Below are 1,129,328 nucleotides of genomic sequence, written 5' to 3'. Positions count from 1 at the left end.
TGCTGTTTTCTGACCAACTAGTGATGAGAACCAGAAGAAACTGCCTTGCTACTATAGAATTCACCAAAGTACATGTTTCTGGATTGGAAACGTGTTTCTGAGTGCTTCTGAACAAAAGTAACAGCCTAAGTGACAACATGCTCTCAAAATGCTTTTCGGGCCCTGAAAACACTAAAAGTGACATGTTGCTGTTTTCTGACCAACTAGTGATGAGAACCAGGGAAACTGCCTTGCTACTATAGAATTCACCAAAGTACATGTTTCTGGCTTGGAAACGTGTTTCTGAGTGCTTCTGGTGAAAAGTAACAGCCTAAGTGACAACATGCTCTCAAAATGCTTTTCGGCCCTGAAAACACTAAAAGTGACATGTTGCTGTTTTCTGACCAACTAGTGATGAGAACCAGAAGAAACTGCCTTGCTACTATAGAATTCACCAAAGTACATGTTTCTGGATTGGAAACTTGTTTCTGAGTGCTTCTGAACAAAAGTAACAGCCTAAGCGACAACATGCTCTCAAAATGCTTTTCGGGCCCTGAAAACACTAAAAGTGACATGTTGCTGTTTTCTGACCAACTAGTGATGAGAACCAGAAGAAACTGCCTTGCTACTATAGAATTCACCAAAGTACATGTTTCTGGCTTGGAAACTTGTTTCTGAGTGCTTCTGAACAAAAGTAACAACCTAAGTGACAACATACTCTCAAAATGCTTTTCGGGCCCTGAAAACACTAAAAGTGACATGTTGCTGTTTTCTGACCAACTAGTGATGAGAACCAGAAGAAAATGCCTTGCTACTATAGAATTCACCAAAGTACATGTTTCTGGATTGGAAACTTGTTTCTGAGTGCTTCTGAACAAAAGTAACAGCCTAAGCGACAACATGCTCTCAAAATGCTTTTCGGGCCGTGAAACACTAAAAGTGACATGTTGCTGTTTTCTGACCAACTAGTGATGAGAACCAGAAGAAACTGCCTTGCTACTATAGAATTCACCAAAGTACATGTTTCTGGCTTGGATACTTGTTTCTGAGTGCTTCTGAACAACAGTAACAGCCTAAGTGACAACATGCTCTCAAAATGCTTTCAGGCCCTGAAAACACTAAAAGTGACATGTTGCTGTTTTCTGACCAACTAGTGATGAGAACCAGAAGAAACTGCCTTGCTACTATAGAATTCACCAAAGTACATGTTTCTGGCTTGGATACTTGTTTCTGAGTGCTTCTGAACAACAGTAACAGCCTAAGTGACAACATGCTCTCAAAATGCTTTTCGGGCCGTGAAAACACCTTGCTACTATAGAATTCACCAAAGTACATGTTTCTGGCTTGGAAACTTGTTTCTGAGTGCTTCTGAACAAAAGTAACAGCCTAAGTGACAACATGCTCTCAAAATGCTTTTCGGGCCCTGAAAACACTAAAAGTGACATGTTGCTGTTTTCTGACCAACTAGTGATGAGAACCAGAAGAAACTGCCTTGCTACTATAGAATTCACCAAAGTACATGTTTCTGGATTGGAAACTTGTTTCTGAGTGCTTCTGAACAAAAGTAACAGCCTAAGCGACAACATGCTCTCAAAATGCTTTTCGGGCCCTGAAAACACTAAAAGTGACATGTTGCTGTTTTCTGACCAACTAGTGATGGAAACCAGAAGAAACTGCCTTGCTACTATAGAATTCACCAAAGTACATGTTTCTGGCTTGGATACTTGTTTCTGAGTGCTTCTGGTGAAAAGTAACAGCCTAAGTGACAACATGCTCTCAAAATGCTTTTCGGGCCCTGAAAACACTAAAAGTGACATGTTGCTGTTTTCTGACCAACTAGTGATGAGAACCAGGGGAAACTGCCTTGCTACTATAGAATTCACCAAAGTACATGTTTCTGGCTTGGATACTTGTTTCTGAGTGCTTCTGGTGAAAAGTAACAGCCTAAGTGACAACATGCTCTCAAAAGGGTTTTCGGGCCGTGAAAACACTAAAAGTGACATGTTGCTGTTTTCTGAAAAACTACTGATGGAAACCAGAAGAAACTGCCTTGCTACTATAGAATTCACCAAAGTACATGTTTCTGGCTTGGATACTTGTTTCTGAGTGCTTCTGGTGAAAAGTAACAGCCTAAGCGACAACATGCTCTCAAAATGCTTTTCGGGCCCTGAAAACACTAAAAGTGACATGTTGCTGTTTTCTGACCAACTAGTGATGAAAACCAGAAGAAACTGCCTTGCTACTATAGAATTCACCAAAGTACATGTTTCTGGATTGGAAACGTGTTTCTGAGTGCTTCTGAACAAAAGTAACAGCCTAAGTGACAACATGCTCTCAAAATGCTTTTCGGGCCCTGAAAACACTAAAAGTGACATGTTGCTGTTTTCTGACCAACTAGTGATGAAAACCAGAAGAAACTGCCTTGCTACTATAGAATTCACCAAAGTACATGTTTCTGGCTTGGATACTTGTTTCTGAGTGCTTCTGGTGAAAAGTAACAGCCTAAGTGACAACATGCTCTCATAATGCTTTTTGGGCCCTGAAAACACTAAAAGTGACATGTTGCTGTTTTCTGACCAATTAGTGATGGAAACCAGAGGAAACTGCCTTGCTACTATAGAATTCACCAAAGTACATGTTTCTGGCTTGGAAACTTGTTTCTGAGTGCTTCTGAACAAAAGTAACAACCTAAGTGACAACATGCTCTCAAAATGCTTTTCGGGCCCTGAAAACACTAAAAGTGACATGTTGCTGTTTTCTGACCAACTAGTGATGAGAACCAGGGGAAACTGCCTTGCTACTATAGAATTCACCAAAGTACATGTTTCTGGATTGGAAACGTGTTTCTGAGTGCTTCTGAACAAAAGTAACAGCCTAAGTGACAACATGCTCTCAAAATGCTTTTCGGGCCCTGAAAACACTAAAAGTGACATGTTGCTGTTTTCTGACCAACTAGTGATGGAAACCAGGAGAAACTGCCTTGCTACTATAGAATTCACCAAAGTACATGTTTCTGGCTTTGAAACTTGTTTCTGAGTGCTTCTGAACAAAAGTAACAGCCTAAGTGACAACATGCTGTCAAAATGCTTTTCGGGCCCTGAAAACACTAAAAGTGACATGTTGCTGTTTTCTGACCAACTAGTGATGGAAACCAGAAGAAACTGCCTTGCTACTATAGAATTCACCAAAGTACATGTTTCTGGCTTGGATACTTGTTTCTGAGTGCTTCTGGTGAAAAGTAACAGCCTAAGTGACAACATGCTCTCAAAATGCTTTTCGGGCCCTGAAAACACTAAAAGTGACATGTTGCTGTTTTCTGACCAACTAGTGATGAGAACCAGAAGAAACTGCCTTGCTACTATAGAATTCACCAAAGTACATGTTTCTGGATTGGAAACGTGTTTCTGAGTGCTTCTGGTGAAAAGTAACAGCCTAAGTGACAACATGCTCTCAAAATGCTTTTCGGGCCCTGAAAACACTAAAAGTGACATGTTGCTGTTTTCTGACCAACTAGTGATGAAAACCAGAAGAAACTGCCTTGCTACTATAGAATTCACCAAAGTACATGTTTCTGGATTGGAAACGTGTTTCTGAGTGCTTCTGAACAAAAGTAACAGCCTAAGTGACAACATGCTCTCAAAATGCTTTTCGGCCCTGAAAACACTAAAAGTGACATGTTGCTGTTTTCTGACCAACTACTGATGGAAACCAGAAGAAACTGCCTTGCTACTATAGAATTCACCAAAGTACATGTTTCTGGCTTGGAAACTTGTTTCTGAGTGCTTCTGAACAAAAGTAACAGCCTAAGTGACAACATGCTCTCAAAATGCTTTTCGGGCCCTGAAAACACTAAAAGTGACATGTTGCTGTTTTCTGACCAACTAGTGATGGAAACCAGAAGAAACTGCCTTGCTACTATAGAATTCACCAAAGTACATGTTTCTGGCTTGGAAACTTGTTTCTGAGTGCTTCTGAACAAAAGTAACAGCCTAAGTGACAACATGCTCTCAAAATGCTTTTCGGGCCCTGAAAACACTAAAAGTGACATGTTGCTGTTTTCTGACCAACTAGTGATGAGAACCAGAAGAAACTGCCTTGCTACTATAGAATTCACCAAAGTACATGTTTCTGGATTGGATACTTGTTTCTGAGTGCTTCTGGTGAAAAGTAACAGCCTAAGTGACAACATGCTCTCAAAATGCTTTTCGGGCCCTGAAAACACTAAAAGTGACATGTTGCTGTTTTCTGACCAACTAGTGATGAGAACCAGGGGAAACTGCCTTGCTACTATAGAATTCACCAAAGTACATGTTTCTGGCTTGGAAACGTGTTTCTGAGTGCTTCTGGTGAAAAGTAACAGCCTAAGTGACAACATGCTCTCAAAATGCTTTTCGGGCCCTGAAAACACTAAAAGTGACATGTTGCTGTTTTCTGACCAACTAGTGATGAGAACCAGAAGAAACTGCCTTGCTACTATAGAATTCACCAAAGTACATGTTTCTGGATTGGAAACTTGTTTCTGAGTGCTTCTGGTGAAAAGTAACAGCCTAAGCGACAACATGCTCTCAAAATGCTCTTCGGGCCCTGAAAACACTAAAAGTGACATGTTGCTGTTTTCTGACCAACTAGTGATGAGAACCAGAAGAAACTGCCTTGCTACTATAGAATTCACCAAAGTACATGTTTCTGGCTTGGATACTTGTTTCTGAGTGCTTCTGGTGAAAAGTAACAGCCTAAGTGACAACATGCTCTCAAAAGGCTTTTCGGGCCGTGAAAACACTAAAAGTGACATGTTGCTGTTTTCTGAAAAACTACTGATGGAAACCAGAAGAAACTGCCTTGCTACTATAGAATTCACCAAAGTACATGTTTCTGGCCTGGATACTTGTTTCTGAGTGCTTCTGGTGAAAAGTAACAGCCTAAGCGACAACATGCTCTCAAAATGCTTTTCGGGCCCTGAAAACACTAAAAGTGACATGTTGCTGTTTTCTGACCAACTAGTGATGAAAACCAGAAGAAACTGCCTTGCTACTATAGAATTCACCAAAGTACATGTTTCTGGATTGGAAACGTGTTTCTGAGTGCTTCTGGTGAAAAGTAACAGCCTAAGTGACAACATGCTCTCAAAATGCTTTTCGGGCCCTGAAAACACTAAAAGTGACATGTTGCTGTTTTCTGACCAACTAGTGATGAAAACCAGAAGAAACTGCCTTGCTACTATAGAATTCACCAAAGTACATGTTTCTGGATTGGAAACGTGTTTCTGAGTGCTTCTGAACAAAAGTAACAGCCTAAGTGACAACATGCTCTCAAAATGCTTTTCGGGCCCTGAAAACACTAAAAGTGACATGTTGCTGTTTTCTGACCAACTACTGATGGAAACCAGAAGAAACTGCCTTGCTACTATAGAATTCACCAAAGTACATGTTTCTGGCTTGGAAACTTGTTTCTGAGTGCTTCTGAACAAAAGTAACAGCCTAAGTGACAACATGCTCTTTAAATGCTTTTCGGGCCCTGAAAACACTAAAAGTGACATGTTGCTGTTTTCTGACCAACTAGTGATGGAAACCAGAAGAAACTGCCTTGCTACTATAGAATTCACCAAAGTACATGTTTCTGGCTTGGAAACTTGTTTCTGAGTGCTTCTGAACAAAAGTAACAGCCTAAGTGACAACATGCTCTCAAAATGCTTTTCGGGCCCTGAAAACACTAAAAGTGACATGTTGCTGTTTTCTGACCAACTAGTGATGAAAACCAGAAGAAACTGCCTTGCTACTATAGAATTCACCAAAGTACATGTTTCTGGCTTGGAAACTTGTTTCTGAGTGCTTCTGAACAAAAGTAACAGCCTAAGCGACAACATGCTCTCAAAATGCTTTTCGGGCCCTGAAAACACTAAAAGTGACATGTTGCTGTTTTCTGAACAACTACTGATGGAAACCAGAAGAAACTGCCTTGCTACTATAGAATTCACCAAAGTACATGTTTCTGGCTTGGATACTTGTTTCTGAGTGCTTCTGGTGAAAAGTAACAGCCTAAGTGACAACATGCTCTCAAAATGCTTTTCGGGCCCTGAAAACACTAAAAGTGACATGTTGCTGTTTTCTGACCAACTAGTGATGAGAACCAGGGGAAACTGCCTTGCTACTATAGAATTCACCAAAGTACATGTTTCTGGATTGGAAACGTGTTTCTGAGTGCTTCTGAACAAAAGTAACAGCCTAAGTGACAACATGCTCTCAAAATGCTTTTCGGGCCCTGAAAACACTAAAAGTGACATGTTGCTGTTTTCTGACCAACTAGTGATGAGAACCAGGGAAACTGCCTTGCTACTATAGAATTCACCAAAGTACATGTTTCTGGATTGGAAACGTGTTTCTGAGTGCTTCTGAACAAAAGTAACAGCCTAAGTGACAACATGCTCTCAAAATGCTTTTCGGGCCCTGAAAACACTAAAAGTGACATGTTGCTGTTTTCTGACCAACTAGTGATGGAAACCAGGAGAAACTGCCTTGCTACTATAGAATTCACCAAAGTACATGTTTCTGGCTTTGAAACTTGTTTCTGAGTGCTTCTGAACAAAAGTAACAGCCTAAGTGACAACATGCTGTCAAAATGCTTTTCGGGCCCTGAAAACACTAAAAGTGACATGTTGCTGTTTTCTGAACAACTACTGATGGAAACCAGAAGAAACTGCCTTGCTACTATAGAATTCACCAAAGTACATGTTTCTGGCTTGGATACTTGTTTCTGAGTGCTTCTGGTGAAAAGTAACAGCCTAAGTGACAACATGCTCTCAAAATGCTTTTCGGGCCCTGAAAACACTAAAAGTGACATGTTGCTGTTTTCTGACCAACTAGTGATGAGAACCAGGGGAAACTGCCTTGCTACTATAGAATTCACCAAAGTACATGTTTCTGGCTTGGAAACTTGTTTCTGAGTGCTTCTGAACAAAAGTAACAGCCTAAGTGACAACATGCTCTCAAAATGCTTTTCGGGCCCTGAAAACACTAAAAGTGACATGTTGCTGTTTTCTGACCAACTAGTGATGAGAACCAGAAGAAACTGCCTTGCTACTATAGAATTCACCAAAGTACATGTTTCTGGATTGGAAACGTGTTTCTGAGTGCTTCTGGTGAAAAGTAACAGCCTAAGTGACAACATGCTCTCAAAATGCTTTTCGGACCCTGAAAACACTAAAAGTGACATGTTGCTGTTTTCTGACCAACTAGTGATGAAAACCAGAAGAAACTGCCTTGCTACTATAGAATTCACCAAAGTACATGTTTCTGGATTGGAAACGTGTTTCTGAGTGCTTCTGAACAAAAGTAACAGCCTAAGTGACAACATGCTCTCAAAATGCTTTTCGGGCCCTGAAAACACTAAAAGTGACATGTTGCTGTTTTCTGACCAACTACTGATGGAAACCAGAAGAAACTGCCTTGCTACTATAGAATTCACCAAAGTACATGTTTCTGGCTTGGAAACTTGTTTCTGAGTGCTTCTGAACAAAAGTAACAGCCTAAGTGACAACATGCTCTCAAAATGCTTTTCGGGCCCTGAAAACACTAAAAGTGACATGTTGCTGTTTTCTGACCAACTAGTGATGGAAACCAGAAGAAACTGCCTTGCTACTATAGAATTCACCAAAGTACATGTTTCTGGCTTGGAAACTTGTTTCTGAGTGCTTCTGAACAAAAGTAACAGCCTAAGTGACAACATGCTCTCAAAATGCTTTTCAGGCCCTGAAAACACTAAAAGTGACATGTTGCTGTTTTCTGACCAACTAGTGATGAGAACCAGAAGAAACTGCCTTGCTACTATAGAATTCACCAAAGTACATGTTTCTGGCTTGGATACTTGTTTCTGAGTGCTTCTGAACAACAGTAACAGCCTAAGTGACAACATGCTCTCAAAATGCTTTTCGGGCCGTGAAAACACCTTGCTACTATAGTATTCACCAAAGTACATGTTTCTGGCTTGGATACTTGTTTCTGAGTGCTTCTAAACAACAGTAACAGCCTAAGTGACAACATGCTCTCAAAATGCTTTTCAGGCCCTGAAAACACTAAAAGTGACATGTTGCTGTTTTCTGACCAACTAGTGATGAGAACCAGGGGAAACTGCCTTGCTACTATAGAATTCACCAAAGTACATGTTTCTGGCTTGGAAACTTGTTTCTGAGTGCTTCTGAACAAAAGTAACAGCCTAAGTGACAACATGCTCTCAAAATGCTTTTCGGGCCCTGAAAACACTAAAAGTGACATGTTGCTGTTTTCTGACCAACTAGTGATGAGAACCAGAAGAAACTGCCTTGCTACTATAGAATTCACCAAAGTACATGTTTCTGGATTGGAAACGTGTTTCTGAGTGCTTCTGAACAAAAGTAACAGCCTAAGTGACAACATGCTCTCAAAATGCTTTTCGGGCCCTGAAAACACTAAAAGTGACATGTTGCTGTTTTCTGACCAACTAGTGATGAGAACCAGGGGAAACTGCCTTGCTACTATAGAATTCACCAAAGTACATGTTTCTGGCTTGGAAACGTGTTTCTGAGTGCTTCTGGTGAAAAGTAACAGCCTAAGTGACAACATGCTCTCAAAATGCTTTCGGGCCCTGAAAACACTAAAAGTGACATGTTGCTGTTTTCTGACCAACTAGTGATGAGAACCAGAAGAAACTGCCTTGCTACTATAGAATTCACCAAAGTACATGTTTCTGGATTGGAAACTTGTTTCTGAGTGCTTCTGAACAAAAGTAACAGCCTAAGCGACAACATGCTCTCAAAATGCTTTTCGGGCCCTGAAAACACTAAAAGTGACATGTTGCTGTTTTCTGACCAACTAGTGATGAGAACCAGAAGAAACTGCCTTGCTACTATAGAATTCACCAAAGTACATGTTTCTGGCTTGGAAACTTGTTTCTGAGTGCTTCTGAACAAAAGTAACAACCTAAGTGACAACATACTCTCAAAATGCTTTTCGGGCCCTGAAAACACTAAAAGTGACATGTTGCTGTTTTCTGACCAACTAGTGATGAGAACCAGAAGAAAATGCCTTGCTACTATAGAATTCACCAAAGTACATGTTTCTGGATTGGAAACTTGTTTCTGAGTGCTTCTGAACAAAAGTAACAGCCTAAGCGACAACATGCTCTCAAAATGCTTTTCGGGCCGTGAAAACACTAAAAGTGACATGTTGCTGTTTTCTGACCAACTAGTGATGAGAACCAGAAGAAACTGCCTTGCTACTATAGAATTCACCAAAGTACATGTTTCTGGCTTGGATACTTGTTTCTGAGTGCTTCTGAACAACAGTAACAGCCTAAGTGACAACATGCTCTCAAATGCTTTTCAGCCCCTGAAAACACTAAAAGTGACATGTTGCTGTTTTCTGACCAACTAGTGATGAGAACCAGAAGAAACTGCCTTGCTACTATAGAATTCACCAAAGTACATGTTTCTGGCTTGGATACTTGTTTCTGAGTGCTTCTGAACAACAGTAACAGCCTAAGTGACAACATGCTCTCAAAATGCTTTTCGGGCCGTGAAAACACCTTGCTACTATAGAATTCACCAAAGTACATGTTTCTGGCTTGGAAACTTGTTTCTGAGTGCTTCTGAACAAAAGTAACAGCCTAAGTGACAACATGCTCTCAAAATGCTTTTCGGGCCCTGAAAACACTAAAAGTGACATGTTGCTGTTTTCTGACCAACTAGTGATGAGAACCAGAAGAAACTGCCTTGCTACTATAGAATTCACCAAAGTACATGTTTCTGGATTGGAAACTTGTTTCTGAGTGCTTCTGAACAAAAGTAACAGCCTAAGCGACAACATGCTCTCAAAATGCTTTTCGGGCCCTGAAAACACTAAAAGTGACATGTTGCTGTTTTCTGACCAACTAGTGATGGAAACCAGAAGAAACTGCCTTGCTACTATAGAATTCACCAAAGTACATGTTTCTGGCTTGGATACTTGTTTCTGAGTGCTTCTGGTGAAAAGTAACAGCCTAAGTGACAACATGCTCTCAAAATGCTTTTCGGGCCCTGAAAACACTAAAAGTGACATGTTGCTGTTTTCTGACCAACTAGTGATGAGAACCAGGGGAAACTGCCTTGCTACTATAGAATTCACCAAAGTACATGTTTCTGGCTTGGATACTTGTTTCTGAGTGCTTCTGGTGAAAAGTAACAGCCTAAGTGACAACATGCTCTCAAAAGGGTTTTCGGGCCGTGAAAACACTAAAAGTGACATGTTGCTGTTTTCTGAAAAACTACTGATGGAAACCAGAAGAAACTGCCTTGCTACTATAGAATTCACCAAAGTACATGTTTCTGGCTTGGATACTTGTTTCTGAGTGCTTCTGGTGAAAAGTAACAGCCTAAGCGACAACATGCTCTCAAATGCTTTTCGGGCCCTGAAAACACTAAAAGTGACATGTTGCTGTTTTCTGACCAACTAGTGATGAAAACCAGAAGAAACTGCCTTGCTACTATAGAATTCACCAAAGTACATGTTTCTGGATTGGAAACGTGTTTCTGAGTGCTTCTGAACAAAAGTAACAGCCTAAGTGACAACATGCTCTCAAAATGCTTTTCGGGCCCTGACAACACTAAAAGTGACATGTTGCTGTTTTCTGACCAACTAGTGATGGAAACCAGAAGAAACTGCCTTGCTACTATAGAATTCACCAAAGTACATGTTTCTGGCTTGGATACTTGTTTCTGAGTGCTTCTGGTGAAAAGTAACAGCCTAAGTGACAACATGCTCTCAAAATGCTTTTCGGGCCCTGAAAACACTAAAAGTGACATGTTGCTGTTTTCTGACCAACTAGTGATGGAAACCAGAAGAAACTGCCTTGCTACTATAGAATTCACCAAAGTACATGTTTCTGGCTTGGATACTTGTTTCTGAGTGCTTCTGGTGAAAAGTAACAGCCTAAGTGACAACATGCTCTCAAAATGCTTTTCGGGCCCTGAAAACACTAAAAGTGACATGTTGCTGTTTTCTGACCAACTAGTGATGAGAACCAGGGGAAACTGCCTTGCTACTATAGAATTCACCAAAGTACATGTTTCTGGATTGGAAACGTGTTTCTGAGTGCTTCTGAACAAAAGTAACAGCCTAAGTGACAACATGCTCTCAAAATGCTTTTCGGGCCCTGAAAACACTAAAAGTGACATGTTGCTGTTTTCTGACCAACTAGTGATGGAAACCAGGAGAAACTGCCTTGCTACTATAGAATTCACCAAAGTACATGTTTCTGGCTTTGAAACTTGTTTCTGAGTGCTTCTGAACAAAAGTAACAGCCTAAGTGACAACATGCTGTCAAAATGCTTTTCGGGCCCTGAAAACACTAAAAGTGACATGTTGCTGTTTTCTGACCAACTAGTGATGGAAACCAGAAGAAACTGCCTTGCTACTATAGAATTCACCAAAGTACATGTTTCTGGCTTGGATACTTGTTTCTGAGTGCTTCTGGTGAAAAGTAACAGCCTAAGTGACAACATGCTCTCAAAATGCTTTTCGGGCCCTGAAAACACTAAAAGTGACATGTTGCTGTTTTCTGACCAACTAGTGATGAGAACCAGAAGAAACTGCCTTGCTACTATAGAATTCACCAAAGTACATGTTTCTGGATTGGAAACGTGTTTCTGAGTGCTTCTGGTGAAAAGTAACAGCCTAAGTGACAACATGCTCTCAAAATGCTTTTCGGGCCCTGAAAACACTAAAAGTGACATGTTGCTGTTTTCTGACCAACTAGTGATGAAAACCAGAAGAAACTGCCTTGCTACTATAGAATTCACCAAAGTACATGTTTCTGGATTGGAAACGTGTTTCTGAGTGCTTCTGAACAAAAGTAACAGCCTAAGTGACAACATGCTCTCAAAATGCTTTTCGGGCCCTGAAAACACTAAAAGTGACATGTTGCTGTTTTCTGACCAACTACTGATGGAAACCAGAAGAAACTGCCTTGCTACTATAGAATTCACCAAAGTACATGTTTCTGGCTTGGAAACTTGTTTCTGAGTGCTTCTGAACAAAAGTAACAGCCTAAGTGACAACATGCTCTCAAAATGCTTTTCGGGCCCTGAAAACACTAAAAGTGACATGTTGCTGTTTTCTGACCAACTAGTGATGGAAACCAGAAGAAACTGCCTTGCTACTATAGAATTCACCAAAGTACATGTTTCTGGCTTGGAAACTTGTTTCTGAGTGCTTCTGAACAAAAGTAACAGCCTAAGTGACAACATGCTCTCAAAATGCTTTTCGGGCCCTGAAAACACTAAAAGTGACATGTTGCTGTTTTCTGACCAACTAGTGATGAGAACCAGAAGAAACTGCCTTGCTACTATAGAATTCACCAAAGTACATGTTTCTGGATTGGATACTTGTTTCTGAGTGCTTCTGGTGAAAAGTAACAGCCTAAGTGACAACATGCTCTCAAAATGCTTTTCGGGCCCTGAAAACACTAAAAGTGACATGTTGCTGTTTTCTGACCAACTAGTGATGAGAACCAGGGGAAACTGCCTTGCTACTATAGAATTCACCAAAGTACATGTTTCTGGCTTGGAAACGTGTTTCTGAGTGCTTCTGGTGAAAAGTAACAGCCTAAGTGACAACATGCTCTCAAAATGCTTTTCGGGCCCTGAAAACACTAAAAGTGACATGTTGCTGTTTTCTGACCAACTAGTGATGAGAACCAGAAGAAACTGCCTTGCTACTATAGAATTCACCAAAGTACATGTTTCTGGATTGGAAACTTGTTTCTGAGTGCTTCTGGTGAAAAGTAACAGCCTAAGCGACAACATGCTCTCAAAATGCTCTTCGGGCCCTGAAAACACTAAAAGTGACATGTTGCTGTTTTCTGACCAACTAGTGATGAGAACCAGAAGAAACTGCCTTGCTACTATAGAATTCACCAAAGTACATGTTTCTGGCTTGGATACTTGTTTCTGAGTGCTTCTGGTGAAAAGTAACAGCCTAAGTGACAACATGCTCTCAAAAGGCTTTTCGGGCCGTGAAAACACTAAAAGTGACATGTTGCTGTTTTCTGAAAAACTACTGATGGAAACCAGAAGAAACTGCCTTGCTACTATAGAATTCACCAAAGTACATGTTTCTGGCCTGGATACTTGTTTCTGAGTGCTTCTGGTGAAAAGTAACAGCCTAAGCGACAACATGCTCTCAAAATGCTTTTCGGGCCCTGAAAACACTAAAAGTGACATGTTGCTGTTTTCTGACCAACTAGTGATGAAAACCAGAAGAAACTGCCTTGCTACTATAGAATTCACCAAAGTACATGTTTCTGGATTGGAAACGTGTTTCTGAGTGCTTCTGGTGAAAAGTAACAGCCTAAGTGACAACATGCTCTCAAAATGCTTTTCGGGCCCTGAAAACACTAAAAGTGACATGTTGCTGTTTTCTGACCAACTAGTGATGAAAACCAGAAGAAACTGCCTTGCTACTATAGAATTCACCAAAGTACATGTTTCTGGATTGGAAACGTGTTTCTGAGTGCTTCTGAACAAAAGTAACAGCCTAAGTGACAACATGCTCTCAAAATGCTTTTCGGGCCCTGAAAACACTAAAAGTGACATGTTGCTGTTTTCTGACCAACTACTGATGGAAACCAGAAGAAACTGCCTTGCTACTATAGAATTCACCAAAGTACATGTTTCTGGCTTGGAAACTTGTTTCTGAGTGCTTCTGAACAAAAGTAACAGCCTAAGTGACAACATGCTCTTTAAATGCTTTTCGGGCCCTGAAAACACTAAAAGTGACATGTTGCTGTTTTCTGACCAACTAGTGATGGAAACCAGAAGAAACTGCCTTGCTACTATAGAATTCACCAAAGTACATGTTTCTGGCTTGGAAACTTGTTTCTGAGTGCTTCTGAACAAAAGTAACAGCCTAAGTGACAACATGCTCTCAAAATGCTTTTCGGGCCCTGAAAACACTAAAAGTGACATGTTGCTGTTTTCTGACCAACTAGTGATGAAAACCAGAAGAAACTGCCTTGCTACTATAGAATTCACCAAAGTACATGTTTCTGGCTTGGAAACTTGTTTCTGAGTGCTTCTGAACAAAAGTAACAGCCTAAGCGACAACATGCTCTCAAAATGCTTTTCGGGCCCTGAAAACACTAAAAGTGACATGTTGCTGTTTTCTGAACAACTACTGATGGAAACCAGAAGAAACTGCCTTGCTACTATAGAATTCACCAAAGTACATGTTTCTGGCTTGGATACTTGTTTCTGAGTGCTTCTGGTGAAAAGTAACAGCCTAAGTGACAACATGCTCTCAAAATGCTTTTCGGGCCCTGAAAACACTAAAAGTGACATGTTGCTGTTTTCTGACCAACTAGTGATGAGAACCAGGGGAAACTGCCTTGCTACTATAGAATTCACCAAAGTACATGTTTCTGGATTGGAAACGTGTTTCTGAGTGCTTCTGAACAAAAGTAACAGCCTAAGTGACAACATGCTCTCAAAATGCTTTTCGGGCCCTGAAAACACTAAAAGTGACATGTTGCTGTTTTCTGACCAACTAGTGATGGAAACCAGAAGAAACTGCCTTGCTACTATAGAATTCACCAAAGTACATGTTTCTGGCTTGGATACTTGTTTCTGAGTGCTTCTGTTGAAAAGTAACAGCCTAAGCGACAACATGCTCTCAAAATGCTTTTCGGGCCCTGAAAACACTAAAAGTGACATGTTGCTGTTTTCTGACCAACTAGTGATGAGAACCAGGGGAAACTGCCTTGCTACTATAGAATTCACCAAAGTACATGTTTCTGGCTTGGAAACGTGTTTCTGAGTGCTTCTGGTGAAAAGTAACAGCCTAAGTGACAACATGCTCTCAAAATGCTTTTCGGGCCCTGAAAACACTAAAAGTGACATGTTGCTGTTTTCTGACCAACTAGTGATGAGAACCAGGGGAAACTGCCTTGCTACTATAGAATTCACCAAAGTACATGTTTCTGGATTGGAAACGTGTTTCTGAGTGCTTCTGAACAAAAGTAACAGCCTAAGTGACAACATGCTCTCAAAATGCTTTTCGGGCCCTGAAAACACTAAAAGTGACATGTTGCTGTTTTCTGACCAACTACTGATGGAAACCAGAAGAAACTGCCTTGCTACTATAGAATTCACCAAAGTACATGTTTCTGGCTTGGAAACTTGTTTCTGAGTGCTTCTGAACAAAAGTAACAGCCTAAGTGACAACATGCTCTCAAAATGCTTTTCGGGCCCTGAAAACACTAAAAGTGACATGTTGCTGTTTTCTGACCAACTAGTGATGGAAACCAGAAGAAACTGCCTTGCTACTATAGAATTCACCAAAGTACATGTTTCTGGCTTGGAAACTTGTTTCTGAGTGCTTCTGAACAAAAGTAACAGCCTAAGTGACAACATGCTCTCAAAATGCTTTCCGGGCCCTGAAAACACTAAAAGTGACATGTTGCTGTTTTCTGACCAACTAGTGATGAGAACCAGAAGAAACTGCCTTGCTACTATAGAATTCACCAAAGTACATGTTTCTGGATTGGAAACGTGTTTCTGAGTGCTTCTGAACAAAAGTAACAGCCTAAGTGACAACATGCTCTCAAAATGCTTTTCGGGCCCTGAAAACACTAAAAGTGACATGTTGCTGTTTTCTGACCAACTAGTGATGAGAACCAGGGGAAACTGCCTTGCTACTATAGAATTCACCAAAGTACATGTTTCTGGCTTGGAAACGTGTTTCTGAGTGCTTCTGGTGAAAAGTAACAGCCTAAGTGACAACATGCTCTCAAAATGCTTTTCGGGCCCTGAAAACACTAAAAGTGACATGTTGCTGTTTTCTGACCAACTAGTGATGAGAACCAGAAGAAACTGCCTTGCTACTATAGAATTCACCAAAGTACATGTTTCTGGATTGGAAACTTGTTTCTGAGTGCTTCTGGTGAAAAGTAACAGCCTAAGCGACAACATGCTCTCAAAATGCTTTTCGGGCCCTGAAAACACTAAAAGTGACATGTTGCTGTTTTCTGAACAACTACTGATGGAAACCAGAAGAAACTGCCTTGCTACTATAGAATTCACCAAAGTACATGTTTCTGGCTTGGATACTTGTTTCTGAGTGCTTCTGGTGAAAAGTAACAGCCTAAGTGACAACATGCTCTCAAAATGCTTTTCGGGCCCTGAAAACACTAAAAGTGACATGTTGCTGTTTTCTGACCAACTAGTGATGAGAACCAGAAGAAACTGCCTTGCTACTATAGAATTCACCAAAGTACATGTTTCTGGATTGGAAACGTGTTTCTGAGTGCTTCTGAACAAAAGTAACAGCCTAAGTGACAACATGCTCTCAAAATGCTTTTCGGGCCCTGAAAACACTAAAAGTGACATGTTGCTGTTTTCTGAACAACTAGTGATGGAAACCAGAAGAAACTGCCTTGCTACTATAGAATTCACCAAAGTACATGTTTCTGGCTTGGATACTTGTTTCTGAGTGCTTCTGGTGAAAAGTAACAGCCTAAGTGACAACATGCTCTCAAAATGCTTTTCGGGTCCTGAAAACACTAAAAGTGACATGTTGCTGTTTTCTGACCAACTAGTGATGAGAACCAGGGGAAACTGCCTTGCTATTATAGAATTCACCAAAGTACATGTTTCTGGATTGGAAACGTGTTTCTGAGTGCTTCTGAACAAAAGTAACAGCCTAAGTGACAACATGCTCTCAAAATGCTTTTCGGGCCCTGAAAACACTAAAAGTGACATGTTGCTGTTTTCTGACCAACTAGTGATGGAAACCAGAAGAAACTGCCTTGCTACTATAGAATTCACCAAAGTACATGTTTCTGGCTTGGATACTTGTTTCTGAGTGCTTCTGGTGAAAAGTAACAGCCTAAGTGACAACATGCTCTCAAAATGCTTTTCGGGCCCTGAAAACACTAAAAGTGACATGTTGCTGTTTTCTGACCAACTAGTGATGAGAACCAGGGGAAACTGCCTTGCTATTATAGAATTCACCAAAGTACATGTTTCTGGATTGGAAACGTGTTTCTGAGTGCTTCTGAACAAAAGTAACAGCCTAAGTGACAACATGCTCTCAAAATGCTTTTCGGGCCCTGAAAACACTAAAAGTGACATGTTGCTGTTTTCTGACCAACTAGTGATGGAAACCAGAAGAAACTGCCTTGCTACTATAGACTTCACCAAAGTACATGTTTCTGGCTTGGATACTTGTTTCTGAGTGCTTCTGGTGAAAAGTAACAGCCTAAGCGACAACATGCTCTCAAAATGCTTTTCGGGCCCTGAAAACACTAAAAGTGACATGTTGCTGTTTTCTGACCAACTAGTGATGGAAACCAGAAGAAACTGCCTTGCTACTATAGAATTCACCAAAGTACATGTTTCTGGCTTGGAAACTTGTTTCTGAGTGCTTCTGAACAAAAGTAACAGCCTAAGTGACAACATGCTCTCAAAATGCTTTTCGGGCCCTGAAAACACTAAAAGTGACATGTTGCTGTTTTCTGACCAACTAGTGATGAGAACCAGAAGAAACTGCCTTGCTACTATAGAATTCACCAAAGTACATGTTTCTGGCTTGGATACTTGTTTCTGAGTGCTTCTGAACAAAAGTAACAGCCTAAGCGACAACATGCTCTCAAAATGCTTTTCGGGCCGTGAAAACACTAAAAGTGACATGTTGCTGTTTTCTGACCAACTAGTGATGAGAACCAGAAGAAACTGCCTTGCTACTATAGAATTCACCAAAGTACATGTTTCTGGCTTGGATACTTGTTTCTGAGTGCTTCTGAACAACAGTAACAGCCTAAGTGACAACATGCTCTCAAAATGCTTTTCAGGCCCTGAAAACACTAAAAGTGACATGTTGCTGTTTTCTGACCAACTAGTGATGAGAACCAGAAGAAACTGCCTTGCTACTATAGAATTCACCAAAGTACATGTTTCTGGCTTGGATACTTGTTTCTGAGTGCTTCTGAACAACAGTAACAGCCTAAGTGACAACATGCTCTCAAAATGCTTTTCGGGCCGTGAAAACACCTTGCTACTATAGTATTCACCAAAGTACATGTTTCTGGCTTGGATACTTGTTTCTGAGTGCTTCTAAACAACAGTAACAGCCTAAGTGACAACATGCTCTCAAAATGCTTTTCAGGCCCTGAAAACACTAAAAGTGACATGTTGCTGTTTTCTGACCAACTAGTGATGAGAACCAGGGGAAACTGCCTTGCTACTATAGAATTCACCAAAGTACATGTTTCTGGCTTGGAAACTTGTTTCTGAGTGCTTCTGAACAAAAGTAACAGCCTAAGTGACAACATGCTCTCAAAAAGCTTTTCGGGCCCTGAAAACACTAAAAGTGACATGTTGCTGTTTTCTGACCAACTAGTGATAAAAACCACAAGAAACTGCCTTGCTACTATAGAATTCACCAAAGTACATGTTTCTGGATTGGAAACGTGTTTCTGAGTTCTTCTGGTGAAAAGTAACAGCCTAAGTGACAACATGCTCTCAAAATGCTTTTCGGGCCGTGAAAACACTAAAAGTGACATGTTGCTGTTTTCTGACCAACTAGTGATGGAAACCAGAAGAAACTGCCTTGCTACTATAGAATTCACCAAAGTACATGTTTCTGGCTTGGATACTTGTTTCTGAGTGCTTCTGGTGAAAAGTAACAGCCTAAGTGACAACATGCTCTCAAAATGCTTTTCGGGCCCTGAAAACACTAAAAGTGACATGTTGCTGTTTTCTGACCAACTAGTGATGAGAACCAGGGGAAACTGCCTTGCTACTATAGAATTCACCAAAGTACATGTTTCTGGCTTGGAAACGTGTTTCTGAGTGCTTCTGGTGAAAAGTAACAGCCTAAGTGACAACATGCTCTCAAAATGCTTTTCGGGCCCTGAAAACACTAAAAGTGACATGTTGCTGTTTTCTGACCAACTAGTGATGAGAACCAGAAGAAACTGCCTTGCTACTATAGAATTCACCAAAGTACATGTTTCTGGATTGGAAACTTGTTTCTGAGTGCTTCTGGTGAAAAGTAACAGCCTAAGCGACAACATGCTCTCAAAATGCTCTTCGGGCCCTGAAAACACTAAAAGTGACATGTTGCTGTTTTCTGACCAACTAGTGATGAGAACCAGAAGAAACTGCCTTGCTACTATAGAATTCACCAAAGTACATGTTTCTGGCTTGGATACTTGTTTCTGAGTGCTTCTGGTGAAAAGTAACAGCCTAAGTGACAACATGCTCTCAAAAGGCTTTTCGGGCCGTGAAAACACTAAAAGTGACATGTTGCTGTTTTCTGAAAAACTACTGATGGAAACCAGAAGAAACTGCCTTGCTACTATAGAATTCACCAAAGTACATGTTTCTGGCTTGGATACTTGTTTCTGAGTGCTTCTGGTGAAAAGTAACAGCCTAAGCGACAACATGCTCTCAAAATGCTTTTCGGGCCCTGAAAACACTAAAAGTGACATGTTGCTGTTTTCTGACCAACTAGTGATGAAAACCAGAAGAAACTGCCTTGCTACTATAGAATTCACCAAAGTACATGTTTCTGGATTGGAAACGTGTTTCTGAGTGCTTCTGAACAAAAGTAACAGCCTAAGTGACAACATGCTCTCAAAATGCTTTTCGGGCCCTGAAAACACTAAAAGTGACATGTTGCTGTTTTCTGACCAACTAGTGATGAAAACCAGAAGAAACTGCCTTGCTACTATAGAATTCACCAAAGTACATGTTTCTGGCTTGGATACTTGTTTCTGAGTGCTTCTGGTGAAAAGTAACAGCCTAAGTGACAACATGCTCTCATAATGCTTTTTGGGCCCTGAAAACACTAAAAGTGACATGTTGCTGTTTTCTGACCAATTAGTGATGGAAACCAGAGGAAACTGCCTTGCTACTATAGAATTCACCAAAGTACATGTTTCTGGCTTGGAAACTTGTTTCTGAGTGCTTCTGAACAAAAGTAACAACCTAAGTGACAACATGCTCTCAAAATGCTTTTCGGGCCCTGAAAACACTAAAAGTGACATGTTGCTGTTTTCTGACCAACTAGTGATGAGAACCAGAAGAAACTGCCTTGCTACTATAGAATTCACCAAAGTACATGTTTCTGGATTGGAAACTTGTTTCTGAGTGCTTCTGAACAAAAGTAACAGCCTAAGCGACAACATGCTCTCAAAATGCTTTTCGGGCCCTGAAAACACTAAAAGTGACATGTTGCTGTTTTCTGACCAACTAGTGATGAGAACCAGAAGAAACTGCCTTGCTACTATAGAATTCACCAAAGTACATGTTTCTGGCTTGGATACTTGTTTCTGAGTGCTTCTGAACAACAGTAACAGCCTAAGTGACAACATGCTCTCAAAATGCTTTTCAGGCCCTGAAAACACTAAAAGTGACATGTTGCTGTTTTCTGACCAACTAGTGATGAGAACCAGAAGAAACTGCCTTGCTACTATAGAATTCACCAAAGTACATGTTTCTGGCTTGGATACTTGTTTCTGAGTGCTTCTGAACAACAGTAACAGCCTAAGTGACAACATGCTCTCAAAATGCTTTTCGGGCCGTGAAAACACCTTGCTACTATAGAATTCACCAAAGTACATGTTTCTGGCTTGGATACTTGTTTCTGAGTGCTTCTGAACAACAGTAACAGCCTAAGTGACAACATGCTCTCAAAATGCTTTTCGGGCCCTGAAAAAACTAAAAGTGACATGTTGCTGTTTTCTGACCAACTAGTGATGGAAACCAGAAGAAACTGCCTTGCTACTATAGAATTCACCAAAGTACATGTTTCTGGCTTGGATACTTGTTTCTGAGTGCTTCTGGTGAAAAGTAACAGCCTAAGTGACAACATGCTCTCAAAATGCTTTTCGGGCCCTGAAAACACTAAAAGTGACATGTTGCTGTTTTCTGACCAACTAGTGATGAGAACCAGGGGAAACTGCCTTGCTACTATAGAATTCACCAAAGTACATGTTTCTGGCTTGGAAACTTGTTTCTGAGTGCTTCTGGTGAAAAGTAACAGCCTAAGTGACAACATGCTCTCAAAATGCTTTTCGGGCCCTGAAAACACTAAAAGTGACATGTTGCTGTTTTCTGACCAACTAGTGATGAGAACCAGGGGAAACTGCCTTGCTACTATAGAATTCACCAAAGTACATGTTTCTGGATTGGAAACGTGTTTCTGAGTGCTTCTGAACAAAAGTAACAGCCTAAGTGACAACATGCTCTCAAAATGCTTTTCGGGCCCTGAAAACACTAAAAGTGACATGTTGCTGTTTTCTGACCAACTAGTGATGAAAACCAGAAGAAACTGCCTTGCTACTATAGAATTCACCAAAGTACATGTTTCTGGCTTGGAAACGTGTTTCTGAGTGCTTCTGGTGAAAAGTAACAGCCTAAGTGACAACATGCTCTCAAAATGCTTTTCGGGCCCTGAAAACACTAAAAGTGACATGTTGCTGTTTTCTGACCAACTACTGATGGAAACCAGAAGAAACTGCCTTGCTACTATAGAATTCACCAAAGTACATGTTTCTGGCTTGGAAACTTGTTTCTGAGTGCTTCTGAACAAAAGTAACAGCCTAAGTGACAACATGCTCTCAAAATGCTTTTCGGGCCCTGAAAACACTAAAAGTGACATGTTGCTGTTTTCTGACCAACTAGTGATGGAAACCAGAAGAAACTGCCTTGCTACTATAGAATTCACCAAAGTACATGTTTCTGGCTTGGAAACTTGTTTCTGAGTGCTTCTGAACAAAAGTAACAGCCTAAGTGACAACATGCTCTCAAAATGCTTTTCGGGCCCTGAAAACACTAAAAGTGACATGTTGCTGTTTTCTGACCAACTAGTGATGAGAACCAGAAGAAACTGCCTTGCTACTATAGAATTCACCAAAGTACATGTTTCTGGATTGGATCCTTGTTTCTGAGTGCTTCTGGTGAAAAGTAACAGCCTAAGTGACAACATGCTCTCAAAATGCTTTTCGGGCCCTGAAAACACTAAAAGTGACATGTTGCTGTTTTCTGACCAACTAGTGATGAGAACCAGGGGAAACTGCCTTGCTACTATAGAATTCACCAAAGTACATGTTTCTGGCTTGGAAACGTGTTTCTGAGTGCTTCTGGTGAAAAGTAACAGCCTAAGTGACAACATGCTCTCAAAATGCTTTTCGGGCCCTGAAAACACTAAAAGTGACATGTTGCTGTTTTCTGACCAACTAGTGATGAGAACCAGAAGAAACTGCCTTGCTACTATAGAATTCACCAAAGTACATGTTTCTGGATTGGAAACTTGTTTCTGAGTGCTTCTGGTGAAAAGTAACAGCCTAAGCGACAACATGCTCTCAAAATGCTCTTCGGGCCCTGAAAACACTAAAAGTGACATGTTGCTGTTTTCTGACCAACTAGTGATGAGAACCAGAAGAAACTGCCTTGCTACTATAGAATTCACCAAAGTACATGTTTCTGGCTTGGATACTTGTTTCTGAGTGCTTCTGGTGAGAAGTAACAGCCTAACTGACAACATGCTCTCAAAAGGCTTTTCGGGCCGTGAAAACACTAAAAGTGACATGTTGCTGTTTTCTGAAAAACTACTGATGGAAACCAGAAGAAACTGCCTTGCTACTATAGAATTCACCAAAGTACATGTTTCTGGCTTGGGTACTTGTTTCTGAGTGCTTCTGGTGAAAAGTAACAGCCTAAGCGACAACATGCTCTCAAAATGCTTTTCGGGCCCTGAAAACACTAAAAGTGACATGTTGCTGTTTTCTGACCAACTAGTGATGAAAACCAGAAGAAACTGCCTTGCTACTATAGAATTCACCAAAGTACATGTTTCTGGATTGGAAACGTGTTTCTGAGTGCTTCTGAACAAAAGTAACAGCCTAAGTGACAACATGCTCTCAAAATGCTTTTCGGGCCCTGAAAACACTAAAAGTGACATGTTGCTGTTTTCTGACCAACTAGTGATGAAAACCAGAAGAAACTGCCTTGCTACTATAGAATTCACCAAAGTACATGTTTCTGGCTTGGATACTTGTTTCTGAGTGCTTCTGGTGAAAAGTAACAGCCTAAGTGACAACATGCTCTCATAATGCTTTTTGGGCCCTGAAAACACTAAAAGTGACATGTTGCTGTTTTCTGACCAATTAGTGATGGAAACCAGAGGAAACTGCCTTGCTACTATAGAATTCACCAAAGTACATGTTTCTGGCTTGGAAACTTGTTTCTGAGTGCTTCTGAACAAAAGTAACAACCTAAGTGACAACATGCTCTCAAAATGCTTTTCGGGCCCTGAAAACACTAAAAGTGACATGTTGCTGTTTTCTGACCAACTAGTGATGAGAACCAGAAGAAACTGCCTTGCTACTATAGAATTCACCAAAGTACATGTTTCTGGATTGGAAACTTGTTTCTGAGTGCTTCTGAACAAAAGTAACAGCCTAAGCGACAAAATGCTCTCAAAATGCTTTTCGGGCCGTGAAAACACTAAAAGTGACATGTTGCTGTTTTCTGACCAACTAGTGATGAGAACCAGAAGAAACTGCCTTGCTACTATAGAATTCACCAAAGTACATGTTTCTGGCTTGGATACTTGTTTCTGAGTGCTTCTGAACAACAGTAACAGCCTAAGTGACAACATGCTCTCAAAATGCTTTTCAGGCCCTGAAAACACTAAAAGTGACATGTTGCTGTTTTCTGACCAACTAGTGATGAGAACCAGAAGAAACTGCCTTGCTACTATAGAATTCACCAAAGTACATGTTTCTGGCTTGGATACTTGTTTCTGAGTGCTTCTGAACAACAGTAACAGCCTAAGTGACAACATGCTCTCAAAATGCTTTTCGGGCCGTGAAAACACCTTGCTACTATAGAATTCACCAAAGTACATGTTTCTGGCTTGGAAACTTGTTTCTGAGTGCTTCTGAACAAAAGTAACAGCCTAAGTGACAACATGCTCTCAAAATGCTTTTCGGGCCCTGACAACACTAAAAGTGACATGTTGCTGTTTTCTGACCAACTAGTGATGGAAACCAGAAGAAACTGCCTTGCTACTATAGAATTCACCAAAGTACATGTTTCTGGCTTGGATACTTGTTTCTGAGTGCTTCTGGTGAAAAGTAACAGCCTAAGTGACAACATGCTCTCAAAATGCTTTTCGGGCCCTGAAAACACTAAAAGTGACATGTTGCTGTTTTCTGACCAACTAGTGATGGAAACCAGAAGAAACTGCCTTGCTACTATAGAATTCACCAAAGTACATGTTTCTGGCTTGGATACTTGTTTCTGAGTGCTTCTGGTGAAAAGTAACAGCCTAAGTGACAACATGCTCTCAAAATGCTTTTCGGGCCCTGAAAACACTAAAAGTGACATGTTGCTGTTTTCTGACCAACTAGTGATGAGAACCAGGGGAAACTGCCTTGCTACTATAGAATTCACCAAAGTACATGTTTCTGGATTGGAAACGTGTTTCTGAGTGCTTCTGAACAAAAGTAACAGCCTAAGTGACAACATGCTCTCAAAATGCTTTTCGGGCCCTGAAAACACTAAAAGTGACATGTTGCTGTTTTCTGACCAACTAGTGATGGAAACCAGGAGAAACTGCCTTGCTACTATAGAATTCACCAAAGTACATGTTTCTGGCTTTGAAACTTGTTTCTGAGTGCTTCTGAACAAAAGTAACAGCCTAAGTGACAACATGCTCTCAAAATGCTTTTCGGGCCCTGAAAACACTAAAAGTGACATGTTGCTGTTTTCTGACCAACTAGTGATGAGAACCAGGGGAAACTGCCTTGCTACTATAGAATTCACCAAAGTACATGTTTCTGGCTTGGAAACTTGTTTCTGAGTGCTTCTGAACAAAAGTAACAGCCTAAGTGACAACATGCTCTCAAAATGCTTTTCGGGCCCTGAAAACACTAAAAGTGACATGTTGCTGTTTTCTGACCAACTAGTGATGAGAACCAGAAGAAACTGCCTTGCTACTATAGAATTCACCAAAGTACATGTTTCTGGATTGGAAACGTGTTTCTGAGTGCTTCTGGTGAAAAGTAACAGCCTAAGTGACAACATGCTCTCAAAATGCTTTTCGGGCCCTGAAAACACTAAAAGTGACATGTTGCTGTTTTCTGACCAACTAGTGATGAAAACCAGAAGAAACTGCCTTGCTACTATAGAATTCACCAAAGTACATGTTTCTGGATTGGAAACGTGTTTCTGAGTGCTTCTGAACAAAAGTAACAGCCTAAGTGACAACATGCTCTCAAAATGCTTTTCGGGCCCTGAAAACACTAAAAGTGACATGTTGCTGTTTTCTGACCAACTACTGATGGAAACCAGAAGAAACTGCCTTGCTACTATAGAATTCACCAAAGTACATGTTTCTGGCTTGGAAACTTGTTTCTGAGTGCTTCTGAACAAAAGTAACAGCCTAAGTGACAACATGCTCTCAAAATGCTTTTCGGGCCCTGAAAACACTAAAAGTGACATGTTGCTGTTTTCTGACCAACTAGTGATGGAAACCAGAAGAAACTGCCTTGCTACTATAGAATTCACCAAAGTACATGTTTCTGGCTTGGAAACTTGTTTCTGAGTGCTTCTGAACAAAAGTAACAGCCTAAGTGACAACATGCTCTCAAAATGCTTTTCGGGCCCTGAAAACACTAAAAGTGACATGTTGCTGTTTTCTGACCAACTAGTGATGAGAACCAGAAGAAACTGCCTTGCTACTATAGAATTCACCAAAGTACATGTTTCTGGATTGGAAACGTGTTTCTGAGTGCTTCTGAACAAAAGTAACAACCTAAGTGACAACATGCTCTCAAAATGCTTTTCGGGCCCTGAAAACACTAAAAGTGACATGTTGCTGTTTTCTGACCAACTAGTGATGAGAACCAGGGGAAACTGCCTTGCTACTATAGAATTCACCAAAGTACATGTTTCTGGCTTGGAAACGTGTTTCTGAGTGCTTCTGGTGAAAAGTAACAGCCTAAGTGACAACATGCTCTCAAAATGCTTTTCGGGCCCTGAAAACACTAAAAGTGACATGTTGCTGTTTTCTGACCAACTAGTGATGAGAACCAGAAGAAACTGCCTTGCTACTATAGAATTCACCAAAGTACATGTTTCTGGATTGGAAACGTGTTTCTGAGTGCTTCTGAACAAAAGTAACAGCCTAAGTGACAACATGCTCTCAAAATGCTTTTCGGGCCCTGAAAACACTAAAAGTGACATGTTGCTGTTTTCTGAACAACTAGTGATGGAAACCAGAAGAAACTGCCTTGCTACTATAGAATTCACCAAAGTACATGTTTCTGGCTTGGATACTTGTTTCTGAGTGCTTCTGGTGAAAAGTAACAGCCTAAGTGACAACATGCTCTCAAAATGCTTTTCGGGCCCTGAAAACACTAAAAGTGACATGTTGCTGTTTTCTGACCAACTAGTGATGAGAACCAGGGGAAACTGCCTTGCTACTATAGAATTCACCAAAGTACATGTTTCTGGCTTGGAAACTTGTTTCTGAGTGCTTCTGAACAAAAGTAACAGCCTAAGTGACAACATGCTCTCAAAATGCTTTTCGGGCCCTGAAAACACTAAAAGTGACATGTTGCTGTTTTCTGACCAACTAGTGATGAGAACCAGAAGAAACTGCCTTGCTACTATAGAATTCACCAAAGTACATGTTTCTGGCTTGGATACTTGTTTCTGAGTGCTTCTGGTGAAAAGTAACAGCCTAACTGACAACATGCTCTCAAAAGGCTTTTCGGGCCGTGAAAACACTAAAAGTGACATGTTGCTGTTTTCTGAAAAACTACTGATGGAAACCAGAAGAAACTGCCTTGCTACTATAGAATTCACCAAAGTACATGTTTCTGGCTTGGGTACTTGTTTCTGAGTGCTTCTGGTGAAAAGTAACAGCCTAAGCGACAACATGCTCTCAAAATGCTTTTCGGGCCCTGAAAACACTAAAAGTGACATGTTGCTGTTTTCTGACCAACTAGTGATGAGAACCAGGGGAAACTGCCTTGCTACTATAGAATTCACCAAAGTACATGTTTCTGGATTGGAAACGTGTTTCTGAGTGCTTCTGAACAAAAGTAACAGCCTAAGTGACAACATGCTCTCAAAATGCTTTTCGGGCCCTGAAAACACTAAAAGTGACATGTTGCTGTTTTCTGACCAACTAGTGATGAAAACCAGAAGAAACTGCCTTGCTACTATAGAATTCACCAAAGTACATGTTTCTGGCTTGGATACTTGTTTCTGAGTGCTTCTGGTGAAAAGTAACAGCCTAAGTGACAACATGCTCTCATAATGCTTTTTGGGCCCTGAAAACACTAAAAGTGACATGTTGCTGTTTTCTGACCAATTAGTGATGGAAACCAGAGGAAACTGCCTTGCTACTATAGAATTCACCAAAGTACATGTTTCTGGCTTGGAAACTTGTTTCTGAGTGCTTCTGAACAAAAGTAACAACCTAAGTGACAACATGCTCTCAAAATGCTTTTCGGGCCCTGAAAACACTAAAAGTGACATGTTGCTGTTTTCTGACCAACTAGTGATGAGAACCAGAAGAAACTGCCTTGCTACTATAGAATTCACCAAAGTACATGTTTCTGGATTGGAAACTTGTTTCTGAGTGCTTCTGAACAAAAGTAACAGCCTAAGCGACAACATGCTCTCAAAATGCTTTTCGGGCCGTGAAAACACTAAAAGTGACATGTTGCTGTTTTCTGACCAACTAGTGATGAGAACCAGAAGAAACTGCCTTGCTACTATAGAATTCACCAAAGTACATGTTTCTGGCTTGGATACTTGTTTCTGAGTGCTTCTGAACAACAGTAACAGCCTAAGTGACAACATGCTCTCAAAATGCTTTTCAGGCCCTGAAAACACTAAAAGTGACATGTTGCTGTTTTCTGACCAACTAGTGATGAGAACCAGAAGAAACTGCCTTGCTACTATAGAATTCACCAAAGTACATGTTTCTGGCTTGGATACTTGTTTCTGAGTGCTTCTGAACAACAGTAACAGCCTAAGTGACAACATGCTCTCAAAATGCTTTTCGGGCCGTGAAAACACCTTGCTACTATAGAATTCACCAAAGTACATGTTTCTGGCTTGGAAACTTGTTTCTGAGTGCTTCTGAACAAAAGTAACAGCCTAAGTGACAACATGCTCTCAAAATGCTTTTCGGGCCCTGACAACACTAAAAGTGACATGTTGCTGTTTTCTGACCAACTAGTGATGGAAACCAGAAGAAACTGCCTTGCTACTATAGAATTCACCAAAGTACATGTTTCTGGCTTGGATACTTGTTTCTGAGTGCTTCTGGTGAAAAGTAACAGCCTAAGTGACAACATGCTCTCAAAATGCTTTTCGGGCCCTGAAAACACTAAAAGTGACATGTTGCTGTTTTCTGACCAACTAGTGATGGAAACCAGAAGAAACTGCCTTGCTACTATAGAATTCACCAAAGTACATGTTTCTGGCTTGGAAACTTGTTTCTGAGTGCTTCTGGTGAAAAGTAACAGCCTAAGTGACAACATGCTCTCAAAATGCTTTTCGGGCCCTGAAAACACTAAAAGTGACATGTTGCTGTTTTCTGACCAACTAGTGATGAGAACCAGGGGAAACTGCCTTGCTACTATAGAATTCACCAAAGTACATGTTTCTGGCTTTGAAACTTGTTTCTGAGTGCTTCTGAACAAAAGTAACAGCCTAAGTGACAACATGCTGTCAAAATGCTTTTCGGGCCCTGAAAACACTAAAAGTGACATGTTGCTGTTTTCTGAACAACTACTGATGGAAACCAGAAGAAACTGCCTTGCTACTATAGAATTCACCAAAGTACATGTTTCTGGCTTGGATACTTGTTTCTGAGTGCTTCTGGTGAAAAGTAACAGCCTAAGTGACAACATGCTCTCAAAATGCTTTTCGGGCCCTGAAAACACTAAAAGTGACATGTTGCTGTTTTCTGACCAACTAGTGATGAGAACCAGGGGAAACTGCCTTGCTACTATAGAATTCACCAAAGTACATGTTTCTGGCTTGGAAACTTGTTTCTGAGTGCTTCTGAACAAAAGTAACAGCCTAAGTGACAACATGCTCTCAAAATGCTTTTCGGGCCCTGAAAACACTAAAAGTGACATGTTGCTGTTTTCTGACCAACTAGTGATGAGAACCAGAAGAAACTGCCTTGCTACTATAGAATTCACCAAAGTACATGTTTCTGGATTGGAAACGTGTTTCTGAGTGCTTCTGGTGAAAAGTAACAGCCTAAGTGACAACATGCTCTCAAAATGCTTTTCGGACCCTGAAAACACTAAAAGTGACATGTTGCTGTTTTCTGACCAACTAGTGATGAAAACCAGAAGAAACTGCCTTGCTACTATAGAATTCACCAAAGTACATGTTTCTGGATTGGAAACGTGTTTCTGAGTGCTTCTGAACAAAAGTAACAGCCTAAGTGACAACATGCTCTCAAAATGCTTTTCGGGCCCTGAAAACACTAAAAGTGACATGTTGCTGTTTTCTGACCAACTACTGATGGAAACCAGAAGAAACTGCCTTGCTACTATAGAATTCACCAAAGTACATGTTTCTGGCTTGGAAACTTGTTTCTGAGTGCTTCTGAACAAAAGTAACAGCCTAAGTGACAACATGCTCTCAAAATGCTTTTCGGGCCCTGAAAACACTAAAAGTGACATGTTGCTGTTTTCTGACCAACTAGTGATGGAAACCAGAAGAAACTGCCTTGCTACTATAGAATTCACCAAAGTACATGTTTCTGGCTTGGAAACTTGTTTCTGAGTGCTTCTGAACAAAAGTAACAGCCTAAGTGACAACATGCTCTCAAAATGCTTTTCAGGCCCTGAAAACACTAAAAGTGACATGTTGCTGTTTTCTGACCAACTAGTGATGAGAACCAGAAGAAACTGCCTTGCTACTATAGAATTCACCAAAGTACATGTTTCTGGCTTGGATACTTGTTTCTGAGTGCTTCTGAACAACAGTAACAGCCTAAGTGACAACATGCTCTCAAAATGCTTTTCGGGCCGTGAAAACACCTTGCTACTATAGTATTCACCAAAGTACATGTTTCTGGCTTGGATACTTGTTTCTGAGTGCTTCTAAACAACAGTAACAGCCTAAGTGACAACATGCTCTCAAAATGCTTTTCAGGCCCTGAAAACACTAAAAGTGACATGTTGCTGTTTTCTGACCAACTAGTGATGAGAACCAGGGGAAACTGCCTTGCTACTATAGAATTCACCAAAGTACATGTTTCTGGCTTGGAAACTTGTTTCTGAGTGCTTCTGAACAAAAGTAACAGCCTAAGTGACAACATGCTCTCAAAATGCTTTTCGGGCCCTGAAAACACTAAAAGTGACATGTTGCTGTTTTCTGACCAACTAGTGATGAGAACCAGAAGAAACTGCCTTGCTACTATAGAATTCACCAAAGTACATGTTTCTGGATTGGAAACGTGTTTCTGAGTGCTTCTGAACAAAAGTAACAGCCTAAGTGACAACATGCTCTCAAAATGCTTTTCGGGCCCTGAAAACACTAAAAGTGACATGTTGCTGTTTTCTGACCAACTAGTGATGAGAACCAGGGGAAACTGCCTTGCTACTATAGAATTCACCAAAGTACATGTTTCTGGCTTGGAAACGTGTTTCTGAGTGCTTCTGGTGAAAAGTAACAGCCTAAGTGACAACATGCTCTCAAAATGCTTTTCGGGCCCTGAAAACACTAAAAGTGACATGTTGCTGTTTTCTGACCAACTAGTGATGAGAACCAGAAGAAACTGCCTTGCTACTATAGAATTCACCAAAGTACATGTTTCTGGATTGGAAACTTGTTTCTGAGTGCTTCTGGTGAAAAGTAACAGCCTAAGCGACAACATGCTCTCAAAATGCTTTTCGGGCCCTGAAAACACTAAAAGTGACATGTTGCTGTTTTCTGAACAACTACTGATGGAAACCAGAAGAAACTGCCTTGCTACTATAGAATTCACCAAAGTACATGTTTCTGGCTTGGATACTTGTTTCTGAGTGCTTCTGGTGAAAAGTAACAGCCTAAGTGACAACATGCTCTCAAAATGCTTTTCGGGCCCTGAAAACACTAAAAGTGACATGTTGCTGTTTTCTGACCAACTAGTGATGAGAACCAGAAGAAACTGCCTTGCTACTATAGACTTCACCAAAGTACATGTTTCTGGATTGGAAACTTGTTTCTGAGTGCTTCTGGTGAAAAGTAACAGCCTAAGTGACAACATGCTCTCAAAATGCTTTTCGGGCCCTGAAAACACTAAAAGTGACATGTTGCTGTTTTCTGACCAACTAGTGATGAAAACCAGAAGAAACTGCCTTGCTACTATAGAATTCACCAAAGTACATGTTTCTGGCTTGGATACTTGTTTCTGAGTGCTTCTGAACAAAAGTAACAGCCTAAGCGACAACATGCTCTCAAAATGCTTTCCGGGCCGTGAAAACACTAAAAGTGACATGTTGCTGTTTTCTGACCAACTAGTGATGAGAACCAGAAGAAACTGCCTTGCTACTATAGAATTCACCAAAGTACATGTTTCTGGATTGGAAACGTGTTTCTGAGTGCTTCTGAACAAAAGTAACAGCCTAAGTGACAACATGCTCTCAAAATGCTTTTCGGGCCCTGAAAACACTAAAAGTGACATGTTGCTGTTTTCTGACCAACTACTGATGGAAACCAGAAGAAACTGCCTTGCTACTATAGAATTCACCAAAGTACATGTTTCTGGCTTGGAAACTTGTTTCTGAGTGCTTCTGAACAAAAGTAACAGCCTAAGTGACAACATGCTCTCAAAATGCTTTTCGGGCCCTGAAAACACTAAAAGTGACATGTTGCTGTTTTCTGACCAACTAGTGATGGAAACCAGAAGAAACTGCCTTGCTACTATAGAATTCACCAAAGTACATGTTTCTGGCTTGGAAACTTGTTTCTGAGTGCTTCTGAACAAAAGTAACAGCCTAAGTGACAACATGCTCTCAAAATGCTTTTCGGGCCCTGAAAACACTAAAAGTGACATGTTGCTGTTTTCTGACCAACTACTGATGGAAACCAGAAGAAACTGCCTTGCTACTATAGAATTCACCAAAGTACATGTTTCTGGCTTGGAAACTTGTTTCTGAGTGCTTCTGAACAAAAGTAACAGCCTAAGTGACAACATGCTCTCAAAATGCTTTTCGGGCCCTGAAAACACTAAAAGTGACATGTTGCTGTTTTCTGACCAACTAGTGATGGAAACCAGAAGAAACTGCCTTGCTACTATAGAATTCACCAAAGTACATGTTTCTGGCTTGGAAACTTGTTTCTGAGTGCTTCTGAACAAAAGTAACAGCCTAAGTGACAACATGCTCTCAAAATGCTTTTCGGGCCCTGAAAACACTAAAAGTGACATGTTGCTGTTTTCTGACCAACTAGTGATGGAAACCAGAAGAAACTGCCTTGCTACTATAGAATTCACCAAAGTACATGTTTCTGGATTGGAAACGTGTTTCTGAGTGCTTCTGAACAAAAGTAACAGCCTAAGTGACAACATGCTCTCAAAATGCTTTTCGGGCCCTGAAAACACTAAAAGTGACATGTTGCTGTTTTCTGAACAACTAGTGATGAGAACCAGAAGAAACTGCCTTGCTACTATAGAATTCACCAAAGTACATGTTTCTGGATTGGAAACGTGTTTCTGAGTGCTTCTGAACAAAAGTAACAGCCTAAGTGACAACATGCTCTCAAAATGCTTTTCGGGCCCTGAAAACACTAAAAGTGACATGTTGCTGTTTTCTGAACAACTAGTGATGGAAACCAGAAGAAACTGCCTTGCTACTATAGAATTCACCAAAGTACATGTTTCTGGCTTGGATACTTGTTTCTGAGTGCTTCTGGTGAAAAGTAACAGCCTAAGTGACAACATGCTCTCAAAATGCTTTTCGGGCCCTGAAAACACTAAAAGTGACATGTTGCTGTTTTCTGACCAACTAGTGATGAGAACCAGGGGAAACTGCCTTGCTACTATAGAATTCACCAAAGTACATGTTTCTGGCTTGGAAACTTGTTTCTGAGTGCTTCTGAACAAAAGTAACAGCCTAAGTGACAACATGCTCTCAAAATGCTTTTCGGGCCCTGAAAACACTAAAAGTGACATGTTGCTGTTTTCTGACCAACTAGTGATGAGAACCAGAAGAAACTGCCTTGCTACTATAGAATTCACCAAAGTACATGTTTCTGGCTTGGATACTTGTTTCTGAGTGCTTCTGGTGAAAAGTAACAGCCTAACTGACAACATGCTCTCAAAAGGCTTTTCGGGCCGTGAAAACACTAAAAGTGACATGTTGCTGTTTTCTGAAAAACTACTGATGGAAACCAGAAGAAACTGCCTTGCTACTATAGAATTCACCAAAGTACATGTTTCTGGCTTGGGTACTTGTTTCTGAGTGCTTCTGGTGAAAAGTAACAGCCTAAGCGACAACATGCTCTCAAAATGCTTTTCGGGCCCTGAAAACACTAAAAGTGACATGTTGCTGTTTTCTGACCAACTAGTGATGAGAACCAGGGGAAACTGCCTTGCTACTATAGAATTCACCAAAGTACATGTTTCTGGATTGGAAACGTGTTTCTGAGTGCTTCTGAACAAAAGTAACAGCCTAAGTGACAACATGCTCTCAAAATGCTTTTCGGGCCCTGAAAACACTAAAAGTGACATGTTGCTGTTTTCTGACCAACTAGTGATGAAAACCAGAAGAAACTGCCTTGCTACTATAGAATTCACCAAAGTACATGTTTCTGGCTTGGATACTTGTTTCTGAGTGCTTCTGGTGAAAAGTAACAGCCTAAGTCACAACATGCTCTCATAATGCTTTTTGGGCCCTGAAAACACTAAAAGTGACATGTTGCTGTTTTCTGACCAATTAGTGATGGAAACCAGAGGAAACTGCCTTGCTACTATAGAATTCACCAAAGTACATGTTTCTGGCTTGGAAACTTGTTTCTGAGTGCTTCTGAACAAAAGTAACAACCTAAGTGACAACATGCTCTCAAAATGCTTTTCGGGCCCTGAAAACACTAAAAGTGACATGTTGCTGTTTTCTGACCAACTAGTGATGAGAACCAGAAGAAACTGCCTTGCTACTATAGAATTCACCAAAGTACATGTTTCTGGATTGGAAACTTGTTTCTGAGTGCTTCTGAACAAAAGTAACAGCCTAAGCGACAACATGCTCTCAAAATGCTTTTCGGGCCGTGAAAACACTAAAAGTGACATGTTGCTGTTTTCTGACCAACTAGTGATGAGAACCAGAAGAAACTGCCTTGCTACTATAGAATTCACCAAAGTACATGTTTCTGGCTTGGATACTTGTTTCTGAGTGCTTCTGAACAACAGTAACAGCCTAAGTGACAACATGCTCTCAAAATGCTTTTCAGGCCCTGAAAACACTAAAAGTGACATGTTGCTGTTTTCTGACCAACTAGTGATCAGAACCAGAAGAAACTGCCTTGCTACTATAGAATTCACCAAAGTACATGTTTCTGGCTTGGATACTTGTTTCTGAGTGCTTCTGAACAACAGTAACAGCCTAAGTGACAACATGCTCTCAAAATGCTTTTCGGGCCGTGAAAACACCTTGCTACTATAGAATTCACCAAAGTACATGTTTCTGGCTTGGAAACTTGTTTCTGAGTGCTTCTGAACAAAAGTAACAGCCTAAGTGACAACATGCTCTCAAAATGCTTTTCGGGCCCTGACAACACTAAAAGTGACATGTTGCTGTTTTCTGACCAACTAGTGATGGAAACCAGAAGAAACTGCCTTGCTACTATAGAATTCACCAAAGTACATGTTTCTGGCTTGGATACTTGTTTCTGAGTGCTTCTGGTGAAAAGTAACAGCCTAAGTGACAACATGCTCTCAAAATGCTTTTCGGGCCCTGAAAACACTAAAAGTGACATGTTGCTGTTTTCTGACCAACTAGTGATGGAAACCAGAAGAAACTGCCTTGCTACTATAGAATTCACCAAAGTACATGTTTCTGGCTTGGATACTTGTTTCTGAGTGCTTCTGGTGAAAAGTAACAGCCTAAGTGACAACATGCTCTCAAAATGCTTTTCGGGCCCTGAAAACACTAAAAGTGACATGTTGCTGTTTTCTGACCAACTAGTGATGAGAACCAGGGGAAACTGCCTTGCTACTATAGAATTCACCAAAGTACATGTTTCTGGATTGGAAACGTGTTTCTGAGTGCTTCTGAACAAAAGTAACAGCCTAAGTGACAACATGCTCTCAAAATGCTTTTCGGGCCCTGAAAACACTAAAAGTGACATGTTGCTGTTTTCTGACCAACTAGTGATGGAAACCAGGAGAAACTGCCTTGCTACTATAGAATTCACCAAAGTACATGTTTCTGGCTTTGAAACTTGTTTCTGAGTGCTTCTGAACAAAAGTAACAGCCTAAGTGACAACATGCTGTCAAAATGCTTTTCGGGCCCTGAAAACACTAAAAGTGACATGTTGCTGTTTTCTGAACAACTACTGATGGAAACCAGAAGAAACTGCCTTGCTACTATAGAATTCACCAAAGTACATGTTTCTGGCTTGGATACTTGTTTCTGAGTGCTTCTGGTGAAAAGTAACAGCCTAAGTGACAACATGCTCTCAAAATGCTTTTCGGGCCCTGAAAACACTAAAAGTGACATGTTGCTGTTTTCTGACCAACTAGTGATGAGAACCAGGGGAAACTGCCTTGCTACTATAGAATTCACCAAAGTACATGTTTCTGGCTTGGAAACTTGTTTCTGAGTGCTTCTGAACAAAAGTAACAGCCTAAGTGACAACATGCTCTCAAAATGCTTTTCGGGCCCTGAAAACACTAAAAGTGACATGTTGCTGTTTTCTGACCAACTAGTGATGAGAACCAGAAGAAACTGCCTTGCTACTATAGAATTCACCAAAGTACATGTTTCTGGATTGGAAACGTGTTTCTGAGTGCTTCTGGTGAAAAGTAACAGCCTAAGTGACAACATGCTCTCAAAATGCTTTTCGGGCCCTGAAAACACTAAAAGTGACATGTTGCTGTTTTCTGACCAACTAGTGATGAAAACCAGAAGAAACTGCCTTGCTACTATAGAATTCACCAAAGTACATGTTTCTGGATTGGAAACGTGTTTCTGAGTGCTTCTGAACAAAAGTAACAGCCTAAGTGACAACATGCTCTCAAAATGCTTTTCGGGCCCTGAAAACACTAAAAGTGACATGTTGCTGTTTTCTGACCAACTACTGATGGAAACCAGAAGAAACTGCCTTGCTACTATAGAATTCACCAAAGTACATGTTTCTGGCTTGGAAACTTGTTTCTGAGTGCTTCTGAACAAAAGTAACAGCCTAAGTGACAACATGCTCTCAAAATGCTTTTCGGGCCCTGAAAACACTAAAAGTGACATGTTGCTGTTTTCTGACCAACTAGTGATGGAAACCAGAAGAAACTGCCTTGCTACTATAGAATTCACCAAAGTACATGTTTCTGGCTTGGAAACTTGTTTCTGAGTGCTTCTGAACAAAAGTAACAGCCTAAGTGACAACATGCTCTCAAAATGCTTTTCGGGCCCTGAAAACACTAAAAGTGACATGTTGCTGTTTTCTGACCAACTAGTGATGAGAACCAGAAGAAACTGCCTTGCTACTATAGAATTCACCAAAGTACATGTTTCTGGATTGGAAACGTGTTTCTGAGTGCTTCTGGTGAAAAGTAACAGCCTAAGCGACAACATGCTCTCAAAATGCTTTTCGGGCCCTGAAAACACTAAAAGTGACATGTTGCTGTTTTCTGAACAACTACTGATGGAAACCAGAAGAAACTGCCTTGCTACTATAGAATTCACCAAAGTACATGTTTCTGGCTTGGATACTTGTTTCTGAGTGCTTCTGGTGAAAAGTAACAGCCTAAGTGACAACATGCTCTCAAAATGCTTTTCGGGCCCTGAAAACACTAAAAGTGACATGTTGCTGTTTTCTGACCAACTAGTGATGAGAACCAGAAGAAACTGCCTTGCTACTATAGACTTCACCAAAGTACATGTTTCTGGATTGGAAACTTGTTTCTGAGTGCTTCTGGTGAAAAGTAACAGCCTAAGTGACAACATGCTCTCAAAATGCTTTTCGGGCCCTGAAAACACTAAAAGTGACATGTTGCTGTTTTCTGACCAACTAGTGATGAAAACCAGAAGAAACTGCCTTGCTACTATAGAATTCACCAAAGTACATGTTTCTGGCTTGGATACTTGTTTCTGAGTGCTTCTGAACAAAAGTAACAGCCTAAGCGACAACATGCTCTCAAAATGCTTTCCGGGCCGTGAAAACACTAAAAGTGACATGTTGCTGTTTTCTGACCAACTAGTGATGAGAACCAGAAGAAACTGCCTTGCTACTATAGAATTCACCAAAGTACATGTTTCTGGATTGGAAACGTGTTTCTGAGTGCTTCTGAACAAAAGTAACAGCCTAAGTGACAACATGCTCTCAAAATGCTTTTCGGGCCCTGAAAACACTAAAAGTGACATGTTGCTGTTTTCTGACCAACTAGTGATGAGAACCAGGGGAAACTGCCTTGCTACTATAGAATTCACCAAAGTACATGTTTCTGGCTTGGAAACGTGTTTCTGAGTGCTTCTGGTGAAAAGTAACAGCCTAAGTGACAACATGCTCTCAAAATGCTTTTCGGGCCCTGAAAACACTAAAAGTGACATGTTGCTGTTTTCTGACCAACTAGTGATGAGAACCAGAAGAAACTGCCTTGCTACTATAGAATTCACCAAAGTACATGTTTCTGGATTGGAAACGTGTTTCTGAGTGCTTCTGAACAAAAGTAACAGCCTAAGTGACAACATGCTCTCAAAATGCTTTTCGGGCCCTGAAAACACTAAAAGTGACATGTTGCTGTTTTCTGACCAACTAGTGATGAGAACCAGGGGAAACTGCCTTGCTACTATAGAATTCACCAAAGTACATGTTTCTGGCTTGGAAACTTGTTTCTGAGTGCTTCTGAACAAAAGTAACAGCCTAAGTGACAACATGCTCTCAAAATGCTTTTCGGGCCCTGAAAACACTAAAAGTGACATGTTGCTGTTTTCTGACCAACTAGTGATGAGAACCAGAAGAAACTGCCTTGCTACTATAGAATTCACCAAAGTACATGTTTCTGGCTTGGATACTTGTTTCTGAGTGCTTCTGGTGAAAAGTAACAGCCTAACTGACAACATGCTATCAAAAGGCTTTTCGGGCCGTGAAAACACTAAAAGTGACATGTTGCTGTTTTCTGAAAAACTACTGATGGAAACCAGAAGAAACTGCCTTGCTACTATAGAATTCACCAAAGTACATGTTTCTGGCTTGGGTACTTGTTTCTGAGTGCTTCTGGTGAAAAGTAACAGCCTAAGCGACAACATGCTCTCAAAATGCTTTTCGGGCCCTGAAAACACTAAAAGTGACATGTTGCTGTTTTCTGACCAACTAGTGATGAGAACCAGGGGAAACTGCCTTGCTACTATAGAATTCACCAAAGTACATGTTTCTGGATTGGAAACGTGTTTCTGAGTGCTTCTGAACAAAAGTAACAGCCTAAGTGACAACATGCTCTCAAAATGCTTTTCGGGCCCTGAAAACACTAAAAGTGACATGTTGCTGTTTTCTGACCAACTAGTGATGAAAACCAGAAGAAACTGCCTTGCTACTATAGAATTCACCAAAGTACATGTTTCTGGCTTGGATACTTGTTTCTGAGTGCTTCTGGTGAAAAGTAACAGCCTAAGTCACAACATGCTCTCATAATGCTTTTTGGGCCCTGAAAACACTAAAAGTGACATGTTGCTGTTTTCTGACCAATTAGTGATGGAAACCAGAGGAAACTGCCTTGCTACTATAGAATTCACCAAAGTACATGTTTCTGGATTGGAAACGTGTTTCTGAGTGCTTCTGAACAAAAGTAACAGCCTAAGTGACAACATGCTCTCAAAATGCTTTTCGGGCCCTGAAAACACTAAAAGTGACATGTTGCTGTTTTCTGACCAACTACTGATGGAAACCAGAAGAAACTGCCTTGCTACTATAGAATTCACCAAAGTACATGTTTCTGGCTTGGAAACTTGTTTCTGAGTGCTTCTGAACAAAAGTAACAGCCTAAGTGACAACATGCTCTCAAAATGCTTTTCGGGCCCTGAAAACACTAAAAGTGACATGTTGCTGTTTTCTGACCAACTAGTGATGGAAACCAGAAGAAACTGCCTTGCTACTATAGAATTCACCAAAGTACATGTTTCTGGCTTGGAAACTTGTTTCTGAGTGCTTCTGAACAAAAGTAACAGCCTAAGTGACAACATGCTCTCAAAATGCTTTTCGGGCCCTGAAAACACTAAAAGTGACATGTTGCTGTTTTCTGACCAACTAGTGATGAGAACCAGAAGAAACTGCCTTGCTACTATAGAATTCACCAAAGTACATGTTTCTGGATTGGAAACGTGTTTCTGAGTGCTTCTGAACAAAAGTAACAGCCTAAGTGACAACATGCTCTCAAAATGCTTTTCGGGCCCTGAAAACACTAAAAGTGACATGTTGCTGTTTTCTGACCAACTAGTGATGAGAACCAGGGGAAACTGCCTTGCTACTATAGAATTCACCAAAGTACATGTTTCTGGCTTGGAAACGTGTTTCTGAGTGCTTCTGGTGAAAAGTAACAGCCTAAGTGACAACATGCTCTCAAAATGCTTTTCGGGCCCTGAAAACACTAAAAGTGACATGTTGCTGTTTTCTGACCAACTAGTGATGAGAACCAGAAGAAACTGCCTTGCTACTATAGAATTCACCAAAGTACATGTTTCTGGATTGGAAACTTGTTTCTGAGTGCTTCTGGTGAAAAGTAACAGCCTAAGTGACAACATGCTCTCAAAATGCTTTTCGGGCCCTGAAAACACTAAAAGTGACATGTTGCTGTTTTCTGACCAACTAGTGATGAAAACCAGAAGAAACTGCCTTGCTACTATAGAATTCACCAAAGTACATGTTTCTGGCTTGGATACTTGTTTCTGAGTGCTTCTGAACAAAAGTAACAGCCTAAGCGACAACATGCTCTCAAAATGCTTTCCGGGCCGTGAAAACACTAAAAGTGACATGTTGCTGTTTTCTGACCAACTAGTGATGAGAACCAGAAGAAACTGCCTTGCTACTATAGAATTCACCAAAGTACATGTTTCTGGATTGGAAACGTGTTTCTGAGTGCTTCTGAACAAAAGTAACAGCCTAAGTGACAACATGCTCTCAAAATGCTTTTCGGGCCCTGAAAACACTAAAAGTGACATGTTGCTGTTTTCTGACCAACTACTGATGGAAACCAGAAGAAACTGCCTTGCTACTATAGAATTCACCAAAGTACATGTTTCTGGCTTGGAAACTTGTTTCTGAGTGCTTCTGAACAAAAGTAACAGCCTAAGTGACAACATGCTCTCAAAATGCTTTTCGGGCCCTGAAAACACTAAAAGTGACATGTTGCTGTTTTCTGACCAACTAGTGATGGAAACCAGAAGAAACTGCCTTGCTACTATAGAATTCACCAAAGTACATGTTTCTGGCTTGGAAACTTGTTTCTGAGTGCTTCTGAACAAAAGTAACAGCCTAAGTGACAACATGCTCTCAAAATGCTTTTCGGGCCCTGAAAACACTAAAAGTGACATGTTGCTGTTTTCTGACCAACTAGTGATGAGAACCAGAAGAAACTGCCTTGCTACTATAGAATTCACCAAAGTACATGTTTCTGGATTGGAAACGTGTTTCTGAGTGCTTCTGAACAAAAGTAACAGCCTAAGTGACAACATGCTCTCAAAATGCTTTTCGGGCCCTGAAAACACTAAAAGTGACATGTTGCTGTTTTCTGACCAACTAGTGATGAGAACCAGGGGAAACTGCCTTGCTACTATAGAATTCACCAAAGTACATGTTTCTGGCTTGGAAACGTGTTTCTGAGTGCTTCTGGTGAAAAGTAACAGCCTAAGTGACAACATGCTCTCAAAATGCTTTTCGGGCCCTGAAAACACTAAAAGTGACATGTTGCTGTTTTCTGACCAACTAGTGATGAGAACCAGAAGAAACTGCCTTGCTACTATAGAATTCACCAAAGTACATGTTTCTGGATTGGAAACGTGTTTCTGAGTGCTTCTGAACAAAAGTAACAGCCTAAGTGACAACATGCTCTCAAAATGCTTTTCGGGCCCTGAAAACACTAAAAGTGACATGTTGCTGTTTTCTGACCAACTAGTGATGAGAACCAGAAGAAACTGCCTTGCTACTATAGAATTCACCAAAGTACATGTTTCTGGCTTGGATACTTGTTTCTGAGTGCTTCTGGTGAAAAGTAACAGCCTAACTGACAACATGCTCTCAAAAGGCTTTTCGGGCCGTGAAAACACTAAAAGTGACATGTTGCTGTTTTCTGAAAAACTACTGATGGAAACCAGAAGAAACTGCCTTGCTACTATAGAATTCACCAAAGTACATGTTTCTGGCTTGGGTACTTGTTTCTGAGTGCTTCTGGTGAAAAGTAACAGCCTAAGCGACAACATGCTCTCAAAATGCTTTTCGGGCCCTGAAAACACTAAAAGTGACATGTTGCTGTTTTCTGACCAACTAGTGATGAGAACCAGGGGAAACTGCCTTGCTACTATAGAATTCACCAAAGTACATGTTTCTGGATTGGAAACGTGTTTCTGAGTGCTTCTGAACAAAAGTAACAGCCTAAGTGACAACATGCTCTCAAAATGCTTTTCGGGCCCTGAAAACACTAAAAGTGACATGTTGCTGTTTTCTGACCAACTAGTGATGAAAACCAGAAGAAACTGCCTTGCTACTATAGAATTCACCAAAGTACATGTTTCTGGCTTGGATACTTGTTTCTGAGTGCTTCTGGTGAAAAGTAACAGCCTAAGTCACAACATGCTCTCATAATGCTTTTTGGGCCCTGAAAACACTAAAAGTGACATGTTGCTGTTTTCTGACCAATTAGTGATGGAAACCAGAGGAAACTGCCTTGCTACTATAGAATTCACCAAAGTACATGTTTCTGGCTTGGAAACTTGTTTCTGAGTGCTTCTGAACAAAAGTAACAACCTAAGTGACAACATGCTCTCAAAATGCTTTTCGGGCCCTGAAAACACTAAAAGTGACATGTTGCTGTTTTCTGACCAACTAGTGATGAGAACCAGAAGAAACTGCCTTGCTACTATAGAATTCACCAAAGTACATGTTTCTGGATTGGAAACTTGTTTCTGAGTGCTTCTGAACAAAAGTAACAGCCTAAGCGACAACATGCTCTCAAAATGCTTTTCGGGCCGTGAAAACACCTTGCTACTATAGAATTCACCAAAGTACATGTTTCTGGCTTGGAAACTTGTTTCTGAGTGCTTCTGAACAAAAGTAACAGCCTAAGTGACAACATGCTCTCAAAATGCTTTTCGGGCCCTGACAACACTAAAAGTGACATGTTGCTGTTTTCTGACCAACTAGTGATGGAAACCAGAAGAAACTGCCTTGCTACTATAGAATTCACCAAAGTACATGTTTCTGGCTTGGATACTTGTTTCTGAGTGCTTCTGGTGAAAAGTAACAGCCTAAGTGACAACATGCTCTCAAAATGCTTTTCGGGCCCTGAAAACACTAAAAGTGACATGTTGCTGTTTTCTGACCAACTAGTGATGGAAACCAGAAGAAACTGCCTTGCTACTATAGAATTCACCAAAGTACATGTTTCTGGATTGGAAACGTGTTTCTGAGTGCTTCTGAACAAAAGTAACAGCCTAAGTGACAACATGCTCTCAAAATGCTTTTCGGGCCCTGAAAACACTAAAAGTGACATGTTGCTGTTTTCTGACCAACTAGTGATGGAAACCAGGAGAAACTGCCTTGCTACTATAGAATTCACCAAAGTACATGTTTCTGGCTTTGAAACTTGTTTCTGAGTGCTTCTGAACAAAAGTAACAGCCTAAGTGACAACATGCTGTCAAAATGCTTTTCGGGCCCTGAAAACACTAAAAGTGACATGTTGCTGTTTTCTGAACAACTACTGATGGAAACCAGAAGAAACTGCCTTGCTACTATAGAATTCACCAAAGTACATGTTTCTGGCTTGGATACTTGTTTCTGAGTGCTTCTGGTGAAAAGTAACAGCCTAAGTGACAACATGCTCTCAAAATGCTTTTCGGGCCCTGAAAACACTAAAAGTGACATGTTGCTGTTTTCTGACCAACTAGTGATGAGAACCAGGGGAAACTGCCTTGCTACTATAGAATTCACCAAAGTACATGTTTCTGGCTTGGAAACTTGTTTCTGAGTGCTTCTGAACAAAACTAACAGCCTAAGTGACAACATGCTCTCAAAATGCTTTTCGGGCCCTGAAAACACTAAAAGTGACATGTTGCTGTTTTCTGACCAACTAGTGATGAGAACCAGAAGAAACTGCCTTGCTACTATAGAATTCACCAAAGTACATGTTTCTGGATTGGAAACGTGTTTCTGAGTGCTTCTGGTGAAAAGTAACAGCCTAAGTGACAACATGCTCTCAAAATGCTTTTCGGGCCCTGAAAACACTAAAAGTGACATGTTGCTGTTTTCTGACCAACTAGTGATGAGAACCAGAAGAAACTGCCTTGCTACTATAGAATTCACCAAAGTACATGTTTCTGGATTGGAAACTTGTTTCTGAGTGCTTCTGGTGAAAAGTAACAGCCTAAGTGACAACATGCTCTCAAAATGCTTTTCGGGCCCTGAAAACACTAAAAGTGACATGTTGCTGTTTTCTGAACAACTACTGATGGAAACCAGAAGAAACTGCCTTGCTACTATAGAATTCACCAAAGTACATGTTTCTGGCTTGGATACTTGTTTCTGAGTGCTTCTGGTGAAAAGTAACAGCCTAAGTGACAACATGCTCTCAAAATGCTTTTCGGGCCCTGAAAACACTAAAAGTGACATGTTGCTGTTTTCTGACCAACTAGTGATGAGAACCAGAAGAAACTGCCTTGCTACTATAGAATTCACCAAAGTACATGTTTCTGGCTTGGATACTTGTTTCTGAGTGCTTCTGAACAAAAGTAACAGCCTAAGCGACAACATGCTCTCAAAATGCTTTCCGGGCCGTGAAAACACTAAAAGTGACATGTTGCTGTTTTCTGACCAACTAGTGATGAGAACCAGAAGAAACTGCCTTGCTACTATAGAATTCACCAAAGTACATGTTTCTGGCTTGGATACTTGTTTCTGAGTGCTTCTGAACAACAGTAACAGCCTAAGTGACAACATGCTCTCAAAATGCTTTTCAGGCCCTGAAAACACTAAAAGTGACATGTTGCTGTTTTCTGACCAACTAGTGATGAGAACCAGAAGAAACTGCCTTGCTACTATAGAATTCACCAAAGTACATGTTTCTGGCTTGGATACTTGTTTCTGAGTGCTTCTGAACAACAGTAACAGCCTAAGTGACAACATGCTCTCAAAATGCTTTTCGGGCCGTGAAAACACCTTGCTACTATAGAATTCACCAAAGTACATGTTTCTGGCTTGGATACTTGTTTCTGAGTGCTTCTGAACAACAGTAACAGCCTAAGTGACAACATGCTCTCAAAATGCTTTTCAGGCCCTGAAAACACTAAAAGTGACATGTTGCTGTTTTCTGACCAACTAGTGATGGAAACCAGAAGAAACTGCCTTGCTACTATAGAATTCACCAAAGTACATGTTTCTGGCTTGGAAACTTGTTTCTGAGTGCTTCTGAACAAAAGTAACAGCCTAAGTGACAACATGCTCTCAAAATGCTTTTCGGGCCCTGAAAACACTAAAAGTGACATGTTGCTGTTTTCTGACCAACTAGTGATGAGAACCAGAAGAAACTGCCTTGCTACTATAGAATTCACCAAAGTACATGTTTCTGGATTGGAAACGTGTTTCTGAGTGCTTCTGAACAAAAGTAACAGCCTAAGTGACAACATGCTCTCAAAATGCTTTTCGGGCCCTGAAAACACTAAAAGTGACATGTTGCTGTTTTCTGACCAACTAGTGATGAGAACCAGGGGAAACTGCCTTGCTACTATAGAATTCACCAAAGTACATGTTTCTGGCTTGGAAACGTGTTTCTGAGTGCTTCTGGTGAAAAGTAACAGCCTAAGTGACAACATGCTCTCAAAATGCTTTTCGGGCCCTGAAAACACTAAAAGTGACATGTTGCTGTTTTCTGACCAACTAGTGATGAGAACCAGGGGAAACTGCCTTGCTACTATAGAATTCACCAAAGTACATGTTTCTGGCTTGGAAACGTGTTTCTGAGTGCTTCTGGTGAAAAGTAACAGCCTAAGTGACAACATGCTCTCAAAATGCTTTTCGGGCCCTGAAAACACTAAAAGTGACATGTTGCTGTTTTCTGACCAACTAGTGATGAGAACCAGAAGAAACTGCCTTGCTACTATAGAATTCACCAAAGTACATGTTTCTGGATTGGAAACTTGTTTCTGAGTGCTTCTGGTGAAAAGTAACAGCCTAAGCGACAACATGCTCTCAAAATGCTTTTCGGGCCCTGAAAACACTAAAAGTGACATGTTGCTGTTTTCTGAACAACTACTGATGGAAACCAGAAGAAACTGCCTTGCTACTATAGAATTCACCAAAGTACATGTTTCTGGCTTGGATACTTGTTTCTGAGTGCTTCTGGTGAAAAGTAACAGCCTAAGTGACAACATGCTCTCAAAATGCTTTTCGGGCCCTGAAAACACTAAAAGTGACATGTTGCTGTTTTCTGACCAACTAGTGATGAGAACCAGGGGAAACTGCCTTGCTATTATAGAATTCACCAAAGTACATGTTTCTGGATTGAAAACGTGTTTCTGAGTGCTTCTGAACAAAAGTAACAGCCTAAGTGACAACATGCTGTCAAAATGCTTTTCGGGCCCTGAAAACACTAAAAGTGACATGTTGCTGTTTTCTGACCAACTAGTGATGGAAACCAGAAGAAACTGCCTTGCTACTATAGAATTCACCAAAGTACATGTTTCTGGCTTGGAAACTTGTTTCTGAGTGCTTCTGAACAAAAGTAACAGCCTAAGTGACAACATGCTCTCAAAATGCTTTTCGGGCCCTGAAAACACTAAAAGTGACATGTTGCTGTTTTCTGACCAACTAGTGATGGAAACCAGAAGAAACTGCCTTGCTACTATAGAATTCACCAAAGTACATGTTTCTGGCTTGGATACTTGTTTCTGAGTGCTTCTGGTGAAAAGTAACAGCCTAAGCGACAACATGCTCTCAAAATGCTTTTCGGGCCCTGAAAACACTAAAAGTGACATGTTGCTGTTTTCTGACCAACTAGTGATGAGAACCAGGGGAAACTGCCTTGCTACTATAGAATTCACCAAAGTACATGTTTCTGGATTGGAAACGTGTTTCTGAGTGCTTCTGAACAAAAGTAACAGCCTAAGTGACAACATGCTCTCAAAATGCTTTTCGGGCCCTGAAAACACTAAAAGTGACATGTTGCTGTTTTCTGACCAACTAGTGATGGAAACCAGGAGAAACTGCCTTGCTACTATAGAATTCACCAAAGTACATGTTTCTGGCTTTGAAACTTGTTTCTGAGTGCTTCTGAACAAAAGTAACAGCCTAAGTGACAACATGCTGTCAAAATGCTTTTCGGGCCCTGAAAACACTAAAAGTGACATGTTGCTGTTTTCTGAACAACTACTGATGGAAACCAGAAGAAACTGCCTTGCTACTATAGAATTCACCAAAGTACATGTTTCTGGCTTGGATACTTGTTTCTGAGTGCTTCTGGTGAAAAGTAACAGCCTAAGTGACAACATGCTCTCAAAATGCTTTTCGGGCCCTGAAAACACTAAAAGTGACATGTTGCTGTTTTCTGACCAACTAGTGATGAGAACCAGGGGAAACTGCCTTGCTACTATAGAATTCACCAAAGTACATGTTTCTGGCTTGGAAACTTGTTTCTGAGTGCTTCTGAACAAAAGTAACAGCCTAAGTGACAACATGCTCTCAAAATGCTTTTCGGGCCCTGAAAACACTAAAAGTGACATGTTGCTGTTTTCTGACCAACTAGTGATGAGAACCAGAAGAAACTGCCTTGCTACTATAGAATTCACCAAAGTACATGTTTCTGGATTGGAAACGTGTTTCTGAGTGCTTCTGGTGAAAAGTAACAGCCTAAGTGACAACATGCTCTCAAAATGCTTTTCGGACCCTGAAAACACTAAAAGTGACATGTTGCTGTTTTCTGACCAACTAGTGATGAAAACCAGAAGAAACTGCCTTGCTACTATAGAATTCACCAAAGTACATGTTTCTGGATTGGAAACGTGTTTCTGAGTGCTTCTGAACAAAAGTAACAGCCTAAGTGACAACATGCTCTCAAAATGCTTTTCGGGCCCTGAAAACACTAAAAGTGACATGTTGCTGTTTTCTGACCAACTACTGATGGAAACCAGAAGAAACTGCCTTGCTACTATAGAATTCACCAAAGTACATGTTTCTGGCTTGGAAACTTGTTTCTGAGTGCTTCTGAACAAAAGTAACAGCCTAAGTGACAACATGCTCTCAAAATGCTTTTCGGGCCCTGAAAACACTAAAAGTGACATGTTGCTGTTTTCTGACCAACTAGTGATGGAAACCAGAAGAAACTGCCTTGCTACTATAGAATTCACCAAAGTACATGTTTCTGGCTTGGAAACTTGTTTCTGAGTGCTTCTGAACAAAAGTAACAGCCTAAGTGACAACATGCTCTCAAAATGCTTTTCGGGCCCTGAAAACACTAAAAGTGACATGTTGCTGTTTTCTGACCAACTAGTGATGAGAACCAGAAGAAACTGCCTTGCTACTATAGAATTCACCAAAGTACATGTTTCTGGATTGGAAACGTGTTTCTGAGTGCTTCTGGTGAAAAGTAACAGCCTAAGCGACAACATGCTCTCAAAATGCTTTTCGGGCCCTGAAAACACTAAAAGTGACATGTTGCTGTTTTCTGAACAACTACTGATGGAAACCAGAAGAAACTGCCTTGCTACTATAGAATTCACCAAAGTACATGTTTCTGGCTTGGATACTTGTTTCTGAGTGCTTCTGGTGAAAAGTAACAGCCTAAGTGACAACATGCTCTCAAAATGCTTTTCGGGCCCTGAAAACACTAAAAGTGACATGTTGCTGTTTTCTGACCAACTAGTGATGAGAACCAGAAGAAACTGCCTTGCTACTATAGACTTCACCAAAGTACATGTTTCTGGATTGGAAACTTGTTTCTGAGTGCTTCTGGTGAAAAGTAACAGCCTAAGTGACAACATGCTCTCAAAATGCTTTTCGGGCCCTGAAAACACTAAAAGTGACATGTTGCTGTTTTCTGACCAACTAGTGATGAGAACCAGGGGAAACTGCCTTGCTACTATAGAATTCACCAAAGTACATGTTTCTGGCTTGGAAACTTGTTTCTGAGTGCTTCTGAACAAAAGTAACAGCCTAAGTGACAACATGCTCTCAAAATGCTTTTCGGGCCCTGAAAACACTAAAAGTGACATGTTGCTGTTTTCTGACCAACTAGTGATGAGAACCAGAAGAAACTGCCTTGCTACTATAGAATTCACCAAAGTACATGTTTCTGGCTTGGATACTTGTTTCTGAGTGCTTCTGGTGAAAAGTAACAGCCTAACTGACAACATGCTATCAAAAGGCTTTTCGGGCCGTGAAAACACTAAAAGTGACATGTTGCTGTTTTCTGAAAAACTACTGATGGAAACCAGAAGAAACTGCCTTGCTACTATAGAATTCACCAAAGTACATGTTTCTGGCTTGGGTACTTGTTTCTGAGTGCTTCTGGTGAAAAGTAACAGCCTAAGCGACAACATGCTCTCAAAATGCTTTTCGGGCCCTGAAAACACTAAAAGTGACATGTTGCTGTTTTCTGACCAACTAGTGATGAGAACCAGGGGAAACTGCCTTGCTACTATAGAATTCACCAAAGTACATGTTTCTGGATTGGAAACGTGTTTCTGAGTGCTTCTGAACAAAAGTAACAGCCTAAGTGACAACATGCTCTCAAAATGCTTTTCGGGCCCTGAAAACACTAAAAGTGACATGTTGCTGTTTTCTGACCAACTAGTGATGAAAACCAGAAGAAACTGCCTTGCTACTATAGAATTCACCAAAGTACATGTTTCTGGCTTGGATACTTGTTTCTGAGTGCTTCTGGTGAAAAGTAACAGCCTAAGTCACAACATGCTCTCATAATGCTTTTTGGGCCCTGAAAACACTAAAAGTGACATGTTGCTGTTTTCTGACCAATTAGTGATGGAAACCAGAGGAAACTGCCTTGCTACTATAGAATTCACCAAAGTACATGTTTCTGGCTTGGAAACTTGTTTCTGAGTGCTTCTGAACAAAAGTAACAACCTAAGTGACAACATGCTCTCAAAATGCTTTTCGGGCCCTGAAAACACTAAAAGTGACATGTTGCTGTTTTCTGACCAACTAGTGATGAGAACCAGAAGAAACTGCCTTGCTACTATAGAATTCACCAAAGTACATGTTTCTGGATTGGAAACTTGTTTCTGAGTGCTTCTGAACAAAAGTAACAGCCTAAGCGACAACATGCTCTCAAAATGCTTTTCGGGCCGTGAAAACACTAAAAGTGACATGTTGCTGTTTTCTGACCAACTAGTGATGAGAACCAGAAGAAACTGCCTTGCTACTATAGAATTCACCAAAGTACATGTTTCTGGCTTGGATACTTGTTTCTGAGTGCTTCTGAACAACAGTAACAGCCTAAGTGACAACATGCTCTCAAAATGCTTTTCAGGCCCTGAAAACACTAAAAGTGACATGTTGCTGTTTTCTGACCAACTAGTGATCAGAACCAGAAGAAACTGCCTTGCTACTATAGAATTCACCAAAGTACATGTTTCTGGCTTGGATACTTGTTTCTGAGTGCTTCTGAACAACAGTAACAGCCTAAGTGACAACATGCTCTCAAAATGCTTTTCGGGCCGTGAAAACACCTTGCTACTATAGAATTCACCAAAGTACATGTTTCTGGCTTGGAAACTTGTTTCTGAGTGCTTCTGAACAAAAGTAACAGCCTAAGTGACAACATGCTCTCAAAATGCTTTTCGGGCCCTGACAACACTAAAAGTGACATGTTGCTGTTTTCTGACCAACTAGTGATGGAAACCAGAAGAAACTGCCTTGCTACTATAGAATTCACCAAAGTACATGTTTCTGGCTTGGATACTTGTTTCTGAGTGCTTCTGGTGAAAAGTAACAGCCTAAGTGACAACATGCTCTCAAAATGCTTTTCGGGCCCTGAAAACACTAAAAGTGACATGTTGCTGTTTTCTGACCAACTAGTGATGAGAACCAGGGGAAACTGCCTTGCTACTATAGAATTCACCAAAGTACATGTTTCTGGCTTGGAAACTTGTTTCTGAGTGCTTCTGAACAAAACTAACAGCCTAAGTGACAACATGCTCTCAAAATGCTTTTCGGGCCCTGAAAACACTAAAAGTGACATGTTGCTGTTTTCTGACCAACTAGTGATGAGAACCAGAAGAAACTGCCTTGCTACTATAGAATTCACCAAAGTACATGTTTCTGGATTGGAAACGTGTTTCTGAGTGCTTCTGGTGAAAAGTAACAGCCTAAGTGACAACATGCTCTCAAAATGCTTTTCGGGCCCTGAAAACACTAAAAGTGACATGTTGCTGTTTTCTGACCAACTAGTGATGAGAACCAGAAGAAACTGCCTTGCTACTATAGAATTCACCAAAGTACATGTTTCTGGATTGGAAACTTGTTTCTGAGTGCTTCTGGTGAAAAGTAACAGCCTAAGTGACAACATGCTCTCAAAATGCTTTTCGGGCCCTGAAAACACTAAAAGTGACATGTTGCTGTTTTCTGAACAACTACTGATGGAAACCAGAAGAAACTGCCTTGCTACTATAGAATTCACCAAAGTACATGTTTCTGGCTTGGATACTTGTTTCTGAGTGCTTCTGGTGAAAAGTAACAGCCTAAGTGACAACATGCTCTCAAAATGCTTTTCGGGCCCTGAAAACACTAAAAGTGACATGTTGCTGTTTTCTGACCAACTAGTGATGAGAACCAGAAGAAACTGCCTTGCTACTATAGAATTCACCAAAGTACATGTTTCTGGCTTGGATACTTGTTTCTGAGTGCTTCTGAACAAAAGTAACAGCCTAAGCGACAACATGCTCTCAAAATGCTTTCCGGGCCGTGAAAACACTAAAAGTGACATGTTGCTGTTTTCTGACCAACTAGTGATGAGAACCAGAAGAAACTGCCTTGCTACTATAGAATTCACCAAAGTACATGTTTCTGGCTTGGATACTTGTTTCTGAGTGCTTCTGAACAACAGTAACAGCCTAAGTGACAACATGCTCTCAAAATGCTTTTCAGGCCCTGAAAACACTAAAAGTGACATGTTGCTGTTTTCTGACCAACTAGTGATGAGAACCAGAAGAAACTGCCTTGCTACTATAGAATTCACCAAAGTACATGTTTCTGGCTTGGATACTTGTTTCTGAGTGCTTCTGAACAACAGTAACAGCCTAAGTGACAACATGCTCTCAAAATGCTTTTCGGGCCGTGAAAACACCTTGCTACTATAGAATTCACCAAAGTACATGTTTCTGGCTTGGATACTTGTTTCTGAGTGCTTCTGAACAACAGTAACAGCCTAAGTGACAACATGCTCTCAAAATGCTTTTCAGGCCCTGAAAACACTAAAAGTGACATGTTGCTGTTTTCTGACCAACTAGTGATGGAAACCAGAAGAAACTGCCTTGCTACTATAGAATTCACCAAAGTACATGTTTCTGGCTTGGAAACTTGTTTCTGAGTGCTTCTGAACAAAAGTAACAGCCTAAGTGACAACATGCTCTCAAAATGCTTTTCGGGCCCTGAAAACACTAAAAGTGACATGTTGCTGTTTTCTGACCAACTAGTGATGAGAACCAGAAGAAACTGCCTTGCTACTATAGAATTCACCAAAGTACATGTTTCTGGATTGGAAACGTGTTTCTGAGTGCTTCTGAACAAAAGTAACAGCCTAAGTGACAACATGCTCTCAAAATGCTTTTCGGGCCCTGAAAACACTAAAAGTGACATGTTGCTGTTTTCTGACCAACTAGTGATGAGAACCAGGGGAAACTGCCTTGCTACTATAGAATTCACCAAAGTACATGTTTCTGGCTTGGAAACGTGTTTCTGAGTGCTTCTGGTGAAAAGTAACAGCCTAAGTGACAACATGCTCTCAAAATGCTTTTCGGGCCCTGAAAACACTAAAAGTGACATGTTGCTGTTTTCTGACCAACTAGTGATGAGAACCAGGGGAAACTGCCTTGCTACTATAGAATTCACCAAAGTACATGTTTCTGGCTTGGAAACGTGTTTCTGAGTGCTTCTGGTGAAAAGTAACAGCCTAAGTGACAACATGCTCTCAAAATGCTTTTCGGGCCCTGAAAACACTAAAAGTGACATGTTGCTGTTTTCTGACCAACTAGTGATGAGAACCAGAAGAAACTGCCTTGCTACTATAGAATTCACCAAAGTACATGTTTCTGGATTGGAAACTTGTTTCTGAGTGCTTCTGGTGAAAAGTAACAGCCTAAGCGACAACATGCTCTCAAAATGCTTTTCGGGCCCTGAAAACACTAAAAGTGACATGTTGCTGTTTTCTGAACAACTACTGATGGAAACCAGAAGAAACTGCCTTGCTACTATAGAATTCACCAAAGTACATGTTTCTGGCTTGGATACTTGTTTCTGAGTGCTTCTGGTGAAAAGTAACAGCCTAAGTGACAACATGCTCTCAAAATGCTTTTCGGGCCCTGAAAACACTAAAAGTGACATGTTGCTGTTTTCTGACCAACTAGTGATGAGAACCAGGGGAAACTGCCTTGCTATTATAGAATTCACCAAAGTACATGTTTCTGGATTGAAAACGTGTTTCTGAGTGCTTCTGAACAAAAGTAACAGCCTAAGTGACAACATGCTGTCAAAATGCTTTTCGGGCCCTGAAAACACTAAAAGTGACATGTTGCTGTTTTCTGACCAACTAGTGATGGAAACCAGAAGAAACTGCCTTGCTACTATAGAATTCACCAAAGTACATGTTTCTGGCTTGGAAACTTGTTTCTGAGTGCTTCTGAACAAAAGTAACAGCCTAAGTGACAACATGCTCTCAAAATGCTTTTCGGGCCCTGAAAACACTAAAAGTGACATGTTGCTGTTTTCTGACCAACTAGTGATGGAAACCAGAAGAAACTGCCTTGCTACTATAGAATTCACCAAAGTACATGTTTCTGGCTTGGATACTTGTTTCTGAGTGCTTCTGGTGAAAAGTAACAGCCTAAGCGACAACATGCTCTCAAAATGCTTTTCGGGCCCTGAAAACACTAAAAGTGACATGTTGCTGTTTTCTGACCAACTAGTGATGAAAACCAGAAGAAACTGCCTTGCTACTATAGAATTCACCAAAGTACATGTTTCTGGATTGGAAACGTGTTTCTGAGTGCTTCTGAACAAAAGTAACAGCCTAAGTGACAACATGCTCTCAAAATGCTTTTCGGGCCCTGAAAACACTAAAAGTGACATGTTGCTGTTTTCTGACCAACTAGTGATGAGAACCAGAAGAAACTGCCTTGCTACTATAGAATTCACCAAAGTACATGTTTCTGGATTGGAAACTTGTTTCTGAGTGCTTCTGGTGAAAAGTAACAGCCTAAGTGACAACATGCTCTCAAAATGCTTTTCGGGCCCTGAAAACACTAAAAGTGACATGTTGCTGTTTTCTGACCAACTAGTGATGAAAACCAGAAGAAACTGCCTTGCTACTATAGAATTCACCAAAGTACATGTTTCTGGCTTGGATACTTGTTTCTGAGTGCTTCTGAACAAAAGTAACAGCCTAAGCGACAACATGCTCTCAAAATGCTTTTCGGGCCGTGAAAACACTAAAAGTGACATGTTGCTGTTTTCTGACCAACTAGTGATGAGAACCAGAAGAAACTGCCTTGCTACTATAGAATTCACCAAAGTACATGTTTCTGGCTTGGATACTTGTTTCTGAGTGCTTCTGAACAACAGTAACAGCCTAAGTGACAACATGCTCTCAAAATGCTTTTCAGGCCCTGAAAACACTAAAAGTGACATGTTGCTGTTTTCTGACCAACTAGTGATGAGAACCAGAAGAAACTGCCTTGCTACTATAGAATTCACCAAAGTACATGTTTCTGGCTTGGATACTTGTTTCTGAGTTCTTTTGAACAACAGTAACAGCCTAAGTGACAACATGCTCTCAAAATGCTTTTCGGGCCGTGAAAACACCTTGCTACTATAGAATTCACCAAAGTACATGTTTCTGGCTTGGAAACTTGTTTCTGAGTGCTTCTGAACAAAAGTAACAGCCTAAGTGACAACATGCTCTCAAAATGCTTTTCGGGCCCTGACAACACTAAAAGTGACATGTTGCTGTTTTCTGACCAACTAGTGATGGAAACCAGAAGAAACTGCCTTGCTACTATAGAATTCACCAAAGTACATGTTTCTGGCTTGGATACTTGTTTCTGAGTGCTTCTGGTGAAAAGTAACAGCCTAAGTGACAACATGCTCTCAAAATGCTTTTCGGGCCCTGAAAACACTAAAAGTGACATGTTGCTGTTTTCTGACCAACTAGTGATGGAACCAGAAGAAACTGCTTGCTACTATAGAATTCACCAAAGTACATGTTTCTGGCTTGGATACTTGTTTCTGAGTGCTTCTGGTGAAAAGTAACAGCCTAAGTGACAACATGCTCTCAAAATGCTTTTCGGGCCCTGAAAACACTAAAGTGACATGTTGCTGTTTTCTGACCAACTAGTGATGAGAACCACAAGAAACTGCCTTGCTACTATAGAATTCACCAAAGTACATGTTTCTGGATTGGAAACGTGTTTCTGAGTGCTTCTGAACAAAAGTAACAGCCTAAGTGACAACATGCTCTCAAAATGCTTTTCGGGCCCTGAAAACACTAAAAGTGACATGTTGCTGTTTTCTGACCAACTACTGATGGAAACCAGGAGAAACTGCCTTGCTACTATAGAATTCACCAAGTACATGTTTCTGGCTTGGAAACTTGTTTCTGAGTGCTTCTGAACAAAAGTAACAGCCTAAGTGACAACATGCTCTCAAAATGCTTTTCGGGCCCTGAAAACACTAAAAGTGACATGTTGCTGTTTTCTGAAAAACTACTGATGGAAACCAGAAGAAACTGCCTTGCTACTATAGAATTCACCAAAGTACATGTTTCTGGATTGGAAACGTGTTTCTGAGTGCTTCTGAACAAAAGTAACAGCCTAAGTGACAACATGCTCTCAAAATGCTTTTCGGGCCCTGAAAACACTAAAAGTGACATGTTGCTGTTTTCTGACCAACTAGTGATGAAAACCAGAAGAAACTGCCTTGCTACTATAGAATTCACCAAAGTACATGTTTCTGGCTTGGATACTTGTTTCTGAGTGCTTCTGGTGAAAAGTAACAGCCTAAGTGACAACATGCTGTCAAAATGCTTTTCGGGCCTGAAAACACTAAAAGTGACATGTTGCTGTTTCTGACCAACTAGTGATGAGAACCAGAAGAAACTGCCTTGCTACTATAGAATTCACCAAAGTACATGTTTCTGGATTGGAAACGTGTTTCTGAGTGCTTCTGAACAAAGTAACAGCCCTAAGTGACAACATGCTCTCAAATGCTTTTCGGGCCCTGAAAACACTAAAAGTGACATGTTGCTGTTTTCTGAACAACTAGTGATGGAAACCAGAAGAAACTGCCTTGCTACTATAGAATTCACCAAAGTACATGTTTCTGGCTTGGATACTTGTTTCTGAGTGCTTCTGGTGAAAAGTAACAGCCTAAGTGACAACATGCTGTCAAAATGCTTTTCGGGCCCTGAAAACACTAAAGTGACATGTTGCTGTTTTCTGACAACTAGTGATGAGAACCAGAAGAAACTGCCTTGCTACTATAGAATTCACCAAAGTACATGTTTCTGGATTGGAAACTTGTTTCTGAGTGCTTCTGGTGAAAAGTAACAGCCTAAGTGACAACATGCTCTCAAATGCTTTTCGGGCCCTGAAACACTAAAAGTGACATTGTTGCTGTTTTCTGAACAACTACTGATGGAAACCAGAAGAAACTGCCTTGCTACTATAGAATTCACCAAAGTACATGTTTCTGGCTTGGATACTTGTTTCTGAGTGCTTCTGGTGAAAAGTAACAGCTAAGTGACAACATGCTCTCAAATGCTTTTCGGGCCCTGAAAACACTAAAAGTGACATGTTGCTGTTTTCTGACCAACTAGTGATGAGAACCAGAAGAACTGCCTTGCTACTATAGAATTCACCAAAGTACATGTTTCTGGCTTGGATACTTGTTTCTGAGTGCTTCTGAACAAAGTAACAGCCTAAGCGACAACATGCTCTCAAAATGCTTTCCGGGCCGTGAAAACACTAAAAGTGACATGTTGCTGTTTTCTGACCAACTAGTGATGAGAACCAGAAGAAACTGCCTTGCTACTATAGAATTCACCAAAGTACATGTTTCTGGCTTGGATACTTGTTTCTGAGTGCTTCTGAACAACAGTAACAGCCTAAGTGACAACATGCTCTCAAAATGCTTTTCAGGCCCTGAAAACACTAAAAGTGACATGTTGCTGTTTTCTGACCAACTAGTGATGAGAACCAGAAGAAACTGCCTTGCTACTATAGAATTCACCAAAGTACATGTTTCTGGCTTGGATACTTGTTTCTGAGTGCTTCTGAACAACAGTAACAGCCTAAGTGACAACATGCTCTCAAAATGCTTTTCGGGCCGTGAAAACACCTTGCTACTATAGAATTCACCAAGTACATGTTTCTGGCTTGGATACTTGTTTCTGAGTGCTTCTGAACAACAGTAACAGCCTAAGTGACAACATGCTCTCAAAATGCTTTTCAGGCCCTGAAAACACTAAAAGTGACATGTTGCTGTTTTCTGACCAACTAGTGATGGAAACCAGAAGAAACTGCCTTGCTACTATAGAATTCACCAAAGTACATGTTTCTGGCTTGGAAACTTGTTTCTGAGTGCTTCTGAACAAAAGTAACAGCCTAAGTGACAACATGCTCTCAAAATGCTTTTCGGGCCCTGAAAACACTAAAAGTGACATGTTGCTGTTTTCTGACCAACTAGTGATGAGAACCAGAAGAAACTGCCTTGCTACTATAGAATTCACCAAAGTACATGTTTCTGGATTGGAACGTGTTTCTGAGTGCTTCTGAACAAAAGTAACAGCCTAAGTGACACATGCTCTCAAAATGCTTTTCGGGCCCTGAAAACACTAAAAGTGACATGTTGCTGTTTTCTGACCAACTAGTGATGAGAACCAGGGGAAACTGCCTTGCTACTATAGAATTCACCAAAGTACATGTTTCTGGCTTGGAAACGTGTTTCTGAGTGCTTCTGGTGAAAAGTAACAGCCTAAGTGACAACATGCTCTCAAAATGCTTTTCGGGCCCTGAAAACACTAAAAGTGACATGTTGCTGTTTTCTGACCAACTAGTGATGAGAACCAGGGGAAACTGCCTTGCTACTATAGAATTCACCAAAGTACATGTTTCTGGCTTGGAAACGTGTTTCTGAGTGCTTCTGGTGAAAAGTAACAGCCTAAGTGACAACATGCTCTCAAATGCTTTTCGGGCCCTGAAAACACTAAAAGTGACATGTTGCTGTTTTCTGACCAACTAGTGATGAGAACCACAAGAAACTGCCTTGCTACTATAGAATTCACCAAAGAATTCACCAAAGTACATGTTTCTGGATTGGAAACTTGTTTCTGAGTGCTTCTGGTGAAAAGTAACAGCCTAAGCGACAACATGCTCTCAAAATGCTTTTCGGGCCCTGAAAACACTAAAAGTGACATGTTGCTGTTTTCTGAACAACTACTGATGGAAACCAGAAGAAACTGCCTTGCTACTATAGAATTCACCAAAGTACATGTTTCTGGCTTGGATACTTGTTTCTGAGTGCTTCTGGTGAAAAGTAACAGCCTAAGTGACAACATGCTCTCAAAATGCTTTTCGGGCCCTGAAAACACTAAAAGTGACATGTTGCTGTTTTCTGACCAACTAGTGATGAGAACCAGGGGAAACTGCCTTGCTATTATAGAATTCACCAAAGTACATGTTTCTGGATTGAAAACGTGTTTCTGAGTGCTTCTGAACAAAAGTAACAGCCTAAGTGACAACATGCTGTCAAAATGCTTTTCGGGCCCTGAAAACACTAAAAGTGACATGTTGCTGTTTTCTGACCAACTAGTGATGGAAACCAGAAGAAACTGCCTTGCTACTATAGAATTCACCAAAGTACATGTTTCTGGCTTGGAAACTTGTTTCTGAGTGCTTCTGAACAAAAGTAACAGCCTAAGTGACAACATGCTCTCAAAATGCTTTTCGGGCCCTGAAAACACTAAAAGTGACATGTTGCTGTTTTCTGACCAACTAGTGATGGAAACCAGAAGAAACTGCCTTGCTACTATAGAATTCACCAAAGTACATGTTTCTGGCTTGGATACTTGTTTCTGAGTGCTTCTGGTGAAAAGTAACAGCCTAAGCGACAACATGCTCTCAAAATGCTTTTCGGGCCCTGAAAACACTAAAAGTGACATGTTGCTGTTTTCTGACCAACTAGTGATGAAAACCAGAAGAAACTGCCTTGCTACTATAGAATTCACCAAAGTACATGTTTCTGGATTGGAAACGTGTTTCTGAGTGCTTCTGAACAAAAGTAACAGCCTAAGTGACAACATGCTCTCAAAATGCTTTTCGGGCCCTGAAAACACTAAAAGTGACATGTTGCTGTTTTCTGACCAACTAGTGATGAGAACCAGAAGAAACTGCCTTGCTACTATAGAATTCACCAAAGTACATGTTTCTGGATTGGAAACTTGTTTCTGAGTGCTTCTGGTGAAAAGTAACAGCCTAAGTGACAACATGCTCTCAAAATGCTTTTCGGGCCCTGAAAACACTAAAAGTGACATGTTGCTGTTTTCTGACCAACTAGTGATGAAAACCAGAAGAAACTGCCTTGCTACTATAGAATTCACCAAAGTACATGTTTCTGGCTTGGATACTTGTTTCTGAGTGCTTCTGAACAAAAGTAACAGCCTAAGCGACAACATGCTCTCAAAATGCTTTTCGGGCCGTGAAAACACTAAAAGTGACATGTTGCTGTTTTCTGACCAACTAGTGATGAGAACCAGAAGAAACTGCCTTGCTACTATAGAATTCACCAAAGTACATGTTTCTGGCTTGGATACTTGTTTCTGAGTGCTTCTGAACAACAGTAACAGCCTAAGTGACAACATGCTCTCAAAATGCTTTTCAGGCCCTGAAAACACTAAAAGTGACATGTTGCTGTTTTCTGACCAACTAGTGATGAGAACCAGAAGAAACTGCCTTGCTACTATAGAATTCACCAAAGTACATGTTTCTGGCTTGGATACTTGTTTCTGAGTTCTTTTGAACAACAGTAACAGCCTAAGTGACAACATGCTCTCAAAATGCTTTTCGGGCCGTGAAAACACCTTGCTACTATAGAATTCACCAAAGTACATGTTTCTGGCTTGGAAACTTGTTTCTGAGTGCTTCTGAACAAAAGTAACAGCCTAAGTGACAACATGCTCTCAAAATGCTTTTCGGGCCCTGACAACACTAAAAGTGACATGTTGCTGTTTTCTGACCAACTAGTGATGGAAACCAGAAGAAACTGCCTTGCTACTATAGAATTCACCAAAGTACATGTTTCTGGCTTGGATACTTGTTTCTGAGTGCTTCTGGTGAAAAGTAACAGCCTAAGTGACAACATGCTCTCAAAATGCTTTTCGGGCCCTGAAAACACTAAAAGTGACATGTTGCTGTTTTCTGACCAACTAGTGATGGAAACCAGAAGAAACTGCCTTGCTACTATAGAATTCACCAAAGTACATGTTTCTGGCTTGGATACTTGTTTCTGAGTGCTTCTGGTGAAAAGTAACAGCCTAAGTGACAACATGCTCTCAAAATGCTTTTCGGGCCCTGAAAACACTAAAAGTGACATGTTGCTGTTTTCTGACCAACTAGTGATGAGAACCACAAGAAACTGCCTTGCTACTATAGAATTCACCAAAGTACATGTTTCTGGATTGGAAACGTGTTTCTGAGTGCTTCTGAACAAAAGTAACAGCCTAAGTGACAACATGCTCTCAAAATGCTTTTCGGGCCCTGAAAACACTAAAAGTGACATGTTGCTGTTTTCTGACCAACTACTGATGGAAACCAGGAGAAACTGCCTTGCTACTATAGAATTCACCAAAGTACATGTTTCTGGCTTGGAAACTTGTTTCTGAGTGCTTCTGAACAAAAGTAACAGCCTAAGTGACAACATGCTCTCAAAATGCTTTTCGGGCCCTGAAAACACTAAAAGTGACATGTTGCTGTTTTCTGAAAAACTACTGATGGAAACCAGAAGAAACTGCCTTGCTACTATAGAATTCACCAAAGTACATGTTTCTGGATTGGAAACGTGTTTCTGAGTGCTTCTGAACAAAAGTAACAGCCTAAGTGACAACATGCTCTCAAAATGCTTTTCGGGCCCTGAAAACACTAAAAGTGACATGTTGCTGTTTTCTGACCAACTAGTGATGAAAACCAGAAGAAACTGCCTTGCTACTATAGAATTCACCAAAGTACATGTTTCTGGCTTGGATACTTGTTTCTGAGTGCTTCTGGTGAAAAGTAACAGCCTAAGTGACAACATGCTGTCAAAATGCTTTTCGGGCCCTGAAAACACTAAAAGTGACATGTTGCTGTTTTCTGACCAACTAGTGATGAGAACCAGAAGAAACTGCCTTGCTACTATAGAATTCACCAAAGTACATGTTTCTGGATTGGAAACGTGTTTCTGAGTGCTTCTGAACAAAAGTAACAGCCTAAGTGACAACATGCTCTCAAAATGCTTTTCGGGCCCTGAAAACACTAAAAGTGACATGTTGCTGTTTTCTGAACAACTAGTGATGGAAACCAGAAGAAACTGCCTTGCTACTATAGAATTCACCAAAGTACATGTTTCTGGCTTGGAAACGTGTTTCTGAGTGCTTCTGGTGAAAAGTAACAGCCTAAGTGACAACATGCTCTCAAAATGCTTTTCGGGCCCTGAAAACACTAAAAGTGACATGTTGCTGTTTTCTGACCAACTAGTGATGAGAACCAGGGGAAACTGCCTTGCTACTATAGAATTCACCAAAGTACATGTTTCTGGCTTGGAAACTTGTTTCTGAGTGCTTCTGGTGAAAAGTAACAGCCTAAGTGACAACATGCTCTCAAAATGCTTTTCGGGCCCTGAAAACACTAAAAGTGACATGTTGCTGTTTTCTGACCAACTAGTGATGAGAACCAGAAGAAACTGCCTTGCTACTATAGAATTCACCAAAGTACATGTTTCTGGATTGGAAACTTGTTTCTGAGTGCTTCTGGTGAAAAGTAACAGCCTAAGCGACAACATGCTCTCAAAATGCTCTTCGGGCCCTGAAAACACTAAAAGTGACATGTTGCTGTTTTCTGACCAACTAGTGATGAGAACCAGAAGAAACTGCCTTGCTACTATAGAATTCACCAAAGTACATGTTTCTGGCTTGGATACTTGTTTCTGAGTGCTTCTGGTGAAAAGTAACAGCCTAAGCGACAACATGCTCTCAAAATGCTTTTCGGGCCCTGAAAACACTAAAAGTGACATGTTGCTGTTTTCTGACCAACTTGTGATGAAAACCAGAAGAAACTGCCTTGCTACTATAGAATTCACCAAAGTACATGTTTCTGGATTGGAAACATGTTTCTGAGTGCTTCTGAACAAAAGTAACAGCCTAAGTGACAACATGCTCTCAAAATGCTTTTCGGGCCCTGAAAACACTAAAAGTGACATGTTGCTGTTTTCTGACCAACTAGTGATGAAAACCAGAAGAAACTGCCTTGCTACTATAGAATTCACCAAAGTACATGTTTCTGGCTTGGATACTTGTTTCTGAGTGCTTCTGAACAACAGTAACAGCCTAAGTGACAACATGCTCTCAAAATGCTTTTCAGGCCCTGAAAACACTAAAAGTGACATGTTGCTGTTTTCTGACCAACTAGTGATGAGAACCAGAAGAAACTGCCTTGCTACTATAGAATTCACCAAAGTACATGTTTCTGGCTTGGATACTTGTTTCTGAGTGCTTCTGAACAACAGTAACAGCCTAAGTGACAACATGCTCTCAAAATGCTTTTCGGGCCGTGAAAACACCTTGCTACTATAGAATTCACCAAAGTACATGTTTCTGGCTTGGATACTTGTTTCTGAGTGCTTCTGAACAAAAGTAACAGCCTAAGTGACAACATGCTCTCAAAATGCTTTTCGGGCCCTGAAAACACTAAAAGTGACATGTTGCTGTTTTCTGAACAACTACTGATGGAAACCAGAAGAAACTGCCTTGCTACTATAGAATTCACCAAAGTACATGTTTCTGGATTGGAAACGTGTTTCTGAGTGCTTCTGAACAAAAGTAACAGCCTAAGTGACAACATGCTCTCAAAATGCTTTTCGGGCCCTGAAAACACTAAAAGTGACATGTTGCTGTTTTCTGACCAACTAGTGATGGAAACCAGAAGAAACTGCCTTGCTACTATAGAATTCACCAAAGTACATGTTTCTGGCTTGGATACTTGTTTCTGAGTGCTTCTGGTGAAAAGTAACAGCCTAAGTGACAACATGCTCTCAAAATGCTTTTCGGGCCCTGAAAACACTAAAAGTGACATGTTGCTGTTTTCTGACCAACTAGTGAGGGAAACCAGAGGAAACTGAATTGCTATTGTAGAATTCACCAAACCACATGTTTCTGGCTTGGAAACTTGTTTCTGAGTGCTTCTGGTCAAAAGTAACAGCCTAAGTTACAACATGCTCTCAAAATGCTTTTCGGGGCCTGAAAACGCTAAAAGTGACATGATGATGACCAACTAGTGATGGAAACCAGATGAAACTGCATTGCTACTATAGAATTTACCAACCCACATGTTTCTGGCTTCGAAACTATTAAAGCTATGTTTAATAGGACTGGAGGATTTTCCAGTTGCTGTCTGTAAACACACATTTAAATATGGCCCCTCCTTTCAGGCTCAACTCTCCCGTGTGCACACAGCCTGGAGGTACGGAAGAAGGCTTCACAGAAGAGGTTCAGGCAATGCTCGCGCTGGTGCACGCTCAGACATGCTCAGGCACGGCACCTGCGCTCTCTCATTGTCTGGGGAAATCTCTGCCCAGAAGCGGTCTGAGCTCACAAAAACATCAAAATACAGTTAAAGGGCAGGAGCTCTGCAAACAGAGTCATCACCACACGAGTAGATGCCCATAGGTGATGATTACGCAGGATTTCATTTGTATACTGTATGTCTATATTTTGTTTTGTTTGAAAATCCTCCAGATCCTACCTTTAACTGAAAGGCTGTTTATTTAAAGTAATGTAACATAATGTATCATTTTGTCTGGGAAATTTTTAGTTACCTACATGGCAATTCTCACTTTCCTGCATTCACATAGGCTACATTAATTTAAGTTCACCAGTCATTAATTATTTGCAAGCCTTTAATTGTCAGTGTTCAGACAGTCTTGGTCCATGTTACTAACAAAAACCAGTCTTAAATGTTGAAAAATGTTTTCATTTCTTCAAAGAATAAACAACATATTCAAGTTTTTGGCTTTTGATATGAAGACATATTTTAATTAAATGGTTCAAACATAGGCTACATAAGCCACCAACATAGGCTCGTAGCCCTAGCCCTTAAAATCACATGAGCATTTTCAGCAGATAAATGTGAAAACAGCCTTCGAGTGTCAGGCTCTGCACATACATCATTCTGCACTGTGAGGCTCAAACATTCATCTGTAGGAACAAAAAGAAAACACATTTTTGAGTGGAGGAGGATTAAGTTATTGTAAACCATGGTTTTTAAAACCTTACAACCTGCACCTGACCCCCTATGAGAGCCAATCCATCCCACAGCGCTGCTGTCCAAAGTGCTGAACAGGTACTGTAGGCCAGATGCTGCAGAGAAATCCGTATTAACAAGAGGTGGAAGAAAATAAAATAAATCCAATTAAACGACATATTTGCTGCCACAGAGTAATTCTGTGAACTGACAAGGAATGACCAGTGTGTGTGTGTGTGTGTTTCTGTAAATTATTTCTAACTTACTCAGAACACTGCTCTGTCACTTTCTGACCTGCCCCACCCGACCTGCGGGTTGCCTGTCAACACAAGCATCACTATTGGCAGGTGTATAAGTAAACAAACAAACAACAACAACCACAAAGATCATTATTCAGTCTCATATTACATTTATGGGAAGTTATTACAGTTTAGATTTTCACCTTCCCACATATGTAATAATTTCCTGCAAATGTAATAGTTATTACATTTGCGGAAAATTGTGTGTTACGTTTGTAGTAGGCAGCTGCTATCACGTTTTATGGGAAATTTATTACATTTGCGGGATTATTACATTAAAAGCTGCAGATTTGTATTATGTTTGTGGTTTACGGTATTAAGTTAGTTTGATACTGGACATTCACATTCATTTGACATTCAAAAGAAAAGTAAATATCTATTATGTGTACCATTTGAGTGAATGATGTCAAACCAACTGTTTAACATAGAGGCTAATATTCCTCACATGCCACAACACTTCTTTTTGAAATATATCTTATGTATACGTTTTGAGGATTTTTTAAATGTAAAAAAAATCTCATATAAAGCTATTATTCTCCATATAAAGCTATTATGGACCATGTGACCTCTGGATGCCTATGTTAAACTTAAAGGCCTCAATTTTCACTAAATTGATTCATCAACTTTCAATACTTTTTAAATCTCTGCAGACACCCTGGATGTAATATCTTGCAAAACTTTCACAACTCACCAGCACATCTACTGCACAGTAGATACAGATATCACTTAGCACAGGATCATCATCAAGTGTACAGCTGTAAAACCTCATGTTACATGTTACATGAGTGAGAGGGGACAGGGGACAGACCCAAAGAACAGTCAGGTTACATATCCTCCACGACCATTCTACAACATATATTCATTCCAGTTAAATGTGTATTCCTCAGGGACAGATGAGCAGACCGAGCTGCTCATCAGGTGGAGGATGGAGAATGAGCACCTCTTCACAAGGAGAAGAGGTACAGCAAGAAGAGCATATGAGTAAGTCAAGGAACTTGTTGTCTTCATGACACTTCATTCAAGATTTGTCACTAACTTATACATGTACAAGCAGTGAAAGGTCATGAGATTGTGCAACTAATGAGGAAATAAAAAGAGAAACACAAGAAGGACAAAAATATGTACAAGTCAAGTCAAGGAAATAGACACCAGTAGTGTAGGATGAAGTTTGCCTAATACCCAAATATGTTAGATAGGCCTAATAAAAACAGTTTAATGGTTAGAGTGGGTTCATAAATGGCCTTATGAAAATCCTCTTTAATCTAACAATATGTATTTCAAGTCCAACAAAGTCTCATTCAATTAAGTAGTAATTACATACATTAAATACTGTGACTATCTGTGAACTAAAATGTTGACAAAGAAAAATTCTTACCAGAAAGGAAAATCATGGCCCTCACACTGAGGTTGTGAAGTAGATTAAACAAATAGCATTGTAAGTGGTCCCACAAAGGTTATTTTAAGTTGTATTTGAACTGTTGTGCCCTACAGACACCTTGTTCTATATCATGTCCTCTTAGTTGAACATATTCAACCATGTAGACCTGATGAACACTGTAATGATTGTGAATATAACTGTGTTGGGCTTTAGGAGATTTCTGCAAGACAATCCCGGCCTCCCAGCGGAGATCACCGCTGACAGCGCTAAGAGAAAGTGGGAGAATTTGAAAGATAAATATCGAGTATGTTGGCCAAACATTTGTCAGAAACAGTAAGTTCTCCTGTTTATTTTGAAAGTTAATATCCATGCATTCATGTCTTACAGAGATTGAAGGCTCCAAAGACGGGGGTCAGCACAGAGGGGGGTGAGGATACAGCAGCATCCTGGCCATAGTATGACCTCATGGATGAGGCATTAGGTGAGAGGCCACAAATAACACCACCCAGCCTCATTTCCTCAGCCAGCCAGGATGCTATACTGCATCCTCATCACCCTCTGCCACTGCCTCCACCACTGGCATTGAATCCTCCACCCCTGACACTGAACCCTCCACCCCTGGCACTCGACCCTCTACCTCCACCTCCACACGACCATCCACCTCGGCCACTGCACGACCCTCCACCTCAGCCACTGCATGACCCTTCACCTCTGCACGACCCTCCACCACTGCACAACCCTCCACCTCCACCTCTGCAAGATCAACCACCACCCCTGAGAGCCATGAGGAGGAGGCACGGATGCCCAGGAGGAAAAGGAGGAGGCCAGATGTTGCCGAGATGCTGCAAGAGGTGGATGAGAGACTGGAGGAGCAAGAGAGGCAGTCACAAGAAAGAGGAGAGAGAAGGTGGAGAGAGCAGTTAGAGAGAGGACAGACGAGAGAGGGAGAGAATTGAAAGAGAGGAAGAGAAGAGAGAAGGGACCAGGAAGGAAGAGAGAGAGAAGAACGCTATCTTAAACTTCTTGAGATGCTCGCAAAAAAGTAATTTCTGTTTGGTTTGGTTTTGGCCTTTTTTTGAGTTGGGAGATGTTTAAATGATTTTATTTATTTATTTATATATTTTATTTAAGTGAATTTATATTTTTTAGTATATCAGTTTTTTGTTATATTTTGTGGAAAATCCTTTGTTAAATTAAATTGTTTCTATGAAACCACACTTTGAAAATCACAAGTTGTCTGGAATGTTGATTTCATCTTTGACTGTGTAGAAAAGGTTGGTCTTCTTAAGTTTGTGCATCTCTGTGTATTGACTTTGTATTTTATACTTCAGGTTTGATTTGATCATGCTCAAGAATCACACAACAATTTCAGGTACATTTGAGTCAAAAAGTTGTTTATTGAATCCAAACAGAAAATAAACCAAAATAAATATACAAAATTAAAAATTTGCTGAGGTACATAGCAATACAAAACCCAATATACGTATGTAAATTAAATTAACCTATAACTAGAACCTAAACTATTACTTAAACTTAAACATTCTGCAGTTTATGGATGAACAGTTAACCTGAACCTCAACCTTTGTCTCTCTCGTCTCTCTTTTCCTGCCCTAACTGCTGCCATTGACTTCAATGTAGACCCATGACTGGCCAAAGGACATTGAAATATGTGTGTGTTATGAATATTGTATAGTACCATAAGTAGACACATGATACTATACAATATTCCATTGTATTACCCTATGTATGTACATGTGTGTATGTGTATGTATGTATGCAAACACACATATACATACATAGGGTAATGGAACATAATGTTGTATAGTAAGTGTCTACTTATGGCACTATACAATATTCAGAAGTAGTCGTGGGTCCTGCAGGACAGCCACCACAACATCTGGGGCAGAAACAGCTGCAGCCAATCTGTCCCGCAGGTTGTCTCCTGATGCTGCTTCTGAACATCTTCCTCAGCGGCAGGCTCGGCCTCAAACAGGTCACCATTGTCCATGCAGATGTTATGAAGGATGGCACAACAAGCGATAACCTCCGGTGCAAATCTTGGCTTCACCTCAAGGGCCTTGAAGAAGATGGACCGCCAACGGGCCTTCATCATCCAAAAAGCTTGCTCGATGAGGGCCTGCACAGGGTTCGCCACAGGTTCCTGGTAGGGTGTTATGAGGCAGATGGGGGCAGCCAAGGAAGGCTAGTCTCCATCACCCAAGATGCACCAGCCCTCTGGTGGGTAGAGCTGCCTGTAATACACAGGGCTGTTTGGCAGTACACGGGCATCATGGACCGAGCTAGGGAAGCCCACGAAGATATCAAGGAACCTCCCCTAGTGGTCACAGATGGCCTGCAACTGGATAGAGTGAAACAGCTTCCTGTTCAGGTAGTCCTGTTCATCAATAGTGAGTGGTTTTATGCGCACATGGCAGCCATCAATTGCCCCAACCACTGTGCTCAATGCTGGACATCCAGCAAGGTGGCTGAAGCCAGCACTAATGTTCTCCAGCTGGTCAGGGTTGGGGAAGCGGATGGTGCAGCCCAGGATGCCCATGACAACCTTGCTGACCCTGTACACTATGTCATGCACAGTGGACTTCGGGATGTCACAGGCTGCGGACACGACCCTGGACGAAGCAGCATGGGCCAGCCAGTAGACAAACATCAGCACCTCAATGTCCTTTGGCCAGCCTTAGGTTACAATGAAGTCGAGGGCAGCAGTCAAAGCAGCAAGTGATCGACGAGAGAGGAAGGTTGGGGCGCAGGTCAACTGTGTCATCCAAGAACTGCCAAATGATGGGTACATTGGTGTTTAGTTGGCAGTATGTACCGCGGGGTCCACGCTGAAATGTGAACAAAAAGGAATAATTTAATTACATTAAATTAATAATTTAAAGGGATTGTGTGTGCTTGTCATATGGGCTACAGTGAATTGAAACCACTGGCCTACTGTGACCTCAAATGCTTGAACACAACCTAAAATACTAGTACTGTTTTTTTGTGTGAAACAAGACACATAATACACAGTTACATACATACATATAAAGACATATGACATACAGCAAAGACTAGTGACAATAGTGACAGTGTGTGTGTGTACAAAAACCACAATAATAATGGTGACAAAAAAAACAAATAACAATAATAAATTAAAGCTGCAAGCAGCTGTGACCAGGCCCTCGCTCTCCCGCGTCTACGCGGGGGACAGCAGCGCGCATCACTGAAGCGGTTATGTGAAAACTCAGAGTAACTTAACCCTGACGTGGTGTGACATTTCATCTTCCTACTCCAAAAAACCCCCCATGGGAAGGGTATGTTGAAAATTTCAAGGGGGCGCTATAGAGGCATTTTGTCACCCCCCCCCCCCCCCCATGGGCGATGCCCCTATCAGATGTATGAGCTCGCCATTTTTGACCTGTGTATCAATTTCATGTGAATATGATGTCACTGAAGCCATCAAAAAGCCAAACATATTTGTTGGTGAGGGCAACGTCATAGTAGCCACACCCCTTGACATATTGGTGGTGTAAATGTGGGGCTTACTGGCCACTTTACTTTATTAGGTACACTTGCGCAATCTAATACAAGTCAATACAACAGCTCTGCCACACATTCTACGTTTACAAAGCTTTTACTTTTTCAGATTTTGTCAGAAAGGTGATTATTCTACTTTATTGAGGTCGTAGTGGGTGGTGTTGGTGTACTGGAGTGCAATATATTTAAAAGTGTTCCTAATATTTGTCCTCCTCAATTAGACAAAATTAGGAGGCCACATCAGTACACCACCACCATTCACTATGACCTCAATAATAAACAAAGTAGAGTGACCACTTTCTAGACGATGTCAACAATAACTGAAAATTTATAAGCTTCAGGGAAAAAATCATGGTATAGTTGTTTTACTGGATTGCATTAGATTACACAGGTGTACACAAAGTGGCCATTGACTGTATGTTACATACATACAGATTTCCTCAAATAGTAGCCTGGGCCACTATTAACAAAATAATAGTTTAGGACCAGGCTACAAATAGGGGCAGGCTACTATTTGAAGGAGGCTTTCAATAAAAATGTTTTTTTTTTTTAAATCACAGCCAAATTTGAAAATACAAATACTGTATTTTTTTAATTTAAACAGCAGAAATATTTATGTAAACCTGTCTTTACAGTAAAAATGAATATTTTCTATATAGTATTACAAAGAAAGTACTGTATTATTTATAGTAACAATGTTTACATTGACAGTAAAAATAGTTTTTGGTGTTTTTGTAAATCACCAATATTTACTATTGACTACACCACAGTGTACTAGTTGTCCTGCCTTGAAACAGCAAATCATCTCATCCTCTGTCCCATCTGCAGCCACCGTGATGCCACACACCTTACAAGACAACATGCCACAAATTAATTTTAAAACTAGGCTACATTCGCAATAATGACTTTTTATCTCACAATTTTGATTAGGAATAGCAATTTCTTTTTTTCCATTACTGGCGAAAATGGGCTTCCATAGATAAAGATGGTTACACACCCTCAGCAGGCGTCATATGCCAGCTGTTTCCACATGCCACACAATAAATAGAACATAAGTCTTTAAGCTGGTTAATATTTTCTCCATCAGCTATCATTCTAAACAAGACTGTTGCCATACATATAACATGAATCTACCTACACATTATTTACATATTTAACAATGTCAAACACAACACAAAAGACCCAAAGCAACCACACTGACTACATCTCCCAGAAAGCCCAGCGCTCTGGGAGCATGTGCGAAGCAGTCTCTAGACGGCAGCGGACATGTGAAGACAAGGCCTGTGTTTACATACTGCACTAGCCTTGGACTAATACGTTAATTGCATGAACGTCTTGAAAACGAACCCCGTTTGTCGTTTGGGGGTTCCCGGTCTCGACCGATTCATGTCTCCATAAACGTTCAAATCAAACATGTAATGTACTAACTGCATAGTCACAGATTTCACGCTTACTACCAATGTGCAATACACCTCCCAACCACTAAAGTGGCGCTGTGGCACAGTAGAAAGCCAGTGCACTCATTCATTGCTAACCGAGTGAGATGCGCTATACACACATTAGAGGCTGAACGCTTATAAGTTTAAGTTTAAGTTTATTAAGTTTAAGTTTATTTACTTTATTAATCCCCCTGAGGGGAAATTCAATGTTTTCACTCTTGCTTGTCAATTACACACAGGTCCGAAAGACACACACATGCACAAACAGGACCTATACATGCACAAAGTGGAGAGATGTCAGAGTGAGGGGGCTGCCCTTTGGTCAGGCGCCCCAAGCGGTTGGGGGTTTCGGTGCCTTTGCTCAAGGGCACCTCGGCAGTGCCCAGGAGGTGAACTGGCACCTCTCCAGCCACCAGTCCATGCTCCATATTTTGGTCCGGACAGGGACTCGAACAGGCGACCCTCCGGTTCCAAACCCAAGTCCCTATGGACTGAGCTACTGCCGCCCCCAAGTAACGCTAATAAACCACAAATTATAAGTTACCTAAAGCACGTCAGGATAGCGTGGTGAACGTCAACACACAACCATTTATTAATAATTCAGCCGTAACAACTTGTGTGGCACAAACTCAGTGCTTTGGTTATAAATAATGTCGGGCTCGGTTCGGGTTCGAACAGAAATATATGGCCATGCCGCACTCTAACACACACACACAAACACATGGAAAAACATTATCAGTTTATATAAAAACCCTGGACGCACCGGACGGGAAGTGAAAAGTGGACATGTCCAGGCAAAAGAGGACGTTTGGTCAGCCTAACGCCGTTAACGTTATCTAACACAAAAAAAATGTTAACGGCTCGTTTCTCCTCTGACACGCCACATACCTGCGTGCCGCCACGGCTCGGTTGTCCAGGTACTGGGCAGTCATGACACCAACCAAAGAGGAAATTACTGGACCTGGAGACGGTATGTCGTTATCTTGCGTTTGTCAACTTTTTGTCAGGAGGGTCCACAGATGCTTCATGCAAAGTTTGGTGCAAATCAGTCAAATCGCCTAGGAGGAGATCGAAAAAGTAGGTTTTTCATTGTTTGCGATTTTGCGAATGGAAATTTAATGCAAAAGTGGGTGTGCCTTACATCACACAATTCAGCTGAATTCAGAGAACAGGTAAATAGTTCAAATAAACACAAGAAGTCTGTGCTCTAGAGAAAGGATCAACACTCAGTGAAAAACCTAAGCCCTATGATAAGCTAATATGGCAAGGCTTAACTATACAAACCAATGAGCAGTGATAACTAGCATGTCTTTGGGGTCATCGGGTGGGAACCTCCTTTCACCAGTGTTTCGTCTAGTTGGTCCCACAACACCTCCAGGAGGCTAGACAGTGATCTCCAGCGTCCCAGAGACACTCCCCTAATGCCAGGTCTCACTGCTCCTCTCCCTGCACCGACCCAATAACCTCCTTTACCTTCCTTACGCATGGCTTTCTCAGCCCAAACAGCACTGCCACCTTCAACCAAACCCAGGCTCCGTACATGCGAGCTCTAGGTAGAAGCAGGGCTGATACTACCTTTCCTAGCACATTCACCACACTCTATTTCACATGCTACATAGCATAACTACAATATAACCTAAAGTTAAAGGAGCTAAATAAACTTACAGGATCAGCAAACACACTAACCTTGCCGCATGGCCTCGAACAAAATGGATTCAAATAGGCCACTCCCACACTTAAATAACCTTCCTCTTCCTGGACTTCCTCCTTACTTACACATGGCTTTCTCAGCCCAAACAGCACTGCCATCTTCAACCAAACCCAGGCTCCGTACATGCGAGCTCCAGGTAGAAACAGGGCTGATACTACCTTTCCTAGCACATTCACCATACTCTATTTCACACGCTACATAGCATAACTACAATAATAACTTTAAGGTTGTGGTACGTGAACACAATGGGCATGATGGGTCCTCATTTACCCACAGTTTTAGGTTCTGGGGGGTTGGTAACACATCGTATGTAGCCCCTACCAGGAATCTAATACGATTCTCCTCCATACTCCACAGGTCCCTCCAACTAAGCTTCCTCTTCTCTACACTTTCCCAATTCAACCACTGTCCCTGTTTAGCCTGGGCCACTACCTTTGCACCCCTTAGCATCTCTTCCTGTCTACGTATCTGTTCTACAACCAACTTTCTCTTATCTTTGAGACCTGCTTTATTCCATACCGGTTTGCCTGAGCCAAGCCCCAGGCCTCCCCGGCCAAACTGAACATTACCTACAATCTCTGCATGCCTAAGAGCTGCCTCTGCCTCCTGAACTGCCGATCTTGGGTTCCACTTCCTCCCCTTGGTTGGATTTGGAACCACACTCCTAACTATCACGTCTTTACTCCCAGATAACAACAGCTCTGTCCTGACCTTGGTACATTTAAATTCCTCTGTTAAACTAGATACTGGCAGCTGAAGTATCCTTTTTCCATACAATGCAACACTACTTAGGCACCTAGGAGCACCCAACCACTTCCTAATATAGGAGCTAACCGACCTTTCAATTCTCTCCACTACGGATATTGGAATTTCATAAATTGACAATGGCCACATTAACCTAGGATATAGCCCAAATTGCAAACACCACAACTTCAACTTTCCTGGAAGTTCGGATTTATCTATTATATCCAGTCATTCTGCCACATCTTTCCTAAATTTCACCACCTGTTCCTCATCATTCAACTCCACATTGTACCACCTACCTAAGTTCTTTACTGACTTTTCCCTAATTGTTGGGATTTCCTCATCATCTATGACAAACTTCCTATCACTTAACTTCCCTCTACGTATCGAGATGCTTCTAGATTTACTAGGCTTGATCTTCATGCTGGCCCACTTGAGGTTCTTATTTACCTTCTCTAATAGCCTCTTTGTACATGGCATTGTTGTGGTCACCAGTGTCATGTCATCCATGTAAGCTGGAAAAAGCTGCAAACTGGTGGAAAATGCAACCCGTTCTGCCGTCTCTCTCCACCTACCACCCACTTAGAAGCCTTGATGATTACTTTCATTGCCATAGTAAATGCTAATGGAGAAATTGTACACCCTGCCATGATGCCAATTTCTAGCCTCTGCCAACCTGTTGTGAAACCTGCTGTACTTAGACACAGCCTAATATCCTGAAAATATGCTTTCATAGTTAACAACTACCTGTGGCACTCTGAAGTAGTCAAATGCACTCCAAATGAGGCCATGCGGTACTGAACCAAACGCATTTGCAAGGTCTAAAAATACTACATGCAGGTCCCTTTTCTTAATCTTCGCTGCCTGAATCTGGTGCCAGATCATGCTAGTATGCTCTAAACACCCTGAAAAACCTGGTATTCCTGCCTTCTGCACCATGGTATCTATTAAGCTATTCCTAGCTAGCTAATCTCTGCGCAACTACACTAAAGAAAATCTTCCCCTCTACATTCAAGAGAGAAATCATCCAGAACTGGCTAAGGTCCACAGACTCCTTCTCCTTAGGAATGAGGACACCCCCTGCCCTAAGCCATGCTCTTGGTATAATTTGCTTCTCCCAAACTATTCTTAACTGTTTCCATAAAAATTTAAGGGTATCAGACACACTTTTATAAACCCGGTAGGGGACTCCATTAGGCCCTGGGGCCGAAGAAGCCTTTGCACGCCTGACCACCTCCTGAACTTCCTTCCACCTAGGTGGTCTGACATCCATCTCATGCTCTATCCCTTCTAATGGAGGGATATCAGGTGGGAAACCTACTATCCTATTCTTCTCTAAATCTGAATATGTATTTCTCAAATATTCTTCAACCTCTAACCTTTCTGCTTTGAGCTGCCCTCCCTTTTCCTGGCTGAACAATCCTTTAACAAACTTAAAAGGGTCCCTGAAAAAACGTGTCCTTACATGTTCCTTCCTCCTCCTCTTTTTCCTGAGATGCTCTGCCCTTCTAAGAACTGCTAGCCTGCTTCTCAACTCCTCTTGCAACACCTTAATTCCCTCCCTTTCTTCTTCTGTAGCCTTTCTCCACACCTTTCTTAACTGTCTCCTTTCCTTGACTAGCTCCTCTATTTCTCTTTGCCGCCTAGATTTACCTGACTGTACCCTCTCACTCCTCTTTCTCTCATGCAACCCAAATTAAACCAGCTTAGTGCAGAACCTTTTAGGCCAATTAAGTGATCCAGTCTCTGCAGTAGAATTTGATGGTCAATTGTGTCAAACGCCGCACTAAGATCTAATAAAACAAGTACAGAGACAAGTCCTTTGTCTGAAGCAATCAGAAGGTCATTTGTAATTTTAACTAGTGCTGTCTCAGTGCTATGATGCACTCTAAATCCTGACTGAAATTCCTCAAATAAATTATTATCATGGAGAAAATCACACAGCTGGTCTGTGACTACTTTCTCAAGGATCTTTGACATAAAGGGAACATTAGATATTGGTCTATAGTTGGCTAACACCTCTGGATCCAGGGTGGGCTTTTTTAGTAGAGGTTTAATTACAGCTACCTTAAAAGACTGTGGTACATAGCCTGTTAATAAGGATATATTGATCATATCTAATATATGAGTGTTAACTAAAGGAAAGACCTCCTTAAGTAGCCTAGTTAGGATGGGGTCTAAGAGACACGTTGATGATTTAGATGAAGAAATCACTGCTGTCAATTCTTGAAGAGAAATTGGGGAGAAGCAATCTAAATATATATTAGGTTTTACAGCTGTGTTTGAGGTTAGATAGGTACTATCTGAGGACAGGAGGTCATGAATTTTGCCTCTAATAGTTAGAATTTTGTCATTAAAAAAGCTCATAAAATCATTACTGCTAAGGGCTAAAGGAATACAAGGCTCAATAGAGCTTTGACTCTCAGTCAGCCTGGCTACAGTGCTGAAAAGAAACCTGGGGTTGTTCTTGTTTTCTTCTATTAATGCTGAGTAATAGATTGCTCTGGCATTGCGGAGGCCCCTCTTATAAGTTTTGAGACTGTCTGTCCAGATTAAACGAGATTCTTCCAGTTTGGTCAATCGCCAATTCCTTTCAAATTTTCGCAATATTTGTTTTAACTTACGGATTTGAGAGTTATACCAAGGAGCGAACTTTCTTTGCTTTTTTAATTTCTTTTTAAGAGGAGCTACAGAGTCAAGTGTTGTTCACAGCGAGCCTATGGCGTTATCGACAAAATGATCAAAGTCGGTACAGGAAACCTCTGTTACTGAGGGACTTGGTATTGAATTTAACGACGGAGTAATCTTTTCCTTAAATTTTGCGACAGCACTATCTGATAAACATCTAGTATAGTAACTGTTGCTGAGTGGCGTGTAATCGAGTAAAAAGAAATCAAAAGTAATCAGATAATGATCCGATAGCGAGGGATTCTGTGTAAAGACTTTTAGGTTATCAATTTCAATTCCATACGTCAGAACTAGATCGAGGGTATGGTTAAAACTATGAGTGGGTTCATGTACACCCTGACTGAAGCCAATGGAGTCTTAATAATGAGATGAACGCGGTAGCCAGGGAGTCATTATCAACGTCGACATGAATGTTAAAATCGCCTACAATAATAACTTTATCTGATTTAAGAACTAAACTGGATAAAAACTCTGAGAATTCAGATACAAATTCAGAATACGGGCCAGGAGCGCGTGAAGTGTCAAAAATCGGTGCCTGGAAGTGGGCCTGTAGGCTCCCCACCTTGAACCTCTTGTCTCTTGTCAGTTGTTCTCAGATGTCGAATTGGTACCTTAGGCTCCTCTGGCAAATACTTAAAGAAACACTGGAAACAGGCAAAGTCCGATGCAATCAAGTTTAATGTGTCAACAGGCTTTAACACATACAACTTAGCGAGTCAGACTCCGGAGTGTGACTGAAAACCTGCTCTCAGAACCCTGGCTTATATGCTGGTGGAGATTCAAATGAGTCTCCGCCTCTTTTTGCTAATCTTTCCCTCTTAAGACCAATTCTATTGGTGGAAAACCTTTCTTTGTGTCCAATTCTGATTGGGCCCATTTTTAATGGTGTAATGCAGCCTGGAAGTTTTCTTCCCTTAGGTCTGGTCTTGCTTTCACTCTATTTTTAAAAAACATGTGTATTTTGGGGACTTTTCTATACAGTCCTCAGTGCTCTCAGTCTTATGCAAGGTGAACCTTTAGAGTGCAATCTGTGAATGTGTGTATGTATTACAGCATTTGAGTATGTGTTTCATCGTTAAACAAGACACAGTGTGTTCTTTCAGTGGGTGCATACAACATGATTACATAGTCTGGCGCTATGGTGCTATGAGTACTTTGACACATACAGCAATGTTTTATCATATTAAGTGCAGATCAAAGAGCTTTATAATGCCTTGTACATAAAAAAAACATGATCATATAAGTTTCTTAATCAATTCATACATCTTAACCTTGCTGCTTGATTTGTTGGCACAAACTTTTACACTACATTCCCCCCTTTGGGGCTACAATAGTCCCATATAATACTTTAATCACAGAGGGAGAGAAAAATATATATTCCCCCCTTTGGGACTTTATAGTCCCATAACTACTGATTAAGATTAACTATTACCATACTTGATTCGTCTTCAGTGATTAGTAATAAGGTTAACACATAGATCAGATTTCATCAATTATCATTTTGTCACACATATCTTCATTAGTGAATAACACACGTCATATATCTTCTTATAAAGGAGCAAGCATAATCATCAGTACCTTTCGGTTTCATCATCAGTCATTATTACTTAGTATCCAATCATCATGGCATTAACATGCATAATCTCCATTTTGTCGATTCATCATGTCCATATCAGTCCTTGTGACTTAAGAAGTGTTGAACCGCCACCTTCCCTCTCAGCATAGAGACCTCCGTCATGAGGGTGTCTCGGGACTCAGTCATTTCTTTGAGCTGGGCCCGCAGCTTCAGCAGCTCCTTGGCCGTGTGCTGCTGCTGCTGTCGGCTGAACACATGATTCTCACCCTTTCTGATTGCATAGGTGTCACGGCGAATCCTGCACATTTTTTCACGCAGTACTGGGGGAAGACTGCGCATCAACATGCGATAAGGTCCTTGGCCAACTGCGTGAAACTGGTTACGCAGTACAGCCTCAATTTCACGATCTTGCTTAGTTTTGGCCTTCCCCTCAGGCAATAGCCACAGATTGGCTTCAACGAGTTCTGGGACTATGTCATACTCATCCTGCAGCCTGTGGCGCATATAGGTGTGCAGTGGTTGTACTGGCATGGGGCCTAGCAGTCTGCCCCGTGCACTCCTTTGTTGTTTAGCTGGCGTTGAGGGGGGGTCAGGAGTAGTAGGTGAGTAACTTAGTGACTCGGTATCACCGTCCGTTGCTGATGAGGTGTCATCACACACACGGTATTGGCAAGGAAGACATCCACTCTGACATGGCACTTGTGGGGAGGTGGGAGTTTGGACCTTTCCAGCACCTGCTCGTGAGGTGGAAGGCCCTTGGGCCCCCGCGACATTCTGCATGACCTCTAACTGGGAGTATGGCGGGTTTGGGTTTTTTGGAGTGGGATCAACTGGGGCCTGGCCTCCCCAAGTGGAGGATTCTGCTTCTGGATTGGAACCTTCTTGGGGATTGTCAGCGTGACTGGGGACTATTGGTGACAACAGCAGCTGACGAAAAGTACGTGCAGGTGGGGGGTCGCCCATGACTGCAGCTAAGACCTGTTCCGGCGTCATCGTGTAGGGGTTGGAGCTGCGTCGTCCGCCCGTCTGGACACCTTCACCGGGGTTGCAAAGGGGCACCAAGCGACTGCCCACGGGATAGGGTGGCGGAGGTGGACGAGGAGGTCCCATCACGCCTGGCGCCTGCTGTTGATACTGGAATACGGGCTGGTCCTCTGGGTTCTGCTGGTATGGATGTGGGGTTCTCCAAGGCTCAGCCATGGTTTATATCTATCTTAAAAGTTTGTAAAGGACATCTTTAATGTGCTATCCCTTCTTTATTAGTACGGTGCCTGTCCCTACAGCATTTGATATTGTACACAAGCCATGCAAGCGAAATTACTGCGTCTAATGGTTAAGTGTTAGTGGGGTTGGTGACCGCAAGACTCCTAGGTGCTCTTACACTATCTCCTCGTACTCTCCCTCGACTGACCCACATTTCTGATCATCAGGGCCCAGTATCTCGTCTGACGTCATCATCTCATATTGGTTTCCCTCATTCAGCCCTGTGCTCTGGTGGAAATCGTTAAGCTCTTTCCCTTCAGGGCCACCCATGTCTTTATATAATTCTGTGATTGTCTTGGGATGGGAGCCTTGATCTATTATTATAAATTGTCCAGCAACACTTGCCATCGTTCTTCTGATGAGGAGTTGCACCAAAGGAAGAATACAACAGGCTAGTACTAGAAGGGCCAGTACTACAAATCCCAACAACATCCCCATCATGTGTAAAATCTTTCCAGGGGATAACTTTGATAACCAGTCCCAAATTGAGGAGATTTTAGTGTTCCAATTTGAGTGCTGTACGTGTTGTTCTCGCAGGGTACGTATGCTATTTAGAGCTTTGGTTAAATTGCCATCCTCCCCGGTATGCATGGGGATGACGGTACAACAATGTTCTCCAACTACATCACAGACCCCTTGGTCCTGAGCAAGCATAGTCTCGATGATGAACCTGTTTTGCAGTGTCATCAGGGATGTAGCATGTAACTGCTCGCTCACCCCTTGTAAGGCTTCTATAGTCCAATTCACAAATCTTTGTTGGTTATACCATAAGTAATTTATCCAACGGCTATTACGAGCTATATACTGGGCATTAGCTATGGCTCCCCAGATCGGCCAGGAGCCTAACACTCTACCTGTCTCTATCCATTCATCTGATATAGCCTGAGTGTCCCTGGGAACCCCTTGTGGCACCTGATCCCATGTAATGTACACACTAGCATGCTCCTCCCAGGAGAGCGTTGGAGAATTGGTAGACCTACGAGACCGTGAGTGATTATTGTTATTTTGGCTATTATTTAAACTCATGATTGTGATTTGTCCTGTTAACATTACTGGGGTACAGATTCCTGTCCAATTCACTGGCAGCACAGTTTTCACCTGAAGATCATTTTCACACATCCAAAATATATCTGCCAGTGGCGCTGTGCCATTAGTTAAGTGTCAAAATCCAGGTGGTATCGTTATAATTTCGTCCCATAACCATTGAATCGTTCCCACCATTGACCACCTGATGGCATTGAATTTTAGCCTTGTGTTACATACTTTCTGTACCCCCGTGAGCTGCATCCTACCCGCTGTTGAAGATACGTTCCCCACAATCTCCTCATACCGACATTGGATCAGTCTCTCTGCCTCCTGGGAAGAGTTAGTAGAAGTGACATTATTTAACCAATGTTCTATATTATCTCTCCGTGCCACACAAAAGGGGAACACAAGATCTGGTGCCAAATGTACTACTGGGGGCACGTGAAACTCTTGCTGGAATTTATCAGAAGCATTTCTAAGATTTCCCGGACAAATTGCAGTTGTGTTGGTCCACCTCTCTCGTCCTGCCGCCATCCACATAACACATGCAGCAAAACATGTACTATGCTCCCAGCACTTATCTATGTTTGGGAGAGGCTTAACTGTGGGTATACCCCCCCTTCTATGGCATGCTACGCACGTGATGTTAGTTACCTGTTTTGCGGAGTATTCTAACCACTGGTAGAACATGTTAGACGTCCAAGTAGTTGTTCTGATTATCTCAACCTTTTGCATCACCACGTCTCTCGGCTTTCTCTGGGACCTTGGGTTCAATTTTAGCCATTTACGGGCCACTTTCACAGATAAGGTAAGCCCTGTTTCTATATTGGTACAACCTCTCATGTTACACCAAACTCTTGCTGTCATCATTCCCTCTGCAGTACAGTGTGGACTTATGGACTGACCATGCAACCTGATGTTTCCTGGACCCTCCACCAAGATGTCATCATAAGCATGTGATTTGTAGTAGGTTAGTTGTATCATTTCCCTGTGTGGTATCTGTCCCTGTTTTGCAGCCATAGTTCCTAATGCCACTAAGCATTCACTTGTCTGCATCTGATGTTGATTGTCCAGTTCTGCTCCTGCACTCTGCCTTACTGTCAGAATAAGTAAGAGGGTTAGTAGCACTGCACCTATCACTCCCACATTAGCTCCTCCTTGCCTGATCTTCAGACCTTCCCGCTTGCCGGGGGGCTGTTCCTTCTTCTGGGTCTGATCCTCTTGTGTCTGTGTCTCCCGAGTCTGAGTCTGAACCTGAGTCTGAGCCTGTGCCTGAGCCTGACCCTGGGCCTGAGTCTGATGCTGGGCCTGAACCTGATGCTGGGCCTGTGCCTGAGCCTGATGCTGAGCTTTCTTCTCCTTCTTCTCCCTCCGCCTCTGCTCCCTCTCTCTCCTGTCCTTCTGCCTCTGCAGCCACCTCTCTCTCTCTCTCTGCACTTGTCCTCTCATGATCTTCCCTATCTCTAGCAGATGATGACTCATGAGGTTGAGATTGGCTGTCAGTCCTGGAGGCTGAGGAGCTCCCCTCTGATGAGCTCCCTGCCACTGTTGATACCCTCTCTGGTAGCGACCCGCTGCTCTCACTCGGGGCTGAACTGCTGCCATCGCCCTGGGTTGCCTCTGCCCTGCGTCTCTGTGCAACGCGTGCTGACCTTCTTGTCCCCTGTTCCTGTGGGGAGGCGTCGCCATCCCCTTCTGGTTGATCTCTCTCTGCCCTTGGGGCGGCCTCGCTGTCCCCTTGTGGATCTGGGGGAACTGCTCTCTGCCTGGTTCTGGGCCGGGGTATGGGTGGTCTCTCTGGGACTTGTGGGTTAGCTCTGCAGCAGTGGTTAAGGTGGAACCAAATGTCCTTACCTTCGACTTTCAAGGCAGTTGGTGTGGCAAGTATCACCTTGTATGGACCTTCCCTTCGTGGCTGGTCCCACTTTCTTTTGAACACCTTGACATATACCAGCTCTCCTGGACGTATTCTTTGGAGGTCTCTTGGGATATCGACCCCTCTGTTCTCAGTGGCACCCTTCACCTGCTGGAACACAGCCCTGTGGATACGAGTTAGACTTCGTAAGTATTCAAACATTTCACCTTGTAGTTGTTCCAGGGACGGTCCTTCATGGGGACCTCTTAAGTATGGTAGCGGCATGGGCCGGCCCGTAAGCATTTCATGCGGTGTTAGATGCGTGACTCGGCTGGCTTGTGAACGCATGGACATTAGTGCAAGCGGTAAAGCATCCACCCAGTTAAGCTTATTTCCACTGTCTGCTACTATCTTAGCTATTTTGGTTTTCAAAATACCATTTGCCCTTTCTACAGCTCCCTGTGATTGGGGATGGTATACGCAGCCAAATTTTTGTTTGATCCCTAATTGTTTCAATGTCTCCTGCATAACGTTAGACACAAAATGGCTACTGTTGTCTGATGATATGGTATCTGGCATTCCAAATCTTGGGAATACTTCTTGACACAAAAATTTTGCAACTGTTCTGTGGTCTGATTTTGCTGTAGCTTTTGCCTCCACCCATCTACTGAATCTACATATGACCACCAAAACGTATCTCATTCCCCTAGCTCTTGATTGTGGTCCCATGTCTATGTAGTCTAACATGATGTGTCTAAAGGGACCGTCTGGGGGTGGTATGTGTGCCAATGGAGCTGAAAAAACTTTCCTGATGTTGTGTTGTGCACAGATGTCACATTCATTTAGTACCCTATCCACTGTAGCTGCCATAAATGGTGACCACCATACTGCTTGTAGTTTCCTTAGTATCTCCCCCCTTGCGCAATGGTCACTACCATGCGCCCAAATTATGGCATGTCTCAATAATAAGGTTGGTAGTACAAAGCGGCCATGGGCATCTAGCCAAACTCTGTGCAATGGCCCTGGTCTCATGTTCTTTATAGCACCCCTTTTTATCCATAAACGTTTTTCAGCCTCCTCCACTCTATCCTGAGCGGCTTTAAGCGAGGGCAAGGAAGTGAGGGATTCACAATCTTGTATGGTAAGTATAGGTGCCATTACTGCACCTATTGCTGCCCGTTTAGCCGCCTCATCTGCCAGGTTATTACCTTTGGCTATCAATGTGTCAGTTTTTTTGATGTGCTGGACATTTAATTACAGCTAGAGCTTTGGGAAGCAACATCTAAAAGGTCAAGGATGGCAGCTCCATGGGTTACCGGAGTGCCGTCTGCTCTACGAAACCCTCTTTGTTTCCAGATGTTAGCATGAACATGGCATACACCATAGGCATATGCTGAGTCTGTGTAAACATTCAATGATTTTCCCTTTGCCAATTGACATGCCGCTGTTAAGGCTTTTATTTCCGCGAGTTGGGCCAAGCAAGGCTGAGCAAGGCTACAGGATTGCAGTGTGACAAAACTTTGATCAGTGTTATTGAGCTGAACAATACCATATCCTGCGTGGCTGCCAGTGCCATCTCGAAAACAAGAACCATCAACAAACAGTGTGAGATCTGCAGGAATTGGTTGGTTATGTAAGTCTTCCCTAGCGCGCATAAAATTGTCTGTCTCATGAATGCAATTGTGTGGTGCACCTTCTGTTGGTAACATCAGCTTTGTGGCGGGATTAACGATGGTGCAACGCTGTATGTTAAGTTCAGGGGCTGACAAAACAACTTCATAGCCCGTGCGTCGGGCTTGCGTTAGAACGAAACGCGGACTTGTTAGCAACGCATGGATTTGATGAGAAGTGTACAGCGTCACAGGATGTCCCATGGTCAGCGATGATGCTTTCTGAAAGGCAAAAGCAGCTGCCGCCAATCCCTGGTAGCAGGGTGGCAAACCAGCCTCTATGTTGTCAAGTTTGGTGCTGTAATAGGCTAGTGGTTGTTTACCTGTAGGTGTGTCTTGCATCAGGACAGCACACGCAAAGCCAGATTTCTCTGCAACATAGAGGTGAAAAGGTTTAGCATAATTAGGAGTCCCCAACGCAGGGGCAGATTGCATGTCACTCTTTAAGGCTTGGAACGCTCCCTCCGCCTCACCTGTCCACTGCAACTGTGCTGCATTGTTCGTTTGTCCTGCTGCCCTAATCAGAGCCCTGAGGGGAGCAGTTTTTATGGCATAGTCACAAATCCAAGGTCTGCTGTAACCTGTCATACCCAGAAAAGACAGCATCTGGCCAACCGTTTGCGGTTGAGGGGCCTTGATTACTGCTTCCAACTGTGAGGGTGCAATAAACCTTTTATCTCCACACAGTTGTCTCCCCAAATACTCCACTGACTGCTGGCAGAATTGCAGTTTGTTTTTACTGACTTTATGTCCTCCTTCTGCCAAGGCTGTAAGTACAGCAATGGAGTCTTTTTCACACTGTTCTTTGGTTGCACTACAGATAAGCAAATCATCCACATACTGTAACACAGTGCTTGGCACATTCAAACTTGCCAAGTCCTGTGTCAGCGCACGGTTAAAGAGCGAAGGTGACTCGGATAGGCCCTGCGGGAGGCGCTTATATGTAAATTGCCGACCTTCATACGTGAAGGCAAACAAATACTGAGAATCTGGGTGTAGTGGTACACTGAAAAAAGCTGAACACAGATCAATGACTGTGTACCACTGGGTGTCTGGTGGAATATTTGAGAGCAACATATGTGGGTCTGGAACGTGTGGTATTTCCCCGTCTATTACTGCGTTTACAGCTCGTAAGTCGTGGACCAAACGGTAGTCTGTTGAATTTGGTTTTCTTATGGGGAAGATAGGTGTGTTACAGGGGCTTCTAGTCTCAACCAATACCCCTGCCTCTACCAACCCCTTAATTGTTGGTCTGATACCATCAATGGCATGCTGCTTGAGAGGATACTGTTTTTGATATGGCAAGTTAACATGTGGTTTTAGCTTAATGTGAACTGGCTGAGCTGATTTAATTAAACCCACGTCTGTTTTGTGAGCTGTCCACAGTTGTGGTGGGACTTGTTTTAGCATTTCCTCATGTTCTGTTGCAATTGCCATTTGTGTGGGTGTGGCTGCATCTACCACTACCTTGTCTGCTAGTGCCTCATCACCTACTTTAAGTGAGATTCTGATGAACTGTTTGTCCTTAGAAATATGAATGTACTTATTTTGTGTAGGTACCCACTCTTGCACCTGCATGGCACGCTTGACCATGGGACCAAGATGATGAGACTCATAATGTTCTGCCACCAACAATGTGACATGTGGCGTGGAGTTTGGTACTTGAAACCACCCTGATAATTCGTCTGGAAGGCGAACAGCCGCCGCTACACCCTCTGGCCCCAGAAATATGTCTTCACTTGTGATCAAACATGGTTTTTTGTTAATTATTGCATCCCAGCATTCTTGGTAATCTACAGTACAGGCCAAAAGTTTGGACACACCTTCTCATTCAATGCGTTTTCTTTATTTTCATGACTATTTACATTGTAGATTCTCACTGAAGGCATCAAAACTATGAATGAACACATGTGGAGTTATGTACTTAACAAAAAAAAGTGAAATAACTGAAAACATGTTTTATATTCTAGTTTCTTCAAAATAGCCACCCTTTGCTCTGATTACTGCTTTGCACACTCTTGGCATTCTCTCCATGAGCTTCAAGAGGTAGTCACCTGAAATGGTTTCCACTTCACAGGTGTGCCTTATCAGGGTTAATTAGTGGAATTTCTTGCTTTATCAATGGGGTTGGGACCATCAGTTGTGTTGTGCAGAAGTCAGGTTAATACACAGCCGACAGCCCTACTGGACAACTGTTAAAATTCATATTATGGCAAGTACCAATCAGCTAACTAAAGAAAAACGAGTGGCCATCATTACTTTAAGAAATGAAGGTCAGTCAGTCCGGAAAATTGCAAAAACTTGAAATGTGTCCCCAAGTGGAGTCGCAAAAACTATCAAGCGCTACAACGAAACTGGCACACATGAGGACCGACCCAGGAAAGGAAGACCAAGAGTCACCTCTGCTTCTGAGGATAAGTTCATCCGAGTCACCAGCCTCAGAAATCGCAAGTTAACAGCAGCTCAGATCAGAGACCAGATGAATGCCACACAGAGTTCTAGCAGCAGACCCATCTCTAGAACAACTGTTAAGAGGAGACTGCGCCAATCAGGCCTTCATGGTCAAATAGCTGCTAGGAAACCACTGCTAAGGAGAGGCAACAAGCAGAAGAGATTTGTTTGGGCCAAGAAACACAAGGAATGGACATTAGACCAGTGGAAATCTGTGCTTTGGTCTGATGAGTCCAAATTTGAGATCTTTGGTTCCAACCGCCGTGTCTTTGTGAGACGCAGAAAAGGTGAACGGATGGATTCCACATGCCTGGTTCCCACTGTGAAGCATGGAGGAGGAGGTGTGATGGTGTGGGGGTGTTTTGCTGGTGACACTGTTGGGGATTTATTCAAAATTGAAGGCACACTGAACCAGCATGGCTACCACAGCATCCTGCAGCGACATGCCATCCCATCCGGTTTGCGTTTAGTTGGACCATCATTTATTTTTCAACAGGACAATGACCCCAAACACACCTCCAGGCTGTGTAAGGGCTATTTGACGAAGAAGGAGAGTGATGGAGTGCTGCGGCAGATGACCTGGCCTCCACAGTCACCGGACCTGAACCCAATCGAGATGGTTTGGGGTGAGCTGGACCGCAGAGTGAAGGCAAAGGGGCCAACAAGTGCTAAACACCTCTGGGAACTCCTTCAAGACTGTTGGAAAACCATTTCAGGTGACTACCTCTTGAAGCTCATGGAGAGAATGCCAAGAGTGTGCAAAGCAGTAATCAGAGCAAAGGGTGGCTATTTTGAAGAAACTAGAATATAAAACATGTTTTCAGTTATTTCACCTTTTTTTGTTAAGTACATAACTCCACATGTGTTCATTCATAGTTTTGATGCCTTCAGTGAGAATCTACAATGTAAATAGTCATGAAAATAAAGAAAACGCATTGAATGAGAAGGTGTGTCCAAACTTTTGGCCTGTACTGTACATGAGTCTGATCTTTGTCATACATGAGCGTGCAATGCAGTGGCAGAGTGGGGGTGTGTGCTGTGTCGTAGTGCATGCGAATCCACGCCCCCCATTCAGCCCATTTCTGTTGAAGATGTGACTCTTCAGGTGTCAACTGAAGCCAATAAACTAGGGTCTGTTGTTTTTCTAGTGTAGTTTGGGGAAGCTGGGACATCATGCCTTGTGGGGGATCATCAGGGAAATCCAAATACAACCCATCTTGGGTGCACATGATTTTAGCCTTCAAGGGACACAAAATGTCTCTTCCTAACAAATTTACTGGGGTGTAGGCTGAATATAACAAAGGAGCACAAATGACTCTTCCTGCAATGAGCATTGGAACGGGCCCTGTCAATGGTATGACCTGTGATTTCCCAGAGAAGCCTATTGTTTTTATTGATGATGTAGAGAGGGGGAGCCTTGAGCCTTCTTTTCCAATGCATGAATATGTGGCTCCTGTGTCTACCATGAAGGGATACTCACGGTCCTGGATGACAACAGGTATGATTGGTTTGTCATGTGGCTGAAGTGATATAACTGGTAACATTACTTCCCCCTCAGGCTCCTCTGGGCACCCCTACCAGGGGCGTGGCTGTTCTGTGCAGGGCCAGTTCCCATGGATTGCTAGGGCACTGAGCTCGTATGTGACCTGGCTGTCCACACCCCCAACAGAGGTTATCAGGTGGAGCCTGATTGGTTCCTGGTTGTTGATTGAACTGTTCCTGATAACCCTGCTGGTTGCTTGGTGTGTAATTTCTGCCTCCTCTCCATCCCCGGTTTCCTCCTCGGCCCCGTCCTCTGGGGGGTCGTTGGCCGCCACCTCCTCTTAGTGTTTGTGACTGATAATAATGATGGTGATGTAATGATGGTGATGTGTGGCATTGACTGCAGTCTCTTTGCCTGCTGCATTGGAATCAGCCAGGGCCGGCTGCAGAGGAGCTTGGGGTTGGCCGCCCTGTGGAACTGCTTGGGTGGCCATTACCATGGGGACTTGAACCTTGGCTTTCTCTTTCTCCTTTTTCACCTGTTTGCTCAACTCACCCAGCTGTAGCTGAGTCAGTTTGTTAGCCAATTGTTTATCATCTTCCTCCTTTTTCCTTTTGTCCTTCTTGTAGAGTTCTACATGATGAACGATGTGCTCTGTAAACAGTGGCCATTCCATCTTCATCAGTCCTACCACACCCTCTAGGCGTCGCTGTACCTCCTCAGGCATGGCCTTTTTTACCATCATCTTAAAGAGGCTCTGGGTGGTCTTGTTTGCATTCCATGTCTCTCCCGTTTCTTCCTTCCATCTTTTTTGGAAATTGTGCAGGAATTTTGAAGGACACTCATCCTCCCCCATGGTTTCTCCTTCCAGTTTGGATGGGTCTCTCTTTGCTGGGTAATGTTTTCTTAGCTGTTCCCACACACGAGAGCGATGGCGTCCGAATTCCACTCCGTCATTGATATTGGTCCCAAACGCTGCATTCAGTCCAGCATCTGTAAATATCTCCTTGGTGGTCTGTTTTCCTGCCACATACATGAGGATGGCTTTGATGTCTCCTATCACCAACCGTATGCCAGCTGTGGTCTCTTCCAGGGCCAATATCCACTTATCAGCGCCATCTGTGATTGTTGGTAGACGTTCTGCCAGGCCTATCATGTCCATGAATGGCCAAGGTTCGTACTGCAATCTTCCACTGGTTTTTGTTATGATAGGGCACATGGGGGATTCCTCACCGTCCTCACTCTCTTCTTCCGCCATTCTGAGTACTTTTAGGACTCTGCCATTTCTTAGTGTCATCCCTGCTGGACTCAGACTGCTGCTGTGCGTTACGCTGTTGTATGGCGTCAAGTCGTCGTCTGTATCTTGTATGTCCTCTGTTCGTGCCTTGTCAGTCTCCAAGGTGCCCTGAAGTCGTATAGTGACATGTTCTTTTGTGGATTTGGCGTTAGGTTCTTTTTGTTCTTGTCTGGGGCCTTGGGGTTGTCTCATTTCTTCCTCTAAGGCCTCTATTTCCTTGGACATGTGGTCCAGTTTTTCGTTAGCTTTGTCAATTAATCCTTGCATTTGCTTAACCACGTCCCCATAACCATTCTCCACATCAGGACTCTGATTGCTCCTGTCGGCCTGCATGGTACTCACCCCGTTATTTGGGTCAGGCGGTGGGCTAAAAGCAGCCCGTCGCCTACGCCACTCCTCTTTGAGGCGTTCCATCTCTTGTTCCATTAATATCTCCATTTCTGGGGTGCTCCGGTGTCTCAGCAGCCGCTCCTGCTTTGCCTTTTGTGGGTGTCTAATCTCCCCAGTAGGGAGATCATAGCAGCTTGAGTGGTGGGGCTTGGTATTTCTCACCTTTGGTTGTCTGCGTCTCTGCTCTTCATGTCGTCTCATAGGTGGGACTTGTTCTTCAATGGGAGGAACTTCCCCTTGGCTGACAAGTCCTGTCAGTTCCATGTCTGTGGTCCAGGCGCCATCACTGTTTCTCCTGTTGTGAGGTGCTTGTCGGCGCAGATCTGTTTCTGGGACCCCAGCTTCTTCATCCTCTTCGTCAGCTATTGACCCATCAGTACTTTCTGTGTCTGAGAGGAGAGTCTTTTCCATTGGTAGCTGTTGTCTCGGAGCTAATGGTTTTCTCCGTTTGGGTTCTTTCTTAGCGTTCTTGGTTAGAGTTACTGTAAAAGTCCCTTCCATTTGACCTCCCAGTTCTGTGGTTTCTAACAATGCATACTGTCCCATTGTTGGTTGCGTCGGCTCTTGTGGGTATGGGGGTGGTGGTGGTGTGGGTAGGGGCGGGGCTGTAGGCATTGTAGGGGTTGTGGGCGTCACCTGCTCTTTTGTCTGTTCTTTTTCTTTTTCTTCTAATTGCACCATCATTCTTGTCCCTGTTTGTTTAAACCATCCCAAAACCTCTCTCTCCTTTGCACGCTTGTTTTTTAATGCGTAACTTGCCTTAATGTCGCGAGCCTCAATGTGTCTTAATTCTGACTCCACCTCATCACAGCATGCCAGGTTGAAGGTACCCTCCATAGGCCAACGATGCCTGCCTGATGTTCTTTTGTGCCATTTGGCTACACATCGTCGAATTCTTTTAGCTCGAGTTGGATGTTGCCTTATCACTACCTCTATGGGGGTTAAAACTCCTTCCTCCATTTTATCCTGTCTGGCTCCCATGAAGCCTTGCTTGGCTTCACTGTTTCTGGAGATCTCTGGTTGTTCGTCTGTCTCTGTAGTGCGTATCAGCACCACTATCTTGCCTACTGATATAGCAGGTTTGTATCGTGTTCCTCCAATCGGGTTATATTCTAATCTATGCGACCCGTCCCCCTGTGGAACTTGAACTATGCACCCAAATTTTCCAGTTTCCCACTCAACTTTTCTGGGCACTACAGTAATCTGCAGCCGTGGATGATATATCTCTCCAGTTCTACTCTGTATTCTTATCTGTTGCAGAGGCAGTGAGGCTACTGGTGCACCTTCATAATTTTCACACAAGTATTGCAATAGTGTATGTAATGAAAAAGGATTCCACAATCTGCGCAAAATCGCTTCCCACGGGGCACCTGGAAACAGTTCTTTTACTCTTTTCAAATTTACAAATTTAGTGATTTGCCAAAGCTTCTGCTTAATTTCTTGCTCGTCTTGCCAGTGCTCGACCCCCTCGCTGTCGTAGTATGATCTCTCTATCCAAAAATGTGTTCGTATTCCCCTATATTCTATCGGGCCCTCGTTTAAACAATGTTCTTCTCCCCAAATCTCGTCATCAACAATTTCTCCCCCATCCATCTATTTTTAGCTGCTTAATGTTTCTCCTTTCTGAGCTCACCTCCCTACTGCAACAGGTTGATTTATCAGTTTAATTTCTTTTCTGTTGGCTCTGCTCCACCCAGCCCTCAACAGCTTGATTTCAACCTTTCTTTTCTTTATTTACTTTATTTTGTCTATGATAACTACACACATTTTATCATCTATATTGTATAATTTTCTTATTCTAAACTATACTTGTTACTTATTTTTGTTTCTCTCACAATAACAAATATCTTTTTAATCTCCCCTTAACAGCCAACCAGTTTGTATGGAGTTCACCCGAGCAACTGGTCCAATCAGTGAAACATGTGGACTTTTGTTGGCACCGTTAGGTTTCCAGTCCCCAGACAATTTGTTGACACCGTTAGGTTACCCTTGTCTGGTTTTGCTTCACTGAGACACTGTTAATAACTACCTCATGTAACAAAGCTTTGATGAAACAAATCACATAAAACAAACACACATATATCCAAAATATCTACTTTCCTTTGTGATGACTTTTAGCCCCATAGAGGTCAGAATCAAAACATCAATTTTAACAAAGCTCTGTTTGTAAGCCCTCTTTTGTTGGCTATGTTCCTCACTCTATGCTGGCTGTATTTCTCACCTCCTCCCTTTGTACTCCCTGTTAAATCAGTCTCCCAATGATTTGTCAGTCTTTTTTACAGCTACATTTTGTTTAACACTTTACTGTATTTACAACACTTTATACATCGCTTCATGCATTACTTTGAACAGATTATATTGTTTTTACTATAGCTTACTTCTAAAATATATGTACAACAACTTTATAGCTTACAGTCAGATTTTTACAATTTTTACACTTTTGATCGATCTGTTAACTGTTTTGACTTCTTTTTTGTCTTTTTTCTTTTTTCCTTTATCTCTTTGGTTGCAACGTTTTAAGCGTTCTACCCGTGTCAGACCTGTTCTGTCTACGGTGACTCCCCTCCTTCTTGGCCGGGAGGTCACTTTCCTCAAAACAGCGGTATCCACAGAAGCTTTTTACTTTAGGCCTTTCCTTAATCTCTATTTCCTCAGCTCTCCGTCTAAGCAGTCCCAACGGTTGACTCACACACACCTGCCCCTACAGGCTTAAAGGTGTGCGTGGCAAGTCGCTAGCAGTATCCACGGATTCGCTTTTGAGTACCTCTGACTCTCTTATTTTTGCATTCCGCCCGAGCAGCCTATTGGTTGGCTCAACGCCCCTGCCGTCACAGATTTAAAGGATGCGTTTGTCAAGTCAATAGCGGTAACCATGGATATGCTTTTACATCTCTTAGTCTTTTACCAGTTTTACTTCTTATTTTCTCAATACTTTAAATACTTTAACTATCTCACCTACTTTTGTTACTCCTTACATTCACACACACATACACTCTTCCCGCACCAAGATCACATATATTGCATCAAACTTAGCCGTCTCCCAGTGATGTTAGTTGTGACTCAGTAATGTTCTTGATAATTCAACCAATTCAGTGACACTTTTGGCAATTCAATTGATTAATTCATCATAACTAGGTTCTTTAGAGGAGGAACAATGCCAAATACCTTCGACCTGGGCAGCTCCAGCACTGCACCCCAGACACACCCGGTTTAGGCAGAAAAAGACTCTGCTTACCTTAGTTTTTGGTGGCCACCTGTGTGTCTGGCGTACAGCCCAGTGCTCCTGGTCTCCGGCCCCGACACGTCCTTCTCTCCTGGCTGGCAACTCGCCACTTGAAGTGTCAAAAATCGGTGCCTGGAAGTGGGCCTGTAGGCTCCCGACCTTGAACCTCTTGTCTCTTGTCAGTTGTTCTCAGATTTCGAATTGGTACCTTAGGCTCCTCTGGCAAATACTTAAAGAAACACTGGAAACAGGCAAAGTCCGATGCAATCAAGTTTAATGTGTCAACAGGCTTTAACACATACAACTTAGCGAGTCAGACTCCGGAGTGTGACTGAAAACCTGCTCTCAGAACCCTGGCTTATATGCTGGTGGAGATTCAAATGAGTCTCCGCCTCTTTTTGCTAATCTTTCCCTCTTAAGACCAATTCTATTGGTGGAAAACCTTTCTTTGTGTCCAATTCTGATTGGGCCCATTTTTAATGGTGTAATGCAGCCTGGAATTTCCCAAGTTTTCTTCCCTTAGGTCTGGTCTCGCTTTCACTGTATTTTTAAAAAACATGTGTATTTTGGGGACTTTTCTATACAGTCCTCAGTGCTCTCAGTCTTATGCAAGGTGAACCTTTAGAGTGCAATCTGTGAATATGTGTATGTATTACAGCATTTGAGTATGTGTTTCATCGTTAAACAAGACACAGTGTGTTCTTTCAGTGGGTGCATACAACATGATTACATAGTCTGGTGCTATGGTGCTATGAGTACTTTGACACATACAACAATGTTTTATCATATTAAGTGCAGATCAAAGAGCTTTATAATGCCTTGTACATAAAAAAACATGATCATATAAGTTTCTTAATCAATTCATACATCTTAACCTTGCTGCTTGATTTGTTGGCACAAACTTTTACACTACACACGGTACACTATAACAAATAAAAGTGGCTGCGAGGTTTTCCAGGTCAGATGTAAAAGACTAAGAACGAGGCTTTCAAATGAATTATAATCTAGTTTAGGTTTAGGGCTGATTAACAGACTAGAGTTAAAAATGGCTGCAACTCCCCCTCCTCGGCCGCTGCCTCGAGGAATGTGGGTATTATTATGACTGGGAGGAGTGGATTCATTGAGACTGACATATTCATCTTGACACAGCCAGGTTTCTGTGAGACTGAGTAAATCAATATGATTATCTGATATTAATTCGTTTACTAACACTGCTTTAGACGATAGAGACCTGATATTTAACAGTCCGTATTTAATTCTCCTGTTTTGTCTTTCTGTCACAGAAGAGGTTTTAATTTTTATGAGGTTGTTATGCACAACTCCTCTTTGTTTAATTTTAGATTTAAATAATTTAGGTGGTCGGGGAACAGACACCGTTTGTATAAAACTATGAAAACTATGGCTGGGTAACTGAACTAGAAGCTCAGAGAGGCGTATAGGACTGCGTCTCCGAGTCCTGGTCTCAACTCTGGGTTGTCAGGGATTTAAATTACTAATAAAGTTTGCCAGGTTCCTAGAAATGAGAGCAGCTCCATCCAAAGTGGGATGAATGCCGTCTCTCCTAATAAGATCAGATTTTCCCCAGAAAGTTTGCCAATTATTAACGAAACCCACATAGTTTGCTGGACACCACCTGGACAGCCAGCGATTAAATGATGACATGCAGCTAAACATGTCATCACTGGTCAGATTTGGGAGGGGTCCAGAGAAAACTACGGAGTCCGACATCGTTTTTGCATATTCACACACCGAGGCAATATTAATTTTAGTGACCTCCGATTGGCGTAACCGGGTGTCATTGCCGCCGACGTGAAAAACAATCTTACTGAAAATACGTTTAGCTTTAGCCAGCAGTTTTAAATTTGATTCTATGTCACCCGCTCTGGCCCCAGGGATACATTTGACTATGGCCTCTGGTGTTGCTAACTTCACATTCCTCAGAATAGAGCTGCCAATAACCAGAGTTTTATCCTCAGCGGGTGTGTCGCTGAGTGGGGAAAAGCGGTTGGAAACGTGAACAGGCTGGTGGTGAGCCGTGGGCTTCGGCTTGGAGCTGTGCTTCTGGCGAACTGTAACCCAACCTCCCGGCTGAACGGGAGTTGCCGGAGGACAGTTAGCAGAGGCTAAGGCTATGCTATGTGGCTCCGCACCGGCTACAGGGGGCTGGCTAACTACCGCAGCTACTGAATGGTTTTCCATGGTGCGGAGCCGCGCTTCTAATTCACTAAGCCTCGCCTCCAACGCAGCAAATAAGCTACACTTATTATAATTACCACTGTCGCTAAAGGAGGCAGAGGCATAACTGAACATTTGGCACACCGAGCAAGAGAGAGCAGAGGGAGAAGCCATCGCTAACTGTAAAGCTAATGTAGCTACCAAGGCTAGTAACGTGCAAACAACAGCTAAGAGATTAGCGAGAAAGTCATAGAAAGGAGGAGAGCTATAAGTGCTTAAGGAGGTTATACAGAGTTGGTTATGCTTTCAGTTTAATCCTCCAGAGGGCAGAGACAATGTTTTGCAGCTGATTATATGGCTTAATTCCAATATTGTAATTGAAGGGAAACCAGTTTTTTGGAGGAGTCTTTTTGAACAGGGTGTTTTGTTCATAAATGATCTTATTAATGAAGAAGGAAATCTTATGAGTTACAACCAATTCATTGATACGTATTGCAGTATCTGTTCCCTCCAATCCTTTAATCAATTGGTTTCTGCTCTTAGGATGCTCTTGAAAAGAAAAAAGTGTGATGGAAGTTATAAACTGTCAGTTTGTCAGCCAGCTATAAAAAATTACAAATGGCTGCAAAACAGGAAGATAAATCAAACATTTATAATTTTTAGTTAACATACAGGTCCTTAGGAAGTATTCCTTACAGTACTTCAATCAAAAATGGGAGGATACTTTAGACTGCCCTATACCGTGGAAATGGGTTTTTGGTTTGATATATAAAATAACTGTTGACTCATGTACAAGATGTCTTCAACTGAAAATAATTTATAATTTTCTAGCAACTAGAAAAATGCTAAACATATGGGGTATTAGGGAATCAGACAAATGCCGGTCTTGTGGAACAGAATCTGAATCAACAGTCCATCTTTTTTGGTATTGTCACATTATATCCACATTTAGGGGTGAGGTTAAAAAAATGTGCTCAAAAATGACTTTACACCTGAAGCTGAACCTCTTCTCTGTGATGCTTTACAAAAACAAAAACCTATACTGTTAATTATATTTCAGGGAAAATTTTCATTTATAAGGCAACTGGAGTAGAATCTTTAAATATCTATAGATTTAAGGGCTTCCTTAAACACCAGTTTATTTTAGAAGGATATTATAAATATAAGCAAGGTTACTTTGATAGGTGGGAAAAGTTTATTGAAGCTGAGGGGTGGTGAGAAATGACGTGGTTAAATCTAAAACTGTGAATGGTCTCTACTTGCGTCTTTAAGAATGCCTTTTTGTCAGTTTGTATTTGTTGCAGTTGAGCTAGTTTTGGAATATTGTTTTGCCAATATGGAATTATACTGTACGACCATGTGTCGTGTCAGGTACATTGTTGAGCTTTTGTCTGCTGTGTTTGTTTGTTATTGTTTTGTTTTTTAATTTATTAGGGGCCAGGCAGCCTAAGCTTCTTCTTCTTCTTCTTCTTCTTCTTCTTCTTCTTTCTTCTTCTTCTTCTTCCAAGGAAATCCTACTTCCCATGCGTGAAAAATCACCAAACTTTGCACAAAGGTCCACTCCCATGCCAGATTGCCTCAGCTGCAAAAACAGGCCAATAGTCCTGATGGTGGTGCTACAGCAAGCCTCTAAAGTTCAAAATTTTGAAAATTCACAACAAATCAACCATATGTGCTACAGATTTGCAACTTTCACCAAAATGTAGCCCCAATACTGAAGAAACTTTTGTACATTTAAACCTATTGCAAATTATGAAGTCCATCACTGTTTTTTTCAAAAACTGTAAAACTCATTAAACCTATCTCCTCCCACAATTTTTGTTCACTTGACACCAAACTTGCTACAGAGCATCTTCAGACTGTTCTTCACAAACAATCCACACAGATTTTTGATTTATCGAAAATTGAGCCTACGATGCATCAAAATGTTTGACTGTAAACGGTATTGTAAACATATACTTGCAAATTCTTGCTAAATACATTTTCAGTGTTCATTAAAAAAATGACAAAATTTTGGAGTCATGGTAGATGATGTTTGGAAAATATCAGAATTTTTTCTCAAAAACTGAATTTTTTTTACAGCATTTTGAATTTCACTCTCATGCGAACAATTGGAGTCAATGCAAAAATGGTATTTTTAAATATCAGTTTTTCACTTATGGAGCCAATAAATCAAATTACCAACATCTCCATGCTGTCTAGATGCAATTTGTTTATTTTCGGATTTTTGTCTTAATAACTGAATTTTTGACAGCCGTTTGAGATCTGCCTTTACACACTAACAGCTGCTGTCTTGCACACAGGTGACTGGCTTAGTCAATTTGTGAAGCTACACGTCACATTTCCGTTTGCCTATTAGCTCAGTGAGATAGAGGATGGTTCTTGGTGTTGAAGATTGTGAGTTCAAGCCTCAGCTTGTACAACGTTTCCATATGAGAAATCTACCCAAACTTTTCATAAAGGTCCAGTCCCATGCCAGATGTCCTCAACTGGAAACACAAGACAATAGTCCTGATGGTGGCCTACAACAAGCCTCTAAATTTCAAAACTTTGTAATCACCACCCGCTTGCACTGAACTTCATTTCTGTATGCCAGGGCGACAGGAGATTACAGGAAGGTGATGAATGATTGACATTAAAAGTGAGAAAAAAGAGAATGAAAAATAAAAGGAAAAAAGAGAGGAAGAGAAAAAAATAGAGAGAAAAAATAGTCAGGCTATGGCGTTCGCAAATGAGCAGGAGTTAGCATGAACATGACACAGCCTATATCCATTAGCCTGCTCAACATAACACACAGCTCATCAATGCTCCTAACACATTCACTCTGCTCATCCTGCTTCACACAATTTACTGTCACTCTTGTATCTCAACCATATGCATCTTCAAACACATTTCACTCTCAGTTTCGAGCCCTGAGAGCATATTAATAATTTATTAACCTTTATATGACACTGTTCCCACTAAAGATCCGGTAGTTGCAAAGGATCATTATTAACTATTAATAACACCTTATTAATTTAATCTGATAGGGTCTTATAGTGTCTTATAAACCAGTAATAAATGTGGTTATTATTCTATAATTAACCCCTATAAATCATAATGAATGTAAATAGACATCTTATTAATATTTAGGATAGCTTTAAAAGTGTTATCAAGTTTCTATTAAGTGCTTATAATGCTCCTATATACAATAATAACTGTTAATTATGCTATAATTAACACTTATATAGTCTTATTAATGGTAATAAACATCTTATTCTAAGTGTTCATTAACTTGTTAATTGGTGCTTATTAAGCATTAATTAACGCTTATTACAGTACCTTAATATAAAGTGTTACCCTGGGTAAAAATCCCATAGTAATATCTGAGCATATTGTAATTCAAGACTGACAGAAAACTAGACGTCTGTTCCTCCTCTTGGCTGTGTGTTCAGGCCTTAGAAAATCTAGCCTGGGAGTGGAAACTTTCTTTCAACTTTCTGTTGATGTTGTTACAAAGGTCAGATGTAGCGCTGCCAATGGGCACGAGCTGGTGCACTTTGAGAAACATTTTTAAAAAAGGAAGGGGGGGAGCTATGGAAAGCATTGTGGGACTCTAGGACAAGGCAGCCACGGTTCTATTAGAGGACACATATCTTATCCAGCTATCCAAATACATTGGGATTTTGTTACATTGTATGTCATTTCCAGTGAATATCACAATGTAAATATGTATGTAAATATAAAAAAGATTCATGCACGCAGCGACGCACAGACTCTCATCCTCATTTGTTTTAGTCTAAAAAAACAGAAGAAGAAGAGTGGAGGCTTGTTTTCTGTTTAAAAAGTAAGACAACAAGTACTCACCCGTCTTTTAAGTGATTAAGTCCTACGTATGTATATCTCAAGCACACTTATCAGCTGTGTTATCGTGGTTTGTTTACATGAGTGCACAGCTGACAAGTACAGAGGTTTGTCGACATGACATTACAAACATTCATAGTATTTAACATATTTAGTGGGACAGAGAGGCACTTGCTTGCTGTTAGAACATGGTATTCAGCTAACATATTTGCAGAGGGAAATATTTATATCAGACATTATGACCGGAGAGATTCAAATATGTCAGACTTCAACAGTTTTTCCTGCTCAAAAGCTTAATAACAGAAAGCCCAAGAGTGCAGTGCTGATGATAAAACTGCTTGCTCTGTGAGACAGACAGACAAAGAAAAGGAAAAGAAGAGAGGAAAGGAGACAGTCAAAGTTGCTTTGTCACTTTTATGACTTTTATTACTTAGGAAGAACTGGTGGACACTTGTGGCATTAACGTCAGTAATGCTTTCTGAAGTGACAAGTTTCGCTAACTTCACTGCCAATGCTGCAGCCCACAGCTTCAACCTTGGTATTGTGTGTTTTGCTCATGGTGCGATTTCTGCCTTACCTAAAACAAACCCTTCTTGGTTTCCCCTTCAACATTGGTGACTTCAATTGAAGCACCACAGAAGACACACAAACCTGTAGAGGGAGAATGGTGCTCTAAACTTTCAAGGACTTTCAGGGAGTCTGTCCATGTCGTCCACAGGTCCACTTTGTTACATGGTAACAAAGTCCCAGGTTACCTCTTCCATGTAGGCTCACAGAGCATAGCTTGCCTTGAGTGGTAACCAGAGCAATAAAACCCAGAGGGTCGTATAAGTTGTATGCAACCCTCTGTCAATAGTAGATAGGACACCCCAATGGGTGAACAGCTTATCTTTGTCTGCAAGCTCGTATGTAACCAGTGGACCCTAGTGATGTCTGCGTTGTGTAGATTCAAAGAGGCTCAGACTGGATATCTTTGGGGGCGATCTTCATTTATTCCTACAACAAGTGGTAAAAACAAAATCCTCCATCATGCACAACCATAAAACCTCCAGCTCCTCTCCCACAGAGCACAACGGCAAATGGGTGCCATGTTACGGTCAATTAAGCACAATGAAACACAGAAAACATACCTGACAGCAACTGGCAAAAACAAAATCCTCCATCATACACAACATACAAACTCCAGCCCCTACACAAATTAAGCAACACAAGATTATGTTAGCATAAAATTAACTTATAAACATAGCTTAACAGCGCTAAAACACATAAATTACCCTAAGAGCAATGTTGCTTACCTCTCCCACAGCAGGGGAGGCAAGGTGGGAGACACCCCCAGAGGTGAAAGTAGGGGTACTGAAACTGAGTACCAAACATTCCACATATTGAGCATGGATGCCTTAGCATGTCAGTTTATAACAACTGAGCCACATTTTGGGGAATTAAAATACTCAGCAATACAAATTACACTTAAAGGCGCTGTATGTAAGATTGTGGCCAAAACAGTTAGTGCACTCAAATTCAAAATTCAAAATACTGCTGCGAGACGTGTACGCCCCCCCTCCCCTACAGATTCGAGGTTGCTGGACAGCGGCACTTTGGAGACTGATTTGCTTGCCCACGGGCGGCTGCCGTGGCAGGGCCGTGTCACCGCGTCCTTGATCTTCGGTTTTCCAGCGGACCGTTCGAGCAAGTCCGGCTTCTCTGCTGCTAACGCTGCTGCCGGGATACAGCTGAGGAGGAGCTGGCTGCTAATGCTATGTACCGGGACACTGCTAATGCTGTTTGCTGCTGTAGCTCAGTCGTAACTGTAACTGATGCTGAGACTCTACTGACTGTGTGACTGGTAGATGGCGGTGGGTGGCGCAACAAGCCAAAACACAAATTCAAAACATAAACATGATTTGCAGATTGTAAAAAAAATGTTTTAAATGCAAATATTCTGGCCATACTATTGTTGTCGGTGAGACCAGTATGTTATATGAACATTATTCCTTAGTCTCTGTGACATATTAGGATGATTTTACGACTATTTGCTTTATATTTCTTACATATAGCTCCTTTAAAGCAACACTTACCTTTCTGGAAATTTTACACTTTTCTTTGTGTAGGTTAAAATGCTAATAATAAGCTGATGGCACACTAAAATGTAAGTGAATTCCACCAGAAATAAAAACTCATAATTAAACCATTCTCATATGGTTCTAAGAAAACTCTGGCCAATCATTGCAGGCCGAGCATCCTGTCTGTCTTCCCCACGTGGACTGCTGTGTCCTTGTGTTCACTGAGACATGGATGAATGGTAACATATCAGACTCCGGTATTGAGTTAACGGGGAGTTACATCGAGCAGACAGGGAGGCTGCATCATCTGGTAAGTTCCGTGGTGGCGGTCTGGCAATATACACAAACAATTCATGGTGCTGTGATGTGAAGAGGATCTCCCAGTTCTGCTCTCAGGATGTGGGGGGGAGTAGGCCTTTGGAGGGAGGTGGAGTTACAGGAGGAGGGGGATGGGACTTTGGAGGGAGGTGGGAGATGTGGATGTTCAAATTTTTTCAAGTGCTGTGTGAAATGCAAGAAAGGTAAGAGTTGCTTTAAGCCAATTTTGATTCATGAGCATCTATGTCAAACTTAACTTAAAGACACAATTTTATAATTTCAAAAAGGGTTGACGAAAATTGTTGATGACTTTAGATCAGCAACGTCTGTAGCTGTTTTGAGATGTTTGACAAAACAGTTTCTGACGAGTTCTTGAAAAAAGGATTTAGAGAAAATGAAAAAAGTATCAAAATTTGACATTTTAAGAGCATAAAGCAATTAGAGCAAAGGCGCAGATGAATTAAGAGATTAAAATGAAAGAATCTGACTCTAAGCCAAGCTATTTTCCAGAAAATTGCAAATGTGTCAAGCTTGAGAAAGATATTTAAGGGTCCTTTTTGTCTTGTCCACACACACACACACACACACACACACAAAATATTTACTGTGGAAAAAGTAAGTAAGTAAGTACACCCTGCAGCAGCTGTAACTTTTCTCTTGTCTTTGGATTGCAGATCCTGTGGAATCAGAACTGGTAAGACAAACAAGGCAAGAAAGACTTATGAATACAGGTTGGTGGTCTACCTGCTGGGCATTGCTGCCTGACGCACCTCCACCGTTGCCTTTTATGCACGCGTGAACACCTGAACACCTCTCTGGGCATGAACGGGTCATCAGCTGGGGACCACCAGTCACTGATGTTTCGCTCCTTTAACCCCAGTACATCTCCTGGTGGCGGAGCGATGGCAGGGATCTCTCTCTGCCACCCCCTGCTGATGCCCTAGGTGTAATCTGGCCGGAGTGATGTTTGTACGATCTCCCTGGGGAATTGGAGCTGTCTCCCCAGGTCGACCCTCATGGTCCACTCACTGCCGGGTGAGAGGAGTCTTGCGTTTTCTCTCTGGCGAGGGGGGATGATGTTCTTAGCCTCCTGCCTGCATGACTCTGCCACCTCTGCCAGCTTCCTCAGCACGAGATCGTGTCGCCACCTGTAACAGCCTTGGGACAGTGCAGTCTTGCAACCCGACAGGATATGCTGGAGGCTTGCGTTGATGGTACTGCATAGAGAACAGGTCTCTTCCGCACCGAACCATTGGTGGAGGTTTCGGGGACAAGGTAGGGTGTCATAAGTGGATCTGATTAGGAAGCTGAGCCTGGCTTGGGGGATCTTCCACAGATCAGACCATGACAAGGGCCTGTCTGTGACGCCTCCCCACGACATCCAGCCTCCCTGCCGGCTCTGAGACACTGCCTTGATGTTAAGGCGCTCCTGCTCTGTCCTTGTCACTTCTGCCACCACCATGGCCTTCCACTCTTCCTTGGAGGCCTTTGACCAGAAGAGGGGGGTCTCGCTCCTCCAAGGCCTGCTCGACCCTCCTGGACACCGCCGACTGCCTCACGGTGTTTCAGCCTGCTGATAGCCATGTCGACCTCTTCCTGGGCTTTCCACTTCCTCCCTGTTCGTATCTGGGAGCCAGCTGCTCTCACCAGTTGGTCAGTGGATTCCCTCAGCTCCAGCACCACCCGAGCCTTCTCCTGCTTCTATCCCAGGCCAATGGATCGCAGTGGCAGTTGCAGCATGGTCCTGCCGAAGAGGCCTACGTCTGAAAGGCATCTCGGCAGTCCCAGCCACTTCCTGATGAATGAGTTTGCCAGCCTATCCATCTTGTCTGCCACAGAGGAGGGGACTTCGCTCATCTTCAGAGGCCACATCACCCTTGGGTACAGTATGAACTGGTAGCTCCATACTTTATACTTGCCGGGGAGCTGGCTCTGATTGATTCTGGCCAGGCCATCTGCGAGCTGCTTCCTCACTGTTTCCCCCATCTGCCTGTCGGAGAGGTCTGCTGTGTAGGTTCGACCCAGGCTACGATGGGTTGACTTGCCAGCAATGGGATCTCCTCACCGCCTGCGAAAAAGGTGGTATGGTCACTTCTGACCCCTTTCCTGAGGGACAGGCTGCGCGATTTGGAGGATTTGATCTTCATCCTCGCCCATCCCACAAGCTCGTCAATCCTCTTCAGCAGTCTTGTTGTACATGCTGCTGTCTGGAGAATCGTGGTGATGTCGTCCATGTAGCCTCTCACTGGTGGTAGCCTTTGACCTGATGGTAGCTTCACTCCTCCGACCATCTTCCTTGCCCCTATGAGGATGATCTTGAAGGCTGCGACAAACAGGATGGGAGAGATTGAGCATCCCATGGCAATGCCTACTTCCAGCTGTTGCCAGCCTGTAGTGAAGTCCTGGTGGGTGCAGCACATCCGGAGGTCTTCAAAGTACTTCGCTACCAGGGTACGAATGCAGACAGGGATGTACAAAACCCAAAACCAGTGAAGTTGGCACGTTGTGTAAACCGTAAATAAAAACAGAATACAATGATTTGCAAATCCTTTTCAACCTATATTCAATTGAATACACTGCAAAGACAAGTTACTTAATGTTCAAACAGGTAAACTTTGTAATTTTTTGCAAATATTAGCTCATTTGGAATTTTATGCCTGCAACATGTTTCAAAAAAGCTGGCACAAGTGGCAAAAAAGACTGAGAAAGTTGAGGAATGCTCATCAAACACTTATTTGGAACATCCCACAGGTGAACGGGCTAATTGGGAACAGGTGGGTGCCATGATTGGGTATAAAAGCAGCTTCCCTGAAATGCTCAGTCATTCACAAACAAGGATGGGGCGAGGGTCACCACTTAGTGAACAAATGCGTGAGCTGATTGTCGAACAGTTTAAGAACAACATTCCTCAACGAGCTATTGCAAGAAATTTAGGGATTTCATCATCTACGGTCCATAATATCGTCAAAAGGTTCAGAGAATCTGGAGAAATCACTGCACGTAAGTGACAAGGCCGAAAACCAACATTGAATGCCCGTGACCTTCGATCCCTCAGGCGGTACTGCATCAAAAACCGACATCAGTGTGTAAAGGACATCACCACATGGGCTCAGGAACACTTCAGAAAACCACTGTCAGTAACTACAGTTCGTCGCTACATCTGCAAGTGCAAGTTAAAACTCTACAATGCAAAGCAAAAGCCATTCATCAACAGCACCCAGAAACGCCGCCGGCTTCGCTGGGCCCGAGCTCATCTAAGATGGACTGATGCAAAGTGGAAAAGTGTTCTGTGGTCTGACGAGTCCACATTTCAAATTGTTTTTGGAAACTGTGGACGTCGTGTCCTCCGGACCAAAGAGGAAAAGAACCATCCGGACTGTTATAGGTGCAAAGTTCAAAAGCCAGCATCTGTGATGGTATGGGGGTGTATTAGTGCCCAAGGCATGGGCAACTTACACATTTGTGAAGGCACCATTAATGCTGAAAGGTACATACAGGTTTTGGAGCAACATATGTTGCCATCCAAGCAACGTCTTTTTCATGGACGCCCCTGCTTATTTCAGCAAGACAATGCCAAGCCACATTCTGCACGTGTTACAACAGCATGGCTCCATAGTAAAAGAGTGCGGGTACTAGACTGGCCTGCCTGTAGTCCAGACCTGTCTCCCATTGAAAATGTGTGGCGCATTATGAAGCGTAAAATACGACAACGGAGACCCCGGACTGTTGAACAACTTAAGCTGTACATCAAGCAAGAATGGGAAAGAGTTCCACCTGAAAAGCTTCAAAAATTGGTCTCCTCAGTTCCCAAACGTTTACTGAGTGTCGTTAAAAGGAAAGGCGATGTAACACAGTGGTAAAAAGGCCCCTGTACCAACTTTTTTGCAATGTGTTGCTGCCTTTAAATTCTAAGTTAATGATTATTTGCAAAAAAAAAAATAAAGTTTCTCAGTTTGAACATTAAACATCTTGTCTTTGCAGTGTATTCAATTGAATATAAGTTGAAAAGGATTTGCAAATCATTGTATTCTGTTTTTATCTACTATTTACATAACGTGCCAACTTCACTGGTTTTGGGTTTTGTAGAAGAAGTCCAAGGCATACTCGATGAGTTGGTGGGGGACAGATCCGTATGCATTGGCAAGGTCCAGCCACACCACATGCAGGTCACCTCTCTCTCTTTTTGCTCTCTGGATCTGCTCCCATATGACTACAGAGTGTTCCATGCACCCTGGGAAACCTGGCAAGCTTGCCTTCTGGCAGCTGGTGTCAATGTACCCATTGCTTGTGAGGTAGGTGGTCAGCCTCTTGGCCAGGATGGAGAAGAAGAAAAGCTCTTCCCTTCGACATTCAGGAGCGTGATGCTCCTAAACTGGTTGATGGTGGTGGAGTTCGCCTCCTTCGGGATAAAAACTGTGACAGCTCTTTGCCACTCTGACGGGATGACTTGGTTCTTCCAGGCCACTCTCAGGAGGTTCCACAGATGTTTCAGGACACCTGGGCAGTACTTGTAAGTTTGTAAGGTATCCCGTTGGGGCCTGGGGCTGAGGCTGCTCTTGCTTTCCGGACAACTTCTGCTACCTCACTGAATTTGGGGAGAGCAGCGTTGAAAAGGAAGGATGGGGGAGCTGGGTGAGGAACATAACCTGGTGATCCCAGGGGGGTTGACTTCTCTGGGTCACTGTACTGCTCCCTGATGTGATTCTCCAGCTCAGATTGTGTTATCTCCAGCTTCCCACTTCTCTTGTCCTCCAGCAAATGTCTTGCATGCTTGAAGGGGTTTTTGAAGAAGCTGCTCTTCTCCTTCTCCTTCCACCTTCTGCGTTTGCGGATGCGCTCTGCCCTCCGCAGGCTGGCAAGGTTCTTCTTCACGTCCTCCCATAGTGGCTTCAGGCCTTCCTTCTCCTCTTTGCTTGCCTTCCTCCACTGCTTTCTGAGCTGACGCCACCTCTTCACCAACTGTTCAATCTCTCTTTCCCTCCTCCCCTTCTGCTTTGGGCCAGCGCTCTGCTTTCCCAGCACTACTCCGAACCTGCCCCTGCACTCCTCGTGCAGGATGTCTCCGATGCAGTTCAGCTTGGTTTCCACCTGGCCACACAATGAGTGTTCTAAGATGATGCTGAGGTACTTGTCGAGCAGCTGCCAAACTGCCACCTCATTTGCTTTTGACCATTTGACTGGCTGCCTCCGCCCAGGTTCTTTCGTCTCCGTCCTCTGGCCTGGCTCCTGATTGTTGGGGTTTGTTGGTGTTCTGGGGTTTGTTGGTGTTCTAGGGGTATTCTCATCGGTGCCACCCTCAGAGGAATAAGTGTCCACCGAGAAAATAATAATAAAAATAATAAATAATCAAACAATAACATACTGCTGATCTCTAACGTATATGGCATTGTACTGTTAGAAAACAGTTGATGTCCTGCTGATGGCTCTGTTCTTCCTGGTAAACTTGACCTTTTTGGTGACACAATTGGTTGGAATCGGGATGTCATAAGAAGTGCAACAACTGTTGCCCGACTAACTATCCCAGTCAAAACAGATTCAGCTCTTCAATACAAATATTTGACAATTGTTTTTTTTTTCCCATATAGAGTTTGACAGTTTAAATGAGGTTCAGTGTGACAGTAACATTTGTATATTATAATAAACAAGCTAACTGTAACGACAGATGGGAGATGTGCAACATTTTTTGCTGACACTAAATATCAAACAAAAGCCAGAGACTGTATGATATTTAGTAACCTGGCCACACCTGGTGTGCTGTAAATTAACCACTTTTAAGCAGCTGCCAAAATATAATGTTATTTCAGAGCCTGACTGAGCAAAGCCTCTCCTTCTCCTGCAGCTGCTTCTGTGTACGGTCCTTGTACTTTGCAGCCATTCATTTTTTGTTTTGATGTGGGTAAACAAAAAATGGGAAACGATCCGATTTCATGGTGGGAGACAAGTAAGTCTGCGTGAAGATGACATGACGGTGAAGGTCTGCAGAATTTTTCATTATTATTATTATTATTATTATTATTATTAACAATATTATTGGGGCGTCGGTGGCTTAGTGGTAGAGCAGGCGCCCCATGTACGAGGTTGTTGCCGCAGCGGCCCGGGTTCGAATCCAGCCTGTGGCCCCTTGCTGCATGTCATCCCCCCCCCCCCCCCCCGTTGGTTTTCATCTCCACTATCAAGTTGGCATAGCCGTCTAAAGCCATTTTTAGAAGTCCCAGGGAATGGGCGCCAAAGGAGGCTTCTAAATGGACACACAAGCGCGGCAAGCCAATAATATCACCAGGGGGCAGCAAGACATTGAAGTGTAGTTTGCCATTTCAGAAACAGAAGAAGAAGAAGTAGTAGAAGAAGGTCCGTGTATGGTCCGTGTACTTTTTGTCAGTCTGATATTTCATTTTAACCAAATAACGGGAAAACGGAAATACCATGGTTTTTCTTTTTTTTTTTCATAAAAAACCTACAAATGATAAAACAGAGCTGTTTTTCCGTTTTTGTTGTCTGAATCAAAAAACGAAAAAAACGAGAAAACCAAAATCAAATAATGGTCCGATTTTGGTTTCTTCCAATACCTGTTTCCATTTTTTCTCTTGAAACGAACGAGAAGAAAAGTAAGACAGGTGAGGGTCCCGGAAGTCCAAGTAAATATGGGCCTTTCAAAATAAAAGCCAAGAGACTACAATAGCCATTCTATAACATTAATGTTATGCGAGCACATAACATCTGAGGAAAAATACATTAATATAAATTAATCAGACAAATTAATAAGTAAATAAATACACCAAAAAATGGACCGATGGAAATAGGGATTGATAACATGTGGATTAATACTGTGCATTTGATTGATCTACACAACATGAGTAAAGTCTTAGAATAATTATTTGGAATACAGTTCGCAATATAGTTTAGCCAGCAATTACTGTGTGTGCAGAGTTGTTACTATTCATTTAATTTGATATTTGATGTTTATGGTTTATTTACAACCTCGTTATCTATATTTACTTTTAATTTCAGAACCACAGGTAGGCCTACCTGTATGGAAGAATGAGCATGTGTTGACAGTGTGGCAGAAATAAAAATGAAAAATAAACAAAAAATACAGACACATTTGGGTTGTCCTTATCAGACACGATTCAGTGGATCAGGCCTCAGTTACCAGCCAGTCACAGCACCACCTGTACACTATACCTTCATCATTTACTCTCAGCTCAGAGTCAAACCTGATTACATCAGAAATGTCTTGATGTAGGCTGTTTGGTCAAAAGAATGACTCACGGGACTGCAGAAATAGGACACAGCCAATACAAAGGCACAATTTACTGAAACTCCACAGAAACTGTAGCAAAAGATGAGTGAATGATGAGAGGTAATCATAGAAAGAGTGGCAGGATTAGTTTGAATTGTTTTATTGTTATGTTATGTGCAGTGGTAGACAACATATTCAGATGCTTTGCTTAAGTTCTCAAATATTCTCAAAAGTAAGTAAGTATTTTATATACAGTTTGACTGCAACTCAAAGAAGAACTCAAAGTGAGACCTGTTTTGTCTGACCAACAGTCCAAGCCTTAAACTGATTTTTCATGTTTTGTGTGCAAAATGTTGTTTTCTAAAGTAAACTGTGAAATAATTGGAGTGGAATAAAGAGTACAATATTGTCAGAAAATGTTGACTTTTTCAACTGTATTTGTTCTTTTATTCAGGTGTTTCAGAGCCAAATACAATAAAATTTAAATTTTAATATGAATACTGCCTCAGTTCATGTTCATTTTTATGGTTAATTTTTAATTAATTCACTTACAGCATGGTGCAAACCATGTGGAGCTTCAATGCAAGTCCATCACAATTAAAACACATTCCACTACTCTTCTCAGGTACACAATGCTTTTTTCAGCAAATACTTTGGGCTTCCCTTCATCAGGTTGGTGTCTAATGCCACTTCTGGTTTTCTTATATACAGTCATTAATTGTGTATGCAAAATAATCATCATCCTTTATTATCATCATTATTTTGAATGCTATATCTCAAGTACACTTTGAGGGAATTTATTCAAATTTGGCACAAACATCCTAATTGGAAGAGGATGGTTAAAGTTTAGGTAAAATGTCTTCTTTTATACACAGTGAAAATAAATAATTTTTTGTAAACAGTGGTGGTCTATAGGGAGCTTGGGATGAGCTTTCCCCCTGAGGGGAAATTCAATGTTTTCTCTCCAAATGTCTTGCTAGGCCGGCTGATGGTGGCTTCCCTATGTGAGTCAGTGGTAGGTGGGGTGGGGTTGGCCGCTAAGGCATGTTGTTGTGATAGCCTGCTGTCAGTCAGGGTGGAGGTGGAGGGCTGTGATTCAGGGTGAAGGGAGCTGTTGGTGGTGATGGAGGTTTGTTGCTGCACCTTCAGGCTGAGGATGGTTTGCTGTCTCAGCTACTCTCTCATAGCATTGAGTTATCTCCTCGTAGCCAGCCTGTCTGTCCTGCTGCAACTCCTGGACCTGTCCTCTCAGCTCCTGCAGGGAGGCCGTCAACTCATTCCTCAACCTAGCTTCTTCTTTAGCTTCTCTGCACTGGCTCCCTGTAAAATCCAGAATTGAATTTAAAATCCTACTGTTAACTTATAAAGCTCTAAATGGTCAAGCTCCGTCATATCTTAGAGAGCTCATAGTGCCATATTATCCCACCAGAACACTGCGCTCTGAGAACGCAGGGTTACTCGTGGTCCCTAAAGTCTCCAAAAGCAGATCAGGAGCCAGAGCCTTCAGCTATCAGGCTCCTCTCCTGTGGAATCATCTTCCTGTTACGGTCCGGGAGGCAGACACCGTCTCCACATTTAAGACTAGACTTAAGACTTTCCTCTTTGATAAAGCTTATAGTTAGGGCTGGCTCAGGCTTGCCCTGTACCAGCCCCTAGTTAGGCTGACTTAGGCCTAGTCTGCCGGAGGACCCCCTATAATACACCGGGCTCCCTCTCTCTCCCTCTCTCTCTCTCTCTCTCTCTCTCTCTCTCTCTCTCTCTCTCTCTCTCACTCTCATCCTATTACTGCATCTTGCTAACTCGGCCATTCTGGATGTCACTAACTCGGCTTCTTCTCCGGAGCCTTTGTGCTCCACTGTCTCTCAGAATAACTCATACCGCAGCGGTGCCTGGACAGTGTGACGTGTGTGGTTGTGCTGCTGCCGTGGTCCTGCCAGATGCCTCCTGCTGCTGCTGCCATCATTAGTCATTAGTCATACTTCTACTGTTATTATACACATATGACTATTGTCACACAAGTATACTGTCTGATATTAATACATACTTTCAACATATTGTACCACAGTAGCCAGAACTATAATATTATTACTTTCATTAATGTTGTTGTAAGCTACTGTCATTACCTGCATCTCTCTCTCTCTCTCTCTCTCTCTCTCTCTCTCTGTCTCATTGTGTCATATGGATTACTGTTAATTTATTATGCTGATCTGTTCTGTACGACATCTATTGCACGTCTGTCCGTCCTGGAAGAGGGATCCCTCCTCAGTTGCTCTTCCTGAGGTTTCTACCGTTTTTTTTTTTCCCCGTTAAAGGGTTTTTTTTTTGGGGAGTTTTTCCTTATCCGCTGTGAGGGTCTTAAGGACAGAGGGATGTCGTATGCTGTAAAGCCCTGTGAGGCAAATTGTGATTTGTGATATTGGGCTTTATAAATAAAATTGAATTGAATTGAATTGAATTGAACCTGGCTGTTACTGGTCTGCTGCCAGATGCATCAATGGCTGTAGAATGGTATGAGGTGGGATCAGTCTCATGGGTGTCAGACTTTGACAGCAACCATTTTCAGAGTACACAGGACCAAGAAGCCGCAGATAGAGAATTTGCTCAGCAGTGCCCAGATGTGAGCACACTGCTGTATACAGTCAACTCAGAGCAGTGTTCACACTATATAGCACAGTAGTAAATCATCCTTTAGACTAAACAGCCTACATTAAGAAATTTCTGATGTAAGCTGCTAACAGCAGAGTTGGAACAGAAGGACATGCAGGTTTGACTCTGAGCTGAGAGTAAATGATGAAGGTATAGTGTACAGGTGGTGCTGTGACTGGCTGGTAACTGAAGCCTGATCCACTGAATTGTGTCCGATAAGAACAAACCAAATGTGTCTTTATTTTTCATTTATTTTTCATTTTTATTTCTGCCTCACTATCAACACATGCTCATTCTTCCATACAAATAGGCCTACCTGTGGTTCTGAAATGAAAAGTAAATACATGCTATCTATAACGAGGTTGTAAATAAACCATAAACATCAAATATCAAATTAAATGAATAGTATTAAATACATCTGCATCAATAACCTGGAAAATAAGCCAACAGTTCACAAAGAGACAAACCAGGCATACATTTAAGTACTCATAAGCTGGAGAGTCAGCTTAACCTACTTCCACTCTGTTTCACTCAGGCAACAGCGCATTACGGTGGGAACCCAGTTACAGTTTTTCTCAGTTGTTTACACACAACAAGTGTGTGTCTCAAGTACCTGATTTTACTTGACTGTAAAAGCACAATATTTCATTCAAACAACTGTAGGCCCACTTTTCGTGGTAATTTTCTGACTATCGGCTTTCTTGCTGTTTCCTGAAACTCAACATAACTAAATGTTATCAGTAGCCTAAAATCAAATAACGGTCATCTAATCAGGATTGATGTTTTTTAAACAATTGCATTTTCCATATTTAGATTGATGCTACCACCATATTGCTGATGACAGATGAAGACTTGAAGACTTATTTGCCATCTTATGGGGATCGCCTTGCAGTGTTTGCATTTTGTAGGAGGAAGGAAAACAGCCACTGCAACACTCGCAAATCAAAGCTGTACGAGCGCTTGAAAAACAAATTGTCCAAAAGAAAAGCTTGTGATGGAGGCAGCAGCACAAACCAGGGAGAACAATTCCAACCAAGTCAGAAAAAAATGCTGTGAAGACAATGAGAAAAATAGAAATAGGATGGATGCACTATGATGATGAAAAAGAGGCTTTCAAGCAAGTGAGAGCCAAGCAAGGAGGGGGAACTACAAAACTCGAAATTTCAAAGGATGCTCAGAAAAGGGATTTGATAGAGGAGGCTACTGACCTGTTCTTTCCAAATGGGAGAAATAGTCTGGGGTCCTTAACAGATTTTGAGTTAGATATCAAAAATTATCAAGAGATTACACTTGATGAGGTGATGACAGTTGGACAAGTGTACCAGGACACAAAACTTCCTCTTCGCAGGTTTTATCTGACCACACAAAAAAACAAAAACAATGACAGACCACACAGTCACAGCCCAGGTTTGGCTCCATCTTTGGAAAGACAGGAAAGTGCTCAGTCCTCCACTTCACTCGTTAATGTTGCTACCCCCCCATCGTCAGCTACATTTGAAACAGTCAGCCCTGAAGTGCTATTTGTTGGAAGTAATGCAAGCGATGACAATTTTGAGTTTGCAGTGTATGCTACAGAGGATGGCAGGGAGGATAATTTTGAGAGCAGCAACATTGTTTTTGTAGGAAGCTTTTCTGAAAATGAACCACAGATTTTGGATGATACATTGCCTATTTCACCACAAGCCATGCCATCTAGTGAGAGAGTGAAGAAAATATTGGTTGTTCACAGAGGGCAGGTATTGCCAGAGCTCATTGCTCATTTCAGTGACGATAGATTTAAAGAGGCCGACATTAAAATCCAGCTTGTACTGCCAGATGGAAAACCTGAGAAGGCATATGATGATGGTGGAGTTGTGAGAGACTGTCTCTCAGAATTCTGGACTGAATTTTACGACCAGTGCACAGTGGGAAATACTTTTAAAGTACCTTTCCTGAGACATGATTTTGGACAGCAGCAGTGGGAGAGTGTTGGTTGAATAATTGCTTTTGGATGGGAGAGAGAGAAATATCTTCCTGTGAAGATAGCACCTGTCATACTAGAGCAAGCTGCTTTGGGATATGTGAAGAGTGATTTAGTGGAGAACTTCCTTAAATACATGCCTGAATCTGAGCGTGCAGTATTTGAATCATGGCGATCAGATTTTGACACTGTTGATCAGGAAGAATTGATTGAGATCCTTGATAACCACAGCTGCAGAAGGATGCCAACAGCCAGCAATGTCAATGAAATCCTCCAAGAGCTTGCCCACAAAACGCTTGTCCAAGAGCCAGCCTATGTGATTGAGCAATGGGCAAAAATACTCAGCATGGCCAGGCACAACCTTCAGGACCTCAGCACAGTGTATGAAACACTGCAACCAACTGTGAGAAAGGTTTTGAAGTCCCTCACCTTCCCAGAGGCAATGGATGTCCACCACAAGGACATTCAAAAGTACCTCACTGCATACTTGAGGAATTCTGATGTGCAGCATCTGTGTTTGTTCCTCAGGTTCTGCACAGGTTCAGATCTGTTCTTGGGGAAGAATATCATTATTAACTTCACCCAGATTCAAGGTTTCCAGAGAAGACCTGTGGCCCATACATGTGGCTGTGCGCTGGAGCTGTCAATCCATTATGATAGCTACCCTGACTTCAGCTATGAAATGAACAAGGTGTTGAACTCCAATGTGTGGGTAATGGACATAATCTAACTCAATCAAGAGAGTATGTGTGTGTTTACGATTCATACACAATTTTGATAGAAAATCTTCTTTTCCTGATGTCAGTGACCGTGTCCATTTGTAAAACCTTGCATAATGTTGAAATAGTTGAACAGGTACATTAACATGACTACATTTCTTGTTGTTACCAGGTCATTTGTTAAGAATAATGCCATATGTCATAATAGCATCACAGTAGCATAGGTCTATGCAAAAATGTTTTTATTTTTTCTTCTTTTTAGTTTTGTTTTTGAACTATTTGACAATACATTTTTGTTAAGTCACTTATGAAGTAACATTTGGCTGTCTTCAATGACAATTAAGTTTTAGGCCAAAACATGTTTTGTGCAAACACATTCCTCAAGTAAACATACAGTAGTCTTGGTGCAAGTCTTTAATAATGTTCATAATAAATAGCAATTCTGTTGCTTGTCTTATCTTAGGAGCCATCTGTTAAAGAATGTTCAACTGTGTTTTTTGATGTGACCATGTTGTTGTATTTGTCACAATTACAATTGTTATCCTGCACTGTGTAGTCATGTTATTTCATTAACAATATTAAGAAAAATGTTGTAGCTACTGTACTGTTACCGAGGATGTAACACACACTTCATGACATGCATACAGACAGTGCTTAACTTGTAAATCAAGAGGTCAAAGAGGCTGCTGTTCTGGTGTGTCAGAAGGAGAGAAAAAGTCACATGACACATCACAAATCCTTAGGGCCTGGAGCACAGTGGACTTCAACTTGGAACTAGCTGTTAAAACTAATCTATGCAATGTTGTTGTTTTTTTATCACAAACCAAAATATATAGAAAGGTAAGGAAAAGAATGCCACAAAAACACTTACACAATCATTTTGTTCCAAAATGAAAATGAATTAGCATGTGTTGGCAAGAATGCAAATACAAAACTAAAACTATACTAAAAGCATTGAGAGCAAATACATTTAGTGGGTCTTGTAAGGTTAAATAGACATGGGGCAAGAAACAAATCCATCTGACTTTACTATAATTCTCATACAGTATAAAGACAGTGTCACTAATGTATTTGTACCTGTATTTCAGATGCCATGTACAATAAACAATACAGGGCATGTCTGTGTACACTGGTAGCCTACAAGTGTAATTCTATTTAACTGACACTTGTTCTCAAAGCGTTTCTGGCGCATAGGCCTACTTTACTCCCTCAGCCCATCATTAATCATTTGACGAAGTCTAAGATAAAGGTCAGTAATTGCATATACATCATCAGACATTTCCAGGTTGTGCTCAGCCATAAGTTCCATACATAAGTGAAACACATCCTCGTCACAAGGATAGTCTTTAAAACAGCAGTCCTCTCGACATATTTCCACCTTCATTTCATCAACTGGCTGCAGGAAATTCGGTGCCCCATAAAGGTTGGGGACCGCATGCATTATGGAAGGGCGACCACTGGGAGCCCGAGGATTGTTGGTTGTTCTTATGCGATGGTCATTCCAGGCAGTTACAACCTCATCAAGCTCCTCCTGCAAGAGAAAGAATGAAAAGGTTTGTTAGAGAATAATCTTTGCTTAATTCTGTTATCATGTTGATTGGTGATGCAAATTAACTACTGTTGCCTAATTTACAGTGTAAATTTTCATGCGACTTTTGTTTACTTAATTAGTCCTAAATGTAGGCTAAAATGACATTTGTTTACACACAAAAATCTTTGTTTCATCCACTACAGTAACTTTTCAACAATTTTACAAGCCTGTGTTGTAAAATGAAAATAAAAGTAGAAAAAAAATCTAGAAAATGCCTTGTGAAAAAGGGGTTAAAATAGGGGGTGTTTGCTGTTGAGCTCATGAAAAGTTGACTGGTGGCTCTTAAAGTACAGTGACACTGTTAATATACTGCGGTCAAGCCAGCTGTCTGTCGTTTTTACATAGTCAAGCCAGCTGCTCCAACATTTCAAGTGCGCCTGTGTTGCAGCATTTACAGTAAATACACGGATAAAGTCAGCACTAGTATACAACAGCGTGTAGAAACTTCTGGTTTTCAAAATAAAATGTGAAAGGTAATAAAAAGAGATGTCAAAATGATCCAACACTGGTTTTGAGCCATTAGGTCACATGACCTGGAAGCTATTGTGCTAAAATGTCAATTTTTTCCATTAAAAAATGATTATAAAATTTGAGGTGTATTAAACTATAATGAAATTGTATGTCTTAACCTGCCAGTGTATTACAGTAATATGATCCTACACTGATTTTGAGCCATTAGGTCACATGACCTGGAAGCTATTGAGCTAAAATGCTATTTTTTTCATTTTTTTCTACCAGGTAATCTGACATAAAACCAGCGTTGTATCATTTTGACGTCTTTTTTTAATTGCCTTTCACATTTTATTTTGAAAACCGGAAGTTTGTACACGCTGTAGTATACTCAAAGATACTCACTGACTTTCTCAGCCGTATTCATGTATTTACTGTAAAGGCCTCAATAAGGCATCGGTGGCTTAGTGGTAGAGCAGGCGCCCCATGTACAAGGCTGTTGCTGCAGCGGCCCGGGTTCGACTCCAGCCTGTGGCCCTTTGCTGCATGTCGCTCCCTTTCTCTCTCCCTCCTTCACACTTGTCTGTCCTATCAAATAAAGGCTAAAAATGCCCCAAAAAAATATCTTTAAAAAAAGAAATGCATTCTTTTACCACCAATATTTATAAAAAAGGACACTGGTTAGCACTGACAGAGACAACTGTAGCCTACTGCACCTTTTACTGATAATAGGCTCCTTACACACTTTATGATTTTTATTTTTGAATGGAGTATTTTCAAGTACTTCCTCCAACAATGATGTATAGCCCTATAAGCAATAGGTTTTTAGGATACTGTACCTGTATGGTATTTTGGAAGCAAAACTGGATCAGTGATTTGTCAATGAAGCTGTCAGCAAAATACCCATCTGCTTTCAGCTGGTCAAAATGGTCCATCCAGAACTGGGCGCATTCACTTCTCAAGGTGCACCACCAGCGTTCAATTCTGTGATTACCAGTACTTGGACCTAAAGTGACACACTCCACTCCATTGTCATCCTCAGTGTTGCGCAGAAACTTCTGCATCGCTGCAAGGTGTGTATTCTCAGTACCGTGGTCTAATCTGACTCTTTGTGGGCATCCACTGTTGTCACTTACAGCATCAATAAAATAACCTGCGATAATTCGAGGGTCGCTGTTAGTTTTGAACGCCTCGAGCCATATCATTTTTCTCGAAAAGCCATCTATGCATCCACTGATACATATGCCATAAGGCTTCAACTTGTCGTATCCATCGACATGCCACACATAGTTTGGACCACGACTGACGTATACGCGCCGTCTCAAACAGTTGTGCGCACGGAGATTTACACCATTTTCATCCATTAGACGCATCAATTGGCGCACAGTTTCTCTGTCAGTAATTATTCCGGCCATTCAACATTTTTGGTGCATCCATCTGTAGCCGTGCTGTTTGCCAGATGTTTGCAGCTGTTGGGAAATGAAGGAAGCCACCTCTGCTTCATCGGTCTTGTTCCGCCTCCGCCAAAGCTGATTCCTTTGAAGCTTTCTCTCCAGTGTCCGAAGGCTTATTTTAATGTTGTGTGATTCCTCCAATAAAGATAAAATCTCGCGATTTGTCAATCCACGTCTGAAGTATCCCTCAATGATGTTATCCATCGTGACTGAGAGGTGAAGAGTAGCCTATGTATGGATTATCGAAGGCTGTAACTGTACTCATTCACCTCATTATTTTGAGATAGTATCTCATTATTTTGACTTAGTAAGTCATTATTTTGACTTAGTATCTCATTATTTTGACTTAGCAAGTCATTATTTTGACTTAGTATCTCATTATTTTGACTTAGTAAGTCATTATTTTGACTTAATATCTCATAATTTTGACTTAGTATCTCATTATTTTGACTTAGTAAGTCATAATTTTGACTTAGTATCTCATAATTTTGACTTAGTAAGTCATTATTTTGACTTAGTATCTCATTATTTTGACTTAGTAAGTCATTATTTTGACTTAGTATCTCATTATTTTGAGTTAATAGATCTTATTTTTTTCCATCAAGTGGCGGAAATGGGCTTCCATAAAAACCATTTTTGATGTCAGAAAACCGTTTTTGATGTCAGAATCAAAAAACGAAAAACCAATCAAAACCGAGACGTTTTTCGTTATTGAATATTCCTTTTCTCCTAATTCGTTTTGGAATGAAGAATGAAACAACCCATGTCACATGGTTTTTTGTTTCTCAATTTAAAACCAAAAACGAAAAACGGAATCACGTGGTCTAATTTGTTTTTCGTTTGTAAAGGAAAAATTGGAAATACAAAATCAAACAGGCCAGTTATGGTTTTTGCAAATTCTTTTTGGTGTCTTTCTGTCAGAGGAAAGGAAATCTGTCTGTCTGTCTGTCTGTCTGTCTATATGTATTTTAAATGCATGCAATTAAAATGCTTCCCATCTCTGCCAACAATGCATATGTGATACAACAATCAAAAATACAAAGTAAATATATGTTGCATATAATTGTTTGAATTATCCGTATCAATAACCTGAAGAATTGCTGGTCTGTCCCAAGTGTACCCCTCTGCAGCCTGCAGTTAGGGGCGGCTTAAACGTTGATTGTGATTGGTTGAAAGTCGAATCTGGGTGGGGTTAAACGTTGATTGTGATTGGTTGAAAGTTGAATATGGGCGGGGTTAAACGTCGATTGTCGGTTGAAAGAATAGGCTCGTTCGAGATGAACTGCTCCTCGCCTGAAAAGTAGACGAGAGCAGGCAGCCGCAGCGGGGGCAGTGACAAAAAGCTGCGGTGAAGTCGGACAGTTTCCCGACAGTTTCCGGCAGCCTTCAGTCCGTACAGGAAGTCACAGACACACTAACATCCTGTCTGGAATGATGTCAATTCATTAAAAAAGTGATCAGGCCCATATATCAGTTTGTTTTCACCATCAGTCACACAACATGTTTTCAGTTCACAGAATAAACCTTCAGATCAGACAAATACAATTTTAATCTCTAAAATACAACAAAAATGAGTAGTTTATCTAAAACGTCATATTGTTGAGTCGGCATCTGAACCAATGAGCTGTTAGATCAGGTGAGAGCCAGACGGTGCAGTCGGTGGAGAGCAACTGCAGCGCCTGGCTCTAAAAACTGCGGCCGCCTCGCTCTCGCGGTTTTATCGCCGTCCACTTTTGTAATGCGTCAGAGCAAGTCGGGATGAAGTCGGACACAAAACTAACCGGCATGCATTGTGCGCCGATCGCCGGTGATTGAATCTGCGCAGGCCTGGCTCATCTCAAACGAACCTAATATAACAGAGCCACGACAACAGAAGTCCAAAATGCTTGTGCGTCACGTGACTCATGTAGACCTCGGGCCGTTTAACTACATAATACTAAGAAACAGAACTCCAATTTTTGGTAAGTTGCTGTCAATAACTACATTGATTTATAATATATGTGTAGCACGCCATAAACAGTTACATCTTTATATTGTTTTTTAAAGTAAAATGTGCTAATATTTGAGGATTAGTGTTAGTTTACTACAGTTAGGTAAGACTCTATTAATCCCAACCTTGGAAATTCATGTTACAGCAGCTTAATACACATGTAGTATTTTTACTGTAAAAATATAGGAATGTATAGATATCCCCCAGGAAGTGGCAAAATATTGCACACAGGAATATTACACAGTATGTACAGAGTGCACAGTGGGTCACTGGGCTAGCAGCAGCAGTAGCAGTTTATAGACATATATATTTTATGTATCTTTGTCTTTTTACTATGTACTTATTTACTATAACAAATTAATTTTTAATAAACTCAGAAACGTGACTTGGATGTCAAGCCGTTTGTCTGTGCCCTTCCTTCTGTGTTGTCCTCTTGTACAGTCTCTGCTGTGTGGGGATGTTCCAATCGTTTAGAGAGAGGGGTACACATGCACAATTTCTTAATTGACACAGAGATGAGAAATTTTGTTTGGCTTAAGTCAGCAGGAGTAACCTGAGACTCACTACAGACTACAACAACAAAAATATGGAAGGTTATCATTTTCAAATACTGCATTAGCACATTTCCACAAACAAATACCACACTATTGGGAAGCTCAGTGTTTGTTTTTTTAAAAATAAGGAACACGGAAAGGCTTGCAAAACCCACGGAGTTGAGACTCAGGGTAAGGGGGTTGTTAATTGTGGGGTGAGTTCAGGCTCCATTGCATCCCCCTGTTGTCCTTGTGCTGAAAGAGAAAAAAAAAAAGAAAGAGGAGAAATGGATGGTTAGGCACACGTATACAGTATCTCACATAAGTGAGTACACCCCTCTCATTTTTGCAAATATTTCATTTTATCTTTTCATGGGACAACACTATAGAAATGACACTTTGATATAACTTAAAGCAGTCAATGTACAGCTTGTATAGTAGTATAGATTTACCTTTCTCTGAAAATTACTCAAAACACAGCCATCAGCATCTAAACAGCTGGCAACATAAGTGAGTACACCCCACAGTGAACATGTCAAAATTGTGCCTAAAGTGTGAATATTTTGTGTGCCAACCATTATTATCTAGCACTGCCTTACCCCTTTTGGGCATGGAATTCACCAGAGCTCACAGGTTGCTTCAGGAATCCTCTCCCACTCCTCCATGACGACATCATGGCGCAGATGGATGTGAAGACACCTTGCGCTACCCCACCTTCAGCTTGAGGATGCCCCACAGGTGCACAGGTGAGTTTAGGGCTGGATACATACTTGGCCAGTCCATCACCTTCACCTTCAGCTTCCTCAGCAAGGCAGTTGTCATCTTCTAGGTGTGTTTTGGGTCATTATCATGTTGGAAAACTGCATTGCGGCTCAGTTTCTGAAGGGGGGCGATCATGCTCTGCTTGGAATTCATGTTTCCCTAAATGAACCGAGCTCCCCAGAGCCGGCAGCACTCATGCAGCCCCAAACCATGAGTGCTGCCACCACTATACTTGACTGTAGGCAAGGGACAGATTCTTGGTGCTCTTTCAGCATGTGTGGCACCTTGGCACCTCCAGAGGAGAGCCTTCATTAGATTAGACTATGCAATATCGCTCACTACTGGATTTGTAAGTTAATGAACTGTAATTAAAGCTCTCTGTGCTTTAATTAGCCGCTATGAAACTACATGACCCTCTTCTATTTTATGCCTATTAATATTATAATATTATAATAACGGTAACTGGTAATATGCAATGTATTACATTTTCAAAGTAACTTGCCCAACACTGTATATCATATTATATATTCAATATAATTACTTATATAATTAATATAAAATGCAGTGTAATACATATTAAGTATGAGTACTTATCTCTGGAACTACTTGAAACACACCTTGTTAAGTTTTAAGTCTCACCAAGGTCGACTCAGCACTTATCTGCAGCGTCCTCTCTCACACAGTGGTCCTGCAGCATCACTGCTCCTCCACCACCCAGTGCTCCTACAGCAGGTTACAAATATACAAGATTACATATCTAATACTGTGTTAGAATATATGTTAACATTAGCCATAACTTGCAGTTGAAGTTTTCAAGCAGCTGAACTAAACAGTTTCTTTAACAAAATACTCACAAGTAGGCTAATTGTATTCCAAAGTAAATGCCCCGTGCACAGCACTCTCAGTCCTTGGTGCAGGTGATGGCAGGAGACATCAAGTAGATCAGAAAAGTCGATTCACCGCACACAAGGAGGCTGAATTGCTTCTTATCTCATTAAATCTTCCAAACAGTCTTCAAAACAACGCGTTTCGCCCATGGCTTTATCAGGTTTGATACATAGTCCATTGCACAGGTGATTTTAAATAGGCTGCAGCTGTACTGAATCCAATCAGCAAGATGAACAGCCTGCTGAGTCCACACCTGCTGAGTAGGCCTATACCATGTCCAATCCTGTCCAGGACTGAGGAAGAGGAAAGACAGGACACTCCTTCCTCCCCTTTCACTGCTCCCTCACCCTCACCCTCACCTTGATGTAGCGATTTAGACATTTATTATATGAAATTGTTGTTGTAATTTGAGTGAGATGTGATATATTTAACTGTTTGTACAGATTGTGTGTTGTTTAACACATGACCATACATGGTATAAGGCCTACTCAGCAGGTGTGGACTCCGCAGGCTGTTCACCTTGCTGATTGGATTCAGTATAGCTGCAGCCTAGAAGATTTAATAAAACAAGTAGCAATTCAGCCTCCTTGTGTGCGGTGAATCGACTTTTCTAGGCTAATTGTATGTTTCAAACAAGGAGTTATGCTTGAGGTTATGTTATAGAACTGTTTATAGTCTTGGTTAGCAGTTGAGGGTGGCGCTTGTGCAGCCTGACAGGCTGAGCAGACACAGAGAGGCTCCAGGGTGAAGTTGCCTTCACCCATCGACTCCCAGGCTACTCAGCCTGTGGCAGGTGGGTGAAGGCAACTTCACCCTGGAGCCTCTCCGTGTCCGCACTGGAAACACCGTCCACTGGCGATTTGACAGTCACTACAAGCAGATTTATGGCCCTTTGTAAAAGTTTCTGTGCGGTACCTGTGTTGTACCTGAGCTAACTTAACGTTCATGTTAATGTTATCGTCCCCAGCCCTGAATATCTTGTAAAGCTTTAGCACAGTTAGTTAACACATTTGTTATCGGCCCATGTGTTTACTGCTACAGAAAAAAATAAATCTTTGGTTTATTTGCACGACGTCGCCTCTCTGCTGTCTGCTTGCTAACGCTAAGTTAGCGTTACCAGCAGCTCTGTGAGGCACAAACTAAGGCTACAGTTAGCAGTGTGCTGATGCTTGGCGGCATTTCTTAATCTTTTCTGTGAAACTAATGTGCTGTTAAACATTCATACATTATACGTTCGCACATATCTATTTTTAGGGGCAAATGCGGGTGAAATACTCGCACCGCAGTTACAGTAACATCACATTGGACTGACTACCAAAGCCAAGTGCAACACTATTACACTAAAATATGCTCTGTAGTGTAGATAATATCCTAAATTCAGCTCTACATTAACCTTAGTCCAACCGTGTAATGTAACTAAGAGAAAATATATGAACAAAAATATAATGTGACACTTACGTTTTACATTTCCTCTTCTCCTTCGCCTGCAAACAAGTAAACGGCGGTAAACGGCGAGACACTGCTAGCGACCAATCACAGTTGACGTTTAACCCCGCCCAGATTCGACTTTCAACCAATCAAAATCGACGTTTAACCCTGCCCAGATTCGACTTTCAACCAGTCACAATCGATGTTTAACCCCGTCCCTAACTGCAGGCTGCAGACGGGTACGTCTTGGTCTGTATAATCCAACAGAAGCTAAGAGAAAACCAGGCATTCATTGACAGCAAATAAATCCATAGGCCTTCTGCCATCTGCTGGTAAAGGACAAACATCAGCTTGACAATTCACTGACGCAGCGACACGTTATGGTGAAAACCACACTGTTAACAGTAACGACGCAGCACACACAATAATTATTTAGGTTAAACCAGATTATTACACGGCACTATTGAATGCTGTATTCTGATTGGTCAGTCGCTGCATTCCGAGGTCTGTTATTTCTGTATAACAGACCGTTGCTATGTAGCTACAGACCGTTGCTAGGGAAACACCGCAGTCCAACTCGTCTCTCAGGCTGGTCTTGAAAGTCTGCAGATCATGTCTGTGACTGGGCACAGATGTGAGAGCAGTCTGAGGAGCTACTGGGCTCCGTCCACCTCGGATCGGGCAAAGTGGAGCAGGATCCTGTCCTCAGGAGAAAGTAGGTCTAGCGGATCACTCTGATAAAGCCATAGTAGCCTAATAAAAACCTTTCTCATCCCGTTGCCGGCGCAGACAGACAGCCGTTGCCGGCATTTTTTTTCTCCACCTGATTTAATTTATAAATCAATAAAAATCATATTTTAATCAATATTCTGTCTCAAATTATTTTTACTGATAATTTCACTGTAATAAGCGGGATAATGTAGCCTATAGTGTAGAGCGACTATCCACAATAAGCAAAAATATTGTCGCCAAGAGGCTAAGTAGGCTACAGTAGGGGAAAAACTTTACCTGCAGGACGCGCTGGCTTGTCCGTAAATCATCGCTCCAAAAGATGCTGCCTTTAAGGCTAGGCCTTAAATATATATATAATATATTATATTGCAGATAAAAACAAACAGTGAAATGATTCCCCAAAGTTTTAAAAACATTTAACTACATCTTCAAGTGTTTGAGCGATATCAAAGCAGTCAGCAATAGTAGGACTCCCCCCCCCCACCCTCTCAGTTCATTCATAAAAACGCCAGGTGAAGAACAGCTACCTGCTGACGTACCACCAACACCACGTGACTCACATCCCCGTAAATGACCAATAATTTCATATGGTGTGCAAAGAAACTAAACACTACAAAATACTACAATAATACTAGCTGGCACCTACATATAGTGAGCTGGCGATTACAGAAAAAAAATATAGCCGCGAGCGGCAATCTGCGGGTTCTAACCTGTTCCGCCCCAAACCAGCCACCGTGACCCTCACCACCCACTGTGACCCTCATCTGCCGTAGTGCAAGACGTTCCCCACTCTGTCCCTGAAAGCTCCAAGCAATACATACTCTTTCCAAGTCACACATTTCTTGAAATCGGGTTTTCAGCTAGCCTACAGGCTAATAACATTTGTGGTATACTTTCACATAGAGACTCCATTTGAACATCAAAACATGAATTGAAATTTTACCTATTGATGCGTATTTCAAAGTTTCAATAGGTATTTTAATGTTTACCTTAAGTATACCTCAAAGCCACTTCTCTGTTTTCCCACTATCCTCTTGCTCCACCCTTCTTCACATATTTCAACAAGTCACAGTCTGCCAGCCTCTCCCTGTTCTCTACCAATCCGTCATTAGCTGTCAAATTTCTCTCTCTGCTGTCATCCAGCTGTCATTTCAGCAAAACTCCCAGCCCACCTCCACCCCTGCACCACCTCCATCAAGATACAGACTGTCTTAATCTGGATCTTCAACCGAGAAGTTCCCTCATCCGGTCACCTCAAGATTCCCTACCTTCCCCAGTGTCTAGGCCGGGGGGTGGGGGTAACTTCTTCAGTTGCAAGTTTCTCATCCACAGATCAGTTTACTCAGCTGGTCTCCTCCCCATGGTCTAAGTGGCAAATTATCAAACCATTCTAAATATATTCACGTGACCTCAAAAGTCACATAACTATAGCAACATGTGCACATGCAGGCTTTTTTATTCATACATGACATAATAGCTTCATTTGCATGAAGTGGTATTATGTGGTAGTGAGGGTCCGTGTACCTTTTGATAGTTTGATATTTTGTTTTCAAAATAAAACGGATTTACGGAAATACGGCCGTTTTCCCGTTATTCCGTTTTGAGACACAAAACGAAATAACGGAAGTGCTTCCGTTTTTCCGTTTTCTCTTTCAAAACCAAATTACGGAAAAACCAAATTGAAACGAGACCCAGATGCATTAGCTAGGTACAAATAGGATAGGCCCAGTACTCTATGTCATTGTTTTCTCTCTGCTCAATTCCTACAACATTGCTTTTTGTGTTTATCTTTCTTAACCCCACCTGAACAACCACTAGTCTATAAAAATGTTATGTAATGTTTTATGTTTCCAAATCAAATGAAATCAAAATGATAGTAGGCCTATTTACCATATTGTTCAACCAGGTGAAGTTCCAAAAACATAGGCTAATCTGTGGCATTTTACTAATCTAAAATAGGCCTACATGTGCCGCCCTCTTCAAGGGTAAAAAATGTCCTGACATCATGTTTGTTTCACTTATGTTGTAGGATGGGAAGTCATCAAATATTAGCAAAACTCACAGAGTGAGAGAGACCTGCAATGTCTGTTTGTCAGTCTGTCAGACTGTCCTGGCCATAATAGTATTAAACTTAAAATCTGCACCATATCATTAATGATTAACAAGACTGAGTAACTACATTGGAGTTGGAACCCAGGATCAACTCTGTGAACATACAAGGAGTTATACATGTAAGCAGAAAGGAGAGTGGAGAGAAACATGATGTAAAGAGAAAGCTTGGATAAATGACATGCAGTAATCATTTCGTCCATCGCTGCTTACTTGGGTGACATGCATAAGATTTGTCTACTTCTCATGAGAATTGTGTCATATAACACACGCGGCCTGCGTCTAGGACACAATGCAGCGGATAAGGCACGGCGACTTGTTGTTGACAAACTCCTTGAGGAAACTGACATTCTTTGTCTACAAGAAACTTTTCTTGCTAAACAGGACCTGGACAAGCTCAACTCTGTTCATAGTAACTTCCATGGGGTGGGGGAGTCAACCACAGATTTGAGCTTGGGGTTGGTTCAAGGCAGAATACCTGGAGGTGTGGCCATTATGTGGCATAAAAAATATGACCATCTGATCAGTGTGATTAGATTGAGAGTAGACTGGTGTGTTGCAATAAAAGTTTCTTATAATGGTAATGTTCTTATCATTTTGAATGTTTACACACCTTATGAATGTTCCAGTAACGAGGACGAATATCTTCAAAAGCTTGCTTTTATTGGCTCTTTTATTGAGGAAAATGAATGTACCTGTATTTATGTAATGGGTGATTTGAATGCAGATATCTCTGATAGGAAGTCTGTGTTTGGCCGATACCTAGTTGAATTTTGTCATGATAATAAGCTCTTGTTAACAAGTAAGATCCATTTGCCAACAGATAGCTATACATATGTCAGTGAGGCTTGGAATACAACATCCTGGCTAGATCATTGTGTAAGCACAGCTGATGCCCATGAATGTGTGGATAAAGTTGAGATTTTGTATGGGTTTGCAACAATGGACCACATGCCTGTCTCCATTATGCTCAATGTAGAAAACCTACCTACAATGACCACGGATGATAATCAGGTTAATCATGGTGGGAAAATTGAGTGGGCTAAACTCTCAGAGAACGACCTGCTACATTATCATGACTTGACTGAGAAGACCATAGGTAACAATGAAATTCCATATGATGCTATAATGTGTGATAATTTCAACTGTGGTATGCCAAATCACAAAGAAGAGCTATGTGTACTATATGGCAGAATTGTGCAGGGTCTGAATGAGGCTAGTAAACCACTCATTCAGAGAAAAGCAAAGAAGTACAGCTTCAGGCCAGGCTGGAATGAGTATGTGGATGAACTCCACCAGCAAGCCAGAGAAGCTTTTAAAAATTGGATTATCGCTGGTAAATCAAGGCATGGACCTGAGAGTGAAATTAAAAAGAAAGCTGTTGCTAGGTTCAAATATGCAATTGGGAAATTGGCTTTAAACAAATCCTGTGGCCTTCATCTGATCTCTGCAGAGCATTTGAAATTTTCATGAATGAAATTTTCATTTTCAAGAATGAATGAATGAGTGAATGAATGAACTAGAAAATTTCACATGAAATTTTGAGTGTGCCTGATGCTCGCTGCCAACTAGTATCCCCATACCAATACGCTAATTATTAATAGCAGTAAATGTATCACTGTGTGTCTGTGTGTGTGTGCATGCCTGAATGTGTGTATGTTCACGTGCTGTCGCCGCGTTTGTGTATGTGTGAGTCTGTTTGTCTGTCTGTGTGTATGTCCACTTACAGATAGAAAAAACAGCTTAACTTAACAGCTAAAAAAGACTGCAGTCTAAAATGTCCAAGATGGACACAGAAAGACAGAGACAGACAGACAGACCCAGACAGGCAGACTGACACATATGTAATTACCTCTGTATGATGAGGCTTTAACTGCAAAGAAGTCAGGTTGCTGAAATATTCAAATTTGACTGTGCTGTGACACACAGACGATTGGCCGAACGGCTGGAGTTGATTCAGCCAATCACCAGTTGGCAATGGCACAGTCAAATTTAAATACACCAAGAAAAGGCAGAAACTGAGCCAAAAGTTCCTCTCAAACTCCAACTGTTTAATGAAAAACCGTAAGTGCTACAGCTACAAAAAGCACACCGTGAGCGAGAGGACAGGATGCGGATCACAAAGGTGTAAATTTCATTTCTGTGGTGTGAAAAATGAGGCCAGAGCCATGATGGACATAAGTGGAATGGTCTGCTTTCTTCCAGAAATTTGGGCTCTCACTTAACATGGGAGTGAATGGGGCAGTTGGTTGGACTTGTTGTCCTTTTAGACCACCTGCAGCCAAAACCCTAAATCCATTTTCTTCAGCGGTCACACCTCTGCGACCGGAACGGCTTTTCCTACAATTTGGTGTACAATTTGTGTATGTAGAGTGAACAATGTGGCCGCACCAGCGAGTTTAAGGGAAAATTTCTTGATGATTTCAGAGGTGCTGTGCACTCCAGCGATGACATCACCCACTCTAACTCTCAACATTCCACGCAATACACACCCATTATAAATTCTAAGAAGGGCTGAAAATTTCATGATTTTTAAACAGCTGGTGTAGAAAAACTAAAAGAGATATGGAAAATATGAATCAGTCACTGAAAGTCGATGGCAATGTCAACATTTCAGAGTTGGAATGGAGTTTCTACGTGAATGTATGAGTTCGTGAAGTGTGGGTGAAGATGAGTGAGTTTGAAGGATTTTCTCATTGACTTCCATTATAACCAAGTTTCAGAAAAAGCTGAATATTTTGGAAAGTTTGAATGGGATTGAAAAGTTGAATCATATGTAAAAAGTCAAGGAATTGCTGAATATTTTCCAGTTTGAATGGAGTTTCTAGCTGAAATTATGAATCCGTAGTTACCGTTTGAAATTTTGTGATTTTTGAAGATTCCGTAATTCATTTTCAATGGAGAAAACGGTTTGGCGGTGGCGCCCCCTATGTGCCAATCTCAAAATCTTTTTTTGGGTGTGTTCTTGGTCCCCTTCTGATGATATTTACCCAGTTTTGTGACGATCGGAAAAACGGTTAACATTTTACAGCCGATATTCGCTAAGCCCCACCCTTTCAAAGGACACTTTGCTTGACGGCAGCCGTGTTTTTCGTCCGATCTTGCTCATTTATAATAGAAATGAGTGTCTCGGTCCCCCGATGCCTCATACCAAGTTTGGTGTTGATAGCACAAATATTTCAAAAGCTTATTCATTTTACTGTTTTTAACATTATTAAAATTAGCAAAAATTCTGTAAGGGCGGCATTCATGGTGCAAGAGGCTTTTTTGTAGAGGACTATCCGGAGGATGTGTGTGTAAAATTTCAAGTCAATAGCACTTGTGGTGCGGCGGGCAGAGCCTTTCAAGCTTTACACTCTATGTTATAGCGCCCCCATAAGGCCGATTGGGACCAAATTTTTTGAGCAGTATTTGGATGTCATTTATAGTCCATGTACCACGTTTCATGTCCCTAGGTCCTTCCAGCTGGTCATAAATTAATAAAACGCAAATTATGACGGTTAATGACGAATAGGCCACGCCCACTTTCACCTATCAACATGGCACTCAAGATATGAGTTAATAGCCACCCCTAGAGCATGCATACCAAATTTGGTGAAATTCCATCCAATGGTCTTTGAGATACAGATGTGTGGCATTTATAGTGCCCCCTATAGGCTGAGCTCAAAATGCTTTGGTAGGCAGCTTCCAAGCCTCATTGTGGACCTACCCACCAAGTTTGGTGATGATAGGTCAAAGGGTGTGGGAGTTATGGCCAATCAATTCTAAGCTCCGCCCACAGCAAAGATTCATTGGTCCGTGGCGGCCATGTTTTTTGACCAATCTGGCTCATTTATAATAGAAATGTGTCTTGTCATCCCCCAAAGCCGTGTACCAAATTTGGTGTTGATGGAGTCAAAATTGTAAAAGTTTATGTCACTTTACTGTTTTTCAAATTATGCAAATTAGCAAAAAATCTAGTCAGACGGAGCTTAATGGTCCCAGAGGCTTTTTTGTAGAGCACATTGAGCTGGACCTGTGTGTCAAATTTCAAGTCAATCAGACTTATGGTGTGAGGGGCGTGGCCTCCCAAAAAAGTCATTTTTAAGCCTTAATTACAGCGCCACCATGTGGCCGAATGGGCTCATATTTTAATAAAAGTTGATGCACATCATTTCCAATCATTGGGCCAAGTTTCAGGTTTCTGGCTTATTCCAGCTCACGGGAATTTGAGCTCAAGCGGCAGACAACAAAAAATAATAATAATAATAATAATAATAATAATAAACCGGTACAATCTTAGAAGGGTTCTACCCCTTCGGGGTTAGAACCCTAATAATAATAATAATAATAATAATAATAATAATAAACCGGTACAATCTTAGAAGGGTTCTACCCCTTCGGGGTTAGAACCCTAACAATAATAATAATAATAATAAACCGGTACAATCTTAGAAGGGTTCTACCCCTTCGGGGTTAGAACTCTAATAATAATAATAATAATAATAATAATAAACCGGTACAATCTTAGAAGGGTTCTACCCCTTCGGGGTTAGAACCCTAATAACTCCCTTCATACTCCTGTCGGGAGTTATTTTTTCAGTAATCACCGGCTCACTATACTTACTATAACCTCGATTAGGCCTACTTTATTGCACCAAACAATGCACTTATTAATGGAAAAAATGTCTCTTAATGTGTAAACATGTAAAGTAGGCTATTATTAAACGCAGTCAACTAGTGTTAACATAGACTCAGATAGATAAATAGATAGATAGATAGATAGATCTGGGCTTTTATTTTGTTAGATGTACGTCTATCTATTTCCAGGTCACGTGTCACGTGTCTCACGTTTTACCTCTTACCTTTCCTCTGACAGAAAGACACCAAAAATTTTTTGCAAAAACCATAATTGGCCTGTTTGAGTTTGGATTTCCAATTTTTCCTTTACAAACGAAAAACAAGACCATATGATTCCGTTTTTTGTTTTTGTTTTTAAATTGAGAAACAAAAAACCACGTGACTCCATGGGTTGTTTCATTCTTCATTCCAAAACGAGTAAGGACAAAAGGAATATTCAATAACGAAAAAACGGCTCAGTTTTAATTGGTCTTTTGTTTTTTTGATTCTGACATCAAAAATGGTTTTCTGACATCAAAAATGTTTTTTCCGTTCTTCATTTTGAAAGAAATATCAAAATAACGTTTTTTTCATTTGTCAATTAGAAATGAATTAAGAATCATCCAAAGATACCTAGACCGACCAAGGTACCTTTTAACCGTTTGTTTTCTGGGAATAACTGACACAATCAGAAACTACAAAGGTCCGTGTATTCATTCCATTTTCAATTTAAAATCAAAAATCAAAAAAATGAAAAAAACAGTTTGTTTTTTCATTATTCATTTAATAATCAAATTCAAAAATACAAAAATGGTTTGTTTTTCTTATTTTTGATTTTATGCTCACATCAAAAATAGCAAATCGAAAAATAGGCCACGATTAAAATTTGATTTTGATTTTTCATTTGATCCAACTTGCGTGACCCGGAACTATTTTCTACTATTAATTCATTGCCACAGGTAAGCAATGACATGACATGCCACACTCAAAAACTTAAACTTTGCAGATCCTTTATATTGTTTTTGAAATAATCCAACCTGTTATGGTGATGACAACCATCATCACTTCTCATAAGTGTCACAACGCTAACATCATGTGTCAAATGAAGTGATTAGTTCATTGAATATCAATATCTAGATACAGCATTTCCACCAGCACATTCTGTCATGTGTGTAGGCTGAGTCACTTTGAACACCTGTCACCTCACACAGTACAATGACATCCAATAAAACTGCTCTGCCATGATGTACTTTCATTATGCCAAACTTTATAATCATTTGTTTTAACAGTACTAGTATTTATTATTATCATTACTTATTTAGGGCCCGAGCGACGTCGAAGTCGTCAGTGAGGACCCTATTGTAATCGCGCTGTTTATTATTAGGGCCCGAGCGACGACGAAGTCGTCTGTGAGGACCCTATTGTAATCGCGCTGTTTATTAGGGCCCGAGCAGGAGACCTCCAAGGTCCCTATTGTTTTTCTCCTGATCATTTATTTATATACAGTACAGGCCAAAAGTTTGGACACACCTTCTCATTCAATGCGTTTTCTTTATTTTCATGACTATTTACATTGTAGATTCTCACTGAAGGCATCAAAACTATGAATGAACACGTGGAGTTATGTACTTAACAAAAAAAGGTGAAATAACTGAAAACATGTTTTATATTCTAGTTTCTTCAAAATAGCCACCCTTTGCTCTGATTACTGCTTTGCACACTCTTGGCATTCTCTCCATGAGCTTCAAGAGGTAGTCACCTGAAATGGTTTTCCAACAGTCTTGAAGGAGTTCCCAGAGGTGTTTAGCACTTGTTGGCCCCTTTGCCTTCACTCTGCGGTCCAGCTCACCCCAAACCATCTCGATTGGGTTCAGGTGCGGTGACTGCGGAGGCCAGGTCATCTGCCGCAGCACTCCATCACTCTCCTTCTTGGTCAAATAGCCCTTACACAGCCTGGAGGTGTGTTTGGGGTCATTGTCCTGTTGAAAAATAAATGATGGTCCAACTAAACGCAAACCGGATGGGATGGCATGTCGCTGCAGGATGCTGTGGTAGCCATGCTGGTTGAGTGTGCCTTCAATTTTGAATAAATCCCCAACAGTGTCACCAGCAAAACACCCCCACACCATCACACCTCCTCCTCCATGCTTCACAGTGGGAACCAGGCATGTGGAATCCATCCGTTCACCTTTTCTGCGTCTCACAAAGACACGGCGGTTGGAACCAAAGATCTCAAATTTGGACTCATCAGACCAAAGCACAGATTTCCACTGGTCTAATGTCCATTCCTTGTGTTTCTTGGCCCAAACAAATCTCTTCTGCTTGTTGCCTCTCCTTAGCAGTGGTTTCCTAGCAGCTATTTGACCATGAAGGCATGATTCGCGCAGTCTCCTCTTAACAGTTGTTCTAGAGATGGGTCTGCTGCTAGAACTCTGTGTGGCATTCATCTGGTCTCTGATCTGAGCTGCTGTTAACTTGCGATTTCTGAGGCTGGTGACTCGGATGAACTTATCCTCAGAAGCAGAGGTGACTCTTGGTCTTCCTTTCCTGGGTCGGTCCTCATGTGTGCCAATTTCGTTGTAGCGCTTGATGGTTTTTGCGACTCCACTTGGGGACACATTTAAAGTTTTTGCAATTTTCTGGACTGACTGACCTTCATTTCTTAAAGTAATGATGGCCACTCGTTTTTCTTTAGTTAGCTGATTGGTTCTTGCCATAATATGAATTTTAACAGTTGTCCAATAGGGCTGTCGGCTGTGTATTAACCTGACTTCTACACAACACAACTGATGGTCCCAACCCCATTGATAAAGCAAGAAATTCCACTAATTAACCCTGATAAGGCACACCTGTGAAGTGGAAACCATTTCAGGTGACTACCTCTTGAAGCTCATGGAGAGAATGCCAAGCGTGTGCAAAGCAGTAATCAGAGCAAAGGGTGGCTATTTTGAAGAAACTAGAATATAAAACATGTTTTCAGTTATTTCACCTTTTTTTGTTAAGTACATAACTCCACATGTGTTCATTCATAGTTTTGATGCCTTCAGTGAGAATCCACAATGTAAATAGTCATGAAAATAAAGACAACACATTGAATGAGAAGGTGTGTCCAAACTTTTGGCCTGTACTGTATATATATATATATATATATATATATATATAGATATGGATATATAGATATAGATATATATATTTTTTTTTTTTTCTTCCGCCCATATGATTGCATTTTTCACTGCCTGAACACACCCCAAAACTCACCAAACTTGGAATATAAGTCACACCTGGCAAAAAATTTTATAATCTATTGTCCTCCTGAATTTCCACCACTAGGTGGCACTATCATTAAGGAAAGTGCGTTTTGGCTCATAACTGTCGCAAACCTACTTTTTCGAACTCCTCCCAGGCAATTTCACCGATTGGCATGAAAGTCTGCACACAGCATCTGTGGACCCTCCCGCCAAAAAGTTATTAAAAGAATTTCGATATTCCAAACAATACTCAAGTTATTAAATAGCAACTTCCTGCAGATTTAGTACAAAAGAGGAAGTGCTGCATATCTCCATATTGGTGTATCCGAATGACATGAAACTCAGTTTACTACTTCCCCATGAGCCCCTGAGGCTCTGTGCAAAAAGTCAGGTGATGACCACCAGGTGGTGCTCTTTAAATTTAAGTATTTTATATCTCATCATCGGTTGGGCGGATTAACACGAAACTTGGTATAATTATTGTCAATGCCCTCCTGAGGATATCTGACGAAGGACTTACCGATCCGCCACTAGGTGGCGCTCTGGTGGCCACCTAATTTAATATTTGGCACTGTGCCAACACCATAACACTTGTGGAAATGAAATTGATAGGGGTGGTGTAGACTGGCCCCTGTAACTCACACACCAAAAATGACCAGCAGGTGGCACTATTTTCAATGCAAAAGCACAACTCCCATGTAACATGTCAAACATTTTGAAACTTTATATCTCAGTGTTCCCTGAATTCAGCTGAATTGTGAGATGTAAGGAACGCCCACTTCTGCATTAAATTTCCATTTGCAAAATTGCGAACAATGAAAAACCTACTATTTCGAACTCCTCCTAGGCGATTTGACTGATTTGCACCAAACTTTGCATGAAGCATCTGTGGATCCTCCTGACAAAAAGATATTAAAACAATTCTGACAGTCCAAAAAACGCCCAAAATATAAAACAACAAATTCCTGCACATTGTTTTCAAAACAGACAGTCTTTCATATCTTGACCAAATACAGTCGGATTACCACAACACTTTCGCTAATTGTGTTCCATGGCCCGATGAGGGTTTGTGCAAAATTCGGTGCAAATCGGCCAATAGGTGGCGTTCTGGTGGCAGTCTAATTAGTGTGAACGGAAGAAAATTGGAAAATCTTCAAATCCTCTTCAAAACTCATCGACTTTCAACCTCTTCTTGTCCCTTATACTTTGAGCTAGAGACAACATGTCAACTTTTAAAGAGTCAGAAGACCTTGAACTATTGGGCATGTATTCAGCTTCTACTTTTTGGAAAAATACATACGTGGGTTGGGTGCCTACCTGTATACTGGAAATGTAAGTAAGAGATAACGTGTATTTTTTTATTTATTTCAGCTGACAAGACTTCTAGGTGCACGCCCCCCCGACGGCACCATGCCCCGACACGCGTGGACTGCGAGGGCCCGTTCATCGCTGCTTGCAGCTTTCATTATTCTTCTTCTTCTCCGCATGTAATCCCCAATTTGGCCCCTTTCCCAAATTCAAAAACTCACCAAATTTGGCACACCCATTTGGTCTGGCGAAAAAATTTTATACTCTATTGTCGTCCTCAATTTCCACCACTAGGTGGCGCTATAATCAAGGACAGTATGTTTTGGGTCATAACTCCCACATACTTTGTGGCACATTCAAAAACCTTGTATCCACGCGTTCAGTGAATTGTGCTGAATCTCGTGATATAGGCCACGCCCATTTCCGCCTACGTTTTTTTTCCGCAAATTTGCAAAATGTTGCAAACTTACTTTTTCGAACCCCTCCCAGGCAATTTCACCGATTTGCACGAAACTTTGCACACAGCATCTGTGGACTCTTCTGACAAAAAGTTATTAAAAGAATTTTGAAATTCCAAAGAATACTGAAGTAATTAAATAGCAGCTTCCTGCAGATTTGGTACAAAACAGGAAGTGCTGCATATCTCCATATTGGTATATCCGAATGACATGAAACTCAGTTTACTACTTCCCCATGAGCCCCTGAGGCTCTGTGCAAAATGTCAGGCGATGACCACCAGGTGGCGCTATTTAAATTGAAGTATTTTATATCTCAACGTCGGTTGAGTGGATTAACACGAAACTTGGTATAATTATTGTCAATGCCCTCCTGAGGAAGTCTGATGAAGGACTAACCGATCTGCCACTAGGTGGCGCTCTGGTGGCCGTCCAATTTAATATTTGGCACTGTGCCAACACCATAACACTCATGGAAATAAAATTGATAGGGGTGGTATAGACTGGCCCCTGTAACTCACACACCAAAAATGACCAGCAGGTGGCGCTATTTTCAATGCAAAAGCGTTTTTAGCTAATAACTCCCACAAAATATGTCGCACATTGTTAAACCTTCTATTTACGTGTTCTCTGAATTCTGCTGAATTGTGTGGTGTAAGCCACGCCCACTTTCACGGTAACTTTCCAGTCGCTAAATCGCCACAAATGAAAAACCTACTATTTCGAACTCCTCCTAGGCGATTTGACTGATTTGCACCAAACTTTGCATGAAGCATCTGTGGACCCTCCTGACAAAAAGTTATTACAAGAATTTTGATAGTCCAAAAAACGCCCAAAATATAAAACAACAAATTCCTGCACATTGTTTTCAAAACAGACAGTCTTTAATATCTTGACCAAATACAGTCCGATTACCACAATACTTTTGCTGATTGTGTTCCATGGCCCGTTGAGAGTTTGTGCAAAATTTGGTGCAAATCGGCTAATAGGTGGCATTCTGGTGGCAGTCTAATTAGTGTGAATGGAAGTAAATTGTAAAATCTTCAAATCCTCTTCAAAACTCATCGACTTTCAACCTCTTCTTGTCCCTCATACTTTGTGCTAGAGACACCATGTCAACTTTTAAAGTGTCAGAAGACCTTGAACGCATTAACTGTACATAATTATCTATCTTTATCTTTATTTCGGCCATGACTGGTAGATAACTATCTTGCCACCAGGTGGTCTTTGGCTGCTACCGTTATAAACACAAGAGACCGCACATGCGCAGTTGCGCACTCTCAGCTGATTGTAAACAGATAAGATGGCGACAAGACACAACTTCAGTGTTCATTTAAAGCTAGACGTTTTGTAATATTCCGAACAAATGTCGGGGGAATACGCAGCGGGGCATATCACGCCTGGTATGTAGAGGATGGCAACAAGACCTTCACAAAAGGAGGGAACATGAGAGCAGCTGACAAACGCAAGATAACGACATACTGTCTGCAGGTCCAGTAATTTCCTCTTTGGTTGGTGTCATGACTGCCCAGTACCTGGACAACCGAGCCGTGGCGGCACATGGGTATGTGGCGTCCCGTCTGGTGGGTCTGGGGTTTTTTTATGAACTGATAATGTTATTCCGTGTGTGTGTGTGTGTGTGTGTGTTAGAGTGCGGCATGGCCACATATTTCTGTTCGAACCCGAACCAAGCCCGACATTATTTATAACCAAAGCACTGAGTTTGTGCCACACAGTTGTTACGGCTGAATTATTAATAAATGGTTGTGTGTTGACGTTCACCACGCTATCCCGATGTGCTTTAGGTAACGTATAATTTGTGGTTTATTAGCGTTATAAGCGTTCAGCCTCTAATGTGTGTATAGCGCATCTCACTCAGTTAGCACTCGGCTAACTCCCGGGAGCATTCTCGGTGGTCGATATTAGCGGAGACATGCCGGTGGTTGAACACTCGCTGAGCTAATGTGGACTAATGTTTGACTCCGTGGTCTGTTGTAGAGCATTGTGTTGTGTTTCGTGCACAAGCAGGTGTACGGGGGTTGCCGTGTGTTTGTATATCCGTTATAGCTCAATAAACATGCATTTTATCTCGGGATGTCTTGTAATTTTCTTCACCCCTTCTTTGTCCTGCAATGAATGAGTGCACTGGCTTTCTACTACACCACAGCGCCACTTTAGCGGTTGGGAGGTGTATTGCACATTGGTGGTAAGTGTGAAATCTGTGACTATGCAGTTAATACATTACATGTTTGATCTGAACGTTTATGGAGACGTTAATTGGTCGAGACCGGGAACCCCCCAATGAAAAACGGGGATCGTTTTCAAGATGTTTATGCAATGAACGTATTAGTCCAAGGCTAGTGCAGTATGTAAACACAGGCCGTGTCTTCACATATCCGCGCTGCCGTCTCAAGACTGCTTCGCGCATGCTCCCTTTCTGGGAGATGTAGTCAATGTGGTTGCTTTGGGTCTTCTGTGTTGTGTTTGACATTGTTAAATATGTAAATAATGTGTAGGTAGATTCATGTTATATGTATGGCAACAGTCTTGTTTAGAATGATAGCTGATGGAGAAAATATTAACCAGCTTAAAGACTTATGTTCTATTTATTGTGTGGCAAGTGGAAACAGCTGGCATATGACGCCTGCTTAGGGTGTGTAACCATCTTTATCTATGGAAGCCCATTTTCGCCAGTAATGGAAAAAAAGAAATTGCTATTCCTAATCAAAATTGTGAGATAAAAAGTCATTATTACGAATGTAGCCTAGTTTTAAAATTAATTTGTGGCATGTTGTCTTTTAAGGTGTGTGGCATCACGGTGGCTTCAGATGGGACAGAGGATGAGATGATTCGCTGCTTTAAGGCAGGACAACTAGTACACTGTGTTGTAGTCAATAGTAAATATTGGTGATTTACAAAAACACCAAAAACTATTTTTTACTGTTAATGTAAACATTGTTACTGTAAATAAGTGCTTTCTTTGTAATACTATATAGAAAATATTCATTTTTACTGTAAAGACAGCTTTACATAAATATTTCTGCTGTTTAAATTAAAAAAATACAGGATTTGTATTTTCAAATTTGGCTGTGATTTAAAAAAAAAACATTTTTATTGAAAGCCTCCTTCAAATAGTAGCCTGCCCCTATTTGTAGCCTGGTCCCAAACTATTATTTTGTTAATAGTGGCCCAGGCTACTATTTGAGGAAATCTCATCTGTATGTATGTAACATACAGTCAATGGCCACTTTGTGTACACCTGTGTAATCTAATGCAATCCAGTAAAACGACTATACCATGATTTTTTCCCTGAAGCGTATAAATTTTCAGTTATTGTTGACATCATCTAGAAAGTGGTGACTCTACTTTGTTTATTATTGAGGTCATAGTCAATGGTGGTGGTGTACTGAGGTGGCCTCCTAATTTTGTCTAATTGAGGAGGACAAATATTAGGAACACTTTTAAATATATTGCACTCCAATACACCAACACCACCCACTACGACCTCAACAACAAAGTAGAATAATCACTTTTCTTACAAAAGCTGAAAAAGTAAAAGCTTTGTAAACGTACAATGTGTGGCAGAGCTGTTGTATTGGATTGTATTAGATTGCACAAGTGTACCTAATAAAGTGGACAGTAAGCCCCACATTTACACCACCAATCCATGCCTGCTCTGGGTCTCCCCGCAGCCCCTGGTTGCTCAACAGCCTCAGCCCCTGAGACCATGCTGATCAAAAGTTATTAAAAGCTTTTCTCTATGTCAAGAGGTGTGGCTACTATGACATTGCCCTCGCCACCAAATATGTTTGGCTTTTTGATGGCTTCAGCGACATCATATTCACATGAAATTGATACACAGGTCAAAAATGGTGAGCTCATACATCTGATAGGGGCGTCGCCCATGGGGGGGTGACAAAATGCCTCTATAGCGCCCCCTTAAATTTTTCAACATACCCTTCCCATAGGGGGTTTTTTGGAGTAGGAAGATGAAACGTCACACCACGTCAGGGTTAACTCACTCTGAGTTTTCACATAACTGCTTCAGTGATGCGTGCTGCTGGCCCCCCGCGTAGACGCGGGAGAGCGAGGGCCCGGTCACAGCTGCTTGCAGCTTTAATTATTATTATTAGGGCCCGAGCGACGACGAAGTCGTCCGTGAGGACCCTATTGTAATTGCGCTGTTTATTATTATTATTTATTATTATTATTATTACGAACATTAAATCCCCAATTTGGCCCCTTTCCCAAATTCAAAAACTCACCAAATTTGGCACACGCATTTGGTCTGGTGAAAAATTTTCGCGCCACAGCCCCCACGTGCCTCAGGCCCCCGTGGTTACATGGGGGAGCGAGGGCCCGATCACAGCTGCTTGCAGCTTTAATTATTATTATTATTATTATTAGGGCCCGAGCGATGACGAAGTCGTCCGTGAGGACCCTATTGTAATCGCTCTTCTTCTTCTTCTTCTTCGCATATAATCCCCAATTTGGCCCCTTTCCCAAATTCAAAAACTCACCAAATATGGCAAACGCGTTAGGTCTGGCGAAAAATTTTATAATCTATTGTCGTCCTGAATTTCCACCACTAGGTGGCGCTATAATCAAGGAAAGTGCGTTTTGGGTCATAACTCCCATATACTTTGTGGCACATTCAAAAACCTTATATCCACGCGTTCAGTGAATTGTGCTGAATCTTGTGATATAGGCCACGGCCATTTCTGCCTACCGTTTTTTTTACGCAAATTCGCAAAATGTCGCAAACCTACTTTTTCGAACTCCTCCTAGGCAATTTCACTGATTTGCACAAAACTTTGCACATCTGTGGACTCTTCTGACAAAAAGTTATTAAAAGAATTTTGATATTCCAAAGAATACTCATTAAATAGCAGCTTCCTGCAGATTTGGTACAAAACAGGAAGTGTTGCATATCTCCATATTGGTGTGTCCGAATGACATGAAACTCAGTTCACTACTTCCAGAGACCTTGCTGATCAAAAGTTGTGCTCTGCATGTCTGTAGGTCAAAGGGCATGGCTGCTATGGCGCTGCCATTTTTGATCCATCACCATGCATATTCAAGCAGCTCTCCCTCCCACATAATTCATCCAAACTGCTTCAAAATTTCTGTACATGATAAGAGCCCCACCCTCAACGCCTCCATATGCTCGCAGGCAATCTCGCTCATGGCGCCCCCTTGTGGAAACAGGAAATGCCATCTTTTACACTGACAAACACCAACCTCAAGCTCCTGACCTGATCAGGTACATTTTGTGGCCACATGACGATCAAGTTGATGAATCTCCACAGTGACACACGTGTCCTGTCATGTTGCAGGCTGCCGCGGCGGCGGTGGCAACTTTTCATCCTACGCCACGGAACATCAACTTGTTATAAATCCTTCACGCATTGTCCGATTTGCTCAAAACTTCACGTGTGATGACAGTCCACCCCTGAACGCACCTGGCCACATCTGGTTACGCTCGTAGCGCCACCTGGTGGATAAACAAAACACTGCGTTTTTTTGCTCCTGCCAGGTTTTTTCTTCCTTCTCACTTTGCTCCACAGCCCCCGCGTGCCTCAGGCCCCCGCAGTTGCATGGGGGAGCGAGGGCCCGATCACAGCTGCTTGCAGCTTTAATTATTATTATTATGAACATTTAATTGTCAATTTGGCCCCTTTCCTAATTTCAAAAATTCACCAAATTTGGCACACGCGTTTGGTCTGGCGAAAAATTTGATATTTTGGCCGTGTTGTATGTGGATGGGGCCAAATGGCAACATAGCACCCCCTAGAAAATTTCGTGCCTCAAGCCCTGCCTGTGAGTTTCACTTACACGCATGAAAATTGGTGGCCTAATAGAACATTCCAAGACACACAAAAAATCCTCTTGGACCCATGCCATAAACCGAACAGGAAGTCAGACATTTTGATTTGAATTTTTTACGTTTGTTAGGGATTTCATCCAATCGACTTCAAATTTGGTACAGATCATCCTGAGAAAATGCTGATCAAAAGTTATTAAAAGAATGTCAGTAGGTCAAAGGGTGTGGCTGCTAGGGCGTGACAAATTTTGGCGACTTTTTGTTTTCTCACCATCGAATTTTGAACGGCTCTCACACCCACATACTTGATGCTAGCAGTTTCAAACTTGCTGGACATGATGATGGCTCCGCCCTGAACGCCCCGATATGTTAATATTCCACTTTACTCATAACGCACCCCGGTGGTAACAGGAAGTGACCAGTTTTTACTTTAACATGTTGCCACAAACTTGACCCCATCAACTTCATTCCACTTCTAATGCATGCAGAACAAGTTGGTGAAGCTACCTTATGAACGCTGTTAAGCTACATCTAATGGTGTCTGTGTCGCGGAGTGGCGACTATCGATCCCTCACCACCAAATACATTTGGCTTTTCGATGGCTTCAACAACCTCATCTCCTCAAGAAAATTGATACACAGGTCAAGAATGGTGACCTCTTACATCTGATAGGGGTGTCGCCCATGGGGGGGACAAAATGCCTCTATAGCGCCCTGCTGAAATTTTCAAAAAACCCTCCCCATAGGGGTTTTTTTTGGAGTAGGAAGATGAAAATTTGTACATCTGTGTAAGTTGCCCAGATGCACAAAAAAGTCTCTGGCACCAATGGTCTACTCCAAACAGGAAGTCGTCCATTTTGATTTAAACTTTTTATTTTGGCAGCGATTTTGTTATTTCCACAATTTTGTATTTTAACGAACTCCTCCTACAGATTTTGTCCAATCAACTTGAGATTTGGTACAGATCATCCTGAGACCACGCTGATCAAAAAGTCATTAAAAGCTTTTCAGTAGGTCAAGGGTTGTGGCCGCTATGTTGCCGCCATATTTGATGCAGTGCCATGCATCAAATTCCCAAACCCCTCTGCGTGGACTCACACTTGTTGCTGATTAGGTTATGGCCCTGTTACTGACTGAATCAAATGGTGTGAAAGCAGTAGCAGGCAGTGGTGTGGATAAATGTCTGAGCGGAAGCAGCATCTCTCTGTGGTTGGTGATAAAGAAGCTGTGATGACACAATACTTCCTGTTTGTGTAGCAGGGAGGAGAACGAATAAGAGAACAGTCAGCTAAAGAAGATTTCACTCATGCAGACACTGCAGCCTACACAAGCAACAGACTACACACAGGTAGGAAACAAGCACAAATTATGTGTAGTGCAACTTCAGAACCAGCTGATTAATCCAGCAATTGATCCTACTGTGATGGCAACAGTGCTGTTGTTCAGTGGAAAATAACTGAGGTTCCATTTCCTGTTTGAAGCAGGGTTTTTATTTGTCAGTGAGTAGAATTCAGTGAGGATGATGCAGCGATGATAATGATCATCAGCTGTAGCTAGACCAAGTTTGTTGGGGCTTAAACCTTTTTTCTGCTGTGTGCTGTGGTTCACAGTGTGAACACACATTAATATCTTTATATGAGTTTGTGACATGAACATCTTTGAAACACACAGCCACCTCTCAGACTTCCCTCTATGTTGTGTGGACAGATGATTTATCAGCTGTGCTCTGCTCACAGCCAAAGAGAGGAGCTTTGAGGCGACAGGCTTGTATTGACCAACATAACCAAGAAAACCTCAAGGATCCGTGGGTCCACCTTTCCAACAGTTTCCCTGAAGAGCTGCCTGAGATCAACCACCATCACCGTCACCATACTGCAGACAGAACACAGCTTACCAACATCCACAGCAAAGCTGCCACCATGAATGACGACAAGAACATATCCGAGCTCAATGGCATAGCTACAGATGTGACTTCAGATCCTCTGTCCAACATGATTTCTGAAAACACATGTGAAACTCCTCCAGGAGCAAAGATGGGGCCCCCGGTGGCACCCAAGCCTGTCTGGTTTCGCCAAAGTCTGACGAAAATTCAGGATGAGCAGGATCAGAAGAGGCAAGCTAAACCCGCAGAACAGAGGCCTAGTGTGGGCTTCAACAGAGGCTTTGGAGTCAGATGTGCATCTTCTGCAACCAACCTGTCAATCAAACAAAAGATCCACTCATTTGAGACTTATTCCAGGCCAGAGGGGACAGAGATGGGATGCATCAGGAGGCCTTTGGTTCCTTCCACCTCTCCTGTTCTAATGGAGAAGGAGTCCAGGATTCGACTTGCCTCACATGGAGATTATGGGAAGGGCAAAATCCCACAAAAGATCCAGGCGAACCAGTCTGCATCCCCTAGGGGCACAGACAACAAAAATGTCTCTGCTACAAGCTCTGCTATCACCTCCTCCATTTCTGAAGCTTCCAGTCAAACAGCCAAGACCTCTGAAGATAAGCCTCTCTACATCCAATCCCCAACAGATCTCCCACTTTCTGACACCATCAGCACTTATCTGAACTCAGAGATACACGATTGCGATTCAGCTCCAATCCATGATGAGAGGAGTGTCTTTCCATGCAAACCTGGGCTGGAAAAAATGGATCTTACCATGTCCACAGAAGACAAAGTCCTACTGCCTGCAACAACTATGAGATCCAATCAAGCTGCAGGGGAAAGTCATCATGAAGGGATGGAGGAATATGGAGCACAGAGCCAAGAGAAGTTGCTGAGCACACCTCAGAATGCTGCTCTGCCCACAGACAGTAACCCCCTGAGAAGCCTGGATGGAGAGAGTTTAGAGAAAATCCTTGTCTTCAGTAACCAGGTAATCTTTCATGTGAGGGACTAGGCTAATGTTTGACTTTATTTGTCATGTAAACATTATTTAAAGTGCTATTCCAATTTTAATTATTTGACTTATTTCAGTAGTTTTGACTATAATTTCTTTATTACTGTTATTACCAAACTAATACTTGAGATGTAAGAACATGGCAACACTGCTATAACAGATTTCAGTAAGTCAGGAAACACAAGTAGTCGATCACAGCTGTAAAAAATTGTGTAAACAAATTGTGAGGGATGTTTACAGCCAACAGTTGGGGTAATAATTTAACAGTTACCTTCATGTCAATTAACTTGCCAAGTGCAGTGTTAAACTATGGTTTTGTTTAACTTGGACCCTATTTTCTCATGTTTATGTGTCTAGGTGACTAATGAAAACACCATTTTTTAAAAAATTGATCCAGTATTGAGCAAGAGTGCTGCAGCTGGCAGCTTTGAAACAGCCCATACTGTATTCACTTAGGGGAAATTTCTCACAGTCAATGTATGCCCGTTAAAAGTGTTTGTTTTTGTCACTGACAGGCTCAGGTCATTAGTGTAAGTGTCTGACAATGCTGTGGAAAGGATCCCAACAGAGATAGACCTTTTTGTTAAAGAGCAAGATCCTTTTTGTTTAACCAGAAACTGCCTCAAAATCAGTATCGCTAAACCCACCAGACTCCAGTAATTTTATTATCGTAAAACACACTTAATTCAAAGTCCACAGAAACAACATTAAACTCACAAAAGTCGTCTTGGTTCAATATTCCACAGTTCCAACAATTACCGACTCAGGTTTGGTTGAAATAAACCTCTAATTCACCCAGTTAGATGTAAAAATATATATTTAAATGGAGTCTGATGTGACTGGCAATGGCAAGTTTGGGCTATTTCTGGTTAAACAGGAAATTACTTTTTAACAAAAAGGTCTATCTCTGTAGGGATCCTTTCCATAATGTTGTCAGACACTTAGAATAATACTCTGAGCCAGTCGGTGGCAAAGACAAGCACTTTTAGTGGACATACACTGATGATGTGCAATTGCCCCAAGTGATTATATTAAAGCCTGTTTTGCTGCTGCAGTCCTTTCACTCAATGCTGGACAAATTTCAAAAATTGTTGTTCCCATTGATCACTTAGAAATGAACAAGTGGAAAATAGGGTCAAGGTGGAAAAATACAGAAGTTACTCTTTAATATTACTGACAAATAATAACCAAAACTACATAAATAAGACTCAACGTTATGATTGTCTTTGCAGTATCTTATTCTATTTTAAAATGTTGCTTTTGTTTCAGGTTTCTCAAGTGCTTATGCGCGCTCTACCCATGCACCCCTGCCATGGTAACCCTCGTTCCTCAAATCTGCAGGACAACTCTGAAGTGGATATAACAAACCCTCAGGAGTCTGAGCATGACCTGGACAGCACTGACAGAGGATTCTCTGTTAGGTAGGACTTCCACAGAGAGGTTTGAGTAAACATGGCTTGTAGTGTTTCATTAACTGAACAGGGACTTACCCCCAGATGGCTTACTGTACCTGTCCTTTATTTATAAGGAAGTGAAAAAGATGAAAAAGAACACTTCCTGTTTTACCAGAGAAGCAGTGGCAAGTTTTTAACTGTCGGTGCAGATGTTAAATCCAGCACAGTTAAACACTGCTAGTGTGTACAGTGCTTGTAGATGTGTATCTGACATTGCATTCTCAACTCTGTTGTGTTTCCGTCACTTTAATACAGCTTGGCCACACTGAGGGACTGTACCATTGACCAGGGGGAGGGGGGATCTCACAACCAGGCAGACATCACTTCTGCTTGTGCTCACTCCTTCATCTCAGCCATCTCCTCACAGGAAATACAGGGGATGATCCAGGAAGTCAAAGTTCTAAACGAAGAGACACTGAAGGTGAAACACCCACCAGACCTATATTTGGTATATCCATAACTGTAAAAACTCTAAAAATGTAAATGCATCACATTACAATGCAAACATTCATGGAAAAACTTTTAACATGCACTTTTGAACATACAACATCAACATCACAGACACAACAAATAACTTATATTTCACCAACCCCATTAAAGTTTGACCAACCACCAAAATATTCAGTTTTAATGCTGTCTTCACTGTGTTAGGTATAAAATGTTATTTGAGGGAATACGTAAACCTTTTTAAATCTCAGATTTAAATATATTAATCCTTAGTTCTGGACTCAAATCAGACTCGACATCAATTTGATGACTCAAGACTCAACAAATCCAAAAAGACTTGTAACTTTACTGGGACTTTAACTCCAATGACTCGAGCATTGAAAATACATGACACCTTCCCACAAACCCAAAGATAAAAAAGTATGGTATTAAAAAGTGTCATGAATCAATTTATTTCCATTTGATTTCTGAATCAACTAACATTCATTCCCAGTGAGTCAACACTTTAGTTTCCAAAACAACTTTGTTTGAACCACTCCGACAGCATTTAGTCAAGTGGCGGGTGAGAACGATGAAGAAAAAATGCAGTTAGTGATACACAAGATAGTCTTGTAAGCATAACCTACAGAAATAATACACCTCTCAACAGATCTTGATGAACAAAATATTTACGTTAAAAATCTTTACTGATGTACATTGTATAATTTGTTCAGAACAAAATGATGTAACAGTCAGTGGAAACCTTTATCAACCTTCATCAATCATTCACCCTTTGAGGGCTGGATTCAAAATCACATTAAAAGTCAGGGTATAAAAATGAAATCATAGGCTGATCCAACTTGCGCGAATTTTATCATGGCAACTCATAATGTGACACAATAGTGTGTATGGCCAACGCATGCCTGTATGCACTTTGGACAACATCTGGGCATGCTCCTGATAGGTTAGCAGATGGTGTCCAGAGGGATTTCTTCCCAGACCTGGATCAGGGCATCAGTGAGCTCCTGGACAGTCTGTGGCAATACTTGGTGGCATTGGATGCACTCATACATACAGTGCCCTCCAAAAGTATTGGAACAGTGAGTCCAATTCGTTTACTTTTCAGTCTGTTGTAGACTGAAAACATTTGGGTTTGACGTCAAAAGATGAATATGAGACAAGAGATCAACATTTCAGCTTTTATTTCCAGGTATTTACATCTGGATCTGATACACAACTTAGAAGACAGCATTATTTGTAATGGAACACAAAATTTTTAGGTGAGCAAAAGTATTGGAACATATAAACTTAAAATAGATTAAAGTGAATGAGACTTAATATTTAGTTGCAAATCCTTTGCTTTCAATAACTGCATCAAGCCTGTGACCCACTGACATCACCAAACTTTTGCATTCTTCTTTTGTGATGCTTTTCCAGGCTTTCACCGCAGCCTCTTTCAGTTGTTGTTTGTTTTGGGGGGTTACTCCCTTCAGTCTCCTCTTCAGCAGGTAAAATGCATGCTCTATTGGGTTTAAGTCTGGAGACTGACTTGGCCAGTCTAAAACCTTCCACTTCTTGCCCCTGATGAACTCCTTTGTTGTTTTGGCAGTGTGTTTTGGGTCGTTATCTTGCTGCATGATGAAGGATCTCCCAATCAGTTTGGTTGCAACTTTATTTAAATTAGCAGACAAAATGTTTCTGTAGACTTCTGAGTTAATTTTGCTGCTGCCATCATGTGTTACATCATCAATGAAGATGAAAGAGCCCGTCCCAGAAGAAGCCATGCAAGCCCAAGCCATGACATTACCTCCACCGTGTTTCACAGATGAGCTTGTATGTTTGGGATCATGAGCAGATCCTTTCTTTCTCCAAACTTTCGCCTTTCCATCACTTTGGAAAAAGTTAATCTTTGTCTCATCAGTCCATAAAACTTTTTCCCAGAATTTTTGAGGCTCATCTCTGTACCTTTTGGCAAATTCCAGCCTGGCCTTCCTATTCTTCTTGCTAATGAGTGGTTTGCATCTTCTGGCGAACAGTAGATTGTGATACCTTCACTCCTGCCCTCTGGAGGTTGTTGCTGATGTCACTAACAGTTGTTTTAGGGTCTTTCTTTACAGCTCTCACAATGTTTCTGTCATCAACTGCTGATGTTTTCCTTGGTCTACCTGTTCAACGTCTGTTGCTTAGTACACCAATGGTTTCTTTCTTCTTCAGGACATTCCAAATGGTTGTACTGGCTATGGCCAATGTTTGTGCAATGGCTCTGATTGATTGTCCATCTTCTCTCAGATTCACAATTGCTTCTTTTTCACCTATAGACAGCTCTCTGGTTTTCATGTTGGTTCCACCTCTAAATGCAGTCTGCACAGGCAAAACCTATCGTACCCAATCTGAAACTGAGCTCAGACATTCAGTGCTATTTATTGTTTGAATAATCAATGTAATTGGGAGACACCTGGGCAACAAAACACACCTGTCAGTCACATGTTCCAATACTTTTGCTCTCATGAAAAATGGGTGGGTTCAAAAAAAAAGGTGCTATCTTCTAAGTTGTGTATCAGATCCAGATGTAAATACCTGGAAATAAAAGCTGAAACGTTGATCTCTTGTCCCATATTCATCTTTTGATGTCAAACCCAAATATTTTCAGTCTACAACAAAAATAAATGAATTGGCCTCACTGTTCCAATACTTTTGGAGGGCACTGTAGCATCCCATGGGTGCTCAACTGGATTCCAGTCAGGGGAATGAAAGGGCCAGTCAGTGGCATCAATGCCTTTGTCATCCAGGAACTGCCTACACACTCTGGACCCATGAGGCAATGTCCTGTACTAGGAGGAACCCAGGGCCCACTACACCAGCATATGGTCTGACAGTTGCTCTGAGGATTTTAACAGCAGTCAGGGTACCGTTAACTAAGGCTATGGCTCTCCACTGACCCACTGCCAAACAAGTCATGCATGAATATGTTACAGGCAGCATAACATTCACCACAGCGTACACCAGTATGTGCAGCAGTAGCCTGGTGAAGGTCATTTTGTTGGGCTCTGGCAGTGATCCTCCTGTTCCTCCTCGCACAATGGAGCAGATACTGGTCCTGTTGCTGGGTTGATGCTGTAGGGAACATAAATTAGGGCGTCACACGGAGGCACCAATTATGTAGGGAACATAAATTAGGCGTCACATGGAGGCACCAATTATGTAGGGAACATAAATTAGGGTGTCACATGGAGGCACCAGTTATGTTGGGAACAACAAGCCTCACCAAGGGGACACCAATTAATGTTGTAAATTGGTTATCGGAAATAATGTTAAATAATTTTAATTTAATTTTTAAATTTTTTGCATACTTTATTAATTTTTCACTCCATTGTCAACAACACACAGATCTGAAACACAAACATGCACAAACAGGACCCTCATTACATGCACTAAATGGAAAGATGTCAGAGTGAGGGGGCTGCCCATGACAGGTGCCCCGAGCGGTTGGGGGGTTCGGTGCCTTGCTTCCTGGCAGTGACCAGGAGGTGAACTGGCACCTCTCCAGCTACCAGTCCACGCTCCATATTTGGTCTGGATGGGGATTTGAACAGGCAATGCTCCAGTTCCCAACCCAAGCAGCCTCTTTGGGTGTAGCTCTGTTGAAAGCAAATTTGTAAATGAGCCTATGTGAATGTGATATGTGTTGCAAAGGATCTGGATTAAAGTAGAGGATGTTTAGTTGCATGCAACACTTTGTCTGTGAAAAGCATCAGCAAACTAAACACTTAGCTTTGGCAAAGCCAACTAACCAATAATCTAACTGCAACAATCACAACAATAACACAATAAAAAGCATTAAGCTGTACAGCTGTGATAAAGCTATGCCCAGTTGTTACATTACCGATCCTTGAATGGGTGGAAGAAGAGTCGCTTTATGGTGTGCTGCTTTTGTTAGCCGGCAGAGGAGGGTTGGAAAGAGCTGTGGTTCCAGATGCAGTCTTTGTTGTGTCCTTGTTCCAAAGGTGCAGATCCAAGGAAGCCAGTCACTCGTCCTTGCAGAGTTCAACGCTGGAGTGCATTTATGATTGTTGTAAATGTAATATATTATTAGTGTTGTTAAAACGGCATTATTGTTTTGTTTACTTAGCTTTTGAACAAGGAGGACAGTTTAACAGTGACTTAAGAATGTTTAGAATGTGCAACAAAAGAGTCCCAGCAATATCACTATTGAATGGGCTGGTAGTGGACAGGCAGATAATAAATCCAGACTCTAAAGAAACTCACGACAGTCAAACTCACTCAGGGCGTGGCTGGAGCAGTTGTGGATATGAATTTGAGGCACAAAAAAATCCTCAATCCGCTTTTCAGTCTCTCCTTAAAGGGATAGTTCAACATTTTGGCAAATTTGCCTATTGCCGTAATCCCTATAGTCATATGAGTAGGTACATTACCTTTAATTGTCAGTGCGTGCTGTTCTGAGATCAGCGGGGCAGAGCTGCCAGCTGAAATGGAGGTGAATGGTACAGGTCCCTCTCTCCCTCAAAACTAATCAAATACACCATCAGATGACTCCAAAACGCTCTAGTGAACAACACATGGCTTCCACATTCCCCACGCTATGAAATAATAATGTATAATTAAGTAACATTACGACACATGAAGCAAATACTCGGAACTGCTTTCTTGAGTAAACCACTGGGCGGAGTGATACAGTGCGCAGCTGAGACAGTGCCGTTGTTATTGCTGGCAGCCTTGCATTTGCGGTATCATCAGCTGGACACACCAGAAAGTTTGAGGAAAGTTTACAAGTGTTTTTGTAAATCATGGTTTACACATGCATTGTAAAAGGTTGCTGTAACAAGCCGAAGACATGGAGCAAAGTGAAGTTTCACGTAGTTCCAACCAGTAATACAGACAGGATGAAACAATGGCTATTTGTGCTGTACATCAACCCCAACACGCCTGTGGAAATGGTCCGGAAAATGTTTGTGTGCTCCTGCCATTTTTTACCGGAGGACTACAGTGAAAGGATGGAGCACAGAAGCTCAGGAATGGTTCAAACTCCTTTCTTGAAAGATACTGTCAGCATCACAAAACGAGCAGACGTGGTAAGTGATCATTGTGTATTTTGCTCACCAATCCCTCTGCTGTAACGTTACCTCCATGTTGAGTAACATTAGCCTACAACCCAAGCATGGTAAATAAGGCTAAAATGCAAATGTTGTTGAGGTTATGTTATGGATAAGTGCTTGCCCAGAGCATATAGTGAAGTGACTGGCATTACTTCTCATTGTTGGGAATAAACAGACTGCTAGGGAACATTTTATGTTGTTGTTCCTTCAGGAGTTGTGGTGATTTATGAGTGTGGAGTTAGCATGTTCTCCCCATGTTCCAGTGATTATTTTGAGGCGTACTCTATATTTATATTGCACAGGTGTACCTAATAAAGTGACCAGTAAGCCCCACATTTACACCACCGGCTCTGGGTCTCCCCTCAGCCCCTGGTTGCTCAGCAGCCTCAACCTCTCTTCTTGCTCTCTCTTTTTCCAAAACCTGTAACTCTTCCTCTGTATATTCTGGCTTCTTCTCAACAAACATGTTGTTTTGATGACAGGAGTAACTGCACTAAACATACGCTGTTTGAAATCACTCCACCCAGCAAGTACTGTATGTCTGGAATGTAGTTCCGGCTCTGCATTTGGCTTTGAAACAACTCTGTCTGGTAATATTACATTATTATTTTATAGCGTGGTGAATGTGTAAGTTACAAGTTGTCCACAAGAGCGTTTTGGAGTCATTTGATGGTGTATTTGATTAGTTTTGAGGGAGAGAGGGACCTGTACCGTTCACCTCCATTTCAGCGGGCAGCTCTGCCCCACTGATCTCAGAACACGCACTTACAATTAAAGGTAATGTACCTACTCATATGACTATAGGGATTACGGCAATAGGCAAATTTGCCAAAATGTCGAACTATCCCTTTAAATTGACACCATCCTTCCATGGCTAGACTATGAGAAGCACTTGCATTGTGCTGTGCCAGTTTCTCTGCTCCTTTTCTCCAGTTTCTGAACCCGGCATGGGTGAAGCTCTTTTCTGTGTGACCTGGCCGACGGCCGTGGTGGAAAAAATGTCTACAGGCATAGCAAAAAGCCGCATCAACTGACAGCGAGTATTACAGCCATGAGTATTGTTTGAACCACGAGTAGTTAGACTCCTTAATGTTAGCTGGGAATGGGATCCAAATGTCCGACGCGGGTATGACTGGAGTTGAGGCTGCCTCGGTCCCTCTGTCCCTCTGCTGGGTCTTGGCTTAAATCCACAGGGCCACCGGGATTCCTGCCACCCGTGACCGCAGCTACGGCGCTAGCTGAAGCTGTCCCTTCACTCTCCGATCTCCGCTCTGTTCTCATTTTCATGTATGTTAGCATTACCACTGGTCTCCGAGTCCGTTGTTGTTGAAAACAAATTCTCCGTGGATGCCGCAGCTGACGCCGCCCCCGTTAGCACCTCTTCCTCGTCTTCACCCTCCCCTTCATTCTCATTCTCCATGTTTGGCATCATCACTCTATCCTCCACATTAGCGCTGGAAGGTGTGTGTGAATCGCCGTCATCGTCCACTCACTCGTTTTTTTGGAATAACAAAAGGGTTAGGGTTAGGGTTACGGTGGACACGTCCTGTGATTTTCAGCCTGATTATATGATTATATTTACCCTTTACGGCAGGCACATCCTGACAGCTGAGAATTTTACTATCAGGTATTGTCCCCCCTCTATTAAATATGAAAGGAGGCTGAAAATGACAGGACATGTATGTTCTGATGATACAAGTCAGTGGTCCTGAAATGTGTGTCTCTCTTCTATAATACACATTCTACATCTCAGAGGCGACGTCTTTCTGTGGAGCTGTGCGCCAGACGAAAAAACAAGCGCGCCGCGCCGAATGCACACCGCTGCAGCGTCGCTTTGGGTCTACATTGATAGTAATGGGTTTGTGTGCGCAAAAGACACTACATCTGAATGCCCCCCATACACACACCGCTTTAACCAAGGCGGTGGCCAAAATCACCCAGGCAGCCCGCCTTTGTCTTAGATAGGCAGGGAAAACCCTGAATATTGTTATGTAGACATGAACACTGCACGGTGGCTCACAGTCCCCTCGTATGTGATAAACTATTTAATTTGAGCTAATCACAGAAAAAAAACCTCCAGTTGTAACTCTACCTCTTTTTCTACAGCAATTGGTTGACATCCATGTTGTGATTCTTCATAAAGAGGAGGGAGCTGGGCTAGGATTCAGCATCGCTGGAGGGTCTGACCGGGAGAGCAAAGTTCCCACAGTAAGCAGCATTCACTACAGACTCATGCTGATCATAGTAGAACAAGGGTTTGACTGACAAGGCCACGACCAGCTGTCTAAGATATTTTACACTTATCACTATGTGGAAGACTTTTCCATGTTGAGGAGAACACTTTTCATTCATATTCGATTCTAACATTAATCTAACATTATACTATAATAATATACATATTATACTATATATGTAGCTGTAACCTCTGATTGCCACTGGGTGGCACTACTATCCAATGCATGTCTGAGAAGCCTTACGGACTTCTCAAAGTGTTGGTTCAAAACAAGAGCAAAAAAACATGTCTCCTCACCTAGTGGTATCTATCCATACAGATAGTTCTGTGTTTTTTGTCAAAAGTTTGAGATATCTGCTGCTGAGATTTGTCTCTACCCCAAAACAATGAGGTATTATAAATTTGTTGTGCTCACAACATTAAACAGTGACCCTTAAAATATGAAAATATTAGCATTTTCTAATGAAAATGAAAATGCTAATAAATAAAATGCATGTAAGAGCTGGAAGCTCTTTGCTGCTGCTTCCAGCTCTGGCTACTGCCAGCTACAAGCTACTGATATAACAGCAATTAAAAAAAATAAATAAATAAAAAAAATAAAAAAAAACCTTTTGCGCCACCTAAAGATGAAATTGTATCAGATTTTACAGACTTGTTCATCATCCCTATCTGTGCAACTTTGCTGAATTTGTTTGCCATAGAACATTACATTAAAAAGCTATGGTAGTCAATAAATAGTATGGTAGTATGGTGGTGTTTTAATAATCGCCACGAGGAGGAGCTATTGATGACATTGTTAAATATGTCATGCACATGTTCATGGAGAACGGAAGTGAACAGAATTGTATAAATGCCAATTTTTGTGTTATTATAGCGTCCCCTGTGGGTAGAACTGTGTGAAAATTCAAACAATGAATTTGTACAACATATCCCAAAGTTGGTTGCAATGTAGCATTGACGTGTTGTGGCCCGTAAAGTGCATCAGGCCACACTTTCAAAGGTTTGGTAACCCATTACAGACTAATGGTAAGTGATATCCAAAACAAACTCATGAGTTTTGTTTGGGGGTCATCTAAATATGGTATGCACCAAGTTTGGTGAAGATAAGATAAAATATGTACCGGTTCCGGTGACGTCATCGCCCTGAATGGCAGCCTAAGGTAGCAGCTCCTGCTAAACGATAAAATACAGATTTTCTCAATGATATTTGAACTGATAAAAATTGAATTTGAATTGAATTGAATTTGAATTGAGATACGGGACTTCGACATTGAGAGAGCACACCGCGCGCTCGCCCCGCGCGCCCCCAGGGATGGAGGACACAAGCCGCGCTCAATAATAATCAGATTTTTCCGCTACAAAACCAAATAAGAGTTACTGCGCAAGGCATGGGGAAATAAGTCAGTGTCTTGGAATGGGAGACCAATATATTTTGCCCAGGACTATCCCCCAGTAGTCCTACAGAAACGCAAGGAGTATTCTGAAGCAAAGCGAGTATTGAAGCAGTGTGTGTTTTATGAGGATGGGACGCGGCTGTATCAGACGGTGGAGGAGGCGACTACAGATATGAAGGACAGAGGTCTTCCCGTCAAAGTGATCACATCAAGGGAGTGCCTAGTGGAGCAGCTGTCCCTCCCACCGTGTCCTCCCGTGGGAGGACTGAGACAGCAGGGAATGGGAGAGGAGCGGGAGAAGAGCGGGACAAGAGCATCAGAGGGGATTGAGAGCATTCAGACGACAGCCCTCATCCCCTTCAGAAGAGTTATAAATTCTAAAGAAACCCTAGTGTTGGTAAGCTAAACGAAATTTCAAGTAGGCAGTGCTTTTTTTATTCGGGGAAATACATATGTTAACATATTTTTTTTATAGACTTACTCCTTTTTCCCCATTTAAATGGGAATATATATAGGCGAGGAATTCATAAGAACTGTTTTATATCTGGACAGAGATTTCTGTTTGTACCCCTCAGTGTGCCACAGTGAGGGCCCTCTACCCACGGGTAGGAGAGGCTTTCCCCCACAGCTAGATGTTCGTTCTAGCTCAACTCATACACCTTTATGTGATGAGCCACGCCCTCCGCAATATTCATTGCCTTATAGAAGCTCAGTTTTAGTAAGTTTTCCAACTTGCCAAGGGGGAACTTTAGATACTGGTCCCTAGATTATGTTCACCGAGTTTCATGCAGATTGGTCAAACTTCCTAGGAAGCGATTGATTTTAAGTGTTTATCAAAAAATTCAAAATGGTGGAAAATCTACATAACCGGAAGTTATGGGTTCTGAGGCAAATTTGTTCCTCATGAGGAGAGGCATCTCTGTGCAAAGTTTCATGTCTCTACGACATACAGGGCATGAGATATGCCAATTCAAATTGCAATTTCAATGGGTTGCCATAGGGCCCCCCTTTGGCCAGCTGATGTAATATTGCTTCATTCGCATCTTCCCATGACCCTCTACCCCCGTGCCAAATTTCACATGGATTGATCAAGTCAGTCAGGAGAAAAACGTGGAACAGAGACACAGACAGACACACCCACAGACAAAGTTTTCGTCATTATATAGTAAGATCATGGTAACAGAAACAGAAGGTCTTTTGGTTTCTGGTAGAGACCTAAATATACATTTGCAGCCAAAATTAGACTCCTCCAGTGGAAAGACCTATGGATCTTTATACAAGAAAGTTAACACACTTTTTGAGGAGGTTGGTCTAATTGACATATGGACAGACCTCTTTCCTAACAGAAGAGACTACACTCACTATTCTGCCCCCGACTCTCTTTATACGAGAATACATTATTTTGTAACATTTGGAAAGGATAAAGACAAAATACACACTTGTGGAAGTGGGACCATAGATTTCATTGACCATGCATCTATATATCTATCTTTTGATCTTAATCTGCGACCAAAAAATAACACATGGAAACTAAACTCAAGTCTGAATGAACCTAGTTTTAAAGAACAAATTAAAAAAGAAATTAGCCTCGATTTAGAGTTTAATTATAATGGAGAAGTATCACCTCCCATTATGTGGGATACTGCTGGCTGTCCTGAGAGGGAAAATCATAGCAATATCTTCATATAAGAAAAAAAACTAGGAATAGAAAACTACAGGAATTACAAAACAAGCTGAAGGAACTAGAAACAAAACATAAATTGAGTTTAGCCCAGGATACACTAAAGGAAATTAAAAAAACTAGGAATGAAATTAATGATTTGGCCACACAAGAAATTAAGAAAAATCTAATGTGTCTGAAACACAGACATTACGAAAGTGGATCTAAATCTATGAAAATAGTAGCCTGGAAACTGAAAAAGAAGGTGGCAGAAAATACAATTCATAAAATTTGGGATAAACTAAGTGAAATTTAGGAAGTTTTTGAAATGTTTTATAAAACGTTGTATTCCAAAGTTCCAGGAACAAATAAAACTCAAATTGACACCTACCTGAATTCTCTGGATTTACCCACTCTTCATGAAGAACAAAATAGAATGATGACTGCTGATGTAACTGAGGAGGAATTAAAAGCTGCAATTAGTAGGCTTAAATTAAGTAAGTCACCTGGATCAGATGGGTATATGGCAGAGTGGTATAAGGAATTTAAAAACAAGTTAATTCCTATTCTACTCCCCACTCTGAATTGGGCTCTAAAAGAGGCACAAATACCACCTAGCTGGAAGGAGGCGATAATTTCAGCTATATTAAAAGAAGGCAAGGATAAAACGCAATGTGGGTCATATAGACCAATATCTGTTATCAGTATAGATTATAGGTTATACTTCCATCATGGCTAAACAATTTGAAAAGTTTCTACCTACACTGATACATAATGACCAGACAGGCTTTATACAACAATGCCAAACACAAGACAACATGCGAAGGACACCACACATCATGCATTATATAAAAAAAAAATAATATCAAAGCAATAGTAATGAGTGTAGATGCTGAAAAAGCTTTTGACTCCGTCAGCTGGAGTTTTCTTTACAGAGTTCTACACAGATTTGGGTTACAAGACACGATTATTAAAACTATACAAAGCTTATATGATAATCCCACTGCTAGGATTAAGGTTAATGGATATTTATCAAATAGTTTTACCCTTGAGAGAGGTTCAAGACAGGGCTGTGCATGGTCACCATTACTCTTTGCATTATATACGGAGCCATTAGCTCAATATATCATACAAAATAGAGAAAATAGGGGAATTAGTATTCAAGGGACAGAGCATAAATTGGCCTGTTATGCAGATGATATTTTAATCTATCTAGGACAACCAACAAATACCTTACCTAAACTGATGCAGTCACTTGAACAATACGGTCGACTATCAGGATACAAGATAAACATAGGCAGCACTCAATTACTTTCATATAACAATAGCCCACCAGAGACACAAGAAATTAGGAACAGGTATCCCTTATCATGGCAAACAGTCATTCAAATACCTAGGTATCAATATACCAAAGGATACTAGTAAGCTATCAGAATATAACTATCTACCTATACATAAATTATCAAGGAGACATAACAAGATGGAATCTAATTCCTTTCTTCAGTCTCAGCTCAAGGATTTAATCAATCAAAATGAATATACTGCCTAGACTGTTCTATTTCAAACGCTACCATTAGAGGTTAACCAGAACCAATTCAATGAATGGGACAACATTATATCAAGGTATGGAGGTAAAAGACCAAGGGTCCGTCTCAAAACTTTATAGTTGGCTAAAGAAAAGGGGGGGTGGGGCATACCATCTCTTAGGGATTATTATTTTGCGGCATTGTGATATCTTGGTGGAATCCATCATATAATGCTCAATGGAAGAGCACTGAAGAGAGGACACTTCCTCCCATACAAGCAGTCTTAGCTGATAACAATTTACAGAGCTATATCAATAATATTGATAATCCATGGTTGAAATGAACTCTTAACATATGGAAAACTGTTGTTAAAGGGGCAAAAAGGGAAACTGTTTCACCGCTAGGTTTGCTGTTGTGCACTGCCTGTAGCCCAAAACAAAGTGTGTCATGAGCCACACCTCCCTCTACCTCTGCTCTCTGTATCTGTGACAAACATCAATGTATGATACATGTGTACTGTATCTGAGAACAATGTATGGAAATGTATGTTTGTTTCATGTTACCAATAAAAAATAAATTACAAAAAAAAAAAAAAAGATAAAATATGTACCAAAAGAAGAAGAAAAAAAGTGTATCTGAGTCATTGTGTATAGTTGACACACTGGGGACATTTTTATTTGGAAGTAGTTTCAGCGAATGAAGAATTTCATGACTGATTAAAGTTTATCAACATTGGTAAATGGTAAATGGACTGCACTTGTACGATGGCTTTTTAGCTTCTGACCACTCAAAGGGCTTTTACACTACATGTCACATTCACCTATTCACACACACAGTCACACACTGGTGGCCGAGCAGTGCTTAAGTTGTAAAATTAGAAGTAGGGGAAGACTTTGGGCCTCTGAGAGAGCACTGTGTTCCCCCACTCCCAAAAGTGGGGTAACACTTTTTTTAAGCGGTACCCGAGCCGCCTCACTGCGCAACTCCGAATGGAATGATTGTGACATCTAGTGTTGTCACGGCCCCAAAATTGGGACCCACGGTACGATACCAGTGAAAGTATCACGGTTCTGAGTAGTATCATGATACCACAGCAAAAATGAGGCAGATGTGCCTTTTGTCATTTATAAAAAGATAAATCACTTTTCTATAATACATCAATGATATTTCAATGGAATAAATTACTTACTGACTTATTCATACTTCAAAAACAGCATCAATAAGTGATTAACATAGGGGGGATTGAAATAAAATAAAAAAATAAAATAAAAATCAACCAGCCACCCTCCTCCCCTGACAAGTAAAGAACAGTCCCTAAAGCGCGGTGAGGTTTGTGGACCGTTACCCGCCACAAAGAGAGAAATGTGAACAGCTCGTTTCTCCTCTGACACGCCACATACCTGTGTGCCGCAACGGCTCGGTTGTCCAGGTACTACTGGGCAGTTATGACGCCAACGAAAGAGGAAATTAGGCTACTGGACCTGGAGTCGGACTTCTCTGTTGCCGGTAAGCCATTATCTTGTGCCGCGGAGCCGCCGTAGGCTATTTGACCACCGTATTCCTGTCTGTGACCCCCGTTCAACCCACAACCGGCAGGATTCGCCTTTCATTTCTGCTGCTGGTTGAAATCTGCACTCACACAGCGTGCTGAATGATTTATTTTGCTCGCACAAAACTATTTTTAGTCGCAAATGCGAGTAAAATGCTCGAACATAGAGCTCTGTAGAAAACAAATCACTACCGACAAGTATAAAGAAATAAATAATAACTTTCACTGCTCAAAGATACTCACGTCTGGGAAACAAACCACTACAGCAGCATATTGAGTGGCCATTAGCGCGCCATTATTGACCAGCACGCGCCGTTATTGGATGGTGCATGGACACTCATCCCCTTGCGATTGGACTTTGAACTCATCCCACAGTAGTGGTACATGAGGCACAGTAGTACTACGGTACTCCACCCTGCAACTCTAGTGACATCAGCCAATACTGTATGTAGTTTTTGGATGTGAAAAGTTCTAGACCCATGCAAATTAGTTCCGGAACGCACCAGGGCCTTTTCTGAAAAGATCCTGGTATGCGTTCCAGTACGTTCCGGCTCAAATTAAGCACTGTGGCCGAGGCTACCATACATGATACCCCCTACTATTAAGTAAGTGTCAAATACCCCAGTCTCACTCCCAAGTCAAACAATGGCGCTTGGTCTGTGGCCCTCTGCGTCAGACACAACACACAGAGGCACCCTTAGCGGCAGTATGAGATGCATCGGGCAGAGGTGGCAGTTTTTAACACTCCAGGCAACTAGCATAGCATAAGGTCTACACAGGGTGGGTGGGAGTGGAGGTGGATGAGTCAAAAAAACTCTGGACATTCACCTGGGAGTCTGCTGTATGTGTCCTGTGTGAAACCACATGTTGATCAAGTTATTTTCATATCAACATTGTGTGCTAGTACATGTAGCATGCTATGCTAATGACATATGTTACATGACATATGTCATGTGAGGTTACATTGCGTAAGTAAAAAACATACTTATTTGAGGTTAAACCATAATGGGGGTTTTTCTAAACCTAACAAGGTAATTTTGATGCCTAAACTTGAGGAAGTAAACCTAAAAACGTTTTTACCTTGTAATTTTATTTTCAAGTAGACTGTATGCATTTAACCAGCAGAAGCTGTACATTTCCCGTGAAAACAGACGTGTATTTTGAAAAGACACAATGCATGTGATGAGTGTAAATTGGCACGCCGTCCCTGGGTCCAAAACTGAGGGGAGGAGGGATACCTAGAACATAATATTTTCAGATGTAGGGCCGCTGACCAAATGTTGGCATTTGACGGGTTGGGAACAGAGTTGGGTATAACGCATTATAAAGTAACGCGTTACAGTACTTTGATTACTTTTTGCAGTAACGAGTAACCTAACGCATTAGTTTGCTGTTTGTGTAATCAAATACTTAAGTACATGTTCAAACAAGACATCAGTTACTTCCGTTACTTTTAGAACGCTGGTCCTTCAGCTCCAAAACAGCAACGGCTGTCGTTTGGTTCTAATAACGGAGATAACGTTAAACCTATCAGTCTGAAAGAAGCCATCAAGCTTGTGGCTTGCTACGTGGTCAGAGAAATGCTGCCACTGTCTACGTTGGAGTCTAAATAGGTGGAGTAGGACTCGCTGACAGACATATTTCAGACTCAGGACTTGCATTATGCCTGGTACACGCTACACGCTGGTACTCACCAATTATCTCCGGTCGTCTTTCACGGCGTGTGATGTCATCGGGTTATTCTTGTCCTATTTTTATCACTTTTACTATTATTTGAGTCACTGTGTCTCTTCATGTACCAGCTGACATGTTGTTGTAGTCACCTAAAAGCGTCATCAGATGGCAGGAGCTACATTTGAAGCACCATACGTAAACTGTCAAGCTACTGTATCTTCCACAGGAAGTTCTGACAAATGTTTCAGAATAAAAGCCTATTTAAAAAATGGAGGGATTCTCTCAGCCGAGGTTATAAGGGGCTTTTAATTTGAAACAAGTGTTGAGTTTGATATGACGGTGCGATATGTTTACTTTACAAAGACAACGGAGCGGATAAAAAGTAAATATATAAACACAGAGGAATTAATAAATAACGGACCGTCTATAATGTAGTTTGTTTCAAATGAAGCTGGAAGCCTCTGCAGTTGTGGTGAGTAAAAGCCCCGCCGCTATTTGTTAAGGAGTAACTAAACCCTAAAACCATTTTTTTCAGCTGATAATCATTGTTTCTGGTTGTATAGTAGTGTTACTGACTGATCCTGCTCAAAATCTTGACAGTTTAGTGCAAACTGTTGAAAATCTACATTTTATTTTAAAAATGTGGTATGGAATGCCCTCTACAGGTTGAAACCTGGTTACTAGATTTGAATTTACATTACATTACATTACACTGGAGACGAATGACTCTGTTTCGGGCGAATGACGACACTAACCATCCACGCTAAAGCCTGCCCTCCTCCCTTTACTCCTCCCCTTACTATAAAACCATTCTGTCCGCAGTTATCAAACTGATAGCGAGTAGGTTGGATCAGAGCAGAGAGAGTAGTAGAGCAGAGAGAATAGCTAGTAATTTGTCGAATTGTATTGTTAGCATAGTGTATTTTAGTGTAGGTTTACAGTTAGTAGTGTGTGACACAGTTAGGGTCGGTTTTCCAAGCCACCATCGGCACAATGAAAATAAGTCGAAGTGTGGAAGAGAGGGACCAGATAAAGAGGCCGACCTCCGGGGAAGCCCTCTCCTCTCTCCCTGCAGCGAGGGACAATATTCACTCCGCCCCCTTCCTCGGCCGCTCCGCTTACTTTATGTCTGACCATGAGGATGTACCATTGTTTGCTAGCTTGATGCTAATGACAGTAACGTTAACTCAGCAGGTTGACAAAGTGCCTCTGCTGTTTCACACCATCATTTCCCCCTTTACTCTGTGTGGTAACATCCCTAGAGGAAATAATAAAAATGCTGGGGTGTTGTTGTCATACAGTTGTCTACGGCAGCAGATCGTTCTGTGTTTCTACTGGTCAAAGTGACGGCTGTGATGGGAGAACTGGATCTCAGTGAAGGGCAAGTGGTCCATAACTTTAATTTTGGAGACAAAAAATGTAGGCTTAGCGCCCTGTGGTCCATTGCCCAATAGGAAATGTAGAATACTCAAAAGTACTTTAAAAGTGCTTGAGTTACTTTTCTAAGGGAGTAACATTGGAAGTACTTTTAAAGTAATTGAGTGACCTTACTCAGGGAGCAATGCAGTAAAGTAACTGGTTACTTTTTTTAAAAGTAACGCAGTAACGTACTGATTACTTTTAAAGTAACCCTTACCCAACACTGGTTGGGAGTAAAAATGTGTTCATCAAAACAGAGAATGCAGTGGTCATTTCATCAAGATTTTACCAACTTGTATATAAATTTGCAATTTATATACAAGTTAGGATCTGGAAATCATGTTGTTATATCAGTCTATAGCCTCCCCTATACACCCATGTGGTTAGGCAATCCTACGGACAACACTTGTCTTTAGGCTCCAGATATGATGCATGCAGTTAGACATGCTCCGTGGTACAGTCCAAAGGGCTGAGCTGATGTACAGTACAGGCCAAAAGTTTGGACACACCTTCTCATTCAATGTGTTTTCTTTATTTTCATGACTATTTACATTGTGGATTCTCACTGAAGGCATCAAAACTATGAATGAACACATGTGGAGTTATGTACTTAACAAAAAAAGGTGAAATAACTGAAAACATGTTTTATATTCTAGTTTCTTCAAAATAGCCACCCTTTGCTCTGATTACTGCTTTGCACACGCTTGGCATTCTCTCGATGAGCTTCAAGAGGTAGTCACCTGAAATGGTTTCCACTTCACAGGTGTGCCTTATCAGGGTTAATTAGTGGAATTTCTTGCTTTATCAATGGGGTTGGGACCATCAGTTGTGTTGTGCAGAAGTCAGGTTAATACACAGCCGACAGCCCTATTGGACAACTGTTAAAATTCATATTATGGCAAGAACCAATCAGCTAACTAAAGAAAAACGAGTGGCCATCATTACTTTAAGAAATGAAGGTCAGTCAGTCCGGAAAATTGCAAAAACTTTAAATGTGTCCCCAAGTGGAGTCGCAAAAACCATCAAGCGCTACAACCAAACTGGCACACATGAGGACCGACCCAGGAAAGGAAGACCAAGAGTCACCTCTGCTTCTGAGGATAAGTTCATCCGAGTCACCAGCCTCAGAAATCGCAAGTTAACAGCAGTTCAGATCAGAGACCAGATGAATGCCACACAGAGTTCTAGCAGCAGACCCATCTCTAGAACAACTGTTAAGAGGAGACTACGCGAATCAGGCCTTCATGGTCAAATAGCTGCTAGGAAACCACTGCTAAGGAGAGGCAACAAGCAGAAGAGTTTTGTTTGGGCCAAGAAACACAAGGAATGGACATTAGACCAGTGGAAATCTGTGCTTTGGTCTGATGAGTCCAAATTTGAGATCTTTGGTTCCAACCGCCGTGTCTTTGTGAGACGCAGAAAAGGTGAACGGATGGATTCCACATGCCTGGTTCCCACTGTGAAGCATGGAGGAGGAGGTGTGATGGTGTGGGGGTGTTTTGCTGGTGACACTGTTGGGGATTTATTCAAAATTGAAGGCACACTCAACCAGCATGGCTACCACAGCATCCTGCAGCGACATGCCATCCCATCCGGTTTGCGTTTAGTTGGACCATCATTTATTTTTCAACAGGACAATGACCCCAAACACACCTCCAGGCTGTGTAAGGGCTATTTGACCAAGAAGGAGAGTGATGGAGTGCTGCGGCAGATGACCTGGCCTCCACAGTCACCGGACCTGAACCCAATTGAGATGGTTTGGGGTGAGCTGGACCGCAGAGTGAAGGCAAAGGGGCCAACAAGTGCTAAACACCTCTGGGAACTCCTTCAAGACTGTTGGAAAACCATTTCAGGTGACTACCTCTTGAAGCTCATGGAGAGAATGCCAAGAGTGTGCAAAGCAGTAATCAGAGCAAAGGGTGGCTATTTTGAAGAAACTAGAATATAAAACATGTTTTCAGTTATTTCACCTTTTTTTGTTAAGTACATAACTCCACGTGTTCATTCATAGTTTTGATGCCTTCAGTGAGAATCTACAATGTAAATAGTCATGAAAATAAAGAAAACGCATTGAATGAGAAGGTGTGTCCAAACTTTTGGCCTGTACTGTATGTTAAACTTTTGAATCCAGACTCTCCAGTTTTCAGCTAGATTCCCTTCTAAGCTCAACGTTCCTGGAAGTTTTTGCAGCTCCATCTTTCATCTTCTGGGTTCTTTTTTATCTTTTTAATCCTGCGTATGACACCATGTGTTACGCCCCGGTCTAGGGGTGTGGGTGCGTAACATAAGGACACACAGAAACACGGGAGTAAATGTACCGGTGAGCAATTTATTGCTACACACTCCAAAAACACACTGTACAATATCGCACACAAAATGGAGCAAAAGACGTCAGGGTGAGCCCAGGCCAAAACAACAAACAAAAAGCAACCTGTCTACCGACCGGCGAAATAACTAATCCCTAACAAAAACAAAAGAAACAAAAATACAATACTAGGCCTAACTCCCTAGGCTAACGAAAAACAGGAGAAAACAGGTATAACAAAAATAGCAGCTCACCCCTACGCTCCGTGCAAACAATAATATGTGACAATGACTATTTACAATATACACAAACGACTCAGTTGGCCCTAAGGCGCTGGTCTTAACGAAAGAATTAATTATTTAGCAAGCAAGCTAAATAATCACACGTGGATCACACAACAAAGTACTTATCAATCACAAAACCAGAAAACGATACAATGTGCTGCTGCCATGTACGAGAGTGGGGCCATGGCTTCTGTGTGGCCGGCGTTATGAAGGCCGAGCCCCTTGCTCCACCAATCCGGCAGCGGTGACGTCACGCTTGTTATCCAGTAGCTGTCCGTTGACACTGAAGGCCGAGCCCCTTGCTCAGCCAATGCAGTCGGAGCAACGTCACGATCGTCCAGCGAATCACCTGCACACCTGTTAACACAACACACACACGATCTCCGGACAGAAAGAGAGGTCTGACTCTCCACTAAACATGATGATCAAATTCATACATAGACATAAACACATACACATAGCCTAATAAATACACAGGCGGCTGGGGAACGTAACACCCCCCTCCCTAAATGAACAACATCCCCTAAGATGTTTGTTCACAGAACATAATTACACACGCGAAAGGGCATCAGCTAACACGTTATCTGTACCCTTCTTGTGGTGGATCTCAAGGTTGAAATCTTGCACTAACAAGGACCACCTCATTAACCGCTGATTGGCGTTTTGCATGCGGTTCAAGAAAACGAGAGGGTTGTGGTCCGTGTACACTACAACAGGCAACGGACTGGAACCAATGTACACTTCAAAGTGTTGCAGAGCGAACAGCAAGGAAAGAGCCTCCTTCTCGACCGTGCTGTAATTGAGCTGGGCAGCACTGAACTTCTTCGAGAAGTAGCAGATGGGGTGGTCGATACCCTGCTTGTCCTCCTGCAGCAACACGGCACCAGCCCCGCTGGCACTGGCATCAACCTCTAACTTAAACAGCCGTGTGAAGTTTGGGGCTGTGAGGACAGGTGTGCTGCAAAGAAGCGCCTTACAGGACTCGAAAGCGTGTTGGCAAGCAGGTGACCAAGCGAACGGCTTTTTCTTGCTCGTCAGACTGGTGAGAGGAGCAACAACCTCAGCAGTTTCGGCAGAAACTACGGTAGTAGCCTGCCATCCCCAAGAAACGGCGGAGCTCACGCCTCATCTGGGGGACAGGATAAGTTACGATGGCTTGGACTTTCACATCAACGGGACGCACGTGTCCCTGGCCCACCTGTTTACCAAGGTAAGTAACAGTGGCTTTACCAAACTCACACTTCACCAGGTTCAAAGTTAAATTTGCGTCTTTCATCCTCTTGAAAATCTCTTTCAGGACTGTAACATGCTCAGACCAGGTGTCTGAGTATGCCACAACATCATCAAGATACACCTCACAGTTTTTTACATTAGCCAAAACGATGTGCATCAGCCGCTGGAATGTGGCAGGTGCATTGCGGAGACCGAAGGGCATGACTGTATACTGGAGGAAGCTATCCGGAGTAACAAAAGCGGAGATCTCTGAGGCCCGAGGAGTTTTGTGACGTACGTGGCCGAACCCACTCGGTCCACGCAGTCCTCCATTCTGGGTAAGGGGTACGAGTCAGCCTTGGTCACATTATTTACTTTTCTGTAATCTATGCAGAAACGTGGCGTCTGATCCGACTTGGGCACAAGCAAACAGGGAGAACTCCATGCACTGGAGCTGGGAACAGCCAGACCGTTCTCCAACAAATATTCCACCTCATTTTGGAGAAGTGAACGCTTTGTCGGGTTTGCACGGTAAGCATGCTGTTTGATGGGTGGGTGGTTTTCAACATCGACATCATGAGAAAGGACGGTTGTACGGGATGGTGTGTCTGAAAAGAAAGTGGGATAATTTTCAATGAGTTGAATGATGTCTGTTTTGGCAGAAGCATCCAAATGTTCCAAATGAGCTGACAAGTTTCTTATAATTTCAGAATTTTTAAGTCGCGAGCACGGAGGGCTGCTCGCGCTTAAGCCATCACTTTGTGGAGCATACTGAGAAGGAGTCACATCTGCAGCTGCGACAGTGGCTACAGCGGCAGGACTGACAGGAGGAGGCACAGCAGCATGGCGTGTGACGTACTGCTTCAACATATTCACATGGCACACTCGACTTTTTCGTCTGCGGTCAGGGGTGCGCACAACATAATCAGTCTCACTAAGTTTTTCCTCAATCACATAAGGACCACAGAACTTTGCTTGGAGAGCGGCACCGGACATTGGCAGAAGGGCCAGCACCTCTTCACCAACCTGGAACTCTCTCCTGACGGATTTCTTGTCAAATCTTTTTTTCATTTTAGCCTGAGTTTCAGTCAGGGCGCTGCGGGCAGCGTCACGTGCTTTGTGAATTTGCTGACATAATCTAACACATTGATACTGGGACTGTCAGTCTCGGACAAGAACTGCTCTCGGAGCAAACGAGGAATTGTGACCGGTATCTGGTCTTTATCTTCCCCTGTCAGTGAGACTGAACCTTCGGTGATAAACGGCTTGTACAACTCATCTATTTCATTTTCCTTAGGTTCGTCTGAGCTCACAGCCGGCAAAGCAGGAGCAGTCTGGATGGAGGTCGGAGCAGGAATCGACTGGACAAAACCCACACTTTTCGGCTTTCTGGAGCCCTGATTAGCCTCTTTGCGCTGGAGAGCAGGACAGCTAGCGATAAGATGTCCAGACACGTGGCAGTAAAAACATTCACGGCTATCAGGAGAAGCTGTATTAGGACGCTGCAGGGATTTTGTCGGGAGTTTTGGATTTTTATGGATATTTACACCTGGACTCGGAATATGCTCACGGCGCGTAGAAGGAAATGCAACTCGGTGAGTCAGCACAAACTCATCTGCACACACCGCAGCTTTTGACAGCGACTCGACTTTTTGTTCATTTAAATACACAACAATGTTCTCAGGAAGACATGTCTTGAACTCCTCCAACAGAACTAGTTCACGGAGTTGAGCAAAATCTGTCACTTTACTGGCAGTGCACCACTTATCAAACAGAACAGTTTTCTCTCTGGCAAACTCCACGTAAGTCTGGTTGGCAGACTTCTCACAGGCACGGAACATTTGGCGATATGCCTCGGGGACCAACTCATATGCACGTAGCACAGTGGCTTTCACCACGTCATAATCAAGACTTTGCTCAATGGTTAAGCTTGCACAAACCTCCTGAGCTTTACCCACCAGCTTACATTGTAGCAAAAGGCTCCAGACATCTCTGGGCCACCTCAAAGTCGCTGCGATGCGTTCAAAAGCATTAAAGTAAGAGTCAACTTCACTCTCCCTAAACGGCGGCACTAAGGAAATGTGCCGGCTTACGTCAAACTGTTCAGCAGCAGTGACAGGAAGGCGCATACTCACCGGGGTAGACTTAAATGAAGGTCTGTCAAGCTCTATAGCTCTTATGCGGAGGTGCATGAGCTCAACCTCGCGGTTTTTTGTCTCCAGCTCCACCTCCTTCATACGAAGAGCCAGCTTCAGATCCTCCGTGTCCACCCCAGCCTGTAGCAGCGCAATCGGATCCGTGCTTGAGATCCGGGTGACAGCAGGAGCCTCCGCCCCAAGCTTCACCTGGCCGCTGGGAGCTTGCGTGGCCGTGGCAGCCCCCGCTCCCACTTCCACGTTTAAATCCTCAGATACAGGGACTGACTGCAATTTTGCTACTTTAATTACGCCCTTCTCCACCAACCGCTGTGACAGACAACTCTTAATCTCTACCTTACGTGCATTTAAGGGAATAGAGACATCAAAGAACGAGGCAATCAAAAATAAATCTGCTTTTGTGCATCTTTCCAACTTGTCCATGGTGGAATTTTGTGCAAACTCGTCCATATCGAACATGATGTGCCCCCACACAACAAAGAATACTGCCAACCAAAGACTTGCAACAACAAATCTCAACAACGAAAATGGGACTAAAGAACGGACGAGCCCCCACTTTATGTTACGCCCCGGAATAAGGGTGGGGGTGCGTAACATAAGGACACACAGAAACACGGGAGTAAATGTACCGGTGAGCAATTTATTGCTACACACTCCAAAAACACACTGCACAATATCGCACACAAAATGGAGCAAAAGACGTCAGGGTGAGCTCAGGCCAAAACAACAAACAAAAAACATCCTGTCTACCGACCGGCGAAATAACTAATCCCTAACAAAAACAAAAGAAACAAAAATACAATACTAGGCCTAACTCCCTAGGCTAACGAAAAACAGGAGAAAACAGGTATAACAAAAATAGCAGCTCCGTGCAAACAATAATATGTGACAATGACTATTTACAATATACACAAACGACTCAGTTGGCCCTAAGGCGCTGGTCTTAACAAAAGAATTAATTATTTAGCAAGCAAGCTAAATAATCACACGTGGATCACACAACAAAGTACTTATCAATCACAAAACGAGGACGATACAATGTGCTGCTGCCATGTACGAGAGTGGGGCCGTGGCTTCCGTGTGGCCGGCGTTATGAAGGCCGAGCCCCTTGCTCCACCAATCCGGCAGCGGTGACGTCACGCTTGTTATCCAGTAGCTGTCCGTTGACACTGAAGGCCGAGCCCCTTGCTCAGCCAATCCAGTCGGAGCAACGTCACGATCGTCCAGCGAATCACCTGCACACCTGTTAACACAACACACACACGATCTCCGGACAGAAAGAGAGGTCTGACTCTCCACTAAACATGATGATCAAATTCATACATAGACATAAACACATACACATAGCCTAATAAATACACAGGTGGCTGGGGAACGTAACACCATGTAATATATAGGACTCAAGGAGGAGACGGCTTGAATCAGACTGTGTTTACTCGTGCAGCTTCAACATATACAGCACAGCACTTGTATTCTTACAGCACCACCTAGTGGTAACTCCAGTACTACAACATAATACATAACAACCAGTATTCATAAACAAAAGAATATTGGTCATGGCCAAGATAAGGATAGGTAATTATTATGTACAGTTAATGCGTTCAAGGTCTTCTGACTCTTTAAAAGTTGACATGGTGTCTCTAGCTCAAAGTATGAGGGACAAGAAGAGGTTGAAAGTCGATGAGTTTTGAAGAGGATTTCAAGATTTTCCAATTTACTTCCATTCACACTAGTTAGACTGCCACCAGAGCGCCATCTGTTGACCGATTTGCACCGAATTTTGCACAAACCCTCATCGGGCCATGGAACACAATTAGCAAAAGTGTTGTGGTAATCCAACTGTATTTGGTCAAGATATGAAAGACTGGGTTTGAAAACAATGTGCAGGGATTTGTTGTTTTATATTTTGGGCGTTTTTTGGACTATCAAAATTCTTTTAATAACTTTTTGTCAGGAGGGTCCACAGATGCTTCATGCAAAGTTTGGTGCAAATCAGTCAAATCGCCTAGGAGGAGTTCAAAATGGTAGGTTTTTCATTGTTTGCGATTTTGCGAATGGAAATTTAATGCAAAAGTGAGCATGCCTTACATCACACAATTCAGCTGAATTCAGGGAACACTGAGATATAAGGTTTCAAAACGTGCGACATGTTATGTGGGAGTTGTGGGCCAAAAATGCTTTTGCATTGAAAATAGTGCCACCTGCTGGTCATTTTTGGTGTGTGAGTTACAGGGGCCAGTCTATACCACCCCTATCAATTTCATTTCCATAAGTGTTATGGTGTTGGCACAGTGCAAAATATTAAATCAGAAACTGCCACCACAGCGCCACCTAGTGGCAGATCGGTAACTCCTTTGTCAGATATCCTCAGGAGGGCAGTGACAATAAGTGTTATAAGTTTTGTGTTAATCCCAGCAACCGATGTGGAGATATAAAATACTTCAATTTAAAGAGCGCCACCTGGTGGTCATCGCCTGAAATTTTGCACAGAGCCTCAGGGGCTCATGGGGAAGTAGTAAACTGAGTTTCATGTCATTCGGACACACCAATGTGCAACACTTCCTGTTTTGTACCAAATCTGCAGGAAGTTGTTATTTAATAACTTGAGTATTCTTTGGAATATCAAAATTCTTTTAATAACTTTTTGTCAGGAGAGTCCACAGATGCTGTGTGCAAAGTTTGGTGCAAATCGGTAAAATTGCCTAGGAGGAGTTTGAAAAAGTAGGTTTGCGACATTTTGCGGAAAAAAAAAAAAACAGTAGGCGGAAATGGGCGTGGCTTATATCACGAGATTCAGCACAAGTCGCTGAACGCGTGGATATAAGGTTTTTGAATGTGCCACAAAGTATATGGGAGTTATGAGCCAAAACACACTTTCCTTGATCATAGCGCCACCTAGTGGTGGAAATTCAGGACGACAATAGATTATAAAAATTTTTGCCAGGTGTGACTTATATTCCAAGTTTGATGAGTTTTGGGGTATGTTCAGGCAGTGAAAAATGCGATCATTTGGGACAAAAAAAAAAAAAATTAATAATCATTTGAAAAACAATAGGGACCTCGCAGGTCGAGACCTGCTCAGGACCTAATAATAAACAGCGCGATTTCAATAGGGTCCTCCGCGGACGACTTCGTCATCGCTCGGGCCCTAATAAACATCGTGATTACAATAGGGTCCTCACGGACGACTTTGCCTTCAGTCGGTGCTCAGGCCCTAATAAACATTTAATTTGATAGCGAAGTATATTTTTCTCAACAGGCCCAATAGCTTACTATAACTAGGAACAAAACACAGGGTTCTGTAAAATAATCTGATAAACTAAAAATTGGGTGCAGTCAAAAACTGTGTGTAACTATGTTAGCACTCTCCCTGGGCCTACCTGCACTCTGATGACCTGCCCTGATATAGGAGTGCTGAAGGGGAAACATAATAAACCCACATATAATATAATAAGCCCATTTACTAAACCCAGACCACCAAGAAATGAATTAACTGAATTTCAATAAGATACTGTTGTCACCATACACTATTCCAAAATTAGGAATTTGGCTCCTTCACTTGGCCCTGAATTGATTTAATGGGGAAACAAACAATTTCTTTCAAAATACAAGGAGTCACGGTCTGTATCTTCTTTTCTTAATTTTCACCCACAATGGCACTATAGACGAAGATGCAGTCTGGCTCCCCTGGCCCCTGTTGGGGTCTCACTGTTTATTATAACCAATGCACTGGGAACCGTCTGTTCCTTAGTTTCCCTTCCTTTGCAGGTGTAAGCCTTTTTATGAATGTAGAGTATGGTAGGATGCTTAAGTGAACAAACTCTACAAATAATTTTCCATGTGCATCCCTCACTCATGTGTCCAGGTAACAAACAGCCAAAGCAAACTCCATTGCACTTAAAGAAATCCAATTTTCCTTGTGTCGTTTCTTGTCCATTTTATTGCAAGAGTTTAAATTGTGCTCTCACTGACAGAAAAGACACAGCTTGAGGACAACATTTGAGAGCTATTAATTCATCTTTTTAACAGGTGAGACGCTGGTTGTTAAACCACTCTTCTTTTCCCTTGGCATAGCTGGTTGATATAGAACTAATCCTGAAGCTTGTCTCCCTGAATAGGTGGGTGTTTCCTTTAGGTTCCCAAACAAAAGATGTAAATGATCCTAGCTTGGTGATCAATTAAAGTAACTAGATCCATAAATCTAGCTCTCCGTCCATTTTTCTCTTGCAGGTCACATGCCAAGCCTGCCATTTCTTAAGTCAGCTCCGGTCCAGCTCATAAATCATATGGCACACACTTATTCAGGTCAGGTTATTGTTCTGTTATTCAAGTGTTCTCTGATGACAGTCCATGGGGCAACTTGGTAATTTTCATTGTCTTTCAGGATTGAAGTTGCTTTCTCTATTGACAATAAGTCTAAGAAATCCCTCAACCAATTGTATTTACTATAGCAGAGAACACTTGAATGGCAGAGAACACTTGAATGGTTCAAAGAAAAAAAAATGGCTATGCCTAGGAACAGGGGAGTTCCTAGGCATAGCCATTTTTTTTCTTTGAACCATTGCTGTGGAAACTTAAATGGTATGGCTGATACAACAAAGGATAATCTGGGTAATATGTTCATATTTATTACTTCCACTCTGCCCCAGAGTGATAGAGGCAGGACTGTCCATCTCTTTAAATCTTCTCTAATAGTTTTTAAAATGTTAGGGCCATTTAATTCAAATATCTTATTAATTGGTGATCTAATATTTATGCCGAGATATTTCATGCCTTGAGGTTTCCAAACAAAGGGTGCAGAGCCCAGGTGTGTTGCAAAGGTGTGATGGTTAAGAGGGATGGCCTCACTTTTACTGCAGTTAATTTTGTATCCTGAAAATTGACCAAATTTTCCTACAAGTTTAAGCAAATGTGGTATTGATTGAAGAGGGTGAGATAATGTTAATATATATCATCGGCATAAAGACTGGTTTTAAAATCATATCTGCTCAAATTAAGACCGGTTATATTTTGGTCGGCTCGAATGGCACATGCCAGCGGTTCTAATGCTAAAATGAAAATGGATGGAGAGGCTGAACAGCCCTGCCGTGTGGATCTGAAAGGGATGAGATATCATACCATTTGTTTTAACACAAGCCGTCGACATGACATGAAAAAGTCTCCTCATATTATTTGAGGAAAGGCGGCCTCTAATGAAGCCAACCTGGTCTAAGTGTACCAATGATGGCATTACCTTCTCCAGACGCATAGCCAGGATCTTGGCAAACAATTTATAATCGTTATTTAAAAGACTTAATGGTCTACTCATTTGCATATGGTCCTTACCCTGTTTTGGAATAAGAGAGATAATAGCAGATCACATAGTCATTGGCATTGACTGTTTGAAAATAATGTCATTGAAAAGCAAGGTAAGAAATGGAGCTAATATGTCCTAGAAACTTTTATAAAACTCCATGCTATCCATCACTACCTGGCGTTTTCCCATTTGAGAGAGCTTTAATGGCAGATTTGACTTCTGTTTCCAGGACACATGCCTCCAGTATCTGCTTTTCATTAGTCTTTAGAGTGAGTAGTGATCTTTAAAGAAATTGTCCATGTCCTCATTACTGGCATTATATTCAGATTTATACAAATTAGAATAAATGTCCTGAAAGGCTACATTAATTTGTTTTGGTTCACAGACTATAGACCCCTTACAGTCATATATAGCTGGAATTGAATGTTGATTTTCCATTTCTTTTAGTCTGAGTGCTAACATTTTTCCAGCCTTTTCACCTGATTCAAAGTATTTTTTACGTAATTGAAACAAAGCAAAAGATGTCTCTCCATGTAAAATTGCTTGCAAATCAGATCTTTTCAATAATAATGCATTCCTCGGTCTGGATTTTTTTGGGTCAAGCATGAGTTGTGTTTCTAAAGTCTTAAGTTCAGTCTCTAAGTTTCCTTTTCTGTCTAATATTTTCTTCTTTTTTGCCGTAGAATAATTTATTGTCCACCCTCTGCACGTAGCTTTAAAAGCTTCCCATACCATTTGGACTGATGGGCCAGAATTTAAATTAATGGAAATATTTTTAGATATTTTTTCTCTAGTTGTTGAAGTAAATTCTTCATCTTTCAGAAGAGAATTGTTAAATCTCCATTGTATAGTCTTGTGTGTATTAACTATAGGAGAGAGAATAACTGATATAGGTGCATGGTCAGATATGATGATACTATGAATCTGAGAATCTAACACATTCCCCATTAAAGTTTTTGATACAAGCAAATAATCTATTTGTGAATATGAATTGTGAACCATGGAGTAAAAAGTATATTCATGTATTGGGATTAGATATGTGTCAAATGTCAGCCAATGCTAATGTATTTTTTAATTCAGTAAAAGCTGCAGAGAGAGCACCATTTGACGGGAGGGGGTGACTTGAGCGGCACTAACCATATTAAAGTCTCCTCCCATCAGAATGGGATCTTTGGCAAACTTTGTTAAAAGTACATTCAGGGAAGATAAAAATACTGCTTGATTCGAGTTGGGTGCGTAAATATTAACAAGTGTACATTTCTGATTTTGTAAGAAACCTGAAATTATGATCTATCTTCTGTCCTTATCAACTATTTGTTCTATTAATTTAAACAAAATTCTTTTTGCTGTCAAGATGCTGACAACCCTAGATGCTCCACTGCCTGTTGCAGAAAATGCCTGTCCTACTCATCTGTGTTTTAGTTTGGGCATTTCACTCTCTTTGAGGTGTACCTCTTGAAGCATTGCTACATCACATGGAACGCTTTCAAATGTGAGATGATCTTAAATCGTTTAACTTTATTTGAGACCCCCTTTATATTCCAAGATATCAACTTAATAGTGTTAGGACCCATTTATATTCAAGCCGTTTTTAATTGATGTAGTAACCTTGCCTAAAAGCCTAATATTTATATTCCGTACCAAGGGGTGAAAATACAGGGTAACACAAGACAAACAAACAACATGCAAGATGCCAAAAGGCAAATACACACATGACAAAAATGAGACTGTGCCATACAGTGCCAGTCTTCCATCTGTGAACCAAAAAAAAGCGAATGGGTGCTGCCATCCTCAATATTCAGACCCCTAAAAGAAAAATATAGGTGGATCATTCAGCTCCGGCCCCAGTCTAGGCCACGAGAGCAGCATCCCACAAAACCCACCTTTTAATTTCATTAAAATAATCATTCACTGGTCTATTATTCATCCCACGAGTGCTCTCAGACTCAAAATTGTTGAGTTTAGTATGAGTGGCATGTATTAGGATCAACTAGCTAACTAAGCTACGCTCATAGATGTATTATATGAACTACATACCAGAACCCAAGCTGTCACCTATTCAGTCCAGTGACAACTGCTCACCTAGAAAGAAATTTCTAGCTCCTGGGTTATGTCAAGGTCATGCTGACCACTGAATACGTGCACAAGTGTTAATCCGATCATGCCTCAGTGGCCCAGCTGGGCTATGTATATACAAGTGAACTGTGCTCTGGGTGATGGATACAGTGCTGCCACTGTGTTATAGCCATTTAAACCATAAAATGAATTATGCAGTGTTGTAAACTAATGATAGGCTTGGTGAACTTCAGTCATCGATACCAAAGGATGAGACACTCCTGGCACACGCATCTTACTGTGAATGACTTACAAAATTGAAATACCCTGAAGAAAACTGTTCTGGGGTTAGTTATGAAAAATTGCCTACACTGTCATATAAGTGAATCCAGACGTTAAGCACCTAACTTATATAGATTAAAACAACAACCAAGTTCGATAACAAAGGTTAAGAAGTAACTAGTAAGTGTGGCACAAAACCACAAAATCGAAATATCTTGATGTGTGAAATAGCAGATTCACTTTTGTGTCATGTATTTAGTTTTGCCTTTCATTTTTGCGCATCTTTACAGTGGTTGCTTTTATTTAGCAAGCATTCTCATTCCCGAGACACAACAAGAAACATGCATACTGCCGTGCTCTCACACAACAGCGATACTCACAAGCCCCCGGCTGTGTTGGGGTTCTCCCCGGAGAGAGAGAGGGTTGCCTCGATGCGACTGCGGATCGCTAAGAGAAGGTCTCTTACTGTTGTTTGTGCCTGCCCTTCTCCATTGTGGAGGCAGCTGCTAGGAGCTGTGGTCAGAAGATTGTTAGTGCCTGTCGTGGGGGCAACATAAGAAGCCACTGGTGGACGGAGGCCGTAAGGCTGAAGCAGGAGGCCTTTTGGGTCTTGGTACCGGTTGCCTGGAAGGGCTGCAGCTGTTGCGGTCACTGAAGCAAAAACCCAGGTGTGGGAGGAGTTCAGGGAGGCTATGGAGAAGGGCTTTCAATTAGCCTTAAGGAAGTTCTGGCTGACTGTTAGATGCCTCAGAAAGGGAAAGTAGGGCTTGTCTCAGGCTGTGCTCAGCAGAGAAGGAGAACTGCTGACCTGAACTCGGGACATAGTCAAGCGGTGGAAGGAGCACTTTGAGGAACTCCTGAACCCGGCTGTCACATCCACCATGGAGTAGGCAGAGCCTAAAGGCTCTGGTGGAACTCTCACACATATCCCTGGCAGAAGTTGCTGAGGTAGTCAAAAAGCTCTGCAGCGGCAAGGCACCAGGTGTGGATGAAATTCACCCGAGATGCTGAAGGCTCTGGACATTGTTGGGCTGTCTTGGTTGACATGCCTTTTCAGTGTTGCATGGGGTCAGGTACGGTGCCTGTGGAGTGGCAGACCGGGGTGGTGGTTCCCATTTTCAAAAAAGGGGACCAGAGGGTGTGCTCCAACTGTCAGAGTATCACACTGCTCAGCCTCCTGGGTAAAGTTTACTCCAGGGTGCTGGATCGGATTCAGGACGAGCAATGCAGATTTCATCCTGGCCGTGGACCAGTGGACCAGTGGACCAGCTCTTTACCGTTGCAAAGCTGCTAAAGGGGTCATGGGAGTTTGCCCATCCAGTCCACATGTGCTTTGTAGACTTGAAGAAGGCTTATGACCACGTCCCTCAGGGGGTCTTGTGGGGGAGTTAGGTCAGCTCTTAAAATAGTCAGTAGGCTATATTAATACTGAGAGTGAACTCAAAGTTTCCACTTTACACATTTTCTTTTTGAGCATAGGCTCAGGCAGTACCTCACACCACATACACTTTTTATTTTATTTTTGTTCCTTAGTCTTTAGGCTTATTCAGTTTGGTGTATTTGTGCTTTTATTATCTTTTTGAATAAATACTTTTGGAACATACATGCTGTTTATTTAATACTGCACAAAAGTGAATCGTGCCAACTACTCCTATGTCCCCTTATTTTCAGCCCTCAAAGACATCATCTGATCTTCCACATTTGACAGCAGCTTTTACCTTTGCTAGCAATGTCTTTAAGCTCTTAGCTTTTTTTGGTTCCAGAGTGATGCAGGGGTGATGTTTTTTTGTAGGCCAACCTGGAAGTTAACTTTGCCGTGGTTCCCTTGACAACAGCATTTTTTCATCATATTTTTGATTACTTTAAAGAGGACCTATTATGCTTTTGGGGTGTTTCCCTTGTCTTTGGTGATTTAAATAGCATTTTTATGATTCTATAAGATCTGCTAAGTAAAAAAAGGCCAAAGTCCAAGCTGAAGGGAGCTCTCTCCCCACAGACACAGCTCCTCAGCTGCCTGAAATGCCTCATTTGCATTCCTGCCTTTACTTCCAGAACTTGCTTACATCATTATGTAACATTATCTATGCATACAATACCTGCCTGTGGGCCACTGACCCGCACCCCCCAACAAACCGCAAATTACCCTTGTTTAGACTGCTAAAGGAAAAAGAGACGAAGAATAAGTGGTTGGAATTTATTTTTAACACTATTCCTCAACAATAGAACCTGGACATTTTATTGCGTTCCCTCCGTTTTCCTGAGGACTGTGTCACAAACTGGCTACAAATACAGCTGGATTTTCACAGCGGTTACTCCTGAAAGACGGGGCAGTTCCCACTTTGTTGGGCAAATATGGAGATTCAGGATCACAACCTATAAGTATTCTTTATGAGTTGTGAAGTTGTGAAGGCTATAAGAGCTAATGTTAGGTTGTACACCCAGTGCTTAGCTGTAGGCCGCTTACAGCCACAGAAATGGTTTGTGGAGGGTCCGTCTTGCATCTTACATCATGGAATCTGGCTGTAGTGGAGAGGTGCTGGGTTCCAGAGCTCTGCTATGATGTACTCTAAAAGACAGAGGAAAATTAAGTAACTTAAACTGATATTGCAACAGTCAACATCTAAAATGCTTAACAGTGTTGTCCACTGTAAAATCAGCGGACCACACATACCTATTCAAACACATGTAGAGAGAGAAATACACACAATGTCCTTTCACTACATAAATACCTCCCCAGCTGTATAACTTGGGACTAACTACACTGTTTAGTAACAATATTGTGAACAGCCACCATGTGACAGAGCTCCAAGTAAAAAACATGTTGTACATCTACTGTAAACGTATAGTAAAAGCAGATTCCCAATTAAACTCCGAGTGTGGCCACACATTTTGACGAATAAATGCAGGTCATTCAACGCCAGGTCTGATTGCTGTTGTGTTGTCGACTAATTAATTAAGCTAGCATCAGTTAGCTGCTTAGATGGGGCAATACACATATAACTGTGAAAACTATTTTCTATATGGAGATGCTCCACATCGTAAGCTCTGTCAGATTCTCCACAATTTGATCCTTATATTGGACATAATAATACCATGCCATCTGTTTTTCATACACACACACACACACACACACACACACACACACACCCCCCTACCTATATACATATCATTGTAACTTTATGTTGTTTTCTGTTGTTGTTTGTACTGTATGTCCACTGTTTGTACTTTAAGTCCACTTGGTCTAATGTATTTGTCCCCTATGTCACCTTGTCTGTTGTCACGTAATTTCACCAATAAAAAATAAAAAAAAAAGAAAAGAAAAGAAAAGGAAAAAATGCAATAAGCATAACAGGTCCATTTGAAAGCCTATTTCCACTTAAACTCTTACTGGTGCTACACATTGAAACAAATAAATGCAGGTGTTGACTCAACCCCAGGTCTGATTGCTGTCGTGCTGTTCAGCTAATTGCTTGAGCTAGCTAGCTATAGAAACATTTTGCAGTTCTTTGCAGCACACATTTACAACTGCAGTCAGTCAATGGACATACAGTTACCATGATGTAAGGTCAGATAAGTTACAGTTATTATGTTACAACTGAAATATAAGATGGCTACAAAATAAAAACTCACCACTGTGAATCGTCCTGCCCCAGACTTAATTGCAAAGGTGGTTTGGAGTCTGCGGTTTGTGTTTCTTCACTCAAATTGATGCAGGAGAAGAGGGCCTTGTTAGCTTGTTTTTGTTTTTTTGGACACCGGAGCCCGAAAAACTTCGGTTTCAGAATTGATTTTCGCCACAGCTCCTGCACTGAATTCCCCGTGAACCACAGAACTCCCATGTTGCTTTACAAGTGTACTTGGCTGATGAGTAGAATTTAAGAAACAGGCTAAATGACATGATGTTGCACACTCTTGTACAGTGGGTGGCGGTGTGCATCTTTAAATTGTTTGCAATCCGCCAACTGGGAGAAGAAGAAAAAAAAAATGCTTTGCAAACTGTCATTCTGATTGAGACTGGCCAATAGGGACGTGTCTTACAGCTTTCAGTTTAGGCCCCGCCCATCACATTCAACTTTTTATTCGCAAAACTTTTTGAAAATAACTCGCAAACAAAACTTTAGGATTTGCAAACAAAACTTTAGGATTTGCATTTTTTAATCAATCACTTTTTACTTGCAATAAAACATTTTTTGATTGCAATATTGATACTTTTGCTCTCAAATCTCTTAATATTGCAAAAATTAGGGCTATCCTGTCCCAAAAAAGATGCAGAAAAATTGGTCCATGTTTTTGTTACCTCTAGGCTGGATTACTGTAATTCCCTGTCAGGTAGCTCTAGACTTAAGACTTTCCTTTTTGATAAAGCTTATAGTTAGGGCTGGCTCAGGCTTGCCTTGGACCAGCCCCTAGTTAGACTGATATAGACCTAGTCTGCTGGGGGACCTCCTATAATACTCAGAGCCCCTTCTCTCGTTCTCTCGCTCTCCTTAGTTTCTGAAAAGTTGGTTAACATTCATGTCCTGTTACTGCAGCTCACTAATTCGACTTCTTCTCTGGAGCGTTTGTGCTCTACTGTCTGGCAGGTTGACTCATATCGCAGCTACACCTGGATGCTGTGCCATGGTTGGGCTGCTGCTGTGGTCCTGCCTAATGCCTCCTACTGCTGCTGTTATTATTAGTGATACTTCTACTGTTATTATACACATATGATTATTATTATCCACTGTGAGGGTCCAAAGGACAGAGGGATGTCGTATGCTGTAAAGCCCTCTGAGGCAAATTGTAATTTGTGATATTGGGCTTTATAAATAAAATTGATTGAACTGACTGATTGATTGTGTTCTGTCCAGGTCCACAGAGTGTTTCCCAGTGGCCTAGCAGCTCAAGAGGGCACCATTCAGAAAGGGGATGAAGTGTTGTCTATAAATGGACAAACACTGCGGGGTGTCACACATGCTGATGCCACTGCTGCTGTACGTCAGGCCCGCAGTTTGAAGCTGGCTGTGGTGGTCATCTGCAAGAGAGCAGAAGAGAAAGGACGAGAGGGAGGAGGCTGCAGGAGCGAAGAGCCCGACCCTATAGGTGAGACATATAACTCACAAGGGTGTAATCCAAACACCTCCAGTGTTTGAGCCTCTCCAACTCTCTCCAATACCTCTGTAAAAGACAATAAGTGCTGTGGCTCATGTAGGCATAATAAGGTTTCACATTTTGTATTATGAGATAAATTACACCTTTTAACATTTTAACATGATTTTTTTTTATTTTATTTTATTTTTTTGTTAGCTGTACAATAAAGGTATGCAGGCTACATTTTCCTTGTTTTGTATTTTGTGTTGCAGTGGAGGAACAGGAATCACTGGTGAGTGTGGAGCTGGAGAAAGGAACTGGAGGAGTTGGGTTTACTTTGGCGGGAGGAAAAGGCTCAATCCATGGAGACAGACCTTTAGTCATCAACAGGATCTTTAAAGGTACACTCATGTTGTGGACATTGAATGATTTCATTATGTTACAAATGAAATTATTTCCAGTAAATTCAAAAGTAGTCACTACTAATTAATCGTCAGGTTAAAAAAAAAAGTGTTTCTGTTTATTTATTGAAATGGACAGTCAATGATTTCTGAGAGCACTGTGAATGAATATTACCACAGAGAGAATAGGCAATTCAGATTTCCATGACAGAAGACAGACTGTGATTCATTTCTGGGATACAGTTATTTTCAAAACTTGAAATGGAGCTTGGAGTTGCAGCTACAGATATGAGTACTAGTGCTCATGTCTGTAGCAGCTACTGCAGCTACTTTATGTAAAACTGTAAACTACTGGAAATTATGCTTGGTCAGTCCTTGTCTCTGGTTTAATTGGCTTTCTGTGACATAACAAGACTAAGTCAAAACCTAGTATATGGCTGGACTGTGTATGACACACTAGAGAGCTTTCAATTTGAAAAAAGGACTTTCAGTTTGAAACAGGACATGGCGGCACTCAGTCACAGACTTTAGCTGTTACAGCATTGGCCCATTGGTGCAGTCCAGCCCAAAAAGAATCATGCAAATACAGTACATGTTAATATGAAGGACAATGCACCCAGACACAGTCACACAGCAGAAGGGATCTGCTCTCTCTGGAGCCATACCCACCGATCATTTAACACAACTGCACAACTGTGGGCCTCATTCACCAATATCTTACTATATAATGACGAAAATCGTATTATATAATGACGAAATCTCTATCTATGGGTGTGTCTGTGTGTCTGTTCCATGTTTTTCTCCTCACTGACTTGGTCAATCCATGTGAAAGTGGTAGAGGGTCATGGGAGGATGTGAATGAAGCAATATTACATCAATTGGCCAAAGGGGGGCGCTATAGCAACTGATTGAAATTGCAGACTTTGAATGGGCATATCTCATGCCCCGTATGATGTAGAGACCTTTGTAGAGAAACTTTGCACATAGATGCCTCTCCTCATGAGAAACAAATTTGCCTCAAGAATCCATAACTTCCGGTTATATAGATTTTCTGCCATTTTGAATTTTTTGAAAAACAATTATAATCGATCTCTTCCTAGGAAGTTTGACCAATCTGCATGAAACTCGGTGAACATAATCTAGGGACCAATATCTTGGCAAAAGTTGGAAAACTTACTAAAACTGAGCTTCTATAAGGCAATGAATATTGCGGAGGGCGTGGCTCATCACATAAAGGTGTATAACATCTCAAGGGTTTCACCGATCACCACACAACTTTGTAGGCATATGACCACACATAATCTGAGGGGACCCCTCCATTATCGACCCGATCAAACAAAATGGGGGCACTAGAAAGCTAATTTCTTATATAGGCCTAACCGCCATATTGATTTTTACTAAACTTGGTAGATATGTAGAACAGGACGCCTCAAGGTGACTGGAGAAATTTAACTCTAATTGGCAACTGGGTGGCGCTATAACAACAGAAAAATGCTTAAAAATGGCTAAAATGCGATCAATTGCTGTGGCTCCCACTGTGGCTCCTGCTGTGGCTCTCGCTGTGGCCGAATGTTGTTGTTTTTTTTCTAATTTTTGGTATGACTAAGTCATGGTATGGTATGCTGTACATAATCACCAAAACTGTCAGTGTGTCATTCTGTCAGTCAGTCATTCTGTCTGTCCCAAGTTTTTCTACTCACTGACGTGGTCAATATGTGAAACTGCACATAGGCATTGAGGATTGGCATAGGTAGAAGGTGACAAAGCTACCAATGGGTATGGACTAGTTTTTTAAGTTTTAAGTTTTGTTTTAAATAAGAAGGGTCCTATGAAAAGTGTGCTTCAGATTGATGATGTGTTCATAAATGGCTAAATTGTTCACATCTGTGTTCTTATGATGATTAATCCCATTGTCCTTGTAAGCTGAACACATGTGCTAGTTGATCCTAATTGGCATAGGTAGATGCCCTGCAAATTCCCATGAAAGGGCATGAAACTGTAAGGCCATGTGCATACAGAAATTAAAGGGGAAGAATGAGAGAAAAATTTGAGAGAATAAAGTCAAGAATGCCAAACAACTCCAAACATACTGTAATAAAACAAAACAAAAAAACTTCAAAAATTCTAAAGTGGTGGTAGTTCTACAGAAAGTAAATGCCAAACGAGCTGTTATAGGCCTATTCAGCATTGTCTGGAGCGAATATAAAAAAATGAGAGTGGTTGGTGAATGAGGCCCAATAACACTAAAATCACAGACTGTATAAAAATAATGGACGTAGTCACCGTGACGTCACCCATCTGTTTCTGAAGAGTGGATTTGAAACTCAAAATACTCCGCTCTGGACGTCACCATCTTAGCAGTGCCTGACTCCGCCCAACTCCCGGACAATCAAAAATGGGCAAAGAGGCGGGCCAAAGGAAGCCTGGTTGCCTAAACACGCCCATCTCGCTCGATGCTGCTAAGTTAGCTAAGGCTAACAAGCTAGGCTAACAAGCTAGAGGGCTAACAAGCTACGCTACTTTGGCAAGCCCTGTGGTGTTGGCTGCTCCCGCTTGGTGCCAGCTCCTTCACGAAACTTGAGGTAAGTTGAGTTTACCTGAAACTAACGTTATACAACAAATCTTGAAACAATGATTCAGCTGTTATTGAGATTACACAATCTTAAAAAACGTTTCAACATTTTTAAATATAGAACGCTAATTATGGTAAGATGACATTGATAAAAGTTGAAGGGGACTGAAATGTATCTGTAACGTTAACGTTACTGTTATCAACAGTGCATTGCGAGATTATCATCTAGAACATGATAAAGAAATGCAGAAATTGTGAAAGAAAGGCAGTGTTATACTTGTTACAAGATGTTAATTTCTTTCAGTACATCACCGGCGTTGAGGTCATGGCCACTTGTTAACGTTACGTCTCCACCATGCCTGCTACACACAGCAGAAACTCTAAGTACCAGTTTTGGCTACTTGACTTCAGACAGCTAATATTACATTGTCTTCCAAGGATAAAAAGAAAAAAAGACTGTCATCTATATTTTGAGGTGTTGCTCCCTGTTTTACTTTATCCTACAGATGTGACATAATAGTATTGTCAACAAAAACAAGTGATTCACCCTTTATAGTTAACTTTCTGTTTTTAATTACCTAAAGCATTTATTACACTCATTTTACTTTCATATGCACAGTGTGGATCATTGGTGACAGCTATGTCCGACGTGGTGTCCAGAGAGCTGCAGAGACCTTGGGAAGCACCCTCAGCATGCCGGGCGTCTGTGTCTGCTGGTTTGGCTGGAGTGGACTGCAGTGGAGAGGCCTTGTCTCCTTCTTTTCCCACTCCCTGTGAGGAAGAGCAGCACCAGATGTCCTCATCATCCACTGTGGCGGCAATGACATGGGGAAGGTCAGCAGTGTCAAGCTGGTCAGCATGATGAAGGAGGACCTGCACCAGCTTCACCTCCAGCATCTTGGCATTAAGATAATATTTTCTTCATTGGCCCAAAGGTGCAGGTGGGAGGCTGGTGGCAATCCAGCAAAGATTGATAAGGCCAGGAAATTTGTTAACAGTGTTATAGCTACATTTGTTCATAGTTTAAATGGTGCCATAATTGAGCACCCTCACATCAGACACATTCATCTCACACCTAGGAGAAATTATATGTTTTTAAGTAAATTAGTTAATTGTCTTAAAGACCACCTCCAAACGTAGTGAACTGCTTACAGTTGGCAGTGTCTTTTGAATTTGGCCTTAGGACACATTTTGTTAGGCCTGAACATAGCCCAGGCTTGTCATGGTTAATGTTGAGTTTTTGATATTCATCTATAACTTGTTTAAAATTTCAATAAATTCTATTTACATTTGCACTCCTTTTGTCTTTGTTACTGACTGAATGTTGTATTTCACAATCAAATCTGACTGTCAATTGAAAGGGCAAACAAATCATACACTACAGATAAAACATAAAGCATTAATGTTTAACATTGTCACTGACAAAAAATTAAGCAGTCCATTTCTGTGTGGGCCTGATTATTTTAACTTTGTATTTGAAGATAACTAAGCACTTTACACCCAGCAGCAGAGCCTGAGAAGATTTTGGAGAGTAACCTTTGTTTGCTGCTCTGTTAGAAGTCTAGTTTTAACACAGAAGAATGAGACTGGATAAAAGGGCTCAAAGTGAAAAACAAAGAATTAGCTGGACACAAAAGTTTTGAAGCCCCCAAGGAGGTATCACTTGTTCGCTATGTTGCCAACTCTGAGAGGGTCTTCCTCAGGCAAAGGTATTGTGACGTTTTTATAGTGGGGCAAACAGAAACATAATCAGCCAATTGTGTGTTACATTTTTTTAGCCTCACTATATAAGCCTCAATACTGAGCAATACCCACAGAACCTTCTCATATGTCACAACGTCACAAATAAATAATACCTCCTACAGGACTTAAAACTATTCAGTGTGCAGATATTTCCTTGTTTTTCACAAAAGGAGAATAGTTTCTCAGGGAAATTTCTTCATTTGTCTTAAAGAAATGTTCAAACAAAACCAGCACATAACATCAGCTTTTCATTTTTTTTTTTTTACATTCTGCTAAGATAAATGCAAACTTGGGTAAATGTTAAGACAAAAATGAAAACATTAAGATACCATTAATAACGATTATATTTTGTTAATGGTTTAAATCACCACTATATTTCCAATCATCACAGGAAACTGATGAATGACAGCTTTCAAAAAATTTGCTTTTACTCTAAAGTAAATTTTGTCTGATCCATTTTATATAGCAAAAGTTATAACCATTACACAAACAGTTTAACAAAATTAAGTCAAAGCTTGCATTCATGAAAACATCCATATTAAAAGGTTACAAAAAGTACACATGAAATAAATGAAACGATTTATAACAGTTATTATAAAACCTGTGAATTAGGACCCAGTGTCATCATTTGCAAAATCTTAATTTCTTGTGAAACAACCTCTTTACTGTGGAGTAAATATCACATTGGCTGAGGCGTTGTAACTTTCCTCAAGTGTCCTACATGAGAGAAAGATGACAGGTTAAAAACACAGGTAGAAAACATTGACTACAGCCTATCTTAGTTTTGTGTTTAAGTTCTGTAGATATTTGACTTTATATTTGAATGTGATTCTCACTTTGATAAAGGGTCTTTGCATAAAGACATAAAAGGCACTAAAATGTTAAAGTCAGTAAATACATGTCATGTTCCTTGATTGATAAAATCTTCATTTGGCCTTTTGCATCAGGGGAACACTAAACTGCACTGGTGTGTCAGTAATTTCACCTTATCAGTAATAGTACAGAGCAGGCTGTGCCCTAGTCGAGTACTTAGTAATGTATGACAATTAGTAATTTATGTAATGCATTTAAATGTATTATGGACAATAATTCATCATTTTAAACTAATAAGTTTCTTGACTCTATGTGAGGTACTGTATGAAAAAAGGTGTCTTTATCCTAGAGTCAGTGCTTAAGTGATGACTCTCAAAGTGTTCACTGCACAGATGGGAAGTCTTGTTTGGAGTCCAGTTCTGTCTCCTCGTGTTGAGTGTCCACTGGTCCAGTCTGTCTGGGTCACCTAGAGGAAAACTTTACACAGACAAATAGATATTAAAAGTAATATATGTGTTAGCTACCTACTTCACAGACACCTTTACATGCAAACAATACGCCTTAAATTACTTCAATGTTCAACAGATCATAATTTATTTTAGCAAAACAAAAAGGTGGTGGCCATCACAGTCCTCATATTCTGTCTGTGCATTATCTATTGTTGTGTAACTACAGGCCTATATCATACACTAGTCTTCTTAATATTTTATATGTGACAGTCAAATGTCACATTAGTTTTTTTTATACGTTACACACCTTATTGTAATTTCACACAGTTTGCCACTTTTTAATTTACATACACAAGTATAGCCTTAATGTTACGTTAACATTACACTGCTCATATGACAACGTTAACATTGCATCACGTTAGCTAACTAACGTGGTGGACCTTTATTTTCAAACCTCACACAGCCTCAGCCTTTTGTTCAAAATATTCTCTCCCTAAATGCCTAACACTTCTCTGTCAGGGTCTGACTTCGATGCATCCCGGCGTCTTGCTTGAAGGCTAACCGTTAGCTGGCTGGTTAGCTAGTTAACGAGCTAAGCTTGTGCTGTATCGTATTGTCTGTGGCTCTATAACTTGATGTGGATGTTGGTGCTGTGATACAGGTCGCACTTGAAAATGAGACCTCTGGTATCAGCGTGATTTTACATGTATTAAATAAAGGCTTAATAATATAATAATAAGCTGACAAGCTAGGTGGTGACCGCAGACACCGATACACGCTGCTGACAAGCTAGGTGGTGACTGTGTGACCATAGACACCGATACCCGCTAATTAGTGCTAACATATAAACATAAATAAAATAATACTAGAATTTCCGATTTTCACTTACCGAAAAACCTGGAGCACAGCCATCTTGGACGGTCTGTTGGTATAATTAATCGAACCGCAAGCCATATTACTCCAATATTTGCCTGAAAAAATATCCAAAAGGCACAAACACGGCTGAGAGGACAGGTTCAATGCCTTGAACATGGGCACGAATTGGCTGAGACGACGCCGAGCAGACGGCCGAGTCTGAGACACACAGCAGAGCCAGCGGCTAGTTAGCATGCTAGTTAGCTACCCGTGATGGTGCGACCTGTCACTCAAAGTGACCACGCCCTTAATTATGCGCAATTTCAAACCTTAATAAACAGAAGAGTTAGAAAAACTCCCCCCCCGGAGGTTGGTGCTTGACTAAAATAAATTCAAAGCTTGTGTCATACAGACATGGCTGTTCCTCAAAACAAACTGATGAGGTGATCCTCTCTTTCCTCTGTCCAAGACTGCAGACCTTTTATAGGCCTATTCAGAAGTCTCGGGAGTGGATATAAATGAGAGTGGTTGGTGAATGAGGGTTTCAAGAGCACCTTTGTGATTGCTTGCAGCCGGTGCTCAGGCCCTACAAAAAATAATTCCTTGCATTACAATAGGGTCCTTGTACTGTTCAGTGCTCAGGGCCCTAAAAGGTTAGATCCTTGTCCATACTGAAACCCAGGTTAGCAGTTGTTGTTAATATTACAAGAGATACCCAGCCCAAACAGTCTTGGCCTGTGTTTTTGTGTGTGTTTCAGGTGGAGCAGCAGAGCAGAGCAGTCTGCAGCCTGGAGATGAACTGCTGCAGGTCCAGGGGATTAGTCTGCAGGACATGACTCGCTTTGAGGCCTGGAACATAATCAAGGCTTTACCTACAGGACCCATCACAGCAGTCATCAGAAGGAGGCAGAAGGTGGTAGAATGACAAACACAGCTGTTGGGAGCTGCTTGCGAGGAGGCCAAAGGAAACAAAGTAAGGCTCTTAAGGCACACAGATGTTAGCCTTTAATTAAAATCAGGTGTCAGCCAGTCAAGGTGTTCCACCTTTAACATGGTGGTTCACAGGACAACTTTTGAATAAATTTCTATTATTTTTCTATCACATTACTGATCAGATATGAAAGTTATTATAGGGTCAGTTTAACCCAAACCCCCTGAAACCCATGCAAGGGTTTCAGGGGGTTTTAACTACCTAATTTTACAAATTAGTTACAGAGCTGACCTCACTATTAGTGTTTTACCTTAAAAAGAAAATAGTCTCACTAAGGTGCATTTGCATGGACATAAATAACCCGTTTATGATCAGGTTTTTGTAGTATTCCCTCTATGTGTTATGTGAGTATGTAAACACCATATACCGATTTCAGAAACCTGAATAAGCCCACATCCAGTTATGAGAAACCTGAATATACTAGTTGAAGTACTCTGAAAGAAACTTGGACACTGTTGCATGTCAGGGTTGGGGGTAATGGAATACAAGTTGCAGTGTAACATATTTAAAATACAAAATATGGATAATTTTATTCCATTACAGTTTAAATTTGTGGTATTCTGAATACAGGTAAAGTCTGTCCAGTGCTGCCGTTTTGAGCTGAAATTTTGTCAGATGGCCTGTTTGTGTTTATTTCTGTTGCTCGCTTTGAAAACTTTGTAATGGAAAAAATAAAAAATAAAAGATAAAAAGATCAAAAATAAATAAAAGCAACCCTCCCAACAGCATACATCCTATCCTGCTTATTAAGCGCTGCTGACTTCTTGCGCAGGCACAGCTTCAGGCAAGTGACGTAACAGACATGCAAACAATGGCAGCAGCGAAAGCTTCTCACTCATGGAGCCATGAAGAAAGTGTGTTGTCTTTCAATAATAAAAGATGCTGTGTATCGTTGTCTACTGCTTCTCTGTTCAACACAGCAATAGTGACAGTGGTAAGCTGACAACTGATTTTAGCTAACAGTGCTTTACTAATCAGTCCATAAGTCTATAAAATGGCTCAGTCTGATTTTGTTTTGACATTTTGCACAAATCTGAAGGAGAAAGGAAGAACTACAGTAGATCAGGGAAAATAAGAGCTAAACCTTGTATGGAACAATACAACTGCCCACTAAAAAATCTGTGGTGCCATCATACTGGATTGATTAACACTGCAGTGTCTTTGATTCACAGACGTTCATTAGGCATTGTTTTTAATGCTCCTGTATGTTTGATCTAAAATGGTATGAAAAAATGAATATGCAGACGTTATAGGAGTGAAGAATATATCAGAGTCGAACCAAACTGAAATGTTATGAAGTTGTATGTGTTTCTATTCTGAGCATGCAATGGGACATCTTGAGCACCAAAAGTATTTTGTAAAAGATTAATCTAATTGCATATTTATTAACAAACATGCACATTACCACTGACTGTGAGCAGGAAATTTGAGGTAAATGTGCCCTTTTAACACTTTCAAATTTCATTAAGCACAGGACAGATTTCTGTGCTTAAATTAAAACTGTCTGTCTATGATAATACTATGTCTACAAAACATAATTTATGTATGTTAAATCTCAAAATATCCCACTGTGCACTCAGGATTAGGACACAAATATAATACCATAGAAAGCATTTGTATGCAACCACAAAACAATGTTTTTTTATTACAGTATGTTAAAAAAGATATATCAATTTACAGAACAGATGCTTATAGAGTCACTTATATCTGCTGTGGAAATTTTAAATAACTTGCATAAAACTGCTGAAACCTGAGCCTGTGTGTGTGTGTGTGTTTAATTGTGTGAGAAACACACAGAGAAACAACAAGGTGTTTGTATTAATAATTTTAATGCTGGTGAAATACAAAAACTAACTGGGTGCAGTTTCATGGGTTTAGTCTTGACAACTCATGTAAAATGGTTAAGATTAGCGTGAGTAAATAACCATAACCATCTTACATGTATTATTTTACATTTATTTTGTTATACCAGTCAATAAATCATGCAAGACAGCGTGATTTTGCCAAGTAGGGCATCTTCCTGGATCAACATCCCACTTTGCATTCCTGGACTAACATTGCAATCAACCAATCACAGCCCTCTGACATCATCAGTGTGTACTTCTTTCAAAATTCCTTTGTGCCTCTTCAGAGCTAGAAGAGGTAGGCTATGCTAACAAGTAAGCTTGCCAATAGGCTACAATAATAGCTAGTTTTCTGCTGAGTAGGTTCATCAACAAAGAGTATTGATAATATAATTTTTCCATGAAAATACCTGTGATTAGCACATTTCCTTCCCTTTTTAGAGCTTCTTAAAACCCTTACTATTTATCTATCTATTAATTTATCTTCAAGATTGCAGTGCTTATTCGGGATCATCATCACCACACTGATTATGGATAATTTGTGTATGTCAACATGAACACAAAGCCATGATGGTCCTGGATCAACATGGACAAACAATCCAGGGTCAACGTGATGATAACCCCATTTCACCTTGACTGTATATATTCTGTGTATTTTTTTATATAATATATATATATAAGTCAAATGTCCAGCAGCGGGTACTGCAAGATCAGAATGGGGTAGGGATGAATGTATTTTAATACGGAGAGGTCCTGGGAAAAACCTGGCATATATATATGTATATATATATATATATATATATATATATATATATACACACATATACATATACACACACACACACACACACACATATATATATATATATATATACACACATACTTTATTTTTTGTTAATAATCCTGTTTATTTGAACTATATATTTGTAAATACTCTTGTTAAATTTCTTATATTTTCACTTATCTTTCCACTCTTGCAAGGAGCACCTGTAAAGCAAATAATTTCCCCTCAGGGATCAATAAAGTATTTCTGACTCTGATTCTAATTCTGATGATGATGGCCCTAGATCAGCCTAAACAAAATACACAGAAGATGATGCTGATGGTCCTGGATCACACTAGCACTGCAATTTTGCAAAAGAAAAAAAAAAAAGTTTTGAAGGTGCTATGGAAAAAGAGAGAAAATATGTCCATTACAGGTCTCTGCAACTACTCTTAATGTAGTGAACAATATTCTAGTCTATTGGCAAACTCATTAACCTTGCAGTAACGTTTTGTTTGGATTTTGTTCAACTGTTCAAATTTAAACATACTGATGATGTCCGAAGGCTGTGACTGGTTGATTGCAATGTTGGTCCAGGAATACAGTGTGGGATGTTGATCCAGCAGCATGTCCTTCTTGGCAAAATCATGTTGTGCTACCCAAGATGGTGTGCACTCAGGACAACCTGTGATAATTTACAACAGAGAAAAGAAATGTCTTAACAGAATGTTGGACTACCAGTTGCCAAAACAGTGCCCAGAAGGAGACTTTGGATCTGAATTTAAATCACAGAACACAAAACTGACTGGGTATTTGATCCCATTAGTGGTCAAATAGTCCATCACAGTTACAGTCTAAAGGCCCAGACACACCAAACTGACTTCAGAGAACTAGTGCCATCACAGTTACAGTCTATAGGCCCAGACACACCAAACCGACTAGTGACAACAAAATGTTGAAAGAATAGATCATATTTACTGTGCGGCAGTGAACAGTAACACAAACCACCAGGGAACCTTTCTGCTTAAAGAGCTCAGTGGCTTAAGAATAAAATAATCTGACCTTTTGGAACAAGTTTGTTTTGGTCTCACTCCCTCTGAACTTTAGCTCTTTGTTTACTTTCCTCACTGCTGTTTCTCTTCTCCTGTGCTGAGCTGAACTGACAAACAGAGGGATTTCATTCACAGACAGGCTCCACTCTCGCTAACACTGATTAAACATGCTGAATCACCCAAAAGAAAGCAGACGAGGGCCATGGGTGCTCACCAACGGACCGACACTGATCGATAGCTGACTGTCGGCTTGGTGTGTCAAGACTTTAATTCTTAAAGGGATTGCATGATCACTGGTTCTGCTGTAGTTTACATGCTCTTTGGCCACTTTATCAAAGTCAGATGAATCAAGCCTGAATGACGTGCTGTTGCACTGCTCTCTGTGAGATCAAAATCTGAAGCATGTTTATTGTTCACGGTTTCCATTTTCATTTTGAAATGTGTTTCAGAGATGTGTAAAAATGACATCCGCACAGTTCGGCCATATTGATAGGAATCATGCCCTAACTAAAGATGATTGTCAAAAAGCTTATCTTAGCTTTTTGTTTCTCTCCTAAATTCCTTCTTCTCTTCTCTTGTGCTGAGCTGAACGGACAATCAGAGTGATTTTATTCACCGATGGGTTCTGCTGTCGCTGATGCTGATTCAACACGCGTAATTGGCGGGAAAAAAGCTGACTAGCGCCAACAAGGGCCAATGGTGCAGGACACACCATGGGCCATGGACACACACTGATGGCGGACTGATAGCTTGGTGTGTCAGGGCCTTTACAGTGTGAACAATTTTTGCCTAATTAGCTCAGTGACTGAAAAGTAGCCTGCAGATGTCTTCAGCTGTCTCAGTGTGTCCGTTTGCACATTCTAACTGTCCCTCGAGAGAATCATTCATCACTTTCCTCAAACCTGCAATAACATGTTTTGAGCCACTGGGGGCAGCAGAAACAAGTTGTAAATATAATTACATATTAGCGTCCCTTTGAGTTGGCATTCTAAATGTGTTAGATACCAGTTGCTTATTTACACATCTTGCAGTTGTGTTTCTGGACACCTGGTGGATTTAATATTCATACTCTTTTAACTCTGTTTTAATCTCTACCAGCTCCTGAGGTAGAAAACTGTCCCTTTAGCTGCTAAATGCTCCAGTAAGTTCACCAGCTAGCTCTCAGCTGTGTCTGTCACATGGTGCTGAGCAGGTAATGCAAGAGAGCCATAAAGCTCCATAAAACCAAAGAAAGCTGCAGGTTCCATTGATTAGTAGTTTAATCAGGGCGACCGGCCCCTTTTATGGTATTACACTGTTACTTTGTCATTTGATACATAATTGTAAAACTATCAATTGTAGCAACTCTAACCTGAGATATATTGTACTTTGTTTGTTGAGAAGTCTGCCAGTTCCTCCAAAAGGAATACTGAGATCTGATCCCAATGCAGGCAAAATGGATTAACAGTGGATGTAAATGCAGAGGTCAGTCATCAGTTGTCTTTATCTCAACATACTCAGATACAGATCACATGTTAATACCTGGTAGAGATTGAGTCTAGAACACAAAAATGTGATTTATGGTTGATTTACTGTGAATGCTGCACATATGTGCTTTCCTGGTTTCCACTGACTATGTATTCCTCCTGTAATCGTATGTTTCTTCTGCTGTAGCAACTACCTGCATGTATACAGAGATGATTTTGCATAAAAAACCCTGCTGGCTCCATTTCAACATACATAACATCTCACGAACACATGACTTAGATGTTGATGTAGTTTTCTCTGAAATGTTGAAATGTAATTAAGAGGTCTTTCATTAAGATTACTGGCTACATCATGAGGTAAAAAAATGTTACAGGTAAAGGGCCCGAACATGTTTAAAGGAATCTTGAGATTCCTAACAAAAGACTAGCTAAAACATGTCACCCTTTATGGCTTGTCTTACACATGAAGGCTCTGGAGAAAGTGGGAACGCCACTAGCAATCCTCTGATTACTGGACAACCTGCTCAACTGGACTTTGTCTCGTTCGTCTGGAAAACATTTTCAATAGTTTCAAACTGACAAAGCCTCTTGGATGTGTGACAGAATTCCAAGCAGCAACCTCTGGGGCTGAAAAAGTGAAGCCAGCAGAGAAGTGCCAAAAACTGCAGTTACTCTAAGGCAGGGGTAGGCAACCTGTGGCTCCGGAGCCACATGTGGCTCTTTAGCCCCTGTCCAGTGGCTCCTTGAGCCTTTGAGAAAAGAATTCTATGGAAATTCATTCTATGAATCCAAATGTTGCTGAACCTCGATAGCAGTGGCTGGTTAGCTATGGATGCCAAATCCAAAAAAGTAAATTGAATAAAATAGAGAATGTAGTAGTGCGTGGACAGATTTGTTTGCTCTCACTGCCAGCTCTGCAAAATTTAAGTACCAAATAATCATAAATAGTGCCCTGCACAGTGTCCATCTTGTGGTAAAACATATTAACAAATGCTTATTTAGACCATAAGTATATGCTAATTTAGACTTAATAGGCTATTTACCTTGATTATAAGGCTCAAACATGTTTTGCGGCTCCACACAGATTTTTTCAAATTATTCTTGGTCAAAAAATGGCTCTTTTAATGGCAAAGGTTGCAGACCCCTGCTCTAATGGCTACTTGAGGCTGGCTCCAGAAGCCAGTCAATCCTCAGAGACCTCCATGTTAAAATGTCCAGCTTTATAGCAGAAATAACCATGTTTACAGTCTGGTACAAAAAGTAGTACTGGTCTCTATAGCTAATTTCAATATTCATGACAACTGTACAGGAGGTGAAATTTGATATAACTCTCCGGTTCACATTTTCTAAAGGCTTAAAGTTACACATAATTAAGAGCGGGCTGCAATAAGTGACAGGCTGTCTGATGATAGTGAGCTCAGCTTCTCAGTCGAAACCAACCCTCGTTCCTCCACAGCGCCAATGTGTCGCCCAAATATGGTCACTTCTGCCTCCCAGAAACAAAAAAAAAAAAACACGATGGTAACGGCAGAAATGCAGAACTCAAGGCTTCAAAACTGGAATCCACGAACCAATGGACGTGTCACAGTAGCCACGTTAATTATTTTTTACAGTATGAAAAACTAAGGACTTTAAGATATCCAGTGGCCAGGACAAAAAGAGGAACCTTCACAGAGATGATGCTGAATTTAATTTGGATGATTCTTATCATGTGATATAATTGTTGTATACATAATTACTCCAGTTACTTTAAATGTTAGCCGATCCAGGCAATATGCCATATTTTATCACTGGCTAGTATGACTAGTATGATAAACCACGTTTTTTTGTGTTGAGAAAAGTGAATGATATTAGGTAATAATAATACTTTTTCAGAAAGGCTAGTGCATTTATCACTGGTATATAAACTGTATTTCTGTCAGAGAGGCTAATGCATTTATTGCCCTTAAGGAGTAGAACCCTACTGAATTTTGCGGGTTCGTGTGAAGTCTTGCTGCAGAGTTTTGGACTAACTGTAACAGTGGCTTGGCTAAGGCAGAAATAAATAGCATTTGAACAGTCCAGACAGGTGTTTGTCATGTTTGTCATTGGTGGACACAAAAAACTTCTGGTTGGATAAAAAAGAACACAACAATTTTAGTGCTACACCAGATATCTCAACCCATTTTTTAGCAAATCAGTCAGAATTGTGTGATCAACTGAGTCAAAGGCCGCACAAAGGTTTGTGGCCCTCAGCAGAGCTGTTTTTTTGTTAAAAGTCTGACTGGTATTCATCAAGTATGTATTTTTTCATTAGCCCTTTTTAAATAGGAATTGTGCAAATTTGCAGGAAAGCCCAATCAGTCTCCTTTCAGCATTGGCAGCATAAAAACAAAATCGGGGAGTGCAGCAAAATGCTGCCTGCCTACTTTTGGGTTAGGGTTAGAGGGATCAACTCGCCAATCTGACTCTGTGTGTCTAAACGCTCGCAGCTTGCCAGCAAAATGGCCCAACATTCACCGAAAATCTGGCAGTGTAAAAGGGGCTATTAAGTTGCAGAAGTTGCTTGCATATTATTTTATCACAAATGTTTACTGTTAAAGAAAGCTTAGAAGTAGATGTACGGTTCGTTGGTGTGCAAGGATCAAGGTGCAGTTTCTTTAGAAGGGGCTGAACTGTGGCCACTTTGAAGGAATAATGGTTATTTGGTTGGTTCACAACAGCAAGCATTGATGGTCCGATAACTTAAATGGCATCTTTTAGTAATCTGGGAGGGACAATTTCAGGTAGCACATGGAAAAATGAGTACAGTAAACAGTATCAAAGTTGGTCAATTGATAAAGTGGTACAGGAGAGGTGTGGCTCACTATGAGGGCTGTGGGGGACACTACAGTCTTATACCACTGATTATTTCAAGGAGGATAACCTTTACAATCTTTCTCTTCTTACTGGCTGAATTATTTAAAAGGTAGTAAGTGGTTTTAAAAGGAAACCTAAAATTGTGCTTGTTTGTATAGATTAGATATTAAAAAAAAGCAGTTCATGCATCCTTAATTTTTTGATTCAATATGATCAAGAAGTCCTTCATTTGAGTGGACAGTAAATCACAATGCAACATACAGGATTAGTACAGTTGATAAGAAATATGAGAGCCTAAAAACTGGTAAATGTTTAATCAATAATAATAATGTTTTCCCAGTATGGAATGCGTCAGCCGTTCCGACAGAACTATACTTGATATTATCAATTGTAAGTAATAAATGTGACATCTTTGAAAACTCTCCAGCTAATCCAGAACGCGGAGGCACGTGTACTGACAAGAACTAAGAAACAAGATTACATTTCTCCTGTTTTAGCTTCTCTGCACTGGCTCCCTGTAAAATCCAGAATTCAATTTAAAATCCTTCTCCTAACTTACAAAGCTCTAAATGGTCAGGCTCCATCATATCTTAGGGAGCTCATAGTGCCATATTATCCCCAGGGCAGTTGCTAGGAATTCTGGGCCCCCTGAAAGAATATCAGTGTGGGCCCCTCTACCCCATTCATTGCCACTTTTTTTACAACTGTGTATTATGATGTTTTTCTTCATTTTTCTGTTTTTCAGTGTTCTTGATGGTGCCTGGTGTAATACACCCAATTTTTCTTTTTTTACAATTAACCCATCAACAAGTCGGAGTATTATTATGTAAATTATGTATTATTAGTTGTCTTATTCCCATTTCTCTGATTTGCAACATGTTATTACACCTCTGATTGCAAATACATTTTCAATTAACCACTCAACAAATAGGTAGTGGGTATTTTATTGTAACAATCAAGCACTGATATGCAAAAAAACATCCTGGCTCAAGATAGTCCACAAGGTGAAGCCCAAGGTAGATATGTAGCATTTAACTTAAATGTGCAAGTAAAACAAACAGCACATGAAATACGTTGTTGTAAAATAAATATCAAAAAGAAGCCTCATCTAATCTCAATTTAGGTTTAAATTGGCTTGTTTGTTCACTGTCAGTCTGATCAGAAAGCCCAACGCCAGGCCTTTTTGTTGGCAAAGTCACTGATGAGGTCTTTGAAGTCCAACTGTCGGCTTAGCTGACTTTCAATTGAAAGTCTAGCAAGGCTATTTAGCCTCTCTTGGGTTGTTGTGGATCTGAGATAGTTTTTAACTAGTTTTAGTTTGTTAAATGCCCTTTCTCCACCTGCAACAGTCACAGGTAATGTACAGAAGATTCAGATGGCAACACATACTTCACCAAAAATGCTCTGGAGCTGAAGTTTATAGATGGAATTCAGCAGTTCAAGGGGAGAATGGCAGTCTGAAAATGTGGCACTATGAACAGACCTCAAATGTTGCACATCACTTTCAAAATTAGCACTAAGATCTTGTTTGTATTTGCTTGTTAATGAATGGCAAACTGAGTGAATCTGATCATCTTTTAAATCCTTGATTTTCAGTATTGCAGCAAATTCATCACAGATATTTGCAATGGCTTGAAAGCGGCTGTCCAAGGCAGAGATGATGTTATCTAATGCCACATAGAAAACATTGTTTCGAAACAGATTTGATTCTGTCTCCTGTTGGTTTCCCTATTCTGACCACTGACTCTCATCTGCAAAACGTTTTCTCTTTCGCTTGTGGCTGACTGGAAATCCAGTGGGAACATCCGTAGCTTCTGCGATGAGGGAAGCCTCTGCAAGGAAGTCATCCCATGAGTCGCGAAAGACCTGCATTTCTTCCTTCAGTGCCTCTATGTTGGCTGCTTCCACATCTAGTGTAATTTTTCCTGACTGCAAAATTATGTTTCTGTCTTCAATGGACTGCAGTATTTTTTTCCAGACAGTCAGGAGAACAATGGCTTTGAAAGATGTAAAATAACTCCTCAGACCAGTGACCTCTGATTTGACTTCATTAGTCAAGCTGCATCTAGCAAGGATGCTATCCAGGGCCTCTATGAGCGATGGTAAGTGATTTGCAACTGGTTTAACAGCCACTATGCGGGCACTCCAACGGGTATCAGACATGCGGTGAAGGGAGCAGCCAGTCTTTTCTTTGATCTTTCATCTCTCTGGGCTGGCACTGAAGATATTGTACAAGTGATTCAAACACCCGAAAAATGTTGAAACGTCGGTACATGACTCTGCAGCATGTACTCCAACAATATTTAGAGTATGTGAGGCACATGGTGAATATGTAGCAAGTGGATTTATTTTCCTTATTTCAGCCTGGACCCCTTTAACTTTTCCTGACATGTTCGAGCCATTGTCAAAGCCCTGGCCTCTGCAGTCTGCAATGTCAGTGTGGTGCTCCTCTAACGTCTTCAGTATCATCTCTGATATTTCATGGCCAGTCTTGCCACTGAATTCTTCAAACTGCAAGAAACGTTCAGTTACATCCCACTGATCATTCTCCTTCTGAACGACATATCTCAGCAGAATTACATTCTGTTCCTTGTGGGAGACATTAGGAGTTGCATCACATATTAATGAGTAATAAATTGCACACTCCCTTTCCTTCAGTATTTCTTTCAAAACTCTATCTCCACAGAGTTCTATGAACTCATTTTGAGACTCTGAGCTAAGGTAATGGGTCACTCTGGTGCCTGGTCTTTTCTCCTTCACTTTTCTCAGATGATCATTCAACAGAGGATCGTACTTGGCTACAAGTTCTACAGTGCCAAGGAAGTTACCATTCTGTACATCACCAAGCGTTTCTGTGCTCCCTCTGAATGGCAAATTTCTTGAGGCCAGAAAACGAGTGACATCTAATATTCTCTCAAGAATAGCTTTGTTTCTTTCAACTTCAAGTTGGATTTCTTGTTGCAGATGGCTGTCTATCCCCTTTGCTTCCATCAAAGAATATCTCAGATTTTTCCACTTGAGGTAGCAGGTTTTGTGCGCCTTGCAAACTTCATGGTCAGGGAATTTGTTGTACATTCTCCGCCATTTGAGATCTGATATTTTGTACCCTTCTTTGGTGTTAAGTGCACTGGCTGATGGTTTTTTTAGGCCATCACAGGAAAATAACATGCATGGCACACAGTATATTGCCCTTGCGCTTTCACTGTACATTAACCAGTCTCTCTTCTGTTTTTCCCGTCCATTTGTTGACTTTGTATACTGTAAATACTCTGGAAATTTCCTTCCTTCTGAATCATTTGGCATTATCAAGGTCAGGTCTGTCTGAGTGACTGTGGCTAGCTTTTTGACAATAATCTCACGATCGTGGTCTGTGAGCTTCTCTGGCCATAATCCTGGGTCGCATTTTAAATATTCTTCCTCCTTGTTCTCTCTTTCCTGTCTTTCTGTACTTCCTGTGCTCTGACTGTCTTCAGCAGTTTCATGACTGCAACAGCTTCGATCTGCTTCACAATTCTCTTCACTATCTGAAGTAGCCTTGCTTTGGGGACTTGGGCCTGGCTCTGTCAACAGCAACAGTGACGTAAATTGAGTTATAAAAAAATGTAGCCTATATTTTGCTATTGATTATATAATTGAAATAGGGGTTGATTAATGTCTTAGTCATTGCCAGTGGTACAGCAGTTCACTAATAAACCAAAACAACCAACCAGTGTCTACATCACTCACTCACCATTAAAGGCATCATTGGACTGCTGGGGGTGAGGGTCTGCTGCGGGGTCAAACTCAGACGAAGCAGCCACTGCTGATTCTGGAGCAGCAGAGCATAAAGGTTTATTGTTCCATTATATATTACAATATATATTGTAAACATTAAATGTTATGTTTCATGGAAAAACTGTTGCAGAACTAACCTAGTCTTGGAATACACAAAATCTAAATGGGCTTCTTAGTACCATAGCTCTAGGCAGACAGCTTCACTTTGCCAGGCAAAAAATATTTTTAAACCATTCAAAAGTCCTTGTAAACTGTCCAAAATTCTAAATGGTCTTTTTACTTTGTTGTTGTCAGCTATTATGGTGTCTTTTATTTTATATTGATATGAAAACAAACAACAACAACAAATCTTTGAACATTTAACTTTTTTGTATTTAGGCTATTCAAACGTCCCACACATTTTTACAAGACCACATTTGAACACATCATGATAACGTAACTGATCTTCGCATGATGCTCATAATTACTGAGTAGAACTTGAATGCGTCATAATACAATTCAATGCAGCCTCTGAGTGGGTGCATACTGTGGAGCACTGTCTGACAGTGATATGTGTGAAACACACAGTCCGCTGTAGTAGCCTCCAAATTAGTAATGTTCAGTTAGCTAGCTACACTAGGAATCGTTGCTCTATAATGAACTGGCGACTTTTTAATGAACTGGCGACTTGTCCAGAGTTTAGCCCGGCCCGATGAGACAGCTAACATAGGCTCCAGCCTGCCCGTCAAAGGTAAAGTTACAGACAATAAATGAATGAACAAGTAGGCTAATCGTTTCAGCCGCCCTCGGTAGTTTTACTCTCACCATTCTTAGAGAAAAATTGTTTGATGTCCTGGGCCCCTGCTCTGCTGCTCCTACTCCTGGCCTCCTTCTCAAGTCTTTTCTGGTGTCCAGATTTGTGTTTTTTGGGGGCCATCACCTAGCCTATTTGATCTCCCTCACTCCCTGCTGGAGTTTGCTCACGCTCACTTAATTCCCATGAGGAAGAGTGAACCGTGGTGTGGACCAAACCATTTTTTAAGAAGGGGCCAAGGGGGTTATTGAAATTATTAAAATTAAAATATTGTGTGACTTTGTGGCTTTGTTTTAGTTCGGATTCATTAGTATGAATATATATTAGTTAAGTCTATGCATAATAATTTAGTCATAGAGGCTACTGGGGGCTGTGTGTGGGCCCTAGTGGGCTGTGGGCCCTTAAAATTGTCATCACCTTTCCCCCCTATACGACGGCCCTGATTATCCCACCAGAACACTGTGCTCTGAGAATGCAGGGTTACTTGTGGTTCCTAAAGTCTCCAAAAGTAGGACAGGAGCCAGAGCCTTCGGCTATCAAGCACCTCTTCTGTGGAATCATCTTCCTGTTTCGGTCCCGGGAGGCAGACACCGTCTCCACATTTAAGGCTAGACTTAAGACTTTCCTTTTTGATATAGCTTATAGTTAGGGCTGGCTCAGGCTTGTCTTGGACCAGCCCCTAGTTAGGCTGACATAGGCCTTGTCTGCCTCCTATAATACATTGAGCACCTTCTCTCTCTCTCTCTCTCTCTCTCTCTCTCTCTCTCTCTCCTTTGCTAACATTCATGTCCTGTTACTGCATCTCGCTAACTCGGCTCTACTGCATGTCACTAACTCGGCTTCTTCTCCAGAGCCTTTGTGCTCCACTGTCTGGCAGGTTAACTCATGTCGCAGCTGTGCCTGGATTGTGTGATGTGGTTGTGCTGCTGCCGTGGTCCTGCCTGATGCTGCCTACTGCTGCTGTTATTATTAGTCATACTTCAACTGTTATTATACACATATGATTATTATTGTCACATACATATATTATCATATATTAATATATACTTACAACATATTGTACCACAATAGCCGCAATCATTATTATAATATTATTACTTAAATTAATGTTGCTGTAAGCTACTGTCTACTAACAGTCTACTATCTGTCCTGCATTCCTCTCTGTCTCTCTTTATAGTCCCTTTTACACTGCCAGATTTTCCGCGAATGTTGGGCCGTTTTGCCAGCAACCTGAGCGTTTAGACACACACAGAGCATTGGTGAGTTGATCCGAGGTGCCCAATTTTCCAGCTCATAGGGTAGTCATATTGACTGAGTCCTTTTAGTTTAAACAGACCTAGGCGTCCTTCCGCAACGGGAGGGGATGTTGAAGACTTGTGGGAGGCGCTGTTGATGACACCGTACGTGCGAGCCACTGGCGGTGGATAAAAAAGGAAACAGCTGATAGCAGGTATTAGCAAGCAGCTAGTAGCAAGAGGGAAACACAAACCTGACATACACTGTAAAGATGAGCAACTGGGGAGACAAAGAATTGTGCGCCCTCCTTGCAAATGAAGAGGCCATTAACCATCAGATGACAGGGATGGTGAAGAACGGGCTGACTTACGAGAGAATCGCCGAAGGACTGACCAGCCGCGGCTTCCCTCCCACATCACTGTTTACGTCACACACTGAGCTACACGTTTTGTGACTTGCTCAAGCCCCCCATTGCCCCGAAAAAGGCGCATTCTGTATAAACAAAAGTAGGTAGGCTGCATTTTGCCGCAGTCCCCAATCCTGTTTTTATACTGCCAATGCTGAAAAAAGACTGATTGGGCTTTCCTGCAAATTTGTACAATTCCTATTTAAAAAGGGCTTATGTCTCATTTTGACATAAGGAATACCGCAAATGTATTATGTTGATGTGTTCTGTATGACATCTATTGCACGTCTGTCCGTCCTGGAAGAGGGATCCCTCCTCAGTTGCTCTTTCTGAGGTTTCTACCATTTTTTCCCCCGTTAAAGGGTTTTTTTGGGGGGGAGTTTTTCCTTATCCGCTGTGAGGGTCCAAAGGTCAGGGGGATGTCGTATGCTGTAAAGCCCTCTGAGACAAATTGTGATTTGTGATACTGGGCTTTATAAATAAAATTGAATTGAAATTGAATAGTCTAGACAGAAAAATACTTGATATTATCAACTGCCAGTGATAAATGTGTTAGCCTTTCTTACAGAAACATACCTGATATTATTAACTGCCCGTGATAAATGTGTTAGCCTTTCTGAAAGAAATAATGGTATTTTTAACTGCCAGTGATAATGTGTTAGCCTTTCTGACAGAAATATAGTTGTTATTATTAACTAACAGTGATGAATATGGTAGCCTTTCTGACAGAAATACAGTCTTTTATCTAGTTTATCTTTACCAGCTGGCTAGTAGGATAAACCATATTTCAATCTCAAGTGCAGCATGAAAGCACTGATAAAAGCCATCTGGTGGTCAAAGTGAGAAACACGGTTTTGTAGACTGTTACCTACTGTAATGTGGTTTGCTGCTTGGACAAGCTAACATTTAAAGTAACTGGAATACTTTGTAGGGATCAGTCATTTCACATGCTTAGAATCATCTGAATTTTGTCACACATTATCTAATAAAAACATCATCCAGACTAAACAAAGTCCAGTTAAAGACTCCACTCATAGCATGTACAACTAGAAGGGTTCCTATGCTTTGAGACAAGGAGAGTATTCTCTTTTTTTAAGTATTACACTATGCACTAACTTTTGCAACTTTTGCTTAGTTTAAAATGTAATAATGTAATAACTTAATACAATATGCACAAAACTCTGGTTACATCTTACGCTCATGGTTTTCTCACATTATGTGCTGATTATTACATTATAAGCTTTTATTACATTTAAATTATTACATTATGCACAGATATTACATTATGATTTGTAATAATTCTGGCAGCTGTGGAATAAGTTGTATAATTTATTAATAATTTAGTAATAAAATATCTATGTAAGTAAAAAGCAACTTTGAAATTGTTAAGTTACTTAATACATGATTTTCTTTTCTTTTTAAGTTTTTTTCTTCCAAGTGCTGTGAGCTTTGATTTTAGTGTGCAGGTACAGAGGAGTAAGGCTGTTCACTCTGTCTGTCTAACCTGAAAATTAGTCTTTACATTGTAAGAAAACAAGACAACATGATAAAAATAAAATCAATGGTCAGTGTGGATGGACTTCTGCCCAGGTATTACATGTGTCTTAAAGTGTTAAGTAAGATTTAAAGACTGCCTGAATCTGGATAACAGGAAATTCTCTGATTACATACAATTGCACTCCACATTTGACAAGTACATTTCTATTCCCGTATTTCTTTCTTGCACATTTTATTAGAAGCTCGTGCTTCGAGTAGAACCTATTTCAGGAAGTGAGACTGGTGTTTACATAGGACACTTTGGACCTGAATCTGACTCACAAAGGCAGTGGTTGAGGAAGTATTCCAATCCTTTACTTAAGTAAATGTACTAATACACTACCAAATACACCATTACAAGTGAAAGCCCTGCATATTAAATGTTACTTAAGTAAAATAAGTATAAGTATTTTGAATGAGGGAAGAGAAATGATTCTAAAATACATCGCAACTGTCTCTTGAAAGATTATATTATATGAAATACAGTACAGGCCAAAAGTTTGGACACACCTTCTCATTCAATGCGTTTTCTTTATTTTCATGACTATTTACATTGTAGATTCTCACTGAAGGCATCAAAACTATGAATGAACACATGTGGAGTTATGTACTTAACAAAAAAAGGTGAAATAACTGAAAACATGTTTTATATTCTAGTTTCTTCAAAATAGCCACCCTTTGCTCTGATTACTGCTTTGCACACTCTTGGCATTCTCTCCATGAGCTTCAAGAGGTAGTCACCTGAAATGGTTTCCACTTCACAGGTGTGCCTTATCAGGGTTAATTAGTGGAATTTCTTGCTTTATCAATGGGGTTGGGACCATCAGTTGTGTTGTGCAGAAGTCAGGTTAATACACAGCCGACAGCCCTATTGGACAACTGTTAAAATTCATATTATGGCAAGAACCAATCAGCTAACTAAAGAAAAACGAGTGGCCATCATTACTTTAAGAAATGAAGGTCAGTCAGTCCGGAAAATTGCAAAAACTTTAAATGTGTCCCCAAGTGGAGTCGCAAAAACCATCAAGCGCTACAACGAAACTGGCACACATGAGGACCAACCCAGGAAAGGAAGACCAAGAGTCACCTCTGCTTCTGAGGATAAGTTCATCCGAGTCACCAGCCTCAGAAATCGCAAGTTAACAGCAGCTCAGATCAGAGACCAGATGAATGCCACACAGAGTTCTAGCAGCAGACCCATCTCTAGAACAACTGTTAAGAGGAGACTGCGCGAATCAGGCCTTCATGGTCAAATAGCTGCTAGGAAATCACTGCTAAGGAGAGGCAACAAGCAGAAGAGATTTGTTTGGGCCAAGAAACACAAGGAATGGACATTAGACCAGTGGAAATCTGTGCTTTGGTCTGATGAGTCCAAATTTGAGATCTTTGGTTCCAACCGCCGTGTCTTTGTGAGACGCAGAAAAGGTGAACGGATGGATTCCACATGCCTGGTTCCCACTGTGAAGCATGGAGGAGGAGGTGTGATGGTGTGGGGGTGTTTTGCTGGTGACACTGTTGGGGATTTATTCAAAATTGAAGGCACACTCAACCAGCATGGCTACCACAGCATCCTGCAGCGACATGCCATCCCATCCGGTTTGCGTTTAGTTGGACCATCATTTATTTTTCAACAGGACAATGACCCCAAACACACCTCCAGGCTGTGTAAGGGCTATTTGACCAAGAAGGAGAGTGATGGAGTGCTGCGGCAGATGACCTGGCCTCCACAGTCACCGCACCTGAACCCAATCGAGATGGTTTGGGGTGAGCTGGACTGCAGAGTGAAGGCAAAGGGGCCAACAAGTGCTAAACACCTCTGGGAACTCCTTCAAGACTGTTGGAAAACCATTTCAGGTGACTACCTCTTGAAGCTCATGGAGAGAATGCCAAGAGTGTGCAAAGCAGTAATCAGAGCAAAGGGTGGCTATTTTGAAGAAACTAGAATATAAAACATGTTTTCAGTTATTTCACCTTTTTTTGTTAAGTACATAACTCCACATGTGTTCATTCATAGTTTTGATGCCTTCAGTGAGAATCTACAATGTAAATAGTCATGAAAATAAAGAAAACGCATTGAATGAGAAGGTGTGTCCAAACTTTTGGCCTGTACTGTATATTTATGGTTTACAGGTAGCTGGAGATGAGCAAATGGCAGTTTAACTAAAACACACACACACACACACACACACACACACACGTGGTATGAGTGTGTACTCAGGAACAACAACCGGATACCAGCATGGGGTAAATAAGGGTCCATGCAACATGCCCTGTACAAACTGAAGTATGCGCTTACATGAAGAGGAAACATGTTTCATCATAGTGACAAAAAGTAACGATGTTGTGTACTTTTAGCACATGAACAAATATAGATTTGACATCTATTTTCATTCTTTAGGTTGGAGAAAAAATAATTTATCCCAGAGATGGATGTACAGAAACTGGAGTTTGAAATGCAGGTTTTGTCAACTGCAAGACGTCATTCTTATTTTGGGAATTCTTAATGTGTAAACTGCTGTTAAATAAGTGGTTGACTGCTAAAGATTTACTGGAGTCCTCTGACAGTAACACAGGAATATACAAATGTACAGTACACTAAAGATAAACTGTGGATTGGATCTATTTAAAATACACAACAGTTTAATGATCTCAGTGTGCTGATGGCTGTTAAGTTTGGACTGCTAATGTGGAATGAACAATTAGCCTGACCAAATAGTAGGCCTTGGGTCTTGAGGTAGATTTCTTAACTCTGGGTGTCAAAGGGGCTTGAGGGATTTAACAGCGTTAGCAAGATTGCTGTAGAACTCAGCCATGCTTGAAGGGAAGAACGAGTCAACCACAGAGCGAGGGAGGAAGCCACCCAGGTCTGTTTGGAAGAAGCTCAACACCTGGGTTTTGTTGGGCTCTCTGGAAGAAACACACAAGAGAAAATGCAATACAAAAAAGAAAGGCAAGTACTACAATGAAGATGGACTTGAACCCTGGCCAGAATATCCTCTACAAACACACACTGTACTTGTTTAATGTGTGTTTATGTCTTAGTATACTCACCCTGAGATGGGAACACAGATGCAACCACATGGATGGTTGAATCCTCTCACATAGCCAGACTGGGGAGGACAGCAAGGATGACTCACATTGGTGGCTGTTTGATATGACACAAAAAACGTGCACATTTGTCTACATTATATTGATCATTCAAAGGGCTATATTTCTGTCTGTACAACGTTGGCTCTTAATCATGTGAGCACAGTCACTAAAATATAGAGTTGTACAGAGACATCATGATTTGTATTTGTTCATGACAACTTCAGTTATGGCCTATTTCTTGCTTAGCCTGCACTTGGTGATGTGTTTTTCATTGATGGTGGCCATAGTTTTTGACCGATCTTACCTATTGATAATAGAGATGTCTATTTCTCTCCCACAAGGCTGTATACCAAATTTGGTATTGACTGACTGACTTCTCTTATGAAAAGACATACGCTGATACAAATATATCTGTGACAGGCCCATGTCTACGGTAGCCAAGGTGGTTCAAATGAACTGCATATCCAAAAAGCAATGCAAATTTGAAAAATGCAAGTGCATTAAACACAAATGCAAAAGCAACAAAAAATATGCAGAAGCCACAACAAATGCAGAAGTCACAATGAAAGTATATGTCAACAGATGCTGACAAGCCCCTTTTATACTGCATCTTCAAGGTGGGAATGTTACATCGTTAGGCTGCCTTGCTGTTCTATATAAAAAGTACTATTGCGGAATCGTGGGAGAGGGTTTTCTTGCTTTTAATCTAGCAGCAGAGGTAGTGACAGCACCAAATCAGTGTTGATGTTTTGATGACAAATTATGTGTGTAAGAGAGATGTGAGAGATTTAAAAAGCAGCTTGCAGCAGTTAGCTAACTCAAAGAAGAACAACAGCAGCTGAAAATGTCTGTAAATTGGGAAAAGAATGAGGTCCAGCAGCTCCTTACCCTCCCAGGAGAGGACAAAATCAGTCGCCATATAAAAGGGATGGTAAATTATAGTTATTGACATGTTATGTCATTGTTATTGTTTATAAAGCAGTACCAGCACATATGTTGTATGTCACACTAGTGACATATTTCACAGCTATGTGACACATTTTATTCGTTTAATTTTCAGATACATTATCAACACAAATATAACCACAATCATAACCACAGAACATCAAACACGAGTTTAATGCTACAATTTGTCAAAAGAATCCATGGGACCCATTCAAATGGGACTCACTACATTGAAAACTCAATACATTAAAAACCTATCAACATCACTGTGTATCTTAGGGCTTGGATTTTCTGGGAGACTACAGTTTTAACCAGGTTCCTGCAGCGGAAATGCAGATTAAATTTCTGAGTTCCTATTAATCTCTTTGATCCAATTTTTTTCAGACTTATTTGACTGAAGTCAAATCTGCACTCGTCTTTTGTTGTGGGGCAGCAAACCAATCAAGCATGGAAAAAAAGGAAATCTGTTAATAATGTGTGACAATTAATCTATTTAGTCTGTTCACAGCTGCAGCATAGTTCAATCTTACATCCAAATCACTGAAAAGAGTACAAACAGTCCAGGCCCTACTGTGTCACAGTGAATCTTAGAAAGTACAAGAGAAAGAAGAACATGAAGTAGGAGACAAGAATGAGTTGTTACGCACCATTTGATGAGATGGTGCCATCTTCGTATTGCTTAACTAAAATAACATCTACAAAGTCTCGTGGAGCTATGATACCCATAGCTGCTGAGGGTGTGACTGTTCGGCAGATAGAGATGTCCTGTGCAAGAGTGGAAGACAAGGTCATGTACTCAAGGACTACAAGAGTTAAACAAAGCAAAAGCAAAAATGAATATCACCTTGGGTATTACATGTATGCATTTAAAGCTGCACCAGGCAAGTTATTCATTTAAAATGTGTGTGGATTTGTCCTTATTGATCAAATTCAGGTTTGAGAATGGTGACTGGCAAAGCAAACACAAGAAGAGACAAGTGAGGCCTATATAGTTTTTTGACAGGGCTCTAAAAGAACTTTTTACATAAGTTGCACTGGTGCGCCCAACATTTTCATTTAGGTGCAGCAACACATAATATAGGTGTGCCTATTTTTTATTTATTTTTTACCAAATGTTCTGGTGCTACAATAATACATCGTAAGTGTTACCTTTGTTGTTAATTCCCATATGCATTGGTAATTTCTTAATAGTGGTGTAGGGTTCACAGACATGTAGGGATTTAAATTCGGGCTTCACACGGAGCACCAAATATGTAGTGATCAACATATTAGGTCTCACACGGCTGCACCAATTATGTTGTGAACATACATTTTAGGCTTCACATGGAGGCACCAAATATGTTGGGGTAAATTGGCTAGCGGAAATAATTAATAATTATTAATAATAATTAATAATTATGTTACTTAATTAACATTAAATCACCTCGTGGGGCACCATTCCCGTAAAGGGAAAATGATAGCCAGTTAAAGATATCAGTCTCATAAAATATGCTAAACTATTTTTTTTTTTTTTAAGGTGTTTTTTGGGGCATTTTTAGCCTTTAATGGACAGGACAGACAAGCATGAAAGGGGGAGAGAGAGGGGAAGTGACATGTTGCAAATGGCCACAAGCTGGAGTCGAACCTAGGCCGCTGCGGCAACAGCCTTGTACATGGGGCGCCTGCTCTACCACTAAGCCACCTACATCCCATATGCTAAACTATTAATTTGGAGTTTTGATTAATAATTAAATTAATGACAATAACCAAAATTAACAGTAAAGCCTGAAGGATTTCAGAGTTCTTGACGCAGCAGAGGTTGACTATTCATTCACTCTTGTGCAACATTAAACAGACAGCAGGTATGATTCCAAAGAATTATATTTATTCACAAACTAAGCAAAGCAAAACCATAACACACAAATTCTAACTAACTATATACAAGCTTGGTGTGTGTGTGTGTGTGTGTGTGTGTGTGTGTGTGCGTGCGCGTGGGAGAGAGAGAGAGAGGCGGTTGTGGTGATCAAAGAGCTCAGAGAACTACAAGATGGCCAAGTCAAAGCTGGCTTCAGATTGGGGGAGGTGTTTTTCTGACCGTGTGGTCAGGACAAAGACAAAGGAAAAGAAGCAGGAACTTTGAGATGCCTGTTTGGGTGTAGCTCTGTTGAAAGCCTATTTGTTAATGAGTCTATGTGAATGTGATTTGTGCTGCAAACAGTCTGGATTAGTGCAGAGATTGTTTAGTTGTGTGCAAGAATCTGTTTGTGAACAGTATTAGCAAACTAAACACTTGACCTAATCAATGACCTAACTGCAAACAATCACGACAAATACTCAAATAGCATTAAATCACATACAACATGTTAAACAGTCTTGCTTAGCCTGTAAAACTGTGATAAAGCTATGCCCAGTTGTTAGGTTACCAATCCTTGAGTGGATGGAAGAGTCACTTGGTGGTGTGCTGCTTTGTTAGCCGGTGGAAGAAGGACAGAAAGAGCTGTGGTTCCAGATGCAATCTTGGTTTGTCCTTTGTTCCAAAGGTGGAACTCTGAGGAAGCTGGTCGCTCGAGGTTGCAAGGTGCAAACCTTGTGCTTGCAAGTCTAACTTCTCTGGTTCAGGTTTGCCTCAGCCTTGAGCGTGGGCAAGTCGTGGTCCAGGAAAAAGAGAGTCTCTGAGCAATTGCCCCACCTTTGATGGTTCAGAGCAAGGAGCAAAGGTCTGAGCATCTGGGCTGGTCCAGGCCCAGCCGGAAAGAGGTGTGGGCTGCTCCGCAGTTCCCGAGTAAGAGAGGGGACTGTCTGAAGGGAGCAGACCTTCTACAATGCCTGTGACATCACAGAGTCACATGTCACTGCAAAAGTCCTGTCCAATCAAGTTGTGAGACTTGTGTCTCACTGAGGTGTGAGGTGAGACATCCTGGAGATGGGTGTCAAATAGCTGTCTTTGTTTGGAGAACAAAGAGCATGCAGAGAAGGAAGCCTTTAAATGTCCAGTTTAGATTTTACCAAATGAAAAATCATCTCTGGTTCTGTGAATCCCAACAGACATAACGGATCGGTTTGGTTTGAGTTTGGTAGAGCGGGGGAAAAAAAGATACATTTATTTTCATTCATTTGAACAGACAGTAGTGCAAGTGTCAAAGACAGACGGAATCCTCTTGGAGCCTGAAATAGCTACACAGTTGTGTGTTTACAGGGAGTAGAGAGGTGAGTCCGACCACTCTGACCACCTGGGGTCTTCCTGTCAGAAGGTCATGGATCCACATGTACAGTGAGGTGTTGAATCCTAGCTCTATGCGCTTTGTGACCAGTGGAGGGAACTATGGTTTAAAACACTGACCATAAGCTGATAATAAACAGTTTAATAAATAATAAATAAATATATTAAGCAGATGTGGAGGCTGTATTCTATGGTGTTTTCTGTAGATCGGTTGGGACGGTATGTAAACTGTGATGGGTCCAGTGTGCTGGCTGGTAAGGAGCATCACTTTATCACTACAGAGGTGACAGCCACTGGGCGGTCGTCATTCAGACAAGTTGGTTTTGTTTTTTAGGGCACAGGAATGATGGTGGACCTCTTGAAGCATGTGAGTATAGAAGACTGACCCAGTGACAGGTTTAATATCTCTGTGAACACCAGCCAGTTGGCCAGTGCATAGTTTGAGGACCACATTGATATCATCTGGTCTGGATGTTTTCTTGGTGTTCACACGCTTGAAAGTCCTGACATCAGGAAGGGAAACAGGTGTGAAGGGTGCACCCACCCATCCATTAACCTCTGCATTAGCTGCTTTTGCTCACTGACTACCAATGGTTTTAAAGCGAGCACAGAAGTTGTTAAGCTCACATGCTATAGTTGTATTAGTACTTGACAAGAGAGGGGAGTTGTGTTTGAGTGGAGTTTGCATTTGCATTTTCTCCCCATGTTAGCATGGGTTTTCTCTGGCTTCCTCCCACAGTCCAAAGAGATGCAGGTTATATTAACTGGTGACTCCAAATTGCCCGTAGGTGTGAATGTGAGCATGAATGGGTGTCTGTCTCTATAGCCCAGTTTCCACCAGGCAGTATGGTAGGTGCGGTTCAGTTCGGTACTCTTTTTTTCCGTTTCCACTGCTGAAAAGTTGTGGATAGTACCGATGGAACTGTTCCTAACCGTTACCATTTTTGGTACCCCTTCTGTTGGGGTACCTAGCACACAGATCTGGTACCAAATGGTGGAGCTGTGAACACTGCAGTCTGTTGACTGGTCAGTAGCAAATGGTCATTCTGCTCAGGGCTAAGCTGTGGCTGGTTATCAGGGAGAAGCCACTGTTCATATCGTGGAGAGTTCAATTAGTAAACTGTAAACATACAATGAAAGGATGTTTTGCTGCCTCTTGCAGCAGCCGGAGTGGGAAAAAAATAACTTCATTCACTGGACCGACTGCTGAGATTTTTAAGGTGGAGCATTAACTTGTAATGTTACTCAATGCACGAGCTGACGACGTGACTCAATCAACACACCTCAAATATTCTATATTATAACTTTGACCATCACTTTAGTTTTTATATGACATACACTTTTAGTAATGAGTGGATCTCCAGGCATATATATATAGCTAATCCTCACTTGGAGAAAAGAAAAGGGTCGCGTAGCGTCAGGCCAACACGACACTAAACCCCGAGCTTGTCTGAGAGGGACTAAATGCACAAAGCTGCTATTTCTAAATATCTCATGGAGAGAGACTCTCACTGCAGCCTGTTCTATTTTGTAGAACACACATAACAGGGCTTATGTGTCAGCCCTGTGATAGTCTGGCGACCTGTCCAGGGTGTACCCCTCCTCTCGACCAATGTCAGCTGGGATAGACTCTAGCCCCCAGAGTGCACCAGTGATGCTTTAGGTTTTCCTTTCACTTGAGACTATAAACACAATACATACTTACTACCTATTGTACCACAATAGCCCCTTTTCCACCAACATTTCCAGGAACTTTTATTACCAGGAAAAAAGGAAAAAAGGAAAAAAGTTTAAAAGTATTTTAAGATAAGTGTCAAACTAAGTTAGTCTCCATACAGACAGCTGTCATTTGAGCTTATTAGTAACAATTCGTTATCAGCTCAACTATCATACTGTCCTTGCGTAAGACATAACGTTAGTGACGGTGGATGAGAGACTGTGGATGGAGCATATTGAATATCACTGTCTACATGTTTACATGTTCATGCTCTCTGAACACATGTATTGATAAAGTATTGGCTTCTTACTCGCTAAGGTTTAATGTCACTTACAGTGACGAGTGTAGCTGTGGTCAACTCGAGTCATTTTTGAGTAATCTTCACTTTGTTTCCACCGTGGCCACTCGGCTGTTCACTGGTTACCGTTTTGCGTCGGCGTGTGTGAGTGTGGATGTGGAGGAGATCAGTGCTGGCACAGAGCGCAGAGGAGAACCGATACGGTTAGCGCTTATCAATACTACGGTCTTTGACAATTTAGCCCTGGGGCTAACTTAGTACCGGGTTTCGGTACCCATCCTTAATCAAAACGCAAATGAAGTGAAGCTTGTAGAAATGAAATAAAGTCTGCAGTGGCAGACACACTGACACGGAAGTGCGGAACGCAGCGTTCTTCAGCACACAGCCCCACCCCTCAAGAACTCAGGGTAATCTGAAAAGTCCTAACCACCTACTAGATACTTTTTTCAGGGAAAATTTGGGGTTGAGGGAAAGTTTTTTACCTGGGTAATTTTGGTGGAAATGCGCTGAGGTTTTTCAAAATCCTGGGTAAATGAGAAAAGTTCCTGCGGTGAAAAAGGGGCTAATTTACTTAAATTAATGTTATTGTAGCTATTATCATTACTGTCTGCCATGCATCCCTCTCCAACTCTGTCTCTCTTTACGTTTCATTTTGTCATATGGATTACTGCAAATTTATTATGTTGATCTGTTCTGTACGACATCTATTGCACGTCTGTCCATCCTGGAAGGGCGGAAGGGTTTTTTGGGGGGAATTTTTCCTTATGTGCTGTGAGGGTCCTAAGGACAGAGGGATGTCGCATGCTGTAAAGCCCTCAAGGCAAATTGTGAAAATATTTTTTTAACATGGCACCTCCCCCAGACAGTAAAACATCATTGGGTCATCTTTGACATAAGTTTATCTGTACCGATCAGTAGCACAATCACATAATCACAATGTAGTATTATCAAGGGAAAAAAGTGTCCCCTGGATGGCAAAGCACCATCAACACTGACGAGTGATAACAGCATCTGCTGTCACAGTAGAGGATGATGTAAGATAACAGAAATGTCTTCTTTTATGAACCCAAAATCTAACATTATTGTCTACCAGCGGTCCGCGGAGACCCCTGTGCCACCCTGCCACCTTTACCAAGAAACAGCAGCACACTGAGCTTCAGAATGCTGGGGATGACGACGGGCAGGCAGGTGTCAGATCTGTGCAAAGCACCAAACAAAAACATAGAAACATCACAGATCGTTTATTAATGACATATAAAACACATATTTCTCTTTCACCAGTTTCAGTTAAATGAGAAATACTTTCACAACTACTAAATTCACATAACTCTTGTGGTGGCGAAAAGGCCTAGGAATGTGGGACACCTAAGGTCAGATTAGAAGCAGAATATGTGGTGGTGAAAAGGCTTAGGAATATGAGACAGTTAAGGTCAGGTTAGAAGCAAAATATGTACTTAGACTGAACTACCTTCAATGGGGCAGGATATTAACAGCAGAATGTTCCAAAACAATTCACACACAGATGTAAAGTTAGGTATAATGTCTGTCTAAGGAGGAGGAGGAGTATAAGTATACTTAGTTCTGGGGGGCTGTCTCATTGTTGCGGTGTGTAAAGTTGTAAGCTGTGTCTACAATAAAATACCCGCGAAAGGCTGTGAACTGACCTTATGTCATTAAGTCGTTTTTCAACACCCCACACAGATTTGATGTTCACAGTGTAGCATGGGAGAAAAAAAAATATAAAAAATTTGTTAAAAAAAAACAAAAAAAAAAGCATTCTGCTTTTGCATCTAAAGGCTGCTTGAAAGCAAGGGGTTCGGTTCAGATGTGTTTTTTCCTCATCCTGGTATTTGGCAAATCCGGGTGATGGCATTTTATGTGCTTTAGCATGTTTGATATATTTACATTCACATCCCCTGCAACAGTGACGCAAAAAAAACACACCGTTCTCATCTTATACACAACTCTCTGTGTGTTGCTTTTCTAGCAGACTGGGAACCCTCAGACGTGTCTTCCAGCTAAAGAGGTTCAAAAACATCCATGGCTCAAGAGATAGAGCGGGTCGTCCACTGATCACAATACCAATGGTTGGATTCAGTCCTTCTTCTATCTTTGGACAAGATACTGAACCACATATTGCTCTAGATGGCTATTCCCTGTGAGTGTGTGTGAATGTCAACAGGGCATAGGCTGTATATTAAGATGGACAACTCATCTCTACTTACTTACAATGAACAAAGATGAAGCTAAAATATCCCGGGTATGGCTGCTGCCATCATGCTCTGCTCTGGTGATGTCATTTAGAGCCAGAGTCTGCATAGTAGTGATATCCACCAGTATCCAGTTGCTGCCTATACACCTGTCTGACCAATCACAAGCAGCTCCACTGATTGTGAGCACACAAAGTGGCGCACACAGCTGTCAATCATGACATAAAATCCCTTTTTTATAGCTTCAAGTAACTAATTAAAAATAAACTTACCAGAAATACAAACACTTGAACAAACATCAACATGAAAACAACTACCTAAAATGACAGAAACCATCTTTGGGAAAAATGTATTTGATGTGTACTTTGAGATTTTAGTTTGGCTCAGGTAACATTCACTAACACGAAGGGAAAGGGGTTCATGACCTATACTGCAGCCAGCCACCAGGGGGCAATCAAGATGTTTTAGGTTTCCTTTTTAAGGAGCTATCATGTTGTCCATCTTTATATGCAGTCTATGAAACTGAGTAGCAGGTGGCATCTTGTATGGTAGCCTTGGTCACCAGTATATAGTGTGTATGTAAATGGGTAAATAAGAAAAGCACTTCTGCACTGTTTAGTCAGCAGATGTTACAACAGTGTAAGGCTTTCTGGGTGTAACACACACACTTGTAAACTTTGTTTCCACATTTCATGCATCAAAATAATAAATGTCAGGCATACCTACGGTGGCCGACAAGGACAAATGCGATGCATATATAGAAACGCCCTGCAAATACAGAAAAACACTGCAGAGAAACGCGCTGCATATAAGAAAACAAATGCAAAGGGAAAATGCTGCAAATAGAGAAACGCGCTGCAAATAGAGAAACGCGCTGCATATGAGAAGACAAATGCAATGGGAAATCGCTGCATATACAGAAACGTGCTGCATATACTGAAACATGCTGCAAATACGATAACAAATGCAAAAAGAAAACGCTGCATATTCACTCAAACAACGGAAGTGCTCCAGGCCTCTAGAGGCAGTGCTGAGCTTCCACCCGAGAGACAGACAATGGACATATCAACATATGGAGCAGACGAGTGAGCGAGAAGAAGAAAGTTATGTTTGGAGGAAAGTTGGAGCCAGGACAGGCAACACAGAAAGGTACGTATTCTTTTTTATTTTTCACATGTGGCCCTCATCTTTTACTGTATAATGAAAGTGAAGCTGATTTACACAGCTGACGTTACCGTGCTAGAGACTTTGAGTTCTACACAAGTAGTGTATCCGGAGTAGTAATGTTAGCTAATGTTACTGTAACTAACGTTACTTTTCGGGACACCCCAGGGATTTGATTGCATTTAATGTTAGTTTATTTTTGACCTCGTCTCCACATATGATTGGATACTTTATTGATCAGTGACGGGCTTTTGAGTAAGAGGAAGGTGGAGAGAGGTGAAAGGGAGAGCAGAGAAGGTGTGTAAAAAGAAATGTAACAGGCAGAGGTGCAGAGGGCATAAAGAAGTTAAGCAGTGAGGAGATGACAACTCGATTGCAGGTAAATAACGGTGAGAGCACAGGGAGATGACGGTAATCAAATAATAATATAGTTTAAATATTTAGGAAAACTAACTATCCACTGTCTCTGACATAACCTCGCTGACCTTGCAAACTCTCCTTTTTTTTCCCCCACAGATGTACTGTCCGTTCTGTGGATCTACCGTGACAGCTTCCCCAAGTTTTTGTTGTGTGTGTGGCAAAAACATTAAATTTCTAAAAGATGTAGCAAACAATCCACCAGAGGAGATGCCCACCACCAGTGCACATTCTAATGCACAGCCAAGCATTTGTGCAGGTACATAGATCTGTAGTTGTAGTGCAGAAAAAGTAAGCAGTTAGAAGACTTGGTTTAAGATTTCAAATTGTGTTCTTGTACTCAAATGGATCTCTGTACTATCTTGCTTGCCTAATTCAGTTGCAAGCATGTTAAATGTGTTTCAAAATGACTTGCAAAGATCAATGATGAGACCTTTAGTGAGCTTAAAGGGGAACTGCTCATTTTCCAGTTTTATCCTCAGACTCCATGAGAGCATGAATCTTAGTCTTGAAAAAAAACTTTTTGTCTTGTACTGTACCTTTATGCAGCCCCTCAGTTCAGCCTTTTTCTGAAACTGTTTAAGCCACAAAAGCTATTTAGATCCCGATGAGCCCACTCTGTCCTGCTCCTTTGCTTCTGGAGCAACGGAAACAAACTATAGAAACCAAGTGCTTGTGAGCATATGAAATATGTCAACTCACGAGATGACATCAGCTGGCATTCAGAGCAGTCTGAGGCTTGTGCTTTCTATTCCATGCAATGCAATGCATGGTAAGTCCCCTTTAAAACAGTCAATAAAAGAGTAATGAATAAATAAAAGAGTAATTAATGTCTCATTCCTGTCTTTTCTTATTTTCATTGTAACAGCAAGGTCTGATGTAGAGTCCTTTATTAAATTTAGGGAAATAAAAGTGAGGGAGAGAAAGACATTATTTTCAAAGATACGTCTTAAGTCTAAGAAGGAACAGAAAACAGTGAAGGTATGCTCACACACCAGTGACCATGTAGACTCATATAAAATCAAATGACAGATTATATAGATGTGTTACATTTCATTGATTTCCATTTTCTTCTCTTTCTTTAGATGGAAATACTTCAGAATCAGATCCTCTTCTGTGGGGCTGTCCGATGCTGACCCCGACAAACAAAGGGAGAAAAAGATAAAGAGACAACATTTTTCAGCAAGAACAGGCTGCAGCACATTATCCAGTCTGCAGAGAAGACCTTCAGCTGCAATAGTTAGGGCTGAGCTGGTTTAAATTTTATTTATCTGATCGTTTTCAGTTTGTTGACGTTCATAATGAATCATCCTTACGTACCAAAGTTTGTTTTGGAGTTCCGCAAGGTTCTGTGCTCGGACCAATCCTATTTACTCTATATATGCTTCCTTTAGGTAACATCATTAGAAATCACTCTATAAATTTCCATTGTTATGCGGATGATACTCAGTTGTACTTATCGATGAAGCCAGAAGAAAGTAATCAATTAACTAAACTCCATAACTGCCTTAAAGACATAAAAACCTGGATGAGCACCAATTTCCTGATGTTAAATTCAGACAAAACTGAAGTTATTGTTCTTGGCCCCACACAACTCAGAGACTCTTTATCTGAATTGAATCTGCCATCTCTTGTGGACCTGTACACATTGGGCCTCATTCTGCAAACAAATTTAGAACTTCCTCAGACCATGCGTATGCACAAATTATGACAGCCTGGTGTTGGAATATAATGATTTTAATGTGTTTGCTATTTGAACTTTAGGTAATGGCTTGATGTTAAATACTGTGATGAGTTCAACTAATCAAAATGTGCTTGCTTTGCAGAAGTGGAGAAGTACAGGAGAGGAAGAGACACGGCGACAGATGAGTGCATATCGCAATGCTTAGATAATTAGCTCCATATACAGTAAAAAGAACAGAACTGATGTACAGATAGTAGAGTACTGCAGGTGGAGGGAGGTGTTGTTGTTCTCTTGTCTCACAAAACAGGAACCATGCCCTACCCGTCATCAGGAAGGAGTCAGATTAACACGAGGTGGGGGTGTGGTGCAGCAGAGAAGTAAATGGAACAACCAATGAGAAGAGGACGACGCCTTGCGTGCACAATGACTCATGTTACGCTTAAACATGCTGGGTCAGGGAGAGATAGTCAGACTTCATGAACTGACACACTTGTTGCTTGTCAGAGACCGACAGAAAAACCCAGAGCTCTGTAATTTTATTCCTTTACGGCTTAATAAAACTGCATTGACTGAGACCGAATATCTTCTCCTATTGCTTCATTTAAGAACACGCAGGACTGAGCTCACACATACATGAGAGGAAAGTAGGGGTCTGGTTGGCGCCACCTCCTGGTTGGCGCCACCTCCTAGCCCCTCCCATCCATCCCTCCAGCCCTCCTAAACCACATTTAGTTCACTCACCACACATTGCACAGTTTTAATGCACCACATACACTCACTCTTCGAGGTGCAGACCACAGATGGATTGGGGGGCTTCATAATGGGGCAGGCTATGGGACAGTGATGTCCAGTAGCCCTCCATGCTGCCCCCCAGCCCATCCTTATCTGTTCTCCAATTTTAAAGCACCACATACACGTACATCTTGGGGGACAGATGGGAACAGGTTCGGGCTGCAGGACAGCAGTGTGCTGTAGCCATCAGCCTTGCTCCCACCTGTCTCCTATGTCCCTCAATTTTAATGCACCACATCACACTTATGGGCACTCACATTCACATTCACGGTGTAGGGTTAATGTTTCTCCGTCAGGGATCGGAGAATCATAGTAAGGGGGGGGTGGTGGGTTTACACACACTGTAGATACGCATGGCGTGGCTAGTGAGGCCCGGCCCTCCTGGGCTGAGGGTTGGAGCCAGGGAGCCCATTTACATCATGGTGGTTTGGCTGGGTTCCCGGTGTCTGGGGGGTCCTGTGGCGGGTAGGCCGGGTGGCGCCCTGGGGGCTCTGTGGGTTCTGCCTCCTGACCGGCTGTGGTTTATGGGCCCTCTGCTATGGGGTCCCGATGGGGGATTGACTGCTCGTGGCGGTCCGCTCTCTCCTGTGTGTTGGTGGGGGCCCGTCCTGGGGGGTTTGGGCGGGTGGCCCTTCGCAGTCCCCTGGTTCCCGATGTGCCAGGGACATATGCCTTGCAGTATCACTGCCTCCTTGCCTCCCTCGTCCGCCCGGGCCTGGGTGGGCTCTCATTACTGTCCGGTCCGGCGTCTGCTGGTGGCCGGCGCCTGGTGCGGGCCCATCCGGTGCGGTGCTGGTTCTCTCCCTGGGGGCGATGCCGGGCCCCCGCGCCTGGCTCCTTGGGTTGGGGGCGGTCCCTGGGTGCGTCCGTGGGTGGGGGCAGGCGGGTGGTCGGGGGCGGGTGGTGGTTGGGGGGGGGTGGGGGCGGTCCGCGTCGGGTGGTGGGTGGGCGGGCCCTCCTGCCCCGCCTGTCTGGGGTGTGTCTCTGGCTCTCTGGGGGTGCCGGCCTTCGCCGCCCTGGGTCCTTGGGCCTGCGTGGTGTCCTGCAGCCTCTGCGGCTCCCTGGTCTTGGGGTCTGGGCGCTCCTGCGGTCTTGGGGTGCCATACCGCCCCCCTTCCCCCGCAGGGCTGGCCCTGGACCCTGGTGATGGTTATCATAAACACATTGGGAGGGTTCAAATACACACATGCATGTTCGATACTTCAGCTCCGTGACGCATCGCAATGAACCGATGGGATCACTCCAAAGGGGCCCACTTGCTTCTCAAACCTACCACACCGCGCTGGCAACTCTTCTCTGCAATTGGGCTTTCCCCCTCCACCAAGACTCTCACATTTTTGGTGTTCAGTATAGACTTCTCTTTTGTTTTTGTTTTTCAGTACAGTATAGTAGACATGTATATGTTTATTTTCGATAATCTGCATGGAGCACAACCACCTCAAGGCCACAATACATCAGCTACACTGCCTGTTTCTCCCCTGTTTTTTTTCCGTTTGTTTGTTTATTTGTTTGTTTTTCCTCCTTCTTCTCCGCATGCACTATCACTATATAACTCAGGACTTAAGCACCTGCCCCCTCCCCCTTGCTTGTTTCCTTACTTTCCCCCTGACACACTTTGGTGTATCACGGCCCTCTCTGACTCATATTAGGAAGTTTTTCCAATAAAGGCTGATAGGCTAGTCTCACGCATTATGGGTATAAAATACTTGACTGCAAGATTAACAGTGCATCAATCTTCACAAGAAGCTTACACCCTTTAGTGGCGCTAAGCTATGAAGACCAATGCAGACAAGTAAAAAAAAAAAAAAAAAAAAAAAAAAAAAAGGAAAAAAAAAGAGAAAAAAAAAAGAAAAAAAAAGAGAGGAAAGTAGGATGAGACTCTTAGTCCAACAATTTGGTGACCCCGACGTGATGAAGACGGAGAAGTGACGGAATAAAGACAACTATTCAGCGGAGGACGACAGTATCGTGACAACACTTGGCCGGCCTGAGAAAAAGGTAAGCAGACGCCTGTTTTATCGAAGTTCTGCAATTGGAAATGCTAAAAGATTGTGTTGTCATTTTACTAGTCTCCTAGTCTAAAACGTAAAGGAATAAAATTAAAACAAAACACAAACGTGAAATGCCCTGGGTCAGAGGGTGAAAGGCCCTGGAGCAAATCATAAATCTGACTCCTAAATACGAAACATAGTCAACACCTCGACAGGACAGGGTGCAAGGCCCTGGAGCAAATCATAAATTTGACTCCTAAACATGAAACATAGTAGGGTGTAAGGCCCTGGAGTAAATCATAAATTTGACTCCTAAATACGAAACATAGTTGGGTGAAAAGAGACTAGGTTTTCCATCTAGTCTCTAAAAAAGAAAAAGATGAGTGTCCTGAGGTTGATAAGCTCGGGGGGGAACCCATAAGGTTGCTCCTTGGACAGCTGAGAATATAGTCTGAAGACACAGGTTGTCTGAGGTTGAAAGACCTTTGTGTAGATTGCTAAAACACAAAAAAGAGGTTACAGAGTTCTGCGGGCAGGGGAGCATTTTCCATGTGATCCCTAACACTGAATACTATCGCTCATGTTGAGACATCTATTCAATGGTCCGCAGAACCACCCTGATATTGGGAGTGTAAATAAATAAGTCTTTTAAGGGGATATTGTTTTGTGGGTGGCTTACCGACAACCAGCTATTTTTACGGGGCGGAAGAGTTGTGTAGTGTCTATTAGAGGTGACTCGAATTCCAACTCTTTTCGTGCCTGAGCGGTGGTCTCATTCTGTGGGGAAGAAAAAGTGGAAGTTGTGTAATTACGCCTTAAGATAGAAGCCATTTGCCGCCGAGCCATAGGCACTCTGCACCCTCCTAGGAGAGCAGTGTAGAAGCTTGGGTGTGTCGGCCTGCATTTGGTGGAACTTAAGCAGCGAAATCACAACGGTAGAAAGGGGAAAATAAGTCCGCGCGGACTGCGCTGCAGAGCGGTCACGTGGCGCCGAGTATTGTGTGTATTGTTGTAATTGTGTGAAGTTTTGTAACATCGTGACGAGTAGTACCCTCTGAGTAAAATAAGTAAGGACAGAGGAGGGACAGAGAGACATCATGGACGGTGAATTTGACAGGGACTGTCGTGAGCAGGGTGGGTGTCCTCCCATCCTAGTAAAAACACAGTACGGGGAGATTAGGAAACAGTTATTGTCAGGAGTAATAGATAAGCAGAGACAGGCTGTAGGAAAGGAGTTTGATGATTTATGGAAGGCATTACAGGCCCAAAATGAGCTTCCTGGCGATGAGGAGGCAGTAAATGTTACAAAGAAATTGCTGGCTGCAGAGGTAAAGGCGAGAGATGATTTGGAAGAACATACAAAAAGGGAGAATAAACCAAAACTCATAAAAAGACAATGGAAAAACCAGAAGGAGGAGAAGGAACGCAAACACGCCTTGCTCCATCAGATGGCAGTTACTGCCATGGCTTATTGGAAACACACTGATAAGACTCACAAAAAAACAAAACAGAGACAAACACTCCGCCAACTCCTGCGCCAGTTCCTGCGCCGGCACCACCAGAGCCCACCCATAATAGATTGTATCCCGAGCTACCTCAGACACCCCCAGCCCCATCTCCACCACCATACTTGGGGAGCAACAGGCAAATGCCTTTGCTGGTGATTAAGGAGGGAGTGATCAATGCAGACGTGGTGGATGGGGAGGAGTATGAGAAAGCCAAACAGGAAGTAACTAGGGAAATAAGACAGGGGTTAGCACATGTAGAGAGACCGAGACAGGAAGTAGCAAACGTTTTGTCTAATGCACAGAGTGTGCATCAGGACCCCCTGAGGTCTTGCAATGGGGGCAAGGAACAGGAAGAGGAGGTGTGCAGCATAGATAGCAGAGGCAGCGGCAGGAGCATAAAACAGGGCCCTCTCTCCACCAGTACACCTAAAGTGGAGGCTGGAGGGGAAGAGTCAAGAGCACTAGCAGAATCGGTGTTCCAAATAAGGGGGAATAGAGAAGATTCAGGGAGGAATAGCAGCAGAAGGGAGAGTGAGAATAAGACGCATGAACCAGGTCAGTATGATGCAGAAGATTTTTCCGACCCCAGAGTGGGTTGATCCTCTCCCTCCCCATTGGAGTGGCTCGAGAGGAGGTACAGGAGGATATCAATAACGGGGGCTTCTTGAGCCAGAAACCATGGAGACGCCTGGCATTGGCACTCTTGGCGTCCCTGGGTTCAGTCATTAAATCCCTACACGCCTCCTCCTGATCCCCTCCATGTAACTCTTTATTATGACAGGAATGGCGACGAGCTGTATCAACAGGCATTTTATAGTGAGATAGAAGGGAAAATGTAGGAGATAACATCCACCTGCATACTGGTGGGAAATGAGGGAGTGGCTGCAGGTGTTGAACTGACCTCAGAGCATTGCAGTGGTATGAGGGGGCGGAGGAAGCCTCCCCTCACATATCCTTGGCAGTGCATGCAAAACATCAAGCCAAAGACTTAGGCCCTATGTGTAAAAAACATTATTCACAGATGGATGTTGTTTTAGACATCCAACGGAGGGACTCAAAGCAGCATATGCAGTGGTAAGACAGACAGAGACAGGGTTTGAGGAAGTGATTACAGAAAGTGTGACAGGAAAAGAATCATCTCAATTGGCTGAACTCCAAGCAATGATTGCAGCATTAGAATGGTCAGAAGGCAAAAGAGTGAACATCTACACAGACTCTGCCTATGTCGTAGGAGCGATCCATGTGGAAATGACACAGTGGATCAGATCTGGCTTTTTAACAGCAGCAAAGACCCCCATCAAGCATGAGAAGGACATGAGGAGACTACGGGAGGCTCTGATGAAGCCGGCACAGGTAGCAGTGATTAAGTGCAAGGGTCATGACAAAACAGGGACAGCTGTCTCCAGAGGGAATGATGCAGCAGATGTGGCAGCCAAAAGAAAGGCAGGATACAGTCAGCAGTATGTAATGCTACAAACAGAGAGAACAGTGCATGACCTCCTGCCACCCTGTGATGTAAATATGTTAATAGCAGAACAGCAGAAAGCCTCTCCAGAAGAGCTCACAGTATGGAGAGAAAGAGGAGCAGTAAAGACAGAGGGTATGTGGAGGTCTCCAGACGGGAGACCTGCACTGCCCCCAGGGCTGAGGAGATCAGTCCTTCAAGAAGCTCATGGTGTGACTCACTGTGGGAAAACGCAAATGGCGGGATATCTCACTCATTGGTGGCACCCGTTTTTGCCAGCAATGATTGAGAATCACATCCAAGAATGTAAGATATGTACAGAATACAATGTTAGACCCACGGTGAAACCACATCAGGGGAGATTTCCCCTCCCCAGACTCCCAGGTCAAGAGGTCATTATTGACTATACAGACATGCTAGAGAGAGTGGGAGGTGTGACCCTGACGTATTGCGGTAAGCGAGTTGTGTCATTTCCGGTGTTTCTGTGACAGCATCTCTGTACTGCTCTGGTGAATTCTGCTAGCCTGCTTTCTCACTTCAGTTGCTTTAACGTCTACTTCAAGTCTTAACCCACAGTGGTTCTGTTTAAGCACTTATAGCTCTCCTCCTTTCTACGATTTTCTCGCTAATCTCTTAGCTGTTGTTTGCACGTTACTAGCCTTGGTAGCTACATTAGCTCTACAGTTAGCGATGGCTTCTCTTTCTGCTCTTTCTTGCTCGGTGTGCCAAATGTTCAGTTATGCCTCTGCCTCCTTTAGCGACAGTGGTAATTGTAATAAGTGTAGCTTATTTGCTGCGTTGGAGGCGAGGCTTAGTGAATTAGAAGCGCGGCTCCACACCATGGAAAACCATTCAGTAGCTGCGGTAGTTAGCCAGCCCCCTGTAGCCGGTGCGGAGCCACATAGCATAGCCTTAGCCTCTGCTAACTGTCCTCCGGCAACTCCCGTTCAGCCGGGAGGCTGGGTAACTGTTCATGAGAGGCGCAGCTCCAAGCCAAAGCCCATGGCTCGCCACCAGCCTGTTCACATTTCCAACCGCTTTTCCCCACTCAGCGACACACCCGCTGAGGATAAAACTCTGGTTATTGGCAGCTCTATTCTGAGGAACGTGAAGTTAGCAACACCAGCGGCCATAGTCAAATGTATCCCTGGGGCCAGAGCGGGCGACATTGAGTCAAATTTAAAACTGCTGGCTAAAGCTAAACGTAGATTCAGTAAGACTGTTATTCACGTTGGCGGCAATGACACCCGGTTACGCCAATCAGAGGTCACTAAAATTAATATTGCCTCGGTGTGTGAATACGCAAAAACGATGTCGGACTCCGTAGTTTTCTCTGGACCCCTCCCAAATTTGACCACTGATGACATGTTTAGCCGCACGTCATCATTTAATCGCTGGCTGTCCAGGTGGTGTCCAGCAAACGAAGTGGGTTTCATTAATAATTGGCAAACTTTCTGGGGAAAACCTGGTCTTATTAGGAGAGACGGCATTCATCCCACTTTGGATGGAGCTGCTCTCATTTCTAGGAACCTGGCAAACTTTATTAGTAAATCAAATCCCTGACAACCCAGAGTTGAGACCAGGACTCGGAGACGCAGTCCTATACGCCTCTCTGAGCTTCTAGTTCAGTTACCCAGCCATAGTGTTCATAGTTTTATACAAACGGTGTCTGTCCCCCGACCACCTAAATTATTTAAATCTAAAATTAAACAAAGAGGAGTTGTGCATAACAACCTCATAAAAATTAAAACCTCTTCTGTGACAGAAAGACAAAACAGGAGAATTAAATGCGGACTGTTAAATATCAGGTCTCTATCGTCTAAAGCAGTGTTAGTAAACGAATTAATATCAGATAATCATATTGATGTACTCAGTCTCACAGAAACCTGGCTGTGTCAAGATGAATATGTCAGTCTCAATGAATCCACTCCTCCCAGTCATAATAATACCCACATTCCTCGAGGCAGCGGCCGAGGAGGGGGAGTTGCAGCCATTTTTAACTCTAGTCTGTTAATCAGCCCTAAACCTAAACTAGATTATAATTCATTTGAAAGCCTCGTTCTTACTCTTTTACATCCGACCTGGAAAACCTCGCAGCCACTTCTATTTGTTATAGTGTACCGTGCTCCTGGCCCGTATTCTGAATTTGTATCTGAATTCTCAGAGTTTTTATCCAGTTTAGTTCTTAAATCAGATAAAGTTATTATTGTAGGCGATTTTAACATTCATGTCGACGTTGATAATGACTCCCTGGCTACCGCGTTTATCTCATTATTAGACTCCATTGGCTTCAGTCAGGATGTACATGAACCCACTCATTGTTTTAACCATACCCTCGATCTAGTTCTGACGTATGGAATTGAAATTGATAACCTAAAAGTCTTTACACAGAATCCCTCGCTATCGGATTATTATCTGATTACTTTTGATTTCTTTTTACCTGATTACACGCCACTCAGCAACAGTTACTATATTAGATGTTTATCAGATAGTGCTGTCGCAAAATTTAAGGAAAAGATTACTCCGTCGTTAAATTCAATACCAAGTCCCTCAGTAACAGAGGTTTCCTGTACCGACTTTGATCATTTTGTCGATAGCGCCGTAGGCTCGCTGTGAACAACACTTGACTCTGTAGCTCCTCTTAAAAAGAAGTTAACAATGCAAAGAAAGTTCGCTCCTTGGTATAACTCTCAAACCCGTAAGTTAAAACAAATATCGCGAAAATTTGAAAGGAATTGGCGATTGACCAAACTGGAAGAATCTCGTTTAATCTGGACAGACAGTCTCAAAACTTATTAGAGGGGCCTCTGCAATGCCAGAGCAAACTATTACTCAGCATTAATAGAAGAAAACAAGAACAACCCCAGGTTTCTTTTCAGCACTGTAGCCAGGCTGACTGAGAGTCAAAGCTCTATTGAGCCTTGTATTCCTTTAGCCCTTAGCAGTAATGATTTTATGAGTTTTTTTAATGACAAAATTCTAACTATTAGAGGCAAAATTCATGACCTCCTGTCCTCAGATAGTACCTATCTAACCTCAAACACAGCTGTAAGACCTAATATATATTTAGATTGCTTCTCCCCAATTTCTCTTCAAGAATTGACAGCAGTGATTTCTTCATCTAAATCATCAACATGTCTCTTAGACCCCATCCCAACTAGGCTACTTAAGGAGGTCTTTCCTTTAGTTAACACTCATATATTAGATATGATCAATATATCCTTATTAACAGGCTATGTACCACAGTCTTTTAAGGTAGCTGTAATTAAACCTCTACTAAAAAAGCCCACCCTGGATCCAGAGGTGTTAGGCAACTATAGACCAATATCTAATCTTCCCTTTATGTCAAAGATCCTTGAGAAAGTAGTCGCAGACCAGCTGTGTGATTTTCTCCATGATAATAATTTATTTGAGGAATTTCAGTCAGGATTTAGAGTGCATCAAAGCACTGAGACAGCAATAGTTAAAATTACAAATGACCTTCTGATTGCTTCAGACAAAGGACTTGTCTCTGTACTTGCTTTATTAGATCTTAGTGCGGCGTTTGACACAATTGACCATCAAATTCTACTGCAGAGACTGGATCACTTAATTGGCCTAAAAGGTTCTGCACTAAGCTGGTTTAAATCTTTTAACGTTTGTTGACGTTCATAATGAATCATCCTTACGTACCAAAGTTTGTTTTGGAGTTCCGCAAGGTTCTGTGCTCGGACCAATCCTATTTACTCTATATATGCTTCCTTTAGGTAACATCATTAGAAATCACTCTATAAATTTCCATTGTTATGCTGATGATACTCAGTTGTATTTATCGATGAAGCCAGAAGAAAGTAATCAATTAACTAAACTCCATAACTGCCTTAAAGACATAAAAACTTGGATGAGCACCAATTTCCTGATGTTAAATTCAGACAAAACTGAAGTTATTGTTCTTGGCCCCAAACAACTCAGAGACTCTTTATCTGATGACATAGTTTCTCTAGATGGCATTGCTCTGGCCTCTAGCACTACCGTAAGAAACCTCGGAGTAATATTTGATCAAGATTTGTCTTTTAATTCTCATTTAAAACAAACCTCACGGACTGCATTTTTTCATCTGCGTAATATTGCGAAAATTAGGCCTATCCTGACCCGAAAAGATGCAGAAAAATTGGTCCACGCTTTTGTTACCTCTAGGCTGGATTACTGTAACTCTCTATTATCAGGTAGCTCTAGTAAGTCCTTAAAAACTCTCCAGCTAATCCAGAATGCAGCAGCACGTGTACTAACAGGAACTAAGAAACGACATCATATTTCTCCTGTTTTAGCTTCTCTGCACTGGCTCCCTGTAAAATCCAAAATTGAATTTAAAATCCTACTGTTAACTTATAAAGCTCTAAATGGTCAAGCTCCATCATATCTTAGTGAGCTCATAGTGCCATATTATCCCACCAGAACACTGCGCTCTGAGAACGCAGGGTTACTCGTGGTCCCTAAAGTCTCCAAAAGTAGATCAGGAGCTAGAGCCTTCAGCTATCAGGCTCCTCTCCTGTGGAATCATCTTCCTGTTACGGTCCGGGAGGCAGACACCGTCTCCACATTTAAGACTAGACTTAAGACTTTCCTCTTTGATAAAGCTTATAGTTAGGGCTGGCTCAGGCTTGCCCTGTACCAGCCCCTAGTTAGGCTGACTTAGGCCTAGTCTGCCGGAGGACCCCCCTATAATACACCGGGCACCTTCTCTCTTTCTCTCTCTCTCTCTCGTATTCTATTACTGCAGCTTGCTAACTCGGCCATTCTGGATGTCACTAACTCGGCTTCTTCTCCGGAGCCTTTGTGCTCCACTGTCTCTCACATTAACTCATATCGCATCGGTGCCTGGACAGCGTGACGTGTGTGGTTGTGCTGCTGCCGTGGTCCTGCCAGATGCCTCCTGCTGCTGCTGCCATCATTAGTCATTAGTCATACTTCTACTGTTATTATACACATATGACTATTGTCACACATGTATACTGCCAGATATTAATACATACTTTCAACATATTGTACCACAGTAGCCAGAACTATAACTATAATATTATTACTTTCAATAATGTTGTTGTAAGCTACTGTCATTACCTGCATCTCTCTCTCTCTCTCTCTCTCTCTCTCTGTCTCATTGTGTCATGCGGATTACTGTTAATTTATTATGCTGATCTGTTCTGTACGACATCTATTGCACGTCTGTCCGTCCTGGAAGAGGGATCCCTCCTCAGTTGCTCTTGCTGAGGTTTCTACCGTTTTTTTCCCCGTTAAAGAGGTTTATTTGGGGAGTTTTTCCTTATCCTCTGCGAGGGTCATAAGGACAGAGGGATGTCGTATGCTGTAAAGCCCTGTGAGGCAAATTGTGATTTGTGATATTGGGCTTTATAAATAAAATTGATAGACTGAATTGATTGATTGATACACTGGATGGATGCATACACTGGTTGGCCAGAAGCCATACCTGCCAAATCAGAGGACGCAAAGACAGTAATCAAATTTCTGATCAATCAATACATTCCCACGCGTGGGTTTCCCAAAAGAATCAGATCCGACAACGGAACCCATTCCAAAAACAGAGATCTACAAGAAGTAGAGAGAGCACTGGGACTAAAACATACATTTGGCACAGTCTATCATCCTCAGTCACAGGGCAGAGTGGAAAGAATGAATCAGTCTATTAAGGGAAAAATAGGCAAGATTTGTACCCAGACTAAAATGACTTGGGTGGATGCGCTACCCCTAGCTCTATTATCCATCAGGAGCTCTGTTAACTCACTGACAGGTTTTACTCCATATGAGCTGAAAACAGGGCAACAGTTCCCGGGACCGGGAGCTGGGATTCAAACTACAGAAGAGGAAGAAAGTCCTCTAAAATATAAACCGTATTATGACCAACTAACAGCATTGGTGTCAGCTTTCTCCAAACAGGTGACAGCAGCTCGGGAGGGAGCAGAAGGAAAGGGGCACCCAACATCAGAGTGGGTCCTGCTCAAGGTGATTAAAAGAAAGTGGTCGGAGCATAGGTGGACTGGCCCCTACAAAGTCGTGGAACGGACGTCCCACGCCGTCAAACTCCAGGGAAAAGGTGACACATGGTATCACTGGAGTCAGTGTGCAGTGGCAGAGACACCTGCCCGAACACTGGAAGACATAAGAGACAATAAAGACTAAAAAAAAAAAAAAAAAAACAACTCACTCACACCTACATTTACTCTTAGTTCAGCATAAGTGCATTAAAGATATCCTGTGATCAATGTGAAGGTTAGAAGCTCCTCTGAAGCAACACTTTGCCCAGAGTACGCCTGAATATAGCAGGCCAGGATATACTGAAAGTTTGCTTGCCACATTTTTATATTTACACTCCATATTTACCTTTACTTTTTACATTTACATTCATTTATGCATTATAGAGGAAATGATGAGATTGTTGGGAGTAGAGCAACGCCACCATAAGTGGTGTTGGCTGGGAGGCTTTGTATTAACCTCTGTTATTGTTTTACCTTTTTTATATTTTGAGTCTTCCCCCAGAGACAAAGCCACAGAACAACCACGAAACCGAACCAAAAGAAGCGCGGGAACAGGCAGACCTTCCGACAGCTGCATAGATAAGTATGGTAGCATCACATTGAACTATACAAGGGGAACAGCCATGGGATTTAAATTTGACCTGTGTTCTGTGATAAACTGTGGAGATAAAACCCTCCATTTATCCCTGCCATCTACCTGGACCGGCACGTGCGCACTGGTCCAACTGGCAGTGCCTCTGGTCCTCTTAGGGCTGAGGGACTCCCAGGCCAGTTCTAGCAGAAAGAAAAGAGATACGTTTGACATTGGCTCTGACTCCACCACGTATATAGACGCCATAGGCGTTCCTCGTGGGGTTCCAGATCAATATAAACTGCGGGTTTTGAAAACCTGCCCATAATATCTGCTCTGTTCTCCATCACTCCTAACAAGAATGTTGACAGAATTAATTATGTTCATTACAATGTTCTCAGATTGGCTAACAGCACCAGAGATGCAGTTGGGGGACTCTGGGAGCAGTTGGCGGCCACCTCCCTAATGACAATCCAGAACCGAATTGCCTTAGATATGCTTTTGGCGGAGAAAGGGGGTGTCTGCTCTATGTTCCAGGGTCTCTGCTGCACTTTCATCCCAAATAACACAGCTCCAGATGGGTCAGTCACTAAAGCACTGGAAGGGCTACGTATACTGTCCGAAGAGATGCATGAGCATTCAGGTATCGATAACCCCATAGGCGGAGTGTTCAAACAATGGTTTGGTAAGTGGAAGAATCTAGTGGTATCGGTATTTTTGTCTCTGGTGGGAATGCTCGGGGTGTTAGCATTGTGTGGCTGTTGTTGCATCCCATGCATCAGGTCTCTCTGTGAAAGGTTCATAGTGTCAGCAGTGGAGAGAAAACATCCACAACCCACACCGTATCAGATGACTCAAATGGAGACGGCCACCCTATTGGGGGAACAGCCAACAGATTCAGATTCAGAAGAAGACAAAGTATGAGTGGTCTCATGTGTATGAGACCAAAAGGGGGAGTTATAACTTTTTGTTTTTGAGAAAAACAAAAAGTTACAGTAATTAAAAGACCTGAAAAGGGGGGGGTGTGCACTGGTGCTTAAGGGTAATGGCCTCATCTATATGAGGCCAAAAGGGGGACTGTTGGAATATAATGATTTTAATGTGTTTGCTATTTGAACTTTAGGTAATGGCTTGATGTTAAATACTGTGATGAGTTCGGCTAATGTAGGATGAGACTCTTAGTCCAACACTGGCTGTCTTACAAAATATTGAAACTTGCCTTTTAACTAAATGTAAAGCATATCAAAACCATATTCATTAAAAAACAAAAAAAAAACTTTAATAGAAGTCTTGGAAGTGTTTTTATGGTGGATTTATTTGATTTGATTTTCCTTGTTTATAGGATTTTAATATAAATGTCATGATAATCTGTTTCCTATGTTAGGCTCTTTTGTTTCATTTTTATGAATGTATTGTGTTAGATTATTTATCATTATCATTGCTATTATTTATTATTATCATCATAATCATCATTGGGTGAAAATCCTTGCTGGATGTAATCACTTTCACCTTCATTTTTTTATCCCACTCGTGCATATTTCCTATAATTGCATTGTGCCTCTGATCTTGGATTATTGCAGCCCATGGAGTTTTTATTATGAGTAGCAAAAGTGTCTTTTCTGTCCTCCTCTTCGGACTCGGGCAGTGCAGCGTTGTGTCCGCGGTACAGACTGAAAGGGAGGAGGCGGCGCTCAGCGCTGACAGACAGCAGGCAAATCAGAGAAAATATTATTTCATGATTGTTTCACAGTGGTTCAGCTCTAAACACCAGAGCTGAACCGAATTTTATAATTCAAAAACTATATACTGTATTATACATTAAAAATGTTCAGAAAAGTAGGCCTCCGAACTGAAACCTGGGGTATCCCGGAAAGTAACATTAGTCACAGTAACATTAGCTAACATTACCACTACGGATACACTACTTGTGTAGAACTCAAAGTCTCTAGCACGCTAACGTCAGCTGTGTAAATCAGCTTCACTTTCATTATACAGTAAAAGATGAGGGCCACATGTGAAAAACAAGAAAGAAAGAAAAATGAAAAAGAATACGTACCTTTCTGTGTTACCTGTCTGGGCTCCAACTTTCCTCCAAACATAACTTTCTTCTTCTCGCTCACTCGTCTGTCTCTCAGGTGGAAGCTTAGCACTGCCCCTTGAGGCCTGGAGCACTTCCGTTGTATGAGTGAATATGCAGCGTTTTCTTTTTGCATTTGTTTTCTTATTTGCAGCGCGTTTCAGTATATGCAGCATTTTCCCTTTGTATTTGTTTTCTTATATGCAGTGCGTTTCTCTATTTGCAGTGCATTTCTGTCTTTGCATCGCGTTTGTCTTTGTCTGCCACCGTACATACCAGTACAACCAATGAACATATTAAGTTGCACTTCACAGATTTTTGGTCACATGCGCAACCACAATAGTTGCACTTTGGAGCCCTGATTTACATGCCCTCACTAGATTTCTGGGTACTGCAGGGATTTGTTGCCATTTGAAATCACCAATATAATAATGATGTGGTAATTTTATTTCATTTAATAATTATAATTCTATTCCATTTTATTTTATTTTTTTCTCTTTTATCTTATTCTATTTGATGTCTTTTTGTTTTGTCTTGTGCTGCTGTGATATTTGAATTCCCCTCTGGGAATTATAATATTATAATAATAATTAATTAATTAATTTTAATTTTAATTTAATTTTATATACTTTATTAATCCCTGAGGGGAAATTCAATTTTTCACTCTGTTGTCAATTACACACAGGTCCGAACACACACACATGCACAAACAGGACCTATACATGCACTAAGTGGAGAGATGTCAGAGTGGAGCTGCCCATGACAGGCGCTCTGAGCGGTGGGGGTGGTTCGGTGCCTTGCTCAAGGGCACCTCGGCAGTGCCCAGGAGGTGAACTGGCACCTCTCCAGCTACCAGTCCATGCTCCATATTTTGGTCCAGACAGGGACTTGAACAGGTGACCCTCCGGTTCCCAACCCAAGTCCCTATGGACTGAGCTACTGCCGCCCGTATATCTTATCTTATTAAGACACCTAGCGCAGCTTTAAAATGAATCAATCTTTGATGGAAATCAAACGAAATGTGACTGCGGTATGGAGTGAAAAAAATGGTTTAACAAGTTACACACCTCTGTGATTTGCTCCAAAAGCTCAAACTTTTTCACATTATTATCCCACTTGACTCTGAGTCCATTGGTTACTGGTTTCAGACACTCCCACACTTTCTCTGGGCAGCCACTGACAATCCCCTCCCCCTTGTAACTGCAGAGGAAGTCAGAGGATGGAGCACAGTCAGGAGAACAGATTATTAAGGCATGACTCTGCTGTAAATTAGATTCACACATTACTGGACAGGCCAAAGCACACAGATAGAGTACATTTCTTGTACTCTGAACACCATATAAACACTGAACAGAAATTTAGACACACTTCTGTTTTTGCTTCCATTTTTCACAGGTGTAAGTTAAAGATCTAAGACATTTTTATGCACTCAATAGATATATTTCTGTCAAATTTTGGTTGCAATTTGTTAAAACCCATGTTAGTGAGCACTTCTCTTTTTCCAAGATAATACATCCACCAAAGAGGCGTGACATATCAAGATGCTGATTAAACAGCATCATTACTACACATTTGTGTCTTGGGTTGGTCACAATAAAAGCACACTCTAAAATGTGCAGTTTGATCACACAACACAATGCCACAGATGTTGCAAGTTTTAAGGAAGCGTGCCATTGGCATGCTGACTGCAGGAATGTCCACCAGAGCTGTTGCCTGTGAACTGAATGTTCATTTCACTCTCATAAGACGTCTCCAATGTCATTTAAGTTTATTTGGCAGTACATCCAACTAGGGCTGGGCGATATATCGAATATACACGATGTATCCCGGCTTGTTCTCTTGGCGATGTAGAAAATGACTATATCGTGAATATTCAAGTATACATTGTCACACAGTTGCTTTTAGCTGCGGGCATTAAACTACAGGCTTTTCTCGCTCTTTCTCGTCTGTCCTTCTCATAGAGAGACAAAACAAGCGCACCTACATACATCCCATACTCTCGCGTGAGCTACGGCATACACCCTTGCTCAGCAGAATGGTAGCAGCATGTGCGAATGGAAACAGAAGATGGAGGAAGACAAATTAATTCCAAAGAAAAAGAGCACAGGATCCATTGTCTGGCAGTAGTTTGGGTTCAAGAAGGAAGACGATGAATACACAACAGTGTTGTGCAAAATATGCCGCAATAGCGTTGCCACAAAAGGTAGCAGTACGACAAATTTAAATCATCATTTGAAAATCCACCTACTAGAAAACTAGTGCTTGAAACTCTGCATGTCAACATCTCCGGCTGGTTCCACAACAAATAAAATGCCAAAGTAACCAGCACTGACGCAATTGAGTTTGGCGTCTCCCCTTTCCAGATCAACACCGTACGACAAAAACAGTCAAAAACAGAAGGAGATAACGTTCGCAGTAACCCACCTCATAGCAAAAGACATGGCCCCAGTTAGCGTGGTTGAAAAGTCCAGATTTAGAAAGCTTATCAACACACTTGACCCAATAGATCATCTGCCTGATCGCAAATGTTTTGCAGACAAAGCTCTACCTGAGTTGTACATTAAAGTGAGAGAAGAGCTGGCTAATCACCTTACAAATGTGACCCACTTCTCTACAACTGCCGATATATGGAGCAGCCAATTGTGTGAGCCATACCTCACCCCCAATTTCCACATAATTCATAAGTGGCGCGCAGCGCACTGCGTAGCAAATACGCTCCCATTCTAGTGAATAGCTGCATTTCCACAGCAAGCGGTGTGCAGCGTCTCTGGAGCGTCCCAGAAGCTGCACGGCACTCTGCTTTGTTGGAGATACACGCCAGGTCTATTTTTCAGCGACTGCGCGCCCATTTCATGTCAAGCCACGTAGCTCAGATGGCACCAAACCGGAAATGGAACACACACAGCATCCGGTAAATTTCAAAATACATCACAATGCACGGACTACGAATTGTAAACTCTCAATTTTTAAAAAAAATTACGTCACATCCTGAAGCGCAAGTTCTCAGTCAGTGCGAGGGTCCATGGAAAGATGGACGAGGAGAAACTAATCGTTGAAGTGGAAAATCATATTATTTTGTATGACACCACACATCCTTTCTACAAAGACATAAACCAAAAGGAGAAGACGTGGTGTGAAATTGCTTAAGTTTTGGGAGTGAATGGTAAGTTCAACCTTCAAGTTAATTATCATTTCAGGTAGGCTACTTTCTAATGAGTGTAAATTGCATGGACAAGGACTTGTAGAAGAGCCAGGTTATTTACTTCAACAACCATTTAGAAAAGTCGTCATTATCTGGCATTACACTGAACAATAGCTGGATTTTTTTCTCCAGTATCAAATAACTGTGATGTAGCCAGGCTGTCTAATCTTAGATATTCATTAAGGTATGATTAATCATTACTAATCTATGTCTGAGATAAAAGAAAACAATCTATAAATATATATTTATTACTGATGATATGTTTCACAGCTGTTGTGTTGATGTTCTCTAACTGATGTTATTTAATTTATTTTTATTGTTGTGGCTGGTTTGTTGTCTGAGCAGCAAACCATTCTTCAGTTTCCTCTGGGATTAATAAAGTATACCTATCTGTGGAAAAGTACAAAACATTGTTAAACTGCCACACATTTATAACAGAGGAGCCAGTGGACTTTGGGGAGTCTGCTGGAAGTGAGGGAAGTGCACACATTTGAGGCCTCTGATGCCAATGTGATGGCTGGCTACCCCACAGTGAAGTGATATTGATGTGAAGAGCAAGGCGATCTCTAGTTAGGGTCCGGGCAGCTAAGCTGCCAGGACACTATTGTAATCCTAGGTATTCTTCTTCTTTCTTCTTTCTTCTTCCGAGGAAATCATACTTCCCATGGGTGAAAACTCACCAAACTTTGCACAAAGGTCCAGTCTCATGCCAGATATCCTCAGCTGTAAACTCAAGCCAATAGTCCTGATGGTGGCGCTACAGCAAGCATCTAAAGTTCAAAACTTTGAAAATTCATAGCAAATCAACCATACATGCTATAACTTAACAACTTTCATCAAACTTTAGTCCCAATATGAAGAAACTTTTGTACAGTTTTTTAAAAAAACAATCTCCTCCCACAATTTTTGCTCAATTGACATCAAACTTGCTACAGAGCATCTTCAGACTGTCTTCGGACTGTTTCTCAGATTTTTGATTTATCAAAAATTGAGCCTACTATCAAAATGTTTGACTGTAAATGGTACTGTAAACATATACATGCAAATTCTTGCTAAATAAATCTTCAATATTCATGAAAAAAAATGACATGGCATAGAGTCATGGTAGATGATGTGTGGCAAATTTCAGAATTTTATCTCAAAAACTGAATTTTGGACAGCAGTTTGAATTTTGCTCTAATGTGAACAATTGGAGTCAATGTAAAAATGGCAATTTTAAACATGAGTTTTTCACTTATGGAGCATATCAATCATTGTTACAAACAAATTACCAACATCTCCATGCTGTCTAGATGCAATATGTGTAATTTCAGATTTTTGTCTTAATAACTGAATTTTTTACAGTGGTTTCAAATCTGCCCTTCCATGCACGGATGGCTGCTTTGTGAATCGCTTACTGTTGCCACTGTTGAGTTGCTACTTGCCAATTAGCTCAGAGCGGTAGATGACTGTCTTAGGTTCCAGAGGTTGCGGGTTCGAGCCTCAACTGGTGCAGAATCCACAATGTAATGTAAACATCTTAATCATCTTCCTGTGCTCCAGTTTATTGCTTAGAATTGCCTGAGCCTGACTCATCGATGTTCAGCATCTACAAGTCTTCTTCCTGCTAGAAAATCTGCCTTCTCATGCTTGAAAATAAACCAAACTTTGCACAAAGATCCAGTGTCAATACTTCAGTGTGAAACCATCTGAGGCTTCTCACGTTGCACATAGCTCAACTAGTTAAACATCAGTTTTTCACTTATGAAGCAAATCAATCATTGTTAAAATAAATTACCAACATCACCATGCTGTCTAGATGCAATATGTGTATTTCCAGATTTTTGATCCGATAACTGAATTTTTTACAGTGGTTTGAAATCTGCTTTTCCATGCATGGACGGCTGCTAAACCTGCATGTCTGGCTTAGTCAATTTGTGAAGCTACACATGAAGTGTCACTGACTAATTAGCTCAGTGAGATAGAAATTGATCCTTAGTCTCAGAGGTTGTGAGTTCAAGCCTCAGCTGATGCAAAAGGCAGATTGTGTTGCTAAACTCCTAAATGTCTTCCAATTCTTCTGCTTGTTGCTCAGAATTGCCTAAAAATGCCTGGACCCAACCCATTGCTGCGCAGCAGCTATAATTAGGGACCGAGCCCTAAGGCAGAGGACTGCTCACAGAGCAGTCCTCACCGAAGGCGAGGACCCTATTGTTTTTGCTCCGTTTATTATTACTATTCTTTATTCTTTCTCCCGCCGCCTCTTTGAACTGGAATTTGACCCCCTAAACATGCTCAAAAACTCACCAAAATTGGCACGCACATCAGAACCGGTGAAAAATTTTAGAAAATCATGACATTAACCCCTAAAGTGCCAAAATGGGCTCTCTAGCGCCACCTAGGCACACAAAAATGGCCGCCACGGCCTGTAGGAATGTCGTAGAAACATGAAACCAAAAGTGGCGTGTTCGTCTCATGAAGACCTAAAAATCACGCGCTGACACCCCTGACCTAAATCCAACAGGAAGTGAGCTATTTGCCCTTTCAAAGTAAGATTTTGCCTTAAAACTGCCTTTCCTAAAAAATCTTCTTCTCATACACCGCTTATCCAATCGGCTTCAAACTTGCACAGATGACAGATCAACTCGTTCTAATCAAAAGTTATTCGTAACTTTTTCATTACTCGCTTAGTTTGGATTTTATGGGCTCCATAAGGTGAGATGTCAGAAAAACGTCCTGGCGATCCTCGAAAGCTGTCCCATAGGAAATGAATGGCAGCAGGGGGGAGAAAGAGACCAATCTTAGGGCTTTTTCTAGCATTTACAGCGTCTCCATACTTTGTGCTACAGACTCCATTCCAACTCTCAAATGTTGCCACAGGTCTCATCTATTCACTCATGTTTTCATCTTTTTCATATCTTTTACCGTTTTTCATCTGTGCCTCTCAAAGTACCATGAGCAAAAGTGGAGAAATTCTCAGTTTACAATGGGTGTGTATTGCACGGAATGCTGTGAGCTAGAGTGGAGAGGGCTCTAAAAATCGTCTAAAACTTTTGTCTTTAACTCGCTGCCATGGCCACAATTTTCACTGTACACACACAATTTATACCACAAAACGTAGGAAAATTTGTCCAGCTCACAGATATGTTGACATGGAATCTCTCACACATACACATTTTTGCTGAGTGGCTCCAAAGCGAAGGGAGCGCTGATTTTTTTCTCATTCACTCCCATGTAAACTCAGAGGAGAAATTTCTGGAAACAGCTGGGGTGCAACACATTTTAAACTCGCTCCCCTGACCACATTTTTGACTCGAGAAATATAAAAGGCGACACGCGCGTTCACAAGACGTGGCTGTCTCTCAAAATCACTTTATTTTCTTGCTTGGACCAACGGTTTGGGTATGCGAAGCATTTGTTCGAGGAGTTAAATCCCTTTATAAACAGCCTTTGGTGATCTGCTCTCCTGACGTGTCTGTGTCTGCCACAGGTGTGGGCAAGTCATTAATCGCCATGACAACGGCTGCACACACAAACACAGCCACAGGGCTCTCTGGTCTGTGTGTCTCACAATCTTTAAAGGACAGATTACAGCAGCAGAAACTTCATTTGAAACAGAACACACACATTATTAACCCCTACAGTGCCAAAATGGGCTCTCTAGCGCCACATAGGTGCACTAAACTGGCCACTGCAGCCCGTAGGAATGTCGTATCAAGATCAAACCAAAACTGGTGTGTTTGACTTACAAATCATGCGTTGACACCCATGACCTAATTCCAACAGGAAGTGAGCTACTTGACCTTTCAAAGTAAGATTTCACCTCAAACATGCTCTTAAAAAAACACATCTCCTCTTACACCGTTTATCGGCTTTAAAGACGCACACATGACAGCTCAACTGCTGCTAAACAGATCTTCTGTATAACTTTATCTCTCTCATCATCACATTTTTTTCATGATTGGACCAACGGTTTGGGAATGGGAAGAACTTGTTCGAGGAGTTAAATCTCCACTACAACAGATCTCTCTCTGTGTTCTGTCTGTCTCTCTCTGCTCTTCTCCCAGGTGCACCTACTTCATCACCATGGCAACCGCTGTCACACACAAACTCACAGAAACATGATGTGTGTGTGTGTGTGTGTGTGTGTCTAAATCTTACATGCAGACATGACATGGGCACAATCTCCATTTTAACCCTTTAGGTGCCAGACTTTATTGAGGAAAATATTCCATTTTCATTTCAACATTTCAAAAGGCTGTGGCTTGAAAGTGGTGAGAGATAAAGGCATACTGTAAATGAGAAAAATATTCATCATGACCCAAAGTTTGTCATGGGAGTAAATTAACTTATCTAATTTGCATATTGTGATGTCACTAGGCGGCGGCCATATTGGATTTCATACATCTCAGTAAAACAACATTTTGAACATATTTACACAGTAAATTTATTTGGTTTTGTGTTGTTTTTGTTGTCTCTTCCTCAAAATAAAGGACGAGGAATCTGATGGGAATAAATTCACTCATCTAATTTGCATATCGTGACATCACTTATCCATACCTACAGCTACAGAAAGCATTCAAACATCAAAACGTTCAGCTCTGTAAGGATTTTCTGATGTTTGTGGCAACATGTTTGATATTTCTAAATAATTCACAGTGAAGACATAAGCTGGGGCCCGAAACGGGCGCGAGTGCGAGGTCCCGCCAAACGCTGCTTGCAGCTTTAATTAAACTTGTTTTCCCTCTTTCTCCTTCTGAATGAGCCACTGGTTTGGTCTGGTACACTTTATCAATTGCTTTTTATCGCGTGATCTTGCAGTTCCCACGTGAGTTTGCGGCTCCGCTACACACTGCACTCCAGAAACGCATCCAGTAGGCGAGGGTACAGGCCGTCGGTCGCTCCAGATCCACGGCGCGGCGCTGCATGAGTATGTGGAAATTGGGGGTCAGTTTAACGGTCCACTACATCAGCAATTGGGAGTTGAAAAACAAGTGCCTTCAGACCAGCTTTCTTCGACCACGCAGGCGAGATCATTGCACAAGGCCTGCAAGATGCTTTCATGTCAGGGAACTTAAATGAAGCTCGTCAGGTGTGCATCAACACCGATAAAAGCCCTAACATTATCAAAGCTGTGAGCCTGAACCAGTGGACACATCTACAGTGTTTTGGCCATCGCCTGCATCTTGCAATTGGTTAGTGTTTCCCCCTGTGACAAAATAGTAATCATCTTTATTATCAGCAATGTTATAACAGTTTTTTTTTAACTTTATAATGTTTTATCTATGCAAGTTAGGACGAGAGACCGGACGAGAAGAGCGTTCACTGCCGTGCATCGTCTGGTAGCCAGGTGAGTTGGTTCATTAGCGTAATGAACGAAGGGAAAGCTCTTGTCATCGAGTGTCTTTGTTCCTAAACCAAATGCCACGGCCCCTGAGTGGGAGTGTTTTGAATTTAAACCAAATGTCAGAGGGGAGCCCAGTAATTTGGGCGAGCCAATGTGCCGGGTTTGTTCTAAAACCATCTCAACAAAGAGCGAATATGACCAACTTAACTTCACACCTGAGAGTGAAAGACTGACGGATATTTAAATTTTCTTTTTTGCATGAATCTCCCTGGACACCAGCTGATCAGTGAGTCTCCTACCAGGTGGGGATCCTGAGAGAAGATGATTGATTAGGTGCTAGAGCAGGAGCGGGCTATTTCTCAAGACAAGAAAACCCGGCATCTCGTTCTCACCTGGCAAGACCTGGAAGTCCTTGAGTCAGTGCACAAGGCTCTCAAACCACTCCTGGAATTCACTGACACTCTGCCCGGCGAGAGCTATGTCAAGCCTATGCTTCATCTTTTCCAGTCCAACATCTTGGTACATCAGCAGGATGACACTCCACTTACCCAGTCTATCAAAGCCTCCATCCTGGATTACCTGAGGGAGAAGTATTCTGATCCTTCCACTAACGACCTGCTGGACATGGCAGGCTTAGGTGGAGGTGGAGGATATCAAGAGCAGAGCCATAACCGAGATGGAGGCAATGCTGTCTGAGTCTGACCAGGGCCCAGCTGAGTTGGCTGCTTCACAGCCTCAAGATGCAACAACAGTATCACAGCCAGCAGAGCTACTAAGGAAGAAAACCTTTGGAAGCTTCTTTAAAATGGCAGCAACATCCTCTGCCACACTATCACAGAGAGAGCGTATTGAAAAAGAGTTGTCTGCCTACTTGCAGTCTGTTAGTGTTGACAGATAAGCAAATCCCCTGCAGTGGTGGAACGACCACAGGCCCGTTTCCACTGAAGAAGTTCCTGGTACTATTTGGGGGCAGGAACTACTACAGGAACGTCCTCTCGCTTGGCCCTCTCAACCACCGTGTCTCCACTGCCAGAGCGGAGTACGAGGAAGGTTCCTGTAAAGTTACCGGGCTCTGGATGTGATGTAATCGTTGCGCGACCATTTACCGGGGCGACGTAGGGAAGCCGTTAGCTGTTAGCCCTTAGTGGTGTCTGTAATAACTCACTAAATGGCCCGTGAAAAAAAATATTTTTCCAGCGATGTCTTAGTTACAACATGATTGACCTAACTGGAGTAGTTTCATGTCGTATCTGACAACGGGAGGCTTTTAACAGATGACGTCCTGATGTTAGCTGTCCCTGTCAGCTGCAGCCACTGATGCTTTCTAGACATTGTGATTTCCCAAAACTGAATAAATATCGCACATAGACACAAAACTGCTTTGCTAGCTCAATCATGTTGTAACTAAGATATCCACTGGAAAAAATATTTTTTTCACGGGCCATTTAGTGAGTTTTTTTTTTTACATGGCGGTGGAAGCTATATGAACGAGCTAACCCTCGTCTGCTGAGTTTAAAAATGCCGGCTATTTTGTTGCTTTCTGTTGACATCACATCCCTCTTTGAGTATATCCAATCAGCACCAAGTAAATCCCAAGCCCCAGCCAGGAGTCTTTCGGGGCCGTTCTGAGTACCTACTCCGAGGCAGGGACTTCTTTAGCCCCCATAAAAGTTCCAGAACTCTGTCCTTCGGGGGTGGTTCCTGCGGTGGAGACACGCACCAACGGCCCCGGCCCCATAAAATTACCCCGAAGTTCCTGCGGTGGAAACGGGCCTCATGAGGAAATGTTCCCAAACCTGAAAAATGTGGCAAAAAAGTATCTGTGTGTGCCCACCACCAGTTCCCCATCAGAAAGGGTATTTAGTACCAGTGGGAATATAGTTACATGCCATTGAGCATCTCTCAAACCAGACACCGATGATAGGCTTGTGTTTTTGGCACAAAACCTCTGAACAACCTGGTACTCACTAGTTGTTGTTACAAACAAACAACACAGGGCTGTACGTGCGATGGAAAAAAATGTTTGTGCGATGAATTTATTTGCCTAGTAGCACACGTGCGACAGACTGCTTGCGAGCCGCTTGTGTGTGTGTGGTCTGTTTTTTTCTCGTTTTTTCACTAGACGACAAGAGCGTTCACTGCCATGCATCGTCTGGCAGCCAGGTGAGTTGGTTCATTAGCGTAATGAACGAAGGGAAAGCTCTTGTCATCGAGTGTCTTTGTCTCTGTGGGGGAGGGGGGGCTATGGGCTACACACACACAGTGAGATCTTCGTGAGGGGGAGACAAGGTGGAGAAACAAACAGAGAGTTGAGCGTCAGAGAAAGACACGGAACTTGTTCCTAAACCAAATGCCACGGCCCCTGTGTGGGAGTGTTTTGGATTTAAATCACATGACAGAGGGGAGCCCGGTCATTTGGACGAGCCAGTGTGCCTGGTTTGTTCTAAAACCATCTCAACAAAAAGAGTGAAAATGACCAACTTAACTGCACACCTGAGAGTGAGAGACTGAAAGTCTATTTTCTGTATTTATAAGGTCTTTATTTATTTATTTAGGTATTTTTACGTGTTACTTCAGATATTGAAATTTTCTTTTTTGCATTCCTAAATATTCTTGATAAATGTTTATTTCTCTTTAAAAGGGTGTACTTGCATCACTATGCCTTTATTATCATTATATAAGTTTAAAAAATGGTCTAAAACAGCAAAATTACAACAATAATAAACATGGTCTTAAAAGCACAATATTACACAATATTATCGCTTATCGCTATAACTTCTGACGCAATTAATCGCCAAGCAAAATTTGTTATTGTGACAGGTGCTACAAACTTTCTGGCCTGTGCTACAAAATTATCACCCTCTGTAGCAGGGTACGTACAGCCCTGTAACACACACCATGCACAAAATTGAGCTATATATTTTTGGAACTTTTTATTTGTGCCATTCATTTCATACAGAAGAAACCGAAACTAAAGCTGTGAACTTTTCCATAATGAACCTCATTCACCTTTTGTTGTCATTGTTTTATGTTTAGGCATTTTTGCTGCAACCATAGGATTGTGATAGTCTAAAAAACTAAAAGTAGGAGTTAATAAATACATTTTCTTTTTCACCATTTGATTTCCTATTATGCAGCTAATTTTTATTTGACCGTTTTCGAAATTTCCTGTGTGACATAATGCACAAAAGTGCACTTTAATTTAGTGTTGTTTTGAAATGTCATCTTAGTGACATGCAAAAAAAAGGCACTTCATTTGTTTTAAAACATTGTAGTTACAGCATGAACAGAAGTGCGCTACTTTTTTGCCTTGCAATGTCTCTGTGACAATCTTGCACAAAATTCAGTTTCAAAATGACAATTTTATGTTTGTGCTGTTTAATAAATACTGTTTTGGCAAGTTTGACTTTGTTGTGATTTTCCCCTTTTTGCATGAAAGTTTAAAATTAGCATATATTAATTCAGTATGAACAAGAATGTTTTAATGTAGACAAATAGAATCATCATACTGGTTTGATTGTATGCATCAAAAGTGTTAATTTAAGGCTAAGGCAAAATATCAAGATATATATCGTGTATCGTGATATGGCCTAAAATTATTGAGATATTGATAAAACGCCATATCGCCCAGCCCTACATCCAACCAGCCTCACAACTGCTAAACACGTGTAACAACACCAGCTCAGGACCTCAACATCCAGTGTCTTCACCTGCAAGATGGCCTGAGACCAGCCATCCAAACAGCTGATGCTACAATTGGTTTAAGTTCATCATCATGAGCCGACTTTGCAGTTGTGAGGCTGGTTGAATGTACTGCCAAATTCACAAATAACATACTCTCTAAATTTGCAACAGCTGTATGATTGTGTTGTGTGATCAAACTGCACATTTTAGAGTGGCCTTTTATTGTGACCAACCCAAGACACATCATTATGTATCATTACTACACAATATGTAGTAATGATACACAATGTGCCACAATGTGGCTGGCCGCAATAAAAGGCCACTCTGAAATATTAATAATAATATGTTTTGCTTTACTGGGGGGGTCTGGGGGAGGTCGGAAAACCAGTCAGTATCTGGTGTGACCATTTGCCTCACGCAGTACAACACATCTCCTTCGCATAGAGTTGATCAGGTTGTTGACTGTGGCCTGTGGAATGTTGGTCCACTCCTCTTCAATGGCTGTGCGAAGTTGCTGGATATTGGCAGGAACTGGAACATGCTGTCCTATACGCCGATCCAGAGCATCCCAAACAAGCTCAATGGGTGACATGTCCGGTGGTTTTCAGCTTCCAGGAATTGTGTACTGATCTTTGCAACATGGGGCCGTGCATTATCATGCTGCAACATGAGGTGATGGTCATGAATGAATGGCACAACAATGGGCCTCAGGATCTCATCACGGTATCTCTGTGCATTCAAAATGCCATCAATAAAATGCACCTGTGTTCGTTGTCCATAACATACGCCTGCCCATACCATAACCCCACCGCCACCATGGGCCACTCGATCCACAACGTTGACATCAGCAAACCGCTCACCCACACGACGCTACACACGCTGTCTGCCATCTGCCCTGAACAGTGAAAACCGGGATTCATCCGTGAACAGAACACCTCTCCAACGTGCCAGACGCCATCGAATGTGAGCATTTGCCCACTCAAGTCGGTTACGACGACGAACTGCAGTCAGGTCGAGACCCCGATGAGAACGACGAGCATGCAGATGAGCTTCCCTGAGACGGGTTCTGACAGTTTGTGCAGAAATTCTTTGGTTATGCAAACCGATTGTTGCAGCAGCTGTCCGGGTGGCTGGTCTCAGACGATCTTGGAGGTGAACATGCTGGATGTAGAGGTCCTGGGCTGGTGTGGTGTACTGCCAAATTGTCTGAAACGCCTTTGGAGACGGCTTATGGTAGAGAAATGAACATTCAATTCACGGGCAACAGCTCTGGTGGACATTCCTGCAGTCAGCATGCCAATTGCACGCTCCCTCAAAACTTGCGACATCTGTGGCATTGTGCTGTGTGATAAAACTGAACATTTTAGAGTGGCCTTTTATTGTGGCTAGCCTAAGGTATATCTGTGCAATAATCATGCTGTCTAATCAGCATCTTGATATGCCACACCTGTGAGGTGGGATGGATTATCTCGGCAAAGGAGAAGTGCTCACTAACACAGAGTAAGACAGATTTGTGAACAATATTTGAGGGAAACGGTCTTTTGTGTGTATGGAAAATGTTTTAGATCTTTGAGTTCAGCTCATGAAAAATGGGAGCAAAAACAAAAGTGTTGCGTTTACATTTTTGTTCAGTGTATATATATATATATATATATATATACACATACATATATATATACATATATCAGTGTTTCCCATTAATTAATGAAACTATGGCGGCCCGCCATAGTATAATTTGACCCGCCATAGCTTCTAAATAAAAGATTTAGGCTGCCGAAAGTATTGACTCCTCATGATATAAATAATATCTCGAACGCCGTAACGTTTTGTGCCGATGTGCTCAGGCTGTCAGATCCAGCGCTCGACAGTGCGAGCGTTTCACTCGACTAAAAATACGTGTGTGCGAACTGTAAAAAATATTTAGGGGTACATGTGCGCATAAAAAAAAATCAGCCGAAGCAGCCTATATTTTTGTCAATAAAAATATATGATAATCTAACCACAAATGTTGGAGGAACTCCAGCCGCCTTCCCTCTTCCCTCTTCCCCGTGTGACACGGTTATGGGCGGTTTTCCAAGCCACTGTCGGCACAATGAATATAAGTCCCACTGTCCCACTGAGATGGGTTTGGTGGCGCAGCAGGGGGAGGTGTCGACAGATCCAGCTTGGCGCAGTGACAGTTTCGTGCCAAAAGGCTTCGCCGAAGGTGCGCTAAAAGCTCGCCATCTGAAACCAAGTCTACTGTCAGTGCAGGGGGAGCACAACCGGTGTAAGCCGAAGTTTGGCTGACCGGCGGACAGTGCGCACACGTCACCAGAACCTCACAGGCAGGTTTCCAGAATATCAGGCACATTAACGATGCAATAAATACCCACAAAACCACTATTCAATGCAACTATCTGCAATCAGCACATAAATGTATCTATATACCGACTGTCCCGTCACATCTGATGTCAGATCAAAGGGGATTGGCACCGTTTGGCACGTTTGGCACGCGTAATGGAAACCCAACCTGATTTGATTAAACAGCTGCAAACTAATGAGTTCACATCCCTCTCAGCCAACCACAAACAGCCACAGCATCAGATAGGGAGTATATATTCAGCATCTGTCATCTTAGAAAAGTCAAAAGAAAAGAAACAGAGACTGCGAGAGAGAAAGAGAGAGAGCGCGCGCGCACGAGAGAAACGCATCATTGATTTACAATTGTGGTGACCTCCTCCCAGGCTACCTTTGCATCATCAGCCCGTGGAGGTCTGCTCGCAGTTCCGTATATTCGGACACTGCAAGCAGACCTCCCGGACCAAAACATCAGGTTCCTCCTGGGAGAAGTTTGGCCGTCTGACGCTGCTGCTCTCTTCTGCAATGGCGAATTGAGTAAACTCTCATTACGCCTTCGTGCGGCGCATTTAAGGGCGAGGAGAGGGGCTCATTTGATTGGTGTGATGTGTGTAAAACCCACTCCACGCCTTCTCTCCTCCCTCTTTCCGACTTGCGCAGGTAGGAGGGACGGAGGTGGGACAGACGAGTAGCTGCGCCAGCGCGCACGGTATGCCAAACTTGCAAAATCCGCTTGGCCACACCCAGTTGGCGCAGCGCACCTGCGCACTGCCCCGCCTCGTCCGGTCTGCGAAACTAGAGCCCAAAGTGTGGAGACAAGGGACCGGGAAAAGCGGCGGACCTCCGGGGAAGCCTGCTCCGTTCTCCCCACAGTTAGGGACCGTTCGCCACAGTACTGCTGCTGGGCAGGGTGGAAATAAGTCATGCAGAGTTACAGAGGACCTGGAGAATGTTTTAGGATAGTAATAACATTATAGAAGATAATCATATTACAAAGATAATATAAGATAATAACATTAAAGACAAAATGAAATTGCAATACTTTTTCAAAACTTGATGATTTTACCTTTCTGTACATTTTGTATACAAATTCATTTCAATTTCAATTTACAATGTTCAAAATTTTCTTCTGGTGTCCCCCCCCCCCCCATAGTTTCCCAAAATCCTGTGGGAAACACTGTATATACATACATACATATATATACATATATATATATATATATACATATATACATATACAGTACAGGCCAAAAGTTTGGACACACCTTCTCATTCAATGCGTTTTCTTTATTTTCATGACTATTTACATTGTAGATTCTCACTGAAGGCATCAAAACTATGAATGAACACATGTGGAGTTATGTACTTAACAAAAAAAGGTGAAATAACTGAAAACATGTTTTATATTCTAGTTTCTTCAAAATAGCCACCCTTTGCTCTGATTACTGCTTTGCACACTCTTGGCATTCTCTCCATGAGCTTCAAGAGGTAGTCACCTGAAATGGTTTTCCAACAGTCTTGAAGGAGTTCCCAGAGGTGTTTAGCACTTGTTGGCCCCTTTGCCTTCACTCTGCGGTCCAGCTCACCCCAAACCATCTCGATTGGGTTCAGGTCCGGTGACTGTGGAGGCCAGGTCATCTGCCGCAGCACTCCATCACTCTCCTTCTTGGTCAAATAGCCCTTGCACAGCCTGGAGGTGTGTTTGGGGTCATTGTCCTGTTGAAAAATAAATGATGGTCCAACTAAACGCAAACCGGATGGGATGGCATGTCGCTGCAGGATGCTGTGGTAGCCATGCTGGTTGAGTGTGCCTTCAATTTTGAATAAATCCCCAACAGTGTCACCAGCAAAACACCCCCACACCATCACACCTCCTCCTCCATGCTTCACAGTGGGAACCAGGCATGTGGTCACATTTAAAGTTTTTGCAATTTTCCGGACTGACTGACCTTCATTTCTTAAAGTAATGATGGCCACTCGTTTTTCTTTAGTTAGCTGATTGGTTCTTGCCATAATATGAATTTTAACAGTTGTCCAATAGGGCTGTCGGCTGTGTATTAACCTGACTTCTGCACAACATAACTGATGGTCCCAACCCCATTGATAAAGCAAGAAATTCCACTAATTAACCCTGATAAGGCACACCTGTGAAGTGGAAACCATTTCAGGTGACTACCTCTTGAAGCTCATCGAGAGAATGCTAAGAGTGTGCAAAACAGTAATCAGAGCAAAGGGTGGCTATTTTGAAGAAACTAGAATACAAAACATGTTTTCAGTTATTTCACCTTTTTTTGTTAAGTACATAACTCCACATGTGTTCATTCATAGTTTTGATGCCTTCAGTGAGAATCTACAATGTAAATAGTCATGAAAATAAAGAAAACGCATTGAATGAGAAGGTGTGTCCAAACTTTTGGCCTGTACTGTATATATATATATATATATATATATATATACACACATATATATATATATACACACATATATATATATATATATATATGTATATATACATATATATATGTGTGCTTACTTTATATATTTAAGGAAAATAAAAGTTTCTTACACATTCCCAGGGAACTCAGATGAGGGGCGCCAAGACACAACCACGTCATTCTGCCAAAGAAAACAGTCAATTAGGGGTGAGCAACATTTGCCTTTGTGTAATGAATGGTCCTGGCAGATGCTGTTCCCCCTGACACACAACATATTTCAAACCAACAAATAAATCATATGGTGTGTTTTCTTCTACTCTTGTTTGAGGAGCAAGTGTGACAGAAGAGTCATTAAATACCAAGTTGACAGTCAGCCATCACTAACCTACACTGGCTGACTATTGTACATAAAGTTTGCAGTGTGTTCAGCATCGCTGGTAATAGTCAGTAAAGGTTTTAGGGATCACGAATTTCAAGGTTTGGTCTGATACACTACAAAACAGTGGCGTCACAGTTTGGTATGTTTTTGATAAAGCAAAAAAGTTAGAGAAATTTCCTTGATTCTTAAGATTTTAAACATATGAAAAACGTCATGACTTGGGCTTTTGTTATTTTGTATAAAGCAGGAATTCTGACTCATTTTTGACTTAAATGTGCTCGCTGAAGTCTGGGTAAAGCAAAATCAGTGTTTCTGTCTTAACTCATTATACATGTTAGAAAACAGGTGTTGAAAACGTGAAATAACTGGGAACTGTGTAGTACTGAACTGTGGAGTTAGGCTGATAAACTGTTTTCCATCATTTCTGTTTCCAGGAGTTTTTGGGTGGGTCTAAAAGCCTGCTTGACAACATACTGGAGCCATACTAAACATATATATATCTTACTATATAATGACGAAAACTCTGTCTGTGGGTGTGTCTGTTCCAAGTTTTTCTCCTCACTGACTTGGTCAATCCATGTGAAATTTGGCACAGTGGTAGAAGGTAATGGAAAGTTGGAAAAATTACTAAAACTGAGCTTCTATAAGGCAGTGAGTATTGCAGAGGCTGTGGCTCATCACATAAAGGTATATAACATCTCAAGGGTTTCACTGATCACCACGCAACTTTGTAGGCATATGACCACACATAATCTGAGGGGACCCCTCCATTATTGACCCGATCGAAGAAAAATGGGGGTGCTAGAGAGCTAATTTCTTATCTAGGCCTAACCGCCATATCAATTTTTACTTAACTTGGTAGATATGTAGAACAGCACGCCTCAAGGTGACTGGAGAAATTTAACTCTAATTGGCAACTGGGTGGCGCTATAACAACAGAAAAATGCTTAAACATGGCTAAAATGCGACCGATCACTGTGGCTCCCCCTGTGGCCGATGTTTCCCCCCCCCCCCCCAATTTTTGGTATGACTAAGTGATGGTATGGTATCCTGTACATAATCACGGAAACTGTCAGTGTGTCACTCAGTCAGTCATTCTGTCTGTCCCACGCTTTTCTACTCACTGACGTGGTCAATCTATGTGAAACTGCACATAGGTATTGAGGATTGGCATAGGTAGAAGGTGACAAAGCTACTTTTTCCAAAAATTACACTATTAGTATATTCTTTTCCCATGTGAACTACCAATGCGCCCCACTTTTAAGTCAATACAACATATAAACACTTTAACTATCTGCCTTTCAACGTGCTACCTCAACTACTAATGTACAGTTTTAGCCCACTAACTATCCCACTATTGGCAATGGTACTACTGTACTTTCAATAAAGCAATTGTACTATCAAATTCTCAAAAACTTTACGTGGGCAACTGTGCAAAGAATTCTCAGTAGGCACTCTAGCCGGTGCGCTACAGAGTGACGTTCTTTTCCCAGAGGCATTTTATATCTAGCCTATTTTTGGAGACTATGGCGGGCCCCCATAGTCTTGTCAATGTTTGGGAAAAACTGCACTGTTTGGAAAACACAGGTGTTTTGTATAGACCTTATTTATTTAGTAATCTTAAGGTTGAATTAAATTTGTCGAAGAGAGATTAAAGTTTTTTTTTTCTTCCTTCTCTCTAATCTTCCTTTTGTAGTTTTTGTCGTCATTTGCTCCTCCCCCTCTCCCCTCTTTTGATTCTTCCCTTCTTCCTCCTCCTTCCTTCCTTCTTTTCCTTCTTTAATCTTTCATTGTCCCCCTTACTTTGATTTCACCTTTACTTTTTTCTTTTCTCTACTGTTTTCCCCCTTTTTTCACTTCACAAAAGTTTCCAAATAGGATAAAATTGCTGATGAAATATAATGTGTTTTTGTTAAACTTTACAGACTGATATGTAATTTTATGGCCATTGGTTACACCATGGGGTGGAACAGGAAAACTAGCTCAATGTAGCATGTCTAGAGAGGTTAAGATGTCAGGGGTATATGTAAGTCCTTTCTGTATATTTGTGTTTTATAGTCTGTCTGTGTGTCTGTATTAGGGATCGACGAATAATCGGCACTGCCGATAATATTGGCCGATATTCAGCATTTTTATGATAATCAGCATTGGCCGTTTTTTCCACCGATAGCCGATAAAATACGTTTATTTTAATTGAAATAACTTTATTTTAATTAAAACACGCTCCTTTGGCTCTCATGCAGCTGTCTCTCTCTGCCTGTCTGCCTGAAGTCTCCACTCTGTGCTGTGTAACAAATGTCCCACCTACAGCCCCCACTGATTGGCTACACGGCACAAGTGAGTGACAGCCAATCAACACTGAAGGTAGATGCAGCTGCAGCGGCACAGAGAGAGAGAGGAGGGGAGAGAGGACTGCTCCATGAAGCAGCAGTGTGATGTCTGAAGGCAAGGCAACAGAAAATGTCGAAGTTGTAATAAGAAATCCTCTATGCTAAAGTTTTAAAGACACCACTGTTGATGCTTGATAAACACGGCATCTTCATACTGCATCTCAGTGTCTGTTTCCCCCCTCACGCGGTTGCTCGCGGGTCGCAACGGACAGCCATTAGAAACAATAATGTCGTCTAAAACTACTTCACATCGGCTGCTAAAGCTAACGGACATGTAGAAGTTTACTTCAGTGCATTTCAGCTGTGTATGGTCGGTATGGCGCTTGCTTGTGTGTGTGTGTGTGTGTGTTGGTTTCTCCGGATTATGAGGACTTTTTATCGGTTTACATACCAGCATTATCAGGACACCACAGTATTATGAGGACAGTTCCAGTGTCCCCATAATTCAAACACTGTAGAAGCACTCAGGAGGCTGCCATTTAGCTGCTCCCGCTTTTTCTCGAAGTGTCCCCATAAGTCCATAAATCTGACATTTTGTGTGTGTGTGTGTCTCGCCAATTACGCGCCAAATCAATGCCAGCTTTACACAAAATCCCGCCACTCACACACACAATGAGCGCAGTTCATTGGCTGAACATCCCTGGTCAGTGATTGGCTGCAGCCGATGTCAATCAGGCAGATCTGATCTGTAATTGGATGCAGCCGATGTCAATCAGCAGATGTCCGCTCAGTACCGGAAATCTATGGCTGCCGGTGAAACAGGCTTCATAAACAGGCATTTTGGACGGAAACCAACAAATGAGCAGGTAAGACTAACACTGTTTGATATTTTACTTTAAAAAATAGTGGTGCAACGTATCACACACGCGAACGGCGAGGCAAAATTAGCTGCAAAGAGCCGAAGAAGAACGCCTTTTATTATTAGCGTTAGCTGCTAGCCGTTAGCTCATAGATAACGTAACACATAGATATATAAACGTAACGGACTACTAGTGTGGCTATCGGCTAATTGATAACAGTTAAACGGCTAACGTAGACGTGCGTCACCGACTCGCCGGCCAGGTAAACGTTTATTATAATAGTGGGCCCGAACGAGCATAGTGCGTCCGAATTCACACCTGTTCTTCTCTATTGATTTTCTCCGCGACCGTTCATCATAGCAAGAAGCCACGCATATCACATGAAACAGCAGAACTGTAGCTTTCCGACAAGACCAAGAACTTGTCGGTAGTCCAATGTTTTCACAGCGAAAAACAATGATAAAGTTACACTAAAATTATGTCTAACAGAGCTATCATACAGCTCTGCACACACATTACTCTTGGATGGATTACTTGCGAATGCAGGCTCGCACAGAAATGCCACGCATATCACATGAAAGTGCACAAGCAGAGCTTTCCTATGATACCACACACATCATTGTGCTGTGATCCCATCACACTATAAATCCAGATCAATTGTCTTCAAAATAAAATCCTGACGAATTTCTTTACAATCCATTATACAGATCTTGTTATCAGTCACTTCATATAGTGAGGAATATCGTATCTTACCACGTCTTAGGCTTGCGTGTGTTTCTCCCTGTCTATCCACATTTGTAGTCCAGCTTTCAAGATGCAAATATCTCCATATTGTCCAGTTGACACTCCATCAAACTTTGTATGACAAGACCAGCCACTTCACCTTTGTGCACCCAGACAACTGTAGCCTAATTATGCATGCATGACAGGGCCGTAGACACCATACACATTGAGGGGGGACATGTGTGTCCCCCAATGCCCAAAATGCCCCCAATATATAACTGAAACTGAGAAACAACAACAAACTTTGTTTACTGGAAACAAAGTGGCAAATATTATCTTGGAGGACATCATTGCACTTGGTTGACTATTTTTCTATGATCTTAGATGTAAATATTGCATGTTTCTTTCAGATAAAACACATTTTTGACATGTGAATGAGTCAATGGAATTTCTTGCAATAATGAAAAAATCCTGTCAATCATGTCCGCCTGGCACAAACCACATGTTTTGGACAACTGTGAAGTGACAGAATGTCCCAGCATCATGGTTCTTATATTGCCAGATTCCAGAGAGTCTCCCTTCTTCAGATGTGGCAGAATATGTCTACTTCCAACTTGCTATGGTGAGATGCATAGAAAAATTTAAGAATTTAGTCACACAGATTTGTTTTTTTCATTGATATAAAAATTACAGGCACATAGAAGGACATGAAATAATGGCAAATCTGGATAGCCCACATTGTCCTGAAAAAAAAACAAGATATAGCATGTGTATGTAGCCTTTATAATGACTGTGATATGAGCTTAAAAGTAAAGGCAGTAAAAATACCCCAAAAACGCCTAGGGCCCATGGGGTTAATACCATTTAATACTTCAAAAGAACGCCTTTTATTATTAGCGTTAGCTACTAGCCGTTAGCTCATCGATAACGTAAGAGATAGATATATAAACGTAACGGACTACTAATGTGGCTATCGGCTAATTGATAATAGTTAAATGGCTAACATAGACGTGCGTCACCGACTCGCCGGCCAGGTAAACGTTTATTATAACAGTTTAATACCGTTTAATACGTCAAAATGGGAGCTTTGTCTTGTCAACAACGGCAGCACCACTCGCCATGTCTGTGTGGAGATATTTTGCATTTAAGGCAGGTGAAAGCGGAGTTATGTAAGATTATGTGTAAAAATAAATCCACAGTAAACCTTGATATGATCCAAACTGAGTTTTGTGATCCGTTGCACCCCTGTTGAATATTGACACAGAATATCTGATGTGATTTGGCATGAAATATAGCTTAACTTAACAGTTTCAGTGTTCAAAGGACAGCCATGTGACATGACATTTATTAAAGCTTGTAATGTCTGGGCATTATTACAGCAAAGATGACTGAGAGGAGGAGGAGAAAGACTCCTGATAAGGATGCTGTGGAGCACATTATTCGTGGAGAAGACAAACCCTTCCTAGAAGGAAGATTTATTAACACATTTAAAGGTAAGTTTTTCATCCAGTATACCATCGTTTGTTTCTATTAGTGTAGTCACCTTACAGTTGTAGTTAAAGATACTCTGTTATGTATTTGTTAATGAAAGTGTTAAATAGCTCTATATTCTGACAGTGATCACAGTGAGCCCATTTACATGCACACTAATAAACTGATCATTATCTGATTTCTGGAGTTAACTGAATAAAGTCGTGTAAACAGCATAATGCAGTATGTTTTATCAGATAACAGGCATTATCAGATTATGAAAAATCAGACACTCCTTGGTTTTTGCCCAATAATCCATTTATTCAGTGCATGTATACCATTTAACCCTCATCCTACCGACATATTTTATATACATGGACTACTGACTGGGGTCCCTGGGGACCCCAAGAATAAACTACTTTAAGAAACAACTATCATAGCAAATTGTTAACTTGTTTCTTCTCAAAACTTTACTAGTGATGTAGTACATGTCATCTGAGGGGAAAAAAACAAAGATTATTATTATTTTAGGAAAGTTAGTTAATTTGCATTTGGTGTAAAACGAAAATATATACTTTTCTTTAAACCATTAATGTCCACAATGGAATTTTATAATTTCCTTTACAGCATATAAAGTACTAACTAAACTCAGTACAAGTCCATTGAAATTTTTCAAATTGGTCAAAGAATGAGGCTACAGTGCAAGTTTTTTAACACTGTGCAGAGCTTATAGACATATTATATTGTATTCCTGTGGGCTAAAATGAGTGACTAGTGACTAAATACAGTATGATACAGAAATGTCTGTATCTCAAAATCTACATGGAATTATATCAAATGCTTGGTACCAATGGATTCAGAACAACTTCATTTTCTTTTTTCTTTTTTTTTTTGTACTTTATTTTTATAGAAAGAACAAACATAACATACAGCATAGAAAACAAAAACAAACCATAGAACAAACATTTGGTCACCAACACATTCATACATATATTATACGATGGAGATACAAGTCAGTTCATACAGTAATGGCTCAGTTATCATCTCTTGTGGTCACAAACATAATCCATTTTTCCCAGTATTTCAAATACTTATCCATCTGTAGACTTAGCGAAAAGGTCATCCTTTCCATATTTTGAATATTAGTCACAATATCTATCCAGTCTGTCTCTGTTGGAAGTGTCGCCTGCAGCCATTTTCGGGTTACAGCTTTCTTGCTGGCTGCTAATAATATTTTCAAAAGATATTTGTCTTGCATCAGTAAATGAGGTGCAATATTGCCCAAATAGATTGTAGAGAAAGAGCAGTAAATTTCGTCACCAAAAATATTTTGTATTACTCGTATAATCTCTTGCCAGTATGGCTGAATAGCTGGGCAGCACCAAAATATATGAAAATGGTCTGCTAGCTGTTCTCCACAGTTCCTCCAACATAGACCTCTGACCGTCTCCCCTGTCTGCACACTATTTAACTTAGGAGTTATAAAATACCTGACCAGATTCCGCCAGCAAAAATCTCTCCAAAGACCAGAACTAGTGGAAGTTGACTGCACAGAGCACATATTCAACCATTCTTCCTCTGTGATGATAGTTCCAGATTCTTTCTCCCATTTTAATCTAACCTTATCTGTTGAGTGTTTCTTATTAGATCGAATATGGGAGTACAGTGTTGAAACAAGTTTCTTATTGTCCTTATTTTTGTACATGTCAATTAGGTTAGTCTCACATTCCTCTGTTGGTTTTATCTCATCATTAAAATCAGTCCTGGTTTGAAGATACCTAAAAAAATCCAGTTTTTCTAACCCATATGTATCCGAAATTTTCTGAAAACTATCAAATTCTCCCTTCGATGAAATTGAGCAGTAAGAAGTGATTCCCCTTCTATACCAGTGTTTAAACCTCCCGTCAATCCTAGTGGGTTTGAATTCGGGGTCAAAAGCAACCCATCTTAGCAGTTTAGACTGTCTTTCAAGTAATGGTGATTTACATTCCTTAAACCAAATTTGAAGGCAAACTCTAGACCATTGATTCAGGCTACTAGAATGCTGCTCATACAGTGTTTTACTACCCAATATAGATTGTAACGGTATATCTAATTGTGAAGTTTCCAAATCCTTCCATTTTGCTGTATAATTTGGGTTACAGCAGCAAGCCAGTGGTCTTAATTGCGCTGCCTTATAGTAGTCTGCTAAGCATGGTAATGATCTACCCCCTTTCTCTTTAGGGAGTTGCAATGTTTTGAATTGAATCCTTGGCCTTCTACCCCCCCATGTGAATCTTGAGATCCACTTATCCCATTCGTTAAATTGCATTGGTGTAACCATTACTGGCAGGGATTGAAAAAGATATAAGAGTCGAGGAAGTAGGTTCATTTTTATTGTTTCTATCCTATTGTGCATATCTAAAGGCAGCTGAGACCATCTGTCAATATCTGACTTGATGTTTTTATTTATGGGACCATAGTTGCTTTCATAGATCTTGGATAGATCTTTAGGTATTCGAATCCCCAGGTACTTAATTTCTGATGAATTCCATTTAAAATCAAATTTATTTAGCATGTCTTTCTGAGGAGTGTAATTATAACATAAAATTCGGGTTTTTTTGCACATTTAATTTATATCCAGAATAGGTTCCAAAGTTTTTCAGTGTAGACATCAACCTAGGGATGCTGAGCTCTGGCGCTGTTATAAGCAATAACACGTCATCCGCATATAGGCAAATCTTTTGCTCCAAGCCACTGACTATTATTCCTTTTATTGCCAGGTCATCCCTAACTGACTGTGCTAAGGGTTCGATAAATAGCGAGAAAAGAGCTGGACTGAGAGGACAGCCTTGACGGCAGCCTCGCTCCAGCTCAATGGGCTGTGAGTGATGTCCGTTAATTTTTATTCTGGCATCTGGAGAGGAGTATAGTGTTTTAATACATCTAATCGAGTCATCTTTAAATCCAAATCTTCTCAGCGTCAGATATAAGTACTCCCAGCGAACCGAGTCAAACGCCTTTTCGGCATCTAGACTGAGTGCTACAGCTCTGTTATTCCCCTTAGTCACATGATCAAGTATGTGCAGCACCCGTCTAATATTGTCTCGCGTCTGTCTATCACGCACAAAGCCTGTTTGATCTGGATCCACTAGGTCTGGTATTATATGTTCTAGTCTTTTAGCCAGTATTGACGCGTACAGCTTATAATCAATATTCAGTACAGAAATTGGTCTATATGCACTACATTCTTTTTTATCCTTCCCCTCCTTATGAATAACTGAAATTATTGCTTCCCTCCATGTTCTTGGTGGATCCCCTTCTGTGGTTAAAGCAGTCCAAAAGTATAGGCACTATTTGCTCTTTAAAGGCCTTATACCATTCGGCTGGGAAACCATCCGTTCCCGGCGCTTTATTGGCCTTCAACTTAGAAATCACTTTTTCTATTTCTAATATCTGCCGTTAGGGCTTTATTCTGTTCTTCACCTATGGAGGGTAGATCTAGTGATTCTAGAAATGTATTTATTTCCTGAGGACTAGTTGTATTTGGTTCCCTCTATAGTTCTCTGTAGTAGTTTTCAAAAATGTGTTGTATGTCCTCTAATTTGTGGCACACTTTTTTAGTTCTAGGGTCTCTAATTTCAAATACGGAACTCTCTGCCTGTTGCTTCCTTAGCCTCCATGCCAGGAGCTTCAGGGCCCTAGGGCCATTCTCATAATATCTCTGCTTAACGAACTTGGCTTTTTTCTCTATTTCCTTCTCATAGAGTCCATTTAATTCCTTTTTGATGGTGTTGATTTTATTTAGAATGTGGGGATCTTTCCCTTCAACATGTTCCCTCTCTAACACTTTCAGATTTTCTTGTAGATCAGATAGCTTTTTATCTCTTTCCTTTTTCTTATGTGATGTGTAGGCAATAAGCTTTCCTCTGATCACTGACTTAGCAGCGTCCCACAAAACACTTGGTGATACTTCCCCATTATTGTTGTTATCCATGTAGTCTTTAAATTCCTTTCGTACATAATTCTTACATGTGTTATCATTTAAGATACTTGTATTAAGTCGCCACAACGTGTTTTTCTTTTTATTGTCTAGGTGCAGGGTTAGATAAACAGGCGAATGGTCAGAGACATCTCGAATCCCTATACTGCATTCCTTGAGTCTGTGTCTGTCTGAGTTATATGTAAAAAAAATAGTCAATTCTTGAGTGCACTCTGTGACTTCCTGAGTAAAATGTGTACTGTCTTTCTGTTGGGTGGAGCTCCCTCCATACATCAATCATCCCGAGCTCTGTCAACATATTCTTCATTACTCTAGTGTGGGAGCAGGTCCATTTAATGTGTTAGAGGAGTCTAGCTTACATTGTAGCTGGATATTCCAGTCTCCTCCACATATTATAACTCCAGTGGCTTCAGAGGCAATCAAATCAAAAATTTCTCTTATACAGGAATTATCCTGGCCAGGTGGTAAATACACATTAACTAGTGTAACTTCTTTCTGTTCAAGGAACCCCTTAACAAATACATACCGACCCTCTTTATCACAGAATTCAGCAACCACTCGAAAATTCACTCTATTTGGAATCAGTATTGCTACCCCTCTTTTTCTCCCTTTCTTACAACATGAGTAAAATGTATTTCTAAAACCATATTTTTTTAACTTTTCATGTTCAATTCGGTTGAGATGGGTCTCCTGCCGGAATACTACATGCGGTTTCTCCCTTTTCATCTTTGCAATAACCTTGCCCCTTTTAATTGGATTGTGTAAGCCATTTACATTAAGGGTAACTACTCTACATTCCTGACATTGCATTTAATCCCACAGTTAACACAGGTAGGTGAAGGACATGTTAGAGGTGACCAAACCTGAACTGTTTTTGAACTATAAAACAAACTCAAAACATTACAAGATAAAACAAACCAACACATTAAAAAACTCAAGTAGACTTCCATTTTGAAGTAGTACAACACTTCTTAAAGTGGAGGGAGTAGTCTAGTGAACCACCAGAGCCCCCCTTCAGTGCAACCTATAATATCCCTGCTCCAAGGGTGTATTTGTGCACTAAGTTCGTCAAGATCTGATCTCTTTCCCATAATTGTCGGTCAACTATATTCACTATGGGCTAAGGGCGAACACACACAGTAATAAATTTAAAGTTTGGAACCACATGAAATTAGGAGCTGGTAGTTGTGTATTAAATGAAAATGAGAAATGGAGAGAAAACAGAAACAAAAGGTGCTCAGTCTTAGTGGAGAGGGGGGGAGTCAGCTACAAGAAAACAACAAAACAGCAGGTGACATACAGTTTTTACTCCCAGACACTATACAGTACACCTCCATCCCCCGGCCCCATATCACTAACGTTTTTAACTGGACTGTAGCTCTCAGTCGAGTCTCTGCTCTTATAATGCAAGATCGTTACACAGTCTGTTACCTCCCGTTTACGTTGTCACTGTGTCTATCATGGCCGCTGAAAACCTCGCAGCCTTTGCTTAATCCACTCCTGGTGGGACTGGGTGCTGGCTGTCTGCCGTATTTTCTCCAGAATCCCGGATTGATCGGTGCTCTCACGTTCAAGCGGGAAGCCCCTCTTCTTCAAATCCTCCGCCGCCTCCGCTGCACTCCCGTACATCCGCTGTGGAAGAAAACTCGTAGCTTGGCTGGCGGTGGTGTCTGAAACCGTATTCCCTTTTCCCGCAAAAGTCTCCTAATCTGCGCATACGCCTTTCTTTTTGCCAACGTTTCTGCAGGGTAGTCATGGTCGAAATAAATCCTCCTGTCGCCATAGTAGATCTCCCTCTTCTTCCATGCAGAGTGCAACACCAGTTCTTTGGTTTTAAACTCCTGAAAGTATACAACCACTGACCTTGGTTGTGCCTCTTTTGGGGGTTTAGGGCTGAGCGCTCTGTGACACCGTTGTATTCCAAGTTCATCTTCGGCGAGGGGCTGCAGCTCTTTTTTGATCATATTGTCAATAAATTGCTGGATGTTGTTTTCCTCAGCTCCCTCTGAGATGCCATAAATGTGTATGTTATAACGCCTCGAACGTGCTTCCAGGTCTGTTAGCTTCATCTGCAAACTATCCTGGGCTTGTAGTGACTGACTCAGCGCCTCACTGAAGTCCACGGTCCACTCCTCGATGTCGGCTATACGGCCTTCAGCTTCGCACACTCTTTTGGTTGTAGCTTTAAGGTCGGTTGCTACTTCACCTAGCTTATGTTGAATTTCCTCCCTTATGTCGGCCAGTTCCCTTTTTAAATCTTCTCTGATGCTGTCTCGAAAATTACCCAGCTCAGACTTCATCTCCGTGACCATAGTCTTTATGTCTGCGCGGATGGTGGCGATGCTAGCTTCCATATCCACTGCTGCTAGCTCAGTGTGTTGTCCTCGTCCACCATTACCGTCTCCGTGTTCCTCTGCTATGGTCCCCTCTGTCGCCAATTTGTCGCCCTTCTCCGCTTTCCCGGGTTGTTTACCCTTGCCCTTCTTGTGTTTTTCCCCCTCCATCATTAATTAGAGCAAAGCTTGGAGAGTATTTGTATTTAAATTGGGGAATAAACTCCGACCGACCGGGAGGGATTATTTATGCGGCCATCCGCTTCAGTCGCTCCACCGGAAGTCCCAACAACTTCATTTTCAACAACATTTGCTTTGATCCTGGCTAAATCTGATATTTAGCATGTTAAATGAATGTCAAACTTATTTTAGTGTTTTTTTCATCAAGTCAGCTTTGTCTACCAATTAAGGCATGATAAATATGTGAAATCAAAAATTTTGATTTTGTCATGTGTAGCCACATGTCTTGACAGTTTCCACAGCAAATTTTGTTTTCACCTTTAACAGAAAACATTCTGTAGGGCCTTTTCTTAACATACTAAATATAATTAAATATAGTCATAGTTGTTAACAGGTTACAAAAAAGACAGCTTCTGTGTCTGAGTCTAAATTAGGACTCATGGCAACCATGAACTCAGTAAATAGTTCCATCTATTAAAACTACATTGGCAGAATTAGGTGCTTTTGACTGGGGTCCCCTGGGACCCCAATACATAAGTATTTTTAAAAATCACTAATCAAAACAGAAACAATAAACAATCATGACATCATTAGGAACAAATTGATTGACAAAGTGAGATATGACAAAAAGTATACCTCTGGGGAGGGTTAATCTGGTTTCTCTTGTTTTATAAATCTATGCATAAGCAAAATGCAAAAGCGTTTTATCTACAGTACAGGCCAAAAGTTTGGACACACCTTCTCATTCAATGCGTTTTCTTTATTTTCATGACTATTTACATTGTAGATTCTCACTGAAGGCATCAAAACTATGAATGAACACATGTGGAGTTATGTACTTAACAAAAAAAGGTGAAATAACTGAAAACATGTTTTATATTCTAGTTTCTTCAAAATAGCCACCCTTTGCTCTGATTACTGCTTTGCACACTCTTGGCATTCTCTCCATGAGCTTCAAGAGGTAGTCACCTGAAATGGTTTCCACTTCACAGGTGTGCCTTATCAGGGTTAATTAGTGGAATTTCTTGCTTTATCAATGGGGTTGGGACCATCAGTTGTGTTGTGCAGAAGTCAGGTTAATACACAGCCGACAGCCCTATTGGACAACTGTTAAAATTCATATTATGGCAAGAACCAATCAGCTAACTAAAGAAAAACCAGTGGCCATCATTACTTTAAGAAATGAAGGTCAGTCAGTCCGGAAAATTGCAAAAACTTTAAATGTGTCCCCAAGTGGAGTCGCAAAAACCATCAAGCGCTACAACGAAACTGGCACACGAGGACCGACCCAGGAAAGGAAGACCAAGAGTCACCTCTGCTTCTGGGGATAAGTTCATCCGAGTCACCAGCCTCAGAAATGGCAAGTTAACAGCAGCTCAGATCAGAGACCAGATGAATGCCACACAGAGTTCTAGCAGCAGACCCATCTCTAGAACAACTGTTAAGAGGAGACTGCGCGAATCAGGCCTTCATGGTTAAATAGCTGCTAGGAAACCACTGCTAAGGAGAGGCAACAAGCAGAAGAGATTTGTTTGGGCCAAGAAACACAAGGAATGGACATTAGACCAGTGGAAATCTGTGCTTTGGTCTGATGAGTCCAAATTTGAGATCTTTGGTTCCAACCGCCGTGTCTTTGTGAGACGCAGAAAAGGTGAACGGATGGATTCCACATGCCTGGTTCCCACTGTGAAGCATGGAGGAGGAGGTGTGATGGTGTGGGGGTGTTTTGCTGGTGACACTGTTGGGGATTTATTCAAAATTGAAGGCACACTGAACCAGCATGGCTACCACAGCATCCTGCAGCGACATGCCATCCCATCCGGTTTGCGTTTAGTTGGACGATCATTTATTTTTCAACAGGACAATGACCCCAAACACACCTCCAGGCTGTGTAAGGGCTATTTGACCAAGAAGGAGAGTGATGGAGTGCTGCGGCAGATGACCTGGCCTCCACAGTCACCGGACCTGAACCCAATCCAGATGGTTTGGGGTGAGCTGGACCGCAGAGTGAAGGCAAAGGGGCCAACAAGTGCTAAACACCTCTGGGAACTCCTTCAAGACTGTTGGAAAACCATTTCAGGTGACTACCTCTTGAAGCTCATGGAGAGAATGCCAAGAGTGTGCAAAGCAGTAATCAGAGCAAAGGGTGGCTATTTTGAAGAAACTAGAATATAAAACATGTTTTCAGTTATTTCACCTTTTTTTGTTAAGTACATAACTCCACATGTGTTCATTCATAGTTTTGATGCCTTCAGTGAGAATCTACAATGTAAATAGTCATGAAAATACAGAAAACGCATTGAATGAGAAGGTGTGTCCAAACTTTTGGCCTGTACTGTATTTGCAAGGATAAAGTACCAGGCAGATGTCGTTTCGATGGTTACCATGCGTAGAGAGTCTAGCGGAGCTGTCATGAACAGCGCAGTGAGTCCCCACACTGATATACTGTAAGTTATACACGGAAGGTAGCATCTACATTTATACAACTATGCCCGGCACAAGCAGAATGTTTCTCCCCATCCCCTTGCCTCTTTTTTGCACATGCTCTGAAATGAACAACACACACAGACCATCATCTACTTGTGGAAAGAAATCCAATTATTGACTAAATCATGTAAATGTTTTTTTTTCTGTTAACGCCATACAGAAGTACATGCAAACGTGTTGAGTCAGATTATTAACATTACTAGAATATTCACAGATATCAGATTATTGCGTGCATGTAAATGGGCTCACTGATAGTGTTTGGTCTGTGACACAGATCCCTCAGTCACACTGCTCTGCAGTAAGCAGAGTTTTAGATTCTCCTTCTCCCCTACTGCATCTATCTAATCAGGTGAGAAAAAGAGTAGTGCTGCACGGTTTGATAAAAATGTTCGATTGTGATTTGAGTGGACAATATCGCGATTTGCGATTGTGATTACAATTTAATAAATAAATGGTATCTTGAGTCTTGTTGCTTGATTCAGTGTTTCCCCTACATTATATTAGGGGGGGCACTGACCTGACAGAGTTATTGTTATGGACAGACAGTGTGTCAATGACCATCAACAGACTGAGCACAGTCAAACACGCTGCTCACACAGCTGCCAGCATGGAACTGTACACACAGCGACGCGAGCCTGTGTTGCATTCAGGCGTTGTCACGTAAATGACAAATTTCAGCACGCCATAGCACAACACAGCAGCATGTCAAGTGGGCCGAACCCAATCAAAATTGCTCAATTTTTCATTTGTTACACTGTGACACTTTCAAATGTTTGCTTAACTGTGCTTGGATGTTGTTTTATGAGGCTCTGGTGGCTTTCAGTTGTCTCACTGTCTTTAACATTACTTGGCTTGGCTTTCTCTCGCATGCACTCTTCCTACTTTTCCCTGTGCTGTGCTGTCTTGAGTGTTGAGTATAGATTGGTCGTGTTGCTGCGGGACATGGCGACTTTAACTTTTACACTTACACAGCACGTCTTTCTGTTCAACGTTGCCGTACCTGAATCCAAAGTATTGCCATGTAACAGACGTTTTTTTCGCCACCAACTCAGGCTGTTCATGGTCGAGCTCATGCTCTTCTTCAGCGTCTGTGTTGGTCACTGCTGCACGCCGGCTGCACGCATCAGGATAGCTTTTGGGCGTGAAGTCAACAAACTCCACACACTACAGGAGAGGCAGTCACGTTCACAGGCACACACGTTAACATTTATTTAGCCTACATTAAATCGCAAATTGCAGCCTTTTATGCGGTTATGTAATCGCACAGCCTGACATCGCGATTGCGATTAGATCAATCGTGCAGCACTATAAGAGAGCGGGCAAAATTATAGAAAGTTATCCCAAACCATCAAACCACTTACAGCTGCTTTAACTAATCCTTTAAATCATCTTCAAGTTAAAAAGTGTCATGTTACTATTAATTAACACATTAACATGCAAGTGTAGAGTTTATTATAGATAGGATTCTATGTTGATTATGCAAATAAAAAAATGTTCACCAAATGTACTGCTTGTAATATACAGTATCTCACATAAGTGAGTACACCCCTCTCATTTTTGCAAATATTTAATTTTATCTTTTCATGGGACAACACTATAGAAATGACACTTTGATATAACTTAAAGTAGTCAGTGTACAGCTTGTATAGTAGTATAGATTTACCTTCCTATGAAAATGACTCAAAACACAGCCATCAACATCTAAACAGCTGGCAACATAAGTGAGTACACCCCACAGTGAACATGTCCAACCAACCACAACTGTCCTTTGCCTACAGGCAAGTATAGTGGTGGCAGCACTCATGCGGCCCTAAACCATGATGCTGCCACCACTATACTTGCCTGTAGGCAAGGGACAGTTGTCTTGGTGCTCTTTCAGCATGTGTGGCACCTTGGTGAAGAGCACCAAGACAACTGTCCCTTGCCTACAGGCAAGTATAGTGGTGGCAGCATCATGGTTTGGGGCTGCATGAGTGCTGCCACCACTATACTTGACTGTAGGCAAAGGACAGTTGTCTTGGTGCTCTTCACCAAGGTGCCACACATGCTGAAAGAGCACCAAGACAACTGTCCTTTGTCTACAGTCAAGTATAGTGGTGGCAGCATCATGGTTTGGGACTGCATGAGTGCTGCCGGCTCTGGGGAGCTCGGTTCATTTAGTGAAACATAAATTCCAAGCAGAGCATGCTCGCCCCCCTTCAGAAACTGAGCTGCAATGCAGTTTTCCAACATGATAATGACCCAAAACACACCTAGTAGATGACAACTGCCTTGCTGAGGAAGCTGAAGGTGAAGGTGATGGACTGGCCAAGTATGTATCCAGCCCTAAACTCACCTGTGCACCTGTGGGCCATCCTCAAGCTGAAGGTGGGGTAGCGCAAGGTGTCTTCACATCCATCTGCTCCATGATGTCATCATGGAGGAGTGGGAGAGGATTCCTGAAGCAACCTGTGAGCTCTGGTGAAGTCCATGCCCAAAAGGGTTAAGGCAGTGCTAGATAATAATGGTTGGCACACAAAATATTGACACTTTAGGCACAATTTGGACATGTTCACTGTGGGGTGTACTCACTTATGTTGCCAGCTGTTTAGATGTTGATGGCTGTGTTTTGAGTCATTTTCATAGGAAGGTAAATCTATACTACTATACAAGCTGTACACTGACTACTTTAAGTTATATCAAAGTGTCATTTCTATAGTGTTGTCCCATGACGAGATATAATGAAATATTTGCAAAAATGGGAGGGGTGTACTCACTTATGTGATATACTGTATGTGGGCACCCCACCCAGATTGCTACCTACATGCCATATACCCATACATTGTCTTCCTTTACCTCTTAAAATAAGATTTGCTTTCATTGTATGGCTTATATGAACTGATTGTAATTGTAAGTCTTTTTCATTTTTTCATTTTATTCTGGATTGTAGTCATTAACATTTTGTTTTATTATTTTTATTAGTCATGGCCAATTGAAGCCTCATGAAGCATGTTCTTTATTTTCTGAGCCCACTAGTTGGCACTCATCGCTTAAAGAAAGAGGCTCAAAGAATGGCAATTCAGTGTGCTTTCAACCTTTTGATGAACAAAAAGCGCCATCTAGTGGGCTCAGAAAATAAAGAAAATGCTTCACCAGGCTTCATTTGGCCATCACTAATTTTTATTAACAGCACTTACTAACTCTGTTTTTTTTAAAGGCGCTTATAAATTGTTGTTGTCGGTCTTCCTCTCTGTCTAAATTTCTCTTTGAAAAGAAGCCATAAATGAGGTTGGTGGTCTTAGAAGTAGTAACTTATGTTAATGTTTTCTTTCTTTCTTTTCTTCAGGGAGAGGTGTGTTTACACAGGAATACATCGAACCAAAAAGTTTTGTGGTGGAGTACAGGGGAGTTTTGTCCCTGAGTGCAGGAGCAGATGACAAAAGCAAATATATATTCGATTTCATGTGGAATGGGAAGCGCTACTGGTAAGTTTGCTGCTTGTTCATTTACTCATATGTATTTTTTTTTTTCCAAAGTGTTGCTCGTCTTATTTGAAGTTGTAGTTTTATTTGTGGGTACATTTAAAAACAAATGCTGGACCAAAGTGCTTTACAGAGAGATTGAAATTGTAGGACTGTTTGATTGATGGGTTGGCATCTGGTTGTCAGTGTTTCCCCTAAAAAAAAAAAAAAAAAAATTGGCACCGGACAGCGTGACCAGTTGGTTTTCAATTTACCGGACAAATGTTTGAAATTACGGTCAAATATTATCAGAATTTATTGAGCCTAAAAATAATTGATATGCAATTGATAGGCATGTCAGTTTATAATCTTTTTTATTGAAAAGTCAGTAATTTCAAATAAAATGAGTCCTGTCAATTAACTCAGTGCGTAACTTGAATAAATAAATAAATATTGCACAAGCCTGCACTCTTCTAACATGAACATAAAGAAACTGAAGGCCTATACATACAGATAAAACAATTTGCAAACAAATAAACACATCTGGACTGGCTCATACCATTTTAATAACACAGCATGCTGCCAATTTGAAATCAAATCATGTCCGTTCACTATATGCGATTGAAATATAATGGAATAAAAACTCTTTGAAAACAAACAGGGAAAATCCCTTAATCTATTTCTGGCTCATGACAATTTACTTTTTACGCATTTTTGCAGCAGTTTAGTCTGCAGCTGCTGATTTAAAATAAAATGTGCCGAGTGTCTCTTCACAACTTGCAATACGCATTTAATGCAATCTTTGCAACAACTTATATAATCTTTGATTATATAGAGAGATTATTTTGTTGTGACTGAATTTTCTATCCATACAGAGGAGGCATACTTTATATCAGAGTCCTGCACGGGTCCAATTTTCAAGATCCGCCCCGCCCCCACCCGGGGACGTACAAAACCGCACCCGGTCCGACCCGTTGAAACACGACCCGCAGCCCAACCCGTAACCCGGATTTAAAGTAATCATTTTGGGTCATATTGGCTGAATATTGAACAGCATATCGCCACAGTTAAGGTGCCAGTGAGTAAACAACAACCTGAATGAAGCAGCTCTCACAATAAAAACCTGACTTCAGCTCCATCATCAACCCTCTGTGTTCTTCTCCCATACGAGTGTAAAAGCACTCGTTTGTTACGTTTAATGCTTTTAAACTTTTAATCTTTGTAAAGGAACTTTACATGTGTAATAACAGACTTACTTTCTGTCCAGAGCAACGTTCAACAGTTACAAGCTGTCACGTGTTTTTAGAATCCATCGAGGAGAGAAGTAATCCATCAGGGAAACACTTCAGAAACATTATAAAGTGATAGTTGTACGTTTTATCCACTTAATTCTCAAATACCTAAATAATTATTTACTGTTTTGGAAGCGGCGCTTGTAAGACGGTGGCAGCCATGTTGATTCTGTCGTCCAATCACAAATTGTGTTATTAGATGGTGAAACACGTGTAAACAGCTGAACCAATGACCGTGGCGAAATAGCTGAAGCAATCCTCAGAGAGTAAATAATGACCAAGATATCTGTAGTTTACCAAACTAACTAAAAAGATTAGTTTTTAGCTCAATTATTATTTTTTTTATATTAATTTTGATGTGTTTATCTAAAAACCTGCGATCCGACCTGCATATTATTTTTTCCACCCAGATCCGAACCTGGGAAAACATTTTTAAAAAAAAAAAACATGCGCAAATCAGCAGGTACCCGACCCAGTGCAGGTCTCTGCTTTATATATAGTTAAAGTTATAAGGCATCTTTGAGTAAACTTCGAGTATCATTTAAGTATGTCGAGGCGGAGCCGAAAAATAGTGTTCCATTGCTAAAATAAAAAATGTGAACACAAATCTGTGTAAAATGTTTGTCAGGTACAAATGCTCTTGTAATGGGGTCCTGTGGGCAGAAGGTCCTAGGATCACCCCCCGACTACCCTCATCCAGCCCCCCCGCACCAAAGCAAAAACAACTAGGGGAAACACTGACAAATGAGAGGGTGTTAAATCATATGATGAAGTAACCAACTGTTTTGGAAGAGAAAATGACAAGACTGCAGCTGTCTAACAAAAAAAGGGCTTTTGTTGCACAATATGCTAGTGAGAAAGGTGTAATAGTATACGTATGTGTTTTTAAAAAAGTTTGTGTTTTACATAAAAGCCAAGGCTGGGCTGAAGGTCTTTTTTCTCTCATGACAATTTAAGGATTTAACCCAAGCAAAGTTTAAAGTTTTTTTTTCTGGTCTATTTGTCTCACAGCATAGACGCTTCAAAAGAGGATGGAACACTGGGACGACTAGTGAATGACGATCACATACAGCCCAACTGTAATGTCAAAAGAATAATGGTCCAAGGAAAGCCACACTTGTGTCTTTTTGCTGTCAAGGAAATCTTTCCAGGCGAGGAGATCACATATAACTATGGCGATTCCTCTTGGCCATGGCGCTCAATGGTGAGATAAAGGTCTCATGTTCTCTTAATGACAGTGTTAACTATAATTTATTTTATACAACAGTTATTTTTGAGTAATTTGATTGGTCAAGAGTGGGGCTGGGCGGTACCTTTTGAGGTGAATATGAACATAATTATCACCTGTCTTTCTTTCTTAAAGACCACTAAGTGATAGTGCTGCCAGTCAAGTGAATAAACAGTACATTTCCTCTTTACAATTTCAGGCACCCGGTGAAGAACAATCTCACCCGAAGTTGAGAGAAAGTGAGCCAGGCTCAGAAAAGGCAAGTTGTAGTTTGTGCCATCATAGTTAGTTCGCTTTATGTGTCACCTTCAATACAGTAGAATTGGTTTTGGTCTTTAGAATTTTATAGTACAAGTTCATTATTCCGGTCTTCCTTTTTCCCTGCTGACTATTAACTGACATTTCTGCCATACTCATGGCCAGTGTTGCAATACAGTGTTTGCAGAATGAAAATGAATTATTTCAGCTTAAAATAAACTCACATTTGTGCCTGTCATTGACTCAGTCACAGGAGGTGTGCAGCGGTCGTGATTTGATGACAGAGGTCAGGGCAGCTCCGTCAACATTAAAGGATGACATTGTAAGTTGACAGTATTCTTGTAATATCATGATTTTACTTCTAGACATAATACTATTTTGTTTGATCTTATGACTGTGCTCAGAAGTCTTCACACTTTTGAATGTTGTACACTACATGTACCTGCCACAGCACAGGACTATCAGGACAAAGTGTCCTGTAAGGACAGTAGGAATTGGGTGTGTGTGTGTGGTTATGACAGAATGTACTTAAGAGGACATTCTCCTAATCAGGCATTCATGTATTGGGTTTGTGGTGGGGGTGTGTATCAGGCCTTCATGCATTTCTTTATATAATGGGTGTCACAAGTTGGTGATGTATGTTCAGGGTTTCCATGGTCATATTAAACCTGAAAAAGTTGAAGAATATCAAATGATATTCTAGACCAGGAAAGTCCTGAAGGTATTGAGGTCTTATGTCAGGGTTCCCATGGTCATGGAAAACCTGGAAAAGTCATGGAATTTTGTTGTCTGCAGTGTAATTAATTAGGCTATCTTACTGTGATCATTGGCACACGAGCTCCCTATTTCCTGAAACTTCCTCCAGGACCTCTAAAATCTTCTCCAGGTCATGGAAATTATATTATGGGTCCTTGAAAAGTCATGGAAAGGTTTTGAAATTGTGTCTGTGAAAATGTGTGGGAACCCTGTTATTTGAAAGTAAAGGCATTTTTGTTGTGTATAATGACATTGTTACAGTAATCTTTTACCTTTTGAGGTGAATATGAACATAATTATCACCTGTCTTTCTTTCTTAAAGACCACTAAGTGATAGTGCTGCCAGTCAAGTGATTAAACAGTACATTTCCTCTTTACAATTTCAGGCACCCGGTGAAGAACAATCTCACCCGAAGTTGAGAGAAAGTGAGCCAGGCTCAGAAAAGGCAAGTTGTAGTTTGTGCCATCATAGTTAGTTCGCTTTATGTGTCACCTTCAATACAGTAGAATTGGTTTTGGTCTTTAGAATTTTATAGTACAAGTTCATTATTCCGGTCTTCCTTCTTCCCTGCTGACTATTAACTGACATTTCTGCCATACTCATGGCCAGTGTTGCAATACAGTGTTTGCAGAATGAAAATGAATTATTTCAGCTTAAAATAAACTCACATTTGTGCCTGTCATTGACTCAGTCACAGGAGGTGTGCAGCGGTCGTGATTTGATGACAGAGGTCAGGGCAGCTCCGTCAACATTAAAGGATGACATTGTAAGTTGACAGTATTCTTGTAATATCATGATTTTACTTCTAGACATAATACTGTTTTATTTGATCTTATGACTGTGCTCAGAAGTCTTCACACTTTTGAATGTTGTACACTACATGTACCTGCCACAGCACAGGACTATCAGGACAAAGTGTCCTGTAAGGACAGTAGGAATTGGGTGTGTGTGTGTGGTTATGACAGAATGTACTTAAGAGGACATTCTCCTAATCAGGCGTTCATGTATTGGGTTTGTGGTGGGGGTGTGTATCAGGTCTTCATGCATTTCTTTATATAATGGGTGTCACAAGTTGGTGATGTATGTTCAGGGTTTCCATGGTCATATTAAACCTGAAAAAGTTGAAGAATATCAAATGATATTCTAGACCAGGAAAGTCCTGAAGGTATTGAGGTCTTATGTCAGGGTTCCCATGGTCATGGAAAACCTGGAAAAGTCATGGAATTTTGTTGTCTGCAGTGTAATTAATTAGGCTATCTTACTGTGATCATTGGCACACGAGCTCCCTATTTCCTGAAACTTCCTCCAGGACCTCTAAAATCTTCTCCAGGTCATGGAAATTATATTATGGGTCCTTGAAAAGTCATGGAAAGGTTTTGAAATTGTGTCTGTGAAAATGTGTGGGAACCCTGTTATTTGAAAGTAAAGGCATTTTTGTTGTGTATAATGACATTGTTACAGTAATCTTTTACCTTTTGAGGTGAATATGAACATAATTATCACCTGTCTTTCTTTCTTAAAGACCACTAAGTGATAGTGCTGCCAGTCAAGTGATTAAACAGTACATTTCCTCTTTACAATTTCAGGCACCCGGTGAAGAACAATCTCACCCGAAGTTGAGAGAAAGTGAGCCAGGCTCAGAAAAGGCAAGTTGTAGTTTGTGCCATCATAGTTAGTTCGCTTTATGTGTCACCTTCAATACAGTAGAATTGGTTTTGGTCTTTAGAATTTTATAGTACAAGTTCATTATTCCGGTCTTCCTTCTTCCCTGCTGACTATTAACTGACATTTCTGCCATACTCATGGCCAGTGTTGTAACACAGTGTTTGCAGAATGAAAATGAATTATTTCAGCTTAAAATAAACTCACATTTGTGCCTGTCATTGACTCAGTCACAGGAGGTGTGCAGCGGTCGTGATTTGATGACAGAGGTCAGGGCAGCTCCGTCAACATTAAAGGATGACATTGTAAGTTGACAGTATTCTTGTAATATCATGATTTTACTTCTAGACATAATACTGTTTTGTTTGATCTTATGACTGTGCTCAGAAGTCTTCACACTTTTGAATGTTGTACACTACATGTACCTGCCACAGCACAGGACTATCAGGACAAAGTGTCCTGTAAGGACAGTAGGAATTGGGTGTGTGTGTGTGGTTATGACAGAATGTACTTAAGAGGACATTTTCCTAATCAGGCATTCATGTATTGGGTTTGTGGTGGGGGTGTGTATCAGGCCTTCATGCATTTCTTTATATAATGGGTGTCACAAGTTGGTGATGTATGTTCAGGGTTTCCATGGTCATATTAAACCTGAAAAAGTTGAAGAATATCAAATGATATTCTAGACCAGGAAAGTCCTGAAGGTATTGAGGTCTTATGTCAGGGTTCCCATGGTCATGGAAAACCTGGAAAAGTCATGGAATTTTGTTGTCTGCAGTGTAATTAATTAGGCTATCTTACTGTGATCATTGGCACACGAGCTCCCTATTTCCTGAAACTTCCTCCAGGACCTCTAAAATCTTCTCCAGGTCATGGAAATTATATTATGGGTCCTTGAAAAGTCATGGAAAGGTTTTGAAATTGTGTCTGTGAAAATGTGTGGGAACCCTGTTATTTGAAAGTAATGGAATTTTTGTTGTGTATAATAACATTGTTACAGTAATCTTTTACCTTTTGAGGTGAATATGAACATAATTATCACCTGTCTTTCTTTCTTAAAGACCACTAAGTGATAGTGCTGCCAGTCAAGTGATTAAACAGTACATTTCCTCTTTACAATTTCAGGCACCCGGTGAAGAACAATCTCACCCGAAGTTGAGAGAAAGTGAGCCAGGCTCAGAAAAGGCAAGTTGTAGTTTGTGCCATCATAGTTAGTTCGCTTTATGTGTCACCTTCAATACAGTAGAATTGGTTTTGGTCTTTAGAATTTTATAGTACAAGTTCATTATTCCGGTCTTCCTTTTTCCCTGCTGACTATTAACTGACATTTCTGCCATACTCATGGCCAGTGTTGCAATACAGTGTTTGCAGAATGAAAATGAATTATTTCAGCTTAAAATAAACTCACATTTGTGCCTGTCATTGACTCAGTCACAGGAGGTGTGCAGCGGTCGTGATTTGATGACAGAGGTCAGGGCAGCTCCGTCAACATTAAAGGATGACATTGTAAGTTGACAGTATTCTTGTAATATCATGATTTTACTTCTAGACATAATACTGTTTTGTTTGATCTTATGACTGTGCTCAGAAGTCTTCACACTTTTGAATGTTGTACACTACATGTACCTGCCACAGCACAGGACTATCAGGACAAAGTGTCCTGTAAGGACAGTAGGAATTGGGTGTGTGTGTGTGGTTATGACAGAATGTACTTAAGAGGACATTTTCCTAATCAGGCATTCATGTATTAGGTTTGTGGTGGGGGTGTGTATCAGGCCTTCATGCATTTCTTTATATAATGGGTGTCACAAGTTGGTACTGCTCAGAAGTCTTCAGAAATGTTTTTACCCTATGTTAAGGGTTTCCATCACTGATCATTACTGATATATACCTTATTGGTTCCTCAGTGCCACCATAGTGTTACCTGCTCACTTGTCAGCTGTTTGGACCATTGTGAAGATTGCACAGGACCTGTCTCCAGTCTAAAATGGCTTGGTCTCACATGCAAATGTTCGTATTCATGTCACTCAAACAGTTTTTGTTGTTGTTGTCTTTAGTGTAGCGCTGCACGATATGATATCTGCGATGTACTGTAACACTGTTCAGTATTGCGATGACAGTAAGGTTGTATATAAGCTCTATAGTTCCTATGTTGTTCTCTTTTAATAGGTATACTGCTAGACCCCAAAAATCGAATAGTCCATGCCCACTGAATAATGAAATAAATGATTTCAAACGTGTTTTTATTAAACTCGCACATGAAATTGTACATGAATATCCAACCAATTAAGGGGCGCACTAATTTAAATAAGATAATTGTAACAGGTCTAATTTCCTAAACTCCATTTTAAAATATTTCTTCTAAACTGAAGGTTTTCAGAATTCTCATGCCCGAATCCGAAAAAAAGCCTGACTTTTTTTTTTTTTTTTTTTAAACCTCCCATAACAACATGTAGGCTGTTAATGTTGCAGACATTAAAATAGCTTAATTGGGGTTTCTAGCATGGTATTAAGCTACATTTATTATATTTTGATTGAAATGATAAAGTTAAATATGAATTTATTTAACTTAATAACCGTATTCTCCTATTTAGTGAGAATTGTCAACTGTTGCTGCGCACTGTTGCAGTTGCATGGCGCACAGTCACTTCAGAAAACAAAATAATCAATTAAACAACCCCCAAAATGCTTTAAACACTTTTCTAAATAATCTTAATATTGAAAGGAAACGAAATATACCCAGATAAGGTCGGAGGTCTATATGTGCAGTTATAGACCTCCGACCTTATCTAAGCACTTTTAATGGCATAAGTGGGTATATTTCATTTCCTTTCAATATTAAGATTATTTAGAAAAGTGTTTGAAGCATTTTCGGGGCTGTTTAATTGATTATTTTGTTTTTTGAAGTGAGTGTGCGCAATGCAACTGCAGCGCCTGATATTGCAAATTGTAGGTGGCAGGTCTATTAACAAATAAACACGTCTATCCAAGCCTAAGCTACAAACACGAACAAAACAAACCTTATCACAGTGTTTATGAATGGGATCAGTAAAATATTGTAGCAACCCTGCAGTGAATGTTCTGTTGTAATGTCAATGTTCTGTGAGCAGGGTGCAAGAGTGACGAGGATGAGGGCTGTGTGAGTGCGTGTGCTTGTGTGTGTGGTGCGAGCTGGAGGAGAGAGCAGCAGTGCATGGTTCGAGTTAACGTTACAGCTAAGTCCTTGTTTTGTGGTTGTTTTGGCGTGGTTACGGCCAACAGTAACCTGTACTGTTCAGTAACAAACGGTGGTTTGCCGAATAACCGCGTCATCCTTCCACACGTCCTGGCGGACGCTACAATATGATGAGTGACGTGCAGCGGAGAGGGAGAGGCACAGCGGCTGCTGCGTTCAAGTGTTGCCGTTTAAATTGGTTAAACACAAACACACACCTCTCTAATTGGCAGGTTAAAAAAAAAGCCCGAGTCCGGCCCGTGTCCAAGGTAATGATGTCGTAACTGGCCCGAAGCCCGGCCCTCGGGCTGTCGGGCCCCTCAGGCCTTGGGCTCCAGCGCAGGGCTCTATACCACACAGTATTGAATTAAGAAAAACATAACATAAACATCATGGGCTGTATTCATAATGCTTCCTGATACAAAGACTTGCTCCTAGTAACTAAATTCTAAGAAAATTCATAGAAACATGATGTTTTCTAAGAAAGATAGAAGTTATTCATAAAGCAGGGTTCCCGCAGATCTTTAAAAAGTCTTAAAAGGAATTGAATTTATTAATCTAAAAATAAGGCCTTAATTGGTATTAAAATGTCTTAAATCAATCTTTCAAAAGTCTTAAAAATGTTAACACGTGGTAAGTAGGATTTCAGATTCTAATTAGTCTAAACAATTATACTAAAAATAATAGGTAACATTTATTTTTTAAAAATAATTTGCCAAATAGCAGTAACGTCACGCATTCACGAGAGTGGAACCAACAAAACAGTGATGTGTTTGCGGCCGTGACTCTCAGAGCAGATGCACGTCATTCATGTAGCAGTCGGACCACGTGGGAAAGTGTAAATTTAATGAAAGTTGGCTGTCCAACAAAGATTTTTCTGGATGGCTGAAACCGGTACCAGGCAATTTATACGAGGCACGGTGTATTTTGTGCAAGAAATGTTTCAAACTCGGCACGATGGTAATCAAGGCAGTGGAGTCCCTCATGCACAGCGCGAAACACAAAGCCTCAAAATCAAACTGTCAACAAACGCCAGGTATTTCACGGTTCTGTTCTACTCTCGTCTCTACCATGTCTCCACCCCCATCTCCGATATCAACAACCGGGACAGCAGCACCAAATCTCTGGACAGTAGGCTCGTTTGAGATGAACTGCGCCTCGCCTGGAAAGTAACCGAGAGCAGGCGGCCACAGCGGGGGGCGGTAACAAAAAGCTGCGGTGAAGTCGGACAGTTTCTTGACAGTTTCCAGCAGCCTTCAGTCCGTACAGGAAGTCACAGACACACTCACATCCTGTCTGGAATGATGTCAATTCATTAAAAAAGTGATCAGAGCCATACATCAGTTTGTTTTCAGTCTCCAGTTATTTTAATTATGATAGATTAATTTATTAAAATGCTTTACAGGTGATCTGTAGTTTATGTTCATGGTTTATCCTCCATTTGACATGAATTCTCCTGTAAATCAGCATCATATCAGTTTGACCTGTCCCCTCAACTACACAGGCTAAATAAACAGTGCTTGACTATAAGGTTCATATTTTATACAAGACAACAGCTTTCATTAAAGATCAGTCAGATACAGTCAAGGCTTCACATCTGATGTTAGTTTAAGAATCCTCACATCCCACTGACCACAAGTCTTTGTGTTGCTAAATACTTCAATAATTAAATCGTCCAATATTAATATAGTACAGTAGACTCCGTATAGTTTGTGATGAATGTATTCAGTCTCTGACAACTAAACTTCACCATCAGTCACACAACATGTTTTCTGTTCACAGAATAAACCTTCAGATCAGACAAATACAATCTTAATCTCTAAAATTCAACAAAAATTAAAAGTTTATCTAAAACGTCATCTTGTTGAGTTGACATCTAAACCAGTCAGCTGTTAGATCAGGTGAGAGCCAGGCGGTGCAGTCAGTGGAGAGCAACTGCAGCGCCTGGCTCTAAAAACTGTGGCCACCTCGCTCTCGCGGCTTTATCGCCATCCACTTTTGTAATACGTCAGAGCAAGTCGGGATGAAGTTGGACACAAAACTAACCGGCATGCATTGTGCGCCGATCGCCGGTGATCGAATCTGCGCAGGCCTGGCTCATCTCGAACGAACCTAGTGTTCGGGTGCACACCTACGCTAAAAGCAAAGGTACTGTGGTGTCTGAACACCATAAAAAAACACCAATCATACAAATCAAATGAGGGAGTTGGAGATTTATTCATTTATTTCATTTGTGTTGATTGTGTCGTTGGTCTTAAATTTCATTTCAAGTGGCATTAAAAAAGTCTTAAAAAGTCTTAAATTTAACTTGGCTTAAGCTGTAGGAACCCTGTAAAGTATCTTAGCCCTTAAGAGAGCTCCTAAAGTGAAACAGTGTTAGGAGCAGGGAGGAGGAGGCTTCAGAGTTTCACAGAGGAGAAAATGGCAGAAATACAAAGAGGAAGGAGAAATATCCTCCAAATGTCCTCAGCATTATCGACTTGCGACAATGCGTGTCCATAAAACGTCTCTCCTGAATCCAAAATAATTCCAAGTAGCAAAAGTACTGTGCTTGTTCACAACAACTTCTTCATCGACCATATTTTCCTTGCTCCTCTCTCCTTCCTGCTTGTTCACCTCCAGCAAATGACACATGACCTGACAGGGTAGCTGAGGCTTCATCTAATTGGCCAAACGGTGTCTAGGGCTTCCCCAAATGCTCACATGCTGAGTGTAAATGCATGGCACGAGTAGTAACACTGATTTTTCATTCGTCGCATTTCAGGCGGTCTTTACAATGCGTTTATCTTGCATGTTCATATCGCGATGACAATGAAAATGCCATTTATCGTGCAGCCCTACTTTAGTGCAGTTTTTATGTTAAACTAAAACAAAAGCATTAGCACAACTTGCTAACTTTTCATTTCAATGTGCTTTTAGTGTGTTCAAGATCCTGGCACAAATCCTGCTTTTTCAAGAATAATCAATCGCTGGTATGTTCATTTTCCTTGGTTCCATTTTAAATTTGATTTTAAAGTGTTCTTGGTGTCAGATTGTGACTTACACAGTAGTAGATTTTTGGGGGTTAATATAAGCTCTTTTTTCTGCATAGGATGTTATACCCGATGAGATTATTTCTGACTCTGCAAGTAGTGATGGCTATTCCTCTGGTGATCTCTACATAGCTGACACCGCACCAAGGTCTGATGGATCCAACTCTGAAGATGTTGTAACTGACACTGAACTATTTAGTAATAGTGAGGATCTAAACCTACCACATCGCAAGAGTGGACCAGTTGACTCACTTTCTTCCCAGGAAAGGACAAAGACAGTCCTGCAACCTATATCCTGCATGGAACAGGAGGACAAGGATGCTTCCAACTCTGGCAGAGTTGGCATTGATGATGACTTCATACCTGATAGTGAACCCTGTTCTGATGTTGATGATCCTACTACAAGTAATACCCAGACTCTTCCAAGAAGTACAACAGAGTCTTTTTCTACTGAGACTGCAGTAGCACCACAGGTCTCTTCTTGCACATCAAAAAATTACTGCTATGTTTGCAAAACACCTCAGTCTAAAATATCTCGTCACCTTAAAAAGCATGAGAAAGTAGAGCCTGACATTGCTGAAGCACTCTCATTCCCTAAGAACTCAAAAGAGAGAAAGAGGTTACTTGAGAAGTTGCGGAACAAAGGTAATTATGAACATAATCAAGAAGTAATGAGTAAACATGATGGACAATTGAAATTGAAAAGAAGACCAGGACCATCAAAAATCTCGGTGAATGCCAAAACGCATGTGCACTGTGCATATTGTAAAGGCCTGTTTATCCGTAAAGAGCTATGGCGCCACTCGCGTAGATGCCCGTCAAAGATGGTCTCAGACACTGAAGCTATTTCTAAGACCAAAGCCTTAGTTCTGGCAGATATTGCAGAGTCAACATACAGCCAAGCAGTGTCCCCTGGAGTGTGGAAGATCCTTGGAAAGATGAGGGACGATGAGGTAGCATCTGTAGTCCGTAATGACTTCCTCATATTGCAACTGGGCCAGTCTCTCTACAACAAGCATGGGAGTGATCCAACAAAATTTGAGTACATCAGAACAAAGGCTCGGGAAATGGGCAGACTGTTGTTAACCTTAAGAAAAAAATATTCTATATTTAGCTTCGAAGATGCTGTAAAACCAAACAATTTTTACAAAATCATTGGAGCTGTCAGAGAAGTTGCTGGATATGATGAAGAGAAGCACTCCTATTGTACACCCAGTCTTGCCCTGAAATTGGGACACTCGCTGAAGAAGATTGGTGACATTATTCTCTGCAGGGCCATCGCAGCAGAGAATGAAAATTTGATTAAAGCAGCGGAACGATTTACACAACTCTGCACAAAAGAATGGGCAGGACAAGTCTCCCACACTGCACTGGCTACTTTGAGCAAGTCAAAGTACAATAAACCATCCACCATACCATTCACAGAGGATGTGCAGCTTTTGCACAAGCACCTGGAGGAAAAATCGGCTGCCGCCATCGCAGACCTGAAAGAGCATGAGTCTCCACAGGCGTATGCAGAAGTTGCTAGGGTGACACTTGCTCAGATCATCCTCTTTAATAGACGTCGTGCAGGAGAAGTCTCAAAAATGTCACTTGAGTCATTCAAGAAAAGAGACCAGACTGAGCTCCATAGTGACATAGCTGCTAGCCTGTCACCGTTTGAACAAAAGTTAGCCCAGCACTTCAGCAGGGTAGAAATTATCGGCAAAAGAGATAGGAAAGTTGCTGTTTTGTTAAACCCTGAGGCTGTCAGTGCAACAACACTTCTTGTAGAGAAAAGAGACGCATGTAACGTGCATAAGGATAATCCCTTCCTATTTGGACGACCACAGTGCCCCCCCATGAGCTACTACAGGGGACAGGACTGCATAAGAAAGTTTGCAAGTATGTGTGGTGCAAAGAATCCTGATAATCTGAGGTCTACATATCTTCGCAAGCACATTGCAACAGTGTCCCAAATACTCAACCTCAAGAACAATGAGCTGGACCAACTGGCCAACTTTTTGGGCCACGATATACGAGTCCACAGAGACTTTTATCGTCTGCCGGAGGCAACTATAGAAATGGCAAAAATCACAAAGCTTCTACTTGCAATGGAGAAAGGAACTCTTGCAAAATTCCAGGGAAAGTCTCTTGACGAGATTGAGCTTGAAGGTATGTGGTGGTAACAACACTCTTAATGGCTCTTCTCAAAAGAATAATATTTTACTACAGGATCAATTACAAAACAAAGTAGTGAGACTAAAGAAATACAACAGTATTTTGGACATGTTTTAAATTGGGAAGATGTAAATTCAGACTTTCTAGAATATAAAAAGTAAATATGCCTCAATGTTTTGGTACATGATACAGAAACATGTCGGGTGTACAAACTTGCAGCAACAATTATTTTTATTTTTTGCATCAATCATTTCTTTAGACGAATTGGACCCAGAGCTGGGTGATGGTGATGACGATGGCGATGGTGATGACGATGATTACGATGGCGGTGTTGGCGACGATGCCAGTGGTGATGGCGGTGGTGATGGCAGTAGTGTTGACGATGGCGGTGGAGGCGGTGGAGGCAGTGAAGGCGGTGGAGGTGGTGAAGGCAGTGGAGATGACGGAGATGGAGTTGATGGGTCCGGACTAAGTGGTATGTATTGAATATCTTCCAGTATACATTTATGGTATATTTTGGAGTAAGGACCATATTCAAATTCCCTGATGTTGCTTTAATACTACCACAAAGTCAGCAAGGTACACAGTCAGTAAATCAACAATGATAAGAGTCAAGTACGTGGCATGGTTTCCGCATTTAAGCTATCAGTGTATGAATGTGGTGTGAATGGGCGAGTGATAGACCAGTATTGTAAAGTGCTTTGAGTAGTTGATAAGACTAGAAAAGGGCTGTATAAGTACAGTCCATTTACCATTGATCACTTAACTTCAATTGATGCTGAAGGCCTTTTTTGTATTCTTTCACCAGAAAATCAAGAAGTGAAGATGCCTGAAGAGGTCACGAGCTCCTCTGGTAATGTGTGGGAAAGCCTTATGGCCGGGCTCCACCGGGCACGTCAGCGGCGTGACACGTCTGCAGCGCGAGTCCTGTAGCAGCTCGCCCCCCTGTTAATCAATTACAGCGGCTCCACCGGCAACGGGAGCGGCGCGACAACCCCCGTCTGTCGCGCGGCAACTCTCTATTTTACGCAGCTCCCCTACGCGACCCTCCAGCACATAAAAACTACATGAAATAGTGTGCTAAACGAGCACAATGTGTTTTTAAATGAATCAACCATTATCAGAGGTGATATGTGATGATTTTTTTTCATGCATTTACCCATATTTATCCGTGACATTGTGTAAATGTCTGTGGTGGACATTTGAAAGCGAGTAGATGACAAACAGTACAGTAAACTTGTAGATAATTCAAATATATGTAATAACTTAGGTGGAAAATGCTTTAACATTTCATGCAGCCTACATGCAGCCTCTCGGCTCCGCAAACGGTAAACAACCCCGTTGGCTTCTCTACGTGTCGCTTCCGTACACGGTCAGTGGAGCCCAAATGAATACGCCGCGACGCTACGCTGACGTGACGCTTACGTTTGCAGCCGGTGGAGCCCGGCCGTTACATTGCCCTTGCTATATTGCAGGCAGCATTACTGTGCTGTATGTATTCTAAAAGGGGGGAGAAAGCAGATTTAAGTTTTGCTTTTAAACTACCTTTAGCTCTCATAATGGGTGTAAATTATATAAAATGCTGTCAGGGGCCTGTACTACAAAGGGACTTTAATATACTTAGAATATGTTCAGTGTTATTTGTTAAATTTGCCTCTAATGTTCACTGTTCATATGGATCCAGATTGTAGTATTATAGTATAAGTTATTCATTGGATATATCATTACTTGTTACTTTGCAGTTAGAATGGAATCAAACTTAAGGAACATAAATATGTTGCTTCTAATGGATGTTAAAAAAAAAGTTCAGATTGAAGAAGTTGACAATTTTAATTTTTTTTTTCTTAGAGAAAAGAAAAAGAATGGAATCTACCCAGGATGAGGCCAAGAGTTACAAAGGTACAGTTTTTATTTGTTTAAAGTTGTAGTAATGATTCAGAGGGGTATTCCAGAAATCGGGTTTAGTGAACACTCTTGAGTTTGTTAACCTTATGATGAGGTAAACTGCATTTTCAGGACCATAGAGGGTGACGACTTAAGCTTTGGATCACTTACTATGTTTGGTGTCTTTTTAGACCACATTAGCGACTTTTTTCTTCAAATAAGCGGCTTACAACATATCAAGTTACTTTTTGGACAGACCTTGCCTCGTCTCCTTGAAGGGAGCCTCCGGTATTTCTCAGTGAATGAGAGCTGATGTGGCCCTCTAACTGTTTGGTGAGACAGACCCAGACAGATACGTGAACATAATGACCAAACTCTGATTCTTTTTTACTCTAAATTAATTACCTTTACTATCTAAGTTTGATTTTATGCTATCAACATAGACAGTTAATAATAGTGAATTTATTCCAGTGCATGATCATTCCTCTAATTCCAGTACATGATCATCTCTATTTTGTAACAGATTTAACCACCTCACCTAGCTATGAGGCGGTGATTGGATTACATGCATTTCTATATTCTTTTTTGGTTTTTTTTTAAATATTTTTTGGCTAGGTGGCTTTTATTACAGTGGAGAAAGATAGGAAATGCAGGGAAGAGAGTAGGGGAATGACATGAAGTAAATGGTCCGGCCGGCCAGGAATCGAATCGGGAACCTGCTGTTCAGAGCGCTAGCACCCATGTGGTACGCGACCTAACCACTCGACTACCGGTTTCTGTATTCTAAAAGCTATGTCACAGGTGACCATCAGCTGGGCCTGTTGACAGTGCTGTAACTTTTCCCTTCAAACATTCTAGAACAGCTAAGTCCAATCATGAATGCTTACTCTTTACAGAGTCATGTCATGTCCTCATAAAGTCAGTCCATATCAAAGTTAACACCAAAGCACTACTACCAAATCTTGATTGGATAGAAGTTTTTTGTTTTTTTTTTATCTGGTTGGGGGTGGGATTCATATTGAGTGCATGCATAGCGACGTGCAATTTCATCTAGTCCTTCAAAATTGTAGAGTTGTCTCTCTTCACATCTTCATATAATTTTAGGGATCAAGTTCAAGTTACAGCTTATGTTCAATAAATAGCATTGTTTTGTTTGGAAAATAAACTTCTCCACAAATGGTTTGTACTAGCTATTCTAACAAAATCATGTATTGGTTCTCCAGGGCAAAAGAAACTGTGTACAACCCAGAGTGTGGTAACCAGCTCCAAAGGTAGGACTCCATCCATCCTTGCAGCTACATTTGGGGACCAAAATTTCCCCAGCAGTACACTGCACACTGACTGATAAAACAACAACAACAGCAACAAAAAAATGAATACTCGACTAAAGAAATCTCAGTCGACTACGGGATCTCCAACTATTGATTCGAATATTCGACTATCAGGGGACAACCCTAAACATTTGTAACCTACATTTCAGTGGCTCCGAAGTTATTTCAAGAAAATATAAATTAAATTGTAACAGTTATTGTCTTCCCTATCTTAACATATACAATTTTCTTTTGATTGACAGAGGTCAAATCGTCAAGAAGATGTGTGAAAAGGCCATGGAGCAAGGCTGAAGTCAGTGCTGTTATGAAACACTTCAAAATACATATCACGAAAGGACACCTTGCATCAAAGTTGGAGTGTGAGCAGTGCAAGCGCGCTGAGCACCCTGTTTTGACAGACAGAACTATTCAAAACATTCGCGATTTTGTGAGAAACAGGGGTATTATGTTCAAACGAAATGGGGGCGAAATAGCCTGAGGTTGTGGGTGGGTTTTTCCCGCACTTTATTCTTGTGCAATGGACCTCCTGTCCCACTCAATTTTTGTTTACATCGTCAATATTTTACAGTTTGCTCAGGGCAGTAATTGTTGCTTTAAGTTGCTCTGCACTTTATGTTAATATTACTTGGCACTTAAATTTGTTTTGTTAACAAGGTCAGTTAAACATTTGTACAAGTTGTAAAAACTGCCTAAAACTAACACTGTTAGAGTGGGTAGTGGGGGGAAATAAAGAAAGACATTACCTTTTCAAATTCAATGTGTTTTCAGTATGTTCAAAATTTGGTTATCGTAGTAACTTGTATATCGGCCATAACAGCAATGTTAATATTGGTTATCGGTGTCGGCCGGAATTTTCATATCGGTGTATCTTAAGGCAGTCTTATACCTATTCTTTGCTCTACACTTTATTTTACTTGGCACTGTAATTTGTATGTTTTACTTGGCCCTTCAAAGGGGTAGTTCAAATTTTATGATGTTGGGTTTTGTGAGACCCTTATAACAGAAATATTTATTTAAAAAAAAAAGCTGCGGAGTGTTACATTTTATTTGAGAAATGCCCATTTTATTCAATAAAATAAATTCCACTGATGAGGCAAAACATTGAGCACCATTGTGTAGTGTGCGGGTGCTTACACCAGTATAGTTCTTTACAGTCATTCTTGGTGTAGATGTCCCTTACAGGTTTAAAAAGATGTGAATTATGCCCATTAATACCAGTGTATCTCATAACTGATTCAAGGATAATTTATCATTCAAGGATAATTTATTATCATTCTAGGACATGAGGGTGAGGGTACATGAAAAGAACAAAATTTAGTAGTCAAGGTCCCAAAAAAGCAGCAGACAATATAAAAACTATATGAAAGTTGAACAGTAAAGATTAAGCAGAGGAAGACAGTTGATTGAAAGTGCATTTGGTGCCAATAGATACCATGATATATAAAATATGATGATGCACATCCTTCCTCCTGAGGGGAGGAGGTTCAACAGTCCATGGGTGGGATGAGAGGGGTCCATCAGAATGCTGGCAGCTATGTTCCTACATCTGCTGATCTAAATGTCTGTGGCTGATGGGAGGCAGTTGATGGTGATCCTCTGTGCTGATATCACTACCTGCTGCAGAGCCTTTCTTTCTACAGCAGAGCAGTTTCCATACCACACAGTGGTGCATGATGTCAGGATGTTCTCCAATGCATATCTGTGAGAAAGTTGTCCAGCCTCTCTACTGATAGTCATGACTCACTTTGTGCTAGCTGTGGCTTATGACACAAATTCAGTCAGGAATATTTTTTTGCAGTGTCACTCATACACCTGGCACAACATTATTGCCAGCATTGTGTTTAATAGTCAGATTCAATTATCCATATAAAATGCTCAATTGATTTAACCTTTCAAAATGCAGGTAGTTTACCTTTCTCAAAACTCTTGCAGTGAGGTACTTTTTCAGTGATGGATTGCCATATAACACTTGTGTGTGTAATTTAAACCAGTGTTGTCCTCATAATCAAGGGTTTTGCCCTGATTGTGTGTGTGTGTGTGGGGGGGGGTGATGTACAGTTAAACAGTGTTGTCCTCATAATCAGGGGTTTTGCTCTGATTGTGTGTGTTGTGTGGGTAATGTACAGTTAAACCAGTGTTGTCTTCATAATCAAGGGTTTTGCTCTGATTGTGTGTGTGTGTGGGTAATGTACAGTTAAACCAGTGTTGTCTTCATAATCAAGGGTTTTGCTCTGATTGTGTGTTGTGTGGGTAATGTACAGTTATACCAGTGTTGTCTTCATAATCAAGGGTTTTGCTCTGATTGTGTGTCTTGTGTGGATAATGTACAGTTAAACCAGTGTTGTCTTCATAATCAAGGGTTTTGCTCTGATTGTGTGTCTTGTGTGGGTAATGTACAGTTAAACCAGTGTTGTCTTCATAATCAGGGGTTTTGCTCTGATTGTGTGTGTTGTGTGGGTAATGTACAGTTAAACCAGTGTTGTCCTCATAATCAAGGGTTTTGCTCTGATTGTGTGTGTGTGTGGGTAATGTACAGTTAAACCAGTGTTGTCTTCATAATCAAGGGTTTTGCTCTGATTGTGTGTCTTGTGTGGGTAATGTACATTTAAACCAGTGTTGTCTTCATAATCAAGGGTTTTGCTCTGATTGTGTGTCTTGTGTGGGGGGGGGTAATGTACAGTTAAACCAGTGTTGTCCTCATAATCAAGGGTTTTGCTCTGATTGTGTGTGTGTGGGTAATGTACAGTTAAACCAGTGTTGTCTTCATAATCAAGGGTTTTGCTCTGATTGTGTGTCTTGTGTGGGGGGGGGGTAATGTACAGTTAAACCAGTGTTGTCTTCATAATCAAGGGTTTTGCTCTGTGTGTGTGTGTGTGTGGGGGGGGGGGGGGGGGGGTAATGTACAGTTAAACAGTGTTGTCCTCATAATCAAGGGTTTTGCTCTGATTGTGTGTGTTGTGTGGGTAATGTACAGTTAAACCAGTGTTGTCCTCATAATCCAGGGTTTTGCTCTGATTGTGTGTGTGTGTGGGTAATGTACCGTTAAACCAGTGTTGTCTTCATAATCAAGGGTTTTGCCCTGATTGTGTGTCTTGTGTGGGGGGGGGGTGATGTACAGTTAAACAGTGTTGTCCTCATAATCAAGGGTTTTGCTCTGATTGTGTGTGTTGTGTGGGTAATGTACAGTTAAACCAGTGTTGTCCTCATAATCCAGGGTTTTGCTCTGATTGTGTGTGTGTGGGTAATGTACAGTTAAACTAGTGTTGTCTTCATAATCAAGGGTTTTGCTCTGATTGTGTGTGTGTGTGGGTAATGTCCAGTTAAACAGTGTTGTCCTCATAATCAAGGGTTTTGCTCTGATTGTGTGTGTGTGTGTGGGTAATGTACAGTTAAACAGTGTTGTCCTCATAATCAAGGGTTTTGCTCTGATTGTGTGTGTTGTGTGGGTAATGTACAGTTAAACAGTGTTGTCCTCATAATCAAGGGTTTTGCTCTGATTGTGTGTGTTGTGTGGGTAATGTACAGTTAAACAGTGTTGTCCTCATAATCAAGGGTTTTGCTCTGATTGTGTGTGTGTGTGGGTAATGTACAGTTAAACCAGTGTTGTCCTCATAATCCAGGGTTTTGCTCTGATTGTGTGTGTGTGGGTAATGTACAGTTAAACCAGTGTTGTCCTCATAATCAAGGGTTTTGCTCTGATTGTGTGTGTGTATGGGTAATGTCCCAATAAACAAGTGTGGGGTCAAGAAACGCCTCCTCCCGCCCTGTCCTCATAGTCCGTAAAATGTCAGGTTTTCATATCTTCAGATTCTTTGACAATAATTTAATTCTAAGTAGACAGAAACATTTCTAAATTTTTTTGGATCATTTTAATCTTTCTTGCATCTCTCTGGGACAAAGGGAAAGGTGGGTCCCCATAAACCATGACTGAGCTGGTATGGGAAAAGTGTCCTCATAATCCTCCCATACCTGTATGTGTGTGTGTGTGTGTGTGTGTGTGTGTGTGTGTGTGTATGTGTCGCGCTGAGAAGAAACTGTTGTCTGTGTGCAGCTATGTTGACATGGACTGTGTGTGTGTGTGTGTGTGTGTGTGTGTGTGTGTGTGTGTGTGTGTGTGTTTGTGTGTGTGTCTGTGTACATGCACACTAGCTTCAGCAATTGATGTGAAGTTGTTTTGTAGGCTTCATTAGTTCATTTAGACATGCATTTAAAAAGTATAGAAGAATATCAATTAAATTTACTTGGCATTAAAGTAAAAGTACTCATTTTGCTGAAAAAATTAAATGTGACTAGTATATTAAATACATGTAATTACAAATTACTTTAATAAAAAATAAGTCTGGTAACCACTGAAAGTTTAATCTTTATTTATAAACTAATTATGCCATTTGATGTAAAAAGGTTCCTGTTCCTGCCACCCTCTTTATTGGTTTGCACTTAATCAGGCTGGATCAGATGTACCTGAGAAAAAACATAAGACATCATTAATTAACTGTTATTTATTTCAGTGAACTTTTATAAATGCTGCTAGAAGATCCCTGAATGTTTTGTTTTTTAGATAATTTTACTTATTGCCAAGACTCAAATTTCAGTACTGTGCAGTTCAGTTTTAACTTTGATTTTATGAAAAAATCAGGGAGCCATTTCATTTTCAGTGAACTTTAAGAGATCTCTGCAATTTCTGTTTTTTATATAATAAAACAACCAACCATTTCAACCAAGATTTGCGTCACAGTTTGTGTTATTCAGTCTAATCCCAGGTGTGTTACTCTAAATTTTGACACCAAAATTTTAATTTTTACTGCAAATGACTATCGGTTCTAAATATCGGTTATCGGTTTCCTTGACTACTAATAATCGGTATCGGTATCGGCCCTAAAAAACCCATATCGGTCGATCCCTAGTCTGTATATTGGGTTACGTTCTGTGTCATGGACCTGTTTTTTTGTGTGTGGATTTTTTTCCGTTAAAGATTTTTTGGGGGGGAGTTTTTCCTTATCCGCTGTGATTGATTGATTGATTGATTGATTGATTGATTGATTTCTACTGGGCTTTTCCCTGAATTTAAAGCAACCATGTGTCCTGTACACTTAATAGCATATGGAGTGATGGTATCAAATAAGAGTACAGAAACTTTTTCAAATAAATTTACCATTTGTACCTGGAATATCAATGGGTTAAAAGAAGGTGTCAAAAAACATAAAGTTCTTGGTCACTTAAAAAACTGTCCTCAGACACTGTCTCTTCAACAGCTTAATTTCATTGATTGGAGACATCATATACCAGACCTGCAAGGACAGGTTTGGAGAAGTTAACCCCAAACAGAGGACCACCCTAAGAGAGAAGGGAAGGAGGGAGAAGGAAATCATCCAACTAGTGCAAAGGCGCCAACAGCTCTGCAAGAACTGGAGGAAGGCAACACAGGCAGAGAAAGAGGCTGAAAGCCCTGTGGGAGGAGGTCAGGCGAAGGCTATCCAGGCTTCGCAGAGTTGAACGCATCCGTAAGCGCAGCAAAGGGAAGCAAAAAGAGCGAGCCAGTTTCTTCATGAAGAAGGCAAGGTCCTTGTCAGCACCAGGCCCCAATGGAGTCCCCTTCAAGCTCTATAAGAACTGTCCCAAGGTACTAAAGCTGTTATGGTACCTAATGAGAACTGCCTGGAAAAAACAACACATCCCATCAGAGTGGCAAAGAGCAGCGGTGTTCTTCATCCCAAAGGAAACAAACTCTAAAGACATTGGCCAATTCAGAAACATGGCCCTACTGAATGTAGAAGGAAAGATCTTCTTCTCAGTACTGGCCAGAAGGATGACCACCTACCTGCTAGAGAATGGCTACATCGATACTAACTGCCAGAAGGTGGGAGTCCAAGGCTTTCCAGGGTGTGTAGAGCACTCTGTGAATTTTTGTTAAGATCCAGAAGGCCAGACGGGAGAAGACAGACCTGCACATCATCTGGCTCAACCTTGCCAACACGTATGGAGCAGTCCCACACCACCTGATCAACTACACCATGGAGTTCTTCTACATGCCCTTCTGGATCAAGAACCTGGTAGCATCTTACTTCAGTGATCTGCAGATGTACTTTGCCCTCCAGGATTTCACCACCGGGTGGCAGCAGCTAGAAGTGTGAATCACTATTGGGTGTGCTGTCTCCCTAATCCTATTTGTGACAGTCTTTGAGATAATCCTCATAGGAGCAAGACAGATGGTTGGAGGGATCAAACTACCTTCTGGTCAGAGGCTACCCCCACTGAGAAGCTATATGGACGATATCACCAGCCTCCTTCAGACAGCAGCATGTACATCAAGACTGCTGAAAAGGATGGATGAGTTGATGTTGTGGGCAACAATGAAGATCAGGCCCTCTAAATCCCGTAGCCTGTCTCTCAGAAGAGGAGTTAGAAACGACAGCTTCATCTTTGTCGTTGGGGGAGAGAAAAATCCCGCTCCTGTCTAAGCAACCCAAGCCTGGGGAGGCAGTATACCGCAGCTACCGCAACTGTCCGACAAACAGATGGGGAGAACCGTCATGAAGCAGCTCTCAGACGGCCTAGCAAGAATCGATCAAAGCCAACTCCCTGGGAAGTACAAGGTCTGGTGCTACCAGTTCACGCTCTACAGGAGGGTGATGTGGCCGCTGAGCATGAGTGAGATCCCCTCATCCACTACAAGTACGATGGATGGAAAGGCCAACTCATTCATCTAAAAGTGGCTGGGGCTGCCACGGTGCCTCTCCGAAATGGGCCTCTTCGGGAACAACACTCTGCAACTGCCACTGCAGTCCATCAGGTTGGGCTACATGCAAGAGAAGACCAGGCTGGTTCTCGAGCTAAGAGAGTCCAGTGACCAGTCGGTAAGGAAGGCAAATGCCAAGGTTCCTACTGGCCAGAAGTGGAACGCTCAAACTGAGGTTGACTGTGTTGACAGTAGGCTGCAACACCATGAGATCGTTGGCAGGGAGTCAGTCCAGTCAGGGAGAGCAGGGCAAGGATGGGGAGAGGCGTCATAGTCCTGGTCTAAGGCCAACCGTAAAGAGAGGAAGGAGATGGTGGTGGCAAAAGTGACGAGGACGGAGGATGAGCACTATAAGATCAAGGCTGTTGGAGGGCCGACAAGGAAGCTGGACAACCTGGGAGGAGTTGTCAACCGGAACATCAGCTGGTCAGACCTGTGGAAGATTCCACAGGCAAGGCTCAGCTTCCTCATTCGCTCTACCTACGACACGCTTCCCTTTCCTCTGAACCTTCACCAGTGGTTCGGGAAAGAGGAATGCTGCTCACTCTGCAATGCTCCAAATGCAAGCCTCCAGCACATCCTGTCAGGCTGTAAGACCGCGCTCTCTCAGGTGCACTACAGATGGCGCCATGACCAGGTCCTGAGAAAGCTAGCCGAGGTGCTGGAGGGGCGTCGACAGGGCAGCAGAGAATCACCACCAGCAGAGGACCACATCAGCTTTGTCACGGAAGGTGGGGGAAGAAGAAACACCAGGCCAAGAGAAACAGCAAGGCCCTTTTCCCCCGACCAGGAGTGGAACATGAGGGTTGACCTCAACAGGCAGCTCTGGTTCCCCACTGAGATCACCACCACATCTCTCCGCCCCGACATAGTTGTGTGGTCCAAGAAGGCAAAATCTGTGCACCTCATCAAGCTCACAGTACCGCTGGAGGAAGGGAATGAGGCTGCCTTCGAGCGCAAGTGAGCCAAGTATGAAGAGCTGGCTGCTGCAGGGGGTGACAGGAAGACGTCACTGTCACTGCTCCGCCACCAGGAGATGTTCCAGGATTAAAGGAGCGAAACGTCGGTGAATGGTGGTTCCTGGCTGATGACTATGCAGCTGACCCATGGGCACCGGAGGAGGTGCAACAGGCAGCAATGCCCAGCAGGATATTCCATCCACCTGTACATTTACCAAGCCCAGTGAAATACAGTATCTTAAGAGACAGTGGGTGGCAGAGGCATTTGAGTCTACCCTCACATCCAGCAGCAGAGGAATTGGGAGTACTTATCAGTAAGAACATTTCTTTTAACCTAATTTCACAACATGCTGATCCAGAGAGTAGATTCTTGATAATAAAATGTGATATTTTTTGAAATAGATAAATTATTCAATATGTCCTCCATCTAATGTGGTATTTCATTTTATTTTTTTTTTTAAAAAAGATATGTTTTAGGGCATTTTTTGCCTTTAATTGATAGGATAGTTAAGTGTGAAAGGGGGAGAGAGAGAGGGAGAGACATGCAGCAAAGGGCCACAGGCTGGAGTCGAACCCGGGCCACTGCGGCAACATGGGGCGCCTGCTCTACCACTAAGCCACCGACGCCCCCTAATGTGGTATTTCTTAATAAAATCCAGAAAATACTTGATGACACTCCAACGGCAAATAATTATATTAGGGTGAGACTTGACTATATTAGCACATACGATAGTTCATGTAAGAACAGGAAAGTACAGCCACCAACAAGATTATCTGAATTTCTCACAATAAATGACTTACAGGATATATAGAGGACAATGAATCCCCAAAGTATTCACCTTATTTTTCACGTAAACACGGAGGCAAAACAGAACGCAGCCAGCTTCCGTTTTTTTCCGGTCCAGCACTCTTGACCACTGTGTAAATGGGAATCGCCTTGTTGTTTACCTTGTTGAGTTTAGCTATATCATATATATATATACACATATATATATATATATATATATATATATATATATATATATATATACATATATATATATACACACACATATATATATATATATATATATATATATATATATATACATATATATATATATATATATATATATATATATATATATATATATACAGTACAGGCCAAAAGTTTGGACACACCTTCTCATTCAATGCGTTTTCTTTATTTTCATGACTATTTACATTGTAGATTCTCACTGAAGGCATCAAAACTATGAATGAACACATGTGGAGTTATGTACTTAACAAAAAAAGGTGAAATAACTGAAAACATGTTTTATATTCTAGTTTCTTCAAAATAGCCACCCTTTGCTCTGATTACTGCTTTGCACACTCTTGGCATTCTCTCCATGAGCTTCAAGAGGTAGTCACCTGAAATGGTTTCCACTTCACAGGTGTGCCTTATCAGGGTTAATTAGTGGAATTTCTTGCTTTATCAATGGGGTTGGGACCATCAGTTGTGTTGTGCAGAAGTCAGGTTAATACACAGCCGACAGCCCTATTGAACAACTGTTAAAATTCATATTATGGCAAGAACCAATCAGCTAACTAAAGAAAAACCAGTGGCCATCATTACTTTAAGAAGTGAAGGTCAGTCAGTCCGGAAAATTGCAAAAACTTTAAATGTGTCCCCAAGTGGAGTCGCAAAAACCATCAAGCGCTACAACGAAACTGGCACACATGAGGACCGACCCAGGAAAGGAAGACCAAGAGTCACCTCTGCTTCTGAGGATAAGTTCATCCGAGTCACCAGCCTCAGAAATCGCAAGTTAACAGCAGCTCAGATCAGAGACCAGATGAATGCCACACAGAGTTCTAGCAGCAGACCCATCTCTAGAACAACTGTTAAGAGGAGACTGCGCGAATCAGGCCTTCATGGTTAAATAGCTGCTAGGAAACCACTGCTAAGGAGAGGCAACAAGCAGAAGAGATTTGTTTGGGCCAAGAAACACAAGGAATGGACATTAGACCAGTGGAAATCTGTGCTTTGGTCTGATGAGTCCAAATTTGAGATCTTTGGTTCCAACCGCCGTGTCTTTGTGAGATGCAGAAAAGGTGAACGGATGGATTCCACATGCCTGGTTCCCACTGTGAAGCATGGAGGAGGAGGTGTGATGGTGTGGGGGTGTTTTGCTGGTGACACTGTTGGGGATTTATTCAAAATTGAAGGCACACTGAACCAGCGTGGCTACCACAGCATCCTGCAGCGACATGCCATCCCATCCGGTTTGCGTTTAGTTGGACCATCATTTATTTTTCAACAGGACAATGACCCCAAACACACCTCCAGGCTGTGTAAGGGCTATTTGACCAAGAAGGAGAGTGATGGAGTGCTGCAGCAGATGACCTGGCCTCCACAGTCACCGCACCTGAACCCAATCGAGATGGTTTGGGGTGAGCTGGACCGCAGAGTGAAGGCAAAGGGGCCAACAAGTGCTAAACACCTCTGGGAACTCCTTCAAGACTGTTGGAAAACCATTTCAGGTGACTACCTCTTGAAGCTCATGGAGAGAATGCCAAGAGTGTGCAAAGCAGTAATCAGAGCAAAGGGTGGCTATTTTGAAGAAACCAGAATATAAAACATGTTTTCAGTTATTTCACCTTTTTTTGTTAAGTACATAACTCCACATGTGTTCATTCATAGTTTTGATGCCTTCAGTGAGAATCTACAATGTAAATAGTCATGAAAATAAAGAAAACGCATTGAATGAGAAGGTGTGTCCAAACTTTTGGCCTGTACTGTGTGTATATATATATATATATATATATATATATATACATATATATATATATATATATATATATATATACATATATATATATATATATATATATATATATATATATATATATATATATCACATTTGTCACGTCACTATATCACCGTTTAGACTAATCTGATGTTTGTAAAGTCAATAAACACAATGATTGAACAAACTATACTATACTTTACTATACTATTTCTGTGTGCACATTTTGTAATTATCGTAGATTAGCTGGGCTAACCGTTAGCTGTTAGCCATTAGCGGTGTCTGTAATAAATCAGTAACTCAATAAACGGTCCGTGAAAAAAAAAAAAATTCCAGCGGATGTCTTAGTTACAACATGATTGACCTAACTGGAGTAGTTTCATGTCGTATCCGACAACGGGAGGCTTTTAACGGATGACGTCCTGATGTTAGCTTTGCTGCTAGTGTTAGCTGTCCCTGTCAGCTGCAGCCACTGATGCTTTCTAGACATCCTGATTTCCCAAAACTGAATAAATAGCACACGTAGCAACACAAAACTGCTTTGCTAGCTCAATCATGTTGTAACGGCTGGATGGTTGATGTGTACATGCTGATTCAGGTGCTATCACAGCCGATCCGTGCATCACTATGGCTTAATAATCAACTCAGTCAATAAAAACAACCCGTCCTGTGTTAGGAGTGTATGTCGCTGACAGAAAGAAAGAAAGAAAAGGAAAAAAAAAGATAGAAAAGCAGCGTACACCTCACATATTTATTTCTCACAGTTGCGCACACGTTTGACTGGGATGCAGAAGCACCGTCTGTGTGTCGAGGGTGCGAGCTGCAGTTTCAGCTGCTCAGGTAGAGAGGCTGTGTAGCGCGGTGTGATTTTTCGCTGATTCGGTTCTGCAGGTTCTCTGCTGGTTAGGGTTGGGATCCGGATCCGGTTCTTTTTTGGAACCGGGTTCAAAGTTCCAGTTCCGGAACTGGTTCCATCACATCACGAGTGCGGCATGGCCGCATATTTCTTTCCGAACCCGACCGAGCCGGACATTATCTAATCACTAAAGCACTGAGTTTGTGTCACACAGTTGTCATGGTTACAGGCTATTTAACAGGCCGGGCGTGCGCCATGGGTGCTCAGCGGAGAGAGACCTCCGTGTTTGCGATGGGAGTGGGCGACGGGAGTGGGCAACGGGCGGTCCGACGCTTCCAGCGAGGGGAGAGGGAGAAATATAACAAAATAAGATAAAATAGGAGACACCTGTCTCCCTCTTTTATTTAATTTTCAGCGTTTAATCAAGGCGGAGGCGGGCGGCAGGAGGTCCGAGACTTCCAGCGAGGGGAGAGGTAGAAACAAACAGCTAATGTGTGTCTAATGTGTAAAGTGTGTCATCTAATTGTACTGTGCAACAGTTAGAATAAAGTTTTTGTATTTGTATGATTGCATTTGTGTTTATTATATACTTGTTTAAGTATAGCAAGTATAATGAATATAATGTCGGAATCGGTAAGAGGAATCAGTAAGGAATTGGACCGTTAAGAAGTAATCGGTAAGGAATTGGAATTGTTAAAATCCTAACAAGTCCCAACCCTACTGCTGGTACACTGGAGACAGGGATCAAGCAGTTTGTCTCACTCGGGATAGATTGTGCTTTTTTGGTTCATAGTTTTTGACTGACGTGCGATTTATTCGCGTTTAGAGGGAATTATTTTTACCGGCAATCACCGGATAACGGAAACGTGGGCACAGTTATCTATATAAAATACACAGACTAACTAACTGACTAACTGATTTACTAACATATACAACTGAAAATTGAAAAAAATTAGCTTGCACCGTTAGCTCCGATAAGGGAAAGCATGAGGGAAAGCGGTTGACCGGAAGTCACGCACAAAAACACGGAAGTTGATAACTATTTACTTCCGTGTTTGAAAATAAGGTGGATAGATTATACATATTATTCACATGCTAAAAAAAACATATAGCAGAATAGACGACATTTTTATATCTGGTATTGGACTGGGTAATGTAATATCAACTAAAATTCATGATATTATTTCGGATCATGCTGCAGTTACACGCGTAGTGACGCCCTCAATAAATACATTTTCTCATAAAATCTGGAGAATGAATAGGAAACACATGGTTGATACAGAATGTCTTAACTATGTTAAAAATAATATTGAGATATTTATAAGTAGATTTAGAAAGACTGAAAAAAATAAAATTAGAAGACAATCTTATACTTAAAAAAGTTCAAGATATTAGGCACAATTCAAATAAAGTATCTTTTATAACAAAACAGGAAAACAATTGAGTTCACTGGTTAAAGGAGTAATTAAAAGACACACTGTAGTTTTGAAGGACATGGTTTCCAACAGGGCAATAATGAACAATGAAATAATTAATCAAAAGTTTGCTGCATATTATGGTAATTTCTATAAATCTGTTATTATAACAGAGAATTATGACCCAATGCCATTTTTAAACTTAGTAGAGCTTAAATGTTTATCTGCAGAACAAAAAGAAGATCTAAAAAAGGAAATAACAATCTCAGAAATTTAAAGTGCGATTGACAGTGTTGGGATTCATAGGACCACAGATGATTTGTCATTTGTTAAAATCCAAAGACAGCTATTGGACACTCATCTCCACAGGGGATCACCTCACAACTCCCAGTGAGACCAGTCGTCAAACTTGATTAGATTGATGTCGCCAAGCATCTGTAGATGGTCTGCTCCTTTCAAACAATCTTCCTCTTTGCTCTAGAGTTGCCGAGCTGCCCACACCCCTCTTTTCTGCTGGGCCTAGAACAGCCCAGATGCTTTCTTGCTTGTGAGATGCCGAGCAGCTCCCACCACCTCTGACCAACTCAGAGGCCAATGCCCCAAACCGCTAAAGGGAGGGCAACTGATCACAGACTCTCTAAGCCTGAACCAGAGAAGAAGTTAGATTTGCAAGCACAAGGTTTGCAACTAATTTCTAGCAACAAGGAGAACCAAGCGAATTAGCACCCAGCGTCTAACTCTGCAAAGACCCTGAGCGACCAGTTTCCTTGAGTTTCACCTTTGGAACAAAGGACACAACAAAGACTGCATCTGGAACCACAGCTCTTTCCAGCCTTCTTCTGCCAGCTATGAAAAGCAACACACCACACAGTGACTCTTTTTTCCATCCATTCAAGGATCAGTAACGTAACAACTGGGCATAGCTTTATCAGGGTGACTACAGGTATGAGGAAGTTATATTTAAGACTTTTTAAGACCTTTTTAATACCACCTTAAAAAAAATTTAAGACCAAACTTGCGATGGAAATATGGACCAAAGTGAAAATATATTCTTTTACAATTAAAGGCATTGATGTCAGTTAAAAATGTACAAATGAAAATAATCAGTTGTTCAACAACATCCTTCAAATGTTTTTATTAATGTGGAAAGAGAACAGTTATTTAAACTGAGCCAGTAGGTGAAGTTTGTGAATTACCTCACCTGAAGTAAACAAATGCAAATTAAGACAGAAGGGGATATAGTACATTGTTTATTTTTGTATCTCTACTGTAAAACAAAGACATGAAAAAAATACAAAAAAAGAACACGTCCAAATAAGTTAGAGCTATAACGATTACGCCACCCACTATTTTAATTAAGGAAAATTTCGCTAATTCCAGCTAAATGTGACTATTTTCTGGTTTCTGTACCTCTCTATGAGACTTAACTGACTGTATTTGGATTGTGTTAAGGACGTCACCTTGGGCTTGTGGGACACTGTTCGGACATTTTTCATCATTTTCTGACCTCTTTCAGACCAACAGTTTAATCAGACACTATCTTCTTTAAAATTTCAACATCCATAGATGAGGGGATATTGGTGGCTCGTTCACTTTCTTTTCTTTAAACAAGAGTCTCATAAAATGCCAGTGGCAACAGAACTAAATAAGAAGGTAAGATAACAATCTAGATAACAACTAAAAGCTCATATTAAAGCTTTTTCCACAACACAGCTGTTCCTCACTATAGGACAAGCGTTTGTATGGGAGTCAGAGCTCTGCAAAAATGAGTCTGAATAAGATCAATCCCTGCAGGTTCAATGACTATAATCTAGACTCATTTAACTCTGAACAGACAGATGATCAATGTGTTGAGAACCTCCACTTTGGCAGTGATGAGTTTAGCCACAGACAATGGCTTTTATTAATGTGGAAAGAGAACAGAGAAAATGTAAATAACTAATTGTTATTAAGACTGTTATTAAGACTAATTGTCTTTTGAAGAAAAAAAAAATCAATAAATAACAACAAAAATAATTCCAGCAAAGAAGCCACTGTACCATACTACTTGCTAATATGACTTGTCACTGACCAACCCACAATAGCAGCTTAATTTCTGTCCTGGCTAACGAAACCTTATATTTCTATTATAGGCCCACCTCAGACATAACAATGTGAACACACAATTTTCATTTGAAAAACAGGAATTCTGAGGTGAGGTAAAAGAGGAAGGTGGGAAGGTAAGGGAAAGAGAAAATGTCTGACTGGACATCAAGGCATGTGCCTGAGTTCTGCTGATTTATCTTCCAGCTCTCTCGCAACCTCTTTCAGTTCTGCGACTTTGTCTTTGTATCTCTTTCTGAGTATGTTGGACTTGGTGATTAGCTGGGCCATGAGTGTGCCTGAGTGACCCTCAGCTTGCTCTGCCAGTTTATCTGCATCTTTTTCTAGGCTGTTTGCTACCTCACTCAGTGTCACCTTCTTTTTTTTGAGCTGCTCAAGGTACTCCTCTGCAACTTTTCTCTTTGTGTGTCGCTCTCCTTCTTTCTCTTTTCCTGGTCCAGGTGTAGCCGATACTGAGACCTTGCTGAGGCTGCAGCTGCCAGGAGCTCCTTTGTCAGAGGAACTTTGAGAACCCCACCACAGACAGAAACATAGTCACATATCATTCTCTGAGCAACAACTGTGTCCTCCTGCATGTTATCAGCCTCTACCTCCTTGTTTACAGAAAAGCCCCTCTCAACTGTCGCTTGACCATGAGACAGGAGCAGAAGTTTCTTGCAGAAAGTCCAGAGCTCAGGGTAGGACTGATGGAGGAGTCCATGCAGGAAAACATCCAGTCTTGTCCGCACAGGTTGGAAAGAAGAGAAGGATTCAGCTTTTGCCTCCAGAGACAAGAAGTTTCCAAACTGCTGGACAATCATGTCACCTGCCATAAAACAGATTAACACAAAATAAATAACACAATCAATCAATGTAATGAAAAAATGTACTTAACTAGACAAGCGTATCACTACTGTACTGTGCTGTGCTGTGACTGAACAAGCTTCAGGTAAGTGTGACAGTGTACATATTGCTAGACTTCTGAAAACTTAAATACCAGCAGACACACCTCCTGACAGCTGGTTGTCTTGCAGAAACCTCTGAACAAGTCGTTTCATTCTTTCCTGGCACAAGTCGGGGTCTGAGAACATGTTTGCTGGGTCCAAACATGCCATCTGCCTCACAGTGTTGTACTTCAGTGGACTCTTGTCTTGCATTTTCTGGACAATGTTAGTCAAACACTCCATGCATTCTCTTCTAAACGCCAACACACTGAGCTCTCCTACACTGCTGCTGGGGCTACTCTGGAGTTCCTAACAATAAGGGTGGAGGAGGGGGTGTAAGACTGACTACATGTTTTAAGGAGAAAAGAAAGTTTTGCTTTCCTGTATCCTAACCATTGTTTAATATTTCCCACAATACCTTTAGAACTGCTTCTGCTCCTAAGCCAATGTCCACATCCTTTAGGTGGACTCTTGTTTTCTTGTCAGTCGTGTCGAGTCTCACCATCTGCAGTGTAGTGATGTCTTTAAGGATCTCTGCCTTGATGAACCTCTTCAGCAGGCTCTGGGAACATACACATGTACATATACAATAAAAGACATAAATAACAATACAAACAAACAAGTGTTACATGCAGTGCTATACCTATCAGCAATAGTGGGGAGTTACTGAATTGAAATGGAAATATCATACACTAAATCCAGGGCATGTTATTCATTACCTTCATGAGCACAGCCAGGTCTTTGCTGATGAATGGCATCACAGGCTCATCTGTCTGATATGTAGTTAGAAAGGTGGTGAAGGTCCTGGAGATAGCCATGAAGAAGTGCAACTTGGCCATTATAAGAGAGTCCTTCCGTGCCTCTACAAGAGCGTCATAGGATGATGTTTTAGGGTTTGGAAGTTCTTTCTTCGTCACTGCATCCACATACATCACGATCATTGGCCATACTGCAATAGCCCTCTCGACGACGGGTAGGTTTTCTATCCAGCGATGCCCACAGAATGGTAGGGGAAACACAGATGTCTTGGTCAAAGTGGAGAAATCCTCTCTTCGAGCAGGAGTATTGTGGAACACTGTATGCAATGCCTTGAGTACTTTCTCCAGCTGCCAGACACTGAAGCCACTTTTGAAGGCATTGTGCAGTGTGTGCAGCCCACAGCTCCCAACCATGGTCAGCTTGGCACCTCCAAACTCTTCTGCCTGTTCTTGCTGGAGCAGGTCAAAAAACTTCCAGTTGACACTGGGTCCGTCCATGGAGATTGAAATCATATTTCTCAGGTCAAGCTGCTGCACATACTCCTGGGAATTTAAAAAACAAAAATGCAGACATTAGCGATACAGCAGTCAAGACATCTCATCTCTTACATTCTACTTCAGATTAATATCAGACTGGGAGAGATTTTAAAAAAAAAAAAGACAGAAAAGAAAAGAAACAGAAGGAAAAAAATAATACTATTTCCCAAATGAAGCAACATGAGCTATTTAAATAACTAGACAACCACTGCAGCTAGCCTATAGAGTTACAGTTTAGTGTGGGAGATATTACCAACCAAATTCTGGTAATTTTTGTCTGTGGCTGGTAAATCTGTACACTATTTAGACATTTTGGCAGGTAAACAACCAGCAAAAAATGTCTGCATTCACTATAACCCTCAAAACACAGTTCACACTGACAATATTCTGCTCACAACTTGTATGATTGGTGATTTCCTTATTAGCGAATGGATGAGTGAAGCACTGTTTCACATGATATGCTCTCCAATTTAACTTTGAAAAATATGATAATTGCATTACGAATAGTCCACTACTTTGAGCTGCAAAAAGTGCCTGTGTAAGCTTTACTCAGTGTAACCATAAAGTACCTTGCTAAAACATTACAGTTCCTATAGACATAAGCAGTGAGGTTCTGGAAGTGAAATCCCAGTGATATTCTATTACTGAATAGTGATTATAAGCCATACTGTGGAATTTATTAAAGGTAGACTGACCACGAGCTATGAGATTTAAAAAAAAAAAAATCTGCTCCAGCAGAAGCTACAAGTCTGTGCGAAATCAACCTTGTTTTAAGGGAAATGAGTTTTTTTCACGATGCCATGGAAGTACTACACTACCCACAATCCTAACGACATCTCTGGTTGGTGGAGCGCCCTGTTACCTTGGAAACGTTTACTGCACCTGCATGTCTCTGTCGGCTTGTGAATTACGTCAGCAATGAAAGAAGCACCGGCTGTGTCTGTCTACCGCAATATCATAAATAATAACAATATGAAACACTAAAAAAAAAAAAAAAAAAAAAAAAAAAAAAAAAAAAAGATCAGAGTCGGTGCTTGCCTGAGCATGTTTGGGCAGATTTTGCTGGCCCGCCGGTTATTTTCTTAACCGTTTTTGTCAGACCCTGTCAGGTGATGAATTATCATTAGCCTACATTAGCCTACTGTGCATCCCACACCTGCCTATATAATATAGTTATATATATACTATGATACGCTGATCTAAGTTATACAAGAGTTAATAAACAGACTGATAACTCACCTTGAAATGTTGAAGCAGGTCCTGAGCAGTGGCGTGGCCCATGAACTGTGACCCATAGTATCTTGACTGAACGTGGTCATTTCGCCAATAACGCACATGCAGGTCCAACTGTTTGCTTTTTGTTGTTTGGTTCAGTGTCTCGTCAAACATGATCACAAATGGGCCCGTGTTGACTTCAGCTATGAGTTGTTTTTTAATATGCGGGGCCAATCCAAATTTGGCCACGTACCTCGTTTTGTCTCGTCCACATGTAAATGTCTGTACAAGCACAGAGTCTGGAAACATGGCCTTGAACACGTCTTCTATTCCCTCATTTGATCTGTACGAATGATGGCTAGTCACCGTCCTCAGCACCCAGATCACTTCTGCTCTAAGTGTTGGCGTAGAGCCACAAGCTGTGCGAATGTCAGATGATGACGATGTTGGCTGTGGATTTCCCACCGTAACATCCTTGGTCGTAACATCCTTGCTGGCGGTGGGTAGAGTGGAGCAGAAACAGCCAATCGGAGTCTGCTGGCGGGCTCTGGTATAGCCCTTGTGCTTCCCGCTCTGCAAATGCGAATCCACCGCTTTGATTCCCATTGTCCCAAGTTTGAAATTCCTTCGGCACATAATGCAGTTGGCTTCATAAACATTTCCATGAACGGGCCTTAACCACGACGAGTAGTCTGTGTTTTCAAGCCACTTGTCATTAAATCGGCATTTTCCCATTTCGTGCAACCAAGAAGGCCACGTTAGCTAGCAAAGATGCAGCACACTCTTCTTCTTCTGCGGGTCTGCAGCAGACTCATTGCGTCACGTGATCTAAACGACGGGGCGAGATTTAGATCATTCCGTGCTTACCAGAAATTTTCGCGAGCACATTTAAGACCTGTCTGATCTGAATTTAAGACAATTTAATACTTTTTAAGGCCTTAAATTTGAAAAAATTTATTTAAGACTTTTTAACTTTTTAAGGACCCGCGGTCACCCTGTTTATCACAGCTGTACAGCCTAATCAAGACTGTTTATCCTGGTGTATGTGATTTAATGCTGTATACTGAGTAATTGTTGTGACTGCAGTTCAGTTCAGTTTAGTGTTCAGTGTTTACCTTGCTAATGCTGTTCACAAACAGATTCTTGCACACAACTAAACAATCTCTGCACTAATCCAAACTTTATGCGCACTCCACAGTCATCCCCATCCCAAAGAAAAGCCCCATCAACACTCTGAACGACCTCAGGCCTGTGGCCCTCATCCCTGGTGATGAAGGCCATGGAGAGGGTCGTAAAACAACACATCCTCACAATAACCGACACCCTGATGGACCCACTACAGTATGCTTACCGCACAGGCAGAGGTGTGGACGATGCAAAAGCATTCATCATCAACACCGTAAACAAACATCTGGAGCAGCCCCACACATCAGCCAGACTCCTGTTTGCAGACTTCTCCTCTGCATTCAACACACTGCAGCCTCACATCCTGGCCAACAAACTCACCTCCTACTTCCATATGGATGACCAGCTCACCCTGTGGATACTGGACTTTCTAACCGACAGGTCACAGAGAGTCCGGGTCAACAACACCTTCTCCGACCTCCAACACACCTCGACGGGCTCCCCTCAGGGCTGTGTGCTCTCACTTCTGCTCTTCATCCTCTACACCGATGACTGCAGATCCACACAGCCTCAGTGTCACCTGGTGAAGTATGCTGACGACACAGTCCTCCTGTCCCAGCTCTCAGGCCCCTCACAGCATCATGGATCAGCTCTCAAGGAGTTTGTGGAATGGTGCGACAGCTTATGCCTTGAGCTGAACGTGAGTAAGACCAAAGAGATGGTGGTGACTTTCTCCAACAGGCAGAGAGAGCTGGCTGCAGCATCCATCATCTCAATCCACGGGAAGCCGGTGGAACTGGTGGAGGAGTAGAAATACCTGGGTACCAACTTCAACAGCCTGCTGAAATTCTCCTCCAACACAGAGGAGATTATCAGGAAATGTCACCAGGGCAGTATCTCAGCAAAAACATCCTTCTAACTTTTTATTACTCCTTCATTGAAAGCATCACCACATTCTCCATAACTTGCTGGTTCCACTCCATCAGCCTCCAGAACAGAAACCGCCTGGAGAGCACGGCCAGAGTCTGCTCTAAGATCATTGGACTTCCAACAAGAACTCTTTCCTCCATCTTTGAGCAGCAAACACTCAGGTTAGCCAACAGGATTATACAAGACCCCTCACATGCACTACACCCCACATTTGAATGGCTCCCCTCAGGGCGGCGACTTCGCTGCCCCGGCTGCAGGACACAGAGGAGAAAAGCAACCTTTGTTCCCAAGGCTGTTCACCTCCTCAACTCCTCCGAACCCACCGCCCCAAAAAACCACACACACAGACTGGCAAAGCTGTGAACTCTGTTCTGCACTCTGCCCCCCCTCCCCCCCCCCCAAACTGTTTACAACATAACTACCTCGCTTTCAGACGCACCTTATAATCTGTGTTGTCATTATTTTCATGTAACTATCTTTTCTTGCTCCATGATAATTATTTACTTGACTGCACCTTATGTCTGACTCAGTACTGGCTCACTCACAAATAGCTCTGTTGACAAATTTATTCCCAGTGGTACACTTGTCTTTTTTGCACTACCAACCATTGGTCCAGTATTAGTCCACTTCATTTAGCTCTGTCTGATATTTATTCACTGCTGTAACTTCTATCCTCCATCCTTTTGCACTACTACACTTTTTACTCTGTCCATCCCAGTCAGCTCTGTTTATTTATTTATTTATTTATTTATCGATTTATCTCCAGTGCATTTACTTTTTTGGTGCTTATCACACTACAACCATTCGTCCTTTCTGTTCATTCAGTATTGATCCACCTCATTTAGCCCTGTTTAGATATTTAATAATTATTATTAATTATTATTAATAATAATTAATAATAATTAATTAATATTCATTTCCCGCTGTAATCATTGTTCTCTTGCACTATAACCACTCTGTTATTAATTTCTTATTCTAATTATACAGTCCTGTTCACATAACTATTCACTGTCATTGGTGAATATATAAAAACTGCAAATCTGAATGTATATATAGACATACACACACCACAGATAACATTTTTTAAGAGACACTTTTTTAAGAGACACTTGTCATTCTTACACTGTACATATTTTATATTTTGTAGATTTGTACATACCTGTGTCTTGTGTATATTATTCTGTCAGCTATCACTTTGTTTTTTGTATCTAACCTTTGTCTTTTTGTAATGCTGCTGCTCTATGTGCCTTAAATTGCCCCCTGGGGACAAGTAAAGTTCTTTGAATTGAACTGAATTGAACTGAACTGAACACATATCAGATTCATACAGACTCATTAACAACTAGGCTTTCAACAGAGCTACACCCAAAGAGCCATGTCAAAGTTCCCACTTCTTTTCCTTTGTCTTTGTCTTTGTCCTGACCACACAGTAAGACAGACCTGTCCCGATCTGAAGCCCTCTTTGATTCGGACATCTTGTAGTTCTCTGTTGTCAGCCATTTTGTTTTGTAGGCCAAATGGCCCTTTGATCACCACACCCGTCTCTCACTCTCTCACTCACTCACACACTCTCTCACTCATTCACACAGTCGCACACACACACACACACACACACACACACATACACATATTTGCTTTGCTACTTTAAGAATAAATGTAATTTTGGAATCATACCTGCTGTCTGTTTAATGTTGCACAAGGGTGAATGAATAGTCAACCTCTGCTGCGTCAAGAACTCAGAAATCCTTCAGGCTTTACTGTTAATTTTGGTTATGGTTATTATTCAATTATTAATCAAAACTAGTCCATACCCACTGGTAGCTTTGTCACCTTCTACCTATGCCAATCCTCAATGCCTATGTGCAGTTTCACATAGACTGACCACGTCAGTGAGTAGAAAAACGTGAGACAGACAATGACTGACTGACAGAATGACACACTGACAGTTTCTGTGATTATGTACAGCATACCATTCCATCACTTAGTCATACCAAAAATTAGAAAAAAAAAAAAAAAAAAAAAAAAAATTCGGCCACAAGGGGAGCCACAGCGATCGGTCACATTTTAGCCATTTTTAAGCATTTTTCTGTTATTATAGTGCCACCCAGTTGCCAATTAGAGTTAAATTTCTCCTGTCACCTTGAGGCGTCCTGTTCTACATATCTACCAAGTTAAGTAAAAATCGATAAGGCGGTTAGGCCTAGATAAGAAATTAGCTCTCTAGCGCCCGGGTCAGTTAACAAATAAGGGGTGGCAAGATCAGCAATTCGGAAATATCTTCAAAAATAATTTTAAAAGCATGCATCAGATTTCTTAAAGCCTCAGTGTGTAAAAATGGTGAATAACAGTGACATCAGCGGTCAAATTCTAGATTGCAGCGCTCACTCGCTCACCCCTCCCGTCGGGTAAGTGACGGTGGCCTTGTGGGACAAAAAGCCTTGCGCAGACAGCAGAGATGTTTTTCGAGTTTTTCAGGAGTATCTAGCGACAAGGTGAATATTTATTTAGGAATCTAAACCATGTTACGATATGTTATAACTTACCACTGAGATATAGGTTATCTGTAAGATATATGTTAGGAGTGTTTTATTTCTAATTGTTTTGGTAACACGAGCAAACATTAGCACAGTAATGCTAAAATAACACGTTTTATGTGATAGTCACGGCACAGTGTGGCAAATATAGGTTGGTATGATTATAATATATGCGTTTGCAGAGTGTTCTTCCACAGGACACAGGGAGAGGAGGAAGAGGGAGGAGGTAGAGACGGTGCAGGAACAGCAAGGCGAGGAGGTAACATTTGTGTCTCGGCTACCCAGAGGGAAGAGGAGGAGGAGAGGGTGGCAGCCTTCGCAGCAGCGCGAGAGGAATCAACAGATTAGGCTGTAGGCTAGGCTAACCATTTAGCTGTAGCTCTGGGATAACGTTAGCCAAGGCTAGGATAACGTTAGCACGTAAATGTAGCCGTCACTCGAACTTAGACGAGAGGGAGAAGTAGTTGCAAACATGAAGCCAAAATGATTTTAAAATATCAGACTGAATTATCTGTCTAGCAGAAAGCAGGCAACCTCCGCATCCCTTGTGAAATCCTTCTCCTTCAGGAGTTCTTTTCACCTGGAATAAGCAACGCGGATATTCACTCGCGTTTTGTCCCGTCCTCGCTTATCTGATCTTTTCCTTTTATTTGGTGGCGTGGTTTCCCTCTTATGCAGCAAAACATACGTGTGGTCCTCCATTTAAAGTGTGACAGAATCATAAAAGCACAAAGCAGGTTCACGCAGAAGCACCCCGGATTGATCTTCACCTTAACCGTCTCCAGTGACGGCAAGTTCTAGGTAAACGCGAAAGGCAGAACGCGTATATCCCTTTCGGCCACTGTATTCAAATATTGCGACGCAAGAGGGCAGCCTCCATCAGACTGCGCCCTGCCTGTGTATATACAGAAAAGTCATTCTAAGCCTTTGAGAAAGCTTCCATTTGTATGTGAATTGCATTACACTTTAGTAAATATATATTTATGAAAGCAATGATATTTGCTAATAAACAACCATGTAGATTACACATTGTAACTTTAAAATGTACATTATGTATTTTTGTTGGTTTTATGTCATTTGGAATGACATTTGCACCATTTCTTATCAAAAGTAAGACTGAATGCTCCTGAAAATGTCAAATGGAGTAACTACGAAAGAATGTATAATACATGTACATGTGTATACATATTAAATATTTTATCCACCTACAGTAGATTTAAGTGTACTTATAAAAAAAAAATCTTTATTTTAAAAGCATTAAATTGAAATAAGATATTTTTGGAGTATTTCTATATTTAAATTTTAATGCATTTTGGCAATATTGAGCGGGATATATCCTAAAGGCACCCCATAATGCTTGACAAAATATGTAAAATTTGCTAAAAAACACAGTGTTGCACTGCAAAAGTGGATTACATTTATTCCACATGTATTTTCCTGTATATAATCATTTTTTTATGAAAAAAATACGTTACACCAAATGAAACTGGGTTGTGTCAATTGTAACCGGTTACACCATTTATAATAATAATAATTTTATTTATAAAGCACTTTTCAAGCCATGCACAAAGTGCTTTCCAAAGTAAAACAAACAAGCAAGCAACACAAAAACAAGCAAACACAAAAGACAATAAAACAATAAAAACCATAAAACATAATATGTGATGAACTGTAGGCCATAGTGTAGAAGTGAGTTTTGAGAAGGCTTTTGAAAGTTGTGATGGAATCTGTTGATCTTATACAGAGGGGAAGACAGTTCCATAAGTGAGGGGCCATCACAGAGAAAACACAGTCACCCTTTGTTTTTAATCTCGAGTGAGGAACCATTAATAAATTTTGCTCCTCTGATCTCAAAAGTCTGGCTGGTGAGTACCGCGTTAGAAGTTCTTTTATATATTCTGGGGCCAGACCATGAATTGCCTAATGAGTGATTAATAGAATTTTGAATATAGGAAGACTAGCTCTTAAGGCACAGCTAATGGCGATCCTTATAAATAAAAACAAAAATAAACAAAAAACAATAGCAAAAAGACAGTAACAATAGTAATAGGGAGTACCACATCCCCTACCCTAAACCCACCCACCCACAGGACCCAAAGAAGAACCAGAGATGGCTACAATAATGATTTTAAAGTGGTGATGGCATCATCCCAACATAAAATGTTGTCGGGTTTGGCCAAATGCAAATTGGCTGCCCAACGTTCCATGATGGCTATACTAAGACTCAAATAGCAATATGCCAAAATCAAGCAAACAAAGCTAATAAAAAGCTAAATAACAGAAAACTTCTATTCATTAGAAAAAGCCAATAAGCCGTCAGCACCATAGGCAAACAATGGAAATAATAATATCCTGCCAGATATAAATCACTGATTAACAAAGCGGATGGTTGTTAATGTCACAAAAAAAAAGTATAAGCAGAATCTAACAAGAGATAAAGAAAGAAAAAAACGGCAGGTATTGCAGTACAAAGTTGCCAATGAAAAAAGTCAGAATGTCAGTAAACGCCACCTAAGTGACGTCCAGAGACGTCCCATCAGCTGGCTCTGACGTGCCTTCCAAGAAGTAAACAAACCGGCATACAGAGTACAGTACAGTACAGCAGCCTAGAGTAGACAAGAGCTAGCTCACACCATGAGCCTTACCCCTGTCAGTCAGCAGGATTGTCGTCCTCTGGAGCTAGAAACTTCTCCGCCTCAGATGGATCACAGAATAGATGCTGTTCTGAACCACGAATGAGTTTGATGACAGCCGGGTAGAGCAAGAACACCTGATAGCCCAAATGTCGAGCCCGATGCATGACAGGGTAGCAGGGGCTTCTCAGTTTCTAAGTGTAATCGCTGTAGTCCGCGGTGAAACGGATGGTGTGCCCTTCGACTTCAACCGGACTTCATCCCTGGCTTCTTTGAGAATGCGGTCTCTGTCTGTATACCGGAGACATTTCAGGATCATGACTCTAGGAGCCGAAGGGGATTGTCGCGGGGGGCCAATGCGGTGAGCCCACATTAGCTCCGGAGGATTAGCGGCGAGCTTCGGGAACCACTTCGGAATGTTAGCACTCAGGTAGGCTAACGCATTGCCCTTTTCTTCTCCTTCTTGTAAGTAGATCAGCCGTAGGTTGTCCCTTCTGCTTCTGTCCTCCAAATCTGCCAGTTTAGACTGGATCTGGTCTAGAGACTCGCCTTGTAGAGAAGCTGTAGCCTCCGCTTTCTTTAAGCGCTCCTGAAGTTTGGCAGAGATTATGCGTTGTTTGTCAATCTCCTCGGCGTGTTTAGTCAGAGTCGCTTGCATCTTTTCCAGCTGAGTCTCTAAGCGATCAAATCTTTCGTTGGCATTCTTCTCAGCTTTGTTGAAATGTTTCATAAGGACAGCTTCCAGAGAGGCCACTGTGAGAAAGTTCTCAGATACCTCGTCATCATCCTCACAGACCAGTTTTTTTAAAAGTGTCTCTGGTTTTACTGTTGTTCCGACGGTCTCGTGACATTGCAGAAAGCAGAGATTTTAAGCTTTCAAATGATCCAAGTTTGGAAGAGTTTGCAAGAATAGAAAATGAGCAAGTTTGCTTCAAACAAATTGGAGGGAGAGGAGCTGAAGTACTAGCCTGCCATCTTACTCACGTGAGATCGATTTGAAGTGTTTTTCAAAAAATTCAAAATGGCAGAAAATCTATATAACCGGAAGTTATGGGTTCTTGAGGCAAATTTGTTCCTCATGAGGAGAGGCATCTCTCAGCAAAGTTTCATGTCTCTACGACATACGGGGCATGAGATATGCCCATTCAAAGTTTGCAATTTCAATCGGTTGCTATAGCGCCCCCTTTGGCCAATTGATGTAATATTGCTTCATTCGCATCCTCCTATGACCCTCTACCACTGTGCCAAATTTCACATGGATTGACCAAGGCCCTGTTTAGACGACAACGGTTTCTCTAAAAACGGAAAAGTCTGTCCTTTGTGTTTTAAAAAACATCTGCATTTATATGACAACGTTATTGAAACGATGCCCGTTCACACGGAGCCACAAATTCTACTGGAAATTAGGGGTGCACAATAACTATCGGGCCAATAACAGGAATTATTACGTCATTCCGGTAAGTCTGATATCATGACAAATAGCCCCGATAACATATATAATTTTGTCAGCACAGCAGTGCCCCGCTCCCACTATGAGACCTGAATGTCCTGCAGTGAATGCTGCACATTCGGTATTCGGTGGAATAAGTGAAAAGCAAGGCCGAATAATAGCGGAGTGTTTTGATAACGCAATCAAACAGCGTGCGGTGACGGACAGAGTAAAATGTCGGCAGTGTGGAGATAAACAGTAACGGCGAATCCCGCCGGTTGTGGGTTGAACGGGGGTCACAGACACGGACAGGAATACGTATTCCTGTCAAATATGGCGGCGCATTATAACGGCTTACCGGGTCCAGGTGAATAACTTGTTGTCATGACTGCCCAAAAGTACCTGAACAGCTGAGCCATGGCGGCATGTGGCGTATCAGAGGAGAAACTTTAGGGACTGTTCGTTACTTATGAAGGGACTTGTCAGGGGAGGAGGGTGGCTGGTTGATTTTTATTTCATTTATTTATTTTATTTTGATCCCCCCTATGTTAATCACTTATTGATGCTGTTTTTGAAGTATGAATAAGTCAATAAGTAATTTATTCCATTGAAATATCATTGATACATTATAGAAAAGTGCTTTATCTTTTTATAAAGGACAAAAGGCACATCTGCCTCATTTTTGCTGTGGTATAGTGATACTACTCAGAACTGTGATACTGTCACTGGTATCGTACCGTGGGTCCCAATTTTGGTACTGTGACAACACTATCTCAAAACACACAGACTCTGTGTCTCTGTCTCTGTCTCTGTCTCTCTCTCCTAATATGAGATAAAAGAACAACTGAACCCCATTTACCTTAGTGAAAAGGTATTCATTTGAATGGAACCATAAGCCCAAATTCTTTAAACTTATTTTTTTGTTACTATGGAATGCACTTTTTAAGTTGTTTTCATAGACAAGTCTAACTTGTTGAGTGGAATCATTTTCTATATATATTTATTTTTTTGAACTTCTGGAATGAACTTTTTCAGTTTGTAATCCCGATGCATGTATTTGCATCAGTTCAAGGGGCCTTTATTTTTATATCAGTAAGTAATGCACCTTATTTAAATTGATGTTCATTTGAGATATGAAATAGTTTTTTTGTTTGATATCTTTTTGAGAAATGTTTGAGATGCTTGCCAATAGTTTTTTATTGGAAAAAATAAATATCTCTTCATTTAAAGAGTCAAAACTGTTTTGGTTTTGTTCATAGTATTGATGTCATATCGGTATCGGCCTTTAGGAGCTGAAAGTTATCAGTTATCGGTATCGGTTTAAAAGAAAAGTTATCGCGCATCCCTACTGGAAATGCTGTAGTATGCACGCCAGGCCAATGGGTGGCAGTGTAAATCTGCAAAGCAACACCACGGCATGACGCCATGCGCCTGCACTGAAGCGCCTTCCTCTACAACGCGGTGATTACAAACCAAAACAAAGAAGGCACAATGGCAAAAGCATGCACAGATAACTTTGTCTGGATGGACAATAAGGTGGAGTTGCTACAGTAACAGATCTACACTTCACTTCAAATCAACAGGGTGAGCAGCACAAACAGGGCTCGGCATTGTTGTTGTGATGGTCCGCATGCCTAGTGACTGGAACTGTAATGCGCATGTGCGAAAAGTCTCCATTTTCAGAGGAACTGCATATTGCAACTTTACATGACAACGGAGACACTGCCGTTTCCAAAAAGTTGCACTCTGGAACCCGTTTTCAAAATGTCGTGTTTTCAGGCACCCAAAACGCCAGTGTCGTGTAAACGATCGGCCAAAACACAACTAAAGTTTACTGTTTTCAGTTGAAATCGTTGTCGTATAAACGGGGCCCAAGTCAGTCAGGAGAAAAACGTGGAACAGAGACACAGACAGACACACCCACAGACAGAGTTTTCGTCATTATATAGTAAGATTCCAAATTAATAGTTTAGCGTATTTTATGATACTGATTTCTTTAACTGGCTATCCTTTTCCTTTTCCAGGAATGGTGCCTCACAAGGTGATTTAATATTAATTAAGTCACATTATTTAACATAATTATCATTATTATTATTATTAATAATAATTATTAATTATTTCCGATCGCCAATTTACAACATTAATGGTGTCCCCTTTGTGAGGCCTAATATTGCTGTTCCCAACATAATTTGTGCCTCCGTGTGACACCTAGAAATGTTGATGATCACTACATGATTGGTGCCTCCATGTGACGCCTAATTTATGTTTCTTACATAATTGGTTTTCGTGTGACGCCTAATTTATGTTCCCTACAATAGCTTTCCATCAAAAAAGGCACCTGGTATGGATGGATTACCAATAGAGTTTTATTCTACATTTTGGACACAGATCAATTCATTATTTTTAAGTGTTGTTAATAATGCATGGAAACAACATGTTATTCCACAAACCATGTATCAAGCAATTATTGATGTAATACCAAAATCAGGACGGGAGGGTAACACTCCATCAGAGTATCGACCAATTAGTTTAATCAATAGTGACAATAAAATTAATACCAAAGTCCTTACAAATCGAATAGCCAAAATACTCCCAGATATAATTCATTACAATCAAACTGGCTTTATACAGAATAGAAGCCTTAAAACCAATATTAGGACTTGTATGTCATTAATTCAGTATGCCAAGAAGCAAAAACTAGACTTGACAATGATGGCAGTTGATGCAGAGAAAGCTTTTGACTGTTTGGAATAGGTATATCTTTTTAAAATATTAGAAAAGTTTGAATTTCCTGAGGAATTAACTGACATGATTAAGACAATTTATAAGTCACCTACAGCACATCAATAAGATACCTTGGTTGTAGCATAAGTACTGAAAAAAAAAAACACAATTATGGGTCGGTGACAAATAAGTGTTGGCAAGATGAGCAATTCAGAAATATCTTGAAATGAGTTTCAAAAGCATGCATCAGATTTGTTAAAATGTACATTCTGTATTTTTGTTGGTTTTATGTCATTTGAAGTGACATTTGCACCATTTCTTATCAAAAGTAAGACTGAATGCTCCTGAAAATGTCAAATGGTGTAACCACGAATGATAAATATTAAATATTTTATCCACCTACAGTAGATTTAAGTGTACTTATGAGAATTTTTTTTTGTTTTAAAAGCATTAAATTGAAATAAGATATTTTTGGAGTATTCTATAATTAAATTTTAATGCATTTTGGCAATATTGAGCGGGATATATCCTAAAAGCACTCCTTTTTTCTAAATAATGCTTGACAAAATATGTAAAATTTGTTAAAAAAAAAAAAAAACACAGTGTTGCACTGCAAAAGTGGATTACATTTATTCCACATTTATTTTCCTGTATATAATCATATTTTTTATGAAAAAATACCAGTTACACCAAATGAAACTGGGTTGCGCAGGGCTCAACAGTGCGAGCGTTTCACTCGCATTTGCGACTAAAAATAGGTGTGTGCGAACTGTAAAAAATATTTAGGGGCACCTGTGTGCATAAAAAAATCAGCCGAAGCAGCCTATATTTTTGTCAATAAAAAAATATGATAACCACTGTCAGCACAATGAATATAAGTCCCACTGTCGGCAGCATGGAAATAAGTCAAAGTGTGGAGGAAGCGGTGGACCTACGGGGAAGCCTGCTGCGTTCTCCCCGCAGTTAGGGACCGTTCTCCATGGCCAGGCTGTCGGCTGGGTGGAAATAAAACCCTTCTCACACAGAGCGTGCAAAGCGCAGACCTCCGCTGACGAACCCATTCATTGTGTATGTGCTACCGCGGCGCAAGAGCGCACCGCTCTGCCGCCGAGCTGAGCAACAAGAGGGCGCCGTGCAACACCCTGCAGAGCTTCAGAGGACCTGGAGAATGTTTTAGGATAGTAATAACATTATATAAGATAATCATATTGCAAAGATAATATATATAAGATGAATGAACATTAAAGACAAAATTAAATTGCAATACTTTTTCAAAACTTGATGATTTTACCTTTCTGTACATTTTGTATACAAATTAATTAAATAATTTTGCTTGTAAATGTCTATTTGCATCACGTTTATTACGGAAAACATATTATTTGATCAATTTACATTGCGCCCCTAAAGTTCTTCGTGCGCTCCTTTCTTTTTCAACTTAGGAGCACATGTGCTCCTTGGGAAAAAAGTTAGCGTCAAGCCCTGTTGTGTCAATTGGTGTAACCAGTATTTTTTATACAAATATGATACACTGCCTGACCATGTTCCTCCTACAGTCAAACACCATTGCTTGTTGACAAAATGGACACTGAAAATCAAATATGACAGTCAACAAGGTTAATTGAACTTGTTTTGGTTTTTTTTAATGTTATTTCAATTCAGAAAAAAGAACATTGACAACAGTGAGCTAATTTCTTCCACTGTAAATTCTTTGCTGAAAAAACATTTTACAATCATTTTTCATTTTAAAATTTAACTCATGTTTTGTATCTTAAGTTCTGATAAGAAAAAAGTCACCTGACAACAACTCATAAGGGTGAACTTGTCTACTATTGTGAATAAAGTTGATAAAAATTTAATGAGAGAGAAAGTTCAGAAAAAGGAACATCTTACAACAACTCGTAAGGACATAATTGGCCCTTGCTGCAGCATTAGTATTCATTAGCATTAGAACTCTATGACAAGCCACTTTTTCCTTGTCAGAAACGGGCATCTAATGGAGAAAATTGGTTTTATTTATTTAGTTTGATTACTTTAGTTTTCTATAAATGTATCATATATTAGTAATGAAATAGCAGAAATGTATATAATGGTATTTTACAGACATAAATTTTAATGTTTGAGTAACATTTCTACTTTAAATGAATTATTGGATTTTTAGGTATTTTACAGCTACTGTACAAGTTCAAAACTAGTTTTTTTTTTATCATTTTTTATTTTTTTATTCATCTTTAATTAGCATCATAAACTATTGCCATCATAAACTGCTGATATTTGACATAATTGGCCTATAACAGAATGGCTTTTAATAGGAGTCAAATGGTGTAACCGATTACACCATTTGACATATCATTTTAAAATCAAATTTGACAGGCATTACCATGGACACCTGTGTGAGCAAATGGCCTTGGTCTCAATATTTCAAACATAATTCTTTAAAGTAAATATTCATTTTTATGATTCATATGAATTATTAATGTGTTTCTAGGGTCATACCATTTGACATGTACACTTACCAAACCTGACCAAAGCCTAAAAATGTCAATTTATGAGTAATTTTTAAGAGATTCTAACCTTGTCATACAGCAGTTGTGATCATCAGGGGTCCTTCTCTGTAATACCATTTCCTGTCACATGGCATGTTCTTTACAATATTAGAAAAATGGCCTCTTAAATGGTGGTTACACAACTTGACACTTCATGTAGTTTACTTGACTTTCATGATTCCCCAAATTAAATTTCATATTTAGAACAATTGTATTCCATTAGCTTTATTTAATATAAAAAATGTAATAATATAAGATCATGCCAAACTAGTTGATACGTTGTTTTATTGAGAATTTTAGTGTTTTAAGCAAGTTTAATTATTTGGTGCAAAGTTTTTATGGTTACACCACTTAGACATTTTTGCCATGATCCTCTAATATATTCTCTCAAAATGGATTAAAATTTTGTACTGGATCCACACAAAAAGAAAGTCTGTAAGTTAATCATACATTTATTTTCAAATTTTAACCCTTTTGAACTTGACTAAACCATATGGACACAAAAAAAGTAGCGTCACGTCATTATCTCTCTTTGATTAATGATCTGAAAACCAGTATTGATAAATGGTCGGATTTACCTATGAATTTGATAGGAAGAATACATTTGTTTAAATGATATGGTTGCCAATATTTCTTTTTATTTTTCAAACTATTTCATTTACTCCTCCAAAATATTGTTTTGTTTTTTTTTACACGGCTCAACGCTTTAACTTACCTCCTTTATTTGGGCTAATAAAGCACATAGGTTGAGTAAAACAATTTTGCAAAATGCAAGAACTGAAGGAGGTCTTAAGCTTTCAAATCTAGAGTGTATTACCATGCTTCTCAGATGTTCTATATAGATCGTATAATCAATAACACAGGGGAAGAGCCCTGGATAAATATTGAAAGCCAACAGTTAAAGCCTCACAAATTCTTTACTGCTCTGTTTACAAAACACAATATAAAAGTATCTAATTTTGTAATAAATAGCACATTAAAAACATGGAAGAGAATTGGAAATATATTAGGAGTACAACTTGGTATACCTAGGAACACAGGGCTTTGGAAAAATCAGTCAATAAAATTTCAAAATGTGGAGCTTAACTGGGTCTCTTGGAGGGTAGGGAAATAAATATTTATCAAATATAATCATGCATAACAAGGAACAATCATTTACTGAACTTCAAAATAAATTTACATTGACAAACTAAGAATGTTTTAGACATTTACAGCTAAAAAAGGTGGATTACTGAAAATTTTACTTTACACTATGATCCGGTGCCCGGACCCCTTGATGTTGTTTAAAGAAAGAAAAAAGGAAAGAATACTTTGCAAAGTATATAATATGCTACTGGTGGAACAATCTAAACAGTATTCAATGCAAAAACTATATAATGTATGGAACAAAGATCTCCATTTTATAGAAGCTGAAACAAGATGGACGGAGTGTTTACCTCACTAACAGTATCACCACAAATGAAAATCTACCGTTAATACAATAAAAATTAATAACAAGAATATATTACACAAGAGATAAAATTCATAAGTTTTATCCAAACTTATGAAGCACAGCTGTATATTTTTCAATATGTTGGAAATATAAGATATCCTTGGGATGGCGGATTATGTTCTCCTCCCATCTCTATAAAAAACTCATTTTAAAACACTGGAAAAAAGCAGAAGCTCCTACTTTACAGATCTGGGAAGATTTAATGAGATATTTAGATAGAAAAGACCTTATTTTAGGATTACAACAAAATAAAGCAATTCTGTGAGGTTTGGGAACACATATTTTGCTTTATAAGTTAAACCAAAATGATGGATGGCAGGAAAGAGAAGGACTCTGGTGGGGATCAAGGGCAGGTGTGTGTCACACATGTGTGCATGTGTGTATGTGTTGAAGGGTGTGGGACAGGGGGAATTGGAATGAGAAGCATGTGATTAGTGTTTAGAATGTAGGAATGAATGTATTGTGTCTTATTTTATGTCTTGTGTATATAAATGTATAGAGGGAGTGATGTTTTATGTTGCTTGACACCATTCTAGGTTAGGATATGTTATGGAATACATATTATGGGTTTAAAGGAATTATTAGTTTTGTTGTTGAAAGACTGTAAGTAAAACCCCATGGTGTACAACATGACATTAATAAAGATAATTAACATTATACAAAAAAAAGAAAGAAACCATGTTAAAATGGTATGGGTGATCAACAGACAGATATAGAGTGCAGAAGTCACGCCCCTTCCAGTGAAGCTCATGGGACCTTAGATCGGAAAAAAAATATGAATGGCAGTAAATGAGGAGAGAAATGTTATCTTTTGGTCCCATTTGAGTTGTGACATGAAATCCAAGTATGTCGTTCATGAATTTAAAACATAAATTTTAAGGTTAAGAAAGTCATACTTTGTGGTAAAACTGTTGAGATACTAGCTTTTGAAAAAACGTAATTAGAAAGACTACACAGGAGGCGGTCGCGTATGTGACGTTATAGCTTTCGCTCGCTTCCAGCAGCTTGGAGTGACTGCAACCTGTAACAAAACACACAGACAATCATAAATCAATTAATCATAACACAGTGGAATTTCAGCAGGGAGGCCAAGCTGCAGGAAGCGAGCGAAAGCTATGACGTCACATACGCGACCTCCTCCTGTGTACTCTTGAGTCTTTCTAATTAAAAAGCTTATATCTCAACAGTTTTACCACAAAGTATGACTTTCTTGACCTTAAAATGTATGTTTTAAATTCATTAACAACATATTTAGATTTCATGTCGCAACTCAAACGGGAACAAAAGATAATATTGCTCTACCCATTCACTGCCATTCATATTTTTTTCCGATCTAAGGTCCCATGAGCTCTACCGAAAGGGGTGTGACTTCGGCACTCTATAAGTTCAATAATGAAAAAAAAATGGTTGGTGTAGTACAAATAGGGTACGTCCCAAGTCTCTTATTTTATACTGCTAACCCCTAACTCCTTACTTGAACCGGAAGTCGTTCGAGCTCCGCCATCTTTAAGGCCGTCTCATGTCTCTTATTCCTGCCAGTAAGGAGTTAGCATTAGGCGTTAGGAGGGATCTGTTAGGTGCGATGAGTAAGGTAACACGAGAGGTTCCTAACAGGAAGTCTTTTTCAGCTTGAGGCCATGACGTATAAATACCCGCCCCCTTCGTCTGTCTCATTTGAACGAGATGGCGGAGAAATAGCAAAAGTGTACCCGTTACATGCATTCTTTGCAATGAAACGCTGTAATTCACATGCCTATGTGACTACAAAGTAGGGATGGGCAAACAATCAAAATTCATTATTCGATCATCAAAAAAAATTAACGATCAATTATCGATTAATTGATAAGCGAGTATTTCAAAAAGAGAGAAAACAAAAGAGTGCAGTGCAGACTGTCGCCGCAAGAGAGCGCAGCTGCCCCAGATTTGAACTCAACCCCCCAGGCCAAAGAGGAAGAATGGCACGCATGCGCAGTTCACCCCTGGGTGTTTACAACTGCTGCCAGCCAGAGTTACAGGCTTCAGTTTTCAGCAAAACCCTCCGTCTTTCAATGGCGTAGTGTTTTCAGAGGCCTCAAGGGAAGCCGCCGAGGCTTTGGAGAGCGATGAGAGCCTCCGTCTGTTTCTGATTTTTTGCCTGGCATAGGTCCGGCGGGGGTCTCGTAGGCCCGTCGAGCCGCCGTGCCAACGAGACCCCCCCGCCCGGCGAGTTGCCATGCCAACGAGGCCCTTCCGCCCGGCGGCTCGCCGGACCTATGCCAGGCATTGTAGGGGAAACACTGCGACTATCGATCAAAATTATTTGTGATCGATCAAAAGCCTTAACAATCAATCATCGATAATCGAAAATTGATGCCCATCCCTACTACAAAGAGTAACGTTAATGATATTTCGTGCAAGACTGTCATGTTGTAATTAAGTTTATTTCATTCACAACCGGTTGCGGTGTTCAGCAGACTGTCTGTGACGCGTGGCTGTTAAATGTGCAGCTGCTCGAGTGATATAACACCACACATACACAAACACATACACAAAAACATTTGCCCATCATTAATTGTCCTGCATGTCATGTGAGTGGAATAATGTTTAATAGGCTGTAGGTAAGGTATTAATTATTAATATTAATAGGCCTATTAATTATTATTACTTTCATTAATGTTGTTGTAAGCTACTGTCATTACCGTCTGTCCTGCATCTCTCTCTGTCTCTCTCTCTTTGTCTCTCTGTCTCTCTCTCTGTCTCATACGGATTACTGTTAATTTATTATGTTGATCTGTTCTGTACGACATCTATTGCACGTCTGTCTGTCCTGGACGAGGGATCCCTCCTCGTGCTCTTCCTGAGGTTTCTACCGTTTTTTCCCCCGTTAAAGGGTTTTTTTGCGGAGTTTTTCCTTATCCGCTGTGAGGGTCCTAAGGACAGAGGGATGTCGTATGCTGTAAAGCCCTGTGAGGCAAATTGTGATTTGTGATATTGGGCTTTATAAATAAAATTGAATTGATTGAGGTAGACTGACAGGTCTGATGTCTTATTCACTCAGCAGCTGACTTGTTGAATGATGGCGAGTGGATTTAATCTGCTTTGATCTGCGAATATAATGTGACTTGGGATGTACGCCAAACGCTGGCTCCGTTATGCAGCAGATCCAGCTGTGCCGCCCATAGGTGCCGCCGTCACCAGAATAGGACGTCGCTTTACGTGACGCTTCAGGTTAGGTGGTTAGCAGTAATTTTAAGGGACTTGGGACGTACCCATAGTCTCTGAGTAAGTAAAAAGTGATGCAACCGTCCCGGTCTCCCCTACAAATGAATAAATGAGCCTCACGTCACCTCCGTCGCTGAGCAAAGCAACACGTTTACAAAAGACGCTTTCCGGTGGTTCAGTGTGACGTTACCAGAGAACAGCATGGCTCGGGGCCAAGAGGATCAATAGTGTACAATTTCATATCAGACAATTATAGCAGCATATATTTACCGATTTCTTGCAGACTCTCCATCCAGACTCATCCCTCTTGTAGCTCAGCAAGCACTCACCCACTGCCCTCGCTTTATGCTCATAATCCATAATAGTAACGTAAACGTTACCCTGCTAACCTAGCAGTAATGACGTTACAGCGGGCTAACGCACGATACTGTTATCCCCCACTCAACAAAGAAATCAAAGTCTACCTCTACAGAGCTAGCGTTAGCTTGAATGAATGAAATATGCTATGCAATGGCCTCATCGTTTGTAAAGAGCAGCTAGCACGCTTATCTGAGGTCTGTGGCAACGCTGTCGGTCTCTGTTCCCTGGAAGGCCTTTATGTCAGCCAACACCTATCTCACCAAGAACGTGAAAATCCAAAACTATCTGAGTGAAATAAAAAAAGACTATCGTTAGCAGAGGTGTCACACTATCCAGAAAAAAACGACATCCGGTTATAGATTTCAAAACAAAACCCTCATTCACAATTTTAAGTTAATAAAAATGTACTAGGTGCTATAATAAAACATTAAGTATACTTTCAACGATATTAAGTGATTTAATGGGGTGCTCTGGTGTTGGTTTGTACAGAACAAAACATTTAACTGAGCGAAAAACTACATGAATCTTATTTTGAAGGACGAAGCGCTCGACTCTTCTTTGCAGTCTGGGACGCCGGACGCGTTCAACGTCCAAACGCAGTGCTCCGTTTCGCTACAGTTTCCACGTTGAACGATAGGCTCGTTCGAGATGAGCTAGGCCTGTGCAGCGTCAATCACCGGCGATCACCGCACAATGCATGTTGGTTAGTTTTGTGTCCGACCTCATCACGACGTACTCTGATGTATTACAGAGCATAGACACGTAGACATAGGCCCAATCTCAAACCACTCCCTACCCACTACCACTTCACTACCGAGTGTCACTCCAAATCAAGTTACACTCGCAGCTGCGGAGGGCACTCCTGATTAAGGGGAAATGTATGAAAGAGAAGCCAAACCATGGGACGCCCTCGCCACTCTACCGGAAGAAGGAAGCATCTGTAACCATGGATACAGACAGATGCTTTGTGAAAGCAAAATAGAGCAACGGGCTATTAAAAAAAACAGTTAAATATTAATTAAAATGAGTTAAATTAAAAAAAACCTTTAATAAGTCAGATAAGAGATACAGTGCAGTGTAATCAAAGTAATTAACTTGTTCATATTGTATAGACACAGTTTACACATTCACAGATGAACTTTATTTATTAATCTGGGCAATCTCACCTCCATCCCTGCTTTGCAGCATTCCTTTTTTTAGTAAAGAGACTCATTTTTAATCTGTAGATCGATTAACTGCTTTGTTTTTTCTTCTGTCCCTGTGAACACATAATTATATATTTTTTAAAAATCATGAGAATGGGATGAGGAATTTTTTAGACAGTTTTAAATAGTTCATTTAAGCATATGGACATGTAGGTTTTCATCTTTTGACACCAAACATTCTGTGAGTTTGTTTTAGACTCTAAAGTCAGTGGGAGGAAAACAAATGTGTGTGTTTGATCTAAAATATTTTACAAAGTAGAAAGACGGAACTGTTACATTTGTACGTTGTTTCCTCCATTGTGATGTTGCGCTTCCTGCTGGGCTCATCAGAAGCCTGCACTGATGCACACTAGCTATCTAAGGGCTGAGCAGTCCACTCGCACTCAGCGATAATTGGTTTGGGACGGCCCTTAATATGGCGGAGCTCCGCGTGACCGCGCAAACGGAGGGGGAGTGAATAGGGCGAGGGGATAGGGGCCGGTTTGGGATTGGGCCATATATACACATATATACACCCTTTGCGTCTGACGTCACGCTCTGCGCGCGTCAATAGGCTCGTTTGAGATGAACTGCGCCCGGCTGCGCCTCGCCTGGAAAGTAGACGAGAGCAGGCGGCCGCAGCGGGGGGCGGTGACGAAAAGCTGCGATGAAGTCGGACAGTTCCCCCAAAGAGCATGGATACCAAGAGGCGGAGCTCCGTTGAATTTTTACAGTCACTAGGGGTGCTGCGGTAACGCTGCCGCCATTTTGGACTGTTGAGCTTGGACTGTTGCTCCCAGACAACATGCAAGATGTCAAGGAGAGAGGAGAAAAAAGTAAAAGAAAACTTTAGTGTTAATGCCTGGACTTGACCACATTTATTTTTATGCCTTGCCCAGTTATTTTACCCTCACCCTAACCTTCCCCCACTGATAATTATACTGGATATATAAGTTAATGTGGCAAACGTTTTTTCCTTTTAACAGATGCATCCCATATGGAATGCAAGAGAATTGAACGGACCATTTATATCAGAACTGATTACTGCTTTAGCATTGAAATATATCATATTAAAATAGCCTATATATTATTATCATTATTATTATTATTATTATTATTAGGCTATTATTATTATTATTATTACTGACCCCTTACTGTACAAACTGTAAATAAATCTTTATTCCTGACTATGTGACATCGCCATTAATGTTTTTTTTTTTTTGTTTTTTTTTGGTAGATTGGCTTATGGGGTGATTTTGAAGGAGTAATTAAGTTAAGCTTCTCATAAGTGGATGTAATATGTAGAGATGCCATCTAGGCCGCTTTTCTTCGTTTTGTTTTTTTAAAGTCTATATTTTGCTTTACAAAAACGTGAAAAAGCAGCTGTGACGAAGCTATCACGAGGTGATAGCATTGTAAGCATAATTAGTAGCGATATACTTCAGTTTGTCTGTGTGTTTTTGTATGCAAGCAGGTCTGCTGCGGTCTGCTGACAGTCCAAAATGGCGGCGGTAGGACGAAACCATGGGCGAATCTGTTGCTATGGGGCATTCTATTGAGCTTCGCCTCTTGGTATCCATGCTCTTTGGTTCCCCGACAGTTTCCCACAGCCTTCAGTCCGTACAGGAAGTCACAGACACACTTACATCCTGTCTGGAATGATGTCAATTCATTAAAAAAGTGATCAGACCCATCCGTTTGTTCTCAGTCTCCAGTTGTTTTAATTATGATAGATTAATTTATTAAAATGCTTTACAGGTGATCTGTAGTTTATGTTCATGGTTTAACCTCCATCTGACGTGAATTATCCTGTGAATCAGCATCATATCAGTTTGACCTGTCCCCTGAACCACACAGGCTAAATAAACAGTGCTTGACTATAAGGTTCATATTTTCAGAAAAAAAAATACAAGACAACAGCTTTCATTAAGGCTCAGTTAAATCCAGTTAGGGCTTCACATCTGTACAGATGTTATTTTAAGAATCCTCACATCCCACTGACCACAAGTCTCTGTGTTGCTAAATACTTAAATAATTAAAACAGCCCAGTGTTAATATATAATAGACTCTGTATAGTTTATGATGAATGTATTTCTCTGATGACTATGACGGAATCAGAGATATTGGATAAAGGAGATACCCCACCGTAGGCTTATCCAATGTTAAGAAAACGGTTACTCTTCCTGCCCCCCCCCCCCCACCGTGTTCAACAGAGGCTCTGTGGATGTCTGTGTATGCGGATCGAGAAGCAGGTGGAATGAAAATACATTCTTCCTATTATTGCAGCCTATTGCTGCACAAAGTTTGGGCATTTTTTATTTATTACTAGCGGTAAATAACTGTTTGTAAACTAACTGTGATTTTACCGCCTTTTTATCAAGATCTCGAGATCTCGCGAGAACTTGTTTTCTGAGACGGACAGGGTTCAAACAAAGTTAATTTTCTCTTGATCTGTGCGGATGAAAAATGCAGCTTTAGTGTCAGAATGTTGGTAAGATGTGTGGCTTGTGGAAAATGAACCCAATATTTACTTTAGTGACTATAGGGCGAAAGAATTGACCATAAATTGTGATCACGTTCATCTTCCTCATTGACGACAATACATTCAGAGCTGCCGCAAGTCTCCTACGGGGGCGTGGCGCTGACGTCACTGAATCAGGAAGTGAGCTGAGTTGGGTATCTCGCTTCATCCAATATCTCTGGCGGAATCCGGGAGAAATTTGCAAAAGTTCCGCCCTCAAGCGCTAGGATTGGACAGGCAGTCTGTCAGTCAAACTCGCACCCCAGCCAGAGCTACATCACCATGCCTTCATTCATATCTTCTCTACAGCCAGTCTGACGCTGTTACTTAACAACTTCACCTTCACCCACCAAACAGCTGTAACGAAATTGTGAGGCTAGATTAGAAATGTTGATTAGTTTGCCTTTGTAATCTTGGATATTTCTATAAAAGAGAAATGTTGATTCATTTGTTTGCTCTTTTGTTTGATCATTAGGCTGTGTTAATAGGCCTACATTGTAAATAGTTCATCGTTCTTCTTAATTATGCCATTACTATAATTCCATTATGAAGAAATTATTTATATATTGAATAATTACTTGCATTACTATAATTTAATTATGTAGAAATTATTTATATATTGAATAATTATTCTAATGTGCTTGGCTTAGACCTAGGCTTCATTCATTCATTCATTCTGTGTAAGCTGACCATGCTACTAATCGTTTCTGGTGTCGTGAAGATCACCTCGTGGTCTATCGTGGTCTCACCTTGCAGTTCGAATCTACTGTAGAGGGGGGGGGGGGGGGACACTTTCATTGACTTCTCAATTGATGAACCAATATGGAAAGGAACCCTTTCAATTGTTTGTCCCAAATGTGTGATTTACAATTGATAGTCAAATTGGAAATAGATGTTGTTGATAATCAAATTGGAAGTTAGGCTAGATGTTAGCTTTAGACAATAAGTCTCACATCTCACACACTTAGCCTTTTAACTTGTGTGTGTGCCTATCTTGATATAAAACGGCAAATGTTAGACATGACAGGATGGTCTATGAGCCTGGTTTTCAGATGTGAGGCACTTATGAGCCTGGTTTTCAGATGTGAGCCGCTTATTCGACTTTGAAGACAGAAATAGCTACATATTCCTAGGCTACACATTTCAGAGATCTTTATGTGTCAGTAGGCTAGCAGCTAGTGCTACGGTTGTCAGGAGAGGGGCTGTCAATAATACTTCATAAATACATGAGCTGACCAGGCCTTTAGCAGCTCCAAGACTAAACATCATAAATTTGTCAACATAATGAATAACACACACACGCGAATCAGAGAAATTTGTTTGACTAACGTTAGTTTAATAATAAATATACATTACAATATGGGTTATTCTTCCTCCTCCTTCCCTGCGATGAAGTGTGAGCCAGCAGGGAAGCGCGAGTGAGCGATGCAGTCACGCAACGGATTTTGGCCTTTTTGGATTGGATCAGGGACTTAACCAACGTGGTTAGATAATTGGCTATCCCCTCATAAATATTCATGATTTTCCCAGATTCCGCCTACGAAAAACATATTCGCAGGCGGTGCAGTCGGTGGAAAGCAATTGCAGCGCCTGGTTCTGAAAACTGCAGCCGCCTCACTCTTGTGGTTTCATCGCCGTCCACTTTTGTAATACGTCAGAGCAAGTCGGGATGAAGTCGGACACAAAACTAACCGGCATGCATTGTGCGCTGATAGCGGGTGATCCAATCTGCGCAGGCCTGGCTCATCTCGAACGAACCTAATGACGAGTGCCATGACGGACGGCGGAAGTACAAAGCGAAAACTGGACGGCAAGCCGGTGTTTCGGATTTACTCGCGACTATGTTTACTGGCGACCTTCAGCCGAATGTGTCTATGGTTGTCGTAGTGACAACAGCTGTTTGAACATGTAGCTGTCCTCGCGAAGGCCTCTTTCCTCAATTTTTCATAACAATATCAAAACATAGCCGACCTGATCCGTCTTTGGACTCTTGTTGGAGGAACCCAGTCACGGACCAACACTCAGTCGCGGTTTGAATCGCACTTGTTATGACGGAATGTTGAAAACAGGAAGAGGCCAAGTTGCTTTTCCTGTAAATCTAACTCCTATCTTTCACGGGATTCGAACCCGCTTCATTATAGGAAAATAAATTATAGGCGCACAATTAACATGGTGCACCACTATCATAACACCACTTCACAGACAGATACAATAAAAATCCGACAACATACAGCCAGCTATGTCTTCAAATTGGGAGGCAGCCAGATCAACTTGTGACCACACTGTCCATGCACTGAGGAACATTTTACAATCTCACTGCTTTCCAATACAAAAAGCAGCGGTTTAAACCCACTTAATTCATAAACCTAACGCTTATTGTTTTGCTACAGGTCGATAAAGCCAATATTCATATACTTACGTGGAAATACTTTATTTTAAATTAACCAATAAAGCAGCAGCTGTATAATCTCTAAGATTAATTATCTATTTATATTGTTGTAGCATTAAGGCGATTAAAAACGTACATATATGACAAACACTAGGGTGTAGGCTATGTGGTATGAAAGTCCATTAACTCCTGCAAAGCGTTTTAGAGTACAGAGGTGAAGTTAGTTTGACGTTGGATATTCGATGGCTATTCGGATATTCATTTTGGGTTCAACAGTGATTTCCACCTCCCTCTCATAGGCAGAAAATAGTGAGCAACAAAGCGAAGGGCTAATACCCCCATACCCCCATTGCTGGAACCAGACACCCCACACCAATAGGCCCGTTTCCACTGAAGAAGTTCCTGGTACTATTTGGGGGGCAGGAACTACTACAGAAACGTCCCCTCGCTCTGCCCTCTCAACTGCCGTGTCTCCACTGAGAGAGCAGAGTAGGAGGAAGGTTCCTGTAAAGTTACCGGGCTCTGGATGTGATGTAATTGTTGCACGACCATTTTAACTGGGGCGACGTAGTGGCGTAGGGACGCTGTTAGCTGTTAGTCGATAGCGGCGTCTGTAATAACTCACTAAACTCACAAAGTGGCCTGTGAAAAAAATATTTTTTCCAGCGGATGTCTTAGTTACAACATGATTGAGCTAATTGGAGTAGTTTCATGTCGTTTCCGACAACGGGAGGCTTTTAACAGATGACATCCTGATGTTAGCTTTGCTGCTGCTGTTAGCTGTCCCTGTCAGCTGCAGCCACTAATGCTTTCTAGACATCGTGATTTCCCAAAACTGAATAAATACCACACGTAGCAACACAAAACTGCTTTGCTAGCTCAATCATGTTATAACTAAGATATCCACCAGAAAAAATAAGTTTTTCATGGACCGGTTATTGACTTTGTTTACATGGCGGTGGAAGCTATGAACAAGCTAACCCTCGTCTGCTGAGTTTTAAAAATGTCGGCTATTTTGTTGCTTTCTGTTGATGTCACATTCCACCTTGAGTATATCCAATCAGCACCAAGTAACCCCCAAGCCCCAGCCAGGAGTTTCTCAGGGCCGTTCTGAGTACCTACTCCGAGGCAGGGACTTGTTTAGCCCCTGTAAAAGTTCCGGAACTCTGTCCTTTGGGGTGTTTCCTGCGGTGGAGACACGCAACAACGTAAAAATTACCCCGAAGTTCCTGCGGTGGAAATGGGCCTAATGTAGAATGGTTTTGCCAAGTGGGCCTAATAAGGCACACCTCTTTGTAAATGGGTTTCATGCTCTATTTTATCTATTATCCAATGGCAAACTAACTTCACCCGGAGTCACATGCAGTGCACCCTTGGAATCATTTGGTCTTGTCATGATCTGAGAAAGTCCCTATTTGCGTAGAATATTAACTTGACTTTTGACACTTTGACTTAGTTCTGATGTCATGTTTCCCACCAGCACAATGCTACCGAGTAAACAATGATCTGCTGGAAACTACAAGCACAGCCACATTAATAAAAGCTAAACATTGAATGCAAGTTTAGTTACATGAATGACAGCCAGATGAGTACATCAAATCTACTTGTGCGTCATCTCAAAGAAATATGACCTTTTGGCCAAAAGAGTTAAGTTGGTCAGTGCCACAAATGTGGTTATGTTGCAGGATCTTACATATTTGTTTCTTCACTGTACATGTTTGGTATACCATATAGCCTACCCTGTGTTTTTTTCTGAACCACCCTCAAATGTATTTATTGTTATTTCTAGGTTTACATAAAAGATGTGATTTTCAATGTTGCCTATGAAGGTTACAACATGACGTTATCTTGTGTTACGTTTATGAAGTAACTGGATTTATACAGCTGCTGCTTTATTGCTTAATTTAAAATAAAGTATTTCCATGTGAGTATATGAATATTGGCTTTATTGACCTGTAGCACAACAATAAACGTTAGGTTTATGAATTAAGTGGGTTTAAACCGCTGCTTTTTGTATTGGAATGCAGTGATATTGTAAAATGTTCCTCAGTGGATGGACAGTGTGGTCACAAGTTGATCTGGCTGCCTCCCAATTTGAAGACATAGCAGGCTGTATGTTGTCGGATTTTTATTGTATCCGTCTTGCTTAATTGTGGCGCACCACGTTAATTGAGTGCCTATAATTTATTTTAGAGTTTCACAGGGCTGAACGGTTCTTTAATATGGCACGTGTTTATTTAGTCAGGCACCAGAGACGAAACTGTGTAGGCCTATTTAGAAAATTTATTCGAGATAGGAGTTAGATTTACAGGAAAAGCAACTTGGCCTCTTCCTGTTTTCAACATTCCGTCATAACAAGTGTGATTCAAACCGCGACTGAGTGTCGGTCCGTGACTGGGTTCCTCCAACAAGAGTCCAAAGACGGATCAGGTCGTCTATGTTTTGATATTGTTATGAAAAATTAAGTAAAGAGGCCTTCGCGAGGACAGCTACGTGTTCTCTTCCTGGTTGAAAACAGCTGTTGTCACTATGACAACCATAGACGCATTCGGCTGAAGGTCGCCAGTTAACATAGTTGCGAGTAAATCCGAAACACCGGCAAATCTCAAACTAGATGTCGTAGTTTGTTATTTTTCCTTCTCTTGTGGTGGTAAATATGGTGATTTCTTGCTGTGCGGTGGGCTGTGCAAACAGGCAAGATTATAAAGCTAATTTAGCTTTTTATCGTATACCTCTTGGTGCCAAGAGAAGACGGCGATGGGTAGCTGCGATCAATCGAAAGGACTGGCAGCCCTCAAAATACTCCCGGATTTGCAGCGAGCATTTTTTACAAGGTAAGATCCACGTATTTCCCAGTCATGTTTCCTATTTATATATTACATATAATGTCAGAGTAGGACTGTCAGTAGCCTTGGACCAAGACATTCAATGCATGAACGTCTTGAAAACGAACCCCTTTTGCATGTGGGGGTTACGGGTCTAGAGAGATTTACGTCTCCATAAACGTTAAAATGAAACATGTAATGTACTCACCTCATAGCCACAGATGTTAGGAAACTTTCTGGGGGGTTGCCGGGTGTTTGTATATTCATTCAATAAACATGCAGTTTATCCCAGATGTCGGAAATTTTCTCCTCAATTCCTATGGATTTCTACTGTGCTACTAGCGGTTGGGAGGTGTATTGCACACTGAAACCCATATGAATTGAGGAGAAAATTTCAGACATCTGGGATAAAATGCATTTTTATTGAGCAATAACAAATACACAAACACCCGGAAAGTTTCCTAACATCTGTGGCTATGAGGTGAGTACATTTCATGTTTGATTTTAATGTTTATGGAGATGTAAATCTCTTTAGACCCATAGGTCCAACCGGAAAAAGGGGGTCCCTTTTCAAGACGTCCATGCAATGAACGTCTTGGTCCAAGGCTAGGATGCATGTACGCGTTCATAGGCCTTTAAAAACATACGTGTTATGAAATGTAGATAACATGATGACCGATGAAAGCTTACCTTTGCCATTATGAGGTACTTCCCCCCGCCGTGAGCATAGCACCGCGTACTGGTAACCCAACCAGCAACAAAAAACTGGTAAGCATCCAGACTTTTGTACGCTTTTAGATCTGCACCTGTGTATGGGGATACGCCGTTTACAACATAGTGGTACAGATCGTGTGGATTGAAGTCGGGCAGACTCGACGACTTGGTTAGATCCGTGAATACATGGGGAGGAAGAAGGTACAGGTCGGTATATAACTCTGCTAACACTAGTTTCTCCAAATACCGCTCTTTGTGAGTACCTACAAGGTGACCCACCTCAACCAACAACTGCACAACATCTTTTTGACTTGTAGTAGCCATTTATAAGGTCAAAACGGTGTTAAATGTTACAAAAAAATGCTAATTTCAATCGAAATCATTTCTCTCTTCTGAATTTTCCCACTCGTCTGTTACGGTCTGTTTACGTCCATCATTACTTCTGCTGTCCGTCATGGTGCCGTCACATGATCATGTGACGTATGTGCAAAGGGTGAATACGTAGACGCCGCATCGAGTGGGTTTGCCCGCTGCTGCGATACGTCAACGTCGCCGCCATATTGGATGTGGCAAGGCTGCGCTGTAAACTAATACAAGTAAATGGACTTAATTTCATAAAGCGTCTTTCTACAAAGAAATTTACGTTAATGCCTCTTGTTTATTCATTCACACGCACTAATATATTTGGGAAACAGTTAGGCACCAAAAACAATGTATTTGATCTTCTCAGATGGCTAAGATAAGAACTTTATTGATCCCACACAGGAGTAATTCATGTTACATCAGCTATAGAAAACAAGGTAGTGCCGAAAAACAATGCACAGTATATATAGCCTACACATATCTATATATATCTATATACTGTAGTGTCTGCCAGGATGTGTGGAAAGGATGACGCAGTTATTCGGCAAACCACCGTTTATTACTGAACAGTACAGGTTACTGTTGGCCGTAACCACGCCAAAACAACAAACAAGAACTTAGCTGTAACTCCAACTGTGCACTCCTGGGGCCTGTATCACGAAGCAGGATTTTGTCTTAGCAAGATAACTTCAGGCTTAACCCTGGGTTTTCTGTCTCACAACACCGGTTCAGTTCTTATCGGGGTAGATCACCATGGTAACTTACTCTGAACGGCTATCCTGCTCCGGAGCAGGGTAAGTTCAGGGTTGAATCCGATCCTATAAAAAGCACCACCCACTGGCCAATCAGCTGTTCGGGAAAAAATAACTCCGCTTACAGAAATGCAGCCCAGTCATGACGGGAAGTTTAATTAAATTGATTGATTTTGATTTCAAAGTTTATTTTGAACATTAAAAAAGAAAAGAAAGCAACAACAACAGACAATGAAAAGATTGTTCAAAAAGGAGTGGAAAGAAGTCGAAATTTCATCCCACCCCTTCATAAGAAAGAAACTGATAATTTGCGGACACTTAATAGCACCATTAATTAGTGCCAACATTTTTTTTTTTGTTGGAGGAAATGATCCCTGTTAAAGATAATGGGCCTAATTGACAGCTTTGCTGCTGGAAATGTGGAAAGTAGCCTATCATGTCTACACTTCATGGTGTTTGAGGGATTTTCTTTTTTGTTTTTTAAAGAGGGAGACTAGGTATATTTTTGCGCAGCTGTTAATTTCTAACACAGCTCAATATCAGGATGATTTTATTCAGACTATCAATTTGGTGTTGATATGATTTAATTGTGGTGTCAGCTTTAAGCTTTATTGTAGCATATACTGTTTAACGTTATGACAAAGAAGACCAATTTATCAGACGCAATGATGTTAGACGATAATTGTAATACACGCAATTTATCTGCGCAGCATTGATTTCATGGGATTCAAGGGTGTGATCAGTGTCAGATGTACAGGTACAGGTACTGTAGCTACTTGAACCAGTGATGAGTAATTTAACCTACACATAATTTTATTTGCTACCTTGCTTTTAGTGGCTTCTAACTCTGGCACTTTTCTTTTTTTAATCTTGTAAATTTTATACTGTCTGTTTTTAACATTATGTGCAAATAAACTAATCTAAACTAAAACTAAACATTATTCATCCCGTTATGCATTGCCACGCATGTTTCCTCCTCCTGCAGCTGCCACGGTGTTGGCCTTTTCTGTAATGTTGCTTTTCTCCTCCTCATATTTTAGTAGAATTAATCTCTGATCCTCACAAGAAATACTTTTTTGTGAGGACGCTCAGTGACGCTCAGTGACGCATTTAGAGCTTTATCAGTTAACAGTAGGATTTTAAATTCAATTCTGGATTTTACAGGGAGCCAGTGCAGAGAAGCTAAAACAGGAGAGCTGGAGAGTTTTTAAAGACTTATTATACAACAGTTAGTTCCGACCGAGTAATTTGATTGGATGAGAGGCATTCCGTGAGTGCTGATATAGAGTATAACATCACTGGGACTTGTAACAGTAAAATCACTCCGCTCACAGGTGTTATAAATATAAATACAACCGTTAATTAACCAACTGTCACACTCGCTACATTGACGCAAACGGGCACTATAGCATTACACCAGGAAGATGGATATTTTCCCCAAAATTAGATTTGAATTACATTATGAGTGGTTGTCAGGACAGGACGAGGAAAAGGAAAGCCAGGACTCTTCTGTGCAGACCTCCAGGTGTGTTTGTGTAACATCAGCCGACCTCGACAAACTGTAGAGGAGCAAAAATTAAGCGAACACGGTCAGGAATTATCAATGATCATCTGATGAGGTACTGATGAGGATGAGAGACAGTGGAAGCTGAATCCGGCCGTGCCAACATCCAGGTTTGCCCATGTTTCATCACCCTAACTGGACGAAGTTACACAGCTGCAGATCAATGTAAATACAAAGTAGGCTAGCTTGTGAGTTCCTGGTGTGTGTGCTGTGTTGCCTGGCAACAGACTGTGGAACTGTTCTTTTTTTCGCGGAGCTACATAACATACTTAAATAATTTATTTCATCACCTTTTGTTAACATTTCCTTACTCAGCATTGCTGTTTAAACTGTTATTGAGCTGTAATCACAGCCGTGACGATATACAGTACAACATCACTCCCTCTCGTGTGATATTGCTTAATTAAAGCTACCTGATAATAGGGAGTTACAGTAATCCAGTCTAGAGGTAACAAAAGCGTGGACCAATTTTTCTGCATCTTTTCGGGCCAGGATAGGCCTAATTTTCGCAATATTATGCCGATCAAAAAATGCAGTCCGTGAGGTTTGTTTTAAATGAGAATTAAAAGACAAATCTTGATCGAATATTACTCCGAGTTTTCTTACGGTAGTGCTAAAGGCCAGAGCAATGCCATCTAGAGAAACTATGTCATCAGATACAGAGTCTCTGAGTTGTTTGGGGCCAAGAACAATAACTTCAGTTTTGTCTGAATTTAACATAAGGAAATTGGTGTTCATCCAGGTTTTTATGTCTTTAAGGCAGTTATGAAGTTTAGTTAATTGATTAGTTTCTTCTGGCTTCACTGATAAATACAACTGTGTATCATCCGCATAACAATGGAAATTTACAGAGTGATTTCTAACGATGTTACCTAATGGAAGCATATATAGAGTAAATAGGATTGATCCAAGCACAGAACCTTGCGGAACTCCAAAACAAACTTTAGTATGTAAGGATGATTCATCATGAACATGAACAAACTGAAAACGATCAGATAAATAAGATTTAAACCAGCTTAGTGCAGAACCTTTAAGGCCAATTAAGTGTTCCAGTCTCTGTAGCAGAATTTGATGGTCAATTGTGTCAAACGCTGCACTAAGATTTAATAAAACAAATACAGAGACGAGTCCTTTGTCTGAAGCAATCAAAAGGTCATTTGTAATTTTAACTAGTGCTGTCTCAGTGCTATGATGCACTCTAAATCCTGACTGAAATTCCTCAAATAAAATATTATCATGGAGAAAATCGCACAGCTGGTCTGCGACTACTTTCTCAAGGATCTTTGAAAGAAAAGGAAGATTAGATATTGGTCTATAGTTGGCTAACACCTCTGGATCCAGGGTGGGCTTTTTTTAGGAGAGGTTTAATTACAGCTACCTTAAAAGACTGCGGTACACAACCCTAACCCTATATATTGATCATATCTAACATATGAGTGTTAACTGAAGGTAAGACTTCCTTAAGTAGCCTAGTTGGGATGGGGTCTAAGAGACACATTGATGGTTTAGATGAAGAAATCACTGCAGTCAGTTCTTGAAGAGAAATCGGGGAGAAGCAATCTAAATATATATTAGGTCTTACAGCTGTGTTTGAGGGCAGATTAGTGTTGTCACGATACCAAAATCTTTGTTTCGGTACCAATACCAATATGAATTTCGATACTTTTCAATACTCTTCGGTACTTTTCCTTCCTTTTGGATACAAACCTTTAGAACAATAAATAGTAGGGGTGTAACGGTACCAAAAAAATCATGGTTCGGTAAGTACCTCGGTATGGACGTCACGGTTTGGTAACTCAAATGTCCCACCAAGTTTGTGTTGTCTCAAGAGGGAGAGCACGGGAGACAGTAAGCAGCCCTACTGGACTCCTGTATCCACAGTGAAGCTGTCTGTGAGATGGCAGTTGTGTATGACTGCAGAATGATTGTAGGTAAAAGTGTTGTATGATGGTTATGAACTTAAGTTTCCACAAAACGTTTCTGTCTAGACTGTCGAATGCTTTATGGAAGTCGAAGAATGTGAGGTTTAGAGATGTGTTCGACTCCAGGCTGTGTTCTACAATAATGCGAATTGTGGCGATGTGGTCAGTGCATGATCGATCCTGGCGGAAACCTGCCTGCTGGTCTCTGAGCTTCTTGTCTAGTTCTTTTGACAGTCTTTGCAGGATTATCCTGCATAGTATTTTCCCTGACACAGATGTAAGCATGATGCCTCTTATCTTGTCCTGATTTTTGTTGCTGTGTTTGTGATTTTTCTTGAGTTTTAGGCCTAGTGTTCCTATTAGGAGTTGATGATCTGTTGCTGAATCGGCTCCTCTCTTCACCCTGACGTCCTGGAGAGATCTCCTGAATTTCTTGCTGATGCATATGTGTTCAATCTGATTTTTGGTTCTATGGTCTGGGGAAACCCATGTGACTTTGTGTACTCTTTTGTGTGGGATGACACTTCCTCCTATGACTAAGTTATGGAATGCGCAGAAATCGGTGAATTGTTCGGCATTGTCATTCATTTCTCCCAGACCATGGCGGACATGGTGAACGTGAGAGTCTTTGTCAGGGGAGAAAATCAGGATGTCATCCAAATAGACAAATACAAACTGATTAAGAAACTTCCTCAGCACGTCGTTGATCAGAGCCTGAAATACTGCAGGAGCATTGGTCAGGCTGAATGGCATCACAAGGTACTCGTAATGACCGGAAGGAGTGTTGAAACCAGTCTTCCACTCGTCGCCCTCTCTAATGCGGACCAGGTGATAAGCGTTTCTTAGGTCTAACTTGGTGAAAATCTTGCCTGTTGCAGTTGCTCAAACGCTGATGAACATGACATGAGGGGCAGAGGGTACCGGTTCTTAATGGTAATATCATTTAATGGTCCATAGTCAGGGGCGGCTCTAGACCAGAATTACCGGGGGGGGCCGAGGTGGGGCCAGTGTTCTTTTAGGAGGGGCACATATAAGGACAAAAGAGGGCAATATTTATGCGTTCAAAATGATTAGTTTATTTAAAAACAAAACAAAACACATTATTTTATGAATGTTTGTCTTATATCTGTACAATGGCACTTATATTTGCACAATAACACTTTTATCTGCACAATAACATTTTTATCTGTATAGAATGACACTTATATCTGCACAAAAACATTTTTATCTGTATAGAATGACACTTATATCTGAACAATAACATTTTTATCTGTATAGAATGACACATCTGCACAATAACACTTTTATCTGCACAATAACACTTATATCTGTATAGAATGACACATATCTGCACAAAAACATTTTTATCTGTATAGAATGACACTTATATCTGAACAATAACACTTTTATCTGTATAGAATGACACATCTGCACAATAACACTTATCTGCACAATAACACTTATATCTGTATAGAATGACACTTATATCTGCACAAAAACATTTTTATCTGTATAGAATGACACTTATATCTGAACAATAACACTTTTATCTGTATAGAATGACACATCTGCACAATAACACTTTTATCTGCACAATAACACTTATATCTGTATAGAATGACACTTATATCTGCACAATAACATTTTTATCTGTATAGAATGACACTTATATCTGAACAATAACATTTTTATCTGTATAGAATGACACTTATATCTGAACAATAACACTTTTATCTGTATAGAATGACACATCTGCACAATAACACTTTTATCTGCACAATAACACTTATATCTGTATAGAATGACACTTTTATCTGTACAATTACACTATCTTTATGTACAGTAACCCGGAACAATAGAAAGAAAATTCACATACAGTGGTCTACCTTATAGCATTTGCAGCACAGTAGGCTGAAACATTACAACAACAAGATTCTGCGATTGTGACTCCTTGAGGAACGGTCTACAAATGCATCAAGGTTCAAAGCCTTGGACCTTCTAGATTCAATGCTGAGCACCCCAGGATTGCTTAGACGCTCCTCACTAACGGTGGACCGGAGGTAGGTCTTCACCAGTTTCAAGATGGAGAAACTCCGCTCACAAGAGGCGGAACTCACTGGGAGTGCCACAGCTATTTTGCATAGTCTAAAGAGCTCAACAAATACTTTATTATATGGCTCAGTGAAGCGTGTCAATGCTACTGTGTCTGATGGCTTCTCAATCACACCACCCTGTACTTTTCTTTCTAAAAGTCTCTTAAATTGATGCAGCTCATGTCCCAGGTCATCAATATTAGCATCATACAAACGACCAATGCAATCAATGACAGGATAGAAAAATGAAGTCCGAAATGTTTCTTTGTCACAGTCTAGTTCCCTCTGACAAATTCAAAGTCAATCTGGGCCAGAAGACCACGGGCCTCAGAAGATTTTTCTCCTCTGCGCTCTTGTGCCACCTCTTGCAGCACCCGTTTAAGAGCAGGTAATCTATCCATTATGTTAGTTAGAGCTAGAAAGCGACATGCCCATCGTGTGTCACTTAATTGTTGGAGCTCTCCTGTGCTGCCATACATCTCCCTTTGTACAGTCAGCCATTTGGAGTGCACATATGATCCAGACGTGAAAACATAGAGACTCTGTAACAAAGCAAAGAATTCCTCTGGGACAGCTTTGACAGCATCAACTAGCACTAAATTCAGACAGTGTGCACTGCAATGAACGTAGAAGGCATATTTTGCATGCTCTCTGATTCTCGCCTGCACCCCTGAATGTTTCCCACTCATCACGGCTGTGCCATCATATGCTTGGCCTATAAGATGGTTTTTATAGTCAAGCCCGTGATGTTCCAATAAGTGGACTATTTTTTCTGTAAGCCCTGCAGCATCAAGTCTATCTGCACATTCAAAATGAAGAAAACTCTCCTTGATGGCTCCATTGTAATAGTAACGGAGTACAAAAGAAATCTGTTCTTTCTTTGACACATCTCTTGTTTCATCTGCCATGACGCTGAAGAATTCACTATTTTTTACTTCAGTGATTTCTGACCGGACCATTTCAGCCAAACAGTCCAGCACCTCATTCTGAATTGTTTTGCTTGTATATTTTGCATTATGAATGGTGGTCAATCTATGTTTAACAAGTGCATCATGATGGGCAATTGTATCAAGAATTTCCCTGAAGTTGCCTTTGTTGATAGATTCCTCAGATTCATCATGTCCTCTCTGTGTTATGTTTTGTCTAGCTGTAAGCAACAGCATTTCACCAATTGTTTTAATGTACTTTCTGTTTTCTTTCACTTGTTTAGTGTGCTCCTTATTAAGGACATTTGCCAGTGTTGTATTCGTTTTGACAGCCCTCTGATAATCCCTCCATGCAATCATTGCTTGCTTGTGCCTATCAGATTTTGTATGCACTGAAAAACCTCCCTCTCTTTCAGTCGCCTTTTTCCAGTTTCTAAAACCCAATGGTGAGTCAAACACAGTTGCTGATGCTTTTGCTGGGCTAAAATGGCGGCATGCATAACAGAACACTGAGTCCTTCACCACAGAGTATTCAATCCAGGGGTGGATTCCATACCAACGGGCTCTGAAACGGCACCTCCTGTCCCCCATTAATGTGGTAGGGAAGGTCTTCAGGTGTGGTTGCACAGGACTGTCGTCCCTGCACTTGCTAATATCTGGAAACAGATGAATACAGTAAACATGAGAGTGCAACTGAGAACAACATTATTTTATCATTATTAATTTATCTGGTCTATTTATTAATTATTTACAGACAGACTTCACACTTTACATGGACAGGGTATATGAATTGTAATTAGGCCTACACTGCTTACACACACACATTTGTTCAACCTCACAAATCTGATGGTGCTGTGCTTGACATGCAAGGCGAATCTGGTTGTCCCTCATTCTGTCCCTCTATCTGAGCCCGAATGTCTTCCTCCTCACTCTCAGATGCCTCACTTTCCACCTCTCCAACCTCCTCCTCTGGCTCTCTCTCCTCCTCTGGCTCTCTCTCCTCTTCTGGTTCTCTCTCCTCCTCTGGCTCTATCTCCTCCTGCTCCTGAGCTCTTTCATGACCTTCATCTCCCTCACTCTCTCTATGTTGTTTTTTGCCTACTGGGGCAAAAAAGGACATAATGTCCTTCTTGCTCCTTTTCATGATGATAGCCTACTAAAAAGAAAACGGAGAGGATTAACATCTACGTCTCACAAGGCCATTCAAATTTTTCATTAAGCAAGTAGGCTAAATCCTGTCGGTTATTTCACCCATTATTAAGTTACTCATTGCTGTACAACGGACTTTTAAGAAAGATAAAGCTACTTGGTGAACATGACATCATGTTCACTGACTTCAATGGCTTTGCTTATTTACAAACATAGCAGGACCAAGGCGTGATTAAGCGCAATAAAAACCGATTTTATTATTGTAGTGAACAACATCAGTAAAACACGAACATGTGCAAACACTGACGTTACGAAACTGAATCGTTTTCCTTACCTTCGCCTCTTTGCAGCAATACATGCGGGGGCAGGGCTGCTCGCTGTTAGCTCTCACATCCAAAGTTTGCAGGTAACGCACGGTGTGTGTGTAGTGCTTTAAGGAGTCCGTGTAGAACGCTCCGTCGTGTTAGTTCCGATCTTCGAGCCAGCGCATGTCGCCGTAAGAAATTAATACGCGTATTATCTGTTAAGCACAGGGGCCACAACAGGGGCCAGGAGTAATTTTACAGGGGCACTGGCCCCTGTTGGCCCCTGTGTAAAGCCGCCTCTGTCCATAGTCAATACAGGATCTCAGAGAACCATCTTTTTTCCCCACAAAAAAGAACCCTGCTCCTGCTGGGGATGATGAGGGGCGTATGAGTCCTGTTTTTAAAGAAGCCTCAATGTACTCGGCCATAGCTACCCTCTCAGGGCCGGAAATAGAATAAAGTCTCCCCTTCGGAATCGGTGCCCCCGGGATAAGGTCAATGGGGCAGTCATAAGGTCGGTGGGGTGGCAGAGAAGTGGCCTTACTTTTGCTGAACACTTCCTCGAGATCACAGTAGCAACTGGGAATGGAGGTCAAGTCAGCAGGTCGACCTTTAAGTCTGTGTGGGGAGGAACAGAGTATCAAAATAACAGGACCTGACAATGGCAATGACAAAATGGCATGGATACGACGCTGGTTCTCTGACACGAAGGTCAAGACGAACTGGCACAGGACAAAGGGAGACACAGACAATATACACACACAGGGTAAGGGCACAGGTGGAAACAATCAGGGGCGGGGCAGACAATCAGACCAGCGGGAAAACACACAGGGGAAGGAGCAAGTTGCCTGAAACGAGAGGAGAGTTAACTTTCAAAATAAAACAGGAAATCACGAGACAACATAGACACAAGCCAAACTGATTAAATTAACTTAACAACGTTTCTTGGTTATGACAAATTCAGTATGTTGAATCGGCTATATATCGGCTATATATATATATATATATATATATATATATACACACACATCATATGAGGATATGTATATATATATATATATATATATATATGGAATGCAATAACCAGATAACTTATTACAATATTACATTATGCTTAATAAGTTATTACTTAATCGGTTCAAAACTTTTATGACCTTGTTGGAAAGTTATTACATTCATTCATTCATTATCTATAACCGCTTATCCTGTTAGGGGTCGCAGGGGGCTGGAGCCTATACCAGCTGAAATTGGGAGAGAGGCGGAGTACACCCTGGACAGATCGCCAGACTATCACAAGGCTGACACATAGAGACAGACTACCATTCACAATCACATTCACACCTATGAACAGTTTAGAGTCACCAATTAACCTGCATGTCTTTGGTCTGTGGTAAAGCCAGAGCACCTGCAGGAAACCCATGCTGACACAGGGAGAATGCATAAGGGCTCTCCCATCACTGGTTCGAACCAACTACCCTCTTGCTTTAAGGCCACAATGCTAACCACTGCACCACCATACTGCCAAGTAATTAAGTTATGAACTTTTACTACATTGAAACTGGAAAAATGATGATGTCATTAGCAATTATCACATCATTGGCTGCTACAGAACCCTAGATCAAAACATCATTGAACATGAATACTTTCCAACTTTAAACTCCTGGGTCATCAACATGGAGTCTGAGACCCCTAAGGGGTCCTCAGAGTCCCTGCAAGAGGGCCGCCATATTATTGTTTGAAAATTTTTATTTATTTTTTTCTTTTCAAAAATAAAAAAAGAAGTCTGAAAATACACATGAACATGAATCCATCATATTTGACTTTTGAAACAACTAGCCTTTGTGAAAGTGAAGTTTCCTCCCTCACCTACCTAAAAAGCAAATACAGGTCGACTGAAGGCTGAGGCTGACACGACCTTCTGCCTGATAACCTCCATCTGCCAAGTTTAATATGCAAGTCAATTTTATGCTATAGCTACATATTATCTATATTATAAAGTATCTGTAAACTATTATTACACATGGACAAATCATTCACAGGGTAGTTAAAAACTGTTTAAACTGTTATTTAAAACTAATTAAGAAGGCTGAACTTGATGGTTCATACGAATCAAGGTCCACTTACTAGATTTCTTCCTGATCTTTCAGCTTCTTAATACATTTTTTTAGATTGCAAGAATTTACAGATGCCTTAAAAAAGATGTATGACTATAATAATATGAATATCTAAAAATGTTATCTGTTTACAAAAGTGATTCGTTAGGCATTTAATTGTTTGCAATACTACAGTGTATGGCAATGTGCTGTGAGGACAGGAGGAGAAGGAAGGCAGTCGGCACTCTGATTGAATTGCAAATCCACATATCTTTGTTTTCCCATGTAAAATCTCATCTTTTATTACATAACAACAGAATGAGAATCAGTTTACAGTAGACTTGAAATAGAATAGAAATGGAGCAGAATGGTGTGATGAATTTTGGTCACACAGTGGATGAGAGCACAGATATAGTGTGACTACACAGAGTAACAGATAAATGGTTTAATGGCTGTATGAACAGATGATTTACTCAGTTCCAAATCAGCACCATGAAATACAAGTAGTGGCAGTTCATGTACTACACATTCTGTATGTGCAACAAAAAAAGTACAGTACAGGAATAATTATGAAAAGTTGCACTACACTGGCAAAAAAGACTCATCAATACAAGGCCATAATATTAAATAAACCCATAACACAGAAAAACAGATAACTGTTAACAATGACTGAGCTGAATTTCACAATTGTGAAACAGGTCATAGTATAGCACCATTTAATCCTTTGGATAAGGCTTTTATTGTTATTGCATGTAAGCTCCATGACTAACTGAAAAGGGTTGCAAGGGTGATGATATGTTTGAACAGCAGCTGCTGGTGACTGTCATTGACTGTCGTGACATTTCAGCTTCATTAAAATCATAGCTGCAAATTAAAGCAACAATAGATGTAAAAACACACGGAGACAATATGTCTGTGAGCAGTTCCCTAATTGAATTTTCACAATTTTTTTCAATCTTTTCCTCTCTTCTAATTTCTCGTTTTATTCAATGGAAGTGATCAATGTAAGTGCACTTGTCCTTTAAACTCAATTTAAAAAAAAAAAAGCTAACAAAATAAAAGATGCCTGGTACATTCATTACAGGCGTATCAGTTTGTAGAACAGTTTTGAACAGTTTTAAACAGTTAGAACAAGGGGCTGCAACGTGCAAATCACTCCTTCTCATGGCAGCCTGCGCTTTCCCTGTCCTCGCGGCTGCAACTTGCGCTTTCTTCATCTACTACTTCATCGCCACTACTGTACACAATTTAAAAACTATAACACCCATAGTTCATGTACGAACTGCTGCAACCAATGTGCAGCCAGCGGGAGCTGCAGGACGACTCAACCACCATGATCAGTTTTTAATGTTTTATCAAGCAATAACTACTCCAGACTCTGCGCTAGTGTCATTTTCGGGATAATTAGGGCAGGATTCGGGATTCGGGACAACTGCTTGGATTTCGGGACTGTCCTGAATTTTTTGGGACGTCTGGTCACCCTACCTGACACTATATGTAGTGACTATTCCATAGATTTATTAAAAGGATCACCATGTTGATAAGATTTAGTTATTATGAATTAGTTTATGAATAGTTTTTTGCTAGCTTAACTGTTACTGTTTTAACTAAAGTGCAGAAGTTCTTCTTTTTATACTTGTTTTTATCAGTTACCAAACAGCTTAAGCTCAGGTCCATTACCACCACACTCTGGACTGTGATTTGAAAAAGGGGACAAAATTGTGTAAAAAGCCAAGAATGAAATAGTTTAAATAATTTACTTTTCTTTAAATTTAATTTCTACATGAACATAATTTCATTTTATGTGTACTAGCTAAGAGCTCATGTCTACAGAGCAGCGGTCTGTGCTCTAAAGGAAGTTGGAATGCCTGACAGCCACGGCTACCAAACAGAATCACAACAGCCCTCCCTTGAGGCCACAGTGGGAAGTGACATGTTTATGACTTGAGGGATCACAGCAATTGACAGATTTAGGCAAGCTATACCATATCTACTGTCAGGATGACAAATACTGAAATAGCCAATGAGAGGTGTTAGTTCTCACTGCTCCTACTGTATGAATTTCTGCTTATACTAATCCCCACTTATAGGACTAACAACTAGAACTGCAGAAGAAGATTTTGCATAGTTTATCTAAGTGGTGAATTTTGATAAATCTTAGAATAGACAGTAATAACAATTGGACTGCATCTGATAGAAAACAACCATGTAGGCTTGGGCGGTATTACAGTATATCAGGGTATTTATAAATCCCAACTGTATGATTTACAATACTGTCAAAAATACAGAAGCTCAGCTTTCTATTAAACTCATATGGAGAGGCTGATTTAATGTATATAATGAACATCACACACACCCAGAGGTCAGTCTCTGTTGATGCATGAGGCAGCTGAGCTGAGTGCCAGCATTAGGGATAATGTGACAGGACTGTAAACAACAGGCTAAGGCAGAGAGAGACCATGGGGAAAACAGCACATTTTCACATCTAAATCAGTGAATTAAGGGTTTAATTTGACCAAACCAGGACTGGTGATTGTTGGAACAGTGTACCAACTAAATAACAGTGTACTAAACAATTAACAGGTGAGATTATCTTGCTTCTGTCAAATTGGAATTAAGTGTGTTTTATGATGAGTTTACAAGGCAATTACGCTAGTCCTGATTCCGTGAAAGAGAGAAGTCATAGACTTTAAAAATGAATTGTACAGCGGTGTCACCCATTAGTTTGTGGAGGCTGGCACTGTAGCGGAATGAGGGGTGGATCTGACTGAGAAGTTGAGGACAGTATCAGTTGACCACTCAAAGCAGCCTGCCCTTAATTATGTGTAACTTTAAGCCTTAATATAAATTTTTCATTTTTTTTCTACCAGACTGTAAACTGTTGTAAAGACTTATTTCTGTTGTAAAGTTGGACATTTTAACATGGGGGTCTGTGGGGACTGACTGGTCTCTGGAGCCGGCCTCAAGTGGCACTTCTTGGCTTCATTTTCTTTCCCCTAAAGAGATGCTGCTTGATAGAAACATGAATTCAGAAGGTGTGTTTCCTGTTTAATAAGGATAACAGGTGAAATTTAGTAAGGTATGAAAAAATACATACTGCCCAAGCCTACAACCATGCACCCATGAGTGTATGTTCATGCTTGCACCATGCTCTGCTTCATCATCTATCCATGGCTCTCAAACAGACCTGTAGATCAGTGTGTCTCCTATCATTAGCTGGGTCAATGTAATCCTACAGCATTTTACCATGGCTCCCAATCAATACTTACACATAACAGTATAGTTAATTAATACTTAAGTACCATAAATATATACTGTGTATATATATATATATATATATATATATATATATATATATATATATATATGTGTGTGTGTGTGTGTTTGTGTGTGTAAACCTATTTACTAGTTATTTGACATTGCAACAATTAGCTATAATAGAACACAACAGAGTATAAGACACAATGGAGAGCATATTTGAAAAAGATAGCAGAGGGAATCACTCTGGTTTACTCTTAAGGCCCGTTTCCACCGCAGGAACTTCGGGGTAATTTTACGGGGCCGGGGCCGTTGGTGCGTGTCTCCACCGCAGGAACCACCCCCGAAGGACAGAGTTCCGGAACTTTTACGGGGGCTAAACAAGTCCCTGCCTCGGGGTAGGTACTCAGAACGGCCCTGAAAGACTCCTGGCTGGGGCTTGGGGATTACTTGGTGCTGATTGGATATACTCAAGGAGGGATGTGACGTCAACAGAAAGCAACAAAGTAGCTGGCATTTTTAAAACTCAGCAGACGAGGATTAACTCGTTCATATAGCTTCCTCCGCCATGTAAAAAAAACCTCACTAAATGGCCCGTGAAAAAAATATTCTTTCCAGCGGATATCTTAGTTACAACATGATTGAGCTAGCAAAGCAGTTTTGTGTTGCTATGTGTGGTATTTATTCAGTTTTGGGAAATCACGATGTCTAGAAAGCATCAGTGGCTGCCGCTGACAGGGACAGCTAACAGCAGGCTAACATCAGGACGTCATCTGTTAAAAGCCTCCCGTTGTCGGATACGTCATCATGTTGTAACTAAGACATCCGCTGGAATTTTTTTTTTTCCACAGGCCATTTAGTGAGTTATTACAGACACCGCTAAGGGCTATCAACTAATGGCGTCCCTACGTCGCCCCGGTAAATGGTCGCGCAACGATTACGTCACATCCAGAGCCCGTAACTTTACAGGAACCTTCCTCCTACTCCGCTCTCTCAGTGGAGAGACGGTGGTTGAGAGGGCCGAGCGAGGGGACGTTCCTGTAGTAGTTCCTGCCCCCCAAATAGTACCAGGAACTTCTTCAGTGGAAACGGGCCTATAATCCCATCTAATCTTAAAGACCGGTCAGAATAAGTCTGCTTCAAAGTCAAGCGCTTACTGTCAGTGTTTCTTTGCGATCAAGCCATCTGGATTGGCATTATAATGGCCATTTATTTGTTTGGTGTGCAGCAAAAGAAATAAAGGAAATTTTCGAGTCTTAAACAAATCTAGAAGCTCAGGAGACTATTAAAAATGTACATGTACGTGTACTTGCCATTTTCTTTTCTAAATGCAAAAAGTTTTATCAGTAATATAAGTTGTTTTCTCACCATTATTTTATCTTAACATTCAACAACATTAAAAACATAAACAAAAAGGAGTGTTATGTGGAGGAAAAGTAGGTGCATTTGATCATTAGGTCTTGTGCAGTATTCTCTTGGCATAAAAGTCCCTACAGGTTTCACAGCAGCGCTGGTACCACCTCATGTCCTGGCAGAGGTTCTTCTCTCGGATCACGCGACAGTACACTGTCCACTGGTCTCCCATGCATTTGTAGGTCAGAGAAGCTGGGGGGCAGAAGAGAGGCAGCAAGTCAAGTGTCTGGCATTACAGTGTCAAAGTCCTCCAACCTAAACAATAAAATACTATACCAATACTAGTGGTTTGCCACTGTAGGACAAAGTAAGTGAGAAGACATCATTCACACCTTTCAAAGCTCTAACCATGTTTGTTAATTGTTTAATTTTTTGTTGTTGTTGTTGAGGCTAGTGTACCATCTTCTCTACTGTATGTACCACTGAAAAAACATCTCATCTATCCTAGGTTTCTTTGTGTTATTTAGTTATTTGTTGCTTTAACCTTGAGTTACTGCACTCACTATGCTTTTATATTCTTGTGGACATCATCTATGATGTCATGGCATTAACCACCGATGGGGGGAAAATGGTGTTGAGTAAAATTTATCATGCGGAATGTAATTTGTTCAATTTGTACGGTTACACAGTTTGTATATAAAATAGGTGTTTTGAAGTGTTGATTTATTTATTAAGTATTTGTTCACCGATACTTACCAATAGGATTTGGTGTAATATCATTACATTTACAATGTCACATTATGCAGTAACCACCTGAAAAATAAACTGTTATTGTTTTTATTTTTCATTAATCCACACCGCACCACTTCCATCAGTGCACCACCAGAACAATATCCCCCCAAGTTTTTTTGTCCCATCTTATGGAAGGGTGCCCGTGATCAGCACATGTACAAGATGCTGTACTGTGCATTAGCATGTTCAGTGTGTTTCCATTCATGTACCCAACAATGTCTTAGCATATCTCATTTTGCTTTTGTGTATGAAGGCTGCTTGAAATCTGTGGGAATAAGGACACAGGCTCCAGTTTGTTTGCTTTTTGTCCCAGTGATTGGCACATGTGGATGATGCTGTCAAATATGCATTAGCATATTGTATGTTTTTCCATTCACATCCTCCACAATGCTGGAGCAACACCAACTGTCCCCCTCTTTAACACCTCCCTCTTTGGTGCTGTTGTACCTGGTCGGCACACCCAGCACCAGAAGATGGGTCTTCCAGCTCTGGTGTGTATTAGTTTGCGCTTGTCATTGTGACTGACTTGCATGCCAATCTGCTTAAGTTGAGCTAACCTCAGCATTTGTCCATCATGTTTCATTTGATAGACCTAAAAATATTTAGCCCTGTCTCACAAGTTACAAGACTTTGATCCTTTGTCTGCTTGTCCCTGTGTCCCTGTGTTTGATTAAAAATGAGTAGGCTATTTGTGATATATCACCCCACTGCTGTTGAAATAAGAGGGTGATTTCAATTAACAGTGGTAGTGGTTACCATGCATGTGAATGCATGAGTGGGCCAGACCATTGCTCTAAAGGGGAGCCTTCATGAATTCAATTAAATTCAATTCAATTCAAACAACTTCATTTGTCCCAAAATAGCGCAATTCAGTTTACAGTCTACAGCCGATTATCAGATTAGGCGAAACAATACTGTCCATCACTGGATTTGTGGACTACAATAAACTGGAGCTTCTGTGCTTTGATTACCTGCTGTCAAACAGCATGACCCTCTTCCATTTATAATGCCTAGTTGTACTTCAGAGGTTATTTTGGTGAAGATAAAAGTAGTATAATAAGTAATGCATTACTTTACACAGAAAGTAATATTGCAAAGTAACTTTCAAATCAAGTTAACTAGTAATATGCAATGTATTATATATTGAAAGTAACTTGCCCAACACTGCTGATAAAAGTAACCTCATCACTGATCTGTTTCTAGATGACTCTTGGATACCCCTGAAACAAACGTGGTTCAGCCTAGACTGTGTCTACGGTAGTAAATAAATGCTGTAGGGCTCACTTAGGCAGTTACTGTTTGTCAGCCAAGAGACACAGGTTAGTGTAGCTATGTGCACGTGACAATAAATGAAGTTGATATTAGTTGAGTTTTCCTGCAGTTAACTGTTGTTTATTTCATTGATACAGTGAATACCTTTACATCATTAAATCAAATGATATTTTGATTTATCCGAAATATCTATTTTAATTGATTTCTGTAACATATTTAAATTCCCAAATCATTTAAACCATGTAAAGCACTTTGTGCTACATTTTTGTATGAAAAGTGCTTTATAAATAAAGATTGACTGATTGATTGATTGATTGATTGATTGATTGATTGATTGATTGATTTCAATTCAGGCATTATGATTCTTACTCATACTCAGGCAAAAGGCCTAAACCAGTTGTAAATTTTGCTTGTGCTTTAGAGAAAATCTTAAAATTGCATCAATTCTGCCAAATTAATGACTCAGTGAAAATTCCCAACAAATTACCTTTAAAACTCCCTGATGGATATAGCAAAATGATCATTTCTTAGCTTTGTTAATGTAACAAGCTGCACATTATTTCAATTTGTGTTTGGTCAATGGCCTTCAGTTAGCCTCTGAGCTCTACTCTTACATAAACTATTGTAAAAATAATGAATGTTAACTACTGTGACATCACCCATTGGTTTTTGGACTCCTGTTTTAAACCTTGAGGTCGATATTAAGGCTGTTGCCATCTTGTTTTATTGGAGCCAGAGGTGACCAGAGGATGGGGCTACAGAGGAGCAAAGGGTGGATCTGGCTGAGGAGCCGAGGACACTATCAGCAGACAGCTTGTCTTTCAAAGAGACCTGCTCTTAAATATGCTTAACTGTAAGCCTTAATAAAATGTTAACTGCTGAGTTATATAAAAATTCACCACGGGTACAGCTGCTGGAATGTTGAAATTAACTATAGCGACCAAAACTCTTGTTTGTACCAGGCTGTAAATGTTTATTTCTGCTGTAAAGTTGGACATTTTATTTTATTTTATTTATTTATTTTTATTTTAATTGTGCAATAGGACAATACAGTGACATGGACAGACAAAGTGAGAACAACAAACAACGATATTTGTGGTTTTATGCGCGTGTGTGTGTGCGTGTGTGTATATGTGTATGTGCATGTGTGTATCACTTGAGAGTACAACTAACAGTATTAACAGTTGCATTGTTACAAAGATAATTATGATAGTTATGACAATAGTGATAGTTATAAAGCTTGATAATAATAACAGTGATAATAATAATAATAGTACCAATAATATAATAAACACTACAGTTAACAGACAGGCAAAAGGAAAAAAACAATAACAATAATAGAAATGAATAAACACACAATCAAACAAAAAATAACAATAACAATAATAATAATAATAAAATAAATAAATAAATAGAAATGCCAACTTACAGTTTTTGCGATAATAATAATAATAATAATAATAACAATAATGACAACAGTAATAGTAATGAATAATAATAATAATAACAATATGGAGGGCGGATGGAGGTGGAGGGGGTCAGAGGTGCAAATCGCATATGAAATTAAGATTTTTTTTTTTTTAATTATTATTATTATTAGCATTGTTTTTTCCCTTTCCTCTCCCCTTCCTTTTTTTCTCTTTTTTTCCCTTTTCCCCTCTTTTCTTTTTTACGGGATGCCTCAGGCCCCTCCCGACCCACAGGGGACCATCCTGCAGCCCCAACACCGCCGGGCCCCCCACCCCGTCCCCCTGGTGCCCCAGAGTGCACGTAGCGCAACACCTTACCCTACTTCTATATGTATATATAATTTTTTTTTTTTTAATAATTTTTTTAAAAGGTGTGTGTGTTTTCTGATGCATGTAGTACATTAAAATCAGAGTGTATGTGATGTATTAAAAAAAACAAGGTGGGGGAGTGTCATGAGCTGTGATTTGATTGTTTGTTTTATGTTTCCCCCCTTCCTTTTCCTAAACTGGTGAGTAGTGCATTAAAAAAAGGTGATGCGCCACGTGGGAACAGTCCAGGGTAGAAAATTGAGGAAGGGTAGAGGCCAGGAGGAGCGAGGAGACCACAGGCTGTGGTCCAACAAGCAGGGGCCCGAGGCAGAGCCTATGTCTAACGTAAAGTGGCAATAATAATAATAATAATACTCATCACAATAATAATAATGACGATAATAATAATAATAATAATAATAATAATGATAATAATGGTTTTATCCGTTATCCCTCCTCCTCCAAAAACAAAACAAAACAAAACAATCATCACATTAATAATGTCATGTCATTAATAATAATAATAATAACAATAACAATAAGGTAGTACCTATTTGTATTAATAGTAATATTATGATCTATTGTTGTGATTGGTTCCCAGGCAAAAAGGATGTTGATGAGGTACATGACTGAATTTAATTAAGATTGTAAAAAGTTTATGAGTGGTGACCAGATGGAGAGAGGTACTATTGCAGGGCGGTGGGTGGGAGCGGATAAGTTTTCCATGGATATATGATCGATAAGTAAATTTTTCCAAATGTGTGATGTTTGTGTTGGTTTTGGATTTCCAGTTTATGAGGATAGTTTTCTTGCCGATAGTTAAGGCTACAAGGAGTAGTTTGATTTGGTCTGGTGTGTTTAGGTTTGTGACTGATGTGTCGCCGAGTAGACAGAGTGAGGGGGATAAAGGGATGTGGCAGCCCATGAGAGTAGAGAGTGAGTTTGTGACCTTCTTCCAAAACTGTTGTACAGGTGTGCAGTGCCATATTGCGTGGATGTAGGTGTCAGGGTTGTTTTGAGTACAGTTAGTGCAGATTTCTGATGTGGTTTGTGATGTGATTCCCATCTTAAACATTCTCTGCCCAGTGGAGTGAATTCTGTGGAGTATCTTGTATTGTATGAGTTGTAGATTTGCATTTTTTGTCATGAGATATATATTGTGGGTGATTTGGTTCCAGAATTCGGCATCAGGTGCAAATGACAGGTCATTTTCCCATTTTGTAGTGGGTATGGCTAGAGTTTTATCAGATATTAAAATTGTATTGTACATTTTAGAAAGGAGTCTTTTTGATGAGCAGATATTGATTAAGTCTGAGCTTGATGACGGGAGATCGAGATTGATGGTTGTGATGTTATATGCAGCTTGAATTGATGATTTGAGTTTTAGATATTCCAAAAAGTGGTTGCTCCTGATGCCGAATTCCCGGACCAGGTGGGTGAAAGAAACCAGTTTATTGTTTTGAAGAATGTGCTGTAAATGTGTGATTCCTTTATCTGACCATGTGCAGAAGAAAGGTGGTTTTTTATTGCTAATAAAGTTGGGGTTATTCCAGATAGGGGTGAATTTAGAAGGTGTCAGAGTGGAGTTAGTAACTTTGTGAAATTTCCACCAGGCTGCCAGAGCTGTAGATGTTGTGAGTGATTTGAAACATGAATGGTGTTTAATGGAATGACTGAGAAATGGTAAATCTGAAATTGAGATGTTATTACAAGCTGTCTGTTCTATATCTAACCATATGCTGTCTGATTGGTGAGGGTGAATTCATCTGAATATGTATTGTAGTTGATTTGCTAAGTAGTAGTGAAAAAAATTTGGTGCTGTGAGTCCTCCTTGTGTTTTGGGTTTTTGTAGAGTTGTTAATTTAATTCATGGTGTTTTGTTTTTCCAGTAAAATTTTGTTATGATTGAGCCTAGTGATTTGAACCAGGAGTGGGTGGGCTTGGTTGGAATCATAGTGAAAAGGTAATTAATTCTGGGGAGTATTGTCATTTTGACTGTTGCAATTCGGCCTATTATGGAGAGTGGTAGGTTCATCCAGTGAAGAAGTTTATCGGTTATTGTGTTGAGTAGTAGGGTGTAATTAAGACTGAACAGCTCTGACAGCCTAGGGGAAATGTTAATGCCCAGATATGTGATGTAGTCCATGCGTATAGGAATGGGTGGGGTGTGGGCTGCCACATCCCATCTGTGTAATGGGAGGATTGAGGATTTTTTCCAGTTTATGGAGTAGTTAGAAACACTGGAGAAGTTTTCTATGAGTTTAATTGTTTGTTGTAGTGATAAGTGGGGGGTTTCTAAAAAGAGTAATATGTCATCAGCATAAAGACTACTTTTATGATGTTGGTTTGGTGTTTGGATTCCTTGAATATGGGTGTTTTGGCGAATGGCTGCAGCTAGAGGTTCAATAAATATAGTAAAAAGAGATGGAGAGAGTGTGCATCCTTGCCTAGTCCCCCTATGCAGTGTGAAAGGTTGTGAGGTTAGTCCATTAGTGATAACTGTTGCTGAAGGTGCAGTGTAAAGAATTTTTACCCAGTTAATAAATGATTCCCCAAAGCCAAATTTTTGCATTGTGGAAATGAGAAATGACCAGTTAACTCTGTTGAAAGCTTTTTCTGCATCTAATGTGATTATGATAGATTTTGCTTGTTGTTGAGATGAGTAGTCCATTATATTAAAAAGTCTGCGTGTGTTGCTGGATGAGCGTCTTCCTTTGATGAAGCTGGTCTGATCAGGATGGATTATGGATGGCATAATTTTTTCAATTCTGTGTGCGAGTGTCTTGGTGATAATTTTCAGATCTACATTGAGGAGCGAGATGGGGCGGTAGCTGGCTCGGTCTGTTGGGTCTTTGCTTGGTTTTAGGAGGAGTGAAATTGTAACTGTGTTCATGTTAGCTGGTACTCTTGAATTGGTTTTTATTTCAGTTATTACTTTTTTAAAGAGCGGGGCTAGAATGGGCCAGAAGTGTTTGTAGAACTCGGCAGGGAAGCTGTTGGGTCAGGATGATTTATTGTTTGGCATGAGTTTGAGAGAGGCAGAGAGTTCTTCATCTGTTATTGGTGAGTCAAGCGTAGTTATCTGGTCAGGGCTAAGTTGTGGAAGGTGAATATTGTTAAGAAAAGTGTCAATATCTTGTTGGTCTGAGTCTTTTTCTGATGAATATAATTTAGCATAAAAATCTTTAAATATGTTATTAATTTCTTCTGGCGATTGTGTTGGCTTCCCCGCTGAGTCCTTAATGGTGGATATTGTTGTTTTTTCTTTGTTTTGTTTGATTTGGTTAGCTAGATATTTACCAGATTTATTGGTGTGTTGAAATTGTTCTTGCCGGAGCCTGTGAATTAGGAATAGCGTTTTTTGATTTATGATTTCGTTCAATTGGAATTTGTATTTTCTTAATTCATTCTGTGTTTCTTCTGTTGGATTGTCTGCATTGATGTCCTCAAGATGTTTAATTTTTTGTTCCAGTTCTATTTCTTTTTGTTGATCTTTCTTTTTTTGTGGGTGGAGAAGAGATTATTATGCCCCTTAGAACTGCTTTACCTGTTTCCCATATTATAGACGGAGATGACTTTGGGGAATCATTTATTTCTAGGAAGGACGCCCACTCCTTTCTAATATAACAATCAAATTCTGGGTCTTGGAGGAGGGATGTGTTGAAGCGCCATCTGGTATTAGGCCTCACTTTATGTTTACTGATTTGATTCCAGGTGAGTGTTACCAGGGTGTGGTCACTGATGATTATGGGGTGGATCTTTGATTCTGAAATGTTGGATACGAGTGTATTGCCGGTAAGAAAAAAGTCAATGCGTGAGAATGTATGGTGAACCGGTGAGAAGAATGAGTATTGTCTTTTGGATGGATGTTGCAAGCGCCAACTATCGCCAAGACCAAAATCGCTCATGAACTGTTTTATTGTTTCTGTTGATTGCCAGGTGCGTTTATTGTTTGAGGTGTTGCTTCTGTCTATTAATGAGTTAATGACTGTACTGAAATCACCTCCTATGATGATCGGGCAGTCTGAATTACAGTTTTTCTCAATTGTTTACACACAAATACTGGTACTTGAGACACAATGACCACAACATGTAACTCATGCACCAACCCCCTGAACCAATTCTGCTAAACTACAAGCACAATTCCTGCTTTACACTCAAATTGCAGTTCTAAAACACATTTTTTTCAAAACACTACACACAATTCTCTGCATTTGGCACAATTTTCATGAAGAAAATCTCTTTGTTTTCACAAAGAACACACTGTCATTCAAAATTCTAAAGTTAATTGCCCTACTATGCACACTGACTCATCACATGGGCAAACACCTGTCACACAGTTTTACAATTAGCAATCAGAGCTTTAGCATAAAAGGGCAACAGGTGAGCTTTTCTGTTTTGGAGCAATGGATGCCAACATTGGAAACAGAGGCAGAGCCAGAGCCAGAGGAGTGAGAGTAAGAGGAGGATGACGGGGAGGACGAGGACGAGGAAGGCCAAGGACCATAATCTCTGATGAGATCCGAGCCATTTTTTCTGCCTGGAGATGGAAAGTGTATGACTGAAATCCACAAACGTGTATACCCCTTCTCCAAGCTATGGTAGCATGTGGAGATATAGCAGTCGATGCTTTTCATGGCTGGATTTGCCATGCTAGGCGATATTTCCCCCGCTGCTTGGCCAGGGAAAACATTGGTTGTGATGTGGATGAGGTGCTGTGTCCAGACCGAAACAGAAGAGAGGATGCAGCATAGTTTTGTTTTGTTTTTTTACTGTAACTGTATACAGTAAATTCTTCTGTTGTTTTGTATGTAGACCACTGTATGTGCAACTTTGTGTTGGTTGGAATGTACACTGTGTACATTGTTTTTGTGGGAAAAATAAAATATATTTGTGTGTTCTGAGTATAAAAACAATATTCTAAACAATATTCTAAGATATTTAACAACACACTTATGTATGTACTGTCTGTAATGTAACACTAAACAAAAAAAAGGCCTAAGTCATTATGATGAATGGAGAAGAAGTGTTTTACATTGAGCACATCAGTGTTCAACTGGTTTTTATAAATGTCTATTCATATGATGGTTTGTGTGTGTGTCATTTGAAAACAAAATAACATTTTGAGAAGAAATAACATTGTTTTGAATGTAAAGTTTCATTTTGCAGGAGAATTGAGGGTTTTTGCCCATTCATTCATTCATTCATTCATCTTCTAACCGCTTCATCCTCTTGAGGGTCGCGGGGGGGGCCTGGAGCCTATCCCAGCTGACATCGGGCGAGAGGCAGGGTACACCCTGGACAGGTCGCCAGACTATCGCAGGGCTGACACATAGAGACAAACAACCATTCACGCTCACATTCACACCTATGGACAATTTAGAGTTACCAATTAACCTAGTCCCCAATCTGCATGTCTTTGGACTGTGGGAGGAAGCCGGAGTGCCCGGAGAGAACCCACGCTGACACGGGGAGAACATGCAAACTCCGCACAGAAGGGCTCCCACGCCCGGGATCGAACCAGCAACCCTCTTGCTGTGAGGCGAGAGTGCAAACCACCACACCACCGTGCCGCCCGTTTTTGCCCATTGTGTGTAGGTTTTTTGATTTGTGTGTAGAGTTCTGAGAGTATGAGGCATGCTTTCAGAAAATGTGTGTAAACAATCGAGAAAAACTGTAATGGAGATGGAGGAGAAAAAACTATGAAAAAAGGATGGGTCGTCAGTGTTTGGGCCGTAAACATTACCTATTGTGATTGGGCTGTTGTTGATTGATATGTTAATAATAATGAATCTTCCTTCTGGGTCTATGATGGTGGAGTTGTGAATAAATGGAATGTTATTTTTAATCAAAATAGATACCCCTCTTTGTCTGGAGTTATAAAAAGTGGAAAATGTATGACTGTATTGTGATGATTTTATTTTGATATGATCTGATTCGGAAAGATGTGTTTCTTGAGGTAAACATATGTCTGCTTGTAATTTTGTGAGTTGATTAAATATTTGAGTTTTTTTTGCCTGAGAACCAATTCCACGGACATTCCAGGATATAAATTTTAGTGATGACATTTTACAGTGAACGGAATGTCTTAGATATGCGAGCTGATTTGTGTGTGTGTGTGTGTGTGTGTGTGTGTGCGTGCGCCTGCATGTATGGTAAGGAAGGGCCAGCAAACAATAAACACAAAACAGAGAAACATATAAGGAACAACATAAAGAACAACAAAAAAGTGCCAGGTACCAGAGTATAATATTCATCAATGGCGGTAGTGGCAGTGAGACATGAGTGCAAAGATAAAAAGATAGTCTTTAACTGGTATGAAATCTGATATGTCCTCGAATGAAGGGGGGGGGTTGGGGGGGTATGAGAGAGAGAGCGAGGGAGAGAGAGAGAGAGCGAGGGAGAGAGAAGGGGAGGGGAGAGGTAGTGTGTGTGTGTAAGGTGTGTGTTGTATCCAATGCAAAAGAGAGAGAAGATAGAGCAGGGGAGTTTAGAAGAGCCAGGGGGTTATGGTTTGGTCTCGGAATAGCTGTCCATCAATGTAAAGTTTGTCCACTGAGAGAACTGCTTTCTTTCCTTCTGTCATCATTTTTTTTCGGATGGGGTGAAGTTGTTTACGGCGTTGCATTATTTCTTTGGGATATTGATGTTGAGTCCATAGTCCGTTCCTTTCAGCTGCCTGCCTTGACGTTGGACCTGTTGTTTCTGCTTGTAGTGCTCGAATTTGGCGACAGTTGGACGGGGGCGGTTGTCGGATGAATTTTTCTGTCCCATTCGGTGAACGCGGTGAAACGTGATGGTGTTGACGGTGTCAATGGGGAGTTTTAGCTGTGTAATCATGAAGTCCTTGACTGTTTTCTTTGGGTCGTCTGTGGGGTGCTCAGGAATGCCGGTGAAAACAAGATTGTCTCTCATGCTGCGAGCTTGTAAGTCCAGAATGTTTTCTTTCATTGTTTTATTATCAGCGGTGACGGCAGTGAGTTGTGTAGTAAGTGTGTTGACGGATTGTTGCACTGATTTGTTTTCCTGTGTGAGTTTTTGATTTGGACCTGGCTGAATTCCAGACTCTGGCGGAGAGCCTGGAATTCCCTGTGCAAAACTTATACGAGTGCGATTCTGTTGTCAAGTCCGGAAAGTTTGTGCTCGATGGAAATAAGGATGTCGCTTACCTCAGTGCAGCATGGTAGTTTCGGAGGTGAGTCTGAACTGGAAAGAGGAGATGGACGGGACCTTTTTTTATCATTTACTGGAGTTGTGGTGGATCTGTTGTTTTCTTTATTCATTGTGCAGAGTCTATCAAAGCACTTGTCGATGTAGTCCTCAAGCTGATCCAGGTTGGTAGGTGTTATAGTCCGGTTAATGTTCAACAGTAGATGGATGGCAAAAAATGATGAAAAGAAATTAAAGGAGGAAAAAAAAAAGTTTAAGTCCGAGGGAGAGAAAAAGTTTGGCGTGTAGTCTAGCAGCTGGGGGCCGCCATCTTGGCTCTCGCACTGTCTTGTGGGAATTGCGCTCACTGCAGCATCAGCCTGCCTCTCCTCTCCCCCATGTTAAAGTTGGACATTTTAACATGGGGGTCTATGGGAGTTAACCAGCTTCCAAAGCTAGCCTCAAGTGGCCATCAGAGGAACTGCAGTTTTTGCACTTCTGTGTTGACTTTATGCTTTAGCCATGGAGGTTGCCACTTGGTATGAACAAAACAACCTTAACCTTTCAGCCTCACTGTGGAACACAGTTGTTGGAAGTGACTCACCTAGCCTGGGGGAGGTGATGGTGTTCACATTGATTTTCTCATTGCAGGTACCATGGTGACAGGGTTGGTAGGTCGGAGGTCTCAGCGTCACTGGGCAGTCAGTACCATGACGACCGGTCACTTTGTGCATACACTGGACCACTCGTGATTGGAGGCCTTTACCACAGGATGACGAGCACTGAAACAACAAATGGAAGGTGTCAGATCTCACTGCTCATAATGTGGATCCTCTAGAAGTTGGGCGTTGTAGTCAACAGACATTGGCATATACCTGTAAATCATGTAAGTCATTGTTGCAGTTTTTTTTGTACAGGTTTAACAATTAAGATACTGCTTGTTCATCAGTGATCTTAAAAGGTGTTAGTGGGTGTACTTTTTAGACTTTGAACAGAACCAGGCTCGCTGTTTTACCCTGCTTTAAGTCTTTATGCTAAGTTAGGCCACAGATCTGTACTTTACACTCTACACACAAGCATGAGACTGACATCAACCTCCACATCTCTCTCTAAGAAAGATGGTCAATTACCATTTTTTTTTTTCAAAAAATGCTGAACTATTCCTGTGGGCCAGGGATAGACAACCTGTGGCTCAGGAGTGACAGGCAGCTGTTGGGATTCACAGGACCACAGATGATTTGTCATTTGTTAAAAACATGTGAAGGCTTTTCTTCTCTGCATGCTCTTTGTTCTTCAGACAAAGAGAGCTATTTTTCACCTCAGTGAGACCAGTCGACAAACTTAATTGAACAGGAGACTTTTACAGTGACATGAGACTCTGATGTCACCAGGCAACTGTAGAAGGTCTGCTCCCATTCAGACAGTCTTCCTCTTGCTCCTGAGCTGCCGAGCAGCTCACACCTCCTCGTCCTGAGCTGTGGACCAATCCAGAGGTGCCCAGACAAGCCTCCTCTTTCTCCTGGGCTGCCAACAAGCTCAGACCCTTGCTCCGTGCCCCAAACGAGAAAAGGGGGGACAGTTACTCACAGACTCTCTTTTTCCTGGACCACGACCTGCATGCCCACAGCAGGGTCAAATCTTGGAAACCAGAGGAATTAGTATGCAAGCACAAGGTTTGCAACTAACTTTCCAGCAACAAGGAGAACCAAGTTGAGTTAGCACCCCAGCGTCTAACTCTGCAAGGACCCCAGGCGACCGGCTTCCTCAGATCTGCACCTTCAGAACAAGGACACAACAAAGACTGCATCTGGAGCCACAGCTCTTTCCAGCCTTCTTTTTTTGCCGGCTGACAAAAGCAGCACACCACAAAGCGACTCTTTCTTCCATCCATTCAAGGATCGGTAATGTAACAACTGGGCATAGCTTTATCACAGCTGTACAGGCTAAGCAAGACTGTTAAACTTGTTGAATGTGATTTAATGCTGTTTACCAAGTTATTGTTGATTGTTTGCAACTAGGTCATTGGTTAGTTGCCTTCACCAAAGATAAGTGATGTTAGTTTGCTAATGCTGTTCACAGACAATGTCTTGCATGCAACTAAACATCATCTGCAGTAATCCAAACTTTATGCAACACAAATCACATTCACATAGACCCATTTCCAAACAGGCTTTCAACAGAACTACACCCCAGATGCAAATCAAAGTTTCTGCTTCTTTTCCTTTGTCTTTGTCCGGACCACATGGTCAGACAAACCCTCCCCCGATCTGAAGCCAGCTTTGATTCTCTCTTTCTCTCACACACACACACACACACACACACACGCACACACACACACACACACACACACACACACAGTTGTACTTGGGGGTGTGTGGTCGGTTCTCAGGTTGACAGTAGCTATCATTGACCACTTTCACTACAGGAAACCACTGTCTTCCTCTCACCTGCGTACACACACACACACACACACACACACACACACCAAGCATGTGTACAGTAAGTTAGAATTTGTGTCTTTTGGTTTTGCTTTGCTAACTTTATGAATAAATATATACCTGCTGTCTGTTTAATGTTGCACAAAAGTGAATGAATAATCAACCTCTGCTGCGTCAACAACTCCGAAATCATTCAGGTTTTACTATTAAATTTGGTGACTGTTATTAATTTAATTATTAAGAAAAATTCCAAATTGATAGTTAAGCGAATTTTATGAGACTGACATCTTTAACTGGCTATCATTTTCCCTTTTCGGGAATGGTGCCCCACGAAATGATTTAATGTAAATTAAGTCACATTATTTAACATAATTAATTATTATTATTAATAATTATTAATTATTTCCGATAGCCGATTTAATACTTTAATTGGAGATCTATTACAAGGTCAGGCCCGTGTTCAGGCTTAAGTCCCAACAAATGGTGCCACCGTGTAAAACATAGCACTGGTGCCTAGATCACAACACATAGTATCCTGTCTTTTATAGTATCACCAGTATAATTTACAACATTAATGGTGTCCCCTGCTTTGAGGCCCAGAATTGTTCCCTACATTAATGGTGCCCCTTGGTGAGGCCTAACATTGTTGTTCCCAACATAGCTCTTTAGCTCCTCTCCAGCGGCTCCCTGTTGCTTTGACAAAACAATTATATGGAAATGCATAACAGTTATTTTTTAAGATTTCAATTTTCCTTTACCGTTGTTGTAACAATAAAGTGATTCTTACATTTTCAAATTGTATAAATGTGTAGCCTATCATCCCACCAGCTATGTGCGTCATATGTCTAAGTCCTGCGCCTTTTCCTGAAATTTGCTAAGCTTGAGTCTCCTTAGTGAGGCTAGCTATGGGTTCCAAATCCGCAAAAGAAAATGTCTTGGAGGAAGAGAGAATTTCATGGTGAGTAGACAGATTTATTTGCTTTCACCAGTAACACTGCAAAGTTTAAGTACTAAAGTAACTATTTATGATTACATAAATAGTCCACTGTAGAGTAGCTACTTTGTTGTACAACATATTAATGAATGCTCATTTAGACCTATTAGAAATGGTTAAAGGCTAATTTAGATGAAATAGACTGTGTTGCTGTCAGTGTAAGGCACAAATATGTATATTTAACTTTATTCTTTGGCCAAAAATTGCTCTCTTGATAGTATAGGTTGATAAATACAGAATCCCTTGAAGCCAAAAAAAAAATAAAAAAAATACAGAAAAAGTTTCTTATGGTCTATATGCAGCATTCTAGGAGATTTGAGCAATATGTTGTTGCACACTGCTGGGTTGCTTACAGACCATACACAAGTTAACTTAAGGAAACAATTTGCTATTGGGTTGTCTGTCCTTTGTTGTACAAACGTGTAGGTTCTCCCGACAGTGCTCTATAACAGGGATACTCAACTTGCTGTGTCCAGGGGCCACTTTTGCAAAATTATAGGGGGCACGTAATAAACAAACAAACATTAATAATATTTATAAGTATACATAATAATTGAATTGCTGCCCTCACTCATCTTTGCTCAAAGACTCAAATCCAGTTGAAGCAGCCCCATGCAAGTCAGTTGTATGCAGGGGCATTTCTAGGATTTGAGAAAATATAAAGTACAAAAAATTCCCATTGTGAATCAGTTTGTTTTTATTGTGAATGCGAAAACGGTTGGTGGGCTACCCAGCATCCCAATGTGGGCATATTTGGCCCACTGGCCATTAATTGAGTGTCAGTGCTCTATATAGCCTACTGTATGCTGAACTACATTATATAATCCAGAAAAGAGCAAGAGTGCACACTTATATACACTGTATGTGACAAAGCGACAAAGTGAATAGTGACTTGTAGTTGCCACTTCAGACAGAGAGAGAGTAGTAATGGAGGCAAAGGAGCCAGACGATGTTTAAATAGAACCAGCTCTATGTCACTAAATACTAAATGGTACAGTGAGCTGAGGCTCAACCTACCTGCAAACACAGAAATACAATAACACAACCCTGCACTTACCTAACAACTGATTGTGCCTTGCAAATTATTCATCCTGAATAATGACTGAAACCTAAAAAATGGGTTGGTGTTTATGAAGTTAATCATGTGCAAATGCACAGCAGCCAAAATGCCTCTGGTTGGCCAGACCTAATCCAGAGGTTGTCTTGTATTGTAATAAGATTGGAACCAGGTAAAAATGAGATGCATGTCTAAGAAGATCAAAATCACCAAACTTAAAAGTTTCACCTACAATATCTCTGTCTCATCCTGCTACCCTATCAATAATCAGTCCCTTAAACTTTGCCCTGAAGGTGCAGTCAGATCAGATTTCACCTCAATTCATTGCTATGTGACGATGAGACACATTCATATCAAGCCACAGACTCTACTTCACACACAATTCAATTTGATTGAACTTTGTCATGCAAAATGTTGAGGCTCTCAATGTCCTGCCAGTATAAGTGAAGGGGTGGAACTAACCTCTAATTCAGGTAATATTAGCCCCTTTTACACTGCCAGATTTTTGGCAAATGTTGGGCCGTTTTGCAGGTGTGGCAGGGTGAGCACTGCTACACCTCCGCCCTTAATTGGCATCAGCTGGGCCTAATTTCCAGCTGTCGGAGCCTAATTGCGCAGTGGTGGCACCTGCATTATTTGGTCTTCCCCTCACGGGCGCACTCACTTCTACCTCCCGTTTACCTGGAGAGGGCTGTGTGGCGTGCTCCGGTTGGCGTGCTTTGTGTGTGGCGTGTAAGGAGTTGGTAACTCAACTAGCCTTTAGCCATTTTGCAGATTCAAAGCTACCTGCTGCTGAATGCTTGCCTGGCTCCAAACTCGAGCTTGAACATGTAGCTCCCCTATCAATAAGCTGCTTCAGTGCATCCTCTGTAGGTGGTTGCGTGTTACTCTCTGCATTATAGTTGTCAAAATGTGCCATCTTAGCTCTGGAATGTTTCTTATTGTGAATCCTTTTGAGTAATAGGAAGCACACACAAACCGAGTCAAGTGTTTCTGTTGTTCCGCTGTTACTCAAAAATGATCTGTAAGCATCCTCAGAGCCTCAGTGATGTCATCCTCAGTGTAGTGGCTAAGCCTAAAACTTAAAGCCACTGAGAGGCTGCATAGACAGGCTAAAACTAATTGACGGGCTTGCTACTACTAAATGATACAATGAGCACATTTTACCACACAATGTAGTCTCATGTACCACATACGCAGAAACCTGAGATGACCTACTAATCTGTACTCTCATGTAGCAAGCAAAGCTTTGTCACAGGACATTCAATGACACAGGACTTTGTCTGCAGACGCACTGAACGCACAAGTCCCTTTTTATCATGGAAAGCCTCCAAGACTCTTCCTAGTGGCCAGGAGCCTCATAAGGGCAGTAGCATCCATTATGACCACAATATCTCCAGGCTTAAGGTTTCTCCTTTTCTGGTTCCACTTTTGCCTCTCCTGCAGCAGCGGTAGGTATTCCCGTACCTATGGTTTCCAGAAAAGGTCCGAGATATACTTGTCTCCATCTTCTCTCTGCGTACAGATCATGTGGCTCAAACAATCCAGGTGGAAAGGATGGCCTTCTCTTTATGAGTAGGATATGATTAGGAGTGAGCGGCTCCAAATCGTTTGGATCATCCGAGAGTCTGGTGATGGGCCGATGGCTTAAGATAGCTTCAGCTTCACACATTACTGTTTTAAGTCCACCGTCATCCAGTCTCTGCTGTTGAAGCACTGAACTCAGAATCCTTCTCAACAGTCGGATTACATGCTCCCAGACTCTACCATGATGTGAACCTGCTGGAGGATTGAAACTCCACTTAACTCACTTTTCCCGCAAAGCTCCTTGAATTTGTGCATGATTCAATGATGCAAGTGCCTCCCTTAGCTCTCTCTCTGCTCCGATGAAATTGGTTGCATTGTCGGACTGAATATGAGCAACTTCACCTCTCCTGCAGATGATACGGTGAAGAGCATTGATAAATGCATCTGTATCCAAAGAGTTAGCCACCTCCAAATGGACGGCTAGACAGGTGAAAACCCCACCATAGCGCTTAACTGTGCCTCGTCCTTTGCTCACGACAATCGGTCCAAAATAGTCAATCCCAATGTTGGTAAACGGTGGATAATCAAGAAGAATCCTTTCCTTTGGCAAATCTGCCATCTTTTGCTCCACCAATCTTCCATTATACCTCCTGCAGAAACCACATTCTGTTATGACCTTTCTCACAGCTGAGTTGACACTTGTGACCCAGTACTTCCTTCTCAGTGTGGACAGCGTATGATTGTGACCACTATGGCCAAGCTGCTTGTGAATGTGCTTCAGGATGAGAGTGGTAACATGTTGATCCTTGGAGAAGATAAGCAGATGTTTAGTTTCCTCTGGTAGTGAGCCCCTAGTCATCCGTCCTCCAACTCTCAGAAGCCCATTATCCAAATATGGGTCCAATCTGTAGACAACACTGTGCCTGCTCACAGTAGCTTTCCCAGATGACAGCGTAGCAATCTCTTCTCCAAATCTTTGTTGCTGGCAGTACTGAATGATGGCAAGCTCGGCCTCCAAAAGATCCTTTGCTGACAGAGCCTGCCCTTTTGGTGTGTCTGACCTCAGCTCCAAGCGAGGAATAGTAACACTCTTAAAAGGTGTCGCTCTAGCCTTATCCATCAGGAATGTAACATGGATGTCATTTTTATGGTTCTGCATCCTAAGATAAGTGACGGCTCCATATCCTGCTTCACTAGCATCTGAAAAATGATGTAGCTGAGCATGTATGGGATGTCCAAAGCCCTTCAGTTTAACACAAGAACAGAGACAAGAACTGAGCCCTGTGGTTCTCTCCAAAGTGTGTTTGTGTGTTTGAGAGGGAGGAAGAGAGCAGAGACCACTGATAAATCTAGATGGCTCACTTCAGATTTTCCCCCTTGTATCTGTGTCACGTGCCCCACCCCTGTAGGAGACAAGCAGTGGTCCTGAGTCTATTCATTCCAATGGGAAAAGTGAACATGAGTACAGATTATGACCAATTCTCTCAACTTATAGTCACTGAAGTAAATACTGGACCCATTTTCACCCAGCCCTAACCCTTCTAAACATACTGACACTAAAATCCCTCTGTCTGTCTCTCTCTCTGTCTCTCTTTCTGTCTCATTGTGTCATACGGATTACTGTTAATTTATCATGTTGATCTGTTCTGTATGACATCTATTGCATGTCTGTCTGTCCTGGAAGAAGGATCCCTCCTCAGTTGCTATTCCTGAGGTTTCCACCATTTTTTCCCCCATTAAAGGTTTTTTTTGGGGGAGTTTTTCCTTATCCGCTGCGATGGTCCAAAGGACAGAGGGATGTTGGATGCTGTAAAGCCCTGTGAGGCAAATTGTGATTTGTGATATTGGGCTTTATAAATAAAATTTAATTGAAAATTGAAATTGAAAATGGCATTTTCAGACTGACGAGTCACCTGGCTGAATGACGCTGTCCATCCGTTCACACCAAACGCGATGGACGCGATGTCATCGTCCATAACGCGAGTATCGCGTCACTTGATCACAAATGTCACCTTTTTGATCATCGCTTCATCGCTTCAATCGCGATGACGCAACCCTCCTCCCGCAATTTTCTTCACCTCCCGCTATTTTCTTGTCAACCATGGCTGAGTTAACTACCGTAGCTGCTCTTTATCTGTTGTGGACATCTGATTTGGATCGGAGACCCAAACGCTGCCGTGTCTGGGTTCACAATATCCTCCAGAAACGCACACAGCTGGGTGAATATCATCACCTCCTGCAAGAGCTGCGTCTGGATGACGGTCGTTTCCAGCGGTACTTCAGGCTGACGCTGGCCCAGTTTGAGGACCTGTTGGCCCGTATCGGTGCGAGGATCTCCCGCCTGGACACCAACTACAGGCGCTCCATCCCAGCTGCGGAGCGCCTGTCCATCTGTCTCGGGTTAGTTGCTTATAATTTCTTTATGAAAATGAACGCTGATTGGATGTTGCAGCACAGCATCACGCAATGTCGGTTGAAAAGTTCAAAATTTTCAACTTCAAGCGACACACGCGATGAGGCGATGGACGCGTCATCGCGTTGCTCTTATCACCTGAAACGCGTCGCCCAAAGCGACATCGCGTGTCATTGCGTCATTTACATTGATTTTGAATGGAAACTTGTGGCATTCATCGCGTCCATCGCGTTTGGTGTGAACGCACAGTTAGCTGTCAAGTGAGTTCTCAACTGATAACTGCTAAATAACCTATTGTGTTTTACATTAGCTAGGTATGTCAACTAGTGGTTAACACTAGCCACTCAGGTTATCTTTGCTGTTGTTTTTCTGAGGCCAGCTGCTAACACTACCTAGCTACTTGCCAATGTAGTAATAAGAGATACATTAACGAGAGATACAGCAATTATTTACCTGATAAAAAAAACACATTATAGGCAGGTGCAGCATCAGATTCTCTTTTTAATGTATTGGAAATGGTCCCATTTGTTTCTTTGGCTTGAAAAAAAATGTAATTAACTCTTAAACCCAGTTTAATTTATCATTAGGGACTCACCTAAAAACAGTTTATGGGTGGTCGCCATTTTGAAAGTCCAAGATGGCCGCCACAAAGACTTTGAAAAAAATGGAAACATTGGTTTTGGGGTTTGTCATATTCTAAACTTTCCAAAAATGTATAGTTTAGAAACACCCCAAAGATTTTGAACAAAGGTTGAAATCAGGACACAGTGACCCTGACTAGAAGCTTCTTCTTCTTCTTTATCAAAAAGAACATGCCTCTCACTTTGTCAAAGCAAACACATACAGCTGAATGTTACAATGTCAGTAACCACAATTTGCCACAGTCAGAAATTGAAGAACATCTGATGAAAATAAAACATATTGTCAAAGTAACTGTAAGAACTCTAATGGCATTATTAAGTACTCGAATTGGTACTTGGTATCAGCAAGTACCCAAATTTAAGTATTTGCACTTGGTCTACACCCCTAATTAACTGTGAAATGGACACTTCCTAACCAATGCTGCTTTCCACAATCCTCTGTTTTTCACACCAATGTGTGAAACTCTACCCAACAAAACCAACACTCCTGCTGTTTTCTCTCTCTCCTCTCCTCAAATGGCTCTCTGACCGAACAAGTAGACAGTTTAGCACCAGCAGATATAATGCAACATCTGCAAGCTACTTTACAAGCAACAAGTAGAACAGAGCCAAGTCAACTCCAAGCTGCTAACTCCTTAAAAGAATGACAACAGATAGACTGTATCGGAACCAAGCCCGGTTCATCCACAAAAGACGGCACCACTGACTAACAAAAGCAGCACATCAAAGTAGCAACTCTCCACCCTCTATTCATGGACTGACATTGTAACATCTGGGCATAGCATAATGTTAGCATTACTGTTCAAGCTGAGCAAGACTATTTACCTTTTGTCAATGCATATGTCACGCTGTTGATTTGGTTTAAATTTGTTGTTGTGATTGCTCTATGATCAGGCTATTGGGTAATGTTAGTGGCTTCACCACTGATAAGTTGGTATTATTACTAATTATAGGAAAATATTAAATCCTTAACAAAAACTGAAATTTCTTCCACATATCAAGTCTAAACAAATTAATCGAGATTGTGACTTTTTTCCTCTTTCGAGAGGGCACATAGGGAGTTGAACCATGGGGTGTGAAGATATCCATACCTTGGACCAGTCTCCAGTCTTCCATTCGTAACATCTGGAGTGGTCCTCACAGTGCTCCTCTTGAGCAGGCTGGGACAGAGGATCACAAAGACCCTGAGGGTTTGTACATGACACCATCCGTTTGCGAACACCTTGACCACAGTCTGATGAACACTGAAGGAATAGATGGAAAAAAGAATTGGTATAGACGAGTGGAAAAAAACGTATTCTTTCTGTTCCTTTACAGTAGTTGCCTGATATAGTTCTCACATAAAAGAGCCACACCTTGGCACTGGTTTGCATATCTGTGTGGATGCTCATCCAGCATTCAGACTGTTCTCCTATTCTTCTTCTTCATTATGCTTTTTGGTTGCTAACTACTTTTCCATACTTTCAGTGACCATCCAAATACCAAAATGCTCTTTGAGGACAGGTGTGCTTTCACTTTTATTTCTACCATTCATACTCTTTAAAGGGATAGTGCACCCAAAAATGAAAATTCACCCATTATCATTTGAATTCTGTTTTTAGCCTCATTGTCGCCTGCAGCTCTATGGAGCTACATTAGGGTCAAAAGTTTTGTACTTGAAAAAATAAAATTTGAAACTGGAAATTCATGTGTTGATCTTGAATTTTGAAAAATACAACAATGTATTCAAAATAAAAGTAAGTGTATGAAATGTTTTTTCAGGTTAAATATAACTTTGATTCACTTTGGTAATTATTTTGAATGAATAATTTATTTTCACTTTTCACTTCCATATATATTTTAACATTTGAGGTCTTATTTTTTTCAGTTGCATGTTTTATCTTTTCTGATTCAGATCTTATTTTTTACAGTTTCAAATCTTATTTTTTCACTTTCAAATCTTTTTTTCACTTTCAGATCTTTTTTTTTTCACTTTCAAATCTGTTTTTTTGAGTTTCAGACTTTTGACCCTGATGTGGCGTGGGGGGCGTGGCATCAACTGAGAGGGGTGTGGAATCATGAGTGACAATGCCTTCAGGGAACGTAGGAACTAAAAAAATTCTGACTCAACACTTATATACACTATATTCATGTGACTGGCCGTGTAAAAATTGATGCCAGTGACAAACTTCCATTTAGAAATCTGTTTTAGACAGTACTGAGCACCAATTGCAGTATAAGAGCGATAAATTATGCCAGATTTTGCAGTTCAACAGCCACATTTTAAGTGCTGATATGTCCGATTTCCACATAGCACTGTAACCGCAGCGTAGTGTCTGTTTTGCTTGCGATGATGGCATCTGGTCAGTCGGGTCAGTCTGCTGGAGCCCATACATCCAGCACACAGGTGAGAAATGTTAACTAAGTTTTGGGAAATCATAACAAATATTAAGGTGTCGTTTTTGTGACAACATACATTTTCACAGCTCCATCGTCATGGCCCTGTTGATGCTTCTACATCCAGACGTGTCCCCTGGAAGAAACCTTTTAGGATTGTTTCCTTTTCCCCAAGCTCAAACACCTCCCTACTCACCTGGTGCCACAAAAATCACCTGGAGCCAGGTCAGGTGAGTAGAGAGGTGTTTGAGGATTGTTTTCTTTTCCCCAAGCTCAAAGGTTTCATCCAGGGGACACGTTTACTGGATGAGGAAGCATCAACAGGGCTGTGATGATGGAGTTGTGGACAATCACACTACAGACGAGCAGTATGGACATATTTTGTGGTTTCAATTATGTGTTTTTGGACGTTTGAATCTGGGGTGCCGTAAGCCTCCATGAGGTGGAGTTGTGTTGCTACCCCCTCTCCCCTTGGATCTCCGCAAGTGTTGTGAGGACTCTGAAACTTCACCTGAGCCTCCATCGGCATATGGCTGAGTAGATAATGGGTGAATTTTCATTTTTGGGTGCACTACCCCTTTCAGATAATAAGCTTTTTGTCTGTGTTTTAGTGCAAATCTAGTTTATTTTGGGTATCATCTTGATTACTAAATCTTTGAAGATGTGGCATGATGCACTTAACGGGCCATAACTCTTCAATGCTAAATTGGATTGCAACCAAATTTGGAAATGTTGTAGACATAGCTTCATAGCACAAGTGTGGGGAATGCCACATACATATTGCAATTCTGTTGACTTAGATTAAATGAAATTTGGTAACCAAGTTCTCCATTAGCTTGTGCATGACATATTTGACCACAACAACCCCACCTTGTGACCTTTAGTAAAACACTGCCATACTAACCGGTGCTTCCTCCTTAGACTCCACTTCACTCAGCTGCCCCACAGATCCGCTGCCTCTCCCACTTTAACCTCAATAACAATCCGGAGCTAGCTGGGAGCTGCTTGCGAGGCGTTAGCCGCAGCATGACCGGAGGTAAGCACAGTTAGCCTCCGCTAGCTTCCCAACTAGCCCCGGCTCTCTGTTTGGATCCAACTGGAGCACCGAGCCCTGGTTTGTTATTCAGGTTAATGTGGGAAGAAGCAGCGGGTTTATCGGGCAGCTGAATGAAGCTGGGTGAAGTGGAGGCTGCGGAGGAAACACCGGGATGGGTTAATGTCTGGAGCTTGAGTTATTAGCGGCTCGGTCCCAGCAGTGGGTCAGGCGTTACGGTTGTGTTAAGTGAGTAAGTTAGCCTGGCAGCCCAGCTAACATTTTCAATTAGCATTGTAAAACGTAGCCTCGCGGGCAGCCTGGCAGGCTTGTGGGCAGTAATATATTTGCTGAGATGGAGGCGAGGCTCAGTGACTAGAAGAGCTGATAGAAGCGCTCCATAGCTGTAAGTTACTCCAGTAGCCGGTGGCAGCCGACTCGGCTAGAGACATCGCCGGATCCCAGCTAGTGCTAACACCGGGAGCTAACGCTAACGTTCCTCCTCTTCTCCGTGAGTGAGAGCGATGTTTTAGCCTAGCGGGCAGCTGGCTCGCGGACTGCTCTCCAGGCTAAAACATCGCTTCGGGTTAAAGTGGGAAGAAGCAGCAGGTATTTCGGGCAGCTGAGTGAAGCTGGGTGAAGTGGAGGCTGTGGAGGAAACACCGGGATGGGTTAATGTCCGGAGCTTGAGCAGCCCGCGAGCCAGGCGGGCAGCCTGGCGGGCTCTAGCCGACTCGGCTAACACTGGGAGCTAACGCTAATGTTCCTACTCTTCTCCGTGAGTGAGAGTAATGTTTTAGCCTAGCAGGCAGCCCGCAAGCCTGGCGGGCAGCCAGGAGCGCTTCTACCAGCTCCTCTAGTCCCTGAGCCTCACCTCCATCTCAGCAAATATATTACATTTATTACAGGTACCATCATCATTGAAGTAGGCAGGGGAATAGCTAAACACAGCAGAGACCGAGACATTGCTAACTGCTAGACGAGGCGAGTGGGGGGTGGAGAGCAGAGGTAGAGGGAGGAGTGGCTCATGACACACTTTGTTTTGGTCTACAGGCAGTGCACAACAGCAAACCTAGTGGTGAAACGATTTTGCTTTTTGCCCCTTTAAGGAAGTAAGTGGTACTAACCATTTCTTTCAGATGATGTGTCCTGCTCATGTCCCTGCTGACATTCCTGTCTCTAAGAGGCTGTAGGGGATTTTTAAAGCTCGAGTGATGATACTGGTTTAACTAAAAGATCTAAGAAATCCGGTGGTACTAACCAATCATGCAAGCTTGTTGGCTAGGGGGCTAAATAACGCTCCAAAGTAAGGCTAAATTTTGGCAAGAGAAAAACGGTATGGCCATTTCAGGGGTCCCTTGACCTCTCACCTCAAGATATCTGACTGAAAATGGCTTCTATGGGTACCCATGAGTCCTTCCTTTACATACATACTTACTTTATGCTAATCCCATGCAGTTTTAGGGATAAACCCTGCAGTTTTTTGCATGCAGTATAAATGTGTTAATTTTACCTGGATTGTATTTGAATATTTCTGTATAGAGACAGAGTGCAACGCGTCATAATCTGAAAGCCACGCCCCCAAAGGGGAAACTAGGCCCGCTTTCCCCTCACACTTTCCCCCTCCGTTTCCATCCTGTTGAGTTTTCCTTAAGTCCAAATGCTGAAAAGTTGCTGTGTGGTGGGCTGCACGGCCAGTAAAAACCCAGAGCTTAGCTTTTATCAACCTTGTAGAAGACAAAAGTGGATACAGACAATAAAACGTGAGGCTTCAACAGGGAAGAAATTGTGGGATCCTGACACTCCCTATGCCTGTGTGCAGCAAACACTTTGTCAGACCCTCCAAATGTATTTTTTAGAATAACAGCTAACTGTATTTATGTATGTTAAGCTAAAGCATTGACAGTATGAATGCAACTTCTGTTATAATTGTGCCCAGCGCTCCGCAATTCAAGCAGTCCATTCCAGCGGTGCGCTCTAGCACTTCTATCAATCTACCAGCATGTAGAGGCATGTCTCAAAACAACAATGTGTGCCAGTAGTAGGAGCAGGCTGACAGCTGAGCATGCTGAAATGCTCATTTTCTTAAAAAAGAATCTCCACATCATGTTTTTTTCCAAGACGAGCAAGGTAAGGAGAAGGGATACTGAGGTAGACTGGCAATATTAAGCTTATCAATATACCATTGCCTCTCTGGTAGGTATAGCGTGCTAAAATAATCCTTTGCCATCTTATTATTAGCTAATTATTAGCTAGCTATAGCTAATAATTTTAGCTAGCTAGCTGGCAATTCAGTCGTGGAGACTTGAAGGCACAGCTGCGGAGGCAGAATGACAGCGAACGTGCGAAGAAGCGGAGGGGAAAGCAGGCCTTGTTTCCCCTTTGGGGGCGGGGCTTTCAGATTATGACGCGTTGCGTTCTGTCTCTATACTGGGGTCCTTACACATTCTTGGAATTGCATAAATTGGGTAGGACCTGAAAGCTAGGGCTCTTGTGAGTTCAATTAGCCCAGTTTTATGCATGTGTAATGAAGTTAGCCCCCATAGAAGCCATTTCACTGTAGAGAGACCTTGTCTTTGAAACGGACACCAGTGTATAAAATGACCTATTGTGACCACTAGGATAATCACAGCCTCATGAAACTACAGCCACAAACTAGAGACCTCAGACAGTCACAGGATGGATGGTTTTCATAGTTATATTGACAATAAGCAGATCTCACAGCAGTTTTCAGTACGTGTCGGTAGAGGTTCTCAGTCATCCAGGTCATTGTAATCTCAGTTCTCAGAATTAGAGAAGCCTCTTGGATGAGGCAAAACATCTTCAAGAATCTCAAACAAGTCCAGTTGCCTACAATATAGCACTTATGATCAGTTTCCAGTACAGAAGTGCTTGGTGTCTACTCGCCATAAAATGCTGTTCTTACAGAAATCTCCAAATGTCAAAAGTTTTTGATACCACATAATAACATGGATTTTTCTGTGGTAGTCCCCAAGGTTTTGGTGTCTTAATGTGGTATTTTGGAGGAATCATTGACAGTTTTTAGTAATTCTCGAGTGGTAAAAATTGCTTGAATGACTAAATAACTTACACACAGTGCTGTGCTGCATCTCACATTAATCTTCAGGGCCCGGTATTTCAAAACTTGTAATCTGGATCAGAATAATCCGTATAATGAAATCCTTTTCTCAGTCAGGGATCAAGGTGATCCTGCTGACTTTATCTGGGTATTTCAAAACACTGGCAGGGTGGATCACTTTGATCCCAATCTGACTGGATACGGATTTCCAAATCTCACAACTCCGCCCCTGGATCTGAAACATGGCGGACTACTTCACGAAAGGAGCAGTTGGTAGCACAGCTTTCACATCAGAATGTAGGTTTACCGATATCTAATGTGTAGCGTTTTTAAGACCATACGAAGGCCACCCACCATCTCATGTGAGCCAGCTATTTGAATTGTCACATTAATTAAAACTTGGGCGTACCGATCTCTAATTGCGCCAACGTCATGCTAACGGTAGCAAACGCGACTCCATTGACTTGCATGTTAAGTAGCTAGCAGGCTAGCGAGGTAGCTGGCTTTGTTGATGTATTTTGCGGTCTATGGTTTAATTTAAAAGGGAATTCATCTGAAGTACAGTACAGGCCAAAAGTTTGGACACACCTTCTCATTCAATGCGTTTTCTTTATTTTCATGACTATTTACATTGTAGATTCTCACTGAAGGCATCAAAACTATGAATGAACACATGTGGAGTTATGTACTTAACAAAAAAAGGTGAAATAACTGAAAACATGTTTTATATTCTAGTTTCTTCAAAATAGCCACCCTTTGCTCTGATTACTGCTTTGCACACTCTTGGCATTCTCTCAATGAGCTTCAAGAGGTAGTCACCTGAAATGGTTTTCCAACAGTCTTGAAGGAGTTCCCAGAGGTGTTTAGCACTTGTTGGCCCCTTTGCCTTCACTCTGCGGTCCAGCTCACCCCAAACCATCTCGATTGGGTTCAGGTCCGGTGACTGTGGAGGCCAGGTCATCTGCCGCAGCACTCCATCACTCTCCTTCTTGGTCAAATAGCCCTTACACAGCCTGGAGGTGTGTTTGGGGTCATTGTCCTGTTGAAAAATAAATTATCGTCCAACTAAACGCAAACCGGATGGGATGGCATGTCGCTGCAGGATGCTGTGGTAGCCATGCTGGTTCAGTGTGCCTTCAATTTTGAATAAATCCCCAACAGTGTCACCAGCAAAACACCCCCACACCATCACACCTCCTCCTCCATGCTTCACAGTGGGAACCAGGCATGTGGAATCCATCCGTTCACCTTTTCTGCGTCTCACAAAGACACGGCGGTTGGAACCAAAGATCTCAAATTTGGACTCATCAGACCAAAGCACAGATTTCCACTGGTCTAATGTCCATTCCTTGTGTTTCTTGGCCCAAACAAATCTCTTCTGCTTGTTGCCTCTCCTTAGCAGTGGTTTCCTAGCAGCTATTTGACCATGAAGGCCTGATTCGCGCAGTCTCCTCTTAACAGTTGTTCTAGAGATGGGTCTGCTGCTAGAACTCTGTGTGGCATTCATCTGGTCTCTGATCTGAGCTGCTGTTAACTTGCCATTTCTGAGGCTGGTGACTCGGATGAACTTATCCTCAGAAGCAGAGGTGACTCTTGGTCTTCCTTTCCTGGGTCGGTCCTCATGTGTGCCAGTTTCGTTATAGCGCTTGATGGTTTTTGCGACTCCACTTGGGGACACATTTAAAGTTTTTGCAATTTTCCGGACTGACTGACCTTCATTTCTTAAAGTAATGATGGCCACTCGTTTTTCTTTAGTTAGCTGATTGGTTCTTGCCATAATATGAATTTTAACAGTTGTCCAATAGGGCTGTCGGCTGTGTATTAACCTGACTTCTGCACAACACAACTGATGGTCCCAACCCCATTGATAAAGCAAGAAATTCCACTAATTAACCCTGATAAGGCACACCTGTGAAGTGGAAACCATTTCAGGTGACTACCTCTTGAAGCTCATCGAGAGAATGCCAAGAGTGTGCAAAGCATTAATCAGAGCAAAGGGTGGCTATTTTGAAGAAACTAGAATATAAAACATGTTTTCAGTTATTTCACCTTTTTTTGTTAAGTACATAACTCCACATGTGTTCATTCATAGTTCTGATGCCTTCAGTGAGAATCTACAATGTAAATAGTCATGAAAATAAAGAAAACGCATTGAATGAGAAGGTGTGTCCAAACTTTTGGCCTGTACTGTACGTCATACATGAACTCTTTAAACACCTACCTGTTCAGAGTTTAACGTTATGTTATTGCCAACCCAGCGGACTTCAAAAAAAAAAAAAAAAAAAAAAATTACATGTGTGCAGAGCAGACCGTATAGGAAAAATATACAGTAGCCTACTAGTATGAATTATGCGGTTCATTCAGAAGTGTCAGATGATATGCTTTTCCGTACCTCAACAATTTCTGTGACTATTGTGGATTCCTGACAGAGAGGACGGTGAGACAAATTGAATTGGCTGACGAGCAGCTCAAGTTGACGCTGCTTCAGCAGAGAGAGACAGAATTGAAGATAAAACTTATGGAAAAGAAGCTCACCTCAGACCTGTGAGCAGTCTTTAGGGACTGTGACACTATTTTGATTTACATTTTGGTTCTAATTGCTTTTTTAATACTTTGTTTGAATTGCCATGTATTTATTATGTTAATCCCTGTGTTGTTTCTTGCACTCTCTGTCAGAGGCGGTCCTGGCTAGTTTTACACCCTGGGCGAACCATCCCTCGCCTTCTCTGTTGCTGGTAAGCAGTTATCTTGCGCCGCAGAGCACTATGAGCCTCCGCCGTATTCCTGTCTGTGACCCCCGTTCAACCCACAACCGGCAGGATTCGAGAGGTAGTCCAGAAAACTAGCAAGTTTTTTTTTGTTTTTTTTTTGTTTTTTTTGGAGGGCCCTCACATAGATTGCACCCTGGGCGGTCGCCCACATTGCCCATAGCAAAAACCGTCCCTGCTCTCTGTAAAGAAAATAATGTGCTATACAAATAGATTTGCTTTGCATTGCATTTCCTTTCCTTGCGTTTGTCTGACCACAAACATACAGTCAGGTCCATAATTATTTGGACAATGATACAGTTGTCATCATTTTGGCTCTGTACACCACCACAATGGGTTTTAAATGAAACAATGAATACCTGCTTAAAGTGCAGACTCTCAGCTTTCATTTAAGGCTTTTTTCAAAAATGTAGTATGAACCGTGTAGGAATTACAACCATTTCTTCACACAGTCCCCCGACTTTAAGGGCTCATAAGTATTTGGACAAACTAACATAATCATAAATTAAACAGTCAGTTTTAATACTTGGTTGCAAATCCTTTACAGTCAATGACTGCCTGAAGTGTTGGACACATAGGCATCATCAGATGCTGGGTTTCTTCCCTGGTGATGCTCTGACAGCCCTTTACTGTAGCCGTCTGCACTTCCTGCTTGTGTTTTGGGTGTTTTGCCCTCAGTTTTGGCTTCAGCAAGAGAAACGCACGCTCAATTGGATTCAGGTCAGATGATATGACTTGGCCATTGCAGAACATTCCACTTCTATGCCTTAAAAATGTCTTTGGTTGCTTTTGCAGTATGCTTCAGGTCAATGTCCATCTGCACTGTGGACTACTATATGCCACTTCTATGTGGCATATAGTGGCTATTTAAACTTTTTAAAATCATATTTTCAGATATAGATACCATTCAAATGTCAAACTATTAAGCTCTTTAAGGACATTTCTGCTATCACTCTGCTTCTTTCCACTTTTTAAATATATTGTGCTTTTTTAATCATTTCTTGTGATGGCAAAGCATACAAAGCATTATTTTCTTTCAGCCCTTTTATTTCCAGCTTTCACAGTATTACAATTTAGCGTCCAGCTTTCAAACAATGTTTTTAATCTCTTGGCATCTTGACAAAGTGTGCAGGGATGATGTTTTCTTCATAGGCAAACCAGAAAGTTAACATCACCCTGGTTCCCTCAATAAAAAGCCACTAGTTTTGTTCTATTGTATTTTGGATTATTGCATAACCTAAGTATTTTAACCTTGTGTGTACAAACATGCTGACCCTTCTTCCATTTGGACACCCCTCTATAGAGACAGAGCACAATGCGTCATAATCTGAAAACCATGCCCCCAAAGGGGAAACGAGGCCCGCTCTCCCCTCCGCTTCTTCGCTCGTTCGCTGTCATTCTGCCTCCGCAGCCGCGCCTTCAAGTCTCCACGACTGAATTGCTAGCTAGCTAGCTAAAATTATTAGCTATAGCTAGCTAATAATTAGCTAATAATAAGATGGCAAAGGATTATTTTAGCACGCTATGCCTACCAGAGAGGCAACGGTATATTGATAAGCTTAATATTGCCGGTCTACCTCAGTGTCCCTTCTCCTTACCTTGCTCGTCTTGGAAAAAACATGAGCAGAAATCAGTCAGTTAAGTAAATCGACCACTACTCCCCCATCTCCACATTCTCCCCTTACTGCAGTCCAAGCATGATGTGGAGATTCTTTTTTAAGAAGATGAGCATTTCGGCATGGTCAGCCGTCAGCCTGCTCCTACTACCGGCACACGTTGTTGTTTTGAGACATGCCTCTACATGCTGGTAGACTGATAGAAGTGCTAGAGTGGACCGCTGGAATGGACTGCTTGAATTGCGGAGCTGGAGCGCTGGGCACAATTATAACAGAAGTTGCATTCATACTGTCAATGCTTTAGCTTAACATACATAAATATAGTTAACTGGCCCTAGACAAGGCTAGATTTTTTTTAAAAATCTAGTCAAAATAAAAGCTATCAAATGGTAACAGGAATTTGTTGGGAGGGCTTAGACAAGACTGAATTTCAAAATAAAAGGTCCAATATGGTAACATTAGTTTACCAGACCACCCAAACACAGCAGCATTTTCAAAATAAAAGGTCTTTGATTGCATTATAATCAAATTTAAAGCTTTTTTTTTTTTAAAAATTCAATACTTGCATTGAATTGAAAAATATTAAGTCTTCAATCTACTCTTTAAAATTCAACTACATTTCCTGCTTTTCTCCACAGACTTCATTTAAGCTTTAAAATGGTAGCAAAGTAATTATTCTTCTACAGTACACATCTAAGTTTAATGCCTTTCCAACAGGTCACAGTGCAGTTATACTTCTTCCATACATTTTTCAATCAACTACTGCTTCTGCATACTGTCAAATACAGAAACTTAAAAACTTAAACTTAACTTAACTTAGAAACCATGCAGATGTTAAAATGTGATGCTCTTTAAAAAGTATAAAAGTAGCAAAACACTGAATACCTTAAATGTCCTTAATTGTTAAGCATTTCTTCCCTTCACCTTTTCAGTTATTTAATTTTAACTTCCACCTTTGACAGTATATCAGTTTAGCGTCAAGCTTTTCTAGTAAATTATTTCAGCTCTTAGCCTCTTTATGTAATTCGATTCAGCTTCAGATTCTGGAAGTTAAACAGTTCAACATGCTGGTTTTTCAGCAGGACGGTACAATGCATCTGCACTTTAAGATTTGTGTATTTTGCAATTTATTGTAGCTTTCACATAATTTCACACTCTGTAGGAAATGCACCTTTTAGTTTTACAATTAATTTTATTAATTTTGACATGAGCCATATTTATACTGAAACAATTCCACATTTGCATTTTCGATCTTTGGAGTGTAGCTCATTGTTGGGCAGACATCACTCAGTATGCCAAATGCATCTGTACTGCTTTGCTAATTTAAAGAAGTGAGACAAACATACAACTTTTTCTGAATCCATGGCGGCAAAGGAATATGTCAAGTTGAGGAATAACTTGGCAAGAAAAGGACAGGGGAAAAAGTACTGCATATCCAAAAAGGAATGAATTTTCAGGTTTTACCAAATATTTTATACACTTAAATGGGTTAATATTGGACAAATTTGTAAAAATGAATGTGGCTAATTCCCAAATGCTGGTCAATAATAAAAAAACAAAAATCTTGAAAACTGCAATCTTGTATTTTCTTCAACAATCATAAACATAAACATTTAATGGAGGGGGCTCTCTTTCTCTCTCTGCAAGAATTTAAGAGCATTCATGGATACACTTCTAAGATTAATTGTTAATAGGAAGCAAGGCCCAGAGCCTGCAATGGTTTCACATGACATCAGGCACAGTGTGTGTATGAAGTACCTTGGACCACTCTGAAGCCTCCCACACAGTAAGGCAGAGGCGGCCCTCACAGCCCTGCAGAACAGGAGGTTTTCCTCCTTGGCAATACAGGTCCCTGGTGTGGATGAGTGAGCCATTCTGTAGATGGTAAACACAAACCACCTCTCTCTGCTGAAGACCTTTACCACATGTGACGGAGCAGGGTCCCCACTCTCGTGTCACCCACCTGAGAAAAGCAAATGTATATTTGAGATGGTTGAGTCTAAGGGTGTTTTCACATATAGTAGTATATAATAGTATATGAACCGAACTCAGTCCTCTTAAAGTGCACCAAAAAGTGCACTTTCAAATTCTAATTTGTGTAAGTCAGAACAGCCTGACAATGCTTCAGCCCTTATGCATATATTTTTCTCAGATCTAAGACTATCAAAGGCTACAGAAGCTCAAAAACCATAGTTCAATTCCCCAATCACAAAAGATGAAGCATTACTGGCTTTTAAATCTATGCCATCTGGAAAGGCCCCAGGGCCAGACGCATTTGGATATGAGTTTTATAAAGAGTTCAGCAATATTCTCTTTGACACTGTGCTGGCTATGTTCAACCATTCATTTGAAAATGGGATCCTAAATCAATCACTGAGGGAAGCTAATATCTCTCTTATCCTCAAGAAGGGAAAATGCCCTGACAAGTGCACCTCCAACAGGCCAAGGACCCTTCTCAATGCTGACCAATAATTGCTCTCCAAAGCCATGCGTCTTGAAAAAGTACTACCTCACATCATTAAGGAGGACCAGACCAGCTTTATTATAGGCCAGAACTATTGTGATAGTATGAGAAGGCTTCTTAATATTATTTAGCTTTGCCAGGACTTCAAAGACCCTGCCCTTGTGCTTTCTCTGGATGCTGAGAAGGCATTTGACCGGGTTGAGTGGTCTTACTTGTTTTATGCATGGAAAGAATTTGGGCTGGGAGACACATTTGTTAGCTGGGTCAGGGTTCTTTACAATAATCCAACAGCGGCAGCTCTGACAAATGGTCTGAAATCTAATAATTTTCCCCTTGATTGCAGGAATAGACAGGGTGACCCTCTCAGCCTATTGCTCATTGATCATTATTGCTCATTATTGAACCACTGGCATAAGCAATAAGGCAGAATGCTCTTCTATCAGGTATACTTGTTGTTGTGAGAGGGAGCATAAAATTTCATTGTACCCAGATGACGTGTTAATATTCTTATCGAGACCACAAACCTCTATTCCCTGCTTGATCCAAGTCATTTCAACATTTGGCACTTTTTCAGGGTATAAATTTGCAAAGTCTGAAGCTATGCCGCTGGGGTTGCTTACATCCATCCCAAGCCTTTTAGAGCCATTTCCTATCATTGCTCACCCGCCGGTTTTATCTTCTTGGGTGTGTACATAACACCTACATATAGGGACACTGAGGAAGGAAGGTCAGATTAGTGTACAGCACAATGCACACCATAAAACAATATACAATGATCAATATACACAATCAATGCAATAATAAATCTCCATTATGTAGCAAAGCATTTGCATACTCCCATCTCAGCCATTAAAAAGTCTGTGACTTGAGTTTTAAAATCATTAATTGAAATGAAGCTCTGAAGCTTCAGAGTTTTTTGAAGTCCATTCCAGGCTGAGGGAGCAGAGTACATGAATGCCCTCTTCCCAAACTCAGTGCGAGCTCTGGGAACTGAGGCAGATAGACAGTCCTGGGATCGCAAGCTGTAAGATGGATTGTGTGTGAAAGTGAGGTATGTATAGAGGTATGAAGGTAGTAGGACAGCCAACCTACATTAGCATACAGAGTACAGTGATGGGTGTGTGATTTACAGCAAGTAATAAATCTCAATACACCATGATAAGCAGCATCCAGCATGAGCAGTGACGTGGAACAGGCATTCATATACAATACATCACCATAGTCTAGCAACGGCAGAAAAGTTGCAGCAACAAGCTTCTTTTTAGAGATAAAAGAATAACACAATTTATTTCGAAAATAGAAGCCCAGCCTTACCTTTAGTTTCTTATTAAAATGAACATCCTGCCTAGACTACTCTACTCTCTTCAAATGATCCCTATTATTATTATCAAGGTGCTTAAAGGCTGACTGAGTTCATTCATCTGGAGCAAAAGGAAGCCCCAACTTAATATGTCAAAACTCCAAATGGTCAGCTCTGATGGGGACTTAGATGTATCTAATGTGAGACTTAATCAGTTGGCAGTACACCTTCGTGCTAGCAGATTGGCTCAAATATGACCCAGCCTCAATCTGGCTCGATATTGAATCCTCTCAGTCCAGATGCCCTTTGTGGAATCTGTTGTTTCTCAACAACTTTAAGTCTGTCAAGGACCTCTGTACTCTAACCCTGTCACTTTTATGTACCTTGAAGGCCTGGAGATCCATCCATATAATAGAGGGTCGTGCTCAGTTAATATCTCCGCTTACCCCTATTCTCAACAACCCAGAGTTTCTGCTTGGCTGTCAAGACCAGAGCTTTAAAACGTGGTACATGCAGGGGGCTTACTAAGCTTGGGGATTTATTCAGTGGCCAGATCTCATTATCTTTTCAGCAGTTACAGTAGTGATACAGGTTATTGAATTGTGAGGGTTTTTTTTTAGATATTTACAACTCAGACACTTTATTGCTAAAGATGCCACATTAATAATCAGTAAAGGCATTGTCTTTACAGGTATCCAATAAACACATTATTGTATTCCATAGAGCCCTAAACCCCAACTCAGCTTTAACCTCCCAAGCTAATAAGCATGCCTGAGAAAGAGACTTGGGCATCACTATTGATGACCTGGAATGGCAGGCAGTGTGGATCCGGTAACACTTTAGATTACGGCCCGCAATTTACACTGTAACTATCGGGTAGTTACGGTGTAATCTTTTGTACTAAGGGTGTACCAGTGTAGTACGTATCAATACATATATGTAGGTACAGGGGAACAAGATGTAAAGTTATGGAATAAGGGGCTAACAATTTGTGAATTTACAGAGAATTTATATGATAGGGTTTTTTAACTATTATAACAGGGTATGTGCGACCTGCTGATCAATAATATGGACGTTTGGGGGGAATTTAGAGAGTACAGGTTTCTTTCCTGTAGCTCATTTAAGTGTTTATTGGCCTCATCTACCAACACCTCTAATTCCATAGAGTCGAATTTCACTTTGCGCTTTCTCTCCAAACTTGCCATGCTGCAAACCATAAAACACGCAAAACCCTCATTTAAATAGGCTGTCTCCAACACGTTTGCACCTGTTGTCATTTGCGCAAGCACTCTTAGTAAATCACCCGCAAACCGCGGTTCAGCCCCACACACAAAATTCTAGATTGCGCAGGCAAATTAGTACACACAAATTGGGATCTTAGTAGATCCGGCCCAAAGTGTTTTGTTTTGGGATTTTTTCACCCCCTTCTTCCTCTTCTAAGGAAGAAGGTGGAAGAAGGATGTTTTTCTATTAATTCAGAATTATTACAACATTGTATAATTTAAATCTGTACTGCAAATTCTGTCATTATTTATTTATTTATTTATTTTAATTTATTGTATAATTTACTGTACAATGTATCACTGGGTGACACACCTACACACGTTATTTATGTATGTCAAAAATGTTTTGTCATCGTTACATAGGCTATATAACATGGGTTAAATGTATGAAATGCCATGATGACAATAAAATAAAGTGACACAGATTTGGTTAAGAAAAACGATAAAAAGCAATGCCAATAAGGCATAATATGTAATAATAATGGTCATAATAATAATAATAATGATAATACTAATAATAATAATAATGATAATAAGGCAAGAGTACTCATGGATGTAGTACTATGTTGTTGTTTTTTAATTAAACTTGTGACCTATAACTTTTCACATCAGCGTCATCAAAATTCAGTGATTTGAATGGGTACGCTTCATTAATATCAAATGACAGCAGGGGTCGACAGTGTTGTCCATCCATCCATCCATCCATCTTCATTCGCTTATCTGAGGCCGGGTCGCGGGGGCAGACAGCCCTCTCCCCGGCAACTCTTTCCAGCTCCTCCTGGGGGACCCCAGGGCGTTCCCAGGCCAGACGAAGACGAGATGCTGTGTATAAGGAAAGAGAAGAAGCTCTCCGCTCGCCCGCACTTTGGCGTACGCTGGTGAGATGAGGCAACGTACCTAATCTGTTTCCTGCTAACCAGAGAGATGTAGATGGCACTGCTGTTAACCTACTTTACAGCAAACATACGGTGGGTAATAACTTGAATATATTTACTGGCACAAAACAGTCTGGTCTGTGGCTCATGTCAAATGTAGCGTTAACTGAGCAAATGAAAGGTGTTGTTGGAGTGTTAGCTCGCTAATCATTTACTAGCTACCGGACGTTCACATCCAAGCTAACGCTGTGCGTCCAGCTAAAAGAGCAAAGCGTTAACGTTAAGTTAAGTTTATTTACTTTATTAATCCCCCTGAGGGGAAATTCAATGTTTTCACTCTTGCTTGTCAATTACACACAGGTCCGAAAGACACACACATGCACAAAGAGGACCTATACATGCACAGAGTGGAGAGATGTCAGCGTGAGGGGGCTGCCCTTGATGAGGCGCCCTGAGCGGTTGGGGGTTCGGTGCCTTGTTCAAGGGCACCTCGGCAGTGCCCAGGAGGTGAACTGGCACCTCTCCAGCCACCAGTCCACGCTCCATATTTTATGATCCCTGCAGCTTTTACAACCTGACACTTCTGATTGCTCTAATAGAATTTAAAGTGTCATTACATTCAATGCAATAGAATATATGCATGTGGGTTTGTGTCTTACAGATGCAGAAACATGTTCAGGTGATTTTATTCACATAGGAACTTTCAGTAAGCTAATCTGCTAACATTACTGTCCTGTCGTGCGCTACAGCACTGAAGTTAGCTTACGACTCGTCGCATGTGATTAAGGATGAGAGGAAAAGTTTAGGGGAACATAAATAATGATATTTAGTGGCGGATTCTCCATTTTTGCACCACTTATACTTATTAAAGTGTTAGTGTTATACATCGTAGCAAAGGTCTTAATGCTGTTAAACACAGTTTAAAAATTTTGAAACCTTTATTTTGCTTATGAAAAAAGGGTGATTTCACTGATAATTATGAATCAAAAACCACTAACGTTATACTTAGACTTGTCAAATCTAGACTAAATAACTAAGGACACTTACTAAGACTCACTAAAACACAGTTTAAAATTTGTGAAACCTTTATTCTTTTGGGGAAAACTGAAAAAAGGCAATTTCACTTCGTTTTTCCCCACCCAGACCACATTAAACAGATTTGACAATGTATTCTTAAGAGATATTGTGTGATCGTATTTCAAAAGGTAAAAATATGTCTAAGTATAATAAGTATAGTGTTTTGATCTGGACCTGGTCTAATGTGGTTGATGGAGAAATATCAGTGAAATCGCCCTTTTGCTGTTTTCATAAGCAAAATAAAGGTTTCACGATTCCGAAACTGTGTTTTAAGGCTTTTGCTATGATGCATAACACTCTTTAATAAGTGTAAGTGGTGCAAAACAGGAGAATGAACCATTAATAACATTTCCCAGAACTTTCACTTAACTAGGAATCGGAAGCTACAAATCAGAAGCTAACTTTAGTGTTGTTACTGCACTGGCTAAACTTTCCTCCTTTGAACTTACATACACTTATTATTGCTTTGCTGTCGATTAGCAGCATATCAAACATGTCGTATGCTGCATTTAGGTTTTTGTCAGTAAAATAAAATAAAAGGGAAAGTCACTCATGCTTCTGGTTTCATGGCTTATTGCTAGATGACTACTGTTGTTGCAAGCTTGTTCCACACGGTAATTGGAAATTAACTGCAACTTTTCCATTATTAATGTGCTACATATTTGTAATGGTCTGTTGACAAACTAGAAATTAGGCGCTGATTTTAGTTAGCTATACAGTATTTCTTGTATAGCCTTATGTAGACCATTAATATTGTATTTATTCACATCTAGAGTGCCAGCGATGATGGCTTTGCGGCTGTGTGGCCAACAGTTTGATGGCTTCTCACCAACTGGGAGACATCATGGCTGTCAGAAATCCAGATATCTCAGACTATATATTATGGTTAAGAGACTGGAATTAACAGTTTTTCTCTATAGGTTCAACATATGGACAAGGTGCACCAGCTTCTTTCCCCTCATCTCAACCTCAACCCTGTCATCTTCATCAGGAGTGGAAAGGAAGATGAAAAAGAAGGACAAAATGAAGCAATGCAAGAAAAACTAAGAAATAAAGAATTAAATGCTATCAGTTTACTTATTTTGAAATAAGAAGTATGTTAAGTAAAGGCTCTAAGTTAAGGATGTAATATTTAGTTTTTTATATGATATACAATGTACAATTTACATTTAGTATTATAGCCCACATACCCTGTACTTACCCTGTAACTAAATGTAACTATGGGGAATTATTTTAGCGCTTTAGAATACAGCCCGCATACCCTGTACTTACCCTGTAACTAAATGTAATTATGGGGAACTATTTTAGTGCTTTAGAATACGGCCTGCATACCCTGTACTTACCCTGTAACTAAATGTTACTACAGGGGAATGAGTAGCACTTTAGAATACAGCCCGCATACCCTGTACTTACCCTGTAACTAAATGTAACTATGGGGAACTATTAGCGCTTTAGAATACAGCCCGCATACCCTGTACTTACCCTGTAACTAAATGTTACTACAGGGGAACTATTGGTGCTTTAGAATACAGCCCGCATACCCTGTACTTACCCTGTAACTAAATGTTCCCCTGTAGTAACAGGGGAACGAGTAGCACTTTAGAATACAGCCCGCATACCCTGTACTTACCCTGTAACTAAATGTAACTATGGGGAACTATTAGCGCTTTAGAATACAGCCCGCATACCCTGTACTGACCCTGTAACTAAATGTTAGTACGGGGGAACTATTGGTGCTTTAGAATACAGCCCGCATACCCTGTACTTACCCTGTAACTAAATGTAACTATGGGGAACTATTAGCGCTTTAGAATACAGCCCGCATACCCTGTACTTACCCTGTAACTAAATGTTACTACGGGGGAACTATTGCTGCTTTAGAATATAGCCCGCATACCCTGTACTTACCCTGTAACTAAATGTAACTATGGGGAACTATTGGTGCTTTAGAATACAGCCCGCATACCCTGTACTTACCCTGTAACTAAATGTAACTACGGGGGAACTACTGGTGCTTTAGAATACAGCCCGCATACCCTGTACTTACCCTGTAAATAAATGTAACAACAGGAAAACTACCACTGCATATATCACTTGTTCTGTAAATACAGAGGACAATGTGAGATGTTTGTTTTGATTTTACTTGCCTCAAAACATGGAAGAACAAACTGTAAATTAACTGCACAGTAAGCTGTCAGTAAAACATATCAAGCATATGCGTTGTGTTTTATCTTGCTATATTTGTATTTATTTACTGGGATGAAAGGAGAGCGTGCACAGAGCTGGAAAAAGGTGAGCTTGCATGTTGAGGAGCCATAATGCCGGACGAACACAATTGCCAGGGAGAAGACCTTCAACATTTTAATGACTTCAAAATTGTCAACGTGTTTACACCAAAACACAAGTGAGTCACATTTAGGGTGGGTGAATTCTGTCTGCCGACAGCAAGCGGAGTCATGAAGTCATAAACGAACATCCAGTAATGTAAAGCTGGTGAGGTGAGTGACAGCTGAGACGGTCTTCAGATGCCAACAGTGTGCATGACAACATACTGTCCCCTGGATCTTTGTTCCGAAGTAAACACACAGATGTACCCTGTAGTTGTATAGGCTACCTGCTGAAAATATAAAGGAACAATGTAGATTGTTTGTTTGTAATTAGGTCATTTTGAAATAAAATCACATCTGATTTATTACTTGCTGCAGAAGTCTTCACTCCATCTTCCCTCCGATTCCTTTTCAGTTTTATTGTCATACTGTACCCTGTTATAATAGAATAAGTACCCTGTACTTAAAAATACCTACCGTATACGTTCTCTCTAAATTCCCCCCAAACATCCATATTATTAATCAGCAGGTCGCGCATACCCTGTTATAATAGAATAGGTACCCTGTACTTAAAAATACCTACCATATACGTTCTCTCTAAATTCCCCCCAAACATCCATATTATTCATCAGCAGGTCACACATACCCTGTTATAATAGAATAGATACCCAGTAGTTAAAAATACCTATTGTATAAGTTCTCTCTAAATTCCCCCCAAACATCCATATTATTGATCAGCAGGTCGCACATACCCTGTTATAACAGAATAGGTACCCAGTAGTTAAAAATACCTATTGTATAAGTTCTCTGTAAATTCCCCCCAAACGTCTATATTATTGATCAGTAGGTTGCACATACCCTGTTATAATAGGTACCCAGTAGTTAAAAATACCTATTGTATAAGTTCTCTGTAAATTCCCCCCAAACATCCATATTATTGATCAGCAGGTCGCACATACCCTGTTATAAAAGAATAGGTACCCAGTAGTTAAAAAAAACCTATAATATAAATTCTCTGTAAATTCACGAATTGTTAGCCCCTTATTCCATAACTTGACATCTTGTTCCCCTGTACCTACATATATGTACTGGTACATACTACACTGGTACACCGTTAGTACAACAGATTACACCGTAACTACTCGATAGTTGCGGTGTAAATTGCGGGCTGTAATCTAAAGCGTTACCGTGGATCCTTGCTATGGAAATATCTATCTGCAATCGAACCAAATCTACTCAGCGGGCCTGTGTGTGTTTGTCTCACCTATACTGGCAGGGGTGAGAGTTGCAGAGTCGTACTTGGGGGTGTGGTCGGTTCTCAGGTTGACAGTAGCTATCATTGACCACTTCCATGGTTTTATTGGCTATCCTCATACAGGAAACCACTGTCTTCCTCTCACCTGCACACACACACACACACACACACACACACACACACACACAGGTCAGTGCCCCTTCTGTTCTGAGGAGCAAAAACATTCCACAACAACTGTTGCGAGGGGACTGGTATGAGGCTTTCAGGAGTCAAACTTTTCCAGCACAATGTTCAGAAAATGCTTTTATCATGGCTTTGTATTTCAATAAAATTTGATGCATCAAAGAAAACAAACCACTTCAGACTATTGAGATACAATTTACATCCTGATCTCTCCTTAGAATCCACCGCAGATAAAGCTATATTCATGTGTGCGGCTTATATCCCTCCATCAGAATCCCCTTATTATAATAAAAATAGCTTCTCAATTCTTGAAGATGAAATCAATCACTACCAGGCCCAAGCAAACATAGTGATCTGTGGGGACCTTAACGCCAGAACAGGCATAGTTCCAGATTCTATTAACCCACAGGAAGACAAGCATATGCCTGGCCAAATTAGCATTCCCCTCCCATCATCATCACATCACCGCAGGAACAACTTTGACAAAACTGTCAACAAAAGTGGGAACCAACTGTTGCAGCTTTGTAGAAGAGTCAACTGACTCAAATATTTTCTGGAAAAAAAAGGGCACTCTTTCAGTAAACCACACGAGGAAGAATTGGCTATTCAAAATGGTGGAATATGGAAACATTTTGAAAATCTGTATAGTACTATTACACTAAATTTGGCCTAGAATGATCTCAACAAATTACAAATTCTCCAATCAGTCGTTAAAGACAATCAGAACCCTTTTGATTATCAAATTGCTGAGGAGGAGTGAGTCCAGCTGCTCTTTCATGGTCTGCACAGCGCTGTCTTTCTTCTGAAGCTCCTCAAATAGTTGGTCTGGCTGAGATCCAGACCTGGCAACCAAGGAAGGCCAGTGGCCCTGTGCATATTTCAAATAAAATGCTGAAATTTAGCAGCCACAAGTTCAACACTGCTATAATAAAATTATTCAACCTTGTTATGAACATTGGATATTTTCCTGACATCTGGAGCAAAGGAATTTTCACAACAATCTTTAAAAATGGAAATAAATTTGACCCAAACAGTTACTGAAGCATATGTGTCAGCAGCAATCTGGGGAAGTAATTCTGCAGCATCCTAAACAGCTGCTACAGACGATATCTATACTCTCCATACTCTCACTAACAAACATGTACACCAAAAAAACAAAAAAAACAAAACAAAACAAAACATTCTCTTGTTTCATGGATTTCAAAAATGCATTTGACTCAATTTGGTATAACAGTCCTGAAATTAATTTAAAAAGGTGTGGGGGGAAAACTTATGATATAATTAAAAAAAATTGGCAATATGGAAATAGATTTCTTCTAGCAAAGTAGGGGGATGAAACAGGGCTGCAGTCTCAGCCCCACCTTGTTTAACATTTATATTGATGAATTAGCAAAATCATGAGGACAGTCAGATATCCCTGGTCTCAGCCTTTCTTCCAGAAACGACCCAGGTGTCAGGGAAACCATATCAGGTTCCTCCTAGGCTCGACTGACATAGAACACACACAGCTACACGTTTGGGACTAAAAATAACCTCAACAGGAAATTTCAGTCTGGCCTTTAATGATCTTAGAGACAAGGGAAGGAGAGCTTTCTATGCTATAAAAAGTCTTTGAACATAGATATACCTTTTTTTTTATTTTTTTTATTATGGATCTCCATTAGTCTTCACAAAGAATCTGGCTCACAATTTTCCAATCTTTAATCAAAGCGACTTTACTGTATTAGTGATGTGTCGGTCGCGAACGAAATGGCTCATAGAGCCGGCTCTTTGAAGTGAATGACGCCGCTTTGGGGTTTTTTTTGGGTTTTTTTTCTATTCAAGCCGCACATGATTGGTCAATATGTGTGGTGTCATCTGTGTGTCCGCGGTGAGCAGAAGGGGGAGGGGCAGGGGTTACAGGCACACACAGCACAGTGAGCACATGAACAGGAGGGAGGGAGACAGAGAGAGAAAGAGAGCAGGTGCTACAGAGAGAGACAACATGCTGGAAAGGTAAAAAAAAAAAGTTGAGAAAATGAATACAGCAGGAAAAGCAGTAAAATTTGGAATCATTTCAATTACACTGACAATACAAGGGCAGAGTGTAGAGTCTGAGAAAACTACATCAACTAATGGACATCTACCACAAAAACCCAAAACAAACTTAAAAGCTATTTGGCCCTAAACAGACAGTACACAATGCTAAACTATCTGACCACAGATCAGAAACTGAAAAAGACACTAACTATGTACAGCCTCAGTCATCACAGCCTGGCCATAAAGACTGGCCGACACAGGCAGACCTGGCTACCTGGAAAAGACAGGCTGTGTCAGCTCTGTCCTCAGAGACAGGTAGAGACAGAGCAACATTTCCTGCGACAATGTAGCACATATAAAGACAGCAGAACAAAGTTCTTTACAAAAATTAAATGTAAACGCCAAGATTTTGGTTCATTCTCTGACCAGAGAGTTAATCTCATCACAGTTCACAGTCTGCCTTTTATGTACTCCTTCACTTAATACGTTTTTTTCTCTCCTTTAAAATGTATGTCTATTCATTTGTAATAATACATTGTTAATAATTGTTTTTAAATTTGTAATGTCTTAAATTGTAATTGTGCTTTGGCAATCAGAATCAGAATCAGCTTTATTCGCCAAGTACGTATGTACATACAAGAAATTTGACTCCAGTAGACTTGCTCTCAATGTACCAGAATTGACATAAGTAGAGAGAGAAAGAGAGAGAGAGAGAGAGAGAGAGAAAGAAAGAGAGAGAGAGAGGCGAAGTGGATAAATCCGTGTACCCTTTGTTCTTTTATTTTTCCATTTCAAAACCAAATCAGAAAAACAATCTTGTTCTTCTCTTTTTCTGATTTAAAACCAGAACAGAAAAACGAGAAAACAGAACAACAGAAATCACACGTTTTGTAGTTATTTTTTTGTTTTAAAATGAAAACAGAAGAACGTGAAAATGAAGTTTTTAATTTCTTTGATTTGTTATTGTGATATTTGCATAAATTCGGGGAATGCTTGGAGATCAGTGGAGGAACTTTTGAACCTCACAGGGGATCGCTCCATTCTCAACTAAGTGTTGTTTCAGACACCGAATTGGAAACGGCTGTGGTTTCTGCAATAAACAGGGTATGTATGTATGTATGTATGTGTATATATATATATATGTATATATGTATGTATGTATGTACAGTACAGGCCAAACGTTTGGACACACCTTCTCATTCAATGCGTTTTCTTTATTTTCATGACTATTTACATTGTAGATTCTCACTGAAGGCATCAAAACTATGAATGAACACATGTGGAGTTATGTACTTAACAAAAAAAGGTGAAATAACTGAAAACATGTTTTATATTCTAGTTTCTTCAAAATAGCCACCCTTTGCTCTGATTACTGCTTTGCACACTCTTAGCATTCTCTCCATGAGCTTCAAGAGGTAGTCACCTGAAATGGTTTCCACTTCACAGGTGTGCCTTATCAGGGTTAATTAGTGGAATTTCTTGCTTTATCAATGGGGTTGGGACCATCAGTTGTGTTGTGTAGAAGTCAGGTTAATACACAGCCGACAGCCCTATTGGACAACTGTTAAAATTCATATTATGGCAAGAACCAATCAGCTACCTAAAGAAAAACGAGTGGCCATCATTACTTTAAGAAATGAAGGTCAGTCAGTCCGGAAAATTGCAAAAACTTTAAATGTGTCCCCAAGTGGAGTCGCAAAAACCATCAAGCGCTACAACGAAACTGGCACACATGAGGACCGACCCAGGAAAGGAAGACCAAGACTCACCTCTGCTTCTGAGGATAAGTTCATCCGAGTCACCAGCCTCAGAAATCACAAGTTAACAGCAGCTCAGATCAGAGACCAGATAAATGCCACACAGAGTTCTAGCAGCAGACCCATCTCTAGAACAACTGTTAAGAGGAGATTGCGCGAATCAGGCCTTCATGGTCAAATAGCTGCTAGGAAACCACTGCTAAGGAGAGGCAACAAGCAGAAGAGATTTGTTTGGGCCAAGAAACACAAGGAATGGACATTAGACCAGTGGAAATCTGTGCTTTGGTCTGATGAGTCCAAATTTGAGATCTTTGGTTCCAACCGCCGTGTCTTTGTGAGACGCAGAAAAGGTGAACGGATGGATTCCACATGCCTGGTTCCCACTGTGAAGCATGGAGGAGGAGGTGTGATGGTGTGGGGGTGTTTTGCTGGTGACACTGTTGGGGATTTATTCAAAATTGAAGGCACACTGAACCAGCATGGCTACCACAGCATCCTGCAGCGACATGCCATCCCATCCGGTTTGCGTTTAGTTGGACCATCATTTATTTTTCAACAGGACAATGACCCCAAACACACCTCCAGGCTGTGTAAGGGCTATTTGACCAAGAAGGAGAGTGATGGAGTGCTGCGGCAGATGACCTGGCCTCCACAGTCACCGGACCTGAACCCAATCGAGATGGTTTGGGGTGAGCTGGACCGCAGAGTGAAGGCAAAGGGGCCAACAAGTGCTAAACACCTCTGGGAACTCCTTCAAGACTGTTGGAAAACCATTTCAGGTGACTACCTCCTGAAGCTCATCGAGAGAATGCCAAGAGTGTGCAAAGCAGTAATCAGAGCAAAGGGTGGCTATTTTGAAGAAACTAGAATATAAAACATGTTTTCAGTTATTTCACCTTTTTTTGTTAAGTACATAACTCCACGTGTTCATTCATAGTTTTGATGCCTTCAGTGAGAATCTACAATGTAAATAGTCATGAAAATAAAGAAAACGCTTTGAATGAGAAGGTGTGTCCAAACTTTTGGCCTGTACTGTATGTATGCGTATGTATGAATGGTTATGTATGTATGTAAAGGGTTTTTATAATACGGGATTATCCCTTAGCTACTAAATCAATAAGGGACGCAATTGGTCCCGTAGTATTTTCGTGCACTCTCTTATCAGGCAGCTCTAGTAAGTCTTTAAAAACTCTCCAGCTAATTCAGAATGCAGCGGCACATGTACTAACAGGAACTAAGAAACGAGATCATATTTCTCCTGTTTTAGCTTCTCTGCACTGGCTCCCTGTAAAATCCAGAGTTGAATTTAAAATCCTACTGTTAGCTTATAAAGCTCTAAGTGGGCCAGAGCCTTCATCTTCCTGTTGCAGTCCGGGAGGCAGACACTGTCTCCACATTTAAGACTAGACTTAAGACTTTCCTCTTTGATAAAGCTTATAGTTAGGGCCGGCTCAGGCTTGCCTTGTACCAGCCCCTAGTTAGGCTGACTTAGGCCTAACTTAAAAGGCCTAGGGACCTCCTATAATGCACCGGCCACCTTCTCTCCTTCTCTCTCTCTCTCTCTCTCTCTCTCTCCTTTGCTAACACTCATGTCCTGTTACTGCATCTCGCTAACTCGACTATACTGAATGTCACTTACTTGGCATCTTCTCCGGAGCCTTCGTGCTCCACTGTCTCGCAGGTTAACTTATATCGCAGCGGTGCCTGGATAGTGTGACGTGTGTGGTTGTGCTGCTGCCGTGGTCCTGCCAGATGCCTCCTGCTGCTGCTGTTATCATTAGTCATACTTCTACTGTTATTATACACATATGATTATTGTCACATATGTATACTATCATATATTAATATATACTTTCAACATATTGTACCACAATAGCCAGAATTATAATTATAATATTATTACTTTCATTAATGTTGTTGTAAGCTATTACCGTTACGTCTGTCCTGCATCTCTCAATGTCTCTGTCTCTCTCTCTGTCTCTCTTTCTGTCTCATTGTGTCATATGGATTAATGTTAATTTATTATTTATTACATCTATTGCATGTCTGTCGTCCTGGAAGAGGGATCCCTCCTCAGTTGCTCTTCCTGAGGTTTTTACCATTTTTTTCCCCCCGTTAAAGGTTTGTTTTGGGGGAGTTTTTCCTTATCTGCTGCGAGGGTCCTAAGGACAGAGGGATGTCATATGCTGTAAAGCCCTGTGAGGCAAATTGTGATTTGTGATATTGGGCTTTATAAATAAAATTGAATTGAATTGAATACATACATACATACATATACATACATACCCTGTTTATTGCAGAAATCACAGCCATTTCCAATTAGGCGTCTGAAACAACACTTCTCCTCCGAAGGTTGAGCTCCATGCAGAATCTCCTGACGCTCATTATGGAACACAGCGTGGCCCCTTCATGCTGCAAAATGCCGCTCTCAAAAAGTTCACAGATCAGGTCTGGATAAGGCTGGAGTGCGGCCATAACTAGGCTAAGTAGTTGAGAATGGAGCGCTCCTCTGCGAAGTTCAAAAGTTCCTCCGCAGATCTCCCAGCATTCCCCGAATTTATCCAAATATCAAAATACCAAAACAAAGAAATTAAAAACTTCATTTTCACGTTCTTATGTTTTGTAGTTATTTTTTTGTTTTAAAATTAAAACAGGTGATTTCTGTAAAAAAAACAAACAGAAGAACGAGATTGTTTTTCTGATTTGGTTTTGAAATGGAAAAAAAAATTAAGGGTACACAGATTTGGATAGATTCATGATTATTTGTAGGCATTATTAAATCAACTTGATGCTTTGAAGACAGAAATTTCATTGCCAATGGATAAACCATGCCCATTCTGCTGGAATGCAGATGACAGAGATGGATCATTTTGTTTGTTGAACAGATACCAGTACAGATACAGATAATGACGTCTCAGTACACCTCTATGAGGAAGGAAGGATTTCAAATAGTGCTGTCCACTGTGCTGTACAGAGCTTATGAAAAAAATAAAAATAAAAATTGCATTTAACATTCTTTAGTCTTCGCTCTCAGCACTGTTGCATCATGTTTTGTCAAATCAGATCAGATGAGAGAAAGTTCTTAAAACCCAATATCGCATACAGTGTCTAATGGTTTCTGACCCCATATAATCTCTCTTAGAAAGCAGGGATAAACTTCCCAAGCATCAATACTAATAGCCAAAACACTGGCAGAGGCAATCAAAAGAGAAAAAAAACATTTACAAAAACCTTTTCATAATCATAATCGGGCAGCACGGTAGTGTGGTGGTTAGCACTCTCGCCTCACAGCAAGAGGGTTGCCGGTTCGATCCCGGGTGTAGGAGCCCTTCTGTGCGGAGTTTGCATGTTCTCCCCGTGTCAGCGTGGGTTCTCTCCGGGCACTCCGGCTTCCTCCCACAGTCCAAAGACATGCAGATTGGGGACTATGTTAATTGATAACTCTAAATTGTCCATAGGTGTGAATGTGAGCGTGAATGGTTGTCTGTCTCTATGTGTCAGCCCTGCGATAGTCTGGCGACCTGTCCAGGGTGTACCCTGCCTCTCGCCCGATGTCAGCTGGGATAGGCTCCAGCCCCCCCGCGACCCTCAAGAGGATGAAGCGGTTAGAAGATGAATGAATGAATGAAAGATCATAATCATAATCATAATCAATCTTACACAATTTGACTGTTGAAACAACCTGATTTCCACACAGAGAAACATGATGATTTGTGTGCAACCATGTTTAATAGATTACAAGCCAATCTTAGTGTATATGAATGTGTGTGTCTGTGTGTTACCTCCTCCACATTGGACAGTACAGTCCTGCCAACTGCTGTGCGTCCAGATGTAGAGGTACTCTGGTTCCTTCTGCTCCTCACTGCTCCTGTCCTGAGTTGTGTTCAGGGACACTGTGTACTCATAGTGGATCCCATAGCTCTGATCATGAAAGAGTAACACCTGGAAACACAACAGAGAGGGGTTTAAAGACTAGGGAAACTGTGCTCAAAGGGGGAAGCACACTGAGAATTCATGCACCTCATCTGATGCACATTAACTGGCTTTCCAATGGCATCAGATTTGAAATGCCAACACCACAGACACAGCCCTATTTTAGGAAAAGGTCACTATTTAGGGAAAGGTTTTATATGTTATGAATACCCTTGTGTCAGTTTAGTATTTCATTAATTATCATCATTTCATTTTCAAAGGTGAGCAGTGGAAAAAAGTGAGCAAACATAGCCAATTGTGCAGTATTTGCTTTGAATTAACAGTTTTTCCATGGGCCCAGGTCAAAGTTTCCACAACAACTTCACAGCAGGGAACATCTGTGCAGTTGTGGTCCTGCTTGGTAAGTTCTTATCTTAGTTCAGGCTGTTCTCATGCACTGTTCATATGTTTTGCTATGAAATGTAGTCCACCAAAATTCATATATATCCCACATAAAGGTGAGCTGGTAATTCGTACATAACCCATGTGTTTTGGAAGGCTTTGATTACAAGACTTGACGGGAGTAAATGAGCATGTGGTCCTGGGTGCTCCTTAAGGAGGCAGGCTGGGGCAGTGGATGGGTCAGAAAACACAGGATTTTTCCCAGGAGACCACTGTTCAGATCCGTGTGAACTTTGAGTCATTTTAAGGTACGTCCTCAACACGTTTCTTTTCCTAACCCTAACCACAGTAACTTTACTTGCCTAAACCTAACCTCAATTCGTGGGGCACTAATTTGTAGCATATCATATGAACTGTTGTGTTTGCATTTTGGTAGGATATCATACTAACTGTTGTATTAGGATAAGATATTGATCAAATAGGAATCAAACGAGAGTACAAACATGTTGTGTCGTGTCATTTAATGATCGCACACTGTTAAATGTTATAAAACAGGCAGCAGAGTTTGTGATAAAATAATGCTGAAAACACACTAAAAAGCAGTGAAGTGTGGCCAGCAACAATTAAATTTTTTCTGTGATCAGGGAAATTACTAGTTACTAGTTACAAATTACTCTCAAAATTTAATATATTATATATTACTGGTTACCTTCATTTGAAAGTTCAGAATATTACTCTCTTACTCTGTGTAGAGTAATAAGTCTTACTACACTACTTTTGCCTTACTTTCACCAAAATAAGCTCATCATATAAAACATAATAAACAAATGTTGAGGTTAGCACTACAAACAGAATGGCGTGTGAGTTAGTCACTATGAAAAACGTAAATTAATACACCGGAGCTGGAGGACTCACCTGCCAGTTCCCGGTGTGCCTGTCAGCTACAGCAGCACCAGAGAGAGTTATGCATAAGAACGGGAATGTGTGCCAGTTCTGCTCTGCAGTTGTAGGTGTAGCATATGATTACGCTGGATGTGTAGAATTTATTGTAAACTAGCAACAATATGTGTGTGGACTGGTGCAACCAGAAGATAGCAGATTTGGTTAAGGAGGAGAAATTATAATGATGGCAATATCAAAGGAAGACTCCGACACTGAAATGTGCTTAATAGGTACCATGTATTGAAGTGAAAAAATGAATAAATAAATAAACAAATTAAATATAAAGAGTGGCCATACAAAATCAGATTCAATAGAAAATTGTAATAAATCAAAATATACCAAATGCCAATGTAAGTAACAATAAAGTTGTCACTTCAAAGCTAGCTTAACATTATTTAAGATCTGGTGCACCGAGCAATAAGTACTTTGGATCCAAGCAGATAAATGCTGTGTTCTTTCCACTAATTCAACTGATAGTTAAACCAAAAGAAATGAAAACATTACAGTGCAATTTCAACATAAACAACCAAAATACCCCAACTCAAAACTGTTTGAAATAGTGGACCTCTTCACACGCCATGAGTTTCCCGTGTCCAACGCAGTCCAAACGGGGGGAAAAAGTCAATTAGTCCAAAAATCAATTAGTCAGTCAAGGAGGGGTTAATGTGCTGTTCCAAGGGATACCTGAGTGTGTGTGTGTGTGTGTGTGTGTGTGTGTGTGTGAAGGGGGGAAAAAAAGATGAATGGGGCTGGCCTGCAGTGTGGCCTACTGCTTTGGCAGGTGAGATGCTGGTTGCAGTAGATCGAAGTTGTTCTTGGTCCAGTTTAGGTTCGAATTAGCTTGCCATCATGCGTTCTTCATGCTCAAGTTTCTCCATAGTCAAAAAGCCTGGCCTGTGTTAAGCAAAAGGCCTTCATTTAGCTTCATGTGCTTTCATTGAAATCCCACAAAATAAATTAAACAAAACAAAACAAATACATGTACAAGTATGTATATATATATATATATATACATATATATACAGTATCTATTTCATTACATGCATAATGTCTTTTTAAATGTAACCATCTGCATACAAAAGTGACACAGTTAAACTTTCATACATTGGATCAGGTTAAACTTCCATACCGTGAATTAACCCGGAGCCAGGCGCAGCACCGCATTAGCCTGTCAGCTGGTGGCTAACCAGCAAATGAACAAACAACAAGCTACACACTAGTGACACACAACAGCGGTACGTTTGTTTAACTTATAAGACAGTGTGTAAATGACTGCTGGTGATGAATGTTAAATATCTGACATGTTAACATGTGACATGAGTTACCAACATGCATGTTGCTAACATGCATGTAGCTAACAATAACACGTCAACTCACCAATTCACTCATCAAGAGCCTTCACGCAACCAGAGTTCCTCAGCAGGGTTTCACACAGGGTAGCCGTCTACAAGCCATAAAGTTCAACCATCACACCTCATGTTAACCGGTTTAAATGTTGAAACATGCGGGTAACAAACATTTCACCACTGACCTGCAGCTGCTCCGCTCTCAGCGTCTCCATTCATCTGACTAAGCAGCGTACCCACTTCCTGTTAGTAGCGCTGAGGCTACTCCATTGCGGCTCTGATTGGCTACTTAACTCACGTGACATTCATTCACACAGTTTCACATAGTTTCATATAGTTTAGTTTTATTTACCCACTAGAGACGTGGGTGACATCCTCCCCCCCTAAATCCATGCACGTCCCGTTTCATGCCAAGCGGTTACACAACATGAACTTGGGAACTACAGGAGGACTGTGACACCTCATGCCCATCCAAGGCTGCAGTACAGGCTAGGGACAGACTTTGGAAAAGAGACTGCACTACATGGATCAAGGGATTGCCTAACTGGTGGTACTGAAACCTCCGAGGGGGTTCTCTGTGTCTATGTGAGTGTCTGAAGGAACTGCCCGCTTCTGCTGGATCACTGGCAGTGTCAACTGGTTCAGTGGGTATGTCAGCCACATCAGTCTCAGGTTCCCCAGATGGCTCAACTTCAGGTAAGTGTCCGTCCAGTAGGACTTCAATAGGTTGATTTTTCTCCACAGATTCCGGTAAGTTGTTTTCCTCCACAGATCCAGGTAAGTTTTCCTCCACAGAACTGAGGTCATGCATAGGATTCTTGGCCCGAGGCAGGTGACCTGCAACTAACTGTGATGGCAGAGGGACAGGGTTTACAGAGGGGTCAGCTTGGTGGGTCTCCATCTCAGCTCCAGCCGTGAGATCGCTCCCCACAGTGAATTGAACTGTCGGCTGAACATGGCCTCCCAAGTCCCAACAACCAGATTCTTCATCCTCATAATCAACAGTGTCAGTTTCATCACTGCCTCGGTGATGCCGTGTTCGTGGCCTACGAACAGGTGACGGCTGAGGGAGTTCTGCAGCCGCCATGGGAAGAAACCCACAGGGAAGAAGAAGATCTCGGTGCAAGGTGCGGTTAGGCCCACCTTTGTTCTCCGGCTATACAGTATAGACAGGGAGATCTCCTGCACGCTTGATCATCACATAGACATCAGCTTCCCACTTGTCCATGAGTTTGTGCTTGCCTCGAATACGCACATTTCTGACCAACACCCTGTCTCCCACTTCCAGGTCTTAAGTAGTTACTTTTTGGTCGAACCAAGCTTTATTTCTCTCTCCCACTTTCAGAGCATTTCAAGAAGCAAGTTGGTAACTTTCTTCCAGTCTGGTTTTGAGGTCTTGCACATACTGAGAGTGAGTTTTGAACTGATCTGCTTTCACAGGCAAGCCGAAGGCTAGATCAACAGGTAGTCAGGGAGAACGTCCAAACATGAGTTCATAAAGGGTGTAACCCATTATGTCACTAGGTGTGCAGTTTTAGGCATGAACCAAGGGCTTGACAAATTCTCGCCACTTTGACTTTTGCTTAGTTTCCAGGGTCCCCAGCATGTTGAGCAATGTGCGGTTAAATTTTTCAACCGGATTTCCCCAGGGATGATATGGAGTTGTCCGAACTTTGGTCAGTGTGCAATCTCTCTGGTATGCCATAATACACAATAAAGTTGTCCCACAAACATTTTGCCACTGTCTTTGCTGTCTGATTGGGAGTAGGGACAGCTACTGCAAACTTTTTGAAGTGGTCAGTTAGCACAAGGATGTCTTTTGTGTTGCTAGTATCAGGTTCCAGAGTGAGGAAATCCATGCATACCAACTCCAGTGGACGAGTGGCTTTGATGTTCACCAAGGGAGCTGCTTTCTCACACAGAGCTTTCTGGTGTATGCAGTGATCGCATGTATTGATTTTTTGTTCCACGGCTGCTGCCATTTTGGGCCCATAAAACCTTGATCGTACAAGGTCAAGTGTTCTCTCAATGCCCATATGTCCCATATCATTGTGTAAGCTCTGCAAGACAAGTGCTCGTAGTTCTTTGGGTAAAACAAGCTGGTAATAAATCTGCTCACCCTCTTGCCTGCGTCTGTACAAGATCTCGTTCTGCAGCTCTAGTTTGTTCCATTCCCTCAGCAAAAGTGGAAGTTCATGGAGCTCAGTACTCACAGTTGGAGGGATCTTTTCTCCAGATTCTATTTGGAATATGTCTTCCCGGATACAGGGGTCAACTCTCTGTTTGTCTTTGAGCTCAGAATGGGACAGCGCTAGAATGACAGGATGTTCTGACCAGGCAGCTCTGACAGATAGTGCTAACGACATCTGGGGGAAGAACTTCTGTGGAGCTGGCATCAGCCAGATGCTGCTGCGTGAAGCGGCTTATTTGATCCTGCTCTTTCTGAGATTGGCTGTCATCCAGGGAGATCTCATGTGGTCTTCAAGAGAGAGCATCGGCGTCAACATTTTGCTTACCAGCCCGGTACTGAAGCTTGAAGTTAAAGCTAGACAGGGCAGCCAGCCATCGGTAGCTGGTGGCATCTAACTTGGCAGAGGTGAGGATGTAAGTGAGGGGATTACTGACCAACTGACCACCATACAAGTAGTCATGAAATTTCTCTGTCACACTCCACTTGAGGGCAAGAAACTCCAGTTTGTGGGCTGGATATTGAGACTCGCTGTGTGACAGCACAAAAGCAATACAGCTGGCAAAAGCAATAGGCCTCAACTTTCCTTCCTGCTCTTGATAAAGGGCGGCTCCCAGTCCAGTGGTGCTGGGGTCAGTTTCGACTCCCTTCACCAATACCACGTGTCCCAGGTAACGGACTGAGGATTGGCAAAACTTGCATTTTTCAGGGGACAGTTTCAGCCCATACTCTTTCAATCGTGCAAGCACTCTCATCAGTCTGGTTTCATGCTCCTCCAGAGTTCAGGAGAAAATGATCAGGTCGTCTAGGAACACAAGGACTTCCTTCAGATGTAATTCACCCATGCATTTTTCCATCAATCGCTGGAATGTACTGGGGGCATTTGTGATTCCCTGGGGCATGCAACTGAACTCCCAGAATCCAAGTGGGGTAACAAAGGCTGTTTTGGCCTTGTCCTTCTCATCCATCTCAATCTGATACTAACCAGATTTCAAATCCAGCACTGTAAACCACTTGGACCCGGTCAAGGCTGAAAAGGTCTCTTCAAGGTTAGGCAGTGCGTAGGCATCCTTCACCGTTTGCAGGTTAAGTTTCCTGTAGTCTATGCAAAGCCGCACATCTCCATTGCGTTTTCGGACTACCACGATAGGTGAGGAGAATGGTGACTCACTCTCTCTTATTACACCGGCTTCAAGCAGATCCTGAAGATGTTTCCGGACCGCCTCGATATCCTGAGGATGAATAGGCCGGGCACGGTGCTTAAAGGGAGTCTCATGTAACTTGATATGATGCTTCACCTTATTGGTACATCCAAAGTCAAGATCGGAATGAGAGAAGACTTCAGGCATAGCACCAAGCTTCTTGGTAAGGTGCTCCTTCCACTCCGGTGGCAAGGGAAAATCACCAAAGTTGAATTTCAAGCCTGAACTGGGTTCTTCCTCAGCGACAGGAGAGCTTGTGACACTGTGCTGAGAGATAACACTGTAAAAGGCTCCAAGTTCAGCAATGACACTGAGAGGGGAAATGGTAATGATCTGCTCTGTGTCATTGGCGACTACTACCGGTACCTTGTAAGGTGCAGTAGAGGGAAGAGTGGCAAGACAACTCTTGATGGATAGCCCTCCTGGCAAAGATAACTGAGTGGGATGTTCAATGATCGCCCATTGATCAATGGAAAGGTCGCAGTGTGACCTGCGGGAATGAGAACCGGGGCCTTGCTGAGCAGCCAGACCACTCCTACTCTGCCCTCTCTATTCTGCTGGTGTCAAAGTTCAAGAGTTTTCAGTACGGCCCTGTAGCCATAGGAACTCGGTTGGTGCCCTGCAATCTCACTGTTGGAATACAGCTCATAGAGTACATCAAGGGTATTGGAGGACTTGTGATGGAGTGTCAGGACACAAGTCAGGGACCACAAGTGCTAACGTTGGCACTTCAAAGTTGGCTCCCAAAAAGTCTTTGGAAAAGGCCACGGACATTTCTACATAGCCCAGATATGGGACTGACTGCCCAGCTGCACCTTCAACCTCTAACAATTTGTTGTTTTTTGTTTGTTTTTTTTCTGTTTCAGCTGCAGCTCCGAGATGAGAGAGTTGTCCCAGCAGCCTCTGCAGAATTGATTCAGGAGATGCTTGTTCACCTCTCCAGCTGGTACGCCACCCCTTTTTACTGTAAGAGTGAAGGATGAACTCTGATTGGCTACTTAACTCACGTGACATTCATTCACACTGTTTCACATAGTTTCACATAGTTTAGTTTTATTTACCCACTAGAGACCTGGGATAGATAGGTATTGTGAATGGAAACATATCTCGCATATAGGCTACTAACATCACCCAGATGTGTTGATCACTGTGACAAGGAAAAAACAAACCAGAGGCCAGCTCCTTATCCCTGCTGCTTTCAGGCGGCCTTAGGACACAAAAGCAGAACAGGATATGTTGTAGGTATATGAATGGAAACACACTGGACATGACAACATACAACAACCTTGGGTTGGTATATTACTTAGTTATTGTTAAAAAAAAGTAATATATTTCTGTAATGTGTTACCCCCAGCATTGCATAGGTCAACATGTCACAGGAGTCACAGGACTCCATTTGCTGTTTGGCTGAGGGTATTCTCTGGCTGCAATTTGTCGGCAAAATTTAAACTATCCGCAACTTGGCTGCATTTTGCCATTGAATCAAACAACCACATCTTAGTGTCAGCTTAGTGCATTTTCTGCATTATTAGGGACCTCGGCTGAAGGGCGAGGACCCTCTTGTTTTTGGTGTGTTTATTATTATTAGGGACCTCGGCTGAAGGGCGAGGACCCTATTGTTTTTGTAGCGTTTATTATTCTTTCTTTCTTTCTTTCTTTCTTTCTTTCTTTCTTTCTTTCTTTCTCCCGCCGCCTCTTTGAGCTGGAATTTGACCCTCTAAACATGCTCAAAAACTCACCAAAATTGGCATGCATGTCAGGACTGGCGAAAAATTTTATGAAATGAAAAAGTGAATCCGAAAAGTGCCAAAATGGCCTCTTTAGCGCCACCTAGCAGTTTAGGCACACTAAAATGGCCGCTGTGGCTTGTAGGAATGACGTAGAAAGATCAAACCAAAACTGGCTTGTTCGTCTCATCGAGACCTACAAATCACGCACTGACACCTCTTACCTAAACCCAACAGAAAGTGAGCTATTTCCCTTTTAATGTAAGATTTCGCCTCAAAAATGCTCTTTTTAAAAATTCCTTAAAAAATCAACTCCTCCTCTCTCTCTCTCTCTCTCTCTCTCTCTCTCTCTCTCTCTCTCTCTCTCTCTCTGTCTCATTGTGTCATGCGGATTACTGTTAATTTATTATGCTGATCTGTTCTGTACAACATGTATTGCACGTCTGTCCGTCCTGGAAGAGGGATCCCTCCTCAGTTGCTCTTGCTGAGGTTTCTACCGTTTTTTTTCCCCGTTAAAGGGGTTTTTTTGGGGAGTTTTTCCTTATCCGCTGCGAGGGTCATAAGGACAGAGGGATGTCGTATGCTGTAAAGCCCTGTGAGGCAAATTGTGATTTGTGATATTGGGCTTTATAAATAAAATTGAATTGAATTGAATCCTACACTGTTTATCGTATCGGCTTCAAATTCGCACACATGACAGATCAACTCGTCCTAATCAGATATTCTGTATAACTTTGTCATTACTCGAATGGTTTGGATTTTATGGCGTCTTCCAGGTGATGTCTTACAAAACCTCCTGACGATTTTTGTGCCACCTACACACACTAAAATGCCCACTGCGACCGGGAGGAATCCCTTTGAAAAACCAAATCAAAACTAGCTTGTTTGTCTCATCAAGACCTACAAATCATGCACCCATACCACTGACCTAAATCCAACAGGAAGTACGCTATTGCCCTTTCAAAGTAAGATGTGTGTGTGTGTGTGTGTGTGTGTGTGTGGTCACACACACCTGACAGGATAACATTGACCAAACAGACCAGCTCATGTGTCTCATTCCTACAATTTCCTAAATAAATGCCTGACAGCAAAAACATGTAAATACAAGATTTCCAGGTCAAACTCTTTTGCCTGATTAAGAACTGGAATCAAATCTGCAGCTACAACTGTGCTGCAGCACCACACGATCAAATACATGTAGTCCTGCTCAGTTTCTCCACTGACATTATATATTTGTGTCTGCCTGCTGTTACTTATTATCCTCACAACAGCCAGTACACATCAATCACGCTTCCACTAGGTCACATGATTTCAAATGAATATGGATGTGTTGTTTGATCATCACACATGTCAAAGTTTCATTAGGTCACATGGCTTATGTCTACAAGTTTGAAAATATAAGCTCACACCACCTTGATAAGAAGCCTTTACTTTACCCTGCGGCCCCCTTTATAAAAAAAATCACACCTGTCCCATTCAAGATGTTTTTCATCCTTGTTGAAAAACAACCATAGAAATATTAAATATTAATATTTTTTTCTGTTTTGCTTAAATCTTTTAACCAACTCCTGCTCAGATTATATATACCAAATATTCATTGTGGGTATATGTATGAGAGAGAGAGAGAGAGAAAGAGAGATGGAGAAAACAGTAATGTAACCTGCAGCAATCTGCATCTCATAATTTGCAATTTTTAGCTACACAATTACACACACACACACACACACAATATATTTTTAGGTGCTATACAGCCACAGCCCCCACACATCCATATCAACACTAACATAGCATTTATTTTATTTTCTTTGCAATAATGGCTTGCAAACCTCAATAATGGAAAAGTAGGAGAAAAATACAGGTAATTTTACTGCTTATTATTTAGTGTGTGTTTGCTCTACTGGGGAAGCAGGAGAAAATAGAAATACTTCTACTGTTATTATTCTCTCTCTCTTTCACACGTGTCCTGTTACTGCATGTCACTAACTCGGCCTCTTCTCCAGAGCCTTTGTGCTCCACTGTCTCGCAGGTTAACTTCTATCACTGCGGTGCCTAGTGTGACGTGTGAGGTTGTGCTGCTGCTGTGTTGTCAAATGCCTTCTGCTGCTTCTGTTATCATTAGTCATTAGTCAAACTCATCTTGAAGTGCCTGGGCTGTCACCTAACTACATGGTCATTAATTAGCATAACAATGGCTTCACTCTGACAGACACAAGCCTGTGTGTGTGTGTGTGTGTGTGTGTGTGTGTGTGTGTGTCTGTCTGTCTGTCTGTGGGTGTCATACTTCTACTGTTATTATACACATATGATTATTGTCACATATGTGTACTATCAAATATTAATATATACTTTCAACATATTGTACCACAATAGCCAGAATTATAATTATAATATTATTACTTTCATTAATGTTGTTGTAAGCTATTAAAATTACCGTCTGTCCTGCATCTCTCTCTGTCCTCCCCTTCTGTCTCATTGGTTCCTGAGGACAGAGAGAGATGCAGGACAGACGGTAATTTTAATGTTGTATGGATGTTGTATGCTGTAAAGCCCTGTGAGGCAAATTGTGATTTGTGATATTGATTGATTGATTGATGTCCTCGTCAGTAGTTTGGTTTTCAGAAGCCATCAAAGTTCTACTCCGAAGTCATGGGTTCATCACCAAAAATGACCTTGCATTCTATTGACATTGCTTGTTTTATCGACATTTCAACTCCTACGAAGAGGCTAATTCACACCGTCTATGTGAGGTGGAGGCCGACATCGAGGGTCCGAGGTCCCACCCAATGCTGCTTGCAGCTTTAATTTCATACTGAATCTGGCTGCATATTTTAGAATGAAATGATCATCTAATTATCTTAAGATAACAAAGCTTGTTCTCTTGAGATAATAAGATAATTATTTTGTTATCTTGAGAAGACAAAAGGTTGTTTTAGTTCATTATCTTGAGAAAAGGGGCTTTGCTATCTCAAGATAACAAGTTCATTATTTCATTATCTCAAAAAAGAGCTTTGTTGTTTCAGAATAGAGTTCATTATTTTTAACGGAACAATTCATCTGCGGATCAGCCCTCCCCCCACTACAGGACATCTATGACACCCGGGTCACAAAAAGGGTACTCAACATCATTAAGGACCACATCCACCCACAGCACACACTGTCCACACTCCTGCCATCTGGCAGACGCTACAGAAGTGTGAAAGCAAGGACAACAAGACTAAAAAAAAGCTTCTAGCCATCAGACTACTAAACCGGTGATTACCCATCTCTCTGTATATATACATATTGGACAATGTGAAAATATTTTAATACTATTTGCACAACAATATTTGCACAACAAATCTGACTGTACATAATATTTGCTGTATTTTTATTATTCATTTTTATTCATCTAGTTTAGTCAGTGTATATTTAAGTGGTGTCAGGGCAACTTGCAAAGTAAGAATTTCATTGCCTGTAACCGCCTTTACGTTTGCTGTGTACATGATAATAAACCTCTTGAATTATTTTGTTATCTCAAGTAAACAAAAGGTTGTGTCATTTCATTATCTTAACAAAACAAAGATGCTTTGTAATCTCCAGATAATAAGAAAATTACAAAACGGTTGTTTCCTCTCATTAGACTAATTATTATCATCATAAATCAGGAGTGCCATACCAGCATGCATTGATTGCATCTTGACAACTATGGTAACTGATTAAGTGGAGATCAGTGTCAGATCAAGAAGTACTTAATATTGATGTTATTGATGGCATCAGATGATCATAGCCAGGCTCCCTTGACACACCAGTGGCTCACTTGGGCATGAGTCTCTATTCATAGGGCTTTCCCCAACATCATGACACACTAACAACTTGAGAATCTCATGGAGAGCCTATCCCAGCTGACATTGGGCGGGTACACCCTGGACAGGTCGCCAGAACATCGCAGGGCTAACACATAGACAGAGACAGACAACCATTCACACTCACATTCACATGAACGGCCAATTTAGAGTCACCAATTAACTTATCCCCAACCTGCATGTCTTTGGACTGTGGGAGGAAGCCGGAGTACCCAGAGAAAACCCACACTGACACAGGGAGAACATGCAAACTCCACACAGAAGGGCTCCCCCCTGGGTTCGAACCAGGAACCCTCTTGCTGTGAGATGACATAAAGTCACCACCAGTCCACGCTCCATATTTGGTCCGGACAGGGACTTTAACAGGCGACCCTCTGGTTCCCAAGCCAAGTCCCTATGGACTGAGCTACTGCCGTAAAGGTGTAGGAGTTCTTGACATAGCAGAGTTTCACCAAAGTTAAACTCCACTCAATGCAAAGCAGAGTCCTGCACGGGTCCAGTTTTCAAGATCCGCCCCAACCCGACCCGGCGACGTACAAACCCGCACCCGAACCGCAAACCCGCGCATCAGGCCAATTAGTACCGCAACTCGGTCCGACCCGTTGAAACACGACCCGCAGCCCGACCCGTAACCCGGATTTAAAGTAATCATTTTGGGTCATATTGGCTGAATATTGAACAGCATATCGCCACAGTTAAGGTGCCAGTAAGTAAACAACGACCTGAATGAAGCAGCTCTCACAATAAAAACCTGACTTCAGCTCCATCATCAACCCTCTGTGTTCTTCTCCCATACGAGTGTAAAAGCACTCGTTTGTTACGTTTAATGCTTTTAAACTTTTAATCTATGTAAAGGAACTTTACATGTGTAATAATAGACTTACTTTCTGTCCAGAGCGATGTTCAGCAGTTACGAGCCGTCACTTGTTTTTAGAATCCATCGAGGAGAGAAGTAATCCATCAGGGAAACACTTCAGAAACATTATAAAGTGACAGTTGTACGTTTTATCCACTTATTTCTCAAATACCCAAATAATTATTTACTGTTTTGGAAGCGGCGCTTGTTAGACGGTGGCAGCCATGTTGATTCTGTCGTCCAATCACAAATTGTGTTATTAGATGGTGAAACGCGTGTAAACAGCTGAACCAATGACCGTTGCGAAATAGCGGAGGCGATCGTCAGAGCGTAAATAATGACCAAGATAGTTATCTGTAGTTTACCGAACTAATGACTGATGTGTTTATCTAAAACCCGTGATCCGACCCGCGTGTTATTTTTTCCACCCAGATCCGAACCCGGGAAAAAATGTTTTGTTTTTTTTTTTTAAAAAAACACCCACAAATCAGCTGTTTTTGCAAATAATTACCCACGGGTACCCGACAGGACTCTGATGCAAAGATGCTAATTTGCTTTGCCAATGAAAGCAATTTTTTTATTTGCCCCTCTGCTCACATTGAATGGAAGTAAAGGAAGGCAAATATTCGGTAGTGTTGATTTCGCTCATGTGTGACTGTACCCTAACACAAGCATTAGCAGGATGTTTCCATCCTGCCATTGTATACAGGGTATGTTGTGATACTGTTTAACAACTCAGAACACAGTAACATATGTGTTTACCATCAAGTGTAAGGGGGTGTTAGTGGGTCCCTTAGCAGACATCTTCTCCCATAATCCTCTTCTAACATATCGCACTGTGGTCCCAGCCAGCTCAAAATCTCCTGGAAGCTCAATTTTCCAGTCGCTGTTGATGGACCTCTTACTGGAGTCTTTCAGAGCTGTGGGGAAGATGCAGGGGGACAGAAGTAACACTTTTATGAATAAACCCTGTGTTTATATATATACAAATAACAAACACACAAACATGCAGTATATGCATACGTACACAAACACATATATGTGTTAATACCATTTCAGCAGTTGTATTAAAGCAGTTGGCATAGTATTAGTGCTGCACTAACAATTAAGAAACCATTGTTTGATCTGTCTGCTACTTTCTCCATTAACTGCACTGTCAACAAAATGTCACAGGACAGTAAAACATGGCCTGTGTCATTTACAGGAGACCATGGGCTCATATTAATGGTATTCTATCCAACCCAAAGTCCAAAAATCCAAAGCTATTTTCTTATATCATTTATTACTTTTTTATGTTTATTATCATGTATGACATGAGAAACCCTAGCGCTCAAGAAGCATGAAACCAGTTACTAAAACAGTTATTCGATTTATCTCAATAGTTGCATGGTATTGTGTTTGCGAGTATGCCTCAGGTAATTTTTCTCAAGGACCTTAAGACACATGCATCATTACCCAGAAAGCTATGTGAGGGTTTGTCCTCGACAACTTTGATCCTCCTGGCTCCTGCAGGGATAACCACAGCTTCGATGTAGCCTGACAGAGAGACAGAAACCTAGTAAAATGGTAGTTTGTTAATGATACCGTTTGTCGGTGAAGATTCTCAGTCATCCAGGTCATGGTACTCATAAGTGCTATATCGTAGGCAACTGGACTTGCTTGCATTTCTTGAAGACGTTTCGCCTCTCATCCAAGAAGCTTCTTCAGTTTTTCAGGTTTAAACCCTGTGTGGGTGTTAACCCTTGCAGTCGCCTACAACTTAGCACTTATGAGTTAATGATATCAGTCTCATAAAATACACTAAATTATTAATTAGGAACTCTGATTAATATTTAAATTAATAACTACAACCAAAGATGCCACAATAACAGTAAAGGTTAAAGGTATAGGAGTTCCTGACATAGCAGAAGATGACCATTCATTAACTCTTGTGCAATATTAAACAGACAGCAGGTATATTCCAAATGTATTTATTCATAATGAAAGCAAGGCAACAAACACACAAATTCTAACTAACTATATGCAAGCATCGGTGTGTGTGTGTGTGTGTGTGTGTGTGTGTGTGTGTGTGTGTGTGTGCGTGCGTGCGTGTGTGTGCGCGCGCGAGAGAAAGTGAGACAGGTCAAAGTCAAGGGAAAAGAAGCAAGAACGTTGAGTTGTCTCTTTGGGTGTAGCTATATTGAAATCCAATTTGTAAGTGAGTATATGTGTATGCCATATGTGTTGCAGGAGAGTTTGGGTTAGTACAGAGGATGTTTAGTTGTATGCAAGACTCTGTCTGTGGAACGCATTAGTAAACTAACATCACTTAGCTCCAGGAGAATGAGAGCAAGAGAGTCTTAGGAGCAAGAGTTGGTCAGCGGCTCAGGGGAGAAAGTGTCAAGAATCATGGAGCAAGTGCCCCCTTCAATGGTTCAGGGGCAGGAGCCAAGAGTCTGAGCTGGTCAGCGGCTCTCGAGAAAGAGCCGCCCCCTAAAGGGGGCACTTGCCGGTCAGAGAGAGTGAAGAGAGCAGAAGTTCTCCTAAAGTTTGCTTGGTGATATCACAGAGTCACATGTCTAAATATACTAAACTCTCAGCTGGATGTCATTCAAGCTCACAGGACATGTGTAAATTGGCCGAATCTCTTCGGGTCTTTGACACTAAAGCCAACTACTTAGAAGGACAAAGCAGGCGGAATAACATAGTGGTGGATGGCATTCCAGAGTCTCCAAATGAGAAATGGAGTGACTCTGAGGAGAAAAGCAGACAGCTGTTTCAAGATTAAAACTTGATCATAGTAAAGTCACTTTGGAGAGAGTGCATAGAACAGGGAGACCTAAGAATGGGAATTCCATCAGGCCCAGATCCATTGTGGTCAAATTTCTTAGGTACAAGGACAAGGAAGCAGAGCTTGAGAGAGCAAAATACCTTGAAGGTACAAACATTTATCTAAATGAGGACTTTCCAGAGGCTGTGCCTCAAAAAAGGAAGGAACTCCTGCCTGCAATGAGAGCTGCCAGAGAAAGGGGAGAGAGAGCATTTCTTAGGCATGACAAATTAATCACATGCCCACCATCACAACTAAAAAATGACTCTAATGTAAAACCAAACTAAGCAAATGGAATGTAGGGTGTATCATTTCCTTTAGCGCCTTTATGTTTTTTTGTTTTCTTCGCTCGTTTAGTTTGTTTTGTTATTTTATAGATAAATTATGTCAGTATTAACAAAATTACCTAGGAAAGGACTGAAACTAGCTCACATTAATATTTGCAGTCTCAGGAAGAAAACTGAAGAAATAACAGATGTCTTGACTACAAATAATATCCATATTTTAGCAGTGACAGAAACCCATCTTGATCATACATTTTCAGATGAAGCAGTGAATATACAGGGTTGTACTGACAGAAACTCGCATGGAGGAGGGGTTGCCATATACACTCAGAGACATAATCCAACAAAGATAAGATAAGACTTCATGCCTGCCAGCGTTGAGGCCTTGTGGTTACAGGTTCACTTACCATATGTCAAACCACTACTAGCTGGGTGCTGTTACAGACCACCATGTGCGGACAACTTGTATCTGAGTGAAGTGTGTGATATGACTGACTGTGTTTGTGACACTGGACATGAAATTTATTTAATGGCAACCTGAACATAAATTGGATGTCACAGGACTGTCCACTAAAGAGCAAAGTTCTAAATGTAACTAATGCATGTCAACTAACACAAGTCATTAATCAACCAACAAGAATCTATATCAATAGGGGTGGTAAGAAGACATCTACTTGCATAGACCACATTTTTACAAATGCAGTGGATATGTGCTCCAAGGGCATATCTGTTGCCATTGGGTTTAGTGATCACAATGTAATAGCTATAACTGGAAAAGCAAAAGTACCCGAAGGGAAACCAAAAGTAATTTACAAAAGATCATATAAAATATTTTCTCAGGAATGTTTTTGTCTTGATGTTAATAATTTATGTTGGTCAGATGTATATAAGGAAGATTATTCTGATAACGCCATTAAGGCTTTTGATAACATATTTTGCCCTGTAGTGGAAAAACATTCAACTATTAAAAAACTTACTGTGAGAAATGTCAGGGCACCATGGATTGATAATGAGCTCCGGAGCCTTATAGTTGATAGAGATGTGGCAAAGGGTACTGCAAAGAGGACGGGGAGTAAGTCTGACTGGGAAACCTATCGTAAACTGAGAAATCAAGTAACTAAAATCAATAGGAAAAAGAAAAAGTTGTGTGGTGTACCACAGGGAAGCTTGGGACCAGTACTGTTCTCTATCTTCACCAATGATCCTCCTCTTGTCCTACATCAAGCAAGAGCAGTTAGGTATGCTGATGGTACACACTGTACTTACCAGCAGCATCTATTAAGGAACTGCCTTGTGCATTAGACAGGGAATTACAGTCTGTTGCAATGTGGGCATGGAGTAATAAGTTAGTTCTTAATTTATCAAAAACAAAAAGTATAGTATTTGGATCATCTTTTGGGCTTAAACTTAAACCACAGTTAAATCTGTCAGTACAGGGAGTGCCTGTGGAACAAGTAGAGGAAACCAAACTCCTCGGGGCGTTATTAGACAGCAGATTGAAGTGGTCAAAGCAGATAGAAAAAAATAGTTGCAGTTGTGAGAAGAGGTCTGGCAGTTATCAGGAGATGTGCTAAATTCTTACCACAAGAATGTATTTCACACGTTGTACTATCATTAGTTCTTACTCATTTGCATTACTGTCCAGCAGTGTGGTCGACGACACCAGCGCCCAGGTCAGAGTCCCCTGCCCTTGACTGTGCTGTTAAAAAGTCTGATGGCCGGACAAATGACCTCCTGTGGTGCTCCGTCCGTGAACGCAGCGCGATGAGCCGCCCACTGCGTCTGCTGCTCTGCTCCACTAAGGTGTGGTGGAGAGGGTGGTTGACATTGTTCATGATGTCCAGCAGCTTGGTCCGCATCCTCCTCTCCGCCACGGTCCCCAGTGAGTCCAGGCACCTCCCCAGCACTGACCCAGCTTTGCAGATCAGCTTGTCCAGCCTTCTGGTGTCCCTCTCTGTCGCACTGCCTTCCCAGCAGACAGCAGCGTAACAAATGGTGCTTGCCACCACTGACTGATAAAACATGAGCAACATCTCCTCACAGACGTCGAAGGACCTGAGCCTCCTCAAGAAAAAGAGCCTGCTCTGGCCCTTCCTGTAAAGTGCATCTGTGTTGACTGACCAGTCCAGCTTGCTATCCAGGTGTACGCCCAGGTACCTGTAGGACTGTACCACCTCGATGTCCTCGCCCCTGATGTTGACTGGCTGCAGAGGTGGTTTAGACCTGCAGAAGTCGATGACCATCTACTTGGTCTTCCTGTTCAGGAGAAGGCCGTTCCTCTCACACCAGCTGCTGAAGGCTCCCACAAGATCCCTGTACTCCGCCTCCTGTCCCTTCCTCACACACGCCACAATAGCCGTATCATCCGAATACTTCTGGATGTGGCAAGACTATGAGTTGTAATTGAAGTCTGATGTGTACAAGGTGAACAGGTATGGAGCCAGCACAGTCCCCTGCAGGAGCACCAGTGCTGCTCTCCACCGTCCCAGTAACGCAGCTCCCCAACCTGACGAACTGTGGTCGTCCCGTCAGGTAGTGTGTGATCCAGGATGAGAGGGCAGGCTCAACTCCCATTTGTCTGAGCTTCTCTCTAAGCAGCAGAGGCTGGATGGTATTAAAAGCGTTCGAAAAGTCAAAGAACATAATCCTCACTTGACTCCCCGGCTTGTCTAAGTAGGAGTGGGCCCGATGTAACAAGTAGAGGACAGCGTCGTCTACTCCGCACGTTCAGTCTGTGGTCTCAGGTGACGGAGGAGCAGCCTCTCCAGGGTCTTCATGATGTGTGACATGAGGGCCACCGGTCTGTAGTTGTTGAGCTCGGCCGGGTGCCAAACGTTGTGTACCGGCACAAGACATGATGTTTTCCACAGGACCGGACCCTCCCTGCCTGTAGGCTCAGGTTGAACAGCCGCTGGAGGGGCTCGGCCAGTTGGTCCGCACAGACCTTGAGCAGCGTCAGACAAACATCATCTGTGCCAGCCGCCTTTCCTGGTCGCAGCCTCCTTAGCTCCATCCTCACTTCATCTACAGAGAGGAAGGGTGGGGAGCCAGGAGGAAGAGGAGTTGCCGCTGCGGTGTCGGGGCTGCAGTAGTGAGGAGAAGGTAGTGTAGGGGAGGAGACTGCCACTGGAGAGGTGGAGGGGGGTGGTGGTGAGGCCGCTGTGTCGAACCTGTTGTAGAACTGCTTGAACTCATTGGCCTTGTCAACATCACCCACTGTGGCCTGGCAGTTCTTCTGTTTGTAGCCGGTGATGTTCCTCATTCCCCTCCACACCTCTCTGGTGTCATTATGCTGCAGCTTCTTCTCCACCTTCTTCTTATAAACCAGCTTGGCCTGCTTCAGGCTCCTCTTTAGCTCCTGTTGCACCTGCTTGCGCTTCTCCCTGTCATGCTCCCTGAAGGCAGCTTTCTTCTGGTTCAGGAGCTTCTTGATGTCAGAGGTGATCCAGGGCTTATTGTTGGGAAAGCAGCACACAGCCCTCACTGGTAAAATCATGTCCCTGCAGAAAGATGTGTAGCCAGTGATGCAGTCAACCTTCTTGTCGATGTCCGTGTCCCCCCTGTTTCCCTCTGTGTCCTGCAGTGCATCCCAGTCTGTACACTCATAGCAGGCTCTCAGGGACTCTCTGGCCTCTGGAGTCCACTTCCTGAATGTCCTGGTGGTTATAGGCTGCCTCATGACACAGGGTTTATAGCAGGGCCGAAGGAACAGCAAGTTGTGGTCTGATCTGCCTAGAGGTGGAAGGGCTGAGGCAGTGTATGCCTCCTTGGCATTAGCAGATCAAGCGTCTTATTTTCCCATGTAGGACAGTCGACATACTGTACAAAGCCAGTAAGGTGGGATGACATGGTTGAAATCTCCTGAAATCAGGATGAATGCATCAGGATGCTGGGTCTGTAACCTAGCAACAGTCTCATGGATGACGTCACACGCTACCGTCAGTGCGGCGCATGGTGGGATGTAAACAATCATGGCGACTGTGTGAGAGTACTCTCTCGGGACATAGTAGGCTCTGAGTCCGACTGCCAGAAGTTCCACATCCTGACAGCAGATCTTCTTCTTCACTGTGATGTAACCTGGATTACACCAGTGATTGTTAACATACAGGATCAGACCTCCACCTTTGCTCTTACCGCTCGCTCTGACGTCCCTGTCCGCATGGACTGCAGTGAAGCCGGGTATGTCCACACAGGAATCGTCCATGCTCTCGGTCAGCCAGCTCTCTGAAAAACACATCAGGCTACACTCCCAGTAAGTTTGTTGATTTTTCACCAGTGCCTCCAGCTCATCATGTTTGTTGGTTAGAGAGTTGACATTACCCATGACGATCGAAGGTATAGCTGGCTTGTAGATCCATCTCCTAGCCTTTAGCTTAGCCTTAAACTTAGCTCCAGCTCTGCACCCGCAGTTAGCCTTCCACTGTTCCGCTGGGATAGAGTGTTTAATCCCATGTTTGGCAGAAGATCGCTGTGCAAGCAGGGCTCTCCTTGTATAAACAACTTTGTCTGAAGTTGTGGACATAATCGATTGACAGAACAAACAATCAAAAGACACAACGGACGAAGAGCTATGGACATGCTGCCACTCGGTGCTGCGCTCACAGTTGCTGCAAACCAGCACTGTACGGGCTTAGCACTACCAGGTCATCAGCGTACATTAGGTGGTTGATCCATAACATTGATACTAGGCATGCGGCAAGAGGTTTTTTTCTTACTTCCTGTTTCAAAAACGAATGCAATGCAATGTACTGTAGTATTCCGAGGTATGAAGTTATGGAACAGTTTGCCATCAGACATTACACATCCAATAAGAACAGCTGTTTTTAAAAAGAGGTTAAAGAGATACCTGATAGCACAGAACACCAGCGCCTCACACATAGGGTTTGTTACATAATGCCTGACTGTATGAACCTTAATGTGAAACTCTCCTGGTCTTTAATTCTCACAATAACTCTATATGCTATTTTTAGTAGTATTGCAATTACCTTTGAGTTGTAAAATCCTCATTATTATCATTATCATGATTGTTATTATTGTTCTTATAATAATTACTATTACTATTATTATTTTCTGAGAGTTTCTGACTATTTTGTGGTTAATCTCTTGGTTTTGTCTGTTTGTTTTCATTTTGTTTTGTTTCTAATTTTTGTTTTTGTGGTGACAGCGAGGTTATGGACCCAAAATGCAGACAGACCGAGGGAAAAGGGTTTAAAGGTTTTAATGAGCCAGAAAGATGCAGAGAACAAAGGAGATCCGGAGTCCAGGTGCAGAGTGGGATAACCAGGTGAGAGTGCTGGGCTGTGGGCTGCTGTGAGGCACGGAGGGAGACACTGGAAAAAAGGTAGGAGAGCGAGGGTTGAACACTCGACGAGCAAAAAACACAATCAAACTTGCAAGATTACTCAAATCACTGGAGGAATAGAGGAGCCGAGATACCACTGCGTGCAGTCGCAAATACTCTGGCACTGGGGCTAGAGTCGGTGGCAGTCTTAAAGCCCGTTGATTGCAGATGACTCTCAGGTGTGCACACTCAGCCTCAGTGCAGGGCAGGGGAGGGGAGAAGCCTCTGGAGACAAGTAAACACAGCAGCACACAACCCACACAGGAAGTAGACTCCGGAAATGTTCATAAAATAAAAGCCAAGAATCCATGCTCACCACAGTACCCCCCTCTCAACGGACGCCTCCTGGCGTCCTACCAGGCTTGTCCGGGTTAGCAGCATAAAAGTCTCTTAGCAGGGATGCGTCCAGAATGAGCCTCCGGGAGATCCATGAGCGCTCCTCAGGGCCATACCCCTCCCAATCGACCAAGTACTGGAAACCCCGTCCTCGGGGTCGCACATCCAGAATCCGGGACACAGAGAAGGCGGGGTGGTCGTCAATGATCCGGGGGGGTGGAGGGGCGACGGCCGGAGGGCTCAGGTCACAGGAAGCGACAGGTTTCAGGAGGGACACATGGAAGGTAGGGTGGATCTTGAGAGAGTCCGGTAACTGGAGTCTGACAGCAGAGGGGTTAATGACTTTGACGACAGGGAAGGGACCAATGAAACGGGGTGACAGCTTACGTGACTCAGTCTGTAATGGGAGGTCGCGGGAAGAGAGCCACACCATCTGACCGGGACGGTACTCAGGGGCTGGGGACCGGTGTTCGTCCACTATCCGCTTAGTCCGGGCTGCATTGCGGGTGAGTGCGCTCTGGCGGTCCTCCACACCTCTTGCAGGCGCCTGACGTGCTCCCTCACCGACGGGGTGGCCACTGCTAGCTCCTGGTCGGGGAATAATGGGGGTTGAAAACCATAGCAACACATGAAGGGCGACATACCTGTGGCCGCGCTGGTAAGGGAGTTGTGCGCGTGCTCGATCCATGGGAGGTGGGAGCACCAGGTGACCGGATGGTGAGCCGCAACACAGTGCAGCGCAGTCTCCAAACTTTGGTTGGCCCGCTCTGTCTGGCCATTGGTCTGAGGGTGGTAGCCAGAGGACAAGCTAGCTGTTGCGCCCAGGGACTTACAGAAATCCCTCCAAACCTGGGAGGAAAACTGTGGACCTCGGTCCGACACAATGTCACTGGGTATCCCATGAAGTCTGAAGACATGGGTAATCAGGAGATCAGAGGTCTCATGAGCTGAGGGAAGCTTGGGTAACGGCACGTAATGCACACACTTAGAAAATCTGTCAATGATGGTAAGGATAACTGTGTTACCTTCAGATGGCGGCAGTCCAGTGACGAAATCCAGAGCTATGTGAGACCAGGGACGGGATGGTATGGGTAGAGGGCGCAACAGACCCGCAGGAGGCAGATGAGAGGCTTTGCCCCGGGCGCAGACTGAGCAGGCCGCCACAAAGTCCCGGACGTCCCGGGCCATCCCTGGCCATCCCTGGCCACCAGAAACTTTGGCGGAGGAAGTGGAGCGTTCTCTGGATCCCAGGATGGCAGGTGAGTTTTGACGAATGTCCCCACTGAAGCACCTGAGAACGGGCGGATTCTGGAACGAACCTCTGGTTCGGGGGTCCAGTCTTGGGGTCTGGTTGAGTCTTCAGCGCCTCCTCGATAACTGCCTCTATCTCCCAGGTGGCGGCGCCGACGAAGCAGGTGGGTGGGAGGATTGAGGTCCGGTTCACTGGTGTCTGAAGGAGAGCTGAAGATTCGGGAGAGGGCGTCAGGCTTGGCGTTGCGGGATCCGGGTCTGTAGGACATACTAAAGTTGAATCTGCTCAGAAAAAGTGCCCAGCAGGCTTGGCGGGAATTGAGGCGCCGAGCAGAGCGCAGATAGGCAAGGTTCTTGTGGTCCGTCCAGATGATGAAAGGAAGGTGTGAACCCTCCAGCCAGTGCCTCCACTCCTGCAGGGCCCACACCACAGCCAGCAACTCTCGGTTACCCACATCATAATTTCTCTCCGCAGGAGACAGGCGGCGAGAAAAAAAACGCACAGGGATGCAACCTCTGCGTCTTGGGGTCCCGTTGAGACAACACCGCTCCAGCACCAGAGTCGGAGGCGTCCACTTCCACCACGAATTGCAGCGACGGGTGAGGATGTTTTAAAACAGGAGTGGAGGTGAACAGAGCTTTCAATCTAGAGAATGCAGAAGCTGCATCCGGAGACCAGAGGAAGGGAGTGTTAGGGGATGTGAGGCGAGAGAGAGGAGCAGCCACCTTACTGTAGTCCCGTATGAATCTCCGGTAGAAGTTTGCAAAGCCGAGGAAACGCTGCAACTCCTTGCGGGTGGTAGGAGTGGGCCAGTCCCTCACCACCTGGATCTTCACCGGGTCTGGCTGCAGCTGTCCCTGGGCTATCACATAACCCAGGAAACCAACCAACGAGGTGTGAAACTCACATTTCTCGGGTTTCACATAAAGGCGGTTCTCTAACAGCCTCTGAAGAACCAGACGGACGTGCTGCCGGTGCTCCTCCTCATCCCGGGAGAAGATGAGGATGTCATCCAAGTAGACGAACACGAACCGGTTCAGCATGTCCCGGAGCACGTCGTTGATCAGGGCCTGGAAGACAGCCGGGGCATTGGTGAGTCCGAATGGCATCACTAAATACTCGAAGTGACCAAGCGGGGTGTTGAATGCCGTCTTCCACTCATCTCCCTCCTTGATTCTGATGAGGTGGTCAGCATTCCGTAGGTCGAGCTTTGTGAAGATTCTGGCGCTACACAGGGGTTCGAAGGAGGGATCAATGAGGGGAAGAGGATACTTATTTTTAACTGTGATCTCATTCAGGCCTCGGAAATCTATACAGGGGCGAAGGGAGGAATCTTTCTTTTTAACAAAAAAGAAACCAGCTCCTAGTGGGGAAGAGGATGGCCGAATGAGTCCTGAAGCTAAGGAGTCCTGGATGTAGGACTCCATGGCCTCCCTCTGAGGACGGGACAGATTGTAGAGACGGCTACTGGGAAGGGTGGCACCAGGAAGGAGGTCGATGGCACAATCATAGGGGCGGTGAGGGGGTAGGGATAAGGCCAGTTCCTTGCTGAACACAGTAGCGAGGTCATGATACTCTGAGGGAACACTGGTGAGAACAGGTTGAGCTGGGGTTGCCATCTGTCGGCGGGAGAAGGGATTAGCGGATCTGAGGCAGTGGGAATGACAATGGACGCTCCAGTTGGTTATGGTGGCAGATCTCCAGTTAATTTGCGGATTGTGCAGTTGTAACCAGGGGAGACCAAGAACTATGGGGGATTGAGGAGAGGGAATGACATAGAGCTGGAGATCTTCACGGTGATTTCCGGAGATGATAAGAGTTAAAGGGGCAGTGCAGTGGGTGACATTGGAGATAAGGCGGCCGTCTAAGGCGGTGACTTTCTTGGGAGTGGGAAGGGGCTCCAACGGGAGATTGAGTTGTTCAACTAACTCACTGTGAATGAAGTTGTCATCTGCACCAGAATCGATGAGGGTCTGCAGGGGTAGAGAGTCTCTCTCCCAGAGGAGGCAGGAGGGCACAGAGATTCGTTTAGGAGAGCTGGAAGGGGAAGAGGTGTGGCTCACCAGTGCGCTCTCACTTACTGATGAGCCTTGTCGTTTAACTTATGAGGGCAGGTGGCAAGGAAATGGCCAGCTTGGCCACAGTAGATGCAGAGTCTCTGAGTGATGCGTCTCTGCCGCTCATTAGGATGTAACTTCGCCCGCCCCAACTGCATGGGCTCCTCCGGGGGCAGACTGGAGCTGGCAGGAGAGGGTGGCGAAGAAGAAGGTCTTGTCAGACCAGTAGAGGGAGCCATGCTACAAGGTCTGGATAATCGATGCTGAGTTCTCTCCCTGCGTCTTTCCCTCAAGCGATTATCTATGCGAATCACTAGAGAAATTAACTCCTCGAGTGAGCCTGGCTCATCTCTGGAGGCTAGCTCATCCTTAAGCTCGTCGGACAAGCTTCTCAAAAATACCCCCTTTAATTCTTGCTCCCCCCACCCGCTCTCTGAAGCTGCAATACAAAAATCAATGGAAAATTCTGCCACTGACTGAGACCCCTGAGAAAGGGAAAATAGGTGCTTAGCTGCCTCCTGGCCCTGAATAGGGTGATCAAAAACTCTGCGAAGCTCCTCAGAAAAACTAGAAAAAGAACAGGTGACTGCTGGTCCCAGATGGCTGTGGCCCATTTAGCGGCCTTACCCCGTAACAAATTCATGACATAAGCTATCCTGGCTCTATCGGTGGGATAACTAAAAGGCTGCTGGTCAAAAACTAAGGAGCAACGTAGCAAAAAACCCCTGCAGCTACCAATCTCCCCAGTGTAAGGCTCAGGAGGGGGAACATAGGGCTCCTTGGGGGAAGAGGGAGAGGTGGCTGAGGTGTTAGGAGGGGGAGCCGTACTCACAGTGGGAGTGGAGCCGGATGGCTGGGGAGGTAAGCGGGAGACGAGTTGCTCTGAGAGGTGGGAGACTTGAGCACTGAGGTCCTGTAGAGAGTCCATGAGACCTTGCAACATGTCCTCATGCTGTCCGAGCCGAATTCCTTGTTTGGCGAGAGCTCTCCTGACGGGGTCTGAGTCTGCTGGGTCCATGCTTGGCCAGAGTATTCTGTGGTGACAACGAGGTTATGGACCCAAAATGCAGACAGACCGAGGGAAAAGGGTTTAACAGTTTTATTGAGCCAGAAAGATGCAGAGAACAAAGGAGATCCGGAGTCCAGGTGCAGAGTGGGATAACCAGGTGAGAGTGCTGGGCTGTGGGCTGCTGTGAGGCACAGAGGGAGACACTGGAAAAAAGGTAGGAGAACGAGGGTTAAACACTCGACGAGCAAAAAACACAATCAAACTTGCAAGATTACTCAAATCACTGGAGGAATAGAGGAGCCGAGATACCACTGCGTGCAGTCGCAAATACTCTGGCACTGAGGCTAGAGTCGGTGGCAGTCTTAAAGCCCGTTGATTGCAGATGACTCTCAGGTGTGCACACTCAGCCTCAGTGCAGGGCGGGGGAGGGGAGAAGCCTCTGGAGACAGGTAAACACAGCAGCACACAACCCACACAGGAAGTAGACTCCGGAAATGTTCATAAAATAAAAGCCAAGAATCCATGCTCACCACAGTTTTGTAGTTTTCTTGCCTTTTGGTTGTATTTTGTTCCTATTGCCTTAATATCATGGGAGCAGTACTATTGTGGGGGCGGTGCTGCGCAATGGGAAAAAAAACAAAACAAAACAACAACAACAAAAAAACAAAAGCAGGACGCTGATAGGGATGAGCACCTCCTCCCCTGGGCCTGGCGGTTCGCTCATTATTATTGCAGCTTCCTTCCCTCAGTCCCAACAAAACTACCAGGTCACATAACACAACCAACATTTCCAATAAAAAACACAAGAGGACGGAGGCTGGTTATCAGGGTGGACAAACCCCCTCCTAAGGGTCTGGGCGTTGTCCACCACTGGAACCAGCCTCCACTTCACCATTGGCCCCTCTTGTCACATCTATTACAACTCACACCTGTTTGTCTATTGCAGCAGTGCTGCATCCTGTGGGTGACAGGCTCCTGTGCCAGCCTGTCACCCATGCAACCCAGCTGAAAAAATAGTTCCACAATCGAGATGAATAGTGAAAACATGGATGGAAACCACAGTTTGCTACAATTTTTATGTCAAAACATCAACGAACACCACTGACCACTCGGTGAGTTTAATGGCTTTGAAAATTAATGTTTAGGGCTCTAGTTTCCAGGCGCGGTGCAGGGTGGCGAACCCTGTGCAAAGCTAGTTTTGAGCAGCGCAACCAGAGGCGCGCTCAGTTTGGTAGTTTGGCAGACCGAGGTGCACTGAGATGGGTGTGGCGGCGCAGCAGGGGGAAGTGTCGACAGGTCCAGCTTGGCACAGTGACAGTTTCGTGCCAAAAGGCTTTGCCGAAGGTGTGCTAAAATCTCGCCAGCTGAAACCAGGTCTACTGTCAGTGCAGGCGGACCACAGCCGGTGTAAGTGGAAGTTTGGCTGACTGGTGGACAGTGCGCACATGTCACCAAAACCTCACAGGCAGATTTCCAGAATGTCAGGCACATTAACAATGCAATAAATAGCCACAAAACCACTATTCAATGCAACTATCTGCAATCAGCACATAAATGTATCTCTATATCGACGGTCCCGTCACATCTGAAAGGGGATTGGCACCGTTTGGCACGTTTGGCATGCATAATGGAAACCCAACCTGATTTGATTAACACAGCTGCAAATTAAAGAGTTCACATCCCTCTCAGCCAACCACAAACAGCCACAGCATCAGATAGGGAGTATACATTCAGCATCTGTCATCTTAGTAAAGTCAAAAGAAAAGAAACAGAGTGAGACTGCGAGAGAGAAAGAGAGAGCATGCACGCGCGCACGAGAGAAACCCAACATTGATTTATGTTTGTGGTGACCTCCTCCCAGGCTACGTTTGCATCATCAGACCGTGGAGGTCTGCTCGCAGTTCCGTATATTCGGACACTGCGAGCTTGGACCTCCCGGACCAAAACATCAGTTTCCTCCTGGGAGAAGTTTGGCTGTCTGAGCCTCTTTCACACAGAGTGCGATTTTCGCGGCACCCACCGCGGGGTAGGGCACAGAGCAAGCGGAGAGCAAGGCGCCCAAGACAGGATTTGGGGGAGTACAGGCTCGTTCAGGAGCTACAGCTCCATGGTGACCGCTTCCAGGTCTACTTCAGGCTCTTCTCTGCTATTGGACGCGCCAAGGTGTCATCACAACGCGTTGCAGTGAAATTAAAACATTTTTAATTCGAGCGCAGGCTGGCAGCATGCAGGCTGGCAGCGTGCAGGCTGGCAGCGCGCAGGCTGGCAGCGCGCAGGCTGGCAGCGCGCAGGCTGGCAGCGCGCAGGCTGGCAGCGCGCAGATGCCGCGACATGCGCCCTCTCGCGCGCCGCTCAGCTCGGCGGCAGAGCGGTGCACTCTTCCGCCGCGCTAGCACATACACAATAAATGGGTTCATCGGCGGAGGTCTGCGCTTTGCGCACTCTGTGTGAAAAGGGCTTGACGCTGCTGCTCTCTTCTGCCATGGTGAATTGTGTAAACTCTCATTACGCCTTCACGCGGCGCATTTAAGGGCGAGGAGAGGGGCTCATTTGATTGGTGTGATGTGTGTAAAACCCACTCCACGCCTTCTCTCTTCCCTCTTTCCGACTTGCGCAGGTAGGAGGGACGGAGGTGGGAAAGAGGAGTAGCTGCGCTAGCGCGCACGGTGTTCCAAACTTGCAAAATCCGCCTGGCCACACCCAGTTGGCAAAGCGCAGGTGCACTGCGCCTCTGCCTCGCCCGGTCTGCGAAACTAGAGGCCTTTGGCCCAGTGCAGCTCAGAGATCCAGCACCAATGCACATATTAGTCGGAACCGGCTCATAAGCCACTCATCATCATTGGCCAGTAGGTCTTGCTGGCCCCTAAAGATCCGCTCCCTCCAGAGTCTCCCATCCACCACATCCTCTAACAGTGCCAAGTAGGCCATCATGCGTCTTTACGCACTGTGATTGCTGCTTTTTATACCTACCTATCAACTGATTTATTGCACTTTTTCTAACAGTGACACGGTGCTTTACAATGGCATACAACACATTTAACTCACAGCGATAACAATAATTAAGAGACATAAAACAAACACATTATAAAGCAAATATATCTGCTCATAACAGTAACACTCTGCACTTGTATCTGTCCGACTAAGGCATTGAAAATGGCAGTAGCGTACACTTGATTTACACTTGAACTTTTCACATCATTATTTCACAGATTTAAGTTCATCTGTCTTTTTAATGACCCGAGAAGTTCTTTTAAACTAAAGATATCTGCTTGTCTTTAGTTTCCTAACTCATGTTCTTCATGTGTGCACATCAGTCAAAGACATGTTTGTTTACTTATGTTTATCCGTTTTTGCAATTACACTCTTCATATATAAAACATGACAGGTTATATCTGTCTTTATTTTACACAATGATATCAAATTCACATTTCTTCCTTTTCATCTTTCTGCCTCGGGGGTAGCAGTTTCTCAAGTATACAATTTTTGTGCATATGCATGGGTCAGAGCTGCCATGGAAGACCGCTCATTTTCTGTCAAGTTTGATTTTAATAAATCCCAATGTTTGCATAGAAAGTGGTGTACGTCATCATCTGTGCATATGTCATGGTTATAAATGAGGCCCCTGGTATCTTTGCAGCACGTCAGCTGGAAATACAATAATTGTCTCAAGTGACCTTGATCAGCTCGGGCAACTGCACCTCAGCCAGAATGTGGCTGCCTAGTGAAGAACTGCTGTCTACTGATTGCACTTTTATACAGTAGATTTTTTTTCTAACCTGGATCTGAATAAATCTTGACTGTAAAAATACCTTTACTTCCTGTAAGTTATTCCTCAAAGCAGCAAAAAGCACACACATCCACAAACAAAACTGTGCAGGTGCTGAGCTCAAAAATGTGGAAAGCTGAGCAGGTAAAGAAAGGCTCGCACACTGCAGGGCTCCTCTTCAGTGCAATTTATTCACTGAGTGAAATGACGACGTTTCTTCATCAGGTCATACAGAACAATGGGAGACGCCATCTTTAAATGGGTAAGTGGTCACATGATCGAAAAAACAGCTGATGCCACTTCCACAGTAATTATACAAAGTGTAGAAAACAACAATAATATAGCGATATACACACTCGACTATATACCAACACATACACCTAGTGAGTGTAGAGACATAAATACCACAAAGATGCAACATGGTACACAATTGTAAAAATATAAACACACCTGAAGCAGTCTGAGTACAAAAACATCAGGTAGGACCATCATACAGCATCAAACATGCTACAAGAGGCGCCTCTTACAATAAATGGAAAAAAATGCACATCAATGAGCAGCAAGGGCACAGCAGTATAAGTATTAGTGTAAGTATACAGCAAAAACAGAAATACATGTAGACCAGCAGAGTTAGAACAGTTTAGAGAAAGGGTCTCATGTCACATTCTTCATTAAAGGATAACTAAGGTATTTTTCAACCTGGGCCCTATTTCCCCATGTGTATGTGTGCCTATGATTCATAGGTACAACTCGTTCTAAAATAGGTTCAGTACTGAGGTAGGTGGATGCAACCGGCAGCTGCGAAACGAGCTACAACGGTAACGGGGGCAAATGCTTCCCGTATAAGTTTGCGCATTAAAAGTACTTTTTTTCGCCACTGACCAGTTCAGATCGCCAGTGCTATCTCTGTAAATAGCATACTAAGTGTTTCCCTGACCCTTCACCTCCTCCCGGCTGTGACGTCATTTCGCGAGAGCTGTGCTTGTTGCTGGAAGAAAACAGAGGAGCCATGCTGAGCGCCGCTCAGAGTGGCGCTGGTTGTCCCAGAGTACAATTGAGAGTTTTACTGCATCGATTGAAAACAATGGTTCGTATTTGTGCTTGAATTGCAACAACAGGATGTCACGCAACACCCCGTACAGCTTTCATAGGCTCCCTTTGTTGGACGGTGAGATTGTTAAGTTGTGGCTAGTTGTGCTACAAATGGATGCTAACACTCCTGTCCAGACACTGCGCCTTGCAGACCATCAGGTCTGCAGTGCTCACTTCTCCCAAGATGACTACTGTCAGCCGAAGAAGAGAAGACATCCAATCCCGAAACACCTCTTCCTCAAGAAAACGGCTGTCCCACGAGTAGAGAGAGCTACAGACACAGTGGAGGTAATGTTATTTAAACAATGTTCGAAACGCTTAGTATGCTATTTACAGAGATAGCACTGGCAATCTGAACCGGTCAGTGGCGAAAAAAAGCACTTTTAATGCGCAAACTTATACGGGACGCATTTGCCTCAATATCTACCTCGCGGCTGCCGGCTGCATTCGCCTCTCTCAATACTGAACGAATTTTAAAATAAGTTGTACCTATGAATCATACGCACACATACACATGGGGGAAATAGGGCCCAGGTTAAAAAATACTGAAGTTATCCTTTAAGGCCTTTGGGTGACAAAGTGTTCAGAGTGTATATCCAAAACAGTTCACGTTTCAGAAGCAGATTGTTAATGTCCCCCTCTCGCTGTCGAGGTTGAACATGCTCAATGCCCATGTAGGTAAGAGAAGCGACAGGATGGTTCATCAAATTAAAATGACAGGCAACTGGACTTTTCTGATCATGATTTCTGATGGTACTTCTGTGCTCTGAGATTCTATTCTTCAGAGGTCTGGAGGTCTTGCCAATGTAAACAAGGCTGCAGGGGCACTTCAACAAATAAATACCATTACTGGTCTTACAGGAAATGACACCTTTTACAACTACTTTTGTACTTTGAGAACCTTACCAGTGTGTGGGTGGTAAAAAGTCTTTGTTTTGCGGGTGAAGTTGCACTGCTGGCAGTTGCCACATTTGTAGTTACCAGGTTCAATTGGACTCAGGACAGAGGTAGATGGAGGAGGAGAAGGGCAATCAGCCCTTACAAGCATGTTCCTGAGGTTAGGGGGTCGTTTGAGCACAACACGAGGTGGCTTGTCCAGCTGTCTTTTCAGGGAGGGGTCTGTGGCTATCACAAAAAATGTTTTTTAACCAGGATGGAAATGTCATGAGATAGAGGTGAGTATGGAATGGCACAGGTGAGTATTTTGTCTGCTGTTTTGCTCCTGGTGTTGTTCAAACACTGGAAAAAAAGCCACTCCAAAAATAAGTAAAAAAAAAAGTGCAAACAAGATTTTTTGGCTTGAAATAAGCAAAAACATTTGCCAATGGAACAAGTGAAAATTCGCTTGATAAGATTTCTTGAAATAAGACATTATATTTAAGCCTTACAAGATAAGAGAGATCTTAAAATTAGCTGAGAAAACTCATTCTTAGCTATATTGTACTAGTAATGTGAAGTTTTGTGTCTTGTAATAAGCTTGTGATGCTCAAAAATAGTATTTTTCTCCTCAAAAGTAGCATCTTTCATCCTCTGTTTCAAGTGTATTTAACTCATTTTTAGTTCTGTAATTGTGACACTGTTCTAGATTTAAGTCCACCACCAACTTGAAATAAGATTAGAAACTACAATTGAGAAAAAATGTCTTGAAGTTAGCATTCCTGACTAGTATTACGCAGTGCTCTTTTGCCATAATAAGCTGTAATTCTCCATCCCGTCATCATCTCAAGTGTATTTACCTTATTGTAAGCTCTACAACAGTAATACTGTTCTAGATTCAAGATATTCACCTACTTCTTATAAGACAGAAAAACTTAAAAGTAGACTTGCATTTAAGCAACATTTATTTAGACAGCAAAAAATAGTCCCATGCAGAGGAGACAGTTTCTTTTTTTCCCAACATTTGGGCTCACAGTATTTATGAAACTGCAATATGAAAACATAGCAGAACATGCCAAATGTGTGACATCTGACCAATGTGCCTCTCAGTACACATGCAAAATCTGTGCTTTGCACAAGCACACACAAAGCATAGCCAGATACACTACTAGGCACACTAAGACTGCTCAATCTGTAACATTCATTCTCAATACAAAATGCTTAATATTTTAACATTCAAATTAAAGGTTCTGGGCTTACATGAACAACTAGTCCCTCAATACACCAGTAACCATTACATTACATTAAACATATTCATTAAGGATGCACAATGCTGGACTTTTTTGCCAATGTCCAATATGTTGATACTGATATGCCGAAACTAGTGACTGCTTCTGCTGAACAGATGGTTGTTGAAATTCAGTATTAACTGAAAACTTAAAATTAACTTAAAACTAGGCAGAACCTGCACTGATTTTTGTGCAAACACACACAAAATATAAGCAGTCTCAATGAACATGGACTGTAGTAGCCTTGGAGGGAGAGAGGAAGTGCTACACCATATCTGACCACTGGTTTTATTGGCCAATAAAAGTTTTCCACTCAGCCATGCTCTTCTTGTAAGATGATGTGAGATCTCTCTCATGGATTTTGTCTAAGAGTACCTCCGTCTGTATGACTGAAAGGAGAGTGGCTACACACTTGGGATAGGTAAGGTGTAGGCTATAGTAGTAGGCCATAAGGTATAAAGCACTCTTGGTAAGCTGGTCTTTTGGAAAGGTGGTTATTGGCACATCTCCTACCGCTAGGAGGCAGTTGGACAGACTAACAATCAGGACTGGACAGGAGAGAAGGCGTTTCTTCAAGTAGGCATTCAGGTCTTCTTTTTTCTGTAACACATAACAGACATCCTTCTGTCAGAATAATACATTTTGGTAAACTGTAACCTATGCCAGTGGGTAGAGGGTTTTTTACAAACACATAACTTTACAAAGCAAAATTCTGACAAGTTACAGTACTGAGAAAGCTACATCTAAAAGTGCTGTATTTAACTATCACCAAAACATTTACTGTTTACATATGTCTAGCCTTCCAAAAAAACCTAAAAACCAAGGCTAGATTAGTCTTGCTTGATTTTCATTAAGGTGATAAAACCTGCTACCAAGTAATTCATCCATTTTGTACATACTGTGACACTGAAAGGCACAGACATCTTAGAACATATAGTATGTGAACAGGAAATACACTGGGAGTAGTCGGAGGCAGCACCTTGAGTTACATTTTTTTCCAATAATGCAGTCTAAATGATCCTGCAACATTTAAACAGCTCACCTCCAGGACATCACTCGCATCTCGTACCCTCTTTGGAAGAGCAGATGAAGAGGGGAACAGTGAAGGCAGCACACGTAGGATCTCAAGAGCCTGTTCAGCTGTACAGAAAAGATTCATTACATAAACACTTGGATAAAGTGCACGAGGTCAAATCTGATCAAAAAGGTATACAACAGATACAATACTTAAAACATTCAGCAAATATTGGGACAACCATTATCAGGGTGGGAATTTCGTCATTCAAATTTAGTTTCTCTTCTGTGTCGTTGTCATTTGTACTTTCATGTATCTGCCTTATTTTAGTGTTTAATGTCCACCCTAATCACACCAAAACATCATTGCTTTCCGTTGTCCATTCTTATTGGGGGTTTCAGTGCCTTTTTCCATACACCAAAAAACTGCACCTTCTGGCAAAAGTCATGCCATCTTCCTTTCAGTTCATCGATGAAGTTGGTATTATCCTTATCCCAAATGCGTTGAAGCTCCACCATCACCTGTGAAATATCAAATATACCAATACAGACATTTGAATGAATCACTTAGGAGGAAATTGGTATATTAAACACTGTGTGTGATACAATGATTTTAATCATGCATAGTCAATAATGACTTACATGTCCAATGTCCTTGAAACAAGGATATGCATCTAAAACCTTCTTGAGTCTGTCCTGTCGGTATTTGAATCAATGAATGCTCTTCTGGTAGCAAATTCCAAATCCAAGAGATGAGAGACATCCTGGTGGTTTGGATTTTTTCTTTTATACAAAGTTTGTAGGGTCTTGTAGTGCTTGGCCAAGGTTGCTGGACTGTAGGTGTCTGGACAGTCAACATCTGCAGGCTTGTTAGCTTTAAGACACAAAAATACATAATTAATATGCCTCAGTTTAAAAAAGTTCATCTCTTGTTGCATGACAAAAAAAGTGTAAAAAAACTGCCATAAAAATCATACATTAATATTAGATTAAACTTTCATGGAGTTAAATATTTTAACAAATTTCAGCCCTGACCCTAACTACCAAATACCTCTTCATTTTTGGAATTTTAACCATTTAAATTCCATTTAGATAATACTAAAAGAAACCATCCAAAAATCAAATAATTCTCTGTATACTAAATGCATGAGAACTACTTGCTCTAAGCTCATATGGTCATGCAATCACATACAACTGTATGTAGGCACAGAAGTACACCCCTACAAAGATGCACACAGCCCCACTACACACACAGCCATGAGGCAGTTGGACGAACTCACTATCAGGACTGGACAGGGCAGAGGGTGCTTCTTCAAGTAGGCTTTGGGGTCCTCTTTTTCCTTAAACACATAACACAGACATACTTCTGTTAGGATAATGTACTTTAAGGATCATTTCGGTATTTTAACCTAAGCCAAAAATTAAATTAAATTAAAAAGAGCAAAAATGCCCCTAGTGAGACACGTGTTTTAAATACATAACATTTGATATGCTGGAGAGGTTACAGAAAGTAATATTGCCCAGTAGACAGATGCTGAAAAGTACTGCTGCACTCAGCTGTTCAAAATGATAAAATACCAGCTTTTTATTAATACCGATGGCTTCATGCCAGATTTCTGTTAAAAGTTCATTTCTACAATAATTGAACAGGACAGATGTAGTGTAAATACCTATCCTCTGATGATACTTCTGTCATGTCAGGACTGTCATCTTGACCCAATAATGTGAATTTATTAGTTTATCGAAAATATAATTACTCACAAGGGCAAATATGAAAATTCAAAGTTGAAACTCACCTTCTAACTCAATTTCTTTACTGGCCGAGCCTGGGCTGCCACTTCCTTCTGTGGACCGATCCAGAATGATTGTTGAGTCGCTTGAATCGATTTCATCTGTGTCTGTTGGCGGCTCAAGATGGCGCCTCTAGAGCTGCAAAGATTAGTCAATTAATCAGTTAGTTGTCAACTACTAAATCATTCAATCCATCTGACAATATCTGTATAGCACTTTTTATACCAACAAAATGCAACACAGAGTGCTTCAAACAATACAAACCAATACCCCCACACACATACAAACAACACACACAAAGTCACCCAGTACATTAACACGATTGATCATTTTGAGTCATTTTTCTTTTTTTTTTAGTGTCCAAATATGATTTCAGCTTCTCAAATGTGAATATTTTCTAGCTTCTTTAGTCCTCTGACAGTGAAATGAATACTTCACCTTGGACTTTTTATTAACCAAGCAACTGATCAATTAATCTGGAAAATAATTAACAGATTAATCTTTGATGAAAATAATGACAAGTTGCAGCCTCACCTCTTCGAATGTCTCCCATCTGTGGTTCTTTTTTGGGGGGATCTCACATTTTGCAATATTTTGTATAGTTGTGTGTACACAGTGATCTGCACAAAACATTTAATCAATTTTTTCAAATCGCTACTAAAAATGTCCAACATGAAACAATCATCAACTGGATATATTTCACTTACCCATGTAGGTAAGCCTTGGTCCTGCAGCATGGGGTAGTACAGTACTATTCTCTTTGCCATTGCTGTGATTTCTGGCTTTGATGGGTATCTGTGTGATTCTCCATCCCCTTTCGCCCTCAGGATTGCAATCACACTGGTCATGGTGTTTCGAATGAGCCGGCATTTGAGCTCCTTTGACATTTGGCAGTTGTGCTGTTCGTCTCTCTTCGACAACTCAAAGTACTGTTGTCGGACTTGCTCAAGTTCTGTGTCGATGTGCAATACATATTCTGGAAAGGATAACTTCACAGTCTTTTCAGGGGTTGTGTACTTTGCAGGACTTGCGTTCACAGGAGTGGATGTCTGCCGCATGGGTGACTCATTAAAGGAGGAACTGCCTGACAATTTTGAGTGTTCTTGGCCAGATTCCTATAAGATAAAAGATAATGAGCAACCACAAAAAGCAACATTTCTTTGTTTTCTGTGATAACAAAAACTGCAATGTAGCACTGACAGTTCTGCACAAGTATAAATAAGCAATCTGTTCCATTTTAGAGGTTAAATCGCTTCATCAAATAACTGAACACCTATCAGTTAATCTAAACTTAACTGAACACACATGTAGACTACCATGGCTGTTCCAAAAACACTGTGCTGTTAACTCAATGTGCTGCTACCAACTTAAATAGGTGGTTAGTTTAGGCCACATCACTAAGAAACTGACTGAATTCGCCTTTTATTTCTGCTGCTGGTTGAAATCTGTATGCACAGCGTGCTCCTGAATGATTTCCTTTGCTCGCACAAAACTATTTTTAGTCGCAAATGCCAGTAAAATGCTCCCACAGTAGAGCTCTGTGGAAAACAAATCACTGTAGCATAAACAAATCTAGCCTACAAGTAAAAATAAATAAATAATAACTTTCACTGCTTAAAGATACTCAATAGCTCAGCTAATACCTGAAATGTCACTGGAAAACAAACCACTGCAGCAGCATATTGAGTCACCCTCTTGCAATTGGACTTTGAACTTATCCCACAGTAGTGGTACTGTGAGGTACCATAGTACTATGGTACTCCAACATTATGGTATCATATGTACCATGGTGTTTTAATACCGCGGTCTACCGTTGGTACCAGTATACAGTGCAACACTACTTCAATTATGTGTAAACTAATTCAATTTACACACCTCTGCATTCATATGTTCATATAATATGTTAAAGAATATTTCCATACATTACCTCTTAAAGTCGACACTGCGACATCATCCAATTCTTCCATGCTGTTAGCTGACTGACTTAGCTAACTTAGCTAGTTAGCCCCGCTTACGTTAGCTCGCCTCGTGCTGCGCTTGCTGCCTCTGTTTGGTGGAAACTAAACACAAACATTGAAAACACATTGAAACATCAATAATACTCAAAGGGTGTGTGATGTGAACTACAAACTGAGCAGTGGATACAGCGTTTTAACTTACTTGAAATGAAACACGGTTTCCAGTCGGTCGGTCCCAAACCAAGTTCAAATCCAAGTTGATGTCATAACGTTAGTGTACGCCCACATTCTCATTTGCGGCAGCTAGGTGGCGGGTGTAACCATAGCAACGAGTTGTTTTACGGCAGTCTGAACTACACCACCTTGGCTACCCACCTGTGACCGTCTGTTTCCAACATGATTTGGCGTTGTTTCTTATGCTACATATTTGTGGCATTGACTCTGAAACAACTTTTGAGTCACATTAACACCATGTACAGTAGCAGCCCAGACTTTCGCGTGATGTGTGGAATTGATGGCTGTCCGAGTGAGTACAGGGTGTATAACTCCTTCTACTATGACGTAAAGCGGACACACGCGCATCATCTTCTCCAAGTTGAAGCCGCGGAGGCGGAAGGACCGACTCGACACAGTTTACCCGGAGCAGACGATCAAAGTAATGCAAGCCCTGTGCCTGAAGTGGAGGACTCAAGCATCGCCATCCCAACAGTAAGTCGTACACAAGTCGTGACACAAGCACAAAACGGGCTGTGTCTGATCCGAGCACGTCCACTAAACGTGTTTGTTTTTGTCAATGACAGACTCTGGTTGTAATTTCAAGCGAAAGTAATAGCAGTGTTGAAAGTAATGCGTTACTGTAATTCCACTACTAACGAGTAATCAAACCAGTTTCCTCCTTTATTAGCTTATTGGAATACAAGTTCAGTTCAAAGGCCTATAGTAATGTTAATTTATTGGCAAGAGAGCAAGTGAAGGGTTACTATTTAGTATGTGTGTCAATCTTAACACTCAGGAAGTACAGATTTTTTCTGATACTGTCAAAGTCATTGTTTTTTTTTTTTACAGTTTTGTTTTTATTATTTGTTGTTTTTGTTATTTTACATACTCAAAATAAAGACATCAATCAGTAAAAATATACCCATCTTATACCTTTTTATAGGAAGAAATCTAGCTAGCTAGATTACCTGGGTAGTTACTGTCAGATTGTCTGGTGGTGCTACCCACCAATGCCAATATTTTTCCTGTTTTAATAGATATGTTTGTGGTTAACCTGTTTCAGAGTGAATTTCAAGAAGATGGAGAAGGTCGCATGAATGTTGACCTACCTAAACATGCAACTGCCTTTCTTCTTCAAGCCAGAGAAACCCATCGACTGACACAGGTAATTTATTTTCCAATTAATTGTATTTCATTTTTAGTAGCAAGCTTGAAAGCAATAAGCTTAAACTGCCCATCCACTATATTTACTGAGCATGAGCTAAGAATATTGACAACATAATACATACAACACTTACACTTTTATTTAGCACTGTCCACTTGTGACAACTGTAGACAAGGTCTTAAAGCTGCAGAAGGCAGTATTATTTCATTACCTCCGCCAAGGAGGTTATGTTTTCGCTGCCGTTGGTCTTTTTGTTTGTCTGCAAAATAACTCAAAAAGTTTTGAACGGATTTTGATGAAATTTCCAGTAAAGGTGGATAATGGGACAAGGAACAGATGATAAAGTTTTGGTGGTGATCGGTTGAAGCAAAGTTGATAAAATAATAAATAAATCTATGGTCTGACAGCCTCAGCAGCAATTAAGACGGTGAAAATAGCGCCATCTGGTGGCCGGAAAGCACGTCTTGTTCTACTTGCTAAATATTGTTGTAATTCTAAAGTTGAAATTAATGTTCTGTGTTGGAAAAAAGAAAGTGAAAAATACGAAAAAAAACATTATATTCTGTGTTGGTACAAAATAAAAATGAAATAAATAAATATACTAACTATCAATAAATATCACTAACTATGTAACTGAAGGGTAAAGTGTTTCTGTGAGTTTGCGTGTTGACTGCATTTTTATATGAATTTTATAATGTAGTTTGTTTTTTTTTTTTTAATTTTTTTTTTCTCCCCAGAGAGCTGTTAACCAAATGGTGAGTGGAGTCCAGCAGTATCAGGCCGCATTATTGGAGCACCTAAAACAGCAAATGACCAACATGATTGAGAGACATTCTGGGGACCTGGATCAACTAAAGAGTGACGCAATGGGGATATTTGACCAGTTTGTTGACCCTGTCAGTCAAATTGCTTCCACCCATTTGCAGGATAAGACCATCAAAGAACTGTTAGAACCAGCTGAACCAGAGATTGTTGTCGCAAAACAAACAGTATGTTACGTGAAACATGGAGACTCCAGAGTTCTTACCATTAAGGATCATTGTTTTCATTATATACCGTTGGTGAAAAGTTTGGAGCAGCTGTTATCACATCCAAGAATTATTGGAATGATTGACGAGAGGCCACAGCCATGCAAGGATGGATTTTTTCATGATTTCATTGATGGAGACATTTTTAAGTCACACCCACTGTTTATGAAAGTTCCCACAGCAATGCAGTTAATTTTATATACAGATGAAATTGAGCTCCTCTTGGATCCCGGACAAACAAAAACAAATTGCTATTGATTTATTACACCTTAGGTAACATCAGCCCTAAATACTGATCAAGACTTGCTGCCATTCGTCTGCTTGCCATGGTAAAATCAAAAGATCTTTCCCATTGTGGTATTGATGAGATATTTGAGAGGATTAACCGTGACTTCATGGAGCTGTGTGATGGTGTCCAGGTTGTCACTCCAGATGGTGAGAGGACAATTTATGGGGCACTCATATCTGTGTGCGGAGACACTCTAGCTCAGCATGAAGTGGCTGGTTTTAAGATAGGAGTGGGGTTTGCCGACAGTAAATGCAGGCACTGCGAATGCAACTTTGAAGACATGCAGAAGCAATTTAGTGAAGATTTGTTTGTTAAAAGGACAATGGCAAGTCATAACAGGTAATGTAATGGCATTGAAAAGGTGAACACTGACTTTCTGAAAGACAATCTAAAAATGACATATGGTATAAACAGGCGAAGCAAATTAACAGAATTTCCTCACTTTGATATAATCAATCAAACCCCACAAGACATCATGCATGTCATTCTTGAAGGTGTTGCCCCATATGAAATCAAATGTGTTTTAAAGCATCTTGTGCTTTCGGGGCATATGGACTTAGACACATTCAACAGTGCAATTATTTGTTTCCCTTATTCTCCTGTGGATGCAAGAGATAAGCCTTGCACCATATCTGTAAATACACTGTCATCAAATGACAATAAATTGAAGCAGTCAGCTGGGCAGATGCTGGTTTTGTTAAAGATCCTGCTATTTCTCATTGACAAAATTGGAGAAAATGATTACACACAAATGATACTTAAGTTGTTAGAAATAGTCAAAATTCTGTTTTCACTTACTATTGCTCTCTCAACTCGTTCAAGGCTGAAGCTTTTAATAGAGCAACATTTAAAACATTTCAAACAACTGTTTCCAGATGCAAATATTATACCTAAACAGCATTACTTGCTGCATCTTCCTTCTCAGATTAAGGCACTTGGTCCTTCAGTGAGACATATGTGTATGCGCTTTGAGTCAAAGCATTGCTTTTTTAAGCAGTGGGCTTTGAAAAGTAGTTTTAAAAATATCTGCAAGTCTCTTGTGAAGCATAACCAACTTTATGAATGCGGTCAGAATGTGCACAAGAAGCATCCAATTTGTTCAAGTGAAGTTGACATGGGCCTAGCCTCTGAGGTGAAAAATGTTCACTATGTGAAAGGAAAAATTAAAGACTTCTTAGGAATAGAGCATGTTGAACATATAGTTTCGGTACAGTGGATTATGCAACATGGAAATAAGCATACATGTGGAAAATCTTTGGTTATTTCTAATGTCATCAGTGATACTCCAGAGTTTGCACTTGTGAATAACATCTATGTTTTAAATTTGTCAATGTATTGTTTTGAATGCCACCCTCTCTCTACAGTTGGGTGGAATGATTATTATTTAGCTCACGAGGTAGAAGTTCCCTCCCTAGCTCAAGCCAACATTTTCGTTGATGTTCAAAAGCTTGTTGATTATACACCATACTACTATGTAAATTTCAATAATAGCAAGTACATTCCACTGAAGTATGATCTCACAGACATCATCAAACATCATTCTTAAGTCTGTATTGAGTGTGGGTATTTTGGCTATTTGTACTTTTTTAAACAGTAACAAACAATTAACTACTTCTTATTTTTGGAATAATGTGTTGCAGTCTGTCCAGAGTGTAACAGAACAGAGAAGGAAATTTAATTCCAGCTTTTGCTTCTGTCTTTTTTACATATCACATGGACATGGTTTGATGGATCTGTAAGAAAAATAGCAATTTTCAATAAAGCAGATTTGTTGTCTCAATTCAAGTTAAGTGTATTTCTTGAAACAAGACGATTCATCTTTTACAAATAATACAGCAGCTTAAAAACCTTATGACATGTCAAAAAAGCTTGTTTCATCTGAGATATGACTCAAAACAAGATGTTTTCAAGACTATTTCACTTAACAAGATATTCAAGATGCACCATCTAAAAACAAGCTCCTATATCTAACTTAAATGTTACTCTTTAGGTGATTATGTCTTGTATTAAGTGTGATAAGATATTTTGACTAGAAATTAGAAAATTATATTTAGCAAGATTTTGAGTTTTTGCAGTGAAGAGTTTGCTTGTGTGGACTCAGCAAAGCGGTTGGAGGCCTGTGTTACCCACTCCTCTTTGTAGCCTCTCATGAGGAACCTGTCTTTTAAGTCTGTAGCTTTTTCTTTAAAATCCTTGTCAGAGCTGCATATACGGCGGACACGGTGGAACTGGGCTATGGGGAGACTTTTTTTCAGAGGTGTAGGATGATAAGACTGTCCATGCAGAATAGAGTTTCTGTCAGTGGGCTTCCTGTATAGAGAAGTACTGAGCCCATCATGTTAATGACCAGTATGTCTAAAAAGTTCATTTTGTGCTGGTCATGGGACATAGTGAAGTTCAAATGTGAGTTTTGTGTGTTCATAAAGTGCTGAAACTCATTAAGTTTGTCTTCTGTGGAGATCCAAATGAAAAAAATGTCATCAATGTACTGCTTATATGTTGAAATGTATTGGAGAAATGGGTTCTTAGCTGGGTTCAGTACAATTTCTTGTTCGAAGAGTCCGACATATAAGGAAGCGAAGCTTGGTGACATCTTTGAACCCATGCTGACACCAGATACCTGCAAAAAGAAATCTCTGTCAAACATGAAATAGTTTGTGGTGAGCATAATTTCAATCAGCTTTAAGATGCTTTAAGGAAAATGCTCAACTTCAGCAAACACTGAAATGAAGAGACTCAGAGAGCTGTACTAGGCATGTTGGACAGTGGAGGAGTTTGTTCACGTGTCTGTAGAAAGGCTTTAGCTGCTCTTAAGCCCCCTTGGACCAGCACATTAGTGTACAGGGACTCTATATCCATAGTCACCAGCCGGTGGTGATTGTGGCTGGGTGGGACATTTTGTAAAGTCTTTAAAAAGTCCATAGAGTCTTTAGTGTAGGAGGGGAGAGCTGACACACAAGGTTGGAGGAAGTAGTCAATGAAGGCTGAAATTTTCTCAGTTAAAGAGCCAATAGCAGCCACAATGGGTCTGCCGGGGGGGTGGGGGGGGTCAACATAATCTTTGTGGATCTTGGGCAAAGTATAGAAAACTGGTGTGACCGGAGAGTTGACCAACATAAAGGTACATTCATCTTTGGTGATTTCTCCTTTTTTCAGAAGTTCTTTAAGACAGTCATGCACTTTGGTTTTAAAGTCTGTGATCGGATTGCCTTGGAGTTTGCAATAAAATAAACTGTTGCTGAGCTGTCTCATAGCTTCTCGGTTGTAGGCAGATCGATCTAAAATCACCAGAGCCCCCCCTTTGTCTGCACTTTGAATGACAATGACCTTGTGTGTCAGCTCTCCCCTCCTACACTAAAGACTCTATGGACTTTTTAAAGACTTTACAAAATGTCCCACCCAGCCACAGTCACCACCGGCTGGTGACTATTGTTGGGATTCACAGGACCACAGATGATTTATCATTTGGTAAAATCTAAACTGCAGATTTTCCTCTGCATGCTCTTTGTTCTCCAAACAAAGAGAGCTATGTGACATCCATCTCCACAGGAGGTCTCACCTCACACAACTTGATTGGACAGGACTTTTACAGTGACATGTGACTCTGTGATGTCACAGGCATGTTCTGCTCCCTCCAAGCCTTTCTCTCTCTTGCTCCAGCTGCTGTAGCAGCTCACACCTCTTTCCGGCTGGGCCTGGAACAGCAGAGGCCCAGACCCTTGCTCCATAGCCCCAAACCACTAAAGGGAGGGCAATTGATCACAGACTTTCTTGCAAACACAAGGTTTGCAACTAGCTTTCCAGCAACAAGGAACTAAGTGAGTTAGCACCCAGCATCTAATTCTGCTAAACCCTGAGTGACCAGCTTCCTCTGAGTTTCACCTTTGGAACAAAGGACCCAACAAAGACTGCGCCTGGAACCATCTTCCCAGCCTTCTTCTGTCGGCTAACGAAGCAACACACCACAAAGCGACTCTTTCTCCCATCCATTCAAGGATCGGTAACGTAACAACTGGGCATAGCTTTATCACAGCTTTACAGGCTAAGTAAGACTGTTTAACTTGTTGTATGTGATTTGATGCTGTTTACTGAGTTATTGTTGTGATAGTTGCAGTTAGGTCATTGATTAAATCCCAACATATTTGGTGCCTCTGTGTGAAGCCCGAATTTATGTTCCCAACATATTTGGTGTCCCTTGGTGAGCCTAATGTGTTGACCCCAACACTATGGATATAGAGTCCCTGTACACTAATGTGCCGGTCCAAGGGGGCTTAAGAGCAGCTAAAGCCTTTCTACATACACGTGAACAAACTCCTCCACTGTCCAACATGCCTAGTAAAGCTTGCATCTCAAAGCTGATTGAAATTGTGCTCACCACAAACTATTGTTTGACAGAGATTTCTTTTTGCAGGTATCTGGTGTCAGCATGGGTTCAAAGATGTCACCAAGCTTCGCTTCCTTATATGTCGGACTCTTCGAACAAGAAATTGTACTGAACCCAGCTAAGAACCCATTTCTCCAATACATTTCCACATATAAGCAGTACATTGATGACATTTTTTTCATTTGGACCTCCACAGAAGACAAACTTAATGAGTTTCAGCACTTTATGAACACACAAAACTCACATTTGAACTTCACTATGTCCCATGACCAGCACAAAATGAACTTTTTAGACATACTGGTCATTAACATGATGGGCTCAGTACTTCTCTATACAGGAAGCCCACTGACAGAAACTCTATTCTGCATGGACAGTCTTATCATCCTACACCTCTGAAAAAAAGTCTCCCCATAGCCCAGTTCCACCGTGTCCGCCGTATATGCAGCTCTGACAAGGATTTTAAAGAAAAAGCTACAGACTTAAAAGACAGGTTCCTCACGAGAGGCTACAAAGAGGAGTGGGCAACACAGGCTTCCAACCGCTTTGCTGAGTCCACACAAGCTAACTCTTTGAACAACACCAGGAGCAAAACAGCAGACAAAATACTCACCTGTGCCATTCCATACTCACCTATATCTCATGACATTTCCAGCCTGGTTAAAAAACATTGGCATGTGATAGCCACAGACCCCTCCCTGAAAAGACAGCTGGACGAGCCACCTCGTGTTGTGCTCAAACGACCCCCTAACCTCAGGAACATGCTTGTAAGGGCTGATTGCCCTTCTCCTCCTCCATCTACCTCTGTCCTGAGTCCAATTGAACCTGGTAGCTACAAATGGGGCAACTGCCAGCAGTGCAACTTCACCCACAAAACAAAGACTTTTTACCACCCACACACTGGTAAGGTTCTCAAATTAAAAGGTGTCATTTCCTGTAAGACCAGTAATGGTATAGTGCCCCTGCGGCCTTCCTTACATTGGCAAGACCTCCAGACCTCTGAAGAATAGAATCTCAGAGCAAAGAAGTACCATCAAAAATCATGATCAGTAAAGTCCAGTTGCCTGTCATTTTAATTTGATGAACCATCGCGGGCGGCAGTAGCCAGTCAGTCCATAGAGACTTGGGTTGGGAACCGGAGGGTTGCCTGTTCGAGTCCCCGTCCGGACCAAAATATGGAGCGTGGACTGGTGGCTGGACAGGTGCCAGTTCACCTCCTGGGCACTGCCGAGGTGCCCTTGAGCAAGGCAACGAACCCCCCAACCGCTCGGGGCGCCTGACCAAAGGGCAGCCCCCTCACTCTGAGATCTCTCCACTTTGTGCATGTATAGGTCCTGTTTGTGAATGTGTGTGTCTTTCAGACCTGTGTGTAATTGACAAGCAAGAGTGAAAACATTGAATTTCCCCTCAGGGGGATTAATAAAGTGAATAAACTTAAAACTTAACTTAAACTTAAACTTATCCTGTCGCTTCTCTTATCTACATTGAGCATGTTCAACCTCCACAGCGAGAGGGGGACATTAACAATCTGCTTCTGAAACATGAACTGTTTTGGATATACACTCTTAACACTTTGTCACCCAAAGGCCTTAATGAAGAATGTGACATGAGACCCTTTCTCTAAACTGCTCTAACTCTGCTGGTCTACATGTATTTCTGTTTTTGCTGTATACTTACACTAATACTTATACTGCTGTGCCCTTGCTGCTCATTGATGTGCATTTTTTTCCATTTATTGTAAGAGGTGCCTCTTGTAGCATGTTTGATGCTGTATGATGGTCCTACCTGATGTTTTTGTACTCAGCCTGCTTCAAGTGTGTTTATATTTTTATAATTGTGTACCATGTTGCATCTTCGTGGTATTTATGTCTCTACACTCACTAGGTGTATGTGTTGGTATATAGTCGAGTGTGTATATCGCTATATTATTGTTGTTTTCTACACTTTATATAATTAATGTGGAAGTGGCATCAGCTGTTTTTGATCATGTGACCACTTACCTATTTAAAGATGGCGTCTCCCATTGTTCTGTATGACCTGATAAAAAGCGGTAGCTCGAAACGTCGTCATTTCACTCAGTGAATAAATTGCACTGAAGAGGAGCCCTGCAGTGTGCGAGCCTTTCTTTACCTGCTAAGTTATTCCTCAAACCATCCCCTGGACCTTCTCTACAGGAAGCAGTTGACATTTCCAAGCCAAAAGACAGACTACACTTGTGGATGTGTGTTGGGGCTGAATAAACTATGTTAGACATTTTACTGACGTCTGAATCACATTTTAGGATGCTATATGACTGAGTTTGTCTGAGTATTAAACTGAGCAGTCAATTAAATTAAATTAAATTCACTCGTACTCGTACTCGTTGTCCTCCACTTATCCAGGTCCGGGTCCGGGTCATGGGGGCCGCAGCCTCAGCAAAGAAGCCCAGACATACTTCTTCCCAGCCACCTCCGTCAGCTCTTCTGAGGGAACCCCGAGGCGTTCCCAGGCCAGCCTGTCACAGTCTCCAGTCTCCTTCACCCAGTATGTTTTCCTTGCCACACCCATCTCATCAGGCAATTCCACTCACCTGTGTTCTTCAGCACACCTGTAACTCATCTCATGCAATCAGCCCAGCATACTTAAGCTCCAGCTCCACACACACCAGTTGCCAGATCGTCTTCGCTCTCATGCAAGCCTTTCCAGCAATTTGTCTTGGACTGATCACCCGTTGCCGACCTGTTTTGTCCCCGTTCCTGCCTGCTCGCCTTGCCCTCGGACTGATTGCAAGATCCCGACCTGTTTCTGCTCTGACCCTGCCTGCTCGTCTGATCCCCGGCTATCGACCTCGCCTTCTGACTCTGACACCGAGCTTTCTGCCTGTAAGTCCCAACTGTGCTGGTTATCTGATCCCCCGTCTGTCCCCGACTCTCCAACTGTCTGTTCCCCCGCAACTGTTCATCTGGACTGCAAGTCACGTAATCTCCTCGTGGACGGGAGGTTACGTCTCTGACTCCCCTCCCGGCATTGCGGGTTCAAACCCCAGCTGTACCAGTGATTTAAAAGACTCTGCGCCTGTCTGGCACTCATCTCCACCTCGTGGCTTAGAGGTAGTGCCGCCGACTTTCCCCCCGGCGACCCGGGTACAAGACTCGCCTGAAGCAGTTACACCTTTTCCTGTGTTTTCGATAAAGACTGTTGATTACTTCATCTGCTTGCTGCTTCACATCTGGGTTCTTTCCTGTGAGTCTGGACGTGACAGTACGATCTGGCCAAAGATGGATCCAGCGAGTAGTAAGCCCTCCCCACTTGACAGACTGGAGAGAATTGAAGACACGCTGGTGAGCCATGAGGGATTGATTACCGCATCTACTAGCCATCTGCAACGGGCAATTGATTCTCTGACTCAGATGGTGTCAGGGTTAGCCGACCAGCTTCAGCGGCAATCACTCACTGGCCCTTCACACGCACCTTCGGCTTCCGCTGCTGTGCCCATGGCTCCTCTCCTAGCCACGGACACTCCTGAGCCACGTGTTGGGACGCCTGAACGCTATGATGGGAATTCAGAGGACTGTGCACCATTCATCACAAACTGTACCCTGCTCTTCGCTCTCCAGCCACGCACTTTTGCCACAGAATTAGCCAAGGTGGCTTTCACCATTAACCACCTGACCGGCCGTGCACGGTTGTGGGGAACTGCTGAGTGGGAACGACAGTCACCTGCCTGCCAGAGCTTCTCGGCCTTCTCAGCAGAGCTGCGCAAGGTTTTTGGACAAACTCCTGCTAGATCGGAAGTGGCTGGTGGACTCCTGAACCTGAGACAAGGGCAGAGGTCGGTGGCAGACTTTTCTATAGACTTTCGCACCCGTGCTAGCCAGTGTGGCTGGAACCCTGCTGCTCAGATCGATGCCTTCATGCATGGCTTGGCCGACTACATCAAAGACGAGCTGGTGTCACACGAGATTCCTACCTCCCTCGACGACATCATCAACCTGGCCATCCGCACTGATCTCCGGGTTCAGACTCGGCGACGGGAACGACACCAGGGTCCACGTCAGAGGGACCCTACCAGTCCGCACCCACCTCCGAAGCTACCGCCGACTGAACCGGAACCCATGTAGCTGGGTCGCACCTCCCTCACCCCGGCAGAGCGGAGGCGATGCCAGCTAGCCCAGCTCTGCCTGTACTGTGGAGGAGAAGGACATTTCGTTGCCACCTGTCCATTAAAAGACAGAGCTCGCCCGTAGATGAGGAGATATGGGTGAGCTCAATAACAGAGTCTCCTCTCTCTCACCGTCCCCAGCTCCAAGCCTGTCTGCTTCTCCATGATGGTTCTCACACCCTGACCACCCTCGTCGACTCTGGAGCAGATTCCTGTCTGATCAGTGAGAGGGTGGCTCTGCAATTGGGACTTGGCCAGGTCCCACTGACTCACCCGATCCCTGCACGAGCCCTCGACGGCCACAAGATGGGCACCATCACCCACCAGACTGTGCCAGTCTCCATGCTCCTGTCAGGGAATCATCACGAGACCATCCAATTCCACATTCTGGATTATCCTGATCTGCCTCTGATCCTGGGTTTCCCAACCCCCACATCGATTGGTCTACAAGTTCCATTCTTGGCTGGGGAACATCATGTCATCTCACCTGCCTGAAGAACGCCACTCCACCACTCCACCCTGCCAGCACCATTCCACCACCTGAACTCTCTAATGTGCCACCTGAATACCATGACTATAGCCAAGTCTTCAGCAAGGCCAAAGCTACGTCTCTGCCTCCCCACCGGCCATATGACTGCGCCATTGATCTCCTGCCTGGCACCGCTCCTCCTAAGGGCCGTCTGTACTCCCTCTCCGCTCCTGAGAGGAAGGCCATGGAGGAGTACATCAACAACTCCCTGTCGGCTGGCCTCATCCGTCCCACCTCATCCACCGCTGGAGCAGGTTTCTTTTTTGTAGAAAAGAAGGACAAATCCTTGAGGCCCTGCATTGACTATCGAGGACTGAATGAAATAACAGTGAAGAACCGTTACTCTCTGCCTCTGATCTCATCGGCTTTTGAACTGTTACAGGGAGTCACCTTCTTCACCAAGCTTGACCTCCGCAACGCCTACCACCTTGTTCACATCCGTGAAGGGGACGAATGGAAGACGGCGTTCAACACCCCTATTGGCCATTATGAATATTTGGTCATGCCGTTTGGTCTCACCAATGCTCCCGCCGTGTTCCAAGCCCTCGTTAACGACGTCCTCCGCGACATGCTTAATAAACATGTCTTCGTGTACCTGGATGACATCCTCATCTTCTCCAAGACCCACAACGAGCACATCCACCATGTCCAATCCGTCCTGCAGCGGCTCCTGGAGAACTCACTCTTCATAAAGGCAGAGAAATGTGAGTTTCAAGTGTCATCAGTCTCTTTCCTGGGTTATATCGTCTCGAGGGGTCACATTCAGATGGATCCTGCCAAGGTCTCCGCTGTAGCTTCATGGCCCGTCCCTGATTCCCGCAAGCAACTGCAACGTTTCTTGGGGTTCGCCAATTTCTACAGAAGGTTTATCCGAAACTACAGTTCTGTGGCAGCTCCACTCACCACCCTCACCAGTTCCAAGACTCCTTTCCTCTGGTCGCCAGATGCTGAGAATGCCTTCAAGACACTCAAAAGGAGGTTTACATCTGCCCCCATCCTCCAGATGCCTGACCCCGACCTCCAGTTCATAGTGGAAGTGGATGCCTCTGATGTTGGAGTGGGAGGAGTCCTCTCTCAGTGGTCCACCACAGATCTCAAGCTCCACCCCTGCGCCTTTTTCTCTCACCGCTTGTCCCCCGCAGAAAGGAACTACGATATCGGCAACAGAGAACTCCTGGCGGTCAAGTTGGCTCTGGAAGAATGGCGTCACTGGCTTGAGGGTACCAAGGATCCCTTTCTGGTTTGGACCGACCATAAAAACCTGGAATACATTAAGACTGCCAAGAGACTAAATTCCCGCCAGGCCCGTTAGTCACTATTCTTCACCAGGTTTAACTTCACCCTTTCCTATCACCCTGGTTCTCGCAATACCAAGCCTGATGCCCTCTCCCGGCAATTTCTGCAGGACAACGAGGTTGCTGAGGGACCGGCCCCCATCCTTCCGTCTCCCTGTGTCATTGCCACCCTTACCTGGGACATTGAGGAGCGGGTGAGAGCAGCTACTCTGGATCAGCCAGGTCCCAGCACCTGTCCTTCCCACTGCCTCTTCGTCCCAGAAACGTTAAGGTCCAAGGTCCTGCTGTGGGCCCATGCCTCCAACCTCACCTGCCACCCTGGTTCCCGGCGTACTCAAGAGGTCCTCCTCCAAAGATTCTGGTGGCCCACGTTGGAGGAGGACACCAGAGACTTTGTTAAAGCCTGCTCGGTTTGCAATCAACACAAGCCCTCACATCGTGCCCCGGCGGGACTCCTGCAGCCACTTCCCATCCCTCACGACCCTGGTCCCATGTCTCCTTAGACTTCGTCACTGGCCTGCCCCCCTCAGATGGACACTCATCTCCACCTCGTGGCTTAGAGGTAACGCCGCCGACCCGGGTACAAGACTCGCCTGAAGCAGTTACACCTTTTCCTGTGTTTTCGATAAAGACTGTTGATTACTTCATCTGCTTGCTGCTTCGCATCTGGGTTCTTTCCTGTGAGTCTGGACGTGACACAGCCGGGCGATGTAATCCCTCCAGCGTGTCATGGGGCGGCCCCGAGGTCTCCTCCCGGTTGGACATGCCCGAAACACCTCCCAAGGGAGGCGTCTGGGAGGCATCCTTACCAGACGCCCGAACCACCTCTGCTGGCTCCTCTTGATGTGGAAGAGCAGCGGCTCTACTCCGAGTCCCTCCCGGATGTCCGAGCTCCTCACCCTATCTCTAAGGCTGAGCCCAGCCATCCTGCAGAGGAAACTCATTTTGAAAACCACATTGCTCCTTCTCAATCCAAGGTTCAACTATCGACCGGACCCTCTTCTCCAGCACCCTAGCGTAGACCTTACCGGGTACGCTGAGGAATGTGATCCCCCTGTAGTTGGAACACACCCTCTGGTCCCCTTTTTTGAAGATGGGGACCACCACCCCAGTCTGCCACTCCAGAGGCACTGCCCCCAATGTCCACGCAATGTTGCAGAGGCGTGTCAGCCAGGACAGCCCTACAACATCCAGAGCCTTGAGATATCCAGGGCGAATCTCGTCCACCCCCGGGACTCCGCCGCCGCATAGTTCCTTCACTACCTCGGCGACTTCTGCCCCAGAAATTGGATGACCCGCCCCCGAGACCCCCAACTCTGTTTCCTCACTGGAATACGTGTTGGTGGGATTGAGGAGCTCCTCAAAGTATTCCTTCCACCGCCCGACAATGTCCCCAGTTGACGTCAGCAGCTCCCCGCCCCCACTGTAAACAATGTGAGCAAGTTGCCCCTTCCCCCCCTGAGGCGCCGGACGGTTTACCAGAACCTCTTCGATCGATAGTCGATAGTCTTTCTCCATGGCCTCACCGAACTCCTCCCACGCCCGAGTTTTTGCCTCCGCGACTGCCATTGCTGCGCTCCGCTTGGCCCGCCGGTACCCGTCAGCTGCTTCTGGAGACCTACAGACCAACCATGCCCTGTAGGCCTCCTTCTTCAGCCTGACTGGCCCCCGCGGCCTTGCGGCCACAGCTCGCAACAGCCGCCTCGACAATGGCAGAGCGGAACAAGGCCCATTCAGACTCAATGTCCCCCTCTGCCCTCGGGACGCGGTCGAAGCTCTCCCAGAGGTGGGAGTTGAAGATCATCTTGACAGGTTCTTCCGCCAGGTGTTCCCAGCAGACCCTCACTGCTTGTTTGGGCCTGCCAGGTCTGCACGGCGTCCTCCCCTGCCACCTGATCCAACTCACCACCAGGTGGTGATCAGTTGACAGCTCTGCTCCTCTCTTCACCCGAGTGTCCAGAACATATGGTCGCAGGTCAAATGATACGACTACAAAGTCAATCATTGACCTGCGACCTAGGCTGTCCTGGTGCCACGTACACTGATGGACATCCTTATGCTCGAACATGGTGTTAGTTATGGCCAAACTGCGACCCGCACAGAAGTCCAATAACTGCACACCACTTGGGTTCAGATCGGGCAGGCTGTTCCTCCCAATCACGCCCCTCCAGGTCCTGCTGTGATTGCCCATGTGAGCGTTGAAGTCCCCCAGCAGGACAATGGAGTCCCCGGTCGGGGCACTGTCCAGCACCTGTCCCAGGGACTCCAAAAAGGGCGGGTACTCTGAACTGCTGTTCAGCGCATAAACGCAGACAACAGTCAGGACCCGTTCCCCGACCCGAAGGCGCAGGGACGCAACCCTTTCATCCACTGGGGTGAACCCCAATGTACAGGCAGAGAGTCTGGGGGCTATCAGAAAGCCCACCCCGGCCCTCCGCCTCTCACCCGGAGCAACTCCAGCAAAGGAGGGAGTCCAACCCCTCTCAAGGACTTGGGTTCCAAAGCCAGAACTATGTGTCGAGGTGAGGCCGACTATATCTAGCCGGTAGCGCTCAACCTCTTCCACAAGCTCCAGCTCCTTCCCCGCCAGAGAGGTGACATTCCATGTCCCAAGAGCCAACTTCCGTAGCCAAGGATCGGACTGCCAAGGCCCCCGCCTTGGTCTGCTGCCCGATCCACACTGCACCAAACCCTTCTGGATCCCTCTGTGGGTGGTGGGCCTGTAGGGGGACAAGCCCATGTAGCCGGTTCGGGCTGGGCCTGGCCGGACCCCATGGGCGAAGGCCCGGCCACCAGGCACTCGCCCACGGGCCCCAGCCCCAGGCCTGGCTCCAGGGCGGGGCCCCGGTAACCCTCCGGGCTGGGTACGCCAACTCTTGTTATTTTCCATCATGAAGGGTCTTTTGAACCGTTCTTCGTCTGACCCTTCGCCCAGAACCAATCTGCCATGGGAAACCCTACCAGGGGGGAAATGCCCCCGACAACACAGCTCCTAGGGTCATTAGGGCACTCAAACTCCTCCACCACGATAAGGTGACGGTATTCAATTCAATTCAATTCAATTCAATTCAGTTTTATTTATAAAGCCCAATATCACAAATCACAATTTGCCTCAAAGGGGTTTAGAGCATATGACACCCCTCTGTCCTATGAACCCTCATAGCGGATAAGGCAAAACTCCCCCCAAAAAACCCTTTGATGGGAAAAAAATGGTAGAAACCTCAGGAAGAGACGCTGTAGAGGGACCCCTCTTCCAGGATAGACAGACATGCAATACAAGTCGTACAGAGCAGATCAACATAATAATCCATATGACAAAATGATACATAATGAGAGACAAAGAGCAAGAAATTGAGACAGAGAGAGACAGAGAGAGATGCAGGGCAGACAGCACTGATAATAACTTACAACAACATTAATTTTAGTAATAATATTATTATAATAATAACAGTAATGTAGTAGCATATGTTGTTAGTATATATTAACATATGATAGTATATGTATGTGTATAAAAATAGTAGAGGTATGACTAATCAGTCTCAGTCTGTAGTTTTGACACTAGGGATATGCGTGATAAGTGGTCTAAACGATTAAATGTCTGCCCTCTTGCTAGTCGGCACCAGAAGTATTAGTCAGTTAAACCAATTAGTGTTTTATTCATGTACAAGGCCGCTTAACTGTCATGCAGCCACCCACCACTAGTGGGGGCTACAGAGCTGTCAGACAGCAGTCCCCCTCCCCACGATAATGCTCGAGTAGACTGGAGTTTTAAAACAGCACAGTGGGAACCTGAAAAGATGTCCTCCCACAACACCAGTGCAGTTTAGCAGTACTTTGACCTAGAAACTGAAAACAAAGTAGCATGTACGTTGTGTCAGAATAATGATGCAAAGTACCACGCATTTCAGTGGCAAATTGTCAGTCACATGCTGTCATATTTTTTTAAGTGAGTTTTGTCATTTTTTAGAGGTCAGTGTGCCAGGTTTACCTTGGATGGTGCAGAGAGCCTCACAATTCTGCAGAAATGTGTTTATTTTTATTCAATTTATCTTTTTTTTTTATTTATTGTATTATTTGTCAACATTAAGTGAGTTTTTGTCAGATAATGTGCAGGGTTTACATTCATACTGCACGGTGCAAAATGCCTCTCATTTCAGCTGAAATTTAATTATAATTAGGGGCCGGGCAGCCTAAGCTGCCAGGATTGTTTTCCTGCATCTTCTTCTTCTTCTTCTTCTCCTTCTTCTTCTTCTGAGGAAATCCTACTTTCCATGCGCGAAAAATCACCAAACTTTGCACAAAGGTCCAGTCCCATGCCAGATTGCCTCAGCTGCAAAAACAGGCCAATAGTCCTGATGGTGGCGCTACAGCAAGCCTCTAAAGTTCAAAATTTTGAAAATTCACAACAAATCAACCATATGTGCTACAGATTTGCAACTTTCACCAAAATGTAGCCCGAATACTGAAGAAACTTTTGCATTTAATCTATTGCAAATTATGAAGTCCATCACTGTTTTTTTTTTTTTAAAAAAACTGTAAAACTTCTTAAACCTATATCCTCCCACAATTTTTGCTCAATTGACACCAAACTTGCTACAGAGCATCTTCAGACTGTCCTACACAAACGATCCACACAGATTTTTGATTTATCAAAAATTGAGCCTACAGTGCATCAAAATGTTTGACTGTAAACGGTATTGTAAACATATTCTTGCAAATTCTTGCTAAATACATTTTCAATGTTCATTAAAAAAATGTCAAAATTTTTGAGTCATGGCAGATGATGTTTGGAAAATATCAGAATTTTTTCTCAAAAACTGAATTTTGGACAGCATTTTGAATTTAGCTTTCATGCGAACAATTGGAGTCAATGCAAAAATGGCATTTTTAAACATCAGTTTTTCCACTTATGGAGCCAATAAATCATTGTTAAAAACAAATTACCAACATCTCCATGCTGTCTAGATGCAATTTGTGTATTTTCGGAATTTTGTCTTAATAACTGAATTTTTGACAGCCATTTGAAATCTGCCTTTACACACTAACAGCTGCTGTCTTGCACACGGGTGACTGGCTTAGTCAATTTGTGAAGCTATATGTGATATTTCCATTTGCCAGTTAGCTCAGTGAGATAGAGGATGGTTCTTGGTGTTGAAGATTGTGAGTTCAAGCCTCAGCTTGTGCAACATTTCCATATGAGAAATCTACCCAAACTCTTCATAAAGGTCCAGTCCCATGCCAGATGTCCTCAACTGGAAACACAAGACAATAGTCCTGATGGTGGTGCTACAGCAAGCCTCTAAACTTCAAAACTTTGAAAATGCATAACAAATCAACCATATGTGCTACAGCTTTGGAACTGTGGCTGCATCCCAAGTCTCTTAATTGTATACTGCTAACTCCTAACTCTTGACTTGAACCAGAAGTCGTTCAAGGTCCGCCATCTTTAAGGCCGTCTCATGTCTCTTATTCCTGCCAGTAAGGAGTCAGCGTTAGATTTAGGAGGGATCTTTTAGGTGCGATGATTAAGGAAACACAAGAGGTTCCTAACAGGAAGTCTTTTTCAGCTTGAGGCTCTGAAGTATAAATACCCGCCCCCTACATCTGGCTCATTTGAACAAGATGGCGGAGAAACAGCGCAAGTGTACCTGTTACATGCATTCTTTGCAGTGAAACGCTGTAATTCACATGCCTACATGACTACAAAGCAGGGGCGGCTGGCCAATAGAGGGCGATAGGGTGCCGCCCCTTCTTGAGCCACAAAAGAAAAGAAAGATGATAATAAATGTATGATTATCATCATCATTATTGTCATATATACACACAATATATTAATTATTCTGATCATTTTCACTTGAAACAGCTCGTCCTGCCTCTGAATATCCAATCAGATGCAGTGTGAAGTCATGTTCCGGCCCTTTGGGGCGATATCAGCCTGGCTGGAAATCGCCCCGACTCACTCTCATAGACTTCCATGTAAAATGCTTTTTTTTCTAAATGCAGGCACTCCAGTGCAATCTCTATGGGTTCCGGGAGGGCTTGCCCCAACGTGTTTTCGTCATTCATAAACCACCAAGTATCATTCATGTGCTCCTCGGATGGTCCGATTTCCCATGTCGGGAAGTCGTTCTTACTTCATTGTGTGTTCATGAGCGTTTAGGTGGTAATGTGGAGACATCATGGACATTACAAAGAAGATGTGTTGTATTTTATCACTCAAAATGTTTAAAAAACACGTCGTCAACCGCTTCCACTGAAATATTGCTTTACGGTCGGAAACTCATTTTTCCGATTATTCCGACATCACATGAGGCAGCGCCACTGCGCAGCGGTCACATCCAAGATTAACATGGCTAATATTTCCAGCTGATCAAAGAGGTTTTTTTTTAACCATATAGGTTAAAAAGGAATGACACACAGTGCGCCCAAATTCACACCTGTTCGTTCCTCTCTATGGATTTTCTCTGCGACCCTTAGCGAGAAGCCACGCATATCACGTGAAACAGCGGAACTGCAGCTTTGTCGGACACTTGTCGGTAGTCCAATGTTTTCACAGCGAAAAAAAAAGATAAAGTTACACTAAAATTATGTATAACAGAGCTTTCATACAGCTTTGCACACACATTACTCTTGGATGGATTACTCGCGAATGCAGGGTCGCACAGAAATGCCACGCATATCACATGAAAGCGCAGGAGCAGAGCTTTCATGTGATACCACACACATCATTGTGCTGTCATCCCATAACGCTATACATACAGATCAATTGTCTACAAAATGAAAACCTGGTGAATTTCTTTACAATCCATTATACAGTTCTTGTAATCAGTCACTTAATATAGTGAGGAATATCGTATCTTACCACGTCTTAGGTTTGCGTGTGTTTCTCCTTGTCTATCCACATTTGTAGTATGGCTTTCAAGATGCAAATATCTCCATATTGTCCAGTTGACACTCCATCAAACTTTGTATGACAAGACCAGCCACTTCACCTTTGTGCACCCAGACAACTGAGGCCTAATTATGCATGCATAACAGGGCAGTAGTCACCATATACATTGAGGGGGACATGTGTCCCCCCAATGCCCAAAATGTCTCCCCAATATATAACTGAAACTGAAAAACAACAACAAAAAATGTTCAGGTCAGGTCAAAGAGCAGTAATACTATGTGATGTGCATTGTATTACGTTGTAGGGTATGCCTGCATTTATTTCTTTAATCAGAACACAAAATTAATTTCCACTTTTTTTTGTTGTTTTCTGATTAAGACTGACAGTGACTCAGTGAATACCTTACTCAATTTTATTTCATTAATGGTAAAACAGGTCTCCTTTTACATTCAAAGGTATTTGTGTGGGCAAACTAATGAAAATTAGTCTGTTGATGACCACAGTGGATTGTTCAGTCATTGCAGAGCCAAATTAATTCAAATTTACCCATTGAACGGGTCACCTCAGCCATCATCACAACAATTGCCCCCCGTGAGAAATTTGGCAGGAGCCGCCACTGCTACAAAGAGTAACGTTAATGATATTTTATATGTGAGTGGAATGTTTAATAGCTTGTAGGTAATATTAATTAGCCTATTAATATTAATATTAATTAATATTATTACTTTCATTAATGTTGTTGTAAGCTACTGTCATTACTGTCTGTCCTGCATCTCTCTCTGTCTCTCTTTTTGTCTCATTGTGTCATACGGATTACTGTTAATTTATCATGTTGATCTGTTCTGTACGACATCTATTGCACGTCTGTCTCCTACCTGGAAGAGGGATCTCTCCTCAGTTGCTCTTCCTGAGGTTTCTACCGTTTTTCCCCCATTAAAGGGTCTTTTTTGCGGAGTTTTTCCTGATCAGCTGTGAGGGTCCTAAGGACAGAGGGATGTCGTATGCTGTAAAGCCCTGTGAGGCAAACTGTGATTTGTGATATTGGGCTTTATAAATAAAATTGAATTGACTGAGGTTGACTGACAGGTCTGATGTCTTATTCACTCAGCAGCTGACTTGTTGAATGATGGCGAGTGGATTTAATGATAGTGATAATAATGATGATGATAATAATAATGATAATGATGCTCATCACAGTGGCAGGGCTACAGACCGTTCTTTAATTGCCACAAACTTCGGCAAATGACTCAATAACAATGGTAATACATGCAAAACTGTGTGACCAAAGTCATGACGGGGATGGGGGGGGGGGGGGGGGCTTTGATCAGCGAATAAAATCTGACTTGGGATGTATGCCAATGGTGGTTAGCAGTAATTTTAAGAGACTTTGGATGCAGCCTTTCACTTTGAAATTTGCTTTTCCATGGCATGGATGGCTACTGTCTGGCACCTTGATGCTTGGCTTAGTCAATTTGTGAAGCCACACATGAACTGTCACTTGCCAATAAAGCTCAGTGAGATAGGCCTATCTCTGCTATGAATCATTTCATTATTATATATATATATCATTCATTCCAGTTATTTTCTATGTTAAATGTTTGTCGATAAAATTATGTAAAATTCATATTACCTTTCCCCAATTCCAATCTGGCATCCACAAACGTCTCACTTTGTCTGACTAAAGGTCCAAAACCATGATAAAGCAAGATTTGAGGAGGATATCCTCAAATCTGCGAAGGTAACTCCAACACTGATGCCTGAAACAATCAATCCATCTTGAAATAGTTGTGGATTAATTATGTGTTTGACTTACTGATTTATTGACTAATCATTGCAGCTGTAGAATTCCTATAATGAGCTAGAAGAAGTTTTAAACATATATACCGCAGAGTTGTCTCTTGCTAATTAGCTCAGTGAGATAGAGCATAGTCTCTTCTGCTTAGAATGCCACCTTTTTTCATCTTCCTACACTCTGCTTGTTGCTCAGAATTGCCTAATTTTGCCTAAAATTGCCCGGCCCCGACCATTGCTGCGCAGCAGCTATAATTTAGATGTTGTTTTATCAACTTTAAAGGGAATGGCTATCATTTTTTTGTCAGATAATCTGCAAGGTTCAATGTGCCCCACATTTCAGAGGCAATTTTTTACATGAGATGTTATTTTAGTGCTTAACTTTCATATTTCACATTTGGCGCAAAGTGTCTTGTACTTCAGTGGCATTTAAAATCCGACATGGTTGTTGAAGATTGTGATTAAAGGCTTCAAAGGGCTTTTAATACACAAATCTTTTTGGGACAATGTTTCAAATACTAAACAATAAATTGTGCTAATCAACTGACTGTTTTCTGAGTATTTTCCTTTTTGTAGACTAGTAGACTAGTTTTTACTAAATGTTTTCATTTAGTTGGGCGAGGAGTAACAAGGAGAAGGAAACAGCTTGCATGAAAAGAATATGTCCCTGGTATACCTGGGTTATGTGGTAACAGGGTCAAACAGCTGGTTATATAAATGTAACCAAACTTTTTTTTGTTTTGTTCAGATTTAGACTACAGACACGGTGCGGCCCTACGATAACTGCCTCTCTCATCCACCTACAGTAAAACACTCTAAGAAATGCAGATAACACACACACCCACACACACAGCCAGTGCATGCATTTTACATGAGAAACACTTGGGGACAGCTCTGGGTTTAGCCATCACACAGGTAGATATCCTTTTACACTGCCTAGTAGTGACTGGAGAACAAGATAAGGAAAGGAAGAGAGGTCATGCGCCCCGTGAACCACACCAGCATGAGCATGCATGTGTGCACACAGATGTACAAGCACCCATTGCTATTTTTATTCCATCAATTTTTTTTTTTTTTTAAGTATCAAACTTTCCTTTTTTATGTGTCTGTGGCCCTCTCTATCAATTTGGGCTCTAGTTTCGCAGACCGGGCGAGGCGGGGGCGCAGCGCACCTGCGCTTCGCCAACTGGGTGTGGCCAGGCGGATTTTGCAAGTTTGGCACACCGTGCACGCTGGCGCAGCTACTCCTCTTTCCCACCTCCGTCCGTCCTACCTGCGCAAATCGGAAAGAGGGAGGACAGAAGGCGTGGAGTGGGTTTTACGCAGCCCATTCACATCACACCAATCAAATGAGCCCCTCTCCTCGCCCTTAAATGCGCTGCGCGAAGGTGTAATTAGAGTTTATTCAATTTGCCATGGCAGAAGAGAGCAGCACGTCAGACAGCCAAACTTCTCCCAGGAGGAAACTGATGTTTTGGTCAGGGAGGTCCAAGCTTGCAGTGTCCGAATATACGGAACTGTGAGCAGACCTCCACAGGCTGATGATGCAAAAGTAGCCTGGGAGGAGGTCACCACAATTGTAAATCAATGTTGCATTTCTCTCGTGCACGCGCGCTCTCTCTTCCTCTCTCGCAGTCTCACTCTGTTTCTTTTCTTTTGACTTTTCTAAGATGGCAGATGCTAAATATATACTCCCTATCTGATGCTGTGGCTGTTTGTGGTTGGCTGATAGGGATGTGAACTCATTAGTTTGCAGCTTGCAGCTTTGTTAATCAAATCAGGTTGGGTTTCCATTACCTGTGCCAAACGTGCCAAATGGTGCCAATCCCCTTTGATCTGACATCAGATGTGACGGGACAGTCGATATAGAGATACATTTATGTGCTGATTGCAGATAGTTGCATTGAATAGTGGTTTTTGTGGGTATTTATTGCATCGTTAATGTGCCTGGCATTCTGGAAACCTGCCTGTGAGGTTTTGGTGACATGTGCGCACTGTCCGCCGGTCAGCCAAACTTTGGCTTACACCTGCTGCATTCCGCCTGCGTTGACAGTAGACCTGGTTTGAGCTGGTGAGCTTTTAGTGCACCTTCAGCGAAGCCTTTTGGCACGAAACTGTCACTGCTCCAAGCTGGATCTGTCGACACCTCCACCTGCTGCATCGCCACACCCATCTCAGCGCACCTCGGTCTGCCAAACTACCAAACTGAGCACGCCTCGGGTTGCGCTGCTCGAAACTAGCTCTGCGCGGGGTTTGCCACCCTGCGCCACGCCGGGAATCTAGAGTCCAATCTCCTCTCCGATCAGAGTTGATTGGCTCGATGTATGAGAGGAACAGTTGCTGAAGAAGTTTTACTTTCCCTGTGCCTGATATTATGCTGCCCCATCTGTGTTTAGAGTGTGGTAAGAGTGTAGTGTAATGAATAACCAAACAGTATATATATCCCAAAAGGGCTCCTAATGAATGAGCCACCTCCAAAAATAGAAAATGAATTTATGGCACCACATGTTGTTTATTTTATTTTTTTTTTAAAGATATTTTTTGCCTGATGGACAAGACAGTTAAGTGTGAAAGGGGGAGAGAGAGGGGGGATGACATGCAGCAAAGGGCCACAGGCTGGACTCGAACCCGGGCCGCTGCGGCAACAGCCTTGTACATGGGGCGCCTGCTCTACCACTAAGCCACCGACACCCCAGCAGCCTTGTACATGGGGCGCCTGCTCTACCACTAAGCCACCGACACCCCGCACCACATGTTGATAGAGTGGCGGGCCACCACAAATAAAAAAGATAAATAAATGTGTGGGAAACCCTGGCCTAGTTATAGTATAAAGACAGTTCCTAACTTGACAAAAATGTGGATGGAGAAATTAATATTAAATTAGATTGCTTACTGGCAACTTTAATTGTCCCTCCCCCCTTAGTTTCTGGCTAGATTGGACATGCAAGGATATACTCACAATATTAACTTTTATTTATTTATTTGGGGCATTTCTGCCTTTAATTGATAGGAAAGCTAAGTGTAAAGGGGGGAGAGAGAGAGAGAGAGGGAATGACATGCAGCAAAGGGCCACAAGCTGGAATCGAACCCAGGCCGCTGTGGCAACAGCCTTGTACATGGGGCGCCTGCTCTATCCACTAAGCCACCGACGCCCCACGATATTAACTTTTATGAACAAGGCATAACAATGTGAATCGAGGCAACAAAAAAGAGAGAAGTAGAAGATGAAGATAACTGTCAATCAACTTTGATTAACATAATAATATGAACAATAGGATGTTAGCCTGGATCTTTGACTAACAAATCATGTCATTTTGAAAATATAACTGCAACCAACCTATCTGTCCTTTTCCAAATCTCTTTAAAGTTACTACAGAGATGGGGAGAAAGCTCTGTAAATTTTCACTGTTATGCAGATGATAAAGGGTACAATTATATCTACCAATCAAGCCAAAGGAAACTGATCAGTTAACTGACCTTCAAACACGTCTTAAGGACATGACCTGGATGAGCTGCAATTTCCTTTTATTAAAATCAGACAGAAATTAAGTAATTGTTCTAGGCCCCCAACACCTCAGAAACTCTCTATCTAAAAAAAAAATAGTTGCTCTAGATGGTATTGCTCTGGCCTCCAGCATCGTCTCAAGAAATGTCTGAGTAATCTTTGATCAACATGTGTCCTGTAACTCCCATATTAAACAAACTTCAAGAACTGTTTAATAAACTAGGCATATCCTGTCAAAAAGATGCAGAAAAAAACAGTCCATGCATTTGTTTGTTTATTTCTTTGTGGATTATTGCAATTCCTTATTGTCAAGTTGCTCCAACAAGTCTCTAAAGACTCTGTAGCTGATCCAGAATGCTGCAGCATGCATACCGACCAGAACTATAAAAGAGAGCCTGTTTTAGTTTCTCTGCACTGGCTCCCTGTAAAATCCAGAATTGAATTGATTTTATTTTATTTTTTTATTTACAAAGCTCTAAATGGTCAGGCTCCATCAAATCTTAGAATCAATCAATTCAATCAATTTTATTTATAAAGCCCAATATCACAAATCACAATTTGCCTCACAGGGCTTTACAGCATACGACATCCCTCTGTCCTTATGACCCTCACAGCGGATAAGGAAAAACTCCCCAAAAAAACCCCTTTAACGGGGAAAAAAAACGGTAGAAACCTCAGCAAGAGCAACTGAGGAGGGATCCCTCTTCCAGGACGGACAGACGTGCAATAGATGTCGTACAGAACAGATCAGCATAATAAATTACAGTAATCCGCATGACACAATGAGACAGAGAGAGAGACAGAGAGAGAGACAGAGAGAGAGATGCAGGTAATAACAGTAGCTTACAACAACATTATTGAAAGTAATAATATTATAGTTATAGTTCTGGCTACTGTGGTACAATATGTTGAAAGTATGTATTAATATCTGGCAGTATACATGTGTGACAATAGTCATATGTGTATAATAACAGTAGAAGTATGACTAATGACTAATGATGGCAGCAGCAGCAGGAGGCATCTGGCAGGACCACGGCAGCAGCACAACCACACACGTCACGCTGTCCAGGCACCGATGCGATATGAGTTAATGTGAGAGACAGTGGAGCACAAAGGCTCCGGAGAAGAAGCCGAGTTAGTGACATCCAGAATGGCCGAGTTAGCAAGCTGCAGTAATAGAATACGAGAGAGAGAGAGAGAGAAGGAGAGAAGGTGCCCGGTGTATTATAGGGGGGTCCTCCGGCAGACTAGGCCTAAGTCAGCCTAACTAGGGGCTGGTACAGGGCAAGCCTGAGCCAGCCCTAACTATAAGCTTTATCAAAGAGGAAAGTCTTAAGTCTAGTCTTAAATGTGGAGACGGTGTCTGCCTCCCGGACTGTAACAGGAAGATGATTCCACAGGAGAGGAGCCTGATAGCTGAAGGCTCTAGCTCCTGATCTACTTTTGGAGACTTTAGGGACCACGAGTAACCCTGCGTTCTCAGAGCGCAGTGTTCTGGTGGGATAATATGGCACTATGAGCTCACTAAGATATGATGGAGCTTGACCATTTAGAGCTTTATAAGTTAACAGTAGGATTTTAAATTCAATTCTGGATTTTACAGGGAGCCAGTGCAGAGAAGCTAAAACAGGAGAAATATGATCTTGTTTCTTAGTTCCTGTTAGTACACGTGCTGCTGCATTCTGAATTAGCTGGAGAATTTTTAAGGACTTACTAGAGCTACCTGATAATAGAGAGTTACAGTAATCCAGCCTAGAGGTAACAAAAGTGTGGACCAATTTTTCTGCATCTTTTCGGGTCAGGATAGGCCTAATTTTCGCAATATTACGCAGATGAAAAAATGCAGTCCGTGAGGTTTGTTTTAAATGAGAATTAAAAGACAAATCTTGATCAAATATTACTCCGAGGTTTCTTACGGTAGTGCTAGAGGCCAGAGCAATGCCATCTAGAGAAACTATGTCATCAGATAAAGAGTCTCTGAGTTGTTTGGGGCCAAGAACAATAACTTCAGTTTTGTCTGAATTTAACATCAGGAAATTGGTGCTCATCCAAGTTTTTATGTCTTTAAGGCAGTTATGGAGTTTAGTTAATTGATTACTTTCTTCTGGCTTCATCGATAAATACAACTGAGTATCATCCGCATAACAATGGAAATTTATAGAGTGATTTCTAATGATGTTACCTAAAGGAAGCATATATAGAGTAAATAGGATTGGTCCGAGCACAGAACCTTGCGGAACTCCAAAACAAACTTTGGTACATAAGGATGATTCATTATGAATGTCAACAAACTGAAAACGATCAGATAAATAAGATTTAAACCAGCTTAGTGCAGAACCTTTTAGGCCAATTAAGTGATCCAGTCTCTGCAGTAGAATTTGATGGTCAATTGTGTCAAACGCCGCACTAAGATCTAATAAAACAAGTACAGAGACAAGTCCTTTGTCTGAAGCAATCAGAAGGTCATTTGTAATTTTAACTAGTGCTGTCTCAGTGCTATGATGCACTCTAAATCCTGACTGAAATTCCTCAAATAAATTATTATCATGGAGAAAATCACACAGCTGGTCTGCGACTACTTTCTCAAGGATCTTTGACATAAAGGGAAGATTAGATATTGGTCTATAGTTGCCTAACACCTCTGGATCCAGGGTGGGCTTTTTTAGTAGAGGTTTAATTACAGCTACCTTAAAAGACTGTGGTACATAGCCTGTTAATAAGGATATATTGATCATATCTAATATATGAGTGTTAACTAAAGGAAAGACCTCCTTAAGTAGCCTAGTTGGGATGGGGTCTAAGAGACACGTTGATGATTTAGATGAAGAAATCACTGCTGTCAATTCTTGAAGAGAAATTGGGGAGAAGCAATCTAAATATATATTAGGTCTTACAGCTGTGTTTGAGGTTAGATAGGTACTATCTGAGGACAGGAGGTCATGAATTTTGCCTCTAATAGTTAGAATTTTGTCATTAAAAAAGCTCATAAAATCATTACTGCTAAGGGCTAAAGGAATACAAGGCTAAATAGAGCTTTGACTCTCAGTCAGCCTGGCTACAGTGCTGAAAAGAAACCTGGGGTTGTTCTTGTTTTCTTCTATTAATGCTGAGTAATAGTTTGCTCTGGCATTGCAGAGGCCCCTCTAATAAGTTTTGAGACTGTCTGTCCAGATTAAACGAGATTCTTCCAGTTTGGTCAATCTTCAATTCCTTTCAAATTTTCGCTATATTTGTTTTAACTTACGGATTTGAGAGTTATACCAAGGAGCGAACTTTCTTTGCTTTTTTAACTTCTTTTTAAGAGGAGCTACAGAGTCAAGTGTTGTTCGCAGCGAGCCTACGGCGCTATCGCCAAAATGATCAAAGTCGGTACAGGAAACCTCTGTTACTGAGGGACTTGGGTTTGAATTTAACGACGGAGTAATCTTTTCCTTAAATTTTGCGACAGCACTATCTGATAAACATCTAGTATAGTAACTGTTGCTGAGTGGCGTGTAATCCGGTAAAAAGAAATCAAAAGTAATCAGATAATGATCCGATAGTGAGGGATTCTGTGGAAAGACTTTTAGGTTATCAATTTCAATTCCATACGTCAAAACTAGATCGAGGGTATGGTTAAAACAACGAGTGGGTTCATGTACACCCTGACTGAAGCCAATGGAGTCTAATAATGAGATAAACGCGGTAGCCAGGGAGTCATTATCAACGTTGACATGAATGTTAAAATCGCCTACAATAATAACTTTATCTGATTTAAGAACTAAACTGGATAAAAACTCTGAGAATTCAGATACAAATTCAGAATACGGGCCAGGAGCACGGTACACTATAACAAATAAAAGTGGCTGCGAGGTTTTCCAGGTCGGATGTAAAAGACTAAGAACGAGGCTTTCAAATGAATTATAATCTAGTTTAGGTTTAGGGCTGATTAACAGACTAGAGTTAAAAATGGCTGCAACTCCCCCTCCTTGGCCGCTGCCTTGAGGAATGTGGGTATTATTATGACTGGGAGGAGTGGATTCATTGAGACTGACATATTCATCTTGACACAGCCAGGTTTCTGTGAGACTGAGTAAATCAATATGATTATCTGATATTAATTCGTTTACTAACACTGCTTTAGACGATAGAGACCTGATATTTAACAGTCCGCATTTAATTCTCCTGTTTTGTCTTTCTGTCACAGAAGAGGTTTTAATTTTTATGAGGTTGTTATGCACAACTCCTCTTTGTTTAATTTTAGATTTAAATAATTTAGGTGGTCGGGGGACAGACACCATTTGTATAAAACTATGAAAACTATGGCTGGGTAACTGAACTAGAAGCTCAGAGAGGCGTATAGGACTGCGTCTCCGAGTCCTGGTCTCAACTCTGGGTTGTCAGGGATTTGATTTACTAATAAAGTTTGCCAGGTTCCTAGAAATGAGAGCAGCTCCATCCAAAGTGGGATGAATGCCGTCTCTCCTAATAAGACCAGGTTTTCCCCAGAAAGTTTGCCAATTATTAACGAAACCCACATAGTTTGCTGGACACCACCTGGACAGCCAGCGATTAAATGATGACATGCGGCTAAACATGTCATCACTGGTCAGATTTGGGAGGGGTCCAGAGAAAACTATGGAGTCCGACATCGTTTTTGCATATTCACACACCGAGGCAATATTAATTTTAGTGACCTCCGATTGGCGTAACCGGGTGTCATTGCCGCCGACGTGAATAACAATCTTACTGAATCTACGTTTAGCTTTGGCCAGCAGTTTTAAATTTGACTCAATGTCGCCCGCTCTGGCCCCAGGGATACATTTGACTGTGGCTGGTGTTGCTAACTTCATGTTCCTCAGAATAGAGCTGCCAATAACCAGAGTTTTATCCTCAGCGGGTGTGTCGCTGAGTGGGGAAAAGCGGTTGGAAACGTGAACAGGCTGGTGGTGAGCCGGAGGACAGTTAGCAGAGGTTAAGGCTATGCTATGTGGCTCCGCACCGACTACAGGGGGCTGGCTAACTACCGCAGCTACTGAATGGTTTTCCATGGTGTGGAGCCGCGCTTCTAATTCACTAAGCCTCGCCTCCAATGCAGCAAATAAGCTACACTTATTACAGTTACCACTGTCGCTAAAGGAGGCAGAGGCATAACTGAACATTTGGCACACCGAGCAAGAAAGAGCAGAAGGAGAAGCCATCGCTAACTGTAAAGCTAATGTAGCTACCAAGGCTAGTAACGTGCAAACAACAGCTAAGAGATTAGCGAGAAAGTCGTAGAAAGGAGGAGAGCTATAAGTACTTAAACAGAACCACTGTGGGTTAAGACTTGAAGTAGACGTTAAAGCAACTGAAGTGAGAAAGCAGGCTAGCAGAATTCACCAGAGCAGTACAGAGACGCTGTCACAGAAACACCGGAAATGACACAACTCGCTTACCACAATACGTCAGCACCACCGCAATACGTCAGCAACTAGAAAGCTCATACTGTAGTACCCTATTATCTTACCAGATCACTGTACTCTGAGAATGCAGGTTTGTGGTTCCTAAAGTTTTCAAAAGTAGAACAGGAGCTAGAGCTATTAGCTATCAGGCTCCTCTTCTGTTGGATATACACATCTTCTGCAGGACGACTTCCTATGATGCACTGAACCCTTTCTCTCCTTCTCTCTCTCTCTCTCTCTCTCTCTCTCTCTCTTTATTTGCTAACACACAATGTGTTACTGCATTTCACTAACTCAGCTTCTCCAAAGCCTTTGTGCTCTACTGTCTTGCAGGTTCCCTCAGATTTCGGATGTGCCCGCATCATGAGTCACGGATGCGCTGCTGCCATGGTTTTGCGTGATGCCTACTATGACTGCTATTTTTATTAGTCATACTTCTACTATTATCATACACATAATTATTATTGTCACATGCATATACTATCATATATAAATATGTATACAACATATATACCATCATTATTTAGCTAGCAAGCTAACATCTTGCTTACATTAACTAACTTAAGGTGTGACTATATGTAAAGTAATGTGTCTGTGAAGATTCTAACAGTCCCCCAGCCAAATATTTTAACGATCTTCAAAATTTGGTTTTCTTTTCAATAAAGACAAGGCTAGCGCAGAGCATATTTAAGTAGGCTTTAACAGGAAAGGGGAACGTTCCAAGGCAGCTCAAATGTTATTGGAGAGCAAAGCGAAAAGGGGTGGGACTTAGGAAGGGTCAGTTAGACCACACCAGTCCCTGTGCACACTTTCAGAACCAATACACAAGACTGTAATTGTAATGATAATTGAAAGTCCAAGTGGGGCAGGTGGTTGGGGTGGTGTATGGGTTCAACAAACACCGACTTTCACCCCAGAGAGCAGTGTTCCCATCCCGTAAGATTCTAGAGCCAAACCCTATTCTTTTTTCCTAAACCTAACCATGTGTCTTTGTTGCCTAAACCCAACCATGTGTGTTTGTTGTTGAAGGAAAAATAAAGTCAATTTATGGTGTTGTACCAACATAGTGTGTTTATTTTGAAAGAGACTGTATGTAAATGTAAAATTTCCTGTGAAAACTGAAGTGTATCTTGAAAGAAGAGAATTTGACACGGTGTCTCAGACTGTCAACAACCAACGCACCCAGGGTACCTGCATGTTGAATGTGGACGTGGAAAGTCCATGACCACAAACATCATTATACAACAGTTAGTTCCGGCCCTGCAATCCGATTGGTCGAGAGACAGTAAAATCGTGATGATATTGGAGTACAACATCACGGTTATTTCACTGTGTATGTATCACTCCGCCTCACAGCTGATTGCAATCAACAATCAAATCAAAACTGACGGTTAGTGTCAGTTAGGTCAGCAGTTGCGTTGTAGGCTAATTAATTCATCCACTGTCAAACAGCCAAAAATATGGATTTATTTCCTAAAATAAGTTTTGAATTGAACTATGAATGGTCATCAGAGGAAGATGAGGGAGAGGAGAAGCTGAATCCATCTGAGCACACATCCAGGTTTGTCAGTGTTTCATCAGCGGAGCTCAATGACTTGGAGAAAAGCAATATACTGTCAGATCAAAAGGCAGAGTCGGCTGTGCCTGTGAAGCGACAGTCCACCATGCAGTCACCAGAGACTTATTTCATTGGCTGCACAATTAATGGAAACGTGCAGATGTGTATAAAGAGTAAGTACCTGGTGCACCATGTCTGCGTTACATAGCAACGGTGACAGCAGAGTCCTGAGGGAACTATTTTTGTTGACGGAAGACAAATAAAATGCTTAAATTATCTATTTTGTCCTCATTTTTCAACATTTCTTAATCAGCCTTGCTTATTTAACTGTTGAACTGTTGTATAAAAGCAATATCACACTCGAGCTTGTGATGTTGTACTGTGATATCGTCACGGCTGTGACTGTCTTCGGCACTCAGCCTATGGCCTCGTGCCTACGACCGAATCAAAGCCGTAACAATATCACAGTACAACATCACTCCCTCTCGTGTAATATTGCTTAAATATGAGGTCAAGGACGGAGTCAGAATGTGTTGGACATGCTAACAAGGCCAACATGATGTTTTTAGGCAGAAATTGACAGAGATCATATTATGCTAGCCTCTTGAAATTTGACAATTCCATTGTTAAAATATTAACAGTGTCAGGGTGGAAAGTGAATTTAGACCATGACGCCTAATATGATCAAAATCAGTTGATGCTTATTGAAAACAAATACAGTAATGGAAATTGCTTCAACAAAATGAAAAAAAAAAAACCAAAAAAAAACCAAAAAACAGATCATATCAGCAGTAGTGAATGCAAGAATTGGATATCTGAAGTTTTACAGGAAGTGGCATTCAGCTGCACACTTAGCACATACACAGAGCTGACGAGATGGATACTAAAACCCACACACTCACCCATTCCTTTGGTGTGGTTGAAGTCTCCCCTCACTATCTTACAGGAGCGTGCATCTCCATTGCAAACACCACAGCGGTCCTCTTTAGCTGAAGAGCCGATGATGCTGTCACAGCCAATTTTCTGATGACAACAAAACAGTGACAAAACAACAGTAAAGCAAAAGTCAAATGAGTTTCATTTGTAATGCACATTGCACATGTGTGTGTGTGTGTCTGTCGATATGAGTGTGTCTTTTGTGTAAATCCTAATTTCCTAAAGTTTAGCTTGTCCTATTGTCACATGTAGTTCAGTCACCTATCAGTAGGTGGTGTTAAAACTTCTCTACCTCAACAATTCTTGACTTCCTTCAGGAAGGACTGACTTGTTGATGGACTCAGTCTTTTACAATTCAGTTTTCCTGATAATACCAAGCTATAAATGAGCCATAAATGTATCAATGAAGAGCTGCTGAAGAGATGTTTAACTGCATGTTACAATTTCTGGCCACTGAAGCCATGAATTTTCTCAGTGCCCTTGCAGTAATCCATAATGTAAGGGCACACAGGGCATATGCCTGCAGCCCTGGAGTCACTGTGTAGCGGTTCGACCTATTTTAAAGTCAGTCTGACAGAACCCCACAAAAGACACATGCATGTAAGAAGATGAATAAACACATGAACCCTAATAAACTAAATTAAATACACAAAACCCAGATCATGAGGCACAATCAGAAATAACTCAAAAACACAGGGCAGCTCATTTTCCAAATGTATTCACATAAATTAACACAAAAAAACCCAGTTAAGTCCATTTTATGAGTCCATTACTTGAAGAGAAAAAAATAGTCACACAAATCTGGGTAGTCCCGTTCACCCAGGGCTCAAAACCACTCCGGGATTTCCCGACTCCCTGCATAATAACAAGGAAATACTGAGCTGTATTGCAGTACACAGTTTAAGACAGCATTTTCCAAAATCACTACCCCACTGCACGCGTCATAGTCATGTCAAAAAAAGAGAACTATTTTTAGCGGACTCATGTTTAGCCCTGGAGTTTGAGAATAATCTGAAGATTTTACTTGGACGGATCTCAGACGATTTGGGCTGGATGACACAACGAATCACTCCCCAGCACATGTCGCCACCACAGGCCGAAGAACAGAGATCGGCCAGCCGAACACACCAACACCTCCATCTGGTCCTTCCTAAAGACTGTCTCCGCCATACTCCTTCCCTGGCACATTTAAAGGACACGCCAGAGAAGAAGATTCGCTGGAAGCGGGTGATTCGTCACCAACCCATTGGTTGCCTGGGTGTGGGAGTGTTTCCCAATAATAACCAGCTGACAGCTTGGCAACCAACTGACAGCTGGTCTGACAGATGTTTATCCCAGTGTTTGTGCCAGGGCGATCACCACAACTGGACCTCAAGGATTTTACTTTTGAAGAAATTCATACAGACACTGCAGGAATCTATGAAAGGACACCCATTAACCCCCTTCCATCAATAATAAATAAAGCTTTCATCCTCTGATTTGGGTGTCTCTGAGGTGAAATGATCCATGTCAGAACTTGGGTTATCAGATCGCGACAGAACACACCTTCAAGCACATCATCAGAGTGACTAAAAACACTACTGGATTTTGGATTTCAGTCAGAGAGTACCACGAGTGGATACTGTGGAAGAACAAATGAAATGTGTTGACAGCATATGTTTTGCAGTTTTGGCTGCAAAACATATTGGGCTGTAGTTTCCCGGCGCGGCACAGGGTGGCGCAGGGTACCGAACCCCTCGCAGAGCTAGTTTCGAGGAGTGCAACCCGAGGCGCGCTCAGTTTGGTAGTTTGGCAGACTGAGGTGTGCTGAGATGGGTGTGGCGGTACAGCAGGGGGAAGTGTCGACAGATCCAGCTTGGAGCAGTGACAGTTTCGTGCCAAAAGGCTCCGCTGAAGGTGCACTAAAAGCTCGCCAGCTCAAACCAGGTCTACTGTCAGTGCAGGGGGAGCGCAGCCGGTGTAAGTGGAAGTTTGGCTGACTGGCGGACAGTGCGCACACGTCACCAAAACCTCACAGGCAGGTTTCCAGAATGTCAGGCACATTAACGATGCAATAAATACCCACAAAAACCACTATTCAATGCAACTATCTACAATCAGCACATAAATGTATCTCTATATCGACTGTTCCGTCACATCTGACGTCAGATCAAAGGGGATTGGCACCGTTTGGCACGTTTGGCATGCATAATGGAAACCCAACCTGATTTGATTAACACAGCTGCAAACTACTGAATTCACATCCCTCTCAGCCAACCACAAACAGCCACAGCATCAGATAGGGAGTATATATTCAGCATCTGTCATCTTAGAAAAGTCAAAAGAAAAGAAACAGAGTGAGACTGCGAGAGAGAAAGAGAGAGCGTTCACGCACAAGATCATCATCATCACGAGAGAGCGCAGGTGCGCTGTGCCTCTGTCTCACCCGGTCTGCGAAACTAGAGGCCCTTGACACATCCAACAGTGACTATCAGGGAGAGGAAAGCATAGCGGTTGGGGTCAGATGCTTTGAGTGGGGGAACCGCATGTCATAAGGAAAACGGAGGCCCTAGCAGAGAATACTATAGGATTTGGTAATGGACCTTAAACTGACCCCATGGAGAGACAAATAAGGAGGAACAGGAATTTCCTAGGACAACAGAGAGGTGTGATCACATAGAAAAGAAAAATAATTACTCTTACAGATAGGGGGCAGTAACTGCTGACAGGTTTTAGTACAAAGCTTGGTAGCTTGCTTGCATGGAACCCTGTCCAGCTCAGTCAGACCTTCAGATACCAACCAGACAGTCTATTTTCATAACTTCACTGAATATATTCCTTTCCCCTTTTCCTGTCTGCTTCCTCTCTTTATTTTCTCTCTCCCCTTGCCAGTGTTTTCATAGCATGCCTGAGTCTCGCATGCCAGGCTTAGAAAAACACCCATGCCTCCTCCTCCCTCTGTAACCTCAGTATCTGCCTAAGTCTCTTTGTCTGCAGCTCACATCCTCCAACTCTTCTGTTTCTTCTCCCTTGAAGGTGGAAGTCAGAACCAGTGTTCAGTGTGGAATGTTTTCGCAGAGTCAACCAGACTGGGTTGGTTTGTATAAGATAAGATAAGATAAGATAAGATAAGATAAGATACACCTTTATTGATCCCATAATTGAGAAATTCCAGTGTTACAGCAGTTAAGGAGAAAGAGTCAGATTAAAGATTTCAAAATTAAACTTAAAAAAACTTAAATAACTAGGCATGCAAATAAGTACAAAAATACAAGAGACGGCGATAAATAACAATAACAATAATAATAATAATAATAATAATAATAATAATAATAATAATGAAAATAATAGGAAGTGGATAATAATGAGCAGCAGTGAATGAGGGAGCACATCTAGTGCAAGTGATTGTATGTGCAAAACAGCAGACAGCTGTGGTGTCCATAAAGTGTCCATAGTGTCAATAAAGTGTCAATAAAGTGTCAATAAAGTGTCCATGGTGCAGTCTACTGTGAGCAGTGCTGGTTATGTAGTCTGACAGCAGCAGACAGAAAGGACCTGCGATAGCGTTCCTTCACACACTTTGGGTGAATCAGTCTATTGCTGAAGGAGCTCTCCAGAGCTTTTATCTCCTCCTGCAGAGGATGGGAGTCATTAGTCCTCAGAGATGACAGCTTGGCTGTCATCCTCCTTTCTCCCACCACCTACGCAGAGTCCAGAGAGCATCCCAGGACAGAGCTGGCCTTCTTGATCAGCTTGTCCAGTCTCTTCCTATCTGCAGCCGAGACGCTGCTGCCCCAGCAGACTACTCCGAAAAAGATGGCTGATGCAACCACAGTGTCAAAGAAGATCTTCAGGAGCGCCTCCTGCACTCCAAAAGACCTGAGCCGCCTCAGCAGGTAGAGTCTGCTTTGGCCTTTCCTGTACAGTGCTGTTATGTGGTTAGTCCAGTCCAGTTTATTGTTAAGATGAACACCCAGGTACCTATAAGATGTCACCATCTCAATGTCCTTTCCCTGAATGTTCACCGGTGTTGGGGGGAGGAGTCTGTGCCTGCGGAAATCCACCGTCAGCTCTTTGGTTTTCCCCGCGTTGATCTGAAGGTGGTTCCTCAGGCACCAGTCCACAAAGTCCTGGTTCAGTTCTCTGTACTCCCTGTCGTCCCCATCTGTGATGAGGCCGACGATGGCAGAGTCGTCAGAGAACTTCTGCAGATGACAGGTGGGGGTGTGGTATGAAAAGTCTGCAGTGCAGAGGGTGAAGAGGAACGGTGCCAGCACCATCCCCTGCGGGGCTCCCGTACTGCAGACAACCAAGTCCGATACACAGTCCTGGGTCCTGACATACTGTGGCCGGTCCGTGAGGTAGTCCAGGATCCAGGATGTGAGGTGATTAGCCACACCTATGTGCTCCAGTTTGTCCCTCAGAAGCGCAGGCTGTATGGTGTTGAAAGGGCTGGTGAAATGAAAGAACATGATTCTCACAGAGCTTCCAGGCTTCTCCAGGTGGGAAAGAGCTCTATGCAGGAGGAAGATGAAGGCGTCGTCCACCACAATGCCAGGCTGGTAAGCAAACTGCAGCGGGTCCATTGAAGGGCCTACTGCGGGGCAGAGACGAGACAGGACCAGGCGCTCCAGAGTCTTCATGAGGTGCGATGTTAATGCCACCAGTCTGAAGCTGCTGAAGTCCTTGGGGTGCGGAGTCTTTGGCACAGGTACAATGCAGGATGTCTTCCACAGCTGTGGTACTCTCCCCAGCCTCAGGCTCATGTTGAAGATGGTTTCAGCTATCCCGCACAGTTGGTCTGCGCAGGACTTCAGGAACCTGGAGCTGATGCCATCTGGACCCGCAGCCTTCCTCGTCTTTATCCTCCTCAGCTGATCTCTCACCTGACAGGTAGTGAAGGACAAGATGGAGCAGGGGGGCTGTGTGCTTAGGGGTGGGGGTGATGAGGTGGGGGGAGGGGTGGGGGGTGGTGAGATGTCCGGGGGAGCGGGGGTGGGGGAGGTGTCGAAGCAGTGTGCCAGGAGTGTAGGTGGGGGGGGGTGAAGGTGAGGATGGGGGGGGTTGCAGCCAGGGGAGAGGCAGACTGATCAAATCTGTTGAAGAACAGATTCAGATCATTCACCCACTTCTGGTCGCCTCTGGCCTGGGAGTCTGGTTGTTTGTGTCCTGAAATGGTTTTCAGACCTATCCAGACTCCGCTGACGTCACTCTGCTGCAGCTGTTCCTCCATCTTCTTTTTAAATCCTTCCCTTCCCCGCCTGATATTTCTCCGTAGCTCCTTCTGCACGGCCTTCAGCTCCTCCTTGTTTCCAGAGTTAAAAGCTCTCCGCTTCTCCTTCAGGAGAGCTTTTAACTCTGGAGTAATCCAGGGTTTGGTGTTGGAGAAGCAGCGTACAGTCCTGGTGGGTACGGTGTTTTCCACACAGAAGTTTATGTAGTCCGTAATGCATGATGTCATACTGTCAGTGTCCTCTCCATGGGAATCACTGAGTACCTCCCACACAGTGGCCTCGAAGCAGTCTTTCAGGGCCTCCTCGGCCTCCTCAGACCATCTTTTCATAGTGCGGGTGGTTGCTGGTTCTCTCTGCACCAGAGGTTTGTAGACAGGCAGAAGATGAACCAGGTTGTGTTCAGCTCTTCCCAGGGGGGCAGGGGGGTTGAGTGGTATGTCTCCTTGGTGTTGGCATAAAATAAATCCAGTGTTTTATTGTCTCTGGTGTGGCAGGAAACACACTGGGTGAAGGTAGGCAGGGTGGTGGATGGACAGGCGTGGTTGAAGTCCCCAGAGATCAGAAGGAGGGCCTGAGGGTGCTGTGTTTGCAGCCTACTTGTAACAGAGTGGAGAATGTCACAAGCAGCCTCAGCCTTTGCAGACAGGGGGGACATACACTGCTACCATAATGACATGAGAAAACTCCCTGGGTATATAATATGGTCTCATGCCAACAGCCAGCAGCTCAATGTCCCTGCAGCAATGCTGTTCCTTGATAGTGATGTGCCCAGAGCTACACCATCTATCATTCACAAACACAGCCAGTCCTCCTCCTTTCCTCTTACCGCTGTCCGCTGTCCTGTCGTACCTGATGAGCTGGAATCCCTCCAGCGCGGCGATCGTGTCCGGTACTTCCACATTCAGCTATGTCTCGGTAAACAACAGCACGCTGCTCTGCCGGTACTCCCTCTGATGGCGAGTCAGCGCCGACAGCTCGTCCATCTTGTTGGGGAGCGATCTTACGTTCCCCATGACAACGGACGGGAGGACGGGTTTGTACTGTCTCCTCCGTTGTCGGTACTGCACTCCAGCGCGACATCCCCATTTCCTTCTCCACAGCTCGCCAGGAATGTCGTGCCTTTCCTCGGGCCGTACCGCGGTGTGACGCAGCGCTAACAGCTGGTCCTGGGTGTAAACAATGGAGGCACGGCTGGGCGCCGGGTCCCCGCACACGATCGTATCCATAGCAAAATGGGAGAAAGACCGCTATAAAGAGAGTGGTCTTCGTCTCCATAACAAAGCAGAACATAAGTGCATAAGCTAGCTAACTGAAAGAAAACTCAAAATAAGAAAGTTAAATGAAAAGGAGCTGCTGTAACAGGCGTCCACACTGGGGGCGCCATCTTGTCTATAAGTATGCAGAGCACGACACAAATGTTATCCCATTTCACAAGATACTTTATTGTCATCCATCTATATAGAATAGAATAGAACAGAATAGAATATATACATTGTTATCGCATTTGGAATTAATGATTTTTTATAGACTGGTTTTCTGGCCAGCGGGACTTTGTATCTCCTGACTGATGGGAGGAGACTGAATGAATGATGGTGGGGATGAGAGGGTTCCTCTGTAATCAGGGTGGCCTTCCTGATAACAGAGCGCTCATACAGATGGGACAGTGGAGTTTGTGGTGAACCAATTATTTTGCTAGCTTGATCTGTGATGCGAGACAGTTTTGCTTTCTGTGCAATGTAATACACTACATAGAGGAACACATGTGTTTCACTGGTCCCTGCATAAAACAGAGGAACTAACAAATAAACATAAGGTGCAAACAGCAAGATACAAAAACCGATACAGAAAAAACATACAAGACAATGTACAAGCTATAGAGCAATAACAGACATGTAGTGCTGGCTGCCTGGCTGGATGGCTGGCAGGCTGGCCGGATGGATGGACGGATGGATGGTAGGTATAGTTGCCCATGCCAACCAACACCCATTTTGCCCCTTACCAAAGCTGTGGGGGTAGACCCAGGACACACGTCTTTTACCTCCTGGAAAATGTCAGGTTGGGCTGGGTGCTACTCTTGTGCTGACTTTCAAGGACACCAAGGCAGGTTACAACTGACACTGCTGAGTGACCATAACCAGCTGTACTGTATCATAGCCTGCTAAAAAATAAATCATCCAGCACACGCAATCCGAACTACGTTTACTTTTTTTTTTTTACACAGAATTAAATCCAGAAATAAAATCAAGACAAAATACCCCAGAATTACTTTTGTGGGTCACCCACTGTGGGTACCCATGGGCACTGAAACCGATGCAGGGCTCTGGCAGGGGGCAGTAGGCTAGGCTACATTTGCAGCATAAGATGCCTTCACATGCCATGTTTTTTGTGCACTCATTCATTGCTGTCGATGTAGATGCATGGAGGGCATGCTCAAAAGTAAGAGCATTGCCGTTGCAGCAGACAAGTGCTCCCAAACGCTCCAGTGTGACTTCTTTTTACAGGGCACAACAGCTGCACCCTGAGATAAACAAAGTTTAACTTTTGGAATGCAGCAGCATGCACTGCATGTCATGTGACGAGGAACAACCAATCACAGCCAGCAGATGTCTTTCCTTTCTCCTGTAAATATCAGTCCATGGAAAATATGGAGGAGAAGTTAGCTGAGGCCAATTGCTCCCTTTCAGATATACTCTAACCAGTCTCACAATGCTGCCTAACACCAGAGTAAAGCAAATTATAAGACAATGCAAAGAAACCTATTTGGAACTTTGGAAAAAGAAAGTAAAATCCACAGTAGATTAGAATGTTATCTGGCCCTAGTAAGAGATTATAAACTGACAAATTATCTCTGATCCTGACCAAGTCCAGGCTCAGTGACCTCAAACTGGCAGTTGAAAAAGGGGGCACAAAAAATCAAGGCAGCCAACAAGCTCAAATCTGTAACTTCAGATGTGAAAGAGCTTATGAGCTCTCAAAATTAAAAATACTTCTAGGAGGAGACAGGACATATCTTGTTGCCCAATATGTATAAACATGCCTCGACCTGACAGACCGTGAATAACCAAGATACACACTTTTTTTTGTCATGTCATTACTGAACTGTATTAACCTTGATGCTGTGTTGTGTTCACCTGACATTCATGCCAATTAAGCAGATTGAAATTTAAATTTAAAAGGAAAAAAAAGTAACTTGAGCTTTAAGATGTGTTTTGTGAGTATGTGCGTCAGGATAATTGCATCCACATTTGACATTCTTCAACAGTCTCTCTCCCTTGCTCTCTCTCTTTATCTCTCTGCCTTGGCCAGAACAAGGGGGGGTTCCCCTCAAACGTACTGGCATCCAACACAAACAACAGAGAAGACTGAGTGTAGTCAGGACCCTTGACAGGGGAGTAGGCTTTTGATCCACTGTTCCCCTGCTACATAGTAATGAATGAGGTAATCTATTCATTCCTGTAGGAATATTACTCCACCAATATTACAGTGTCAAAATACTTTGTTCGAAGTAAAAGTTATTTGACATACATACTTAACACTTTGAACTCTGTAATAGAAATGGTCTGCCAGTGCCTATGTTACGAGTTTCAATGTGTGGAACTAGAGTAACAAATGATTTTTGTTGTGGTTCACTGCCCTCAACTCTCCTGGAAGAAACCCTGGAAAACAGAATCACGGAGTCAGTGAGTGAAAGAGCGAACCACCATCTTCTCCTTCGGATCTCAGTCTGAGGGAAGAGGGAGGGGTCCCTCACCTTAGGCACCGCGGTGCAATGATACCTGCACTTTGGTTCCGCCTTTTTTTTCCTTCCCCCCTACATTAGCATTGTCTTCAACAATAAAATTTGAAATTACATTAAACATTGAGCTGGTTATTGCCGGCACTAATAAAGTATGTGTAAAATGATACACTCGTGTGAACAACAGGTTTGGACCAGGAATAAACAAAAGGTGACTCAGTACTCTCACATTAGGGTGTATCACACCTACATTGGTATTTTTGCTTACTGTGATGTAATTTCCCATCTGTACAAACTACGCTGAAAGGTTATGCAAGTTAATGCACTGTATTAAACTGCAATCATTGATAAAAGTTAAAAAAAACAAACAAATGAATCCAAATGATTTCTTAATATAGAAACATATATATAAACAATTTTTTTTTTTTTTTTTTTTATAACACTTTATATGCCATTTGAACTATGTACATTATTGAGTTCTGAGACATGGTCATTTTTATGAACACAGTACAAAGGCATTGTGATAGATTCATTATTCATTTCTCTGGTGCCACCACACCACCATTGCATTGCACTTAACGTAATGCAATGATGTCATTATGAGTCTCCTGTAAGCATTATGGGGCAATACTGGCATAATTACAGCAAAATACCACATTTGCACCACACATATGGTAAGGTAACGTAAGGTCATGATGTGATTATGGAGAAGACAGAAGCCTTAGCTTTCTGCTACAAAAAGCATATTCTGCTTATTTAGATTGCTTTAAACAGGATCATGCAAACAATGATCTCCTGTGGCCGTCCGCAGGATGTCCATTTTTAAAGGTTTAAGTAAAGGTACATAAGTACTTTGTCGTAAATTACAAGATTAAACTCCTAAATTTACAAGAAAAAAACTTAAAGAAAAATTTATGCCTGAACATAAGGTGACATAGTATGACGATCAATTAAGGGATAAGTGGTTGGACTTTCCTGGTGGCTGGGGTTCAAGTCTCAGGTTAAGCAATTTTGCTTTGCTGTTTTTTGACTGAGTTGACTTATTATTTACAGTTGTCAGCATACATAGAGCTTCTAAATGCAGACTATGTACAAAAACTTTAGCAGAATAACTTAATAAGCCGTTCATTTTAACTTCATATTTTGACATTGCCAGGACAACCAAGAAAGACGTCCAGCTAACAGCCAGGTGATGGTGGGTAAAAGATATAAATAAAAAAATTGATTCACTCTGTTCCCTTTCAGTAGATGCTAAAATCTATCAAATGCAACTGGCATAATGGGCAAGTATCAACCTGGGCATACTACGCAGATGTCAACACTTGAAAGAGAAAATAGAGAGAAACTGAGAGAAAAAAAGAGATAGAAATAGAGGGTCTTTTCCTCTACTCAACCATGGGTAAGGCAGCTACAGTTCATTAGGCCTGCAGGTGTGAGGACAGCAGTGTGCCCTCAGTTGTCTTTAGGTTCTTTATGTGCACCTCACAACACTCAACACACATGTGCACTGATTCCACTGATACTCACACTCCACCCACGTTATGTTTAGTTATGCATTTTATTGAATAGCTTTTGTTGAATTCACTTTTGTTTTGTCATTGAAATTATGTCTCTCATATTTGTCATAACTAAAAGAAATAAACTAAAATAGTATCTATAAGCACATTATTGCTGTGTTTTGCCTAATAGGTTGGTAGTCCAAATAGTATAGTTAATGTCAATGTCAATGTCAGCTTTATTTATATAGCACCTTTTAAACAGCCAACAGCCAACCAAAGTGCTTTACAGTTAAAATAAGCAAAAAAAAAAAAAAACAACACACAAAAAACATTTATACAGTGAAATATAACAAAGGTAAAAGACCCAGTAGAGGTGACTGTACTCAACCAAAGGCCAAGGTGAACAAGTGAGTCTTAAGCAGTGATTTAAAAGTGGAGAGGCTCTTCGCAGTCCGCACAGTCAATGGTAATGCGTTCCACAGAGTGGGAGCCGAGGAACATCCAAGACCATCTGATTCGCTGATCTAGTGGTGAAAGAATACTAATATGACACGGCAGAAATAATCTGTTACAAGTAAAAGTCCTGCATTAGATAGGTCCAGTGGGTCGGATTTAAGGGGATATATTGGCAGAAACAGAATATAATATTAGTAATACTGTATAATCACCTGAAAATAAGAATCGTGTCTTCATTTCCTTAGAATGAGTCCTTTATATCTACGTAGGGAGCAGATCCTTGTCTATGGAGATCGCAATGTTGCACCACCATGTTTCTACAGTAGCCCAGAACAGACAAACCAAACAGTGGCTCTACATAGGGACATTCACATTTTTGTGCTCTTGTTTCAGTCAGTGTAGTTAGAAGCCCATCTGTGACAAGAGTATCTGAAAATCAGCTTTATTTGTAGTTCTCTTTCTTATGAGAATATCTCTCCACTACATATAGAATATTATGGAGGTATTTTTGTGTCTTTTTGTTGTAATCATATAAAATTGTTTTGAGAGCATATTTCTTGAACTGCAATCAAAAATCAAGTTTGTAAGTAAAAACGTATGATCATTTTGCTTATAAATCAGTCCTCTTTGCTTGCAAGTTAAATAGTTTTGCTTGCAGATCAGTCCTCTTTAGTTGCAAGTTAAATAGTTTTGCTTGCAGATCAGTCCTCTTTGCTTGCGAGTTAAAAACTTTTGCTTGCAGATCAGTCCTCTTTGCTTGCGAGTTAAAAAACTTCAACTGCACCTAATGGGCGGGGCCTACTCTGATGGATGAGAGAAGAGTTTCTATTGCTGGGTTTGACGTGGCTCCATACAGAGCGGGCTACACCCACGATTCCCTCTGTCCCACTGGAAACGCTCGACAGTCGGCATTACTGCTACACCTCAGAGCATCGATGGTACTGACGTTACGCCGTCGAATAGTTCTGCCCTGGCTAAACAAAAGCAATCTACATGCAGCAGTTCAAATAAAACATTCTTGCTATTATTAGGCCTAGTCCACACGGACCCGTGTACTTCTGAAACCGTGTATTATTCTATGCGATTTGGCTGTTTGGCCACAAGCATCCACACTTTTGGGCCCCCGAAACCGCCTTTCTTTGAAACCAGAGTCCAGGGTGAAGTTTTTGGATAATCGCAGTATTTTATTACCTGTCTCCATTGTTTGATCAGAGTGATGGTAAATAGCTCTTTTCTAAAAGTTTACTAACTACTAAAATCCCACATCCTGTGTTAAATACAATGTATCTCAAAGGATATCTTAGGTATTTTTCAACCTGGGCCCTATTTCCCCATGTGTATGTGTGCCTATGATTCATAGGTACAACTTGTTTTAAAATTGGTTCAGTATTGAGGGAGGCGGATGCAGCCGGCAACCACGAGGTAGATATGGGGGCAAATGCGTCCCGTATAAGTTTGTGCATTAAAAGTGCTTTTTTTTCACCACTAACAGGTTCAGATCGCCAGTGCTATCTCTGTAAATAGCATACTAAGCGTTTCCCTGACCCTTCACCTCCTCCCGGCTGTGTGTGACGTCATCTCGCGAGAGCTTTGCTTGTTGCCGGAATGGGGGGTATCTGTATGGTATCTGTAAAGATACAAAATCGATATCATATGCATAAAATAATGGTAGTGTAGTTGGTCATTCAGGCGCCTCTGCTGTTGAATTAGATCGCGCTATTTTTGTGGATTGGGTTGTTTTTATTTTCCGCACTTTCATTAGAAGTTACATCGCCACCTACTGCTTTGGCATGTGTATTACATTGGTAGCGGGTTTTGTGGTTTCGTGTGGATATCATTTTTTATCACACCATTCATGTGGACAAATTTTTTTGGAAACCGGAGCCCGTAAAACAGCTTCCGCACTGAATTCCCCGTGAACTACAGAACTCCCATGTTGCTTTGCAAGCGTACTAGGCTGATGAGTAGAATTTAAGAAACAGACTAAATGACATGATGTTGCACATGTGACGGCCATGGCCGTGTTTTGTTTTCCTGTCTGGCTGGCTGTTTGCTGTCTTTTACAGGTGCTGGGCTTGGGCTGGATTCACTGCTGCTTTGCAAGGCCCTCTGCTGTCTGCTATGCTGATCTCCCGTTCATTTACCTTCCTGGTTGCAGGGAAGTTCTACCTCTGCTTGTTGGGAGGCTCCACCTCTATCTGAGATTGCTGGCTGGCTACACCTGTGACGAAGTCTATAAAAGCAGGCTTCCTCAGTTCATTCCCTCTCTTACCCGGACAGCCAAGATCCTGCCAGTTTTTGTTTGGTTTGGTTATTTTGATTTGTACCACACACACACACACACACACACACACCCACACACATGGCTTTCATTGCATCCAGCATTTCCGTCTCATACTGATTATTGATTTAACATTTCATACCTTTTTATTGTTCTTGTAATAATTTGTTATAATTTCAAGTAAAATCATTGTTTAAAACTGAAGCTTTCTGTGTGGCCCTCCCTTCTTTGTTGTGGCCTAAACGAGCGGGTCATCACCTTTAAATTGTTTGCAATCCGCCAACCGAAAGAAGAAGAAAAAAAATGCTTTGCAAGCTGTCATTCCAATTCCATTCCAATTGAGACTGGCCAACAGAGACATGTCTTACAGCTTTCAGTTTTGACTTGCAAACTTTTTGACTTGCAAATGAAAAAAATTACTCGCAAACAATACTTCAGGATTTGCAAACAAAACTTTAGGATTTGCATTTTTTAATCAATCATTTTTTACTTGCAATAAAACATTTTCTGATTGCAATATTGATACTTTATTATACTCTACATCCTGGCAGTTGACGTGAATAATCATTTAAGACACACTACGCCTATTGTGGCTTCCCCTGCGCCGTCTATAAATAGACCCAGCTGCGCAGAGTACTGCTGATCCTCTGATTTTCACTGGATCAGACGACGTGAGAGCAGACAAAGTCTGTGCAATTGTTTGAGAGAAAAAAAAAGAAGGAAGAGTGGGGAGTTTGAACAGTGGCTTTGTGTGTGATCCGCTTACCTGTAGGTAGACAGCTGGTCTATCGTTAGGCTCCTCTCAGAACTGCGAAGTCACTTTTCTTGCTCTCTGTTTTCTTTTGTGAAGGAGAAGTGAGCTGAGGGTACCGTGTGCGGTATAGTTGGTCTGAGGATGCAACATAGTCGCAGGTGCAGCCAGCGTCCTCTCTCATTATAGTCCTTTTTTCCTGCGTGTAACTAAAGTAATCCATCGGGAGGGGGTACCACGTCAGTACAGCTGGTCCAGAGAAGCGACGAGTCACGGGCACGGCCAGCGTCCTCTTCCTGGGTTGACTTTCATGTTACATTAAGCATGTTAACAAACTCCACGAAACACAGTGTTAGCTCTGCGCTGCGGTCATAACGCAAGTTTGCTGTCTGCTGTCTCTCCCCCTCCATTCATTCATCTTTTAAAAAGTAAAGGGCTAGCACTTGGTGAGGGAGCAAGGGGTGGCAGCTGGCAAGGCCTTGTCAGGGCTTTGGCAGGCACGTCGCCATCTGTGGTTATTGCAGTCCCAGTTGCAGCCTGAAGACAAGGCATGTCTGCTCAGACTGCCTTGCCGAGTTTGGACCAGATGTGACGGCAATGATCCAGCAGGTGCAGGAGGCTCGCCATGCTGCTAGGGAAATGTCGAACACTTTGAGGCAGAACACTGGCTGGCAGGAAGGGCATCGGCTGCAACAACCGCAGCAGCAGCAGCAGCAACAGCAACAGCAACAGCAACAGCAGCAGTTCAGTCAGCCCCAGCCTGATCTGAGGGTTAGGTTGGATGCGGCACGGTGCGGTGGAAAAGGGAACAAGGGCCATGGTGGCAAGGCACCCCAGGGCCTGAAGTCCCGATACTGACGCTACATCTTCCCCAGCCCCCTGGGTTGTTTCATCAATGACCCAGGGGTATCGTCTTCAGTTTCTGAGCACCCCTCCTGCGACTACGGTTCCTGCATTCTTCTTCGTTGCACTTCACCTGCACAGAGAGGTCTTGCACTCAGAAGTGTCCACTCTTCTGGCCAAGAAGGCCATCAGAGAGGTGGGGCAGGAAGACAGGCAAGTAGGGTTTTATTCCCGTTATTTTCTCATACCGAAACTCGACGGGACACTCCAATTCTGGACCTCAGATGCCTGAACAGGTTCCTCCGGCCCCTGAAGTGCAAGATGTTGACTGTGCCGCGAGTGAAACAGGCTGTCCTTGCGAACGACTGGTTTGCAACAGTCGACCTCAAGGACGCATATTTTCAAATCCCAATTTGGGAGGGCCAGAGGACGTTTCTCAGGTTTGCCTTCGACGGCCAAATCTTCAAATCCTGTGTCCTCCCCTTCGGCATCTCACTGGCTCCCCGCACCTATGGATGCAGTCTTGGGGCCTCTGCGGCTGCAGGGTCTCAGGGTGAGGAATTACCCGGACGACTGGCTCATATGCGCTCAGACAGAGCAGCAGTGTCGTTGTCATGTGCAAAGGTTGTTGGCGCACATGTACTGAGGGCCACTTCACGATAGACAACAGGTTCACTGTGCCCCTGTGCTGGTGGGCCTTAGGTCTGGCCAGGGGGGCGTCCCAAATCCTTGTCAGTGGCCTAGCAGGGTGCTGGCCATCTGAATGGCCTCTTCCTCACACCTAGCCCTTGCGTCTTGCAGGGCTGGTTTGCTCAGGTTGCAGTGGCATGCGACGTCAGGTGGTGTCACTGACCCCTTTCTGTGTGGGTTGTATATTTGTATACATTTCTTGGGTGATTTTGTACACATGATATTTTTGTTTGTTTGTGCACCTGGTGGCGGTGACGTCTCATTCGAAAAATACCAGAGGGAGTTGCTGTAGGGGCGGCGTCTGCTCTGTCTCATTGGTACCCTCACGGTGTGTCTTACAGAGTCCCAAAACATATAATCTATATGTAGTGGAGAGATATTCTCATAAACTCAGAGAATGTTGGGTTACAATGTAACCCTGGTTCTCTGAGTATAGAGAATATCTCTCCACATCGAGGCCGCTCGGGAACAGTTCAAATCAGAGTGAATCTGCGGTACTCTGTGCAGCTGGGTCTATTTATAGACGGCGCAGGGGAAGCCACAATAGGCATGGTGTGTCTTGAATGATTATTTACGTCAACTGCAAAGATGTCAGTAATCCCATAACATATATTCTATATGTAGTGGAGAGATATTTCTGTACTCAGAGAACCAGGGTTACATTGTAACCCAACATTCTTACTGGTTTAAATCACTAGGTCCATAGAGGAGACCTCTAAAGAAAAAAAGCCCTCCTGAATGTCTAGACTACAAATAAGAGGAGCACACAGTAAGTTAAAAGAGAAAATAGATGAGCACACATTAGTAGATGAACCCCCTTTATTCTGTGTTTTAAATCACCAGGGTCCTCTGCAAATAATTCAGGTCCTGGTAAAATCCCCCTGAACAATGAACACTAATGGAACCGGGAGAAGTTTGATTTGGACTTGGACCACAAGGTTCTGTGCTCAGACCAATTCTATTCGCTTTATATACGCTTCCCTTGGGTAACATCATTAGAAATCACTCTGTAAACTTCCATTGTTATATAGATGATACACAGTCATATCTGTTGATAAAGCCAGAAGAAACGGAAACGGAATTGATTGATTGACTAAACTTAAAAAATGCCTTGAAGACATGAAAACATAGAGGAGCTCCAATTTCCTTATATTAAATTCAGACAAAACTGAAGGTATCTGGGCCCCAAACACCTCAGAAACTCTTTATCTGATGATATAGTTTCTCTGGGTGGCATTGCTCCGGCCTCTAGCACTACCGTAAGAAATCTGGGAGTAATATTTGATCAAGGTTTGTCTTTTAACTTCCATATAAAACAAACTTCACAGACTGCATTCTTTCATCTGTGTAATATTGCAAAAATCAGGCCTATTGTATCCTGTCCCAAAAAGATGCAGATATATTGGTCCACGCTTTTGTTACCTTTAGGCTCTAACCGATTGAATGATGACACGCAATTAAACATCTCAGCAGTGGTCAGATTTGGGAGGGGTCCAGAGAAAACTATGGAGTCCGACATGGTTTTTGCATATGCACTGGCTGTCCCATTGTTAATGGCTGTGGCCTGGATCAGAGCACCTTGGTGTCACCTCACTTCCTTTGCTGGAGGATGATAACTGAGTGAACCTAAGAGTACATCTAAGTAGGTAGGGTTAGCAATGGCAAAGCCTGGCTGGCTGCAGCTTTGACCCTTTTGGTCAGGAGAGCAAGCAGGCCACCAGGCCAAATAATGTCTAATTCTATTTGGTGTACCATTCTATGACATATTTTGAGGAGTATTGTGTGTGTGTGTGTGTGTGTGTGTGTGTGTGTGTGTGTGTGTGAGCCTGTATTCCTATCATTATGGGGACATCTGTCTTTTTCACAGTCACGGCATTGGGACCTCTGATACAAATTGAAGTCCCCATAAGGGGACACAGCCCCTACAGAGCAGACTAGGAAACCCCTCCAACTCACTAAGTAGCACGTTACTGTCCCTTTATTTAATTGCCTTGATATTGTGACTTCCTCTGGTAAGCTTTTAATGTGAAATAAAAGAGGAAGTGGACTATACATTTAACCTTCACTTAACAACCCTGTACCACTGTTATCACCAAAGAAAGTGAAACCATCGGCATGTTTGGTTAGTATTAAGTATTTTATTGAAATATAGCATAATGCCATGACAGTTTTATGCATCTTGTGGCCATTTATTTATTTGTTTATACAGTCAGCTTTCTTGTTTTAAGAGAGCTAGCCAAAAAAGCCAGTTGTAGCATTAATTAGCATGTGTGCCAAAGTTAACAGTTAATTAAAATGATTATCAACGTTTTTGACACCAGGATAGATTTACTGGGGTAAAATAAAGGTTGTTTGTCAGTTTGTCAGAGTACGTTCAGATATCAGTTTTACACATGTAGAAAGGTATGAATATAGCGGCTATAGTGACCTACTCAATCACTGGTTGTTTTTACTTTTTTTTTGAGGTACTGGTGGTTTTAGGTAATGATAACAACTTGCTAGGATGCCATGCTTTTATGGGCTATGATAATCTTATGACACCAGCTCTCAGTAGACTGTAGGCTTGTTTGAGATTAACTGTGCCTCAGCAGGACAAGAGCAGGCAGCAGCAGAGCAGACATAAAGCTACGGTCCAGTCAGACAGTTTTCCAGCAATCGTCAGTCTGTAGGCTACAGAAAGTCACACAAACGCTCACATCCCGTGAGATTTGAGTCTGATTTATTAAAATGTCTGGAAAGATCTGTCGCTCTCAAACAACATAAATAAATTGAGAACATAAAAATTCAAACATGGAGCAAAGAAATAGAGATAGCAGCTTTCATTACTGATTTTTAAGACATTTACACACTGTCAGGTCTTCTCATCAGAATCATCGCATTCCACTGACCACAAGCTTATGTGTTGTCAAATACGTTAACAGACATTCAATAAACTATTTACTGTGTGCATTTTATAAATGTAGGCTGATTAATCTCCACATTGGGCACACAGCATGTAATCTGCTAATAGAATAGACCTAAACCTTCAAAATCAGACAATTAAGCTCAAATTCTCTCAAATTCAGCAAAAACAAAATGTTTATATAAGACAAGTTATTGTTGTATCAACATGTAAACAAATCAGCTGTTAGATCAGATGACAGCATTGCCTTTGCAGTTGATGGAGAGCAACTACAGCACCTGGCTCCAAAAACTGCAGCCACCTGGATCATTGTAACTTGTGTGTGCATGACATCCATTTTGTAAATAAGGTCATGCAGATTTGACAGCAGTTTGGCACCATCCTTAGAGAACCTGACACTGACTCACACCTCCTCGTTCCTTTAACTAATTTCAACAAAATCTCCTTGTCCTCTCTGGAGCGCATAGTCTCAGCCTCAAGATTTTCCACCTGCCTCTCTGACTGTTTGCCCACTTGGTTTTTAAAATCTGTGTTTCAGACGGTTGGTCCTGATGTTTTAGCCATTGTTAACCTTTCTCTGTCAACTGGCATTTTTCCATCCTGTTTTAAACATGCCTTGGTCTATCCACTTTTAAAAAAGCCCACTCTGGATGCCTCAGTTTTAAACAATTTTAGACCGATCTCAAAGTTGCCATTTTTATCAAAGGTTTTAGAAAAAGTCGTCGCTTCACAGCTGATTGCTTTTTTAATCAATAATGACTTGTTTGAGAAGTTCCAATCAGGCTTTCGCTCCCAACACAGTACTGAGACTGCTCTTATTAAGGTCACAAATGACTTGCTGCTTGCGGCTGACTCAGGGCTCTGCTCAATTTTAATTTTACTTGATCTTAGCTCAGCCTTTGATACGGTGGACCACAACATGTTAATTAGCCATCTGGAACACCTTATTGGCATCAGTGGTGTGGCACTTGAGTGGTTTAAGTCATATTTGTCAAACAGGTCCTTCACGGTGTCTCTTGGTGATGCCTGTTCCTCCCATGCTCCCCTTTTGTGTGGGGTCCCCCAGGGGTCAATTTTGGGGCCCCTCCTTTTTTCCATTTACATGTTACCCCTGGGAAGAATTATTCAAAGGCACAACATAAATTTTCATCTATACGCGGATGACACACAGTTATATGTACCACTGAAACCTGGCTCTTCAGATGTTTCCCATGCTCTCTCATGCCTGACAGATATAAAAACATGGATGTCTAACAACTTTCTCCAACTAAACGAGTCAAAAACAGAGGTTATTATCTTCACCCCATCTAGCTCCAGCACCTGCAATCCTGAAAGTCTCCCCTCTACTTTTAGCATCCAGAAAGAGGCTCGAAATCTTGGTGTCATCCTTGACTCAGAACTATCTTTTGATTCACAGATAACGAAGGTAGTACAATCATGTTTTGGGCAGCTGAGACAATTAGCTAGAATCCGACCGTTCCTCTCTTCCACTGACTTCGAGAAGGTTGTCCATGCTTTTATCTCCTCAAGACTTGATTACTGTAATGCTCTGTACTCTGGGATTAGCAAGGGAAACATCCGTCGACTGCAACTTATTCAGAATGCTGCTGCCAGGCTTTTAACAGGTACAAAGAGAAGTGACACATCTCTCCAACCCTTGCTGCTCTCCACTGGCTGCCTGTGAGTTTTAGAATTGATTTTAAGATTTTACTACTTGTTTTTAAAGCCTTAAACGGTCAGGCTCCTGCCCTTATCCGTGACTTGCTTTTACCCTACAAACCTGAACGCTGCCTGAGATCCGCTGGCTCAGCTTTGCTTATGGTCCCAAGGTCCCGTCTTATCACAAAAGGTGACCGGGCCTTCGCTGTCCGTGCTCCGCAGCTGTGGAACTCCCTGCCCGGCGATCTCAGGCAGGCAAGCTCAGTGGATTCTTTTAAATCTCTTCTAAAGACTCACTTTTATCGATTGGCCTTCTCTTAATCCTGTTTTATTATTGCTGTACTGTATGTTTACTTTGTTGGGGATGGGTGTTTTTAAGTTAATTTTTTAAGGCCAATTTTATTTCTCTTGGTGGTTTTTTATGCTGGCAATTGTATTGTATGTGATATGTTTTATCTCTGTTGTACAGCACCTTGTAACTCATTTTTGAAAGGTGCTATATAAATAAAGTTATTATTATTATTATCAGAGCAAGTCAGGGTCAAGTTGGACAGAAATCTAAATGGCATAGATGATGCACAGCACTGGCTAAACCCGAACAGGCCATTAAAGACCCAGGGATTGATGGAAAACACCTGGCTCCCATCTGGTCTAACAGCTGATTGGTTTAGAAGTTAACTCAACATTAAAACATTTTATAAAACATTCATTTTTTTTTTGCTGAACTGGAGAACGCTTGATATTATTTGTCTGATTCTGAAGGTCCATTCTTTTAACAGGCTGAATGAAAAATGGCGCATGCTCTGCTGCGACAATACGGCCCATACGTCTGTCTGCCCTGAGTTCGTGTTGGTGTTTCGTACTGTTAGTCCCTGTCAGTCCTGTCCAGTTGTCTAGTCTCTGTCAAAACTTGTCGGTATGTGGATCAAACTGCACAACACAATCTGGATTTTAATCATCGCACTGTGGAGCACCCCTGGAAATAGCTTGGCGTTATTGCCAGAGACCCGCGGAAATGGACTCACCTACACCCAGGAAGCTCTTCTCCAACTCCGATCTTCCATGGTGAGCAACATCAAGCCATCCAGTGTCCTGCCGGTAGAAATCCGACCAAGGAAGAGAGGAAAGCATGGAGGAGTCCGTACTAGGCTGAGAAGGCGACCCTACAAACCTCCGCTACCCTCCACCATCATGGCAAATGTACGGTCTCTCTGGAATAAGGTGGACACACTCTATGCGAAATCCCGGGTAGAGGGAGCCTACAGGGAAGCCTGCATCATAGCCCTGACAGAGACCTGGCTGGACGAAGAAGTGTCGGATGCCGAGGTGGATCTTGACAACTTCACCATCTTGCGAGCGGACCGGACGAAAAAGTCAGGCAAGGCGAAGGGAGGAGGGCTATGTGTTTATGTCAACAATTGGTGGTGTACAAACATCAAGATCCACAGTAAGATCTGCACTCCAAACGTGGAGATGCTGACACTATCCCTCTGTCCCTTCTATCTCCCCTGGGAATTCCCTACTGTCATTCTGAGTTGTGTATATATCCCACCAAGTGCAAATGTCAACAATGCTGCTGAGCTAGTGGTTAATACAATGAGCGAGATGCAGGGGAAATATCCCGAAGCCCCAGTGTTCGTCACTGGTGACTTCAACAGCTGCAGACTTGACAGGGTCTTGCCTTCATTTCACCAGTATGTGGATTCCAACCAGAAGGGTCAACACTTTGGGCTTGTGTTATGGGGCTCACTGGCCTGCACATACTGGGACACTCTCTCAGGTGGCACCCTGAATGATAAAGTCGAGGTCATCACGGACTACATAAAATTCTGTATCTCCACAACAATCCCAGTTAAACACATCAAGAAATATCCAAACTCTAAAACCTGGATAACACCACACATCATACACAGCCTAAGGGAAAAACTGAAAGCTTTTCATCAGAAAGACTGGGTCTCCCTCAAAATCAAAACAAGGGAAATCAAAACTGAAATCTTCAAAGCTAAACTCAGGTAACTCCATCTCCTTTGCTGAAAATCGGAACACCTTTTATACCCGGTTTCGATACCAAGGACTATTCAGAAGACTGCAAGGTGCTCCTGGATGCTATACCCCTCCCTGACCCAACACATCATGCCCCCTTCTCTGTGGAGAATGTACGCCAGCAGATGAGCCGGTGTAAGACGGGGAAGGCCCAAGGGCTGGATGGCATCCAGGCACAGGTGCTGAAGGAGTGTGCCATCGAGCTCTCTCCCATTATGCATTCCCTCTTCTGGGAATCCTACAGGACCGCCACAGTGCCAACCCTCTGGAAAACATCCACTATCATACCAGTACACAAGAAACCCCGCCCATCAGAACCAAACCACTACCATCCTATTGCACTCACATCAATTGTCATGAAATGCCTGGAAAAACTGGTTCTTAACATCATACTTCCATTTGTCAAGCCACACCTGGACCCCAACCAGCTTGCCTACAAAGCCAAGAGATGGACTGCCAAGAGTAGGCAGTACCATCTCTTCACCCTCCACCACCAACACAGGCACCCCTCAAGGCTGTGTCCTGAGTCCCTTTTTATTCACCCTCTACACCAATGAATGCACCAGCCCCTCACATATTACTACATTCCTCAAGTACTCAGATGACACTGCAGTACTTGCTCTACTCAATGACAATAACTCGGTTATGGCCTATCACAACTCCATCTCTCATCTCACACAGTGGTGCACAATCATCTGCAATTAAATATCTCTAAGACATAAGAACTGGTATTCAACTCCCTCAACAGGTCAACTTCCAAGCCCACACACAACCCTGTCAGCATCAGTGGTGTAGCAGTCGAGATGGTGGAGAGTCACAGATATCTTGGTATCACCCTGGACAATAAACTGAGCTTTGAACAACACACCGCTGACATCCATAAACGCTGCCAACAGAGACTCTCCGCCATCCGAAAACTCAGATCACTCTCAGTTGCCCCCCACCTCCTGCTGCTACTCTACAAAAGCATTATCCAGCCCATTCTCCTCTACTACTCACCCTGCTTCTTCTACATGCTGTCAGCCCCCAACAAGAACAGACTCACACAGATCACACACAAAGCTGCCAAGATCATCGGCCTCCCCCCTCCCAATCTCTCAGACCTTAACAGCATAGCCACTGCACGCAGAGCTCAGACCATTGCACAGGACCCCAGTCACCCCCTCAACCCACATTCCACACTGCTTCCTTCTGGACACCGGTACAGGACACTCCCCTGGAAAAAAAATCAGATTCAACAACAGCTTCTTCCCCAAGGCCATCACAGAACTAAACAAAACTCTAAAACAGCAGTGACGTGTAAATGTGTAAATGTGTAAATGTGTCTGTGTTATACTGTATGTGTTTGAGAATCCATGTGTGTGTGGCAAATATATATTGTATCTGTGGGGTATGTGTTTATGTCAGGTTGGCACTCAAGATGTATGGAAGCGTGAAGAAAATTTTCCTAATAGGACAAATAAACTAATCTAAGTAATCTAACAGAGCATGTGCTGTGTGGCCAATTGTGATATTTGTTAGTTTCAGAGACCAAAACAGCCTACATTCATACTATAAACTGGACACATAGAATCTATCAGTGGTGTTTTCTATATTAACAATGGACTGGTTTGAAGTATTTGCTACATGATCACAAATCATCTGTGTAGCATTTTAATTGCCTCAAGATTAATAAGAATTGTAGACTGCATACAAAACAACACACATCCACAGAAGACTCCACCGCCCCCCCAAGATCAGGCTCTGTGCCTGTCTGCTGCCAGCATGAAGAGGACACTCTCCACTATCAACACCCGCAAGGCAACAGGTCCAGACAACATCCCTGGTCGTGTGCTGAAGGACTGCGCAGAGGAGCTTAAGGACATCTTTAACACTTCTCTGAGACAGGCTGCTGTTCCATCATGTTTCAAGTCCACCATCATCATACCTGTGCCAAAGAAACCTGCTCCATCCTGCTCCAGTGACTACCGCCCCGTGGCACTGACCCCCATCATCATGAAGTGCTTTGAACGGCTAGTCATGTCACACATCAAATCCATCCTCCCCCTTACCCTGGACCCCTTCCAGTTTGCATACCGGGCCAAACGGTCCACAGAAGATGCAATCTGCTATGCTCTCCATCCAGCCCTCACCCACCTGGACACAAAAGACTCATATGTGAGAATGCTGTTCATAGACTTCAGTTCATCATTCAACACCATAATCCCACAACAACTCATCTGTAAACTTGACCAGCTGGGGCTCAACACCTCCCTTTGCAACTGGCTGCTGGACTTCCTCAGTGAGAGGCCACAAGCAGTATGAGTCGGCAACAACACCTCGAGCAGCATCACACTCAGCACAGGGGGCCTTGGGGGGCCAAGGCTGTGTACTCAGTCCCCTGATCTTCATCCTGCTGACTCATGACTGCACACCAACCTACAGCACCAATCACATGGTGAAGTTTGCGGATGACACAACTCTGGTGAGTCTCATCACCAAGGACAACGAGACCCACTACAGGAAGAAGGTCAACCTTCTAACCATGTGGTGCAGAGACAACAACCTCCTGCTGAACGTCAGCAAGACCAAGGAGATTGTTGCTGACTTCCAGAGAGGCCACACCCAACACCCTCCACTGACCATCAATGGTGCTGCTGTGCAGAGAGTGAGCAGCACCAAATTCCTGGGGGTGCACATCAGTGAGGACTTCTCCTGGACCACCAACACTGCATCACTGGTGAAGAAAGCACAGCAGCACCTTTACTTCCTCCGCAAACTCAAGCGAGCGAGAGCTCCCCCACCCATCATGTGCACATTCTACCGAGGCACCATTGAGAGCACCCTGACCAGCTGTATCGCTGTGTGGGGCGGGAGCTGCACTGACTACAACAGGAAAACGCTGCAGCACATAGTGAACACAGCTGGAAAGATCATCGGTGCTCCGCTCCCCTCCCTGCAAGACATATACAACACCCGCCTCACCCGCAAAGCAACCATGATTGTGCGCAATGCCAGCCACCCTGCACACAGTCTGTTCAGCCTCCTGCCCTCAGGGAGAAGGCATCGGAGCCCCCGTGCCCCCTCCACCAGACTTACAAACAGTTTCATACACCAGGCTGTCAGGATGCTGAACTCTCTCCCCGCTCTCCCACTCCCTCCTCTCTGCTCCTCCCCCCAAAAACACTCTGGACTCTGAACCCTGACCTTCAGATTGACTGTCTTTTTGCACTATTACAGTACAATATATCATGTTGCTATTACTGACTGTTTTTGCACTACTTAACATATACAGAAACTTCTGCTATTTTTTCCACATACCATTTCCACACAGTATACTATTATATATATTTAGATTTTAGATTTCATAGATTTTATATTTTATTTTATTGTTTTTACTTTTAGTATTAGTAAATGTCTTTATCTGTTGTGCGCTTTATTGTTTACTTCAGTGTTAGGAAATGTCTTGTCTTTATCTGTTGTGCTTGTGCATTTTATTCTGTCACCATGGGACAGTGAGAAACGTCTTCTTGATTCCTCTGTATGTCTGGTACAGGGGCGATTCTAGGATCAGAGGTTTAGGGGTGCTGAGCACCCAGAGAGCTGCCCGGCCAGGCAAGATAAATTTTACTGTTTTGTACATTTTAACTCAATTTCATTCCCACATTTGTGAAAGAAAAGCACAACACTTTTTGGGAAAGTCTGTGACTAAACCATCAAATCTGATGAAGGTTATTTAAATGCTGAGCCACAGCAAAAGAGGAATGGATTGGAATCATAAAAGAAACATATCGTAACCCTAATTTCTGGGGGAAGACAACTCATTTTGATACAGCAGCTCCTCAACATACACATAAACAGTATGTATGTTTCCGGAGTACTGGTAATGATAGTAATGTGTTGGTATTGAGTGGTAGAAGTTAATAAATGTGCCACATATCCTGGTTTAAGCCAGGTACTTACACCACTACTGCACATGGAATGCAGCGCATTGCTCGCTCTGTTCAGATAGAGAGCGCTCAGAGGGGAAAGGTGGGAGGGATGGGGTGGATCAAACCATTTCTGAGGAAGGGGGGGGGGGGGGCTGTATTTTTGTTGTTAAAATAATACGTTTCAACCAAGTACTGTATGGTTTTGACACTTTTCTAGCTTGTTGAAAAGGGACATACTGTAAAAAAAAATAAATAAATAAAAATCTCTCAAATGTTGGGGTGCTGGGATTCAATTTAGGGGTGCTTCAGCACCCCCCAAAATGGGCTAGAAACGCCTATGGTCTGGTACATGTGGAGAAATTGACAATAAAGCTGACTTTGACTTTTTGACTTTGACTAATACATAGGTACCATAAATCTAAAAGGATGTGTGTTTCTGTGACTTCCTGTACAGACTGAAGCCAGATGGAAAACTGTCTCACACTACCCCAGTTTTCTGGCTATGTCCCCTGCTGCTGCCGCCTGTTCTCATCTTCTTTCCAGATGAAACATAGTTCATCTTGAAAGAGCCTTATGGTGGTTGGTTGCAGTTAATAAACAGTATAGCAATTGCGCTTTTGCCTATAATATTGATTAAATTCATACTGGACATGTCACTAATTCATGCCAGTGGAAATGAGATTCTGAATGGTTTATTAAAATGATATATCATAGAACAAATGAAAAAGTGAGTTATATGTTAAGTGAACGGTACAGAGATTAAAACTTGAGAAGACTGCAGTCCAGTGTTTACAGTTTATAGTGGACAGGGTTCATTCTACAACCATCCACATTTTAAGTGTGTCCTGATTTATTTCACAAATTGACACATTTTATACATTTTATATTTTAGGCTGGATTTAACAGAAATTGAGATGGCGTAGCACAGTGTAAAATACAGCACATGTATTTTTACAAGAACTCAAGCCATCACTAAGTCACTGTATTAATTTCTCAACAGTTTAAAATGCCACCAAATATCAGTCCTCTTAAAGATGCCTGTCACTATGTTGGTTTAAAGATTGACAAAAACATGGAAACTGGAGGTTAAGTACATCAATGCAGTAAGATGTAAGATGATGTCTTATGTCTAGATGGACATAAAAATGTTTCTTTTCAGTAGTGATACTCCTTATCATTTTTATACCTAATTTAATTATTTATCCTTTTAAAAGAATACATTTAGAACCAGATTAGAATGTATTTACTTTTTATTTCAAATATAACTTTTTGTTGTTTGTAGAGCAACAACAGTAAAGCTTACTTCAGCAACATCATTATATAAACACTCATAGATCAGTGATAAAAAATCAAATTGTCAGTAAAATAAATGATATTCCTTACATCACAGTTCTGGGTAAAGTTTAATAATAATAATAATAATAATAATAATAAAAAACATTTTATTTGTAATGCACTTTACATAAAAACAAATCTCAAAGTGCTACAGAAGGCAGTGAAGATGTGCTATGCCAAGAGTTAAAAACAGACAACATGATAAAATACATTAAAAGGCTTTAGTAAAAAAACAAAAAGAGAGAATAAGAGCTGCAGACATTGGTCAGTAACGGCCATCCTATTACTAACCTGTCCACTTCTCTGCTCAGGTGATGCTCTGCCTGTATGCACCTCAGCAGCAGCTGCATGGCTAAGTTGTATATCCAGAAAGACACCAGCGCAGCTGTGATGTTTCTGTTGCCAGACATGTCTCTCTACATGGAGTCTGCCTTTGATGAGTACCAATAAGGAAGACGACGTATGTGAAGTTTATATGGAGGTGCTCAGCCCCTTCTCAGAGAGCAGGGACAAAGCTGCAGAGTGATAATTAATTACAAGAAAACAATAAAAAGTACAGCTGAAATAATCTTTAACTTAGAAACGTATCATCTTAGTCTTAGACAATTTAGCCCCAGGGCTTTTAGTACATGGTATTGGTGCCCATCAAAAAGAATTATTATTATATTATGTTATTATTAGCATGAAAAAAGTTGACGTGGAAGGAAGGCCGCACTTTTTTCTCTAAAAGACATAAAGGAAGGCGAAGAAATTACATATAGGTACAGAGGAGAAGACTGTCCATGGCGAATGGCACTATGTATCACAACTGAACAGTGTTTAAATGTGTAGAGTTTAATATTGTCTCAGAATAACATACTGTAGGAGTTGAAGGTACCTATATGACAAACTAATAACATTGATTAAATTGTATTTTCAATTAGTGCTTCAACATAATTAAGATATTTAGGACAGATCTGAACCTGTATAGATATTTTCCTATGAACAAATTATCACGGTAATCTGGGACATTCACTACATCTCAACAGTGCACCTTTATGTTACTGTTTGATGACAACTTTGTCTTAGGTATCTGATAACCTAGAGACACATGGTACCGTAAAGGATGACAACATGGTATGTGAAATGTCCCCACTAAGCTTCTTCTGTCCATGATCAAAATAAGAATCAGAGATACTTTATTGTCATTCTGCTCATGAGACATGAACAAACGAAACACAGGACTCAGGTCTCGGTGTAATAATAAATAAAACTCAATAAATACTAATTAAAACCACTGCTGATTAAAATCACTACTAAAATCACATCTAGAAAAACAACTAAAATACAACTAACTATCTACAGATAGCAGCAATGGAACAGTACCAGCATTTCAAAACAGAGTGCAGCAGTTAGGAAGTGCAATTCTAGCAGGTTGTTAATGACATGGCTGTGTGGACCGGTTCAACAGTCTGACAGCATCGGGATAAAACTGTTATTTAGTCGGGTGGTCTTTGCCTGGATGCTGCAGAGTCTTTTTCCAGAGGGCAGGGCGTCAAACAGCCCATCTACAGGGTGGGTGGAGTCTCTTATGATGCAGACTGCCTTGTCCATGCATCTGCTGGTGTAGATGTCTGAGATGGGTGGGAAGCTGCATCCGATGGACCGTTGTGCAGACTTCACCACCCGCTGCAGCGCCTCCTTTTCTGCCACTGTGCAGCTGCAGTACCACACAGTGAGGCAGTAAGTCAGGGTGCTCTCGACCACACCTGTAGAATGAGCTGAGGATGTTGGAGTTCAGCCCTGCTCTCTTCAGTTTCCTCAAGAAGTACAGACGTTGACGAGCCTTTTTAATGACAGTCATGGTGTTGTTTCGCCAGGTGAAAGCATTGGTCAGGTGTACCCCGAGGTATTTGTAGCTGGTGACCATCTCCACAGGTGTACTACCAATGTGCAGAGGAGAGGGGGTTTTGCCAGTCTTCCGGAAATCCACCACCATCTCTTTGGTTCTACTGATGTTAAGAACAAGGTTGTTCTCCCTACACCACCTTCCCAGTTCATCCACCTCCTGCCTATAAGCGGCCTCGTTGCCCTTGGTGATGAGCCCCACCACCACGGTGTTGTCTGCAAATTTCACAATGAGGTTGTTTTGATAGTGTGCCTGCAGTTGTGTGTCAGGAGTGTGTAGTGCAGGGGGCTGAGGACGCAGCCTTGGAAGGAGCTGGTGTTAAGGATGATGGATGAGGATGTGGTACTGTTGATTCTTACAGACTGTGGCCTGTTAGTCAAAAAGTCCAAAATCCAGTTACAGAGAGATGAGGATAATCCAAGTTCTGTCAGTTTGTTCACCAGTGTTTGTGGAATGATGGTGTTAAAGGTGGAACTGAAATCTAAGAATAAGCAGCCTCACATATGAGTCCCTAGATTCCAGATGTGTGAGAGCAGTATGGGTCACAGCAGAGATGGCATCAGCTGTGGAGCGGTTCCGCCTGTAGGCATACTGGTGAGGGTCCTCTGTCACACCAATTGACTGTTTTATCTGTGTCATCACCAACCTCTCGAAGCACTTCGCCACAATCGGGGTAAGTGCAACTGGGCGATAATCACTGAGGCTGGACACTGTCTGAATCTTAGGCATCAGGATGATGATAGAGGTCTTAAGGCATGTTTGGACAATGGCCTGGGAAAGTGAGGTGTTAAATATGTCTTTTAGTACCTCTGAGAGCTAGTTGTGGAGATTTTGTGGAGAAATGTCCCTGAATTTTTTGAGCGTAGGTGGATTTGGCCCTCTTTATGCCCGCTGACAGGTTCCTTCTGGCTGCCCTGAGTGCCACTGCGTTGCCAGCCCTATATGCAGCGTCCTGCTCTCTCAGTAGGGAACGTACTTCTGCATTTAACCAGGGTTTCTCATTGGGATGTGTGATGATGGTTTTGGTGATGGTAACATCCTCCACGCACTTGCTGATGTAGCCCAGGACAAACGATGTATAATCCTCCAGGTTCACACTGCCCTCCCCTGTTGCGGCCTCTCTGAACATCCGCCAATCTGTTGTCTCAAAGCAGTCCCGAAGCATAGACACAGCTTCCGTTGGCCACACCGTGATTTTTTTTTGAGTGGCTTTCCTGCTCTTTAATACAGGGCAGTATGCAGGGGCCAGCATGACTGAGATGTGATCTGAGGAACCAAGATGGGGTTGAGGTTTGGGTCTGTGTGTCCCTCGTCTGTTTGTGTAAACTCTGTCCAATGTGTTTTCACCCCTAGTGGCGATGGTGACGTGCTGATGGAACATTGGGAGTGTGTCCTGCAGATGTACATGATTAAAGTCTCCCGCTACTATATACAAGGCTCCGGGTGTTTGCTTTGTAGTGAACTGAAGCTATCACGTGGCTCCTTTAGAGCAGCATTAGTGTTAGCTTGTGGGGGGGCATAGACAGCAACTATAAACACGGCCGTGAATTCACATAGCAGAAAGTGCGGGCGGCATTTGACAGAAAGATATTCAACTGCTTCAGAGCAGTGCCAGCCAACTATGGAACAATTTGTGCACCAACCTTCATTCAGATGCAGATGCCCCTTCCTCTTGTTTTCCCTGAGTGCTGGTTGCAGTCTGATCGGAAGAGAAGCCGCCCATCGAGCTGGAAGACAGAGTCCGGCAAGCTGCTATTGAGCTAGGTTTCTGTCAAGACAATAACGCAACAGTTCTGCATCTCACGTTGGCATAGTCACAGTCGTAATAAGTCCATTTTGTTATCCAGGGCATGTACATTGGACAGAAAGAGCGATGGAATCCCCGGTATGCTAGCGCTAGGCCTTAGCTTTGCTAGCAAACCGGCCCTTTTGCCCCTTTTCTGCTTCCTGGTACACCGCTTCCTCTTGCCTCTGAAGCACCGAAGCCTGCTCCTCCATGCTGCTGTCCTCAAAAGTTGCAATCTATTGAGTGTAGCTTTGAGCTCTGATGGAAGTGAAACCAAAAAGTTGTTATTTAGCTCTAAAAGCTCAGCTGAGCTGTACCTTAATGTTGTCCTGCCAGAACAGGCAGTAGTACTGTCGCTAAAACCAAGAGCTAGAGAAGCCACTGCACTGCAGCGCGCCGCCATCTATTCATGGAAATAAAAGCGAGTGAAAACAAAGGAGACATAGTAGGAAATATGAGATTAGAATTTAGAAATGTACATTAATTAATGTATATTTCAAGAGTCTCTGTAAGTCTTCTTTTGCTGCTGCTGTTTTGTTTCAGCAAATAAATGAAGCAAATAAGGTCATTATGAGGGGAATCGATTGTGAATCTGGCCCACCCAACAATTTAATCTAATGCATCTAGAAGGTAGAAGATCAAGGGACATTTAGGACAGATCTTAACCTGTATAGACATTTTCCTATGACCAAACTATCACTGTAATCTGGGACTGTCATGACGTCCCCACAGTGCACATTTATGCTTCTGTTTGACTACACTTTGTGTTAAGTATCCGATAACCGAGAGACACTTGGTCGCATAAAGGATGATAACATGGCGTATGAAATGTCCCCACTGAGCTTCTTCTGTACAAAATGAGTGTGAAAGCAAAACAGATTGACATATTAATAGGAAATTTGTGAGCAGAATTCTGATGTGTTAGCATGTATTTAAGTTTATGTTGTGTCCTTATAAACATGTATTAGTCTACTTGAATTTTATGCAGTGTTTACATCAAATTGACAATTTTTTTCCAGCAACATTGGTCATTGTTTTTTCTAACAAATCAATGCAGATTACAACTTGTGCAATGGATGTTGGAAGTGTAAAAGGCTTGCTGTCTTGTCAGAGACAAGGATGGATGAAGCTATCTGTCCAAGGGACACTCATCAACAGGTACATTCACCTTCATTAGCTAATGTCAAGAGTCTCTGTAAGTTGTCTTTTGATGCTGCTGCTGTTTTGTGTAAGCACCTACGTATATAAAGCAAATAAGGTCATTATGAGGAAAAAATATTGTGTGAATTAAGTCTACCAAACAGTTTAATTTAATGCATCTAAGAGGCAGAAGATTAAGGGACATTTACGACAGATATGAACCTGTATAGACATTTTTCTATGATCAAAATATCACTGAAATTTGGGACATTCATGATGTCCCCACATTGCACCTTTATGTAACTGTTTGACCACAAATTTGTGTTAAGTATCCAGTAACCTAGAGACACTTGGTCCCCATACAGGATAATGGCATTGATTTAGCATTGCAGATGATGGCACATTATCTATTTGTACATTATGCAGTATTTACATCAAATTAACCAATAGCTTGTCATACTTTCAGGATTTAAAGGAATTTTTTTCTACCCCAGAATCAGACGCTGTCAATAACCAAGAATGGCAGAACTTGAAATAATATAGAACCACATTACACCTTTTAAAGGAAAATGCAGAATAAACAGTGTGGAGAATACAATAAAAAAGGCTGATGCTTTTCATTTTCAGTGTTGTTGAATGTTAAATTAATTTCCTACATTGAAGATAAAATTGGAAGAAAATCAATATACTTAAAGAGGCAGCAGATAGCATCTTTTCCTAAATATATCATTATAAAAATAATGTGGGTTGCACAGGGTAGTGGCCACAGTAAAATCAGACTATCAGCGTTTACATAGGTTACTTTGTGGCTGTGCAATAAGCTTCTGCCACCGGTGCCGAAATTTCGCAGAAAAAAATTTGCTTTACAGCAGGAAATGCGCCATGTATTGCAAAATTGGTCGGTCAGCCAATCAGTGACTGGAGTGGGTCCTTATGAGGAGTTGGGCATGAGATAGTTGAGTCACGAGCACAATGGCAGATGGACAAAGTTTGGAGACAAGGGAAAAAAGAAAATGAGCTCCTCTGTCTAATGCCAGGGCCACACTGCCAATGAAGTGCTGCGAAGCGCAGCGCACCGAAATTCTCGCGCGAGCCCGTTCACATCAGACGTGCATTTCTCCACGCCGGTCGACAAGCGCTTCTGCTCCCAGCTGTTGTCTCCGTCACATTTGGGGCTGTTTTTCCATCATGGGTATTTCTCTCTGTTTGCGTGTGTGCGCCCCCACTCTGTCTATCTCTCTATCTCTCGTGTGTGTGTGTGTGTGTGTGTGTTCATCTCTCACGCGCTCTGTTTAGATACCACTGACTAATACTGTATGTATAGCCTATATTCCTGCCTTGCTTGACACATTCGCTTGCGAAGAAAATAGACCAGACGCCGAAACAATCGCTGCAGCGAAGCTGCGCGGCGCGGCCGGTGTGGATGACACAATCGGTTAACATGGGCGCCGAAAGGAAACTGGCTTCGCTTCTCGCCGCTTCGAGGCTATTAGCAGCGCTTCCGCGTCCGGTGTGGCCCTGGTGTAAGGAGGCAAAGAAGAGCAAAAAGGAGAGTGATAAAAGAAGAGGAAAAACAAGAGTAAACCTCAGTCAGAGGTGGAGGGAGCTCTGTGATCAAAGAGGCTTCAAAACCAAGTCCAGCTAGCTTTCTTTCTAATGGATCAGTAAGTAACACGGCTAAATGTTAGCTAGACGAGAGGGGACTGTACTGTACTGGCTGCTAGTTAATTCCTAGCTGGCCAGCATCGCAAATCGCTGCAACCAGGGACAGGGTAGCAAGTGTTGGTCGGCTGACATCCTCATTGCCATTCTATGGCAGCCCTCAGACAGTGATACCCCCCTCCCTTCCTTCTGTTCTCTTCTCACGGAGGCTGCTATTGACGGACATCGCCCAGCTAAGTTACGCCTGGCTAAGTGAACACTGAACTTTGTTTAACCACTCAATTTGAGCTCCAACCGGCCGCATCGTTTCTATACGGTACCGTTTATTCTAGAATTGGGACTGTTTACATGTGCATTCCACTGTGTCTACTGTTGTTTGTACTGATACTGTACATATTGGTATAATTTACTGTGAGTTGTTTGTACTGGTACTGTGCATTCTGGTATAATTATTTGCATTACTATTTGTTTTTTCTTTAGATAAATCTGATAATTGTTGCTTGGTCTCTTTACTCATTTATTTAGTAGTGTCCACACACCTTTTCATTCTACATATACAGAGCCGGTGGCTTTACAGCCTACATTTTATTTAATTTAGAGTCTAATAGAGTCATATTAGTGATTATCTCTGATCCCCATGGTCAATTTGGTCGTTGCGACAGTGCGACGCAACACCACTGACGCTAGGTGGCACTAAGCTAAAAAAACCCGAATCCTATCTGTTGCCTCTTTAAAACTAACTTGAGATAAACCCAGTCCTAACTTACATAATATCCGATCCAGCATTTTAGGCAGTACTGTAGCACTCAAATTACTTCAGACAATTTGTTCAGACAATACCACAATAAGAAAAATCAGAACAATGCATCTTGTTTAAATGTTTATGTATTTACCCTGTTTACACCTTAAAAAATAGCTATAGAGGTTTTGGAATAGGTTACATATAAGTAATGTGATTGTGGCATGGATAGTATTTATGTTGCTTACTTTAAAATGTAAAATTGTGAAGTTTGTAACAATATCAACCCTTTAGGGAATCATGTCTAGTACCCCAAATCACTGGCACAGTGTTTCCTAATCACTGAAAATATAACATCAGGCATTTTGCATGAATGTAGGTGCTGTCACAGTACAGGTTAAATTCAGCATTATCTGGTTTCACTCCATGTTTTTAATCCCTTGGCTTGCTTACTTAATGATAAACTAAAAACATAACCTGACCAGACCAAACATTACTTCTGTTATTAAAATGCCAGACACAATACTACCAGGTTCTATGTCTCATATCATTGATGACATTGTGTGTTTTGGTGAGTCAGTAAATCATGGCTTAAAAGGTGGGTGAAAAGGTCAGAGGCCAAGAGGTACTCAAAATCTATGAACATATGAGGTTTCCAAAATTTGAATTGTATCAAATGCACTACTGAATCTTTTTCTGTTTGTTACTGACTCATGTCTTGCAGATGCAGTATGTTGGATAATTTACGTCATACAAAACTATGTTATTTGCTAGAAAAATGGGTACCCAGTAGTCACATTAGAATCTGTGTGAACTATGCAAATTATGCATAAGTTCTGAAAATGATGTCCTCAGTAAACATTTTTACTGTTTTTTAAAGGATGGGAAAATCAGTACATCATCATGTCGAAGGTTTGAAGGTGTGTGTGTGTGTGTGTGTGTGTGTGTGTGTGTGTGCGCATGCGTGCGTGTGTGTGTGTGTGTGTGTGTGTGTGTGTGAATATGCATGGGTACCTGACACTTTCCATTAACACAGAGGTCAGCCTCGTATGGTCCACAGGGCGTCCCATCCATCACTCTGTCTGCCATCAGGACTGGGACATCTCGACCTACTGGGCTGCAGAACAACACACAAGGCTTCTCTGCTCATACACACACACACACACACACACACACACATATTGTACTTTCATCTTATTATTACGTTTTGTTCATGGATAAAGCAATACCTCTTTTCTTTGTTCTTCATACATTTCATAATTTTTTGAAAAACAAAGTTGTTTTCATTATGTGAACAGTTTGTTCACATTTAAGGCATACATCCTATGCATTAGCTGACTTTTTCCAGTGTGTAACCAAACAACTTTTGCCAGGGTATCTCCTGGCTGGGATCCCATAAAATAAAAACAAAAATTAATATGGAACACAAAAGCTGTTCTCTCTCACCATCATTAATAATGGCAGTCAGCATGCTACCCTTCTTCTTGCTGGAATGTCGGTCATATGACAGACACTGCAGGTCTCTGAAGCTGGGTGCCCCTTTGGGACAGGGTGGATTTTCACAGGCCTTGTGTTCCACACTGGCCTTCTGACAGTTTCGCCCCCCAGGACCAGGCCTACACACAAAAAAAAAAAAAAAAAAAAAAAATCAAAAGAGAGAAAGGCTATCGTGTGTATAAGCACTGGTATCCAACAAGGTCAACAAAATAATGTTTTTGAGCAGGTATGAGTGTGACAGTGCAAACAGGTCAGGGCTACTTTCATTTAATTATTTTGTACACACTGCACTGATTTGATACATAGATTCTACTACCAATGGACACTTAAGCCCAATTAATTAAAATGCTAAAATGCGATTTCCTACATGCTTCCTTTGACACTGATTTAAATGTCACATTAGTGCAGTTCATTAGTTTTAGTTGGAGGGCTTTTTTAATGAGGTGCCTCTCTGCAGCATGGCCATCAGCTGGCACTTCTGTAAAAAGGAGTAACGTCAGAACATCAGATAAGATAAGATAAGATAAGATACACCTTTACTGATCCCACAATTGATAAATTCCAGTGCACAACAGTCAAGGAGAAAGAGTCAAAATAAAATTTCAAAATTTAAACTTAAAAAACTTAAAACTTAAAAACTAGGCATGCAAAATAAAGTACAAAAATACAATAAATGGCGATAACTAATAATAATAATAACAATAATAATAATAATGAGAAGTGGGTAATAATGAGCAGTGGATTAAAGAGAGCACATCTAGTGCAAGTAATTGTATGTGCAAAAAACAGCAAACAGCTGTGGTGTTTATAAAGTGCCCATAGTGTCCATAAAGTGTCCATGGTGCAGTTTATTGTGAGCAGTGCTGGTTATGTAGTCTGACAGCAGCAGGCAGGAAGGACCTGCGATAGCGTTCCTTCACACACTTTGGGTGAATCAGTCTATCGCTGAAGGAGCTCTCCAGAGCTTTTATCTCCTCCTGTAGGGGGTGGGAGTCATTAGTCCTCAGAGATGACAGCTTGACTGTCATCCTCCTTTCTACCACCACCTGCACAGAGTCTAGAAAGTATCCCAGGACAGAGCTGGCCTTCTTGATCAGCTTGTCCAGTCTCTTCCTATCTGCAGCCGAGACGTTGCTGCCCCAGCAGACCACTCTGTAAAAGATGGCTGATGCCACAGTGTCAAAGAAGGTCTTCAGGAGTGCCCCCTGCACTCCAAAAGACCTGAGCCGCCTCAGCAGGTAGAGTCTGCTTTGGCCTTTCCGGTATAGTGCTGTTATGTGATTAGTCCAGTCCACTTTATTGTTAAGATGAACACCCAGGTACTTATAAGATATCACCATCTCAATGTCCTTTCCCTGAATGTTCACCGGTGTTTGGGGGAGGAGTCTGCACCTGCGGAAATCCACCATCAGCTCTTTGGTTTCCCCCCACGTTGATGTGAAGGTGGCTCCTCAGGTCAAAGTCCTGGTTCAGTTCTCTGTACTCCCTGTCATTCCCATCTGTGATGAGGCCGACGATGGCAGAGTCGTCGGAGAACTTCTGCAGATGACAGGTGGGGGTGTCGTATGAAAAGTCTGCAGTGTAGAGGGTGAAGAGGAACGGTGCCAGTACCATCCCCTGTTGGGCCCCCGTACTGCAGACAACAAAGTCCGTTACACAATCCTGGGTCCTGACATGCTGCGGCCGGTTTGTGAGGTAGTCCAGGATCCAGGATGTGAGATGATTAGCCACACCTATGTGCTCCAGTTTGTCCCTCAGAAGTGCAGGCTGTATGGTGTTGAAAGGGCTGGAGAAGTCAAAGAACATGATTCTCACAGAGCTTCCAGGCTTCTCCAGGTCAGAAAGAGCTCTATGCAGGAGGAAGATGAAGGCGTCGTCCACCACAATGCCAGACTGGTAGGCAAACTGCAGCGGGTCCATTGAAGGGCCTACTGCGGGGCGGAGACGAGACAGGACCAGCCGTCCAGAGTCTTCATGAGGTGTGATGTTAATGCCACCGGTCTGAAGCTGCTGAAGTCCTTGGGGTGCGGAGTCTTTGGCACAGGTACCACGCAGGATGTCTTCCAAAGCTATGGTACTCTCCCCAGCCTCAGGCTCAGGCTGAAGATGGTTTCAACTATGCTGCACAGTTGGTCTGCGCAGGACTTCAGGAGCCTGGAGCTGATGCCGTCTGGACCCGCAGCCTTCCTTGTCTTTATCCTCCTCAGCTGATCTCTCACCTGATAAGTAGTGAAGGACAAGCTGGAGCAGGGGGGCTGTGTGCTGGGGGGTGGAGGGTGGGGGCTGGTGAGATGTCCGGGGGAGCGGGGGTGGGGGAGGTGTTGAAGCAGTGTGCCAGGAGTGTAGGTGGGGAGGTTGGGGGATGAGGGGGGTTGCAGCCATGATGTCTGGGCCAGGGGAGGGGCAGACTGATCAAATCTATTGAGTCAGATCATTCACCCACTTCTGGTTGCCTCTGGCCTGGGAGTCTGGTTGTTTGTGTCCTGAGATGGTTTTCAGACCTCTCCAGACTCCGCTGACATCGCTCTGCTGCAGCTGTTCCTCCATCAACTTTTTATATTCTTCCTTTCCCTGCCTGTGTTTCTCCGTAGCTCCTCTGCACGGCCTTCAGCTCCTCCTTGGTTCTAGAGTTAAAAATTCTCTGCTTCTCCTTCAGGAGAGCTTTTATATCTGGAGTAATCCAGGGTTTGGTGTTGGAGAAGCAGTGTACATTCCTGGTGGGTACGGTGCTTTCCACACAGAAGTTCATGTAGTCAGCACCAGCAGCTCTTCCATCTTGTTGGGGAGCGATCTTACATTCCCCATGACGACGGACGGAAGGACTGGTTTGTACTGTCTCCTCCGGTGTCGGCGCTGCACTCCAGCGCGACATCCTCATCTCCATTCTCCGCAGCTCGCAGCAAATATCATGCCTCTCCTCGGGCTGCACTGCGGTGTGACACAGCGCTAGCAGCTGGTCCCGGGTGTAAACAATGGAGCCACGGCTGGGTGCCGGGTCCCCACACACGGTCATGTCCATGGAAAAATAGGACAAAGACCGTTATAAAGAGAGCGGTCTTCGTCTCCATACCAAAACAAAACATAAGTGCTAGCTAGCTAACTGAAAAAAACTCCAAATAAGAAAGTTAAATGAAAAAGAAATTGAAAAAAGCTCAGCCGTGAGCAGGAATTGCTGTAACAGGCGTCCGCACTGGGGGCGCCATCTTGAGAGAAATACACAGAGATCCAATTTATCACTGTGAATATGCCCAGCTTAATTCAAAAGTAATCACACATGATTGTAAAAAGCAGTGTGTGAAAGTGTATGGGTACACTCAGAGTGAAATGTGTCTGTATATCACACTATTAAAAGCAAAAGTATATTTTAAATTGCATGAGTCGACAGTGACTCAGACGGCAGGCAATCTGCCTCCAACGTTCCAAGCTTTTACAATATAACATCCATCATACACCTACTGCAACAATATGAAAAACTGCTATATTTTGTTTTTGCTTTACAGTAATAAAGGCTACTGTGCAGACAATGACTGTGGATTCTCTGTCTAATCTGAGATTCATCAGACACACAGTCTCTTCAAAATGCACTTTAAATTCAGATTTAGCAGCTTGTGCTCGTACTTTTTTCCTCTGTGTGGAACAGCATGACAGCCCACAACGTTTGAGAGTTATTTCCCACAAGATGTTCTTCAGATATTGCTTCCACAAGAATGGCATGGACAGACGGACATACAATCTGAAAATATTATGCCTCTCCACTGGCGTCGAGGCTTAAAAAATTATACTAAATTGATCTCATATGACACACACACATACCTCTTCATATGGGATTTAAGTGCTTTTCTTTTTCCTGTATAAATATTTTTGTGAAAAAAGTTTCTCAATAACTTTAAGTCATATTTAATATTCATTCAATAATTTAATTAATCATTTAAATAATTTGAATAAATATTCATATACTTTTACTTTTTACAGAATTAATCTTGAAAGTGTCAACTAACATGACCAAATTAAACACATGTACAGAATGAGCCATGCTGCGTCTCTGCTGAAAATACTAAGGTTATGGTAATTGTAAGTGCTATATCGTAGGCAACTGGACTTGCTTGCATTTCTTTCTTTTTTTTTAAAGATATTTTTTGGGCCATTATGCTTTTAATGGACAGGATAGGTACGTGTGAGGGGGGAGAGAGAGAGGGGGGGATGACATGCAGCAAAGAGCTGGATTTGAACCCGGGCCGCTGTGGCAACAGCCTTGTACATGGGGTGCCTGCTCTACCACTAAACCACCGACGCCCCATTGCTTGTGTTTCTTGAAGACATTTCGCCTCTCATCCAAGAAGCTTCTTCAGTTCTCAATGACTGGTACGAAGTTGCAGGCTATAAACCCTGGGAAACCTAGCAGGGTCGTAGGGGTCATGTGAGCTTTCAGTTTCAGAGTCGTTAAGGTCACAAACTCACAGACTCTGAAACTGAGAGCTCACGTAAGATCTAATAAAACAAGTACAGAGACAAGTGCTTTGTCTGAAGCAATCAGAAGATCATTTGTAATTTTAACTAGTGCTGTCTCAGTGCTATGATGCACTCTAAATCCTGACTGAAATTCCTGAAATAAATTATTATCATGGAGAAAATCACACAGCTGGTCTGCGACTACTTTCTCAAGGATCTTTGAAAGAAAGGGAAGATTAGATATTGGTCTACAGTTGGCAAACAACTCTGGATCCAGTGTGGGCTAGAAGAGGTTTAATTACAGCTACCTTAAAGGACTAGTGGTACATAGCCTGTTAATAAAGATAAATTGATCATGTCTCATATGTGAGTCGGCACTACCTATATATATATATATATACATATATATATATATTATAATTAGGGCCCGAGCGACGACGAAGTTGTCTGAGGACCCTATTGAAATCGTGCCGTTTATTATTATTATTATTAGGGCCCGAGCGATGACAAAGTCGTCCGAGGACCCTATTGAAATCCTGCTGTTTATTAGGGCCCGAGCGACGACGAAGTCGTCTGAGGACCCTATTGAAATCACGCTGTTTATTAGGGCCCGAGCGATGACGAAGTCGTCTGTAGGACCCTATTGTAATCGCACTGTTTATTATTATTATTATTAGGGCCCGAGCGACGACGAAGTCGTCCGTGAGGAGGACCCTATTGAAATCGTGCCGTTTATTATTATTAGGGCCCAAGCAACGACAAAGTCATCCGAGGACCCTATTGAAATCGTGCTGTTTATTATTATTATTATTATTAGGGCCTGAGCGACGACAAAGTCGTCCGAGGACCCTTTTGAAATCGTGCTGTTTATTATTATTAGGGCCCGAGCGATGACGAAGTCGTCCGCGGAGGACCCTATTGAAATCGCGCTGTTTATTATTATTATTATTATTATTATTATTATTCCGACATTTCTTGTCCCAATTTTGCCCCTTTCCCAAATTTGAAAATGCTCCTAACTTTTTGGGCGGTTGCACATGGTCGACGCGAAATGCCGAAATAGCGCCCCCTGCAAATTTTCAAAATACCCTCCCCATTGGGGTTAGTTTGTCGTAGGCAAACGAAATTTGGTACACACATGTATCATACCCAGACACACAAAAAAGTCTCTTAACGTCATGGTAAAATCCCAACAGAAAGTCAGCCATTTTGTTTTGAATTTTTTCATTACGGCAATTTCCACAACTTACATTTGAACGAACTTGTCCTAGGGATTTTGTCCAATCGACTTCAAACTGGCTACAGATCATCCAGAGACCATGCTGATCAAAAGTTGTGCTCTGCATGTCTGTCGGTCAAAGTGTGTGGCTGCTAGGACGTGACAAATTTTGGTGACGTTTCAGTTTCTCGCCATCGAATTTCGAACGGCTCTCACGCCCACATGCTTGATCGTAGCAGCTTCAAACTTGCTGAACATGATGATGGCTCTGCCCTGAATTCCCCAATATGTTAATATCCTGCCTTAATGATAGCGCCCCCTAGTGGAAACAGGAAGTGACCAGCTTTTACTTTAACATGTACTGATGCCACAAACTTGACCCCATCAACTTGTGCAAAATTCGGTGCAAATCGGCCAATAGGTGGCGCTCTGGTTGCAGTCTAATAAGTCTAATTTACGAAAGTAAATTGGAAAATCTTCAAATCCTCTTCAAAACTCATCGACTTTCAACCTCTTCTTGTCCCTCATACTTTGAGCTAGAGACACCATGTCAACTTTTAAAGAGTCAGAAGACCTTGAGCTATTGGGCATGTATTCAGTTTCTACTTTTTGGAAAAATACATACTTGGGTTGGGTGCCGACCTGTATACTGGAAATGTAAGTAAGAGATGACGTTTATTTTTTTATTTATTACAGCTGACAAGACTTCTAGGTGCACGGCCCCCGACGGCAGTATGCCCCGACGCGCGTGGACTGCGAGGGCCCGTTCATCGCTGCTTGCAGCTTTAATTAGGGCCCGAGCGACGATGAAGTCGTCCGAGGACCCTATTGAAATCGCGCTGTTTATTGTTATTATTATTATTCTTGCGACATTCCGTGCCCAAATTTCGCCCCTTTCCCAAATTTCAAAAATGCTTCTTCTTCTTCATTTTGTTTTGAATTTTTTCGTGACGGCGATTTCCACAACTTACATTTGAACGAACTTGTCCTAGGGATTTCGTCCGATCGACTTCAAAGTTGGTACAGATCATCCTGAGAACATGCTGATCAAAAGTTATTAAAAGCTTTTCTCTATGTCAAGGGGCGTGGCCGCTAGGGCGTGACAAATTTTGGTGACTTTTCTTTTTCTTGCCATCGAATTTCGAACGGACCTCCCGCCCACATACTTGATCTCAGCAGCTTCAAACTTGCTGGACTAGATGATGGCTCCGCCCCGAACGCCCCAATATGTTAATATCCCACCTTACTCATAGCGACCCCCGATGGTAACAGGAAGTGACCAGTTTTTACTTTAACATGTACTGATGCCACAAACTTTACCGCATCAACTTCATTCCACTTCTAATGCATGCAGAACAAGTTGGTGAAGCTACCTTATGAACACTGTGAAACACACCCAGTCCACCCCAGATTTAAGTGGAGCCCCACCCACAGGCCAGGGATGTTGAAAGTGCGGAGACCCAACCAATGGTGACCCTACCAAAACAAGACAGGATGAATGCTGGGGGTGTGGACAAAGAGGCCACATCAGAAGGGACTGTCCAACATGGAGACCATGGAAGAGCCAGGCCACAAATTAGCAAAAGGGGTGCCCAGAAAAGCCTAAGGGGTAAAATGATATCCCTCTCTCCTTCTTGCAAGAGACATTTTGTGCCCATTACAAGTCAACATTATGTGCACACAGGATGGTCTCTTCGTGGATTTCCCTGATGACCCACAAACAAAAGCAGGGATGATGTCTGTAACCACACAACAAGAGAATACTGAGATTGTGCAACCACTGTTATACTGGCTGCAACTGATACCACAAGAAATGACACTGAACCACCAATGGAAGACATGGGAGCGATGGGTGCAAGCCCAGGTGGAAAGTCCAACGGACCACAGCTGCCGCTACACTGCACTCTTCACAAAAGGACACCAACAAAGATAACACTGACCCCAGAGCAAGAAGCCCTGTTAAGTCAGGTGCCAAAGAAGTTCGCCAAAACACAAAACCGATGTAGGGCTTGCCAAGTCGGCAAAGATAAAACAAGGTGCTAAACTGCCCTAAAAACAACATCTACTCAAGCAGCACGTCATTGATGGAATTAAGCCCACTATGATGGCCTGGTGGAAGCCAGGGTCTTGATGAAAACCAAGAGCCCCCGTTACACTCCAATCTTTCCAATTAAAAAAAGCCACACTCATGATTACTGATTGGTGCATGATCTGAGGGCTATCAACACTATAGTGGAGGCTGAGACACCGGTCGTCCCTGACCCACACTCACACACTACTCACTAACATCCCACCAGTAACACAATGGTATACAGTGATAGATCCATTCAGTTTGCTTTAGTATGCCACTGCATCCAGATATGCAACATCTTTTTACGTTCCAAGGCCACTAGTATCAGCACACAAGGTTTGCCCAGGGCTTTGTACAAAGTAACTCTATATTCAACAGGGTGCTGGCCTAAGACTTGCAAAATTTGTAGGTACCCAGTACTGTAATCCAGTACTTGGACGATCTTCTAATCCGTAGTCCCACAAAAGAACAGTGTGAAAGAGAAACTGAGAGAAACTGAAGTGTTAACAGCATTAGTAATAGGAGGACACAAAGTGAGTAAAGAGAAATTCCAATTCTGCCAACAGAAGGTCAAATACCTAGGCTGACAATTGCATGGGGACAAGAGACTAATTGTCCCATTGCAAGTAGAAGCCATGGTCAAGGCTCCAAAACCACAAAACAGCAGGGCTCATGCTGACTTTCTTTTTGATGGCAGGGTACAGTCGGCCGTGGATCTGTGACTATGCCCTCAAAACAGCACCATTAAGAGCCCCGATTGAAGCAGCAGGACAAACAAACAGTGCTGCCCTCTTGCGCTGGACAGAGGAGGCAGAAGGGTCATTCCAGGCATTAAAGGAAGATATGCAGTCCGCACCAGCACTTGGCAACCCTGACGACTCAAAGCCACTTCATTTGTATGTCACAGAATGCTCGGGCTATGCTAATGCTGTGCTAATGCAAGACACACCAATGGGAAAACAACCATTGGCCTACAACAGCACAAAACTGGACAACATTGAAGCAGGATTGCAACCCTGCTACCAGGGACTGGCAGCAGCAGTGTTTGCATTCCAAAAGGCCTCTTCATCAACAACGTGACATCCAGTGACACTATACATGCCCCATCAACTGCATGCACTGCTCAAGAGCCCATGGTTTGTTTTGATATAAACCAGACAAATAGACTATGAAGTTGTACTTTTATACTCACCATACAACATTGCAACACTGTTAACCGTGCAACCAGGATGAGGGTACCAACAGATGGCACTCATGACTGTGTTCAGAACACAGATGCATTCATGATTCAGTGATTTACACAGTCAGATCAGAAGATCACGGCAGATCTCATGCTGTTCGTAGACAGTTCATGTTTCAAAGATGCAACAGGTAAGCATGCTGGTTTCAGTATTGTACAGTTAAAGAGGCAACAGATAGCATCTTTTCCTAAATATATCTTTATGAAAATAATGTGGATTGCACAGGGTAGTGGCCACAGTAAAATCAGACTCAAATCAGAATCAGTATTTACATAGGTTACTCAGTGGCTTTGCAATAAGCTTCTGCTACCAGTGCTGAAATTTCACGGAAAAAATCTGCTTTACGGCAGGAAACGTGTCATGTATTGCAAAACTGGTCGGTCAGCCAATCAGGGACTGGAGCGGGTCCTTATGAGGAGTTGGGCATGAGATAGTTGAGTCACGGGGGCAAAGACAGACAGACAAAGTTTGTAGACAAGTGAAAAACGGCCTAGCAAAAGAAAACGAGCTAAGAGCAAAAAGGAGAGTGATAAAAGAAGAGGAAAAACAAGAGTAAACCTCAGTCAGGCATTCAAGAGATGGAGGGAGCTCCGTGACCAAAGAGGCTTCAAAACCGATGTCCAACTAGCTTTCTTTCTAATGGATCAGTAAGTAACACAGCTAAATGTTAGCTAGACGAGAGAGTACTGTACTGTAATGGCTGCTAGTTAATTCCTAGCTGGCCAGCACTGCAAAACGCGGCAACCAGGGACCGGGTAGCGAGTGTTGGTCGGCTGACATCCTCATTGCCATTCTACGGCAGCCCTCAGACAGTGATACCCCCCTCCCTTCCTTCTGTTCTCTTCTCACGGAGGCAGCTATCAACGGACATCGCCCAGCTAAGTTACGCCCAGCTAAGTGAACCCTGAACTTTGTTTCCCATTCAATTTGAGCTCCAACTGGCCGCATCGTTTCCATACGGTACCGTTTATTCTAGAATTGGGACTGTTTACATGTGCATATTGGTATAATTCCACTGTGTCTACTGTTGTTTGTACTGATACTGCACATATTGGTATAATTTACTGTGAGTTGTTTGTACTGGCACTGTGCATTCTGGTATAATTATTTGCATTACTATTTGTTTTTTCTTCAGATTGCTCATTTATTTAGTAGAGTGTCCACACACCTTCTCATTCTACATATACATAGAGGTATACCGGTGGCTTTACAGTCTACATTTTATTTAATTTAGAGAGTTTAATATTGTAATATTATTGATTATCTCTGATCCCCATGGTCAATTTGGTCATTGCGACAGTGTGACGCAACACCATTGACACTAGGTGGCGCCAAGCTAAAATAAACAAATCCTACCTGTTGCCTCTTTAAATGAGAAAGATACTTTCGCGACTATCCAAACAACACACATTGCTCAGCCATGCTCTGACCAGCTTGCAGAAATCAAAGCTTTGACAGCTGCATGCCAATTAGGGACAGCAACTTAATGTATACATGGGCTCAGCCTATGCATACAGTCATGTATACGGTAACACAGGCCTGGTTCTAGGCCGGCATATATGAGGGGGCAGTCATAAATGTGAAGGGGGCATCATGCTCCAGCACAATTTTGCCATAGGTAGAGCTGACAAATAAAGGTCACTCACTCACTCACTCGCAGGATGTGGGGACGCTGTGTGAGTGCCCTATAGAGGGTGTCAAAGCACCGTGGTCTCAAATGTGCTCGCCGCTTGTTTTGTTGTTGTTGTTGATAACAGTGTTTCTACATGGAATTGGGTTGTTGTTAGCTGTGTGTCCAACCCCCAGCCTAAAGAAATGGATTGCACTTTGTCAGGCCTCTACCCTAAGACCTGTCCAACTTGGGTGTCCCACCTGAAGACGAAGCTCCTGCTGGTATAGCTCTTAGGGTCACTGAGGCACGCAAACCCCCTGACCACAATAAGGTGGCAATCCCTCAGGGAGGAAAACTGAAAAATAAAATTAACAAAAAATAAAATAAAAATTAAGAAAAAATAAAATAAAAATATCCTTCATCCAGGCACAACCAACATCTTAACATTTATCTTATTGGATGGCCATGAGGCATCTAGGCATATGAAATAAATTTGAACCTAATAATTACAATAACCTCACTGTGGCCAGTATTTACCAAAGCTAGTCTTATAAAAAAAACTTCTCAAACTAACAGAACTAACAAACACAACAGATATAGGCTAGAGCAGAACATTTTTTTTTTTTTTTTGTTTTTTATTGTCCTTTTTTTGTTGTTTTTTGTTTTTTTTGTTAGCAACTCAACAGATTTGTCTTCACTCCATTCTCCTTTGAGCTGCTGAAAGCTGCAGGAGTTAAAAGTTAATAAAAGCTTTGTAAAAATCGCTGTGATTATCAAAAAACAGCATGCAAAACTAGAAGCTGGGCGGGGCTTTACGTAGGGGTCTGGCACACACAGGGCATTTGTCCTCAGTATGTGACATACAGCAGGCACTCATCTCTCACTGTGCTTGTGTGATTGAAGAAACGTTCACACTGACAGGCTCACACTCTGTTCACACTGCTATATTTACTTTTGTTTTTTGTTATCTATATTAAGTATCTCACAACATGAGACGCTACAACGAGTTTAACGGAGCTTTACTTTACTGCTGCATTCTGCCTCACTGAGACTAAGAAACCTGCATCTTGGCTCATTTGCATACTAAACAGTGATTGGGTGTTTACTGGGGGGGAGGGTCTCTGCCGTCTGCAGACAGTGGATCACACATAGCCGGCACACAGCACGGAGTGGAGTGGAGATAGATGATAAAACTTTTCTGTTTTGTGCCATTTTCGGCGGATTTGATTTGAGGAGGCAAGACATTTGTTTAAGGGGGTATTACCTCCTCTTGCCCCTGCGTAGACCCGGCCTCGTGGTAACATATGGAAACAAAGAGGTTTTCGTATAGCTGATGGTATGCCCATCACCCTTGGAGAAGCCACTTCTCTGTTACTAGAAGCTATGCATCGACCTGCTGTTTTAGCCATTATCAAATGTCCCGTACACCAAGAGTCAAATACTTTCGTAGCCAAGGGTAACAACCTGGCTAACAAAGCTGCAAGACAAATAGCAGTAGGTACCATGATGGGACAAATTCTAACTGAGGAGAATATAATACCATTCATAAATGTATCCTCTTATTCAATCACAAGATAGGGCCAGTCTCCAAGAAAAGACAATGTGGAGGAAAAGGGGATCATTTCAAAACACAAAAAAGGGACAAAAAGGACTGTCATGGAGTTATCAAAGACATTTTATGTTACCATCCTCACTATTGCATTTGCTATGATAAACATGCATGTGCTGAAGCACATTGTGCTACAGCAAACATTTTGCAATGTTTTTACTAATTTCCCCCTACACGCAATGTGCTTCAGCACAGTGCGTGTTGGGGGAAATTACACGCAATGTGAAATTACACGCAATGTGCTTCAGCACAGTGCGTGTTGGGGGAAATTAGTAAAAACATTGCAAAATGTTTGTAAAAACAGAAAAAACTTTTTCAACTCAAACTGCACACATCCCAGTGCTAGGTGGTCCATTCAGACATTCAATGATAGACTACATTGACATAATTAATCAAGAGGGGAGAATAAGGTACATCTTAATAGTGGTCTGTCATTTTAGTGGGTGAGTAGAGGCAGTGCCTACAGCAGGACCAGTTGTTGGATTAGTAGCAAAGTTTGTGTAGAGAAGAGTTTCCCAGGTTTGGTACTAAGTTCAGATAGCATACGTTAAGACAATCGGCTGTATTTTGTAGCTCAATCATTTTAGGCAGCATTGAAGATGCTTGGGATCAAGTAGAAGTTTGGGTGTGTCTATCCTCCTCAGTCGCAGAGATAGTTGGGCAAGCTCCAAATTACTCAGAAAGAGAGGTGTGCCATGATTCACGGTAAAAATCTTAGTGATCTGGACTGATGAAGCTGACAAAGCCTTCGCTAACTGAAAAGGCTTACATCTGCACTGCCAAAACCTGACCTAATTTTACTCAGTTTGTTGACCAAAAGGACGATTACATGACATCTGATTTTGACACGGGGGGCGGCAATCGTTGGTCCATGGGACTTGGGTTGGGAACAGGAGGGTCGTCTGTTCAAGTCCCCGTCCGGACGAAATATGGAACGTGGACTGGTAGCTGGAGAGGTGCCAGTTCACCTCCTGGGCACTGCCGAGGTGCCCTTGAGCAAGGCACCGAACAACCCCTTGGGCCGCCTATCCATGGGCAGCCCCCTCACTCTGACATCTCACCACTTATTGCATGTATAGGTTCTGTTTGTGCATGTGTGTATTACGGACCTGTGTGTAATTGACAATGGAGTGAAAAAATTGAATTTCCCCTCAGGGTATTAATAAAGTATATAAAAAAAAAAAAAAAAATAGAGTGAGGAAGCAGACAGTCCTAGTGAGGAAACGGAGCAGTGGTAGAGACAAAGCCAGACAGGAGAGAAGAGAGTCAATGATCAATGAAATGAGAGGGGTGAAGCTAACAGTCTTATTGGGAATGGTGCTGATGTCTCCAACTGTCACTCAGAGAGACATACAATTAAGAACACAGCTCAAATGTTGATAAAGACTAATCTAGGGTAAAAACAGACACAGCCATAGACCAAAAGGAAGCATTTAGTTAACTGAGAATATCCCAGTGGAAATCAAATTTGTGTTACTAATACAATGTAGAAATGAATTATGGCCTCCAAAAATTAGTGTCATGAAATTATGTTCCACCACCAACAAAGCTAAGATCAAATGCCACCAGCTAGTGAGAAATGGGGGTCACATAATCTGTAACAAAAACAGCACAGCAGCCGATGATCCAACTTATGGTGAAAAAAAAGCAATGAGAGTGATGACAGGACAGTTCCCTGTTCGGGTGGAGGACGAAGTGGAAATAGACATGGACACAATAGGGTTGGATCTGATTGATGACTGGGAACCCTATGACAATCTCACTTTCAATTAATCACCTGGGAGTCTTCATCCACCTAATAAACCAGAATGGCTGAGTCTGGCATAAGTAATAAGCGAGTACAATGAAGCACGCAGAGTACGACTAAAAACCTAAGATGCAAAAATGACAAAAACAAAGACAATCAGTATGGCCAAAGCCTACAATTCGTATTAGAGCACTACCATATGGACCATCCCGCCCAATAATTCTAAATCTTGGTTACAGTATTATAGCCGCATGGGACAATCACTTGAGCATTCTTCACCAGACCCCCTGCATGATATAAGAATACCAGATATACGTTGTAAGAGTTGGCAGAGGAAAACGTGCACTGGAATGCTAGGAATGGTGAGCAGGTGTCGCCCCCGATGGAGACCATCTACGATGCGCAAAGTATCAAAGGGTCATGCACCAGCGTCGCTGGAGAGACCTTTACGTCCCGGTCCCTCCATGCCAAAGCACCATCAGAAGGGACTTTTCATTCCTCATCTAATATGTGATTTGTTGATTATACACCGAATGTTATGTTAAGCAATACACCGGGTGTTTTCATATATACAGGTGTGACTAATCATGCATGTTTTCTGTAGAACCAAATAGACAGGGTACGAGTGAACATGTCAACCAGAAAGAGTCACTTGGTGGTGTGCTGCTTTGTTAGCCGGCAGAAGAAGGCTGGGAAGATGGTTCCAGGTGCAGTCTTTGTTGGGTCCTTTGTTCCAAAGGTGAAACTCCGAGGAAGCTGGTTGCTCAGGGTTTAGCAGAGTTAGACGCTGGGTGCTAACTCACTTAGTTACTTGTTGCTGGAAAGCTAGTTGCAAACTTTGTGTTTGCAAGAGAGTCTGTGATCAATTGCCCTCCCTTTAGTGGTTTGGGGCAAGGAGCAAGGGTCTGGGCCTCTGCTGTTCCAGGCCCAGCCGGAAAGAAGTGTGACCTGTTGAAACTCCAGAGCAAGAGAGAGATCTTTGGAAGGGAGCACAGTTTTGGGACTTGAATCTCACTGAGGTGTGAGGTGAGATCTCCTGTGGAGATGGGTGTCACATAGCTTTCTTTGTTTGGAGAACAAAGAGCATGCAGAGGAAAAAGCCTTTAAATCAGTGATGATTTTACCAAATGATAAATCATCTGTGGTCCTGTGAATCCCAACAGCCCCCCTTTGGTCAGAGGATTGCACTTGATGTGTAGTTCTCTTCTAAACCTGGTGCATTCTTGCCCTGAAAGTATACGTGTCTCAAACATTTGTAATATTCTCTAGGATTATCAAGATGTGAATGTTTAATTTGGAGGGCTGCAACCATAGAATCAATCTCGTCAGCAGTGGCAGAAAATGGTTCTTTCAGTGCTTGACAGAGCTTTGTGTAGTTACTTCTGACACTGGGATACTGGTACTGAATAAACTTGTGGACAGCCTTGGAGCTGGTCTTCCACACAAGTTTAATCTTCTCCCTTTCAGTTGCCTGGGGCAGGTCAACTAGACAGTTGTCAAGCTCTCTCAAATAATCATCAACATGCTGATCACAGTTGTTTGGATCAAACAGTTAAATGTCTTCAGCTAAAGACTCAAGCACTTCAAAGCGAGGTGTCCTCTCTGGTGAAGGCGAGACTACATTAGCATTCCTAAAGAGGTGTGAATCGCATGCTGCAGGTCTCTGGGGTTGGAAGGCCAAGGTTGAATGGTTTTCAACCCCCCTTTCCACTTGCGCATGGGTGAAATTGTCAGAAACAGTGTCTGCGATGGACATGGGACAGAAAATCTTATAGAAGATATACTACATGTCTCCTCAATGTCTATGTTTGGGACATGGGAAATCAGGTCACTGCTACTTCTGTCTGTTGGTGGAGGTTGGGGAGCTGACTTGATTCCCAAAGACTTAGGGTCTGGTGGGAAAGATTTCCACTTACTGAGCTGAGGAGGTGTTAACCTCTCATCCAGGGAGGAGTAGGAATCAGAAAAGCCAGAATCACACTGGTTGTAAGACTGTGCTGGGGCTAGATGTTCTGATCTAAGCCTAAACAGTTCTTCTTTATGTGAGCAGAGGTCTAACTCCGCTGAATGCAAATCATCTAAATAGCGCATGGCTTTCTTGTTAGCCATCTGTGCTTCATGGAGGAGGGAAGCATTTTGCGCTCTTAGACTTTCTACCTCCTTTTCTAAGGCTGATTTGCTCTGAAAGGCAAGGGTGGTTTGCCTGTGAAAGATCAGAAGCAAGAATTTTAACAATGTACTACTGGATGCAGTCTGTGCATCACAGTTGTCGCTGAGTAGAGAGTTTATCTCGTCCTTGCATTCCCCAAGACTCAATCTGCTGATGAGTTCTGGACAGCCAGAGTTTAGGCTCTGTGCAATGGAATGAATAAACTGTTCTAAACAGGGGTTCGCCATTGTTAGGTCTTAAAAGGAGGGTAAGGCTAAAACAGGTTGTCCTAGTACAAGTCCAATGTTAAGTTGGCTGTGGTGTTGCTTGGCAGACACCTTTGAGTGTAACTTGTGATGCACACTAGCCTAACAAAAGAATGTGCTGGTCCTCACTGTGGGGGTAGCGTGGAGGAGGGGTCACTACAACACAAACAGGTACCAAAGATAAGGGACAGGAATTTATGACGGTAAATTTTCCTGCAAAGATAACAACATGCACTAACTAAAATGCGTGGCACTATCAGTTAGAGAATTGTTTCTTAAAGTTAACTCAAGCTGGAACTTAGATCGTAACAGCGAGGTACAAACTTCACAGGGCTGGTAGCACACTGTGGCGCTTATGCTCTACCTTTTACTTAGGCTGAAATGCTTGGCAGTAACAGCCAGTTCTCACGTAAACTCTCTGTGTCACAGGGCCGGTGGCACGCTGTGATGAATTTCAAGGGAAAATAGGAACAACAGAATCAACTGCAAAGTTTGACAGTTTGACCAGACTGCATTGAATACGTGGTATTCAAATGCTGAACCAAAATCTTACAAGTTTCTACAGGGTAGGTCAAATTGAAAAGCTAGCAGCAATGGCAACTCTAGTGTAACACTATGAGGCTTAAGATAGCGGTAATCAATTACACAGTGTCTCTCAAGTTGCTTTATCTTTGTGAAAAATAAAAATAAAATAATTCTCACCACAGTGTACTTGTTTGTAAGTACAGCTGAATGTCTACTGCTGTAGCAGACTAGTGGTGAACGTAAAGACTTTTGGGTAGTCCAAGAATGGAATCAAAGATTTTTGGTGTGAACCAAAAATGTATGCTGATATTAATATTGTACAAATATGAATGAATGTCAACAGTACTAGTCCTCGCTATGGGGCACCAAAAATGTTGGGGTCAACACAGTAGGCTTCACACGGAGGCACCAAAAATGTTGGGAACATAAATTCGGGCTTCACACGGAGGCACCAAAATGTTGGGATTTAATTGGCTATCGGAAATAATTAATAATTATTGTTAATAATTAATAATTATGTTAAATAATGTGACTTAATTAACCTTAAATCACCTCGTGGGACACCATTCCCGAAAAGGGAAAAATGATAGCCAGTTAAAGATACCAGTCTCATAAAATACGCTAAATTATTAATTTGGAGTTTTGATGAATAATTAAATTAATGACAACAACCAAAATTAACAGTAACGCCTGAGGGATTTCAGAGTTCTTGACGCAGCAGAGGTGACTATTCATTCACTCTTGTGCAACATTAAACAGGCAGCAGGCGTGATTCCAAAGAATTATATTTATTCACAAACTGGCAAAGCAAACCAAAACACACAAATTCTAACTAACTATATACAAGCTTGGTGTGTATATGTGTGTGTGTGTGTGTGTGTGCGTGTGTGCGAGAGAGAAAAGAGAAAGACAAAGGCGGGTGTGGTGATCAAAGAGCCGTTTGGCCTACAAAACAAAATGGCTGACAACAGAGAACTACCAAAATGGCCGAATCAAAGCTTGCTTCAGATCGGGGGAGGTGTTGTCTGACTGTGTGGTCAGGACAAAGACAAAGGAAAAGAAGAGGGAACTTTGAGATGCCTGTTTGGGTGTAGCTCTGTTGAAAGCCTATTTGTTAATGAGTCTATGTCAATGTGAGTTGTGTTGCAAACGGTCTGGATTAGTGCAGAGATTGTTTAGTTGTGTGCAAGAATCTGTTTGTGAACAGTATTAGCAAACTAAACACTTAGCTTTGGCGAAGCCAACTAATCAATGACCTAACTGCAACTATCACAACAATAACTCAATGACAGCATTAAATCACATACAACAAGTTAAACAGTCTTGCTTAGCCTGTAAAGCTGTGATAAGCTATGCCCAGTTGTTATGTTACAGATCCTTGAATGGATGGGAGAAAGAGTCACTTGGTGGTGTGCTGCTTTGTTAGCTGGCAGAAGAAGGCTGGGAAGATGGTTCCAGGTGCAGTCTTTGCTGGGTCCTTTGTTCCAAAGGTGAAACTCAGAGGAAGCTGGTTGCTCAGGGTTTAGCAGAGTTAGACGCTGGGTGCTAACTCACTTAGTTCCTTGTTGCTGGAAAGCTAGTTGCAAACCTTGTGTTTGCAAGAGAGTCTGTGATCAATTGCCCTCCCTTTAGTGGTTTGGGGCAAGGAGCAAGGGTCTGGGCCTCTGCTGTTCCAGGCCCAGCCGGAAAGAGGTGTGAGCTGTTGAAGCTCCAGAGCAAGAGAGAGATCTGTGGAAGGGAGCACAGATCTACAGATGCCTGTGACATCAGAGTCACATGTCACTGTAAAGGTCTTGTCCAATCAAGTTTTGGGACTTGAGTCTCACTAAGGTGTGAGGTGAGATCTCCTGTGGAGATGGGTGTCACATAGCTCTCTTTGTTTGGAGAACAAAGAGCATGCAGAGGAAAAAGCCTTTAAATCAGTGATGATTTTACCAAATGATAAATCATCTGTGGTCCTGTGAATCCCAACACTGTTCAATGTGACTATGTGAGTCACACAGGGGGGGAATGCTGTCAAAGCTGAAAGCGGCTACTTGATCATTATGTATATATGTATACATATATATATATATATATACATATATATGTACATATTTATATATATGTGTGCGTGTGTGTGTGTATATATATATATATATATATATATATATATATTAGGGCTGTCAGAACGAACTTCGCTATTCGAAAACAATTCGAATTATTGTAAAAATAAGCATATTCGAAGTTGGAATCTAAGGTTCGAATATTTGAGTTCCTGTATGACGCAAACCAGCGTTGTGCGTCGTGACGTTAGGTGCGAAGTGATGTATGTTGTTTACAAGATAGCGGAGGGCAGCGCAGAGATAGAGAATATCCAAACTCTGGAAAATCTCAGGAGCACCATGTGGAAACTGTTTGGATTTCCTTCAAAGAACGGGAAAATAACATCCAGGGAAACCGTGATGTGCAAACATTGCAAAGCATCATTGAAATATCACTCGACTACGAGCAACCTGAACGCACACCTTTATTCACTGCATTACAACGAGTATGAAGCTATGTTAGCAGAGGACACAGAGCCCTGGAGAAAGCAGTCAAGAATGACCTTGTGTTTGCCTCCCTCCTCATCTCGAGCCCTGCCAGCTGCTCGACAGGACATGATAACACACAAGCTGACACAATTCATCTGCAAAGACATGAGGCTGATCAACATCACGCAAGGGGGAGGATTTAAGGAGCTCCTCCACAAAACTGAGCCAGGGTACACTATTCCCTCTCGTGTGACCATTACCAACAAAATAGTGAAGCTCTATGATACCACTAAAGACAACATCTGTCACATTATTAGTGGACAATCAATCGCCTTGACCACAGATGGATGGACATCAGTGGCCACTGACTCATATGTGACAGTCACAGCGCATTTAATTAACAAGGACTGGGAAATGAAAGATATAGTTCTCCAAACGATAGAAGTAAAAAAAGAGCCACACTGCCGAAAATGTTGCTGAGTGCATAGACAACATACTCCGAGAGTATAACATCAGTCATGAGTCAGTTCTCGCCATCACCACAGACAACGCTGGTAATTATGTTAACGCTGTGGAGAGGCACCTCTGTGTCGTTGATGTCCCCTGCATGGCACACTCTATCAACCTGGCTGTGAGGAAGGGGCTTGCAGTGCGAGCTATTGAAACTCCGCTCAGCTCAGCAGACTAAAGGCCACAGCTCTGCATTTTAACAAGTCACCTACCGATAGCTATCTCCTAGAAACTAAACAGAAGCTGCTTGGTGTTCAACCTGCTCGGCTTATCAACGACTGCGCTACTCGGTGGAACACTACCTATGATATGGTGTGTCGGGCAGCAGAGCAACAAGCTGCGGTTGCAGCAGTTATCATGGAGAAGAAACTGGGTCATCTGGAGTTGAGTACGAGTGAGTGGACCCTCATGAAGCAGGTGAAAGCGGTGCTAAAGCCATTCAAAGTGGCTACTGAGGCTTTATCAACAGACAGATTTCCAACCGCATCAGCCGTGCTCCCCCTGAAGTTTGTGCTTATGTCACAAATACAGCCATCTGCTGACGATTCAGCTGCAATCTGTGAAATGAAAACTAAGATTACGGACGACTTGGGAAAGCGTTATGGACAAGGCAAAGATGCATTCATGTTGCTTAACTCGGCGAGCTACCTCGACCCGCGCTTCCATCGGTTGATTCATTTAAAACCCGACCAACAGCAAGTGTTACGAGAGAAAGTAAAAGGTGAGCTGATGGCGATTGCAGAGGAGCAAGAAGAGGGGGAGGGGCGCGACAAGGCTGTGAGCTGCCAAGAGAAAACGGCTCTCGGTGCTATGGAGGACCTCTTTGGGAATATTTACAGTCAAAACACAAGCACAATGAGTGATGTGGCAATACGTGATGTTCTTCAACAAGAGATGCTCCTGTATGAGAGAGAGACCCCTCTGCCCACCCACAGCAACCCACTAGCGTGGTGGAATATGGCACAAGCTAGATTTCTTCACATTGCCCAGCTGGCCCGACGCTATTTGAGCATCCCTGGGACCTCGGTAAGAGCAGAAAGGGTCTTCTCCATGGCTGGGATTATAGTGAATAAAAAAAGGCTCTGCATTGGATCCAGAAAATGTTGATCGTCTTGTGTTTTTGGCCAACAACTTTGAACATTTAGGATGAACTGTTGCCAGCGTTGTGTCCAAGTGCTGGTTTTGGACACTTATGTTGCTGTGACAAAAACGGTGACAAGTAGTAGTTAGTTATTTGTTTGGGACTGTGTTATGGCCAACAGTTTAATATTTCAGTACTGTAAAAGTTGCCTACAGAAAAGATAACCACTGTTGAAACATTGCTGTTTTAAATGCTGCTACCATAAGCACTTTTATTTTCATTTTTATACGATTTAACTTGTTTACTTCATCCGTGTTTGGGTCTGTGTTATGGCCAACAGTTCACAAAAATATTGCACTACTGTAAAAGTACAGAAAACGTAGCCAGTGTTGTTTTACACTTGAATGTTTTAAATGCTGCTGCCATAAGCACTTTTATTCTTTTTGATACAATTTAATTTTATTAGGGACCTCAGGCCGAAGGACGAAGGCCCTCTTGTTTTTGCTGCGTTTATCATTATTATTATTATTGTTATTATTATTCTTTATTCTTTCTTCTGCCGTTTGTAACTGGAATTTGACCCCCTAAATATGCTCAAAAAGTCACCAAAATTGGCATGCATGTCAGGACTGGCAAAAAATTTTAGGAAATGAAGTAATAAATCCTAAAAGTGCCAAAATGGGCTATCTAGCGCCACCTAGACACACTAAAATGGCCGCTGTTGCCTGTAGGAATGTCGTAGAGAGATCAAACCAAAACTGGCTTGTTCATCTCTTTGAGACCTACAAATCACGTGACACACTAAAACGGCCGCTGTTGCCTGTAGGAATGTCGTAGAGAGATCAAACCAAAACTGGCTTGTTCGTCTCATCAAGACCTACAAATCATGCACTGTAACCACTGACCTAAATCCAACAGGAAGTGAGCTATTTGCCCTTTCAAAGTAAGATGTCATTTTTCAAAAATTCTCTTACTAAAAAAAAATTTCCTCCTACAGCGTTTATTGTATCGACTTCAAACACTCACACATGGTAGACCATGCCCTGCTAAACAATTCCTCTGAACAATTTTGTCATTACTCGAACAGTTTTGATTTTCTGTCCTGTTAAAGGTGACATGTCACAAAACCTCTTGACCATTTTTGTGCCACATAGACACAGTAAAATGGCTGCTGCGGCCCGTACGAATGCTGTAGAAAGATCAAATGAAAACTGGCTTCTTCATTTCCTTAAGACCTACAAATCACTCATTTACACCACTGACCTAAATCCAATAGGAAAGGAGTTAGTGCCTCTTAAAAATGACATGTCACAAAACCTCTTGACAATTTTTGCACCACCCAGACACACTAAAATGGCTCTGGCACCCTGGAGGAATGACGTAGAAAGATCAAACCAAAACTGGCTTCTTCATTTCCTCGAGACCTACAAGTCACTCATTTACACCACTGACCTAAATCCAATAGGAAATGAGCTAGTGCCTCTGAAAGGTGACATGTCACAAAACCTCTTGACAATTTTTGCACCACCTAGAAACACCAATGTGGCTGCTGTGGCCCGTATGAATGGTGTAGACAGAAGTAACATGAGCAAATGTGTCAGCTGTGAGCTAGACATCATAAACGTTCGACCAAGATTGCAATTTTTATTTTACAAACATGAAGCCTATATCTATGCGTTCAGAACGAGTGTATCTCTCTTGTGGTATGTTCAGATTGATGATTGGACCTACGGTTTGGGAATGAAAGGGAGGAGTTGAAAGCCACCTCCATCTGCCTGCTCTTCAACTTGTCTCTCTCTGTCAGTGGTGGACTTAGGATGTTTGTAGGTCATGGGTGAAAAGGAAAAAAGGGCACCTACTGTATGACGGGGGGGCCATTGATGTGGAAAAAAATCAGTTTACCCCCTAAACATGCTCAAAAACTCACCAAAATTGGCATGCATGTCAGGACTGGTGAAAAATTTTAGAAAATGAAGTAATTAATCCTCAAAGTTCCAAATGGGCTGTCTAGCGCCACCTAGACACACTAAAATCGCCACTGCGGCTTGTAGGAATGACGTAGAAAGATCAAACCAAAACTGTCTTGTTCGTCTCATCAAGACCTACAAATAACGTGCTCGCACCCCTGACCTAACCCAACAGGAAGTGAGCTATTTGCCCTTTCAAAGTAAGATTTCGCCTCAAAAATGCTCTTTCTTCAAAATCCTTAAAAAAACAAATCCTCCTACACCGTTTATCGTATTGGCTTCAAACTCGCAACCCTGACAGATCAACCCCTGGGGAACAAATCTTCTGTAAAACTTTTTCATTACTCGAATGGTTTGGATTTTATGGCCTCTCAAATGTGACATGTTACAAAACCTCATGACGATTTTTGTGCCACCTACACACACTAAAATGCCCGCTGCGACCAGTAGGAATCCCGTAGAAAGACCAAACCAAAACTAGCTTGTTCGTCTCATCAAGACCTACAAATCACGCACTGACACCACTGACCTAAATCCAACAGGAAGTGCGCTATTGCTCTTTCAATGTAAGTTGACGTTTTTCACAAATTCTCTCTCTCAAAAAATATTTGCTCCTACACCATTTTTCATAACTGCTTCAAACTTGCACACGACAGCTCTACCCCTGGTGAACATTACTTGTGAAGGACTTCGTCATTACTCGAACGGTTTGGATTTTATAATTGTCAAAGGTGCAGGACACAAAGACTCATGACGATCTTCGGAAGAAGAAAAGATGAGGGCCAACATATCTAAAACCTGCGACTAAGGTCGCATTTTTGACTCCACACACATAAAAGCTATATATCTCTGCGTTCAGAACAAGTTTATCTCTATGATGATATCTTCAGATTGACGATCAGACCCACGGTCTGATCGTCAATACTACTACTACTAATACTACTACATACTCTCGAACTGGAAGCACTAGTTCGAGAAATTTTCAACCCATTTTGAAGTGCTTGCCCTCACACCCTGTCTCTCAGTCAACTTCAGGCTGTCGTTAATTAGCATAACAATGGCTTCGCTCTGACAGACACCTGCCTGTGTGTGTGTGTGGGTGTGTGTGTGTGTGTGTGTGGGTGTGGTCACATACACATGACCAAACTGACCAGCTCATGTGTCTCATTCCTACATTTTCCTAAATAAATGCCTGATAGCAAAAACATGTAAATACAAGATTTCCAGGTCAAACTCTTTTGCCTCATTTAGAATCTGAATCAAATCTGTAGCTAAAACTGTGCTGCAGCATTACATGATCAAATACATGTAGTCCTGCTCAGTTTCTCCACTGAAATTAACTAGTGTCTGCCTGCTGTTACATCAGGAAAGTATACACATCTTTGAGGAAATGTTACACTCCAAAATTACAAGCTCCTTTGTTTAATCACCACTTTAGTCTTTGTAAAAATCGTTTTCTTTTATGATTTACTCTCCTTTATAATTCATGTTTTGTCCATGTTAATATTTGTTATCCTGTTAAAATGTATTTATATATTCATGTACTTACATCACAATGTGTTACACAACAAAGCAAGAGTACTGTCACCACAGACCTTTGTTTTATACAGTACATGGGGAACACTTCAATTCTTAACAGTATGACAGACACCATGTTGCTGTTAACATTATATAATTACTTAATCATGACAGTGTTTTTCATTTCAATGTGAATTTTTTGGACAAGACATTTTGTTTCCATAGCTGACATATCACAGGTACATTTTCGTTAATACATCGGTTGAAAATTAAAGGGAAATTTCTGTTTATTTCAACCCGTCTCCTATCGTCCTAAATTTGTTTCAAGTGACTAGTGACATAGAAATAATAGTTAGCATGTTAGCTGTTAGCCTAGATACAGCCGTAGCGTCAGACCTGTTAAAACGTAAGTGAACGGGCAACCCTTCAAGTGCAAAGTTAGTCCAGTAAAACAAGCTTTTTTCTACAAAGACCACCTCATATCGTTAGGATAAATGTCAGAGAACATATAGAAAACGGCATGTAAACGTGTTGTCTTACCTTACTGGTGTGCTGCCATGTTTGTTTACAATGTAGCTCTGCTTTCCAAAGCGCGGCCGAAATATTGCAAGAACAAGCAGCGATCTCATAGCGTGCCTGAACAAGCAGCAACAGCTGGAAGGCAGAACCGGACAGTAGCCTGAACGGAGGAGGAGGAGAGAGAGAGGCGCAACAGGTAATGTTAGAGGATGAGAGGGGAGGAATGGCTGCCGCAAGGCTGCGTAGCTACCTGTGAATGCTGTGCCCCAGTGCCCACAGAAGAGGAATGCCTCTGTTGCAAGGAATGGGACCCGTTGCAGCCTTATTTTCAAGGTCTGGATGTGACCGAGGACGAGACACCTCCATCTGGAGTAACGTTAGTATCCAGCTGGGCTTTATCTAGAGCTGACGAGATATATTTCGGCTGCGCTTTGGAAAGCAGAGCTAGAGGGATAAACATACATGGCAGCACACTGGTAACGTTTATGTCATTTTCTATATGTTCTCTGACATTTATCCTAACGATATGAGGCGGTCTTTGTGGGAAAAAAGCTTGTTTAGTAGACTAACTTTGCACTTCAAGGGATGCCCGTTCACTTACGTTTTAACAGGTCTGACACTATGGCTGTATCTAGGCTAATGGCTAACATGCTAACTATTATTTCTATGTCACTAGTCACTTGAAACAAATTTAGGACGACAGGAGACGGGTTGAAATAAACCGAAATTTCCCTTTAAATACATATTGTAGTGTACTGTAATATAGTTTATAGTTTATTTTACTTTATTAATCCCCCTGAGGGGAAATTCAATGTTTTCACCCTTGCTTGTCAATTACACACAGGTCCTAAACTAAAGTGTTTTGCAAATGTTACACAACAGATTTGATTGGAATGCCCTCTAGTGGATGCATGATGTAATTGGCATCCTGTAGAATTCCCAAATAAGCTGGTCTATATGTGTATATAATGAGCTAAAAAAAAAAAAACATTAAAAATTTGAATGTTATTCAAATTTTTAACATAAAAAACATTAAAAATTCAAATCTGATTTTTGGGGAAGATTGACAGCCCTAACATATATATATATATATATATATATATATACACACACACACACACATATATGTGTATGTGAAAATCATATGTCATATCAAACTGAGTGAAAATGTAATCAAGAGCACCAAAATCCAAGCATAATCATTGCGTTGAGTTGAATTATCAATGTATCATCAGTATATTATCATTGTGTGAATTAAAAAGAAAAAAGCCAAGCAAGATCCAAATCTAATAGTAGAATGAAGCCCTCATTGTAAAGTTGAGCTGTTGTGTGAAGAGAGAAAGCTGCTCTAAGCATTGAGGCTGTACACCAGTGACTAGGCTCACTGGGCAGGCTAATACACACCACAGTGCATGCGCGGCCTGGGAAAATACATACATCTGAAGGCCGGTCCAAGCACCTGCACACATACACACTCGCTCTGACCTAGATAATTGGGATGCATGAAAGAGGGGTGGGTAAGATCCAACCTGATCTCACAGAAATACGTGAAATGACCACGAAGTCTTAACACCGCATTCCGTGGTGGCAGCACGTAATGGGTTGAAATTACGTGCCGGTGTCGTGCCACGGGACTTATCCCCAACAGGAAATGTATCCCCTGGCCGCGGGAGCGGGCATGCATTCAGCGGAGATGGAGCAACGTTACGGAGTTTGATTTCACCTAAATAAATGAAAACTACCAACATTTGCATTGTTTGATTCATCATTTTAGTATTATGATTTCATCAACAAGGTTTTGCAAAGTAACACATGGCTCATCCATCAAAACAAATGCTTTTATTCTTCTGCACGTGATAACGTCGTATTACACACTGTACTGAACTGAAAAACCACGGCAACCTTGTCTTTTTCCTCCTATAAATTGACATATAATGCGCTGTAATTCACAATTTTGTAAATGATTTATTGAATTAAGGAACTTTGATATTAAAAATCAAGATCACTGTAATTGTTTGCAGGCCTCAAGTAGGTCTACATCTATTTCACTCGAAATGTATCCCCTCCTATAATGCACAGATGAAGCGTAATCATCAAGCGTCTTATTTTCTGTGTACTTCAGATCATAATCAATAACCTTAGCGCATATGAACAACTTTCCTCTTTTCTAGGCACAATTACAGTGGGGAAACAGATTATTTCAGACTGTTTTCTATACCTGCCAGAATCTGTATTCCCTCCTATAATGCACAGATGAAGCCTAATCATCAAGTGTTTTATTTTCTGTGTACTAAAATAAAACACTTGATGATTAGGCTTCATCTGTGCATTATAGGAGGGGATTTAGATTCTGGCAAGAAAAAAACAAGCAAAGAAACAAATAAAAATCATTTTATACACTGGGCATTCAAAGTGCTCTCTGAAACTACACCTGGCATGGCTTGTGTCAAAAAAATGAAAAAAATCTAAATTTTGTCATAGACCTAAACCAAATACATCGCTGGAAAGGTCTCAACCTGGAGAGTAACATATGTCAGCATGAAGATTCTGCATGGCTCCTGCTTTCAGCCATTCACCTTTGAACCTTGACCTCAGTGCATGTTTGAGGGCTTATAACTCGAAAGAGGGTACAGACATGGGACCAACTGTTATAGAGAGCTCTTGACCTCAACTATCATGTGAGTGTAGTCAACAACTGGGGGTGCTGTCAGATATGGGTAAAATATGGATAAAATTAATTTTCACCCATTTAGAAATTAGATATTTAAAATCTGATTACACAAGTATGTTTACCACCCCCTTAAAGTCCACAGTGTACTCTCAATTCAGTATTTACAACTTCCAAATCTAGGAAAAACACTTATCTTTTTTAAAATCTACAATTCCCTGGGACCACGCCATGCAGCTTGATACATATCAGAAACATAGTTGTAGTGCTTCTGATTTGCAAAGTAGGGTTCTAAATAGGGTTGTAAAAAGATATATCTACCCAATATATCTAATATCTGGTAAAGCCGAACTAGTGATGACACTGCACCTAGATGAACTATGTTAAGAAAAAGTAAAGATGTCGGCTAATTTTTGATATTTTAGCTAATACGCTAGAAACGGCATTTTTGGGACGGTAGGTTTTTTGCGTCTTGTAAAATAGAGTCGTAAAAAGATAAATCTACTGAATATATCTAATGTCTAGTAAAGCCGAACTACATTGCACCTAGATGAAATATGTCAAGAAAAAGTAAGGATGATGGTTATTTTCAGATATTTTAGCAAGTTCTCTAGAAACAGCATTTTTGGGACTGAATATTTGAATATATCAAATATCTAGTACAGCCAAACTATCATGTTATTATTATTATTATTATTATTATTATTATTATTATTGGTGGGAAATTATAACAGAGGAATATATTTGCCGTTTTAATATCAAGAACACTTTCGTGTTTTTGTGTGTATACAAGACGTTATTGAATCAGGGTCATTTGTGTGTCCACCACGGGAAAGGATCCTAATTGACTTTACATTGGCATTGTTTCCATGGTACCGGCATGTAATTTCAACCCATTACGTGCTGCCACCACAGAATGCGGTGTTAAGAGGTCGTGGTCATTTCACGTATTTTTGTGAGATCAGGTTGGTAAGATCATAGTAAAAGAAAACTCCTGAGGTCGGCACTTTTTGGTAAAAAACAACCTACTCAACCAGTCAGATGAGGTAAAAAGTGATGTTGTGATGTAAGTGAATTGAAAAAACAGTAGTCGTTCTGCACATATGATTGGTTAAAAACGTAAGAAAGCGAGCGAGAGAAAGAGAGAGAGACTGGGTGTAAAGGTCCATGCCCAAGGCCTTTGGGTTTTTGGTCCGGACCACCAACTCAAATGGGTTCATTTGGATGTCATCTCTGAACATGGAATAAACTCTCTGGCATTGGACTTGTGATCAGCCTCCTGATTTTTTTTTTTTTTTCAAAGTGATCGGGATTTTATTTGATTTTAGTGAAAGCAGTTTTATTGGATATTGATCAACACCACAGTCTAATTTTTTGGTTCGAGGAGAGCCAACTTACACCACAACAAATGGAGAGCCAGCCAGGAGGACAGAAATCTAAGATCTGCATGGATCACCTCAGACAGTAAGCGAGAGAAACAGAGAATTTTTACTAGATCAACACCACCATCTGTTTGTTTGGTTCGAGGGGAGCCACTTTACACCACAACAGAAGAAAGTGGAACTGCAATTCCAAGAAGGCTATCAGAGAAGCATGTCTCAAGGTCTAAGAAGTATGACAGATTACAAGCCCACGACCCCCTGCTTTCCCTGTATACTGTGTAGCCACCTCCAATATAATCATTAAAATGCTGACGACTCAGCTATGGTGGGTACCTGAAAGAAGCAGAGTCAGGAAAACAACCTACTCCTTCTGGGTGCTCCCTCACATGCTGAGGAATTTCTGCTCCTGCAAGTATAAGTCTATGAGAAATTATTAAGGATCCCAACCACCTGGACTTTTTTTCTCACTGTTGAGGTTAGGAAGAAGGTATTAGTTACACCAGGCCAGCACTGAGAGGCTCAAGAAGAGCGTCCACCCTCAGGCCACAAGGATCCTAAATATGGTCACTTCAACTGCTGAAGTGGAACTTCCTCTATTTTGAAGTTTGGTTTCTGTGGTCAGACAGAAGTATTGTGAAAAGTGGACTGGGATGCTGATCAGTGTAACTTATCTAATCAGAGTCTTCAAATCAAAAAGAGTCAGCACTTTAAAGGGATAGTGCACCCAAAAATGAAAATTCAGCCATTATGTACTCACCCATATGCCGACGGAGACCCTGGTGAAGTTTTAGAGTGCTCACATCCCTTGCAGAGATTGGCGGGTGGAGCGGCTAGCATACCTAATGGCAGATGGTGCCCCAGACTAACGTCCAAGAACACAAAATTGAATCCACAAAGTACCTCCATACTGTTCATCCGTAGTGATCCAAGTGTGCTGCAGCTGCGACATAAAAAGTTGTTTCGAAAAACATCATATGAACTCTGTTTTTAGCCTCACTGTAGCCTGTAGCTCTGAGTGCTTCTCTGTGGTCCGCGTTCACGTGTGCACACGCTCAGGGTGATCAGTGATCTCTGAAGAGCAGCAGTCTCGTCAGTACTGATGTCCAGATTCTCAAGTGCAGGCATCGCCAATTCCCAGTCTGAGAAGCAAAGACTTTCCTCATCCCTTGGCATTGCTTTGCATTTGAAACAACTACACCACCAGGTTTCCAGTGCTCGACTCCGGTATTCTGTGGCTGGCTGAGGGTTAGGCTCATGAGCTGCGGCGGCTGCTTCGTCCAGTAGCCTGAGTTCCGTCCGTATACTCGGGCTCAAACAAATACGGCTCAACAAAGAAATGCTGTTCCTCCTCAATTTCAAAGTCTTCAGACATGTTAGGCTGTCCTTTGCTAAAAGACCGTAGTGCAAATTATCTTTTAGCTCTGTTGTTACGTTGTCTCTCCCTGCGGTGCACGTGTCACGTGATGTAAACACGGGTGAGCAAAGCTCATGCTTTTGCTGGTCTCGTGCAGGTGCGCACACGTGAGCGCGGAGCACAGAGAAGTAGTCAGAGCTACAGGCTACAGTGAGGCTAAAAACAGAGTTCATATGACATTTTTCGAAACAACTTTTTATGTCGCGGCTGCAGCACACTTGGATCACTATGAATGACCAATATGGAGGTACTTTGTGGATTCAATTTTGTGTTCTTGGACGTTAGTCTGGGGCACCGTCTGCCATTAGGTATGCTAGTCGCTCCACCCGCCGATCTCCGCAAGGGATGTGAGCACTCTAAAACTTCACCAGGGCCTCCGTCGGCATATGGGTGAGTAGATAATGGCTGAATTTTCATTTTTGGGTGCACTATCCCTTTAAGGCAAACTATGCCCATTTTAAGAAATATTAGATTCTTACCCCACTGATTGCTCCCGCATCACCTATGCAATCTCAAGGCAATTGAATCGAACGCAACTGGACTTGGTTTTGTCTTAGAAGACGTTTCACCTCTTATCCAAGAGGCTTCATCAGTTCATGCTTGTCTGACTAGGTTGGAACTAGTCTGACAAACTGGTGTGGAAGCACCCAGGTATTTAACCTCTGGGGAGGTCTTCACAAGGCCAATGATGTCACTGGTTCGTTAGTGCTCCAATGATGTGTCAATGACAGTCGTTGAAACTCCTGCTGCAACGCTGCAATTGGAATCAGCTGTCTATCTACACCTCAAGGAGAAAGTACACTCCTTCGAAGACTGCAATGTGCACATTTTGGACAGGGAAGACCGATGGTTTGAAAGAGGTGTAAAAGAAGCCATCTATATGAAATTGGAAAAGCCATCTCTCAATAGAGGAGGAGATCTGCGACACCACCTATCCCCCACCTATAATGCTGTCCTTTCATCCTTGCCCAGGAGGTTTAACAACTTAACCTCTAAAAACAATGGTCGTTCACAAATGGCCTCATGTGACTCTAATGACTCCAATTGCAGTGTTGCAGCAGGAGTTTCAACGATTGTTGTTGACACACCATTGGAGTACTAACGAACCAGTGACATCATTGGCCTTGTGAAGACCTCCCCAGAGGTTAAATACCTGGGTGCTTCCACACCAGTTTGTCAGACTAGTTCCAGCCTAGTCAGACAAGCATGAACTGATGAAGCCTCTTGGATAAGAGGTGAAACGTCTTCTAAGACAAAACCAAGTCCAGTTGCGTTCGATTCAATTGCCTTGAGATAACTATGACCTGGATGAATGAGAATATCCACAGGCATCACCTATGTAATCGACCCATTGTGTGGACCAGCTTGTGCCTGGGGCTCCGCTGTGTGGGAGAATCAGTCTGCCCTTTGTTACTCCTACGATGACTTCCTCTTGGAGATGCTGAAGGTTTTTGATCACCCTGTTCGGGCAAGGATGCAGCGAGACGTCTTCTCCCCCTACGGCAGGGACTCTGGCTGCAGTGGGTGGATGGAATGACGAGGCACTGCAGGGGACTTTCCAGAATTTAACAGAATTAAATGAGGTAATACACGATGAACTTCTTTCTTGTGATGAGCCCAATTCTTAAGACCAGCTCATTTCCTTGGCCATTAAAATTGACAACCGGTTCCGTGAGCGCCAGCAGGAGAGGGCAGCAAAACAGCTGACTTCCACCACCTGGCCAACCCACTGTCAGCGCTCACCTCCAAGACCTGAACATTCCTGAGCCCCATCAAGTAATCCCGAGCCTGAGGCTATGCAGATTGGTAGAGCCCATCTGACACCAGAGGAGAGGGCTCGTCGTCTTAACTCCAACTCCAGTCGGCTATACAACCTCTCTCGACCAGAGCATGAGGCCATGGAAAAGTACATCCAGGAGTCCCTCGCAGCGGGAATAATCCATCCTTCCTCCTGTCTGGTGGGTGCTGGTTTCTTTTTTGTTGGGAAGAAGGATGGTACATTAAGACCCTGCACTGATTTCCGTGGCTTAAATAACATAACTGTTAAAACAAGTACCCCTTACCTCTCATCAGTTCAGCATTTATTCCCATCCATGGTGCCACTCTATTCACAAAGTTAGACCTACGCAATGCTACCACCTGGTCCGCATTCATGAGGGAGATGGTTGGAAAATGGCATCCAATACTCCTCTGGGCCACTTTGAATATTTGGTGATGCTCTTTGGCCTAACAAATGCCCCTGCAGTTTTCCAGGCCCTTGTGAATGACGTCCTCCGTGACATGCTCAACAAGTTTGTGTTTGTATACCTGGATGACATCCTTATCTTTTCCAAGACCCCCTCTGGGCATGAGCAGCACGTGCATTTGGTCCTTCAGCATCTTTTGGAGAATAAGTTGTTTGTGAAGGCTGAGAAGAGCGAATTTCATGTTCCTAAAGTGTCTTTTCTGGGCTATATTATTGCAAAGGGAGAGGTGCAGATGGATCCTGCCAAGGTTTCAGCTGTAACTGTGTGGCCAACCCCCTCCAACCACAAAAAGCTGCAGCGCTTTGTGGGCTTTGCAAACTGTTACTGGCAATTCATCAAGAAATACAGCTGCATTGCTGCCCCCTCACAGCCCTCATCTCCACATCTGGCCCATTCCGTTGGTCCGCTGAGGCTGATGCAGCCTTCATAGACCTCAAGCGCCACTTTTCCTCTGCTCCAATCCTCACAAAATCAGACCCAGCCTGACTGTTCATTGTGGAGGTGGATGCTTCGGATACTGGGGTAGCTGCAGTCCTCTCTCAGTGTGCCTCTTCTGACAAAAAACTCCACCCCTGTGCTTTTTTCTCCCGCAGACTCTCTGCAGAGAGAAATTATGATGTTAGCAACCGTGAACTCCTCGCAGTGAAACTGGAGTGGCGTCACTGGATGGAAGGAGCAGATCAGTCCTTTGTGGTGTGGACAGACCACAAGAACCTTGCCTACATCCAATCTGCTAAGCGGCTGAACCCCAGACAAGCCAGGTGGGCCCTGTTCTTTGGCAGATTTAACTTCACTTTGACCGCCCAGCCTCCTGCAACATAAAGCCTGATGCCCTGTCATGCCAGTTCACCACTGAAGGGACAAGTTCTGGTCCAGAACCCATCCTGCCTCCCACCTGTGTTCTCGCTGCAGTCACCTGGGAAATTGAATCGCTGATGAAACGGGCTCAAGAACAACAGGTTGACCCAGGTAACGGCCCCCCCAATCCTTTGTTCCTGATTCTGTCCCACAACCAGCCTTTCCTCTGGATACCATCCTCAGACTCAAACTGAGAGAGCCAATCAGGAGATGGAGGCTGTGCTCTGCTGTGTCACCTCATCCAATCCATCCTCCTGGAGTGTCCGCTGTTTCAAGACATGGAAACAAGCCAGGACTGCTTTGCGCCGCTCCTTTACCAGAAGCCAAGAGCAAGCTAACCGCGGCAGCTTCCCAGCTCCCAGCTATGCCCCTGGCCAGAAGGTATGACTCAGTTCTAGGGATTCCACTGGAACAGGAAACTGTCACCTCGTTGTGTCCTTTTGAGATTGAGTCCATCATTAACCCCTGTGCTGTTCGTCTCAAGCTCCCTGCCCTACTTTGTATCCACCCCACCTTTCATGTTTCCCAAATCAAGCCAGTCTCCTCTAACCCTCTGTGCCCTCCCACACCTCCCCCTCCTCCTCCTGTTTTCACAGTCTGGCGGATACTGGCTGTGCGTCGGCGGGCCGTGGCTTAAAGTACCTGGTGGATTGGGAGGGCTATGGCCTGGAAGAACGCTGCTGGATCCCACGCCGCCAGCCCCTGGACCCCTCTCTCATCCAGGACTTCATTGGCAACATCCCGATTGCCTAAGATGCCAGGTGTTGCCCGTAGGGCTGCAGCCTCCTCTCCCTCCTAGCCTGGAGCTTCCCTCCTCCCCTCTCTCTCTCTCATTCTAAGTATAGATTAGTGTCAGGTGCGCAGGAGTTGCCGCAGCTGCTGTTAACATCATCAATCAACTTCGCTTCATATACCAGGGTCCCACTTCAGCATGCTGCCAGATCATAGACTCTGCTATTAGTCAGTCACGTTCCAGCCACTTTGTTTTGATACGCTTACTAATACCTGTTTCCCTGTGCCTGCAGCATAATCCTGGTCTGACTCCAGCCTACTGCTCCACTCCTCCGCATGCGATAACCAACTGCCATCACACCAGCTCTCCCCCTGCACGGACACTCCTTCGAAACTAGAAACTACCTGGACCCCATCTGCCCCTCTTCACCTCCCCGGCTCAGGAAACCTCTTGGCCAGCTTCCCCAGCACAGCTCCCCTGCTTCTCTTGCCTACCTCGGACTTTGCCTCCCAGCACTCCTCCACTCATTTTATTATCAATAAATCCCCTATTAGATCCTGCTCCAAGTCTGTGTTTTGTCTGCTTTTGGGTTCACTTGCCTTGTCACATAACACGGGGTGCGGTTACATGATACTTCTCATTCGGAATGAAATAAATCTGAATGAAATCATTTGGAATTAAAGTTTTTCCAGGTAGTTTACATGGGAAATATTCATTCCGAATGAGGGTTTACATGGGAGATCATTTTAATCACCTTTTAATTGCCTTTATTGGGTCTGTGCAAGGTTTGGGGCAGGGTAGTTATTGATTGGATAGGGGGCGGGGCGGATGTTATGTGTTTATGTTTCCGGAAGAAAACACTGTAGTCCTCATTCCGGATAACAAGATGCTTGACGACACCATTCTTAGTGCCTTGCCGGAATGAACTTAAAGAGGAATGAGTGTATACAAGTGCAAGAAATTCTTTCATTCGGAATTAGAAACGGAATATTCCAACTCCTTACATCGGAATGAATTTTCAATTGTATTAGCCATTTTCACTCCGAATTAGATGTTTACAAGATTGCTTTTAATGGGAATGAACTTTCATTCCGAATGAAAAGGGGATTAAACTGTCCACGTAAACGCACTCACTGCTGAGGTTTCGAAGAAGGTGCTTACACAAGGCCCACACTGAGAGGCTTAGGAAAAGCTTCTACCCTCAGGTCACAAGGATTCTAAATGAAGAGCCTGCCTGAGATAGCCCCACCCCCCACTCCCATGCCAATAGATGTATATTTATTATTACACTGTTTTGAAAGCACAAATTGATGCAACTGACATTTGCACTGACCTTAAATTTTATGATTTCATATGACAAATAAATTGATTGACTGATTAATTTATTGATTGATTTCATTTTACAGCTTATTACTCAACATAATGCTGGCCAATCACGTTCTGTCTCCTGTATGTCACATAACTGTTTTGGCCAATACTGGTGCCCTCTCACACCAACAGAGTGTGAGCACAAGCAACAGGATGCTGACTGCAGTTCACTTAAGGTCCACCGGTGTCTTTAATAACAAGTATTTTCTGAAAGTTATATATAAATGTATCCAGGGAAAGCATTTTTTATCACAATGTGAGAAATCTGAACACACAAACACAGATAGACAGGTGACATACGGAGGGTTGTCACATTTCCTCTGTCTGAACTGGACTCCAGTACCGCAGGTCCTACTGCACATGCTCCACTGGCTCCATGGACTCCAGTCACCGTCCACATGCTCAGGGATGGGAGTCTTACTGACACACTCCCCTGCCCTGCACCACTGACACACACACACGCACACACACACACACACACACACACACAGACAAACAGTAAAATTATTTCAAAAACATACATTCATCAGTCTTCATTTAGGCAGGTCAAGATCTGAGTCAATGACTGTATATAAAGATGAACGGCATGATAGCTTCCCAAAAGTTAAGCCAAAACATCTTGTTTATCCCCTGGTGGCTGCTGTGCTGGTCATAAACGCTGCCCCTCAATGTTAACAGATGGGACACAGGCCTAACTAAAAAATTGTAATTTTAGCCAAAGATGATTTCTGTCATTTTAGTAGCCTAGTAGGCCGTAAGGCGAAATAAGAAAAAGTGTCTAGAAAATGATTTGAATTCCACAACCTGGGCACTACTTTTTAAATATGTTTTTTGCATTGACAACATGCTTATTAAAGGGGAAGTTCCATTTTTTACAACCTGGACCTTATTTCTGGCATTAAATATGGTTCTTTACTCACCCAGATAAGTTTGGTGTCATTTGGAGTCATTCGGAAGATATTTAGATCCGTGAGAGCCACGTACATCCATATAGTGGGAATGATCGGGGCACCGACAATGAGGCTCTAAATAACACATTATCTGCCGCGAAACTCGTTCATTTCACCAATATGTTTTTATGAATCGCAAGAGTTGCTTGTCATCATCATCATCCGGGTCATTTATACTGACCTACTAACCTCTGACCTGGATGATGTCATCGCGCCGCCGCACGTCCGCAGCACGGCTATGTTTATGACTGGAATTTGCTACTGTTTTTTGAAACATGGCTGAATATCTGTCAGATTTTGAGGTTGTGGACGACGACTTTGAATATGATGGATGTCCTTACCGTTTTGAGCCAGAGTATACGGATGAGGAGCTCTTTGAAAGGAGGATGCGGAGGCAGAGAGAGGAACAGCTGGCCAGAGAACAACAAACCGCTGCACGTCCGAGCTAACTGATGCTAACTGGTGGTGTGTGTATTTTTGTGGACAATGTTCCACTATGCCAGCAGAGGAGGAATGCCTTTGTCACTCCGAGTGGGATTTGAGGCCAGAAGATACACGTCTGGATGTCTCCAGAAATGACTGTCTCACAGCTACAGAGGATTTCACTTCTATGATCAACCGGACTGTTGTAGAGACTTTTTTTCGTGTCCCAAAAGTAAACTGGAAGACCCAGCCAAAGCCTGTAGGACCGAACGGGCAACTTTCGATTGAGTAAGTAACGTTAGCCTACACACATGCATAAATTGTTTATTTTCCTTGAATTTGTGAGAATTTACATTTCTTTAGTTTCTTCTCATTGCTTGTGTAGAACGGCCCGCACACTACACAAAAAGCAGAGGCACTTCTTATGCAAAACATGAATTGATTATTACATAGTGCTCAGTGACAAAAAGTGAGAAACAGAAAGGTGAACGTTTCGGTGGTAAAGAGGATTGTCTTTACGAATTGCCTCTGACATCATCCAGGTCAGAGGTTAGTAGGTCAGTATAAATGACCCGGATTATGATGACAAGCAACTCTAGCGATTCATAAAAACATATTGGTGAAATGAACGAGTTTCGTGGCAGATAATGTGTTATTTAGATTCTCGTTGTCGGTGCCCCGATCATTCCCACTGTATGGATGTACGCGGCTCTCGTGGATCTAAATATCTTCCGAATGACTCCAAATGACACCAAACTTATCTGGGTGAGTAAACAACCGTATTTAATACCAGAAATAAGGTCCAGGTTGTAAAAAACGTAACTTCCCCTTTAACTTTGTGTTAAAAGTTTTCTGCAAAATAATCTTGCTATTTTTTTTGTCACGATCCATAAATGTAAATAAATGTGTACCATAACACATGAAGATCTTATGCTGATGGTTTTGCGTATAACTTCATTTATATTCATCTCAGCAACAATCTCTCCCAAACTGACATTAATACATGCACCTAAACACTGGAAATTAGTATTGGGGCAGTAGTATTCTCTAGTGTGAATTTAGACCATCAAATATGGAAAATTTGTGGAAAATAAACTTCAACCCCCCCAGGGTGGGGGTAGCCCTTCTGTGCAGAGTCTGCATGTTCTCCCCGTGTCAGCATGGGTTCTCTCCGGGTACCACTGTCCAAAGACAAGCAGGTTAGGTTAATTGGTGGCTCTAAATTGTCCGTATGTGTGAATGTGAGTGTGAATGGTTGTCTGTCTCTATATGTCAGCCCTGCGATAGTCTGACAACCTGTCCAGGGTGTATCCTGCCTCTCACCCAGTGTCAGCTGGGATAAGCTCCAGCCCCCCTACGTACCCCAAGAGGATAAGCATTTACGGAAAATGAATGAATGAATATGTTGGATTTTACTGCAGCCACGGTGTAATCACAGGTAGGAAAAAAGCACACTTTGGACCAGTAGGGGTTGTAGCCAATTCAGTGGTCTGGCAAGGACCAGTGGTGACCACCACGAGGGGCGCTAAAGATACTGGTCGCGACCAGCTCTTCAGTGGACGGGACCAGCTGCTCCCTGGCACGGCCCAGTGAACGCTGGTCGCGACCAGCTCCTCAGTGATGTGTCCTGTGTTCCTTGTGGTCTGTGTATTGTCTGGATCAGTTAATGACTGGTCAGTGGGGTGATTTGGGGTGATGTCAGAGACCATAATTTTTTGTCTATCAAATATACTTATTAGGCTATATTATTAGGGACCGAGCCCTAAGGCAGAGGACTGCTCACAGAGCAGTCCTCGCCGAAGGCTCCGTTTATTCTTTATTAGGGACCTCGGCTGAAAGGCGAGGACCCTATTGTTCTTGTAGCGTTTATTATTATTATTATTAGGGACCGAGCCCGAAGGCAGAGGACCCTATTGTTTTTGCTCCGTTTATTATTATTATTATTATTAGGGACCGAGCCTACGGCAGAGGACTGCTCACAGAGCAGTCCTCGCCAAAGGCGAGGACCCTATTGTTTTTGGTGCGTTTATTAGGGACCGAGCCCGAAGGCAGAGGACCCTATTGTTTTTGCTCCGTTTATTATTATTATTATTATTAGGGACAGAGCCTACAGGCAGAGGACTGCTCACAGAGCAGGACCCTATTGTTTTTGCTCCGTTTATTCTTTATTAGGGACCGAGCCCTAAGGCAGAGGACTGCTCACAGAGCAGTCCTCGCCAAAGGCGAGGACCCTCTTGTTTTTGCTGCGTGCGTTCATTAGTGACCGGGCCCAACAGCAGTGGACTACTCACAAAGCAGTCCTCTCCGAAGGCGAGGACCCTCCCTATAGTTTTTGCTGCGTTTATTCCTACAGACCAGTCCTCGCCGAAGGCGAGGACACTATTGTTTTTGCTGCGTTTATTATTATTTAGGGACCGAGCCCTAAGGCAGAGGACTGCTCACAGAGCAGTCCTCGCCAAAGGCGAGGACCCTATTGTTTTTGCTCTGTTTATTATTATTATTCTTTATTCTTTCTCCCGCCGCCTCTTTGAACTGGAATTTGACCCCCTAAACATGCTCAAAAACTCACCAAAATTGGCACGCACATCAGAACCGGTGAAAAATTTTAGAAAATCATGACATTAACCCCTAAAGTGCCAAAATGGGCTCTCTAGCGCCACCTAGGCACACAAAAATGGCCGCCACGGCCTGTAGGAACGTCGTAGGAACATGAAACCAAAAGTGGCGTGTTCGTCTCATGAAGACCTAAAAATCACGCGCTGACACCCCTGACTTAAATCCAACAGGAAGTGAGCTATTTGCCCTTTCAACGTAAGATTTTGCATTAAAACTGCCTTTCCTAAAAAATCTTCTTCTCATACACCGCTTATCCAATCGGCTTCAAACTTGCACACATGACAGATCAACTCGTTCTAATCAAAAGTTATTCGTAACTTTTTCATTACTCGCTTAGTTTGGATTTTATGGCCTCCATAAGGTGAGATGTCAGAAAAACGTCCTGGCGATCTTCGAAAGCTGTCCCATAGGAAATGAATGGCAGGGGGGAGAAAGAGACCAATCTTAGGGCTTTTTCTAGCATTTACAGCGTCTCCATACTTTGTGTTACAGACTCCATTCCAACTCTCAAATGTTGCCACAGGTCTCATATATTCATTCATGTTTTCATCTTTTTCATATCTTTTACCATTTTTCATCTGTGCCTCTCAAAGTACCATGAGCAAAAGTGGAGAAATTCTCAGTTTACAATGGGTGTGTATTGCACGGAATGCTGTGAGCTAGAGTGGAGAGGGCTCTAAAAATCGTCTAAAACTTTTGTCTTTAACTCGCTGCCATGGCCACAATTTTCACTGTACACACACAATTTATACCACAAAACGTAGGAAAATTTGTCCAGCTCACAGATATGTTGACATGGAATCTCTCACACGTACACATTTTTGCTGAGTGGCTCCAAAGCGGAGGGAGTGAAAAGACTCCCTGGACCCGGAGCTTTCTCAGTTCATTTTTCTTTCTAAATAAATACAAATAAATATGGTGAATCTGCCAAAGTGAACCCAGCAGATACCTGCCACCTGACCACGCCCACCTTACCTGCTGGGTAAGGGGCGGAGACTATAAATTGTTTGTTCACCCCTCAGTTCATCCTTTGCACTCCCTGCCAGCACATGTATCCTGATTTGTGTGTGTCTTCAAGTTAACGTGAGTGGTCAATTCATCATTTTGATTGTTTCCTTTGTATGCCTTTTGTGGTGGCTTTGCTGACATGTGCTCTGCTACCCTACTCTCTTTGTTCCCAGACATGTGCCAGGAGCCATGTAAGATTGTTTGTCGCTTGACCATTTTACTGTTTAGTTGTGGATTGTATATTCACCCATACTTATTTGTTGTTTATTGTTTAATTGACCACTCCGTTGTTTGTTTGTAATTATATTGTCTTTTTGTTTATCCTTTTTCTGATGCAGCACACGAAAATAAGATGTGACAACGACAGAAAGATCAAATCAAAGATAAATAAAAGCTACTGGTGTTGCATTGAAACCTGCCTGCTCCCTTGCCTAATTCCATCATTCCACTCCCTGCCATTGATGTCTTCTGACCGAGACTCTGTTTGCTCACCACACACTTACTCTCCCCGAACCACATCACCCCTACAGTTCCTTCAATGGTCCTTCGAGCCGGATGCTGAGTGAGTGATCCTATGGCAGGCAACGGTAAGGAGTCAAGAGACTTGGACTTGGAAGAGAAGGCTCCCCCAGCTGGAACCAGTAGTGAGGAGACTGTATCCAGGCCTCAACGAGGGAGGCGTCCACCTGACCGCTATGGCTTCCTGTACCCGGATACAAGACAAATCTCCAGTAAGCCCAAAAGCCTCCCTCATCACAGCCAAGCAGCCGAACCGCCTCCACCACCAGACGCTGCTGATGTCCAGGTGGATGACTGGGAAGACCCTGATCAACAGCTCGAAGAGAAAGAGGACACAGCCGCTGAGGAGGTAGAAGTGGAGGAAGAAGTCACCCACAACTATGTCCAGCCCGAATCAGCGGTAGGAGAGCAGCCAGTTCTACAGCCTGCTCTACAGCCAGTTCTGCAGCCAGCTCGGCAGCCAGCTCCACGACCAGCTCCAATGTCAGCATCTGCTCCACCCCACCTGGGAGAGGTGAGACCCAGCAGATCTAGAGGCAAGAGCGACAAGCATGAGCCATTACCAAGGTCAAAGAAGGCCCTCTCTTCTACCTACACTTATGCCAGTGGCAGTTCCCGAAGCTCACGCAGGAGCCAGCAAGTGAAGCTCACCCCTCTACAGGCGGCCATGATTGAGGAGAGGAGGAAACTTGGAGAACTGCAGGAGATACAGAGTCAGATCCAGGAGGAACAAGCTCTAGATGAACGGGCACAAGAACTGGATAGGCGAGCACAAGAAGCTTCAAAGGAACGAGAGAGGTTGACCCGGTCTCTTACTCTACAGCGACGGCTGCGGAAAGTCCAAAGAGAATTGGAAGAGGCTCGATTGATAACATCATTCACAGGGGATGTAGGAATGACCACAGAACAACCACCCGCTCCGCCGGCTATGTCCAGTGTGAATGACCCACCTCAAGTGCTGGCTCCTTTCTCCATGAGCTCCAGGGTTCTGGATTCAGCTGAACCTGTTGACCTGTTCTCCGAGCAGCAGGCTCCACTTGCGGGTCCTCAGATATCTGCCTCTTATTCAGTTTCAGTGAATCAACGAACCCCTTCTTTGTTCCAACACTTACCTCCAGCTGTAAGTCTACCCGTAGATGCTGTGAGTCCGGCTGTGACTCCTCATCCCACTACAGAGAGTCACCCAGTAGTTCAAACTTCCAGTCCAGAGCATGCAACTCCCTCACCTCCTTCGTTTCACCATATAGCACGGACCGCACCACGTCCAGCCAAGAGTCAAAGACCTTCAGATCCAGCTGGTGAGAAACCTGCACCTCTTTCCTTGCCTAACCCCACTGAAAGGGTATCAGAGGGTACTAGTATCATGGAGCTATTAGTGGCGACTGCCTTTGGCATCCCAAAACCAAGATTGCCTTATTTTGAGAGCGGAAAGGAAAGTGACTTTGTTCTGCTTAACATGGCGTTGGAGAATCTGTTAGATGTCCATGCTCACCTTTCTGAACAATACAAGTTCCAGGTCCTTATGGATCACTTGAGGCTGCCAAGTGCATACAAACTAGCAAAGTCTTATATGCATGCCTCAACTCCCTACACATCTGCTCTTGCTGCCCTCAAGGCAAAGTATGGCCAGCCACGGCAGTTGGTCCAAAGTGAAATAGCTAGCATCATTCATTCACCACCTGTCAGACTTGGTGACAGCAACACATTCCAGGACTTCGCTCTTTCTGTGCATTCATTGATTGGCATGCTGCGGTCAGTGGGAGATGCAGACGGAAGTGAGTTGCGGTGCGGCTCTCACGTAGACAGGCTACTTACCAAGCTCCCCATTCAAAATCGAGATAGTTTCATTGAGCACTGTCTGCTTCAGGGCATCCTGAAAGAGGGCTCAGAACAAACATACACCTTGGAAGACTTCTCGGCATGGCTCCAGGTTAAAGCCCGGGCTAAGAGTATTGCCCAACAAGCTTCGGGACCCACCTCAATGGAGAGACAAGAGCCGGTCCAGAAGAACCAGGGGAGAAGGGCTACGCTGACCACAATGTACCTGAGCAACACAGCCACTGGGGAGAGCCAGCCTGATGACCAGCAGAGCCGAGGAAAGAGGACAACCACCACCAAGTTCCTACCTTTTTGTCCATACTGTAACAACAAGGAACACTTCCTGGGAACTTGCCCGAAAGTTAAGGAGTTCAGCCCGTCACAACTGAGAACATGGATAGAGAAGAATGATCGTTGCTACAGATGTGCCCGCTGCCATAAGCCAGAGAAATGCACCCTAAAAAAGCCTTGCAACATCTGCAAAGAGTTGCATCTCACCATCTTGCATAACATTGCACATCAACTGTCCACAGGCCACCATGGCTCACAGAAATCAGCTACAGGAGACACCCTCAACCTGCTCGTCCGTGCACCCTGCACTGCAGACACTCTCTACGTAGATCAGCCAAACAGATCTCCCCGTGTGATGTTGAAGGTTGTCCCAGTTTTCTTAATCAACGGCCGGCAGAGGCTGAGGACATATGCCATACTTGACGATGGTTCAGAAAGAACGATCATCCTGACCTCGGCAGTGTCCCAGCTGCAACTTAAAGGACCAGAAGAGATCCTGAATCTCAGAACTGTGCGTCACGAAGTGATTCCCATAAGTGGTGAGACCATCTCCTGTTCTATCTCCCCAGTGAGCCAGAAGAAAATCAAATTCCTTATAGCCAATGCCTTTACTGCCCCTGTCTTCAACTTGGCTGAGCATTCCTGTCCAGCCTCTGACCTGCAGAGGGAGTATTCCCACTTGCGAGGCCTACCTTTACCAGACTTTGTCCATGCTCGGCCATTGATCCTGATAGGCTCAGATCATTCCCACTTGTTGGTGCCCAAAGAGCCTGTCCACATTGGACCTTATGGGGGACCCATCGCCATCCATACTGCCCTGGGTTGGGCTGTTCAGGGCCCAGCCAATGCCTTACCTCGACCTCCGACTTCTGGTGCACAAGCCTTATTTACACTCTGCAACACTGTATCCTGTCCTGCTACTGCCGAGTTGATGGAGAATGTGGAGAGACTGTGGAGACTAGATTCCTTCCCACACCGTAATGAGAAGGAAGTAACCCGGTCTAAGCAAGATCATTATTGCCTGGAGCTGCTTGAGACGAAAACTGCAGTCAAAGAAACAAGTGGAGTCTCTCGGTATGCTACCCCATTGCTCAGAGCACCCAACAGTCCGCAGTTAACCTCTTCAACCCATAACTTGTTACCATGGCTGCGAGGAACTGAACGCAGGTTGAAGAAGGACCCTGAGCTAATTGAGATCTGCAACCAGGAGATCCTGAAGCTGGTTGAGAGGGAGTATGTGAAGGAGGTGGATCCCAAAGACGATCGGCCAGGTTCAGAATCTTGGTATGTTCCACATCACATCATCAAACAAGCAAGTGGGAAACATCGACTGGTGTTCAACTGCTCTTTCCAGCTTCATGGTCTGAACCTGAATCGCAGCCTTCTTCCCGGTCCAACTCTGGGTCCCTCTCTCCTTGGTGTGCTCCTCCGTTTCCGTGAGCATAGCGTGGCAATCAGTGGTGACATCAAATCTATGTTCCACCAAGTTCACCTACTCCCTGCCGACAGGCCACTGCTCAGATTCCTCTGGCGAGCGATGGCTCAAGCTACACACCCAAAGACCTATGAGTGGCAGGTGTTACCTTTTGGTACAACTTGTAGCCCTTGTTGCGCCATCTACGCCCTGCAGCGTCATGCAAAAGAGCACCCAGAGAGTGACAATGAAGTGTTGAACTCTGTGCTGAGGGCATTCTATGTCGACAATTGCCTGCAAAGCTTCCCTTCCTCAGCCACAGCCAAAGCACTTTTGGACAAACTTCGTGCCACACTATCCCACGGGGGATTTGAAATTCGCCAATGGGCGAGTAATGACTCCAGTGTTGTCGAACACCTCCCTCCAAAGGCAAGATCTGTTAGCACGGACTTGTGGCTCTCTCAAGCTGACATTGACCCCCAGGAATCCACCTTAGGCTTGCGCTGGAGCTGCCTTCCTGATAGCCTGGGATACAAACATCGTGTGACACCCATCAAGATTCCCACGCTCCGCCTAATCTATCGCACTCTTGCCAGTCAATATGACCCCTTAGGGTATATCTTACCTTATACCACCAGGGCCAAAGTGTTGGTTCAGGACTTGTGGAAGACCAAGCAAGGCTGGGATGACCCCATAACCCCGTCTGAATTGGTTGATCGATGGCTGAAGTGGGAACAAGAACTGGCTGACCTCTCAAGCATCAGACTGCCTCGCTGCTATGTGCCCTCTTGTGCTGACCAGTCAGGTGTATACAGAGAGCTACATGTCTTCTGTGATGCCTCAGAAATGGCCTATGGCACCGTGGTCTATTTACGCGTCCATGACAGCCAAAATCATGTTCACGTGGCATTCGTCATGGCCCGCTCTAGAGTGTCACCAAAGAGACAGTTGTCAATGCCTCGGCTTGAACTGAGTGCTGCCTTGTTAGGAGCGCAGTTAGCGACCACCTTGAAGTCTGAACTGACCTGGTTGAAGTCCGAGTCGTGCCACTACAAGGTCTTTGTTGGCACTCATATTGCAGAGATCCAAGAACTCACAGACTCAGATGACTGGAGATATGTGGACAGTCCAAACAACCCAGCTGATGCCCTTACCCGAGGCAAGACACTGCGTGACCTGGCTCAACCTAACTGCTGGACGGACGGACCTTCCTTCCTTCAAAACCCTGAGACTTGCTGGCCTGTTGCTCCGGATGTCTTCCACACATCATTCACAGACAGCACTGAATTAAGGAAAGCTGCTATGTGCCTGAATGTTTCTGCTGCCACCAGTACATTGCTGAATGCCCCTCAGCATCAAAGCTGGAGTGACCTCATCACTGCCACTGAGCAAACATTGACCCAATCTGATAAAGTGGCCAAAGGTGCAGCAGCTGAAACCTTCATTTTGCAACAAGCCCAGGAGTCATGTTTCCCTGAAGAACTTGATGCTCTTCGTAAAGGAAGGCCTCTCTCTAGGCAAAGGCAAATAGCTCACTTCCTGTTGGATTTAGGTCAGGGGTGTCAGCACGTGATTTTTAGGTCTTCATGAGACAAACACGCCACTTTTGGTTTCATGTTTCTACGACATTCCTACAGGCCGTAGCGGCCATTTTTGTGTGCCTAGGTGGCGCTAGAGAGCCCATTTTGGCACTTTAGGGGTTAATGTCATGATTTTCTAAAATTTTTCACCGGTTCTGATGTGCGTGCCAATTTTGAGTTTTTGAGCATGTTTAGGGGGTCAAATTCCAGTTCAAAGAGGCGGCGGGAGAAAGAATAATAATAATAAACGGAGCAAAAACAATAGGGTCCTCGCCTTCGGTGAGGACTGCTCTGTGAGCAGTCCTCTGCCTTAGGGCTCAGTCCCTAATTAAAGCTGCAAGCAGCGTTTGGCGGGACCTCGCACTCGCGCCCGTTTCGGGCCCCAGCTTATGTCGTCACTGTGAATTATTTAGAAATATCAAACATGTTGCCACAAACATCAGAAAATCCTTACAGAGCTGAACGTTTTGATGTTTGAATGCTTTCTGTAGCTGTAGGTATGGATAAGTGATGTTACGATATGCAAATTAGATGAGTGAATTTATTCCCATCAGATTCCTCGTCCTTTATTTTGAGGAAGAGACAACAAAAACAACACAAAACAAAATAAATTTACTATGTAAATATGTTCAAAATGTTGTTTTACTGAGATGTATGAAATCCAATATGGCTGCTGCCTAGTGACGTCACAATATGCAAATTAGATAAGTTAATTTACTCCCATGACAAACTTTGGGTCATGATGAATAGTTTTCTCATTTACAGTATGCCTTTATCTCTCACCACTTTCAAGCCACAGCCTTTTGAAATGTTGAAATGAAAATGGAATATTTTCCTCAATAAACTCTGGCACCTAAAGGGTTAAAATGGAGATTGTGCCCCTGTCATGTCTGCATGTAAGATTTAGACACACACACACACATCATGTTTCTGTGAGTTTGTGTGTGACAGCGGTTGCCATGGTGATGAAGTAAGTGCACCTGGCAGAAGAGCAGAGAGAGAGAGTGACAGAACACAGAGAGACCTGTTTTAGTGGAGATTTAACTCCTCGAAGAAGTTCTTCCCATTCCCAAACCGCTGGTCCAATCATCAAAATAATGTGATCATGAGAGAGATAAAGTTATACAGAAGATCTGTTTAGCAGCAGTTGAACTGGTATGTGTGCGTCTTTAAAGCCGACACAATAAACGGTGTAAGAGGAGATGTGTTTTTTTAAGAGCACATTTGAGGGGAAATCTTACTTTGAAAGGGCAAATAGCTCACTTCCTGTTGGATTTAGGTCATGGGTGTTAGCGTGTTATTTGTAGGTCGAACACTCCAGTTTTGGTTTGATCTTGATACTACATTCCTACGGGCTGCAGTGGCCAGTTTAGTGCACCTATGTGGCGCTAGAGAGCCCATTTTTGCACTGTAGGGGTTAATAATGTGTGTGTTCTGTTTCAAATGAAGTTTCTGCTGCTGTAATCTGTCCTTTAAAGATTGTGAGACACACAGACCAGAGAGCCCTGTGGCTGTGTCTGTGTGTGCAGCCGTTGTCATGGCGATTAATGACTTGCCCGCACCTGTGGCAGACACAGACACGTCAGGAAAGCAACTCCTCGAACAAATGCTTCGCATACCCAAACCGTTGGTCCAATCAAGAAAATAAAGTGATTTTGAGAGACAGCCACGTCTCGTGAACGCGCGTGTCGCGTTTTATATTTCTCGAGTCAAAAATGTGGTCAGGGGAGCGAGTTTAAAATGTGTTGCACCCCAGCTGTTTCCAGAAATTTCTCCTCTGAGTTTACATGGGAGTGAATGAGAAAAAAATCAGCGCTCCCTTCGCTTTGGAGCCACTCAGCAAAAATGTGTACGTGTAAGAGATTCCATGTCAACATATCTGTGAGCTGGACAAATTTTCCTACGTTTTGTGGTATAAATTGTGTGTGTACAGTGAAAATTGTGGCCATGGCAGCGAGTTAAAGACAAAAGTTTTAGACAATTTTTAGAGCCCTCTCCACTCTAGCTCACAGCATTCCGTGCAATACACACCCATTGTAAACTGAGAATTTCTCCACTTTTGCTCATGATACTTTGAGAGGCACAGATGAAAAATGGTTAAAGATATGAAAAAGATGAAAACATGAGTGAATAGATGAGACCTGTGGCAACATTTGAGAGTTGGAATGTAGTCTGTAGCACAAAGTATGGAGACGCTGTAAATGCTAGAAAAAGCCCTAAGATTGGTCTCTTTCTCCCCCCTGCTGCCATTCATTTCCTATGGGACAGCTTTCGAGGATCGCCAGGACGTTTGAATGCTTTCTGTAGCTGTAGGTATGGATAAGTGATGTTACGATATGCAAATTAGATGAGTTAATTTATTCCCATCAGATTCCTCTTCCCTTATTTTGAGGAAGAGACAACAAAAACAGCACAAAACAAAAGAAATCTACTGTGTGAATCTGTTCAAAATGCTGTTTTACTGAGATTTATGAAATCCAATATGGCCGCCGCCTAGTGACGTCACGGAATGCAAATTAGATGAGTTAATTTACTCCCATGACAAACTTTGGGTCATGATGAATAGTTTTGTCATTTACAGTATGCCTTTATGTCTCACCACTTTCAAGCCACAGCCTTTTGAAATGTGGAAATGAAAATGGAATTTTTTTTGCTCAATAAACTCTGGCACCTAAAGGGTCAAAATGGAGATTCTGCCCCTGTCATATCTGCATGTAAGATTTAGACACACACACACACATCATGTTTCTGTGAGTTTGTGTGTGACAGCGGTGGTGATGAAGTAGGTGCACCTGGGAGAAGAGCAGAGAGAGACAGACAGAACACAGAGAGAGACCTGTTTTAGTGGAGATTTAACTCCTCGAACAAATTCTTCCCATTCCCAAACCGTTGGTCCAATCATGAAAAAAATGTGATGATGAGAGATAAAGTTATACAGAAGATCTGTTTAGCAGCAGTTGAGCTGTCATGTGTGCGTCTTTAAAGCCGATACAATAAACGGTGTAGGAGGAGATGTGTTTTTTTAAGAGCACGTTTGAGGTGAAATCTTACTTTGAAAGGTCAAGTAGCTCACTTCCTGTTGGAATTAGGTCATGGGTGTCAACGCGTGATTTGTAAGTCAAACACACCAGTTTTGATTTGATCTTGATACGACATTCCTACGGGCTGCAGTGGCCAGTTTAGTGCACCTATGTGGCGCTAGAGAGCCCATTTTGGCACTGTAGGGGTTAATAATGTGTGTGTTCTGTTTCAAATGAAGTTTCTGCTGCTGTAATCTGTCCTTTAAAGATTGTGAGACACACAGACCAGAGAGCCCTGTGGCTGTGTCTGCGTGTGCAGCCGTTGTCATGGCGATTAATGACTTGCCCGCACCTGTGGCAGACACAGACACGTCAGGAAAGCAGATCACCAAAGGCTGTTTATAAAGGGATTTAACTCCTCGAACAAATGCTTCGCATACCCAAACCGTTGGTCCGAGCAAGAAAATAAAGTGATTTTGAGAGACAGCCACGTCTCGTGAACGCGTGTGTCACGTTTTATATTTCTCGAGTCAAAAATGTGGTCAGGGGAGCGAGTTTAAAATGTGTTGCGCCCCAGCTGTTTCCAGAAATTTCTCCTCTGAGTTTACATGGGAGTGAATGAGAAAAAAATCAGCGCTCCCTGAAGGAACTGTAGGGGTGATGTGGTTCGGGGAGAGTAAGTGTGTGGTGAGCAAACAGAGTCTCGGTCAGAAGACATCAATGGCAGGGAGTGGAATGATGGAATTAGGCAAGGGAGCAGGCAGGTTTCAATGCAACACCAGTAGCTTTTATTTATCTTTGATTTGATCTTTCTGTCGTTGTCACATCTTATTTTTGTGTGCTGCATCAGAAAAAGGATAAACAAAAAGACAATATAATTACAAACAAACAACGGAGTGGTCAATTAAACAATAAACAACAAATAAGTATGGGTGAATATACAATCCACAACTAAACAGTAAAATGGTCAAGCGACAAACAGTCTTACATGGCTCCTGGCACATGTCTGGGAACAAAGAGAGTAGGGTAGCAGAGCACATGTCAGCAAAGCTACCACAAAAGGCATACAAAGGAAACAATCAAAATGATGAATTGACCACTCACGTTAACTTGAAGACGCACACAAATCAGGATACATGTGCTGGCAGGGAGTGCAAAGGATGAACTGAGGGGTGAACAAACAATTTATAGTCTCCGCCCCTTACCCAGCAGGTAAGGTGGGCGTGGTCAGGTGGCAGGTATCTGCTGGGTTCACTTTGGCAGATTCACCATATTTATTTGTATTTATTTAGAAAGAAAAATGAACTGAGAAAGCTCCGGGTCCAGGGAGTCTTTTCACAGCCGCCCCGGAATTGGGATCAATTCCTCCTGGAAGGAAGACTCACTCTTCTGCCAACTCAGGAAGCACCATCAGACGAGACACGGGTCTGGTGTAAGTTTGATGGCCGACTTGGATGTCAACGGACCGAACACGTCCATCTCTACCAGCCGTGACAGTTGTAACTCGACCTGTTGGCCAAGAGGCCCGAGGCAGTTGCGGGTCAAGGATTAGAACAGTCTTCCCTACTTCGAGATTCTGGACTTCCCTCAGCCACTTTCCTCTGGGTTGCAGGTTAGGCAAATAATCACGAATGAACCGTGTCCAGAAATGGTCGGCCAACATCTGGCTATGACGCCACTTTCTTCGCCCAAGGAGCTTGCTGTTGGCAAAGATGATTTGTGGCAGGGAGGCGTCCCGCCGCCCCATCAGGAGCAAATTGGGAGTGACAGGATCAGGATCACTGGCATTAGATGAAAGATAGCCTAGAGGCTTTGAATTCATAATGCCTTCTACCTCAATCAGGACAGTGTGAAGGACAGCTTCAGAAGTGGTCTGATTCCCAAGAATCACCCGTAGGGCGTTCTTGACGGATCTGATTTCGCGCTCCCAGACTCCTCCAAAGTGTGGAGCACCTGGCGGATTGAAGTTGAATGAAATCTGCTGATTGGCCAAGTGTTCCTGAAGCCTGGGTTCCATGACCTGGAAACATTGATTCAACTCCCTGTCCCCAGCTCGGAAGTTTGTTCCCCTGTCTGCCCAGATCTCGAAGGGCTTGCCACGACGGGAGATGAAAAGACGGAGAGCTAGGAGAAAGGCATCAACATCTAGGCTTCCAAGCAAATCCAGATGTAAGCAACGAGTGGTTAAGCATTTGAAGATAATTCCCCATCGCTTCTCTGTTTTACGGCCATGGTGAATGTGAAAGGGTCCGAAACAGTCTACACCGGTGGACCAGAATGGTGGTTTGAAGAGACGCAGCCTTGCCGGGGGCAGATCAGCCATCTTGGGCACTTCAGGAGAGGATTTCCACCTCTGACACTCTCTGCAACTGTGCTGATGTTTACGGATGGCTGGTCTTCCTCCCAAGATCCAATACTTGCGTCTCAACTCTCCAAAGACCCTCTCTGGGCCCGGATGCAGCAGGGACTTGTCATATTGCTTAATGATGAGCTGTGTGGCGGGATGCTTTGGGTCCAGAATGATTAGGTGGATGATGTCTGGGTCCAGGTCCTGGGATCTACGTAGTCTTCCTCCTACTCTCATCAGCCCAACATCTGGATCCAGTTCAGGGGAGAGTGAGAGTAGACGACCCTTTCAAAGTAAGATTTTGCCTTAAAACTGCCTTTCCTAAAAAATCTTCTTCTCATACACCGCTTATCCAATCGGCTTCAAACTTGCACACATGACAGATCAACTCGTTCTAATCAAAAGTTATTCGTAACTTTTTCATTACTCGCTTAGTTTGGATTTTATGGGCTCCATAAGGTGAGATGTCAGAAAAACGTCCTGGCGATCCTCGAAAGCTGTCCCATAGGAAATGAATGGCAGCAGGGGGGAGAAAGAGACCAATCTTAGGGCTTTTTCTAGCATTTACAGCGTCTCCATACTTTGTGCTACAGACTCCATTCCAACTCTCAAATGTTGCCACAGGTCTCATCTATTCACTCATGTTTTCATCTTTTTCATATCTTTTACCGTTTTTCATCTGTTCCTCTCAAAGTACCATGAGCAAAAGTGGAGAAATTCTCAGTTTACAATGGGTGTGTATTGCACGGAATGCTGTGAGCTAGAGTGGAGAGGGCTCTAAAAATCGTCTAAAACTTTTGTCTTTAACTCGCTGCCATGGCCACAATTTTCATGATTAGACCAACGGTTTGGGAATGGGAAGAATTTGTTCGAGGAGTTAAATCTCCACTACAACAGGTCTCTCTCTGTGTTCTGTCTGTCTCTCTCTGCTCTTCTCCCAGGTGCACCTACTTCATCACCACCGCTGTCACACACAAACTCACAGAAACATGATGTGTGTGTGTGTGTCTAAATCTTACATGCAGATATGACAGGGGCAGAATCTCCATTTTGACCCTTTAGGTGCCAGAATTTATTGAGCAAAAAAAATTCCATTTTCATTTCCACATTTCAAAAGGCTGTGGCTTGAAAGTGGTGAGACATAAAGGCATACTGTAAATGACAAAACTATTCATCATGACCCAAAGTTTGTCATGGGAGTAAATTCACTCATCTAATTTGCATTCCGTGACATCACTAGGCGGCGGCCATATTGGATTTCATAAATCTCAGTAAAACAGCATTTTGAACAGATTCACACAGTAGATTTCTTTTGTTTTGTGCTGTTTTTGTTGTCTCTTCCTTATTTGAGGAAAATATTCATTTCAACATTTCAAAAGGCTTTCGCATGAAAGTGGTGAGAGATAAAGGCATACTGGAAATGAGAAAACTATTCATCATGACCCAAAGTTTGTGATGGGAGCCATATTGGATTTCATAAATCTCAGTAAAACAGCATTTTGAACAGATTCACACAGTAGATTTCTTTTGTTTTGTGCTGTTTTTGTTGTCTCTTCCTTATTTGAGGAAAATATTCATTTCAACATTTCAAAAGGCTTTCGCATGAAAGTGGTGAGAGATAAAGGCATACTGTAAATGACAAAACTATTCATCATGACCCAAAGTTTGTCATGGGAGTAAATTAACTCATCTAATTTGCATATCGTGGCGTCACTAGGCGGCGGCCATATTGGATTTCATAAATCTCAGTGTCTTAAACTTTTGTCTTTAACTCACTGCCATGGCCACAATTTTCACTGTACAGGCACAATTTATACCACAAAACGTAGGAAAATTTGTCCAGCTCACAGATATGTTGACATGGAATCTCTCACACGTACACATTTTTGCTGAGTGGCTCCAAAGCGAAGGGAGCGCTGATTTTTTTCTCATTCACTCCCATGTAAACTCAGAGGAGAAATTTCTGGAAACAGCTTAGGTGCAACACATTTTAAACTCGCTCCTCTGACCACATTTTTGACTGTAGAAATATAAAACACTACACGTGCGTTCACGAGAAGTGGCTGTCTCTCACAATCACTTTATTTTCTTGATTGGACCAACGGTTTGGGTATGGCAAAAATTTGTTCGAGGAGTTAAAACCCATTATAAACAGCCTTTCCTGATCTGCTCTCTCATGAGCTCTGTGTGTGCCCCTCAAGTGCAGGCAAGTCATTAATCGCCATGACAACGGCTGCACACACAGACACGCACACACGGCTCTCTCTGTCTGTGTGTCTCACAATCTTTAAAGGACAGATTACAGCAGCAGAATCTTCATTTGAAACAGCAAATACACATTATTAACCCCTAAAGTGCCAAAATGGGCTCTCTAGCGCCACCTAGGTGCACTAAAATGGCCACTGTGGCCCGTAGGAATGTCGTAGAAATATCAAGCCAAAAACTGCCGTGTTAGACATACAAATCACCCGCTGACACCCATGACCTAATTCCAACAGGAAATGAGCTATTTGCCCTTTCAAAGTAAGATTTCGCCTCAAACATGCTCTTAAAAAAAACATCTCCTCCTTATTGTATCAGCTTTTAAGACACACACATGCCACCTCAACTGCTGCTAAACAGATCTTCTGTATAACTTTATCAACGGTTTGGGAATGGGAAGAACTTCTTTGAGGAGTTAAATCTCCACTAAAACAGGTCTCTTCTCTGTGTTCTGTCTCTGTCTGTCTCTGCTCTTCTGCCAGATGTGCACATGGCAACCGCTGTCACACACAAACTCACAGAAACATGATGTCTGTGCGTGTCTACATCTTACATGCAGACATGACAGGGGCAACATCTCCATTTTAACCTTTCAGGTGCCAGAGTTAATTGAGGAAAATATTCCATTTTCATTTCAACATTTCAAAAGGCTGTGGCTTGAAAGTGGTGAGAGATAAAGGCATACTGTAAATGACAAAACTATTCATCATGACCCAAAGTTTGTGATAGGAGTAAATTGACTCATCTAATTTGCATATTGTGGCATCACTAGCCAGCAACCATATTGGATTTCATAAATCTCAGTAAAACAACATTCATTCATTCATCTTCTAACCGCTTCATCCTCTTGAGGGTCGCGGGGGGGCTGGAGCCTATCCCAGCTGACATCGGGCGAGAGGCAGGGTACACCCTGGACAGGTCGCCAGACTATCACAGGGCTGACACATAGAGACAAACAACCATTCACGCTCACATTCACACCTATGGACAATTTAGAGTTACCAATTAACCTAGTCCCCAATCTGCATGTCTTTGGACTGTGGGAGGAAGCCGGAGTGCCCAGAGAGAGTAAAACAACATTTTGAACATATTTACACAGTAGAATTGTTTTGTTTTGTGTTGTTTTTGTCGTCTCATCCTCAACATAAAGGAACAGGAATCAGATGGGAGTAAATTAACTCATCTAATTTGCATATTGTGGCGTCACTAGGCGGCGGCCATATTGGATTTCATAAATCTCAGTAAAACAACATTTTGAACATATTTACACAGTAGATTTCTTTTGTTTTGTGCTGTTTTTGTCATCTCATCCTCAAAATAAAGGAAGAGGAATCTGACGGGAAGAAATTCGCTCATCTAATTTGCATATTGTGACATCACTTCTACATACCTACAGCTACAGAAAGCATTCAAACATCAAAACGTTCAGCTCTGTAAGGACTTTCTGATGTTAGTGGCAATATGTTTGATATTTCTAAATAATTCACAGTGACGACATATGCTGGGGGCCGAAACGGGTGCGAGTGCAAGGTCCTGCCAAACGCCCTTTAACCCTTTAGGTGCCAGAGTTTATTGAGGAAAATATTCCATTTTCATTTCAACATTTCAAAAGACTGTGGCTTGAAAGTGGCGAGAGATAAAGGCATACTGTAAATGAGAAAACTATTCATCATGACCCAAAGTTTGTCATGGGAGTAAATTAACTCATCTAATTTGCATATTGTGACGTCACTAGGCGGTGGCCATATTGGATTTCATACATCTCAGTAAAACAACATTTTGAACATATTTACACAGTAGATTTCTTTGGTTTTGTGCTGATTTTGTTGTCTCTTCCTCAAAATAAAGGACGAGGAATCTGATGGGAATAAATTCGCTCATCTAATTTTTTACCTACAGCTACAGAAAGCATTCAAACATCAAAACGTTCAGCTCTGTAAGGATTTTCTGATGTTTGTGGCAATATGTTTGATATTTCTAAATAATTCACAGTGACGACATAAGCTGGGGGCCGAAACGGGCGCGAGTGCGAGGTCCCGCCCAACGCTGCTTGCAGCTTTAATTATTATTATTATTATTATTATTATTATCATTATTATTATTATTATTATTATAGTTATAATTAGTAGTAGCTATTTTATTTAATTATTTAACTGTCTATAACTATGAACCTGTGGTTCATAGTTATAGCAGTGGTGCCAGTGGTTCAGACCGAACCAGCTGCTCAGATTAGGACCACAGTGTCGTGTTGTCCCAACTGTATACTTCCTCTGTTTTATGTATCCTTCTCCCTTCTCTCTCCTCTGGGTTTAACACTTTTGTTAGCTATTAATGCATTTTTTTTATTAGATTAGATTTAGCCTATTCATTTATTTCCAACATGTGAAAATAACAAAAATAAGATGTTTGGGCAACAAAACAAGAAAATATAAATAACAGCAAATTTTCTGTAATCATTCAGTGTTCGAAAAGGGTGTAGGATGAAGTAAATGTAACCCAGCCTGTGAGAGATTGCGTCTCTCCACACCCGGAGACTCTGCGTTGTGTTTATGTTGTTGTTGGGGTGCGATGTGAGGGACGAGTCGGACACACGGTTAGTCAAGATCGTGGCTGAGACCGCACAGTTTAATGAGTGTTGATGCTGGTGGCGCCACCTTACAAACCATAAACAAACACTGAGTCCGTTAAGATATGACATATAAAAGTAATTGTACAGTATTCAGAATAAAGCGCTATACCTTCACAGCTACAAAACCCCTGAAAACAAGGTTTCAGCTCAAAACACAGAGCATAAGATAAAACCCACAGGTAGATAAATAGCAGACAGTACCCACGGAGCTAGCTCACATACAACTAAAAACCTAGCCGCAATCACGGTCGACATACTCATATAAAACCAAGTTACAAACTCCTAAAACTTCATCAGATGGTAAACAAACATCTCAATAAACACATCATTTAAACAAAACAGCGTATTAACCGTTTATGGTTGAGACATTGGATTGTGATGAGGAGGACTATCTATAGTGCTTACCTTACAAACCATAAACAAACACTGAGACAAAATGGGGGCCACGCAGAGCGAATAACTGAAAACACGGTGTCTGGTAAAGGACAAACAGCAACAATTGCGTAGCACCCAAGGGCATAAACAACACAACAGCGCCACCTTCTGACCTATTTAGGCAACTGTTTACATCCACCCCTTCTTTAATTGATGGCGTCCTAGTCATCAAACCAAATGAAATAAAACAAGGACCACCCACTAAACACAAACAAAGAGAAAAGCCAAAATAAACGTATAAATAAATGTGAGTGTGGTGTGTAGTGATGTGTGATGAAAATGTGTACATGTACCCCCTATTAAGGTGGGTGCACTTGCTGTGCTAAGCTACATGTGTCCTACTGCTCTTCTTGCTTTTGGCTCTCTGCCACAGCTTCCATCCTCTTTCTATCTTCTGCTGATCCTCCTCTGATTTCACGACTTGTGATTCATAAGACAGTCTCTTTGGGGTTGCATTGATGTATGAAAGGCGCTATATAAATAACGTTTGATTGATTGATTGATTGATTGTCGATTTCTCTGCAAGTTCCTCCTTGGGGCACTGGGTCTGGGAGGCGAGTTGGTGCACCTGACAGTTACACTTTCCTCCCCTCCTTCACTCATTTCCCCATCCACTTCCTCCATTCCTGTGTGTTCAAACTGCCCATTTGTTGCCTCAGGTAAAGGTTTCTCCACATTTCCCTCCGTGTTATCCACCTCCAAGTCCTCCTCTGTGTCTGGCTCAACCTCCCCTCTTGACACCACAGCAGCCCGCTCTACTGGAAGAAACATACACTGTGTGAGGAGATTGTGGTGGACCACCCTCTCTGTGTCACCATTTTCTGATCGCACCACATACACAGGTATGCCAGGCTGCTTCTTCACCACGATATACGGATGAGGCTCCCACTTGTCTCCCAGTTTCTGCCACCCCTCCACATGACACACTTTAAAAAGAACTCTGTCACCTGGGTTGAAGACTTGACTCTTTGCTCTCTGGTCATAGTACTTTTTCTGTTGTCCCTTAGCCTTGCGAGAGGTCTGATTAGCCTGGACATAGGCCTGTGACAGACAGTCATGCAGAGTCTGGACATACTCACTATATTCACATGGCTCATTAGTGGTCTGGAGCCCAAAGATCAGGTTAACAGGGAGCCTGGGATGCCTGCCAAACATCAGGTAGTATGGCGTGTATCCAGTAGAGTCATGGCGTGTGCAGTTGTAGGCGTGGGTCATTGCATCCACATAATCATGCCACCGGAGCTTCAGGTGGGGCTCCAGTGTCCCAAACATGTTCATGAGGGTGCAGTTGAACCTTTCAGTGTGGGGTTGTGTGGGCTTGGTGATGCCAGTACACTTACACAGCTCCTTCACAACAGCACTTTCAAAATTGCGCCCCTGGTCTGCATGCAATTTCGCAGGGAACCAAACCGGCAGAAGAAGTTTCTCCACAGCACTCTGGCCTTTTGGTCTTTAGTGGGGTATGCCTGCACATAGCGTGAGAAGTGTTCAGTGACGATGAGGACATTTTCTATTCTGCCCTTCGACTTCTCCAGAGTCAGAAAGTCCATACATACGAGCTCCATGGGAGCACTGCTGTGAATGCTGACCAGGGGAGCCCTGACACCTGCAGTTGGGGTCTTTCTTAGACAGCACCTCTCACACTGCTCACACCAAGCCTTTATCTCCTGGAACATCCGTGGCCAGTGAAATCTCTCCCTTATCATCTGCACAGTCCTCTCAAAACCTAAGTGCCCTGAGTCAGCATGAAGAGCCGTCTTGACCAATTCACGCAGCTTCTCTGGCAGTACTAGCTGCTCCACTACTCCCCTTTGGCAGTCTCGGATGCGGCGATACATGATACCATCTCTAATTATCAATCAATCAATCAATCAATTTTATTTATAAAGCCCAATATCACAAATCACAATTTGCCTCACAGGGCTTTACAGCATACGACATCCCTCTGTCCTTATGACCCTCGCAGCAGATAAGGAAAAACTCCCCAAAAAACCCCCTTTAACAGGGGAAAAAAAAACGGTAGAAACCTCAGGAAGAGCAACTGAGGAGGGATCCCTCTTCCAGGACAGACAGATGTGCAATAGATGTCGTACAGAACAGATCAGCATAATAAATTAACAGTAATCCGTATGACACAATGACACAGAGAGAGACAGAGAGAGAGAGAGAGAGAGAGAGAGAGAGATGCAGGTAATGACAGTAGCTTACAACAACATTATTGAAAGTAATAATATTATAGTTATAGTTCTGGCTACTGTGGTACAATATGTTGAAAGTATGTATTAATATCTGGCAGTATACATGTGTGACAATAGTCATATGTGTATAATAACAGTAGAAGTACAGTACAGGCCAAAAGTTTGGACACACCTCATTCAATACGTTTTCTTTATTTTCATGACTATTTACATTGTAGATTCTCACTGAAGGCATCAAAACTATGAATGAACACATGTGGAGTTATGTACTTAACAAAAAAAGGTGAAATAACTGAAAACATGTTTTATATTCTAGTTTCTTCAAAATAGCCACCCTTTGCTCTGATTACTGCTTTGCATACTCTTGGCATTCTCTCCATGAGCTTCAAGAGGTAGTCACCTGAAATGGTTTCCACTTCACAGGTGTGCCTTATCAGGGTTAATTAGTGGAATTTCTTGCTTTATCAATGGGGTTGGGACCATCAGTTGTGTTGTGCAGAAGTCAGGTTAATACACAGCCGACAGCCCTATTGGACAACTGTTAAAATTCATATTATGGCAAGAACCAATCAGCTAACTAAAGAAAAACGAGTGGCCATCATTACTTTAAGAAATGAAGGTCAGTCAGTCCGGAAAATTGCAAAAACTTTAAATGTGTCCCCAAGTGGAGTCGCAAAAACCATCAAGCGCTACAACGAAACTGGCACACATGAGGACCGACCCAGGAAAGGAAGACCAAGAGTCACCTCTGCTTCTGAGGATAAGTTCATCCGAGTCACCAGCCTCAGAAATCGCAAGTTAACAGCAGCTCAGATCAGAGACCAGATGAATGCTACACAGAGTTCTAGCAGCAGACCCATCTCTAGAACAACTGTTAAGAGGAGACTGCGCGAATCAGGCCTTCATGGTCAAATAGCTGCTAGGAAACCACTGCTAAGGAGAGGCAACAAGCAGAAGAGATTTGTTTGGGCCAAGAAACACAAGGAATGGACATTAGACCAGTGGAAATCTGTGCTTTGGTCTGATGAGTCCAAATTTGAGATCTTTGGTTCCAACCGCCGTGTCTTTGTGAGACGCAGAAAAGGTGAACGGATGGATTCCACATGCCTGGTTCCCACTGTGAAGCATGGAGGAGGAGGTGTGATGGTGTGGGGGTGTTTTGCTGGTGACACTGTTGGGGATTTATTCAAAATTGAAGGCACACTGAACCAGCATGGCTACCACAGCATCCTGCAGCGACATGCCATCCCATCCGGTTTGCGTTTAGTTGGACCATCATTTATTTTTCAACAGGACAATGACCCCAAACACACCTCCAGGCTGTGTAAGGGCTATTTGACCAAGAAGGAGAGTGATGGAGTGCTGCGGCAGATGACCTGGCCTCCACAGTCACCGCACCTGAACCCAATCGAGATGGTTTGGGGTGAGCTGGACCGCAGAGTGAAGGCAAAGGGGCCAACAAGTGCTAAACACCTCTGGGAACTCCTTCAAGACTGTTGGAAAACCATTTCAGGTGACTACCTCTTGAAGCTCATGGAGAGAATGCCAAGAGTGTGCAAAGCAGTAATCAGAGCAAAGGGTGGCTATTTTGAAGAAACTAGAATATAAAACATGTTTTCAGTTATTTCACCTTTTTTTGTTAAGTACATAACTCCACGTGTCCATTCATTGATGCCTTCAGTGGGAATCTACAATGTAAATAGTCATGAAAATAAAGAAAACGCATTGAATGAGAAGGTGTGTCCAAACTTTTGGCCTGTACTGTATGACTAATGACTAATGATGGCAGCAGCAGCAGGAGGCATCTGGCAGGACCACGGCAGCAGCACAACCACACACATCACGCTGTCCAGGCACCGCTGCGATATGAGTTAATCTGAGAGTTAGTGGAAAACAAAGGCTCCGGAGAAGAAGCCGAGTTAGTGACATCCAGAATGGCCGAGTTAGCAAGATGCAGTAATAGAATACGAGAGAGAGAGAGAGAGGGAGAGAGAGCGCGAGAAGGAGAGAAGGTGCCCGGTGTATTATATGGGGGTCCTCCGGCAGACTAGGCCTAAGTCAGCCTAACTAGGGGCTGGTTCAGGGCAAGCCTGAGCCAGCCCTAACTATAAGCTTTATCAAAGAGGAAAGTCTTAAGTCTAGTCTTAAATGTAGAGATGGTGTCTGCCTCCTGGACCGTAACAGGAAGATGATTCCACAGGAGAGGAGCCTGATAGCTGAAGGCTCTGGCTCCTGATCTACTTTTGGAGACTTTAGGGACCATGAGTAACCCTGCGTTCTCAGAGCGCAGTGTTCTGGTGGGATAATATGGCACTATGAGCTCTCTAAGACATGACGGAGCTTGACCATTTAGAGCTTTATAAGTTAACATAAGGATTTTAAATTCTATTCTGGATTTTACAGGGAGCCAGTGCAGCGAAGCTAAAACAGGAGAAATATGATCTCGTTTCTTAGTTCCTGTTAGTACACGTGCTGCTGCGTTCTGAATTAGCTGGAGAGTTTTTAAGGACTTACTAGAGCTACCTGATAATAGAGAGTTACAGTAATCCAGCTTAGAGGTAACAAAAGCGTGGACCAATTTTTCTGCATCTTTTCGGGTCAGGATAGGCCTAATTTTCGCAATATTACGCAGATGAAAAAATGCAGTCCATGAGGTTTGTTTTAAATGAGAATTAAAAGACAAATCTTAATCAAATATTATTCCGAGGTTTCTTACGGTAGTGCTAGAGGCCAGAGCAATGCCATCTAGAGAAACTATGTCATCAGATAAAGAGTCTCTGAGTTGTTTGGGGCCAAGAACAATAACTTCAGTTTTGTCTGAATTTAATATAAGGAAATTGGTGCTCATCCAAGTTTTTATGTCTTTAAGGCAGTTATGGAGTTTAGTTAATTGATTACTTTCTTGCTTCATCGATAAATACAACTGAGTATCATCCGCATAACAATGGAAATTTATAGAGTGATTTCTAATGATGTTACCTAAAGGAAGCATATATAGAGTAAATAGGATTGGTCCGAGCACAGAACCTTGCGGAACTCCAAAACAAACTTTGGTACGTAAGGACGATTCATTATGAACGTCAACAAACTGAAAACGATCAGATAAATAAGATTTAAACCAGCTCAGTGCAGAACCTTTTAGGCCAATTAAGTGATCCAGTCTCTGCAGCAGAATTTGATGGTCAATTGTGTCAAACGCCGCACTAAGATCTAATAAAACAAGTACAGAGACAAGTCCTTTGTCTGAAGTAATCAGAAGGTCATTTGTAATTTTAACTAGTGCTGTCTCAGTGCTATGATGCACTCTAAATCCTGACTGACATTCCTCAAATAAATTATTATCATGGAGAAAATCACACAGCTGGTCTGCGACTACTTTCTCAAGGATCTTTGACATAAAGGGAAGATTAGATATTGGTCTATAGTTGCCTAACACCTCTGGATCCAGGGTGGGCTTTGTTAGTAGAGGTTTAATTACAGCTACCTTAAAAGACTGTGGTACATAGCCTGTTAATAAGGATATATTGATCATATCTAATATATGAGTGTTAACTAAAGGAAAGACCTCCTTAAGTAGCCTAGTTGGGATGGGGTCTAAGAGACACGATGATTTAGATGAAGAAATCACTGCGGCCAATTCTTGAAGAGAAACTGGGGAGAAGCAATCTAAATATATATTAGGTTTTACAGCTGTGTTTGAGGTTAGATAGGTACTATCTGAGGACAGGGGGTCATGAATTTTGCCTCTAATAGTTAGAATTTTGTCATTAAAAAAGCTAATAAAATCATTACTGCTAAGGGCTAAAGGAATACAAGGCTCAATAGAGCTTTGACTCTCAGTCAGCCTGGCTACAGTGCTGAAAAGAAACCTGCGGTTGTTCTTATTGTCTTCTGTTAATGCTGAGTAATAGTTTGCTCTGGCATTGCGGAGGCCCCTCTTATAAGTTTTGAGACTGTCTGTCCAGATTAAACGAGATTTACTAACCTCCTCCACTCCTTTAAGAGAAGGCACACCTGCCCACCACCACTGACCCTCTCGCTGCGGCTTGGTTTCTGGTTCAGACTCTTATAGTGCAAGACAGGGACAATAACAGGATCTTCATTCTGCCCCGCACGGATCTCCTGTTTTGTCATGGCAGGCAGTGACTCCATCCCCACGTCTCTGTAGGACTCATCAGGTCTGAGGGGTTCAGATTGGGGTTTCTCCAAGGCAGACATGCTCTGGCTTGTGGGGCTTACTGGGTCCTGTGCGGGCCGTCCCAAGCCATGCCTAGGCTCACTGGACCTCACCTGCTGGGGACACGTTCATAGGACCTCGGTGACCTCCTGGTTGGACATACGTGAGAGTGCATCGGTGTTAGCGTTGCTCTGGCCCCTCCTATATTGGACGTCAAAATCAAAGGCAGCCAGCCAAGACACCCACCGCTGACCCGTAGCATCCAGCTTTGCAGAGGACATGACATACTTGAGAGGGTTATTGTCTGTCAGGACTGAGAATCTACACCCATAGAGGTGGTCATAGAATTTGTCTGTCACTGCTCATTTTAAAGCAAGGAACTCGAGTTTGTCTGCAGGGTACCTCGTCTCAGCTGGACTCAAACCTCTGCTGGCGAAGGCTATGACCCTCTCTGCGCCACGCTGGACCTGAACCAAGATGACGCCAAGCCCCTCCCCTGAGGCATCCGTCTGGAGGACAACAGGCAGGCTGTAATCAGGAGAGCCCAGCCCAGGAGCGGACATCAGCTTTTCTTTCAGGGTCTGGAATGCCTCCTCACATTCATCGGTCCACAAGAAGGGTGGGTCAGGCTCCACACTTTTCTTCCCGCCCCTCTTATTCTTTCTAGGGTCATCAGCAGTGGGGCAGTATAAGGGAGCAGCTAAGGTGGAGTATCCACACACATACTGCCTGTAGTAACCCACAAACCCCAGGAATTGCAGCACTTTCTTACGGTTTGTGGGCCTCTCCCAGTCCTTAACCCTGCTGATCTTCCATGGGTCTGTCCGGACTCCCTCAGCAGACACCAAATGACCCAGATACTGCACTTCCTGTCTCATCAGCTGGCATTTGGAGGGTTTCAACTTCAAGCTGTGCTCCTGAAGCCGATTGAACACCAGCTGCAGTCTCTCTAGATGCTCATCAAAGGTTTTAGAGAATATGAAAAGGTCATCAAGATAAATCAAGAGATGAGTAAAGTTCAGAGCCCTGAAGCAGCAGGTCACGAGTCTTTGAAAGGTGGAAGGGGCGTTCTGCAGTCCAAAGGGCATTTGGTTGGCTTCAAACAGCCCCATTGGGGTGCTGAATGCTGTCTTGTGTTTATCATGCTCCGCCACTTCCACCTGCCAGTAACCTGATGTGAGGTCAAGTGTAGAGAAGAACTTTGCCTGCCCCAGAGCCTCCAGCGCCTCCTCTATTCTGGGCAGGGGGAAGGCGTCTCTCGTGCTGCAGGAGTTTAGCTTTCGGTAGTCAATACATAACCTTAGTGAGTTCTTGGTTACAACCACTACAGGTGAAGCATATGGACTCTTACTTGGCCTGATGACTCCTGTAGCCTCCATCCCGATCAACAACTTTCTCACATCTTGCCACTGTGATGGGGGAATCTTGTGATAAGGGAGCCAAAAGGGCTTAGAACTAAGGATTTCGTGCTGCACTGTTTTTGTGTGACCAAAATCCATGGGATGCTGAGAGAATACACCTACATTCCTCTCCACAAGCTCCTTAAGGAGGGAGCGCTGGTGTTCATCTTCCACTGCTGCTTCTCTCAAGTCCACTGCACAATTTGCAACAACCTGGTCGAGACTCAGACATGTCTCTTCGCCCCCACCATTGCAACATTTGCCCTGCTTTTTGTCTGAAAAGTCCACAACACCGTCCATCAGGTTGGCCAGATGTGTGTGAGGCTTGATGGTAATAGCATGCTGGGACAGGTTCATCACTCTGACAGGGGCACATCCTCTCTTTACATCAGCAAGGAAATTAGCGACAAAGAGGTCCTGGGGCAGCTGTAGGGAGGAGTGGCCTTCAACCATTGCAGCGTAAGTCTTTCTTTGTGGGCCAGCCTTTATCTTGCACATTAAATCTATCTCTTTTCCCCCAGGAAAAGGGTACTTTACGGCCGGTGTACACAGCAGGGCCCACCATGTCATCCACATCACAAGGTTCAGTGCTCCCAATCTCCAGCAGAGAAGTGTACCACTCTGGATGGCTCTCCTTGACCTGGTGAAGAAACTGCTGGCCATAGGTTGCTTGGAGGTGGCTTCTAGAGGCACGGAGGACATTAGTTCCCACAAGCAGAGGGACAGAGGAGCGATACTCTGAGTCAATTACAACAAAAGCTGGTACATTCTTGAACTCTTTCCTCCACACATTCAAGTTAATCCACAGGACACCATGGTAGGTTACACTCTGACCGGCTGCACCTTCAATGGGAACTTTAGAGGGCTGGAGCTTTTGTTTCTGAAGGATGGGGTGGTTACGCCAGTATTTGTGCGTAATACTGGTTATTTGAGAGCCAGAGTCAATGAGCGCCCTGAACTTCATTCCATTGACTTCCACCTCCCCCTCATTCCTGGGGCCCACTAAAGGGGTGCCCTCTCCTCCATTGCTGGTCCAAACCACCTGCAGTGGGGGGTCTTGCTGCTGGCCCATAGTTGCCCCGGTTACCATGGGCTCTAGCCGGTTAAAGGCTGAGCTGAGTGACGACTGAGGTCTGGGTTGCAGGCCCATGGGGTGGCCGGACTCTCGATGGGGGGAAAGAGGACGGAGAAGCAATTCTTGCTTCAAGGTGAGTCAACTTGGCCATCTGCTCGTCTTGGCAAAGAGCTAATTTCTTGACCAGCTCTGTTAGCTCTGAACACACTGATATATGTTTAGCCTTCTCTGTCTTCACGTTTGAGCTACACTCTGATGCAACCTGGACCTGAGCATAGGTCTTCTTGGACTTGGTTAGTGACTGGAACTTTTTTGTTTCTTTTGTCAGATCCCTGAGCTCGGCTTGCAGCTCCCAGAAGCTCAGAAGCCGGGGTTTCATTGGAGCAATCCTCATGTATACCTCCTCATCATTAAGTCCTCTTAAGAACTGCCGGGTGAGTTTGCAGTCACGGTCGGGGAAAGGCTTACCACCTCTTTGGCTTTCTTCTACAGCTCACAATGTTGCCTCCAGTGCTATAGCATAAGAGCAGGCAGACTCCCCTGACCTCTGGCCACGCTCAAAGAAGTCAGCCAGTGGGTCCAGGGAGCCCTGTTTGTCACCGTACTCTGCCCTCAGTTCCTCAAATGCCTTTTCAGGGGTTTAGTCTTGGGGAGGTAGATTCAGAACCAGCTTTCTGGCCTCACCACTCAGATGACGCACAACAGTGGAAAAGCAGAGGTGAAGGGGGAGCTCTATTGCCTCCAGGAGATATTGCATGTCACAAACCCAGTCCTCTACAAGCATCTTGCTATCAGCATTATCAGTGAAGACTTGGACATTTTTCACCTAATGAGTCTGCAGGAAACCACCATAGGCAGCTGGTGGGAGGCTCGGGATGGCTGTGGCTCTGACTGGGGAATTTATTGGTGCATGCATGTGCTGGGTGAAGTGTGGAGGCAGGAGGGTGGGTTGGGGGACTGAATCAGGATACATGCTGACTTGGGGGGCTGAAGCAGGGGGCTGTAGATGTACTGGGGCACGGGCGTGGGGAGAAGCTGTGTAGTCAAAAGCTGCATGAGTCATATTCAGAGGACTGGGTAAAGCTGCAGTGGGGCCCCATGCACTGTTGGTAGATGAGTGCAGGGGAATCTGAGAGTGGTGGACAGCAGATTGTGACACGTGCAGCTGGGGGATTTGTCCATACTCTGTGCCTTGAGGGATCTGCTCAGCTGCAGAGGGGTTATTCATAATGTTCATTGGTTGTGGTGTTTGGAAACTTGACATGGGGGCTTGGGGCGCAGGTAAGAGATCAGCAAAGTTGGTGGGGACCTCGGGGCTAGGCTGATAAACCTGCGTGGGATAAGGGAAGACAGTTGGATGGTTCATGGCGAGCTGGTAATGTGGACACTTGAGCTGGAGCAGCATGGGGAGGATAAGGTGACAGTGTTGGGGGTGATGGGGTGAGCTGTGCTCCCAGTCCTGAGTCTATGGCCTGCCGAACTGAAGTGTGGTACTGCAGCTGCTGGCTAGGGGACGTGGGGAACTGGGTGGTAAGCTTTGACCTCACAGCTGGCTGTTGGTTGCTGGTGCCAGCCGTCGCTTCTTCACTGGAGAGGTGAGTAGGTGTCCTCCTCGGCAAGTCATAGCTGTGGCTTGTTACAGGCCCAGGAGTAGGTGGGGGGCCTGATGTTGCTGCAGAGGGACCCTGCTTCAGTGGAGAGTCTGCATAGTCACTCATCGTCTCCAATGTTCTCTATCTCAGATTTAAGCAGCAGAATAAAATGTGTGTGTGTGTGTGTGTGTGTGTGTGAATTACTTGTTATATGCTTAGCTGTGAGTGAGTATAACTATGTTTGAATGTAATAACCAAAATGAAATGTGTGGCACGATTATCACTTATTAACTCAAAAACTTACTTTTAACTTCAAGTAAAATCAAAACATCATTACACAAATCTATGTTTAGCACAGAGAATATAAATGAGATTATCCAGCCACACTGGAAATGTTTCACATCAATTATACTTATTTACCATTCAAGTAGCTTTAAGATCTCTCTCTCTCTCTCTCTCTCTCTCTCTCTCTTTTTTTTTGTTTTTAGAGAAATAAAAAACACAACAAAATGAGATACACTTCAACTTTCAAAGGATATGTTGGAGAGGATGAATATCCTGGCAACGCATCTTCACACTAATAACTCAGTTCGTCACACGATACACTTGGATAATAACAGTTCAATACAGCAGCGTAGTTCACTTCCTCTTCGGTCTCGAAGCACCACGATCCGGGTCAGGGCACCAAAGATGTAACCAAGCCCGTGAGAGATTACGTCTCTCCACACCCGGAGACTCTGCGTTGTGTTAATGTTGTTGTTGTTGGGGTGCGATGTGAGGGACGAGTCGGACACACGGTTAGTCAAGATCGTGGCTGAGACCGCACGGTTGTCGATGCTGGCGGCGTCACCTTACACACCATAAACAAACACTGAGTCCGTTAAGATACAACATATAAAAGTAATTGTACAGTATTCAGAATAAAGTGCTGTACCTTCACAGCTACTAAACCCCTTAAAACAAGGTTTCAGCTCAAAACACAGAGCATAAGAGAAAACCCACAGGTAGATAAATAGCAGACAGTACCCGCGGAGCTAGCACACATACAACTAAAAAGCTAGCCGTAATCATGGCTGACATATGCATATAAAACCAAGTTACAAACTCCTAAAACTTCATCAGATGGTAAACGTCTCAATAAACACATCATTTAAACAAAACAGCGTATTAACCGTTTATGGTCGAGATATCGGACTATGATGAGGAGGACTATCTATAGTGCTTACCTTACAAACCATAAACAAACACTGAGACAAAATGGGGGCCACGCAGAGCGAATAACTGAAAACATGGTGTCCGGTAAAGGACAAACAGCAACAATCGCGTAACACCCAAGGGCATAAACAACACAACAGCGCCACCTTCTGACCTATTTAGGCAACTGCTTACATAAAGAAGCAGCCTAAGGGACAAAAATAAACACAAATAAAAGTATTATATTTCGTTCATGAATTATATTTGGTTGTCTGTGGCCTAGATTGTAATTAAAATATACTGTATTTTGAAATTAGAAGACAGACAGATTGTCTATGTGCAGTCCTTGTGGTCGCTATACTATGGAGCCCCCTAGGTTAGAAAAATAAATTGTGTGCACAGTTTATTCATTTTTCTCCCACCTGACCCTAAGGGGCCTCCATAATATACAGACCACAGGTGGCAATAACTATAGGGGGTGCTGAAGCTTGTGGCCTTTGCGCTCCGATTACTTTGTATTACTTTGTATTTTTAGTCTCCATTGATATCCAAATTCTACTATTCTAACAGTATTTATGTTATATTGTTTACTTAATCACCCATAAATACAAATACATCTGTTCATTAATAGTAATATAGCTGTCAATGTGTCATCATTCTTGTAATGGATCTATTTTTTTTTTTTCCTAAATTGTGTTCTTTTATGTAGGCCACAATAGGCATCCTGGTGCGGTTCGAGGGCTTTCCGAGGTTCCATGCCGAAAAAGCCTTGGAAAAATTATTGATGAATGAAATGAATTCAGGTGGATGTGTTTGTTTGAATCCAATGTCTGTATTCCATTTTTCTGTTATATTCTGTAAATATTACGTGTACATTTTTATTGTAAATTGCAAACTTATTTCGGTTATGGTGGTTTTATTTCCCTCAACTCTTGAAGCACAATTCAAATGCTGGAATTTGTTATTTACGTGACAACGCCTGGACGCAGCACAGGATCCGCTCCAAGGCGCCCCCCAAAATAATGGTAGGGGAAACACTGCAGTTAAATAAAATAGCCACTCATACTGTGCATAGAGAAAGAGAGGGGGAATGAGAGACTAGTTGTAACCACACAAACTGCAATATTATGGTGCAACAATAAGAACATAGGCATAATCAATAGTAGGCTATATTTGATAGACAAACACATCAGCAGAAGGGAGAAGGTGTATTAAAATTATACATCACTCCACCAACCACTCATTAACTGATCCAGACAACAGACAGACCACAAGGAGCACAGGACAGATCACTGAGGAGCTGGTCGCGACCACCGGTCCGTGCCAGGGAGTAGCTGGTCCCGACCACTGAGCAGCTGGTCCAGACCACTGACCACTGGTCCGTGTTAGGGACCTGATGTTCCCGACCACTGAGCAGTCACGACCAGTATCTTGGACCACTGGTTCATAGTTATAAACGGTTAAATAAAATAGAGACTCATACTGTGCAGAGAAAGAGAGGGAGAGACACGAACTGCAATATTACAGTGCAACAATAAAGAATATGCATAATATAGTATATTTGACAGACAAAAGAATGTGATTTTTTCATTTTACGGGACAATACGTACAACATTGCCATAAAAAATGGGAAAATGGCATGCATATAAGACGTCTAGTTTCAGCTAATATGCAGCTAACGCTGCCAACACCATGAGAAGGGAGAAAGTGTATTAAAAATACAAAAATCACCCCACAGACCACTCATTAACTGATCCAGACAACAGACAGACCACAAGGAACACAGGACAGGTCACTGAGGAGCCTGTCACGACAACCGAGGAGCTGGTCAGGACCAGTATCTTTAGTGCTAATTTGCAGTCTTTGTCCCTGGTCAGGCTTTAAACTCTGATCTCTGACATTTATTCAGCTAACAGTGCTGCCAACACGACATTTATAGATTTGTAGATTTATTTATTTAAGAAACAAAAACAGGGACAGTGCATATTGATCATAACATTTACATGTAAATATGCAAGATTATAGCCAGTGGCTAATTTCCATCTTTAGTCCCTGGGGGCAGGTTGATGTTAAGATAATAAAAGTACAGTAGTCAGACAGAAAAACAATAAGCATTAAACCGTGTACTCTTGACAGAACCAGAATTTGGGGAGCCATAAAGTGCTTGAGTGCTGAAGTGTTTAGGTGCTAAAGCACTTGAGTGCTAAAGTGCTAGGTGCTGTAGTGTCAAAACCTGCTGGTGTTATTGCATATTTTGACATATTTCTTACACACAGATAAGTGTGCAGATATTATTGCACTTGTTAAATGTACACAGATGTATTTGTGTACGCACTATTCACAGTATTCACCTACATAATTATATGTGTGTATACAAGGTCACGAGGATTGGTTTTACACCAGCAACATCCCCAAAATTACAGCCCAACAAATAATCCCACACATTACAGCAAACAAATACATACAGCACATTCAGAGGATCAAGATAGGATATGAGTACAGTATTGATTATCTAGGAACCATATTTTTAAGTGTTTAGTGAATGAGGTAAGGGTTGGTATATCTCGTATGTCACTCGGTACTGTGTTCCATGTATGTGACGCTCGATATGAGAACGCTGACTGCCCAAAAACAGTTTTCCTAAATGGGACCAGACAGTCACCTCTGGATCCTGCTCTGGTTGACCTATTTGTGTTTTTCTTTATAAATTCACTTAACAGAGGTGGAGCCAGTCCGTGGAGGATTTTATAGACCAGGATACAATCTGAATTTTTTATTATGTTTTCCCAACTCAGGAGTTCATATTTCTTCAAGATGGCACAATGATGGTATGTGTTGGGCGTTTTATCTAGAATTTTCAGAGATTGTTTGTATGCAATTTCAACAGGCTTTAGCGTGGACTTACATGCCAGTGCCCAGGTTGTTATACAGTAGGTAATATGTGGCACTATCATCGCATTAAAGGGCCAGTGTGTAATATTTGGCATGGTTTATTGTCAAATCTGAATCTGAATCTGAATATTCTACCCATTAATATGTTTATACAAGTGTATAATCGCTATAAAATAAAATTCGTTTGATTTTCGTAGCCTTATAATTATGCTTTAATATATATATAGCAAGGGCCTTGCTTTAGAGAGGTCGCCATCTTACGCTGCCATGTATGTACGGCAGCCCGAGCGGACAATCCAGACAGCCAGAGAACGCGTTTTGCGTGTGTAAATAAACCAACAAAGAAGACAGCGGAAGTAAGGAAGAAGGAGGAGGAAACAGCAGAGAGTGTTAGTAGTTCGTCGATAGAGAGTAGTGAAAAGTTTTTTAAGTTATAAAGTTTGCGAATGGACCACACTTACCACGCAACAGGAGAGAATGAACCCGAACCATCATTTGCGAGGAAAAGAAGACGCAAAGAGGGCCAAAGAAAACGGGACAAGCGGCGGCAGAGAATTAACATCGATGACGTTTTTCAGTGATGGAGGGGGTTCATGAAGGACAAAGGGCTTCAATCCGATGCTGAAGTGGCATGTTTTCTGCTGGACAGGTAAACTACTAAAATAAATGCTACTATTTGTCAGCACGTAGTATAATAGCGTTACGTGTCGGACTCGACAAGTAGGGAGTGAGGAGGAGAGTTCGTAACGTTACATCATCTCCAGGTAGAGCAATTACTGTAAAACACTTGCGAAAATTTTAGTCTTATGTCAAAGGCATAACAGGCATAACATCCTCCCCTCCTCCTCTTCCCTCTCCGTGGCTGAGGCACGTCACCTGGCCCTTCCTGCACCTCTTCCTTGCCCTCGTCTTCCTCCTCTCCCTCTCCCTCTCCCTCGTCTTCCTCCTCTCCCTCTCTCTCTCCCTTCTCTCCCTCCTCTCCCTGTCTCCTGTGGAAAATCACTCTGCAAACGCATATTATAATATGTAATGTTAATAGTTATCCTACCAACCTAAGGATTATTGCATGCTGTGCATGACTTTATTTAGCATTACTGTGCTAATGTTTGCTCGTGTTACCAAAACAATTAGGAATACAATACTCCTAACCTCTCACTGATAACCTATAACATATTGTAATATGGTTTAGATCTTCACCTCATTGCTCGTTGCTTCGGATAAGTTACCAGCAGAGACGTTGCTCTCTGTCGCGGACGACGCCATTTTTCCAAAGTGTTTTGGTCCTCGGAGGCCACCGTAACTTTGCCGACGGGAGGGGTGAGCACAGGCGAGCGAGTGAGCGCTGCAATCTAGAATCTAAACGCTACATGTCACTGTTTTCAACCCATTTTACATACTGGCCCTTTAAGGTACAGTTTGGCTGAATCGACAGTTAAGTTACTTCTAATGTATTTGTTAGAGAGATTAAATTTTATTCGATTCACAGTTCTTTTTACTTGTTGTTTGAAGCGTAGCTGTGAGTCTATCATGATTCCCAGATATTTAAACTCCTGTACCACCTCAAGCTTTGTTCCTTGTACAAATACATCAGGAATTATATCAGCACTTGCCTTATTTGAAAAAAACATACAAATAAGGCAATTCCTGAGAAGGGAGAAGGTGTATTAAAAATACAAAAATCAACCCATGGACCACTCATTAACTGATCCAGAAAGACCACAAGGAACACAGGACAGACCACTGAGGAGCTGGTCGCGAGCAGCGACCACTGGTCTGTGCCAGGGAGCAGCTGGTCCAGACCATTGAGGAGCTGGTCGCAACCAGTATCTTTAGCACCCCTAGTGGTAGTGACCACTGGTCCGTGGTAGTGACCACTGGTCCATGCCAGACCACTGAATCGGCTACAACCCCCTCTCCTTTGGCCTAAGATGGCTAAAATTATTCAAAATGCCAGCCAGCCCCTCTTCACCACCATTGCATTCATGACAATAGTGAGACATGCTATGTCTCACCACTGTCATGAATGCAATGGTGAGACATGCTGTGACATGAACACCACTACATTGTCATGAATGCAATGGTGTTCATGTCACAGCATGTCTCACCATTGCATTCATGACAATGTAGCACCTTTAGATGAGTTGGTAGAGCATGGCACCCTTGGCATGGGTGATATGGATAACATCAAATACCAAATATATCAATATCGATATCATGACAATATTTTTCGGGTTGACTATTGGTGCTTTCACAACATATTTACATAATGACAATTTTGACTAACAATCATCAGTAATGTGGACATAATTGCTAAGTGGGTTAAGGCAAATCATAGAACAGCTACTGTTAATTTGCAGCATCCAAATGATTTTTGTCCATGAAATGTGGAAGTGGAGTGAAACCCAGCATCTTCAATCATGTTCAATTCAATTCAATTTTATTTATAAAGCTCAATATCACAAATCGCAATTTGCCTCAGAGGGCTTTACAGCATACGACCCCGAAAAAAAGACTTTAACGGGGAAATACTGCCGAACTTGAATTCTATACAATGTTTGTTTGTATTTGCAATTCTTTGACCATCACCCTGCAAGCCAAGTCACTGTTTGAGGCTATTTTTCTTTCTTTATACACACGAGATGCATATAGCATTGTTTATAAGAGATTTTTACAAACTTTTGAAAGAGGTCTGGAAGCCCAGTGTGCGTGAGTGAGACGGTCCTACCTTATCTGCTCCACACTCTGTTCCATCCAGAGGAGGATCCAGTTTGGTCTTGCAGGATGTATCACCTTCTACCAAACACCATAGGCCAGCGCACATCAGGTGCTGAAACACACACACGCACACACACACACACACACACACACACACACACACACACACACACAGAATTCTCACATAAATGCTGGTAAAAACAAATTCAGCATCAGATGAATGTATTATCAAAATCCATCAGTGCCAATGAACCATGTCATACTCACCACTGTGCTGCTCTCAGTTTTCCTTTTTAAGAAATTCATTCCGACTGCATTGTCTTTGTCACCTTTTCAATCATTAAACTCAACACTACCTGTTGATGTATAACATATTTAAGGGGAACACCATCTAAATGAGGAATTACAAAATGTTATCTAGAAAAGTTCAATCAATATCTATGAACTTGAGCTACTCTCTCTCAAAGCCAGAGCAGTAAGTCTCAAACTTGCGATGTCATCGGGGATAAAGTCTGAAACTGCTCCATAGACATTGAATGAGAGACTGATTTTGTTTGTTGTTTTTATACCCTAATGAGCTTCATTCTTTTTGAGTTTTCTCAGTTCTGAAACAGAAAATGCACCCACATACTGAGAACAGTCCCCTGGCTGCTCTCAGTGTCATCTCGAACATCTTTCACCATTTCTTACCAGCTCCAAACTTTATACCCTATGACATCACAGATTTGAGTTTTAGCACTCTAGCTTTTGGATTTGGGAGAGTTTTTCATGTTAACTGATATTTTCTTTAAAGAGGCATTCCCCGTTAAGTGCTGACTCTTTTTGACTTTAAGACTCTGATTAGATAAATGACACTGATCAGCCCCCTGGTCCACTTTTTTCAATGCTTCTGTATAAATGCAGAAACAGAACTTCAAGACAGAGGAAGTTCCAGCAGTTGAAACGACCATATTTAGGATCCTTGTAAGTAGAAGCTCCTCCTGGGCCACTCAGTGCCGGCCTGGTGTAACCGGTACCCTCTTCCCAACCTCAACAGTGAGAAAAGGCCATTATCCAGTTGGTTGGAATCCTTAAAGATTCTCGTAGCCAGGAGTAGAAGTTCCTCAGTATTTGAGGGAATTCCCAGAATCAGGCCCTCGGTGATGTGGACACCAAGGTACTTGTCACTGTCCACCCTCTCCACCGAGGACCTGGTGATATTAAGGGGGGATGTAGTTCCTTCCCTGTTGGCGCTCAGGATAAGTTTGCATATGTGTGTACATATGTATGTAAGTACTCCCCCTGTAAAACCAGACAGAGCAGATGACAATGAGCTGTGATCTTCTCCTTGCTCTCACTTTGAAGAAAACCTCTGCTGACAAAATAATTGCTGTCTGGAATTGCTGCAAGTAGTGGATTCTTACAAATATGAATTATATTCGCACAGAGCTTTCATTTAGAGCTGAAGTTCCATGAACTTTGTCTTATGACTTAATGCTGTGTACTAGTTGCAAACTGCCTTTACAGCACGACCTTACAAAGACCACACAGTTCAAAATGGTTGAGAGACAGACGTGGATGGTACATCCACTTGAATATATTAAGTTATCATTGTTCTGTTTGTGACTGCAAGCACTACAGGACGGCCACCTACCCGACCATTTTGTTTACCTAAACTCTCATTACCACTTACAATATCAAAGATCAGTGGCGAGGAGCCTTCTAACAGTGCACAAAATCTTTTCAGTGAGGAGGATAGAGAGGGAGGCACAGCAGGTCCAGGGGGTACTCACGTCCAGGGGTACTCAGGACCAATGGATACAAGTAGAGGATGTTGAAATTCCCACCATTACTTCAGATCAGAGTGGACTCTGCTTAATCAAGGAGGACCACCAGAAGCATTTCAGTGGGACTCCCTTACATGGCACAACTATCAGAACATCTAACCAGAGTCAAGTCACAAGCAGTCAGCGCTTACAACAAAGGCAGGGCTCCCCCCAGCCCCACTCCCCCTCTCTCCTACCCCCACCCCAGAGGGAGAATGAAGTGGTGTATGACATCACCATGATATCACATGTAACACCTGTGGGGTTCACTACATCAGTGAATTGTCAGTGACCCTGAGCAAGAGACTGAATGAATAGCGAATAGCGGACACTGGACCAAAATTGCTCACACCATCAACTTGGAAGAAGTCAAAAGTCATTGACTAGGAATCAGACCCTCATTCTTATGAACTTGGCATATGTGATTAGATTCTTTTTAATTTTTTGGGATGTTTTTAGGATTCCTTCTCCTGTTTTGTCAGTATATGGATACATACTTTAGGATGTTCTATCTCGCATTGGCTCCACCCTCTACTGGACTCTCTGGGTTATAATCCTCCAATTATGAGCAAGCATTCGCCAACTGAGGTTTGCATAAATGTAGCCAGCCAATCAGGATATGCCTACCCAAAAACATGTGGATCCCTCAATATATAAGGAGACACACTGAAGCTGTCCGATTTCTCTTCAGGGATGGTGATTTGCCAACTGAACAGAGTTTTCCATGGATGAAGTTGCTGCTTCAAAAACCTCATCAGTGCCTCTGCACAGAGCGAGACTGCAGAGAGCAGTATTCAGCAGCCACCAGCCATTGAGGCCTGCCTGGTGCTGACCTAGTTTAGACGCCAGCAGTGCTGGGATCACTTCAGATACTTTGACGTGAAGCTTTGCTGCTTTAAAAGTGAGCAGGAGCTTGAGATCGATTATGTTGAGACCCCTGCTCCAACTGCCACACTTTGCCGCTGCCTCCAGTCAACCCTGCTTAGACAACATATTCATTTGTAGATGATGACAATATCTTATCGGTTTCCTGCATATCAGCATTCTGCGGGAGTCCAGCACTGACCGTCTGTAGTCACCAGCATGGCCCCCCTCAATGGCCTGGTAGGCCACCTGCTTCCACAGTCAGTTAATTTGTCAAAGAGCAGGGAGTCTCTATTGCAGCTGCTGCTGCATGGCAGAGAGATGCTAGAGTACTTAGCTAGATATTTTGGCTGGGAGTACAACTAGCTGGGGCTGCTAGTGATATGTTGGACATTTGCTGGTGTCCTATCAGCAAAATGCCCTCTCCCTCACCATCTCGGAATGACATTTGGACCACACCATGAACATATTCATGTTCTCATTCAAGGTGTTGCTGCAGAAAGCTGTGTGATGTCTTGCCCTGTTAGGCTCCAGTCATGTGTGGCTGAGACTCATTCCCCCTATAAGGACAATGGTAATCTCGGTGAGTCACTGCTATCATTAAAAGGCTTTTAAGGAAGAAGATGAAAAGAAGCATGGTAACTGGCAGAGAGTAGAAGAGAGATGGCGCAACAGAGCTCTAGCCACCCCCATTTCCCTTGCTGCCTCTTTGGAGACACTCCAACAATGCCCCCCTGGTTGCTGAGATGCAGGGCGGCAATGCTGTTATATGTCAGTGTTAATGTCCATGTCAGTGCTGCTTTATGCCTTCCCGCCCTCCATCTCATTCCTCCCCTACTGGAGAGAGTGAGTCAGGGGCAGTTGTTGGTCTGTATGGTGGCCACAGATTGCAGCCCAGCCCAAGACCATCCCCCAATTCTGGGAGGTACTATGTCAGAAGTAGGGTGCGATAGGTGCGTTGCCTGCTCTGGGCCAACCTCTCAAAGCTTGGCTCCAGAAAAGGACAGGCTTAAGGAGGGCTAGATTGTCTGTGCAGGGTGTGCAGAACATTTAGGCAGCGAGACCACTGCCTGTTACAAGGCAAAGTGTTTGGATTTCCAACGCTGGTGTGGGGGAAGGAGAGTAGATCCACTGTCATGTGCAGTTGGCTCTATTCTTTCCTTTTTTGCATTATTTGATGGAAGAAGTGGCTGTCACATGCCACTATTAAAGTGCAAGCAGCAGCCTCCTCTTCCTTCCATGAGGGTTTGGCGACTGACCAGTCTTTGCCCACCCTCTTGTGAAGCAGTTTTTCATGGTATCAAGAGATAACGGCAGCTGATATGTGCCTCCTCCCCACAATGGGACCTGCCAATGCCATCCGAAGCTTTGGTGAAGAATGTCTGGAGCACTGCTTTCTGAAGGTGTTGTCATTTAAGATAGCTTTGCCAATTATGTTGACCTCAGCGAAGAGAGTGTGTGAAATGTCTGCCCTATCGGTGCACCCCAGTTGTTTGCTGCTAAGTGGCGACTGCAGTGGGGCTTCTCTCGAACCAAATCCCCCTTTGTTCCCAAGAACTTAAGGAGCTTTTTCTAGTTGCAAGAGTTGTACAGTTAGTTGATTTTTGTCTTCCACCCCATAATGGGGGAAGGGAGGAAAAATTGCTTCTGCTTTGCCCAGTCTTTGCATTGTCATGTTATGTGAACACAAGTTATATGAACACACGGCCCCCATCAGACGCACTGAACATCTGTTTGTGTGTTTTGATGATGGTGTGGCAGGTAAGGCCCTATCCAAGAAATGCCTTGTAAGATGGTTTTGTGAGTACATCTCCCAAGCCTACAGGCAGGCAGGCAGGGATCCTCAAACTGTGGTGCGTGCACACTCTACACATGATGTGGCAGTGTCGGCGGCTTTTTTCAGCAGGGTGAGTGTCGAGGACATATGTACGGCAGCTTCATTATCTATGCCCTGCCCGTTCATAAGGTTCTATTTTTTGGACATGTCAGGCTCCTTTTCAGGGTCTGTACTCACCGGAACAACTCAGGACTGGTGAAAAGGGTTGGGTGTATCATCACTTGTGTTGTACCTGACTCCCCTCTGGGCATGATACACCAACATGTTTCTGTGCTTCTTGATGACCTGGGAAATGTGGTGTGCAAGGTGTCTATTGTTTGTCTTTCTACCCCTGCAAGGTTATGCCATGGCTCAAGCCAGTTTGGTTTCTTACCACCAAGCTGGCTGGGGCCCCCTACTTCTCCACTGTGGTGGCCTAGGTTATAAAGAAGTAGGTGGGACCTTAAGCTGGTCAGGATCAGTGTGGCTGGGATGTCACAGTCAATTCAATCAATCATTTTTATTTATAAAGTCCAATATCACAAATCACAATTTGCCTCAGAGGGCTTTACAGCATATGACATCCCTCTGTCCTTAGGACCCCCGCAGCAGATAAGGAAAAACTCCAGGGGACAGGGGAAAAAAATGGTAGAAACACAGCAGGGCATTCATTCATCCAGCTCCACCCACTGTACCGAAAGAATCCATTAGAGGGCGGAGCCTGTGTGAAATAGAACAAAGGTTATGATATTGTTACCCTAGTTCTATTAGCACAGGTGGAGCCCTCTACCTTGGGGCCCTGTTACTCTTACGCCACTTGCTGAAGAGGGTGTAAGGTGTCAGACAGGTTTGGTGTGCCTTCTTATACACTGCTCAAAAAAATAAAGGGAACACATAATCATCACAGTGTAACTCAAAGTCAGTCAAACTCCTGGGATATCAACCTGTCCAGTTAGGAAGCAATACTGATTGTGAATCAATTTCACCTGCTGTTGTGCAAATTGGACAGACAAAAGGTGGAAAGGAGAGGCAATTACCAAGACAACCCCTATTTGGGAATGGTTTTGCAGGTGGTGGCCACAGACCATTTCCCTCTCTGCATTCTTTTTGGTTGATTCTTGGCTAGTTTTGCAAGTTTTACCAGTGCCCTCGCCACTAATGGTATCATGAGGAGGTATTTGCAGCCCACAGAAGTTGCTCAGGTAGTCGCACCACAGACTGTCCAGGAGCTGACTGATGCCCTGATCCAGGTCTGGGAGGAGATACCCCAGGAGACCATCCGTTGTCTCATCAGGAGCATGCCCAGACGTTGTAGGGAATGTATATAGGCACGTGGAGGCCATACACACTACTGAGCCACATTACGAGTTGTCCTGAGGAAATTCACAGAAGTTGGATCAGTCTGTGATCTAATTTTTCCACTTTGATTTTGGGTATGATTCTGAATCCAGTCCTAAATGAGTTAATGATTTTGGTTTCCATGAATTGTTCTTACATTAGTTTGTTCTCAACGAATTACACTGTGTAATCAATAAAGATTTTCATCTGGAATATTTCATTCACAGAGATCTGGAATGTGTGGTTTACAGATGCAGCCACTTCAAATTTCCCACGTCAATCCGACAGCCTTCCGGATGCCTGCCAACTTCCAGCTAAATTCCACACCTCCCCACCACCTTTCTGGGGGTGTGCCTAGATTCCACTGTAACACGCCCATTTATTCAATTACAAGGTGTCACCATGAGATGGCGCAAAACTAGCACACAAAACATATAAACTAGCAAAGGTGTAGAGGTGCTTGTACTTTACCTAGTAGTATTTCCATTCTATGCTACATTATTAATCTACTCCACTGTCTCAGATGCAAATATTACACTTTTATTGCACTATTTTTATTTTAAAGATTTAGTTTGGCCTATTAGTTACAGTACTTTTGTACAATAATATAAATTTGTTGCTAGGTTATATTATTACAGGTTACAATAAGCCACCCAGCAGTATTTAAGTTAATAAAATCACCACCTTTATCTGCTGCAGCATCAGTATTATAAACACATTAGTTATTAAAGTAAACCTAAAATGTTGTCGCAATTGGCCCAAGTCTCCCGATCTGAAAATATTGAGTTAGTCTCTCAGAATAATGAGAAACGTTATGAAAATAACTTAGTGCTTGAAAATAATTACTTAAATAATTTCAAAAAAAGTTGCCCATTAAGAGACTTAAATTTTAAAATTACATTAACATTAATTAAGAGACAAAATCATTTTTTTAGTTTATAATGTGAAAAATTGTAAAATGTCACTTTTATGTGGTAGTTCAGACATCGACAGTGACGATGTGTTGTTGAATGTTTGCATCAAAAGTTCGTATAGCGCACTTAGTGTGATGATTTGAGTGACTGGGAAACCTATTCGGATGGTAATGCTACTTATGTGTTTGAGCTCTCTCATCTTCCACGATAAACAGGACCACATTATGTGGCGTTAGTGAAAGTACTCTACTCCTTTTCAGTTAAACTCTGCAGGCTATGTGCAGCTTGCGGCTGCATGTGAGGATGAAATGCCAATTTCAGCCTGTGATCTCTCACTGACTGACTGACTGACAGCCTCATCCAAGTGACATTTTATGACATATTTAAAACTAACGAAATTCGTTAGTTTAGTGACATTTTACAATTCTTCATATTTAAGACTAACAAAATTTGTTCCTGCACATGGTTGCAATTCTCAGAGTCGTGTTGGCAACCATGCACTGCTCCACACCGATGCGCCACTGAACGCGTTCAAATGGTCATCAATATTACAGCATGCATATGCATTTGGGCCAGCTACTTCATTCAAGTCAGTCACTCCCATGCTTTTTTCTTTCCTCTTCCAGCAAATGCTGAGACTGTGTCATACCCCGTGAGTGCATGAAACAATGGGAGAGCAGCACAGATACTTGGATCCAGCTTCTTGGCTACTTCATGAACACCAATATATCTGAGGCTGGTTCCACTACCAAGAGCAATCCATATTTCCTCTGGCTTGATCTTCCTAAACATGGCTACAGCCAGGACAACAACATCGGTGTCTACAGTACGAATAGTCACCTTCTTGCAACCCTTCTGAACAGCATCTGACACATGCAGAAATAAGCGTGTGTCTGCTTCCTCGTGAGAACATTGGGTGAGATTTGTCACGTCACACTGGGCAGGAGAGCAGAGCCCCATTTTGCCATGAGTTGTGTAAACTTCTTTTCTCTCATCTACTGGGATGCAAATGACTTGCTGAGAGAGGAATCCAAACAATTCTGTTTTGTTCTCATCAACACGCAGGAAGTCTTTCCATTGCTTTGGCAGTGCAGTAGTAGGCATCACCCATCTCCTGATTCCCTTCCCCCTCTTCTGTCGGGTGGTTCCTTTCAGACTGTCTGGTATATAGACATCCCAGATAATATCAAGACGTCTTGTTTTCTCAAGCTGGGATTTTGCATATGGCACAAAGACACTATGCAGACAGTGTCTTTGCATATGGCACAAAGACACTGTCTGCATAGTCTTGGAAGGTCTTTGCTATACCAGGATTCAGCATCTGGACCACAGCTGCACCATCAAGGAACACAGCATCAACCACAGGAGCACGTTTTGAGTCAGTGTCATCTGTTATCATGCAGTGCAAGAGGTCTGCTTTTGCACCGGAGTTAAGGTTAAAATAATATGAATCAGATGTGTTGCATACAGTTAGGGCTGCCACTAACTTATATATTTTTTTAAAATAATCGATTAATCATTGATTATTTTAGTCGATTAGTCAGATTTTGAAAAAAGGCACAGGATGTATTTTTGTATGACATTTCTATTGTCATAGTAGGTGATAAGACATTTTAAATACATGTAATTAAAATGCTGCCCATCTCTGCCAACGATGCATAGGCCTATGTGATACAACAATATAAAAGAATACAAGTAAATATATGCTGCATATAATTTGAATTGTCCGTATCAATAACCTGAAGAATTGCAGGTCTGTATAATCCAACAGAAACTAAGAGAAAACCAGGCTTTCATTGACAGCAAATAAATCCATAGGCCTACTGCCATCTGCTGGTAAAAAGGACAAACATCAGCTTGACACTTCACTGACACAACGATGCGTTATGGAGAAAACCCGTGTTAACAGTAACAACGCAGCACACACACACAATAATTTATTATATCCTCGATTACTTTATTGCAAACAATTCGGCGAATGAATATTAAAACACAACCTTTGAGGGAATCCCTATACATCCTTCATGGGAACAATATGCATGATGATTTCCCTTATTAGTCTCTGAACAGCAACGTTATGGTTGAACAAGTTTTACTGTAGCCATAAAATTTGCGATCATAACATTTTATTTCTATTTTTATGAATAAAAAGTTCCTCACAGCAATGGCAGGCAGCTTTTCAAAATGCGCAAAACATCAGGTGTAAGTAGAAATAAAAGATACATGGGAAAGTTTTATAGGATATTTATAAGTTTTATAGGCAAGCTTATCTTCCTGTCTTTTATTTTGAAGTTACTTCCATCTTTGATGTCACCGCAGTTCTACTTTTTGTCCAAAACAATAAATGAAAAAATGAATCTGCAAAAAACCAAAATCGGGCTGTTATTTGAATTTGGTTTTGTCGTTTTTCGTTTTTTGGTTCTGACAACAAAAACGGAAAAACGGCTCCATTTTTTTGTTTTTTCGTTTTAAACCAAAAAGGAAAAAACAGGAAAACCATGGTATTTCTGTTTTTTCGTTTTTGGTTTAAAACGAAAAAACGAACTGCCTGAAGGTACCCTGACCACCCAGGTTGGCTTGTTTGTTTCCGCATCATCCAGGGCTGCGTTCACTGTTCTCAGCCACCTGTCTTCTTCCTCTCTTTTTTTGCTGTCATCTGGAAATCAAGGGGTCTCACAGTGCCTTTTACTGGAGGGGCTATGAATTGCCTTGTCATTTGAGCAACTGGTGGCACATTGGTGTATGCTTGTGGCAGAAGCATGATTGACCTAGTAGATGAAGTAGACTGGTTCATGACAAGCACAATACGGTCAGAGCCTGCACATTCATGTATAGGGTGCTGTATCAAAGAGATACCAGTGCCATGAAAGGAGTCCTTTGCTGTTCCAGAGCTTGGATTTGGTCAGTATTGTCCACCACAGCTGTTGTGAATAGACCATTGCGCATTTTTGGTGGGCATGCAACATCTTCCAGCTTGAAGTGTTGGCAGACTCCATTGGCAATGTCGGCTGACACCTGCAGCAGGCGATCATATGACACACAAATACCCAGACTGAAGAGACTGTCAATTATCCCTCTCTTGCGTGTGACAGCATGGACTTTCAGTGCCACGTACAATGGAAGTGGAGTTTCCCGATCACGGCTGTGACGCACTGTACCTGATGACTTTGCTGCCCGTGTATGTTTGACACTGTTGAAAACCAACAGCTGTGAGATTGTAAGAGCTGCAGTTGTAGTTCCTGCTTCCAAAAGCTGAGTCTGGTGTTTGATGTTTGCCCCATCCAGGATCATGTTCACCAAGGCCAAAAGAGATGTAGGTGCAGACTCCTTCTGACAGTTAGGATGGAATGAGCCATCAAAGTTGAACTTGGTAGCAAACATCTCTCTCCTTACCACTTGTGCTGCTTTCACTAAATGCATGGCATCACTGTCGTAGTCACAGGCCTTCTTGAGAGCATCTCCAATATCGTCCTGAAATGTCAGAAGTGTGTCTCTTCCTTGTGTATATGCCGTTAAATCAGGTAACTGAGATAGAAGCCTGTTCTTCAGTCTGGTTGTGTGGACCCGATTCCCCACTGTGGCACCTAGCTGTTCAAGTCGGACTTGGTACAGGTTACCCAGGTCTGCCAGTTTGAATACTGGAGCACAGACATCACTTCTTCTTTCCTCCATAAAGGCTACTAACTCTGCGAAAGCAATACCGTGCAGGTGAGCCTCTTCCTCCTGCCCATCTTTTGATCCAGCCTGTCTCACTTTGTTATAGAGCATCCGGAGGCAGTTTCAATGATATTTTGCCTCGAGGGCCATCATGTCCCCAGGTGCAAGTTTCACAAGCAACTCACTGTCTTCTGTTTCCAAAGCAGCTTTTCTTACATTGTAATTTAACTGTTTTGTTGATGCATGTAGCACATCAGAGCCAGCTGGCTTGTTGCAGAAGAAGCACACAGGTTCTTTAGTGCAGACATGGCTGTGAGCAGACCATGTGTGAATCTTAGTTACATCACACTGTTCTACCTCTTCTAATGACTTCTGCCATCATTGCAGTTTCATTTGACTATATTTTAGTCGACAGGACCTGTGCCACTGTGCCCTGTTGGTCATCAGAGTGGCTTCTATGCCATTCCCATCATCTAGCCTGTTCAGGTCCAGCTCAGCTGATATCTGTTCAATTTCTTGAAATGCAAGGAGATCCCTGGCCAATGACACATAACCACTGCCTACTGGTGGCTTGCTTGAGCAGGCAGGGCATTGCAAAGCTTCTCTGGTTTCAACTTGGCAGAGAGCACAGAGTTCCCAGTTAGTGGGGCAATGCAGTTTAGACTGCTTAGATGTAGTTGGCTGGGCTGGATCAATCAGAACATGGTGTTTTCACATGATGCAGGGACAGTGTCAGTGTTCTGAAGAGTGCAGTATATATAGCTCGCTGACACGTACAAGAATTCTGTAGTGCACAAGAACATACCATATTAGGTGTAAGTGTATATTCATATTATTTTACACATTGTTAAGTTTTTGTATGTTTGGTGCGAGAAATGTTATTAACATCCTCTTTGGAGGAATTAATGTTGAAGAGATTGGAGGTGGATTTTCTAACATTACACAATAGCTAGCTAGCTGTATTTCATTTGATCCATCATCAACATTTTATTTCATTCATCATCAACAGCCAGCTATAGTCTTTGCTAACATTACACAATAGTTAGCTAGCTAGCTAGCTAGCTAACTGTATTTCATTTGATCCATCATCAACATTTTACTTCATTCATCATCATCATCAGCTAGCTATAGTCTTTGCTAACATTACACAATAGCTAGCCAGCTAGCTAGCTGTATTTCATTTCATCCATCATCAACATTTTATTTCATTCATTATCAACAGCGAGCTATAGTCTTTGCTAACATTGCACAATAGCTAGGGGAACTGCCCATTGGTTCGACAGCCCATTGGTTCGACATCCCATTGTTCCGAAGTCCGTTCCGAAATCATCATGACGCCCTGTGGTTAAGGTCTGGTTAGGTTTAGGCACAAAAACCACTTGGTTAGGGTCAGGAAAAGATCATGGTGTGGGTTAAAATGAAAAAGAAAGTGGCAAACACATAAACCGTGAGCCTGCTCCGCCTCAAGCCGGTCGCGGCGCACCATACGCCCGCCGTGAGCCATTCAGCACCGCGGACAGTCGGACTAATGGGATGTCGAACCAATGGGCTTTCGAACCAATGACATGGACCCATAGCTAGCTAGCTAGCTAGCTGTATTTCATTTCATCCGTCATCAACATTTTATTTCATTCATCGTCAACAGCTAGCTATAGTCTTTGATCAGAAGGAACATGATTAAAATACTCACTTTTCCATATATCAAAATGTCACTCTTCTCTCTCTCTCACAGGTGAAGTAGCCAACAGTAAACTGACAAACTGACACATATAGACATGGCTGAGGAAATAACAAGCATATATAATGGCCAATGATGGGCGAAAAGTGGAAAAATGCAATGCTGAGGTCAATGACTCCTCAAGGTCACCAGAGGTCAGATAGAAAGTGGGTCCACGTCTGAAATTAAACCTTGGGGTATGTAGATTATATGCTGAAAGTTTCATGCTTTAGTCATAAAATGCACAATTGTTTTGCTTATCTGCCCCACTATTCCACACAGTCCCATCTTTTCCAGTTGCATAGCCCTCACACAGATCTGCTTGATCTGACACTATACAAAATATGGTAAAAGGACCTGCATTTGTATAGCGCCTTTCTAGTCATCTAGTGACCACTCAAAGCACTTTTTACACTACGAGTCACATTCATCCATTCACACACACATTCATACACTAGTGGCCGAGGCTACCATACAAGGTGCCACCTGCTACTCAGTTTTTAACACACTCACACACCGATGGAACAGCCATCGGGAGCAATTTGGGGTTTAGTATCTTGCTCAAGGATACTTCGACATGCAGCCTGGAGGAGCCCGGGATCGAAATGCTGATATTTCGATTGGTGGACGACCCGCTCTACCTCTGAACCACAGCTGCCCACATACATAAAATACATACATAAAATTTGTTTTGCAAGTCCAGTAATCTTGCTGGAAACTACTGAATATATATATATATATACAGTACAGGCCAAAAGTTTGGACACACCTTCTCATTCAATGCGTTTTCTTTATTTTCATGACTATTTACATTGTAGATTCTCACTGAAGGCATCAAAACTATGAATGAACACATGTGGAGTTATGTACTTAACAAAAAAAGGTGAAATAACTGAAAACATGTTTTATATTCTAGTTTCTTCAAAATAGCCACCCTTTGCTCTGATTACTGCTTTGCACACTCTTGGCATTCTCTCCATGAGCTTCAAGAGGTAGTCACCTGAAATGGTTTTCCAACAGTCTTGAAGGAGTTCCCAGAGGTGTTTAGCACTTGTTGGCCCCTTTGCCTTCACTCTGCAGTCCAGCTCACCCCAAACCATCTCGATTGGGTTCAGGTCCGGTGACTATGGAGGCCAGGTCATCTACCGCAGCACTCCATCACTCTCCTTCTTGGTCAAATAGCCCTTACACAGCCTGGAGGTGTGTTTGGGGTCATTGTCCTGTTGAAAAATAAATGATCGTCCAACTAAACGCAAACCGGATGGGATGGCATGTCGCTGCAGGATGCTGTGGTAGCCATGCTGGTTCAGTGTGCCTTCAATTTTGAATAAATCCCCAACAGTGTCACCAGCAAAACACCCCCACACCATCACACCTCCTCCTCCATGCTTCACAGTGGGAACCAGGCATGTGGAATCCATCCGTTCACCTTTTCTGCGTCTCACAAAGACACGGCGGTTGGAACCAAAGATCTCAAATTTGGACTCATCAGACCAAAGCACAGATTTCCACTGGTCTAATGTCCATTCCTTGTGTTTCTTGGCCCAAACAAATCTCTTCTGCTTGTTGCCTCTCCTTAGCAGTGGTTTCCTAGCAGCTATTTGACCATGAAGGCCTGATTCGCGCAGTCTCCTCTTAACAGTTGTTCTAGAGATGGGTCTGCTGCTAGAACTCTGTGTGGCATTCATCTGGTCTCTGATCTGAGCTGCTGTTAACTTGCCATTTCTGAGGCTGGTGACTCGGATGAACTTATCCTCAGAAGCAGAGGTGACTCTTGGTCTTCCTTTCCTGGGTCGGTCCTCATGTGTGCCAGTTTCGTTGTAGCGCTTGATGGTTTTTGCGACTCCACTTGGGGACACATTTAAAGTTTTTGCAATTTTCCGGACTGACTGACCTTCATTTCTTAAAGTAATGATGGCCACTCGTTTTTCTTTAGTTAGCTGATTGGTTCTTGCCATAATATGAATTTTAACAGTTGTCCAATAGGGCTGTCGGCTGTGTATTAACCTGACTTCTGCACAACACAACTGATGGTCCCAACCCCATTGATAAAGCAAGAAATTCCACTAATTAACCCTGATAAGGCACACCTGTGAAGTGGAAACCATTTCAGGTGACTACCTCTTGAAGCTCATCGAGAGAATGCCAAGAGTGTGGAAAGCAGTAATCAGAGCAAAGGGTGGCTATTTTGAAGAAACTAGAATATAAAACATGTTTTCAGTTATTTCACCTTTTTTTGTTAAGTACATAACTCCACATGTGTTCATTCATAGTTTTGATGCCTTCAGTGAGAATCTACAATGTAAATAGTCATGAAAATAAAGAAAACGCATTGAATGAGAAGGTGTGTCCAAACTTTTGGCCTGTACTGTATATATATAAATATATAATTAGTAAACATGTTTTATGAGAGTGGGTGCTTGCGTGTCAGAACATCAGGTGAAAAGGACAGATCATCAGTCTCTTCCTCATCCAGTTCTTCTTCTCTCATTTCCACCGTTGTGTCTCCCCCCATTTGTCTCTCCCTCAGTCACCTCTCCCCCATCTCATTCTCCGTCAATTATGTCCTGAAGCATCGCCAGAGCTTGTTCGACATTCATCCATTTTCTCCGGATTATAATTAGGCTACACAATCCAAATCCCTCTGCTTTCCTCTTTTCTGTCTTTCTTTCTGTCTGTCTGTCTGTCTGTCTGTCAAAACTAGCTTGCATTTTGCAGAGAGATGTTAGAGAGTCTTATTGTGACAACGTTACAAGCATTTGAAAATGGCAGGGACGTAAAAATGACCCATTGGCAGTTCCTAGTGTTAATAAATAGTAATAGACATTTTATCACAAATTCCTCTTGCATCAGATCTTTTGAAATATTGCTTCCATGAATGTGTTTAGACAGACAGCGACAGATCAGTGAGTTCAAATCAGGGGCGTCGTTTCAGCAAAAGCTAAGGTATGGCAATATGACATGACGTCACAGAGCTACTGATGATGGAGTTTCAAAAGTATGAACTCATATAAAACTTCACTTTGGTCTTTGACCTGTCAGAAGTACATACTATGCTATTGAAAACTGTTTCAAAGGACATGAAGCTGTTTCTCACATTCATAATACCTCAAGTCTGCATGTAATGCACGACTTGGTGAGAGCAGTGAAAACATCTGACCTATTTCAGCGCATATTTCAGCACCACGGACAGCTAGCGGACGTTTAATTATCTTTTTTTTTTTTAAGATATGTTTTTGAGCTTTTTAGCCTTTAATGTATCGGACAGACAAGTGTGAAGGGGGAGAGAGAGAGGGAGTGACATGCAGCAAAGGGCCACAGGCTGGAGTCGAACCCGGGCCGCTGCGGCAACAGCCTTGTACATGGCTAGCTCTGGCTGCTTCATCTGATATTTCCCTCACTGTCTTCCTCAAACTCTGTTCCCGTACTCCGAGTTCCCCCAGGAGCGAGACAGCTGATCTTGCTATGAATCCCCTACACCCCACTTCCACTGGACAAAAATCCTAGTTTTCCATCCTCGCTGCTCAGCTTCTGCTCCTAAGTCTGCATACTTAAGCTTTTTCCTTTCATAGGATTCTTCCACTAAGTCTTTATTTATTTGTATTTGTATTTGTTGACTCACTGACCACAACACTATGTCAGGCCTCTGCTTGGTACAAATTATTTCCTGGGGAACAAGCTTTCCCCCTAAATCTAATTGCATTTCCCAATCACAAGCACCTTCTCGGCGGTCACACCCTTGCCTCCTTACTAACTTATCCCTTCTGTATTTCTCCCCCTCACGGACAAGCTGAATTGCTAAACTGCTATTCTGCTACACCTTCTGAATTTACCTGTCTTCGTTTCCCTTCAATGCCTGCAGCTAAACATTTCAACACTTTGGGCCGAATTCACAAAGAATGAACTGCGGCCGCTGATAGCACCTTGAATTGCACTTCACTTGCACCCGCAGTTTGCTCCGTCTTAACATCCATACCAGCGCAAACACACCCACAAAGTTTGGCAGCTGAGTGCAGTTTGCCTCTGATTTGCCCCTGATTGCAATTAGCCACATGGCAAAGTATAAATGCTGGTTTTGCGCCAAGAACACCATGGCAGAACAATGGCAGACTTTGTTTGGCAAAGTACTGAATACTGTCTACCCTCATGTAGTGATGTCTGCTGGTGAGTCAGTCTAACAGTGTCGGATGGGTTGAGGCTGTGGATTTGACCAAGTCTGACCCCTTTATCACTATTCCCTCTCACTTGTAGCTGTTTTTTCATTATCTTTTGAATTTAATATGAATTATGGAACTGTTTTTGTTCACGTTTGTTTCCTCCGTTTCGTAAAATAAATTATTGAAAGTTGCTTTTGAAGTGCGTGACAGAAGTGCGTTTTGAGAACGACCGCAGACTGTCACCTGTTCAACGCATCAATATCTTCGGATGCCATTAAAGTAATAATGATTATAATAGGCTTCCACAGAGGAGCGCCCAGTTTGCACCAGCTTTCTAAAGACGTTATTTACTTCACTCAAACTGCGTGTGGCTATTAGCGCTGGTGTTAGTGAATTAGACATTGTTTATCAATGAGGTTCATTTGCATAGAAAGGGGCAATTTTTGCGCCACATATATGCTGTTATGGTCCGGCTCTAAGACATCACAAATAAGGAAACACATGGGGAGTTCCATAAAAATAAGTAATTTATTTTAACAAGAATTCAAGAATAAACAATATAACCAAGGTATTGCAAAACTAAACTATACAAAAACTAAGGAACGAAGTAAACGCAATCAACGCAGCATGGTGCCGGGGGGAAAAGAAGAGACACCAAGTTCCCAGGAGGGCGGGTTTTAAAGGGCTGAAGACAGTGGCCAGCTGCCTCCAATCACCTCGACGAATCAAGCCACCAGCACTCTGAAACGACAGAGCACAAACACCAACAACACCAACAACACCAACACCAAACCCTAGTGGAGGCCCTGGGGCCGTCACAATGCATATTACCTCATTTAAATACGTGCAAAGAACACCGGAGCACCGAGACGCAATCTGCTTGGCAGCACAGTTAGTGGAGCATTTCACCCTCTGTACGTGCTTTGTGAATTAGACGGTATCTGTTTGCTCCATTTTTACCAGTTTAGCGGCTGCAAAAGCCACGCAATCCTTTTGTGAATTCGGTCCTTAGTTATGTCGCCATGTATATCGGCCTTGTGACAAGGTAACTTTACAGCCTGACAGAATATGCTTTAAGGTTGTGGTACCTGAACACAATGGGCATGATGGTTCCCCATTTACCCACAGTTGCAACACATTGCATGTAGCCCCTACCAGGAATCTAATACGATTCTCCTCCATACTCCACAGGTCCCTCCAACTAAGCTTCCTCTTCTCTACACTTTCCCAATTCAACCACTGTCCCTGCTTAGCCTGGGCCACTACCTTTACACCCCTTAATATCTCCTCCTGTCTACGTATCTGTTCCACAACCAGTTTTCTTTTATCTTTGAGACCTGCTTTATTCCATACTGGTTTGCCTGAGCCAAGCCCCAGGCCTTGTAGTGTAAGATTTAATTTTTAATCAGGTAGAGGTGTTAAACTGCATAAGTTGATTAAGAGTGAAGTTCAAATAACCATGTTTTATGTTATAAGTTCCTATAAAACTGTTTGTTATGCATCTATGTGTGATAAAACACTGTTATACAAGTTTATGTATTCATAACACAAGGTTATGTATTCATATTGAAGAGCACACATATACCACACTATGCATTGTTTAATAATAACACACACACACTCTCTAATGTTTGTATTGCATGACACACACTCAAAAGCTCACATTGCATGAAAGCACAGGGGACTGTATAGAGAAAGTCCCCAGGTTTCATATATTTTTAAAAAATAAAGTGAAACCAGGCTTGAATCTAATGGTGGGAGAATTTGAGGATTTCCAGGCCCAGAGGTCATGTTTGGACAAGGTCTGCCACCAGTAGATTTGGGCTTAGGTGGGAAGAATTAAAGGAAAAGGGTGGAGATTCTCTCGAATCTTCACCAGCATAAAAGGGAGAACGCAGAGAGCGAAACTTCAGTCTTGCTCCGGAGCCTGTCTCAATAAGTTGTATGTGTTGAAGCCTGTGAACACATTAAACTCGATTGCACCAGATTCTATTTGACTCCAGTGTTTCTCTAAGTGTTAGCCAACTGAACCTAAGATACTAAATCAACTCAGAGGACGACCTGCAAGAGAAGTAGAAGACGAGGTCGGGAGCCATCTGGCCCACTTCCAGGCACCGATTTTCGCTTCTACAAGTGGCGAGGCCGAGCCAGGAGAGAGGGAAGGTCAGAACCAGAGACCGGAGCACTGGGCTGCACGCCAGACATACAGGTGGCCACCAAAATAAGGTAAGCAGAGCTTTTTTCTGCCTAAACCGGGTGTGTCTGGGGTGCAGTGCTGGGGCCGCCCAGGTCAAAGGTATTTGACAAATTTCCCTCCTCTAAAGAACCTAATTGTGGTGTGCTGATTGATTAAGGAACTAATTAAGGGCATTATTGAGATACAACTAACATCACTGGAGACGGTCGGATCTGGTGCAATAAGTGTGATCTTGGAGCGGAAAGAGTGTATGTGTGTGTGTTAAATGTATGGTAACCAAGGTAACAAGAGATAGTTAAAGTATTTAAGAAGTATTAAGTAGTATTAAGAAAACAAACAAAAATAAGAAGTGCACAAGTGTAGAAGAAACCTGTAAGAGTTATACAGGGAAGAGAAAAAGAACTGGTAAAAGAGGAAAGAAACAGAGTAAATAAAGAGAAAAAAGATAAGCGAAGTGTGATGATTTTGGTCCCTGTGGTATGTTTTTGTGTTTGTTCTCTCTCTCCCTCCCCCTTTCTTCTGTTCTGCAGTGCATGTGTGTGTCAGGGGGCGTGGCTGGCTTCTCCTGCAGCAGCAGATGAGGCACACCTGTCTTCAATCACCTCATCTTCCTGTCTACAAGAGCCTGGTCTTCACTCCACTACGCTGCCAGATAATTCCGTCATGTTCGGTAGAGCTCTGTGTTCTTACATTTTGTATCTTGTGCTCAACTTGCTGCATAGCCGTATTTTGCTGCCTATTCTTCTAGTGTTGCTAGAGGTTTTTGTGCTTACCTGTGTTTTTTTCCCAGCCAGCTCCCTGCCTTCACCGCCTGCTCTTGTTTTTTCTTATTGTTAATAAACCTTTTTTGTGACTGACCTGCATCAGTATCTGCTTTGGGGTCCAAACAAAACCTGTACCTAACAGAATTATCTGGCCACCATGGACCCCGCAGATACTGAGAGGATCAAGCAGGCAATATCCTTTCAAGGAGCCCTTGTAGGGCAGCACGAACAAGCCCTACGGGAGATTGTGGACACTCTTCGCAACCTTACCACCAGTGTGACTCAGCTTGGCGGCCGTATGGACCAAGTCTCCACTCATCTCACCACACTGACAGCTCCAGTCCTCGCTCCAGCTCCCCCAGCTCCCCCAGCTCCTCCAGCTCCTCAAGCTCCAGCTCTTCCAGACATCCAGCCCAGCCACCCCCGTGATTTGCTTTTATTATGAGCTTGTTAATTGAGAAGGCATCAGCTTGGGCGATGGCTATGGCTAACAGTAACTCACCCATTAGTCAGTCTTTTCAGTCATTTACTGCTGAGATGCTGAGAGTTTTTAACCATCCGCTACAGGGTAGGGAGGCCAGTAACCGGCTTCTTTCTTTATGTCAGGGCTCAGATTCTGTTGCTAGTTACTCCATTGATTTCTGCATTCTTGCAGCTGAGAGCGGGTGGGATGAGAAAGCCTTACAAGGGGTGTTCCTTCGTGGCTTAAGTGAGGAGTTAAAGGATGAGCTAGCTGCTCGGGATGAAACCTCCTCCTTAGAAGAGTTAATTTCTTTGGCCATTCGCTTAGATAACCGCCTCCGTGAGAGACGTTGGGAGAGAACAGGCAGGCAGAGTTTCCCTTTTCCCCTCTCGAAGCCCAAGTCTCCCCGGCAGCCGGCACCATCTGCGTCTCTGGAGCCACCTTCCTGCAGTGTTTCTCCGCCTACGGTCTCATCACCTCACAGCAGCGAGGAGCCCATGCAGCTGGGGAGGATGAGGCTCACCCCTGCAGAGCGTCAACGCCATTTCCACCAGAGGCTCTGCATTTACTGTGGCCAGGCTGGCCACATCCTAGCCAACTGTCCCGCTCTGCCAAAAGAACAGGCTCATCAGCCACAGGGGGGGCGCTGGTGAGCAATGCATCTGTCGTTTCTCCCCTCTCCAATCGCATTCAGCTTAAGGGTACTGTGTCATGGTCAGAAGTTTCTCTACCTCTCCAAGTCTTGGTTGATTCTGGTGCTGATGACAATTTTATTGACTTTGATTTTGTTCTGCAGTCTGACTTACCCACAGAGCCCCTTCCTGAACCCAAGGACGTTTTTTCCCTCGATGGAAAGCTTCTCGCCCGTGTCACTCACCGTACTGCCCCAGTTTCACTGCTACTTTCTGGTAATCATCACGATACTCTTTCACTCTACATCATTTCATCGCCCACTTACCCGCTAGTGTTAGGTCTCCCTTGGCTTAAGTTACACAATCCACACATAGATTGGTCTACCTCATCCATCACCAATTGGAGTCTGTTTTGTCACTCACATTGCTTACACTCAGCCATCCCCACCACTGCCACCATCACACCAGTTCCTCCCAAGCCTGTTAACCTCACCTCCAGCAAACTGTATAATCTCTCCAGGCCCGAAAAGGAGGCCATGGAGACTTACATAACTGACTCCCTTGCTGCTGGAATCATTCGTCCCTCTTCCTCACCGTTGGGGGCGGGGTTTTTCTTTGTTGATAAGAAGGACAAGACTCTACGCCCCTGTATTGACTTCAGGGGTTTGAATGACATAACTGTTAAAAACAAATATCCCCTTCCACTCATTGACTCAGCCTTCGGTCCCCTCCACCAGGCCACTGTTTTTTCCAAGTTGGACCTCCGCAATGCCTACCACCTGGTGAGAATAAAGGAGGGGGATGAGTGGAAGACTGCCTTTAACACTCCTCTGGGTCATTTTGAGTACCTTGTAATGCCTTTTGGATTAACCAATGCACCAGCAGTTTTTCAGGCACTCATTAATGATGTCCTGCGTGACATGCTCAACAGATTTGTGTTTGTTTATTTAGACGACATCTTAATTTTCTCTCGCTCTCTCCAAGAACATGTCCAGCATGTTAGATTGGTGCTGCAAAGATTGTTAGAGAACAGACTCTATGTTAAAGCCGAGAAGTGTGAATTTCATGTTTCATCTGTTAGTTTTCTGGGTTTTGTGGTGGAGAAAGGGCAGATCAAGACCGACCCTGCCAAGGTTCAGGCAGTGGCCGAATGGCCCACTCCTACAACTAGAAAGCAACTTCAGAGGTTTCTGGGGTTTGCAAATTTTTACCGCCGGTTTATCCGTGACTATAGTTGAATTGCTGCTCCACTAACCAAACTTACTTCTGTGAAATCTCCCTTTGTGTGGTCACCTGCAGCCGAAGCTGCATTTGTGAAGTTAAAGTGCATGTTTTCTTCTGCCCCTGTGTTGTCTCACCCTGATCCTGCAGCTCAGTTTGTGGTAGAGGTTGATGCCTTGGACTCTGGTGTTGGGGCAGTCCTCTCCCAGCGCTCCACCTCGGACCAGAAGCTGCATCCCTGCGCATTCTTCTCCCGCCGACTCACCCCGGCGGAAAAGAATTATGATGTTGGGAACCGAGAACTGCTGGCGGTAGTTTTAGCCCTCCAAGAATGGAGGCACTGGCTGGAGGGCGCTACTCACCCATTTGTTGTATGGACTGATCATAAGAACTTGTCTTACCTCCGTTCCGCCCGCAGGCTCAACTCACGCCAGGCTCGGTGGGCCCTGTTCCTGGGCCGGTTCAACTTCACGCTCACCTACCGGCCGGGATCCAGGAATGTCAAGCCTGATGCCTTGTCACGTCAGTGCCCCTCCAGTTGAGGAGTCATCTGAGAAAACCATCCTGCCATCTTCCTGTGTGGTGGGAGCAGCCAAGTGGGAGATTGAAGGGGTGGTCCAGGAGGCCCAAGAGGATCATCCGACTCCCGAGGATTGTCCACCAGACCAGCTGTTCGTGCCTCCGTCTGCCAGATCTCCTGTGCTCCAGTGGGGACATGGCTCCAAGGTTGCTTGCCATCCAGGTTTTCATCGGACCCTGGCCCTTCTTCAGCAGCGCTTCTGGTGGCCCTCCATGTCCGCTGAGGGAGTACGTCTCCGCCTGCGCCGTGTGCGCTCGCAGCAAGGCATCTCACTGTGCCCCCGCTGGCCTTCTTCGCCCCCTTCCCATTCCTCACCGACCTTGGTCTCACATCGCCGTGGATTTTGTCACCGGCCTGCCTCCATCGGAAGGTAACACCACTATCTTAACTATTGTTGACCGTTTTTCCAAGGCTGTGCACTTCATTCCCCTGCCTAAACTACCTTCTGCTCTCGAGACTGCTACTCTGCTCATCCAGCATGTCTTCAGACTTCATGCCATTCCGCAGGACATAGTGTCAGACAGGGGTCCACAGTTCTCCTCCCGGGTATGGAGAGCCTTTTGCCAGGCATTGGGGGCGTCGGCCAGCCTGTCGTCGGGTTACCACCCACAAACTAACGGTCAGACGGAGCGGGCGAATCAGGACCTGGAGGCAGCCCTTCGATGTGTCACCTCTCATCACCCGGTTTCCTGGTCCACCCACCTTCCCTGGGTTGAATATGCCCACAACTCCCTGGTTTGCTCCGCCACAGGTATGTCTCCATTCATGGCATCTAATGGTTTCCAACCCCCACTGTTCCCAGCCCAGGAGACAGACGTGGCAGTTCCCTCAGTGCTGGGGCATCTCCGGCGTGCCCGCCGAGTCTGGCGTGAAGCCCGGGCAGCTCTCATCTGCACTGCTGCTCGGAACCAGAGACTGGCAGACCGCCACCGCACTCCAGCCCCAGATTACCAGCCTGGTCAGAAGGTCTGTTTATCCTCCCGTGACCTCCCACTTCAAACCGAATCCCGGAAACTGGCACCCAGGTACATTGGCCCTTTTGAAATTGATCACATTATTAATCCCGGTGTGGTTAAGCTAAAGCTGCCTCCCTCCTTGAATGTCCACCCGTCGTTTCACGTGTCTCTCCTAAAGCCAGTTTCCACTAGTCCTCTGAGCCCTCCAGCCGAACCCCCCCCCCGGATCATTGACAACCACCCTGCATTCACCGTCCGGCGGGTGTTGGATGTACGTAGGCGGGGGCGGGGTTTCCAGTATTTGGTAGATTGGGAGGGGTATGGGCCAGAGGAGCGTTCTTGGATCTCTCGCTCCCTCATTTTGGACCCTGATCTCCTCAGATACTTTTACTCCCAGCACCCAGACAAGCCTGGTAGGCCGCCAGGAGGCGTCCCTTGAGGAGGGGGGGGGGGGGGGGGGGTACTGTGATGATTTTGGTCCCTGTGGTATGTTTTTGTGTTTGTTCTCTCTCTCCCTCCCCCTTTCTTCTGTTCTGCAGTGCATGTGTGTGTCAGGGGGCGTGGCTGGCTTCTCCTGCAGCAGCAGATGAGGCACACCTGTCTTCAATCACCTCATCTTCCTGTCTACAAGAGCCTGGTCTTCACTCCACTACACTGCCAGATAATTCCGTCATGTTTGGTAGAGCTCTGTGTTCTTACATTTTGTATCTTGTGCTCAACTTGCTGCATAGCCATATTTTGCTGCCTATTCTTCTAGTGTTGCTAGAGGATTTTGTACTTACCTGTGGTTTTTTCCCTGTTGTACTCAGGTCGTCCTTTGTGCCTCACCGTGTGCCTGAGTTTTTTCAATCCATCCTTCGGTGAATATTCTACGAGCCAGCCAGCTCCCTGCCTCCACCGCCTGCTCTTGTTTTTTCTTATTGTTAATAAACCTTTTTTGTGACTGACCTGCATCAGTATCTGCTTTGGGGTCCAAACAAAACCTGTACCTAACACGAAGCATATCCGTGGTTAGTGCTGCCTATCTCACTGGCGCCCCTTTAAGCCTGTAGAGGCGGGGGTGTTGTGTCAGACGGCAGGTCCGCGCAGGTGGAATGCCAAGCAAATAAAAGAGAAAATAAAGAGTTAAATACATGACAGCATATCTGCGGATACCGCCGTCAACCTTGCCAACATTCCTTTAAGCTTGAAAGGGCGGGAGTGTTGTGTAGGGAGGACAGGACTGAATGGGCAGAATGCCAAACAGTTAAACATTAAAAGAGAACAGTAAGCAGATCGATCAGTGTATAAAGTTGTAACATACCTAAGTGTGACATATAAAACTGTTGTAAATTCTAAGTGTAACATATGAAGTTGTTGTAAATACAGTAAAGTGTTGAATAAAAGTAAATGTAAAAAGACTGATAAATTACTAGATGACTGACCTAACAGACATAAGGAGGAGGGTGAGGCATAGAGACGGTAGAAAAGACCTAACCAATAAATCAAGTACATAAGCTTCACCGTTGTAATAAACAAGGGGACGAGCACCTAAAATAGATGAAAGTGGGAGACAATAGTGGAGATGAGATCATAGAAGAAGAAGAACACTGCAGTACAGAGGGGCCTGTAGAATACAGAGGGATACGTACACACTTTTGGTTGGAAAGAACCTACGTAGATAACGAGGGGGCTGAGCATTGGCAGGACGAGCAAGAAATTAAACAGAAACTCTGGCAAATCACTAAATTCACCAATTTGAAAAAAGTAAAAGAAGAGTTTCCAGGTGCCCCGTGGGAAGTGATTTTGCGCAGACTGTGGGTCCCTTATTCACTAAATCCTCTATTGCAGAGCTTGTGTGATAATTATAAGAATGGACCTGTAGCTTCACTTCCTCTGCACCAGATAAGTATACGAGGCCAAGACGGTGAGATGCGCTCCACGGCTGCAAATTGTTGTCGTGCCCAGAAAAGTTGAGTGGGAAACAGGTAAATTTGGGTGTTTAACCCAGGTTCCCCAAGGGGACGGGTCACACAAATTAGAATACAATCCATATAGAGAAAAGAAATATAAAACTGCTATAACAGTAGGGAAAATTGTAGTACTGATACGCACAAAAGAAACAGACGAACAGCCAGAGATCCCAAGAAGCAGTGAAGCCAAACAAGGCTTCATGGGAGCCAACCAGGGAAAGATGGAAAAAGGGGTATTAACCCCAGTGGAGGTAGTAATGCGGCAGCACCCAAGTCGAGTGAAACGCATTAAACGATGTGTGAACAAATGGCACAAAAGGACATCAGGAAAACATCGTTGGCCTATGGAAGGTACTTTCAATCTAGCGTGCTGTGACGAAGTAGAGTCAGAATTAAGACACATTGAAGCCAAAGACAAAAAAGCCAGCTATAAGATAAAGAACAAAAGAGCTAAGGAGAGGGAAGTGTTAGGGTGGTTCAGACAAGCAGGGGGAAGAAAACAGATGGTGCAGCTGGAGGAAAAGAAAAAAGAACACCAGGATCAGGAAGAAGTGATGCCTACAGCTCCCGTGATGCCTACAGCACCACCCCTGCCCACACCACCACCGCTCCCATACCCACAATAGCCAACGCAGCCAATAACAGGACAATATCCACTAAGAGACGCAAAAGCCATGGAAATGGAGGGTCAATTACAAGGGAAATTTACAGTGACCTTGACCAAGAATACTAAGCAAGAAGTCAAGAAAAAGAAACAGCAGGGACCACGGAAAAAGCTACCACTGGAATCGGCGCCTCCCTCAGCAACAGACAGTACTGATGGATCGTCAGATGACGACAGGGACACAGAAGCCACTGACTTTGAATTATGCACCAAGGCACGTAAGGGCAAGAAGGGAAGAGAGGCTGAGCAACCAACCGACCTGGAGATGACAGACCTCGCCAGTGCGGAAGGCACTCTGCCCAGAGAGAGGCGAGCGCTAAAAAAGAATGGGAAGCCGAGGCAACTGGAGGAGGACGGATACGAGTCCCTCCATTCAAGCTACGCGAGCCTCCCTATGAAAAAGTCTGTTCACCATTCAAGCTGCTCGAGCCTCCTCTTTGGGGAATCCAAGTCCCCCACTGCAACATCACGGAGGAATGAGGAGGAGGTGCCAGTGTCACAATCCAGACCCCTGAGTGTCCTGATGGAACAACAGTTGCAAGAATGGCTGGAACGGGAGGTGGTACGCCTTCGAAGGAGCCAGGAGGAAGAGTGTCAGGGGGCGGCCACCATCGACCCCACAACTCATCCAGGTCATAAGATGACAGACAAACCATCCGACAAGGGCGGCTGTGGTCTCGGGGAAGGTGCCCCAAGGGGAGCTTCACCAAAGAGCACTCAAGACTTACAGCTACTTCAGCAATTGGAAGGGGTAGCTCGAAGATCTGAAGAGAGAGTACAGCGCGTGGCTCAGGAATTGGAGAAATTAAAAGAGTGGCTAGAGGAGGATGAAGCCTCCCAGCAGAGATAGAGGGAACCCCAAGTTAGCCCCACAACAGAGCATATCACTCTGACACTCCAAGGCACTATGGAGACTGATAGAGCACGGTCAGAGGAAGCACAGGCCACTCACAAAGGACAGAAAACAGACAGAAGAGGCCAAAACCGAGTTGGCATGACACTAAGAAACGGGAAAACATTAAGTGGTGATCTACTGATGGACCTGTCAGATGAGGAGAGAGAAGGTTCCATGTGCCCCATTATAACAAAAACTGGTGGAAGAAAACAGTACGAGCCCTGGCCCTTCATGGACATGATAGGCCTGGCAGAGTCTACCAGTGCTCACAGATGGAGCTGATGAATGGATCATGGCTTTAGAAGAAACGACGGCTGGTATACAGTTGGCCGTAGAAGATATCAAAGCTATACTCACCTATGCGGCAGGAAAACAAACCACCAAGGAGATATTCACGGAAGCTCACTTGGGAACAGCCATTGGAACCAATGTAGACGATGGGGTGAATTTTGGAGACTAAAGCTCCCGAGTGTGGCAGCAACTGAGGGTGCACTACCCAGCAAAGAGAGACCCATCCAAGCTGGAGGGAGAAACCATGGGGGAGGATGAATGTCCCTCCAAGTTCCTACACAGCTTCCAGAAAAGGTGGAAGAAAGAGACAGGGGAAGCATGGAATGCTAATAAAACGACTCAGAGCTTGTTCAAAATGATGGTTAAAAAAGCCATGCCAGAAGATGTGCAGCGACGCCTAGAGGGTGTGGTAGGATTGATAAAGATGGACTGGCCACTGTTTTCAGAACATATTATCCATCATGTGGAGCTCTACAGAAAAGACAAAAAGAAAATGGAAGAGGACAGCAAACAGCTAGCCAACAAGCTGACGCAGTTACAGCTGGGAGAGTTAAGTAAGCTGGTCAAAAAAGAAAAGGAGAAAGAAAAAACTAAAGTTCAGGCCCCCATGGTAATGGCAAACCAGACAGCTCCCCAGGCCGTTCAGCCCCAAGTGCCTCCGCAGCCAACCCCCACAGACCCAAACACAGCAGGAAATGACAATTCTGCTAATACCACGCATCACCATTACTATTACCAGCAGCAGGCACCAAGAGGCGGAGGCAACCAGCGGCCCCCAAGATGGCAGGGCCAAGGTGGAACCAGAGGAGATACAACATTTAGGGAAGGCTGGAAGGGGGGCCGAAATTACATACCAGGAAACCAGCACATGTTCCAGCAAACTGTGCCCAACCAGCAACCAGGCCCGCCAGAGATGGGTACAGGTTATCCAGGAGCCAATCCAGCTCCACCTGATAACCTGTGCTGGGGGTGTGGTCAACCAGGCCATATACGGGCCCACTGCCCTAGTAATCCATGGGACGGTCCAGCACAAAACTGGCCCAACACGGAGCAGGCACGCCCTTGGTAGGGGTGCCCAGAGAAGCCTGAGGGGGAACTAATGTCACCAGCAATATCACTGCAGTCACAAGATGAACCAATCATACCTGTTGTCATCCACGACCGTGAATACCCATTCATGGTGGACACAGGAGCTACATATTCGCGCATTGGAAAAGAAGGTTCCAGGTTCCCCCTCTCCACGTCATTTATAAAAACAATAGGTTTCTCTGGGAAATCACAAGTCATACCACTGACGGAACCCGTTCCAATGCTCATTGCAGGCAAAGTTATATGCACGCCCTTGCTATATTCAGCTCATACCCCAGTAAACCTATTAGGAAGAGACATTCTATGCCCCCTAAAAGCAAAAATCATGTGCACCCAGGATGAACTGTATTTGGATTTCCCTGATGAACCCCCACAACACATGATGCCACAGCTTCCCCAGGACACGACAGAAAAACAACAAGCACTTGCCTACTGGCTCCAGCTGACACCAGAAGAGCCACACCTCAAACAGGCATGGACTGAATGGGAGGTGTGGATTCGACTTCACTATGACACAGCACATACCCCCACTCTGCCACTGCATTGCACACTCATGTATGACAAAGATCTGACTCTTGTGGATTACCAAGAATGTTGGGATGCAGTATTAAACAAGAAACCATGTCTAGTCACAAGTGAAGACATGTTTTTGGGACCAGAAGGTGTGGCAGCGGCTGTCCGCCTTCCAGAGGAATTGTCTGGGTGGTTTCAGGTACCAAATTCCACGCCACACGTCACACTGTTAGTGGCAGATGGTTATGAGTCTCATCATATTGGTCCTATGGTCAGGCGTGCCCTGCAGGTGCAAGAGAGGTACCTACAAAGAATAAGTACATTCACATTTCAAAAGATAAGCAGTTTATCAGAATCTCAGTCAAAGTAGGTGATGAAGCAGTAGCAGACAAAGTAATGGTAGATGGAAGCACAACCACACACATGGTAGTTGCTGCAGAACATAATGAAATGCTAAACCAGGTCCCACCCCAGTTGTGGACAGCCCATAAGACCAATGTAGGATTAATAAAATCAGCCCAACCCGTTCACATTAAGCTGAAGCCACACGTTAACCTACCATATCAGAAACAGTATCCTCTTAAGCAGCATGCGATTGATGGTATCAGGCCAACGATTAAGGGCCTGTGGAAGCAGGGGTGCTGGTTAAAATCAAAAGCCCTTGCAACACACCCATTTTTCCCATCAGAAAACCAAATTCAACAGATTACCGTTTAGTCCATGATTTGAGGGCAGTGAATGCAGTGGTAGACGGCGAAGTACCACGCGTTCCAGACCCACATACATTGTTATCAAACATTCCACCAGACACCCAATGGTACACAGTCATTGATTTGTGTTCAGCCTTTTTCAGTGTGTCACTACATCCAGATTCCCAATATCTGTTTGCCTTTACGTACGAAAATCAGCAATATACGTACTCGAGCTCCCACAGGGGTTCTCCGATTCGCCTTCGATCTTTAACCGCGTGTTTACACAAGATTTGGCGAGCTTGAACGTGCCAAGCACAGTTTTGCAGTACATAGATGATCTGTTAATCTGTAGCCCCACAAAAGAACAATGTGAAAAAGAGCCGTGCTCACAGCTTTAGCACAAGGAGGGCAAAAGGTCAATAAAGATAAGCTGCAGTTCTGTCGGCAGTCTGTAGAGTACTTGGGCAGACAGTTGAGTGGGGACAAAAGATGTATTGTACCATCTCAGTTAGAGGCAGTAATCAAGGCCCTTCAACCGCAGACGGTGGGTCAGATGCTATCTTTTTTGGGCATGACAGGCTATAGCAGGCCGTGGATTTGTGACTATGCCATCAAAACTGCTCCACTCAGGGCTCTGATAAGGGCAGCAGGTCAAACTAATAATGCAGCACAGTTGGTGTGGACAGAGGAAGCAGAAGGAGCGTTCCAAGCTCTAAAAACAGACATGCAATCTGCTCCAGTGTTGGGGACTCCTAATTACGCTAAACCTTTTCATTTATATGTAGCTGAAAGATCAGGCTTTGCTTGTGCTGTGCTTATGCAAGACACACCTACAGGGAAGCAACCTTTAGCATATTACAGCTCCAAGCTAGACAACATAGAATCTGGGCTGCTGCCCTGTTATCAGGGGCTAGCCGCAGCTGTATTTGCATTTCAGAAGGCATCATCACTGACCATGGGACATCCTGTGATGTTGTATACTTCCCATCAACTTCATGCGCTACTGACAAGTCCACGATTCGTTTTAACACAAGCCAGACGCACGGGCTATGAGGTAATCCTATCAGCCCCTGAATTTAACATTCAGCGCTGTACTACCATTAACCCCGCCACTAAACTGGTGTTACCAACAGAAGGGACGCCACATGATTGTATTCATGACACAGACAAATTTATGCGTGCCAGAGAAGATTTACATAATCAACCAATTCCAGCTGATCTCACATTGTTTGTTGATGGGTCATGTTTCCGTGACGCCACTGGTACCCACGCCGGCTACGGGATTGTTCAACTCGACAACGATGACCAGAACTTTGTCACATTGCAATCATGTAAACTCTCTCAGCCTTGCTCAGCCCAACTCGCAGAAATAAAAGCCCTAACAGCAGCATGTAAATTAGCAGAAGGAAAGTCACTAAATGTATATACAGACTCAGCGTATGGCTATGGCATTTGTCATGTTCATGCTAACATATGGAAACAACGAGGGTTTCGCAGAGCTGACGGCACTCCTGTCACTCATGGAGATGCCATCCTTGAACTATTGGAAGCCATGCTTCTTCCCACGGCTTTAGCAGTAATTAAAAGTCCAGCCCACCAAAAAACTGACTCACTGATACCTAAAGGGAACAACCTAGCTGATGAAGCGGCCAAACAGGCAGCAATAGCTGCATCAATGGCACCCATACTAACCATACAAGACTGTGAACCCCTCACTACCATGTCTTCTCATAATGGCTCAAAACAGAGTTAGTGAAAGTGAAAAATGTCTATGGGTACAACGTGGAGCTATCAGAACAGTGCCGCAGGGTCCAACGCATGGTCTCTGGCGAGATAGTCATGGTCATTTTGTCCTACCAACCTTACTGCTAAGACATGCAATAATTTGGGCGCATGGTAGTGACCATTGCGCAAGGGGGGAGATCCTACGGAAATTGCAAGCAGGATGGTGGTCACCATTCATGGCAGCCACAGTAGATAGAGTACTAAGCGAATGTGAGACTTGCGCAAGATACAACATCAGGAAAGTTTTTACAGCCCCTCTGGCACATATACCACCTCCAGATGGTCCCTTTAGGCACCTCATGCTAGACTACATAGACATGGGACCACAATCAAGAGCAAGAGGAATGAGGTATATCTTAGTGGTTATATGTAGATACAGTAGATGGGTGGAGACAAAAGCCACCGCAAGATCAGACCACAGAACAGTTGCCAAATTTCTGTGTCAAGAAGTCTTCCCAAGGTTTGGGATGCCAGATACTATATCATCAGACAATGGGAGTCACTTTGTGTCCAATGTAGTGCGAGAGACACTAAAGCAATTGGGAATTAAACAAAAGTTTGGCTGCGTATACCATTCCCAGTCACAGGGAGCAGTAGAAAGAGCAAATGGTATTTTGAAGGCCAAAATAGCTAAGATAGTGGCAAATAGCGGAGATAAACTCAATTGGGTGGATGCTTTACCGCTTGCTCTAATGTCAATGCGCTCACAAGCTAGCAGAGTCACGCATCTAACACCGCATGAAATGCTTACGGGTCGACCCATGCCAATACCATACTTGAGAGGTCCCTATGAAGGGCCCTCGCTGGAACAGTTGCAAGGTGAAATGTTTGATTACTTACGAAGTCTGACTCGTATCCACAGGGCTGTGTTCCAGCAGGTGAGAGCCACCACCGAGGACAGAGAATACTTCCTGGAGAGTGGGTGTACGTCAAGGTATTCAAAAGGAAGTGGGACCAGCTACGAAGGGAAGGTCCATACAAGGTCATATTAGCCACACCAACTGCCTTGAAAGTAGAAGGTAAGGACGTTTGGTTCCATCTTAACCACTGCTGCAGAGCTAACAACCCAGAGAGACCTATACCTCGGCCTAGAGCCAGACAAAGAGCAGCACCCCCAGATCCACAAGGGGAGGGCGAAGCCGCCCCAAGGGAAGTAGTGGGTCATCCAGAGGGGGAAGGCAATGCCTCCCCGCAGGAACAGGGGACCAGGAGGTCAGCACGCTTGGCGCTCAGACGGGACCGGGGCAGAGTTCGGAGTGACAGCAGTGGGTCGCTGCCAGAGAGGGTGTCATCAGAGAGCACCTCGGAGGGAGGCACCCCGTCCACAGTGGCTGGCGATGAACCTCATGAGTCGTCATCTGATGGCCGCAGGGACGGTGATGAGGGCCCAAGCACAGCAAGAACAGAGAGAGCAGAGGGAGCAGAGGCAGAAGGAGGAGAAAGAGAAGAAGGCAGCAGCTCAGAAAGTAGCAGCCCAGAAAGCAGCAGCTCAGGAACAGGCGAAGCTAGAGACACAGAGGGGTCAGACGCAGACACAGGCAACGCAGACAGAGGAGACACAGATGGAGGAGAGGGACCAGCCCCTCGGTAGACCAGGCCAGGGAAGACCTGAAGGCTCAGATAATACGGGGGGAGGAGTTAGATTAGGTATAATAGCAGTAGTATTACTAACCCTATTGCACATCCTGGCAGGAGTGAAACAAAGTGAAGGAGCAGAGCAAGGTGGACAAAGCCAGGAGCAACTGGGCGAGTGTGCAGTGGCACTAGGGACCCTAGCCGCAAAGCAGGACAAGATACCATACAGAGAGATAGTACCTTTAACCTACTATAAATCACATGCTTATGATGACATATTGGTGGAGGGTCCAGGAAGCATTAGGTTGCATGGCCGGTCCATAGGACCACACTGTAGTGCAAAGGGAAAGGTGACAGCAAGAGTTATGTGTGACATAAGAGGTTGCACCGACACAGATACAAGGCGCAGCATACCTATAAAGGTAGCCCGCCTGTGGCTTCAGTTAGATCCAGTGCCCCAGAGAAAATCAAGGGATGTGAGGGCACGGAGAGTAGAGGTAATAAGAACAACCACCTGGAAGTCCAATAAGTTCTATCAATGGCTAGAATACTCTGCTAAACAAGTCACCAATAGCTCATGTATAGCATGCCACAGGAAGAGGGGCTTACCCAGAGTCAGGCCTCTCCCAGATATAGAGGAATGTGCAGCAAAAGCTTTTTGTTTTGCTCAGTGCACCATGTGGATGGCAGCAGGGAGGGGGAGACACACTAATAGCATGGCAATTTGTCTTGTGAGTCTTAAAGGTGCCCCTGACCCAATCAAACAGGAGTATCAAGTACCTCCAGTAGTGCATTTGGCACGAGATATCGTATTCCCATTTTGCGTAGCACGCGGATCTAATATAGAGTACTGGATAGACAACTCCACCTCTCTCAACACTTCCCAAGAGGCGGAGGAGCTGATCCAGTGTAGGTATGTAAATGTCACAGTAAATGCGAACCAGAGGCAGGACAAGACATGTAACACAGAATGTAACACAGAATTCAGTGCGAACAGGTGATCAGTGGTGCCTCAAGGAATTCATCTATTATGTCACGTAACTACACACAGAACTACCGGGTATGGATTGGTGACCTTAGTAACGGCACAGAGCTATAAGCCGACATATTTTGGATGTGTGAGAGCAATCGCCAGGTACAAGCTGTACTACCAGCGAATTGGACAGGAATCTGTGCCCCAGTAATGTTAACAGGACAAATTGTGATAATAAGTCTAAATAACAGTCTAAGTAACAGTACTTCAAACAGGTCTCGTAGATCGGCTGAGACTCGAACATATTCCTGGGAGAAGGATGCTAATACATACATTACATACGAGCAGGTACCGTACGGGATACCCAAGGGGCAACAGGCTATATCAGAGGACTGGATATTGTGGGCCAGAGGATGGGGTTCCGCGCCCTTTGGGTACATAACGAACGCCAAGTACGTAGAGTGTAATAGCCGCTGGGTAAATTATCTGTGGTATAATCAGCAGAGATTTGTAAACTGGACCATAGACGCTTTGCAAGGAGTAAGTGAGCAACTGCATGCCACATCTTTGATGACGGTGCAAAACAGGCTCATTATCGAGACAATGCTTGCTCAAGACCAAGGGGTCTGTGATATGATAGGAGAAGACTGTTGTACTGTCATCCCCATGCACACAGGGGAGGATGGCAACTTAACACGAGCCTTACAGAACATATGTACATTAAGAGACCAACGTGTGCAGCACTCCAATTGGAACACTAGGATTTCCTCAATTTGGGATTGGCTAAGCAGACTATCCCCTGGGAAGATTTTGCAAATGATAGGAGCACTGTTGGGACTTATTGTGTTGACCCTTCTTATAGTAGCTTGTTGTGTTATTCCCTTAGTGCGGTTAGTGTTCAGAAAGGCTATGGAAACCCACATGGGACAGTTTGTCATAATAGACCAAGGTCCACGGCCCACTGAAGGTACAGAGCCCTATGAAGACATGAGTGGCTTTCAGGGAAAGGTTCCTAAGTATCAAGACCAGATCATAGTGCGATATGTCAGAAACCAATATGAGATAATGCCACAAGGCATGGCAGTAGAAGCTGTCCAATATGAGCAGAAATATAGGCAAGCGGAAGGAGAATATGAGGAGATTATGTAGAACGGAGGATGCCACGAACCACCAGCCCCTAATACCCTTGCTGTCACCTGACCGGTACTAACACTTAACCACTAACAATTAATCCTGCTTGCATGGCTTATGTACAGAATTAAGTGTTGAAGAGAGAGGTAGAAGAACCAAAAGGTGAAGTGTATTAAAGATGTCATTTACAACCTTAAGATAGGTGCAGAACATGGCTGAGAACTGGAGAACCCCATATCCATACCAGCAGAGCCCGGGGGGCCAACCTGGGTTCCAGTGCCACCAGCAGGAGCCAAGTGTGCCGAACCAGCCTCCTCCGCCATATCCACCCTCTCCACCCTCTCCACCTCCACCATTCCACCCAGGGTTACCCTGCCCGATGGCCAACCGCTCTGCACCAGCCTGTACCCCCAGCGGAGGCGCTCCCCAGATGACGTTGTCACAGCTCTACGCTCAACACGCTCAACCCCGGCCATCAATTCAGCCACCAACCCAACCTCCCACCAATTCCCTGCTCCGCTACATACTGCAAGAGATCCCGGACCCGGTCGAAGCCCCCAGTCAGAGTGGGACCCAACAAGAGGCGCCCAACCCAATCCCCAGTAACGCTAATTCGGATGGCAGAGTCCAGGCAGGTCCCAGCCGAGAAGGAAGCTGGGGGAACGTGAATCCAGACCTACAGTGTTCCCAATACCTGATGCAGGCTGCATTAAAGGTTCAGACAACCACCACAGCACAGGCACCACCTAAGAGGAGAAACCTTGAGGACAGTGCCCGCACTAGGTTGCTGCCATTGCACTCCCCTAACCCATCATCATCGTCAGAGGATGATATTGGACCACTGACATCCTATTCGCCTACCAGCCCACCACTTATAGTGCAACTCTCAGAGGAGGCCCTGGAATCCCGCAATGAGGGTCACCTGTCAGTACAGGCCCTATCACAGGAAACACGTGAGATCTTGGAGCAGGACTACGGAGTGTGCCCAGAACAGGTGGAAAGTTTCCTCTGGAGACTACCTGATGGAGTGCCAACTACGAAAAAGCATGAAGACTTGGTAAAGGAGCTATGCACCCTGCTCCATCCTGTTCCCGCAGGCCCTTTCCGCCAACTTGTGCGCAGTTACCCCATAATACGTCGGAAAAGACTCCGCAGAGTTCGCTTTGGCTCCTACATAATCAGAAAGGCTGAGAACAAACGGCTGCAGAGGGAACACCTGCGGCTGACTGAACAAGAGACACTCAACCTGCGTAACCAAGTCCTGGAGCTGACCCAGGCTAGGGATGCCTTACAACAACAACTGGTCAGATATCAAGCTTTACAACAGGTGGTTGGAATACTGAGGGACCAGGTGGCATCCTGTCGGTGACTGCAGATGGTGGGCATATCCGCCTATGTGTCTGATAGACAACAACCGGACAGTAATACTGGCTAAAGAGTGATATGTATTTTGCCAATTGTGACCTATGTATGAGGCCACTATAAATAATCATGCATGCAATGGAACATCTAGCTTAGCTTTTGTGCTCAAAACATTATTGCATAATGTTCATACAGTATGATTACTTAGCAGAAGGCTCACTGAAGTTGGTTTATGTGTGACATTTACTGATCCTAGTTAAGTAGTATGGGACTATGAAGTCCCAGAGGGGGAATATATATATTTTTCTCTCTTTGATTTGAAGCATTAGATGGGACTATGTAGCCCCAAAGGGGGGAATGTAGAGTAAGATTTAATTTTTAATCAGGTAGAGGTGTTAAACTGCATAAGTTGATTAAGAGTGAAGTTCATATAACCATGTTTTATGTTATAAGTTCCTATAAAACTGTTTGTTATGCATCTATGTGTGATAAAACAATGTTATACAAGTTTATGTATTCATAACACAAGGTTATGTATTCATATTGAAGAGCACACATATACCACACTATGCATTGTTTAATAATAACACACACACACTCTCTAATGTTTGTATTGCATGACACACACTCAAAAGCTCACATTGCATGAAAGCACAGGGGACTGTATAGAGAAAGTCCCCAGGTTTCATATATTTTTAAAAAATAAAGTGAAACCAGGCTTGAATCTAATGGTGGGAGAATTTGGGGATTTCCAGGCCCAGAGGTCATGTTTGGACAAGGTCTGCCACCAGTAGATTTGGGCTTAGGTGGGAAGGATTAAAGGAAAAGGGTGGAGATTCTCTCGAATCTTCACCAGCATAAAAGGGAGAACGCAGAGAGCGAAACTTCAGTCTTGCTCCGGAGCCTGACTCAATGAGTTGTATGTGTTGAAGCCTGTGAACACATTAAACTCGATTGCACCAGATTCTATTTGACTCCAGTGTTTCTCTAAGTGTTAGCCAACTGAACCTAAGATATTAAATCAACTCAGAGGACGACCTGCAAGAGAAGTAGAAGACGAGGTCGGGAGCCATCTGGCCCAATTCAAGGCACCGATTTTCGCTTCTACAGCCTCCCCGGCCAAACTGAACATTACTTACAATCTCTGCATGCCTAAGAACTGCCTCTGCCTCCTAAACTGCCAATCTTGGGCTCCACTTCCTCCCCTTGGTTGGATTTGGAACTACACTCCTAACTACCACGTCCTTACTCCCAGATAACAAGACCTCTGTCCTGACCTTGGTACATTTAAATTCCTCTGTTAAACTAGATACTGGCAGCTGAAGTATCCCCTTTCCATACAATGCAACACTACTTAGGCACCTAGGAGCGCCCAACCACTTCCTAATATAGGAGCTAACCGGCCTTTCAATTCTCTCCACAACGAATATTGGAATTTCATAAATTGACAATGGCCACATTAACCTAGGATATAGCCCAAATTGCAAACACCAAAACTTCAACTTTCCTGGAAGTTCTGATTTATCTATTCTATCCAATCCTTCAGCCACATCTTTTCTAAATTTCACCATCTGTTCCTCATCATTTAACTCCACATTGTACCACCTACCTAAGCTCTTTACTGACTTTTCCCTAATTGTTGGGATTTCCTCATCATCTATGACAAACTTCCTATCACTTAACTTCCCTCTACGTATCGAGATGCTTCTAGACTTACTACGCTTGATCTTCATGCTGGCCCACTTGAGGTTCTTATTTACCTTCTCTAGTAGCCTCTTTTGTACATGGCATTGTTGTGGTCACGAGTGTCATGTCATCCATGTAAGCCCTAACCCGTTCTGCCGTCTCTCCCCACCTACCACCCACTTAGAAGCCCTGATGATTACTTCCATTGCCATAGTAAATGCTAATGGAGAAACTGTACACCCTGCCATGATGCCTATTTCTTGCCTCTGCCAACCTGTTGTGAAACCTGCCGTACTTAGACACAACCTAATATCCTGAAAATATGCTTTCACTTTGTTAACAACTACCTGTGGCACTTTGAAGTAGTCAAACGCACTCCAAATGAGGCTATGCGGTACTGAACCAAACGCATTTGCAAGATCTAAAAATATTACATGCAGGTCCCTTTTTTTTTAATCTTCACTGCCTGAATCTGGTGCCAGATCATGCTAGTATGTTCTAAATACTCTGCAAAACCTGGTATTCCTGCCTTCTGCACTATAGTATCTATTATGCTATTCCTTTCTAAGTAGCTAGCTAATCTCTGCGCTACTACACTAAAGAAAATTTTCCCCTCTACATTCAAGAGAGAAATCATCCGGAATTGGCTAAGGTCCACAGACTCCTTCTCCTTAGGAATGAGGACACCCCCTGCCCTACGCCATGCTCTTGGGATAATTTGTTTCTTCCAAATTATTCTTAGCTGTTTCCACAAAAATTTAAGGATATCAGGTGCACTTTTATAAACCCGGTAGGGGACTCCATTAGGCCCTGGGGCCGAAGAAGCCTTTGCATGCCTGACCACCTCCTGAATTTCCTTCCACCTAGGTGGCCTGACATCCATCTCATGCTCTATTCCTCCTAATGGAGGGATATCCGGCGGGAAACCTACTATCCTATTCTTCTCTAAATCTGAATATGTATTTCTCAAATATTCTTCAACCTCTAGCCTTTCTGTTATGAGCTGCCCTCCCTTTTCCTGGCTGAACAATCCTTTAACAAACTTAAAAGGGTCCCTGAAAAAACCTGTCCTTACATGTTCCTTCTTTCTCCTCTTTTTCAGATGCTCTGCCCTCTAAGAACTGCTAGCCTGCTTCTCAACTCCTCTTGCAACATTAATTCCCTCCCTTTCTTCTTCTGTAGCCTTTTTCCACTGCTTTCTTAACTGTCTCCTTTCCTTAACTAACTTCTCTATTTCTCCTTGCTGCCTAGACTTACCTGACTGTACCCTCTCACTCCTCTTTCACTCATGCACCCCAAACCTCTCTGCACCATATGAGTAAATTATATCTCCCATCTTTTCTAACTTTTCTATTGCATTTCCTCTAAGCCTGCTTAAGATTATTGACAAATCTCTATTAACTATCTCCCATTCTTTACTGTCATTTGCCCTAGGCCATCTAACTCTAACCTTTTGCTCCATGGTTCTCTCTCTGACTGGCATACTGACCTCAGTGTCACCTGCATCCTCTCTTACTACCCCCTCCTCCTCCTCCTCAGTGGCAGTGTTACTGATATCCTGCGAACTGTGGTTTTCTATCTGCCACTGGACTTCATCCGACTGACTTGACTGACTTCTTAGCAATCTAACAGCACTATAAATTACATTTATATAGCCATAATAATGGTATTATATATATATACAGTACAGGCCAAAAGTTTGGACACACCTTCTCATTCAAAGCGTTTTCTTTATTTTCATGACTATTTACATTGTAGATTCTCACTGAAGGCATCAAAACTATGAATGAACACATGTGGAGTTATGTACTTAACAAAAAAAGGTGAAATAACTGAAAACATGTTTTGTATTCTAGTTTCTTCAAAATAGCCACCCTTTGCTCTGATCACTGCTTTGCACACTCTTGGCATTCTCTTGATGAGCTTCAAGAGGTAGTCACCTGAAATGGTTTTCCAACAGTCTTGAAGGAGTTCCCAGAGGTGTTTAGCACTTGTTGGCCCCTTTGCCTTCACTCTGCGGTCCAGCTCACCCCAAACCATCTCGATTGGGTTCAGGTCCGGTGACTGTGGAGGCCAGGTCATCTGCCGCAGCACTCCATCACTCTCCTTCTTGGTCAAATAGCCCTTACACAGCCTGGAGGTGTGTTTGGGGTCATTGTCCTGTTGAAAAATAAATGATCGTCCAACTAAACGCAAACCGGATGGGATGGCATGTCGCTGCAGGATGCTGTGGTAGCCATGCTGGTTCAGTGTGCCTTCAATTTTGAATAAATCCCCAACAGTGTCACCAGCAAAAAAAACCCACACCATCACACCTCCTCCTCCATGCTTCACAGTGGGAACCAGGCATGTGGAATCCATCCGTTCACCTTTTCTGCGTCTCACAAGGACACGGTGGTTGGAACCAAAGATCTCAAATTTGGACTCATCAGACCAAAGCACAGATTTCCACTGGTCTAATGTCCATTCCTTGTGTTTCTTGGCCCAAACAAATCTCTTCTGCTTGTTGCCTCTCCTTAGCAGTGGTTTCCTAGCAGCTATTTGACCATGAAGGCCTGATTGGCGCAGTCTCCTCTTAACAGTTGTTCTAAAGATGGGTCTGCTGCTAGAACTCTGTGTGGCATTCATCTGGTCTCTGATCTGAGCTGCTGTTAACTTGCGATTTCTGAGGCTGGTGACTTGGATGAACTTATCTTCAGAAGCAGAGGTGACTCTTGGTCTTCCTTTCCTGGGTCGGTCCTCATGTGTGCCAGTTTCGTTGTAGCGCTTGATGGTTTTTGCGACTCCACTTGGGGACACATTTAAAGTTTTTGCAATTTTCCGGACTGACTGACTTTCATTTCTTAAAGTAATGATGGCCACTTGTTTTTCTTTAGTTAGCTGATTGGTTCTTGCCATAATATGAATTTTAACAGTTGTCCAATAGGGCTGTCGGCTGTGTATTAACCTGACTTCTGCACAACACAACTGATGGTCCCAACCTCATTGATAAAGCAAGAAATTCCACTAATTAACCCTGATAAGGCACACCTGTGAAGTGGAAACGATTTCAGGTGACTACCTCTTGAAGCTCATGGAGAGAATGCCAAGAGTGTGCAAAGCAGTAATCAGAGCAAAGGGTGGCTATTTTGAAGAAACTAGAATATAAAACATGTTTGCAGTTATTTCACCTTTTTTTGTTAAGTACATAACTCCACATGTGTTCATTCATAGTTTTGATGCCTTCAGTGAGAATCTACAATGTAAATAGTCATGAAAATAAAGAAAACGCATTGAATGAGAAGGTGTGTCCAAACTTTTGGCCTGTACTGTATATATATATATATATATATATATATATATATATATATATATATATACATATATATCTATAGTGATAATCATTAAATATGCTCTGTATGGGAAGCTCTCTCAGTAATAAGAGGCACAGTAAACCGCTTCAGCTTCCACACTCACTGCTCCTCTTGGTGGATAGACAGACCATTGTAACTGGTTTCTACAAATTAAACTTAGGGGCGTTACCAGTCGGCCCCGTATTCTCTACGTCATCGCAGGGGATCTCCTGCCCTCGGATGGTAGGCCTACCTATCTAACCTCAAACACAGCTGTAGAATCTAATATATATTTAGATTGCTTCTCCCCAATTTCTCTTCAAGAATTGACCGCAGTGATTTCTTCATCTAAATCATCAACGTGTCTCTTAGACCCCATCCCAACTAGGCTACTTAAGGAGGTCTTTCCTTTAGTTAACACTCATATATTAGATATGATCAATATATCCCTATTAACAGGCTATGTACCACAGTCTTTTAAGGTAGCTGTAATTAAACCTCTCCTAAAAAAGCCCACCCTGGATCCAGAGGTGTTAGCCAACTATAGACCAATATCTAATCTTCCCTTTATGTCAAAGATCCTTGAGAAAGTAGCCGCAGACCAGCTGTGTGATTTTCTCCAGGATAATAATTTATTTGAGGAATTTCAGTCAGGATTTAGAGTGCATCATAGCACTGAGACAGCTCTAGTTAAAATTACAAATGACCTTCTGATTGCTTCAGACAAAGGACTCGTCTCTGTTCTTGTTTTATTAGATCTTAGTGCGGCGTTTGACACAATTGACCATCAAATTCTACTGCAGAGACTGGATCACTTAATTGGCCTAAAAGGTTCAGCACTAAGCTGGTTTAAATCTTATTTATCTGATCGTTTTCAATTTGTTGACGTTCGTAATGAATCATCCTTACGTACCAAAGTTTGTTTTGGAGTTCCGCAAGGTTCTGTGCTCGGACCAATCCTATTTACTCTATATATGCTTCCTTTAGGTAACATCATTAGAAATCACTCTATAAACTTCCATTGTTATGCGGATGATACACAGTTGTATTTATCGATGAAGCCAGAAGAAAGTAATCAATTAACTAAACTCCATAACTGCCTTAAAGACATAAAAAATTGGATGAGCACCAATTTCCTGATGTTAAATTCAGACAAAACTGAAGTTATTGTTCTTGGCCCCAAACAACTCAGAGACTCTTTATCTGATGACATAGTTTCTCTAGATGGCATTGCTCTGGCCTCTAGCACTACCGTAAGAAACCTCGGAGTAATATTTGATCAAGATTTGTCTTTTAATTCTCATTTAAAGCAAACCTCACGGACTGCATTTTTTCATCTGCGTAATATTGCGAAAATTAGGCCTATCCTGACCCGAAAAGATGCAGAAAAATTGGTCCACGCTTTTGTTACCTCAAGGCTGGATTACTGTAACTCTCTATTATCAGGTAGCTCTAGTAAGTCCTTAAAAACTCTCCAGCTAATTCAGAATGCAGCAGCACGTGTACTAACAGGAACTAAGAAACGAGATCATATTTCTCCTGTTTTAGCTTCTCTGCACTGGCTCCCTGTAAAATCCAGAATTGAATTTAAAATCCTACTGTTAACTTATAAAGCTCTAAATGGTCAAGCTCCGTCATATCTTAGAGAGCTCATAGTGCCATATTATCCCACCAGAACACTGCGCTCTGAGAACGCAGGGTTACTCGTGGTCCCTAAAGTCTCCAAAAGCAGATCAGGAGCCAGAGCCTTCAGCTATCAGGCTCCTCTCCTGTGGAATCATCTTCCTGTTACGGTCCGGGAGGCAGACACCGTCTCCACATTTAAGACTAGACTTAAGACTTTCCTCTTTGATAAAGCTTATAGTTAGGGCTGGCTCAGGCTTGCCCTGTACCAGCCCCTAGTTAGGCTGACTTAGGCCTAGTCTGCCGGAGGACCCCCTATAATACACCGGGCTCCCTCTCTCTCCCTCTCTCTCTCTCTCTGTCTCTCTCTCTCTCTCTCTCTCTCTCTCTCACTCTCATCCTATTACTGCATCTTGCTAACTCGGCCATTCTGGATGTCACTAACTCGGCTTCTTCTCCGGAGCCTTTGTGCTCCACTGTCTCTCAGAATAACTCATACCGCAGCGGTGCCTGGACAGTGTGACGTGTGTGGTTGTGCTGCTGCCGTGGTCCTGCCAGATGCCTCCTGCTGCTGCTGCCATTATTAGTCATTAGTCATACTTCTACTGTTATTATACACATATGACTATTGTCACACAAGTATACTGTCTGATACTAATACATACTTTCAACATATTGTACCACAGTAGCCAGAACTATAACTATAATATTATTACTTTCATTAATGTTGTTGTAAGCTACTGTCATTACCTGCATCTCTCTCTCTCTCTCTCTCTCTCTCTCTCTGTCTCATTGTGTCATATGGATTACTGTTAATTTATTATGCTGATCTGTTCTGTACGACATCTATTGCACGTCTGTCCGTCCTGGAAGAGGGATCCCTCCTCAGTTGCTCTTCCTGAGGTTTCTACCGTTTTTTTTTTCCCCGTTAAAGGGGTTTTTTTTTGGGGAGTTTTTCCTTATCCGCTGTGAGGGTCTTAAGGACAGAGGGATGTCGTATGCTGTAAAGCCCTGTGAGGCAAATTGTGATTTGTGATATTGGGCTTTATAAATAAAATTGAAATTGAAAATTGAAAAATTGAAATCTCATTAAAGCTATGAGCCCGGCCAGGTGACGACAGGGACCTGTCACGGATCGGTCATGGCTCCACCACGGACCAAACGGAAATTTGAAGTGGCTGCATCTGTAAGTGTTTTCTTTATTTTTTTGGGCAGTGTATATTGTGGTATCCGCATGTATTCGGGTAGGCATATCCTGATTGGCTGGCTACGTTGATGCAAATCTCAGTTGGCCAATGTGTGTTTGTGATAAGAGGAGTATAACCCAAAGACTTCAGCAGAGGGCCCTGTCTGTGCTAGAACCAAAAACTTTGTTCCGTTTTTTGTGTTACACATAAGAAACAAACAAACACTGTATCTTCCATGCCAGGTAATATCTCTCTCTCCTTTGTTCAAATAACTCTGCTCTTACACATTGTAAACATCAGTGGATCGCCTGTCCTGGTTGGGTTAGCTATACAATAAACATGTAATGAAAAATTAATTTTGTGACATTTAATATACTAGGACAAATGAAGTATGTTGTACCTCCATGTCATTACAGAAAGAGGCATTGGTTCCAAACAGGATCTGGCACTGTTCATCCACACTGTAGTGCATGCCTGGCAGCTTGGGAGGGAGTCGGACCTGGTAACGGCTCCGGAGGTCTGTGTGCAGCAGACAGGCACTGGCTTTGGACCTGTTTGAATGACATACAAAATAAGGTTTCATAACGTTCTTACCAGTGAATTTTTTTTCTCCTTTCATTGCCAAAACTGGATCCAAAAGAAACTTACACTAGGGAAGATTTGAACAATGTTAGTTATTTTAAAAACAGTTGCAGATGAGCATCATTGGTGTCTGTAAAAGATATACAGTATGAGCCAAAGCAAAGACTGTGTGTGAAGTGTGTTTTCTATCTGCTATTTGTGTTGTTTTCCAGGACTGATAAGGATAATTACCCAGCAGAGATAAGTCAGTCCAAAATGAGAAGGTAGGTGCAGCAACCTACTGGCCCCAGTGGTGAAAAAAGTGTTAAAAACCAAATGTGGCTATGCAACCAAAGTCCTACCTAAAATGTGCTTAAAGAACTCACTGTGAAGAATAGCCCCTTCTGATGTGTTATCTATACAATAAGTGGATTATTGATGCTGCTACACCCTACCCCCTCCTTGTGTCACCTTAGATCCCAGCAGGAGCTACAAACAAAGCTCTCTGACATGAATATGGCCTGCTCAAACAGCCACACTGAAGATACAAAGTCTGCAAGCTAACTTTTCAAGCACTAAGGAGAACAAAGTTGAGTTAGCACCAAGACTCTAACTCTGCAAGGATAATGAGTGATGGGTTTCCTTGAATCACTACCATTAAAACACTCCACAGCAGAGACTACACTAGGACTCCCTTGTCTAAGTCAGTCTCATCCATAACTATTACACCACAGCATCTCTTTTTCCCCTCCATCCATGGACTGGTAAAGTAACAATTGGGTATAGCATTATTATAACAGTGCAATCTAAGCAAGCATTTTCCATTTGTCAATTGTGACTTAAAAGGATAGTGCACCCATTATCTACTCACCCTCATGCCGAGGATCAGGTGAAGTTTTAGAGTCCTCACAACACTTGCGGAGATCCAAGGGGAGAGGAGGTAGCAACAAAACTCCACCTAATGGAGGTTTATGGTGCCCCAGATTCAAATGTCCAAAAACACAGCTGGTGCAGCTTATTGTTTTCTTCTACTCAAAGCAACCAAAAAAATTTGCATTTGCAAACATTTGCAATGAAAAAACAGCAATGTCTCCATCTAAAAATCACAATTTACTTTTCTTAAGACAATCTGTCTACCGAACTACACCTGCCAACTGCATCATTGCGCAGCAAGAAGTGTGCATCCACTGCTAGCTCACCTAGCACCACTAAGCTACCTAATGTTACAGTTTAGCTGAAAAGGACACCATTAATGTTTACATCTCCTGCTGCCACGAGCATGAGCCTCTCATCCATGAATAGATGCTCTCTTCCCTCTGCGTAGTAATACGGTTCATGGATGTAGTTGGTAGAAAGAAAATAGTTCCTACATGAAACTAACACTAACTTACATGAAGTAATTGGGTCATGATTTCTGGAAAGAAACATTGCTGTTGATTTTTTCAAACATTATTTTTGTTTATTGTGCTTTGAGCACCACAAGTCGAGTGCCATCTAGTTCCATTCAACTGAGGGCAGCCATTTCTACAGCAGATATCTCCAACCCTTTAGGAGAGGCGGGAATATATGACTGCCTTGACGGTGAGAGTGCAGTGACTACTGACAACACCACTGTTATAAAAACTGACATTATGAAATAAAATGCATCAATATTAAAAGGGTTAGGGTAAAATTCTGAATGTTACATGAAATTAAGGAGAGGGATTTGTCTGCAGTGAAATAAAAAAATATATTTAACAGAACTATGATAATTGAAAATAAATGATGAAATAACATTTCATAATATGGAGTTTTAATATTTTTTTTTCAGGCATTTCCTAAATTGTTGGTTGAATTATTTTTACACAATTTAGTGATATGAATATCTATTTTATGATGTCTTTATTTTATATTGAACCTTTTCTAGTTTCAACGGAAGAACACGTTTGAATGCATGATTTGACATTATGCAAGATCATCTGCACATCTGTAAACAATTCAAAAAATCTCAGAACACAAATCTTCAGCCACACAATGTCCTGATTTCACTTCCATAATAGTGACAGAAAGGTGACCAATGGTGGTTCATGTTACAACAGGGGAGCAACTAGCTGTATCTCACCTAAGAAAGTTCTCAAGGTCATCACGACTGCAGGAGGACCAGGACAGGTCACTGGGGTTTCTTCCTTTCACCCATTCACCAGACATGATGTGGGAGTATCCAGTGCAGGTGTCATGGTCATCATCATGACTCATTCCCATGCTGAGGACAAGACGTGGATACACAAACATTGCGTCAAAGAGCAGTTATGTTAATGGGTTTACAATGTAGTGAGTCCCTGTGATCCACAGATGGTCATCTCAGTGGATCCCATTTAAATTGAGACAAAAATTTGAGTTTTAAACTCATGTTTGCTGTTGGTTATAATTATGGTTAGATTCATATATGTTGACAATGTATCTGAAAATTAAATGAATAAAATCCCAAATCTGAAACTTTATTTACCAAACATTATGCAAATGTCCCACCTTTTTCGACACATTTTTGTGTTCATGCAGTACACTTACAAATTCATATGCCTCTCATTCAAAGTGTAGGAACAAACAGTGTCCCTTCAAAGAAGTAATGAAAAATAAATCTGACAAAAGGAGGCCCCTATTTGACTATGGATTCATCACCTTCCTTAAATCATACCATCTCTATGGGGGCTAATCGCCAAAGACGTTTTCGCTGGCGTTGGTCTGTTTGTCTGTTTGTCTGCAAAATAACTTGAAAAAGGAACAGATGATAAAATTTTGGTGGTGATTGGTTTAAGCGAAGTGGATAAAATAATAAAATGGCGGGAAATCTGAGCTGCTTGGCGGAGGTCTGCGCTCTCCGAATGCTCTAGCTTTATTTTATTCATATGTTCACATGTTAACAAATATTCCTTTACCATAAAAACAAGTCTCTCTTGATTGCTTTGTCAGTGATGTCAACATCAGACACAGACACCAAAAGGCCCCTTTCGTACCAGTATGATAGGCTGCTGGGAAGCATCAGCGGCTAACGTGGCTGGACGGAACCCACTGTTATGATACCCTGCCGGTCAGCCGGGTGCCACCTATCGTTGCAGTATGATATGCAGCTGGATGACATCAGTTTGAAATGCTGCAGGTAACAGCATAAGGAGCTGAGAAGTCCTGAGAGGTTGGGTGTGCGGGGGTGGTGGATGGGTCCAACAAACTCTGGACTTTCAACTGGGACCCCATAATTACCTACCTGTATGAACACAGATCCGAGCCATGATGTTTTTCTAATCCTGACCATGTATTTTTGTTGACGTCCCGGCGTTGATTGTGGTGTCCCAGAATGTCAACAGCAGATGCAGGAGGATACCTAGCACGTAATATTAATTTTTTTCAGCCAAGGCAACGTAATTTCGTTCACGTGCACTGCCTCTATTTGTATGCATGAATGACAATAATGTTTTATCTTATCTTATGTAGACATGAAATTCCACTGACAAAGCGGTGATACATGACAACTTGGGAGGAGCACATGTTGCAAATACATTGTCATTGATGGTGACACAATTAGCATGTTGAAGTGGCAGTCAAACATGCCACCGTCTTCTCCCAAACCGGAAGGCCTTCATATCAGTAATAATAATGACAGTATGGATTATCCTGTGTGCCCTACTTTCCCTGTTTTCCATCAACTTTGGTTATTCAGAGAAGATCTGCTGTCTCTACAAAGACATGAAGGGAGGCTGGATCTTAGATTTTCTACACTTGGCTGCTCTAAAATTGCATACAGGCCTAACTCTACATCAAAAAAGCTGAAGGTAAAGAAACAAGGCTCTAGAGGGAGCATTCATGCCAGGCTACAGAGGCAGGGCTCACAGTTCCCTCTACCTCTGCAAACATTATCAAATGAACAACCCCTTAATAATAATATGGAGTAACTAATGGCCAGACTACAACATCTCCCTGAGCCAAGCCATCATACCAACATGCTTCAAGGCCACCACTATCATACCACTACCTAAGAATCTTGGATGGACTGACAATTCGGGCCAACTGGATTCTCTTCACCATCTACTGTCATTGACTGTGCACTGTCTACTTAAAGAAAGCTCCTCTACTTCAAGTTACTGTGGACACTGTGAAGAATTAAAATGCCTAGAAAGGTGAAGATTTTGTCACGCTATTTATGGTTCATGAGCTGCTGGAACAGCAAAAGGCTTTTTACAAGGAAGTGTAACATCTAGTCCCTGAGTATAGTTATGTTTTTCTGTCTTTGTGCATTTTTGGTTACTTCCTGTTTTATTTTGTATTTTCCTCTCATTCCAGATCCTCACCTCCTGTCCTCCTGTGTTTCCCGCCTCGTGTGATTACCTGCCCCGCCCTGATTAGTGTCACCTGTGTCTCATTATCCCACCTTCCCTTGTGTATTTAGTCTGTGTGCATCCCTTTGTCTCTGCCAGTTCGTCTTTTCAGTTCTCTGTAAGCGTCCCAGCCTTTTTCCCAGTGTTAGTCTTGTGAGTGTATGATCTAGTTCTGTTTTTTGGACCCTGCCTCTGCCTTAGCGTTTTTTGGATACCTCTGCCTTGTCTGACTGCCTTCCTGTGTACCGAACCTGCCTTCTTCATTAAAGACTTTTGATTTGAACTGAATTTGAGTTGAGTCCTGCTCTTGAGTCCTATCAGTTCAACCTTAACAGTATGAACTGGCCAACATGGACTCAGCAGACTCATATCCTGTGCGGGTTGCTCTCCAAAACCAAGGGAGTAGGATTCACCAACAGGAGGAGCAGCTTTCTATTCTCCGCCAAGAAATGAAGGAAATGGCGGAGCGCCAGGAGAGAATAATGGCATCTCTTGGCGAAGAGATTTTTCAACACACCACTCCTGGTAGAGAGGCTGCCAGAGCCATTTCCAGTCTAAGACAAGGTGAGAGAAGAGTTGCTGACTACGCCATTGAATTTCGCACACTTGCCGCAGACAGCGGTTGGAATGATGCCGCCCTGTTAGACTCTTTCCTGTTCGGACTGTCTGATCCATTAAAGGACCAGCTGGCTCCTCTCGATCTTCCAGAAGATTTGGACTCTCTGATTGCCTTGGCTATCAAGATTGACAAGCGGCTTCTTGAGAGGGAGAGAGGGAAGAGGAGGCCCAGAGGTGCTGTTACTCCGCCGAGCAACAAGAGGTCATCACCCCCCAGTTGGCGTTTTTCTGGACAGTGCCCTTCTTCGCCCTCTCCATCGCCCCCTGTTGCTGTGGAGGAACCAATGCAGCTGGGCAGAACCAGGCTCTCCCCAGAGGAGCGTCAGCGCCGCCTACGGGAGGGGCGGTGTATCTACTGCGCTCAGCTGGGACATCTCATCGCTACCTGTCCAGTAAAAGACCGGGCTCATCAGTAACCAGGAGGGCGCTGGTGAGCCGCACATCTCTGACTGTAAGTCCCTCTCGTTTCTTGCATCATATTACACTCACCTCTCCCACTGAGACTAAGAACAGTACTGTTTTGATTGATTCTGGTTCAGATGCCAATTTGATGGACTTTAAAGTTGCCAAAGAACTAGGCTTAGAGTTCATTCCTCTGTCCAAACCCCTTGAAGCCAGTGCCCTAGATGGTCACCTCTTGTGTCACATTACACATTACTCTCAGTCTGTACAATTGGCATTCCCTGATAACCACACAGAGACTCTTAGTTTTCACTTATTTGAATCTGTTCAACACCCCCTCATTCTGGGTTTCCCATGGCTCAAGCATCACAGCCCACACATAGACTGGTCATTGGGGAAAATTCTGGGCTGGCAAGCTGAATGCTCAAAGACGTGTTTTCCATCCTGCCCTGCTCCTGTTCAGTCGGCACCTATAATCTCTCCTCTAGCCCATCCTGCTGTATCAGTCACTCCTGAATCAGATTATCCTGACCTTTCTAAAGTACCTCAGTGTTACCATGATTTGAAGGAAGTCTTTAACAAGACTAAGGCCACTTCCCTGCCTCCTCACCGTGAATATGACTGTGCCATTGACCTGTTACCTGGAACCTCTCCTCCCAAAGGAAGGCTTTATTCTCTCTCTGCTCCTGAAATGCAGGCCATGAAGGAGTATGTGGATTCAGCATTGAAAGCTGGCCTTATTCGCCCCTCATCCTCTCCAGCAGGAGCTGGTTTTTTCTTCGTGGACAAGAAGGACAAGTCTCTCCGCCCTTGCATCGATTACCGGGGCCTTAACGACATAACCGTAAAGAACAGGTACCCCCTCCCTCTCATTTCCTCTGCTTTTGAACTGTTGCAGGGAGCTAAAGTGTTTACCAAGTTAGATCTGAGAAATGCCTATCACTTGGTAAGGATAAGGGAGGGGGATGGATGGAAAACAGCCTTTAACACCCCCAGTGGACACTATGAGTACTTAGTGATGCCTTTTGGTTTAACCAATGCTCCAGCTGTCTTCCAGGCTCTGGTAAATGATGTGCTCAGGGACATGCTTAACATCTTCATGTTTGTCTACCTGGACGACATCCTCATCTTCTCCCCGGATGAGCAATCGCACATTCTTCATGTCCATCAGGTCCTCCAGCGCCTCCTCGACCACCAGCTTTTCGTCAAAGCTGAAAAGTGTGAGTTCCATGTCCCTACTGTGTCTTTCCTGGGGTTTATTGTCTCTGAGGGCAATATTCAAATGGACCCAGCTAAGATTAAAGCAGTCTCAGAGTGGCCCACCCCAGGGAGCCGCAAGGAGGTTCAGCGTTTTTTGGGGTTTGCCAACTTCTATAGACGATTTATTAGAAATTTTAGCTCCATTGCTGCCCCTCTGCATGCTCTAACCTCTCCTGCTAACAGGTTCCAGTGGAATCCCCAAGCCGATCAGGCTTTCATGACTCTCAAGGAAAGGTTCACCTCTGCCCCGATACTGGTTCTCCCTGATCCACATCAGCAGTTTGTGGTTGAGGTGGATGCTTCAGATGTTGGGATTGGAGCGATACTTTCTCAGCGTTCCAAGGAGGACAACAAGATGCACCCCTGTGCCTTCCTCTCCCGTAAGTTGTCTCCAGCAGAGAGGAACTATGATGTGGGTAACCGGGAGTTGTTGGCTATTAAGGTGGCTCTGGAGGAATGGCGTCACTGGTTGGAGGGAGTGGAGCAGCCTTTTCTGGTATGGACCGACCACAAGAACTTGCAGTACTTGCGTACTGCCAAAAGACTGAATTCGCGTCAGGCAAGGTGGTCCCTTTTCTTTAATAGATTCCACTTTACCCTGTCATATCGCCCTGGCTCTAAGAATGTTAAACCTGATGCTCTCTCTCGCCCGTTTTGCTCTGCCTCTGCTCCTGAATCTCCCTCTCTCATTCTACCCCCATCCTGTGTAGTTGGAGCTCTCACATGGGGCATAGAGGAACGAGTCAGACAGGCTTCTGCTAATGTTCCTGTTCCGGAGGGTTGCCCCCCGAACCGGCTGTTTGTGCCTTCTCCTCTCCGTTCTCAGGTGATCCACTGGGCCCATACCTGCCGTCTCTCCTGTCACCCAGGAGTACGTAGGACGATGTTCGTCATTAAGCAGCGGTTTTGGTGGGCCTCCATGGAGAAAGCGGTGGGGGAGTATGTTGCGGCTTGCCCAGTCTGTGCCCGCAATAAAACCCCACACCATTGGCCCGCTGGTCTCCTGCGCCCACTCCCTGTTCCGCTCTGACCCTGGTCTGACATTGCCCTGGACTTCGTCACTGGTCTACCCCCCTCCGGAGGTAACACAGTTATACTCACTGTTGTGGACAGATTTTCTAAGATGGTGCACTTTGTTCCTCTGCCAAAATTACCCTCTGCCAAAGAAACGGCAGAGGTTGTGCTCTCCAATGTTTTCCGTCTCCATGGTTTCCCCAGTGATGTGGTCTCGGATCGTGGCCCCCAGTTTGTCTCCCGTTTCTGGAAGGAGTTCTGTGCACTGTTGGGGGCCACTGTCAGTCTCTCTTCCGGATATCATCCGCAGTCCAACGGCCAGACGGAGCGGCTCAATCAGGAGCTAGAGACTGGACTGCGCTGCCTTGCCTCTCAGAACCCCGCCTCCTGGAGCAAACAGCTTATCTGGGTGGAGTATGCTCATAATACATTGCCTTGTTCTTCTACTGGTCTCTCTCCATTCCAGTGTGCTTATGGCTACCAACCCCCCCTGTTTCCGGCCCTGGAGGGTGAGTCACGGGTTCTTTCAGCTCTGGCCTTGGTTCGTCCGTGCCGTCGGACTTGGAGTTGGGCTCGCCAAGTCATGCTTCAGAGTGCTGATCGTCATAAGGTCGCTGATCGGCGTCGGACCCCGGCTCCCCTGTATCAGGCTGGTAAAAGAGTCTGGTTGTCCACCAAGGATCTCCCTCTGCGTGTCGAGTCCCGTAAGCTGGCTCCTCATTTTGTGGGTCCATTCCCCATATCTAAGGTGATAAACCCTGTGGCGCTGAGGTTGAAACTCCCTAAGACCATGAGGATACATCCTACTTTCCATGTGTCCCGTGTGAAGCCAGCTAAGGAAAGCACGCTGGTCCCTGCCTCCAAACCCCCACCGCCCCCCCGGTTCGTTGATGGAGGTCCGGTTTACTCTGTCAAGAAACTTCTGGCTGTACGACGACGGGGCCGGGGTAGGCACTATTTGGTGGACTGGGAGGGATATGGTCCCGAAGAGAGGTCCTGGGTGTCAGCCAGCGACATTGTGGACCCAGATCTCATTAAAGACTTTCACCAACATCATCCTGATGTTCCTGGGCCGTCAGGTGTCGGCCATAGAGGGGGGGGGGGGTACTGTAACATCTAGTCCCTGAGTATAGTTATGTTTTTCTGTCTTTGTGCATTTTTGGTTACTTCCTGTTTTATTTTGTATTTTCCTCTCATTCCAGATCCTCACCTCCTGTCCTCCTGTGTTTCCCGCCTTGTGTGATTACCTGCCCCGCCCTGATTAGTGTCACTTGTGTCTCATTATCCCACCTTCCCTTGTGTATTTAGTCTGTGTGCATCCCTTTGTCTCTGCCAGTTCGTCTTTTCAGTTCTCTGTAAGTGTCCCAGCCTTTTTCCCAGTGTTAGTCTTGTGAGTGTATGATCTAGTTCTGTTTTTTGGACCCTGCCTCTGCCTTAGCGTTTTTTGGATACCTCTGCCTTGTCTGACTGCCTTCCTGTGTACCGAACCTGCCTTCTTCATTAAAGACTTTTGATTTGAACTGAATCTGAGTTGAGTCCTGCTCTTGAGTCCTATCAGTTCAACCTTAACAGGAAGTACTTGAACAACAAGAGAAGAGCTACAAATCATGTCTACAAGTGACTGTTGACTCTATGTTTGCCGACATGGACAATCTTGCTAAAGATGTATTATACATGTCCAAAAACACTCAAGACCTTAAAGCCAGCTTCCAATATTCACAAGCAGACTTGGATGACCTGCAAGCCACCAAAGCATGCAGCACTGAAAAAATCCAAGTAATCGCTTACAGCCTTGTTGATTACCAAACTTCCATAGACAATATGTTTGAAAAAATGATTATTTGGAAAATCAGTCAAGAAGAAACAACCTGCTGATAGATGGAGTGCCTGACTCAAAATCTGAATCTTGGAGTGAGACAGAGATCAAGGCAAAGAAAGTATTTTCTGATCACCTTAAAATAGACTAAGCTTATAGAAATCGAAAGATCTCATCGGCCTGGGAAATATGGCCATGCTAGGTGCCCCAGATCCATTGTGGTGAAACTGCTTCAATACAAAGACAAGGAAGGCATTTTGAAAAGAGGCAAATCCCTTAAAGGCACTAATATCTTCATCAACAAGGATTTTTCTGAGAATGTGCGCATGAAACGCAAGGAACTGCTGCCGCAACTCAGAGAGGAAGAAGGGGCACATTGCCCGTCTGGGATATGATCAACTAGTTGTGCATCCTCCCAGATTCAGTTAATCTCCCCTAGCTATCACTCAGTAACTAATTTCACAGATTTTTAGAAATTATGCTATTATAGGTATTGTTGTCAAGCTGTCATGTGTGCTGTAAATGAGTCAAATTCATTTTCATTCTATTTCTATGCCATTGATCCACATTTTACTGATTTAACTGACAAGAATATGATGTACAATGAATGCTTTGATCCAGATAACTTCCTCACCTTAAGAAGGCACAAAGGGCCATGCAATTATTATAATGAAGAGGAGTTTAATATATTTACCAATAGTTTATTAGATCAAGGGCATAAAAATATTTTTTCAACTCTTCATTTAAACATATGCAGTTTACCAAAGAATTATAACCACTTACTTCAATATCTCTCAACTTTAAATCATACATTTTTAGTACTTGCTCTATCAGAAACATGGCTCAATGATGATATTGTATCTGCCTATTCAATATCACATTATAATGATGTGCACTCCTGCAGACAAAACAAAAGGGGTGGAGGAGTTTGTCTTTGTTGATAGCAATCTTCAGTTTATTGACAGACAAGAGCTTAGTAATAGCTTTGATAAAATTGAAGTAGAATCCCTTTTCATAGAAATACAAACTTCCAGTAGTTTTAGTGGGAAAAATGTTTTAATTGGTGACATTTATCGTCCACCCGATACTGATGTTAGTATCCATAATGATGTTTTATCTTCTACTGTAGAGTTTATAAGTAACAAAGGAAAGGTGTGCATTCTTCTTGGAGACTTTAACATTGATATACTGAAAAGTGAGTCTAATTTATCAACTGAATTCCTAAATATTTTTATACATCTTATTTTCATCCTCTCATCTACAAACCAACCAGGATAACAAATAAATCTGCAGCTTTGATTGATAATATATTTACAAATTACTTTGATCGTACAATCAGCTCTGGATTATTGTTAACTGAAATTTCTGATTTTCCAACATTTCGGGTTTTTTTTTAACCAAAACCAATCCACAAGACAAATCTGATGTGAGAATGAAATGTCGAAAGTTCACTAAAAAGAATGAAGACTCATTTATAGCTCTGATGGAGGAAGCCTCATGGGAGGAGGTCTTCAATAATCAGGATCCTGAATTGGCTTCCTTTACTTTTATGAAAATATTTAAATCCATATTTGATAAATGTTTTCCACTTGCTTGAATAAACGGGAAATGTAAGCCAATTCTAAGCCCTGGATCACACCAGGTCTACAAAGATCTTCAATTAAAAACAATAAATTATATTAAAAAAATGTGTTGCTAGCCCTACCCCATTTAATATTGATGTTTATAAAAAAAATATAAAAATTATTTCACAACATTACTGCAAACTGCAAAAACAAACAAACAAACAAAAAAGTACTATTCAGAAAAAATCGAACAATCCCATAATGATATGAAAAACATATGGAACCTCATTAATGAATTACTGAATAAGAAAAAAGCCTCCACTACTATCCCATCTCATCTGAATTATTCTGCTGCAGGACATGATGAAATAAAAAGAAGGTACTTTTGTCTATTGTTGATTCCCTCACCCATGTTTTAAGCTTATCCTTAAAAACAGGTGTTGTACCAGGTGAACTCAAATTAGCTAAAGTCATTCCACTATTTATTGCATATATGCATATTTAATTATTGTCCCATATCTGTCTTACCTACTTTTCCTAAAGTTTTAGAGAAACTAGTATATTCAAGAATTAAAAAAAAAACATTTAGATGAGAGCAACATACTGTACAGCCATCAGTATGGTTTTTGGAAAAACAAAATGTCAACAGAAATGGCCCTTTTGCAGTGCATTCATAAAGTCTCTACAGCTTTAGACAATAAATAAAAAACAATATCTCAGTATATTCTTGGACTTGTCAAAAGCCTTTGACACCGTTGATCTTAATATCCTTATTACTAAACTTCAAAAATATGGTTTTCATGATGTTGCTCTTAAATGGCTGACTGATTATTTAAAGGACAGGGAACAATATGTATCTCTAAATATGCAAAATTCAAACAGAGCTAAGCTTCTTTGTGGGGTACGTCAGGGTTCCATCCTCGGACCTCTCTTGTTTTTGATATATAAGTATGATTCACCCATGTTCTGCAATAATGTACTGCCTCTTTTATTTGCTGATGACACGTGTCTTATTGCTTCACATGAAAATTTTAGCACACTGATTCGAGAAGCAAATAAAGAGCTATCATCAGTCTGGTTTCAGATGAACAAACTCTCTCTCAGTATAAATAAATCTAATTTTATAATATTCTGTGACAAAAATTAAATCAAATCAAAATCAAATCAACTTTATTTATATAGCACTTTTCATACGACAGTAACACAAAGTGCCTCACAGAGGTTAAAAACAACAAAGAACCAAAACAGAAAACAAAAAAGAAAAGAGAAAACCCAACCCTCCCAACCTGCATAGAGATACATAAGTATACACATATGCACACACACACACACACACACACATACACTAGCTATCACTAAAGACACATGGCCAAGTCAAGATGGCGGCGCTCATGGACGCAGCAGCTCTTAGCGCTCCGTTTTGGTGTATAGTTTTTGTAACAGTATGGATGTTTTTGTGTGTACGAGTGTGTCTGAGTGAGATAAAACACACCTACACCCCAGCCATGCTGAGGAAGGTGGGATTCTGGTGTCGTGTTGACGCTACGACGGATTACCAGCGGCTTCACAACATCCCACTGGACATAGCGAGACCGCCGGGCACACCCTGGATTGTTGTCGGGCCGGAGAGACGCCGAAGGCGGCGCAGAGAGCAGAGGCAAAAGCGGGGCTGCAGGGGCGGCCTACTAGTACGGCTAAGGAAACAGCCCTACAAACCCCCGCTACCAAGCATCTTCCTCACAAATGCCTGACAAAACTGACAAACTGGAGTTGCTGATGGCTAACAACCGAAACATCCGTGACTGCAGTGTGCTGATCATCACGGAAACCTGGCTACATCCGCTCATCCCGGACTCGGCCGTTCAGCTAACCCGCCGCTCCATGCACTGCTTCGACAGGAATAAAAGCTCCAGTAAGAGCAGAGGAGGGGGGCTCTGTATTCATATTCATATGGACTGGTGTACAAACAGCAGGGTCATACACACACACTGCTCCCCTGACCTGGAAGTATTTACTGTACAGTGTAGACCCTTTTACATGCCCAGAGAGCTCACAACGGTGATCACAGCTGCTATGTACATCCCACCAGATGCTAATGTTAGCATAGCGCTCTCTCAGCTATAAACCAACAAATGCAGGCCCATCCAGAGGGAGCTTTTATTGTTGCTGGGGACTTCAACCAAGCTTACCTTAAGACTGTGCTCCATAACTTTGTACAATACGTACAGTGCTCCCACCAGAGGGAAGAACACATTAGACCATGTATATTCTAATCTGAAGCAAGCCTACAGAGCTGTACCCCTCCCACACCTGGGCATGTCAGACCATCTCTCACTGCTTCTGGTCCCTGCATACACCCCCCTCAGAAATAAATCCAAACCTGCCACAAAGAACATTAAAACCTGGCCCGAAGGAGCACTCTCCCAGCTTCAAGACTGCTTTGAGAGCACTGAGTGGAGTATATTTGAACATCCAGATCTTCAGGAGTACACAGAGACTGTTCTGTTCCACATAAAGACCTGTACTGACAGTGTTACAGAGGACAAGCGCATTCGGATCTACCTCAATCAGAAACCATGGATGACCTCGGATGTCCGGACACTCCTGAGAACCCGGAACTCAGCCTTCAAGTCAGGTGACAGAGAACAGTACAGCGTGGCGAGGGCAGAACTGTGGAGAGGCATCAAAGCTGCTAAAGTGGCTCATAAAAGGAAAGTGGAGGACCATCTCGCAAACAACAACCCATGGCTGGTGTGGCAGGGACTACAGAGCATCACCAACTACAAAGGCTCCACACCCATCACTACCATGGCTGACACCTCGCTGGCAGAGGAATTAAATAATTTCTTTTCCTGCTTTGAGGCAAAGTCTCTGCACACAGCAGCATGGCCACCACAGACCTCCAGTCACAGCACACTCACACTCCAGGAACACCAAGTGAGGCAGGTGCTGAGGACTGTGAACACCAGGAAAGCCACCGGACCGGATGGAGTACTCGAAAAAGCACTTCACGCCTGTGCCGACCAGCTAGTGGGAGTCCTGACCAGATTGTTCAACCTCTCACTGTCACAGGCTACCATCCCTCCGTGCCTGAAGTCAGCTACCATCATCCCTGTCCCAAAGACTGCCCCGCAGTGTCTCAGTGACTACAGACCTATTGCGTTAACATCTGTAGTCATGAAATGCTTTGAGAGGCTCATCCTGAACCACATCAAGGCCTGCTTCCCCTCAAACCTGGACCCACATCAGTTTGCCTACAGAGCAAAAAGATCGACGGAGGACGCCATCGCTACAGCTCTCCACACAGCACTCAGCCACCTTGAGCAGCCAGGAAGCTACGTCAGGATGCTGTTCATAGACTACAGCTCGGCATTCAACACCATCATTCCTGACATCCTGGTGGACAAGCTGGCTGACATAGCTCTCCCCCCCTCCACCTGTGCCTGGATCAAGGACTTCCTGACTGACCGCCCACAAACGGTTAAGGTAGGCACCACATGCTCCTCCGCCCTGACCCTCAGCACAGGCTCTCCTCAGGGCTGTGTGCTGAGCCCTCTCCTGTACTCCCTGTACACTCATGACTGCACACCCTCCCACCCCTCCAATACCATCATTAAGTTTGCGGATGACACCACGGTCATCGACCTCATCAGTGGAGGGGATGAGACTGCGTACAGGGATGAGGTCAACAAGCTGGCAGGTTGGTGTTCTGCACACAACCTACTGCTCAACACCAGCAAAACAAAGGAGATGGTGATAGACTTCAGGGGGGAACCAGCCCCACTGAACATCAACGGGGACTGTGTTCAGCGGGTGTCCTCCTTTAAATTCCTGGGGACACATATAGCTGAGGACCTCTCCTGGTCTGCAAACACATCTGCGGTGGTAAAAAAGGCCCGACAGCGACTCCACTTTTTAAAGATACTCAGAAGGAACCATCTGGAGGAGAAACTGTTAGTGGCCTTTTACCGCAGCACCATTGAGAGCATCCTGACATACTGCATTATGGCATGGTATGCCAATTGCTCTGTGGCTCACAGGAAGAACCTGCAGAGGGTCATTAAAACCACACAACACATCAGTGGCAGCTCCCTACCCTCGCTAGAAGATATCGCCAGCATGCGGTGTCTTAGGAGAGCAAGGGCAATCACTGCTGACCCCTCACACCCAGGACAGCACCTGTTCAACCTCATGCCCTCTGGCAGAAGGTACAGGTGCCTCAAAAGCAGGACTAACAGACTAAGGAATAGTTTCTTTCCCTGGGCCATCAGGACCCAGAACTCATAAAGAGTATGCTTGAGTGTAAATGATATATATTGTACATTCCCTTCTAAATCATTTTATTCTTTTATGCTATTTTAATTTATTCCTGTTTTTATATTTAATACTGTTTTTATATTTAATACTGCACTGACCGGAGAAGCACTGCAATTTCATTGTATATTGGATGTGCAATGACAATAAAGTTCTATTCTATTCTATTCTATTCTATTCTATTCTATTCAAGCACCGAGACCCAAGGCAAGGAAAAAGCCACCTCTGGGGGCCATCCACACTGTGAGGGCCCACGGACCACGGCTACAGGGAGCGCCGCCGTAGAGACCACCCCGACCCGGGCAGACAGGAGGCTCCACACTGAGGTACAGTGCCCTTCAGCCACCCAGGTCAGAGCTGTCCACGGGACAGCACCCCCATCGGTAGACCAGGAACAACTCTCAGTGTGGTAGGCCCCCATGAGGAAACACTGGAGCGAAAAATGGACTAAAACAGTAGGATAGGATAAAAGGTATAAAATGAACCAAATAAACAAAAAGCTATTTAGCTCATAAAATTAAGTTAATAGCTAGGTAAGAATGATCTAAAACAGAGACATAAAATGCATCAAAACTAAAACCTATTACTAAAATAACAAAAAGTAAAGGTTAAATGAGATAAGAATGTAAAAAGAGTAAGGGTAAGAGCATTTTTTTTTTAAAAAAAAACAAAAACAAAAAACAAATAGATAAATTGGTTAAAATCCTGATGAAAGGATTTAAAATAGATAAATAAAGAGACCAGTTAAAAGCCTAATTAAAAAGATGACTCTTGAGCCTCTTTTTAAATACATCAACAGTCTCTGCAGCCCTGATCTTCTCCGGCAGGCTGTTCTACAATCGGGGGCCATAATAACTAAATGCCGCCTGTCCGTGTGTTTTAGTCCTATCTTGTGGTATGGTTAAAAGTCCTGTGACCTCAGGGTCCGCGAGGGTTGATATGGTAAAAGCAGGTCAGATAAATAAGAAGGCCCAAGGCAGTTAAGACATTTAAAAACTAATAAAAGAACCTTAAAACCCTGAAGTGCAGCGATTTCATCATGCAGCGATTTTAAAACTGGTGTAATGTGCTCCCGCCCTACCACAAAAAGTATACTAAGAAGGAAGCCAAATTATTCGTAGACAATATTAGAATTACTCAGGTTCCTCATATTAAATTTCTAGGAGTCATAGTAGATGAAAAATAATATGGACATGCTATATTGAATTTGTCTGTAAAAAGACTATTAAGTCAATTGGAATATTGAGTAGACTTTGTTCATTGATAAGTCATTCTGTGTGGGGTGCCACATGTCCCACTTTTCTTAATACAATTTTATTGATTCAAAAGAAATTTTTGAGAATGATTAGCTTTGCTAAAAAAATCTGATTCATCTGTAAAATACAAACTGCTATCAATTTTTAATGTGAACATATACCAGACTTGTGTGTTCATGTACAAATATGTGCACCTATCTCATCAACTGCTGAGCACTTTTTAGAATTTTTTAAAGTTTTCTTCCGACATTCATATTATTATTGTTTTTTGGACCTCACTGTAATGCATCACACCTTGTATTCATTCATTTCTGTATATCAGTTTTATATTACTTCTGAGCCTTGTCACCTTGAAGGTTGTTCATTTTTATGTAGGGGAGGTATTCTTTATAAGCCTAAGAGGAGTGGCCGGCCCAAATGATTCTGATACGTCTTTTGACCCGCCAGCTGATAAATGAGGCAACATGTCGGATGACACTTCTGAGGAAGACTGGAGTCACAGTTGAATCTGTCAAGCAGATAAACGAAACATCTCCTACACTTTTTGTCTGAAGATAAGAAAATATTGAACGACTTTCAATAAAGCAATTTAATATGCCCTACAGAGACATGGCTCAAAATTATGATTGAATTTGCACTTCCTGGATAGAGCTAGACATGAAAAACACAAGTATAGTAAGTCTAGATTTGTGGGAGGATTTGTATTTTTGTTAACAAAAACAAGTGGGCAAGTAAATTACACATTCATGAGAAAGTATGGTTACCTATGAACTGCTCTTTGTTCAATTCAGGCTGTTTTATCTGCTGAGGGAATTCGGTCAGGTACCCTTCATTCTGACGTTTATACCATCTGGGGCCAAACGACAAGGAAGCAACGAGCCGAATAAGTGTGAGTTTTAATAATGCGCTCTAATGTTGTGTGGACCAGCCTCTCTTCATACTTGGGAATTTTTACTCTTGAGATCCTTCTGGTCACCTGCCAACTCTAAAATAATAAATAGACTGTCCCACATGGCACTCTTGCACTCTAAAACAGCGTTTTGAAAATGTGCCCAATGCAGTCGAGGCATTGACCATATCCTCCTTGGACGTTTCGACCAAAATGTTATTAAACTGCCGTTGAAATATAAGGCAAAGATCAAAAAGGAGCAGCCTGATGTCAGAGAAGTAGCACAATGGTTTGATGCCTGAAGGAGAGACTGAGAGACTGCTTTGAGGATACAAACTGTGGCATTTTCTTTAAAAAACTGCGCAAATCCAAATTAACTGACAGTGACAATAACTTTTATGAAAATAATGCTGTGACCAGAAAAAACATTCAAGCGTACCCCAATAACAAAGTATGGGTCTTATATGAAATGAAGAAATATCTCAGTGAGAAAGGGGCTGCCTTTGTCTGGACAAACATAGCATTATTATTTGAAGGGATCCAAAAAGATCCAGACAACATTATAAACACAACATGATGAAACAATGCATTCAGCAGTGGCAATGGCAACTGGCAATGCAAGGAAAACATGAAGCAGGCTCAATACAGTGATGGGCAGAGAGGCTACAAAACAGCATTGCCTTCCCACAGTCTCCTTTGCCTTTGAGCTAAACCAGGTTTACAGTAGGTTTGACAAAGACACTCATGGGGACATACTTGATAACCTTGTTTGGCATCCTATCACACTTAATGAAGAGGAGATGGCAGGAAGTCTTGCTGAGATAAGGCCACACACAGTGTACAGCCCAGTTGGTCTTAGAGGAAGAGCCATTGTTGGGAGGAGATCCACATTATTCTTTCAGATCAATTAATATTATCAGTTTTTATCTAAGTAAATGGTGAATGGACCTGCACTTGTATATCGCCTTTCTAGTCAACCGACCAGTCAAAGGGCTTTTTACACATTCACCCATTCACACAGGCTACCATACAAGGTGTCAGCTGCTATTCATTTTTTATTTTTATTTTTTTCTTTAAACACATTCACACACCGATGGAACACCCCTCAGGAGCAATTTGGGGTTCAGTGTCTTGCTCAAGGATACATGTGGGCTGGGCGACTACTGCACATGGTTACTAAACACATCCAGCATCCCAAGGTTTATGCCAAAATTTTATATATTGATTTTAGTTCAGCTTTCAACACAATCAAGACTGACATTGTTCTGTCAGAGAGCAAGATAATTGCAGTAGTTGCAGTACAGAGCACTGTCTCTTTAAGAGGCTTTGGTTGTTAATTTCGCAAAGTCCTGCAAGATCTCGTGATAGTTCAGTTCCTGGAGAACACGGCAGATCATCCCTTCATGCTCTCAGCATCCATTGTCATCTGCTACATTTCAGCCTTTTTGGGAAGATTGTCATTTTTTATATTTTTGGTTGTATTTTATATTGCTAATATTGAATGACGTGAGTTAGCTTAACTTGATTTCATGGTTGAATGTAGGGCTGGGCGGTATGACAAAATTTTCATATCATGGTTTTAAGAAAAAATCATATCGGTTTCACGGTATTTCACTGTATTTTGCTCAGGTTCGGCCAACTTGACATGCTGCTGTGTTGTGCTATGGCCTATTCAAGTGCCGGAATTTGTTATTTACCTGACAACGCCTGAACACAGCACACGCTCCGCTCCATTCATTTGGGCTCCACTGACTGCGTACGGAAGCGACACGTAAAGAAACCAGCGGGGTTGTTTACCGTTTGCCGCGCCGAGAGGCTGCATGTAGGCTGCATGAAATGTTAAAGCATTTTCCACCTAAGTTATTACATATATTTGAGTTTTCTACAAGTTTACTGTACTGTTTGTCATCTACTCACTTTCAAATGTCCGCCACAGACATTTACACAATGTCACGGATAAACATGGGTAAATGCATGAAAAAAAAATCATCACATATCACCTCTGATAATGGTTTATTCATTTAAAAACACATTGTGCTCGTTTAGCACACTATTTCATGTAGTTTTTATCTGCTGGAGGGTCGCGTAGGGGAGCATAGCACGACAAAAATAGAAGAGCCGCGTAAAATAGAGTTGTCGCGTGACAGACGGGGGTTGTCGCGTTGCTCCCGTTGCCGGTGGAGCCGCTGTAATTGATTAACAGGGGGGCGAGCTGCTATGGGACTCGCGCTGCAGACGCGTCACGCTGCTGACGTGCCCGGTGGAGACCGGCCGTAACCGTCTCGGACTCGGGACGGGTCGTCTTCGGTCAGGAAAATGCGGCCCGAGCCGTGCTCTAGTGTGCTCACCTGTGTGTGCGCTTTGTCTGTGTGTGTGCGCTTTGTGTGTGTGTGGGTGTGGGTGTGTGCGCATTGGGGCGAAACTCCGCCGTGCGCGATACAGAGGGCAGAGGAGAATTGTAAACGGCGGTGCGCCGCTGCTAGTTGCATATAGGGAAAACACTGCTCTTTTTGGTGTGAGTTCTTCTGGGTCATCGTGTACAGTTGCTTTGCTTTCAGGGCTCTCTCTTTTCTATGCTCTCACTCTCACCCGCTCAAGCGTGCCTGTGGTGTGCAGCGGTGAAATGGGTCCCCGCTTAAACACTTTCCGGCCGCACACGTTCCGGACGTTGTTTGGGCTATTCACCGGTATGGCGGTATATGAAAAATTCATATAACGAAAATAAATACCGGTTTTCGGTACAACCCAATATACCGCCCAGCCCTAGTTGAATGTTATACTTACCTACAGTACATACCCCATGTGGTGTCATGCCAAGCTCTTATTTTGTTGCTTATCTTCGCTATGCTACGCTAATACATACAAGTGTCTATGTTTACAGATTGATTTAGGATTGGAATAATACACAGGACTTCAATATGTTTGATGTATATTTTATTCATATACAGTGTATGTTAATTGTATTTTGTTCTGTCAGTTTTACCCTACCATAGTTCGCCATTAAAGAAGCTGAACTGAGTTTCGCCTTCATATCTGCCTGTTGGCTCATGCAGGGCGCATGAGGGCAACAGAACAGACATTTCTATTAAATCAGCTTTTTATACTCGATACCAATGAACATCTTGCACTGTGGATCAAAGGCTTTTTGTCTGACAATCTCTGTATGAGGTTCCCTGTTTGATTAGGTCATTTTGAATATTAGGGTGGCACACTGTTGCCTTCTATCTCCTGCATTTTCTTTTTTTTGTATATAAATTAAAATATTTATTACAGCAACTTTTGTCTTCTTAATTGTGCAGATGAGATGGCAATGGTGGGTTTATGTTCAGGGCTAATGATGAATTAGAGAGCTCCGGCATTAATCATATTAATCACAACCCTTTCAACAAAAGTGCCCTGCTCATAAACACTAATAAGACAAAATAACTTGTTGTAAATGTTAGGGGTGGCCAACCAATGTGTCAGCCAGTCAAAATTGAGGACTAACCTGTAGTAGGTAGTTTTAAATATTTGGGAAGGATTTTAGATGCCAACTTAAATTCTAAGATTGTTTCTTTGAAGAAAGTAAAAATAGTTTTGATGTGAGCCATGAAGTCCTCAGGATGGTTTACACCACACCAGTGGAAAGTGTAATTGCCTTAAACATCACATGCTAATATGGAAATTTAGGGACTAGGAGCAAAATCATGCTAAAAAAAAAAGAAAGAACACTGCCAGCAAGATTATAATGAACCCCCAGAGAGAGCTGGGGGAGCTGTACACCACACAAACCAGGAGGAAAGCAACAGGAGTAGTTCAGGACCCATCACAGCTTCTGTTTAATGAATTCAAAAAGCTCTCTTCAAGAGGATGATACAGGGCACCCACAGCAGCGTGAAATATCTCTTTAAGGTGTCTCTGTTCTCCGTCTTCTTATTAAATAAATTAATTTATTAGATGATAGTGACGACTGCATTTTTTTAAAAAAACGTCTTTATAAGACATGCATTCATCGTTAGTACTTTCATCCTAACCATATGGCCCACTTTCTTGTTCATTATTTATTACTTATTTATTGTTTCTATCTCATGTTTTCTAACCAGGGGCAGAGGATTTATTTTTAGTGTATGAATGTCTGTGAAGTTGTCAAGTGTATGCGAAGCAAAGAAAAAATTCCATGTGAGTGGGCAGTAAGGATGTCTATTCTATATTCTTGATGAACAAGTGTGTAACACAGTTAATTATAATTAATTAATTATAATTACAGCAGTGTAACCCAGTTTTAAATACCTCAATGCATCACTGGGTCAACTGATAATACTCATACTGCACATGTGAATTTTGTGTTAAAGCCACAAGATGGTCATGTATTCTGTTGTACTGAGAGAAAATGGAGAATAGATGATGACTTTAAAAGTAACTGAATGACTAATATGAATCAACATAGTGTAAGGACACAGCTACAGTGGACACACTTACAACACCATGAAACACCTGTACAGTGCAGAGAAGTCCCCTCAACCGGCAGCAAATATTGTAGCAACACACTTGTGACATATTGATGGAGCAGAGTCAGAGCCCAAGACAAGTTTTTTTTTATTTTTTACCCAAAGAGCATCTGTACATGTGTGTATGTCTGTGTGAGAAATGTTAATAGAAAGCATCAGTGGAGGGATTGTGTTTTGAAACAGGGAGGGCTTCACTTGGGCATAGTTACTATGCATGGGCGTGTGTGTGTGTGTGTGTGTGTGTGTGTGTGTGTGTGTGTTTCCACCCAAAGCAATGACCTACATTTGCAAATTAAAAACAACAAACTAGTCTGCACTCCAGGCACAGACTCAGAAAAGAAAAAAAATACAAGTGTAGAATCTTTCCCCTTGTTGAAATGAAAGCAATATGCAAGCAGCGATGAACAAGCCTTTGCACCTTTGCACATAATTATACACCATGTTGCTGTGTATCATATGTAGACCATACTATGTAAATTATATATAAATCGGATGATCTTTTTCAGATAAGGCTGAGTTCCTGTTGTTAGAAGGTGGTGCTGTGACTATGACTCAATGTGGGCCTGTAGATGTCTACAGGCCTGGACTCCAGCATCCAGTATCCAGCATGTGAACTCTGAAGCAGACTGGACTGTCAAATCAAGTTACATCAGCTTCCTGTGTCATTTCAAAACATCACACATCGCTGTGCTGTCTGGCAATGCTGATCAGATCTTTACAATAAAGCATGATCTAGGGCTTTAGGTGTGATGGACATCAAAGTATAAAGTATGTTAGTTCCTGTTGCCAGTAGATGGCGCTATGACTATGATTCAAAATTGGCATGCAGATGTCTTCAGGCTGGGACTTTCATCAAGTGTATGAAATTTTAAAAAGATCTGACCATGTGGATTGAAGTTGTTTTGTTTTTTTTCATGTTGACACATCAAAATATGTCTCACCACCATGGCAACACCATTTGACAAAATGTCACAATCTTTACAATATGGCTTCGTCGAGGTCTCAAGGCTTTTGTGCCTAAATTTGAGTAGGATCTGCTCGACTTGCAAGGAGAAGTACATCAAACTGTAAAACGAGTTATTTCCTGTTGCCATTAGGCAGATGATGTTCAGCCATGATCACACTTCTTACTTCTGCCTAAACTGAGTAGCGATCCTCATTAAGATGACACCACCAGCGAGACCAAGTCTCTCAGAGAGACAGTGCATAGTAAACCCATCTATACCAACTGACAATTCAGCTGTGCATATTGTAAGTACTGTGTTGCTTTGCTAGTGTCTTTGATAAACCAAATGTATCAGCACGGAAGCCAAGCAATGTACCTGCGTGAACGAGGACCACTTACCTACCTTAACAACAAACAACAAAAAAGACTATCACTTTAAGTGTATATATTTGGGATACATATTCCACTTAAGCTAACACACTAATCAATCAAAGCAGCAGTAGACCAGCAATTCATGTGTTCCTCAAGGTAAAATTATTGTTTTTATCAATTAAGTCTGATGGCTTTGAGATATCAGCTTTAGTTCCCTATCAGAAAGAGGTGTGTGACAGAAAGGTAAAGCAGTGAAAATATTAAAATTACAGTGTACACTTCAACAGATTTTTTTTTTTTTAAGTAGGCCATATTTTAAGGTGGCTAAAACTTATCCAACTGAGTGCTAGCTTAGCACATTTTTATATACATGTGACATGGGGGTTTTCTACCTGGAAGTCACTGAAAAAAAGATACAGTGATTGGGTCTTTTACCAGCATTTATGGTATACAAGGTGAAGTTGCAGTCCAGAGTAAGATTGTAGCGACGTGGCTGTCTTGACGTCATTTTCATTCACAAATCCAGCTGTTCACGCCCATATCCATTCATCCAATGCCAACAACCCCGCAAAGATATACAAAAACCACCCATAACGCTATAACAACATACTGAGGAGAATCGCAGACTGACACTGACAGCCAGACAGCTCTTACCTGCCATAGAAATATGTGTGTTAAATCCACCTGTAAATTGCCTCACGGTAAGAGCAAGCAACTTTAGCGTTCACAAGCTTTCAATTGCCTGTTACCCCGCGTTAAACATCTGACTTGGTAAATCCAGAGTAACGAGCTCCAAGACTGCCTTGTCACCCCAGACTGACCCGGACTCTTCTGACGGGAGGTACAGCGTCTGAATAATAATTTCTTAATGTATTTCTCCATATGTTGTACACATTAGACTGTACTACTGTCTTCCCAGTTGTCTGTAGGGTGGGATCCATGGTAAAACCCGGAATGGTTTTTATTTCAGTGATGGTGGCGACGTGCATGGAATGGAATGGATGAATAGAATGCACTGGATTAGACGGAATGCACTTAATGAACTGTGAAATATATGAAATAGTCCAATCATTATATGAGAAAAAGGGGGTCAACCTTACACAAACTGCAACAGAAAATCTGACATCAAAGAAAAATCACTCAATAGCAAAATTAATTATTTAGTAATGCATATAAATGTGATTATTGATTTTTATTAACAAATTTAAAACAAATGAATTCGAATGTCAATTTTCAAATTCAAAAGTCAAATTGAACAGTTTACAGCTCTCTCAGCTGTGGACCCTCCATGCCTCTCTGGAGGCTGAAGTCTGAGGTCCATGTGCCATGTGCTAACCCTAACCCTAACCCTAACCCAAGAGGAGTGAAGACCGTAACCCTGGTTAACTTTCTGTGGAGGCTGGCTGGGTCAAACTGACCCCATCTGTTTTGACTGTTCCTTCTTCGCTCCCTCCCTCCCTCCTTCTCTCTTTACTCCCTCTTTCCTTCCTCCCCCTTTCTTCCCTCCTTCCTTCCTTCCTTCCTTCCTTCCCTCCTTCTTTCCTTCCTCCCTCCCTTCTTCCCCTCCACCCCTTCCACCCCTCTTTCCTCCTTCCTTTGTCCCTCCCTCCTCTCTTTTCTCCCTTCCTTGTTTCATTCTGGCTTTCTTTCTTTCCTTCCTCCCTCCATCCTTCCCTCCTCTCTTCCTTTCTTTCTCCCTCCCTCCTTCCTTCCTCCCTTCTTTCCTCTGTCCTTTCCTTTCTTCCTCCCTCCTTCCTTCCCTCCTTCTTTCCTTCCTCCATCTTCCCTCCTTCCTCCCTCCCTTCTTCCCTTCCACCCCTTTCCTCCCTCCCTCCCTCCCTCCCTCCTTCCTTCCCCTTTTCCTTTCTCTCCCCTCCTTCCTTCCACTTTTCCTTCCTTCCTCCCTTCTCCCTTCTCCCTCCTTCCTTCCCCCTTTCTCCTTTCCTTCCTTCTTCCTTCCTCTTTTCCTTTACTTTTCTCCCTACCTCCTCCCTTCTTTCCTCTGTCTTTCTTTCTTTCTTTCTTTCCTCCCTCGTTCCTCCTTTCCTTCCCCTTTTCCTCCCTCCCTCCTTCCTCCTTTCTTGACTCCCTTTCTTCCTTACTCCTTTCCTTCCTTCCTTCTTCCTCTCCATCCCTCTTTCCTCCGTCCTCCCTCCTTTCTTTCTTTCCTTCCTTCTTTCTCTTTCTTTCCTTCCTTCCTCCTTCACCTTTTCCTTTCTCCCTCCCTCCTTCCTTCTTTCCCCTTATCTTTCCTCCCTCCCTCCTTCCTTCCTCCCTTTTTCCTGTCTTTCTTTCCTCCCTCCCTTCCTTCTTTCCTTTGTCTTTCTTTCTTTCCTTCCTCCCTCCTTCCTTCCCCTTTTCCTTTCTCCCTCCCTCCTTCCTTCCTTCCTCCCTTCCTTCTTTCCTCTGTCCTCCTTTCCTTTCTTCCTCCCTCCCTTCTTCTCTCTTTCCTTTCTTCCTTCCTCCCTCCTTCTTTCCTTTATTCCTTCTCTCTTTCCTTCCTTCCTTTCTTTCCTCCCTCCTCCATTCCTTCCCTCTTTTCCTTTCTCCCTCCCTCTCTCCTTCCTCCCTCTTTCCTCTGTCCTTCTTTCCTTTTTTCTAATGTCAGATTTTGTCTTGCAATTTGTATGAGATTCACCCCCTTTTTCCTGTCACAAATGCCCATAATATTGAGGAATAATAATGATGAGAATATTAATTAATCAAAAAAGTAATATGCACTATGTATATACACTGTGCTGCATCCCATAGAGTTTCTGGTTGATTGTGGACAGTACTGAACCTTTTATGTGGAAATCAGACAAGAAAACATGCATAAATCAAATTTTTAATATAGGCGAAAAAGAGAGATTGTGGCAACACCTGTCTTAGCATTTTTCAATATTTTCCACCACTGGGATTTCTTAGGACTTTTGATATGTTATAACTAACATAATTATGAGTCTAAAACAGTCAAAAGAGTTTCTGTTGCAATTTGTGGGAGGTCATGTTGTACAACGATTGGACTAAAAGAAAACTGAAACTTGTGTTGTGAATGTTTAATTGTGGGATATGTTTTGAGTTGCTCATTCAAACAAAAGTGTTTTGTGTGGGTTTCTATTTGCGTTTGAGTTAAGAAAATGTTTATTAGACTGGCACCCCTCTAATTCCAGCCCGTTACAAAAATAGCACCCCAGATTTGAAAAATAAAGAGCCCTACAACCTTGGTGGTTAAAAAACAAAACAAAAAACAAAACAAACATTAACCAACATAAAAAAGGAAACCTGAAAAGTTAAAATGGCGGCTTCATGGGACCTTGTGGATTTAACTGCAGCAGGGTTGCCCCCTGCAGGCCAGGAGGACCAATTGTCACAATTACCGCCTCCTCTTGCTCCTTCCATTATTTCAAACACAAGCTTGCCCCCTACTGGCCTGGAGGCTCAGCTGCAAGCTTCAACTTCAGTAACAGCACACAGACCACTGGGGGTCCCCCTGGTGGAGCAACGTCGTACTGGGACACACAGAAAATATGATGGAACTAGTCAGTCATTGCAGGACATTTGTGTGCTGATTCAGAAAATGACCTGGCCTCCGGATCAGGATCAAACTGAGGCAGGAAGTGGTATTGCAATTAGTAATATGGAGGACAAAATTCAAACACTTATGAATGCTCAAACAAATCACAAGGAGGAACTATTGAGTGCCTTAAATACTTTATTGAAGGATATCAATGATGGAATAGATCAACTCTTTCGAAAAATGGAGGACACCATGGTGAAACACACTGTTTACACGAGGAATCAGGTGGCTTCAAACTTAAACTTAAACTCATCATCATACGGAGCTGTTGGGAAACATTAGAGAATTTATGACCCCTGTGGAGACGACTGTAGATAACCTTGAAAATAAATTGGGTGCCTTGACACAGAATATGGACTCGATATCTCAGGAAATCACAACAATATGACAAACCTTGAGTATGTCTGCGCTTGGCACTGTCCCTGTCCAGGCAGCTCCAGCTCCAACCCCTGCCACTGGACAGTGGTGGGAGGCCCAGAGGGGCCGCCTCCAACCCACGGCATTGCCTGAGGCGAGGAACGGCCAGTTGGAATCTCCTGACAGTTCTCCTGTTTGCCCAGAGGTCAAGGGACCTGTAAAAATGCAATTTCCCACCTTTGGAAAGATTGGAGATGAGACAGATCCACTGATATATCTGGAAAAATGCGATGACTTTCTAGCTTCAAATGTGGCTCGTTTAAACATCCATACCTGGTCGGACTTTCAGGAGAAGTTTCATGCAGCTTTTCTCTCTGAGGACTATGACGATGAACTGGAAGAGCGAGTGAGAACAAGGGTGCAGCTTGAGGGAGAAGGCATCCACGACTTTGCTTACATGTATCAGTCCTTTTGCCAGCGGTGGAAACCAGATATTCAGGGGGATACGGTACTCAAAATGATATTCAGTAATCTCAATCCTCAGATGGCAAGCCACCACTGTTGACAAACTGGTGCGGTTGGGTCAACAACTAGAAAAGGACAAGGTCAGTCAGCTGCAATATGAACAACGGAAAAAACAAAATTGGAAATCACTCGGGAAAGAGAAAGCGCATTCGACCCCTGCCAACCCCTCTGCGGATTCCCTGCCACAGACAAGCAAGACCCTTACAGTGATTTACTGTTGGAGATGCAAGGGCAGTCATGCGCCTCGTTCTTGTCCTAATTATAATCAGTACAGTAATAGTGGGGCAGATAAGCTCATATATGGAAAGTATTGTGCATTTTATGACTAAAGCATGAAACTTTCTACAGTGTTTCTATATACCATGAAGTTTGTTTTTAGACCTGGACCAACTTTTGAATTGACCTCTGGAACTTGTCAGAGGCTGTACATTTCGGGCTGTCAAAAACATGTTTTTTTCCACTTTTTTTTTACAGGCACAAAGGCAGTATATCAAAAAGAAGAATTGTGGAAGTCACTAGTCATCCTAAAATTGCTTTAATAGGTGAAATCAAACTTATATTCTGTCAGCTATATAGGATAAATGAATTGAGTTTCATTTTTCATACAAACCCACCCCACACAAACACAAAGACAAAAAAAAAGGACTTTCAACAATTCGTGTTAAATTTAATTGAACAGTCATCTTGACATTTCTTAATCTACCCTAGTAGTAGTTAAGTATTACATGGCATTATTAGTGAGGTTTAACAGTCTCCTGAGCATGAGCAAAGGGCAGTACACCTGAAGGCAGCCTTTTTGCACTTGCAGCGAGTTGTACACCCTTTCTTGCAGCCACAATGGATTAATTCATAGCAGCTCTGTGAGGCTTCTGGAAGGGTGGTCCACAATGGCTGTCACCCCACTCCTTCTTTCACCCATCCCCAATCAGAAGGGCTTGGCAGCTGAGGGCCAGGTTCCAAGTATTTGCACCAAACATTGGCCTGATAGGAATGAATGAATGAATTAAAATTTGTTTATTTTTGGTCATCAATAGTAAACACATAAAAAAACACCTGATAGGTGGCCGCTTAATGTGTTGCTCTAGTGCAGCCTTCGTTGGTGGCATGCTCTCCAGAGCTCTGGATTTCTGAGTGAAGAGCTGTTTTCTAGCTTCATTCACCTCTGTGATTTCACTTGTCCTGTCATACATTAGTACAACAAAGCGCTCCAACCGTGACTTGGACAGCTCACTCACATCACCCTGCTTCTGCAGGAGCTCATTGAAAGCCTCAGTCACTTCAGGGAAAGCCTTCCAAGACTCCCATGCTTTTTTCTTTCCTCTTCCAGCAAATGCTGAGGCTGTGTCATACCCCATGAGTGCGTGAAACAATGGGAGAGCAGCACAGGTACTTGGATCCAGCTTCTTGGCTACTTCATGAACACCAATATATCTGAGGCTGGTTCCACTACCAAGAGCAATCCACATTTCCTCTGGCTTGATCTTCCTAAATATGGCTACAACCAAGACAACATCGGTGTCTACAGTACGAATAGTCACCTTTTTGCAACCCTTCTGAACAGCATCTGACACATGCAGAAGTAAGCGTGTGTCTGCTTCCTCGTGAGAACACGGGGTGAGATTTGTCATGTCACACTGGGCAGGAGAGCAGAGCACCATTTTGCCATGAGTTGTGTAAACTTCTTTTCTCTCATCTACTGGGATGCAAATGACTTGCTGAGAGAGGAATCCAAACAATTCTGTTTTGTTCTCATCAACACGCAGGAAGTCTTTCCATTGCTTTGGCAGAGCAGTAGTAGGCATCACCCGTCTCCTGATTCCCTTCCCCCTCTTCTGTCGGGTGGTTCCTTTCAGACTGTCTGGTATATAGACATCCCGGATAATATCAAGACGTCTTGTTTTCTCAAGCTGGGATTTTGCATATGGCACAAAGACACTGTCTGCATAGTCTTGGAAGGTCTTTGCTGTACCAGGATTCAGCATCTGGACCACAGCTGCACCATCAAGGAACACAGCATCAACCACAGGAGCACGTTTTGAGTCAGTGTCATCTGTTATCATGCAGTGCAAGAGGTCTGCTTTTGTACCAAGCCGGATCTTCCCTCCTTGAGACAAAGATGGTGGTGCTTCCTGGTTTTCATGGCTGAAGAACTGATCCAGATTGCCATCACGTGTTTGGCAAGACACATACAGCCGTGAGAAGAGATTGCAATCACGCTTCAGTGCTTCAAGTTGTATCTTGGGCTCTGACTGTGTTTTCACTGGTGAGTGGCTGAAGAGAGGCATTTTGTTCTTGGGCAGGGTATCTGTGACTGGCTTTGTTTGCTGCTCCAGGCGCTCTTCCACAAAGGTCTTGTACTGTTGTACACCAAGGGACTCCACTTTCCTTACTGTGTCTGCAACTGCTGAACTCATTTTTTTATTTTTTATTTTTATTTTAACCTTTATTTTACCAGGAAATAGTCCCATTGAGATTCAGAATCTCTTTTGCAAGGGAGTCCTGGCCAAGACAGCAGCATAATAGTTGCACTAAAAAACACAATAGGTTAAAACAGACAACATGAAACAAACAGTTACAAAACAGTTACATTCACTTCAAGACAGTAATCACCAGCAGCGCTCAGTAACAGGACATGTGCATTCAGTATTCAAATAGTCCTTAATCCTACTTTTAAAATGTTCCATACTTGGCAGGTAATCCATTTTAAAATGTCTCTGTAACTCACACCAGGACCAGGGTGCGAATACTTTAAAGGCACTTTCACCAAAGACAGTTCGTGTTCGAGGAACGACCTACATAATTTGTCTATCTGACCGAAGATTACAGCTCCTGGCGACTTTAGGAATCAAGCGAGAACATAAATAAGAAGGCAAATCACGCAATATGGCCTTATAAAGAAAAATGTACCAATGTTCCAATCTACAATTGTGCAAAGAAGGCCAACCAACACTCTCATACAAGCTGCAGTGATGAGTACGAAAACCAGAATCAGTTACAAACCTTAATGCTGCATGATACACTGAATCCAGCATTTTCAGAGAAGATAAGTTTGCATGCATATATAAAATGTCACCGTAGTCAAGTATTGATAGAAATGTTGCTTGTATAACTCTTTTTCTCGCACTAAAGGAGAAACAACATTTGTTTCTGAAATAAAAACCCAACTTAACCCTGAGTTTTTTCGTAAGACACTCAACGTGATGTTTAAAAGACAAATTTTCTTCTAAGAAAAATCCCAGATATCTGTAGACTGATACTCGTTCAATCACTTTGTCATATAGCGTAACAATCTGACAAACATCATCATCTGTATTCTTTGACTTCGAGAAGCACATAATTTTAGTTTTGTCAGAATTGAGTACGAGTCTCAATTTATAAAGATTTTCCTGAACGATATTAAAGGCAGATTGCAGATGTGCTATGGCATTTGCTAATGATGAAGCAGAACTATACAAAATGGTGTCATCCGCATAAAAATGAAACTTTGCGTCAGTTACATTTTGACACAAGATATTTATATAAATAGTAAATAAAATGGGACCCAATATGGACCCCTGTGGGATGCAATTTTGAATAATCAAGGAGTTGGAGGATACACCATCAACCTGAATATTTTGTGTTCTCCCACTCAAATAGTTTCCCAACCATTTGACAGCTTTTGAAGACATTCCAATATCCACCAATCTCTGAGACAGGACAGAGTGGTCAACTGTGTCAAAAGCCTTTGACAGATCTAAAAACAATGCAGCACAATATTCTTTAGAATCAATGGCACTTATGAAGTCATTTAACACTTTCATAGTGGCAGTGACAGTGCTATGTTTTTTACAAAAACCAGACTGAAATTCATTTAAAATGTTTTTTGTTGTTAAAAAATCTTTAAACTTGTCACTTATGAGCCCTTCTAACACCTTGGCTAAAACAGATAGTTTAGATATCGGCCTATAATTATTGGGATTTGATGGGTTGCCACCTTTTAATAAAGGAGTGACATATGCTGTCTTCCATACATTAGGTATTATTCCAGTTTCTATAGTCAGGTTGAAAATATGTGTCAAAGGTTCTGCAATATGTTCAGCCACAATTTTTAAAAAGTAAGGATCCAACCCATCAGGGCCAGAGGATTTCTTGGCGTTTGACCTTATAAGAGCAGCATAAACCTCCTCTATAGTAGTAGGAACAAGATCAAAATCAAAAGGTACATTTTCCTTGGGCAAAGAGTAATCCTCTTGACACATCTCTTGTTGTGTTTCACGCTCAAACAACAAACCAGAAGATATAAAGTGCTGATTCAAGGAATCTAACATACTTTTTTTGTCTGTAATAATTTCATCATTCAGCTTTAATGCATTTGGTAGCACAGTGTCCCTGGAGCCTGAAGATAATGATTTATTTAATTTAGAAGGGTTGTTTGTACTGACACACATTTCTTTAACATAAAAATCTGATTTAGCTTTACGTATTTGAGAGACACATTTGTTCCTCAGGCTAAAATGTTGCCAGTCTAAATTATTTTTAGATTTTCTTGCAGTTGCCCAAGCAAGATCTCGCTCATGAATTATATCAGACAGTTGCTCTGAGAACCACGGATTATCACGTCCTTTAATCTTATATTTTCTAAGAGGAGCATGCTTGTTTATAATGTCCAAAAATAATGATTTAAAATATTGCAATGCCATCTCGGGCTCTGGGATCAAATTTACCTTGGTCCAATCACAAAGATAAAGGTCATTTAAAAAAGCTTGTTCACAGAACAATTTAAAATTTCTCTCAATTATGATACGTGGTTTACATTTTGATAACCTTGCAAATGATATCTTGGAGTCAAGCACCAGGAGATCCTGACTCTCTTCAAGAAATGGGTTCCCCATCTCTTCGATCACTGCTGTGAGAGACCTAACATGCTTCATGAAGGCTTTTTGCACTGCTGGCTGTTGCTCGTGGTGACGGTTTTCACTTTGTGGGGAGCTTTTGTTCTCGAAATCTGTAGTCATTCTGGCAATTTCTGGACCTGCCACCATCCAGCGTTGGATTCCCAGGATTCTCTGTCAGGCCAACTGCTCCACCAGATCCTTTGATGAGCGTGTTGTTCTGTTCATGGCAGTGGTCAATTGCAATAGCAGAGAACTTGTGACTTGTTTTATGCACAACAAACTTTCCGGCACGGAATTCCTCCAGGATGGCTGGATGTTTATCAGAGAGGACCATCATGTCACGGACATGTACTGAGAGTCACCTAGAGTAGTGAGTGTGGTCCAGAGCAAACATCCAGGGTAGTAGCTGTGTGGGTTTCCACATAGAGCTGAAAGTTGCCCTCCCGCAATGATCTGACATACATGAGCATGAAGACTTCAAGTGATAGGGTTTTCAACCAGTAGTCGAAATGGACACTTTCACTGACTCGCTGTAGGCACCATTCTTCAAATGTTGGAGGGACTGCTTCAGGTGTGCAGTGCTGATTGTAGGCCTGGTGAAGTAGCTTGTACAGGCTAGCAGCAGTAACTTGGTGGGCATGGTGGGTCTTGGTAATGTGCCTGGCATGGATGAAAGATTCTGCAGTGCCAGGGGTGGCAATCTCAGCCTGTACCAGAGCATTCGTCCATCCACTCTCTTCAAGCCAGTCACCTAGGAGCTGCAAGCACACACAGATCGAATTTTGTTCATATTACAATAATACGGATCTTTCCTTTTCATGTATGATACTTCTAAGATAGTAAACATAATACATATTTACATCTGACAATAACAGATTAACTTAACAGTAAACTGAAATACCTTCAAGACAGCCATTTCGATGTGAAGCCCACCGAACATGATCACAAAGTGGTCCTCTCCATGGCTGTCTGGCCAGGTCCACTGGATCTCCTTGGCTAAGGCATAGAGAGGCTGGTCTGCAGCAAGCACAGGCACCTGCCCAGGATTCAGGTGATGAACTGCTGCTCTGACAATGTCCACTGAATGTCTTATCATGGCAGCAGAGTGTGCGTTGTCCAGAAATAAAGGTAACAGCGCATTGATGGTTGCAGGGGGGATTACTGTCTGCTGCATATCTGTATGGTAGGCAGACCATGACACCCAGGTTGGCTTGTTTGTTTCCGCATCATCCAGGGCTGCATTCACTGTTCTCAGCCACCTGTCTTCTTCCTCTCTTGTTTTTGCTGTCATCTGGAAATCAAGGGGTCTCACAGTGCCTTTTACTGGAGGGGCTATGAATTGCTTTGTCATTCGAGCAACTGGTGGCACATTGGTGTATGCTTGTGGCAGAGGCATGATTGACCTAGTAGATGGAGTAGACTGGTTCATGACAAGCACACCACGGTCAGAGCCTGCACATTCATGTATAGGGTGCTGTATCAAAGAGATACCAGTGCCATGAAAGGAGTCCTTTGCTGTTCCAGAGCTTGGATTGTGGTCAATATTGTCCACTGCAGCTGTTGTGAATAGACCATTGCGCATTTTTGGTGGGCATACCTCTTCCAGCTTGAAGTGTTGGCAGACTCCATTGGAAATGTCGGCTGACACCTGCAGCAGGCGATCATATGACACACAAATACCCAGACTGAAGAGAGTGTCAATTATCCCTCTCTTGCGTGTGACAGCATGGACTTTCAGTGCCACGTACAATGGAAGTGGAGTTTCCCGATCACGGCTGTGACGCACTGTACCTGATGACTTTGCTGCCCATGTATGTTTGACACTGTTGAAAACCAACAGCTGTGAGATTGTAAGAGCTGCAGTTGTAGTTCCTGCTTCCAAAAGCTGAGTCTGGTGTTTGATGTTTGCCCCATCCAGGATCATGTTCACCAAGGCCAAAAGAGATGTAGGTGCAGACTCCTTCTGACAGTTAGGATGGAATACCGTGCAGGTGAGACTCTTCCTCATGCCCATCTTTTGATCCAGCCTGTCTCACTTTGTTATAGAGCATCCGGAGGCAGTTTCGATGATATTTTGCCTCGAGGGCCATCATGTCCCCAGGTTCAAGTTTCACAAGCAACTCAGTGTCTTCCGTTTCCAAAGCAGCTTTTCTTACATTGGAATCTAACTGTTTTGTTGATGCCTCATGAAGCACATCAGAGCCAGCTGGCTTGTTGCAGAAGAAGCACACAGGTTCTTTAGTGCAGACATGGCTGTGAGCAGACCGTGTGTGAATCTTAGTTACAGTACAGGCCAAAAGTTTGGACACACCTTCTCATTCAATGCGTTTTCTTTATTTTCATGACTATTTACATTGTAGATTCTCACTGAAGGCATCAAAACTATAAATGAACACGTGGAGTTATGTACTTAACAAAAAAAGGTGAAATAACTGAAAACGTTTTATATTCTAGTTTCTTCAAAATAGCCACCCTTTGCTCTGATTACTGCTTTGCACACTCTTGGCATTCTCTCCATGAGCTTCAAGAGGTAGTCACCTGAAATGGTTTCCACTTCACAGGTGTGCCTTATCAGGGTTAATTAGTGGAATTTCTTGCTTTATCAATGGGGTTGGGACCATCAGTTGTGTTGTGCAGAAGTCAGGTTAATACACAGCCGACAGCCCTATTGGACAACTGTTAAAATTCATATTATGGCAAGAACCAATCAGCTAACTAAAGAAAAACGAGTGGCCATCATTACTTTAAGAAATGAAGGTCAGTCAGTCCGGAAAATTGCAAAAACTTTAAATGTGTCCCCAAGTGGAGTTGCAAAAACCATCAAGCGCTACAACGAAACTGGCACACATGAGGACCGACCCAGGAAAGGAAGACCAAGAGTCACCTCTGCTTCTGAGGATAAGTTCATCCGAGTCACCAGCCTCAGAAATGGCAAGTTAACAGCAGCTCAGATCAGAGACCAGATGAATGCCACACAGAGTTCTAGCAGCAGACCCATCTCTAGAACAACTGTTAAGAGGAGACTGCACCAATCAGGCCTTCATGGTCAAATAGCTGCTAGGAAACCACTGCTAAGGAGAGGCAACAAGCAGAAGAGATTTGTTTGGGCCAAGAAACACAAGGAATGGACATTAGACCAGTGGAAATCTGTGCTTTGGTCTGATGAGTCCAAATTTGAGATCTTTGGTTCCAACCGCCGTGTCTTTGTGAGACGCAGAAAAGGTGAATGGATGGATTCCACATGCCTGGTTCCCATTGTGAAGCATGGAGGAGGAGGTGTGACGGTGTGGGGGTGTTTTGCTGGTGACACTGTTGGGGATTTATTCAAAATTGAAGGCACACTGAACCAGCACAGCTACCACAGCATCCTGCAGCGACACGCCATCCCATCCGGTTTGCGTTTAGTTGGACCATCATTTATTTTTCAACAGGACAATGACCCCAAACACACCACCAGGCTGTGTAAGGGCTATTTGACCAAGAAGGAGAGTGATGGAGTGCTGCGGCAGATGACCTGGCCTCCACAGTCACCGGACCTGAACCCAATCGAGATGGTTTGGGGTGAGATGGACCGCAGAGTGAAGACAAAGGGGCCAACAAGTGCTAAACACCTCTGGGAACGCCTTCAAGACTGTTGGAAAACCATTTCAGGTGACTACCTCTTGAAGCTCATGGAGAGAATGCCAAGAGCGTGCAAAGCAGTAATCAGAGCAAAGGGTGGCTATTTTGAAGAAACTAGAATATAAAATATGTTTTCAGTTATTTCACCTTTTTTTGTTAAGTACATAACTCCACATGTGTTCATTCATAGTTTTGATGCCTTCAGTGAGAATCTACAATGTAAATAGTCATGAAAATAAAGAAAACGCATTGAATGAGAAGGTGTGTCCAAACTTTTGGCCTGTACTGTACATCACACTGTTCTACCTCTTCTAATGACTTCCGCCATCGTTGCAGTTTCATTTGACTATATCTTAGTGGACAGGACCTGTGCCACTGTGCCCTGGTGGTCATCAGTGTGGCTTCTATGCCATTCCCATCATCTAGCCTGTTCAGGTCCAGCTCAGCTGGTATCTGTTCAATTTCTCAAAATGCAAGGAGATCCCTGGCCAATGACACATAACCACTGCCTACTGGTGGCTTGCTTGAGCGGGCAGGGCATTGCAAAGCTTCTATGGTTTCAACTTGGCAGAGAGCACAGAGTTCCCAGTTAGTGGGGCAATGCAGTTTAGACTGCTTAGATGTAGTTGGCTGGGCTGGATCAATTAGAACATGGCGTTTTGACATGATGCAGGGACAGTGTCAGTGTTCTGAAGAGTGCAGTATATATAGCTCGCTGACATGTACAAGAATCCTGTAGTGCACAAGAACATACCATATTAGGTGTAAGTGTATATTCATATCATTTTACACATTGTTATTAAGTTTTTGTATGTTTGGTGCGAGAAATGTTATTAACATCCTCTTTGGAGGAAGTAATGTTGAAGAGGTTGGAGGTGGATTTGCTAACATATATAGCTAGCTAGCTGTATTTCATTTGATCCATCATCAACATTTTATTTCATTCATCATCAACAGCTAGCTATAGTCTTTGCTAACATTACACAATAGCTAGCTAGCTAACTAGCTGTATTTCATTTGATCCATCATCAACATTTTATTTCATTCATCATCAACAGCTAGCTATAGTCTTTGATCAGAAGGAACATGATTAAAATACTCACTTTTCCATACATCAAAATGTCACTCTTCTCTCTCTCGCAGGTGAAGTAGCCAACAATAAACTGACAAACTGACACATACAGACATGGCTGAGGAAATAACAAGCATATATAATGGCCAATAATGGGCGAAAAGTGGAAAAATGCAATGCTGAGGTCAATGACTCCTCAAGGTCACCAGAGGTCAGATAGAAAGTGGGTCCACGTCTGAAATTAAACCTTGGGGTATGTAGATTATATGCTGAAAGTTTCATGCTTTAGTCATAAAATGCACAATTGTTTTGCTTATCTGCCCCACTATAAGCTAAAATCCGCTAACTACCCCAACTCACTGCAACCCAACCACTCTCAACCCCACCAATCACAACAGTCCTGCAATGCTCGGCAGCCCCGCCCACTACCCCACCAATCACATCAGTTCTACAACCCTCCGCAGCCCCGCCCACAACCCACCCAGTCTACTGGAAGTGAGAATAAAGCTTCAGTAGGCCTAGCCCATACAGCAAAATCTGCACAGAAGGTTACATCTCCATCCTTTGTGCAGGACCTGGGCTGCGGTCGGAAAGTATTTTTTTGCTTCGGAAGGTTCCTAGCTGAGTGAAATGACCCGGAAGTATTTTAGTGGCCGCCATGATAAGAGCTGTTCGAATTCTCTGAACACTAAGGAAAGGAGGTTCAGTGCTTCCTTTCAGATCTCCTTTAGCATAGGATACATCGGACCTCCCTAAGCGATAGGAAAGGAGATAATTTAATCCCACAATGCTTTGCGGGAGCAATATTTAAAGTGACCGACCGTTCATGGAGACAAACGAATAAACCCGAAGAAGTAGGAGAAGAGGAAGAATGAAAGAAGCAACGAAAGGTAAAGAAAAAGAACAACTGGCTCTCAACATGACTGAAAAGTCACGGAGATCACCATGTAAGTCACCGTCTCATGCCATAACTTGATAATATGCGTAACGTTATGTGTTCCAAACTCTCAACAATATGTTAAACCCACGCAAACTATAAACATCACGCTACTGTTGTAACATTACCCAATTCAAGTTAATATTGTGGTGTAAGATATGTTCAGTGTGCATTAATCATGTCACTATTTGAGCGTTGTTGAATCGCCAGCTTTTAGTAATATCATTAATTCATTTTTCTTCAGTCACAGAAGCTGACATCTCTGCACTCATATGGGCACGTGTGCGGCTGGAGCACCTCTTCAGCGGGAGGCAGCCCTTTTTAGACTATTACGCAAATGAATTTCACCCAAACACTTTAGAATAAAGTCCCCCCCCTTTCCCTTTCTGCTCTCTCTGTGAATTGAATAGTTTACTCATTTCTTGCATACAAACATCAGCCAACACAGAAAACCTGTCCATTTAGGCAGAAGATATACTGTTAATTGCACAGGTGCACCTTCATCTCTATGTATGCTCTTGTTATTTGTTCTTTTCTTTTTTCTGTGTTGTTATTGTCACTAATACAATGGAAAATCCAATAAACACAATAACTTCAAGGCACAATCAAGGTCAACATTTCAAGGTGTTTACTGAGTTTTGTGGTCGTTTTTAAACTATTGTAAGCAAATGACAGATGATTGATTGGCATATTAACACAGAAGTTTGTGTTTCAAGAAAAAGGGATATGAAACGTTTTTATTTAGATGATGTTTTTAATTCAACATGTTTGCAACTTAAGAATGATATGTACAGTAGTAGATTTGTAAGCCTAACATATTTGCCTCTGTTGCATACACTAGAACATTTGTCATAAATAATCACAATGATTCAGGAGAAGGGTGAGTGTGAGCAACCATTTTCAGCATTTCAGTTTTGTGACTGCCTATCTATCTTTCTTAATTCAATTCAGACGTTGGTAATTAAGTCATATTTTTCACTGTGCTGTCCACGTTTATATAGCATGTATGAAGCAACATGGTAAGTAGGCATGGGGCGGAGTATCTGAGATGCACTTTTTGTAGTCCATCTAAACTAAACTAAACTGTAGTTTCACCACGGTCAACCTACGTCACTGACATCCGCCGTCGCATGATGACGTAGCCCAGTGTAAGTGCGGTCGGATTTTCTCAGCTCCGCGGTTCTCTTTTCCTAAGTCCTTATGAATTCTCCTACTCATCTTTCCTTGACCTCGTGACATTTCCCACCGAGGTCAAGGAATAGTGATTAGGAATAGACGATAGGAGGGACTTTCCGACCGCAGCCCTCGATTCTGCAGGGTTTCCTGGACTGAGCTGTGGCTCCACTATACCCAGGTTGCTGAAAGTACCACTGACTGTGAAAACCTGGTGATGGGATGTGGTGTTGGATACTGGTTCATTGTACACTCTGCTCAGTGAGCAGGTGTGGGAAGTGACTAAAGCACCTGAGGACAAACTTACGCCTTGGTTTGGAGCTCCACTGTATCTTGCTGATGGACAGCCTAAGTTTCCCCTTGGATGGGGGGAAGTGGGGATGTGCCTGCAGGGAAGGACATGGCTGATACCTGTGGTGGTGTTGGATGCCAAATCCCTTGCCTTTCCCATGCTGTTGGGGTTGGACTCCGCCTATTTCATCGATATGGTCTGGGATGATGAGACAAGAAAGTATCCCCTCAATGTGGAGTCCTCTCCTCTGGCGGAGGGCGAGACTGGCAATTCTCTCACCTTTTTCTCAGTGGAAGCTCGAGTGGCCACAACCTTATTACCTTCCTTGGACCAACTGGAGGACACAGACTTAGCCCTGAAGGCAATTCAGGATTCCCATCTGGAAGACCATCTGAAACCCTGGTTGAGGAGTTTGCTTTTCAATAATTTGGATGTGTGTACAAACAAGGTAGGCCGTACTGATGTATTGAAACACGAGGTCTACCTCACCAATCCACATCCTATTCATCAGAAATCCTATTGAGTCTCACCTACTAAACTGCAAGTAATGAAAGAGGTCATCGATGACATGCTGAAGGACAGCATCATTGAACCCCCAGGTCCTGCGTTGATTTCACCTGAAATCATGTTCCCCAAAAAGACTGGTGGCAAACCCAGATTCTGTGTTGATTTCCGGGATGTCAAATGAGAACACCGTCACAGATGCCTATCCTATCCCCACCATACAGGAGATAATGGACAACCTTGCAGGTGCTGCTGTTTTCTCGTCTCTGGACTTAAGCGGGTATTGGCAGGTTGAAATGGACCCCGAGGTGCAAGAAATCACTGCCTTCGTCTGCCCTTTTGGTCTGTTTCAATTCCGTGTCATGCCCTTTGGGCTCAAAAATGCTCCTGCCACCTTCCAGAGGCTTATGGAGAGAGCGCTGGGAGAACTGAAAGGGGTTGTTTGCTTTGTGTATCTGGATGACATCATCATTTTCTCACGCTTGTGGGAGCAGCACTTTTATGATGTTCAGGCTGTCATAGACAAGCTCCATCTTGCTGGACTTTCTCTTAACATGAAAAAGAGCAAGTTGTTCAGGACCTCTCTGAAGTTCTTGGGTCATGTTGTGTCTGCAGAAGGAGTCCATGTGGACCTGGATAAGATGGAGGCAGTTCACAATTTCCCAGTCCCCACCAACTTGAAGGCCTTGCAGAGGTTTCTGGGCATGGCGGGGTGGTACCATCACTTCGTTGCTGATTTCTCCTCAATTGCTGAACCACTTATTGTCTTGAAGCGAAATGGGGCAAAGTTTATATGGTCTCCTGCATGCCAAGCTGTTTTTGAAAAATTAAAAGAATGTCTGGTCAGTCCACCTGTTATTGGACACCCAAATTTCGACATTCCCTTTGTGGTCTACACTGATGCCAGCGGGATCGGGCTTGTTGCAGTTCTTGTCCAGAAGTCCAGCACTGGAACCGAGGAAGTCCTAGCCTTTGCCAGTCGTAGCCTGAATCCAGCAGAGAGGTACTATTCTGCTACTGAAATGGAATGTCTGACCGTGGTGTGGGCTTTGGAGAAATGGAGGCACTATCTGGAAGGCAACCTTTTCTCTGTGGTAACAGATCATGCTGCCCTTTTGTGGGTTTTCAAGACCACCAAATCCAGCTTTTGGCTGATCAGATGGGCACTCCGACTACAGGAATTCGCTTTTACAGTGGAATACAGGAAAGGAACGTACAATACTGTGCCGGATGCTCTCTCCCGAGCTCCACATGATCAACCCTCCCTACCTGCATGTGCGGCCTTGATGTCTGCTTTGTCAGAGCCATCAATGGAGCTTCCCATCACTATAGAAGCCGTATGGCAGGCGCGGCAGAAGGACCTGGAGTGTCAGGCCTTGTACCAAAAGGTGGGGGAAACAGGAAAGATAACCATCAATTCCAATACCTACATTGGCATCATGGAGGACCTCATTTATCGTGTAGTCACACTTCCATACAAGACTCTGTACCAACTGTATATCCCTGCCAGCTTTAGGAAACACCTTTTGGAGTAATTCCATCAGGACCCCTTTTTTGGTCACTTGGGGAGGCACAAGACCTACAGGAGACTACAACATCTGGTCTACTGGCCAAAGCTGAGCTGGGATGTCAGGGTACATTGTAAGAATTTTCATGTGTGTCAGGCATACAAACCTGAGAACAGGAAGCTGGCGGGCAAACTCCAGTAGACTGTCGTCCATCGTCCCTGGGAGATGCTTGGCATTGATCTAATGGAGCCATTTCCCAGGAGCTCGAACCAAAATGTCTACCTGCTAGTCTTTGTGGATTACTACTCAAAGTGGGTGCGTTATTTCCTCTAAGGACAGCAACTTCAGAAACCATCTCTCGTGTCCTGGTGAAAGACATCTTGACTCGATGGGGCATACCAGATTACCAACTCTCAGATCGTGGGTCACAGTTTGTCTCGACTGTTTTCCAGGCCATGTGCCGGACCTGGAATGTAGGACACAAAATGACATCCACATATCATCCCCAGACAAACCTCACTGAAAGAGTGAACTGCACCTTGAAGACCATGGTTGCCTCGTATGTCGGGAATCGGCATAAGCAGTGGGATAAATACCTGCCACAGTTCCGGTTCGCCATCAACTCAGCAGTTCAGGAGTCCACTTGCATTTCCCCAGATGAGCTCATTCTTGGACGTCCTCTCAGGGGTCCATTGGATGTCGTGCTGTAAACTTGAGAGCTTCAACCAGACTCCCCTGCCTACAGTAAAGTTGCTCAGCTGGAGGAGCTAAGCTCACTGGTTTCCAAAAACTTGGTCACAGCAAGTCATTGTCAGAAATGTAACTATGACAAGAACAGGAGAGAAATGGAGTTCTCTGAGCATGACAGAGTCTGTGTGAGAGCCTATCCTCTCTCCAAAACATCCAAGTCCTTCACGACCAAGCTAGCTCCTAAATGGCAAGGGCCATAGCGTGTGGTGCAGCAGGTTGGCCCGGACAACTACCAGGTTGTCTTAACCCTATGGGCCCAAACGACGCATAGTGCGTCCAAATTCACACCTGTTCTTGGATTTTCTCTGCAACCGTTTGTTATAGCGAGAAGCCACGCATATCACGTGAAACAGCGGAATTGTAGCTTTCTGAGAAGACCAAGCAATTGTCGGTAGTCCAATGTTTTCACAGCGAAAAAAAATGATAAAGTTACACTAAAATTATGTATAACAGAGCTTTCATACAGCTTTGCACACACATTACTCTTGGATGGATTACTCGCGAATGCAGGGTCGCACAGAAATACCACGCATATCACATGAAACCGCAGGAACAGAGCTTTCCAGTGATACCACACACACCATTGTGCTGTCATCCCATCACGCTGTAAATACAGATCAACTGTCCACAAAATAAAAACCTGATGAATTTCTTTACAATCCATGATACAGATCTTGTTATCAGTCACTTTATATAGTGAGGAATATCATATCTTACCACGTCTTAGGCTTGCGTGTGTTTCTCCCTGTCTATCCACATTTGTAGTCCGGCTTTCAAGATGCAAATATCTCCATATTGTCCAGTTGACACTCCATCAAACTTTGTATGACAAAACCAGCTCATTTCACCTTTGCGCACCCAGACAACTGAGGCCTAATTATGCATGCCTGACAGGGCAGTAGTCACCATATACATTGAGGGGGACACATGCCCCCCCCCCACCAATGCCCAAAATGTCCCCCCAATATATAACTGAAACTGAAAAAGAAATATTATCTTGGAGGACATCATTGCACTTGGTTGACTATTTTACTATTTTTCTATTATCTTAGATGTAAATATTGCATGTTTCTCTCAGATAAAACACATTTTTTGACTTGTGAATGAGTCAATGGACTTTCTTGCAATAATGAAAAAATACTGGCAATCATGTCCGCCTGGCACAAACCACATGTTTTGGACAACTGTGAAGTGACAGAATGTCCCACCATCATGGTTCTTATATTGCCAGATTCCAGAGTCTCCCCTCTTCAGATATGGCAGAATATGTCATTTTCCAACTTGCTATGCTGAGATACATGTAAAAATGTAAGAATTTAGTAACACAAATTTGTGTTTTTCATTGATATAAAAATTAATATAAAATACAGGCACACAGGAGGACATGTAATGATGGCAAATCTGGTTAGCCCAGATTGTCCTGAAAAAACAAAAAAACAAAACAAGATATAGCATGTGTATGTAGCCTTTATAATGACTGTGATATGAGTTTAAAAGTAACGGCAGTAAAAAAACCCAAAAAGGCCTAGGGCCCATAGGGTTAAGCACTATTCGGGCGGGATTAGTTTTACACGGGCACGTGGGATAATGTCACTTTACCACAGGACGTCGGTAATGTTAATGGCCAATTCGCACGGGATAAGAAATATCAGTAAAACTACCACAAGTGGGAGGGGTAAATCCATTCACACACTGCCGTCCCCTCCTGTCATCAAGTGTGTATGATAGGACTGTCAAAAGCACCATGCACTATTTTCAAATTAATTTAGTAGAGTTCGAATAATATTCAAATTTATTATTATTATTTTTTTTTTTTTTTACAAAAAAAACACAAAAAATGAGATGCTTATTGCTGACGCAATATGAACGTGACACCCGGATGAAAACACCCATTCTGACCTCACTGAAGTGCCAGGTATGACCAACTTCTGCCTTACTATCTGAGCAATGTTCGGATACTTCAGCGCATAGTTTTCCACAACAGTAGATCCTGGTCGGCTCGTAGTGGTGTCTCATTCTGGTAACGTTTCATCTCTTCTTCAAAAAGGGTAGGCAGGGAGGCAGCAGATGCAACACTCTCCCTGTATGTCTCCCCGAACAGGTCACACATCCTGGACAGCACAGTGGGTGGTGTTGGCGCAGCAGGCTCCTCCGTCGGTGCCTCTCCCTCCATCTCTGTGTCTAATTATTAATTATTAATTATTAATGATATTCGAATTATCAAATTTAGGTTCAAACTTATAAAAAATATATATATTCAAATATATATTATTAATATATATATTACTTTACTATTTTATCATTTATTTTTATTTTATTTTATTTTTATTTATTTATTTTATTTTATTTTATTGTCTACTTTAATATTTTATTTTATTTTATTTTAATGTCTACTTTAATATTTTATTTTATTTATTTCATTGTCTATTTTAGTATTTTATTTATATCTTCATCTTTATCTCTTGTTTCCATTCATGCTGTTTTTCTATTTCTATTTTCACTCCGCATGGAGCATTGGAACAAAAACAATTTCCCCCCGGGGATTAATAAAGTATTCTGAATCTGAATCTGAATCTGAATATTTCAAACTTCATTTTTTTTTTTTTTGACAGCCCTAACACACATATTTACTGCTGGTCTATTCACACGGGATTAGTATTACCTGAGGTAATTTTCCGGGACTCTTTTACAGAAGGTAAAAGTCGCGGTAATCTTTACTGACATCGTGCGGTAATGATTACTGACATGGCACATTCAGACGGGACTAAAATCTCTGGTAATTATTACTTTACCCCACGTACCTATGTAAAACCAACCCCGTCCGAATAGGGCTTTAGAGGACTCGGGTGAGGACTTGAAAGTGGTCCCCATCTCTCACCTAAAGCCCTGCTACCCTAGTGCTCAAAACCTAGAGATGCAGGAGCGTCAGCGTGTTTTGGACATTTTCAAGAAGGAATTAGATGAGAACTTTCTTGCCGTTCTGGATACTGAGTGTTCTGCTTTTTTTTTTTTTAAAGATATTTTTTTGGCATTTTAGCGACCCAGCTGTCTTGACACCATTTTCATTCACAAATCCAGTCATTCACACCCATATCCATTCATCCAATAACAGTATGCCAACAACCCCGTGAAGATATGCAAAAACCATCCATAATGCTATTACAACATTCTGAGGAGACTCTAACTTAACTTAATGAACTGTGGAATACGCCAATTGTGTTCAGGTACCGCAACCTTAAAGCATATTTTGCCAGGCTGTAAAGTTACCTTGTCACAAGGCGACATAACCAGGTGTTGAAAAGTTTAGCTGCAGGCATCGAAGGGAAACGAAGACAGGCAAATTCAGAAGGTTTTAAGAATAGGAGTTTAGCAATTCAGTTGGTCTGTTAGGGGGAGAAATACAGAAGGGATAAGTTAGGAAGGAGGCAAGGGTATGGCCGCCTAGAAGGTGCTTGTGATTGGGAAATGCAAGTAGATTTAGGGGGAAAGCTTGTTCTTCCCCAGGAAATAGTTTGTACCAAGCAGAGGCCTGACATAGTGATGTGGTCAGTGAGTCAACGGGTAGTTTATTTCATTGAGCTGACAGTTCCTTGGGAAGCCTCCGTGGAAGAAGCCTATGAAAGAAAAAAGCTTAGGTATGCAGACTTAGGAGCAGAAGCTGAGCAGCGAGGGTGGAAAACTAGGATTTGTCCAGTGGAAGTGGGGTGTAGGGAATTCATAGCAAGATCAGCTGTGTTAGACGTGTGTGTTGAGACGTGTTTCATTAAGATGCTCTGGTAAGAATTGTTCATATAGCTCTACATGACTTGACTATCTTTTATAGTTCAGGGCCAAAATGTTTTAGTGAAAGGGAACATCAGTTTGTGAAGGAATACTGCATGTTGCGCGCCGTTTTAAAACCTGGCCAAAAATAACAGAGTAACGCAAAGGTGTCACCATGAGATGGCGCTTCCCTCATAGAAACACAAAAACTAACAAAGGTTTACCTACAGTAGTAGTATTTCCATTCTATGCCACATTATTAATCTATTCCACTGTCTCAGGTGCAAATATTACACATTTATTGCACTACTTTTATCTTAAAGATTTAGTTTGGCCTACTAGTACTTTTGTACAATAATCCAAATTTGTTGCTAGGTTATATTATTACAGGTTACAATAAGCCACCCAGCAGTATTTAAGTTAATAAAATCACCACCTTTATCTGTTGCAGCATCAATGTTATAAACACATTAGTTATTATGGAAAACCTAAAATGTTGTTACAATTGACCCAGGTCTCCCCTATCTGAAAATATTTTAAACATTAGTCTCTCTAATGAGAAACGTTCTGAAAATAACTTTGTGCTCATTAAGAGACTTAAATTTTAAAATAACATTAACATTAATTAAGAGACAAAATCATTTTTTTAGTTTATAATGTGAAGAATTGTAAAATGTCCCTTTTATGAGGTAGTTCAGACACTGACATCGACAGTGACGATGTGTTGTTGAATGTTTGCATCAAAAGTTCGTATAGCGCACTTGTCACAGTGTGATGATCTGAGTGACTGGGAAACCTATTCAGATGGAAACACTCACCCATTCAGAGGGAATGAAAAGGTTCATGGTAATGCTAATTATGTGTCTGAGCTCTCTCACCTTCCAAGATAAACAGGACCACATTATGTCACGTTAGTGAAAGTACTCCACTCTTTTTCAGTTCTTTCAGTTTCAGTAACGAAATTCGTTAGTGTAGTGACATTTTACAATTCTTCATATTTAAGACTAACGAAATTCATTTCTGGGAATGAAAAGGTTCATTTTCACCTAGCGAGGAGGAGTCATCTGAAGATGAGCCGGAGCCGTCATTCAGAAAAAGGCCCTGGCCCCCGCTTCACTCTCACAATCACAGCAGCCCTCTGATTTTGTGACACGCAAGCCCCCACTCTCACAAAACACGTTTACTATATATATATATATATATATACAGTACAGGCCAAAAGTTTGGACACACCTTCTCATTCAATGCGTTTTCTTTATTTTCATGACTATTTACATTGTAGATTCTCACTGAAGGCATCGAAACTATGAATGAACACGTGGAGTTATGTACTTAACAAAAAAAGGTGAAATAACTGAAAACATGTTTTATATTCTAGTTTCTTCAAAATAGCCACCCTTTGCTCTGATTACTGCTTTGCACACTCTTGGCATTCTCTCGATGAGAAGTGGAAATCTGTGCTTTGGTCTGATGAGTCCAAATTTGAGATCTTTGGTTCCAACCGCCGTGTCTTTGTGAGACGCAGAAAAGGTGAACGGATGGATTCCACATGCCTGGTTCCCACTGTGAAGCATGGAGGAGGAGGTGTGATGGTGTGGGGGTGTTTTGCTGGTGACACTGTTGGGGATTTATTCAAAATTGAAGGCACACTGAACCAGCATGGCTACCACAGCATCCTGCAGCGACATGCCATCCCATCCGGTTTGCGTTTAGTTGGACCATCATTTATTTTTCAACAGGACAATGACCCCAAACACACCTCCAGGCTGTGTAAGGGCTATTTGACCAAGAAGGAGAGTGATGGAGTGCTGCGGCAGATGACCTGGCCTCCACAGTCACCGCACCTGAACCCAATCGAGATGGTTTGGGGTGAGCTGGACCGCAGAGTGAAGGCAAAGGGGCCAACAAGTGCTAAACACCTCTGGGAACTCCTTCAAGACTGTTGGAAAACCATTTCAGGTGACTACCTCTTGAAGCTCATGGAGAGAATGCCAAGAGTGTGCAAAGCAGTAATCAGAGCAAAGGGTGGCTATTTTGAAGAAACTAGAATATAAAACATGTTTGCAGTTATTTCACCTTTTTTTGTTAAGTACATAACTCCACATGTGTTCATTCATAGTTTCGATGCCTTCAGTGAGAATCTACAATGTAAATAGTCATGAAAATAAAGAAAACGCATTGAATGAGAAGGTGTGTCCAAACTTTTGGCCTGTACTGTATATATATATATATATATATATATATATACATAATTAGTAAACATGTTTTGTGGCATGGGGGGCTTGCTTCCTCACTTCAGATGACTCCTCCTCGCTAGGTGAAAAGGACGGATCATCGGTCTCTCCCTCATCCAGTTCTTCTTCTCTAATTTCCACTGTTGTGTCTCCCCCATCCGTCTCCCCCTCAATCACCTCTCCCCCATCTGATTCTCTGTCACGTTATGTCCTGAAGCATCGCTAGAGCTTGTTTGACATTTTCTCCGGTTCATAATTAGGCTACACGATCCAAATCTCTCAAATTACAAGCATTTGAAAATGGCAGGGGGTAAAAATGACCTCTTGGCGGTTCCTAGTGCTAATAAATAGTAATAGAGATTTTATCACAGATTCCTCTTGCATCAGATCTTGTGAAATATTGCTTCCATGAATCTGTTTAGACAGACAGCAACATATCAATTTGGTGAAGCCGTGCTGTGTGCAGCAGGCAGAGTGTGTGCAGAGCGTTGTACAGTCTGAACCTCAAAATGATAATTAAAAAAGAAAAGATCTATGTTATCATTTCCAATATTCACAACATTTTCGCTGACGTTAAAAAATCCTCGTCTTTCGCACATTCTGTAAACGCAGTGGAGTGCTGTAACAGCAATTTAACAGCACTATAAATTACATTTATATAGCCATAATAATTGTATTATATACATGTCTGTATATATATCTATATCTATCTATCTATCTATCTATATATACATATATATATATATATGTGTATGTGTGTGTAGTGATAATCATTAAATATGCTCTGTGTGGTAAGCGCTCAGTAATCAGAGGTGCAGTAAACCGCTTCAGCTTCCACACTCACTGCTCCTGCTGGTGGGTAGACAGACCATTGCAACTGGTTTCTTTAATTTAAACTTAGGGGCGTTACCAGTTGGCCCCGTATTCTCTACATCATCGCGGGGGATCTCATTAAAGCTACAAGCCCGGCCAGGTGACGACAGGGACCTGTCACGAATCGGTCACGACTCCACCACGGACCACGGAAATTTGAAGTGGCTGCATCTGTGTGCTAGGAAAGGTAGTATCGGCACGGTCACTACCTGGAGCTCGCATAAATAGAGCCTGGGTTTGTTGAAGGTGGCAGTGCTGTTTGGGCTGAGAAAGCCATGTATAATGTAAGGTAAAGGAGGTTGTTGGGTCGGTGTGGGGAGCAGTGAGAGCTGGCATTAAGGGAGTGTGTCTGGGTTGCCAGAGATCACTGTCTAGCCTCCTGGAGGTGTCGTAGGACCAACTAGATGAAACATTGGTGAAAGGAGGTTCCCACCTGATGACCCCAAAGATGTGTTAGTTATTACTGCTCATTGGTCTGTATAGTTAAGCCTTGCCATAATAGCTTATCATAGGGCTTAGGAAGTTATTCACTGAGTGCTGATCCTTTCTCTAGAGCACACATTTCTTGTGTTTATTTGAATTCAGGTTAACTTGTGACTCTAAATTGTCCAAAGGTGTGAATGTGAGTGTGAATGGTTGCCTGTCTCTATGTGTCAGCCCTGTGATAGTCTTGGCAACCAGTCCAGGATGTACCCCACCTCTCTCCCAGTGGCAGCTGGGATAGGCTCCAGCAAACCTGCAACACCTAACAAGAGAAGCAGTTACGGAAAATGAAATGAATGAATGAAATGAATAAATACATTCACCAAGAAATAAGTTTTTTCCCCACCACAGGAATCACTGATCAATATTGTCAATTTTCTCATTAATGTGAACAGGATGGAAATTGGCCCAGCCGCAGAAAATGTTCATTATTTGACTAAAATAATATATGCATTTTAACATCAGTTTGGGCCACTCTAGCTAGTAGCTACTTTATAGTAGGATGTTTGATTGATGATTTTCTATGGCAGGCTACTTTATACGAGTAGGTTTAGTACAACAATAATGGTCTTTTGAGAGAGAGAGAGGAGGGAAAGAGATTTTCTATTGTTAGGACTCTAGAAACTGAGACATATTGAGGTGAGAGGTAAAGAGACCCCTTTAACCAGTTTGAGCAAAATCTATAGCAAAATGACACCTACAAACACAAGTACACTACCCAAGCTCGACACTACACACAAAGCCATCATCTATAATAAAAAGAAAAACATAAAAAACATACATACTCATTGTCACATTGCTTAGGTTTTTTTTAACAAATGAATCTAATGTATTCTGGAAAAAATGTTTTCTTTTTGACATCTTTCTTTCCCTGTTCTGACAATCTAACTAGCCATTGAAATAAATGGTCGACTGGAAACCGGGTTAAAAAACGGGAACTTTTACTTAGCAGAATCGTTAGCATCACATCTCAATGATAATCTCGACTCACGTTGTGTTGCAAAACATTCTGGGATAAAACTCGCAGTGCATCTTGGGTGTAGTTGCATTAGTGAACTCATGAACTTACTGTTTATCAGATTACAGTATCAATCACAAATCATGTGTAATAAACTAATAATAATGCAAATGTCAATGCATTTATGCAAATCACTTCCTTTAGACTTCAATCAAATATGCAGAATGCAAATAATAACAACTTAAAGTCCTTTTAAATGTCCAACTGTAAACTTAATACATACATTAATATAGAGGAAGAAGAGCCATACCCAAATAATCAAATACAGTATGAATTACACAAAGAATAATTAAACATGAGTAAATAAAGGGTTATAACAAGCAATTTAAGGGGATAGAAAAGAATGGGGGAAAAAAACCCTACTGTAACTATCGTAATAGGACATCTCACCTTATCCTTTACTCCCACCTCACTCTTTATCAAGGGGTTCGTGTAGAGAGTCAAAAAATTTCAAGAAGGGTCTCCATATCTTAGTAAAGGTCTGGGAGGACCCTTTAAGTGTGTATTTTATTTTTTCAAGTTTTAAGAAATACATAACGTCTTTGATCCAATGGGAAAAGGATGGGGGGCATGTTGTTTCCATCTTAAAAGGATCAAACGTCTCGCAAGGAGTGTAGTGAAGGCTATGACCACATAGGCTTTATTTGTGCATTAGGTCTGCAGGCTGGCCTTTGCATCGAGGGCATAATGGTTCAATGTTCGGATAAATCTTTGCCAATCTAGCATTAGTAAGATGGACCCTGTGTACCACTTTCAGTTGTATTAGGCCATGTTTGGCAGATGGCGACGATGTGTGTATCAAGTCTAACACTGAGTCCCATTGGTTGTCAGTTAGAGCTACTCCAAGGTCAGAGTCCCAAGCTGCTTTTAAGTTTTCAATGGGGTGAGAGTTAATGTTGTCACTGAGCCCACAGATCTGAGATATCAAGTATATAATCCAAGTATATGGTCAATTGTGATTTAATGGGCTTATCTGGAAATGAATTAAATGTCTTCTGTACAAAGCTCCTGACCTGTAAATAACGAAAAAAAGTGGTTCTTAGGTAAGTCATAGGTTCGAGATAATTGAGAAAAAGATGCAAATATGTCTTCCATGTATAAATTATTAATTGTCCTAATCCCCTTATTAAACCACAAAGTGAAAGCAGGGTCTGTACAAGAGGGAATGAACATGTGATTAGACTTAATGGGGGAGAGGATAGAAGGTCCTTGCAGCCCAAAATGTCTTCTAAATTGAGCCCATATTCTTACTGATTGATTAACTATTATGTTTGAACTTAGATTATTACCAAGAAGGGGCAGGGCTGCGCAAACCACTGAGCCCAAATGGTGTTGGCATGAAGAGAACTCTAATTGCACCCAATCTGCCTTTCCTGCAACTGGTGTGTCTTTGAACCAGTGAATTAACTTCTGGATGTTGCACGCCCAGTAATAGAAGAGGAAATTGGACAGAGCTAAACCACCTGAGCACTTTGATCTTTGGAGGTGGGACTTGCTAATTCGTCTAGGTTTGTTCTCCCATATAAAAGTAATACTTTAGTAACAGTAATACTTTTATCAAGTGATTTAAAGAAAGTCTTTTTAATTAGAATTGGGATACTTTGGAAGAGATATAAGAACTTTGGTAGTACTATCATTTTAATTAAATTATAATATATGGTAAAGAAGCCCAGCGATTCATATCCTGTTTACATTTATTAAAAAGAGTAGTGAAGTTTTTGGTAAATGTAGAATGAAAGGTGTGAGTTATCTCAATTCCCAAGTACTTAAAACCGTCTTGGAGCCTTTTAAAGGAGAAGAGACTAGGAGGGAGCACATCTGCTTCAAGATTTAAAGGGAGCAGTTCACTTTTTTGTAAATTTAGCTTATATCCCAAGATTTTTCCAAATTGACTCAGAATATCTAGGATGGAGGGGAGTGATGAGGCGGGGTCGGCAACATACAGGAGCAGATCATCTGCATAGAGAGAGACTTTAAACTCTAGCTCACCTTGATGTATACCTCTAAAAGTCCTTACAGAGTTGGAGCACTACCACTAGAGGCTCGATGGCTAGTGCGAACAGTAGCGGAGAAAGGGGGCACCCCTGTCTTGTCCCCTTTCAAGGGGGAAGTAATGTGATTGAGCATTGTTAGAAATTACTGCGGCAAGGAGAGAGGAATATTGCAATTTGATCCAGGCAATAAATTTGTCTTTAAACCGAATTTTTGCAGAGTAAAAAATAAATATTTCCACTCGACCTGGTCAAAAGCTTTCTCAGCATCAAGTGAAATCACTACCTCAGGGGTTTTTGACTGGGTCGAGTGGACAATACTGAATAGTTTTCTTAGATTCGAATATGAGTGCCGACCCTGAATAAACCCTGTGTGATCGGGCGAAACAATATTAGGAATCACACCCTCCAAGCGTTTAGCTAACACCTTAGATAACACTTTAAAATCTACATTAAGCAAAGATATAGGGCGGCATGATGTACATAGCAACGGATCTTTATTTTTTATTTTTTTGCCAGTAGAGAGATAGAAGCCTGTCTCAAAGTGGCAGGAAGAGTGCCTGAAGACAATGCCTCCCTGTACATTGCTTAAGGAATAGGTGCCAATTGAAGAGAGAATTTCTTATAAAATTCAGTCGTAAATCCATCAGGGCCAGGGGACTTGTTATTTTGCACAGAGCTAATGGCCGCAATAATTTCAGTAATCGAAATGTCTGCATTCAAATTAGAATTTAGCTCCTCTGACACAAAAAAAAAGCGATTGAGGGACCCGAATCATTACTACATTCTGATGTGTAGAGGTTAGAATAGAATTGTAAAAAAGCCTTGTTTATGTCATCAGGATCTATCAGCATCTCTCCTGTATGTGACCGAATCTTTGGAATTGAGCGGTGGCAGCTGCTTGGCAGCCTGAAGGGCCAATAATTTACTTGATTTATCTCCAAATTCATAGACATTGTGCCTTGATTTCAATATAAGACGTGTTGCCTCATCAGTAGATAAAAGACTGTATTCAGTTTGTAGCCTTAGACATTCCTTATAAATGTCTGGGGCTTGAGACGGAGCATATTTTGAGTCAATATCCAGAATTTGTTGAGAAATATCATGTAATTTTGAATTCTTTTCTAATTGTAGAAGAATAAGCTATAATTTGCCCGCTGAGGTATACTTTAAAGGGATAGTGCTCCCAAAAATGAAAATTCAGCCATTATCTACTCACCCATATGCCGACGGAGGCCCTGGTGAAGTTTTAGAGTCCTCACATGCCTTGCGGCGATTGCCTTGCGCCCCAGACTAACGTCCAAGAACACAAAATTGAAACCACAAAATATCTCCAACATGCCCATCCGTAGTGATCCAGGTGTCCTGAAGCCCCGACATAAAAAGCTGTTTCGAAAAACGTCATTTTAACTCTGTTTTTAGCCTCACTGTAACCTGTAGCTCTGACTGCTTCTCTGTGCTTTGCGCTCACGTGTGCGCGCTTGCGCGAGACCAGCGAAAGCATAAGCTTTGCTTACCCGTGTTTACATCACGTGACACGTGCACTGCAGGGGGACACAACAGTAACCACAGCAGCTAAAAGATAATTTGCACTACGGTCTTTTAGCAAAGGACAGCCCAACATGTCTGAAGACTTTGAAATTGAAGAGGAACAGCATTTCTTTGTTGAGCTGTATTTGTTTCAGCCCGAGTATACAGACGCGGAACTCAGGCTACTGGACAAAGCAGCCGCAGCCAGCCGCAGAATACCGGAGCCGAGCACTGGAAACCTGGTGGTGTAGTTGTTTCAAATGCAAAGCAATGCCAAGGGATGAGGAAAGTCTTTGCTGCTCAGACTGGGAATTGGTGATGCCTGCACTTGAGAATCTGAACATCAGTACTGACGAGACTGCTGCTCTTCAGAGACCATGCATCACCGATCACCCTGAGCACGCACACGTGAGCGCGGAGCACAGAGAAGCACTCAGAGCTACAGGCTACAGTGAGGCTAAAAACAGAGTTCAAATGACGTTTTTCAAAACAACTTTTTATGTCGGGGCTTCAGGACACTTGGATCACTACGGATGAGCATGTTGGAGATATTTTGTGGTTTCAATTTTGTGTTCTTGGACGTTAGTCTGGGGTGCCGTCAGCCATTAGGTGTGCTAGCCGCTTCCCCAGCCGATCTCCGCAAGGGATGTGAGGACTCTAAAACTTCACCAGGGCCTCCGTCGGCATATGGGTGAGTAGATAATGGCTGAATTTTCATTTTTGGGTGCACTATCCCTTTAAGAGTCTCCCATAATGTAGCTTGTGAGATCTCTGGGGAAACATTTGTCTCAAGGAAAAATTTTATCTGGGCCAAAATGAACTCAACAAATGTAAATTTGTTGTCCGATAGTAGAAGAGGGTTGAGTCTCCAAATTCTGTTTGGGGGAGGGCGATTTGGAAGGTCTAGATCAATTAAGATAGAACTATGGTCGGAAATAACAATACTATTACATGTCTTAAAGTTAGGGAGCAGTCTGTTGTCAAGAAGGAAATTATCTATACGGGTGTAGGTGTGATGCACGTTGGAGAAAAAAGAGTAAGCGCTGGTGTGGGGCAACTTAAATCTCCAAACATCTGAAAGACCACATTGACTCATGTCCTTCACTACTTCAGCTGACCTAGAGAGGTTCTGAAGAGTGTTTGATGACCTGTCCAGGGTAACATCTAGTCCAAGGTTGAAGTCTCCTCCTATTACAAGAAATCCATTGTATAGTCAAAAAGAGTTTCTCAAAAAAATTACTGTCATCATAGTTAGGGGCGTACAAATTCACTAAAATTACAGGATTGGCAAAGAGTTGTCCAACAACAATAACATTTCGCCCATTAGGGTCACTGATCTCCGTAGATTCAAAAGAAATGTTTTTGTTATTAATATGGCCATCGCTCTAGCTTTTGCATTAAATCTGGTGGTATACCTGGCCAACCCAGTTTCGTTTAAGACTAGCAACACTGGCATTACAGAGATGCATTTCTTGTAAGAACGCTATGTCTACTTTAAACTGTTGCAAATGAGACATAACTTGTTGTCTTTTAATTGAGTTATTGACCCCTTTTACATTCCAGGATAGGAACCTAGTGGGATTATCGATCACTTTACCAAACTGCCCTACCATATTAATTTAAGGGGGAGAAATGAGGGGTAAAAATCGGTAGTCAAGAGGCAATGTCCATTCTGAGAAGTATACAGCAGCAAAAAGCAGCCAGAGGAACAGAAAAAACAAACAAAAAAAAAAGCAAAAAATAAAATAAAATAAGGGTATCCAATGTACATAGACCTACAAATCCTTTCCCTTTTTCCATAAGCCGTTGTTCGTTTAGTGCTTAGTTCTACTCTGCACTACAAGCTCTGTCTTAATGAAAAAAAAAAAAAAAAAAAAAACTATGTTAATGAAGGGTTTAATCTCCACTCTTTATGATACAGCTCTATCTCTCTGCTCTCCATCTGACCAAACACTTTCAACTCTCTGGTCCCAAGATCTGAATGTAGATCTGGCAGACTCATGGGAGTCCTACGTGTACACTCATCCTCTGTATGTGCCAGACACGGGGTCATTCAATGCAAGTTTCTACATCGTGTATATTGGACAAAGTCCCGACTGTCTCATATTTATTGCAACATCGACCCATTGTGTAACAAATGTCGACAGGATCGTGGCACACTTGTTCATTGTTTTGGACGTGTCCATCCCTAATTACATACTGGGTCTCTATATTCTCTACTCTTTCAGATATATCACAAAAAACAGTGGAGCCATGTCCACTCATAGCTCTATTTGGTGTATTATCAGACTCCATTACATTATCAAAACCCAAATCTGATTTTGTTGCTTTTCTCTGTCTGATCGCTAGACGTCTAATTTTGAGACACTGGAAATCACAACATAAAGGATGTATTAATGTTTTCAAAATGGGAAAAGATTCATTATTTAATGAGAGGTTCCATATCTAAATTTAAAGAAATATGGCAGCCCTTCCTTCTATATGAGCAAAGCCTTGACTTACAACTTTCAGCCACTCTGTAATGATTACTGTATATCACTTTGTGGCTTATGAATGTAAATACCCTTATCTAACTGCTCTGGAACCTTGTCTGCTGCCTTGACTTAATTATGTGAGAACATAATGTGTGTTATACTTGGAGCCTTTTTAGTAATAGGCAAAACAGTTGGATTTAACAAACATTCAACCCTCAGTGAACTAGGGTAATAAACAGAGAGTGGTCCTTTAAAACTGTAGGCCAAAATCGGTTTTGTGTAAATCAAGATATTGAGCCCTTAAAATGTCTTCAGTACCACTAGTTTCTTACAAGAGCCCAGAACAATAAAGTTGCTGCGGGGGGAGTCACAAGAAATAAATTAATTAAATTAAATTAAAATAATAAGATTAAAAACAAATAAATTAAAAAAAAAAAGTCCCACAATGCTCAGTGAGTGTCGCAACTTCCATTTCAATCATGTCAGTAACTTAACATTTTCAACGTTAAATGCAGTTAGGCTCCATTAATAACATCCAATATTAACTAAAAGCAGAAAAATAAATAGGGCCCCATCCCTGCAGCGTCAGCCAAAATATAGTGTTAATAAGCCGACTTTAGCAGACCAAAGCTAAAATAAAGATAGCACAGCGCCAGCATATCAGTGTCTCGTAATGTTTATGATGAAGGCTAAGGAGCAGCACTGGTCGGTGTTGCTAATGTTATAACACCAGCAGAAAGAGGGGAGGTGAATTGTTTTCACCGCTCATGCTATACCAAGGTCAAATTAAAACAAAGACATCCCAGTCGTCCGACCACCCCCATATGAAACCATGGCAATCTGCCCCGTGCCCCACAGTCCATACACAGATGTTATGATATCCAGGGCACACATAACACATAGGTGGTCAAACCGTATACATCGGCTGAAAGTTTAACAAACAGAGAGACTGCTACGGTGAACGTCATTTGGTCAACAGACAGACAAAATCTGTGGGGCATCCGACCCCTTTCCCATGTTCTTGTATGGAATTAGCAACAGCACGTGGGAAATGTTATTCAGTCTTTAAGTCCCAAGTAAGCTTGGGCTAAGGAAAAAAAAGTTAAGTCCTCCGAGTTTTTCTTCATATTGTGGTTGATGAGGGGTCTTACCCATTAGGTTGACTGTTTTCCAAAAAGGTAGCAGCTTCAGCCGGAGTGTTGAACTTGTGCCTGGTTCCATCAACAATCACCCGAAGCTTGGCAGGGAAAAGTAGACTGAAGCGGTACCCAGCGACTCTCAGTTGGACTTTGACGGTGGTGAAGATGGCTCTTTTTCTGGCCACCTCAGCGCTGTAGTCTGCGTAGATGTGGATCTCTGAGCCCCTGTAAGACAGGGCACATTTCTCTTGTGCAAGCTGCATTATTCGCTGTTTTATCTGGAAGTGGTGGATATGGGCTATGAAGGGACAAGGGGCCCCGTCTTGTCGCTAATGAATGGCCACCCTGTGTGCCCTGTCCACGGTAAGCGGGCGGGGTAAGGCGTCAGTGCCGAATAGTTCTCTTAAGCAGGACTCGATGAAAGAAGTAGGCTGGGTGCCCTCAGCTTTCTCTGGTATGCCCGTTATTCGAATATTGCACCTCCTGGACCTGTTCGCGAGGTCGTCAACTTTTAGCTTGAGTTGTTCTTTCTCCTTTACAGGGTTACCCATTGTGGACTCCAGTGTTGTAATTCTCCCCTGGAAGTCTTTCATTGACGTTTCAATGGCTTGAATCATCTGCTCATGTCTGACAATAGTAGCATGACTGGATGAAATTTGTGCTGTCAGATTTGCAATAATCCGCTCCTCCACGCCAGCAAGTAACTGCTGTATATCAGCCAGGGATACCGCTGGGTCCTTGCTGTCACATGCGTGGGGCCGCTGCTAGCTAGGATGTTAGATGCTAGGCCGCCATCTTGTCCACCGCCACTCTCATTTTCGCCTTTTTTGCCTTTAGTCATGGTCGATTGGCGCATGCTGGACTGAGTACGTTACACACCCAGTCAGAAGTAAATTTAGAAAGTTCACCAAGTTTAGACGGATAAATAGCACAACGAATGTCAAAAATGTGTGGAATGACGACAGAGCTCCTCCAACTTGCTGCCTACTCTGCCATTCGCCAAACCGGAAGTCCCCCAACTGTAAACTTATAGTTAAAACGATGAACCATAGTTCAGCACTTAGTCTCTAAAGGATATAACAGTTGAACTGGTCTTCTTAGCAAACTCCCTGATGATGTGCGGACTGCACAGGACCTCACTTTCCCGTCACGGCCTGGAAACAGTTCATGGACTCCTCCTCTTCAAACAAGCCATCAGTTACTTCCGTTACTTTTAGAATGCTGGTCCTTCAGCTCTGAAACAGCATGACTGTCTTTTGGTTCTAATAACAGAGATAATGTTAAACCTATCAGTACGAAAGAAGTCATGAAGTTTGTGGCACGCTACGTGGTAGAAGAAATGCTGCCGGACTCAGGACTTCCATTATGCCTGGTACACAATAGTACTACACGACTTTTCTGCCCGTTCTGAAAGTCACTATGTCACATTACACGATCGTGGAGTCATAAAATCATGCCGTGACTTGGCCGACAGACATGACACACTACACGATGGTACTCACCAATTATCCCTGGTTGTCTTTCACGACGTGTGTGATGTCATCGGGTTATTCTTGTCCTGTTTTTATTACTTTTACTATTATTTGAGTCACTGTGTCTGTTCATGTGCCAGCCGAAATGTTGTTGTAGTCACCTAAAAGCGTCAGCAGATGGCAGGAGCTACATTTGAAGTGTCGTATGTAAACATTAAAGCTACTGAATCCTCCATAACCAAGTTCCTACTAATATTTCACAATAAAAGCCTATTTAGAAAATGGAGGGATTATCTCAGCCGAGGTTATAAGGGGCTTTTAATTTGAAACAAGTTCTGGAAGTGTTGAGTTTGAAATGATGGCATGATGCATTAACTTAGATAAAGACAACGGGAGTGGATAAAAAGTAAATATAAATGCAGAGGGAATGATAAATAATGAACCATCTATAATGTGGTCTGTTTCAAATCAAGCTGGTTAATATTATTACTTTATGTCCATCTCCATTATGAAGAAATAACATTGTTTGCTAGCTTGATGCTAATGACCGTAACTCACCGGGTTGACAAAGTGCCTCTGCTGTTTCACACTATCATTTTCCCCTTTTGCTCTGTGTGGTAACATCCCTAGAGGAAATATTAAACATGCTGGGGTGTTGTTGTCTACGGCAGCAGATCGTTCTGTGTTTCTACTGGTCAAAGTGACGGCTGTGATGGGAGAATTGGATCTCAGTGAAGGGCCAGTGGTCCTTAACTTTAATTTTGCCCAGTAGGAAACATAGAATACTCAAAGGTACTTTAAAAGTACTTGAGTTACTTTTCTCATGGAGTAACGTTGGAAGTACTTTAAAAAGTACTTGAGTTACTTTACTCATGGAGTAACGCAGTAAAGTAACTGGTTACTTTTCAAAAAAGTAACGCAGTAAAGTAATTTGATTACTTTTAAAGTAACCCTTACCCAACTCTGGTCACCCACCTTCAGTAAGGTAGGCTGCAGGGTGTCGCAGCAATGAGCTGACTTGAGGTCCAATAAATAGTCCTTTCACCAGCTGCTCCAGAAACTTGACATGAGCTTTTGCCAATAGCGCCATCTCCTGGTCATCTCATCTCTGTTCAGTTTAAAGTGGCCTCCACCTCTGTGATGGTACTGGTCAGTTCTTGAAAGCTGAGGGAGGCTTGTCTGAGCACCTTTCTCAGGCAGGTTTTCACTGACCGGACGAGTCTTTCCCAGAAGCCACCCCACCAGGCTGCTCGTTCAGCAATAAATCGCTAGCTTACACCCCTCTCTGATAAGTATTCTAGGAGCTCTGGGTCTTCCAGGCTTTCCCACAAGTCTTTCAGGTCTTGGTCAGCTCGCTTGAATGTCTTTGCATTATCTGAATAGATCACTTTGCACAGTCCTCTTCTAGCTGTGAATCTTTTTAGAGCCAAAAGGAAATGCTCTGTTGACTGACTGGAGATAAGCTCCAGATGGACTGCTCTGGTTACAGCACAGGTGAATAATGCGATGTAGGCCTTACTAAGTGCACCACACCTGTGAATTTGAATGGAGGGGATTCAGTGATTCTGTCACGGGACAACGGAACAGTGACCTGCTGCACAGGCTTCGCCCTTGAATCTTCTGCACACATTACACCTTGATAGAACACACTTCACAAGCTGTCTTCCTCTCATTATCCAGTATCTTTCTCTTAATTGCACTAGTGTGTCTCGCACACCTGCATGCATCAGGGTTTCGTGGTTCTGTTGAACTAACAACTCACAGTATCTGTTCTTCACAGGCAAGATCCATGGGTGCTGTTGTCTGAAGCTGAAGTCTGATTGCTGAAGCCTGCCTTCAACACACATCAGTCCATCTTCATCTAGGAAAGGCCACAATTCTCTGATCTTTGAACCTTTGTTTAATGCTTTCCCAGCTTGCAGGAGAGTGATATCTTGACTGAAGCTCTGGTGTTGCATTACCTTGATCCAGTAATTCTCTGCTTAAAACAACTCCTCTGCTGTCAACTCTCCACTTCCCTTTGAAGTGTGTGTTGTCTATGAATCTCTTTATCCAGGCTGTTATTCTCAATGCTGTCTTCAGCTTACTGTAACTATGAAGATCCAGCACTGGCTCTCTTGCCTCACTGTCCTCAGTGCTGAGTTGTACTGTTACACGTTCACTTACTTTCAGTTCTTCTTCAGCTGCGTCGTCCTCCGCTGACTGGTCACCAGAGTCTTCCTCATGGTCAGATGAGGTCAGGAACGCAGGCCCATTCACCACAGGTGACTCTGACTCAGGCTCACGACTGTTTGGCCATGAGTGGGTAGATCAGCAGGATTTTCTTTTCCCTTACAGTGAGTCCTTGATGCTCGATCAGTGAGGGACTGGATTTCTGTCACCCTGTTGGCAACAAACTGCTTCCAGCATTGCGCTGAGCTGCCAATCCAGTGTAGCACGATCATCAAATTGGTCCACATATGAAGTTGATGGGTTTCCATTTTCAGCAGATCTATCATGTTTCTTCCTAGTCTTGCTCCTATTAATGCTCCCATCAGCTCTAGACGTGGCTGTTTTTTTAGTGGCGCCACTCTGGACTCAGAGCGCCAGCTGTTCCATTGTTGACTCAGATCAGGCGGCAGCTCCCCGTCCCAACTCAGCCCTCGCTCCCACATCTCTTGCAGCAGGCATTTCACCTTTACGGTGAAAGGTGTTAGGAAGCTGAGGGGGTCAAAGATGCTGGCAGAGTGTTTCAAAACACTTCTCTTTGTGCTGTTCTTCGTCAATTTCTCCAGCAGAGGTCTCAAGTCAAAGACAAAGTCATCAGTCTATGTTCTCCACACTAAACCAAGTACCTTCAGCACTGTCCCGTGGGCCTCTGGCTCTTCAGTGGGCCCTGTGTCTGTTTCTTCCCACCTTTCTTTCAGTGCTGTAGAGTTTGTCATCCACTTGCACAGGTGCATGCCAGCAGCTGCCATGATTTCCTTTGCTCCGGTTGTCACCGACATGGCCTCTCCTACATCACGGACACTGGCCACAAAATCATCCACATACAGTGACTCTTTGATTAGCTGTACTGTGTGAGACTATTCTTCATACTGCTGAAGATGCTTTCTCACCGTAGCTGCCAACAGGAATGGGCTTGGGGACATGCCAAACACCACTCTCGTCATCCTCAGTGTGTGGAGCTTCTCACCCGCTTCTTCCTTTGGTGGAGCAGCGAGCCAAAGAAATCTCACTGCATCTCTGTCTTTCTCAGCGAGAGAAATATGCAAAAATGCCTTCTTGATATGTGCCATTAATGCAATTTCATGCAGTCTGAATCTGACTAATATGCCGAGCATATCACGATTGAGGTTCGGACCGGTCAGCAGACAGTTGTTCAGGGATGGACAGCCGTATTCATGTGATGAGGCATCAAACACCACTCTCAGCTTCACTGTCAACTCACGGACACCATGCTGTGCTCCTGAGGTAAGTAGTATTTGACATTAGGTGTTGTGCACTCACCCTTGGTCACATCTTCTGCAATGCCTTGTTGCAGATAATCCTCTATCAATTCACTGTATCTCTGGAAGAAGACTAAATCTGCTCGCAGTCTCTGTTTCAGACCCTCAAATCTTTTCTTGGCGATTCTGTAGTTGTCTGGGAGTTATGGATTCACGTGCCACCATGGCAACTCCACTTTATATCGCCCATTCTTGAATTGAGTTGTCTTGTCAAACTGCTGAAGCGCCTCATTTTCATCTGGATCACTCAGTTCTTGCTTTGTGATTCCGGGAGACTATTTCTCAGAAAGCTTTCAGCTGGCTTGAAATCAGTGCTTCTTCTTCAATGTGTATGTGCATGCACGCTGCTTCAGTGACACTTGACATTGTCACTGGACTCTGTACAGACCATCCAAACACACTCTCGAGTGCTACAAGTGTGTCTGTGAGTCCTTCAACATGGCCTGACACCGTGCTCCAGTAGAAGTCTGCTCCTATCAGCACTGAATGAATGAATGAATGAATGTTTATTTTGAACAAAAAAATAAAAAATAAAATAAAAACAAGGACTGACAATTCTGTGTCATCAGCGCCATCTTCTGTCACATCTGCAAACTGCAGACCTCTTTGTTCCAGTTCATGCTGGATCGGCTCGCCTGGAACCTTCATCACAGCAGTGCATACTTGTGGCGTTTCAGTCACTTCAATCTCTATTTTCTGTCCATTATTCCAAAGGTTCTCCAGAACCAGCTTTACAGTGTTGCGTTTGGCTGTCACAGGAGCAGCAGAGCCGAATGTCTGAAGGGAGAAAGTTTTTTGCCTGATGACTGGTAGCTTCTGGGCCCTTGACTGTTTTTCACACACAAAGCTCCTCTGAACTTAAATTACCATCCACATATGAATGAAATCAGAATGAATTTAGGCTTCTACAATTTCATTTTGCAGAAATTCCATCACTTCAGATACTCGCCATTTGTCACTCTCTCCTCTTTGCCTACTGTACTGAAGAGCAATCTGTTCTGGTATCAACTGCAGCAGGACTGGACAGAGCAGACTGCCATAAGTCTCTGACACAACGCCTAGTGACTCTAAACTGCATATTTGGATCTCACAGTCATCACAGAGCTGTCTCAATGCAACCACATCTGACGCTTTCTTCACAGGATTAAGATTCAGCAATTTTGTCATGTGCGCATTCACTACAATGTTCTTTCTTCCATATCTATCACGTAGTATTTCCAGCGCATGGTCGTAGTTGCTGTCTGTTAACATCAGTCCTGCTACTGTCTTGGCCGCAGCACCAGAGAGATACGATTTCAAATAGTTAAACTTCTCAGTTTTGCTCAAAGTCTCATTCTTGTTAATAGCCATCTCAAACTGGTTCCAAAAGTCACTCCATAAGCTTATATCTAACTAACAGTCTAACTAACTCTAAATTTCTGTATTGTTAGCTTCGGTAATTTAACAGAGTTCTGGATTGGAGTTCTCTCTCCTACAACCCTCCTTGGGCTATTCACGCTATCACGAGCCTGAATCACACACTGTGCACACGTCCTCATCGTGATCACTTGTTCTCTGTAGTCCTCCGTATTCATGATTTCTGCTTCCAAATCGTCCGTAGCAATTCCCTCTTCAATTCCATGGTCCAAATCCAGTCATGTCTTTTCTTTAGCAGACAAGTTCACCAATAACTCACACAAACGTCCAATATCTGCATTTTCTTGGCTTAGCTCCGTGTCCATAGTTTGCAGGAGTCTCGTTGTGGCGCCCTGAACTGCTCCACGTTTCCTTATCAATCTGTCCAGTTGTTCTCCCATTTTCTTTTGTTGTTTCGCTGACTAGATATCCTGGATTTCGGCACCAAACAATGTTCTGACAATCTAACTAGCCAGTGAAATAAATGGTCGACTGGAAACCGGGTTAAAACACGGGAACTTTTACTTAGCAGAATCACTCGTATCTTGTACAGACTAGCATCACATCTCAACGATGATCTCAACTCACATTGTGTTGCAAAGTATTCTGGGATAGAACTCGCAGTGCATCTTGGGTAATGTAGTTGCATTAGTGAACTCATGAACTTACTGTTTATCAGATTACAGTATAAATCACAAATCATGTGTAATAAACTAATAATAATGCAAATTTTAATGCATTTATTCAAATCTCTTCCTTTAGACTTCAATCAAATATGCAGAATGCAAATAATGAACTTAAAGTCCTTTTAAATGTTCAACTGTAAACTTATAGTTACAACATTACCTCTTCTGTCACTTTCTGACAGAGGAGGTTGATAAGACCTTATTGATTACATTACATTATAATGCTTGAAGATAATTTGGAATGAAGGGTTTGAATTATCGCATGTGATTATTATCAAATTCTAGGCTAGCAAGAGTAATGCAACAACAACAAATAAATAGTAGATGACACAAACGTGAGGGGGGCGGCACGGTGGTGTGGTGGTTAGCACTGTCGCCTCACAGCAAGTTCCCGGTCCGATCCCGGGTGTGAGAGCCCTTCTGTGCGGAGTTTGCATGTTTTCCCCATGTCGGCGTGGGTTCCCTCCGGGCACTCCGGCTTCCTCCCACAGTCCAAAGACATGCCGATTCGGGATTAGGTTAATTGATAACTCTAAATTGTCCGTAGGTGTGAATGTGAGTGTGTATGGTTGTCTGTCTCTATGTGTTAGCCCTGTGATAGTCTGGCGACCTGTCCAGGGTGTACCCTGCCTCTCGCCCAATGTCAGCTGGGATAGGCTCCAGCCCCCCCGCGACCCTCAAGAGGATGAAGCGGTTAGAAGATGGATGGATGGATGGACAAACATGTAAGATCATGTACTCTTCAAATAAGTGAATAAAGTGCTGCATAATGTAACAACATTATTTGATGTGGTTTAAGGCTTCAAGCCACTGAATAGTGTTCACATAGATAGAGGGATGCTCTTTTTGGCCAGTGCATTATATATCAAATACACACCTAAATCAGATCTAGTGTACAACATACAGGTGCATCACCATAATTTGGAATATCATGATAAGTTCAATATTTTTTGTCATATACATATATATATATATATATGTATATATATATATATATACACACACACACACATATATATATACATATACATATATATACATATAGATAGATAGCTAGATAGATAGATATAGTTTCTACACCACCTAACCCCTTGTAACATTATTGTTACAACAGGTTAGGTGGAAAGTACAGTATTTTTTCTGTATATAATGTACTTTCTCTGTATACTTTCTCTGTAAATAGAGTTTATTTCTTACAATATTCCCGTATCATCTCTAAGTTGTCTTCAGGTTGCTTGAATAACTAACTACATCGCTCTGGCATAGTCTTATTGATCAAACAAGGTGTCAATTACAGTCACTCTGCTTAGACCAGCTGTCATTGGTCAAACAGGGAGGCGCACACTTCCCATTGGTTAAAGGTAGAAAGTCCCACCTTTCAGCGAGGAGCTTGTACTCATAGGCGCAGGAATGACACGAGCAGACGACAAAGAGAAACGAGTGAAATTACACAATGTCTACGGTGAGAAATGTTGATGTAAACACAAAGCTAACACTCTGAGATACTTGCAAGAGACGTGAGGGAGGAACTGAAGACCTGTGCGATGGGAGTTTTACCGCGTTTATCAACGTCTTGGTGAGTTAATGCTAACGCAGCTAGCGATGTTAGCTCGTGCTGCAGATGATATCAGCGCCTGCCATGCAAAGTGTGTGCTTTCCTCTATACCACACTAACTTGGCGTTGCAATTACTGTTCACGACCTACTAGTAACTGTAAAGTGCTACAACTGTAGCACTTCACAGTTACTTTTGCCTCGAGGTCATTACCATTTGTATTTGTGTTAGTAGTGTACTGTATACATTTGCACCATTACAGTTGGTTATGGATGTTATTAACGATGAATAGTCAAGCGTAACACAGTGTGTGTACTGGTGTAGCCTACAGTTTCGAAATATGTGTGTAAATAGCATACATGATTTTGTTATTCATAGTTAAGTTGAAAAATATTAAACAAATGGTTAAAAACATTAACTTTGTAGTTCAAAAGGAAATGGAATTGATTAATATGCTTAATAATCACATTATGGATTAAAAGGCTAATAAGTCATGATGTGAAATGTAAAGACAGGATAAAGTATTCCATGCTGAGAAAAACTGTACAGTTAAAAGTTATTCATCTGCTCACTTTGTGTTACTGTGATGTATTTATGTGATATTGATTATGGCCATAAAACAATTGAAGTTGATGATGCAAAATAGTAACAGCTCTGTTTCTACACAGGTGAGGTTTTTGAGATCCTGTGGAAAATTACATATGGATTTGAGATTCTATCTGACGAGAGAGATGGCGAGCCACCCATGAACCTGATCTCTGCCTTGACCCAAGGAGTTGGATCAAGATCACCTTTTATCCGCAGGAGCCCATCCATTTTTCCATCTCCATCAGTTGAGCTTCACACTCCAGTGTAGTAGCAGTATCAAGATGACCTTTTACACTTGACTTCTGACTTAAAAAGTGCATTTGTCACAATAAAGGATTAAAACTAAACTTAACAGTTTATAACAGATGGAACAAAACTGAACTTGAACTTGAATAAGACAACCAGTGGAACTCTGTTATTTTTTGTCAGGGACACTTGTATATTTTCTGGTAATACTGTTACCTTGTGAAGCATTGGACTAACTATGTTTAAAGGGTTAACATCTGAGTGCCAATCTACAGACTAAGGAGGGGAGAAGAGTGCAAACTTCTTAATCCAGCCCGGTTCCCCAGTGTTTGTCTGTACTTCCAAGGAAAGTAGGCTCTATTTCAACATTAATTACTGGGAAAGTAGGTTCTACTTACACACTAAGGAGGGGAGAACAGTGCAAACTTAATAATCCAGCCCGGTTCCCCAGCATTAGTCTGTACTTCCAGGGAAAGTAGGCTCTACTTACACACTAATTACATTACTGTACTTAGAGTATGGATGAGAGAAATGCAAGAATGTGAGCAGTTTTCCGGTTGAATTGTGAAAAAGGAGAAGAAACTGGTGGAGTTGTGGAGTGACAAGAGTAGGTGTTTGACCGGGCATGTATCTGATCCACCAACCAGCATTTATTTTAGTCAGAAATCTTTTAAACAATTTGCCTCATTTTGCTTCATTCCTACAGTCTCCTCCCACTATAAAAGTGCAACCAAAATAGAGGCTGATTGTGAGTTGAGATGAAAAAATCCAAAATGCAAAGGTTTTACGCAAAAACAGTTCAGTTTTATGGATAATTTGATACCAGACTACATGACAATAATACTGTCAACATATGACACCATTTATCTTGTGTTTCTTGAGTTGTAAGGAATGTAAGGAATTAATATGCCATATTTCTTGAAGGAAGTTTGGCGTAATATTTTTCACCAGGAGCAGGATGGGAAATACTCTCAAGGGAATCAACTGTAGTTGTAGTCTTCCAAAACAGGACCATTACAGATCCCCAGTATTTGAAAATATCTCAGTGCGTGACCAAAAAAGTCTCATTGTCTTTAGCTGTGAGAAGGTGTCAAACTTCAAACTTCAGTCTTTAAAAAGTCTCGTCAAAGTCTTCTAGGGTAGGGTAGGCATAAGCATTCCAGTGTTTATTACCTGTCATCTGATTCTGTTTATTTGAACCCTGTTTGACTTTATATGGACTCAGTCACTGCCCAGTTAGTTTGCCTTTCTATGTCTGCCACTCTGGTTTTGACTCCTGCCTGTTTTTGGAATAAACCTGTGGATTTTGGATTTGGTTGAAAGGGAAATATCACAGCAAATATTGGGTGGACTGCCATGAAATTTAGTACAGCCATTCATGTTCCCCACAGGGTGAATTGTAGTTACTTTTGTGATCTTCTGACATTCCATCTAGCGCCATAATCAGGTATTTCTTTCTTTCTTTCTTTTTTTTTTTAACTTAATACCTGTAAAACTGAGGACATTCTTATCAGCCTCAGTTATACTTTGTGTTTACTGCTAATTAGCCAATGTTAGCATATGCTACCCCTTAGATTGTTCTTGTATGGCTCATATTTTTTGTTTTTTGTTCTAATACTAGTTGCATATATCTAAATCTTTTATCAACGACCCTGGTACAGGGTAACATCACACTGTGACCTCCAGCATGCAGTAGGTCAGTTTGCAGCTGAGTCTGAAACCGTCAGAATGAGAGCTGAAACTGCGCAATTACAATAGGGATCATGCTTTATGTATACATACAGTATGTAAGAAGTATAAATGTGTGTAGTTCAGTTTTTAGTTCAGTTTTTATTTGATACAATCTAATGTGCTGTGCTTCTGGTCAGTCAAAACTTCCACACAATGCCAGCCTGAGCTCAGCGTTTATACAAGTACCTTAGTGTTCTAATAGCTACTTGACAACAATTCCTTGTAGTGTGTGTGTGTGTGTGTGTATGTGTGTGTGTGTTTTTGTGTATTTGAGTGTTTGTGTGTGAATGTCCCAGTATGTCCTTATGTAACACTGCTTGCATACTGTGCATGTACATGGGCAGCAGTCAGACACAGTGTGTGCCAGCCTGTTACCTTTCCTGGCCCCCAAAGCAGCTTGATGCAAACTGTGATTAATTCATGAGGGACCTGGCATAGGTCCCAAGCTGTTACAACTGTTCATATACTTTGGCATGTTTTTCAGGTGAATTTGGAATCAGCTCTCTGCACACATACAAGTCTCAACTGACATCCCAGTTACACTGTATGTCTCCAGTTTTAACAGACATCTTACTACCACACAGTGTGAAGAAATAAGCTGAGTTCTAGTCACTTTTTTATGCCTCACTGCTAGTCTTTTAATGTAAAGAATCTACATCTTCCAGGTCCAAAAACTATATTTATCAATCACAAAATAATAAAATGTGAAAGAGTTTAATTTCTTGGGCACTATAATCTGTTTAACCTTAAATAAGCATCCTGTAAAATTCACCTAAAACGCCTATTTAAGGCATTCTCAAGGTAAAGTGAAAGCTGTTCTTGTTCCATTTTAAGAATCAGAATCACCATAATTGCCTCTGTCATTGAGTTACATAAGTTTCAAAACGCTGAAATCAAAGCTTTTTTGTTTTTCTTTTAACCTGACTATTTCCTTTAAAAAAATGCTGCAGATGACTAGAACTGGGAGTTATTCACTGAAAAACACAATGGGACCATATCAAGAAGCCTCACCTTGTCCAAGTTCAAAGTGGATATCTATATCACATAAGGAAACATTTTACACATGTTTTTCTAAGGTTTTGTCCAGGCACTTTTAAAAAAAAAGTGGGTAAAAAAAAGGGTTCACTGAATGTGTGAATGTGAGTAAAAAACTGATCAACATAGATTTATTTCCGATTAAATAGTGTAATCCTCTTCGTCTTCCTCTTTGCTGCTGTTTGCCAGTGACACAGACTTTCAAAATACTTTCAAAATAAAAGCATATCCTAATGATGACCATATGCAGGGATGCCAGTACAGTGTAATGTGGTCTGTTTTCCGTGTCCCAGTTAGATGTGTAGCAGCAGCATTCTGTACCGTCGACAAGTGAGATAAGGAGGACTGGCCTATACCCACATAAAGAGCACTACAGTAATCCAAATGAGAGGAAATTAGGTCATTCATGACTATCTTTAGGTCATGAAATGAGAGGATTGGTTTGAATTTGGCAATGTTTCTGGTTGGAAAAGCAACCTTTCACTACAGAGTTCATTTGTTTGTCGAATTTTAAAGCTGAGTCAAAGATGACAGGCCTGGCCCTAGGTGGTTTACCATACCCCGGATGGAGTTGGAGGGGCCAAATAAGACCACTATGTCTTACTATCATTTAGTTGAAGTCAGGTTTTTGCCATCCAAGACTTCACATCTTGGAGGCAGTCCAGGAGGGACCTAACTGTGTCATTATTCGTATCACTTCTAATGGGAAGTAAAGCTGAGTAAAATCTGCATAGCAGTGGTAGGAGATATTGTATTTATTGAAGGATGGGTCCCAAGATGTAGCCTTGGGGTACACCACAGGTGATCGGAGCAGAGGATGAAAACATATTTCCAGTTTTGACAGAGAAGGCTCTATCTGTAAGATAGTTGCCGAACCATTGGAGGGTGCTACCCTAGATACCGACTTGGAGCTCAAGACAGCTCAGTAGAATAGAATGGTCAACTGCATCAAAGGCTGAGCAAAGGTTTAAAGAATTAGCATGGCACATTTACCTGAGTGAAGGGACAGCAGTAGATCATTGACTACTTTAAGTAGAGCTGACTCTGTGCTGTGGCGTGTCCTGAAACCTGACTGAAATTTTTCCATAATGTTGTTATTTTCTAAAAAAGGACAGTAGTTAAGAGTAGACAATTTCCACAACAGAAAAATGCCAGCTGAGAAATAGGCCAGAAATTGTTTAAAATGGTTGCATCAAGGTTAGGCTTTTCAATAATGGGATGTACTACCACATATTTAAAGCAAGAGTGAACAAAACCATTCGCTAGACTAGTGTTTAGGATACGTGAAATGGCAGGACCTACAGTGTCAAACACTTCCTTCAAAAGGCATGTGGGAAGGGAGTCATGAGGACAGGTAGACTTAGTATTTGAGAATATGTCTTTAAAGCCCCTACAAGAAACTTTCATTTTGAGTTGATTTTGGCGACCCTGTGGACAAAAGCGGTAGTGTTTTGCCGGAATGAAGCCTACATTTCCCATGAGCTCTAGCGCGTATTGTCGTAAAGACGCTTACCTGGCTCGCGCATGTGTTTGTTTTGGGGATGAATGAAACAACAAGACGGGAAAACATTGCCCCCGCTCCTATTGGGCATCCCAGCTCACCTCTGCCGCACCCCAGCTCCACCTCTCCGGCGTAAGCGCCACTGCCGCCGGGGTAAACGCAGCGGTCGGCTGGTAAGGCTGAAGGCCTGTTTGGCGAGCACTTCAACGGCTTCTTGGACTGAGTATGGAGCGGTGCCTCGCCTCTTTATTTCTCGGCACTCGCTGGAGCCTGTTGACGCCTGGCTGGTACCTGTCGTCGGCCCGGATGAGATGTTCCAGCCCCGCGGCCCCTGCTCTCCTTGTCCCCGCTGGCGCGGGCTGAATCTGCACAACCTGCAGCCTCTGTGTGTGGCTCCCCGGACAGCTGACCCGCTGGTTTCTGCCAGGATTGGGCTGGTAAATGCTATATCACTAGCGAACAAAATGTTTATCCTGAAGGATTTCCTGACTTCCCGAGGATTGGATTTTCTCTGTGTGACTGAGACGTGGCTGACTGTTGGAGAGTCCAGTGCTTTCACAGAACTTTTACCCAATGATTGCTGCTATTTTAACTCCCCGCGGACGACGGGTCGAGGAGGAGGAATAGCGACTATTTATAAGAGTCACTATTTCATTTCACTACTAGTCAAATGTAAGCAGCTAGGTAAGATGACGTATGCCGTCTGAGTGCCGTAAATCGCTTTGTCCTGGAAGCGACCTGGGACAGACCCGTACACAGTTTCCTAAAGGTATGGATATACACTATATACAAATAGCTTATCTTCACACCGATGGTCTCATTTGCTGTTGTAGGTCACACACAGACATCAGCAGAAACGAGAGACTTTTGCATATCCAGTTAAAAGTTCCTTGTTTCAGTGAGGGACACAGGCTCAAACTTACTGAGGACCGCAGAGCAAGGAGGAACCACAGACAGATCATAGACAGGAGGTGAAATAACAGATTGAATGTTATAAATTTTGCTTGTGAAGAAGTTAAGAACGTCATTACAGGTTACTGTGGATGGGACAGCGCAGGCAGAAGCAGGAGGACAACGGACTGTATTAATAGTGTCGAATAGTACTTTAGGAGAGTGGGGATTTTGGGAGAAAATATCAGTATTTTGCCCTTGCTGCTTTAACGAAATGCTGGTAGTTAACAAGAGAGGTTTGTAACATGTCATATGAGATTTGGAGCCTGTCTTTTTTCCATTTCTTTCTGCTTTTCTACTTAACTGTCTGAGAGCACAGGTGTCGTCATTTAGCCAGGGTCGGATGGTGAATGGACCTGAACTTGTATAGCGCCTTTCAAGTCCTCTGACCACTCAAAGCGCTTTTTACACTACGAGTTACATTCACCCATTCACACACCCATTCATACGCTGGTGGCCGAGGCTACCATACAAGGTGCTCTACTTCTGAGCTACAGCCCCCCAGCTGAGTTTAAGTTTAAGCTTTTTTGATTTTGAGAGGGGCAACAGAGTCCAAAATGTCTAAACAGGTTGAGTTAAACCAAAAGATTCATTCATTTGTGCTAAGGCTGGACAAATGGGCCTCAAAGTAGCCAAACAGGGAAGATGCTAAATAAGCATCGGAGAATCTACAAGCTGTATATGGTATTATTGTATGGGAGTATGAAGCAGGTAACTGAGGTTTGGGAGCCATATGAAGCATGGTGGAAAACCTGATGCACATGATCTGACATGAGACAAAATGGTCAGACTAAACATAAAAAACAAATCTAGTGTGTGGCCACAATTATGGGTTGGGCCAAAAACAAGCTGCACAAAGTTAAAAGAGTCCATAATACCAAGAAATTTAGTGGCTCTGACATTAGTTGACTCCCATGAGCGGGCTGTGTTCACCAGGTTCCAGACAGGTTTCTGTCAAAAATAGGAAATCAAGGTGGATAGATGAGATAAAACAATGTAAAATAGAAGACTTATTCGACAGAGACCTAACATTTAGGAAAGCCAGATTACACAGGGTGGCAGGTAATGAGGAAGCTGGGAGACTATGTCTTATGTTAAGATAGATTCTTTTTGCTTATAGCTTTGAAACTGCCATGTGGACGGGGTAACCTGTCTGTCACAATGATCTCAGTAGCTGAGGGGGTTAGTGATAGGTGAGGCTGGTAGGGGAAGTTCTCACTGTGAACAGCATTGTGGGGGGACACCATAGAAGAAGAGGGAGTTGCCAGGCTGTGTTTGTGGAGAGTAAACAGTCAGTCACACGGGTAGGATTGCACAGTGTGTTGCAAATTAGCTGCTAGCAACTGGATACCCAGCTTATGCCGGTGGATACCGTCCATCTTAAAAGAGGAAGAGCATTGCCTACACTGTGACTCCTGAAAGTGGACTGTAACCACGTGTGAAGACTAAGAACTCTAGTACAGTGATCCAAACCACAACCAAGTATGGAAATTGGACCACTGATAAAGGCAGATGTTCCACTGTTGTGTAAAAAGTTGAACAGGTGGTTGAAGTCAATTTTGGTCAACTTAGACCACCAAACTGTGTCATTTGTTCCTCAAGGGATGGGCTCTGCACGTTTAGATATCACTGTGTGCATGGATGGAGGGGGAGTGGTTGGTGGTGGAGCCTCTTCCCATGGTGACACAGTGGAAGGAGTAGGGCAGACAGGAGCCAGCTGAGCGGCGAGCATTACAACTGGTGGAGGGATTGGAGGTGAAAGAGAGCAGTGGGACCCATGGGACAGCAGGGGAGATAAAAGGAGGTGGCTTAGAATCCGCTGCCATGGGAGGGAAGTTATGTGGGTCATGGATGTCAAATTTATTTTTCAGCTGGCTTCTGTAGGGAGGTGCTGCACAACAGGAGTGCCTCTCTCTTCTACTGTCACCACTGACCAGAGACCGGGGCTCATGATGAGATGGAATGGAGCTGAGCAGGGCTTTAGGCTTGGCTCTGAGCTGTATCCGGGAGTCATCAGGGACGGTAACTGGAGAAGGAGCATCAGCAGGACAGTGCGTGTTGACATCAGGGTCTGGAGAAGTGGCAGCTTCAGCGGCATCAGCAGCATAAGCTAAGCCAATGCTACTGCTCCCAGGACAGGGAGCAGTAGCACTGGGGACTCGGGTACAAGTTGTGTCGGTTTGTGTTGGACCTAAAATGATGGTGTCCATTAGCTTCTTGGCTTCCTGGATCAAATCCAATCAAATCAAATCAGGCTTAAATTGTCATCTTACCAAACATACAACAGTAATGCAGGTAAAACGAAACAGTGTTTGCGGGGGGTCTTCCAACACTAAATTAATATATACTAATACCATAAAATAGACATCAATAAAATACAATAAAACCCTTACTATCCAGCTATAAATCACAAACTAAAAGTCCAGTATGACACTCACAGACCATTGGCCGGCTGAGAAGGGAGGATGGCAGCGTGAGACTGCTGTGAGATTTTGAGATTCAACATGGCGGCGCCTAGCTGCTAGATTAGATATCAACAAACTAGCCTCCCGAATACATCTCGAACAAAACAAATATAGCTATCTAACGGGTGACAACTCCATTAGCCAGAGTGGAGGACCTAGAAGAGTTTATCGATCACTACTACTACGAGTGCGTCATGGAGGGTCCTGCCGAAAACCCCAATAAGAGGTTACCGATACACAAGACTTATTATCCTCCGAATTTAGCATCTTGGAATCCATCAACAGGAAGCTAGAAGTGCTCGGTATGCTCCACCAGGAGATTAAAGACCTGAAGGTAAGCTTGGAGTACACTTACCAGCAGATTAGCGACCTGCAGAAAAACAACGCTGAACTCCGCTCCACCTTATCGACGGTCACTTCAGATGTAGATCTCCTCAAAAAGGAATATAAACTCCTGAAGGAAACTGTCCTCGACATGCAGTCCAGAAGCATTAGAGACAATTTAATCATTTCTGGCATCCCAGAGAGCGCACCAGACAACCCAGAAGTCCAGGTAAAAAAGTTCATGGTGACGGCCCTCAAGATCCTGATGGAGACTGTCAACAACATCACCTTTCACCGCGTCCACAGGCTTGGACCCCGAGGAGGTCAGCGTCCTTGTCCGATCATCGCCAAATTCGAACATTATCAGCAGAAAATGCTCATTAAGAGTAAAGGACGAGAGTTGAAAGGCACTTCGTTCGGTATGAACGATCAATTCCCCAGGGAAATCAACGAGAGGCGGAAAGTGTTATATCCCATCCTAAAAGAGCACAGGCAGAGGGGAAAAAGGACCTCTCTGGTGGTCGATAAATTATACATAGATGGGCTGTTTTCCGGCACTCTACCACCACCCCATGGCTCTTCTAAATGAGATAAGTACGCCTAAAACCACAAATCAAAGTAGAATCATGGCTTAATTGTATTATAAACAAACAAAAAAAAAAAAGAACAAAAGATGTGTGTATGCATGTATATATATTGGGGCTGCACTATTTTGAAAAAAAATATCTAATTGCGATTACTTTGATTGATATTGCGATAGTGATATGAGCTGTAATATTAAGGCGAATGGCAACTTTTACATCATTATTTTCATTATCTTTGAAAAACATATCAAAATGACAAAGGTGCGACTATTGCGGGGATCTGTACAAAACAGAGACGTCTTCTTAAGTCTGCAGAATATAATATATAACCCACAACATCTCTGCAGCATGACAATATTTAATCTATTATTTAATTCAAAATGGTAATTTGACACATTTCTCCTGCAACAAATAATTAAGCATTCCTGTGATTGCAATGCGATTAATTGTGCGGCCCTGGTATATATGTATGTATGTGTATATGTAGATGTATATGTATGTACATGTGGATATATGGATATATATGCATATATAATGAACACAACACTGAACTAGTGAAAAGGAAAAAGGAAAAAAAAAATCTCACAAGGTGTGAACGTACACTTCACATACACACCCAGAATTCTCCCCTTTCTCCTCCTCTCTCTTTTTTCCCTCCTCCATGTCTCCCTCCCTCCCCCTCTCCCTTTCCCTCTCACTCAATCCCCCTCCATCACCTCACACACACATACACTCCAAATAACCCCTTTGTTTTTCAGGTTTGTGAATACTTCAAGGCTCAGGTGCTTCTGGTTGTTTAACATGCTTGTATATATTCTAATGCTCTGCTCCATAACTCTGTAGTGCTTCACCATGACACATCGGTCGACTGGAATACATACACTTAACAATTACATCTACTCATGCAAAATCCATGCAGATAGAAACTCACATAGAAACACACACAGATTATTCTCCATATCCACACACAGTATGATAGAACCCCCACTTTGTTAATGTCACAGTTAAACTTGATATCCTGGAATGTACACGGCATTCGCTCACAGGCAAAAAAAATTAAATTGATGGACTTTGTCACAAAATTGAAAACAGATATTTTTCTCCTACAAGAAACCCACTTACTAAAGTCAGAAGAAAAATCTTTTAAAGATCCAAATTTTAATCAAATTTTTTCATCCTGCTATAACAGCAGACAAAGAGGTGTCTCTATCATGGTCCACAAGAGACTACCATTTACATTAAACAGCACGGTAACAGACCCAGAAGGCTGCTACATCATGATTCAGGCAACAATCTTTAACAAATTATATACAATCGTTAATCTGTATGCCCCTAATAATGATGATCCAGCCTTCTTTCACACAGTCTTCCATCTCACAAAAAATTACCACAGAAATACACCCGATCATTATCAGTGACCATGCACCAATATCACTCAATCTGCAAATAGAAACCATCTATAAACGGTCCCCAACATGGCGTTTTAATATCTCTTTACTTAAAGACCCAGACTTTGACAAAATGGTGAGATGGGAGTGGGCAAACTTTCTTGAAGATAATGACTCCAAATTTATCTCCATCTTTAATATGGGAAGCTGGGAAGGCAGTAATCAGAGGAAAAATTATATCATACTCCTCCTACAAGAAGAAACAGGAATTGCAAGCAGAAAAAAAACATTGAGGAAAAAATTAAACAACTAACACAGGAATATGCAAACAATCCAAGTGATCAAGTATGGAGCCAATTACAGTGTACAAAATCGCAACTGGACAATATTCTATCAAAGAAAACTGAATTTATCACACAGCAGCTAAGATATAGTAACGCAATAAAGAAAAATCTCTGATACCAACAATCCAGGGGCCGTCCGGCAATTACACACAATCTCCTCAGGAGATTAATCAGATTTTCTATACTTTCTACCATAACTTATATTCAACAGTAAACAATCCAAACCCAGAAGATATTCAGGCTTTTCTCAATAACCTAAATTTACCTCAATTATCCACTGAACACAGAAACATCTTAGACACTCCCCTGACTATTAATGATCTAGAGAGCGCATTAGACAAAATGCCAACAGGTAAGGCTCCAGGACCAGATAGCTTTCCTGCCAAATTTATAAAACATTTCTGTACAATATTAGCACCACTCTTCTTCAGGACAGTGACAGAGATCAAAAAGAATGGAGGTATAAGACCTCACATGAATACAGCAGCAATCAAATTATTACTAAAGCCAGACAAAGACTCCACACTTCCTTCTAGCTACCGTCCTCTATCACTAATCAATAGTGATATCAAAATTATCTCAAAGGCACTCGCTAGTGGGCTGGAGAAAATAATCGCATCAATAATTCATAATGATCAAACGGGATTAATTAATAGCAAACACTCAAGTAATAACATCAGAAGAGTTCTTAATCTGATGAGTAAAGTACAACGTGGCAACACAAAAGCAATTATTTTGTCACTCGACAAGGTCAACTGGTCCTTCCTCTTTGCCACCCTGAGTGGATTTGGCTTTGGAGAGTCATTTATCCAGTGGGTATCAGCCTTATATAATTCCTCTAAGTCCACAGTCACCACCAACGGGATCACATGTCAAAGTTTCACTTTGCAGAGAGGAACAAGACAAGGGTGCCCACTCTCACCTCTACTGTTTGCAATATTCATCGAACCATTGGCTATGGCAGTCCGTCAGAACAGCAAGATCATAGGTATCCATTCTGCCAATTCAGAGCACAAAAATAATCTATATGCCGACAACATTTTACTTTATCTACAAGAACCGAAATCGTCTTTACAAGAAGTAGTTTCTAAACTTTCCGACTACTCCATCAACTGGTCCAAATCGACAATACTGCCAATAACAGAGAACTCTTGGAATCCTGCAAACCAAAAATTTTCTTTCCCTGTGGGCAACATAAGATATCTTGGCATAAATATTTCACCCAAACTATCAGACCTGGTCCACCTGAACTTTAGCCCGCTGCTAGATAAGATCTGTGGTGACCTGAAGCGCTGGAATAATCTTCCCATCTCCCTCCCGGGACGAATAGCCACAGTGAAAATGAAAATTCTACCCCAAATTTACTTTTTTTTTTCCATGATTCCATTCAAACCCACATCAAAGTGGTTCCTGTCATTAGATTCTGCAACTATAAAATTCTACTCAAAGACAAAACAGCAAAAATTAGCCTAAGCACCCTTCAGAAAAACAAATTGGAAGGGGGATTGAATGCTCCTAACTTTACACATTACTATTTAGCTAACCAGCTACAATACCTATCCAAATGGTTATATCCTAACGAAGACTACAACTCCTGGCTCGAACTAGAACAGGCGGACTGCAACAACATAAAACTCTCTGACCTCCCGTTTATCACCACTACACTCAGACGTCATAACTGTTTTAAGAACCCAATGATTGCTTCCACCTTGTCAGCCTGGTGGAAAACACTAGAAATCACAAACTCTCAAATAGAACCTTGCTTGCTCTCTCCAATTTGGCACAACCTGGATTTTGAAATTAACAAAAGACCTCTCCATTTTAGCACATGGGAGATGAAAGGAGTAACTCATCTTCACCACCTTTTCCAAGACAATATACTTATGATATACACAAACTTATTTCAAACTTTTGAAATAAGAAATGGAAATTTTCTACAATATTTAAAATTGATAAAAACAATCAAGAGAATTCCAGCGCCTCAGGATACTTTGCAGCCACCAGAATTTGCCAAACATATTACAAAGCTTTCTCCAAGAAATAAAAAGAACCTTTCTAAGACTTATAAATTACTGTCAGAGACCAGTTCTATACATTTACCAATTTTAAAATGGGAAAAGGAGCTGGGTGTATCACCGGACCCTAAGGCCCAATCCCAATTCCTATCTTAACCCTCAATCTTAATTCTCAAGCTCAACCCTCAGTCTCACTAGCCCTCAAAACCAAGTGTTAAGGGCTATCTTGTGACTTTAAAATGGGACACCCCTCAAAGGCAAATATGTCTTAAGACTGTCGGGGGCAGCAATATGCCAAAACTCCGTCCAGTCTGTCAGTTCAAAGAAGAAGAAATACATGTCATCAGTAGTCATTGATAAAAAGACGTGATGAGTTTTTTTTTTTCCAACACTTTATTTCAGTTCTTGTACAAAACAAGCAGTGACAGACATGAACAGAAGAAATATGCCAGGGTTAAGAGAAAAGAAAAATAAATAAAATAAACAAATAAATAAATAAAAAAGTTCAGCAGCTCAAACAATTACATTGTTTATATATTTTCAGAGTCTTTATAGCATTGGAGTTTGTGGAGTGATGAATGGTTTCTAAGTATTGCTGCATTTCATTCATAAAAATTTTGAACAAGGGTTTTCTGTTACAAAATTTTCTCTTATGAATATGGAATTTCGCTAAGATAATAGATTAATGATATAGAATTGTTTTTGTTTTGAAATGCTGACATCATAAAATCCAAACAGCACATCTTTGTACAGTAGTGAAAATAGAACATAAATCTTGCAACGAATATACTCGACAAAATCTTTCCAAAAAGTGACAGTATAGGGGCAGCTCCAAAACAAAAGTACAGTTACCAAACTCGACAATGCTGTCTGCAGCTGTGCTGACTTCATATTGAAACAGAATGCTTGATCATTAGGGGAACAGTTGCCATTGTGACTGAGAATTATGTTATGAATATGAACAGTTCACAAGTTACAAATTACTCACTCCCATAGTTTTTTTGGAGCCTGCTTGCTTTTTGTAAACTTGTCTTCATTGGTGGCCCTGAAATGAATCAGGGCTTGTGTTTTGTCTCGTGGCCCTGAAATGGAACAGAGATAACAACATTACTTTCTTTTATTTTTTTACTTTTTGGGCTACCTGTCAGATATTCGTTAAGTTATTAGTTTAGTTTCATGTAGTCAACATCCAGCAGAACTAGTGAGGCTGTTTACACGGTCACACATGTGTTATCTGGTGACTTTCATCCACATTAACGTTTCACTCTTTGGGTTTTAAGTTGATACTCAACCAAATAACTTGTACCACAACAACCGACGTAACTTATTCAGCGGAAAGTCGCCAGATAATACGATCACGAACGTTAACCTGCGGCTGTAACGTTACCAGCTGCATAAGTTACTCTACGGCTACAGGAGATGACACCGTCCGGTCATCTTACAAAAATGTTGATGCAAACATTTCACGTATATTAAAACAACTTAACAACTACATTATCACTGAGAAAAGACTTTTGTAACTGAATGACAGCATACTCAGTTATCAGAGAACTGGGGTTACGTGCGGCAGGGCAGGCAAGCCGTCGCCCGCGACCAAAAATATGTGTGTTACGCTACAAAGAGGTCTATAGTCCATAAAATGACGTTAAACTAAGATAATGCAATGGTTATCATAATTTTAAAACAACTATTAATGAGGAAAATACTCACATTGATAACTCTGCTTCCTCACGCTTGTCGCCACCATCTTGCATTGACTGAATCGTCTGTACTCGGCTGGGTTCAGCTGAGCTTGGCGGATCATACGCAAAGGATTCTGGGATAGCACTTACTGCCAAGGGTGGTCCTGGAAAATCTTAAAGTGAGGGCCATACAGCCCTTATTCTTGACCCTCAACTCAACACTCTGAGAATCGGGACAGTACTAGCACTTCGCGGGAGCGTGGATTTTTGAGACTGAGGGTTAAGATTGAGGGTTAAGATAGGAATTGGGATTGGGCCTAACTTCTGGACTCAAATATGCAAAAATATATTTAAGATGACAAGAAACACTAATATACAACTTATCCAATTTAAAGTACTCCACAAAACACACATCACCCAACAAAAGATGAACAGAATGGGCTTCAGTCAATCTGACATATGAACTCAGTGTTCTCAGAACACTGCAGACACCTACTTTCATGCTCTCTGGTTATGTTCACCCATCCAGCACTTTTGGTCAACAGTCACTCAAAAACTCTCCTCCATTTTGGACTGCAGGATCCCATTATCTCCCAACCTGTGCTTAACTGGTGACCTGATGACAACTGACCTCCCAAACAGCCACTGCAATTCTCTTCTTGTAGCTCTCGCCATTGCCAAGAAAACAATCCTAGTCAATTGGAAAGATAAACAGACCCTCAACATCAACCACTGGCTGAATCTCCTTGCAGAACCTATTTCGCTGGAGAAAATATCTGCTGGCCACAGAAACCACTTAACAAACTTTACAGAAAAATGGTCACCATTTATCCACTCACTAAATGTGTCTGTATAGTGCCACTCAGCCTGTGAGCATATGCCACCTGTACATATAAATATTACAACTCAAGAAAAACTACTGTGTAATATGTAATGTGTTTCTGTTAATGATGTAACCCCTAATCCCTCTATCTCTCTCACCACAATATACCACAGCGGTTCATCAGAATTCAAGGCCTTAAGCATGTGTTAGGTGCACCCTCTCTCCCTTGAATCCGGGCCTGCTCTCTGGCTCTGTGGGGGATCGCGGGGCCGGGCGGGTGTGTCTGGACTGCTCGCCCTGTGTGCCTGGGGGTGGCAAGGTCTCCTTGTGTTCCCTGGGCCTGGGGAGGCGTGGCCGGTCCCCCCTGGGGGGCTGTTTCCGTCCCTGGTGGTGCAGGGTGGGTGGGCTCCTCTCCCCCCTCCTTCGCTCCTCTCCCGCCCTTCCCCCTCCCTCCTTCCTCCCCCCTCTCCCTGTCCCTCCCTGCTCCTCTCTGCCCACTTCGGGGGGGCCTATGGCCCTACCCGGGCCTGGTGTGGTGGCTGGGTGCTGCCCGCAGGGGGGGGGGGGTGTTCTGGCGCCGCGCAGGGTGGGCCTGCCCGTTGGTGTGCGGCCGGCGGTGGGGGGCAGGTCGGATGGGCCAGGGGTCCAGCTTTGGGTCTGGGGCGGTCTGGGGGGGGGTACTGGCGGGGGTGCGGGTTGGCCTGTGCTCCTGCGCGCTGGGGTCCGGGGGGCTGGGTGGGGCTCGTCATCCGTGCATCCTGGTGGCGTGCCTCATCCTTCTGCTGGGGGTCGGTTTGCTGCGTTAGGTGGGTGGGCCTTCCTGCCCCACCCATCTGGGGTGTGTCTCTGGCTCTCTGGGGGTGCTGGCCATTGCCGCCCCGGTTCCATGGGCCTGCGTGGTGTTCCGCGGCCTCTGTGGCTCCCTGGGCGTGGGGTCTGGGGGCTCCTGTGGCCTTGGGGTGCCTTACCGCCTGCTTTCCCCCGCTGGGCTGGGACATTGGCCCTGGACCCTGGTGATGGTTCTCATAAACACATTGGGAGGGTTCAAATACACGCATGCATGTCTGATACTTCAGCTCTGTGATGCATCGCAAGGAACCGATGGGATCACTCAAAAGGGGCTCAGTTGCTTCTCAAACCTACCACACTGCTCTGGCAACTCTTCTCCACAATCGGGCTTTCCTCCACCACCAGGACTCTCACATTTCTGGTGTTCAGTATAGACTTCTTTTTTTCTTTTCTTTTCTTTTCTTTTCTTTATTATACATTTATTTGTTTATTTTCGGTAATCTGTATGGAGCACAACAACCTCAAGGCCACAATACATTAGCTACACTGCCTGTTTCTCCTCTGTTTTTTTTTTTTTCTCCTTCTTCTCCGCATGCACTGTCGCTATATAACTCAGGACTTAAGCACCTGTCCCTCAATCCCCCCTGCTTGTCCCTTACTCTCCCCTTGACACACTATGGTGTATCACGGCCCTCTCTGGCTCATATTAGGAAGTTTTTCCAATAAAGGCTGATAGGCTAGTCTCCAGGGAGGGTGGGTGACAGTCACAATCATGCACAGTATGGGTATAAAAAATCTGACTGCAAGACTAACAGTGCATCAATCTTCATAAAAAGCTTACACCCTTTTGTGGCGCTAAGCTATGAAGACTAATGCAGACAAGTATAAAAAAAAAAAAACATAACAAATAAAATAAAATAAAATACAATAAAACCCTTACTATCTGGCTATAAATCACAAACTAAAAGTCCAGTATGACACTCACACATTAGCACGGACTATTTTCATAAAAAGTGACAATTGGCATTTGGCATAAAAAGTGACCATGTGCAGTGCTGTGCAGTTTGTATAAGGTGCATGATATGGAGAGTCCAGTATAACTGTTTAGCATCCTAACAGCTTGTGGGAGGTAGCTGTTAAGCAGTCTACTGGTCCTAGACTTGACACCGTGGTAGTATTTGCCTAAGGGCAGCAGTTCAAAATTCCTGTGGAGAGGGTGTGAAGGATCCCTGATAATGCTCAGAGCCCTGTCCCTGCATTGGCTCTGAAAAAGTTCCTGGACTGAGGGAAGTGGCACTTCAATGGTCCTCTCTGCTGTCCTCACTATCCTCTGCAGGGCTTTTTTGTCTACCTCATTGCAGCTGGCATACCAGGTGGAAATATGTCATGACGCTCTCAACCACACTTCTGTAGAATGTGGTGAGGATGTTGGTGGGGAGGGATGCTCGTTTTAATTTTCTGGGGAAATGCAGTCTCTGCTTGGCACGCTTTGTGACCCTGATGGTATGCTGGGACCAGGAGAGATCCTCAGAGATCTGCACTCACAGGACCCTGAAGTTGTCCACTCTCTCCGCTGATGCAGAGAGGTGTGTGCTCAGGCTGTGACCTCCTGATGTCAACGATCATCTCCTTCATTTTCTCCACATTGAGGTTGCTGTCTCTGCACCAGCACTTCAGATGTTTGACCTACACGTCTTCATTGTGGACAATGGATGTGCCCTACAACTGTAGTGTCATCTGCAAACTTGAAAATCAGGTTCCCCTGGTGTCTCGTTACACAGTCATGTGTAAGCAGCGTAAACAGCAAAGGGCACACAAAGTACACAGCCTTGAGGGGATCCTGTGCTCAGCGTGATTGTGCTGGAAGTCATGTTGCCAACTCGGACTGATTGAGGTCTCTCAGTAGAGCGTAGATATTCTTCCTTTCAACTCTACAATCTTAACAGCCATGCTGGCACGGCTGACACAGCTGGATGGGGAGGTGAATGAAGCCATGGATAGTAGATGCGGTGGACGCGTGGGCTCCAACCCGGATTCAAGAGCGTTGATAAGGTATTAGCAGAGGCGAATTAGATGATCCACAGACAGGACATCCAGCATCAAACAGCAAATCCTACCTATAAGGGTCCAACAAGTGTACCTGCTGCTGAGATTAGGCTTTAGTTTGCAGATTGTCACGGTCTTGTTCCAGTATCTGCACTCCCTGTTGGTTAGCTCCTAAGCTAAAAACAAGCCAGTTGTGCTAGCCTCGGCAGGCTGTCGGAACATGAAACTTAAAATCTGAGCGCATGATGGCTAAGATCTTTCACTTTGTCAGAGCATGTAGATAAAATGAACCAGGGTCTAAACATTTAGGATAGGGTGTAGCTTTAAAGCTGGATAAAAACTGGACAAAATGTTAAACCTTTGGCACATACATTTATATCTTCTCTAATTATTCATGGTATTTTACAAATATAACAAATCTGTTATCTATAGGATAGTTTCATTGGTATGCTGTGTTGAATGTTGTCCTGTCTGCCCTGCACTATGAGCTTACCGAGGCAAGTTTGTGCCAACTCTTGCTTTAATAACAATGACATTAATTTAACCTATCTCTTAGTCCACGTCAGCAAATGGAACTGGCTCAAAGTGATGGCCTGAGTGTGGAGTGCTGATCACATGACAAGAAATAATTGTATATGTGTCCCACAACATCACAGTTTTCTCATATCCGACATAATCATCATTTTTTTTAAACCAAGGCAGGGTTTACAATCTCCTTCACACAGAGTACGATTACTTGTCATGAGCGGAGCAACATTCGACACAGGCCACGTGATGAGTGAGTGGACCATGAATTGACATTATTTTGTCACACAGTACATGCTCTAGATTTCCTGCAGCTGCACAGGGCAAACTCTGCAAAAGTAGACAGAAGTGGCATAAATGCAAACAAAATGATATGAATGGAGATGAGCAGAAGTAAATTTACTTTGGAGAAACAAAGAAACTGGAGTTCCCGGTAGGTTTCGAAATCAATATGTCTGATGTGTCATGTTGAGACTCAGTGCTTGTTATCACAATAAACATGAGTCAGGAAACTCTTTCACGGTTTGTGGACAAAAGACAGAAAACCTTTACAACAGTCAAAACACTCCAGAGTGTATCCAAATACAGCTAGCAAGACTCTCCAACTTTGAAAAAAAGCAACTTCAACGTGTTCAACCTTTACTGGTCACATAGCCAGGTTTTTAGAGAGCTGGGTCTGTCTGAACTGTGGATGTGGTGGAGGTGGAGGCATGACTGAAATGAACTCCGCAACAGACATAGTGGACTCTAAAATGATGATCCCTGTTAGTGTCTGTTATATACAAACAGATTTTCATTTGGTTGATAGATACGATGTGAGCCAGGGAACTAATAATTTCATTTGGTTGATGATTCAGACTGGGGACTTCCACTGTTCATCCATAACTGAAAAGCAAATGCAAAGATGTGCCTCCAAATCCAAATAGTATTTGACGACATGAAAGACAAGAAACTAAAGAAAAATTACATTTACAATAAATATTTAAAGCCACAGTGTGTCGGAATTTCTCCCATCTAACGCTGAAATCATATGTTGCATTCAAATGGATAGGGCACTCTAGCACCTCACTGTTTCAAACGTGTATTGCAACAGTGGTAGCCACTGTGTACCAAAAAGCAGTGATAACATTGCTGAAACCATGTCATCCAATACTTCATGCAGTATTCATTTAGACTCCTACAAAGACACACGCGATGCGAGCTGACAAACCCCCTCCTCACCATGCTGGTTGTGTTTACAACGTAGGACTGTTGGGGCAGGTGTAAATCGAAACAAACCAATCACGTCTTGTCTTTTGACGACTGACTAGTGGCTCAACCTCACACACCTCATCCCTCTCCTCGCATCCCTGCGCCGCTAACAACTGTTTGTGGCCAGCATCGGGGTAGCCTTTCCCAGGTGGAGAGAGCTGCTGAAGGAGAAAGATAATGCAATCACTGCTAACAGCGGCGCTAACAGGGGCGCTAACAGCTGTTGGCAGCCAGCACTGCTGTTAGCTGTTAGCCGTTAGCCGTGATTGCATTATCTTTCTCCTTCAGCAGCCCTCTCCACCTGGGAAAGGCTACCCCGATGTTGACCCTCATTTTTTTAATTCACCGGTCATGTTGCCTTTTTGATTCCCTTTTGCGCTTTCTTGTCGACGAGGATTCCGTCTCCCGTGATGCTGCATATGCATGATCCTGCATTATGCTCAAAGCTTCGTTATGCTGCAGTAGTGCTGGGGTAGTAGTGAAGCGCCTCATGGTCCTCTCCTTCGCCTTCTCAGTCACGCAGCGCTGGCCTGGCTCTCAGCGAAAACGCTGAAGGCGGTGCTGTATGTCCCTTGCTGGCGGATGTATTCTCAAGATGGCGAAACGTTATGGAACTCCCCAGACGGCTTGCCCACACAATGTACAAACAAATCCAAAATTCTCCTTTTACGAGAATAAGTCAGATTATTGGTGGAGGTAATAATACACCAATGATGACATATTTATAAATGCAGACACTGATTTTTGCCAATAAACAACTGAAAAAGTTACACAACATCCCTTTAACTTAAAGGAGCTTTCTTTTTCCATGAGAATAATGTTTTGCCTTATCAGGAGAAATTTGAACTTCAGTACCCTGCACCTCCCTCACACTTCTTACAACAGCAACATGGAGAAGAGTAGCAGTATAACAATATGCAATATTGTGTAACTTAAGCACAATGAAACCTACTTGTGTCCCAGCTCATGAGCAATGGTGAAGGCCAAATTTAATCCATTGTCCTCTGCTAATACACACTTCCTCTTGGCGCTGCAGACACCCCCCAGGTAAGCAATACCTACAACACATGACATGACAACAGTGAGTTTAATAAATAACAGTTTTGTTGTAATGTTTGACACTAACCGATAATTTAAAGGAACATGCCATAATACTCAAAGGTAACAACTGTATGTTGCAGAAACATGCAGTGGAACGCAAAATTTTGGGCACCCCTGGTCAAACTTTCTTACTGTGAATAGTTAAGTGAGCAGAAGATGAAATGATCTTCAAAAGCATGATGTTGAAGATGAAACATGTTTTTCAATATTTTATGCCAGATTAGTGTATTAATTTTTGTTTTGTACAATTAGGACTATGGCCAGAGGCGGTCCTGGCTAGTTTTACGCCCTGGGCAAACCATCCCTTCTGTCCAGCTGTCTGATTGCCGGCTGAGACACTCCCCCTCCCTCCTCCAGCAGCCGGAAACTCAACCACACCCTGCTGCCACACTTTACAAATACTCTGACTCCTGAAACCTTGTCCCAACAATCAGCTGCCTAGCACTCTGAAAACTAAATTAATTGATGCCCACAATAGCAAATTGTTTTCAGGTAGCTGTTTCCTCAGTTCATGATATAATTAAGATATGACAGTTAAAAGGAACTGTAGAGGTCAAGTGAGGTCTAGACAACGAAGAAAACTTTCTGAGAGAGCTGCTCGTAGGATTGTTAGAAAGGCAAATCAAAACCCTTGTTTGACTGCAAAAGAACTGCGGGAAGATTTATTGGACTCTGGAGTGGTGGTGCGCTGTTCTACTGTGCCGCCACACCTGTACAAATATGACCTTCATGAAAAAGTAATCAGAAGAAAACCTTTTGCTGTGTCCTTACCACAAAATTCCGCATCAGAAGTTTGCAAAGGAATGTCTAAACAAGCCCTGTGCTTTTTGGAAACAAGTCTGGTGGACTGACAAATTTAAAATAGAACTTTTTGGATGCAATGAGCAAAGGGATGTTTGGAAAAAAAAGGGTGCAGATTTTAATGAAAAGAACATCTGTCTAACTGTTAAACATAGGGGTGGATGGATGATGCTTTGGGCTTGTGTTGCAGCCAGTGGCATGGGGAATATTTCACAGGTGGACAGACGAATGGATTCAGTTTAATTCTACCAAATTCTGGAAGCAAACATCACACCATTTGTAAAAAAGCTGAAGATGAAGAGACGATAGCTTCTACAACAGGACAGTGATCCCTTTCTGTCAAAAAGCCTTTTCTGAAATACATATTTTCATTTGAACCCAAACCATCACCTTCAAGACTATCTGGCTTAAAGCCCTGAATGCAGACATCTCCCAACAACCATAAAACATGGATTAACATCAACATTATTTAACAAAAGTACCAAATTCAGCTCTGCACTGATGGAGAAACAGTATTTAGTTTTTTTCTGTGTCTAGTATCCACTGAAAATGACAATAAAGTGAAACTTGGAATCTTGGATTTTGGAGTAATAACTGTCAAGGTTCATTGACAAAACAGTTGTTTTTTGCTAGTGACCCTTAGCCAATGCACGTTTACACTGCATAAATTAGCCTAGTGGCTAGCAGACTTTTTTTCCTCCACTAATAGCTTAACAAATTACACATAACAATATTATTTTTCTTACCCACTTCCAGTTTAAGTCACTGCATCTCTCGACAGAAAAGCACAGTTCAATTTCAGCCTGCCCTGCATGCATGTTTTTTCAGCTGAACATCGTTGAAACATGTTTTTTTTTTCTATTCTTATTTGTCTATTCATTTGTCTGCATGGTGAGCAGAGTGAGATGCCTGTCCAGGTAGGCATGTCATGTCTTATCTCATAACTGCATTGTTTACATATGCCGTGTGTTCTGTCTTTTGACCTGTATTTTCTCCGAAATCAATAATATTTCCACGCTGATATATTTCTGGGTAAATAACGTTATCCTCATTGTCCTTCTCTCGGCTGCTTGCTGTCTGCCTTCTGCTGTTTGACAGTGACACAGACTTTCAAAATAAAAGTGTATCCTAAAGATGATGATAGGCAACAATGTTTTCACTTTGCATCGATGATATTGGATTGTTGATCACTGAAACAATATATCAATCCAGATCGATGGATTGTTACACCCCTAATTTACAATAAACATTGACGAGGGTGCCCAAACTTTTGCACTGAACTGTAAGTTACAGAGAGACAACAAAAATACAAAATCAAAATATGCAACTGAAAAATAAATATTATAAAACACACACACACACACACACACACAAACTAAAAATTATGTTAACAAATATTACAAGTAAACTGTTAAACAAAAGACCAGGTGAAATACAGACACTGACACACAAAGTATGTACAAGCAGAGAGCGAGTAGAGGGGAAAAAAAGCATTTAATTCCAGGGGAAGCAAGGCCTGAAATAGGAAGTGCCGTGGGGCAGCACATCCAGGGGCGCTGACTTTGATGGTGCAATTATTGAATTGCCGCATGCACTGTATTGATGACATAATGACACAAGTGTGTGACTGGTCTTCACTCCTTTAGACAAAATCAGACTAGCTTAAGTGATTTTGCTCAGCTTCATGAGGCCCAAATGAAAGTAAAAATGAAAGTGACTACAGGAGCAATGGAGAGGCAAAAGCAACACAACCCCTATAAAGGGAATGCACACTGGTTCTGGGAGGTCTACTTCTGCTCCATGAAGGCTATTTGCTTGATCGCATCTACCCATATGCTGCACAAACTTACAGGCAGTGGAACAATCCCCTGGTGGTGAAGTGGACCAGTGTGAACAGCCCTCTGTTCTTGCCACTTATCCCACCCAGTTCTACTGTCCTTGTCAATAATGGTAGAATGAGGTGGTACCTGCAGCCCAATTAGGTTGCACAGGTAGTCCAGCTCCTCCAGGATGGCACATCGATATATGTGGTCACAAGAAGGCTGGCTGCTTTTCCTAGCAGTCTCAAAAGCATGGACAAGATACCAGGAGACTGGCTGCTACGCAAGGAGTGCCAGACAAAGCCATAGAAAGGCATCAGCCCAGCAGCAGGACCGGTATCTGCTCTTTTGTGCGAGGAGGAACAGGAGGAGCACTGCCAGAGGACACTATCCGCCGACTCATCAGGAGCATGCCCAGATGTTGTCGGGTGTGCATACAGGCACGCGGGGGCCATACACACTACTGAGTCACATTATGAGTTACCATGACAAAATTCACACAAGTTAGATCAGCCTGTGATTTATTTTTTTTACTTTAGTTTTCGTTGTGAATCCAGCCCACAGTGGGTAGATGATTTTGGTTTCCATTGACCACTGTTAGATAATTTTGTTCTCAACAAATTCTACAATATACATCAGTAAAGATTTTCAACTTGAATGATTCATTCATCAAAATTTGGTGTGTCATTTAAGTGTTCCCTACATTTTTTTGTACAATATAGTGAGGGCTAGCTCAAGTTCCCTTGGACCAGTTAGGCTGATGTAGGCCTAGTTCATCGGGGACCTCCTATGATACACTGAGGTCCTCTCTCCTTCTCTCTCTCTCTTCCTCCATTTGTATTCATGTCCCATTAATGCATGTTACTAACTTGGCTTCTTCCCCAGAGCCTCCACACTTCCTTGTCTTGCAGGTTTGTCCAGATCGTGGCTACGCCTTGATTGTGGGTTGTGGTTGCGTTGCTGCCGTGGTCCTGCCTGATACCTACTACTTTTGCAACTGTTATTAGCCATACTTCTACTATTATTATTCACATATGAACATATGATTATTACTCTAAAATACATATGCTATCACATTTTAATATATGCATACATTGTATCATGTACTATTATCATTATTATTATTATTGTTGTTCTAGTTGTTACTGATCCTGATCCTGAGCAAATATTATTACTCTATACATACAGAAGAGCTATTCACACAAACACACATACACAAATACACACACTGATCAGGTCAGCCTAGATACTCTTTAGCCATTAAACAATCCATCAATTTCAATCAATCAATTTTATTTATAAGCCCAATATCACAAATCACAATTTGCCTCACAGGGCTTTACAGCATACAAAGTGCCAAAATGTGAACACTTAGAATGACATTGTGCTGAACAACCTCTCACAAACACACACACAAGCAAGCACAGACACACACAAGTGTAAACATACACATGAAAAGCACATGAATTGTTTTGTAGCCTTTTCTTGTTCTTTTCTTTGATTTATTTTAATTTACTTGATGAATTGCATTTCTTTACCCATCTCATTCATCAATTGTGTCCTGAAAGCTTTGGCAATATTCTTATTTCTGACATTTGTCACAATAAAGCATAATGAAATTGAAAATATAAAAAATAGAGAGAGACAGACAGAGAGAGAGTGGTACTCACCCACAGTATCACAGGGTTCGTCTTTATGAACGCAGAAGTCTGTCCTGAAAGAGAAACAATACCAAATTAACTTAAAGTATCTTCTATATTTTACTATAACTGCACTGAAACCAGCACTGACTTTAATGAAATTAGGCAATTGTTCATGTAGACTGCCCACATTAGACATCAGGGTTTGAAATACGGAAGAGGTAAGTGGAGCCTGGCTCCCCTGAATGAGACACAAGCTCTCCAAAAAGCCTCTTTTGAGAAATTCAGGGAGAGCTCTAAAATGTCATTTTTGGTGCCACATCATTATTTTTCTGTACAATTTTTGAATTTATTCTACATAAACAGGCTAATAGTAAAGTACTTGTCAATGTGCAAGTTCATTTGTGCACAACAATTTCCAATAATTAGTGTCTAATAAGCACAATGCTGTCTCTTTCTGCTGTGGCTGTCCATGCATGGGGGCGCACTCAACACGTTACCTGCTGAATGATGGTGTATATACATTGCAACATTACCTTCCACATTACATTCTTATCCCAAGTCATCACATATCGCCGCTACATATTATAGGCATCCTCCTGCATCTGCTGTTGACATTCTGGGATGCCGCCACCAACGCCAGGATGTCAACAAAAGCGCATGGTTAAGTTAAGGCAACAAAAGCATGTGGTTAGGTTTAGAAAAAAACATCATGGTTTGGCTTTACATTCATACAGCTTAGTGAAAGTTCAGGGTTTGTTGGCCCCTCCGCCACCCCTCCCGCCCCCCCTGGAAGGGACTTTCCAGCTCCTTATATTATGTCGTTACCAGCAGTGATGCTGTATAGCCGTGTTATGAATTGTATAGAGGTTTTTCTTTTCTCAGACAAAGAGATTAGGAGATGTTGCTTTACCTTGACATGTTTTGACTGTCAACTTCAGTCTTCTTCAGAAGCGTCATCTGACGTGCGTCATGACGTGTCTTTATCAGCTGGTGTTTCCTTGAAGGCGTGACTGGCCTGGCAATCTGACAGGTCTGACAGGCCGGTCACGCCCCCCGCCACCAGATGGTCTCTTAAGGAGGGAGTCCCAGGTGTGCGACAGCATGAAAGCCCCCTCATCCCGGTTGATGGTCTCCTTGGCCCGCTTCCTGATCTCTATGGCCTCCTTGAACCAACGTTTGAATTTGTTGCTTTCTGACCGGATGACCTTCGCGTTGTCCCAGTCCATGATGTGATTGTTTCTCTTGCAGTGATCTGATATGGCTGATTTTAAGTTTTCCTGTTCTGCCTTTTCTTTTTGAGATCTTGTGAGTCGCCTTGCCGTTTCCTTTTCACATTATTTTTTATGTTCGTTTTTTTTTTTTGTGTTAGAGCTTCTCCCTGTTTCACCTATGTATTCTTTTTCACATGTCTTGAAAGGTATTTCTGTCAAAGTCATGTGTCTTCTCCCTGTGTTTTCCCTTGTTCCCTTCCCTTTTGTGGGTGTGTCTGTGTCTGTGTCTGTCTGGAGCTGGGGCGGAGTCAGGAGGTCTACTGGGATCAGGCTCACACCTGCTGTAATCACTCACCTGTTCCACATCTCACAATCAAGCCACCTACACTGCTGCAGGATACAACACCAGTTCATTCTTCCACTCCTCGCCAGATCGTCCGTTACCCTCCTGTGGTAAACATCAGGCTACTTTGTGACTAGTTTTGTATTTTTGATCCTGGAACTGACCTGTTTCTCTCCTGTGCCTAGTTCCTGTGCCCTGTCCTCGAGCTCTCTTCCTGACTTCTACTAGCTCTGCTCCAGCGATTCATCTGCCCTCCTGGAAACCCCACACCCTGGCTCCACGTCGGCCCTCAGCCCCCCCTCACTGGCTTTCTTCAGCACAATAAACTGTGATTCACATTCAAGTCTGTGTACTGAGTCTGCATCCTGTGGTCCCACATTCAGTGTTCCCAACAGAACGATCTGGCCACAAAATGGACCCCGCAGACCAGGACGCAGAATCCACTCAGTATCATCGTGCAGTAGCACAACAGGGTGTGCTCCTAGGTCAACACGACAGCCGCATTCGGGCATTGTATGAGTGTAACCAATTTTTAACTCAACAAGTGGCAGCTTTAACCACTCAGCTCTCAACCTTCTTCTCCTCACAGCCTTCTGCCACTCCGCCTGCTCAGCCTGCTCCCCCCGGTGCCCACAACCTGGACGCCTCACCTCCACGTGATGTTTGTGCAACCTCTCCGGAGCCTTTTTCAGGTCAGCCAAGTCTGTGTCGAGGTTTTTGTTCCAATGTGAAACAATTTTCAAGCCAAGACCTGTTTCTTTTTCAACTGACCTCTCCAAGATTCAGTACATTTTTGGCTCATTACGGGGTAGAGCACTGGCTTGGGCAGAGGCAAGATTCTCCCGAACGATTGGAGTTCAGTTCAGTGAGTTTTTGGAGGAGTTTAAACTGGTTTTTGATCATCCTGATTATCAAGCTAATGCTTCTGTGCAGCTTATGTCTCTCTCTCAAGGACAACGATCAGTCGCAGATTACGCCATCGAGTTTTGGACATTGGCGGCAGAGGTTAATTGGACTGAAGAGGGTCTTAAAGCGGCATTCCTGAAGGGTCTGAGTGAGAATATGAAGGATGAACTGATAAGTTGTGATGAACCTGCTTCTTTGAATGCTCTTGTTTCCCTTGCTAACCGCATAGATAACCGCCTGAAGTCTCGCCACCGTGAGCGGGTTACCTCATCTGGTTCCACCAGAATTCAGCCAGTCCCTTCAGTCCCAACTCCTGTGCCTACAAACCTGGCCCCGGTGGTCCCCTCTCCACCTCCAGCTGACGAACCCATGCAGTTGGGCTGAGCCAGGCTGTCCCTGGAAGAACACAATAGGTGCATCAGCTCTGGTGAGTGCCTTTACTGTGGCAAACCTGGCCATTTCATTTCCTCCTGCCCGATGCAGCCAAAAGGGAGGGCTCACCAGTAAACGTGGGGGTTCTGGTGGGCCATACTCAGAATGCATCCAGTAAAACCCTCCGCTTTCAAGTTCCGGCTACTTTGAACTGTCAATTCCTGTCACTCCCTCTGCGGGCACTCATCGACTCCGGGGCCGAGGAGAACTTTTTGGACTCTCAAGTCGCTGAACAGGCTGGCATCACCACAGAGGCTCTGGAGGCTCCCCAGAATGCTTTAGCAGTGGATGGAAGGCTCCTCACCTGGGTAACACACCGCACTATGCCTATCACACTCATCCTGTCTGGTAACCATAGGGAGACTATTAAATTCCACCTCATCACTGCTCCCAACACTCATTTTGGGCCACTCTTGGCCCGCTAAACACAATCCACATATTGACTGGTCACAGGGGAAAACTGTTAGCTGGAGTCAAGCATGTCATGAAGCTTGTCTGCATTCTGCTCTCTCACCAACTAATAGTTTGTCTGGCCTGCCTCCTGCCCCTCCTGATCCTCCTGATCTTTCTGGAATTCCTGACATCTACCACGACCTCCACGAAGTCTTCAGTAAAAGTAAGGCTCTCTCACTCCCACCTCACAGACCCTATGACTGTGCCATAGACCTCATCCCTGGCTCCACGTTTCCATCGAGTCGTCTGTACAACTTGTCAAGACCAGAGAACACAGCCATGGAAAACTATATTCGGGACTCACTTGCAGCAGGTATTATCAGACCATCATCCTCACCTCTGGGAGCTGTTTTTTTCTTTGTGGAGAAAAAAAATACCTCTTTGCAGCCATGCATAGATTTCCGTGGGTTAAATGACATTACTGTGAAAAACAAATACCCACTTCCACTCATTGACTCTGCTTTCACCCCTCTTCAAGGTGCCACTGTCTTCTTTACCAAACTGGACCTGCGCAACGCTTACCATCTGGTGCGTATACGCAAGGGAGATGAATGGAAGACTGCGTTTAACACACCCCTGGGGCACTTTGAATATCTAGTGATGCCATTCGGGTTGACCAATGCCCCAGCTGTTTTCCAGGCACTCATTAATGATGTGTTAGAGACTTCCTAAATTGTTTTGTCTTTGTTTACCTCGATGACATCCTGATCTTTTTTCCAGAAACCCCACGGAACACCAGGATCATGTTCGTCAAGTTCTACAGAGACTCATGGAAAACAAACTCTTTGTGAAAGCAGAAAAATGTGAGTTTCACACATCCAAGGTCAGTTTTCTTGGTTTTGTCATAGAGGCCGGGCAAGTCAAAACAGATCCAGAGAAGGTTAAGGCCGTAGCTGATTGGCCCATACCTACCACCCGCAAACAGCTACAAAGGTTCCTCGGGTTTGCCAACTTTTACCGGAGGTTCATAAGAAATTTCAGTCAAGTTGTGGCGCCCTTAACCTGTCTTACCTCTCCGTCTCGCCAGTTTTCCTGGACTCCAGAAGCTGACACCACCTTTGCCAAGCTCAAATCCTTGTTCATTTCTACCCCTGTTCTGATTCAACCTGATCCCTCTCGACAATTTGTTGTGGAAGTGGATGCCTCAGAGGTCGGTGTGGGAGCAGTCCTGTCCCAGAGAAAGGGTCCTGAGTCCCGTCTGCATCCATGTGCCTTCTTTTCTCGCCATCTATCCCAAGCAGAATGCAACGATGATGTGGGTAATCTGGAGCTACTGGCGGTGAAGATGGCCTTGGAGGAGTGGAGGCACTTGCTGGAGGGTTCCGTACAACCCTTTGTGGTATGGACAGATCACAAAAATCTTGCCTATATTCAATCTGCGAAACATCTTAGCCCCTGCCAGGCTCGCTGGTCTCTGTTTTTCAGCCGTTTCAATTTCACCCTCTCATATCGATCCGGATCCAGGAACATCAAACCAGATGCCCTCTCCCGCCAGTTTTGTGCAGAGGAAACTGTCCAGACCCCTGAAAACATCTTGCCAGCCTCCCAAGTCATTGCTTCCCTTACCTGGGAGATTAAGTCCATGGTCAAGCAGGCCCAGCTCCAACAGCCTGAACCAGGTGGCGGTCCCCCTGGTCGTCTGTTCATCCCAGATTGTGTCAGGTCTCAAGTTCTCCTGTGGGTTCACACTTCCAAGCTCGCCTGTCAACCAGGGATGAATCGGACTCTGACCTTGGCCAAGCGTCTTTTTTGGTGGCCCACCATGGACCAGGATATGAGAGCCTTTGTCCGTGCCTGTACTATCTGTGCCAGGGGTAAATCCACTCACACACCACCTGCTGGATTGCTCAGACCTCTCCCTATCCCTGGTCGCCCTTGGTCCCATATAGCCTTGGACTTTGTAACCGGACTGCCCCCCTCTCAAAATAATACTGTCATTTTAACCATTGTTGACTGATTTTCCAAAGCAGCCCACTTTGTTGCCATACCCAAGCTTCCTTCTGCCAAAGAGACAGCTGACCTCCTTATGATTCATGTTGCCAGACTCCATGGAATCCCTCTGAACACTGTATCAGACCGTGGACCTCAATTCATATCCCAGGTATGGCGATCTTTTGTAAAGGTTTGGGTGCAACTGTCAGTCTCTCCTCTGGTTTTCACCCGCAGACCAATGGCCAAACCGAAAGGGTGAATCAGGACCTGGAATCTGCCCTTCGCTGTATGGTTGCCTCCAACTCCTCTACCTGGAGCTCTTTCCTACCCTGGATTGAATACTCTCACAACTCTCTGGTTAGCTCAGCCACAGGTGTGTCTCCTTTCGAAGCTTCACTAGGCTACCAGCCTCCTCTCTTTCCCTCCCAGGAAGAGGAGCTCTAGGTACCCTCCATCCAGCATCATCTACACCATTGTGAGTTGATCTGGAAGAAAACCCAAACTGCTCTGGAGAAGACTGCTGAAAGGAACAAACATTCAGCTGATAAACGCCACACCCCTGCCCCACAATACTCAGTCAGTTTAATAAGGTCAGTCAGTTTGGTTATTCTCGAGCAAGATTCCTTTGAGAACTGACTCTAAGAAATTGTCTCCCCGCTTCCTGGGCCCCTTTCCCATTGTGAGAGTAATTAACCCCTCTGTTGTCCGATTGAAGCCTCTATGCATGTCCATCCCACCTTCCACGTCTCCCAGATGAAAGCTGTCTCTGCCAGTGACCTTTGCCCTCCTGCCAATCCCCCGCCACCCGCCCGGGTCATCGATGGCCACCCTGCTTATACTGTGCATCGTCTCCTGGACGTCTGGCAACAGGGCAGGGGTCTGCAGTATTTGGTGGACTGGGATGGTTATGGTCCCGAAGAGCGCAGATGGATCTCCAGCAAGCTCATCCTGGATCGTGTCATGGTGAGGCAGTTTCACCATGACCCCCCGGATAAGGGGGGGGGGGGGGGGGGGGTACTGTCACAGTCCTGTGTCTTCTCCCTGTGTTTCCCCTTGTTCCCTTCCCTTTTGTGGGTGTGTCTGTGTCTGTCTGGACCTGGGGCGGAGTCAGGAGGTCTACTGGGATCAGGCTCACACCTGCTGTAATCATTCACCTGTTCCACATCTCACAATCAAGCCACCTACACTGCTGCAGGATAAAACACCAGTCCATTCTTCCACTCCTCACCAGATCGTCCATTACCCTCCTGTGGTAAACATCAGGCTACTTTGTGACTAGTTTTGTATTTTTGATCCTGGAACTGACCTGTTTCTCTCCTGTGACTAGTTCCTGTGCCCTGTCCTCCGGCTCTCTTCCTGACTTCTACTAGCTCCGCTCCAGCGATTCATCTGCCCTCCTGGAAACCCCACACCCTGGCTCCACGTTGGCCCTCAGCCCCCCCTCACTGGCTTTCTTCAGCACAATAAACTGTGATTCACATTCAAGTCTGTGTACTGAGTCTGGATCCTGTGGTCCCACATTCAGTGTTCCCAACAATTTCATAGATTACACTGCATTTTTTGTCCGTGTCTATTCTGTTTTTTTTTTTGGATGAACTAGAAGTTGTCAAAAAATGGCGCCGAGACTGTGAGACCTGGTACCAGCAGAACCAACATGTTGCAAAACTAAACTGAATTATCACCAACTTCACCAACCCAAACTGGAATCGTTTGTGGAAGAATCCATTGAAGATTTGGAACTTTATGTCGACACGATCTACGACAATACGTCTAATCGGCACGATAGCAAGCATGGAAGAGCGCAGCTGAGCTTGAGTGAACAAGATGACTTGAGCATTTCAGAAGATCTGCTTCGCATAAGAGAGTCAATGAACACCATGGAAAAACAACTTAAGATCTAGATCTGCTAAAAAAGTTGTCAGACGACGTCGAGGATCTAAAACAAGCCATAGACTTTAACAACTCTTTGATCGAAGTCCTCAAGCAAGATAACGCCTCACTCAGAGTCGAAGTAAACAATCTTAAAGAACTGACAACTGAACTCCAACAAAAGAATGACAAAATGTCAAATGATATTCTTGAAATGCAGTGCAGGAGCATGACAGACAACATAATAATCCATGGGCTGCCTGAGACAAATAAAGAAACTTACCAATCCACGGAGCAACTGGTGAAATCTTTCATGAAAGAAAACCTCAAGATGGACGAGCATGAGGTCGAAGCCATCCGTTTCTCCAGAGCGCACCGGATTGGGCATGCCGACGCATCCAGGCAGGAAAGTCGTCCCATTGTGGCAAAAGTTCTTGATACAAAGATAAAAATGTCCATCATGAGAAGCGGAAAGGAACTGCGCGATACCAACTTCTCCATCAGTGACCAGTATCCACCGGAGATCCTGAGGAGACGCAGGCTGCTTCACCCCACCATGACAGAGGCGCGGAAAAATGACAAAAAGGCCCGTCTTGTCATTGACAAACTTTACATCGACGGAAAGCTCTATAGTAACTCCGAAATTACTTACTGGCTTGGTGGAGGAGATGTAAACATGAGCCGGTAAAATTTCAACTTGTTGCTGTTTGCTCATGTAAACAGTCGCATACATCAAATGTCATCAGAGCGACGGGTTACCATGGATACTTGTCAACAAATCCGGGCTATGCTGTGATGAGAAACTGCAGATTCGTCACAGTGATGTAGTCCACGGTTTTTCTTTTCTTCAATTGTTCTTCTTTGTCTTTTCCTTTTTTTTTCTTTTTGCTTTTCCTTCTCATTGTAAGTGACTTCAAATTATGCAGCTAGGGTATGGCTGATACATATCTTTTTTTTCTTGCTTGCTTTCTTCCTTATTTTTTTTCTTTTCTTTTTTTGTTTTGTTCTGTCTGTTTGTTCGTCTTCTTGTTTTTTGTTTTTTTGTTGTTGTTTGTTTTTTTGTTTTCTCTCTCGTCGGATAACGTTGAATTCCCTTATCCCGTTTTTTGTCTTATGTATTGATTGCTTTGTTTTGTGTTTTTTGTTTTTCCCTGCAGGAGGGAATTGGGAACATGGGGGAGGGGTTGGGATGGGTCAAGGGGAAATGTTGAATGTTATGAATGGGGAGGAATCAACACACACACAGGCACACACAGACACACACATAAATCAAATTAAATCACTTTTCATTACTTTTTCTCAAAACACAGCAAGAAAAGGAAAAAAAAGAAAACAAAAGAAAGCACACATATTTCTGTTTATTGAATCATGTCCATAATTAAATTTGTAAGCTGAAACATATGTGGAATTGGGAGTCAGGCAAAACAACTAAAAGTCATTAATCATCTGCTCAAAATACAAGCTGACATTTGTCTATTGCAAGAAACTCATTTAACTGATATTAGAAACACTGCTCTAAAATCTACACATTTTCCTCATATCTTTACTTCAAATTACAATTCAAGACAAAGAGGGGTTGCAATTATGATTAATAATAAAGTTAAATTCAATCACAATAACACAATTTCAGATCCGGAAGGACGATATATTATTATTAACATATCCATTGATAGCAACCCTCTCACAACAGTTAATCTTTATGGCCCTAATAATGATGACCCCTCTTTCTTTCACAATCTTTTCTCTATCCTTAAAAACCTACCCAGCTCAGACTTAATCATAGGTGGAGATTTCAATACAATACTTGATCCAACAATAGATAAATCAAACACAACAGGAAATATCAGAACACTTAAATCTACTATAGTTTTAAAACAGTATATGGAGGATTGTGGTCTTGGTGATAGCTGGAGGCTAAATCATCCTAATGACAGAGAATACACCCATTTTTCAAAAGTACACCATACAAACTCTAGAATTGACTTTTTTCTCACTAGCAACTCATTACATTCTGATATATTTGAAACACAAATCCATCCAAACACAATCAGTGATCATGCACTAGTCTCGGTTAAACTGCACACAAAGACAACTTTCAGTACTTCTTCCAGATGGAGGTTCAACACATCACTGTTAAAGGATCAAGAATTTGACAGTTATTTTAAGAGAGAGTGGACATTCTTTATGGAAATGAATGACTCTCTGAATACCTTGCCAACTGTTTTAAGAGGCAAAATAATTTCCTACGCATCATACAAAAAACGAAAAGACACAAAGTCACAACTTGAAATGGAAAAGAAAATTAAAGAACTTGAAAACGTTCATGCAACCAGTCCTACCGATAACATTTTTTGCGAACTACAGAAATACAAAATGGAACTCAACAATCTGTTAAATAAAAAAACACAAGTTTCTTATTGAAAGACTCAGACTTAATACATCTCAAAACAGTAATAAATTAACCACATATCTGGCAAATATAACATAGTAGTGCGCATGCGCCACGGTGTATGCAGCCTGTTCCAGTTGCTCCCGCTTACTTTAACTTTGTTTTTCTACTTTTTTCCTCTCTTCTTTATCTTACTTGTTCTGTTTTTACTTTAGTTATTTATTAAGCTACGTCCTCTCTAATCATGCTTGTGTGGAGAGTTTTTGTTGTTTTGCTTGTGGTGGAATCTCTCCTTTTACTCTGCCACTCGACCATCGCTCAGCAACACCGCATTGTTTACTCCAGGGATCAGCTGATGGAGCTGAAGCCGGCCAGCTTGGCTACGGTGAGGGAGGATATCCCTGCTGAACTTTGGAGGAAAACACACTGGGGATGCAGAGGGAAAAGATCGCTACGGCGGCGGAAAGGAGCGAAACACCGGAGACTTATGGAGAGGAAGACATACAAGCCGTGTCTCCCATCTATCATCATGGGCAACGTGAGATCACTGGGGAATAAGATGGACGAGCTTACAGCGCTAACCCGGAGTCACCAGGAATACCGGGAGTGTAGTCTGATGATTTTCTCGGAGTCATGGCTACACACGGATGTTCCTGACCACAATGTTTCCACCGTGGGTTTCCACACTGTCCGGGCTGACAGGGACTGCACTAAGAGCGGTAAGCGTAAAGGAGGTGGGCTTGCTGTTTACGTGAACAACAGGTGGTGCAATCCTGGTCACATCACAGTCAAAGTCCGCATCTGCAGCCTGGATATTGAACTGTTAGCTGTGGGCCTCCGTCCTTACTATCTACCCCGTGAATTCTCACATGCTATTGTAGTGGCTGCGTATATTCCCCCGTCTGCTAACCCGACATCGGCATGTGATGTCATCCACTCTACAATAGCCGGACTACAGACTGCACACCCGAGTGCTCTCATTATAATCTCGGGTGACTTCAACCATGTCTCTATTAAAAAGACACTCCCGAAATTCACCCAGTATGTGACCTGTAAAACCAGAGAGGAGAAGAGCCTGGACCTGCTGTATGCTAATGTAAAGGACGCATACACCTCCATGTCCCTTCCCCCGCTGGGTAGATCAGATCACAACTTGGTGCTTCTCACCCCCTGCTATGTGCCTCTAGTGAAGAGGCTGCCTGTGACCACAAAGACAGTGAGAACATGGTCAGAGAACTGCTATGAGGCACTGCAGGGCTGTTTTGAGGTGACTGACTGGAATGTACTCTGTGAGCCACATGGAGAGGACATTGATGGGCTTACTGAGTGCATTACAGACTACATTAATTTCTGTGTGGACGGCATTGTCCTAGCAAGGACCGTACGTTGTTACTCAAACAACAAGCCTTGGGTAACAAAGGACATCAAAGCCGTCCTCAACCTGAAGAAGAGGGCTTTCAGGGGTGGCAACAGGGAGAAGCTGAGGGACATTCAGAGGGAGCTGAGTGCAAAGATCAATGAGGCTAAGGATGGCTACAGGAGGAAGCTGGAGAGGAAACTCCAGCAGAATAACATGAGGGAAGTCTGGAGTGGTATGAGGACCATCACCGGTTACAGACCAACTAGCAGTGGAGCTGATGGTAGTGTGGCTAGGGCGATTGAGTTAAATCTGTTCTTCAATAGGTTTGGCACTGCTGCCCTGGCCCCTGTTGGCTCTCCTGCTGACTGTCTCCAGCCAGCACCACTTCTGACCTCCCCCTCCTCCTCCTGATAGCACCTCATCCAACTTGGTGAGCCCCTCACACCCATCCCCCACTCCTCACACCTCCTCTGGCTCCCATGCTACCTGCCCTCCTCTCACTTTGGACTCCAACTCTCCCCCTCCTCAACCTGCACTCTTTACACCTCTACATGTTAGGAGACAGCTGAGCAAACTCCCCGCTGGTAAGGCTGCAGGCCCTGATGGTGTCAGCCCCCGGGTTCTCAGAGCCTGCGCCAAACAGCTCTGTGGAGTGCTTCATCGTGTCTTCAACATGAGCCTGTGCCTCCAGAGGGTCCCTGTGATATGGAAGACATCCTGCCTCGTTCCAGTGCCAAAGATGCCGCAGCCCAGCGGTCTCTCGGACTATCGACCGGTGGCACTGACGTCACATATCATGAAGACCCTGGAGAGACTTGTCCTGGAGCAGCTCAGGCCTATGGTCAGGCCGCACCTGGATCCCCTCCAGTTCGCCTACCAGCCCCAGATTGGAGTTGAGGATACCCTCATTTACCTACTGAACCGCGTCTACGCCCACCTGGACAAGCCGGGGAGCACTGTGAGGGTCATGTTCTTTGACTTCTCCAGTGCTTTCAATACCATCAGGCCTGCTCTACTGGGTGACAAGCTGACGGCGATGCTGGTGAATCCCCCCCTTGTGTCCTGGATTGTGGATTACCTCACTGGCCGACCACAGTACGTGTGCTTGCGGCACTGTGTGTCAGACACAGTGGTCAGCAATACCGGGGCCCCACAAGGTACTGTCCTCTCTCCTTTCCTCTTCACCCTTTACACCACGGACTTCAGCTACCAGACGGAGTCTTGTCATCTTCAGAAGTTTTCTGATGACTCTGCTATAGTTGGATGTATCAGCAAGGGTGAGGAGGCTGAATACAGGGCTGTGGTGAATAATTTTGTCTCATGGGGTGAGCTGAACCACCTGCAGCTCAACACAACAAAGACAAAAGAGCTGGTGGTGGATCTGAGGAGAACGAGGACACCAGTGACCCCAGTTTCCATCCTGGGGCATAACGTGGACATTGTAGAACACTACAAGTATCTGGGTGTGTTCATTGACAATAAACTGGACTGGACTAAGAACACTGAAGTCCTTTACAAGAAGGGACAGAGCCGCCTCTATTTTCTGAGGAGGCTCCGCTCCTTTAACATCTGCCGGACTATGCTGAGGATGTTTTATGAGTCTGTGGTGGCCAGTGCTATTCTGTTTGCTGTGGTGTGCTGGGGCAGCAGACTGAGAGTAGCCGATGCCAACAGACTCAACAAGCTGATCAGAAAGGCCAGTGACATTGTGAGGGTGGAGCTGGACCCTTTGACAGCAGTGTCAGACAGGAGGATGCTGTCAAAGGTGCGGCCACTGAGCGCCACAGGAAGTCATTCTTACCTGTGGCCATTAAACTGTACAACTCCTCCCTCTGATGATCGGACTCATTTGGCTTTTTATAAAACAAAACACACAATATAATTACTCATTCTTATTTCATTTATAACGCTACAACCATTTCATTGTATACTGTATATATTTCAGATTGTCTACTTTACTATTTTATTATTTATTTTATTTTATTGTCTATTTTAATATTTTATTTATTTATTTATTTTATTTAATGTCTACTTTAATATTTTATTTATTTATTTCATTGTCTATTTTAGTATCGTATTTATATCTTCATCTTTATCTCTTGTTTCCATTCATGCTGTATTTCTATTTCTACTTTGCACGGAGCATTGGAACAAAAACAATTTCCCCCCGGGGATTAATAAAGTATTCTGAATCTGAATCTGAATCTGAAAATATGGTTAAACAAAATAAAAATAGAACAACTATAACAGTAATTAAAGACTCAGCGGGGAAGCCATACCATAATCCGAAAGATATCAACACTGTATTTAAGAATTATTATCAAGATTTATACACATCCTCTCACAACCCAAATGCTTCTGACATACATCAATTCCTCAATAATATTAATTTACCCCATTTAACAACAGAACAAACTAATTTACTTGAACAACCATTAACCCCAGCTGAATTTCATAACGCACTCAATAAAATGGAAAATAATAGAGCACCCGGTCCTGATGGCTGATGGAAGAAAACGGAAACCATAATCCTCTCATTAGACGCACAAAAAGCATTTGATAGAGTCAACTGGTCCTTCCTATTCACAACATTACACAAATTTGGATTCGGAGAGTCATTCATTAACTGGATTAAGGCACTATACACCTCACCAACAGCCACTATCACAACTAATGGGTTAACTTCACAACAATTCACGCTTCACAACGGCACTAGACAAGGATGTCCACTCTCTCCGTCACTTTTTGCAATTTTCTTGGAGCCATTTGCAGCTAGCATACGACAAAACAATAACATCAAAGGTATCAGATCAATATCCACGGAACACAAAACAATCCTCTATGCAGACGATGTGTTGATCCTCCTCCAGGAACCCTACTCATCACTACAAGAATGTCTGTCAGTCATTAAATCATTCTTATCTCTATCCAACTACTCCATCAACTTATCAAAATCCACCATTCTACCCCTCTGCATGGACCAAAGGGATGTGGCAGCCCTCACCTCACAGTTTCACCTTCCCATAGGAAATATTAAATATTTAGGAATCCACATATCCCCCAAGCTGTCAGAGCTGTTCAATCTAAATTACACACCATTACTCAAAATACAAAATGACCTCAGTTGCTGGACAAATCTACCAATCTCACTGTCAGAAATAATCTCAACAATAAAAATGTCAGTCCTCCCTAAAATTAATTACCTATTCACCATGATCCCTTCACTTCCAAATTTACCCTGGCTTAATTCCCTCAATACAGCAATATCTTAATTCTATTGGAAAAATAAAACACCTTGTATAAAACTATCAACACTACAAAAACCCAAGTTTCAAGGAACTAGATGCACCCAACTTTGAATTATATTGCCTTCAAGTCAGTTAAAATACTTAAAACAATGGCTCACCTCTTCACATCATGATTCTCACTGGTTAGAAACCGAACAGGCACTATGCAAGAATATAAACCTTTCAGATCTCCCATTCATCAGCCAAACAATTAAAAATGACACTTGTTTTCAGAATATTTCCATAGCCTCAGCTAGGGATGCACCGAATATTCGGTAACCAAATATAGCAAAAAAACACACAGTATTCGGTATTCGTTGGAATAAGTTAAAAGCAAGGCTGAATAATAGCGGCGCGGTTTTGATAACGCAATCAAACAGTGTGCCGTGACGGGCAGAATAAAATGTCGGCAGTGTGGTGATCCGCCCGTCACCGCACTCGCATTTGCAACTAAAAATAGTTTTGAGCGAGCAAAATAAATCATTCAGCACGCTGTGCAAGTACAGATTTCAACCACCAGCAGAAATGAAAGGCGAATCCCACCGACTGTGGGTTGAACGGGGGTCACAGACACAGACAGGAATACGTATTCCTGTCAAATACGGCAGCCATCGTCTTATTGGCGAGGAGAAGTCAGCTCCAATAATATCCTCTTCTTGGTGTGTGGACTGCCCAGAAGTACCTGAACAGCTGAGCCAGCCAAACACAGACCGTACGTGATGTGTCAGAGGAGAAACAAGCCATTCACGGCCCACAAACCTCACCGCACTTTAGGGACTGTTCTTTACTTATGAAGGGACTTCTCAGGGGAGGAGGGTGGTTGGTTGATTCTTATTTTATTTATTTATTTTATTTTGATCCCCCCTATGTTAATCACTCATTGATGCTGTTTTTGAAGTATGAATAAGTCAATAAGTAATTTATTCCATTGAAATATCAGTGATGTATTATAGAAAAGTGATTTATCTTTTTATAAATGACAAAAGGCACATCTGCCTCATTTTCGCTGTGATATCGTGATACTACTCAGAACCATGATATTTTCATTGGTATCGTACAGTGGGATCCAATTTTGGTACCGTGACAACACTAATCTGGAGGGGGTTCATCTGCAAAAACTAATGAAAAACTAAACAACGGTATTCGGTACTCGGTATTCGGCCAAGCGTTTAATATTATTCGGCTTCGGCCACAAATTTTCATTTTGGTGCATCCCTAGCCTCAGCTCTGACAGCTTGGTGGAAAATATTTCGTATCAAAGGCTCCACGGTTGCACCATCCACTGGCTCACCAATTTGGAACAACACAGATTTTACAATAAACAGGAAACCATTAAACTTCACCTCATGGAAACACAAAGGTATCACACATCTCCACCATATTGTACAGAACCACAGAACACACTACACAGGTGAGAGATTACATAAAATGGGTTTCACTACATCAGATCAATGCACTTATTGCACACAGCACACCACAGACATTTACATGCATTCTCTCTGGCACTGTACACCAATTAGACAATTTTGGATACAAGTCACAGATCACCTATCACATATACTAGGCTGCCACATCCCCCTATCCCCTCAACTCTGCATCTTAGGAGACACATCATCTGTACAATTACATAATCACATTAAAACTACACTGTTCACAGCCCTAGCTGTTGCCAAGAAAACAATCCTCCTAAACTGGAAAACAAGAAATCAACTGAACATCACACACTGGAAGAATCTGTTAATAGATCAAATCACAATAGAAAAAATGTCTGCAGCAATTAATCACAGCATACCCCGTTTCAACAAAACTTGGTCCACATTTATTCAAAAATCCACCTCTACAAATGCAAATTCTCTCTACAAATTTTTCTTCTTTTTTTCTCTTTTTTTCTCTTATTTATTCTATTATTATTATTTATATTTATTTTTTTTTCTTTGCTGCTGTTGTTATTAATATCATCATTATCACTGAAATATCCACACATATATACAAGCACTTATAAATACAGATTACACACATACTTACACACACACACTCACATACACATGTGCAGCATATACACAATGATCAATGTTAACAACACCTGGTGTATTAATATGTAAATATTTACTTTCTGTTTGATTATTTACCTTACTTCTTCCTTATGTTGTTTGACTTCTTTTTTAGTTCTGTAAATAAAAATAAAGTTGTCCTCCAAAAGTGGGGGTGGTGGTGGCAGGCCAAAAAAAAAAAAAAAAGAAGTTGTCAGAGTTTTGTGTGTGGTTTGACAGCTGTGTTTATTCTGTGTTTTTTCATTGTCCTTTGTATGCGTTCAGTCATCCCTCGGATGTGTGGTATAGTTAGGGAATTTTAGTAAATTGCATAGACCATCTGTGAAAAAATTGCTTACCACGAGCTTTCTTCACTAATATGTTCACCTAGGTGTCTACTAACACCTACCAATTTATGCAAACCTAAATCCTTGTGGAAAATTCTGGGGAGCCAATCAAAATCAGGGTGCTCAGAGGACCTGGGCAAAAAAATGGGAAAATAAACTTTTGCCAATAATAGCTTGTGAGATGTCTATCTAGGTTTTTTTGGGGTGCTGAATTGATTTCAGCCAGTATTTATCAGAAAAAATCTGTCTGTGTGTGTGTGGGTGTGTCTGTTCCATGTTTTTCACCTCACTGACTTGGTCAATCCATGAGAAATTTTGCACAGTGGTAGAGGGTCATGGGAGGATGCAAATGAAGCAATATTACATCAATTGGCTAAAGGGGGCACTATAGCAACCGACTGAAATTGCAAACTTTGAATGGGCATATGTCATGCCCCGTATGTCGTAGAGACATGAAACTTTGCACAGAGGTGCCTCTCCTCATGGGGAACAAATTTGCCTCAAGGACCCATAACTTCCAGTCATATAGATTTTCTGCCATTTTGAATTTTTTTGAAAAACACTTAAAATCGATCTCTTCCTAGGAAATTTGACCGATCTGCATGAAAGTCAGTGAACATAATCTAGGGACCAATATCTAAAGTTCCCTCTTGGCAAAAGTTGGAAAACTTACTAAAACTGAGCTTCTATAAAGCAATGAATATTGCAGAGCGCGTGGCTCATCACATAAGCATGCAGCAAAGAACGAAGGCCAGATTCCAACCCCCACCACTGCAACAAGGGCTAGCTGCACCTTTACCATGTGAACTACCAGTGCGCTCCACTTTTAAGTCAATACAACATATAAACACTTTAACTATCTGCCTTTCAACGTGTTACCTCAACTACTAATGTACAGTTTTAGCCCACTAACTATCCCACTATTGGCAATGGTACTACTGTACTTTCAATAAAGCAATCGTACTCGTCAAATTCACAAAAACTCTGACTGAATACATTGCTCTTCTTAATGGGTTCAGTTGACTATGTAATCTGCAATTTCCTGTGACCTGTATCCCAAACACACACTGTGCTTGGGCAACTGTGTACTCAATGAGTATGGACTAGTTCTGTCAAACTCCCCAGCATCTCCCTCACTCATCTTGTCATCTGGCTGGTTAATATTCTAGAGTTGCCATGACAGTTGCCACAAGCTGAGATACACCTGACTCCTTGCTTTTTACAGCAGCACCTGAGCGTGCTACAGTCACCTGCACAGTTGCAGCTGACAAACGCAAGGAGGTAGTCTGGTGCAATGGGGTCTGTTGAAGGAACCAGTGCATATCCTTGTTCAGTGAGTTGCCATCCATAGTCCAGGGCATCCAACAATAGACTTTGCAGCATGAGCCAGTCCCTAGTCTGGAGGTAAGCCTGGAAAGAGTGATGTCCTGCGGCTCCTGTTGTCAGGGGGAGTTTCTCAGGTTTTATGCTCCCAGCAGCAGCTCGCTTACTAAAGATGTCAAATCGCGAGTCTTCCAAGTCTTTAGGTGGTTTGCCATGGAACATGAGCATTAAGAGCTGTGTCTTCAACTGTAAGGTTTGTGCATTTCTTGAATGTCCTGTCATTCCTGAGGCGTTCCTGTACGATGTGTAGTGTGACATCATCGGGTGTTTTTGTGAATAGTGATACGACATCATGTGAAATGAAGATCTCGTCCATCTCTATTTTCATATTGTTGAGTTCTTGTGCCAGTTGTTTTGAGTTTTTGCAGTGTTATTCTGTGAGTCCAAGAATGGGTTTGATGATTTTGACCAGTGCTTTTGATAAGTTGTATGTGACGGAGCCAATGCTGTCTACTATGGGGCGTAGTGGAGTGTCCTTTTAATGTATTTTGGGTGTACCATAAATCCAGGGGATGATGCTTACTGTCGGTATTAGATGATGTACGTGTCCTGTGTTATTTTCTTAGAATCTAACAGAGGTTTTAGTAGGGCTTTCAAGTGTTTTCTTTTCTTCTGTGGGGTCTTTCTTGAGGGTTTCATATGTGTTGCTGTCTCCTAACATTGTTTCCATCCACTTATGCAAGTTTCTGTGTCCATGACCACTGTTGTCCTGCCTTTGTCTGCCGGTAATATGGTGATTGTCTTGTCTGTTTTAAGTGCATGTATTGCTTTCTCTTCTTCTTTTTTAATATTACTTTGGGGTAGTTTTGCTGTTTTTAATATCCCTGCGACAGCGTTCCATAATTCTGCTTTCTGTCCTTAATCCTGGATCTTTTGGCAAGCCAGTTCTGTTGCTAGAATGAAATCTTCATGTTGGATTTTTTTCGGAATGACGGCAAAGTTTAACGCTCGAGCTATTACTCTTTTTTTATGTTTCTCTGAGTGTGCGTTTTGAAGTTACATACCCACTTCTCACTCATTTCCCTCTGAATCTGTTTGTCATTTTTTCTTTCAATAAGTTTTTCTAGTTTTTTGATTTGTCGATTTTTTGTTATGGTAAATTCCTGCTCATATGCATGTTTCAGGTGTGCATTTATTTCAGTGTTTCTTGTTTTTCATTTCCTCTTCCAGTTCCCTGTTGATTTTTTTCAATCTTGTTGACTGTCCCTCTTATCCTCTCCCTCATAAGGTCCTTTCTTGCTTTGTTGAATATTTTTTCTGCGTTCTTGGTTTGGATCGGGTTTTTTATGTTGAGGCTTGCTGGTGTAATATCCTCGTCTCTGCAGTGGAGGTTGAATCTGAGGTGGTAACCCTCTCAAAAAGAAAAAGTAGAACAGGGAAACTTAAAATCTAAGACCTCACACCCTCAAGAAAACACCAGCTGATAAAGACACATCACGACACACGTCAAATGACGCTTCTGAAGAAGACTGAAGAGTCGACTGACAGTCGAAACATGTCAAGGTAAAGCAACATCTCCTAATCTCTTTGTCTGAGAAAAGAAAAACCATTATACTATTTAACTGAGTAGACAAAATGAACCTAATCGAGTTTTTACGCATTATGAATTGATGCTGCCTGTCAGCGTTTCACACAGCCACCACAGGTGTTTTCTGGCTGACTGGCGGCATATCTTAACACTGCGAAAGGTGGTTTTGGCATCGGTGCTTGACACTGACTGATAAATCATTGACAAAATGGCGGGATTTGACGAGCTCGGAATGAGAACAGGCTGTACCTCCATCCTGTTTCGCTTTGACGTAAGCATTGGGTGTTGGGTTTATAGTTGCTGTTGGAAGGTATCTTGCTGTGATTTCCACAGACCAACATTGGAGGCTACGGGTTCATAAATGAATAAATGGGGTCATAGGATGCAGCCTCTTTTACAAAGTATCAGAAACCATTGCCTGTCCACTGTGCATTGGATTTTGTAGTTTCTTGATGGAAAGCAATTTTTTTAAAAACACTGCGATAATGAAAAATTTCTCTTTGCTGTCCAAGTAGTACATTCATGTGTGTGTGTGTTTGTACAGTACCCCCTTCCCCAAAAGCAGCAGTGTAATTTTAATACTGACTCAAGATGTTTCTGCTTAACAGTTATGCTGGAAAAGCACAGGCCATAAACAAACACACTTCAGCCTACAAATTAGGGATGCAGTCTTGACACATGGACAATTATAAAGCAGCAGCCTACAATGTAAGAACGGCGATTAAAGAAGCAAAAAGGGACTACAGGAGAAAGTGGAACTACAATTTCAGAGGGGCAATCCCAGAAGCATGTGGCAAGGTCTAAGAATCAGGTCACATTACAAGCCCGTCCCTCCACCAGCACCTGATCCCTATAGCAAGTGAGATAAATAACTGTTAAAGCCATCTGCAGCCAACAAACAGAAACAGCTAGCGCAGAGGTTAATGGATGGGTGGGTACACCTGTCTCCATTTCTGAGCATTTCAAGTGTGTGAACACCAAGAAAGCAGCAGGACTAGGTGGTTTAAGTGGGTGTGTCCTCAAACTATGTGCTGACCAACTAGCGCTAGTATTCAAAACAATATTCAACCAGTCATTGGCTCAGTCAGCCATACCCACGTGCTTCAAAAAGTCCACCATCATTCCTGTGTCCAAGAAAACAAAACCAGCCTGCCTGAATGACTGCCACCCAGTGGCTCTCACTTCTGTTAGTAATGAAGTCCGTTGAATGGCTGGTTAAGGATGACATCTGCTCCTTACTAACCAGCACACTGGACCCACTACAGTTTCCCTATCGATTGATCTACAGAAGATGCCAAAGCACACATCCTCACACCACCCTTTCTCATCTGGAAAAAAAAGGGAGCTGTGTTAGATTACTGTTCATTGACCGCAGCTCAGTGTTAAACACCATAGTTTGCTCCAGGTGGGTCACAAAGCTCAAGGAACTGGGATTAAACACCTCACTGTGCATGTGGATCCTTGACTTCCTGCCAGGAAGACTCTAGGTGGTGGGAGTAGGCGCCCTCATCTCTTCCACCCTCATCCTCAACACAAGGGCACCACATTCTGAGCCCCCTGCTATACTCCCTGTAATCACACCACTGTGTAGCCACTTCAGACTCCAGCACCATCATCACAGCTGTGGTGATCTGATCGCAGTGTTACGCCCTATGGGGCGAACAAAACTCCAAACACTGACCCAATAATAATCACATAAACACCTTTAAAATACTCAAATCCATGGGAGTTATTAAAATTAAAAAAGGCAAACAAGACAAAAAAAACCCCATGGTGAGAGGCAGCAGGACCAGCAGTCCCCACACCAGAGCCTCTCTCCTCTGCTGCTGGCACAGGAGCTCTTAAGCACCTCCTCCATGCCAGGTGTGCTGCACCTCGTTAAGTAATGCAGCACACCTGGGCAGATCTACAAAGAGGGAAAACGGACAGCTGCAAGGAACACATACACAGCCGTAACAACAGATAACAATGACAAGGCCTACCTGAAAGAGGTAGAGGGCCTGACCCGCCGGTCTCAGGACAACAACCTACTCTTGAGCGTCAAAAGAACTAAGGAGATGATAGTGGATTTTAGAAAGGAGCAGCAAAGGAACTGCACTCCCCTTAATGTCAACAGGTCCTCAGTGAAGAGGGTGAATAGCTTCAATTACTTTGGTGTCCACATCACTGAGGGCCTGACCTGAGCACTGCATACTGACTCAGTGGTAAGAAAGGCAAAGCAGAGATTGTATCACCTCAGACGCCTGTGGAAATTCCGGGTAGTCTTCCAAATACGAACACATTTTTACCCCTGCACTGCCGAAAATGTCCTGACTGGGAACATCACTGCTTTTTACACCAAGCACTGCAAGAACAAGGCCAGGAAAATCATTTTAAGATCTCAACCACCCTGATAGCGGCCTCTCCTCCCTGCGGAGCTTGGGAAGAAGGTACCGGTTGCACCAGACCAGCAGAGGGAGGTTTAGGAGGAGCTTCTGTGCTCAGACCACTAGGATCCTAAATGAGTGGGGAGGAGTTGGCATCAGCAGACCTAAGAGTGTGGGAGGGAGTGTGCCAGTGGAGGAGCTCAGACAGGTAGGGGGGAGCCAGGCTGTGGAAAACTTTGTAAGTGATGGTGAGGAGTTTGAAGTGGATACGCTGGGGGATGGGGAGCCAGTGGAGGTTATGAAGAATGGGAGGTGATATGGTCAGGGGTGCGGGAGTGTGTGAGAAGACGAGCAGCTGAGTTCTGGATATACTGTAGTCTCTTGAGTGTTTTGGCTGACAAACCGTAGAGGAGACTGTTGCAATAGTCCAGTCTGGAAGTAATGAATGCATGAATGAGAATCTCTGCAGCTGAAGAGGAGAGTGATGGACGGAGGTGGGCAATGTTTCTGAGATGGAAGAAGGCAGTTTTGGTGATGTGTTTAATGTGTTGGTCAGAGGAGAGGGTTTGATCAAGGATGACACCAAGGTTACGGAAATGAGGGAAGGTGAGCACATTGGAGCAATCGATGGAGAGGGAGAAGTTATGGGTGGATTTAATAAGAGATTTGGGACTGATGTAGCCTGGTTCCAGACCATAGACCCCACCCACTCAACTGAGTAGGCTTGCATCTCTGGTCTGGCATACTGCAATGAATTTGCGATTTACCTTGTCCAAACGATGGACGGACCAATGAACGCCGGGGGTGGGGGCGGGTCTAGCGATTAGCCAATCAATGCCACACTGATGTCAAGCTGTATGCCGTGGGTAACTGGTGAGGATAGCAACAATGGCGACCGCTACAGATCCTACAGACCACATTAATGATGCTATCGAGGTATTTCGCCACTACTCGCGTTAATGGAGGACCAAATTAAGGAAGCTGCTAAACTGGAAGTATTTTATATCTCAACATCGGTTGGGCGGATTAACACGAAACTTGGTATAATTATCGTCAATGCACTCCTGAGGATATCTGACGAAGGACTTACCAATCCGCCACTAGGTGGCGCTCTGGTGGCCGTCTAATTTAATATTTGGCACTGTGCCAACACCATAACACTCATGGAAATAAAATTAATAGGGGTGGTATACTCGCACACCAAAAATGACCAGCAGGTGGCACTATTTTCAATGCAAAAGTGTTTTTGGCTAATAACTCCCACATAATATGTCGCACATTGTTAAACCTTCTATTTACGTGTTCTCTGAATTCAGCTGAATTGTGTGGTGTAAGCCAAGCCCACTGTCGCGGTAACTTTCCATTCACTAAATCGCGACAAATGAAAAACCTACTTTTTCGAACTCCTCCTAGCCAATTTCACTGATTTGCACGAAACTTTGCACACAACATCTGTGGACTCGCATGTCAAAAAGTTATTAAAAGAATTTTGATATTCCAAAGAATATTGAAGTTATTAAATAGCAGCTTCCTGCAGATTTGGTACAAAACAGGAAGTGTTGCATATCTCGACATTGGTGTGTCTGAATGACATGAAACTCAGTTTACTACTTCTCCATGAGCCCCTGAGGCTCTGTGCAAAATGTCAGCCGATTACCACAAGGTGGCGCTCTTTAAATTGAAATATTTAATATCTCAAAATCAGTCGCTCGGATTAACACGAAACTTAGAACAATTATTGTCAATGCCCTCCTGAGGATATCTGACAAAGGAGTTACCGATCTGCCACTAGGTGGCGCTGTGGTGGCAGTCTAATTTAATATTGGGCACTGTGCCAACACCATAACACTTGTGGAAATGAAATTGATAGGGATGGTGTAGACTGGCCCCTGTAACTCGCACACCAAAAATGACCAGCAGGTGGCACTATTTTCAATGCAAAAGCGTTTTTGGCCCACAACTCCTATGTAACATGTCAAATGTTTTGAAACTTTATATCTCAGTGTTCCCTGAATTCAGTTGAATTGTGTGATGTAAGGCACTCCCACTTTTGCATTAAATTTCCATTTGCAAAATTGCAAACAATGAAAAACCTACTATTTCAAACTCCTCCTAGGCGATTTGACTGATTTGCACCAAACTTTGCATGAAGCATCTGTGGACCCTCCTGACAAAAAGTTATTAAAAGAATTTTGATCGTCCAAAAAACGCCCAAAATATAACAACAAATTCCTGCACATTGTTTTCAAAACAGACAGTTTTTCATATCTTGACCAAATACAGTCAGATTACCACAACACTTGCACTAATTGTGTTCCATGGCCCGATGAGGGTTTGTGCAAAATTCGGTGCAAATCGGCCAATAGGTGGCGCTCTGGTGGCAGTCTAATTAGTGTGAATGGCAGTAAATTGGAAAATCTTCAAATCCTCTTCAAAACTCATCGACTTTCAACCTCTTCTTGTCCCTCATACTTTGAGCTAGAGACACCATGTCAACTTTTAAAGAGTAAGAAGACCTTGAACTATTGGGCATGTATTCAGCTTATACTTTTTGGAAAAATACATACGTGGGTTGGGTGCCTACCTATATACTGGAAATGTAAGTAAGAGATAACCTTTATTTTTTTATTTATTACAGCTGATAAGACACCGTCGGGGCACGTCCCCTGACGGCAGCATGCCCCGACGCACATGGACTGCGAGGGCCCGTTCATCGCTGCTTGCAGCTTTAATTATTATTATTATTATTATGAGAATATAATCCCCAATTTGGCCCCTTTACCAAATTCAAAAACTCACTAAATTTGGCAAACGCGTTTGGTCTGGCGAAAACTTTTATAATCTATTGTCGTCCTGAATTTCCACCACTAGGTGGCGCTATAATGAAGGAAAGTGCGTTTTGGTTCATAACTCCCATATACTTTGTGGCACATTCAAAAACCTTATATCCATGCGTTCAGCGACTTGTGCTGAATCTCGTGATATAGGCCACGCCCATTTCCGCCTATCTTTTTTTTTTCGCAAATTCGCAAAATGTCGCAAACCTACTTTTTCGAACTCCTCCTAGCCAACAGCATAACACTTATGGATATGAAATTAATAGGGGTGGTAAAGACTGGCCCCTGTAAGTCACACACCAAAAATGACCAGCAGGTGGCACTATTTTCAATGCAAAAGCGTTTTTGGCCCACAACTCCCACATAACATGTTGCACGTTTTGAAACCTTATATCTCAGTGTTCCCTGAATTCAGCTGAATTGTGTGATGTAAGGCACGCCCACTTTTGCATTAAATTTCCATTTGCAAAATCGCAAACAATGAAAAACCTACTATTTCAAACTCCTCCTAGGCGATTTGACTGATTTGCACCAAACTTTGCATGAAGCATCTGTAGACCCTTCTGACAAAAAGTTATTAAAAGAATTTTGATTGTCCATAAAACACCCAAAATATAAAACAACAAATTCCTGCACATTGTTTTCAAAACAGACAGTTTTTCATATCTTGACCAAATACAGTCAGATTACCACAACACTTTTGCTAATTGTGTTCCATGGCCCGATGAGGGTTTGTGCAAAATTCGGTGCTCTGGTGGCAGTCTAATTAGTGTGAATGGAAGTAAATTGGAAAATCTTCAAATCCTCTTCAAAACTCATTGACTTTCAACCTTTTCTTGTCCCTCATACTTTGAGCTAGAGACACCATGTCAACTTTTAAAGAGTCAGAAGACCTTGAACTATTGGGCATGTATTCAGCTTATACTTTTTGGAAAAATACATACGTGGCTTGGGTGCCTACCTGTATACTGGAAGAGATAACGTTTATTTTTTTATTTATTACAGCTGACAAGACTTCTAGGTGCACACCCCCCAACGGCAGCATGCCTTGACGCGCGTGGACTGCGAGGGCCCGTTCATTGCTGCTTGCAGCTTTAATTTTTAAATGGTCTTTGATGTTTTAGGATATAATAAAGTCCTCTTTACAAATAGACGTTATTTTCTATGAAGGGTTTGTTTTGTACACAGAGAACAAAAAACTGACAACTGAAAGAAACAAAGATCACCCTGAGCAACAGTTAAATAAAGTCAAATAAACTGGAAGCTCAGCATCCACATGATTTAAATAAGAATAGGTTCCTGTATCACTGTCAACTGCACAATAATGCTTCTAGCAAGCTGGATCTAGCATAGCACTTCTTCAAACTTCACAATAGAAATAGAAGGTTAGTCAAAAGTTATCACTATTGGAGCTGAATCAGGAAATGAACATACTGTGGACTGACAAATCACAATCACTGGAAACCAATTCTATCTAACCACTGCTAGACTGCAGAGGGCCCAAAGAAAAACTCAATATTTAGAACCAAAGTGCACCTTTGTGGGTCTTTAATGATCAAGGGTTACTGATGCTTTTGTACTGGACAACAAATTGAAAATCCATGTTTCAACAGTATTCTCCCCTGTCATGATCCCATACTGTGGGATCAGGAATCATTTAATTCTTCTTCTTGTTTCCAAGGTCATGCCATCAATACCATTCAGCTTCACTTCTTGTCTAATGACTATGCTGATGCATCACTGTCAAGTAAACCATAGAGGCAAATATATTTAACCATTTCGACTTGTCAGATGTGATCTGGAAAGGCCAGGTATGGAGGGAAATGTTTGGTTTCCTAAACATTTAAAGCAGGTTTTTACCACTCTGGGCTGCTGGCATTACAACAGCAGAGTGGGGAAGGTTCCCACCAACATGTGAAGGTGCTCAGCTAAGTGTGAAGAGCTGCACCTGGAAAACAGCCCTCAACAACAGCTGCTTGTCAGCATCTGGGGGTTTGATGAAATGTTATACTGTGCAATTTGAACGTTTGTGTTTATTGATATAGGATCAGAGCATGGCTTTGACCTAACCATGATGGCCAAAAAGGAGAATGAGAGGTAGTCCTTACATTTAATTTTGAAAGTTCCTAAAAATGTTGTGATGAAATGTTTTGACTAGACCAATGTATTGGTATGGGCCTACCACAGATATCATTATGGAATGAACACTATTTTTAAGAACATATAATGCAGAAAATTATGCTTGAGGCGATTTACAAATGGTGTAATTACATTTGCTTTCAGCATTGCACAACTGCAGATTGTATCACAGCTAATCGGTGTGACGCAGAGTCAAGCTGTGTCTTCATGTTCAGTTGCTCAGTAGTTTGTGAAAACAGTGATTCCATCATTTTCCCTTTTCAATATAACTAATTTAACATTATCCCTTCCCCTGTCTTCACCATATTATTCATGCTTATCAGTTATCACATCTGTTTGCTGTTAGCGAGGTAGCTAGCAAGCTATAGTTTCTAAGTAGTCATTTAACAGATTGAAAGGTTAGCATAAAGGAGCATCTTTTTGCAACTCAGCAGCTGTTGTTGCAGTGGTAGTTTCGGTATGTTGAGTGTTGACTTCATGCTATGTTGTTACCTAGCTGGTGATGCGCAATGGTAGAAAGTAAGTACTGATGTCCCCATCTTTTACTCTACATAAACTAACTAGCAAACCACTATTGTACTTTGTTAGCTTATTGAAAGCTACCAACAGGTAGCGGGGACCCAATGGGTAACCCGCAAAAAGCTCTGTAATGGGTGGTGGAAGGAGCGTGCTAAAATGTTTCTGAACCTGGCAGTGATTATGCATAAAGTTTTTGCCATCCCGATATGGAGTGCAGACAGTAAAACAGACTTTCTCCGCTGGATTTGTAATTCAAGAATGGAGAAGCCAACTTTATGTAAGTGACTGTAGCCTATGTGTTTGATTGCAGGTTGGGTCGCGGGCCTTTTATTAACAAATGCAAATTAGTGGTATATGATACAAATTGGCATGTAAATGGTTAATATTTGATCTAAAAATAGTTTAAATGAATTAAAACCTTTTAATAAAAATAATGAAATAAAAACTGGAGGAATTGATTAAAAATTTTAGAAAGTGTGACAGTCCTTTGACAATTTTGTGGTCATAATGATTAAGTAGGAAGTTTCTTTTCTTAGTAGCGCTCAAAGGTTAGCAGGTGTGGCCAGGTGTGGCTTTGACTTGTACATAATGACAGGTAATGGGTCTGTTCTGGTACTGAGCTTTACGGGTATGGGTAGGTTTGTGTTGTCAGAAACGGATTCGTGCAGGACTTTGGTTTGATGTAACACCACTGCCACTGTTCATCTCTTCACTACACAGCAGCAAACCACGAGTTACTGTTTGTGATCATGTTATACATTTACAGTGAAATATTGCTAAAGATGACATGTTTCCATATGCAAGAAAACTCTGAGTAGAGTTTAATCCATTGAAATAGTGGTTGAAAAAAAGAACAAAGCTGTAACATCAATCTTATAACTAGCTTGATAGAGTAGAGAATATGTGTTTAAGTAGAAAACAGTGGTGGAAAGTACAGATGCAGCCACTTCAAATTTCCGTTTGGCCTATGGTAGAGCCCTGACTGATCCGTGACAGGTCCCTGTCGTCACCTGGCCGGACTCTGATTATCAGGCTACCATATCATAGGTCATAAATATTATGCTTCAGCGTTATGTTATTCAAAGGAATTGCATGAAAATGAAAGTGATATGGCTGGGAACTGAGCGATAGTACAGCAAGGACAAAACTGTGTTTGAATCATCAGTCTTAGCGGCTGAGTTTATCTGCAGTGGTAATGATGATGATGTCATATAGTAATGAATATGGTAATAATAGTAATATAGTAATAATAGTAATAGTGTACATATATATTTATATATATATATATATATATACACACATACACATACACACACACACACACACATATATATATATATATATATATATATATATATATATAGATATATACACAAGCCAACAAATTTGGACTGAAGCAGAATCTTTCGTTAGATAAGAACAGCTTGAGAATACTGGCAATGATCTTTCTTTTTTAATTATTATTTTGACGTTCGGACTGTACCACGCTCTAAACATGCTCTGCCTGATGCACGCAGCACGGCCTCACCTCATTGATCAATCAATCAATCAATCAATCAATCAATTTTATTTATAAAGCCCAATATCACAAATCACAATTTCCCGCAGAGGGCTTTACAGCATACGACATCCCTCTGTCCTTAGAACCCTCACGCGGATAAGGAAAAACTCCCCCAAAAAAAATCCTTTAATGGGGGAAAAAAAAAAAAAAAGGTGTAAATGACTCCTCAGCTCTTCTGTTTATCACATGATTAGCATTACGATGAACCTTTTGTTCCTACTGAATGGGGAAGTGAATAGGTTTCCCAGTCACTCAGATCATCACACTGAGTGGGCTGTACAAACTTTTGATGCAAACATTCAACAACACATCGTCACTGTTGATTTCTGAACTACCTCATAAAAGTGACATTTTACAGTTCTTCACATTATAACCCAAAAAAATAATAATTTCGTCTCTTCATTAAAGCCTCAGTGTGTAAAAATGGTGAGTAACAGTGACATCAGCGATTCTAGATTGCAGGGCTTACTCGCACTCACTCGCTCACCCTTCCCGTCGGGTAAGTGACGGTGGCCTCGTAGGACAGAAAGCCTTGCGCAGACAGAGATGGCATCATCCACGAGTTTTTCAGGAGTAGGCCTATCTAGGGAGGAGATGAATATTTATTTAGGAATCTAAACTATGTTACGATATTGTAGCGACCCTGCAGTAAATAATGTTATAATGTCCATGTTCTGTGAGTTAATGGCATGTTTGGGATTGAATGAGTATAGGTCAACCTGATCTCACAGAAATACGTGAAATGACCACGACCTATTAACACCGCATTCTGTGGTGGCAGCACGTAATGGGTTGAAATTACGTGCTGCCACCACAAAAACAATGCCAATGTAAAGTCAATTAGGGTCCTCTCCCGTGGTGGACACACGGATTCCCTGATTCAATCACGTCACGTCAACCTCGTTTTCCTCAATGATATCTTTAACATTCCTGTATACACACAAAAACGCGGAAGTGTCCTTGATAACTCATCAATATGACAGGTTAATGTCAAGGCCATAAAATAAAATAAATGTATTTTGCCAGCTTTTGCCAGCATAGGGCTTTAAGAGCATTGTGCTGTGGGCGGATGGGGCGCGTTCCACTACTGTTTTGTAGCTGCTGTCCGCCGTCTGTGGGCTTCATTCCATTTCAGATTGCCATCCGTCTGCCGTAACTGAATCCAAACGCCAGTAATAAATAAATAAATAAATAAGAAGATAAAAATAAGGCTGAGCACGGAAGAACCAGAGAGGAAACACCATCACATGGAGCCGTCTGCCCCTGGCAACCCGGCCACCCTCCACTCCACCAGGGGAGAGTGGACCCCAAGCCAGCGCCACAGAACGGCTGCCCCGGTGGTTATACGTCCGACCGTGGCAGCTGTCACACAAACCGCTGCTGAAAATTATACATTTTGATACAGGTAGGCTATATACATATTGCAAAACTCTGTAAAAGTACACCAAAACATATTTTCGTTTCCAAATATTTATTTGAAAACGAAACCATTCTTACGGTCAATATAAAACATTTTGTTAGTAATAAAAAACAAATGTAATCTCAATGTGAGCCAGCCGGCGGGACTGCAGCTGAACCACTTCCAATGTTCATTCATTTATTCATTCATTCATTCATTCTATCGCGTGTTCAATGTGTGTCTGTGTGTGTATGTCAGAGAGGAGTATCAATAAAAAAAAGTAATTATTTCGGTGTTTATTTCTTTTATTCATGCGTTTTTTTTAATTAAAATGTGTAATATAGCCAACAATATTATAGACCAAATGTTAATCTAATTATTATTGTAGAATGTATTTAGCAAATCACCACTCTCAACTGGAGACAGCAGCAAAAAAAAAAAAAAAAAAAGGCATTATAAAAAGCCGACAAATCGTGTTAATTAATTGACGTGAGACATTGAAGAGGTTGTCTCCTATAGTCTGTAATTTTTTATTTTTTTTATCATAACTTCTCGGAAATTACTCAAAAGTAGAACATGCTAAAAGTAAATACAATAATAGGCTAAATAGTATCTAAGCAATAAAAAAGTGTCTAAACAATAATAAATATTATCTAAGTTATCTATTAGGCTACCATTCCACTATGTAAATAGATATTAACATTTCAATATGATTTTAATATTATTTTTGCTTATTTCATTATTGTTATTATTGGTTTTACTTTTTAGTAGTATTGTATTGTCTGAGGATGACTCATTTTAGTAACTATCTACAGTAAAAAAGATAAAAATAAGCAAAGAAACAAACAAAACTCATTTTATACACGGGGCCTTCAAAGTGCTCTCTGAAACTACACCTGGCATGGCTTGTGTCCAAAAAATGAAAAAATCTAAACTTTGTCATAGAGCTAAACCAAATACATCATTGGAGAGGTCTCAACCTGGAGAGTGACATATGTCAGTATGAAGATTCTACATGGCTCCTGCTTTCAGCCATTGACCTTTGAACCTTGACCTCAGTGCATGTTTGAGGGCTTATAACTCAGCAACGAAAGGGGGTACAGACATGGGACCAACTGTTATAGAGAGCTCTTGACCTCAGCTATCATGTGGGTGTAGTCAACAACTGTGGGTGCTGTCAGATATGGATAAAATATGGATAAAATTCATTTTCACCCATTTAGAAATTAGATATTTAAAATCTGATTTCACAAATGTGTTTACCATCCCCTTAAAGTCCACAGTGTACTCTCAATTCAATATTTACAACTTCCAAATCTGGGAAAAACACTTAGATTTTTAAAAAACTACAATTCCCTGGGACCGCGCCATGCAGTTTGATACATATCAGCAACATAGTTGTAGTTCTTCTGATTTGCAAAGTAGGGCTCTAAATAGGGTTGTAAAAAGATATATCTACTGAATATATCTAATATCAAGTAAAGCCGAACTAGTTATTACACTCCACCTAGATGAACTGTGGTAAGAAAAAGTAAAGATGTCGGCTAATTTTCGATATTTTAGCTAATACACTAGAAACGGCGTTTTTGGGACAGTAGGTTCGTTTGCGGCATGTGAAATAGGGTTGTAAAAAGCTAGATCTACTGAATAAATCTAATATCTAGTAAAGCCGAAGTAGTTATTACACTGCACCTAGATGAACTATGTTAAGAAAAAAAGCAAGGATGTTGGCTAATCGTAGTTATTTTAGATAGTACTCTAAAAACGGCGTTTTTGGGACGGTAGGTTTTTTGCGGCTTGTTGTAAAACAGGGTCGTAAAAAGATACATCTACTGAGTATATCAAATGTCTAGTAAAGCTGAACTAGTAATGACACTGCATCTAGATGAAATATGTCAAGAAAAAGTAGGCATGATGGTTCATTTCAGATATTTTAGTAAGTTCTCTAGAAACGGCGTTTATGTGATTGAATATTTGAATAGGCTATAACAAATATCTAGAACAGCCGAACTATCACGTTATTATCATTATTATTATTATTATTGGTGGGAAATTATAACAGGGGAATGTATTTGCCGTTTTAATATCAAGGACACTTCCGCGTTTTTGTGTGTATACAGGAATGTTAAAGATATCATTGAGGAAAACGAGGTTGACGTGACGTGATTGAATCAGGGAATCCGTGTGTCCACCACGGGAGAGGACCCTAATTGACTTTACATTGGTATTGTTTTCGTGGTGGCAGCACGTAATTTCAACCCATTACGTGCTGCCACCACGGAATGCGGTGTTAATAGGTCGTGGTCATTTCACGTATTTCTGTGAGATCAGGTTGGTATAGGTAGGGGGGCGGGGTGCGAGTGTGACGGGGATGAGAGCTGTGTGAGTGCACATGCTGGTGTGTGTATGAGCGAGCTGGAGGAGAGAGCAGGAGTGCACAGCTGGAGTTACAGCTAAGTTCTTGTTTGTTGGTTGTTTTGGTGTAGTTATGGCCAACAGTAACCTGTACTGTTCAGTAATAAAAGGTGGTTTGCTGAATAACTGCATCATCCTTTCCACACATCCTGGCGGATGCTACAATATGTTATAGCTCATCTGTGAGATATAACATTATGTTAGGAGTGTTTTATCTCTAATTGTTTTGGTAACACGAGCAAACATTAGCACAGTAATGCTAAAATAACACGTTTCATGTGATAGTCACGGCACAGTGCGGCAAATATAGGTTGGTACTATTATAATATATGCGTCTCCAGAGTGTTCTTCCACAGGAGTTTTTTCCACCTGGAATAAGCAACGCCGAGATTCACTCGCGTTTTGTCCCGTCCTCGCTTGTCTGATCTTCTTCTTTTATTTGGTGGCCTGGTTTCCCTCTTACGGGGCAAAACATGTGTGTGGTCCTCCATTTAAAGTGCGACAGAATCATAAAAGTACAAAGCAGGTTCACGCAGAAGCACCCCGGATTGAGCTTCACCTTCTCTGTCTCCAGTGACGGCAAGTTCTAGGCGAAGCGTGTGTATCTCTTTCGGCCACTGTATTCAAATATGGCGACGCAAGAAGGCAGCCTCCAGCATACCGCGCCCTGCCTGTGTATATATATATGTAGAGAAATCATTCTAAGCCTATGAGAAAGCTTCCATTTGTATGTGAATTGCATTACACTTTGGTAAATATATATTTATGAAAGCAATAGTTGATATTTGCTAATAAACAACCACGTAAATTACACATTGTAACTTTAATGTTAATGTTATTTTAAAATTTAAGTCTCTTAATGAGCAACTTTTTCAAAATGATTCAAGTAATTATTTTCAGGCACTAAGTTATTTTCAGAATGTTTCTCATTATTCTGAGAGACTAACTCAATATTTTCAGATAGTGGAGACCTGGGCCAATTGTAACAAAATTTTCCTTAATAATAATATGTTTATAACACCGATGCTGCAGCAGATAAAGGTGGTCATTTTAATAACTTAAATACTGCTGGGTGGCTTATTATAACCTGTAATAATATAACCTAACAACAAATTTATTTTATTGTACAAAAGTACTGTAACTAATAGGCCAAACTAAATCTTTAAAATAAAAGTAGTGCAATAAAAGTGTAATATTCGCATCTGAGACAGTGGAGTAGATTAATAATGTAGCATAGAATGGAAATACTACTAGGTAAAGTACAAGCACCTCTAAATCTTTGTTAGTTTTTGTGTTTCTGTGAGGGAAGCGCCATCTCATGGTGACACCTTGTAATTGAATAAATGGGCGTGTTACAGTGGAATCTAGGCACACCCCCAGAAAGGTGGAGGGAATGGTATTTGGCTGGAAATTGGGAGGACATTGGCAGGCTTCTGGAAGGCTTTCGGAAGGCCTGGGAAATCTGAAGTGGCTGCAACTGTACCTAAATACATTTAAGTACATTTAAGTGCTGTACTTTAGTACAATTTAAGTGTACTTGTACTTTACTTGAGTGTTTCCATTTTCTGCTTTGACATACTTCTACTCCACTATATTTCAGAAAAATATATTGTACTTTTTACTCCACTACATTTATTTATCAGCTAATTTATAGTTACTGGTTACATTTCAGTTAAATTTTATACAGTACATCAACTACACGAACAGTTAGAATTGCTATCTTTACATTTTAAAAATGCCCAGCTCAAATAAAATGTCCAGATGGCTGGAAAGCCACCGTAAATGGGCAGTATGGAACTACTTCTTCAGAGATAGTGATTTAGTTGTGTGCAAATACCTGCAAAGATAAGCCAGGGATCATTTGTTCATTTCTAGACTTGTTAGACAGTGTATAGTCATGTTAAATATTTAACAAAGTTATTTAACTTTGTAACTGTTTTTTTTTTGTTTTTGTTTTTCTTACCCTTGAGCAGACATATTAGTGTAAAATTGGTGAACAATCCAACTCAAAAATTCACTACATATCAGTTATCGGTTATTTTTTCACCTCTAAAATTGTTATTGTTCTCAAAAATCCTGTATTGGATGGGCACTAGTTTCGAGAAACAAAGGTCTTTGACTTAGCCACAAGATGAAGAAGGGCAATTTTCTTTCTGTCTTTCCCAGTACTGATTTATTTCTTATTTCAATTTTGTGAGTTCATGTCAAGAAGTCAACAGAGGCAGTGAATGTAACTGCTGTTTAAATTGAGTTGGCCATTTCAAGAAAGAAGAAGAAACTGCCTTAACTTGTGAATATAATACAATTAATACAAACATGACCATAGAGTGTCCCAGGAATGAGTCCTGAAACCTGGGAATTAGTTCTCCTTTTAGTACTCTCAGTTTCCTTATCTCGAAGCAAATGTGTTCTTTAAATGTGTTTTTGGTTTGATGCCTGAAATAAGTTCTGTGGTTAACACAAGCTCAAGAGACTTTCACATTGTGCTCTACGTCATAGAATACATCAGCAAATACCCCACTCATGAATCTCGTCTTAAAAAAAGGCTTGCTAAAAAGTGGCTAAATGAGACTACAGAACATCATCATGCTGAACACAGCTTTACAGCCATGCTGTGGGGTCACTGTTCAGTCATGTGACCAGGGCGTAGTTCGTTTATAGCCTAATGTTAGCTTTTTACTTCTGGCCATTGCATTTAGGCTTCAAAAGTCATAAAGTAGTGGTCATTTGTGAATATTATCTTGGTTAATAAAGCGTGCAACTATAATAAACTTTTGTTTGCCACAGAACTTATTTTTTGCAATGATCGAGCAACAGACGCAGAGACCAAGTCACACTCCAGTGTGAACTTTTGGTACTACTTGAATAAACATTCCCCCACCCACTGGCCAGCCAGTTACCCACAGAAACTAGCTGGAAATGACTTCAAATCCCACTCAACTTTGATTTCTACAAAAATGTAGTTTGGATTTTGTCTTACTAATAGTGTATTATTATGTGTATGTGTATATAACATTATGTTTTTGACTTGGTTAGACTTTTGTTCCACTACCTTTAAGCTAGGAGGTGTACCAATAACATAATTCCACCATCTTCACTTTCACTCTCAAAACCCTAACTACTATCAAAAATACACAATTCATGCAACTGTCAAATCGGAATATTTTTCATTAAAAGAGTAACAGCATCCAGGTGTTGAACCTGCCCGTCTATGGACAGGAGGTGACTGACTCTGCCCCCCAAAACTCCCCCAAAACAGACCAAAACCAAAAATCATCTCTTATCTGAGTAACCATGCTTGTTTGCTTTTCTCTCATGGTTCTTTCTTTTTGCCCTCTTCTTGCTTTCATCTCTGTCTTCCTGCCCTTGTTGCTATGCTGGGTGGAAGGTTGCTCTTTGCTAGTCTGAAGATGTAATTTGGAACGAAAGAGGTGAAACCTCCTAATCTACGTCATGAGCTAAAAATCAAAACTAGGAGAAATTAAACACGCTTTAGTCAAAATTCAAACTACTAGTGGAAAAAATCTTTGAAAATGCAAAATGGGGAAAATGAGCTAGCCATATAAGATATCTAACCATGACACCAAGTGCAATCAGAATTAATGTGCAGAGGCATTTTGGATTCAATGGGATGGAAAAAACATGGATAAAGGTTACGTATCTGCAGTTTTACTTACTGTAAGACTGCCTTTCCAAGAGGGTGCTGGCTACATACCTGGTGACAAGCACGGCAGTGTCCACTGGCGGAATGTCATCTCTTCCACCAGGAATGTGGTTGGTACCAAGGTACCGTGCCCCAAACTCTTGATACTGCCAATGACAGAAGCTCTCCAGAGATCTTTCTCCATGATGGCCCACCTTTAGCTTTTCCTGAAGAGCAAATACAGAGCAGATCACCTCTCTTAGTACTATGTCTCCTTTTGCTTTAACCCTCCTTTTAATGATCCATGCTGTTTGAACACATTCTCAAATAGGTTCAACAGTTCAAATTGATAACATTTTATCATGGCTTGTCAAAAAAATTCAGAAAGAAGAAATATAACACACACTACATTTAACAATTCTTTGATACACATTACATGTTGACAATTGTTTCTTTAATTATATGAACATAATACAGGAACTTTTAACTTTCTGTAAATAGTCTTATATCTTGGTGTATTTTATAAGAGTAAATATTAGATGAGCAACAAGCTACCTGAGCAGTTGACCCACCTCCTGTCAGTAATCAGGTTCCAAACAGCATGTTAGCAGCTCTCTGAGGTTGTACTTAGACACAGCTTTGTTCTCAGCTAAATGCTGTTGGGATTCACTGGACCATAGATGATTTGTCATTTGTTAAAATCTTAACTGGACATGTGAATGTTTCTCCTCTTGATTTAATGCTGTTTACTGAGTTATTGTTGTGACTGTTTGCAGTTAGGTTATTGGTTAGTTGGCTTTGGCAATGCTAAGTGAGGTTGGTTTGTTAATGCTGTTCTCAGACAGAGTCTTGCACGCAACTAAACATCCTCTGGACAAATCCAGGCCATTTGAAACACATTATCACATTCACATAGACTCAGTTTCAAATTTGCTTTCAACAGAACTACACCCAAAAAGGCAACTCAATGTCCCGCTTCTTTTCCTTTGTCTTTGTCCTGACCACACAGTCAGATAGACACCTCCCCCGATCTGAAGCCAGCTTTGATTCTGCCATTGTGTAGTTCTCTGTTTCTGTTGTCAGCCATTTTGTTTTGTAGGCCAAACGGCCCTTTGATTACCACACCCACCTTTGTTTCTCTCTCTCTCTCTCTCTCTCTCTCTCTCTCTCTCTCTCTCTCGCACACACATACACACCAAGCTTGTATATAGTTAGCTAGTTAGAATTTGTGTGTTTTGGTTTTGCTTTGCTTCCTTTATGAATAAATCTATATTTTTGGAATCATACCCGCTGTCTGTTTAATGTTGCACAAAAGTGAATGAATAGTCAACCTCTGCTGTGTCAAGAACTCCGAAATCCTTCAGTCTTTGCTATTAAATTTGGTTATTGTTATTAATTTAAGTATTAATCAAAAATTTGGTTATAGTTTAACTTCATGAGACTGATATCTTTAACTGGCTATCATTTTTCCCTTTTCAGAAATGGTGCCCCACGAGGTGATTTAATGTAAATTAAGTCACATTATTAATTTAATTATTAATTATTTCAGATAGCCAATTTGATACTTTAATTGGAGATCTATTACGAGGTCAGGCCCATGTTAAGGCTTAAGTCCCAACAAATGGTGCCGCCATGTAAAACATTGCATTGGTGCCTAGATCACAACAAATAGTATCCCCTCTTCTATAGTATCACCAGTAGATTCCCTACATTTTTGGTGCCTCCGTATGACGTCCAGTATTGTTTCCAACATTTATGGTGTTCCCCGTGAGGCCTAATATTATAATTTACAACATTAATGGCCACCATGTGAGGCCCAGAATTTGTCCAACAATGCTAACATGCTAATGCTAAGCAGCCACAGTGTTTTAACATGCATATATTTAGCACTAACAAATTTAACAAATAGCACTTAACACAAAGTGCAGCTGAGGCTGACGAGAATGCCGTTAGTTTTGTGGGTTTTTGGTTATAAACCAAACTATTGAAAAAAAATGAAATTTTGATCAGATGATGGCTCAAAGGAAAGTTAAGGAACCACTGAAGATCTTACAGTTCATCCTGAGGGGGACACAAATGTCTGAATCGAATACAGTATCAAGTAAATCCATCTATTAGTTTTCAAGATGTTTAATTGAAAGCCAAAAATGTCAACCTCATGGTGCTAGATGGAAAGTCAGGGAATCATCTGAGTTGTTACAATGCATTCTCTGGGTGCATCCTCAATTTCACCTACTAAGTCGCATCAGCAGAGTTCTCCAGCGGTACCAGAGCAGCTGTCATGCCCAGCTTTGGCTATTTGTAGGGTCTACATCACTAATTCATCACATTCCTCAGTAAAATCTCAATCATCATCATTATTAAACATCAGAAATATGATCAATTCATAGTGCTCATGTCGAAACACACCTTATATCACCTACAGCTGTCTCAACAAAAACTGTGTGTATGCCTGGTCTGAGATTTGTGTGAGGTGTGAACATTCTCACCGCACACTTTCTTTCTAAACATCAGGTTTTGTGTGAGAATAGGCATACACACGGTTTTGTGCACATCCATTTTAGTTTATTAATCTGGTCCGAGGTATGTTTGTAACCAAAATTTTTTTTAACAACTTAAATGTGGAAATTAGTCAAATTAACATGTTACATAATAGGAGGATTAAATTCATACTGTTTGCATGGGTAACATAAGGATCAAGGCTTATAAGAGAATAAAAGGTGATAAGATAGATGCCACAACCATCTATGTTCCCTATGTCACTGCATTGCAAAAGTGACTGCAATAGAAAAAAAAAGGATTTGTACAGTTCACTAACCTTTTAGAAACTTTTGCATCCCTGGGGACCAAAATTTTTTGCACTATTTCAAATCTAACATTAAAAATAAAATTAGGAATCAAATGTTGGTAAGTGTTAATTGCAGATTATATTATAAAAACAGGAAGACGAGAATCTCTTTTCTGAGGGGCATAACCTTCCTCACACACAAACAAGCAAGCATGGAGACACACACAGACACACACAGACACACAGACACACACACACACACACACGGCTAGCATTTCGCTAGCATTTCGCAGCTGACAGTCAGGTTGTTAGGGTCGACACATAGCTAAGGAGGGGCCAAAAAAGGTGAAAAGTCAGACTTACTGGCCGGCTGTGAAGCAACACCAGCTTGGTGACACGAATGTTGATCCTGACTCCCAGACTCTGGTGGTGGAACATGTTGTAGACCTGCAAGAGACAAAGCGACACCAGCAGAAAACAAAATGTGTGGAGGACAGAAAAATGAGCAGAGTTGTATCAAGTGATTTCTTATGGTTCTGTTTTATGTTGATATTCTAAATGAGACACAAGCCACAGACACTATGTAATTTTGGTTTTCTGTTTAACCAGTATGCCGTTACTTCAGAGCGCTTGTTTGACACAAATGCCTCCCTCTGGCTATAGGCCTCAGTGTCAGGGAGGTTGGTTATCTTGTGTGGTTATGCCATCAAGTCTGAAACAGCTGAAGCAGAGTGAGCCAAGAAAGGAAAGAAGGCAGCAACATGCACACCCTTTCTCACACATACAGTATACACTGCATGCAGTGACACATAACCACCCAAGCCATGTAAGCTCAGATGGGCATCTACCAAATTGCCTTCAAAAGAAGAACAGAAACTGTATTTGACTGACTGAAAAAAGACAAAGTAAATTATATTGCTGCCTGCAAAGCTACTCCCAAGATGTCATGTTACAATCATACTGGTCTCATACTGGAAGACCACTAAAATGATTAGTACAATATCAATAATTCTAAGAATGCATATTGTGTTCCTTTTCAGGTTTATACTTTTATTTCTGGTTTCCACTATTACATGTTTACATGCTTTGACCCATCTGGCACTGGACATCAACATGACATTAGAAAGACGTTGGACTCTTACACTGGACTTTAAATTTTGATTGGAATGAAAACTGGGTTGACTATATTTTAATTGTCTAATAATATTAGAATTTCATGTTGTGTGGATGTCAATATTCTGATATTTTGTAGACTTACGGTTTTGTTCTCCATATCTTACAACCTAATGTCATTATTCTACGTCAAGATGATGTTGCCATGAGACACGTGAAAGACTTGGTGACTTAGCAGAACAACTTAAAAACAACAAAACATCAACGTCATCTGTCGTAAATATTCTAACCTACATTTAGCCAAATATCAATGTCTAACAAAGTTGGCAGCCAGCTGGGAATGTTCAAAAGACACAATATAGTCTCAAAAACTGCATACTGATGCAACACCTGTATTCACCATCTTTCTGAAACACTCTGTTTAAGTTGATGGCCTCTAGTTTCGCAGACCAGGCGAGGCGGAGGTGCAGCGCACCTGCGCTTCGCCAACTGGGTGTGACCCGGCAGATTTTGCAAATTTGGCACACCGTGCACGCTGACGCAGCTACTCCTCTTTCCCACCTCCGTCCCTCCTACCTGTGCATCATATGTGCCCCTCTCTTCGCCCTTAAATGCGCCGCGTGGAGGCATAATGAGAGTTTACTCAATTTGCCATGGCAAAAGAGAGCGGCAGCATCAGACGGCCAAACTTCTCCCAGGAGGAAACTGATGTTTTGGTCCGGGAGGTCCAAGCTCGCAGTGTCCGAATATACAGAACTGCGAGCAGACCTCCATGGGCTGATGATGCAAAGGTAGCCTGGGAGGAGGTCACCACAATTGTAAATCAATGTTGCGTTTCTCTCATGCGCTCTCTCTTTCTCTCTCGCAGTCTCACTCTGTTTCTTTTCTTTTGACTTTTCTAAGATGACAGATGCTGAAAATATACTCCCTATCTGATGCTGTGGCTGTTTGTGGTTGGCTGAGAGGGATGTGAACTCATTAGTTTGCAGCTGTGTTAATCAAATCAGGCTGGGTTTCCATTACACGTGCCAAACATGCCAAACGGTGCCAATCCCCTTTGATCTGACATCAGATGTGACGGGACAGTCAATATAGAGATACATTTATGTGCTGATTGCAGATAGTTGCATTGAATAGTGGTTTTTGTGGGTATTTATTGAATCGTTAATGTGCCTGACATTCTGGAGACCTGCCTGTGAGGTTTTGGTGACATGTGCGAACTGTCCGCGGTCAGCCAAACTTCGGCTTACACCAGCTGTGCTCCGCCTGCGCTGACAGTAGATCTGGTTTCAGCTGGTGAGCTTTTAGCGCACCTTCGGCGAAGTCTTTTGGCACGAAACTGTCACTGCGCCAAGCTGGATCTGTCAACACCTCCCCCTGCTGCGCCGCCACACCCATCTCACTGCACCTCGGTCTGCCAAACTACGAAACTGAGCGCACCTCGGGTTGCGCTGCTCAAAACTAGCTCTGCGCGGGGTTCGCCACCCTGCGCCACCCTGCGCCGCGCCGGGAAACTAGAGGCCCTTGTCTCTCCAAGGCCCTCCTCCCAAAAAGCCCAGTCCACTCTGACTGATCGTTCTTTCCAGTCTTCCAGAAGCATGCAAGGAGGAGGCATCTCAAAGCAGGGCAGAGAAGAACCTCAATGACAGACAGGAAATGATGCAAGAGATGTTGACGTTGGCAAAATAAATCCCATAGGCTTTTCAGACAGGAAATGTTACAAGGGCGAAGCAGCAGGCCAAAGACGAGTTTCAGGCTAATGGCCTCTGATTACATCCATGGCTCCAACTTAACAGTAAAATAAGCTGGTGATGTTACAATATGAAAACTTTAAGTTGCAACTCATGTTTATTATACAGCAGGAAGAGGGAAAGAATAGAGCATGGAGACAAGTGAGAAGAGAGAAAAACCAAGCGAGAGACTACAGACCAGCAGCGGAAGACATATTAAGATCTTTTACTTAAAGAGGCAACAGATAGGATTCAGGTTTTTTTTTTAGCTTGGCGCCACCTAGTGACCAAGCCCGGTTCTAGGCAGGCACATATGAGGGGGCAGTCACAAATGTGAAGGGGGCACCATGCTCCAGCACATTTTTGCCATAGGTAGAGCTGACAAATAAAGGTCACTCAGTCAGTCAGTCAGTCAGTCAGTCAGTCACTCACTCACTCACTCGCAGGATGTGGGGACGCTGTGTGAGTGCCCTATAGAGGGTGTCAAAGCACCATGGTCTCAAATGTGCTCACCGCTTGTTTTGTTGTTGATAATAGTGTTTTCTACATGGAATTGGGTTGTTGTTAGCTGTGTGTCCAACCCCCAACCTAAAGAAATGGATTGCACTTTGTCAGGCCTCTACCCTAAGACCTGTCCAACTTGGGTGTCCCACCTGAAGACTAAGCTCCTGCTGGTATAGCTCTTAGGGTCACTGAGGCACACAAACCCCCTGACCACAATAAGGTGGCAATCCCTCAGGGAGGAAAACTGAAAAATAAAATAAACAAAAAATTAAATAAAAATTAAGAAAAAATAAAATAAAAATATCCTTCATCCAGGCACAACCAACATCTTAACATGTATCTTATTGGATGGCCATTAGGCATCTAGACATATGAAATAAATTTGAACCTAATAGTTACAATAACCTCACTATAGCCAGTATTTTAACAGAACTAACAAACACAACAGATATAGGCTAGAGCAGAACATTTTATATTTTTTTGTTTTGTTTTGTTTTTTGTCATTTTTTTTGTTTTTTGTTTTTTTTGTTTGCAATTTAACAGATTTCTCTTCACTCTCCTTTGACCTGCTGAAAGCTGCAGGAGTGAAAAGTTAATAAAAACTTTGTAAAAATCGCTGTGATTATCAAAAAACTGTGCAGAACTAGAGGCTGGGCGGGGCTTTATGTAGGGGTCTGGCACACACAGGGCATTTGTCCTCAGTATGTGACATGCAGCAGGCACTCATCTCTCACTGTGCTTGTGTGATTGAAGAAACGTTCGCACTGACAGGCTCACTCTCTATGCTCACACTTTGTTGTTAACTATATATTAAGTATCTCACGACACGAGACGCTACGACGAGTTTAACAGAGCTTCACTTCACTGCTGCATTCTGCCTCACAGAGACTGAGAAACCTGACACCGATGCACCTTGGCTCATTTGCATACTAAATAGTGATTGGGTGTTTACTGGGGGGAGGGTCTCTGCCGACTGCAGACAGTAACGTTAGAGCACACACAGCCGGCACACAGCATGGAGTGGAGTGGAGACAGATGAGAAAACTTTTCAGTTTTGTGCCTTTTTCGGCGGATTTGATTTGAGGGGGCAAGACATTTGTTTAAGGGGGCATTGCCCCCTCTTGCCCCTGCGTAGAACCGGCCTCGCTAGCGACAGCAGTATTGCTCGCACTGTCGCAACAACCAAATTGACCGTGGGGATCAGAGATAATCAATAAAATGTAGGCTGTAAAGCCACCAGTATACCTCTATGTGTATGTAGAATGAAAAGGTGTGTGGACACTCTGCTAAATAAATGAGTAAAGAGACTGAGCAACAATTATCAGATGTATCTGAAGAAATAACAAATAGTAATGCAAATAATTATACCAGAAGGCACAGTACCAGTACAAACAACTCACAGTAAATTATACCAATATGTACAGTATCAGTACAAACAACAGTAGACACATAAGGGATAATGTATAGTGAGCCGGTGACGCTGAAAAATAACAGTTATTTTTCAACTGTCACCGGCTCACTATACAGATACATTATCCCACTTAGAACATGGCTGCGGAGGCTGCCCTCAAATTTATGGCCAGTGACCGACATGATCTCCCTGCTCTCCAGGCCAGCTTGGGAGAGCTGTGTGGACTAACGTTAACTGATTTTGATGCTCCTCAGTCTAAGACCACTGCATATGGCGTCCCTAGCAACAGAGCAGCAGAGCAGCGGTGATACCTCAAGAAATAAACACTGCAGAATTTTGTTGATTGACCAATCAATCAATCAATCAAGTATTTAAGAGTGCCATGTTCTAGTGGAATTATACCAATATGCACATGTAGGCAGTCCCTATTCTAGAATAGACGGTACCGTACGATGCGGCCGGTTGGAGCTCAAACTGAATGGGAAACAAAGTCCAGTGTTCACTTAGCTGGGCGTAACTTAGCTGGGCGATGTCCATTGATAGCTGCCTCCGTGATAAGAGAACATAAGGAAGGGAGGGAGGTATCACTGTCCGAAGCCTGCTGTAGAATAGCAACGAGGATGTCAGCCAACCAACACACGCTACCCTGTCTCTGGTTGCGGCAATTTGCGATGCTGGCCAGCTAGGAATTAACTAGCAGCCAGTACAGTACAGTCCTCTTTCGTCTAGCTAACATTTAGCCGTGTTACTTATTGATCCACTAAAAAGAAAACTAGCTGGACATCGGTTTTGAAGTCTCTTTGGTCACGGAGCTCCCTCCATCTCTTGAACGCCTGACTGAGGTTTACTCTTGTTTTTCCTCTTCTTTTATCACTCTCCTTTTTGCTCTTCTTTGCCTCCTCAGACAGATGAGCTAGTTTTCTTTTGCTAGGTCGTTTTTCACTTGTTTCCAAACTTTTGTCCATCTGCCATTGTACTCATGACTCAACTATCTCATGCCCAACCCCTCATAAGGACCAGCTCCAGTCCCTGATTGGCTGACCGACCAGTTTTGCAATACATGACGTGTTTCCTGTCACAAAGCAGATTTTTTCCACTTAATTTTGGCACCAGTGGCAGAAGCTTATTATAAAGATTGCAAAGCCACTAAGTAACCTATGTAAACGCTAGTCTGATTTTACTGTGGCCACTACCCTGTGCAACCCACATTATTTTCATAATGATATATTTAGGAAAAGATGCTATCTGTTGCCTCTTTAAGTAAAAGTAGTAATACAACAGTATAGAAATACTTTGTTACAAGTAAAAGCCCTGCAGTCAAAATCTAAAACTACAAAATATTAGCACCAAAATATATTTGAAGAACAAACAGACAGCTCCTGTGTTCGCCATTGTGAAAATACGGAACAGGGAATAATGTGGCCTTTTTGAGCATTAAAGACAGTTTTTATTGGTTAATTCAAGTCATGTAAGTCATGTAAGACTGACCATTTGTCAGCCTGTTTTGTAATTTATTACAGGTGAGTCAAAACTGATTCTTTTTTTCTTCTTAACACATCTGAATTGCTAAAAGGATGCAATCTTTTATTTTGTACACTCATCCTGTTGCTTTTAAAAGCTGTTATTGTTTAGTCTTTTTCTGGATTAAACACTGCTCACTTTTATTTCAGGTTTCATTGTGTGTTTCATTCAGACCCCCCCATGCCACACACAAGCCTGCCTCGGAATATGAGTGAGGGCAATATGACAAAAGCCATACCGGCTCGAACGTCGCCCAGATTAACAAGGTCTGCATCAGCTGTTGAGGGGCTAGGACATGTTCATGAGAAGTTGGCTACTGGAACAAGACAAACATGGACACGAGATGAGTATACAGAATTGATGGAATGCTACTACAACAGCAGGCCCAAGGAGAGAGGCTACATGCAACCCATGTGGGACCAATGGGTGAGTGGGAGACAAAACTCCACACTGACCAAGAAGTAGTTGGTGGCCCAATGCTCTAACATCAAGAGGAAGAAACTACTATGATAGCTGGAACTAGAGAGGCAGAAGGGGACACTCCTGAACACCATGGAGATACTGAGCTAACCCCAGTAGAGGAGAGTAGTGCTAAACAACCTCATGATACCCCACCACCAGTCATGACACCTGCATCCACCAAGTTGAAGATGAAGATTGTGGACAGTCAATCCCCAGATAGGACTACCCTGGCTCACTAACAAAGTCCCACCAGAGGAGATGCTTGCAGATGTCAACACAGCTCAGAAGTGCAGACTGGGGTCATTATAGACAGGTCCTGGATGAATAAGAAGTACAACAAGATGTCCATAAGTGAGCCTCCAGAGATTGCCAAACAACAATTCACAGCTCTGGCTGCTAGAAGAGGTACAATAGAGATGCAGAGGCCAAGAGTATTCTCTTGGCCTCTGCATCTCTAGTGTACCTCTGGCCTGTTCTCCAAAGATCCATCAAGGGTCAATCAATAAATCAATTTTATTTATAAAGCCCAATATCACAAATCACAATTTGCCTCACAGGGCCTTACAGCATACAACATCCCTCTGTCCTTTGGACCCTCACAGCGGATAAGGAAAAACTCCCCCAAAAAAACCCTTTAACGGGGGGAAAAAAAAAAAAACGGTAGAAACCTCAGGAAGAGCAACTGAGGAGGGATCCCTCTTAAATTACGGACAGACGTGCAATAGATGTCGTACAGTACAGATCGGCATAATAAATTAACAGTAATCCGTATGACACAATGAGACAGAAAGCGAGACAGAGAGAGAGAGAGAGATCCCAGCTGCAAGGGAACAACAACACAAGGACAAACCAACCCACAGCTGAGACTGAGTAATACTGCAAGGGCAACTGGAAGAAAGAGGCATCACATAACACTGATGCCAAGTGGCTAGTGGACCTATAAGCAGACTACAGCAACCTCCCAGAACAACAACAACAACCAGTCACCAAGGCACACATCCAACACTGAGTATCAGGCATGAAGAGCTGACACCACCAGAACCTGACATGATCCACTCCTACTGGCTGAAAACTCCGTGTTCGCCTGGAAGCACAAATGAGTGAGCTGCTGGCAGCCAGCAATCACCCAAACTGGCTATCACAAGGCAGGACAATACTGATCATGAAAGATCCCCCACAAGGGCGCAACACCTTCCAACTACTGGCCAATGACCTGTCTCTGCACAACATGGAAACTCCTCTCAGATATCATAGCAGCTAAGCTGAGTAGGCACATGAGTCCATACATGAGCAAAGCTCAGAGACTCTAAGACTATACGCACCAACCTGAGCACTGCCTGGATTGACCACAAGAGAGCCCACAGCTCAGTGCCCCACGCATGGATACTGGAGTGCCTGGCACTAAAAGACAGCACACTGATAGCATTCACCAAGAACTCAATGGGGCTGTGGAAAACAACACTGGAAGCTAACTCAAAGGCCATAGCACAAGTCACCATCAAATGTGGCAAGTACAAAGGTGATGCGCTGTCCCCACTGCTGTTCTGCATAGGCCTGAACCCCTTCATCCAACTCAATACAAAGGGTGGCTACGGAAACTGGATCAACCTCACCCGGATCTACAGCAATGACATCAGAGTTTCATTTGGACTAGATAAGCGTGGTTGGATGATATCAAAGAGAGGGAAGATAATCAGAACCAAGAGGGGTTGAACTACTAGAAGGCAGCTTTGCCGATGTTCAGGACAGCAGCAAATACCTTTGGGTCCTGCAGACAAATGGGAACCATGAGGAGGCTGTAAGAAAGTCAGCCACAGCCAAATACCTACAAAGAGTAAAAGCAATTCCTGAAAAGTTGGCTGACTGGAACGAACAAGGTTTGAGCCATCAACACGTATGTCCTACCAGTCATCAGAGACCCCCTGGTATAATTAGCTGGCCAAAGGAGGAGATAGAGGCCACTGATATCAAGACATGGAAGCTTCTCACCATACATGGAGGGTTTCATCCCAAGTCCAGCACCTGTGACTGTACACTAAACATAGAAAGGGGGGCTAGGGACTGGCAAGCCTCAGAGCGACTGTCCAGGATGAAAGAACCAAGATCCAGGAATACATCAGGAAGTTGCCCCCCAAAGATGAGCTGCTAAGTGAATACATCAAGCAGCGGAAACCAGATAATGCAGAAGAGGAGGATGAACCATCATGAAAAGACAAGCCCCTGCACAAAATGTACCACTGACAGACTGAAGAAGTGGCCAACATCAAGAAATCCTACCAGTTTCTGGAAAAGGCTGGACTTAGAGTTAGCACAGAAGCACTAATCATCACAGCACAAGAACAGCTACTTAGTACAAGATATATTGAAGCAGGGGTTTACTTCACCAGACAGGACCCCAGGTGCAGGCTGTGCAAAGATTCCTGAGACATTTCAGCATATAAAGTTTATAAGTTTATAGTTTTTAAGTTTAAGTTTATTTACTTTATTAATCCCCCTGAGGGGAAATTCAGTGTTTTCACTCTTGCTTGTCAATTACACACAGGTCCAAAAGACACACACATGCACAAACAGGACCTATACATGCACAAAGTGGAGAGATGTCAGAGTGAGGGGGCTGCCCTTGGTGAGGCGCCCCGAGCGGTTGGGGGGTTCGGTGCCTTGCTCAAGGGCACCTCGGCAGTGCCCAGGAGGTGAACTGGCACCTCTCCAGCCACCAGTCCACGCTCCACATTTTGGTCCGGACGGGGACTCGAACAGGCTACCCTCCGGTGCCCAACCCAAGTCCCTATGGACTGAGCTGGGCTGGAAGTCTCAAGGTCAGAATGGAAGACACTCTCTAAGGTGGTTGAGAATGACTGAGCTAAAATCTTGTGGGACTTCCAAATCCAGACTGACAAACTATTGATGGCTAACCAACCGGGCATCATGTTGATTGACAAACGGAAGAAGGCAGTGACGATTGTAGTGATTCCAAGTGACAGCAACATCAGGAAGAAAACACAAGAAGCTTGAAAAATACCAAGGGCTGAAAGAGGAGCTAGAAAAGATGTGGGGAGTTAAGGCACCAACGTTATTTCCAGAGAGCTGAGATGATAATGTTTCTAGGATTCTTACCATGTTCATGACTGTCAGTAGGAACCTCTGTGCTGCCTCGGCACCGTGGTACTGCACCATGTCAGAGTCTGCCACCACCACTGTTTCCACAGTGTATGCTTCGTGCAGGCGAATGGAGTTTCTTTTCCCACGACCCTCCTCACCAACTTTTGACATCTTCTCCTTCTTCTTTCCTACCACAAAAAGGCCGACAGACAGACAGACATGAAGAACAATGTTATAAACACCACACTGGAGGTAAACGTTACACAGGTACTCATATTCTGACCTTTTAGAACCACATTCAAAGCAATATTTTGAGCTGAGTGAACCAATGTGTTAACACAATAGAGGTCCTGATGTGTTTTGGCAAAACAATTTTAACAACGCTCATCATTTGCCACACCACAATGCGACACTATCTAGCAGTGAGACTGTCAACACAACTTGTAAACTCCTCTTTAATTAGACATTAATACAACTTCAAAGTCATGGATGTACCAGCCCCCTTGCATCATATTTCATTTCATTACCAATATCAGTCACATAATGCCCCCACCAATGCAGCCTGAACACCATCTAACTGTTATATCCAGAGGTGGAGGAAGAATTTTCTCTATGTAAATACAATACTCGGGAGTGCTGGCAGGAAACCAGCTGATGTGGCTGTCCCTTTCTGTGAAAGTTAGACCCTGCACGCAGGAATGAGATGGCATATCCTTCATAGAGTGTGGGCATTGAAATTACTTTTTTCACATTCTGTACCACTTTCTGTGTCCACTATGTGGTGCTGGAGAACACACTGATTATATGCCATGTTGATGTGAATGGTGCAACTCCACCATGCAAATTTCAGATAAATCAAAAGATAACTGTCTGACAAGTCTTAAGTCCTGTTGCCAGTAAGTGGCGCAATCACCATGACACCCAATGTGCATGTAGTTGACTTCAGGCCTGGAACCTTATAAAACATGTGAAGTTTGGGGCAGACAGGACCACGTATGCTGGAGTCACAAACCACTTCCTGTTTGGTGGCAAAACATTTACATCTGACACCTCAATACAGTCACACAGTTTGACAAATACTCAAGCTTTAAGCAACTTTTGATGTCCAAGGTCTTTAGACAGAACAGACAAAATCTGAAGTCAACCAGATCAAATCTGTAGGAGGAGTTTGTTAAAATACGACCCTGGGAAAAGGCCAAAAATTGTACAAAAGTTGCAGAGTAAATTCAAAATGGCTGTCTTCAAAAGACTTTTTGGTAACACTTTATATTAAGGTACTGTAATAAGCATTAATTAATGCTTAATAAGCACCAATTAACAGTTAATGAGCACTTATAAAACAGAATAAGATGTTTATTACCATTAATAAGACTATATAAGTATTAATTATAGCATAATTAAAACAGTTATGCAGTATTAGGGCCACACTGAAGATAAAAAAAATTGGAGATTTTGAGAATAAAGTCATAATATTTTGAGAAAAAACTCGTAATATTTCAAGAATAAAGTCGTAACTGAGAAAAAGTCATAATATTATGAGAATAAAGTCGCAATTTAATGAGATAAAAGTCATAATATTATGAGAATAAAGTCATAATTTAATGAGATAAAAGTCATAATATTATGAGAATAAAGTCGTAGTTTTTAAGGAAATAACCAACAACAAATAGAATGGGTTAGAGGATGAACCTGCTTGTGGCAGCTGCTCTTTGTCTCAGGTGTGTTGCCTCGACACACACATTTGGAGGCAGGTCTGGAGTGGGACTCATTTTCAGCCCTGGAGTTTCATGCCTCAGACCGGCCCACTTTAGATCACGACCTATTATAGCCTTACATGTTAAGTCTACAATAGTGCACTGTTCTTTAAAGCCTTGTAATTCAGTGTATTTTTCTAAACTATTTCCAATTCAGTTGCTTCACAATGTAGATTTATTTCAACATGAGTGCACATCTCCAACATTATTCTTTACAACCCAACATCACATCACAATTTTTTTTTTCTTCAATATGGCCCTAATACTCCGTCGTATATAAGACACTATAAGACCCTATCAGATTAAATTAATAAGGTGTTATTAATAGTTAATAATGATCCTTTGCAGCTACCGGATCTAAAGTGGGAACAGTGTCGTAAAGGTTAATAAATTATTAATATGCTCTCAGGGCTCGAAACTAACAGTGTCCCGACGTCCCAGGGACTATAAAAATTGCTACTGGGACACAAAGATGATGTGTCTGGGACAATTCCGGGACAGCAAAAGCGGGCAACATAGAACCCGGGAAACATAGAACCTTTTTTGTGTAAGCAGGGAACATAGAACCTTTTTTGCAGGGTTAAGTAGGGAACACAGAACTCGGGAAACATAGAACCCTGGAAACATAGATACGCTCCCTTCCACACAGCCACAGGGTCTTGTATGGAGTCGGTCTGTATCTTGTTTCTCCTAGTTAAGTAGACTGCTAGCTTTGCTTCTGCTAGTAAATAGTTAGCTAGTTGACATTTTGACTTTTCTAATTTGTTTTGCTTGACTCCACAGATAAAACAGGGCCAGAGAACGCAATGTTAAAAAGGTTAAAACACCCGTTAAAAAACTTAAAAAAAAAAAAAAAAACAGTGAGTCTGCTGCACTCAGTAAAAACATGGAAGATGTTTTCTGGTAAACCACAGAACTGACACTTGTTTAAAACACTCTGGGCCGAATTCACAAAAGGATTGCGTGGCTTTTGCGGCCGCTAAACCGGTAAAAATGGAGCAAACAGATACCGTCTAATTCACAAAGCACGCGCAGAGGGTGAAATGCTCCACTAACTGCACTGCCAAGCAGATTGCGTCTTGGTGCTCCGGTGTTATTTGCACATATTTAAATGAGGTAATATGCATATATTTGCCGCAAAAATTGCCCCTTTCTGCGCAAATGAGCCTCATTGATAAACAACGTCTAATTCACTTACACCAGCGCTAATAGCCACACGCAGTTTGAGTGAAGTAAATAACGTCTTTAGAAAGCTGGTGCAAAGTGGGCGCTCCTCTGTGGAAGCCTCTCGCCCAGACTTTCCAGTGATCGTGGCAGCAGTGATCGTCTGTTAAATCAGTCTGTAAATAATATTTTGACATTATTATTATAATCATTAGGCCCTATTACTTTAATGGCATCCGAAGATATTGATGCGTTGAACAGGTGACAGTCTGCGGTCGTTCTCAAAACCCACTTCTGTCACGCACTTAAAAAGCAACTTTCAAAAATTTATTTTACGAAACGGGGGAAACAAACGTGAACAAAAACGGTTCCATAATTCATATTAAATTCAAAAGATAACGAAAAAACAACTACAAGTGAGAGGGAATAGTGATAAAGTGGTCAAACTTGGTCAAATCCACAGCCTCAACCCATCCGACACTGTTAGACTGACTCACCAGCAGACATCACTACATGAGGGTAGACAGTATTCAGTACTTTGCCAAACAAAGTCTGCCATTGTTCTGCCATGGTGTTCTTGGCGCAAAGCCATCATTTATACTTTGCCATGTGGCTAATTGCAATCAGGGGCAAATCAGGGGCAAACTGCACTCAGCTGCCAAACTTTGTGGGCGTGTTTGCGCTGGTATATCATTAGCGCAATATCCTTTGTGAATAGGACGTTAAGACAGAGCAAACTGCGGGTGCAAGTGAAGTGCAATTCAAGGTGCTATCAGCGGCCACAGTTCATTCTTTGTGAATTCGGCCCTCTGATTAAAAGCGGAGATAAAACTGTTTGTGGCGATGGCTCCATGCAGGATCCTCCACTGGAGATCTCTAGTCCACTTCCTTACTGGAGGTTTGTAAAGACATGTCCACTGTGGGCGCTGTCTCTTCAGCCTCTACTTCCACACAGTGGGCTCTCCGTTACAGAGGTTTTTCCTGTGGATGATTTTCACACAGTCCATGTCAACTTTTTTCCGTTCCGTTGTTGAGGCTGACCTTTTTCCTGTGACAGTCTATCAGGAGGGGGCCACTCAACTCTGTGAGGTCAGGGGTCAGGTAGATCTCGGGGAAGTCGTCCATGGGGTCGGGCTCAGCTCCACCTTCGTCGTACTGCAGAAGGAAGTTCTTCTCTTTAGCTGAGAGCTTCTGCCTCCACAGCTCCAGGCTCCTCTGCACCAGCCAGACGGAGTGCACGCCCAGCGCTGACGCCGTGGCCCGGGTATCGGTGAGCACTGGCCCTGCTGAAAACATCAGCTGTTTCAGCGTTATCAGGTTTTCCCGGCACAGCGCCCCCCCTCAGCCCAGGCATGTTGTTGCCACACGCATCCAGTCTGGCTCCATTTATTAGCGGTTCTTCTAACAACCAGTGCATAGAGTTACACTTTTGGGATCTTTCCCAGCTAAAAAGCAAACAGGATTTAAAAACACCCTGATAACATTTTGGTAACCCATTTAACTTTAAAAATCTAAGATCAGTTAAAAACAGAGCAGCATCCAGTCCCAGGCTGTTAACATGTCTGAAACAGCTGGCCACGTCCCTCCACACTAAGTCAGGTGGTCCTGTTAAAAACCTCTTAATGAACTGTAATCTAAAGGTGGCTGTTCTGCTGGCCAGGTGGACGAGGCCCTGTCCCCCCTCCTCTCTGGATAAAAACAACACTGACTGTGGCACCCAATTCAGCTGATCCCAGAAAAAAATCACCATCTTAGCTTGAATTTGTGCCAGCAGGCCTGATGGTGGATCCAGGCAAGCCAGTCGGTGCCACAGCAGGGAAGTGACTAAGTTGTTTAAAATCAAGACTCTCCCTCTGTACGACATTTGGGGATGGAGCCACTTCCAATTTAGCAATTTAGAGTCTATTTTTTCCATTATGTTTTGCCAGTTTTTCGTGATAATTTTTCCGTTGCCTACATAAATGCCGAGGTATTTGAGACAATCTCTCTTCCAAATTAGGTTTTGAGGGAGAACTGGGAGGCCTTCGCACCATTTCCCGACTGCGAGGCCCTGTTCACCTTCGCAGCCGACACAACAGAGAACTTTTACATGATGGTCTCTAATGTGTTCACGTCTCTTTGATTTTTTATCAAGACCACAACATCATTAACGTAGGCAGATAAAACCATATTCTTTGTAAAACCAGGTAACAACCGACCTTCAATGTTTTGTCTTATTTTTTGGAGGAAGGGTTCTAGGGAGAGCACATAGAGCATCCCCGACAGAGCGCAGCCTGTTCTCCACACGCTCCTCCCTGTTCCAATAAATCGATCAATCATCCCTCCGTCCATCTGTCCATCCATCAACTATTTATTTGTCACATGGAAATATACAAAGTACAACTCCAGTTAAATGTGATCCCATCAGCTCCTGTAACTTGTGCACTGTAATTTAGTCCTTTTTTGACTCTTCTTGTTGGCTGCTGCTTCATAATTAGGGAGGTTATGTTTTCGCCGGCGTTGATCTGTTTGTCTGTTTGTTTGTCTGCAAAATAACTCAAAAAGTTCTGAACAGATTTTGATGAAATTTTCAGGAAAGGTTGGTAATGGGACAAGGAACAGATAATACAATTTTGGTGGTGATCGGTTGAAGCAAAGGTCTGCGCTCTCTGAGTGCTTTTCTAGTTGTCATTGTTTTCAGATGGTTCCGGTAATCCACGGTTCCTGGTGGATGAATAATTAAACTGCTTAACTGTCTACACACCGTGACCTCAACAAGATGACTGTATGGTTGCTCTTCCCAAACACGGGCAGCAGTGATCCACAACAGGACCAGGACAGCAGCTCACATTCCCACGGACACAGCAGTCCTTATTCACAGTAAAGCACTCACTTCCTCTCCTTCTCCCTCTCTCACCAGAGTCCTCTGCTCTGTCAGATCAGCATAGAGAAATAGCCTCCTGGTTGGATGGTACTGTCCAGGATTTTGCCAAGGTTTCAGTGTATCAAAGGATAGTATAATACCTGATATCCTGCTGGAAAGTGATGCAGCACTGAGGTCACCAAATTCATTTCCAAAGCCCGTACAATGGCAAGCAGGATGTAAGTTTAGCTGGTGCCCATACTTTTCCAACTTTCCTCTGTGTTAACTGACGCTTACATATGAAAACCTTGACCTGGCTAGCAGATGTTGGCAGGAGGAGAGTTTACAGACTGGTGAGTTGATTTCCCCTTCCTTATGAGTGACTCAGGAGTGAGTACAAAAGACAGGGCAGTCCAGGCGAGCACAGACCATACAAACTGCCTATTGATCCACATTGTTGCTAGTGATGAACCAGAGGAGTGGGAGCCCTGGCATGCAACAGGTAGGCTACAGCCAGACCAAACACACATACACTGGAAAATGTGCTCGCTTGTCAGTATAAACAGATCAGATTATAATAGCGTGCAAGTCAGTGTAGGCATGGAGTCTATCTGGAGATAAAAATTAATACAAACTGATTTCAGGAGTCAGTGAAGATCAATTAAAAAAAACAGAGAGCAATGCAGCAGAGACCGAGGAGTAGTGGCAGCTAATCACACCAGCTAACCAATCTAACCAAGCTAGCCAATCTACTAACAACATTTCCACATTTACCACATTTCCATGTTTTTAGAGGGAATAAATGGTCACAATCTAGAAAACACTGTTCAACATTTTCAAGTCACAGTCTGTTTTACTTTAAAGTGCATGTGTTAAGAGTAGGCATTCATATACAAAAAAATACTTATACAGACAGGCCAATATGTTGCTACACAGTCTTACTGATAAAATAGATGGAGAGCTGATAGTGACAAACAATATTTCTGGACTGAAGCTGAGACAAAACATATAATCTGTTTGCATTGTTTTTCCTGGTAAGGAAGAATATTATCTGACATAGCATGTAAACCACAGCACACTTTTAATTAAACTATTTAAATTAAAGAAAAATGAAAAGATACAGACTAGTGGTTCGCAACTAGTTGTGTAGGGACCTACATAGGTCCTTGTGGGAGTTTCAGGGGGTCCCCAGAAAAATGGTAAATTGTTTATGTTCACTATTCAATTCGAGTCCAATGTGATAAGACTCATAAGATTATACTGATCATAGGTTTCAAGTTTGCTTTCAAAAGGCCGATACCCATTAACCCATAACTAACCGGTTAATGTTAAAGAAACAAGAAAGATGTGAAATACAAAAGGCCTTTCCTTTTAGTCCAGTGCTCCATTGCCTCTGAGCTATGGTGCTGCATTTCAAAATGTTATCTAATTAGAGGTGGTGAGCCCATTGAAGCAGGCGTGTGGGAGGCTAGAGCTCTGCTAGAACTTTCTTTTCAGGGCCCGAGCGACGACGAAGTCGTCCGTGAGGACTGTATTATAATCGCGCTGTTTATTATTATAAGGGCCCGAGCAGGAGACCTGCGAGGTCCCTCTTGTTTTTCTCCCAATTATTTATTTATTTTTTTTTATTTTTTTTTCTTCTGCCCATATGATTGCATTTTTCACTGCCTGAACATACCCCAAAACCACCAAACTTGGAATATAAGTCACACCTGGCGAAAAATTTTCTAATCTATTGTCGTCCTGAATTTCCACCACTAGGTGGCGCTACTATTAAGGAAAGTGCGTTTTGGCTCATAACTCCCATATACTTTGTCGCACATTCAAAAACCTTATATCCACGTATTCAGTGAATTGTGCTGAATCTTGTGGTATAGGCGACGCCATTTTCCACCTACCGTTTTTTTCCGCAAATTCGCAAAATGTCGCAAACCTACTTTTTCGAACTCCTCCCAGGCAATTTCACCGATTCGCATGAAACTTTGCACACAGCATCTGTGGACCCTCCTGACAAAAAGTTATTAAAAGAATTCTGATATTCCAAAGAAGTTATTAAATAACAACTTCCTGCAGATTTTGTTGTAAACAGGAAGTGTTGCATATCTCCACATTGGTGTATCCGAATGACATGAAACTCAATTTACTACTTCCCCATGAGCCCCTGAGGCTCTGTGCAAAATGTCAGGCGATGACCACCAGGTGGCACTCTTTAAATTTAAGTATTTTATATCTCAACATCAGTTGGGCGGATTAACACGAAACTTGGTATAATTATTGTCAATGCACTCCTGAGGATATCTGACGAAGGACTAACCAATCCACCACTAGGTGGCGCTCTGGTGGCCGTCTAATTTAATATTTGGCACTGTGCCAACACCATAACACTCATGGAAATAAAATTGATAGGGGTGGTATAGACTGGCCCCTGTAACTCACACACCAAAAATGACCAGCAGGTGGCGCTATTTTCAATGCAAAAGCGTTTTTGGCTAATAACTCCCACATAATATGTCGCACATTGTTAAACCTTCTATTTACATGTTCTCTGAATTCAGCTGAATTGTGTGGTGTAAGCCATGCCCACTTTCGTGGTAACCTTCCATTCGCTAAATCGCGACAAATGAAAAATGTACTTTTTCGAACTCCTCCTAGGCGATTTGACTGATTTGCACCAAACTTTGCATGAAGCATCTGTGGACCCTTCTGACAAAAAGTTATTAAAATAATTTTGATAGTCCAAAAAATGCCCAAAATATAAAGCAACAAATTCCTGCACATTGTTTTCAAAACAGACAGTCTTTCATATCTTGACCAAATACAGTCCGATTACCACAATACTTTTTCTGATTGTGTTCCAAATTCGGTGCAAATCGGGCAATAGGTGGTGCTCTGGTGGCAGTCTAATTAGTGTGAATGGAAGTAAATTGGAAAATCTTCAAATCCTCTTCAAAACTCATCAACTTTCAACCTCTTCTTGTCCCTCATACTTTGAGCTACAGACACCATGTCAACTTTCAAAGAGTCAGAAGACCCTGAACGTATTAACTGTACATAATTATCTATCTTTATCTTTATTTCGGCCATGACCAATATTCTTTTGTTTATGAACACTGGTAGATAACTATCTTGCCACCAGGTGGTCTTTGGCTGCTCCTGACGCTACCGTCATAAAAACAAGACACCGCACATGCGCAGTTGTGCACTCTCAGCTGATTGTAAACAGATAAGATGGCGACAAGACGCAACTTCAGTGTTCATTTAAAGCTAGACGTTTTGAAATATTCCGAACAAATGTTGGGGGAATACGCCGCGGGGCATATGATGCCTGGTATGCAGAGGACGGCAACAAGACCTTCACAAAAGGAGGGAACATGAGAGCAGCTGACAAACGCAAGATAACGGCTTACCGCCTCCAGGTCCAGTAATTTCCTCTTTGGTTGGTGTCATGACTGCCCAGTACCTGGACAACCGAGCCGTGGCGGAACACAGGTATGTGGCGTGTCAGAGGAGAAACGAGCCGTTAACATTTCTCTTTGTGTTAGGTAACGTTAACGGCGTTAGGCTGGCCAAACGTCCTCTTTTCCCCGGACATGTCCACTTTTCACGTCCCGTCCGGTGCGTCCGGGTTTTTTTTTATAAACTGATAATGTTTTTCCGTGTGTTTGTGTGTGTCAGAGTGCGGCACGGCCGCATATTTCTGTTCGAACCTGAACCAAGCCCGACATTATTTATAACCAAAGCACTTAGTTTGTGCCACACAGTTGTTACGGCTGAATTATTAATAAATGGTTGTGTGTTGACGTTCACCACGCTATCCCAACGTGCTTTAGGTAACTTATAATTTGTGGTTTATTAGCGTTATAAGCATTCAGCCTCTAATGTGTGTATAGCGCATCTCACTTGGTTAGCACTCGGCTAACTCCCGGGAGCATTCTCGGTGGTCGATATTAGCGGAGACATGCCGGTGGTTGAACACTCGCTGAGCTAATGTGGACTAATGTTTGACTCCGTGGTCTGTTATAGAGCATTGTGTTGTGTTTCCTGCACGTGCAGGTGTACAGGGGTTGCCGTGTGTTTGTATATCAGTTATTGTTCAATAAACATGCATTTTATCTCGGGATGTCTTGAAATTTTCTTCACCCCTTCTACGTCCTGCAATGAATGAGTGCACCGGCTTTCTACTGCGCCACAGCGCCACTTTAGTGGTTGGGAGGTCTGTGACTATGCGGTTAGTACATTACATGTTTGATTTGAACGTTTATGGAGACGTGAATCGGTCGAGACCAGGAACCCCCAAACGAAAAACGGGGTTCGTTTTCAAGACATTCATGCAATGAACGTATTAGTCCAAGGCTAGTGCAGTATGTAAACACAGGCCGTGTCTTCACATGTCAGCGCTGCCGTCTCGAGACTGCTTCGCGCATGCTCCCAGAGCGCTGGGCTTTCTGGGCGATGTAGTCAATGTGGTTGCTTTGGGTCTTCTGTGTTGTGTTTGACATTGTTAAATATGTAAATAATGTGTCGGTAGATTCATGTTATATGTATGGCAACAGTCTTGTTTAGAATGATAGCTGATGGAGAAAATATTAACCAGCTTAAAGACTTATGTTCTATTTATTGTGTGGCAAGTGGAAACAGCTGGCATATGACACCTGCTTAGGGTGTGTAACCATCTTTATCTATGGAAGCCCATTTTTGCCAGTAATGGAAAAAAAGAAATTGCTATACCTATCAAAATTGTGAGATAAAAAGTCATTATTACAAATGTAGCCTAGTTTTAAAATTAATTTGTGGCATGTTGTCTTGTAAGGTGTGTGGCATCACGGTGGCTGTAGATGGGACAGAGGATGAGATGATTCGCTGTTTCAAGGCAGGACAACTAGTACACTGTGGTGTAGTCAATAGTAAATATTGGTGATTTACAAAAACACCAAAAACTATTTTTACTGTTAATGTAAACGTTGTTACTATAAATAATACAGTACTTTCTTTGTAATACTATATAGAAAATATTCATTTTTACTGTAAAGACAGGTTTACATAAATATTTCTGCTGTTTAAATTAAAAAAAAAATACAGTATTTGTATTTTCAAATTTGGCTGTCATTTTTTTTTTTTTTTTTTAACTGAAAGCCTCCTTCAAACAGTAGCCTGCCCCTATTTGTAGCCTGGTCCCAAACTATTATTTTGTTAATAGTAGCCCCGGCTACTATTTGAGGAAATCTGTATGTATGTAACATACAGTCACTGGCCACTTTTTGTACACCTGTGTAATCTAATGCAATCCAGTAAAACGACTATACCATGATTTTTTCCCTGCAGCTTATACATTTTCGGTTATTGTTGACATCGTCTAGAAAGTGGTGACTCTACTTTGTTTATTATTGAGGTCAAAGTGAATGGTGGTGGTGTACTGAGGTGGCCTCCTAATTTTGTCTAATTGAGGAGGACAAAATATTAGGAACTCAATAATAAAGAAGAATAATCACCTTTCTGACAAAAGCTGAAAAAGTAAAAGCTTTGTAAACGTACAATGTGTGGCAGAGCTGTTGTATTGACTTGTATTAGATTGCACAAGTGTACCTAATAAAGTGGCCAGTAAGCCCCACATTTACACCACCAATTCATGCCTGCTCTGGGTCTCCCCGCAGCCCCTGGTTGCTCACCAGCCTCAGCCCCTGAGACCATGCTGATCAAAAGTTATTAAAAGCTTTTCTCTATGTCAAGGGGTGTGGCTACTATGACGTTGCCCTCGCCACCAAATATGTTTGGCTTTTTGATGGCTTCAGCGACATCATATTCACATGAAATTGATACACAGGTCAAAAATGGCGAGCTCATACATCTGATAGGGGCGTCGCCCATGGGGGGTGACAAAATGCCTCTATAGCACCCCCTTGAAATTTTCAACATACCCTTCCCACAGGGGTTTTTTTGGAGTAGAAGATGAAACGTCACACCACGTCAGGGTTAACTTACTCTGAGTTTTCACATAACTGCTTCAGTGATGCGTGCTGCTGGCCCCCCGCGTAGACGCGGGAGAGCGAGGGCCCGGTCACAGCTGCTTGCAGCTTTAATTCCTAATTGTAACCGCTCTTCAGTCACTTATTTATATTTCCCATTTGAGTAAGACTATCTGAAATAATTTTAGGAACCACACATCTAACATGCCTGATACATGGAAAAAAACACAGGATGCTAGCATAGCAGCCACCGAAAATGAGCTAGTAGAGAGCAGCGAAGGGGCAATTCTCCACGAGATAAGAAGATTGAAAACAGCGCTACTTCTGAAAATTGATGAGAAAGCCCAAGCCAACGAAATCAGAAAACAAGGATAACAGCTGAGGGAAGAAAAACGCAATGGAACAAGTAGGTAGCAGAGTTGCGGCTTTGGAGGCTCATGTGGCCTCCTTGGAAGAGGCAGAGAGCAGCAATGCCGATGTCATCACCACCCTGCAGCAAGAGGTAGCTGAAACAGGCTGCTACTAATTTGGAAGAGAAGTACGAGGATTTTGAGAAACTGCGCATACTTGGTGTTAAGGAGAGATGGGAGGAAGGGAAAAATATCACAGAGTATATGGCGCAGCTACTGAAAGAGTTGCTGGGACTGGAGAAAACACCTGTGCTGGACCGGGTGCACCGTACTCTGAGGGAGAGGCCAGGAGACGACCAGCCAGCCAGAGCATTTGTAGTGAAATGCAATTACTTTGAAGAACGTGAGATTCACCCAGAGGGTTGCCCGGCAGCGGGCTGCGTTCAACAAAGTACAAGAGATGCTGAGGCACTGGGACTAAATACGATATGGCTTGTTATACCCGGCGGAGTTGAGGATTATTAAGAAAGATGGACTAATACAGACTTTCAAGGACTTTAAGCAAGCAAAGACATTTGTGGAGAACTGGACGCCACAAACATAATAAAAATATGATTCCTGAACTGACCCAGTTTTTGGGACACTAAAGACAGTCACTTACACAGAAGAAGGCAGACAATATGTGCATTATAACAGACTTTAAATACTTTATTTGTCAGCGGGATTGTCGCTTACAAGTTTCATTCAACATTCATTCAACATTATTCATTTCATTTTAACATTAAAAGATTAAATCATCTGTAACAACATTAAGGTAGGCTTATGTCCACACTCCTCTCCATGGTTTTAGTGGTCTCTTTCTGTTTATAAGATAAAGATGCTGGGCACATTTTTCGATTCTTATTACAATTATTATATAATTTTCTTCTTTTCTTTTTTTATAATTTAAATGTTAGAGACCATGACTGGAGGCACTAGCAGCCCCTATAGATTAGAGGACAACCTCACTGTTTTGTGTGAATATTTGTTGTGTATTTATGTTTGGGTTTTTTTTGCCAGACACTCACGGAGGCCTGGTAATTTCCTACAATGCCAACAGAAATAAAATCTCAACAGAAAGGGTTGTAAATCACTCAAATAAATGCTATCTATCAGGAACATTCACTGACCCCCTCGACTGACCCCTACAGGAAACGTGTAGCTCTGCAAACAGAATTGGACACTTAAAGTACAGAAACAGAAGAGGAATGTTTTTTTTAAATCAAGGCAAAGGGAATATTAATATGGCGAGAGAGCTCATAAACTACTTTGTCATCATCTAAAACAATCTGCAGAAGCTGCTTATATAGCTGAGATACAAACAATTCAAAGTATAACCACAGATCAGGTAGATATTAATAATGAATTTAAGAAATTCTATGAAGAGTTCTACACATTGGAGTTCAAAGAAAAAACTGAAAGAAACAATTTCCTTGACAAATTGGAATTCCGGTTATCTGTGAACAAGAAAAAGAAAATCTTGATCGACATATATAAAGAAATGGAACAAGCAATCACACAAATGAGAAGTGGTAATCAAATAGAGTATAATTATCTGTTCACAGCTTTAACTAAATTTGGCTTTGGCCTGGCATTTTGCTCCTGGATTGAGATCCGCTATGCCTTTTCAAGGGCCTGTATTAGAACAAATAAAAATGTGTCCCCCTGTCTCCACTTCTTTTCGATATAGCTATTGAGCTATTAAGTCGAACGGGGTCAGCGGGGGCAGACCCACAAATTATCCTTGTATGCTGATGATTTCATTTTGTTTCTTTCCCAAGCTGACATTTCAATCCCTAGAGCCCCAGACATAATTACTTGTTTTGGCAAAATTTCAGGTTACAAAATCAACCTGTCCAAGAGCACTGTATTCCCAGTTAATGCTCAGGCACACTGCATGAACTTCGACGAATTTCCATTTAAACTAGCTCATGACACCTTTACCTACCTGGGGATCTTAGTAACAGGCAAATTTAAAGATATATTCAAACACATTCTGATATCAGCACTAGAGAGGGCCAAACATGATCTTAATCGATGGTCATCACTCCCTATTTCTTTAGCTGGTAGAATAAATTCTGTCAAGATGAACATCTTGCCACAGTTTTTTGTTTCTCTTTCAAACAATACCTATTCTCATCACAGTCTTTTTTTTTCAAAGAACTGAAAAAATGTATTTCATCTTTTGTCTTGAACAAATCCATCCCAAGGATTAGGAAATTATATCTCAAGTGGAAGAAGGCAGATAATAATAATAAAAAAAAATACAAAAATTAACACTGATTAATCGTGTTCCAAGGTGTCCTTTGACCTGGTGCATCATTGAAGGCCATAGTGGTTTCGTCACATGATGGAGGCAGACGAGATGATGCCGCTTTGCCCCATGAATGGAACATTTACATTTAAAAAATGCTTAGATGGAACCATCGATAGAATTACCGCTCTCCTAAAATATCACCTCAACACAAAGCATTTAGCAGCAAACTCTGAGGTCTGAGCTAGCACAGCCTCTGATGCTAGCGCTAGCAGCCAGCCTCATCATACTCATCATACTCAATCAGTTGTTCAGACGCAAACCAAGTCTACCTATGACCAACTAACTGACTCCCTTGCAAAATGGAGTGGAAGAGGACAGGGGGACAATTGTGTCCAAAATCCAGCAGCTTTACTATGACACATCAGCCAAAATTCATTCAAATAGAATTTTTTAAAATACTTTCACAGTAATTTAGATTAATCACAGAGCATGTAATTAATTAATTTTACCGAACACTTGACAGCCCTAGTTTTGCCTTTTATTTTATTTTCTGTTGGCTTTGCTGATCAATAGCCAGCCAGCCATGTTAACATGTGAAACATGCCCACTGCCCACCCTCCAGTTTCCACTGGTTTATTGGCAGTTCTGCACTGCCACCACCTAGGTTGTGAGACAGCTAATGTTAGCTAGCAAGCTAGCTTTACTGTCAGCAACACCACCCGTGCTTACGCTGCTAAAGGTGGTAACATAGTCACCAATGCTGAGGTGGGTTTTACAGCTCAAAACTGAATTGCTTACTCACTGGGTGGAGCTGCGGGAAGACCAGAGGGTGGACATAATGTTTCCACAGCAACAGTGTTGGGTCAGGATGGTGTTACTCGTGGTAATGGCCGAATGAGAAGTGAATGGGGAACTGAAAAGCAGCAAAATTAACCTATAGACTGACCTGTCTGAGTGGTCAAAAATATTTGCTGTGGTTAACCAATTAATGGTTAATTGTTGACATCTATTTATTCAACAACCAAAGCCTTTTCAGATACAGGTCCCTGAAGCAAAGTCTAGTCAAATGAGGGTTTGTGACCTAATATGTATAAGTTTAGTGGTCCTTAACATGAAAAGGTTGAGAACCTCTGATATACAGTACAGGCCAAAAGTTTGGACACACCTTCTCATTCAATGCGTTTTCTTTATTTTCATGACTATTTACATTGTAGATTCTCACTGAAGGCATCAAAACTATGAATGAACACATGTGAAGTTATGTACTTAACAAAAAAAGGTGAAATAACTGAAAACATGTTTTATATTCTAGTTTCTTCAAAATAGCCACCCTTTGCTCTGATTACTGCTTTGCACACTCTTGGCATTCTCTCCATGAGCTTCAAGAGGTAGTCACCTGAAATGGTTTTCCAACAGTCTTGAAGGAGTTCCCAGAGGTGTTTAGCACTTGTTGGCCCCTTTGCCTTCACTCTGCGGTCCAGCTCACCCCAAACCATCTCGATTGGGTTCAGGTCCGGTGACTGTGGAGGCCAGGTCATCTGCCGCAGCACTCCATCACTCTCCTTCTTGGTCAAATAGCCCTTACACAGCCTGGAGGTGTGTTTGGGGTCATTGTCCTGTTGAAAAATAAATGATCGTCCAACTAAACGCAAACCGGATGGGATGGCATGTCGCTGCAGGATGCTGTGGTAGCCATGCTGGTTCAGTGTGCCTTCAATTTTGAATAAATCCCCAACAGTGTCACCAGCAAAACACCCCCACACCATCACACCTCCTCCTCCATGCTTCACAGTGGGAACCAGGCATGTGGAATCCATCCGTTCACCTTTTCTGCGTCTCACAAAGACACGGCGGTTGGAACCAAAGATCTCAAATTTGGACTCATCAGACCAAAGCACAGATTTCCACTAGTCTAATGTCCATTCCTTGTGTTTCTTGGCCCAAACAAATCTCTTCTGCTTGTTGCCTCTCCTTAGCAGTGGTTTCCTAGCAGCTATTTGACCATGAAGGCCTGATTCGCGCAGTCTCCTCTTAACAGTTGTTCTAGAGATGGGTCTGCTGCTAGAACTCTGTGTGGCATTCATCTGGTCTCTGATCTGAGCTGCTGTTAACTTGCCATTTCTGAGGCTGGTGACTCGGATGAACTTATCCTCAGAAGCAGAGGTGACTCTTGGTCTTCCTTTCCTGGGTCGGTCCTCATGTGTGCCAGTTTCGTTGTAGCGCTTGATGGTTTCTGCGACTCCACTTGGGGACACATTTAAAGTTTTTGCAATTTTCCAGACTGACTGACCTTCATTTCTTAAAGTAATGATGGCCACTCGTTTTTCTTTGGTTAGCTGATTGGTTCTTGCCATAATATGAATTTTAACAGTTGTCCAATAGGGCTGTCAGCTGTGTATTAACCTGACTTCTGCACAACACAACTGATGGTCCCAACCCCATTGATAAAGCAAGAAATTCCACTAATTAACCCTGATAAGGCACACCTGTAAAGTGGAAACCATTTCAGGTGACTACCTCTTGAAGCTCATGGAGAGAATGCCAAGAGTGTGCAAAGCAGTAATCAGAGCAAAGGGTGGCTATTTTGAAGAAACTAGAATATAAAACATGTTTTCAGTTATTTCACCTTTTTTTGTTAAGTACATAACTCCACATGTGTTCATTCATAGTTTTGATGCCTTCAGTGAGAATCTACAATGTAAATAGTCATGAAAATAAAGAAAACGCATTGAATGAGAAGGTGTGTCCAAACTTTTGGCCTGTACTGTAAATATACATAGAGTTATACACTGTGACAGTGTAAGAGAATATCTGGTAACCGGGATACATAGAGCTCTGTCTGATAGCAAACCTCTGCGGGGTGATCAGTCCAGATAAGTCATGAAAGCTTGGAGCAGTCCCTGAATATAAGTTTACACTACCTGTCCGAGAACCGTCACCTTATCGTGGTGGAGGAGTTTGAGTGCCCTAATGACCCTGGGAGCTATGCTGTCGGGGGCATTTTGCCCCTGGTAGGGTTTCCCATGGCAGATTGGTTCTGGGCGAAGGGTCAGACGAAGAACGGTTCAAAAGACCCTTCATGATGGATACAAACAAGGACACGTGTACCCGGCCCGGAGGGTTACCGGGGCCCCGCCCTGGAGCCAGGCCTGGGGTTGGGGCCCGTGGGCGAGCGCCTGGTGGTCTGGCCTTCGCCCATGGGGTCCGGCCGGGCCCAGCCCGAACCGGCTACATGGTCTTGTCCCCCTGCAGGCCCACCACCCGCAGAGGGATCCAGAAGGGTTCGGTGCAATGTGGATTGGGCAGCAGACCAAGGCGGGGGCCTTGGCGGTCCGATCCTCGGTTACAGAAGTTGGGTCTTGGGACATGGAATGTCACCTCTCTGGCGGGGAAGGAGCCGGAGCTTGTGGAAGAGGTTGAGCGCTACCGGCTAGATATAGTCGGCCTCACCTCGACACATAGTTCCGGCTCTGGAACCCTAGTCCTTGAGAGGGGTTGGACTCTCTCCTTCGCTGGAGTTGCTCCGGGTGAGAGGCGGAGGGCCGGGGTGGGCTTTCTGATAGCCCCCAGACTCTCTGCCTGTACGTTGGGGTTTACCCCGGTAGACAAAAGGGTTGCTTCCCTGCGCCTTCAGGTCAGGGAACGGGTCCTGACTGTTGTCTGTGCTTATGCACCGAACAACAGTTCAGAGTACCCACCCTTTTTGGAGTCCCTGGGACGGGTGCTGGACAGTGCCCCGACCGGGGACTCCATTGTTCTGCTGGGGGACTTCAACGCTCATGTGGGCAATGACAGCGGGACCTGGAGGGGCGTGATTGGGAGGAACGGCCTGCCCGATCTGAACCCGAGTGGTGTTCAGTTATTGGACTTCTGTGCGGGTCGCAGTTTGGCCATAACTAACACCATGTTCAAACATAAGGATGTCCATCGGTGCACATGGCACCAGGACAGCCTAGGTCGCAGGTCAATGATCGACTTTGTAGTCGTATCATTTGACCTGCGGCCATATGTTCTGGACACTCGGGTGAAGAGAGGAGCAGAGCTGTCAACTGATCACCACCTGGTGGTGAGTTGGATCAGATGTTGGGGGAAGACGCCGCGCAGACCTGGCAGGCCCAAACGAACAGTGAGGGTCTGCTGGGAACGCCTGGCGGAAGAACCTGTCCAGATGATCTTCAACTCCCACCTCCGGGAGAGCTTCGACCGCGTCCCGAGGGCAGAGGGGGACATTGAGTCCGAATGGGCCTTGTTCCGCTCTGCCATTGTCGAAGCGGCAGTTGCGAGCTGTGGCCGCAAGGCCGCTGGGGCCAGTTGCGGCGGTAATCCCCAAACCCGCTGGTGGACACCAGAGGTGAGGGGAGCCGTCAGGCTGAAGAAGGAGGTCTACAGGGCATGGTTGGTCTGTGGATCTCCGGAAGCAGCTGACGGGTACCGGCGGGCCAAGCGGAGCGCAGCGGCGGCAGTCGTTGAGGCAAAAACTCGGGCATGGGAGGAGTTCGGTGAGGCCATGGAGGAAGATTATCGATCGGCTCCAAAGAGGTTCTGGCAAACCGTCCGGCGCCTCAGGGGGGGAAGGCGGCAACTTGCTCACACTGTTTACAGTGGGGGCGGGGAGCTGCTGACGTCAACTGGGGACATTGTCGGGCGGCGGAAGGAATACTTTGAGGAGCTCCTCAATCCCACCAACACATATTCCAGTGAGGAAGCAGAGACGGGGTTCTCGGGGGCGGGTCGTCCAATTTCTGGGGCAGAAGTTGCTGAGGTAGTGAAACAACTCCGACGCGGCGGAGCCCCGGGGGTGGATGAGATTCGTCCTGGATATCTCAAGGCTCTGGATGTTGTAGGGCTGTCCTGGCTGACACGCCTCTGCAACATTGCGTGGACATCGGGGGCAGTGCCTCTGGAGTGGCAGACCGGGGTGGTGGTCCCCATTTTCAAGACAGGGGACCAGAGGGTGTTTTCCAACTACAGGGGGATCACACTCCTCAGCCTACCTGGTAAGGTCTACTCCAGGGTGCTGGAGAAGAGGGTCCGGTCGATAGTTGAACCTCAGATTGAGGAGGAGCAATGTGGTTTTCGTCCCGGACGTGGAACCGTGGACCAGCTCTTTACCCTCGCCAGGGTGCTGGAGGGGGCATGGGAGTTTGCCCAACCAGTCCACATGTGTTTTGTGGATTTGGAGAAGGCTTACGACCGTGTCCCCAGGGGCACCCTGTGGGGGGTGCTCCGGGAGTATGGGGTTGGTGGCCCCCTGCTAAGGGCCATCCAGTCCCTGTACCGAAGGAGCATGAGTCTGGTTTGCGTGGCTGGCAGTAAGTCGGACCTGGTCCCGGTGAGGGTTGGACTCCGCCAGGGCTGCCCTTTGTCACCGGTTCTGTTCTTAACTCGTCCCTGCTTTTTGCGGATGACGTGGTCCTCCTAGCTCCATCGAACAGTGACCTCCAGCTCTCGCTGGGGCGGTTCGCAGCCGAGTGTGAAGCGGCTGGGATGAGAATCAGCACCTCCAAGTCTGAGGCCATGGTCCTCAGCCGGAAAAGGGTGGATTGCCCACTCCAGGTCAGGGGGGAGAGGTCCTTCCTCAGGTGGAGGAGTTTAAGTATCTCGAGATCTTGTTCACGAATGAGGGTAGGATGGAGCGGGAGATTGACAGGCGGATTGGGGCGGCGTCAGCAGTGATGCAGGCGCTTAACCGGTCCGTTGTGGTGAAGAGGAACTTAGCCAGAAAGCGAGCTCTCAATTTACCGGTCAATCTACGTTCCAACCCTCACCTATGGTCACGAGCTCTGGGTAGTGACCGAAAGAATGAGATCGCGAGTACAAGCGGCCAGGGAGGGACTACATCACCCGGCTGGCCTGGGAAAGCCTCGGGGTTCCTGCGGAAGAGCTGACAGAAGTGGCAGGAGAGAGGACTGTCTGGGCTTCTTTGCTGAGGCTGCTGCCCCCGCGACACGGACCCGGATAAGCGGAGGACGACGACGACGACGACGACAACGACTACATGTCTATTTCCATCTTTTCTAGTTTGGTTCATGTCTACTTCTACATCAAACATACCAGCTTTTGGGGGACCCTTGCCCCTTTTTCTCCACTAACACATTCTTTCCTGATCATTCTAAAATTATACTACTCTGTAAGGACCAAGAGCTAAGACTCAGAAGGGGATGTAACCATTTTTCAATGCCCCAACTGGACTGAGTAATGTTGTTGGAGCACTGCAGGGCCTGGCTCTGGGTTTTCTAATTACTTGAGGCTCCCACAGATCCCAAATGTTTTGCATTTAAAAAAAAAAAACACATATTGCTTAAGGATCAAAATAGCCATGACAACAAGAATCAGAGGACTGCAATCAGGTAATTGTATAGCTTCAGTGGTCATCAGAAACAGGTGATTGCTTGACAATAAAATACAACACTGCTTAAAAAGAACTCTGCGCTGTTTGGGGCAGGGAGTGGAACCTCAGGACAATCTCAGCACCAACCAAACTGTGTCTGTAATGCCAGGAATAAAAATAAGTTAGGTACAGGAAACCACCCTTGTGGGGTGTGTATCATGAATTTACCCCACAACAGCATGAGCAACCCCAGCCCATGAGAGGAGAAAGAAAGAGAACAGTCAAACAGAGTGAATAAAAACTTCACACAGTGATTAGTGAGGTGTGAAAGTAGGCAGGGTCTGAACTTATCTCTCTCAAGCTTTTTTTTTCCATCCTCCAAACAACTACCTTTGACAATTCTGCAAACCCAATGCCAGCCATTAAAAAAAATATATCTTCCCACATTTCATGTGCATGGCAACTGCAGTACGGTTAAGGTTAGGAAAAAAATGTGTTGATGGCAAATAAAATATGGTTAAGGTATGGTTGGGTTTAGGGAACTAAAACACTTAGTTAAGATTAGGAAAATATTGTGGACCCAATTGAAAAAAAACAGATGACATGATTGTAGCAGTATGTGAGCTTGGTCTTCATGAGCAGTTTGACTTTGTTAATTTGTATTATGAAAACTCAATTAAAACATAATAAAGCATGATAAAAGTCAGATTCATTTCACGCCCATCGACCAACCGGATTTCCACAGTCTTGCTCTACACACTACATGCTGGTCTGCAATGCACAAATCAGGTCCAAGTTCAGTGTCAAAGTTTGCCCAATTTGAACATAATTTCTGATTCATTCATTCATTCATTACTGTTTATTTCAGACATGCAAACAAAGCAGAACAAAATATACATATACTTTTTTTATCCACTGCTCATTATTATAATTGTTATTTATTGCTGTTTCTTGTATCTTTTGTACTTTTTTCTGCATGCCTAGTTTTTTAAGTTTTTAAATACTGAAATCTTTAATTTGACTCTTTCCCCTTGACTGCTGTAACACAGGAATTTCTCAGTTGTGGGATCAATAAAGGTGTCTCTTATCTTATATACACAGAATATAAGTGTGACCATGCCCGAAAGGAAGTAGGAGGAAGCCAATGCTTATATAATCTTACCCCTGCTTCCTTGTCAGCAGACTAATAATGCAAAATTTCAGAGCAGTTTATAAATACATAAATAAATACAACAATAAACTCGCACTCGTACTTGTAGTCGTCGTCCTCCGCTTATCTGAGTCTGGGTTGCGGGGGCAGCAGCCTCAGCTAAGAATCCCAGACAGTCCTCTCCCCAGCCACTTACGTCAACTCTTCCGAGGGAACCCCGAGGCATTCCCAGACCAGCCGGGTGATGTAATACCTCCAGTGTGTCCTGGGGCGGCCCTGAGGTCTCCTCCCGGTTGAACATGCCCGAAACACCTCCTAAGGGAGGTGTCCGGAAGGCATCCTTACCAGATGCCCGAACAACCTCAACCGACTCCTCTCGATGTGGAGGAGCAGCGGCTCTACTCCCAGTCCCTCCCGGATGTCTGAGCTCCGCATCCTATCTCTAAGGCTGAGCCCAGCCACCCTGCGGAGGAAACTCATATCGGCCGCTTGTACTCGCGATTTTGTTCTTTCGGTCATTACCCAGATCTCGTGACCATAGGTGAAGGTTGGAACGTAGATTGACCGGTAAATCTGACTAAGCTCCCTTTTCACCACAACGGACTGGTTAAGCGCCTGCATCACTGCTGATGTCGCCCCATCCTACCCTCACTCATGATCAAGATCCCGAGTTACTTAAACTCCTTCAACTGAGTCAGGACCTCCCCCCCGACCTGGAGTGGGCAACCCACCCTTTTCTGGCTGAGGACCATGGCCTCAGATTTGGAGGCGCTGATTCTCATCCCAGCTGCTTCACACTTGGCTGCGAACTGTCCCAGCAAGAGCTGGAGGTCACTGTTTGATGGGGCTAGGAGGACCACGTCATCCACAAAAAGCAGGGACGAGATCCTCCCGTCACCGAACCTGACATCCTCCACCACTCGGCTGCGCCTAGAAATTCTGTCCATGAAAGTTATGAACAGAACCGGTGACACAGGGCAGCCCTGGCGGAGTCCAACTCTCACCGGGAACAGGTCCGACTTACTGCCGGCCACGCGAACCAGACTCGCGGTCCTTCGGTACAGGGACTGGATGGCCCTTAGCAAGGGGCCACCAACCCCATACTCCCGGAGCACCCCCGACAGGACGCCCCTGGGGACACGGTCATAAGCCTTCTCCAAATCCACAAAACACATGTGGACTGGTTGGGCAAACTCCCATGTCCCCTCCAGTACCCTGGCAAGGGTAAAGAGCTGGTCCATGGTTCCACGTCTGGGACGAAAACCACATTGCTCCTCCTCAATCTGAGGTTCAACTATCGACCAGAGCCTCTTCTCCAGCACCCTGGAGTAGACCTTACCGGGTAGGCTGAGGAGTGTGATCCCCCTGTAGTTGGAAAACACCCTCTGGTCCCCTGTCTTGAAGATGGGGACCACCATCCCGGTCTGCCACTCCAGAGGCACTGCCCCTGATGTCCACGCAATGTTGCAGAGGCATGTCAGCCAGGACAGCCCTACAACATCCAGAGCCTTGAGATATCCAGGGCGAATCTCATCCACCCTCGGGGCTCCGCCGCCGCGGAGTTGCTTCACTACCTCGGCGACTTCTGCCCCAGAAATTGGATGACCCGCCCCTGAGACCCCTGGCTCTGCTTCCTCACTGGAATACATGTTGGTGGGATTGAAGAACTCCTCAAACTCAATGTCCCCAGTTGACGTAAGCAGCTCCCCGCCCCCACTGTAAACAGTGTGCGCAAGTTGCCGCCTTCCCCCCCTGAGGCGCTGGACGGTTTGCCAGAACCTCTTTGGAGCCGATCGATACTCTTTCTCCATGGCCTCACCGAACTCCTCCCACGCCCGAGTTTTTGCCTCCACGACTGCTGCTGCTGCACTCCGCTTAGCCCGCCAGTACCCGCCAGCTGCTTCCGGAGACCCACAGACCAACCATGCCTTGTAGGCCTCCTTCTTCAGCCTGACGGCTCCCCTCACCTCTGGTGTCCACCAGCGGGTTCGGGGATTACCGCCGCAACTGGCCCCAGCGGCCTTGCAGCCACAGCCCGCAACCGCCACCTCAACAATGGCAGAGCGGAACAAGGCCCATTCAGACTCAATGTCCCCCTCTGCCCTCGTGATGTGGTCGAAGCGCTCCCGGAGGTGGGAGTTGAAGCTCATCTTGACAGGTTCTTCCGCCAGGCGTTCCCAGCAGACCCTCACTGCTCGTTTGGGCCTGCCAGGTCTGCGCGGTGTCCTCCCCTGCCATCTGATACAACTCACAACCAGGTGGTGATCAGTTGACAGCTGTCAACTGATCACAACAATAAACATACATATTTAAATAAACATACATGTGCATACATTCTCACATGCCCATTAGGACTGGGCGATATGGCCTAAAAAAAAAAAAAAAATTCACAACAAATCCGATTCATGATTTAAATCGATTTTCCCCCTCTACTTAAAATCAATTTTCAGACAAATAGTTGCAGCCTGGTAGCACGTACTTGGGCTCAAAACTTTCAGCATGTGAATAAACCCTGGCTTTCCCCGGTATATATGGGCACCATATCTCTTGCAAGATACATCGCGACTGCATCCGTGTTCGCTACCCTGTCCTTTTATTAAACTAACTAAAGAGTTTTATGTTATTTATCTTGTTTACACAACGGCATGTCAGTTCTGTCTCTACACAGTGCACATTTACAATCCTCCTCTGCTCTGTGTTCCGCCCCAATGCGCACACGCACAGACACGTGCGCACACACACAGACGCAGACACGTGCATGCACACACACGCATACACGCGCACACACACAGACACAGGTGAGCACACTAGAGCGCGGCTCGGGACGCATTTTTCCGAGTCCAAGACAATTATAACCGAGCCTGGCCCAAACCTGCAGCACGGCACCGAGCACGGCACCGAACACACAGTCACTTCTCTTTATCATTCCGAACAGCTTCAAAGTGGAGTGAATGTAAAAATAATTAGGCAACTACGACAGGCATTGTGTGATCCATGTACTGTATTTTATTTATTTATTTATTTTTTTACTGTAACTGAAACACAACATGGGAGCGGGATGGGACAGGAGTCATTCTTGTGGGATTGGGACGGGAAGGGATTTTTTTTTTCTGTTTCATGGGATTGGGACGGGATGGGATTATTTTTGTGGGAGTGGGATGGGACAGGACTGAAAATCCACTCCTGTGTCACCCTCTAGTCTGCGTCACCACAACGCTGAGCGCGAGGGTGGGCGAGTCCAACTTTCTGTCAACAATGGGGGTGTTTTGAAAACACCCCCATTTTCACAGGTAACTTAGCCTGTCCCCCCGCCGCAGGAAATAATGGATTAATCCTGGAAAGCTGTCTATGTAGCACTTTTCTCCTTATGAAAGTAACACGGCGATTATTCAACCAATGAGAATTTGGTCGGATGGGAACATAGCGACCAAATAATCGACTAGTCGACCAGGAGACTACAGCCCTAAGTGAAACATCACAGACAGTCTGTCATTCAAGTAGCCCTGCCCTCAATTATGCATAACCGTGAGCCATAATAAAATGTAGAGTTGAGTTGGACATTTTAACATTGGTGTCAGTGTGAACTGACTGGCTTCTGGAGCTAGCCTCAAGAGGCCATTCAAAGAATGAAGACAGTTATAGGCATTTCTGTGTTGGTTTCATCTTTCAGCCCTGGAGGTTCTCTCTCTCTCTCTCTCTCTCTCTCTCTCTCTCTGTCTCTCTCTCTCTCTCTCACACACACTCTCTCCCACTCTCTCCCACTCTCCCTCTCCCTCCCTCTCCCTCACTGTCTTTGGTGTTCCCCCGTTCATTCCCAATGAAGTGCTGGAGAGAGAGCTGCAACGCTTCGGAGGCTGACAAGGGGCTTGCCGTCTGTTGGCCTGTTTAGAGGGGAGATGCTGGGCACAAGCGGAGCGCTTGTTCACACAGGCCGGGGGAGGGTTGGGTCAGCTGACGAGTCTGTGAGTGCCGCAGCTCCCAGTGGGGGTGGCGCCCCCCCGCCGACTGAGCCCGAGGCAGGAGAGGTCCACAGCGAGCAGGTAGACAGTCAGGCTGGGTTAGGGTGACAGACAGAAGACTGATGACAGCCAGGCTGTCAGAGCACAAGAAGAGGTGAGTGAAAAGGTGGAGAAAGCAGCATTAAAGGCTAGGTATCAGAGCAGAGTCAGGCTGCTGCTGCAGAGCTCAGACAGCTGTGTGGAGAGGAGAGGACAGCAGGTAAGGAGATGGCGGAGTATGACACTGACTCTAACTGTGTTTCTGTGGCAGACTCTCAGTCATACAGTGGAGAGCTGCTTACACCGGAGGAGATAAATGAGTTCCTCGATTAGACTTTTGGCAAATCAGTGAAAGTGTCGGAGTATTTTCCTGATGCAGAGTTCATTAAAAGTGTGGTGACTTTGCAGAAGGTGGTTGGTGTGGATTTGCTGGATAAGAAAAAACATTTCCATCTAAAAAACATTTAACAAGTCTGAGAAAGATGCTAAAGGGTAGCAAAGGAAAAAAAAATGCAGGTTAAGACTTACAGGAAGTGATGATGTTGATGTTGCACTGTGTAATAAAGATTCTTATTCTCTTTTATTTTCTCATTCCTTTCCTCACTCACGTCATTCACCTTTACCTCACTTCCTTTCCTCTCCTTTCCTCATTTCTGATTGGCTTTTGTTTTCACCTTTTGTCACTCCTCATATAGCTGATTGAGTTCACCTGATCACTCCTTATTTAAAGCCTGCACTCCCTCTCACCACCCTTTTCTTCCCACCCTTTTCTTCCTCACCTTTGCATGTGTAGCGGTTGTGTACTCTCTCTTTCTTGCGTTGTGTATAATCATGAGAAAAATCAGCTCACTGTTGACACTCGCTGTTTATTCCGGCATCTGGCAGAGGAATATTTGTACAGTCAGTCTTGGCCTCATTTACACACATGTGCTCTCACACAGGGAGACAGCGCAGCCAAACTGTCGCTTTAGTTTTAAAATGAACATAAAATACACAAAAAGCGTACCTGGCAGAGGAATATTTGTAAAGTCAGTCTTGGCCTCATTTACACACATGTGCTCTCACACTGGGAATATAAAATAAAAAAGGAGTGCAAGTTAGCTAAACCCTGTGTTATACTAACCACATTACACACAAATAATTAAAAACACCGTCAACTTTTACGAAAGGACGTGCTCAACCGATTGGGCGTTCCAGTCTTACAAAAGGTAACATACACAACCCCTTAGATATAAAATTAAGATAAATAATACAATATAATTACAGAGCTGATAACATGTGCACCTACCAAGGAGACAGCGCAGCCAAACTGTTGCTATCTTCCGGAGTACACGACCCTAGTCTGCAGGGGTGTTGCGTTCACTGACCATAAAATAAATCAGTTTTAGCGAAAGTAATCAATAAAATAAAGCAGTGTGAGCCATGGCAAGTGGAATCATACATGCTGTATATTAACTCTGTTACACATGGGGCGGCAGTGCTGGTAAGAGTTTAAGTTAATTGCTGCCACACCCACAATTTTCACTCTACATACATCATTTTTGGTCAAAATGGAGTAATACTTGTCCTCTTTCTATCAGTGTTATTCTGGAAGCAATCAGACTCACACATTTGGCAAAGTGAGCCTGAAAGGGAGAGAAACTCTACCAACTGAGGCATAGAACTCTATGTTATTTATGTTAAGTGAGACCAGAAAGGACAGCCGATCGTACCAATTTTCTACCCTGTGATCATGCTCACATTTTTGACACTACAGACACAAATTTCACACTGCTGATTGCTCAAGTTGTCCTCTCTCTCAGGTATACAAATTATGTTGATATGAGTTAGTTTTTGAGGAAAGGCCAGCAGTTTGAAACGAGTGTTTCAGCTTAATCTCTGTGAGACTAACTGCTTCAGCGAGGAGTCACTAGGCAGTTAACATTACTATGGCAACCACTCGGACACACAAACACAGACATGTAGGTGTGTGCTTATCTCTGAATCTCAAATGCAGAGATGACAGCAGCAGAATCTCCATTTTAAACAGCATGTAAATATATCAGTGTTTTCCATCTTTCATATACTACTGCAGCCTTTATTAATAATACTACTGTTGCTTCTTTGGGATTATAAATATTAAATACATATAATGGACAGACATGCATAATACATATTAAATACGTATTGTAATATTATCCACAGATAGTGCTCAGTACATGTAGTACATGTAGTATGCAGCACGAATTCATACAAATTAAACCCCTTACCACCTTTCCATCTACTCCAACTACTTCACCTTCTCATGCAAGTCAGCATTGCAGTGTAGCGTCAGCTTTTCAACAAACCTTCAAATATTCAACAATATGAGTGACATTCAACTTTTCAATACTTATTAGATACCTTTCAGCTTTTTCAACCATTCCTATCACTTTACCTTATCTTACACATTAAAGTCAGCATTGCAATGTAGCGTAAGCTTTTCAAAAAACCTTCAAATATTCCACCTCCTTTATGCATTAAAGTTATTATTCAACATTTAAAGCCAGCATTGCAGTGTAGCATCAGCTTTTCAAGAACCTTGAAATATTCCACAGTATCATACAACTTTTCAATTACATTCATACTAATTAAACCTATTTACACTTTTCCAACTATTCACACTACTTCACCTTCTTCTTATACACTTAAGGCCAAAACACACCGGCGCCGTACAACGCGCGTTAAAACAGCCTCCCCTATTATTTTCTATTTACAAACCCACACCGGCGGCGGCTCAATGCGTGTCGACGTGCCGTGCCGCGGCACTTTACACTGTTGTCCTATTTTTCCAGCGTCGCTGCCCTTGAAAAAGCACTATTTTGTACTTCCCAGCTTCCCGGACTGGAGTGTGCACTAGAAATCCGGTTGACACCCCGCCGCGCGACGCTTTTTGTGTGTGTTGGGGGCAGCACTTGATTTGCGTCAATGACGCCGCCGTCATATGACGCCGCCGGTGTGTTTTGGGATTTAGGCCAGCATTGCAGTGTAGCGTCAGCTTTTCAAACAACCTTAAAATATTCCACATCATTCACACATTAATGGTATTATTCAACATTTCAAGCCACTATTGCAGTGTAGCGTCAGCTATTCAGAATATACATTCACACCCGCAATATATTCAGAAATTTCATTCTCTAGTTATTATTGTTGCTGCTGTGCGTCTGTCTCTCTCTCTCCCTCTCTCTGATTCATTTTATCATATGGTCATATGTTGCATGTCTGTCCATTCTCGAAGAGGTTTCCCTCCTCAGTTGCCCTTCCTGGGTTTTTGTTATTTTTTATTATGAAAGTTTTTTGTATTTGTTTTATTTTTGTCAGTTTTTTTAAGATTTTTTTTTCGGGCGTTTTTGCCTTTAATGGATAGGACAGTTGAGTGTGTGAAGGGGGAGAGACAGAGGGAGACACATTGCAGCAAGGATGGTGCCTCTGTACATCAGGCGCCTGCCCCAGGTAGAGCGGGTCGTCCACCAATCAGAAGATCAGCGGTTCGATCCCCGGCTCCTCCTGTCTGTATGCTGAAGTGTCCTTGAGCAAGCTACTGAAGCCCAAATTGCTCCCGATGATGCTTCCATCGGTGTGTTAACAAAAGAACTGAGTAGCAGGTGGTCACCAGTGTATTAATGTGTGTGAGAATGGGTCAATGTGACTCATAGTGTAAAAAGTGCTTTCAGTGGTTGGATGACTAGAAAGGCGCTATACAAATGCAGGTCCATTACCATTACTAAGCCACCAATCGAGCCCTAAGGCAGAGGACTGCTCACAGAACAGTCCTCGCCAAAGGCGAGGACCCTATTGTTTTTGCTCCGTTTATTATTATTAGGGACCGAGCCTAGAGGCAGAGGACTGCTCAAGGAGCAGTCCTCGCCAAAGGCGAGGACCCTCTTGTTTTTGCTGCGTGCGTTTATTGTGGACCGACTCCAACAGTAGTGGACTACTCACAGACCAGTCCTCGCCGAAGGCAAGGACCCCCCCTATACTACTGCGTTTTTTCTCACAGACCAGTCCTCGCCAAAGGCGAGGACACTATTGTTTTTGCTCCGTTTATTATTATTATTCTTTCTCCCGCCGCCTCTTTGAACTGGAATTTGACCCCCTAAACATGCTCAAAAACTCACTGACATTAACCCCTAAAGTGCCAAAATGGGCTCTCTAGCGCCACCTAGGCACACAAAAATGGCCGCCACGGCCTGTAGGAATGTCGTAGAAACATGAAACCAAAAGTGGCGTGTTCATCTCATGAAGACCTAAAAATCACGCGCTGACACCCCTGACCTAAATCCAACAGGAAGTGAGCTATTTGCCCTTTCAAAGTAAGATTTTGCCTTAAAACTGCCTTTCCTAAAAAATCTTCTTCTCATACACCGCTTATCCAATCGGCTTCAAACTTGCACAGATGACAGATCAACTCGTTCTAATCAAAAGTTATTCGTAACTTTTTCATTACTCGCTTAGTTTGGATTTTATGGGCTCCTAAAGGTGAGATGTCAGAAAAACGATCCTCGAAAGCTGTCCCATAGGAAATGAATGGCAGCAGGGGGGAGAAAGAGACCAATCTTAGGGCTTTTTCTAGCATTTACAGCGTCTCCATACTTTGTGCTACAGACTCCATTCCAACTCTCAAATGTTGCCACAGGTCTCATCTATTCAGACCTGTTTTCATCTTTTTCATATCTTTTACCGTTTTTCATCTGTGCCTCTCAAAGTACCATGAGCAAAAGTGGAGAAATTCTCAGTTTACAATGGGTGTGTATTGCACGGAATGCTGTGAGCTAGAGTGGAGAGGGCTCTAAAAATCATCTAAAACTTTTGTCTTTAACTCGCTGCCATGGCCACAATTTTCACTGTACAGACACAATTTATACCACAAAACGTAGGAAAATTTGTCCTGCTCACAGATATGTTGACATGGAATCTCTCACACGTACACATTTTTGCTGAGTGGCTCCAAAGCGAAGGGAGCGCTGATTTTTTTCTCATTCACTCCCATGTAAACTCTGAGGAGAAATTTCTGGAAACAGCTGGGGTGCAACACATTTTAAACTCGCTCCCCTGACCACATTTTTGACTCGAGAAATATAAAATGCGACACGTGCGTTCACGAGACGTGGCTGTCTCTCAAAATCACTTTATTTTCTTGCTCGGACCAACGGTTTGGGTATGCGAAGCATTTGTTAGAGGAGTTAAATCCCTTTATAAACAGCCTTTGGTGATCTGCTTTCCTGACGTGTCTGTGTCTGCCACAGGTGCGGGCAAGTCATTAATCGCCATGACAACGGCTGCACACACAGACACAGCCACAGGGCTCTCTGGTCTGTGTGTCTCACAATCTTTAAAGGACAGATTACAGCAGCAGAAACTTCATTTGAAACAGAACACACACATTATTAACCCCTACAGTGCCAAAATGTGCCACATAGGTGCACTAAACTGGCCACTGCAGCCCGTAGGAATGTCGTATCAAGATCAAACCAAAACTGGAGTGTTCGACCTACAAATAACACGCCAACACCCATGACCTAAATCCAACAGGAAGTGAGCTATTTGCCCTTTCAAAGTAAGATTTCCCCTCAAACGTGCTCTTAAAAAAAAACACATCTCCTCCTACACCGTTTATTGTGTCGGCTTTAAAGACGCACACATACCAGTTCAACTGCTGCTAAACAGATCTTCTGTATAACTTTATCTCTCTCATGATCACATTATTTTGATGATTGGACCAGCGGTTTGGGAATGGGAAGAACTTCTTCGAGGAGTTAAATCTCCACTAAAACAGGTCTCTCTGTGTTCTGTCACTCTCTCTCTCTGCTCTTCTGCCAGGTGCACTTACTTCATCACCATGGCAACCGCTGTCACACACAAACTCACAGAAACATGATGTGTGTGTGTGTCTAAATCTTACATGCAGACATGACAGGGGCACAATCTCCATTTTAACCCTTTAGGTGCCAGAGTTTATTGAGGAAAATATTCCATTTTCATTTCAACATTTCAAAAGGCTGTGGCTTGAAAGTGGTGAGAGATAAAGGCATACTGTAAATGAGAAAACTATTCATCATGACCCAAAGTTTGTCATGGGAGTAAATTAACTTATCTAATTTGCATATTGTGACGTCACTAGGCAGCAGCCATATTGGATTTCATACATCTCAGTAAAACAACATTTTGAACATATTTACATAGTAAATTTACTTTGTTTTGTGTTGTTTTTGTTGTCTCTTCCTCAAAATAAAGGATGAGGAATCTGATGGGAATAAATTCACTCATCTAATTTGCATATCGTGACATCACTTATCCATACCTACAGCTACAGAAAGCATTCAAACATCAAAACGTTCAGCTCTGTAAGGATTTTCTGATGTTTGTGGCAACATGTTTGATATTTCTAAATAATTCACAGTGACGACATAAGCTGGGGGCCGAAACGGGCGCGAGTGCGAGGTCCCACCAAACGCTGCTTGCAGCTTTAATTTGTTTGTTTTTTCTTAAGAACGTGGTGACACGATTAAATTGACACCGGACTGATGTCCAATCACAATGTCATGGCAATGTGTTTTGCTGCATTTACACTTATATTAACTGGGCTGTCAGCGTTAATGCATTCATCGTGATGCAATTATGGTCCGAACATAAAGCTTTTTTATTTTTTTTAATTCTGTTAATTGCATGCTGCTATTTTGTGTCTTTGATGCACCCTTACTTGTAGTTAAGTCGTGGCTTCCTGCTGCCACACTGATGGAATATAATGACACCACTAAGCTTCTGAATGCCTCCTTTCACTTAGAGAAAGTCCCATAAGACTCAGTTGACAAGTCAAAAGTAATATGCTGTCAGTGTGAAATGGAATTTTATCACCAAAGTACTTCGTTTGAGCTCCCATCGACAAGCTAAGCACACAGATACAGCTAATCAGACTGATGTAAGTGTGAAACTGTATCATTAAAGCCAGTAAAGCACTATTTTGAAGTATGCTAATTACCAGACCTGTGGATAATACTAAATCTAAGAAGTTAACTACAACTTAACTATAGCCAGTAATTGGGAGGCAACTGACTGCAAGCCTGCATTTTAGGTCCTGTGTGTGATGTGTAGAGGAAAACTCTGCTTGCTGCTGGGCTATTTTATGCAACATAAAATGCCATAGGCTTGTGCTGATAACATTAGCATGATGTATTTGTGGGGAAAATGTGTCCTGCAAAAGACGTGTGTTTTGTCTGTGAATCCTGCGAGTTATAATGAAGTGTGTGTACTTGTGTTTGGAATTGTCTATTAAGCCAAAAAACAATAGCTGTGTGCATACAGGACCTGTATGAATCAGAGAAAGTAACTAAACTGGAACTCAGTCACTTACTCAAAGTGCAAATGCTATTTCATTTACCAGAGATCATTGGATGTCAGTCAGTAATCAATATTATATCAGAGAAACTGCAAAGTGCAAAAAAACCCAACAAAAACACGTATTTGACAGAATAAGCACTGTTAATAAGTCTCCTACCTCTAAGTCTTTTCCCAAGACCACACTGTTGTAGCAGTGCAGCAAAATTTTAAATCAGGTTTCTGGTTGTGTGATGTGGTTTTTTGGCTTGCTTTATTGATTCTGCCTCCAGAACAGCACTCTACTCAGAGACGTGCTTGGGTAATTATAACTCCAATCTGCGACTATTTAAAGTTTTCTATGACTTCCCGAGCCGGTCATTGCTTTTGAGTGGATTCTGTGTTCAAGTGTGTCCCACATTATAAAAACAGTCAGTTCAGAAAAAAGGGAGATTAGCTTTGCTCTGCTTTAACCCTTTGGGCCCTAGGCATTTTTGGGGGTATTTTTACTGCCTTTACTTTTAAGCTCATATCACAGTCATTATAAAGGCTACATACACATGCTATATCTTGTTTTTTTTTTAGGACAATCTGGGCTAACCAGATTTGCCATCATTCCATGTCCTTCTATGTGCCTGTATGTTATATTAATTTTTATATCAATGAAAAAAACAAATCTGTGTGACTAAATTCTTACATTTTTACATGTATCTCACCATAGCAAGTTGGAAGAAGACATATTCTGCCATATATGAAGAGGGGAGACTCTCTGGAATCTGGCAATATAAGAACCATGATGGTGGGACATTCTGTCACTTCACAGTTGTCCAAAACATGTGGTTTGTGCCAGGCAGACATGATTGCCAGTATTTTTTCATTATTGCAAGAAATTCCATTGACTCATTCACAAGTCAAAAATGTGTTTTATCTGAAAGAAACATGCAATATTTACATCTAAGATCATAGAAAAATAGTCAACCAAGTGCAATGATGTCCTCCAAGATAATATTTGTTTTTCAGTTTCAGTTATATACTGGGGGAACATTTTGGGCATTGGTGGGGGGGCACGTGTCCCCCTCAATGTATATGGTGACTAGGCCCTGTCAGGCATGCATAATTAGGCTGCAGTTGTCTGGGTGCGCAAAGGTGAAGTGGCTGGTCTTGCCATACAAAGTTTGATGGAGTGTCAACTGGACAATATGGAGATATTTGCATCTTGAAAGCTGGACTACAAATGTGGATAGACAGGGAGAAACACACGCAAGCCTAAGACGTGGTGAGATACGATATTCCTCACTATATGAAGTGACTGATAACAAGATCTGTATAATGGATTGTAAAGAAATTCGTCAGGTTTTTATTTTGTAGATGATCAATCTGTATTTACAGCGTGATGGGATGACAGTACAATGATGTGTGTGGTATCCCTGGAAAGCTCTGCTCCTGCGCTTTCATGTGATATGCGTGGCATGTCTGTGCGAGCCTGCATTCACAAGTAATCCATCCAACAGTAATGTGTGTGCAAAGCTGTATGATAGCTCTGTTATACATCATTTTAGTGTAACTTTATCATTTATCATTCTCGCTAAGACACACGGTCGCGGAGAAAATCCACAGAGAAGAACGGGTGTGAATTTGGACGCACTATGCGTCGTTTGGGCCCATAGGGTTAAAAAACAAGTCCTCAATGTAAATTCAACAAAAACACTATTATCTTGGCAACAAAACCACAAGGGTTACGAAAATAATACTTGCCAAAAACTCTGGTACATTTGGAGAAAGTTGAACTAGCAGAAAGTGGGCCTGTAAACAGTGATGGATGTTCACAACACACAGTTAAGGTCACACTTCTACCATTCACATTCCTTTTCTTTTTCAGATAAGTCCATCCAACCTGGAGGTTTCCGACCTGTCTGATCATCTGACTGCTTGTTTCTTGACCCATCATACCTCTTTTTAGCACCCAAAAAGAGTTGACCAAGTTTGGAAAACGAAAAGAAAAAAAAAAAGAATACCAAATTTTGAAGATGGTTAAAAGCTGTTGTTGAGGGACTGTCACAGTCTTCACTGACACAAATAGTCACATTTAAGTTAGCTAATGTAAGCAAAATGTTAGCTAACTAGCTAAATAAAACACAGCTACATCAAGAGGAGTTAAGATGAAAACACATCAGTGCCACCGCGTTGCACCAGCTGAAGTGCGCCAAGCGCCGCTCTCAGCACACCGGACGTGCGGCGCTGCAGCTCGTCAATGGACGACCACATAATGTATTATTACTGAGAGATCTGTACCTCTTCCACCTCTGCATTAGCTTAAAATCATGTGTGGACTGCCACTGATTAAAGTTGATTCCTCACCTGAAAAGCCAATCTCTGGAGCTTTGACTCAACAGGCAATATCTTTTTGGCCATCGTCTTTATTATGATGGATTGTGATTCATTAATCTTGAGCTATTTCCCGTCCTCAACAACAAGTCTCTCCTCATCCAGTCTTCATCACACATGAGACACACTAACAGATACAGATCTTTATACATCCATGGTGAGGAGTCAAGCTGCCATAGGAGCAGAGAAAAAGAGCAACTACAGGAGCTGGTATGTACAAGCAGAGAGCGAGTGGGGAAAAATGCATTTGATTTAGGGAGGGTGAAAATAGGACAGTGGCGGCAAGTGCTGCAGGGCAGTGCAACCAGGAGCACCAATACACGTCTAGCTACTGCAGGTCTAGCAGTCACTGGTGTGGGATTGTACACTGATAATAATAACAGGAGCGCATTTTTTTACACACCCCATTTATACCTAAAAATAGCACTGTTCATCACATCTATCGTAATGTGGGTGGTTGGTGTCCGTTTTGCAATGGTACCAGCAAACTTGTCAGACACTGTGACCATCCTGTTCCATCCTGTCTGGGTCTCTGTGTCACTCACCTCGTACAGTCCCACAGTAGTGAGGCTGGTCAGCATCTTGAGTAGAGCTGGTCTTTGCATGGCGTCGGTGTCGCAGCAGCCGGTGTTTAAGTCCTGAGAAGGACTGTGAGGGGACATTTTCGTCAATCGGCTGAATGAATAGGCTGTCTTCCGCAATCTGGATGAGTCCAGTCTGTGCATAAAACAGAGATATGTAAGAGATGACAGTGTGACTATTCCCATAAGGACACTGGTTTTTAGATTACAGAAAAGTAAAACATTAATACTTTGTTTCCTACAAAATTAGTCGGATCATACGCGATAATCCACAGCCTTATCTCTTGTAGTGTGTCATAGCAGACAACAACTGACGCCATGTCTAGCATATTTGATTTTCTTTTTTCATTCACAACTTCTCCAGTCACTTTGACCAATAGGAACACAGTGCAATCTGCTGCCATAGACAACTGTGTGACAACAACACCCCAGCCTTTTTGATATTTCCTGTAGGGATGTTATCACACACAGTAAAAAGGAAAAATTATGGCGTGAAACCGTAGAGGCACTTTAGCGACCCACCGAAGTAATAAGGGGCTTTTAATTTTATACAGATGTATAAAATTAAAAGCCACTTCTTACTTAAGTTGAGAGAATATCTTCATTTTCTAAAAAGGCTTTTATTATGAAACATTTGCAGGAACTTCTTGTGGAGGATTCAGTGACTTGCATGTTTGCATGCAGTACTTCAAATGTAGCTCCTGCTATCTGGTGGCATCTTTTGAGTTACTACAACAACATTTTGGCTGGCACATGAACAGACACAGTGACTGAAATAATAGTAATAACAATATGCTATGCTATGCAGTTTATCTGTCTTTAAAAATACCTACTATAGATCCCGTTTTAAGACAGAGGCGCCTCTTATTATTATTAACACTTTATTGGACAGGGACAGTGCACAAAAAAAACATTAATCTCAGATGAGAAAAGATGCTTTGTACCAGATTTAGCTCTCAGCTACTTTCCATCTGTAGTCCCTGGGTAGGTACGCACAAAATCATATAATCATCATAAAATTATAGTTCATAGTTTATGATAGCTCTGTAGCTTGATCCCGCCTTACTCTACTATAGGAGGTCCAGATGTTGTAAATTTGTAAAATATGCTATGTAATTTTAATTGTGTCCACATATTGTCTGCATGTGGATTTATATTACTTACTTTGATATTTAAGTACCTTCTATATATTTCACAATGTACCTTGCAATATTTTTCAGATGTATTTGTATAATATTTTTCTATATATTTTTCCAAACTGATTGATACCAATTGACAGCAGGGCCTCTAGTTTCCCGGTGCGGCACAGGGTGGCGAACCCCACGCAGAGCTAGTTTCGAGCAGCACAACCCGAGGCGCGCTCAGTTTGGTAGTTTGGCAGACCGAGGTGTGCTGAGATGGGTGTGGTGGCACAGCAGGGGGAGGTGTCAACAGATCCAGCTTGGCGCAGTGATAGTTTCGTTCCAAAAGGCTTCGCCGAAGGTGCGCTAAAAGCTCACCAGCTGAAACCAGATCTACTGTCAACGCAGGCGGAGCACAGCCGGTGTAAGTGGAAGTTTGGCTGACGGGTTGACAGTGCGCACATGTCACCAAAACCTCACAGGCAGGTCTCCAGAATGTCAGGCACATTAACGATGCAATAAATACCCACAAAAAACACTATTCAATGCAACTATCTGCAATAAGCACATAAATGTATCTCTATATCGACTGTCCCGTCACATCTGATGTCAGATCAAAGGGGATTGGCATCGTTTGGCACGTTTGACACGTGTAATGTAAACCCAACCTGATTTGATTAACACAGCTGCAAACTAATGAGTTCACATCCCTCTCAACCAACCACAAACAGCCACAGCATCAGATAGGGAGTATATATTCAGCATCTGTCATCTCAGAAAAGTCAAAAGAAAAGAAACAGAGTGAGACTGCGAGAGAGAAAGAGAGAGCGTGCGCGCACGAGAGAAAAGCAACATTGATTTACAAATGTGGTAACCTCCTCCCAGGCTACCTTTGCATCATCAGCCCGTGGAGGTCTGCTCGCAGTTCCGTATATTCGGACACTGCGAGCTTGGACCTCCCGGACCAAAACATCAGTTTCCTCCTGGGAGAAGTTTGGCCGTCTGACGCTGCTGCTCTCTTCTGCCATGGCGAATTGAGTAAACTCTCATTACGCCTTTGCGTGGCGCATTTAAGGGCGAGGAGAGGGGCTCATTTGATTGGTGTGATGTGAATTGGCTGTGTAAAATCCACTCCACGCCTTCTCTCCTCCCTCTTTCCAACTTGCGCAGGTAGGAGGAACGGAGGTGCGAAAGAGGAGTAGCTGCGCCAGCACGCACGGTGTGCCAATCTTGCAAAATCCCCCTGGTCACACCCAGTTGGCGAAGCGCAGGTGCCCTGCGCCTCTGCCTCGCCCGGTCTGCGAAACTAGAGGCCCAGGTGTGTTAAATCACATGTCGTGTATGGGCGGGTATCTTCTTAAGCTGCCAACTCTCTGTCTATCCATGTAACAGGAGTTTGAGAAAGAGCCTTGTGCTCAAAACGTCACAGCACAAATAAAAAAGCCTTCAATGGGAGCTGAGACTTGGTGTGCGGTACATTTTCTCTGTTTATCATGTCTGTCGACCAAGTCATGGTACGATATTCTGACATAGTGACTGTTGGAACAGACAAAAATGTTGTGTAATGTGAATCAGGCATTAGTTGATGCATTGTCATAGGTTATTTTGTCAAATTTAGATAAATGAATGTTTAAATCCCTGGGCAGCTACGTTATCATAACCCTAGCTACACTTGTCCATGGTAGCGTACACATTCACAGCTATGTGGAAAAAATGAAGTCCATGACACGGATTACAAAATCATTCACACTGACTTATACATCAAGAATTTTTTTTTTTCCTATGTGAGGGACTAATACATAGGCGCGGCTACTAATTAATGGAAGACTTGGCTGCTGTGTACATGTATAATTGCACAATATTAAATCGCATGTAGCCTAATTAACTAGGTACTGCTGCTAAAACTTTCATTGGTCCACATTTATTTGTTCACACTGTAAAACTTCAATTCAGTTCTTTCTATCTTCCTACTCTTGTAAGGAGCACCTGTAATGCCAACAATTTCCCCCCGGGGATCAATAAAGTATCTCTGATTCTGATTCTGATTCTTAAAAGCCTAGTCCCAATTGAACACCCAGGCCCTTTTACTAGCCTGGTGTGTCTACACATTTTGACAAACAAAGGCCTGTCTCTATTAGACACCCGGGCCCAATATTTCAAAACTTGTAATCTGGATCAGAATAATCCAGATAATGAAATCCTCCATTTCTCAATTAGGGATCGAGGTGATCCTGCTGACTTTATCTGGGTATTTCAAAACATTGGCAGGGTGGATCACTTTGATCCCAATCTGACTGGATACAGATTTCCAAATCTCATGACTCCGTCCCCGGATCTGAAACATTTCCCCTTTGGCGGCGTGGCTTACAGATTATCGACGCATTGCGCTCTGTCTCTATGGCGGACTACTTCACGAAAGGAGCAGTTGGTAGCACAGCTTTCACAACAAAATGTAAATTTACCATTACCTAATGTGTAGCGTTTTTAAGACCATATGAAAGCCACCCACCATCTGATGTGAGCCAGCTATTTGAATTGTCACCTACTTAAAACGTGGGTGTACCGATCTCTAATTGAGCCGAGGTCATGCTAACGGTAGCTAACGTGGCTCCATTGACTTGCATGTTAAGAAGCTAGCAGGCTAGCGAGGTAGCTGGCTTTGTTGGTGTATTTTGCAGTCTATCGCTTAATTTAAAAGGGAATTAATCTGAAGTACATCATACATGAACTCTTTAAACACCTACCTGTTCAGAGTTTAACGTTATGTTATTGCCAACACAACGGACTTTTAAAAAAAAAAAAAATGACGTGTGCAGAGCAGACTGCTGCAGTATTGGAAAAATACACAGTACTAGTATGAATTATGCCAATCTGATCTCACAGAAATACGTGAAATGACCACGACCTCTTAACACTGCATTCCGTGGTGGCAGCACGTAATGGGTTGAAATTACGTGCTGCCACCACGAAAACAATGCCAATGTAAAGTCAATTAGGATCCTCTCCTGTGGTGGACACACGGATTCCCTGATTCAATCACGTCACGTCAACCTCGTTTTCCTCAATGATATCTTTAACATTCCTGTATACACACAAAAACGCGGAAGTGTCCTTGATAACTCAACAATATGACAGGTTAATGTCAAGGCCATAAAATAAAATAAATGTATTCTGCCAGCTTTTGATAGCGCTTTAAGAGCATTGTGCTGTGGGCGGATCGGGCGCGTTCCACTACTGTAGCTGCTGTCGGCCGTCTGTGGGCTTCATTCCATTTCAGATTGCCATCCGTCTGCCGTGACTGAATCCAGACGCCACTAATAAATAAATAAATAAGAAGATAAAAATAAGGCTGAGCACGGAAGAACCAGAGAGCAAACACCATCACATGGAGCCGTCTGCCCCTGGCAACCCGGCCACCCTCCACTCCACCAGGGGAGACTGGACCCCAAGCCAGCGCCACAGAACCAGCGGCTGCCCCGCTGGTTATACCTCAGACCGTGGCAGCTGTCACACAAACTGCTGCTGAAGATTATACATTTTGATACAGGTAGGATATATACATATTGCAAAACTCTGTAAAAGTAGCCTACACCAAAGCATATTTTCGTTTCCAAATATTTATTTGAAAACGAAACCATTCATACGGTCAATATAAAACATTTTGTTAGTAATAAAAAACAAATGCAATCTCAATGTGACCACGCCTGCCGGCGGGACTGTGGCCGAACCACTTCCAATGTTCATTCATTCATTCATTCATTCATTCATTCATTCAATCGCGTGTTCAATGTGTGTGTGTGTGTGTGTGTCAGAGAGGAGTATCAATAAAAAAAAGTAATTATTTCGGTGTTTATTTCTTTTATTCTTCCGTTTTTTTAATTAAAATGTGTAATATAGCCAACAATATTATAGACCAAATGTTAATCTAATTATTATTGTAGAATGTATTTAGCAAATCACCACTCTCAACTGGAGACAGCAGCAAAAAAAAAAAAAAAAAAAAAAAAAAAAAAAAGGCATTATAAAAAGCTGACAAATAGTGTCAATTAATTGACATGAGACATTGAAGAGGTTGTCTCCTATAGTCTGTAATTTTTTATTTTTTTTATCATAACTTCTCCGAAATTACTCAAAAGTAGAACATGCTAAAAGTAAATACAATAATAGGCTAAATAGTATCTAAGCAATAAAGTGTCTAAACAATAATAAATATTATCTAAGTTATCTATTAGGCTACCATTCCACTCTGTAAATAGATTTTAACATTTCAATATGATTTTAATATTATTTTTGCTTATTTCATTATTGTTATTACTGGTTTTACTTTTTAGTAGTATTGTATTGTCTGAGGATGACTCATTTTAGTAACTATCTACAGTAAAAAAGAAAAAAACAAGCAAAGAAACAAACAAAACTCATTTTATACACTGGGCCTTCAAAGTGCTCTCTGAAACTACACCTGGCATGGCTTGTGTCCAAAAAATGAAAAAATCTAAACTTTGTCGTAGAGCTAAACCAAATACAGTACAGGCCAAAAGTTTGGACACACCTTCTCATTCAATGCGTTTTCTTTATTTTCATGACTATTTACATTGTAGATTCTCACTGAAGGCATCAGAACTATGAATGAACACATGTGGAGTTATGTACTTAACAAAAAAAGGTGAAATAACTGAAAACATGTTTTATATTCTAGTTTCTTCAAAATAGCCACCCTTTGCTCTGATTACTGCTTTGCACACTCTTGGCATTCTCTCCATGAGCTTCAAGAGGTAGTCACCTGAAATGGTTTCCACTTCACAGGTGTGCCTTATCAGGGTTAATTAGTGGAATTTCTTGCTTTATCAATGGGGTTGGGACCATCAGTTGTGTTGTGCAGAAGTCAGGTTAATACACAGCCGACAGCCCTTTTGGACAACTGTTAAAATTCATATTATGGCAAGAACCAATCAGCTAACTAAAGAAAAAACGAGTGGCCATCATTACTTTAAGAAATGAAGGTCAGTCAGTCCGGAAAATTGCAAAAACTTTAAATGTGTCCCCAAGTGGAGTCGCAAAAACCATCAAGCGCTACAACGAAACTGGCACACATGAGGACCGACCCAGGAAAGGAAGACCAAGAGTCACCTCTGCTTCTGAGGATAAGTTCATCCGAGTCACCAGCCTCAGAAATCGCAAGTTAACAGCAGCTCAGATCAGAGACCAGATGAATGCCACACAGAGTTCTAGCAGCAGACCCATCTCTAGAACAACTGTTAAGAGGAGACTGCACCAATCAGGCCTTCATGGTCAAATAGCTGCTAGGAAACCACTGCTAAGGAGAGGCAACAAGCAGAAGAGATTTGTTTGGGCCAAGAAACACAAGGAATGGACATTAGACCAGTGGAAATCTGTGCTTTGGTCTGATGAGTCCAAATTTGAGATCTTTGGTTCCAACCGCTGTGTCTTTGTGAGACGCAGAAAAGGTGAACGGATGGATTCCACATGCCTGGTTCCCACTGTGAAGCATGGAGGAGGAGGTGTGATGGTGTGGGGGTGTTTTGCTGGTGACACTGTTGGGGATTTATTCAAAATTGAAGGCACACTGAACCAGCATGGCTACCACAGCATCCTGCAGCGACATGCCATCCCATCCGGTTTGCGTTTAGTTGGACCATCATTTATTTTTCAACAGGACAATGACCCCAAACACACCTCCAGGCTGTGTAAGGGCTATTTGACCAAGAAGGAGAGTGATGGAGTGCTGCGGCAGATGACCTGGCCTCCACAGTCACCGGACCTGAACCCAATCAAGATGGTTTGGGGTGAGCTGGACCGCAGAGTGAAGGCAAAGGGGCCAACAAGTGCTAAACACCTCTGGGAACTCCTTCAAGACTGTTGGAAAACCATTTCAGGTGACTACCTCTTGAAGCTCATGGAGAGAATGCCAAGAGTGTACAAAGCAGTAATCAGAGCAAAGGGTGGCTATTTTGAAGAAACTAGAATATAAAACATGTTTTCAGTTATTTCACCTTTTTTTGTTAAGTACATAACTCCACATGTGTTCATTCATAGTTTTGATGCCTTCAGTGAGAATCTACAATGTAAATAGTCATGAAAATAAAGAAAACGCATTGAATGAGAAGGTGTGTCCAAACTTTTGGCCTGTACTGTACATCTACTGAATATATCAAATGTCTAGTAAAGCTGAACTAGTAATGACACTGCACCTAGATGAAATATGTTAAGAAAAAGTAAGCATGATGGTTCATTTCAGATATTTTAGCAAGTTCTCTAGAAACAGCGTTTTTGGGATTGAATATTTGAATAGGCTATGACAAATATCTAGAACAGCCAAACTATCACGTTATTATCATTATTATTATTATTGGTGGGAAATTATAACAGAGAAATATATTTGCCGTTTTAATATCAAGAACACTTCCGTGTTTTTGTGTGTATACAGGAATGTTAAAGATATCATTGAGGAAAACGAGGTTGACGTGACGTGATTGAATCAGGGAATCCATGTGTCCACCACGGGAGAGGATCCTAACTGACTTTACATTGGCATTGTTTTCATGGTGGCAGCACGTAATTTCAACCCATTACGTGCTGCCACCACGGAATGCGGTGTTAAGAGGTCGTGGTCATTTCACGTATTTCTGTGAGATCAGGTTGATTATGCGGTTCATTCAGAAGTGTCAGAGGACTGAGTTGTTGTCCATGTGCTTATTATGTTAATCACTGTGTTGTTTCTTGCACTCTATGTAAAGAAAATAATGTGCTATACAAATAAATTTGCTTTGCATTACATTTCCTTGCCTTTGTCTGACCACAAACATATGTTGGATGTTTTGGTACAAACACGTTACAATGTTAGGTGAAACTAGACACTGAGAAACAGGTCTGTATTTGTTACTCTTGTTTACAGCAGTTTCAGGAAGTATGGCCAAACAATATTTTTCTATGCTTGAAATTACTTACAACTAAAACACTAATTTAGATTAAGTGTAATGAACATCTTGAGTAACAATATCTAGGAGAAGTGGAGCTGAGGCTTTGTCAAATCCACCTCTGAGGTGGGATACAAATAATCCTGAAATTTGGTATCAAATTGATCCAGATCTCTGCCTTAACTTTTGAAATACCCAAATGCAGCCTTTATCTGGATTAAAGGGAGCATTGGATTACCAGATCTGAATCCTCTTGATCTGTGTTGAAATACCCAGTTTTAGGATCAGATCAGGATTTAATCCAATCTGGCCAGGATCCTATCAGATCACTTTGAAATACTGGGCCCTGGTCTTGTTGCCAAGCAGTTCCTTAATAAAGAAGTTCTTTGGATGTATAAACCGGGTTATTGGCTACCCACTTGAGCTAACATTAGTTAGTTGTGTGTGCATACAAATATATGTTTAAACTTTTGTCAGTATGGTGATGCTACATATTGTTAGCTCAGTCAGACTGTCTATATCATTCAATTGATCAGTTCATTTCACTGAAAGCACAGGCACCAAGGAATAATGCACCCACATTTGCCAGTATGGTAAAACAGAGAGACAAATAAAGGTAGTGACTCCCCACTTCTGAAATGGTCGTAAAATCAAATTATGTGTCCATTTCTCAATAATCCTGTAAGTTAATCATATTTCTTTAGTCCGTATGGGTCCTCAGATAAAAAGAAAAAAAAAGGTTTTGCATAAAAATTAATCTAAGTTGTGAATTTTTCTTTAATAGGGTAAAGTTGTGTTGTGCTCAGTCTGCTGGGTGCCGTAATCCTCGGGTACTATAAAAAGAGTGTGATAACTCTCTCTCTGATGCACTGTCCCCCGGAGCTAGATCAAATGAATGATTCATGATTAATTTGTTATCTGAAGCCTAATTTTTATACAAATAATATTCATACTGGTTTAAATGAACAATTTGATTGTATTTCCCTATCTTTGCTGAGCTACAGTTTTGTGTGAAAGCAATTGAAGGCCTGTCCCAAAATATAAGCCTGTTTGAGATCAGTGATTTAGCAAGTTTTATGGTGTATTCATTTATTAATTTATTTATCTTCTAACATTACATGCTTACATCCATTTGATCCTCTGGGCTTTTATCTTGATACATTTCACTCCTGGGTTATCTGTTGTCTTTTTTTTTCTTTGCTTTTTTAGACACAGTTACAAAGCAGAAAGGACCGCCAAATTTAACACAACCCTCCCGACCTTAGCTCCGGTTGTGGATGTACATTAACACATGACAGGTAGAGACTTCACAGCCACGTTCTGCCGATAACAGTACATTGGTAGATGTCACTATTGATGCCAATTACCAAAAGGAGAATTTTGTCATTGTGGTGGCACCCGTTTTAACACTGTAACAGGTAATATTCACTTCAATTCAGTGTTGCCAGCTGAGCGACTTTGTCACTACATATGACAGTCAGTAATAAATCTATGGCTTGTGTCATACAGATATGGATGTTCCTCAAAAAAACTGACGGTGATCCTCTCTTTCTTCTTTTAAAAAAATGCCATTGCAACTACAGCTGTCTGGTTAGCTACCTAGCTTGCTAATTAGGGGTTAAAGCCCGAAGGGCTGAAACCCTTTTGTTTTTGTGCTGTTTTATTATTATTATTATTATTATTATTATTATTATTACTATTAAGGCCTGAGCACCTAGCGGTGCGAGGACCCTATTGAAATGCAAGGATTTATGAGGGCCCAAGCACCGACCGAAGGAAGGGCGAAGGCCCTATTGAAACTAAAGGAATTATTATTATAAGGGCCCGAGCACTGACCGAAGGCCGAGCAAAGGCCCTATTGAAACTGCTCTGTCTATTAGGGTCCTCGGATGACGAAGTCGTCCGTAGGACCCTATTGTAATCGCGCTGTTTATTATTATTAGGGCCCAAGCGAGGACGAAGTCGTCCGTGAGGACCCTATTGTAATCGTGCCGTTTATTATTAGGGCCCGAGTGACGACGAAGTCGTCCGTGAGGACCCTATTATAATCACGCTGTTTATTAGGGCCCGAGCGACAACGAAGTCGTCCGAGAACCCTATTGAAATCGTTTATTATTATTATGGCCCGAGCAGGGGCCTGTATCACGAAGTGAGATCAACCTTTCCTGGGTTACCCAGACCTATCCTGGGTTGACTAACCCTAACAATGGAAATCAGGATAATCGGTATCACGATGCTGGATATCAACTCGGTAACAACCCAGGGCTGCTTTATCAAGAGCCGTGAACACACACGCAGCGTACCAATCACAATCATGAGAGAAGCGCAGCGTCACTGAGCGTCCTCACAGAGCGCCGTATGTGAGGGAAAAAAAGTATTTCTCGTGAGGATCAGAGATTAATTCTACTAAAATATGAGGAGGAGAAAAGCAACATTACAGAAAAGGCCAACACCGTGGCAGCTGCAGGAGGAGGAAACATGTGTGGCAATGCATAACAGGATGAATAATGTTTAGTTTTAGTTTAGATTAGTTTATTTGCACATAATGTTAAAAACAGACAGTATAAAATTTACAAGATTAAAAAAATAAAAGTGCCGGAGAGGTTAGAAGCCACTAAAAGCTTATCAAAGAAATTCCCCTGTCAAAACATCAATGAAATCACATAATAGAGAAGAAAAAAAAACGGGTAAGGAAAGAAGAAATAGAGGAGGAGAGAGGAAAAAATCAAGACAAAACAAAGTAGCAAATAAAATGATGTGTAGGTTAAATTACTCATCACTGGTTCAAGTAGCTACAGTACCTGTACCTGTACATCTGACACTGATCACACCCTTGAATCCCATGAAATCAATGCTGCGCAGATGAATTGCGTGTATTACAATTATCGTCTAACATCATTGCGTCTGATAAATTGGTCTTCTTTGTCATAACGTTATATATGCTACAATAAAGCTTAAAGCTGACGCCACAATTAAATCATATCAACACCAAATTGATAGTCTGAATAAAAAATCATCCTGATATTGAGCTGTGTTAGAAATTAACAGCTGTGCAAAAATATACCTAGTCTCCCTCTTTAAAAAATAAAAAGGAAAATCCCTCAAACACCATGAAGTGTAGACATGATAGGCTACTTTCCACATTTCCAGCAGCAAAGCTGTCAATTAGGCCCATTATCTTTAACAGGGATCATTTCCTCCAACAAAACAAAATGTTGGCACTAATTAATGGTGCTATTAAGTGTCCGCAAATGATCAGTTTCTTTCTTATGAAGGAGTGGGATGAAAGTGCGACTTCTTTCCACTCCTTTTTGAACAATCTTTTCATTGTCTGTTGTTGTTGCTTTCTTTTCTTTTTTAATGTTCAAAATAAACTTTCAAATCAAAATCAATCAAATGAATTAAACTTCCCGTCATGACTGGGCTGCATTTCTGTCAGCGGAGTCATTTTTTTCCGAACACCTGATTGGCCAGTGGGTGGTGCTTTTTATAGGATCAGATTCAACCCTGAACTTACCCTGCTCCGGAGCAGGATAGTCGTTCAGAGTAAGTTACCATGGTGATCTACCCCGATAAGAACTGAACCGGCTTCGTGAGACCGAAAACCCAGGGTTAACCCTGAAGGTACCTCGCTAAGACATTAATCCTGCTTCGTGATACAGGCCCCAGGTCACAGACCTGCGAGGTCCCTATTGTTTTTCTCCCGATTATTCATTTATTTATTTTTTGTTTTCCACCAAAATGATCGCATTTTTCACTGCCTGAACATACCCCAAAACTCACCAAACTTGAAATATAAGTCACACCTGGAGAAAAATTTTATAATCTATTGTCGTCCTGAATTTCCACCACTAGGTGGCACTATTATTAAGGAAAGTGCATTTTGGCTCATAACTCCCATATACTTTGTCGCACATTCAAAAACCTTATATCCACGCATTCAGTGAATTGGGCTGAATCTTGTGGTATAGGCCACGCCCATTTCCGCCTACCGTTTTTTCGCAAATTCGCAAAATGTCGCAAACCTACTTTTTCGAACTTCTCCCAGGCAATTTCACCAATTTGCACAAAACTTTGCACACAGCATCTGTGGACCCTCCCGACAAAAAAATATTAAAAGAATTTCGATATTCCAAACAATACTCAAGTTCTTAAATAACAACTTCCTGCAGATTTCGTTCTAAACAGGAAGTGCTGCATATCTCCACATTGGTGTATCCGAATGACAGGAAACTCAGGTTACCACTTCCCCATGAGACCCTGAGGCTCAGTGCAAAATTTCAGGTGATGACCGCAAGGTGGCGCTCTTTAAATTGAAGTATTTTATATCTCAACATCAGTAGGGTGGATTAACACGAAACTTGGTATAATTATTGTCAATGCCCTCCTGAGGATATCTGACGAAGGACTTACCGATCCGCCATTAGGTGGCGCTCTGGTAGCCGTCTAATTTAATATTTGGCACTGTGGCAACACCATAACACTCATGGAAATAAACTTGATAGGGGTGATATAGACTGGCCCCTGTAACTCACACACCAAAAATGACCAGCAGGTGGCGCTATTTTCAATGCAAAAGCGTTTTTGGCTAATAACTCCCACATAATATGTCGCACATTGTTAAACCTTCTATTTACATGTTCTCTGAATTCAGCTGAATTGTGTGGTGTAAGCCAAGCCCACTTTCGCGGTAACTTTGCATTCGCTAAATCGCGACAACTGAAAAACCTACTTTTTCGAACTCCTCCTAAGCAATTTCACCGATTTGCACGAAACTTTGCACACAGCATCTGTGGACTCTCCTGACAAAAAGTTATTAAAATAATTTTGATATTCCAAAGAATATTGAAGTTATTAAATAGCAGCTTCCTGCAGATTTGGTACAAAACAGGAAGTGTTGCATATCTCCACATTGGTGTGTCTGAATGACATGAAACTCAGTTTCCTACTTCCACATGAGCCCCTGAGGCTCTGTGCAAAATGTCAGGCGATTACCACCAGGTGGCGCTCTTTAAATTGAAGTATTTTATATCTCAACATCAGTTGCTCGGATTAACACGAAACTTAGAACAATTATTGACAATGCCCTCCTGAGAATATCTGACAAAGGAGTTACCGATCTGCCACTAGGTGGCACTGTGGTGGCAGTCTAATTTAATATTTGGCACTGTGCCAACACCATAACACTTGTGGAAATGAAATTGTGATAGGGGTGGTGTAGACTGGCCCCTGTAACTCGCACACCAAAAATGACCAGCAGGTGGCACAATTTTCAATGCAAAAGTGTTTTTGGCCCACAACTCCCATGTAACATGTCAAACGTTTTGAAACTTTATATCTCAGTGTTCCCTGAATTCAGATGAATTATGTGATGTAAGGCACGCCCACTTTTGCATTAAATTTCCATTTGCAACTTCGCAAACAATGAAAAACCTACTATTTCAAACTCCTCCTAGGTGATTTCACTGATTTGCACCAAACTTTGCATGAAGCATCTGTGGACCCTTCTGACAAAAAGTTATTAAAGGAATTTTGATCATCCAAAAAACGCCCAAAATATCAAACAACAAATTCCTGCACATTGTTTTCAAAACAGACAGTCTTTGATATCTTGACCAAATACAGTCGGATTACCACAACACTTTTGTGTTCCATGGCCCGATGAGGGTTTGTGCAAAATTCGGTGCAAATCGGCCAATAGGTGGCGCTCTGGTGGCAGTCTAATTAGTGTGAACGGAAGTAAATTGGAAAATCTTGAAATCCTCTTCAAAACTCATCGACTTTCAACCTCTTCTTGTCCCTCATACTTTAAGCTAGAGACACCATGTCAACTTTTAAAGAGTCAGAAGACCTTCAACTATTCGGCATGTATTCAGCTTCTACTTTTTGGAAAAATACATACGTGGGTTGGGTGCCTACCTGTATAGTGGAAATGTAAGTAAGAGATAACGTTTATTTTTTTATTTATTACAGCTGACAAGACATCTAGGTGCACGCCCCCCGACGGCAGCATGCCCCAACACGCATGGACTGCGAGGGCCCGTTCATCACTGCTTGCAGCTTTAATTAGGGCCTGAGTGACGACAAAGTCGTCCGTAGGACCCTATTGTAATCGCGCTGTTTATTATTATTATTATTATTACGACATTTTGTGTCCCAATTTCGCCCCTTTCCCAAATTTCAAAATGCTTCTAACTTTCCACATTTGTCCGGCCGGATCCGAAATTCGATATTTTTGGGTGGTTGCACATGGTCACCACTTGCAGCTTTAATTATTATTATTATTCTTGCGACATTTCATGCCCCTATTTCGCGCCCTTCAAAAAATTTCAAAATGCTTCTAACTTTACACATTCGTACGGCCACATCCAAAATTCGATATTTTTAGGTGGTTGCACATGGTCGACGCGAAATGCCAAAATAGTGCCCCCTACAAATTTTCAAAAACCCCTCCCCATTGGGGTTAGTTTGTCGTAGGCAAACGAAATTTGGTACGCACATGTATCATACCCAGATGCACAAAAAAGTCTCTTAACATCATGGTAAAATCCCAACAGAAAGTCAGCCATTTTGTTTTGAATTTTTACGTCACTGCGATTTCCACAACTTAAATTTGAACGAACTCCTCCTAGGGATTTCGTCCGATCGACTTCAAATTGGCTACAGATCATCCTGAGAACATGCTGATCAAAAGTTATTAAAAGCTTTTCTCTATGTCAATGAGCGTGGCCTCTAGGGCGTTACAAATTTTGGCGACTTTTCGTTTTCTTGCCATGGAATTTCGAACGGCTCTCCCGCCCACATACTTGATCTCAGCAGCTTCAAACTTGCTGGACATGATGATGGCTCCGCCCCGAATGCCCCGGTATGTTAATATCCCACCTTACTCATAGCGCCCCTTGGTGGTAACAGGAAGTGACCAGTTTTTACTTTAACATGGATTAATGCCACAAACTTGACTGCATCAACTTCATTCCTTCTAATGCATGCAGAACAAGTAAATGAAGCTACCTTATGAACACTGTGAAGCTACGTCTAATGGTGTCCGTGTGGCAGCGTGGCGACTATCGATCCCTCACCACTAAATATGTTTGGCTTTTTGATGGCTTCAGCGACCTCATCTCTTCATGAAAATTGATACACAGGTCAAGAATGGTGAGCTCTTACATCTGATAGGGGCGTCGCCCATGGGGGGGGGGGGGGGGGGGCAAAATGCCTCTATAGCGCCCCCTTGAAATTTTCAAAAAACCCTCCCCATAGGGTTTTTTTTTGGAGTTGGAACATGAAAATTGGTACACATGTGTATGTTGTCCAAACGCACATAAAAGTCTCAAGCACCAATGGTCTACTCCAAACAGGAAGTCGGCCATATTGATATTGACTTGTCATTTTAGCATGATTTCCAAATGTTGTATTTTAACGAACTAGTCCTAGGGATTTCATCCAATCGACTTCAAATTTTTTACAGATCATCCAGAGTCCATGCTGATCAAAAGTTGTGCTCTGCACGTCTGTAGGTCAAAGGACGTGGCTGCTATGGCACTGCCATTTTTGATCCATCGCCATGCATATTCAAGCAGCTCTCTCTCCCACATAATTCATCCAAACTGCTTCAAAGTTTCTGTACATAATAAGAGCGCCGCCCTCAATGCCTCCATATGCTCGCAGGCAATCTTGCTCATGGCGCCCCCTTGTGGAAACAGGAAATGCCATCTTTTACGCTGACAAACACCAACCTCAAGCTCCTGACCTGATCAACTACATTTTGTGGCCACATGACGATCAAGTTGATGAATCTCAATAGTGACACATGTGTCCTGTCATGTTGCAGGCTGCCACGGTGGAAACTTTTCATCCTTCGCCACGGAACATCAACTTGGTATAAATCCTTCATGCATTGTCCAATTTGCTCGAAATTTCACGAGTGATGAGGGTCCACCCCTGAACGCACATGGCCACATCTGGTTACACTCGTAGCGCCACTTGGTGGATATACAAAACATTGCGTTTTTTCGCTCCTGCTAGGTTTTTTCTCCTTTCTCGCTTCGTGCCACAGCCCCCACGTGCCTCAGGCCCCCACAGTTGCATGGGGGAGCGAGGGCCCGATCACAGCTGCTTGCAGCTTTAATTATTATTATTCTTGCGACATTTCATGCCCCAAAATGCTTCTAACGTTCCACATTCGTTCGGCAGCATCCAAAATTCGATATTTTTAGGCGGTTGCACATGGTCGACGCGAAATCCCAAAATAGCGCCCCCTACAAATTTTCAAAAAACCCTCCCCATTGGGGTTTGTTTGTTGTAGGCAAACGAAATTTGGTGCGCACATGTATCATACGCAGACGCACAAAAAATTCTCCTAACGTCATGGTAAAATTCCAACAGGAAGTTGGCCATTTTGTTTTGAATTTTTTCATTATGGAGATTTCCACAACTTAAATCTGAACAAACTCCTCCTAGGGATTTCGTTCGATCGACTTCAAAGTTGGTACAGATCATCCTGAGAACACGCTGATCAAAAGTTATTAAAAGCTTTTCTCTATGTCAAGGGGCGTGGCCGCTATGGCACCTCCCTCACCACCAAATACGTTTGGCTTCTTGATGGCTTCAGCGACCTCATATCCTCATGAAAATTGATACACAGGTCAAGAATGGCGAGCTCTTACATCTGATAGGGGCGTCGCCTAGGGGGTGTGGCCGCTAGGGCGTGACAAATTTTGCTGACTTTTCGTGTTCTTGCCATCGAATTTCGAACGGCTCTCCCACCCACATACTTGATCTCAGTAGCTTCAGACTTACTGGACATGATGATGGCTCCGCCCCAAACGCCTCGATATGTTAATATCCCACCTTACTCATAGCACACCCCGGTGGTAGCAGGAAGTGACCAGTTTTTACTTTAACATGTACTAATGTCACAAACTTGACCGCATTAACTTCATTCAACTTCTAATGCATGCAGAACAAGTTGGTGAAGCTACCTTATGAACGCTGTGAAGCTACGTCTAATGGTGTCCGTGTGGCGGCGTGGTGACTATCGATCCCTCGCCACTAAATATGTTTTGCTTTTTGATGGCTTCAACAACCTCATCTCCTCATGAAAATTGATACACAGGTCAAGAATGGTGAGCTCTTACATCTGATAGGGGCATCGCCCATGGGGGGGACAAAATGCCTCTATAGCATCCCCTTGAAATTTTCAAAAAAACCCTCCCCATAGGGGTTTTTTTGGAGAAGGAAGATGAAAATTGGTACATATGTGTATGTTGCCCAGACGCACAAAAAAGTCTCTACCACCAATGGTCTACTCCAAACAGGAAGTTGCCCATTTTGATTTAACCTTTTCATTTTGGTGGCAATTTTGTGATTTCCACAACTTTGTATTTTAACAAACTCCTCCTACAGATTTTGTCCAATCAACTTCAGATTTGGTACAGATCATCCAGAGATCATGCTTATCAAAAGTTATTAAAAGCTTTTCTCTATGTCAAGGGGCGTGGCCGCTATGGCACCTCCCTCGCCACCAAATACGTTTGGCTTCTTGATGGCTTCAGCGACCTCATATCCTCATGAAAATTGATACACAGGTCAAGAATGGCGAGCTCTTACATCTGATAGGGGCGTCGCCTATGGGGCAGGGACAAAATGCCTCTATAGCACCCCCTTGAAATTTTCAAAAACCCCTCTCCATAGGGTTTTTTTGGAGTAGGAATATGAAACGTCACACCACGTCAGGGTTAACTTACTCTGAGTTTTCACATAACTGCTTCAGTGATGTGTGCTGCTGGCCCCCCCGTGGTGGCGCGGGAGAGCGAGGGCCCGATCACAGCTGCTTGCAGCTTTAATCATTATTATTACTATTCTTCAGATATGTTTTTGCAAATTCCTCTGAGATGGTACATCATAGAGACATGAAAATTTCACTAATGATTGGAAATTGTGTGCAATTGCTGCACAAGATATACATTTTCCAATAAACCAGATGGGGGCGCTATAATGATGGTCAAGGGAAATTTGGATTTGAAAGGCCACCACCCTCGCATCGTGTGTCAGATTGACATGAAACTTGAAATGCTTGGTCAGGTGAAGGGGTTGTACGAAAGCATGACAAAAATGCTCAGGGTCCCCCTACTAGATTGTCCACCATAATGTATTTTTTTGAAAAACACCATTTTTACATCTCCTCCTAATGCCTGGTACACACTCCACGATATCAGCCCAATTCTAGTCTGACGCGGCAACGTAAGGTGTTGGCATGGATCGTAAATGACAATGAGTGTCGTACACAATAATCCATCGTTTCATCTTGTGTAATGTGTTATAGTTAATGACAACCACCACTTCTGGGACGCCTCACAACATTCCAACAGATAGTCTGGCATGTTTGATTTTCTTTTTGTCATTTACGACTGCTCCCGTCACAGCCGTCACTTTGACCAATAGGAACACAGAGTGATCTGCTGCCGTAGACAACTGTGCGTCGACAGCAGCCCAGCCTTTTTAATGTGTTTTTTTTTTTTTCCTTGGGACATTACCACACAGAGTAAAAAGGGAAAAATGATGGTGTGAAACAACCGAGGCACTTTAGCATCCTGCTGAGTACTGTCATTAGCATCAAGCTAGCAAACAATGCTATTTCTTCATAATGGAGGACATAAAATAGGAAAATCAATAAATAGTGGCAGGGCTTTTACTTACCACAACAGCAGAGGCTACCAGCTTCATGTGAAACAGACTACATAATAAACAGTTGGTTATTTATTATTCCCTCTGCATTTTTATATTTTTACTTTTTATCCGCTCCCGTTTGTGTTGATGAAGTGAATGCATCACGCCATCATTTCAAACTCAACACTTCCTGTATCTTTTTCAAATTAAAAGCCCCTTATAAGTTCGGTTGAGAGAATCCCTTCATTTTCTAAATAGGGTTTTATTGTGAAACATTTACAGGAACTTCTTGTGGAGGATTCAGTGACTTGTATGTTTGCGTGCACAACATCTGCTGGCACTTTTTTACTTTACTCCAACAACATTTCAGCTGGCACATGAACAGACACAATGGCTGAAATAATAGTAAAAGTAATAAAAATAGGACAAAAATAACCCAATGACATCACACACGTCATGAAAGATGACCAGGGTTGATTGGAGTGGACCATCGTGTAGTGTGTCATGTCTGTCGGCCGAGTCACGGCACGATTTTATGACTCCACAATCTTGTAATGTGGCATAGTGACTTTCAGAACGGGCAGAAAAGTTGTGTAGTGTGTACCAGGCATAAGGCGTGGGTCCAATTTGCACCTAACGTTCTGTGAATCATTATGGGATGAAGTTTTGCTTAAGTTATCACAGAAAGTTTAAATTAACTTCAATCATGAGCAAGAAAGAGTTACGCGGGAACCAAGTGTAAGAGCATAACGGGGTCAGGCATAAAGAGTATAACTAGAAGGAGGACGGCAAAAGAAAGAAGAAGTAAAAAGAAAAAACAAAGTAAGTAAAAAAAGAAGAAAGAGAGTAAGAGACGTGACAGAAAAGAATGAAGACATGTGCAGAGCTCACTTGTTTTATCCCACCCTTGAGGGGACATGTCTGAAGCAGGGTGGGCCTCTTAGTCTAGACATTACTTTATTTCAGGGAATTAAGGTGCTGCAAGAGGAGTTGAGAAGCAGGCTAGCAGTTCTTAGAAGGGCAGAGCATCTCAGGAAAAAGAGGAGGAAGAAGGAACATGCTAGGACAGGTTTTTTTCAGGGACCCTTTTAAGTTTGTTAAAGGATTGTTCAGCCAGGAAAAGGGAGGGCAGCTCAGAGCAGAAAGGCTAGAGGTTGAAGAATATTTGAGAAATACATATTCAGATTTAGAGAAGAATAGTATTGTAGGTTTCCCACCCGATATCCCTCCATTTGGAGAGATAGAGCATAAGATGGATGTCAGGCCACCTAGGTGGAAGGAAGTTCAGGAGGTGGTCAGGCGTGCAAAGCCTTCTTTGGCCCCAGGGCCTAATGGAGTCCCCTACCGGGTTTATAAAAGTGCGCCTGATATCCTTAAATTTTTGTGGAAACAGCTAAGAATAGTTTGGGAGAAACAAATTATAACAAGAGCATGGCGTAGGGCAGGGGGTGTCCTCATTCCTAAGGAGAAGGAGTCAGTGGACCTTAGCCAGTTCTGGATGATTTCTCTCTTGAATGTGGAGGGGAAGATTTTCTTTAGTGTAGTTGCGCAGAGATTAGCTAGCTACTTAAAAAGGAATATCTTAATAGATACCATGGTGCAGAAGGCAGGAATACCAGGTTTTTCAGGGTGTTTAGAGCATGCTAGCATGATCTGGCACCAGATTCAGGCAGTGAAGATTAACAAAAGGGACCTACATGTAATATTTTTAGATCTTGCAAATGCGTTTGGGTCAGTACCGCATAGCCTCATTTGGAGTGCTTTTGACTATTTCAGAGTGCCACAGGTAGTTGTTAACTTAGTAAACGCATAATTTCAGGATATTAGGTCGTGTCTAAGTACAGCAGGTTTCACAACAGGTTGGCAGAGGCTAGAAATAGGCATCATGGCAGGGTGTACAATTTCCCCATTAGCATTTACTATGACGATGGAAGTAATCATCAGGGCTTCTAAGTGGGTGGTAGGTGGGGAGAGACAGCAGAACGGCTTGCATCTTCCACCACTTAGGGCTTACATGGATGACATGATACTGGTGACCACAACAATGCCATGTAAAAAGAGGCTACTAGAGAAGGTAAATAAGAACCTCAAGTGGGCCAGCATGAAGATCAAGCCTAGTAAATCTAGAAGCATCTCGATACATAGAGGGAAGTTAAGCGATAGGAAATTTGTCATAGATGATGAGAAAATCCCAACAATTAGGGAAAAGTCAGTAAAGAGCTTAGGTAGATGGTACAATGTGGAGTTGAATGATGAGGAACAGGTAGGGAAATTTAGAAAAGATGTGGCAGAAGGATTGGATAGAATAGATAAATCAGAACTTCCAGGAAAGTTGAAGTTGTGGTGTTTGCAATTTGGGCTATATCCTAGGTTAATGTGGCCATTGTCAATTTATGAAATTCCAATATCCGTTGTGGAGAGAATTGAAAGGTCGGTTAGCTCCTATATTAGGAAGTGGTTGGGCGCTCCTAGGTGCCTAAGTAGTGTTGCATTGTATGGAAAAGGGATACTTCATGTACCAAGGTCAGGACAGAGCTCTTGCTATCTGGGAGTAAGGACGTGGTAGTTAGGAGTGTAGTTCCAAATCCAACCAAGGGGAGGAAGTGGAACCCAAGATTGGCAGTTCAGGAGGCAGAGGCAGCTCTTAGGCATGCAGAGATTGTAGGTAATGTTCAGTTTGCCGGGGAGGCCTGGGGCTTGGCTCAGGCAAACCGGTATGGAATAAAGCAGGTCTCAAAGATAAAAGAAAGCTGGTCGTGGAACAGATACGTAGACAGGAAGAGATATTAAGGGGTGCAAAGGTAGTGGCCCAGGCTAAACAGGGACAGTGGTTGAATTGGGAAAGTGTAGAGAAGAGGAAGCTTAGTTGGAGGGACCTGTGGAGTATGGAGGGGAATCGTATTAGATTCCTGGTAGGGGTTATATACAATGTGTTACCAACCCCCCAGAACCTAAAACTGCGGGTAAATGAGGACCCATCATGCCCATTGTGTTCAGGTACCGCAACCTTAAAGCATATTTTGTCAGGCTGTAAAGTTAGCTTGTCACAAGGCCGATATACATGGCGACATAACCAGCTGTTGAAATGTTTAGCTGCAGGCATCAAAGGGAATGAAGACAGGTGAATTCAGAAGGTGTTAAGGATAGGAGTTTAGTAACTCAGTTTGTCTGTGGGGGAGAGAAATTCAGAAGGGATAAGTTAGTAAGGAGGCAAGGGTGTGGCCGCCCAGAAGGTGCTTGTGATTGGGAAATGCAAGTAGATTTATGGGGAAAGCTTGTTCTTCCCCAGGAAATAGTTTGTACCAAGCAGAGGCCTGACATAGTGTTGTGGTCAGTGAGTCAACGGATAGTTTATTTCATTGAGCTGACAGTTCCTTGGGAAGACTCAGTGGAAGAAGCCTATGAAAGAAAAACGCTTAGATATGCAGACTTAGGAGCAGAAGCTGAGCAGCGAGGATGGAAAACTAGGATTTGTCCAGTGGAAGTGGGGGGTAGGGGATTCATAGCCAAGATCAGCTGCCTCACTCCTGGGGGAACTCTGAGTGCGGGGACAGAGTTTGAGGAAGACAGTGAAGGAAATGTCAGATGAAGCAGTTAGATGTAGCCAATGGATCTGGAAGCAAAGAAATAATGTCAGTTGGGGGCCAGCAGGGGGAACGACCAAGCAGGGTACATAACTCCTTGAGATCAGGTGGAGAGATCCACTTCCTCTGAGGAGGAAATCCAGGAAGAGGAAGGTTATTTAAGTGTGGGAGTGGCCTATTTGAATCCCTTTTGTTTGAGACCATGCTGCAAGGTGAGTGTGTTTGCTGATCCTCTAAGTTCATTTATCTCCTTTAACTTTAGCTTATATTGTAATTATGCTATGTAGCGTATGAAATAGAGTATGGTGAATGTGCTAGGAAAGGTAGTATCAGCGTTGCTTCTACCTGGAGCTCGCATGTACGGAGCCTGGGTTTGGTTGAAGGTGGCAGTGTTGTTTGGGCTGAGAAAGCCATGTGTAAGTAAGGTAAAGGAGGTTATTGGGTTGGTGTGGGGAGCAGTGAGACCTGGCATTAGGGTAGTGTCTCTGGGACGCCAGAGATCACTGTCTAGCCTCCTAGAGGTGTCGTGGGACCAACTAGACGAAACACTGGTCAAAGGAGGTTCCCACCCGATGACCCCAAAGACATGATAGTTATCACTGCTCACTGGTCTGTATAGTTACGCCTTGCCATAATAGCTTATCATAGGGCTTAGGAGGTGATTCACTGAGTGCTGATCCTTTCTCTAGAGAACAAACTGCTTGTCTTTATTTGAATTCGGAGGAAACTTAATGAACTTTTAATAAAACTTTAATTTGTGAGATTATACTTAAACATACTCTTCCCATTATGGTCAAAATCAGCTCAACATCAAATTAAATTTAATATAATTATTATACCGCATATATCAGCGGAACACAAGTATGTTTCATATACACACACTCTAGACTAAACTACAGTTGCAATAAAACAAAATGAGAAGGCACATATCCATGAAAACAAGTTGATTAATCAATCCAACTATATTGTAACGCTAAATATAATATGGGATTCCTTAAGGGAACCCTCCTTAACTGTCATCACAAGATGGCAGTATGGCTCCATGTTAAATGAGGGATTAAAAACATGAACTCACAATTTACTGATATTTTGACCTACAAGATTAAGAAAAATATCATTCAGCTAACAAACAAGGATTATGCACATTTACAATATTAGAACATGGATATTTAAAGTTGGTTACAAGAGACTTGGTAAGAGAGGGAGGATGTGATGAATTTAGGATCAGGGTTCAACTCCTGGTCTGGCTCGTTAATCTATGTCAATTTGTGTCACCCCAAGCTGAATTCTTTTAAGATGTTAATCGACATCCGGGACATGGAGGGGTCTCAAGTGACCTTTTTACCCCTCTTCAACCAGGATGGCTGAAAGGAGCGTTTATCAAGACGGGAGTGAGACCGGGGGCAGAGTCCTAAACATTTGACCCTCCGGTGGTCTCTGGTTTGTCTGTTCACTTATAATCCCGATTCAGGAGGAGTTCAGAAGGGGTGTTCCTCCTACACTAACATAAGCACAGATAGCACTGCTCAGTTCAATGTTTATGATAAAGGGGATGTATAAGTAATGTGATATGAAGTGGGATTAAATAATTTCTACAATCTGGCTTCAGTACACCACCTTCCTGTCTGGTCCCTAATTTCTCCTGTCTCCAAAATGTTTGTACACACAGGTCAGAGTTCCTGTACAAGTGTGCACATTCTCCCATCAAGTTTTTTATAGATCACAACTTTTATGCAGAAAGTGGTGCAACTTCTCTCAGGTCTGGTCTGGACAGACTGTAATAGGCTGCAGGTTCAACTGCTGCAGCTGCAAGTGGATTTTTTCTTTTTTTAATGTAAACCCACCATATGTCTCACAGTGTCTTGAACACAGCTGGACAATGATCTGCTCATTTATTGTAGGTCAGCTGAATGCTGAAACTCTCACTGAGGATATCAAAAGGGAATAAAGGACTACTTCAGGAGCTGGCTTCAAGTCTGTTTCTGCTGCAGAGTCCAGGACTGAACCTGAACCCCTACCTGGACACGAACTTTGCATATGAACATTATCTAAATGCCTTGGACAATGTGTTACTGTGGAACTTCCTCACAGTAGGGAAATTCATACATTCCTTACCACCCTCCACAAGGAGGTCAGAGGTCAGGGTCTGCTACAGAACAACAGACCTAGTGATGGTGACAGTCTTGTATGAAGTATAATCTTTTGTATGAGATAGATATTTGAGTAGCTTTTGCTGTCAATTACTTGGTTTGACCTAAGCCTGCAAAAGCAATTGAATACTAATCACGATCACGATTTTGGCATCCCACATTAAATTAACATGATCATCTACAACACTAAAGTTTAAAATGAATGCTCCGCATTTTAACAGCCAGCCTCTACTGCTGATGAGCTGGTGAACTGCTACTAGACAGCTTGTGAAAAACTTTCCTGGATGCTGTGACTGCAGACAGGCAAAAAGAAAATCATCTGTCATCGACCTTCATCATCTTGTTTGGACAAAGGAGAGAAAAAATCATATGTAAAGAGTGCATGAGACACGTCTGCACCGCAAAGCAACACAATTAACATGTCAAACCATCTGAAAAACAATACAATGTGCAATTTGATGAATGCATAAAGCCCAAGAAGAGTAACATTACGAACATTACCATACAGTTACTCTTAACCTATATGCATTGACTCTGACTTTCATAACAGCGATGCTGCAGTGCATCATGGTATCGTGACTGCTGTAAAAATAAATATATGCAGCGGATACAAATCCTCGGAAGATCCACTGAATTCAGGTAGAGAACCTTGTTTTGATGCAAAGTTTTCTACATTAGTGGTAGGGGTGTACTAATACTCATTCATATTGAAACATTCGGTATGAGGCTTTCAAATCAGTATGCATTACAAACTGAATGATACGATGAACTTATAATTTTATTACATTTGGAAAATAAAATAAACTGCTTAAACTGTGTTTAATACAATGTTCTCAACAAGTCAGCCCACAGGACGGAACAGGCAACATGCTGTCTGCCCCTCTCACCCCAAAACCAGAACATTCTGCTGCAGTAAGACACAGTGGGAGGCAGCTACGCTAAGCTAGCTGGTCACAAGATTGTTATTAACACCATTAACAGACCTGAAAGAGAAGATCCTCTGACAACCTACAGGTCACGGGCCTCATGTACAAAAACTTGTGTGGATTTCCTACTGAAACATGGCGTACGCTTAAATCCAGAAAATGTTGTACACACTAAAACATCCAGATGTATAAATCTGTGCATACCCATGAATCCAAGTACATTTCCTTTGTACATCCCAATCAACGTGGATTTGAGCGCACATGTTGGTACCCGACCCCTCCCTGCGCACATGTTAGTACCCGACCCCTCCCTGTCCACGCCCCATTTAAATATGCAAATCATCTTTAAATGAACCCTGCACCTGAGATTCCCCTCTCTGCACGATCAGAAAACTAAAACAAAAGAATGAGTAAGACGGGAGAAAAAAAGAACTTCACAGAATGCGAATTGGAGACGCTACTCACTAAAGTGGAGGTGCGCAAAAATGTACTTTTTAGCACGCGAGAGTTTGAGTTTGTGTGAAGCTGTCATTGCTGTGGTGTAAGAAAAGCGTACACACGCAGAATTTAAAAAGAAGTGGTCTGACATTAAGGTGAACGTGAAGCGGAGGACGGCTGCCCACCGCCAAAGTGTGGCCAAAACAGGCAGGGGGACAGGAGAGGAGGAGCTCACCCCGTTTGAACAGTCAATTGAAAGCAGACAAATAATTATGTGAACTGGATTTACAGTTTCCAGTTGTTGATTTTATACACAACTTACATGGATCACACACTATTGTTGTAAATGAATGCAGAAGTGCGCCGGGGAAAAGGTGTGGCTCATTAAGAAATGTCACACTTTACGCAAGGAGGACACAGAAATAATGAACACTGACTCCACAGTTCAGTATTAGGCTACACAGTTCTCAGTCTTTTCATGTGTTTTCTATGGAGGTAGATTTGTGTATTTATTATTCAATCAAAAAAAAAGTTACTTCAATCAAAAAATATATTTTCAATCAAAAAAAACATTCACTTCAAAAAAAATATTTTCAATTAGAGAAAAAAAGTGTTTGAATGCAAAAATAAAATTGAGACCCCCAAAAAATCTTCTGAACACGTTTTTTCTTTGATTGAATACGGAAGATGAGAATGGCCATGTATTTTTTTTTTTGTGTGCGCTGTTATCTTGTGATAACGACTTATTATTTCGTTATCTCGATATAACAAAGATTGTTATCTCGTGATAACGAATTAATTATTTCGTTATCTCGACATAACAAAGATTGTTTTCCCATGATAATTGCCAAGTCTGATGATTGCGCACTGGTTAATGTGATCGTCTTGATTTCAGCCTATAAGAGCTACCATGGTCCTGCTAGATGCCTCCTACTGCTGCTGTTATCATTAGTCACACTTCTACTGTTTTTATACACATATGATTATTGTCACATACCGTATATTTCCAAATAGTCGCCCGGTGGCAAATAGCCGCCGGGCACCTAATAGCCGCCGGGGGTTTGACCCCATTTTGCGTATTAAACGCCGGTCCAATTAAACGCTGGGGCGATTATTTCCTCATTCAGAGAGAGAGCAGCTCGCGAGGGCTGCTCTCTCCCTGCCTGCAGGACTGTCCCTCCTTGAGGGACTGTTTGCGCTTTTACGCACGGGTCGGTGGTGAAATGGTGCACATGACTCATGCTACAGACGGACGGACGGACAGCCATGATAATAATAATAATAATAATAATAATAATAATAATAATAATAATAAGCTACTGTGGACCTGCTTTTCAGTGAACTTCTCTGGTAATTTTATTAAAAGGCATGGCATATAGGTCCACAGTAGCTTATTATTCATTCATTCATTCATCTTCTAACCGCTTCATCCTCTTGAGGGTCGCGGGGGGGTTGGAGTCTATCCCAGCTGACATCGGGCGAGAGGCAGGGTACACCCTGGACAGGTCGCCAGACTATCGCAGGGCTGACACATAGAGACAAACAACCATTCACGCTCACATTCACACCTATGGACAATTTAGAGTTATCAATTAACCTAGTCCCCAATCTGCATGTCTTTGGACTGTGGGAGGAAGCCGGAGCGCCCGGAGAGAACCCACGCTGACACGGGGAGAACATGCAAACTCCGCACAGAAGGGCTCCCACGCCCGGGATCGAACTGGCAACCCTCTCGCTGTGAGGTGAGAGTGCTAACCACCACACCACCGTGCTGCCCTAGCTTATTATTATTATTATTATTATTATTATTATTATTAATGTTATTATTATTGGGTCTTACAAGAGTGGGCTACAATGAGTACCGGGCCATCAAATCACAGCACTTTTATGCATGCGGGTGTAGGTGATCACGGATATTTGATGTGGGAAAGATGTAGCCAGATGTATTACCTGTTTTAGATACGTGGCTGTCCATCCGTCCGTCCGTCCGTAGCACGATGTGCACGCCCTCGCGAACTGTTCTCTCCCTGAATGAGGAAATAATCGCCCTGGTGTTTAATCAGACCAGCGTTTAATACGCAAAATAGGGTCAAAACCCCGGCGGCTATTTGCCAACGGGCGACTATTTGGAAATATACGGTATGTGACAATAATCATATGTGTATAAAAACAGTAGAAGTGTGACTAATGATAACAGCAACAATAGGAGGCATCTAGCAGGACCACGGCAGCTCTTATAGACTGAAATTAAGACGATCACATTAACCAGTGCGCAATCATCATACTTGACAATTATCACGGGAAAACAATCTTTGTTATATCGAGATAACAATATAATTAATTCGTTATCACGTGAAAACAATCTTTGTTATGTCGAGATAACGAAATAATAAGTTGTTATCACGAGATAACAATCTTTGTTATATCGAGATAATGAAATAATAAGTCGTTATCACGAGATAACAGTGCACAAAAAAAAATAATACATGGCCGTTCTCGTCTTCCGTAATTGAAATATTTTTTTCATTGATTTATTTTTTTATTTTTTTATTTTTATTTTTTTGATTGAAGTGAAAAAAGTTTTGGAGTCTTTTTTTATTGAATCATTTTGACACAAATATCCTGCAGTGGGCGGATGCTTCCCCATTGGTCAGACATGTTTGAGTGACAAGTGTCTACACCAATGATGTTTGAAATCTCTTTCTGGAACAAGCAAGTTGCCATTTGCAAGGTACAGCACTGGCACACCTGAGCAGATAGGCTTTTCAATGATTCCCCCACGTTATTATTTCACTTAATTCTGTCATTTAAATTTTGTAATAAATTCGCACTATTGATCATTCCACACGTTTGTGTCATTGTGGCTACTTGCGACTTGGGGAAGATGGGGCCTTTCATGTTGTGTCTCAGACACCCCTAGACTGAGCATAACATATGTCTGGGGCAAAATGGATGGATTTGTATTACCTACAGCGAGAGAGGAGAGTGTCTGGGGTGAGCAGAAAACGGATGCAGCTTTACTTTGGTGTCACCCTTGTAAAAAAAAGTCTCCCGCACCACGTGTTTGAACGTCTGTGAAAGATCTGCAGCCCAATATCTGCTGCTAAAGCTGAAGTGCCCCATTCACTTTAACAGCAGATTATCCGTAATCCATGTATCATTCGCTCATTCATTTTTCAAAATAAAATCAAATATGAAAAAACAAAATAATGACTTGTTTTTTCAATATTTGTTTCCAGAACCAAAATGAAAAAACGGATAACGATTCGTTTTCCGATTTCTGGTTTAAATTGAAAATGAAAAAAAAAACAACCGGATAACGGGCCGGATTCAGGCCTTTCATACACTTTCAATATTTTCATCTCTCCAGAAGCCAAGTTGTTTTCTTTTGCAAGCACTGGTTCTTGTCGGACCGGTCGGAGTGACAACTACATCCGGTTTATGGAAGCTAACGCTTTGGCTAACAACCACTGCATGTGGAGGCTGCAAATTTGGAGAAATTGTTCAATACGAGGTAAGTCGTGCTAAGGTAACAATACGTGCCAGCTTATTGTTTGCTTCTACAGCTGACATGTAAGGGATAATGTATAGCTAGTGAGCCGGTGACTGTTGAAAAATAACTCCCGACAGGGGAATGGATCCCCGACGCGCAGTGGAGTTATTTTTCAACAGTCACCGGCTCACTATACATTATCCCACTTAGAACATGGCTTACAACTAAAACATTCAAATTTTACAACTGGCATCAATATTATTAAATTGCTGGTAGGGTGTATTCACAGAGGAGAGGCGTTCACCAGACAAACGGGAGCGGAGGAGAGGATTTTACTCCACTTCTCCTGGTCAGAGATGCTGGGTGCCCAGTAGCTGCGAATGCTACCCTCACATTTATGGCCAGTGACCGACATAATGTCCCTGCTCTTCAGGCCAGCTTGGGAGAGCTGTGTGGATTTAACGTTAACTGATTTTGATGCTCCTCAGTCTAAGGCCGTTGCTATGGCATCCCTAGCAACGGAGCAGCAGAGTAGCGGTGATACCTCAAGAAATAAACACCGCAAAATTTTGTTGACTGACCAATCAGAATCAAGTATTTAAGAGTGCCATGTTCTAAATTGGAATAGACTTCATATGGCGAGTAATTTTTACGTTATTTGAAGATTTATGTTTGTCGCGATTCATGCATTTGCCACATTCGGCCATAATGGCAGCATAGAAATAATACTATATTTAGGTGGATTTCAGCACTCACATACATTTTCTTTGGGAAATGCCAGTGTAGTTAATTTCTATAAACATTATAAAAATAGCATGCTGGGATATAAATGCATTTTTTGTAGTTTTTCAGAACACAGAACAAAGTGAATGCATCAATGTTCAATGGGAAGCAACCAGGTGGACTTCAAACCAGGGTTCCATCAGTCGAAAGTGACGACAGCTGTCTTGACAGTGGGGATAATGATGAAGACTACACTCCTACACCACGTCTGCACTATCCACTAAGCTACTGACACCCCTATTGCTGCCGGTTTCATCACCTGGTTAGGAGTTTAGTCTGTACGCAGCATGCACAGACCCCATGCACAGAGGTGCCGCCTCACCGCAGCGGTCGTGGGCTCGATCCCAGCCTGCGGCCCGTGTCATTCCCCCATTCTCTATTTCCCCACTTCATGCTGTCCTAAAGCAACAGGCCAAATAGATAATCTTATTAAAAAAAAAGGAGCAGTAATAATGCTATAATTTCGTGTAGAGTTTCAGCTTACACTTACACATGGCAAACATTTTTTTTTTTTTATATAATTGTAAATACATTCAGGCATGAAGGGGATAAAGGGACTGTTAATTTACACACAAGCGCATGTATTTGTTTTTTTTTTACTATAATAAGTACATATATACAGTACAGGCCAAAAGTTTGGACACACCTTCTCATTCAATACGTTTTCTTTATTTTCATGACTATTTACATTGTAGATTCTCACTGAAGGCATCAAAACTATGAATGAACACATGTGGAGTTATGTACTTAACAAAAAAAGGTGAAATAACTGAAAACATGTTTTATATTCTAGTTTCTTCAAAATAGCCACCCTTTGCTCTGATTACTGCTTTGCACACTCTTGGCATTCTCTCCATGAGCTTCAAGAGGTAGTCACCTGAAATGGTTTCCACTTCACAGGTGTGCCTTATCAGGGTTAATTAGTGGAATTTCTTGCTTTATCAATGGGGTTGGGACCATCAGTTGTGTTGTGCAGAAGTCAGGTTAATACACAGCCGACAGCCCTATTGGACAACTGTTAAAATTCATATTATGGCAAGAACCAATCAGCTAACTAAAGAAAAACCAGTGGCCATCATTACTTTAAGAAATGAAGGTCAGTCAGTCCGGAAAATTGCAAAAACTTTAAATGTGTCCCCAAGTGGAGTTGCAAAAAACATCAAGCGCTACAACGAAACTGGCACACATGAGGACCGACCCAGGAAAGGAAGACCAAGAGTCAACTCTGCTTCTGAGGATAAGTTCATCCGAGTCACCAGCCTCAGAAATCGCAAGTTAACAGCAGCTCAGATCAGAGACCAGATGAATGCCACACAGAGTTCTAGCAGCAGACCCATCTCTAGAACAACTGTTAAGAGGAGACTGCGCGAATCAGGCCTTCATGGTCAAATAGCTGCTAGGAAACCACTGCTAAGGAGAGGCAACAAGCAGAAGAGATTTGTTTGGGCCAAGAAACACAAGGAATGGACATTAGACCAGTGGAAATCTGTGCTTTGGTCTGATGAGTCCAAATTTGAGATCTTTGGTTCCAACCGCCGTGTCTTTGTGAGACGCAGAAAAGGTGAACGGATGGATTCCACATGCCTGGTTCCCACTGTGAAGCATGGAGGAGGAGGTGTAATGGTGTGGGGGTGTTTTGCTGGTGACACTGTTGGGGATTTATTCAAAATTGAAGGCACACTGAACCAGCATGGCTACCACAGCATCCTGCAGCGACATGCCATCCCATCCGGTTTGCGTTTAGTTGGACCATCATTTATTTTTCAACAGGACAATGACCTCAAACACACCTCCAGGCTGTGTAAGGGCTATTTGACCAAGAAGGAGAGTGATGGAGTGCTGCGGCAGATGACCTGGCCTCCACAGTCACCGGACCTGAACCCAATCGAGATGGTTTGGGGTGAGCTGGACCGCAGAGTGAAGGCAAAGGGGCCAACAAGTGCTAAACACCTCTGGGAACTCTTTCAAGACTGTTGGAAAACCATTTCAGGTGACTACCTCTTGAAGCTCATGGAGAGAATGCCAAGAGTGTGCAAAGCAGTAATCAGAGCAAAGGGTGGCTATTTTGAAGAAACTAGAATATAAAACATGTTTTCAGTTATTTCACTTTTTTTTGTTAAGTACATAACTCCACATGTGTTCATTCATAGTTTTGATGCCTTCAGTGAGAATCTACAATGTAAATAGTCATGAAAATAAAGAAAACGCATTGAATGAGAAAGTGTGTCCAAACTTTTGGCCTGTACTGTATGTGTGTAGATATATATATATATATATATATATATATATATATATATATATATATATATGTATATATATATATAGTCTATGTATGGCGCACGTTAAAATTAACAGTCTCTTTATGCCAAAAGTCATAAAGAAAGCAAGGGAAGAACATTTAATAAATCCGTGGGGGGTGGGAGTGGCAGTGGCAGGGCAGAAATCTGAGAGCAGAAATTCCGCGAGCGCACAGAAGCAGTTTGAGCGCGAGGAGAAAAGCAGAAGCTCGAGCAGGAAATCTGTGCGAGCAACATGGCATCTTAGTGCGAGCACACAGTTTGAGCAGAAACAGAGTAGATCTAAGCGCAAGCAGAGGCTATTTGAGTGTGAGGGCAGGGTTTGAGGGACAATATTACAAAATCTGAACGTGAAATCAATAAATAATGCTCTCAAACTGATTTACCACTCTCTTAAATAAAGATGGGGATAAAGCCATAAATTGGCCATAAGAGAATGGAGCGCTCCTATGCGAAGTTCAAAAGTTCCTCCGCAGATCTCTTTATACAAGTACCTCGAGCCTCCTTTATTTATTTATTTTTTGCCTTTATTCACTGATGTAATGTTTTTGTCTTGATATTTTGTATTGTATATTTCTTCAATAATAATAAAAATAAATAAATAAATAAATAAAAAAAACTTGGCTTCCAGGTCACGCAATGTGCGAGAGAGGAACATATTGAAAATGTATGAAATCCCGAATCCCGGCCCGTTACCGTTTTTTTTTCCATTCTCCGTTTAAACAGAAAATCGGAAGTCTGAAATCGGAAAACCAGTCGTTATCCGTTTTTTCATTTTGGTTCTGGAAACAAATATTGAAAAAAACAAGTCATTATTTTGTTTTTTCATATTTGGTTTTATTTTGAAAAACGAATGATACACGGATTATCCGTGAATCCCAGTTTTCTTTGATGAAAGTTTGTAAAACTATCTTATTATTATTATTCATGCTGCTTGTCTTACACCTACAAACAAAGCATGTTTTAAATAGTGTATTTTTATAAGGGAGTTCAGCATGGGGCAGTAGTAGTAGACCAAGGTACCTTTTAACCGTTTGTTTTCTGGGAATAACTGACACAGTCAGAAACCACCAAAAAACGGTTTGTTTTTTCATTATTCGTTTAATAATCAAATTCAAAAATAAAAACAACGGTTTGTTTTTCTTATTTTTGATTTTATGCCCACATCAAAAATAGCAAATCGAAAAATGGGCCACGATTAAAATTTGATTTTGATTTTTCATTTGATCCAACCTGCCTGACCCGGAACTATTTTCTACGGAAGCGCATTGCATTCACTGGATAAAAAAAAACACCTACAACCTAACATTACAGCAGCCTACAAGCATGCTGTGTCAATACATCAGCTCAGACACTGTTAGAAATGTAGTATTTAGCCTAATAACATCATGCTACAGCAGTAATAACGTCAGCTTTAGTCAAATGGCTCTAGCTCTCCCCGTAAATGTCATAAACTCTGGATACATTTTCCACGTATGTTGATATGATAATGGCCGCGTTTCCCAGATCGCTCTCAGCTTAAGAAGATCTTTCACTAAGAAGGAGTTGTAAGATCGAGCTGACCCACTCTTAACAGTAGGACCGCCAGGATTACAGCGCCCCTCCAAGCGCCACAACGGTCTGCCAGACCGTCATATGTAACTTCATTGTCTGCCCATGTGCTCAGAAGCACACAAAAAATGCATTTTTGAGTTATTTCCGAGAAGTTATGATAAAATAAAAAAAAAATATCACAGACTATAGAATAGGACTGACGACCTCTCCAATGTCTCATGTCCATTAATTAACACTATTTGTCGGCCTTTTATAATGCCTTTTTATTTTTATTTTTTTTGCTGCTGCGCCGCTGTGGAGTGTCTCATTGAAAGTGGTGATTTGCTAATTGTCACCACTAATGCTAATTAATTGACATGAGACATTGATTAAATCGATTAAAATCAAATTTTAATTAGTCTGGTATCATTGCATAATTCGTAATTTATTCGTAATTCAAAAACCAAAAACGGTAAATCTGTTATTTGATTCAAAACAAAAAAACAAGAGTACCCAAGAAAAACGTTTTTGGTGTCAGAATCAAATGACGAAAAACTAATCAAACCCGGCCCACTTTTGTTTTTTTCCGATTCGTTTTACCGTTATTCCTTTTTGGATTGAATATTGAACAGGTCTGCAGACATTCAGCCAATTCGTTTTTGCGTTTGAAACCAAAGACGGAAGTCACGTGGTTTTTTCCTTTTTTCATTTTAAACCAAAAACGAAAAACGAAATCACATGATCTATTCTTTTTTTGTTTCCAAACGAAAAACCAGAAAACCAAAAATTTTGCAAATTCTTCAAATTTTTTTCATTTCTCATTTGGGACAGACAGTAGCACAGTGGGCAGACAGGAAGCTGAAGTGAAGTGTAAAAACGTCAAAATAAAATCCAAGAGGGTAGAATCATATATTTATTTATATATATATATATATATATATATATATACATACATATGATATTTATGGGTAGAATGGCCATTCTATTAAAAATGTAACACCCAACATTATGCAAGCACAGAATCTAATAAAATAAATAAACAGGCCTACATATGCTATGCATATGAAATATATTTTATTCAAAAAATGTGTGATATATTATTTAGTTGCGTAGTGTGAATTAATAGCCTAATTAATTACATACAGTACAGGCCAAAAGTTTGGACACACCTTCTCATTCAATGCATTTTCTGTATTTTCATGACTATTTACATTGTAGATTCTCACTGAAGGCATCAAAACTATGAATGAACACATGTGGAGTTATGTACTTAACAAAAAAAGGTGAAATAACTGAAAACATGTTTTATATTCTAGTTTCTTCAAAATAGCCACCCTTTGCTCTGATTACTGCTTTGCACACTCTTGGCATTCTCTCCATGAGCTTCAAGAGGTAGTCACCTGAAATGGTTTCCACTTCACAGGTGTGCCTTATCAGGGTTAATTAGTGGAATTTCTTGCTTTATCAATGGGGTTGGGACCATCAGTTGTGTTGTGCAGAAGTCAGGTTAATACACAGCCGACAGCCCTATTGGACAGCTGTTAAAATTCATATTATGGCAAGAACCAATCAGCTAACTAAAGAAAAACGAGTGGCCATCATTACTTTAAGAAATGAAGGTCAGTCAGTCCGGAAAATTGCAAAAACTTTAAATGTGTCCCCAAGTGGAGTCGCAAAAACCATCAAGCGCTACAACGAAACTGGCACACATGAGGACTGACCCAGGAAAGGAAGACCAAGAGCCACCTCTGCTTCTGAGGATAAGTTCATCCGAGTCACCAGCCTCAGAAATCGCAAGTTAACAGCAGCTCAGATCAGAGACCAGATGAAGGCCACACAGAGTTCTAGCAGCAGACCCATCTCTAGAACAACTGTTAAGAGGAGACTGCGCGAATCAGGCCTTCATGGTCAAACAGCTGCTAGGAAACCACTGCTAAGGAGAGGCAACAAGCAGAAGAGATTTGTTTGGGCCAAGAAACACAAGGAATGGACATTAGACCAGTGGAAATCTGTGCTTTGGTCTGATGAGTCCAAATTTGAGATCTTCGGTTCTAACTGCCGTGTCTTTGTGAGACGCAGAAAAGGTGAACGGATGGATTCCACATGCCTGGTTCCCACTGTGAAGCATGGAGGAGGAGGTGTGATGGTGTGGGGGTGTTTTGCTGGTGACACTGTTGGGGATTTATTCAAAATTGAAGGCACACTGAACCAGCATGGCTACCACAGCATCCTGCAGCGACATGCCATCCCATCCGGTTTGCGTTTAGTTGGACGATCATTTATTTTTCAACAGGACAATGACCCCAAACACACCTCCAGGCTGTGTAAGGGCTATTTGACCAAGAAGGAGAGTGATGGAGTGCTGCGGCAGATGACCTGGCCTCCACAGTCACCGGACCTGAACCCAATCGAGATGGTTTGGGGTGAGCTGGACCGCAGAGTGAAGGCAAAGGGGCCAACAAATGCTAAACATCTCTGGGAACTCCTTCAAGACTGTTGGAAAACCATTTCAGATGACTACCTCTTGAAGCTCATGGAGAGAATGCCAAGAGTGTGCAAAGCAGTAATCAGAGCAAAGGGTGGCTATTTTGAAGAAACTAGAATATAAAACATGTTTTCAGTTATTTCACCTTTTTTTGTTAAGTACATAACTCCACATGTGTTCATTCATAGTTTTGATGCCTTCAGTGAGAATCTACAATGTAAATAGTCATGAAAATACAGAAAACGCATTGAATGAGAAGGTGTGTCCAAACTTTTGGCCTGTACTGTATGTGGAAATAGCCTGTGTCGTCCTTTGTTAACCATTTCACATACAGATGTTACTCATTTCAATGCTGCAGCCACAGTGAAGGGGGTGAAATAATTCATCCAGGTGTAGCTGCAGTGCGCAACAACAACCAGCAGGTGGCACATGTGAGCAGTTGAGATGCAGTCCAACTGAAACTGTCTGAGAATTAGCAGTAGGCTACTGTTATATTTTCTGCCGGACATGTACAGTATACTAACTCGTTACACAGTCTTAATTTCATAAAGGACATTTATAATATGATATTTAAACCAACCATCCATATTATGAAACATGAAATTAAACTTTTAGCTTCTGAAGTATTTATTTAGACAGCTCTGATAGAGCTCAAGATTTTCAGGAGTACGCTGCTTTACTCCAAACAATTTCACTGTATGAACCTGAACTGTGTGTGACCTTTTGGATGTGTAGAAGAACACAGAACATTAATTAACATTAGATCCTGATACATTAGATCCAGATAGGCTAATTGATGAAGTTAGGCTGCTGCTGGGGTGGCGTCAGCAGTGATGCGGACGCTTAACCGGTCCGTTGTGGTGAAAAGGGAGCTTAGCCAGAAAGCGAAGCTCTCGATTTACCGGTTGATCTACGTTCCAACCCTCACCTATGGTCATGAGCTCTGGGTAGTGACCGAAAGAACGAGATCGCGAGTACAAGCGGCCGAAATGAGTTTCCTCCGCAGGGTGGCTGGGCTCAGCCTCAGAGATAGGGTGAGGAGCTCGGACATCCGGGAGGGACTGGGAGTAGAGCCGCTGCTCCTCCACATCGAGAGGAGCCAGTTGAGGTGCTTCGGGCATCTGGTAAGGATGCCTCCCGGACGCCTCCCTTGGGAGATATTTCGGGCATGTCCAACCGGGAGGAGACCTTGGGGCCGCCCCAGGAAACGCTGGAGGGATTGCATCGCCCGGCTGGCCTGGGAACGCCTCGGGGTTCCCTCGGAAGAGCTGACGGAGGTGGCTGGGGAGAGGACTGTCTGGGCTTCTTTGCTGAGGCTGCTGCCCCTGCGACCCGGACCCGGATAAGCGGAGGATGACGAGACGAGACGAGACGAGAGGCTGCTGCGTCTTGTGCGTAAATGCACACAGTGGGGAGACGCACATATTGTTTCTACTGCGGTTGCATCTCTGCAGGTATTTAATAAACTCAAACATTTTTTGGGGAGGCGGTGTTTAATAGTCAGCACTCCCGCACCTCCAACTGAAATCATGTTCTCGCAGCTATGGGTTCACCCGCTAATTTATGCGCCATTTATGAACCACATTCACGACCAAATGTATTTCCCTGCACAACCAAGAATGAAAAATTAACCATCACAGCAGTATCGACACTTTTCTTGATAGAACAGTGTAAGGAAGCAGTTTTCTGTAAAATGTGAAGATTTGTGTTTTCGTGAGCTGATCGGTACTGAACTAACAGTGACTGTAGAATATAATAAGCCTCCCGCCCCATGTGTGTATATATGTGTAGCTTTGTATTTTGTATGGTGTGTTCTGTGTGTTTTTTGCTTTGTAGCCTATTGTTTGTTGTTGTGCTGTTGTATGTTTTGATTGTGGGGAACTGCTGACATAAATGAGCTTTGAGCTAATTCTGGTGCAGTGCATCTTTTATGTTAAAAATTGTACACTGTCCCAATTCTTATGACTAGTATATTTTATAGAAAACAATAGCCTAACCCAAAGATTACAATAAATTAAATGGTATTACAAATTAAGCTCTTTTCTAAAAGTTTACCACCTACTAGAATCCCACATCCTGTGTTAAACAGGCCTACAATGTATCTTAACTATATTTACAATGAAGCTTGATTCTGCACTCCCACATCCCATTCGCCCATACGTGAATGTTTACCGTTCCTATGGCAACAAGTGACAGCTGACGTTAGCGTTAGATAGCTTAGCTCAATCATCCGACAAACAATAACCCATAAAATTACAATTCAACATATTTTAACAAAATCAACAACAGCTACCAACAGTTACAGTCCTTACACCCTTAGCTAATGTGTTGTCACAGGTTAGATTGTCAAAATGAAAGTAATAACAGCTTAAATCCCTGAGGAACTATGCTAGCGTTAGTGACAGTTGCATCCACTCGTATGCAGTTACCTTACGTTACAGTTCCCTCAAACAATATCACGAAGCACGATACAAACTGTATAAACAAGTTATCTATTAAGGGTACACTACTGATAAAATCTGAAGGTGCTTAGGTGACATTTACCCACCTGAAAGAATAAATGAAAACATTTTGCTGGTCTTCAGTAGCTTTACTCTAAGTGTAACTGCCAAATCTCGTGCTTTTTACTCAAATCAGTTATGCTTTAAATTGAATGGGGGGCATCTGTATGGTATCTGTAAAGATACAAAATCGATATTATATGCAAAAAATAATGTCACAATTTAGCGGGCGGATACACATAAATACCCTATATGTCACACATACATTTGCAGTTCTACATCATGACACTGTTGAAGGAGATCATTAGGCTAAATAATAGGGGACCTGACACTGACCCTTGTGGAATTATCATAGTATAAATGTCCTTTATGAAATTAAGACTGTGTAACGAGTTAGTATACTGTACAGGTCCGGCAGAAAATATAACAGTAGCCTACTGCTAATTCTCAAACAGTTTCAGTTGGACGCTGCATCTCAACTGCTCACATGTGCCACCTGCTGGTTGTTGTTGTGCACGGCAGCTACACCTGGATGAATTATTTCACCCCCTTCACTGTGGCTGCAGCATTGAAATGAGTAACATCTGTATGTGAAATGGTTAACAAAGGACGACACAGGCTATTTCTTTTTTTTTTTTTTTAAAGATATTTTTTAGGGCATTTTTTGCCTTTAATTGACAGGATAGTGGGGGGGGGGGGGGGGGCAAGCAGCAAAGGGCCACAGGCTGGAGTCGAACCTGGGCCGCTGCGGCAACAGCCTTGTACATGGGGCACCTGCTCTACCATTAAGCCACCGACGCCCCGACACAGGCTATTTCTACATATGTAATTAATTAGGCTATTAATTCACACTACACAACTAAATAATATATCACACATTTTTTGGATAAAATATATTTCATATGCATAGCATATGTAGGCCTGTTTATTTATTTTATTAGATTCTGTGCTTGCATAATGTTGGGTGTTACATTTTTAATAGAATGGCTATTCTACCCATAAATATCGTATATATATATATATATATATATATACAGTACAGGCCAAAAGTTTGGACACACCTTCTCATTCAATGCGTTTTCTTTATTTTCATGACTATTTACATTGTAGATTCTCACTGAAGGCATCAAAACTATGAATGAACACATGTGGAGTTATGTACTTAACAAAAAAAGGTGAAATAACTGAAAACATGTTTTATATTCTAGTTTCTTCAAAATAGCCACCCTTTGCTCTGATTACTGCTTTGCACACTCTTGGCATTCTCTCCATGAGCTTCAAGAGGTAGTCACCTGAAATGGTTTTCCAACAGTCTTGAAGGAGTTCCCAGAGGTGTTTAGCACTTGTTGGCCCCTTTGCCTTCACTCTGCAGTCCAGCTCACCCCAAACCATCTCGATTGGGTTCAGGTCCGGTGACTGTGGAGGCCAGGTCATCTGCCGCAGCACTCCATCACTCTCCTTCTTGGTCAAATAGCCCTTACACAGCCTGGAGGTGTGTTTGGGGTCATTGTCCTGTTGAAAAATAAATGATCGTCCAACTAAACGCAAACCGGATGGGATGGCATGTCGCTGCAGGATGCTGTGGAAGCCATGCTGGTTCAGTGTGTCTTCAATTTTGAATAAATCCCCAACAGTGTCACCAGCAAAACACCCCCACACCATCACACCTCCTCCTCCATGCTTCACAGTGGGAACCAGGCATGTGGAATCCATCCGTTCACCTTTTCTGCGTCTCACAAAGACACGGCGGTTGGAACCAAAGATCTCAAATTTGGACTCATCAGACCAAAGACCCACTGGTCTAATGTCCATTCCTTGTGTTTCTTGGCCCAAACAAATCTCTTCTGCTTGTTGCCTCTCCTTAGCAGTGGTTTCCTAGCAGCTATTTGACCATGAAGGCCTGATTTGCGCAGTCTCCTCTTAACAGTTGTTCTAGAGATGGGTCTGCTGCTAGAACTCTGTGTGGCATTCATCTGGTCTCTGATCTGAGCTGCTGTTAACTTGCGATTTCTGAGGCTGGTGACTCGGATGAACTTATCCTCAGAAGCAGAGGTGACTCTTGGTCTTCCTTTCCTGGGTCGGTCCTCATGTGTGCCAGTTTCGTTGTAGCGCTTGATGGTTTTTGCGACTCCACTTGGGGACACATTTAAAGTTTTTGCAATTTTCCGGACTGACTGACCTTCATTTCTTAAAGTAATGATGGCCACTGGTTTTTCTTTAGTTAGCTGATTGGTTCTTGCCATAATATGAATTTTAACAGTTGTCCAATAGGGCTGTCGGCTGTGTATTAACCTGACTTCTGCACAACACAACTGATGGTCCCAACCCCATTGGTAAAGCAAGAAATTCCACTAATTAACCCTGATAAGGCACACCTGTGAAGTGGAAACCATTTCAGGTGACTACCTCTTGAAGCTCATCGAGAGAATGCCAAGAGTGTGCAAAGCAGTAATCAGAGCAAAGGGTGGCTATTTTGAAGAAACTAGAATATAAAACATGTTTTCAGTTATTTCACCTTTTTTTGTTAAGTACATAACTCCACATGTGTTCATTCATAGTTTTGATGCCTTCAGTGAGAATCTACAATGTAAATAGTCATGAAAATAAAGAAAACGCATTGAATGAGAAGGATTTTCTTGGATTTTATTTTGACGTTTTTACACTTCACTTCCGCTTCCTGTCTGCCCACCACGCTACTGTCTGTCCCAAATGAAAAATGAAAAAATTTGCAAAAAACAAAATTGGTTTTCTGGTTTTTCCTTTGGAAACAAAAAAGGAATAGATCATGTGATTTCGTTTTTGGTTTAAAATGAAAAAAGGAAAAAACCATGTGACTTCCGTTTTTGGTTTCAAACGCAGAAACGAATTGGCTGAATGTCCGCAGACCTGTTCAATATTCAATCCAAAAAAGAATAACGGTAAAACGCCAGAAACGGGCCTGGTTTGATTGGTTTTTCGTTATTTGATTCTGACACCAAAAACGTTTTTCTTGGGTACTTGTTTTTTTGTTTTGAATCAAATAACAGATTTACCGTTTTTGGTTTTTGAATTACGAATGAAGTACGAATTTTCCGATGATACCCGGACCATCGTGGCCCATTTTTCAATTTGCTATTTTTGATGTGAGCATAAAATCAAATATAAGAACTGTTTTTTGTAGTTTTGAATTTGATTATTAAATGAAAAATGAAAAACAAACCGTTTTTTCGTTTTTTGATTTTAAATTGAAAATGGAATGAACGAATGATACACGGACCTTTCTGGTTTCTGATTGTGTCAGTTATTTCCAGAAAACAAACGGTTAAAAAGTACCTTGGTCTACTACTACTGCCTCATGCTGAACTCCCTTATAAAAATACACTACTTAAAACATGCTTTGTTTGTAGGTGTAAGATAAGCAGCATGAATAATGGTTTTTTAAATAAAAATAACATTAGGAGCCACTGTTTAATTCAGCACCTATTTTGTAGGTAAATGTGGCTTATTGCAGTAAAAATGTACTTGAATGTTGTCATATTAATTTTAAAAAAAATACATTCCCCGTGTTATAAATACAGTCCCTGCAGCGCTTCTGCAGCACGCGTCCCCAGGGCGTTCAATTCTCTGCTGATTAATGCCGAGTTACACTTACCAGGTAGTTTTACAAACTTTCATCGAAGAAAACTGGGATTCACAGATACACTGCTGTTAAAGTGAATGGGGCGCTTCAGCTTTAGCAGCAGATGTTGGGCGGCAGGTCTTTCGCAGACTTTCAAACACATGGCGCGGGAGACTTTTTGCAAGTGTGACGCCAAAGTAAAGCTGCATCCATTTTCTGCTCACCCCAGACACTCTCCTCTCTTGCTGTAGGTAATACAAATCCATCCATTTTGCCCCAGACATATGTTATGCCCAGCAGCCAATCACAAACGAGGACCTGATCAATCCGCCAATCACCGCCGGGCTGTGGCACACACCTTTTTACATACACAAAAACAATCCACGCAGAGAAAACACATGCAGGAAAACACAAACTTACAGAAATTACGACACCAGTCGTAACACATCTGAAATTAGCTAGCCAGATGCAAACAGTTGCATTTTCTGGTTTATTTTTTCCTCGCGCTACACCTCTCCTTAAGTCCTCTGTCTCCCCCCAGAGAAGGCTCATCTCACACTTTGAAACACTGAGTTTTTTTCTCAAGCCCTGCTCACTTTCTGTGATATTAGTTAAAAGCGGGACCTGTTTTACCTGCTTTCAGACGGAGGTTTGGTGTGGTGACAGTGGGGGAATCATTGAAAAGCCCATCTGCTCAGGTGTGCCAGTGCTCTACCTTGCAAATGGCAACTTGCTTGTTCCAGAAAGAGATTCCTGTTTCAAACGTCATTGGTGTAGACACTTGTCACTCAAACATGTCTGACCAATGGGGAAGCGTCCACCCACTGCGGGATTTTTGTGTCAAAATGATTCAATCGGAAAAAAAAACCACTCCAAAACTTTATTCACTTCAATCAAAAAAAAAAAAATAAAATAAAAAAAATTAAAAAAAATCAATGAAAAAAGAATATTTTCAATCAAAGAAAAAACGTGTTCAAAAGATTTTTTGGGGCTCTCAATTTTATTTTTGCATTCAAACACTTTTTTTCTTTTATTGAAAATATATTTTTTGATTGAAGTGAATGTTTTGTTGGTTGAGAATATTTCTTTTGATTGAAGTGATATTTTTTGGGATTGAATAAGATACAAATGTCCTACCCATAATATGGCCGAAATACAAAAAAGATGACTTCAATCAAAAAAAATATTTTCAATCAAATAATAACTCACTTCAATCAAAAAAAAACTTTTCAAATGCAATTTTTTGGGCCTTAGATATTTTTTTGCTTTCAAACACTATTTTTCTTTGTTTAAAAATGTTTTTTTTTTTTTATTGAAGCGAAGTTTTTTTTATGTAAAATATATTTTTTGACACATATTTCCTAATGTGTAATGTGTTAAAGGAGACATATTATGCTTTTTGGGGTTTTCCCTCTTCTTTAGTGTGTTATATAGCATTTTTCTGCCTCTCTAAGGTCTGTAAAAGTAAAAATAAAAATAAAAAAATCCAGTCTAAAGAGAGTTCTGTCTCCCCACAGGCACACAGATCCTGACCTGCCTGAAACAGCTCGTTTTCAATTTCCGCCTTTACTTCCGTGATTAGTTTAATAATAGCACGCATGGCACACAGTGCCCGCCTGAGCCACACCCCCCACTGTTGCCAACTCCTCAGTAAGAAAAGTAGCTATTGGCTGTCCTAAAAGTCGCTTGAAGTCGCTAAATGACGTCATCGCCTAATTTGCATAATTGTCCATATGCATGTAATTGTAATGGATGCTGTAGGAGAGAGGAATAACGTTGTGGGAGAGACAAAAACTGAGTAAAAAACACCCTGAATATGTTTAGACCTACAAATGAACCTTCTTTCAGTGATTTATATTAGACAAAGAAAATTTTACTTTTTTTTTTTTTTTAATTTTATATACTTTATTAATCCCCAAGGGGAAATTCAATTTTTCACGCTGTTTGTCAATTACACACACAGGTCCGAACACACACATGCACAAACTGGACCTATACACGCACTAAGTGGAGAGATGTCAGAGTGGGCTGCCCATGACAGGTGCTCCGAGCAGTTGGGGGGGTTCGGTGCCTTGCTCAGGGGCACCTCGGCAGTGCCCAGGAGGTGAACTAGCACCTCTCCAGCTACCAGTCCACGCTCCATATTTTGGTCCAGACGGGGACCTGAACAGGCAGCCCTCCGGTTCCCAATCCAAGTCCCTATGAACTGAGCTACTGCCGCATCCCGCCTTGACTGTAAGCCAGGTCCGGATCAGCCAGTGGCGGTTCTACGCATGCGCGATTCACTTGCAGTCTGGACGCGGAGGGGTTAACATCTCCTGCTCTGACTGCAGCTGGGTGGGAAGACTGGGCCGCCTGTGAGTGCTTTGGGGCAAGGGAGGAGCCCAAGACAGCATCCGCTGCTTGTTGAGAAGAATAAGAACGATACGTGCTTTCACGTCAGTCTCCAAAAGTCTCCAATAACATCAGAAAAAGTAGCTAGATTTGTCGCTAGTCACTTTTTTAAAAAAGAGTCGCTAGAGGGGTCTGAAAAGTCGCTAAATATAGCGACAAAGTCGCTAAGTTGGCAACACTGGTACCCCCAACCGCACCTGCTCCAAGCAGAGGCAGAGGAGAGAGGCTGCAGAGTCTGAACCCCTGAGGAGCAGTTGAGGAGACGCCATGTCTGGGAAACACTGCTTTCTTCATTGTGACCAAAAACTACCCTTGTTTGGACCAGGGTTGCCAACTTTGGTCAGAGGGCTGGAGTGAGATTTTAGCTTGTGACGTAATATCTGCTTGTGCATGTGTGGTCACGAACATACATGGACACAGCGGCACATTTTTTTTTTTTTTCTTACCTAGTTAATATGTACATGTGGCAAACAGAAGAAATGAGTGTACGTTTACATATTCATATCTATAGGCCTAAGCCCCACATACGTCCATAGACGTTTATTTGTTTTACAGCGCAGATCAAGGTCAATTTCATCAATCTATGGTAGTATAGTCATCTGCTTAAAAAAATCCAGTAATATGTCCTGTTGTGACAAACAGAAAGATTTCAAGGGAGGGGTTGTGTCACACGCCAGATGAGAGAAAACTTTGAAATTCACATGGCAAAATCCTATTTTCATGCAGTTTCAAACAGAAATAGATCAATTCAAGGACTTTCAATGACCTGTGTACAGGGCTGGACTGGGACAAAAAAATGCCAACATTTATGTATCTTATTTGTACTTGCATACATTTTATTAAAAATTGAAATGATAAATCTTGTAGAGTTTCTTTGGCAAGTGCTTTCACCAAAGGCATTGTGTACTCCATGGCCATCTACTACCACCAGGATATATAAGAGAAGTGAATGAGCACATTGATTTTCTAGCCTAGGTACTCTCTTCCAGGGCAAATAGGGTACTACTGAGATTTATTTTATTTTTGGTAACAGCGTAGTGTGTGCGTATGGCATTTCGCCAATCATAGTGGGCCGCCATGGCCAAAAATGCCAGGGCCGTTTTTTTGTCCCAGTCCAACCCTGCTTTATACCTCCAGGGTTTCCGCAAATTATTGCGTGACATGATGATCTCGCGATCCGACAATTCCAGCCGCTCGCGTGCACCCCGCTAAAGTTCCAGTGGACAATGACGCACCGGATGGAGCAAGTCTGCGCCGTGGCCAAATCAGGCACGCGACAGATCCAGTGGACATCCAGTATGCGGTCCGGGCGCTACTGAAGACATCAAAATACCAATGAGCCGACTTACCTTTCTTCAAGTTCAGTCAGTCAATTGGAAAGATAAACAGACCCTCAACATCAACCATTGGCTGAATCTCCTTGTAGAACATATTTTGCTGCAGAAAATATCTGCTGGCCACAGAAACCAATTAACATACTTTACAGAAAAATGGTCACCATTTATTCACCCACTAAACGTGTCTGTATAGTGCCACTCAGCCTGTGAGCATATGCCACCTGTACATATAAATATTACAACTCAAGAAAGACTGTTGTGTAATATGTATGTACAGTACAGGCCAAAAGTTTGGACACACCTTCTCATTCAATGCGTTTTCTTTATTTTCATGACTATTTACATTGTAGATTCTCACTGAAGGCATCAAAACTATGAATGAACACATGTGGAGTTATGTACTTAACAAAAAAAGGTGAAATAACTGAAAACATGTTTTATATTCTAGTTTCTTCAAAATAGCCACCCTTTGCTCTGATTACTGCTTTGCACACTCTTGGCATTCTCTCCATGAGCTTCAAGAGGTAGTCACCTGAAATGGTTTCCACTTCACAGGTGTGCCTTATCAGGGTTAATTAGTGGAATTTCTTGCTTTGTCAATGGGGTTGGGACCATCAGTTGTGTTGTGCAGAAGTCAGGTCAATACACAGCCGACAGCCCTATTGGACAACTGTTAAAATTCATATTATGGCAAGAATCAATCAGCTAACTAAAGAAAAACGAGTGGCCATCATTACTTTAAGAAATGAAGGTCAGTCAGTCCGGAAAATTGCAAAAACTTTAAATGTGTCCCCAAGTGGAGTCGCAAAAACCATCAAGCGCTACAACGAAACTGGCACACATGAGGACCGACCCAGGAAAGGAAGACCAAGAGTCACCTCTGCTTCTGAGGATAAGTTCATCCGAGTCACCAGCCTCAGAAATGGCAAGTTAACAGCAGCTCAGATCAGAGACCAGATGAATGCCACACAGAGTTCTAGCAGCAGACCCATCTCTAGAACAACTGTTAAGAGGAGACTGTGCCAATCAGGCCTTCATGGTCAAATAGCTGCTAGGAAACCACTGCTAAGGAGAGGCAACAAGCAGAAGAGATTTTTTTGGGCCAAGAAACACAAGGAATGGACATTAGACCAGTGGAAATCTGTGCTTTAGTCTGATGAGTCCAAATTTGAGATCTTTGGTTCCAACCGCCGTGTCTTTGTGAGACGCAGAAAAGGTGAACGGATGGATTCCACATGCCTGGTTCCCACTGTGAAGCATGGAGGAGGAGGTGTGATGGTGTGGGGGTGTTTTGCTGGTGACACTGTTGGGGATTTATTCAAAATTGAAGGCACACTGAACCAGCATGGCTACCACAGCATCCTGCAGCAACATGCCATCCCATCCGGTTTGCGTTTAGTTGGACGATCATTTATTTTTCAACAGGACAATGACCCCAAACACACCTCCAGGCTGTGTAAGGGCTATTTGACCAAGAAGGAGACTGATGGAGTGCTGCGGCAGATGACCTGGCCTCCACAGTCACCGGACCTGAACCCAATCGAGATGGTTTGGGGTGAGCTGGACCGCAGAGTGAAGGCAAAGGGGCCAACAAGTGCTAAACACCTCTGGGAACTCTTTCAAGACTGTTGGAAAACCATTTCAGGTGACTACCTCTTGAAGCTCATTGAGAGAATGCCAAGAGTGTGCAAAGCAGTAATCAGAGCAAAGGGTGGCTATTTTGAAGGAACTAGAATATAAAACATGTTTTCAGTTATTTCACCTTTTTTTGTTAAGTACATAACTCCACATGTGTTCATTCATAGTTTTGATGCCTTCAGTGAGAATCTACAATGTAAATAGTCATGAAAATAAAGAAAACGCATTGAATGAGAAGGTGTGTCCAAACTTTTGGCCTGTACTGTATGTGTTTCTGTTAATGATGTAACCCCTAATCCCTCTATCTCTCTCTCATCACAATATACCACAGCGGTTCATCAGAACTCAAGGTCTTAAGCATGTGTTAGGTGCACCTTCTTCCCCTTGAATCCGGGCCTGCTCTCTGGCTCTGTGGGGGATCGCGGGGCCGGGCGGTTTCCCCTGGGGGCGGGTGCGTCTGGACTGCTCGCCCTGTGTGCCTTGGGGGGGCGGGGTCTCCTCGTGCTCCTCGGGCCTGGGGCGGCGTGGCCGGTCCCCCCTGGGGGGCTGTTTCCGCCCCTGGTGGTGTGGGGTGGGTGGGCTCCCCCCCCCCTCCTTCGCTCCGCTCCTGCCCTTCCCCCTCCCTCCTCCCTCCCCCCTCTCCCCGTCCCTCCCTGCTCCTCTCTCCCGGCCTCGGGCGGGCCCGGGTCCTCCCCCGGGTTGGGGGGCCTGGTGTGGGGGCTGGGTGCTGCCCGTGGGGGGTGTTCTGGTGCTGCGCAGTGTGGGCCTGCCCGTTGGTGTGCAGCCGGCAGTAGGGGGCGGGTCGGATGGGCTGGGGGTCCGGCTTTGGGTCCGTGGCAGTCTGGGGGGGTACTGGCGGGGTTGCGGGTTGGCCTGTGCTCCTGTGTGTCGGGGTTCGGGGGGGCTGGGTGGGGCCCGTCGTCCGTGCACCCTGGTGGCGCGCCTCGTCCTTCTGCTGGGGGTCGATTTGCTGCGGGCGGTGTGGCCCAGGTCGGGACCATTGCGGGGGCCTGACGCTGCAGTTGCTTGGGGGGCGGGGTTGGGTGGGGGCCCGTTGGGTTTCCTTGGGGCCCGCCTGGCCCGCTGTCCATGGGCGCTGGGGGCCTCACAGCGCCAGGGTCTGGTTGGCGCCACCTTCTAGCCCCTCCCATCCATCCCTCCAGCCCTCGGGCCGGGCCTACACTGGCCTGGCCTCCTAAACCACATTTAGTTCACTCACCACACATTCCACAGTTTTAATGCACCACATACACTCACTCTTCGAGGTGCAGACCACTGATGGATTGGGGGGCTTCATGATGGGGCAGGCTATGGGACAGTGGTGTCCGGTAGCCCTCCATGCTGCCCCCCGGCCCATCCTTATCTGTTCTCCAATTTTAAAGCACCACATACACCTACATCTTGTGGGACAGATGGGAACAGGTTCCAGGTGCCTATGGCTGCACGGGCTGCAGGACAGCAGTGTGCTGTAGCCATCAGCCTTGCCCCCACCTGTCTCCTATGTCCCTCAATTTTAATGCACCACATCACACTTATGGGCACTCACATTCACATTCACGGTGTAAGGTTAATGTTTCTCCGTCAGGGATCGGAGAATCATAGTAAGGGGGGGGTGGTGGGTTTACACACACTGTAGATACGCATGGCGTGGCTCGTGGGGGCCGGCCCTCCTGGGCTGAGGGTTGGAGCCAGGGAGCCCATTTACATCATGGTGGTGTGGCTGGGTTCCCGGTGTCTGGGGGGTCCCGTGGCCCTGTGGCGGGTGGGCCGGGTGGCGCCCTGGGGGCTCTGTGGGTTCCTGCCAGGGGTCTGCCTCCTGACCGGCTGTGGTTTATGGGCCCTCTGCTAGGGGGTCCCGATGGGGGATTGACTGCTCATGGCGGGCCGCTCTCTCCTGTGTGTTGGTGGGGGCCCGTCCTGGGGGGTTCGGGCGGGTGGCCCTTCGCGGTCCCCTGGTTCCCAATGCGCCGGGGACATATGCCTTGCAGCATCACCGCCTCCTTCACCACCGTGGGTGGTGGTTGGGGGGGGGTGGGGGCAGTCCGCGTCGGGCGGTGGGTGGGCGGGCCCTCCTGCCCCGCCTGTCTGGGGTGTGTCTCTGGCTCTCTGGGGGCGCTGGCCATTGCCGCCCTGGGTCCTTGGGCCTGCGTGGTGTCCTGCGGCCTCTGCGGCTCCCTGGTCTTGGGGTCTGGGCGCTCCTGGGGTCTTGGGGTGCCATACCGCCCCCCTTCCCCCACAGGGCTGGCCCTGGACCCTGGTGATGGTTTTCATAAACACATTGGGAGGGTTCAAATACACGCATGCATGTTTGATTCTTCAGCTCCGTGACGCATCGCAAAGAACCGATGGGATCACTCCAAAGGGGCCCACTTGCTTCTCAAACCTACCACACCACGCTGGCAACTCTTTTCTGCAATCGGGCTTTCCCCCTCCACCAAGACTCTCACATTTTTGGTGTTCAGTATAGACTTCTCTTTTGTTTTTGCTTTTCAGTACAGTATAGTAGACATGTATATGTTTATTTTTGATAATCTGCATCTAGCACAACCACCTCAAGGCCACAATACATCAGCTACACTGCCTGTTTCTCCCATTTTTTTTTGTTTGTTTGTTTATTTGTTTGTTTGTTTTTCCTCCTTCTTCTCCGCATGCACTGTCACTATATAACTCAGGACTTAAGCACCTGCCCCCTCCCCCTTGCTTGTTTCCTTACTTTCCCCTTGACACACTTTGGTGTATCACGGCCCTCTCTGACTCATATTAGGAAGTTTTTCCAATAAAGGCTGTTAGGCTAGTCTCCAGGGAGGGTGGGTGACGGTCACAACCACGCATTATGGGTATAAAATACTTGACTGCAAGATTAACAGTGCATCAAATTTCACAAGAAGCTTACACCCTTTAGTGGCGCTAAGCTATGAAGACCAATGCAGACAAGTAGGAGAAAAAAAAAAAAAAAAAAAAAGTTCAGTCAGTCAAGTGTCTCTCAGTTCACTTGAAAAGTCACATCCTCCCCGGCGCGTGAAACGGCCCGTAGTTAGCTGACTGTGAGACTAGAGCTGCCCAATCAAAGCGCAAATATGGATTGCACACCAATCAGAGAGTAGTTATCCACAGAAACATTTGGCTGCACTCCATTTCACTCAACCGGTATGCCCCTCTCTGAAGTCTGGCTGCAAACTTCAACTCCGCCCACCCGGCATGTCGGCTGTTTGAAATTAATTGAAAATACTCAGCTGCCAGCCTTTTTTCCAGCATTCGACGCTGGCATGAGAATTGGTTGGGCAGAGTGAGACTGTGAGATGGAAGGAGAATGCACGTGTCACACGCCAGATGCGTGAGAGTTGGCAACCCTGGTTTGGACTGCCAAAGGACGAAGGAACAAAGAAGAAGTGGTTGGAATTTATTTTTGATACAATTCCTCCAAAAAACAGAGCAGCCATGCACATCCAATTTAAATAGGTGCTGGACCAAAAAACACATACATACAGTAAAGAAGGATAGTCCACACACTTGATGCTCCCAGTTCACGTGCATTTATTTAGCACATTCCAAAAAAACACCCACTGTGTGTTACGTTTCGAGCCAAACGCTCTTCTTCAGACATGAGATACACATCTAGGACGCCATTTTAAAAGGGACTTCAGTGGGGTCACATGATCAAAGATAACTGAAAGACAGTGAAAAATATTTACAGTGACAAATGAATAATATATATACAAAGATACATATATACAAATATATATATATATCAATCTCTGTACCAGGCCAAGAAATGAACACCATCAGGACATCTGGCCGTCATATTTTCAATCGGCTAGATAGAGGTGCCTCTATATAAAATTTAGTAGGATGGCTGATTTAAATCTTAATAGATATGACCACTCCTTTCAATATTAAACAGCACAAAACATCCAAAAACAGTCACATATTCAACATTCAAAGATCCAAAAAACATTCAAATAGTTCATTATTTCTTCAGTTTTCATGTTTAGTTGACATGGCTACACATTAATGGCAACACAGTAAATGTCAAGAAGCATTATAGGTAAGCACGACAAGAAACAAACATGCAAACTCCATTAGGCATGAGGCAAGAGTTCAAAGAAAGGGTTTTATGTTGAAGTCCTCATTTAGACCCTTCGGTGCTAGGGTGTCAAGTGTGTAAATCCAGTATAACTCTCTCCTCAAAAGTAGAGAGTCCACATCCTCTCCCCTGCGAGGGATTTTTACAGAGTCAATTCCAATGTATTTCAAGGAGGACACACTGTGGCGAGCTTGTGCAAAGTGGACAGCAACAGGACTGGATGGGTCATTGTTTCTGATTGCACATCTGTGTTCAGTGATCCTGGTTTTTAAAGGTCTTGTTGTTTTGCCAATGTAGGCTAGGCCACAGGGGCACTGTAACATGTAAATGACATTTTTTGTTTTGCAGGAGATGATGCTGTTGATGTGAAATCACTTTCCAGAGTGAGGGTGGTTGAAAGTATGTGTTTTGTATGTAAAGTTACATTGTTGACAGTTTCCACATCTATAATTCCCCGGTCTGATTTGAGACAGAAAGTGTGAGGCGACAAGAGGAGGTTGGTCTGCTCTCACCAGCATGTTGCGGAGGTTGGGGGGTCTTTTATAGATCACTCGTGGGACATTGTTGAAACATTCTTTTAAAGAGGGGTCAGAATTGAGGATGTGCCAGTGGTGTTTGATGATTCCTTCGATTTCCCTTCCCACCAGTGAGTACTGAATGCAGCATATTTTTGAATGCGCTGCGCTGTGTGGACAGTCAAGCACCTGCGAGTACACTCGATAAAGCTCATAGTTAGGGCTGGCTCAGGCTTGCCTTGTACCAGCCCCTAGTTAGGCTGACTTAGGCCTAGTCTGCCGGAGGACCCCCTATTATACACCGGGCACCTTCTCTCTTTCTCTCTCTCTCTCTCTCTCTCTCTCTCTCTCTCGTGTCCTATTACTAACTCGGCCATTCTGGATGTCACTAACTCAGCTTCTTCTCCGGAGCCTTTGTGCTCCACTGTCTCTCAGGTTAACTCATATTGCAGCGGTGCCTGGATAGTGTGACGTGTGTGGTTGTGCTGCTGCCGTGGTCCTGCCAGATGCCCCCTGCTGCTGCTGTTATCATTAGTCATACTTCTACTGTTATTATACACATATGATTATTGTCACATATGTATACTATCAGATATTAATATATACTTTCAACATATTGTACCACAGTAACCAGAACTACAATTATAATATTATTACTTTCATTAATGTTGTTGTAAGCTACTGTCATTACCATCTGTCCTGCATCTCTCTCTGTCTCTGTCTCTCTCTCTTTCTGTCTCATTGTGTCATACGGATTACTGTTAATTTATTATGTTGATCTGTTCTGTACGACATTTATTGCACGTCTGTCCTTCCTGGAAGAGCGATCCTCTACCGTTTCGATTTCTACCGTTTTTTTTTCCTAAGGACAGAGGGATGCCGTATGCTGTAAAGCCCTGTGAGGCAAATTGTGATTTGTGATATTGGGCTTTATAAATAAAATTGAATTGAAACTGATTCTTCCTGCAGGTGTCCGGAGTGGCGATGGGATCAAAAATGTCACAGAGTTTCAGCCCCTCTGTACGTGGGACATTTCGAAAACGAGGTGATTTTTAACTCTGAACTGAATCCCTTCTTACACCACATATCCAACTGGCGACGATACCTGGATGACACCTTTTTCATTTGGACTGGCACAGAGACACAACTGAGGGATTTTCATGTGTTTATGAACAATAAGAACAAATATTTGAAATTCTCTATGGAGATAGATCCTAACAAAAAAGAAATTCTTGGACATTTTGGTGGAGAGGGAAGGGTATGTGTTGAAAACTAACCTATATCGTAAAGCGCAGATAAAAATTCTTTCCTGCATGGTGAATCCTACCACCCCACCTCTCTAAAGAAGAACCTTCCTATTTCACAGTTTAATCACATCAGACGAATCTGTAGTGATGAGCCGGATTTCCAGGAACAATCAGTTATCATACAGGACCACTTCAGACAGAGGGGATACAAGAAAGAATGGATCACCAATGCGGCTACAAGATTTCACAGGACCTCCCAAAACGAATGCCTTAACACATGAAAAAACAAAACACCTGAAACAAAAATATTATGCTGCATTCAATACCCACCGGTGGGAAGGGAAATCGAAGGAATCATCAAACACCACTGGCACATCCTCAATTCTGACCCCTCTTTAAAAGAATGTTTCAACAATGTCCCACGAGTGATCTATAAAAGACCCCCCAACCTCCGCAACATGCTGGTGAGAGCAGACCAACCTCCTCCTGTCGCCTCACACTTTCTGTCTCAAATCAGACTGGAGAATTATAGATGTGGAAACTGTCAACAATGTAACTTTACATACAAAACACATACTTTCAACCACTCTGAAAAGTGATTTCACATCAACAGCATCATCTCCTGCAAAACAAAAAATGTCATTTACATGTTACAGTGCCCCTGTGGCCTAGCCTACATTGACAAAACAACAAGACCTTTAAAAACCAGGATCACTGAACACAGATGTGCAATCAGAAACAATGACCCATCCAGTCCTGTTGCTGTCCACTTTGCACAAGCTCGCCACAGTGTATCCTCCTTGAAATACACTGGAATTGACTCTGTAAAAATCCCTCGCAGGGGAGAGGATGTGGACTCTACTTTTGAGGAGAGAGTTATACTGGATTTACACACTCGACACCCTAGCACCGAAGGGTCTAAATGAGGACTTCAGCATAAAACCCTTTCTTTGAACTCTTGCCTCATGCCTAATGGACTTGTTTGCATGTTTGTTTCTTGTCGTGCTTACCTATAATGCTTCTTGACATTTACTGTGTTGCCATTAATGTGTAGCCATGTCAACAAAACATGAAAACACGAAAAACTGAAGAAATATTGAACTATTTGAATGTTTTTTGGATCTTTGAATGTTGAATATGTGACTGTTTTTGGATGTTTTGTGCTGTTTAATATTGAAAGGAGTATCTATTAAGATTTAAATCAGCCATCCTAAATTTTATATAGAGGCGCCTCTATCTAGCCGATTGAAAATTTGACGGCCAGATGTCCTGATGGTGTTCATTTCTTGGTCAGGTATAGAGATTGATATATATTTGTATATATGTATTTTTGTATATATTATTCATTTGTCACTGTAAATATTTTTCACTGTCTTTCAGTTATCTTTGATCATGTGACCCATCATGTGACCCCACTGACATCCCTTTAAAAATGGCATCCTAGATGTGTATCTCATGTCTGAAATAGTGATGGGCAAATGAAGCTTCATGAAGCATTGAAGCTTTTCATCAAATTGGTTCACTCAAGGGCAAAGCTTCTTGATGCTTCATTTGCTCTACTAAGCCATCTACTGGACAAAAAAAGCTATTACAATTAGTGGTTTGTATATATACTTTTTAAACTGAATTGAATAAATCTACTCTCCATTATAGTAACAGTAAAGATATGATGCACCTATATTAAAATAGTGTGTATTTTTAAAGATATATTTTTTGGGGGCATTTTGCCTTTAATGGACAGGACAGGGAAGCGTGAGGGGGGGAGAGAGAGAAGGGGGGATGACATGCAGCAAGGGGCCACAGGCTGGATTCGAACCTGGGCCGCTGCAGCAACAGCCTTGTACATGGGGTGCCTGCTCTACCACTAAGCCACCGACGCCCCAATATAGTGTGTATTTTTTAAACACTATATTATTTTTGTATTATTGTATTTTGTAGATTTAAACCTTAACTTTTTGAAATTACAATGGTCACACTCTCCAAACTATCCAAACTCTCAACTGTCAAAAACTCTCCTCTATCACAACCACACATTTTGAATGAAACCTCTGAGGTTTATATAGTTGTCAAATACTCGCGCCAAGATCTGAACAACTTCCCGAACCAGTCACGTGGTACAGCCGGCCAGCGAGGCGTCGGACGTCACCAATGACGTCACTCGTCTGAAACGACACAAGCCTCAATACGCGCATCGCGGAAACACTTCCTGGATTACTCGACACACGCTTCGAAGCCTCGGCACGGCAAGTAACATCACTAGTCTGAAGAAGAGCGCTTGGCTCGAAACGTAACACACAGTGTTTTTCGGGGGATGTGCTAAATAAATGCACGTGAACTGGGAGCATCAAGCGTGCAGACTATCCTTCTTGACTTTATGATACAATTCCTCCACAATACAACCCGGACATTTTATTGTGTTCCCTCGGTTTTCCTGAGGACTGCTTCACAAACTGGCAACAGATTACTGCTGGATTTTCAAAGCGATTACTGCTGAAAGACGAGGCAGTTCCCTTTGTTGGACAAATCTGGAGATTTGGGATCACAGCCTGTAAGTATGCTTTATGAGTTGTGAATTTGTTGTGTAAAAACAAACTACGAAGCTGCTACCGAGTGTTGAAGTGTGGAGTAGATGGCTGTAGGAGCTAACGTCAGGCTGTACACCCAGTGCTTAGCTGTAGGCCTCAGCTAACTGGCTAACCAAAGCTATTGTTTAAAATGCCATTGCTACTCGGCGTACAGTAAGTTAAACTGCTAGCTGGGTGGTCTCAGTAAGATGAATTTAATGACTGAATTGTGGAGAATCTATCAGAGCTAAGATATGCAGCATGTCCGGATTGACAAAAGTTAACACATTTTTATGTGTGATGCCTCAGCTAATCAGCTACTGCCACTAGCTCGAGTGATTAGCCAGCAGGCAAAAGTCAGATCTGGGGTGGAAGTAGGAGCTGCATTTATTTGTCAAAATGTGTGACTGCCCTTGGAGTTCCACTGTGAATCGGCTTTTGAGGAGGACCTGTTATGCTTTCTCCCTTTTCCTTGTGTTTTACACAGCATTATAGCTGTAGGCCTCGGCTAACTGGCTAACCAAAGCCATTGTTTTGAAATGCTTTTGCTACGCGGCGTCCAATACGTTACACTGCTAGTCTCAGCAAGACGAATTTATCAATTAAATTGTGGAGAGTATAACAGAGCTAACATTGTGCAGCATGTCCATATTGACAAAAGTTTCAACATGTCTATCTGTGATGACCGATATGAGTAGCTAACTGCTGCTAGCTCGAGAGATTAGCCAACAGGCAGCAATCAGACTTGCATTTATTAGACAAAATGTGTGGCTGTTCTCGGAGTTTGATTGTGAACCGGCTTTTACAATGCGTTTTACGGAAAATGTACAATGTATTTTTATTACTTGGAGCTCTGTTCAGTGTTGCACGGTATACTGATACCAACGGTAGACCGCGGTACTTAAACTCCACGGTACATATGATACCATAATGCCCTATACCGTAGTACTACAGTACCTCAAGGTACTACTACTGTGGGATAAGGTAAAATTCCAATCGCAAGAGGGTGAGTGTCCATGCGCCATCCAATAACGGCGCGCGCTGGCCACCTGGCACTCCATATGCTGCTGCAGTGGTTTGTTTTCCAGTTACATTTCAGGTAGGCTATTAGCTGAGCTATTGAGTATCTTTAAGCAGTGAAAGTTATTATTTATTTATTTTTACGTGTAGGCTAGATTTGTTTATATGCTACAGTGATTTGTTTTCCATAGAGCTCTATGGCGCGAGCATTTTACTCGCATTTGCAACTAAAATTATTTGTGCGAGCAAAAGAAAACATTCAGGAGCACGCTGTGCGAGTATAGATTTCAACCAGCAGCAGAAACGAAAGGCAAATCCTGCCGGTTGTGGGTTGAACGGGTGTCACAGATACGGCAGCCATAGTACTCTGCAGCGCAAGATAAGGGCTTACCGGCTCCAGGTCCAATAATTTACTTGGCATCATGACTGCCCAGAAATACCTGAACAATCGAGCCATGGCGGCACACAGGTATGTGATGTTTCAGAGGAGAAACAAGCCGTTCACATTTCTCTCTTTGTGGCAGGTAACAGTCCACAAACCTCACCGCACTTAAGGGACTGTTCTTAACTTGTCAGAGGAGGAGGGTGGCTGGTTGATTTTTATTTTATTTATTAATTTTATTTTATTGATGCTGTTCTTGAAGTATGAATAAGCCAATAAGTAATTTATTCCATTGAAATATCATTGATGTATTATAGAAAAGTGATTTATCTTTTTATAAATGACAAAAGGCACATCTGCCTCATTTTTGCAGCGGTATTGTGATACTACTTAGAACCGTGAAACTTTCACTGGTATCGTACTGTGGATCCCAATTTTGGTACCGAGACAACACTAGCTCTGTTATATGGAGGCCGTTCACTATATCATGAGGAGGTACCTGTGTGTGTGTGTGTGTGTGTGTGTCTGTCTGTCTACATGTGTTTGAATACGTATGTTTGGTCTGCTAATTTTACAGGGAGGGGACAACACTGTTAGGCCTAAGTGTTTTAGATGTTGACTATGGATGGGTTTGGTTATGTCTTACACGCTGATTTAGACAGCAGGCTAGTTCAGCTAATAGCGAACTGTTACTAATAACCTAAAATGACAGCTGTCTGTATGTAGACTGACTTAGTTTGAAACCTATCGTAAAATTGGGCAAATACTTTTAAACTTAGCTTCTGGCTGAGACATACAGCCCCTCCTCTCTCTACCAGCACTAATGTTACCTGCACACAGTGAATCTGATCAACAGAGAGGGAGCAGGACAGAGGACAGGAGGAGAGGAGGACTGACTAACAGTGACTGATAAAAACTGAACTTCACTCAGCTTTGTGATGTCAGGAATATTATTTATATAGTGACATTGCTGTTGTAAAAAAAATACTGTTGCTGCTCTGGAAACATTTAGTTTTATCCAAAATATTCAGTTATTGTGTTCTGAATATATTATTTTTAAATTAATATATTTTCTAAAAAGCAATTAGCCTATTTAGAATTGAAAAAGAACCGATAAGGAGTAGAAGTAGAAGTAGATTTGATAAAATCTTAATGATACCCATCCCTAATGTTGACTGTTTTCATTTGGTGCAATATCAGTTTAAGATACTTAATTTTCCTTTCTCTTCTAGAGTACATCACAGCAGGGCCCTGGTGCCCAACACCTCTCCACGAACCCTCTAACGACTCCTCCACAAACCGTCTCAGTGGGCACACAGTCTGTGGCATCTAAAAGATGGTGGTGATCAGCACACACCTGTACAGCAGCCCAAGAAGCAAAGGTATGTAACACAGAAATTATGTGTTTTTGTGTTTAAGATATAGCATCTGGAAATATTTTTCAGTACTGAAATGATGTTTCCCAAAAGCTTCAGAATATATATTTCTGCATCACATTATCACATGCCTTTGACTTTGTTATGATGTAAGAGCAGGAAAAAAAAATACACACACACATACATTATATATATATATATATATACAGTACAGGCCAAAAGTTTGGACACACCTTCTCATTCAATGCGTTTTCTTTATTTTCATGACTATTTACATTGTAGATTCTCACTGAAGGCATCAAAACTATGAATGAACACATGTGGAGTTATGTACTTAACAAAAAAAGGTGAAATAACTGAAAATATGTTTTATATTCTAGTTTCTTCAAAATAGCCACCCTTTGCTCTGATTACTGCTTTGCACACTCTTGGCATTCTCTCCATGAGCTTCAAGAGGTAGTCACCTGAAATGGTTTCCACTTCACAGGTGTGCCTTATCAGGGTTAATTAGTGGAATTTCTTGCTTTATCAGTGGGGTTGGGACCATCAGTTGTGTTGTGCAGAAGTCAGGTTAATACACAGCCGACAGCCCTATTGGACAACTGTTAAAATTCATATTATGGCAAGAACCAATCAGCTAACTAAAGAAAAACGAGTGGCCATCATTACTTTAAGAAATGAAGGTCAGTCAGTCCGGAAAATTGCAAAAACTTTAAATGTGTCCCCAAGTGGAGTCGCAAAAACCATCAAGCACTACAACGAAACTGGCACACATGAGGACCGACCCAGGAAAGGAAGACCAAGAGTCACCTCTGCTTCTGAGGATAAGTTCATCCGAGTCACCAGCCTCAGAAATCGCAAGTTAACAGCAGCTCAGATCAGAGACCAGATGAATGCCACACAGAGTTCTAGCAGCAGACCCATCTCTAGAACAACTGTTAAGAGGAGACTGCGCCAATCAGGCCTTCATGGTCAAATAGCTGCTAGGAAACCACTGCTAAGGAGAGGCAACAAGCAGAAGAGATTTGTTTGGGCCAAGAAACACAAGGAATGGACATTAGACCAGTGGAAATCTGTGCTTTGGTCTGATGAGTCCAAATTTGAGATCTTTGGTTCCAAGCGCCGTGTCTTTGTGAGACGCAGAAAAGGTGAACGGATGGATTCCACATGCCTGGTTCCCACTGTGAAGCATGGAGGAGGAGGTGTGATGGTGTGGGGGTGTTTTGCTGGTGACACTGTTTGGGATTTATTCAAAATTGAAGGCACACTGAACCAGCATGGCTACCACAGCATCCTGCAGCGACATGCCATCCCATCCGGTTGGCGTTTAGTTGGACGATCATTTATTTTTCAACAGGACAATGACCCCAAACACACCTCCAGGCTGTGTAAGGGCTATTTGACCAAGAAGGAGAGTGATGGAGTGCTGCGGCAGATGACCTGGCCTCCACAGTCACCGGACCTGAACCCAATCGAGATGGTTTGGGGTGAGCTGGACCGCAGAGTGAAGGCAAAGGGGCCAACAAGTGCTAAACACCTCTGGGAACTCCTTCAAGACTGTTGGAAAACCATTTCAGGTGACTACCTCTTGACGTTCATCGAGAGAATGCCAAGAGTGTGCAAAGCAGTAATCAGAGCAAAGGGTGGCTATTTTGAAGAAACTAGAATATAAAACATGTTTTCAGTTATTTCACCTTTTTTTGTTAAGTACATAACTCCACATGTGTTCATTCATAGTTTTGATGCCTTCAGTGAGAATCTACAATGTAAATAGTCATGAAAATAAAGAAAACGCATTGAATGAGAAGGTGTGTCCAAACTTTTGGCCTGTACTGTATATATATATATATATATATATATATATATATATATATATATGTGTATATGTGTATATATATATATATATATGTGTATATGTGTATATATATATATATATGTGTGTATATATATATATATATATATATATATATATATATATATATACATATATACATATACATATATACATATACATAACATAGGGGGGATCAAAATAAAATTAATAAATAAAATAAAAATCAACCAGCCACCCTCCTCCTCTGACAAGTTAAGAACAGTCCCTTAAGTGCGGTGAGGTTTGTGGACTGTTACCTGCCACAAAGAGAGAAATGTGAACGGCTTGTTTCTCCTCTGAAACATCACATACCTGTGTGCCGCCATGGCTCGATTGTTCAGGTATTTCTGGGCAGTCATGATGCCAAGTAAATTATTGGACCTGGAGCCGGTAAGCCCTTATCTTGCGCTGCAGAGTACTATGGCTGCCGTATCTGTGACACCCGTTCAACCCACAACCGGCAGGATTTGCCTTTCGTTTCTGCTGCTGGTTGAAATCTATACTCGCACAGCGTGCTCCTGAATGTTTTCTTTTGCTCGCACAAATAATTTTAGTTGCAAATGCGAGTAAAATGCTTGCGCCATAGAGCTCTATGGAAAACAAATCACTGTAGCATATAAACAAATCTAGCCTACACGTAAAAATAAATAAATAATAACTTTCACTGCTTAAAGATACTCAATAGCTCAGCTAATAGCCTACCTGAAATGTAACTGGAAAACAAACCACTGCAGCAGCATATGGAGTGCCAGGTGGCCAGCGCGCGCCGTTATTGGATGGCGCATGGACACTCACCCTCTTGCGATTGGAATTTTACCTTATCCCACAGTAGTAGTACCTTGTGGTACTGTAGTACTACGGTATAGGGCATTATGGTATCATATGTACCGTGGAGTTTAAGTACCGCGGTCTACCGTTGGTATCAGTATACCGTGCAACACTGAACAGAGCTCCAAGTAATAAAAATACATTGTACATTTTCCGTAAAACGCATTGTAAAAGCCGGTTCACAATCAAACTCCGAGAACAGCCACACATTTTGTCTAATAAATGCAAGTCTGATTGCTGCCTGTTGGCTAATCTCTCGAGCTAGCAGCAGTTAGCTACTCATATCGGTCATCACAGATAGACATGTTGAAACTTTTGTCAATATGGACATGCTGCACAATGTTAGCTCTGTTATACTCTCCACAATTTAATTGATAAATTCGTCTTGCTGAGACTAGCAGTGTAACGTATTGGACGCCGCGTAGCAAAAGCATTTCAAAACAATGGCTTTGGTTAGCCAGTTAGCCGAGGCCTACAGCTATAATGCTGTGTAAAACACAAGGAAAAGGGAGAAAGCATAACAGGTCCTCCTCAAAAGCCGATTCACAGTGGAACTCCAAGGGCAGTCACACATTTTGACAAATAAATGCAGCTCCTACTTCCACCCCAGATCTGACTTTTGCCTGCTGGCTAATCACTCGAGCTAGTGGCAGTAGCTGATTAGCTGAGGCATCACACATAAAAATGTGTTAACTTTTGTCAATCCGGACATGCTGCATATCTTAGCTCTGATAGATTCTCCACAATTCAGTCATTAAATTCATCTTACTGAGACCACCCAGCTAGCAGTTTAACTTACTGTACGCCGAGTAGCAATGGCATTTTAAACAATAGCTTTGGTTAGCCAGTTAGCTGAGGCCTACAGCTAAGCACTGGGTGTACAGCCTGACGTTAGCTCCTACAGCCATCTACTCCACACTTCAACACTCGGTAGCAGCTTCGTAGTTTGTTTTTACACAACAAATTCACAACTCATAAAGCATACTTACAGGCTGTGATCCCAAATCTCCAGATTTGTCCAACAAAGGGAACTGCCTCGTCTTTCAGCAGTAATCGCTTTGAAAATCCAGCAGTAATCTGTTGCCAGTTTGTGAAGCAGTCCTCAGGAAAACCGAGGGAACACAATAAAATGTCCGGGTTGTATTGTGGAGGAATTGTATCATAAAGTCAAGAAGGATAGTCTGCACGCTTGATGCTCCCAGTTCACGTGCATTTATTTAGCACATCCCCCGAAAAACACTGTGTGTTACGTTTCGAGCCAAGCGCTCTTCTTCAGACTAGTGATGTTACTTGCCGTGCCGAGGCTTCGAAGCGTGTGTCGAGTAATCCAGGAAGTGTTTCCGCGATGCGCGTATTGAGGCTTGTGTCGTTTCAGACGAGTGACGTCATTGGTGACGTCCGACGCCTCGCTGGCCGGCTGTACCACGTGACTGGTTCGGGAAGTATATATATATATATATATACATACATATGTATATATATACATACATACAGTACAGGCCAAAAGTTTGGACACACTTTCTCATTCAATGCGTTTTCTTTATTTTCATGACTATTTACATTGTAGATTCTCACTGAAGGCATCAAAACTAAGAATGAACACATGTGGAGTTATGTACTTAACAAAAAAAGGTGAAATAACTGAAAACATGTTTTATATTCTAGTTTCTTCAAAATAGCCACCCTTTGCTCTGATTACTGCTTTGCACACTCTTGGCATTCTCTCGATGAGCTTCAAGAGGTAGTCACCTGAAATGGTTTTCCAACAGTCTTGAAGGAGTTCCCAGAGGTGTTTAGCACTTGTTGGCCCCTTTGCCTTCACTCTGCGGTCCAGCTCAACCCAAACCATCTCGATTGGGTTCAGGTCCGGTGACTGTGGAGGCCAGGTCATCTGCCGCAGCACTCCATCACTCTCCTTCTTGGTCAAATAGCCCTTACACAGCCTGGAGGTGTGTTTGGGGTCATTGTCCTGTTGAAAAATAAATGATCGTCCAACTAAACGCAAACCGGATGGGATGGCATGTCGCTGCAGGATGCTGTGGTAGCCATGCTGGTTCAGTGTGCCTTCAATTTTGAATAAATCCCCAACAGTGTCACCAGCAAAACACCCCCACACCATCACACCTCCTCCTCCATGCTTCACAGTGGGAACCAGGCATGTGGAATCCATCCGTTCACCTTTTCTGCGTCTCACAAAGACACGGCGCTTGGAACCAAAGATCTCAAATTTGGACTCATCAGACCAAAGCACAGATTTCCACTGGTCTAATGTCCATTCCTTGTGTTTCTTGGCCCAAACAAATCTCTTCTGCTTGTTGCCTCTCCTTAGCAGTGGTTTCCTAGCAGCTATTTGACCATGAAGGCCTGATTGGCGCAGTCTCCTCTTAACAGTTGTTCTAGAGATGGGTCAGCTGCTAGAACTCTGTGTGGCATTCATCTGGTCTCTGATCTGAGCTGCTGTTAACTTGCCATTTCTGAGGCTGGTGACTCGGATGAACTTATCCTCAGAAGCAGAGGTGACTCTTGGTCTTCCTTTCCTGGGTCGGTCCTCATGTGTGCCAGTTTCGTTGTAGCGCTTGATGGTTTTTGCGACTCCACTTGGGGACACATTTAAAGTTTTTGCAATTTTCCGGACTGACTGACCTTCATTTCTTAAAGTAATGATGGCCACTCGTTTTTCTTTAGTTAGCTGATTGGTTCTTGCCATAATATGAATTTTAACAGTTGTCTAATAGGGCTGTCGGCTGTGTATTAACCTGACTTCTGCACAACACAACTGATGGTCCCAACCCCATTGATAAAGCAAGAAATTCCACTAATTAACCCTGATAAGGCACACCTGTGAAGTGGAAACCATTTCAGGTGACTACCTCTTGAAGCTCATCGAGAGAATGCCAAAAGTGTGCAAAGCAGTAATCAGAGCAAAGGGTGGCTATTTTGAAGAAACTAGAATATAAAACATGTCTTCAGTTATTTCACCTTTTTTTGTTAAGTACATAACTCCACATGTGTTCATTCATAGTTTTGATGCCTTCAGTGAGAATCTACAATGTAAATAGTCATGAAAATAAAGAAAACGCATTGAATGAGAAGGTGTGTCCAAACTTTTGGCCTGTACTGTACATATATATACATATATATATATATATATATATATATATATATATATATATATATAGATATATATATATATACACATACATACATACATATACATATATATATATATATATATATATATATATATATATATATATATATATATATATATATACACACATACATATAGATATAAATACACACATACATATAGATATAAATACATACACATATTATGGCATGCCGTTCAGAAAATTATTATAATATGAAGTTTGAATATATGGAATGAATGAAAGTCTGAATATATTGAACGAAACTTGAATATATGGAATGAATGTCTGAATGTATGGAATTTACCTTGAATATATTGAACGAAAGTCAAAATATATGGCATGAAATCTGACGTCATCAAGGCACTAGCACCATCTTGTGTTTCCTCTGTATGCTCATATTGGATGCTGCAGCAAGAACACAGTGAATATGAATGAGTCGGCAAGAGACATAGTAGCAGCAATTTTAAGCAATGAAGACATAGTAATTTCAACGTTTCGATTTAACATTCAACATTTAGATTTAGATTTGGATTTAACATTTAACATTTAGGTTTAGATTTAACATTTAGGTTTAACATTTAATATTTAGATTTAACTGTGACATTATATTTAACATATTTCAAATATTGCTGTAAATGTGGTAAAAAATGACTTTAAAAAACTCACACCACTTTTTAAAACATTGTTTGAAGCTAAATGTGGCAAAACGTTGCTGTTAATTTCAGTGCAAGCCACTTTACAAATGGCACCTCATACCGTACTGCGGTATTGGGTATGGTTAACATTACCATGTGCATTAGCCAATGTGGAAATTACTATGTCTTAATTGCTTAAAATTGTCGCCACTATGTCTCTCGCCAACTCACTCATATTTACTGTGCTGTTGCTGCAGCATCCAATACAAGCAAACATAGGAAACACAAGATGGCGCTAGTGCCTTGATGACGTCAGATTTCATATATATATTTTTTCAGTATATTCAAGGTTCATTCCATATATTCAGACATTCATTCCATATATTCAAAGTTCATTCAATATATTCAGACATTCATTCAATATATTCAAGGTTCATTCCATATGTTCAAGTTCCGTTCAATATATCCAAGGTTCATTCCATATATTCGTACTTCCATTCAATATTGGGCGGCAGTGGCTCCGAGGGAGAGCAGGTCGTCCACCAATTGGAAGATCAGCGGTTTGATCCCGGCTCCTCCTGTCTGCATGCCGAAGTACCCTTGAGCAAGATACTGAACCCCAAATTGCTCCCGTTGGCTGTTCCATCGGTGTGAGTGACTTAAAAAAAAAACAACTGAGTAGCAGGTGGCACCTGGTATGGTAGTCTCGGCCACCAGTGTATGAATGTGTGTGTGAATGGGTGAATGTGACTCATAGTGTAAAAAGCACTTTGAGCGGTCGGATGACTAGAAAAGCGCTATACAAATGCAGGTCCATCCATCCATCCATATATTCAAGGTTCATTCATTCAATATATTCAAACTTCATATTTATATAATAATTTCCTGAACAGCATACCATATATATATATATATATATATATATATGTATATGTGTGTGTGTGTGTGTGTGTGTATATATATATATATATGTATAGATAGATAGACAGACACATACATACACATATTTTCTTTCAGTTGTCATCAACACCTTTAAAGGGCAAAGGTTTCAAACAAAGTACAAGACCTTGTGTTGCGTTGGAGGAGAAACGGGGAGAAACTTAAACAGAGCTAGTTGTACCTCATGACTCAACATATTACCCTGGCAACTCTGTTATTACAGAGGAATCTGAGCAAAAATGTATTCTTTTAGTTTAGTTTTACCCTCAGCAAAGGCTGTAAAAACAGACCCTATATGTTATGCAGTAATCTGTAGATCTTTTTTTTTTATTATTACCAACATAATAACATCAGATTAAAGATAATGAAATAGTTGTGGTAACACTTGAAATATATACAAGAAAGGTGGATTCAGGGAAACACTTAATTTATAAACACAAGGAATTCAATATTTACATTCAATATTTTACAAGACTGTAGACGACCTGAAGAGGCTTGTCTTCCCACAAATCCCCATCCCAAAGGACCTGGCATCCCAGTATGAGAGACCCTCAAAGGAGAAAGTGGTTGCCTTACATGTCTCTCACTTCAGCCGAGGGGCAGCATGAGGGCCAACGCAGTGACCAGCCGGAGCAGGAAACTCGTGGCGTATCTGTGGTACAACACAGGACAGGATGGACGCCTGAATGGAAAGAATTGGACACTATTAGTGTTGCAGATAAAACGCTACTGTGTTTACATTTATATATCTATCTACTGTATATTATTTAGTAAGTTTTTTGTAGTTTTTGTTTTTTAACATTTGCTAAAAATAAAGTTCTTTTGACAAAAGACTTATTTGTCTTTTCTCTACAAGTGGGTTTTTGGTATAATGAAATCTGATCATAGATAAGCCTGCTTAGACAAAAAAAAAGGAGTTATGCTTTACACCACGTCATATAACAGATGAGTTCTGCTGTTGGTGTTTACATGTTATGTAACCACATCATATAACAGCTGAGTGCTGCCAATGGTGTTTCCACGTTATGTAGTAATTGACTTTATTGTTAGAAACCTTTTGTACTCTGCAGCAGACGTTTTCCAACTTCATTCAGTCAGAGAACAGACATACAGTTGTTACCATAATGTCAGATAACTTACAGTTATCATGTTACAGCTGAAATATAAGACGCCTACAAAATAAAAACTTACCACTGAGGAGAAACATCTGGCTCCAGTGTTCGTCGCACAGCCGCTTCGGAGTCTATTGGCTTGTGTTTCTTCACTCAAATTGATGAGGGTGAACAGCCGACATTGTTAGCTCAGCCTCTGTTGTTGTTTTGCGCCATCCTTCGGAGGTCAAGTCTGATAAGGTAAGGGGCGTGACGTTTCCAACACACGCTCTAAAGTACAACACACACCGCCGCCGGCGCGGCGCTGTGGCCGTCAAGTGCCGTCCCCCAACACACACTGGAAGCGGCGCACAGCGGCACCGTCAACATGTATTTCCCACCCCAGCCCGCTAGGTGGCTGTACCTACACTAATTGCCAACGGTTGCCAACTGCTAGTAACATAAGAAGAAGTGGAAAAACTTTGAGGCAACAACAACTTGAATTTCACGGGTGAGTTTCTTATCAAAGTCGTCTTATTAAAAATTTGAAACAACCGGAGTTGATCCTACGAGAGGAGACGTACATAAAAGGCTTTTCTCGCAGCGCCGCCATGAGCGCCGGCCACGCTGGAAATAGAGCAGTGGGCTGAAACAGAGCGGCGCGGTGCGGCGGCGCGGTGCGGCGGCCGGTGTCAGTGTGGGTTGGTTCATAGAATATAATGGAGGCGGGCATTTTGACGCGCGGCGTACGGCGGCGGTGTGTGTTGCACTTTAGTGTTGCACCAATCACAACAGACTGATCGAGCTGACCAATCAGAGCAGACTGGGCTGCTGGGGAGGCAGGACATAAGCCCAAATACAGCTCAGACACAGGTGCTGCAGCAGTAAGCAGTACAAGACATATAATGTGTGTTTTGAACATTAAAGCACATAAATCTATTCCAATCGAGCCCAATATTACATATTTATATCAATTTAACCCTGAAAAAAGCATAATAGGTCTCCTTTAAGAAAGAATCACTGATATTGCTTTACCCAGACTTTAAGAAACCCATTTTAGTAAAAAACCGCAATTCCTGCTTTACAACAAAAACAGCACAAATTTTTAAAAATCAAGGGAATTTCTCTGGCATTTCTGATTTTTTGCTGTTATCAACAATGTATCAAACTGTGACACCACTGTATCATATTGAACGAAACCATGAATTTTATGAACCGAAAGCTTGTCAGTGGAACTTGAAATAAGTGTTTTATTCACAGCCTTGACATTATTTCTCTTTGGTTTTCCTTAGCTTTAAGCTAAGCGTTTCATCAAAAAATGTAAATACTGTACATGTCTTCTGTGTCATTTTAGACACTTTTCCCCAAATTTCAGCCAGACAGGTTTATCTTGGAAACTTGGATGACAAGCATTTAAACTAAAGTTATGTGGCTTTGAGCAGCGTTTGGCTGCACAGTGAGACTTTGAACTGACTGACCTACTGACAGGTGTAAGAGATTACCCACAGTGACTGATGAGGCAGGAGCTAAACATAATGCAATGCTTAGCGGCACTTCTGCAGAGTGGCTGCTGTTAACATGGAGAGTCTCTACCAGGCCACACTGCTGTAATTCAGTCTGCCTCTCAGGTCATTACATTGAATAGTCTGGAGCTCAACAGCTTGGGTTGAAAAACATGAAACCTATCATTAAGTCCAAAAAATATAGATAGATTTACCAGGCCGCCACACGTGCTCATCGATGCCAGAGAATCAGTGTGGTTGATGATGGAGCCGAAGTAAAAGCAGAGAGGGTTCATAGACAAGCGGCTCACAGCTGCGCTCTGGTCCCCGCGTCTCTCCTCCACCACGAAGTCCCCCGAGAGAAAGGTACTGCCCCTTGTCAGATTTAAATACAGGTTCCTTCCGAAAGCCGGCAGTGACAGAATAATGTTATCAGGGTCAGAGTGTCCTCCCCCCGGGGCGACCAGGGAGCGCTGACCGCGGCGCCGTAGTATGTGGACACTGGAGGACAGGTGCGCCTCCTGCCCGGACAGCAGCTTGGGAACCACTTCATCTGTCTCCAGCTCATATTGGTCTGTGGGAAAGGACAGTTTCCATCAAAAAGCGGCTACGGTTGGCATTACTAGCCTTCTGTCCTGACTCGGTGAACTGACTGAACTGCTTTCATGCTCCGTGCTCCTGAAGCCACGTTCAACTTCACAGCTCAACTCTTCATTTACAAAAATCTGCAGTGATTCCTCATTGTAGTCGCGGTCAGTGGTAGCTAATCTTACAACAATTTATACAGGAGGAAACGTTAGTGTACTTCCTCAAATAGATCTTTGGTAGCCTCACACATTCAGGTGTAAAACTGAGGAGACCGATTGCTGTAGTTGACCTATATTTAAGACACAGGCGTATACAGGAAAGAGCGTAGGCTATACATAAAGAGATCGAAGTCGGTAGCATACTTACCACCCAATCCGATGCAGAGCAGAAACAGGAGCATATGAGTCATACAGCTGTTGTGCATGTTAAAGCGAAGCAGGGTAGAATATATGGAAGAAGTGGGTGGTTTGATTGGAAGTGGACTGAAACGCTTCGCAAAGCACTATGCGGACGACGCAGTTTTTCCGAAGCTTTGAGAAGTTGTTGATTTTCTGCAAAAAGCTGCCGTCTCTCCGGCGCAGGGCACGCCTACAAAGCTCGGGCCGGCCTCTACTGATGTCAGATGGGTACCATTAAACCCTGGCAGAAATCCCGACATTCTCATTGGTCAGTAAAGCTGTCTGTCACTGTTGGAGGCTGAAACCCTACACGTGGTTTCAAGTAGAGAAAGTGCAGAGAATTGTGTGTGTGTGTGTGTGTGTGTGTGTGTGTGTGTGTGTGTGTGTGTGTGTGTGTGTGTGTTGGCAATTATAACCTCACTTTTCTGGCAACAATCACAAGAATTTCTTAGCTGTGACATCTAAACACTGTCAATTTTGTAGAAGTTCCAGTGATGTAGCGGAATGGTTACTACTAAGTAGATGGGTAAGTTATCAAGGAGGAAGTGGGTATACCCTCATATTCCTATGGCGTTTTGGTTGATAGATGGGTATACTGTAAACAGTCAGAAAAAGAGATGGGTATACCTGCGTACACCCTCCACTACATTCTATCTCAGGCCACCTCCACTGTCAGGACAGGAAATGCATGGGATACATTTCAAAATAAAATCGCGAATGCACTTAGGGTCGAATCCTTCTCCTCACAAATGCATTAATTAGTAAACAATATGACGTAAAATCTATCAAGTCCTTGTCTATAGTATATATAGTTTATATTTATATAGTAAACTTTTGTTTTTGTTTTGTTTGTTGTTTTTGTTCTGTGTTTTCCTTTTATGCTGTGCATGAGCCCCAATGTGGGCATTTTGATTTATTCTTTCCAAATCTAGGACAAAAAGCCATCCATAACCTGTATTAATTAAAGGAAAAAAAAAGCTTTTGATTCAGACAATTAAAGCATTAGCCTTTGTCTTTTGCAAAACACTTCTCATTAATGATTGTATGTAGACTAATATACACTGCACTGCGTAATTTTACAACTTAGTCATTACGAAAAACAAATGGTGGGTGATATGACTCTGGGCTCAATTGTCTATTTGTAGCCTACTATAAAGCTGAGGATCTTGAAAAGAGAAGGTCAAATAGTTGATCAATGAAAACAATGGAGGGCAGGAATAACTGGTCAGTGCACAAATTTTCTTTAAGTTATTACTCATATTCATAAGCCAACATCTCATAAGATGTCATAGGTCTATACATTATTTTATTGTGTACTATACAGTATATTTTGCTGCCACTTCATTATCATTAACTGACTTTATTGCACTGCTCTTTTTCTATATATTTTTTTCAAGTTGTTTTTCTGTTGTATTATTCTGTATTTTTATTCTTAACCACCATAAATTTCATGTTTGGTTCTATGTCTGCTAATTATGTTCTTGTGCTGCTGGAACACCTACGTACCACTAAATACTACCCCAACTCTTGATATCTACAGTATAATCCAAGTGAATTATTAAGTGATCGATGAGAAAAATATAAAAAACACACCAAGTCACAACATGATCAAATGTTCTGTAGCCCTTTATTCTCAAACAAAATAAACTCACTCATCTGTGTGACATTCACAATAGGCCAAATAATTTATTTGGTCCATTATTTCTTCACAGAATTTCTACATGTCCTCAATGTTGTAAAATGTGAACTTGAATGGCTCCAGGATTGCTTCCTTTTCATGCTCATCCACTTCTTCTTTCCACACCCTCCCATATTGCAGAGCAGCCTCAGCCTGTTCCTCCTCCCCCACTCACAGAACATCAGGCAGGTCCACTTTGGCAGAGAACAGTCGCTTGTTGGCCTCAACCCACTCTGCTGCATGTCTGCAATCATGAAGAATGCGATCTTCAACTGAGTCCTATGGAAAAGACAGAAAGAAAGATGTCTGTACCATAGCTGCTGCACCAACAGTATCTGACCAATAGATACTGTGAAAAAGCTTACCCCTTCCACTGGTGTGTCCACATCGGCAGGTCTGACTGAGACCTCAGCCTGCTGCTCTTCTTCCTGAAAATATATAGATAAGCAAAATGATCAGTTGTAATATTCAAAACACAAGCTCCAAAAAGAAAAAAAAGAAAAGATCCCATCAGTGCCCTCCTCTAATATGTCCACCTAGACATATTAGAGAGCTCAACAAATGTTAATTTTCCAATCCAATCATGCATTATCTAGACACTGTTTATTTTTAAATTGCAGACAGCAGATCTGACCTTAACTTGTCAATGGCATATTATTTAAAGCAACCCCACAATTGCAGTACAATTGGAAAAAAGATTGAAAAAAAAATAGGGAAATGGAAATGCTGGTTTCCGACCTGAAACAAAAGAAAAACTTAGATGGGACTCAAACAAAATTAAAATCTGACCTCAGTAATGTCATCCACCTTCCTTTTCATCAGCCTAAACACTGGTGGCACCTCACCTCGCAGGAGAGCTTTTGATGCATCTGTCCAGTGGGCAAACAGCTTTCCATGGCTCAAAAAATGATTGAACAATAGAAATAAATAAATAAAAATTTCTTGTAACAACTTCAAGTCAATCAAATATCAAAATCTTTGCGGTCTCACCTTCCAAGGTCAAAATATTCCATAAGGATGATACACCACCACTGTCGCAAAAGTGGCATGTGCATCTGAAAAATGAAGATCAACAAAAAAACAAAACTCACACTATATGTCATAATAAATGTTTTGTTGTTGTAATTTTGAGCTTACTTTGATTGCATGAATCAACTTACCATAGAAAAGTCATAGGGGGCATCCAGTGTGGTGTAAAGGGCATTCTAGGAATAAATCATACTAAATTTAATGCTGATATCTTTAACGCACACAGAATTACACCAGACAAATAATGTCTACTACCATCAACATGAAGATGCCACGGTCAATCCCATATGGTTGTCGTGAATTGGTAATCCAGTTGCCAGGATTTAGTGACTGGGAAAGGTTTCTAAAAGACAGCTGCATTAAAGATAAATAATAGTCATTAAAATTATCAATATGGGCTCTTTTCATGAACATGCGTCACTGATTCCGATTTGGGACAGACCATTCATGCATCCCTTTCCATGCAGTCACACTCCACACATCATTTCAACAGGCTTTTTATGGTGCCAGTTTCTTGACTCAATTTTATGAAATATGTTAATGTTGGTAGGTCATCATGTTAAATCTGTAAAAGTAATATAAAATTTATAACCATGATTTGATACACAAACTACAATTATACTTATGTTGCACCATAAAAAGGCTATCACACAGATCTGAACATGATCTGGTTAAAAAACAAAAAACGGAACTCTTTAGAACAGCTTTGGAACATGAACTCCAAAAAGCACACACAAAAAAAGTTTTTGTTAGTGACCTCAGCAGTCCCCTCATCTCTTTATCACCAAATCCTAGGAATCAAGAAAGACTGTTTCTCTTGGTGTTGGTTTCAAAACCTGTAATTGTAGTTAGTGACATTTGAACTCAACATTGTGTGGGGACAACACAACAACAGTACTGTAATAGAAAATGAAGATACTTTTGTTAACATTTAATACAAATTTTCCGTGACGTGCAAACCACCTGTTACAGGAAGCATCACTACTTACAGAGAGCAGGAAATGCCCAGGTTTCCAAACAGGAATGACAATGGCATCTCTGATTGAAGCATCATTCTAATACAAAGGAAAAGTTCAAAAGCAAACTGGTAAAATACACAAGAAATACACACACGCCACACGCCACTGTTAATGTCACTTATTATGCTTCTGTGCATTGATAGCTCTTTTTTAGTCTGTTTCTGCATCATGTTGAGGAGGGCCATGCCTGTGTATATATAAATATATATATGTATGCAAAAAAAAAAAGTGGATCGGTTGCTCGCTGTTAAAAATGTGGCCCGTCGACATTATCTGGTTTTGAAATGAGGCCCAGTTGAAATAGTAGCCTAATTGAATAGCCCTGCTGTAGTTTGTTTGTTTGTTAGCTATCTAACAATACATCAAAAATAGGCTAATTGTAAGCCAGTCTTGTTCAGTGAATCAGTTTATCATGTACACTCAAAAAATATTTAGGCTTTATATTTAAGATTGTTTGCTTATAAATACATGAACCTGGTTGTTCTATATTTAAAACACATTGGGTTTATTAGTGCTATTAAATAAATCACATTATTACTTATTATACTCATTATAATTACTTGAGCTTGTTTTATTTATTCATTTCACAGATAGTCATACATCCTTAGTCCTTAAATTCATTATGAATGTGGACTTAAAATCATTGTTTTATTTTATGGCCTTCCTGCCCTGGCTTTTGGCCTTTGTGTCCTCAAAAAATTGACAACACAGAAGGCCAAGTGGCCCTAAAATGACGAAATTCCAGGCCTGGTTGCACCACTACAGAAGAAGAATGGTCTTGACTCCACCACACTGAACAACTACCGCCCTATTTCAAATCTGCCGTTTATAGGTAAAATAATAGAGAAAATAATCTATAAACAACTCAGTGATTTCCTAACCGAAGGTAACCTGCTCGACCATATGCAGTCTGGATTTCAACCAAATCACAGAAACCGCTCTCATTAAAGTCCTAAATGACATTCACATCAACACAGATGCAGGCAAAGTTTCAGTCCTTGTCCTACTAGACCTTTGACACTATCGACCATGACATACTCCTGGACAGACTTCAAAACTGGGTAGGCCTATCAGACACAGTATTACAGTGGTTCAAATCCTATTTACAAAATAGGGACTATTTTGTTTCCCTCGGCAGCTTTACATCAGAACGAATTAGCATGAAGTGTGGTGTCCCTCATGGGTCAATTTTGGGCCCACTCTTATTTAATTTATACATGCTCCCATTAGGCAAAATTCTTCAAAAAAACAACATCGCGTATCACACCTATGCGGACAGCACACAAATATACATCTCTCTCTCCCATGATGACATTGCACCAATTAACTCCCTACTGGAGTGCATGGAACAAATTAATAACTGGATGTGCCAGAACTTCTTGCAATTAAACAAAGACAAAACTGAGACCATTATTTTTGGAGCTAAGGAAAAAAGGACAAGTGTTAGTGTCCAGCTCAAAGCGCACTCACTACACTGTAAAGACCAGGTCAGAAACCTCTGCGTCATTCTGGACTCAGACCTAAGTTTTAATGCACACATTAAGTTAATTACCAAAGCAGCCTACTTTCATCTCCAAAACATTTCTAGAATTAAAGGCTACATGTCCAAGCATGATCTGGAGATTCTTATCCATGCTTTTATATTCAGTAGTCTAGATTACTGTAACGGCCTGTTCTCTGGACTCTCTAAACAGGCACTCAGACAACTCATTCAAAATTCTGCTGCTAGGGTCCTGACAAACACCAGGAAATCTGCTCATATCATTCCCATTCTTAAATCACTACACTAGCTACCTGTTTCACATAGAATCGATTTTAAGATCCTGCTCCTAGTATACAAGACTCTTAATGGCATGGGACCAAAATATATTTCAGACATGCTAATACCTTACAAGCCCACTAGAGCTCTACGGTCATTGGAGAGTGGCCTTTTAACTGTGTCAAAAGTCGCCGCGGCGAAGCTGCCTTTAGTTTTTATGCCTCCCAGAGCTGGAACAAGCTTCCCTACAATCTCAGACATGCTCCCACCACTATGTGTTTTAAATCACAGATAAAAACATTTCTCTTTTCACGCATCTTTGATTAGATGTCACTCTGTACCACACCATTTGAACCATCCTGGAGCTATTTTATTGATTCCATATTCATGTATGTGTGTGTGTATGTATACATGCATGCATATCTGTCTAGACATGTATGTTTGTGTATATTGATGTATGTGTGTATAAACATGCATGTATATTTGTATGTGTGCGTATGCGTACATTTGTTTTTTTTTACCTCTTATATTTTTTGTATCTTGTACCACTGTTTTAAAGGGTGTAGCACTTTAACCTGCTCTTTTGCACTTCGAACTGCATTCGCCTGACAAAAACTGTGAACCTGTAAAGCACTTTGAGTTACATTTACTTGTACGAGAAGTTGCTATATAAATAAATGTGATTTGATTTGATTTGATTTGAAATATAATTTGAATAAAAATCAGTAGGACAAGTTACACTTACAGATAAGCTTGCAAGTGGATCACTCGATGTTGGTTTTTGCAAGGTTGGTACAATATAGAGGTCAGCCACAAAAATGGTTTTCCCCCGTGGAATACATTTCAAATGTGAGCAAATACACATATAATATAAAAAGGAAAGAGTATATTCCAAAAACAATATGTTTTATACCTGTGATTGAGCAATTTTCTCAGTATCTTCAAAGCACGCATTTCCTATCTGCAAACCAAACAAAAAACAAAAACTTGGCAATGACATACAAACATAATTAGCTCACAATTAAATGGGTTCAAATGTTAACTCACGGTTGATTCCATTTCCTTGTTCAATCCAAGCCCCCAGAAGTCAGCTCGGGTCAGGCAACTTTTTTCTGTTTTTACAATGAGCTCACCCGCTGGGTTGTTGGTGTCCAATACGTATTTGAGCTGATGATTGTTGAAGAAAAAAAAAACAAAATCATAATACTTAAAATTATAATAAAGGAACATGGGTGGTAGGGCTTCAAGATGAGAAGCACATATCTGTCCAATATATCACACAGCTCTTTCTTTAAGAATACATACCAGCTTCTCTTGGGCAGGATGAAGCTTGAAGGTCCTGATGCTTGGCATGGTCTCACATTCTCACATTTTGTGATTATTTCACAACGTGGTCAACAGCCATTAGTGTCTATGAAAGGGAATTAAAATATAAAATCTTGCCAATACTATTTTATGTTGATTTTTTTTTAAATCTACTACCCACCTGTGTTTGGGTCGGTGGGGAGCCCATGTAGCTGCTGAGGTGTTCCAGCTACTGCAGGATGATGCTGTGTAGGTGCTGGGGGTCCTGAGGTTTAAGAAATCATTATCAGGCAACATAAGCATTATATTTCAAATTACCACTACGAAACAAAACATATCTCTAAATTAGTTTTTACTGTTTGTCCAAATTTGTCCAGTGTGATGTCTTGCAAACGATGTGACTCACGTCCTCTCTGTAGTTGCTTGTCTAAAAGCTGAGCATTCGTTTCGTTGTTTCTGTGATGTATTAGGTTTCTCATAAAAAAATTTAAAAAACGTGTGTTGAGGGTGCCATGTTATTGAGGAAGTAGTTGTTTTTGCGCATACATGAAAAAAGTTGTTCGGCCACCTGGCTATTCAGTGAACCCTGAAGTTCCGGAACCAGGTTGATCCTCCTCAGCACTTCCTGTGGGTCTTTGGTATAGGCCTAATGGAATTTGTCATATAAGACATAGTGGTCTGGGGAACCAGTGCATGGATGCCCATCCTTATCAGGATTCTGCAACATTTCAGTCAGCCATTGTAGGGAGATCTTGAGTTTGTTCTGCGAGCTGCTGTGATGTTCTGTGGTGTCGATGCAGCCAATCTCCCTTCATGTGGCTTGAAAGGTATCACAGTGGGCCAACGTAGGTTGACATGAGTTGCCAGACCCCGAGCAAAGTCATAAACTGTGACATTTGGCAGGTGTTTCCAGGATAGGAGGAGGTCAGCAAAATCTTGTGGAGACTCTGCACACAGGTTAAACTTAAAACTGTACACCACACCATGTGGGCAGAGAATCACTGACCACCCACCTTCAATGGAAAATTGAAAAAAAAAAAAAGTTTAATAGTAAATGTGCAAGTAGCTAATTTTAGGTAGTTATCGTGCAGTTAAATGTGACCCTTGCCAGATGCTCCCCAGATTTTCTGGAATAATTACAGGCCTTGCACAGCTTATGCACAGTTGAAACCTTTTGAAATACAGACAAAAAATAGTAAGTAGTAACATGTTACTGCACAATGCAACTCAAACAAACATACATGCATATTCAATTCAATTCAATTCAAAAACACTTTATTCGTCCCCAGGGGGCAATTTAAAAGGAGCATGAAGGTAGTTTTACAGGCAGCACAAACACACAAGTAAAGTGCTTAGTGTAATACGATTGTAAAGTGCTTGAGTGCTTCAGGGTTCAGAGTTGAAGAGCTGGACAGCCCTGGGGACAAAGGTGGCTTTCCTCAGCTGTGTCCTGCAGCCAGGACAGCGGAATCTGCGTCCGGAGGGGAGCCACTGAAACTCAGAGGATAAAATGTGGGTGGGGTCTTGTAGAATCCGGTGAGCTGATTCCAGTGTCAGTTGATCACACAAGGTTGTGAGACTTCGAATAGGCTGCTCAATGATCTTTGAGCAGACTTTGACTGTATTCAACAGGCAATTTCTGTTTTGCAGAGTGATGGAATGAAACCAGCAAATAAATGAAAAGGTTATGACATTTTTGATGAAGGCGTAATAGAATGTGGTGAGAATGTTCTTGTTGACCCAAAAGAATTTTAATTTCCTGAGGAGATACTGTCTTTGATGGCACTTTCTGAGGATTTCCTCTGTGTTAAAGGAAAACTTTAGCAGGTTGTCAAACACTGTTCCCAGGTACCTGTACTCACTGACAACCTCCACTGGCTTCCCCTCTATGATGGTAGTGACTGCCTCAGCCATCTGTCTTTGCTTGGGAGAAAAAGTCACTATCATGTCCTTAGTTTTGTTTATGTTGAGCTCTAGACAGGATCTTCCACACCACTCCACAAAGTCCTGTAGGGCTGTGCTGTGATGCTGTGTATGACCAGAGAGCAGGGACAGGAGAACAGTGTCATCTGCGAATTTGACAAAATGACAGTTCGGCTGGGTGGATCTGCAGTCATTTGTGTAGAGTATGAAGAGCAGAGACGAAAGGACGCAGCCCTGTGGGGAGCCAGTGGAGGTGAAGAGGATGTTGGAAAAAGAGTTGTTCACCTTCACTCTCTGTGACCTGTTGGTGAGAAAGTCTGTAATCCATAGAATGAGTCGATGATCAATGTGGAAGCAGGTGGTCAGTCTCTCAGCTAGGATATATGGCTGCATGGTGTTGAATGCTGATGAGAAGTCTGCGTAGAGGAGTCTGGCAGTGGTGTTAGGGGTTTCCAGATGTTTGTAGATAGTGTTCAAGATGAAGATCTTAGCGTCATCTACACCTCTGCCAGCCCGGTAGGCAAATCGCAGTGGGTCCATCAGGGGGTCAGTTACTCCAGTGAGATGGTTCTTTATGATCCTCTCCATGGCCTTCATAACCAGAGAGGTGAGAGCCACAGGTCGCAGATCATTCAGGGCCTTGGTGGTGCCCTTCTTGAGGATGGGGATCACTGTGGAGTGTTTCCATATTGCAGGGACTGTGCTGCTGGTCAAAGAGCCCTGGAACAGATGCTGGAACCACCCCCCCCCCCCAGTTGCTCAGCACAGTGCCTTAGTGTGCGTCCACAGATATTGTCTGGACCTGGAGCTGTGTTGGTTTTAGATTTTGAGGGCTCTCACCACCTCTGCTGAATTGATGGTTAGGACAGGGTCGGCAGGTCTGAGTGTGGAAGTGATTGATTGTAGCTGGGTGCTGTTGTCTGTCTCGAACCTGGTAAAGAAGGCACTGAGGTTGTCAGGGAGTGAAGTGATGCTACTGCCTTCAATTTGGATGGGCTTATGGCTGGCAGAAACACAGTTCACTGCTGCCATGTTCTTTATGCCCTGCCACGCTGTGCAGAGGTTCCCATCAGCGGAGGACCGCTCCACTTTGTTTTTATATTTCAGCTTGGCAGCTTTTATTGCTCGTTTGACCTCTCTATTGACCTCCTTCTTTTCAGCTTCAGAGCCAGTGAAAAGTTCTCTTTTTCTTATCCAGAATTTCCTTAAGATCTTTAGTCACCCATGGTTTGTTGTTTGGAAATATTGTGACCATTTTGGTGGGGATAATATTTTCCACACAGAAAGAAATGTATGCAGAGACTGTCTCCACCTGCTCACAAATGTCTGAGGAAGAGTAGGTGAGTAGGCAGGAGCAAGCCAGATGCTGTTGTGGTCAGCGTTGCCAAGAGGGGGGAGGGAGGCCGCTCTGTAGGCGTTATGAACTGAACCGTAGCATCTGTCCAGAGTTTTCCTCAGCCGGGTGGTACAGTTGACATACTGGTAAAAACCTTTACACAACAACTGTACCTTCTGCTTCATGAGCTCATCCACCAGCTGGTCCTCTGACACCATGTTGACTTCAGCTTCAGTGGAGGACTTAGCAGAGGATGCTTTTTCAAATTCTGTGTTTAATGCCATCTCAGATTGACGTGTATTCTTTCCAATCCATGGGCCCCAGTACTCAAAACTGGGTCTTACACTGAAGCTGTTCTTTGCATGACCTGTGAAAAGTACACGTGACATTCTTAATACGCTAAAGTGCATTGCATCATTAAGTGAGGGTAATTACTAATTTATGGAAAAATGAATATGTACATACTTTGGACAAAGCCACGAGAAATCATCTCCAGCTGAGTCCCAGAACTCTTCAATGTTAACTTCACCAGTGAAGTTCTCTGGGGCATCTTTCAAGGGATAGTGCACCCAAAAATGAAAATTCAGCCATTATCTACTCACCCATATACGAAGTTGTCCGTGAGGACCCTATTGTAATCGTGCTGTTTATTATTAGGGCCCGAGCACCAACCGAAGGCTGGCGAAGGTCCTATTGAAACTGCTCCGTTTATCATTATTATTATTATTATTATCAGGGCCCAAGCGACAATGAAGTTGTCCACGTAGGACCCTATTGAAATTGCTCTGTTTATTATTATTATTAATATTATTATTACTAGGGCCCGAGCGACGACGAAGTCGTCCAAGGACCCTATTGAAATCGTGCTGTTTATTAGGGCCCGAGCAACGACGCAGTTGTCCGTGAGGACCCTATTGTAATCGCGTTGTTTGTTATTATTATCAGGGCCTGAGCAACGATGAAGTCGTCCGTGAGAACCCTATTGGAATCGTGCTGTTTATTATTATTATTATTATTAGGGCCCGAGTGACAACGAAGTCGTCGGAGGACCCTATTGAAATCGTGCTGTTTATTAGGGCCTGAGCAACAACGCAGTCGTCCGTGAGGACCCTATTGTAATCACGCTGTTTATTATTATTATCAGGGCCCGAGCGACGACGAAGTCGTCTGCGGAGGACCCAATTGAAATCGCACTGTTGATTAGGGCCCAAGCGCCAACGAAGTCGTCTGCGGAGGACCTATTGAAATCGTGCTGTTTATTATTATTATAAGGGCCCGAGCGATGACGAAGTCTTCCGCAGAGGACCCTATTGAAATTGCGATGTTTATTATTATTATTATTATTCTTGTGACATTTCGTGCCCCAATTTCGGCCCTTTCACAAATTTCAAAATGCTTCTAACTTTCCACATTCATCCGGCCGGATCCGAAATTCGATATTTTTGGGCAGTTGCACATGGTCGACACAAAATGCCGAAATAGCGCCCCCTACAAATTTTCAAAAACCCCTCCCCATTGGGGTTAGTTTGTCGTAGGCAAACGAAATTTGGTACGCACATGTATCATACCCAGACACACAAAAAAGTCTCTTAACGTCATGGTAAAATACCAAAAGGAAGTCCAAATTTGGTACAGATCATCCTGAAAACATGCTGATCAATAGCTATTAAAAGCTTCTCTCTATGTCAAGGGGCGTGGCCGCTAGGGCGTGACAAATTTTGGCGACTTTTTGTTTTCTTGCAATCGAATTTCAAATGGACCTCCCGCCCACATACTTGATCTCAGCAGCTTCAAACTTGCTGGACATGATGATGGCTCCGCCCCGAACGCCCCAATATGTTAATATCCCACCTTACTCATAGCGCCCCCCAGTGGTAACAGGAAGTGACCAGTTTTTACTTTAACATGTACTAATGCCACGAACTTGACCGCATCAACTTGATTCCACTTCTAATGCATGCAGAACAAGTAGGTGAAGCTACCTTATGAACACTGTGAAGCTACGTCTAATGGTGTCCCTGTGGCGTCATGACGACTATCGATCCCTCGCCACTAAATACGTTTGGCATTTTGATGGCTTCAGCGACCTCATCTCCTCATGAAAATTGATACACAGGTCAAGAATGGTGAGCTCTTGCATCTGATAGGGGCGGCACCCATGGGGGGGACAAAATGCCTCTATAGCTCCCCCTTGAAATTTTCAAAAATCCCTCCCCATAGGGGTTTTTTAGAGTAGGAACATGAAAATTGGTACACGTTTATGTTGTCCAGATGCACATGAAAGTCTCTGCCACCAATGGTCTACTCCAAACAGGAAGTCTGCCATTTTGATTTTGACTTGTCATTTTGGCGTGATTTCCACTTGTTGTATTTTAACGAACTAGTCCTAGGGATTTCATCTAATCGACTTCAATTTTTTTACAGATCATCCTGAGACCATGCTGATCAAAAGTTATTAAAAGCTTTTCTCTATGTCAAGGGGTGTGGCCGCTATGGCGCTGCCATTTTTGATCCATCGACATGCATTTTCAAGCAGCTCTCTCTCCCACATAATTCATCCAAACTGCTTCAAAATTTCTGTACATGATAAGAGCCCCACTCTCAATGCCTCCATATCCATCCTCTTGTGGAAACAGGAAATGCCATCTTTTACACTGACAAATACCAACCTCAAGCTCCTGATCTGATCAACTACATTTTGTGGCCCCATGATAATCAAGTTGATGAATCTCCACAGTGATACACGTGTCCTGTCATGTTGCAGGCTGCCGCAGCGGTGGTGGCGACTTTTCATCCTTCGCCACGGAACATCAACTTGGTATAAATCCTTCATGCATTGTCCGATTTGCTCGAAATTTCACATGTGTGATGAGGGTCCACCCCAGAACGCACCTGGCCACATCTGGTTATGCTCATAGCGGCACCTGGTAGATGAACGAAACATTGTGTTTTTTCGCTCCTGCCAGGTTTTTTCTCCCTTCTCGCTTCACGCCACAGCCCCCACGTACCTCAGGCCCCCACATTTGCATGGGGGAGCGAGGGCCCGATCACAGCTGCTTGCAGCTTTAATTAGGGCCCGAGCGACGACGAAGTCGTCCGCGGAGGACCCTATTGAAATTGCGCTGTTTATTATTATTATTAGGGCCCTATTGAAATGCAAGGATTTTTAGGGCCCGAGCAGGAGACCTGCGAGGTCCCTATTGTTTTTCTCCCGATTATTTATTTATTTTTTTTCTTCCACCCATATGATCGCATTTTTCACTGCCTGAACATACCCCAAAACTCACCAAACTTGGAATATAAGTCACACCTGGTGAAAAATTTTATAATCTATTGTCGTCCTGAATTTCCACCACTAGGTGGCGCTATTATTAAGGAAAGTGCGTTTTGGCTCATAACTCCCATATACTTTGTCGCACATTCAAAAACCTTATATCCACGTTTAGTGAATTGAGCTGAATCTTGTGGTATAGGCCACACCCATTTCCACCTACAGTTTTTTCCCCAAATTTGCAAAATGACGCAAACCTACTTTTTTGAACTCCTTCCAGGCAATTTCACCGATTGGCACAAAACTTTGCACACAGCATCTGTGGACCCTCCCGACAAAAAGTTATTAAAAGAATTTTGATATTCCAAAGAATACTGAAGTTATTAAATAACAACTTCCTGCAGATTTCGTTGTAAACAGGAAGTGCTGCATATCTCCACATTGGTGTATCCAAATGAAATGAAACTCAAATTACCACTTCCCCATGAGCCCCTGAGGCTCTGTGCAAAGTTTCGGGTGATGGCCACAAGATGGCGCTCTTTAAATTGAAGTATTTTTTTTATCTCAACATCGGTTGGGCGGATTAACACGTAACGTGGTATAATTATTGTCAATGCCCTCCTGAGAATATCTGATGAAGGACTTACCGATCCACCACTGGGTGGCGCTCTGTTGGCCGTCTAATTTAATATTTGGCACTGTGCCAACACCATAACACTCATGGAAATAAAATTGATAGGGGTGGTATACACTGGCCCCTGTAACTCACACACCAAAAATGACCAGCAGGTGACGCTATTTTCAATGCAAAAGTGTTTTTGGCTTATAACTCCCATATAATATGTCGCACATTGTTAAACCTTCGATTTACATGTTCTCTGAATTCAGCTGAATTGTGTGATGTAAGTCACGCCCACTTTCGCGGTAACTTTACATTCGCTAAATCGCCACAAATGAAAAACGTACTTTTTCGAACTCCTCCTAGGCGATTTGACTGATTTGCACCAAACTTTGCATGAAGCATCTATGGACCCTTCTGACAAAAAGTTATCAAAAGAATTTTGATCGTCCATAAAACGCCCAAAATATAAAACAACAAATTCCTGCACATGGTGTTCAAAACAGACAGTCTTTCATATCTTGACCAAATATAGTCCGATTACCACAACACTTTTGCTAATTGTGTTCCATGGCCTAATGAGGGATTATGCAAAATTCGGTGCAAATCGGCTAATAGGTGGCGCTCTGGTGGCAGTCTAATTAGTGTGAATGGCAGTAAATTGGAAAATCTTCAAATCCTCTTCAAAACTCATCGACTTTCAACCTCTTCTTATCCCTAATACTTTGAGCTAGAGACACCATGTCAACTTTTAAAGAGTCAGAAGATCTTGAACTATTGGGCATGTATTCAGCTTCTACTTTTTGGAAAATACATACGTGGGTGGGGTGCCTACCTGTATACTGGAAATGTGAGTAAGAGGTAACTTTTATTTTTTTATGTATTACAGCCCCCCGACGGCAGCATGCCCCGACGTGCGTGGACTGCGAAGGCCCATTCATCGCTGCTTGCAGCTGTAATTTATTAGGGCCCGAGCACCTAGTGGTGCGAGGACCCTATTGAAATGAAAGGACTTTTTATTAGGGCCCGAGCACCTAGCGGTGCGAGGACCCTATTGAAATGCAAGGATTTTTTATTATTAGGGCCCGAGCACCTAGCAGTGCGAGGACCCTATTGAAATGCAAGGATTTTTTATTAGGGCCGAGCACCTAGCGGTGCGAGGACCCTATTGAAATGCAAGGATTTTTTATTATTATTATTAGGGCTCGAGCACCTAGTGGTGCGAGGACCCTATTGAAATGCAAGGATTTTTAGGGCCCGAGCACCTAGCGGTGTGAGGACCCTATTGAAATGCAAGGATTTTTTATTATTAGGGCCCGAGCACCTAGCGGTGCGAGTCCAGCCCTGAACACATCTACACAGGAATTTTGAATCACCGCCATAGCACCACCTTCTGGCAACAGAAAGCTCCTTTATACATTCTTTGATGTCCTGCTTCTAGCAGGTTAATCAGACCCACCTCAAACTTGCTGGTCTGAGTCCTTAGACCTTGATGATGCTTAAAAATGAAGCTTTTGAGTTTTCATCAAACGCTGTCACCGTGGCGCCACCTTGTTCGCCATCAAACACGATGTTGTTTTGAAGGGGCAAGGGATGCTTGAAAACTCACCAAACGTGGCATACACATCACAGGTCACAAGTCCTGTTGTCTGATGTGATTTTTGTGCTTTGATGCACCAAGATGGCTCAACAGCGCCCCCTAGAATATTTCAATTAAGCAGTCCCCAAAGCTGCTTTGACCTGCATATATGAAACTTGGTAGGCACCTGTAACACTCTATTACATACAAAAAAGTCTCATGGAGCCATGCTCCAAACCCAACAGGAAGTCCGCCATTTTGAATTTACTTGTGCCACTTTTGTGCGTTTTTGCCCATTTCCAGGGCTTGTAAATTAATGAACTTGTCCTACAGATTTAATCAGATTGGCTCCAAACTTGGCGTATGTAAGCGTGACTATGTTGTGACCAAAAGTTATCACAGGATTTGCCCAATGTTGAATGGCGCGCCTGCTGCCGAGCGTTGAATCTTGAGGTCTCGCCATGAAAAACGAAATTGCTGTAGCTCTGGCATAAATGGTCCAATCTCCACCAAACTTCACATGATTCATATTAGTCCCGCCCTGAACACATTTTCATTACCATATTGCCTGATAATCATAGCGCCACCTAGTGTCGAAAGGCAGTACTTCTTATCAGACACTTATCTTTGGATTAACCTGAAATTTCAATGCTGTGGTCTATATTTGATGTTCACAAACATGACATATCATTAGTGTCTACATGTGCTGCAGAGGGTTTAATTTTGATGTCTCGCCATGAAACAGGAAATTGCTATAAATTTGGAGTAAATGGTCCGTTGTCCACCAAACTTGACATGATTCATATTAGTCCCGCCCTGAACACATTTATATGACAATATTCCGTGATAGTCATAGCACCACCTAGTGGTGAAAGGAAGTACTTCTTACCAGACACTTATCTTTGGATTCACCTGAAATTTCAGTGTTGTGGTCTATATTTAATGTACACAAACATGACATATCATTAGTGTCTACGCGCGCTGCAGAGGGTTTACTTGTGATGTCTCGCCATGAAACAGGAAATTGCTATAAATTTGGAGTAAATGGTCTGTTGTCCACCAAACTTGACATGATTCATATTTGTCCCACCCTGAACACATTTATATGACAATATTCCATGATAGTCATAGCGCCACCTAGTGGTGAAAGGAAGTACTTCTTATCAGACACTTATCTTTGGATTAACTTGAAATTTCAATGCTGTGGTGTATATTTGATGTTCACAAACCTGACATTTGCATTAAATTTCCATTTGCAAAATTGCGAACAATGAGAAACCTACTTTTTCGAACTCCTCCTAGGCGATTTGACTGATTTGCACCAAACTTTGCATGAAGCATCTGTGGACCCTCCTGACAAAAAGTTATTAAAAGAATTTTGTTTGCCCAAAAAATGCCCAAAATAAAAAACAACAAATTCCTGCATATTGTTTTAGAAACAGACAGTCTTTCATATCTTGAGCAAATACAGTCGGATTACCACAACACTTTTGCTAATTGTGTTCCATGGCCCAATGAGGGATTGCGCAAAATTCGGTGCAAATCGGCCAATAGGTGGCGCTCTGGTGGCAGTCTAATTAGTGTGAATGGCAGTAAATTGGAAAATCTTCAAATCCTCTTCAAAACTCATCGACTTTCAACTTCTTCATCTATCTTTATCTTTATTTCGGCCATGGCCAATATTTTTTTGTTTCTCAACACTGGTAGATAACTTTCTTGCCACCAGGTGATCTTTGGCTGCTCCTGACGCTACCGTCATAAAAACAAGAGACCGCACATGCGCAGTTGCACACTCTCAGCTGATTGTAAACAGATAAGATGGCGACAAGACACAACTTCAGTGTTCATTTAAAGCTAGACGTTTTGAAATATTCCGAATAAATGTTGGGGGAATACGCCGCGGGGCATATGACGCCTGGTATGCAGAGGACGGCAACAAGACCTTCACAAAAGGAGGGAACATGAGAGCAGCTGACAAACGCAAGATAACGGCTTACCGTCTCCAGGTCCAGTAATTTCCTCTTTGGTTGGTGTCATGACTGCCCAGTACCTGGACAACCGAGCCATGGCGGAACACAGGTATGTGGTGTGTCAGAGGAGAAACGAGCCGTTAACATTTCTCTTTGTGTTAGGTAATGTTAACGGCGTTAGGCTGACCAAACGTCCTCTTTTGCCCGGACATGTCCACTTTTCACGTCCCGTCTGGGGCGTCCGGGGCGTCCGGGTTTTTTTTATAAACTGATAATGTCCGGTTTTCCGTGTGTTTGTGTGTGTTAGAGTGCGGCACAGCCGCATATTTTTGTTCGAACCTGAACCGAGCCCGACATTATTTACAACCAAAGCACTTTTGTTTGTGCCACACAGTTGTTACGGCTGAATTATTAATAAATGGTTGTGTGTTGACGTTCACCACGCTATCCCGACGTGCTTTAGGTAACTTATAATTTGTGGTTTATTAGCGTTATAAGTGTTGAGCCTCTAATGTGTGTATAGCTAACTCCCAAGAGCATTGTTGGTGGTCGATGTTAGCTGAGACATGGTGGTGGTTGAACACTCGCTGAGCTAATGTGGACTAATGTTTGACTCCGTGGTCTGTTGTAGAGCATTGTGTTGTGTTTCGTGCACGTGCAGATGTACGGGGGTTGCCGTGTGTTTGTATATCCGTTATTGTTCAATAAACATGCATTTTATCTCGGGATGTCTTGAAATTTCCTTCACCCCTTCTTCGTCCTGCAATGAATGAGTGCACCAGCTTTCTACTGCGCCACAGCGCCACTTTAGCGGTTGGGAGGTGTATTGCACATTGGTAGTAAGTGTGAAATTTGTGACTATGCGGTTAGTACATTACATGTTTGATTTGAATGTTTATGGAGACGTGAATCGGTCGAGACCGGGAACCCCCAAACGAAAAACGGGGTTCGTTTTCAAGACGTTCATGCAATGAACGTATTAGTCCAAGGCTAGTGTAGTATCTAAACACAGGCCGTGTCTTCACATGTCCGCGCTGCCGTCTCGAGACTGCTTCCCGCATGCTCCCAGAGCGCTGGGCTTTCTGGGAGATGTAGTCAATGTGGTTGCTTTGGGTCTTCTGTGTTGTGTTTGACATTGTTAAATATGTAAATAATGTGTAGGTAGATTCATGTTATATGTATGGCAACAGACTTGTTTAGAATGATAGCTGATGGAGAAAATATTAACCAGCTTAAAGACTTATGTTCTATTTATTGTGTGGCAAGTGGAAACAGCTGGCATATGACACCTGCTTAGGGTGTGTAACCATGGGTGCAGATCCCGGGGGGGACGGGGGGGACATGTCCCCCCCAAATTCTGAAAAACACAAATTGTCCCCCCCAATTCTAAATAGCTTAAATGATTGAAATTGAACAAATGTATACAGTAGTTCTATATACTGGGAGAAAGGGAAGATGATGAGGAGAAATGGGAATCCGTGAGAGGCAAGAGATGAGAACGTGAGTGGACATAACATGCCTGAGACCCTGAAACTAGAAGTAGCATTAACTAACAGTGAAGAAGTGAAAAGGAGGGTGATGGCTGGTTCCATGTACTACTGGCTGTTTAAGAGAAATAAACAGTAAAGGTAAGCATATGATTCTCTTTGTAGTGCTTTTTGAATGACTTGGTGATGGTGATGAGCCTCTATGAAATCGTGAAATATGCTGGCAATCTCAAGCGCTCTGTGGGCATGATTTGCACGCGTGCAATTAAAAAAAAAATCACAACTGATTATGTCCCCCCCCAAACTTGTCATCAGATCTGCACCCATGTGTGTAACCATCTTTATCTATGGAAGCCCATTTTCGCCAGTAATGGAAAAAAAGAAATTGCTATTCCTAATCAAAATTGTGAGATAAAAAGTCATTATTACGAATGTAGCCTACTTTTAAAATTAATTTGTGGCATGTTGTCTTGTAAGGTGTGTGGCATCACGGTGGCTGTAGATGGGACAGAGGATGAGATGATTCGCTGTTTCAAGGCAGGACAACTAGTACACTGTGGTGTAGTCAATAGTAAATATTGGTGATTTACAAAAACACCAAAAACTATTTTTACTGTTAATGTAAACGTTGTTACTATAAATAATACAGTACTTTCTTTGTAATACTATATAGAAAATATTCATTTTAACTATGAAGACAGGCTTACATAAATATTTCTGCTGTTTAAATAAAAAAAATACAGTATTTGTATTTTCAAATTTGGCTGTCATTTTTTTTTTTTTTTTTTAATTGAAAGCCTCCTTCAAAGAGTAGCCTGCCCCTGTTTGTAGCCTGGTCCCAAACTATTATTTTGTTAATAGTAGCCCCGGCTACTATTTGAGGAAATCTGTATGTATGTAACATACAGTCACTGGCCACTTTGTGTACACCTGTGTAGTCTAATGCAATCCAGTAAAACGACTATACCATGATTTTGTCCCTGCAGCTTATAAATTTTCGGTTATTGTTGACATTGTCTAGAAAGTGGTGACTCTACTTTGTTTATTATTGAGGTCATCGTGAATGGTGGTGGTGTACTGAGGTGGCCTCCTAATTTTGTCTAATTGAGGAGGACAAAATATTAGGAACACTTTTAAAGACATTGCACTCTAGTACACCAACACCACCCACTACAACCTCAGTAATAAAGAAGAATAATCACCTTTCTGACAAAAGCTGAAAAAGTAAAAGCTTTGTAAACGTAGAATGTGTGGCAGAGCTGTTGTATTGACTTGTATTAGACTGTGCAAGTGTACCTAATAAAGTGGCCAGTAAGCCCCACATTTACACCACCAATTCATGCCTGCTCTGGGTCTCCCCGCAGCCCCTGGTTGCTCAACAGCCTCAGGCCCTGAGACCATGCTGATCAAAAGTTATTAAAAGCTTCTGTCTATGTCAAGGGGTGTGGCTACTATGACATTGCCCTCGCCACCAAATATGTTTGGCTTTTTGATGGCTTCAGCGACATCATATTCACATGAAATTGATACACAGGTCAAAAATGGTGAGCTCATACATCTGATAGGGGCGTCGCCCATGGGGGGTGACAAAATGCCTCTATAGCGCCCCCTTGAAATTTTCAACATACCCTTCCCATAGGGGGTTTTTTGGAGTAGGAAGATGAAACGTCACACCACGTCAGGGTTAACTTACTTTGAGTTTTCACATAACCGCTTCAGTGATGCGTGCTGCTGGCCCCCTGCGTAGACATGGGAGAGCGAAGGCCTGGTCACAGCTGCTTGCAGCTTTAATTAGGGCCCGAGCGACGACGAAGTCGTCCGAGGACCCTATCGAAATTGCACTGTTTATTATTAGGGCCCGAGCAACGACAAAGTCGTCCGTGAGAACCCTATTGTAATCGCGCTGTTTATTATTATTATTAGGGCCAGAGCGACGATGAAGTCGTCCGAGGACCCTATTGAAATCGTGCTGTTTATTAGGGCCCGAGCGACGACAAAGTCGTCCGAGGACCCTATTGAAATCGTGCTGTTTATTAGGGCCCGAGCACCTAGCGGTGCGAGGACCCTATTGAAATGCAAGGATTTTTTATTATTATTATTATTATTATTAGGGCCCGAGCACCTAGCAGTGCGAGGACCCTATTGAAATGCAAGGATTTTTTATTATTGGGCCCGAGCACCTAGCGGTGCGAGGACCCTATTGAAATGCAAGGATTTTTTATTATTATTAGGGCCCGAGCACCTAGCGGTGCGAGGACCCTATTGAAATGCAAGGATTTATTATTATTATTATTGTTATTATTATTCTTTCTCCAAATGAATTGCCTTTTTGGGAGGCTTAACATACCCGAAAACTCATGAAACTTTGCACACATCTCAGAACTGGTGAAAAATTTGATATTTTAAGGGTCTCGTGTGCGGGTTCCAAAAAATGGCTCAGTAGCACCCCCTACAAAAGTTTGAGGAAACAGCCCCTGAAGCTAGTTTAACCTACATGTATGAAACTGGCAGGCTTATGTAACACCCAGAGACGTACAAAAAAGCCTCTTGGAGGCATGCTCTAAACCCAACAGGAAGTCAGCCATTTTGAATTTACTGTGCAATTTTGGTGCATTTTTGGCCATTTCCAGGGGTCATAAATGAACGAACTAGTCCTAGAGATTTCATCCGATTGACTTCAAACCTTGGTCTGTCCCATCCCAAGACCTTGAAGATGAAAAGTTATCAAAAGCTTGAGTTTTTGTCAATGCGTGTGACTGTGGGATGGCGTCAAAGTCAGGGGTCTCGCCACTAAACAGGAAGTAGTTTATAATTCCAGCATACATGGTCCAATCTTGCCCAAACTTCACAGGATTGATGACAGTCCCGCCCTGAACGCATCTACATGTCAATAATTAGAGATAAATATAGCGCCCCCTACTGGCAACAGGAAATGTCATGTTTTAGACTTTAATATACATCTCCTACAGAATTAACCAGATCCATCTCAAACTTGGTGATGATGCTTTATTGTGGAAACTGTGAGTTTTTGTCTAAGGGCGTGGCCACAGCCTGGCGGCGAACTTTGATGTTTCGCCGTGATGATAAACGTTGCTGTAACTTGACTCCACATGGGAATATCTTGCCAAAACTGCACACATATGATGACAGTCCAGCCCTGAACACATCTACAGAAGAATTTTGAATCACCGCCATAGTGCCACCTTCTGGCAACAGAAAGCTACTTTATACATTCTTTGATGTCCCGCTTCTAGCAGGTTAATCAGACCCACCTCAAACTTGCTGGTCTAAGTCCTTAGACCTTGATGATACTTAAAAATGAAGCTTTTGAGTTTTCATCAAACGCTGTCACCGTGGCGCCACCTTGTTCGCCATCAAACACGATGTTGTTTTGAAGGGACAAGGGATGCTTGAAAACTCACCAAACGTGGCATACACATCACAGGTCCTGTTGTCTGATGTGATTTTTGTGCTTTGATGCACCAAGATGGCTCAACAGCGCCCCCTGGAATATTTCAATTAAGCAGCCCCCAAAGCTGGTTTGACCTGCATGTATGAAACTTGGTAGGCACCTGTAACACTATATTACATACAAAAAAGCCTCTTGGAGCCATGCACCAAACTCAACAGGAAGTCTGCCATTTTGAATTTACTTGTGCCACTTTTGTGCATTTTTGCCCATTTCCAGGGCTTGTAAATTAACAAACTTGTCCTACAGATTTAATCAGATTGGCTCCAAACTTGGTGTATGTAAGCGTGACTATGTTGTGACCAAAAGTTATCACAGGATTTGCCCAATGTTGAATGGCGTGCCCACTGCTGAGCGTTGAATCTTGAGGTCTCGCCATGAAAAATGAAATTGCTGTACCTCTGGCATAAATGGTCCAATCTCCACCAAACTTGACATGATTCATATTAGTCCCACCCTGAACACATTTTCATTACCATATTGTCTGATAATGATAGCGCCACCTAGTGTCGAAAGGAAGTACTTCTTATCAGACACTTATCTTTGGATTAACCTGAAATTTCAATGCTGTGGTCTATATTTGATGTTCACAAACATGACATATCATTAGTGTCTACGTGTGCTGCAGAGGGTGTAATTTTGATGTCTCGCAATGAAACAGGAAATTGCTATAAATTTGGAGTAAATGGTCCGTTGTCCACCAAACTTGACATGATTCATATTTGTCCCACCCTGAACACATTTATATGACAATATTCCGTGATAGTCATAGCGCCACATAGTGGTGAAAGGAAGTACTTCTTACCAGACACTTATCTTTGGATTCACCTGAAATTTAAGTGCTGTGGTGTATATTTGATGTACACATACGTGACATATCATTAGTGTCTACGCGCGCTGCAGAGGGTTTATTTTTGAGTTCTCGCCACGAAACCGGAAATTGCTATAAATTTGGAGTAAATGGTCCGTTTTCTATGAATTCAAGTAAAGTGGAACAATTTGAACCTTTCATTAAGACGTCATTAAGTGTAATTACACTGTCAAATGATTAAAATACCTTAACAAAAGCAACAGACAAGTGAAGAGATTTTTCCTTCATGTATTTCAACACAAAACAGAAAACATAAACTGTTGCATCATTTGTATTACTTCTCAGACAGAGGGTTCCAGAGCAGATGATGTTTATCTAAAGCAGCATACATGTGAGAATTGATACAACACAAGCAAGGATCTAGTCAGGAGAGAACATGATTAAGTGCCATGAGGCAAAGTTTGAGTCCGATATTTGATGTTTACTTGACTTGTTTTTTTAAATCATGAAAAAGTCTGCCCAAGACACCATTGTAATGGCGTACACCTAACCAGTGGTGCCACTCTGTCATCTTCAGATGAAGCTTCAGTGACTCAGGAGTACGATTACCTCTATGGCGCCATACTTCCAGCTTGTAGTTCTGCCATGCACGCTCAATATGCTGAGTATGAGCACCAGTCTCTCGGTCAACAAAGTTTTTTTTATGGCAGACAGAATACTGACCATATCCATACTGAGCAAGTTGCCCCTTTTAGGCACGCAATTCATCAGTGAGAATGGATGTTCTGGGTCTTATATAGCGTCTAATTTGGCCTATAAGGGTTTGTCTTGTGCGATCCCTGACAAGTCTCAGAATGGGTCTTCTGGAATTCCCGTCAACCTCCAGCATCCCGAAAACCCACTGCCATTCACAGCGCCAAGTGTTGCCACATCGACCACGATGGTACTGAAAGTAAATAAGAAAAGACAAAAACTTTAATAAGCTTTGGGTTTCAATATGTGTCCTTTCCACATGCACTGCAGGATAAAGTATTATTCTGCATTTTAAAAACAGGTCAGAGGGTGTGCTGCACAATCCTCATTTACAGCTTGTATATCGTCACCCTCTTAAAATATTTACCTAAGTCATATTTTCAAGTTAAAAAAAAAAACCCAGAAAAAACTGAAACAAATATAGATATTGGTTCAGGTTTTGAAAAACTTGAAAATATGACATGAGCCAATATTTTAAGAGGGTGATGATAATGAATTATTAATATTGACTGCCTGATTGTTCTCATGCTGATTGAAAATAAAACATTGCGGAACAAGAGCATTTGCATTTCTCCTTGACAGTAATCATAGAATGTTAAGGTTAACCATCTATATTTCTCCATTTTCTCCAGTGTTTCCACAACATGTGACCACCAATGTGCTGTACTCTCCTTAGTGCAAAATGGGTGTACTCTTCTTATTCTATTGTTTTCCAACAGATTTTTAAATTTTCTTTTCCCCATTCAGCCCTCTAAAATGTCTCTTCTATGTTTAAAGCAGCTGTGAGGAACTGTAATTTTTTTCTTGACTTTAACACCTCCCCGTGAACATGAGCACAACTGCCCCTTGTCATAAAATCTTGGTTTAAATATAGTACAGATGCATACAAATATACAGCCCACCTTTCGTTTGTGGGCAAATTTGCTCTTGTCAATAACAACAAATCGATGACGACCACCAATCCTCATTCCTCTTTTCCTCAGACGCTTGAGGGCAGCAATGCACACCTTCAAATGAAGAAATAAAACATTAGCAAGTTGAGTTGTAACAATGCCTGAAGTATGGAATTTGATAAATATGTATGCACAAGTTTAGGACTAAAGTTACATTGCATGTGTCACTGAGTGTACCAAATAATTGTGTAGCAATATTGAATCCAATTGTCTACAGTAGTAACTTATCAAGCATCTATTTTTATCCTATTCAATTATAGTTAGAGACTAGTATGTAATGTGACAACCTTTCTGAGTACTTTCGCCATTTTTGTCAATGTCCTGGAGCTTGCTGCTATCCCCTCAGTGATCATGGCAAGTTGCTTCAACTGCAAACCTTGTGCAAATCTGAAGGAAGGAGAAAAGTCATTAAGAAACCTAATTGACATGGCCTGCATAATATCCTGTCATTGAATTGGGCTGACATGAAACTAAAAGTAAACTGTACTGGGCGAGCATGAGTTAGTGCCATTCCAATTTGTACTGTATGAGGTGCAAGAACTCCATTACTTTAGGTTATATTTTACAGGACATATACACTCACCGACCATTTCATTAGGGACACCTGTGACATTGTCAGAAAGGTGATAATTATACTTTATGTTTATTATTGAGGTTGTAATGGGTTGTTCTGGTGTACTGGAGTGCAATGTATTGAAAAGTGTTCCTAATATTTTGTCTACTATGGACAATACTATAAGGAACACGGCTCAATATGATGTGCTCCAGTACACAAGCACCATCCACTATGTAAAGTATCCTACATCAACTACACATCTATAAATCACACTGCTAAACATGTTATTTAAGAAACTTAAATTTGATTTCTTTAATATATGAATACTGTACCTGTGCATGAACTCAAGCCATTTTGTCAAAGGGATGTGAGATTTGCTGAATATTGAGCCACTGCGTACAGATCGTGGGGAACTTTTATGATGCTTACAGACCTGAGGAAAAAGAAGGCAAAATCCTGAGAAGTAGACTACCACACATAAAAATATCAAATAGCATATGATACGGGATAACTAGAACATATTGTAGTGATTTCCAAAAGTTTTGTAATATTAATGCTACTGAAGTTAGGGCATCCATCTAATTATTCTTCTTTTGTTCTTTGTATCTGAACGCCTAATAGTTTTTAAAAGTTCTTCCATTAGCGCCATTGCATCAACTGTTCACCCGCCTCATCTGGTTGCGTGTGTCGCGGTCGTGCCTAAACGGTTGAGAACCACGTCACTTCGTCTTCCTCGTCGCTCTTTTGTAAAACAATACACGCTCCACTGACCACACAGAACAGCGCCCCCTCGTGTGTCTGCAGGGAAATGTCATCTTCATTCATGAAAACAGTCAGCAGAATTAAGCTTATGAAAGACGTCCACAAGTGTGTTTTATTTTTATCAATAAAATACACTCTATGCAGTACAAAATATCTGAAACATATTTGTTAGCATTTCATCACTGTTTATGAAATCAGAGGTATGATTGTGGTGACCAAATTTACTTTTACTTTTATGGGTTTTTCGTTAACAATATGTATATTATACACACTTCCTTGATGCTTTGGCAATATCGTTGTTGTAATAGTGATAATAGTGTTGTAGTTCAGATTTGAATTTGACCTGAATGCGCGCGTAACGTTACATTAACGTTACCTGACTGTCCATTGACAGTTATAGATCTCTGTGAGTGCACGACAGAAACAGACCGGAGTGCAACCCCGTGCAACACATGGAAACAGAAGAGTATCAAGGAAACGAAGTACTTTCAAAGTTTGCTATTTCAGGTAAGCTAAAGCGAAATATGTAATTTGGGCAATTTTATTTTATTATATTTGGGGAGAACATGATAACATTGACGTCAGTCTTTGGCGTTTTAGGTAAAGTTAGTTCAGCAATTAATGCTAGTTAGCCTTTATGTTCAAGTATTTTAACAGCAGCCTACAGGCTATAGTTTTTCCCCCAGTTTTCAACAACTACAACATTACGTTTGCCAAAGTTGCCTCAACTATTGTAACGTTAGCTGCCATGACATGGTGCTGGTGTTCTTTGCTTTACACAGCTGTAGCTAGATGGACACCCGTTTCAAAAAAAGGGCGCATAGTGGGGTGACGAAGGCTGAGGAAGCTGAGAAAACCCTGCTACAAGTCGGGGAGGAGGCAAACGAGGACGAGACACAAGATGTGGGAGAGGTCCCTATTCCACCAAAGAAAAAGAAGTTAGTCAAATATTCCCCAAAGAAACTAAGTAAGCCTAGTTATTTTCTTAATTATTATTTTGACCAGCAGGGCTTGAAATGAACTCCTCCCACCATCACAGTAAATAAATAAATTGCTTTGCAGCAGAAGTTTTGGCTGTGGTTGTTAAATCTGTCAATTCTACTAGTCACTTTGGCAGCAGATTTCCAACCTGTGTTCACTCTGTTTATTCATAGTCCTTTGGTTGATTGTGGCACATACTATTTCTAAATGTTCTCATTTTCTGCATACACTATATGTACAAGAGCATTGGGAGTATTGTGCTGGTGTACTGGAGTGCAATGAATGTAATGTATGTTACAGAATTAGACATAAATATAGGGAACGCAGCTCAATATAATGCACTCCAGTACTCCACCACCATTCACTGACCTCAATAACAAACATAAAGTAGAATGATCAATGCCCCTGTTCCAGTGTCTCCAACAGGGGCATTGCAGTTGGCCAAACTTAAAGAACAAGCCAAGATGGATCGACAGAAGATTGAACACCTTGAGGACTGTATTAAATACCTGGAGGAGGCCAACAGGGATCTGAAAAATGACAAGGACTTCCTACTTTCCCAAATGAAGGGGCCCCCCAGTATGCCTGCATCTACTGGGAAAGGTACAAATGTACTACAATTAACATTATTCATGCAGTACTAGATATTCAGGGAAGTCGTGGGGGAGAAATTGAAATAGGCTGGGTTTTCTGGAGTGCAAGGATAGTTTATTATATACAATTAATAATAATTATTGCATCATTGTAACACACCTGGGATGTCCACTTGATTGGAAATACTATTTTCCCAAGCCCTTCCAAAAACGTTTTCCCACGTGACCTGACGTAGGTCTCTGATGATGACATTGCTACGCATAAAGTGACATAAACCCTTACCCAGCTAGTAATGTTAGCCACTGAGATGGACTGAGCCATTGCAGCATGCTGCAGCTGCTGCCCTACTGACACGCTAACAGACACACGCACAGATGGTTCATTCACTCTTGCTGCTGCTAAAAGTTTGAAAAATTAACTCTGAGCTCTCCTCCTGCCAGTAAGCAGCTCTGGATCACTCTACAGCACAAAATAATAAAAGCCATTATCTGTAATAAAACAAAGCCTGTTTTAGGACATGTACAGTTGTCTGCTTTAATAAACTCAAGGCAGTACCAAGAGTGAGCCTGCATTGAAAAAAGTATATATTTTTTTTGCTTTGTTTCCTTATACATCTCTATGCTTGTCCACCCACCCCCCTTCTCCCAGGCTCTGGAAAGACTTCTTCATCTTCAAGTTCGATGTCTCCCAGTTCCTCCTCAGACTCCAGCTTCTCATCATCCTCAAATGAAGAGGAGAATAAGAAAAAGAAAAAGAAGAAGACCAAGAAGTCCAAGAAACAGCCTGATTCTCACGGACGTTCAAGAAGTAAGCACAAGTATTGATAATCTTTATAATCACCCTAAAGTTGACCGTTACTTAACTCCCTTGTATGGTTTATATTTGTACTACCACCATGGGCTTAGTTAATAATAATTAGATGGGACCTAAGAGTTGCTATGTTATATCCATGTCCCACTTTAATGTTATATTTTAGTATTCTCTCTAAACATCAATGATTTAGATCTCTACAGCCATGTATAGCTTTCTCGTTCTCCACAGGTTATTCTGTGGTCTTCTCTGGTTTTGTTAGATATTTAGCCTCTGAAACAGATAAGAAAAAAATCTACTTACTGTACCATGCTGGTTCACTGTGCATCCTCTACCCAAGCTGGTTATGTTTGGTACAGCTTCTGAGGCAGGTAAGAAAGGACGTTACTTGCTTGGCATTCTCCTTCCATGCTGGTGATGGCAGATATTGCTGCCCACAGAGGCAGGTAGTTAAGGAGCTAAATCTAATATACTAATATAACCAGCCTAGAAGGAGGATGCACAGTAAACCAGCAGTATGATAAGTAGGATCCTTTCTCATCTGCTAGTACTACAGGACCTATAGGGTGCCAGATCAACAATGCCATTGCATGCCTGGAAAAAAAATGACTTTTTTTGTTTGTTTTTCTATTGTTTTGTGAAGTGACCACAACGGATGGAGTTATCCGCCGCTACAAGAATGCCCTCCGCATATTCAACAAGTCTGGATCCATCCTTTGCCAAACTTAATGTTGACCGCAACACAATTGCGAGAACAGCTGTAATTGCTGAGCTAGCGATCACATTTCCAGACACCTTCAAGGACATGCTCCCAGGTGATGAGAAGATGTCGGCATTTGCAGAGCGGTGCAGGGGGGCTATAACAGAGGAGATGGCTGAAACCATCACAGCAAAGAAAAAAAGAGGAAAACTCCTCCCAATAATGTATAAATACACTTAAGACTGTTCATTGAACTTGTTTATGTTAAACAAGTTATTCTGTTTATACATACAAAGTATATGTTGGAACCCTCTGTTTGAGGAGAAATAATACGAATAATGCAACAGTAATGCAACAATAATGTTTTTTTTATGTTTTGTGTTGAAATACATGAAGGAAAAATCTCTTGACTTGTCTGTTGTTTTTGTTAAGGTATTATTCATTTGACAGTGTAATTACACTTAATGACGTCTTAATGAAAGGTTCAAATTGTTCCACTTTACTTGAATTCATAGAAAACAGTCATGACACTGTTATAACCTGATTTAACTATGTAATTACACTTAATGACATCTTAATGAAAGGTTCAAATTGTTCCACTTTACTTGAATTCATAGAAAACAGTCATGACATTGTTATAACCTGATTTAACTATGTAATTACACTTAATGACATCTTAATGAAAGGTTCAAATTGTTCCACTTTACTTGAATTCATAGAAAACAGTCATGATACTGTTATAACCTGATTTAACTATGTAATTACACTTAATGACATCTTAATGAAAGGTTCAAATTGTTCCACTTTACTTGAATTCATAGAAAACAGTCATGACACTGTTATGAACCGATTTAACTATGTAATTACACTTAATGACAGGTTAAAATTATATATGACAGTTATAAACTCATTTGGCAGTGTAGTTACACTTAATGACATTATAATGAAAAGCACAATGTTTAGGACACAATCATAATGGTCTTGTGACAGCTAATGTTAAAATGAACCACATATGACAGTTTAATGTCATGTTAAGATATAAAGCTAAATAGTTTTTTAAAGTTTGACAGTGAGGTCTACACAAACATGACATATCATTAGTGTCTATGCGTGCTGCAGAGGGTTTAATTTTGATGTCTCGCCATGAAACAGGCAATTGCTATATTTTTGTCGTAAATGTTCTGATCTCCATCAAACTTCAGATGATTCATATTAGTCCTGCCCTGAAAACATTTATATGACCATATTTCCTGATACTCATAGTGCTACCTAGTGGTGACAGGAAGTAGGTCTCAAACACTTATCTTTTGATTTATCTGAAATTTAAATGCTGTGGTGTATATTTGATGTATAAAAACATGATGTATAATAAGGGTGCTCTCCAACTCCCTCTAGTGGAAAGAGGAAGTGATACAAAATGTGAAATATGTCATTCCAGCACTGTATCAAGGATATGCAGAGTCACTCCTGCATGCGATATCTAACTTTGACAGAAATGAACTGACGCATCAGAAGGCGCCCTGCCAGCCCCCCCGAGTTGCGTGAAGGTGCGAGGGCCCGTTCATCGCTGCTTGCAGCTTTAATTAGGGCCCGAGGACCTAGCGGTGCGAGGACCCTATTGAAATGCAAGGATTTTTTATTATTAGGGCCCGAGCACCTACCATATTGAAATGCAAGGAATACGTAATAGAGTGTTACAGGTGACTACCAAGTTTCATACATGCAGGTCAAACCAGCTTTGGGGGCTGCTTAATTGAAATATTCTAGGGGGCGCTGTTGAGCCATCTTGATGCATCAAAGAACAAAAATCACATCAGACAACAAGACTTGCGACCTGTGATGTGTATGCCACGTTTGGTGAGTTTTCAAGCATCACTTGTCCCTTTAAAACAACAACGTGTTTGATGGCGAACAAGGCGGCACCATGGTGACAGCGTTTGATGAAAACTCAACAGCTTCATTTTTAAGTATCATCAAGGTCTAAGGACTTAGACCAGCAAGTTTGAGGTGGGTCTGATTAACCTGCTAAAAGAGGGACATCAAAGAATGTATAAGGTAGCTTTCTGTTGCCAGTAGGTGGCGCTATGGCGGTGATTCAAAATTCCTCTGTAGATGTGTTCAGGGCTGGACTGTCATCATATGTGTGAAGTTTTGGCAAGATATTCCTAAGTGGAGTCAAGTTACAGCAACGTTTATCATCACGGCAAAACATAAAAGTTCGCCGCCAGGCAATGGCCACGCCCTTAGACGAAAACTCACAGTTTCCACAATAAAGCATCATCAACGTCTTATGACTTTTTTCACCAAGTTTGAGATGGATCTCGTTAATTTGATAGGAGATGTACATTAAAGTCTAAAACATGACCTTTCCTGTTGCCAGTAGGAGGCGCTATATTTATCTCTAATTATTGACATGTAGATGTGTTCAGGACAGGACTGGCATCAATCCTGTGAAGCTTGGCCAAAATTGGACCATGTATGCTGGAGTTATAAACTACTTCCTGTTTAGTGGCGAGACCCCTAACTATGACGCCATCCCACGGTCACACGCATTGACGAAAAGTCAAGCTTTTGATAACTTTTCATCTTCAAGGTCTTGGGATGGGACAGACCAAGGTTTGAAGTCGATCGGATGAAATCTCTAGGATTAGTTTGTTCATTTATGACCCCTGGAAATGGCCAAAAATGCACCAAAATTGCACAGTAAATTCAAAATGGCTGACTTCCTGTTGGGTTTAGAGCATGCCTCCAAGAGGCTTTTTTGTACGTCTCTGAGCGTTACATAAGCCTGCAGAGTTTCATACATGTAGGTTAAACTAGCTTCAGGGGCTGTTTCCTCAAACTTTTGTAGGGGGTGCTACTGAGCCATTTTTTGGAACCCGCGCGCAAGACCATTAAAATATCAAATTTTTCACCAGTTCTGAGATGTGTGCAAAGTTTCATGAGTTTCCGGGTATGTTAAGCCTCCCAAAAAGGCAATTCATTTGGAGGAATAATAAAAATAATAATAATAATAATAATAAAAATAAAAAATCCTTGCATTTCAATAGGGTCCTCACACTGCTAGGTGCTCGGACCCTAATTAAAGCTGCAAGCAGCGATGAATGGGCCCTCGCACCTTCACGCAACTCGGGGGGGCTGGCAGGACGTCTTCTGACGTGTCAGTTCATTTCTGTCAAAGTTAGACATCGCATGCAGGAGTGACTTTGCATATGTTTGATACAGTGCTGGAATGACATATTTCACATTTTGTATCACTTCCTCTTTCCACTAGAGGGAGTTGGAGAGCGCAGTAATTATACATCATGTTTTTGTACATCAAATATACACCACAGAATTTAAATTTCAGATAAATCAAAAGATAAGTGTTTGAGACCTACTTCCTGTCACCACTAGCTAACACTATGAGTATCAGGAAATATGGTCATATAAATGTTTTCAGGGCAGAACTAATGTGAATCATCTGAAGTTTGATGGAGATCAGAACATTTACGGCAACAATATAGGAATTTCTTGTTTCATGGCGAGACCTCAAAATTAAACCCTCTGCAGCACGTATTGACACTAATGATATGTCATGTTTGTGTACATCAAATACACACCACAGCACTGAAATTTCAGGTTAATCCAAAGATAAGTGTCTGGTAAGAAGTACTTCCTTTCACCACTAGGTGGTGCTATGACTATCACGGAATATTGTCATATAAATGTGTTCAGGGTGGGACAAATATGAATCATGTCAAGTTTGGTGGACAACAGACCATTTACTCCAAATTTATAGCAATTTCTTGTTTCATGGCGAGACATCAAAAGTAAACCCTCTGCAGCACGCGTAGACACTAATGATACGTCATGTTTGTGTACATCAAATATAGACCACAGCACTGAAATTTCAGGTGAATCCAAAGATAAGTGTCTGATAAGAAGTACTTCCTTTCGACACTAGGTGGCGCTATCATTATCAGGCAATATGGTAATGAAAATGTTTTCAGGGCAGGACTAATATGAATCATGTGAAGTTTGGTGGAGATTGGACCATTTATGCCAGAGGTACAGCAATTTCGTTTTTCATGGCGAGACCTCAAGATTCAACGCTCGGCAGCGGGCGCACCTTTCAACATTGGACAAATCCTGTGATAACTTCTGGTCACAACATAGTCACGCTTACATACACCAAGTTTGGAGCCAATCTGATTAAATCTGTAGGACAAGTTCGTTAATTTACAAGCCCTGGAAATGGGCAAAAATGCACAAAAGTGGCACAAGTAAATTCAAAATGGCGGACTTCCTGTTGGGTTTGGAGCATGGCTCCAAGAGACTTTTTTGTATGTAATAGAGTGTTACAGGTGCCTACCAAGTTTCATACATGCAGGTCAAACCAGCTTTGGGGGCTGCTTAATTGAAATATTCTAGGGGGCGCTGTTGAGCCATCTTGGTGCATCAAAGCACAACAATCACATCAGACAACAGGACTTGTGACCTGTGATGTGTATGCCACGTTTGGTGAGTTTTCAAGCATCCCTTGTCCCTTCAAAACAACATCGTGTTTGATGGCGAACAAGGCGGCGCCACGGTGACAGCGTCTGATGAAAACTAAAAAGCTTCATTTTTAAGCATCAACAAGGTCAAAGGACTTAGACCAGCAAGTTTGAGGTGGGTCTGATTTACCTGCTAGAAGCGGGACATCAAAGAATGTATAAAGTTTTTGCTGCGTTTATTATTATTAGGGACCGAGCCTACAGGCAGAGGACTGCTCACAGAGCAGTCCTATTGTTTTTGGTGTGTTTATTATTATTATTATTAGGGACCGAGCCTACAGGCAGAGGACTGCTCACAGAGCAGTCCTCGCCAAAGGCGAGGACCATGTTGTTTTTGGTGCGTTTATTATTATTATTTCTTTCTTTCTTTCTTTCTTTCTTTCTTCCGTCGCCTCTTTGAACTGGAATTTGACCCCCTAAACATGCTCAAAAACTCACCAAAATTGGCATGCATATCAAAACCGGTGAAAATTTTTAGAAAATCATGAAATTAACCCCTAAAGTGCCAAAATGGGCTCTCTGGCGCCACCTAGGCACACAAAAATGGCCGCTACGGCCCGTTGGAACGTCGTAGAAACATGAAAGCAAAACTGCTGTGTTCATCTCATCAAGCCCTACAATTCTCGTGCTCACACCCCTGACATAAATCCAACAGGAAGTGAGCTATTTGCCCTTTCACAGTAAGATTTCGCCTCAAAACTGCTCTTCCTAAAAAAAACATCTCCTACACCATTTATCGTATCAGCTTCAAACTCGCACACATTACAGATCAACTAGTGCTAATCAGATCTTATTCATAACTTTTTCATTACTCGATTAGTTTGGATTTTATGGGCTCCATAACGTGAGATGTCAGAAAAAACGTCCTGACGATCTTCGAAAGCTGTCCCATTGGAAATGAATGGCAGCAGGGGGAGAAAGAGACCAATCTTAGGGCTTTTTCTAGCCTTTACAGCGTCTCCATACTTTGTGCTACAGACTCCATTCCAACTCTCAAATGTTGCCACAGGTCTCATCTATTCAGACCTGTTTTCATCTTTTTCATATCTTTTACCGTTTTTAATCTGTGTCTCTCAAAGTACCATGAGCAAATGTGGAGAAATTGTCAGTTTATAATGGGTGTGTATTGCATGGAATGCTGTGAGCTAGAGTGGAGAGGCTCTAAAAATCATCTAAAACTTTTGTCTTTAACTTGCTGCCATGGCCACAATTTTCACTGTACAGACACAATTTATACCACAAAACGTAGGAAAATTTGTGCTGGTCACAGATATGTTGACATGGAATGTCTCACATGTACACATTTTTGCTGAGTGGCTCCAAAGCGAAGGGAGCGCAGATTTTTTTCTCATTCACTCCCATGTAAACTCAGAGGAGAAATTTCTAGAAACAGCTTAGGTGCAACACATTTTAAACTCGCTCCTCTGACCACATTTTTGACTCGAGAAATATAAAACACGACACGTGTGTTCACAAGAAGTGGCTGTCTCTCACAATCACTTTATTTTCTTCATTGGACTAACGGTTTGGGTATGGGAAGAACTTGTTTGAGGAGTTAAAACCCATATTAAACAGCCTTTCCTGATGTGCTCTCATGAGCTCTCTGTGTGCACCTCAGATGCAGGCAAGTCATTAATTGCCATGACAACGGCTGCACACACAGACACGCACACACGACTCTCTCTGTGTGTCTCACAATCTTTAAAGGACAGATTACAGCAGCAGAATGTTCATTTGAAACAGCAAATACACATTATTAACCCCTAAAGTGCCAAAATGGGCTCTCTAGCGCCACCTAGATGCACTAAAATGGCCACTGTGGCCTGTAGGCATGTCGTAGACAGATCAAACCAAAACTGGCATGTCCTTAATACAACAGGAAGTGACCTATGTGCCCTTTCAAAGTAAGACCAACTGTTTGGAAATGGGAAGAACAAGCAGTTAAATCTCCACTAAAAGACGTCTCTTCTCTGTGTTCTGTCTCTCTCACTCTGACCCTAGCTGCACCTACTTAGTTATCATGGCAACCACTGTCACAAACTCAGAAACATGATGTGTGCGTGATTCTAAAACTTACCTGATGACATGACAGCGGCAGAATCTCCATTTTAACCCTTTAGGTGCCAGAGTTTATTGAGAAAAATATTCCATTTTCATTTCAACATTTCAAAAAGCTGTGGCTTGAAAGTGGTGAGAGATAAAGGCATACTGTACATGAGAAAACTATTCATCATGGCCCCAAGTTTGTGATGGGAGTAAGTTAAATTATCTAACTTGCATATTGTGTCGTCACTAGGCAGTGGCCATATTGGATTTCATAAATCTTAGTAAAACAGCATTTTGAACATATTTACAATAGATCTCTTTTGTTTTGTGTTGTTTTTGTCATGTCATCCTCAAAATTAAGGAAGAGGAATCTGATGGAAGTAAATTAACTTATCTAATTTGCATATTGTGGCATCACTAGGTGATGGCCATATTGGCTTTTATAAATCTCAGTAAAACAGCATTTTGAACATATTTACAGTAGATTTCTTTTGTTTTGTGTTATTATTAATATTATTAGGGACAGAGCCCGAAGGCAGAGGACTCCTCACAGAGGAGTCCTCGCCAGGCCCTGAACATGCTCAAAAACTCACCAAAATTGGTACGCATGTCAGGACTGGCGAAATATTTTAGACAATCAAAAAAATTAAACCCTAAAGTGCCAAAATGTCCTCTCTAGCGCCACCTAGACGCACTAAAATGGCCTCTGCGGCCAGCATCTAAACATTATATAGCAGTGTTTTCCATCTCCCACATACTACTACAGCCTTTATTACTGATAATACTGTTGCTAATTTTGTGATTATGACTGATTAAATACACATTGTAATGGAATGTAATATACTGCACACATAGTGCTCAGTAATTGTAGCACAAGTAGTATGTAGCATGACAAGTGACTTAATTATCAGTCGAGTCACTCATGCAAACAGAAACAAAACAACACAATCACGCACACCCAGCAGCAACCTCCCATGGCACGGGGCCATTAAAGTTCCACTCCCAAATCATGTCGTCTGACTTTTCCTAGGTACATTTATAAGGAACAGCACTTAATGTTTGTGGGTATTTCTCATCATTACACACACCTGACATTACACACATTAGGTCACATGGCTTATGTCTACAACTTTCAAAATATAAGCTCACACCATAAGAACCCTTTACTTCTTTTTTTAAATGACACTCATTTGTTATACACCCAAGCTCTTCAACAGGTCAAGAGGTTTTAAATTTTAAATCACTTTAAAAATGACCTTAAAAGTATTTCCATTTATTTTCATCAATATTATTTCTCCAAACCCAACTGAATGACCTCGGGGGTATTCCAGAAAGCAGGTTTAGTATGAGTAAACCCGCTGAGTATGTTAACCCTGAAATGAGGGAAACTCTTCTGTAATAAACCTTGAGTTCACCCTATCTCCTCCCTACTGCCGAGCCTGAAGCAAGCTGTCAGACAGACATGGGTTGTTTGTATGTACAGTACAGGCCAAAAGTTTGGACACACCTTCTCATTCAATGCGTTTTCTTTATTTTCATGACTATTTACATTGTAGATTCTCACTGAAGGCATCAAAACTATGAAGGAACACATGTGGAGTTATGTACTTAACAAAAAAAGGTGAAATAACTGAAAACATGTTTTATATTCTAGTTTCTTCAAAATAGCCACCCTTTGCTCTGATTACTGCTTTGCACACTCTTGGCATTCTCTCGATGAGCTTCAAGAGGTAGTCACCTGAAATGGTTTTCCAACAGTCTTGAAGGAGTTCCCAGAGGTGTTTAGCACTTGTTGGCCCCTTTGCCTTCACTCTGCGGTCCAGCTCACCCCAAACCATCTCGATTGGGTTCAGGTCCGGTGACTGTGGAGGCCAGGTCATCTGCCGCAGCACTCCATCACTCTCCTTCTTGGTCAAATAGCCCTTACACAGCCTGGAGGTGTGTTTGGGGTCATTGTCCTGTTGAAAAATAAATGATGGTCCAACTAAACGCAAACCGGATGGGATGGCATGTCGCTGCAGGATGCTGTGGTAGCCATGCTGGTTCAGTGTGCCTTCAATTTTGAATAAATCCCCAACAGTGTCACCAGCAAAACACCCCCACACCATCACACCTCCTCCTCCATGCTTCACAGTGGGAACCAGGCATGTGGAATCCATCCGTTCACCTTTTCTGCGTCTCACAAAGACACGGCGGTTGGAACCAAAGATCTCAAATTTGGACTCATCAGACCAAAGCACAGATTTCCACTGGTCTAATGTCCATTCCTTGTGTTTCTTGGCCCAAACAAATCTCTTCTGCTTGTTGCCTCTCCTTAGCAGTGGTTTCCTAGCAGCTATTTGACCATGAAGGCCTGATTCGCACAGTCTCCTCTTAACAGTTGTTCTAGAGATGGGTCTGCTGCTAGAACTCTGTGTGGCATTCATCTGGTCTCTGATCTGAGCTGCTGTTAACTTGCGATTTCTGAGGCTGGTGACTCGGATGAACTTATCCTCAGAAGCAGAGGTGACTCTTGGTCTTCCTTTCCTGGGTCGGTCCTCATGTGTGCCAGTTTCGTTGTAGCGCTTGATGGTTTTTGCGACTCCACTTGGGGACACATTTAAAGTTTTTGCAATTTTCCGGACTGACTGACCTTCATTTCTTAAAGTAATGATGGCCACTGGTTTTTCTTTAGTTAGCTGATTGGTTCTTGCCATAATATGAATTTTAACAGTTGTCCAATAGGGCTGTCGGCTGTGTATTAACCTGACTTCTGCACAACACAACTGATGGTCCCAACCCCATTGATAAAGCAAGAAATTCCACTAATTAACCCTGATAAGGCACACCTGTGAAGTGGAAACCATTTCAGGTGACTACCTCTTGAAGCTCATGGAGAGAATGCCAAGAGTGTGCAAAGCAGTAATCAGAGCAAAGGGTGGCTATTTTGAAGAAACTAGAATATAAAACATGTTTTCAGTTATTTCACCTTTTTTTGTTAAGTACATAACTCCACATGTGTTCATTCATAGTTTTGATGCCTTCAGTGAGAATCTACAATGTAAATAGTCATGAAAATAAAGAAAACGCATTGAATGAGAAGGTGTGTCCAAACTTTTGGCCTGTACTGTATACCAAACCATATCATTGGCTACGGTTACATGATAGCTTCTGATTCGGAATGAAATAAATCTGAATGAAATCATTCGGAATTAAAGTCTTTCCAGGTAGTTTACATGAGAAATATTCATTCCGAATGAGGGTTTACATGGGAGATCAGTTCAATCGCCTTTATTCAGGTCTGCGCAAGGTTTGGGGCAGGGAAGGTTTCTGATTGGATAGGGGGCGGGGCGGATGTTACGTGTTTACGTTTACCGGAAGAAAACACTGTATAGTCCTCGCTCCGGATAACAAGATGCTTGACGATGCCATTCTTAGTGCGTTTTTCGGGCTTGTTTTGCTTATATTCTTGAAGCAGCAGTACGACAACAACCTTGTTCTGCTAATGCTTCGTCTGTTGAGGAGCAGAAGGGAGGTAGAAGGTCGAAGAAGGGAGATAGAAGACCGTGCTGTGGCGAATGGAAACCGGTGAGTGCAACAAGTCCCACTGTTCTATCTCAGCCTGTTGCTATGCAGCCCGTTGCTATGCGCGCTATATACGTCATCACGCCAGAAGGGCAAGGAAACGAGCATGCGCAGAAAGACCTGAATGAATTTAAAGAGGAATGAGTGTATGCATGCACACAAAATTCTTTCATTCGGAATGACAAACGGAATAAACCACCCCCTTTAATCGGATTTAATTTTCAATCGGAATGACCGTTTTTCAATCGGAATGACCATTTACATGACCACTTTTAATCAGAATGGCCTTTCATTCCGATTAAAAGTGGAATTAAACTGTGCATGTAAACGTACTGAGTGTAGGCTACCTGAGAACTGAGACAAGACTAACAAACTGATTAATCCAGGTGTGTCTGACCATTGTTGTGACTAGTACTGAGGTCAGACACACCTGGATTAATCAGTTTGTCCAGTAATGTAAGACAGGAAATAAAGGAGCTGGTTTAAGTTCAGGAAGTAGTGGAGCTGGGCATAAAGCCTAAGCTTTCGGTCCGAGGACCTTCGTCAGGGTAACAGTCTGCACCTGAGAAAAAGAACAGTCTTATGTGGTTGATCAAGGCGATCAGCAACATCTGTGCTGTGCCACTCCCCCTTAGATGGAAGATGTAGTTCAAAAGCAGAGTGTGTAGTCCTCTCTGCACAGCAATAGATTTGGAGTACAGGAAACACCAAAGGCGAGGACTCTCTTGTTTTTGCTGCGTATATTAGGGACCGAGCCCAAGGCAAGGACCCCCCCTATTATTTTTGCTGCGTTTATTATTATTATTCTTTGTTAGGGACCGAGCCCTGAGGCAGAGGACTGCTCACAGAGCAGTCCTCGCCGAAAGCGAGGACCCTATTGTTTTTGGTGCGTTTATTATTTCTTTCTTTCTTTCTTTCTTTCTTTCTTTCTCCCGCCGCCTCTTTGAACTGGAATTTGACCCCCTAAACATGCTCAAAAAATTGGCACGCACATCAGAACCGGTGAAAAATTTTAGAAAATCATGAAATTAACCCCTCAAGGGCCAAAATGGGCTCTCTAGCGCCACCTAGGCACACAAAAATGGCCGCTACGGCCTGTAGGAATGTCGTAGAAACATGAAACCAAAACTGCCGTGTTCGTCTCATGAAGACCTAAAAATCACGCGCTGACACCCCTGACCTAAATCCAACAGGAAGTGAGCTATTTGCCCTTTCAAAGTAAGATTTTGCCTTAAAATTGCCTTTCTAAAAAATCTTCTTGTCATACACCGTTTATCCTATCGGCTTCAAACTTGCACAGATGACAGATCAACTCCTTCTAATCAGATCTTCTGTATAACTTTTTCATTACTCGATTAGTTTGGATTTTATGGCCTCCTAAAGGTGAGATGTCAGAAAAATGTCCTGACGATCTTCGAAAGCTGTGAATGAATGGCAGCGGGGGGAGAAAGAGACCAATCTTTGGGCTTTTTCTAGCCTTTACAGCGTCTCCATACTTTGTGCTACAGACTCCATTCCAACTCTCAAATATTGCCACAGGTCTCATCTATTCACTCATGTTTTCATCTTTTTCATATCTTTTACCGTTTTTAATCTGTGCCTCTCAAAGTACCATGAGCAAAAGTGGAGAAATTGTCAGTTTATAATGGGTGTGTATTGCACGGAATGCTGTGAGCTAGAGTGGAGAGACTCTAAAAATTGTCTAAAACTTTTGTCTTTAACTCGCTGCCATGGCCACAATTTTCACTGTACAGACACAATTTATACCACAAAACGTAGGAAAATTTGTCCTGCTCACAGATATGTTGACATGGAATCTCTCACACATACATATTTTTGCTGAGTGGCTCCAAAGCGAAGGGACTGCCGATTTTTTTCTCATTCACTCCCATGTAAACTCAGAGGAGAAATTTCTGGAAACAGCTTAGGTGCAACACATTTTAAACTCGCTCCTCTGACCACATTTTTGACACGAGAAATATAAAACACGACACGTGCATCCACGAGAAGTGGCTGTTTCTCACAATCACTTTATTTTCTTGATTGGACCAACAGTTTGGGTATGGGAAGAATTTGTTTGAGGAGTTAAAACCCATATTAAACAGCCTTTCCTGATCTGCTCTCATGAGCTCTGTGTGTGCCCCTCACGTGCAGGCAAGTCATTAATCGCCATGACAATGGCTGCACACACAGACACGGCCACACAGCTCTATCTGTGTGTCTCACAATCTTTAAAAGACAGATTACAGCAGAAGAAACTTCATTTGAAACAGCAAATACACATTATTAACCCCTAAAGTGCCAAAGTGGGCTCTCTAGTGCCACCTAGGTGCACTAAACTGGCCACTGCAGCCAGTAGGAATGTCGTATCAAGATCAAACCAAAACTGGTGTGTTTGACTTACAAATCACGCGCTGACACCCATGACCTAATTCCAACAGGAAGTGAGCTATTTGCCTTTTCAAAGTAAGATTTCGCCTCAAACATGCTCTTAAAAAAACATCTCCTCCTACACTGTTTATTGTATCGGCTTTAAAGATGGACACATGCCACCTCAACTGCTCCTAAACAGATCTTCTGTATAACTTTATCTCTCTCATCATCCCATTATTTTCATGAATAGACCAACGGTTTGGGAATGGGAAGAACTTCTTTGAGGAGTTAAATCTCCACTAAAACAGGTCTCTCTGTGTTCTGTCTGTCTCTCTCTGCTCTTCTGCCAGGTGCACCTACTTCATCACCATGGCAACCGCTGTCACACAAAAACTCACAGAAACATGATGTGTGTGTGTCTAAATCTTACATGCAGACATGACAGGGGCAGCATCTCCATTTTAACCCTTCAGGTGCCAGAGTTTATTGAGGAAAATATTCCATTTTCATTTCAACATTTCAAAAGGCTGTGGCTTGAAAGTGGTGAGAGATAAAGGCATACTGTAAAGGAGAAAACTATTCATCATGACCCAAAGTTTGTCATGGGAGTAAATTAACTCATCTAATTTGCATATTGAGACGTCACTAGTCGGCGGCCATATTGGATTTCATACATCTCAGTAAAACAACATTTTTAACATATTTACACACTAGATTTCTTTTGTTTTGTGTTGGTTTTGTTGTCTCTTCCTCAAAATACAGGAAGAGGAATCTGATGGGAAGAAATTCGCTCATCTAATTTGCATATTGTGACATCACTTCTACATACCTACAGCTACAGAAAGCATTCAAACATCAAAACGTTCAGCTTTGTAAGGACTTTCTGATGTTTGTGGCAATATGTTTGACATTTCTAAATAATTCACAGTGACGACATAAGCTGGGGGCCAAAACGGGCGCGAGTGCAAGGTCCCGCCGAAATGCCGAAATAGTGCCCCCTACAAATTTTCAAAATACCCTCCCCACTGGGGTTAGTTTGTCGTAGGCAAACGAAATTTGGTACACACATGTATCATACCGAGACACACAAAAAAAGTCTCTTAACGTCATGGTAAAATCCCAACAGGAAGTCGACCATTTTGTTTTGAATTTTTTTTGTTATGGTGATTTCTACAACTTAAATTTGAATGAACTCCTCCTAGGGATTTCATCTGATCAACTTCAAAGTTGGTACAGATCATCCTGAAAACATGCTGATCAAAAGTTGTTAAAAGCTTTTCTCTATGTCAAGGGACGTGGCTGCTCGGCCGTGACAAATTTTGGCGACTTTTCGTTTTTTTCGCCATCAAATTTCGAACGGCTCTCACGCCCACATCCTTGATCTCAGCAACTTCAAACTTGCTGGACATGATGGTGGCTCCGCCCTGAACGCCCCAATATGTTAATATCCCACCTTACTCTTACCGCCCCCCAGTGGTAACAGGAAGTTACCAGTTTTTACTTTAACATGTACTGATGCCACAAACTTGACCACATCAACTTCATTCCACTTCTAATGCATGCAGACCAAGTTGTTTAAGCTATCTTATGAACACTGTGAAGCTACATCTAATGGTGTCCGTGTGGCGGCGTGGCAACTATCGATCCCTTGCCACTAAATACATTTGGCTTCATCGACCTCATCTCCTCATGAAAAGTGATGCACAGGTCAGAAAGGCGAGCTCTTACATCTGATAGGGGTGTCGCCCATGGGGGGGACAAAATGCCTCTATAGCGCCCCCTTGAAATTTTCAAAAAACCCTCCCCATAGGGTTTTTTTTGGAGTAGGAAGATGAAAGTTTGTACATATGTGTATGTTGCCCAGAAGCACAAAAAAGTCTCTGCCACCAATGGTCTACTCCAAACAGGAAGTTGCCCATTTTGATTTAAACTTTTCAATTTGGTGGTGATTTTGTGATTTCCACAACTTTGTATTTTAATGAACTCTTCCTACAGATTTTGTCCAATTAACTTCAGATTTGGTCAAATCAAATTTGGAACGGCTCTCATGCCCACATACTTGATGCTAGCAGCTTCAAACTTGCTGGACATGATGATTGCTCCACCCTGAATGCCCTGCTATGTTAATATCCCACCTTACTCATAGCGTCCCCCGGTGGTAACAGGAAGAGACCAGTTTTTACTTTAACATGTATTGATGCCACAAACTTGACCCCATCAACTTCTCCTACAGATTTGTCCAATCAACTTCAGATTTGGTACAGATCATCCTCAGACCATGCTGATCAAAAGTTATTAAAGGCTTTTCTCTATGTCAAGGGGCGTGGCCATTATGGTGCTACCATATTTGATGCATCACCACATGACAAGAGCCCCGCCTTGCACGCCTCCTATTGTCATACTCACTCTAACTCATAGCGTTCCCTTGTGGAAGCAGGAAATGCCATATTTTTATATTGATAGTGCCAAAATGGGCTCTCTAGCGCCACCTAGACACACTAAAATGGCCACTGCAGCCCGTAGGAATGCCGTAGAAAACCAAAACTGGCTTGTTCAACTCATCAAGACCTACAAATCACGCTGATAACCCTGACCTAAATCCATCAGGAAGTGAGCTATTTGCCCTTTCAAAGTAAGATTTAGCCTCAAAAACGCTCTTTCTTCAAAAAATATCTCCTCCTAGACTGTTTATCGTATTGGCTTCAAACACGCACACATTACAGGCCAACCCCTGCTAATCAGATATTCTGTATAACTTTGTCATTACTCGAACGGTTTCGATTTTATGGCTCTTACAGGTGAGGTGCTACAAAACCTCCTGACGATCTTCGCGCCACCTAGACCCACTAAAATGGGTGCTGCGGTCCATAGGAAGGAAGTGAGCTAGTGCCTCATGTTACTTTCAGAGAACAGGAAAAGGAAAAAAAGGGCACCTACTGCATGACATGGGACCCCATTGGTGTGCAACAAGCTCAAGAGGGCAGCCAAAAGGGCACAGCCGCTTGCCAAAATTGACCTTGTGTACCCTTGACATTGCTTGTTTTATCGACATTTCGACTCTTATGAATAATTCGCACTGTCTGCATGAGCTGGAGGCCGAAACGGTGTGAGTCCAAGGTCCCTCCCAACGCTGCTTGTAGCTTTTATTCTTTTTTTTTTTTTTTTGCTCATGCAAACAAAATTATTTCAGTGGTCATTAAAGGCTTGGCATGTTTGTGTGCTCACTGATGTCTGTTTTAATTTCAATGTGCCTGTCAGAGGGGAACACAGTGCTTAGGGGGAATCTTTGATGGCCCTCTGTGGAGGCAGGGGGAAGTGATTTTCCAAGCTGATAGAGCACAGCCATGTTCTGCTTTGAGCTTTATAATCACCAGTCTGCCAGGCTGGTCAGCTCACCTTGTGGATATAGGTCGCACATTGTGTCTGTGAACTCAGTTTTACATATTTGAGCTTTTTTGACATCAAACTGTATATCCATTTAACACAATGAAATAAATATACCTTCAGTTTTTGCCTCAATTCAAAGCTCATTCAAAATGAATTTGATCTTCAGAGACCTAAAGACCTTTAGCAGCTGTGCCCTCGTGTCAGCCAACAGCAGCAGCAGCTGATACCTTACAGGGACTCCCTGTGTGACATGCACATTCCTCAGAGAGAAATCAAAGTTCCTCCGTTGTTATTCCACGCATTGAAACTGATATCTTTTTGCAGCATTTTTAGTTTCCAAAAAAGCTGGAATGCTAAAACATAAATAAAAGAGAATGCAATGATTTGCAAATTTGTTTGAACCTTCTGTTCAGTGCAATACAAAGACAAGGTATTTAATGTACAAACTGATAAACTTTATTTTTTTTTGTAAACATACACTTATTCTAAATTTGATGCTTGCAACACATTTCACAAAAGCTGGTGCAGGGACAAGAAAATACTGGAAAGGCTCAAAAAACATTCCACAGGTAAACGGGTAACAGGTGATAGTATCATAAGTGGGTATGAAAGGGGCATCCTTGAAAGGCTCAGCTGTTCACAAGCAAGGATTGTCACATTGTGAAAAACTGTGTGGGCAAATAGTCCATTAGTATAAGAACAACATTTCTCAAAGAACAGTTGCAACATATTTAAGATTTCACCATCTGCAATCTGTAATATTATCAAAAGGTTCAGAGAAATCTATGCATGTACATGGCAAAGCTGAAAACCAGTACTGAATGGCCATGACCTTTGACCCCTCAGGTGGCACTCCATTAAAAACCAACATGACTGTATAAAGGAGATTACTACATGGGCTCAGGAACACTGTGGAAAACCTTTGTCGGTAAACAAAGTTCATGGCTGCATCTATAAATGTTCAGACTCTAGCAAAGTGAAAGCCATATATCAACATCTGGAAATAAATTCTGAGAGCCTGAGCTCATCTGAGATGGACTGACACAAAGAGTGCTGTGGTCTGACGAGTCCACATTTCAAACTGTCCTTGGAAATCATGGATGTTGTGTCCTCCAGGCGAAGTTCCAGTAAGACAATAAGACACATTCTGCACATGTTCCAACAGCATGGCATTGTAGTAAAAGAGTGCAGGTACCAGACTGACCTGTCTGCAATCCAGACCTGTCTCCTATTGGAAATGTATTGAGTGTTATGAACGAATTCCAAATGAGCGTATATTCAGTGTTAGGAAGTAACTTGTTACATGTAACAGAGTTTTGTAATTAAATTACAAAATGAATGTAATTCTAATCAGTTAAACTTAGAAAGAAAAAGTTACTAATCAGAATGTTGGTGATGACAAACGGGCTACATCCAAAAATATTCTTTTTGGTAAAAAGTTCATATGCAGATTATAGCATTTATTTTGGTGCTTCTTTGTGTCATGCAGGAATGCCTTTTTTGGCATAATTCTGCATAACACAGATCAGCAAAAGTTTGAGAGCAACATTTATGCAGTAATAATTTTAGGACTTTTCAGCGTTATTGCCTAGTTTAAAACATTTGTTAGAAAAGCTATCAAAAAGTAATCAATTGTAATAAGATACATTACTTTGATGAAGTAAGTAATTAAATAGTTAAATTACTTATTATATTTTTAAGAGGGTAGCTACTAGTCTGTCAGCTATTACATTTCAAAAGTTATCTTTCCAACACTGCACATTTATTAAAAAAATAAATAAATAATAAAGTTTATTAGTTTGAACATTAAATATCTTGTCTCTGTACTGTCTTCAATTGAATATAGGTCAGAGAGGAATTACAAATCATTGAACTCTGTTTTTATTTATGTTTTACACAGCCTCCCAACTTTTTGGGAACTAAGGGGTTGTAAAAAGCAAAACAGTGTAATCATACTTTTAGTGAGTGTATACTATATTGTGCTTATTAACACAAGCAATGCCTTCAGTTCTCTGCTCAGAGGAATGCCATGTTAATGTTCTGTGTACTCAAAACTTAATACAGAGTTTAGCTCTTAAACTGCTTCATGTCACATCTCACCTTCCCTTTCAAGTGTAAGGCCCGACCACTTAAATATACCCTAAATTAATCTGTTAAATGCAAACAGATCACACATGAAGATCAGTTCATTTGCCATGATTAGTGCTATTCAGCCATCCTATGACAGCAGTTCAACAATGTCCTCTGCGGTTCTGGGGGAGCTTGGGCTTATTTATAACAGGAAACCTGCGTTAGAAACTTCAGATGTCGAGTTTGCCAGATGAGGATCCAATCAGGAAGGCTCTAACAAAAGGCACTAATGTACTAGTAAGTATATCTCAGCCTCTAACATTGAGTTTCTACCTCTGGTTTGTTAAAGATCAGTTCACTTGTTTTTATGGTCCATTAATTTCACTCACTGCAAAATCACATGTCCAGTTTACCTTAATTATAATAATCATATTAATGTCTTGGGAGATTATAAGATATGAAATTGAAGGGGTGGTTTCTCCATTGGTTTACATCTGCCTGCTGATGCAGGCTTGACTGTGTCACATTTGGTAATTGTTACACTTACATAAAGCACTATTCTAACATTTTCAAAGATGTATTTGTAATCACACTCACTCAGTCATGAAGAGGACATTAACATCCAAGCCAGTCAGATATTGTTTTCTTTTTTCTGTTGTACATGTGATCAGCTGCCTGATTGTGATTCATAAGACAGAACACAGCAGGGTGATGACCACCACCCTGTGGGAATCAGTGGAATTACAACCCAAGAGGACAGATATCCCATGAGAACAATGAGTAGTCAAAATTGTGACAATTCAGTCAACATGCTGGATCTGACAGGACCAAATTTGCTATGGATTAAAACAAACATTTGAATGAAAAAGCAAGAATGAATACATTTCCCATAACACAACAACTTTTTTTTTTTTTTTTTAAATTTAACTTAACTTTAAATGTTAATGTTAATGTGCACATGACTCCTAGTGACTTAACCGACAACACACATAATTCTATGCACAATTTCCAATATGTCTATGGCCATTTTTCCTTCCTGTTCTCCAGAAAAGTATGCAAAGCAATAACAAATACTTCATTTAAGTCTTTGGCACAGTATTAGTGATTTTAGGCAAGAATAAAGAGTATGCTGATATACAGTATGTGCTGTAAAACATCAAACATTTGTTATTTGAACCTCCTGAGACCCGAACCTTTGTTTGGTATGCTTTTTTGATCTCTCCTAGCTATTTTGAATCAGTAGGAGTCAATAAGTATAAAAACTAAACATTGTCAATGATAATTAAGTCCCATTGTCCTCAAACAAGACAACAAAGTCCCAATGTCCTTAAGCTAGATAACAATAAAGTCCCAATGTCCTCAAACAAGACAATAATAAAGTCCCAGTGTCTTCCTAATCCAAGTGTTTTATCTTGTTACTGTTGCTAAAATTGGTCAAATTTGTTTCTATATCAAACTGGAGTCATTATTAATCATAACTAAACAAATTTCAACAATAAAATGTGATCAGGTTTGGACCTTGTACACTTTGTGTCGGGATCAACTGTAAACTGACTTGGTAGAGTTGGCTGCCATCTTGTTTTTACATGGATTAGTGTATTGTGCTCTTACTATCACTAGATGGCACAAAAAAGTGTGAAGTATAAGGGCAAGTACACCCAAAATGTCATGCCCTCATATGAAGACACAGGGTCTTAGGAGGATATTTCTGTGATGTTCAGCCAGCACAGAAGTCGTCCAACAAGTATGCCAAATGAAACAACAAAATATATAGTTTGTAGATGCTCTCAAGAACAACACATTGAAGTGCATTCTGATCTGACCCCCCCATCAGCAAGCATTTCTTGGCACCTTCAAAAACCATTACAAATGACTGCTGAACAATATATCTGCTGTTGGTAAGGTTTGATTTAAGGAAAGATTATAATTTTGGTTAAATTGACTTTCTTATGTTTTTTGATGAAACCATTAACCCCGACCTCCTCCCTGAGTCGATTTGGCGAAGAAGGGGTACCCTAACACTTAAGTCAGTAGAACAGACAGCGAATGAAGTTCTGTTTATACTACCCCTAGCATCTGTATACTCCCACATGTTCCACCCATTAGCAGTTGATGCATACAGTCCAAGTGGTCATACATTTTGGGCAGTGAGGCCTTTGCAGAAATGAAGAGATGACAAAATCTACACCCATCAGCCAAAACATTAAAACCACTGACAGGTAAAGTGAATAACATTGATCATCTTGTTACAATGCAATGTTTTGCTGGGAAACCTTGGGTCCTGGCACTCATGTGGGTGCCACCTGACAAACACTATCCACCACTGTTGCAGACCAAGTACACCCCCTCATTGCAAAAGCACTCCCCAGAGACAGCGGCCCTCCAGCAGGACAACTTGCTATGCCACACCAGAAAAACTGTTTAGATATGGCCCAAGGAGCATGACAAAGAGCTCAAGGTGTCGATCTGGCCTCGAAATTCCCCTGATACCAATCTGATTAAGCATCCATGGAACGTCTTGGTACCCCACATTACAACCCACAAGACTAAAAGGATCCACTGTTAATGCCCCTGTGCCTGACTCCACAGGGGGCGCCCAGAGGTCTTGTGTCCCATCCATCCCTTCACCCGCCAGTGGTTTAATGTTTTGGCTGATCGGTGTATATCACACTGACCCTTACAGCTACACTGCTATGAAATTACAGTAGAGTTCATCTCTGTGCTGGACACAAAGACATGAAAATATATTAATTTTCTCCCCTGACTACAATGAATTGATCCCAAATGAATGCTTTGGGTGGATGAAAATGTTTAATCAAACTCAGTGTTTTAATGGATCAAAGCATCACATTTTGCCTATTTGTCCACTTATTCATGGGAATAATTAGAAGACACCATACAAATGTGTGCATTGTGATGTTACAATGTTTCTCCATTTTGTTTCTTTTAAATAATGAGGTGTGATTTTTTTCAATAAAGGTTGGTCAGTGTAGTTTTAAACACAGACCATTATACACCATACTGTGCAAAGAGTTCCAGTTGTGCATGAAGGTGAGGTGTGACCATCAGTAAGTGGTGCAAGCCAACAGAGGTTTTAAATAAAAAAGCCAGCAGGACTTGATGGATGAAACAGTGAGGTGAAGCAGCTAAAGGAATGTTCTCTAGCATACCAGCTCTGCACTGCACAAACAGTAAAGAACAAATTAAATGGTGAGCACACAGTCAGGATTGTGCTTAGTTTGCTTATCTGGTTTGCTGGTCTCTTTTGACTTGCAGGGCAATGAAGCACTGCTACTGACAACACTGTTGGGAGGAGCAGGGAAAGAGCCAGAAACATCTCAAAGTCCCTGTCACTGTACATGTGTGTAGTTCAAAGCGATGACTGTGTTCCAGCATCTGAAGAAATAAATCACATTTAGCTCATTTTTCTGTCAAATAAGATTTCATGTATTTACCATTGTCCTATTTCTCACATCTTCGGCTCCACTGATCATACTGAGCATGAGTCAACGCACACTCTTTGATTGGCAGATGTTCTCTGGTGGAGATAAGCAGCAAAGCTGCCGTTCTTGTCCTCCTCACCAACTGCCAAACCATTGCCAAGCTTGTGCTCTTCCTCACTTTCGTCCTCTGCTAGGCTGCTCTCTTCCTCTTCTTCTTCATTGTCACTTCTCTCATCTCTGGTGAGCTGTGACATCAGACAAATACATTAGAGAAAGAAAGCAGATATGAGGGGGAGGGGTTGAAAGAAGGAAAAAATGTGGTAGAGGGACTGGATGTTCCACAAGCACAGCAAGCAGCAGGTAGAGCTCGGAGCAAAAAGAACAAAACATCTACCTTGAAGCCTGGAAGCAGATTTGGAACCTGAGCTGCAGCAGAGGACAATGAGCTGGAGTTTGGGGTTCTTGTAAGTGGAAACATCGATTCTCTTTATATACTACTTTCTGTGTACTGCCGTCACAGTTGCAGGTGTTCTATCAGTCAGAAATAATTAGTCTGAATTGTCTCATAGTGTGTTGTCAGTAAGGGGGTATGTGTGCAACAGTCATGCTGCTGTTAAATATTAGTTATATGCTCCAGGAAGCTGAGCAAGCTGTTTCTAACAGAGCAGCTCACAGAGCAGAGACAAACTGTGACCAGATGAACACAATGAGGTGAGAGCACTGTAAAAGTCATCTTAATGTCTACTGATAATACAGCTGGCAGGTTATGTACTATAACAGCTGGTCACAGCAACATTGATTTCTACACGAGTCTGAAATGAAACACAGTTTTTCATAGTGTAGATAACAGATATTTACAAAGCTTCAAACAAGTAATTTGATTTAAATGATATTTTTTGTTTTTACAACTGAGGTCTTATTTTTGTAGAGTTGTCCATGATTTTGTTTAGTTCTGATGACACTGCAATCACCAAGGTAATGGCTGAAATCTGGGAACATGGTGACATCACTAAAACAAAGTCAATATGCATTCTGTCACTTCCTTCCAAAATGACCTGTATTGGCTTTTTTTCTCTTAAAGTATAATTGTTCACCAGTATGGTTAAAGCTAATTGAGGAAACTTCTAACAAACTAGCTGGTAGCTAGCCATGTCGAGGTTTTCAAATGTATACCTCAGTAAACATCTACAAAAGATGGACAACAATGAGCACCTGCTAGCCATTGTACAGGCATTAGAGAATAAACTCTGTGCCACATCAGTTTCCGACGGAATATTAGGAACTGTAAGATCCTTTGATTCACTGAAACTTGACAAAATCCTGGACAGTGCCATTCAAACAGGTGACTCTTTTTCTATATGTTGATCTGACAGAACAGAGGACTCTGGTGAGAGAAGGAGGGGAGGCATTTGCTTTATAGTGGATAAAGACTGGTGAGTCTGTAGGATTGTGAAGCACTCCTGTTCCTGCTGTTGATCATTGCTGCCATTGTTTGGGAAAAGCAACCATACAGTTGCCTTGTTGAGGCTGGGATGTGTGGACAACCATCCGTAAACATGAACAATAATAAAGCAGCAGCCAACAATGAAAGAGGGTGCAAAAAAGGACTGAATTAAGTGCACAGGTTGAAGGAGCTGATGGAATCACATTTCACCAGAGTTGTACTTTGTGCAATTCTATGTGATTTTTATTTTTTTTAATTGACCTGAATTGAATTGAATTGAGTTGAATTGAAGTGCTAAAAGTAAACATAGGTTGCTTTAGACATATGAGGACAATACTGATTCTGTTGTCTTCCTCCTGTTGGCAGTCTCAAAACCAAAAGCGAGTGCACTTCAAATGTTGGGAAGTATAGTAGGTCAAAGTTGAAGCAGGAAGTTTGGAGAATGAATTTACTTTTCCCCCTCATTTTTCTCTTCAGATAGTGACTGCCCAACACAAACATCAGCATCAGTCATTTCAGCAAATCTCCCAAAATGACATTTGTTGACATTCAAGTAAAAAAAAAAACTCTTTGGCACCAATAGGACTTCTGACTGTCTACTGAAAGTAAAGGAGAACGCATTGTCATGTTTTTTTGGCGTGATAAAGTCGACACGGGGAAGAGGTAAGGGTGGATGGATGGGCATTTATGGGGAAACTACATGAAACTGTAGTTCACCATTGGTGTTAATTTCATTGAGGAAAACTGACGAAAATTTTTTATCAACAACCTTTTTCTCATGATGAAACAAGATGATCATGAGCTATAAATAGATCTTGATAATGAAAACTTAGACAAAATCTAAGTTTCAATTTTACTGATCAGACAAGACGTGGCGAAAATGTTATTGGTGGACTATCCAACACTGAAAGCCAAGAACAGCCATGCCTATAATTATCTTCAAATGCCACATGAATGACAGGCAGGAAAACTCCAGCACATAGTCAGATCATAGTGCCAGGATGTTTCACTTGCCGCTGAATGACAGTGACAGTGATGCAAGCAGCCACCGGCCATCAGACTTCACAGCTGAACGTCCACAGGACTCCACTCAGTCCAGATTGGAGAAGGTTTATGGGTTGATGTGGTTTGACAGGCAGGTAGGAGGCTCAGCTATCCGTAAATGTATGAGTGTAGCTGTGTTGCAAGTAAACAGTCTGAACTCAGCAGAGTTTTTTCTGACTGAGCTGAAAGTTTAGTTTTAATTACGAACTCTGTGAGAGGAAACAAATTTTAACCTCCAGACTAACATGTTGCAGATTAACAAAGAACTCAGGCTTTAATGAAGTTATTTTCCTGCTTCATAACAGTGAGATCAATAACTCAGAGTTTACAATGAACCTGGGTACAAATCCTTGTTGTCTCAGATTAGCTATTTGTGTTGTCAAAGTTTTTGAGAGAATAAACAGAGAGATATTGAGCTTTTCGAATGATGATCACTAAGTGTGCACTCATAAATTAGCCCTTAAACCTGTCAGAAACTGCTGAAGAAATTATAGTTTGTAAGTGCATAGCAGTGGCGGCTGCTGGTCTTTCAAACAGGGGAAACTCACTTCAAGTTTGCATCATAAAATTTGTCATATTGTAGTGAGGCAGTAACTTAGAAAAGGAACATTTAATTGAAGCTGTTTTTCAACCACACTCATGCCATAGAACCACAGCAAAACACACCTCAAAGATTTTCAGATGGGTTCAAACACCTGAACTTTACTGTACAAACGGTGAAAATGAGCTTATGGAAATAAGGAACTCCGGACGGCACTCTGTCAGAAGACTCCACTTGCAAATATCTGCATGGCACTGAGCTCGAAATGTGAAGCGCTGTCAATCACAAAGGGGTTCATCATGCATACACCGAGCGTCTTCTCCCGCCTATCGCTCCATTAGGTCCCAGGGAAGCTAAGTCTCCGTGGAAGTGACGATTTTGTCGCATTTATCCAATGACCGTCTCGCTTTGCTGCATGAAAAAAACCTGCTCAGCGCTGTCTCATAGGAATGCTTGGAGGCTCTGCGTCCACCCTGCTGACACGAGAATGTATGAGAGGGAGGTCGCGTTTGAAAACTGGTGATAAACATCTGACCCCCGCCTTTCCGAAACCCCGCCTTTCCGAAAATAGACCTCCATTCTTCGTATTGGTGGGGTTTCCCATTTTTTCTAAAGGCCCCGCTATTCTGAATATTGGGGACAACGCCTGCAGTTCGTCAACAGGTGCCTCCAATCAGCCGCATACTCAATCACAGATGCGCTCCGACCAACCTCCCCTTGCAACTACAGCTCCCCTCGGCTTATTGTTGTCATGGATAGGTCTACATCGTTGCTTCTAGCTGGTGATATGCTGTGATAAGGCTTTAAAATTGTAGCCGTGGGTATATGCTCATTATATCAGTTAAGAAACAATCAGATTGACTGATTTCACCTTTCCGTTTTATAAATGCATTTAATATATTTACTCTGACCAGAAGCCAGATTATCACTAATCTGTCTGACCAGAGAGAGTGCTGCCAGGAGTGGGGATTTCAGCACCACGGACAGCGCGCGTAAAAAGACTTGACAAGCGTCTCCTTTATGTGTTTGCTGCTAGCGAAATTATAAATAAATGAAGACAGTGACATATTTTCAATAAAAAACAATGATTTGAACGTTCACTTCAAGCTTTTGTAGTACAACGAATTTCAGAATTGTGCGAGTGCACCCGGAGAGCGGACGGCAGTGTTTGATGCAGGAAACTCGATATGGACTTGAAAATCAGTTTCGGAGTTGGGGGGGTTTCGGAGTGGGGGTGGTTCGGAATGGCGGTGTGTTGGAACAGCAGTGTTTCGGAATGGAGGGCTGTCCCCATCTTAAACGCATCCTAGCGTACGTTTAATGCAATGTAAATTCTTATTTTGATGTAAATTCAATAGTGCATATTTGACCATTTCTTCTATGAAATTTTAGGGGAAGTTCAGCCTCCCTTGTTGTCTTGCAATCGCCCCTGGTGCGTATTATTTGTAGTTGTAGAAAAAAATTGTCTAAATGAAATTTTTATATAGCCTGTCACCTTGATTCTAATTTCTGATACATGAATTAGCCTAACTGGATTAGTTTAAAGATAAAAAAAAACAACATAGAAACATAATGAAACATAATGACTAAAAGTCAACTAAAATGTCAGGAATTTTTGTCGACTAAAATGTTTTGAGCTAAAAGTAGACTAAAACGAAACTAAAACTATGAAGGATAAAATTGACCAAAACGTGACTAAAACTAAGCCTTTTTAAGGACTACGACTAAATCTAAAATGGCTGCCAAAATTAACACTGTTAACCAAGCTAGCTACTCCATACATCCTACATCTTAACGTCTCTAGCAAATGTTTACCTTGTCAAAGTAAAACAGTTTTCAAAAAGTAGTGCAACTACATTCAAACTACATCATGGGGAATGATCACAATCTGAGTGTGAAATTGTGTATTGTTACACGGAGGTACAACTGAACTGACAGAGAAAAGTGTTTGATTTAGGGACTAGACCAGGCCAGTCCTTACCTAGGCAGCCTGAGGGTGTGTTTTAAGGAGAGGATAAGAGCAATTGCTGGGCTGGAATAAGAACAATACTAAGTGTCAAGGAAAACCATAGAAATAAAGTTTGATTTGATTTGATTTGATAGGCAAGTTTAGACAAAGAGCAGGTAATTGCATGGCAAAAAACATCATGACAATACTCTTAATATGTAGTTTGTACAACATAAAATACATGACCCACAGCATTAAATTACAGAGAAAGCTACTGAGATTTTAATGTAATTAAACTGCCACCCAGCTACTGCAAATTGTAGTTAAACTAGTATTTCAACTGCATGTAGTTACTCCCAGTGGTGTAGTGGTAGTTGATGAGGTGGATGTACTACTAGGTACTACTCCCAAATCATCAGAGTATTCCTTTAAGGGTAGGGTTAAGCTGGATTTACACTTATGTGTTGAGGGGTTAAGTCATAGGCTATGCTGTTGCTGATGTGCTCCTCCTCAAAAATGTAGTTACAGTTTAGAGATACCAGAGGCAACAAAAACTGGGGTTGGTAAGCTTGAGCTGCTCATGTTTTCTCCTGAAGGTTTCTAATTGTATGGAGACTATGAGAGTGAAGACAACATGAGGAAGGGTGAAGAAAGACTGTTAAATTCCCCCTTTCAGGAGCACACATCTATACAGGAATAACACTGAATGAATAAACAATATCGTAATGTACTGTGATTAGACAGGGTAAAATAACGTTATAAGTTATGTGGATGTAATTGCAGTTCTAAAAGTCTGTGTGCTGCCCACCATCAGTCTGTGTCAGACAGTAAACATAGCAAGTGAGAGGAATATAATCAGAGCATGATACTGGCCAATCACGTACAACGCATGACTTGCAACAGGTGACATCTGACTCTTAACTAAAAAACACAACCTACACCATAGGTATCAATGGCAGGGCTGCCAGTAACACCTTTCATCACTAAATCTACATTTAAGAACAAACGTTAGAATACTGTAACCCTAGTTCTGTTAGCACAGATGGAAGCCTCTGCTGGAATTTGCATAAATGTAGCTGGCCAATCAAAAAGTGCCTAAGCAAAAACGTGTACCTTACAGTATGTAAGGCAGTACATGACGCTCTACACCATCCTACGTTCTCCTCAGCGAGCAGTGTGGGAGCAACCGGCTCCAAGATAAAGGCTTCCCCCTGTACTAACAGAACTTGAGTTGCAATATCATAACCTCCATTCTATCTCACACAGGCTATACTGGACTCTATGGGTTCAGCAAATGGAGTCTGATGAATGAAGGTCCTGCTGCGACAAAATATCGACCCAGCCACACTGATTTTGACCAGCTAAAGGTTAGTCACTGCAGCCTGCCTATTTCTTTATAACCTTAGCTGCCGCAGCAGTGCAGTAGACAGCCCCAGCCAGGGTATATGTAACAATAGTAACAATGAACACCCTGCACACCACATTTGCCGGGACATCAAGGAACACAGAACATGCTGTTGTATCATGTCCAGAGGGAAGTCAGATGCAACACAGCTGATACACACCCAACCAGACAGACGTCCTGATGTACTGCGGTAAGCGTGTTGTGTCATTTCCGTTGTTTCTGTGATAGCGTCTCTGTGCTGCTCTAGCGAACTTCTACCAGCTTGTTCTTTTGGTTTTCCTCACTCCAGTTGCTTAACATCTACATCACGTCTTAACCCACACTAGTTCTGTTTAAGCACTTATAGCTGTCCTCTTTTTAACCCTGTAAAACCCACTGTTGCAAATTTACAACATCACTTTTAACAATTCTAAAAAAAGGCCTGCAAATTTTTTTTTCTCAAGACCACATTTACATAGTTAATGGGTCCTATGGTTTGTCCTCACAATGCTATTGGATAGAAGAAGTGTTTATAGGTCTGGTCATCTGGCCATGAACTCACTCTACCTGCAAACTTCCCGTTGAGCTCATCTCCTTTTTTTGCATGACTGGATTTGTCAGGATTAAAGTAAGTAAAATTCCTTAAATATTTTTTTTTTGTTTTGTGTTTATTACAATGTCTACAATGTCTAGAACATGTACATATTTAGTTATTTTGGAAAACATTCATCAAATTTGATTTATAGCTTATTATGTCTATGTTGTAATTCTACAACGTTGGGTCAGTGTGGTAGTCAAAATAGCCTGTGTTTCCTTACACATTACATAAGGTCACTGCACTTCTCACATGGTCACAAATTGAAAAAAAATGTAGTAGAAATTTAAAGTATTAGATGATTCATTGAAACGAAGCTCTAAATGTGCTTTTCTGTTAAATTTTTACTTAGTTTAGCTTAGACCATAATTAAACACATGAATAAATTGTATGGGGTATTTGAAACTCCAACATCTATAGCAGTATTTGAAACTCCCTGTATCTTTGTAGTTTTTTGTTTGTTTTTTAAATTCTAAATGATCCTGAGCTACTTTTCTCAGTGTTGCCCAAGCAGCAGTTTGTAGCATTAGGAGATAGAAAAACAGGTTCTGAATGTTCTGGATTTGTTGGGGGGATGCCTGTTGCATTGTTCAGGGACAGGTGCGAATGGTCTTGAATGTGAACCTGTAAGTGCTCTGGGGGGATGCATGTGTTCCTTTAATGATTCAGTAACATCTAAAGAACTGCTTTGCCCATCACTACACCAAAGTGTAATAACATCAGCTGGTTCAAACTAACTGATGAACAGAGGCTAATACAAAAGTGGTAAAGTGAGCTCAGCAGTGTGACATCATGTGGTATATAATATATATTTAAACAAGAGTTTAACTGGAGAAGGATCTGTGGCATGAAAACAAAAAAGGCTGTTTGTAAGAGAGTAAAAAACACCAGAAGTCCTGAAGTCAGTGAAGATGTGACGGGCTGGACAGAAACCAGAGGATCTGTAATCTCTGTGATGGTGATGACGATGATGATGATAGTGTGGGACATGAGTTTCATATTCAGTTTGAATGTCAGAATGAAGCTTAATGACTTCCAGAGAAAGGTATTAGCCAAAGTATTATTTGAACCGTCCATCTAAAGTCATCTGTTAACTCGGTGTTTTGTCTAAAGAACATTCTTCCTCTGTTTGAGTAACATTGGTTGTACTTTGGCCACGCCGTGTGTCATCCTTCTGTTATTGTATGTAATGTGATATGGTCTTGAAAATGAAAATAAGAAACTGAATGTATTTGCCATCATCCAAAGGTTTTTATCACCTTAACTGGGATCAGTGGACCAACAGTATCTCTTTAGCCCATGAATTTAACGATCCAATGCCTGTTGCATTGTTCAGGGACAGGTGCGAATGGTCTTGAATGTGAACCTGTAAGTGCTCTGGGGGGATGCATGTGTTCCTTTTAGTATGATAAGCAGAGAGCATAATAGGCCAGCCAGACAGTATTGTTTGAATGTAGTAAACCACATTGAAAGTGACAGAGGAAAAAGTTTTGTAAATATATTTTTTTCCAATATTTTTATTTATAAATGCTTATTCATAACACTATGATTGTTGTGTGATTATTACTCATGCTATATACTGTTATGGGGCTAAGTAAGCAATCAACCCTGCAAATGAATACTTAAATGTTCTGTATATCTGTTCAGACAAAGTGAGTACAAACACAGAAGTTCTGCTCCCAACTATGCCCAACGTTGCAAATTTACATTTCCCTAAAACCTTACTAAAATGTAAAAAATTTGAAAACTCTTTGATTTCTACATCAGAGGCCTCCTAAAACAATATCTGAGAGGTCAAAAAAAATTTGCTCATTTTTTTCTATATCTGGGTCTTACAGGGTAAACGACTTTCTTGCTAATCTTAGCTGTTGTTTGCACGTTATTAGCCTTGGTAGCTACCATGGAATTTTTTTATTTTTTTTTTAAATTTTATATACTTTATTAATCCCCCGGAGGGGAAATTCAATTTTCCATCCCCCTGTAGCTGGTGCGGAGCCACTTAGCATAGCCTCTGCTAGCGGTCCCCCGGTAACCCCCGTGCAGCTGGGAGGCTGGGTAACTGTCCGGGAGAAGTGTATTACCAAGCCGAAGCCCACTGCTCACCACCAGCCTGTTCATGTTTCCAACCATTTTTGCCCACTCAGCGACAAAACTCTGGACATTGGCAGCTCTATTTTGAGAAAGGTGAAGTTAGCAACACCAGCGGCCATAGTCAAATGTATCCCTGGGGCCAGAGCAGGCAACACTGAGTCTCATTTAAAACTGCTGGCTAAGGCTAAACCTAGATTTAATAAGATTGTTATTCATGTCGGCGGCAATGACACCCGGTTACGCCAATCGGAGGTCACAAAAATTAATGTTGCCTCGGTGTGTGAATATGCTAAAACAGACCACTGATGAGATGTTTAACCGCGTGTCATCATTTAATCGTTGGCTGTCCAGGTGGTGTCCAGCAAAGGATGTAGGTTTCGTTAATCATTGGCACACTTTCTGGGGAAAACCTGGTCTGATTAGGAGAGACAACATCCATCCCACTTTGGATGGAGCTGCTCTCATATCTAGAAACCTGGCCATGTTTATTAGTAATTCAAAACCCTGACATACCAGAGTTGAGACAAGGAATCAGAGTAGTAGTCTTACACGCTTCTTTGAGCTTCTAGTGCACTTACCCACCCACAGTTTTATACAAACGGTGTCTGTCCCCCGACCACCTAACTTATCTGAATCTAAAATTAAACAAAGAGGAGTTGTGCATAACAACCTGACCGCCTTTCAATGCGGTCAAGATGGACATCCCACTCATCAGAATAGATAACCACATCGTCAAGGTACACCAAGCAACCTTCCAGGTCTCCAACAACCTTGTTCATCAGGCGTTGGAAGGTCGCTGGTGCATTCCTCAAACCAAAAGGCAGCACCTGATAAGAAAACAACCCTGTGGGTGTAACAAATGCAGCAATCTCTCGCGCCCTCTCCGACAATGGAACCTGCCAGTAGCCTTTCAGCAGATCGAACTTGCTGACAAATTTAGCTGACCCCACCTGGTCAGTGCAGTCTTCCATCCTAGGAAGAGGAAAACAGTCTAGTTTTGTGACATTATTAACTTTAAGAAAGTCAGTACAAAATCTGGGTGTGTTGTCTGACTTTGGCACAAGCAAGCAAGGTGAAGCCCAACTAGAACCTGATGGCTCTGCAATATCATTCTCCAACATGTATTTAACCTCAGCATCAAGGAACCTACGTTTCTCTGGGTGGACACGATAAAACCTCTGCTTGATAGGCTTAGAATCTCCAATGTCTATGACATGCTCAATTAAATGTGTGCAAGTAAGTGTATCACCAAACAAACATGGAAAACCTTTAATCAAACCAGCTAGTTGGTTGCGTTTGGAAACGTCCAAATGGCTGAGCAAACCATCCAAGTTCCTCAGAGACTCCGAATTTTTCAACCGACCATAAAGTATGGCCTCGTCAGGGCCCGACACCTCATCCCCCCCCTTGCTCTGCCGCAACAACAGGGGACGCAGACACTGACAAACAGGCAGGGTGGACATCTAATACCTGCTACGGTTTCAACAAGTTAACATGACAGAGTTAACATGACAGAGCTGAGTGGAGGACCTACGGTTAGGAGTAGCAATCACATAGTTCTGATCTGAAACCTTCTTCACCACAGTATATGGACCAGAAAACTTTGCCTGAAATGAAGATGTCACAATAGGCAACAGAGCAAGCACCTGGTCTCCAGGGAGAAAGACACGATTTTCAACCTGCAGATCATAAAGTTTTTTCATCTTGCCCTGTGCAGAAGACATCTTGCCCTTAGCTGCCTCCTGGGCTTTATACAGCCCGTACCTAAAGCCATTAACATACTCCAGAAGGTTTCTAGGTGGTTCTACCTCCTTCCAATTATCCTGCAAAAGTGCCAATGGGCCCCGCACCTTATGCCCAAACACCAGGTCATTGGGGCTGAACCCTGTACTCTCCTGGACAACCTCCCTAGCAGCCAGTAACAGTCACCACTTTCTCATCAATACATCATTCTCAACAAAATAACACTGAGCGTGGTTTTTCATCTCACCAACAGGAAGAGCCATCTCCAGCAAAGCCCCCAGGGACTCATCAGCCTGCTGCTCCTTCACCAACTCACTGTGGGAAACAGACCAGGGAACATCAGGACATATCATATCATTGTGCTCAGGAGTATCAACTTTCACAGTGGACTTTGACTGCGCATGCGTCACAGCGCACGCGGCACATCAGGGAGCTCTGCCTCACTTTTGTCAGGGCCACTGCTAACCAGGGCCTCTGGTGCCACAATAGCAGGAGGTGGACCATCAGCCCACACCCGACTCCCGCAAATATCATTACCCAAACTCATCGTGACCCCATCCAAGGGCAGAGCCGGACGCACACCAACTGCTACTTCCCCCTGAAACAGATCACAGGACAACATCATTTTATGCAGTGGTACATTAAGAACCCTTAACCCCATACCAAGTACAGGAATGAAAGACCCAATGTAAGTGTCATCTGAAAATGGTAAGGCTGATGCTAAAATAAACGAATCAAAAGCAGCAGTGTTGCGCAATATTTTTATTCGCACATTCTCATCGCTACCTACCAAAGACACAGAACCTTCACTCATGAAAGGCTCAAAAGACTTTAACTCTGCACATGACACATGTAGCTGTGCTTCACAACCTGGCCACTGTTCAGTAACAGGTGCAACAAACATAGCTGGCTTGGGGCTAGCACTAGGTCCAGTCTGCTTAGACCTGGGCCTCAAAGCAAAACAATCACGCCTCCAGTGCCCTCGTTTATGACAATAATCACAAATTTTGTCAGCCCCACCAAAACCACGGTCATTCTTCTGCTGCAGTTCCTCTTGTCTCCCTGAACCAGCAGACCAAGCACCTCCAGCCCAGGAGTTGTCCCTATGCCCGCTGCCACCGCGAGCAACAAAACCATCCCCACCATGCACAAGAACATAATCGTCAGCCAAAGAAGCGGCCTCAGCTGCCGTCTTGACCTTCCGCTCACTGATATAAGTTGCTATACACAGAGTTTTTAAACTGCTCCAGAATAATTAAATCACGGAGAACCTCACAAGAATCAACCTCCGCTGCACTACACCAGTGATCAAAATGAGCGGACAAATCACGAGCAAACTCTAAATGAGACTTGTCACCTTTCTTCCAACTCCTAAACCGCTGACGGTATGCCTCGGGCACCAGCTCATATGCCTTGAGAACAGCAGCTTTCACTGAAACATAACTTGTACTTTCCCTGTTACTCAAAGAAGAATAAGCCTCCTGAGCTCTGCTGGTCAACGCACACTGCAGCATCAGTGTGCGTGTGGATTCAGACCACCTGCGAGCATCAGCCAAGCGCTCAAACATCACAAAAAAGATGTCTGGATGTCTTTCATTAAATTTAGGAGCAAGCCTCAATTCACTCAAAACATTAGCTGAACTCCTCGAAGCCTCAACTGACACAGAGGGATCGCCAGACAATGAATCAGCTGTCATCTTTCCCTCATCAATCAACCGCAGTTTCTGTCTCTGCAATTCAGTCCTGGCAAACTCAGTCTCCTGCTTTATCTTCTCCAAAGACAACATCCTCTCTGTTTCCAACTTCATCAATTCCTTCTGCTGCTCGAAGGACAAACTAGCACCAGGACCCCGTATAGGCGGAGACGGGCCACAACCACAGAATCAGCAGCAGCAGCAGCAGCAGCCTCCTCTGAACCCAACACTTTCATTTTAAACAAGTGAACCTTCAAATTCGCCTTCACTGTCTCCTTAACGCGTTTATCACCAACATCCAGCTCATAGTAGTCGGCTATCTTGACTAACTGGTCCTTTGTGGAAAACAAAAAGAAATACAATATGTTAAACCCGCCTGCACGCCCCTGGAGGACTAATCAGCCTCCACACGGAGTTTCCCCGCTAACTAACTACCTAACCAAAAAGTTTGCTACCTAACTCCCCCCTAGTCTTCATGAGGCGTAGCGGCGGATACTTAGGCACTAGAGCCCGCTGGCTCAAGAGAAGCGACCAGAAAACTGGCAACGACCCCGAAGCCACGGACAATGCTCCTGAGCAAATTTAGGGAAAAGGGAAAAGGAAGCTCTCAACCGCTGTACCCCAACGCTAACAACCCCCACCAACGAAACCCAAAGGGGAAAAGCCGCTTAACCTACCAGGGAAAACTCCGACAGGTAATGCGCACACAAACAGATTAACCCTCACCTTCTTATGCTTCCAACAACCCACGGATTAAAGAGAACAGCTTACCAACCACTCCGGGTTACCACAAACACCACAGCAAAACACATGCGTGCCAAACTCTGCATCTCCCAGAGCGCAACAATCTCACCATATAAGGCAACATACGTCACCGCAAACCGAGGAAAACCCCTCGCACTCGCCGTCCTGTATACACATGAAAGCTTTGTCTTACCAAAGGAGTTCCCCATGTGCAGCCAAATAACCGGGCTAACACACAGCTCCCGTGCGAACACCGCGCTCGACCAGACTAAATTTAGCCAAAATAACACTAACAAACAAATTTCAAAAAACCCAAAAAATGCCTGGCCCTTACTTCAATTTAGACAAGCCTCCATTTTGTTACGACTGGCTCTCAAGCCGCAACAAAAAAAAGGGAGATGCGCACGCACTGATCAAAATTTAATAAAAGTATTTATTAAATAAAGACTGAAGAAGAAATGGGGTGTGAGTATCAGTATCAGTAGTGTGTGTAAGGGTGTGAGTGCTGTGAACAATGTATGGTGTGTGTTGTATGTGCGACAACAAAAGCTAACAAAAGCAAAAAGAGGAACAAAGGTCTGCTGTGGTGGAAAGTCAAAAAGAGAGAGTGGTGCCCGGGTAGGTGGGTCCATTTATCCTGCAGGTGCACCAGCCAGGTGCACCTGGTTGGCAATCAGGCACCAATTAGTCCTGTAACAGAGAGCACAACCAGTACACAGGAAACAGGGCCACAAGGCCACAAGGCCGTAACACAACCTAATAAAAATTCAAACCTCTTCTGTGACAGAAAGACAAAACAGGAGAATTAAATGTGGACTGTTAAATATCAGGTCTCTATCATCTAAAGCAGTGTTAGTAAATGAATTAATATCAAATAATCATATTGATTTACTCAGCCTCACTGAAACCTGGCTCTGTCAAGATGAATATGTCAGTCAAAATGAATCCACTCCTCCCAGTCATAATAATACCCACATTCATCAAGGCAGCGGCCAAGGAGGGGGAGTTGCAGCCATTTTTGTCTCTCCTCTAAAAGCCTTGTCCTTAGTCTTTTACATCTGACCTAGAAAACATCACAGCTGATAGTTATTTTTTTTATAGTTTACCATGCTTCTGGTCCGTATTCTGAATTCTTATCTGAATCAGAGTTTTTATCCAGGTTAGTTCTTAAATCAGATAAAGTTATTATTGTAGGTGATTTTAACATTCATGTTGACGTTGATAATGACTCCCTGGCTACTGCATCTCATTATTAGACTCCATTGGCTTCAGTTAGGGTGTACATAAACCCACTCACTGTTTTAACCATACTCTCGATCTAGTTCTGACGTATGGAATTGAAATTGATAACCTAACAGTCTTTCCACAGAATCCCTATCTATCAGATCATTATTTAATAACTTTTGGTTTCTTTCTACTCCATTACACACTACTCAGCAACAGTTACTATACTAGATGTTTATCAGATAGTGCTGTTGCAAAATTGAAGGCAAAGATTCCATCAACGTTAAATTTAATACCATGTCCTTCTGTAACAGAGGTTTCTCGTACCCACTTTAAACTCTCCCGAATTGATCATCTTGTTGATAGTGCTGCAGGCTTGCTGCAAACAACACTCGACTCTGTAGCACTTCTTAAAAAGAAGTTAACAAAGCAAAGAAAGTTCGCTCTTTGGTACAACTCTCAAACCTGAAACTTAAAACAAATATTGCGAAAACTTGAAAGGAATTAGCTATTAACCAAACTGGAAGAATCTCTTTTTTAGTTTAACTTTTGGGGGAATAAACTCACTGGGCAGTCAACACCATTATTTAAGCCTGCATGAGTACAGCCCCAGCTCCCACCTCACTAACATCCACATACAGCAAGAAGGGCTTCCTCATCCGTGGAGCTGCTAGCACAGGGGCAGAACACAACAAAGACTTGACAGACTCAAATGCTTCTTGACAGAGGAGAGACCATTCAAACCTAACCTTTGGGCTAATAAGAGAAATGACAGGAGCAACTACTGTGGAAAAGTGTTTACAAAACCCATGATTGTAATCCACCATACCAATGAAAAAGACAGTTCCTTCTTGGTTCCCTAAATACTTGTACATTGTAACCATTTCAATTCCAATCCCTCGGGTAGTTAAGATCTTTGGAAGATCAGACAATAAGTCTTTGCCATTTGAAAATAGCATGACTTTGGATTTTTCTGCATTTAACACCAGCTTAAGTTGAATTAAATGGGTCTGAACAACATCAAATGCAGACTGCAGGTATTCCAGAGCCTTTACTACTGAAGGGGATGAACAATAGATGACGATATCGTCTGAGTAGAAATGGTGGGCAGCATTTGATAAATTGTCAGAGATTATTTATATATATAGAAAACAACAGTGGCCCAAGCATGGAACCCTGAGGAACACCTTTTAACACTGGGAGGAAGGCAAAGGAAGACCCAGCAAACTGAATGTACTGTGTTCTACCCAACAGATAATTAGCAAACCAGCGTACAGCATGCTCAGATAGGCCAATTTTACAGAGTCTATCTGCCAGGGTTACATGGTCTACTGTGTCAAAGGCCTTTGACAAATTGATGAAAAGAGCTGCACAATATTTTTTGCAGTCCAGTGCCTCGATAATGTCATTGACCACCTTAATAGCAGCTGTTGTTGTGCTGTATTGTTATCTAAAACCAGACTGATGTGGTGATAAAATGCTATGTTTCTAAAAATTATTTAAGTTGTTCACTAAAAAAGTTTTCAACAACTTTAGCCAGGACACATAATTTAGAGATTGGCCTATAAGTATTAACAACTAAGGGGTCTCGTCCTTTCAGCAATGGGAGCACATAGGCAGATTTCCAAATTCCAAATTAGGAATGACATTATTAGAAAGTGTAAGATTAAAAACATATGTCAGAGGTTCTGCTATACATTCTGCTGCAAGCTTGAGAAAGTAGGGATCCAGCAAGTCAGGACCAGCAGATTTACTGGGATCCAGATGCTTTAAAGCTCTATTAACGTCAATCACATCAAGACGAGTGAGACCAGGGCGTAAAATTAACTTTTTACCTCATCTGCCATTAGCTAGTGACCTCCCAAAATTTACTGGCCAAACATATTTTTCCCCAGCCAAATAAAAAAAACATGCCTTGTTTGACTAAAAATAATTACCTTACCTTTTTAGTATGAAAATCCAACTTTAGCATCACTTAAAGAAGACACAATTGCAACATATTACATTGAGTGAGCCAGTATGAAGCTTTAATCAGAGGTGTACAGACTATTTGGATAAATTTGGGCTGCTGGGATAAAGGCTTTACTGTCAAACATAATGAGGCAAATCTTAAAATACATTTTCAAATGCAAAATGCAACCAAAGCAGAAATTTGAATCTTATTTTTTTCTTTGTCAGATGACCTATCTAAATATCTTTACTGAAATCTCCTAATAGTATGGTTTCATATTTACAGGAAATGGAACTGATGATAGAAGCAATGCAATTGAAGGACTCAGCAGGGGAAGAGGGTGGTCTATATATGCTCCCAATGGTAATACATTTAATTGTATGAAAAAATTATTATTATTATTTTAATTATCATTATCTTAAGAAATTACATTTGAAACGTGGAGGAGCAACTGTGGGTATAATTAACTCGGATGCAAGATAAGAAGAAACATTCCCACCACCCCTGGAGCATCAATGAGATCTATACAGTACATAGTTCATGAAATTTATTTCATTATCTGAGATGTTATTATTGAGCCATGTTTCAGAAAGAGTGATGATGTTAGGCTTATGTAGTATGTACCCATACACGAAGTAAGTCAATTTTAGGTACAAGACTCCTTATATTTAAGTGAATTTGATTTTTAATTCTTTAGTTTCATCCATTTATGGAGTAAAAACTAGCAATGGTACCGTTACTAATTGAACACAGTTTTGAAAATAGTTGTATCCTGAAATGCAGAGGAGAGTTGTAAAGATTACAAGATTCATGGACACACATAGGCTACACACACACACACACACACACACACACACAAGAAAAACAAAACAAAACACATAACAACTACACCCCTCAAGAATGGCCCAGCAACCCCAGACACCATATCCCAAAGTATTTCCATGAGTAAACCAGACTTTATATATACCATCTATTAAGCTCAAAAGCCCAGGCTACATTAATTAGGAAAATAAAAAGAAAGCGTAGCTCACAACAGAAATAACTGACAGGCAGCGAGTAACATTAACAGCTAGGGGCAGAAGTGCTATGCTAGATAGCTTTAACATGCCAAAGAAGAAGAAGAAGAAGTAGCCAATCAACAATCAGTCATAACTGAGGTAGATTAATAACTGTTGCATCAAACAACAACAACTAAAGCAAATAAGGAAAAAACAGTCACACCTCAAGCATCAATATCAGGGCAGCTTGAGGAAAATAAGAAAGAACCAGTTTGATGGACTGATGGTTGAAGGCTAACTTTGTACTAAGTTTAGCCGCAGTATCAGACAACACCTCACCTCAGCAGGTAATCATAATCTAGGAGAAGATGTGGGGGACATGAAGGCTGCTTCAGCGTCTTTATTTATTTATTTTCTATTTTATTGTTTTATTTGATAGGGACAATGCATATTTATGAACATCAGTGTGGGAAATACACCTTGTAAATATGCCAGAATTAGCACAATGGCGACTTTTCATCTGTAGTCCCTAGGCAGGTAACATAGAGACAAAAAACTTGCACTCATACAGCACCTTAATACTCATTTACAATGGTTACTGATTATTATTATTAATAATTACTAATTGTAATTGATTAAGAAATTAAATTTTTAATATTTATTAATAATTCCAGGGCAGCACTCTGGATACAGGGATCAATGACCAACCGGTATTAAGACAAAAAGGGAAAAATCCTCGTCTCAGTTTGCCAATATAGGTGAATATTACCAATCAAATAATTTAGAGGGTGTGAACCCGAGCACTGACCATCACAACCAGCGATTGATATAAAAACAATACACAGATCTGTAGTCCCAATAACCTGGAAGGTGAGCACGGTAAATCCAATCTTCAAATCTGGAAGCAAATCTGAAATCAGCAACTGTTGCCTAATCAGTATTCTCCCTGTCATCTCCAAAATAATAGAAAAATGGGTGTTAGTAGAACATCTCAATAACGGTTATACAGCATTACATCCGATGCAGTTTGGCTTCCGGGCTCACCATTCCACAGAGTCGGCCATAAGTATGTTTATTGAAAAAAACAAGTGTCTCCTGGATAGGAACAGCTGTGTGGGAGCTGTTTTCTTGGATCTCAAAAGGGCCGACACCGTTGACCACCGAGTACTGTTAGCTAAGCTATCGAAATTTAATTTTTCTGTACAGGCCTTCAATTGGTTTAGATCTTATCTTGCTAATAGAAAGCAGTGTGTGGTGGTCAGCGGTGTCAAATCCCCTTACCAGGACTGTCCAGTAGGGGTCCCTCAGGGATCCATTCTTGGACCTATTTTGTTTTCTTTGTACATTAACGATTTCTTTGATGTCTGTAAGGGTGTCAGTGCACACTTGTATGCGGATGACGCGGTCATTTTCACCCCCGCAATAAACACGACAGAGGCTGCTCAAATACTCAAAACAGCATTGGCTCATGTTCAGGCCTGGCTCACTGATTCACGTCTGTCGCTAAATGTCCAAAAAAATGTCTGTATGATTTTTGCGAAAAAGCCAACAAAGATTGATCATTCTGGTGTGTTTCTGGGAGGGGAGGAGCTCGCTTTGGTGAATGAGTTCAGGTACCTGGGGGTCATCCTGGACTCGACACTCTCATTCAAGAAACACATCAAAAAAGTGTCTAACTCTGTCAAATACAACCTGGTTAATTTCAGACAGATCAGGAATTCTCTATCTACCAGTGCATCTTTGATGTTTTTACATTGTATGATCCTCTCACATATAGACTACTGCTTAACGAGCTGGTCTCTGGCATGTACAACAGCACTTAAACCAATAGAATCTCTCTACAAGATAGCCCTAAAGACTCTGGATAAAAAACCCTTCTCCTTCCATATCTGCAAGACCCTCACATAATTTTTTAAGTTTCCATAATTTTAAAACCTTTAGATCTGCCTGCTTTGTGTATAAAAGTCTCCATGGTATCACTCCACCGCCGCTGAACGAATTTATTAGGAAACGTTAGGCACGTTACCAAAGACCTAAAATGGTACTGATAAGAGTAAGGCGGGAAATTTAAGAGAAGAAGTACAAAACGGGATACTAGAGCAAGACAGTGGGTCATAAAACAGCTGGCCACATGTGCACCTTTAAAGTCTGCACAAGATGGCGTCCAGCGGGATCAAACACACGGTATGCTCTGACAAAATAGCTGTGCGAACACGTGTAGGTGTGTAGACTGTGATAATGGCAAACTGCTCTTTAGGAGTTGCTCACAGGGCAATGTGTGATTTTACCACAAGTAGGCCTATAAGGTATACATGTGTGTGCATCCGTGTGTGCGTGTAGGTTAGTTAAAACAGAGAGAGAAAGAGAGAGAGAGAGAGAGAGAGAGAGAAGTTAGAAGAGGCAGAAGCAGAAAGGATGAGCTCCTGAAATATCTTCAACTTTTGGATGAAAAAACAAAACAGAGGAAACTGATATCCTGTAAATAGCAACATAAGGATGCAAAGATTGAAAAGGAAAACAAATAACAACAAAATACTGTCAAAACAAGAAGATCTCCAGCACATCTAACCTGAAAGACAGCAAGCAGCAAACCAACAAACCCTGCTAGCCTGACACAAGACCTGGAGATGAGGTGAGAAAAGAGGCTGAAAACAGAGGAAAAGAAGCAGAAGACAAAGACACTTCATTTACAACGTCGAAAGAAGTGAAATAAATCTTCTTTCAAAAGACATATTAGCTTAAAATCACAAAATTAGCTAGTTTTGTGATTTTGGCAGTTGGCAGTTGGCATAAAGTGTTGTCAGTGTGTTACCATGGAGATGGAAGCGGAGCTACAGTAGAGAGGTAGAATACCCTGCTAACTGTAGCAGTGCTAAAGCCAAGAAAAAACACAAAGAAACAACACTTTTATCAAATCCAGAACAACTGTTTGCTGACTTCATTTTCTGCAACAAAAAGAAGATAAAAAACAACATCCTCTTCCATACAGAGAACATCACGACGTGGAAGGAGATCATTTGTAATAATTACATATTGCCAAAGAAGGCATTGGACGAGGTGGCCGCCTAACTGTGTGTCAGGATGAAAACCTGGACACAGACAACCCTCTGCTCACTTTCACCTACTATACTAAAAAAAGGCACAATACTGGTCCAGGGAAATGAGGTAAGCCTCGATGCCTTTGAGGAACTCTTTCCCATGATGAAGGCAGAAGCTCTGAGAGACCGACCCAGTATGAGCAGCAACACTATAGGAGACACATCACCGGAACAGAAAGAGGAGGATGACACAATGGTCCCAGGGGTCACACAGTCAGACCTGAAGCTAACAATCAGTCCAACTGGCCCCACACCACCAACACCCCCCAAGCTCCTCCAACAACTGAGAGTGAGCCTGACCCTCCTGGAGCTGGACTTCACTGAGTTCAGGGAGCTCACTTTGGCCAAGCTAGCTGAGTCTGATTCTACCCAACAGCTGAGACACGAGCTTCAACAGCTGAGGCAAGACAGCCAAGAGGCCATAGCTGAGCTGAGAGAGGAGAACCAGGAAACCAGATCAGAGCTGATGGAGACTCAGAGGAGACTCCAACAGCTGACACAGGCCATGCGTGAGCTGAAGGAGGGGAACACCACCCTACGAGCCCAGGCACTGAAAGTAAAGGAGGATGCTGCCGACAGAGACATCAGCTTCAACAGAGAGCTACAGGAGATGAGGGAGCAACTTCAGGAAAAGAGATGCCATGTTTCATCGCCCAGTGACACACATGCAGCTGTCCCAACACCGACCCTCTCCCCTGCTGCCGACCCACCAGCTCCCACCGACAATAGCAGCCTCCCCCTCTCACAGCCTTTACCCACCTCTCCAACCCTGACACCCAGAGATTCCACTCCTGACCTCCCTGCCACCCAGCCCCTGTTACACACAGAGCCCAAATCTGACAGACCAGCCAGGCCAGAAGCCCAGGCAGTCCTACTCATGGACTCAAATGGAAAATATTTGAATGCCAAACGCCTCTTCCCTGGCCAAACCACAGAGCCACAGCCAAACGCTGCAGAAACACGGGCCATGCCATGGAGCTGCTTAGGCAGGACACACTGGGGAGCCCTCAATACATCGTGATGTATACAGGAACCAATGACCTCCACACCCTCCATCGGGGCACTGCTGAGGCCATGACCAAGGTGGCTGAGAGGGCCTCCAAGGAGTTCCCAGACAGCAGAGTGATTATTTCTACCCCTCCTGGGGAGAAGGGTAGAGTGATTATTTCTACCCTTCTCCCCAGGACAGACACCCCTCCACATGTCATCCATGACATCAACATGGAACTCTCAAGGAGCTGTGCAGCCCTCCCAAACATCCACCTCGCCCACCACACCAACATTGGGACATGGGATCTCTACGACGGACTACACCTGAACAAGGCTGGGATAAGAACATTCGCCAAAACCCTGAAGGAGGTTACCCTTGGTCGCAACCCCGACAATCTCGTCCACACAGCTGCTGCACCCAGGATCTACAGACCATCCACAGCCGCTGCACCCAGGATCTACGGACCATCCACAGCCACTGCACCCAGGATCTACAGACCATCCAGTTACCAACAAGGAAATCAAAGGAACTCTACCTCCCACCTTCCTGCGGTGCCACGCTTCCCAGCAGCACTCCATCCCCCCACAGCCATTCATCCCCATCCTATATCCCACCATCTTACTCCAACCAGCCACAGAAGACTCCCCCACCTTCACCAACAGGCCCCCCCCCCCCCCCCCCCCCCCCCCACTACCCCAATGTCTGAACTAGGAGCAATCAAAGAGATGCTCCACACTCTGTTTAAGAGGCTACTTACTTACTTACTTAAACTTTATTTGTATAGCACTTTTCATACATTAGGAAAGGACCACCTATAGGGAGCTCATCCACACTGAGAGGTGTCACAGGGCCACAGGGAACACCGCCACAGAGACCACCCCGACCCAGATAGACTAGGGTGGAGTCTCCCAGTCCTCCGGACCTGAGGAATCTCCAGGGCAGACCAGGTACACCCCCCAGTGTGGAGGCCCCCCATGAGGATCATGAGGAAACACTGGAGCTAAAAACTAAAAGACTAAAAGGCAATATAATGAGATAAAACAAGTATGAGATAAAATAGTAATAAATAAATAAATGAAGATTTAGAAACTTAATAATAATAAAATGCATTAAGATTAAAAATAAATCATTTAAAAGCATTAGAAATTAAAATAACGTATAATATAAGAATTAAAAGAGTAAAAAAAATCAGTTAAAAGCTAAATTTAAGAGGTGAGTCTTGAGCCTCCTCTTAAAAACATCAACAGTCTCTGCAGTCCTGATGCTCTCTGGCAGGCTGTTCCATAAGTGAGGGCCATAATGGCTGAATGTAGCCTCCCCGTGGGTTTTTGTTCTCACTTTTGGAACAATTAAAAGGCCGGAGCCAGAGGACCTCAGGATCCGCGAGGGTTGATATGATAAAAGCAGGTCAGATAAATAAGATGGCCCAAGACCGTTAAGACATTTAAAAACTAATAAAAGAACCTTAAAATCGATCCTGAAACACACGGGGATAATGTGCGTAATGTGCGCCCACCCTCTGGTCCTCGTCAGCACCCGTGCGGCTGAGTTTTGAAGTAACTGCAGGTTAGAGATACTCTTTTTGGGAAGACCAGAGAGCAGGGCATTACAGTAGTCTAAACGACAAGAGATAAAAGCATGCATCAGCACCTCCGTGTTAGCCTGAAAGAGAAACGGGCGGACTCTGGCTATATTCTTCAGATGATAAAAACCTATCTTTGTTACATTTTTTATGTGTGGAATAAAACTAAGCTCAGAGTCAAAAATGACGCCCAGGTTCTTCACACATTGTGAAGGTTTAAAATCTTGTAGTTTTGGTAAAAGTTTCTCTCTCTTGCCTTCAGGACCAATAATTAAAACCTCTGTTTTGTCCTGGTTGAGCTGTAGGAAATTCACTGCCATCCATGACTTGATATCTAAAATACAGTTTAAAACGGTATCAATTGGCCCTGTCTCATCAGGAGACACGGCGATGTACAACTGTGTGTCATCTGCGTAACTGTGGAAGCTGATGCCGTGCCTCCTGATGATGTCCCCAAGGGGAAGCATATATAGATTAAAAAGAAGTGGACCTAAAATTGACCCTTGGGGCACCCCACACCTGATTTCATGCGTTCTGGAGGAACATGTATCCATACTTACAAAGAAACAACGATCTGTGAGATAAGAGCTGAACCAGTTAAAAACAGTACCAGAGAGGCCCACCAGGTTTCTGAGTCTGTTTAATAAAATGTGGTGATCTACTGTATCAAAGGCAGCACTTAGATCCAGTAGTACCAAGACTGTGAGTTTTTGTGAATCTGCATTAAACCTGATATCATTTAAAATCTTTAAAAGGGCTGTCTCGGTACTGTGGTTCATCCTAAAACCAGACTGATATTTCTCTAAAATATTGTTTCCTTTTAAAAAATAATTTACTTGGTTAAAAACCAGTTTTTCTAAAATCTTACTTAAAAATGGTAAGTTGGATACAGGTCGGTAATTATTGAAAGTGTTGGGATCTGAATTACTCTTCTTCAGAAGGGGCTTCACCACTGCCGTTTTGAAGGCAGCGGGGAAGACACCCGTCTGAAGAGAGTAATTTACTATATTTAAAATCTGTTCCTCAAAGAATCCATAAAATGTTTTTAAAAGTGATGTGGGAATCGGATCTAAAAGGCAGGTTGTTGGGTTTACCTGGGAGAAAACTCGACCAAGTGTCCTTGCGTCAACCAGGGCAAAACTCTCCAGTGTTTCCGCAGATAAAAGCAATGATCCAGGTGTGTTAAAAATTACATTCTGTTGGTAGACTGGATCTGATGTCATCGATTTTACTTCTGAAGTGGTCTGCAAAGTCCTCGCAGAGGGCATCTGTTGAAATCTTGGCTGTATTTTTAAAATTGGTGCTAGTTAAAAGATCGAAGGTGGAGAAAAGGAATTTGGGGTTGTTTTTATTATCTGTAATGAGTTTTGAAAAGTGGGATATTCTTGCCTGTTTGACTGTATTATTGTAGGTTTTGAGTTGTTCACGTAGTATTTCATAATGAATAGTCAGTTTTGTTTTTCTCCACCTCCTCTCTGCACTCCTGCATTTTCTTTTCAACTTTTTGATACTGTCATTTCACCACGGGGGTGTAGGTTTTGTTTTTATTGTTTTTGTTAAAAGTGGAGCCACTGAGTCAAGTGTTGACTTTAATTTACTGTTAAAATTGTCTACAATAAAATCACAGGGTGTAGGTAGAATTTCAGCAGGAGTGCTCTGTAAAATCTGGATAAAATTTGTAGCCACTTCAGAAGTAAGGTAGCGTTTCCTCACTGTTCTCACCGGGGCCTCCTGATGGCTAAAACTGGTGATGTTAAAATACACACAGTAGTGGTCAGACACAGCCAGGTCAACAACAGAGGACACACCAGTGGACAGGCCATAGGTTATGACCAAGTCCAGGGTGTGTCCTCTGTTGTGAGTTGGCTGTGTGACGTGCTGTTTAAAATCCATGCAGGTTAAAAGGTTTAAAAATTCTCTGGACATTGTATCCGAAGTATTATCAACATGTAAATTAAAATCACCAGTTATTAAAATCCTGTTGTAAGTGGTGTGTATGATTGATAATAACTCTGAGAATTCACTGATAAAAGAGGTAGAATGATGGGGTGGTCTGTAAACTGTGATGCAGAGAATAGGAGGACTGCTAAAAACAAAGGCATGATGCTCAAATGATGAGTAACTGTTAAAAGAAACTTCATTTGAGTGCAGTGTGCTTCTGGTTATAGATGCAGTTCCGCCTCCTTTTTTACCCCCCCCCCCCCCAGTAGAGAATAAAAAGTTAAAATGTGCTGGGCAGGCCTCGGTGAGAACAACTGGTGCTTCAGTGCCAAGCCATGTTTCTGTTAAAAGAATACAAGAATACTGTCAATATTATTGTCTAAAATCAGGTCATTTATAATAAAAGTTTTATTTAAAAGAGAGCGCACGTTCAGCACAGCCAAGTTAATGTTCGTGCGCTCATCACCTGAGCGATGTATAGAAGTGGGGTGCAGGATGTTATAATCACGAGGTTTGCTGTGTGGACGGGGTGCTCTGTACCTTATGATGGTCTCTATCGGGAATGTTTCTGGTGAGAGTGTTAGTGACAAATGAGACCAGTAGGGCTGGGGAACAGTACTCGGTGCCACTACTGATGCAGGTGGAGGTAGAGTTTCCGTGGAGGGGACGTGTGATGTCAACAGTCAGTCATGTGGAGCAGATTGAACAGCGTGCTGAATGTTTGCGGATAGGATGTGGCTACCCAGCCTGTTGGGGTGAAGTCCGTCGGTCCTGAAGAAGGAAGACCGGTTCCAAAACAGATTAAAATTGTCAATAAAACCAAGGCCACATACACTGCAGGCTGACAGAAGCCAGGTATGGAGAGAGAGGGTCCGAGAGAAGTGGCACGCTCCTCGCCCAAGTGTGGGGATCGGGCCGGAGATAAAAACGGACTTTCCACAGCTGCTTAAAAAGTTAAAAAGGGCATTGAAATCCTTTTTGGTAAGCTCAGACTGCTGGCGAGCTAAATCATTCATCTCAACATGTATAACTACTCGGTTAATGGAGGACAGTAGTGTGCGCAGCAGCCCCAGGAGCTTATCCAGGAGGACCGGGACTGTGGCTCCAGGGAAACAGCGAGTGGCAGCGTTAAAGAAATGGATGTTTCTCACTATGGAGTCCCCCACTATCAGAGTGTTTGGGGGGGAGAGGGGACGAGGAAAGGACGGCTGCGGTTCACGGGGGGAAGGCGGCGGGCGGTCGGCGTCCGGACCGTGTGCTGGGGTCACTGGGAGAGGAGTCTGAGCAGACGAGTGTTGCGGCAAGGCAGCGGCACGAGTCCCGTGAGGAGGATTATCTCCCGGTTTAGGGCAGTGGGGACCTCCGGAGTGTCTCAGCACAGCCTCCTTCAGGATCTTACACCGAGATGCGGAGGTCATTGCCCGGGAAGACAGCTGCCGATGTGGCCCCTCAGCGGAGCGGAGAGCTACCGCCCGAACATCGCCTGCTGCCGGTGGAGAGGAAGCGGTGCTCGGAGAGGGGTCCAGGTCGCGACGAGACGGAGCCGGATCATCCCCAGACAGAACCGCAAAGCGGTTGGAGAGGCTCAGGCGAGGAAGCGAAGCGGTCCCTTCCACCGGTGTTTTTTACGACCCCGAACCGTCACCTTGGCCCAGGACGACTGATGGTGAGGTGTCGAGCAGGAGGAAATCCAGGGACAGTTGGAGGGGTCCCACAGAGCTGTGTCCTGGAGGGCTGCGGTGAGGGAGACAATCCGTAGTGACTGTTCGTGCGCCACATCCAAGCAGCTAGCCAGAAGTGACTCCTTGTTTTTCAATTCAACCGAGAGCCGGCGGATGTCCTCTTTAAGGTCAGTGATTGTTTTGTTTGCTTTCCTCAGCAGTAGATCTTCTTCACTGGGCATGACGTTAGCTGTTCCAGCTAGCTTACCCATCAGGCTAGCTAAGGCTAAGCTAGCTTGATGTGTTTGTGACCACAAACTAACAGCCAAACAATGACCTTGGGTTATCCAGGTATAAATTATCTAATAGACATATATATAATTGACCATAAATCAATCACACAGTCCAATACATATTTATAGCTCCCTTCATCTTGTCGCATGCATTAACTGTACACACAGGCCGCGTGCGTCAATGACGTCAGCGACCTTGGTTAGGTTTCTACTAACTACTTGGTTTCTAGGTTTGCTACTGCAAACATGAGGTATACAGAGATATCTAAGATAATGAACACACAACACACACACACACACACACACACACACACACACAGATACAAAATATTAGTTTAAATAGGCTGACCAAACGTCCTCTTTTGCTCGGACATGTCCACTTTTCACGTCCTGTCCAGGGCGTCCGGGGGGTGTTTATAGATTGATGATAATGTCCAGGTTTTCTTGTGTGTGTGTGTGTGTGTGTATGTGTGTGTGTGCTAGTGGGCTTGGCCCGCAGGGTATAGTGATGCGTCTAGTGCAGCATGCTAGTGATCCGTTGCATGTAGAGATGCATGTGACTTCCCTCAAGGAGTCTTCCGAGATCAATACATAGCCTCTCCTTTACCAAGACCCCTCACCTTGCCTCCCTGTGGCAGCACACGGTAACTGGAGTGCTGCAACTCCAGGCTAAAAGGTAGGGGATCAAAGGGCAGCAGTGAGCCTTCCACCAGTCACTGCCCCGCTGCCTTGTGGGCGAGTCTAGAAAGACAAAGGCTAGGGGAGCACACCCTGAGAGAAAAGCACCGTGATGGAGGCACACGTAGGCGGGCCACGACAGACTGAGGTCTCCAGCAGCCTCCTGCAGCTCTGAAGAGGTGCTGGTTGTCCCGGGTTCCCCCCTCGCCACCAGGTCCCATCTCTTCATGGCAAACATAGTGCGGCTGGGAGCTGTGCAACCCCAGCGGCACTTTAAAAACATCACTGCACTGGTCCCTACTTCTGACCACTGGTGGATCCAGAACAGCCATGGATTCAAAACTCAGAAAGTCTGGCTGCGATAGGAAATCTGGTAACGGGGGCAGGTGTGAATGAACTGGGAGCCTCTAGCCAGATCCCTGCACGCTAGCGATACAGGGCTATAATGGTTGCAATCAGCTGGATTGGATGTGGAAGCTGATCTCGGCAGACCCCTGTATGACTGAGCAGTCCTATTTAGGAGCCGCACTGCTCACCCCAAATCTGGGGAAAGGCCTACGAAAGGTGGCCTAAACATTGTCCACTCCTCACCTCCCTGGGTAGGATACCGCACTTACCGGGGCATTCCACTACAGCGGTCGAAAAACAAGAAATAATAAAGTTCCCCTGAAATTGGCTACATGGAACATCAGAACTCTCCTGGACAACAACCCTGACAGGCTGCAAAGAAGAACTGCGCTGGTTGCTGCTGAGCTCAGACGTTATGACGTTGACATCGCTGCCTTGAGTGAGACCAGACTTTTGGACAAGGGTTCCCTTAAGGAAGAAGGCCAGGGTTATACCTTTTTCTGGAAGGGATACCCCACAGGAGGACCACACCACCATGGTGTTGGTTTGGCCATAAAAAACAGCCTGCTGCCCAGTTTCACTGAAACACCCACTGGCATAAGTGAAAGACTTATGTCCGTCCGTATCCCCCTGGCAAAACAACGCTATGCAACTCTTCTCAGCGCCTATGCGGCAACTCTTCCATCTGAGAATGAGGCAAAGGACCAATTCTAACAGGAACTAGATGAGGCCCTACAGCGCATCCCTAGCAGTGATAAAATTCTCTTGCTTGGTGATTTTAATGCCAGGGTGGGGAAAAACCACTTTGTATGGAATGGAGTGATAGGGAAGCATGGCATTGGGAAAGTTAATGCCAATGGCATGAGACTACTCAGTCTCTGTGCAGAGCATGACTTAACAATCACCCATACAACCTTTCAACAGAAAAACAAATACAAGGCCTCCTGGATGCACCCACGATCGAAGCAATGGCATCTGCTAGATTATGTCATCACGAGACGCAAAGACATCAGGGACGTGCATATCACACGTGCAATGAGAGGTGTTGATTGCTGGACTGACCACCGCATGATCATCTCCAAACTGCAAGTGACAATATGACCTCCTGCCCGTCTCAGAAAAGCTGGCAAGAAGCGGTTGGACTGTGCCCAGCTTGAGGAAGCAGAGGCCCGGAACAACCTACAACGCTCCATTGCTGGAAAGCTGCAGGAAATTGACTCCGTCCTGACACCATGTACAAGGCACACAACGCAGTCGTGAACAACCCCACATCTTGGAGGCTAAAGCAGCACTGGAGAACAGCAAGGAAGGAGGTGCAGTCTGTTTTGCGAAAACTGAAGAATGACTGGTGGACTGGCAAGGCCAGAGAAATCGAGAATTTTGCAGTGAAAAACGACATGCACAACTTTTATAATACTGTGAAGACTGTCCATGGCCCAAAGAACTCTTCCCTCTCACCCGTGAAGTCCGCTGATGGCTCAACCCTCATAAAGGACCAGAAGCAAGAGGTGGACAGATGGGCTGAACACTTCCAGGCTCTTTTGAACCAACCCACCACTCCTGATTTGGCAGTCCTGGAAGAGCTTCCCTACTACCCAACCATTGAAGAACTGGATCTTCCACCAACCTTCTCTGAGGTCCTGGCTGCAGTCAGGTCACTTAAGAACAACAAGACCCCTGGCCCTGATGGCATCCCTGCAGAGATCCTCAAGAACGGAGGCTATTTCTGCACAAGAGCAGTCTTCAACCTTATAACTAATGTATGGAAGCATGAAGCAGTCCCCCAGCAATGGTGGGACGCAAATGTCGTCACCATATATAAAGGGAAGGGGGAGAAGTCTGTCTGCGGGAATAGTAGGGGAATATCCCTTCTCTCTGTTGCCGGCAAGGTTCTTGCCAAAGTGATGCTGTCCAGACTCATACGGAGCATAACAGAACATCTACTACCCGAGTCTCAATGTGGCTTCAGGAAGAATCGTAGCACTGTGGACATGATTTTTACAACTCGCCAGCTACAAGAGAAGTGTAGAGAGCAACATCAAGATCTGTACATGGCTTTCGTGGACCTATCAAAGGCCTTTGATACGGTCAACAGAGACTTGCTCTGGGCCGTCCTTCTTAGGGTTGGCTGCCCGCAGAAGTTTGTTAACATCCTGCAGAGTTTCCACGAGGGGATGATGGCTCAGGTGACAACAGGAGGACAGGAGTCCAGGCCCTTCAAAGTATGCACAGGTGTCAGGCAGGGTTGTGTACTTGCACCTGTACTCTTTAACATTTTTCTCATGAGTGTCACCTGGCTACTGCATAAAGACATTGAAGGAAGCAGTGGTATTCTGGTGGATTACAGGTTGGATGGGAATCTGTTTAACATCAGGAGGCTCCAAGCTGCTATAAAGGTTAAAACTGTAAACCTTGTGGAGTTACAGTATGCAGATGACTGTGCCTTTGTGGCAAATACACCACAGGCCCTGCAACCAACATTAACAGCTGCTGTGAAGGCCTATAGCAGACTGGGTCTCACTGTGAACACTGTGAAGACGGAGGTAGCCTACCAGTGGAACTCCCCTCCCCCAACTCGACCACCATCACCTGTCTTCAGCATTAACAACATACCTCTAGCAGTGGTCCCAGACTTCAAATATCTTGGGAGCATCATCTCCGAAACCTGCAGCATGGACAATGATGTCCAAAACCGGATAAAGGCTGCTTCAGCTTCCATTGGTAGGCTGTGCAAGAGAGTTTTCCTGAATAAGGACCTCAGCATACAGACCAAGGTTGCAGTCTACCAAGCTATCTGTGTCTCCACCCTACTCTATGGCTGTGAAGCATGGACCCTGTATCGCCGTCACATCCATCAGCTGGAGAACGTCCACATCAAATGTCTCCAGCGCATCCTTGGACTAACTTGGCGTGACCGTGTACCACACACGGAAGTCCTGAAGAGAACTGGTACCAAGAGCATGGAGGCCACTTTTCTTCAATAACAACTGCGGTGGGTTGGCCACACCATCAGGATGACAGAGGACAGACTTCCACGGCAACTGCTGTATGGTCAGTTACGCCATGGTCAACGATCTGCAGGAGGTCAAAAGCGGAGATACAAGGACCAGCTCAAAACAACACTCAAGAAGTGTGGGATACAGTACACACAGCTGGAAAGCACTGCCACGGATCGTCCTCTCTGGAGGAGACTTTGCCAAGCTGGCATTCAGCACCTGGAAGAGGAGAGGAGTGAGGCAAGGGAAAGGAAGCACCAGAGGAGAAAGATGGTCACTGCAGCCAAGGCGACAATTACTGACTTCATATGCCCTCACTGTAATAGACCTTGTGGCTCATGCATTGGACTTCATAGTCACCTCAGAACTCACCAAAAGAAGAAGTAGAATGTCATCATCGGATACGATGGACTACTATAAGCAAGTAAGTGTGTGTGTGTGTGTGTTAGAGTGCGGCACGGGCCACATATTTCTGTCCGAACCCGACGCTCATTCTGTTTTGTTATGTCCGAAACCCAACTGAGCCCGACATTATTTACTTACTAAAGCACTGAGTTTGTGTCACACAGCTGTTATGGTTACAAGCTATTTAATGGGCCAGGCATGCGCCGTGGGTGCTCTGCGGAGAGGGAGACCTCCGTGTTTTGTCTCTTTTATTTTATTTTCAGCATTTAATCAAGACGGAGGCGGGTGGCGGAAGGTCCGAGGCTTCCAGCGAGGGGAGAGGTAGAAACAAACAGCCAATGTGTGTGTGTTCTGTTCAGGTGTTGTCACGTAAATAACAGTCCCCAAGCAATAAACAGGACTGACAATAGGATTTTATTTATTTTTACACTACATTTTCACTGAAAGCTGACTGAATCCGACCCAAGCCTGAATACAATGTATACATTTTTGACTGAACCTGGCCTAACCCATCGGGTAGGCCTACCGTCGGGACCCGTCGGGCTTGGATCGGGTTGCCACACTCTAGTGTGTGTATGGACTCTAGTTTCCCGGCGCAGCGCAGGGTGGCGAACCCCGCGCAGAGGTAGTTTCGAGCGGCGCAACCCGAAGCACGCTCAGTTTGGTAGTTTGGTAGACCGAGGTGCGCTGAGATGGGTGTGGCGGCGCAGCAGGGGGAGGTGTCGACAGATGCAGCTTGGCGCAGTGACAGTTTCATGCCAAAAGGCTTTGTTGAAGGTGCGCTAAAAGCTCGCCAGCTGAAACCCGGTCTACTGTCAGCGCAGCCGGTGTAAGCCGAAGTTTGGCTGACCGGCGGACAGTGCGCACACATCACCAAAACCTCATAGGCAGGTTTCCAGAATATCAGGCACATTAACGATGCAATAAATAGCCACAAAACCACTATTCAATGCAACTATCTGCAATCAGCACATAAATGTATCTCTATATCGACTGTCCTGTCACATCTGATGTCAGATCAAAGGGGATTGGCACCGTTTGGCACGTGTAATGGAAACCCAACCTGATTTGATTAACACAGCTGCAAAATAATGAGTTCACATCCCTCTCAGCCAACCACAGCCACAGCATCAGATAGGGAGCATATATTCAGCATCTGTCATCTTAGAAAAGTCAAAAGAAAAGAAAGAGAGTGAAACTGCGAGAGAGAAAGAGAGAGCGCGAGAAACGCAACATTGATTTACAATTGTGGTGACCTCCTCCCAGGCTACCTTTGCATCATCAGCCCATGGAGGTCTGCTCGCAGTTCCATATATTCGGACACTGCAAGCTTGGACCTCCCGGACCAAAACATCAGTTTCCTCCTGGGAGAAGTTTGGCCGTCTGACGCTGCTGCTCTCTTCTGCCATGGCGAATTGAGTAAACTCTCATTACGCCTTCGCGCGGTGCATATAAGGGCGAGGAGAGGGGCTCATTTGATTGGTGTGATGTGTGTAAAGCCCACTCCACGCCTTCTCTCCTCCCTCTTTCCGACTTGCGCAGGTAGGAGGGACAGAGGTGGGAAAGCGGAGTAGCTGTGCCAGGCGCACGGTGTGCCAAACTTGCAAAATCCGCCTGGCCACACCCAGTTGGCGAAGCGCAGGTGCGCTGCACCCCCGCCTCGCCCGGTCTGCGAAACTAGAGCCCTATGTGTCCCCTATGTATAGGGGCCTATCTGAATTTTCTATCCATACATATAAACTTTAAATATATTAAAATTATAAGGCATCTTTGAGTAAACTGCGAGTATCATTTAAGTAGGCTATCTCGTGGCCGGGCCGAGTGTCCTCTTTTTTGGAAATCAAAATATGGTCATCCTAGTTTAAATGTATTAATAATTAGTTGCTCCAGATGGGTTTTCCATCTGTTTCGTTTTGTTCATGTTTTAGTTGAATTTATCTCTTTTCTTCGTTTGTCTAACTAATAAAATCTTTCACAATAAGTTTTTGGAATACTCAGGGTTTGTACTCTAATACTTTTGGTCTTAAGACCACAGACCTGGATTTCTTAAATAACATAAAAGATATTGATATTTTGATTTGAATAGAAACATGGTGTCAATCTGATGCAGTTACCCGATGTCCCACAGGATACAATGAGATCACAGTGCCTTCAGTTAAGCTGAGCACAGTGCACCGTGGTAGAGACTCAGGAGGAATGGTGATCTGGCTCAAAGCTGATATCACCAAACACATTAGGGCTGTCAAAAGCACCATGAAATTGAGTTCGAATATCTTTGAATTAATTTAGCAGAGTTCAAATAATATTTGAATTTATTATTATTATTTTTATAAAAAAAAAAATATGATTTTTTTTTATTATTATTTAAAAAACAAAACAAAACAAAAAAAAACACAAATATAAATAAGATGCTTATTGCTGGTGCAATATGAACGTGACACTCGGATGAAAACACCCGTTCTGACCGCAATGTTTGGATACTTCAGTGCGCCTGTAGTTTTCCACCACAAGAGTGGATCCTGTTCGGCTTGTAGTGGTGTCTCATTCTGGTAACGTTTCATCTCTTCTTCAAAAAGGGTAGGCAGGGAGCCAGCAGGTGCACCACTCTCCCTGTATGTCTCCCCGAACAGGTCACACATCGTGGACAGCGCAGTGGGTGCACTGTAAATAATTTTCATGTAAAATAACAGTAAAGAGCTGGCAGCAGAATCTCATAATTACGAGATCAGGATCTCATAATTATGAGATCAGGAAAGGTGCCACATTAGCCACTGTTTCGCTCAGAACCACATACTGCACATCCACGAAGGGGGGTCGGAACTACTGTAACCAGCTGCCACTCGGGTGGTGCCATCTTGACTATATCCCATATCTTTATTATAATGTGTATATATTGGAAATTACGACGGAGTATATAGGCCTACATTGAAGAAAAAAAAATTCGGAGATTTCGAGAATAAAGTCATAACTGAGAAGAAGTCATAATATTAGGCTCCGAGAATAAAGTCGAATTATGAGATTAAAGTCGTTATTTAATGAGATTGAAGTCATAATATTACGAGAATAAAGTCGTAGTTTTTTTAAGGAAATAACCAGCAACAATCAGAATGTCAGACTGTCTTTCATGCCATTGTAAGTAGCCTACTTAATTAGGCTCGGGAACCGGCACCGTGCCGGTGTTCTGACGATTTGGTTCTGTGTCAGTCGAAATGCGCTGTTTGTGACTCCGGGCCCAGCCCTGCCACTGATTGACCAGTCTGACATCCTTCATAATACATAAAGAACGTTAGTGAAACAGCCTTACAGAAGCCTTACAGAAACATGTGTTTGTGTGGGGACAAGTTAGTGGTCACGTTACGCCGGATTTCCACTGGATGCGTGTCCCTTGCGGAACGGCAGCACTGGTTATCCGCTGCGTGCTCCGCCGTCCGTCAATACCCACCGGCTGCGTTTGCTGTGCGGTGCGGTGCAGCTCCGCCAGAAGACATCTTGGTGCACTGCCATGATGAATATCTCCTCGTCCATGGTGTTCGCGAGGTGAAATGACGTCTGAAAACCTCTGACCTGTTGACTTCAGGCCTGCCTCTGCCCATTATGTAGTTTTCAAGGTGTAGTACAGGGAAATATGATCCGCGTGAACACTGTGTATTTTATTTTGAAAATTAACCGGATGTTTTATTGTGTTTCTGTGCACGACTTCCTGCCCCGCACAATCTGCTCTGTGCTGAATTGCTGCGTTGTGCTCCGGCGTCCGGCAAAAATAGAAGTCCTGCGTATCTGTTGCGGAGGGCTCCGGAGTGCCGGAGCTGAGACGGAGCCGGAACGCAGCACAGCCGCAACCGGTGGAAACACACACATTAACTAGAATTGAATCCTATCGGCTCCGCTGCCGTGCCGGAGCGCAGACGCAACCAACACGCATCTGGTGGAAATAGGCCTTTACTTGTTCCACAGGCTAAGGACCCCGGACACATACAGTAAATACATCGGTTGTAAGTAACTTTTAACATAGCCTATGTGAGTCTTTGTGACTCTTGACTCTTGTCCCCTAACTAACGCTTGTTTCTGTTTCACTAACGATATTTGCACACGATTAAGTCACATCCCGTTACTTCCTCTGTAAACCTAACGTTACGGCAGCCTACAAGCATACTGTGTCAATAAATCAGCTCAGACACTGTTAGAAATATAATATTTAGCATAGTAACATCATGCTACAGCAGTAATAACGTCAGCTTTAGTCAAATGGCTCTAGCTCTCCCGGAAAATGTCATAAACTCTGGACACATTTTCCCTGTATGTTGACATGATAATGGCCGCATTTCCCAGATCGCTGTTAGCTTAGGAAGATCTTTCACTAAGAAGGAGTTGTAAGATCGAGCTGACCCTCTCTTAACAGTCTTCTTAGCGATCAAACGCTCACAGATCCAGCCGCGGCAGGCACATTAATATTACACTGAGCAAGGAGATATTAAAACAATGCGCAGGGAAATGTGTGTCCTTACTGTGCATATTGAATCTTGAATCTATGTTTTATGAAGACCCTGTGTGCGCTCAGAGCTGTGGCACAAGTTACGCGCCGAAATCTGGCGGAAGAAAAATAATAAGACGAAAAATAAGTAGGCTGTGTGTAACTTAGCGTATGCGCTGATGAAGTGGTGGGTGATCGATGTGCCTGACATCGATTGATTTAGTTTCAACACCGCAGTAGTGGCCAGCTCCTGTTAAGAGTTTCTTAAAGAGCAATCTCAAGTAAAATCTTAAATGGATGCAGACAGTGAAAAGAAAGCAATAGCCTAATTTAAAAAGTTGCCTCTATTGAAAATGCATTTAATCTCTGATTCAATTTCAGGGTTCAACTCTAAGGTTTTTTTTCACTTGCCCGGTCGGGCAAGTTGGTCAGAGATCTTCTTGCCCGAAGTCAGTTTTTACTTGCCCTATAAAAATTGTTTAATTTAAGTGGCTATTAGGCTAACAAAGACTGCAGTTATTTTTATGTTATGTAATCTTTATTCACACTGTATTTATTAATTAAAACAACATGTAATGTATTGTAGCTTAATTCCTACACAAATATGACAGCGTCAGGGCTTAAAGTGAAAAATTTGTCAATCATTCTCCATCTATAATTTTGCGCCCATGCCCACTTATATTAATTTTTCACCCCTCTCTCCAGTTCTGCTGTATTAACACCGGGTTTAATATGTTTTGCTTCCATCTCTCTGCCCTGCTCTACTCTACTTCAACGCTACTTAGCTCTCTCTCTCTACTCTTCCAGTAGACTACCACATCCACCTGTTGCACAAAACGCACACAGCAGTGTTTCCCCTACGATGGCGTTGTAGCAGCGGAGACGAAGCACACGCATGAAAAGTAATTTTCACATGCATGAAACTTTTTTGTATGCTTGCAAAGCACAGCCTGCTGGGATGTTTCTGTGTATCTACTGGTAGGCTACCAGAAGGGCTCTTTAGGACTAAGTAGCCTACATACAGTATTGTGTGCACAGTATGAGCAGGTGAAATGTCTGTCTAGCTTACATATGAGGTGTCTCAAGATTTAGGAACATACAATTGTATTGAATATAATAAAGGTAAAAAGTCACTTGACATGCTGCTGTTTGTCTGTGCGTAACAGCAGTCTGTTGATGGTTATTTACACACTGTCCATAACAATAACTTTGTCAGCTGACAAACTGCACCGGGCTCAGGGTCAGGTTTGGTCAGAAAAATGCGGCCCGAGCCACACTCTTGTGTGCTCACCTGTGTGTGTGGCGGAACTCCGCCGTGCACGATACAGAGAGCAGAGGAGAACTGTTAACACGTGACCATGTAGAGACAGAAATGACACGATGACATAACACCATAATTATATGAAGCGTCCATCGCGCAAAATAATAGCTATCAATGGGGGCTGTGGGCAGGACATTGTTACACAGCGTGTGCCTGTGACTTCAGGCAGAGAGGCCGCTGCATCAGAGCCAAAGGAGCATGTTTTAAAATACATTTATTTTATCAAATAGTTATTAACTTTTACTATTTTTAGCAACTTGCCCAATCGGGCAGCAGTCGTTATTGTTGAGCCCTGAATTTGAAAGCTATTTCTCAAGACAAGTTCTGTAATTGGCCTACCTTGTCTGCTTTCATTCTGTTTATATCTTAACAGGAGCTGGCCACTACCGCGGTGCTGAAACTAAATTAATCGATGTCAGGCACATCTATCACCCACCACTTCATCAGCGCATAAGTCACACACAGCCTACTCATTTTTCGTCTTATTATTATTTTTCTTCCGCCAGATTTCAGTGCGTAACTTGTGCCACAGCTCTGAGCGCACACAGGGTCTTCATAAAACATAGATTCAAGATTCAATATGCACAGTAAGGACACACGTTTCCCTGCACAATGAAATTCGTTCTTTTCTGTCACCAATTAACGCCAAACAATATAAATCTGAAGTATGAAATGGATCAAAATATATACGGCGCGCACTGTTGTCCTTGCTTAGTGTAATACTCCGTTGTAATTTCCAATATATACACATTATAATAAAGATATGGGATATAGTCAAGATGGCACCACCCGAGTGGCAGCTGGTTACAGTAGTTCCGAACTCCCTTCATGGATGTGCAGTATGTGGTTCTGAGCGAAGCAGTGGCTAATGTGGCACCTTTCCTGATCTCATAATTACGAGATCCTTATCTTGTAATTATGAGATCTTTTCTCATAATTACGAGAAAAGATCTCATAATTACGAGATCCTTATCTTGTAATTACGAGATCAGGATCTCGTAATTACGAGATCTTTTCTCATAATTACGAGATCTTTATCTCGTAATTATGAGATCTTTTCTCATAATTACGAGATCAGGTGTCTAATTTTTTTTCATCCAGTGAATGCAATGCGCTTCTGTAAATAGACAATTGCTTAAGTTATGCATTATTGTTGTGCAAAATAAGCAATAAAAACTTAGAGATTATCAGAATCAAATATATTTATTTCAAAGTGCAATGTCAACATGAATACTGCTACTTTCATAAAATGGGAAAAAAAGAAATTAAACCCTGAGAAGAGATTTTGAGTAGCAAACAGAAACAGCCTAGTAGTGTCTGCTTTAGACTATGGCAATAAACTTAAATTCTTAAATTGCTCGTCAGAGACTGCCCCTAACCATTGTCAAACATGAAGGGCATAACCTATAGCTGACTTTTTGGGCCAATGTCAATATTATTCAATATTGTCTATTTAAGACAAATTCTTGTCATAAGTGATTTATCTTACCAAACTCAAGCTTTACCTGAATAACACAACGAATCTAGGAAAAAGACCAAGGCAACAAATACAGAGGACATAAGAGTTTAACCTATCCTTTGAGGTATGCTTATGTTCTTGCAAAAAGCCATTTAAAATACAATCTCAAAATTTACTGCAATAAACAATCTGCTGCCGGCAAAAATATACATCAGTAAAAGAATTCTGAAACACATCATTAGCAATATTCAGAAAACTACACTATTTAGACTATTTTCAAAGAAGGCACATTAAGACCTTTTTGATTACATGAGTAAGAACATTCAGCAAACAAGCATCATTGGCACATTTTGTAAAATAAAAAAAAAAAAGCCCACTTCTTAAAAGAGTCCTGTGTGTTCGATTAAAATTTCCTCAAAAGTCAACTTAAAGGATTTACGTTACGTAAAGTGCAATGTATTATCTGCTGTCTGTGAAAATATACTTTCATAATAACATTTTGAACATGCGCAGAATTGGCAACATTTGGAAAACAAACTTAAGAACATTTTGAAAATGTGCATTAAGGCCATTCTGAAACTATTACAGTACAGTTAGAACATTTTGACAATATGCATCAATAATATGCATCAATAACAACATTTAGGGAAGAAACTGTAAGGTAGGCACCAGCGCCACTGCGAGCTAGACTTGTAATTTACCATGACTGACCATCACTTTGCCGCTGTTCCTCTCAGCATTATTCCAGTATTGCCACTGTCAAACAAAAACAAACAAATAATCATAATCATAATAATAAATAAACTATACAATCAGGAATGTACAATATACACTCCAAGTTAATGCTTATAAAGCTAATAATACCAGTTCTCTTGTGGCTTAATGTGGCAATGCCAAACTGTCAAAACAACACATGGACAGAGCGCGAGATTAAAGAGAACTCACTGATCTATTTGAAGTTCCATTCAAAGTCAAGGAGTTTCTTCAGTAGCATGGAGACGTGTGTATTGACTGCAGAAGACTTCTTCTGGACGATCACACCTTTCTTCTTGGAGACAACCTTGCCCCTTTTGGCCTTTGTCTCTCTCTCTGGATTTATACCAATGAAGCGCCTGAAATCAAAATAGTCTAAGATCAGAGTGGGGTTGCAACGACATACTGTTTTGTGTACATTCAATTAAATTCAATCCATTGTTTTTGTCTTTGTGTGTGTGTATGTGTTGTGGCTTCAAATGTACTAATACCATTATATGCTAAAAAATACAAACACATTAATTTAGATGTATACCGTATATTTCCAAATAGTCGCCCGGTAGGGTTGGGTCGGTTCTCTGTAATACCAATTTGGTCCGGTACTCCGTCTTGGACCGGGTTTTATTTTTTGAGACCGACCGGATCGCATACTCGGGTAGAACATACGCGGAGCAGACGCTGCGGAGGTCCGCCCGATAAAAGTGGATGTCCGCAAGCCCTGTGCGCGCAAAGCACGACCGCGCGGACTTCGCTCCGCGCACCAGTGTCACACAAAAGACTGTTCGGCATATATTTTTCACATCGCAGGGATTTTTACACGTAGTCCGCTCAGCTTATAGTAAGCCCGAGTCTGTGAGCACCTGTGTCTGCCTCTTCACCAAGCACACAGCAAGCAGGAGAGAGAGGGGGGGGTGGGGCGGGGACTGAGCTAGGAGGTGCGAGTGCGCATGAGCCTCTACTGTAGCCTGGAGTTTGTTTAATAGTGACGGGGAGTCGATAATGGCGGACAATTTAGTCTTGACGAAATCAAGGAATGCGCCACAATGGCAACACTTTGGCTTTGAGCCAGACGAAGGAGGCAACCCTTGTTTGCACTGATTGAGTAAGCTGCAAAATTGATTTGTAAGGAATAAAAGAAACAACTTGTTAATGTCACTCTGTTGTCCTAAGGTCGTTTTTTATTTTAAATGAGTCAATTGCGCCCCCAAGTGGCGAAAATCCAGTATTACCGACTTGATGTCCATAATGCAATTTAGCAACCGTGTGACAATATGGAGGCAATTTATCAGTTTACATGCAGCTTCCTATGGAGCCACAAAAGACTTTATACTACCGTTTTCACATATGCAGTAGTACTCCCCAAAACTAGTACACACAATTAAGTGTCTGGACACTTAAGACTGGTGGAGTCACCCTTTAAAACACTGGGTTTGAAAGAAATAATAAAACTTACATCTGCAAGAAGGATCAGCCCAGTTTGGTCCTCTCCAAAGTGTGCCATTAGATTTTTAACTTCGGCTCTTTCTGCTCCACCTGCACCCTCCTGTCTGTAAATCTCTTCTAGTCTCTGGTGGTGCTCCTCCAAAGTCTCATCAGTTTCTTCTGGGGGAGCTCTGGCTGAAATCTTGTGCATCCATATGTGTCAGTTGGACCCCTTTTTTTTTGTGTAGAGGGTCAGTGGCGTAAGAAGCTTACGTCACAGTTCACATTCTCAATGCGGTTTTTCACTTCTTGAATCAAAAGTGATGTATAACCTCCACCCAGAAGTGACCCATCTGGTGTCATATCAGCAAAACTCTTTGGGTACTGCCTGATGATATTTCGAACCACAGTTAGGCACTATGTGCAAGTGGGGTTAGCTTCATACCTTCTCACTTCATCCACGAGCACTCATACCATCTGGCGTTGCTCCACTGGTTTAGGTCTCTTGCCATCTGCAATTGCAGAACGTATTTCCTGTGGCATTTGTTCCCAAGGGACCTGGAATGTTTCTGGCCATGTTTGGCTCACTGTTTCTCGTCTGGCTTGAACATGATGCAACGGCCGATAGCTGTGATGAGCTAGAATGAGGCGGAGTGCATAATGATGGTAATGAAGACTCAGACACCGACAAATCACTACTCAGTGGTGACGAAGTTGGAATGCCTTGAAAATCCAATGTAACTGTCTCAGTTTCTAAAAAGTAGACAAAAAACAAACAAAGAAAAAAAAGAATTAGGGCACATAACTATTAAGCTATATCAGAGTCACTGCAGACATGTGGCCAAAAGTCTACTTAACTTCTTCTTATATTAGGTATATTTGAGAAGTTTAAAGGTGCATTATATAGCTTTAGAAAAAAAAATCCACAACTGAATAAACAAGACAATAAGTTCTCCAGAACACTGTTTGAAGCTAGAAAGTTGGCAGGGTCAGCCGAATATAAACCATATAAAACAGTGGGAAATTGAGTTGTCCACTGTCAGTTTGTTTGTTCAGTTTATTCAGTCAATAAAATGAATTCAATTTGTTTTTTTAATTTGATATGCATGAAAATTAATCATTAAAGATTTTTCTCTTCTCATTAAAATTTCTTGCCCAAAATGACATAGTGCACCTTTAACCTAGAAATAGATAATGCATCAGTGAATCATTTGGGGAAATGCTTGTTTCTAGACCACTAAAGATCACCTCAGTGCTGGAGACAGAGAGTGAGAAGAAGCAATGAAGCATTCTGAGTGACAGTTCAATGTAAAAAAAACTGCCCAATACAAAGCGTTGATTTGATTTGAATGTAATAAACTATGAGGTGAAAGCCATTTTAAAATGTTTATGAAAATGAACTACATAAACCCAGTATGGTTTCTGTTATGTTCTGTTTTTAAGTACTAGTGCATCCCCACTTGAATGCCACACTAAATTAGCCATACATTACCTAATTTGAATGCATCCAGGAGTTTTCGGCGCTGGATAACACGTAACAGATCAGCCATGTCTTCCTGTTGGACATATTTTAAGTCTTCTTTTGACTCCGAGCCAGAGCTCTGAGGTTTCAATATTATTTGCCACTGTCTCTTCAAGAGCTTAGATTCTCTGCCTGAGCCCGAGCCCGGCCCGACCTGGCCCGCGGGCCCAAGCCGGGTCGGGCCGGGAGCCCCCCTCCCTCTGATGGGCCCAGGCCGGGCCAGTCAGATGTGACTTTTTTTTTTAAAAGCTATGATTTGATAATGTTATAGACTATGTATTGTAGCGACCCTGCAGTAAATGTTCTGTTATAATGTCAATGTTCTGTGAGTTAATGGCATGTTTGGGATTGAATGAGGTGCGGGATGTGAGTGTGACGGGGATGAGGAGGGCTGTGTGAGTGCGCGTGCTGGTGTGTGTATGACCGAGCTGGAGGAGAGAGCAGGAGTGCACAGATGGAGTTACAGCTAAGTTGTTGTTTGTTGGTTGTTTTGGCGTGGTTACGGCCAACAGTAACCTGTACTGTTCAGTAATAAATGGTGGTTTAATCGCTGAATAACTGCGTCATCCTTTCCACACGTCCAATGTTACAACATTGTGCACGCACAGCCCTTCACCACCTGGATCCTAAAATAAACACCTGTTTTATTACATAATCATGCTTCCGTGTTGCGCCATTCATTAAGATCCTATATTTCTGTCATTAAAATAACAAGAATTGTGGTTTAATACTCTTAATTATAACAGCCAACTTACTGAAAAATGTCGGGTTTAAATCGGGCTCGGGCCCATAATTAAGTTTATTCACTTTATTAATCCCCCTGAGGAGAAATTCAATGTTTTCACTCTTGCTTGTCAATTACACACAGGTCTGAAAGACACACACATGCACAAACAGGACCTATACATGCACAAAGTGGAGAGATGTCAGAGTGAGGGGGCTGCCCTTTGGTCAGGCGCCCCGAGCGGTTGGGGGTTCGGTGCCTTGCTCAAGGGCACCTCGGCAGTGCCCAGGAGGTGAACTGGCACCTCTCCAGCCACCAGTCCACGCTCCATATTTTGGTCCGGACGGGGACTTGAACAGGCGACCCTCCGGTTCCCAACCCAAGTCCCTATGGACTGAGCTTCTGCCACCCCCAGTTAATTACAGTTAATTGGACGGGCCAGGCCGGTCCCCGACATAACGTGCACGGGCTTGGGCCAGGTCGGGCTGGATTTTTTGGGCCAGATCTAAGCTCTAGTCTCTTCAGACAGATTTGGCAAGGTCTTGCAGATGATCTCTTTGATTTCTTCACTCAAGTTCACCATCATTCTGGAATAGAGGGAAAGAATGGTGAAGAATTATCAGTGGTGTGCCATGGACAGTGTACTCAGGCAAGGGACAGTAATCTAGCAGATTCTCCTGATTAATACAAGAGTAGCTTCTCTGCATCAGTGTGAGGCTGTAAACACCCATGTCAGGAATACGCAGGGCATGATACTTTTCAGCAATAAAATATACTGCTGAATCCTTATGAATGAGAACCACTTTGATTTTTCCAGTAACAAGTCTGTCATCATCAATATCAATCACAATGAGCATGTTCTTCTTGTGTTTGGTCCCCTTCACAGTCACTTCATTGGCTATCAGAGTGTTTGTGGACTCAAAATTGTGATGTGCAACTGCCTCTCTGATTACATCATTGTAGTCATCTGAGAAAAACTGTGTGCCCCTCTCCACTGAAACAGCTGGAGGGAAGAAGGTACCAGCACTCAGAAAGGCCTGCAGAAGCTGATGTCTCTGCAAGAGTAGAACATGGATTCTTAAAGTTGCGCAATTTCCTCAAACACTGCTTAAAATATGTGTGTTTGCTCTCGAATCTTAAAGTCCATAGGCGAATGAGTGGCCCAAACTGGATAATGAGCTCAGGATAATGACTGACATAATGATGTTTGGGCTTCAGTGGGTTGTCAGGAAAGGTTTGCATTCGGCAATGCAAATATTCATCGATCAGAACTCTTAGGTAGGCTATCTGGCCATTTGAAATGGCAGGTGCACAAATGAGGTCCACAACTTCTCAAAGTTGCAAAACCAACTGCCATACTTCGTTGTCACCTGGATTTTTTACTTTGTCTCCAATCAAAACAGGCAACATTCTTAGTAAACACCAATTCTGTACAGCATGTCCCCCAAGTTCTCCACCCTCTGGATTAACCGCACATGGTTTGTCATTAGCATCCCTACCAAGATACTTGAACTGATTTATTCGCCAATTCAACCCAAGATAGCTAAACATTTCATCCACCTTAACAAGATGGTTAATGTACAGTGCCAGATCAGAGGATACAATACCTTCAAAAAGATTGTGGCCAAGACATGGAGGCAACCCTGGCTGACATACATGGAAGTATTTGAACGTATTAAACACAGAGTCAAATTTAACACCTCCACTAGATGTAGACTGTCCTTCACTGCTCTGAACATGATCACTGTATAACTGCACTGTGCATTTTGTGCCCTGGATAAGAGGATCTGCATGGAATGCTTCTCTGCTGATATCACAATATTTGCAGAAGTGTGAACTCCTGCTGAAGTTCTCCACAAAGCCTCCTATGTTATATGAGCCCAGGTTGTCACCTGCTATGGCACACAAAGTTCCCTTGAAGACCTTTCCGTCAGACAGGGTAACACCATTGAGCTCAAGATCTTTAAGGTCATTGACGAGGATGCCCATAATCAAGTCTTGACCAAAATACTTAAAATCATGTCCTTTACAGAGAAGAACAAGTTGCATTTGATCAGTGGATCTGTTGTGTGGCATTAAATCTGCAAGAGTTAGATACACTGCAAGTATCTTATGTTTTTTCTTTCCAGATCCCAGTGGGTTTACCACTTCAAATGCATCCTGATACAGGATCAAGCTCAGTGATGAGCTCTCAGTCTGGTAGAGCACATTCTCAGCCATGTTTTTGCCATCCCACACATCCTTAAGAATATCCTTAGGACCAATACTGGAGTGTACTTGCTTATATTGTTCCTGCACTGATTGGCAATGAAATAGAGAATTAATTGTCTGTTTAATAGGAACATACTGGACAAAACACTCTTTGCCTGCCTCATTCTGACCTAGACAGATCTGAACTGGCTCAACATAGTTGAAGCTGTTCTTGAAAACAGTTTTTCTTTTCTGATTAGTTTTCAGTGGCTGAGTGTTGCAGGTCCTAAAGAGATCCTCAGTTTTCATGACTTCAATCACATTGTTTGTGTCAGTTTCTGAAATCCCAAGTGTAATCAACTTCTCTTTTAGTTTGAAAAGCAAATGTGACTGGCTTATGTCATGTATTTCCTGAAAATCTTCAATAATTGTCTGGATGACAGAGGATGGAAGCAAACACTTTGCTTGCAATTTCAAATAAAATAGGGCTGAATTTTTAAAGAACTGTGATTCATCAGCAATTTCTGGGTAAATCTCTTGTTCATCACCTGCATCACTGGGAGGATCGATCTGCATATCAGACTGATCTTGTTCACTCTCATGGGAAACACCAGGATTCACAACAGACTCAACCAAATTTTCCTCAGCACCATTTTTATCTTTCCGACTCATGTGTGATATAAATGTCGATAAAACTGTAAAGCTCTTGCTACAGTGTTTATAAGGACAAGCAACTGTTTTCCCCTCTCTAATGTGTGTTTTCAAATGAGAGTAAAAAGCTGTCAAAGTCTCATACTTTGCACTGCAGAAATCAACATGACATGTTAGTTCAACAACACCAGACAAAGTAGGCCTTACTACACGTTTGTTATGTCTCTAAGTGTGACACTTAAACGTTGAAAAGTTTTGGAAAGTCTGATTGCAATCTGGCAAATCACAGTTAAAAGTTAAATTGGGTGTATTTTTATGAATTCTCATGTGCCTTACGTATGCCACTATTGTGGCACAGTTATGGCAACAAATCTGACAGGGGAACATTGTTACTGCCTGATGGTAAGTTCCTTTTCATCAACAAACATGCATTAATCTTGATGACGTTCGGTTATATTAACGTTACCAAGATTAATCAACAAAAAACACCTAAAAGTAATATTGCTTTGGCTATTCAAATCTAAACTTCACTGATAAATGAGACAAACTCATGTGCATCGGTTTGATATCAAACATTCTTGGCAATATAAATAAGATACCTACTGGCAAAGAAATAAGATTTTAATTACCGTTTAATTTGTAGATGCAAGACCCGATGGATGTTGATGAAGAACACTTGATGATGTGTAGCACGTCCTCTAAATTGTGCATCCTCTTCTGGAAAATCTCCTATCCAAACGATGGTTCCTGAAGTCCTTTCAGGGGTCGATTGCAAATTATTTCTGTATTTTTTAAAGAAAATTTACCGAAAAACAAAAAGAAGTAGCCTCATTTCTAGAATTAAAAGGCCAAAGTTGTATCAAACATCTGACCTTGCTCCAAATTCCCCAGGCAACACCCAGTTTCCAAAAAAATACTGTCATGTCCTGTAATTTAAAACATCAGCATACTGTTTAGGGCATCTGTCCTATTGCTCTAAGCTAAGCAGCCCACAATGCATTGCTAACTACAGTACTAAACTGTTTAACATGAAAACAGTATTTTAGTGTTGAAAATTGGCTGTAAATTAACAGCAATTGTTTACAGTGTGGTGTTGGCACAGCGGGCTCCTCCGTCGGCGCCTCTCCCTCCGTCTCTCGCCGGAATTCCACTGGATGCGGGTCCGTTGCGGAACAGCTGTGCTAATTATCTGCTGCGTGCACAGACGCAACCAACATGCATCTGGTTTGCCGTGATATACGACGTTATTAATAGTATTAATGAATTATTAATGATATTCAAATTATCAAATTTAGGTTCGAACTTATAAAAAATATATATATATTTGAATATATTTCGAACTTCGAATTTTTTTTTGACAGCCCTAAAACACATCACAACAGTACAACAAGGCAAAAACCACATTTGGCTCAAAATTAATAAAGAGATAGGCATTTGTGAGCTAGATTTATATTTGTGTGCAATATACACCCCTCCATCAAAGTCACCATACAATGAAAAAGTTCTACAACTCTCTCTACATAGAGATATGTCATTTTCAAGCCCAAGGCAGAATACTTCTGTGTGGGGACTTTAATGCACAGACAGGTTCAGAACCTGACCATATAGACCACACAGGAGATAAATATATATTCAGACAGTCACTTTTGACCCCCTTACCCACAGTCATGAGAAACAACCCTGACAAGACAATAAACAAACATTTTAAAGAGTTAGTGCATCTGTGCAGAGCCACAGGCCTGTATATTTTAAATGGAAGGATCAGAGGGGATAGTTTGGGGCGCTTCACCTACTGCTCAGGTCTTGGGAGAAGTGTAGTTGATTATGCCATCTCAGACATGGACCCCTCTTCATTTAGTGTTTTCACTGTCAGAACACAAACCCCCCTTTCAGATCACAGCCAGGTTAATATTTACTTGACAAAACACAGTAGAGATACTGTTAAGAAACAGCCCAATAAGCTGTACGCCTTAAATCAACCATACAGATGGGCTCCAAACAGTGCTGAACAATTCCTAAAAAAATTGAATTCAAATGAAATAAAAGATGCAATCAACACATTCAACAATTCCAATTACCAAAATAACTCGGAAGGTGTTAATAAAGCAACAAAAGATATTAACCATATCTTCCAAGGGAACTGCCCATTGGTCCAACAGCCCATTGGTCCGACATCCCATTGTTCCGAAGTCCCGTTGTTCCGAAGAGCCGGTCGCGGCGCACCATCAAGGCAGAAATACGCCCACTGGGAGCCGTTCAGTACCGCAGAGTGCTCCCCACACAACCCCGACCCCAGAGTTAATAACAAGAGGTTATGGTGTTTCACTCTCTTCTCTCTATGGCACTTGTATCTCAACCAGTAGCCTACTTTAGTTGCGTTTGCTGATCCTCTATGGTACACAAATACAGCATAGCCTAGTATAATTACATATCGGAACAACGGGACGTCAGACTAATGGGATGTCAGATCAATGGGCTGTCGGACCAATGACGTGGACCCATCTTCCAAAAAGCTGCATTAAATGCAAAGCTTGGGAAAACAAAGAAACCCCACCGTCAAAATGGTAAACAAAACCCCCCTGAAAAAAAGTGGTTTGACAGTGAATGTAAAGAAATAAGAAAACACTTGAGACAATTATCAAACCAGAAACACAGACACCAACATGACCCAACACTACAACATGAATACTTTGAAACTCTAAAACAGTACAAACAGACCATTAGGAAAAAGAAATTGCACTACACCAACGAAACACTTCAGGAGATTGAAAATGCAGTAGGTCAAGGTCAGTTCTGGGACATGTTGAACAGTTTGGAAACTGTAAAGCCACAACAATTAGCAATACAAGATGGAGACATCTGGAAAAACTATTTTAATGACCTCTATAAAAATATCTCACCTGAACATCTCAATCTAAATAAAATGGAAATTAAAACAAAGTTAGGCAACCTTGAATCAGCTATCAAGAATAACCAAAATCCATTAGATTACCCAATTACACAAAAGAGTTAACAGACAAACTGAAAACTCTCAAATAAAAAAAAAGCTTGTGGCATAGATTGCATCAAAAATGAAATGTTGAAGAACAGTACCCCTGAATTGCAAACTGCAGTTGTTAAACTGTTCAACATGGTTTTGACCACTGGCTGCTTTCCTGCACTGCAAAAAGATAACCGTAAAATCTACAGTAACTTGCTGGCAGCAAATGGCAAGTAAGTTGCTGTAGTATATTCTACAGTATGCTTACTGTAAATCACATATACGGTAATATTATTAAGTACTGTATTATTCTTGACAGTAATAGTAACAGTACTGTAATACTCCTTACAGTAACATAGTGCTGTGCTGTATTTTTTACCGTATTTATTACTGCTAATATAAGACTACTGTAATAAGAATTATTGCATTAATTTTTAATACTGTGAATCAATAACTGTGGAATAATTGCCTACTGTAAAATCAAGACACATTTAGTCACCAAAAATGCATTTATTCTTGTTAATGCCAAAGATTACAAACAATACAATGAATGAAACATGTGAACACAATATGTCTTCCAGGCTGAATCTGATCTGAACACGCCATCATTATACATTTTCAATAAGTTTTCTTTTGACAATCCATCAATAACATTAGAAACTTTTTCATCTGGAATTTCAAGCTTTGATAATTCTTCACAAAGTCCACTGAACATTTGGGACATAACATTGTGCAAACTTCTTGGAACTCCTCTATCAGTGGATATTAAGGACACAGGTAAAATAATCTTTGTTTAAAACCAAAAGAGACAAGTAAGTAAGAAAAAGATTTTTTTAAAAAAAAGAAAAACATGCCTGTTCAGGTAGCTCTGATCATAGCCAGCATTTCTTGTGCGTACACATCAGGGTAGTGGGCTGGTCTCTCACTTGTTCGCGTGGGTGTAAGTCTTCTTCCTGGCAGTGGGTGGAAAAATCAAACATTCATTATAGACAAGAATGATGGTATTTTGTCACCAAGAGATGTCACCAATAAATGGCGTGTTTGTACAATGTGTGTGTGCATTTCATGAAAATATTAAAGAAAACGAGAAACAGCGACGGCATTCAGATCCAGGGCTAGTGTTATGACAACAGGCTGAAGGAGTCAGAAAGCTGTCTCTTTTAGGTCGCCACTGGCGAGGTCATGCAACAAGTTTCCATTAGATAGGTGCAATTCAACCAGTACACACTACAACCAGTCCGCTGACACTGACACTAAAACCAAAAGAGACAACTTCCTGACTCCTTCAGCCTAAAGATAAAATGAGTGAATTGTCTCACCTGGTATCAGTTCTTTCAATCATAATCGATGAAGTCCCTTATGAAGGAAGCGACGTGTGGGTTGAGGGACTCGTTCTTCCTCTGGACCGTCCTTCCTGTCCTTCGGCTCACCTGCATCTTTGCCGCACACTTGCTGTGTTCCAGATTTATCCTGACGAAGAATCTGGAATTACAAATACCGAACCCCAGTCGTTACATCCCAGCACTAGCCTGGATCACACCACAGACTCCACCCACTCCACTGTGTAGGAAGAAGCTTCAGTTTGATACTCTGGCTATCCCAGCACTCCATCCCGTCCCATTGCATCCCATTTTGAAGATGTATAGACTACGTGCTTAACTGTAGGCCATCTCGAGTACTACCTGGATGATGCACACACATGGGTTTCCTGTCAAATACTAATGGATGAAGTGATTAATGGCAGGTGTGCAGCACCAAGTGTCATGTACACAGCTAGTTGCTTGTGTTTCTTTTTTCCTGATCCAAGAGGATTCACAACCTCAAAAGCATCTTGATACAAGATAATTGAAAGTGAGGAAGGCAACTCTTGTAAGAGGGTGTTTTGTTTAAAGGTTTTACCATCCCTCACATCCTCAAGCACATCTGGATCCACTGGGGGGTGCATTTTTGACACACTATATTGCTCTCCCACTGATGGCAGGCTCAACAGGGCTGTTAGTGTCTCCTTAAGGGGGACATACTGGTAAAACTGCTCTTTACCAGAGGCATCAAAACCAAGACAGACCTTTACAGGCTCAACATAACTTAAGTTTCTCTTAAAATATGTCTTACAGGTTGAATCTGATCTGAACACCCCCTCATTATACATTTTCAATAAGTTTTCTTTTGACAATCCATCAATAATACTAGAAACTTTTTCATCTGGAATTTCAAGCTTTGATAATTCTTCACGAAGTCTACTGAACATTTGGAACATAGCATTTGTGCATACTTCTTGGAACTCCTCTATCAGAGTGGATATTGTGGACACAGGTAAAAGCATATTTGCTTGCATCCTCAAGTAAAAGAGAGCCAAATTGGTAAGAAAAAGATCCCTGTCTTTATCTCCATCACCAACATCAGGGGGGAAGTTAACAGTCTGTCATGTCAGCTTCCATATCAACATCATCATCATGCATTCCTGTGTTATCCGTGCTCACCCCTCCATCTGTGCTATCTACCAACTCTTTTGCATGTTTCCGGCTTATGTGTGATGTGAATGATGATTGGATGCTGAATTGCTTTTGACAGCTACTGAAGGGACAGACAATCTTTTTCCCATCCCTCATGTGCATCTTTAAATGCCCACACACACTTGAAAACTGTGAACTTTTAAAAGTGCACCCCTCAACCTGACATTCCTCAACAAATAACTTGCGAGGTCTAACGGCAGGTTTAGGTTTTGTGTGGTTGCGGTACATGTGAGTACGCAAGGCAGACCAAGTCTTGAAATTGAAGGGACACATCCCGCATGGAAACCTATGGTTGGCATGGTTTCTGTGTACTTTCGCATGGTTTACATACTTCGGTATTGTTTCTGCAAAAAAGCCACACTGCCTACACTTGAAAAACATTGTCAAAACTGTTGGTTCGTTACGATATGAAAGTCAGTTACCTCTTCAATGCGGTGATGCTAACTAACGTTAGCAAGGGTTTTCCGACGCCAGCAAAGACAAACGGGGTTTCCAGAAGGTGATAGTGGTCCTTCCTAAAATGGACAACAACCGTTAGACAACCATGTCCTTCAGAAAAGAACAAAGCGCCGCTTTAGGGCACAACACGACTGACGTTACCGTTAGCTAGCTAACTTAGCTAAGCTGCCCGATTTGCGGTACCGCAGCCGCCGTCTTGTTTGGCAACGCAACCTGGACAAACTTCATTCCGTCACTTACCGTAGGGCCTGTTCGCGCACTTTCGGACAAAATTCAGTTCACTTGCTAAGTTCATGTAACTTCGGGCAGTGACAGTTAGCTCCAACCGAATAAGCTAACAAATTTAGCTGTCAGCTAACGTTGCACACCACACCACACGTTACACAATTCAAACATTAATGTTACTAACGTTACTAATCAAACTCACCAAGCTAAACGTTAATTTGTTAAGTCTAGTCTAGCTTCTCTCAGGCGAATTCTCTTACCCCAGAGACAGTACTAAGCGAGCTTGTAGCTACCAATGTCATTGGCAATGAGTCAAAGGGTAAAATAGCCTATCAGGGCAGGCGTAGCTAGTCTACAGTTAAGTGAACACAGGCTGCTTTTTCTCTTCCACTAAAATTTAAATTGTGAAGTGTGTGCAGTTAACTTACCAGCTTTGCCTTTGTGACACCCGTCCTGTTCCCGCTAGAAATTACTGTAGTCTGATCCGCAGGAAGAAATTATTTGCTGTAGAATTTAATTTTGACCATGATGCTTTGCAGAACTACAGCAACATGCTGAAAACAGGTTTTACGGTAAGGATTTGTCCATTATACAGTAATAATGCTGTGAAAACTACAGACTTTTGTTACAGTGTGATGTCTGGAACCAGGGGCTGATCACCCCAGTCTATAAAAATGGAAATAAATTAGACCCTAATAACTACAGAGGGATCTGTGTGAGCAGCAACCTTGGGAAAATATTTTGTAGTATCCTGAATTCCAGGATACTAGCCTTTATTCAAGACAAAGACATACTTAGTAAATGTCAATTGGCCAAATTACCGAACCTCTGATCATATATATACCTTACACACCTTAATTAATAAACATGTCCACCAAAAAAGGGAGGGAAAATATTTGCTTGTTTCATCGATTTCAAAAAAGCTTTTGATTCCATTTGGCATGAAGGACTTCTCTACAAAATCCTTTAAAGTGGACTAGTTTGTAAAACATATGATGTCATTAAATGCATGTACAAACACAACAAATGTGCTGTGAAAATTCACAATCAAAGAACAGAATATTTTACTCAAGGACGCGGTGTAAAACAAGGATGCTATTTAAGTCCCACATTATTCAACCTGTATATAAATGAACTTGCAGACCAGTTGAACTGCTCAACAGCTCCAGGCTTCGCACTCTTTGACACAGAGATTAGATATTTGCTCTATGCAGATGACCTGATTCTGTTGTCCCCAACCAGTGATGGTCTTCAACATAACCTGACCATCCTGGAACAATACTGCCATAACTGGGCCTTGGATGTAAATTTTAAGAAAACCCAAGTTATGATCTTTCAAAAAAGATGTTTTGATGTTTTGAAAACAAATACCATTTTACTTTAAACAATATGGTAATTGAACACACAAAAAATTATACTTACCTTGGTCTGACCATATCTGCTTCAGGAAGTTTCAACATGGCAGTAAATGCACTCAAAGAAAAAGCTCGCAGGGCATGCAACCCTCGCATGCATTAAAAAACAAATTATTCAACATTGACATTCCAGTTAGAATATTTGATTATGTAATTTTGCCAATAGCCTTGTATGGAAGTGAGGTCTGGGGTCCACTCAGTGGATTGGAGTATGGCTCATGGGATAAACACCCAATAGAGGCCGTCCACACTGAATTCTGTCGAAGAATTCTAAACGTGCAGAAGGAAAACCCCAAATAACGCCTGCCGAGCAGAACTGGGATGCTTCCCATTACTGCTTAATATTCAGAAACAGGCAATAACATTTTGGACACATCTAAACACAAGTCAAAAAGACACACTTCCATTCAAAGCACTAAAAACCCAAGAGCTGAACCCTGAAAACAGCCCCCTCACTCAGCTGATGGTGAAGCTAACTAACCAGACTCCCATCAGCACAGCTCCAAAACAACACAACAAAATAAAACTAATTATGAATCAATCAAAAGATCTATATTTACAACATTGGAAAAATGAAACAAAAACTCAAAATAGACTAAATTGTTATTTGACTCTGAACAGAGAATAAAAATTGGCCGCATATCTCCACTCTGTCAGAGATACGAAACAGAGACGGAGCCTGACCAAATACAGGCTCAGTGACCACCAACTAGCTGTAGAGACAGGAAGACACAGACAGACATGGCTGCCCAGAGAGGAGCGTGTATGTGGTCACTGCTCCACAGGAGAGATAGAGACAGAGATGCACATCCTCCTCTACTGCGACAAGTTTTCTTCAATAAGAAACTTGCACTTTGGGGAAATAGTTAAGAAAATAACAGACTTTCATATGTTAACACCAGAGGAGAAACTGTCAGTTCTGCTGGGTGAAGGGACAGCAGCTCCTCTGGCAGCTAAATATGTATCTGCCTGCCACAACCTGAGGGACTCACTCACTATAACATCCTAAAATGCATGGATTTATATCGAATTGTATGAATTATTTTGTATTGTATTGAATTGTAATATTGTAAGTTTGTATGTAAATATTCTGTAAAATGCTTTGGCAACAACATATTTCTGTTCATGCCAATAAAGCTGTTTGAATTGAATTGAATTGAATTGAATTGAATTGAGAGAGAGAGAGAGAGAGAGTGAGAGAAGAGGTGAGCGGGCGCTTGTAACCAGCGCAAGGTAAAAGCAGCCGTGGAAGAACACAATGATCACTTTCCTATCCCTCAGAGGCCGGTAAACTAACTGGGTCAGCCTACCATCCACTGGTCCTTGTTACAGATAGGAATGCAACGTATTGTGAGCGCGCAGCCGGCACAACAAACAGCAGGTTATGCACCGAATTGCACTCAATGATGAGATTATCAAAGAAAGGGACACAGCAGTGGGGCGGCACGGTGGTGTAGTGGTTAGCACTGTTGCCTCACAGCAAGAGGGTTCCTGGTTTGATCCCGGGTGTGGGGGCCCTTCAGTTTGCATGTTCTCCCCGTGTCAGTGTGGGTTCTCTCCGGGTACTCCAGCTTCCTCCCACAGTCCAAAGACATGCAGATTGGGGATTAGGTTAATTGATAACTCTAAATTATCCGTAGGTGTGAATGTGAGCGTGAATGGTTGTCTGTCTCTATGTGTTAGCCCTGCGATAGTCTGGCGACCTGTCCAGGGTGTACCCTGCCTCTCGCCCAATGTCAGCTGGGATAGGCTCCAGCTCCCCCGGCATTCCTCAAAGTTTACAATCACAGTTAAAAGTCACACTTAAATTACACGCTAAATATAACAAAATCATAACAATGAGCAGTAAAATAATCAGACTGGAGCAGGAATCACTCATCAACATTTACAACAGAAGGGTTAAACTAAAAGGTACACACATAGCCTCAGATATCACTCACACACTGCACAGCCACTACAATCTGCTACCTTCAGGCCAGAGATACAGATTACATGCATTCAGGACTAAGAGAGCCATGTCAAGCTTTGTACCCACATCCATCCGGCTCATGAATGCCTGACCTATGTGTGTATATGTGTATGTATGTGTACATGTAATTTGTATGTATATATATGTACATGGCTCATGAATGCCTGATTTATGTATGTACATGGTTGTTTACACCACTCCTTTAACTTGACCATGGATTGCTTTTATTTATTTATTTACTATCCATATTTTTAACAATTGTTTTTATCATTACCTATTCATCATGTACTCATTGTGCTGGCAAGCTTTCTTCTCTCCAATTTTTGACTGTTAATTGATGGTTGATTGTTGAATGCATGCGGTATATTATGTTGCGTTGCTGGTTATGTGAACTGTACACGCACTGATGCTCTGCACAAATGAAGTTCCTAACGGATAAATAAAGTTCTTTGAATTGAATTTGAATTGAATTGAATAAAGTCTCTGCCCAGACTGTAGCTCTCTTACTTGAGTCGTACGGTGTGACGACATGTGTCCCATCTGTTGCTCTGGGATGAGTGCGTGGGGCCACTGTAGCATCCTACATCTGGATGAAAGATGCTGTCCTCAGTGTGGCAGAAGAGGGATCAGCTAAGTCGACTCGGTTGAAGAAGCGGGGCCTCAGTGGCTCCGTCTTCCTCAGGAGAAAAAGGGGTTTCTCAAAACTCTGCAGATGCTGAGGAATGGCAGGGTTGCGCGGCGTTCCTCCGGTTCTCCGTGGAGTGTTAAAAACAAAAACAAAAAGTGTCTTTCCTCGTCCAGCGAGTCAAGAAACAAAAGGGTGGCCTAGGTCGGTTGAATTCAAATGTTTGAGGTGCTCCCTAGCAGTAACCTGCGCTCAGAAAGCTTTGGCCTCCTTCCAGCAACTCGTCACTTGGGGATTGCGAGGGGCGTAAGTGTGCAGCGGCAATTAATGTCTCAGTGACGTCAGAGGGGGTTCCATCTGACTCCACCTGAACCTGGCTGCTGTCGCCCAATAGGGAGCAAGGGTTTGAAATTCAAAAGTGATTTACACTTTTATAGTTACCGGACCAATGGAAGCTTGGCACGTTTCCTTTGTTCTTAGACTGGCTGGTTTTGTTTAGGCCTGTCTATTGTTTAAAACATGTGGCTGAGGGCCCAACACAATCATGATACAAATCTAACAAGACAGAGGAGGAGAATATAAAAAACACACATAATGGTGACAAAGACAACAGACAAGAGAGAAAAATAATAATAAGGGGAAAAAAATACACAGGATGATGACAAGGACATCATTCATCCACATTTATCTTAGTTCAATGTACAATGTAATGTATGGCAGTTGAAACATTGCTGTTTGCCATTGACTGTAACACACAGCGTGCAGGGATAGAGGAGAGAGTACTTCAAATTAAGATCACAAAGTTTTGCGTTTCACAGGGTCAAAGCTCTGGCGCTTCCTCGTCAGATCAGGACTGAAGTCCGGGTAGATGTGGATGCGAGACCTGTTGTATTCCAGCTTCTTTTTCTCCCTTTCAAGGCAAAGTATTTTCACTATATCTTGGAAATACAGAAGTTTGATTATGATAGGCCTGGGACTGGCTCTGCCACTTTGTCGGACAGTCAGAGAGCGGTGGGCCCTCTCAATGATCGGAGGAGCGGTGAAGTTGTTATGTCCCAGAAGCTGTGGAATTAGCCGAGACATGAAGCCGATGATATCCGTACCCTCAGCAGACTAATGAATCCCAAGGAAGCGGAGATTACACTGTCAGCTTCAGTTTTCCAAGTCATCAACCTTGTCCATCAGGTAGGAGTTGTCTTTTTCCAGGTGTTGAAGCTCATGTATGTTGTCCTCATTCGCTCCCACGTGCTGCTCTAATAGATGAACTTGCTCTCCCAAAGTAGATAAAGAGATTTGAATGTTATTCAAAGTGCTTTGTATAGGATCCACTTTTGTATCGAGGCGCATGAGCATGTGAGTCTTAATTTGTTGAATGCCGTCCCACAGAGTCTGACGTGAGATATGGTGGTCATCCATTGTGGCAAGGATGCCAAAAGCAGTCAGATACACCAATATTGTAGTTGCTTAAACTGACTTTACTTGCTCACTTTACAAGTATAGATGCAGATCAATTAAAAAAATTGTGGATCAAGCTGAAGGAGAATGTGTAAAGCTACCAAAATAGCAGTAATCAGACTGGTGATTGAGATGTGTTCACTCACGCTGCGGCCATTTTAGACATGTGATAGACACTGCAAAAAAGAAAGAATTGAACCAATTGCTAACGACAGGGGATGCAGTCTTTGTTCCTTGCACCAGCATTGGAACCCCAGCTACTTTGCCATGTAACAGGCAGTGGTGGATCTCACTCTCAATGCCTAGTGGTCTGCACAGCCTACACAGACAGTCCAGCCCTCCTCAGCCTGTCACTCTCAGGAGCTAAGCCTGGAGAGGTTGACAGTAGGCAAAGCTCCTATTGTACCCGCCTCCTGAAACAGAGTCCCCAGAACTGGGAGATGGTCCAGGGCTGGGCTGCCACCATTTGAGTCATTTATGCATAACATTGCAACCTAAGGCAGTGAGAATGAATGACAACTGCTGCTCCCTCATTCTTTTAATAGAGGACAGATGAGACTAAGTACTGGAAAGGTTTAAAGTAGCTTTCTTGGCCATGGGGCATGTGCAATCATGTCCACCCCATGTGGTGGATTGTCTTGCAGTACCAGGAAGAACCATAGTGGGATCTTCTTTCAAAGGTCCTTGAGAAAGTAGTCTCAGACCAGCTGTGTGATTTTGTCCATGTAATTATTTATTTGAGGAATTTCAGTCAGGATTTAGAGTGCATAATAGCACTGAGACAGCACTAGTTAAAATTACAAATGATCTTCTGATTGCTTCAGACAAAGGACTCGTCTCTGTACTGTTTTTTTTTTTTAGATCTTAGTGCGGTGTTTGACACAATTGACCATCAAATTCTGCTGCAGAGTTTGGAACATTTAATTGGCCTAAAAAGGTTCTGCACTAAGCTGGTTTAAATTTTATTTATCTTATTGTTTTCAGTTTGTTCACGTTCATGATGAATCATCCCTACGTACTAAAGTTTGTTTTGGAGTTCCGCAAGGTTCTGTGGTCGGACCAACCCTATTTACTCTATATATGCTTCCTTTAGGTAACATCATTAGAAATCACTCTGTAAATTTCCATTGTTATGCAGATGATACACAGTTGTATTTATCGATGAAGCCAGAAGAAAGTAATCAATTAACTAAACGTCATAATTGCCTTAAAGACATAAAAACCTGAATGAGCACCAATTTCCTTATGTTAAATTCAGACAAAACTGAAGTTATTGTTCTTGGCCCCAAACAACTCAGAGACTCTTTATCTGATGACATAGTTTCTCTAGATGGCATTGCTCTGGCCTCTAGCACTACCGTAAGAAACCTCAGAGTAACATTTGATCAAGATTTGTCTTTTAATTCTCATTTAAAACAAACCTCAAGGACTGCATTTTTTCATCTGCGTAATATTGCGAAAATTAGGCCTATCCTGACCCGAAAAGATGCAGAAAAATTGGTCCACACTTTTGTTACCTCAAGGCTGGATTACTGTAACTCCCTATTATCAGGTAGCTCTAGTAAATCTTTAAAAACTCTCCAGCTAATTCAGAATGCTGCGGCACGTGTACTAACAGGAACTAAGAAACAAGATCATATTTCTCCTGTTTTAGCTTCTCTGCACTGGCTCCCTGTAAAATCCAGAATTGAATTTAAAATCCTACTGTTAACTTATAAAGCTCTAAATGGTCAGGCTCCGTCATATCTTAGAGAGCTCATAGTGCCATATTATCTCACCAGAACACTGCGCTCTGAGAATGCAGGGTTACTCCTGGTCCCTAAAGTCGCCAAAAGTAGATCAGGAGCCAGAGCCTTCAGCTATCAGGCTCCTCTCCTGTGGAATCATCTTCCTGTTGCGGTCCGGGAGGCAGACACCGTCTCCACAATTAAGACTAGATTTAAGACTATCCTCTTTGATAATGCTTATAGTTAGGGCCAGCTCAGGCTTGCCTTGTACCAGCCCCTAGTTAGGCTAACTTAGGCCTAGTCTGCTGGGGGACCTCCTATAATACACTGGGCACCTTCTCTCCTTCTCTCTCTCTCTCTCTCTCTCTCTCTCTCTCTCTCTCTCATGTCCTGTTACTGCATCTAGCTTACTGCATGTACTGCATGTACTGCATGTCACTAACTTGGCTTCTTCTCCGGAGCCTTTGTGCTCCACTGTCTCGCAGGTTAACTCATATCGCAGCGGTGCCTGGATAGTGTGACGTGTGGGGTTGTGCTGCTGCCGTGGTCCTGCCAGATGCCTCCTGCTGCTGCTGTTATCATTAGTCATACCTCTACTGTTATTATACACATATGATTATTGTCACATATGTATACTATCAGATATTAATATATATATACTTTCAACATATTGTACCACAATAGCCAGAATTATAATTATAATATTATTACTTTCATTAATGTTGTTGTAGGCTACTGTCATGATCGTCTGTCCTGCATCTCTCTTTCTCTCTCTGTCTCTGTCTCTGTCTCTCTCTGTCTCTCTTTCTGTCTCATTGTGTCATACAGATTACTGTTAATTTATTATGTTGATCTGTTCTGTACGACATCTATTGCACGTTTGTCCGTCCTGGAAGAGGGATCCCTCCTCAGTTGCTCTTCCTGAGATTTCTATCGTTTTTCTCCCCCGTTAAAGGGTTTTTTTTTTGGGGAGTTTTTCCCTGAGTTTGGCACCCCTGTTCTCCAGTCCTGGAATGCAGAGAGTCTTCAGAGATCATAGATGCTCTGAGGCCCACAACCAGAGGCTCTCTACTATCCTCAAAAGCATAATCCACAAATAAAGTCTTAGAAGAACTGCCATACTGTGAGGTCTGCACCTATTTGAGTAGGCAAGTCCTGATTGGCTTCCTACATTTATGCAGATTTCAGTGGTTGAATGCATGCTTGTGATTAGAAGAGTGTATTACCCAGTAGGGGACCTTTGTGAGATAAAACAGACATCATTTTGTCTAGATTAAAGGTCAACAGCAAAGACCAACCCAGCAAATGGAGAGTTTATCCAGTCCCATGTGGGAGGCTTTATGTTTATGATCTGCCATGCCTAAAATAAAAAGTCTAATTAAAATAAGCCTTCTGATGTCTGGCTTTACCAGGCCACATTGAATGAGTGTTGTATATTGTTGCCAAGCAAGGATTTTATGCCCATGAAAAAAGATTTGGAAATAATGATGGATGACAGATGGTTCTTACTGAGCAGACTTACAGTGCCAAACATGAATTTTCTGATCATGCAGAGAATGAGATAGGCCCAGAATATGTGCAGACAGAGAAGAATCACCAGCATCACATTGAAGAAGTAGTAGCCAAAGAAGGCAGGGTAGTGGTGAATGGGGTAGACCCAGGTACAGTGGATCAGCCTGAAACACAGCAGAGAAGAAACAATAAGTCAAAATTTCTAATATCCAGGATTCTGACCTGTGTCCTGTGTAACTAGATTATATTATGATGCAAATGAAATTCTGTAGAACATTTATGTGAGCAGATGGGGTTGGGATGGGTTAGGTGTTGACCCGAAAGGAGGTTCTGGATACAAGACAAACCAAACTCAAATCTATAGTCTTATAAGTCTTAGTTTTATCATTTTTTAGGCTGAGAGCTCCTTCAGCAAATACGATCACCTCTCATATACACTCTGTTCAGTCCACTTATCTGAAATCAATGCATTTGAAACAGTTCAGACAGGTATTTACTGGGGTTACTACAGTTACTGGTTTCATAATAAACCAAGGTAAATTCCACATAGTTAGTATTACCATTTCAAATTTTGATTGTGTGAATTCTGATTCAGCACTAACACTTTTAAAGTCCAAATCTTTATTATCTCCTTCTGTACTTTCTTGTAAAAAAGCAACAAGGGATACCTTCCCTGATCCACTAGCTGTAATGTTATTCTACCTCATCAAGGTTTGAGCAAAAACACATATGTAGACCTTTACAATTGTGATTTGTCAGTCATTTTTAATTTTATCCACACAAGTGGCATGTCTACATCTTGAGCAAAGTCTTAGGATGCTTGAAGTAAATAATTTTCAGTAATCCAAATTTGAGTTTGATTGTCTTTTTCAAGCAGCACTTGAATGTATTATGTCCGCTTATACCTAACAATGACTCATCACTTTCAGACAGAAACACAAGTGACTCTGATTACCTGATCAGACCTCCATCAGTTCCTGCCTGTTTCTCATTGGTACATCACGTTTAAGCTCTTTTCGGGACCTCTATTTTAACTGTGTCAACAGATTCAAACCTCCCAATGTGTCAGTTTTCAAACTACCTTTGACTAACACACACACACACACACACACCTCATGTATGAACTTACCAGAATGGAAAGATGATCAGTCGTGTTATCATAAACACCATGGCAAACAGAACAAAAAGACTTTTGCAGGTTTTCTCCCATTTGGCGTAGTTGAATAATTTAGCAGACTAAAAGAAAAACAAATTATATTGTTAATAAACCACAATTCAAAACAAAAAGCAAGTTGAAACTGAATTACTGTCCATTTTCTATCATGTCCATCAAATGATGGACAGATGATTTCTCATCTTGGTCACCTGACTTACACATCTTCCTGTCTGTACATATAGCCCTTTTCCCAGTCACTTGCCAGATTGCCAGACTGCTGTAAAGTTGGACATTTTAACCTGGGGGTTTATGGGGACTGACTGGCTTCTGAAGTCAGCCTCAAGTGGCTGTTAAAAAGGGCAACTGTGATTTTTGACACTTCCATGTTGGCTTGATTTTTCACCCCTGGAGGTTGCCATTTGGCTAGCTCACAACCTGACCTCAACTACGTTGCTCTCCTGATTGCCCTCCTGGCCACCCTCAAGAGCAACTCTGCCAGTGCCACCAGCGCTTTGGCCATGGTTTAACAAGATTAATTTTATTTTTTCCTCTTTCACCAATCTATCTACGTGTTTAAGATGCCCAAACTTAGTTTATTTGCCATTACATAATATAACTGTAACTACAGTTTTCATGCACATCCTGGGTCTCATTAATGAATTGGAGCAGAACAAATTTGTGTGTTACCTGTTCGTAGAAGGAAATTTATGTGTATTTCGGCATTCATCAATTTGTTTGTAGCTCCTATTTTTTCATCGGTACTAACAAAATCTACTCCTGCTTCTGACTGCTTGTAGTGCTTTTGTAGATAAGGAATGCACCAAAATATTTCTTGTCATTATCAGAAATTAAAATTTTAATTTGTATTGTGCTCTGTTATGTTCACAATGTGCAGGCGCCTTTCAAACATGTAAGTTAAATATAACAAAAGATAACAAATAAAACACATTTAGCTAAATTAGTTGGCAGATTTAAGCATCAGATTGGGTTTCTTAGAAATGTGAATGGGTTATTTAAATTGACTGTATACATGTGTTGTCTACATTACTGGCATCCAGTTCCCACTTGATTCAATCAGTATAGAGAACTCCACAAATAATCTTCTGTTTGATTGGTGGGACTGTGAGACCCATGTTACTGACCAAGCACTAAGCTATCAGTGATGGCTGTCAGACTGTATAGTGATTTAACACTTGATATAACACCTACATCACCTTACCTTCTGAGTTTGCTGTTGACTGCTCCAGAGGAGGCATGTTACTGTCTCTGTCAGGCATAATCCCTAACAGAGAGGTCTCTCGGGTGATGCAAGTAATGCGCTCGTCTGCAACAGGGAGCTGTGGCTGGAAAGAGCCTCCTGTAGCTGTTTTGTTAATTGCATGTACTTGTGCATTTTTTTGCATACATATCGAACCATTTTTGTTTAACTTCTTGGATAGTTCTTCCAACAGAGGACACAGAGTTAATGGCATCTGTTACCTTCCAGGCCTTCGATTTACCTGCCCCTGCCACACCACTACTAACAGAAGAAAACAAAATGTTTTTCTCAACCCCACTTCACCTAAAATAACTTCAATTTCAGTGTCGCAAAAGTTTTTCTTTCTCTCTCTTTCTTTGTTTGCTCCATGTCTGCAGGTCGACAGGATGCACCTATCCATAGTAATTATCACCTCCTTATATGGTGATCACTGGCTATTCATGTGCAGGTTTATATGCTAATTTCTAACTAGCTGTCAATTTATGATTGATTGAAATTCATGAACATACACACGTGGCTAAGATCAAATCCAAGTTACTCGCAAAGTTAATGAATCTGGTCTAGGTTTTAGTACCAAGATTTTTATATGCAAATCTACTCACAGATTTACTAACAAGTCATGAATGAGACCCATTGTGTGTGCATAGTCATCCAGTATCAACAGGTGATAGGGCTGTTTAAACTTGTGTGGCTGTAACTAACCTCCAGTAAAACATCAGAGGCATCATGGACAATCATGACCAGTGTTCCTATACGAATGTAGTTGACACACCACGAAAATGATAAGAGGACCAGTGTAGCCAAGTGGTGGATGATTTGCTCCTTAAAGTCCTAAAAGCGGAAACAAATAAAATCAGCCAATTATCATGGAGAACACACATAGGCTTTACCCGCTTACTAAGCTAGAGTCCCCCTAGCACTATCTTGAGGTCAAAATGTTTTTTATATTCCCCAGTATGAAATTAATGGCATATATACTGAATACTACTTGGAGTATATTAAGTGACACATATGTGAACATACTTTCAAAACTGAGAACATCAAGGGTGCAGGAGATTCAACCAAGTTGACATTTTGGCATTCAACAATGACTGCTCACCTTTCTCTTGACATCAAAGGCAACGCTTAAGAGCAGAGAGCCATAAAAGCTCATCTCCAAGATATAATACCAGTACTGTGACGTCAGCATGGACTGCAGATAAAGTAGAGACACAAACAGAGACAGCTACAGTGAATCAGGAAAGTCAACTGATAGTGGATCTTTAAAGGCTAATAACACAAAGGTAAATTAGAACAGGAAATAGCAAACAGCATTTGACCAATTTATTTTGAAATGAGGGCGTTTAATTTGAAACAGAAAGTGGTGGTGTTCACTCAGTCATGGATTTTTGCTCTAGCACTAATAAGACTAGACCTGCTGTCGCAGTCTAGCCAAAAATGTATGTAAATATACATGGTAAAATGAAGAACAATACATTGAGCCACTCACACAGCAGAAGGGACCTGCTTTCTCTGGAGCTGTACCCACTGATCAGCTCCTTTGTGCTCTCCTCAACACAACCTTCCCTGGTGATGTACGTCCCTGTGTGACTGGTAGAGGCTATGCAGCTATAACCAAAAATTGGTTGAGCTCTGGATCATTTAATCCCATAACAGTATTTTAATATGAATTATGTCATAGTATTTGTAAAGAAGGGGCCTTTCACGTGGAACTGCAGCCAGTACTTAAGCCAGATTTATATTCTTCCCACTTACAAACATCATCGCCAGCACCATGAAATCGTGACCAACTCATGCGTACACTTTCAGTGCAAGGGCCCAAGAGTCCCTGAAACTAAAAATGCAAGAAACCTGTTGAGACAGACAGGGGCAAGGTCCCTATTTAAATTGCTACTGTATGTTTATTGGGTCCCAAGCACCGGCTGGTGAAAAGACCCCATTGAAACTGAAGCAATTATCATTGGGACCCAGTACGAGGACTGTATTTAAATGCAAGGAATTAGGGCCCAAGTTCTGTGCATCTATCGATCTTTAACTTTTTTTTTTATTCCTCAAAACAAATTGCATTTTTAAGAGCTAAAGATGATCTGCAGTAACTTTGCGCATGCTTTAGATGTGGTGAAAACTTTGATATTTTGTGAATCTCATGCTCAGGTATGACAAAAAGGCTACCTAGATGTAAGAAAATCGGAAGGCACATGTAACATACCAAGACTATATCTAGACATTCTGAATTAACTATGCATTGTTTATTTTTTGTCAGTAAGAGGGCTCATACATTGATGAACTCCTCCTAGAGATTTAATCTGATAATCTTAAAATTTTGTCTGTTCCATCTAAAGACCTTCAAGATTAAAAGTAATTTGGGCATCAGATGTCCATGTTTCGCCATGTTGTATGTGATTTAATGCTGTCATTGAGTTATTGTTGTGATTGTTTGCAGTCAGGTCATTGGTTATTTGGCTTCGCCAAAGCTAAGTGTTTAGTTTGCTAATACTGTTCACAAACAGATTCTTGCACACAACTAAACAATCTCTGCATGAATCCTGACCATTTGCAACACAAATCACATCTACACAGACTCATCAACAAATAGGCTTTCAACAGAAGGCCCGTTTCCACCGCAGGAACTTTGGGGTAATTTTACGGGGTTGGGGCCGTTGGTGCGTGTCTCCACCGCAGAAACCACCCCCGAAGGACAGAGTTCCGGAACTTTTACTGGGGCTAAATAAGTCCCTGCCTCGGGGTAGGTACTCAGAACGGCCCCGAAAGACTCCCGGCTGGGGCTTGGGGATTACTTGGTGCTGATTGGATATACTCAAGGAGGGATGTGATGTCAACAGAAAGCAACAAAATAGCCAGCATTTTTAAAACTCAGCAGACGAGGATTAGCTCGTTCATATAGCTTCCTCCGCCATGTAAAAAAAACTCACTAAATGGCCCGTGAAAAAAATATTCTTTCCAGCGGATATCTTAATTACAACATGATTGAGCTAGCAAAGCAGTTTTGTGTTGCTATGTGTGGTATTTATTCAGTTTTGGGAAATCACAAGGTCTAGAAAGCATCAGTAGTGGCTGCAGCTGACAGGGACAGCTAACAGCAGCAGCAAAGCTAACATCAGGATGTCATCTGTTAAAAGCCTCCCGTTGTCGGATACGACATGAAACTACTCCAGATAGCTCAATCATGTTGTAACTAAGACATCCGCTGGATTTTTTTTTTTTCACGGGCCATTTAGTGAGTTATTACAGACATCGCTAAGGGCTATCAGCTAACAGCATCCCTACGTCGCCCCGGTAAATGGTCGTGCAACGATTACTTCACATCCAGAGCCCGTAACTTTACAGGAACCTTCCTCCTACTCCGCTCTCTCAGTGGAGACACAGCGGTTGAGAGGGCCGAGCGAGAGGACGTTCCTGTAGTAGTTCCTGCCCCCCACATAGTACCAGGAACTTCTTCAGTGGAAATGGGCCTAGAGCTACACCCAAACAGGCATCTCAAAACTCCCGCTTCTGTTCCTTTGCAACACCTCCCCTGATCTGAAGCCAGCTTTGATTTGGCCATCTTGTAGTTCTCTGCTGTCAGCCATTTTGTACGACCGTAATTCTTTTAATCAAATTTGCTTTGCCTTAACCCGGAAACCATTCTTATTCTTATTCTTCTCCTTCTTTGTTTGCAATGGCAGACTAGACTACGGCGCATTGCTGCCCCGTTGATATTACTGGTTTGATTAAAAGAATTACGGTCGTATTTTATTTCCCTACTTGTGGTTAATAAATGCATAATAGAAAATCAGATAAAGCCTCGTTTTTCGATTTCCAATTTCCAAACGAGAAATGGGAGATGACTCGTTTCCCGTTTTTTGTTTACCTACATCAAAACAAAAAAGGAAAATAGGATTGTTTCCCGTTTTTTGTTTACCTACTTCAAAACGAATAATGAATGGCCGCAAAGTACACGGACCCATGGTCCAATCTGCCCCACATTTCACATGTTAGGTAATAGTCTCAGCCTGAAGACATCTACATGCCAATATTTAGACTGAAATCCAAAAGCATGGATAACTGTTTTTAATTGCTGGAAGGACAACAGCTGGATAATGCTGGAAGGACATATGAAATATACTGAAAAAACATCTTATAGGTTTATCAAATTACAGCTGATAGTCAAAAGTAATACCTAGGTTTTCAGCAAAAAAAATCCTATTTGTGGCCAGTGGCACATGGTGCACATGTTATTTCGTGTCCACACATACATGCTGGGCCATGATCTTCTCTGACATTAGATTTATGCCGTAAAGTTTAAGTAAGGACAACTAAGGCTCATCAAGTTTGTTCCGTTATTCCTCAAAATGATGACTGATCAGAAGCACACGTTATCCTCATAGGTGCCCACATTATTCAGTAAATTAACCTATTCAAAAGATTTCACTGAAGCAGTTGGAAAACCTGATTTATATTAATGTATTAATGTTATGTATATATGATTATGTTAATATGATGATTATGGTGTCTTACAAGTATACAAACCTGCTTTGGAAAACCTGTCCATACTTTCCGAGTGTCATAAAACCATTCTTTCTGCAAAAACATGGGGATAAAATGTTATTACATTGTACAGTTTATTTGAAATGTAAATGAGTATAATTTTAATTAAAGATACAGAGCTACATGCACAATACTGCTACTAGCTTTAACATTTAACCATGGCTATCTTAAGTTGACTTGCACAGTAAAATCTTTTGTTTCTGGCTGAGATGGACTCATGTTCCAATCATACTACATACGACTAGCTACTTACATCGTACAGTGCTACTATTCCTCCAATGAATGCAGACAGGTAGAAGAAAAACCTCCAACTGTAGGAAGCAGAGGGGAGACATTTATCAACTATGGCTACTGGAGGTGCTACATTATTATCAACATCACACACACACAGAGTAGTGACCTGGCCTCTTTGAACTTTTTCAGGACTCCGGGAAGGTCCTGACAACGTCTTCTTCTGAACCAGCGTTCAACCTGTCTCACTGACAAACTGCTTTTCTTAGACAGCCCATCAATGTCTGCCTGGAAGGGAATGAACACACACACATGCACATGCACACTGGTCGCACTTTGTATAAAAAATTGCACTAAGTCAGTGTATGCAGTCTAGAGAGACATTTGTAAATTAACTTAAGTAACAAGGACATTGATTTTTTTTTTTTTTTTTAAAAAAGTGCTGTGATGTGGCTGTTGAGTTTTTAAAATACATTCTATAGCTTTGGTATCTACCTTCAAAATATTTTTGTTAATTCAAGGAACAGGTACAAGTAAATAACCAGAGAGAGACTGCATAGAGCATAATGGCTGCTAAAAAACACAATATACAAATACAATTCATTCATCTTCTAACCGCTTCATCCTCTTGAGGGTCGCGGGGGGGCTGGAGCCTATCCCAGCTGACATCGGGCAAGAGGCAGGGTACACCCTGGACAGGTCGCCAGACTATCGTAGGGCTGACACATAGAGACAAACAACCATTCACACCTATGGACAATTTAGAGTTACCAATTAACCTAGTCCCCAATCTGCATGTCTTTGGACTGTGGGAGGAAGCCGGAGTGCCCGGAGAGAACCCACGCTGACACGGGGAGAACACACAAACTCCGCACAGAAGGGCTCCCACGCCCGGGATCGAACCGGCAACCCTCTTGCTGTGAGGCGAGATTGCTAACCACCACACTACCGTGCCGCCCCTACAAATACAATGTTTAACGTAATTTTATGCATTAACAAGTCACATTGTTGATGAATGCACTTCACAGCACACCTCTCTGTCATCTGAAAGAACTAGTGCATCGCAGTGGTCTGACTGTTCACTTGCATTTCAATTGGCTGTTCACTCAGTCAGTCAATGGGCGCTTTTGCTGTATGTCCATTGCATGGTACGGCCCAGCTCCCCCCAACTTGACTCTTTTTTGGTTTTCCATGCACAAAAATTGTGGATGGTATCTGGAACCTGGGATTTTTTTTTTTTTGGTACCACTTCAGTCAAGGTTTCAAGTAAGCTGAGCTGATTAGAAAGTGGAGTTAAAACACTACAGACCACTGATTGGTCAGAGAGAATCGTCACTGGACATTCCAACACAGAACATCCTGCACAAACCCACCATTTTTAAAAAGTTTAACTATTGTCAATAGCAACAGCAACTTCTAAAATTTAAGATAAAAAAAAAAGGTAGCCCATAAAACTACACTGAACACTATGCGATACATTACGCTGTACGTTACGACGCACAATACACCATACAATTAATGTAGTACAGACATTGTTACAGATGATGTCATGATACATTCATGTGACATTACTACCCAGATAGCACACATACATCTGGCCGACATCGGCCTGAGGATGACACATCGGCCCTGAAGTTATAATGTCTAACAAGCGTTGGCCGCATGGGCAGATATCTTTAAATTTAATACTCTTTTGTCCCAGCTCATCAAACGTCTCTGTTACGTCGGCTTTGGGTCAGCCCAGTGCCGTAGAATATACCTGCCCACATACGGAAGTCGCCATAGAAGGCAGAATTTCATCTCTGCGGTCTTTGTTTGGAACTAAGCTCGCAGCACACAGCATCTCATCGCAGTTGGTTTCAGGTAAGCTAATTGGAATAAATTGGCAGAAAATAGCTATGTTGTTTATTCTGTGACCGTTAAAAGTGGGTCTCGGTGAGTGGCAAGGCACAACTGGGTGTATAGCACATGTCCCCACCAGCTAACGTTATCTTTCGTTAGCTGATAGCTAACGTTAGTTTAGCTCATGTTAGCTAACAGGCCACAACTGTGGTGTTTTCATTTTATTTTCCCTAGTTGACGTTATCTGCTCATCTGGTTCGTGAGCACTCGTTCTGGGTTAAAGTGGAAGTGCCCGGAGCTGCCACCCGTGGTCCAGGGCAGGGCTCAAGACTTTTTTTTTTTTCCTTTTTATTCAAGTATCATCACCTTACAAACATTTAAGGCACAATTAGTGATATTACAACTGAAGATGTTGAATCAGCTTCTATAAAGAAAAATCTGTACAATAAAACAAAACAAAAACAAATAAACAACAATGTGAGGGGTAAATAAGTCCATTAAAGAAAAGGGGGCTCGAGACTTGGGATCCATTCACCTATGGTCCCGCCCGACCTGACCTCCGCGGCCCTGGACGGATGCTCAAGTGTGGGTGAGAGGAATGGAGAGGAGCGTGGAGGTCAGGCCGGGCAGGCCGACACTGTATATTCCAGAACTAGTGCTCAAGTGTGGGTAAGAGGAGTGGAGAGGAGCGCGGAGGTCAGGCCGGCGGGCCGACACTGTGTATCCCAGAACGGGTGCTCAAGTGTGGGTGAGAGGAGCGGAGAGGAGCGCGGAGGTCAAATAGTTTAGTTTAAGGATGCCTTCGGTATGTTGTTAATGTGATTTTATGGACAATTTATCAGTCGAGGTCTCCTCCTCTGCAAAGCAAACCGCCCCGGTGGCTACAGGTAATAGCGCAGTTTTGAAACCACGGTTTTTCCGAGATGAAGGACCGATTGTTGAGCTGCTGTTAACAGTTAATGGAGTTAACGCCGGATCCCGTTATTTAACCGTTTCAACACTAAATTAAGCAGAGTGATGGACCCAAAGGCGTCAATCTGGCTAAAAGACAGCTGAAATGCTTAAAAAATACAGTGGTGAAGTTGGGATTCATTTCTTAAAGTTATGTGCTCATTGTCTTTTCTGTCTCTTGCAGACTGCCAGGAGAAGCGGACTGGCCATCAGATAGGCTATTGTTTGTGGAAATTTGAAAATAAAGTTTGTCAAATTGACTTTTGTCTCTTCATTGTGCACACTTACATACGAAATAGGGTAACAGTCAGCTGTTTTTGAATGTTAGCATTGATTTCTCACATTGGATGGTGAAATACCTAATTGTAGTTTGAAAGGTCCGACCTAAATGAATAAAGATCATAGTTAACGAAGCATATGAATATTAATGAAGGAGCGCCCACTGAGCGCAGCTTCTTTTATTGATCGTTTGAACGTCGTGTGGTGGTCATTTTCAATTAAAGGCCGACGTCTCAGCGACGTATTGGCAATGAGCAAACACTCTCCCTGCTACGTCTTAATGATCTAAACTTGATACATCGGGCCGACGTTGGCCAGATGTATCTGTGCTATCTGGGTATGGTGATGGCTGCCTACACTTTGTGGGTACTATCCACAGTGAAAAATGAAACAGAGAAAGGACCTGATACCAAATGTGAGCCCAGTCCAGGGGAGCTGAACCATCCAGTGGAAATGAGTCATTTGACTCAAAGAAACCACCCAGCATATATCCCTGAATCAGCAGTCTGCCACCCCCCAAGATATCCTGACTGGCCACTTTAAATCTGTGATTTGGGAAATTAGAAGCGCTCATCTTTTCTAACTAGGGAGTTTAGTGTCATACCGATATTGAGGCAATGCCCAAAATCTGATAATATCAGTCTGCATAGAATGTATTTGTGTATTTTCGAATTACAAATTACTTGTATTTTAAATAAACACATTTTCTCTTACCATTATTTTTATTTTGATACATTTGATTAGCAAGTACTTGTAATTTGTAATAAGATACTTTCTGATGTATTTGTGCCAATTTCTTTCCTCTGGAAACAGTTTCCATTGTCATGTGATTCTACTTGCTGTGCATTTCTGTATTTGGTTGTTTTTTCCATGTGCAGTGTTTTTTCTACCTGCTGCGCATGTTGTCAAAGTAGCGAAGATGTTTTCTTGATTTGCTTGTCTTTTGTCTATTTGCATGTGTTTTCTTAAGTCTCAGCGTGCTGCTCTCAGGGACACAATACAGGGCTAATATTTAAGTGGGACTTTGTTTACCTGAGAAGGATTCCTACACTGAGTAATGTAGTAAAGCTCCAGAATGGGGTTGTCCTCTGCTTTCAGATGAACTCTGTGCTTAATCCCAGCAGAGACTGCAACTGGTGTTGCTATCCACCTGGAACACAGTTAACAAACACAGGGTCCAATTCTAACAATGTCACTGTCAGCAGAGAACACTCAGCCAGGCGGCAGTAGCTCAGTCCATAGGGACATGGTTGGGAACCAGGGGGTTTCCGGTTCAAGTCCCAGTTCAGATCAAATGTGGAGTGTGGACATGTAGCTGGAGAGTTGCCAGTTCACCTTCTGGGCACTTCCGAAGTTTTCTAATGCAAGGCCTGTTCACGAGCAGCCCCCTCACTCTGACATCTCTCCATTTAATGCATGTATAGTTCCTGTTTGTGCATGTGTGTGTATTTCGTTTCTGTGTATATATGTACATGACAACAGAGTGGAAAAAATTAATTTCGCCTTGGGGATTAATAAGTATATAAAATTGAATTAAAATAGAAAAAAAATGTGAGGACAACCTAGACCACCAAAATGTGGCCATCGTGCCAATTTGGAGGGACCATGTCTCATAGTGATTTTTTTCAAGGTCTGGGCGCCTAGTCTTGAAAAATTCATATAGCATTGCAGCAATGGTAACTTTCGGTGTACTATCAATCCATCTCGGATCACCTGGCCATCACTGCGGACTTCAAGACCCTACTCCCTCCCCCAAAACTCACACACAATATATCCTTCAGAAATATGAAGTCCATCACTCCCTCAGCTTTCTCTGACTCACTGGCAAACACGCTGTCCGCATCCACCACCCCGCTGACCCCAAACGCCTCTGACCTGGTCACCCACTACAACAACATACTGTCCCTCTGCCTCGAAAAACTGGCTCCCTTAAAAACCAAAACTGTCTCATTCACTTATTCATCTCCCTGGTACACTCCGGAACTCCGCCACATGAAAACCCTTGCGCCAGCTTAAAAGACTTTACAAAAAAAAAACAGTCCATTTCCATGCCTATACGGACCACCTTTCAAACTACAAAGACGCCCTCACTGCCGCCCGGTCCAACTACTACTCACAACTCATTCACTCTGGCTTCTATTAACCCCAGACTCTCTTTTCCACCGTCAATAAACTTCTCAAACCCTGCGACAACACCCTCTCCTCCATCATAACTGACAAATGCAACTCCTTTCTGGCATTTTTTCAATCAAAGATCGAAACCATTTACACTCAACTCCCCCCTGGAACTCCTCCCCATCATCTCCAAGATGAAGAGCTCCACCTCCGTCCTGGACCCCATACCATCCTCCATCATCAAAGTCTGCCTCCCAACAATCTCCCCACTCATCACTACCATCATTAACTCCTCCCTAACCTCTTGCTCTGTCCCTCTATCCCTGAAACTGGCCGCTGTCACCCCCATCCTCAAAAAACCCGGCCTGGACCCTGACGTCATCTCAAATTTCTGTCCCATCTCGAACCTTCCCTTTCTGTCAAAAATTCTGGAACGTGTTGTCGCCTTCCAAATCAAGACCCACCTCCGCTCTCATGAACTATATGAACCATTTCAATTCAGATTCCGCCCTCAACACAGTACCGAAACCGTTCTCCTCAAAATCACTAATGACCTCCTCCTCTCTGCCGACTCTGGCCTCAGCATACTCATCCTCCTTGACCTCACTGCTGCCTTTGACACCATCAACCACACCACTCTGCTATCCCGCCTACAAACTTCCCTCAACATCACTGGCTCTGCTCTCTCCTGGCTCAAATCATACCTCACCGACAGACATCAGTTCATCCATGTCAACAACTGCATCTCCTCCACCATCCCCCTGCTTCAAGGTGTCCCTCAGGGCTCGGTGCTTGGTCCTCTCCTCTTCATCATCTACTTGGTTCTATCATTTGTCGTCATGGTCTCCATTTCCACTGCTACGCTGACGACATCCAAATCTACATCTCCATAAAATCCATCACCCCGGCCACCCGCTCTACCCTCACCAACTGTCTGACTGAACTCCAATCATGGCTGCAAACCAACTTCCTCAAACTGAACTGTGACAAATCTGAAATAATATTCGGCCCAAAATCCCTCTCTACATCAACACAAAGCTTCACCCTCAGCATCGACAACACCACCCTCTCTCCCTCCCCATTCATCCGCAACCTTGGTATCATCTTCGACAATAACCTCTCATTTGAGCATCACATCAGCCGCTTCGCCCAAACTGTCTTCTTTCACCTCAGAAATATTGCCCGTCTCCGTCCATTACTCTCCTTCTCTGCCGCTGAAACTCTCATTCATGCTTTCATCACCTCAAGGCTCGACTACTGCAACAGCGTCCGCTATGGCTCATCATCCAAAGTCCTCAACAAACTCCAGTACATCCAGAACTCTGCTGCCTGCCTCCTCACCCACACCCGCTCCCGTGAACATATAACCCCTGTCCTACAAAACCTACACTGGCTCCCTGTCCTGTACAGAATCAACTTCAAGATCCTCCTCCTCACCCACAAAGCCCTCCATAGCCAGGCCCCCTCCTACCTCACAGACATGCTCCACCACCACACTCCCTCCCGCAACCTTCGATCATCCGACAAAAACCTCCTCTCGCCTCCACACAGGACCAAGCACCGAACCTGGGGCAACAGAGCCTTCTCCATAGCCGCCCACTCCCTCTGGAACACCCTCCCTATACACATCCGTGACTGTCCAAATCCATCCACCTTCATATCACTCCTTAAAACCCACCTTTTCAAATCTGCTTTTAACCTTTAAACATTAGCTTTTCGTTCTCTGTTTCTCATGTACCCCCCCCCCCCTTTTTTTCTTTTTTCTATGTTTTGCTCTATGTTTTTACACCTTGTTGTTGTTTATCGTCCTTGTCTTCTGTTTATCTCAGAACAGATGTACTTCTTTTCTTTGTTTGAATGTAAAGCGTCTTTGAGAGCTGTAAAAGCGCTATATAAATAAAATGTATAAATATATTATTATTATTATTATTATGATTATTATTATTATTAAGAAAGATTCCCGATCAGGAGAGCAGTGCTGTTGGATCACTGTCACGTCATTACACCAGCCACTGTTAGTGTAAAAACAGATACCTCCACCTTTAGTTTTACCGGAAAGTTCTGTGTCACGATCCGCTCTGAAGAGTGGGAAGCCTGCCAGCTGCAGCGCAGAGTCCAGTATCGATCTACACAGCCACGTACACAGCACAAAACTGCAGATGTAGAAAAGTCTCTGTTTTTCACCATCAGTAGCTGAAGTTCATCCAGGTTGTTGGCCAGCGAACTCACGCTGGAGAGAAATATACCTGGCAGCGGTGTACCGTGTCCGTGTTGGTGGAGACGCACAAGCGCACTGGCACGTTTCCCCCTACTCTGGCGTTTCACTGCACGAGCAAAGGTATGGGCACCTTTGGCCAAAAAGCCCAATAAATCCACCAAAGGCTCAAGAAAAGTGGGAAATTTTTTTTAAAAAAAATCAGCTGGAGTAGTTCCCCTGATGTTCATAAGCTCATCTCTGGTGAAAGAGATTCGGGAACTGACGCAAAAAAAACAGGGTTTACAAACAAAACAAGGCAAAACAATGTGCACCAAAACACAGAGACAGCCTTCCGTGGCGCCATTTTGATGTCATGAAGATGCAGCAATGTGGCTAATTGATGTGTTTTTAATAGTTTTTCGACAACAATGGACACTGAGGAATAAGATATTCTTGGCTTTGATACACACACAATACTCGATAGTTTCAATATCACTGGACTGTCTAATGCTTCAAAAGAGAGTCATGTGCTGTTGGTACAGTATAACTAAATGGGAGATCAGGAGCATAATGTGGATCTTACCTTTCAAACAGGTATCGGATAAGTAGGAAGACAATTGCGTAGGGGACAGTGACATAGAGATGTGAGGCTTTGGCATAGACCCGGCCCTCCCTGTCTTCAAGGTCAGCCCACGTCAGGTTCACAGGCAGCCAGATTCTGTCCCACCAAAACCACTCATGCAGCGCGTCAAACATCCCTCCACCCTAACAGGGTCATTAAGTCACACAAACACAAGAAGTTAGGATATATAGTAATATCAGTATATGGTACATGCTTTACTGTGTCGCTAATAGGTGGTGAATGGATCTAAAGATTCCAAGGAATCAGCCGTTCAGCAAGGTCAATTTCCATTTGGAAGTTCCTTTTAATATTGCCATGGAGCCTGGTCTCATAGGAAATATGAACTTATTTGCACCACAAATAAGTGCAGTTTGTTGGGGCGTCAGTGGCTTAGTGGTAGAGCAGGCGCCCCATGTGCAGGGCTGTTGCCGCAGCAGCCCAGGCTCGACTCCGGCCTGTGGCCCTTTGCTGCATGTCACTCCCTCTCTCTCTCCCCCTTTCACACTTGTCTGTCCTATACATTAAAGGCTAAAAATGCCCAAAAAATATCTTAAAAAAAATAAATAAGTGCAGTTCGTTAGTGTGATAGCTGTCAACAGCTCTCACACTATTGTTCTCTTTGTTCTCTATTAGTGTGAATGCTGACACAGCATTCACTAACATAGCATTCACATTATTATCAGTGTGAATGCTGACACAACATGTACACTATTGTTAATAGTGTGAATGCTGACAAGGCATTCACAGTATAATTATTATTTTAAAAAAATAAAACTAGAAACTAGAAAATGCCTTTCCTGCAGAAAATACAGTGTTAATGCTGACAGCTGAAATGTGTTTCAAATCATTGCTAGAAATGCAGAAATATGAAATGAACTGCTTGAAAAATCCTGAAGCCCAAATACACAGCACTGCAACAATCTGGAGTTGAAGCATTGACCTTGCATTCATTTTGTTATGCAATAACAGCTGCTGCTTTTGTACAACTTTTGTCTTCCTTGGTGAATTGTCAGGATCTGGTAGAAAAGTAAACTTGCTCAATTAGGGAATTGATCCTGAATCTCCCATCTGTCAGGCAGAGTTACTGGCCACTCTGTCATTTAGTGTACTTGTGTAATTTAAATCCACTGCAACATATTTAGCAAATAATAGTAAATGCTGTATTAACAAAATATCTGCCCTCAAATGCTGTGATTGAGAGCCATGATTGTTGCAGGTTGTGCTGGACTACATCAGCCCCAACCTTTCAGGAGCCTCTTAAAACCTAAGGCTGCTGGACATGGTTCTGTTAGCACCAGGCTAACCTGTTAAACTAAAACCAAAGAATGTAAGCAATGAATAGGATGGAGAAAAATCTATGGGAAATGTAATCAAATTGAGCACAGTGTTAGTTCAGGCAGGACACAATATTAACCTCAGCTCAAATCCCAGCTTCATCAGTTGATCTCAAGCACCCCAATTAACTGATGGATCAGCTGATTGACTGAAGGGAGTCATCAGATAGATCACATCATTCTTTTTTATGCAACCCATAGGCAAATCTCATTCAGGGCGTCCTGCTAAAGTTTGTTTGACAAAAGTGGTCCTAACTGAATTACTACACAACCAAGTTCAAATACTAAAATTATTGTTTAAGACTTCTCTGTAGACCCTTCATTAAAATAGCAGGGATTTCTCTTAATTTTACTTTATATCAAGATAAGTTAAAAAACAATTTTATATGGTCCAGATTAGGATGATGTCATCAGTAATTTCCACAGAAATTGCTGCATCACCAGGCATAGCAAGTGAAATGCTGTAAGCTCACCAGACTGGAGGGGAAGCATGTCTCTATTAGAGAAACAGTCACAAACAGCCAAGTTCCATGATGTGACTACAATTAGAGATCTCTTTGGACATATGATCATTGCTTTGCAGAGAAATCAGCATCAGCAGTTGAAGATAAGAGAGAACACTTTGCATGCATCATTGATGAAATGAGCTTTATTCAGAAACTGAAAGGGGACAATAAGACTTTTGGAGAGATTGCTGGTTTTGTACTTAACCTAGAAAACAGTCGGCAGATAAAGGTGTTTGATGCACACTGGGAAACATCCATCAAGAATGCAAAGAGATGCCGTTGTGGTTCAGCATGACATCTGATGACAAAGGTATGCTTATAATAAATACAATAAATAAATGTTCATCATCTTGCTCTAATAAAATAGTTTAAATTTCTTGACAATTTGGCTCCTCACTGAAATCGATGAGAAATATCTTTCACTTATTCTACAGGTATGCTGATGCAAGGAGCCCCAGCACCAGTGGCCCTTCTGGAAATGATGACCTGTAAGCTTCCAGACTTGCAGCTCCAGGTATCTGATAAAGATGCTCTCTTGGCTGGTTAGAGGTGTTCTAGGCACATCCAACTGGTATGAGGCCAGGGCAGAGTCAGAACATGCTGGAGGGAATATATATCTTGTCTGGCCTGGGAGCACTAGGAAATCCCCCACGAGGAGCTGGACAGCAATTGCTGAGTGCTTTGCTCAGCCTGTTGCCCCCACAACACAGGATAACCCACTGAAAATGGATGGATGGATGGATGGATGGATGGATGGATGCATGGATGGATGGATGGACAGATGCTTCCAGACTGCTAAGCATTACCAGCAAACCAAAGTGCATAAAAATGTAGAAGCTACAAACCTTTATGTAGAAGTTGTTGTGAAACTGGCGAACTAAAATGATAATAATGACGATGATGAATAAACAAAATGCAAATACTTGAGAATTGATATTTAGTGTGACAGTATGATGTCTGTGATGATGGTTATTGTTTAAACAAGCGAATGAAAGAGGTTAAACTTATTTGTTTTTGTCATTATGGTCTATTCAAATAACGTGACCAATATTTTTTCATTCTTTGGATCAATGGTTGATGTAATTGAAGGTTGACTACTACTACTACTACATCTGACTACTGTAAGTTACCATTTGGGAAGGGCTGTCATGGTGAAATATCATCTAGAGACAGATTTTTTTCAAAATCCCAAACTAGAATTTGCCACCCTGGGTGGTCCCAGTTAATGCAAATTCTGCAGGATGTTCTACAGGCAGATCCTCTTGTATTTTACCGTCTCTCTCTTCTTCCCTTTTTCATCTTATTTTATTCACTTCATCACATATCATCATTAAATGCAACTATGGCATTCTTTAATAAGTGTGAATACTGACAGAATTTACACTACTGTTATCCAGATGTTTATTGCTATTCTTTCACAGATTGTTGTCTATCCTCTCCTCCTCAACCTTCATGCGCCCATCCCAGACTAGTGTAAAAGGACAACCTCCTCCCTCACGTTAATCCCCTTCTTCAAACCCATTCATCCTTCTTTAACATCTTGGTCTTCCACATCTTATTAAACCTTTAATATGCGTGGTCATGATTCGGTCCTTACTAGGGAAGTTAAGTTAACTAGTTGGCTTAGGTTTGGGAGCAAGATGACGCCTTTAATAGCCTGTCAAGCCTAATTATACCTGGTCTTTCCTCCCTTTCACTGTTTTCTTCATTTTCTCAATCCAACCCCATCCGTCCCTTTGCATCACCTTTACCACTCCCCCAAGCCTCACCTCAGTCCAAGCCTCCCTGTCTGCTGAGAAAATCCACCAGATATCCTTGGGGCAATTTCATATTGGGCATAATTTATTTGTAACGTGCCCAAGTACGATTGCCCCCCCATGCCTTGACAGTAGTAATGTTATTCCCTTAGTCATCATCTACATGACATTTCTGTCATGCTACAGTGCAAAAAAGGGTACTGCAGATGGAAATTGCTGTCCCAGTGAAGCTCTGCTCCTGGCCAGAGAAGGAGCTGCTGCTGTGGTCTGTGAAGCTCTCTGCCCCCCGCCCCCCAGCGGTGCGCTGACCGTGCGCTGAAGGTGGCAGCAAAGCCAGATCAGGGTCTGTCCACAGTGAGCCACACCACTGTCCAATATAGAGGCATCAGCACCAGCCTCCAACCTTCTTCTGACTCCTGTCCTCTGTTTTCAGCCACCATTTTTAGATTAAGTTAATTTGTTAACTTACAATCGGGAGCAGGGCCACGCCTTAACCACACCCCTGATTACCTGTCAAGCCTACTTATACCTGGTTAACCCATCCTGCTCCGTTTGTCTCAAATCTCTCGAGCACAGACCACGTCTGTTCACGTCTGAACGCATTATCAACCTTCGACAACCCTGAAATTTGAATTACCTGAATTACAAATCAACCCACCTGAATCAGAAGACGATTTGTATGATGATCTGTTCAAAACGGATTATACTCCAGCCATGACAGAACAAGCAGACCACAGCCAAGCCTCTCAGCAGTGCTACCCACGCTCAGTGATAACCATACCGAGGTCAAGCCGGCGTCTCCAGCAAGTGTCGTCAAACAAGATCTCTCCAACTCCCGATCGATCTCCAGGCTCCTCTCCTCCTTCCACAAGGGCTGAACATCATGACCCACAGAGTTGAAGGAGCCGGCACCGACGCCGACAACACCAGCAGTCGTTCTCCAGTACAGCCCCCGGCTATCCACCACAGCGCACTCACGGCACGCGCTCCTCCTCAATGCAGCCGTCTCCACGTCCACAAACAGAGCCTGGCATCAGAGAACGGACTGTTGCCCGCCATCAATGATTCCTGAGGGGAAACGGCATTCTCTTCCACTGCAATGACAACAAAGCAACTTTGCTCAATCTCTACACAGCTTCCATCAGAACTCTGGCAGCAACAATCTCCAAGCCTCCGACACTTCCAGCCGCGGCACCAGAGCCAATAACTGCCAGCGTCGTCTCCAATGACGTCACCAGGCTTCTGCCGCCTCCAGGGCCACAACCTGCATCATCAGCCCCCCCTAGTGGGGGCCAGGTCACATTACCCCCCATGCCTGCTCCCTCTGTGTCTGACTTTTCCAAATAATCTCATTTTTCCTCTCATCCCTGCATTTGCAGGCTTCACAAAATCTCTGTGCATTTACATCCTTTCATCCCATTATCCCTTCCTCTATCCTTTCTTCAGCAGCATACAAGAACACGGCTCCTGCTCCTTCCTATTCTATGGTAGCCAACACAGCAGCACAAGAGCCCCATCCAGTAACTCAAGGGGCAAATCAAGTTGGCAATTCTCAGCCACCTTCTCCATTTCCAACTGGTCTATCCTTTCCACCCCAACCCCACCCCCTCCCACAGCATACACAGCCAGTGTTCCACCACCACGCTCATGTCCCTCTTCCACACATGACGCCTCATCAATGTCCTCATCCATTCGACCCTCGACCCTCATCCCTTCATTCCTCAACCATATCTCTCTTGGAAGCTATGTGGAACCCCCTCCCACCCCACCACAGCATGCACAGTCAGTGCTTCAACAACATCCTCATCCATTCGACCCTTGACCCTCATCCCTTCATCCCTTAACCCTTTATCCCTTCATCCCTCATCCATTCAACCCTCAACCCTTCATCCCTTAACCCTTCATCCCTCAACCATGTCTCTCTTGCGAACTATGTGGAGCCCCCTCCCACCCTGCCACAGCATGCACAGTCATTGTTCCACCACCATGCTCACCTCCCTCTTCCACACACAGTGGCTCAGTCTTTTTGAATCACTTTCAGAAGCCCTGTGCCAGATCCTGACCAACAATTACAGACTCCCTTACATCCTAATGAGGAAATTAGGAAATTTCCTCATTTTCACTCCACTATCCTCACCTCCTCACCACGGGCTCACTACTCTTGCACAAGCTTTCTCAGAACTTGGTGTCCCTCTCTCTGAAGAGAAAACCTCAGGGCCTAGCACTTCCATCGATTTCCTAGGCATCAACCTGGACTCCATTTCCTTTCCGGCATCTTTGCCCACAGAGAATTCTGCTTCTGTCAAACTATATTCTGGTAGACAGATGCACAAAATACCAGCTACTGGCCCTTCTCGGCCACCTCAATTATGCCATTCGTATAATTCCATAAGCCAAATCTTTCCTGTCCAATCATTTAACTAAAGCCACAGCCATCCACAGAGATCGAAGTCCCTGACTTAGAGTCCCACTCTCCCTCATCCGCACTTCATGAGCTATATCCCATCATCATAGCAAAGGTCTCTGTAAATCTCATCCTCATCCTATGCCAAACATTTGCCCCTTACTCACTACTGCTTTTTGCCAAATCTTATTCAGACCTGGAATATCTCAAGAGCGATACTCAGGGTAGTCCTCTTGCAGCAGAGCTGCCTTGACAGCTTATAGGCAGGAAATCCTAGACCACACCCTTGAAATTCTTAGCCGCTGGTCTTCTACAGCATACCTCACAAACCAAACGCGGTTTTGGAGGGACTCTGAATCAGAGGTTACAAGGAGAAGGCTCCCCCACTGACTGTCCCATCTCTGCCAGTTCCCTCCCATGTTCCTGCCTTCAACTGACACCATCCATAATTGCACTTTTCCATCCATCTGTCCATGACCCAAAATTCTCACCTCATTCCTTCATTCCTCAGCCTTCATCCTTCACCTTCTATCCCCTTCATCCCATCATCTTTTAATTCCCTCATCTTTTCATAAATCCCCCTTTATCCCCTCATCCCCTTATCCTTCCCCCAGACTCTTCTTTTCGTGAAATGTTATTTTATAACTAGGTTTGGGAACAAAGACCACGCCTCAAACACATCCCATTTCTGCCCCAAGGTTTTAAAGCACACTTGATACATTTCCTTACCTTTTGATTCATTTCTCACAGCCCCGTGTATATGAAGTGATGGCTCCCCCTCTCAGAGTCTCAACTCCTCCAGCTCCCTCTCATGTTCCCACTTTAACTAACACTGTCCATCATCATACCTGTCCACCCATCCATTGGATTTTTTGCCTCATCCCTTCATCTTTCAGCCTTATTTCACTCATCCATTCATCCCTCTAATCTCAACTATTTATCCCTCAGCCTTTATCCCTCACGGTCATCCCCTCATGCCTTGATCCTCGTCAATTCATCCCTCACCCTTCATTTCCTCATCTCTTCATCACTCCACCCTTACCCATTCATCCTTCACCCCTCACCTGTTTATCCCTCAGCCTTCATCCCCCACGTTCATCCCCTCATTACTTGATCCTCATCTTTTCTTTCCTCACCCTTCATTCCCTAATCTGTTTATCCCTCCACCCTCATCCATTCATCTCCATCCCTTCATCTCTCTACCCTCATCCATTCATCCCTTATCCTTTATCCCTCCACCTTCATCCATTCAGCCCTCATCCTTCACCCCTCGACCCTCATCCATTTAGCCTTCACCCTTCATCCCACCATGCCTTCATAGCTTCATCCCTTAATTCCTCAGCCCCCATCCATTCATCCCTCACCCTTCATCCCCACATCCCTTCAACATAAGCCATCATCCCTTCATCCCCTCATCTCCTTATCCTCCCCTCCAGACCACTTATGTCATCATATGAAATTGTGTATTCTAAATCTGTTTTTATTGGTGTGGTCTTTGTAAGTGAAATTTTAAAATATTAATTTCTTAACAAATTTTACAATGTAAAGTCATCAAGTATGTTAGGGAACCAAAGGTCACAGATTTGCTACCTGTATGCAGCTACTGTGATGAGTGTATGTAGGACCCAAATGCAGCACTCTGGAAGTCAGAGAAGTTGGTAATGACCTTTATTTTAATACAGGCAAAACAACAATTCGGGCAGATGAAGAGACACAAGTAACAGTTTGTTCTTCAGGCTGGAAGCCCACTCATAGTCTCTGCGGTTCAGGCTCGAGGATCGAACCGGGTTCAACCCAGAAACGGGGCTGTGAGCCCATGGACCAACACAGTTCAGTCTTTTGGGGGGTTGCTGTACCTGAGAGGGGCAGGCAGGGGATGTGGTCGACGAGGCAGAGGGTTCAGAGCCAGACAAGCAGGTAGATGAAACTGAGGGACCAATGAGGGACGAGCAGGAGGCAAGTGAGACCAGGCGAGGGGTCCAGGAACCGACAGGTTGGTGAACAGAGAATGCACACACATGGACAATAGTCTCTGAGCTGCAGCTGAGAGCAGGTAAGGAGATGGGAGCACTAACACTGTGGCAGTGACGAAAGGCAACACTTTCGCAGCCACAGAAAAACAGAAACCAGAGATGCTGAGGCAGGACTCGTGGTAGGGGACAGAAGGCTGGTGTGTTTACCTGGAGTCGGATGAGGAGATTGGTCTGAATTATCACTGTTTCCAAGTAATTTTTCATGTTTCACCTGTTTCCATAGTTTTGATCTCTCTCATCAACATGATCACTCTGTACTGTAGTGGTTACAGCACATGCTGGTTGTCTGCTTTTGTGGGACTGGTGATTAGAGATTCAAACTGCAGACTAATCATTCGTTTTCTAGTATTATTAAATATTTAGACTGATGTGCATTTAGATTGATGTGCATCATAAAAATCATCATCTTTTGTTGTCTGGTAACAGTATATCAAAATACTCCACTGGTTTAAGATCTTGCTACTTTTGTGCCCCCTTTAGATCCAAAGGATATGAGTTTGAATCCTGCAAAGGGCATGGTTACCAAATTCAAAGAAGGGGAGCTGAACAAGTCTGTAGCACTTGATCTCACCTACAGATGAAACTAAAAGATTTTAAAAATAGCTGCTGGAGCAGCAACAGCTAACAGCTAGTAGCTTTCACACTTAATTTTCTGCTGGAAATGCACATTCTAGTTAGTGTTAATGTTGACACAGCATTTCCACTATTGTTATGCAAATGTTTTTCATTATTGTTTGAGTGCCTTAAAAACTGGAGGTTAACTGTTCGGTACCCATCTGGGTCTACTACTTCTACTGCTGCTTCAAAAACTACTACTACTGTTGCTACCAATACTACTACTACTACTACTATGACTTCTACTACCCCTGTATTCATTCTTATGTGTGAATTATCACTGTTTCAGTGTCACATATCATCTGTCTCTGTGGTTTGCATCTCTCTCTCTCTCTCTTCTAATTATCAGACCTGTAGTGTAATTGTTACAGCACATGCCAGTTGTCTGTGCAAATTGTGGCTGATGCAACTGTAAAAAAAAAAGAATTAGTAACTGTTATAAACTGTAAGCCTCTCTGGGTGATGGACCTCATAAGTGACCAGGCCCATCTTGCGGGTGATGTCTGGCCCTTGTCATTTTTCCAAGAGCCTGTAGCTGGAAGAAGGAAGAAGGAAGAAGGAAGAAGGAAGAAGCAAGGACTTTATGGCCAGGCTGGAACTCAAAGTGCCAATCCTATTGGTCATACCAGGCCGTATGACTTTTCTGGGCATCATACAAGTTGACCTCTACCTTCCCCTGGTAACTTGTTCACCAATTCCTCATATCAAGCACAAACTGCAGCACCCTTCTGTCACTTGGAAGTTGGAAGGAGCCTCCCAGCCTTTGATTCCACGGCCCTTGTACATCCCAGCCCATAGCAGCTCAAATCTGGGAAAAACCTGTTGAGCCAAGGGGAACTTCTCTGCAGGCAAAGAGCAGATATGGCAGCCAGCAGTTCCAGTCCTTGCCAGTGTTAGATTTCAGGAGCATCTTCTTTAGCATTTGGTTGAATCTTTCAACAAGACCATCAGTCTGTGGGTGGTATAGTGTGGCCTTGATTGTTGAGATACCCAGTTGAGGACCCAGCTGCATCAACCTGTAGGTGAAGGTGGATCCCTGGTCTGTCAGGATCTTGTCTCGTATCCCCACTCCGGACAATAGTTGTACCAAAGCTCACAGAATAGTAGGGGGGTTAAGTCACACATAGTCACACATAACTAAGATTAGATAAAATTAGATAGAACTAGAAATTGCTGCAATACAATACAAACGAGTTGCAATACAAATTTAGAGCCATGCAGATACGAAGTGTGCAATATACAAGATCAAAAATAATATAGCTGAAAAAGCCATATGGAAAATATAAAAACAATATAAGGCAAATATAATACTAAACATAAAACTTATTTATTTATTTATTTTTTATTTTATATACTTTATTAATATATATATATATATATATATATATATACAGTACAGGCCAAAAGTTTGGACACACCTTCTCATTCAATGCGTTTTCTTTATTTTCATGACTATTTACATTGTAGATTCTCACTGAAGGCATCAAAACTATGAATGAACACATGTGGAGTTATGTACTTAACAAAAAAAGGTGAAATAACTGAAAACATGTTTTATATTCTAGTTTCTTCAAAATAGCCACCCTTTGCTCTGATTACTGCTTTGCACACTCTTGGCATTCTCTCCATGAGCTTCAAGAGGTAGTCACCTGAAATGGTTTCCACTTCACAGGTGTGCCTTATCAGGGTTAATTAGTGGAATTTCTTGCTTTATCAATGGGGTTGGGACCATCAGTTGTGTTGTGCAGAAGTCAGGTTAATACAAAGCCGACAGCCCTATTGGACAACTGTTAAAATTCATATTATGGCAAGAACCAATCAGCTAACTAAAGAAAAACGAGTGGCCATCATTACTTTAAGAAATGAAGGTCAGTCAGTCCGGAAAATTGCAAAAACTTTAAATGTGTCCCCAAGTGGAGTCGCAAAAACCATCAAGCGCTACAACGAAACTGGCACACATGAGGACCGACCCAGGAAAGGAAGACCAAGAGTCACCTCTGCTTCTGAGGATAAGTTCATCCGAGTCACCAGCCTCAGAAATGGCAAGTTAACAGCAGCTCAGATCAGAGACCAGATGAATGCCACACAGAGTTCTAGCAGCAGACCCATCTCTAGAACAACTGTTAAGAGGAGACTGCGCGAATCAGGCCTTCATGGTCAAATAGCTGCTAGGAAACCACTGCTAAGGAGAGGCAACAAGCAGAAGAGATTTGTTTGGGCCAAGAAACACAAGGAATGGACATTAGACCAGTGGAAATCTGTGCTTTGGTCTGATGAGTCCAAATTTGAGATCTTTGGTTCCAACCGCCGTGTCTTTGTGAGACGCAGAAAAGGTGAACGGATGGATTCCACATGCCTGGTTCCCACTGTGAAGCATGGAGGAGGAGGTGTGATGGTGTGGGGGTGTTTTGCTGGTGACACTGTTGGGGATTTATTCAAAATTGAAGGCACACTGAACCAGCATGGCTACCACAGCATCCTGCAGCGACATGCCATCCCATCCGGTTTGCGTTTAGTTGGACGATCATTTATTTTTCAACAGGACAATGACCCCAAACACACCTCCAGGCTGTGTAAGGGCTATTTGACCAAGAAGGAGAGTGATGGAGTGCTGCGGCAGATGACCTGGCCTCCACAGTCACCGGATCTGAACCCAATCGAGATGGTTTGGGGTGAGCTGGACCGCAGAGTGAAGGCAAAGGGGCCAACAAGTGCTAAACACCTCTGGGAACTCCTTCAAGACTGTTGGAAAACCATTTCAGGTGACTACCTCTTGAAGCTCATGGAGAGAATGCCAAGAGTGTGCAAAGCAGTAATCAGAGCAAAGGGTGGCTATTTTGAAGAAACTAGAATATAAAACATGTTTTCAGTTATTTCACCTTTTTTTGTTAAGTACATAACTCCACATGTGTTCATTCATAGTTTTGATGCCTTCAGTGAGAATCTACAATGTAAATAGTCATGAAAATAAAGAAAACGCATTGAATGAGAAGGTGTGTCCAAACTTTTGGCCTGTACTGTATATAACAGTAAGATGCAAAACACAAATACTAGCTAATAATAAGGTACAAATAATGTGGAATAAAAGATGATGAGACAATGACACTTGGAGGTTACCAGTATGGATGATGTATTGGTGACCACCACTGCTTCTCACCAGCAGGCCCACAATATCAATGCCAATGCTGTGGAATGGAGTGGAGATGACAGGGCGTGGCTTCAGAAAAGCTTGGTCAGACTTGGGGTTATTGCATGTTTCCTGACGTGTGGGGCATGTTGGGCAATATTTTTAAATGTCTGTGTACATGAAGGGCCAATAAAAGTTTGGACTGATGCGAAGAAATGTTTTGTGTCAGCCAAGGTGTCAAGCCCTAGGGATTGTGTGTGCAAAGTGCATGACAAGTGATCTACAACTAGCAGGGTGTATGTGGTCATCATTAACTACATAAAACACATCCTTATCAACAATGAACCTTTCCTTCCCCACACACCTTTCAAATGTTTCCTCTGCCACCTGAGTAAACAAAGATCTTAAAGTTTCATCTTCCTTCTGCAGCACAGGTATCTTCCACATGTTATTGGACAGCAAACAGTTTTGTTGGCCTTAGCTGCTTGGGTTGGTGATGGGATTTCTTGGCCCCTTAGTGCCACCCTTACACAGAATGATAAATGGACTGCATTTGTATAGTGCCTTTCTAGTCTTCCACTAAATGTACTTTTACACTACGTACACACATTAACCCAGTCACACATTCACACACGTGTGGCCAAAGCTGCTATACAAGGTGCCACCTGCTACTTAGTAACCATTCACACACACAGCCATTGGAAGCATCTTGCCCAAGGATACTTTGACATGGTGACTGGAGAAACCAGGGATTGAACTGTCGATCTTCTGACTAGTGGACAACCTGCTCTACCCCTGAGCCACACCAGCTGTTTTCTGGGTGAAAGTGACTTGGACAAGAGACATTTACACTATAAATAAATTTCTTGTTTGAGAATATTCTAAACCAGGGGCCGTATTCATTAAGCTTCCTAGCACAAGAGTTGCTCTAGCGACGAAATTCTAAGAAAATTCTTGAACTGTGATGTTTTCTTAGAATTTAAAAAATGATCACAACACTAACATATTTGGAAAACTGGAAAAATATAACAGTGCAACAGTGATGACTTTTGAATGTCTCAACTTTCCATCAGAAGAGTGATCATACACACAACGACAACACTTTTAGTCTCATATTGTGATGTAGTTCATTTCATTTCCACTGGGTGTCCACACACCTTGCAGGCTCATAGGAGGGCGTGTCTGTGACAACCAATTACATCTGTTGAAAGTATGTGTCATACCTAGCAACGGGGTCAACCACACCTCTCACTAACATAAAAGTTTCTGTCCCTTGTTTGCTCACAGTTGCTCTGAGAACTTTCCTAAATCACTCCTAAGCTAGGACTCCTTACTAAAAAAATTAAGGCTAAGTTAGGAGCTCTCTGAGAGTATTCTCAGACGTATGTGAGTACGGCCCCAGATGAATAGGAGGTAAAAATGTGTTTTGAATGAGTTTTGTCTAATTACTTTGTCATAAGAAAGACCCCTGAGATGTAACCTCCTCAACATTACTTGTGATCAAGAAACTAAATTAAATAACGTTTTCATTTTTCTTCATCCTATACATTTATCCTATAGACCCTTCTGGGGCCAATGTCACAATATATCAGTTTGTTTGCTGGAGGCAAAATGTGACTCGCCACCACAGGTCTGTAGGCTACATAGGAGTCTTAAAATGTTGTCTTGTTGTGTTATTAGGAGCCAGAATTAAAGGAGTCATGGCTCAAAACTTAAAATTTGTTGCATACCAACCGCCTATGCCCATCAACAAAAACAAAGTCAATTATGGTTAAATGCAATAAGACGTAAGGACTGGGTGGAGGTGATCATCAAAAATGCTCCCATGTGCAGCACACACTTCATATCAGGTCAGGGGAAAAGTATTTACTGTTGTAGGGGTGAATAATGTTACGCATATTAAGAGTTATCATGTCCACTTAATCAGAACTTGGGAAGGTATTAACAGGAATATTGGATCTCTCTGTAACACTAATTTTTTGCGCATCAGCTAATATTAACATCGATAGGAGGAAACTGTTTCAGGGTCATCCTCCTTTGTAAGATTGGCATAGTAATCAACCACAAAGCTGGCCATCCCACCTTCAACAATGCTGTCAAGTTATCCATCCACTGAGTGAGAGTGTACAGGTCAACCAGTCAGTTCCCATTAGTCAGTGTTTACTTTTTCAAGTAACACTCGCAGTCCCACCGATTGGCCCAACATGGTGCGTTCATAAAATCAGTCTGACGCTCTACACTAAAATGAGAGCCCTGTTGATTGAAGTGACAGAGCTGTATATTTCTATATGAATTAATGAGTGGTTAAGTTAATCACACATTCATTCCACTTGGCGCTCTACTGCTCCATCTCCCCAGACAGTGGCAAGAGAGCACTCTGCCACTCTGAGAGTGTGGTGCTCTTGATAATCGATCGGTACATTCCAGCAGCGCTCCAAATTTATGAACAGTCCAGTTTGTGCGAGAGTGTGCTCCTGACAAGCCAAGAGAACGCGCTAGCTAATACTAGTTAATGTCTGTGGAGGATTGTTTTGCCTTCAGCTAATCCCCGACCACCAAAAAATGTCATAATGTTTACTAACAGTAAAAGGGTATATGTGATGCTGATGTGGTCCAGCATAACAATCATGGCTCTCAGTCACAGCTTTTGGAGGTGTAGATTTTGTGAAATTACTGCCACTGCAGCATTTACTATTTCAGTAGTGCAGTGGATTTAAATTCTGCATGGATGCAGAGAGGCAGACTGGAAGATTGATCCCATGACCAGGGCCTCAATTTCCCAACTGGGAGTGTTGAGTTTTCGACCGCATCCTGATAAATCACCAAGAAAGACAAAAGTTATACAGAAGCAGCAATTGTTACTGCAATGTTGAACTCATCTTATAATAGTTTGCTGCTCAGTATCAACACACCTTGCAAAGTCAATGTTTCTCCTCCAGATTTCTGCTACAGATTGCAGTGCATTTGAGCTTGAGGATTTTTTAAGTATTTAATTTCATATTTTTGCAATTCCAGCATTTTTTGCAGGCATTGCAATTTCTAGTTCTTTATTATTATTTCACCATTTTTTGGGCATCTATCTACTCCATACTTTTAATCTCAGAATTTCCATTTCAAATTTTATGTATTTTTTAAGACATTTGTGCTATTACTTTGTCTTTATTCTAACATATTTTGGTAACTTTATATAATTTTTTTCAAGTGTGAAAATTTATAATGGTAGTCTATGGGAATGATGGTCAAATGTTTTCCTTCCAGCTTCATTTCAATACATTAATTGTTTTTTAAATTAAGTCTAAAATTTTGAAAATTCATAGCAAATCAGTCTTATGTGGTACAGCTTTGTGACTTAGACCAAAATGTAGCCCAGGTTAAGGATAATCTAGCTATGGTTTGAGCTGCAGGAATTATGAAGTCGGTCACCCTATTTTTCTCAAAAACTTTAAAATTAATTAAACCCCCTAAGTCTCCTCCCACATCTTTCCTTTAATTGACACCAAACTTGCTACACAGCATCTTCAGACTGTCCCTCACAAACCATCCAGATGGATTTTTGAAATACTAAAAACTGAGTCCACAGTGCATCACATGTAAACAATACTGTGAACAGCTACTGCAAATTAAATAAATAATTCTCCTACATTCTTAAAAAAAAGAATAGACCAAATGTTGATTGGCATGGGTAAAATCAGTGTGGTGAATTTCAAAACTATATCTCAAAAATACATTTTTGAGAATATCATCATGCACACTAATACAGTCAATGGAAACAAGATCATCTTCAAACATCAGTTTGGCAATTATGGAGCAATCAATCTTTGTAAATATAACAAAACATACATTCTCTATGATGTCTAGATGATGTGCAAAAATTCTAAGAATTTTGTCTTATAAACTAAATTTTTGACATTAGTTTAAAATCTGTCTTTACTGCAACCCTGGTGATTGCCTCAGTCATAGTGTAAAGCAAATCTGTGGCTTCTCACTTGGCAGGTAGTTTAACAAAATCAAAACTTGCCTTTGGTGTCTAAGATTGTGAGTTTGAGACCCAGGTGATACAACACCAGTGTTTTATATCTACTCAGGTGCTGTGCTGTGTGGGTTAGTGATGCAGGATTTCTGAGCTATTTTTAATTTAAGAATTAAACTTAAATAGTTATGGTGTGGGCAGTTCTGTAAACAGCCCCTCCTGTATTTCTCATTTGTCTTCTCCTTCCTGCTTTTTGCATCTTTCTCCACCCCGTTCATTTTCTTCTTGGTCCTCAAAATATGCATCCTGCGCAGCAGCTATGGTTAGTACCAGAGCTTTGGCCCTGCACTTGTATAGAGCCTTTCTAGACTTTTAACCACACAAAACACTTTTAACACTACATGTCACATTCAGCCATTCATACGCACATTCACACACTGGTGGCCGAGGCTAGCATTGAAGGTGCCAACTGCTACTCAGCTTAAACACACTCATACAATGATGGAGCAGCCATCAGAAGCAATTTGGGGTTCAGTATCTTGCCAAAGGATATTTCAACATGCAAACCGGAGGAGCCGGGGATCAAACTGCCGATCCTCCAATTAGTGGATGACCAGCTCTGCTTCATAAGCAACAGCAATAAAATGTGAATTTGTGCTCTGCTTTTCAGGGACTTTCCAGCTGGTGCTGTGTTTAAGCCTTGGTAATGGTCAGCTTTTCCTGTTAGATAGCAAGGTGGTGTGTTTGATTACAGCTCACAGCAGTCCGCCATATTAAGGTGTGTGAGTTCAGGTGTGGTGTATCATGTACCATCATCCAATGTGACTCTCGTACTGTATAATCATAAATCATTTAGTATTTATATTGATATGCAGTTTTAAAAAACAGTCATCTTTTCATGGTAATGGTAAGTTAGTGGTGTATCAGAATAGTCAGCTGGTTTTAGATCTTTCCATTTCTGTGCCCCTTTTCCATCCAAAGGTTATGAGTTCAAATCCTGCTGAGGGCATAGTAACTAAATACAACAAAGCTGTTTAGATGGGGATCCTGAATACAACTGTAGCAGTTCGCCTGTAGGTGGTGCCAAAAGATTTTTAAAAATTGCAGCAGCGCTACATTTTCTTAAGGAAATGCACACTCTAGTTCTAAATAAGAAAACAAAGAAAAAGACAAGCATCAACAAGGACAGAGGGTGAACTCACACCAGTACAGAAGTAAGTAAGATTTGGAACACAAAGACAATAAAGATATCTGGCTGTCCAAAGTGACTGAGCTTATTAAACCCAGAATGTTGCAGATATACAGCATGGCACTGCTTCAGAGTGGGAAGCAGAGAAAACCTGGTGTATGTTCTGGATGAGCAGCTTTCAGTGAAGTATAAATGCTGCCATGTCTGGACCATATCATACACCCATATACCCATATCACCCATATCATACTTAGCCCTGTGTGTTTCTCTCTGTGAGGCAGTGTAATCTGCACATTAACACCCTTCAAAGATTCTTTTTAGTTCAGTAACGCCCAGGCTACTCTGCTGCAGGTCCCTCGTTATTGTCAAATGTATTTTTTTTTTTTTTTTTTTTTTTTTTTAATTGCTACCATGAAATGTGCCATTCCTTGGATAAAAATAAACAAGTCTTTGCACATAGGTCCAGTCCTATGTGACACTTTCTCAACTAAAATTCTGGGCTAATATCCTGATGGTGGCAGTTCAGCAACTTTCTAGTTTAAATCTTTGAAAATGCATAACAAAACAGTCGTACAAGCTATGACCTGCAGCTTCCATCACATAGCTGCCAACTCTCACGCATTCGCCGTGAGAATCACGCAGTTGATTTCACACGGTCTCAAGCCACCTTACATAACTAGGCTACAACATAACAACCTACAATGACGAATGACGCCCTCCTGCTTGTAAGAAGAGGAAGAAGAAATAATTAAAGTCTTGTATTTCTCACCTCCAGGTATGTTGGCATGTGTGTTGTGAAGTAGTCAGTCCATAGCTTTTAAATTTTACACTGAAAGTTGTTGGTAGCGTAGTGGGTAGTGCTGGCAGCCCATATGTAAAGGTTGCCTTGCTGCAGCTGTCAAGGGTTCGACTCCGGTTTGCAACAAATTTATTGCATGTCATTCCCCCACTCTCTTTCTCCACATTTCATTCTGTCCTATCCATTAAAGGCGAAAAAGCCCCAAAAAATAATCTTTAAAAAAAACCCAAAACTTCACATTTAGTTTCTTGTATGTGTTGTGAGAGCATGTAAAGGCATTTGGAGAGCTTTGTACATGTCAAAAATGCTAAATTAGCAGCAAAGAGTACTTTATGTTAGCAGCTAAATTAAAATAGTAGCCTATTGCTGCAGCAGCCATCCTTTCAAGCAGCTGGGCAGAGCAAGCAGTAGATAGGCAAAAAATTCCGCTGTCATAAATTTTGGGCGCTAACTGAGCATATGGTCATTGATGGACATATTTAGCAGAATTGAACCATTATTTGTTTATGTGATTGAAATTATGTAATTGGAATTGCACTTATGAGTTCATTTGGTAGTCACCACACTAAAATGATGTAAAACAAGGCAAATTAGAAACATGATTCATGACAAATGAGACAAATTCATATTAACATCGACACAGCATTTATTTTTTAATATAAATTTATGTCTGTGTAATAGGCCACATTATGTTAAATGAAGGTTTTGTGGTTACCTGTTGTATTTGGTAAAGAAAAGAAAATGAAGTATTAAAACATAATTGTCTACGATATTAATAGGTAATAATTAATAGGTATAAATGTGTATGTAGGCCTAAACGACAAAAAAAAGCACCTGGGTCAAATGACTCTGCAGTAATCACAGGTATTTATTGACTCCAGCTCTGATCAGCAGTCATGAAAACACAACAACTGGGTGCATACACTAATTTTAGCACCTTACTGGTAAGATGCAATGATGTGCCTCACAAAATATAATCTGTCTCTGCTGCAGAAGCACTCAAACATCGATCCAAATTAGTCTGCAGTTTGAAAGTGAGATTGAATAAGTAAGAGATATATAGCAACAAGTATCCATGATAAAGTTTTTACTGGCCTCCATGCTACTTTCTACTGTTTACTGACCTGTTTTCCATCCTATCTGTGGTGCTAAAGGTGCCACTGCAGAGCCATGTACACAGTTCTGCCCAACTGGCTATGGGAAAGGAGTCTATAGCCTATTTTTAGCAATTTACCCATGTTAAAAACAAATATTTTGGTGGAAAAGGGACAGTGAGAAGTGAGAAATAAAAAAAAAAATGGTACAGTAGTCTCATTAATGGTTGTTCCATGCTTGTTTTTGGATAAAAGCAAATACCTGTAATAATAGAACAAAAGTTTGCAGGTAATTAATGTGATCAGCCATCTTGCCATTTATTTGTTTACTTGTGTTGTGCTTTGTGCAACGCACTCCGTTAATGACACATCCATCCATCTGATCAAAGCTGGCAGAAACACAGGGTGGTTCACCAGAAAGCACCAAAGTTCCAAGTGTCCTGATCTGATCTGATCTAGTTCAAGGTCCAGAGCTACTCTGGTAGGTAAGTTGTAGATGTGAAGCCAACATGTGGTTTCTGACTTAGCAGGGAGCCTAACAGGATAATGATGTGCCCTTGGTGTATAAAGTTGTGAGATGGAGCCCTGTTAATGCCTTCTGAGACACTGTGTTCTTTGAATTACAGACACTTGATTTCTAAGATATTTTTAATTTTATAAGTTTTAAGTAGTTATTGTCCACGAAGATCTGCAGACTGACCCTCCTGCGTGTCTCATTTGTTTTCCCCCTCTTCCTTTTTACATCTTGTTCCTCTTCCTGTTAAAAATGCCTGGCCCCAACTCAGCAGCTACAGTAAGAAATTATTACATCATACTGAGATGTAATAATTTAAGTGCAAACGTTTAACTATTAATTATTTTTAACAGAGATGGAGGTAAATTAATATTCCAGAAAGCAGATAGCAGTCAGAGATGCTACAGTTACTGTAGTGTACATAAAAGTCTATTTCCTGAACAAATATTGACCCAGTGATCCCCACCCTCATTCATTACCCTGCCTATTTTAACAGCTGCTCTCACACACAGACTGAGAGAGAGAGAGAGAGAGAGAGAGAGAGAGGGACATACTCTGCAAACCAACAAAGAAAGCCTAGGTTACAACCTCACAACCAATCACAGTAGAAGCAGTTAATATTTGAGACAATGTGCATTCTGCTGGGAGGAACCCTCTCATGTGGGTAGTAAATGGGCCGAAAAATGGCCCCTGTATGGGATTGTTCACAGGTTCAATATTGGCCCCATGCCAATTGCCCACATGGTTTTACCCAAGTGGTCTCCAGTAGAGATATCCAATTTTTCAGCCTATTTACTACACACATGGGCCCCACATACAAACTTTCACTCAGTATTACTGATGGCCATTGGACTGTGCTGCCCAGAGAAAGACACACAACCCTAGTGCACATACAGTTGTGACGTCCCTTCTTGTGGGGGCTCTGTTCCAAAAGCTTCTGTGACTTAATACAATTGCTCAGCGTTTTTCTGTTTTGATTCCAATAACTGTAGCTAATTCTCCTGGGTTCTATAGATAAAGTATAAATACACAGTAAATAAAAGTCAACACCGCTTACAGGCAACTCACAATCACCAGACAGCATGGAACAGTTACTTCAATACTGACATTAACTTGTAAAAATTAAAATAATATAACTAAGAAAGCATTGCAGACAACATAAGATACAACACAGAAGACAGACACAAACAAGCTCAGTGCAAATAAGTAAAATTTTAAATCAGTACAATCATAATTAGGACAATTATCCTCATATAAGGTGAACCATGACTGCTGAATAAGGTTAAAGGGAAATTTCAGTTTATTTCAACCTGTCTCCTATCATCCTAAATTTGTTTCAAGTGACATAAAAATAATAGTTAGCATGTTAGCCGTTAGCCTAGATACAGCCGGGGCGCATAGTAGCGTCAGACCTGTTAAAACGAAAGTGAACGGGCAACCTTCAAGTGCAAAGTTAGTCCACTAAACAAGCTTTTTTTCCACAAAGACCGCCTCATATCGTTAGGATAAATGTCAGAGAAAGCGCGGCCGAAATATATCTCGCGAGCTCTAGATAAAGCCCAGCTGGATACTAGAGGTGTCTTGTCCTCGGTCACATCCAGACCTTGAAAATAAGGCCACGCTTTGGAAAGCAGAGCTAAATGGTAAACAAACATGGCACCACACCGGTAAGGTAAGACAACACGTTTACATGTCATTTTCTATATGTTCTCTGACATTTATCCTAACGATACGAGGCGGTCTTTGTGGAAAAAAAGCTTGTTTAGTGGACTAACTTGAAAGTTGCCCGTTCACTTACGTTTTAACAGGTCTGACGCTACTATGCGCTCCGGCTGTATCTAGGCTAATGGCTAACATTCTAACTATTATTTTTATGTCACTAGTCACTTGAAACAAATTTAGGACAATAGGAGACAGGTTGAAATAAACCAAAATTTCCCTTTAAGTTGCAAGGATGGAATTTCACTTGTTGGTTTTACCTCAAATGTAAATGTAATTTTTGTAGAAATATTGAATTACTGGGGTTTTTTTTCTTCTGGTAAGTAAGTGAGTAAGTAGTATCTTGCATTCCCATTTAGCAAGTATAAAAATCTTGTCTTGGCTCATAATCCTGCATATGCAGTCACATTTGGAGTACTATGACTCACATACCCCTTTTCCACCAAAATTAGGATGTGCACTTGGGCTTTTTAAATACGCCAAAACTCGCTAAAAACAGTCAGCAAACTCTTTTTCCGTTTCCAGTAGACTAGAGCTGTGTACACGGCTCTGCAGCAGACGACCATGCCTGTCTGTTTTGTTTTGTTTTTTACTGGTGTGTCACGTTAGACGTCACAGCTGACCAGAAAACAGGTTAGTAAACAGCGGAAAACAGTATAGAGATAAGTGAAAATGTTACAGTGGTTACTTCTTTTTTATATCTCTTACTTATTCGGTGTGTCTTTCAAACTGGGTGCATGCTGGACTAATTTGGAACGATGTTTGAGTGCTGCTTGGGCAGAGTCAGACGGTATTTTGTGGTGGTATGTCATTGCATCGTGTTGTTAAAGGGGCTAAACCTAACACGTTTACCTGGGTTTTGTATTTCCACCACTGCTGTTCAGAACCGCACATTCAAAAGCGAGATGTTGGTGGGTGTTAGGACGTTTTGTGGGCAGTGGGGCTACAGATACCACTTACTGACCTAGGACTTGTTGAAAACTGACCAAGCCCCTTTTCCACTGCACTATACACCACAAACAAAACAAAACAGCGAACACCCACTAACATCTGGCTTTTTAATGTAATAGTAATCTGCATTCACACCCGGGTCAAATGACTCTGCAGTAGTCATGGGTATTTATTGGCTCTGATCGGCATCTATGATGAACATGCCACCACAAAATACTTTCCTTCACTGCCCAAGCAGCACTCAAACATTGTTCCAAATTAGACTGCAGTGAATTTGAAGGAGAGCCTGAATAAGTAAGATGTTTAAAAAGAAGTAACCACTGTAAAGTTTTCATAGGCCTCCATGGTGCTGTCTGTTGATAACTAACCTCTTCCCAGTCTGTCCATGATGCTGAACGTAAAACATCAAATACTACTACTACTACTACTAATAATAATAATAATACATTGGAGTTATATAGCACTTTTCTGGAAAAACAAAACAAAAGAAAACAAAACAAACAAAAAACAAAACAAAAATGAAATTATCCATAAAAAGGGAAACAATGCAGAGAGGGAGAAGAACAGTTTTTTAGAGGTTATGCAGTTTTGAAGAGGTGTGTTTTGAAGGATTTCTTGAGGGTGGAGAGTGAGGGGGTGTCTTTGATATCTTTAGGGAGAAAGTTCCAGAGGGCAGTGTTGGGGAAGTTACTTTTAAAAAGTAGTGTTTGCTCGTTACTCGTTACTTCTTAAAAAAGTAATCCCTTACTTTACTTAGTTACCCTCTGTGAAAAGTAACTTTTTACGTTACTTGTTACTTTTACGTTACTTTTATGGTGCTTGACTTTGGGTAGAACCCCATCTCATTTCCTAAATGTGAAAAAATCCGAGTTTCCCACTGGTATTTACCACTTTGGTGATAAAATAAAGATTAAAGAGTGAGAGTTAATTTGTGTTAACTAGGCTACATGAATTTGTTACATGACATTGTGATTGTTCTGTTTTCTGTTAACACAATGCTGCATTTTATTGATGTTTTGGGGGTCGTTTTGATTTCCTTTGAGGTTCCGGGGTCGTATGTTGCCCATGCCTGAGGTCTGACTAGGGAGGTCAACGTTACATTAAACAACACTTACCCAGCCATACAAGTGCAGTTTGCTGTCAGTATATAGTTGGTCGACTTGTTCAGAATCACCCAGGTCTTGTACATTAGTTAACGTTACTGTTTTGTGTCCTTGTCGCTGGCTCGGCAGTACTTCGGTCCGTAGAGCACAAAAACCATCAAATAAATCCCGGTATTCAATATCTTGGGCATGACCGCAAAGTACAAAATTATACACATCAAGGGATTTATATGCCTTGAGTTTTTCATGCGTATAAACGCTGGGTTTCTCCACAAAATATAAAAAAATGTCCGGCCACTGTAGCTTAGGCCATTTCGTTGGGTCAGTGACCCACTGACCCGACATTAAGTACGGATAAGGAAACCTCACTCCGTTGCTAATTGTTAGCTTATTACAATAAGCTAACCTGTCTTCGGTTGACAAACCGTTAAAATAATCCGAGGAGGCGTGTGTATCTTCCATATTCCTCATGCGATTCTTGATTTTGGCACTCCTGTCTGTACTGTTGACATGGCAACTGTCACAGTTCCTGCCTAGTGCGCAGCTGAGGCAGACAGGCAGTGTCACCGTCAAATCTGTCCCCGGAAAAAGTAACGTTGTGCCCAACTGACAAAGTAACTACATTCCGTTACCATATTTTCAGTAGTAACGTGTTACACTACTTTTTACCCACACAACACTGCCAGAGGGTGGGAGCAGCAATGCAGAAAGCCCTGACCCCCCAGGTGCGGTGTTTAGTCCTGGTGGTTGGAGACAGGAAGGTGGCATCAGCAGATCTGAGGGTGTGGGAGGGAGTGTGCAGGCTGAGGAGCTCAGACAAGTAGGGGAAGCCAGGTTGTGAAGGGCTTTATAGGTAATGGTGAGAAGTTTGAATTGGATACGCTGGGGGATACGGAGCCAGTGGAGGTTATGAAGGATGGGGGTAATGAGGTCATGGGTACAGGAGTGTGTCAGAAGATAAGCAGCTGAATTCTGGAAATACTGTAGTTTCTTGAGTGTTTTGGATGATGAATCATACAGGAGACGATTGCAGTAGTCCAGTCTGGAAGTGATGAATGCATGAATGAGAGTCTCTGCAGCTGAAAAGGAGAGGTATAAACGAAGGCGGGAAATGTTTCTGAGATGAAGCAATGCTGCTTTAGTGATGTGGTTGATATGTTGGCCAAAGGAGAGAATTAAAAAAACATCCATAAACAATGGATGGCTACTGGTGTGCTGCAGAGCTGTGTACACAGTTCTACTCTACTGGCAATGTAAAAGGAGTCTAAAGCCTATTTTTAATGGGTTCACCTGTGTTTAAACACTTATTTTGGTAGAAAAGGGGTGGTGAGGAGCTTGTACCCTTATTTTTCTAGAGTCATGGGCTGGCTTGGCTTGGCTTGGCTTGGTTTGGGCCAACAGCACAGTGCAGCAGGGATTTGCATTTCCATTACAACAGGGCTCCCTACTTGAAGGAGTGTTTTAAACTGATTATGGCTTGTTTTGGGTGATGACTTAACAACCACTGGGCTGATCCAGAGGTCAGTAGTGTCTTGCAACAAACAGGCTTGTTTGTGGGGGAGAAGCAAGGTCATTGGGGGTTGGCTGCGGTCCGGCATTTGGACCTACTCAGGAGGAGGTCCACCTCTGGCACAGCTTGGTGTGGCATGGCGCATCTAAACTGATAATGAAAATGCGAATCGGCGCAGCATAGCTTGACTCAATGCAGCCAAAACAGTCAGTGAAAAAGTGTTCTAAGGCCACATTAAAAAACCTACAATACTAATTATGAGAAAACATCACATAAATGTGACTTTGATTGTGACCAGTGGTTATATTTTGTTTTTATGATGCAACATGAGCGTGTTATGGGCCATGATCTGTCCTCTCAGGGAACATGTTGATGTCAAAGCCTGTCCCTGCAGTGTCATTGCTTAAATGTTTCCCATCACCGCGTTAACATGAATGTGCTGCACGGAGTGAAGATTGTGCTTCTGGATTTTTGCACTTTTTGAACTACTCAAATAAAGTACCAGCAAAGAACAATGAAACCTCTGAATGACCTCAAAGAAAACCTCACTATAAAATACAATTGCACAATGAAAAGTGTTTTTGACTTGTCCATTAGCAGATGCTTGTTTAGTGCTTCAAATGACATTAAAGCTGTAGTTGGTTACTTTTGTGAAAGATTAAAAGTAAAAATAACTTTTTCATATTTGCTGAAACTGGCACTATATTCACACAGCACTTCAGACAGACACAGATAATCTGCCTACTCATAATCTGTCTACTAATAGAGACAGTACATTTAAGTCCCGCCCCCACCGGAGGGGACTCCGGCAAAAAGGACAGAGGCTGACATAAAGAGCAAGTTCAATAAGGGTAAGGTGATATTTAAAATGTTCAAGAAGATCTGGAGCTCAAAATACATATCAATCAACACCAAAATACACATTTTTAATTTCAATGTGAAGCAGTTGTTGCTATATAGGTCAGAGGCATGGAGGCCGACAAAACACACAACTAACAGGCTGCATTCATGAACACCTGCCTTAGGAGAATATTTAAAATCTGGGGGGGAGACGAAGTAAGTAATGTAAACCTGTTGAAAAGAACAAACCAGGATCCCACTGAATCACAGATTCTAAGAAACATGAGTTGGATTGGACTCACCCTCAGAAACCTGCCACAAGCATCACTGGACAAGCCCTGAAATGGAATCCAAGAGGAACTAGGAAAAGAGGTCGTCCCAAGAACAGCTCGAGAAGAGGTGTCTAGACAGAAATGTCGCAGGAGATCTAGAGTGAACTGCCAATAACCAAGTGTAATGGAGGACATTTGTCAATGGCCTATGCTCCCTAAAGGAGCAAAGGGCTTAAGTCAGGTCAAGTCCATCTGAGGGGAAAACAATTCATCACTCTTCATTGACTTTGTATTGCATGAAGGTGCCTCCTTGTCCTTTAAATTGGCTAGCAAAGAACAGAAAATACCTAAAAGCTGCTTTTTGTTTGGATGCACTGTCAGCATAGTAAAGAACCCATAATAAAGTTTTTACAACCTGCCGGACCAAAAAACCTAGCTTTTTAAATAACAGGATGTCAGACATCAGCATGAAGATATGGAGAAACTGTGGATCCTGATACTCAGTATGTCTTGGTGCAGTTAATTTAGCCAGACAAACTGTAGATGTTGAAGCTCACTGAGCTAGGTAAGGCCTGGTTTTGCTCGTTGTTAGCTTAAATGATAATCTTACCTAGGAATTTGATAAAATAGTTGAAAACTACTACCGGTCATTCTGGGGGATCATTTTTCCAACATAAGCAAGGTTAGGAGAAGAGGATGCTGAGATAGAGCAACAATATTGAGTTTTTCAGTGTGACCTTTCTTCTCTTGTAGACACGGGGTGCTAAAATAATCCTTTATCATGTTATCTAATGTTTTTGGCTAACTACAGGCATTTTGTGAGCTAGAAACCTCAGGAAGAGCAACTGAGGAGGGATCCCTCTTCCAGGACGGACAGACGTGCAATAGATGTCATACAGAACAGATCAACATAATAAATTAACAGTAATCCGTATGACACAATGAGACAGACAGAGAGAGAGAGACAGAGACAGAGACAGATGCAGGACAGACGGTAATGACAGTAGCCTACAACAACATTAATGGAAGTAATAATATTGGCGGCTGGGTCAAAAACAAACTCATTTTCACTGCAGCCATCCCATTTTTTTGGTATTTACAAATCAGGAATTATGTCACAGAACACATTTTAAAATTTGAAACTTATAAATCCCCTGATGAACTTCAGTGACAACTGAAGCTGATACCAAAAAGATGCTCTCTAAGTGTAAATGTGTACTTGGCCCTGACTGTTCCATCTACACAACACCTGAGGGCATCCTTGGAGAGTGATAAAGGAGTAGAAATTTCAGAAGATGCACGGACTTAAGGTCTTTATAGCATATACCTATTCAATTACAGATTCAACTGGGCTGGATTTTAAAACTATAAAATGTCAGTGGGCCACATTTTCAGCATCTGTGTGTGTGTGTGTGTGTGTGTGTGTACATATATATATATATATATATATATATATATATATGTGTGTGTGTGTGTGGGTACATGGCCCTCCTCAACATAATGCAGAAAAAGAATAAAAAAGAGTTATCAATGCACAGAAGCATTATAAGTGGCATTAACAGTAACTAATAACACTATCTCTCAGCATCTCTGACATCACAATACTGAGTGAAAAAAAGTAACATTATCTAAGCATGAAGTACACAGACATCAGTATCAGTCACTCATCCTGCTCTCTGTCCTCCCTCTACTGAGGAGACTCACTGCAGGTTGGCTGCCTCAGGTACATTTTAAGATTGAGGTCTCTAGTTTCCCGACGCAGCACAGGGTGGCGAACCTCCCCCGCTCAGTTTGATAGTTTGGCAGACCGAGGTGTGCTGAGTGTGGCGGCGCAGCAGGGGTAGGTGTCGACAGATCCAGCTTGGTACAGTGACATTTTCATGCCAAAAGGCTTCGCTGAAGGTGCGCTAAAAGCTCGCCAGCTGAAACCAGGTCTACTGTCAGCGCAGGCAGAGCGCAGCTGGTGTAGTGGAAGTTTGGCTGACCAGCGGGCAGTGCGCACACGTCACCAAAACCTCACAGGCAGGTTTCCAGAATGTCTGGCACATTAACAATGCAATAAATACCCACAAAAACCACTATTCAATGCAACTGTCTGCAATCAGTACATAAATGTATCTCTATATTGACTGTCCCGTCACATCTGATGTCAGATCAAAGGGGATTGACACCGTTTGGCACGTTTGACACGTGTAATGGAAACCCAACCTAATTTGATTAACACAGCTGCAAACTGATGAGTTAACATTCCTCTCAGCCAACCACAAACTGCCACAGCATCAGATAGGAAGTATATATTCAGCATCTGTCATCTTAGAGAAGTCAAAAGAAAAGAAACAGAATGCGAGAGAGAAAGAGAGAGCGCACGTGCACAAGAGAAACGTTGTCAACAAATTGTTATGTTTGGTGTCTTAAGGGTTTACGTGCTTCATGTGATTGCCTATACAAATGTTAAAATGTTCTTGCTTAACGTGATCTACAAAGATGGAGTACATTATTGCGAGGAGGAGGAGGAGGAGGAGGAGGACTTACGCAGAGAGGGTGTACCATCAAAGGACATCCTATTTGGGCATGACAGAGCTGGAATGCAGGCGGGCTACAGAAATAATGACTGGAATACCGCCGTGTCCAATATAATTGTCATTTCATGTCGTACTCTTTTTCATTACATGTAGTTAACCTGTTAACTTAGGTTCGGGAGCAGAACCACGCCTCAAGCACACCTCTAATCACCTGCCAAGCCTACTTATGCCAGGTCAACCCATCCTACCCCATTTGTCTCAAGATTTCTCAAGCTTAGACAGACCGCGCGTCTCGCCTAAATGCTTCATAGAGAAAACTTCCATTCAAACAAAGACAAAATGTAAAAATTGTCTAACATTACCTTCCATGGATCCGGTACTGCAGATCTACCCGACTGATTCAGACAGCGATCCATTCGACGATCTGTTCGACACCGATCCACCAGACTCGACCGCAGCCAAACACGCCGGCGTAGTCGCTTGTGTTCAGTGGTCAGCGTACCTCAGTCCCGGCGTCTCCATTCAAGCTCTGCCAACGAGATCTTTCCGACTCCGACTCAGACCGTGGAGGTCCGCAGATCTCAGGCCTCCTCTCCTCCTTCAGCGAGGACCTAGTCTCGCTCACCAGACCTTTCTCAAGAAAAGAAAGGTCTGGCTAGGCCGACTCTCACTTTAAGATTGGAGAAAAAAACGCCCCGGCTGCTTGTATTTCTTTCAACCAATCACAATCGTTCTTGGCGGTGCCACAGCAACGGTGCACTTGCAAAAATATTGCCGGGGGGAAACAGGTTTTGGTGTAACACGCCCACAAAAATATCGCCTACAGGACGCGAACCATGGCAGAAAAATGGCTACATCCCCGCAAGATCAAACACCGCAAAAGTTAGTAAAGGACGTGCTGGAAACTGCAACCGGAGGTGGTAGGACGGGACTTCAGCGGGTGGCTCGTTCCGCCCAATGAGAGGCTGATCTTTGCAGCGAACTTCCACCCACTCAGACTAGCGAGGACCAGACACCGCGGGCACGGGCTTAGGAGCCAGCTCCAACCCTCTCCTCATCGGCAGCTGACCCCATCACCTAGGCTTCCAGCTCCCGGCTCTTCACCACGCACCCGTGGTGCGCCCTCATCTGCAAGTCGGCAGTCTCCGCGTCCTCAAACTGAGCCCAATATCAGAGACTGGACCGTCATTGGCCTCCAGCATTTCCTGCGGAGCGAGGGCATCCCATTTCACTGCACCTCACCCAAGCCACCAACTGCTGGTGTCGTCATGCGTGACGTCACAGGGCCGTCACTGCCTCAGCCACAGCCTGCATCATCAGCCCCCTCTGGTGGGGGCCAGGTTTGAGATTTGAGATTTATTTGAGATTTATTTATTCAGGATGGCCCCTTGAGATGAATCATCTCATTTTCAAGGGTATCCTTCCACAAAATGATATAAATAATACAAAGTCAAAAAATGAAAAGACATACAGTGTAGCACTTTACAGGACTTGTACATACACACGCATGCTTCCACAGACACAAACACAGACAAGGCTCTCCTAACACCAGCTACTCCATAAACAGCCAAACTTAGTAATCAACTTAGTAATATCCATGCTTACAACTAGGAAAAAGAAAGTCACAGAAATATCGGTTACTACAATAAATATATAAAATAGAACAATTATATGAATGAGAAAGTAAATAAGAAATAAAATAAAGGAATAAAAAATCAGAAACAATCAGTTTGTCTTAGATTGTAATGCGTACTGTAAGGAATTAGAAATTGTTTTAAGTATGAAGGAAAATTGAAGTGAATGCATTTAAAAATAAATAATGACCAATGAAAAAATCTTCTGGCTTTTGGAGTTAACCAATTCAGAGACTCATAGAGAGTACAATGATGAGTTCGATAGGAACATCTCAGAACAAATCTACAGAGACTATTATAAAGTACAGTAAGAGGACGAAGATTTGTTTCTGTGGTGTTCTGATAGATAATGTCTGCATAGTCAAGTATGGGGAATATTAATTGTGTTATAATTCTTTTTCCGGACCTGTAGTGTGAAACAATCAATGGAACGATACAGTAATTTCAAACGATAGTAGATTTTCTTTGTAATTGAGTCAATGTGGGGTTTAAAATATAATTGAGAGTCAAGCCAGAGGCCCAAATATTTAAATTCATCAACTTTTTCTCGTGGTGCTCCATCAAGAAAATTTAATGACCAGTCTTTGGATAATAAATCAGATCAAGTACTAAAAAACATGCTATAAGATTTTTTCTTATTCAGGAGAAGCTTGTTTGATGAGAACCATTTTTGAACTAAATTAAAGTTGGATTGTAAAGAGTGCTGAATTTGTGAAATTTCAGGTTTGGAAGAGTAAATTACGGTATCATCGGCATAAAGATGAATTTGATAGTCGGAGCAGATTTGTGGAAGATCGTTAACAAAAATACCAACCAATAGCATATAACTTGTCTAGGAGGAGATAGTGATCAACCGTATCGAAAGCTTTTGGTAGATCAATGAATGTGGCACCAGTAGGCATATTATTGTCAAAAGAGGATAGTATGTCATTGGTGAATTTTGTGAGAGCAGTGGTTGTTGAGAAGTGGGGTCGAAAACCAGATTGGTGTGGAGATAGAATATTGTAATCTTTGAGATATTTGGATAATTGATTAAAAATAAGTTTTTCAAATATTTTTGCAATACTGTTAATAATTGAAATGGGTCTATAGTTGTTAATATCTTGGGGGTCGCCACCTTTATGTAGAGGAGTTACTCTGGCGCATTTCCAAGAAGAGGGAGTTTCACAGGTAGTCAGAGATAGATTAAACAAGTCAGACAGAGGGAATGATAAAACATGAGAGGCCAATTTAAAGAATTTGATCTCCACACCGTCTGGACCACAACTGCTCCCAGAGCTTAAACCACCCGTTGAACCTCAGTTGGGGTGATAGTTCTGAAGGAAAAGGAACTGCCGCACCTATCTTTAATCAGGGTGAAGTCAGAGCAGTGATTACTAGACAAAGAACTGCCAATTGATGAAAAGTGCTGACTAAAGGCTTCTGCAATTAATATTGATTCACTAATAACGTCATTATTCATTTTAATATGAGTAGTGGAGTTTTTTTTGTAGATTTATTAGTTACACTATTAATTGTCTTCCAAAATTGTTTTGGGTTCTTAAAATTGGTTGTTGGGCAGTCTCTATAGTAATTGGCTTTAGCATTTTTTGTTTTAGTTGTACATTTATTCCTCAAATCTTTATGAGCATTCCAATCAGAGACATCCTTAGTTGCTCGATATTTTTTCCAGGCCTTGTCTCTTTGTTAATATAATAAATATAATAATATAATAATATTATTATATAATAAATTAATAAGCTCTCCTTTGATCCATGGTAAATCTCTACCCTTAACTCTAATTGTTGACCAGGGTGTATGTTCAAGAAACTCAGTGTAAAAGAAATGCCACGCATCTTCAACATTTGGAATTAACTGAAACCTCTCCCAGTTTATGTTTAAAATGTCATGGATAAAGAGTTCAGAATTAATATTATTAGCTTTCCTTACCTTAATAAATTTAGGAGGAAGATGGGGCAATTTAATCTTCCAAACACAAAAGACAATGGAGTGGTCACTAAAAGAATCAGGTAATACACCAGATTGAACAATTCTATCAGGATGGGTGACTAGGATCAGATCAAGCAGGGAAGCAGAACTAGAACACACCCTGGTAGGTTCAGTTATGAGTTGTGTAAGGTTTATACTGTTGAAGAGATTGCGATCATTGAGAGAGGACCAGTCTAGCCAGTAAGAATTAAAATCCCCTAGGAGAATTTTCTCACTTGTGTGGTCTAAGGAGTTAATGGTAGACAAGATACAATTTGTAGATTCTGTAGGAGATTTAGGAGGTCTGTAAAAATTTCCAATAATTAATCTTTTATTCTCATGAAAAATTATCCTAACGAGAGACATTCAACATGCAAAGGATTCTCATTTGGTATGACAAGTTCTGAAGTCAGACTTGAGGAGATATAGGTCAGAAGTCCCCCTCCTCTAGAACCCCTGTCACTTCTGTATAGGAGATAATTGTCAAGCTTAACATCATTGTCAGAAATATTACTGTTCAACCAAGTTTCCGAAAGAGTGATTATGTGAGGTTTGTTGTAATTAAGCCAGACTCTTAAAAGGTCAATTTTAGGTAGCACACTCCTTATATTCAGGTGAACAACTTGCAGACCTTTAACTGAATTCATTATTCAAATGAAACAAATAAATATCCAACTATTGTGACAGCAGAGATGTACATAATTATACCAGAATTTGTAAGCAACATCACAGGTTGTACAATATGTGACAACAGCAGGGGCCAATGGAGATAGCCAGCAGCTGGAGAGCAGCACACAGACACACACACACACACACAAACACAAGTCCACACACACATGCCACACAAGTATACAAGCTCACACACACACACACGTACACACACAAAAGCAGAACAAAGTCATGACAACAAGACAAAGCTCAGTCTGCAGATTTTGTGATGGGACAGAATGAATGCATAAGAAAAAGAGCTGCCACAAAATCATTTATTTCCCATTATAATAAACTGACCTTACAGATAATAGGAGAAGTAGGAAAGAGAAAAGAAACAAAGAAAGAAAAAGTAGAAGAAATTGTAGTTTAAGTCCCAGCTAATAGGGATCCAGCTAAGCAGACAATTAAACAGAGGAATAGGGAAAAAGAAAGTGGGGATAGAGAGCGAGAGAAAAGGAGTTTGAACTAGTGTAGGGAAAGCAAAAGTAGAGATTAATAAAACATCTCCCTGGTGAGACATCAGCTTGAATAAGCCTTAGTCCCGCTCTGCACAAAAAAAGATTGTAAAAAAAAAAAAAAAAAAGAATAAATAAGTGAAATAAAAAAATAAATAAAAAAAAAAATAATAAAAAATGAGACAATCATTTATAAGTCCCAGTTAATTTGAGACTTTAGGAAAAGGCAACCAAAAAGACAGCACTTGAACGGAAAGTGTCCCTCAATGAGAGTGGAGTCTTTACGACAGATTGCAGCTAGTTACAGATTCCACTTTACGACAGTTCCATGGCGGTTAACAGCAAACAAAGATGCTGCCTTACTATTCCAGGGCTAGTGTCAAGAAAAAGTTAATGTAGCCGCATAAGGCAAGTCCAAACGGCTCAAAATTATATTTATCTCTGCACATGGCAAAGAGAAGCAGGTGAGGATAAAGAATAGGGAAGAAAAAAAGAAAAAAAGAAAAGGAAACACGAACATTACCCGCACATGACAGTTACGACTCGAGCATGGGATGAAGCATCAGGCTGGAGAAGAAGTTGCAGAGCTCATGGTGGTATCACGGACTTTGACTTTACTAAGGAAAGCCTCAACCTCCGTGGGAGTACGATATAGAGTGGACCTGCCCTCATGGATAACTCTCAGCGAGGCAGGATATTGTAGTGAGTATTTTATATCCAGCTCACAGAGCTTTTTCTTGACTGAGTCAAACAACTTCGCTTCTCCAGCACTCCAGCACTGAAATCCGGGTACATGCACATCCTCGAGCCTTGGAATAGAGTTCCCCTTTCTCTCGAGCATGTCGAAGTATCTTCATTTTATCCTGGAAGTTAAGAAATTTTGCCAATATTGGACCCAAGTACCCTCCCTGTGTGTAGTGCCAGTACGATGAGCCCGTTCAATGATGGGTGGTGATGGAAAGTTCATCTTACCAAGGAGTTGTGGGATAAGGTGCCGGATGAAGCCAGGCATATCCTGGCCCTCTGCACGCTCAGGGACATTCAGGAACCGCAAATTTGAGGAGCGACTACGGTTCTCGAGATCCTCGACTTTCTCTGTCAGGTAATTATTTTGTTTCTCCAGGGCTTTGACTTGCTTTTCCAAATCACTTATCTTGTCCTCATTTGTGTTGACTCTTTGTTCAGTCAGAGTCATATGATCACCAAGGGTAGTCAGCGATGATTGTAGTGTATTAACACTCATTTGTAGCTGATCCATTTTCAGATCGATATGAGAGCACAGCTCAGATTTCATATGCTGCATGGCATCAAAAAGGGCTTTGTTAGTGGCCATTGTAGAAGGACGACGTGACCAGATCCGCCTTAAAAGTTCCTTAATTGATGTTGAAAAAGTCCCAAAGAAGACTGATTCAAATGTTTGGCGAGTGAGGATGATGTGAGTCAAGACAAAAAGTTTCAAAGGTCAGGAGAATTAGCTCATAATGCAGACTGAAAACTTAGGAGACGCTCACGGAGATAGACGTGCGGCCATCTTTAAATTGTCGGTTGTATGTCCCCCTGTGCCTGCTCCCTCTGTTCCTGAATTCTCTCAGATGATTTCAGCTTTCTTTTCATCCCTATCTTCGCAGGCTTCACAAAATCCCTGTGCACATACATCCTTTCATCCCATCAATCATCCCTTCCTCTACCCTTCCTTCAGCCGTTCCCAGCAACACAGCTTCTGCTCCTCTTTTTTCTGCAATAGCCAACACAGCAGCAGGAGAGTCTCAGTCATCAACTCAAGGGGTCCCACCACAGGCTAACCAACTCGGTGATCTCTAGCCTCCTCCTTCATCTCCAACTGGTCTATCCTTTCCCCCTCCCCTCCCCATCCCCACCCCATCCCTTCCCCAACACCCAAATGTATTTTCTCATTGTACCGGCAATTTCACCCTCGCCACAGCAGCACCACCTGTCCAGCCCACTTCATCTGTTTATCACCCTTCTCCTGTCTCTCCTGCACTATGCCAACAGATTCTCACTGATAATTACGTAGATTTAGCCCAGCTTCTTAAAGGACAACTTTGGTATTTTTCAACCTGAGCTCTATTTCCCCATGTGTATGTGTGCGTATGATTCATGGGTACCACTCGTTCTAAAATTGGTTCAGTATTGAGGCGCGAAACAAGCTAAAATGGTAATGGGGGCAAATGCGTTCCGTATAAAAGTGCTTTTTTTCACCACTGACCGGTTCAGATCGCCAGTGCTATCTCTGTAGATAGCATATTGTAGCGGCCCTGGGGCAGTGGTGAGTGTAAACGAGTGGAGTCAGCTGTCAGTCAGTGTTGGAGCAGAGAGGGGGAGGGCGTCCCCGCTTGGTACAGTAACTGAGTATGTGTGTGTGAAATGTGTGTTACACTAGAAGAGTCAGAGGACGGAGTCTTTTAAGTAGGGATGCACCGAAATGAAAATTTGTGGCTGAAGCCGAAGCCGAATATTATTAAACGCTTGGCCGAATACCAAGTACCGAATATCATTATTTAGTTTTTCATTAGTTTTTGCAGATGAACCCCCTCCAGATTACTGTTGTCACGGTACCAAAATTGGGACCCACTGTGCGATACCAATGAAAATACCATGGTTCTGAGTAGTATCACGATACCACAACGAAAATGAGGCAGATGTGCCTTTTGTCATTTATGAAAAGATAAATCACTTTTCTATAATACATCAATGATATTTCAATGGAATAAATTACTTACTGACTTATTCATACTTCAAAAACACCATCAATAAGTGATTAACATAGGGAGGATCAAAATAAAATAAATAAATAAAATAAAAATCAACCAGCCACCCTCCTCCCATGACAGTCCCTTCATAAGTAATGAACAGTTCCTAAAGTGCGGTGAGGTTTGTGGGCCGTTACTGCCAGAAAGAGAGAAATGTGAAAGGCTCGTTTCTCCTCTGACACGTCACATACCTGTGTTAGGCTGGCTCGGCTGTTCAGGTACTTCTGGGCAGTCATGACACCAAGAAGAGGATATTATTGGAACCAACTTCTCCGTCGCCCGGTAAGCCGATGGCCACCGTATTTGACAGGAATACATTAACGTTACTGTCTGTGTCTGTGACCTCCGTTCAACCCACAATCGGTGGGATTCGCCTTTCGTTTCTGCTGCTGGTTGAAATATGTAGGCTGCTTGCACAGCTGCTGAATGATTTAAGCCTATTTTGCTCGCTCAAGACTATTTTTAGTCGCAAATGCGAGTGCCGTGACGGACGGATCGCCACACTACTGACATTATATTCAGCCCGTCACGGCACGCCGTTTGATTGCATTATCAAAACACCGCTATTATTCGGCCTTGCTTTTAACATCATTCCCCCCGAACACTGAATGTGTGTTTTTTTGCAATATTCAGCCGAATATATTCGGTTACCGAATATTCGGTGCATCCCTACTTTTAAGTGCTACCCCCTGGAGTGTTATCGGAGTTTTTGGAGTGCTCAAATAAACGCAAGAACAGGATGTCGCGCAACACCCTGTACAGCTTTCATAGGCTGCCTTTGTCGGACGGCGAGATGCTGAAGTTGTGGCTAGTTGTGCTACAAACGGATGCTAACACTCCTCTCCAGACACTGCGCCTTGCAGACCATCAGGTCTGCAGTGCTCACTTCTCCCAAGATGACTACTGCCAGCCAAAGAAGAGAAGACATCCAATCCCGAAACACCTCTTCCTCAAGAAAATGGCTGTCCCACGAGTAGAGAGAGCTACGGACACAGTGGAGCAAAGCTCGTGACATCACACAGCCCAGAGGTAAGGGAAAGGCTAGTATGCTATTTACAGAGATAGCACTGGCGATCTGAACCGGTCAGTGCCGAAAAAACACACACTTCACACACACATACTCACTTACAGTACCAAGCGGGGACGCCCTCCCACTCTCTGCTCCAACACTGACTGACAGCTGACTCCACTCATTTACACTCACCACTGCCCCAGGGCTGCTACAATATGCTATCTACAGAGATAGCACTGGCGATCTGAACCGGTCAGTGGCGAAAAAAAGCACTTTTATACGGGACGCATTTGCCCCCATTACCATTTTAGCTTGTTTCGCGCCTCAATACTGAACCAATTTTAGAACGAGTGGTACCCATGAATCATACGCACACATACACATGGGGAAATAGAGCCCAGGTTGAAAAATACCAAAGTTGTCCTTTAAGCCATCAGTCATCGACATGGATGATTATCTATCTATCGTGCTCGACATGGCCCTACGTTTCGGAGGGACAGGGTTTTACAGTTACCATGTGCACTTCGCTAACCAAGCAGCTGGCCAGATACAGCAATTTAACCAGGGAACGTACTGGGGCACCCTTGACTCTGAACTCTACTGCCGCATATTTGCAGCCCGCACGTCCCTTTCCTGCGAGCTATGTGGAGCCCCTTCTCACCCTGCCACAGCATGCACTGTCACTGCTCCACTACCTCGCTCACGTCCATCTTCCTCACGCAACACCACAGTCTTTAACCGCCTGTCACCTGCCGCACCCCCACCTCCCATCATTCCTAGGCCTGCTAACATATGTCCTTCGGTCAGTGTCCCCATGCCAAAGGGGGTCGACAGACGGGGAAGGCCGATCCTCTACCAGGCTGGCAGGATGGTGTGCAACAATTTCAACCACCTGGGCTGCACTCTTCCCTACTGCCGCCTCCTGCATGTCTGCTCCTTCTGCGGCGGTGCGCATGCCAGGAACACCTGCCCCCACAATCCAACCACAGCTGCAGACCAATTTGTACAGCACCTCAGCACCCCCATTCAGGTAAATGTCCTTGCCACTGCTCTACAAAACCATCCTGATAGACAGCTTGTTCATTGTCTCATAGATGGCTTCACACATGGTTTTCATCCCGGTATGGCAGTTCTCCCTGACATTTCCCATGTCTGTCACAACCTCCAGTCTGCTCTTGCAGAACCTCACACCGTCGACACCCTGTTGGCTTAAGAGGTCAAAGAAGGATTCATGATAGGCCCGTTCAATATTCCTCCTTTTCCACCGTTCCACATTAGCCCAACAGGTGTTGCCACTCGCAAATACTCTGGAAAAAAGAGGCTTATTATGAACCTGTCTTCCCCACACAGCTCACACATTCCAAGCATCAACAGTGTCATTCCCAGTCCGGATTTCTCCATGCAATACGCAACCATCGACCATGCCATCACCCTCATTCGGCTAGCAGGACATGGAGCTTGGCTTTCTAAAGCAGACATCACCAGCACTTTTAAAGTTTTGCCCATTCATCCTGACTTCTGGCGTTTTTTCGGTGTTTGCTGGAAGGGGGCATATTATTTTTCTGTGCGCCTTCCCTTTGGCTGCAAAAGCAGTCCTAAGATCTTCGATTCTCTTTCAGAAGCTCTGTGCTGGATCCTTACTAACAACCACAGGCTCCCTTACATTCTCCATCTTCTCGACAATTTTCTCGTCGCCACTCCACCATCCTCACCTCCTTGCCACGGGCTCAATACGCTCACTAACGCTTTCTCTGAACTCGGCGTCCCTCTTTCCGAGGAGAAAACATCAGGACCTGGCACACTGAGTTCCTAGGCATCACCCTGGACTCAATTTCCTGCCAAGCTTCTCTGCCCTTGGAGAAAATACAGCACATCTCTCTGCTTCTGTCAAACTACCTCCTAGCAGACAGATGCACCAAACGCCAGATGTTAGCCCTCCTTGGCCATCTCATAATCCCTCAAGCTAAATCCTTCTGCCATTCCCTCTCTCCACGATAGGGTCATTCTAGACAATGCCTGCAAAATGGAAATGCGTATGTGGCTACATTTCCTATCTTCTTGGAATGGCATTTCCTTCTTCTATGACGACTTCATCACCCAGCCTGAGGACATTCAACTTTTCACAGACGCGGCTCCCTCCACAGGTTTTGGCGGCTACTATGGAGGGAGATGGTTCGCCTCCGCTTGGCCCCCAGAGTTCGAATCCCTTGACTCAGAGTCCCGCTCTCCTTCCTCTGTGCTTCATGAGCTATATCCCATCATAATAGCTGCCATTCTTTGGGGGCACGAATGGTCTAGGAAGTCCATACTTATCCACTCCGATAACACTGCAGTCATAGAGATCCTAAACAAAGGTCAATCTCGTTCCTTAGCCATCATGCAGTTTCTGCGCAGACTCACTTTATTCTCAGCTCAACACCAGTTCATCCTCTGGGCAGCCCACATTCCCGGTCATCACAACAGCATTGCTGACTCATTGTCTCGCTTCTCGTTCCAGAAATTCAGACACTTGGCCCCAGAATCGGATCTTCAGCCAACACCTATCCCATCGTTTTCAGCCACAATATTCAACTAGCTCCACAGCTGCCAAACCTCTCTCACGCTTCACAAGAAGCCATCCTTAACAGTCTCGCCCCAAGCACACTCTCAGCCTACCTAACTGGCTGGAATTGCTTCAAGGTATATCACTCCACCTACCAGCTGCCTCTTCTCTCTCTGGACGTCATGTCCATCTGCAATTTCATCACCCATGCTCATTCCATCCAAAAAATATGGTCCTCCACCATCCAGATCTACTTAGCAGGAATCAACTTCTTCATCAAACTAGTCACTGGCTTCCATTGTCCTTCAACCTCCCATTCTCACGTTACTATGTTAATAAAAGGCCTGCGTAAACAGGAACTGGCTCTCCCAGCTAGGCGCTTGCCACTCACTTCAGACCTTCTCAGCCTCTGCATTCGCTCCCTTCGTTCAGGCTACACATCTTCTCTGGTTGACCTAACCCTAGAATCCATGTTTCTGCTGGCTTTTTTCAGATTCCTGAGGTGCTCTGAATTTGCCCCAACTTCATCTGTCTATAATCCTTCTCATAACCCCAGTCTATCTGACATAACCATCCACACTGCTGACTCACTCATATTCACGCTCTGAAGGAGCAAAACAGATCAGCTGGGAGTTTCTTTCCCTATCTACTTATTCCGCCTCAAATCCTACCTCAGCCCATATGAGCCATTGACCAAATACATCAGCTCCAGGTATGCTGCTAAGGCATCACCTCAACACCCACTCTTTCTCACTGAAAGAGGAAAAATGGCCAATCGAGTCTGGTTCCAGAAACACTTACACCAAGTCATACGCATTTCAGGCGTATCTCCAGAACTCTATTCTAGCCACTCCTTCTGCATCGGTGCAGCATCCACAGCAGCCAGACTAGGCATCTCAAACCAAACCATTCAGGTCCTAGGCCGCTGGTCATCCCAAGCATATCGCTCCTACATCCGCAACAATCTTAACGATCTCCGTCAAGCTCATTTTCACATCAGTTCAATTTAAATCTGATTCTTTTGGGGGCCAGTGATCAGCTTGGTTGGATATATATGCCTGAGATGGAACCCCCACACTGAGTCTCCCTCCTCCCGGACTTCAGTACATCCTCCCAGACCAGCCTAACAGATGACATCTTCCCTCTGCCTCACCCACATCCATCCATCCATTCATCTATTCTCAACATTCAATTCTCCTGTCCATTCCATTAAACCTTTACTCGACATATTGTTGTGGCGTGGTTCTTGCTGGTGAAACAGGAACAAATTACATCTACCCCGCGAGGTGGTCCAAGTGGTGACGTGCATTGTCAATTTCAATTTCAATTTTATTTATAAAGCCCAATATCACAAATCACAATTTGCCTCACAGGGCTTTACAGCATATGACATCCCTCTGTCCTTATGACCCTCGCAGCGGATAAGGAAAAACTCCCCAAAAAACCCCTTTAACGGGGAAAAAAAAAAACGGTAGAAACCTCAGGAAGAGCAACTGAGGAGGGATCCCTCTTCCAGGACGGACAGACGTGCAATAGATGTCATACAGAACAGATCAGCATAATAAATTAACAGTAATCCGCATGACACAATGAGACAGAGAGAGAGAGAGAGAGAGAGAGAGAGAGAGAGAGAGAGAGATGCAGGTAATGACAGTAGCTTACAACAACATTATTGAAAGTAATAATATTAGAGTTATAGATCTGGCTACTGTAGTACGATATGTTGAAAGTATGTATTAATATCTGGCAGTATACATGTGTGACAATAGTCATATGTGTATAATAACAGTAGAAGTATGACTAATGACTAATGATGGCAGCAGCAACAGCAGGAGGCATCTGGCAGGACCACGGCAGCAGCACAACCACACACATCACGCTGTCCAGGCACCGCTGCAATATGAGTTAATCTGAGAGACAGTGGAGCACAAAGGCTTCGGAGAAGAAGCCGAGTTAGTGCCATTGTGGCCTCTGATGCGCACCACGGTGGCACCTGTGCTCTCCCTGTTGCTGTAAAGGTGACAGTGGCTCTGACCTTCTTCGCCACTGGGTCTTTCCAGCACACTGTGGCCGCGGTGGTGGGGATCAGTCAGAGAGCTGTCAGTTCGGCTATACATGCAGTGATGTCTAGTCTAGTCCGACATGCAAATGAGTACATAATTTTTCCATCCACACCTGAGAGCCAGCTGGAAACGAAGCGAGGTTTCTTGTTGAAATGTGGATTCCCTGGGGTACTGGGAGCAATCGACTGCACACATGTACAGTTGCGTGCCCCAGATACCCAAGCCATCACTTATGTGAACCGTAAGGGAGTACACTCCATTGATATCCAGGTGATTTGTGACTTGAATTGCCTGGTGACACATGTGTATGCTAATTTTCCTGGGTCTGCTCATGACTCATTCATCCTGGCGAATTCTGTCATCCCTACAGTCTTTCAGGGGGACCCCCCTCTGGATGGGTGGCTGCTAGCTAGATTGGAGCTCCTAGACCAAAACATCAGTTTCCTCCTGGGAGAAGTTTGGCCATCTGACGCTGCTGCTCTCTTCTGCCATGGCGAATTGAGTAAACTCTCATTACGCCTTTGTGCAGCGCATTTAAGGGCGAGGAGAGGGGCTCATTTGATTGGTGTGATGTGAATCGGCTGTGCAAAACCCACTCCACGCCTGCTCTCCTCCCTCTTTCCAACTTGCGCAGGTAGGAAGGATGGAGGTGGAAAAGAGGAGTAGCTGCGCCAGCACACACGGTGTGTCAAACTTGCAAAATCTGCCTGGCCACACCCAGTTGGCGAAGCGCAGGTGCACCCGGTCTGCGAAACTAGAGGCCTACAGACTAGAGTGTTACAGACAGCTTTCATTTTAGTTTGTCTTTAACAGTTTGCTGTTAGCCCCGCAAGCACGATGTGCTTGTGTAAACTGCGATTGTAAACCATAGTGTTGAGTGAGAGACTGTGGACAGAGCAGGTTGAAATATGGCTTTCTACTTGCTGAACACATGTATTGATAAAGTATTGATTTTTTTCTGGCAGAGGTTGTATTGCACTTACTTACAGTAACAAGTGTAGTTGTGGTCAACTAGAGTAGAAGTTGAAGTTATATTCCCTTCATCTGCACCGCGGCCTTTCTGCTGACACCATTATTCACATGTCAAATGACATTCATTCTACCCACCCTCATCCACTTTGTAATAAATGTAATCAGTCTGAAGGATCGCTGGCTCATATGTGTTGGACCTGCACCAGACTTTCAAAAGCTTTGGTTGGAAGTTTTTCATTAATACTGAGATGTGTCCAGACATGATCTTCCTCCTAATTGAGAAACTGCCATTCTAGGCTGGTTGCAACAGCTAGAAACTCCAGGTCACTAAAAAAAAAAATCTTTTGATTCAGTATGGACTGATCATCACAAAGAAAATCTTTCTTAAGGTGTGAAAGACTGAGCTATCCCCATGTTTTGACAACCCAGTCTCACTCCAAGGTCGTCAAAAACCGTCGCTTGGTCAGTGACTTCCGGCATCAGACACTGATGAAAAAAGCTGTCTGACAGGAAAACAATGAAAGTTAAAGCAGCAGGAGTCCAGTGTTTGCTTCCTGTAAGATTGTATAGTCAAACCCTGTCCTTTTTTCCGAAACCCAACATGCTTTTTTCACCCAACCATGTGTGAGTATTGGCAAAATGTAATAATGTGCGTTTATTGTTGAAGGAAAAAAAAAAGTCAATTTGTGGTGCTGTACTGACTGTGCGCAAACTGTACATTTCCTGTGAAAACAGAAGTGTATTTTGTAATCAGACAGTGCATGTGACAGGCAGAAAGTGACAAGTCATCCCAGAGTGTCAACAACACACCCAGGGTACCTTGCACGTCATTTGTCATCATGGAAAGCCCACAACCAAATGTCGATATGTGATGAGGTCGGAGTAACAATTTGTTGGTTTTGAAACCTGCCTCACAGAGTTCTTCTAGTACTTTATATATGAAGAAAATACAATATGAGATGTCAGGGAAAGCAAGTAGGTTTAAACAGACATGGCAACCCCTCCTTGTCTGTACTACAGCACTGACAGGACCCTTATTATACCTCAATGACTTATTTTCAGTTGAACATTTGTCTTCATATAATTTTCACAAAATTTAATTCTGTTAACGGGTGACCAAAGAAACATACGAAGAAGAGTACACTGATTGTTTTTTGTTTTTATTTTGTTTTGTCTTTTTCTTCACTTCTCTCCCTTATATTTGTAGGGAGAGATGGGATGAGGCAAGTAATGGCCTCTTTATTTAACCGCTTAGTTCTTTGTGTCTTTTCCATCTGAAAAGATCTGAAATAAAATATTTTTTAAAAAGCTCTCATTTTAAAGCCAAACAGTACACTAAAATATGTTTATGAAAACATTTGAGTTGAGAAATAGGCACAGCTGTAACAGATTCTTGATTTATATTTGATAAGCAGTTTGACAGTTTCACTGCAGGTCATGGAGTCATTGACAGCTGTGTCAGTCCTCAGCTGTGATTGGTTGTTTCTACCGCACCACGGTCTGACTCTAATGAACACCATTAAAAGCAATAGAAAGAGGATCTGTCACAGATCTGTCTAGTGTACTTCTTTTAGAGGATTGCGACAGTTTCAGCAAATGTGAAAAGGTATTTTTATTAAAGTTACCAACTGTAGCTTTAAAGGACATTTGTATTTGTCATTCCACCTTTCATAGCTGCTGGCCCTACAAAGGTTACCCAGCAGTGTAGGTCCATAAAACTGTCAAAGTGAGATAGAAAACAGTTCTCAATCTTAAACCCCCACAATTAATCCTAACCCAAACCTTCTGATTTCAAATGAGCAGACCACACAACTCAGGGAACAGACTTTATTCATCCCAAGTCAGCCACAAAGCTCACAAAGCTTAAAAGAAAACGTCACAAACTGTAGGCTGGACTCCCCTATCTCTGTAGCTACAGGTAACCTTGAACCTCAAACAAACCTCTACTAAATTTACACCTGAGTAGAAAGCAAAACACTTAGAACTTTCAGTCACATTCTGAAAGGTAAAAACAAACATGGTGCTCACCACTCACACTCAAAGGTCACAGGAAAACACAGACTTACCAGGCAATGTCAATGTGTCCAAAAAGAGCAGGTACAGGCTGTTGTTTCCACACCGGCTCACTGCTGTATTTCGTGTGGGGAATGAACATGAAAGAAAAATCCTCTGTTCCCTTACTATGACAAGCAGTGAGCCACTCTCTTTGTTTGACATTCTCTAGGGTCACACCCAGCCCAGTCACAATTACCTGGGAAGGTTTTTTTTTCCTCCCCTCCAGGAAGTAAAGGTAGGGTAGCGGATTGTCAAAACACGCACACACAAGCTTTTCTTTTTTTTTTCTTCCTGCCCTCAGGGGATCTAATAACCTTGTTTGTACTGTGTGTCAGATAAAGAGCAAAAGCAGGTTCTCCCATTAAACAAACCTTTAAGGGACAGAGGAGGTAACTGGAAAATGATCATGACTTTTACAAACATTATGTTTTATATATAATCAGTTGTGTAACAAAGTTATATTACTTAAGTACTTTTGTAAGAATCTGTAAATTAGTTTTTATATTTTTTTTAGCTTTCACTTTTTCACTTTTAACTTTTCCTTCCTTCTTCTTTCCTACATAAAATGCATACTTCTATTCCAATACATTTCCCCTAAGCATCTTGGTTACTTAGGCTACTACAAAATAGGGAAGGAAGGGAAGAAAGAAGGAAGGAAAAACTGGATTTTGTTCCTTAAATACTCTCAGTTGTCAAAAAGTTCTTTCATCAAGTGTGAGCGTGATGTTTTTATTACCAGCATTTAGGCCTATTTGTACTTTTACTTTCAATACTTAAGTACATTTAATATCATAAAAGTGCCTAAATATCAGACACTTTACTCAAGTAATGTTCTAATGGGAAACTTTAAACTCATTTTCTGGTAAGATGATGTACTTCATCCACCACTGTTTCTAATCAATTACACCCCTCTAAATTTCAGATGTTTTCTGCACTTGCACACCAACTGAGCCTTCAGATCCTTAAACAAGCTAAAGTGACAGTTCAACTGCTTTAAGTATCTACACATCATCTGACTCAAAATGTGACACTATATAAATTGTTAAACTGACTAACTTTTTTCAGCTCTTACACTCCATTTGACATTTCAAACTCCTCCTGGCACTTACTCACCATGTGAGGGATGTCGTATGCTGTAAAGCCCTGTGAGGCAAATTGTGATTTGTGATATTGGGCTTTATAAATAAAATTGATTGATTGATTGATCTACAGCTATTCTACAGCAGTGACATCAGAATGTCATTTGGTTTAGGTAAGTGTAGTCGAACAGTGTCCAAGAGAGGGAAGACGAATTGTGAAGATGGTCCCCAAAGATGAGCTGCTAAGTGAATACCTCAAGCATCAGAAACTTGAGAATGCAGAAGAATAGGACGAACTATCATGGAAGGACAAGCCCCTGCATGGCATGTACCACCAACAGACTGAAGAAGTGGCCGACAATAATAAATTCTGGCAGCACAGGGTGAGGCACTTAGTAGAAGATCTATAGAAGCAGGGGTCTACCACAGCAGACAGGACCCCATGCGCACATATTATGTATGTATAAAGTACATATGTAAATACATATGTGCTTCATCAAATATATAAAATACAGTCAGTTTTCATGTGCAAATGCATTTGTCACATTTTCTTTCAGTCACACAACAGGTGACAAAAAGAGTAGCAGCAGATAATAATCTCATATCTGGTCAATATGATTCAGCCATTCTATTCTCGAAATTTAGAGTGGACTAACAGCCTCAGACAGCACTAGGAGCAAAGCTCTCATCATATCACTTTCAGAAGGAAAATGCACTTTGAAATGATTGTTCTCTCCTCTGGGACTGAGGACAGGTTGTGTGCATGATTTACAGTAAAGGTGGTTAGTAATCCATTTTTAACAGTGATGACTGATGATATCTACACAGATGGATCCACATTTATGTGCAGAAAACAAACATCAGTGATTAGGAATGCATCCAATTACTGTGTCATATAAATCAAAGTAAATAGTGTGGTGTTTGTACAGTAACCAAAGTTAATACTATATAAAGCTGATAGGACTCATAAGTGTGATTGGTTGGACAACTTCTACTTCTCAGCAAGGTCAGAGATGCCATTACCTCCATGTTGCTTGTCGGAGCTCTGAGAGTGATGTGGTCATCTGAACTGCGACGCTTATTTTACATGTGAGGTCCGGGACTATAACTGTGAGACACAATCAGGCAAAGCAAAACTGAGTCATAAAGCAGGGAGAAACAAAGCAGCAGCACCTGAATGATACTGTCTTCTCTGGGATTTACACAGTTTATGTATTGTTGTCTACAGGACATTGAGGACATGACATAACAAGGAAAATTGTTTGCTGAAAGACTAAATAGCTGTGTGATATTTATCTTTTCTGGTCCACAGACAGTTCTCTAACTGGCACTAGACTGCTATGAGCCCCTAAAATAAGTTCCTTTAATCATCATCATTAAGTGTTTATGCTCTTAGACTTTTGTTCATATTAAAGCTCTGAAACTATATTAATGGTGCCACTGAAATCCTTGCTGTAAAATACACAGACAAAGTGAGGGCCTGCAGTGTCAGAACCAACCTCAGGACAACATGCTGTGCTTGATAAGCTGCATTCTGTGACCCTACTGAGTTCATAGATGTTTTCATGTACACAAGGTACAAGAGCTGGATCAAATACAACTAGCATTCAGGTAAATAACATACCTAATGGATGAACTAGTCTTGTTATACTGTCATGACATGTTTTAGCTATGTTAACTTTCACAGCTGTGTACTAATGACTACTGCGTGTTAATGTTGGACTTCACCACAGTTATTTATGCAATCTATATGCAATTTTCCAACCGTATAATTTTTTTTTTTTTTAAAGATATCTAAGAGGAGTTGATATAATAATACAAACAAAAGACAGAGGCAGGTGACTGGAACCAGTTGGAAAGTCTCAGGGCATCCAGTGGATGAATGGATTGGGAAGCTTCTCCTACACCCTTGCATTAGAATGCAGTCTTCCCAGTCATTGCAATAATATGCAAGTGAGAATGGTGTAAGGCTGGAAGACTTAATGTATCCTCATGATAAATTTGTAGGTGGGGTTTCACATTTATTTATCACTGATCACTGTCCAGCCTCCTGGAGGTGTCACTGTTGTGAGGGCTCGTCCTGGGGAGGTAGACTGTACAGCCTAACCCGGCGGGGGAGTGTGATAGCCTAACAAGGCTTCCTTCCCTGGGTCTACCTCCTCTGTGGTAGTATAGGTAAGGTAAAGGAGGTTGTTCGGTTAGTGTGGGGAGCAGTGAGACCTGGCATTAGGGGAGTGTCTCTGGGACGCCAGAGATCACTGTCTAGCCTCCTGGAGGTGTCGTGGGACTAACTAGACGAAACACCGGTGAAAGGAGGTTCCCACCCGATGACCCCAAAGACATGTTAGTTATCACTGCTCACGGGTCTATATAGTTAAGCCTTGCCATAATAGCTTATCGTAGGGCTTAGGAGGATTATTCACTGAGTGCTGATCCCTTTTTTTTTGTTTTTTATTAGAGCACAAACTTCTTGTGTTTATTTGAATTCAGAACTAGCCCAGCTAGTGACTGCTGTGAATAGGGCAGCTGACAAGAAGGGAAAGACCATGTGACCGCTTGGAAAGACAGCTGACAGGAGGGAAAAGACCCCAGCGGTGCTGGCATGGGTTAGCAACCCATGGTAGCAGTGGTGAGGCCTAGCAGCCTTATTACAACCAAAATTAGCTACAGCCAACATAGGGAAAATACCCCAAGAGTCAGCGAGAGCAGGGGTGGAAGATGACTCACAGGTGGATTACACGGTAACAGACATTGGAAAGGACACGACTATGACTTGGACTGGTGACTCAGTGAAGGATAGGGGCACGGACCTATCCACCAGTGCTAGAATTAGCAGCACTCAGGGCAAGGTGAGCGCATCTGTAGAGGGCAAAAGTAGCATAGTTGAGAACAAGATGCTTCAGGTTTGTCCTTGCGGCTGGCAGAAAGTAACATCAGTGAAAGGCCTCAGAACTCATCAGGGAAAGAAGAAGTGTGTGGCAAAGAAAGGGCAGAGTAGCCGCATTGATCAGTACTTCCTAAGAAGTCAGTCGAGTCAGTCGGATGAAGTCCAGCGGCAGGTAGAAAACCACAGTTCGCAGGATATCAGTAACGCTGCCACTGAGGAGGAGGGGGTAGTAAGAGAGGATGCAGGTGACACTGAGGCCAGTATGCTAGCCAGAGAAAGAACTATGGAGCAAAAGGTTAGAGTTAGATGGCCTAGAGCAAATGACAGTAAAGAATGGGAGATAGTTAATAGAGACTTGTCAGTAATCTTGAGTAGGCTTAGAGGAAATGCAATACAAAGGTTAGAAAAGATGGGAGATATAATGTATTCATATGGTGTAGAGAGGTTTGGTGTGCATGAGAGAAAGAGGAGTGAGAGGGTACAGTCAGGTAAGTCTAGGCGGCAGAGAGAAATAGAGAAGTTAGTCAAGGAAAGGAGACAGTTAAGAAAGCAGTGGAAAAAGGCTACAGAAGAAGAAAGGGAGGGAATTAAGGTGTTGCAAGAGGAGTTGAGAAGCAGGCTAGCAGTTCTTAGAAGGGCGGAGCATCTCAGGAAAAAGAGGAGGAAGAAGGAATATGCTAGGACAGGTTTTTTCAGGGACCCTTTTAAGTTTGTTAAAGGATTGTTCAGCCAGGAAAAGGGAGGGCAGCTTAAAGCAGAAAGGTTAGAGGTTGAAGAATATTTGAGAAACATGTATTCAGATTTGGAGAAGAATAGGATAGTAGGTTTCCCACCTGACCTTCCCATCAGACTTAGGAGCAGAAGCTGAGCAGCGAGGATGGAAGACTAGGATTTGTCCAGTGGAAGTGGGGTGTAGGGGATTCATAGCAAGATCAACTGTCTCACTCCTGGGGGAACTCGGAGTGCGGGGACAGAATTTGAGGAAGACAGTGAGGGAAATGTCAGATGAAGCAATTAAATGCAGCCAGTTTATCTATTACAGAAGAAATAATGTCAGCTGGGGGCCAGCAGGGGGAACTACTAAGCAGGGCACATAACTCCTTGAGATCAGGTGGAGAGATCCACTTCCTGTCAGGAGAAATCCAGGAAGAGGAAGTATTTAAGTGTGGGAGTGGCCTATTGGAATCCATTTTGTTTGAGGCCATGCGGCAAGGTGAGTGTGCTTGCTGATCCTGTAAGTCCAGTTAGCTCCTTTAACTTTAGCTTATATTGTAGTTATGCTATGTAGTGTGTGAAATAGAGTATGGTGAATGTGACAGGAAAGCTAGTATCAGCATTGCTTCTGCCTGGAGCTCGCATGTATGGAGCCTGGGTTTGGTTGAAGATGGCAGTGCTGTTTGGGCTGAGAAAGCCATGTGTAAGTAAGAAGGAAATCCAGGAAGAGGAAGGTTATTTAAGTGTGGGAGTGGCCTATTTGAATCCATTTTGTTTGAGACCATGCTGCAAAGTGAGTGTGTTTGCTGATCCTGTGAGTTCATTTATCTCCTTTAACTTTAGCTTACATTGTAGTTATGCTATGTAGCGTGTGAAATAGAGTATGGTGAATGTGCTAGTAAAGGTAGTATCAGCATTGCTTCTGCCTGGAGCTCGCATAAACGGAGCCTGGGCTTGGTTGAAGTTGGCAGTGCTGTTTGGGCTGAGATCACTGTCCAGCCTCCTGGAGGTGTCACTGTTGTGAGGGCTCGTCCTGGGGAGGTAGACTGTACAGCCTAACCCGGCGGGGGAGTGTGATAGCCTAACAAGGCTTCCTTCCCTGGGTCTACCTCCTCTGTGGTAGTATAGGTAAGGTAAAGGAGGTTGTTCGGTTAGTGTGGGGAGCAGTGAGACCTGGCATTAGGGGAGTGTCTCTGGGACGCCAGAGATCACTGTCTAGCCTCCTGGAGGTGTCGTGGGACTAACTAGACAAAACACCGGTGAAAGGAGGTTCCCACCCGATGACCCCAAAGACATGTTAGTTATCACTGCTCACGGGTCTATATAGTTAAGCCTTGCCATAATAGCTTATCGTAGGGCTTAGGAGGATTATTCACTGAGTGCTGATCCCTTTTTTTTTTGTTTTTTATTAGAGCACAAACTTCTTGTGTTTATTTGAATTCAGAACTAGCCCAGCTAGTGACTGCTGTGAATAGGGCAGCTGACAAGAAGGGAAAGACCATGTGACCGCTTGGAAAGACAGCTGACAGGAGGGAAAAGACCCCAGCGGTGCTGGCATGGGTTAGCAACCCATGGTAGCAGTGGTGAGGCCTAGCAGCCTTATTACAACCAAAATTAGCTACAGCCAACATAGGGAAAATACCCCAAGAGTCAGCGAGAGCAGGGGTGGAAGATGACTCACAGGTGGATTACACGGTAACAGACATTGGAAAGGACACGACTATGACTTGGACTGGTGACTCAGTGAAGGATAGGGGCACGGACCTATCCACCAGTGCTAGAATTAGCAGCACTCAGGGCAAGGTGAGCGCATCTGTAGAGGGCAAAAGTAGCATAGTTGAGAACAAGATGCTTCAGGTTTGTCCTTGCGACTGGCAGAAAGTAACATCAGTGAAAGGCCTCAGAACTCATCAGGGAAAGAAGAAGTGTGTGGCAAAGAAAGGGCAGAGTAGCCGCATTGATCAGTACTTCCTAAGAAGTCAGTCGAGTCAGTCGGATGAAGTCCAGCGGCAGGTAGAAAACCACAGTTCGCAGGATATCAGTAACGCTGCCACTGAGGAGGAGGGGGTAGTAAGAGAGGATGCAGGTGACACTGAGGCCAGTATGCTAGCCAGAGAAAGAACTATGGAGCAAAAGGTTAGAGTTAGATGGCCTAGAGCAAATGACAGTAAAGAATGGGAGATAGTTAATAGAGACTTGTCAGTAATCTTGAGTAGGCTTAGAGGAAATGCAATACAAAGGTTAGAAAAGATGGGAGATATAATGTATTCATATGGTGTAGAGAGGTTTGGTGTGCATGAGAGAAAGAGGAGTGAGAGGGTACAGTCAGGTAAGTCTAGGCGGCAGAGAGAAATAGAGAAGTTAGTCAAGGAAAGGAGACAGTTAAGAAAGCAGTGGAAAAAGGCTACAGAAGAAGAAAGGGAGGGAATTAAGGTGTTGCAAGAGGAGTTGAGAAGCAGGCTAGCAGTTCTTAGAAGGGCGGAGCATCTCAGGAAAAAGAGGAGGAAGAAGGAATATGCTAGGACAGGTTTTTTCAGGGACCCTTTTAAGTTTGTTAAAGGATTGTTCAGCCAGGAAAAGGGAGGGCAGCTTAAAGCAGAAAGGTTAGAGGTTGAAGAATATTTGAGAAACATGTATTCAGATTTGGAGAAGAATAGGATAGTAGGTTTCCCACCTGATATCCCTCCATTAGGAGGGATAGAGCATGAGATGGATGTCAGGCCACCTAGGTGGAAGGAAGTTCAGGAGGTGGTCAGGCGTGCAAAGGCTTCTTCGGCCCCAGGGCCTAATGGAGTCCCCTACCGGGTTTATAAAAGTGCGCCTGATACCCTTAAATTTTTGTGGAAACAGCTAAGAATAGTTTGGGAAAAACAAATTATACCAAAAGCATGGCGTAGGGCAGGGGGTGTCCTCATTCCTAAGGAGAAGGAGTCTGTGGACCTTAGCCAGTTCCGGATGATTTCTCTCTTGAATGTGGAGGGGAAGATTTTCTTTAGTGTAGTAGCGCAGAGACTAGCTAGCTACTTAGAAAGGAATAGCTTAATAGATACCATGGTGCAGAAGGCAGGAATACCAGGTTTTTCAGGGTGTTTAGAGCATACTAGCATGATCTGGCACCAGATTCAGGCAGCGAAGATTAACAAAAGGGACCTAAATGTAATATTTTTAGATCTTGCAAATGCGTTTGGTTCAGTACCGCACAGCCTCATTTGGAGTGCGTTTGACTACTTCAGAGTGCCACAGGTAGTTGTTAACTTAGTGAAAGCATATTTTCGGGATATTAGGTTGTGTCTAAGTACAGCAGGTTTCACAACAGGTTGGCAGAGGCTAGAAATAGGCATCATGGCAGGGTGTACAATTTCTCCATTAGCATTTACTATGGCAATGGAAGTAATCATCAGGGCTTCTAAGTGGGTGGTAGGTGGGGAGAGACGGCAGAATGGGTTGCATCTTCCACCAGTTAGGGCTTACATGGATGACATGACACTGGTGACCACAACAATGCCATGTACAAAGAGGCTACTAGAGAAGGTAAATAAGAACCTCAAGTGGGCCAGCATGAAAATCAAGCCTAGTAAATCTAGAAGCATCTCGATATGTAGAGGGAAGTTAAGTGATAGGAAGTTTGTCATAGATGATGAGGAAATCCCAACAATTAGGGAAAAGTCAGTAAAGAGCTTAGGTAGGTGGTACAATGTAGAGTTGAATGATAAGGAACAGGTGGTGAAATTTAGAAAAGATGTGGCTGAAGGATTGGATAGAATAGATAAATCAGAACTTCCAGGAAAGTTGAAGTTGTGGTGTTTGCAATTTGGGCTATATCCTAGGTTAATGTGGCCATTGTCAGTTTATGAAATTCCAATATCTGTTGTGGAGAGAATGGAAAGGTCGGTTAGCTCCTACATTAGGAAGTGGTTGGGCGCTCCTAGGTGCCTAAGTAGTGTTGCATTGTATGGAAAAGGGATACTTCAGCTGCCAGTATCTAGTTTAACAGAGGAATTTAAATGTACCAAGGTCAGGACAGAGCTCTTGTTATCTGGGAGTAAGGACGTGGTAGTTAGGAGTGTGGTTCCAAATCCAACCAAGGGGAGGAAGTGGAACCCAAGATCGGCAGTTCAGGAGGCAGAGGCAGCTCTTAGACATGCAGAGATTGTAGGTAATGTTCAGTTTGGCCGGGGAGGCCTGGGGCTTGGCTCAGGTAAACCGGTATGGAATAAAGCAGGCCTCAAAGATAAAAGAAAGTTGGTTGCAGAACAGATCCGCAGACAGGAAGAGATAGTAAGGGGTGCAAAGGTAGTGGCCCAGGCTAAACAGGGACAGTGGTTGAATTGGGAAAGTGTAGAGAAGAGGAAGCTTAGTTGGAGGGACCTGTGGAGTATGGAGGAGAATCGTATTAGATTCCTGGTAGGGGCTACATACGATGTGTTACCAACCCCCCAGAACCTAAAACTGTGGGTAAATGAGGACCCATCATGCCCATTGTGTTCACGTACCGCAACTTTAAAGCATATTTTGTCAGGCTGTAAAGTTGGCTTGTCACAAGGCCGATATACATGGCGACATAATCAGGTGTTGAAATGTTTAGCTGCAGGCATCGAAGGGAAACGAAGACAGGTGAATTCAGAAGGTGTTAAGGATAGGGGCTTAGTAATTCAGTTTGTCCGTGAGGGAGAGAAATACAGAAGGGATAAGTTAGTGAGGAGGCAAGGGTGTGGCTGCCTAGAAGGTGCTTGTGATTGGGAAATGCAAGTAGATTTAGGGGGAAAGCCTGTTGTTCCTCAGGAAACAGTCTGTACCAGGCAGAGGCCTGACTTAGTGTTGTGGTCAGTGAGTCAACAGATAGTTTATTTCATTGAGCTGACAGTTCCTTGGGAAGACTCAGTGGAAGAAGCCTATGAAAGAAAAAAGCTTAGATATGCAGACTTCGGAGCAGAAGCTGAGCAGCGAGGATGGAAGACTAGGATTTGTCCAGTGGAAGTGGGGTGTAGGGGATTCATAGCAAGATCAACTGTCTCACTCCTGGGGGAACTCGGAGTGCGGGGACAGAATTTGAGGAAGACAGTGAGGGAAATGTCAGATGAAGCAATTAAATGCAGCCAGTTTATCTATTACAGAAGAAATAATGTCAGCTGGGGGCCAGCAGGGGGAACTACTAAGCAGGGCACATAACTCCTTGAGATCAGGTGGAGAGATCCACTTCCTGTCAGGAGAAATCCAGGAAGAGGAAGTATTTAAGTGTGGGAGTGGCCTATTGGAATCCATTTTGTTTGAGGCCATGCGGCAAGGTGAGTGTGCTTGCTGACCCTGTAAGTCCAGTTAGCTCCTTTAACTTTAGCTTATATTGTAGTTATGCTATGTAGTGTGTGAAATAGAGTATGGTGAATGTGACAGGAAAGCTAGTATCAGCATTGCTTCTGCCTGGAGCTCGCATGTATGGAGCCTGGGTTTGGTTGAAGATGGCAGTGCTGTTTGGGCTGAGAAAGCCATGTGTAAGTAAGAAGGAAATCCAGGAAGAGGAAGGTTATTTAAGTGTGGGAGTGGCCTATTTGAATCCATTTTGTTTGAGACCATGCTGCAAAGTGAGTGTGTTTGCTGATCCTGTGAGTTCATTTATCTCCTTTAACTTTAGCTTACATTGTAGTTATGCTATGTAGCGTGTGAAATAGAGTATGGTGAATGTGCTAGTAAAGGTAGTATCAGCATTGCTTCTGCCTGGAGCTCGCATAAACGGAGCCTGGGCTTGGTTGAAGTTGGCAGTGCTGTTTGGGCTGAGATCACTGTCCAGCCTCCTGGAGGTGTCACTGTTGTGAGGGCTCGTCCTGGGGAGGTAGACTGTACAGCCTAACCCGGCGGGGGAGTGTGATAGCCTAACAAGGCTTCCTTCCCTGGGTCTACCTCCTCTGTGGTAGTATAGGTAAGGTAAAGGAGGTTGTTCGGTTAGTGTGGGGAGCAGTGAGACCTGGCATTAGGGGAGTGTCTCTGGGACGCCAGAGATCACTGTCTAGCCTCCTGGAGGTGTCGTGGGACTAACTAGACGAAACACCGGTGAAAGGAGGTTCCCACCCGATGACCCCAAAGACATGTTAGTTATCACTGCTCACGGGTCTATATAGTTAAGCCTTGCCATAATAGCTTATCGTAGGGCTTAGGAGGATTATTCACTGAATGCTGATCCCTTTTTTTTTGTTTTTTATTAGAGCACAAACTTCTTGTGTTTATTTGAATGAATTCAATTTCAACGTTATACACTTGTTGTCTGTTCTCACATATTTTTTCATGTCTTTGTCATAGCCTATATATTTTACATTTTTCATTTTCTGCCACTTCATGTGCAGGTTTGTCACAATAATAACAGTTCTTACTTTATTTTACTGTTGTTTCCTTTCTTTTTATTGCATTGAACCTTTTTCCTTGTTACTTAATATGTGAATTATTTACATCATTTCCATTTGCAATTTCTTTTAATGTGGTTTTTGTCTTGCTATATCATGTGACCTGTTCCACATGACCTTTACATGAGTTCTTACATTGCACACCTGTTTCCAATGCATTTTACACCTGATGAAGACTGTCTAATCAAAAAGTGTTGGTTTATCCATGTATTAATAAAAGATTTTTAACTGCAGTCAGAGTGCCTCCCTCAGATGCATTTTTGCACTGCCTACCTGTATTATATACTTTCACACTGAGTGAGCCGGCCAGTCTTTTTTTTTTGCCACATTCTTGCAGAGCACCTGATTTTTTACAACTAACTACATAATGCCTTAACCTAGTGCAGCACTCCCTATTTTTTCTCATGTTCTCATACCAAGTCATCACATATCACCTCTTTGTCAGTGCACTTTCACACCTACATATCACGCCATAGGTATCCTCCTACGTCTACTTTTGACATTCCAGCATGCCACTACCAACGCCGGGACCTCAGCAAAAGCACGTTTAGCTTTAGGCAACAAAAGCACGTGTTCAGGTTTAGAAAAAAACATCATGGTTTGGCTCTACATTCACAGACATGGAACACCAGGCCCCTGGGTGAAAGTCCAGGGCTTGTTGGACCCAATCACCTCCCCTCCCACCAGCCAGATACCGCCGGGCGGCATCAGTTTGTAACATGGTTAGATGGCACCAGTTGCTGCAGTATGATATGTCACTGGACGGCGTCATTTTGAAACACTGCCGTTTCCCATATGAACATAGAGCCAAACCATAACGTTTTTTCCTAAACCTAACCATGTACTTTTGTTGACATCCTGGCATTTGTTGTGTGTCAGCAGCAGATGCAGAAAATCCACTGACAAAGCGGTAAAATGCGATGACTTGGGATGAGAATGTGTTGGAGTGGCACATGGGAGAAGTTTAGGACTGTCCACAGAAATAGAATGAATGACTTGCAGCAAGTTACAAACTCACTGAGGTGAGGTTCTGCGTTAATGACTTAATGTGCAGTGGAGAAGTACTTTTCAAATAAGCCATCCATTACTTAAAATTATTTCTGTAACTGTTATTTACTGATTTCTTTTGTTGCCATCAGTTGCATATCTGTTGAAGCGTACAGAAAACTGTGGCTGCTTGTATGAGGGAGAATTGCTGCTCACTGGACAGCTAAGAGAGACCGCGAGGATAAACAGCGTACAGATCAACCTGTTTTCAAATCTATCATCTATTGATCTAAGTCCAAGTTTCTATTCATCAGTTCCAGTTTAACATGCTACAAACTCTTTATGCTGCCACACTTAACACAGTCAAAAAACAGTTTGCTTACCATGGCACACACCTGCTGCTCATCACCTGCACCTTACCTATATTACCTGTGTATTCTTGTTCTAGTGCGCCACCCGTGTACAAACAGCAAAACTGCATCTATTTACATGTAGTCACCATTATTTAAACATGAATCAAAACAAATACAAAGTATGTTATTGTGGCTCCAACATCCTTAAAATACAGTTATCTGATTAATGTTAAGTTGCAGAGACTAGGTTTAGGCTAGTACAATTACTGTGGTTAGGTTAAGGAAAGGAAATATGGCAAGGATGTGTTGTAAAATGACTACGAATTCAAAGTTCACATGGTTCCGGACATGCATCTCCTGGGGAACATCAGCGTTTGTGACCCATCCACCACCCAAACCTACCTCCTTACAAGACCACTTGGGACTGCTTCTTGCTTACTCCCATCAGTGCATTGGTCACATGATCACAGCCTTTCAAAAATAAGTGGGATATGTATGAATTTGGGTGCATTACTTTTCATTGAGAAAAAAAAAAAAAAGAACGGATTTGGTGGTCATCCATTTTTGACGACTATGTCAATTATTCATCTCTGCAAATATTAAAGGTGGTCAGAAATTGAGGAGATAAAATTTTCAGAGCCAAAAATCCTAACAATTATGTAAAGACTTCACTGGCACTAGAAGGCAGGACTCCACATCAGTCCTTACTTTCAATTCTACAGGCTTTGAGCTTCAGTACGCTTTTTGCCTAAACTTACTGCTGAATCCTTTTCTTGAAGGGGTCCGTCTGACTTATACATTTAGGTTTTCCATCTGAAGTTATGGCTTGTGACTAGTGCCTATGGACAAAGACACATTGTTCAGAAGTACTCCTCTGAGGAGAATCAAACAGCCACCAGTTAAACAAGAGACATCTGTCAGGCCTCTAAGGTCTCATACGGCTCTACAATACATCTGTTCCTTAGCTTCACTGACAGTTGAATAGCGTCAGGAGCCAGGTGAACATAAGGCACATCATATTTTTACTGGAGCAAAAAAAGCCTAATGCACTTGGTTGAACATTGTGACTATAAAGCAAGGAATCGGCAGCTTCACAACACAGCATGAAAGAGAGACTGGAGATTGTAGCAAACTCAAACATTTTAAAACCTGTTAAGCCCGAGAGAGTGACTTTGCAAACAGAGTGTGAAACAATGCACTGATCACGAAGAATATAATGACACATCAAATTAAACAGCAGAACCTGGGCTACAAGGCTGTAAAAACCCATTTTACATACCCCAAACACAGCTCAAACAACAACTAAATAAACAACAACAAATCCAACTCCATACAGCATATGTATATGCATACACATATTGGCTCTAACGAATCAAAGGAGGTGTCAATCACTCAAATCGGCCAAGCCGTCACGGAGATACAGGCCTCCAAAGCTCAGAATAGAAACTCACTTTCAAATGTAGTAGGTGTGTATTGGTCAGTTTGGAGTGGGAAATGGAGGAAAAAAACAAAACGGACAGTTGTATGTGTATATCCTAAACATCATTAGGGATTTACAGAAACAAAAAATGAAAGATATAGGATTGTACATGACAAAAATCACAAGCAAACATGGTGCAATTTTGGAGGGAGTTAATGTTCACATATTGTAATGATTTGATAGAGGTTTAGAGCTGCAGCTGCATCATTCCAAAGGGATACTCATCCTGAAAATGCCTTTTTTTTTAGGCGAACCTCAAAATGTTTCATTTGTGCTGTGTGCCATCTTCATTTACTCTTCACATATAACACATATACTGATATTTACACATCTTAACAAATCTCACAAGTGTTCCCTTTACCATGACACCAAAAGTATTCAAATAGACCTTGTGGTTGCAGAGATATATTCATTTCATTATGGGTATGCAATTTTCGAGCAGAGGCCTAGTATGTAGTATTATTTTTTGTGCAGTGTTAAATACTCACACTCTTACTAAGTGCAAAAAAATGCACTTTTCATAAGGTAGCTATTAAAAATATTATACATTAATATCATATTCTACTTTCATTGAGCTCATTTTGTTCACCTACATCTGACCTAATTCTTGATATCAAATATTCATGATTTTTTAAAGATTTTAACCCTTTAAATGCCAGGTTTTTGTCATGATGCCACCATGTTTTAAGATGAGAAAAAAAAACAAAACAGAAAATATGAATTATTTAGAATTATTTTCAATATTCTACATGCAAAGTAGTTTTTTTTGGTTTGGATTATTACAGCCTGGGATATGTCAATGATTAGCAGCAACACTGACTTTTATGCATTATTATTTTTTTGTGCAGTGTCAAATACTCACACTCTTACTGCTAAGTGCAAAAAAATGCACTTTTTTTATTTTTATTTATTTATTTATTTTATTTTATATACGTTTATTAATCCCCCTGAGGGGAAATTCAATTTTTTCACTGTTTTTATCATGAACACACAGGTCCGAAAGACACACACATGCACAAACAGGACCTATACATGCACAAGTGGAGAGATGTCAGGGTGAGGGGGCTGCCTTGGTCGGGTGCCCCGAGCGGTTGGGGGGTTTGGTGCCTTGCTCAAGGGCGCCTCGGCAGTGCCCAGGAGGTGAACTGGCACCTCTTCAGCCACCAGTCCACGCTCCATATTTGGTCCGGACAGGGACTCGAACAGTTCCGGTTCCCAACCCAAGTCCCTATGGACTGAGCTACTGCCGCCCCATAAGGTATAAGGTATAAGGTAGCTATTAAAAATATTATACATTAAAATTATATTCTACTTTCATTGAGCTCATTTTGTTCACCTACATCTGACCTAATTCTTGATATCAAATATTCATGTTTTTTTTTTTTTTTTTAAATTTGAACCCTTTAAATGCCAGGTTTTTGTGATGATGCCACCATGTTTTAAGATGGAAAAAAAAAACAAAAAAAAAAACAGGAAATATGAATTATTTTCAATATTCTGCATGCAAAATATATTTTTTTGGTTTGGATTATTACAGTCTGGGATATGTCAATGATTAGCAGCAACATTGATTTTTATGCATTATTATTTTTTTGTGCAGTGTCAAATACTCACACTCGTACTGCTAAGCGCAAAAAATGCGCTTTTCATAAGGTAGCTATAGAAAATATTATTCATTAATATTATTTATTTCTTTCATATTTATTATTTTTAAAAATGCTCAATTCCAAGGTCAAAGCCCAGATTGACACCCAGATATGATAAAATGCATTTATTATGCTTTAATGGAAGTGAGATGAAAAATTGCAGTTTTGAATGGGTTTCAATGGCGCAGGAGCTGAGCTGTGAAAAACAAGATTAAATAAAAATACCCAAACTTGCCACAATCCATGCTATATGCATGAACTCAGCCAAAGTTATCTAAAAAAGGGGAAAAAAGCACATAAACTGCGCCCAACCATACCAGAGGTAATAAACAAATGCCTCTTGGATAATATACATATGCCTCTGTAAAAATAAACAAATGCCTCTTTGGATAATAAAAAAAATTGTTATATTGGGTCTCAATAAAATAAGACAATAAACAAAATCATTGCATACAGCCTGTGGGCATTAGATTGTATGGGCAGGCAAAAACACTAAGAATAGCAGATGTGACCAGGAGGTATTCCATCACCAGTGCTGAGGAAATCTGTGCTTACTTGTTCCATGAACACAGTTCAGCCTTGTGTAACCAGGGTTAACTGTAGCAAGGCTGAAATAAGCTTCAACTGAGAGCATGCATGGAGTACACAGGCAGCCCAGAACAGTCGATTGTCAAAAAGAGGATATTATGTTGGAAAAGGAAGGTAAATTAAGAGCTGTGTTTTTCTCTCTGGTAGAACAAACAGGCTGATGGAGCTCTTTCAAGAATATAAAGCAGTAATCAGTGCAAGGAGCAATACTTAACAAGGGGAGGGGGATGACCTGGCAAAGAATGTGGACAGAATAATATAAAAACCTGCTTATTTATTTTTTTATTTTATAATTTGTATTTGATGATAAATGAACAGTCAGATCGGCTACAGTAAGTGGCTTTATTATCAGTAGAGTAGATAATATCAGATGTATATTGTAAAGTTATGGTATAGGCTAACTTAAGAGAACTGACATAACTACAATGAATGAACTGTAATTAGCCTGGTATGTTGAGGTGTGGAGCCTGTCTGACCTAACCCTTGGCTTACATGCATTCTTCTGTTACATCTCAACTGGACTCATCTCAAAAGCCAGAAAGAATTATAACAACAAGTAAAACTAAAGTACAAAACATTTTACAGAGTGACAAGTAGCCTATAATAAAATGTGAAATGTATATGTTAGGATAGTAGTTTAGCTAAAATTGTATATTTTTAGCTAAACTACTATCTTAAAGAAAAAAAAAAAAAAAAAAAGATTGGCAGATGCCACCGCTGCTGAGAGACGCTGTGAAGCAGCCGGGCTGGTCCACGTTGTTAGAGCCTACATAGATTCAGAATACTCAGACATAGTGAAAATCAATCATGCATGAAATGTGCAAGATCCAAACAATAACATGTGTTACAGTATGTGTAACATAAATTACCTTTCTGTTAAGCTTTCAATTAACATAATTCATTACATAGATAGTCTATAAATATTATCACAAACTGTAGAGAATGCAATGTAGTCAATGCAGGATACATAACTTCAAAAACTCTAAATTAGAAATATAGCAGTCACTGTTGAGTTTATCAGCCAGTTGACTTAAGGTGTAAACTGCAAACTAACTAAATGACATTAACCAACATAAGCCACCATGTTATGCACAGACACATTATAATCACTAATGAAAAGTGACATTAGCATTTTGGAACATAAAACAGCAAACTTAAGTGCGAACTTACTCAGTCCAGCACTAGGCATGATGGGAAATATGGGCGTCCCTGCATTATACAGCCTTAACACTCTGAACTAAAACAAGGGTAATCATGAATAAAATGGGGATTAACTGAAAAAGGTCAGCCTCTGTCAAATAACCATTTGGCTTTTCCTTAGACAGTAAAAGTGGCAAAACATGATTTTTTTTTTAAAAAAACAACAACTTTATTTTATTATTACATTCTTTGGAACTGAATTAAACATATATATTCATGGTTGGTCACATTATGAGAAAGACATCTCAAACATGGGATTAAAGTATTTCCTGTGCGAAAATGTACTATACAGAACTGTCTTTTGGGATTCTTTGACATACAGCTACACTAAGCTTGACACTTAACCTGCCATGGAGCAGGCTAATTCAGCAGTGCAAGTTACCATAGTAAGAGAGAATTCATATAGCCCACATTAATGGAATGGATCTCTAGCAAGACATAAAATAATAAAATAAGCCAGGCCTTTCTTTTATCTGCTATGATGGAATACCCCTCTGGTGTTAAAGGGTTCTTTAATATTCCCTCCACTTAGGTTTTAGAAAACACAAAATCCCCTCAAATGTCACAGATTGGCAAACGTTACGCTGAATGATTCAATGTAAATTATCCTTTTCTCATATTCTAGGCCAAAAACCTTAACTTCAGTGGCACTTTGATGCACCAAAATTTGATTGTTATATCTCCAAAAATCATCAATTGCATCCTGCAAAATGCCGTGTACTGTGACACCTGCCATAGCGCCGGTCACTGAATGTTGATGTTTTGTCCGAGTGAGTGGAGGGGGGCGTGGCTTAGCCATAGGTCAACTGTGACAAGCTCAAGGCTTATAAGCTGAGGGTGCTGCGTGCTGACGTACTGCGGTAAGCGTTTTGTGTCAATTCCGGTGTTTCTGTATGTGTCTCTGTGCTCTAGTGAGCTCTTACCAGCTAGTTTTCTGATTTTTCTTATTTCAGCTGTTAAATATCTACTGCATGTCTAAACCCACACTAGATCCGTTTAACCCTATGGGCCCGAACAACGCAAAGTGCATCCAAATTCACACCTGTTCTTCTCTATGGATTTTTTGCAGAACAGCAGCTTTCTGACAAGACCAAGCACTTGTCGGTAGTCCAATGTTTTCACAAGAAAAGAAATTATAAAGTTACATTAAAATTCATTCATTCATTCATCTTCTAACCGCTTCATCCTCTTGAGGGTCGCGGGGGGGCTGGAGCCTATCCCAGCTGACATCGGGCGAGAGGCAGGGTACACCCTGGACAGGTCGCCAGACTATCGCAGGGCTGACACATAGAGACAAACAACCACTCACGCTCACATTCACACCTACGGACAATTTAGAGTTATCAATTAACCTAGTCCCCAGTCTGCATGTCTTTGGACTGTGGGAGGAAGCTGGAGTGCCTGGAGAGAGCCCATGCTGACACGGGGAGAACATGCAAACTCCGCACAGAAGGGCTCCCATGCCCGGGATCGAACCGGCAACCCTCTTGCTGTGAGGCGAGAGTGCTAACCACCACACCACCGTGCCGCCCCCTACATTAAAATTATGTATAACAAAACTTTTCATACAGCTTTGCACACACATTACTCTTGGATGGATTACTCATGAATGCAGGGTCGCACAGAAATCAATCAATCAATCAATCAATCAATCAATCAATCAATCAATTTTATTTATAAAGCCCAATATCACAAATCACAATTTGCCTCACAGGGCTTTACAGCATATGACATCCCTCTGTCCTTTGGACCCTCGCAGCGGATAAGGAAAAACTCCCCCAAAAAAACCCTTTAATGGGGGGGAAAAAATGGTAGAAACCTCAGGAAGAGCAGCTGAGGAGGGATCCGTCTTGCAGGACGGACAGACGTGCAATAGATGTCATACAGAACAGATCAACATAATAAATTAACAGTAATCCGTATGACACAATGAGACAGAAAAAGAGACGCAGGACAGACAGTAATGATAATAGCTTACAATAACATTAATGAAAGTAATAATATTATAATTATAATTCCGGCTATTGTGGTACAATATGTTGAAAGTATATATTAATATCTGATAGTATACATATGTGACAATAATCATATGTGTATAATAACAGTAGAAGTATGACTAATGATAACAGCAGCAGCAGGAGGCATCTGGCAGGACCACGGCAGCAGCACAACCGCACACGTCACACTATCCAGGCACCGCTGCAATATATGTTAACCCTATGGGCCCTAGGCCTTTTTTGGGGTATTTTTCCTGCCTTTACTTTTAAGCTCATATCACAGGCATTATAAAGGCTATGTAAGGAGGTGAACTCATGTAATGAGCCTGCAGAGGTTTCCTCATTATTTTCAAATAATTGGTGAAGGAGCCCCCAGAGGGCGCCACCTTGTTGGTCTGTTTTGGTGCTGTGTGGCTATTCTTCTTTGTTGGTTGCGGCCATCTTAGGTCACAACTTCATGTCCTTTTCTGAAAGGTAAGCAGTGTGAACTATCTCTCTGGTCTAAAGCTAGGAAAAAAAGTTATTGTTTTGCACTATCCAGTTGATCATTTCAACAAATATGAAGGCTAAGAGCTATATTAATGTGGTGGTGCGGTTAGAGTTTGTTAAGTTTATTACCAATGTATGTGGTGGCCCAGAAGCATGTTACAATTCCTGTGCGAGGAAAATGTTTTGGTTCTTTTCATATTATTGTTCTCTCACACATGCACAGACACATAGTTACACTCACTCGCTCATTTACACCCACATGTACTCTTTTACTCTCACCCACACACATGCAGACACACACTCACACTCACTCGCTCATTTACACCTACACTCACTCTTTCACTCACACACACACACACACACACACACACACACACACACACCCACACTCACTCTTTAACTCATACACACATAGTCACGGTCACTCGCTCACTCACACACACACATACTCTTGCACTCTCACTCACTTATGCACACATCTGTTACCTGCTGGTTATGTTAATACTGGTTACTGGAAAAGACCATGGGAGATGTTCTATTGCAGTGTGACATATTTTGTATTGTAAGTGACAACTTCATGTCCTTTTCTGAAAGGTGAAGCTTTGAGATAAAGACAGCTCAACCCAGATCCTGTGTTTCCTTGCCTGGTTCTTCTCTCCGTCTTCCACCACCCAAAAACAAAATACACAACGCAGAGACTTTATAGGGAGACCGAGGGCCTAGCCTGACCCATGCTAGAGGGAGCTGACTTCAGGGGTTACAGCTACATACACATGCTATACCTTTTTTTTTTTCCAGGACAATCTGGGCTATCCAGATTTGCCATCACCAATCTGTGTTACTAAATTCTTACTTTTTTACATGTATCTCACCATAGCAAGTTGGAATATTCAGCCATATTCACCTTATGTTCCATGGTAACCTGGGTGTCAGCAGAGCACTTCTGATTGTGTAACAACTTCCACTCGACACCGGAAGTTCGGTAGTCAGACTTTGTTAACTTAGTTGTTCGGATCTGTAAGCTAGCTAAGTTTTCGAAAATGACAAGCATTATTTGCTCCGTTAGAGTTTGCCATAATAATTGGAGGAAACGACGGGAGTTCTTACAGCAAGAATGTTTTCAACATCGCCCTCAACTCCGGTCGCAGTGCACCTGTGGAGCACCATATGATCTGCATCCCCCGCCGAAGGAGGACGAAGCGCTGAGACTGTGGTTGAACGCTTTGAATTTGAAAAAAACACCCAACGTCCTTTTGTTTGCTCCTTCCACTTTGTGGATTCAAAGCCAACAAAAGAGCATCCTTACCCTGAGAAGTGGCTTGGCTATGAAGCTCCTTTGAAAAAAACACGTCGAGTGCTGGTCAGGCAGACAGGTATGGCTCTTCTATTTACACAGGTTTGATAGGTATGTGAACAATAATAATCGCGAAACACAAAAGTGATGTCATGTAAAGTTTGTTTGCAAATGATCAGTTATCAGACTCCTCTGTTTACACTGGTTTGATATTAAGTATGTGTACAAGGTTTGTTACTAAGTGAATTAAACATTTAATTTACGCAATTAGATCTAATACTACAAATTATACTTATATATATTATCCTACGGAAATAACATAAACCTTCTAATTTATAAAAACTAACATTATATCATACATATCTTTGGTTTTCTGCAGGGCCAAGCATGGGCTAACTATGACCCTATAATCTGGCAAAGAACAGGACAGATAATTTCTCACTTGCCATCATTGCAGATAATGCCATACTTAATGAAAAGGTTTTTAGTTACAATAGTCTTCAGTAGGGAAATTACTATATTTGTGCATAGACTACATATTGGTAAATAAATACAATTTATTGTTTTACTAGATGACAGTGCAACGCCGAGCATGGAGCATGAGGCCATGGAGCTACAGGATGTGCCAAACTCCCAGAGTGATGTTGGGACCCAGTGGGAGGACTGCACACTGGGAGACCACAACTACTCCTCAAGTCTCCCCCTGATGCCTTTGCCCACCACAGCTGACCAGGGAACCCAGTGTGCCGAACCGCTCCACAAGAATCTGCTTAGGACAGAAGCTCTCTCTTTGCTCTATACTGGTTTGTCAGTCGCTGCCTTTCATTCAGTAGCTGAACACTTTATACCTCTCTACAAAGGTAGCTTCCAGCTCGAACCAACATTATATCTTTTCATAGGACAACACTATAGAAATGACACTTTGATATAACTTAAAGTAGTCACCTGATTACCTGTGGGGCATACTCAAGCTGAAGGTGGGGTAGCGCAAGGTGTCTTCACATCCATCTGCTCCATGATGTCATCATGGAGGAGTGGGAGAGGATTCCTGAAGCAACCTGTGAGCTCTGGTGAATTCCATGCCCAAAAGGGTTAAGACAGTGCTAGATAATAATGGTTGGCACACAAAATATTGACACTTTAGGCACAATTCGGACATGTTCACTGTGGGGTGTACTCACTTATGTTGCCAGCTGTTTAGATGTTGATGGCTCTGTTTTGAGTAATTTTAAGAGAAAGGTAAATCTATACTACTATACAAGCTGTACACTGACTACTTCAAGTTATATCAAAGTGCAATTTCTATAGTGTCGTCCCATGAAAAGATATAATAAAATATTTGCAAAAATGGGAGGGGTGTACTCACTTGCATGTATGTGGGATACTGTATGTACAGTAATGTTATTTTTTTTTACTTATTTACAAAAGATGTGTACAGTAAAATGTAACAATGTTTATTAAACAACATTCAACAACGAATCTGTTTTTTAACTTTTGGAAAAGATATAACTAGCTATCCAATGTTGTGTACATCAAACATTAAGAAACAGTGGTGACATTTATTCAATCTTAATTTGTGTGGGAATGCTTAACCCTCATTTTTACGTAAGAGTTACTGTAGGCTACTGGGCTTTGAAGATGCAGAAGGCCTACAGATCTAGCTCCCACAAAGCTGCTTGTACCTGTCACTGAGTGACAACCTGCCTGAATTAAATTCACTGGCAATATGTGGCAGCATATATTTAAAATAGAAAGTCCCTCAGCCTTGGCACAACCTCTGAACAGAAATCTGCATCGTACGCAACACTGATTACAACTAGCTGGGATGGGGTCCAGATGAGCAGCTTCAATGTGGACAGCCCTGTGCAGAACATTCCCCGCTGCACTTGCATGTAATACCCACATGATCCATGTTGCTGGATTTGAAATGCCCCATCCACCATCTTCACATCTGAGGCCTTGCTGCTGAAGAGCTCTTCAAGAGACTCAAAAGATTGACCCAGCACTGGACACTTGATCTCTAACAGCTCCTCGTTGTTCAGCACACCATCGGGGATTGCCGACAGCCATGGCTCTTCTGCACTGACCACAATGCCTCTGTGACTGACAGAGTAGCCACAGCCTTCAAGCCACTGAGTGGCTACCAGCTCATTCTCCTTCCCATAGCGTGTAGCTGCATTCCCATGAGACCTGGGGTACAGATGCTCGTTGAGGAACTTCTCAGGACTGGCTCTGACTGGAACCCTCTTGGCAGAGCTAGCAGTGATGTGAATTTTACGAGCATCATGCCACATGTGTGAGGCACTCTGCTCTCTGGTGGTGTGCTCTAGAGTTGTAGACTTGGTCTGGTCAAGTGCAATGACTGTAAAATAACAGACACTTCTTGCGGGTGGTGGGAACATCATGCTCACCATGCGAAAGACAGTCTGGCTGGGCTGGCTCCTCTCTTGGCTGTGCATTAAAACATTTGTAAAGCAGGCTTCCTGCAGGCGGCTTTAGGTGGCTCAGCCTCTCCCTCATCTCCTCATGGGAATGAAATGCAGGGGTAGGAGGCAGAGGTGGACAGTGTGACCTTCCCTCTGGGTGCTGAAATTGATCAGTGGCTCTGTGGTGTGTGAAATTGATGTCCATTAACCGCTTTGGGGCAAGGTTCTTCTGAGTTCCAGCATTCCAGTAGCATTGCTCATCAGTGCATGCTACACCAGTAAGTCCCTGGGACACAGCATTCTGTACCTGAGACAGAGACAATTACAGTCAGAATAAAATAATGGAGTGTTTAAAACGGTATACAGCTATCCTAAATCTTTCAGATTAAAAATGGCAGACATCTGAATATCCTAATTAACTTACTTACTTTGGATTCAGTGATATGATTAAGCTTATTATACTTACTGTGACATATTCAGCCTGTTCTGGTATGGCTGGAGAAATTGACCCAAAAAATGATTAGGCTACTATCATTTAGAAAGTGACAACAGATACAACTAAATATTACAGATTATCCTGAATGAGTTTGCAAACCAAAATTACATCTTTTTATCATGGAAGTGTAACCCAGGTGAAAACCAGGTTAACTAAGTTAAAAGTGTAATAGATTGTGATTATGAATCTTTTCATTTACACAAAAGAAATGCACAAAGTGACATGTAAATGTAGATTAATATATATGGGTTGAATGTGTAAAATCTGAGGTGTATTTGAAGGCAGCTTATCGACCACGTATCATACGAGCAGTCAACAGCCAATCAGATGCCGAGTTCAGTCTATTGTGGGAAGTGACCTTGCGCGCCCCGCTCAGTAGTTTTGTCTTTCCTTTCTGCCTCGGACGTCGTAGCAAGAAGCAACACACGCAGCGAGCAGAAGCTCCCAGATATTGAAGATATTTCTCCTCATTAAACTAACTTAGTCAGAGGTATACAGCCTTGTGCCGTGTTTAATCCGACCCAGGAGGAGTCCGACGCTGATTTGAGGCTGCATAAAACGTTAATCACGTCGGCAAGATGAAAGCTTCCTTCACTGTTTAGCGGCTTGCTAATCGCACACTGCTAGCTCTGTGCTACATGTTGCTAACGGCTAGTGCTAATGTTTACACAGGCATACGCCCTCTCATCTGCAGAGAGCCTGAACCTTGACATTGCTCTGTAGTGGAGCGTACGAGAAATCGGTGAGATATCTTTTGGCTGTTGACATGTTAGTTGCTGCTGCTGTTCACTAATGCTGTGGAGAAAATGTTATATTTAATCTCCATTACTTGATTAAGCATTGAGTGTTTATTTGAGTGATGAAAGCACATTGGTGTGTGTATTAGCACACTAAAATGCACATTTCTTATTTGTTTCAGCCATGTGTGAGATGTTTTAAGAGAGAAAATCAATGTAAAATGGTATATTTTACTCAGACAAAACAAACAGAAATTTATTCATGTGAAGAGTGTTAATCACTTTACTCTATATGGTTCTACATTAGGAAATAATTTGTCAAGCAGTATTTTTGTACTGATGAAAGTGCATTATAAGATTTAGGTTACTGTTATTGTTAGAGGTATTTGCCAGATTTATGGTGTTTACACAACTAATGAAACTGGTTCTGAGAAACATAGAAAATACCATGTTTTCTAAAAGTGGTGAAATGTATTGGTTTAATGTTCAATATATGAGATGTTATTCTCTATTGCCACTGATTAAGCTAAAGCAGTTTAATACTGATCTCATATTTATTTGTACTGTCAAAATGTGATGAACACATTCTGTTAGGATAAAACAATTCTACTGTAATTTCATTTGAGAATTTTGAAGTTGAATTACTAGAGTTTGCATTCAGCAGCACTTAAATATTATAATCTGGTATTATGTTGTACAACAAAAGAGAGAAACATAAGAGAAATGCTGAAAAGATGCCAGTCATAGAATAAATCAGAACAGACTATAAGCCTGTGTTTATAAATGCAGGTCAGGTCTTTAAGTTGAGTGAGAAGATCCATGAAGACGGTCCAGTAGATTCCAGTAGATGGCGAGCCACCCAGCTTGATCTCAGGACCAGCGTCTACATTTCCGCTGAAATAGCAGATGAACTATCTGCTTTGTGGTAGGATTGTGCCAGTCACCTGGATTGGTACCGACTCAAACTCATATTAGAAAGAGTGCACTTCAACGATACTTTAGATCCCATGGATTCCGGACGTTTTTGAACTCACAGATCAAAATCCAATTGATCTGAACTGACTTGGACATTGACCAGATACTGACTTTAAAACATTTCCAAAGTGGAAAACTCCCACAAAGACACTTTATTTTCTTTAAAGGGGCCCAGTTTGTTATTTTTCATATAAATGTATTGTTGTGTTTTATATTGTATAGTTGTCTAAATTGCACAGTAAAGTAGCAGTTTACTGCTATATCTTGTGTTGGGATAATTATTACACTCTAACCTTGCTCCTTACGAACCTAGAGATACCTGTATATTCCAGGATTGGGTTACATGGTTACAGAAGATTTTGTAAATCAGAATTAGTTCTTCTTGTTGGTGGAAAAAGAGTTGCATGATGCATGTTGGCGGCTGTGGGTCAGAGGTAGAGCAGGTCGTCCACCAATCGAAAGATCAGCGGTTCGATCCCGGGCTCCTCCAGGCTGCATGTCGAAGTATCCTTGAGCAAGAACCCCAAATTGTTCCCGATGGCTGGTTCCATCGGTGTGTGAGTGTGTTAAAACTGAGTAGCAGTTGGCACCTTGTATGGTAGCCTCGGTCACCGGTGTATGATGACTAGAAAGGCGCTATACAAATGCAGGTCCATTTACCATCCATGTCAGGTAAAAAAGGACTTCCTGCACAAAGACTACATTGCAATACATCACATGTAATATTTTTTTACTGAGTGTTTGGCTTCAGCTCAGTAAGCAACTACTACATGTGGTGTATTGCAATATCGTGTTTGTGCATGGAGTCCTTTTATATTGAATACATTATGTTTTGATGTAGAGAAGATTTAATATGGCTCACGTATCTTGACCTTGTTCTTACCGTCCTCCTCTGCCAATACGAGATTTGACTAGATACTTACAGATTTTCTATGATTCTCATTCTCACAGTGAGCCTCACCTATATTAAAGGTAACATTTTATTCAGTTAGCATGAATATGCTTCTTTATACAAAATGTATGAATTGTACATTATCACTGTTGAAACGGGTGTGTTTGTGGACCCAAATGCAGTACCAGGCTCGCAGGAACAGTTGGTAATGACTTTTATTAGCACCACAGCAAACAGGGAATTCAGCAGGCAGAATAAACACAGAATAAAGTTCGTTCTTCGGGCAAGTTGCCCTCACACAGTCTCTGAGGCTCAGATGAGGGAAAGAGATCAAGCTTACGGCAGCCAAAGGTGGCGAGGCAGACGCACCGTAGGCTGAAGTGCCGGCTGATCGTGCTGAGAAGCCGACGAGGAGTGAGCTGAGGCGAGGTCGGGAGCCGGTGGGGGGGTCGTAGCTAGAAGAGCCGTCAGCGAAGGCAGAAGCACCGTTGAGGAGCAGGCAGGAGGGTAGACGAGGCCGGGCGGAGGAGTCGAGACCAGACGAGCAGGCAGAAACCAGAGACGCTGAAGCAAAGCACGAGGTCGGGGACAGAAGGCAGGTGAGTTTACCGGGAGGCAGACGAGGGGAGCAGGTCGGGGACAGGCAGAGTTGGCACCGGGAGATCAGGCAGGAGAAGAACGCTGGAGAGTCTCGCATAATGCTAAAGAACAATCTGGCAGTGAGTGAAGGTGCTGGAGAGGCTTATATGCAGGGCTGGTTGATGAGCTGCAGCTGTGTAGGCAGGTGAGCAGAGTTGGGCTGATGAGGTGGGCGCGGCTGGCAGGTAGAGTGAAGCAGAGGGAGGGGGAGTGGAAAAACACTGCAGCAGAGTGGCAGGAGAGGACTGAGAGACAGGGATTGTGACACACTGTATAATTTTCTTTCTTAACAGCTATTTGAATAGCTGCACACAATTCACTTGTTATATCACATGGGTCAGTAGTAGTTTTCCTGTAATGTTATATTTTCTGGTTAAAGACAAAAGAAAACAGTTGATAATTTTTAAACCTAATTTGACTACATAATTGCATATTATGAAAGATCATTAGCTAATGTAACCTGCGTTTATACTTTTAAATTGCGCACTATGCCCTTATATACATTGTATATAATTTAAAAAACAAAACAAACTACTTCCTTACCTTCCACAAAATTGAGGCTGCATGGCTGCATGATTTTCCCAGGCCAGCAATGCAAGAACACCCTGCTGTCTCTACTGCTCCCAGGCTTGTCACCAGTACCCAGGCCGAGTGTACTGGACTGCTGGACTGACTGGGCTGAACATCAGCCTTCAGAAATATCAGGTCTTGTCGGCTTACTTCATGGAGTAATACACGGCCAACTTTACCACTATGGAGGTACTGGTACGCTTCAGTGCTCTTGTAAGTTTTCATAGTAGCACCATCTACTCCAAGGGACAACACAAAATAATTGAGTATATCCCCGTAGGATACTTCTCGCCACTTCCTCATGTCATCCTCCCAGTCGCTAGTGGCGATCATCGTCGGATGCAATACATTGACACCATCTGACCGACGCAGCGCCGAAGAGAGTGCTCCCATGAAGTGACCATATTATCCATGTCGGCTAATTTACAACGAACTACCACTACTACAACTAATACTACTACAACTTACACTACTACCACACAACTAAAGCAAAGTTTACTTGCCGCTAGCCTGCTGCTAACTAGCCTAGCCCCTTTCACCCGGCTTTTTGGCGGAAGTTGTAACACAACTGCGTTCGAACCTGAAGCGGCTGAGTGGGCGGGGCTACATAAGGTGAATATGAAGAGGGGAGACTCTCTGGAATCTGGCAATATAAGAACCATAATGGTGGGACATTCTGTCACTTCACAGTTGTCCAAAACATGGTTTGTGCCAAGCGGACACGATTGCCAGTATTTTTTCATTATTGCGAGAAAACCCATTGACTCATTCACAAGTCAAAAATATGTTTTATCTGAAATAAACATGCAATATTTACATCTAAGATAATAGAAAAATAGTCAACCAAGTGCAATGATCTCCTCTTAGATAATATTTGCCACTTTGCAGTAAAAAAAAAAAAAAATTCTGGACGTTTTCTTGTCGACATGATCTTGACTAACTTCTCTGTGCTCCGTGCTGCTCTTTGACCTGACCTGAACATTTTTATGTTGTTGTTTTTCAGTTTCAGTTATATACTGCGGGGACATTTTGGGCATGGAATGTATATGGTGACTACTGCCCTGTCACGCATGCATAGTTAGGCCTCAGTTGTCTGGGTGCGCAAAGGTGAAGTGCGCTGGTCTTGTCATATAAAGTTTGATGGAGTGTCAACTGGACAATATGGAGATATTTGCATCTTGAAAGCCGGACTACAAATGTGGATAGACGGGGAGAAACACATGCAAGCCTAAGATGCAGTAAGATACGATATTCCTCACTATATGAAGTGACTGATAACAAGATCTGTATAATGGACTGTAAAGAAATTTGTCAGGTTTTCATTTTGTAGACAATCGATCTGGATTTATAGCATAATGGGATGACAGCACAATGATGTGTGTGGTATCACTGGAAAGCTCCGATCCTGCGCTTTCATGTGATATGTGTGGCATTTCTGTGCGACCCTGCATTCGCGAGTAATCCATCCAACAGTAATGTCTGTGCAAAGCTGTATGAAAGCTCTGTTATACATAATTTTAATGTAACTTTATCATTTTTTTCGCTGTAAAAAAACACTGGACTACCGACAAGTGCTTGGTCTTGTCGGAAAGCTACGGCTCAGCTGTTTCATGTGATATGCGTGGCTTCTAGCTATGACACACGGTCGTTCGCGAAGAAAATCCATAGAGAAGAACAGGTGTGAATTTGGACACACTATGCGTCGTTCGGGCCCATAGGGTTAACCTGCGAGACAGTGGAGCACAAAGGCTCTGCAGAAGAAGCCGAGTTAGTGACATTGCAATACGGCCGAGTTAGCAAGATGCAGTAACAGGACATGACAGAGAGAGAGAGAGAGAGAGAGAGAGAGAGAGAGAAGAGAAACTGCTCGGTGTATTTAAGGTAGCTGTAATTGAAGCTCTTCTAAAAAAGCCCACCCTGGATCCAGAGGTGTTAGCCAACTATAGACCAATATCTAATCTTCCCTTTGTTTCAGAGGTGCTTGAGAAAGTAGTTGCAGACCAGCTGTGTGATTTTCTCCATGATAATAATTTATTTGAGGAATTTCAGTCAGGATTTAGAGTGCATCATAGCACTGAGACAGCTCTAGTTAAAATTACAAATGATCTTCTGATTGCTTCGGACAAAGGACTCATCTCTGTACTTAATTTAGTAGATTTTAGTGTGGCATTTGACACAATTGACCATCAAATTCTGCTACATTTAATTTTTCATTTAATTTTGTTTTTCTATACTTTATTAATCCCCAAGGGGAAATTAAATTTTTTCACTCTGTTGTCAATTACACACAGGTCCGAACACACACATGCACAAACAGGACATATACATGCATTAAATGGAGAGATGTCAGAGTGGGGCTGCCCATGACAGGCACTCCGAGCAGTTGGGGGGTTTCGGTGCCTTGCTCAAGGGCACCTCGGCAGTGCCCAGGATGTGAGCTGGCACCTCTCCAGCTACCAGTCCACGCTCTATATTTTTGGTCCAGACGGGGACTTGAGCCGGTGATCCTCCGGTTCCCAACCCAAGTCCCTGTGGACTGAGCTAATGCCGCCCCAGATTTAATTGGCCTAAAAGGTTTTGCACCAAGCTGGTTTAAATCTTATTTAAAGTTTTTTTTTTTTTTTTTGGAGTTCCACAAGGTTCTGTGCTTGGACCAATCCTATTCACTCTATATATGCTTCCCTTAGGTAACATCATTAGAAATCACTCTGTAAATTTCCATTTTTATGCAGATGACTCACAATTTTATCTATGGATAAAGCCAGAAGAAACTTTTCAATTAACTAAACTTCAAACATGCCTTAAAGACATAAAAACCTGGATGAGTTTGAATTTTAATTTATCATTTTTTAAATTTCATATACTTTATTAATCCTCAAGGGGGAAATTCAATCTTTTCACTCTGTTGTCATATACACACAGGCCCGAAATACACACACACACACACGCACAAACAGGACCTTTTTACATGCATTACATGGAGAGATGTCAGAGTGAGGGGGCTGCCCATGGACAGCTGCCCCGAGCAGTTGGGGGTTTTGGTGCCTTGCACAGGGGTACCGCGGCAGTGCCCAGGAGGTGAACTGGCACCTCTCCAGCTACCAGTCCAAGCTCCATATTTTGGTCCGGGCAGACACTTGAACCGGCGACCCTCCGTTCCCAAGCCAAATCCCTATGGACTGAGCTACTGCCGCCCAATTCCCTTATGTTAAATTCAGACAAAACTCAAGTTACTGATCTTGGCCCCAAACACCTCAGAAACTCCTTGGATGGATAGATAGATAGATAGATAGATAGATACTTTATTGTCCCCGAAGGGAAATTTCTCTTGGACTCCATGAGCGGAGACAAGCTGCTGCCATAGTTAAAGGGCCAGTGTGTAAAATGGGTTGAAAACAGTGACATCAGTGGTCAAATTCTAGATTGCAGGGCTCACTCGCTCACCCCTCCCGTCGGGTAAAAGACGGTGGCCTCGTAGGACCAAAAGCCTTGCGCAGACGCGACTTTTTCAGGAGTAGGTCTATCTGGCGACGAGGTGAATATTTATTTAGAAATCTAAACCATGTTACGATATTGTAATGAATCACTCACGAGCAGGAGACCAGAGTAGCGTTGGGGAAAAAGGCCCGTTTATTTGAGCACTCCAAAAACTACTCCAGGGGGTAGCACGTAAAAGACTCTGTCCCAAACTCTGACTCTTCTTGCATAACACACACATATTCACTTACAGTACCCAGCGGGGCAGCCCTCCCCTCTCTGCTCCACCAATCTCCAGCCCGCACACTGACTGACAGCTTACCACACTCACCACTGCAGGGTCTGCAGTAAATGTTCTGTTATAATGTCAATGTTCTGTGAGTTAATGGCATGTTTGGGATTGAATGAGTATAGGTAGGGGGCAAGGTGCGAGTGTGACGGGGATGAGAGCTGTGTGAGTGTGCGTGCTGGTGTGTGTATGAGCGAGCTGGAGGAGAGAGCAGGAGTGCACAATTGGAGGTACAGCTAAATTCTTGTTTGTTGGTTGTCTTGGCGTAGTTATGGCCAACAGTAACCTGTACTGTTCAGTAATAAATGGTGGCTTTAGCTGTACTGAATCCAATCAGCAGGGTACATAGGAGTAACATTACTGCTATCCTATTGTCTGTTATTGACATAAGACTAAAATTTTCAGTACATCCTGCGCTGTGATCTGCGGAAATACACCGGTGAGCAGGCACAGGCATAGCCTGTAAACCAAACTCAGCTGTTTATTTAGCCTAGCAATATCTCCGGACTATAGTAGCTGCAATGGACGTGTTTGAACGCGATTTTGAGGAGTTTCTTGTAGCGGACACAGATCCAGAGCCATACCTGTTTGAGCCGGAGCATACAGATGAGGAACTCCATGTGTTGGATGCTGAGTGGGTGAGAAGAGAGGCTGAATCCTCCCCTCCCATTTTGCTGCACAGAATGGGATTCGGTGCTACCATCGCTGGGGAGATACATCATCAGGAGGAAAAGCGCCGCAGAGAGTGCATCACAAGGAGTGAAGTTGCGTCTTCTTTTCCTCGCAGATGACGGTTTGGGTTCATTATCTCCTGTTGCGTGGTAAGTGTGGTCCATTCTACTAACACTCTCTGCTGTTTCCTCCTCCTCCTTCCGTCCTTCCGCTGTCTTCGTTGGTTTATTTATACATGCAAAACGCGTTCTCTGGCTGGCTGGTTTGTCTGCTCGTTTGTTGGTTTGTCTGTATATTTGTCTATATAAAAGCACAATTATAAGGCTACGAAAACCAAACAGATTTTATTTTATAACGATTACACACCTATATAAACATATTAATGGGTAGAATATTCAGATTCAGATTTGACAATAAACCATGCCAAATATTACACACTGGCCCTTTAAAGATTACAGAAAGGAGAAGACAGGTAAAGTTGCACATTTGCACAACAAATACATAAACAAAAGTTGCACGTAGGCACAACAATAAATAAATAAAATACTACCTATACTGCTCATTCACACAGCAATAAATACAATAAATACCCATATTACACATTCCCACATGTTCCCATACAAGTACAGTAAGGGGATAGACCACAGCATCGACATATATTGCACATCTCAAACTGTTACCTTATTTAATATTCTAATAGAGGTAGGGACAAATCATATGATGATATAGTTTCTCTAGCACTACCGTAAGAAACCTCAGAGTAATATTTCATCAAGATTTGTCTTTTAATTCACAAATAAAACAAATTTCACATCTGTGTTCTTTCATCTGCCCAATATTGCAAAAATTAGGCCTATCCTGTCCCAAAAAGATGCAGAAAAATTGGTCCACGCTTTTGTTACCTCTAGGCTGGATTACTGTAATTCCCTATTATCGGGTTGCTCTAATAAATCTGTAGAAACTCTCCAGCTGATCCAGAATGCGGCGGCACATTTACTGACCTAAGCTTACATTTCTCCTGTTACAGCGTCTCTGCACTGGCCGCCTGTTAAATCCAGAATTTAATTTAAAATCCATCTCCTTACTTGCAAAGGTCAGGCTTGGTCATATCTTAGAGAGCTCATAGTGCCCTATTATCCCACCAGAATACTGTGCTCTGAGAATGCAGGGTTACTTGTAGTTCCTAAAGTCTCCAAAAGTAGAAAATGAGTCAGAGCCTTCAGCTACCAGGCTCCTCTCTGTGGAATCATCTTCCTGTTTTGGCCTGGGAGGCAGACACCAGGGGCGGTCTGGCCATAGGGAGGTTCGGGAGTATTCCTGAACGGCTGGTCTGTTCCAGGCCGAACCAGTTGGTGGTCGGAACGTTTTTTTTTTACCCCATAAAACGGAGCCGCGGTTGACCGCAGCAGCCTGCCCTCGCAGCTGCAGATGGCACAGAGTGGAACGTCAGATTGGGTCAATCTAATATTTTATGAGTGGCCCCTCCCAATTTGAGCTGATCCTTGTTTCTTTTGAAATGTGATTGGCTCAACCATTCAGTCATTTTAACTGTTGTTTTCCTGTTAAAAACCCCTGAAAAAAACGAAAGAGGAGTGGGGTAAATTAGCAAACATGCAAAAAAGAAAGAAGCCGGAGATGGGTGGTGCTGAAAAATTAAGGGCAAAAAGAAAAAAAAAAGTTAGTGCAGGATGCAGCTAAATGTGCTAAACTGACAGAGTTTTTCCGTGGTGGAGGGGCTAAAGTCAGCCAGGCCAGTGACGAGATGGGACCGAGCATCATGGCCACAGCAGGTTAGCAAGCACTGCCTCTGCCTACATGGCCCTATCATCCCAGACTTGGCATATAGTGTGTTCGTGTTAGAGTTCTCAATGGGTCAGGCTGGCCCAACAAACCTGACTGGACCCGTGGGTTCGGGCCGAAAAAATATGCAAATGACTCGGTCGGGTTGTAATTTTCAGGCCTGTTGAGTTTGTGTTTTTGGATGTGTTCAGGGCACACAGAACATTAAAGGTAGCCTATCAATGTCACACATACGTGCATAAATCATTAATCTGCTTTATCAGTTAAAAATAAAATCCATACTGGCTGACCAGAAAAACACACAAATGTCTTTATTGCAAAAGAAAACATATTTCAGGAGAGAGTCTGTTCAAAGTTAAAAAGATAATATTCGAATATATAGGCTATACATCCTGATTTGTTCTGTTTCTACATTAATATATAGCCATTTTTACCAGCTCAAGAAAAATACATTAAAGTGAGTAATTCATTTACTCTGTGTGTGTGTGTGTGTGTGTGTGTGTGCGTGTGTGTGTGTGCGTGTGCGTGTGTGGCGCTTTTGTTATGTTGATTTTTATATTGTATTTGTGTTCTATCACTGTGAATTCTTTGCAAAAGTGCTATAACGTTTATCATTGTTGCTGTTATTGTTATTGTTAGCTGACAAGGCCAGTGATAGGAGTGAGGAGGAGGAAGAGACAAATGAGGAGGGACAGGAGAAGGAGGAGGAGGAGATGGAAGAGGAGGAGGAAGAGACAGATGAGGAGGGACAGGAGAAGGAGGAGGAGGAGATGGAAGAGGAGGAGGAGGAGGAGAAGAAGGAGGAAGAGGAGGAGGAGAAGGAGGAAAGTGGAGCAGGAACCACCAAAAAAACAGTGCCAGGTACAGGTGCAGTGTGCAGGACTGGGTTGGCAATAGGTATTTGCATAGAATTATATTAAGATGTCATATTATGCTGATGTTCCAACTCCAGTCACACAGAAACAATAAGCCTATCCACTCCTGCAGTAATGTCAGTGGATTTCTGAATTAGACATCTGTTTTCTTTCCAGTGTTAATCAGTTATTGCTAATCTTCGCTGTTACACATGTTCTTTTCATGAAGATATAGCAGTACAAGATGCACAGGAAAAGGCAGCACAGGGGAAACTGAGCCAGGGATACAACCAGTTGAAGATGAGGGTTTTGATTTTTATGCACGCCCAGCCCCCAAAGATTTAGATCTGTTTTTTTCTTACCATCCTCAACAACCCCCCAGAAAAGGGATGTGTATCTATCAAACCAAAGATGGTATTAAGAGAAAGTGGCTTACCTACTGTGAAAAAGAAAACTCACTGTACTGCACAGTATGTTTGGCATATGCAAAGCCATCTGCAAGTGATGATGCATTTGTTAAAGGTGGAATGAAAGCATGGAAGCATGTACATCAATGAATAGAAGAACATGAAAGAAACCAAGTGCATCGAGATAGTGCTGAAGCATATTTTATGAAGGCCAACCAAGCAGACATAGCAAGTCTACTTGGAGGAAAACAAATGTCACTTCGTCGAGAACAGGTCAGAAAAAAACGTCATGGGCCGTTGTCATAGACGTGATAAAGGTCATTGGAAAGTGTGGTCTTAGCTACAGGGGCACTAATTTTGAGGCTGCATACACTTGGGAAAACATCGCTCTTGACCATGGAAACTTCTTGGAAATGATCCTGCTGTTAAGCAAATTTGATGTTTCTCTCCAAGAACATGTTAGTGAATGTATAAAGAAAAGCAAGAACCTAAAAGAAACTGGGGCTAAAGGAAGAGGATCCCTCGTTACACTGCTCTCTAACACATCTGTCAACAAAATAATTGACATCATTAACCACTTGATCAAAGAAAACATTTCAAGGGAAGTAAGGGAGGCAGGAATGTTTTCTGTGCAGATTGATACGACACAGGATGTTACTTCCACAGACCAGTGTGCTGTTGTCCTCAGGTATGTGACTGACACGGTCCATGAAAAGCTCACCGGTGTCGTTTCATGTGAATCATCAACAGGAGAGTATTTTGTTCAACTACTTAAGGAAACTCTGGCAAAGGTCGATATTGATATCCGGAACTGTGTTGGTAACTCGACAGATGGAGCAGCAAATATGCAAGGCCAGTACAAGGGGTTCTCCACTTTACTGTCATCAGAGTCCCCTAACCAAGTGCACATCTGGTGCTATGCACATGTGCTTAATCTTGTTCTGGGAGACACCACGGACGTTGCCATATTTATCAAGGACTCATACAAGCGTATGAATATATGGGAGAAAGTGAGAGATGACAGGTGTCACAGACGGCTGTCCCCATCAGAGAGACCAGGTGGTGGGCTAAGAACCAAGCCCTGAGCAAGATATTTGGCTGTTTTGGCAACCCAGACAATGCCTTGTTTGTTGATTTGATCATAACATTGAAAAGGATAGTTGAAGATATGTCAATGAAAGCACATGTCAGAGCAAGAGCTAAGGGCTACATTGAGTCCCTACTGAAGCATTAGACTGTGCTTACAGCACAGATATTCTTGAGGATCTTTGAGATCACCTCACTACTCTCCAGATACCTTCAGACTAGCAACATGGACCTAATCACCGCTCATCGGCTTGTAATGGGGGCCTTAGACAGCCTAAAAACATGCACCAGGGACATGGATGGTGTCACAAAAGCAGCAAATGTATTTGCTGAGTGGGCAAACAAGAAGCTGGAGGAGAGCGGATCCAAAGAGGTGGTTCAGGTGGATCTAACTGAAATAAAGATCAGAAAGAGGAAGACCATGCCAGGTGAGGTAGCGGAGGAACAGCATGGGTTGAGTGCAGAGGATCAGTACAGGGTCAAGGTGCACAATATTATTTTGGACACGGTCACTGAGAGCATTCAGACTCGCTTTTCAGCAAATGGAGCTCTTTATGATGATTTTGCATGCCTCGACCCAAGAAACTTTGGTACGCTAAGAAATAGGGGGGTTCCATCTGAATCACTCCAACAACTCAGCAAGTGCCTCCTTAGGTTTGATGACAGAGCCACACCTGGAAGGCTGAAGGCTGAGCTCTGTAGTCTTGCCAGCCACTGGGAGAGACTTAAGTTGCCCCATTTGGAGTCATATAATGTCTGGACTGCAGAAGAGACAGAAAACGGGGAAAACGTGGAGCTGACAAACACCAGTTGCATCTCCTATAAAAACTGTGTGATTTGTGTTTATCACATACTCTCCAAATACAACCTACTGACTGATGCCTATCATGTCATCGGACTAGCCTATAAGTTCCTGCTGACGCTGTCTTTCAGTCAAGTGGCCTGTGAGAGGACTTTCTCTACACTCAAGTTTGTGAAGAACAGACTGAGGACCACACTGACACAGGAGCATCTTGAGGCATTTATGCTAATGTCAACAGAGAAAGAGACCCTGATGACTTTAGACAACGATGCAGTCATAGACAGAGTCGCAGAGACCGGTGCACTGCTGAAACACTTGCTGATGATGTGAGCTAGGACAGTTTCCTTTTGTTGGGGGGTTTTGAGATGTTATAGGTCTGTATACCTTTGGAGGTTGGTTTCTGTTTCTAAATATTTGCTTTGATTTTGATGATAAGCTGCTTGTTTTTTTTATTGCTTATCATTAAACACACACACGCAGTAGTTTTGATTGTTGAAAAAACAGTGTTTGAGTATGCATAGTATGTGTGAGCGTATGTACTTCAATACACTCTACTGACTGACTAATCTGTGTGTGTTGTGTTTAATATCATTAGATTGTTTTTATACTGCAAATAAAGTATTCGTGTTAAAATCACAGTTCCACTTGCGTCCGTCGTGCGATCAGAAAAAAGGCCTCTCCAAACCAAGCTCCCGGGCTGAATTTCAACCCCAGCCCGCCCCTGGCAGACACTGTCTCTGCATTTAAGACTAGTCTTAAGACTTTTGTTTTTGATAAAGCTTATAGAAAGGGCTGGCTCAGGCTTGTCTTGGACCAGCCCCTAGTTAGGCTGACATAGCCTGCGGGGGGACCTCCTATAATACACCCAGGGCCGCCCATCCCTAAACGCAGAACATGCGCTGTGCGTAGGGCCTCATCTTCCATGGGGGGCCACATTTTGTGCGAGGGGACGCATTTGCGCGTGTGCTACTGTGAGGCATGCGTAGAATCAGCTCGAGGAAGGAGAGAAGAGACCTGTAATCTGATGGTGCATGCGTTGCCGCAATGATTGACAGCACTCGACATCTGACCAATCAGAGGGGTGCGCCGGCAGGCACTTGCAGAGCTGCAGCAGGTGAAGAGTTGTTGACATGTCGTCCGAAAGACATCACGAGTCTGTCTAGACTGGAGAATTTATTTTTTCCAGCGGCCCTGATTAACATTTATTGAATGTCTTGTTAACGCCCAATGCATTCACCTCTGATGAAAAGGAGTGGTAAAATGACCAGTTGGTGGTCGTGTATATTGATAGGCTATAAACTTTAGTTTATAGCCTATCAATTTATGTTGTTAATATAAGTTTTCGACTATGTTTATCAATCAGTCAATCAATTTTATTTATAAAGCCCAATATCACAAATCACAATTTGCCTCACAGGGCTTTACAGCATATGACATCCCTCTGTCCTTTGGACCCTTGCAGCGGATAAGGAAAAACTCCCCAAAAAAAACCCTTTAATGGGGGAAAAAAACGTTAGAAACCTCAGGAAGAGCAACTGAGGAGGGATCCCTCTTCCAGGATGGACAGACGTGCAATAGATGTCGTACAGAACAGATCAGCATAATAAATTAGCAGTAATCCGTATGACACAATGAGACAGAAAGAGAGACAGAGACAGAGATGCAGGACAGATGGTAATGACAGTAGCTTACAACAATAAATAATGAAAGTAATAATATTATAATTATAGTTCTGGCTACTGTGGTACAATATGTTGAAAGTATATATTAATATCTGATAGTATACATATGTGACAATAATCATAAGTGTATAGTAACAGTAGAAGTATGACAGTACAAGGGGTTCTCCACTTTACTGTCATCAGAGTCCCCTAACCAAGTGCACATCTGGTGCTATGCACATGTGCTTAATCTTGTTCTGGGAGACACCACGGACGTTGCCATATTTATATTTTTCAGCTTGAGGCCATGACGTATAAATACCCGCCCTCTACATCTGGCTCATTTGAATGAGATGGCGGTTCGGGTTGACAGTACAAGTGTACCTGTTACATGCATTCTTTGCAATGAAACGCTGTAATTCACATGCCTACGTGACTACAAAGAATAACATTAATGATATTTCGTGCAAGACTGTCATGTTGTAATTAAGTTTATTTCATTCACAACCCGTTGCGTTGTTCAGCGGACTGTCGGTGATGTGTGGCTGTTAAATGTGCAGCTGCTCATGTCCAGAACCACACGCGTTGATATAACACCACGCACGCACACACACACACACACACACACACATTTGCCCATCATTAATTGTCCTGCATGTCATGTGAGTGGAATGTTTAATAGCCTGTAGGTAATATTAATTGTTAATATTAATATCAATTAATATTATTACTTTCATTAATGTTGTTGTAAGCTACTGCTATTACCGTCTGTCCTGCATCTCTCTCTGTCTCTCTCTCTCTCTCTCTCTGTCTCTCTGTCTCTCTGTCTCTCTCTGTCTCTCTCTCTCTTTCTGTCTCATTGTGTCATACGGATTACTGTTAATTTATAATGCTGATCTGTTCTGTACGACATCTACTGCACGTCTGTCCGTCCTGGAAGAGGGATCCCTCCTCAGTTGCTCTTCCTGAGGTTTCTACCGTTTTTTTCCCCTGTTAAAGGGTTTGTTGGGGAGTTTTTCCTGATCAGCTGTGAGGGTCCTAAGGACAGAGGGATGTCGTATGCTGTAAAGCCCTGTGAGGCAAATTGTGATTTGTGATATTGGGCTTTATAAATAAAACTGATTGATTGAGGCAGACTGACAGGTCTGATATGTCTTATTCACTCAGCAGCTGACTTGTTGAATGATGGCGAGTGGATTTAATAATAGTGATAATAACGATGATGATAATAATAATGATAATGATGCTCATCACAGTGACAGTGGAATAGCAGGGCTACAGACCGTTCTGTAATTGCACAATCTTCGGCAAATGACTCAATAACAATGGTAATACATGCAAAAGTGTGTGACCAGAGTCATGACGGGGGGGGGGGGGGGGGGGGGCTCATTGCTCCTAGCGCTAGCTCCTAGCATTTTTTCCTAGGTGGGAGGGGCTCAGGACCACCCTTGGCAATAAGTGCTATCCCAGAATCCTTTGCGTATCATCCGCCGAGCTCAGCCGAACCCAGCCGAGTACAGACAATTCAGTCACGGGCGACGGCTTGCCTGCCCCGCCCCACGTAACCCCAATTCTCTGATAACCGAGTATGCTGTCATTCAATTACAAAAAGTCATTTTTCTCAGTGATAATGTAGTTGTTAAGTTGTTTTAATATACGTGAAATGTTTGCATCGACATTTTTGTAAGATGACCGGACGGTGTCATCTCCTGTAGCCGTAGAGTCTGCAGCTGGTAACGTTACAGCTGCAGGTTAACGTTAGTGATCGTATTACCTGGTGACTTTCCGCTGAATAAGTTACGTCGGTTGTTGTGGTACAGGTTATTTGGTTGAATATTAACTTATAACCCAAAGAGTGAAACGTTAACGTGGATGAGAGTCAACAGATAACACTTGTGTGACTGTGTAAACAGCCTCACCAGTTCTGCTGGATGTTGACTACAGTATTCATTGTGATAATACTTGCAGTACTACATGAAACTAAACTAATAACTTAACGAATATCTGACAGGTAGCCCAAAAAAATAAAAGAAAGTAAAGTTGTTATCTCTGTTCCTTTTCAGGGCCACCAGACAAAACACAAGCCCTGCTTCATTTCAGGGCCACCAATGAAGACAAGTTTACAAAAAGCAAGCAGGCTCCAAAAAAACTATGGGAGTGAGTAATTTGTAACATGTGAACTGTTCATATTCATAACATAATTCTCGGTCACAACGGCAACTGTTCCCCTAGTGATCAAGCATTCTGTTTCAATATGAAATCAGCACAGCTGCAGACGGCATTGTCGAAGATTGTTGTTTGGTAACTGTACATTTGTTTTGCTGCCCCTATATTGTCACTTTTTGGAAAGATTTTGTCGAGTATAATCGTTGCAACATTTATGTTCTATTTTCACTACTGTACAAAGATGTGCTGTTTGGATTTTATGATGTCAGCATTTAAAAAAAAAAATTCTATATCATTAATCTATCTATTATCTTAGCGAAATTCCATATTCATAAGAGTAAATTTTGTAACAGAAAACCCTTGTTCAAAATTTTTATGAATGAAATGCAGCAATACTTAGAAACCATTTAGCACTCCGCAAACTCCAAAGCTATAAAGACTCTGAAAATATGTAAACAATTTAATTGTTTGAGCTGCTGAACTTTTTTATTTATTTATTTGTTTATTTTATTTCTTTTTCTTTTCTCTTAACCCTGGCATATTTGTTCTGTTCATGTCTGTCACTGCTTGTTTTGTACAAGAATTGAAATAAAGTGTTGAAAAAACAAACAAACTCATCACGTCTTTTTATTGACAACTACTGATGACATATATTTCTTCTTCTTTGAGTTGACAGACTGGACGGAGTTTTGGCATATTGCTGCCCCCGACAGTCTTAAGATGCATTTGCCTTTGAGGAGTGTCCTATTTTAAAGTCACAAGATAGCCCTTAACACTTGGTTTTGAGGGCTAGTGAGATTGAGGGTTGAGCTTGAAAATTAAGATTGAGAGTTAAGATAGGAATTGGGATTGGGCCAAAGAGTCTCTGAGTTGTTTGGGGCCAAGAACAATAACTTCAGTTTTGTCTGAATTCCAAATAAAATTTTGCTTCGGGCCCCAATATGGTCAGGGGCAGCCCTGAATACACCAAGCATCTTCTCTTCTTCTCTCTCTCTCCTTAGTTTCTGAAAAGTTGGTTCTTCTTTCCTTGCTAACATTCACGTCCTATTACTGCATATAGCTAACTCTGCTTTACTGCATGGCACTAACTCGGCTCCTTCTCCAGAGCCTTTGTGCTCTCCCGTCTTGCAGGTTAACTTGTATTGCAGCTACGCCTGGATGGTGTGTCGTGGTTGTGCTGCTGCCGTGGTCCTGCCTGATGCCTCCAACTACTGCTGTTTTTTTTTTTTTGTCATACTTCCACTGTTATACACATATTATTATTGTCACGTACATATAACACATATACTGTGTAACTGTGATAGACTGTGAATATGACAAGAAATGGTGTGAGACCGGGTTTGGCAACAGGTCAGCAGCCTACGTGCTCCATTCTATTAAAACGGCGCGTTCATTAAGAGGGTCGTTCGCCATTGGGCTACAATGAGTACCGGGCCATCTAATCACAGCATCCGCGGTGAGAGGACATGGAATTCAACCTTTGCTAAGGCCTGCCCACCTTAGTTACTATTGCTAAGTCTGACAAACTTTCGGTTTCGGAGCTAGACTAGCAAGGCGCTCCCACTGTCGCTAACTGCACTCCCTGGAGAAATACTCTCAAATTTCTACACTATGCATTTGAAGGATATATTCAGCATGTCAGACTGACACAGCAACAAAATCAAGGTAACACAGATTGTGCAGATGAACAGTGTTTAGCTTCACCCCCGTACCGCTCCCAGCACCCAGACTGACAGCTGGACTGTCGGGGGGCTGCGGAAGAAGTCAAACAACGTTTATCTGCGCACAATGCATTGACACACAGCTGGTTGAATATGAGCAAAGTTTCCCAGCTTCCCTTCACTGGTTCCTGTACAGCAGGGTCTGCCTTTTTTTCACTGTTACAATCATTAAAAAGCAAAAGCAGCATGTGTATACATTCAGTAGGCTATATCTTCAGTAGCTAGCTAACGTTAGCTAACCTTACACTTTTGAGGGTTTGATTTTGGTTTTGGAACAGGGAAGATGTGTATATCTTTTTCCAACCTCTCGAGTATCATTAATACACAACGTGCCCCAGGCACAACATTTAGCTCAAAATCCACAAAACCAGCCTGAAAATGAAAGAAATCTGAAACGACTGCATTAGAGTCAATGGCGCACAGCTGTGTTGTTGTCGGACCCTAGTCTGAGGTCCGATGCTACATTATGTCTGCATCCGGGGGCGGGACTTAGCGAAGGGTCAATTGTTTGCGCTGTTACACACGGGTCAGTGGTGAAGTGGCGCTCATGACTCATGCTACGGACAGACGGATGAGCCACGTATCTCGGTGTCGCTTAAAAACAGGTAATACATCTGGCTACATCTTTCCTACATCAAATTCCCGTGATCGCCTAGACCTGCGTCCGTTACTCATTGTAGCCCACTCTTATAAAACCCAATAATAATTAAAGCCGCAAGCAGCGTTTGGCGGGACCTCGCACTCGCGCCCGTTTTGGCCCCCAGCTTATGTCGTCATTGTGAATTATTTAGAAATATCAAACATATTGCCACAAACATTAGAAAATCCTTACAGAGCTGAACGTTTTGATGTTTGAATGCTTTCTGTAGCTGTAGGTATGTAGAAGTGATGTCACAATATGCAAATTAGATGAGTGAATTTATTCCCATCAGATTCCTCTTCCTTTATTTTGAGGAAGAGACAACAAAAACAGCACAAAACAAAAGAAATCTACTGTGTAAATATGTTCAAAATGCTTTTTTACTGATATTTATGAAATCCAATATGGCTGCCGCCTAGTGATGCCACAAGATGCAAATTAGATGAGTTAATTTACTCCCATCAGATTACCCTCCCTTTTTTTTGAGGTTGAGATGACAAAAACAACACAAAACAAAAGAAATCTACTGTGTAGATATGTTGAAAATGTTGTTTTACTGAGATTTACCCAGATAGCACACATACATCTGGCCGACGTCGGCCTGAGGACGACACATCGGCCCTGAATTTATAACGTCTGACAAGCATCGGCCGCATGGGCGGATATCTTTAAATTTAATACTCTTTTGTCCCAGCTCATCAAACGTCTCTGTTACTTCGGCTTTGGGTCGGCCCAGTGCCGTAGAATGTCTGCCCACATACGGAAGTCGCCGCAGAGGCAGGATTTCATCTCCGCGATGTTTGTTCGGAACTGAGCTTGCAGCACACAGCATCTCATCGCAGTTGGTTTCAGGTAAGAAAAATAGCAGAAAATAGCTTTGTTGTTTCTTCTGTGACTGTTAAAAGAGGTTCCTGGTGAGTGGCGAGGCACGACTGGGTGTATATAGCTTAGCACATGTCCCCACCAACTAACGTTATCTTTCGTTAGCTGTTAGCTAGTTTAGCGGTTTAGCTCATTCTATGCTAACAGGCTACAACTGTGGTGTTTTCATTTTATTTTCCCTAGTTGACGTTATCTGCTCATCTGGTTATCGTGAGCACTCGTTTTGGGTTAAAGTGGAAGTGCCCGGAGCTGCCACCCGTGGTCCCCCGGCCTGACCTCCGGGGCCCTGGACGTGTGATCAAGTGTCTGGGAGAGGAGCGGAGAGGAGCATGGAGGTCAGGCGGGGCGGGCCGACACTGTGTATCCCAGAACGGGTGCTGAAGTGTCGGTGAGACCAGCAGAGAGGAGCGCGGAGGTGAAATAGTGAAGTTTAAGGATGCCTTCAGTATGTTGTTAATGTGATTTTATGGGCAATTTATCAGTCGAGGTCTCCTCCTCTGCAAAGCAAACTGACCCGGTGGCTACAGGTAATAGAGCATTTTTGAAACCACAGTTTTTCCGAGATGAAGGACTGATTGTTGAGCTGTTGTTAACAGTTAACGGAGGTAACGGATCCCGTTATTTAACCGTTTCAACACTAAATTAAGCAGAGTGACGGACCCAAAGCCTTCAAGCTGGCTAAAAGACAGCTGAAATGCTAAAAAAAAAATACAGTGGTGAAGTTGGGATTTGTTTCTTGAAGTTATGTGCTCATCGTCTTTTCTGTGTCTTGCAGGCTGCCAGGAGAAGCGGACTGGCCGTCAGATATTGTTTGTGGAAATTTGAAAATAAAGTTTGTCAAATTGACTTTTGTCTCTTCATTGTGCACACTTACACACGAAATAGGGTAACAGTCAGCTGTTTTTGAATGTTAGCACTAATTTCTCACATTGGATGGTGAAATATTTGTAGTTTGAAAGGTCCGACCTAAATGAATAAAGGTTGTAGTTAACGAAGCATATGAATATTAATGAAGGAACGCCTACTAAGCGCAGCTTATTTTATTGATCGTTTGAACGTCGCGTGGTGGTCATTTTCGATTAAAGGCCAACGTCTCAGCGACGTCTTGGCAATGAGCAAACGCTCTCCCTGCTACGTCTTAACGATCTAAACTTGATACATCGGGCCGACGTCGGCCAGATGTATGTGTGCTATCTGGGTATGAAATCCAATATGGCCACCGCCTAATGACGCCACAATATGCAAATTAGATTAGTTAATTTACTCCCATGACAAACTTTGGGTCATGATGAATATTTTTGTCATTTACAGTATGCCTTTATCTCTCACCACTTTCAAGCCACAGTCTTTTGAAATGCTGAAATGAAAATGGAATATTTTCCTCAATTAACTCTGGCACCTTGACTTGCCTGCACGTGAGGGGCACACAGAGAGCTCATGACAGAGCAGATCAGCAAAGGCTGTTTATAATGGCTTTGATCTCCTCAAACAAGTTCTTCCCATACCCAGTCCGTTGGTTCAAGAAAATAAAGTGATGTTTCCAGAAATTTCTCCTCGGAGTTTACATGGGAGTGAATGAGAAAAAAATCGGCGCTCCCTTCGCTTTGGAGCCACTCAGCAAAAATGTGTACGTGTGAGAGATTCCATGTCAACATATCTGTGACCAGGACAAATTTTCCTACGTTTTTTGGTAGAAATTGTGTATGTACAGTGAAAATTGTGGCCATGGCAGCGAGTTAAAGACAAAAACCGTCTAAAACATTTGTTTTAGACGATTTTTAGAGCCCTCTCCACTCTAGCTCACAGCATTCCGTGCAATACACACCCATTATAAACTGACAATTTCTCCACTTTTGCTCATGGTACTTTGAGAGGCACAGATTAAAAACGGTAAAAGATATGAAAAAGATGAAAACATGAGTGAATAGATGAGACCTGTGGCAACATTTGAGAGTTGGAATGGAGTCTGTAGCACAAAGTATGGAGACGCTGTAAAGGCTAGAAAAAGCCCTAAGATTGGTCCCTTTCTCCCCCTGCTGCCATTCATTTCCTATGGGACAGCTTTCAAAGATCGTCAGGCCATTTTGTGACATGTCACCTTATGGAGCCCATAAAATCCAAACCGTTCGAGTAATGAAAAAGTTATACAGAAGATCTGATTAGCATGAGTTGATCTGTAATGTGTGCGAGTTTGAAGCCGATACGATAAACGGTGTAGGAGGAGTGTTTTTTTAGGAAGAGCAGTTTTGAGGCGAAATCTTACTTTGAAAGGGCAAATAGCTCACTTCCTGTTGGGTTTAGGTCAGGGGTGTCAGCACATGATTTGTAGGTCTTCATGAGACGAACACGGCAGTTTTGGTTTCATGTTTCTACGACATTTTAGTGCGCCTAGGTGGTGCTAGAGAGCCCATTTTGGCACTTTAGGGGTTGATTTTTTGATTTTCTAAAATTTTTCGCCGGGTCTGATATGTGTGCCAATTTTGGGAAAACTTTGAGGGAAACTCTGGGTTGTCCCTTCCAGACTGAGAGCTAACTTAAACTCTGGGTCAGTTACCATGGTGTTGGTGTTTATCAATATAAAAATATGCCATTTCCTGTTTCCACAAGGGGGTGCTATGAGTTAGAGTGAGTATGAGAATAGGAGGCGTGCAGGGCGGGGCTCTTGTCATGTACAGAAATTTTGAAGCAGTTTGGATGAAGTATGTGGGAGAGACAGTTGCTCGAATATGCATGGCGATGCATCAAATATGGCAAAGCTATAGCGGCCATGCCCCCTTGATAGAGAAAAGCTTTTGATAACTTCTGATCAGCATGGTCTCAGGATGATTTGTACCAAATCGGAAGTTGATTGGACAAAATCTGTAGGAGGAGCTCGTTAAAATACAAGTTGTTGAAATCACAAAATCGCTGCCAAAATGAAAGGCTTAAATCAAAATGGGCGACTTCCTGTTTGGAATAGACCATTGGTGGCAGAGCCTTTTTTGTGCATCGGAGCAACTTACACATATGTACACATTTTCATCTTCCTTCTACAAAAAAACCCTATAATAAGGTTTGTTTTGAAAATTTCAAGGGGGGCGCTATAGAGGCATTTTGTCCCCCCCATGGGCAACACCCCTATCAGATGTAAGAGCTCGCCATTCTTGACCTGTGTATCAATTTTCATGATGAGATGAGGTCGTTGAAGCCATCAAAAAGCTAAACGTATTTGGTGGCGAGGACAGCGCCATAGTGGCCACGCCCCTTGAGCAAGGCACCGAACACCCCAGCCGCTCGGGGCGCCTCACCAAGGGCAGCCCCCTCACTCTGACATCTCTCCACTTTGTGCATGTATAGGTCCTGTTTGTGCATGTGTGTGTCTTTCGGACCTGTGTGTAATTGACAAGCAAGAGTGAAAACATTGAATTTCCCCTCAGAGGGATTAATAAAGTAAATAAAGTAAACTAAATCAAAATGGGCGACTTCCTGTTTGGAGTAGACCATTGATGCCAGAGACTTTTATGTGTGTCTGGACAACATACACATGGGTACCAATTTTCATGTTCCAACTCCAAAAAAAAAACCTATGGGGAGGGTTTTTTGAAAATTTCAAGGGGGCGCTATAGAGGCATTTTGTCCCCCCCATGGGCGACACCCCTATCAGATGTAAGAGCTCGCCATTCTTAGGTAAGGTTAGGTTCTTTAATGTCCCCAGGGGGATAATTGTTTTCACACATCATTGTTGGTTTCAGGGCAGTATACGCAATATATAACAGATAACAGACCCTCTTCCCACATATTCCCCAGATAACAAATAACAAATAACCCTCTCCCACACATAACACAGAAAAACCATATAAACATAAACATGACATAGACAGTGTACAGGGGTGAAATATTAAATCTACATGTTTTTGTTCAGGGCTGTGATGGCTGCCATACTTCTTTTAAAATGGACTTTTTTCCAGTCCAGTCAAGTATGAAAAATTGGTTCAGGGGATGGTCGGGGCTGTTTACTATTGCACATGCTAGGCGTGTGAAGGCAAGTTCATTTGCTTCTGACAGGCTGGGGGTGGGGAGGTTGATTATTTTTGATGCTGTGTGTGGGATTTTGAGGAGTCTGTTTTTGCTGGTGACAGTGAGCAGGGTGAAGAAGCAGGGGGAACAGTACATTAGGATGGGTTGGATGATGCTTTTGTAGAGGAGTAAGAGGAGGTGGGGGCCACAGACAGTGATTTCAGTTTGCGTATGATGTAGAGCCTTTGGTGTGCACGTTTGTGTGTGGTAATGACATGTTCGTTGAAGTAGAGTTTATTGTCTATGGTGAGTCCTAGGTATTTGAAACTGTTGACTTGTTCAACTGGTTGTCCTCTGATGAGTGTGCAGTTGAGTGTAGGGGGTGTCTTGGATGTGTGTATGACCATTTCCTTTGTTTTGTCAATGTTTAACTGGAGGTAGTTGTCTGTGCACCACTGTGAAAACTGTGAGATTGACTGTTGATATGCTATGATGGAATTGTTGTCACTGAGTAGACCTACTATGGCTGTGTCGTCTCCATATTTGTAGTATGTGGTGATAGGGGATGGGCTGCTGCAGTCATTTGTGTAGAGGGTGTAGAGAAATGGACTGAGAACGCAGGCTTGAGGGGCTCTGGTGTTGGTGGTGAGGGGAGATGATGTTGCTGTACCTACTTTCACTGTCTGTGGTCTGTTGCTGAGGAAGTTGTATATCCAGTGAATGTGGAGTGGAGTAATGTCCAGATGTTGGAGCTTTTTGATGAGCTGGTGCCGCTGGATTGCGTTGAATGCAGAACTAAAATCGACAAACAGGTCTGATGCAAAGTTGTTTGGTGTCTGGAGATTGTGGAGGAGGGAGTGGAGGAGGCATGCCACTGCGTCCTCAGTCCCCCGTTTAGGCCTGTATGCAAACTGGTGAGCGTCCAGTTATGGTTTTTACGGTTGGCAGGATGAGGTGAAGCATGATCTTTTCCATACATTTCATGATTATGGGTGTGAGTGCAACTGGACGGAAGTGATTAGGCTCTGAAGGGCGGGTTTTTTTGGGTATTGGTGAAATGGTTGAGGTTTTTCAGAGGGTGGGAACTTGAGCTGTTCTGTATGATTCCCAGAAGATGGAGTGGAAGACTGGGGAGAGCTCCATGGCACAAAGCTTTAGCACCCTTGCCGGGATGCCATCCGGCACCGGTGCCTTGCCAATTTTGCACCTGGCCAGCTGTCGCTGTACATCCTCCTGAGTGAAGGGTGGATGCTGGGGTTCCTCCAGGGGGAGCGCTTTGAGTAGCTCCTCACAGGCGGCGGTGTAATCCTGGGTGTCAAACTGATTGAAGAAACTGTTCAGGGAGTTGGCACAGTTCAGTGGGTCTGTCTTTGTGAGATTGTGTTTGTTGGCCAGTCAGTATTTTTACTTTTTGAAATGCTTGTTTTGTGTTCATGTTCCTAAACTCTTGCTCTAGTCTGTCTCTGTACTGCATTTTGGCTTTGATAATGTCATTTTTTTGTCTGTCTGTTGAGTATCTTGAGTGTGGCCCAGTCTTTTCGCTTGAATGCGTTCTGTTTCTCCTTCAGGGAGTGTTTGATGTGGGGGATGATCCAGGGTTTGGAGTTTGGATATTTGGTGACATTTTTCACGGGGATGGTGCTGTGAATGCAGAAGTTGATGTAGTCCGTGTTACCTTTTCATCCAGACTGCCCTGGAAGATGTCCCAGTCTGTGCAGGCAAGGGAGCCCTGCAGTTGTGCCATAACATCCTCCAACCATTGGGTGGCGCTGTACGTTTTTGGTTTGATCTTGACCTGTGTATCAATGTTCATGAGGATATGAGGTCGCTGAAGCCATCAAAAAGCCAAATGTATTTGGTGGCGAGGGAGGTGCCATAGCGGCCACGCCCCTTGACATAGAGAAAAACTTTTAATAACTTTTGATCAGCATGATCTCTGGATGATCTGTAAAAAAATTGAAGTCGATTGGATGAAATCCCTAGGACTAGTTCGTTAAAAAATACAACATATGGAAGTCACGCCAAAATGACAAGTCAAAATCAAAATGGCCGACTTCCTGTTTGGAGTAGACCATTGGTGCCAAAGACTTTTATGTACGTCTGGACAACATACACATGTGTACCAATTTTCATGTTCCTACTCCAAATAAAACCCTATGGGGAGGGTTTTTTGAAAATTTCAAGAGGGCGCTATAGATGCATTTTATCCCCCCCATGGGGGACGCCCCTATCAGATGTAAGAGCTCGATATTCTTGACCTGTGTATCAGTTTTCATGAGGATATGAGGTCGTTGAAGCCATCAAAATGCCAAACGTATTTAGTGGCGAGGGATCGATAGTCGCCATGCTGCCACATGGACACCATTAGACGTAGCTTCACAGCGTTCATAAGGTAGCTTCACCAACTTGTTCTGCATACATTAGAAGTGGAATGAAGTTGATGCGGTCAAGTTTGTGGCATCAGTACATGTTAAAGTAAAAACTGGTCACTTCCTGTTACCAACGGGGGGCGCTATGAGTAAGGGATATTAACATTTTGGGGCGGAGCCATCATCATGTCCAGCAAGTTTGAAACTGCTGAGATCAAGTATGTGGGCGGGAGAGCCGTTTCAAATTCGATGGCAAGAAAATGAAAAGTCGCCAAAATTTGTCACGCCCTAGCGGTCACGCCCCTTGACATAGAGAAAAGCTTTTAATAACTTTTGCATGTTGTCAGGATGATCTGTAGCAAATTTGAAGTTGATCGGATGAAATCCCTTGGAGGAGTTCATTCAAATTTAAGTTGTGGAAATCACTGTAACGAAAAAATTCAAAACAAAATGGCCGACTTCCTGTTGGGATTTTACCATGACATCAGGAGACTTTTTTGTGCGTCTGGGTATGATACATGTGCGTACCAAATTTCGTTTGCCTACGACAAACTAACCCCAATGGGGAGGGTATTTTGAAAATTTGTAGGGGGATCTATTTCGGCATTTCGCGTTGACCATGTGCAACCACCCAAAAATATTGAATTTCGGATGTGGCCGGATGAATGTGGAAAGTTAGAAGCATTTTGAAATTTGGGAAAGGAGTGAAATTGGGGCACGAAATGTCGCAAGAATAATAATAATAATTAAAGCTGCAAGCAGCTGTGATCGGGCCCTTGCTCCCCCATGTAACCGTGGGGGCCTGAGGCACGTGGGGGCTGTGGCGCGAAGCGAGAAGGGAGAAAAAACCTGGCAGGAGCGGAAAAACGCAATGTTTCGTTCGTCCACCAGGTGGCGCAGTGAGCATAACCAGATGTGGGTAGCTGCGTTCAGGGGTGGACCCTCATCACACATGTGAAATTTCGAGCAAATCGGACAATGCATTAAGGATTTATACCAAGTTGATGTTCCGTGGCGAAAGATGAAAAGCCGCCACCGCCGCCGTGGCAGCCTGCAACATGACAGGACACGTGTGTCTCTGTGGAGATTCATCAACTTGATCGTCATGTGGCCACAAAATGTAGTTGATCAGGTCAGGAGCTTGAGGTTGGTGTTTGTCAGTGTAAAAGATGGCATTTCCTGTTTCCACAAGGGAGCGGCATGAGCAAGATTGCCTACAAGCATATGGAAGCGTTGAAGGCGGGGCTCTTGTCATGTACAGAAATTTTGAAGCAGTTTGGATGAATTATGTGGGAGAGAGAGCTGCTTGAATATGCATGGCGATGGATCAAAAATGGCAGCGCCATAGCAGCCACGCCCTTTGACCTACAGACATGCAGAGCACAACTTTTCATCAGCATGGTCTCTGGATGATCTGTAAAAAATTTGAAGTCGACTGGATGAAATCCCTAGGACTAGTTTGTGAAAATACAACATGTGGAAATCATGCCAAAATGACAAGTCAAAATCAAAATGGCCAACTTCCTGTTTGGAGTAGACCATTGGTGCCAGAGAATTTTATGTGCGTCTGGACAACATACACATGTGTACCAATTTTCATGTTCCTACTCCAAAAAAAAACCCTATGGGGAGGGGTTTTTGAAAATTTCAAGAGGGCGCTATAGAGGCATTTTGTCCCCCCCATGGGCGACGCCCCTATCAGATGTAAGAGCTCAATATTCTTGACCTGTGTATCAATTTTCATGAGGAGATGAGGTCGTTGAAGCCATCAAATTGCCAAACGTATTTAGTGGAAAGGGATCGATAGTCACCACGCCGCCACATGGACACCATTAGATGTAGCTTCACAACGATCATAAGGTAGCTTCACCAACTTGTTCTGCATGCATTAGAAGTGGAATGAAGTTGATGCGGTCAAGTTTGTGGCATTAGTACATGTTAAAGTAAAAACTGGTCACTTCCTGTTACCACCGGGGGGCGCTATGAGTAAGGTGGGATATTAACATATCGGGGCGTTTGGGGCAGAGCCATCATCATGTCCAGCAAGTTTGAAGCTGCTGAGATCAAGTATGTGGGCGGGAGAGCCGTTCGAAATTCGATGGCACGAAAATGAAAAGTCGCCAAAATTTGTCACGCCCTAGCAGTCACGCCCCTTGACATAAAGAAAAGCTTTTAATAACTTTTGATCAGCATGTTCTCAGGATGATCTGTACCAACTTTGAAGTCGATAGGACGAAATCCCTAGGACAAGTTCGTTCAAATGTAAGTTGTGGAAATGGCCGTAACGAAAAAATTCAAAACAAAATGGCCGACTTCCTGTTGGGATTTTACCATGACGTCAAGAGACTTTTTTGTGCGTCTGGGTATGATACATGTGCATACCAAATTTCGTTTGCCTACGACAAACTAACCCCAATGGGGATGGTATTTTGAAAATTTGTAGGGGGCGCTTTTTCGGCATTTTGCGCCGACCATGTGCAACCACCCAAAAATATTGAATTTCAGATGTGGCCGGACGAATGTGGAAAGTTAGAAGCATTTTCAAATTTGGGAAAGGGGCGAAATTGGGACACGAAATGTCGCAAGAATAATAATAATAAATATAGCCGCGAGCGGCAATCTGCGGGTTCTAACCTGTTCCGCCCCAAACCAGCCACCGTGACCCTCACCACCCACCGTGACCCTCATCTGCCGTAGTGCAAGACGTTCCCCACTCTGTCCCTGAAAGCTCCAAGCAATACATACTCTTTCCAAGTCACACATTTCTTGAAATCGGGTTTTCAGCTAGCCTACATGCTAATAACGTTTGTGGTATACTTTCACATAGAGACTCCATTTGAACATCAAAACATGAATTGAAATTTTACCTATTGATGCGTATTTCAAAGTTTCAATAGGTATTTTAATATTTAAGCAATCACAGTTCCATGATCATGATAATTTTGGGAGAAATCTGGAGATAATAATGGATGTGTATGGGAGAGGCTGTAAAATATTCTGTAAGGCTAAAGACACAGATGTGAGTGTACTATTATGATTTTACCTAAATGAAGGTAAGTGAAAGTTCAGACAGGAAGATCATCTCTTTACGTAAGTATACCTCAAAGCCACTTCTCTGTTTTCCCACTATCCTCTTGCTCCACCCTTCTTCACATATTTCAACAAGTCACAGTCTGCCAGCCTCTCCCTGTTCTCTACCAATCTGTCATTAGCTGTCAAATTTTTCTCTCTACTGTCATCCAGCTGTCATTTCAGCAAAACTCCCAGCCCACCTCCACCCCTGCACCACCTCCATCAAGATACAGACTGTCTTAATCTGGATCTTCAACCCAGAAGTTCCCTCATCCGGTCACCTCAAGATTCCCTACCTTCCCCAGTGTCTAGGCCGGGGGGTGGGGGTAACTTCTTCAGTTGCAAGTTTCTCATCCACAGATCAGTTTACTCAGCTGGTCTCCTCACCATGGTCTAAGTGGCAAATTATCAAACCATTCTAAATATATTCACGTGACCTCAAGAGTCACATAACTATAGCAACATGTGCACATGCAGGCTTTTTTATTCAAACATGACATAATAGCTTCATTTGCATGAAGTGGTATTATGTGGTAGTGAGGGTCCGTGTACCTTTTGATAGTTTGATATTTTGTTTTCAAAACTGGAATGAGTATGTGGATGAACTCCACCAGCAAGCCAGAGAAGCTTTTAAAAATTGGGTTATCGCTGGTAAATCAAGGCATGGACCTGAGAGTGAAATTAAAAAGAAAGCTGTTGCTAGGTTCAAATATGCAGTACATTATATTAAGAGGAATGAACTGACTCTGAGAGCAAATGCATTGGCTAGGAAGATGCAACAAAATGATGTTAATGATTTTTGGAATGAAGTCAAGATTATGAATCATAGTAAAATACCTTTGTCCTCCAGTATGGAGGGGGTAAGTGGCAGTGTAAATATTATGGAATTATGGAGAAGACATTACATGGAGCTTTTTAACTGCGTTAAAAGTGATGTTTTTACTGTTGGCGATGTATCTCATGATAATGTGGTCATAAGGCCTGATGATATAAGTTACGCAATTGGGAAATTGGCTTTAAACAAATCCTGTGGCCTTCATCTGATCTCTGCAGAGCATTTGAAATTTTCATGAATGAAATTTTCATTTTCAAGAATGAATGAATGAGTGAATGAATGAACTAGAAAATTTCACATGAAACTTTGAGTGCGCCTGATGCTCGCTGCCAACTAGTATCCCCATAGCAATATGCTAATTATTAATAGCAGTAAATGTATCACTGTGTGTCTGTGTGTGTGTGCATGCCTGAATGTGTGTATGTTCACGTGCTGTCGTGCATTTGTGTATGTGTGAGTCTGTTTGTCTGTCTGTGTGTATGTCCACTTACAGATAGAAAAAACAGCTTAACTTAACAGCTAAAAAAGACTGCAGTCTAAAATGTCCAAGATGGACACAGAAAGACAGAGACAGACAGACCCAGACAGGCAGACTGACACATATGTAATTACCTCTGTATGATGAGGCTTTAACTGCAAAGAAGTCAGGTTGCTGAAATATTCAAATTTGACTGTGCTGTGACACACAGACGATTGGCCGAACGGCTGGAGTTGATTCAGCCAATCACCAGTTGGCAATGGCACAGTCAAATTTAAATACACCAAGAAAAGGCAGAAACTGAGCCAAAAGTTCCTCTCAAACTCCAACTGTTTAATGAAAAACCGTAAGTGCTACAGCTACAAAAAGCACACCGTGAGCGAGAGGACAGGATGCGGATCACAAAGGTGTAAACTTCATTTCTGTAGTGTGAAAAATGAGGCCAGAGCCATGATGGACATAAGTGGAATGGTCTGCTTTCTTCCAGAAATTTGGGCTCTCACTTAACATGGGAGTGAATGGGGCAGTTGGTTGGACTTGTTGTCCTTTTAGACCACCTGCAGCCAAAACCCTAAATCCATTTTCTTCAGCGGTCGCACCTCTGCGACCGGAACGGCTTTTCCTACAATTTGGTGTACAATTTGTGTATGTAGAGTGAACGATGTGGCCGCACCAGCGAGTTTAAGAGAAAATTTCTTGATGATTTCAGAGGTGCTGTGCATTCTAGCGATGACATCACCCACTCTAACTCTCAACATTCCACGCAATACACACCCATTATAAATTCTGAGAAGGGCTGAAAATTTCATGATTTTTAAACAGCTGGTGTAGAAAAACTAAAAGAGATATGGAAAATATGAATCAGTCACTGAAAGTCGATGGCAATGTCAACATTTCAGAGTTGGAATGGAGTTTCTACGTGAATGTATGAGTTTGTGAAGTGTGGGTGAAGATGAGTGAGTTTGAAGGATTTTCTCATTGACTTCCATTATAACCAAGTTTCAGAAAACGCTGAATATTTTGAAAAATTTGAATGGGATTGAAAAGTTGAATCATATGTAAAAAGTCAAGGAATTGCTGAATATTTTCCAGTTTGAATGGAGTTTCTAGCTGAAAGTATGAATCCGTAGTTACCGTTTGAAATTTTGTGATTTTTGAAGATTCCGTAATTCATTTTCAATGGAGAAAACGGTTTGGCGGTGGCGCCCCCTATGTGCCAATCTCAAATTTTTTTTTGGGTGTGTTCTTGGTCCCCTTCTGATGATATTTACCCAGTTTTGTGATGATCAGAAAAACGGTTAACATTTTACAGCCGATATTCGCTAAGCCCCGCCCTTTCCAAGGACACTTTGCTTGATGGCAGCCGTGTTTTTCGTCCGATCTTGCTCATTTATAATAGAAATGAGTGTCTCGGTCCCCCGATGCCTCATACCAAGTTTGGTGTTGATAGCACAAATATTTCAAAAGCTTATTCTTTTTACTGTTTTTAACATTATTAAAATTAGCAAAAATTCTGTAAGGGCGGCATTCATGGTGCAAGAGGCTTTTTTGTAGAGGACTATCAGGAGGATGTGTGTGTAAAATTTCAAGTCAATAGCACTTGTGGTGCGGCGGGCAGAGCCTTTCAAGCTTTACACTCTATGTTATAGCGCCCCCATAAGGCCGATTGGGACCAAATTTTTTGAGCAGTATTTGGATGTCATTTATAATCCATGTACCACGTTTCATGTCCCTAGGTCCTTCCAGCTGGTCATAAATTAATAAAACGCAAATTATGACGGTTAATGATGAATAGGCCACGCCCACTTTCACCTATCAACATGGCACTCAAGATATGAGTTAATAGCCACCCCTAGAGCATGCATACCAAATTTGGTGAAATTCCATCCAATGGTCTTTGAGATACAGATGTGTGGCATTTATAGCGCCCCCTATAGGCTGAGCTCAAAATGCTTTGGTAGGCAGCTGCCAAGTCTCATTGTGGACCTACCCACCAAGGTTGGTGATGATAGGTCAAAGGGTGTGGGAGTTATGGCCAATCAATTCTAAGCTCCGCCCACAGCAAAGATTCATTGGTCCGTGGCGGCCATGTTTTTTGACCAATCTGGTTCATTTATAATAGAAATGTGTCTTGTCATCCCCCAAAGCCGTGTACCAAATTTGGTGTTGATGGAGTCAAAATTGTAAAAGTTTATGTCACTTTACTGTTTTTCAAATTATGCAAATTAGCAAAAAATCTAGTCAGACGGAGCTTAATGGTCCCAGAGGCTTTTTTGTAGAGCACATTGAGCTGGACCTGTGTGTCAAATTTCAAGTCAATCAGACTTATGGTGTGAGGGGCGTGGCCTCCCAAAAAAGTCATTTTTAAGCCTTAATTACAGCGCCACCATGTGGCCGACTGGGCTCATATTTTAATAAAAGTTGATGCACATCATTTCCAATCATTGGGCCAAGTTTCAGGTTTCTGGCTCATTCCAGCTCACGGGAATTTGAGCTCAAGCGGCAGACAACAAAAAATAATAATAATAATAATAATAATAATAATAATAATAGTAAACCGCTACAATCTTAGAAGGGTTCTACCCCTTCGGGGTTAGAACCCTAATAAATATAGCCGCGAGCGGCAATCTGCGGGTTCTAACCTGTTCCGCCCCAAACCAGCCACCGTGACCCTCACCACCCACCGTGACCCTCATCTGCCGTAGTGCAAGACGTTCCCCACTCTGTCCCTAAAAGCTCCAAGCAATACATACTCTTTCCAAGTCACACATTTCTTGAAATCGGGTTTTCAGCTAGCCTACATGCTAATAACATTTGTGGTATACTTTCACATAGAGACTCCATTTGAACATCAAAACATAAATTGAAATTTTACCTATTGATGCGTATTTCAAAGTTTCAATAGGTATTTTAATGTTTAAGCAATCACAGTTCCATGATCATGATAATTTTGGGAGAAATCTGGAGATAATAATGGATGTGTATGGGAGAGGCTGTAAAATATTCTGTAAGGCTAAAGACACAGATGTGAGTGTACTAATTAAAAAGAAAGCTGTTGCTAGGTTCAAATATGCAATTGGGAAATTGGCTTTAAACAAATCCTGTGGCCTTCATCTGATCTCTGCAGAGCATTTGAAATTTTCATGAATGAAATTTTCATTTTCAAGACAACAAAAAAAAAAAAAAAAAATAATAATAATAATAATAATAATAAACCGGTACAATCTTAGAAGGGTTCTACCCCTTCGGGGTTAGAACCCTAATAATAATAATAATAAACCGGTACAATCTTAGAAGGGTTCTACCCCTTCGGGGTTAGAACCCTAATGATAATAATAATAATAATAATAATAATAATAATAATAATAAACCGGTACAATCTTAGAAGGGTTCTACCCCTTCGGGGTTAGAACCCTAATAAACAGCACGATTTCAATAGGGTCCTCGGACGACTTCGTCGTCGCTCGGGCCCTAATAAACAGCGCGATTACAATAAGTTTAAGTTAAGTTTATGTACTTTATTAATCTCCTGAGGGGAAATTCAGTGTTTTCCCTCTTGCTTGTCAATTACCCACAGGTCTGAAAGACACACACATGCACAAACAGGACCTATACATGCACAAAGTGGAGAGATGTCAGAGTGAGGGGGCTGCACTTTGGTCAGGCGCCCCGAGCGGCTGGGAGGTTCGGTGCCTTGCTCAAGGGCGCCTCGGCAGTGCCCAGGAGGTGAACTGGCACCTCTCCAGCCACCAGTCCACGCTCCATATTTTGTCCGGACGGGGACTCCAACAGGCGGAGGCAGGACGTCTTCTGATGTGTCAATTCATTTCTGTCAAAGTTAAACATCGCATGCAGGAGTGACTTGGCATATCCCTGATACAGTGCTGGAATGACATATTTCACATTTTGTATCACTTCCTCTTTCCACTAGAGGGAGTTGGAGAGTGCACTAATTATACATCATGTTTTTATACATCAAATATACACCACAGCATTTAACTTTCAGATAAATCAAAAGATAAGTGTTTGAGACCTACTTCCTGTTACCACTAGCTAACACTATGAGTATTAGGAAATATGGTCATATAAATGTTTTCAGGGAAGGACTAATATGAATCATCTGAAGTTTGATGGAGATCGGACCATTTACTCCAAACTTATAACAATTTCCTGTTTCATGGCAAGACATCAAAATTAAACCCTCTGCAGCGCGCATAGACACTAATGATATGTCATGTTTGTGTACATCAAATATGGACCACAGTACTGAAATTTCAGGTGAATCCAAAGATAAGTGTCTGGTAAGAAGTACTTCCTTTCACCACTAGGTGGCACTATGACTATCACAGAATATTGTCATATAAATGTGTTCAGGGTGGGAAAAATATGAATCATGTCAAGTTTGATGGACAACAGACCATTTACTCCAAATTTATAGCAATTTCCTGTTTCATGGCGAGACATCAAAATTAAACCCTCTGCAGCATACATAGACACTAATGATATGTCATGTTTGTGAACATCAAATATAGACCACAGCATTGAAATTTCAGGTTAATCCAAAATAAGTGTCTGATAAGAAGTACATCCTTTCGACACTAGGTGGCGCTATGATTATCAGGAAATATGGTAATGAAAATGTGTTCAGGGCAGGACTAATATGAATCATGTGAAGTTTGATGGAGATTGGACCATTTATGCCAATGCTACAGCAATTTCGTTGCTCATGGCGAGACCTCAAAATTCAACACTCCGCAGCGGGCACGCCATTCAACAGTGGGCAGATCCCGTAACTTTTGGTCTCAACGTAAAAAGGCTCACATAAACCAAGTTTGGCGCAAATCTGATTAAATCTGCAGGACAAGTTCGTTAATTTTGATGTCTTGCCATGAAACAGGAAATTGTTATAAGTTTGGAGTAAATGGTCCGATCTCCATCAAACTTCAGATGATTCATATTAGTCCTTCCCTGAAAACATTTATATGACCGTATTTCCTGATACTCATATACCACCTTGTGGCAACAGGAAGTAGGCATCATTAAACACTTATCTTTCGATTTATCTGAAAGTTACATGCTGTGGTGTATATTTGATGTACAAAAACATGATGTATATTTAGTGCGCTCTCCAACTCCCTCTAGTGGAAAGAGGAAGTAATACAAAATGTGAAACATGTCATTCCAGCACTGTATCAAGGATATGCAGAGTCACTCCTACATGCGATATCTAACTTTGACAGAAATGAGCTGACACGTCAGAAGGCGTCCTGCCAGCCCCCCCAAGTTGCATGTAGGTGCGAGGGCCCGTTCATCGCTGCTTTAATTAGGGCCCGAGCACCGATTGAAAGCCGGCGAAGGCCCTATTGTTTTTGCTGCCTTTATTATTATTATTAGGGACCTCGGTTGAAGGGCGAGGACCCTATTGTTTTTGTAGCATTTATTATTCATTCTTTCTTTCTTTCTTTCTTTCTTTCTTTCTCCTGCCGCCTCTTTAAACTGGAATTTGACCCCCTAAACATGCTCCAAAACTCACCAAAATTGGCACGCATGTCAGGACTGGCGAAAAATTTTAGTAACATGAAAAAATTAAAAGTGCCAAAATGCCCTCTCCAGCACCACCTAGCAGTCCAGACACACTAAAATGGCCGCTGTGGCTTGTAGGAATGACCTAGAAAGATCAAACCAAAACTGTCTTGTTCGTCTCATCAAGGACTACAAATCACGCACTCACATCCCTGACCTAAACCCAACAGGAAGTGAGCTATTTCCCTTTCAATGTAAGATTTCGCCTCAAAAATGCTGTTTTTCAAACTTCCTTAAAAAATCTAATCCTCCTACACCGTTTATCGTATCGGCTTCAAACTTGCACACATTACCGATCAATGCGTCCTTATCAAATATTTGGTATAACTTTTTCATTACTCAAATGGTTTGGATTTAATGGCATCTTCCAGGTGATGTCTTACAAAACCTCCTGATGATTTTTTGTGCCACCTAGACACACTGAAATGCCCGGTGAAACCGGTAGGAATCCCGTAGAAAGACCAAAACAACACTGTCTCGTTCGTCTCATCAAGACCTACAAATCTCGTGCTGTAACTACTGACCTAAGTCCAACAGGAAGTGTGGTAATGCCCTTTAAATGTAACGATGACGTTTTTCACAAATTCTGTCTCTCAAAAAATATTTGCTCCTACACCGTTTTATCATAACTGCTTCAAACTTGCACACATTACAGCTCTACCCCTGGTGAACATTACTTATTAAGGACTTTCTCATTACTGGAACGGTTTGGATTTGAGAAGCGTTCTAAGGTGCAGGATGCAAATCCTCATGATGATCTCTGTAAGAAAAGATGAGGGCCAACACACTGTAAACTTGTGATTAAGGTCACATTTTTGAGTCCATAGACATACAAGCTTTATATTTCTGCGTTCAGAACAAGTTTATCTATCTGGTGATGCTTTCAGATTGAAGATCGGACCCACGGTTTGGGAACTGGAAGGACTAGTTCGAGAAACTTTCAACCCATTTTGCTGTCTGTGTCAGCTGCATGCAGTCCTTAACTAGCATAACAAAAGCTTCACTCTGACAGTCTATGTGTCAGAGTGAAGTGTGTGTGTGTGTGTGTGTGTGTGTGTGTGTGTGTGGTCACACACACATGACAGTATAACATTTACCAAACTGTCCAGCTAATGGTGCTCATTCCTAAAACTTTGAAAGAAATGCCTGATACCAAAAACCTGTAAATACAAGATGTCCTGGTGAAACTCTTTTACCTCATTAAGAATTGGAATACAGGTAGTCCTGCTCAGTTTCTCCACTGACATTAACTAGTATATATTTGTGTCTGCTTGCTGCACTTAAATCCTCACAGCAGCTAGTACACATCACTCAAGCTTTCACTAGGTCACATGATTTCAAATGAATATGGATGTGTTGTTTGATCATCACACAAGTTTCATTAGGTCACATGGCTTATGTCTGCAACTTTCAAAATATAAGCTCACACCACCTTCATAAGAACCCTGTACTTTTTAACCCTGCGGGCCCCCTTATAAAAAAATTGTTACACCCATAACAATATTAAATATTAATATATTTCTCTACATTTCTTTTGCTTAAATCTTTTAACCAGCTTCTACTCAGATTATGCATATCAAATATTCATTCCTTTTGAGGATTTTCACAGGTTATTTGCCATTTTATTTACATGAAGTCACTGTTACTTTAATGAAAAAAAAAAGTTAAGATTACCTATATAATAAATGTTGGATGGATTTTTTATTTTATTTATCACAGTCTGTGATATGTGAATGATAAATAACAACACCAATTTTGATGCATTATCATTTTTTGGGGCAGTTTCAATTTTTCAATAAAAACAGACACTGTTCCCCTTCAGGACTTTTTTTGTCTTTGTTGAAAAACAACCATAAAAATAATATTTTTTCCTATTTTTAACTCCTACTCAGAGTATACATACAAAATATTCATTGTGGGTGTATGTATGAGAGAGAAAGACGGAGAGAGAGAGAGAGAGAGAGAGAGAGACATGGAGAAAAAAATAATGTAAAGAAACCTGCAGCTCATAATTTGCAATTTTTAGCAACACAATTACACACACACACACACACACACACACACACACACACACACTCCACTCCCTGTCCCCCCTCTCTCTGTCTATCTCTCTCTCTCTCTCTCCCCCCTCTCTCCTCTCTCTCTCCCTCCCCCCTCTCTCCCTTCTCTCCCTCTCTGCATGTCACTAACTCGGCCGTACTGCATGTCAGTAACTCGACCTCTTCTCCAGAGCCTTTGTGCTCCACTGTCTCGCAGGTTAATTTCTATCACAGTGGTGCCTGGATAGTGTGACGTGTGAGGTTGTGCTGCTGCTGTGGTGTCAAATGCCTCCTGCTGATTCTGTTATCATTAGTCATTAGTCACCTCATCTTGAAGTGCCTGTGCTGTCACCTAAGTACATGCAGTCTGTCTGACTGTGTGTGTGTGTGTGTGTGTGTGTGTGTGTGTGTGTGTCATACTTCTACTGTTATTATACACATATGATTATTGTCACATATGTATACTATCAGATATTAATTCAACATACTGTACCACAATAGCCAGAATCATAATTATAATATTACTTTCATTAATGTTGTTGTAAGCTACTGTCATTACCGTCTGTCCTGCATCTCTCGCTGTCTCCCCTTCTGTCTCATTGGGTCCTGAGGACAGAGGGATGTTGTATGCTGTAAAGCCCTGTGAGGCAAATTATGATTGATTGATTGATTGATTGATGTCTTCATCAGTAGTTTGGTTTTCAGAAGCCATCAAAGTTATACTCCCAAGTCATGGGTTTATTGCCAAAAATGACCTTGCGTTATATTGACATTGCTTGTTTTATCGACATTTCGACTCCTATGAATAGGCTAATTCACACCGTCTACGTGAGCTGCAGGATGACAGTGAGGGTCCGAGGTCCCGCCCATCGCTGCTCGCAGCTTTAATTAGGGACCCTATTGTTTTTGCTGCGTTTATTATTATTAGGGACCGAGCCCGAAGGCAGAGGACTGCTCACAGAGCAGTCCTCGCCCTATTGTTTTGTTATCACAGGATTTGCCCAATGTTGAATGGTGCACCCGTTGCCGAGCGTTGAATCATGAGGTCTTGCCATGAAAAACGAAATTGCTGTAGCTTTGGTATAAATGGTCCAATCTCCACCAAACTTCTAATGTTTCATATCAGTCCTGCCCTGAACACATTAACATAACCATATTTCCTGATACTCATAGTGCCACCTAGTGGTGACAGGAAATAGGTCTCATCAAACACTTATGTTATGATTTATCTGAAAGTTACATGCTGTGGTGTGTATTTGATGTGTAAAAACATGATGTATAATAAGTGCACGCTCCAACTCCCCCGAGTGGAAAGAGGAAGTGAGGCAAAATGTGAAAAATGTCATTCCAGCACTGTAACAAGGATAGGCCAAGTTGCTCCTGCATGCGATATCTAACTTTGACAGAAATGAACTGACGTGTCAGAAGGCGTCCTGCCAGCCCCCCCGAGTTGCGTGAAGGTGCGAGGGCCCGTTCATCGCTGCTTGCAGCTTTAATTAGGGACCGAGCCTAGAGGCAGAGGACTACTCACAGAGCAGTCCTCGCCAAAGGACAGGACCCTATTGTTTTTAGTGCGTTTATTCTTTCTTTCTCCCGCCGCCTCTTTGAACTGGAATTTGACCCCCTAAACATGCTCAAAAACAAAATTGGCACGCACATCAGAACAGGTGAAAAATTTTAGAAAATCATGAAATTAACCCCTAAAGTGACAAAATGGGCTCTCTAGCGCCACCTAGGCATACAAAAATGGCTGCTACGGCCTGTAGGAACGTTGTAGAAACATGAAACCAATACTGCCGTGTTCGTCTCATGAAGACCTAAAAATCACGCGCTGACACCCCTGACCTAAATCCAACAGGAAGTGAGCTATTTGCCCTTTCAAAGTAAGATTTTGCCTTAAAACTGCCTTTCCTAAAAAATCTTCATGTCATACACCGTTTATCCTCGGCTTCAAACTTGCACAGATGACAGATCAACTCCTTCTAATCAGATCTTATTTATAACATTTTCATTACTCGATTAGTTTGGATTTTATGGCCTCCTAAAGGTGAGATGTCAGAAAAACATCCTGACGATCTTCGAAACCTGTCCCATAGGAAATGAATGGCAGCAGGGGGGAGAAAGAGACCAATCTTTGGGCTTTTTCTAGCCTTTACAGCGTCTCCATACTTTGAGCTACAGACTCCATTCCAACTCTCAAATGTTGCCACAGGTCTCATCTATTCAGACCTGTTTTCATCTTTTTCATATCTTTTACCATTTTTAATCTGTGCCTCTCAAAGTACCATGAGCAAAAGTGGAGAAATTGTCAGTTTATAATGGGTGTGTATTGCACGGAATGCTGTGAGCTAGAGTGGAGTGTCTTTAACTCGCTGCCATGGCCACAATTTTCACTGTACATACACAATTTATACCACAAAACGTAGGAAAATTTGTCCTGGTCACAGATATGTTGACATGGAATCTCTCACGCGTACACATTTTTGCTGAGTGGCTCCAAAGCGAAGGGAGCGTTTTGACTCTAGACATATGAAACATGACACATGCGTTCACGAGAAGTGGCTGTCTCTCACAATCACTTCATTTTCTTGATTGGACCAACAGTTTGGGTATGGGAAGAACTTGTTTGAGGAGTTAAAACCCATTATAAACAGCCTTTGCTGATCTGCTCTCATGAGCTCTCTGTGTGCCCCTCAGGTGTAGGCAAGTCATTAATCGCCATGACAACGGCTGCACACACAGACACAGCCACACAGCTCTGTCTGTGTGTCTCACAATCTTTAAAAGACAGATTACAGCAGAAGAAACTTCATTTGAAACAGCAAATACACATTATTAACCCCTAAAGTGCCAAAATGGGCTCTCTAGTGCCACCTAGGTGCACTAAACTGGCCACTGCAGCCAGTAGGAATGTCGTATCAAGATCAAACCAAAACTGGTGTGTTTGACTTACAAATCACGCGCTGACACCCATGACCTAATTCCAACAGGAAGTGAGCTATTTGCCCTTTCAAAGTAAGATTTCACCTCAAACATGCTCTTAAAAAAACATCTCCTCCTACACCGTTTATTGTATCGGCTTTAAAGACGCACACATGCCACCTCAGCTGCTACTAAATGGATCTTCTGTATAACTTTATCTCTCTCATCATTACATTATTTTCATGATTGGACCAACGGTTTGGGAATGGGAAGAACTTCTTCGAGGAGTTAAATCTCCACTAAAACAGGTCTCTCTGTGTTCTGTCTGTCTCTCTCTGCTCTTCTGCCAGGTGCACCTACTTCATCACCATGGCAACTGCTGTCACACACAAACTCACAGAAACATGGTGTGTGTGTGTCTAAATCTTACATGCAGACATGACAGGGGCACAATCTCCATTTTAACCCTTTAGGTGCCAGAGTTTATTGAGGAAAATATTCCATTTTCATTTCAACATTTCAAAAGGCTATGGCTTGAAAGTGGTGAGAGATAAAGGCATACTGTAAATGAGAAAACTATTCATCATGACCCAAAGTTTGTCATGGGAGTAAATTAACTCATCTAATTTGTATATTGTGATGTCACTAGGCGGTGGCCATATTGGATTTCATACATCTCAGTAAAACAACATTTTGAACATATTTACACAGTAGATTTCTTTTGTTTTGTGCTGTTTTTGTTGTCTCTTCCTCAAAATAAAGGAAGAGGAATCTGATGGGAAGAAATTCGCTCATCTAATTTGCATATTGTGACATCACTTCTACATACCTACAGCTACAGAAAGCATTCAAACATCAAAACGTTCAGCTCTGTAAGGATTTTCTGATGTTTGTGGCAATATGTTTGATATTTCTAAATAATTCACAGGGAAGACATGAGCTGGGGACCGAAATGGGCGCGAGTGCGAGGTCCCGCCAAACGCTGCTTGCAGCTTTAATTTATTTATTTTTTTATTTTTTTATTCCACCAAATGATTTGGACTTTTCAGAGCTTAAACGTGCGTGTAAACTCATGAAACTTTGCAAACATCTCAGAACTGCATGAAAATTTGATATTTCAAGGGCTGCATGCTCAGGTTCCAAAAAATGGCTCAGTAGCGCCCCCTACAAAAGTTTGAAGAAACAGCCACTGAAGCTAGTTTAACCTACATGTATGAAACTCGGCAGGCTTATGTAACACTCAGAGACGTACAAAAAAGCCTCTTGGAGGCATGCTCTAAACCCAACAGGAAGTCGGCCATTTTGAATTTACTGTGCAATTTTCATGCATTTTGGCCATTTCCAGGGGTCATAAATGAATGAACTAGTCCTAGAGATTTCATCCGATTGACTTCAAACCTTGGTCTGTCCCATCCCAAGACCTTGAAGATGAAAACTTATCAAAAGCTTGAGTTTTTCGTCAATGCGTGTGACTGTGGGATAGCGTCAAAGTTAGGGGTCTCGCCACTAGACAGGAAGTAGTTTATAACTCCAGCATAGATGGTCCAATTTTGGCCAAACTTCACAGGATTGATTACAGTCCCGCCCTGAACACATCTACATGTCAATAATTAGAGATAAATATAGCGCCTCCTACTGGCAACAGGAAATGTCATGTTTTAGACTTTAATGTACATCTCCTACAGAATTGTCCATATCCCCCTCAAACTTGGTCAAAAAAGTCATAAGACGTTGATGACACTTTATTGTGGAAACTGTGAGTTTTCATCGAAGGGCGTGGCCATGGCCTGGCGGCGAACTTTGATGTTTCGCCGTGATGATAAACGTTGCTGTAACTTGACTCCACGTGGGAATATCTTGCCAAAACTTCACACATATGATGACAGTCCAGCCCTGAACACATCTACAGAGGAATTTTGAATCACGGCCATAGCGCCACCTACTGGCAACAGAAAGTTACTTGATACATTCTTTGACGTCCCTCTTCTAGCAGGTTAATCAGACCCACCTCAAACTTGCTGGTCTAAGTCCTTAGACCTTGATGATACTTAAAAATGAAGCTTTTTAGTTTTCATCAAACGCTGTGACCGTGGCGCCACCTTGTTCGCAATCAAACACGATGTTGTTTTGAAGGGACAAGGGATGCTTGAAAACTCACCAAACGTGGCATACACATCACAGGTCACAAGTCCTGTTGTCTGATGTGATTTTTGTGCTTTGATGCACCAAGATGGCTTAACAGCGCCCCCTAGAATATTTCAATTAAGCAGCCCCCAAAGCTGGTTTGACCTGCATGTATGAAACTTGGTAGTCACCTGTAACACTCTATTACGTACAAAAAAGTCTCTTGGAGCGATGCTCCAAACCCAACAGGAAGTCCGCCATTTTGAATTTACTTGTGCCACTTTTGTGCATTTTTGCCCATTTCCAGGGCTTGTAAATGAATGAACTTGTCCTACAGATTTAATCAGATTGGCTCCAAACTTGGTGTATGTAAGCGTGACTACATTGTGACCTATAGTTATCACAGGATTTGCCCAATGTTGAATGGCGCGCCCGCTGCCAAGCGTTGAATCTTGAGGTCTCGCCATGAAAAACGAAATTGCTGTAGCTCTGGCATAAATGGTCCAATCTCCACCAAACTTCACATGATTCATATTAGTCCTGCCCTGAACACATTTTCATTACCATATTTCCTGATAATCATAGCGCCACCTAGTGTCGAAAGGAAGTACTTCTTATCAGACACTTATCTTTGGATTAACCTGAAATTTCAGTGCTGTGGTCTATATTTGATGTTCACAAACATGACATATCATTAGTGTCTACGTGTGCTGCAGAGGGTTTAATTTTGATGTCTCGCCATGAAACAGGAAATTGCTATAAATTTGGAGTAAATGGTCCGTTGTCCACCAAACTTGACATGATTCATATTTGTCCCACCCTGAACACATTTATATGACAATATTCCGTGATAGTCATAGCACCACCTAGTGGTGAAAGGAAGTACTTCTTACCAGACACTTATCTTTGGATTCACCTGAAATTTCAGTGCTGTGGTCTATATTTGATGTTCACAAACATGACATATCATTAGTGTCTACGTGTGCTGCAGAGGGTTTAATTTTGATGTCTCGCCATGAAAAAGGAAATTGCTATAAATTTGGAGTAAATGGTCCGTTGTCCACCAAACTTGACATGATTCATATTTGTCCCACCCTGAACACATTTATATGACAATATTCCGTGATAGTCATAGCACCACCTAGTGGTGAAAGGAAGTACTTCTTACCAGACACTTATCTTTGGATTCACCTGAAATTTCAGTGCTGTGGTCTATATTTGATGTACACAAACATGATGTATCATTAGTGTCTACGCGCGCTGCAGAGGGTTTACTTTTGATGTCTCGCCATGAAACAGGAAATTGCTATGACTTTGGAGTAAATGGTCCGATCTCCATCAAACTTCAGATAATTCATATTCGTCCTTCCCTGAAAACATTTATATGACCGTATTTCCTGATACTCATATACCACCTTGTGGCGACAGGAAGTAGGCCTCATTTAACACTTATCTTTTCATTCATCTGAAAGTTAAATGCTGTGGTGTATATTTGATGTATAAAAACATGATCTATAATTGTGTGCTCTCCAACTCCCTCAAGTGGAAAGAGGAAGTGATACAAAATGTGAAATATGTCATTCCAGCACTGTATCAAGGATATGCCAAGTCACTCCAGCATGCGATGTCTAACTTTGACAGAAATGATCTGATGTATCAGAAGGCGTCCTGCCAGCCCCCCCGAGTTGCGTGAAGGTGTGAGGGCCCGTTTATCGCTGCTTGCAGCTTTAATTAGGGCCCGAGCAGGTCACAGACCTGTGAGGTCTCTATTGTTTTTCTCCTGATTATTAGGGTTCTAACCCCGAAGGGGTAGAACCCTTCTAAGATTGTACCGGTTTATTATTATTATTATTATTATTATTAGGTTTCTAACCCCGAAGGGGTAGAACCCTTCTAAGATTGTACCGGTTTATTATTATTATTATTAGGGTTCTAACCCCGAAGGGGTAGAACCCTTCTAAGATTGTACCGGTTTATTATTATTATTATTATTATTAGGGTTCTAACCCCGAAGGGGTAGAACCCTTCTAAGATTGTACCGGTTTATTCTTCTTCTTCTTCTTCTTCTTCTTCTTATTATTATTATTATTAGGGTTCTAACCCCGAAGGGGTAGAACCCTTCTAAGATTGTACCGGTTTATTATTATTAGGGTTCTAACCCCGAAGGGGTAGAACCCTTCTAAGATTGTACTGGTTTATTATTATTATTATTATTATTATTAGGTTTCTAACCCCGAAGGGGTAGAACCCTTCTAAGATTGTACCGGTTTATTATTATTATTATTAGGGTTCTAACCCCGAAGGGGTAGAACCCTTCTAAGATTGTACCGGTTTATTATTATTATTATTATTATTAGGGTTCTAACCCCGAAGGGGTAGAACCCTTCTAAGATTGTACCGGTTTATTCTTCTTATTATTATTCTTATTATTATTATTCTTATTATTATTATTATTAGGGTTCTAACCCCGAAGGGGTAGAACCCTTCTAAGATTGTACCGGTTTATTATTATTACTATTATTATTATTAGGGTTCTAACCCCGAAGGGGTAGAACCCTTCTAAGATTGTACCGGTTTATTATTATTTTTATTATTATTATTAGGTTTCTAACCCCGAAGGGGTAGAACCCTTCTAAGATTGTACCGGTTTATTATTATTATTATTAGGGTTCTAACCCCGAAGGGGTAGAACCCTTCTAAGATTGTACCGGTTTATTATTATTATTATTATTATTAGGGTTCTAACCCCGAAGGGGTAGAACCCTTCTAAGATTGTACCGGTTTATTCTTCTTATTATTATTGTTATTATTATTATTCTTATTATTATAATTATTATTATTATTATTAGGGTTCTAACCCCGAAGGAGTAGAACCCTTCTAAGATTGTACCGGTTTATTATTATTACTATTATTATTATTAGGGTTCTAACCCCGAAGGGGTAGAACCCTTCTAAGATTGTACCGGTTTATTATTATTATTACTAAGATTGTAGCGGTTTATTATTATTATTATTATTATTATTATTTTTTGTTGTCTGCCGCTTGAGCTCAAATTCCCGTGAGCTGGAATAAGCCAGAAACCTGAAACTTGGCCCAATGATTGGAAATGATGTGCATCAACTTTTATTAAAATATGAGCCCAGTCGGCCACATGGTGGCGCTGTAATTAAGGCTTAAAAATGACTTTTTTGGGAGGCCACGCCCCTCACACCATAAGTCTGATTGACTTGAAATTTGACACACAGGTCCAGCTCAATGTGCTCTACAAAAAAGCCTCTGGGGACCATTAAGCTCCGCCTGACTAGATTTTTTGCTAATTTGCATAATTTGAAAAACAGTAAAGTGACATAAACTTTTACAATTTTGACTCCATCAACACCAAATTTGGTACACGGCTTTGGGGGATGATAAGACACATTTCTGTTATAAATGAGCCAGATTGGTCAAAAAACATGGCCGCCACGGACCAATGAATCTTTGCTGTGGGCGGAGCTTAGAATTGATTGGCCATAACTCCCACACCCTTTGACCTATCATCACCATACTTGGTGGGTAGATCCACAATGAGACTTGGAAGCTGTCTACCAAAGCATTTTGAGCTCAGCCTATAGGGGGCGCTATAAATGCCACACATCTGTATCTCAAAGACCATTGGATGGAATTTCACCAAATTTGGTATGCATGCTCTAGGGGTGGCTATTAACTCATATCTTGAGTGCCATGTTGATAGGTGAAAGTGGGCGTGGCCTATTCATCATTAACCGTCATAATTTGCGTTTTATTAATTTATGACCAGCTGGAAGGACCTAGGGACATGAAACGTGGTACATGGACTATAAATGACATCCAAATACTGCTCAAAAAATTTGGTCCCAATCGGCCTTATGGGGGCGCTATAACATAGAGTGTAAAGCTTGAAAGGCTCTGCCCGCCGCACCACAAGTGCTATTGACTTGAAATTTTACACACACATCCTCCTGATAGTCCTCTACAAAAAAGCCTCTTGCACCATGAATGCCACCCTTACAGAATTTTTGCTAATTTTAATAATGTTAAAAACAGTAAAATGAATAAGCTTTTGAAATATTTGTGCTATCAACACCAAACTTGGTATGAGGCATCGGGGGACCGAGACACTCATTTCTATTATAAATGAGCAAGATCGGACGAAAAACACGGCTGCCTTCAAGCAAAGTGTCCTTGGAAAGGGCGGGGCTTAGCGAATATCGGCTGTAAAATGTTAATCGTTTTTCCGATCGTCACAAAACTGGGTAAATATCATCAGAAGGGGACCAAGAACACACCCAAAAAAAGATTTTGAGATTGGCACATAGGGGGCGCCACCGCCAAACCGTTTTCTCCATTGAAAATGAATTATGGAATCTTCAAAAATCACAAAATTTCAAACGGTAACTACGGATTCATACTTTCAGCTAGAAACTCCATTCAAACTGGAAAATATTCAGCAATTCCTTGACTTTTTACATATGATTCAACTTTTCAATCCCATTCAAACTTTCCAAAATATTCAGCGTTTTCTGAAACTTGGTTATAATGGAAGTCAATGAGAAAATCCTTCAAACTCACTCATCTTCACCCACACTTCACGAACTCATACATTCACGTAGAAACTCCATTCCAACTCTGAAATGTTGACATTGCCATGGACTTTCAGTGACTGATTCATATTTTCCATATCTCTTTTAGTTTTTCTACACCAGCTGTTTAAAAATCATGAAATTTTCAGCTCTTCTCAGAATTTATAATGGGTGTGTATTGCGTGGAATGTTGAGAGTTAGAGTGGGTGATGTCATCGCTAGAGTGCACAGCACCTCTGAAATCATCAAGAAATTTTCTCTTAAACTCGCTGGTGCGGCCACATCGTTCACTCTACATACACAAATTGTACACCAAATTGTAGGAAAAGCCGTTCCGGTCGCAGAGGTGTGACCGCTGAAGAAAATGGATTTAGGGTTTTGGCTGCAGGTGGTCTAAAAGGACAACAAGTCCAACCAACTGCCCCATTCACTCCCATGTTAAGTGAGAGCCCAAATTTCTGGAAGAAAGCAGACCATTCCACTTATGTCCATCATGGCTCTGGCCTCATTTTTCACACCACAGAAATGAAATTTACACCTTTGTGATCCGCATCCTTGTAGCTGTAGCACTTACGGTTTTTCATTAAACAGTTGGAGTTTGAGAGGAACTTTTGGCTCAGTTTCTGCCTTTTCTTGGTGTATTTAAATTTGACTGTGCCATTGCCAACTGGTGATTGGCTGAATCAACTCCAGCCGTTCGGCCAATCGTCTGTGTGTCACAGCACAGTCAAATTTGAATATTTCAGCAACCTGACTTCTTTGCAGTTAAAGCCTCATCATACAGAGGTAATTACATATGTGTCAGTCTGCCTGTCTGGGTCTGGCTGTCTCTGTCTTTCTGTGTCCATCTTGCACATTTTAGACTGCAGTCTTTTTTAGCTGTTAAGTTAAGCTGTTTTTTCTATCTGTAAGTGGACATACACACAGACAGACAAACAGACTCACACATACACAAACGCGGCGACGGCACGTGAACATACACACATTGAGGCATGCACACACACACAGACACACAGTGATACATTTACTGCTATTAATAATTAGCATATTGCTATGGGGATACTAGTTGGCAGTGAGCATCAGGCACACTCAAAATTTCATGTGAAATTTTCTAGTTCATTCATTCACTCATTCATTCATTCTTGAAAATGAAAATTTCATTCATGAAAATTTCAAATGCTCTGCAGAGATCAGATGAAGGCCACAGGATTTGTTTAAAACCAATTTCCCAATTGCATATTTGAACCTAGCAACAGCTTTCTTTTTAATTTCACTCTCAGGTCCATGCCTTGATTTACCAGCGATAACCCAATTTTTAAAAGCTTCTCTGGCTTGCTGGTGGAGTTCATCCACATACTCATTCCAGCCTGGCCTGAAGCTGTACTTCTTTGCTTTTCTCTGAATGAGTGGTTTACTAGCCTCATTCAGACCCTGCACAATTCTGTCATATATTACACATACAGTGCCCTCCAAAAGTATTGGAACAGTGAAGCCAATTCCTTTATTTTTGTTGTAGACTGAAAATATTTGGGTTTGACATCAAAAGATGAATATGGGACAAGAGATCAACGTTTCAGCTTTTATTTCCAGGTATTTACATCTGGATCTGATACACAACTTAGAAGATAGCACCTTTTGTTTGAACCCACCCATTTTTCATGACAGCAAAAGTATTGGAACATGTGACTGACAGGTGTGTTTTGTTGCCCAGGTGTCTCCCAATTACATTGATTATTCAAACAATAAATAGCACTGGATGTCTGAGCTCAGTTTCAGATTGGGTAGGATAGGTTTTGCCTGTGCAGACTGCATTTAGAGGTGGAACCAACATGAAAACCAGAGAGCTGTCTATGGGTGAAAAAGAAGCAATTGTGAATCTGAGAGAAGATGGACAATCAATCAGAGCCATTGCACAAACATTGGCCATAGCCAGTACAACCATTTGGAATGTCCTGAAGAAGAAAAAAACCACTGGTGTACTAAGCAACAGACGTCGAACAGGCACACCAAGGAAAACATCAGCAGTTGATGACAGAAACATTGTGAGAGCTGTAAAGAAAGACCCTAAAACAACTGTTAGTGACATCAGCAACAACCTCCAGAGGGCAGGAGTGAAGGTATCACAATCTACTGTTCGCAGAAGACTTCATGAACAAAAGTACAGAGGCTACACCAGAAGATGCAAACCACTCATTAGCAAGAAGAATAGGAATAGGAGGCTGGAATTTGCCAAAAGGTACAGAGATGAGCCTCAAAAATTCTGGGAAAAAGTTTTATGGACTGATGAGAAAAAAATTAACTTTTTCCAAAGTGATGGTAAGGCGAAAGTTTGGAGAAAGAAAGGATCTGCTCATGATCCCAAACATACAAGCTCATCTGTGAAACACGGTGGAGGTAATGTCATGGCTTGGGCTTGCATGGCTTCTTCTGGGACGGACTCTTTCATCTTCATTGATGATGTAACACATGATGGCAGCAGCAAAATGTACTCAGAAGTCTACAGAAACATTTTGTCTGCTAATTTAAAGAAAGATCCAACCAAACTGATTGGGAGATCCTTCATCATGCAGCAAGATAACGACCCAAAACACACTGCCAAAACAACAAAGGAGTTCATCAGGTGCAAGAAGTGGAAGGTTTTAGACTGGCCAAGTCAGTCTCCAGACTTAAACCCAATAGAGCATGCATTTTACCTGCTGAAGAGGAGACTGAAGGGAGTAACCCCCCAAAACAAACAACAACTGAAAGAGGCTGTGGTGAAAGCCTAGAAAAGCATCACAAAAGAAGAATGCAAAAGTTTGGTGATGTCAGTGGGTCACAGGCTTGATGCAGTTATTGAAAGCAAAGGATTTGCAACTAAATATTAAGTCTCATTCACTTTAATCTATTTTAAGTTTATATGTTCCAATACTTTTGGTCACCTAAAAATTTTGTGTTCCATTACAAATAATGCTATCTTCTAAGTTGTGTATCAGATCCAGATGTAAATACATGGAAATAAAAGCTGAAATGTTGATCTCTTGTCTCATATTCATCTTTTGATGTCAAACCCAAATGTTTTCAGTCTACAACAAAAGTAAACGAATTGGACTGACTGTTCCAATACTTTTGGAGGGCACTGTAGCTCTTCTTTGTGATTTGGCATACCACAGTTGAAATTATCACACATTATAGCATCATATGGAATTTCAATGTTACCTATGGTCTTCTCAGTCAAGTCGTGATAATGTAGCAGGTCGTTCTCTGAGAGTTTAGCCCACTCAATTTTCCCACCATGATTAACCTGATTATCATCCGTGGTCATTGTAGGTAGGTTTTCTACATTGAGCATAATGGAGACAGGCATGTGGTCCATTGTTGCAAACCCATACAAAATCTCAACTTCATCCACACATTCATGGGCATCAGCTGTGCTTCCACAATGATCTAGCCAGGATGTTGTATTCCAAGCCTCACTGACATATGTATAGCTATCTGTTGGCAAATGGATCTTACTTGTTAACAAGAGCTTATTATCATGACAAAATTCAACTAGGTATCGGCCAAACACAGACTTCCTATCAGAGATATCTGCATTCAAATCACCCATTACATAAATACGGGTACATTCATTTTCCTCAATAAAAGAGCCAATAAAAGCAAGCTTTTGAAGATATTGGTCCTCGTTACTGGAACATTCATAAGGTGTGTAAACATTCAAAATGATAAGAACATTACCATTATAAGAAACTTTTATTGCAACACACCAGTCTACTCTCAATCTAATCACACTGATCAGAGGGTCATATTTTTTATGTCACATAATGGCCACACCTCCAGGTATTCTGCCTTGAACCAACCCCAAGCTCAAATCTGTGGTTGACTCCCCCACCCCATGGAAGTTACTATGAACAGAGTTAAGCTCGTCCAGGTCCTGTTTAGCAAGAAAAGTTTCTTGTAGACAAAGAATGTCAGTTTCCTCAAGGAGTTTGTCAACAACAAGTCGCTGTGCCTTATCCGCTGCATTGTGTCCTAGACGCAGGCCGCGTGTGTTATATGACACAATTCTCATGAGAAGTAGACAAATCTTATGCATGTCACCCAAGTAAGCAGCGATGGACGAAATGATTACTGCATGTCATTTACCCAAGCTTTCTCTTTACATCATGTTTCTCTCCACTCTCCTTTCTGCTTACATGTATAACTCCTTGTATGTTCACACAGTTGATCCTGGGTTCCAACTCCAATGTAGTTACTCAGTCTTGTTAATCATTAATGATATGGTGCAGATTTTAAGTTTAATACTATTATGGCCAGGACAGTCTGACAGACTGACAAACAGACATTGCAGGTCTCTCTCACTCTGTGAGCTTTGCTAATATTTGATGACTTCCCATCCTACAACATAAGTGAAACAAACATGATGTCAGGACATTTTTTACCCTTGAAGAGGGCGGCACATGTAGGCCTATTTTAGATTTAGTAAAATGCCACAGATTAACCTATGTTTTTGGAACTTCACCTGGTTGAACAATATGGTAAATAGGCCTACTATCATTTTGATTTCATTTGATTTGGAAACATAAAACATTACATAACATTTTTATAGACTAGTGGTTGTTCAGGTGGGGTTAAGAAAGATAAACACAAAAAGCAATGTTGTAGGAATTGAGCAGAGAGAAAACAATGACATAGAGTACTGGGCCTATCCTATTTGTACCTAGCTAATGCATCTGGGTCTCGTTTCAATTTGGTTTTTCCGTAATTTGGTTTTGAAAGAGAAAACGGGAAAACGGAAGCACTTGCGTTATTTCGTTTTCTGTCTCAAAACGGAATAACGGGAAAACGGCCATATTTCCGTAAATCCGTTTCATTTTGAAAACAAAATATCAAACTATCAAAAGGTACACGGACCCTCACTACCACATAATACCACTTCATGCAAATGAAGCTATTATGTCATGTTTGAATAAAAAAGCCTGCATGTGCACATGTTGCTATAGTTATGTGACTTTTGAGGTCACGTGAATATATTTAGAATGGTTTGATAATTTGCCACTTAGACCATGGGGAGGAGACCAGCTGAGTAAACTGATCTGTGGATGAGAAACTTGCAACTGAAGAAGTTACCCCCACCCCCCGGCCTAGACACTGGGGAAGGTAGGGAATCTTGAGGTGACCGGATGAGGGAACTTCTGGGTTGAAGATCCAGATTAAGACAGTCTGTATCTTGATGGAGGTGGTGCAGGGGTGGAGGTGGGCTGGGAGTTTTGCTGAAATGACAGCTGGATGACAGCAGAGAGAGAAATTTGACAGCTAATGACGGATTGGTAGAGAACAGGGAGAGGCTGGCAGACTGTGACTTGTTGAAATATGTGAAGAAGGGTGGAGCAAGAGGATAGTGGGAAAACAGAGAAGTGGCTTTGAGGTATACTTAAGGTAAACATTAAAAAACCTATTGAAACTTTGAAATACGCATCAATAGGTAAAATTTCAATTCATGTTTTGATGTTCAAATGGAGTCTCTATGTGAAAGTATACCACAAATGTTATTAGCATGTAGGCTAGCTGAAAACCCGATTTCAAGAAATGTGTGACTTGGAAAGAGTATGTATTGCTTGGAGCTTTCAGGGACAGAGTGGGGAACGTCTTGCACTACGGCAGATGAGGGTCACGGTGGGTGGTGAGGGTCACGGTGGCTGGTTTGGGGCGGAACAAGTTAGAACCCGCAAATTGCCGCTCGCGGTTATATTTAGGGTTCTAACCCCGAAGGGGTAGAACCCTTCTAAGATTGTAGCGGTTTATTATTATTATTATTATTATTAGGGTTCTAACCCCGAAGGGGTAGAACCCTTCTAAGATTGTACCGGTTTATTATTATTTATTATTATTATTATTATTTTTTGTTGTCTGCCGCTTGAGCTCAAATTCCCGTGAGCTGGAATGAGCCAGAAACCTGAAACTTGGCCCAATGATTGGAAATGATGTGCATCAACTTGTATTAAAATATGAGCCCAGTCGGCCACATGGTGGCGCTGTAATTAAGGCTTAAAAATGACTTTTTTGGGAGGCCACTCCCCTCACACCATAAGTCTGATTGACTTGAAATTTGACACACAGGTCCAGCTCAATGTGCTCTACAAAAAAGCCTCTGGGACCATTAAGCTCCGTCTGACTAGATTTTTTGCTAATTTGCATAATTTGAAAAACAGTAAAGTGACATAAACTTTTACAATTGTGACTCCATCAACACCAAATTTGGTACACGGCTTTGGGGGATGATAAGACACATTTCTATTATAAATGAGTCAGATTGGTCAAAAAACATGGCCGCCACGGACCAATGAATCTTTGCTGTGGGCGGAGCTTAGAATTGATTGGCCATAACGCCCACACCCTTTGACCTATCATCACCAAACTTGGTGGGTAGGTCCATAATGAGACTTGGAAGCTGCCTACCAAAGCATTTTGAGCTCAGCCTATAGGGGGCGCTATAAATGCCACACATCTGTATCTCAAAGACCATTGGATGGAATTTCACCAAATTTGGTATGCATGCTCTAGGGATGGCTATTAACTCATATCTTGAGTGCCATGTTGATAGGTGAAAGTGGGCGTGGCCTATTCGTCATTAACCATCATAATTTGCGTTTTATTAATTTATGACCAGCTGGAAGGACCTAGGGACATGAAACGTGGTACATGGACTATAAATGACATCCAAATACTGCTCAAAAAATTTGGTCCCAATCGGCCTTATGGGGGCGCTACAACAAAGAGTGTAAAGCTTGAAAGGCTTTGCCCGCCGCACCACAAGTGCTATTGACTTGAAATTTTACACACACATCCTCCTGATAGTCCTCTACAAAAAAAGCCTCTTGCACCCTGAATGCCACCCTTATAGAATTTTTGCTAATTTTAATAATGTTAAAAACAGTAAAATCAATAAGCTTTTGAAATATTTGTGCTATCAACACCAAACTTGGTATGAGGCATCGGGGGACCGAGACACTCATTTCTATTATAAATGAGCAAGATTGGACGAAAAACACGGCTGCCTTCAAGCAAAGTGTCCTTGGAAAGGGCGGGGCTTAGCGAATATCGGCTGTAAAATGTTAACCGTTTTTCCGATCGTCACAAAACTGGGTAAACATCATCAGAAGGGGACCAAGAACACACCCAAAAAAAGATTTTGAGATTGGCACATAGGGGGCGCCACCGCCATTCCCAGATATTCCCGTTTTTTTCCCAAACTGTTTTCCCCATTGAAAATGAATTACGGAATCTTCAAAAATCACAAAATTTCAAACGGTAACTACGGATTCATACTTTCAGCTACAAACTCCATTCAAACTGGAAAATATTCAGCAATTCCTTGACTTTTTACATATGATTCAACTTTTCAATCCCATTCAAACTTTCCAAAATATTCAGCGTTTTCTGAAACTTGGTTATAATGGAAGTCAATGAGAAAATCCTTCAAACTCACTCATCTTCACCCACACTTCACGAACTCATACATTCACGTAGAAACTCCATTCCAACTCTGAATTGTTGACATTGCCATGGACTTTCAGTGACTGATTCATATTTTCCATATCTCTTTTAGTTTTTCTACACCAGCTGTTTAAAAATCATGAAATTTTCAGCCCTTCTCAGAATTTATAATGGGTGTGTATTGCGTGGAATGTTGAGAGTTAGAGTGGGTGATGTCATCGCTAGAATGCACAGCACTTCTGAAATCATCAAGAAATTTCCTCTTAAACTTCCTGGTGCGGCCACATCGTTCACTCTACATACACAAATTGTACACCAAATTGTAGGAAAAGCCGTTCCGGTCGCAGAGGTGTGACCGCTGAAGAAAATGGATTTAGGGTTTTGGCTGCAGGTGGTCTAAAAGGACAACAAGTCCAACCAACTGCCCCATTCACTCCCATGTTAAGTGAGAGCCCAAATTTCTGGAAGAAAGCAGACCATTCCACTTATGTCCATCATGGCTCTGGCCTCATTTTTCACACCACAGAAATGAAATTTACATCTTTGTGATCCGCATCCTGTCCTCTCGCTCACGGTGTGCTTTTTGTAGCTGTAGCACTTACGGTTTTTCATTAAACAGTTGGAGTTTGAGAGGAACTTTTGGCTCAGTTTCTGCCTTTTCTTGGTGTATTTAAATTTGACTGTGCCATTGCCAACTGGTGATTGGCTGAATCAACTCCAGCCGTTCGGCCAATCGTCTGTGTGTCACAGCACAGTCAAATTTGAATATTTCAGCAACCTGACTTCTTTGCAGTTAAAGCCTCATCATACAGAGGTAATTACATATGTGTCAGTCTGCCTGTCTGGGTCTGTCTGTCTCTGTCTTTCTGTGTCCATCTTGGACATTTTAGACTGCAGTCTTTTTTAGCTGTTAAGTTAAACTGTTTTTTCTATCTGTAAGTGGACATACACACAGACAGACAAACAGACTCACACATACACAAACGCGCGACAGCACGTGAACATACACACATTCAGGCATGCACACACACACAGACACACAGTGATACATTTACTGCTATTAATAATTAGCGTATTGGTATGGGGATACTAGTTGGCAGCGAGCATCAGGCACACTCAAAATTTCATGTGAAATTTTCTAGTTCATTCATTCACTCATTCATTCATTCTTGAAAATGAAAATTTCATTCATGAAAATTTCAAATGCTCTGCAGAGATCAGATGAAGGCCACAGGATTTGTTTAAAGCCAATTTCCCAATTGCATATTTGAACCTAGCAATAGCTTTCTTTTTAATTTCACTCTCAGGTCCATGCCTTGATTTACCAGCGATAACCCAATTTTTAAAAGCTTCTCTGGCTTGCTGGTGGAGTTCATCCACATACTCATTCCAGCCTGGCCTGAAGCTGTACTTCTTTGCTTTTCTCTGTAATAGTGGTTTACTAGCCTCATTCAGACCCTGCACAAATCTTTCATATAGTACACATACAGTGCCCTCCAAAAGTATTGGAACAGTGAGGCCAATTCCTTTATTTTTGTTTTAGACTGAAAATATTTGGGTTTGACATCAAAAGATGAATATGGGACAAGAGATCAACGTTTCAGCTTTTATTTCCAGGTATTTACATCTGGATCTGATACACAACTTAGAAGATAGCACCTTTTGTTTGAACCCACCCATTTTTCATGACAGCAAAAGTATTGGAACATGTGACTGACAGGTGTGTTTTGTTGCCCAGGTGTCTCCCAATTACATTGATTATTCAAACAATAAATAGCACTGGATGTCTGAGCTCAGTTTCAGATTGGGTAGGATAGGTTTTGCCTGTGCAGACTGCATTTAGAGGTGGAACCAACATGAAAACCAGAGAGCTGTCTATGGGTGAAAAAGAAGCAATTGTGAATCTGAGAGAAGATGGACAATCAATCAGAGCCATTGCACAAACATTGGCCATAGCCAGTACAACCATTTGGAATGTCCTGAAGAAGAAAAAAACCACTGGTGTACTAAGCAACAGACGTCGAACAGGTACACCAAGGAAAACATCAGCAGTTGATGACAGAAACATTGTGAGAGCTGTAAAGAAAGACCCTAAAACAACTGTTAGTGACATCAGCAACAACCTCCAGAGGGCAGGAGTGAAGGTATCACAATCTACTGTTCGCAGAAGACTTCATGAACAAAAGTACTGAGGCTACACCAGAAGATGCAAACCACTCATTAGCAAGAAGAATAGGAATAGGAGGCTGGAATTTGCCAAAAGGTACAGAGATGAGCCTCAAAAATTCTGGGAAAAAGTTTTATGGACTGATGAGACAAAGATTAACTTTTTCCAAAGTGATGGTAAGGCGAAAGTTTGGAGAAAGAAAGGATCTGCTCATGATCCCAAACATACAAGCTCATCTGTGAAACACGGTGGAGGTAATGTCATGGCTTGGGCTTGCATGGCTTCTTCTGGGACGGACTCTTTCATCTTCATTGATAATGTAACACATGATGGCAGCAGCAAAATGAACTCAGAAGTCTACAGAAACATTTTGTCTGCTAATTTAAAGAAAGATCCAACCAAACTGATTGGGAGATCCTTCATCATGCAGCAAGATAACGACCCAAAACACACTGCCAAAACAACAAAGGAGTTCATCAGGTGCAAGAAGTGGAAGGTTTTAGACTGGCCAAGTCAGTCTCCAGACTTAAACCCAATAGAGCATGCATTTTACCTGCTGAAGAGGAGACTGAAGGGAGTAACCCCCCAAAACAAACAACAACTGAAAGAGGCTGTGGTGAAAGCCTAGAAAAGCATCACAAAAGAAGAATGCAAAAGTTTGGTGATGTCAGTGGGTCACAGGCTTGATGCAGTTATTGAAAGCAAAGGATTTGCAAATAAATATTAAGTCTCATTCACTTTAATCTATTTTAAGTTTATATGTTCCAATACTTTTGGTCACCTAAAAATTTTGTGTTCCATTACAAATAATGCTATCTTCTAAGTTGTGTATCAGATCCAGATGTAAATACCTGGAAATAAAAGCTGAAATGTTGATCTCTTGTCTCATATTCATCTTTTGATGTCAAACCCAAATGTTTTCAGTCTACAACAAAAGTAAACGAATTGGACTGACTGTTCCAATACTTTTGGAGGGCACTGTAGCTCTTCTTTGTGATTTGGCATACCACAGTTGAAATTATCACACATTATAGCATCATATGGAATTTCAGTGTTACCTATGGTCTTCTCAGTCAAGTCGTGATAATGTAGCAGGTCGTTCTCTGAGAGTTTAGCCCACTCAATTTTCCCACCATGATTAACCTGATTATCATCCGTGGTCATTGTAGGTAGGTTTTCTACATTGAGCATAATGGAGACAGGCATGTGGTCCATTGTTGCAAACCCATACAAAATCTCAACTTTATCCACACATTCATGGGCATCAGCTGTGCTTCCACAATGATCTAGCCAGGATGTTGTATTCCAAGCCTCACTGACATATGTATAGCTATCTGTTGGCAAATGGATCTTACTTGTTAACAAGAGCTTATTATCATGACAAAATTCAACTAGGTATCGGCCAAACACAGACTTCCTATCAGAGATATCTGCATTCAAATCACCCATTACATAAATACGGGTACATTCATTTTCCTCAATAAAAGAGCCAATAAAAGCAAGCTTTTGAAGATATTGGTCCTCGTTACTGGAACATTCATAAGGTGTGTAAACATTCAAAATGATAAGAACATTACCATTATAAGAAACTTTTATTGCAACACACCAGTCTACTCTCAATCTAATCACACTGATCAGAGGGTCATATTTTTTATGTCACATAATGGCCACACCTCCAGGTATTCTGCCTTGAACCAACCCCAAGCTCAAATCTGTGGTTGATTCCCCCACCCCATGGAAGTTACTATGAACAGAGTTAAGCTTGTCCAGGTCCTGTTTAGCAAGAAAAGTTTCTTGTAGACAAAGAATGTCAGTTTCCTCAAGGAGTTTGTCAACAACAAGTCGCTGTGCCTTATCCGCTGCATTGTGTCCTAGACGCAGGCCGCGTGTGTTATATGACACAATTCTCATGAGAAGTAGACAAATCTTATGCATGTCACCCAAGTAAGCAGCGATGGACGAAATGATTACTGCATGTCATTTACCCAAGCTTTCTCTTTACATCATGTTTCTCTCCACTCTCCTTTCTGCTTACATGTATAACTCCTTGTATGTTCACACAGTTGATCCTGGGTTCCAACTCCAATGTAGTTACTCAGTCTTGTTAATCATTAATGATATGGTGCAGATTTTAAGTTTAATACTATTATGGCCAGGACAGTCTGACAGACTGACAAACAGACATTGCAGGTCTCTCTCACTCTGTGAGTTTTGCTAATATTTGATGACTTCCCATCCTACAACATAAGTGAAACAAACATGATGTCAGGACATTTTTTACCCTTGAAGAGGGCGGCACATGTAGGCCTATTTTAGATTTAGTAAAATGCCACAGATTAGCCTATGTTTTTGGAACTTCACCTGGTTGAACAATATGGTAAATAGGCCTACTATCATTTTGATTTCATTTGATTTGGAAACATAAAACATTACATAACATTTTTATAGACTAGTGGTTGTTCAGGTGGGGTTAAGAAAGATAAACACAAAAAGCAATGTTGTAGGAATTGAGCAGAGAGAAAACAATGACATAGAGTACTGGGCCTATCCTATTTGTACCTAGCTAATGCATCTGGGTCTCGTTTCAATTTGGTTTTTCCGTAATTTGGTTTTGAAAGAGAAAACGGGAAAACGGAAGCACTTGCGTTATTTCGTTTTGTGTCTCAAAACGGAATAACGGGAAAACGGCCGTATTTCCGTAAATCCGTTTTATTTTGAAAACAAAATATCAAACTATCAAAAGGTACACGGACCCTCACTACCACATAATACCGCTTCATGCAAATGAAGCTATTATGTCATGTTTGAATAAAAAAGCCTGCATGTGCACATGTTGCTATAGTTATGTGACTTTTGAGGTCACGTGAATATATTTAGAATGGTTTGATAATTTGCCACTTAGACCATGGGGAGGAGACCAGCTGAGTAAACTGATCTGTGGATGAGAAACTTGCAACTGAAGAAGTTACCCCCACCCCCCGGCCTAGACACTGGGGAAGGTAGGGAATCTTGAGGTGACCGGATGAGGGAACTTCTGGGTTGAAGATCCAGATTAAGACAGTCTGTATCTTGATGGAGGTGGTGCAGGGGTGGAGGTGGGCTGGGAGTTTTGCTGAAATGACAGCTGGATGACAGCAGAGAGAGAAATTTGACAGCTAATGACGGATTGGTAGAGAACAGGGAGAGGCTGGCAGACTGTGACTTGTTGAAATATGTGAAGAAGGGTGGAGCAAGAGGATAGTGGGAAAACAGAGAAGTGTCTTTGAGGTATACTTAAGGTAAACATTAAAATACCTATTGAAACTTTGAAATACGCATCAATAGGTAAAATTTCAATTTATGTTTTGATGTTCAAATGGAGTCTCTATGTGAAAGTATACCACAAATGTTATTAGCATGTAGGCTAGCTGAAAACCCGATTTCAAGAAATGTGTGACTTGGAAAGAGTATGTATTGCTTGGAGCTTTCAGGGACAGAGTGGGGAACGTCTTGCACTACGGCAGATGAGGGTCACGGTGGGTGGTGAGGGTCACGGTGGCTGGTTTGGGGCGGAACAGGTTAGAACCCGCAGATTGCCGCTCGCGGCTATATTTTATTTTTTTTTTTTTCTTCTTCCGCCATAATGATTGCATTTTTCACTGCCTGAACATACCCCAAAACTCACCAAACTTGAAATATAAGTCACACCTGGCGAAAAATTTTATAATCTACTGTCCTCCTGAATTTTCACCACTAGGTGGCGCTATTATTAAGGAAAGTGCGTTTTGGCTCATAACTCCCATATACTTTGTCGCACATTCAAAAATCTTATATCCACGTGTTCAGTGAATTGTGCTGAATCTCGTGGTGTAGGCCACGCCCATTTCCGCCTCCGTTTTTCGCAAATTCGCAAAATGTCGCAAACCTACTTTTTCGAACTCCTCCCAGGCAATTTCACCGATTGGCATGAAACTTTGCACACAGCATCTGTGGACCCTCCCGACCAAAAGTTATTAAAAGAACAATACTCAAGTTATTAAATAGCAACTTGCTGCAGATTTCGTTCTAAACAGGAAGTGCTGCATATCTCCACATTGGTGTATCAGAATGACATGAAACTCAGGTTAACACTTCCCCATGAGCCCCTGAGGCTCTGTGCAAAATTTCGGGTGATGACCACAAGGTGGCACTCTTTAAATTGAAGTATTTCATATCTCAACATTGGTTAGGCGGATTAACACAAAACTTGGTATAATTATTGTCAATGCCCTCCTGAGGATATCTGATGAAGGACTTACCGATCCGCCACTAGGTGGCGCTCTGGTGGCCGTCTAATTTAATATTTGGCACTGTGCCAACACCATAACACTCATGGAAATAAAATTGATAGGGGTGGTATAGACTGGCCCCTGTAACTCACACACCAAAAATGACCAGCAGGTGGCGCTGTTTTCAATGCAAAAGCGTTTTTGGCTAATAACTCGCACATAATATGTCGCACATTGTTAAACCTTCTATTTATGTGTTCTCTGAATTCAGCTGAATTGTGTGGTGTAAGCCACGCCCACTTTCGCGGTAACTTTCCATTCGCTAAATCGCGACAAATGAAAAACATACTTTTTCGAACTCCTCCTAGGCGATTTGACCGATTTGCACCAAACTTTGCATGTAGCATCTGTCAACCCTCCTGACAAAAAGATATTAATCCTTTATGACCTACCATAGAAAAAGTCCGCCAGAGCCTATCTTTACAATTTTACCTGCTGTAGGGCCATTTTTTGGAGTATTTTAATATGCTATACATCAATACAACCCTTAAATCCCAAATTTTAATAATATGTGTGGACATATGTCCATACTAATGAAAGAAATTGCTAAAAAGTGCAATGAACCACTAAAAAAATGAAAATCATTTTTGTTTTTACACATATTTTTCTAAATACAGAAATATGGCTGTATCCCTCAAAATTGTAAATGTAAAAAAGTTGCACAAAATCCTTTCAAACCACAGAAAATTTATTTTGAGTGTTTTCATAACTTAATTTTTGAGATACACTCATTTTTATAAAATGTGACAAAAACGAAAGTTAAATGCACATTGTGCACAATTAGCAAAAATACAACATGTATATCAAAATAAACTATTTACAATAGAACAACCAAAGTTCAGAGTCAAACATTACTTTTCAATAGCACCAGGGGAGCTGTGATAGGTCTTGTGACAGTTCTTGTCCACGATGAGCACTATTTTTGCTGCATTTTTATTGGTGTTGGCACACAGTGTTTTGATGGCAGCCCGGTGAAAGTACATCCTGAACAGCTCAGATGGAGAGGGATTGTCCACATACTGTGATAGGGGCGGCTGCACACCTGGCCTCCTTTTGGGTAGAAAATGTGGTAGGGGATGTGGCAAGACGTCAGGCTCCTTTTCGGTTCTGCAGCCAGCTGCATCACCAGGGATTGTCTCTGACCTGGAGCCTCTGTTTGCTGGAGACCTACTCCTTCCTCCCCCTCTGCCTCCATCCGGGGTGCAGGGCAAGGAGACCCCCCCACTTCCTCCTCCTCATCATCGTCAGCTCTGCATACAGATGTTACACAGTGTGTTAGATGTGTTCAACATGAGAGTAATACAATAATGGTGCGTATTTAGTGCAAAATGCTTTCACTTGTGTTACATGTATATTTTCTTTACTCTAACTCATAAACAAACAATATTTCATGAATATATACATACATGTCATAGGAAGGATCTCTCTCTTGGATGAGGTCGGCGTCATCTCCACTGTCGGCAGAATCCGGACCAGATGAGTGGAGTGAATCTTCATCCGACGCTGTAATTAGCTTGAAAGCTTCGCGCCGGGAGAAAAGCCGTTTCGCGCGTCCGGGTTGTTGCGGTTCCATAAAATATGTGTGCGAGTGTGTGGTGAGTGTCTGGTGTGTGTGCGTGTCTAAGCGTTGTTGTGAAAGAGTAAAATACAAAACGAGAGCGAGAGCGAGTGTGTGACTGCAAGCTGAGAGAAATATTTACCGCAGAAGAAAGAGAGGAATTTCCCGGGAAATGACGTCACTCCTTGTTGCCGCGGGTAGTGTTGCGAGAAAGACACGCAAGAAAATAACGTGACAGTTCATGCTCACAACGTGATGACGTTTAGTCCAACATAGGAAGTGCTGTGAATACCCGCGATCAGGATTATAATGTTTTTGTTCTTAGGGCTTTTTACTGTTTTTCTACAAACTTGTCAGTGCAAGGAAACAGCACTCTGGGACATGATGAATGCATGGTAAGTTAGAGTAACTTCTCTGGTTTTAAATGCAAAAAGAATTATTGCTCTATGTTATTGGGTTGCAGTTCTACCGGCATTTAAAAATC

General features: G+C 42.3%; 9 protein-coding genes, 3 long non-coding RNA genes and 2 pseudogenes across 21 annotated transcripts; 4 read left to right on the top strand and 10 right to left on the bottom strand.

Annotated features, from left to right (window-relative positions):
* Positions 1-112,035: 112,035 nt before the first annotated feature.
* LOC144459366 (uncharacterized) lies at positions 112,036-113,150 on the top strand (annotated as a pseudogene).
* Positions 113,151-141,730: 28,580 nt separating this feature from the next.
* Positions 141,731-190,087, top strand: il16 (interleukin 16). Of its 5 annotated transcripts, none has more exons than XM_033637063.2 (8): positions 141,731-141,857; positions 142,246-143,376; positions 144,670-144,821; positions 145,110-145,275; positions 152,501-152,602; positions 180,290-180,521; positions 180,782-180,801; positions 188,101-190,087. In XM_033637063.2, exons 1-8 carry the CDS (start codon positions 141,816-141,818, stop codon positions 188,176-188,178), a joined length of 1,923 nt encoding a protein of 640 aa, XP_033492954.1. In that variant the 5' UTR covers positions 141,731-141,815; the 3' UTR covers positions 188,179-190,087. The 5 variants fall into 5 exon arrangements, with proteins under 5 accessions (XP_033492954.1, XP_033492862.1, XP_078018652.1 ...); XM_033636971.2 differs by having other exon boundaries at positions 180,782-180,910; XM_033637231.2 differs by having other exon boundaries at positions 141,757-141,857; positions 142,217-143,376; positions 180,782-180,910.
* A 9,640-nt stretch (positions 190,088-199,727) lies between these two features.
* stard5 (StAR related lipid transfer domain containing 5) lies at positions 199,728-323,400 on the bottom strand. Its single transcript, XM_033622579.2, has 6 exons — positions 322,342-323,400; positions 250,317-250,366; positions 234,266-234,398; positions 208,724-208,841; positions 207,093-207,186; positions 199,728-206,948 (listed from the first exon to the last, which is right to left on the bottom strand). Exons 1-6 carry the CDS (start codon positions 322,429-322,431, stop codon positions 206,798-206,800), a joined length of 636 nt encoding a protein of 211 aa, XP_033478470.1. The 5' UTR covers positions 322,432-323,400; the 3' UTR covers positions 199,728-206,797.
* On the top strand, positions 253,296-285,939 carry LOC144458848 (uncharacterized). 4 transcript variants are annotated; one of them, XM_078162502.1, is made up of 20 exons: positions 253,296-253,760; positions 255,857-255,970; positions 268,255-268,393; positions 270,673-270,865; positions 271,089-271,148; positions 271,395-271,469; positions 272,290-272,349; positions 272,596-272,670; positions 273,491-273,550; positions 273,797-273,871; positions 274,692-274,751; positions 274,998-275,072; positions 275,474-275,576; positions 279,700-279,752; positions 279,872-281,966; positions 282,232-282,447; positions 282,781-282,825; positions 283,821-283,871; positions 285,080-285,127; positions 285,430-285,939. In XM_078162502.1, the coding sequence occupies exons 2-20, from the start codon at positions 255,862-255,864 to the stop codon at positions 285,663-285,665; spliced, it is 3,828 nt and encodes a 1,275-aa protein (XP_078018628.1). In that variant the 5' UTR covers positions 253,296-253,760; positions 255,857-255,861; the 3' UTR covers positions 285,666-285,939. The 4 variants fall into 4 exon arrangements, with proteins under 4 accessions (XP_078018628.1, XP_078018636.1, XP_078018638.1 ...); XM_078162510.1 differs by lacking the exon at positions 272,290-272,349; XM_078162512.1 differs by lacking the exon at positions 274,692-274,751.
* LOC117254354 (uncharacterized) lies at positions 300,028-304,316 on the bottom strand. The gene is given in 6 exon segments (XM_078162500.1): positions 300,028-300,431; positions 300,434-300,832; positions 301,004-301,259; positions 301,369-301,512; positions 301,670-302,251; positions 303,485-304,316. Coding segments are annotated over 6 exon segments (2,349 nt in total). The 5' UTR covers positions 304,196-304,316; the 3' UTR covers positions 300,028-300,174.
* A 20,103-nt stretch (positions 323,401-343,503) lies between the features above and the next one.
* Positions 343,504-870,052, bottom strand: adamts17 (ADAM metallopeptidase with thrombospondin type 1 motif, 17). 2 transcript variants are annotated; one of them, XM_078162521.1, is made up of 24 exons: positions 869,038-869,164; positions 867,421-867,573; positions 866,806-866,911; positions 799,698-799,869; positions 763,603-763,775; positions 754,111-754,194; positions 751,032-751,186; positions 714,638-714,681; positions 710,198-710,303; positions 624,500-624,640; positions 622,238-622,388; positions 578,017-578,118; positions 539,752-539,897; positions 503,736-503,905; positions 503,304-503,431; positions 467,722-467,842; positions 411,188-411,268; positions 410,495-410,652; positions 397,098-397,257; positions 389,366-389,501; positions 380,534-380,738; positions 368,995-369,147; positions 359,438-359,615; positions 343,504-348,094 (listed from the first exon to the last, which is right to left on the bottom strand). In XM_078162521.1, the coding sequence occupies exons 5-24, from the start codon at positions 763,756-763,758 to the stop codon at positions 347,943-347,945; spliced, it is 2,727 nt and encodes a 908-aa protein (XP_078018647.1). In that variant the 5' UTR covers positions 763,759-763,775; positions 799,698-799,869; positions 866,806-866,911; positions 867,421-867,573; positions 869,038-869,164; the 3' UTR covers positions 343,504-347,942. The 2 variants fall into 2 exon arrangements, with proteins under 2 accessions (XP_078018647.1, XP_033483369.1); XM_033627478.2 differs by lacking the exons at positions 866,806-866,911; positions 867,421-867,573 and adding an exon at positions 869,777-870,052 and having other exon boundaries at positions 869,038-869,396.
* LOC117257345 (uncharacterized) lies at positions 428,255-433,092 on the bottom strand. Its single transcript, XR_004501690.2, has 6 exons — positions 432,654-433,092; positions 432,138-432,197; positions 431,500-431,731; positions 431,290-431,379; positions 430,886-430,983; positions 428,255-430,443 (listed from the first exon to the last, which is right to left on the bottom strand). It is a non-coding gene; the product is annotated as an uncharacterized LOC117257345 (long non-coding RNA).
* LOC144458890 (uncharacterized) lies at positions 471,522-473,869 on the bottom strand (annotated as a pseudogene).
* Positions 870,053-871,439: 1,387 nt separating the features above from the next.
* LOC144459364 (uncharacterized) lies at positions 871,440-872,521 on the bottom strand. The gene is made up of 4 exons (XM_078163117.1): positions 872,477-872,521; positions 872,276-872,384; positions 871,852-871,914; positions 871,440-871,765 (listed from the first exon to the last, which is right to left on the bottom strand). Exons 1-4 carry the CDS (start codon positions 872,497-872,499, stop codon positions 871,658-871,660), a joined length of 303 nt encoding a protein of 100 aa, XP_078019243.1. The 5' UTR covers positions 872,500-872,521; the 3' UTR covers positions 871,440-871,657.
* Positions 872,522-876,231: 3,710 nt separating this feature from the next.
* LOC144459363 (uncharacterized) lies at positions 876,232-876,964 on the bottom strand. The gene is made up of 3 exons (XR_013488335.1): positions 876,780-876,964; positions 876,599-876,704; positions 876,232-876,460 (listed from the first exon to the last, which is right to left on the bottom strand). It is a non-coding gene; the product is annotated as an uncharacterized LOC144459363 (long non-coding RNA).
* A 16,371-nt stretch (positions 876,965-893,335) lies between these two features.
* Positions 893,336-896,475, bottom strand: LOC117250894 (uncharacterized). Its single transcript, XM_078172906.1, has 5 exons — positions 896,464-896,475; positions 895,658-895,836; positions 895,057-895,156; positions 894,719-894,823; positions 893,336-894,009 (listed from the first exon to the last, which is right to left on the bottom strand). The coding sequence occupies exons 1-5, from the start codon at positions 896,473-896,475 to the stop codon at positions 893,815-893,817; spliced, it is 591 nt and encodes a 196-aa protein (XP_078029032.1). The 3' UTR covers positions 893,336-893,814.
* Positions 896,476-897,131: 656 nt separating this feature from the next.
* LOC144459362 (uncharacterized) lies at positions 897,132-899,576 on the top strand. Its single transcript, XM_078163110.1, has 3 exons — positions 897,132-897,671; positions 898,311-898,469; positions 899,116-899,576. Exons 1-3 carry the CDS (start codon positions 897,461-897,463, stop codon positions 899,199-899,201), a joined length of 456 nt encoding a protein of 151 aa, XP_078019236.1. The 5' UTR covers positions 897,132-897,460; the 3' UTR covers positions 899,202-899,576.
* A 15,937-nt stretch (positions 899,577-915,513) lies between these two features.
* On the bottom strand, positions 915,514-1,041,228 carry cers3a (ceramide synthase 3a). Its single transcript, XM_078162496.1, has 11 exons — positions 1,041,033-1,041,228; positions 996,541-996,722; positions 992,678-992,795; positions 988,743-988,861; positions 988,596-988,653; positions 988,325-988,375; positions 984,894-984,986; positions 984,497-984,625; positions 982,510-982,616; positions 981,391-981,544; positions 915,514-920,838 (listed from the first exon to the last, which is right to left on the bottom strand). Exons 2-11 carry the CDS (start codon positions 996,711-996,713, stop codon positions 920,641-920,643), a joined length of 1,200 nt encoding a protein of 399 aa, XP_078018622.1. The 5' UTR covers positions 996,714-996,722; positions 1,041,033-1,041,228; the 3' UTR covers positions 915,514-920,640.
* On the bottom strand, positions 958,962-981,380 carry LOC117255932 (uncharacterized). Of its 2 annotated transcripts, XR_013488221.1 has the most exons (7): positions 972,416-981,380; positions 970,800-970,962; positions 967,130-970,433; positions 962,906-964,246; positions 961,445-962,166; positions 960,184-960,350; positions 958,962-959,994 (listed from the first exon to the last, which is right to left on the bottom strand). It is a non-coding gene; the product is annotated as an uncharacterized LOC117255932 (long non-coding RNA). The 2 variants fall into 2 exon arrangements; XR_013488220.1 differs by having other exon boundaries at positions 962,906-970,433.
* Positions 1,041,229-1,129,328: the final 88,100 nt, after the last annotated feature.

This window comes from Epinephelus lanceolatus, chromosome 2 (assembly GCF_041903045.1).
Source record: "Epinephelus lanceolatus isolate andai-2023 chromosome 2, ASM4190304v1, whole genome shotgun sequence".
NCBI classification, from domain to species: domain Eukaryota; kingdom Metazoa; phylum Chordata; class Actinopteri; order Perciformes; family Serranidae; genus Epinephelus; species Epinephelus lanceolatus.
The sequence above is the reverse complement of the archived record's forward strand: the minus strand, read 5'-3'. Positions and strand labels throughout refer to the sequence as shown.

Excerpts from the sequence above, each read along its gene's own strand:
- LOC117250894 (XM_078172906.1), bottom strand. Across the intron at positions 895,157-895,657 it reads TGGCTTGAGTTCATGCACAG|ATTTGCACAAGGTTTGCAGT; the intron begins GTACAGTATTCA and ends TCCTTCCTTCAG. Across the intron at positions 894,824-895,056 it reads TGGCGAAAGTACTCAGAAAG|GTGTGCATTGCTGCCCTCAA; the intron begins GTTGTCACATTA and ends CTTCATTTGAAG.
- stard5 (XM_033622579.2), bottom strand. The coding sequence starts at position 322,431 with ATGGATTATGAGCATAAAGCGAGGGCAGTGGGTGAGTGCTTGCTGAGC. Across the intron at positions 208,842-234,265 it reads TTTTGGAGCAAATCACAGAG|GACATCTCTATCTGCCGAAC; the intron begins GTGTGTAACTTG and ends ACTCTTGCACAG. Across the intron at positions 206,949-207,092 it reads ATCTGTGTTCCCATCTCAGG|AGAGCCCAACAAAACCCAGG; the intron begins GTGAGTATACTA and ends TGTTTCTTCCAG.
- adamts17 (XM_033627478.2), bottom strand. The coding sequence starts at position 869,834 with ATGCACAACAGCTGTATGACTCATATGCTCCTGTTTCTGCTCTGCATC. Across the intron at positions 754,195-763,602 it reads TACTGACAGTCATGAACATG|GTCTACAACATGTTCCACCA; the intron begins GTAAGAATCCTA and ends TGTCTCTTGCAG. Across the intron at positions 467,843-503,303 it reads GTGTTAATGGAAAGTGTCAG|AAAATTGGCTGTGACAGCAT; the intron begins GTACCCATGCAT and ends TGTTGTCATCAG.
- cers3a (XM_078162496.1), bottom strand. The coding sequence starts at position 996,713 with ATGTTTGACGCGCTGCATGAGTGGTTTTGGTGGGACAGAATCTGGCTG. Across the intron at positions 988,862-992,677 it reads AGTGTAGGAATCCTTCTCAG|GCAGACATTGATGGGCTGTC; the intron begins GTAAACAAAGTC and ends ATTCCCTTCCAG. Across the intron at positions 988,654-988,742 it reads AAAAAGTTCAAAGAGGCCAG|TTGGAGGTTTTTCTTCTACC; the intron begins GTCACTACTCTG and ends TGCTTCCTACAG.
- il16 (XM_033636971.2), top strand. The coding sequence starts at position 141,816 with ATGCAGACACTGCAGCCTACACAAGCAACAGACTACACACAG. Across the intron at positions 180,522-180,781 it reads CGAAGAGCCCGACCCTATAG|TGGAGGAACAGGAATCACTG; the intron begins GTGAGACATATA and ends TTTGTGTTGCAG. Across the intron at positions 180,911-188,100 it reads CATCAACAGGATCTTTAAAG|GTGGAGCAGCAGAGCAGAGC; the intron begins GTACACTCATGT and ends TGTGTGTTTCAG.
- LOC144459364 (XM_078163117.1), bottom strand. The coding sequence starts at position 872,499 with ATGGAATATTTTGACCTTGGAAG. Across the intron at positions 872,385-872,476 it reads GAATATTTTGACCTTGGAAG|CCATGGAAAGCTGTTTGCCC; the intron begins GTGAGACCGCAA and ends TCATTTTTTGAG. Across the intron at positions 871,766-871,851 it reads TGGACACACCAGTGGAAGGG|GACTCAGTTGAAGATCGCAT; the intron begins GTAAGCTTTTTC and ends TCTTTTCCATAG.
- LOC144459362 (XM_078163110.1), top strand. The coding sequence starts at position 897,461 with ATGATCAATGCCCCTGTTCCAGTGTCTCCAACAGGGGCATTGCAGTTG. Across the intron at positions 897,672-898,310 it reads GCCTGCATCTACTGGGAAAG|GCTCTGGAAAGACTTCTTCA; the intron begins GTACAAATGTAC and ends CCCTTCTCCCAG. Across the intron at positions 898,470-899,115 it reads TTCTCACGGACGTTCAAGAA|TGACCACAACGGATGGAGTT; the intron begins GTAAGCACAAGT and ends TGTTTTGTGAAG.
- LOC144458848 (XM_078162502.1), top strand. The coding sequence starts at position 255,862 with ATGACTGAGAGGAGGAGGAGAAAGACTCCTGATAAGGATGCTGTGGAG. Across the intron at positions 271,149-271,394 it reads GTGAGCCAGGCTCAGAAAAG|TCACAGGAGGTGTGCAGCGG; the intron begins GCAAGTTGTAGT and ends TCATTGACTCAG. Across the intron at positions 273,872-274,691 it reads CAACATTAAAGGATGACATT|GCACCCGGTGAAGAACAATC; the intron begins GTAAGTTGACAG and ends TTACAATTTCAG.